The 810151-nt window shown below is 55.6% G+C and overlaps 235 protein-coding genes and 32 non-coding genes across 267 annotated transcripts, besides 51 other annotated features; 131 read left to right on the top strand and 136 right to left on the bottom strand.

The window, feature by feature from the left end:
• The first annotated feature begins 776 nt into the window (after nucleotides 1-776).
• Nucleotides 777-3374: a sequence feature (repetitive element).
• Nucleotides 3375-4521: 1147 nt separating this feature from the next.
• Nucleotides 4522-5586, bottom strand: CYME_CMI306C (L-lactate dehydrogenase; the record flags this gene model as incomplete). Its single annotated transcript, XM_005536385.1, has 1 exon — nucleotides 4522-5586. The coding sequence occupies one exon, from the start codon at nucleotides 5584-5586 to the stop codon at nucleotides 4522-4524; it is 1065 nt and encodes a 354-aa protein (XP_005536442.1).
• A 426-nt stretch (nucleotides 5587-6012) lies between these two features.
• Nucleotides 6013-9376: a sequence feature (repetitive element).
• Nucleotides 9377-9537: 161 nt separating this feature from the next.
• CYME_CMI304C (mitochondrial ribosomal protein S1 precursor) lies at nucleotides 9538-10812 on the top strand (the record flags this gene model as incomplete). Its single annotated transcript, XM_005536384.1, has 1 exon — nucleotides 9538-10812. One exon carries the CDS (start codon nucleotides 9538-9540, stop codon nucleotides 10810-10812), a length of 1275 nt encoding a protein of 424 aa, XP_005536441.1.
• Nucleotides 10813-11147: 335 nt separating this feature from the next.
• CYME_CMI303T lies at nucleotides 11148-12776 on the bottom strand. Its single transcript, XR_002461342.1, has one exon. It is a non-coding gene; the product is annotated as a hypothetical transcript (transcript).
• A 101-nt stretch (nucleotides 12777-12877) lies between these two features.
• CYME_CMI302C (similar to Golgi transport protein GOT1) lies at nucleotides 12878-13327 on the top strand (the record flags this gene model as incomplete). Its single annotated transcript, XM_005536383.1, has 1 exon — nucleotides 12878-13327. The coding sequence occupies one exon, from the start codon at nucleotides 12878-12880 to the stop codon at nucleotides 13325-13327; it is 450 nt and encodes a 149-aa protein (XP_005536440.1).
• Nucleotides 13328-13680: 353 nt separating this feature from the next.
• On the bottom strand, nucleotides 13681-15306 carry CYME_CMI301C (similar to glycosyl transferase; the record flags this gene model as incomplete). Its single annotated transcript, XM_005536382.1, has 1 exon — nucleotides 13681-15306. One exon carries the CDS (start codon nucleotides 15304-15306, stop codon nucleotides 13681-13683), a length of 1626 nt encoding a protein of 541 aa, XP_005536439.1.
• A 1569-nt stretch (nucleotides 15307-16875) lies between these two features.
• CYME_CMI300C (uracil-DNA-glycosylase) lies at nucleotides 16876-17934 on the top strand (the record flags this gene model as incomplete). Its single annotated transcript, XM_005536381.1, has 1 exon — nucleotides 16876-17934. The coding sequence occupies one exon, from the start codon at nucleotides 16876-16878 to the stop codon at nucleotides 17932-17934; it is 1059 nt and encodes a 352-aa protein (XP_005536438.1).
• Nucleotides 17935-18561: 627 nt separating this feature from the next.
• On the bottom strand, nucleotides 18562-19782 carry CYME_CMI299C (serine O-acetyltransferase; the record flags this gene model as incomplete). The annotated part of the gene is made up of 1 exon (XM_005536380.1): nucleotides 18562-19782. The coding sequence occupies one exon, from the start codon at nucleotides 19780-19782 to the stop codon at nucleotides 18562-18564; it is 1221 nt and encodes a 406-aa protein (XP_005536437.1).
• Nucleotides 19783-20666: 884 nt separating this feature from the next.
• On the bottom strand, nucleotides 20667-23440 carry CYME_CMI297T. The gene has a single exon (XR_002461341.1). It is a non-coding gene; the product is annotated as a hypothetical transcript (transcript).
• CYME_CMI298C (thioredoxin reductase) lies at nucleotides 21348-22595 on the top strand (the record flags this gene model as incomplete). Its single annotated transcript, XM_005536379.1, has 1 exon — nucleotides 21348-22595. The coding sequence occupies one exon, from the start codon at nucleotides 21348-21350 to the stop codon at nucleotides 22593-22595; it is 1248 nt and encodes a 415-aa protein (XP_005536436.1).
• Nucleotides 23441-23779: 339 nt separating the features above from the next.
• Nucleotides 23780-25129: a sequence feature (possible transcribed region).
• A 124-nt stretch (nucleotides 25130-25253) lies between these two features.
• On the bottom strand, nucleotides 25254-26876 carry CYME_CMI295C (phenylalanine--tRNA ligase alpha subunit; the record flags this gene model as incomplete). The annotated part of the gene is made up of 1 exon (XM_005536378.1): nucleotides 25254-26876. One exon carries the CDS (start codon nucleotides 26874-26876, stop codon nucleotides 25254-25256), a length of 1623 nt encoding a protein of 540 aa, XP_005536435.1.
• Nucleotides 26877-29108: 2232 nt separating this feature from the next.
• Nucleotides 29109-32144, top strand: CYME_CMI294C (isoamylase; the record flags this gene model as incomplete). Its single annotated transcript, XM_005536377.1, has 1 exon — nucleotides 29109-32144. The coding sequence occupies one exon, from the start codon at nucleotides 29109-29111 to the stop codon at nucleotides 32142-32144; it is 3036 nt and encodes a 1011-aa protein (XP_005536434.1).
• Nucleotides 32145-32634: 490 nt separating this feature from the next.
• CYME_CMI293C (trehalose-6-phosohate synthase) lies at nucleotides 32635-35922 on the bottom strand (the record flags this gene model as incomplete). The annotated part of the gene is made up of 1 exon (XM_005536376.1): nucleotides 32635-35922. The coding sequence occupies one exon, from the start codon at nucleotides 35920-35922 to the stop codon at nucleotides 32635-32637; it is 3288 nt and encodes a 1095-aa protein (XP_005536433.1).
• A 1617-nt stretch (nucleotides 35923-37539) lies between these two features.
• Nucleotides 37540-38517, top strand: CYME_CMI292C (branchpoint bridging protein Msl5p; the record flags this gene model as incomplete). Its single annotated transcript, XM_005536375.1, has 1 exon — nucleotides 37540-38517. One exon carries the CDS (start codon nucleotides 37540-37542, stop codon nucleotides 38515-38517), a length of 978 nt encoding a protein of 325 aa, XP_005536432.1.
• A 1526-nt stretch (nucleotides 38518-40043) lies between these two features.
• On the top strand, nucleotides 40044-40937 carry CYME_CMI291C (similar to replication protein A 30kDa; the record flags this gene model as incomplete). Its single annotated transcript, XM_005536374.1, has 1 exon — nucleotides 40044-40937. One exon carries the CDS (start codon nucleotides 40044-40046, stop codon nucleotides 40935-40937), a length of 894 nt encoding a protein of 297 aa, XP_005536431.1.
• A 5339-nt stretch (nucleotides 40938-46276) lies between these two features.
• CYME_CMI290C (manganese-stabilzing protein precursor) lies at nucleotides 46277-47266 on the bottom strand (the record flags this gene model as incomplete). The annotated part of the gene is made up of 1 exon (XM_005536373.1): nucleotides 46277-47266. The coding sequence occupies one exon, from the start codon at nucleotides 47264-47266 to the stop codon at nucleotides 46277-46279; it is 990 nt and encodes a 329-aa protein (XP_005536430.1).
• A 343-nt stretch (nucleotides 47267-47609) lies between these two features.
• CYME_CMI289T lies at nucleotides 47610-49137 on the top strand. The gene has a single exon (XR_002461340.1). It is a non-coding gene; the product is annotated as a hypothetical transcript (transcript).
• Nucleotides 49138-49706: 569 nt separating this feature from the next.
• CYME_CMI288C (hypothetical protein) lies at nucleotides 49707-51626 on the bottom strand (the record flags this gene model as incomplete). The annotated part of the gene is made up of 1 exon (XM_005536372.1): nucleotides 49707-51626. The coding sequence occupies one exon, from the start codon at nucleotides 51624-51626 to the stop codon at nucleotides 49707-49709; it is 1920 nt and encodes a 639-aa protein (XP_005536429.1).
• A 1512-nt stretch (nucleotides 51627-53138) lies between these two features.
• Nucleotides 53139-55119, bottom strand: CYME_CMI287T. Its single transcript, XR_002461339.1, has one exon. It is a non-coding gene; the product is annotated as a hypothetical transcript (transcript).
• A 523-nt stretch (nucleotides 55120-55642) lies between these two features.
• On the top strand, nucleotides 55643-58429 carry CYME_CMI286C (hypothetical protein; the record flags this gene model as incomplete). Its single annotated transcript, XM_005536371.1, has 1 exon — nucleotides 55643-58429. One exon carries the CDS (start codon nucleotides 55643-55645, stop codon nucleotides 58427-58429), a length of 2787 nt encoding a protein of 928 aa, XP_005536428.1.
• Nucleotides 56920-58743: a sequence feature (possible transcribed region).
• A 223-nt stretch (nucleotides 58744-58966) lies between these two features.
• Nucleotides 58967-60517, bottom strand: CYME_CMI284C (hypothetical protein; the record flags this gene model as incomplete). The annotated part of the gene is made up of 1 exon (XM_005536370.1): nucleotides 58967-60517. One exon carries the CDS (start codon nucleotides 60515-60517, stop codon nucleotides 58967-58969), a length of 1551 nt encoding a protein of 516 aa, XP_005536427.1.
• Nucleotides 60518-62180: 1663 nt separating this feature from the next.
• CYME_CMI283C (receptor for activated protein kinase C) lies at nucleotides 62181-63122 on the bottom strand (the record flags this gene model as incomplete). The annotated part of the gene is made up of 1 exon (XM_005536369.1): nucleotides 62181-63122. The coding sequence occupies one exon, from the start codon at nucleotides 63120-63122 to the stop codon at nucleotides 62181-62183; it is 942 nt and encodes a 313-aa protein (XP_005536426.1).
• A 94-nt stretch (nucleotides 63123-63216) lies between these two features.
• Nucleotides 63217-67217: a sequence feature (repetitive element).
• A 195-nt stretch (nucleotides 67218-67412) lies between these two features.
• On the top strand, nucleotides 67413-68126 carry CYME_CMI281C (cytochrome b6/f complex iron-sulfur subunit precursor; the record flags this gene model as incomplete). The annotated part of the gene is made up of 1 exon (XM_005536368.1): nucleotides 67413-68126. One exon carries the CDS (start codon nucleotides 67413-67415, stop codon nucleotides 68124-68126), a length of 714 nt encoding a protein of 237 aa, XP_005536425.1.
• Nucleotides 67435-69486, bottom strand: CYME_CMI280T. The gene has a single exon (XR_002461338.1). It is a non-coding gene; the product is annotated as a hypothetical transcript (transcript).
• Nucleotides 69487-71110: 1624 nt separating this feature from the next.
• Nucleotides 71111-72915: a sequence feature (repetitive element).
• A 773-nt stretch (nucleotides 72916-73688) lies between these two features.
• Nucleotides 73689-75137, top strand: CYME_CMI278C (hypothetical protein; the record flags this gene model as incomplete). The annotated part of the gene is made up of 1 exon (XM_005536367.1): nucleotides 73689-75137. The coding sequence occupies one exon, from the start codon at nucleotides 73689-73691 to the stop codon at nucleotides 75135-75137; it is 1449 nt and encodes a 482-aa protein (XP_005536424.1).
• A 990-nt stretch (nucleotides 75138-76127) lies between these two features.
• Nucleotides 76128-78353: a sequence feature (possible transcribed region).
• A 305-nt stretch (nucleotides 78354-78658) lies between these two features.
• CYME_CMI276C (probable inositol polyphosphate-5-phosphatase) lies at nucleotides 78659-82720 on the top strand (the record flags this gene model as incomplete). The annotated part of the gene is made up of 1 exon (XM_005536366.1): nucleotides 78659-82720. The coding sequence occupies one exon, from the start codon at nucleotides 78659-78661 to the stop codon at nucleotides 82718-82720; it is 4062 nt and encodes a 1353-aa protein (XP_005536423.1).
• Nucleotides 82721-84188: 1468 nt separating this feature from the next.
• Nucleotides 84189-86642, top strand: CYME_CMI275C (hypothetical protein; the record flags this gene model as incomplete). The annotated part of the gene is made up of 1 exon (XM_005536365.1): nucleotides 84189-86642. One exon carries the CDS (start codon nucleotides 84189-84191, stop codon nucleotides 86640-86642), a length of 2454 nt encoding a protein of 817 aa, XP_005536422.1.
• Nucleotides 85427-88369, bottom strand: CYME_CMI274T. Its single transcript, XR_002461337.1, has one exon. It is a non-coding gene; the product is annotated as a hypothetical transcript (transcript).
• On the top strand, nucleotides 88297-90330 carry CYME_CMI273C (dihydrolipoamide S-acetyltransferase, precursor; the record flags this gene model as incomplete). The annotated part of the gene is made up of 1 exon (XM_005536364.1): nucleotides 88297-90330. The coding sequence occupies one exon, from the start codon at nucleotides 88297-88299 to the stop codon at nucleotides 90328-90330; it is 2034 nt and encodes a 677-aa protein (XP_005536421.1).
• A 1311-nt stretch (nucleotides 90331-91641) lies between these two features.
• Nucleotides 91642-93376: a sequence feature (possible transcribed region).
• CYME_CMI271C (MGDG synthase) lies at nucleotides 92406-94457 on the bottom strand (the record flags this gene model as incomplete). The annotated part of the gene is made up of 1 exon (XM_005536363.1): nucleotides 92406-94457. One exon carries the CDS (start codon nucleotides 94455-94457, stop codon nucleotides 92406-92408), a length of 2052 nt encoding a protein of 683 aa, XP_005536420.1.
• Nucleotides 94458-96290: 1833 nt separating this feature from the next.
• On the top strand, nucleotides 96291-97622 carry CYME_CMI270C (similar to carbonic anhydrase precursor; the record flags this gene model as incomplete). The annotated part of the gene is made up of 1 exon (XM_005536362.1): nucleotides 96291-97622. The coding sequence occupies one exon, from the start codon at nucleotides 96291-96293 to the stop codon at nucleotides 97620-97622; it is 1332 nt and encodes a 443-aa protein (XP_005536419.1).
• A 1056-nt stretch (nucleotides 97623-98678) lies between these two features.
• Nucleotides 98679-100904: a sequence feature (repetitive element).
• Nucleotides 100741-102045, top strand: CYME_CMI268C (hypothetical protein, conserved; the record flags this gene model as incomplete). The annotated part of the gene is made up of 1 exon (XM_005536361.1): nucleotides 100741-102045. One exon carries the CDS (start codon nucleotides 100741-100743, stop codon nucleotides 102043-102045), a length of 1305 nt encoding a protein of 434 aa, XP_005536418.1.
• Nucleotides 102046-103427: 1382 nt separating this feature from the next.
• On the bottom strand, nucleotides 103428-104735 carry CYME_CMI267C (probable L-isoaspartate O-methyltransferase; the record flags this gene model as incomplete). The annotated part of the gene is made up of 1 exon (XM_005536360.1): nucleotides 103428-104735. The coding sequence occupies one exon, from the start codon at nucleotides 104733-104735 to the stop codon at nucleotides 103428-103430; it is 1308 nt and encodes a 435-aa protein (XP_005536417.1).
• Nucleotides 104736-105182: 447 nt separating this feature from the next.
• Nucleotides 105183-107444: a sequence feature (possible transcribed region).
• CYME_CMI266C (hypothetical protein) lies at nucleotides 105700-106323 on the bottom strand (the record flags this gene model as incomplete). Its single annotated transcript, XM_005536359.1, has 1 exon — nucleotides 105700-106323. One exon carries the CDS (start codon nucleotides 106321-106323, stop codon nucleotides 105700-105702), a length of 624 nt encoding a protein of 207 aa, XP_005536416.1.
• A 228-nt stretch (nucleotides 107445-107672) lies between the features above and the next one.
• CYME_CMI265C (hypothetical protein) lies at nucleotides 107673-107996 on the top strand (the record flags this gene model as incomplete). The annotated part of the gene is made up of 1 exon (XM_005536358.1): nucleotides 107673-107996. The coding sequence occupies one exon, from the start codon at nucleotides 107673-107675 to the stop codon at nucleotides 107994-107996; it is 324 nt and encodes a 107-aa protein (XP_005536415.1).
• A 1588-nt stretch (nucleotides 107997-109584) lies between these two features.
• Nucleotides 109585-111510, bottom strand: CYME_CMI264C (ATP-binding cassette, sub-family F, member 2; the record flags this gene model as incomplete). The annotated part of the gene is made up of 1 exon (XM_005536357.1): nucleotides 109585-111510. One exon carries the CDS (start codon nucleotides 111508-111510, stop codon nucleotides 109585-109587), a length of 1926 nt encoding a protein of 641 aa, XP_005536414.1.
• Nucleotides 111511-113315: 1805 nt separating this feature from the next.
• CYME_CMI263C (probable endoplasmic reticulum retention protein Rer1) lies at nucleotides 113316-114329 on the top strand (the record flags this gene model as incomplete). Its single annotated transcript, XM_005536356.1, has 1 exon — nucleotides 113316-114329. The coding sequence occupies one exon, from the start codon at nucleotides 113316-113318 to the stop codon at nucleotides 114327-114329; it is 1014 nt and encodes a 337-aa protein (XP_005536413.1).
• Nucleotides 114330-116268: 1939 nt separating this feature from the next.
• On the top strand, nucleotides 116269-117063 carry CYME_CMI262C (NADH dehydrogenase I alpha subcomplex 6; the record flags this gene model as incomplete). The annotated part of the gene is made up of 1 exon (XM_005536355.1): nucleotides 116269-117063. One exon carries the CDS (start codon nucleotides 116269-116271, stop codon nucleotides 117061-117063), a length of 795 nt encoding a protein of 264 aa, XP_005536412.1.
• A 1422-nt stretch (nucleotides 117064-118485) lies between these two features.
• Nucleotides 118486-118911, bottom strand: CYME_CMI261C (hypothetical protein, conserved; the record flags this gene model as incomplete). The annotated part of the gene is made up of 1 exon (XM_005536354.1): nucleotides 118486-118911. The coding sequence occupies one exon, from the start codon at nucleotides 118909-118911 to the stop codon at nucleotides 118486-118488; it is 426 nt and encodes a 141-aa protein (XP_005536411.1).
• A 413-nt stretch (nucleotides 118912-119324) lies between these two features.
• On the top strand, nucleotides 119325-119975 carry CYME_CMI260C (hypothetical protein; the record flags this gene model as incomplete). Its single annotated transcript, XM_005536353.1, has 1 exon — nucleotides 119325-119975. The coding sequence occupies one exon, from the start codon at nucleotides 119325-119327 to the stop codon at nucleotides 119973-119975; it is 651 nt and encodes a 216-aa protein (XP_005536410.1).
• Nucleotides 119976-120232: 257 nt separating this feature from the next.
• Nucleotides 120233-122650: a sequence feature (possible transcribed region).
• CYME_CMI258C (hypothetical protein, conserved) lies at nucleotides 122198-123871 on the top strand (the record flags this gene model as incomplete). Its single annotated transcript, XM_005536352.1, has 1 exon — nucleotides 122198-123871. One exon carries the CDS (start codon nucleotides 122198-122200, stop codon nucleotides 123869-123871), a length of 1674 nt encoding a protein of 557 aa, XP_005536409.1.
• A 2010-nt stretch (nucleotides 123872-125881) lies between these two features.
• On the bottom strand, nucleotides 125882-126802 carry CYME_CMI257C (hypothetical protein; the record flags this gene model as incomplete). The annotated part of the gene is made up of 1 exon (XM_005536351.1): nucleotides 125882-126802. The coding sequence occupies one exon, from the start codon at nucleotides 126800-126802 to the stop codon at nucleotides 125882-125884; it is 921 nt and encodes a 306-aa protein (XP_005536408.1).
• Nucleotides 126803-127564: 762 nt separating this feature from the next.
• Nucleotides 127565-127781: a sequence feature (possible transcribed region).
• A 659-nt stretch (nucleotides 127782-128440) lies between these two features.
• On the top strand, nucleotides 128441-132127 carry CYME_CMI255C (importin beta-3 subunit; the record flags this gene model as incomplete). The annotated part of the gene is made up of 1 exon (XM_005536350.1): nucleotides 128441-132127. One exon carries the CDS (start codon nucleotides 128441-128443, stop codon nucleotides 132125-132127), a length of 3687 nt encoding a protein of 1228 aa, XP_005536407.1.
• Nucleotides 132128-132203: 76 nt separating this feature from the next.
• Nucleotides 132204-132770, bottom strand: CYME_CMI254C (hypothetical protein; the record flags this gene model as incomplete). Its single annotated transcript, XM_005536349.1, has 1 exon — nucleotides 132204-132770. One exon carries the CDS (start codon nucleotides 132768-132770, stop codon nucleotides 132204-132206), a length of 567 nt encoding a protein of 188 aa, XP_005536406.1.
• Nucleotides 132771-134063: 1293 nt separating this feature from the next.
• Nucleotides 134064-134660, top strand: CYME_CMI253C (hypothetical protein; the record flags this gene model as incomplete). Its single annotated transcript, XM_005536348.1, has 1 exon — nucleotides 134064-134660. One exon carries the CDS (start codon nucleotides 134064-134066, stop codon nucleotides 134658-134660), a length of 597 nt encoding a protein of 198 aa, XP_005536405.1.
• Nucleotides 134661-135373: 713 nt separating this feature from the next.
• On the bottom strand, nucleotides 135374-138646 carry CYME_CMI252C (DNA topoisomerase I; the record flags this gene model as incomplete). Its single annotated transcript, XM_005536347.1, has 1 exon — nucleotides 135374-138646. One exon carries the CDS (start codon nucleotides 138644-138646, stop codon nucleotides 135374-135376), a length of 3273 nt encoding a protein of 1090 aa, XP_005536404.1.
• A 1892-nt stretch (nucleotides 138647-140538) lies between these two features.
• CYME_CMI251C (heat shock protein ClpB) lies at nucleotides 140539-143385 on the top strand (the record flags this gene model as incomplete). Its single annotated transcript, XM_005536346.1, has 1 exon — nucleotides 140539-143385. One exon carries the CDS (start codon nucleotides 140539-140541, stop codon nucleotides 143383-143385), a length of 2847 nt encoding a protein of 948 aa, XP_005536403.1.
• A 611-nt stretch (nucleotides 143386-143996) lies between these two features.
• CYME_CMI250C (similar to Golgi SNARE protein) lies at nucleotides 143997-144752 on the top strand (the record flags this gene model as incomplete). Its single annotated transcript, XM_005536345.1, has 1 exon — nucleotides 143997-144752. The coding sequence occupies one exon, from the start codon at nucleotides 143997-143999 to the stop codon at nucleotides 144750-144752; it is 756 nt and encodes a 251-aa protein (XP_005536402.1).
• A 754-nt stretch (nucleotides 144753-145506) lies between these two features.
• CYME_CMI249C (similar to syntaxin) lies at nucleotides 145507-146505 on the top strand (the record flags this gene model as incomplete). Its single annotated transcript, XM_005536344.1, has 1 exon — nucleotides 145507-146505. The coding sequence occupies one exon, from the start codon at nucleotides 145507-145509 to the stop codon at nucleotides 146503-146505; it is 999 nt and encodes a 332-aa protein (XP_005536401.1).
• Nucleotides 146506-147784: 1279 nt separating this feature from the next.
• Nucleotides 147785-148249, bottom strand: CYME_CMI248C (photosystem II 12 kD extrinsic protein; the record flags this gene model as incomplete). Its single annotated transcript, XM_005536343.1, has 1 exon — nucleotides 147785-148249. One exon carries the CDS (start codon nucleotides 148247-148249, stop codon nucleotides 147785-147787), a length of 465 nt encoding a protein of 154 aa, XP_005536400.1.
• A 254-nt stretch (nucleotides 148250-148503) lies between these two features.
• On the top strand, nucleotides 148504-148576 carry CYME_CMI247R. The gene has a single exon. It is a non-coding gene; the product is annotated as a tRNA-Val (tRNA).
• Nucleotides 148577-149106: 530 nt separating this feature from the next.
• CYME_CMI246T lies at nucleotides 149107-151077 on the bottom strand. Its single transcript, XR_002461336.1, has one exon. It is a non-coding gene; the product is annotated as a hypothetical transcript (transcript).
• A 159-nt stretch (nucleotides 151078-151236) lies between these two features.
• On the top strand, nucleotides 151237-152238 carry CYME_CMI245C (hypothetical protein; the record flags this gene model as incomplete). The annotated part of the gene is made up of 1 exon (XM_005536342.1): nucleotides 151237-152238. The coding sequence occupies one exon, from the start codon at nucleotides 151237-151239 to the stop codon at nucleotides 152236-152238; it is 1002 nt and encodes a 333-aa protein (XP_005536399.1).
• A 144-nt stretch (nucleotides 152239-152382) lies between these two features.
• Nucleotides 152383-153675, bottom strand: CYME_CMI244C (plastid terminal oxidase; the record flags this gene model as incomplete). Its single annotated transcript, XM_005536341.1, has 1 exon — nucleotides 152383-153675. The coding sequence occupies one exon, from the start codon at nucleotides 153673-153675 to the stop codon at nucleotides 152383-152385; it is 1293 nt and encodes a 430-aa protein (XP_005536398.1).
• A 2307-nt stretch (nucleotides 153676-155982) lies between these two features.
• CYME_CMI243C (plastid terminal oxidase) lies at nucleotides 155983-157386 on the bottom strand (the record flags this gene model as incomplete). The annotated part of the gene is made up of 1 exon (XM_005536340.1): nucleotides 155983-157386. One exon carries the CDS (start codon nucleotides 157384-157386, stop codon nucleotides 155983-155985), a length of 1404 nt encoding a protein of 467 aa, XP_005536397.1.
• A 1614-nt stretch (nucleotides 157387-159000) lies between these two features.
• On the bottom strand, nucleotides 159001-159525 carry CYME_CMI242C (hypothetical protein; the record flags this gene model as incomplete). The annotated part of the gene is made up of 1 exon (XM_005536339.1): nucleotides 159001-159525. One exon carries the CDS (start codon nucleotides 159523-159525, stop codon nucleotides 159001-159003), a length of 525 nt encoding a protein of 174 aa, XP_005536396.1.
• Nucleotides 159526-161211: 1686 nt separating this feature from the next.
• Nucleotides 161212-163053, top strand: CYME_CMI241C (similar to carboxy-terminal proteinase; the record flags this gene model as incomplete). Its single annotated transcript, XM_005536338.1, has 1 exon — nucleotides 161212-163053. One exon carries the CDS (start codon nucleotides 161212-161214, stop codon nucleotides 163051-163053), a length of 1842 nt encoding a protein of 613 aa, XP_005536395.1.
• Nucleotides 163054-164280: 1227 nt separating this feature from the next.
• Nucleotides 164281-165036, top strand: CYME_CMI240C ((3R)-hydroxymyristoyl-ACP dehydratase, precursor; the record flags this gene model as incomplete). Its single annotated transcript, XM_005536337.1, has 1 exon — nucleotides 164281-165036. One exon carries the CDS (start codon nucleotides 164281-164283, stop codon nucleotides 165034-165036), a length of 756 nt encoding a protein of 251 aa, XP_005536394.1.
• Nucleotides 165037-166145: 1109 nt separating this feature from the next.
• On the top strand, nucleotides 166146-166847 carry CYME_CMI238C (riboflavin synthase subunit beta; the record flags this gene model as incomplete). Its single annotated transcript, XM_005536336.1, has 1 exon — nucleotides 166146-166847. The coding sequence occupies one exon, from the start codon at nucleotides 166146-166148 to the stop codon at nucleotides 166845-166847; it is 702 nt and encodes a 233-aa protein (XP_005536393.1).
• Nucleotides 166848-167782: 935 nt separating this feature from the next.
• Nucleotides 167783-168772, bottom strand: CYME_CMI237C (hypothetical protein, conserved; the record flags this gene model as incomplete). The annotated part of the gene is made up of 1 exon (XM_005536335.1): nucleotides 167783-168772. The coding sequence occupies one exon, from the start codon at nucleotides 168770-168772 to the stop codon at nucleotides 167783-167785; it is 990 nt and encodes a 329-aa protein (XP_005536392.1).
• Nucleotides 168773-170476: 1704 nt separating this feature from the next.
• Nucleotides 170477-171703, bottom strand: CYME_CMI236C (unknown WD-repeat protein; the record flags this gene model as incomplete). Its single annotated transcript, XM_005536334.1, has 1 exon — nucleotides 170477-171703. The coding sequence occupies one exon, from the start codon at nucleotides 171701-171703 to the stop codon at nucleotides 170477-170479; it is 1227 nt and encodes a 408-aa protein (XP_005536391.1).
• Nucleotides 171704-171765: 62 nt separating this feature from the next.
• Nucleotides 171766-174256: a sequence feature (repetitive element).
• A 1741-nt stretch (nucleotides 174257-175997) lies between these two features.
• CYME_CMI234C (similar to PABP1-dependent poly A-specific ribonuclease subunit PAN3) lies at nucleotides 175998-177626 on the top strand (the record flags this gene model as incomplete). The annotated part of the gene is made up of 1 exon (XM_005536333.1): nucleotides 175998-177626. The coding sequence occupies one exon, from the start codon at nucleotides 175998-176000 to the stop codon at nucleotides 177624-177626; it is 1629 nt and encodes a 542-aa protein (XP_005536390.1).
• Nucleotides 177627-178572: 946 nt separating this feature from the next.
• Nucleotides 178573-179670, bottom strand: CYME_CMI233C (glutamine synthetase; the record flags this gene model as incomplete). Its single annotated transcript, XM_005536332.1, has 1 exon — nucleotides 178573-179670. One exon carries the CDS (start codon nucleotides 179668-179670, stop codon nucleotides 178573-178575), a length of 1098 nt encoding a protein of 365 aa, XP_005536389.1.
• Nucleotides 179671-179992: 322 nt separating this feature from the next.
• Nucleotides 179993-181571: a sequence feature (possible transcribed region).
• A 2192-nt stretch (nucleotides 181572-183763) lies between these two features.
• CYME_CMI317C (hypothetical protein) lies at nucleotides 183764-184492 on the top strand (the record flags this gene model as incomplete). Its single annotated transcript, XM_005536331.1, has 1 exon — nucleotides 183764-184492. One exon carries the CDS (start codon nucleotides 183764-183766, stop codon nucleotides 184490-184492), a length of 729 nt encoding a protein of 242 aa, XP_005536388.1.
• A 634-nt stretch (nucleotides 184493-185126) lies between these two features.
• Nucleotides 185127-185651, top strand: CYME_CMI232C (hypothetical protein, conserved; the record flags this gene model as incomplete). The annotated part of the gene is made up of 1 exon (XM_005536330.1): nucleotides 185127-185651. The coding sequence occupies one exon, from the start codon at nucleotides 185127-185129 to the stop codon at nucleotides 185649-185651; it is 525 nt and encodes a 174-aa protein (XP_005536387.1).
• Nucleotides 185652-186489: 838 nt separating this feature from the next.
• On the bottom strand, nucleotides 186490-187380 carry CYME_CMI231C (ubiquinone/menaquinone biosynthesis methlytransferase; the record flags this gene model as incomplete). The annotated part of the gene is made up of 1 exon (XM_005536329.1): nucleotides 186490-187380. The coding sequence occupies one exon, from the start codon at nucleotides 187378-187380 to the stop codon at nucleotides 186490-186492; it is 891 nt and encodes a 296-aa protein (XP_005536386.1).
• Nucleotides 187381-187664: 284 nt separating this feature from the next.
• Nucleotides 187665-188666, top strand: CYME_CMI230C (similar to endonuclease III; the record flags this gene model as incomplete). The annotated part of the gene is made up of 1 exon (XM_005536328.1): nucleotides 187665-188666. The coding sequence occupies one exon, from the start codon at nucleotides 187665-187667 to the stop codon at nucleotides 188664-188666; it is 1002 nt and encodes a 333-aa protein (XP_005536385.1).
• An 892-nt stretch (nucleotides 188667-189558) lies between these two features.
• CYME_CMI229C (mutS family DNA mismatch repair protein MSH6) lies at nucleotides 189559-192885 on the top strand (the record flags this gene model as incomplete). Its single annotated transcript, XM_005536327.1, has 1 exon — nucleotides 189559-192885. The coding sequence occupies one exon, from the start codon at nucleotides 189559-189561 to the stop codon at nucleotides 192883-192885; it is 3327 nt and encodes a 1108-aa protein (XP_005536384.1).
• A 1010-nt stretch (nucleotides 192886-193895) lies between these two features.
• Nucleotides 193896-195230, bottom strand: CYME_CMI228T. Its single transcript, XR_002461335.1, has one exon. It is a non-coding gene; the product is annotated as a hypothetical transcript (transcript).
• Nucleotides 195231-195908: 678 nt separating this feature from the next.
• Nucleotides 195909-196970, top strand: CYME_CMI227C (probable G2/mitotic-specific cyclin 1; the record flags this gene model as incomplete). Its single annotated transcript, XM_005536326.1, has 1 exon — nucleotides 195909-196970. One exon carries the CDS (start codon nucleotides 195909-195911, stop codon nucleotides 196968-196970), a length of 1062 nt encoding a protein of 353 aa, XP_005536383.1.
• Nucleotides 196254-197531: a sequence feature (possible transcribed region).
• Nucleotides 197532-197646: 115 nt separating this feature from the next.
• On the top strand, nucleotides 197647-199797 carry CYME_CMI226C (similar to ankyrin; the record flags this gene model as incomplete). The annotated part of the gene is made up of 1 exon (XM_005536325.1): nucleotides 197647-199797. One exon carries the CDS (start codon nucleotides 197647-197649, stop codon nucleotides 199795-199797), a length of 2151 nt encoding a protein of 716 aa, XP_005536382.1.
• A 1096-nt stretch (nucleotides 199798-200893) lies between these two features.
• On the bottom strand, nucleotides 200894-201205 carry CYME_CMI225C (similar to RNA polymerase II transcriptional coactivator; the record flags this gene model as incomplete). The annotated part of the gene is made up of 1 exon (XM_005536324.1): nucleotides 200894-201205. The coding sequence occupies one exon, from the start codon at nucleotides 201203-201205 to the stop codon at nucleotides 200894-200896; it is 312 nt and encodes a 103-aa protein (XP_005536381.1).
• Nucleotides 201206-202987: 1782 nt separating this feature from the next.
• CYME_CMI224C (glucose-6-phosphate 1-dehydrogenase) lies at nucleotides 202988-204730 on the bottom strand (the record flags this gene model as incomplete). Its single annotated transcript, XM_005536323.1, has 1 exon — nucleotides 202988-204730. The coding sequence occupies one exon, from the start codon at nucleotides 204728-204730 to the stop codon at nucleotides 202988-202990; it is 1743 nt and encodes a 580-aa protein (XP_005536380.1).
• Nucleotides 204731-206622: 1892 nt separating this feature from the next.
• On the bottom strand, nucleotides 206623-207675 carry CYME_CMI223C (retroelement; the record flags this gene model as incomplete). Its single annotated transcript, XM_005536322.1, has 1 exon — nucleotides 206623-207675. The coding sequence occupies one exon, from the start codon at nucleotides 207673-207675 to the stop codon at nucleotides 206623-206625; it is 1053 nt and encodes a 350-aa protein (XP_005536379.1).
• A 261-nt stretch (nucleotides 207676-207936) lies between these two features.
• Nucleotides 207937-211014: a sequence feature (repetitive element).
• Nucleotides 211015-211638: 624 nt separating this feature from the next.
• Nucleotides 211639-213159, top strand: CYME_CMI221C (diaminopimelate decarboxylase; the record flags this gene model as incomplete). The annotated part of the gene is made up of 1 exon (XM_005536321.1): nucleotides 211639-213159. The coding sequence occupies one exon, from the start codon at nucleotides 211639-211641 to the stop codon at nucleotides 213157-213159; it is 1521 nt and encodes a 506-aa protein (XP_005536378.1).
• Nucleotides 213160-213831: 672 nt separating this feature from the next.
• On the bottom strand, nucleotides 213832-214212 carry CYME_CMI220C (hypothetical protein; the record flags this gene model as incomplete). The annotated part of the gene is made up of 1 exon (XM_005536320.1): nucleotides 213832-214212. One exon carries the CDS (start codon nucleotides 214210-214212, stop codon nucleotides 213832-213834), a length of 381 nt encoding a protein of 126 aa, XP_005536377.1.
• Nucleotides 214213-217059: 2847 nt separating this feature from the next.
• Nucleotides 217060-218595, bottom strand: CYME_CMI219C (hypothetical protein, conserved; the record flags this gene model as incomplete). The annotated part of the gene is made up of 1 exon (XM_005536319.1): nucleotides 217060-218595. One exon carries the CDS (start codon nucleotides 218593-218595, stop codon nucleotides 217060-217062), a length of 1536 nt encoding a protein of 511 aa, XP_005536376.1.
• Nucleotides 218596-219734: 1139 nt separating this feature from the next.
• On the top strand, nucleotides 219735-222272 carry CYME_CMI218C (hypothetical protein, conserved; the record flags this gene model as incomplete). The annotated part of the gene is made up of 1 exon (XM_005536318.1): nucleotides 219735-222272. The coding sequence occupies one exon, from the start codon at nucleotides 219735-219737 to the stop codon at nucleotides 222270-222272; it is 2538 nt and encodes an 845-aa protein (XP_005536375.1).
• A 73-nt stretch (nucleotides 222273-222345) lies between these two features.
• Nucleotides 222346-225291, bottom strand: CYME_CMI217C (transcription initiation factor like protein, pBrp; the record flags this gene model as incomplete). Its single annotated transcript, XM_005536317.1, has 1 exon — nucleotides 222346-225291. The coding sequence occupies one exon, from the start codon at nucleotides 225289-225291 to the stop codon at nucleotides 222346-222348; it is 2946 nt and encodes a 981-aa protein (XP_005536374.1).
• A 1303-nt stretch (nucleotides 225292-226594) lies between these two features.
• Nucleotides 226595-227872: a sequence feature (possible transcribed region).
• Nucleotides 227873-228033: 161 nt separating this feature from the next.
• Nucleotides 228034-229670: a sequence feature (possible transcribed region).
• Nucleotides 229671-229808: 138 nt separating this feature from the next.
• On the top strand, nucleotides 229809-230087 carry CYME_CMI216C (probable mitochondrial intermembrane space complex subunit Tim8; the record flags this gene model as incomplete). Its single annotated transcript, XM_005536316.1, has 1 exon — nucleotides 229809-230087. One exon carries the CDS (start codon nucleotides 229809-229811, stop codon nucleotides 230085-230087), a length of 279 nt encoding a protein of 92 aa, XP_005536373.1.
• A 662-nt stretch (nucleotides 230088-230749) lies between these two features.
• CYME_CMI215C (probable GDP dissociation inhibitor) lies at nucleotides 230750-232486 on the bottom strand (the record flags this gene model as incomplete). Its single annotated transcript, XM_005536315.1, has 1 exon — nucleotides 230750-232486. The coding sequence occupies one exon, from the start codon at nucleotides 232484-232486 to the stop codon at nucleotides 230750-230752; it is 1737 nt and encodes a 578-aa protein (XP_005536372.1).
• Nucleotides 231925-233413: a sequence feature (possible transcribed region).
• Nucleotides 233414-233967: 554 nt separating this feature from the next.
• CYME_CMI213C (calnexin) lies at nucleotides 233968-235950 on the top strand (the record flags this gene model as incomplete). Its single annotated transcript, XM_005536314.1, has 1 exon — nucleotides 233968-235950. The coding sequence occupies one exon, from the start codon at nucleotides 233968-233970 to the stop codon at nucleotides 235948-235950; it is 1983 nt and encodes a 660-aa protein (XP_005536371.1).
• Nucleotides 235951-235956: 6 nt separating this feature from the next.
• CYME_CMI212C (similar to polyribonucleotide nucleotidyltransferase) lies at nucleotides 235957-236595 on the bottom strand (the record flags this gene model as incomplete). The annotated part of the gene is made up of 1 exon (XM_005536313.1): nucleotides 235957-236595. One exon carries the CDS (start codon nucleotides 236593-236595, stop codon nucleotides 235957-235959), a length of 639 nt encoding a protein of 212 aa, XP_005536370.1.
• A 418-nt stretch (nucleotides 236596-237013) lies between these two features.
• CYME_CMI211C (hypothetical protein) lies at nucleotides 237014-237595 on the bottom strand (the record flags this gene model as incomplete). Its single annotated transcript, XM_005536312.1, has 1 exon — nucleotides 237014-237595. The coding sequence occupies one exon, from the start codon at nucleotides 237593-237595 to the stop codon at nucleotides 237014-237016; it is 582 nt and encodes a 193-aa protein (XP_005536369.1).
• A 3590-nt stretch (nucleotides 237596-241185) lies between these two features.
• CYME_CMI313C (beta-hydroxyacyl-ACP dehydratase precursor) lies at nucleotides 241186-241941 on the top strand (the record flags this gene model as incomplete). Its single annotated transcript, XM_005536311.1, has 1 exon — nucleotides 241186-241941. The coding sequence occupies one exon, from the start codon at nucleotides 241186-241188 to the stop codon at nucleotides 241939-241941; it is 756 nt and encodes a 251-aa protein (XP_005536368.1).
• Nucleotides 241942-243274: 1333 nt separating this feature from the next.
• CYME_CMI210C (hypothetical protein, conserved) lies at nucleotides 243275-244312 on the bottom strand (the record flags this gene model as incomplete). Its single annotated transcript, XM_005536310.1, has 1 exon — nucleotides 243275-244312. The coding sequence occupies one exon, from the start codon at nucleotides 244310-244312 to the stop codon at nucleotides 243275-243277; it is 1038 nt and encodes a 345-aa protein (XP_005536367.1).
• Nucleotides 244313-246377: 2065 nt separating this feature from the next.
• Nucleotides 246378-248414, bottom strand: CYME_CMI209C (TATA-box binding protein-associated factor 5; the record flags this gene model as incomplete). The annotated part of the gene is made up of 1 exon (XM_005536309.1): nucleotides 246378-248414. One exon carries the CDS (start codon nucleotides 248412-248414, stop codon nucleotides 246378-246380), a length of 2037 nt encoding a protein of 678 aa, XP_005536366.1.
• A 207-nt stretch (nucleotides 248415-248621) lies between these two features.
• On the top strand, nucleotides 248622-250037 carry CYME_CMI208T. Its single transcript, XR_002461334.1, has one exon. It is a non-coding gene; the product is annotated as a hypothetical transcript (transcript).
• Nucleotides 250038-250235: 198 nt separating this feature from the next.
• On the top strand, nucleotides 250236-252380 carry CYME_CMI207C (chromosome assembly complex Condensin II, subunit H2; the record flags this gene model as incomplete). The annotated part of the gene is made up of 1 exon (XM_005536307.1): nucleotides 250236-252380. One exon carries the CDS (start codon nucleotides 250236-250238, stop codon nucleotides 252378-252380), a length of 2145 nt encoding a protein of 714 aa, XP_005536364.1.
• Nucleotides 251814-252104, bottom strand: CYME_CMI206C (hypothetical protein; the record flags this gene model as incomplete). The annotated part of the gene is made up of 1 exon (XM_005536308.1): nucleotides 251814-252104. The coding sequence occupies one exon, from the start codon at nucleotides 252102-252104 to the stop codon at nucleotides 251814-251816; it is 291 nt and encodes a 96-aa protein (XP_005536365.1).
• A 330-nt stretch (nucleotides 252381-252710) lies between the features above and the next one.
• On the top strand, nucleotides 252711-253133 carry CYME_CMI205C (60S ribosomal protein L24; the record flags this gene model as incomplete). Its single annotated transcript, XM_005536306.1, has 1 exon — nucleotides 252711-253133. One exon carries the CDS (start codon nucleotides 252711-252713, stop codon nucleotides 253131-253133), a length of 423 nt encoding a protein of 140 aa, XP_005536363.1.
• A 235-nt stretch (nucleotides 253134-253368) lies between these two features.
• CYME_CMI204C (similar to UMP-CMP kinase) lies at nucleotides 253369-254178 on the bottom strand (the record flags this gene model as incomplete). Its single annotated transcript, XM_005536305.1, has 1 exon — nucleotides 253369-254178. One exon carries the CDS (start codon nucleotides 254176-254178, stop codon nucleotides 253369-253371), a length of 810 nt encoding a protein of 269 aa, XP_005536362.1.
• Nucleotides 254179-254801: 623 nt separating this feature from the next.
• CYME_CMI203C (probable mitotic cyclin a2-type) lies at nucleotides 254802-256286 on the top strand (the record flags this gene model as incomplete). Its single annotated transcript, XM_005536304.1, has 1 exon — nucleotides 254802-256286. The coding sequence occupies one exon, from the start codon at nucleotides 254802-254804 to the stop codon at nucleotides 256284-256286; it is 1485 nt and encodes a 494-aa protein (XP_005536361.1).
• Nucleotides 256287-256609: 323 nt separating this feature from the next.
• Nucleotides 256610-257002, bottom strand: CYME_CMI202C (40S ribosomal protein S15A; the record flags this gene model as incomplete). Its single annotated transcript, XM_005536303.1, has 1 exon — nucleotides 256610-257002. The coding sequence occupies one exon, from the start codon at nucleotides 257000-257002 to the stop codon at nucleotides 256610-256612; it is 393 nt and encodes a 130-aa protein (XP_005536360.1).
• Nucleotides 257003-257525: 523 nt separating this feature from the next.
• On the top strand, nucleotides 257526-258638 carry CYME_CMI201C (hypothetical protein, conserved; the record flags this gene model as incomplete). The annotated part of the gene is made up of 1 exon (XM_005536302.1): nucleotides 257526-258638. One exon carries the CDS (start codon nucleotides 257526-257528, stop codon nucleotides 258636-258638), a length of 1113 nt encoding a protein of 370 aa, XP_005536359.1.
• A 984-nt stretch (nucleotides 258639-259622) lies between these two features.
• On the bottom strand, nucleotides 259623-259955 carry CYME_CMI200C (NADH dehydrogenase I alpha subcomplex 2; the record flags this gene model as incomplete). Its single annotated transcript, XM_005536301.1, has 1 exon — nucleotides 259623-259955. One exon carries the CDS (start codon nucleotides 259953-259955, stop codon nucleotides 259623-259625), a length of 333 nt encoding a protein of 110 aa, XP_005536358.1.
• A 2414-nt stretch (nucleotides 259956-262369) lies between these two features.
• CYME_CMI199C (similar to ribosomal protein S1) lies at nucleotides 262370-263398 on the top strand (the record flags this gene model as incomplete). The annotated part of the gene is made up of 1 exon (XM_005536300.1): nucleotides 262370-263398. One exon carries the CDS (start codon nucleotides 262370-262372, stop codon nucleotides 263396-263398), a length of 1029 nt encoding a protein of 342 aa, XP_005536357.1.
• A 1817-nt stretch (nucleotides 263399-265215) lies between these two features.
• On the top strand, nucleotides 265216-270543 carry CYME_CMI198C (probable ubiquitin fusion degradation protein Ufd4p; the record flags this gene model as incomplete). Its single annotated transcript, XM_005536299.1, has 1 exon — nucleotides 265216-270543. The coding sequence occupies one exon, from the start codon at nucleotides 265216-265218 to the stop codon at nucleotides 270541-270543; it is 5328 nt and encodes a 1775-aa protein (XP_005536356.1).
• Nucleotides 270544-271301: 758 nt separating this feature from the next.
• On the bottom strand, nucleotides 271302-272555 carry CYME_CMI312C (hypothetical protein; the record flags this gene model as incomplete). Its single annotated transcript, XM_005536298.1, has 1 exon — nucleotides 271302-272555. One exon carries the CDS (start codon nucleotides 272553-272555, stop codon nucleotides 271302-271304), a length of 1254 nt encoding a protein of 417 aa, XP_005536355.1.
• Nucleotides 272556-274156: 1601 nt separating this feature from the next.
• On the top strand, nucleotides 274157-275950 carry CYME_CMI197C (hypothetical protein, conserved; the record flags this gene model as incomplete). The annotated part of the gene is made up of 1 exon (XM_005536297.1): nucleotides 274157-275950. The coding sequence occupies one exon, from the start codon at nucleotides 274157-274159 to the stop codon at nucleotides 275948-275950; it is 1794 nt and encodes a 597-aa protein (XP_005536354.1).
• A 3079-nt stretch (nucleotides 275951-279029) lies between these two features.
• CYME_CMI196C (sedoheptulose-1,7-bisphosphatase) lies at nucleotides 279030-280172 on the top strand (the record flags this gene model as incomplete). Its single annotated transcript, XM_005536296.1, has 1 exon — nucleotides 279030-280172. The coding sequence occupies one exon, from the start codon at nucleotides 279030-279032 to the stop codon at nucleotides 280170-280172; it is 1143 nt and encodes a 380-aa protein (XP_005536353.1).
• A 406-nt stretch (nucleotides 280173-280578) lies between these two features.
• On the bottom strand, nucleotides 280579-281559 carry CYME_CMI195C (hypothetical protein; the record flags this gene model as incomplete). Its single annotated transcript, XM_005536295.1, has 1 exon — nucleotides 280579-281559. One exon carries the CDS (start codon nucleotides 281557-281559, stop codon nucleotides 280579-280581), a length of 981 nt encoding a protein of 326 aa, XP_005536352.1.
• Nucleotides 281560-284052: 2493 nt separating this feature from the next.
• CYME_CMI194C (similar to rubredoxin) lies at nucleotides 284053-285306 on the bottom strand (the record flags this gene model as incomplete). The annotated part of the gene is made up of 1 exon (XM_005536294.1): nucleotides 284053-285306. One exon carries the CDS (start codon nucleotides 285304-285306, stop codon nucleotides 284053-284055), a length of 1254 nt encoding a protein of 417 aa, XP_005536351.1.
• Nucleotides 285307-285736: 430 nt separating this feature from the next.
• Nucleotides 285737-287794, top strand: CYME_CMI193T. The gene has a single exon (XR_002461333.1). It is a non-coding gene; the product is annotated as a hypothetical transcript (transcript).
• Nucleotides 286214-290017, bottom strand: CYME_CMI192C (sister-chromatide cohesion complex Cohesin, subunit SMC1; the record flags this gene model as incomplete). Its single annotated transcript, XM_005536293.1, has 1 exon — nucleotides 286214-290017. The coding sequence occupies one exon, from the start codon at nucleotides 290015-290017 to the stop codon at nucleotides 286214-286216; it is 3804 nt and encodes a 1267-aa protein (XP_005536350.1).
• Nucleotides 288714-289949: a sequence feature (possible transcribed region).
• A 50-nt stretch (nucleotides 290018-290067) lies between the features above and the next one.
• Nucleotides 290068-293332: a sequence feature (repetitive element).
• Nucleotides 293333-294758: 1426 nt separating this feature from the next.
• Nucleotides 294759-295133, top strand: CYME_CMI189C (retroelement, dead; the record flags this gene model as incomplete). Its single annotated transcript, XM_005536292.1, has 1 exon — nucleotides 294759-295133. The coding sequence occupies one exon, from the start codon at nucleotides 294759-294761 to the stop codon at nucleotides 295131-295133; it is 375 nt and encodes a 124-aa protein (XP_005536349.1).
• A 2103-nt stretch (nucleotides 295134-297236) lies between these two features.
• Nucleotides 297237-299348: a sequence feature (repetitive element).
• A 229-nt stretch (nucleotides 299349-299577) lies between these two features.
• CYME_CMI187C (similar to ribonuclease P protein subunit RPR2) lies at nucleotides 299578-300069 on the top strand (the record flags this gene model as incomplete). The annotated part of the gene is made up of 1 exon (XM_005536291.1): nucleotides 299578-300069. One exon carries the CDS (start codon nucleotides 299578-299580, stop codon nucleotides 300067-300069), a length of 492 nt encoding a protein of 163 aa, XP_005536348.1.
• Nucleotides 300070-300693: 624 nt separating this feature from the next.
• Nucleotides 300694-301446, bottom strand: CYME_CMI186C (cytochrome c-type biogenesis protein ccmE; the record flags this gene model as incomplete). Its single annotated transcript, XM_005536290.1, has 1 exon — nucleotides 300694-301446. One exon carries the CDS (start codon nucleotides 301444-301446, stop codon nucleotides 300694-300696), a length of 753 nt encoding a protein of 250 aa, XP_005536347.1.
• Nucleotides 301447-303015: 1569 nt separating this feature from the next.
• On the top strand, nucleotides 303016-304002 carry CYME_CMI185C (probable leucine aminopeptidase; the record flags this gene model as incomplete). Its single annotated transcript, XM_005536289.1, has 1 exon — nucleotides 303016-304002. The coding sequence occupies one exon, from the start codon at nucleotides 303016-303018 to the stop codon at nucleotides 304000-304002; it is 987 nt and encodes a 328-aa protein (XP_005536346.1).
• A 462-nt stretch (nucleotides 304003-304464) lies between these two features.
• On the bottom strand, nucleotides 304465-305055 carry CYME_CMI184C (box H/ACA snoRNP component GAR1; the record flags this gene model as incomplete). Its single annotated transcript, XM_005536288.1, has 1 exon — nucleotides 304465-305055. The coding sequence occupies one exon, from the start codon at nucleotides 305053-305055 to the stop codon at nucleotides 304465-304467; it is 591 nt and encodes a 196-aa protein (XP_005536345.1).
• Nucleotides 305056-305364: 309 nt separating this feature from the next.
• Nucleotides 305365-306655: a sequence feature (possible transcribed region).
• CYME_CMI182T lies at nucleotides 305865-307467 on the bottom strand. Its single transcript, XR_002461332.1, has one exon. It is a non-coding gene; the product is annotated as a hypothetical transcript (transcript).
• Nucleotides 307468-307647: 180 nt separating this feature from the next.
• CYME_CMI181C (similar to mitochondrial magnesium transporter Mrs2p) lies at nucleotides 307648-309483 on the top strand (the record flags this gene model as incomplete). The annotated part of the gene is made up of 1 exon (XM_005536287.1): nucleotides 307648-309483. One exon carries the CDS (start codon nucleotides 307648-307650, stop codon nucleotides 309481-309483), a length of 1836 nt encoding a protein of 611 aa, XP_005536344.1.
• Nucleotides 309484-309642: 159 nt separating this feature from the next.
• Nucleotides 309643-311253, bottom strand: CYME_CMI180C (similar to mitochondrial magnesium transporter Mrs2p; the record flags this gene model as incomplete). The annotated part of the gene is made up of 1 exon (XM_005536286.1): nucleotides 309643-311253. One exon carries the CDS (start codon nucleotides 311251-311253, stop codon nucleotides 309643-309645), a length of 1611 nt encoding a protein of 536 aa, XP_005536343.1.
• A 1291-nt stretch (nucleotides 311254-312544) lies between these two features.
• On the bottom strand, nucleotides 312545-314929 carry CYME_CMI179C (probable fibronectin-binding protein; the record flags this gene model as incomplete). Its single annotated transcript, XM_005536285.1, has 1 exon — nucleotides 312545-314929. The coding sequence occupies one exon, from the start codon at nucleotides 314927-314929 to the stop codon at nucleotides 312545-312547; it is 2385 nt and encodes a 794-aa protein (XP_005536342.1).
• CYME_CMI178T lies at nucleotides 314861-316395 on the top strand. The gene has a single exon (XR_002461331.1). It is a non-coding gene; the product is annotated as a hypothetical transcript (transcript).
• A 939-nt stretch (nucleotides 316396-317334) lies between these two features.
• On the top strand, nucleotides 317335-318507 carry CYME_CMI177C (hypothetical protein; the record flags this gene model as incomplete). The annotated part of the gene is made up of 1 exon (XM_005536284.1): nucleotides 317335-318507. One exon carries the CDS (start codon nucleotides 317335-317337, stop codon nucleotides 318505-318507), a length of 1173 nt encoding a protein of 390 aa, XP_005536341.1.
• A 147-nt stretch (nucleotides 318508-318654) lies between these two features.
• Nucleotides 318655-323238, bottom strand: CYME_CMI176C (DNA polymerase alpha, catalytic subunit; the record flags this gene model as incomplete). Its single annotated transcript, XM_005536283.1, has 1 exon — nucleotides 318655-323238. The coding sequence occupies one exon, from the start codon at nucleotides 323236-323238 to the stop codon at nucleotides 318655-318657; it is 4584 nt and encodes a 1527-aa protein (XP_005536340.1).
• Nucleotides 320160-323572: a sequence feature (possible transcribed region).
• On the top strand, nucleotides 323449-325154 carry CYME_CMI174T. Its single transcript, XR_002461330.1, has one exon. It is a non-coding gene; the product is annotated as a hypothetical transcript (transcript).
• Nucleotides 325155-325370: 216 nt separating this feature from the next.
• On the bottom strand, nucleotides 325371-327338 carry CYME_CMI173C (hypothetical protein, conserved; the record flags this gene model as incomplete). The annotated part of the gene is made up of 1 exon (XM_005536282.1): nucleotides 325371-327338. The coding sequence occupies one exon, from the start codon at nucleotides 327336-327338 to the stop codon at nucleotides 325371-325373; it is 1968 nt and encodes a 655-aa protein (XP_005536339.1).
• Nucleotides 327339-330858: 3520 nt separating this feature from the next.
• On the top strand, nucleotides 330859-331827 carry CYME_CMI172C (hypothetical protein, conserved; the record flags this gene model as incomplete). Its single annotated transcript, XM_005536281.1, has 1 exon — nucleotides 330859-331827. One exon carries the CDS (start codon nucleotides 330859-330861, stop codon nucleotides 331825-331827), a length of 969 nt encoding a protein of 322 aa, XP_005536338.1.
• A 1686-nt stretch (nucleotides 331828-333513) lies between these two features.
• Nucleotides 333514-335068: a sequence feature (possible transcribed region).
• Nucleotides 335069-336073: 1005 nt separating this feature from the next.
• CYME_CMI170C (hypothetical protein) lies at nucleotides 336074-336673 on the bottom strand (the record flags this gene model as incomplete). Its single annotated transcript, XM_005536280.1, has 1 exon — nucleotides 336074-336673. One exon carries the CDS (start codon nucleotides 336671-336673, stop codon nucleotides 336074-336076), a length of 600 nt encoding a protein of 199 aa, XP_005536337.1.
• A 2803-nt stretch (nucleotides 336674-339476) lies between these two features.
• On the top strand, nucleotides 339477-341273 carry CYME_CMI311C (hypothetical protein, conserved; the record flags this gene model as incomplete). The annotated part of the gene is made up of 1 exon (XM_005536279.1): nucleotides 339477-341273. The coding sequence occupies one exon, from the start codon at nucleotides 339477-339479 to the stop codon at nucleotides 341271-341273; it is 1797 nt and encodes a 598-aa protein (XP_005536336.1).
• A 2546-nt stretch (nucleotides 341274-343819) lies between these two features.
• CYME_CMI169C (probable DNA mismatch repair protein) lies at nucleotides 343820-345805 on the top strand (the record flags this gene model as incomplete). The annotated part of the gene is made up of 1 exon (XM_005536278.1): nucleotides 343820-345805. The coding sequence occupies one exon, from the start codon at nucleotides 343820-343822 to the stop codon at nucleotides 345803-345805; it is 1986 nt and encodes a 661-aa protein (XP_005536335.1).
• Nucleotides 345806-346250: 445 nt separating this feature from the next.
• On the bottom strand, nucleotides 346251-347626 carry CYME_CMI168T. The gene has a single exon (XR_002461329.1). It is a non-coding gene; the product is annotated as a hypothetical transcript (transcript).
• Nucleotides 347627-347799: 173 nt separating this feature from the next.
• On the top strand, nucleotides 347800-348420 carry CYME_CMI167C (hypothetical protein, conserved; the record flags this gene model as incomplete). The annotated part of the gene is made up of 1 exon (XM_005536277.1): nucleotides 347800-348420. One exon carries the CDS (start codon nucleotides 347800-347802, stop codon nucleotides 348418-348420), a length of 621 nt encoding a protein of 206 aa, XP_005536334.1.
• Nucleotides 348421-349162: 742 nt separating this feature from the next.
• CYME_CMI166C (hypothetical protein) lies at nucleotides 349163-349558 on the top strand (the record flags this gene model as incomplete). Its single annotated transcript, XM_005536276.1, has 1 exon — nucleotides 349163-349558. One exon carries the CDS (start codon nucleotides 349163-349165, stop codon nucleotides 349556-349558), a length of 396 nt encoding a protein of 131 aa, XP_005536333.1.
• An 887-nt stretch (nucleotides 349559-350445) lies between these two features.
• On the bottom strand, nucleotides 350446-351870 carry CYME_CMI165C (similar to endoplasmic reticulum resident protein; the record flags this gene model as incomplete). The annotated part of the gene is made up of 1 exon (XM_005536275.1): nucleotides 350446-351870. One exon carries the CDS (start codon nucleotides 351868-351870, stop codon nucleotides 350446-350448), a length of 1425 nt encoding a protein of 474 aa, XP_005536332.1.
• A 5594-nt stretch (nucleotides 351871-357464) lies between these two features.
• CYME_CMI164C (hypothetical protein, conserved) lies at nucleotides 357465-358790 on the top strand (the record flags this gene model as incomplete). Its single annotated transcript, XM_005536274.1, has 1 exon — nucleotides 357465-358790. The coding sequence occupies one exon, from the start codon at nucleotides 357465-357467 to the stop codon at nucleotides 358788-358790; it is 1326 nt and encodes a 441-aa protein (XP_005536331.1).
• On the bottom strand, nucleotides 358780-359343 carry CYME_CMI163C (similar to TATA box binding protein (TBP)-associated factor TAF9; the record flags this gene model as incomplete). Its single annotated transcript, XM_005536273.1, has 1 exon — nucleotides 358780-359343. One exon carries the CDS (start codon nucleotides 359341-359343, stop codon nucleotides 358780-358782), a length of 564 nt encoding a protein of 187 aa, XP_005536330.1.
• Nucleotides 359344-363732: 4389 nt separating this feature from the next.
• On the bottom strand, nucleotides 363733-365160 carry CYME_CMI162C (pyrophosphate-fructose-6-phosphate 1-phosphotransferase; the record flags this gene model as incomplete). The annotated part of the gene is made up of 1 exon (XM_005536272.1): nucleotides 363733-365160. One exon carries the CDS (start codon nucleotides 365158-365160, stop codon nucleotides 363733-363735), a length of 1428 nt encoding a protein of 475 aa, XP_005536329.1.
• Nucleotides 365161-366894: 1734 nt separating this feature from the next.
• CYME_CMI161C (hypothetical protein) lies at nucleotides 366895-368913 on the top strand (the record flags this gene model as incomplete). The annotated part of the gene is made up of 1 exon (XM_005536271.1): nucleotides 366895-368913. One exon carries the CDS (start codon nucleotides 366895-366897, stop codon nucleotides 368911-368913), a length of 2019 nt encoding a protein of 672 aa, XP_005536328.1.
• A 1954-nt stretch (nucleotides 368914-370867) lies between these two features.
• Nucleotides 370868-371848, bottom strand: CYME_CMI160C (hypothetical protein, conserved; the record flags this gene model as incomplete). Its single annotated transcript, XM_005536270.1, has 1 exon — nucleotides 370868-371848. The coding sequence occupies one exon, from the start codon at nucleotides 371846-371848 to the stop codon at nucleotides 370868-370870; it is 981 nt and encodes a 326-aa protein (XP_005536327.1).
• A 43-nt stretch (nucleotides 371849-371891) lies between these two features.
• On the top strand, nucleotides 371892-372692 carry CYME_CMI159C (hypothetical protein, conserved; the record flags this gene model as incomplete). Its single annotated transcript, XM_005536269.1, has 1 exon — nucleotides 371892-372692. The coding sequence occupies one exon, from the start codon at nucleotides 371892-371894 to the stop codon at nucleotides 372690-372692; it is 801 nt and encodes a 266-aa protein (XP_005536326.1).
• An 87-nt stretch (nucleotides 372693-372779) lies between these two features.
• Nucleotides 372780-373676, bottom strand: CYME_CMI158C (probable pyrroline-5-carboxylate reductase; the record flags this gene model as incomplete). Its single annotated transcript, XM_005536268.1, has 1 exon — nucleotides 372780-373676. The coding sequence occupies one exon, from the start codon at nucleotides 373674-373676 to the stop codon at nucleotides 372780-372782; it is 897 nt and encodes a 298-aa protein (XP_005536325.1).
• CYME_CMI310C (hypothetical protein, conserved) lies at nucleotides 373643-374335 on the top strand (the record flags this gene model as incomplete). Its single annotated transcript, XM_005536267.1, has 1 exon — nucleotides 373643-374335. One exon carries the CDS (start codon nucleotides 373643-373645, stop codon nucleotides 374333-374335), a length of 693 nt encoding a protein of 230 aa, XP_005536324.1.
• Nucleotides 374336-379135: 4800 nt separating this feature from the next.
• CYME_CMI157C (ATP-dependent zinc protease) lies at nucleotides 379136-381442 on the bottom strand (the record flags this gene model as incomplete). The annotated part of the gene is made up of 1 exon (XM_005536266.1): nucleotides 379136-381442. The coding sequence occupies one exon, from the start codon at nucleotides 381440-381442 to the stop codon at nucleotides 379136-379138; it is 2307 nt and encodes a 768-aa protein (XP_005536323.1).
• A 3088-nt stretch (nucleotides 381443-384530) lies between these two features.
• Nucleotides 384531-386730: a sequence feature (possible transcribed region).
• CYME_CMI156C (26S proteasome ATP-dependent regulatory subunit) lies at nucleotides 384673-385950 on the top strand (the record flags this gene model as incomplete). The annotated part of the gene is made up of 1 exon (XM_005536265.1): nucleotides 384673-385950. One exon carries the CDS (start codon nucleotides 384673-384675, stop codon nucleotides 385948-385950), a length of 1278 nt encoding a protein of 425 aa, XP_005536322.1.
• A 3072-nt stretch (nucleotides 386731-389802) lies between the features above and the next one.
• On the bottom strand, nucleotides 389803-390354 carry CYME_CMI154C (hypothetical protein; the record flags this gene model as incomplete). Its single annotated transcript, XM_005536264.1, has 1 exon — nucleotides 389803-390354. One exon carries the CDS (start codon nucleotides 390352-390354, stop codon nucleotides 389803-389805), a length of 552 nt encoding a protein of 183 aa, XP_005536321.1.
• Nucleotides 390355-390432: 78 nt separating this feature from the next.
• Nucleotides 390433-391478, top strand: CYME_CMI153T. The gene has a single exon (XR_002461328.1). It is a non-coding gene; the product is annotated as a hypothetical transcript (transcript).
• Nucleotides 391479-391623: 145 nt separating this feature from the next.
• Nucleotides 391624-392607, top strand: CYME_CMI152C (hypothetical protein, conserved; the record flags this gene model as incomplete). The annotated part of the gene is made up of 1 exon (XM_005536263.1): nucleotides 391624-392607. One exon carries the CDS (start codon nucleotides 391624-391626, stop codon nucleotides 392605-392607), a length of 984 nt encoding a protein of 327 aa, XP_005536320.1.
• A 2464-nt stretch (nucleotides 392608-395071) lies between these two features.
• Nucleotides 395072-397312, top strand: CYME_CMI151C (nucleotide excision repair protein XP-D; the record flags this gene model as incomplete). The annotated part of the gene is made up of 1 exon (XM_005536262.1): nucleotides 395072-397312. The coding sequence occupies one exon, from the start codon at nucleotides 395072-395074 to the stop codon at nucleotides 397310-397312; it is 2241 nt and encodes a 746-aa protein (XP_005536319.1).
• Nucleotides 395613-397917, bottom strand: CYME_CMI150T. The gene has a single exon (XR_002461327.1). It is a non-coding gene; the product is annotated as a hypothetical transcript (transcript).
• A 2498-nt stretch (nucleotides 397918-400415) lies between these two features.
• CYME_CMI149C (hypothetical protein) lies at nucleotides 400416-400859 on the top strand (the record flags this gene model as incomplete). Its single annotated transcript, XM_005536261.1, has 1 exon — nucleotides 400416-400859. One exon carries the CDS (start codon nucleotides 400416-400418, stop codon nucleotides 400857-400859), a length of 444 nt encoding a protein of 147 aa, XP_005536318.1.
• A 2554-nt stretch (nucleotides 400860-403413) lies between these two features.
• CYME_CMI148C (probable trigger factor) lies at nucleotides 403414-405036 on the bottom strand (the record flags this gene model as incomplete). The annotated part of the gene is made up of 1 exon (XM_005536260.1): nucleotides 403414-405036. One exon carries the CDS (start codon nucleotides 405034-405036, stop codon nucleotides 403414-403416), a length of 1623 nt encoding a protein of 540 aa, XP_005536317.1.
• Nucleotides 405037-405242: 206 nt separating this feature from the next.
• Nucleotides 405243-405770, top strand: CYME_CMI147C (secreted/surface protein with fasciclin-like motif; the record flags this gene model as incomplete). Its single annotated transcript, XM_005536259.1, has 1 exon — nucleotides 405243-405770. One exon carries the CDS (start codon nucleotides 405243-405245, stop codon nucleotides 405768-405770), a length of 528 nt encoding a protein of 175 aa, XP_005536316.1.
• A 585-nt stretch (nucleotides 405771-406355) lies between these two features.
• CYME_CMI146C (similar to folate transporter/carrier) lies at nucleotides 406356-407561 on the top strand (the record flags this gene model as incomplete). Its single annotated transcript, XM_005536258.1, has 1 exon — nucleotides 406356-407561. One exon carries the CDS (start codon nucleotides 406356-406358, stop codon nucleotides 407559-407561), a length of 1206 nt encoding a protein of 401 aa, XP_005536315.1.
• Nucleotides 407562-408244: 683 nt separating this feature from the next.
• CYME_CMI145C (hypothetical protein) lies at nucleotides 408245-408622 on the bottom strand (the record flags this gene model as incomplete). The annotated part of the gene is made up of 1 exon (XM_005536257.1): nucleotides 408245-408622. One exon carries the CDS (start codon nucleotides 408620-408622, stop codon nucleotides 408245-408247), a length of 378 nt encoding a protein of 125 aa, XP_005536314.1.
• A 1497-nt stretch (nucleotides 408623-410119) lies between these two features.
• Nucleotides 410120-410977, top strand: CYME_CMI144C (similar to ring finger protein; the record flags this gene model as incomplete). The annotated part of the gene is made up of 1 exon (XM_005536256.1): nucleotides 410120-410977. One exon carries the CDS (start codon nucleotides 410120-410122, stop codon nucleotides 410975-410977), a length of 858 nt encoding a protein of 285 aa, XP_005536313.1.
• A 762-nt stretch (nucleotides 410978-411739) lies between these two features.
• Nucleotides 411740-412633: a sequence feature (possible transcribed region).
• Nucleotides 412634-415283: 2650 nt separating this feature from the next.
• On the bottom strand, nucleotides 415284-417200 carry CYME_CMI142C (dihydroxy-acid dehydratase; the record flags this gene model as incomplete). Its single annotated transcript, XM_005536255.1, has 1 exon — nucleotides 415284-417200. The coding sequence occupies one exon, from the start codon at nucleotides 417198-417200 to the stop codon at nucleotides 415284-415286; it is 1917 nt and encodes a 638-aa protein (XP_005536312.1).
• Nucleotides 417201-419107: 1907 nt separating this feature from the next.
• Nucleotides 419108-420741: a sequence feature (possible transcribed region).
• Nucleotides 420742-420781: 40 nt separating this feature from the next.
• On the bottom strand, nucleotides 420782-421135 carry CYME_CMI140C (60S acidic ribosomal protein P1; the record flags this gene model as incomplete). The annotated part of the gene is made up of 1 exon (XM_005536254.1): nucleotides 420782-421135. One exon carries the CDS (start codon nucleotides 421133-421135, stop codon nucleotides 420782-420784), a length of 354 nt encoding a protein of 117 aa, XP_005536311.1.
• Nucleotides 421136-424055: 2920 nt separating this feature from the next.
• On the bottom strand, nucleotides 424056-425708 carry CYME_CMI139C (hypothetical protein, conserved; the record flags this gene model as incomplete). The annotated part of the gene is made up of 1 exon (XM_005536253.1): nucleotides 424056-425708. The coding sequence occupies one exon, from the start codon at nucleotides 425706-425708 to the stop codon at nucleotides 424056-424058; it is 1653 nt and encodes a 550-aa protein (XP_005536310.1).
• Nucleotides 425709-427934: 2226 nt separating this feature from the next.
• Nucleotides 427935-428684, top strand: CYME_CMI138C (hypothetical protein, conserved; the record flags this gene model as incomplete). Its single annotated transcript, XM_005536252.1, has 1 exon — nucleotides 427935-428684. The coding sequence occupies one exon, from the start codon at nucleotides 427935-427937 to the stop codon at nucleotides 428682-428684; it is 750 nt and encodes a 249-aa protein (XP_005536309.1).
• A 610-nt stretch (nucleotides 428685-429294) lies between these two features.
• Nucleotides 429295-429609, bottom strand: CYME_CMI137C (hypothetical protein; the record flags this gene model as incomplete). The annotated part of the gene is made up of 1 exon (XM_005536251.1): nucleotides 429295-429609. One exon carries the CDS (start codon nucleotides 429607-429609, stop codon nucleotides 429295-429297), a length of 315 nt encoding a protein of 104 aa, XP_005536308.1.
• A 1217-nt stretch (nucleotides 429610-430826) lies between these two features.
• CYME_CMI136C (similar to protein with DnaJ domain) lies at nucleotides 430827-432806 on the bottom strand (the record flags this gene model as incomplete). Its single annotated transcript, XM_005536250.1, has 1 exon — nucleotides 430827-432806. One exon carries the CDS (start codon nucleotides 432804-432806, stop codon nucleotides 430827-430829), a length of 1980 nt encoding a protein of 659 aa, XP_005536307.1.
• A 1597-nt stretch (nucleotides 432807-434403) lies between these two features.
• CYME_CMI135C (single strand binding protein, SSB) lies at nucleotides 434404-435120 on the top strand (the record flags this gene model as incomplete). Its single annotated transcript, XM_005536249.1, has 1 exon — nucleotides 434404-435120. The coding sequence occupies one exon, from the start codon at nucleotides 434404-434406 to the stop codon at nucleotides 435118-435120; it is 717 nt and encodes a 238-aa protein (XP_005536306.1).
• Nucleotides 435121-435287: 167 nt separating this feature from the next.
• On the bottom strand, nucleotides 435288-436916 carry CYME_CMI134C (hypothetical protein; the record flags this gene model as incomplete). Its single annotated transcript, XM_005536248.1, has 1 exon — nucleotides 435288-436916. The coding sequence occupies one exon, from the start codon at nucleotides 436914-436916 to the stop codon at nucleotides 435288-435290; it is 1629 nt and encodes a 542-aa protein (XP_005536305.1).
• Nucleotides 436917-438111: 1195 nt separating this feature from the next.
• On the top strand, nucleotides 438112-440183 carry CYME_CMI133T. The gene has a single exon (XR_002461326.1). It is a non-coding gene; the product is annotated as a hypothetical transcript (transcript).
• Nucleotides 439877-441205, bottom strand: CYME_CMI132C (U3 snoRNP component Sof1p; the record flags this gene model as incomplete). Its single annotated transcript, XM_005536247.1, has 1 exon — nucleotides 439877-441205. One exon carries the CDS (start codon nucleotides 441203-441205, stop codon nucleotides 439877-439879), a length of 1329 nt encoding a protein of 442 aa, XP_005536304.1.
• Nucleotides 441206-441376: 171 nt separating this feature from the next.
• Nucleotides 441377-442271: a sequence feature (possible transcribed region).
• A 1382-nt stretch (nucleotides 442272-443653) lies between these two features.
• CYME_CMI130C (probable zinc protease) lies at nucleotides 443654-445303 on the bottom strand (the record flags this gene model as incomplete). The annotated part of the gene is made up of 1 exon (XM_005536246.1): nucleotides 443654-445303. The coding sequence occupies one exon, from the start codon at nucleotides 445301-445303 to the stop codon at nucleotides 443654-443656; it is 1650 nt and encodes a 549-aa protein (XP_005536303.1).
• Nucleotides 445304-446966: 1663 nt separating this feature from the next.
• On the top strand, nucleotides 446967-448091 carry CYME_CMI129C (hypothetical protein; the record flags this gene model as incomplete). The annotated part of the gene is made up of 1 exon (XM_005536245.1): nucleotides 446967-448091. The coding sequence occupies one exon, from the start codon at nucleotides 446967-446969 to the stop codon at nucleotides 448089-448091; it is 1125 nt and encodes a 374-aa protein (XP_005536302.1).
• A 1820-nt stretch (nucleotides 448092-449911) lies between these two features.
• On the top strand, nucleotides 449912-450535 carry CYME_CMI128C (hypothetical protein, conserved; the record flags this gene model as incomplete). Its single annotated transcript, XM_005536244.1, has 1 exon — nucleotides 449912-450535. The coding sequence occupies one exon, from the start codon at nucleotides 449912-449914 to the stop codon at nucleotides 450533-450535; it is 624 nt and encodes a 207-aa protein (XP_005536301.1).
• Nucleotides 450536-453148: 2613 nt separating this feature from the next.
• Nucleotides 453149-454036, top strand: CYME_CMI127C (hypothetical protein; the record flags this gene model as incomplete). Its single annotated transcript, XM_005536243.1, has 1 exon — nucleotides 453149-454036. One exon carries the CDS (start codon nucleotides 453149-453151, stop codon nucleotides 454034-454036), a length of 888 nt encoding a protein of 295 aa, XP_005536300.1.
• A 365-nt stretch (nucleotides 454037-454401) lies between these two features.
• Nucleotides 454402-455193, bottom strand: CYME_CMI126C (hypothetical protein, conserved; the record flags this gene model as incomplete). Its single annotated transcript, XM_005536242.1, has 1 exon — nucleotides 454402-455193. The coding sequence occupies one exon, from the start codon at nucleotides 455191-455193 to the stop codon at nucleotides 454402-454404; it is 792 nt and encodes a 263-aa protein (XP_005536299.1).
• Nucleotides 455194-456079: 886 nt separating this feature from the next.
• Nucleotides 456080-459607, top strand: CYME_CMI125C (phosphatidylinositol 4-kinase; the record flags this gene model as incomplete). The annotated part of the gene is made up of 1 exon (XM_005536241.1): nucleotides 456080-459607. The coding sequence occupies one exon, from the start codon at nucleotides 456080-456082 to the stop codon at nucleotides 459605-459607; it is 3528 nt and encodes a 1175-aa protein (XP_005536298.1).
• A 427-nt stretch (nucleotides 459608-460034) lies between these two features.
• On the bottom strand, nucleotides 460035-461525 carry CYME_CMI124C (hypothetical protein, conserved; the record flags this gene model as incomplete). Its single annotated transcript, XM_005536240.1, has 1 exon — nucleotides 460035-461525. The coding sequence occupies one exon, from the start codon at nucleotides 461523-461525 to the stop codon at nucleotides 460035-460037; it is 1491 nt and encodes a 496-aa protein (XP_005536297.1).
• Nucleotides 461526-462707: 1182 nt separating this feature from the next.
• Nucleotides 462708-463922, bottom strand: CYME_CMI123C (probable ribokinase; the record flags this gene model as incomplete). Its single annotated transcript, XM_005536239.1, has 1 exon — nucleotides 462708-463922. One exon carries the CDS (start codon nucleotides 463920-463922, stop codon nucleotides 462708-462710), a length of 1215 nt encoding a protein of 404 aa, XP_005536296.1.
• Nucleotides 463923-464301: 379 nt separating this feature from the next.
• CYME_CMI122C (similar to RNA-binding protein with RRM) lies at nucleotides 464302-464808 on the top strand (the record flags this gene model as incomplete). The annotated part of the gene is made up of 1 exon (XM_005536238.1): nucleotides 464302-464808. One exon carries the CDS (start codon nucleotides 464302-464304, stop codon nucleotides 464806-464808), a length of 507 nt encoding a protein of 168 aa, XP_005536295.1.
• Nucleotides 464809-466005: 1197 nt separating this feature from the next.
• CYME_CMI121C (similar to leucine-rich repeats containing F-box protein) lies at nucleotides 466006-467829 on the bottom strand (the record flags this gene model as incomplete). Its single annotated transcript, XM_005536237.1, has 1 exon — nucleotides 466006-467829. One exon carries the CDS (start codon nucleotides 467827-467829, stop codon nucleotides 466006-466008), a length of 1824 nt encoding a protein of 607 aa, XP_005536294.1.
• Nucleotides 467830-468399: 570 nt separating this feature from the next.
• Nucleotides 468400-470874: a sequence feature (possible transcribed region).
• On the top strand, nucleotides 468785-471706 carry CYME_CMI119C (similar to DNA repair protein rad16; the record flags this gene model as incomplete). The annotated part of the gene is made up of 1 exon (XM_005536236.1): nucleotides 468785-471706. The coding sequence occupies one exon, from the start codon at nucleotides 468785-468787 to the stop codon at nucleotides 471704-471706; it is 2922 nt and encodes a 973-aa protein (XP_005536293.1).
• A 3144-nt stretch (nucleotides 471707-474850) lies between these two features.
• CYME_CMI118C (similar to cell death-regulatory protein GRIM19) lies at nucleotides 474851-475285 on the top strand (the record flags this gene model as incomplete). The annotated part of the gene is made up of 1 exon (XM_005536235.1): nucleotides 474851-475285. The coding sequence occupies one exon, from the start codon at nucleotides 474851-474853 to the stop codon at nucleotides 475283-475285; it is 435 nt and encodes a 144-aa protein (XP_005536292.1).
• Nucleotides 475286-478500: 3215 nt separating this feature from the next.
• CYME_CMI117C (ATP-binding subunit of unknown ABC transporter) lies at nucleotides 478501-481269 on the bottom strand (the record flags this gene model as incomplete). The annotated part of the gene is made up of 1 exon (XM_005536234.1): nucleotides 478501-481269. The coding sequence occupies one exon, from the start codon at nucleotides 481267-481269 to the stop codon at nucleotides 478501-478503; it is 2769 nt and encodes a 922-aa protein (XP_005536291.1).
• A 310-nt stretch (nucleotides 481270-481579) lies between these two features.
• Nucleotides 481580-483095, top strand: CYME_CMI116T. Its single transcript, XR_002461325.1, has one exon. It is a non-coding gene; the product is annotated as a hypothetical transcript (transcript).
• Nucleotides 482611-485694: a sequence feature (repetitive element).
• Nucleotides 485695-485768: 74 nt separating this feature from the next.
• On the top strand, nucleotides 485769-488102 carry CYME_CMI114C (AMP deaminase; the record flags this gene model as incomplete). The annotated part of the gene is made up of 1 exon (XM_005536233.1): nucleotides 485769-488102. One exon carries the CDS (start codon nucleotides 485769-485771, stop codon nucleotides 488100-488102), a length of 2334 nt encoding a protein of 777 aa, XP_005536290.1.
• A 939-nt stretch (nucleotides 488103-489041) lies between these two features.
• On the bottom strand, nucleotides 489042-489521 carry CYME_CMI113C (similar to peroxiredoxin Q; the record flags this gene model as incomplete). The annotated part of the gene is made up of 1 exon (XM_005536232.1): nucleotides 489042-489521. The coding sequence occupies one exon, from the start codon at nucleotides 489519-489521 to the stop codon at nucleotides 489042-489044; it is 480 nt and encodes a 159-aa protein (XP_005536289.1).
• Nucleotides 489522-490105: 584 nt separating this feature from the next.
• On the top strand, nucleotides 490106-490762 carry CYME_CMI112C (peroxiredoxin Q; the record flags this gene model as incomplete). Its single annotated transcript, XM_005536231.1, has 1 exon — nucleotides 490106-490762. One exon carries the CDS (start codon nucleotides 490106-490108, stop codon nucleotides 490760-490762), a length of 657 nt encoding a protein of 218 aa, XP_005536288.1.
• Nucleotides 490763-491009: 247 nt separating this feature from the next.
• On the top strand, nucleotides 491010-492692 carry CYME_CMI111C (probable phytochelatin synthase; the record flags this gene model as incomplete). The annotated part of the gene is made up of 1 exon (XM_005536230.1): nucleotides 491010-492692. One exon carries the CDS (start codon nucleotides 491010-491012, stop codon nucleotides 492690-492692), a length of 1683 nt encoding a protein of 560 aa, XP_005536287.1.
• Nucleotides 492693-493042: 350 nt separating this feature from the next.
• On the bottom strand, nucleotides 493043-494674 carry CYME_CMI110C (hypothetical protein; the record flags this gene model as incomplete). The annotated part of the gene is made up of 1 exon (XM_005536229.1): nucleotides 493043-494674. One exon carries the CDS (start codon nucleotides 494672-494674, stop codon nucleotides 493043-493045), a length of 1632 nt encoding a protein of 543 aa, XP_005536286.1.
• Nucleotides 494675-495309: 635 nt separating this feature from the next.
• CYME_CMI109C (similar to glutenin low molecular weight chain precursor) lies at nucleotides 495310-495543 on the top strand (the record flags this gene model as incomplete). Its single annotated transcript, XM_005536228.1, has 1 exon — nucleotides 495310-495543. One exon carries the CDS (start codon nucleotides 495310-495312, stop codon nucleotides 495541-495543), a length of 234 nt encoding a protein of 77 aa, XP_005536285.1.
• A 1442-nt stretch (nucleotides 495544-496985) lies between these two features.
• Nucleotides 496986-498134, bottom strand: CYME_CMI108C (hypothetical protein; the record flags this gene model as incomplete). The annotated part of the gene is made up of 1 exon (XM_005536227.1): nucleotides 496986-498134. The coding sequence occupies one exon, from the start codon at nucleotides 498132-498134 to the stop codon at nucleotides 496986-496988; it is 1149 nt and encodes a 382-aa protein (XP_005536284.1).
• A 1069-nt stretch (nucleotides 498135-499203) lies between these two features.
• CYME_CMI107C (similar to 3'-5' exoribonuclease subunit Dis3) lies at nucleotides 499204-501714 on the bottom strand (the record flags this gene model as incomplete). The annotated part of the gene is made up of 1 exon (XM_005536226.1): nucleotides 499204-501714. The coding sequence occupies one exon, from the start codon at nucleotides 501712-501714 to the stop codon at nucleotides 499204-499206; it is 2511 nt and encodes an 836-aa protein (XP_005536283.1).
• A 2052-nt stretch (nucleotides 501715-503766) lies between these two features.
• On the bottom strand, nucleotides 503767-505128 carry CYME_CMI106C (homogentisate 1,2-dioxygenase; the record flags this gene model as incomplete). Its single annotated transcript, XM_005536225.1, has 1 exon — nucleotides 503767-505128. The coding sequence occupies one exon, from the start codon at nucleotides 505126-505128 to the stop codon at nucleotides 503767-503769; it is 1362 nt and encodes a 453-aa protein (XP_005536282.1).
• Nucleotides 505129-507164: 2036 nt separating this feature from the next.
• CYME_CMI105C (hypothetical protein) lies at nucleotides 507165-508514 on the bottom strand (the record flags this gene model as incomplete). The annotated part of the gene is made up of 1 exon (XM_005536224.1): nucleotides 507165-508514. One exon carries the CDS (start codon nucleotides 508512-508514, stop codon nucleotides 507165-507167), a length of 1350 nt encoding a protein of 449 aa, XP_005536281.1.
• CYME_CMI103C (hypothetical protein, conserved) lies at nucleotides 508514-514204 on the bottom strand (the record flags this gene model as incomplete). Its single annotated transcript, XM_005536223.1, has 1 exon — nucleotides 508514-514204. One exon carries the CDS (start codon nucleotides 514202-514204, stop codon nucleotides 508514-508516), a length of 5691 nt encoding a protein of 1896 aa, XP_005536280.1.
• Nucleotides 509197-511222: a sequence feature (possible transcribed region).
• On the bottom strand, nucleotides 514116-515807 carry CYME_CMI102C (hypothetical protein; the record flags this gene model as incomplete). The annotated part of the gene is made up of 1 exon (XM_005536222.1): nucleotides 514116-515807. One exon carries the CDS (start codon nucleotides 515805-515807, stop codon nucleotides 514116-514118), a length of 1692 nt encoding a protein of 563 aa, XP_005536279.1.
• A 170-nt stretch (nucleotides 515808-515977) lies between these two features.
• CYME_CMI101C (hypothetical protein, conserved) lies at nucleotides 515978-516757 on the top strand (the record flags this gene model as incomplete). The annotated part of the gene is made up of 1 exon (XM_005536221.1): nucleotides 515978-516757. One exon carries the CDS (start codon nucleotides 515978-515980, stop codon nucleotides 516755-516757), a length of 780 nt encoding a protein of 259 aa, XP_005536278.1.
• A 49-nt stretch (nucleotides 516758-516806) lies between these two features.
• CYME_CMI100T lies at nucleotides 516807-518214 on the bottom strand. The gene has a single exon (XR_002461324.1). It is a non-coding gene; the product is annotated as a hypothetical transcript (transcript).
• A 1429-nt stretch (nucleotides 518215-519643) lies between these two features.
• On the top strand, nucleotides 519644-520537 carry CYME_CMI099C (hypothetical protein, conserved; the record flags this gene model as incomplete). Its single annotated transcript, XM_005536220.1, has 1 exon — nucleotides 519644-520537. One exon carries the CDS (start codon nucleotides 519644-519646, stop codon nucleotides 520535-520537), a length of 894 nt encoding a protein of 297 aa, XP_005536277.1.
• A 1123-nt stretch (nucleotides 520538-521660) lies between these two features.
• Nucleotides 521661-522075: a sequence feature (possible transcribed region).
• A 320-nt stretch (nucleotides 522076-522395) lies between these two features.
• On the top strand, nucleotides 522396-526196 carry CYME_CMI098C (similar to eukaryotic translation elongation factor 2; the record flags this gene model as incomplete). Its single annotated transcript, XM_005536219.1, has 1 exon — nucleotides 522396-526196. One exon carries the CDS (start codon nucleotides 522396-522398, stop codon nucleotides 526194-526196), a length of 3801 nt encoding a protein of 1266 aa, XP_005536276.1.
• Nucleotides 526197-527420: 1224 nt separating this feature from the next.
• CYME_CMI096C (hypothetical protein, conserved) lies at nucleotides 527421-530198 on the top strand (the record flags this gene model as incomplete). Its single annotated transcript, XM_005536218.1, has 1 exon — nucleotides 527421-530198. One exon carries the CDS (start codon nucleotides 527421-527423, stop codon nucleotides 530196-530198), a length of 2778 nt encoding a protein of 925 aa, XP_005536275.1.
• On the bottom strand, nucleotides 527584-529913 carry CYME_CMI097T. The gene has a single exon (XR_002461323.1). It is a non-coding gene; the product is annotated as a hypothetical transcript (transcript).
• Nucleotides 530199-532961: 2763 nt separating the features above from the next.
• Nucleotides 532962-533654, bottom strand: CYME_CMI095C (NADH dehydrogenase I iron-sulfur protein 20kDa subunit; the record flags this gene model as incomplete). The annotated part of the gene is made up of 1 exon (XM_005536217.1): nucleotides 532962-533654. The coding sequence occupies one exon, from the start codon at nucleotides 533652-533654 to the stop codon at nucleotides 532962-532964; it is 693 nt and encodes a 230-aa protein (XP_005536274.1).
• Nucleotides 533655-536192: 2538 nt separating this feature from the next.
• Nucleotides 536193-538661, bottom strand: CYME_CMI094C (methionine--tRNA ligase, cytoplasmic; the record flags this gene model as incomplete). The annotated part of the gene is made up of 1 exon (XM_005536216.1): nucleotides 536193-538661. The coding sequence occupies one exon, from the start codon at nucleotides 538659-538661 to the stop codon at nucleotides 536193-536195; it is 2469 nt and encodes an 822-aa protein (XP_005536273.1).
• Nucleotides 538662-540442: 1781 nt separating this feature from the next.
• Nucleotides 540443-542052: a sequence feature (repetitive element).
• A 758-nt stretch (nucleotides 542053-542810) lies between these two features.
• Nucleotides 542811-545291, top strand: CYME_CMI092C (similar to protein-tyrosine phosphatase, CDC14 homolog; the record flags this gene model as incomplete). The annotated part of the gene is made up of 1 exon (XM_005536215.1): nucleotides 542811-545291. The coding sequence occupies one exon, from the start codon at nucleotides 542811-542813 to the stop codon at nucleotides 545289-545291; it is 2481 nt and encodes an 826-aa protein (XP_005536272.1).
• Nucleotides 545292-548907: 3616 nt separating this feature from the next.
• Nucleotides 548908-550482, bottom strand: CYME_CMI091C (serine hydroxymethyltransferase; the record flags this gene model as incomplete). Its single annotated transcript, XM_005536214.1, has 1 exon — nucleotides 548908-550482. The coding sequence occupies one exon, from the start codon at nucleotides 550480-550482 to the stop codon at nucleotides 548908-548910; it is 1575 nt and encodes a 524-aa protein (XP_005536271.1).
• A 1897-nt stretch (nucleotides 550483-552379) lies between these two features.
• Nucleotides 552380-553773: a sequence feature (repetitive element).
• A 301-nt stretch (nucleotides 553774-554074) lies between these two features.
• On the bottom strand, nucleotides 554075-554566 carry CYME_CMI089C (hypothetical protein; the record flags this gene model as incomplete). The annotated part of the gene is made up of 1 exon (XM_005536213.1): nucleotides 554075-554566. One exon carries the CDS (start codon nucleotides 554564-554566, stop codon nucleotides 554075-554077), a length of 492 nt encoding a protein of 163 aa, XP_005536270.1.
• A 986-nt stretch (nucleotides 554567-555552) lies between these two features.
• CYME_CMI088C (ATP-binding cassette, sub-family G) lies at nucleotides 555553-557529 on the top strand (the record flags this gene model as incomplete). The annotated part of the gene is made up of 1 exon (XM_005536212.1): nucleotides 555553-557529. One exon carries the CDS (start codon nucleotides 555553-555555, stop codon nucleotides 557527-557529), a length of 1977 nt encoding a protein of 658 aa, XP_005536269.1.
• A 1361-nt stretch (nucleotides 557530-558890) lies between these two features.
• On the top strand, nucleotides 558891-559310 carry CYME_CMI087C (hypothetical protein; the record flags this gene model as incomplete). Its single annotated transcript, XM_005536211.1, has 1 exon — nucleotides 558891-559310. One exon carries the CDS (start codon nucleotides 558891-558893, stop codon nucleotides 559308-559310), a length of 420 nt encoding a protein of 139 aa, XP_005536268.1.
• A 1278-nt stretch (nucleotides 559311-560588) lies between these two features.
• On the bottom strand, nucleotides 560589-561902 carry CYME_CMI086C (phosphoserine phosphatase; the record flags this gene model as incomplete). Its single annotated transcript, XM_005536210.1, has 1 exon — nucleotides 560589-561902. The coding sequence occupies one exon, from the start codon at nucleotides 561900-561902 to the stop codon at nucleotides 560589-560591; it is 1314 nt and encodes a 437-aa protein (XP_005536267.1).
• A 93-nt stretch (nucleotides 561903-561995) lies between these two features.
• Nucleotides 561996-565407: a sequence feature (repetitive element).
• Nucleotides 565408-566911: 1504 nt separating this feature from the next.
• CYME_CMI084C (ribulose-5-phosphate-3-epimerase precursor) lies at nucleotides 566912-567538 on the top strand (the record flags this gene model as incomplete). The annotated part of the gene is made up of 1 exon (XM_005536209.1): nucleotides 566912-567538. The coding sequence occupies one exon, from the start codon at nucleotides 566912-566914 to the stop codon at nucleotides 567536-567538; it is 627 nt and encodes a 208-aa protein (XP_005536266.1).
• Nucleotides 567539-568282: 744 nt separating this feature from the next.
• Nucleotides 568283-571132: a sequence feature (possible transcribed region).
• On the bottom strand, nucleotides 569021-571180 carry CYME_CMI082C (hypothetical protein, conserved; the record flags this gene model as incomplete). Its single annotated transcript, XM_005536208.1, has 1 exon — nucleotides 569021-571180. The coding sequence occupies one exon, from the start codon at nucleotides 571178-571180 to the stop codon at nucleotides 569021-569023; it is 2160 nt and encodes a 719-aa protein (XP_005536265.1).
• Nucleotides 571181-571286: 106 nt separating this feature from the next.
• Nucleotides 571287-572632: a sequence feature (possible transcribed region).
• Nucleotides 572633-575734: 3102 nt separating this feature from the next.
• CYME_CMI080C (hypothetical protein) lies at nucleotides 575735-577252 on the top strand (the record flags this gene model as incomplete). Its single annotated transcript, XM_005536207.1, has 1 exon — nucleotides 575735-577252. The coding sequence occupies one exon, from the start codon at nucleotides 575735-575737 to the stop codon at nucleotides 577250-577252; it is 1518 nt and encodes a 505-aa protein (XP_005536264.1).
• A 2554-nt stretch (nucleotides 577253-579806) lies between these two features.
• Nucleotides 579807-582488, bottom strand: CYME_CMI079C (ATP-binding cassette, sub-family G; the record flags this gene model as incomplete). The annotated part of the gene is made up of 1 exon (XM_005536206.1): nucleotides 579807-582488. The coding sequence occupies one exon, from the start codon at nucleotides 582486-582488 to the stop codon at nucleotides 579807-579809; it is 2682 nt and encodes an 893-aa protein (XP_005536263.1).
• Nucleotides 582489-584267: 1779 nt separating this feature from the next.
• Nucleotides 584268-584371, top strand: CYME_CMI078R. The gene is made up of 2 exons: nucleotides 584268-584304; nucleotides 584337-584371. It is a non-coding gene; the product is annotated as a tRNA-Thr (tRNA).
• Nucleotides 584372-586045: 1674 nt separating this feature from the next.
• CYME_CMI077C (probable mRNA-associated protein MRNP 41, RAE1 homolog) lies at nucleotides 586046-587272 on the bottom strand (the record flags this gene model as incomplete). Its single annotated transcript, XM_005536205.1, has 1 exon — nucleotides 586046-587272. One exon carries the CDS (start codon nucleotides 587270-587272, stop codon nucleotides 586046-586048), a length of 1227 nt encoding a protein of 408 aa, XP_005536262.1.
• A 2194-nt stretch (nucleotides 587273-589466) lies between these two features.
• CYME_CMI076C (hypothetical protein) lies at nucleotides 589467-591572 on the bottom strand (the record flags this gene model as incomplete). Its single annotated transcript, XM_005536204.1, has 1 exon — nucleotides 589467-591572. One exon carries the CDS (start codon nucleotides 591570-591572, stop codon nucleotides 589467-589469), a length of 2106 nt encoding a protein of 701 aa, XP_005536261.1.
• Nucleotides 591573-592021: 449 nt separating this feature from the next.
• On the top strand, nucleotides 592022-594061 carry CYME_CMI075T. Its single transcript, XR_002461322.1, has one exon. It is a non-coding gene; the product is annotated as a hypothetical transcript (transcript).
• Nucleotides 593943-595858: a sequence feature (possible transcribed region).
• CYME_CMI073C (hypothetical protein) lies at nucleotides 595027-595698 on the bottom strand (the record flags this gene model as incomplete). Its single annotated transcript, XM_005536203.1, has 1 exon — nucleotides 595027-595698. The coding sequence occupies one exon, from the start codon at nucleotides 595696-595698 to the stop codon at nucleotides 595027-595029; it is 672 nt and encodes a 223-aa protein (XP_005536260.1).
• Nucleotides 595859-596618: 760 nt separating the features above from the next.
• Nucleotides 596619-597770, top strand: CYME_CMI072C (mitochondrial alternative oxidase; the record flags this gene model as incomplete). The annotated part of the gene is made up of 1 exon (XM_005536202.1): nucleotides 596619-597770. The coding sequence occupies one exon, from the start codon at nucleotides 596619-596621 to the stop codon at nucleotides 597768-597770; it is 1152 nt and encodes a 383-aa protein (XP_005536259.1).
• Nucleotides 597771-599314: 1544 nt separating this feature from the next.
• On the top strand, nucleotides 599315-606322 carry CYME_CMI070C (similar to syntaxin binding protein; the record flags this gene model as incomplete). The annotated part of the gene is made up of 1 exon (XM_005536201.1): nucleotides 599315-606322. The coding sequence occupies one exon, from the start codon at nucleotides 599315-599317 to the stop codon at nucleotides 606320-606322; it is 7008 nt and encodes a 2335-aa protein (XP_005536258.1).
• Nucleotides 599363-602088: a sequence feature (possible transcribed region).
• Nucleotides 602306-604576: a sequence feature (possible transcribed region).
• Nucleotides 606323-611319: 4997 nt separating the features above from the next.
• On the top strand, nucleotides 611320-615345 carry CYME_CMI068C (hypothetical protein; the record flags this gene model as incomplete). The annotated part of the gene is made up of 1 exon (XM_005536200.1): nucleotides 611320-615345. The coding sequence occupies one exon, from the start codon at nucleotides 611320-611322 to the stop codon at nucleotides 615343-615345; it is 4026 nt and encodes a 1341-aa protein (XP_005536257.1).
• Nucleotides 615346-615778: 433 nt separating this feature from the next.
• On the bottom strand, nucleotides 615779-615949 carry CYME_CMI067C (40S ribosomal protein S29; the record flags this gene model as incomplete). Its single annotated transcript, XM_005536199.1, has 1 exon — nucleotides 615779-615949. One exon carries the CDS (start codon nucleotides 615947-615949, stop codon nucleotides 615779-615781), a length of 171 nt encoding a protein of 56 aa, XP_005536256.1.
• Nucleotides 615950-617182: 1233 nt separating this feature from the next.
• Nucleotides 617183-617902, bottom strand: CYME_CMI066C (hypothetical protein; the record flags this gene model as incomplete). Its single annotated transcript, XM_005536198.1, has 1 exon — nucleotides 617183-617902. The coding sequence occupies one exon, from the start codon at nucleotides 617900-617902 to the stop codon at nucleotides 617183-617185; it is 720 nt and encodes a 239-aa protein (XP_005536255.1).
• Nucleotides 617903-619568: 1666 nt separating this feature from the next.
• Nucleotides 619569-620990, bottom strand: CYME_CMI065C (similar to mitochondrial magnesium transporter Mrs2p; the record flags this gene model as incomplete). The annotated part of the gene is made up of 1 exon (XM_005536197.1): nucleotides 619569-620990. One exon carries the CDS (start codon nucleotides 620988-620990, stop codon nucleotides 619569-619571), a length of 1422 nt encoding a protein of 473 aa, XP_005536254.1.
• Nucleotides 620991-621336: 346 nt separating this feature from the next.
• Nucleotides 621337-623121, top strand: CYME_CMI064C (hypothetical protein; the record flags this gene model as incomplete). The annotated part of the gene is made up of 1 exon (XM_005536196.1): nucleotides 621337-623121. The coding sequence occupies one exon, from the start codon at nucleotides 621337-621339 to the stop codon at nucleotides 623119-623121; it is 1785 nt and encodes a 594-aa protein (XP_005536253.1).
• Nucleotides 623122-624028: 907 nt separating this feature from the next.
• CYME_CMI063C (4-hydroxyphenylpyruvate dioxygenase, 4HPPD) lies at nucleotides 624029-625201 on the bottom strand (the record flags this gene model as incomplete). The annotated part of the gene is made up of 1 exon (XM_005536195.1): nucleotides 624029-625201. The coding sequence occupies one exon, from the start codon at nucleotides 625199-625201 to the stop codon at nucleotides 624029-624031; it is 1173 nt and encodes a 390-aa protein (XP_005536252.1).
• A 1825-nt stretch (nucleotides 625202-627026) lies between these two features.
• Nucleotides 627027-628232, bottom strand: CYME_CMI062C (hypothetical protein; the record flags this gene model as incomplete). The annotated part of the gene is made up of 1 exon (XM_005536194.1): nucleotides 627027-628232. One exon carries the CDS (start codon nucleotides 628230-628232, stop codon nucleotides 627027-627029), a length of 1206 nt encoding a protein of 401 aa, XP_005536251.1.
• Nucleotides 628233-629836: 1604 nt separating this feature from the next.
• On the top strand, nucleotides 629837-633091 carry CYME_CMI061C (X-prolyl aminopeptidase, cytosolic aminopeptidase P; the record flags this gene model as incomplete). The annotated part of the gene is made up of 1 exon (XM_005536193.1): nucleotides 629837-633091. The coding sequence occupies one exon, from the start codon at nucleotides 629837-629839 to the stop codon at nucleotides 633089-633091; it is 3255 nt and encodes a 1084-aa protein (XP_005536250.1).
• Nucleotides 633092-634464: 1373 nt separating this feature from the next.
• CYME_CMI060C (hypothetical protein) lies at nucleotides 634465-635478 on the bottom strand (the record flags this gene model as incomplete). The annotated part of the gene is made up of 1 exon (XM_005536192.1): nucleotides 634465-635478. One exon carries the CDS (start codon nucleotides 635476-635478, stop codon nucleotides 634465-634467), a length of 1014 nt encoding a protein of 337 aa, XP_005536249.1.
• Nucleotides 635479-639269: 3791 nt separating this feature from the next.
• CYME_CMI059C (40S ribosomal protein S23) lies at nucleotides 639270-639707 on the bottom strand (the record flags this gene model as incomplete). The annotated part of the gene is made up of 1 exon (XM_005536191.1): nucleotides 639270-639707. One exon carries the CDS (start codon nucleotides 639705-639707, stop codon nucleotides 639270-639272), a length of 438 nt encoding a protein of 145 aa, XP_005536248.1.
• Nucleotides 639708-641568: 1861 nt separating this feature from the next.
• On the top strand, nucleotides 641569-643602 carry CYME_CMI058C (ATP-binding cassette, sub-family E, member 1; the record flags this gene model as incomplete). Its single annotated transcript, XM_005536190.1, has 1 exon — nucleotides 641569-643602. One exon carries the CDS (start codon nucleotides 641569-641571, stop codon nucleotides 643600-643602), a length of 2034 nt encoding a protein of 677 aa, XP_005536247.1.
• Nucleotides 643313-645432: a sequence feature (possible transcribed region).
• On the bottom strand, nucleotides 644324-645976 carry CYME_CMI056C (hypothetical protein; the record flags this gene model as incomplete). Its single annotated transcript, XM_005536189.1, has 1 exon — nucleotides 644324-645976. One exon carries the CDS (start codon nucleotides 645974-645976, stop codon nucleotides 644324-644326), a length of 1653 nt encoding a protein of 550 aa, XP_005536246.1.
• Nucleotides 645977-648684: 2708 nt separating this feature from the next.
• CYME_CMI055C (mitochondrial ribosomal protein L24 precursor) lies at nucleotides 648685-649419 on the top strand (the record flags this gene model as incomplete). The annotated part of the gene is made up of 1 exon (XM_005536188.1): nucleotides 648685-649419. One exon carries the CDS (start codon nucleotides 648685-648687, stop codon nucleotides 649417-649419), a length of 735 nt encoding a protein of 244 aa, XP_005536245.1.
• Nucleotides 649420-650330: 911 nt separating this feature from the next.
• CYME_CMI054C (similar to guanine nucleotide exchanging fractor) lies at nucleotides 650331-651929 on the bottom strand (the record flags this gene model as incomplete). The annotated part of the gene is made up of 1 exon (XM_005536187.1): nucleotides 650331-651929. One exon carries the CDS (start codon nucleotides 651927-651929, stop codon nucleotides 650331-650333), a length of 1599 nt encoding a protein of 532 aa, XP_005536244.1.
• Nucleotides 651930-651989: 60 nt separating this feature from the next.
• Nucleotides 651990-653946: a sequence feature (repetitive element).
• Nucleotides 653947-654247: 301 nt separating this feature from the next.
• On the bottom strand, nucleotides 654248-656260 carry CYME_CMI052C (probable sulfate permease; the record flags this gene model as incomplete). Its single annotated transcript, XM_005536186.1, has 1 exon — nucleotides 654248-656260. One exon carries the CDS (start codon nucleotides 656258-656260, stop codon nucleotides 654248-654250), a length of 2013 nt encoding a protein of 670 aa, XP_005536243.1.
• A 780-nt stretch (nucleotides 656261-657040) lies between these two features.
• Nucleotides 657041-657970, top strand: CYME_CMI051C (similar to thiamine triphosphatase; the record flags this gene model as incomplete). Its single annotated transcript, XM_005536185.1, has 1 exon — nucleotides 657041-657970. One exon carries the CDS (start codon nucleotides 657041-657043, stop codon nucleotides 657968-657970), a length of 930 nt encoding a protein of 309 aa, XP_005536242.1.
• Nucleotides 657971-658201: 231 nt separating this feature from the next.
• CYME_CMI308C (hypothetical protein) lies at nucleotides 658202-661156 on the top strand (the record flags this gene model as incomplete). Its single annotated transcript, XM_005536184.1, has 1 exon — nucleotides 658202-661156. The coding sequence occupies one exon, from the start codon at nucleotides 658202-658204 to the stop codon at nucleotides 661154-661156; it is 2955 nt and encodes a 984-aa protein (XP_005536241.1).
• A 430-nt stretch (nucleotides 661157-661586) lies between these two features.
• CYME_CMI050C (catalase) lies at nucleotides 661587-663077 on the bottom strand (the record flags this gene model as incomplete). The annotated part of the gene is made up of 1 exon (XM_005536183.1): nucleotides 661587-663077. The coding sequence occupies one exon, from the start codon at nucleotides 663075-663077 to the stop codon at nucleotides 661587-661589; it is 1491 nt and encodes a 496-aa protein (XP_005536240.1).
• Nucleotides 663078-665107: 2030 nt separating this feature from the next.
• CYME_CMI049C (fructose-1,6-biphosphate aldolase, chloroplast precursor) lies at nucleotides 665108-666331 on the top strand (the record flags this gene model as incomplete). Its single annotated transcript, XM_005536182.1, has 1 exon — nucleotides 665108-666331. One exon carries the CDS (start codon nucleotides 665108-665110, stop codon nucleotides 666329-666331), a length of 1224 nt encoding a protein of 407 aa, XP_005536239.1.
• Nucleotides 666332-669560: 3229 nt separating this feature from the next.
• CYME_CMI048C (hypothetical protein, conserved) lies at nucleotides 669561-671207 on the bottom strand (the record flags this gene model as incomplete). Its single annotated transcript, XM_005536181.1, has 1 exon — nucleotides 669561-671207. The coding sequence occupies one exon, from the start codon at nucleotides 671205-671207 to the stop codon at nucleotides 669561-669563; it is 1647 nt and encodes a 548-aa protein (XP_005536238.1).
• A 185-nt stretch (nucleotides 671208-671392) lies between these two features.
• On the top strand, nucleotides 671393-673867 carry CYME_CMI047C (hypothetical protein; the record flags this gene model as incomplete). Its single annotated transcript, XM_005536180.1, has 1 exon — nucleotides 671393-673867. The coding sequence occupies one exon, from the start codon at nucleotides 671393-671395 to the stop codon at nucleotides 673865-673867; it is 2475 nt and encodes an 824-aa protein (XP_005536237.1).
• A 1874-nt stretch (nucleotides 673868-675741) lies between these two features.
• On the bottom strand, nucleotides 675742-676611 carry CYME_CMI046C (hypothetical protein; the record flags this gene model as incomplete). The annotated part of the gene is made up of 1 exon (XM_005536179.1): nucleotides 675742-676611. One exon carries the CDS (start codon nucleotides 676609-676611, stop codon nucleotides 675742-675744), a length of 870 nt encoding a protein of 289 aa, XP_005536236.1.
• A 1821-nt stretch (nucleotides 676612-678432) lies between these two features.
• Nucleotides 678433-679959, bottom strand: CYME_CMI045T. The gene has a single exon (XR_002461321.1). It is a non-coding gene; the product is annotated as a hypothetical transcript (transcript).
• Nucleotides 679960-680399: 440 nt separating this feature from the next.
• CYME_CMI044C (similar to vacuolar sorting protein SNF7) lies at nucleotides 680400-681347 on the top strand (the record flags this gene model as incomplete). The annotated part of the gene is made up of 1 exon (XM_005536178.1): nucleotides 680400-681347. One exon carries the CDS (start codon nucleotides 680400-680402, stop codon nucleotides 681345-681347), a length of 948 nt encoding a protein of 315 aa, XP_005536235.1.
• Nucleotides 681348-681484: 137 nt separating this feature from the next.
• On the bottom strand, nucleotides 681485-683383 carry CYME_CMI043C (hypothetical protein, conserved; the record flags this gene model as incomplete). The annotated part of the gene is made up of 1 exon (XM_005536177.1): nucleotides 681485-683383. The coding sequence occupies one exon, from the start codon at nucleotides 683381-683383 to the stop codon at nucleotides 681485-681487; it is 1899 nt and encodes a 632-aa protein (XP_005536234.1).
• A 3039-nt stretch (nucleotides 683384-686422) lies between these two features.
• CYME_CMI042C (tyrosine--tRNA ligase) lies at nucleotides 686423-688519 on the top strand (the record flags this gene model as incomplete). The annotated part of the gene is made up of 1 exon (XM_005536176.1): nucleotides 686423-688519. The coding sequence occupies one exon, from the start codon at nucleotides 686423-686425 to the stop codon at nucleotides 688517-688519; it is 2097 nt and encodes a 698-aa protein (XP_005536233.1).
• A 1124-nt stretch (nucleotides 688520-689643) lies between these two features.
• On the bottom strand, nucleotides 689644-690285 carry CYME_CMI041C (guanylate kinase; the record flags this gene model as incomplete). The annotated part of the gene is made up of 1 exon (XM_005536175.1): nucleotides 689644-690285. One exon carries the CDS (start codon nucleotides 690283-690285, stop codon nucleotides 689644-689646), a length of 642 nt encoding a protein of 213 aa, XP_005536232.1.
• Nucleotides 690286-692540: 2255 nt separating this feature from the next.
• CYME_CMI040C (chloroplast ADP,ATP carrier protein) lies at nucleotides 692541-694595 on the top strand (the record flags this gene model as incomplete). Its single annotated transcript, XM_005536174.1, has 1 exon — nucleotides 692541-694595. The coding sequence occupies one exon, from the start codon at nucleotides 692541-692543 to the stop codon at nucleotides 694593-694595; it is 2055 nt and encodes a 684-aa protein (XP_005536231.1).
• Nucleotides 693245-696008, bottom strand: CYME_CMI039T. Its single transcript, XR_002461320.1, has one exon. It is a non-coding gene; the product is annotated as a hypothetical transcript (transcript).
• Nucleotides 696009-696214: 206 nt separating this feature from the next.
• On the top strand, nucleotides 696215-697093 carry CYME_CMI038C (Mg-protoporphyrin O-methyltransferase; the record flags this gene model as incomplete). Its single annotated transcript, XM_005536173.1, has 1 exon — nucleotides 696215-697093. One exon carries the CDS (start codon nucleotides 696215-696217, stop codon nucleotides 697091-697093), a length of 879 nt encoding a protein of 292 aa, XP_005536230.1.
• Nucleotides 696438-697901, bottom strand: CYME_CMI037T. Its single transcript, XR_002461319.1, has one exon. It is a non-coding gene; the product is annotated as a hypothetical transcript (transcript).
• A 3073-nt stretch (nucleotides 697902-700974) lies between these two features.
• Nucleotides 700975-701730: a sequence feature (possible transcribed region).
• Nucleotides 701238-702020, bottom strand: CYME_CMI035C (hypothetical protein, conserved; the record flags this gene model as incomplete). Its single annotated transcript, XM_005536172.1, has 1 exon — nucleotides 701238-702020. The coding sequence occupies one exon, from the start codon at nucleotides 702018-702020 to the stop codon at nucleotides 701238-701240; it is 783 nt and encodes a 260-aa protein (XP_005536229.1).
• A 1753-nt stretch (nucleotides 702021-703773) lies between these two features.
• CYME_CMI034C (ubiquitin-activating enzyme E1) lies at nucleotides 703774-707040 on the top strand (the record flags this gene model as incomplete). Its single annotated transcript, XM_005536171.1, has 1 exon — nucleotides 703774-707040. The coding sequence occupies one exon, from the start codon at nucleotides 703774-703776 to the stop codon at nucleotides 707038-707040; it is 3267 nt and encodes a 1088-aa protein (XP_005536228.1).
• A 406-nt stretch (nucleotides 707041-707446) lies between these two features.
• Nucleotides 707447-710299: a sequence feature (repetitive element).
• Nucleotides 710300-710601: 302 nt separating this feature from the next.
• Nucleotides 710602-711471, top strand: CYME_CMI032C (hypothetical protein; the record flags this gene model as incomplete). Its single annotated transcript, XM_005536170.1, has 1 exon — nucleotides 710602-711471. The coding sequence occupies one exon, from the start codon at nucleotides 710602-710604 to the stop codon at nucleotides 711469-711471; it is 870 nt and encodes a 289-aa protein (XP_005536227.1).
• A 4161-nt stretch (nucleotides 711472-715632) lies between these two features.
• On the top strand, nucleotides 715633-716640 carry CYME_CMI031C (similar to VAMP-associated protein; the record flags this gene model as incomplete). Its single annotated transcript, XM_005536169.1, has 1 exon — nucleotides 715633-716640. The coding sequence occupies one exon, from the start codon at nucleotides 715633-715635 to the stop codon at nucleotides 716638-716640; it is 1008 nt and encodes a 335-aa protein (XP_005536226.1).
• A 783-nt stretch (nucleotides 716641-717423) lies between these two features.
• CYME_CMI030C (hypothetical protein) lies at nucleotides 717424-720234 on the bottom strand (the record flags this gene model as incomplete). Its single annotated transcript, XM_005536168.1, has 1 exon — nucleotides 717424-720234. One exon carries the CDS (start codon nucleotides 720232-720234, stop codon nucleotides 717424-717426), a length of 2811 nt encoding a protein of 936 aa, XP_005536225.1.
• Nucleotides 720235-721393: 1159 nt separating this feature from the next.
• On the top strand, nucleotides 721394-722689 carry CYME_CMI029C (probable C-14 sterol reductase; the record flags this gene model as incomplete). Its single annotated transcript, XM_005536167.1, has 1 exon — nucleotides 721394-722689. The coding sequence occupies one exon, from the start codon at nucleotides 721394-721396 to the stop codon at nucleotides 722687-722689; it is 1296 nt and encodes a 431-aa protein (XP_005536224.1).
• A 275-nt stretch (nucleotides 722690-722964) lies between these two features.
• Nucleotides 722965-723843: a sequence feature (possible transcribed region).
• Nucleotides 723844-726030: 2187 nt separating this feature from the next.
• On the bottom strand, nucleotides 726031-729147 carry CYME_CMI027C (probable AAA ATPase associated with peroxisome biosynthesis PEX1; the record flags this gene model as incomplete). The annotated part of the gene is made up of 1 exon (XM_005536166.1): nucleotides 726031-729147. One exon carries the CDS (start codon nucleotides 729145-729147, stop codon nucleotides 726031-726033), a length of 3117 nt encoding a protein of 1038 aa, XP_005536223.1.
• A 2371-nt stretch (nucleotides 729148-731518) lies between these two features.
• On the top strand, nucleotides 731519-733843 carry CYME_CMI026C (similar to cyclin M2; the record flags this gene model as incomplete). Its single annotated transcript, XM_005536165.1, has 1 exon — nucleotides 731519-733843. One exon carries the CDS (start codon nucleotides 731519-731521, stop codon nucleotides 733841-733843), a length of 2325 nt encoding a protein of 774 aa, XP_005536222.1.
• On the bottom strand, nucleotides 732595-735917 carry CYME_CMI025T. The gene has a single exon (XR_002461318.1). It is a non-coding gene; the product is annotated as a hypothetical transcript (transcript).
• Nucleotides 735918-736014: 97 nt separating this feature from the next.
• Nucleotides 736015-737921, top strand: CYME_CMI024T. The gene has a single exon (XR_002461317.1). It is a non-coding gene; the product is annotated as a hypothetical transcript (transcript).
• CYME_CMI023C (hypothetical protein) lies at nucleotides 737456-738496 on the bottom strand (the record flags this gene model as incomplete). The annotated part of the gene is made up of 1 exon (XM_005536164.1): nucleotides 737456-738496. One exon carries the CDS (start codon nucleotides 738494-738496, stop codon nucleotides 737456-737458), a length of 1041 nt encoding a protein of 346 aa, XP_005536221.1.
• Nucleotides 738497-740101: 1605 nt separating this feature from the next.
• CYME_CMI022C (hypothetical protein, conserved) lies at nucleotides 740102-742402 on the top strand (the record flags this gene model as incomplete). The annotated part of the gene is made up of 1 exon (XM_005536163.1): nucleotides 740102-742402. One exon carries the CDS (start codon nucleotides 740102-740104, stop codon nucleotides 742400-742402), a length of 2301 nt encoding a protein of 766 aa, XP_005536220.1.
• Nucleotides 742403-744428: 2026 nt separating this feature from the next.
• On the bottom strand, nucleotides 744429-745496 carry CYME_CMI021C (hypothetical protein; the record flags this gene model as incomplete). The annotated part of the gene is made up of 1 exon (XM_005536162.1): nucleotides 744429-745496. One exon carries the CDS (start codon nucleotides 745494-745496, stop codon nucleotides 744429-744431), a length of 1068 nt encoding a protein of 355 aa, XP_005536219.1.
• Nucleotides 745497-747226: 1730 nt separating this feature from the next.
• Nucleotides 747227-753640, bottom strand: CYME_CMI019T. The gene has a single exon (XR_002461316.1). It is a non-coding gene; the product is annotated as a hypothetical transcript (transcript).
• Nucleotides 747672-752267, top strand: CYME_CMI020C (hypothetical protein, conserved; the record flags this gene model as incomplete). Its single annotated transcript, XM_005536161.1, has 1 exon — nucleotides 747672-752267. One exon carries the CDS (start codon nucleotides 747672-747674, stop codon nucleotides 752265-752267), a length of 4596 nt encoding a protein of 1531 aa, XP_005536218.1.
• Nucleotides 753641-753937: 297 nt separating the features above from the next.
• On the top strand, nucleotides 753938-756961 carry CYME_CMI018C (similar to U3 snoRNP component Utp14p; the record flags this gene model as incomplete). The annotated part of the gene is made up of 1 exon (XM_005536160.1): nucleotides 753938-756961. The coding sequence occupies one exon, from the start codon at nucleotides 753938-753940 to the stop codon at nucleotides 756959-756961; it is 3024 nt and encodes a 1007-aa protein (XP_005536217.1).
• Nucleotides 756962-757535: 574 nt separating this feature from the next.
• CYME_CMI017C (similar to exosome complex exonuclease RRP40) lies at nucleotides 757536-758348 on the top strand (the record flags this gene model as incomplete). The annotated part of the gene is made up of 1 exon (XM_005536159.1): nucleotides 757536-758348. One exon carries the CDS (start codon nucleotides 757536-757538, stop codon nucleotides 758346-758348), a length of 813 nt encoding a protein of 270 aa, XP_005536216.1.
• Nucleotides 758349-759717: 1369 nt separating this feature from the next.
• On the bottom strand, nucleotides 759718-760827 carry CYME_CMI016C (similar to 3,4-dihydroxy-5-hexaprenylbenzoate methyltransferase, mitochondrial; the record flags this gene model as incomplete). The annotated part of the gene is made up of 1 exon (XM_005536158.1): nucleotides 759718-760827. The coding sequence occupies one exon, from the start codon at nucleotides 760825-760827 to the stop codon at nucleotides 759718-759720; it is 1110 nt and encodes a 369-aa protein (XP_005536215.1).
• Nucleotides 760828-765608: 4781 nt separating this feature from the next.
• Nucleotides 765609-766988, bottom strand: CYME_CMI015C (L-asparaginase; the record flags this gene model as incomplete). The annotated part of the gene is made up of 1 exon (XM_005536157.1): nucleotides 765609-766988. The coding sequence occupies one exon, from the start codon at nucleotides 766986-766988 to the stop codon at nucleotides 765609-765611; it is 1380 nt and encodes a 459-aa protein (XP_005536214.1).
• Nucleotides 766989-769987: 2999 nt separating this feature from the next.
• CYME_CMI014C (hypothetical protein, conserved) lies at nucleotides 769988-772723 on the top strand (the record flags this gene model as incomplete). The annotated part of the gene is made up of 1 exon (XM_005536156.1): nucleotides 769988-772723. One exon carries the CDS (start codon nucleotides 769988-769990, stop codon nucleotides 772721-772723), a length of 2736 nt encoding a protein of 911 aa, XP_005536213.1.
• Nucleotides 772724-772753: 30 nt separating this feature from the next.
• On the bottom strand, nucleotides 772754-774040 carry CYME_CMI013C (hypothetical protein; the record flags this gene model as incomplete). Its single annotated transcript, XM_005536155.1, has 1 exon — nucleotides 772754-774040. The coding sequence occupies one exon, from the start codon at nucleotides 774038-774040 to the stop codon at nucleotides 772754-772756; it is 1287 nt and encodes a 428-aa protein (XP_005536212.1).
• A 2650-nt stretch (nucleotides 774041-776690) lies between these two features.
• CYME_CMI012C (retroelement, dead) lies at nucleotides 776691-777269 on the bottom strand (the record flags this gene model as incomplete). The annotated part of the gene is made up of 1 exon (XM_005536154.1): nucleotides 776691-777269. One exon carries the CDS (start codon nucleotides 777267-777269, stop codon nucleotides 776691-776693), a length of 579 nt encoding a protein of 192 aa, XP_005536211.1.
• A 2092-nt stretch (nucleotides 777270-779361) lies between these two features.
• Nucleotides 779362-781691: a sequence feature (repetitive element).
• Nucleotides 781692-783071: 1380 nt separating this feature from the next.
• Nucleotides 783072-784895: a sequence feature (possible transcribed region).
• On the bottom strand, nucleotides 784528-785966 carry CYME_CMI009T. Its single transcript, XR_002461315.1, has one exon. It is a non-coding gene; the product is annotated as a hypothetical transcript (transcript).
• Nucleotides 785967-786597: 631 nt separating this feature from the next.
• Nucleotides 786598-789389, bottom strand: CYME_CMI008T. The gene has a single exon (XR_002461314.1). It is a non-coding gene; the product is annotated as a hypothetical transcript (transcript).
• On the top strand, nucleotides 786599-790660 carry CYME_CMI007C (hypothetical protein; the record flags this gene model as incomplete). Its single annotated transcript, XM_005536153.1, has 1 exon — nucleotides 786599-790660. The coding sequence occupies one exon, from the start codon at nucleotides 786599-786601 to the stop codon at nucleotides 790658-790660; it is 4062 nt and encodes a 1353-aa protein (XP_005536210.1).
• A 538-nt stretch (nucleotides 790661-791198) lies between these two features.
• On the bottom strand, nucleotides 791199-792688 carry CYME_CMI006T. Its single transcript, XR_002461313.1, has one exon. It is a non-coding gene; the product is annotated as a hypothetical transcript (transcript).
• Nucleotides 792689-793072: 384 nt separating this feature from the next.
• Nucleotides 793073-795193: a sequence feature (repetitive element).
• A 4178-nt stretch (nucleotides 795194-799371) lies between these two features.
• On the bottom strand, nucleotides 799372-801885 carry CYME_CMI004C (probable anion transporter; the record flags this gene model as incomplete). The annotated part of the gene is made up of 1 exon (XM_005536152.1): nucleotides 799372-801885. One exon carries the CDS (start codon nucleotides 801883-801885, stop codon nucleotides 799372-799374), a length of 2514 nt encoding a protein of 837 aa, XP_005536209.1.
• Nucleotides 801886-801896: 11 nt separating this feature from the next.
• Nucleotides 801897-804630: a sequence feature (repetitive element).
• A 172-nt stretch (nucleotides 804631-804802) lies between these two features.
• On the top strand, nucleotides 804803-806704 carry CYME_CMI002C (copper-containing amine oxidase; the record flags this gene model as incomplete). The annotated part of the gene is made up of 1 exon (XM_005536151.1): nucleotides 804803-806704. One exon carries the CDS (start codon nucleotides 804803-804805, stop codon nucleotides 806702-806704), a length of 1902 nt encoding a protein of 633 aa, XP_005536208.1.
• Nucleotides 806705-806809: 105 nt separating this feature from the next.
• Nucleotides 806810-809348: a sequence feature (repetitive element).
• Nucleotides 809349-810151: the final 803 nt, after the last annotated feature.

Genomic DNA, 810151 nt, shown 5'->3' with positions numbered 1-810151 from the left:
CCCCCCATTTCCCCCACTCCCCCATTCGACGCAATGCCCCATTACTGCAGTGTTCTCAGAGCAAAAGCATCTGTCAGAGCGATGTCTACGATTCCAGGTTTGTTTGGGTTTTTTTCCGGCGGTACGATCTGAGCAAATACGCATCTGTCTTATCTACATCCAGCACACCAGTGCCCTTATGGATCTCCTTCCAGCGCTTTGCTTTTGTTTGTTTCGGCAGAACCTTTTTTACTGACCAGACGCCGAGATTGCCGGATCGATATTTGTTTCGGAAAATATTTCGTCACGCTGAACAGTTTCGGTACTTTTCGTCGCATTTACCTGATCTCGGCTGTACTGATTGTATCTGACTTTCTATCGTGCGCCGTTTACCTACCTTGAGCACCCGTTGTAGCCTCTCTATCGCCGCTGTGGGTGCACTCCGGAAGCAGGGCAGCTCAGACATACCACTGGGCGCGTTGGAAGGGGCTTGGTTCATGCTACATGGTATCAGGGAGATTTATTTTCTTTGGAGCCTCCAAGCGGATCTTGCAGACGATTTGCATGCGGTAGCGTAAAACGGCGTACTATCTGTTCACCGCGACGGTGTTAGTGCTCAGACGCAGCATGCCTGCTCCTAGTCCCGAAATTAATTGCGTTTTGGATGAGTTGCCCAAGTGTCTCATATCACTCTCCACTGAAAGTCACACGGAGGGCAGGCCGGTAGTCTCGCGGCACGCAGACCTCCCGATTAAATGTAACACTTTGACCATACGCGAAATCATCTTCTTTACGTTTACACTAGGTTGCAATAGTACTTGCTATCCTGTTTGTGCATATTGGTTAATTTTTTTGCATTTTCTCTGTCGTGCGTCCTGGTAACGCATCGCGAAATCTGGCCGTCACGTCACCCAACGTGCGCCTCTCCGATCAAGAAAAACGCGGTAATGACCTCTTCTGGAGCGACTGCTCTATCGGGGCCACTTGTATTTGCGATCGAATCGTAGCAAAGTATAGTTTTGGCTTCAGTGGCGTTCCAATCTTAAAGTAACTCTATTCACCAGATTCTCGCCGTTCAAAGCAGAAGCGTCCAATGAGATGTTCTCCCAAAAAATCTGACACTTATGTAGTATGATGTAGTGGGTTTGGGGTGGCCGGTGCTGCCGGATGTCAGAATGAAATGAGACATATTGCCTAGCGAAGAGGGTCAGGAAAAGAAGAAGAAGCAACATGGGGGGCCTTACATCGAAGGCCGAAATTGTGACTTCTGTACGACAAGATGGTGGTGGAATCTTATCTTCTCCAACATATCAATGATCCGTACGACTGATTGTTGCGAGACGCTATCAGAAACCGTGGCGGATCGTAGGCCGGGTATGTTTGGAGCTTTTCTTTAGGACGTTGGCATTTGGACAGCGACCTGCATCGGGACGTAACGCTTATCGCGAAAGTGATGTTTCCGGAAAAATTTTTCCAAAAGACTTTTATCAACTACCTGATTGTTTTTAATGGGAAAACATCGGGGATAAGTGAGCGAGGGCATGCCTTCCTCAAGAATTACGCCAAATTCCTCGTCTTCGGTGCTGGACACAAGGGTGACGCAGACATTTACGACTACAGGGCAAAGAGGTGCCTCACGAATATGAGGAACCATAAAATGGCAAACCTCGATTGTTTCATGATACGCGTCGCCTTTGTGCTGTACCCGGGCATATTTCGCGAAGCGATGCTTGCAATCATCGATGGTATGAAGAACGATCGCCAGCATGAACAGGAGATCAGACTCGTCGACAAGAGGACATCACGCAGGATAATGAATGATGCTCCTGTAATTCGCGCCACTATTCTAAAACATCGTTCGGTCTTGGGTCATGTCAGCCCAAGAGAAAACTCTCGGATATGAGAAACGACGGAGAGAGTTGTTACTCTCTCATCCTGCCCTGCTCCATGTTTTCGGTCCGAGACCTCGACCGCAGGGTCGGCATGGAGCTGAGTGTGGAAAAAAAGACGAGTGCGAGAAACGACATTGAAGTCTTCTCCAGATGCGCTTCAATGTCGGTCGGTTATGCGCGTTCAAGTCACATTTTGTGAATATCGACCCCATAGTCCTTTTGCATCTTCAGGATAGAGATCTATCCATAGCTCGATGTAATCAACAAATAGGTCTCCGGTGAAGATCGGGACGCCTACTAGAAGAATATCTTCGATTTCAAGCGTCCCGAACCGGCCAAAAAAAGGTTATTCACTGGAACAATCGATCTCGATGTGGCGCACATATGTGTACACCATCAGCGGTTGAAGGCAGCTCGTCCTATCCCGTCTTCTTTACGGGCGTTGCCGAAGAACGAACACAGGTTGACGGGCTATGGAACGTATAAGCCCCATGAAAACCACTTTGGCGTCGGCCTTAGTCCCTGGTGCACGAATATCATAACCATCGCTGTTCACAAGCGAAGGGAAGATTGCACTGACGGCACCTTACGCCACAAACATATGCTTCTGCTGAGGTTTTCGAGAGAGAGAGATACTATCGAGAATCCGGTATAATGAATGCAAGGAAGAAGATGGTTACGTGGAATGTAGGAATGAAGGATCACCTGGAGGCTTTGAGCGTGGTGACGAGCTGACGAGCGGACATTCAAGCTTTTCTGAAATTCATGGAAGTTCGTGTTGCTCATTCCGTGGCGCTGTAGGGCGAGTATACAAAGCCCCGGTGGCCTCGTTTGCGTATGAATCTGTGCCGTGGTAAGCATCACGCATTCGCGAGCTTTTTCAATCGATTGAACGCCTTGAAAGAGAATCAAGTCAGAGGCTCGTTGATTCATATGGTGTAGGGAGCTGGGCTCCGAAAAAAAAAGGACTACACCAGCTCCAACGGCAGGAATGGGCAAGGAGTGCGCACTGGGTCTCGCTACGTTACCTGTGGGTGAGTTCCGAACATCGTTACACACGACGAGTTGGGATATACTCTTCAGAGGGTGGAGAGGGAAAAAGTGCCAGCGGAGTCGTCATGATATAAAAAAGTAAGGGACAGCTGACCGGAGAGCAAATGGAAAGGAGGGGGAAAGCTCGTGGACTATTTGCACTAGTAAGTACGACTATCAACCGCAAGAAACGTATGGAGTTCGTGAACCGAGTCCTTAACGCTGCAATCAATCTACGGAGATGTGCGGGAATGGACAAAAGACTCCCAGCGGTGACACGAGAGTCCATTGTTGGACAACCTCTTGAACTGCAACTATATGAGAACAAATGGTACCCACAGTAGGTGGCAGGTCGGAAAAGACGGGAAGGCGTCTGCACGTCAGTTGGCGACTTCTTGTCTAGGGCACGGTTGCCGCCACTACTGTACACTGCCGGCAGCAACGTTTTTGTTTTGAAAGATGTTTGTTGTCGTCGGGTGCGGCGGTCGTCCGAGACGTTTCGGCCTCAGAAGCTCGAGCCGACGCTTCCAAGACACTGCAATACCGTTCTGCTTTTGAAGCATAACCACAATAGCTGCGTACGGAACGTTTCGGTGCAAGTTTGCGGAAGGCAGGGCTTCCGAAGGAGCGCTGCATCAGCGCCTGTGCTGCATAGAGCGAAACTTTGTACCAGAATTGCTGGGACGCGAGAGGAACGTCAGAGAAGCTGGAGGCACATTCCTGGTCACTGGAAGCGCTGACGCGAATCGGGCGTTTCGGCACGATTTCGCCTCTACCGCACTGAAGCGCTTGTGCACCCGCTCTCAAGGCAGAAGCTGTGCCATCATACCTTCCTCAGGGTATTCGGTTCGTTCCACTTGCATCGTTAGGTCACTGTTCGTACGTCGCTTTAAGGGTTTTATTCGTCGCCCATGCGTGCTGGTGCACACTTCCGGCTCGTGTTTTCCAGATCCGTACGCATAGAGCAAAGTCTGTCACGGTCATACTCGGAAACTAAGCCTTCGGCGCCGCGCCCAGGTTCGTGGAGCGTTGCGATGCCGTCCAGCCAACATCAGTGAACGTTAAATCATGGCATACTTTTATCCTGCGGTTTAGAATGGTTGACCTGAACCAGGGTATCTCGGGCCAGGCGCGATGCATATCGGCATCCGGGTAAGCGTACGTTATGCCGTACCAGACCCGCAACTTTCGCCAGCTTTCATCCACGCATCGCTTTGGAGAATTTTGAGTCAGTTGATTTGATCCTTGTTCGCTGTGGCGGATGCGAACTCCATCACGTCCGGTATCCATGACACGACTAGCAGGTTTCAATGATGATAGTAGGCGAACGCTACTCTGCAGCTGCAATTCTGGTGCCACCTTGTCCTTCAGCAATGCTGTCCATTTGGAACAAGCTCGCCGAGATGGTTACGGACGCTCCCCTCCACACCTTTTGTACGTTGCCAAGACCTACCAGTTTGGCATAGGTATCCAGCATATCTCAGTCCTCCTTGTCCATCCGCTTATTTTGAGTACAGACCGAGCACGCTTGTGCAGAGCCCGCACTTCGACGAGGCATTTGATTAACGTCCCTGTAAACGATCCGCATCCAACGCGTTACCACGCACAGGCAACATGCTCAAGATGCTTTCTTCGGCGTGCTCTGGAGTGCCTCTATACTGGATTGGAGGTCTTCTTTCTCGTCACTTTCCATGAACGGCAGTATTTGTAGTACTTCAACGACACCATTCCGACCTAGCACACAAGGCAACGACAAGAATACATCCGCCGACTCGAGGCCTCGCAACGAGCCCGCATGCGTCGTTATTGGCAGCACTTTGCGCCGATCATGCACAATCGTTGTAACGATGCTTCCAACAGCGCTGCCAATGGCCCAGTTGGTGTAGCCTTTCAGCTTAATGACCTCGTAAGCCGCGGCTACAACTTGCTGATGGACACCTTTCACCAGATCATAGAATGCTGTGGACGCGCTCGCAGCGTCGGTCATGCGCTCGAAGCATGTTCGCAACGGCACGCCACCAACCGTAATACCACTCCGGTACACAAACGAGGAGTCTCCGTGCTCGCCCAGTACCATGGCCTGGACAGAAGCGGTATCGATGCCCAGCCGCTGCGCCAGAAGTGTGCGGAAACGCGAAGAGTCCAAATATGTCCCTGAGCCAATCACACGTTCGCGAGGCAAGCCACTCATCTGCCACGCTAGATGTGTCAATAGATCAACGGGGTTACTCACAACCAACAGGATTGTGTTCGGCGAATACTGCACCAGGGGCGGAATAATGCCTTTGAACAATGCGGCATTGCGATCCATGAGCTCAAGACGACTTTCTCCGGGCCGCTGACGCACACCTGCCGTTATAATACATACTGCCGAATGTGCTGTATCCTCGTAGGACTCGGCAGCCCGGATGCGGGTGCTGTAGAACGCACCTCCATGCTGCAAGTCCATAACTTGACCCTTGAGTTTGTCCTTGAGAACGTCCACCAGTACCAGCTCACTACAAATATCTCGGGTCAAAATATTATAGGCGCAAGCAACGCCAACGTCACCAGCTCCGACAACGGTGATGCGGACGGGGTACGAACGTGCAAGCGCCGCACCCGGCGTGTCGATCGCAGGCGAGACGTCCCCAAAGAGACTTCCCTGAAGCTCAGCTGCTGCCTCGTCGATCCCTGACGTCATTCCAAAGAGCACAGTTCCACGATTTGCTTCCTTGCCAGACAGATCTTCGAAAAAGTCCGACTACAGGTTTCAGATCGCCCGAGCTGCAGTGCAGGGTTGTTTCCAGCACTGGTGCCGAGATCGCTACAAACCCGTGATCGTTTTGTTCTCCAGCACTATAGGCCTCGCCAAAACTAGGTACAGTGCTCTTTGACAACACAGCTGTAGGATCCACGAAGCTATTGCTTTAAGTCAGAGGGAACGCCCGAGACTGAGCGCCCCGAATAAAGCATGCTATCCGTTGAGGACACAAAGATGCACTTGAGGGCTTTCGCGATCGCCCAGAAGCGCCTTCCGGAGATTCGATCCAGAGCGATGCGCGTCTCGATGACGAGTCCGCCTCCGGAGCGTTTTTTTCTTTTCGATGAAAGAACGTTTGCATTGCCCATGCATCCCAGAATTCGGAACGCACGATGGCTTCCGGGGATATCTCGATCATAGTGCACCTGTCCTCAAGTCCCATTATCCATACTACCTCTCTGATATACTGGTCGTTTCGTATGTTCTATCGAGCGCCGAGCCTGTTGTGAGCACCCGCTGTAGCGCTTATACCGCTCAAGCAGGTGCTGTACAGAGACAGAACGGCTTTGCCATACCACTAAGGGCGTCCGCTCGAGGAATGATTCACCTGAACCGGAATCAGGGCTATTTGTCATTCTGGGAACATGCAAAATGCGCAGACAGACCTACTACCTGCGACAGCGCGAAGTGCTGTACTAGGATTCCACTGCGACCAGGGCGAGGCCCAACGCAGCGTCCTGTGCATAGTCTCAGGATAAAATGCGTTGCGAACGAGCTACGCAGGTCTTGCAGCAGCAGCGGCAGCAGCGGCAGCGGCCACTTTAGAGGCATACCGAGCTCTAGCCCGGTAGACTCGACCGGCTCGCGGGACCTTCCGCCTCGAACATAAGCTTCCGATAGTACGGCGATCTATTTCCCCTTAAACGCTTATCGTAGAGCGGGAAAAAATTTTATATCGTTTCTTGTAAATCGTAGGTCACTGTCCTTTTTCCTGTATGGCGCGCTCGATACGTGCATCTCCAAGTATGGCACTTACGAGACACGACGCATCTGTCGCCTTCGAAGAGAAACGCGACCGTGACGACACGTTTTCTTGATGTTCTAACGGGCAAGCTGTATTTGCGTGGAAGTCGTAACAAATCATAGTTTCCAGTTCGATTGTGTCTCTACCCTCAAGTAAACATATTCAATTGATTTCTCGCAGTATATAATAGAAGGGTTCAAAGAGCGTTCTTTTTCACACAAAAAAAATGAAAAGAAAAGCTATGAAAAAGCAAGTCGACGATTCTGTAGGTCCAGGGTCGCCTGCTGCCAGAAATAAAAACAAAAAACAGAGCCGAGTCCAGAAGAACAGGAAAAGAAGAAGAAGCAAAAGGGGAGGCCCTAAGTCGAAGGCGGCAAGAAAGACGACTGTTCGACGAGATGCTGGTGAAAGCCCGTCTTCTTAAACATATCAACCATCCTTACAGGGAAAATTTGTGAGACGCTATCGAAAAACGTTTCGATTCGTACTCCATGAGTATTTTCAAGGCGTCGTCAAGACTGATGCATTTGGCGAGAGAGATGTACGAAAACGTGGCGCACTTGGAAACGGTCGAGATTCCGGACGATTTTTTCGGTAAGACATTTATTCGACACCTGATGCTTGGCACAGCGGAAACGCGGAGGGAAAATGTGCTAGTGCATGGCCTTTACGAAAAACATCCCCTCTACAGCTTCAACAGTACTCCATACAGGGGTGATTCGAATGTTTACATATAAGGGGCGACGAAGTACATCACGAAACTGGAGAATCACGTGATCGTGAAACTCGAACGTTTCATGGTACGCGCCGTTTTTGCACTCTACCCAGGCAGCTCTCTCAAATGAATATAGGCGATTACCAATGGCTTTACGAAAGATCGTAAGAATGGAGATGAGGTCGAATTTGTCGACAAGAAGACGTCACGCAGGAGCACAAATGAGAATTCCCTCATCCGTTCGGTTATACAAGAGCGCCGTGCAATCTTGGGGCTGGTGAATCCAACAGAAAAGATATCAGAGTTGAAAAAGGATCAGGGGAGATACTATCGCATCGTCGTACGGTATTTTGTGTTCTTGGACCCGGAGCTCGAACGCGAAGCGGAGATGAAGCTGAGCGAAAAGACAAATGAAGAGTAGGAGAGACGGAAGGCTTTCCTAATGGGGAAGCGCTTTAACGTGATTCCGATGTCCAATATCAAGTCACATTTTGTGACCATCGACTCCAGAGTCCTTTACGGCATCATGAAGGAGATCAGTCCCGAATTCAGTGTCAGCAGGGAAGAATTCTCCGGTGAAAACCGGGAGACGTACTTAAAGAACATCTTCAATTTCAAACGCCTGAGAGTGAGCAAACAAAAGATATTCACTGGGATGATCGAAACCGATGGAGTAGCCATGTGTGTACACTATCGGCGCTTGAAGACAGATCGTCCTGGTCCGCCCTCGGCTACGCCCGTGACCAAGAACGAAGAAAACAAAGAGGAGGATCCAGAGACGCACGAGTTGGAGGATAATGACTTTCTCGTTGACGCGGCGAAGGAAGGAAATGAGAAGGAGGCGGGTCTTATGACGCAGGAAGTGGGGGATAACGACCTTGTCGTTGACGCGGGGAAGCATGAAGAGAAGAAGAAGGCGAATCCTGCGATGCAGGAGGTGGAGGATAACGACCTGGTCGTTGACGCGACGAAGCATGAAGATAACAACAAGGCGGCTCCTGCGACGCAGAAAGTGCAAGATATCGACTTTGTCGTTGGCGCGGACCCCGGAAACACAAATATCATCACCATCGCAGCACCGAAGTGTGCGGAAGATGGTACTGACGGTAGTTTACGTCAGAAAGACATGCGTCTATTGAGGTTCTCGAGAGCTAGATACTATCGAGAATCGGGAATCATGAATGCGGGGAAGAAAATCGAGAGCTGGAATTCAGGAATGAAGGATCACCTAGAAGCTTTGAGCGAGGTGACGAGTCAAGGAGCGGACTTTGAAGCTTTTCGGGAGTCCATGGAAGGTCCGCGTTGCTCATTGGGATACGCTGTGGGAAGAGTACACCAAGCGCCGGTGGGCTCGTCTGCGTAAGAATCTGTATTGTGGTAAGCTGCGTGCATTTGCCAACTTTTTCAATGCGTTGAGCGCCCTCAAGGAGAATGAAAGTCAGAGGCTCGTCGTAGCGTACGGAGCAGAGCGCTGGGCGTCCAAAAAAGGGACTACACCAGCTCCGTCGACAAGAACGTACAAGGAGTGCGCACGGCGTTTCGCTACGATACCTGTAGACGAGTTCCGAACATCGTATACACACCACGAACTGGGGTGTACGCATCACAGAGTGGGGATGGAAAAGTGCCAGAGGAGTCCTGAGGATATAAAAAAATACGGAGCGCTGATGGAGGGGCAAATGGAAAGGAGGGCGAAATTTAGAGGATTGCTTGCATTAGTAAGTACACTCAATGATGGCAAGAAACGGATGGAATTCGTGAACAGAGACTTTCACGCAGTGATCAATGTAAGATGTGCGGTAATGGAGAAAAGGCCTCCAGACTGGACACGAGAGAACTTTGTTGGACAACCTACCAAAGTGGAACTATATAAGAAAAAGCTGGAAGCAGTAGTGGGTGGCCGGTCCAAAAAACTGGGAGGCGTCTGCACATCAGGTGGAGACGATTTGTCTAAGGCGCGTTCGCCGCCACTGCTGAACACCGTCGGCGGCCGTGCGAGCCACCGCCGCCGGCCGTGCGAGCTACAGCCCTCCATTCATTCGTTTCTTACGAGCTTCATTTCGGCCGGTGACTACGACACTGCGCGGTGCGTGAACGAAGTTTACCAACTCTTTCTTTCAGTTCAGTATATAGTGCTTACGCTGCGGACAAAATGTTTGTCCCTATTATATACACAGCGTGTCGGGTGGCTGGGGTTTGTGCGCGTTCTCGCATTAGCAGCGTGCGCACTCGTTGTGATGTGTTCTGGGGAGCGCCCCTGAATCGCTTCGGACTGAGGAGGGCTTCCCTTCCCGGACGCGCTGTGCTCCGTATGGACACTTGGACGATGGCCTCGGCGGAGCTCCCAGAAGAGAAGATGGAACCAACTGTGAACAGTGATTCAACACCTGCGGGTGGGTCGGAAGGTGTTTCGAAGCTCGACGCCGGTGTGGCTGCTGAATCAACGCCCTTCACGACCGCAGAGCCTATGAGCGCTGACGCGCAGGAGGGAATGTTCTCGCAGGAAATGCGTTTTGGTCCAGATAGCTATCGCCGCCGCACGCGGCGCGAGGGTAGCGGCCCCCGTCGCACCCCGTCTGCAAGTCGCCGCACTGCCTCAACGATGCGTCGGCGCCCGCTAACCTACAAGCTTACAGATTTGCAGCCGGGTCAAGAACTTCGCGGTACGGTGTGTGGCGTTGTAAGCTACGGAGCTTTCGTGGACTGCGGTGTTTTCTACGAGGTAGACAACGCTGAGGATTCCAGCTCCTCATTTTACGCCTCCAGCGATGGCCTTGCGGAAACGAGTGCACAGGGTGCATCTGAACTGAATGCGATGGAGCAGGAGGCGGCATCCGCTGACACGGCCGGTGCATTACCAAACACCTGGGGCGAGCGCAAAAAGTTCATACCCTTCGATGGCCTTGTTCATATTCGTGATTTCTCGCGGGAGTACGTTGAGAATCCCGAGAGCTTTGTGACTCGCGGCGATGAGGTTACCGTCTACGTGAAGTTCATAGATCTGGAAAAGCGGAGACTTTCCCTTTCGTTCCTTCCACCGGGGCAGCAGCGCTCGCAGGGCAGGAACACCTCCAGCGCACGAAATCTGTATACCCCCACTGAGACAGCTGATGGACGTCGCATTCTCGTTTACGCCGACTCTGAGAACCGGCGCCGTGTGGGTTCTTATCAGCTCGACGAAACCGTCGAGGGCACTGTGCGCAGAGTCACGAACTTTGGCGCTTTCGTAGACATCGGCTCAGAAGTGGATGCCTTTGTGCATGTTTCCGATCTTTGGGGGCAGAACAAGCAGCGCACCCTGCAATCGATCAAACCAGGAGACAAGTTCACCGCGCAAATCTGCGAGATTAACGATCGAGCTAAGCGCATTCGCGTGCGAGACGCCGAGCCGGTCAGCAACGAGCACGGCACGGAGGAAACAGAGTGATCGTGCATCGCTTGGGGGAGTTGTATACAACACAAGCACAATCGTACTGAGGGACCCGCTAGGTTTCGCTGATAACCGTCGAATGGTTCTTCGGACACCATCCGGATCCGCATCCGCATCCGCACTGAGGACGCTTCCACGAGAACGTATCGACGTGGGAGTACATTCTCGTGATGCATCGGAAGGACGCCTACGCAACATCGGTGACCCTGCCCTGCTGACTGCGTCAGCTCAAGTGCCGGGCCTCTGATCGGGTCTTGCGATCGATGGTGCACGCTGGGGGCATGGCGCTTGTGGTCTGCGCGAAGCATCGTTCTCGTTGAGGTAAACTTGCAAGTTCGTTTCTTTCTTTAAGTTTTTCAGCGATGGAAGCGATCGATGGTTGCTTGGCGGGCGAGCGCACCTGCTGGTCACAGAATCCCAGTGAAAATGGCTCAGCAAAGACCCAGCCGAGGAACGGCATGAGCCACGCGGGATAACCAGAGCGCGTCGCGATGTATCTCCCGCAAAATATCACCAGTGCCGAAAGGATGCTATCCGTGGAAGAGCTTCGGCGTCGGTAGTATTTTGGATCGTGGAAGCACAGACGCCTCATCTAACCGCCGCAGATGGATTATCGCTCAGAGATGGGTTCGATAACACTTCATCCGGCATCTCTGGTCCAGAAGCGTCGCGATTGGCATGGCGCATCAGAAAACCTGGAAAGTAGCAGAGAGCGCTACGTTGCGGCTATACGCTACAGCGAGGAGCACTGGGCGCGTCCTCCGGTTGCGCCTCGCCCACCGTGATTGAACCTGTGCGCAAATGCCTCGTGGCTGGTCGCTTATGGGGCAACGATGGAACCCATGCCATTCAGTGGGCATGCTGTCGCGGCAGGAGTCGCACTTTCAATGCAACATCAACCTTCGCGCGTTGTTGCGTGCGTCTCGCTTTCGAATATTCGCAAAAGCGGCAAGCACGCCCTGACTGGCACACAAGGTCACGAGCGTGAATCAGAAAGATATATAATAACGTTCATAATGTCGACGCATCGACACTCGATGCACCCCCGTGCGGCATTCGATGAACGAACGATCTCAGAAGCATGTACCAGCTCACAGTATCAAATACTTGATGATGGAGGATTCGTGAACAGACAGAGGCCAACGTCATTCAATTTCGTACCATCGATGAGTCTAAACAGAGCCTCTGAGATGCGCAATCCTTGCCAGTGAACAGGGAACGGATCGTCATTCTTTCCGATGCAGCTTCCGCGTTCTAAAAGCCTCAGAACAGTGGTCCCTCAGCATGGGGCACGACCCAGCTATCTACCCTGCGGATATCGAGTCTGCCGTAGAAGCTTCGGTTGGACTCGGTTGCGCCGCCACTGCCGCTGCAGTGGTCATTCGGAGAGAGCACGCCTGCACAATGCTGCCACAGGCCACCGCTTCACAACGGAAAGAGACTTCGCGCTCTCCGCAAACCCGAGCAGTCGGGTACGACCGTTATTGAAACAGAGACTGCGCATCTGCAGGTTACGCTGCCGGTGCTTTCAAGTCCGCCCAAAAGTCACAATAATCTAGCACGTACAAGGGTCTAGGGTTCTGCGTCCAAGCGCCAGCCCTTCTCCGGGACTCGAGCAGACACGAGTCTCAGCAGCAGCCTTGTGCACCCTGCCTCGGCTCCGCACTCGCTGGAGCGGGAACGTCTGGCCGCCGCATGCCCGCCCAAACTCTGCCCGAGGCTCCCGTCCCTCTAGCCTAAAACCTCCTTCCTCCGTCGATTGTAAACTTCCAGTAGCCCAGCAACTGGACCCCTCGCTGTACGCCGCGTAGACTCCCTGTCAGAAACCGGCTCCAGACGCACCTCTCCGTGATATTTGCCGAAGATCTTGCAACAAGGTTGCCAACGTCTGCTGAGCACTGCACCTGTTCGTTCGTCTTGTAGGCACCGGACCTGTCGAGGTCGGCAGCCTCGCGGTCTATGCGCGTCAGCGACCGAGGACGCCCGGTCGAACGCGGACACTCTATTATACATCGACACGTTTGCCTTTGCGCTTGTGAGGTTGCTTCGAGGAGAGCGCCTCATGAACGACTACCAAAAGATTGGGGTTACTTTGAGCGCAATTTCCGTTTTATTTTATGGGCTCGGTGTTGTACTCTTTTTTGATACGGGGCTGATCTCCATAGCAAGTGTTCTTTTCACCTCGTCGCTCTTTTTCATCCTGGGCTTCAAGAGAGCCGCCCGTTTCTTCTTCTCAAGAAGAAAACTTCGCGCGAGTGCGCTCTTCTTCGGCGGCTTTGGCCTGGTGCTGTTGCGCTGGCCAGTGCTGGGGACTCTGGTCCAAGCGGTCGGTGCGCTCTGGCTATTCCTGAGCTTCATTCCGATCGCGATGACGTTTCTTCGACAGGTTCCGGTTCTGGGTCAGCTTGTCGACACCAGCATTGTTCGGCGGATACTGCGCCGCCTATCGGCAGCCTCTGGATACCTGGAAACGAACGGTGGCATCGGTTTCGAACCGAAACTCCCGGTATGAGATCGAAACGCCACGGGGTAGCAGGCCTGTGCTTGCGACTGTGGTGGCGCCCACGCGCGACAACGGAACGTGCACCGTGCCGTCGTCCTGAAGACTCGCGTCCTGGTGCGTACAAAGATCGTGATCTAGCCCGTGAAGGGTCAGCGTCCAGGTTTCCGAGCGAGCACAGCGGCATGCGCCGCACTCAAACCCAGTCGCTCGTGTTGGTGGATGTTGTCGCCTTGCTCGGCAAGAAAACTGTTGTTTATCCGACAAAACGTACCATGACATCTTTTGATCATGCATTCATGGTGGTGCAAGGGCTGTTGTTGTTGCTGGCAGCAGCAGCAGCAGCAGCAGCAGCAGCAGCGGGATCACCCCTTCGTACAAAGGGAAGCGACCGCCGTAAGAAATCGCTCAGAGAATGCCTCATCTGAGAATTCGCGCTGAGCTCGTGCGTAGGCCCGCCTCTGCATTGATTGAAGCGTCGCCACCGGCAACCGAAATAGAGCGTCTGCCAGGCATTCAGTGAGCTCATGTCGAGTGCGATACACAAGCCCCAGAGGCGAGTCGGGCGAAACGGGACGCAGAATATCCAGTGCTGCACCGCCGGATCCGTGAGCAATCACGAGTAGCCCATGCGACATCGCCTCCACAATGCTGATTCCAAAATGCTCCTCCTCCATGGTATGTAAAAAGCATCCAAATTCTCCAGCTAGTACCTCTTCGATCTCGATGCGACTTGCATTCACGTGAACCTCGATACGGCCGCCGCTAGAGGCGGATCCTGTGAGCGCTACAGCTCGCTGGAGCAAACGCTCGGCCCGCATTCGATCGGCATGGTTGCGAGCACCACCAATCATGAGCAAACGCGCTTGTGAGGTCTCCCGGGGATACCGCTGCAATAACTCCACAAAGCAATCCAGCTGAGTCTCATGGCGCTTTTCGGGGCGAAACTGAGCAATGGAGACGACGCGCTGGCGCACTGCGTCCCTCTCTAGCGCAGGAAATGACGAGTGCGTCCGCCTTGCACCGCACGGCGGGTACACGAGGAAGATATTTCGACGATGATGCCCTGTACAGGACGCACGCGAACTACTAGCACCGCTCCCGCACCATAACTGCTCCATTCGCTGCAGTGTCCACGATGAGTTCGCCATCACGAGATCCGTGGCCGCCCCGCACGCCGCATAAAGCGGTAGCACAACAGCGCGATAGTACCCGCGACGACATACAGAGCGTAGCTTGCGCGAGCCGGAGCCGGTGCTCCTCGGCTCATGAGACATCATCTCGTTCGACACGAATGGATAATGAACATAGGCGCCGGTGCGGATACGCCCACAAGTCCACCACTTGAGACACAGCAGAGCAAGCGGGACGCCCACTGTATCTAGGAAGATCGACGGCAGCCTGTAATCCTCTAAGGGCGTTCGGTAGCGTTTCCGAAACCAGCTGACGCACTTGCTCAACAGGTGCGTGACCAGGAAAGACGCGTGCCGCAGCATGATCTCCACAGCAACCGGCATCCCGGCAAGCAACTGAAAGAGCATGGTAAAATAAGGATACCAACGAGGCTCCAGCAATACAGCAGTGTACAGAGGCACCAGTCTCACTTGCTGGACAGCATTCGTGAAAGCCTCTGCACCGAACTGCTCGGCGAGCCGCACGTCCAGAAAAGCACGAATCTCGGCGACACTGGAACGATAGCGAGCAGTATAAAGCCAAACGCGGGGAGCGACGATCGTGCTATGCGGTGTCGAGCCGTTCTGTGGTCTGTCGCTCGCTAGTCGACGGGTTTCGCTGCACAGTGCTCGAACTGCGCACCAGAGGACGCGTTCCCCGCCGCCGCCACCGGCACAGGACGGGTGTAGGAAGCCGAACGATGCCCGGGAACTGTCGGAGGCGGCCACCTGCCTCGGTTCCGACTCTACCAGCTGACGACAAAGCGCTAGCCACAGCAGCCCAACCAGCGCTAGGGCAACAACGCTGCCAACGACCATGGGAACAACGGCGGGAGCCGGTGTATACGCCAGTGTCCGACGAACGTAGAACACTGAGGTGCCCGCGCTGCAGGTGGCTTTCGATTTCTGTTGCGAATTTTTTGGTTGGATGTACAGTCTTTAAACTCAGTGTGGAGCAAAAGTGGTTACGGAATCATAGCTAGTTTAACGATTCTCGATTGTTTATTCGGAGTGACGCTTTCGATACTTTACAGCTGGAAATCGCAACGTCACTGAAATCACGATAATTCGCGATGCCCTCGAACAAGCCCTCGTAAAGTAACCGATATCATTATCCAAATCATATGTGAAAGCATCTATTCCTTTGTTTTACGTTCGTGTTGCATGCTCAAATCACGAATTCTTCAAGTTTTCGATCTTTCTGTTTCGAGGCCGCTCAATGGCGTGTCATTGTGCGCATTTGATGGACGAGGGACAAACCATGTCGTCGTTCCTCGACGACTTGCTCATTCGTTCATGCTAACCATACATTGGAATACTCACGTGAGCTAATGATCAATCTCGTTCGAATACCAAATCCTATTCTGTTTGAGGCAATCGACGAAGAAGTATTCCACAGCTGCTTGATACATCTCATGCGATAGGCTCTCAGAGGCGTTCGGCTCTCTCGTATGCCTGGATAAGTCTGTTGGATACAGACGCTAGTCATTGCAGTAATCACTTTAGGTGGGGCGTCCGCAGCCGCTTTTGCTCAGACGGAGCATAGACGCATAGAAAGTCTCCGGCTTTTTCTGCATCCCTAATGTTCCAGAGGTACCTGTCGCATCATGGCGAACGTCGATCTTCGCAACTTCTGAATCAAGTGGTACAGCGTGCACTTGCTCGTCTAGCACGTAGACTTCTCGCTGCGGAGATCGCTCACAACATGTCCTGGATCGTTCAGTACAGCACTTGGCCCAGAAACAGCGGCGGGTATCGAGCGAAGCCCTCTATACACGTCAGTTGCATGTACCGAGCGGTGCATCAACTCTTTGCGTGCCAAATGGGCAGCGCCCGAAGAGGGTGATATGACCGATACATGGGAACGCATGTCCACCATCAAGGGTCACCACTCGGAAGCGCGCACCGACGATGTATACTGCGAAGCTGAAAATGACAAGCCAAGCGTAGAACGGACCTTTTCGCTCTGTATGAGATGCGTCGACAGCAACAGCAAGCATTGAGCTCGTAACTCTAAAGCTGCGATCAATATCTTTCGACTGCTAGGCTCGGAGCTGGAAATCCAAGGACGACCGCTTTCTTAAACCCGGATATAAGAGAACAGAGAGGAAAGTACGCAAATAAGAATGCAGGAAACGCTGGTTTTCATGACTCTGCGGAGAAACCAAAACTTTAGCGTGTATCCTTGTGTTAGTGGACCCGCTCCACTTTATGTGGATGCAAGTGCTGCGGAGAGTACGAACCTCGAAAGCGCTTCCCCTGCGCGCGCGCGCGCGCGCATATTCCCAGCCGCACCGTGGCGGGTAAACGAGCATAAGCGCGCGCTTCTCGCCAGCTCGAGCTGATCGACACTAGTTGGCACGCTTCCACTGAAGAAACTGCCTGTGCATGCTCGTCGTGGAGAACGAACAGAGAAGCCTCACCCCTGCGAGTGGAAGAAAAAGGGCACTCAGTGAACTCTCGGAACAGACGAGCGCACACGGGGCTGGGGAGGCCCCCGACGACCTCCTGCTCTTCGCGCTACACAGTGCAGAAACGGACCTCTCGCCGCCTGCCGTCACCGTTTCCAAGAGTTCCAGTGATATGAAGGCCGGGTTTGTGGCGAGCGTTGCCCGCGGAACCCTCGACGGCTTCGTGAAAGCGAGAGCGACCTCAGGTGCTGCAGCGGCACAGGTGCTTCCCGTGCCGCGGCCTGCGGGCTACGCGCTTGCTGCGACCGCGACGGCTCTCGAACCGAGTTTGCCGTCGTGCTGGCGACAAGCTTTAGCTGCACACTTTCAAAGCAAGTCGTGGGCGTCGCTCAACGAATTCCTACAGAAGGAGATTGCCCAGGGCAAACGGATATTCCCTCCACAGAACTTGGTTTTCCATGCGTTTCAGCGGTGTCCCCTCGAGAAGGTGAAAGTGGTGATCATCGGCCAAGACCCGTACCATAACGTAGGCCAGGCGCACGGACTGTGCTTTAGTGTACCTCGGGGTGTTGTGCCGCCACCGTCTCTTCTCAACATTTACGGTGAACTCGCACGTGAGTTCCCTGAAAGTGATCCGGAACCCTTCCGACCGCCAAACCACGGCTGTCTCGAGGCCTGGGCAGACCAGGGTGTGCTCCTACTCAACGCTGTGCTCACTGTTGAAGCGCACAAGCCGGGCAGCCATGCTAAGCATGGGGGTTGGCAAAAGTTCACGGATGAAGTCATCCGCGTTCTCGATCAGCAGAAGCTCGCCGGCACGCGTGGACTCGTCTTTATGCTCTGGGGCAATTTCGCGAAGGAGAAGTGTTCGCGGGTGAATGCAAACCGTCATCTGGTTCTGCAGGCTGCACATCCGAGCCCTATGGCTGCCGCTCGAGGAGGCTGGTTTGGATGCAATCACTTCCGCAAGGCGAACGAGTACCTCCAGTCACTTGGCCTCGAACCGATTCGTTGGCACGCTATCGCTGACCGCTAGAGTACCGCTGCCGCTGTTGCGCGCTGAGCTTACAAGCGTTAGCCTGGGTATCCAGAATCCAAGCACTACCGCCCGAGACGTCATCGAATTTTTGCTGCGGTGTAGGATCGTTTACGCACGAACAGGGCATCTCCGATTGTGCAGTGGTTATCCGCGTTCGATTGAGCGTCCATCTTGCTGCCGCACCGGAACTCCGAGTTCCGCCACTAGCCAGAGGTGCGGTCGATGAAACCGGGTCTCCAAATTCGAACCGTTTACCGCAAGGTCGTCAGAGGGCAAGAAGCCTCCGCTGTGAGCCGGCACCTCTCGCATCCAGCAGATGAAACGTGTCATCAACAGGAAATACACTTCACATGACCACCACCTGGGTATCGCAGCGCTCCAGAGGCGTTTTGAGATGCTCTGAGCACCAAGGATAAAGGCTCGCGTGCGAATCGTTTCCCGAAGAGTCCCGCTCGCGCGCTCGTTGAAACGCCGACCGCATATCGTGTCCTCTAACTCCATGACAACGTATGTGCTCGCGTTATCTGACGAACCTGCATGCATCCTTTACCTGTACATGAAATGATCCACGTCATGCTTAGTGTACAAAAACGCGGGTCGAGGGCGTCCAGCTCCGAAAGCTACTTAGCTGTCCAGCGCATGGCCATTCGTCGACGTCGAAGTAACATCTACGGTGCCCGTCTCTGGCAGCGAATGGCTGCTGCCATCCGGGTGCTCTACTGCTGTTCGTCGCTTGCGACAGTGTGTCGGGTCTTGGTCCATGTCAAAAGCTGGCGCTTTCGTGCGCGGAGCACCAATAACTCGCGCAGGAACACCTACTGCCGTCGAGTGCGGCGGCAGGTCGCTCGTGAGCACGGTGCACGCACCGACCATAGCGCCATAGCCGACGGTGATGTTCCCCAGAATCGTTGCACCGGCCCCGATCAGAACACAATCCTCGATCCTTGGGTGTCGATCCCCGAGCTTGGTACCAGTGCCACCCAGAGTCACGTGATGAAGCAGACTGACGTTATTTCCGACTCGCGCGGTCTCGCCGATAACCACTCCGGTTCCGTGGTCTATAAATACACCATAGCCGATTCTTGCTGCGGGGTGGATGTCGATTTGTAGCACCTTGCAGACTTGGCTGTGGAGGTACATTGCAAGGGCCTGGCGGTTCTGGCTCCACAGCCAATGTGCAACTCGATGCGTTTGCAAGGCGTGGAAGCCCTTAAAGAAAAGCAACGCATCGATCACTCGCGTACACGCCGGATCTCGATCCGCCACCGCCAACAAGTCCAGTCGAATGGCGTAACGCGCCTCCGGTGCTTTCTCCAGCGCTTCTCGAATGATTTCGTTCAGCATGGTACTGGGCAGCGTCGTTGACGCGAGCTTATTGGCCAGGTGGAAGGCAAGACACGCCTCCAGTGTGTCGTGGTTCAGGACAGTTGCGTAAAGAAAGGATGCAAGGAGCTGCTCCTCGCGCGCCGCAGCTTCTGCCTCAAGGCGAACGCGCTCCCACACGAGGTCCTCGGTGCCGTGCCCTCCGGCCTGCACGTTCCTTCGGCAGTCCTCAACCGCTCTCCGGAGAAACTCTACGAAACAAGCGCCTTCCTCCTCCTTCAACCGGTTTGGAACGCCTGCTGTCCGTGAGTTTGAAGCCGTCTTGGGTTTCGCGTCCGCCTTTAGTGTGGGAAACGCTTGCTCCTGCTCCGTGAAACGAGAGAGGGAGCTCTCCAAGGCAGGACGGAGCGTGCGAACCGCCAGTCGGTGGCGCCTCTCCCGGCGCGCGACCAGCGGCACTTGTTTAGAGGTGCGCTGAAGCCGCCCGTTCCCCTGAGCTACAGACGTCAAGCAGCTAAACATGATCAAAAACAGGCACAAGACGTTGCAAGCGCTCTATGTGCTTGCTCTGAACCGCGTCCGAGAGGCGCAGTAACAGAACCCCCGTGCAGGCCTCGAACAGCAACTGAAGAAACCAGCAGCACCTGCGGTAACGTTCCCGCTCGATCGGGAACGGCGCCCCTCAAGAACACAAGTGTCGAATGCTGCCTCAGTGGAGCCCCTTTCTCAGCCAGCTATCGTCTTTAGCACGGGAAGAGCGTCGAGTAACGCTCCTAGCAGTGAATCACTTCACCGAGCAACCCTGTTCGCTACGCGTAGCGAATCACGAAACAGCCATCCTTGGCGGCGCGCCCAGCAGCGATGCCATCACGCGATATCGCCGCTTCTGGAGGCGGCAGGAGCGCATTGGCAAGCCGCCTTTGCTATCGATAATCCAACGTGATGCTGCTGCGATAGCTACGTTGGATACACTGATCATGTACCATGAAACGAACCTGGATGATGTAGGTGTTTAGGTAATAGGGGTATTTGCGTAACTGGGGCAGTCTGGTTCAATGCGCAGGGCCTGCAGCTGCAACGTGTGAAGAGCGCGTAGCAACTGTTTGCCCGTTGGGCCCGCGAGCCGTCATGGAGCGGAGGTGTGGACGACTTGAGTAGCTGCTGCCTCCGCTGGATGCGCAAACTGGAAGGTTTTTCACCTAATCTTGTCTCGCCTAGGGTGTACGGAACACTTCGGTTCAGGCAGAGAGGGAGTGCGGCACACACTGGGCCGTACGCTGTGCTGGGCAGCTTCGTGTTCGAGTCGAGACGTGCTCGCCAGCGCTGGTGGCAACCGTTGTGGTACACCTGTGGACAGAGCTCTTTGGCGGGAGGAGGCGAGCACTTTCAGGGTTGACTCCATAGTCTTCGGCGTTACAGAGCCCTGTGGTTCCTCGGCATGCTTTACAACCCGAGTTACACTAGTGCCGTTTCTGAAAGCTGTCGGAGCAACACACCCGCGCTGCCTGAGCGCAACCACCGTCACTAGGTAGATGGAATGTCCCGCATCATGAACGCACCACGTCCATCCAATGCCGATATATGCAGTGCAGGCAGCAGAACACGCTACAATTGGGCGTGCGAGGAGATTCCGACGTTATCGAATGCCGACATCTGCCAAAACGTCGATATCAACGCGCTGAGCACGCTCAGGACGTGGAAACTTAGACTCACACAAAGCATGCACAGGATCGCGCTACTGAGCTGTCACGATCGCTTCACGATAGAACCGAATGCACCACGCAATAAACGCTCATGAGCGGGAGCTGTGGAAGAGCTGAAGCGCAGCGCACCCCGCTCCCAGCTGCGGCGAGGTTATCTGCTGTCGTTTCCATCCCAGAGAACCCTACGTTCATCACCAAGCAACATCCCACTGGATCTAAGCTGTGAACGATCGGTACCTGTCCTTGGTAAAGACTGGGCTCAAGGGCCGACAAGCTCCGCGACCTCCCCGTAGTGGAGGCGCTGCTGCAAGCCACTCGTTCGTGAACGTGGCGGTGCCGATCGAGCGCGCCTCCGTCCGCCGTCGCGCGCTTACTGATCACCCCATGGGATTCCCGCGTTACCAGCTTCTTTACTGGTGTATCCAGAGCGGAGTGCGTGAAACCGTACACTATTCCGAAACGTTGCTGCTCAGGCGCTTTGGGAGCTTGACTTGGACAAGCATACATCCTGGAAATAACAGTTACTTGGGGATTCGTGTTTTCAGGCGACCAAACGCACACATGAGCGACGAGCAAGGCGCGCGGAACGGGTCTCTTGCAAACGGCTCCGCAGTACCGCTGGTAACGCCGTTGTGCGTCATCGGTTCGGGTCCCGCGGGGCACACTGCTGCAATTTATGCAGCTCGCGCGCAACTGAGACCAATCATGTTCGAAGGCATGCTTGCAAACGGGATCGCAGCCGGAGGGCAACTTACGACAACGACTGACGTCGAAAACTATCCGGGCTTCCCAGAGGGAATCAGCGGCTTCGAGCTGATGGATCGGTTTCGAAAACAGTCTCAGGTGCATGGGACGAAGATCCTGACGGAAACTGTTGAAAGCGTGGATCTCCAGAGCCGCCCCTTCCGAATATACAGCAGTCAGCACGTGGTCCTAGCTGCAAGCGTGATCATCGCCACTGGTGCGGTGGCGAAACGCATGGACTTTCCTGGTGCTGGCAGTGGTGAGGGTGGCTTCTGGCAGCGCGGTATCTCTGCTTGTGCGGTTTGTGACGGCGCCGCACCTATCTTTCGAGGTAAGCCGATCGCTGTAGTCGGTGGTGGTGATACTGCATTGGAAGAGGCGCTCTTTCTCACGCGCTATGCGAGTCGAGTGTACGTTATCCATCGCCGCGATACGCTCCGTGCGTCGAAGATCATGCAGAAGCGAGCATTTGAGAACCAGAAAATTGAGTTCCTGTGGAATTCGATCGTTGTGGCTGCGCATGGAGACACCCTGTTGCGTCGAATAACGCTTCAGTCCACGAAGGATGATCAAAAGCACGAACTCGAGGTTGGTGGTCTATTTTTTGCCATTGGCCATGTGCCGGCGACTGCATTCCTGAAAGGGCAGTTGCTTCTTGACGATCAAGGCTACATCATTACGAAACCAGGAACGACACAAACGAGCGTGGACGGCGTTTTTGCAGCGGGCGATGTGCAGGACAAACGGTACCGCCAAGCGGTTACTGCAGCGGGTAGCGGTTGTATGGCTGCAATGGATGCAGAGCATTGGCTCCAAGAGCACGAAGAGGAGGTTCTGGCGCTAGAGCGGATCCCAGAAAGCCGACAATGCCAGACCGAATCTGTATGAGGAAAATGCGGCGGACAACCCGAGCGCGGCTACCTTTAGGTAAGGAGTATCGCGCCAGCGATGCAGGGAACTGAGGTGCCTGGCGACTTGCCGCCTCGTGGCTGCACAACGTCCAGCCGTGTATGCGAGGATACGCGTTTTCCGGTTCCGCTCTCGCAATCGTTTCGCATTGCTGACATACCAACGCGACTGAGAGAGAGAAAAAACACGGCATATGCGAGCTCGAAAGCGCTGTTCTGGACGTCCAAATGGCGAATGATGCAGCAAACGATGTCACGAAGACCAGTTCTCGTTTACGTAACGCTCTCTGACCGGAAACCTAGCTGCACGCCACCCGCATACAGGCTTCCATGACGCTCCTCCGAACGCTTGCACGCCGTCTTGCCACCGCTAAACGCCGCTATTTCCACATTACTTGTCGCGCTTGGTAGGTTTGCCGCTGCCGTTACCACCACCGCCACCACCGCCGCCACCCTTTTGAAAGCCCCTGTCGTCGTCCTTGCGTTCGGGGCGCTTCGCCTGCTCGCGACTAGCCTCTTTGGGTTTCCCACCCTTGGCCGCTGTGGCAGCCGACCATATCATTCGGTTCCGAACAAGCCCAGACGAGAGGCCGCAGCGCACTCCGGGCAAGAACCCCGGCATATCCACACCGTGTCGCGCATGCCACCACAACGCAGAAACGAACGACAGCATTGGAAAATAACGCCTTTTACGTAAAACAACAAGAGTGTCACCCGCGAAACCCTGCAGTGCTCTCGTAAACGCCCCTTTCACTAGGCGATAGGCAAATGCGCAGTTCGTCAACAATGCACACGCAACAAACGGGTTGCGAAATGAACACACACACACACGCACACGCATTCATACGCACACGGCGGCAGTGTGGCCGATCACGCTGCTCGGCGAGGTTCCCCGGTGGCGCACGGAAGCAGGTATCGGCATCAGCAGCACTGATGCGCAAATGCCACGTGGCAGCTGCGATCTCGCCCGCACGCAGATGGCGTTGGGCGTGCAGCGCCCCGCACAGCGCCTCCGTGCGTACACGTGTCTCCAGCGCATGCGTGCAAGGTGTGCGCCTGCATCGATCACGCGAGTGGGGATGAGATCCCCGAGACGCTGACATATTTTTGGCTTACAGTGCCCGCGCTGGAAGCAGGAGCGCAGCGAGCTCCTTGAAGGACAGCAGCAGCTGGGCATCAGCGTGGTAGCCGAAGGCCGGACACTCACTCTGAGTGTAGCACTGGTAACTGATGGTCCGCTAACCGAGCCTCAGCGCTCATTAGTGGCGAACAAACTCACACGCTACCTTCTAGGCGGAAGGTCCAGCGAATCGGGTGCGCACACGGGCCCACTGCTTTCTGCGCCTACCCACTGGTGGGTGTCAAGCACAAATCCGCCTTGCCAACCGACAACAACGCATTCCATGCATGATCACGAAGGAGAGAGGCGGCTCCCAGGATTCATCCTAACAGCCAAGTTTCTCCAGCGTGTCGTGCAACGAAGACAAGCCTGCATCCGCAGACTCTCCGAGCACAAACTGACGACGAGACCCGATTCTACGTCGAGTGAACCACGCCTCGAGCCGACGCCCTTTGTGGTACGGCAACGCCGTTCTGTCTCCGTGCAGCGACCGCACCGGCGCTATAGGCGCTATTGCTGTCGCTTTCGCCAGGCACTAGGCACACGATAGGACGTATGAAACGACCAGAATATCCGAGACGAAGTATAGGTAATGTAACATGAAGGTAGGCGGTTGATGAATACCTCACCTCGCACTGAAAAAACACAAAAAAAAAAAGTAACAAAAGAAAAATGCGCATAATCGGAGTACGCTGCCCTAAGTTAACGTTTTGTCCATGAAAAAAAATCGATCACGCGTGCGCGAACGGACAGCGCCGACGCATGCAGCTTTCTATGAGGCGCTGAACGCAAGTACAGGAGCGTTTGCGCGTTACTTTTCGTGGACGCTAGGCGGGCGTGAGTTGGAGCAAGCGACTGGTTTTTTGTTGGCGTCGTTGAAGTACGAACCGTGCGCCTCTGGCGAAGAGGCGATTGCTGCTGCAGGTTCAAGCGCAGGAACAGCTCCGCGAGAAGGTTCTCGGGTCTGAAATACAGGAACGACGGGAGGTATTTTCATGACGCGTGAGCAGAGCGCTGCAGGGTTTCCGAATACGCTGGGCGTGTGATGCGAGCACCCAGCGAACGTCACGCGTGCGTGGACGTTCCAGTGCGCACCGCATGGTTTCCGTGCGCAAGACTTGTAACCAGCGCTGCTGGTGCCCCGCGCAGGCGATCCTGGGCTGCGCGACAGGTGCGGTGTTGACGCTGGCCGAGCGCCCGCGCGCGGCCTCCACATCGTCTGGGATATCGCGTTATGCAGCCCAGGCGGATGCATCGCTGGATGATCGAAGCATTGGATAGCTTCTCGACAGGGCGCATGGGATCAGGAAGCATGCATGCCGGAGATCATCGTCTGACGCAGTGAAGCACTCGTACATCGTTTCCATTTTCATATGCGTCTGGTAAAAGCGAAGTCGATCTGGAGCTCCCATATCAAGTGTTCGCACCGCGCTGTCTCTACAGCTTCAGAGCGAGCACTTGCGCTGCCAGCCGAGACAGAGGATCGGCAAAGACGATTTTCGGGCGTGCACTAGTGCGTCACCACCCGAGGCGACAGATGGGGTTGTCGCGAATGGTCTGCAGGGATACACGGTGACCAAATAGGTCGCGAATGTTGCTGAGTCCATAGAGGATCATGGTTGGACGTTCGAGCGACAGGCCCCAGGCAATGACCTGAATATTCGGGGGTAATCCCATCGGCTGAAGCATCTCCGGTCGGAAAATTCCGCTGTTTCCGATCTCAACCCAACGTCCCAGAGCTTCATGATACGCGTAGATCTCCATAGAAGGCTCGGTGTAGGGATTGTACGTCGGCTTGAAGCGCAGTCGGTGCATGCCGATTCGTCGGAAAAATTGAGAGATTATTCCTTTCAAATCCGCAAGAGAGAGGTCTGGCCCCGCGACCCAACCCTCGACCTGATGGAACTCACACAGGTGGGTGGCATCCAGGGTTTCATTTCTGAAAACCCGATCGATGGAGAACATTCGCCGTGCAAAGTTCGACGCATCTGTCCTCCCATCCTGCAACTCCCGGGCCATTCGGTACAGCATCCGGGCTGATATTGCAGTCGTGTGCGTCCGCAGAACATTACGCATCGCTTCGGTATGATCCCAGGCATAGCCGTAGCCGCGGGACCCGTAGCCACCCTGGTCGTGCACGCCTCGAACGCGTTCCACGTAGGCTTCTGTCGCAGGGGACGCATCGCCGATGCGCTTGCAGAGCGCCGGCTCATTCAGGAAGAACGTGTCGTGGGCGTCGCGTGCGGGATGCTGTTGCGGCTGAAACAAGGCATCAAAATTCCAGAACGAAGATTCCACATACTGATTGCTCGGCATTTCCGTAAAGCCCATTTCCAAGAAGATAAGGCGGAACTCCTCGCGCACTTTGAGCAGAGGGTGAAGTCGGCCGCCGTCCACGGGCGCCACGCCCGCCGCCTCGAAGTTGAACTCCTTGAACGTCGCATTTCTCCACGACTCTGATAGGAGCATCTCGCGAGTCAGATCCGCCAACTGCTCTACAAGGGCATGTTCGAAGCGGGGTCCCGCGGATGCCGCGAACACCTTCAGCTTGTTTCGGGTCGCCAGGTTCCTTCGCAAGATCTCATCCACCAGAGCAGCATCCAGCGCATGATCCCCGGAAAGCGCGGTCAGTGCGCCGCTATGGAGCGCCCGTAGGCTTTTCTGGAGCATTTGCAGCTTGTGTACAGCCTCGGAATCGGAGGAGCCCACACAGGCCACGCACGGAGGTCGGACGCGCTTGTCAAGCTCAAAGAGACCCAGCTTGAGACCCTGTTGCATTCCGATCTTGGCCAGCTTGGAGCTATCCAAGGCATTATTCGGACTAGTTTGTCTCCAGAACTCTTCCAGCAAGGTGTCGAGTTCGGACACTGGCGTTGGACCTCGGCGCTCGAGCGCTTCGCGAAGACACCACTCTGGTGTGCCGTGCTGGGCGTAGAGCGCACCTTCCGCAGTGAGTCTGAGCACTACCTCAGGCTCCAGCTGCGTCAGTGTAACCAGATCGCGACGATACATGGAGTTTAGCGCGGCGACCAGCTCCTCATGGTTCACCTTGAGTCTTTCGGCGAACGCTCTCGAGTTTGCAACCTTCCCAGCTGATCTGATCTCCTCGACAATGGCGTGCTCAAGCTCGACCTGCTCCATTTTGAGCGCTGCTGAACCCGACGTTGCTTGTTCACACTGCGGAATCCTGGAAGTCTGGGTTGTGCACAAAGGCCTGTTCCGTTGCGGAGTGAGTCTCAGGGAGTTGAACCAGCGCTTGCCGACAAGTGATCAAGCTGACAAACGGTAGAAAGCACGGCTTCCCAAAGGACTCCGTACCGGATGTCCAGCAAGTCTAAGGCAGGTGAAGCAGCGCTTCCCAACGATTGATCAAGCTGACAAACGTTAGAAAGCACGGCTTTTCCAATAGGCTCTGTACCGGGTGTCCAGCAAGTCTAAAGCAGTCACCCCAGCACCTTTACCAGTAAAACACTCCAAACCGAATGCGTACGGCCATTGTCCGCCGTGCCCCGGGGCCGCCAATGCCGGAACTGAGCCTTACCCTGGGGGCTCTTGCACACAGATGTCAACGTCGTTGCCTCCTGATTATGTTTTCAAATACACGCCATGGTTGAGCCTCAATTGCATTTATCCTGTACAAGCGTCCTGCACGGCATCGCAACTGACGCCTGATGGCTGCAGTGCGCTCCATATGCAGCGGAAACGTACTGGACATGCGCTGGGCTCAAGTCTGCAGAACACAGGAGAGTGTCGCGAGCGCCATGCGAATTCCTGTTTTGTGCGCCTTATCAATGGCATCTTCCTAGACAGCGCCTCATGAACAGTAGTCGATGCGTGCTAGCAGTCTCCGGTATGGTTGCATCCACACGGAACGATGCTGCGCACGGCAGCGTGCTCGGGGTTCGGCACCCGGCAGAAGGCGTGCTCCTTCTCGTGAACCACTGTGTTGGCAATCCGCACGACAGCGGCGAAGAAAACCACTGGAAGAGAACGTTTTCGATACCACACTAGTCGGTGTCTGGGAATGGAGGCAGCTCTGGGGCGCTCGTTCGTGATACAACATCCCCGAGTCTTCCAGGAGGAAAGCGTACGCTTGCGGCCCGCTGCCAGGCCGCTGGGCAGCCATCTGCCCCGACGCTTTGCAATAGGGACGCACTAGCACGGGCAGTGTGCACCATCCGTACTGCGTCTTGGATACGTTACAGTGTCGAGCTTGGACGCGCAGAGGGTACGGGCCGTGCAGTCCAGTGATAAGTGCGTGCAAAGCGTCGTAGAAACGAAAGCGCTCGTTTTATCATAGAAGAAACCAAGGCGTGAGAGAACCCAGGCGTTTCCCCGTACCAATGAAAGAAGCAGCGCGTGGACGTATCCCGTGACGCGCTTACGAGGACGCATCTGATCCGCCAGTGCTATCGAGCGAGATACCAGCGGAACTGCTTTTCATCCAGGAACAGCTGCATTGCCGTATCGAATGCCATCAGATCGCCTCGCAGTTACTCTCATAGAGAACAACAATGAAAGTCACGTACAAGTTTCAACACCAGCGTACAAACTCCAAGATATCCAGTACACGATCCTTATTACTAGCCTGCATCGCTTCGCTCCATGAACGTACGCCTACCCTGCAGCGACATATTAGAATTAGAACGAACATCGAACGTAGCATCATCATCATCAGCAGCAGCAGCAGCAGCAGCGCCACCTTGCACGGGAGATCGGCTAAATCGCAAAGCGGAGGCGGCAATGAGCGCCACCTCCGAAAGCATCATCATCATCAGCAGCAGCAGCAGCAGCAGCGCCACCTTGCACGGGAGATCGGCTAAATCGCAAAGCGGAGGCGGCAATGAGCGCCACCTCCGAAAGCATCATCATCAGCAGCAGCTGCTGCAGCAGCGCCACCTTGCACGGGAGATCGGCTAAATCGCAAAGCGGAGGCTGCAATGAGCGCCACCTCCGAAAGCATCTTCAGCATCATCATCAGCAGCAGCAGCATCATCAGCAGCAGCAGCGCCACCTTGCACGGGAGATCGGCTAAATCGCAAAGCGGAGGCGGCAATGAGCGCCACCTCCGAAAGCATCATCAGCATCAGCAGCAGCATCAGCAGCAGCAGCAGCAGCAGCATCAGCGCAATCGACGCATTCGACGGCCTCACGGGCACCGCACGTGCACGTGCGCTGCGCCGTACGCACAGCCGACCGCCGAGTAAAGCATCTGCTAAGCGTTTTTTGGCGTAACGGCTGCTGCTGCTGGTGGTGCCGCGATCCTCACTGCCGTAGCCTATCGGTTGGGGGGCATTAGCTAACCGTTCCCGTAGCACAGCGGGTGTCGCTACAAACGCTCTTCGGAACACTTTTGGACCACGTGGTAGATTCATGGGGAACCAGACTTCACAGGTTGGATATGAAGTGCTGGATCAATCAACTGGGCGACGCATTCGCCGGGTGACGTCGTCAGCGTCGATTCTTCTTGAGTCGCGCAAGTCGCTCACTGGAGCGCCCTGGCTTAGCCGCGTCCTCCGAGGCAAACCGAGTCCGTACGGGTGTCACCCGCTCGATGCAAACACTGTCAACTTTGCGATCTACAGCACTGAGCAGCGGCACATGTCTCTGATCATATATCATCCCGAGGGAAGTGCGCTCGCTGCAGGCAGCGGTGCGCTCGAAGCTATTCCCGAAGACGCTGAAGCCGGCGACGACAAGAACCTCGAGCCGCCTAACGACGACAGCAGTGGGTTTGCAGTGCTTGCACTGGACTCTTGCGTCGAGCTGCGCCTTGATCCTCGGAAAAACCGAATGGGTAAAGTCTGGCACGTGGCGGTGCAACCGCTTCTGGCTGGGTACCGGTACGCATGGCGCGTAGGTCGCGGCAAGGGTGCGCAGATAGTGCTCGATCCTTTCGCACGCATCATTGACTCACCGCTGTATTATGATTTTCATGCCAGAGAGAAGCGCAAAAATAAGTACACTCCTTTTGCGGTGATACCTCCACTCGACTACCTGAGCGGATTCGATTGGCAAGGCGTGCGAAAGCCCAACATACCAGCCAGCGACATGGTTATCTACGAGGTCCATGTGCGCTCGTTTACGGCAATGGCGAAGGATATCCGCAGCCCCCGAGGAACCTTTACCGCGGTGATCGAAAAAATTCCGTACTTGAAAGCGCTTGGCATCAACTGCGTCGAGTTTTTGCCTATCTTCGAGTTCAATGAGCTGGAGTGGCAGAAGAAGAACCCTTCCACTGGGGAAGATCTCTGCCAGTACTGGGGCTACTCGACGGTTGCATTCTTCGCACCTATGAACCGTTTCTCGGTGATTGGGGCGGCCACCTCGGAAGCTGCGCGCCGAAAGTGGGCAAGAGCGTACCGCTACCGCCATGTTCTGGATGAGTTTCGCACCATGGTACGCGAACTGCACCGTGCTGGCATCGCCGTCATTCTCGACATTGTTTTCAATCACACCGCCGAGACGTGGAAGACCTACCACTTTAGGGCACTCGCGAATCGAGAGTACTATCTGCACGATCATGGTAACGATGTGAACTTTTCTGGGTGCGGCCACACGTTCGCTTGCAACTCTTTGGCAGGCATTGAGGTCATTCATGATTGCGTGCGTTTCTGGGCAAACGATATGCAAGTCGATGGGTTTCGCTTTGACTTGGCAGCATGCCTTCTCCGCTCCACGGTGCCTCCTTTCGATCTCATGGAATTCCCAGCAGTCATTCAAGCGTTGAAGAACGATAGCGCCCTCTCAGACGTGCTCTTCATTGCAGAACCATGGGACCTCAGCGCTTACGTCGTGGGGCATTTCGCACAATTTGGACCCAGCTGGTCCGACTGGAATGGCAAGTACCGCGATTGCGTACGAAAGTTCATCAAGGGCGACACCGGCATGATCCAAGAGATGGCCACCCGGATTTGCGGCTCCGAGGACATCTACGGAGGGAATGTTCCGGCGGAGATTCGGCGGGGTCTCCAGGAGAACGGCCACGCGTACGGGATCAACTTTATCACCTGCCATGACGGGATGAGCCTCCGCGATCTTGTGTCCTATAACGATGCCCAAAACTGGGCAAACGGCGAAGACAACCGCGACGGCGAGAAACACAATCTCAGCTGGAACTGTGGTGTCGAGGGCGAGACCGACGATGAGAACGTGCTGCGTCTGCGACGTCGTCAGGAGCGCAACTTTTTCCTCATACTGCTGTGCAGTGCCCGAGTCCCTATGATCCGCAGCGGGGATGAAATCGGCCACACCCAGCGTGGCAACTCCAACGTGTGGTGTCAGGATAATGAGCTCAATTATCTCCACTGGAATGCGTTGGCATCCGAGTCCGGTGAAGCTCGTTCCCTTTTCCGCTTTGTGAGTACGCTGGTGCACTTTCGCAAGCTGACTGCCCCCATTTGGCGCCGCTTTCTCTCCGAGTCTCGCGGCGACTTTGTTTGGTGTGGCACGGACGCCTCGGCAGCGGTACTCTGCAATGCCCTTGGCTCCGTAGGCGAGCGTGATGATGACACGAGCTCAGAGGAGCCATTGGCGGACACCTCCGCTTGTCCCCTGAACTGGGAAAATCCGAACAACTTTTTGGCGTTTGTAATACGTGGTGCACGGGCACCAGCACTGCAAGGTCGCCACCTTTACATCGCTTTTAACGCCTCACACGAAGCGTGCGATATCACTGCCCCCCGTTTTGCCGACGGCAAGTCAGGCTGGGCGGTGCTCTTCAATACAGCGGCACCTGCACCGATGGACTGTTTCGCGCTGGCTGGAGCGAGCGGTTTCCCCGAGGACGTCGAAACCTCGATGACCTGCGTATCGATGCCTTTCCACATGGAACCGTATTCGGCTGTCCTAATGGTTCAGCACTGTGCCTCTTTTGGATCAGTGGAGAATGAGCGCACGCAGGAGTCAGCGCAGGCACCGGAGCAGACGCCTACGGACGCGCCTCCTGCGCTCGAGCCGGAGACTAGTGAGGCATCAGCACCAGGAACGCCCGCAGCAGATGCTCGGACGGAGGCCAGTGCACCACAAGATGTTTCAGAAGCTGCCCCAGAGCCTGCTGGTGATTCAAATGCTGCTGGTGTGGACGCGGAAGCACCAGCCATGGAATCTGCTCCGGATCCACTGGAAGTGTCAGCGAGCGGTTCAGGTCCAGAGGAAACGTCTCCCGATACTGCTCCTGATACCGCCGATACTGATGCTGCTCCTGATACAGCTGCTACTGATACCACTGCTGCTGATGTTGAGACGGCTGATGCTGCTCCTGATACACCTGCTACTGAAACCGGTGATACCGCTGATGCTGCTCCTGATACAGCCGCTGCTGATGTTGATCCCGGTGATACCGCTGCAGATACCGATATGGCTATAGAGCCCCAGCAGGATATGCCCCCTGGCGAACAGGCACCCTAAGATATCCGCGGCTGGAATGCGTCACTAGACAGCGGACCCCAGTTTTCCCTGAACATGCAACGACTGCGCGCAAGGCCGGTGCATGACGGAACTTTTGTGAAAGCACGCCGGACATTAATGACGAAACCCCTGCATTTGGATGCTAGAAGACAGCAAAAAAGGTCTCTCTATTTCTCGTATGGCACATTTAAAGGACAGAACTTGCTCAAATCGTACCACGCGGGTGATGCCGCTGCACCTCACGCTCGTGTTGCGCCTCTGGATACCCGTGCACAACCAGTCCGGCACGAATCCACCAGCTTGTAGAGGCCGGGTGTCGCGTTCTGGATACTGCCGCTTTGGAGCGTTCGCGGGCCAAGCAGGGTACCAGATCGGCCCAGGTGAGTTCGCGCCAAACGGCGCAACAGCCTTTTACCATGTACCACTAGCACCAGCGACGCTGATGTGGCGCATAAGACGCCACGGCTGTAGCGATGCTTCCAGATGTGCACTAGGCTCCGAGCCGTCCTGGACCCCAGCGTCGCTGAAGACCTGCTCCAGTAGTATTCGCATCGTCGCTGGTGTCGAGACTATGCGCGATGCGATCGTTATCCAGGCTGGTTCTCAAATCCGAACGCAGTGGTGAACCCGCTGCCATCGAAAGACGAAAATCCTCCAGGGTGGCTGAACGTGGCGGGCGCACCGCCATGGAGGCAGTAGCCAGTGCCGCCAAAATCTCCATCATCTCTTCGTAATCCCGAATGTAGAAGTGGGCGTTGCTGGGCTTGACACCGATGACACAGGTGAAGACGCGCGAGCGCACTGCCGGTGGACATCGTTCATACGCGCGATCAATGCGCGTAAACATGTCTTCGTCAGTGCGATCGTCACCACAGCAGAGCACAAAGTCCGGCAATTGGCCAGGTTCTTGACCAGCAGCTGTAGCAGCAGCTGTAGCACTACCAGGTGTCGTCGTACTCGTTGTTGCTGTCATAGCAGACCCCTCGTTCGTCGCATGATCCTCGTCAGTCGGATGCGTGTAGTGTCGAAGAATGGTCTCCACCATGATGCCCTTGTTCACGTCGCGGAGTCGTACCTGCACCCAACGATTACCAGAGATTACCTGGACACCCAGTGAGCTGAGCACCGACTCCAGATGGTCGTGCATCTCGCTTGCCTGCCAACTGCCAAACTCCGGATCTGCATCCTTGTAGTGCCAGACGAGACCCGCGGTCTTGCGCTCAATATAGCTTCCATCGGTACGCTCCATGTAGGATAACATGATTTCGTGTGCAACCTCAATCCACGACAAATCCGCATTCGGTTTGCTCTCTTGCCACGGACAAGAGCCGTTCCAGCGATAGTAGAACCCGTGCTCAGCTGCCAGACCGACTTTGTCAAGGTCTTTGAAGGCTTGCTCTAGGACCTCTTTGGTTCTTCCACTCATGATGACTACGAAATTCTGGGGATTATCCGCAATCGCCTCCAGGTATTGCATGACGGTCTCCGAGGGTTTCGCCCAGGCGTGCGCCATGCGCGCATGGCGCTGGTCGGCGCGGGTCAGCGTTCCGTCGTAATCCAGCAGGATGAGGCGATGCGACGACTCGCGCATCGCTTTCGAGAGCGTCTCTGGCGAGACATGCTGGAAGCCTTCGAACTCGACCAGGCGGGCACCTACACCATACCCCAGACCCAGCCTGGTCAGTCGCCGAACGGGCTCCGAGGCCCGCTCCAAATCCGACAGAAAGGAGTACGCCCAGGTGGCTGTTGTGTGTTCACACACATAGCTGTAATCAGCGGCGTGTTTTCGCTGTTTCACTTCGTCGTTGTTTTGCAGGACTGAGTCGATCGCAGCGGCAACCTCTTCTCGATTCCACGGATTGATGCGAACTGCTCCAGAAAGTGCTCGTGAGCAGCCGGTGAACTCGCTGAGGATCAGCTGACCCTTGCTCTTGGACGCCGATACGACGTACTCATAGGGAACCAGATTCAGACCATCGCGGATCGGCGTGAGGAAGATAGCATCCGCGAGACTGTACATGGCCACACGCTCGTCGAAGGTGATGTCTCGCTCGATGTACACTACTGGGCGGTACTCTGCGCTGCCGTAGCGGCCGTTGATGCGCTCCACAAGCGATCGAATCTCGTCGCGAACGTAGGGCTTGACGCGCGCAGCCTTCGGGATCGCTGCTTGCATCAAGACGAGGCGGCGATGGTAGCCTGGGTACGTTTGGAGGAGCGTTTCAAAAGCCTGCAGTTTGAGCGCAATACCCTTAACAATGTCCAGATCATCAATACCGCAGAGAACGATGCGATCGTGGATATCTCCGGCCAAGGTCTCCGCAGCCTGTCGCACGTTGGGATGTTCGAGGCGTTCACGAAAGCGGTCGGGATCCACCCCGATGTGCGATACTCGAATCATAACATGTCGTCCCGAGTATTCCACTGCAAGCGCACCGCGCGATGACTCGTGCTCCAGGTTGAGCAAGCGGACACAGGCGGAGAGGAAGTGACGCGCATAGTCAAAGAGATGAAATCCAATGAGTGATGATGATAGGAGTCCACGGAGAAGCTCATCGCGCACCGGCAACATTCGATAGATTTCGCTTGACGGCCAGGGCGTATGTAGGAAGAAACCGATTTTGGCTCCGGATAATTTCCGTCGCAGCTGCGATGGCAACACCATCAGGTGGTAGTCGTGGATCCAGATGAGGTCGTGCTCGTGGTACACGGCGACCACGGTATCCGCGAATTTGCGGTTCACGGTGCAGTACACATGCCACAAGCTTCGATCGAATTTCTTTGTTTCCATTTTTTCCTCGTCCATAATCTCAGTGATCATATGAAAGAGCGGCCACAGGACGCCCTTGCAAAAGCCCTGGTAGAATTTCATTCGGGTTTCCGTGGGCAGGAACACCGGTATACAGCCGAAGCGCTGATACAGCGTGTTACTAACGTGTGACTGCTCGTGGATCGGAACTTCGTCGTCGCAGTTCAGCACGCCGACCCAGAGGATTCGAATTTTTCCATCGAGACCTCGCCGAAGTCCCAGCGAAGTCAGATACAGTGCATCATCGTCCCAGGAAAACGACCAGCCCCGCTCCGATCTCTTTGCAATAACCGGGAGACGGTAAATCACGATAATGAGCGTGGGCGGATTCGTCAACGGTGGCAGCGTGCCCAGTAGGGAGCTTGCACCGCTGTACGGCAGCTGCTCGCCTACACTGCCACCTTCCAGACTTGGAACCTCTAACTGGCGAGGAGCTTCGAAACCGCCAAACACTCTGCCGTAGTCCACCCGAATGCGGGACTCGTCGGTAGCGTCGTAGCGCTCACCAAAGTTGTGATCATCAACGCGCATCGCGATGCCCATCACTTTCAGCCTGCGGTTCCCTTCAAAGCTCTCAAACCGCGGCTCGTGACTCTGGTCGATGACACCTGAATCTGGGTCGCGAGCAACGATGCAGTACTTGTAGTTTAGTTGCGAGCCGTTATCGAGCACCACTTCGCACGACCAGGAAGCTGCGCGGGAGCTCTGCTGCGAGCTGCTCAACGTTGCGTGCGCCTGCTGACCTATCGCACTAGTCGATACCGGCTCCGGGGTAGATGAGCGCTCCTGACGGGTCATCGGCACGCCACGCGCTGGCTCCCAACTGCCCAGCGCTGGATGATCTCCGACCAGCACCAACTGCTCGCCGGCCGCGTCCACAACTTGTCGGCAACGAACCAGAAACGTGACCCGAGTCCGGTGGGGCGACACCGCCCCTGCATCCGGCGTAACGTTCTGGTGCTTAAACATGGTGCGCGAGGAACGTAACCAACCACCAGGGGTTGCTTGCGCTGCTTCTGTGCTCGAGACAAGGTGAAGGCCGTTGTCGGCCTGGAATCTTGTCCTTTACACCACAGCTGTGACCAGCCTTTGCTTGGGTAGCACGGAGAAGTGCTCAACGAGCAGCCTAGGGCAAAAACGTGCTTGATGGTGCCCCCAGAGAGCGCCCCCTATGAACGCGAAACTCCAAAGCGTTGCGCACCAGCGCTCCGAGTCGAAGCTGGCGTCTGAGGCTGCAGCTGGAGTGCGCGCGGCGCGCCGTCACATCGCACGCATCTGCGTGCTGTTGGACACGTCGTCGGCATGCAGATGCGTGCCGCGCTGGCCACGGATACACGCACACCAAATCAAGAGGATGCTCCTAATACAAGGTTTCCAGGAGGACACTTCGAAGATGCTGTGTACATATGCGTGTGGGTGTGTGTGTGCGTACATGTATGCATACTAGTTTTCGACGATATTCAAGGCAACGCAGTGAAAGACTCGATCCGCTGAGGGCACTGGTGCGGTGTGATGCCCTCACGCATGCCATTCCATGCACGATGCGGGCATGGATGCAGTGTGGGGCCTCTCAATGCGCCTGCTCATGGCACAGCGGTGAGCGAGAACGCATGCGTGGCGTGTCTCGGGCAACGTCATCATTTCCCTGGACTGCTGCAGTCGCAGTACGCAGTTTTTATTTGGTATTCATGTGTGAGGTACAGGAAGCGATTCGGTTGCATCCGGAGTCAAGGAAGTTGCCGTTTCGAGGAACGTGGACGCACGGCGAGCAGTGCGCCGCGTGTCTTCGAGGCACTCGATGCTGAATGACGTCCCCAGCGAGGATACCTATCCTGAATGAGATGGGAGATAACAACCAGGGGTTGCAAAGCTGCAGCGCTTGGCGCCGTCCAGTGTCGGTGACAACGCCAGCAGTGCGTGCGACGTCTGGTGAGTACCGGCTGCTGACTGCTGCACCTATGGCGATGCCTGTGCTTTTCAGATGAGCGCGTCAGGTTAGTATCGCATCTAGAGCCTGCTGCTGGATGCGTTGCACAGCGGATACCAGGGCGTTTTGCGAATACATGCATGTTTACCGATAACCCATCTCTTGAGGAAGCAGTGACACCCTCGGCACAGTTACGACAGCAATCACCACAGTACACTCCAGGCACGCGCTGCAGTGCGACGGCGGCGACAGGAACCCAACCCAGGTCCAGGGGCGTCTCCGCGCACACTCGCCATGCCCCGGTGACTCATGACGCACTGCGGAGGCGTGCGCTCCGAAGGGTTACAAGGCTTCGGCGTTGCTGCGACAGGTTTTCCACACTTGACCCGGCGAGCAACAGGTATCCGCGTGACGGGCGCTGGTGCGTCACCCCGAGACGAGACGTGCTCTCGTAGGATATACGGCGGGGACAAGAGCGCGACTCGAGTCGTTTTGCGGACTGAGCGGTGGCAGCGGTCGGGGCGCTCTTGGCAGCAAGCACCTGCAGTTCTGGTGCTGTCGCTGCCGCGTTTGTCACCGAAAATCCAGTCTGGAGTTGTCAGTACGCACAGACTACCTGGAACTGGTTGAACTGGAGGCGAGCTTTAGACTCTAGGGGAATGCCGCGGAACAGTGAGCGACTGCAGCAAATCCGAGAGCGTGTTGAACAAATAGGACGCCTGCTGCGAGGCGAGGAGCGAATCAACTTTCGAGCAGTTCTAGAGCCCGTTGAGAAGGACAGTATTATCGCTCCAGTCTATGATCGTGCGGGACGTCGAGTCAATACAGCGTTCCAAAGAGCTTGCGCCATACTTGCCGCCGAACGCGATGACCTACTCTTTGAGGCGTTTGCCTTGGACCCCAAGTTTCGGTTGCCGCCGGGTTGCCCGCCGCCGCGAGCAGAGTCGAAAGTATACTTTCCGGTCGACAAATACCCGCATATGAACTTTGCAGGTTTGGTGCTTGGACCGCGAGGTGTCACGCAGAAACGAATTGAGGAGCGATTTCGGTGTCGACTCCTGATTCGCGGACGAGGCGCACGTTCGCGCGACGCAGGCGACGACGCCTTGCATGCACGTATCGAGGCTGTTGGTGCGGACGCTCGACAGCGAGTCGCTGCCTGTGCCAAATACCTGAAAGAAGAGATCCTTGTGCCCCGGCGCGACGAGGAGAATGCGCTCAAGATAGCACAGCTGCGGGAACTCGCTGCGATGAATGGCACCCTGCGGGAGGACGCTCGGATCGCGCGTCTCGCTGCCGAGCGAGCTGTTCGAGCTGCTGTTGCACACCGGCACGAAACAGAACCGCAAGTAGATTCGCTTGAGCAGGAAATGGAGTCGTTTTTGCAGGAAGTTGGTGTTAGCGTCGAAGCCGACGCAACGCATCGATCTGGCGACGCATCCGCTCATGATCCGTCTGGAGTGCCCGCCCTGAATTTCGACCAGCTTGGCAAAACGTCGCCCACGTCCAACATCTCCACAGAAAAGCGGATTCTCGAGTCCGAAGCCGAAGCCAGTCCCCAAGCGAACTCGAACCAGAGCGTCATGCGAGACGCTCGCAAGAGGCCTCGATCTGCGTCGGTCCAGGGCGATTCTTAAGCGATCATCTGCGGTGTCGCTGGTGACAGCACAGATCCATGAGCGCTCGCTCTTGAGCTTTTACGGCTCTCGTGACAAGCTTCCTGTCGCGCCCTCGGGTTGTGAATGAAGCACCTGCCGCAGTGGAGCGTGCTCGTGATTCGCGCCTTCGACTGCATCGCTGCCCGATGATCCACGTTCAAAGCTGGTGCACAGCACACAGCCAGCCGACTGCCTGCACTGCGACGTATTCGTCCGTGATAGCGCTAAACGTACGGATTCTGTAACAAGCTTTCACGAGGTCTCGACTTGAGCATGCGTCGAGGCGCGGGTTCTGCGATAGCAACAGCGGCATCCGCGCGAAAAATGCCGAACGCCAGCCATGCCACCGGCGGAGGCGCCTCGTCGTGCAACGTCACAACCTCGGAGCGAAGCGCCCGCACGTGCTTCCACCTAGTCCGAATATGAACGAAACACTCTGACACTTGCATCCAGTGCGAATGTCGAGCGCAACCCGCTGGTACGCACAGGTGCTTCCATCCCTTTTGACGATACCCATAGGCGTAAGGCACTGCGATTCTGTCTGTAGAGGGGCATCAGCAACAGCGCGTTTCGCGCTGCAACAGACGCGCACAACAAATGCGACACTCGAAGGATCGCTCGAATGAACGGTGATCCCCGAAGAAAAATCTGACTGTGAATATGGAGACTCAAATTGGCTGGAGTGACATGGTAGCCGCTTCCCTGGTTGCCGATACGAGTCGTGCGTTCAGGGTTCTCTGAATAGAGCCTTCGTTTCGACCCCGTAAAACATGGAATCCCATCTGGATGCTCGCCTAGCGTGTCCACCGGTGCGTGTTCACCGAGTGACCTGTCGGCACTGGCTGGCAGGTGCCGCAGCGCGCCACGGCCCCAGTCGTACGCTATTCCGATGACTCGGTTGCTTCCAGGTCGCGTCGAGAGCGCTAGCAATAGACGCAAACGTCCTTTTCATGACCAATGGAATAGAAGAAGAGAGTTCGGGAAACATGACGATTTTAGGTTTTCACGAGCAGAATCCGTAGTGCGCCAGAGGAGGCGTGCTCGAGCGCATATCGAGGAAGCTGTCGACGCATCACCGAACTTCAGCGGTGAAGTTCCACCCTGCGTCTTCAGCCGCAGAATGCAATGGCATCGACGTTGCTATCCAAACTTTCTGGCGATTTTTGGTCCCTTAAACGAGTCAGACGTCCTCCGGTTGTGCTTTTCTCTGCGACACCTGTAAGAGCGTCCACCAGTGAACGTGCCTAGACGCTTCGCGAAACGCTCACAGCGACGCCTAGACCGCAGCCTGTAGATTTGGCGGGTACCGACGGCAGCGTCGAGCGCGCGCGCGCACTTTTCTTTTCTTCGAGGAAAAGTGTGAGCGACGCTTACGTCTGAAGCGAAGCGCACGAAACTCGCCGTCGCTCTTTGTTCCCTGGAATCAGCGTGAAGTGATCAACTGGTTGCCGTAAGTTGGGGCTGCTGCTTTCAACGACTTGCAACTGACGCAAGCTGACGTTCTTATGGACTATTCAAACACGTACGGCGCCTACGGAGGCGGCGGTTTTCTCCCCGAGTCACCGGCGCGTACCGGCGGAAACGCTTCAACACGGTTTGGAGTCGGCTCGGGGTCCTCGTTACGTGACCAGCGTAGAAGTTTACTCCCAGTCCGTGTCGCTGATCTGGTGCATGCAGTCCATGATCCAGTGACGAATACGTTTGTTCTGCGTGATGAGAATGAACACCAGAGCATCACCATATCAGAGGGCTCGATTGTGAAGGTAGTAGCTTACGTGGAAGAACTGAGGGAGCAACCTCTTGATCTTTTATGGCTTCTCGACGACAGGAGTGGTGAAATGATTTGGGCCCGTATGGCTAGCACGAGTAGTAGCTCGCTTGCAGCGCTCGAGCAGAGCGGGATTCTTGTACGGGTTTTCGGACAGTTGCTCGAAGTGGACGGCAGGCGAGTCCTCAACGTGCGCGCCATACGCAAAGCGGACGGTGAGGTTGAACTCAGATATCACGAAAATTTGTGTCAGCTGTCGAAACTGCAACTCATTCGAGGGTATCCAACCGCGGGGAACGCCCTCGCAGGCGCGTCATCGTCGCCGGCATCACCAAAGGCGGGACCCAGCAAAGCGGTGCATCGCAGTTCGCTGGGATCTGGGGCACCCAAGGAGATGGCCCAGCAAGCTCCTGGTCTGGAAATCCCAGCAGCGTTTCCTCCTGAACATTTCAAAGTTCTCAAATGCATTCGAGAGGAGACCGCACGGAATCGCGACGCGATGCTGACGGACATTGCGCAAAGGATAGCGCTCAGCACGACGAAAGTGCGCGGTATTTGCGACGCGCTCCAGAACGAGGGCCATATCTATTGCACACTGGACGATGATACGTTTCGAGCGTCAAGCTCATGAAAGGCAGCATTTGGCGCCTGCGCTGCGTTTCACCTCTGTTTTAGAGAATGAAGCAGTCCGTGCAGTGCAGCGAATCCCGAAACGTCACATCATGGACGCCTACATGGAGATTCTATCCTGCAGCTCCCGTACAACCTCGCACAGGTCGCAGTTCTGTAGATTTCATCATCGGGAAGTGGTAGCGCTTTTTCTGTGATTGTCTGCGCAGCGTTGATGCTGGCCTGTACGACTGAACGATTCCTGTCGAGCTGGACAGGAGCCGCGGTACGCTCAGCAACCCGTTTGATGCCATGATGAGGGCGACGACGCGCCGGGCTCTGTGCGACAGCGTGCATGGGACAATTGCTTGCCAAAGCGGCCGCCACGACAGGCGACCATCGTGGCAAAACGCGTGTAGCCTCCAAGGAGCACGGTAAATGGTTCGTTTAACTGAGAGCATGCGCAAGTGACCGTCCTGTTGGCAATGCAGATGCAATCCTGTCTCCAGCGAATGTCTCAAATGACCAACGCATCCTTGGGGCGCACCTGCAACACCCTAACATGTCGTGCTCGGTGGACTGCGGGTGCTGACGCGGGCAGCGCATGCCGCGGTCTTGTTCAATTGTGTACTTTGGAGCATCATTTCGTTCCTTGCTGTACACGAGTGTTATTATGAGCAACGGCAAACGAAGGAGCAACTCCAGTGACGACATTCATAACGAACACGGCGGCCAGGGCTTGATCGGAACTCAGGTCACATCACTCGTGGACGAGCGTGATGAAGCATCGATGCTATGTAACGGAGCTACGATTCCCCAAACAGGTCACCACATGGTCTCTGTGCATCAGTGCGTGTGCTTGTGCTTACGTTTATACGAACGTTCTTCCTCATTTGAGGCGGTGCAGACAAGTCGAGGCTTCGCTGACGTCGAACAATATCCGTGCACACGGCGATGTCGCACACTGTGCAATATCAAAACCAAATGACTGGGGAATCAAGGAGGATGCGCTACGCCATGGGTCACGCGAGTGACGAACTGGATGGCCTCAGTTCGTTTCCACGCATCTGCACTGTCGGTTGGACGTGCTGCTACAGAGTAGGCGCTCGTGTCTGCAACGAGCAGTCACAGCTCATGCCCTGCTCGTGTCGGCAAGTCAATATCTACGTGATCCACCACTCTAAGGGCCACGCTATTTTTGTGCGGAATATTCCTGAGTGTATGCGTTCGTGGACCAAGTGCAAGGGCTGCTGATTTGAAGCGAAAGAGAGAAAGAGAGAGCGCGCGCCCGATACGCATTGACGAGCAACGCCTCGAGTTGCACCTTGGTACGCTGCATACATTGCCGCGAGCTGACACTCGTTTCAGAGACATTGCAACGCCATGCTGCTTTTGGGTGGAGCTCGCAGCTTTGCCAGTGGTAGTAGTAGCGCGCGTTGATCACAGCGTATGCGACACATCAGCAAACGTCTGTGGGAGGATCAGTAGCTGCAGGGTCGCTGGATCAAGACTGGACGCCTCGGCAGCATGCCTTCCGTACTGGTGGTGGTGGTGGTGGTGGTATTGGAACGGGACCCCATCTTCGGAGAAGCTGAGTTCTCTTCCCCGGTCATTGCTCCGGCGTACAAATCTAGTGAGATTTTCCTGTCCACAACCATGAAAAGCGCTATATCCGCAGACAAAAGGAGTGCCCTGCACACCACACTCGTACGGGCATGATGCTTGCTGCTGCTCGCTACTCCTTGGTGGCGTTTGGGCACGTGGAGCAGCGAGCGCCCTCAAGCGTTGTGCTCCAACAGTGTTTACGTCGTATTCTCAATCATACTGAATACTGGAACACAATGATGGATCACCAGTTGCCCGTGGAAACCGTCCCAGAAGCAGATCCATTCGGCGCACTTACCTTGATGAATTGCTGAACTGTACCATATGAGTGCGTTGCTCCAGATGGGAATCCAGTGCCCGCAGCCCCCAGGTCAACGCTTTATCTCAGTGGAATTCTTCAGCGTTTCAGCACGATGTCCATATGGAGTACAAGATGATTCGCTTGCAGGTTCGCGCGGAACTTTACCGCTGGAACCTTCGGGTGTAGTCCAGATTTGCGGATGTCGATCGAGACCTTCAAGACCGGGTGGGGAAAGAGTTTGCGCGCCTTTTCGCCGTTGGAACCATACCATAGCGAACCTCTCACTTTCGATTGTACCGTCATCTGATGTTTGGTCAACTGGTCGGACTCCATATCGTACGTTCTGCTCTGTTTCATGCGCGACTTGTCTACCAGTTTCAGCAGGCACCCGTGCTCGTGACGTGTGGATGTCTTCCTGATTGCTTCGATGGGAATTGTATAGAATGGAATCGGTTACTCGTTGTGCGCTCACGTTGAAGGAGTATAAGCGCAGCTATGCGCTGAACTGCGTATTTATCGCCATGGAATAAATCCAAATACCCGACTTGTACGCCGTTTCTATTTCCAACGTACTGACCCAGTTGCTGAAAGCACGTCGCGGAGCTCCAAACAACCGGAACAGTTGGCGTCATCAGCGTGACTTTCGTGTACCTCTGCCAAACGTCATCCATATGAGTCATTTGGACGCTCCAATAGTCTCTGAACGACGCTTCGAAAGCATCCCCTTCTGCTCAATACGGTGCTTAGTGCGTCGATTTCGGTCCTGACCCCGTCACTCCATTCCACTTGTTCGTTGGTGTCCTGGCACCTAGCATGCCCGAATTCCGATGATACTGAGCCTTCAAAAAACTGATCAGGTTCAACCGCTTCCTGTCCACGACTTTGGCTCTGTGCTCTTCATTCAGAGATACAGCGATGACGACAACGCCCTGCAAAGCGGAATCCACGAATATTCTACCGTTTTTATCTGTATCCACTTGGGCCGGTTGAAAATGTGTCTCGTTACTCGAGTGCGGCGTAGGTTTCGTGGTGTACCTGCACCTCGGTATTCCGTCTGTCTGTAGAGTCCCCGAAATATTCTTTCCAGTTTGTCGATGAATAAAACGGGAGAACATGTACGAACAACGCCAGTGCGCTTCGTGCGCTGGTTCGAATACTTCACACTTGCGTGCGGAGAGCAGCCGTAGCTCACTAGAGACACCATACAGGACAGCGCATGACTCACGACCCTGATGGGATAGGCCAGAATGTCACCTATGGAGACTGCATCGCATACGCTTTTTTGAGGAGGCCAGGGCGCCCGATTCGGAGAGAACGTCTGCTCTGTTCCTGAGGGTGCTGTTCAGGGAATCGTCTTCGCGCAAGATGCAAGGAATGCAGCCTGGTGTCCCCGGCCATCTTTCGGATTCGACGTCGACTAGTCCGACGCCAATGGCAATACAACGAGCTGGGACAATCTGGGTTTAGTCTTGCTCTCCTTGCGACATAAGCTCCGAACGCACGACCTTTTCAATCTCCTCGGCCAGGGGCTTGTCATCCGCCTCCCGCGGCACCTCAAAAATTCCTTCCATCGGTCTCCACTCTCGTTGACCACAGAGTTCAGTATACAAGGCTTACCGAGTGCAGATTGCGAAGCGCTGGACCTACATGTGGGTTTTGAAGTTGGATAGTTTGATTCTTTTTTGGTACTTGCCCTGCCGACGTTTTTGAAGCGCGGCAACACGTCAAGTTTTTCTGGGAAGCGTTTGTGGATGTATGTATGTATGTGTTTCTCTGCGGAAATCTCTGATCCAATGATCAGGCCTTGTTGGATGATCTGTCACGAGCAATGGTTTGAATATCGTACAGAGATCTGATCGAGAAATTCCGGTAGAATTGTGGGCAGACGGCAGCTATGCATGCGGAACTCCCTCGAACAACTGCTTGACGCGGTGTTTCATGACGAGGGAAACTATGCGCGACTCCTTCCTCGAGTGAGAGGCTACACGATCTCTAACGACGTCCCAGATCCTAACGACAGATGCTTCCTGTTGATGATTTTCAAGGCAGAGGATTCGACAGGTTTTTTGGTCCAATGTTTCCGCTTCAACAGTTTCTCCTTCCTGAGCTTCCAGGTTCCATTTACGGAAGGATCTTTCAATTCATTGTCTCGTGGTTCCTTCTCAATAGCCTTCTTCGTTCTCTTTAATCGGCAGGATGCCATGGATGTGGTCACTCTACATCATATCTTTTTCTTCCAGGGGATTCAGGTGTACTGGGTGAACGGTAGCACAGAGGCTCGCCTTTCCCATGCATGTGGATATCTACTATCTTTCGGGTACTTTTTTGTCATGTTCTCGGTCGCGAGCGCGCCCACGAAACGAACAGCACCTTGCCCAGCATGAGCAGAGGAGGAGCAGTGTGTTCCAGAATTGTTGAAACTAGAGAGTAACGTGCTGAAGAACAGTGTCACGGATGCAAGTGACCCGTCTACAGATATGTGAGCGTCCAAGTCGCGTTGGACAAAAGGGAAAGACGTCCAGGACTCCATGAAACCTGGGAGAACTGACTGGCGCGAAGAGCAGCTCAACATGAATCTCAGTCGCTTACCACTTGACCACTTTTGAATGATACGAAATGACGTAATCCACGAGCAGGGCGAAAGAATATCAATAGGTATATGCTCGGAGCGTTTCAACGAAAAATGGATTTTCGAAGCTCTTGTCCAGTGGGCTTTTTGTGGGGCCTACCATACGAACGAATCGTCACCAGGGCTGACATTCTCGTCTTATCCCTTTTCTCTTTCTAAAGAACACCGAATTGCTCCTCTCTGAGTGCCCATACAAAGGTCTGACGTTTCCCCCGAACGAGGTTTCGTCGAGTGAGACGAATGTCTGTCCTCATGTCGTGCACGTTCGCGTAACAGTCTCGAGTCGACAGTGCGTTGATCAACACGGGATTCGCTCCCATAGACGCGCGCTGTTTTCTGCATCCATTCGGGTCTCTTGATCAACGCTCGTACCAACGGAATGGAGAATGCACTGCTTGTGGCTCTTCTCGTGGTATTTCCTAAACAACGCATCGATTGACGAGGAGAGCGTCCTGCAATAGAGTTTGACAAAAACCGTTTCAGGTGCACGACGTTAAGAATGAGGAGCAGGAGAGACGTGGCTTATCCATCCGCTGACCGTAGAATGACTGCATTTTTCAAGCATGGCGCTTTTCGCCAGCCAGCATGGTCATTATTCAGTCGTCCGGCGACCTGTCTCGTATCTACAGGAAACATTTGTTTTGATGAATACCTACCTGAAAGCAGTTAGGGCGTGCTGGTACGGGTATTCCAGAATTCACTGCTTTACGTTGTAACTACTACAAGACGCCAAGTCCCCGCCGATGCAACCGCGACCCTGAGCGGGCACGGATTCGTGCCAGGTCACACCTTATCCTTAGAATACTTGCGCAAGAGATCCTGGAAACTAGTCTGACGGCAGGATACGGGCATAGAAAACGCCCTTGAGAAGGAGCTTCTTCGGCTCCTTGGCCCCCATGTCCGTGTCCGAGAGCTGCTCGCTCACGAACACGCCTCCAATCTCGTTACTCGTGGGGTCAACCTTGTTCACAGCAAGCTCGATGCGCCCCGAGGTTTCCTGGAACACCTTGTCATTCTCCTTGCGCAAGACTTCTTGGCCCACGGCGCCGTCAGCCTCGAGTGCCGGAAGCGCAACAGCCATGTCGTAGCCATTGGCCATGCCTCGGCCCTTGGGATCCAGAAACATACCGGTGCGGTAGCTGGGAACCTTGAACTCGCCACCAAGCTCAGTACTCGTTGAGATGCCATCGTCCGCGTTGTTGAGAGAAGCAACAAGTTTCTTGATGGAGAAGAGGAAGGGCACACGCTCACCACCCGGAATCTGGACTGTTGTTGCAGCGTAATCCATGCCGTCCTTCTCGATAAACTTCCAGGTTCCGTTCTCATTGACCAGTTCCCCTTCGATATTCGCAAGCGTGTAGGTTGCTCGCGTCATCAGCTTGGTGTCCACAAACTCGCGCTTGCTCTCGCCACGTCGCCGGCCGACCTCCTCCTCCACTAGAAACTGCTTCGGTTCCAGGCACAAATCCACAACCTTGTACTTCTTAGTCTTGTCAAGGGATATCTTGCCCTTCGATGAAACCACCTCGGGGCAGCGATTGGCAAGGCCCGTTCCTTTCACCTGCTCGTACGAGAGCTGCCGCACGTCCTGAGCAGTGAGCGCTTGCACCGGCTCTAGAACTGCGCTGTGAGTCGCTGCCGCCAGCAGCACCGCAGCAGCAAACGCTGTCACACTGGGTAGACGGCCCTTCGCCAAAACTGGCTGCGGCTCACCCGCTTGCAGCCGCAGACGCGTCACCGCCGACCCGCAGGCTTGCGCCGAGCGGCCGCCTCGTTTCTTCGTCAAGGAAGCAGTTCCGGATACAAAGCCTAGCATGCTGGAAAACGCTCAAGCTAAGTAAGTGTCAAAGTCTGAACAAGAAGGTGTTCGCACGCGCAGACACAAGCACACACACACAACTCCCTGCGGCTGCACACGCCTACAGTGCAAAGTCTTCCGCGAATCCAGCGGCTGCAGATCCAGGCCGCGTCGAGCCGCGAGCGCACGGCGCGGCGCCGCGAGCACGCACCTCGCGGCACGACACCCGGCCGTGCCTCCGACGAGATCGGAGCGTTCATCGTGGGCAGTTTTAGTCTTTTTGTTCTATTTTGATTCAACGTTCCTATGAACCATAGATCCCAGATTGTGCGGGATGGACATCGAAAGCACTGAGCGCGCCCATCATGCTTCGCTCTATTTTAAAGAGCGTTGACTTGGACCTGCTTGCGGGTGTACTGGTCGTTTTATAGGTGCTGTTCTGAGGCCGAGTGCCTGTCGCTAGTATCCACCAGAGCGCTTTTATCGCTGGTGCAGGTGTGGCACGGCAGCAGAGCGGCTCTCTCATACCATAGAGGGTGTCGGCTGGAGGCGTGCCTTATTCGGCACAGGGTCGGGATTCATTGTCATTCTGGGAGCCTGCGAGTTGCGCAGACAGACCTACTGCCTGCGGGAGCGCGAAGCGAACGCATGCTATTGGACCAGCGCTCACACGCTCACCTACTCGTTTCTTCAAACATCCAAGTCTGACTTTAATGGGACGGATCCCGCCTAGCTAACACGAATTTACGAGGCAAAGTTTGGGTCTCGTTTCCGTGTCATACGAAAGGCGCTGCACGACGCCTTCCTCCGTTTTCGCGCCCAGTGTCGTACCCTACGATCTCGGGCTCTTTCTAGGTGAACTCGTTAGCGAGTACTCTATCGGCTGGATGCGCAGAAGCGCGCCCTCCCATTCGACGGAGGATTTGTGGAACGCGAATTTTTCCATGATAGAACAACTATTGAAAGCGAATTCCGGCCTGAAGATCAAGTCGAGAAACCTGGGTCCGTACACGCTCTCTTTGCGTAAAACGATGATGCAAGCTCCGGTGGAAGCGATCGCTGCAATGATAGAAGTTCGAGTACATGACTCCTTACCCTGCAACCATGACAGACTGAAGCCTCTTGGAGCAGATTCCCGAGGAGGGATCACGCCATGTTGGATACCGTTTCGTAAATGGCCATATAGAGAGGTGCATGTATGTATCGGACAGAATCGATTCGTTGGCTGGGCAAGATCGACGAGGCGCCGGCCTGAGCTTGTGACCAGGAAGTCAGGCGGCGGCATCGAGTATGTTCGCTCGTCAATCCATCCTTGCGAGTTGTTATGCCCATGCATTGTACTGGAATAGAGAGGTCCGAATCTTGAAGCTTGTGTGCTTTGAACACGCCAAAAGTAAGCAAAGGAGAAGCGTGGAGGCTTGTATACCTCATTTGGTTCACGATATCGGTTACTTTATGAAGGCTTGCTCGAGGCCTTGGCGAATCATCTCGATACCGATGATGGAAGGAATGCCGGCGGCAGAGCGTCGAAGCAGCCACTTGAGAAAAAAACGACCGAGGATCCTTAACCCATGTATGAATCCGTCATCCGTTATCGCTGCACATCGATGCTCGAGGCTGGATATCTCAAGTCCGGAAAAATATTGAAATTCAGGAACAGAGCAAGCAGTTCAGTGCGGCTCTTGAATCGAACACAGTTCTCTATCGAACGACTAGGCGTCGTGGCTGGTGCAGACTTGTGCACACCGGGATTGGCGTCTGCGAGAATCGCAGACGCCATCAGCGGCACTTGTGCGAAAGGTTCCCCAAGGACGCCGCGGTGTGCAGAGAATCGAACTTTGGTCATCAAGGCCGGCTATGTGCTTCAGTAAACGGATATGGAAGTGGGAGTCTCGACGCTGTATCGTCTGAAAAGACCCGAGCATGCGCTATGCTGTGAGCAGCATCCAAGACCTGGCAGCGGCAAGCGAGGTGCCGGCATCCGGACGCGTTCTGGTGCCCTTCGCCCATTTCTGTCTCTGAGAAGCGCGGCATCGACCCGAAGGCTCTATGAAAACGACTGATCGCCGGTCGACCACATCTGGGGATTAGGTAGCTGCTCCAGGGATACCCGTATGCAAGGCGCATCCAGTGTCTTGAGAGGAACGCACCACGTGGCTGTCCAAGCACCAACGCATGGTAGCGCATTGCTCTCGACGTCTCGCCGCCACTCGCATCTGCCTCCATCATGGATGCTGTGCCTGCTCGGGCGGAATCTGGTTGGCGTCCCTGATTCTGAACGATGAAAACCTTGACCTTGCAGGGAATGAAGGGATGCGCATCATGTGCTGCTTACGGCCAGCCGTTCAAAAGTCCTCTGGTATGCTACGGACTGGGTCCGCGCTCCATTCCGCCGCAGGCCTGACAGCGGACGCCTTGCACCACGTGCTACCCAGCAAAGACCTGCCGAGGTCCAGACTTATGAGCCAGAAACACGTTGGTGTCGCTCCTGCTCAATAGCCCTGATCTGTTCCCAACGCTCCCTAGAGACTTGGTGCTCCCCGCGGGCTCGAGACTCCAAGATAGCCAGGCGCAGCATGGTGTCGAGGGCTTCGGCGTCTGGTGCTGCCGGACCATCAATGTTTTGCAGGCATCGGGTTCTCGCTTCTTGGCGCAAACGGACGAAATCGCTCTCGATGAAAGAAGCCACATCATCGGGAATAGTCGGCCATGCACGATGCCGTATGCACGCCAGCGCCTCGCGGGACGCAACAATATCCGACACTGGGAGCAGGTCGCGCAGCGAATGCGCATTGCTCTCGAGCCCGGCGTCGTCTGCATCCAAGACGGATGCATCCAGCTGCACACGCTTGATGGTGTGCGCAGCGTGCAGCATAGCCTGAGGAACCAGGCCGCGTCCAATCGTAAGCAGGACTATGGACCAGTCAACCTCGAAAAGCAGCCCCTCCGTGTAAGCGTAGGGATACCGAATGGTCCCGCTACCGAGTACATCAGCGAGTGTTCGCATATTCTGTACACCTGTTTGGTTCAAGCTTCCACCGCTGGACTCGAGATAGGTTTCATCAACGACCAAGGCAGCTTCGCGGGGCAATTGCAACACCGTAGGCTCCAGTCGGTCTTCCCCGGCACGCTGGTGCGGCGTCCAGGAGCTCCCATTGAGTGCCGCCACCGAGACGCGTAGACGTTGGCAGCATACGTTCAGCATCGCCAGCACGCGATACAGGCGCCGAGCGAAGCGCTTTGCCGCTATGGAGTCCGTGTCTCGCGGCAAGCTCAGTTGGAGCACAATTCGTGTGGCTGGTCGGGGTCCTCGCGATCCGATCAAGGTATAGACAAGATACGACGCCGCGAGATGATCACGGTCACGGAAGAGGAACTTGTTCAAGAAGGACTGCAGGCGCCAGTACGGATCTGCGAGTTTTCCTTCGTCAACACGGGACACAGCTATCTGGTTCATCGTGGATCCGTCACCCGTTTCGACACGTACTCGAGCCGCGGATTCGACTCGAAGCGCGTGAACAACGAGCTGCTGCTCTATGTCAGTGCAAATGTCCGAGTCTGCAGTATCGCGACGATCATCCAGGCATCCGGAAAGCTGGGAACCGTCGCGGAGTTCCAAGAAACCAATGGCCTCCACGATCTCATTCAGCTTGGAGTGCTCAGACATGTTGCCATATGTGTACACGACAACGGACGCGGCCTGCCTACTCTGGGCCGCCAAGGTCGTCGCCTCACTCGGCATGCCGCTAGCGCGACTGCAGCCGTTGCTGCTGAACTGCACTTGGCCTCCGTGTGTCGCATTTGGGCACTGACGACATTCGGTGCGCTCAACGCTTTCATTACCGCTTTCGTTGCTGTTAGCAGTATCATCTGCGAGAATGTCGATGAGTGCCGCCTCGTCGCCGACGCCCTTTGACGAACTGACCAGAAACTCGTCGAACGAATAGAAGCGATCGCCCGGCACGGGCTCGAGAAAAAGCGGGCGTCGCGCCACCCAGCAGTTCGTTTCAGGCGTCTCGGACGCGAGCTGGTCATGCGTCACGGTTTCGAGTGGCCCCAGTTCTGGGGCGAAACCACAGGAAAACGTCGCGGTGTACTCGTTGACGGTGCCCCAAGGGCAGTATTGTTCTTCACCGTGGTGCTGCACCATACCACGAATGCGAACAAGAGTTCCGGCCAATAGCTGCAGACGCTGCCTCTCCTGACTAAGCAGCAGCCAGCGCCCGTTGCGGCAGACCAGGCGCGGAATCGTCGCTCGATTAGGGAGTTGGATGCTGTGCAAGAATTTTACCGGTTCTGTAGGATGGTCCGGGGCGGCGCCCAATCCCTGCAACTCCTCTAACCATAGCTCGTGGATGCGCTGCACGGAGAGTGACATGGCTTCCTCTGTGCAAGTACTCGGTGCCGTCTCTGCAGCTCCAATGCGAAGCGGAAAAACGCGGGAAAGATTGCGCGTGGCGGGGGGCGTCCATGATGCATCTAGGAACCTGATGAGGCCAAGGATCGTTTTGTTCGTTTAGTTTGATAAGATCTATTTAGAAATCATTAGATGTAGTTTTGTCGCTGATGCTGTTTCCATCACTCGCAATGGATGCTTTGCGGCCCATTTAGGATATCTAATTGTTCAGATCGTCCTAAAAAAGCACAAAGCTGTACAAATATTGAATGCGCATGTATCCACCGATACGCAGACGCGTCACCAGCCTTTTCGAACCGGTCGCCTGCTCTCGGCTGCAGCTTCGCCGTGTGCACTTCGAATCTGAGGGGCTAGCCCAGGAGATTCGCTCTCGTCAGCCGGTCGGTCCTAATTTTCAGCACCACACATCGTCTGATATTGATGGCGGTGTTAAAGTCTCGGTTCACGAACTCCATGCGTTTATTGCCGCTGGTGGAACTCACCGATGAAAGGAGTCCTCGAATTCGTGCCCTCTGTGCCACTGCAGTCTCGTCGTCATACTTTCGGGCAAGTACGTTTCATTGCCTATATCCCCTATTCTTCTCGGATACTTGCGCATCTTCGCTCGATGGTAGGCGAGAAGAGAATTTTGTCGTTTTTCCTGGTAGCCCGCGACATCGACCCGCCAGGATCCCTGACTAACATGTGCATGCCTTTCCCTTGGGTTTTTGTCCTTCAAAAACGAACGCACTTGTTTATGGCATTAGGTGAGGACCTTCCCTGAGCGAGAAGGGCTTGCGGAAGAAAGACGAAACGTTCCTCATTTTGTCACCGTGGTAAACACTCTTCAGGGATTCGCCCACTGGAGCGATCACTACGTTTCACGATAGAAAAACACTTATTCGATGGGATTGAATCATGCAGCGTACGGAGGAATGAAAAGCAGTTCTACCAGATAGAAGAGAAAAAAGCTCGACCGCAAAGGGAATGGTGAAGTGCCACGTTGTCGAATAGAAGGACCTCGCCAGGTGTCAGGGAAACGTCTTCAATCATTCAGCAAAGCGATTGATGCTGTTGTATGCGCCTCCTGTTCGAGTGAAACGGATGCCAACACATGAATCCACTCCATCCAGAACAAATGATGATGTGGTCGTTCTCTTCGACTTGGATCGTACGTACAACGGGCTCCCTTCTCCGGGAATATCGTTATACACTCCGACCGTGCCTTCCGAAACAAGTCTCATCCACTGGAGAAACAAACAGACGATGCGGTGCCTCGTACCGATCGCTGAGTTCCAGAGACTCTGTGCTAGTTGCGATTTCGGTGGAAGATGGTCGTACATGTAACTGGACTCGCTTTTTGCGACTGTATCCCAGTGTTTACAGGACGACACGAAAGAGCAGTTGAGAAACAGAGACGCCCATGATGGCTATTATTGTCGCTTTTGCTCTTCATGACTTGCTGAACAGGTCGTTTTCTACTATCGACTTCAAGCGATCTTTAAGAATACCAATTTCTGACACAGAGCGCATCTACTTGTTTCTTTCAGTGTTCCTCATCAATCTGACTAGTATGGTATGACTGACCTAAATGAAGAATGCGGTCCTCCGTGCATTGCTCAGACAAGTATATATATCCTATAGGCGATGCGTCCACAATCTATACGGTACACTGCATCGTGAATTCGATCTCCTCCTACGCAATGCGCAGTACCATTCGCATCGACGCAGCGAAAGTGAAACACAATAAAGTCGAGCGCCTCTAACCTCGTAGTGCTGCAGCGCGTCAGGACCGCCGCGTACGCGTCGCGCACGGCTACACCCAGCACATGACGCGGCGCACGAAAAAGGCCTGAAATCCCGGACAGTACAGCGTTCAATACAAAGGATAGCAGCAGCAGGGCTCAATTCGGAGGTCGTGCGCCCACAAACGCTTCCAAGACTCCCACTGTTCATATGCTTCATGCGATCGTCTGATCCCTGACGCGAATCGACAGCACGATGCGCTTGAGCGTTACGAGAAGCGTCGTTCCAGACTCACCCTGCAGCAGAGGCCGCCCGCCCGGGACCCTGTCCAGCCACGCTGCACGTATGCCTCGCACGCTTCCTGCGACGGAAACTGCTCGGGCAATCCTACCGTCCAGGTATGCATACGGGCGGCGTTGCACAAATGTCTGGCGACAACCATGTTCCCACTGAATACCGAGTCTACTTCATTTGCACTGCCCGAGCGCGGGATGCGCATGCTGCTGCGGGGCAATGCAGGTATACCGCGAGTGTTCACGGTCTGCGCTGAGTTTTCCGAGGCTGCAAGATCGCTCCATCGATCCAGATATTATCTTCGGATACAGGATTGGAGTCTGAAGTCGGGCGAGAGACCGCTGGTCAGCTTCGATGGACTCTACGTTCATTCAGCCCTGGATTCATCTTCCTGTAGAAACCATAGGGTGCAGCAGTCCAACGGGTGACCAATCGGATGGCGAACCTGCTCCAGGCGCCTGTCCCCATGCTGGACACGCTGATGTGTCGGCGCCTGCCCAGCGCCCGAACAACTTGGCCATGAGATTGCGCATAACGGATCAAAAAAAACCATCCGCGCTGAGACGCCTACACACAGTCAACGTTCAGCTGGTTGCAGACGACCTAAAAAAGCCTCGACAGGAGATGGCAAGTGCGAAATCCTTCAGTCTTGATGGCATGCAAAGCATACATCCACGTACCACGCACCGGTCCCAGCCGAATTCGGGATGAGCCGGCAATGGCACGAAGCGCTTCCCGCACAGCACAACCGCATCCAGAACGACAACCAGGTCAGCAACATTGGACTAACATAGACGTTCCCGTCTCACAAGCTCAACTGCGCTTCCTGTACACCGCTTCGAGCGGGCTCTCGAACGCCAAAATGACCACGTTCTACGCTGCCGTGCGCTAACTGATAAGTAGCGAAAATAACACGTCAGCTGCAACGACGCCACAAGGATATTCCAGCGAATGCTTCATCGGCAGCAAGCGGCACCATCTGCAACCTCCATACTCATCCACATACAGACACGCACACGCACGCACCCACGCATACGCCGGTGACTCGATCCGATCAGCGCCAACACCTGACACATGGGGGCGCGCTCCCGAGCCTGGCGAGAGCCTCCCGCGGCGCCCGCATGCATGCATTGGCGCACGTGGCGACGCGCATCAGCACCGGATGTTTTTCATGGACAAAACGTTTACTTGTGCCAGCGTTCTCCGATGATGCGCATTTTTCTTTTCAAACTTTTTTGTGTTATTTTTTCAGTGCGAGGTGGAGTATCTATCAAACGCCCTACCTCCAAGTTCCATTACCTATACTTCTTCTCGGATATTCTGGTCGTTTCGTACGTCCTGTCGTGTGTGCCTAGTACCTAACCTAATCATCCGCCTTGGGAACTTAGCCGCTGGAGCAGATACTTCATTGAGCAAGAACAGCTTTTCTATACCACAGAGGGCGTCGGCTCGAGGATCAGCACCCGATGCAAACGCGCAGCGCAGCGGCGATGCTGTGCGTCGCCAGATCGCGACCCTTCGCACCGATCCGCACGGGGCGCGCGCGCCTGCGTCTCCGATCGCACGCATCGCGATGCGCTGCACACGTAGCGGACACGCAGATGCGTGCATGCATTACCACCGCCGCCGCCGCCGCCGCTGCATCTACATGACGCCAAAGGTGCTTTGCAAAATTTCTGCATGTGACAACCGGTCGCTAAAACTGACACTTGCAGAGATATGAAGCGCTGGGATGCATAGGAAGGTAAGCCGCCGGTTTGAATGGATATGAATAGCTTCGATACGGTGAACGGTACGGGCTGACCGATGGCACCGTCGTGCGCTGGTACGGTCGTCGAGTGGGAGTGGTATGGCGGGCGCGCTGCGCAGGTACCGCCTCGACAAGTGGTGCCATACAACTCGTGACGGTGCCTGTAAGAGAGCCGTTATTCGTTATTTCTAGGTTGCTTGTGCTTATTATGACGAAGAAAGCACCGGGGCTGCGAAATCAAGTGGGCAGGGATGATGACGAATTAGGAGGGAAAACTGACACGTGCGTCGTGGTGCTGGGCTTGGCGATACGCGGCCGCGAGTGTCATGTGGCGCTCGTAGACGTTACAGACGCGCTGCGTTGTAACTGTGCACATAGCCGCGAAACTGGTGTGGACCCTGGTTCCGGGGGGAAAAGCACGAAGGGAACGCTCGCACTGCGGGAGCAGCACGCGCGTTGTTCCTGCAGCACTGGACCAGGGATCGGCGCTGCAGTCGCTGGCGCCTGCGCGAGTCAGCGTTCCGGTCGGACTGTAGGTCGTAACAGCAGCTCGAGATACCCGTCGTGCGCGATGCAATCCCGGGGTGACTCGTTTTATGTGCAGCTTCAAAACCCGGATAGCGTGACGCATCCCTGGTTCTATGAGCAAGTATCGCTACCGCGGGAGCTGGACCAGTACGAGGCATACGAAGAGCTTGGCAACGTTGCGACAGGGTTGTCGAGCACGCTACCTCAGGATGGCGTGCGCAGCTTCTGCAGTTACGCAACACCGCCACCGGCATCGGAGCCTGCTAGGGTCGCTCGTGGTCTCGATTGCTGCGGGAGGCCGACCAAGGCCTCGTCTTCGTCGACGTGCACGATTCCGTCCTCGCCAAGTACAGGGCCGCTCGAGGAGCGCCCATCTAGTGAATCAGCGAACCAACGCCGAACACAAGCGCCAACGCAATCGGATGGATTTCTGGCGACAACCGGGACTGGCCAGCGCCGGAAACGCGGGAACGATGCCATTGCAAGTCGTGTGCAGGACACCGAACCGCATTGGTTTGAATCGGTTGCTGGCGAGGGAACGGATTTCCTGGAGCCGGTGGACGCGAATTTCGACGTCGACGACGTCGACCTGCTCGTAGTACCGTACATGACGGCATCGTCGGCGCTACTCGCGAATCCATTAACTGCAGTTACGTCATCTTCGTTTGGTGCGGACGCACACGATGACCTTTTAGGCGGCGACGAGGCTGGCGAACCCCAGCTGGGTGCAGTCGCCGAGTCTAGTGCGAATGAGGAATACCCTACGCGCCCAGGTGTGGCTGAGATATCCGAAGCGCCGGCGCACGCGAGCACGCCGAGGCTGCATATGCCAGCATGTCGCTTCTTGGCCCAGTTCACTGAAAAAGCTTTGTCGTTCAGTTCAGAACAAAAGCGACAACAGGACGCAACGCCGATGGAACGCCTGCTCCAGGCAGTGGAAATACTTTTGCTAGAAGCGTATGCGTTAGCAAACATTTATCGCACACGGTGCCGTCGCGTTTCCCCGAGTCGCAGCTGCACGGTGACAACAAACAGCAGCGGCGACGGCGACGGCGGCATGGAGCCGCGGGCGTGCTGTTGCAGTCGCACTGGCTCCGGGCAGGCACCGCTGCACCACCGGGATGGTACGATGCAAGCCTATCAGCGCCGTCTTTCGGACTGGATTCGTTGCTGTCTGCAGGCAAGCGATAGAGAGGGCTCGCATCTCGGGCCCGCTAATGATGCGAGCTTGGATGGCGACTGGCACGACACCTTCGACGCGTTCAACCTGGGCAGTGTGCTCTGCCAAATCGCTCAGCGTTGTGGACGCAAATCACGACGACGACGAGCGATCGCTGCGGACTATCGCCTCGCTGGGATTGGCCTCGTCATCGATAGTCTACGATCAAGCGCGGATCAACGTGCAGTAGCCGAGCGTCTCGAGTGGCGCTTTCATTGCCCTGTAACGGTCGTCTGCTGGGATGAAGTGAACCTCCCGCTTATCAGCGTGCTGCGGCCGTCACCGCTGAGCATGCTCGCAGGCAGCGGAGGCACCATCCGCGGCCACAGTGCGCCCGCTGACCCAGTCGCATCGCGCCAAGGTATCGCGCTACTGCTGCTTTCCAGCGAGCGCGGCTGTCTGTGTCGCTTGGTCGCCGATCCGCGCATGCGCAAGGATCTTCGTGTCTCCGCTGACATCGCCGGTGGCCTAGATATTCGAATCGGAGGCTATGGTCCACTACTTGGAGACGAGGGTTCCCCCTTTGTACTCGGTCTGGATGCGCTGCGGTATGCGCTGTGTGCCCTCGACGGCATGCGCTTTGAGTGCTCGAGTGAGCCGTGGGATCGTGCGGCCTGCAAGGCAGCTGCCGATGAACTGCTCGCGCTCGCCTTGACACATTTTGCGTGCGCAGATCTGGAAACGCTGCTGCATTGCCTGTATCGCGGACCACTGCCTCGCTGCCGGATGGTAGAGTTCGGCTACCTAGTTGCCGAGCAGGCTGGCACGAACATGCGGGCGCCAACCGGGAACCGCATCGCCCAGCGAGCGCTGTATCGCGCCGGGCACGCGCTCGGTCGCCATCTGGCGGCCGCGTTTTCCCAGGCACCGCTGGAGCTCCCTGTCCACACTCCAGCCGCTGGCAACGGAAACGCGTCAGCGCAATCGGCATCGGAACAAGCGATGCCTTCCATCCCGGTGATTTGCGTCGGGCGTCTGTTGCAGTTTTTGCGCACGTCCGAGTTTCTAGCGGCGGGCTTGCGCGCAGGCTGGCGGGAAACCGCGGCTGCCCGCCTCGAGGGATTGCGTCTGCAACTGCTGACGCAGCGCTCGACAACACCATCGCAGCCGAGCGCCTCGGATCATGTCGAAGTCCTGGCGACGCTGCTCGCCTGCGATCGAAGCGGTATCCCGGGATCTGCCTCACAGGCGCTGCTGGAACAGGCGACGCCGAATGTCACGCTAGAGCCGATGCTCTGGTTGGAATAAGCACCGGCAACGCCACTGATCAGTGCGCTCACGATGTTTCGCGTAATCTTTACATGACTAGAACACAACGATACATTCGTGGGACTGTATCGACACACAATTATCCATACGGTCGGTAGATGAGATGCGTCGTGCGACCGACGCACGCGATCGCTCCTGTGCAGCTCGTGATGCAAACTGTCTGCAAAGCGACTCGTAGCGATTTCCAATGAGATAGGAGGTGCCTCGTCGCCAGCGCTCATGGATATGGGGATGATTGAGCACAGGGCTGCGGCGGACCTGTGTGCATGGAGGAGGAGGAGGAGGACGTGCTCGCCGCGTGAACGCGCGCTCATAGCTCATGGCGAGCGGAGGCTTCTCGTACTACGAGCCACCCAGAGGAACCACTGTAAACTCGATTGTCTTGCGTAGGATACGTTGTCCATTTCAGCCTGCTGCCCTGTGAAAGGTATGTAGCGCCAGCGTGCTTGCACTGTATCACCGGTCCGTATGATACGCATTGAGCATGCGGAGATGTCTCAACGCCTGGCCAGCGAGTCACGAGGAGAGCGGAATCAGACCATGGCCGTCTGTTGTACATGTTGTCAGCTTTCCAACCGCAACGTTTGAGGTTTGGGGTTCCCATTCAGCATTCGCAGAGACGCTGGATACCACATGCTCTGTCGCGGCAGCGGCAAGCGAATCCTGCACGCTGTGCGCCGACGCGGTTTCCGTTCCCATGGCATGAGGCGTGGCAGCCGCTGGTTCATGTTGTCGTGATGTCAATGCAGCGGGCAGCGAGACTGGTGCCGCTTGATCACGGGTGGCGGTTTCAAGCTTGATTTCGGCTGCTGCACGCGCTTTTCTATACAACTCTCGAGCACAGGCGGGGCAGTCGATCATACCTGTGCCGCGGCATGCGCGACACGTTTCACCGCCTACAACATGGTTTTGGACTTCAATGCGCTGAAATTGACCACGTCCGTTGCAGTCGAAACAAGGCCGTATGCGTCGTCCACCACAGACGCGACACGAACGCGTGTCTTCGCTCGCCGAGGCATCGGCTAGAGACCCGGGATTGGTGCTAAACAGGGGCGTCGCGCCGAGCGGTGAACGCGAGAAACGTCGCACGTTGTTGCCACGTGTGGACAGCAGCATTTGCGCTAAACGTTCTTTGCGCGGTGAACGCTCAATAATACTCAGATCATCGAACGAGAGCCCTCGGAACGGGGACGAGCGGCCCAGATCCATTCGGGCCACCTCGTTGCCGCTCGGCGAGAATGACATCACGCTAACAGCTGAATAGGAAGCAGAAGCAGGTATCCAGTCGCTGTCGACGGATATCAACTCCTGCGACGGGTCGATACCAGGACTCGACATCCGATGCGAGTCCAGCAGGTTCGTGCCTGCTGGATGGTCTCGGCCTCGTTCTGGAACAGCGCCTGTCTGCGTATGCCGATAGGCCGCTGGCGAGCGCGGCGGTATGCTACCCGATACCTGCGGACTCCAGGCACACTCCGTCGCTTTGCATCCATCAGGTTCCGAGACAAGCCGCGCGGCGAGCTCGCTTACAGTCCAGTCTGACGGACACTCCAGGCAACTTCTGGCGTCTGTCGTCGAGCCGCGTCGCGGCGGTGAGACTCGGCTTCCCTCCTTGACGTCCAGCGCCAGCATACCGTTGACGGCATTGCTATCGCTGATGGCACCGCTGCCTCCCCGCGCCGACGAAATCGCGCTCTGTTTATTCGTAGGCAGCTTAAAGCCCACAGAGCGCCCGAAAAAACTTCCATTCAGGACGCTGGCGCCCGCAGGCGCCGACGACGGGCGCCCAAGCCCCTCTGTGCCCGCACTCGGCGACGCTGTTGGCGTAAACGGACTCGCTGTGGGGTAAGCGCCGCTCGACGAGGCCGCTATCGTTGTCGAAAGGCCGCGACTCCCGGTCGGTGCGCTTACAATGGACACCGCACCACCGTTGTGGTGAAACGTGCTGTACACCGGAGGTGACCCAGCAACGAAGAGCGCCCGCCCCGCCCGACCCTGACGACCAACCTCCGCTTCCGTAGCAGTGACTGTGCTCCTATCCGTAACCATATCCGACGAGGCACCCATGGGGGTTTCTTTGACGAGTAGAGGCCACGCTAGCGCAACGCAGACGTGTCCACGGTGCGCAGCTCAGTAGTGTCCGCACCTGTAGCAGCGACCTGTCGCTTGAAGCGTGCGACTCCCTGGATTCAGGGAGTGTATTCAACCGCTTGAGAAAATATACCTTGCTTGCTAGCGAGCTAGCGAGCTACGTACGTCCAGGAACGCTGTTTCCAAACGGACACTGCCAACGTTTTGTAGCTGCAACGCGCGCAACGTGCGCAACGCACCGTCAGCCGTACAGGCCGCAGTGCGGCATCCGGATGCAGTGCGTCGTTTCGCGCCTCTGGTGGCGATTTAGGCGCGAAACGACGCACTGGGCTAGGACACGAATCTGGCTATAACGGACATCTCAATCTCGCAGCAGATGGACGCTGGTGCGGGATCGATTTCGCTTCCACGGACGAGACGTTTGCTTAGGCCGGCGTTCTCCGATGGTGCGCTTTTTCTTTTCTGACTTTTTTTGTGTGTTTTTTTTCAGTGCACGGTGAGGTATCCATCAAATCCCCGACTTCCAAGTTACATTACCTATGGTGCGGGATCGCTGCGTGCGCTATGCCGCGGCGGTGGCGGTTGCAGCGAAGAACAAGTCACGAATTGAGAGGAAGCTTCAGCAACGACCAGTGGGCAGGCGCCACTTGAGTGTTATGCTCCGCGCTAGATACAGTCAGATCTCTCGGGTGACTCGCGCTCCGTCCGCGGAACCAGTAAAACATTTCCGTTTACGTGGAACTGAAGACTTGCATTCCTTGGCACCAGTGCTTGCTCAGGATGATGCTTCCTGTAAGGGTGCCGTGCTATTCATCACCTTCCCCGCAAGCTGATAACAAAACAAAAATCTAATACTCGTGCGTCGTGCTGCGGACGCTGAAGACCCGGGTACGCCATCCTCCACGACAAGCACAATCCGTGCACTTGAACAGACACAGCGTACCTTGACATACATGAATGAAACGCATGCGCAAAAGAAGAAGAAGAAGCGCTCCACGATGGGTGTTCTCCTGGTTAGCCGACATGCGACGCACAGGCGCCGCCAGCGTTCGCACAACAGCCTCGTTCCGTCGGGCGTTCAGAGCTCGTGCATCACTCGCTTCGTTACACCAAAGCGAACCGATCGCTTTCCAGTGAAGCAGCAGCGCTGATACGGAAGACAAATACGTCAAACGAACGTTCTCGTAGGCTGCTTGCGTGCGCGCTCCAAAGGAGCAATATCGAGACGCTCAAGTGGCAACTCGCTGCGCCGGACCCCAGACAGTATCCACATTCCGTACAACCAGGGAACACCAACGCGCCATGATGTGATGATCACCTCTTTCTCATAGTGACGAGTCGCTACTCGAAGCTACTCCATCAAAGCGTCACGCACTCATGGCACAGAACTCACGCGGTTTCACGCTTTTCGACCGCAGTCGTCGCTAAGCATCGGCTTGTCCGGTGCCTCTAAGTTACAAGGCCGGCCGGCGAATGCTCCATGGCTCCTAGCGGCCCGTGCTTGAGCAGGCTGCCATGCTGGGCGTCAGCCCTCGCATGTCGTCGTCAGAACGGCTGCTATGCTCGCACCCGCGGTCGTGTGAATGCCATCAGCGCCGCCTCTCGTGCACGGTACACCCATCCGTCGATACGCATTCCTCTAGATGACAGCCCAAACGCGAATGAGATTATCGGTGTGTCCACAGAACAGCGTTGCACCATCCGAAGACCACGCCATGCAGATACACGGTGGCGCTTGGGCCGTCTTTGGGCCGAAGAACGATTCATCACGCAGGTTCTCCACCACGGACTTGGTTTCGAGATCCCAGATCTTCACGGAGCTGCTAGTTGCAGCACATAGCCAGTAGCGGCTCGGAGAGAAGCAGAGCGCATAGATCTCCTCGGTTCCCTCGAGTGTGTGCAGGTGCTGCCCCTGCTGTAGGTCCCAGAGCATCACCGAGCCGTCACGTCCGCCGCTGGCGCACAAACTTCCGTCTGGTGAGATGGTGACGCAGTTGAGGTAGCCAGTATGACCGACCAGATTAAACTTTAACTGGCAGGTGGCCAGATCCCAGACCTTCACCAGCTTATCCCAGCCGCACGAAACAAAACACGGAACCGCCGGAGACGGCGATAGCCGCACGCAACTAATCCATGCGGTATGCGAGTCTTCCACGATCTCATACTTGCACTGGCCCAAAATGTTCCACATCTTTATCGTGCGATCACGTGAAGCCGAAACTATTTGGCGGTTGTCCGGGCTGAACGCCACAGAGAGCACATCTTTGCGGTGCCCGACGAAACGTCGGACCGACTCACCAAGCTGCAGATCCCAGAGCCGCAACTCCTTGTCCCAAGAAGACGTCAACGCAAACTGGCCATCTGAGCTGAGACACACATCGCTTATGAAGTGGTTATGGCCGTGTAGGGCCTTCCGCGGGCGCCCGTAGTCGCCCTCCTCGCCGGTGAGTTCCCACCAGATCAGGGTCTTATCGCGAGAAACCGAAACCAGTGTGTCTACGGAGTCCGGAGGCGTGGCGAGTGCCGTTACCCAGTTTCCATGGCCCTTCAAGTATCCGCGAAATGAGCAAGTCTCAGCCATTGGCAGTTCACGTGTGCACAGAGTTATATAAGCTGATGCTCGAAAGCGCAGGGCAGCAACTGAAACGCACACCGCACCGACACCGTCACCGACACCGATACCGAACACTTTGCAAAAGTCGAACGACGCCGACGGTGTTCAGCAGTGGCGGCGAACGCGCCCTAGACAAATCGTCTCTAACTGATGTGCTGACGCCTCCCAGTTTTTTTGGACCGGCCACCCATTACTGCTTCCAGCTTTTTCTTATATAGTTCCACTTTGAGAGGTTGTCCAACAAAGTTCTCTCGTGTCCAGTATCGAGGCCTTTTCTCCATTACCGCACATCTTACATTGATCACTGCGTGAAAGTCTCTGTTCACGAATTCCATCCGTTTCTTGCCATCATTGAGTGTACTTACTAATGCAAGCAATCCGCTAAATTTCGCCCTCCTTTCCATTTGCCCCTCCATCAGCGCTCCGTATTTTTTTATATCCTCAGGACTCCTCTGGCACGTTTCCATCTCCACTCTGTGATGCGTACACCCCAGTTCGTGGTGTGTATACGATGTTCGGAACTCGTCTACAGGTATCGTAGCGAAACGCCGTGCGCACTCCTTGTACGTTCTTGTCGACGGAGCTGGTGTAGTCCCTTTTTTGGACGCCCAGCGCTCTGCTCCGTACGCTACGACGAGCCTCTGACTTTCATTCTCCTTGAGGGCGCTCAACGCATTGAAAAAGTTGGCAAATGCACGTTGCTTACCACAATACAGATTCTTACGCAGACGAGCCCACCGGCGCTTGGTGTACTCTTCCCACAGCGTATCCCAATGAGCAACGCGGACCTTCCATGGACTCCCGAAAAGCTTCAATGTCGGCTCCGCGGCTCGTCACCTCGCTCAAAGCTTCTAGGTGATCCTTCATTCCTGAATTCCAGCTCTCGATTTTCTTCCCCGCATTCATGATTCCCGATTCTCGGTAGTATCTAGCTCTCGAGAACCTCAATAGACGCATGTCTTTCTGACGTAAACTACCGTCAGTACCATCTTCCGCACACTTCGGTGCTGCGATGGTGATGATATTTGTGTTTCCGGGGTCCGCGCCAACGACAAAGTCGATATCTTGCACTTTCTGCGTCGCAGGAGCCGCCTTGTTGTTATCTTCATGCTTCGTCGCGTCAACGACCAGGTCGTTATCCTCCACCTCCTGCATCGCAGGACCCGCATCCTTCTTCTCTTCATGCTTCGTCACGGGCGGAACTGGACGATCTGTCGTCAAGCGCCGATAGTGTGCACACATGGCTACTCCATCGGTTTCGATCATCCCAGTGAATATCTTTTGTTTGCTCACTTTCAGACGTTTGAAATAGAAGATACTTTTCTTACCGCACGTCTCCCGGTTTTCGCCGGTGAAGTCCTCCCTGCTAACATTGAAGTCGGGACTGATCTCCTTCGTGATGCCGTAAAAGAGTCTGGAGTCGATACTCACGAAATGTGACTTGGTGTTGCACAACGGAACGCCGTTAAAGCGCTTCCCCATTAGGTCAGCCTTCCGTCTCCTCCACTCTTCATTTTTTCCTCACTCAGCTTCACCTCTGCCTTGCGTTCGAGTTCTCGGTCTAAGAACACTAAATAGCGCAGAATGAGGCGATCGTATCTTTCCTTATCTTTTTCCAACTCTGATATGTTTTCTATTGAATTCGCCAACCCCAAGACTGCGCGGTGCTCTTGTATAACCGCACGGATGACAGAAGTTTTAAACCTTCTCCTGCGTGACGCCTTCCTGTCGACGAATTCGATCTCATCATGCTTGCGATCGTTCGTGATGCCATTGGTAATCGCCCATACTCCTTTGCGAGACAGGCCCGAGTACAGCGCAAAGACGGTGCGTATCATGAAACGCTCCGGGTTCATAGTCAAATGGTTCCTCAGGTTCGTGATGTACTTCATCACCCCGCATGTGTAAATATTTCCGTCACCCTTGTATCGAGTTCCCTCGAAGCGGAATTCTGCGAAGTTTTCGTGGAGGGCATGCACTAGCTCTTTCTTTGTCGACGATTCCCCCGTACCAAGCATCAGGTGACGAATAGAGGTCTTGTCGAAAAACTCGACCAGAACCTCGACTGTTTCCACGTGCGTCACGTCTTCGTACATCTCCCTCGCCAAATGCATTCGTACTGACGACCCCTTTATAATCGTTATGGATTACAACCCGACACGGTTTCTGATAGCGCCTCGCAACTTTGCCTTGTACGGATCCTTGGTATGTTTACGAAGACAGGCTTTCACCACCGTCTCGTTGTACAGACGTCTTTCTTGCAGCCTTCGACGTAGGGCCCCCATTTTGCTTCTTTCTCGCTTCGTTTTCTTCTGGACTCGGCACTATTTTTTTGTTTTTTTTTCTGGCGGCCAGCCACACTGGGCCTCCAGGATCCTCCACTTCCTTTTCCATAACTTTCCTTTTTTATCTTTTGTAACGGACTTTGAACGCTTCAGTTATATACTGCGAAAAAACAGTTGAATACACTTGTTTGAGGTTTGAGACACAAATGAACTGAAGAACTGTACTTTGCTACGTCTTTAACGCAAGTACAACTTGCACATTAGAGCAGCACGCTATTGATCAGGATCGCGTTTCCCTTCAACGGCAGCATACGCGTCGTGACTCGAAACTGACAGATCTCCCTGGTGCGCAAATCGACAGCACTATGTAGAACAAAGAAGAGAGACTCACGACTAGCGAGCAACGATACAGCAATTTCTCTCCCGTTCTACGATAAACTTTGAAAACGGGGAAAAAGGTTTCCATATTCTGAAGAATCCTCCCTCTAGGCGAAAAGTCCCGCGAGCAGGACGAGTCTCCCAGACTCGTGCTTCGTGCTCCCCCCAGTAGCGGGCGCTGTGGCGAGACCTGAGCAGCTCGTCCGCAACGCAGTTCATTCTGGGACTAGACGCGGGATGCTGTGTTTGGTCGTCGCCCGGATCGCAGTAGACTCCTAATATATCGGTTCGCGCTTTCGCAGGCAGTAGTTGTGTCTGTTTAGCCTACAGGCTCCCAGAATTATTGTGCATTCCAACGCTGTATCAGGTGAAGCGTTCATCGATCCGGCGCCCTCAGTGGTATGGCAACGCCGTTCTATCTCCGTGCAGTATCTGCTTCAGCAGTTTAGGCGCTAAGGCGGTTGCTCAAAGCAGGCACTCGGCGCACTACAGAACGCACAAAACGATCAGTACATCCGAAAGTAAGTATAAGTAATGGGGCATGGAGGTAGAGTGCATCACGATGGACACTTTTTCGATCACCAGTACCTATCCATCTCGCTATCTGGAATCCAAATACCATGTAAATGTTTTGTCATTGGAGAACAATCAGCGGCAACAGCAAAGGCAGCGGATTTTGTTCCATGTGAAAACTTCTCACACAGGCGAGCGTGCCGCGACTCTGTGCGCTTGGAGCCTGCGCGCGGTGAAACTTTCGTCATTCCACGCCTTACGTCCAAGTTTCATAATCCATACTTCGTCTCGGATGTACTGGCGTTTCAGACGTGCTATCGGGCGCCGAGTGCCTGCCCGTGAACATCCGCCTCAATAGCGCTTGTAGCGCCGGTGCTGTCGTAGCACAGAAACAGAACGGCGTTGCCGTACCACAGACGGCGTCTGCTCGAGGCGTGCTTCACTCGACAAAGAATCGGGTCTCGTCGTCAGTTTGCGCTCGGACAGCCTGCGGATGCAAAACTTGCTTTCGCTGCACAACACGTTGGAGAAACTTGGCTGTTACGATGAATCCTGGGAGCCGCCTCTCTCCTGCGTGATCGTACACGGAAAGCGTCGCCCTCGGTTGGCGACTCGGGCTTGTGCTTGCCACCCACCAGTGAGTAGGTGCGCGTAACACTGGTCCCGTGTGCGCATCTCGTTCACTGGACCTTCCACCTAGAAGGTAGAGTATGAGTTCACTGGCCACTCGCGAGCACTGGGGCTCAGCTACGGGACCATTCGTTGCTAGTACTACACTCAAAGTAAGTGGCTGGCCTTCATTTACCACAGTGATACCCAGATGTTGCTGTCTCTCAAAGCGATAGCAGCGTTCCTTTTTTCCAGCGCAGGCACATCGAGCGAAAACGCGGCAGCGTCTATAGCGTCGCCATCGGCGGCGGTAGCGTCCAACGCCGCGCGCCCCCGAAGCCCTGCATCGCGAGCACGCTGCCGTCCATCGTCGACGATCACAAGGCGAGTTGCTTGTTCGTGTTGTGTGTGAACGTTTGCGTTCTTCTACGAGTTCAACTTGTAGGTTCGTTTTTGTTTATAACTCTGGCTAATGTTCGTGCTTACAACAAATAGCATTACGTTTAGAACGGTGTCTCGGTGTCATCCTGGTGCAGTCGAACGCCAGCCTACAACGCTGGGCAGGAAGCGCGTGGCGCTGCGCATGACGTTTGCGCGGCCGAGTACAGTTGATGACGCGCGTGGAGGGAGCGGCAGCGGTGGCGGCTCCTCGGGATCCGATGACGACTACATCCCAGATATGGGGAAGCGCACGCTGCTGAACCTCATTCTAGTGGGTTCAGTTGGACTCCCAGCAAGCATCATGCTTGGCACGTACGCCAGCTTCTTCGTGCCGCCACTGAAGAACAAAGGCTCAGGCGGTGTGATTGCAAAGGACGCCCTCGGGACGCCTATCAAGAAGGAGGATTATCTGAAGACGCATCCCCCCGGCTCTCGTGACCTTGTGCAGGGCCTAAACGGGGAGCCCACGTATCTTGTTGTGAACGACGCCGGCGAGCTCGAAACCTACGCACTGAATGCTGTTTGCACGCACCTTGGCTGCGTGGTGCCTTGGAACGCAGCACAGAACAAGTTCATTTGCCCGTGCCATGGTTCGCAGTACGATCGTACAGGGAAGGTGGTGCGCGGTCCGGCTCCGCTGTCGCTCGCTCTGGCACATACCGAAGTGGATGATGACGGGTTCGTAGAGATCAAACCCTGGAAGGAGACCGACTTTCGAACTGGTGAGAATCCGTGGTGGAAGTGATGTTCTCTAAAAAACCTAACGTGTTGGAGCGCGCGGTCGCACAGACCTCGAATGGTAAACGACATGCTTTTAGCTTGACTTGGTCGTAGTGCAATGCGCGATCATACGGCCTGTGGGCCAGCGGAGACGGCCTCGTAACGAGACGTTTTCGGGGTTCCCGTTTCTGCTGCGCACGTTCGACGCGTCTGTTCACGACCAGACTGTGATGGATGGAACCGAGGAGCAGCGCTAAAGACGCGTCCTTTCCGAATACATGTTGAAACGCGGTGCGAAACAGTCTCAGGAAGGGCACGCACGAAGCGGGAACCCGGCAGTGTCTCGAGGTCACGCTCCACGGCATTGAACGTAGCGCCTTGGATGCACCGGTGGATATCGGATTCGAGTACTACACGAGACGCAAAACGACGGAATGGAGAGGCGTCCTTGTTCCCACGACCAACTCTTGACAAGGTATACCTACATGGCGCGCTTCCATAAACAGACAGCCCCACGACAGGTTCATCTCAATCGCTGCCTGGAGAATATCATCAGACCAGTTGCTGGCCTGATGCAGACGAAGCGTGAACGGACGCATATCGGTATCATGCACTGGCTGCACAGAGACAAGTCCGTTGTCGACGGCAGCGCTGCAGGCATACTTGCACACGTGCACTTTATCGGGGGCGCGTCTCTGCCAGCTTGCTTGCTTGCTACTGGATGCTCGTTACCGCTTGTGGCGCCTTGCGCTCCAAAAGAGGTCTTGGAATAACAAAGTTCCGGATACCGCAGAACGCGCTGCTTGTAGCGAACGCAGCACGTCGCCTGCACCAGGCTGCCCCAGACTCGAGTGCCGACCAGCGAGCAGGCGGCCGCGGGTAACCTCGACGACAACAGCTCTGATCTGCGAAGACTCCCCAAAAAGCCAACAAAGTCCAAAGGTGCTTTCAACGTGGAAATCATCCCAGTCGGCCGCACAGGTTGCGGACGATTACCACCCAGAGCGAGGTTTAGCTGGTGTCCGGCGTTTGGCCCGTCACCGCCGGGTTCGGAAGTCGCTCTCCACGTCGTGCCTTGCGTATTTCGGCCAGCCAAAGGTCACGACAGCGTCGATAGCACTCTTTCTTTTCGCGACAGGTATCGTGTGCCCCAGGCTGGCGCTTGGCTTCCCCGAAGCAGCGCAGCGCCTCCTCCCTGAGCCTAGCACAGGGGTCCGCCGGCGCTGCCGGACTCACCATGCTCGTCGATGACGATCGCGCAGCGCTCATAGCAAAAACGCAACTCGTGCACGTCCCCCGGCTGCTGGGTTTTCCTCTCGCAACAAGCTCGACTCGAAAGGCAGCGAGATGTCTTCCGAAACATCCCAAGCGTTTTACGGATCAGTGCGCCCTCAGCAGCGCCGTGCGGAAAAGCGCTCTGAACGATTGGATGGGATCCAGATGCCTATGCTGCAGGGTATTTCCAATGAATGCAGAGCACTCGTTTGCGGTTTCTATGTTGCCGTCGCATGCACAGGTGTAAGCGGACAGTGAATTGACCTCTTGCGCTGCACTCGTGAAATGTCGAGCACGAATTCATCCATGTCAAACTGAAATGGTATTTGCCGCAAGCTTCCCATGAAGAGGCATTTGCTGGTCGCATTCGGACTTTGGAAGCGATGCTGAAGACAAGTTCATCACCGCGAACTCGCGTTGGAGCGGGATGCTTTCGCATTTCGCGACTGCAAAGCAACGTTCAGTGAGTGCTGGTGAGTGCCAGCACGCACATGCCAGCACCATGCCCTGAACAGACCCAGAAAACGAATCGACGCGAATGTTTAGCTGCTTTTTCACCAGATGTGTCATATTGGCATCTATCGGATGCGTGAACGCTACCATCAAAGAGGCCCGAGGTTTCCGTTCTTGTAGTCTTTGTACTAAATTCTGTTTCACTTCCGCTGCGATGTCTAGGAGATCGAAATCGCAATGCAATGCATAGTGTAGATCGTAGATGATTTGCATGTAGCATTTACATTCATTTCTGAACAGTCCAAGGAGGACTGCATTCCTCGTTTAGGACAGTCATACCGACGTACTCAGATGGTTGGCGAAAACTATAAGAAAAATGTAGATGCACTCCGTGCCAGAGATCGATATTCATAGAGGTCGCTTGCAGTCGATCTTAGAAAACGATCCGTTGATCACCATTTTCGGAAAGCAACAGCGACGATCATAGTCGCCACAGGCGTCTCTGTTTCTCACCAAGTCGCGCCTATGATCCTGAAAACACTGGGATACAATCTCAAAAAGAGTCATCGTTCAAGCAATGGCATCTTCCATCCAAATCGCAATAACAGAGTCCCTGGAACGTCACGATCGATAGGAACCACCGGATCGTCAGTTTGTTTGTTCAGTTGATGAAACTTGCTTCGCAAGGCACGCTCGGAGCGTCAATGGGTATTCGAGGTGAAGGACGCCCGTTGTACGTTCGATCGAGCTCGAAGAGAACGACGAAATCATCATCTATTATAGCTTTAGAAGATTTATTTGGTGGCCTCAGTTTCACTTGTAGAAAAGACACATGCAACAGCACCAACCAATTTGTCCAAGCATTGAAGACTTTTACCGGACGTCTGGCGACGTCCTTCTATTGGGCAACGTGGCATATCACCATATCGCTTGCGTTCGAGCTTTTTGCCGATTCTATCGGGGTAGGGGTGATTTTTGTTCGTCTGTGCGCTCCGTGGTTCAAGCGCATTGTAGGAGTGTTTTCTATCGTGAAACGTGATGATCGCTCCCCCGGGCGAAACGCTGAGCGTTCATTACTCGGTAACACATCGGGGCACATGTCGTTTTTCTTGCGAAAGCCACGCTCCCTCCGAGAAAGCCCTCATCTAAGGCCAAAAAGACGTGCGGTCGTTTTGACGAAATAAAAACGCCAAAGCAAAGCTATGCGGGTGCAAGTCGGGGATCCTGAAGGGCCCTTGCTACCGGCAGGCGGAGAAAAACGACAAACAGTGCTAATGGGATAGGAACGAAACAGGACGAAGAAGCAAAAGGGCGAGGCCCTACGTCAAAAGCTGCACGAAAGACGACAGTACCACGAGATGCTGGTGAAAGCCTGTCTTCTCAAACATATCGAGGATCCACGTAGGCAGAAGTTGCGAGACGCCATCAGACCCCGTTTCGAGTCGCACTCTATGCGTGTTCTTTTCGCTGCTGTAGCACTGATGCATATCGCGAGAGATATGTATCGCGACGTGATGGACACCAAAACAGTCGAGGTTCCGGAAGAATTTTTCGACAAGACCTGTATTCGTCATCTGATGATTGGCACGCGGGAAACGTCGAGGAGAAATGCGCGAATGTATGCCCTCCACGAAAACTTCGCGAAATACCGCTCCAACGGTACTCGATACAAGGGTGACGCGGATATTTACGAATACGGGGCAATGAAGCACCACGAGAACCTGAAGAACCGCATGACCGTGAACCTCGAACATTTCATGATACGCGCCGTGTCTGCGCTGGACGCGGGCCCCTCTTGCAGAGCGACAAAGGCCATCATCAATGGCATCGCGAACGATAGTCAGAATGAAGATGAGATCGAATTCGTCGGAGCGAAGGCGTCGAACGAGAGCACGAGCGAAGCTTCTGTCATCCGTGCGGTTATAGGAGAGCACCGTGCGGTGCTGGGGATGCCGAATCCAGCAGAAAAGATATCAGAGTTGAAAAACATCAAGGAAAGACACGATCGCCTCGTCGTGCGATATTTCGTGTTTCTGGACCGACAACTCGATCCCGAGGCGGATATGGAGCACGGTGTGGAAGCAAACGAAGAGTCGTTGAAACGGTGGGCGACCCTAATGGGGAAGCGCTTCAACGTCGTTCCATTATGCATCATCAAGTTCGATTTTGGAACGATCGACGCCGGAGTCCTCTACGGCATCATGAAGGAGATCTGTCCGGGGGTTCGATGTAAGGAAGACAGGGTTCACCGGTGAAAACCGCGAGAAGCCCTGGAAGAATATCTTCGATTTCGAGCGTCTCGAAACGAGCAAGAAAACGGTATTCACGGGCATCATCGAAACCGATGGAGTATCCTAGTGTGTTCACGATCGGCAGTTGAAGGCAGCTCGTCCTGTTTCGTCCTCGATATCGCCGTCGGCGGAGCACGAAGATAACAAGAAGGCGTGTCCTACGACGAACAAGGTGCAGGAGAACGACTTTGTCGTCGGCGCGGACCCCGGCAACACGAACATCATTACCATCGCTGTACCCAAGCGTGCGGAAGATGATACTGAGGGTAGAGTACGTCAGAGAGATATGCGACTTTTGAGGCTCTCGAGCGCGAGATACTATCGAGAATCGGGAATCATGAATGCAGGGAAGAAAATTGAGACATGGAATGCAGGAATGAAGGATCACAGGGAAGCTATGAGCGAGGTGACGATCCGACATGCGGATTTTCAAGATTTTCCAGAGGTCATGGACACTCAAGCTGCGCATGACGAGGCGCTGTGGAAAGCGTACACCAAACTTCCGTGAGCTCGTCTGTGTTTGAGCTTGTATTGTGGGAAGGGAGCATGCGTTGACCAGCTTTTTCAATGAGTTGAGCGTCCTCAAGGAGGACAAGAGTCAGAGGCTCGTGGTAACGTATGGAGCAGGACGGCGGGTGACCCAAAGAGAGAGCATACCAGCACCGTCGACAAGAACGTGCAAGGAGTGCGCAGACGGTTTCGTGACCATACCGATAGATGAGTTCCGGACATCGTAATCACACACCACGAACTGGGCTGTAAACTCCAGAGGATCGAGATGGGAAATTGCCAGCGACCCGCTTGGGAGATAGGAAAGCACGTAGCGCTAACCGAAAAGGAAATGGCAAGAAGGCCACGAGTTCACAAACTCCTTGCGTTTGTTGCCTCTTGTTGAATGCACTGCTGCAAGGATTCCTCGCATTCGTGCCCTTCTGAACCACTACACTCTCGTCATCGTCCCGTCTTACAAACACCTTTTCTCCCCTATCTCCAACCGTCTTCTATTTTTCGTCAATTGCTCTTCATCGCTCGATTGTCGGCAGCAATACGATGTTTTGTTCGTTTATTTCCGGCGCCTGACGACACCGGGTACCCGAAATCCACGCCTTCATACTTTTCCCTCAGATTCTTTATTTCTCAAAATCAACGCGCTCGGAACGCTTCTTCTATAAACCGCGAAAAAGCATTTGGTTACCGATACCTGGGGATGGAGTACCATCGAAACGGAAGACAGAGGGTAGCAACGGACATGGTACGCTTCAGGCGAACGGAGGGTTGATTGGATGCTATACTTTTATGGACTATTCGTACTGGGACAGCTTCGACGTACCCGCTGGCCTCGACCCTATGCCGCTCTACTCCTTCACTGCAACTCATCCGCTGGTGCGCGAAAACGCTACGACTGGGACGACCGACACGCCCAGCGAGCTACCAGTGCTTTCGCATCGAGCACGCTGCGCTTGAACGGTGCGCTGCTCGTGGCACGCTTCACCAGCAACAGGATCTAGCTGCACCATGCTGGTGTCCTGAGTGCAGAGAGAACACCAGGAACCTCTCCCTCGTGCACCATGGAGACAGCTTCGGCTGCGATCGGGATCAAACAACCCGCCCGCGGCATTCTTCCGGTCTTCACAGGGAGTACAGGGCAGCTGTCTGACGCGGCTCGGAACAGAGTGCGTTTCGTGGTAGCGTCGGGCGGCAGGCCCGCGACACAGACACCCGCGTACAGAAGCGGGCTCTCCTCGAGTGCACGCAGTGAACTGTTACTCGTCGAGTTTGCACCTGAAAAGAAAGACTTGCACTTTGTGGCAGCGTTACCGATCGAGCAAACAGCACAGATAGCGTTGTTGGCTCGTGGCTTGGGTCCCGTTGTCTACTGCGCTGGCCAGGATGCCGAGCGTGGAAAACCGGCCTTGGAGGCCGTTCGGCTACCTCGACTAGAAGATGCCCTCGGCTGCTTCGGAGAGGCTGCGAAACAGCATGTCATTGTGAGCAATCCGGAGCCAGTGCCGAACGCGGAACTTCCACATCCGGAAACGCTTCAAGCGATGGATGTGGCGCTCACCGGCGAAAGCGTCGTGCTAGGCCTGGCACACACGCTACAACTACTCGACGCAAACACCCTGCAGACCCAGTGTGTCTGGAGCGTACCACATATCCCTAGAATGATCTATACGGGCCGACACCAGCTTGCCGCATTACACTGGACCTGCGCCTGCTTTGTCGACGAGCAAGCGCCTGGGCTGGTGTTCGCTGCACACACCAGCGGCGCGCTGCTACTGTTTGACCGCAGACAACAGTCGATCGCCGGCCAGTTCGAGCTCCATGCTGCTTCCTCGACATCATCACGAAAGAAAGCCGCGGAATGTGGGTCCCTGGCCCAGAGAGCCTACGAGCTCCTCCCGTGCGATACCGACAACGAGGCCCTGCGACTCCATGCGTTGCAGTCGACGACTCCACACGGCTTGAGCAGCACTGTGCTGGCAGCCGCACGCATGCCGCAGCAGTCCGGGGGCATTGTTGCCTCCACGGACGATGGCGTCCTGCTGTTTTTGGATCTCCTCCGAGGCCAAGTTCAGCAGCTCGCTGGTTCTGCCGTTGGTGATCGCGCACCATGGAGCGTCTTTGCCTCTGCAATCGCACTAGAAGCGTTAGATTCGAGCATACGCGTAGCGGTTGCTGCGTACGGTGCGAATGAAGAGCCAGTGGTCTCTACTTGGCGAGGCCGTCTACAGACAGCCGTGTCAGCAGCAACGCCGTCCATTTCATCATTAGACAGGACAGGCGCTGTTGATGGCGATCAGGTGCGCAGCGACAACGATGCCCCGACGATCTTTTGCGAAGGTTTTACATTTGAAGAGAGCGCTCGAGACCACGATGACCTTATTGTGGCGCTTGCATGGCACGATGCTGCGCGAAACGCCATGCTGGCCTCCCTCTCTGCAGATGGTCGTCTCGTGGTCCGAACTGGGGCCCGGCAAACACCCGTTGCGACCGAGGCAATGCGCAGCGCGTAATGTAGCCGCACCTCTAGCTCATGAAAACCAGGTGAATGGCAGCAACTCCGGCACTCGAGTCATGCCGCGGATACGTGCCGTATATCGAATCGCTCAGGTCGAGAAGCTATGTAGAATGCGCTCCTGCTGGTAGCCGCTGGCCCCCGCGAACCCCAATCATTCATGTTTTCAGATACAAGGCCCGTCGCGAGCACCCTGTGTGGCGACAGTAACGCTCAGTCCATGACGCTGGCAACTGCGCGATGTATACCAGCGCACCTCGAGTGTGCCCAGGAGACGACAACGACAACGACGACGACAACGCTTCCTGGCTCGGTATCGTCATAGTCGGCTGTGTGCAGCATCATGAACGGCACCGCGGGGCTTTCAGCATGGACAGTATAGCAACAGGACAGCACCCGGGAACCTGTCGGACGGCAGTATTTTCCGTGAGGCAATGCATTCGCGTGTGCTGTGCTCACGCCTGTGCTAATAGGGACTTGGACGCTTTCCGCGACCTGCCAAGGGCTCTTGTTCCCAGCAGCAGGCCGAGCGCGGGCGCGTCACGCGCAGCAGACGACGCTACCTGGAGCTGTTCCTCTTTCCGAACAGCGACTAGCTCAGCAGCTTGGCGCCTCTGATTCCCTAGTCCCCGATAAAACGCGACATGTCGCACAAAGTGCTGATTGGAAAACAGTGAGCAAGGACCAAGGTCGACGACAGCACCTGCATCGTGTCGTTCGGCGGGATCATTGTATGCGGTGCTTCCCTGGAAGGCGTCTGGGTGTGGGTGTCGTTTCTGGGTATATCACGCCAGACCGCTCGATGCGCTAACCCGAAAATACTGCTTTACGTTCTTGCGTGTGCTCTGCAGCCCGCTGAAACACTCGACGTGCGCTGAGCCCGAGACTCGAAGACGATCCATCGCTGGCGTCGGCGTCGGGCACCATCGCTTTCGTTTGCGGGATGACCTCTGGTTAGCCGCTTTACAGTCGTGGCGCTGGGGCTTCAGCGTTCGGGTTATGTTTTATGATGGACCAACAAAGAAAAGTGAACCAAGTGCTCTGGATTCTCATTCTGGATGTTGCGAAAACAAAAGCGAACCTGTAGAGCAATGTGGAGTTGGTGCGGAGGCCTCCAGTCCCTTACACATCGTGAAAACGCACGAGACTCTACATGGATGGACAGCAAGTGCGTTACATGCAGAGCGGTGCGTTGCGGCATACTCGTTCCAACCTGCACTGTCGTTTGTTTTTCTCGCAGATATGAAACAAAAAACGATCGCATCATGTTGATAGGAGAACAATTGCATGGAGACTCGATGCTGTCTCTGCTAGATTTCGGAACAACAGTCTTACTTGTACAGGTAGAGTATCCAACTGTCTGTTGTGTATTGTCCTGAACAGCACGCAGACGAAAAACAACGTTTTTTAAACGCTATCCGCACGACTGTTTCCTCGTCAACATATTCCACACAACACGTGTTCTAAGGAATACCATGAGACAACCCCCGGGTTAGGACTTTTTCGCACAGTTGATTCGAGCGGCAACGAAAAGATACGGATATATGAAGGGAAACGATCATCTCTATGATAGAGTGACGCGCGTCGAACAACAGAATATCGACGACGTATGGAAACCCGAGCGCCCTTAACAACGGTGGACAGATGTCCGTCTTAGTCGATGAGATTGAATTCGGAAAAATCATAAACCTGTGTGTGGGCACTCCAAGAGCGACAAACCGCTCTCCGCAAAGAGGAGACGTGCGAGCACGCCGATACCATGAACTGAAGCCGCAATGCTATCGTTTGGTCGCCTGCGAATCGCCAACAAGGACAGGCTCGTTTCACACCACGTTTTTCATCCAAGCACTTTTCTTGGCTTCGCTTTCCCGAATTCTTATGTGGTGCTCTTCAATGACGTCGCTTTCCATCGATCAAACGCGGTGAAGGAGTTTGCAGCTGAGATCGGCGTTGCGTTCCTGGTTACGCTGGCCGATTTTCTCCCTGTTTGCATACAGTCAGTGGCGTCGTATCGGGTTGGAAAACGCCACGGTCGCGCTGCCCGATCAATAGAAGAGTCGTTCGCATCCACGATCCCGTGTGTCTGTAAATCGTGCTTTGACAAACTGTGCTTTAGTACATACAGCAGCCCTGAACTACGCTGTTGTTTCTCTGCTCGTGCGTGGAAAAGCGCGTGCAAAGGCGCTTTGATGTGTGGGCGTGCTTGCGACAGAGAAGATGACCAGGATTCTTGAGGAATCGTCGATCAATAGACAGAACATGCGCGTTTCAGCACCGTCCGTCATCCAGTGCCTCTGCATGCCAAGCGATACAAACATACATGGAGTATAGCGAGCGCATGCATGCGTGTATGCAACCGCGCCAAATCGAAGACAAGGCGAAGAAGGAGCCCGTCTCAGCGAGCAACTACGACGTATTTGAAAACCTTCGAGAAGAGCACAGGCAGAGCTCCTCCAAGGTTTCTGGTTTACTCGGAGAAAATGGAAAGCAATGGACCGGGATGATGGCGTTCGATGGAATCTCAATCTGCATTCATTTCGTAAAAATTGATTCCGTGTCGAGCACCGAGACTCAATGCAAACTGTTCAACGCAGACGAAGAGAAACACCTTCTGGTACGCGTGGATCTGCGGTTGAACCGCGTCATGGCGCTTGTCGAATCCCTAGATCACGGTGATACCGCCAAAGACCTGAACGGGAAGCAGATGAAGCTGCACAACGTTTCCATCGCTCCGTCTGAACGGCAATCCGAAATGACGGACACCAGCAGGCATGCCAACAAGGGGCGTAACGGTATCGGGACTCGCGTGAACGCGCTGAGAGCCGTGTTGAGCAGAGGACAACGCTCTGTACGCTTCATGCTGAGCCTACGTGCGCGTCCATATAGCATATGCAAACGCGCTTTCCATCGATTCCACGAGACTGGGCAGCGTTCGCCACCTGTATCGCTTGTGCAGCGGTAAGATTTGTGCGTCGTCGAACTTGTCCAAAGGAGTTGCGAAAGCAACTGTTCTGCAAGACGCGTCGTTCGCTGGTAGATGACGACGCCAGACGAGCTGCAGCGCCAGGGGTGCACGCCCGCTCCGTCGACGGGAGCGTACACTGAGTGCAGGATTCGATTCTGTTCGATTCCTGTCAACGCCTCAAGCAATGCATCCACGCACCAGGGGCATACTTGTACGCCGAGCAACTTGCGAAGCAACTTGGTACCCCATGAAACGACACCGTCCAGTGGACAAACGTAGGGGGAACGTTTCCAGAGGAGCGCGCCCCATGCACCACCAGCATTAAATGAGACAATAATGAACATCAAACGCTGCCCCCGTGTCCCGCCCAGGCCGCTTCGCGACAGGCGCTTTTTCGGGCGGAGCGGCTGCGGAGCGCCCGGAACGTTGCGTTTCCAGCAACAGTACCGCTGCTGCGGCGGAGTTCGTGGCAACTGTGTGCCACATCGCGCACAGGTTGCTTTCGGGTTCGGAACATCCGAAGCATAGGCCCAAGCCTGGTGCCGGTTAGCAACATGGCAACAGCGCGCCCAGCAGAAGCACCGCCACCTCGAGCGTTGCGCGTCATTCATCTGCCCACCGGACTCGTGCTTCAGGATTGCTCTCGCTGGGCACCGGATCCTGCAGCATCACCAAATGCTGTCATAGACGCAGCAAACAGTGCGAGTTTTGAGAGAACGGCGGGTCCACAGCTGGCGCTCCCGTTCCACGCAGAGCCGTACCTGCTGCCGGCGCCGGCCAGTGCCTACAACGCCCGAGAGGTGCTCGGTATTGACGCTGCGGCAGCGCTTCTAGGTGCCACTTTCTTGAGTTCAGGTCCATACTTGGTCACCGTAACCGAAGTGAAGCGCGCTGGCTCTGTCCCGTTGCCAGTGACGAGTTCACCGCCAGGCAACGAAGCGTCGACGCGAGCCTCGGCAAGCTATCGACTAGCGCCGGTCTACACTGCCAGCCGCGTGCGACTGGTGAAACTACATCCACAGCCAGCAGTGAAGACGGATCGTGACGTATCTGTTTCGATGCTGAAGATGCTCGAGTCGGGTTTCCTCTTCTTCAGCTACGAGGCTGACCTGGTGCGCACGCAGCAGAAGCAGCTCACTGGAGCCAGTGGCTCCAGCTTCTGGTGGAACAAGCCCATGGTGGAAGCACTGGGCCCGGTTGCAAGCACCTGGGCAGTTCGTGCGATCATGGGATACGTCGGTACCGTCGAACTCCCTATTTACAGCTCTGCTATGGCGAACGGCCTCGGCGGGATCGAGCGCGTCTACGTCACCGTCGTGAGCCGGAAGAGTCGAAAGCGTGCCGGCACGCGTTACCACTCTCGGGGGATCGACCAGTCCGGGCATGTCGCGAATTTTGTTGAAACCGAACAGATTGTCTTCCATGAACATCGCTGTACCTCGTTTGTCACGCTCCGAGGTTCGATACCCGTCTTCTGGCGACAAACCAAGGGAGCACTTCGACCAGCGCCGGAGCTCGATGCTCCCCTGTTGCAGTCGCAGGCTGCGTTCACGCAGCACTTCAAGAATCTCAGCCGCTCCTACGGACGATGCACTGCGGTATCGCTCGTGAACAGCGAAGGCTCCGAGTCGACCCTGGCACGAGCGTACGCCCAACAGGTAGAGTTGGCCGCGAGTCGCGGCACTGATGCTCGACCCAGCTGGGCACCTCGGTTTGTCGAGTTCGACTTTCATCGTCACTGTAGTGGGAAGGAGTACGAGCGCGGCATCTGTGCGCTATTGAGTCGCCTCCTGAACGATCTGGACGCGTACGGCTTTCTCTTGGATGCGCGACAGCTGCAGACTGGCATTTTCCGAGTCAATTGTGTGGATTGTTTGGATCGAACTGGTGTCGTTCAGAGTATACTCGCGAAACAGGTTTTGCAGCAGCAGCTGGCCCTCATTTTGCGGGACACGAGCACGAGCAGACCATCCCCTGACGCGACCGGACGAGCGCAGCGGTCAATCCAGCTCTCCCCGGACGGTGAGTCGACGTTCGTGCGCCTCTGGGGCAATAACGCAGACGCGCTTTCCTACCAGTACGCCGGCACTGCAGCCATGAAGGCGGATATTGCACGTAGTGGGAAACGCTCCACCAAGGGCCTCCTGCAGGATGGCCTCAAGTCGGCAGTGCGCATTTTCAATAAGCATTTTGTCGATGACGATCGCCAAGACGCCTATGACCTCATGCTAGGATACGCGACTGTGGCTCGCGACGCAGACGCCTCTGGGGTACCGCTTCCAGACGCCGGCACTGGCGCTGCTTCCGATTCGGTCTGGACAATGTTCGACCAGCAGCAGTGGCTCACCGGAAGCGGCGAGCGTGTCCATGTCATGGTGCTGCTCCGAGACCGAGACCTCGTCGTTCGGACCCCTGAGCACATCGAGTACAGTTATCCACGCCAGAGCCTGGTGCAGTACGAGCGCACCGAACAGCATCGAGGGCGATATCGGTTGCGTCTCCGCTTCCGCGGTGAACAGCAGCCGATGCCGCTGGACCTCGTGTTTCCTCACCCGGCCCTGCGAGAGGTTTTCCTGCGTGCACTGCTCACCTGGGCGGGCAACTACGGACTCATGGTGCCGGCATCGTTGCTTCCGCATGCTCCAGCGGGGGCATTTCGAATTCAGATCCGAGTTGCGAGTGCCAGCAAGCCTACCTGGCCTGCAACGGCTGCAGACTGGGGCTTGCCGGGCCCGGCCGACCAGCCACCAACCGTGATTGCGCTGGTACTCCCGGATTCTGGTGCCTCGGGCAGGAGGTTCGGGCTCGCCGCTCTACCCCTGGACATCGAGGCGCACGGCCTGTACCGATGTGCGGCGGCGAGAGCGTTGCCGCGCGGTGGCGCTGCACTTGCCGTGCTGGTGCGCATCGACGCCGCCGACACCGTAGCCGAAGTCAGTGAGTCCTCGGTAGCCGCGGAGCACGGTCCGAGCGGCCTTGTGGCGATTGGTCTGCGTCTCTACGGCACCAGTGTATGTTTCGTCGGAGGTCGCTTGCGTGGACGCGGCGAGTTGCTCCCGGCGCTGCAGTCGCTCCAGCTCGGGCGCTCCGATCGGGATACGCTGCTCCAGTGGGACTACTGGTACGCTGCTGGGGCACTGGGCGACCTGAGCGGCCTCGCGATGCTGGGCGCTGCGGCACGGGCAGTTCATGTGACCACCGCGAGCTCCGAGTATACGGTGATCGACCAACGATCCGTTTTGGCGTGTAACGCGCCTCATCGAGCACGTCAGAGTTCCGGCTTGGCAGCTTCTGGACGCATTGAAGCACAGGATATTGCGGTTGCGGTTGACGAGTACATCGACGCAGCGCGCATTGGACCCCAGATACCCCTGCACCCGGTGCGGGTCAGTTTGGTGCTGGACTCGTTACAGGCGGTGCTTCATCAGTTACCGGTGGTGATGGCGACTGGAGCGGCTGGCAGCGCTCAACAACTCCACCATGCAGATACCCCGCTGCAGTATTATCTGAGCTTTTCCGGTGATATTCTAGCGGATATCTTTAGCACGCCGCTCTCCGGTCCGGTGATGAATCGTGCCCCGCGTTGGACAGGGCGATTTGCACTGCCGTACCTGCCCAGCGAGCTTGCGGAAATTCAGGAGCAGCTCATTTACGCACAGTTGATGATGATGTCACCGGTCGGTGACGACCAGGTCGCTGGCTCGTTGGTGCTCTCAGCGCGCGGGCTGGCGGAGCGGCATCCATTTCAGGTGCCGCTATTTCGCAGTGGACAGCTGGTTGGGCGCCTCGCTGGCTTTGCCCAGCTCCAGCAAATCCCCGAAGCTGCCTGGGGACCCTTCTCTGCCGGCATGAGTGAAACGACGCGATCTGCGCTCGCTGCAGCAGAGAAGGCGACGCTGCGGGCGCACAGCACAGCACGTGGCTCATCTACTGGTGACTCCTTGGATCCGAGTCTGGCGCTTCCTGTTGGCAGCGCTGCGGTGAGACGTTCACAGAAACGCCGTGTGAAGCGTCTGGTTGGTACGCTCGCGGACTGGGTTCGTGGCGAGCGCCGTGAGAGCACTGCCAAGTTTGGCGGACCCCGCTTTTCGATGACGAGTTACACCACAGCGGACCGCGCTTCCGTGCTGGGCGACGATGTTGACGCTAGCGGAGCTGGTGCAGGCGCTGGTGCTGGTGCTGGTGCTGGTGCTGGATACGATCCAGGCGTTGCCGCCGAGAGGACCTTCTCGATGCCAGCGTCAGCGGGCGCGTCCGCTGGACCAACACAGGGGAGTGTTACGGAGCATGCGGTCCCATCGGCAGTTCCACTGGAGTATTTGCTGCAACAAACTACATTAGAGCAGCGACATTCGGGCGTTTCGTCGGTTGAGTGCGATCGTACGGCTGGGGGCAAGGCCGCTGCCGCCGACGCCAGTCACTCTGCGGCCTTGCGTCCAACCTGGAATGCCGATGCGTCTGATGCCGTTGCCGACCCGCTTGCCGAAGACTGGGCTCGCTTCGATGATGCCTTGGTGTCTGACGGTTTCGGACGAGAGACCAACAACGAATCGCTGGCCGCAACCGAGTCGAACTCGCGGCCGGCTCAGGCGGAACGCGACTTGATTGAGTTCTGAATAGCATTGCGGCAACCTGGATGAGCATTTCAGGGCAGCTTCATTGAGACATCTGTGTGTGTGTGTGTGTGTGTGTGGCAAGTGCGGGTCATTTCGCGGCGCTCGACAACGGCCTGCAGCAAGGTCGCAGTCGCACATGACAGCGGTTTCTCGATGACGCTCGGTTGCGTTCGAGGCGGCCGCAAGCATCGCTTGCCCGCAGCGTGGAGCGGGGAACCGGCAGCGCACCGCTGGAGACCTGTTAAGCATGCAGGCAAGTAAGCACATGTGCATACATACATTCACAGTGTCCGTGGTGCGTTCAGGGCGTTTTCGTGGCCTCTGGGTCGATGCCGGGGCCTTCCGAAGGACGTCGGCAACTGGCCTTCCATGGATAATACGTGATCGTACGCGACACTTCAGCGTACGTTCCTGGTACCTGCTGTTCACCGCAGATCGTGCCCGGATTCTGTTTTATGGGATTTCAGTACCAACATCGCTAAGAAGGTGCCTTCAGATCAGTCCTACGTCCTTGCGCGGTGGACGGAAGCGAAGCGTCCAGTTGTTCGAACGTGCAGGCAGCATGCTTCGATGCAGCGCGCTGTGCACCGGCGCGGCAGCTTCGGGATCCTGCCTTTATTGGCCAGCTCCGAAGCGCTATGGTCACTGGGCCCGCTTTTCATGCATATTCTCGCGTAGCGGAAATAGACGTTGATGGATGTGGTGCTCCCGAAGGGTTTTTTTTTCGTTCAGGGGATCACGTGCCGCATCGCACTGGCGCGGAAGCGTCGCCGCTCTGTCTCCCGTGTAGAAACGCTCGTCGTCCTTATATCGACTTGGATAGCGTATACGCTGGTCTACGCTCGCTCGCATGATATACATCCTGTGTACAGCGTCAACAAGCAGCAAGTCGACTTGCATAGGCGGTTTCCGGTGCAAGTTATGAACGCATGTGTGCGTACGCCGATCCGGCACGCTCCTGGACCCACAACACGTACAATGTGGTCGCTGCTGGTGCACGTAACGACGCGACGCGATGCATAGCGCGGTTCAGAAGACAGCACTGCAGCCTGCACCCCGAAAAAACGCCGTCTGCAGCATCCACAGTCGAGCGCCGCGTCTGCAACGCGCACGCTCGTACCGCTTCGCGTGGCTGCGGCCGACGCTAGCCATAAACACACCACGCATTTGCTGTGAAAGTCAGATGTCGGTAGTTACTGGGTTATTCGCGGGCATGGCTGACCACAGGGGAACCGCTTCGAACAAGTATGTTGTACTGTGAGCGTCTAGAGCAGGATAGAGCAGGCGTGGCGGGCATGTGTTGGAGCGCCAGCGTTTTGAACTTGGACGTGAATGCGACTTAACTGTACATAACTGTATCTTTCTAAACCAAGTGCACCGATCCATTTCAAATGCCGGGAGCGTTTTCGCTTCAAAGCGATTCCCGGCAAGGAACGCCTCCACTGTTCACGATACTCGTCTGCCGTCCATGAGTCGGATCTTGCGAGATCATCAGCAGGAAAACCTTCAGACTGTGGAAAAGGAAGCATCAAAGCTCGATGACGTCTCCGAGGAGCTATTGTCGGACAGCGCCCTCATTCGAGCGCTCTCACTCGGTCAGGGCGAGTGGAAGCGCGTTCCACTCGCTGTGCGACAGCACCTCCGACACGTCTTCTCTCGGGTATCGAGACTCGAAAACCAAGTTCTGCCGTCCAACTGGGAGGAGGTTTTTACGTGTCTTCCGCTGCAGGAACGCGTTCGTGCTTGTGAGCAGCGCATTCGCAGCCTCGAGCGCAAGCAAGCCGCGCAGCAGCGTCAGCCAAGTGGTGCAGGACCCGAAACGGTTACCCACCAAGACAGTAAGACTCAGTTTGAGAGCCTCCACGAAGCCGTTCTGAACTTGGCATGCAAAACCGCCGCATCGGTGCGGAGCCTCGATACGCGCTTGCGGCATCTGGAGCAAGCGCGTCGGAGTACAAGCTCGGGAGCGAATCAAGAACATGTTGCGGAGCACAACGAGCAGAGCATCGCGGAAATCGCTCAGTCATTGGCAGCGCTCCAGCAGCAGGTCAAGGAACTGCAGGAGAACGCCGGAAACCTCTTGCGATCTGGCTGCAACGAGTCGACGCCGTCTGCAGCCGTCGAGCCGAGCCCCCTCTTCGCCGTTACACGTCTAGATAAGACCATTGGCTCGTTGCAGGCGCAGCTCTCGGGACTGCTCCAAGACCAGCGGAGACAAGAGAATTCGACCGAGAAACCCAGTATGGCGAGCGGCATCGATTGGCAAACCCGAATTCCGGAGATCGTCCGCGAGCAGCTTCGAGCGGCCGGTCTCGTGGAGCCACTGGAAACTACCGTAGAGCGATGTGTTGCGCGAGCCGTGCAAGCGCTTCGAGACGAGATGCGTCAGTGCCTCGTCGATAAGGTAGACCGGGACGCCTTGGACGCCCGACTCGTCAATCGTCCAAGCAAGGCCAGTGTGTTGCAAGCATTCCAAAAATTACGCGATACCATGCGCTCAGAGATGGGAGCACTCGAGGATCGCCTTTTACAGCGCATAAGCCGAGAGCCGGGCATCGCTGCCGAACTCGAGCAATGCCGCGTCGAGCTCAAACGGATAGAGGCTCAATGCCACGAACGAGGTGAGCGTCTCGAACGCGACCTATTGGATACGCGTCAGCGCCTGGAGCCACTCGAAGCACGTATGTCCGCAAATAATCGCGAATACTCCTCGTTTTTACTGTCGTTGCGAACACCACCAAGTCAGGGTGATGCACGAGAAGGCACTGCTCCAGCGGTAGAAGCAGCGGTGCAGGCACCGGCTCACGAGGCTGATGCCGACTGTCAGGCAGCTCCGTCAGCCCAGACAGAATCCGTCGTTTCCGAAGCCGGAAAGCGTCTCGTCCGCCCGACTAGCGCTTGCCATGAACAAGGTGAGCAGCCCGCGTTCAGCGATGAGATGGATGCGCTGTGCAGGGAACTCGAGGCGTTGCAGCGCCAACTCATGCAGCTGACGCATCGGGAGGGCATTACGCCCGTTTCCAATGCCGCAACGGGTCATCAGGTCGCGGCGGAAGTGCATACAGTGACGCGTTCACCATCGCGCGAGCACACATCCGGTCATTACGCGAATCTTGATACAGAAAAGGCGGCGGATATTCGTCCAGCGAAAGCTCACGAATCCGACTCCCAGGAAAGTGACAGCGGTGATCCCCGGCACGACGGTTGCCGGCAAGGCGCACCAATGCCACCACCGGGCGACGCTGCGCAGCTACCCCTCGCTGATGCACGATCCCGCACTGAGGCATTCGAGCGTACCGGGCGACACAGAGCAGCGCTATCCGCGAATGCACTGCCAAACACGCCGTATTCAAAGCGCCGCGTGAAGCGCTCGCCCGCGGCGCCTGCGTCCGATGCAGGGCGCACCACACCGCCCGCACTGACCAAGACACCGCAGCCAAAAACCCGACACGCAACCAAGCATGAACCAGAAGGGTCTCTATCAGCGCCACCGCTACCGTCAAAACTGGCTTTCGGTGAAGATGCGCCGCCCCAGGCCCTGGATACCTCGACACCGTCAGCAGCAACCTGGTATCATCGTCGTGCGAGCCTCGCGAATAGTGCTTCCAAGCAATGCGAAGAATTGGAGCGCTCCGTATTGCTCGCTGACCCAGACGAAACCCTGAACCAAGCGGAAGCCGTGCACGTCCTCCATTCCATAGACAAGTTCTTGAATGAGTGGCGCACTGCCTTACAGGAACGCACCTGGGCTCGATCAATCGAAGACGAGAATAGTCGAGCGATTGGTCTGGCACTTGCCGAGGTCCGCGGCTATCTCAACGCCGAAATGTGCGCTGAACGCGGTCTCCGTGAGGCCGCCCAACGTCTCTTTGCGCTCGCTCACTCTATTGAGGAGCGCATGGACCATGAACGAGCAGCGTAGGCGTCTGCTGCAGCGGTTCCCGGCAGATGCGACGACAGGCATTCGCTGTGTCAGCCTGTTTGGCGCGTTGCATACCTAACTAACTGGATGCAGAGCGCGCGCTGTGTTCAGCGGAGGGCGCATCTTGGCGAGCTCCGGGGAAACCGTGGTCCCCGCAAGACCCGCAAGACCTTTTGACGTGCGCGCAGCATACCTCGTTGGGTCAGGTGGGCGTTGAACGGTCGCTCGAGCGCGGGGGCCATTGCGAAGCCGACGCTCTTAGCACCGGCTTTCAGGTTCATGGACGGGATACCGTCTGTGCCAGCGTCAAACGATGTGCCTCGCTGGGTTTTGTTGGAAAAAACCCCGGCTTGGGGAGCAAGTCGCGAAATCTCCATCCGTTCACGCTCACGTCGAGCAAAGCGGTGAAGAGCGCCCCACTGGATGCGATCCCTGCGCTTACTGCTTTCCGTGCCCAAGCGTCGTTTCCATGGGAATAGACGAGAGGAGCGCCTCGGGGAGCATACCCCCTGCGCCGTATCACACCGCTATTGTGGAATGTCGTTGCTTTGATAGCCAGGAATACAAGATGATTCCTCGTTCGGACGGAATCGGTTTTTTGTGACAAGTTCAAGAAATGTTCGGCATGCGCTTGTACACTAGTCGTCAAAGAACGACGTCGGTGTTTCATCTCTGTAATCGAACGGCACGACAGGCTGCACGTACGGGTTGCCCGGAACCAGAAAGGCCGAAAACGTGAAGCATGCGTAATTTTTTCATGCACTACCCATGAGAAAAGGAGAGGCGTGGCGCATTGTACGTATAAACCGGATCACGGTGTAGCGAGATATGGGAGCCTTTGCTTGAGCGCTGCGCCTATGATCTTGACTCCGGTGACGTGACGAATCCCAGCGGCAAAACGTCAAAGTCCGCACTCCGATACCAACGCGCCAGAATCCTCATACATGAATATGAATCCGGAAGCCTTTATTGCCACACCTTGAATATCGCTGCTGCACGTCTAGAAACGTTCGGGACATACGAATAGCAGGAACACCGCGGACATTTCAGTGTTCCATGTTCACCTGACGTTGGTCTAGGAGGCGCCTACTAGGACGCGTTGCTGATATCATTCGCAGCCTGCTTGAAATCCCGCACTGGAGAACTGCTAGAACGACGCAGTATCATGTATGGCGTGCGGCGATGTTCGCAGGCCCGAGGCTTCCCGCCGCTCTCCCGGCTCCGATGGCATACGCTTCCAACAAGCCGCGTTCCCCAACAGCACCCGAGTCTGTGCATCCGCTAGCACGCTTCATGAAGACTTGGTGTTGCATCAAAGCGAAAGCTTTCTTGAGGTTTCACGATTTTCTGAGGCTCTGTCCCTTTGGTACAGCGGCGCACCTGGGGCGGTACACGGTGGCGTTGTCGCTCCCCACACGAGACTTGCCTGAAGCGTGTTCAAATAGAGGGCGTACCCCGCTCAGTTACAGGCACTCGTATACGGCCCAATTAAGCGATGCCGAGTCTGGTCGAGTTCACGCGCACTTGCTGGCACCCGAATGCCCAGCGAGGCGCTGGTCGCTGCCTGTGACGTTGTGCCCCAAAACCGCTTCGTTCAACTTGATGACATAACCTGTCGTCGCCGTCGCACGCATCATTCACTCCTAGTCCATCAATGGAACCTCCCGGAACCGGTTCCCCGACCTCGACTGCGGCGATCAGCACTACAACCTCCGTCAGGGGCGTAGGATGCCCGACGTTTCGCTTCGAGGGAATCGCTGGCGCAGCTCGCTCGGGAGCGACTGTGTCCGATACGAACTCGCGGCGACCGGAGCGCTTTGGAGCACGTGCCTCTACGAGCGTCGAGGAAGCAACCAAAGCGATGCTTCGCCTGCAAACCAAGAGCTGGTGGTGGCGATGCGGTATACAGCGACGATCAGTGGGAGCCTGGTTCGGTGGACACAACCTCATTCGTTCTGGTGACGGGAGCCGGGCGCTACGACGTCCAGAGCAGCCGCGATCTGACCCAGCTGGGCGCTACGTACAGCAGCGTCCAGCCTGGGGTCTAGTTCATCGTCTCTGTCAGGTGGTCGACCAGCAACAAAGAACCGAATGTGTCGCTGCAGGTACCCGTTTGTCGTGCGTGGACCGGTGGCGCCCCCGAGGTGCGCTTCGGAGGCGTTCGAGTGCGGCAGCGGACTCGCTTCCGCCCCACGTTCCGATCAAGATGCCAGCGCTATCACCTACCATGAAAGCCGGTAACCTCTTGGCGTGGAAGCGACGGGAGGGTGAACCTGTAACCGCCGGGGATGTGTTGGCGGAGATCGAAACCGATAAAGCCACCATTGAGTTTGAAAGTCAGGAAGAGGGCATTTTAGCGAAAATTCTTGTTCCCGACGGCACCCAGGACGTTCCCGTGGGCACCTTAATTGCCGTTCTGGCTGAAGATGAAGAACACGTATCCGCGTTGCAACGTATGGACTGGAATTCTGCAACGAAACCGGAGAGCACCTCTGTTCAGCGCCAAAGGTATGCACTGGCGACGGAGATGCAGCAGCAGCAGCAGCAGCAGCAGGCCTCGTCGGGCTCCACAGAGGCAGACACGTCAATGACCCAGCAACTTGAACAGGAATCCGAGCCGCTGCCGTGGCGGTATGGACCGGCAGTGGCCACCATGTTGGCGAATCACGAACTACCAGCGGCGTTGGTACAAAGGTTGCAACCCAGTGGACCTCGCGGTCATGTCCTCAAGGGGGACTTGCTGCGCGTGCTGGCTGCAGCAAAGGGTTCTGGGGCAGCTTCGACGCGTCGCGATTCACAGAGCGCTGCTGAAGTGCAGCGGTCGTCGTCTTCTTTCGTGTCATCGACACCGCATGGGCCGGGAACAGGTACGGCAGCTGAGGGCTCCAGGGTGCTGCCGTCGCGAGAACACCAGCAGGTACCAACATCATCATCGCCATCGCCAGCAGCAGCAACACCAACAACAACAACAACCCAGTTTCGCGATATTCCCCTGAGTCAGGTACGACGTGTGATTGCGGAACGCCTGCTAGAGTCCAAACAAAAGGCACCCCACGCGTACCAGTCCATTGTGGTGAACTTCGAGGCACTGCTCGAGCTTCGCCAGACCATCAACATGTTGGCAGCAAATTCGTTGCAGGCGCTTCGAACACCAAAACTCACCGTCAACGACTTGCTCCTTCGTGCAGTGGCGATTGCACTGCGGGAGCATCGATCGCTGAATACCAACGCAGAACGAGTCGACCTGGCGTTTGCCGTCGCCACGCCGACCGGTCTGATTACCCCGATCATTCACGACGCGGACACCAAAAGCGTCAGTGTCATAGCTGCGGAGTCGCAGGATCTTGTTCAACGAGCTCGACAGAACAAGCTCAAACTGCACGAGTTCCAGGGCGGCTCGTTCAGCATCAGCAACCTGGGGATGGTACCGGCGATCGCGCGTTTCACGGCGATTATCAACCCACCACAGGCAGGTATCTTGGCGATCGGAGCACCTCAGAGGCGTCTTGTTCCGAGAGCTGCAAACTTGACGTCACAGTCATCCGTGGAACCGCTGGATACCGAGCGACTGCGTTTTGCCACGCTCACTCTCAGCTACGATGCAGGACGCGTGCAGCGAACAGCGAGTCTGGCGTTTCTGCAGGACCTGCAGCGACTGATAGAAAGCCCGTCATGGTTGTTGGTATAGTGTTCGCGTTCAAGCACGAATGGGGGTTTTCCGAATGCGTCAATGGTTTTGATGTGAACTCGGGTCGGAACCAGGTGGCGTGGTGCTGACGAGTAGCGCGCGTTGCTGCTCGAGTCGGCAGCAGGGCATCGATAGAAAGCAGCGCATAGCGCTGGATCGGTTGGTATCTTCGGAAGATGCGCCCGGATTCTTCGGCTGTTGGCGCAAGGCTGTCGATGTCTTGTGTCGTTGAATGATCGAGAAGCTCGTCCAGAAGCACACGAACACGAACAAACATCAGGGGCGCTCAGCTTGCCTTCATGCGGTTGAGAATTGCGTCCATTCGAATCTCGCGCTGGTTACCCAGAAAAGTAGCGTACTCCTAGCGTTGAATAGACACGCAAATCAGCAGCGCTAAAGTCTCCGCAACGGACTCCGGCATATGCCTGGGCACCGCCAAATACCACGGCACAAGGACGACGATTTCTCTGGTTGCATCCCCTCAACTGCGTATCGCGATGGCTCGAGGCGTGGCTGCAGTGGCTGCCATGCCAAAGTTGCCCTGTGAATCCTACGTCGAGCGACGGATGTAAAGTGCGCGATTGTCGATCTGGCTCCCAAGCTCTTGAGCAAAGCGTTCTCGGGAACATGATCCGATGTTGGCGTTTAAACGAGGCGTGTTCGAGACCGCACGCGACGAGAAGCTGCTGACGCGTGATCCAGGCGTAGGGAAAGGAATGCACGACTGAACTGCTGGCTCTGTGGGGGCGTTTCAATAGCCTCCCGCCCCAGTCCCAGATGTAGCGTCTTGGTAGTAGTCGAATGACGGCAACGGTGGCGTAGGCAGGCATACGTAGCTTTGGCTATTTCGGTTGCGTTTACGTCCAGAGTCCTTCGACGCGTTGCACCTGGAATGCGCTGTTTGACCAGAATCCAGATGACTTGCGACACCCTCGAACTAGGTTTCGTAAAGTAAGCGATTCCAAGATCCAGTGCGTATGTGCAATGCTCGATTCTTGTCCGTTCTTTGCGTGGGGCATGTTCAAATCACGCAGTCCTCAATTTTTCGACTTTTCTGGTTCAAGGCAAAACGTAGACGCAAGCATTCGCGCCACTGGAGCGACCAGAAAACCAAAACTTGATCCCGTCTCTGGACGACTTGTGCAGAAGCTTATTCGGAAACTTCGCGAACCTTCTCAAGCCAAAGATTAGATTCACTTCGAAGAGAGAAACACTCCTCTCGCTGTGGTCATCGACGAAACGGCAGTCCACAGCAGCTCGATACGTCCCATGCGACACGCTCCGAGAGGCGCTCGTCTCTTTCGCTCGCTCGGAAACCGGCCTTGGATGCAGTCGTCTCAGCGATGGCTTCTAGTGGCGAGTGCCTTACAGTTTCGCACGAAGGGCGCGTAGAAGGATCGAAATTTCTCGACTTGTGCTCCAGCCCGGATTCTCGTATCCGGGTCTCGTTGCATCAAGGACAACATCACACACTACTGATTCTATATCGAAGGTGACACGCTGCGCTGGCGCGTGCTGCGGAGAGCGTACCCCCGACCGGGGAAATCGCCCAGAAGAACAAGAAGCTCGCAGTTCTTCGGTACGGCACTGGGCAGAGAAAAGCAGGGCATCGAGGTGTACCTGCTGCTACCATTCGTTGCGTGTACCGAGCAGTGAAGCAAGCGGTCACTCGCCTCCTGGCGGTGCTCAGCGCAGCACCTACGGTGGATACGCAGGAACACTTGACCACATCCGAGTTCGATCGCTGCGAAAAGCGCATCGAGCCTATGTAAAAAACACGATCAACATGCCAAGCGATGTCTGCATACCAGTTTCCGTCTGGGCGTGCTATGCTTTGACAAGAACTGGTAACAGCGAAATCGGCACTTTACCGCTGCCACCAACGTCTGTCAACTGCTGACTACGGAGCTGGAGGAACAGGAAAGAGCGGCGCACTTCAAACCTGAGACAAGACAGAGGAAAAGCAAGAAATCACAGAAAAAACCCTGTATGGATCTCAGTGGAAAGCGGCTCAAACGTTAACTTTTATGCACGAGCTGGAAGACCCCTCGCATTCTAGTCCAGCACGGCTGTCACTAGGATACGGAAACGACTCTGCTATGCCAGGTAGCTTGCGGTTGTCGTGCAGCTCGACAAGTGGCATCGAGCGGCCGGCGCTGAGCGTCGGTGCTGTCTGTACGGCGTGCCGCCGAGGGCGCCGCCAGACCCACATCACCACGATCGCTGTTGCCGTTGCGTAGCTCGCGCATGTTCCCCGGAGCCTGCCCCATGATCGTATCCGACTCGTTCGGTGTATCGGGGTAACCTGGAAACCGTTGCGCCAGCTCTGCTATATCCTGACAGATCTCGTAGGTTGCCAGCGGTTTGCCCAGATCCCGTGCACGAATCGCCATACGCAGGAGGAGTGTCTCGTCGGCGAGCCACTCGGCGAGACGATTCGCAATCGCAACGGGTCCCTGGTGGTATTCACCCACACCATGATTGACCACAAAAGGTACATTGCCTTCCTCTTGGCCCGGGAGAAAGCCGCTCAGCATTATCGGTACGCCCCGAATCAATGCTTCGGCGATGGTACCGGGTCCGGCTTTCGTGACAATGGCATCGGCGGCCGCCATCAACTCACCCATATTGGAAACGAATCCGAATACCGTTAGGTTCGTACGCGTCTCCGTGGTGTGCGCGTTATCACCGTGTCGGGACTGCCGCTCGCGGGCCCAGCGCGTCAGTTCGTTGCGCGCTCTTTCGTTGCGCCCGCAAACAACGATGACCTGGAACTGCGGCGATGCAGGTGGTGACTGCGCACGCAACTCCGTCGCCAGAGCGTCTAGTCGTTCGACGACCGCTCGTGCAATACGCGTGAGGCCGCCAACGCCATCTCCACCGCCAACAATGAGAACTGTTCGCCGATGCTCCGCGAGGAAACCGAGCCGCCGGCGCCACGCACGTCGCGACTCGAGGATGCGTTGCGCTCGATTCAGGGATTCGAGCTCGGACTCGTAGTTTCTCTCGGCATCGGCCCAAAACTCGGGGCGAACTGGTAAACCGTGTTGTCGAATGCGCTCGGGATGCACACCACAACGGATCGCCAACTGCCGCACCGCATCCGAGGCCACGAACACCAGGTCCGCGTCGGGATCGAACCAGGTTGCGTGCGCACCACCCAGGTCAGTTACCACAGTTACAAAGGGGATTCGTTCCCTAATGCCCATCTTCTTGAGTACCCGAAGAGGCAGCATCTGAGTCAGGGGGTGCAGCGAAATCACCAGGTCAGGTCGGATGCAGTTTATCGCTGCGCGGATGCGATCGTGCAAGATCGCATTTGTGACCTCCTCGGTGAGTCGTCGCGTGAGCGGAAACGACCCGTAACAATATGTAGCTCGCCATAGAGGCGGATTCTTAGCCAGAAACTGGTACGACTGGGGCATGGAGCTGAAAGGCCACAGCGTCCACTCGGCCCACATGTCGACGATGAACCATTCGAATGCTCCAGGATAGAGTTCGTTCATGGCATCGCGAATGGCATACGCGGAAGCACGATGACCACCGCCGGTATCCGAGATGAGCAGAAGTGCGCGTCGAGGGCGCGATGCAGCCTCGCCAGCCTCGCTCCCGTCCGGCATCTCTGCACTGCTGTCGTCGTCATCGTCGTCGTCGTCGTCGTCGTCGTTTGAGGCGCTGAGTGGGGACCACGGTGGCAAGGGCACCGTTTCGCTTGCGTTCATTCCTGAAGCGCCGTCGCCTCCGGAGCCACCAGCAAAGCCACGCGCGTTCAAGCTACCAGGTTTACCGGAACCAGCACGCAGACCGTCGTTCGCATCAGCCGAGTGGCTGTTCACGAACCTGAACTTGAGCCCTTTGCCGGTGCCCGTTGCCCTCTGCAGTAGAATGGAGTCTCGTTGTCTTGATTGAGCACACTGCATTTCCAAGACACTCGGGTAAACAGAGGCTAGAGGCCAAGTGGTGCTCAGTGCGTTTGCTGGCAACTCGACACCGTTCCCTGAACGGCGCGCTCTTGCCCGACGTACAACCGTTCTCGGTCGCGTTTCCCGCTGTGAGAGAGTTTCGCTTGAGGATACTTGCTCGAGCGTTAGGTTTAGAGGGAAAATGAAAGCCGGAAGGGTGCGCATTGCGTTTGAGCCTTCGTCGTGAAACGCAGTTGCGAGACGAGTCGCATGGATGCGTTCGTAGGACGCCACGACGCATCGCTCGCTGGATGCCTGCGCGCGCGCAGCCAGCAGTGGCATTCGGAAACTGTATAAAACGGCATATGTACAATGCAGCATGAAATTGGACAATGCTTGTCGAGGCTTTCACCTCCATGAAGTTCCCCACGCGTGTGCGTGTCATGAAACGCTGGTTCGCGGTGCGTAGCAGAAGCGTTCAGGTGAAGAAATATGGAATCCAAGGGAATGATATGGATATGCAAATCGAGGATCCTGGAGCGTTGTCATCGCCGAGTGCCGGAGAAAAACGAAAACTCCTCTTCTCGCCGACTATCGAGCGAAGAGGAGCAAGTGACGGAGCACATAGGGAAGAGGAAGAACATGGGAGATAGGCGAGAAAACGTGTTTGTACGACGGAGCGATGACGAGACTGGAGTGATACAGAGGTCGCAAACTATAGCAATCCTCGTAATGGTGAGTTCATCCAGAAGCAGCAAAAGCATGGAGTTCGCGAACCGAGACTTTAACGCAACCATCAATATCAGATGATGTGCGTTGCTGGAGGCGAGGTCCGAGGAGCTGACGCGATCGAGCTTTGCGGGGCAGCCTCTCAGGTTCAAAGTTTACAAGGAAAAGCTGAAGTCGATAGTAGGTGGTCAGTTAAAAAAGAACCGCTGGGAGGCGTCTGCGCGTTGTAGATATGTATACTCTTCTTGGTCGATGAACTTTTCGGCTCCGTTGAGCAGTAAAAGAAAGAAAATCCATACGCTCCGCGATATGATTAATGCGAGTGGAAAATCAACGGGTAGCCACTGAGTATCCGGGAGCATATGGAACGGGCGGTGGTACGTGAAAGTTTACGGTTTGGCGATTCCACCACTACATATAAGTAACGCCATTGGCAGTAAACGGATAGAGTAGAGCAGAATACAGTATGTGATTTTGTCATGTGCCTCGATCGTGCCAGGCGAAATGCGAGGCTCAGACGTCAAGGTACATTTAGACGCCGCATGCGCGATGCCTCTAGCAAGATCACCGGATCCGGGGGACGTAGCGGCCATCATAACTTTGACCACGACGACAGCATGCCAACGATAAGCAATGTCATTGTCGACAGTGCATAACGCCGGATAGAAGCACAATTCAAATCAGTTCCTCATTGCAGCGTCCGTGCGGCATGCATTACAAGCATCACAAAAAACGTATATACGAGTTCAGGAGCCATACCGTGCCTAGTTTGGTTACGATCAATAAACCTAACGAAACTCCTGTTGAGTGGAGAGATGCATACCTCATCCACACAAGCGAACGCCGCTGCGAACGCTACGCGTCTTCTGGAAGCATGATCGGGATCCAAGCCTGCCACAACACCGACTGTGCTTCAGGGCGGTACTGAGATGGGCAGGAGCGTCGACACCAGCGATAGCGCCTAGCGCAAGAGAGCATTCTACGTGAGTTTCCGATATAGGACACCGGATTTCAAGTGCAGTACGCAGGTTCGAACACGCATGTGCCAATGCGGCGTCGGACACGTGTCCTTCGTCGATCGGCGTAGCGTCTCGCGCGGTGCACGCATCGCCGCATGCCGTTGTCTTTCATTGCATAGAGACAACTCATTTCGGAAGCGGCTCCGAGAGACTATTGCGAATAGCGCTCTCGCGGGATCGAGGAGCGGCCGTAGTGCTGCTTTCCACGGCGCTTCTTCTAGGCAAACCTGAACTCGTGCACGCACAGTGCGACACTGCACAATCGGCAGGTGCTGTGAACGCTCCGAGCAACCAAGACGGAGCTAGTCCAATGCAAACGTACACGCAAGCGCAGGTGCCTGACGTGCAGAGCCCGCAGGCTGCTGCAGCCAACCAGAACCTCTGCTGGGATTACGGTTCAGAGCGAGGGCCGTCCAAGTGGGGTGGTCTCGCTGATGCATACCGTCTGTGCTCTTGTGGACGTTTCCAGTCGCCAATAGCGCTCTCGGAGCGAGAAGCGTTGCGTTTCGAATACTCAACTGCGGCCGCTCCCTTCGACATAACCAGTCAAGTTGCGCAGTGGAAACGCTTCGAGCCGTCTCCACTAGATATCCACCCGCCGACGGCGACGTTCGAGCAGTATATTCCGCTTTCACCGCCCGTTGGCGGTGAATTACCACAGGACACTGGCTTTGAAGCGCCGCTTCCAGCAGCGACCTTGACGTTGCGAGAGCTCCCTCCAGAGCTCCCCAAGGTGACTGATGGCGATGGCACATCGGTCGCGGCAACTGAGGCGCCGACTCCAGTCAAACTCAGCGACGCACAAGTGCAACAGTACCGCCTGGTGAACATTCACTTCCACGCACCTCAGAGCGAGCATGTCATCGAACGTTTCCGTGGTGACCTCGAAATGCACGCCGTGTTTCGGAACGTGGCGGATGAGAACGATGTTGCCGTGATTGGTCGCATCTGGCGTGCGGTTCCCGAGGCGAACCCAGCGAGCGACGGAAGCGGTGCGGACGCAGCGGCAGTAGGCGCGCCTGATACACCGGTTCCACGCTGGCTTGATGAGCTGCTCTCACTGCTGGATGAAGCACCAGCTGGTCAGCCTCCGGCACAGAAGGATGCAGGCGCAACGAATGGCGAGACCTCGCTGACCTACACCTCAGCAGCCGCCGGCGCTACGCGTGCCAGTATCCCCGTTGAGTCTCTGGTCGCCGATGCATCGAACTCGTCGCTACCACCATCGAGCACAGCGACCAGCCAAACGGCACCATCTCGGCCCGGTAGACTGAGAACCACACGCTTCGTGGAATTCAATTTTGCGGATACGCTCTTGCGAGAAAGCACTGCACGTTCATTGGCATCACGATCGCCAGCCGGAGAAATCGAGTCAGGCGTGGCGCTGGCCGCCGAGGAGCTGGACCCTGAGGCACGGCCCAGCTTCTTCTATTACCGAGGCAGCCTGACGACCCCGCCTTGCTCCGAGAACATCAAGTGGATTGTGTTGACCCATCGTGACTCGTTGCCACAGCGAATTGTGGACCGCATCCTGGCAGCGCAGCGGGGCCAACCAAACGTGCGCCCGTTGCAACCGCGGAACGAGCGCGCCGTTCTCTACTATACACCGCAGCGGGTATCAACGCAATCTCTGGGCAGTTGAACGTAAAGGACAGGGTTTTCAGCCTGGCGCGAATGCTGCTGAATGATGATGCTAGAAAACCTGGAAAGCATTTACAGCAGATTCCGCATGGAAGCTCCCTCTTCATTCCATGTTTTCTTGCCGTGATACAGTCCCCACGGGCGTGCTAGTGATGATGACATTGTCCAGAGATTGGAACGTCACTGGAGCCGCCATAAAAATCTACGAGTGGGTCTTCCTGCGCCCGCTGACACCAGTACCGTACCATTTCCCGGTCAAAGAACGTGAGATCGATATGAGTACGGGAACCGTGATGCGAGCATTTTGACCGAGCATTGCCTCGAATACTCAAGCGAGTCGCAATCCTGCTCACAAACATATGCTAGTTCACCCGGCTGTCATCATAACAACGCCAGCACCTAGGCTGGCTGTCATGCTGGGGCTGGGCATCATACTCGGACTCGGCAGGACGCCGGCGAAGAGACCACCACCCAGCGTCGGCGCCGTGTCCCGCGGGGCAGTGCTCTCATTCGATGAAACGTATGCAGACATTGCAGAGCTATCCGTTGAAGCGCTATAGCCAGAACCGCTGCTCGAGCTCGTTCCGAACCTTTTCTACCAGTCGACGGCACAAAAGCGTTCGGTCCACTGCCCAGCATTGTTTGACGGAGAACAGGCAACGCAACTGCGCTGCACACGAGAGCGATGAACATAAAACAGAACGCGGTTATTGACTTTTCCTGTAATGCACAAACTGGACACCTTTACGCATCGCGGTCCACAAGCATATGACCATATCTGGTTGACATGAGAAACGACGCGCATGCCGCCATTGAAAGGAAACGCGATGCTGATCAGCAGCGTGTTTTTCTACGGGAAAAAGGTGTATTTGCGTTGAAGTCATAGCAAAATATAGTCTTGCGATTCATTCGTGTTTCAGCCCTTACAGTATTATGGTCAAGTGATTTTTCGTGGTTCATAGCAAACGCTTTCAAAGTGCATTCTTATCATAAAAATGGAAAGTAATGGAAATGGAGGATCCTGGAGGCCTGGTGTTGCCGGCTGCCGGGGAAAAATGAAAAACAGAGCCGAGCAAAGCGGAACGAGACAAGAAGGAGAAGTTACGGCGGGAGGCCCGACGTCGATGGATGCGAGAAAGACGATAATATCACGAGATGCTGGTGAAAGCCTGTCTTCATAAACACATCAGGGATCCGTACACGGAAAAGCTCCAAGAGGCCATCAGACCCCGTTTCGAGTCGCACTCTATGCGTGTTTGTAACGCTGCTGTAGCACTGATGCATATCGCGAGAGATATGTATCGCGACGTGATGGACACCAAAACAGTCGAGGTTCCGGAAGAATTTTTCGACAAGACCTGTATTCGTCATCTGGTGATTGGCACGCGGGAAACGTCGAGGAGAAATGCGCGAATGTATGCCCTCCACGAAAACTTCGCGAAATACCGCTCCAACGGTACTCGATACAAGGGTGACGCGGATATTTACGAATACGGGGCAATGAAGCACCACGAGAACCTGAAGAACCGCATGACCGTGAACCTCGAACGTTTCATGATACGCGCCGTGTCTGCGCTGGACGCGGGCCCGTCTTGCAGAGCGACAAAGGCCAGCATCAATGGCATCGCGAACGATAGTCAGAATGAAGATGAGATCGAATTCGTCGGAGCGAAGGCGTCGAACGAGAGCACGAACGAAGCTTCTGTCATCCGTGCGGTTATAGGAGAGCACCGTGCGGTGCTGGGGATGCCGAATCCAGCAGAAAAGATATCAGAGTTGAAAAACATCAAGGAAAGATGCGATCGCCTCGTCGTGCGATATTTCGTGTTTCTGGACCGACAACTCGATCCCGAGGCGGATATGGAGCACGGTGAGGAAGCAAACGAAGAGTCGTTGAAGCGGTGGGCGACCCTAATGGGGAAGCGCTTCAACGTCGTTCCATTATGCATCATCAAGTTCGATTTTGGAACGATCGACGCCGGAGTCCTCTACGGCATCATGAAGGAGATCTGTCCGGGGGTTCGATGTAAGGAAGACAGGGTTCACCGGTGAAAACCACGAGAAGCCCTGGAAGAATATCTTCGATTTCGAGCGTCTCGAAACGAGCAAGAAAACGGTATTCACGGGCATCATCGAAACCGATGGAGTATCCTAGTGTGTTCACGATCGGCAGTTGAAGGCAGCTCGTCCTGTTTCGTCCTCGATATCGCCGTCGGCGGAGCACGAAGATAACAAGAAGGCGTGTCCTACGACGAACAAGGTGCAGGAGAACGACTTTGTCGTCGGCGCGGACCCCGGAAACACGAATATCATTACCATCGCTGTACCCAAGCGTGCGGAAGATGATACTGAGGGTAGAGTACGTCAGAGAGATATGCGACTTTTGAGGCTCTCGAGCGCGAGATACTATCGAGAATCGGGAATCATGAATGCAGGGAAGAAAATTGAGACATGGAATGCAGGAATGAAGGATCACAGGGAAGCTATGAGCGAGGTGACGATCCGACATGCGGATTTTCAAGATTTTCCAGAGGTCATGGACACTCAAGCTGCGCATGACGAGGCGCTGTGGAAAGCGTACACCAAACTTCCGTGAGCTCGTCTGTGTTTGAGCTTGTATTGTGGGAAGGGAGCATGCGTTGACCAGCTTTTTCAATGAGTTGAGCATCCTCAAGGAGGACAAGAGTCAGAGGCTCGTGGTAACGTATGGAGCAGGACGGCGGGTGACCCAAAGAGAGAGCATACCAGCACCGTTGACAAGAACGTGCAAGGAGTGCGCAGACGGTTTCGTGACCATACCGATAGATGAGTTCCGGACATCGTAATCACACACCACGAACTGGGCTGTGCACTCCAGAGGATCGAGATGGAAAAGTTCCAGAGGAGCCCTGAGGATATAAAAAAGTATAGAGCGCTGACAGATGAACAAATGGAAAGGAGAGCGAAAGTTCGGGGACTACTTCCATTCGTAAGTACAATCAATGGCAAGAAACGTATGGAGTTTTTGAACCGAGACTGTAACGCCGCTATCAATATCAGGAGATGTGCGGTGTTGGAGACGAGACCTCCAGAGTCCACAAGAAGGGACTTTATTGGACAACCTCTGAAAGTTGAACTATATGAGAAAAAGTTGTATCCTGTATGAGGTGGCCGGTCGAAAAAAACTGGGAGACGTCTGCACGTCAGTTGGAGACTCCTTGTCTAGGGCGCGTTCACTGCCACTACGGTACACCGCTGGCGACAGCGTTTTTGTTTTGAAAGACGTTTGTTTGCAGGAGTGTGGTCGCAGCATGGAAAGCGAGCTCGACGGTATAGCAGACGTCCCTGACGCGCTGCAGGGCCTGTACCCGTTTTTTGCGCGGGGCCGCGAGGTTGCCCACATTGAACCTGTAGTCTCGTACTTCACTCGTTTGTATGCTGTAGAGCAGGGCCTTGGCATTCGCCGGCAGTTGACCCATACAAATGAACAAAAGCGGATTGCTGCTTTTCTCTCAAAGGAAATGAACGATCTGGAGGCATTGAAGGCACGAATCCTCTCCTCTAGGGAGTGGTCGTCGATTTTTCGGCATACTCCGCTGGAGTACTTGCACCGCTTTGCGTCGCGAATATTTGAAAGAGCTGAGAAGGAGTCCATCTCACGAAAACCCGCCCCAGAGACAGCTGCGAAGTTTTATGCCGCGTCTATCTTCCTGCAAGCGCTGGAACAGTTCCGGGGGCGCGAGGACTCGGAAACAAGCACTGGGGGTACTGGCGCAGCAGTATCAGCTGAGTTCTGGGACCAGCTTTCCCAGCAGATTCGATATGCTCAATACAAGTGCGTGATGACTCGAAGAGCGCTTCGGGAGTCAACGCAAGACAATGTCGAGTGTGTGGAAGTCACCCAAAGCGTACGTACTGCACCGGTGCCAGACAAGGGCTCGTCTTCGAGCCTTGGCAAACAGAACAGTACCGGTGTTGTAAGTCCGGAGGGATCTGATGCCTCGCCCCAGTCTGTGGACGACGATGAAAGCCCGCCTCCAACGTCGACGCACCAGCAGTGCATCACTAGCCGCAGCCAGGAAGCGTTCGACGGAGCGGCTGGCAGCGAGAGGCAGGCGCCGGCTTCGCTGCAGCCGTTATCAGCGCAGTCTCCGAATGAGACCTCACAGGAAAGGAAACGCAGAGAATCCATAGATGATATGCTCGGTTCGCCTGGGAACGGGGTCACAGCGGGCACGCGGCACGCCTTTAGGCGACATGTGCGGTCAGCGCTGAGCGCAGCAGAGTTCGACGACGACGAGACCGCAGTGAAGGAGCTGCAGCAGGCTCTTGCTTTGCTAACTGGTCAACGTTCGACCCAGCGGGCGCAAGCCGACGACCCACCGAGTTCGTCAGGGGTCTGCTCTGGTGAGCGTCGAATCTCTTTTGGTCTTTCATGTCAATGACGTGCCGCGCCCAGGTGCGTGTAAACAAATGCTTGTTCACGGTGTACAGCAGACTCGTTCCAAGTGCGTTCATTTGAAGACGTAAAAAATTCAAGGGAATGGTATGGACGTGGAAGTCGAGGATCCCAGGGGCCTGCCATCCAGAGGTTCGACAAGAAACGGAAAAATCCGCTCCTCACCGACTGTCGAGCGAAGGAGAGCACGTGGTGAAGAAGAAGATGGGCGATAGGCGAGGAACCGTGTGTGCCCGACGGGACCATGACGAGACCGCAGTGACACTCAGGGTTCGAGTTCGAGGACTCCATGCATTGGTGTATGCAACCAGTGGCAATAAACGCATGGAGCTCGTACACCGAGGCTTTAAGGCTGCGATCAATATCAGGCGATGTGCCGATCTTGAAGACGAGCCCTGCGGAGCTGAAGCGAGCGAAGTTTTGCGGGCCAGCCTCTGAGGCTCGAAGTTTGCAAGGAAAAACTGAAACCGATAAGAGGTGTCCAGTCAAAACCGGATAGGAGGCGTCTGCACAACGGTATTCGTTTCCCCTATCGTCGCGAGACATTTTCGCTGCGTTGCGCACGGGTGACTTGTTTTACAAATCAAAACTTTTTTGTACATATATGTTTCCCAGAAGTACCCTTCACAGTTCAGGGATATCCTTTCCGCGACCCAGCGACCTAAAGACGGTACGGTCACCAGAACGGACACGAGGCCGCTTCGTCAGCGAGGACGCAGCGGATGGTGCCCCTAAAACGAAAGCGCAGGATGAACACAAGGTTCACGGCATCATCTCCTTGGCACAATCGATCTGCAATCGCCAGCGTATTTAGAGAATACCAGCGATACCGAAAGCAACGATGCAAGCTCGCATAGCAATACTGCGGTCACTGGCGCTACCTCTCTCTAAAGATCATACGAGAAGACGAACGCACGCAGGCTCGCATGACAGGTCCAAAGCCAGCGGCACTACGAAACATCACCGATGATATGAACGGCACCATTGAAAGCGAGCGCCGTATCCTAAGCGCTATCTCTTCGGTGTGAGCAACCAAGGGCATCGCCCATGTACAAACCTCTGCAGTACGCCGCACAGAAACCTGAACAATGTATGCGCACGCTGTCGCTCCACGTATCCCTGAACATCAATTCAAGCATCCCTGATGTCATGGTCCGGTGTCCAAATGCTCGATGCCGGAAAATGGCATTCGAAAGCACCCAGCGAAGCGTGCCATGTGGTATTGTGGCTCAGAGGCGCTCGCGGGTCGCCAAGTTGCTTTCCCTAGCGTTGCTGGAAACCTCCGGAAGCAATCCAAGCATCCCTTCGAAAGCACGTGTAAAATGACGCGCCTTCACTGCAGTTCGCGAACTCGAACACCAGGACCCGTCACAGTTTCTCTTCCTCTTCGGTGTCCGCATTAAGGGCGCCCTGCCACTGATACGCCAAATCGCATAACGGAACGTAGCGAACACCCGTTATATCTTTTTGAATGTACTTGGATGGATCTGTTTCGTCGCGATCAATCGCCACGAGTTTCTGATCGCCACCCTCGGGTCCAATGGGGATTACCATTCGACCTCCGGGCTTGAGTTGCTCCAGCAGCGCTCGCGGCACAACGTCCGCAGCTGCACCAACATGAATGGCATCAAAGGGAGCATATTCGGGCCAACCTAGCCGTCCATCATCGGCCTTGAAAGCAACCCGTTGCTCATCGATTAGCTCTGGATTGCTCAGCCGAATGTTCTGCAGTGATGCCTCCACAAGCGGACGAACGTGATCGATGCCGAAGACGCGAGGAAGCAGCGCTCTCGTTGTCGCTGGCGTCGGTGCTGCAATATCCTCGGTTGCGTCCGACAACTGCAGTGTAAACTCGCCTAATTTTGCAAAGATGGCCGTCAGGTAGCCGGTCCCACTGCCGACATCCAATACGCGCGCCCCGGGGCGACCGATGTGTGAACGCAGCAGCTCCGCGCACATCGCCTGGATGTGCGGTGCCGAGATCGTCGCGTAGTATCCAATATACTGGGGGCTATCTTCATACGGATCGTTCTGTGCAAATTCGTCGCGTTCCTCATGCTGTCGTCCAGGAAACACGCCCAACGGCGCATTGGCTGCGGGCGGCTGCGGTGCACTCGCATCACGAACTTGCGCAGTAGCAGAGGCAGATGGCTCCATGTGCTGCTGCTGCTGCTGCTGCTGCTGCTGCTGCCCTGAGGTGCTTGGCGTTGATAAAGAGACCGATGCTGGCCGCCCAACTGGCACAAAGTATTTTCGGTCGACTGCCAGAAAAGCCTTTTCGACCACCGGCGACTCAATAAGACCCAAACGTTTCAGGTTGTGAACAAGTTCAGCGTTCGTGTGCCCAGATGCACGCCAAGCCATGTTGCGAGTCCGTTTCACAACGAAGCCAAGTGATCCAGTTGCGTGGTGATCGCTTCCTCGTAGCACTGGGGGCGCACCCGTGTGAAGCACCAGCGCAAGCCCGCCGAGAACAGAGCCGACCAATCGAAGCGTTCTGTTCGCTTCCAAGAGCCTCCTCAAACGCAAGTCCAGGCAGAGCGTGCGCCGCGTGCGCGATACAAGGCTCCAGCTTCGCTGTTGGGCGTGAAACCACCGCTGCTTAAACAGGTGCGGATGCTGCACGGACAAAAAGGCGCTAGTCGAGGCCGAACACCAGAGCCACCTGATTAGCATGCAGCCAGCTCCCCTACACCCGTGGGGCACACAGAAGCCGCATGCGAGCGTTAAAGTGCGCGACAATGATATCTCTCTCGTGTTGCGTCTCTTGCGGCACGAAGCGAGGCGGTATCCGCGCTACGGATGCTTCTCGCAGGGCGCAAGCGACGTGTTTCGAACCCAGCGCAGTGTATAGCGGTCGTGAAGCAAATCATTCGTGGAGCTCGCCATGTGCCGGTTCGAAGCGAGTCGAACCGAAGACTGTTCATTTTATTCCGATTTGGCATAAATATTCCAAAATATATAGGGATGTACCATTCAACGGAGCTGCATGAAGCGGACGCGATGTGCAGGCGAGCAAGTCAGTACGTCCGTAATCATCCATAAAGATGCATAAATGTACCTATCCAGAAGGCGAAGCGTGTGCAACCCGCACGCCATGCCGCCACCCGGCCCGCTGTCTCTGGACGCTGGACGCGCTCTGCACGCCAACACGTGAACGTCATGGATCCCGCCACTCTACCAAGTGCACAACCAACAAAAGAACAACTTCACGCGGCGATGCGTCAGAACGCGCTAACCCTCGGAGCGTACTTTCTGGTGCTGCGAGCGACTCCGCTGGTGATTGACGCCGTGCGGGCCTGGTTCGTGACGCCCTAGCTCGGACACACGGGATCCGCAGTGACCTGGTTAAAGGAGCGCTGCGCAGTGAGCCTGATTGCGGCAAGATAGTGTATGCGCAACCAGTCGGGCAGTTCGAAGTTCCTTGGGTGGCGCTGTTCGCGGACCGATAGAGCTGTTGGTGCAGTCGCAACGGCTTTTAAAGTTTCCTGCGATTCGCCCTTCTTTCAAGTAGAGAGCGCCCCAAAAAAAGCACGATATGCGAGTTAAGCCCATTATTTCTTGTATTGAAAAATATACACGGCCTCAAAAAAGAGATGATGGAAGGTACACGCGTAAACGACGACACGAGCGACATTGGTTAACGCTCCCACTGATCATTCCACTCGGAGCCGTTGGTTTTGCGACCCCATTTGTAGCCACGAGCAACCCCCGGCCGTTCTGGTAACTCAAGCCACCACTCCGACCATCTGCAGCCGTCCGGATCAATGCCGAACTTGTCCCCGAATCGTACGTAGTCGTTTCGCTCATCGCCAGTGAGTGGCCCGCTCGCATTGACCCGGCGTTGGCCCCAGCGCTCGACCCACCAGCCGCCATGATCATTGGTGTGCATCTGGTGTCCGACGAGAAAACCGTGCGCCTGCACACGCCACATTTCCGGTGGCTGCATGACATGATCATGGCCTTGTAAATGGTTCGAGTCTGCCGGCCAGGGCAGACCCATCATCGGTGTGGACGCAGAGCCCTCGTTCGAGCTGCTGCTCTCGTTGGTGCGTTGCAGCGACGTCCGTGAATGATGCGAGCGCGCAGCCTCCAGCAGACGCTGTCGCTCGGCGTCGCGCTCTCGCCGAACTTGCTCGGCATGCAGCTGTTCAGCCAACACATCCATCGCATCCTTGCGTGGTAAACTGCGACGTTGGAGATACTCCGACGATGCGGCCTGTCGAAGACCATTCATGTCGTTGGTACCACCTTCCAGTTGCATTTCGATCGGTGAGATGGCTGGACTGGAGCGCGGAGAGGAGTTTGCGCTCGAGTTCGTGCTCGTTATACCCCATGCGTCGAGACGCTTCCAGTATTCCCGCAAAGTCAGGTCATCAAGCTCTTCAAGCTCTTCATCAAGAGATGCCTCGCGTATCACGTCGAGCGCTCCTGTCGTTGCACTTCGACGTCGGAGGTGCCCGCGGGCGACGTTCGCCGACCACCTGCCCCCGAGTTCGCTCGCCTTTCCGGCTCATGCGTACCTGCGGCCCGCTCTGGAACCTGTCGGCTGGTGCGTCCGTCGGCGCCAACCGGCTTGTTGGTGTTTCGTTCAGCGCTCAGGCCTCGCTCCGTTCTTGAGCGCCGCCCAGGAACTGCCGATCGCCCACTGGCGGTAGCGTCGTCGCCGCCGTTAGCCGCCTCCTCAAGTGCAGCCACCAGCGTCGATGACGCAGCCGGTGGTGGTGCCTGGCTCCCGTTCCGGTAAGCGCCACCATACCCAGATTGAAGTGCTTGGCGCTGCCGTTGCTGTTGATTCTGTACATGTAGAAGCGTCGACTTGCTAATACGAAGGTTTTCCGCTGCCGCTGCGTCTCGCTGTAGAACAGAGAGAAGCGTTAGTTGTGAAGGGACAGAGTGTGCCCTCTGCATAGGAATCGACAATCACGATCACCGATCAAACCTCTTCACGTACGAACCAAGCTGAGAGCAATCAGTTGCTCCCAGCAGACCGTCGACGCCTCGGTGCTGCACGCTCACGCTAGCCGTTGCGCTGTCCGTTGGCGTGCCGACTCTCCAGCGTCGCTACACGTGAGCACCGATAAACCCCTCCTCGACCGAATACGCCTTCACGGACGATTCCTTGCAAAATATTCCAGCGACGACAGCAATCGTCCGAACGGAACGCAACGATCGTCACTCTTCAAATACTGAGCTGTGGTGCCGGTCCTCTGGAGCTGAGAGCGCACTCCACCATCCGTTCTATCCGATCGAGTGAGGGCGTCGTTGGGCCATGCGCAGCGGCGGCGCCCGCGCTTGCGCCCATCTTGAATGCACGCGCTGGGTGCGTGTGCAGCGCTGCCGCCGCCGCCGCCGCCATCCCGAGATGCAGCAGCAGCAGCAGCAGCAGCAGCAGCAGCAGTCTCGCGAGCGCTGTCACGTCGAGGCATATGCGATTACGCTGAATCGACGCGCGCATCGCGACGTGATCGATGCAGGGCGGCGGGTTCAGAGGGCCCGCGGGCGCGCCTCCTGCGAGCGTCGAATCCCGCGTGTCTGCGTGTGTCTCCCGAGAGGCGCCTGTTCAGGGCAGAGGCGCATCGCGCACGGGCGCTGGCGTTGGCCGGCACCCGGATGCATAGGTCCAGCATCGAGTGCTGGGTGCAGTACCTTGCACCGGGTACCGCACGGCTCGTAGGTGTGTGGTGCACACGACGCGCAGCTGCAGCGCTTGAGGCGGCGGGGTCAGTATGCACCATAACAGCGTGCCGTGCAGCCGATATGGAGCAGGATTTGGGGCCGTACGCGCTGCGCCCAGTGCTCAGTGCATACGTCTGTGGGGGTGTTCAGGTGACTTGCGGTATCCGAACAAAGAGCTGCAGCGTGCATACATGGCTGGCAGGCTCCATGGAACGAAGCACTCGCGTGCCGCTTTGGCAACATGGGGCGTTCCTGTGACACGTGTGTCAATGCATGGCGGCCTGCGTGAATGATTCACGTGACAGTGTACCCAGGCGTTTTTCTCGGTGCGTGATGCCGTTGTGGCTGCACACCTGGGTCCCCCAGGACGTACTGACTCAGTGCACAGCCGGTGTAAGGCGCGATGCGCTGACTCTGCGAGCACCCGCAGAACGTATTATCGGGCGGTGCCTTGCACACATCGTTACATTCAGAGCAGTGCATTATGGAAGGTCTGTACTCGCCTACCTTTTTTGTTTGTTTTTCTCGCAGCAATTGAAAAAATGAATGTATCCAGCTGAATGGAAACGGGTCGCTGGAGGACTTGGTGTCGTCGTAGGTAATTTGCGGAATATCTGTCTAATTCTACAAGGGAGTTATTCTACGTTCAGCTATCGGATGCATCACGCTTCTCGTAATACTTGCTCTCGGCGTCGTGCACCCAAATCAGAACTCTTGAGAATATATATGCGCGATTCTCTACTCGTCATTCCATTCCACTTCGTACGTTCTCCGTGAAATACCATCCAAAAAGCCACCGGATGTGAGGCTGCCATCCCCTTGATACGAGTGGTGATGAAGAGGCCCGCCTGAACAAAAAACAAGGGTCGTTTCAACGGAAAATCGTTCCGCGCTGAACAGTACACGATGGATATCGCACTGGACCATGAACGCGTATTTCAGGAGCGACGGATGGCCGTCTCACTCGATGAGACTTTATTCGGGAAAAGTGATAGACCTTTATATGGTTGATAAAATAAGGGGGCAACCCGCTGCTCGTGAAGACGAGTCAAGCGAGCAGCATGCATGGCGCCGCGCTGCGCCAACGCCGAGACCGGTTTCGCACTTGTCGTCGTCATATCGCTGGCGCAGCGGCGATCGCGCGAGCGACATCGCTGGAACGCGAATCGATGAGGCTCAGGATACAGTGCCCACACGCTATAATATCTTGGCCAAAACATGCAAGCATTTCCCGTTGATACATATCTTTACAGGAGTCTCTTCAGCGTATTCACGAATCAAAGCGTCTTTCCGTCGTGCAAAATCACCAACACGCTGTGAAGCGGATGCCTCTGGGCAGCACGAGCCCCAGTCCCTAGCACGTCACCTAAAGCTTCTCTCTATGCGTCTGGTGCACATTGTAGCGATATGATCAGCGGCACGCTTTCCGACACAGGGCGTGCGACACCACGGCGATCATACCAACAACAACAACAACAATGAAAGCACTGCAGCAGCACCACCACCACCAACAACAACAACAACAACAACAACGAAAGCACTGCAGCAGCAGCAGCAGCAGCAGCAGCAGCACGCATCGTAACTCGACACGCATGTGACGGCGCTCGCATGCTATCGTGACGGCAGTTGCTGCACGCACCTGCGGCGTAGGGCGCCAGCCCCAGGCGCCTGCGTGCACGATTGCACTCGGATGTCGCAATGGACGGCGTGCGCGGGATACCCTGATACAGTGCATCTCTGTGGAGAATGTTCCAGCGGTTACCGCGCAACCGCGGGACTCTGCAGGATCCGGATATCTGGGATCCCTGACCCCTCTACGCAACGGGCATTGCACACGAAGCACTGTCTATGAAGATAGGCGCTGGAGCGCAAGCGCTGCAGCCTCCTGCTTCGCTGCAGCTAGAAGACCTGCTTCCTCCAGTTCTCGCTCAATGGCCGCCTTATAGTCGTCGTAGTCTCCGTTCCAGACCTCTACGGTGCCCGATTCTTGAGGAGACTTCCCCGGTCGGACGACCCAGATCTCATTTGCAACCAAACTCAGAAAACGGGTGTCGTGCGTTACCAACACGACACCGCCTGGGAATGCGTTCAGAGCAATCGCTAGGCTGTCGATTGTCTGCATGTCCAAGTGATTGGTGACCTCATCGAACAGCATGAGAGACGGGCGCATCGCCGCCATGACCGCGAATTGCACGCGTGATTTCTGGCCCCCAGAAAGCAACTTCATGGGCATGGTGGCAAGCGAGCCACTCAGACCGAAACGGCCGAGAAGCGCTCGGCACTCGGCCACCTCAAGGGTTGGCCACAAGCTCCGAATGTGGTCCACCGCGCTGCGCTCGAGGTCCTCCATGGAGTCCACGTGGTGCTGCGCAAACGTCGCGATACGCAGTTTCGGGTGCCGCGAGATCCAGCCTTCGGTCGGCACAATTTCCCCAGCGAGAAGCTTCAGAAACGTCGACTTTCCCGCCCCATTAGGTCCGATAATCGCTACCCGAGAGTCGCAATCTAGCCCAAAATTGAGGTCGCGATAGAGCATCGGACCATCAGGACTGTATCGAAAACCAACGTTGTTGACGGAGATGCAAGGCGGCGGCGGCAGATACTCTGCCGCAGGGAACTCAATCCGCAGCGAGGGGTCGTCCTCATCGACCTCGATCATTTCGGATTCCAATCGCTGTAGCATTTTCATGCGGCTCTGCGCCTGGCGGGCCATCTTCTTATGGCCATGCCCGAATCGTGCGATGAAGTTCTTGAGCTCCGCTGCACGGCGCTGTTGGGAACTCGCCACCGCTAACGCGTGTCGTTGCTGCTCTGCACGAGTCTTCAAATAAGAATCGTAGTTGCCACCATAGTATACAAGGCGTTTTCGATGGAGCAGAATCGTATCCTGGGCGACTTCATTCAGCAACCACCGATCGTGCGACACCATGAGCACTGTCCGGGGCCACGCCCGGAGAAAGTAGGCGAGCCAAAGCAAAGATACCGAGTCGAGATGGTTATTGGCCTCGTCGAGGAGCAGCAGATCCGGTTGTTGGAAGAGCGCCATCGCTAGTCGAATGCGCATGCGCCAGCCGCCGGAAAACTCCCGCGTGGGTCGCTGCTGCGCCTCAGCGGTGAAGCCGAGACCCCGCAGGATCATGGATGCCCGAGTCTCCGCTGCGTCAGAATCCAGCTCATCTAGACGCTCGTAAACTTCCATAAGGGCCTCGCCTGCCCAGTCCGATTGGTCTTGTAGCAGCCGCTTCTCCCAGTAAAGCAGGTACTCGCGCTCGCGATCGCTTTGCAAAACTGCGTCTAGCACCTTTGTGTCGTCGCCTTGAACCTCTTGCTCGACGTGAGCGATGCGGATATGTGAGGGCACAGGGAGTCGGCGATGTGCCAGCGCACACAGCAGCTGTGTTTTACCCTCGCCGTTGCGCCCCACCAGACCGTACTTGCGTCCGTAGGTGAGTTTCAGGGTGGCTGAGGCGAGCAACTCTCGTCGCCCAACCATGAGATTGATTCCTTCTATGGAGATGTCCAAGGAAGCTGATCGTCTGGTAGCAGCGTCAGGACCTGTTCTCTCGACGAAGTACCCGTCCTCACCGGGTTCCGAGGGCGGTGGCGGTAACAGAGATCGCCGGTCCCCAGGTGGTCCAGTGCCGACGGTCAAGGCGTTGATCCCGTTGACCAGGTGTTCGCTCGCTGGTCCTCCATTGACTGCGTTTACCTGGTTCTGTTCTTTCTGGGCCTGCTTAACCCGAAACTTGCGCGAGTTGTTCTTCGAAGGCATACGCAGACCAATAGGAACGCCCGTTTTGGTTGGATGGAACTTGCGTCGAGCCAGCGGTGCGAGGACGTGCGTGCCCCGGCAACGTCGACGGCGCCCAGCGGATGCTGTCGGGCGGACTGGCATGAATCCCCAAAGGCAAGTTTGAATGGTGCTGGGGGTGGTTATGATGAGAAAGATTTTGAAGGTTGATGGCGATACTCGGATGTATGATGCGGTATGGTCGATGCTGCAGTTGGTGCAGATGTCCATTGCGTACTTTCGGATCCTCGGTTAGAGCCGACGATCTTTCTCGATGCAAATCGGCTGCGGCTTGCGGCACATGTTAGTTCCTCAAACAGGCTGAGACTTCAAGGTACCAGACGTATACACATCTTGCTGTTGGAAGGCGGCGATCCGTGTGCAAATCCATGTGCGGGATATACCAAGTTGCCTTGTAGGAAAGCGCTGGCACCAAGACGGATTAGAAGAGACCTATTTGCTGGTTGACGGTGGAAGGCGCTCCACCTGGAGTGCCAACCGTGAACACCATGGTCGTAGGTTGTACCCCAATTGCCGGTAGCGTAGAAGCACAGCGCGCCCGCTACAGTCGACGTTTCTCACCGAGTTGTTGGGAAGCTAGCAGCATCGAATTTTCGGACACAGTGAGCAAGCAAGGTGTCTCAGCCGGGGGGCCAGGCTCGTCCCGGGCGTTCGATGACTGGATCAGACGCGTGACCTAAAAATAGGATGCCGGTCTTGGCTTCAACCGCTTATATATAGCTGACGACGCAGGAACGCTCGCACAAGAGCCGTACCTACGGAAAACGATCTGGTTCTAGTATTTCACCTCGACTGGGTTCCAAGCCCAGGTGCATGTAAACAAATGCGTGTTCGCGGTGTATAGCAGACACGTTCCAAGTACATTCATTAGAAGAAATATAAAATCCAAGGGAATGGTATGGACATGGATGCCGGGGATCCTGGAGAGCTGTCACTGCCGGGTGCTGGAAAAAAAACGAAAAATCCTCTTCTCGCCGACTATCGAGCGAAGAACAGCAAGTGACCAAGAAGGAGAGGAGGAAGAACAGGGGAGATAAACGAGAAAAGGTGTTTGCACGGCGGGACAATGACGAGCATGTATTGACACAGAGGGGACGAGTTCTAGCAATCCCTCCGCTGAAGAGTTCCATCAGAGGCAACAAACGCATGGAGTTCGTGAACCGAGGCTTTAACGCGGTCATCAGTATATGACGATATGGGGTGCTGAAGACGACACCCGCGGAGCTTAAGCGAGTCAGTTTTTGTGGGGCTGCCCCTCAGGCTCAAAGTTTATGAGGATAAGCTGAAACCGATAACAGCGGGCCGGGCAAAGAACGCTGGTAGGCTTCTGCGGGTGGATATTAAATTCCTCCATCGACGCGAAACTTTCTTGCTCTGTACCGTTGCTGTCGATTGTCCCCAACGAGTGAACAGAGGCGCGAAAAAGCGTCTCTGACGACAGGTGTCACTCGTTACTTTGCTCGCCAAGTGGCGCTTTGTTTCGACGTTTCTGGTAGTGGCGATAACGTTGCTGCGAGCGAGAAAACCCAACCGCGCACCCTGGTACGGCGGAGCGCTCCCAGTGCGTGGCTAGGGGTAACAGGCGTCACCCTGGCTTGAGCGGTCACCAGAAGCGGTTTTTACCGCACCGAGAGACGACACGTGACCCTTCGTAAAGAAACTGAGAAGCTGTTCTCAACTGTAGCGGTCTCCTGCACAAAGAGAGCCGCGCAGAAGCTGCACAAGTTTGGCGTGGAACACGGAGGACACCCTTTGGCGAATCTGCGATGAGCGCTGGTCCTGCCGATCGAGGTGCTTTACCCGGCAACGCTTTTCGGCCGTATGGTGGTGGCACCACTTGGACTACCATCAGACCTGGAACAAATATTCAAAGTGGAGAACACACCGCCCCCGGAATACCTCAGCCTGCGGGGCCGGTGTTCGGCCGGAGCGTTTCGACGATGGCAACGAGTGCGGCCCCCGTTGACTTGACCTCGAGTAGCCCTGCTTCTTCATCAATGCGAGCATCAGATGCAGACTTTGTCGAAAACACAAACTTGCTGGGTATTGTGCGTTCCTACAGTTTGCGGTATTCGTATCGTTGGAGGCGTCGTCTCCAGCACTGGTTAGACATTTCCGTGCCGCACCGCACGGCTCGCTGGCTGGCACTCTGGACGCTTGGAGCGCTCTTTGCTTTGCGTGTCTACTGGACCCAAGGATTTTACGTTGTTGCCTACGCTCTTGCCATATACAATCTTAACCTGATGCTCGGCTTTTTGCAACCACGCGACGTGAACGAAATTCAGGAGGATGAGCGCATCGCCCTCCCGATTCGACGTCGGACGAGTGGTTCAACTGGCGCCTTTGCAGAGCTTGATCCCTTGAACGGGACGAATCTTGAGTATCGTCCTTTTGTGCGACGTCTTCCCGAGTTCCAGTTTTGGTGGCAAAGTCTGAAAAGTGTCGCGATGTCGTTCGTTGCTACGCTGGTCCCAATTTTTGATGTGCCAGTATACTGGCCTGTGCTTGTTCTGTATTTCCTCGTGTTATTCTCGGTTACCATGAAGCGCCAGATTGAACACATGCGTTTATATGGTTATGTCCCGTTCAGCTGGGGCAAACAACGATACGGCGGGCGTGGTAGCCGTCTTTTGCGCATCTGGGAGGGCATGCAGCTTTTCTGGCGCTACCTAACGGGTTACGATGCAACGCATACTCGTCGCCGCAGCACCGGGGGACGTGCTGTAACCAGCGAACGATCTTCTGCGAATCCGATTTCATCACCTTCCCTTCATAAGTAAAAGCCTTGAAGGCGTGCTTTTGAGAGATAATCATCGGCTGAGGGCCGGTAGCGGCTCCGCAGAGGTGTCTCTCGGCGATACGGATGCAGGGTAGATGGCTTCTCTGAAGCTCTCCTGACTGATCTGGAAATGTCGTGGACTCTGTGGACACGAAGCAGAGCGAGTCGCAGCCAGATGAGTCGGCGTTAGCGTCCCAGAATGAATTTCGCTGCAATGGTGCTCAGATTCATGAAACACGGGCGAATAGGTTGCTGCGGCAATTAGAGACGAAACCTTGCCAGGATGGCGCTCGCGGATGGCATGCAAAGTCTCGAAAGCAGGGACGAGTATGAGAAGAGTGACCATCGCGAAAGTGGCGATCGCCTTTATGAAACACGGGCGAGGATGTTGCCCCCAAAAAGTAGAGAAGAGCACTGGCTCATAATTGCGCACGCTGATGACATGAAACGTGTCGAAAGCGGGTACGAGGAAGACGGACCCATCTTTCCTATCATATCCGCAATTTTAGTGGTCATGCTGATTCGCAGTGTACATGCCCACCGTTTTGTTAAGGTCGGTGTCCTCCGTAACGCATGGTACAAAGACGAGGCCTTGCTCTTGACTTCTGGAGCCGCCAGCACGATGCACGAATGATGCGTAGAGGCAGACACGCCCAAAGGTACCCAGCATTTCAGCGCAACCTGTACTGAGATTCCTGAACGCATGCTATCGCAAAGCCCAGTATTCTAGAGGCATGTTCACGAGGTCTGAAGCGTACGTGAACGCCGCACTGCCCATGCATTCAGCTCGATATATTCAGAGTCGTCCGGAAATAATAAGCTGCCCTTGATATCGCTTCTATGGATGCGAATGCGGACAGCTTTCGTTTGCGCCAGCCGGAACGCCATCGACGCGGCTGCTATCCACCGGTGAGGAGCTTCCAAAATAAGTTTTCACTGCGAGCGAGTCGCTGACAGCGAGCCATCTCCGACAGCGCCAGCGGCATTCTGCCAACTCGTTATCTCCTGAAACGTAGCGTCACGGCCTCGGCGCATGCACCACACGCCATGCTACCGAAAGCACGACCCCCGCACTGCAGATTACACCGCTGGATTCCGGTCCAACTTCCATTTTCTAGACGGGTTGTGCGTGTATCACGCAAAGCAATAGCCCGTTCTATCACGAGGAGTGCAGGCTATCGGGAGTTCTTGCCAGATGGGGCGCCCGAGCGCGCCAAGCACGTCAGACCTCTAGGCGTTCCGGTCGCGGGAATACCCGGCGTTTCCCAGGGTTCCGCGACTCTCGAGTTCAAACTGTGTGGAGACTTTGACGGTCAACAGGTGATTCGTTTACGACGTAGAATATCTGGGGCAGCGCTTACAACGCAAAGTCTCGGTATCGAGCTATCTGTCGCGCCGGTCGCATCCCGACCTGCGCCTAACACGACTCCATGAGCGCCTTTACGCAGTCTAATCATCACGAGCCGCGCAAGACCGAGACATATTCAAAGGGAAACCTTTGAAGCTCGCCCGATGCCAGCTCCTCGCTGACGCCGATGCTCGTATTCCTCGCGTTGCTTTCCTATCGTGTAAGAACGACCTGTCCAGCATGGCGACCCACGGAAGTGCGAACGCCCTGGGAACCAGAATAGAGACCACCGGCACCTGGAGAAGCCTCCACGTTACACAAAGTCCAGATCAGAGCAGAGCAGGTCAGGTCAGATAATGGCGAGCGTACTGTTTACACCCAGAGCTCGATCGATTGATCATACGACTGCACATCGAAAGCGCAGCGAAGGCACTGAAATCGATACCAACGATTCTTAGTCGCCAGTGCCTGGTCGCGTTGGCAAGTATAGAACGCAGTTGCTAGTGTGCCTTTTTTAGCAGTCGTCTCTGCTTCACAGTAGTCTGGTTTTATCTGCTGTGTGCCGTTTTGCAAACACGAGGTAGTGCTCAGGATGCAGGCGCATGTGCGTCCAAGCTTGAACAGGTTGCAGAAGGGAGCTGCAGCGGGGTTGCGCTCTGCTGCTTCCCCGAGCCTCTGCCGGGCTGCAGCAACCAGTAGTGTTACTCCTGACGGCTCCGACCCCGTGCTTGTGGTTGGAGCTCGGGGTGTGAACCGGCCAAGCTACACCGAGACCGGAGCCAGTGGACGCGACGCGACCGTGGATGCCTCAGCTACGCTGGAGGAGGCCCAGGCTAAAGTGCGAGCGTTATACCGGGGATTTCTGCGTCAAATTCCTCAGATGCGTATTGACTTTGCGCTCGCTGAGGACTATAACACGCTTAAAGCGGTGATTCGAGACCAGTTCGAGCGCAATAGTGATATACGCGACCCACAGGTCCTTGATATTCTGATCTTCAGAGGAAAACAGGAGTTGAATGAAATCATTGCGCAGTGGAAGAGCCGCCACCACATTCTTCAGTATGTGCGGCAGTTCGAGGAACGGCTTCATCAGCAGGGGCGGACGCTTGCCGGTCGGAAAGCTTTGACTGCGGATGGAGACGTGTCTGAGGCCCAGCAGGCAATGCGTCTGCGAAAAGTACTCGAGTGGCGGCAGAAACGAATCATACCAGAATGGGTTGTAAGCTGGTCTCACTACGAAAAGTGGCGTTCAGAGCAGGAGCGCCTTTTTCAGAATTTTGCGCTGCAGAATGGCCTCTTTACGGCGAAGGAACTCGAGTTGAACCGCAGCTACCAACAACGCACGAATGCCGCGGAGAACAGCGCGTATCAGTGTCATCTGATGTGAGCAAAAGCCCGTTGCCGTACTTGCAAGCGAGCGAACGAGCCAGAGCGTGGTTGACATCATCTGAGTCCTTACGAGGAGGCTTGCAATGAGTCGCAAAAACTGAGAGAGAGTTGCGTCTTTTCTTTGGATCACATGATCGCACAGTTCACGAGCGAGTATCGTTGCCAGGCAATGCGTGTGCGGGGCCAGTACCAGCACACAAGACAGGTGTCGAGGCAACGCGCGCCTCTAGCAGTTGTTGGACAAGAGCTCCTGCTCAAGCGTCATCTAATTCGAAATCGTAGCCAAGGCCGAGCTTTTGCACAGCGACGGAAGGAAGTATAAGTTCAGGTAGCACTCTGACCATGAACTGAAGATACCCCATGAGGCTTCCGAGGTTTGCGCATTCCGGTGACGTCTCCCTGGGAGCGCCCTCGGGTGCCGATCACTGTTAACTGGTGACGACACATTGCAACCTGTGTACTCGGAAACGCTACGGAGTGCTACTGGTTCCAACTGGTGACGACGCATTGCAACCTGTGTACTCGGAAACGCTACGGAGTGCTACTGGTTCCAACTGGTGACGACGCATTGCAACCTGTGTACTCGGAAACGCTACGGAGTGCTACTGGTTCCAACTGGTGACGACACATTGCAACCTGTGTACTCGGAAACGCTACGGAGTGCTACTGGTTCCAACTGGTGACGACGCATTGCAACCTGTGTACTCGGAAACGCTACGGAGTGCTACTGGTTCCAACTGGTGACGACGCATTGCAACCTGTGTACTCGGAAACGCTACGGATTGCTACTGGTTCCAACTGGTGACGACACATTGCAACCTGTGTACTCGGAACCGCTACGGAGTGCTACTGGTTCCAACTGGTGACGACACATTGCAACCTGTGTACTCGGAACCGCTACGGAGTGCTACTGGTTCCAACTGGTGATGACACATTGCAACCTGTGTACTCGGAAACGCTACGGATTGCTACTGGTTCCGATGTATCCGATTGGCAAGATGGATACGGAGCTGCGGCCGCGGAACTCACCAGACAGTTTCCGTTGTCTGTTTCCGACGTCGATAAGCTTAACCGGAGAGACTGTTTCTCACTTCCTAGATAACATGTGGTACGCCGGAGAAGATGCACGACCATTCGATGCCGGACGGAAGCACTGGATACGAGAAACTCCTCCGAGCAGGTACTCGGCACGGGCCACCAACGGGTACTCATTTTGGTCCGTTTTTATGACGTGGCTCCTCCGCGATTCATGCGGATTCTATCCATCACGCGATGCTCCAGTAAACTTGCTTCTGGGCGCCCCAGTCGACAACTTGACGGCAAACTTTGGCGCTACGTGTCATCGCTTCTCTTGCGACGAAAACGCCGAATCCCTCCGTCGTTTCGCGAAAGCCGGACAAGCTTCATCTGGCAGGCCTCCTTAACCACTAGCCCCGGATTCCCAAGGTCTATCTCCTGATTGAAATCGTTCGAGGACGTCAACGGAAGTATGTAGCGAGTCGAGAAAGGCGTTGATGGCTTTGCGACAAACGCGGCGGTCCCAGCCTCGAAACGCGACGCGCAACTGATTGCCAGTGACCTCAAGGTGCCTCTCCACGAGTCTAGGTCGAAGCTCTGGATCCAGTTCGAGGGAGCGAAGCACCCATGAAGCGTGCTTTGGTGTCTGAAATGCGATCTCCAGAACGTAACAGCACTGCGGGGCCTCTGGGCGGTGCTCGTGAGGAACTAGTCGCTGTACCGCCGCCGTCGCTTCTGCTTCAGCCACTGGTAGCGCTTGCTCCTGATCACTCGCGCTCTCCTCAAACAGGTCCACTTCAGCTTCACTTTCACTAGCACTCGCAACCATAACGACGCATGTGCGCGGCAGGAGGCCGCTACTCAGCTCTGGATGAACATTTCGGGGAGCTAGAAGATATTCGCCTCCGCACCTATGCAGCAACAGTAGCAGCAGCGCCATTCGGATGCGATGCCGGTGTTGGCGTTGAGCGTCCTTGGAGTATCGCTCATGAACCCGAGGCGCCCTCGAGTTTATGAGGGTTCGTGTCCGTCTGCGGGCAGTCAAGCAGCGCTGCTTGCAGACGTACGCTCTCTGTAGACGTCAGTGTCGACGTCTTCGAGCACGTTGGCGCTTACATCGCCTGGAATGGCGCGCCCAGTACCGAGCACTTGACGAAGACGAGCCGCTCACGGTTCGGAGAACGGCGACGGACGGCTCCAGCGGAGGCCAGACACGGGCTCTAGCGGCCCAGGAGCACCTCGATGCCGACGAACCGCTTTTCAGGGACTGGATACAGAGTACTCATAAGAACCGCTGGCAGTTCTTGCGACACTTTGTGCAGATCTACTTTCGTACCTGGGGCTACGGAGCTCGATCGGCGCCGACTGCGGCTCCTGCTGATTCAGCCGCGCCGGCTGATACCGCTGCGCACTGGGCTGGAGCTTTTCGCAGTCTGCACGAACGTGTGCGAAGCTGGGACCCGGCAAGCGCAGCAGCTTCGCCGCTCTGGAAAGAGCAGTGGAAACAAGTGGCAGCTTGGATACCAGCTGGAGCACCAAGAACAGGGGCACCAGCTGAGGCGCCCGGAGAAACACAGTCTCTCGAGCAAGCCGTTCAGTCTCGCATCCGGGCGTTACGAGAAAGCATTCAAGCTTTTCGAGCTGGCTACGAAAAAGGGCTCAATGAGGGCCCTTTTTTCAACGAACGCTCCACTGATGGAACGACGGATACCACGACACCGCCCGAGTCGGATGTGGTATCCGTTGGCACGGATTCCGCCGGTACGGGGCTTCAGTCCAAGAGCGCGCCGCAAAGCGAAGACGAATGGCCTCGTGCACGTTGAGCGACCTGCTTCCGAATCTTGTGCAGAGCAGGGCACACATGCTGCGAACACGCTCATGCAGCCATGGTGACCAGTGACGTCAACCCGAAGCCAAGGTGTTTCGGTTGCTGTCGCAGGACGTCTCATGCATGAAATCGTAGCGGTTTCCAAGCCCTGCACGCAGCCGTATATCGAGAACAGATGCGTCAAGTCGAAGCCAGGTTGCATCTGCTACTCGTGCAGAACACATCGTGCGTACGAGCGTAAAGGTATTGCGGCTGCACGAGCAATGTCTTCTGGATCGGAAGGTCTTTGGGCGCGGCAAAAACCGGTTCATTAGTGGTGGACACACGAGCAGCTTTGATGTTTGGAGGTATGTATTGCAAAAATGATCGTCCGAGGTCGCAGATGTGCGCTCCCTGCGCGGCTCCTTGCTACATCCATCCAGGCGGAGGCGTGAATCGCAAACTGATCGTCCCAGAAAGCGTATGCGCGTTCTCTGCACGTCTAGTCGGTGATCCATGGATGTACGTCTCTTGAGGAAACCGCGTACACTAGTGCACCATGAAGCCCTTCGAACGCCGCAGCAGTATACCGGTGGTTACCGCCCGCCAGTGAACGCACGAGATGCCAGACACGCTGGTGCTCTGTCAGTTTTCACGGGTGCGTAACCGGGTGGAAAATGCGCTTGCTCTCGGTACCGTTGAATGCCTTTGTGAAATGCAAGCAGAAACGAACCGGTTCTGTTCCACGTGCATGATGCATACAAACTCGAATCCGTGAGATCATGAGGGTCACTGCATGTAGCATCCGCCTACAAGTTAAGCTTCAGCGTGATGTCGCATAGTCCGAGTGCGTCCTCAAGCATGCAGCATATTGCTTTGGTTTCATATGCAAGATCAGTGAATCGAAGCAGAAATTCCCGCGGAAGCAGGCTTGCTTTCGGAAGCGAGGCAGGCGACCATCGCACGTGTCCGCCTACACGGAGCTTCGCTCCAACGGATACGAACGCATGTCTATCCGGGGCGCAGCGCCAATCGGTCCAGTAGGCGAGCCTCTTGCCTCGCAGACAAGCCTTGTGCTCTGTGCTGTGTCATGAGACTGGACGCCCATGAGCGCCGTGCTTCGCCAGGCATGTCCGCTGTCTGGCGGGAAATGATTCATTGATATTACAGAGCTACCTGAAGTGTGTCGCAGGTCGCTCTGCATTACTTGTATCGTACTTGGCCTCATCAAATCTGTGATGCCGTGCACTTTACCCTAAAAGCAGTACTTACTGCGATGTTCCACAAAAGTTCGGATGATCTGGCTGTGTTGCACCGGGGTCCGAGGTACCCCGAGCTAAGGCGACACGGGCGTTCACCCCGAGCATCGTATACCGGACTGGAAGCGTCAGCCTGTGGTCATGGTTACCACGGTTGACGTGCAAGTCTCTGCGCGGCGTTACTTCGGCAATGCAATCCTGGAAGGCCGTGGATTTGCCCGTCCAACAAGCAGAAGCAATTCTCCGATGCGCTCGGTGAAACGAGGCTTTCGTAAGTTGTAGCGTGAACACCCGCGAGCAGTCTTCCGAGTACTAGTTCCCCTGGAGTGATGACGGACACTGCAAAGGTGCACATCGCAGTTCCACAATTTCACCTGCTTCAACGCATCGAATTATTCGTTCTACAGCGAAAAACATGATGTTTTCCTGAACATCGCCTCTATTACGAACCTTTTCAGTACGATCGCTGTGTTCTCAAGGCGCTTTTCCTGGCAAACGGCGGATTGTACCGGAATGACGGACATCAGCATTTGTTCAGTGTTTGTTCCTGATGCTTCCATGACGGAAAACGAGGTCTCGTCCGGTTGGAACAGGAAATCCAAAGCAGTGAATGATATGGTCGACGTTGTTTGCACTGGGAAAAATCTCGCTCGATACCTCGTTTACGAGCTGCTTTCGTGTATCCACTGGGGCCTGCGGAGATTCATGGATCATGTTGCGATGAATCGTCAAGCATCTCGTACTACGTATGCATCGACGTACGCAGGAATGCAATGCTCGATATAGATAGCTTCAGCGAAGTATCACTCGCGGCGTTGGACACGGCATAGAGACACGAACATTGCATGATATCGAGGTGTCGTTTGTTGCCTGCGATCCGCAGCGACGCTCACGACGTACTTGTCGTGGTTTCCGCGAACCACTGCAGCCGTTCATAGAGGTCATTCAGTTCAACTGAGACTAGCTCTGGTGTTGACGCGAACACCCAAAGCCTCTTTTGGACCTAGTCGGGTTTGGACGGCACGGTTCACGGTGCCAAGAAGCGCCTGATGATTGAACCACCGCTGGTCGACGAAGGAAGGCCTCTGGAACCAACGTTAATGGAACCCACCGGCAAAGCGGACTCTACAGTGACTGGGGACCGTTCGACCGTCGCTCGCCAGAAGAGGCTGGTTGATCACGAAGCCGGCACGGAGAGAGGTACACGCACTGCACTGGAGCTCATCCAGTCGATCACGCAGCTCGCTTTGCCGGTGTTGCTCTCGTACGTTGGCCAGGCGTCGTTGACGCTTGTCAGCACCGCTTTCATTGGTCACTGGACTGATCCGGAGTCTCTCGCTGCGATAGGTCTAGGTCTGGCACTGGTCAACATCACAGGAAACGCGCTGGTTGCGGGCTTCTGCTCCGCTTTGGATACGCTCTGTGCAAATGCGTACGGAGCCGGTGACTATCGCACTGTGGCGCTGGTTGCACTGCGTGGTGCTGTCATTCAGCTTGTCGTCGTTGCACCACTAATAGCGCTGCTCTGGAACGGACTGGCGCCACACGTGCTTGCTGCTCTGCTCACACCGGAAACGGCTGCGGCGGCCTCATCATCATTATCAACTGCTGCTGCAGCTGCTGCAGGTAATCAGACTGTAGCCTTGGCAACAGCACTCTGCCGATGGTACACCCTCGGACTCGTTCCGATGATCCTGTACGAGGTCCTGAAACGATTCCTTCAGGCTCAGGGAATCGTAAGGCCCATCATTCAGGTGACCCTCGTAGCGGCAGTTGCCAACGTCCTTTTCCACACCGTGCTCATTCCGGGACTGCACTGGGGTATCCGCGGTGCAGCGCTGTCACTCGCCTTGAGTCAGTGGGCGCTCCTGGGAACGCTTGCGCTCGTGATGTACAAGTGGCGCCTCGGTGAGCAATGTTGGCATTCGTTATTGTCGCCGTCTGGGGTGTACGTTTCAGTGCCGGCGTCCGGGAACGATGCTCATGACGGAGCGCCGCGTGCCCTCTTCCGCGAGTTATGGCGAGAATGGACACCTTTTCTTGCTTTGGCACTCCCCGGAACCGCATGGGTGCTCGTGGAATGGGGCGCGTTTGAAGTCACGCTCTTTATGGCCGCGCGTTTACCGCCGCATCCGGGAGATCGTTCCGTGGCAGATGCGGTGGCGACTCAGGCAGTTCTTATGAATGCCGTCTATTTCTGCTTTATGCTACCGCTTTCGATCCATATTGGCGTGTCCGTTCAGGTCGGGAATCTGGTCGGAGCGGGATGTGCAGCGGCAGCACGACTCGCCGCTCGCCTGGGATTAATGGTAGCCGCGGTTGCCGGCATACTTCTTGCGATCCTACTGACGAGCACGCGCGATCGCTGGCCACGACTGCTCACAAATGATGCTTATATCGGCGAACGAGCTGCACAGGCCGCGCTCTTCGTATCATTGTTTGAAATTCAGGATTGCTTGCAGTACACGAGTGTGGGGATTCTCAAATCGATCGGGAAGCAGCGGACTGGTGCTCTTGCGAGCTTCCTCGGTTTCTGGACGGGGTGTGTTCCGCTAGCAGCGCTCTTTGCATTTGTCTTTCGTCAGGGTGTCAATGGATTTTGGTTAGGATTTGCTATGGGAGAATTATGTCTAGCACTCTTTTACATTTGCTACATTGTATTCGTGGTGGATTGGCCTCTGGAAGTCAGAGATGCACAGAATCGCATTCAGGCGAACCAGTAGAGCCAGCGTAGACGGCATTACATAGCAGTATCCGCTTGCTGCGCAAGGCCAGGTATGGGAACCAATGCCGAGGCGGAGTCTACTCAGCGCCTTGAGGTATCGCGAATCGATGCATCATGCAAAACGCTCTGAACGCCCGCAACGAGCAGTTCGTGACGCCCCCTCTGCGACGCTCGCGACACGCACACGATTGATCGCGATGCGTGAAGCGGCCCCAGGTGCAGTGCGCGAGGCGCAACCAGAACCCTAGGATCCTTGCACGCCTCCTCGGTACGCGATACAAAAGTTCACTACATGCCGTGCCCGTAGGCGAGGCTGTATGCCGATCGATTGTCTTCCTTTATCCATGCTGCCTGTCGAATGGCGTATGCTCCCCGAGCTCGATGCGATAATCCCTCGGGCACGTGGCGTTTGCTGCTATGGCGGTATGCGACTGCACACCATGTAACCAAATGTTGGCGTTTGATAAGTTACTGCCACCGCCGAGATGTCATCTGGTCTAATAGGTAGCTGATCCTGCGGGCGAATACGAGATATCGTTCAGGTTCTGTGCACTGAGAGAGCGCAGTCGATGCCTTGATGGCACAGATGTGCTACGGTCACAAAAAGTTGAACGTTCTCGGGTCCGCACTGAAAAGTTCTTCTTTGATGTTATCGCAGCTTCTATGGAAAGCCTTCGTGCGCACTTTGTCTCGCGATCCTGACGGTGCAAGTGGAACGCGATTTGGTGCATCACTTTCCGTCTCGCAGCGTTGCTCTTGGCACGAGAGCTGATGACTCGGTCGGATGCGTGAATGGATGGATGAATGCATGGCATCGGGACACTCGAGCAGCACTCGAGCGGTCCGCTGATTTGGGCTCAAAGTTAGCAAAACTATGGGCGAGAGTACGAATCACCAACTCGGCTGTCGTCGGTACTTGCCTGGCGGGTTATCGCGGTACCAGGCCGCTTGTTTCGCATTTTCGGGAGTTCATGCACTCTTTTCAGTGCTTTCCACAGAACAGCGCCTCGCTCGCAATCGAGCTGCGGAGCCAGCGCAGTAAAGACGTTTCTGAAAGGCGATTGCCCTCAAGTATTGGACTCAAGGACCATGCGCCTCGGAGCGACTCGTCCCAGAACATGTAGGCTCAGCGGCATTGCGAGACGCGGCATCCATTGTTTCAAGCGCTGCCAAGTAACGCCCTGCACAGTATTCAGGACGCAACCGGGCCGATCATACTGTCCAGGCGACTCACACGCGCATGAAAGAGCTCGAACGTGCAGTGCATCCCCCGAGGCCACCAATGTCGCCCGTCCGGGTATGACCAACCGCCAGGCAATCATCGTGAAGCGCGCATACGTCTCACGATTCCGTAGCGTCTACGTCACGTATTTCGTTTCAGTTTTTGCCCGCGAGGCATGCTTCCCGAGAAAACATCTACGGCAGCGTTTTTGTCGAGTACAAATGCCGTGGGCTCGAGCTGTCGTCCATTTCCGGCATTTGCCTCTGAGTGTGTTTGCGACAAACCATGCCACGACGACAATTGGATACTTTCCGTATTCAGGCTGAGCAGACTGTGCTCGCTGTGGTGATGTGATGCGCACCAGGGCGCAGAAAATTGTTATAAATTCAAGCTTGGACGCGGGGGCGGAAATGCCAGCGGTCGGCAACGCCGCGCGGTCCGAACAATGCCGGCTCACTCGCAACCGCGTGATAAAACGCCAGCAAGTCCTGCCGCCTTGGATGAAAACTTTCATGCTCAGACCGGCAACAAAGCGCCGATAATTGCTTCTTACCACGGTGGTTCATGGACGGCCGGAGATTCCGGCATAATGCCGCAAACTGCGACACTGTTTCTTCGCCCGTGGCAAGTGCCGCTGCGAGAATCATCATTTCGAGCGGAGCAGCGGCTTCATTTCCGTGGCATTGCGGAATAGCAGCCCACAGTTGCGCGTTCCTAGGCCAGCAACCCCGGTATATCCCAGCTCAAAAGTGCTTTTCATGGCCAGCAGGGCAGGGTGCTCGAAATTCAACGGCGATAAAAGGAAGCATTCAACGCTCGTTTGCGGTTTGCTCGTCCTGTATAATGTCTAACTCGATAACGCCCTTGTGAAACAGCATCTATCGCAGCGGTTTTGCCTTCGTCTCGCGGAGGATTCGCGTTGTTCTGAGGCAAATATGTGCCCTGCGGAAGACTTCGTTTGCTTGCAGTGTAGTAGCCGCGCGGGGCAATGCGGGGACTGTCTCGCCAAACCCACTCATCGAATTCTTCCTGTGACCACTGTTCGTCGTCGTAACGAATTAGAAAACGACCCGGACTTGCATCTATGATGCGCGCCGGATACCAGATCATCTCGCCGTCGAGGATGTCCACAGCTTGTCCTGGACCAAACTGTGTCCGAACGCTTTGCGGAACGTGATACTTGGTATCTAGGTGCGTGAGACAGTGTGCTGCTAGTTCCGTGAGGTCACGCAGCATCACGCCGCAAGGCGCCCAGTCACAACGTATGTTTCGGTAGACGCCGCGGACCTCGTCGTTGTCGGCGGTCCGAGCCCATTCTGTCCCTCGTACGGATAGCCACGCCTTCTCGCGATATAACGCGTCGCCCATAACTAACCCGTAAAGGTACGCGTTCCGGTCAAGGTCGGCGCGGCCGTGGTTGTTCCAGTGGAAAGCCCTGTCCAGTCGCTGCTCCCAGGGCGCGCACCGTTCCTCGTCAGCGCTCCTGGTCCAAGCCGGACGCGCTTCCACCCCTTTCACACTTTGTTCGATTTCTTTTTCGTTAGGTTGGTGCTGGTGCATACGCTGATGCGCCCAAAACTGTGCAAACGACAGCAGCTTCCGCCTCGCCGAGTGTGTGGCAGCATCCAGCGCGTATACACAGTCCGCGGACGCTGGACAAGCGTACGCAGGACGACTGCGGTCCTCTCGGACTGCGTAACCAGACATTTGCTCTGATACCCTATACACGTTCACCGCACTGCAACCTGTGAAAACATCCTGGTTCTCCGGGAGCACCCGCACACCGGTTCAACGTACTTGCCACTATCGACGGCTGGAATAACGCTGTTTACCTGCGTCTACGGGCGGTTATTCGCGGGCTCGCGCCAATTACCGCACGCATACCGCGCACGCATACCGCGCACGCATACCGCGCACGCATACCGGACAGCAGCCGCCACCGGGGCTGCAGGATCGCCAGAATTGCCATTGATTCGACGCGCGCCAATCATTCAAGCGTCAAGGCGATGCCTGCAGCGTTGACAACGCTGAAGCGACGCGATCCCGCCCATGGAAAGGGCATCTGTATGCAAAATAAAAAGGAATTCCATCTGGGTCTGTTTAGGAAAATGTGAGCGGTTCGGTGCTCAGCAAGCGTTTGATGGATGACCGATGTTGCGTGTCTGGTTCACCTCAAATCTAAGTATCTTCATTGCGGACGCGTTCAGTTTCGGTAGAAGCGAGGTGATGCGGGCCACCTGATGCACTGGATGGATGCGTACGCGTATGTGGATGTGTTTGCGTCCCGCGTTCAGACAGGCCTAGCACGCGCCGCTCTGCGCAGGCGAACAGCAGCGCCCCTGGGCACGTTCGGCGTCATCGTTGGAATGCTTGTTCGGTTTTGCGGGTTCTACCTCTGTTACAGCATACCGATAGCCACTAGATATTTCCAGTGCAACCAGTTCGAGCGGCAAAGTGATTTATAATAGCGACGCTGACCGCCTAGAGTCCATTCGAGGAACTCGACGAACGAGGTTTTTTCTTCTCATGCCCGTTAAAGAACGAGTAGCACGCTGGCATCAAAGACGCATGTCATCGAGGAGGCGTGCATCTGGCGCGCTAGCGTAGCATCACAAGCGCCAAGCGCAGATGCCACTTCCCGAATGGCTGCAGGAATTCTTCTCCCCAGGAGGCATTTCGAACGCACAGCATTCAACTGAAAACTAGAGGTCGGAGCATCGAGGCGCCGGCATCACCGTCGACAAGGTCGTACGGTGCTTCCGAGATACCGCCCGCCGCGGAGCGCGCACCGAGCACCCCATCCACATTTCCGCAAGGCGAGAAGAGATCGTCGTCCAGCCAGGTCCGTGTTCAGGAATATTTCATCCTCTACAAGAGTTTCCCAAGCTCTCTGTGTTAGCGAATGGCTTCCCAGTTTACCAACGTCGATATTCTGCATCATCCGAAAGGCATCTGTTCGGCTCGAAAGCGCCAACACAATACCTATCCATATGGAAGCCTATCACCGCTGCTCTTAGCAGAACGAAGACGTGTCAGCCCCGGACGATCTATCGACCGGCACCCGTCCTCTAAAACTGCCCACAGATCGGTACTAGCACACGCTATGAATCAGGCGCCATCAAAGGATACGAATGACTGCCCTGGACCCCGCCGGAGGCATCACCCGCTCCAAAGACTCGTGTATCCAACGCCGCTCGAGGCGCAGCACTCGAGGTGGACACGTTGAACGCGCCCGCGTGACGGCGGCGGCTGGATGTCACAGCGCGCGCCGCGCGTCGACGCGTTAGAAACCGTGCGGCTTCCCTGTGCCGCTTTCAAGTGACGACGCTATTCGTGAGTGCAGTGATGAGTGCCGAACTCGTCGCACCGAGGCTTGTGGGGGATGTTGTTGCTTTGCTTTACAGGTTACAGTCACCTGTTACAGCGACAATTCATGAGGCTGAAGCGGAGTTTGACCAACTCGTAGCTACGGAACCGGTGGCCACCTATGACGTGCTGAGCTTTCTCTGTACAGCACCGGCGGGTGCGCTCGGTACAGCCGATCCGTCAGCAGCCACTGTTATTCGATCCGCAGCTGCAGTGCTACTTCGCCAGCGGATAGCGACGCTGGAGAAAGCGTCTCTCGGGGCAAATGCTATGGGTGTTATTACGAGGGCACGGCAGCGCCTTCTGCTTGCACTTCAGACCGACGGTACCGAGACCTATACACCATCAGAGCTGCGCAAGATTTGTGCTGTGGTCGCAGCGCTTGGCGGTGCTGTCATCGCCGAACATAGTGGTGTGGATTCTTCAAACACAGACACGGAACTGGCACCCTGGCCGGAGTTGTTCAGCGTTGTGTACGCGCTAGCGACGAGCACGGTGACGCGTCATCGAGCCTCGGGTCTGAACCTCCTGGCTTGCCTGCTTGACTATCTTGATGACGATGCGCTTCGCCCGCACTTGCGACAACTACACGAGATCTTGCGACCAGGGCTCATGGACCCGGACGCTGAGGTGCGAGAACACGCCATTGAGGCGTTGCGCGCGATTTTAGAGACTGCGGAAAGCAAAGACTGTATGCAATTTCGAGACATGATTCCTTTGTTAGGCGCATCCATCGAGACTGCCATGTCTGCCGGCGACGAGGAGGACACCAGGAAAACCATCGAGGAGATTATCGAGATGCTGCAATGCGAGCCGCGACTCTTCCGCGACCACTTTGGATCGCTAGCATCGTCCATGCTGGCTCTGATGGGAAATACCGATCTGGAAGACGAAACCCGCCAAATAGCCCTGGAGTTTCTGACGGTATGTGCGGAGCATCTTCGTAGCTCAACCCGGAAAAACCAGCAAATCGTCGAACAGCTTATAACTGCATGCATGCATATGATGACCGAAATCGACGACGAAAAGGAATGGTATGAAAAAGACTCACTCTCAGCATCTGAGGGCGATGCTGCTGAAGACGATTCAGGGTATTCGAATTTAGAGGCCGCACAGGGATCTCTTGATCGCATCGCAATTGCACTGGGGGGCAAAATTGTTGTGCCGAAAGCCTTCCGCTATATTGATCAGTTTCTGCAACGCAGCGACGACTGGCGCTTCCGCTACGCAGCGATCATGACGATCAATCAGATTGGGGAGGGATGCGAGAAGCACATGGAGCGGCAACTTGGAGACGTCCTCAAGCTCGTGGTGGGCGCGACGAAGGACCCGCATCCTCGTGTACGCTGGGCGGCGATCAACTGTATTGGCCAGATGAGTACCGATTTTGGCGGGACGCTGCAACGCAAGTTCCACAGGCATGTGGTGCCGACTCTCATTGACGCTATGGATGACGCATGTAACCGAGTGCGAAGCCATGCAGCCGCGGCTCTCATCAACTTCTGCGATGAGGCCAGCGCCGCCAACTTGATTCCTTACCTGGACACGGTCGTCGGCAAACTTATTTCGTTGCTGAACAGCAACTCGCGTCTGGCGATCGAGCAGGCCATGACGGCGGTAGCAGCTGTTGCCGGCTGTGTTGGCACTGCCTTCAACAAGTACTACGACGACTTCATGCCGCCACTCAAACACCTTCTCCGCCAAACGAGCGCTGATGACAAGTGGAACCGTCTCTTGCGGAGCAAGGCCATGGAATGCATGACGCTGATTGGTGTCGCGGTGGGTGCTGAACGTTTCCGTGCTGACGCCGATGAAATCATGCAGATTTTGGTGTCCAGTCAGATGAACATGGAAATCCATGCCGATGATCCACAGCTAGGATACATGATGCAGGCTTATGCGCGCATTTGTCAGAGCCTTGGCAAGCAGTTTGAACCATATTTGCCCTACGTGCTGCCAACGATATGCGAAATGGCGCGGTTGAAGCCGGACATGAAGTTCTTTCCTGGCCAGGACGAGAAGGAAGCTCAGGATGCTAATGATTACCGCGACGGCGCTATTCAGGGCTATACCGGTGCAGCGGGAGCGGCAGTCGCCACCACAGAGGACGGTAACGGGGACCAGGCAAAGCGTTCAGACGACGGCTATACGATGCTCGACTTGGGCAACAAGAAACTGGGAATACGAGCGTTTAACCTGGAGGATCGCGCCATCGCATTGTCGATTCTAGCATCTTTCGCCGCGGAGCTGAAAGGTTCCCTGTTTCCTTATCTGATGGACATAACGCAGATTATTGTAGAGAACTTGGAGTTCTGGTATCATGATGAATGTCGCCAGTTTGCGGCGGAGGCTATTCCAGACTTGGTTGAGTGCACGGCGGATCACTTTACCTCCCAGGGTGATGTGCAACGTTCCGCAGAAGCCGTCCGCGAGATTGTGAGTTTCTTCCTCCCCAAACTGTGTCATGCAGCACAAAACGAACCGGAGGTGGAGGTGCAGGTGTCCATGATTGAGGCACTGGATAACATGCTAGAGGTGGCGGGCGATGGCGTGCTCTCCACACAGCAATGTCTGGACGCTGCTTGTTTCATTTTCAGTGTCCTCAAGGAGCGTCAAGAGCGGGTGCGCGAGCGACTCCTCACCCAAGCAGAAGACTATGAGTTAGACGACGATGAGATCCACAATCTCGAGGAGGAGGACGAGTTGGACGATGAGGTGCTGTTCGGCTGCAGCAACCTCATACGCACCCTCCTGAAGCACAACGGGCCGAACGGATTCTTCGCGGCCTTTCAGACGCCGATTCGTTCGGTAGCATCAACGAATGATGACGACGATAACGATGACGTCGATGAGGATGCTCCTGCCAGGACCAGCGGTCGGAGGTGGCGCGCGGAGGACCCCACAACGGCCTCGGAAACGAATTCAACGGGAATGTCGGAGATCAACACAGTCGGGCGCCTGTTTGCATCCATGATATCCCAGGAGCATTCTCCGAGTGAACGGAGCGCGGCCCTCAACGTCTGGGCCGCATGGCTGGAATTCAGCGGTCCACTCGGTGTCCACATTTTGCCGCAAGCATTTCAGGCGTTTGCGGCGTACCTCAAGGATACAGAGGCACATGTGCAGGCGGCTGCCGCCTACGGCATTCGAATATGTGCTGAGTGCACTGAGCAGCAACTCTTCGCCGAGATGAATCGAAACTTCCAGATCACAGAGTCGCTGGAGCAACTCGTGCTCGATCCGAACGCACGCGACGATGAGGACGCTGAAAAGGCGGCAGATAAAGCCGCCTCGGCTCTGCTGCAAATCGCCCTACGACATCCACAGTGCATTACTGCACCAACGTCTCTGAAGGCGGTGCTGGACTATTTGCCGTTGCAGGCGGAGCTCGGAGAGGCTGATGCAGCCATCACCGCTCTGATTCAGTTGCCGATGCATGCAGGTTTGCCCAATAGAAGCGACCTGTACGACATGATACCTCTGCTGATTGCGCGCCAGGTTGCTGTTGTCGAGGGCAAGCTCAAGCCGTCGACTCTGGACCTCGTGAAAGACGTGTTTGCGCGAATGCCTCCCGCTGCCCTTCAACAAATGCTGCAGCGCCTTGCCTCCATCGACGCCGCAGAATACGAATTGTTCCATCGTTTGATACTGGCTGCCCGTGCCTAGCTCGAGTGATCGAGGCAGCAGCTCACAACGTTTTCTTCGATTGTAAACTCGGCACAAGCCGAACGCGGGTCTACGCTTATGGCGAGCGCGTGTCCTGGGCGCGCTTCGCGAGCTGCCGCTGCTTGAACCTCGACAGGGGCCGCGGAGCCGCCTCTGGCTCTGAGGCTTTCGTCGTTGCACTCGTTACCGCAGCGACTCTAGGGACGCTCGGTTTCGGCTTTGTGCTCGGTTTATCGTGCAACTGCAGTTCCTGCAAACGCTGACGAACGTCAGTATCATTATCGTTATCCGACGCCTTCGCTCGACGAAAGAGACCTCGCCAGTTTGGTGGTTCCCTGGGGCCTCTCGCCTGCAGCGCCACGCGTTCTGCTTCCAGCTTCGACTCCAGCGCCTCTAACTCGTCCATGCGAGCACGTAGGCTCGAGTCCAACCGGCCGTAGTCGGCGTGCATGGCCTCCGGGGGCAGCGGCAGCGCCACGTCGTCCCAGTCGGGGTCTCGCCGTGCACGCAACGTCCCGCTCACAGGCTCTGAGAGACCTGCAAGGCCCTCTTCGTGTGCTTTCCAATACTGGAGCTCTGTTGGTGCTGGCAGGGGATCATCACTTTGCTCCGGCACGTCCGCTGCCCTGGTGGTTGCTTCCATACCAAACAACAGACCTGGTGCCGTGGTGTCGCACAAGACGCACCGCTGGGCTCTGTGGTGTGGTGTTTCAGGTTCACGGTGTTACGCTTTCGCGTGGTATAGCGCCGGTGGTGTCACCAGAGCCGGGGCGTGCACAGGCCTCAGGTGATAGCAACGCCCGAACAGAGTCCGGGGACGCGTTGCCCGAGTTGAGGACGCTGGGTGCGCGGTTTGTGGCGAGCGCCTTGAGCGTCACCAAGCTGCAGTAGCGGAAGCCTTGATGTCAACCGATAGCGTGCTATTTGTGCGTGGTATGTTTGTGCGTATGGATACATGCGCAACATACGTCAACGCCTGGAGCTTCCCCGGTACCCTGGCTTCCGTTGGAGCCTGCATCGGACTGCGACGCGCTTGCCAGAAGTCGACGGTTGCACAATACCCCAGTCGAGCGCAACGCCGCATCGTAACCTTGCTAAAGTTGCGTTGAAGTGCGTCACATATCTGGAAGCGTGCACGTTTACGGGAAAATGGTGCATAGGACAACAAAGCGACAACTGAGTGGAGTCCAGCACATCCCTGGGATGTTTCTGGTCGAGATCGATGTCCGCATGCAGCTGCTCTCGATTACAAAATACCGATATCGACTGGAGCAACACACACGCAGACGTCCCTGTGGTGCATAACGATCGTGGCGTTCGAGGATCTCTGTAGAATTTGCGATTGCGGTGGAAGATGGCCCTGACTGAACTGGGACTTTTCTTGCGACTGTATCCCAGTGTTTGTCGGATCACACGGATAAGCGGTTGAGAAACAGAGACGCCCGTGGCGGTTCGTATCGTCGCTTTTTCGTTTCCGCAAGGTGACGAACGGATCATATGCTGCTAGCGACCGCAAGCGGCCTTTGCGGATACCAGTTTTTGGCACAGAGCACATCTACTCGCCTCTTTCAGTTTTCCTCAAGCATCTGAGCACAATAGTATGACTGACCTCAAGGAGGAATACAGTTCTCCATGCACACTTCAGTAAAGCATATATATTCTATAGGCATTTTGTCTACGACCTAGAGGGTACACCGCACAGGGATGTCGAGCTCCTGGTGTACACACTGGAGCAAGTGTGGAACAGAATGGAGTGGAAAGTCTAGTTTTGAAGAACTGTTTATGAATAGAAATATATGGCGTAAATGGTATCAAGCTGCCATGTGCGTTGGAGCGCCTCCCCCGCCGCCGCACATCCCGTACTATCGGACGCTCGTCGGAAACGGCGTGTTGGAGCGTCAGACAAGCCCATGCAAACACATGAAACTGCGGTGAGATGACCGGTGGTCCTGTCACTTGGACGCGGTACACACTCCGCACTGTGGTATCGGTGCCGCTGTACATTCAAGTACTGATCACGAGTTTAGAGCTCGTTGTCTTTTTGGGAGCCGCCACAGGCGTGCTCGCGCAGACGCTCGCCCAGCTACCGTACTGGCTCAGTGCGAGCACCGCTGGACTCTCTATCGGACTAGACCTTGCAGCAAGACTCTACGATCGTGTTTGGTACCTTATTACAGAGGCCAGGCGGCAGGGTCGGCAGTCCATGCAACTGAGCCACAACATGCTCTCGTACGTGCACCTCTTCTGGCGCGCACTTGCGACCGTTCGCGCCTGGCAGCGCAGGTTCTGGCTGCCAAGTTACTGGAGCGCCAAGCGTTCCCGAAACGAAGCACTCATGGCGAGTGCATGGCGGCGGTACTGGCAGCCACGGGAGGCCGGCGCAACTGGAGGCGGCGGCGGCGGCTCGCTTGTGCGCTTGCCGCGGTACACGCGGGTCCCGCTCGGCAGTGGCAACCAGGCCAGCGTGCTCTATCTCGAGCTAAACTCGCCGGTCGCTCTGTCCAAAGCGCGGCATTCCAAGGTATCTCGCTGAAAACAGCAGCTGTGCGCTCGATATAGGCGCAAAAGAACGGCTGCGGTGAGCGTCGGGAGCGTGTACCGTCTCGCACCTGGCGAGTATACCACAACAGAGCGAGCGCGGTGCTCGAGGTGTGCACGTCATGGCGACTTGGATGTTGTTGGACTGGTGAGCGCTTTTCCAACGCTGGTACGTCTTGTTCCAAATGCGACGTCTGGATACGTTTCGGTCTCGGAGACGCGCAGGTTTCCCGGTGAATGCGTCGGCACTGTCACACAAACGCGCACTTGTTCAATGGTATAAGAACGCTGCGTCCAACCAGGAACTTCCACGTGCGCGATGTTTGTCGGCATCTAGGCGAGCATGTATCATTTCTGCAGCAGAACTCCGAGTACGTCGAAACACAACCCATACCTCCCTGAATGATCATCATTCACTGGGGACGAGCACGAGTGCGACGCCCAGTCTGCCTGCAGCGTTGGACCTGCGGTACCAGGCGTTACGGCCAGCATCGAACACATCCACGCGGAATCAAGTCGGACTCGCTTGCTTACGGATGAAAGCGCGTTGCAAACAACGAAGAGCAACGCAGACGCGAACCGCAGCGTCGTGTCTACGGGCCACAGCGCGTATCGAACGAATACCTCATGAACCTGCCTATGGACGCTCTATTTTATGCCCGCGGGGGTTTTGACCCCCCCGTGTCTCCATACTTGGTTGCGACGCGCCTAACCGGAAGTTTTGCGGGAGCGAGTTCGAGGCGCTGTTCCGCGTCTTGGCGGTGCCTTGAGCTGGTCGTTTTCCGTAGGTGCTGCGTCCGCAGACTCCGATGAAGCCCCATTCGCTTCTTCAGCGGCATCGCTGGTTTTCGATTTCGTCGACCTGGATCTAGACTTGGACGTTTTCGCAGTGTCCAGAATATGAACTGCCGTTTCCAGATCAATGAACAGCGGGTCAGAGGCGCCTCCAGGTTCGTACTTGCTCAGGCTCGTAAACTTGTCCTGATAGAGAAGATACGGACCCAGACGACCGTAGCCTGCGCGAATGATTTCGCCAGTTGCCGGGTGCTCGCCAACAATCCGCGGCAAGGAGAGCAGGCGCAGCGCAAGTTCGAGATCAACTCGTGCTGGGTCCAGCCACGACGGCAACGAAACCCGCTTCGGCTTTTCATGGGGAGCTCGGGCACTCGTACCCGTTCCTCGAGCGCGTCTCGTCGAACGGGCACTGGTACCTGGCGACGCTTCTCTCGCGGAATCGAGCTGTTTGTCGGTAGGCGCTGCGTCATCGGTACTGGGTGCTGCTGATTTTTCCGTGGAAGTGTGACTTGCCATCGAGCCGGGGTCCTCGCCCAGCTGAACGTATGGGCCATAGGGTCCAGTTCGTAAGTAGACGTGCATCCCGGTCTGTGGATCCACGCCCAGCTCTGCAGCGCACTTGCGCTGTTCCGCCAGACGACGCAGCGTGTCCAGGGTGACCTGCTCGGCCGATATCTCCCGCGGCAACGAAACCTTCTCGCCGTAGACAACGTAAGGTCCATACGGGCCCACATAAACCAGCGGTTTCGGCCACTCCTTTCGTTCACCATCGGCAGCGGTGGTCTTCGCTTCACCCGTGACCTCTGGAGCCGCTGCGTCGCCCTCGAGCGCAGGGAGGTAGACTCGTCGTGCCTCGTTGACATCGATTGTGTCGCTTTTCGCCCGCACCGCAGCTGCTAGCCCCGACTCGCCACAGTAGTACTGCTGCAGGTAGGCGATGCGGTCGGCTTCACCTCTGGCGATGAGGTCAAGTGCAGCCTCCATTTCGGAGGTGAAACGAACGTCTACAAAGTTGGGGAAATGATGTTGGAGGAAGCGCACGACCACAAACGCGGTTAAGGTTGGCACCAGACTCGATGCCGAACCGGACGAACCCTTCCGGATCACATACGAACGCTCCAGGAGCGTTTCGATAATGCTGACGTAGGTGCTGGGTCGCCCCACGCCGTTCGTCTCCAACTCCTTGACCAGCGACGCTTCGGTGTAGCGTGCCGGTGCTTTGGTCTCGTGCAGGACGGGGTCCACAGCGACCGCGGTGAGGCTGTCGCCCTCCGAAAGGTGCACGTCTCTCGGAAGTAATCCCTGCTCATCGAGTGCAGAGTCCTCGTTAACGGAAGCAGCGCTCCCAGATTCGGAGACATGCTCGTGTACGCGGCGAAGTGCTTCGTAGGCCAAGAGCCAACCAGGAAATTCTACTTCGGTGCCGCTCGCCCGGAACAGCATCTCCTTTGGACCTTCGATGGTCAATGTTGTTTGGCGGAGTTTCGCTGGCTGCATCTCACTAGCCAGCGTACGATAGTAGATGAGTTCGTAGAGGCGCTTCTCGAGAGGTTCCAGGCTCAGGGCTTCCGGGGGCGTGAAGGCGCGCCCGGCCGGCCGAATGGCCTCGTGCGCTTCCTGGGCACCCTTCGGCTTCTTGGACGTTTTGCGTGGCGCCGCTTGAGCGGGGACTGCCTGCTCGGCGCCAAAGCGCTCTGCTGCTGCTCGTCGGGCAGCCTCTGTGGCCTGCATGGACAACTGCGGAGAGTCTGTTCGCATGTACGTTATGTAGCCACCTTCGTAGAGAGACTGGGCAGCGCGCATCACCTGAAGCGTGGTGACGCGGAGGCGTCGAGAGGCCTCCTGCTGCAGGGTTGAAGTCGTGAACGCCAGAGGCGGTGTACGCGTTACCTGACGTCGCTCTATCGAGACGATCCGAAAAGAGCCCGGCGGTGCAGACTGGGCCTCCGCCGCAAGTCTATTCGCAGTTGGTTCATCGAGCCAGATCACTTTCACACGGCCATTGGTGTTCTCAGATTGCACGTCCTCTCTGAGTTTGCCCGTACGTCCATCGAAATCTTTGCCGATAGCGAGGCGTGCTTCCCCGATGCGAACAAGCTCTGCTTCCAGGATCGGTGACTCGGTGCCCTGCACGTGCTCGATACGAAGCTGGGCCAGGATGCTCCAGTACTGGGCTGAGCGAAAGCGCAGTCGCTCGAGTTCGCGCTCCACAATCATGGCAAGTGCGACAGACTGGACCCGGCCAGCCGACAACCCCGGCGCGATCTTCTTCCACAGCAGTGGTGAAAGGGTGTAACCGGCCAGGCGATCCAGAATTCTTCGGGTTTCCTGCGCGTGTACCAGGTTCATGTCAATGTCACGAAAGCTCTGAAAGGCTTCTTGAATAGCGTCTTCGGTAATTTCATGGAAAACTGCGCGCCGAACGGGCACCTGAGGTTGTAGGAGCTCCACCAGATGCCACGAGATGGCCTCACCCTCTCGGTCCTCGTCAGTTGCGAGCACGAGTTCATTCGCCTGTGTCAGCTGTTCTCGCAAACGCTCTACGGTTTCACGGCGGTTCTCCGGAACGACATACAACGGACGGAAAGAGTCCTCTACGTCAACGCCGAGGCGCGCCCATGCATGCTCCTTTAGCTCTGCAGGTACTTGGCGTGCAGTCTGAGGCAAATCTCGTACGTGACCCATACATGACTCGACAATATAATTCGGCGGTAGAAATTTTTGGATTGTTCTCGCCTTTGCCGGAGACTCCACGATGACTAGCGCCTTGCGGTTTCCAACTGCGGCCTCGTTGTCCAACGGCGAGCGTTCAGCCGCCTCGGTGGAGTGCTGCACTCCATCGCTCTGGGCGGTCGCTTTCGCAACTGCGGTTTTGCTCGAACGTGCAGCCTTGAGCCCAGTCACCTTTCGACGACTCGTGCGAGGTGCTCGTTTCGCTGCAGTTGGCTTCGAGCCTCGCTCGTTGCTCTCGGGCTCAAGCTGCGCTCGCAGTGGTATGCTACGCCGCAATGCCTCAGTTCTACTTGAACTCAGCTCTCTGATTTGCGGTGCGTAACCCCTCGATGGCACCGTCACCTGTCTGTGAAAGGAAGGTTTCCACTTTGCGGCAGCGTGCAGGCGCCAGCACGCGGGTAACACCCGCGTTACGCTATCGAGGGGTGTCGGCCACGCACCTCCTACCCACATGTTTTGCAGAAACCAGAGTCCTTCAACCTTCGCACCTTCAAGACAAGTCGTCTTGGAAGCACAATGTGGAGCGCAAAGCCGCTTGAGTCGGTACCCGTGGAAACGACAACAACAAGAACGCCCACGTAACGCCGACGTCTGCGAGAACGCTGGTACTGCCTACGACCCGGTACTGGGCTGCGGAGGCCTGCAGTGCGCGCATGCCATGGGCCGGTGGTAGTTTATACAGATTTGTTCTAGATCTGGAGCGTCGCGGGAGCAGCTCGCGTCGACTGGCCTCGTACAGACCGCTTCGAAGAGAGAAGAACGGGCCGTCTAGCTCGAGCGTGCACTTAATTTTCTGGGTCTCTTCCAATTGTTATTCATATAAGTATTTGTGGGCTTTTCATGCGACGGCTTTCTCTTCGTCTCACTCCCATCGCCTGGCTTTCCATGCGCTGGTCTCTCGGTGCGCTCCGGGTCCGTTGCGAGCAGTCGAGTTATATGTTGACGGCAGGGTTCAAGTCCCGAGAGGGAAACGCTTCGGCTGCTTTCCGCGTAATTCAACCTCCATCAGAAGTCGTGATCTGCACTTCGTTTGTCAATGCCACCTTGAGTGTCCGCCGCTTCTGGGCGCCCTGCACAGCGCTGAAACCTCGGTGTCGTCGAAAGTTTCCCGTACGTCCCTATTATCTCCTTTTTCCGGGCAGCGTTCTGTGACGCCTGAATGCATACTTCATCGCTGGGTATATGCCCTTGACGGGTACAGAAAGCTGTCGTCGAAGATCTGCTCTGTTTCCGCACCCGGTCCGTCCGCAACGATCACGGGTTTGTTCTGAGCGATGCCCCATGCGAGAACCCTGGCCACCGCATGCGCAAGAGCAGATTGCTTCATTCAATGGGAAATTTGCTGAACCTGATGTACCTGAGGATGAAACAGCCGCGGAAGGCAAATCCAGGATAGAGAACAAGTCGAGAACTTTGGTTCCGCCCCTGCTCTGTTCGTGCAACACGATGACGCGCTCGACACTTGAAGCGATCCCTGGGATGACTCCAATTCGAGAGCAGGGCCCTGTTTCCATGCTAATGGGAGCGACGGGAACGTCTCGGAGCGTATCTCGTGTGAGTTATCATAATGATGCTGTCGGATCCGTTTTCGTGATGGCCATAAGGAGAAGAGGATCTCTGTTTTGAAGGCAATCGAATATTTGACCTCACAAGTTCAGTGAAATTCCTAGACGAGCTCATAAACAAGTCGTCAGGGGACAACGTCGAGTCCTCTCCGTCGTTAATCCAGCGGTGCGCACTGTATCGCCCATGAGTTACCTGGAAACAGAAAGAGCGAAATTTTGAAGAATATAGGATGTGCGAGCGTGCCGCACACGTAAGGCGCGAAGCAGACTAGATGCTTACATGAATGCTCTGGAGTGTGATATCAGTTATTTTACGAACTCCTGTTGGATGACACCACGATTCATGATATTTTCTGTGATATAAGGAATTCCAGCGGCAAAGCGTCGAAAGAACCACACCAAAACCGCGATCGAGCATCCGAAAACGACGTATGAACTCGTAAGCACGTGGAACCTGCGCATGGCACCGCGCGGCTGTGCGTGTCGGAAAGAAGAAATAGAATAAAACTAGAATAATGTCTACAAAGCGCACAGCCGTATCATGCACGCTCATTTGGATACGCGTGTCGCGCAGGCGGCAATCCGCGCAGCGTGCCGCTCCTGCTTTCGGCGCCTGGAAATGCCGCGCAGCTGCGCGAGTCTTCCCGAATCGACGCGCCTACGCGATGGTGAAGCGCATCGATCGCATAGCCTCGCCGAGTATAGCCAATCTCCCGGAGTATCGGCATTGGTGTTGCTGCTCGCTGAAAGTGTACATAGAACAACGAGAAAGGAAACAAAATGTTTGTTTGGTCGGTAACCTCACAGCAACTACATACGTTGCGTCCGTTGGGTGCTGCGTCCTCGTCGTGGCTCGAGGCCGGCCGTTCGCTACACAGCGGGAGGCCTCGTGCCCTCGTGCAGCGCAGCTGGAGAGTTGCAAAGCCGCCCAAACGGGTGCAAGTTGCACGCTGGCCGCGCATGGTTGCAGGAGGTAGTGGCGGTGGGCCCGATGGAAACTTGCTCAACGCTGAGCGGTATACGGAAAAGGCATGGGCAGCGCTTGCACGTCTTGCAACGCTCGCACGTGACTACCAGCAGCAAGTCATCGAGTCCGAGTTCCTGCTGCTCTCGCTACTCGACGATGAACTCGCCACTCGTATTCTAGACAAAGCTGGGGCACGTTTGCCTCAAGTTCGTGAACGCGTGCGCAGCTTTTGTAACAGGCAGCCGAAGGTACAGGGCGAGCTTGGCTCGCAGGTCATGGGACGCTCGCTGCGGGAGACGCTCGAGTCTGCGGCACGCATTCAGCGCGAGTACAGCGACGACTTTATCTCCATCGAGCACTTGCTTCTAGCGGCCTGGAGGGACTCGCGGCTCCAGCGTGGCGTTCTGAATGAGCTGAATGTACCCGAAGCAAAACTGGAAGAGGCCATTCGGTCGATCCGTGGTGGTCAGCGCGTCACCACACAGACCCCGGAAAACACTTATGAGGCGCTTGAAAAATACGGACGAGATCTTACCAAGGCCGCGCGGGAGGGCAAACTGGATCCAGTCATCGGTCGAGACGAGGAAATCAGACGCACGATGCAGATCCTCTCGCGTCGAACGAAGAACAACCCAGTGCTCATCGGTGAACCCGGTGTCGGGAAGACCGCCATTGTCGAGGGTCTCGCTCAGCGTATCGTGAATGGCGATGTGCCCGAGTCGCTTCGAAATCGGACGGTCATCGCGCTGGACATGGGCGCATTAATCGCTGGCGCCAAGTACCGGGGCGAGTTCGAGGAGCGCCTCAAGGCAGTCCTGAAGGAGGTCTCCGAGGCCCAGGGCAAGATGATTCTCTTCATCGACGAAATCCATACCGTGGTTGGCGCCGGCAAGACCGACGGTGCAATGGACGCGGGCAATCTGCTGAAACCGATGCTTGCGCGCGGCGAACTTCGCTGCATCGGTGCAACCACGTTGGATGAGTACCGCAAGTACATTGAAAAGGACGCGGCTCTCGAGAGACGATTCCAACAGGTTCTCGTAGACCAGCCATCTGTGGAGGACACCATAAGCATCCTGCGTGGTTTGAAGGAGCGCTACGAAGTCCACCACGGTGTTCGTATTACAGACAGCGCGCTCGTTGCGGCCGCAGTTCTCTCCAATCGCTACATCACAGACCGCTTCCTTCCCGATAAGGCTATAGACCTGGTGGACGAGTCGGCTGCGCGCCTGAAGATGGAGATCACCAGCAAGCCGCAGAGTTTAGATGAGCTTGATCGTCGCATTTTGCAACTGGAAATGGAGCGCGTCTCCCTGAAATCGGACACGGATACAAAGACCGTCGAACGTCGGGCTCAGTTAGACAAACAGATCGAGGAATTGCGCGAGCGCCAGCGGCAACTTGAAGAACAATGGAAACGGGAGAAGGGCATGTTAGAGCGCATCCAGGATCTCAAAAGTCAAATAGAGCAAGTCGAGTTCGAAATCGACCGTGCGGAACAAGTGTACGATTTGAATCGCGCTGCGGAGCTCAAGTTCGATCGCCTGCCCAAACTGCGGAAGGAGCTCAAACAGGCCGAGGAGTCTCTAGATCCGATGGCGGGCAACGGGAGTCACATGCCGCTCCTCCGAGATCAGGTCACGGAAATCGATATTGCGCAGACGGTTGCCGCGTGGACCAAGATTCCCGTACAAAAGCTTACGGAGAGTGAGAGCGAAAAACTCATGAGCCTGGAGCGTGACTTGTCGAAACGCGTAGTCGGTCAACGCGACGCTGTTCGAGCGGTTTCGGAGGCGATTCAACGCTCCCGAGCCGGTCTCGCGGATCCGCGCCGACCCATTGCATCCTTCATGTTTCTGGGGCCTACCGGCGTCGGTAAGACTGAGCTGGCCAAATCGCTTGCGGAGCGACTTTTCGATAGCGAGGATGCCCTCATTCGCATCGACATGAGCGAATACATGGAAAAGTTCTCTGTGTCGCGCCTGATCGGAGCGCCTCCTGGTTATGTCGGTTACGAGGAAGCAGGCCAGTTGACCGAGGCCGTGCGCAGACGTCCCTACTCGGTCGTACTGCTGGACGAGATTGAGAAAGCGCACCCGGATGTGTTCAACGTTTTGCTTCAGGTGCTCGATGATGGACGTTTAACCGATTCCCAGGGTCGTACGGTGAACTTCAGCAACTGTATCGTCATCATGACGAGTAACGTGGGCTCTCAGCACATCCTCTCCTCAATGACCTCCGATGAAACGGGCGCCATGTACGAATCCATGCGCCGGATGGTGATGGATGCGGTGCGGGCGCAGTTCCGTCCCGAGTTTCTGAATCGAATCGATGAGATCATCATCTTCCATGCATTGATGCGTACCGAGTTGCACCAAATCGTACGCATGCAGGTCGAGGAGCTGAACAAGCGCCTCAGTGAGCGCCGCATCCACCTGGAGGCCAGCGAAGCCGCCCTGGACTTTTTAGCCCAAGTCGGCTACGACCCAGTGTACGGCGCTCGCCCGCTGCGTCGTGCTGTGCAGCGCGAGCTGGAGACACCGCTGGCCAAGGGCATTCTCAGCGGCAGTATCAAGGATGGACAAACCGTTGTCGCCGATATCGAGAACGAACGGCTGGTGATTCGACCCGTGCTCAAAGCGGAGCCCGTCCCCATCTAGATACGAATCAACAGCGCTGTGTCGAGTCTTCTGCACAAACACGTTACTCGTGTCTGGCGTAGTACCCAGGGCGGGCGGAAGGAAGCGCTTGTATGGCAAAACGCAGCGCGCTCGCTGTGTCGAAACGAAGCCCGGGGCAGAGAGGGGAAACCCCGGGCCCATGTGCTTGCTCTAAAAAGAACTCACTGGTATAGAAAGCCTTGCACATCATCATGCCAGCACGCCGAACCGTGTGGTACTGATGGTGTTTGCGATACTCCTGGGGGGATAAACGAACGCATGTACAGTGTTTTCTGTCGTAGCGCGCACGATACGCTCCATAGACGCGGTGACGCGAAGGGTGCGTACGGTACGTGTGCAAGGCCACCGTATCCACAATACATAACAGCGCCTGGTGCACCAACAAGTGCACATCCGAAGCTGTTGAACACCATACCTGTGTGTGTGTGCGTGCGGGTGTGTGCGTGTGTGCTTCGCCTGTCGCAACGTTTCCGACAAGTCCACAGACCGGCGAACTCCTGCCTCTGAGGCGGTTGCGGTTGCGCAACGCCCGTTACAGTAGAGGACACCGAGCCCAGCGATACGGCTTCTAGGGCGACGCTGTCGGGGAGATGAGCGTCAGCTGGGAGCAGTTGCGAGTGGAAGCTCGGCGCCTCGAGGGTGAGGTGGAGCGTAGTCTCAGCGACTTTGCCAAGGCATGCGCTGCGCTCTCTGGGTCCGCCTTGGGCGTGGTCGATGCGTCGCGAAGGAACGACCAGGTCGCTCGCGAACTTGAGCGGGTGGAAGCGCTGGAGACGCGCCTACAGGGTTGCTTGCGGCAACTAGAAGAGGTAAACCGGCAGATGACAACCTTTACACAAGATGAGCAGGGAAAACCTGCCTTGCTACTGGTTCTGCAGCGGCACCAGGAGGTGCTTGCAGAGTCGCGGATCGAGTACCGCCGTCTGCGAGCCAGTCTTCGACAAGTCAGAGAGTACTTCGACCTGGTGGGTCCGCGACGAGTGTCGTCGCCAGAGCGGCAGCGTTCACAAACAAAAGCTGGTGGCGGTGCTGGTAGCCTGCCTGGAGCAGCGCCGGACCTGGAACGCGGTCTCCGGAACCTCGAGTCCGAGTCGACGCATGTTAATGGAGCACACCAGGCTGTGGATGCTAGTCTTGGGCAGAGTATGGCTCTTCGGGATGAGCTCGTGCGGCAGCGGCAGACGTTTGCGTTGATGTTCCACCGGATGACAGCGATGGCGGATTCCTTGCCGCAAGTCGGGCGTCTCGTCGCGAATATTCGTCGAAGGAAACGCCGCGATGTGCTTGTAGTGGCCACGGCTGCGGCTTTGCTGTCGCTCCTGACTATACTGTTGCGATTGGCGTAGCCTTTCGGTCACACGGCGCTCAAGCGGGATGCACAGTGTTGCAAGCATTTCGCAGAGAATAGTGCACTTGTGGAGTGTACAGACGGCTGGCACCTGCCATACGATGAGCAGCATCAAGTCCGCCAGCTCGAATCGTACCGTCCCGCTCACCGCCTCATTCCCAATGTATCTCACTGAAGAGGACAGGGCGGGATCGAACGATTTCGCGTCAAGCGTGCCGAGGCCGATGCCCATGGGCAAGTTCTAGATCCATAATTCTGGCAGGGGAGGTATGTGCGGGTGTGAGCGGAAACCGCTCGCCGGGCCGTCCAAAGCATCCTGCACAAGTCGATGGAGCGACATAATCGGACCAGGTCGCTTGAACAGATGCGAGCCGCATAGGACCTGGTTCATCGTCACGCACACAATCCAGAGGACATTGATGCAGTAGCTCATCCGAGGCATGCCACGGCTGTGAATGCATTCGTGAACGATGATGCTTCCAAGAGTAGTTCCTGGTCTCCGGTTGCTGGTCAGTGGCAGAGCAGATCGCGATAGCCCTCTGACGCCGACCACCGGTGCAGCGAAGGAGAAGGAGAAGGAGAGGGAGAGGAAGGCGGAGGCGGCGGAAGCAGAGGCGGAAAAGTGCTCTGGGCGACGCCGCCGTTCCTGACAGTTTTGTCCACGTTCCATGTGGCATCCGTTTCGCGATGCGCAAACGATCGTCTAACAAGTCGACGCGCTTTCGTGTGTTTGTGTGTGTCGTGAACGACAGATGCAAAATAGACTCGGTGAAATAAAACAGCCAAACCAGCTCGCTGTTCCATCTTCTAGTGAGCAAAATGACGCTCCTGATCAGGAGTCACTGGAGCCACAGGCACCTAGCGCGAAGGATAGGGCAGACCTGGAGTCCGGGGCGGGCACTGGCAACGGTGCCTCCGAGGCCGAGGGAGCCTCCGACTCGTTCCTGGTCGACTTTTTTGGTCAGGTCAATGAGCTGAGCAACCAAATCGCGTTCTATCGCAATATCCTTGCGCAGCTCACGCCGCTCTACTCTGAAAGGGCAGGAACGACCGACAAACGGAAAGTGGCTCTTATTCAGGCGGATATCACCACGCTCCAGACACGCGCACAAGAGGTTGCCCAAAAAGTAAAGATCGACCTCAAGGCCATGGCCGACGACAACCGGCGCTTTTGCGAGCAACACCCAGACAGAAGTGGGGAAGCGCGAATACGAGTGAACCAACATCAGCGACTCATTCGCCAGTTCATGCGGGCGACAGAGGAGTACGAGCGCCTCCAGGCTCAGCAGAAGGAACAGATGCAGGGAGCCATGTTTGAAAAGCTGCGGAACATGCGCCCCGGTCTCGACGATGCGCAGGTTCGCGATTTTGCCGAGAAGCCGGAAACCTTGCGTCCAATGCTCCAGCAAGAGCAACTCGATCTGGAGCGGGGAACGCTCAGCGACGAAATCGCCGACCTGGAGATGCGCAATCGTGAAATTGCCTCACTTGAGGAGAGCATTCGAGAGCTCCATCAGATGTTCTTAGATCTGAGCGTCCTGGTTGAGTCTCAGGGGGAGCTTATCGATCAAATCGAGACCAATGTTCAAGGCACACGGAAGTCGGTCAAACAAGGGGTCAAGAACCTGCAACGCGCGCGAAGACTGCAGCGCTGTTCGCACAAACTCATGTGGTGTATTATTATCCTCCTGATTATACTCATCATTGCCATTGTCGTGCCTGTTGTCGTTACGACGACCCGCAACGGATAAGTTATTGCCCGCGGGTCGGCGAGACGACACATCGATGATGTGCTAGTGACAGGCCCCGCGACGCTCTCCTCTGGGTCATGTTCATTCTGCGGCATACACGTTCCCAACGAGCCCCGCCCGCGGCCGCTCGAACAAAAACAACGAAGAGTGTTCTGAATCCTTCCACTCCGGGATTTGCTTGACAGATGCCGTCGCGCTGCACCCAGAGCAAGAACACGCCGACCCGCGTATGACGATGGAGCCAGATGCACAACGGCATGTGATATTTTCATCATGCAAAACGAAAGCATCTGTAAGGGAATCGCCCCGGTGCAACGCTGCTGACAGGCGCTCGAGAAGCCATTTCATAACCAACACGGTGCGCCTGCGATACACGTTCACGGGATGGCGATACGAGTGCGCTGGCAACGCTGCCGTGCTCCGACACCTCCCAGAATGAGGCGTCACTTGGGCGGACAGGGACAACGCTGGAGCGCCCAGTGGACGGCCCTATTCGAATGGTGACGCACACGCAGCACTGTGGCTGTATCATTCTCCGTCGGCTGAGGAGCATGCAGCAGCACATCATATTGTTCAACAGGAGCGTGGCTGACGCCGCTCGATGCCATTTGATTAGGTTGGAGCTCGAGCCATATGTTATACCCTCGACGACGCACCTGGCAGGAGCACATTTGGCCTGGGACTGGCTACAGCTCGTTTCAAGGACCCCACTTGGGCTGAAATGCGCTCGTATCCGGTTCTGGTTCGATACGGGCGCACTGCCAGCCTCGGCTGTCACTCCAGTCCGCGTGCAACGGAACAGGTCACGCACGCGTTGTTCAAGTAGTGAGCGTCGTGCGGACGATACCGCCGCCAAGCGCAGCGTTCGACATTCACATCAGTACCGCTTGCGGCGGTGCAACGACGGAATCGTCTACACCGAGTTCGGCGTTCTTCCGTAGCGCACAGGACCCGCTGTACAGACCCTGGCAACGCATCGGAATCTGTGCTGCATCGAGCGGTATGCGAAAACGACATGTCGTCGTCGACGAACCGCCTTGCGTCTGGGGAGCGGCGTTGCGGGCGCATGCTGGGTTGGAGCAACGCGCGACCGACCTCGACGACCAAGCACGGCCTCCGACTTGCCATGCGTACCTCGCACGAACCTGGAAACATAAAAGTACTTGAAAACTTTTTAGGTGTGTGAATCCAATACCCTTTCGAGACCAAAGTGTGACGAAGGATCGCCCTGGCACCTCCGGTCTACGAAACCGACGAACACACTACCGCGCCTTATCCCTTACTTGTAAATACCGTTATTCACTCGGTCTGTGAAATATTCTGGTGCTGGCGGCAGTGCCACAAACCTGTCCATGTACTGCTTGATCACTTCCTTGTCCCGTTCCGTGAGCTCTGGGTTCTTCAGGATATCCTCGGGGGAGTTGTACGGACCGCCCTGGACGATCTTCTTGGCCGCCGTCGGATAGAGACCGGGGAACCTGCGGTATGCCCGCACGTTCGCATTGTTCACATCAACTTTATCGCTGCCGCCGAGATAACCGACGCCCTCATAGTCGATGCGGGCGTTCGCTGGGCGCGCCCTCGCCATCGCAGCCGCAACGGCGACAGCCAGCGCTCCCGAAAGCAGCGCTCGGCGCGAGACCACTGGGTCCGCGTCGGACCGCATGCACAGTGCGCGTCGGTTAGCCGAAACGCTTGCACGCTTTGCAGAAACCTTTGCAAAAGGTGTGCTGATGAACGCCATACTGAGGTCCTGAGTCAGTCAGTTCCTGGAACGCTCTAGCAGGTGACGTGCTGAAACGTGATGCAACGCGCTTGCGTGCGAGCAATGCAACCAGCACGACGTGCACGCACGCACGCCGCAGCTCCGGCGCAGCGCGAGAGCTCGCGTGCCCCCCGCCCCCCGCTTCGCACCGCGCTTGACCCTCCCGCCCGCGAGATGCGCGATCGCCAAAGGGCTTTATAAGTCAATTTTGAACGCAAGCGAACATCGGCCGCGCGTCGATGGAATAGTGGTGATTTCGCCTGCCTTACACGCAGGAGGTCGCGAGTTCGATCCTCGCTCGACGTACGCCAGCGTCGCCGTCCGTGCCTCCCGTCAAGTGGGCACGCAGGCAGCGTTTTTGCCCTGGCAGGTGCGCTCGAGTAGCACCCACAGCCGCACCCGATAAGGACGGCTCCCGGTGACTTCACCGCAACTCGTGCAACACGCAATATGCGGCAAGCGTACGCTGCATACACCGGCCGCCAGGGCAGTAAACCTTGACGGCACTGGGCCGGCGCCTCGCTTGATCCATGCAGCGCTCGCGAGCCGCCTCAGGCATGCCGGTGTCGTTTCAGTGTCGAGCTCGGGCAGAGGGCAACCCTTGTGGTGACGAAAACTCAGCGCAAAATAAGCACGAGCACCTCGGGCCCTGGCTGAATTGGAGAAACGAACCTCTTGCACCATGCTCGAAGCTGCGAAGCACTTCATCTCGATATGGAGCGCAGGGAACTGGAGACTGCGGGTACCGCACACGAGCTCCAGCGCGATACGCATGAGCGCCAACCACCGTCTGGTCGCATACGCCGGTCAGTCGCATTAGCGCCCAAAGACCTGACATCGCCCCAAATGGAACGTTTCTTTACCAAGGATGACGGGGGTATGGTTCGGGACGGACTGGACGCATCGCACTGCTGGCTCTAGAAGCAACCCATCCGCGAAGACATTCCACCATGCGCAAAGTTTCCATGCACCTGAACCCGTCCCTGAGCGACACACGCAACATACCAGTACCCGGGATATGGTCGCAACAACGCGCACGCGTCGAATCCTTACCAGCAATATTCGTAAAGCTTCACGATCATCCTGGAAAAGAGCAATGATCGCGTACGCTACATCATCCAGTGGTTGCTGACCACCGGCACGTTCTCGTACCCGAAACGCATGCGAAACCAAGGCCAAATGTATTACGACAGTACGGCCCGATCGCTTGTACTGCACTCTTTATGCCCGCTCATTCGCGTCCTTACGCGTGGACAGAGTTGTGCACAGCTGAGGCGCCAGCGGCGTCGAAGAAGCGCATGCTTTTCTGCGACGTTTTGGCGCACCGAGGTACAAACGCGCCGATCTTCAAAATACACGCGACTTCAGAGCGCTACCAACGTTATCGGATATCGCTTTTCAAAGTTCGCGTGAACGCTGCACGAAAACCTGACCGAGTGTCGGGCCAGTGTGGAACTCGACTCTTGAACGGCGTGTCCGTGTCGTTCGCCGTTGCACTGCGTGGCGAGCGCCGTCCACCATCAGTGCAGTGCGTGAGACTTCGTTCTGTCACAATAAACGATCTTCAAAGAGATGAACGATAGCATGTTGCTACTTGTCCGTTTTTTCATCGGAAGGCGGCAACGGCAGCGTTTTGCGAAGATCCCCAGGCGCCGTGGAACGCATTCGATATAGGGTATACACGTAGACAGATGCGGTTAGCGCCAAAATACCACCGAAAGTTGTCCAGTTCCTTCGGGTAAGGGCTCTCCAGGAACGAAACCCTTCCCCAGAACTCGCGCTTTCAGCCGAACGGTGCGCTTCTTCCGGTTTACCGTCTCGTGACGGCGTCATCATGAGCAGCAACGAACGCCTAGCGCCGCTGCGGCGACGCTCGGCACGCGTTCCCAGGCGTGCTGTGCGGGAGACGCGCCAGCGCGGAACGCATCATGTCGGGATACGAGAGAGGCAGAAGCAAAGTACGAACTAGCAGCTAATTATCTGTTTCTTTTCCCTCAAAGGCGAGATATGAAAATGGAATAGTTTTCCGTGTATTCCAGCGTTTACCTTCTGGGCGGTTAGCCCCGCGAGGCAGACGACCCCGCTGGTCTGGTGCGCTGTAGTGAGACCTGCGCAAATCATCCTTAACGCAGCTTTTTCTGGGGCTAGGACGCGGCGGCCTGCGTCTAGGCGTCGCCCTGTTCGCTGTGGTCAGGCAGCGTGTTGTTTTGCGCCGCATTCACCAGCAGGTCTCTCTTGACGCCTCCCGAATGACTGAACGATGGCGAGTAACGACTCGTCGACCGGTGACCCACGTTGCGAGCCGAAACCCGTCAAGGTACACACAGAGCCATTCCGTCCCTGTGCGGCAACCGCTGTAGAGGTGCAGCTTACCTCGCAGCGAGCGTTTGGAATGCGCTCGAAACGCAGCACGCCGCTGCATCTCTCCTTCTTCTATTCATCAAGAAAATAAATCTCTGGTTGTTATGCTGCACAGTAGCGTACACAACGGGATCTAGATCCATTCGACTTTCCCTCTGGCAACACTTTAATATGCGATTGGAACCTCGTTAGATTCGTCGACCTGAACGCATCAGCCAATTGACAGCGTGCTGTAGCTTCCACAAATTCAAGAAAATAAACCTCCGGCGTTTATGGCACGCAGAAGCGAAGCCGACAACACTGAGGTCTCTTTCGCTTGCCTCTGGTAACACCTGAGCACTCAGGAACGACTTGCTTAGATTCATCGAACGCAAATCATCATCACGCAACTCCGTGTGTCAGCGAGTGCGCAGCACCTACATACCGTCGAAAAGCGCCCGCAGTAGCACGCGGGCGTGCCTCGTGCCGCCCTCACCCTCGCCTGCAACGCGAACGGTGCTGTCCTCGACGCGGCGTCCGGCAACGCTGTCCGCGCTGAACGCAACACGTTCGGCACGTGCGGGACACACGCGCGGCCTGGGGCCTTCCCTCAACGCGGCTCTCGTATGGACTTGGGGCAGCCTTGGATCCAACGAAGTCAAAGTGAGCCTGATGAGGTTGCAGAGCAAACGTACCGGGAGACGATGAGCGTGCTCGGTGCGCTCGTGTACGTGCCCTCGGCAACGTTTCAGATAGTGCAGAGAAACTTTCTATTATGGACGCGAATCACGAGCCACCGCTTTTTTGAAGACGCTAAAAGAGGGAAACTGCAAGAGGCGCAGATTCTTCAGCACGAGCGTCACTTGCTTGCGCTCGGAACCAAGTTCCAGAAACTGCTACTTGGCGATGAGTGTTCGGCAAGGAGGTCCCACGAAGATTCGTCGACGACACGTACTGGTTGGAGTAGTTTGGTGATGGGAAACATGTACTTAGCGTCAGTCGTCCACCATTGGCTGGATGGTATCGAGAACCACGCGCTCTCCGTTGACCGCTGGGTCGCGGACGAGGCCGACAAGCTGGGCGCGAGTCAGCCGGGCGAAGCACCGCGATCCACGCGAAGCCCTCTCGAGCGAATACTGGACGCACTAGACCATCTACCGTCTTTCACTGAACGGCAGTTCGTTGTCGTGCTGCTGCTGTTTTCGCACGTCCAGGCGTGGAGCCTGGCGGTGAAGAATGAACGCATTCCCATGAGCGAAAGCGGCAGGGCTTTCGTTGAGCGCATGCTGGACCAGAAACTCGAAGACAATGTTCTGGAAGCTGTGCGCCTGTTCGACGTCCATCTATTCAAGGCATTTGCTGTTTACACCTCGCCGGTGGCAAGCCAAGGCCCCGTCTCCTGGGATCTACGTCGAGCGCCCGAGATAGCGCTCCACACGCAACAAAGTCTCGGATGGAACGAGATCATGGCAAGACTCGCGATTCGAGCGGATGAATTCCTGCGCCTGAGCAATGAGCTCTACGAAGTCGTCTATCCGAGCCTGCGCTATAAAAAGCCGCTTTGTGCGAAATGCGGACGAGCGGGCCACGCACCAGAGCGCTGCACCTTCAAAAGCTGCATCGATTGAAGCGCGGTATCGTTTACAGTGCATTCGATGCTCCATCGTTGCCGTTACCCTGTTTCATTGATTTTCGCACCATAGATTGTGTGCCACGTTGATTCCCCATAAAATTGGACAAATATTCCCCATACCCTGTTTCAAGCAGAGGTCTCAAGGCTTTTGGTCTGCGTCTTCAGAGCGCGTGTCAGGTCCGGGTCGACGCCCGGCCTGGTTGACAGCGTCAGCCCAGCGGTTCCAGGCGGCGCGGCTGCCCGTCTGGTCGGCTGACGACTCCTCTGCGTGCTTGTCCGCATGTGCGGGAACGCCATCTTCCGGGCTCTGTTCACGTAGATACGGCGATGAAGTCAAACGTTCAACCAGATCGTAGTTCTGGCACGCTTCCATTGTCCGAACGTGTTCCTCCTCATCCAGACGAATGTTCAGGAACGCATCATACAGCGTCTGCACAGGAGGCCGACTGGTCTCCACTGCAGATCCATTCTCATCACCAAAAGCCTGGAATGTGTAAGCCACCTCATTCGCGTAGTAGCGAACGGCAATCGCGGGTGCTGGAAGTGCTTTCAAACGATGCTCATTTTCTGTGAGAAACTGCTCATATGTGTCCACGGCATGCTTCTCCAGCAGCTCGCTAAAATTGTACGACAGACGCGGGGATACGATGTACATAACGACGAGTAGCCAATAATAGATGATCGACAGATGGTATGCGAGAAAACGATCCGACCACTTGGCATCGCCGCCGAGTGCGCTCATAATGAGCAGATGGTGCAGTTCGTTCCACTCCTCGGCGAAGTGCGTTCGTCGGAGTTCCGCAAGGTGCAACCAGTTGAAGGTCTCGTAAAGATGAAGAACTGACAGATACGAGAAGTACGGCATTCGCGCGACGGTCTCGAGGAACCAGAAACGCGCGATAGGACGATCCGTAAAGGCCCAGTCCAGGAAACGGCACGCGATCTCGTAGGGCACGCGGGAGATCCACGGCGCGTTCGAGAGATACCCGGTAAGCTCATCTCGACGTTTTTCTCGTTCATTGACGGCCGCATCATCCAGTGTCAGCGCCAGAGCGCCCGGCAGCCGTCGACTCTCATCAATGCCCCGCAGTTTATCGTACAAATCAAGTGCGATTGCTCGCGACTCTCTCACAAAGTTCCGGAGACCGAGAATACCAGCACTTCCAGGCCGCTCCTTTCGTTCCCTCTCCAGCATTGACCCATAGGGCACAGGAGGCTTGAGCGCATTCGCTTCCCCCGTACTGTTACTCACCGGCTCGCGTGCTGCGGACTTGCCGGGAGCCTTGGCGTCGCGGCGCGCCCAGAGATGGAACTGACGACGGCACCTGAAGTAACACCTGCCGCCACTACGACTACTGCGTATCGTCTGCCATCTTCCAGGCTCTCTCCAAGTCGAAGATACACCCGCACGCGTCGAAATGAAACCAGTCATGAGCGGTTCTCGAACGAAGCTCACGTTCCACAACGCCCAACAAATCCTGGAAGGCGCGGAGATTTCTGGCAATCCTCGACTCCGGGGGCGAGGCTGCGCGCGCACACACGTCACCGCCTGTCCGGCAGCGTTGCGCGGGGAAGCCCGCGGGAGCGCCCCTCGCGATGTTCATATGCGTGTTTGCGTGGCGGCTGTGGTGGCGCTTCCCGATCAGCGGTGGTGGCGGCATTCGTGCTGCGTGTATCACGTGCGGAGCGGCACGAAACAACGATCTCAGAGTCGAATGGAACGAGTCCTCCAGCACGGGCGTACACGCTAGCGTGCAGGACGCTCTTTCAGTTGTGATCAACGCCTGTACTGGGGTCCTTTTCCTGAAGCTTTTTCCGTTCCCTCCCTCTCGCTTGCTCGCTGTTATCTATAGCTATAGATACGCCGGTCTATTCGTTCCCTAGCGCTCCTCGGTCAGCAGTCGGAGCTGTTGATCGCATCGTTCGAGTCCCGATGTTGCTGTTTTCGGCTGTTGTCGATGCTATTGATGCGCAGACGGAAGCTGCGATGTACGCGTGGCTTGCCAGTTGTATCTTCAATTTACACAATATGGGTAAGCGCTTGCAGCGGTGACACTCGGCTGTGGTCAGGTGTTCTAGAATACCACCAGAATTCCTCTGTTGACAGCCACCTTGGAGCGCACGGAGCGATGCTTTATCGGTCAATGCATGCCACTGGCGGGTACAGAAGGATCCCCCGAATGCGCTTTTGCGTTTCCGTGCCCAGTGCCGAAACCGAAGATCACTGGCTTCCTGTGGACGATCACATTGTCGGGTTCTCCGTCCGCTGCACACGCAAGCGTATTCGCTTTCGTTCGATCAAGAATTAGTAATGCGCGATGATGTCCATGATGAAACACTTGCCGGAAGGAAGAATTCGGACCGGGGATTATGTCGAGAAATTCGGTTCCGTTTCCGCTCCCTGCTAGCGAAGCGTTGATGGACTCGCTTCCAAAAGCGATTGCTGCGGCGACTGAAATACTTGTCCAAAACCCGTTTTAGTCAAATAGAAAAGATGGTAACGTGTGGATGGCTATCCCTTGAGAGATAGAATGCTGCCGTTGAGTCTCCTGTCATTGATAGCCACAAAAGGGGGATAATTTGTCTCCCGGGATGAGTCAGTAATAGAACCTGACAACTTCAGGAAAGTTTGGGCAAGAGCTTCCAAACAAGTCGTCATTGGAGGACGTCGAGTTTTTCTGCTCGTTCATCCAGCGCTGCGAATTGCCGCGCCCGCGAGTTGTCCCGGAACGGAAAGATCCAAAAAATTGAAGCAAGCATGATTTGAACATGCCTTCTTCATGAATCGGGAAGAATACAGACTTGTACGTATGCTTTGGATAAAGATCATGTTTCATTTACGAACCCTTTGTCGTGAGCGTCGCGCACGCTCTCGATTTTCGTAACTGAAAGGGCTCGAGCGGCGAGGCATCGCAGACGCCACTCCAAAAAAAGCCACCGAGAATCCGAAAACTACTAATAAAACCATAATCCCGAAAAGCAGCATATCGAATGCTGAGGCAGTACGGCTACTGATGAACTTCCGAAAAAAGACCAAAAGGCAGGAACAGAGCGAGCAGTTCAGTCTTCATCTTCATCTGACACGGGTGCGGCTAGCACGGAACGACGTGCTCGCGAAGGATGACTCTCGGCAGCGTCGACAGGAAGGCCCCGTCGAATGTGCTCGTCACTGCGCTGCGGTGATGCGTCGGTCCCTCAATAGACCCAGCGGTAACGCAGGATGCGCTCCAAGAAGAGCGACAAACGGGATATCGCCGCCACATAGGGCCGTCACTTGCGATCGCACTTTGGAGCAAACGAACGCCGTGCGGGGCTCGGCGTTCGTGGGTGCTCTTCCACCACAAACTGCAATAGTCTCAGTACGTATCGCTGATTGTGAAAATCGGGTCCAGCGTCACCCCAGAAGTATCCGCACAACAAGAGATCAGCCACGATTTACGACTTTTAAGGTTCTCACGTCCCGGGTTTCACGCACCATGCATGACAAAGAGTAGCGACATGTCGACTGAATGATCTATTGATTCTCCATGGCATGTGATCGATGAATCCAACCAGAATCTTCTGAACGCGAGGATGCTGCCAGCTGCGAGGGTCGAACGCTAGCCGCACCTGCAGATGCGTTGATACAAGGCGGCACATGCCTGCCACTCGCGAACCTGACAGACCGCCACACGCCAGGTCGCCGCAGTTACAGAGCGGTGAGCGTGCCGAGGGGCGTCATACGATCATCTGCGCTGGACTACGCTGTCGGAGACGACGCTCCTGGCCCCACATGACCGTTCTCTAGAGCATGTCCACCTCGGTCCGTCGCTTCGGGGATAGGGGCGTACCCCTCGTTAGCGTGCACTTTCCAGTTGCGTGTCAGCTGCGCACTTGCGGCTCCAGATGGTTTCAGAAATGGCACTGGCGTTCTGCTGTGCTTCCGTTTCCATTCCTCAGCGCTTGCTTGCCAGCGATTCCAGCGATCGCGATCTTCCGATGAACGAATGCATGTCGAGAAAGTCGCCAGGAGACCCGCGAGTGCTGGTGCCTCCGCCGCTCTCGATCCACACAGATCGGCTTGGTCTCCTGTCGCCGAAGCTTGTCCAGTGCTGATGATTTCCGTCTGGCAGAATTCCATCATTTTGATGTGCTCGCCCTCATCATCGCGAATGTTCACGAAAGCGTCGAACAGCGTCGCAACCGGGGGGCCCTCGCACGCGTGCGTCTCTGCATTGATGGTGTCCGCTCGGAAACGGAAGCGCTCACCGCTTTCGTAGTACGCTCGGGCAACCGAAGGTGCCGGCAGCGTGCGCAGCAGCGTCTCATTTTGCTCGATGAACACCGCGTACGTGTCGTAGGCATGCTTTTCTAAGAGCTCACTGAAGTTGTACGCGACCGCTGGTGCGATCATGTAGAGGAGAACCAGTGCCCAGTAGTACACGAGAGACACGTGATATGCGAGGAAGCGGTCCAGCCACCGGCCGTCGCCACCAAGCGCTTGCATAATCAGTAAATGGTGCATTTCGTTCCACTCTTCTATGAAATGAGCGCGCCGAAGCTCCGTGAGATGAGCAAGATCCAACGATTCATACAAATGCAACACTGATAGAAAAGAGAAGTAGGGAACGCGAGCAACCATTTCCAGAAACCAAAAACGTTCGATGGGTCTGTCGCGAAAGAGCATTTCGATCAAGCGGCACAAAAGAGTATAGGTCATTCTCGAAAGCCATGGTGCCGCTTTCAGGTAATGCGTTGCACTTTCCCGGAGGCTCTCGCGTTTGGCGATGAGCTCGTCGGAGATCGCGAGCTCCGCTAGACGCGCCTGCGACGCGGACGGAGTCTTCGCCTGCCGCGTCGTGGCAGCTGCAACGGCTTCGACGGTGCCACGGATCTCCCGCACGCACTGTTTCCCGAGTAGCACGAAGAAGTTCTCTAGCCTTCCTTTCGGCAGTCGCTGGCTTGATTGTTCCATACGCAGGGAGCGTATTTGAAGCAGCTTCCTGTCGCGGTACCGCGAGCACGCCACTCTTGGTGACGTTGGTGCTTTTCTTTCCTCGCGCAACAGGTGTCTAGCCGGAACGAACAGAACTGCATGCGCTCCGCCGTTGCCCGGAGCACAGCGAGCACGGCCTCTGCCCATATGTGTTGGACCAGTTTCCATAGCGTGCACGCGAAGGAACGGAGCGCAAGCGAACAACCGATCTGATCGTATGCTGTGCAGTAGCGCCGACCTTCTCTAGCCGGCACGACCAGCGCACGTTGCAGGACAAGATACGTTCTGTCAAGAAAGCCCGTGACGTTTTTCTAAAGATCCGCAGCTTAAAGTTATGAAATGTGTCTCCAAAAGTAAGCTGTCAGGTCGCAGAGCGTAACGACGATGCGTCTCCACGAAGAAGATTTTTCGGATGGGACACCCATGGGGGTGGACTTGCAGCGCGCTCAGATCGAACCGCCTCCATGCGCATACGCAGGCTGCCGATGCATCGTTCGAATCGAGTCTGGGTCATGGAACTTGAAGGTAGGTCCTTCATCATGGACGCTTTCCCCAAAGCCATTATCCATCCCAAATTCTGCGATACATGGTCAATGTAAACGTTTCGTCATCGGAAAAAAAAAAACCGTACGAACCGCCATCGGCAAGTCGTGCTCCTGTGCCGGTCCATGCACACGTGGTGCTCGAAACGTTCCAAAAGTCTGTACGAAACAGGTGTTTATGGATTTGTGGTTGTGTTACTCGAGGTTGTTCGATGTTAAAACGGGATACTGTGATGTGCTCGGGACGAACTCGAATCAGGGCTGGATACGCGGTTTCCTTTGACGCTGGAGGCTTGAGAGCGTCCAAATAGGTGCTTGTTTGAAACGTAGCAGAATGCTCTGAATGCAACCACGCATTTTCGCTCCCGATGGACGCTCTGTCGAGCGCGATCACAGCTGGAATAGAAACAAGTGAAAGTTTGGAAAATTCCATGGTCACGAGCGCCGATCCACCGAGCAGAGCGTCCGCGCATCTCGAGCATCTTGTGCCCGGACCCAGAGACCTCGCGTCGTTCGCGAGTTGGCTGTTGTGGGCGTTGCTTGTGGAGCACCCGTCGGAAGTCAGCGAAGCGCCCCGCGATTGAAACCCGTCGTATCGTGTTCTTTTCGTCGTTTGACTCTGTTGGACGCGGGGTTCGCCACTGTCTGACGGCCGCTGTACTCTGCAGCATGACTTTGCTTTGCAGAGCGCTGTCTGCGTGACGACAGTACCGTGCATGCAAATAGGGCGGCGACCCTGAAAAAGACGCCTGCCGCGGACATCCGTGAACGCCCCAGAAGATTCGGCGCTCACACACTGGTTGTGGTGCGCACGAATCCCGCTGAATCCGCGGGCGCACTTAAACCACATGCCCCAGAGGACGAACATGAAAGCATGTTCGCGCGCTGGTGGACGACTTGAGCAGAGCAAACAATGATGATGCAGTGGTGAAAGCCGCTGGGGCCTTATGTAGTGCCTCTAATGTCAGACACCCGGGGAACGCTAAGGCATTTCCGCGAAAACTGGCGCGCGACCTCGAATGGAAATCAGCCTCGCAGGCGTCCCAGTCAGTGGCGCTGACACGGCAGAGGCTCTAGCGACCTACATGCCGTGTGATGGATCCGGTACCGAACAGGTATAAACACTGAAGAAAATGCTAGCATTCCCGGCATTTACTCTAGTGAATTCTATTAGCTTTGAAATACGTGAAATCATTCGAAATCTGCGACATGCACGCAAACGAACTGGCATACTGTCCAACTAGTTTTTCTTGAGACGCTGAACCCAGTTCGCGATGCCGACCCCAGCCTCCGCGACTTTAAGACCTCCTAAGACGTATCCCAGCGGAGATAAGGTAGCCCGTGCGAGAACAAGTGAGACAACCTGGTACGCGTCCAGGACGAGGAAAGGCGCGAGCACCCCAAACCCGTTGCTAACCTCGCTCGCAGTGGTGCGCTTGTGCATAACAAGCGCGGCAGTCAAGTTCGCTCCTGCGACGAGCCTCGTCGCCCCGAGTTCCCCGGCAGCGGCCCCACCAGCCCACTTTGCGTAGAGTTGCGGCACAAGCAGGAGACTTGCCCCGACCAAAACAAACTGCCAGGTCGCCACATAACCAAGGTTACGAAGGAGACTCTCCCGACCGGGTGCGTGCAGCTGGGTCTTTGTGGTGTTGTTTGAACCAATCCGATTCTTATTCGCCAACAGCCCCATAGACAAGCGCTGTGTGCTAGCACAAAGGAACCCTTTGTTCGTCAGAAAGTGGGCACGTTGGGTATAAAGCAGCATTCTTAACTGTTATCTCGGTAGTGAGTGCTGGTTGATGGTAGGGAGCAGCGTGCGAATCTCGTTCCACGAGGCAATCGAATTCAAAACGTCAGCTACGAGTCGCGCGCGCGGAGGTCTCGCTCAAGCATTTCATCTCAGTTCTGTTCCGCGCCCAGGTGCGTATCATCCGATGCGCTTTCGCTGTTCACAGTAGATGCGTTCGCAGTGCGTATGGTTTCAAAATGAAAAAAAATCTATGGGAAAGGTATGGATATTAACGTTGGGGATCCTGGCGCCTGCCATCGCCGAGTGCCAGGCAAATAAAAGCGGAAAATGCTGTTCTCGTCGACCGTCGGGCAAAGAAAAGCAAGTAACGAAGAAGAACAATAGACGAGATAGACGAGACTGAAATAACAAAAAGGACACGAGTTCTAGGTATCCTTCCGATGCTGAGTTCCACCAACGTCGCTGTACGCATGGAGTTCGTCGACCGACACTTCAACGCCGTCATCGATAGCAAACCATGTGTGGTACCGAATACGAGACGCGCGGGGCAGACGCGATCTCACTACGTGAGGCAGCCTCTCCGGCTCGAGGTGTGCCTGGAAGGAAACTGAGGCCAACAAGAGTCGGCCGGCCAAAAAAAGGCTGGGAGACGTCTGCGCGTGGGTAGATATCCTTACCCTCCATGGTTGAGAAACGTTTATCGTTTTGCGAAAATTTTTTGCATCTCTGACTGCAACAGCGGGCGCACTGCGCTCTTCATCCCGCAGAGCCTCATGCTGCCACGCGCTCTATGCCGAGTGATGCGCCCCGGGGCTGCGCGAATGCCTAGCTTAGGTCGCAGTGTGCAGGCCATGCTCCCGCGCAAATGCACGGGATGCCCGTACGGCAAGCTGCGGATTCGCTGGATCGAAGATTCAGCACAGCACTGGAAGCAATCCGTGATCCAGCGCTGTCGCTGAGGCGCGGTGTCAAGCCAAGCACAGCCTCCGGCTGTGGCAATCGAAGCTGACCAACATAGCAAGCACCAGCGTAGACAACAGCGGGACGAGTCGATTCTGGTTCCTTCCGCTGGTTCGGAAACGAGAGTGAAACGCTGGCACTGGGACCTGGATGCTCACGACAGGTGCGCTCGACATCGATATCATTGGCAACTGCGCGCGCGTTGTCCGATGCATACGGAATGAGAAGTGGCGAACACCGTGCCGTCCCATGGTTCTGTTCAGGGCGTGGCCGGTGCAACGGGTTCGCATTCAGTTTGACCTAACAGCGGCCGCAGCGGTATGCACCGAGGGTCCAGCGAAACTCACGTGGCGTGTTCCGCTGGCGCTCGTTCGCTTCTGCCCCTCAAGAAGAATTGCACAAGTCCTGTTACAGCGCAGGCGCCCGAGATTGCCTTCACCATCAACGATTCTTCAGCCGGATCTCTCATCCAGCAACAAACCGCATCGAGGCTTCTGATGCATTGGTACTTGAGCGCACGCTTCAGGAGTCTCAATATAAGAGTCAGTTGCGGAACTTCTGACATACAGTTTTTTACATATCTAGTGTGCTGTAGCGATGTATCTGGCCGCAGCGTTCCTCGGAGCAGGAACGGACCCGAGGCGCGCTCAGTGCGCCTGATGCTGCAGCGCTCGATCGTCAGGGTGAGTCTCCGTGCATCCTGGGGCACGAAGCAGCTAGGGTCCCGCAGCCTCTGGGGTCATGATTGGGGGCCTGTTTGCGGCGGTTCCCGATGTTTGGCCGCTCGACGGAACCACAAAGGTCAGACTGCGTTCGCAGAGAGACAACACGCGCACTCGTCTAACGAAGACAAGTACGCGCTGGTTCGTGCACAGCAAACCTTGCCAGAGTCCGCGGTCACTAGGCGGCGTTACGCGACGGGAGTTTGCTTCGTGGAAAAAGTGCGCCCCAAGTACGGCGAAGGCTTTCCAATTGGGCCTATGTGAGCGAAGGACGCCTCCTGAAAGTCGCGTAGGGGCACGATCTCCAGTGCAGACCGCGAGCAGCGCAGTCAACTGGAGTCAAAGCCGAACAGACCTCGCTCTGTGGCGACATCTCCAGAGAGGCGTCGCGTGTGTGCTCTTCGTTACCCTCGTGTTTTGGTCTCGAGTTGTTGAGAGCTCTGCGCTCCCACCAGAGAAAGTTGTTTCGGCACCGGTGCGCGTCGTGTACGAAGCATACGGTATTCTTAGGGAGAACCATATTCAGGGTGATCGCTTGCAGCGGAGCTGGCTGGATTCAGCGTTGAAGCCTCTCCCGCCAACGGATTTCATGACAGCGCATCAGAGAATCGAGGAGTATTTCATTCGGCCGCTGCATGATCGTTATACGCGGATGCTAGGCCCGGAAAAGTTCGCACAACTCATGCGTTTCGATACAACGGGGCTGGGACTTCTCCTGCGGGCAGCGGATAACGATGTGAGCAGGGCGACGCACTCCGGCGCCTCACGGGAGCAGCTCGAACTTGGCGTCATCCCAAGAGTGCCCGTAGCGGAAGGTGACTTGTATGTTGCGAGCCCTCCGATTGCGGGCACACCAGCCGCCAAGGCCGACCTCGCGATCGGCGATGTCGTCGATTCTATCAACGGTGTCGATGTACGTGGCGGGCGAGTTGCACCCTTTGAAGCCGCGGCGCTTATGCAGGGAGCTGATGGTGGCAAAGTCGTGCTGCAGATCCGGGGTCGCGGACCGATCGAACTTGTTCGCGAGTATCGCATTTCATCGAGATCGTCTCTCGAGAACAGCGTAGACTACGAACGTCTCGGGGATACGGGTATCATCCGCGTGCACGAATTCAATGCATCGACATTGCCTCAGATGGAGGCAGCCTTGTCACATCTTTTGGGGATTAGCCAGACCGGATCAGTAGCGCATGCGAGCAGCGTCGTCGATTCGATCGATCGCCTGGTGCTGGACCTGAGGAGGAATCACGGCGGATCTCTGGAGGAGGCCCTGGATCTTGCTGGCCTCTTTCTCGGCGGTTCCGTACCCGTCGCACTGTTTGAAGGTAGTCATGGCGACGTCATACCGATCTCGAGTCGGGAACCGAATCAAGCGCTGGCAGTCGCCCAGCAGCTGCCTTTAGTCGTCCTCATAGACCATGAAACTGCGAGTGCTAGTGAGATCCTTGCGGGCGCTCTTCGAGACTATTGCAGAGCTACGCTCGTAAGTGTGGGTTTCGCGCCAGACCACACGTACGGAAAGGCCATGGTGCAGGGCGTTTACGGCCTCTCCGACGGGAGTGGTCTCCTGGTTACGATCGGTCGTTACACGACGCCTGTGCGGCACGAGGAGCTTCAGGGGCGAGGCCTCCGCGCCGATCGCAGCGTGCTTGGCCTGTGGTCCATAGCGCCCATGCCCTGGCGAGCGACACTCGTGGAGCGGGAGCTGTTCGCTGTCGACTACGGTGATGGCGAGCTGCGATCCACGCCTCCATCGGTTACGCGAGAACGTGTGCGCGATGACGAGCAGCGCGCGACACCGAATGAGAAGCGTCACGAACGCGAGCGCATGCCCATGAGCGACCTGCGCCCACGTTTGTAGCACCGGCTGTCGGTTGGTTCGCAGGCCTTTGCCAGCGCTGACCTGGATGCCTCGGCGCGTAGCATGCACATTTCCAGAACCCAAGGCACGCGTGGAGTCCGCAAATGGTGTAGCGACGCGGATTGTGCGCGATTTTGGCTGATTTTCGTGCAGCAGGCCAATGCAGTGATGTTTCTTGCGGTGACGTGCAGTGCTATCTCTGGTCGCACTCGCTCATGAGGAACGGCATCAAAGATGAGGCTGGGCGCATTTTTCGAAGCGCAGGACTGCAGCGGGACCGGCATCAGCACAGTGGGCGATTCGGCGCAGCGGTGTCGCGCCTGCAGCAACGGCGCTATGCAGGCACACGCTTCTGCCGCTGGAATACCTCGCCCCGAGTGCGCTGCTTTCCAGCCAGAGGATTGGCGTTGCTGTCGACTCGGGAGCAGGTTGGCAGCGCGCAAGCACATCGACTGCATGCAGTTCAGAGGCACTCGTCGGCGTCTCGGGAGCGCATTCACAAGCACGAGCCTAAAAATGGATCCGCTGCGCTGCTACGCGTGCCGCAACCCCATCGCTTCCTGTTCCTGGAGCGGTATCCGTCACCAGAGGTGGCGCGGTGGGCGCTCGCATGGACCTGCCTTCCGGCGAGGCGCGTGTGCCGCGGGGTCCCGTATCTGTGCCCCCAGGGGAGGTTCGGACGTTGCTGGAGGCCGCGTTCTCCTGAGCGGCGCGTCTGGAACTTGGACATTGGCAGGCCTCGGTGGCGTCGCGGCGGTCGACTGCGCGCGCGCACGGATGCTCGCCAGCAGCTCGGTGCCGGCCAGGAGCACTTGACGCTGCGAGCAGCCAGCGCATCGTTCCTGATGACCAGCATTGGTATGCAGTTGATTGCGAAGGCTAGTATCAGCGCCGCTGACAGTGTTCAGCGCCTCTGCTGTCGAGGCTGCATGAGCGCATCGCACTACACGCATCGCACTGCGCGTATCGACCTACACGCATCGCACTACACGCATCGCACTGCGCGTATCGACCTACACGCATTGCACTGCGCACATCGCACTATGCGTATCGACCTACGCACATCGCACTGCGCAGATCGCATGGCGCGTATTGCGTGACGCGCATCGACCGACACTTATCGCCTGCGATTTTGGGTATGCACACGTATTCAGTATTTGAGCACCGCTAGGCTTGTGCGCAACACCCTCGATTATACAGTGTGTTGCTCCAACATAGGCCTCGTACATGTTTCTCTGTTCAACTGGACGAGCAGACAGCGTCTTGCTCGCTCGTAGGCGCAACTGCCGAGAGGTCTGCCTCGGCGCCACTGCGAGGCTGCAGCCGCCGCTGGTGCTGCTACTGCGACCGTACCAGAGGACGAGCGCTGCCCAGGCTGACTGCGGTGTACGCGCACAGCCGCGCCAGCGGCGGTGGTGCGGGCCACGCGCCAGCGCCGAGCAGGTGGCTGCGAACGGCGGAGCGCCCAGCGCGACGAGTGCAGTGCCGGCGCCGTCGACGCCCACGGACGCAGCGGAGCTGTCGCGGCGCTCTGCGCTGCCTGCAGCGGTGCTGGACGCCGAGGCCATTGAGCGCGTGCTCCCGCACCGCTACCCGTTTCTACTGGTGGACAAGGTTTTGGAGTGTGCGGCCGAGCAGCGGATCGTGGCGGTGAAGAACGTCACGTACAACGAGCAGTTCTTCGAGGGCCACTTCCCGTCTGCCAAGATTATGCCTGGTGTGCTGCAGCTCGAGGCGCTCGCGCAGTGCTGCGGCCTTATGCTGTTGAGCGGTCCAGACAGCGAGCCTGGGAGGCTGTTTCTGTTTGCCTCGGTGGAGAACCTGCGCTGGCGGCGGCCGGTGCGTCCGGGTGACGTGCTCGTGATGGAGTGCCAGGTGATGGCGCTACGCAAGCGCTTTGGCATCGCCAAGTGCCGCGGGCGAGGCTACGTCGATGGCGAACTTGCCGTCGAGGCGGATATGACCTTTGCGTGCAACAAGTGATAGGCATTGCAACTACTGCTGCTGCTGGAACAGTTGCTCCAGTCGCTTCTTGAATGTCGTTGGCGCAGCAGTCGCCGCATGTGCGTGACACGGCACGGTGCTCGGACGGGCATGCAGCGATCGCCGCGCTTTGCGCCTCGGAGATGGCACTCGGGGGCCGCAGCCGCAGCGCGCGCGCAGAACCCCCACTGACTGTTCGTTTGAGTGATCGGCGTGCAGCTGGGCGAGCATCGTGCCGACTGCTCGAACGAGGGCGCTCGCGAATCACCAAGAAATAAGGCGCATCGAGCCGGCACGCGTGCGTACCGCTGCGTGCACGTCATTCCGGTAGATTCGAATCGCGGATCGTGCGGCGTTCACGCGCTCATCGGACACGCACCATCGCTGCACGGCAATGCGCACGCGTGAGGGCACACGTTGCGGCGCATCCGTGTGCGTGTGTCCGTGCATTTGCGCGCGCAGGCATCTTCGTTTGCGTTGATATCGCCAAAGTAGGGTAGGCACTGTATCTGAGGCGCGAACTGGTTGCTGCTACTTTGTTGTGTTGTTCAGCGTGCGCTGCTTCGGTGGAGCGCTCTGCTTAGGAGACAGGCGCTATCTGAGGTCGGCATGGGGCAGGCGTGAAGTTTGCACAAGCCCATGCGCTGTGATAATGGAGACCTGCATTGCTATCGTAGGTGTGCTGTCGCCATCGTTGCGTTGCGGGAACGAATGCGCACGGAGGCGACAGCTGCGCCTCATGGCTACGACACTTTACCACTGTGTTTAGTCGTAAACGCGAACGATCCTTGCTTTGACGCCGCTTGGTATGCGTAAGGCCCATCTATCGCATACGTGGAACACATCATCGATGCTTTTATGTGCGCAAGCGCTTCGCTTTCACGTTTGAGGAGGTGCTGGAATCGCCGACGCATTGCTGAACGTCACCTTTCTTCTGTGCCGTGCGCCTGCTTGATTGGATCGGGCGCTCAGCGCAGCTGGCACCTGAGCGACCGACACCGGCGCCAGTGAGGACGTCTGCCGAACGCTCTCGCACTCGTCCACAAGCGAGGTGGTCCGAAAAGAGCGTCCCTAGTTACGCAGAAACTGTTAAGAGGCGAGCTTGGATAATGTTTGTGTTCAGTTCTTCGTTTATCACTCGGCGGGCTCACCTTGCTAGTAGGGTCTCGCAAAGAACGTCGCAGTTCGACTGGGTGACCGCGTACAGCAACCGATGCGCGTGTAGCAAGCGCTTCCAAGCAGGACCCACTCACCGTACCGAGTCTATAAGGCACAACAATGCCCTAGGCCTTCAGAGTGCCACGAAAAGGGTCACTTTCTCTGACACGCTGGACGGGTCCGACCTCCGCATCGGTCTGGTTCGCTCGCGCTGGAACGAGGAGATCACAGGTTCGCTTCTGGAAGGCGCGAAAAGGACGCTTCGGGAGTGCAAAGTCTCCCCGGAAAATATAGTGGAGTTGGAAGTACCCGGTGCTTTTGAACTACCGCTTGGGGCGCGGCTCATGATTGAGACGCAGCGCGTTGACGCTGTCGTTTGTTTAGGCTGCCTGATCAAGGGAGAGACAACCCACTTCGACGTTATCGCGGACAAGGCGAGCGCTGCCATCATGCAGCTGCAGATGACCACCGCTGTCCCTATTGTTTTCGGAGTGCTCACCTGCCTTAGTGAGGAACAGGCACGTGCACGCGCCATGGGCCCAGACAACTTAGCAGTCGATTGGGCAAAAACTGCTGTTGAAATGGGTGTTGTGAAAAATGTGATGCAAGGCAAGCGGCCCGCTGGCAAGGAGAGCAAGAAGCTGCTTTTCTAAGACACGGAAACGGACAGTCATTCGCGAGTCTGAGCTGTGTGCCAATGCAAATGCACAGGGACGCCCTCAACGGACGCTGGGTGATGCTCGCAGTGCCTCAGCACGAGGGTCGTCTCGAGCATTCCGACCGCGATCATCCTCTACAGGATGCAGCACGAAGCTGCCACACAAGCCGCTGGACGAGCAAAAGCTCCGCATACCGCGGTTCAAGCGCTGGAACCTTGCAGTGAGCGTGTGGCGAGTCGATGCAGTTCCGGACAGTTGGCAATGGAAGTGCTTTAAGCGGCTGGTCCGCTTCACAGTGGCGCACAGGCTGATCAAAGTTGTGCTCAACCAGCAATTGATTCGAGCACGCAACATGTGCTGCGTTCAGATTGAAATGCGCTGTCAAGGCAGGCAACATTCGCACGGAGCCATGGGTGGCAATCAAGCGCAGACATCACGATTTGTCGATGATGTTTGCAGACGGGCGCGAAACGTGCACGCGGCTGCTGCTTCGAAGTAGTGCAGCTACGATCGTGACCAGGGTTTACACCACGCATATTGCAGAGGATCAATGCTGCCGGTCGAATGGATCACCAAGCTCGAGACGTTGCTCGGTGTAGAAGACAGATGAGTCTCATGGAGCGGTGCCCGGTCCATGGTGCGCTGTCCACCGAGTAATTCTGGACAAGCTGTTTTGGAATGCTGTCTCGCATGATCGCCTTTTCACCATAAAAACGGGCTTGCCGAACGCATGAGGCCCCCAACACACATTCGGGATATCGTTTCCCCGCGGCTGTCGCGCCGCTTCGAAGCCTCAATCCGTGCTAGAGTCGCTTCCGTAGATTTGGGAGAACTTTATACGAAATCGTCTATCCCACGCAGCATTTCGAGCCGACTCGGCGTTAGGGCGTGCTCCCGTCCGATGCGCTGCAGCGCTGGGCACTGCGAGGTCACTCGCCATCCACCGCAGCGCTTCGCGCACACTCGCGGGCTAGATGCTCCGCCAGTATACGCCCGCAAGACTCATAGTAGGACTGGGATCCCTTCACAAAGCTGAAGCCATTCACGTCGTTCACATAGAAAGCATTGCCGTCGGCGTGCCGAATGAGATCAAAGCCGCACACAAACTGCCGGAAAGCCGCCGTGATCGTCGCCGCCACGCAGCGCTCCGCGGTGCTCAGTTCAACAGGGAATCGCAGCTCCTTGCCGTGCGCGTTCCGCTCAACGATACCGTCCACCACGGGTGACTTTCGCCGCTCCGCGTACGCGTACTCCGGCCCAACAGCGTAAACCTTGATGTCGCTCTGGTGCTCGCTCGGGATAAACTCCTCGTATATGAAGGCGCCCTCGCGACGGACACGGCGCCACCCGGGCTCAAACACAGAGCTCTGATTCGCCGTCTTCCGAAATAGCCGCCGGCGCCCGTACAAGGGCCGTGCGTAGTAGATGCATACCCGGTGGTCCTCCGCGTCAATCGGCTTCTCCACAAACGGCTTGAACAGCCGCTCTCCGCAGTACTCAATGTAGTCGTCGTGCTCGACAAATCGCGTATCCGTCCGGCCAACATCGGCTCCGTCGTGGCGCACAACAATGTGCCGCGGGACTGGCACTCGCTCACGTGCCAGCACCTCGTACACCTTGGACCGGTCCAGCAGCATCCGCTGCTCGCGCAGGCCGTTCAAGCAGTACGGGCGCCGTAGTTCCGCGTACGCTATGGCACGCTCCAGCGGGAAGCCCTCCGAGTGGAACGCAATTAACGCATCGCACACAGGCCACTTGTGGATCGGCCGCTCAAACAGCGTCTTCGCATCGAAGATCATCGGCTCGAAGTGCGCAACGCGGCTCGAGGTGAGCGCAGCGAGGATTCGCTGCATCGGCTCAGACTCGACTTTCTTCGGCATTGCGCAGACGCCTACCCAAAGAACGTCGCGTTCGTCCATTGCGCTTCACGCTGCGTCTGTGGATGTGCGCGGAAACGCCGCTCAGGGGCAAAGCGCGGTGCGTGCGATTCGAACGCCTCCCGAGCGAGGAATCCGACAGAGTGCCGGGACACGGTGCTGCTCGCACGCCCGCTGCTGCTGGGGAAAGGTTGACGACTGTCTGATGCCGTTCGACTCCGGGTTACCCCTGCAACTCAATAGGCGTCCCGCGCAGCAGACAATAGCGGTGTGTACCCTGATTGACCCGTTGACTCGATCACTCGCTCACGCTCAAGACGCGCCCTCGAACTGTCAAGCGCGGTATCGCGACCACCGGTACAGCTCTCGCCCACACGCTCGCGAGAGGCCTGTTCCGCAGGGCTAGCTGTCAACAGCAAACAAGGCCAGGTAGCCAGCCTCGATCCTGCGAGCGCAGCGCTTCTCGTCAGCCGGCACCCCGCAGCTGCAGACGGCACATCGCAAAGGACCTTTCCGAGTCGCGCTGCCCAGTAACTTGCCTCACCAACACAGTGCACCTTTTATGAGTTTCAACACTGTTCCGAACGGGCGACAAGAAGACCTACACCGACCACAAGTAGAAGGCTATCACCAGCGCCGGTGTGCACCTGCAGGACAGCGCTCAGTATCAAAGATCAATCGATCGATCGCTGATGATGGCGTCGCATCGCGCGCACGCAGCGCCACACTACGTCAAATCAATCGATCGATCGGTGATGATGGCGTCGCATCGCGCGCACGCAGCGCCACACTATGTCAAATCAATCGATCGATCGCTGATGGTGGCGTCGCATCGTTCATGACTCATGACTCAGGATTCAGTATTCATCGCTTTGCAGGCGCGACGCAGTACAGCGTACCGGGTTGTCTCGGTCGGAGACGTGTCATTATCATCGCGCAACGCCCTGTGCGTTATGATGCAATGTCATGCGATGCGCCGCTTTGCAAACATACGCCAACGATCAGGGAATGGGCAGCTATGAACTGTGTTCTAGGCAAGCATGTCGTGCTAGCGATATGTGTGTGCACGAGTCGAAACGCTGCGATCGTGCTTGTACGTGCGGGAACGGACACTAGGAGACGTCGAGGCCAACAGAGACGTGTACCCAGTGCCACACATACAAACACACACACCAGAGGTGTATCGCTGTACGCTCGTGTCAGCGAGTATGGGGCCCACGGGTGTGCACCAGTGCGCGTCAACAGGCCGTCGCTCACGCGTATACGCACGTATACGCTTCTTCATGAACAAGTGTGCTGGTGTACTTGCAGGCTTTATTCCGCTCGTCGACGCACGCGATCTATCTCGCGGGCTGATGTCCACGTTGGCTCGCATGCGCCCGTCCGGTTCCTGGGGATGCACGCCCAGCGGTCCGTCGATGCGAGACTTACGCGTCTCCTGCCAAAAGCGAAGCAAAACAAGGACGAGCGTCATCCAGCGCCTCGTTGCGGAAGTCGCGCATGTATCCGCAGCATGCAGCACCCGTTCGTGGACGGCGCGCACCAGCGATTTCGCGCAGCGTTCTCCTAACCGCGCAGTGTGACACTCTGACTTTTCGCTGCATTGTTTCGTGCGAAGAGATTACACATGGAAAGCATTCCCCGGTAGTCCAGAGGTGCCAAACCGCTCGCATTATATCCGTCGTCATCCGCCTAGTGCCGTATTTCATCTTCATGACGAATGCACTCTGATCCGATCGAGTTGCCTCACAGAAGGTCGCCGAAGAATGCGTCGGATGAAGGAACATGTTCGTGCTTCCGCCGCCTTTTCTTGCTCACGCGCGGCGCTTCAATACGTGCCGAGGCACCGTGATCCTCCGGAGATGATATCGAACCAGAACACTCCGAATCCGAACCACGACATTCGCATGCCATCGGATGCCCGCGGCTGTGAGCGCACCCATCACGCGCGACCGTATTGAGGTGCTTCGCGATGTGCCACACCCGAATCACATCTGAGTGACCACAGCTTGCGAGCCGCTCGCGAGACGCATTTAAGGCCAGAGCCTCAACCGGCATGCCTTCAAAATTCTCACCCAAAACCTCCGCAGTAGGTTGTGGAACGACGGGAACGACTCGAATGACGCCATCATCAGCACCCGTCAACGCAAGCCGTGCATCCAAGGACACCACTGTATTCACTGTAGTCGGATGTATCCGCAAACGATAAGCAAGCTGGTCCCATTTTCCCCACTGTATTACGTCCACGAATCCACGCTGGGTTCCGCAGACGACCTGCCGGCAGTTATCGAACATCGCGACGGTCAAGAGTTCGTCATTCGAGGCCGTGGACAATGCACGCCGAACTACTCTTTGGCCTTCGCTGCCCATCCTGCAATCATAGATCGCGAGGGTACCATCGCCTGAAGCGCTTAACAGACAGCAGGCAGTGCCCTCCCGGGGCTGCTCGAAACCTGCCGTGCAAATGTCTGAAATGTAGTCTTCTTGTTTATGGACGGAGACCACGGGGTTCGAGGATTCACTCAACCGCACATCAATGAAGTGCAATCGACCATGGTCTGTGCCACATACCAGGACTTGTGCGTCATCCGCAGCTCCGCTGCCGTCATGCGACAGAAAAGCGGCGGCAGTCACGGAATCTCGAGCTCGTCGGCGGGGCAGTCGCATATTCCACGGATAACAACACGCTTCCACGTCCACAAGAGCCAAAGCGCCGTCTGAGAAACCGAGTGCAGCGAGTCGCCGTCGTGGGCCTCCCACAACGACCCGAACGGAGGCGTGGGTTTGCTCCTGGAAAGCACCTTTCCAGAGGAGGTTTTCGCTAGACGTTCGCCAGGTGCACACGCTTCCGTCCACCAGACCGGCGAGAAGAACGGAATCTTCTCCCGTAAAACATATCGCTGTACAAGGTTCGTCACATTCGAGATCCTTAAAGCCTCCGTCGCCGGCCAGTGGTGAAACTGCGGCAGTCATTCGACCCGTCCACCAGGCTTGACGCCTACCGCGCTGCGGTTGCTACTTCCTCGGACGCTGCTAGCGAACGCCTTTCAAAAGAAAAACGTTGCCACCGGCGGTATACAGTACTGGTGACCTGCGCCCTAGACAAGAAGTCTCCGACTGATGTGCAGACGCCTACCAGTTTTTTTCGACCGGCCACCTACTACTGCTTCCATTTTTTCTCATATAGTTAAACCTTAAGAGGTTGTCCAACAAAATTCTCTCGTGTCGACTCTGGAGGTCTCTGTTCCATCACCGCATATCTCCTTACATTGATAACTGCGTTAAAGTCTCTGTTCACGAACTCCATCCGTTTATTGCCGTTGGTAGTTGTACTTACTAGTGCAAGGAGTCCACGAACGTTCGCCCTCCTTTCCATTTGCTCTTCCGTCAGCGCTCTGTACTTTTTCATATGTTAAGGGTTCCGCTGGCACTTTTCCATCTCCACTCTCTGAAGTGTGCACCCCCCCCCCCCCCAACCTCATGGTGTATATGCGATGTTCGGAACTCATCTACAGGTATTGTAACGAAACGCCGTGCGCACTCTTTGTATGTTCTTGTCGTTGGAGCTGGCGTAGTCCCTTTTTGGGTCTTCCAGCGCCCTGCTCAATGCGCCACTACCAGCCTCTGACTTTCATCCTCTTTGAGGGCACTCTACTCATTGAAAAAGTTCGCGAATGCACGCTGCTTCCCACAGTACAGATTCACACACAGAAGAGCCCACCGGGGCTTGGTCTACTCTTTTCACAGCGCATACCAGTGAGCAACGCGGACCTCCCATGAACTCCCGAAAAGCTTGAAAGTCCGCTCCGCGGCTCGTCATCTCGCTCATAGCTTCCAGGTGATCCTTCATTCCTGCATTTCATGCCTCAGTTTTCTTCCTCGCATTCATGATACCGGATTCTCGATAGTACCTGGCTCTCGAGAACCTCAAAAGTCGCATGTCTTTCTGACACAAGTTGCCGTCAATGCCATCTTCCGCACGCTTGGGTACTGAGATGGCTATGATACTCGTGTTCCCGGGGTCCGCGCCTACCACAAAGTCGTTATCCTGCAATTTCTGCATCGCAGGATCCGCCTCCTTCTTTTCTCCCTGCTTCGCCGCGCCAACGACAAAGTCGTTATGCTGCACCTTCTGCGTCGCAGGATCCGACTCCTTCTCATCTTCATCCTTCGTCACGGGCGCAGCCGAGGGCGGAACTGGACGATCTTTCTTCAACCGCCGATAGTGTACACACATGGCTACTCCATCGGTTTCGATCGTCCCAGTGAGTACTTTTGTTTGCTCACTTTGAGACGTTTGAAATCGAAGATATGCTTCCAGTACGTCTCCCGGTTTTCACCGGTGAAGCCCTCCCCACTAACATCGAAGTTCGGACAGATCTCCTTCATGATGCCGTAAAGGATTCTGGAGTCGATACTCACAAAATGTGACTTGATGGTGCACAACAGAACGCCATTGAAGCGCTTACCCATTAGGAGAGCCTTCCGTCCCTCCCACTCTTCATGTTTTCCTCTCTCAGCTTCATCTCCGCCTTGCGTTCGAGTTCTCGATTCAGGAATACGAAATAGAGCAGGATGAGGTGATAACATCTTTTATCATCTTTTTTTCATATCTGATGCCTTTTCTGCTGGAGTCGGCATCCCCAAGACTGGACAGTGCTCTTGTACAACCGCACGGATTACAGAAGCTTCATTCGTGCTCTCGTTTGGCGCCTTCTTGTCGACAAAATCGATCTCATCTTCATGCTTGCGATCGTTCGTGATGCCAGTGATAATCGCCCATATTCCTTTGCGAGAGATGCACGGGTATCGTGCAAACACGGTGCGTATCATGAAACGTTCGAGGTTCATAGTCGAATGGTTCTTCAGGTTCGTGATGTACTTCATCGTTCCGTATATGTAAATATGACGATCATCCCTGTATCGAGTACCGTTGAAGCTGTAAAAGGGATGTTTTTCGTGGAGGGCGTCAACCCGCTCATTTCCTTTCGCGTTTCCTCTGTAGCAAGCATCAGGTGACGAATAAAGGTCAAGTCGAAGAACTCGTCCGGAATCTCGACCGTTTCCATGTGCGTCACGTCGCGATACATCTCCTTCGCCAAATGCATCAGTCCTGACGACGCGTTTATTACAGTCATGGAGTTCGGCTCAAAACGGTTTCGAATGGCACCTCATAACTTTTTCTTGCACGGAACCTTGATCTGTCCAAGAAGACAGGCTTTCACAACCAGCTCGTTATAGTGTCGTCTTTCTTGCAGCCTTTGACGTAGGACCTCCTACCTTTGCTTCTTCGTCTTCTCCCGTTCTTCTGGACTCGGTACTGTTTTTTGTTTTTTTTTCTGGCAGCCAGCGACACCTGGCCTCCAGGATCGTCGACTTGCATTTTGATAACTTTTCCTTTTTTATTTTTTTTTTGAAAAAGAACGCTTTTTGAACGCTTATGTCATATAGTGGGAAAAAACACTTGAATACACTTGTTTGAGGTTTGAAACACGAATGAACCGAAAACTATGCCTTGCTACGACTACATCGCGAATCCAACTTGTTCGTTGGATCTACACACTTTATTTCGCCATGCGATGCCGTTGTCATACGTTCGCCAAGGCCCCCAGCAACAGTGCGCGCACCTAATCTGGAGTCTCATGTCCCCTACCAGGAAAACGCGTTGTCCTAGTCGCGTTTCCCTTCAACGGCTATATTCGCGCCGTATCTCGTGACGGCCTGATCGCCCAGGTGCGCGTATCGAGCGCGCTATTTAAAATAAAGAACACAGACGTACGGTTCACGAGCATATAAGTATCTTGCTTTGCCCCTCTACAAAAAACGCGAATGGAGAGAAAAGGTTTCCGAATTGGAAAAATTTTACGTAATAGGTAGAAGATCACGCGAGCCGGGCGAGTCTGCCAGGCTCGTGCTCCGTTCGACTCAGCAGTGGCAGGTGTTTTAGTGAAATCTGAGCAACTCGTCCGCAACGCAGTTTATTCTGGGAGTGAAGGTAGCTAGGCTGCGTCTGGGCATCGCCCTGGTCGCAGCGTGTTCAATGGTAAGCCTAGGCTGTTCTGTCTACGTGCTATGACCGCACCGACGCAATAGGCGCTACAGTGGGCGCTAGCGGGAGCCACCGCGCACGATAGAACCTACGAAACAACCAGCATATGCAAGAAGACGTATGGGTAATGGAACTTGAAAGTAGATGGATCACCGACCAGGGTAAACGTTTTGTAAAAAATTGAAAAAAATGGAATCACGGGTTTTTTCTTCGTGGTCCCCTCGGCGAGTTTTGCATTCGCTGCATGCACAGGCGTACGCTCTTCCTTTCGATAAAAGGTTTGTGGCATGCGATGTTGTGCATGATAGAACAAGAAGCGGAAGGAGAATCCAGGCCGGAGTTCAAGCCTAGAAATTTCGATCCTGCGACGATCTCGACTCGAAGGGATCGCTACAGTGACTAAAGTCTGAGCCCAAGACCCTCATCCACGTAAAAAGAAGAGACGACAGCCTCCGTGAGCATATTTTTTAAAAGGTATCATGCTGCTGATGCGCACCGCTTGGCGGAAGGCCACAACGAGGAAAGGATTGGTTTTCCGAACTTAATCTAGTATTAGACATAACAAGTTCAACGAACACACGACATGAGCTTGTGAACAAGTCGCCAAGGGAGCACAGCGACTTGTATTCGTCGTCAACCAAACGGCATGCACTGCTGCGCGCGCGAGTTGCTTCAACACAGATCGATCGGTAATCTGAAGAGCGCGTGATTCGAGCGTCTTACGTTTAAGGAAGGGACAACCGTTGAGGCTAGTGCGAATGAATCGGATAGCGATATCGGTTATTCTACGAATCCTTATTCCATGAATTCCCGAATTACCTTGAGCCCGGTGACGTCCAGAACTCCGGCGGCAAAACATCGAACGAGCCTCTCCGAAAACACCACCGGAAATCCAAAATCTACGTACGAGTCCGTTAGTCCCTCATCACTGCACTGAGTATGTCGTGGATTTGTATCTAGTAAAAAAAACTTTGGAAACAAACGAAAAAGAATATCAGGAACACAGCGAGCAGTTCAGTCTTCCGTTTTCATGGAGTATATGCTTCGAGGCGGGGCGCCACCTGCGCGCACGCATCCACGATCTGCTGCTGCTGCTGCGCCGCTGGTGCGCTCTGCTGTAGCGGCAGCGTGAGCCCCGGACTTCGTGGTAGCGAGCAGTTTTGATCATGTTCACCGTCAGAGTGAACTCTCTGCGTTTGTAAGCAATAGATCCCTTTCATGCGGAATAGAAACACGAGAGGACGCTCTTCTGGAACGCTGGACACCAGTCAGAGCGAACTCGCGAGCGCGGTGGACGCTGCGGAGTTTGTGCCTGCCGGGTCTGGGGCACCCGAGCACGCACCAACTGAGCCAGACTTGGCTGCCTTGACACTTTCGGGAGAGAGACTGATCGCAGCGAGACCAACCGCTCAAGGATTTTCATCGACACAACAGAACGAACGGGGTACGGCGGCCGGTGTACGAAAGCCCAGGCGTGGCCGTCTCACCCGTGCGGCAGCAGACACACCCCTGCTCACCGCTTTCCTCGAAGAAGACTTCCGAGTCCGTTGGCGACTTGCTGGCGATCTCGTCGTTCGATGCGTACGGGACCCGCCAGCACTCTTGCCTTTCAACGTCAGCGAATACCACTCGCTGCTTCCGCTAGAGCCGACAACCAACCCGTCGGCCACTGCCGTGGTGTACAAAGCCGTCTCAGCCGAGAACGGGCGAGCTTACGCACTCCGACGCTATCTGGGACCGATGCTAGCCCGCTCCGACGGCGTTGTCCGAGCATTTCGGAGCTATAGTGCGGTCAGTCACCCGAACATTGTTGCGCTGCGAGCTGCGTTCACTACGGAAGCGTTCGCGGCACTGGACTTGTATCGGCAACGTGCTGCGTCCGGGAGCGAAGCAGGCATGCCCGCGAATGGCCGCGGGGCAGACGGACACGCAACGGACCGAGAGCTCATTTTCGTATACGATATGTATCCCACAGCAAAAACGGTACTCGAATATTATTTTCAGGGGGAAACTCCAAGCCTGTCGGAGGAGCTCTTTTGGGTGCTCGCACTGCAACTGGTGTCCGCTGTACAGGCGTTGCATCAGCAGTATCATCTGAGCGCGTACGGCGCGATCGGGGCACACCACGTCCTCGTCGTTGCGCCAAATCGCCTAAAACTGAACAAGCTCGGGATACCTGCTGCGTTCGATCCCGATGACGAGGACCTGGTACTCAGCAGGGTACCCGAGTACCAGGAGCAAGACTGGATAGCGTTGAGCGAGCTCTTGCTGGCTCTGGCGGCCCGCTCGAATGCCCATGCGGTTCGGGAAGGCAGAGTGCGGTCGCTTGGAGCAGCAATCGAGACGATCCGTGCGCTCTACTCCGCCGATGTTGAAAAGTTTTTACAGATGCTGGCCAATCCCGCGCAAATCTCATCGGATGCGTGGAATCAAATCCTTGTGACGCGCGTGTGGTCCCCGTACGAGCATGCGCTGAACCATGGTGATGCGCTGGAAACCATTGCACAGGAACAGCTCACCGATGGAGACCTTTTCGTGGTTGCCTCTAAACTTGCCGCCGTCACGGAACGTGCGGATGTCGTCGGCGACCCGCAGTGGTCCGAAGTCGGTGATCGGTACCTCCTGAAACTCTTTCGCGATCGGGTCTTTCACGGCACTGATCTCGATCTTGAACGCATCCGAGACGAGCTGCGGCGACTCAATGCGCGCACCGAGGAGCACATGCTGTTGCATTCGAGGGATGGGCGCTCGCGCCTCATCGTCACCTATGCAGAACTCGCCCGCTTTCTCGAGACGGCATTACAAGACTTGGCTGGGCGTCTCGCGGCGCAGCGCGGTTGCATGTGAATGGATTCGCGGACGCGATTGCGCTGTCGTATTTGAAAAGCGGTGTGAGAGACCCGCGATCATCGACGATGGATGTTTCTTTATACCATTTTGGCACGCTTGCGTCGATAAGGTTGCATGTAACTGGAGACCACGCTGGTACCTCATTCCAAGACTCGCTTCCGTAAATTTAGAATTCCGCAATTCGGGGCATTTGTTATGGCTTGTCGAAATTGCACGAATCGCCATCGGCTGTATTCGGGGAACCTCCGGATCCGGCAGACAAAGCGCCCATACGCTGCGCACAGCAGGCCAACGCTCTGGGTACCCACGCGTACTCGCAGTCCAGCAATGCTGATGATTCTCGAGATATTCGCAAAAGAAGTGCGCACTTGGCGGCGACGAGCGTTTGTAACATCTGCGTGTAATACGTGCAGGGATGCTGCTCAACCGTACAGGACGCCTTCGACGGCGGATCGCCAACAAAATCCCACGGCACAGTGCTCGACCTGAATCAGGAAGCGTAACTTTGGAGCTTTCGGAGCGAACCGGATCTGTAACGACCACCAGCCGCTCAACTGGTGGTAGAACGTGTTCGTACCTGGGGCGGAACTCGAGTCCATGCGTCGCCCTTGCACCATGGACGGTAATGCACCGGTGTCGCAGCGGGCTGCAGCTCGCCGTTGTGGTGTCCGCGTTCGCCATGGCTCCGCCCGTCCGGTGCAGACCCGTCTCCCACCCGGAGACTGACACATTGACTGGCCAATTACCTGGCTGGTTCAGAGCGAATGCAGACGTTTACCAATTCCATTTGTTACCTTCTGTTCGTCTACTGTTACAAACGTGACGAAAGCGTCAACAGCAAACCGTCGTCATATTGAACAGCGCCCAACGTTCAGCCCAATCCTCCGCTTCCATGCGAGTCTCCAAACCCCCTTCCGTGCAAGCTCCGCATGTTGATGCATATTTATGGCGTCGGCATTTTCTCAATAGGTATCTCACAGCAGGTCGATACGAGCATCATGGTCACTAGATAGGGATCCATGTTCGCCGCTGGCCGCCGATCCTCAAAATAGCCACAGCCTTCCTCGACGGTGGCGTTTCCGACGCGAACGCTCGCCGCACGGCTGGCTTTGCCCCAGGAGAACGACTCTATGGAAGCTGTCTCGTGCTTACCGGTGAGACGTTTCTCATTGCCCTGCCCGTACATAGCGATGTGTTCCTTGTGCTTCAGCGATAGACGCTCGATTGCCTTGTAGATCTCTTCGATGCCTCCGGATTTGCGCATAGGCAATGTCGAGAAATTGGTGTGCGCTCCGGATCCGTTCCAGTCACCGACCACCGGTTTGGGCGACAGATCAATGTCATATCCATAGTACTCGGCAATTCGGGACAGAATGTAACGCGCCATCCACAGTTGGTCGCCAGAGTCGATGCCCACACACGGGCCTACCTGGAACTCCCACTGACCAGGGGCAACTTCGCCGTTCGTGCCGCTGATTTGAATGCCGGCATACAGGCACGCCTTGTAGTGATCGTCGCTGATGCGGCGGCCAAACGCGTTGCTTGCCCCCACACCGCAGTAGTACGCGAACTGCGGCGCCGGCAGAGAGCCATCTTCAGGGAACCCAATCGGCTTGTGATCCTTTGGGCGCATGATGAAGTACTCCTGTTCGATGCCGAACCACGGAACAAGATCCTTTGCTTTCTCCATGACCTTCTGGCACTGATAGCGGTGGTTCGTCGGAATGGGCTCGCCTCCTGGCGTGTACATATCGCACATGACGAGAATGTTATCGCCTCCGCGGAACGGGTCCTTGTATACAGCCTGCGGGTAAATAATGACCTCGGAGTCTGTACCGGGTGCCTGATCTGTTGATGATCCATCATAGTTCCACCGCGGCAAATATTTCGAAACGTTCTTCTTCAATTCGTCAAAAGACTTCCATTTCTTCTCGAGCGTTCTCGGCTTCGAGCGAAGCCCGAGGCGTCCGTCCAACCAGACGTACTCCGCCACCACCGTTCCCGAAGGAAACGTAACGTCAGGATGGAGCGTTGAAGCCATAATTCACCAGTGCTTTCCAAGTTACAAGTTCCAACACGAGGTCCTGAAGAAAAGAAACAAGTCGTTCACAAAATAATACAAACCCGGAGGCGCTGCTCTGCCAAGAGGTCCGACGGATTTGTCTGCTCCACGATAAGCGCTGACACGTCAAGCTCGCCAGCGCTCCGCACGAACGTTGGAAAAGCGCCCTACCGCATCGCCAGCGACACGACGGCGGCGCTCGCCGCTGACGAATGGACGGCAGCGCACGCTGCGCTGTATCGACTCAACGGAAACGGACATCGCTGCCCGGAAACCTGAAATGATTCCCATTCGGGGTATCGACGTTTCTGTGGACGATGGACACCAGATTGCAGGATGGATATTCAATTACGTGAAAGCGTCCATCACGCTGGACCGCGGCTTCAAGTTCCATGAAAGGTACGAAATCTCGGGTATTCAGATTGCTTCATACGTTCTATCGTACGTCGAGTGACTGCTCGGATCGTCCGCGATAGCGCTTATACCGCTGATGAGGATGCGGCGCGGGAACAGCTCTGCTTTGCTATATCACTGAGGACGTCGGTGCGAGTCGTGGTTTGCTCGGCACGCGGTCGGGATGCAAGATAACTCTGGAAGCCTGCAAACTACGCAGATCGACCTACTGCCTGGGACAGTGCGAAGCGCTGGAGTCCTTTGCGTCCAGGGCTTCGACGCCCGGACACAGCCTGACTGTCGCTGAACCCAGAATAAGCTGTATTGGGGACGAGCTGCTCAGGTCTCGCCACAGCACCTACCACCGCGAAGGCGTGCAGAGCAATAGTCTTGCAGACACGTCAGGGTCTTGCGAACTTCCGCCGTGAAGTTCAAATTTCGAATACAAGGAAAACATTTCCTTCTTTCAACTCATACGCTTAAAGAGGAGAAGAAGCGGTTATCTAGTGGTTAGTTTGCAAATATTTTTGTTCTTGGTAGCGAAATTGGATTCTTGCATCCCTGCATCCGTTGTCGGTGCGTAACGTGGTGCTCGTGGCTATCCGCCAGCGGCATTGCAAGCGATTCACATTCAGAAATGAAAAGGCTTTGCATATGCTTCGCGGTTTGCGCTCAGTGAGCGCGCTCTCTCGCTCGCTTTCGAATCTGCGCACGTATATCGCAATACGAGCACTCGTGAGCGAGCTATTCCTGGCCCGGCACTGCGCGACACGGTATTCGCTGGGCGCAACCCTGGACCACCGGCGAAGCATTCACGACGTTCCAACGACAGTCGAAACCGGAGAGTGCCACGTGCTCATGCCATGCGACGCGGTGGGCCCGTCTTTGTTCCGAGCTTGGACAGCCCTGTCCATCGCAAACGAGGTCGCGAACCTCATAACGATCTTGAGCGAGCGTCAGTGCGGGTAACCCGCAGCTCGGCTTACAACATCCGCATCACACGGCTTTGCCGAGTCTCCGGCCCGTTGCAATACTGCCCAAGTCTTCGGTGCGCACTGCCGCGCCAAGAAGCCCATGGAGCAGCGTCACCGACGCTGTGTCCGCGAAACAAGCATGGATAACCAATGGACACGCACACGTACATACATGAAGAATAGAGGGATACTGGATACCGTCGATGAGGGGTATCGAACCACCGATACCTGATAAACTTGAGCAAGAGGCGGAGACGTCCTCGCAGCCCGATGCGCCCTGCGTTCACGGGTAGGCTCAAGCTGCCGTGCGTCCGGTATCCTCAGGTAATATGGAATGAAGGGAAACCATTAACCTTCACAGATTGCCCAGACACACCACTCCTGGCGCATATGTAGGACGCTCCAGCCTCGCTGAAGTGCTGACCTTGGCTTACCAGTGCTGTGCTTGGGCCAGCCTTCAATCCTCTCTAGCTCTTAGCCTCTCATTTTTCATCCAAAGCCCTCAGTATTTCAGCACAACGCTTATCATCCGTATAACAGGTTTCGCTGGGAGCTTCGCACACCATAAAGCCACTTGACAGCCCGAGAAATTCCCGGATGGTGATCGAAGCGTTCAAGTCTCAGTGCAGAAAGTGCTTCCACGCATGGTTGCTGGTAGGATCACACCTTGGCAAGCTTCTCATGTTCAGTCGGCCTAGCGCACATCATATCGCGCATCGGGCTCTGCTTCTTGTCTAACAGGTTCACCAAGTGCCCGTGCTCGTGACGCGTGTATTCCATCGTGAACTCATTCATGCAACTGTCCAGAACCGATTCCTAAACTGGTACGCTCGCGCCAGAGGACCAGGAGTGTAACCATTGCGCGCTGTACTTTGCCCTGCGTCAGCAGCAAACTTCAAACGATGCGACTTATCGGTTAGGTCCTTTTCCAACTCATTAAAAACGGTGGCGAGTGCACGCTTCTTACCTTCGCACAACCGAACCCGTTCGCTGTCCCAGCGCTGCCCCAGACATTCCTGCCCAATTTGGTCCGCATGAGCCAGTTGAATGCTGATGTATTCTGTGAATGCAAGCCGGAGCGCATCAGCCTCTACTCAATGGGGTCCTGACATCCCTGACCTGAGTCCTGATGTCGTCATTCCACTCGCTGGAATGCCTCCCGATGTGCTGCATAGCCGATACTCGATAACATAGCGCCTGGAGAAGCTAAGCAACTTCATCTGCTTTCTGCGTAGGTATTTGGCTCTGTCCGCTTGATTTAGAAACAGACGCGGGCGAGGATTTTCTCCAACCGAGCATCCCCGTTCACCGCGAATCCCTTCCCTCTGTCTCCGTTGAACGGTCGCCAATGAGTCTCCATGCTCGACGCAGGTCTGAGATTCGCGAAAAGCGCAAACAGGTAGATATTCCGTCAGTCTCGATCGTTCCGGGAAACAAAAAAACTTGTACAGGTTTCGCCAATGCACTTCGCGAAGTTGTTCGAGATCTTCATACTTGCTCGCCGAGGCCAGCTCCTTCTTCACCATCTCCTTCACTGGAATGGGTGACATAGATGTGGGAGCTATACTCCGTATACGTCTTGTTTATTGAGATGCTGGTACACTGGGTGGACCGTGGGACCGAAGCGCGCCTTTTCTATGTCTATTGGTTTTAACGATTTCTCAAGTACGTTTTCGTCAACTTGTCCATGGCGACCACGCCCACGCACCGAAGCGGGTCCTTTCGCTCCCTCCCGCCCAAGAGCAGATGGGGAGCACAGCAGTTCAGGGCTGGTGAAGCTAGAAAACGACATTTGCAAGAGCAGAGACCCGGTTGCGAACGACTCGTCCATTGATCCGTGCGCGTGAAAATAGCGTTTGACACGAGAGACGACGTCGTCGATTGAATTGATCCAGCGAGACGAGGTTGCCACGAAGAGCAGCGCAACGCCAGTATCAGCTGCGTACTCCTCGATCCATTTTGAGTGATGCAAAGCGACGTCGCCTACGAGCGTGTCAGAAGGATGCGGGGAGGGGCAACCGCGATGCTCGCTTCATCGAGAGATCCGGAGTTTATCGATTCTATCTGTTCGGCGATTTGTACATGACTACTCGATTGAATCGCTGATGCAGTTGACCTTGTCGGAATCGTCGCTTGTCGTTTCTTTACGAACAGCATTTTGCCGCTCTTTGACTTCTCATAGACAGGTATGCGATGGCTCCTGAACAGAGTCTTTTCGAGTGCGACGGACGCTTGTCATTCCCGTCCAAAGTGTTCGCATTTCATGACGAAATCGATTTAGTCTTGTTCGGCGGGCGACGGTCTCGCATACAAGCCCGAGCATTGTACCTTATCCATTCGTGGCTCTTCATCACGGTTCGTAGCAACGGTACGAAAACTTCACATCCTGTGGCGTCTCTGCATAAGTAACGCATTTTTTCGCTAGACAGCTGAGACTCCATGAAGTCTTCCCGCAACGTTCGTTCAATCTACACGATACACTCCATTCGTAGAATACCGTGGAGGAAAACCCAACGAAAGCGTATGCTGCTCAAGATGTTCCAGAATTCAGTGCTCTGGTGCAGGGCGCCGCGAAACACGCAAGCGCACGCGGTACAACAGCCGTTTGTGTAGTGGCGAACGCTCGCACCGTTGAATCCTTGCTCCACGTCAGCGCTTGAAGCTAGCGGTGATGCGTCCCTGGAACTCTTGAGTCGCGTTTTCATATGCCGGCCCAAACTTCCGGGACGTTCATAGCGCCAACACCGCGGCGCAGCAGCCGCCCCGGTGCTGGTCGTCGCCCTGCACCGGGTTTAGAGCGCACGTCCCAGGTATTGGACAGATGCACCGAGACGCTCCCGGAACTTGCGTCGAAAAGTGCAAGCACAAACGTCGACGATCAGCTAGGAAACAGTCGATCAGCTGATCGACCGCACTTTATCATTCGTGCGGCTGGTGAGCAGGGACGTGTGGACCACTACCTGAAAGTGCGAAAGCGGCTGTTTGGTTCTTTCGCAATATACAAACTTGGACTGGATCTGAACTTGCGCACAGGCGAACTCCTCTTCCGTTCATCGTGTAAGGATCGTCTCATTGGCGGTAAACTTACCATGCGGAACGCTGAGTTGCGTTGGACCAAAACCTGGCGTTTCGAGAGCTTGCGGTTGGTGTGTGGCGGGGCGCTGCACGCGCTATCGGGCGCCAGCAACCTCTTTATGCATATATCAGTCCGCGGCCAGTCACGTGGAACACAAGACTTGCCAGGATTTTACTGTTCAGCAGAGGTTCCACCACGAAGTCGGCTGCAGCCGTCACATGGTATCCAGCTGCAGCTGAAAGGTTCCATTGAGCTTCCCGAGGCGTCTTACGTCGTCAGCCCAGAGGCTTGGCAGGCGCAGTACTCGAATATCGTCGGTCATCTGCGAGAAGCAAACGTCATTGTCCGACTGGACTGATGCTGGGGAAAAGCCAGCGCTAGACGGGCGTCAGCTCCTTGTCCTCGTTTCCTCGCAGACGCTCGGTTCTCGTGCCAGACGCGCGAGACAAGGCTGCAACATGCGGTGCATAGGCGTTCTATCACGATCTAAATCCTAAGGAATGCCTTGTTGAAACCATGGTGACGTCAGTTGCACCATGTCGGCAAAGAAGTACGGCATGTTCGCCCAGGACCTGGACACCCATGCGCCAGCTGAAGCTTCGGAAAGACAGCAGGCACGCATTTTGCATAGGTTTCATCGAGGCTGCCAAGATCACATTCCAGGAGTAAGCAGAAATGATCGGCAACGAGGGCACCGCCGAACACCCGGCAAGCACCCCTGTACAGCGCGTCGTTTCTCACCGGGCGTGGCGACGCGTTACCGCCGCTGCAGCACGAGCGTTGCACTATGCGCTGAACCGTGGATGTTGCCTACCTCGGGAACAGGTAAATTGTGCGGCTCTGTAGGAGCATCACGGGTTTTCAGGCTCAACAGACGTGTCTGCTGAGCGCTACGCCGCACGTCCGGGTCCTTGGTTCACGTCGCTGAGCACTCGCGAGCACAGGCGCTGGTGCGCGGAGCGACGCTAACCAGCTCGCACTCGAGCTGATCGATGCTTCTGCTTCGGATTACCCAACGCACGGTTCCGTTGAAACGTGACTATTTATACGAGAACTTGGGGAGAGCGCTTCGCTTTCTAGAGAAGCAACCAGGTTTGCCCGTTGCGCTGAGCGGCGTCACTGCTGTGGACGCCGCCGTGTGGTGCGCGAGCGACGCCACCGTGCGGAAACTGAACGCCAAGTATCGCCAACAAAGCCGGGTTACCGACGTGCTTGCTTTCGGCTTTGCAAAGCCGCCTCAGTATGTCGACCAAAGTCGCGGAGGTATCACCGTCGCTGATCTGGGAACTGTGGTAATCGCGACGCCGTTTCTGTACAGGCGGTATCGACGCGTCCTCTCCCGGGGGTGTTGTTCTGAAATGTTTGATGTACATGTACTGAAGACAGCCGTTCACGGTCTTTGCCATCTATTCGGATATTGCGATGAAACGGAAGAGCAGTCGAAAATCATGACTGAAATTGAACAGCGGGTCCACGAAGCGTTGGGCATCGCTGGGACGTGTTCCGCTCCTGTGTGATGATCGCCGCGGAGGCAACATGGACGCCCCAGAGCTCAAGGCAGCTGCTTTCATGAATTGTAGCATGTTGCGAGCGAAGCCCTTTGTCAAAAGATTCAGTCGAGAAACGCCAATATGCATGCGGAGCCCCAGGTCCGCGACAGGTGCCGGTCCATGATGCTGGAAATGTTGCACGCAAAGACGAGACGTTCCTTGCGGCGACGCGAGCATCTCTCTGTCGGCATTGCGTTCCATAAAATGCTCTCTATATTGATCGGCAGAGACGGGTGCGCACAAATCCTAAGCAGTGCGAGTCGCTATTGCCACCATGAAGTATCGTCGGGGCCGCACGACATTGTACGGCCGCCCCGATCACTGATTTCAACTGGGGATGGAGAAACAATTCTCTGGTCGACTGCAGGCGTATATGCGTAGCTTGGAACATGCTGCCTCGCGCAAACAATATGGCGAAATGGCAATGCGACAGTGTGGCTCCGTCACGACGTGGCTATGTAGTATTCTAGCAATCTGGCAGCGTATCCAAAACGAGGCATTTGTGCATAGCACGGCGCCATCGAGTTTCCCTACTCCATGCAATGTACCCGTCTGGCAGCGCTCTTCAGGTCCGCTGTGTCTCTTCACTGGGTATTAGGCCTTGAGCGGTGTATCTTCAGTGATTTGCATGTAATGGGCTCAATCCGACCGTACTGTGTAGCAACGCTTCACGCGCTGCCTCGAGGATCGCAAAATCCCGCCAGACAGCAGCGATCGTGACCCCAACATCACTCAAGCACTCCGATGGTGTGCCTTGTGCTGGGCTCTTGTACTTGATCCTAACAGGCCCGATTCCTCTGGGGAGCTACTCCAATTTCCATCCAGAATAGATGCTCACCATGCCAAAGCCCAGATCTTCGAACGTGACCTCCCGAAAACCACTCCGTTCCAGCATAGCGCAGACCTCGTCTTGGTCGGGAAACGCCCGAATGCTCTCAACGAGGTATTCGTAGGCATGGCGGTCTCGGGCAATCCGTTCGCCGAGCCATGGTATAACGTTGATGGAATACGCATCGTAGAGCTGCTGTACCAGCGGGAAGGTTTCACGAACGCGGGCGAATTCCATCATCAGGAAACGACCACCCTGCCGCAATACTCGATACGATTCCTGCATGGCTCGTAGCGGCTCCGACGTGTTCCTCATGCCAAAAGATATAGTGTAGGCGTCGAATAAAGCGTCCGGCAACGGTAGTCGCTCTGCAGCAGCGACGATAAAACGCATCGTGCCCGCGACACCCGCTGGCTGTGAACGTGTGCTGGTAGCAGGCCCGGGAGCGAGCTCCTCGCCATGATCGCTGTCTGAAAAACGCGACCTGCCGAGTAAAGCGGCCGCCCGTCTCCGTGCTATAGATAGCATTTCCTCGTTAGGATCCAGAAGAGTAAGAGAGACACGCGGCTCCCGTTGCCATATCCGAAACGCGATATCACCAGTGCCAGCTGCAACGTCTACGATGCGCATGCCGCTCACCGGACGCAATCGTCGTACGAAGTGATCTTTCCATACCCGGTGGAGACCCAGTGACATGCAGTCGTTCATTAGGTCATATGCAGGTGCCACGGAGCTGAAAACGCCCTGCACGAGGCGGCTTTTCTCCATAGGCAGTTCCGAGTGGGAGCAGAAATTGCGGGCACCACTCGCAACACTCCAGTTCTCGAGCCAGCTGGAGGCTCCCCGAATAAACCGACCCCGAAACATGGATCGATACGCGTTGGAGAAGCAAACCAGTCTCACGTGATTCACTGTATCAAGAGCGACGCGCAGCTAGCTCAGAAGCGCTTCATGCAGGGCGACAGGATCGACCTTGCGTCCATTAAGTATATAAATATACATCATCTTCTAGATCCGTTGCAGTGCCTCGTGCAACGTCATGGCGCCCGCTACCACCCCGACGTCGCTGGATGTGCACCAGCCAACGTCTCCTGAGCGCGTGAACGCCCAGAGATGCGCAGCTGAAGCGCACGCTTCGGGTGAGCATTCGGATGTTTCAAGCCCTGGGCGTTCTGAAGCTTATGCGCGCTCCTCTTGCGAAGCCGGAGGAATCGCGAATGCAACACTTAAGTCTGATGTTTCGGTTCCTGGCTTTCCAACCGCCGACGCCCGCACTTGTACGGAAAGCAGCCCGAATTCGAGAAAACCTCGAGCGCTGTTATCCTCAAGTACCGCGAACACTGCTTCAACACCGAGACCCGTTCACGCTTCTCCTGGCTGTGGTGCTCTCCGCCCAGTGCACCGATCTGAAAGTCAACGGCGTGACGCCCAAACTCTTCGAGTTGGCACCGACGCCACAGGCGCTTTTGCACCTCGGTGAGCAACGCATTCGCGAGATCATTCGACCACTGGGGCTCGCGCCGCGAAAGGCCCGAGCGCTGGTAGGCATAGCTGAACGTCTACTGGAGGAACACGGGGGCCAAGTTCCCCGCACGTTTGCGGAGCTGGAGGCGCTCCCGGGGGTTGGCCACAAGACCGCGTCCGTGGTGCTATCACAGGCATTCGGGGAGCCAGCGTTTCCCGTCGACACGCATATACACCGACTAGCGCAGCGCTGGGGCCTCGGCGGCAAGTCTGTCGAGGAGACCGAGTCCACACTGAAGGCTGTCTTTCCGGATCCGTCTTCCTGGGCAGAGCTTCATGTGCGCATGATTCTCTTCGGACGTGAGCATTGCCCAGCGATCAGGCATGATATGGACGCGTGCCCTATCTGTAGCTGGGCGGCGGTACCGGAAGCTCGAAGAGCGAATAAACGCTCACCCCGCAAGTTCATCGGCATTGAACGGGCGAAGAACCCAGCTCATATTCGAGCAACGGATAAGGCGCGCCACGCTGCGCCAGCAATACCGAACGCACCTGACGAGCCCCTGGTTGATCCGGGGAGCGCCGACGACAAACAGGTTTTCCCTGAAGATTCCGATAATGAGCAGAACACAATGCTTACGCGTAGTAGAAAGCGGCGAGTACTTCAAGAACGACAAAACGAGACGTGACATGGAGCGTGCGTTGATCAAGCCAGAAGCACACAGCACAAGTCGACATGCCGCATGAGATTCATCGCGATGCGCTGGCGGGGCCATTGGAGCCGCACTCAGGAACCGGTGCAATCCGAGCACTGGGGCGGTCGGGCGCAGCAGCGGCACGAGCGGCATCGCATATACGCGCCTTCATCGATGCGACTTGTTCCGGTGCAATGGCATCTACTGTGCCCCAATCTTGACCTACCCCCGTGGGAGTGTGCTAGTCTCCGCTCTGTTTTCTCCCATGTCTACGGTATGTCGTTTTGATCGTGGGCCATGATCGTGCTTTGAATGAAGCACGCGGCAGACTACGGCTTGTACGATGTCGGTGTGCAACGAAGACGCGCCTCGTGGAACCGTTACTACACCGTTTTTTTGTTTACGAAAGGAGTACTGGCTCTTGTAAAGTTCTGAATCACGCGCAATTCCAAAGTAATGGTGCACTGCTTTACCTGATGAAATGCGCAGAGATGTCAGCGGATACGCTCGTCTGCAGCGCTCAAGCAGCGGATATATCTATATTACGACTCGCTTTTATGAACCGTCATCATTGCTCGATACATCCGCGTGGAATTTTGATTTCAAGTTCCTGCGAACGACGTCATGACGGAAGCGGCGCTTCGCTGAATACGGGGCGGGCGCCTGGCGAGGAACGCTCCACCCGCAGGTATGTAATCGGCGGAGGAAAAACGATGGCCCGCATGCCCTTCGAGGGCGAATTGGCGCGCACGCACGCACGCACGCACTGCACGCAGAGATGCGTTTGTTTCACGCGCACGCATGCTCGCCATGCTTGCATCGACACGCGCATATACTTTCGCGCCTTTTGCGCTGAAGTGGTAGATGCGGGCTTCTACAAGGCGAGATGAAGTCGATACAACAATCATCTCTGTTAGGGTACTTCGTACGTCGTTCAGAGTCGTCCAAGGCGGACAGGGAAGAGGAGACTGGCACTGCAGCGCGAACACAAAGCGTGAAGAGCGGCGTTCTAGCATCCGGCGCTGGTGAAGCGCACCAAGACTCCTGCAACAGAGTTGGCGAACACACGTTTCTGGCAACTCCGCTGGGACCATCGGACCGTGGGTGGTTGCGTCTTGGGGCAAGTGAGGACTCACCACCGTCATTTGTGACGCCCGCCTCCGACTATGGCAGTCGAAAGCGCCCTCGCCTGACCGTCGGCGAGGAACCGCGCGCAGCGAGTCCGCTCAGCGGTGCAGGAAGCTCACGGCTCGTGCCGTGGTGCAGTAGAGCAGCTGCTGCGGAGCTCGAAAGCGGCCCGGAGCCGGCTCGTTGTGTCGTGAATATAGAGGCTCGTGGGCTTTTGAGTGAAAGCGCGACGCCGAAACGGACGCATGGCCCGCAAACCCATGTCAAGTGGAGTGCTAACGGCAGCGCCGCGGTCGATGAATGGTCTGCACAGCACCCCTGGAGTGTCCATGTCCGTGACTCGGCAGGCCGAAGCCCTACAGACCCTCACTACGATCCCTCAACGGTATTTGTGCCACCCGAGGCAGAACGAAAAATGACGCCTTTCCAGCTCCAGTTCTGGAAAATCAAGCGCAACTACTACGACACGGTTCTGCTCTTCAAAAAAGGAAAGTTTTACGAGTGTTACGACATTGATGCCGATATTGGTCACCGGGTTCTCCAGCTGAACTACACCAGCATCGGGCGCGCTGATATGCGCTGTGTCGGCGTTCCCGAAAGTGCATTCTACCGGCACGCGATCCGTCTCGTAGACGCAGGCTATCGTGTCGGGCGCGTAGAGCAGGTCGAGTCTGTGCTGGCCGCCAAGGCGAATTCGAACAAAGTTTGCGACCGCCGGCTGGTGAAGATTCTCACCAAGGGAACTGTCGTAGATGAAGCGGGTGACGACGTCTTCGAGGAACCGCGCTACCTCATGATCGTGGTTGAAGGCGATCGTGTCCCGGGTACGGAGACCATTCCACTTGGCATATGCTACCTGTGCGTGGCAACGGCAGCCGTGCATCTCGGGGTCTTGCATACGAGCCGCGAGCGATTCACCGAACTTGAAGCACTGCTGGTTCGCGTCCGTCCTCGCGAAGTCATTCTCGATTTTTCATCCGAGCGCCTTGAATTTCTCGTGCGAAGCTGCGCGGCGCCGGACGTCCAAGTTCATCGGCGCACGCTTCGGGACGTGCCCCCGAATGCGTCGCTCGTCGCAAAGTTATCAGCAATTTGCAGCGATGTGCTCGCGCTACGTGCTTGCCAAGGCGCTGCCAGCTTTCTAGATGAGCTGCTTATCGCAGATCAGGTATTTCCTTTGGGGAACTTTTACTCTCTGCATGACATGGCGCCCACGGAGCTGTATGAGCGCCTTGAGCTAGATGCAGCCGCGATGGAAGGTCTCGAGTTGTTCCGCACTAGTGCTGACTTCAATAAGGACGGCTCTGTCTTTGGATTTCTGGATCGCTGCGCGACCAACATGGGTCGGCGCTACCTCCGCCGGTGGTTATGTCATCCGTTCCGCGATGTCGCACGCATTTGCGATCGTCTGGATGCAATCGAGGACATCCACCAGATGCTCACCAGTCTATCAGGGGCTAACGAGATGGAATCCGCAGAGGAGCAACACCAGCAGCATCTCTTCTCCTGTCTGCGGAGCCTGCCGGATATTGAACGGAGCCTCGTTCGTATCCACGCGCTCGCTGTAGACCGACATGGCGCTGTCATGTTTGATGACACAAATCAACGCAAGGTGCGCGACTTTCTTCGCATCCTCGACGGGCTTGCGACCGCAGTCGAACTTGTGGGACGAATCCGGGCAATCGCAGCGCAAGCGCCCGAGTCGCACAGGCGCTCGAGACGCCTTCGGTGGCTGCTCAGCGACGGCGCCGTGCCGCTTGCCCGCATTGAGGCTACGCTTGGGGCGTTTCTCGATGGGCAAGTTTTCGACGCGGACGCTGCTCGCCACACTGGCGTCCTTCGACCTCGCACGGACTCTCATTCGTTGCTGGCAACAGCGCGTTGCGAAAAAGAACGCATAGAAAGGGAGCTCGAAGAGGAGCTCGCAAAAGTGCGTCACCGCCTGGGCCGCGTGCCCGTACGTTTCTACCATCGCGTCCAAGAGCGCTATCAGATCGAGCTCCCTGCTGATGTCAGAAATATTCCCGACGATTTCGTGCTCATGTCGCAAACGAAGCAACACCGCCGCTACTGGACGCCGACCATCCGGAGCCTGCTGACGGCCCTGAATCGTGTCGAAGAAGACATTGAAACGGCAGAGGCGCAATTCGCCCGTACCGTGTTCGAGCAATTCGATGCATCTTACTCGTTGTGGCTGAGCGTCGCTCGGATGCTCGGTGAATTCGACGCGCTAACCTCGCTCGCGAACGTAAGCTTTGAGGGAGCGGCAGGGCTGCCGATGACCCGCCCAGTGTTTGCAGAGCCGCTGGATCGTGCCGCATCCCACGAGGATGTCGCCGCAGCGCTTTGCTTCAAGGAGCTGTGGCATCCGATCCTTGCCCTGCGCCGCGGTCCTTCTCAATTCGTACCGAATGACTTCGAACTGGATGCAGCGAAACATCCGTCCATGGTGCTTACGGGTCCGAATATGTCTGGCAAGTCGGCACTGCTACGCCAGGTCTCTATTGCAGTCATTCTGGCACAAATGGGATGCTATGTGCCAGCGAGCAGTGCATACATACGGGTGCCCGTCGACCGACTATTCACGCGAATCGGGGCTCGCGATCGCGTCATGCGCGCGCAGTCCACGTTCATGGTGGAGATGCTCGAAGCCGCTGAAGTGCTCAGCCATGCAACGAATCGCTCGCTAGTCGTTCTCGATGAACTGGGACGGGGTACCTCCACTTTCGACGGATACGCTATTGCGTACTCAGCGCTGTGGTATCTGACATTTCGGACTCGCTGTCTGACCCTGTTCGCGACTCACTACCATATGTTGGCGACAGAGCCGCTGCTCCGCCCAGCGCATCATCATCATCATCATCGTAGTGGTGATGATGACGATGATGCCGTTTCCGTTGTCTTTGCCCACATGGGCGCCCGCGTCGATACCAACGCCCACGAAATCGCATTTCTCTATAGGTTGCGACCCGGGGTCGCAGCGCATTCGCGAGGAATCGAGTGTGCTCGCCTCGCCGGCATCCCAGAGGACGTTATCCAGCGAGCCGAGTTCCATGCGAGAGCCTTTCTTCAGGACACCTCGTGAGCACATCTCTCCTGCAGGGAAACGAAGAGTACGCTGTGTACCCGTCATCAAATGTTCCGATGGTTTCATCGTCGGATGACTCGCGTCGCGATGCCCCGTGTGCCCTGGTTACCCGCCTGGCAAAAGCGTGCACTATGGAATGCTATTCGCGCACAAATCCATACCTGTTTCCGTGCCGGTTTGGGGTGAATCGTCGCGCTCGCCTGCTCTACACCCGATCTCGGATGAAACTGGTCATCATGTGGGTTTGCATGCAAAGCCGCCTGTTTACGGAGCTAAAGTATGCTCGAAAGATTCTGGTGCTGCATCCTGATCGATCGTTCTGCGAGGAACGCGGCCCACGACGATGTGTTTCCGACTCAGAGCGGGTGTATCGTGTCGGCTCTGAACGGAACCGAGTCCGACGCGAAGCTGCAGCCCCGTGTTTGTGTGTATGACATCTCTCGGGTTCGTTTCGGAAACGATCTGGCAGAACATCTGGGCGCGGAAGTGTCGGGCTTTTTTCTTCTGATCGACAGAGCGTTGACACAGAGACCAGGCAGCGATGATTGTGCGATGGCTATGGGTATTCAGAAAAACATCCATCATTCAAAAGCCTACCTCCAAGTTTTTTTCTGTGATCGGATGTGCTGTTGCTGAATGTGCACCTGCACGCATCCGCGAACGCTCCTTGCGAGCATTTACACACGGCGTATTGGACCGGAGGCGTCCACGCGAGGATGTGGAGTACTTGCGGCGGCAAACCCGCGGTGTTTGTGCATGTGCGGGAATCCAGTGCGATTCGTGGACTCAGGAGCTTCACCATATCGCTTCTGCGGACACTGTCCTGGTTCACGCGCCGTCACCGTGCACGCTGCTGCTGCTGCTGCTGCTGCTGGTGGTGGTGGTAGTTCCAGTAGTAGTGGTACTGTAGCCTGTGCGCGAGACGCGGGCTCAGAGCCGGGTACAAGCAGCGCGACACATAATTCATGAGCGTCGACTGCGTATCCGCTGCCGTGCGTGGGTGATTACGTATTTTTTACAATGTATATTCGATGGGTCTCACTGGGCTCCCATGAACGCGAGCTTGATGCAAGTCACAAAGTCATGAACCTCGCTTGATCTGTGAACAAGTTCGCGCCCCGGCACCCGTAGGGACACGGCTCTCATCCAGAGCGGATGCTCCATCATGCCAGGGACACCCGCGGTACCAGGCTCGGTGTCGGTGCTTGCCGCTGCACTCGATGCAACGCCGTGGACGTCGCATAGGTCGTGGCGGCCTTGACATGGCCTTGCAGACGTTCGCTCGGGGCTCGGCTACGCAACCGCTGACAAACGCGGCATCGTGAAGCGTGCCGTCGACGGAGCGGTGCTCCAGAAGCGACGTCACGCGCTCAGCGCACGCCTACGACGCTGCCGAACTGGAGTCAAGATAGCGTGCGAACATTCACAATGCCCCGCGGTTTCGATCGACGGACCGTATCTGTAGACGGGGCGCCCGCTTGGGCAATGGATATCAGCGACTGGAAAAGCGTCCAGCATTCCACGCCTTGTTTCCAGGTTCCGCAAGCTACCATGCGTACTTGCTCTGGGAGATTCTGGGCATTTCGGACGTTGGAGACGTCCACGACGAACCCGTCACTACCGATACTCCCGCTCGAAGATACGCGTCATTTCTTGCGTGCGTTCCCCTCGATACCCACGTTAGAACGCAATCGAACGGGCTCATGTTGGCCAACCGAGATAGCACTCTAGAGTTGAGGTGACCACCCTCGGTTATCGACGCAGGTCTTTGCGGGCATTTGCTGCGACTGCTTCCCTTGCTCCTCGGGTGGCTCAGGCTTTCAACGCGCCGGTCTCTCCGTGCACGCAGCTCCACAGTGCACAGTCCAAAGAGACTCATGACTGCATTCAAGTCCCGATGTCGCTGCTCACGGCTGGTGTCAATGAGTCTGACGCCTGAAGCGCAGTTCCGATCTACGCTTTTGTTGCGCCTGTCGTCTCCTGTGCAAAAGTCCCTCTTTGCGCCCTTTGCACCAGCGTTGCACCTTTCACCGCTCGGTGGTTGCCTTTAATCAGTACACAGGGCTCCTATGGATGTCGTCTTCGGTTTCCACGCCCAGTCTATCCTACCCTACGATCACAAGTTCCTTCCCGTCACGTAAAGCGTGTCCGAGCTGAAAAAGATTCGAACCAGCTACCACGTAAAGACATTCGAGAATCCGGAAACTGCTTCTCTCTCCGTCCGCCCTTGATCGCTGCACTTGGAACGCAGACACTATACACTTATCAAAACCCTTGAAAAATATGAAATCAGGAACCTATCGATCAGTCCAGTGTTGCCTTGTCAGCTGGTAGACAGGCGTCGTCCCTGCGCTCGCTTGCTGCCGCGCTGCGCCGCCCAGCGCAGGCGTTGCCGAATCGTCGATGCTGGCGCCCGCAGCTGCCGTTGCCGAATCGACGTTCATGGAGGCCGCCGCAGCCGCCGCCGCAGCCGCAGCCGCCGCATCGATCCCATCCATCGGGCCAGTTCGAATGATGCGCTCGCGATTTGAAATCCCGCTGTGCGCAGTGTTCGCTGCCCGGTCGCGCTGGCAGAGCGTTTCGGCTGCCGCTTGTGGGGCGACGCTCGTTGCGCGGCTTCCGGGTATCCAGCCAGCTGGACCAGTGTTCAGGCGGGACGAGACCTACGAACGACCTTTAACTGCTTTGCATACGCCAGTTCAGTGGCTGGGCTACGGTTGTGATCAGCAGAACGTTCAACTCGGGGATTCGCTTTGCTCGCGTTTCGCAGCGTCGGAAACGGTCAAGTAGATCGCATTGGGTGTTTCAAGAAACAGTGCAAGCGTAGTGCAGAGCAGGGCCTGATTTTTGTGCAACTAGACGAGGGACAGCTTGCTTTATAGCTGTAGCACGCGAGGACCTACGCGGGCACTGACGAACAAACGCAGGGGCAACTCGGCAGCGGTTACGTATTGGCAACAGGGGGAAGCGTCCACCAGTTTGGTGCCTAACGGCTGCGTTGACGTGTCAGGCTGCCCGCTATGGAACCCATTCGGCGGAGTCGAAGAATTCTTGGAAATATCTCCAATACAGTCCGACAAGATGTGAGTTCCAGTGTTGCCGGGAGCGAGGGCAGCAGCGCCCTCAGCGGCCGTGGTACGCTGGCAACGCACGCTGCCCAGGTGCCAGAGGCGCTCGCAGCAGCCGAGTGCGAATCGAGTGCCCTCTCAAACGAGATGCTCTTGCAAGCGCTGCTCCCGCGGCAGCTACCTGCATTCACCGGAGTGGTGAGACCTATCGACTACAGTTGCGTGCGGCACGTCGACTCCCCGGATCGGGAAAATCACCTGGCAGTCTCTTTTCTGGTCAACGACATCTATACGTACTATCGGCATTGCGAAATCAAATGGATGCCAAACCCGAATTACATGTCTTTACAGCGAGACATCAACGAGCGAATGCGAGCGATCCTCATCGATTGGCTTGTTGACGTGCACGAGCGCTTTCGCCTGGTTCCCGAAGTACTCTACCTGACGGTGAATATCATCGACCGATTTCTCAGCGAGTGCGCGGTCGCTCGGCAGAAACTGCAACTCGTCGGCGTTACCGCTATGCTCATCGCAAGCAAGTACGAGGAAATATACGCGCCCGAGGTACGTGACTTTGTCTACATTTCCGATCGTGCCTACGAACGTGAAGAAATCCTCCATATGGAGGCCGTCATGCTGAATGTTCTCAAATTCGATCTGACGATACCGTCTGCCCTCAAATTTCTCGAGCGCTGGCTCAAGGTCGCCGGCGCTTCTGAGCGTGAACAGTATTTTGCAAAGTTTTGCCTCGAACTGTGCCTCGTCGACTATCGGACGCTACGGCACGCCCCCAGTATGGTTGCCGCGTCATGCGCCCTGGTTTCCCGGCGGCTGATCGCGCAGCGTGAATGGGACGAAACCCTCTACGCCCACACCGGCTATCAGGAGAGCAACCTCGTCGACTGCATTGACCTGGTCACGGAGCTGCTGCAGAGCAGCAAGCGCTCCAGCCTCACAGCAGTACGTAGGCGCTACGTATCCAAACGATATCTCGGTGTCGCGAACCTGTTCTAAGTCGAGACCGCTGCGCTCCGCTGTGGCGCTCAGGCCTCCCGTCCAGACCTAAACTTCGTCTCTGTTGAAGAGTCAAAGCGTGCGCTCGCTGTCCACAGCGCCCACATAGCACCCTTCTTTGCTGTTGGTAGCAACGCAGCCCAGCTTTGCCACGAGCTGAGCATGCGAGCTCCAGTCGCGTGATCACGTCCCTGTTTGCCGCGAGCCTCGGTCGTGCAGCGCTGTTCTGCTGTGTCAACGTCGTCTTCACGATGCGTTACGGTGTTTTGTCTGGAAACGAACGAGGTCGTCGCCAGCGTCGTTCCAGGCACGTTGCGGCGCCCAGCTACCGCAGCTGAATGGTTAGCGTGCGTGCGTGCGTGCGTGCGTGCACTGGGATACACGGATGCACGGACGCATCTACAGCCACGTGTGCCTGATCATCTACGCCTATACCATCAAATACAACTGTACCCATACATACGCATCAATTCAAGAATCCAAACGTATCTACCGCCAAGCACACGACTTACGAGACACAGGCAGGCAGGCAGGCCAAAGTCGCCTCCGACTAAGCGCCCTGAGCAGCCGTCGAGGACGCAGCGGCGCTGCGGCGCGTGCGCTCACCGCTCTCCGAAATACCACCGCGCCCTGCAGATGCCATGACCTGCTCTGCTGTAGCAGAGTGCCCGTTGCTATGCTATCGTATTGCCTAGAGCCATATTTGGACGAGTTAAGCCGTTCTGTACGCAGTGGCAATGAACTCGCTGTCGTTTCGGTTATCGAGCAGTTGCGACTGCAGGCGCGGGCGCTGCTTGCTCGAACACCAGCCTCGCTGGCGGTGAGCTCTGAAGCAGCGGTCGCTGCTGGGCCAGCGGTAGGTGCTGAGACCTGCTCCAGACCACCGCTTCTCGTTTCGTCATCGATTGAAAACACAAGTCTACTGGAACTGGTGAGCAAGCGTCCACTGTGGCTGCTACGCGAGCACCGTGATCGAGACGGCCACACCGCGCTGCACTGGGCTGCGCTCGAGGGAAGGTGCCAGACCGCACAGCTCCTGCTCGACGCAGGCGCCGAGGTCGATGCACGCTCCCGTGGAGACGACCAGCGGGGCCAGACGCCACTCATGTGGGCGGCAGTTGGCGGACACGTTTCCGCTGCGCAGTTGCTGGTGGCTGCAGGCGCCGACCCGGTCGCCACGGACGCTCGGGGCTACGCACCCATCGTGCACGCTACCCAGTACGGCTTCCTGGACCTGGTGCACTGGTTCGCTGCGATCTACGATGCATCAAGAGCGGACTCCGATGAGGATTCGTCCAACGCTAGCGCGATAGCAAACGCTGGCTCAGGACGTGGCGCGCTTTCCTGGAAACAGCGTTCGCTGGACGCCATCCGAGACCGCGAGCAGCACACGCTGCTGCACTGGGCTGCGTACCGCGAACACCTCAACTTGGTGCAGTACCTGCTGGTGGTGCACGGGTCGGATCCGAACGCAGTGGATGCAAGTGGCATGACTCCATTACACAGAGCGCTGCAACGAAACAACTTTCGTATCACGCGAGCACTCATGCGGCGTGGTGCCTCGCCCGGAATTCGCAGCCGCACCGGTGTACTGCCCCATGAACTGGCTCGTGACCGTGGCCACGTGCGCCTTAGCGAATACGTGGAAGCGTGGCTGCGTCTAGGCCAAGAGCCAGACCTCTTCTCAGCAGTCGCAGCGCGAGCACTCACTCGTGACCTGCACTCGGAGCAGGCGTCGAGCCGCTCTGGCTGGCAACGACGTGTGCTGGCGCTGGGGCAGCGCCTCGTGACGCTGGCTAGTGAGCGCGTTCCTGCGTTACGTCCCTGGCTCCAGGGTCTACGTGAAATTGTGATCTACGGACGCTATGGGTTGTACCTGCACGGACTCGTTTATTTCTACTACTATCTAATGATCGCGTCGACGAGCGTCCTCTACAGATGGTTATGGCGCTACTACGGCGGGTTCCACTCGAGGAGCTTCTGGTTACTGAACCTCATGCTGGTGGTGAACGCGCTCGCTTCGGTCTCGACCACGTATAGGGATCCGGGGTCGCTGGCCAGCATCTCGCCACTGACGCTTGTCCGGGCGATACCGCCTTCGGAGCGGAAAGCAGGTGCGGTCGAGCAGTTAGCCACGCTGGTGCAGACACTCTCGCCCGGCAGCGACGCGTACGCCCGGGCGCTGGTGCTGGGCATGTTTGATATCCTTACAGAACCGAGGCTTATTGAGCGCTACTTTTGCTTTTCGTGTTTGAACGTCCGACCGCCGCGGGCGAAGCACTGTATTGTGCTGGATCAGTGCATCGCTCGCTACGATCACTACTGTCCATGGATGAATAATACCATTGGGGCGTCGAACCATCGAGCGTTTCTGGTGTGGCTCTGGTCGCTGCTATGGCTTGAGACTTCTTACACGTCCTTGTTGGTCCGTGCTGTGTTTTTCGATCCGGCCTATGCGTGGAGCGTGTACCAATTGGGGTTTGGCGGGCTTGTGCGGACAATGCCGCAGACGCTGCTCCTGCTGGTGTGTCATGTGGTGTTCCCTTTGCTGGTGTTTCCGCTGGCTGCGCAACAGGTTTACTTCTACTTTTGTGCCGACCTCACAACCAATGAGAGTGTGAACTACGAGCGTTACTCTTATCTGACGGATGCGCAGATTCGAGCAGCCGTACTCTCCCAGTGTGGATGGTGGACCCGCCACGGACTCTGTGGCTGCGTCTCCACCCTTAATCGTCTCGTTTCACGATGCCATGGACGTGCCGCGGCCCTGCTCCGTCGTAAAGTGAAGCGAGACGAGACCGCAGCAGACTCTGCGCTGCCGGTGTGAGTCATGGCCGGACGAGACGTCGTCGCCAGGTGTACCTTTTCGTTGACGAGTCTGTGCACCAGTTGCTCGGCACCGTGGCTGGGTCGCTAGTGCGACCCCGACGTTTCGTGCTGTAACCCAGCGTCACGCAGTGCGCAAAGAGAGGATCGTGCGGGATACGGGGCGCCTGTCGCTTGCACTGGATGCGTCCTGGTGCACATCTATGAAGCTCAGAGGCAGCTAGCGACGAAACCGGTGCCGCACCTGGTTCGAATTTTTACCAGCAACATGTTCATTATGGTCGAATGCATGCCAGTAGGGAGAGCCATTTGGCCACCAATCTCTATTACGGAGCGTATGGCGTCTGCTAGTAGCGAGCATTTGCGAACGAGCATTGGCTGAACGAGCCGGCCCCGGTGGACGAGCGTTACGCAGCCTAGTCCGGTACCTGAGCGCCGACAATAGTTCCCTATCGCTTACGAACGGGTCAAGCCGAATGTTGCGACAGTAGCTACGCGGCTTTTTCAATATGCAACGGAAGCGACTCGGAGCTGGCTCTACTTCCGCCAAACCAAATCGCATCCTCCGTGAAGCGTGCACATATGGTGACGTCCCGAACACTACATTGCCTGCCGAACCTGCTAGCCGATACCCCGTCAACTGCGCTGTGTGTGAGCAAGCGCGTAACGCCTCCAAGTGCGTCTCCCGTCGCAACGCCTGTTCGAGCAGAGGTCCAGGGTCGGTGGGGTTCCGGCGCTCCCGAACGGCTGCAGGGCGGCGCTTCTCGGCCACTTGACTCGAATCGATACGTTTGTCCCTATGGACGGCACGCGTCTTCAGGCGCTCCTTGGCCGATCCATCGCTTGCACGTTGCACCATGGAAGCCAGTGCCAAGTCGTATGCAGTGCGCGAGCGAGAAACCCGAAGCCACCGTCCTATGCACACGACGCATACGCCGTGTCGGTCGGAGGTTCACGTCCCTCACGCCGCTCCTGTGTTTCGTGCACTTTGTTTACACGTGACGGTTTGCGTTTTCGAGTGCTGCCTTGTGTTTTTCAGCACAAGGCTCGTGCCCAAGACGCCGTGAACAAGGCCGCGCGCAAACCACAGAGCAACGCTAGTCGTTCCGACTCACCTGCTGTAGGGCAACTTCAATATCGGGCAACAACGTCTGCAGCGATCGAAACTGCTTCATCGTTAAAGAAATACCCTTGCGTCCAGGCAGCTCCTCTCCGGTTTTGGCGTCGCGATAGTACTCTCGAATGTCGACGAGTACCTGGCCGCGGTACTTGCGCACCATGACCCGACGTAAGCTCCGCGGATCGCCTAACCTCCAGTACGTCTCTCCTTCGGGTGTCTGGAACGGCCCGAGTGCAGCCCCTGAATCCACTTGTTCTGTGCTCGTATGGAGTTCCTCGTTGTCCTGCATTACCGGACACCCGCGGGGAGCGCAGCGTCTGCTTCAGCTGCGGTGTCCACGAAGCGCGCCATGCATCCATGCGAATGCGTGTGCGTCAATTCATGCATGCGAGATGTCACGCTGCGGGGGCGCTCGCCGTCACACGGCCTCGGCAACGAAGCGCGCGCGAAATCGGCGTGTGTGCATGGATGCGTGCATGTGTGCGTATGTGCCTCGCCCCGGTATCGCGCTCGGATCCCGCGCTGCAGCCTCAACAAGGACACGTGTCCAGGGCGTGGACGCTCAAGTCGACGCTCGCATGGCTGGCGCACCAGCGAAGGCATCCTGCGTCCAGCGATATTCGCTGAACAAAGTGTTCATTAGAGTGGTACGTGCCTGAGACGGGCTGCGTGCTCGCGATGTTGCTGAGTCAGGTCTTTATTCGCTGACATAAATTTGGACAGGCAGTGGAAGAACGAGGAAGCGTCTGCAGATGATGTGCGAATGGCGTCGTGCTACCGGGCGGCGCTCGCGTGTGCGGATACGTCTCGTTCGATTGGGTGCTCCTGTGCTATGAGACGTTGCGCCTATGGTCTGCGACGGCAACGCCCCGCCGACAACCACGTGCAGCACATGCAGTGCAAATGCATCCTATTGTCCTGGGTACACAGCAAGGCGCAACCACGGGGGAGCTTGTCGATCTGATGCGTCCACCACCGCGCAGGAGAAAGAAGGCCCTGGAGTGCGGTTGCAACTGCGCCAGGATGAATTGGGACGAGGCCCTCGGGCGCCCAGCTACGATTTCATTGAGAGCATCCTCTTATTTTTGACATACGCATCGAGGCGAACTACCTGCCAATGCCGACTCGTGAGCTCGAGGCCCTTGGATCCCAGCAGCGTGGGGCACCTGCCGAGCGCATTGAGCGTGAGCCCGAATCGTGTCAAAACCGTGTCGAAATCTGTGCTGTAGCAATGAACCCATTGCTCCCGGGCACTCGTGCGCATGGTTTACAGCATCAACAGCGTAAAAATTGTCAACCGTCGAAATTCGGATACAGAGCAGAAAGGCACAGAAAACGGCTCCGAGGAGAACGCGCATCGCCATCGCCGCCGGCCGCCGGCCGCGGACGCGTTCCCCGCACCAAGTGCTCTGCGATCCGGTGCTGCGGGGCAGCCTTGCGCGCCATTGTACACAGACACGCGATGGAGGGCATCGCTACAAGTGCCCGGGCGCCAGCATCCGGATATCCGCGGAAGCGTTGCCAAGGGCGGCGTACCATTGTGCTGCACAACGACCGATCGCCTGGTACCGACGACCGGAACGGCTGTTGCGCATTGCCGTCTACGGGCGGGCGTGCGTGCATAGTCTTTCTCTTCGGTGGTTATCAGCATAGCGCTGCTCTACCCGATTCTGAAAACTAAGCGCAGTGCAATCCATAAACACCGCCGCTGCCGCAAACGCATCCGCATCCGCGGGACGTGTGCACATCGCGCTGGAGGCGCGGTGCTGCTCACCGTCACCGCAGCGTTGGATCGCTTTCGACGGGCGGACGACGAGAAACAATTCACCATAGTGATGATGGGTTCTCTTTTGTAGCATGATCTATTGCAAAAAAACGCTTGACTGTTCCTGGTCATATACAAACACAATGGCGGTGCAAACACGCATCTAGATATCACGAGTCGCGCGTGTGCTCTCTGCAGCACACACGCGCCACTGGAATCATCCTGTATACGCGTGTGCGCTGCGCTCCCTGAAAAAGAACGCTGTCCGAGTGACGGCTATCAGTTTGGCGTTACCGCCGACGCGGATCAGTCTTGCATCCTGCCTGCCATGTATTTCTTGATCAGCGTCTCGGGCAGAATCGGTCCCTTACTACCATACGGATAGATAACTGGCTGAACTGGTGGATCTCGCTCCAGTTCTTTCAGGGCAGGGTCGAACAGCTCCCATGCGCGCGATATCTGGGCGTCGCTGATGAAGAGTGTGCGGTCGCCCACAATGGCGTCCGAAATGAGCCGCTCGTAGGCGTCCGGCATGTCCTGGGCTTCCGCACTGAAGCTCTCGTTGTAGACCAAGTCGAGCTTGGTTTGGACAACGCGTCCCTCCAGATCGGGAGTTTTGGTGATAAAGCTCAGCTCGACCGCGGGACGCGGCTGGATTTCAATGTAAAACGTGTTGCGCTTGTCACGCAGTTCCTCCGGTATAAACGTATGATTCGGTGTCTCGTGGAACGCGACCTTCACGTAAACCTTCCGCTCGTCGAGCGCTTTCCCAGCGAGCATAACAAAAGGGACACCTCGCCAGCGTTCGTTATCGATCTGGACAACACACGCTGCGAACGTGGCGGTGCACGAGTCTTTCGGCACGCCTCGCTCCGACCGATATCGATCGTACTGGCCGATGATAAAATCCTTCGCATGCAACGGTTTGATGTCGTACAGTAGCCGGAGTTTTGCCTCGTTGATATCGGCAGCGTGCGGCGACGCCGGCGGATCCATCGCAATAATGCTGAGGACCTGCAGCAAATGGTTTTGGAGGATATCTCGAATGATGCCGTATGCGTCGAAGTAGCCGGCGCGACCCTCGACCCCGAAATCCTCCTTGAACACCACTTGCACGGATTCAATGCAGTGGCGATTCCAGAGTGCATCAAAAACAAAGTTCCCAAGTCGAAGTGTCGTCAGGTTCGCAACCAGTGGCTTGCCCACGTAATGATCAATGCGGTAAAGTGCCTCCTCCGGAAAGCATTCTGCGACTAGGTCACGTAGCGCCATGTAGGACTCTGAGTCTCGCCCAAATGGTTTCTCGACAATGACTCGGGTCCAGGCGCCAAGCTCCTCGGGTGCCATGGCGCCGCGACTGATACTGCGCAGCGTTTCCGCGAATACCGACGGCGGGATCGCCAGGTAAAACAGACGCCCGGGCGCGCGTCGTGCCCCCCGAGTTGCTGTGTCGCTTTGGTTCATACGCGGCTCGATGTCTTCGGAAAGCCAGCGATCAAAATTCAACCAGTCTTCCAGAGAGCCATACTGCCCAGAGAAGTAGAAGCAGCGTTCGAGAAAGGCCCTCGTCTTCGCCTCACAGCACTCGCGATCTCCGACGCGACAGACTAGATTCGAGCTCACTGAACTTCGAAACTCTTCTACGGAGAGCTTTGAGCGGGCATATCCGACGACTGCGAAACTGAGCGGCAGCAGGTTGTGGTAGAAGAGCGAGAACAAGGCCGGCAGCGTCTTCTTGCGGGCCAGATCTCCTGATGCACCGACCACAACGACCACGACCGGGAACTCCTTACAGTCTTCTACAACCTGAAGCTCAGAGTCCAACAGCGACAGGTTCGGGTTCGACACAAGCGACAGCGCTGACGACGCGGACGCGACCCGTGTCAGACCCCGGGATGCTCGTTCGTATCCACGACTGCTGTTGGACAGGCTCCGCCTTGGTGAACACGAGTTTGACGGGTCGATATGGCTCCCGTCATCTCCGACCACCGGTATTTCCGTACGTTCCCTCAAACTCATAAGCCGTGACGAAGTTGGCAGTGACGACATGGATACCGTACCTCAAGAATCGTCACACCGAGGACACGAACAGAGGCCGTTAAGCGCTGCGGATGATGCTGCAGCCGCTGCAGCCGCTGTATTGTGTGCGCGCAGCGCCTTTGTGGAGGCGAATGGGCGTATGTTTCTTTTCACACTTTTCTTTGCTCACTTTTTTTTACAGTGCGCAGCGAAGTATCCATAAAACCCCCTCCCTCCAAGTTAGATTACCTATACTTCTTCTCGGATATTCTGGTCGTTTCATACGTCCTATTGTGTGTGCCTTGTACCTGCCCCTCCGTATCCGCCTTTGCGCCTTAAATGCTGGAGCAGATAGTTCATAGAGCTAGAACAGCTTTTCTATACCTCAGAGGGCGTCGGCTCGAGACGTGCTTCACCCGACGTAGAATCGGGTCTCGTCGTCAGTTCGTGCTCGGACAGTCTGCGGATGGAGGCTTGCCTTCGCTGCACGACACGCTGGAGAAACTTGGTTGTTAGGATGAATTCTGGGAGCTGCCTCTCTCCTTCCTGGTCATGCATGGAGCGCGTTGTTGTCGGTTGGCAATGCGGGTTTGTGCTTGAAACCCACCACAGTGGGTAGACGCAGAGAGCACTGGACCCGTATGCGCATCCGATTCGTTGGACCTTCCGCCTAGAAGGTAGCATTTGCGTTTGTTCGCCATTAATGAGCGCTGAGGCTCCGTTAGCGGACCACCAGTTGCCAGTGCTACACTCAGAGTGAGTGTCCGGCCTTCGACTATCATGGTGATGCCCAGCTGCTGCTGTCCTCCAAGGAGCTCGCTGCGCTCCTGCTTCCAGTGCGGGCACTGTAGGCCTAAATGTGTCAGCGTCTCGGGGGCTCTCGTCTCCACAGCAGGGACAGTGTGACTCCCAGTGCGATTCCAGTATTCCTATACGGCTTAGAGCCGGTGCTGGTAGCCAGAAGCCACCAACGCGGATTTTGGCGAGCCACTGGGTACCTCGAGCAAGTCCGGGGAATTCCAGCGCCTCCAACCAGTACTTGCATGTGTATAATAGGTTCTATTTCCGGTATAGAGTCAAGCCGGCGTTACTCGCGCGACTGGTACCGTGTCTACTTTCCCATATTGGCGTTTGGACCGTTCGCTTCAGGCGTCTGAAGTCTTCTACATTCCTGGGGAACGATTCGAGCGCATTTTCGCCTAAGAGGCGCTTCAGCCAAATATGCGTTGGTTTCATCCAAGTGATCTTGCGGTGCGTTGGGGTTTGCATGAAACTCCGACTGAACCAGGTGCGCTTGGTGGACCCTTTTGGCCCATATACGTGCCCGGCAGCCTGCTGCTATCGCTTCTATCGAGGGTATTTGGAGTTCAAGTCCGAGTGCCAGCGCGGTGGTTGCTCTGCTCTGCACTGAGCATCAAACAACGACAACGAGTCGCATTGCCCTGTTGGCGGCTGTCTGCGGACGCGAGGCATTTGTGTGGTTCATGCCGCATCACTCAGCACCCCAGGTCGCAGGCTGGATGATACACATCCTTCGTGCCCTGGTACGAATTGCTATGCAGATAGAGGGGTCGGATGGGAATGGACGTGCGATCGCTGTACGTCTATGCATCTTGGCGATCATCTCGTCGACGTGTGCCTTTTCGTCGAGCGTCGGCGTTAGACCGACCCCCAGGTAGCGATAGTTTTCCACGATCGGAATTTCCTGATTCTGCAACCGCCACGAGCGATTGCGAATGCGCTGCGAGTCTCCATGGATGGCCATGACGCCGCACTTCGATGCTCCTACGTTCATCTCCCAGCGATCGACCCAGGTGCTGACTTGTTGCATGCTAGCCGCAAGCGTTTCCGGGGCGGGTGCCAACAGCACGACATCGTCCGCAAGTAGAAGGCCTGCGAGGCGGTTCCTATGTGAGGGCTCCTCATCGGGCATCTCCCCAGTCTATCCACGGCACCTCAAGCCCGTATTGTCTGCAGTTTTTCAGCGGATCGTTGATGAAGATGTTGAAAAGGAGCGGGGATGCGCGCTCGCCCTTTTGTAGTCCACGGCGTATTCTTATACAAGGGGTTCTTGAGCTGTCGCCCAGTCGGATGCGCATCCACGAGTCTGCATAGAGCGCACGGAAGAACGCTAAGCACTTTCTGGAGACTCCGGCTCGTTCCATCTTCAAAAAGAGAGCATCATGCGGGACCGTGTCAAAGACCTTTCGGAAGTCGGTGAAGCATACGTAAGTTGGTTGTCGGTCACGAATAAAGCGACGTTGCGCCACTTCAATGAGGGTCAGGGCATGGTTCATGCACTCATCGCGGCTCCGGAATCCAGCCTGTTCTGGGGCGAAGAACTTGCGTTCCTCGAGGCGCCTCTGGATCCGGTTCGTGAGCATGGCGCAAAGTAGATTCATGATTGACAGGATGAGGCGAATAGTCCGGTAGATGTTCATGTCTTTGTGTGTGTGGGAGTCCTTTTTGAGGATCGGTGCGACCTCGACAGTCCTCCATATATCAGGGATGTACGCTTCTTCGAACATACGTTGAATGAGCTCCACAAGGCGTTTGCCTAAGATTGTGTCAGGTTCATCTGGTATCGATGGTGTCCCTGTTGTCTCGTCTTTTGGGGTCACCAGTTTCATCCACTCCGCAGGGATACCGTCAATGCCAGGTGTTTTGCGGTTGCTTGAGCATAGCAGGGCCCGAACAGATTCAGGCCAGAAGATTGGGTCGTTCCATTCCGGTACCGGGTCGAGGCGCGGTAGTTGTGCAGCATATTGGTGCCAATAGATTCGGTTTCGGCAGTGCCCAGTTGCGTCTTCATGCAGCTCTGTGCCGTGGTCCGTCCAGGCCTCATTCACTGAGGCACGCTCCGTCCTCAGCGCTTCCTTATAAACGATTGGTGTGAGCCCCAGGCACTTTTTTGGTGGGTCCAGTCTCGATCGAATGGAGCGCCAGGTCTCATCTTCGTTGGTGCTCTCGAGCATAAATTCCGTCAGGGAGTCGATTTTGCGGTTTCGATCCTCTCGTTTGTCTTCTCTGGAAAGTTTCTTCTTTCTTTTGATAGCGTCCTCATGTTGTGCCTGTAGCGCCGGTAGCGCTGCCTTCGCTTCCTTGTCTCCGGCGTTGGTGCGTATGTCGGTGCGGTTGAGGATCTTGTTGAGTCGGTAGCATTCAACAATCCGAGTTTTGGTACGTCGTTTGAGGTACTGAGGTTTGAAACTGTTGCGATCTGGTGCAAGCAGTCCCAGTTCTCTGGCAGTCTTCTGATTCCCATCTACAAACTCGCGTGCCAATTGGTCTAAAGATTTGCATGCACGGCATTTCGGATCTTCAGCGCTGTGAGCAGGTGACTGGGTTTGGTGACGGTTTTCTTGAGTTCCCGCTGGGGTGCTCTTTCCGGGGAATAAGTTGTGATGGGCTCGTTCGGGAGTTCTTTTTTCTATTCATCTATTTTTTCTCGTTGGCCTTCTTCTTCTTCGGGCTCTTTCCTGAGCTGCTCTCTCTGGATATTTTGCATCTAAGTGGATCATGAGGACTTTGTGCCTCCTTCTCCGTATCTGGTTGGGTCTCTTTTCCTATTGTACAGTCCTCTATTGGTGTCTCTTCTTCGTTAATGTACTGATAATTCGTTATCATTTCTCGGAAGGCTGCAAGTGACTTGTTGGTTAGTCTCCGGGCTTGGTCTTGGCGGCGCATGCAATGCATTGCAGCGCATGTTCTATAGGCGCCATTGCTGTCGCTTTCGGTAGGCTCGGCACATGCTAGGACGTATGAAACGACCAGAATATCAGAGAAGAAGTTTAGATGATGTAACTTGGGAGTAGGGGGTTGATGGATACGTCACCGCACACTGAAAAAAACACATAAAAAATGGTAAGAAAAGAAAAATGCGCGTAATCGGAGAATGCTGGCACAAGTAAACGTCTTGTCTATGAAAAAGAGAATCGCGCCCGGTGAGCGCAACTGGGGGATCAGGCAGGCGTGAGACGCGACACGTAAGCCGCTGTTGAAGGGAAACGTGATCCTGAGCAGGAGCGTGTTGCTCAGCTGTAAAAGTCGGATTTCCGTTGAGGTCGTAGCAAAGTATAGTTTTCAGTTCATTTCTGTTTCAACCCTCAAGTAAAAATACTCGAGTGTTTTTTCGCAGTATATAAGAGAAGCGTTTAAAGAGTATTCTTTTTAAAAAAACTAAAAAAGGAAAGTTATGTAGGAGCAAGTCGACAATCCTGGAGGCCCAGTGTCGCCGGCTACCAGAAAAAACAAAAAAAATTCCAAGTCCAGAAGAAACGGAAGAGAGAAAGAATCAAAACGGGAGAGGCCCTATGTCGAAGGCGACAAGAAAGACGGCTGTACGACGAGATGGTGGCGAAAAGCTTTCTTCTTGAACATATCCAGGATCCGTACAAGGAAAAGTTGCGAGAGGCCATTAGGAACCGTGTCGACTCGTACTCCAAGACCATCGTCAAGGCGTCGTCAGGACTGATGCATTCGGGGAGTGAGATGTATCACGACGTGAAGCACATGGAAACGGTCGAGATTCCGGACGAGTTCTTCGACATGATCTTTATTCGTCACCTCATGCTTGCTACAGAGGCAACGCGAAAGGAAAATGAGTGGGTTCACGCCCTCCACGAAAAACATCCCTTCTACAGCTTCAACGGTACTCGATACAGGGGTGACCGTCATATTTACATATACGGAACGATGAAGTACATCACGAACCTGAAGAACCATTCGACTATGAACCTCGAACGTTTCATGATACGCGCCGTGTTTGCACGTTACCCGTGCATCTCTCGCAAAGGAATATGGGCGATTATCAACGGCATCACGAACGATCGCAAGCATGAAGATGAGATCGATTTTGTCGACAAGAAGGCGCCAAACGAGAGCACGAATGAAGCTTCTGTAATCCGTGCGGTTGTACAAGAGCACTGTCCAGTCTTGGGAATGGCGAATCCAGCAGAAAAGGCATCAGATATGAAAAAAAAAGATGATAAAAGATGTTATCACATCATCCTGCTCTATTTCGTATTCCTGAATCGAGAACTCGAACGCAAGGCGGAGATGAAGCTGAGAGAGGAAAACATGAAGAGTGGGAGGGACGGAAGGCTCTCCTAATGGGTAAGCGCTTCAATGGCGTTCCGTTGTGCACCATCAAGTCACATTTTGTGACTATCAGCTCCAGAGTCCTCCAAGGCATCATAAAGGAGACCAGTCCCGAGTTCAATGTTAACAGGTAGGAGTTCTCCGGTGAAAACCGGGAGACGTACTGGAAGCATATCTTCGATTTCAAACGTCTCAAAGTGAGCAAACAAAAGTACTCACTGGGATGATCGAAACCGATGGAGTAGCCATGTGTGTACGCTATCGGCGCTTGAAGGCGGATCGTCCAGTTCCGCCCTCGGCTGCGCCCGTGACAAAGCATGAAGATGAGAAGGTGGCGGATCCTGCGATGCAGAAAGTGCACGGTGACGACTTTGCGGTAGGTGTGAACCCCGGAAACACAAATATCATAACCATCGCAGTACCCAAACGTGCGGAAGATGGTACTGCCGGCAACTTGCGTCAGAAAGACATGCGTCTGTTGAGGTTCTCGAGAGCAAGGTACTATCGAGAATCCGGTACAAGGAATGCAAGAAAGAAAACTGAGACATGGAATTCAGGAATGAAGGATCACCTGGAAGCCTTGAGCGAGGTGACGAGCCGCGGAGCGGACTTTGATGCTTTTCGGGAGTTCAGTGAAGTTCGTGCTGCTCACTGGGAGGCGCTGTGGAAAGAGTATACAAAGCCCCGGTGTGCTCGTTTGCGTATGAATCTATGCTGTGGGAGGCAGCGGGCGTTCGCGAACTTTTTCAGTCCGTTGAGTGCCCTCAAAGAGGATGAAAGTCAGAGGCTCGTAGTAGCATACGGAGCAGGGCGCTGGAAGACCCAAAACGGGTGTACACCAGCTCGAACTACGAGAACGTACATAGAGTGCGCACGGCGTTTTGTTACAATACCTGTAGATGAGTTCCGAACATCGTATACGCACCATGAACTGGGTTGTACACCCCAGAGGGTCGATATGGAAAAGTGCCAGCGGAGCCCTGAGGATATAGCAAAGTACGGACGGCTGACAGACGACCAAATGGAAAGGAGGGCGAAAATGCGAAGGCTACTTGAATCAGTAAGTACAATCAATGACAAGAAACTTATGGAGTTTGTGAACCGGGACTTTAACGCCGCCAGCAATATCAGGAGATGTGCAGTAATGGCAAAGAGAGCCCCGGAGTTGACACGAGTCAACTTTGTTGGACAACCTCTCAGGGCCGAATTGTACAAGGGGAAGCTGAAGCCATTCGTATGGGGCAGGTCGTTAAAGACCTTTAGGCGTCTGCATGTCGGCGGGAGATATTTCGTCTAGGTCGCGTCGGTCGCCGCTACTGTGCACCGGTTATGCAGCGTTTGATGCTTGGAAAGCGTTCGCGGCTGCTGCTGCTGCTGCTGCTGGTGGTGGTGGTGGTCAAGGGCGCAGTTTCGGATAGGCTTAGTGTGCTTTGGCATGGATGAGCTTGGTCTCGAGCCGACGCCCTCTCTGGTATGGCAACCCAGTTCTGTCTCCGTGCCACGACTGCAGAGGTGCTTTACGCGCTATTTTAAACGCTCACGGCAGGCTCGGCGTACGATAGACATTATGAAACCACCAGCATACCCGAGAAGATCTATGGGTTTTGGAACTTGGAAGTAGGGCGTGGATCGATGGCTGCTTCACCGCGTGCTGATAAAAAGGCCTAGTCGGGGATCGCTGGCCTGTGGCAACCTTTTGTCCAATGAAAAAAAAACCGGCGCCGCGCACCCGCAGCGCAAATTTCGCTTTTGGTAGACACGGCAGGACGCGTGTGCCTACGCTTCCAACTCGTCACAACGTTCGTTTTATAGCCGCACTGGACTTGCTTCGGGCGGCTATGTTTGCAGTAGGAGTATACGCCAAGGCGTCGGCGTCTTGGTTGCGTCTGGGGTCGGGTGCGTGCTCACGACGGCGACGGAGGACGATCGGGGCTTGGTGCCGTCGACCTTTTCACGGCGTCGAGAGTCAAGCCTCGTCTAGCGGCCTGCAGGCCTCGCAGCTGCTTCGAATGCAGGTCGTTGCAGCGCCTGCGGTGCAGAATCCAGCACCCCAGTTCGAAGTGGGAAGCGACGGGTTCCTGTACTGCGAGGAGGTGCGCGTGAAGGACATTCAAGACGCCCTGGGACCTGAGGCATCGCCATTCTACCTCTACTCGCAGAGCCGCATTGAGGCGAACGTGCGAGCGTACCAGGAAGCGCTGGCAGGTATGGATGCCATCATCGGCTACGCTGTCAAGGCCAACAACAACTTGATGATTATGCAGCTTGTGCGTGAACGCGGATGTGGGGCAGTTCTGGTGAGTGGCAACGAACTGCGCCTAGCGCGACTCGCCGGCTTCGATATGCGACGCACGGTCTTCAACGGAAACGGGAAAACGCCTCAGGAAATCGCCCTTGCCGTTCGAGCAGAGTGTCTCATCAACGTCGACTCGGAGTTCGATCTCGAGAATATTTTAGCGGCGGCGAAGCGCGAAGGACGCAAGGCACGCGTCCTGCTCCGCATCAACCCTGACATCGATCCCCAGGTGCATCCGTATGTGAGCACTGGGCTTGCAACGAGCAAGTTTGGTATTCGCACCGATCAACTGCGCTGGTTTCTGGATCGAATCAGACAAAATGAAGCACAGGTCGAGCTGGTCGGTGTCCATTCGCATCTGGGGTCCACCATCAAAAAAGTGGAACTTTTTCACGACAATGTTGTGACCATGCTTCAAGTGATCGACGAAATCAGTGCACGTGGTTTCCACAGTATTCGCTTCCTGAATATCGGTGGTGGTCTCGGGATCGATTATGAGCGGAAAGGCGAACGCATCCCGACCCCGCAGGAGCTCATCGATGCGATTCGGCCGTGTTTAGCGGGACGCGACCTAACCCTCATCATTGAGCCGGGGCGTTCCCTCATTGGGAATGCCGGCATCCTGGTGTGTAGGGTCATTGGAGTCAAACGGAATGGCGATAAGCGCTTCATCGTCGTCGACGGATCGATGGCGGAGCTGATTCGACCAGCGCTGTACGGAGCGTACCAGTTGATCACCCTGACTGAGCCCGGAGTAGCCGGCGAGCAAATGGCGACATACGACATCGTGGGGCCAGTCTGCGAATCGAGTGATTTCTTGGGAAAAGCGCGGGTGCTTCCGCTACCCGCACCCGGCACGGGTCTCGCTGTAATGGACAGCGGAGCATACTGCATGTCCATGGCGAGCAACTACAATATGAAGGTGCTACCGGGCGAGCTCATGGTTCAGGGTAATCGTTGGCGCATCATTCGGCAGCGGCAACGCTTCGCGGATTTGTTGAGCGGGTACAGAGATCTCGTGGCGTTGCCGGACGACGACCTAGAGGACTCTGCAACGTTTTAGTACCGTGCACTGGCTGGCGGCGGAATGTCGGTCACCCGATGCGCTTTAGGTCGAATTGATCGCGTCCCCAGTTACCAGGAAGCATCGAGTGTGCCGCGTGGCATCATACGAGTCGTGCATCATAAGCGCAGAAGGCTATAAATCAAACGAAACGGTCCCCATTCGCCGTCCCTGTCGATGCAGAAGTCCATGCCGCATCGACGAAACGCATCCCAGCTCCTGGTTGCACTGGGATTCGTCTCTGCGTCCTAGTGCTGACTCGCCCGCAGCGCTCCATGGCGAAAGCGTCGCAAACGCTCATCGCGCTCACTGCGAACACGGCCAGCTTTCCCTGAATGGAACAACTTGGTGTCTAGACTGGGAGACGCTGGCGGCGCCCGGTGTTTCCGCGTCCTCAGCCTGGTCCCGCTCCGGATACGTAGCGGAAGCGCAATCCGCTGAGTGGCCCGGGACGCTGCAGTTGCAGCCTGGCGACGCAAGCTTCGAACGCACCATCGTGAACCGCGGGGACAGTGTTCCCATGCCTGCAGCTATAGGCACTATCCCGATCGGCAAGTCAGTCCAGACTCGGGCTGTGCAAGCGCAAGTTGCAAAGCCGCTCCAGCATCGGCCGGTGCTTCTTTTGAAGGTTGGCATGAGGGCGCACGCGCTGCGCGCTGCTGTATTCAAGCGTCACTGCTCTGGTATCTGTAGCTCCCAGACCCAGACCGCGTACAGCAACACCGAAGTGGTGAAGCAGACCGCGTGGATTCGGGAACCAAGCAGACCTCCGAACGCCCCACTTAGTACGGTGGCGATCCACCCCAGCGGCTTCGTGCGACGGCGTTCGTTTGCAGTGCTGAACAGCGCTACGCGGCAGGCGCTGCACAGACTGAGCGTGTAGACTGACCACAGGGACGCCAAAACGCCAGTCGCGAGAACCAGTTTCGGCGACGAGCGGATCCACTCTCGCAACGCGTACGCTAGCACAAAGCTAATGCCTATGAAAGCGGCAGCGACTCGAATCGAGTGCTCCGCCGAGAAACGTCGCCCAGGGAACGCGTCCGGTGCCATATGTAGACGCTGTGTCCGAGTCGGCTGTGGACGCACGTCGCGGGGCACGCAAGGCACACTCAGGCGGTGTCTAGAGCGTACGCAGGCGGTGTACACAAAGCCTCACGAAGCAAAAACAGACGCAACGCTCACAGGTCCATGCAGCGTATGCACAGGCGATGCGCGCCTTCCGTATCGACTCGCGTCGAGCGCTGCGGCGCTACGAAAGATTCCAGTCGCTGGCGTGCCGATGAACAGGACTGGGCAAGTGGGCGTACTCGCCAGGTTCCTGGATAACATTCAGGGTGCTAATGAATGCATTGCACCCGCTGCTACATTGTGTGCGCATCAGGCAACGCGTGTGGCTTAAATTGTGCTAGCATCTGCGCTGAAAACGCAGCCAAATAGGTAGATGAAGCAGCAGGCGTGCCGACGGTGCACGCACCTGCCCTGGCGCGAATCCCTGATTGTCAACGTGCATATATGCTGGACCCTGCTGAGAGGCCGTCTGCAGACGCTAGCGAATCCATGTCGTTCTCCGAGCTCCATATGCGCTAGCGACACGGGCGTCATATTCGGAGTACACCCGTTGTGCAGTCCGTTGGGAAACAGAGCTCGATCAATACCGCCAGCCTGCGACGGTGATTTGTGTGCGCAAGGCTGCCTGCTTGAGGAGGCGTACCGGTCTGCATCAGGTCAGCGCGGTGACGTGGCAGGTAGCATCGGTGCCTGCGCTGTCGTGCACCCTCGGATGCTTGGGTAGCATACTCGCTCGACCCTGGCGATACGCAAATACGCAAATTCGCAGATACAGAAATACAGAAATCAGGAGCGGAGCAACGGTAATCTAGGCGTACCCCAGACAACGTTTATGTCGATTCCCCGATACGCAAATACGCAAATTCGCAGATACAGAAATACAGAAATCAGGAGCAGAGCAACGGTAATCTTAGCGTACCCCAGACAATGTTTGTGTCGATTCCCCGATACGCAAATACGCAAATTCGCAGATACAGAAATACAGAAATCAGGAGCAGAGCAACGGTAATCTACGCGTGTCCCAGACAACGTTTGTGTCGATTCCCCGATACGCAAATACGCAAATTCGCAGATACAGAAATACAGAAATCAGGAGCAGAGCAGCGGTAATCTACGCGTGTCCCAGACAACGTTTATGTCGATTCCCCGATACGCGAATACGCAAATTCCCAGATACAGAAATACAGAAATCAGGAGCAGAGCAACGGTAATCTTAGCGTACCCCAGACAACGTTTATGTCGATTCCCGGGAGCGGAAAGCTCATGTGGCGCAGGCGCTGCTGCGCGACGCCGGCTAACCGGAGCGCCAGCGACGGCGTCTACGCCACCGAGTCGATACGTTCGCACGCCGATTCTTTCTACAAGCGTTCATTTCCACGAGGCGCCACGCTGAGGTGCGTGTCGTCAGATGCTATTTCGCGTACTATAGCTGACGCAATGCAAGTGCCTTGATTTGAAGAAATGGAAATCCAGGGGAAATGTATGGACGTAGAAGTCGCGGATCCCAGAGGATTCGATGTCGCTGGATTCAACAGAAACAAAAAGAAAAAATCCTCGTGTCGCTGACCATATAGCAGAGAGGAGCAAGTAACGAAGAAGAAGAAGATGGAGACGAGAGATAGGAGAGGACCGATGTTTGTCCGATGGGACGATGACGAGACTGTAGTAGCACATAGGGCACGAGTTCTAGCAATCCTTGCGTTAAGGCGTTGAACCAGAGGCAAAAAACGCATGGAGGTCGCGAACCGCAACCCGGACGCCGCCATTCATATCCGAAAAATGTGCGGTGCCGAAGACGGGACTCGAGGCGCTGTCGCAATCCAAACTTGTGGTGCAGCCTCTGAGGCTCGTTCTGCTCCTGGATAACCTGAAGTCGACAACAGGCAGCTGGCAATTTTTGCTGGGAAGCGTTTGTGACTGGGTGTCTCTATGCACGCTACGGTTTGCCGAGCGTTTATCGTTTTAGTGTCCACATATGCTTCAAGATCGAGGAGCACAGCGGTAGCTTCCCTGAAGCGGCATTTTCACACCCTGATGCAGGCAGCAGCAGCAGCAGCAGCAGCAGCAGCAGCAGCACCGTGAACCGCATCACTGCACTGCATGGATCCATCGACGCTGCCAATGGCAGCGTCGATGGCACTCTTGTATGCTGCTCAACACCGTGCTGCTTACCACTTTCGTGAAGAATTGCACAGCACAACGCGGCGCCATCGGCGTAGAACGTTGAACATATCTGAGCGCCGTGTGCATATCGTGTATCTGCGCATCAAGTATGGTGCTATGAATAGTAAGCGAGGCCGCAGGTAACTTGATGGAAGTCTCCCTGCGCTGCAAGCGCAGCAGCACGCGCACGTGCATCGAACTCTGACCCTGCAGCCAGGGCGTCGCTTTGACATCAGCATACGCAATGCGCTCAACGTACGTGCTGAATCGCCTTGCAAGCCGTAGCCCAGCGCATCAACTTGCCGTGAATGCTCGGCTCAGGAGAGAAACCTGATGGTGTCCTGATGCAGCGATCGTGAACGCTGCGGTATCTTGGCGTATCTTGGCATCCCTGTGAGAGCACCTGGTTTCTCTACGACACTGGGCACGCCAGCTAATCCCGTACGCATCACGAGGATGCGATCATTCCGGGTTACCTGCAACTTCCTTGCGACAAGCCCGAGCGAGCAGGACCCGAACGGACCCCGCGATCCGGAGTTCAAGCAGGCGTCCGCTGGGGCAGTGCTCATCCAGACTCGGGAATCGTTGATATACACCGACCTTTAGGGTAGTTTGGCTTCACCGAAAGACCCCAAGTCACAACGGTGCGAGATCGCACGGCAGTCGCTAATCATCATAGACGCGGCATTCATCCGAGTCTACATTCTGAGGATCTGCGCAGTACGCTTCCAGCTTCTCGTCCTTGGGCGTAATATCCGGATTCAGATTCGTTGGCTTGGATTCAGATGCGGTACTGCTGCTACCAGTGGATGCAACCGCGGTTGCCGCTGCACCAGTTGCAGTGGCGGCAGCCGAGGCATCTACGCCCATCGCTGCCGATGCGGTTCCAGTGGCCTTCGTCTGCTGGTGCGGTGCACTGGAACTCAGCCCAGTGCTGCTAGAGCGATTCCTGCGCTTGCCAACATTCTTGCTATTCGGACCATACGTCATATCGAGGTAATCGAGGATCTCAGCAGATTCGAACATGGAAATGCCCGTGTTCGGGTCAATCAAGTACGGTACTTGAACGCGCCCGGTGAGGTTGCGCAGCACTTCTCGGTTCACAGAGCCCCGCGCTGCGTTATGCAGCACGTAAGGCAACTCGTACTCAACGAGACGCTCCCGAACAAGTTTCGAAAACGGCGATGCTTCGTAGGCCCAGAGCTCCAGCGCATATCGCGGCACCGCACATGGACCCGCCTTGCGCATGCCCCGCCCCGCGCGCATCATGGTAGCCATGCCGGCGCTGACGTTCGTGACCGGCCCCAGCGCCAACGGCAGCGGCACACGCCCATCACCGTACGTCTTGAACAGATACTGGATGATCGCATCCGATTCGTATCCTTCAAACCCGGTATTCTCATCGATGAGGAATGGAAACTGGGCCTTGCCACCGCGTTGCTGCACAAACGGACGGTATCGCTCACCGCCTTTCGGACACGGAAACATGAGTACATCCAGATCGAGCGCTGACATGGCCTCGCGAACTTTGCGACAGAACGGACACGCCTCGAACTCGTACAGCTTGAGCGTGCCTGCCGCCGGGCGCGACGCCGGCAGAAACGCCGACGACTCCTCGATTCGTGCATAGAGACGCTCCAGCATCTGTGCACCAACGTCACGCTCGCTTGACGTCGTGCTCGTCGTCGTACCGTACCGATCCCCTGTTTCATATGATGAACGCGCTGGGGCCTGTGCGTTGTCGCGGATGCGTAGACGGTAACCAGTTACAAAGGCGCCGCTACCGCCACGGACGAGACTTGCTAACGCCCCGGTGAAAAAGTCCATAAAGTGATCATTTCGCACGCGAAACAACCGCGGTTCCGGTGCGATAAATCCCTCCGGCGGTTCGATATCGTCGCCTTGAGGCTCAACCTCGATCGGACGCCGCTGAATCCGCTCCGCAGTGGCGACGCTCGAGCTCGCGCGCTCGCCTGTGCGATGAACCGAAAAGGACCGTCCGCTATCCTGCTGGCTCATACGGGTTTCCAGAGAACGCCGCGACGTCAATGGATAGCGCAAGAAACGCAGCGGAGCGACAGACCAGACCCAACTCGAGAAGCGGTTGCCCATGGTACACGGTGACCTGCTTGCAGCGCGTGAAACCGGTGCAGAGCTTACGACAAAAGCTCTGGTCTCTGGTAAACGCCAGTTAACGCCCATATGAATAGTTAATCAAATGAAAAAGGCGCAATGCTTCCTCGATAGATGTACGCTGGCAGCCGGACACTATCGTGCAGTTGCGTCCACCAACGATACTTCCGGAAGCGATGAGCAGCAAAGTGATTTGCGTCCATTGCTTGCGAATCCCTGCACCAATCGCTGCCTGCGCTCCGACTGCGCGGGCGCATCAGGGCGTCGCTCGCGGGTGTGGTACGCTCGAGTCCAAGATGACTCAGTGATTACAATAGTGTACTTAAATGACTTGTTTGTACAGGGATCCAGATGATCTCCAAATGGACGCTTCTGCACGACCGTTCAGGCACCCAGTCGAGGTGTCTACGAACGCAGCTGCTACTGCGTCCATCGCATAGATTTTTCGACTTTTTACACCAACGCGGGCGTGGAATGGGCTGGGCACCACTTCACGAACTCGAGTGTACAATCTAATGTTTGTATTTCTTTCCTCTGTCATTCAGCATCAGCGTTTGCGGCCTTGTTCTGCGTCGGATACTCCTTTCTCCGCTCTAATGTCCGGCTTCCCGCAGGCGCGGGTCACGCGAGCCAAGTCCGTTACGTTGCCAACAGTCGATGCGTACTGATGATCGCATTCGCGTCCCGATTTCATGGCTACCACCGGTGCATTCAATGCTTCCGCATGAGCCAGAATCGGAGAATACCCGACTTGCACGCTGCCATCAACATCCATCGACTGCTGACAACAGAGCCAGCGATGCAGGAAAGATTGCCCTATGTCCATTCGGAGATGCGAGGGAAGCAAAGGAGGGTGCCACAGAAAGCGCCTACAAATACCAAAGTTGATAATCGTTGGAAGATATTCAAATATTAGTGTGTACACTCGAGTTAATAAACTAGTACCCGTTCTATCTCTCTTCGATATGGGTCTCGTGCCCAGAACAGAGCAGTCTCGCAACCAAGTGGACCGCTGGACTGCGCTGTGGACTGCGGGAGCGCAACGCACCGCAGCAGCGCGTGCCGTCAACTTTTCACAGCGAGCGGGCGTGCGAAACGGGTCGTCAACGGGTGTGGCGCGTGCCACCCTGCGAGGTCTCCGGTGACCTCTCTATGCGCTGTGCGACGAGAGCGGCATGCACTGAGCCGGTTCCGGCTCAAGCCTGAACATGTGCGTCCTGCGACGCTGTTGTTGTCGAGGCCTGCCGTCCCTGGTGGTGACGCACTGGCCCCGAGTACTTCCCGTGGCCTCGGCGTCGGGTTTATTGACTCGAAGTGCATCGAGGAGTGCCAAGCGAGCGAAGCAGCTTTCCAGTGGCGCTGATGAAGGCATCTTACCCGCGAAACTCGATGTTCGCCAGTTGCAGGACCTGCTTCGGTACCTGCACCGCGACGAGCGAAGCGTAAAGTACCGTCAACACGGCAGAGCCGTGGCCGCCATGGCGCGTGAACTCGCCGAGCCCGACGACAGTGCTGCACTGGCAACGATACTTGGCTCCAGATGGTACCACTGGTGGCAACGTGCGCAGCGACCCTCGCGTAAAGCAGCAAGAAAAGCAGCACGGCGAACAGGCGCGGCAGAAGCGGGACCAGCTGACCGCTTGGAAACAAACCAGCCAGCGTCTCCAGCGAGTGCCATTTGGGCGCAACTGGAGCTGCTCTTGCACGGGCGCCGCCGGCGTGGTACCAACCAGGGTGCTCGTGCACTCCTGGCTGCATATCAGGAGCGTGCACTCGCAACAGACGTACCGCAGTTCCCCCAGGTCACTCAGGTGCAAAAAATCATCGAGCGCTGTGATCGCTCTCGGGCCGGGCTCGTCGGGGCTGCTCGTTTGCTGCAAGCCTTGCCAACACTCACGGGAACAGCACCCAGCGTCGGCTGTCTAGCCGAGTTCATTCGACTCTGTGTGGAAAGGCACGCTCCTCTATACCTTCGCTTCAGTGATGCAATCGTTCGGATGATGACGACGGCGCTCGAGCAAGCCGCCCGAAACAATGTCGCTTCCGAACTGGAACAGGTCACGCGTGAGGCTCGCTACCTAGCCTTCCGATACATTGCAGAACTCGGTGTCGCCTTGTTTCCCGATCACATGAGACCAATTGCAGACGAACGCATCATGCACTGGTTTCGATGGACAGTAGCGAAAGTGCTCAAGCGCTATGCACGGGTGATGCAGCGTCTGCGCGTCGCGGAGACGTCGCGAGCACCAGCGGCTACAACCGCCACTGACCAGTTCGCGTCATCCAAAGAGGCGCTAGATAGAGGCCAAGTCGTGCCACCTGCACGGCAGCTACCGGAATCTGTGGATACAAAGACAGCCGCGGTGTCTGTTCCTGCTCCCGCTAGGAGCGGCGATGCTGCTCCCGTAGCAGCGACGTCGTCGACAGCGGTGGTGGATCCGCTGCTCCAGCTGCCAGTGCTCGTTCTGGAGAGTGCAATGTCGGCCGCCATCCGCCTGGGACAAATTGTTGAGGCGACCGATCTCCTTGTCGAATATCGACCGGGTGAGAGACCGGCCCCGTTCAAGGGAATTCATCCGCCGTCGCGCGTTCTCTTGCGAACACTGCTGAAACGTTGCGCGGACGAGGGCCTCGTCACCGAGTCGCTCGAGGTCATGGCCCACTCGAGAGCGCTCGGTTACCGGATTCGACCATCGGATGTTGCGCACATTTTCAATGCCGCTGCAGAAGCTGCTCGACGTCAGGAAGCGCAGCTTGCCGGCGGAGCGGGGGCAACGCGCAAACCGGCGTTGCGTTCCACCGCCAGAGCGGGACACACTTTTGAGCGCATTACGCTGCCAGCGCTCAACCTGGACATTATCTTTCACCTTTACCAGCATTTACTGCATGCAACAGCGTGTCGCTTCGATTTGGAAGTGTTTACGGCGATCGCACGTGCCGTCAGCACTGCTCCGCCCGCAGAGCAACGAGCCGAGCGTGCCATGTCGGTTCTCAAGGAGGTTCGACGACGCCGCATACGCCCCTCGAGCGCGCTGCTGCAACAGTTGATGTTGGCCTGTATCTCGGGCGGTGACATTCGGCGGGCGCTTTCGATCCATATCCATATGGCTGAACGGAATATGCCGCTTTCAGTTCCAGTTGCGAACGCGCTGATTAAGCTGTGCTTGGATCGGGGTCATGCGGCGACGGCGCGGGCTGTGCTCGAGGACCTTGCCCAGCGCCAGGAGAGCACGTCGCTGAACGCGGAAACCTTGTCGCTTCTGGTGCGCTACTGGGCTCAAGTGGGAAACGAGGAGCAAGCAGTGAAAACGATAGAGCGGATTCGGAGCATGGGATCTGGCCTCAAACCGACCGAAACTGCATATGTGGCGATGCTGGAGCTAGCGGCTAGTCGTGGTGACGTCCAGGCGGCACTGAACTGGATGCGAGCGCTCGAACGTGAACTCGGTTGCGAGTCGCCGGAGCGCGTGTCCAGCGACGGTGTACCGTTCAAGGCGTCTATGCCGAGCGAACAAGCATTCTTCGCCCTGTTCCAGTGCCTTCGCAAGGCAGCCGCTGCCGAGACTGCTATGAATCTTTTACATGAATACGGTGTCCGCTATGGGTACCAGCCGTCGCCGCTTGTCTACGAAATCGTCTACGAGACCTGTTTACGCGGATCTCGTATCGATTACATGCGTCAGCTGCGTCAGGAGATCCAGCAGCGAGGGGTTACGCTGCCGCCACTCGACTCGCTGAATGTTTAGGGCGCCACACACACACACATACATACATACATACATACGCACGAGTCCAAAAGTTTGCGCCTGGGACGCTCGCTCATGGATTCGTGTTTAGCGCGCCAGACTGGTCACGGATGGGGGTGAGTCTGGCGCGAGCACTCGGCAAGCGCGGTAGTGGCGGTGGCGGTGGCGGTGGCGGTGCTGGCGGTGCTAGACAGCTTTCTCGGGCATGACGCTCGCTGGCGGTTTGTGTGGCGTCCTCGAGTGTCCGGTTGCAGGTCGCAGCAGACGCCTGTGCCCAGACGGGTACCCAGCCGCTGTCGATGAGGTTCAACAGCAACCCAATCGGAACAGGCAACGTTCGCGCCAGGGCGGCGTCAACAATAGCATCCACGAGCGGCGTTGATAAGCCGACCTGGTACAGAAGCGCTCGCAAGCTTGCGGCACCAGGCGTATGGGGCAACGTTGTGATACGGCACTGGCGTAACAACGCCGCCGGCCCGAGTGCTCGTGGCAGCGCTTGTACGCTGGCGGCCGAATCCTCGGTAGTGGACGGTGTACCTGGGGGCGCCCCTGTGACTGCCAAAGCGCTGCACTGGTGCTCGTTCGATGCTTGCACCATGTGCACCGGTTGCTGGGAGGCTTGGATGGACGTCTCGCGACACGTGTCCAACGTTGCTTCCAGAGACGCTGGCGACGAACGCGAAGCAGCGACGTTGGCGTCCATGGGCAGGACGTGTGTCCTGTGCTCGCCGGTGTTGGCGGTGGTGGCTGCTGGATCTGTGGGCGCTCCTGGGCCGCGAGCGATACCGTCGCCCGTATTCGCGAGTTTCTGACCACTTGTGTCGAGTGCTTCTTGCGTTGCCAGTCGCTGAAGTGCGCTTGCGGCAACGCGCTGATAGCTGGGCGGCAGACATCGCCGGAGCACCCCCGATGGCCGGTAGCCAGCTGGCAGCACAACATCCAGATGTGTCAGAATCTCCTTATGGGCCTTTCTCAGGGTGACTTCCGACAGCTGTAGCTTCTCGGCGATATCACGCTGCTTTAACCGGACGGGATCGTGGACGACGGCAGCATGTGCGCTCCCGTCCATGCTCTGCGTTCGGTTCGAGGCACCACTGGGCATGCGTCGAGCGTCTTCCAAATGATTCGCCAAATAAATGGCTGCAGCGCAAACGCTGACGCTTGTACGCCGAGCGCACACACCGTGGATGACTGCCTGCTCCGCAATGCTGTGCGCGAGATCGGCAACCGCTGCACTGACTCCAAGAAGCGCGCAGTATTTCGGCATTTCGTGACTGATCGCCTCCACGGTATCTGGTCGGCGCTCCAACAGCGTATTCAGAACCCGTCGCATGTAATCGTAAACCAGTGCAATACTCGCTTGCGGCCATACTGGAGTTGACGCCTCAACAACACGTCGCACGAAGACTGGATTCCATCCTCGGTACTGGAGCAGAGATTCCGATTCGATACCCGAGGGCGTGCAGCCGTCTGTGGGGCTTGTTTGCCCCGCGGGTACCCGGTGCGTATGGCGGACAACCACCCGTTCCCATGCCAAGAGGATGCACGCCACAGCAAACGCCTCGGGAATGCGGTTTCGTAGCGAGATGCGCTCGACGCAAACCCTGTACATCGCGAGCGCAGTCTCGATCAGCTCTTTCTCGAGCGCCTCGGATTCCATTTGGAGCGCGTAGACCACGTCCAGAATCACAAAGTAGACGCGAACGTAGGCGCGCAGCAGTGCTCCGGCGGCTGCGTCTTCATCCCCAAAGGCGCTGCTGCTCTGTTCATCGAGCAGGACGGAGATCGCCGGCGATGGTCGCCCCTCCGCACCAGCCTGACCCCTCGTCGAGACAGAGGATGACACCTCAGCGGGCTGCACAGGTTCCTGCGCCTCCAGGTCGTTCTCGTCTTCCGACGGGTCGCTATCCTCGAGCGGCGTCTGCGACCGACTTGGCGTCACCAGCACCGCACTCGAGGCAGACATTGTTCCCCGATCGTGTTCGTTTTTGACGACGGATGAATGCGTCGATGAAGTCCCCAGAAAGCTGAGCAAGCGCTCCATTTCGGCAAGCGCACCGCTTACTTTGTGTACCGTAACGAGCGGAAATGCGTCCACTCGGGGCAGCAGAAAACACGCGGAAGTGATCAGTCCCTGCGATGCAAACGGATCCTCCGGCGCTCCGGTGAACCCGAGGAAGCTATACGGCTCAGAGTGCATATCTGGCGTTACCACAAAGTGCTCAAAGAGGCGGTCGGCGGCGGGGTCGGCTCCGGCGACGTCGCCGAGCTCGAGCAGCTCGGACCCCAACGCCGGCGACTTTTCCAGCACCGTTGCAGCGGCATCAACAGACTCTGCCGTGCCAGAAACTCCCCCCTCGCCCTCAGACGCTTTGAGTCTTTCTCGGCCAGTTCCCACTTCTGGTGCACCCGGCTCACTAGTGAGGTTCCAGGCGTGCAGCCCGCACCAACTTGTGCACGGCGCTTCGCAGAGGTCAACAACTCGCTCGGCGAGAACTCGTTGACAGCCTCTGCAAACAACAGCCCGACTCCAGTTCATCAGAAGAGCGCTGAACGACAAGTGCTCGCTGTCAGCAGCAGCAGCAGCAGCAGCAGCACTGCTGACGTCAGGCGCCGCTGCTTGGCACGCGCCCGAGGCTGACGCCCCTGCCGCCGTTGGGGTGCCACAGTACCAGCAGCATGGCCGTTTGTTCATCAAACCTTCCCTGAGGCCCGGTTCGAAAACCTTACCTACGCACCAGTTGACAGCAGAAAACTTTCCAGTATTCCGGGAGACTGCCGACTGAAGAACTCTCCGATGTTGCCGTACGGCGAGGCGAGGCGAGGCGTGTTCCAGTCGAGCGCACCTTCCCAGTACGAGTGGATGGGTACGGACGGGTGCACGGCTGCGGCGCCGGACTCCCGGGCGACTGCCGCGATTTCGCCCGCAGCGTGCGCGGCTCGAATTGGCGCACAGCGACGCTGGGTTGTTTCTGTTTGACAGGCTCGGGAACTCGGACGGAGCGATCGATATCCGCATCTGGGAAAGCGTTCGTCGTTCTGTATCCTAGTTCCAAGCTCGAATATCCATACTTGTGTTCGGAGAAACTGGACATACCTTACGCTCTATCGTTCGTCCAGCGTGCCGGAAGCGTCCGTGGCGACACGCGATACTCGCTGGATTGATGCGCGTTCGCCACAGAGGCGACAACGTCGCTCGATGAACGCAGACGCTTGCCGGTGTTGGCAGGTGTGTCAGATCAGAAGCCGACGCTGCACTGAGGAAGCGAGGTGCGCAGCATCGTGGCTCCGCGAAACGCGCTTTTAAGGGTGTGGCAACCATGAATGGTGGTCACTGTCGATGAGGTGATCCACTGGTATCGCTGCTACGCTGGCAACGGTCGGGAAGGCGCGGGTTGCTTGAGTCCAAAGAGCGCGTGGGCGTTCATATGGAGTGTTATACGTGGATGCTTTGAAAGTGTGGAACATTTGCCTCATCAGCCGAGGCGATGCGGGCTTCAATGTGTAGTACCTCAAACTGATTGTCGGATGTGGACGAATTCAGAGCGCGAAGCATTTTCTCATCAGCCGAGGCAATATAAGCTGGAGTATGCGCCCCATGCGTACGAAGGAGGATCGTTTTGGTCTCGGGATTTGCGCATGCGATGCGAAGTGGAAAGAGGACCGCCCGCGCCTCTGTCCAGGTTCATTCGTGTTGGCGACTAGCCCAGCCACGATAAGCAACTGTGCCAAATGATGAGCGTCCATGCAAGCCGCAACAGCAGGCTCGCCCCAGGCACCAATGCTTCAGCCCCGATCTCTACCCCTAGACGCAGTACGGAGAACGTGGCAGCACCTATCGATGTCTGTTGCGGGTCTGGTTTGGTCTAGGAGGCATGCCCGGAAGCGGATGCTCTCAGATGCAATCGAGCTGCCGACTACAACGCTATGGACTTCGCGATTCAGCGCATGCTTTGCCTCTGCAGAGACCAAAATAGTCACGGTCCTGTTATGGAATTGGGGTTCGATCGGTGCAGCGACTTTGCGTTTGCTGCTCACTGGGGAGACAGCTTTGCGGCTGATCCATGCGCGCCTCGAAGCTGCGCATGCCATGATACAGTCATGGATTATGATGAGTTGAACTGGACATCGCACGATCCCGGACGCGATCATCCACTATAGTGTAAACAATGGGACGAACTGGACATCGCCCGATCCCGGACGCGATCATGTACTATAGTGTAAACAATGGGACGAACTGGACATCGCCCGATCCCGGACGCGATGCGCATGCGCTGGCGCACGTTCGGATCTGCATGCGCGCGCCGCTTCCCAGTAGTTTCACCGGGGACGCACCGCTGCGACCCTAACCGGCAAGCTCCCCTGCATTACACGGACGTTCTGTGAAGCGTACGTATAACTCGGATTCCCAGGAGGCTCTTTGTTTCCTCGGTGTGTGGGCAACTTTAACTAGTGTTCGTGTTTTGAGAGCGTAAGTGAAGCTTCTCGCGTTGGCGATCTGGAACGACTTGCACTTGCACGAAGATGAGTACGCTCGAACTGGGAATCTCTCGGAGCTAGGGCTCTTACCCAAAGCGCTGACAGAGTCAAATAGTGGATCATCTCTTGTCACTACTTCTGAGTGCAAGGCAATCGCACACCGGTGGTCGCCAGTACGCAGCCGTTTGGAAGAATCACTGGTTTTGGACAGTCACTAACCTTTACACTCGGACAGCTTCCTGGTAGAAGAGCGCGTGAACTCGGTGGGCTTCTGTACATCCTGACCGCGGACGATGGGCGGTGTGCGCACGCTTGTACGCCGGGCGACTCGGCCGCGTTTCGAATTGCTACGCGTTGTGCTTCCGAACGGAGCGTCGTGGACCATGCCGCGGCCGTGGCCGATGCCTCTTCCGACGACCGACAATGCTGATGGAAACTCCTGGTCACGCGCAGAACCGCGAATCATCACAGTGTATGTACGCCGCAGTCCCGAAGATCGTCTGAGCGGGTCTTCAGATCGCAGGTCACCAGCTGGAGCCAAATCCACAAGGCCGTGACGGATTCCTCACGCTTGGAGGATGGATTCGCTCTCAACTGAAGCCAGCGACACGTGAGGTACACGCTGCTTCCCCTGTCGACGCAGACGCTTGGTTGCTGGGTCTGCTTTCGTTTCCATCTGGGTGCATGATCGATGACTGGTAACTCTGTCTCTACGTAACGAGCATATATACGCTGCCGGGCTCACAGGATCGCGCTCCATGGATGGGATCTCGACGTCTGGCGGCTGCGCGCCTCATGAACGTGCTGCATGCAGTGGCTTCGTAAAAATCGGAACTGCTGGACGGGCGCGACCTCATTCAACGGCGAGTTAGGAGCCTGTTTCTGTATATGCAAGGAATTCAAATCGCACAACGGCATTTGCAAGTCACTGGGCACTTGCTTTATCCTTAGGAAACCAATGAAATAGGCCGAGAGATTATGCTAGACGCTCGCTGGCGACGACATGCGGCACCGATCGCGGCATCCGGAGCACACCTGTCTGTGCAATTCCTATTCACTTGGCACTCGAGCCCGATCCTGTATGACGCTCAGCAAATTCAACATAAACAAGTTGCTTCGAGCAACCGGAGCGCAGCAGCAGTTGCGTGCGATACGCGCAACCACGAGCACTCCCGGCCGCATCAGAAAACAGAGTTGTTTGCACGCGTGGACGTTCTCATGGATGGGTCTTCGCGCAGCGCCCAATGGAGACAGTGCGTGGTGTCATACGCTGCGTCGCACCACGACTCTAGCGCGCTCCAGGTGCACCATCCCATGCAAAGGCGACTCGAGCGTGAGCGATCTCTTCCTCGTCCATAATCCGATGCATATGTATCCAGTCTTGTCACGGCTGAAGCGTCGTAAGAATCAAGTGTCATGTCCCGGGTGTCGTGAACATCAGCGTATGTCGGTTCGCGGGTACCAGAGGCGCGTTCGTCTCGCGATGGAACCTGTACGAGCAGCATCCGAAGCAACGCACACAGACCCGTACAAGTGCCGTTGGCGCGGTGTCGCCGAGTGCGCACTTGTCGTCTTTCAACGAACTCGAGGTCGTTTCAACCCCGCTGCGTGCAGTCGTATGCTTTCGCACAGTGCACAGCAGGAAATCAGAAAAACCAGGATGCATTGTACCGTATAGATCGTAGACGAAGTGTCTGTAGGATACAGTCTTTACTGAACAGCGAAAGGAGGACTGCATTCATCCTCGGGGTCGGTCATATCTCTGTACTCAGATGGTTCGGGAACACCGAAACAAAGAAGGAAATGCGCTTCGAGCCGAGGACCGATATGCTCAAAGTGTGCCTGCGGTCAATGTAGAATATGATCCGTTGAACACGTTACGGAAGGAAAAAGCGACGATGGCAGCCGCCGCGGGCTTCTATGTTTCTCAACAGGATGTACGTGTGATCCTGAAAACACTGGAATACAGTCGCAAAAAAGAGTCCTAGTTCAAGCGAGAACATCCTCCACCGAAATCGCAACGACAGAATTCCTGGAATGTCGCGATCGGTGAGAAGCACAGGGACGACGGTTTGTTTTTTCAGTCAATTGGACTTTCTCCGGACGAAACGATCGAAGCGTATATGGCTACTCGCAGAGAGGACAACTCGCTATATGAGAGATCAAACTCGAAGAGAAGAATGATATTCTCCGTTCTGGCTGCAGTGGATATATTTGGCGACCTCAGTTTCGCTCGTAGAGAAGGCTCATACGACAGCAATCACTTTGTCGAATCATTAAAGACTCTCCGCCTGACATCTGGTGATGTCCACCTATCACACAACGTAGCATTTCACCAATCGCCCTTGCGTTCGAGCTTTTGCCGATTCTATCGGGAAGTAGAGCTGCTTTTCATTCCTCCGTACGCTTCGACGTTCAACCGCGTCGAGGGAGTGTTTGCTATCGTGAAACGTAATGATCGCTCCTCTGAGCGAATCGCTGAAGCGTTCAGCACACGATGACACACCGGGGCACGTGCAGTCTTCCTCGTGCAAGTCCTTCTCCATCCGGTAAGGTCCTTACCTAACGGCATAAACATGTGGGTTCATTTTTTGAAGAGATGAGAAGTCCAAGGAGTGATCTGGGCTCTACACCTGAGAAGATCGAGATAGAGAGAAGCCAGCGGAGCGCCTCGGCGGTAGAAAAGCACACAGAGCTGTCAGAGCAGCACATGGCACTGAGGGCACGAGTTCGAGGACTCCTTGCATTGATGAGTTCAACCAGTGGCGATAAACGCATAAAGTTCGTGAACCGAGACTTTAGCCCCGCCAGCCATATCTGACGACGAGACCTGCGGAGCTGACGACGAGACCCGCGGAGCTGACGGGAGCCAACCTCGTCCGGCAGCTTCTAACGCTCGAAGTGTGCCTCGAGATAAACGCAAACCGATAGAAGCGGCCGGTCGAAAAGGGCTGGCAGGGATCGGCGCGTGGATATTCATTTACCCGGCGGTCGTCGAGAGCCTTCGCTCCTGTGACCCGCTGGAAGCGGCCGTATCACCCGAACTGTCCGCAAGTCATGTCTTTTGGTTCAAGTAGTTCGAGTGGGTTTGGGGATCTGTCAGATTCGCCGTCTAGCCCCGCGCAGCAAGAGTTTAGCAACTTTTTAGAGCAAGAAAACCAAAAGGCTGCTGTGCAAGCAGTAATTGCGAAGCTCACAGAGCTCTGCTGGGACAAATGCGTCCAAAAGCCTGGCAGCAAACTGTCGAGCTCGGAGACAGAATGTTTATCGAACTGTGCCGAGCGCTTCCTTGACGCATCGCTGTTTATCATGCAGCGAATGGTCAAGAAACAGTAAGAGGCAGCTCAGCACGCGACGCGGCCTGGTACTTCGCGCTGCAGGTCCATCCCTTGAAGCACCCGGTACGTCGACGAGACCAACTTTCGTTGCCGTCCTGCAACTCGGTGCAGGTTCGCTTCATACTGAGTGGGGTCGCGAACCCCCGCTTATGGTCAGTAGGGTAGCATTAAGCGATCGTAATGATCAAGCGGTCGCTTCAAGACGCGCTCAGCGGGCCAAGCACCAGCTTCGAGCGATGTTTAATGAAACGTCGTTTCGAAGTCTGATGCATTGGCTGGTGACCGCCACTGCATCGTGCCTGCGGCGCCATGGGGCATGTCGCCGCCAGGAACCCGCATGCACTCGCGGAAGCACGACAGGACGGTACCTCCTGTGCGTCGCACGCTAGGCTGCATCACCGCCTGCGCTGCCTCGCCTCGAGCGTTCCGCAGTTTGAACGAATGCTCCCGGCCCTGATCCGGGGTCGAGATGCCGTCATGCGTGTAGCCATCGGCCTCGCTGGACACGCACCGACCAACGCATGCGCCTCGCTGAGCAATTAGGAACTATTTCGTAAAGTTTACAAGCCTAGGCGTCTATCTGCACACGCGGCTTCATCATCGCGATTCAAAACAGACACATACTGGGAAACCATGTTCTCGCGCTGGGGCACCGGCAGCTCACGAGGAGCCCTCTGGTGGCGGCGATATACCAAAGAACACATCCAAGGATGATGCTGCTCTTTGGTCGTCGCCTACGATATGCTCCAGGATTTGACGGATGGCGTGCGGGATCCTGTCCATCCGAGCGTACGAGTACGGAACCGACACGTTCGCTGAGCCATCACGTGTTTGAACGGAAAATCCAGACGGTGGTGCGGGAGCCTCGTAAAAGGCATATGCTGCAAACACGCTTTCGAGCACGGCCACGTCGTCATCGCACGCCTCGCACGCGGCGGGCGCGATGCAGCGAAGCACGTGCGCCACCATGCCCCGGAAGGTGTGCAGAGCGGATGCTGTCGACTCGGTATTTGCAACCTGCTGACGAGGCAACCGCTGCAGATCACATTCCGCATAGACCACATAATAGCCAGGCATACAGATACCCGCCGCAGAACTGATTTGCCAGATATACAGCGTGGCAGACGAATACGATGACGCTGCGGCGAGCGCGCCCTCGTTGAATCGAGCGATGAAAAACGCGTGGCCAGTGGCAGCGCGATTCGTACGCCCTGGTTCGCCAAGTCGCAGCGCTTCGCTCGTGAGCCCGGCGAAGCGAAGTACCAGTTTCGCGTCTACATGGATATTTGAATCGTGCTGTGGTGAGATGACTCCGATCCTGCAGAAAATTCTTTCACCGTGATTCGTCTCTACTACGAACCCAGCGCCATTCTCGTCTGGACCCTGCTCCGCATCGCAAGCCGCTGAAGCCATAATGCTTCGGTCCATTGCAAGGATGCCACCCTTGACAGCGCATCTGCGCGCGAACGCCTGAATGATCTCATTGCTCCCGTACTTGCAGCAGAGAAACGGCGTTGCAGCGTGGAAGCGCATGACGGATTGAATGAAGCGCTCCAGGCGGTCGATACTGCATCGCCAGGTCGCGGGAGCCGTCGGCATGTCCTCGATGCCCCAAGCGTAGATATCATGTACTAGCGCCGCAACGCGTTTCCATTGTTGGTCTGAGGGCGCCGACGCGAACGCTTCTTCGAGTTGCTGAAGCAACGTGGCCGAGTCTCCCGCCGCGGACCAACGCCGGTTCATTTCTCGTCGCTCCTCATCAGTTATATCCATTGCAGGGCTATGCGGATCGTACTCGGTCGCCGCGGAACTCAGTACAAAACATGAGCGCAGGCAACGCATGAGCAGGCGCTTCTCCGTCAGTCCGAGGTCATGGGAGCGCGCTATGGCGGCCTTGGTGCACGGCACGTCGATAACGACAGTGTCTGCAACCGTGTTACTTGAAGCCTGCAACCAGAACAAGCTGTCTACTGGCTGGAAAAACAGGTACGAAGCCGCCCCACTGCCGACGAGAAGGTCCAGGAAGGCATCAGCCGCGAAATAGAAGCGCGGCTGCAACTCGAGGACAAAGGCGGAGGCGTTTGCAAGCGCTTGGCTTCGCAGCTCCGTCAGCCGGTTCCCGCCATTCGCTACGACGCGTACAGGGCCCTTGAGATGTTTGTTATCCGTGGCCGAGTCAAGATCCCCAAAGAGCAGCGCTGCAGAAAGTGGTCCGCTCGTGCAGCCGCCGTACGTCTCGCTCGGCTCCAGAAGAAGCACCTTATACCCCAGGCCCGCAAGGGACGCAGCACAAATCACTTGCGGAAGATCGGAACCGTTGATGACGACGTCCACTCCTTCGCCGTCTAGTGAAGCTTCCTCTCTCGACGGCTGCTTCTTTACTATTTCGGTGGTCATACTAGGTTGCTCAAGCGCCGAACGTGCTTCAGCGAGCGGCGTTCTGAAGCCGACTCCCGCAACGGTCTACCAAAGCCGTTCTGTATCTGTGCTGCGTCGGCACCGACGGTTCAACGACTACCATAGACGCTTCCTGTAGGCTCGGCACACGGTGGAACGTGGGAAACGACCCGTTCCTCCAAAGGGAGGTTTGGATCGTGGATCTTGGAAATAGGGCTTGGAATGATGCACGCTTTTCCGGGTCCTGATGCGACGCGCGCACGAGGGAATCTCTGCTCTACGTGGAAACGTGCTGTGAGACCGAAAAAATCGCCTCTGGTGTCGCCACAACTCGCGATCCGTACCAAAGTCAGGACAAAGTTGAATGAGTCCACCTACATCATTCGGGTGTAGATGCTAACGTTCGGGTCTCTTCATGCTGTGATGAACACCAAGCAGTGCAGGATTTGCACTGCATCTGCTTCGGCTTGCTCTCTTTTCTCTCAGACTGTAGATATGCTGGTCGCCGATGCCCATCCAGCTCGAATTAAGCAGTAGAGGGATGTTGGTGATAGGGTTCAGGTCCCGGCTTCACTGCCTCCCGTTCCGGTCCGAAAATTCCATGCTCAGAAGGTCGCTGCGGTTCACGCACAGCATCTCATGTTCCACGTGAACAGAGGAGACGGGAGCCTCCGATCGCATATTTCATAAGAGGTACCATGCAGTTGTCGAATTCCGTTTCTTTGATGCCCGCAGAGAGCTGATGATTTGTATTTCGAACGGGCTCCAGTCTAATTTGACGTGAGTGGTTCGAAGAACGTTCGGCATGGGCTTGTGAGGAACGTGTCAGCGAACGACGCCGAGTACCGTTTCTCGTCAATCACGTGGGGCGAACTGCAGCGTCCACGAGTTGCCTGGAATATGAAGCGCCGAAACCTAAAGCAAGTATGATTTGAGCATGCTACATGTGAGGAACTGAGAAGCGCGGAGGCTTGCGCGTGTGCATCGGATACGGATATCGGCTGTTTTACGACCCCGTGTTCAGGAGCGTCGCGAATAATCTTGACTCCGGTGACTCTACAATTTCTAGCAGAAAAGTGTCAGTCGCGCCACTCCAAAAAAAGCACGACCAAGAATCTCCGAAGTACGTGGGAGTCCCTCGGCCATTTCAAAGCACGTCGAATGTCGAGGCTACAAATTTAAAACAATGTTTAAGGGGAAATTCAAAAAACGTGACCATGCGGAGCAGGTCAGTGTCCCACGTTTATCTGTCACGAGTGCGGGGGCGCGATGCCGCTTTAGGCCCCCCCCCATCCCCGCAGCGATGCCTACGCCCCCGATTGCATCCGCACGCGCGTGACACGTCCTCCATGCAGGACGATGGATGCACGCGCGGGTGCCTCTCATGCGTGCGCGGCGGAAGCGAATCGATGCTTCTGCGCTGTGCGCTGGTGCACGCTCGTTATCGACAACAGTCGTTGAGTGCCTAGAGGGAAGGTAGTATGGTAAAGTTTGGGCGTCCTATTCTGTTTATTTTGGCTATATGTCTCGCGTTGGGAGCAATCACGACTCACCTGAACATAGGTCTGGGTTTGGTGGCAGGTGTGGCTGCTGGTGACAGCGCGGCCGCAGAGGTGTCAGCGGATCAAGCCACAGGGGCCAGCGCGGGAGACGCGACACCCGAGCCAAGCGCCACTGTCGATCCCGCGGCAAGAGGAGGCAGTTATGCGTGTCAGTTGCCACAGACTTTTGATGAGGAGAAACTTGTCGTGCACATCGCCGAATCGTTCCAGGACGACGAGGCATCCGTTTTCGAACGCTGGGTGCGATCTACGTCATCGGAGTTTACTGGCGTTTGGGCGGTTGGCGGAGGAAAGAACGCGCCGCTTGCCGGTGACAAAGCGCTGCTCGTAACCCGAAAAGCCCATAGGTACGGGATCGCGCGAAAAACGCAGAATGTTGACCTGAGTAGCAAACCCTTTGTTGTTCAGTACGAGGTGCGGCACGAGGATGGCCACACCTGCGGCGGAGCGTACCTCAAGCTCCTGACGCAGCCCTTCGGTACAGAGATTCCACTCGAAAAGCTCGATAACACCTCTCCGTATTCTATCATGTTCGGTCCGGACAAGTGCGGTGAAACGAACAAGGTCCACTTTATTATCAAGACGGTGAATCCGAAGTCCGGCAAAAGCGTCGAGCATCATTTGCGTAGTCCGCCAACGATGCCGTACACTACAGGAAACACGCACCTGTACACACTGGTTGTCGATCCGACTTCAGAGATCTACAAAGTTTTCGTGGACAAGGAGCTGAAACGCAGCGGGTCGTTGCGGGAAGATTTTGATCCACCCATCGAGCCGCCCAAAGAGATCGATGATCCGGAAGACAAGAAGCCTTCAGACTGGGTGGATGAAAAGATGATACCCGACCCGGCGGCTACCAAACCGGCCGACTGGGACGAGAACGCTCCCCGCGAGATTCCGGATCCGAATGTCACGAAACCACCTGGGTGGCTTGACGATGAGCCGAAACTCATACCCGATCCGGACGCGGTGAAGCCTGCAGCCTGGAACGATGAAGAGGACGGTGAATGGAAGCCACCGATGATCCCCAATCCAAAATGCGCAACCGCGCCCGGATGCGGTGCCTGGAAGCCACCGATGATCCCCAATCCGTCGTATCGCGGCAAATGGAAGGCGCCGCTGATACCGAATCCCGCCTACAAGGGGCAATGGCAACCACGGAAAATCCCAAATCCAGAGTATTACCGGGTTGAGAAAATTCAGCTGCAGCCTGTGACAGCGGTGGGTATCGAAATTTGGACGATGGATCAGGGCATCGCGTTTGATAACATCCTTTTCCTGTCGGGTTCAGAGGCCGCGCAGGTTGCTGACGAATTCGCTGTTCAGACCTGGGCAAAGAAGGTCAAAGTGGAAAAGGAGCGTGAGGAATCGCGCAAGCCAAAGGCAACGGATGATCGAAACGAGCTCGGGCCGCTGCGCATGAAACTCCTCGACGGTGTTGAGGTGGTGCTCGGCAAGATCGAGTCGTTAGTGGACGTCATCGACCAGTTCCTGGCGCGCGCCGGCGTCCAAGAGCCGGTCCATAGAATGATCGAACTCTTCCAGCGGCAGCCGATGATCTTGGCTGCACTCATACCACCGGTGATTGTGAGCATCATGCTAGTGGTTAGTAATGCCCTGGGGAGGAAGCGCCTGTCGAGCCGTGCTTCCGCTGCGCATCGCAAGAAGCGCGATGAAACCGAGGAAGACGACCAAGCAGCTGGTGCCGCTACCTCTCGGTCAACATCAAACGACAACGCGACTCGCCCAGCATCAACATCGCAGAAAGAAAGTGCGCCCGGGAAGGGCTCGGAAGAGGTCATGGATGCGGACGCGGACGACGATGCCGACGTTTCCTCATCGGGCGCTGGCAGCGGCACGCTTCGCAAACGCACATCCCGTACACGGAAGGCAGACGAGTAAAGCCCATCACGACTCCATGGTATCCCGAGGACTTGCACCCTGGTCGAGTGGACGTTGCGCCTCTACCAGCCCCGCACAAGGTACGGGTTCTGTTGCCCAGGCTGGTGTACCCCACTCGCCCAAGGTTCGCAGTGCGCTTGCGTACTTTTCCGCTGGAGTCGGTCGGCGCTCTCTGGTACGCGACGGGTCACGCATGCTGAGCGCAATGCGGCCCCGATCTCGATCGACGCTGAGAATGCGAACAAGCACGCGGTCCCCGGGAGCGGCCTCCGCGGACAGGTCGCGCACAAAGTGGTCCGCAACCTCGCGAAGCGGTACGAGACCGAGCCGCTCTGCGCCTATGTCCACTAAAAAGCCATATGGTTTGATGAACTTGACCGTTCCAACGCGAAACTCCGACGGGTTTGTGCGTGCCTCCGACTCGAGCTGCTCCCAGCTGAGGCGAGGTCGTCGCCAGCGCTGCCGCCCGCGTTCAGCAGGCCGAAAGCCCGCACCCTGCTCCTCGTTGCTCCGCGCGCTGAGCCGAACCCGGTTGTTTCTGTTGGTATTGTTGTTGTTGTTGTTGTTGGCGGTAGTGGTTGTGGTGCTGTTGCCAGCCGGCATTAGCCTCCGAGTCCTGCCTGGAACCGCAGCTGGAACCCACATATGACAACGGCACGTTCCGTTCAACGGGAGCAGAACGGCGAGCGTACCTCGTAATGCGCTACTCGCGCCAGCGCCCTGGAAGTTTTCTTGCGCGTAGCTCGCGCCTGCACACAAGAACCCCGCTTGTCGGCGTTATCCCGCATATGCAGACGAAAATGTTACGTCCTGAAAAAAAACTCGTGTGAAACGCTTTAAACTTCCCAAGCGTCTAAATGCCCGTGATAGAATACCCCTGTACCGAGTAGAGGCCCAGCGCTGCCCAACGCCCCTGTAGACGCATGCTGCCGTTGCGACTGCAATGGTGCAGGATGGAGTTCACTGCGATGTGCACGGAACGGCAACCGATGTCACTAGGATGCGCTCGTCATTAACCGAATGTGGTGCTGGGCGTTCACCAGGCCCTGAGCCAAGCTCTGCTTCACTTCAGCTCACCAAGACCGCACCTCTGAGACATGTCCGACAGCTTCTCGACACACTGCTCAACGGTGTCGCAGTGACCCCCATCTGGCCACGAGAGGCGCTCGTGAACGCACACACAATTGTTGCGGGCTTGACTGCACATGATCAGGTCAAGCTCAAACCCGTATTCGTCGACCTGGGTCATTTCAACGCGCTCCAGTTCATCAAGGCTTGCTGCGAGATCCCCCGAGCCAAAGCGACGTAAGTAAGATATCAGGTGATCCTGGCGGTTTTCGTTCATGTAGCGGCAAATCGTCGGTGACTCGGCGAACACGTGGCATGCCTCCTGAGCCTGCATCGCTGCGTTCAACCAGTCGAACGCAGCTCCTTTCGCTTCGCCTGTGGCGCGTGACGACGTGCCGACGGTGCTCGGTAGGAACTCGTGCAGCATGAGAAACTGCCGCTGCAGACGTTTTGTCGGAACGATAGCGGTTCGTTGGCGTACAGTAGACTGGAAACTGCCGAACTGCGCGTGCCAGCGCAGGAGATATCCAGGTGCTGGAACCCAGCACGGTTGCGAGCGACCCAGGTGCCGCTCCATCAGCCTTCTCAACAAAGAAGCGTATTCACTGTGCCAGGGAGCGCGAAAACGCCCGCTCCGTAGAGCGACAGTTCTTGGAACCGTCGGTACGTGGACCACAGCGCAAACGACAGCGATTTGGGCGAGAGCTCCGCAAGGCGCGGGCGGGTACGGGTGATCAGTAAAACGAAAAAATCTCCACGACCATGGTGATTACATACATATGTAATCACGGACGCCTCCTAGACTTGTTTGACTGGCCCGCTGCGAACGGTTTCAGCTTTTCCTTGTGCGCTGCGGGCATTAGAGTGTAACCCAGGAAGTTGGATGGCGTCAGCTCCTCGGGTCTCGTGGTCAGCTCCACACATCTTCTGAGATAGATAGCGGCGGTGAAGTCTCGGTTCACGAACTCCTTGCGTTCATTGTCGCTGTTTGAACTCACCAGTGCAAGGCGTCCTCAAGCTGGTGCCCTCATGGCCACTGCATTCTCGTCATTGTCTCCTCGGGCAAAGCACTTTTCTCGTCAAGCTCTCCTTCTCTTCTTCTTTGTCGCTTGCCCTTTTTCACTCGACGATCGGCGAGGAGAGGGTTTTCTCGTTTTTAGTCGGCGCTCGGCGATGATCGGGCTCCAGGATCCCCGACTTTCATGTCCATAAGTTTCCCTTGAATTTTTGTTTCCTCAACTGAGCGCACTTCGAACGCATCCACTATCAACCGTGAAGAAGCATTTGATGCCATTCCCCTGGGTGTGGAACGCAATGCATGTGAAAGTCTATCAGCGCATATGAGATTAAAGTGGCACAGCACTGATCGCTCTGTTCGTACCACGAGATTTTTTGTTCCGAGCATGCTCTCCAGGGATAGCCTTGACATGAAAGTGCAGCAATATGGGCTTATGGATTCATATTTCGTTTAGGGATTCCCGGTCGTGTTCTCGGGGTGACTCTTTTGACACTTGGCGGTTGGAATTTGGAACGTCATCGGGAACAAGATGATTCAGGAAAACATCGAATGAGGATTGGTAAAAATGACCTAAATCATTATTCGATTCATAAATACAAGCCTCTATTCTTCTGTTTTCCTCAAGCGCAATACGCTCAAGTCACGCGTTCTTCAACTGTTCGATCTTTCTGTTTCCATGCAACTCATGCGCGCAGCGATTCGCGGCGCTGGATGAACGACGTAAACTATAGGACTTGGGCCCCTGACGACTTGTTCATAACAACATGTCGAAAGTACAGAGCACTTATCAAGAAAAAGTATCGACTTGGTTCGAAGGAGAAATCCGCCCCTCTCTATGGTCATCAAAGAAACGGCATTCACGAACAGTTTCATACTCGTCGCGGTGCATGCTGCCACAGGGCTCCCGTCTGTTCTGCTCACAGTAGAAAAGACTATTGGACTTGGAGACCAGTCACCGCAGCGATCGCTTCCAGTGCAGAGTGCGTCGTAGCGCTGAACGAAGAGAACGTAGACGGATCAAGATTTATCGATTTGTACTCCGGTCTGAGGTATCCTTCTGATGGTTACTTCGTCATGGACAAAATCAGCTTCCACAGATTGTCCATCATATGGAACAGTTTGCGCTTGCGTATGCAGCAGACAGATAGCTCTTCAAAAGAATCATGCAGCAGAAAGACGTGATCGCCGCATACGACAGCGGCAGCTGAAACGCGGTCGGCATCGGTGAAAGCTTTCTCTGCCTGTCACCGGCATTTCCCGAGCGACGCAGCGATCGCTTCGCCGATACACAGCAGCACCCGGAATGCGAAGTTTGGGGTACCTTCGCGACCATCTGGCCACAGTCAAGATACACCGCTGCGTCCAAGGGCATCGAGTATGTATGCAAGGAAGATGAAAATGGCAAAGCCGGCTGTCGTTCGCAACTTCTGCCTGTACACGAAATGCGTCAAGAACAATCCGGAGCGTCGAAATCGAGCTTGAACGCTGCCATCAACATCCTTCGACAGCGTAAACGGAGTTACAAGCAACGGAGATATTGGCGTATGTGAATCCGGAAAAGAAATGGGAAAAGGAGGCAGTCGCAGAGAAAGCCTGCAGAAGCTGCTGTTCGTGACACTGGGCAGAGACCTAAACCTTAATTTGCACGCCCGAGTTCGGCAAGTGGAGGCGATCCGTTTCTTTGACATGGCTGTGCGGGTTCGCGGCGCTTTGCGATCGTATGAATGCGCCGATGCCCTGGCGGGCGACACTCGTGGAGCGGGAGCTGTTCGCTGTCGACTACGGTGATGGCGAGCTGCGATCCACGCCTCCAGCGGTTACGCGAGAACGTGTGCGCGATGACGAGCAGCGCGCGACACCGACTGGAGAAGCGTCACGAACGCGAGCGCATGCCCATGAGCGACCTGCGCCCACGTTTGTAGCACCGGCTGTCGGTTGGTTCGCAGGCCTTTGCCAGCGCTGACCTGGATGCCTCGGCGCGTAGCATGCACATTTCCAGAACCCAAGGCACGCGTGGAGTCCGCAAATGGTGTAGCGACGCGGACTGTGCGCGATTTTGGCTGATTTTCGTGCAGCAGGCCAATGCAGTGATGTTTCTTGCGGTGACGTGCAGTGCTATCTCTGGTCGCACTCGCTCATGAGGAACGGCATCAAAGATGAGGCTGGGCGCCTTTTCCGAAGCGCAGGACTGCAGCGGGACCGGCATCAGCACAGTGGGCGATTCGGCGCAGCGGTGTCGCGCCTGCAGCAACGGCGCTATGCAGGCACACACTTCTGCCGCTGGAATACCTCGCCCCGAGTGCGCTGCTTTCCAGCCAGAGGATTGGCGTTGCTGTCGACTCGGGAGCAGGTCGGGAGCGCGCAAGCACATCGACTGCATGCAGTTCAGAGGCACTCGTCGGCGTCTCGGGAGCGCATTCACAAGCACGAGCCTAAAAATGGATCCGCTGCGCTGCTACGCGTGCCGCAACCCCATTGCCTCCTGTACCTGGAGCGGTATCCGTCACCAGAGGTGGCGCGGTGGGCGCTCCTATGGACCTGCCTTCCGGCGAGGCGCGTGTGCCGCGGGGTCCCGTATCTGTGCCCCCAGGGGAGGTTCGGACGTTGCAGGAGGCCGCGGTCGCCTGAGCGGCGCGTCTGGAACTTGGACACTGGCAGGCCTCGGTGGCGTCGCGGCGGTCGACTGCGCGCGCGCACGGATGCTCGCCAGCAGCTCGGTGCCGGCCAGGAGCACTTGACGCTGCGAGCAGCCAGCGCATCGTTCCTGATGACCAGCATTGGTATGCAGTTGATTGCGAAGGCTAGTATCAGCACCGCTGCCAGTGTTCAGCGCCTCTGCTGTCGAGGCTGCATGAGCGCATCGCACTACACGCATCGCACTGCGCGTATCGACCTACACGCATCGCACTACACGCATCGCACTGCGCGTAACGACCTACACGCATCGCACTACACGCATCGCACTATGCGTATCGACCTACGCACATCGCACTGCGCAGATCGCATGACGCGTATTGCGTGACGCGCATCGACCGACACTTATCGCCTGCGATTTTGGGTATGCACACGTATTCAGTATTTGAGCGCCGCTAGGCTTGTGCGCAACACCCTCGATTATACAGTGTGTTGCTCCAACATAGGCCTCGTACATGTTTCTCTGTTCAACTGGACGAGCAGACAGCGTATTGCTCGCTCGTAGGCGCAACTGCCGAGAGGTCTGCCTCGGCCCCACTGCGAGGCTGCAGCCGCCGCCGCTGCTGCTGCTGCGACCGTGCCAGAGGACGAGCGCTGCCCAGGCTGACTGCGGTGTACGCACACAGCCGCGCCAGCGGCGGTGGTGCGGGCCACGCGCCAGCGCCGAGCAGGTGGCTGCGAACGGCGGAGCGCCCAGCGCGACGAGTGCAGTGCCGGCGCCGTCGACGCCCACGGACGTAGCGGAGCTGTCGCGGCGCTCTGCGCTGCCTGCAGCGGTGCTGGACGCCGAGGCCATTGAGCGCGTGCTCCCGCACCGCTACCCGTTTCTACTGGTGGACAAGGTTTTGGAGTGTGCGGCCGAGCAGCGGATCGTGGCGGTGAAGAACGTCACGTACAACGAGCAGTTCTTCGAGGGCCACTTCCCGTCTGCCAAGATTATGCCTGGTGTGCTGCAGCTCGAGGCGCTCGCGCAGTGCTGCGGCCTTATGCTGTTGAGCGGTCCAGACAGCGAGCCTGGGAGGCTGTTTCTGTTTGCCTCGGTGGAGAATCTGCGCTGGCGGCGGCCGGTGCGTCCGGGTGACGTGCTCGTGATGGAGTGCCAGGTGATGGCGCTACGCAAGCGCTTTGGCATCGCTAAGTGCCGCGGGCGAGGCTACGTCGATGGCGAACTTGCCGTCGAGGCGGATATGACCTTTGCGTGCAACAAGTGATAGGCATTGCAACTACTGCTGCTGCTGGAACAGTTGCTCCAGTCGCTTCTTGAATGTCGTTGGCGCAGCAGTCGCCGCATGTGCGTGACACGGCACGGTGCTCGGACGGGCATGCAGCGATCGCCGCGCTTTGCGCCTCGGAGATGGCGCTCGGGGGCCGCAGCCGCAGCGCGCGCGCAGAACCCCCGCTGGCTGTTCGTTTGAGTGATCGGCGTGCAGCTGGGCGAGCATCGTGCCGACTGCTCGAACGAGGGCGCTCGCGAATCACCAAGAAATAAGGCGCATCGAGCCGGCACGCATGCGCACCGCTGCGTGCACGTCATTCCGGTAGATTCGAATCGCGGATCGTGCGGCGTTCACGCGCTCATCGGACACGCACCATCGCTGCACGGCAATGCGCACGCGTGAGGGCACACGTTGCGGCGCATCCGTGTGCGTGTGTCCGTGCATTTGCGCGCGCAGGCATCTTCGTTTGCGTTGATATCGCCAAAGTAGGGTAGGCACTGTATCTGAGGCGCGAACTGGTTGCTGCTACTTTGTTGTGTTGTTCAGCGTGCGCTGCTTCGGTGGAGCGCTCTGCTTAGGAGACAGGCGCTATCTGAGGTCGGCATGGGGCAGGCGTGAAGTTTGCACAAGCCCATGCGCTGTGATAATGGAGACCTGCATTGCTATCGTAGGTGTGCTGTCGCCATCGTTGCGTTGCGGGAACGAATGCGCACGGAGGCGACAGCTGCGCCTCATGGCTACGACACTTTACCACTGTGTTTAGTCGTAAACGCGAACGATCCTTGCTTTGACGCCGCTTGGTATGCGTAAGGCCCATCTATCGCATACGTGGAACACATCATCGATGCTTTTATGTGCGCAAGCGCTTCGCTTTTACATTTGAGGAGGTGCTGGAATCGCCGACGCATTGCTGAACGTTTTTTTGCTCAGCAAAGTGCGCGGAACTGGCGACTAAATCGGAAAACAGTAAGCAGTTATTTTCGCCGAGCGCCTATGCGACGATGTTCGTGCCATACATCAGCGGCGGGCGCATCAGCTGCAATTGCCGTTGGCTACAGGAAACCAGACGGCGATCTCTTGAACACACGACGGCACAAGGCGGTCTCTCCGATTCTATGATCCATTTACCCAGTGCTCATGCGTACTCTCGTCTGCCGCGAAAGGCGTTTGCACGATATCCCGCATTAGGTATCAATGAATCCCGAGTGATGCTAGCGGCATTTCAGCGCAACGGGCTCCGAGTTACGCTCCCATAAACATGTTCCTTTACAGGATTCTTGTCTGCCGGATGCAGCGCGTACTCCATCCAACCCGAACTTACACGCCGTTAGGGCGTGCTCCCGTCCGATGCGCTGCAGCGCTGGGCACTGCGAGGTCGCTCGCCATCCACCGCAGCGCTTCGCGCACACTCGCGGGCTAGATGCTCCGCCAGAATACGCCCGCAAGACTCATAGTAGGACTGGGATCCCTTCACAAAGCTGAAGCCATTCACGTCGTTCACATAGAAAGCATTGCCGTCGGCGTGCCGAATGAGATCAAAGCCGCACACAAACTGCCGGAAAGCCGCCGTGATCGTCGCCGCCACGCAGCGCTCCGCGGTGCTCAGTTCAACAGGGAATCGCAGCTCCTTGCCGTGCGCGTTCCGCTCAACGATACCGTCCACCACGGGTGACTTTCGCCGCTCCGCGTACGCGTACTCCGGCCCAACAGCGTAAACCTTGATGTCGCTCTGGTGCTCGCTCGGGATAAACTCCTCGTATATGAAGGCGCCCTCGCGACGGACACGGCGCCACCCGGGCTCAAACACAGAGCTCTGATTCGCCGTCTTCCGAAATAGCCGCCGGCGCCCGTACAAGGGCCGTGCGTAGTAGATGCATACGCGGTGGTCCTCCGCGTCAATCGGCTTCTCCACAAACGGCTTGAACAGCCGCTCTCCGCAGTACTCAATGTAGTCGTCGTGCTCGACAAATCGCGTATCCGTCCGGCCAACATCGGCTCCGTCGTGGCGCACAACAATGTGCCGCGGGACTGGCACCCGCTCACGTGCCAGCACCTCGTACACCTTGGACCGGTCCAGCAGCATCCGCTGCTCGCGCAGGCCGTTCAAGCAGTACGGGCGCCGTAGTTCCGCGTACGCTATGGCACGCTCCAGCGGGAAGCCCTCCGAGTGGAACGCAATTAACGCATCGCACACAGGCCACCCGTGGATCGGCCGCTCAAACAGCGTCTTCGCATCGAAGATCATCGGCTCGAAGTGCGCAACGCGGCTCGAGGTGAGCGCAGCGAGGATCCGCTGCATCGGCTCAGACTCGACTTTCTTCGGCATTGCGCAGACGCCTACCCGAAGAACGTCGCGTTCGTCCATTGCGCTTCACGCTGCGTCTGTGGATGTGCGCGGAAACGCCGCTCAGGGGCAAAGCGCGGTGCGTGCGTTTCGAACGCCTCCCGAGCGAGGAATCCGACAGAGTGCCGGGACACGGTGCTGCTCGCACGCCCGCTGCTGCTGGGGAAAGGTTGACGACTGTCTGATGCCGTTCGACTCCGGGTTACCCCTGCAACTCAATAGGCGTCCCGCGCAGCAGACAATAGCGGTGTGTGCCCTGATTGACCCGTTGACTCGATCACTCGCTCACGCTCAAGACGCGCCCTCGAACTGTCAAGCGCGGTATCGCGACCACCGGTACAGCTCTCGCCCACACGCTCGCGAGAGGCCTGTTCCGCAGGGCTAGCTGTCAACAGCAAACAAGGCCAGGTAGCCAGCCTCGATCCTGCGAGCGCAGCGCTTCTCGTCAGCCGGCACCCCGCAGCTGCAGACGGCACATCGCAAAGGACCTTTCCGAGTCGCGCTGCCCAGTAACTTGCCTCACCAACACAGTGCACCTTTTATGAGTTTCAACACTGTTCCGAACGGGCGACAAGAAGACCTACACCGACCACAAGTAGAAGGCTATCACCAGCGCCGGTGTGCACCTGCAGGACAGCGCTCAGTATCAAAGATCAATCGATCGATCGCTGATGGTGGCGTCGCATCGCGCGCACGCAGCGCCACACTACGTCAAATCAATCGATCGATCGGTGATGGTGGCGCCGCATCGCGCGCACGCAGCGCCACACTATGTCAAATCAATCGATCGATCGCTGATGGTGGCGTCGCATCGTTCATGACTCATGACTCAGGATTCAGTATTCATCGCTTTGCAGGCGCGACGCAGTACAGCGTACCGGGTTGTCTCGGTCGGAGACGTGTCATTATCATCGCGCAACGCCCTGTGCGTTATGATGCAATGTCATGCGATGCGCCGCTTTGCAAACATACGCCAACGATCAGGGAATGGGCAGCTATGAACTGTGTTCTAGGCAAGCATGTCGTGCTAGCGATATGTGTGTTCACGAGTCGAAACGCTGCGATCGTGCTTGTGCGTGCGGGAACGGACACTAGGAGACGTCGAGGCCAACAGAGACGTGTACCCAGTGTCACACATACAAACACACACACCAGAGGTGTATCGCTGTACGCTCGTGTCAGCGTGTATGGGGCCCACGGGTGTGCACCAGTGCGCGTCAACAGGCCGTCGCTCACGCGTATACGCACGTATACGCTTCTTCATGAACAAGTGTGCTGGTGTACTTGCAGGCTTTATTCCGCTCGTCGATGCACGCCGTCTATCTCGCGGGCTGATGTCCACGTTGGCTCGCATGCGCCCGTCCGGTTCATGGGGATGCACGCCCAGCGGTCCGTCGATGCGAGACTGACGCGTCTCCTGCCAAAAGCGAAGCAAAACAAAGACGAGCGTCATCCAGCGCCTCGTTGCGGAAGTCGCGCATGTATCCGCAGCATGCAAGAGACCCTGACTAGGCACATCCCCGAGTATCATGGGATGACGTATTGAAGCTGCCTGAGTATAGCGGCATCTTGGTGTCCCGTCGCATGCGCATGCAACCCGAGCGCCCGCGTTTCCTCAAGACGCGCTCTTCTCGGCTGCGTCGACGAAATGAGACCTCCTATCCTGGAATTATTCGCTGTCAACTTGGTCAACAGCCAGCCAGGGAAGAGATGATGCTTCGTGGAGCAATTTCGCCCCGTGAAACCCATCATCAAGCTGGGTTCATCGAGTGGATTCCGGAAAGGCATACGTACCAAGAGAGAGGGATCTCTGCTGTTCCTCAAACCCCGCGCACGACGCAAGAAATTGAATCCATCGCATTCTTGATCGAAAACGTGGATCTCGCGCCCTCGAAATAGTGCGACACCTGTCCATGTGACAGAACCTCTACCATGAGCAACATCCGCATACGCTTCCTCTTGTTTCTATACCTCTTCCCGATCGCCAACGCAATGCTAAAACGGTATCGCATTGGCGATGACGACAAAACAAGTTGGTGCACTATACTTTAACGCACTGGTACGACTGCCTTGTTGTACCGGAAACCTAGGTCAACGCACGAAACGAGCCACCTGCAAGCAACAAATTGCGCCATGAAAAGCGCAGACCCAACACCGGCGTGCTCTTTGTTCGCATCACGCGCAACGAACTTGAATCATGCACAGCATCTACGGAAGAACCCGAAGCGTCCAGCGTATTTGTAAGCACCGGCCACAGCCGAATGGAGTTATCACCAGCGCCACTGGCCAGTATCGAACCATCGCCTTGCGAAAAGTCTAAGCACCAAACGGCATCGGTATGCTCAGAGAATCGCTTAAGAAGGCGACCCTCAGCGATATCGTTGAGCAAAATCGTGCCATTGAAATCCGCTGTCGCCAGAAGACGACCGTTTGGAGAGAACGCCAACGCCGTCAGCGGCGCCCTATGGCCCAAGAAGATCCGCGTGCAGTCGCCCGTTCGACAGTCCCATAAACGACAACTACGATCACTTGAACCTGTTGCCACATAGTTACAGTTAGGATGCCAGCTGACGCAGTCTACATCGGTCATATGCCCGGCAAACAAACGAAGCGGTGACAGTCGATCCGTACAAAACAGACGCGCAGTGCGATCGTGTGAGGCAGTCACAAAATATCTTCCCAGAGGCGCGAACCGAACATCCCATATCGGTGATTCGTGGCAGGGGTACGCTACGAGGTCTGTGCCGAGCTGAAGATCCCATAGGCGAACGGTGCCGTCCTCGGAGCTCGATATGCAGTAGCGCCCGTCAGCGGAGGTATGGACCGCGTAGACAGGGCCAGCGTGGCCCACCAGGACCTGCGAAACGGAAAGCGAGGGAATCTCTCCAGAAAGATTGGTTCCGCGGTCCTTGTCCGACTCGCTTGTATTCTGAAGCTCCTGTCGAACCTTGTAGAGTCTCAGAACGGAGTCATCGCAGCCAGTGACGAGCAGAGAGCCATCGTTCGAAATATCCATCGCATTCACCAACCCATGGGAGTTCAGGAGCGTGTAGAAGAGCACCGATGGGAGCGCGTTTGCTGACACTTGAACACGCTTTCGCAGGTCCTCCAGTGACGGTAACATCCCAGAGGAGCGCCAAATTCTAGGCACCGGTATCGACTGCGACATGTCTAGAAATCCGCCGCTCGCGTCGGAGGTCTTTCCGGTGCCGTCCGCTCCGCGGCTGGACATCGCGGCTGCTCTAGCACCGCTCTTGCGGCCGGTCGATGCTTTGTCTCGTTCGCTTCCGGGAGTCTTCCCCGAAGGCGCAGGGCCCGGTTTGGTTTCGGCGGCCGCCGTGGAGCCGGTTGTATCCGCCACCGCACGCTCCGCATCGCGCTCGCGAGCCATTCGCTCCAAGTAGGCGCGATCGATGTCAATTTCGGTATCCTCAGTGACGTAGTCTGATTCACGGAGGAGGCCCCATTGCACGGGAATGCGCAGCAGTGACGTGCGCTCGTTTGCCCCCACAAAGCCGTCCGTTGCTTTGGCATCCACCGTGACCCCGGCAGCATCCGCTAGTGGATCTGTGCCGACGGTTTCGATCTGAACGCGGGTGTGCTCGTTGAGTATGCGCAGGAAAAAGAAGCCTCCCGAGTCTCGTAGGAAAGACACCAAGAGCTGCCATCCATAGGCAGAAAACTGCAGCTGATACCTGTTCTCCCGAAACAGGCGAGCCACTTCATTCTGGCCGATATGCTCCGGTAGGGAGACGCTGGAGAGCGCAATAAGCTCGTCACGATGTCCACGATCCTGAAACTCACTGCCGAAGCGCCTAAGAAAACTCTCCGCAGCTTCCTGGTGTCCTTGCTCGACCAGGTCCAGGAAGCTATGCACCAGCAGCGGATACAAGACACTTACGAGCTCGCCCTTGTACATGTCCAGTGCGTTCTCCACCCAGCTGCGAAGCGACCGATACTGTTCACTAACTGCTACTGGATCAGCACGATGTCCCTGGTTCTCGATGAAAAAGAAGATGTTTCTCGCAGAATCGTCTCCGTTTTGCCTTCCTCTTCGCTGGCCGTCGACATCGACGCCACGGCTCCGAAGCAGCTCGCTGGCTGCTTGCTCGGCGCCACTCATTGCCCGCAGCACCAAGAAGTGCTAATGACTCTCGAGAGTAGTGCAGGAGGCACACAATGAAGACGTCGATCGTCTTTGCGATACCCGCACTGGAACAGAACCGCAGTATGTATGTCGTCCGTTGTGCAGCGCCGCGGTACGAAGACCATGAAACGAGTTGCCTGCGTCCGAGGCGCCCTGCGTCCGAGGCGCACTTGCGTTCCGCTCGACGCTGTGCTGATGGAAACGCTGTTCCTCCAAAGCCCTGCCTCCGTGAAGCTGGAAGCCTGTTCTGGGGTCGCGGGTTTACAGAACGTATGCAGTGTCTCTGCTCGAGTAGAGTGTGCCGTAGCGCATTAGCAGTGCGTTGCGAGTGAGGTTTCAAGCTACTGCGGCAGAACGCGACGACCTTTACCGCACCCGCTCGGACAGCGCCGCGAGTCCAGTTCCAGGAGCAGCTCTGTGGGCACAGGAGCGTCTTCGACGACTCTGTTCACCGGGTTGTTGGATTAGTTTTGCTGGGGAGTTGACCGACAAAGGGCACTATCCGAGTAAATTGACAAGGCACGCTCGAATCAGAGCGTGTTGTTGGCCGACAAGCTGTCTGCTGCACTGCTGAGGGTAACTTTAGAATGAGGTCCAGCGCGGCGTGGTGACAGTATCTTAGTCCATGAAAAGTGGTGTGGTTGCCACAAAAATGCTCCCGGCAAAATCATGCCTCTTGGTACCGGTGGATTCGCGTTGAAGCCGGTGCGTCGGCACTAATATGGCACGTACGATACACGCGGAACCAGTATCCGTGAAGGCTTTCTACATTCGATAGCGCCTACGTCCAGCATCCTTGAGCGCCCAACCGTCCACAGCCCCGTGATGCCAGACTGTCGTTGCCATCCAGCTTCCAGGGACGTTTGCACGGTCTCGTGAAACTCGTTGGTACAGTACGCGGCCGCGAGCGCTGTTAAGGCGCTAGGTGCCGCTATTTTATTGTGCAGCAGCGTTCGCAGTGCGTGTACTGGTCATATGCGTACCAGCAACGCGTAACCGACTCTATGCCAAGCGGTCCGCACTCGAATGAGGGCGCGTACCTCGTCTCTGGGAATCGACAATGTTCAGGGCAGTTGTCGGGTCTTCATCACTGCGTTTTCCTGTGATACCAGATGCTGGAACAGCAGCTTCGCCCCATCAGGAAGCGCGTGTGAAGGCCGCGAAGCGGGCCACCATCTAAAGGTTTCGTTTCGCGCCGATCGTCCCTTTGGCAAGAGAAAACACACACCTGCTTACAACCCACGCTTCTGCTCCTGGTGCTTCCACCAGGGTCGAGCGGGTATGTAGCTCTAAGACCCGCTATGTCCTTACCATTTCTAGAGCCGAGCAGCTTCGCTGAAAAGATTGCACGAATCAAAGCGCTTTCTGGGCAACTCACTAGCTGCGGGGTGCCTGATCGCACTCGCCCAGCACAACGCAGCATGTTCAAACAACATCTGTCATCACTGAGGAACACAACGAGGCCAAAGGTGTTGCTGCAGGACACGGATCCCTGCAGAGCGAACTTTGCGGCTTATGCATGATCTCGAGCAACCGGAAAACGCGGAAAATCATTCCTCTGGCTGATAGAATCCATAAAGCACCCTTGCCGTCGGAGAAGTGGCATTTCCGAGGCTTCCCCTCGATTCCTGCGCAATACGAATCGGCAGGCAGGCAGGCACGCACGCACGCACGCACGCACGCAGGCGCGAGAGGTGCTGTACCCATCGCGCCTGCGGATCGCTGTGGCGCAATTTTTGAAAGCCCCTAACAAAGCACAGCGTCTGTGTTACTCGGTGGGAGCGGACGTTAAAGCCGATGTCTCCCATGGGAGACGCTTCGCTGGAGACACGCTGGTGCCAACTCCTGAAACCGCTTAAGGAGCTTTCAGAGAACTGGTCGGTTGATGTTGCCGCAGAGTTGGAAAAGTTCGTGGAAAGTCTCGAGCTTCTCCCAGAGGAGGCTCGACTGCGCTTTGCTGACGCTGCTGTTCTTGTGCAGCATTCGGCTGATATTTACGGGCGCAAAGTGGAGCATCTTTACCAGCTTGTGTACCAGGCTCTAGAAGCTTTCGTCTCGGAGTCTGCTGAGCGTGCAGAGACTCAGAACAAGCAGCGCGGAAAGCGCAGATCTGTCGACGGCACCGAAGAAGGTGACAGTGCTGCGTCCGCAACGGAGCCGTTGCCCACTGCTCGGGGGCTGAACCCAGCCAGTGGCGCTGTGCGCGGGGCACTCACGATGGCGGCATATCGCAGATATGTGGCGGCTGAGCGAGCCTTCGAGGACATCGCCGAACTCGTGCCCTACGCCCGACTCGAAACGCTGGACTTGGATGAGCCCGGATTCCAATATCCAGAAGCCGCCGAATCCGATTCAGAATACTTGAGCGCATGCGCGGATGAAAGTAGTTATCGGTTAGGGCTCAACGGCCAGGAGACACGTACGATCACGGTTGCAACGCCAGGAACGCCTGGCTGGCGGACGCCAGCTTCGCGGACTGCGAGCAATGCTAGCGTGTCGGCCTCCAACTCCGTTGCGACGGCGCCTTGGAATCTGCCGGGTTTTTCGATTCCGGTACAAGACGTAGACCTACTCGATTTGGACCGTCTGTGGGTGAGGTGGTCCCAGATCCATGGGCGCAGTGGTGCTCTCCTTCTGGGTATTGCTCCTGAAGATTTAATTTACGAGGAAACGGCGCAAACACTGGGCGATTTCGAGCCCGCTGTGGAGATCAGAGACGCAACGCCGAATGCGATGGAGGACGCAGATGCTCAGTATGTAGAGTGGGGCTTTGGTGCAGAGCCATTGAACCTCTCCCAGGAGGCGCTGATGCCAACCCTAGAGATTACCTTGCGCGATACGAGCATACAGCAGAGAGAGCGACGGCGACAGCGACGGAAGAACCGGGTCCACGGCGGGTCTCCAGAGAGGCAATGGAAATTTCTGGAAATGTTCCCCGACAAGGATGACACGAGAGATCCTGCAGATCAACAAGTCGTGGACCGAGAGCGACCCTTTCGAAAAGGCCGCCGACACACCTCATGTCGAGCCGTACCAAATGTTTCTGCCTTTGAAGCGTATCAAAACTGGGTCCTTTATCGGAAGCGCATTCCTGGGGTGCCCTCCGATCTTGTGAACACTCAAACGCATTTGGGCGATGCGTCATTCGTCACAAGTTCGGGAGGCAGCGAATGGGCGCGTGCCTGGATGCACATCATTTTTCGAGGGTCGTTGTTCCCACCATTGGATGCCAGCATTCGCGCACTGCGCGCATGCGAGCGCGTTCGGTGCTCAGTGTGTTCCAGCGGAAAGAAAAAGGCCATCGCTAATGATGCGTACGAATCCATCGATGATGACAGCGACGAAGATGACTCTAGCTCTGTGGAGTATCCCAGCTCATCGTTGGAGCGCATCCCGGGCGATTTGAATACAAACGCCTCTATCGGGCCGGTCACTGAGACGGGAACCCCCTATCATGCCGGTGACGCAAGTCACGCAATGCTGGGTGCATTGGACGCACTCGGCCCTGACCCGTTTGAGGAACAAGGAGCGTTTTTGTTTGGGGAGCACGAAGCGACCGGCGTCGATTCCCAAGCTCTTGTCGAAAGTTTTGAACAGATCTGTCGGCGCTACCTGAACGAAACAGCCGCAGCCTGGCGACGGCTTGAAGAAGAAAACGCTCTCCATCAGCGAGTAGCAACCTGGCAAGCCGAGCTGCAACCCCGTCTGGCGGCTGCGGAGCAGCGGCCCAACTTTTCTATCCCCACATACGTCGAGCGCGTCACAAAACTCGTGCACGACGCTAGGTGCAACGAAGACATCATACCGCTCGGGAGAGTTTGCGCAAACCAGAGCTCGTGGGAAGTTTGTCGCCTCTTCGTTGCCGCCTTGCACTACGCCGCGGCAACAGCGAAGAAGCTGGACGCCACGGAAGCGGTCCCTGCACAAACCCCCCCTGCCTAAGAAGGCGCTTTTCTCACACGGAAGCGTTCCGGGAAGAGGGTTTCGATCAGGAACTGCCTCAGCTGAACGCTGATAAGCGTCCACGCGCACTCGGGATCAGGAGGTCCAGCGGGAATCTCGGAATCCTAGACCCATGCTCAGGCGCTGATTTTCGCACTGATGCGCGCGCTCGCAGGCCTGTTCATATTTTCCCTAAAAATATAGAAATAACCCATATAGTTCCGTTTCTTCATCGAACGCGCGGCGGTGGCGCGGCACGGCGTCATTTGGTGCAGGCGTACCATCGGCTATGCGCCAACAACCGGCTCTCTTCTGTGCAGAAACCCAGCCATGGTGGTACGTACACAAATCTGCAACTTTTCGGGTTTCCGTATTTACCCTGGCCACGGCTCTACGTTCGTCCGGTCTGACGGCAAAGTGTTTGTTTTCGCCAACTCCAAGTGCAAGTCGTCGTTCCACATGCGTCGCAAACCTGCGTCTCTGAACTGGACGTACATCTACAGGCGGTTGCACCGCAAGGGCCAGGAGGAGCAGGAGAAGAGGCGTACTAGGAGGCGCGCTGTAAAGACGGTGCAAAAGCCGGTCGAGGGTGCGTCTATTGAAGTGCTTCGAGCGAAACGACAAGCCCCGCGGGCGCAAGTGAAAACAGCAGCGCGAGCTGCAGCACTCAAGGAAATCAAGGCTCGACAGCAAGGTAGTGGTGGTGCTGGCAGCGGCAACAGCAGCGGGGCCGGAGCAAAACCCAAAAAATAGACAGTTCTGCGCGATGCCGCTGCGACTGCGAGCGGCGAACCAGTTTGACCGGTTATGGCCTATGGAGCGTCCTTGGTGTGTGCGGGCGCGTCCTGCGCTATCGCGTGGCTAGCGACAGGCCTCGTATGGCGTTCTACGCCCGCACTGGGAGCCCCGTGGATCGACGTGCGGGTAGGGAACGCAGCGGTGCTGTGGATCAGCTGGACGGCAGCGGCACACGCCCGCGAATCCCTTTTCAAATCTCTACATTTACATTTCGTGTAAAACCGCGTATCGCAAATTCTCGGCGTACTGCTGCTGCAACCGAGTCGACGTCGGCGTCGGCGTTGATTTCGACCAGTTTTCCGAGCTGCCGGTACTTTTCAATCACCGGCATGCTGGTATGTCGGAAGGTTATCAGTCGTCGTTGAATGGTTTCGAGGTTATCGTCGGTTCTGTTGCTTGTTCTCCCACGCTCTAGTAAACGTGAGATCATTACATCTTCACTACACGCAAAGAAAACGGCAAACGCGCACGACGCGCCAGCGGCTCGCTCGAAGGCCTCGGCCTGCTCCAGGGCCCGCGGAAACCCGTCCACAAGAATGCCGCCACTCTTCCCGGAAAAAGCGGCGCAGCGATCCAGCAGCAGCTCAATGGTTATATGCCCCGGCACTATTTCACCGCGGCTCAGGAGGTGTTCAAGGTATGCACCGCGAGGTTCTTTTCGACGAAGTGTGGCCTCCTCCCGAAGCAACTGCCCAACGCAAACCGTCGCCCAGTTCAGCTCCTCCGCAAGGCGTCTGCACTGTGTGCCTTTACCCGAACCTGGACCGCCGAGCACAAACACCAAAGTTGGCAGCGTATACCGCGCCGACACCACACCTCGGTCTGGTAGGCGTTGCGTCCAGTGCAGCGTGGAACAGGCGCGCCAGCGACGTGCGTGATCCCTGCCTCGCGACTGCGCACTGTTTCGCGGTAGCGCTCGCGCCGGCCCACGCGTTATTCGGTTCTCGAAAGTGGACCTGTTTTCAACACACTGCCCAAACAAGGCAACATTGACGAACATGAACGCAGCTGCGCTACAGTGTACTTGTTTAGTCTACCGGGCAACTGTAAAGCGCACACGCACGCATGTATGCACTCGCCGTTGCCCCGGCGTTGTACGTCGCGCAGAGCGATGGACGCAGTGCGCGTTTCACCGCAGCACAGCGCACCAGCGGTCGGCGATCCGCAAATCGAACGGTAGCGCTGGCGGCAACGCGCCTGCACAGCCGATCGCCGCCAGGTGCAGCGGCGCAGCGGCGCAAATCCGCTTGGCTGCGGAGCCAGAAGGCGCGCCAAAGCCGAAGGCGCCATGATGCGTCCGCCATGGCTCGTGTGTGCATCCCGCGTATTCCGCGAGCTGGGGCGGCGTTGCACTTCAGCTGCCGCTATTCGTTGTTTCTTTTTCAAGTCTGAGCTAGATCTAGCGTGGTATCACGAGCTTGTGGCTGCGAAAAGATATCGGTGGGTTAACAGAGGAGCTATTGGCTTTTGGCGGCTTCGTGGTGGCTTGCACGCCGCGGGCGTTGCAGTGGCTTGCCTCGGCTGGGCTTTGCGGTATACCGCAACTGAACGCCACAGAGCAGCCGCTGCTTTGCCCCTTTGCCAAGTTTATACCCGAGGTAGGCTAACTATATATTAGCCCGGATGCAATCTCTTCGTAGTGGACGGGAGCCGCGGCGTGGGAGAGCCAGTCGACGAGCCATTGATCCACCAGTTCCGCGTCGAGATATCGCGTCGACTAACCAGCCACCGAGACGGGGCGGAGTTGAGAGCACTTGCCCGCCTAGTGCAAGCGCACGCGCGCCATCGCTCAGCCATGGCAGTCGCGTCTCCATTGAGGCCTCGAAAACCGAATGCACTGGCACAGAGCCGAACGCATCTTGGTCGGGAATTCCGTCGCTTTTGCCGCAGCCGGACGCACCATACGCTCGATGGCGCAAGCGCACGGAGGCCATTCGGATATCCACTCAGGAATATGTCTCGTGCGAGAAGGATGGATCCGTTCGCCTCGGCGCAGGAACCGAGCTCGCGATGCAGGCGACCTGCGAAACACGCGTGGCCGAGCGAGCTGACCTTGAGGTGTCGCAACCGAGCACAGTTCTGAGCCAGGTTCGGTGTCCAAGAAGATCGCTTTCAACAAGTTGTCCGCATGCTGCGTGCGCTCGCCTTCGCCAGGGCTCGTATTCACCGATGATCAATGCTCTTTTCGCAGCGGAGAAAGCGGCATCGGACCCGCTCTCGGATCCAGCCGAGTTGCACTTGACCAACATGGCAATCCATTGCTGCGCAGAGGAGACGGATGAAATTTACGAGACGCTCCATGAGCTGGAGTCGAGGCGGCGACCGCGCCTTGACTATATCGAAGCCATTCAGGAGCCGCACATCAACGCTCGAATGCGAGCGATCCTCGTTGACTGGCTCGCAGAGGTTGCGAGTGAATTCCAGTTGAGTACCGAGACGCTTCATCTCTCTGTCTGCTACCTTGATCGGTACCTCTCCTTGCAACCTGTATCACGCGAGGTTCTGCAATTGGTCGGAATGACGTGCATGCTCGTTGCAGCCAAAGTGGAAGAAATCACCGTTCCGCTTCTTGATGATTTTGTGTTTATCAGTGCTGAAACTTACTCGAGAGCACAGGTGAAGGTCATGGAGACGCAGCTGTTGCAGGGCTTGAATTTCGAGCTCTGTGATGTGACTGCGCTCCCATTTTGGCGTCGTTATGCAGGCCTTGCCGGCCTTGACCGGGAACATGCCAGTTTAGCGCTGTTTCTGTGTGAACTGGCCCTCGTCGACTACCCTTTATGTGTCCGCATTTTGCCAAGTTTTCGCGCAGCAGCCGCGGTCTGGATTGCGTCAAGGATGTCATGGCCTGAAAGCCTCTCCCAGGCATTGCATGGCATCCAAGATCCCCGGCAAAGCAGCGAAATCCAGTTCGCAGCGGCAAGAATGATCAAACTCTGGCAGAAAGCTCTTACTGCCGATCGCCTGGAAATTGACCCCGTTCCTAACGACGCTCTTCAGCTCAGGAGCATTGTTGAGAAGTACGGTAGCGAGGCGTGGTGCACAGTTGCTCGTACGCCACCGGCCGACGTCGCGTTCATGCTGAGCGAAAACCCTTTCGGGCGCTGAACGATAACTTGAACGTGTGTGGGATTCGTTTACGCGCTCGAGTTTCCTCTGTATCGTGCAATTTGACTTAAATCGACCAGTTTCCGTCAAAAACTTTTCCCCGCTTCTGGAATGATGGCCTTTGGTCCCATCTGAAGAACGATGGGGCAGCTCCTGCGAAACACGCACCCGCCTCAAAAACCGACGCCCACTGGAAGGCTCAGGCTAGTCTGCGACCGTCGAGGCTTCGCTGTGGTCCAGCATGCTTCTCGGCACCGGCTGTATTGGTCCTAACAAGACGCCGATAAAACAAAGTCGACGATGAACCTTGCAGGCAGATATGCTCAGTAATAGAAACCAATCAGTTTACCGCCGACGTGGCGGCGTCGCATCTCTGCGTCGTTCATGATTCCCGAGCTGGTCGTGCAGATCAGACCCCCAAACAGCTTTGACGGGAGCAGAGCGTCGCACCACTTCTGCAAGTCTCTTATCGCGACGTCATATCTCGGAGAAATGACTGCCACTTTATTCAAGCGACCAATTAGCTGAACCACGATCTTCCCTGAGCGGTGATCGTCGATGAAGGTGAAGTCGCCGATGTACCCTTCGCGTTGCAACAGCCGCAGCACTCGGATGATTACCTTGCTCGCTGGGCGTATCATGACTTGGCGCTTTCCCCTTTTCTCAGCGTTCGTAATACTCTTGAGGGCATCAGACAAGACGTTCACACGAGTCATGGTTCAGCGCTCGGTCGTAACGAGTGTTTCAGAAAATGCTCAATGAAACGAGTCGCGGAATGGAGGGCGGCGCGCGGGACCTCGCCGGCGCTTCTCCAAGTTTCCACCCATCTGGGGAGAAACGTTTAATTTTAGTTCTTTTATTGGTTAATTTTGTACTTGATCGTACGCGCCCAGCAGGACAGCGAAACGCCAGGCTCCATGAACGTGCGCTTCGGGCGCCTGCTACGAGCGCACGATATCTGCCGCTTCAGTGAAACGCGCAGCAAACGTATGACTGCCATGGTGCAGTAGTGACTCGTTGCGTACGCGTTGGAAGCGCCAGATAACGGAACTGTTGGAGGGCGTCTGAAACGTCCATTGGTTCCGCAGGGGACTCCCGAGTCCTTCAAGTTTATGAACGCTGCTTCGGAACCGGAAGCTGTCGCCTTACGGTTCTCGGGAATCCGAGCGAAGACTCGCTGGACTTGTTTCCGAAAGACCGGTGCTGGAGACGCGAGTGTACCGAGAGTTGCTTGAGGTAATGGAACCCTCAGGCAAGCGACCGCTTTTCGTGCAACTCGTCACGGGGCCGCCAGGCAGCGGGAAGACCACCTTTTGTGCCGCAGTTTCTCGCGTTCTGCTTGGCATCGGGCGGGCGCACGCGCTCGTCAATCTCGATCCCGGTGTCGGCAGTACGGAAGTGCTACCCTATCAACCAGATATAGACATTCGCGAGCTGGTGGTCTGCGAGAACGTGATGAAACGCTTCCAGCTCGGCCCGAACGGAGCACTCCTCTACTGCATGGATTATCTCTGGGAAAACATTGATTGGCTGGAAGGTGCACTGCGAGACATATATGATGGCCAGGGCAGCGATCACGGGTCGGACACCGCCCGCAGCACCACTCCAGAGATGGACGCGCAGCCTCGTCGCGAGAAAGACGCCAGCGCAAACTATGTTATCGTTGATATGCCGGGCCAGGTCGAACTGTTTGTGCATCACAATGCAACGCGAAAGGTTATTCATTACCTAACGATGCACGATCCAAAGCGGCGCTGGTCTGATCTGCGAGCTGTGGTGGTGAATATCGTTGATGCTCAAACCTGCACGGATCCTCATAAATTCATGTCGGCATCCGTAATCTCCCTGATGACAATGATGAATTTCGGTCTACCGCATGTGAACGTGCTCATGAAATCGGATTTATTTCAGGCGGAGTACGAACGAAGATTGGTTGAACTGGAGAGCGAAACGGAGATGTGCGCCCGTGACGGGACCTTGCGCGACGACGCTGCCAGTGGTCCAGAAGGCGATAATCTCGTACCGTCCCAACTTTTGTACCAGTTGGACATCTACGCAGACAGCGAGGACCCGTTGATGTTCATTGCAGAGGGCGATGACCCAGGTACCAAACTGAGTCGAGCGATCGCAGAGCTTCTCGGCGACTACGGTCTAGTTCGCTTCGAGACTGCCAGTGCACGTGACCCGTACTCGATTTTACAAGTTTTGGAGCACATCGATCGTGCGAGCGGATATTGCTACATTGAACAGGATATGCAGAATCTGCTTGAAATGAGACAGGCAGTACAGCAAGCGAAAGCACCACCAAAGCGGCCCCATTCGGCAGGTTCATCTGCATCGCCTGCTGACTAGAATCCGATCGGCCCGCTCGCCGTGCGACGTCGTCGACACAGCGCGCGCCATTTTGCGTTCATAATCCGCACGCGGATTTCATGCGGTCTTTGATTGCGATGGACGTTAGGATGCACAAGGCTTGCCATCGCTGGGATCCTATCAAGGTTTCTTCGTGTAGCGGGCATGGGCGAGCAAGGTAGTCACGATAGAATGGAAGCGGGTGGCGCGATACCCGCTCTTGCCATCGATCATACTAGCGTGGCAGCACGTGTCTTCCGCGTTGGCGCGTTCAGGCGAGCGATCGCTTTGATACCCGTGAACAGCGTCTGCATTCGCAAACATCGAAAATATCTGTAGCATGGGCACTCTGACCGCCGCGACAACTTGCTCAATGCACTCTGCACATTTGCTGTGGCCTGTACAACTGTGGCTTTCCCCTAGAAACTTCGATCAGATTACAGCCTGCAGTTGGGCATTGTGCAAGCGTTTTCAGAGGCATCCATGAGCTCTGCGAATGCCGCACTGACCGGTGCTACACCAATGTGTTCCCTGTTCACTGGCAGAGGAGCGCAGTCCGCCTGCTTCGTAGTCTACGCGCAAAAGTTGAGGCCGGTACCCGGCCATGGTGTTTGATGCGCGGCTGTCGCTCGTATGCGTCGTTTCTATTCCACGCGCGCATGTATCTTCGATACTGATTGAGGCAGTGCAATCCGAGTTGCCCACCTAGGGGTTCTAGCTGCAAAAGTGCGACAGCGGAATGTTTACGCGGAACCCTACGTGTATGTAGCCTCCTCGCCCCCGAACTAGCGCGAGAGCAAGCCGACGGCCAGTCTCAGCGAGCGAGCGAGCGAGCGAGCGACGAGAGGCTCGAGGCACCCGCTCGCCGGAGATTATCTCGTCCCACGCCCTCAGCGGATACTTTCTGCGGTAAGTTTCAGGTTGGGGGAAACACCACTCCTCTCTGGCCTTGGGTAAACAAGACGCAAGCCCGCCCTCACAGCGCTATACAATATCTGCTAGCTGGCGTCGACGCACAACGGGGTCCAGCGGCAACGCTACGTCTGTGAGCTCCTTGATCTGGCGCAGTACTGCGCGCGCGCTCAAGTTCGTGAGCTGACGCGTCGCGTAGCTCCCGTCGCTACGCCGCACCGCCACGTAAGGTTCTCGAACGCCATCGAACGGACGCACGTACACAGGGAGTCCCGGATTGAGCTCCTTGACAAATGAATAGTATTCCTCCAGGAACTGCCGCACGCCTGCCGAGGCTGCATCGCGCGCGTTGTAAACGACTCGCAACTCGTGAAATACGTGCGAAAGACGAGCTACCCAAGCCATGGTCTCCTGCGATTGCCCGACGCAAACCCCGCTCAGAAGAGAACCTGGCGCGTACGCTCCGAAGCACTCGCTCAGGCCAGCGATCGCACTGGGGCGAGACTCGCCCACCGTAGCGGAACACAGCGGCAATGCGATCGCGCGTCGCCCTCGGAACGGTGTATGGCGCTGCGCCTGCCTGTAACTCTAATCATTTTCGGATAAAACTGGACACATCAGCTAACTCGGACGTACCCGCGACCATTTCGGTTTCTTCTGCACCTGATTCCTTTTCCGTTCTCTTTTCTCTGGAATTCTCCATACCAGTGTGTGTCCTGTGCGTGTAGCGTCAATGTCAGTAGTCGAAGGATGTTCACGGGAGCGTTAAAGCCCCTATTTCGCAGCTTTCGGTTGCTGTCAGCACCGTTGATGCGCAGTTGCCAGTTGCGATCAGGGAATCTTCGTTGCGTACAGCCGAGGTGCGCCTTTTCCAGAGGTGTCACTGGCTTTTGGCCCGGTGCTTCTATGTATCCAACACTCGCTGTCCTCGTTCTGCTCCAGCGAGGATCGCCCTCATGCGTGTGAACGCGGGCCTCATCGCTCGCGACACGCCCATGACCTGGACGGGGGCTTGCTTCGATGCATTTCTCCGGTGCTGCGCCCGGTGCTGTTGCCAGCGATCACGGGTCTCGTCTGGGCGATCCCGTCGGCGAGTGCGCGCTCCGCCCCAGGCGCCAATGGACGCTCTTCCATTCGACCGAGGATAAGAGGAACAGTAGTTCGTCCATGACGAGTCGAGTTCAGGTAGACAAAATTCAGGCTAGAGAAGAGATCGAGAAATTTCGATCGATCGACGTTCCATTCATGGAAAATGACGACGCGCGCTCCACCAGAAGCGATTACAGCAAGGACTCAAGTTCGATTCCAACGCCATCTCGTATGCAAACAGGGGAGACATTTGCCCCTGGGAGAATATCCCATGAAGGGTATCATGCTGCCGTCGAATGGCAATACGTCGATGGCCGCAGAGAGAGCAGCATTTGTCTTTCAAGCGAATTTGACTGTTTGAGGTGAAATTCTAGTGAACTTTCGGCATAAGCTTGTGAAATAGTTGTCAAGGGACGACGTCGAATTCGTTCCCTTGTCTACTCAGCTGCGCGAATTGATCAGTGCACGAGTTGCCTTCAAAACGAAAGAACGAAGATTTGAAGCATGCTGAACTTCAGGATGCCATACGGAACGAAACGAGAAGGTTGGACGCGTACGCGCATGAATTCGATATTGATGTCGGTTCTTTCATGAATCCTTTTTCGAGTACTTCCCGAATCATATCAATTTTGGTGACCTAACGAATTCGAACGGCAACGCGTCGCACAAGGCCCGCCAAAAACGACCGAGATTCATAAAATTGTCAATGAATCCGTGCGCCTTTATTGCTGCACCACGATTGTCGAGGTCGTGCATGAGGAAAATCGGAAAAGATTTCAATGCAAGAACAGAGCGACCGCTACAGTACTTCATTTCAGTCTGCACGAGTATAGCGTTTGTGCCTTGAACACGCAGGCGATTGGCGCCACAGGTCACCATTTTGTTGCTCTATCGTTTTCGATAGCACCGTTCTGATAGCAGCGTGAACAACGCGCTCCAGCGATCGGGGATGTTACTCGTCGCACTGAAAAGGCCACACTACGATTGCAAACCGAGCTCCGATCGGTCATTCACATGTCCGGGTGCAACACAGGCTTTCCAGCCCGATGAAGAGATTCCACAACCTTTTGCAAAAAAAGTTCCGATGGTTTACGTATGTATGCGCGAGTAGCATCACAATCCCGTGCCTAGTTCTTCATGATGCAGACCATACGAGCCCTACTTGGGATCTGCAGAGTATGTGAATGCTATCTGCTTCGAGACAAGTGACCAGAAATCCGCTTCGTACCCCAGGAGTTGTGCGAACTTCAAGTCGGGGGTCGTCAACAGCACCACCAGCGCGTCGATCATGCGCCGAATTCAACGATCGCGTGTTGCTGCGTGGCGACGTGTGCGAACGCCTGCTCCACAAAGAACGATGAGGCATGGTACTCGGCAAGGTTATCACATCGCTTTACTTGAGAACTGGAACCCGCTGTGCTGCCACAAGTCTGGGATCGAGGCGCGTGTACGATACCTGGTTCCGATTTCGCTGTAGTAGCAGTAGCAACAGCGACAGTGGGAAGTCCGCTGGGGGCCACGGTAGCAAGCGCAGCTCATCGATCGAACAAGGCTCGGAGGCTACATCGGAGCCCGCTCAAGAGGTGAAGCCCTCAGAGCGAACGTTTCCGTCTTCAGGTCGGTTGTCTGACACCGCGGCGGAGTCGAGCGCCGCCTCCGAAAACGCGCTGTCGTTTGTCGATGACGCGGCGGACGCCACTGACTTTGGAACCGCGTTCGAGGGCTCTCCAATGGCCGCAGAGATCAAAAGCGGGACGCTTCTGCGGGGGCGGATTGTGGCTGCGGAACTACCTTACATTCGCGTTGACTTTGGTTTGAAACGTGAAGTGCCGTTTCTGCCTGCGGAGGTGCTCGGTGAGGGTCGAGTTGGGGACGAAGTGATTATGCCTCTCATCGCCACAGAGGACGACTTCCAGGAACCCGTGCTAGACTATTCTGGACAGTATTACAAGCCACTGCTGGTGGCGGAGCGATATCGCCTTTGGGAGCCGCCGCCAGATGCTGACCAAGAAAAGGAGCTTGATGAAGGCAAGCCACGGTTCCTGTTCGGACGCGTGGCATCGCTCAAGCGAGGCGGATTCAATGCCAAAATTTTAGGGATCGAAGCATTCTTACCGCGGAAACAAAGTCTGATTCTTGTCCGCAGAGACGATGCGTCGAGTGCGAACCCATTCATTGGTAGCTATATGCCGTTCGTGCTCTTATCCACGAATTTTTTCGTCGAAGGTGCTAGCCCGGCGCCTTCCGCCGCTTCGCCCTCGGGGCTCGTTCCAGGCCCAGGCGGTAGACCGAGTCTCTCGGCATATGGGACGAAACGAGTTCGCGTGTTGCCCGTCGTATCGAATTATGCGAGCTTTCTCTACATCCTTGTCGAGCTTGTGCGCAACGCAGAAAAGTACAGCCTCTCGCCGGATGAGCGTCTCGCCTATTTGCGGCTGCTGGCGCGGGTCATATGGAGCCGGAATCATCACGTTCGTCGGTTCCACGTCACCCGAACCATGCCGCGAGTCAACACACTTGCAGAGGGAGCGCTCGCGGCGGCCGCGGAGGGTACCTTGGGCACTGAACAGGCACTCGACGTGCAAACCTCAGGTGCCGCTCCAGCACAGGATTTCGCTGCAGCAAAAGTTGTTCTCGAGAAGCCCTTCAGCGAAACGCGGGGCTCGGCAGTTGCCGAGAATACGCTGCAGTCTCGGCGAAAACGCGCTTCAATGCTGCGCGAACTAGCAGAGAAAAAATCCTCCTCGAAAAAGAGGTAAACTTGCGAAATAGGTTGAAAGATCGCCCCTTTGGAGAAGCTGCAGCATAGCCTCCCTGCGCACCAGCGTTCTGAAGATATGCATCCGCATCGGATGACAGGCACCGGGGGCGAAGATAGCCTGTGATCCCCTCACGTGCCGTGGCATGCGGTTCGTTCATGGAGAGCATTTTGGCAGTCATTTTCATTGGTTCCGCATATGCACGGAATACAAAGACTATGGCAAAGCGCAGGATAACATGCTGTCTGCATACGTTCAGGGTGTCGCGTGTGAGAGGCATGCACTCATGGGCAATGGCATTGTAATACGCTGCGGATTTGACCACTTTTCAGCGAGCATCGGCAGACAAGAGACCTATCCTCGATTCCAAGCTTAAACATGAAAGACGCGATTGTTCGGGAGCCTGCCTTTTCAGTGCGCATGCAGAACGGTCCGAAGAACGCGATAGCAACGCGAGTCAGCGAGCACCGTCTGCCCGATGACGACTTCGCCCAGTATGCACAAGCGAGCGCGACGTATCGGGAAATGGGTACCGCTCATGACCCGTCTAGAGACGACGCCTATTGAGGCTGCGGAGAGCTGTTCTTTCTCTGCGTGATGGCGTCTAGGGCAACGCATCCAGGAGTGCAATGCACGCGCACAGCAAACTCGGCATCGGGTGGAGCCATACTGTTCGATCGATCTCGCCCTCAACCCCGAGGCAAAGATACGAAAGGGAAACGGTAAAGCGCGGAGCCGCACGACGGTCGCTTCCCCGGATACGGACAGCAATCCCACACCCCTACAAGTCCGGATCGATACATCGATGCTGCACTGCATAGAATTTGGCGAGGCCCTGGTGCAAAGCGTCCGCTCCCAATCTGCAGGTCAGCGCAGCGTTCATGGTAACCCCTGCACAGCTCCAGTGTCCGCATGTCCACGGCGCTGTAGCCGCTTTCGTCGAGACCTCGCCAAGGCTGGAGGAGTTTGGCCTCTTTTCTATGGAGTTCAAGGCAATCGCGGATGCGCGAACGACGCTATCCGCAGCGCCGCCCTTGTACCGAAAGTACGGCATGCATGGAGCGCTCCCCAGGCACTGGGGCGTCCGTGCGCCGCTGTGCTCCATGCGGGAAATCACAGGACTGGGCGCCACACATCGCCTTCGCTGAAAGCGCAAAAACGCTTCCTCATCCTCAGAACACCACCTCTCTCGTTTTCGCACTTGAATACGCCATGCGGAGGCTTCCTGGACCCCAGAACGATGCTGATGAGAGGCCCTGTATCCACACGTGTCCAGAAGGCAGCAGCATGAACGCCTGTGCCTGCTGCGGCACTGGCAGTTCTCTCGGACTCCATCTATCTGTCTCTATCAATCTGTATGTGTATGTGTGTATGTGTGTATGTGTGTATGTGTGTATGCGTGTACGTGTGTATATGTGTATGTGTGCATGTGTGTATGTGTGTATGTGTGTATGTGTGTATGTATGTATGTGTGTATGTGTGTATGTATGTGTGTATGTATGTATGTGTGTATGTGTGTATGTGTGTATGTGTGTATGTGTGTATGCGTGTATGTATGTGTGCGGGTGCGGCGCCACCTCCGGATCGCTTTCGTTTCTGGGATCGAAAAGCACGCTCAACTCGGCTTTATTCTCGGAGCAGCGGCGGCGCTCGCTGTGACTATTCTGTTTGTGACGTTTAGCGCTGTAGCTGTTCTACGGCGGGTGCGGTTGGGAACAACCACGAGACGCTGGACAGGAGCTGTGGTGCGTTCCAGCGGCGCTTAGTCGAGGAACTCTCCGTGTCAGGACTTGAGGGCGAGAAGGGCCCCTGCGTCGATGGCACGGGGTCGCAGAAGGTCGGCCTTGAGCAGAGCGCAGCAGCACGTGGAGCGGAACACAGGAGCACGGGAAGAGACCGTCACTGAGGGTGCGAACGTGGCCAAGAGAGCAGCAGGACTCGCAAGGCAAGAGGCAGAGACCACAACTGTAGAGAGTGGACAGCACGCAGGAGCTGTAGAGAGTGCTGCACTCGAGAAAACGGAGGTTGCGCGGAACACTCAACGCGCGGTGGAGAGTCAGGCGTTGGACGGGCATCGCTACCGGAAACGCAGGAGTGCTTGTTTAGAGAAGGAACCTGTAGGTAGAGTGCTGGAAACGAGAAGTGAGTCGAAAATCGCTGCGGAAGAACCACACGCGGCAACAACGCGCCAAGGATCCAAGCGAATGCGTCGGAGCCGTTCACGTCAGCGGGCGTTGCGCGAGGCCACGGCCGGAATGCTGGGCGGCTCAGATAGTACAGGAGCGGATAACGACGGCCTGAGCTCTATCAACTCAAGCGAGAGCCGGAGCCGCCGGCGCTACCACTCGAGGTACCGACGGCACACAGAGCCTAATACGAGCGCTTCGCTGCCGCTCGAAACGAACGACGATATACCCGAGGCCTCGTCGCTGGGCTTTCCCCTAGAGCACCAAAGCGGGCGCCGTCGCGGGGCATCACCGCGGGGGCCTTCGTCGCTTCCGCCCGAGACTGGCGGAACACTTCAAGGCCTCCTACGGCATCTAGGAGCCGGTCTGAGCGAGATTTTGCCATCGTTTGGCCATGGGGGCTTTGGCGGCTCGAGCGTCCCCGCAAGACTGCGCCGCATCGCGAGCGAGCTGCGCAGCTTGACCACGGAGGGCAACACGGAAACGGATACCGTCGCGTTAATGGCGTTGTTGAACGAGCTGTGCGAGGTGCTCTCAATCGGCGTCGAGGATGTTATCCTGAACTTTTCCTTTGAGCAGCTGGTGAGTCCATTAGTTTGGATCCTGCAGAACTGTCCAGAGCTGCCGGAGCTCCTGATTTTAGCAGCTCGGGCGCTAGCGTACATGGTTGAAATTAGCCCGAGCGTTGGTGCGAGTATCGCGCAGAGCAGGGCCGTACCGGCGCTCTGCGGCTTCCTCCTCCATGTTGAATACATTGATTTAGCGGAGCAGTGCCTTCAGGCACTCGAGCGCCTTAGCTACAATTTTCCAAATCACATTGTGCGCAGCGGAGGCCTTCGCGCGATTCTGCAGCATCTCGACTTCTTTCCGACCAGTATACAGCGCATGGCTTCTTCGGCTGCCGCAAACTGCTGCGCACGAGTGAACGATTCGGCGCTCTCACAGGTAGAGGATGCCCTTGAGCTTCTCAGTCATCTGTTGGACAGTGATGATACGCGCATTCGGGAGCATGGAGTGACCGCATATGCGCGCTTAGTAGCCAACTTTAGCGCATCGAGTAACGCACAGGAGGTTCTCAGGCGAATTGCAAACGACGGAGGCGCCATGGAGAAACTTGTCGCTGTTCTCGCTGCTGGTGAAGCATCGCTTGACAAACGGCACAGAGGACTCGTACTGAGCACGCTCTCGAGTTTAGCTTCAGCGGATGAGGGTTTGGGAACGCGAATGCTCACGTCGCCAGCTCAGGGCGGCCTGGGTATTGGCGCCATCCTGGCAAATCTGCTTGGAGTGGCATCGGACGCAGAGGAATCTACTTCGACTGGGCAGCTACTGGGCGCTGCTGATGTCCATGCAGTGCCATTGAACCGTGCTACGCAGACAGAAACGCTGATTGGCAGTGCACTGATGCTCGTGGATGCTCTCGCCCCGGATCGTTTGCTGGTACAGCGCCTCCAAACGGTTCTTGAGTTGAACGTTCGTGCACCGATGCATGATCAGACCTCCAGGGAAGGCCGCCGTCGCGCCATATCTGCAATGAAAAAGACACTTTTTGCTCTTGAATCCGAGCAAGAGATACAGAGTTTCTCTATGCAGCTTGTGCCAACGCTGGGCTACGTGCTCTATGACCCTATTGATGAGGATGAACGGGCTTCCGTGATGTGTATGATTGAGCATATGCTCGAGCGCGTACAGGACCTTGGACCGCTTGGAGAACTATTTGTGAAAGAGGGCGTGCTGCACGTGCTAGAGCAAAGTGCCGTTGAAACGGATGCAGCGCAGAAAATTCTCGACAGGTTCGGGGATACGTTGCGTAGTTCAGGACGGCAGCGGATACGGAAGCTCTGTGAGCTCGTCGAGCGCATCAAAAAGGGCGACCACGAGTCGCTCATAGCGCTGTTTCCAGAGCTCGAGCACTGCTCTGTTTTCGAGGTCCAGATGTGTGGTCTGGCCGGGGCACTGGACGCGTACCTTTCCGTTCAGCCGGGCGCTGCGTCTGAGCTTGCAACGCGATACAGTCACCTCCTGGTTGCTGCGATAAGAGCCCCTGGGGCGTTGCGTCGTCTGGTGCGCAGTTTGGTGGCGATTTTCACGAATACGGAGCGCTTCCAGGTTGTCCGGAATATGGCAGCAAATGGAAGCGTATCTGCGGGCATACGTCTACTATCGCAGCCTTTCCGCTTGCAGCTCCAGCGCGGAGGTGGATGCAGTGGCTCGCGGCTACGTGACTTTCCGGCTAGTTTGGTGCTCGTGGAGCCTCTCGCATCCGCGCAGACTATTGAGGAGTTTTTGTACGAACGCGTAACAGGCGACGCTGCGGAACTCAATGAGCTAAGCGATGAACCCGTATTCGAGACCGGAACTGATGAAAATGGCTCCGACGATAGTGGAGCGTTCGAGGTCGCAACGGAGTCCACAGCGGACACCAGCGACGACGAGCATGCGATCTTCTTTGATGAGGATGCGTTGAGCGGCTCCGTCGAGTCGGACGAACCCGGTGAGCATCGCACCCGTCGCCGACAGGCTGGTTCCCGCCCGTCGCTCGCAGGTGAAACGGCATTAGCTGCAGCCGAAGAAACCGCATCAGGCTCTGAGGAGGACTCAGACGAGTTTTCCGATCTCGGTGAGACTTTTGATGAACTTGGTCCGGAGCATGGTCTGGAAAATCCAAACCTCTCCGGTTCATTACCGGCGGTAGATATTGAATTCTCGGACGAGGTATCTGGGACTGGGAGCCCTGTGCGCGAACAGGAGCACAGCGGGCGCGACTCGAGGCGCTCAGCTTCAGAAACGTATGCAGCACGAGCTGGGCGCTGTGCAGGCGCACCATGTCCTAGCTCGGAAATCGACCGCGGTCGTCGTTCGAGAGGCATCAGGCTGAAGCGCGACGGGGAACGCCGGCGAGCCAGACTCTCTCTATGTATTCGAGGACACACGCTACTTCCGCAGGAGACAATCTTGCACGCGCTCGTAACCACACTCGGGGGACAAGCACTGGGCCCTCGTCTCTGGTCCGAAACCCATGCACTCACGTATGCAGATTGCCAGTCATCACGAATGGGGCAGGTCTCGAGCCAGCCAATCTCCAACGGAGACGGTAAGCCTGGCGGGCACCAGTTTGAGGGGCCTTTTGCGGAATTCGAGCTCGTCCAAGTGGCAGAATTACAGTTCCAAGTACCACGGAGCTTTCATTTGAATGAGGTTACCGTAGCGCAGGATGTGAGCTCGTATCTCTCACTCCTAGGTAAGCTGTACTGGATGAATAACCACCATGCCGAACTGCACGCCTGGATCCAGGCTTCGCGTACCCAGAGCGGTTCGACCTTGGACGCCGCCTGGAGCCACAATGTGCACTGGCCGCCTGCCGATGACCCGCTCGTGCCAGAAGCAGATATTTTCGCCTCGTCCAGCTTAGAGAACAAGCTGGGCGCCCAGCTTAGTGATCCACTGGCGGTAGCAGCAGCCGCGCTCCCGCCATGGTGTTTCATTGTACCGCGTGTCTGTCCGGGGCTGTTCTCGCTGCAGACGCGACGGCTGCTCGTGCAAGTATCCAGCTTTGGGATTGCTCGAGCGTTGAGCGCGGTGCAGACGCGTGCTGACACGCAACGGCAGCAGCATGCCACTGCGAGTTCATCGACGGGCCGCTCGGACCTGGGAGCGCACACATCGGGTGCTGAGCAAGAGGCCCGTATCGGGCGTATTCAGCGCCAGAAAGTGCGTGTGCACCGGGCACGTCTGCTCGAGTCTGCCGAACTGATTATGGAGAACTTTGCCGACCAGAAAGCGCTAATTGAAGTTGAATACTTTAATGAAGCAGGAACGGGTTTGGGTCCAACGCTAGAATTCTATTCCATGGTCTCCCGGGAGCTGCAGCGCGTGGATCTGAAACTCTGGTGGGAGGACTCGTCGAAGGCCGCCGAAAGGGAGCGCTTGCTCCGTTCGGGCAAGGCGCTTCCACCTGAGCTGCGTGAGCGACTTTGCTATGTTGTCTCCGCGGGCGCTGGCCTATATCCCGCACCGATCGGTCCCAGAGAGCGCGGAGCCCCCGTCCAGGAGCGCCTGCAGCGTTTCCAGTTCATTGGTCGCTTTTGTGCCAAGGCGTTCTTAGACGGGCGCCTTTTGGATTTGCGCTTCTCCCCAGCGTTTTGGCGGTTGGTGCGGGCGCTAGCAGAGGCGCGGTTCCTCGTTTCTGAAGGACTGAACGGGCATAGAGCTATATTCCGAGCCGCAAAGAAGCGCCTCGATTTTTCGCTCCGCCGACTCGGAGAAGTGGATGCGGAACTCGCACGCTCCCTGCACTCGATTGCATGCATGCGCGACGCCGATGCATGCGATATCGCCGCGCTCTGCCTCGACTGGACGTTGCCTGGGCAACCGCATATTGAAATGCGGCCTCGGGGACGCTCTATGACGGTGTCGAAGGATAATCTTGCAGACTACGTTAGACAAGTCAAAGAGCACGTGCTCTTTGATTGTGCGGCACGACCAGCTTACGCGTTTCTCGAAGGGTTCCAGAGCATCTGCTCGATTTGGGCGCTGTTGGGTATCTTCAACCCGAACGAAGAAGTCAATGTGGTGCTCTGTGGACCCGACTTGCATCCGTGGACGGAACAGGAGCTGCTGTCTGCGCTGCGTTTCGACCACGGATATACGAGCGAAAATGTGGCGGCACGGAACTTTGTACGTGCTTTGTGCAGCCTCAACGAGGACGACCGTCGTCATTTCCTGCTCTTCGCCACTGGTTCACCGCGTCTGCCAATGGGTGGATTCCACGCCCTCCTGCCACCAATGACTGTGGTGAAACGTACCCCCGAAGCAGGCCTGACGCCGGACGAGTGTCTGCCCACGGTCATGACCTGCACCAACTACGTCAAGCTACCCGAATATAGCTCTTTCGAGATACTTTTGGATCGTTTACTGTATACGATACGAGAAGGACAAAATTCGTTTGATCTCTCCTGAATGGTAAAGAAACGAATGCCGAAGAAGGGAACCGACGAGACCAGGCCTGGTCGTGATCACCAATGAGTGCTTGCGCTTACCACTGGCATGCGCAGTCGCGAGCGCTGTACAACCTCGGGTGCGCTTTCACGCAACGTGAACGTGCCCATCGCAGGCGATTGACGATGATGTCCGCAGTGGATACAGGCAGTGGCTCGAGTGCTTGTTGACGACGACAGGCGTCGCGAGCGATGTATTCGTATTCGTGGATGTTGCAGGCACTGGTTGTATCCCGGTGCAGACACCTCGGATTCATCGGCGTATTGCACAGAGAGAAGCGCGAACCAGAACCAGCGTCCTCCGCCGATCGACAACGGATACCTCGCACGTGGATAACTCCCTGAAGCACCGCCAAGTCACGCCACGAAACGCCCGACACTGACACACAACGATCTCGCGTTGGACGCGCCAGCCGCTTGCCTCGCAGCTCTGCACCCCAGACGCACCCCGAAGACACCGAGGCGCCCCTGGCCTCACCGCTCATCCTCCATCTCCCGCATTGGCGTACAGTGCGCAAGCGCGCCTGTCCATCGTTCGATGAGATCGATGAGGCGCTGCGCGCATGCAGCGCTTCGCGCTTCCCGCCAAACACAACAGCAGCGCTCGCCGGCCTCACATACAGGCCTCGATCGCACGCACCGCGCACACGAACAGACACCTGCATGCGTGCGTGCGTCCAGGCGGCGGCGGCGGCATTCGCTGCCGCCACACCCGTAGCTCTAGAGCATGCGTCGAATGCGACGGTTATTCTCGTGGATGCGCTCGCGCCCATAGTCCACGTCCTTCGAAATCACGTCGATCTTGGTGCTCTGGTGGCGCACCTGCTCTCCGATGCCAACTGCAAGCGTCCGCAGGTCCGACACCACAACGCTCAGCTCGTCGAGGTCCCGATCCTGTGCCTGAACGTGCTCTTCCCACGGCGCCGCCGAGGCCTGCGCAGACGCATCCGCGCATTCGGTTGCGTCCGCAGGCGACGCTGCCGCAGCACCAGCAGCAGCCGTCGGAGCGGTACCCTCTGCGAGCAGCGCAGCCCGCTCGCGCCGCACACGGTCCTCGGGCTCGTCGACGCCGCGTACCCGCCGCGTTACGCGCCGCAGCGACGAGAGCAGACCCCGCCGACGCTCGCTGTCGCCATCGAGCGACGCCGCCTCGCCATCCACCGCGTCCTGTAGAAGCGCGTGCGCCGGTACCGACCCTGGCGATGACCCGACCTGCGCATCGTCAGCTGCTCGCGCTTCATCCGCCGAACGCTCAGACGAGCAAGCAGCTGGCGGCCGTTCCCGCAGGTTCAGTGTCCCCGCCTCGCGCTGGCGCTGCAGGCATGCAATCTCGTGCCGCGTCGCTGACGTCGAGGGCCCGTCTGCCCCCAGCACCGGGGCGTAGCGCTCGTGCCGCCGATTCCGATCGCGCGCCCAAGGCCACATCTTCTTCCAGAAACTCTGCATGTCGTGAATGATTTCGTCGCTGTGCGTCAGGTGGCCGTGAATCTCGTCCAGATCGTTTTGCACGCGATCCAGCTGTTCGTCCTGCTCGCCCAGCCTCATGGTAACGTCGACGCCTATCGCTCGCGCCTCTCGTGCAAGCTGCAGCGCCCGGCGCGATGACTGACGCCCCCGCAGCGCAGCGTCCGTAGCCTGGCGCCGCAGCTGCTCAACCTGAGTTTGGCGGCTCTGCAACAGCTCGGCGTCCGGCGCACTGGTGCTTGCTGCGAATGTGGAAGGTGGAGCCGCTTCCCCTGCGACTTCCAGCCCGCGAACGGCCGCATCAGCGGCTCCGTTCAACGGTCGGCCGGGCCGCGGGCGCTTCTCCGCACCAGCGACTGGTTGCTTGCGCCTCGACACAGGCGCAGGGTTAGGCGCAGTGCCCGCGCTTGCTCCAAAGAGCGCGTCCCGGTCTCGTGCGGCGCGGCCCGTCAGCGGCGGTGTCAGCGGTTCCGAGATCACCGACGATGCGTCCAGCGCTCGTGGTGCCATCGTTTCCCCTGTGGGCGCTTCTCGTGTCGATCGCGACCCTGAGTGGCGAGCGGTGCGAGTACGAGCACCCCGTTCGGTTCCTACCAGCGTCGCAGCAAGCCGAACGTGCCCAGCACGCGTCTACCCGTGCTTGTTATGCCGTGCGCCGTCGTTGCCCTCGTGCAGGTCGTAGCACCCCCAAGGCTCGACGTGTCAGGTGTAGCGCTATAACAGCTCGCGACACTGCTTCCTCGTTGTGTATTTCCGACAGCTCTGTGGCTTGCTCGACGTGTCGGATACTGTCTCGGTCTGTACAAGGCAGCTCTTCTGCTGCGCAACTTGTGCGCTGCACACGGCTCCAGCAAGCGAGAGCGAGCGTCTCCTTATGCTGTCCAGTACGCGGAATTCACCGTGTGCTGACGCGAGTGTCGACGTCTCGCGTCGAAACGGAACGCTCGTGCGAATCGCGAGAGGCGCGCGCCCGAAGCGTCCGGCGTGCGGCCTGGCCGTTCCCAGGCTCAGCGAGCTGGATGGGCAACAGACGTGCGCTGCCGCTGGGTGCGCTGCACGATGCGCCAGGTTGCCTGCCTGAGTGATGGCGTGCACTGCCGCTGGGATGCGCGCGCCTTGCGCTGGTGCGGCGATTGCGCTCTGCGACAATACGGACACCAGCAGGGCGCTGCACCAGCGCGCAGCCGCCGCGTCGCCCGCCCCGCCGTCGCCAAATGACCGCTGGCTGCGCGCAGACGAATCCAGGCTGCAGGACGTCGCCGTTAGCGTCGCGCCGTGTCGTGAACATTCTTTTCTTATAGATAGCTTCGAGCGCTAGGTGCGCGTGCAACTCGACGCTTTGCCCGTGGTACGCAGATCATAAACGCGTGAGCGAGTCCGAGTCTCTGCCTGGTGAAACGGGGAGTTTGAAGGGGCTGCATACCAACACGCCTTGCGAGCACTATTGACCAGTTACGCGTGCGCGCACCCACAAGAGAGGAAAGCACCAGCGCGTTGAGCCGGTGAGCCCCAACCGCATCTGGAGACAGGTTCGTGCTCTCAGGCACCAAGGTTTCATAGCCTGTGCGCATCCTGAGCACGGCGCCGCGGAAGCCTACCCGAGTCTGCAGCGCGAGCGAGAAGCGCAGTGCGGTAGGAGGCCCCTGCGAGTAGAAGGACGGCGAGGCGCGTGCCTAGTTGGTTTCCAGCGCGGTCTACGGCAACTACCCTGAGCGCGAGCAGCACACGCCGGCGCGCACCGCAACGACCTAGGCGTACTCGAGCGCACTGCGGCAGTTCAGCTTCCTGTTGGGTGTGCAGCGCAGCCAGAAGGCCCAGCCCTAAAGGCACAGCAGCCTGCTGACGGGAACTCTGCCCAAATAATACCAAACGTGCGCACGTGCTGTCACCTCGCGCCTAACCGGAGTCACTACCGTGGCGAGCAGCGCTCTTGTAGCTAGACACGCGTACACAGCTGGAAACGCGGACGGCGTTCCACGCAGTGCTGCGCCCGGAACCCAACCGAATACACTTTACAGTGGATCGGAGTCAAGTCTTTACAAAGCCTCATACGGTACAGAGCTGAACTGTGGGGACACCAGGTGCCTTCAGCGAAGCATTGAACACTGCCCATGAGCAACGGAACAGCGCAATCTGCCAGTGCGCCAGCGGGCGTGCTGCAGATCATTGATGAACATGGCGTGATGCTGGAGCGCACGCCCTGGTTCCCAAGCGAGCTCGATGTCGGCGCTGAATGCTATCGTGTCGTCGGGTGCATCGGGAGCCCGCTATCAGGCAAGTCGAGTCTCTTGAATGACATTTTCGGGACGCGTTTCGCGGTGTCGCACGCGCGGGCGACTGAGCGTCGGCGCTGGAAGACCCGCGGCGTCTCTGCAGCACTGGCAGCAAACCAGGAGACGCTTCTGGTGCTGGAGATCGACGGCGGGGACGGAGGTGCGACGGGGCAGCAGCTGCAGGAGCGCTGCCTCCGCTACGTGTCCAGTGTGTCCGATGTTGTTCTGTGCAACGTCTGGTACCACGACCTGGGACGCTACGACGCAGACCCACAGTGGTACTTGAGCACGATCGTGCGCGAGTTGGCTCACGCGGAGGGCCCTCTCCTGCGCACCTGCGTTGTGTTCGTGGTGCGCGACGCAGACGCGGATACGGGCGCGGACGCGGATACCACCGAGAGCACTGCATCGTTGATCGCGGAGTCTCTCTGGCTGGACGCCGAGGAGCACTGGCAGCGCGAAATCGGCGACGGAGCAGCATCAGCACCGACAGCAGCGAGTCACTCGGTGGAGGCGCTGCGCGCTGCCCTCGAGCTGCGCGTAGCTCTGCTGCCGTCGCCGCGCACGTCGCGTTCAGCCTACGACGCCGCTGTGCAGCGTCTGCGGCGGGACCTCCTAGACGGCAGTGGCAGTGGCAGTGGCGATGGCGGCCTGCTGTCCTCGCAATACAGCAAGGGTCTGCCTGCGGATGGATTCGGTGCCTTCAGTCGACGCCTCTGGGAGGGCATTCGTGCACAGCCCGCTGGGGCGATGCGTGCTGCGAAGCCGCTGGCCATGCGTGTCGCTACGGCGGCGGCGGCGGCGGCGGCGGATGAAGGAGCCGCTGGGGAAGCGCTCACGCCAGAGGCACTGGCTGCAGCGTATCACTGCGATGCCGCTTTCTCCGAGGCGCTTCGGAACAGCGCCGAGGAGCTCGGGGAGCTTGCGAGTCAACTGGACGAGGGCGAGAAGATCAGTGGTTTTGGACGCCGGGCGGAGGAGCTTCTGCAAAAGTACCTGAGTGGCTTTGAATCGGCTACGGAGGCGTATGCGGGAACTGAAGTGCGCGAGCGGAAACTGGCGGAGCTCGAGACTGTGCTCGATGCGTCGTTGCAGTCGCTGTTCCTGAAGCAGCTGCAGATAGTTCGGGAGAACGCGCTGCAGCACTTTAAGACTGCGTCTTCATCTGAGGAGATTCCTGGCGACTTTGCGTTCTACACAGCGGATGCGCTTTTCCAGCGCGAGGCGGAGGAGAGCGTGCGGCCCGGATCCGACTGGTCCTATGCGAATGAGCGTAGCGACCTGCAGCAGACCATGGCGGAGATCTCTGCACGGCGGAAGCAGCTTATTCACGTGCAGATCCAGGCGGCTGAGCAGCAGCGTCAGGCAATGCAGTACATGCAGCTGCAGCAGGCGCAGCTGCAGGCGGTTCAGCAGCAGCAGTATGGTGGTGCGCTCGGCAACTGGAACATTGGGCTGGCGTACCGGCCTCCGGATACGAATGTGAACATGTCGCTGCTGCATCAGCAGGGCCGGACGCAGGTCCAGCTGAGCATGGTACCCGATGAGCAGGCGGGTCTGCTGGGCCCGAACGGGTTCACGAGCGGAGTCGGGCCCGGGAACCTTGGTGTGTCGTTCAACATCAACATCTAGAAGCGCGTTCGGTTGTGAACGCTGCGCCAGGCAGTCTTAGGTCTAAACGAAAGGTGTTCTACTCGCGCCTCCTGGCAGGTCTCAGGGTTCCGTTCCTGGTGGGGCAACGCGATCGCTACGCATCGTGGCGCTGTGCTTGCCGGGAACTGCGCTACCGCCGACTGATCATCGCGTTCATTTTCTGGGATCCAGTGTTCTCACTGATATGGAGCGAGCTTTCGTGGATGCCCATACATGTGCTACGCATCGGTCATTCCATCTCATCGACCTGAGTGAGGCACCCAGGCTGATCGCGCTAGCGTATGGACCGATGCAGCACATGTTCTTTTTGGACTGTATTGTCATGACATCCAAATGGTGCATTGGAGTTATTCACGGTGAGCGACTGCAGGTACTACTTCGCAGACCACAAGTCCAGCGCGATCGATTGGATTCTCGTGAGCGTGGATCCGAGTTCTGGTTTGAGGGTTATTCCGACGCGTTCTCGACGATGGAGGACGCGATGCTTCATCGCTTGGGGATGTGCTCGACCTGTGCCCGATGTGCTTCGGTCGTCTGTACTGTAATGCGAGAGGCAGCGCTCTGAGCTCCATTCGGGTTTCGCGATATATCGCCGCGGGCAGCGGCAGACAGCTTATCGACGCCGACGCCGCCGATCAAGAAACATGCTTTGGCCGAGCCAGTTGCTCGAAGACGTGCGCACCACTCAATGCGCTGCCGCACACTCCAGGTAATGCGCGCGCTGCTCCATGGGACGTCAATGGCGCCTCCGGATATTGTCTCGTGAGCGCTCAGCAACGCCATCGTTGTTCATGGATTTGGTTTCGAGACTGGACAACGCCCCGAGCTGGTAGACGGGACGAATGCTGAAGCGTTTCTCCGATGCACCAAACTGGGCTGTCCAGATGGCGACGCCCTCCGAGTCTTGATCGTGAATGGAAACAAGTGACGATTTTTGTTTACGCTCAGTGACCTTTTTCATTCGTGGCATGTGTGTGGGGTCTTCATCGGCGCCAAAAGTACACTGCATGCCCGCCTTTGGATAAAATGAGTCTCTGTTCGCAGCGAAGTTCTGGACGCGTTCAGCAAGAACTTCTATCCACAACCATTTCGAACACGGCTCTCACGGAATGCAATAGTGTGAAAAGCAATAGGTTATCGAGCCATGGGCGCACACGTGCTTTGCTCTCGCGAACAGAGCCTCGGCCAATACGGAATGCAACCACTAGGTCCAGGCTGGCAGGGGTTGCGCGCTCCTCAGGCATGCAGTGCGCAGTACGCACATGTCTTTGACACCGCGAGGCGCTTGCGATAACCCAGCGGCAAGCGATACGAAAATGTCGCAGCACACCCGATTGCCAGCTCTGACTGCCCCGGATGCGCCTCGGAGAGCGTTCGACACTAGCCACGCACGCTGCGACTTTGGAGCGGAAAGCCCAGTGGGACTGTGGCCTGTCCGTTGGCACGGACGCGTTGGTGCGGCACCGGAGCACGCCCCGTATGGGCGAGCGGCTTCTCGCTGCGACAAGCGTTGCACACCGCGTCGGTTGCCGCATAAGCGCCTGCTCTACGAACCGTCGATGCTCAAATGGAACACTGTACTCGTCGATTTGTTCCTGCACAGCGATTTGTTTCGAATTTTTCAGATATACATTTTGGACATTCCAGATACGGCGATAACAAGTTGCAAATCTATGAGTGGTTTCAGGAGTCTCGGTCGTGTTTTCTGAGTTGCCCCTTCGACTCAGTACACCATGGATCCGTTACGTCATCGGAATCAATTTGATTTGCGGCGCCGTCGAATAAGGGTACGTAAAACAACACATATTGGATTGCAATGCGCACGTACAATCCTACAATCATCTCCTTTCCTCAGGAATAGCATGCTAAACCAACGCATCCTTCAATTTTTGGATCTTACCTTCTCAACACAACTGACACGCGCAGCAATTCGCGCCGCTGGACCGACGACGAAGGAAACGCGACGTCGTTTTTCTAACGACTCGATCACAAGCTTATGCCCAAAAGTTCTCTGAACTTGTGAAATAATCGACTACGTTTCAAAGATGGATCTAGCTGTCTTTTTGCCATCGACGAAGCTGCACGCGACACCAGCACTATGATTGCACGCTCATGAGGTATGCTCCCCGAGGCTCCCGTCAGTTGCGTTTTTATGGAAAACGTCCTCGGCTCGGACTCGAGTCATCGCTGCGATCGCTTCAAGTGAAGTGAGCGTTCACGTGGCGCAGGGCGACCCTTGGACGAGCAGCGTTCGACGACCGAATGCGAATATCTGACCGCACCCAGGTCTACCTTCTGCGAAGGACGCGACGAGGCCGAACCCAAATAAGGTGAAAATCGCACTTGAAGCGTAGACATCAACTTTCTTCTGTGCATGAAATGCTTAGAAAACAGCCGAACGCAGCGACGACGGAACGTGAACGCTGTCATGCCTATCGTTCAGGTGGTGATAACGGGACTGGAGGGAAAGCAGAGACAGACGCATCGACAGCCTCGAATAATAGAGGGGCAAAGGAAGCAGTCGTATCAGAATCCCGCAAACGTTCGTACTCTCGAGAGTGCGAAGCGTCACGAAATTCTCATGTTGACGCCCGAGTTAGCAAAACTGGACTCGTTCTATAGTATTCGGACACGGCCGAGAAACTGCGAGGCTAGGCAACAGCGCCTCCCGAGATCACGTACGGTCGATGGTGCTTGGATGTTGGTGGCACGACGGATGCTTCACTGCGCGCTGATACCCGTCGCACAACCGCGGATCGCTGGTCTGCGTGGAAACGTGCTCGCACGCAAACGGAAACAGTTGCGGGTACCCGCGGCAATTGCGGAACTTCGTGACTGTCACGCAATGCCATGCGCGCACGCAGTTGCCGGTCCAGGGCGCCGTGCAACCGAGCGCCAGCAGCTGTCGCTTCGGCATGGGTGCGGCACTGGCAGTCGCTGGGCGGGGTCCGCGCCGCGGCCGCTGCGCCCCTTCAGGGGCGACGACTGCGATCTACGCGAGCAGCAAAGCGCCGCTCCTCCAGTTTCTGCGCAGACGCTTGTTTCAGTGCCACGTAGAATGAAGGCTGCTAATTTGGCGTTTGCGTCGAGTTTCCTAACTCATTCGTCGAGGTTCGTGTTCAGTGCACGCAAGTGCATCACTGAGCAGCGGCGCTTGAGCCAGCCGCAAACAGGAAAGCGAGCATGCCGGCTCGTTCGCATGTCGGTGGTACCGTCCGCAGAGGGCTCGCGCATCGTGTCCATGCCAAAAATTGACGACCGCGTCGTGGAAGGCATGCGTTTGCACGAGTTTCTAGCCCTGGAGGAGGACAAGGAGCTGGCAAAAGCGATTGAGGCTCTCTTCATGGCTTGCAAAGTCGTCGGCTACGAGGTTCGTACTGCATCCTGCAACAAGGAAGAGTGCGTGAACGCGTTCGGCGACCAGCAGCTGGCAGTTGACTTGCTGGCGGACCGAACCATCGAGGCTGCGCTCCGGGCGTCTCGTGTCGTCGCTATCGGAAGTTCCGAGGAGCAGCCCATTGAGAAGGACCTCGGCGGCTCGACGTTTGCCGTGGCATGGGATCCGCTCGACGGGTCCTCCATCGTGGATACAAATTTTTCCGTCGGCACGATTTTTGGCGTCTGGAGAGGTAAGCGTCTCACTGGTATAACAGGACGGGAACTCGAAGCTGCCGGTATGGCCGTCTATGGGCCAAGAACCTCAATATCGGTTTCCGTGAGAGGGATCCCCGGAACGCATGAGTTTCTCCTTGTCGATAACTTTTCAGGGAACCATGGGATGTGGGTACTTGTGCAATCATTCTACACAATTAATGAGGGTAAGCTGTTCGCGCCAGGTAATCTGAAGGCGACCCAGGATAACCCCGGGTACGCGAAACTCGTCCAGTACTGGATGGAGAACAAGTATCAGCTACGCTATACAGGCGGCATGGTGCCGGACTGTAATCAAATTCTCATCAAAGGCAAAGGAGTGTTTGCGAACCCGGCATCCCCGTCGGCGCCGGCAAAGCTTCGTGTACTCTACGAAGTGGCTCCAGTTGCCTTCCTAATCGAGCGCGCCGGCGGTGCCTCCAGTGACGGTGAACGGAGTGCACTGGACATCCCGATTCCTGGCACCGACGTCCGGTCTCAGGTCTGCTACGGATCCAAAGGAGAGGTTGCCAGGTTTAATGAATTCGTTGGAAAGCGCTACATGAAGTAAAATACGACTGAGTCGAGGCCCTTTGCCAGCGTCATTGCTTTGCGTGTGCGTGTGCACATGCGGCGATAACTTGCTGGAAAGCCCAGTGTCACGGGATCGATCGAGAATGGTCCATGGAATGTGTCTGTTCGTTTTGTATTCGGCCGGGGTTGTGCGATTCAGTCGCATTCCAGTTCCCTGTCCTCAACAAGTGCATCGTAATGCTGAACATTCCCGCGCCATTACTCGTCCGATTCCTGAAAAGCTCATGCTCTTTTATGGATAGCAGCTCTGCAATGCCGTGTTTGTTTCGGAATGGCTCCGTGCTTCTGTGTCAGCATCCATCCGAAAGCCGCCTAGACACGCACGGTACCCGCGATGGTACAATTCGGTGCCACACCAAAACCACCGGCAGAGGAAACCATATTCACACCCCAATTTGAGTTACATCCGCCGAGTCATCGCTACAACGCAGACGCCCCCAGACATACAAGTACTCTTCCATGCGCACTTCCTCCCGTGCGATGATGTCGATCAGTTCATGATGTCGCGCCCAGAGGCGGTTCCCGAGCGCTAGCACGTCCTGACGCCGCCGTCGATCGCCGCGCTCTGTGCATACATCCAGTTCGGCAATGAGTTTCTCCAGTCGCTCCGGAAGCTTGTCAATCTCCTTCTGCAAATACAGTATGCGCTGCCGCGTTTTGCGCATTCGATGGATGAGCATCTCGCGAGCCTCTTCTTTGCGGCAGGGGTTTATTTCGAAATCAAACAGCAACTGGTGCTTCCGCAGTCGGTCGAAGCCCTCCGCCGTGGCGAGCTGTTCATCCTCGTCACCGTCCATTTTCTCAGCAGAGGCAATTCGCGCCCACGCTTCCGGCCCGACGTCAGCGGCTACCCGCTGGAAAATCGAGAGCCGTTCCCCGAGCTGCGGGGGCTCCAGCTCGTCCCACGAGACGCCAAGGCCACCAAACGCCTCGGTCGGAGTAAACGGTCGGAAAGTGCTTGCGGTCGACGACAACAGCTCGGGACAAACAGAGTAACTGGTTCTCTCTGGGGCGGTCCCAAGTGACGGCACGTCGACAGGCAACGAAGCTGGTAGGCTCCCAGCGTGCTCGCCGGTGTCTTCCGGCAACGCGGCTCCAGACTCTTTCCTCGGAACACTGCGACCGTTTGGAAAACTGGCGTGCTCAGCATCAGCTGAGGTCCTCGTCTGAAAGATAGGCTCAGAGAGACCGCTGGCCTCCGGCGCGCAGCACGCGAGGCGCCGTGGACGTCCCGCGCGCAAACTGCTCCGAGCACTCGCTCCACCGCTCCCCAGAGGGACTCTTGACTGCTGACGCGTACAGCGCAATTGAATTCGTGTACCAGGTCCCAAAGACCCTACAAAGGCCGCGGATAAAGCAGTCATCCTCACGTGCCCACCGTTCGCAGCGTATCTGCGAGCACTGTTACCCTTTAGGGCCGGACGTGCGCGCGCCTCTGAGGTCGCAGGCGCATGCGTGCGCACGCGCTCGTGGCGAGCGAAGGCGCAGGCGCCACGCAAACGCTGCGGCGAAACAGCGCCAGCGGCTTCCAGTGAGTGCGACAAAATGCAAGGGCGCGGCGCAGTGGCAACGATCGCGCCCTGGGGCAACGATGACCGTGCGGGAGCCTGTACCAGATGCCTAGCATCAGCGCGCAACTGGGGATCGCTGCTTCCCGGATACACGATTTTTTTTGCTCGACAAATCGTTAAGATTGACCGTGAACCCTGGCTTGCAGGATGTACATCGGGGGTTGGGAAATTGTCTATCATGCTGCATCCTGCGCTCAGGTTCCATTACCCTTTGTTTCTCTCGGAGAGACTGGTCGTTTCTTAGGTTCTATCGAGTGCTGAGTACCTGCCTTGCTGCACCTGCACTAGTGCTTATATCGCTGGTGCGTATGCATCATAGGGAGAGAACGGCTTTGCCATACCTTAGAGAGTGGTACCTCGAGGTGTGATTCACCAGTGGCAGAATCGGAGAACGTACTCATTCTGGGAGCCTGCGAGCCGCGCGGACAGACGCGCTGCATGCGGCAGCGCGGAGCGATATGCAAAGAGTCCACCGCGACCAGGGCAACGCCCAGACACGGCCTGGCCGCTCCGAGTCCGAGAGTACACTGCATTGCGGACGAGTTGTTCAAGGCTCACAGCAGCATCCGCCACTGCAGAGGCACATGGAGCGCAAGCCCGGCACACTCGACCGGCTCGCGGGACCTTGCGTCTAGAAGTTAAAGTTTCGAAGATGCGGCAACCTTTTCTCCCTTTCAATGCTTAACATAGAGCTGGAAAGCTACTTTTATCGAATTGCTTGTCAGTGGTCGGACTTATTCTTTTTTGGGGGAAACATTCGATGTCATCGTATGACGACTTGTTCAGAAGCTCAAGCAGAAAGTTCACTAAAATTCTAACTTTATACCTCTCGCGAGATGAGCTCCCAGAGGCTCCCGTCCGTTCTGTTTGCATGGAACAGTGTCTTAGACTCAAACCTGAATCATCGGAGCGATCGCATCCAATAGAGGGTTCGTCGACGCTTTCCACGAACGCAGCGTAGGGAGATCGATATTTCTCGAGTTGTTCCGCATTCTTGGTGCCCCTTCTGCTACTTATTTCATCAAGAACCAAACCGCGTTCTTCGAATCCGCTATCGAACGGAGCAACGTGCGTTTGTACTCGGAGCGGACAGAGCACACGCCGAGGAGATCGCCTAAAAGAGGCCCGAGATCGTTGGGTACGGCACCGGGCTCGGAAACGGAGGCGTGCATCGAGAGGCACCTTTCGTATCCGTTATGTGCACATTCCGAGCAATGCAACAAGCGTTTACGCGCCACAGTGCAGGCCCCGGACCAGGATATATAGTGGACACGTGAAAATCCCTGAGTTCAGCCGAGCGCCACCGCTGCTACGGACGCATCGGTGCTGCAGCCAAAGAACATGAAAATGGCTATTGAAACGTAATTCGCAACTGCCTCATCTGCATCATAGGCGTCGACAATAGCCGGAAGCGATGATATCTGTACAATAACGCTGCCATCAACAATATTCGACTGTTGATATCGGAGCTTGTCGGAGAGCAGCGATAGCCGTACGCAAATCCGGAGATAAGAGAGCGGATAAAGAGGCAGTCGCATGAAAAGCCCGCAGAGACTGGTGTTGATGGCCATGGGAAGCAAAAGAAAAGCTTTCACGCGCACGTCCGAGTTTTCTACGGCGACTCGCTCCACTCAATGCAGACACGTGCGAAAAAATGCCCGGGCAGCGCTTGTCATTGCCGCGCAACATCGTCTGCGTCCACGCCATACTTTGACCCTCTACCGCGCCACTGCAACTTTTCCAAGCCGTCGGTGGATGACCTGTGGATGACATGAAATGGCACAGCAGGTGATCAATCGTGTCTGGAGCGCGTTTTCGGCATGTGTGTGCTATCTGCAAGCTCAGAGCGAGTTTCTAGGTATCGAGATCCGAGTTGGGACTCGCTACGCAGACGTCACCAAAACCAACGCCGCAACATTTAAAATGGGGTTTTTGTTTTCAGGCTCAGATGCAACCGATACAGCGATGAAAAGCTCCTACGCAGGCGGGTTGTTCGTTTCTGCTGAGACCGAGTGTCCCAGAGGCTGGCATGCAGAGCGCCCACTCGCAGACGCACCGCTTCGCTGCGATGCACGACGCGCTGGACTTGTAACGACGTCCATGAGGCACGCCTCGCACCTGCCCCTTCTTCCCTTCCGAAAACCGCGCCACTCACGCGGCGTGCAGCGTCACTTGTGCGCGGGTCGTATGCGATGCGGTTCCCCGGCTGCGGATCAGGCTCTGGTGTAGGCTTTCCAAGTGCGGCGGCGCGCTCAGCAGATGCCCTTATAGAGAGATTCCAGGGATTTACGATTGCTCGGAGGTATCCCGAAAGTCCGACTTGGGTGCACCGCACTGCGGGCACTTGAAATCATCACCGTAAAACTTCCACTCCCTCCCAGCAGCTGGAAACAGGGTGTAACCGCACCGCTGGCACTCGAAGCGGTGGGTTGCGGGCTTTGCGCCCCCGCTGCCAGATGCCTCAGCGGCGGATTCGCGCTGGCGAGCCATGATGGAGCGTTCGCGAGCCTCAATGTCGCGAGCTGTGGCGTCCACTGCGCGTTCTTTGTCCGCGATGAAATTCTCGATGATCGTGCGCGCATCGCGCTCACCGAGTCCGAGCAATTCGTACCCTTTCGGAATGTTGTTCGATTGCAGCATATCCCTAGCGAGTTCGATATCGAGCGAGAGCCGCGTTAGACGCCTTCGGAAGCGCTCAAGCTCCGCGTCCTGACCGGGGCCCGGCAGGCCCGCCGCGGTCAGCGTTTGCTCGCCACGCGCCTCCTTCAGACGACTTATTCTTTCCTCTATAACGTCCCGATAACAGCTTTCGCATAAGTTTTGTTGCAAACTCCTCACAGCTTCGGCACTGAACGAGAGCTTGTCGCGAATGCGTAGGGATTTGCTGTTCATTCCGAGTCGCTCGCTAAGGAAGAGCAGCTTGCTCAGCAAGCTTGGCGCTGATGCGAGTCGCTCTTCAGTGAGCGCGTTCATCACTTGCTCTGCAGTACGCTCCGATACACCCAGCATTTGCTGCGCAATGCGTGCTGCCATAATCCCGCCCACCGTCAATTTCACGTTTCGGATCAGCGTGTACAAAAACGAGCTGTACATTCGCCGTTTCTGTCCCCAGAGTGGCGCCTTTGCGCTGTAGACGCGGGTTACATGAGTGAGCTCCTTCCGCAGTCGATCCTCGTCAGGGATGTCATCTGCAGAGCGTCGCTCAACGAACTGCAGGGCCTGGACCATTTCCTCGCCAAACTCAACGATAAGCTGCTCGCGCTGCTTCAAGAAACGCTGCACGCCGAAGTACCCGGCTGTGCCCAGTGCAGCGCTCACGACGATCACGCTTATGATTACACCCGCCGAGGTGCGCCCGACGGGGCGCGAAACCGTACCCGTACCGAAACCCTCGAAGCTCTGTTGCTGACGCTGTGGTTCACTGGTTCGGCTCTGACGGGTGGGCCTCCGGGGATCGATCGCTGGCGCTGCAGCGGCAACGTACTGCCGCTGCACGACAACAGCTATTCGAGGTCGAACTCGGGTTTCGCTCGCAAGCATGCGCTCGAACGGTAAACGCAAGTCGGGCGTGCTGCGGCCGCAGCTGCGACGCCGACACCCTACCCCGCGACACAGACGCGAGCCAAAGCCACGCTGCAGAAATTGAACTGACTCCACGAAAGACACTGATGCCGACATTATTCTGCCAGCGCGTTGCCTGCGTTCAGTGTGCGGTCTTGAACCAAACATACCCCCAGTAGAGCCGGTGTACTGGCAAAAACTCTGAACCAACACCTGCACTCGCACGGGGAGTGCTCGGGAACGGAGACGTGCGCCCGCCTTTGGTGGCAGGTAGGCGGACGACGCCGGCGACGGCCGGGCGGCGCGCGTTCGGAAACGGACACGGGTCTCGGTGGACGGCCGCACGAATCCGCTCTGATCCGCGTTCGACGCAATCCAGTGCTGCTGCTGCTGCAGCTGGGGCTGCTGCTAGTGCAAGGCACCTCGAGTCGACAGCTGCACGGATATGGCAAAGCCGCGCGTCGTCTCCATGGAGCGTCCATAGCGACAGCATAGGTGTCGGTATGGGTGCTCACGGTAGGCACTTGGCGTTGCAGCGTTTCATATGAGTGAACCAATTTCTCCGTATGCAACTCTCGGTGGCAACCAGTGGAGCTTGCAGGTTGGATGCGGAGTGGTGCGCGCTTGCCCGCACGCCAATATCCGAGGTGCGCTCGGGGGTACCCCGTGTCGTGGGCACCTCTATGGACCTGGGGAAACTCTGCGAGTCTCTGGAGCGGGTGTATTTTTTTAGCTTAGAACTGTTTGCGTGAGTCGTCTAACGACTAGCAAGCCGGTTGCGATTGTCTCCGCAAGTCAGAGGCGGGTGCACGCTTTCTCCTGGAGCCTGGTGCACTCGAGCAGGGCCCTAGAGCGTCACAGGTGCGACACCAGACTGCTGCAGCGGCTAACTGGGCGACGAGTCTGCAGGCGTCTCTTTGGCGTCCGCAGTGTTCGTCGCTGCGACAGTGGCATCCAAATCTAGGGTGAGCATGCGACTGCAGTGACCTTCGAGAGGGTTGCGATAAACACCAACCAGGGCATTGGCGAACTCAAAGAACTGGTCCTTAAGCGAAATGACGATCGTTTGAAATGGATGGGACTGTACGGAACGCCCTCGAATGTAAGTCGCCACGCGGCTTAAGTTTGCGGGGTCCAGTGCAGCGTCAATCTCGTCCATAATCAAAAACGGACACTTCTGAAAGTCACGCAGTGCAAAGACAAGTGCCAGTGCCGCCAGGCTGCGTTCGCCCCCGCTGAGCTGATCCACCTCGCGGAAGCGCTTTGCGGGGAGCATGACGCTGAAGCGAATGCCACCTAGGTACGGCTCCGACGCGGACTCGAGGCTGATCGAGGCACTTCCGCCCACGGGATGTACCTCTGATCGTGTAAGCTCTTTGAATACGCCATCGATGGAGACGGCGACATGATCGAAGCACTCCCGAAAGCGCCGCGTACGCTCATCGCGCGCGTTCAACCATCGACGATTTGCCTCCGCAAGCGCGCCACGAGCGACCTCCTGCTCGGTGGCAACAAGGTCGAGCCTCTGCTGGATATCATCGAGCTGTTGCGTGATTCGCAGATTTGGGGCCATGCGCTCCAACTCTGCCACGAGACTTTGTTCCTGTTCATTCAACGACGACTCTATGGCCATGCGCTCAGAGTGGCTTCTCGCATGTCTATGCTCTTCGCTCAAGAGCGACATATCCAGATCCTCTGCAAATAGGACAGGGTCTTCGGACTGCGCACCAGATGGACCACGGGTGCGCGTCCGAGCGCGTGCGCGATCGCTCGAATGCCCAGCGCCGCGGCCCTGACCCCGACCCGCCTCTGCTGCTGTCGCGGGCGCACGCACATCGATCTGGTCGATGCGACACGCAGTCTCCAGGGCGCGCAGACGCTCGGCGATATCCTCCTTGTTTGCGCGGTGCGTGTTCAGGGCGTTTTCCTTGGAACTGATGTCTTCTGCCAGCTGCTTCTCTTCTTCGCGCATCTTTTCCAGAGCTTCCTCTATTTTTGCCAGTTGTTGCTGAATATGCTCTTGTTGTTGCAGTGCCTCCCGGATACTGTGCTCGAGTGTTTCCTGCTCACGCTCTAGGCGTTCAATCTGGGTGTCCAGCTCAGCTCTGGCTGCGGTGGCCTTTTGGACGCGCTCGACGAGGTCCTGCTCGCTGGTTTCTGCTTCTCTGGCGTATTCGTATTCTAAACGAGCGCGCAGTTTGGCTTGCTGGGAGGTCAGCGCCAGGCGACGCTCGCGGAACTCTTCGTTTCGGTGAATACTCTGCGGGGAAATATCTCCGAGTATTTCTCGCTCTGCGCGTTCGATTCTTTCTTTGATCTGGGATACATTTGCGACGCCTTGTTCGAGTTGATGCCGGCATTGTTCCTCGCTGACCTTGGCTTTGGAGACTTGTTCGTGAAGCGCATTCAGCTGGGAGCTGACTTTGACAGCACGTTCCTCATTTTGTTGCAGCTCGTGTCGTAAATACTCGAGATGTCTTTGAGTACTGAGGAGCACTTCATGGGCTTGCTCAGCTTCATTGCGCTCTTGTGCCGAATCTACTGGACCAAGTTTCGCTAACTCCAGCAAAACTTCATCCAATTCCCGCTTGAGAGAGACGGCCTGTTCATTCTCCCAGAGCGTGCGCGACGCACCCTGATCGGATTCCGCGCCGCCGGTAATGAACCCAGAACGGTGGATCAGCGTGCCATCGATTGTGCAGATGCGTGAAACCTGACTGCCGCCGTACGCAACATGGCGTGCTTCATCCAAACTGTCGCAAACTAAGGCGTTTCCGACAACATACTGAATGGCCGGGAAGAATGACTTGTCAAACTCGAGTACATCGATTGCGAGCCGCACAGTGCCACCAATACCACGCAAGCTCTCATCAATGGGCGCGGGACGAATCTCAGCAAGGGGCAAGAACGTAGCCGTGCCCGCACGTTGCTGTTTCAAGTAAGCGATGCATTCGCTTGCTGTACGTTCGTCATCGACGACAATCGCATCTCCAAGCTTGCCCAGAATGACAGATACGGCTTCTTCGTAGCGTCGCTGGACGGGCCGGCAGATATCCACGATGCGACCTCGAGCGCCAGGGAACAGACGCATGATTTGATCTAAGGTTTCGTGGAATCTTCGCTCTCTTTCGGACTCCATTCGTGCACAGCGAAGTTCTAGCAGACGCTCGCGATACTGCTGGGCCGCCCTCTCGAGCGCCTCGCGTTTCTGTGCCTGTTCGCTGGACCGCCGTCGCGCCTTCTGGTCTGCGATGCGGGCCTCTTCCAAATTTCTCTCCGCGTCTTGGATTTTTGCCCGAATCTTCTCGATCTGCATGGAAAGACGATCACGATCGATTTCCAGCTCGCGAAAGCGTCGTTCTAAGGCCGCGAGCTTCTGCGCCTCCGTCTTGTGCATGGCGCGTAGCGCAGCCGTTGCTCTCTCGGCCGTGGTAAGCATCTCACGCATGCTCGCAGTGCTCGCGACCGCCTCATCACGTAACCTGCGAACTGCAGAGGAATCCACTCCGTGAGCGGCTTGCAATTCTGCCAACGCCTGCTCCTCTTCTTCGTTCAAAGCACGCAGCGCTTCTCCAACTTCGGCAAGCGCCTTTTCCAGCGCATGAATCTCCTCCCTGGATCGCGTCCGATTGGTGCGAAGGTTGTCGAGGGCCTTCTGCTCCATCGAGAGCCGCTTCTCCGCAGCGCGAGCTTCGCTTCGTTTAGCTGCTTGCTGTATCAGATTCTTCTCGAGGGATAACTCGAGTGCTTGCCGCCGCTTTTCGAGGGCGGCTTGTTCGCGGCGCATGCTGGCGAGAGCCCGTTTCTGGTCTTCCAGGTCGCTGGCGATGGTAACTCTTCGTGCTCGCAGAGCTTCCAACTCGCGTTCGAGTCCCTGCGTGCTTTCTTCAGCTTCGGAATCATCCTTCTTCAAATGAAACAGCTGGAACAGCACGCGAAGCTTCCTGATCTTCGCGATCTGTTGCTGCAGCTGGTTGTAACGCTCAGCTTCATCGCAATGCGCGCGACACTGTTTCTTTTCGGCCAGGAGGCCCCTCTTTTTCTGGGCGCACAAATGGAGCCGTTGCTCGGCCTTGCGAACCTCCGCCAAGGCCGAATCGTACTCATTGCGTAACTCGGCCGATCCCGATATCTCTTCGAAGAGCGCAGATAACGCTTTTCCCGACTTTGTCGCTATATCTTCCACTTCGTTTTGGAACACGAGGAAGTTGCGAGCTTTCACTAAGATCGAGTGTTCTGCCAGCTTATCCGCATATTCCTCGGAGCTCAGCGGTTGACCGTTCACCTGGTAGCTCGCAACACCTTTCGTTTCGATGGAACGCTCAAAAATGAGCACCTGGTCGGGCGCAACCTCCAGAAAGAGACGAACGCTAGCGCAGCCGTCTGCGTGCCCTGCCACCGCCGTTTCACGGTGGGACTGGTTTGCACCGTCCACGTTATGTTCACCAGCAACTTCCTGCCCATGAACAACATCATGGTCAGATTTGCGATAGATAAGTTCTGCTAAGCGCTGCGCCCGAAGAAAGCGGGCGGGCAAGCCTAGCGCAAACCCCAAGGCATCTAATAAGTTCGACTTACCAACGCCGTTAGGTCCGATGACAGCCGTAAACCCCTCCACGAAAGGTCCGATGCACACCTTGCCACCGTAAGACTTGAAGTTTTCTACCTCTAGGCGCTGTATGCGACCCATATGTGCAAGTATCGACGCCAAGCTCGCACAGGAGGCCACCCTGAACGGACAGCCGCCAACGCCGCTCTAAGTCGAACGACGTCGGCAGTTTACAGTAGTGGCGGGAAAACCGCGCCTTACACGAAACGTTTCCAGTCGACGCGCAGGCGCCTCCGCGCCTTTTTCGACCGGCCACCTACTTCTGCTTCCAACTTTTTCTCATATAGTTCGACTTTGGGAGGTTATCCAAAAAAGTTCTCTCGTGTCCACTCTGGAGGTCTACTTTCCAGCACCGCACATCTCCTTACATTGATAGCGGCATTAAAGTCAAGATTCACGAACTCCATACGTTTCTTGCCATCGTTCGTTGTACTTAATAGTGCAAGTAGCCCTCGCACTTTCGCTCTCCTTTCCATTTGCTCCTCCGTCAGCGGTCCGTAATTTGCAAATTCCTCAGGGCTCCTCTGGCACTTTTCCATCTCCACTCTCTGGGGTGTGCATCCCAGCTCGTGGTTTGTATTCGATGTTCGGAACTCATCTACAGGTATTGTAACAAAACGCCTTGCGCACTCCTTGTGCACCCTCGTAGTTGGAGCTGGCGTAGTGCCTTTCTTCGACGCCCAGCGCCCTGCTCCATAAGCCACTACCAGCCTCTGACTCCCATCCTCCTTCAAGGCGCTCAACTCATTGAACAAATTCGCGAACGCCCGCTGCTTCCCACAATACAAGTTCATACGCAGACGAGCCCACCGGGGCTTTGTATACTCTTTCCACAGGGCATCCCAATGCGCCATGCGAACTTCCATGAATTTCCAAAAAGCTTCAAAGTCCGCTCCTCGGCTCGTCACCTCGCTCAAAGCTTCCAGGTGCTCCTTCATTCCTGCATTCCATGTCTCAGTTTTCTTCCTTGCATTCATGATTTCCGATTCTCGATCGTATCTCGCTCTCGAGAAGCTCAAAATTCGCATGTCTTTCTGACGTAAGTTACCATCAGTATCATCTTCCACACGCCTGGGCAAAGCGATGGTTATGATATTTGTGTTTCCAGGGTCCGCGTCAACGACAAGGTCGTTATGCTCCACCTCCTGCGTCGCAGGAGCCGCTTCCTTCTTATCTTCATCCTTCGCCGCGTCAACGAGAAAGTCACTATCCTCCACCTCCTGCGTTACAGGAGCCGCTTCCTTCTTATCTTCATCCTTCGTCGCGGGCGCAGCCGAGGGCAGGACTGGACGATCTCTCTTCAACCGCCGATAGTGTATACACAAGGCTACTCCATCGGTTTCGATCAACCCAGTAAGTACCTTTTGTTTGCTGGCTTTGAGACGTTTGAAATCGAAGAGACTCTTCCAAGACGTCTCCCGGTTTTCACCGGAGAATTCCTCCCTGCTAACATTGAACTCCGGACTGATCCCCTTCATGATGCCGTAAAGGATTCTGGAGTCGACAGTCACAAAATGTGACTTGATGTTGCACATTGGAACCAGGTTGAAGCGCCTCCCCATTAGGAAAGCCTTCCGTCTCTCCCACTCTTCATTGTTTTCTTCACTCAGCTTCATCTCCGCTTTGCGTTCGAGTTCACGGTCCAAAAACACGAAGTACCTCAAGATGAGGAGGCAGTATCTTTCCTTATCTTTCTTCAACTCTGATACCTTTTCTGCTGGATTCACCAGCCCCAAGACTGCACGGTGCTCTTGTATAACCGCACGGATCACAGAAGCTTCATTCGTGCTCTCGTTTGACGCCTTCTTCTCGACAAATTCGACCTCATCTTCACGCTTGCGATCTTTCATGATGCCATTGATAATCGCCCATTTTCCATTGCGGGATAGGCCCGGGTAGAGTGCAACCACGGCGCGTATTAAGAAACGTTCGAGGTTCGTTGTCAAATGGTTCTTCAGGTTCGTGATGCACTTCATCGCCCCATAGTCGTAAATATCGCGGTCACCCCTGCATCGAGTACCGTTGAAGCTGTAGAAGGGATGTTTTTCGTGGAGGGCACGCACCAGCTAATGTTCCGTCCGCGCTCTCTCTGTGCCAAGCATCAGGTGACGAATAAACGTCTTGTCGAAAACCTCGTCCGCAACCTCGACTATTTCCATGTGCGTCACGTCTTCGTACATCTCCCTCACGCAATGCATCAGTTCTGACGACGCCTTGACAATACTCTTGGAGTACGAATCGAGACGTTTTTTGATAGCGTCTCGCAACTCTTCCCTGTAGGGATCCTTGATATGTCCAAGAAGGAAGGATTTCACCGCCTTCTCGTTGTACAGCCGTCTTTCTTGCCGCCTTCGACGTAGGACCTCCCCCCTTCGGTTCCTCTTCTCTTCCTTTTCTTCTGGACTCGGCACTGTTTTTTGTTTTTTTCTGGCAGCCGGCGACACTGGGCCTCCGGGATCGTGCACTTTCTTTTCCATAACTTTCCTTTTTAGTATTTTTGAGAAAGAACGCTCTTTGAACCCTTCTGTTATATGCTGCGAAAAAACACTTGACTAGACTTGTTTGAGAGCTGACACAAAAATGAACTGAAAACTATACGTTGCCAAGATCTCAACGGGAATCCGACTTTTACAGCTGAACAACACGCTACTGATCCCAATCGAGTTTCCCTTCAACGGCGACATACGCGTCGTGTCTCATGTCTGCCAGATCCCCCAGGTGCACTCACCGAGCGTGATGCAAACTAGTCGCAAACTATTTATCAAAGAACCACTATCTTAAAAGCCCCACACACCACCCTCGCCTAAGAGGTCTAGATTTTCCAGAGAAGCTCTGAAAATGGGTTAACGCGGGGTGTTTAAGCGACGGGGAAGGAAGCCCACGCCAGGGACCTTGACCGCAACGAACGGAGGGGCGGAGGCAGTAGCACCAGAAAATATTGACGAGAGTTCTGAGCAGTCATTCGCCCCTCCCGAATCAACGCTGCAGGTTTCGGCGCAAATACTGGATCTATCCTCGAACTCGGGCTCAGTTGTACCTCCTACCTTGCGTACCTACCTCAACTTTGGAAACAATCTCGGCGGATACTTTTGAAGACGGCTGCCAGTATGTTCACTGTCGAAGGTGGAGTAAGCGACTTGCCCGCCTATGTATTTGGGGAGCGGATACGAAGCCGCTGAAAGGTTGGTTCGTAGAGTATCCCCTGTGGTTGAGGAGAGGTACACGCGTCCGGCAAGATAAAGGTCGCATTCGAATCGACCTTTACTAATGTACTTCTGATTCCGCGCTAGCGCTGCGGCAGACACTCAATGAACGACTGGAATGCAGAGGGCAATGGTGGCATGTACGTTCACACACCTCGTGAAGCGTGTATCTAAATCGACAACGTATCTCTGGAGTACCGTAGCGCTATTCCTATTCCCGTATGCGCTATGACTCGATAGGTTTCGTATCATGGAATATTTGTGGGACGGCCTCGATACTAGACGACGAGATTTCGAATTACCAGTACTGTAACGAAGAACTGATACAAGTGGAGGACTCTGCATTAGGTAAAGAGACCCAACCAGATACGGAGAAGGAGGCACAGAAACCTCATGATCCACTTAGATGCAAAATATCCAGAGAAAGCAGCTCAGGAAAGAGCCCGAAGAAGACGAGGAAGACCGACAAGAAAAAACAGAAGAATAGAAAGAAGACCCCCCCAAACGAGCCCATCGCAAGTGATCCCCCGAAAGGGCACCCCAGCGGGAACCCAAGAAAAACGTCGCCAAACCCAGGCACCTGCTCACAGCGCTGAAGATCCGAAAAGCCGTGCATACAAATCTTTTGACCAATTGGCACGCGAGTATGTAGATGGGAATCAGAAGATTGCCAGAGAACTGGGACTGCTTGCACCAGAACACAACAGTTGCAAACCGCGGTACCTGGAATGACGTACCAAAACTCGGAATGATGAATGCCACCGACTCTATAAGATCGTCAACCGCACCGCCATACGCGCCAACGCCGGAGACAAGGAAGCGAAGGCAGCGCTACCGGCGCTACAGGCGCAACATGAGGACGCTATCAAAAGAAAGAAGAAACGTTCCAGAGAAGACAAACGAGAGGATCGAAACCGCAAAATCGACTCCCTGACGGAATTTATGCTCGAGGGCACCAACGAAGATGAGACCTAGCGCTACATTCGATCGAGACTGGACCCACCAAAAAAGTGCTTGCGGCTCACATCAATCGTTTATAAGGAAGCGCTGAGGACGGAGCGTGCCTCAGTGAATGAGGCCTGGACGGACCACGGGATAGAGCTGCATGAAGACGCAACTGGGAACTGCCAAGACCGAATCTATTGGCACCAATATGCTGCAGAACTACCGCGCCTCGACCCGGTACCGGAATGGAACGAGCCAATCTTCTGGCCTGAATCTGTTCGGGCCCTACTATGCTCAAGCAACCGCAAAACACCTGGCATCGACGGTATCCCTGCGGAGTGGATGAAACTGGTGACCCCAAAATACGAGACAACAGGGACACCATCGATACCAGATGAACCTGACACAATCTTATGCAAACGCCTTCTGGAGCTCATTCAACGCATGTTTGAAGAAGCGTGCATCCCAGATGTACGGAGGACTGCCGAGGTCGTACCGATCCTCAAAAAGGACTCTTACACACAAAGACATGAACATCTACCGGCCTATCGGCCTCATCCCGTCAATCATGAAGCTACTTTTGCGCCAACCTCACGAACCGGATCCAGAGAGGCCTCGAGGAACGCAAGTTCTTCGCCCCAGAACAGGCTGGATTCCGGAGCCGCGATGAGTGCATGAACCATGCCCTGACCCTCATTGAAGTGGCGCAACGTCGCTCCATTAGCGGCCAACAACCAACTTACGTATGCTTCATCGACTTCCAAGAGGCCTTTGACACGGTCCCGCACGAGGCTCTATTTTTGAAGATGGAACGAGCCGGAGTCTCCGGAAAGTGCTTAGCGTTCTTCCGTGCGCTCTATGCAGACTCGTGGATGCGCATCCGACTGGGCGACGGCTCAAGAACCCCTTGTATAAGAATACGCCGTGGACTACAAAAGGGCGAGCGCGCATCCCCGCTCCTTTTCAACATCTTCATCAACGATCCGCTGAAAAACTGCAGACAATACGGGCTTGAGGTGCCGTGGATAGACTGGGGAGATGCCCGATGAGGAGCCCTCACATAGGAACCGCCTCGCAGGCCGTCTAGTTGCGGACGATATAGTGCTGTTGGCACCCGCCCCGGAAACGCTTGCGGGTAGCATGCAACAAGCCAGCGCCTGGGCCGATCGCTGGGAGATGAACGTAGGAGCATCGAAGTGCGGCGTCATGGCCATCCATGGAGACTCGCAGCGCATTCGCAATCGCTCGTGGCGGTTGCAGAATCAGGAAATTCCGATCGGGGAAAACTATCGCTACCTGGGGGTCTGTCTAACGCCGACGCTCGACGAAAACGCACACGTTGACGAGATGATCGCCAAGATGCATAGACGTACAGCGATCGCACGCCCAGTCCCATCCGACCCCTCTATCTGCATAGCAATTCGTACCAGCGCACGAAGGATGTGTATCATCCAGCCTGCGACCTGGGGTGCTGGGTGGTGCGGCATGAAGCACACAAATGCCTCGCGTCCGCAGACAGCCGCCAACAGGGCAATGCGACTCGTTGTCGTTGTTTGATGCTCAGTGCAGAGCAGAGCAACCACCGCGCTGGCACTCGGACTTGAACTCCAAATACCCTCGACAGAAGCGATAGCAGCAGGCTGCCGGGCACGCATATGGGCCAAAGGGCCCACCATGCGCACCTGGTTCAGTCGGAGTTTCATGCAAACCCCAACGCACCGCAAGAACACTTGGATGAAATCAACGCATATTTGGCTGAAGCGCCTCTTAGGCGAAAATGCGCTCGAATCGTTCCCCAGAAATGCACAAGGCTCCCGCCGCCTCAAGCGAACGGTCCAAACAACCATATGGGAACGTATACACGGAACCAGTCGCGCCAGTAACGCCGGCTTGACTCTATACCGGAACTACAACCTAGCATACACATGCAAGTACTGGTAGGAGGCTGGAATTCCCGGGACTTGCTCGAGGTACCCAGTGGCTCGCCAAAATCCGCGTTGGTGGCTTCCGGCTGGCAGCACCGGCTCTAAGCCGTATAGGAACACTGGAATCGCACTGGGAATCACACTGTCCCTGCTGTCGAGACGAGATACCCGAGACGCTGACACATTTAGGCCTACATTGCCCGCGCTGGAAGCAGGAGCGCAGCGAGCTCCTTGGGGGACAGCAGCAGCTGGACATCACCGTGATTGTCGAAGGCCGGACACTCACTCGGAGTGTAGCACTGGTAACTGATGGTCCGCTAACCGAGCCTCAGCGCTCATTAGTGGCGAACAAACTCACATGCTACGTTCTAGGCATGAGGTCCAGCGTATCGGATGCGCACACGGGCCCAGTGCGCTTTCTGCGCCTACCCACAGTGGTGGGTGTCAAGCACAAACTCGCATTGCCAACCGACAACAACGCATTCCATGCATGACCAGGAAGGAGAGAGGCGGCTCCTAGGATGTATCCTAACAGCCAAGTTTCTCCAGCGTATCGTGCAGCGAAGACAAGCTTGCATCCGCAGACTATCCGAGCTCAAACTGACGACGAGACCCGATTCTACGTCGGGTGAACCATGCCTCGAGCCGACGCCCTCTGTGGTATGGAAAAGCCGTTCTGTCTCCGTGCAGCGACCGCACCGGCGCTTTAGGCGCCGTTGCTGTCGCTTTCGGCAGGCTCGGCACACGATAGGACGTATGAAACGACCAGAATATCCAAAACGAAGTACAAGTAATGTAACATGGAGGTAGGGGGTTGATGGATACGTCACCGCACACTGAAAAAAAAAGTAAGAAAAGAAAAAGCGCACAATCGGAGAATGCGGGCACAAGTAAACGTCTTGTCTATGAAAAAAAGAGTCGCGCCCGGTGAGTGCACCTGGGGGATCTGGCAGGCATGAGACACGACGCGTATGTCGCCGTTGAAGGGAAACTCGATTGAGATCAGTAGCGTGTTGTTCAGCTGTAAAAGTCGGATTCCCGTTGAGATCTTGGCAACGTATAGTTTTCAGTTCATTTTTGTGTCAGCTCTCAAACAAGTCTAGTCAAGTGTTTTTTCGCAGCATATAACAGAAGGGTTCAAAGAGCGTTCTTTCTCAAAAATACTAAAAAGGAAAGTTATGGAAAAGAAAGTGCACGATCCTGGGGGCCCAAGGTCGCCGGCTGCCAGAAAAAAAACAAAAAACAGTGCCGAGTCCAGAAGAAAAGAAAGAGAAGAGGAACCGAAGGGGGGAGGCCCTACGTCGAAGGCGGCAAGAAAGACGGCTGTACAACGAGAAGGCGGTGAAATCCTTCCTTCTTGGACATATCAAGGATCCCTACAGGGAAGAGTTGCGAGACGCTATCAAAAAACGTCTCGATTCGTACTCCAAGAGTATTGTCAAGGCGTCGTCAGAACTGATGCATTGCGCGAGGGAGATGTACGAAGACGTGACGCACATGGAAATAGTCGAGGTTGCGGACGAGTTTCTCGACAAGACGTTTATTCGTCACCTGATGCTTGGCACAGAGAGAGCGCGGACGGAACATTAGCTGGTGCGTGCCCTCCACGAAAAACATCCCTTCTACAGCTTCAACGGTACTCGATGCAGGGGTGACCGCGATATTTACGACTATGGGGCGATGAAGTGCATCACGAACCTGAAGAACCATTTGACAACGAACCTCGAACGTTTCTTAATACGCGCCGTGGTTGCACTCTACCCGGGCCTATCCCGCAATGGAAAATGGGCGATTATCAATGGCATCATGAAAGATCGCAAGCGTGAAGATGAGGTCGAATTTGTCGAGAAGAAGGCGTCAAACGAGAGCACGAATGAAGCTTCTGTGATCCGTGCGGTTATACAAGAGCACCGTGCAGTCTTGGGGCTGGTGAATCCATCAGAAAAGGTATCAGAGTTGAAAAAAGATAAGGAAAGATACTGCCTCCTCATCTTGAGGTACTTCGTGTTTTTGGACCGTGAACTCGAACGCAAAGCGGAGATGAAGCTGAGTGGGGAAAACAATGAAGAGTGGGAGAGACGGAAGGCTGTCCTAATGGGGAAGCGCTTCAACCTGGTTCCAATGTGCAACATCAAGTCACATTTTGTGACTGTCGACTCCAGAATCCTTTACGGCATCATGAAGGGGATCAGTCCGGAGTTCAGTGTTAGCAGGGAGGAATTCTCCGGTGAAAACCGGGAGACGTACTGGAAGAGTCTCTTCGATTTCAAACGTCTCAAAGCCAGCAAACAAAAGGTACTTACTGGGTTGATCGAAACCGATGGAGTAGCCTTGTGTATACACTATCGGCGGTTGAAGAGAGATCGTCCAGTTCCGTCCTCGGCGAACCATGAAGATATGAAGACGGCGGATCCTGCCACACAGAAAGTGGAGGATAACGACTGTATGGCTGCCGCGGCGAAGCATGAAGATAAGAAGGAAGCGGAACTTGCGACGCAGGAGGTGGAGCATAACGACCTTGTCGTTGACGCGGACCCTGGAAACACAAATATCATAACCATCGCTTTGCCCAGGCGTGTGGAAGATGATACTGATGGTAACTTACGTCAGAAAGACATGCGAATTTTGAGCTTCTCGAGAGCGAGATACGATCGAGAATCGGAAATCATGAATGCAAGGAAAAAAACTGAGACATGGAATGCAGGAATGAAGGAGCACCTGGAAGCTTTGAGCGAGGTGACGAGCCGAGGAGCGGACCTTGATGCTTTTTGGAAATTCATGGAAGTTCGCATGGCGCATTGGGATGCCCTGTGGAAAGAGTATACAAAGCCCCGGTGGGCTCGTCTGCGTATGAACTTGTATTGTCAGAAGCAGCGTTCATTCGTGAATTGTTTCAATGAGTTGAGCGCCTTGAAGGAGGATTAAAGTCAGAGGCTTGTAATAGCGTACGGAGCAGGGCGCTTGATGACCCAAAAAGGAACTACACCAGCTCCAACGACAAGAACGTACAAAGAGTGTGCATGGCGTTTCGTCACAGTAACTGTAGATGAGTTCCGAACATCCTATACACACCATGAACTGGGATGTACACTTCAAAGGGTCGAGATGGAAAAGTGTCAGCGGAGCCCTGAGGATATAAAAAAGTACGGACCGCTGACCGAAGAGCAAATGGAAAGGAGGGCGAAAGTGCGAGGGCTACTTGCACTAGTAAGTACAACGAACGATGGCAAGAAACGTATGGAGTTCGTGAATCTTGACTTTAATGCCGCTATCAATGTAAGGAGATGTGCGGTGCTGGAGAGAAGACCTCCAGAGACGACAAGAGCGGACTTGTGGGGCAACCTCTCAAAGTGGAACTATATGAGAAAAAGTTGAAACCAGTAGTCGGTGGCCGGTCGAGAAAGACGGGGAGGCGTCTACACGTCAGCTGGAAACGCTATGTCGAACGCGCGTTTCCCGCTACTACCGTGCACGGTCGGCGACGTGCGACTTTCGAACAGCGTTTCGCTGTGACCACCAACGACGCTTTGAAAACTGCCGCTTCTAGTCCGCTCAGTAGGGACACTGCATGGCGAAGCAATGCTCTTCTTCATCCCAGAAGAACAAGCAGAACAAGCAGAACAAGCAGAACAAGCAGAACAACTACAAAAACACTCGTTCACGGGATGCAGAAGCCCGAGTCGCACACTTGTGGCGCGCTGCCAGGGCGTTGCAACAGAGCCTATCGGCGGTCTCGCGCTCGTATGTGCTGCTCATGCGAAAGATCGCTACGAGGGTGAACCTTCAACTGGACTGTGAGAATGTCAAGCGGCACACCTGTAAGCGCTGTGGCAGCATCTTCCAACCTGGAAGAAACACGTTTGTACGCGTTCGCCGACAACGACTAGTGCTTCACTGCAAAATTTGCGGAGCCTTTCGAAGGTTTCCCATCAAGTTTGTTGCGTCTGGGAGCGTCGCGCCAGCGATTCCAAACGTGGTTCGTTCGGTTCCAGTGCGTGACGAGGAAAATACGCCGTTTTCTCCAACAAGTGCGACAGCGGTGACCCGCGACGAACGATAGTGTTTGCGTCGGCGCGGAAAGCATGGCCCGTGCGCGAGGCATCCACGCACAGCGGAAACAGCACAGAGGCCTTTCCTTGTGCTCTGCAACCCTAATCATTCGTTTGCCCTGCATATTCCTGTCGTTCTGAAGCCACGCTGAGAAACACTTGAAAGATTACAGCCCTGAAAGCATTGGATACCGCTATTTTCTGCGCGAATACGCCCAACAAGTTTCGGCTTACTCTAGGTATCCGCAAAGTTTCCTATTTGAAACTGCTCTACGCATGGCGTCACATCGAATAAAGAGATTTGCGGATGCAGTTGATAACGATCAAGCCGGGCGCAGAATACCAGCAGTTCGCCAGCGATCCCGCGGTGCTGATCAGTCGAAAGTCCGGATGTTTTCTAAGAAAATACGCGCTGTCGCTGTTTGAGGACGCAGGCCTCTCCTTGAGAACTAGTGCTGTGTGAGCGACATATGTTTCAGAGGATGCAGCCGGAATAGGTTCCGTGGCTGCGGATTTGGCTCCATAGCAGCAGAACGCCAGTAGCGGCACGCAATGCTCACCATTCGGGGTTCACGCTGCTTCCTTCTCCCGTGCTCTTGTGCATTTAAGCTTTCATGGAGTGCGAGATGTCGACACTAGGGCGTGTCACTGCGAGTCGGCCGGTTCTTTTCCAGCATACTGCGAACCTGAGCCGGCATGTACTTCTCATCGTGTTTTGCAAGGACGCTAGTGGCCTTGAATCGCAGCGGTCGTCCATCGTTCTCCCGCTCCAAAATATATCCTTCAACCACAGCGCTCTGACCTTCGCGGAACAAGTCTGGTAGAAACCCATTAAACGTGACAAGAACTTCGTTCTCCAAGTCCGTGATCTCAAATTCAACATCTCCGTTGCCATGGCGCTGCAGGCTACCGCTGACAACCAGCCCGCCCAGACGCATCCGTCTGTTTGCAGTTGTTGGCGGCAATTCTTCCAATACTTGCGTCGGCGTGTAAAAGAAGATCATGCTGTCTTCCATTGTTTTTATCACCGCGAACGTCATCAACGCTGCGCCAACAACGCCGCCCAACGCGCTGTAAAACTGTCGGCGCCGACGCTGCTCCAGACGTCGTCGCCAGACTGCTGCGTCTGAAACTCGCTCTGCACTGAATAGGGTTTCTCCTTGTGATGTCGAGAAGGAACTGTACATAGCGCCACTCCGATACTGAAAACGAAACCTCATAAACATGTCGTTCATCGCAAGTGCCTTGCGTGCCGTTGTGTCCCAACCGACAGGCATGCGTCCAGAGAAGGCACGTCTGTGACAAAACCGCGTACCTCGAGCGGACGTAAGCACGTTCACAGACTGTCTCGCGCTTGCGAGGAGTCGCTCCCAGCAGGCAAACCGCATTCTGCTAGAAACGATGTCTGTTTCAAGCTTCAACTGCGTTCAGTACAAACTTCTACTGCAACAGGTTCAGGAAAGCCGTATGGCCATTTTCGCAGTTCCCAAGCTCAAAAAGTTTCCCGCTCGAGCCCGACAGCTCCCGCGTGCGTTCGGATAGTCCAGAACAGAGAACCGTGCTCCAACAGCTTAATAGTTTCGCCACCCCAGGGTATCGAGCCGGCTGCACCGAGCACACCGCCCAGCCTCGCGTGCGCTACACCTCCGTTGCCCTGCCTCGTTCCAGCACGCTCACTGCCTATGATCACACAGCACGCAGGAGAATTGAGCCAAATCAGACCGTGCTTTTGCACGAAAACGAATGCACGAAAAGCCGTACCAGCAACTGTCACGACACCGGTTCGACCCTATCAAAGAGCAACCACACGACAAGTATACAGCCGCATACACCGTTCACACACAGGCTCGCTCGACTAGCCCCGCTCCTAGGGAAATGCATCGCGGTGATGCTGCACAGCCGCGCCGCGCGCACCGCCCCCCCGGGAACGCCTTCACGAACCGACGGCCGGATCGGCAGCAGCGCTGCAACGCCGCGGCCAACAGAGCGCGTCGATGCGCGCCAGGGCGTCGTCGCTGGAGGCAGCTGCGCCCGCTGCTGAAGCTATCGCTCCCATGAAGCAGCGACTCGTTTCAATAGGTTTATCTTTCCTGTTGCAACGTTGCTTCCGGACAGGAATTCATCGCTGGTTTTCGCCCTAGCACCAAAGGGGACGCACTCTGCAATTGTTTGTTTGTGGCTGGGCCGTGCTGGGAGAGAGCTCGTTTGCGTCCCGCTGCTCGGCGAAGCGTCTTTCCATTTGCGCCTATCCGATCACTGGCTATGACTGTACCCACGAGACCGAGGCCGGCGTCCGAGCGACGGCAACTACCGACGTTGAGAGCGAGACCGCTGCCGTCGGAGGGCTCGCACGCCTTCGAAGGGGAAACCTTGGTCATTGGCCTCTTCTCGGCTGACTTGACCCGTGGCGCTGCGGCTGGCAGTGCATCCAGTGCCAGCGGCGGAACTGGTGCCACGATATACGAGCTTTCTGAACGGGCGAATCGTTTACTGGGCCCAGATCTTGCTCGAATCGTGAAAAAGCTCGTTGAAGACGCGGAGCCGAGGTTAAAGTCCGGAAGCTCTGTCACAACACACCTCCTGGTGCTGGGAGATAGCAATACCATCACCGTGCGAGTGCGGCGCGTGGCCGTTTACTGTCTTGGAAAGGACGACGACTTCAACACTGATATTTTGAACAGTTTGGTGCCTTTGTGAGCACGCAGTTGAAATCCGACAGCTCCCAACCGGATCGTTTGGGCGTCGTCATCGCTTCGCCGCAAGGAAAGGCATCGCTAGCGCCGGAAGTACTCACGCAGCGCCTCGCGGAAGCCGTTCTGCTCGCAGCTTTTACCGATGATCGATTCCGTTCATCGGAGGAAGAGGACGGCGCGACAAAGGGCGCAGCAACGAAACCCAGCGGTGCCTTCATCGATCTCCTCGGTGCGGACGAGACCGCAGTGAAGCGCGGCGAAGCGATGGCCAGCGGCGTTATCCTCACGCGCGAGATCGTGAACGCGCCACCAAACGTAGCGACGCCGGAGTTCTTCGCGGAAACCGCAAGGAGCCTCGCCGAAAGCTCCCGAGGATCGATAACCTGCACCATCCTCGAGAAGGAGGATTGCGAGCGCCTCGGCATGGGCGCTTTTCTAGGAGTTGCCCAGGGCTCTGAGCTCCCTCCCAAGTTTATCCATATGAAATATACCTCACCCGTCGTGACACCGGGAAAGACTCAAAAGCGCGTGTGTCTCGTTGGTAAGGGCATAACGCATGACACTGGCGGTTACAACCTCAAGACCGCCGGCTCGATGATTGAACTGATGAAGTTCGACTGCGGCGGCGCGGCGGCTTGCTTCGGCACGATGAAGGCCATCATGGCATTGGAGCCGCCCAATTTAGAGCTTTCCGTCATTACGGCATGCTGTGAAAACATGATCTCGGGGAAAGCGTACCATCCCGGGGACATTCTAACGGCGAGCAATGGGAAAACCATTGAAGTGTTGAATACGGATGCCGAGGGTCGCCTAACGCTGGCGGACGCACTTCTCTACGCCCAGCAGAATATTCCTAACTTGGATGCCCTGGTCGACATTGCGACGCTGACCGGGGCCTGCATTGTCGCGCTCGGCACGGAGTACTCGGGCATGTGGACCGCTCATGATGATATCGCCGCACGGCTGGATTCTGCCGCCAAACTTGTCGGCGAGCGCGTCTGGCGTATGCCACTTGCACCTGAGTACCGCGAGGGACTGAAGGGCAAAATTAGCGATCTCAAGAATATCACAGGAGGTCGATGGGGCGGGGCAATTATCGCCGCCCTCTTCCTTCAGGAATTTGTGAAAAAGGAAGTCCCCTGGGCACATTTGGATATCGCGGGAACCGTGTGGAATGAGAAGCAGAGCATGGCGACAGGTGTTCCTACTCGTACGCTTGTCGAGTTCGTCGAAGGAATCGCCCGTGGTTGATCAGGTGAACCCGAATTCCATGAACGTTTCGAAAGGTATTCTGCAAAACGCACCGAACAATGCGCAACACTGGCATATCGAGTATATCACCGATCAAATGGATAGGCGTAAATGAGAGCATTCTCGAGCAACTGGGACAGCGCGTGTTTCAGCAACCAGCATCAGCAGTGCAACCGCACCGCTCGTGTCGAGACACACGTCGAGGTCTGTTCGCAAAGTCGAATCGCGGGTGCTGGAACTCAGACCCCACAAGAGTCCTGGATGCTTCGGGAAGCTGTCCTGCGTAAGAGAAGGAGATATTCCTCGTCTGCGTCGATGCTTCCTGTCCGAGACCGCACGCTTCCTGTCACGCAAAATCCTATGCGTCGAGGGATTGCACGGCAGGCACAGGCACATACGTGGAATACGCACAGACGCTGAGCGCCGTTCTTGACAGACGCATCGCGAGCCCGCTTCACCATATCACCGGCGGTACGGGCGCTTTGAGATACCACCACCACCACCACTAAAGCTGGACGACGGTCGACGAAAGCCCGCACCCCGAGTGCTCATGGCACCGCCGCGTCCGCGATATGGCCGAGAGCCGCCACGCCCGCCGCGGGTCGCGGGTGTCCTCAGTGGCCTGCGCTGTTTCGCCTTTGCGCCACCTGAGGCGTTGCCCTGCTGTCCCTTCTTGGTAAACACAGCAGCGGGTAGGAGTTTATTGCTAGATATGTAGACTCGGTCGTCAGGCCGAACGCTCTCAGGAATTACACCCGGCACAGGTTTGACGCTAAACATAACTTGACTAAGTTGACCGAAAACTTCCTCCACGCGTCCGATCTGCGCCTTGTTCTCGAGAAAAATCGGCGCATTGAAATACGGAACTTTATCCGGTACGATCGCTTTGTATACAAGTTCGCCTTCGCAGGCATGAACGAAACTTCCGAAGCACAGGAGGTCCGCGTCCGCGGGATCTGCGGCACGGCTAGTGCGCCCTGCACCGCCGTGGCCGCGCCCTGTCGCTCGCGCTGAGAACGCTCCACCACGAACGAACGATCCGCGCTGGCGCATCAGAAAAAACGACCACTGTTTTTGTTTGGATAGTAGCGATCAAGAGACAGCATTCGGCTACTGGGACTGCAGCTCCTGGCGGGTGCTGGCCGAGTTTCGCGCGTTGCGGTCGCCTTTATGGCGAAGAGGTCGACGGCGGCAACGATGCAGCCTGAACGCTAGAGATCAATCATGTAATAAATAAGATATATTTGGACAGCACAACAACGGTGAGACGCTGCTGTGCTGCTACTGGCGATCCGCGAGCGCGCCTCCCGGCCTGCATTTCGGGGAACGCAGGCAGAGCACGCACGTCGCAGCGCCTGCGTCATACCGCACGGCATACGTAGTGAATGCTCTGATGACACTACGCCAGGGGACCTTGCCTGCTTGTGCGAGAATGCCTTCAAGGAATAGTCGAGAGGGTCCCGAGCTCGTGCCCGCGCCAAGGCCGCTGTCGTCATAGGGCACGTGTCGATGTCAGCTGACGATGAGCGCCGTATACAAGGCACGCAACCGTGAGCGATTCCCCGCTGCAGCCATGCCAGATTAGAATGAAACACGGAGCAGCTCGATTCCTTCCCATCTTTCGAATTTTTCCGACCTATATTTCTTAGATGTACAGCCTCGACGTACGACATGCACTATTACGAGTGTACTGGTTCGTGGGTACTTTTAGGATTCTCGGTTGTCTTTGCGAAGTGGCTCCTGCGACTCGTTCGCACCGGAATCCGTTAGGTCACCGGAATCAAGCTGATTCATGACGCGCTTGAGAAAGGGTGCGTAAACGAACCGATATGATTACCCAAAGCGTACTAAAAAGCCTCCAGACTTGTTCTTTACTTACGTGTAGCACGCTCAAATCTCGCATTAGTTCAGTTTTCTATCTACGTCTTTCAATGCAACTCGTGGGCGCTGCAATTCGTATTGCACGACTGACGAAGAAAAAAAGCAGACAACGCCCCTTGACGCATTCTTTACAAGTGCGTTGCGGAAGTTCATCGAGCGTCTCACGTCAGAGAATCGAGAGCCGAATCCTTGTCTTTTTTTGGCAAGCTACGGAGCGGCATTCGACGGAAGTAGCATGTTAGGCCGCACGAGTTATGCTTCGAGAGACTCCCGTTGTTTCTTTTTGCATCGAAAATGGTCGCGGACTCGGCTTGTGTTATCGCAGCTGTCTCTCTAACGTTGAATCGTAGGTCGCCGATTGACGCGACTGGAACCTAGAGGCATGTCAATCTCTCGACGTATTCTCCAACACGCATTCTCTTTCCGGTACTCGCTGCAACATGAACAACATCGCGTTCCTCAGATCTTGAATCTAGTTGAACAGTGTGCGCTTCTACGTACAGCGACCGGAGTAATGTTCGAAGACATCCTCCAGATGAAGCCCGTGATCGTCGCGAACCGCATCGGGCACGGTTATGGCGTGGGGCATCGAGCGGCGCCTTCTGTACCCGTCAAGGCCATGTACCGAGCGATCAAGCAAGCATTCGTATGTCGCATAGTGGCCCCCGGAGGACGACATGTAGTGGACATGTAGAATCACCTCTCCACATTCTTGTATCACCGCTGCGAAGCGCACATCGACAGGCTGTGTATAAAGCCGAGAATTGCAAGCGATAGGTCGACCGCTGCTCCCGTCTCTTCATGGAAAGAGTCGACAACAGCCATATCCAGCGACATCGGTGCTCTCACGCTGCCATCAGCGTCCTTCGAATGGTGAGCACGGCGCAGGAGTGACAGAAGAGTCCAGCGTATTTTGAACCGGAGACTAGAGAGGAAAAGGAAGCGGACCCCGAATAATACCCTAAAATGCCAGCGTTGATCGCAGCGGGAGGAGACCCAGAATTTTTGCGTGTACCTGCGAATTGGACAACCTGTTCCGTTTTGTTCTATCATAGGCTTAAAGAGAACAGAAACTCGTTGCAAGTTGGCGCGAATTCATCAAAACGGAGACAGGTTACAGATTGAAGCTGCTGGCCGTCGCCGTTTCCGCGATCATGCGGCGATGCTGTGCCGTCCGGCCAGCAGCGCATTCGACTCTACCACCCCGCGACATGTTGGCATCTGAACGTGCATACGAAATTCCTAGCGCTTAACGGATACAGCATGCTTTGGTCTGTGTGTGTTGCGACATCGAGCGCGCCGCTGCTCCACCCGCTCGTCTAGCGAAGCACCGCCCCGGTTGTCGGTGCGTGCAGGTAGAGCGCGACGGAGGCCCGCATCCCTCTTGCAGTTTTCTCGATCGCTCGGTGGGCAGAGGCTTCCACCCAGCGGACTTTCGCAGACGCTCTTACTTTTAGTCTTGTTCTTGCCAACACCTCAGTTCACATGGAGTCTTTTCATGGGTTTGCGGTGCTGTGCACCCACGTGCATGCGCATAGCGCTGTTTGCCTAAGGCCCAGTGCTCACAAGTCCAGCAACGCTGTCGTGCCGCAGCAGAACGATCAGCTGTATGCTACCCTGTCCACAGAGTCCCAAAATATGCAGCTTCGTCTACATGCCCGGCCCTCGCGCCCGCTCCATTGCCCCTGCTCCAAATGCGGCTATGCAAGGCTGCTGGCGCATCGAGGTTGGCATTCGGGCACACGCTGCTCGCGCCTCGGCAACATGGAAGCGTCAGACTCTGAAAGCGACGGTGGAGTTCCCATTCTACCGCTAAACGCTTCTGAAGGCCTGGACGATGAGACGATTTTGCACCCGGCGCCACCTTGCTCCGAGAGCGAGGCGAACGCTCGGGAGTCCGCGGTGACGGTGGCGGTGGCGGGTTCTTCGCCCCTGCTCGAGACTGGCCCGCCACCAGTTGCCGCGGAACCTTTCGAGCCTGCTCCAGAGTCGGGACTGTACTCGTCGAAGGAAACGAATTTCCGACGTTCTCTTTCGAGCGGTGCGCTCGAGGGCCTCCGATCTCGAAACCAGACTCTGGAACTCTTTCAGCAGTCGATTCGCAACCAACTTTTGTTGCAGCGTGCGACGCAACGCGCGACCCCGGATAGCTTGCACACACGCGAACGCCCAGACAACGCTGAACCTAGCAGTAGTTCCGGACCCGAACACGAGACGAACCTGCACGGAGCGCTTACAACGAACGAGCGGGACTTGTACAGAGATTCTGGCCGTGCGGAGGATTCGCCTGTAAGTGAGCGTAGACAAGGCGCGCTGCCCTCGAGTGCGGAAAACGTGTCTCCTGAGCACCGCGACAGCCACGATGAGGAGTTTCCGCAGCCACCGACGTTGCGCCCTAGCGGGCGTGCTCGGGGCCAGGCGCCGGAACCCATCGCGACAACACCATACGCCGGATTTGGACAACACACTCCTGCCGAGCAAAAGAAACCAAAACGCGCCCTGAACACATTGCTTTGTTTCCGGTTTGGGTTTAACGGACATGCCACGGTTGAGAAAATCACCACAACAGAGATTCTGGCGGCAGCGCGGGCGAACGATCAGATCCGTGCACCGAGCAGCGCCAACTGCATTCCAGCAGACTCCCAGTCCGAAGAGACGCTTCATCACGCGGTATGGCGACAGCGCAAGAAGGAACGCAGAAAGCTCCAGGCTGAGCTGCGTGGTATCCTTCAAAGCCGCGACCTGAGACAAATCCATCCGACCACAAAACCGCGGCCCGTTATTCTCGTACGGCGACATGTGATCATTGTGAGTCTTGCGCATCTGCGCGCCGTCATTTTCGCTGATCATATGTTGCTCTTCAATCCCAATGATCAGAGTGTGCGTCAGAGTGCCCGATCCATCGAAGAGCGGCTCATCGCTGCCCAGAGTGATGAGGAACAGGAGATTCCCTTTGAACTTCACGCGCTGGAATCCGTTTTGATCGAGGTGTGCGTCGCACTCGAACGAGATCTCGCGTGTATCGAGCCGAGTCTCACGCGCCTCCTGAATGAGTTGACACACAAGATCAGCGGCAGGAAGCTGGAAGAAATGCTCTATTTGAAGCAAATGTTGAGCAACTTTTCATCTCGAGTAGACGGAGTGCGAGACGCGCTCCAAGACCTGCTCAGCGAGGACGAAGATATGGCTCGAATGTATTTAACCGAAATGCGGAAGCACCCCGACACTGAGCGCCCGACAAAAGCCCACACACAGGTGGAGGAGCTGCTCGAGTCGTACCTGCGGGTGCTGGACTATCTGGCGGGCCGAGCACGGCTCCTCGGTGCCACCATCGATGATACCGAGGGTTTAGTGGATCTGCAACTGGACTCGATGCGAAATCGCCTTTTGCGCATCAGTGTGTTAATGACCGTCCTGACCTGTGTCTTCGCTGGCGCTGGTGTTGTGAATCGATTCTTTAGCATGAATCTGCAACTGCCGATCTACGGCACCAATGCTTCGTGGTTCATCGGCTTTGTGGCAATCACGGCATTCACGGTGCCGCTCACGATTCTGTGTATGTTTTGGTGGGCGCGGCGGGTTGGTATCCTTACCGTATGAAGTTTCAGCGAGATCAACTGCGTCCTTCGGGAAGCATCACCACGAATCCGCCGATTAACGTCGACGAGAGCGCCCGAGCACGGCAACGGTCGCGCGTCTTGCGGTACCACGCGTTGTCCCGCAGAGGTCTGGTGCTGGCGCATGTCTCGTGCCAGTACCCTAGTCACTCGGATGGCGCTTAAAGAGACCAAAGAGCAATCGTCGTCGCTTAAGAAACAGCATGGCAAGCGAAAAGAAGGCCACCGCCAAGCCCATATTCAATCCAAAAACCAGCAACCACGGCCAGAATACATTCGGATCCTTGTCAGGCGGTATTTGCAAGTTCATTCCGAAAAAATCAGCAGGTATTGCAGCTAAGAAGAATGTCGCCACGCAAAGGTGCACGAAAATATTAAACGACCAGATGCGATTCTGAGATATATCCAGTTTGATTTCCAGAATCTCCTCAAGGTTATTGATGCCGGCATCGAGCAGCTCCAATCGACGAACCTGACTCTGCACCGTCTGCAGCGCGTTCTCGAGCAACAGCTCCACATCTTCGTGATCGGTAGGAAGACGATACTTTTCCGGATGGTAACGCATTTCGGTCAAGTACATGTGGCTCATGTCCTCGTCCTCGTCGAGGATGTCCTCGAGCAGGTGCTCGAAATTCCGCGCTCGGGAAAGCAGAAGAGAGAGCCTGCGCTCATCGACCCGGAGCCGTTCGATATTACTCCGTCGCAGATCTCTTGAAAGAACTCCTAGTTCACGCTCAATTAATGGCTCCACGTTTCTCATCATCCATTCTATGTCCGCACAAGTGGCCATGAGAAGCGCCTCCAGCGCAACGAACTCAAAGGGCACCGCCTCCTCGGCTGACACTCGGGAGAGTCGTTGCACAACGAACTCAGTAGCCCGTCGCGCTCTTTTGGACTCGTGATCAAAAATAAACAGGCGATGCGACTGGATTGCAGCTCGGATATGATTATCGAAAACCGCGAGAATGACGTGATCGCGTACATGCAAGGCCGGCTCCACACTGAACGCCGGGTCCAACAACCGTAGATCGCGAGACTGGATCGGGCCGTACTTGGTCCTCTTCTTCGATTTTGATGACTTGGTGCGTCGATTTCCACCAGTCACCGGCGCCAGATCCAGCGCGCCAGACATTTGCGACTCTTCGCGGGCATCGCCTCGGATGAAGGCAAGCTCGACCACGTCGACCGCAGTGTTCCCGGTAACGGACTCTGAACGCAGCTCTCGAATGAGTTCCTCTCGAGTGTAAACGCGTACTTGTGCTTTTCCAAACGGGTCTATCTCTATACAGGAAAGCGTTCGTCTCAGCGTCAGTGGGTTATTTTCGCCGTTTCCGCTGGGGCCCAGCCGGCTAGGCGCCGCGCCCGTCAGTTGTTCGTCCGCCAAAGCGGCGGCTGTTGTGAGGCCTTTTGCGAGAAACAGGTTGTTACCTATGAAAAAGCCGTCCTGGCCCTCGTCATCGCCTTTCTGTACCCCTTCGGATCCGCCTATTCCGACGGTTCGATTGCTTGGAGGCGGCGCGTCACTAGACAGAGGGCCCCGACCAGTTGAGGCTCTTCCAAAATCCGAAACACCTTGCTGCATGCCACCAACGAGTGGTGGTAGCACTAAAGGACTAGTTGGTACGTCGGCTGCACTGCTAGTTTGTGAAAAACTCGCCGGCCGAACGCGCAGCCGCTGCAGCGAATCGTGCCCACGCGTAGACTGCAGCGCAGGCGTTCCCGAACGGCCTGGACTGGGGAGGCGCTCACGCATTCGCTAAGCCAAGTCTGCGCCTACTATACCAGAGCACAAAAGAGCGCTATACTCACAGCCCGGTTCCTTGAGTCGACGTCACCGCGTTTGTCTGACAGTTCGCCTCGGGATGGTGCGCGTTTCGCACACGCAGACACGCTGCGCCAGCCTGGATACCGCCGTATCTCCGCACGGCCGCCGCAGCCGCAGCCGCAGCCGCAGCCGCAGCCGCGCGCTGCCGATCGCGATCTACGCAACGTGTCCGCACAATGCACACGCATCGATCGAAGATGATGCACATTTGGAGCATCTGCTTCGTGCGCGCGCCCGGTGATGCAAAGCGACGACGCATGCGTGCACGGCGATATTGATCGATGGGGTAAAAGATGGACAGCAGATTGCATGCATGGATGCACGCGCTCGCGGCAGTGATGCGTGAACGGCAGGTTGATCCATTGCGTGAACGATGGACGGCAGGTTTAGGCGGGGCAATGCGCTTCCGGTGAAGAGACCCCAGACGCGCGCGTCGCACCACTGAGGGGAAACTCGTTGGTTTAGGCACGCGCCCCCCCCCCTGTACCGAGTATCATAGTGAACGTCTTCTGTGCCGGGCTTTGCGTTAAACTCGTAACCTCTGCGCTGGTGTTGCATCAGTCGGTGGTATGTCGCGCTGGGTGCCCCAGCGTGCATATCTATCGCCGATCTCGCTACGCTGATGCCGGTGCATCGCAGTCGACATGCCAGGCGCGTTTCATGAAGTGGCGGCGCGCTCCTGCACCCGCACATCAAGATTGGCTCCTGAAACATCATTGCCAGGATGAACAGGCCTCGTCCAATAGATGGGCTTTTCGCAAACGACAAGGGCAACGACAGAGCGTGGATTTCAGCACAGCGCCAAAGCGTGCGAAGCATGGGGCACGACGCTGGCGGGGGGACTATTACATCCGTGCAGCCGCTGACGCCTAGATGCGGCGGTATCCGAAATAAAACCCTTTCGCGGGTTCCGCGTTGAACGCTGGAAGCAGAGAAACCAGTGGCAAAGTCACGTGCTTTCTCGCTGATACGTCCCACGGTCACCCAGAGATCATTTGACACCCAGTCTCCCACGAATTCACTAAAAGGAGAGTGCCAGTCAGCTTCCTTATGCTTCTGATGGACCCGAACAGTTTTTGTATCGATGCGCCTCGTGCAGCATCTGCCGAAAGAGTTGGTCATGCTGAGCTCACGATACCACGCCCAGTCACTGGTTCTCAACAGACACACATCGACATGCACTTTTCCTGACCTGACGATAAGCATCTGGCTACGCTGGTCACGTTTCGTCTCCGGACTCAACAGCGCTGGACGCTGAAGAGCTCGCAGAGCTCAACTCAATGGCGCTGCGTTCCTCCACGAACGCCCGAGCTCGATCCGGCTCACCGAAAATGACTCGTTCATTTGCATATTTCACAGTACCCGGGGCATCGGCTCTGCGCACGTACTTGATCTGAGTGTAAACGACCGGCACGGATTTTTGGAGTCGTGCCTTGCTAAAGTAGGCAGCGACGTCGCTGGCGAGCTGCACATCGTCCGTGGAGGCTACAAATCCGGGCGGCATTCGCAGAATACAATGCGATCCCGCACATCCCTGCGCATGGAACCACAGATCACTCTCCGTTGCAACCCGAAATGTCAAGTAATCATTCTGGTGCTGGCTCTTGCCACACAGGATTCTCGAACCTTCGGTTGCAGCTTGCAACTGGATGCAACGGTCTAGCAGACGGGCGTTCGATGCGCCCTTAGCCTTTGCGTCACGACGGGTCGGCGAGCCACGCTTGGACGGTACAGACTTGCCGGATTTTGGTGCCTGCGCAAGGTGTAATTCATTGAAAACTTCTTGAAGCAGCTCCAAGTCTGGATCCTGCCCGTAGTCAAGCGCTACGGAAATCATGTACTCTAAATGTTCCAGGTGTTCAAGCTCTCTGCGCGCGGCCTGTTCCAGTGGAGCGAGCGCCTGCACCGCCCGACGCAGTTTGCGACTGCGCTGGTAACACGCTTGAGCCTCTTCCACGGGCGTCCGCCCCGGAGCGATCTCCAACACCGCGTTCAGGCCGTCTCCCTTCCATGACTCGAACGCCGATGCGGCCTCGGACGGAGGTCTCAGGGAGGTCTCGCCAGGTTGCCACAGATGCTGCCACGCCATGAGCAAGTCTCCACGTGCCCGCAACTGGTCAGCGTGCTCCGCTTCAGCGAGTCGATTCGTATACTGGGCGAGAGCATTGCGCACCCGCTTCAGCTTTGGGGCGAGTTCTCGGCGCAGTCGTTTCCCCATAGATTCCGCGTAGACGCAAACCTCATAGCGATCGAACAGGTCTGCGATGAGATCAGACGCATCAGTGGGAACAAACGGAGCCTCATTTGGCCAACGCACCATAGAGTAAGAGGTGCGGCCCGATGCTTTTTCTGCAAGAGCGCCGCCAACTTTTCGATGAGGAGCAAAGTCGTGACGCTCCAACGCACTTAACCACGCAAGCCAGTTTGAAAACAGCGCGTGCCACTCAGACGCCTCAAGCTCTTCAGTGCAACGCTCGAGTGCATCCGACCCGAGCGCACTGGAAACCATATCCTGCGCCAGTGCACTACTGAGTCCGACGAAGGCTCGCGTGAGGCCCCGCCAGATGAGATCCCCGCTCGCAGTCGCCACAAGTCGCTCGCGCCACGGCTCCTCGTCCCGATAAACCGATGGCATACGTGATGAACTCGCCTGTACTGTTGCAGGATACACGTAACGATCGCCGACTCGAAACGGCCGATCACTCTTGCCCTCAGCCAGCTGGTAACCGCACGCGAGGATATCGCCAGAATCGCGACCGCCCAGTCGATCCATGCCACCAAGTACAACGAGGTTGCTTCTAGTTCCAACAAGTTCCAGAATTATGCGCAAAATGGGCTCTTCTCCAGGTCGTCGTGCCAAGTCGAACTCCACGAGGCGCTCAAAAGCAAGTGGGGCGCGACAATCGCAGAGAATCAAGTCTCGGAACTCTCTTGAGCGCAGCACGTTCGACACCGAATACGGCATGCTCTCGGCTTGGAACGCCTTGGGCACACCATACCGTAGTGCGTCGTTCTGGTTGCCGGAGCCCTTGCGCTCCGGAACCGCAGTTAGACGCGCGAGCTGCGGGTGCCACGACAGTGTCAACCACACCCGTGGGATCTCGAGCGTTCTCAGGCCAAGGTAAAGGGTTCGAGCGTCCGGTTGTAGAACAGTTTCCAGTCTACCGGGAACAGTCCGCTGCTTTACAGAGTGAACCAGCGCAGCAACGCTGGTGTAGTCGAGCGGCGGTGGCGGCTGCAGCAGCCGCTGTCGCGTTCGCAAAGCACCGCACTGGCGCAGACTCTTCCCGACGCATCGCTGCCGGGAACGGCAAGGGAAGCCAACAGGCACAAATCCAAAGTGAAGTCGGTTATCGGACAGGTATTCCGCCCGCCAGAGCGTCCATGAAGCTCCCATCCACCCAACACACACCACGTCGTGCTCCTGAGTACCGGAAAGAAAAGCGATCTTCGCGTCAGCGCCGCACAGCGCCGGCAGGCAGCGGCGCCCGGCCACGACAGCGGTCGATACGCGCCGACTGCAGCGCTGGCGTTCATCCAGCTGCAGTTTCTTCTCATGACGTGTCGTTCGCTGCCTGTGGAGCACGAACGAAATAAGCACCATCTATTTCGTGGAAAGAGTCTCCTACGCGGAACGATACGCTGTCGGTGCAGTTATCTTGTGCCACAGAGAGGCAGACGGGCTCATCAATGAGCACTTGAGCTTGTCTCCAGCCGATTCGCTCAAAGCGCTTGGTCAACTTCGCGGAATCCAGATCGAGGATTTTCCGCGGGAGCTCGAACAGCGAGTGCGCTCTTGTTGAAAACATTCAATCCGCACCGATACCAGGCAGTGGCGATCTCGCTGTTCGAATCTGTAACCTATTACGCGGTGAAAGCCGCAGGTGGGAATTACGACGGTGTATGGGCTATTCTGTTGCAATCATTACCTGTATGAAACGAGCACCGCTGTTTTGATGCCTCCAGAGGGCAGGCGTCCGCGTCAACATCCCAATTCCGTCACAAGATCGCAAAGATGATCATTTGTGTACGCTTAGAGAGCACCCTGAGATCGCGTTCAGTACGTGCATGTTTGACACTCAGGGCGCTTCTTGCGTGTGAACACCGCAAAGTCCGCTAGCGAATGCGTGCGCGGTGAGCTCGCAAACCACTCATGAACGCATGTATCGATATTTGCGAAATATCCACCATCAGACGAAATCTTGTGCCCATGTGTCCGGATACAGGCGAATGCACCGAACGTAGTGACAGCGCGATGCGCTTCTGCACTTTTCGCTGCATCGAACGCAGGTGGACAGGAAGCAATGCAGAACATCGCCAGCGCATTTGATCCTTTGTAGCCTTCTATTCGGATCACGCGTACCAGGAAGAGTGCCAGGGTGATGCCTTGTGGACAAGCACCGCAGCCGAGAGCGCTGTCATCTGCTCCGGCATCGGCACCGCTCCGAAACATTGGAGAGGTCGAAATCAGCTCTCTGTGGGCGCACGATTGTTGACACGACGCCAAATGCCGCGTATCTTGTGGTTCAACGCGCCGCAGGTGGCATGGAATACTGCTGGACTTGGGCAGGTATTGTTTATGGTAAGTGAGGAATGGATCTAGTCAGCGTCCACGAATGGTATAAGGCTATACTCGGTGATATCGACAAACAGACCACCATTATCTTTCGACAATTGCCCAGGAGAACCGTTCCGGTCTTGAATATGCGGTATACCGAGCTCTCTGCATTCCTGCACAGTTCAATACTACCGCTCTGCTCCAGGCGAGAATCAAAAAACTCCTTTCTCCAGGTCACGGACTTGTTCATCAGAGCTCCTCAGCGTTTCACCACAAATCTCGCACTGCGCGCAGAGTGACTCCCTCAGGAGGCTCCATCGAGCACACAGTCGTTGGATGGTCCCCAAGCGCGAGACATTTCCAGACTTGTTTCGAGGCGTTGACGTCTCGGTGGTGCAGAGGGTGCTCGCGTGCCTCCTTGCTCATGGAGATGCATCATAGCGAGCATCACGCCTGCGATTGGCTCGGCATCTGACGTTCGATAAACTTCCCGCACAAGACCTCGTGCGCCCATCAACGTTCCACACTCTTCCTCTCTATATTTTCCAGCGTGTACTCGTGCTCGTCGTGCACACATGCCGTCCCGAGCGCATCGACGAGAATCGAGCAGAATCGGTGCCTCCACTTGTTGCGCGCCTCCATCGAGCGAGCAGGCGGGCAACCATTGCGTGCTACAGAACATGCCGCGCAATACACGACCACCACCATACCACGCGACGCGCAGTATCGGTCAGTTACGTTGCCAAGTCAGTGAAAGAGTAGGAGAGTGCACGCTGCTTGCCGCCGTTCAACCGAAATCGTTGGCGGCCTCAGTGCAAGCTCAAGCTCGTGCTCAAGCTTATTTATATTTATGATTATGCTCATGCTTTTGCTCGTGCTCGTGCTCGTGCTTATGTTTCTATTTATATTTATGATTATGCTCATGCTCACGCTCATGCTTATGTCTATATTTAGAATTATGCTCGTGCTCGTGCTTATGTTTCTATTTATATTTATGATTATGCTCATGCTCATGCTCGTGCTTATGTCTATATTTAGAATTATGCTCGTGCTCGTGCTCGTGCTCAAGCTTATTTATATTTATGATTATGCTCATGCTCGCTTGCTGAGTGTCGTCCGCACGCACATGGACGCTCTGAAAACCGCGTGCGGAGCATTCGCCTCTGCACGGCACGGTGCTCGGCACGCAAAAACGGGTCCTGATGCCGTCATTCAATTTGTGGGGATGACTCCTCTTGTCCATGGAACCTGACTCCCGTGAATTATGAGCTCTGGAAAAACTAAGCGGCGTCACTCGTTTTCCGTTCAGAATCTGGGCGCTGTCTGCTTCCTTTTCGGAGATACCGCAACGACTACGAGTTCGGCGCCTGCCGAGTCGCTGCCAATCGCTGCCGTTCAAAAAAATTCAAGTCCGGTGTTCGTCCCAGCGCGAGTGTGGTTTCCTTTCATGTATGCACTGTAGCAAGTGCCAGACACCGCTGGATTCTCTGTGCCTCTACGAGCAGCTGCACCACTTGGAAACCTGTTGTCCTACTACAGCACCTGCATCAGTTTCCGAAACCGAGGAAGTTTCTGGTAACGAGGAGGTCAAGTGTCCGTTCTGTGGACGTGAGATTGGTTCGTGGGCGCTCGACTGGCGCTGGCGTCACGTCGATCGCTGCAGTTTTCGCGCAGATCTCGAACGTCTACGTGCCCTGGAAGAGAAAAAGCTTTTGAAAAGACGCATTCAAAAAGAGCGACTTTTTGGACCACTGAGACGCTTTCTGGCTGCACACGGTGTCGCACGCTACGCAGAACTGCTTGTCAGCGAGAAGCTGACGCTCGAGCGGCTCTTCCTGCTCAAACAGCCGGACCTGGAGCTTCTGAAGATTCCGCGATCAAGCGCCGAACGGCTCTGGGAAGCACTACGTACACCTGCATACCGTATTTCCCTTGCAAACCTGGGGAAACAGAACGAGAAGCGGCGAAAGCAAACGCTTTGCTTTGTCGAGGAACCTGCACTGGATCGGCTCGCGTGCGTGAAGAAGCGGCGGATGCCACGTTACTCGAGCGACCACGACGGATGCAGTGCACAGGAGTCATGTGAGCGTGAGACTGTTTGCGCCAGTGATTCATGCGAGGATATAGAACTGTATCGAAATGGCTATACACAACTGGCGGGTGCGCTTCAAATCGGGCGGGACATGCTCCGCACTGGTACCGGAGGCGCCACGCTACCCGCTCCAACGGAGACGATCCCGACACGCCCTGAAGACGCCGTCGAGGTTGTCGACCTCTGCGACGACGCCAGTGACCTTTCTGGGCACGAGGCGAGCACTGAGGCGGCACTCCATTCAAGTTCGCTGGAGCACACCGAGAACCCGATATCGGACTGCAGTGCGACCGAGGCGCCATCGACTGCCCCAGATGCTGCAGTGCCTGCTTCTCTCGACCGAGACAGCATCCGCTTCCGAAGCATTCGCGATGCAATCAAAGCCGATTCTGCACTCTACGAGCGTATTCTTTTACTTGACTGCGTGCCGTTACGAGCAATTATGGAAACGCTGGCAGCAAAGCACGTCAGCGTATCGACCCAGCTGTTAATGCGGTTCCTCGAGAGCGAGGGAATCAGCTTCTCGAGGTAGCGCGGCACGACCAGCTATGTATCAAGTCATCAACGTGAACCACTGAGCGCGTACACGACCGGTCTCGCATACTGGTGTGCGATCGCAGCACCGTCGTGCTAGCACTGCCATAATGGCACGAAGGAGCAGCCGGCTCCTGGCCCCGAGTCAGGAGAACAAGGCTCTGAGCTCAACGTACTGGTACGCGCATGCATCTAGATACGACTGAACAAGGGCTTGCAACGCCACAGCAGCTGTGGATGCTGAACCCCCGGACGGCTTCTCCGCATCTGGATCGTCGGAATTTTTGCCCAAGGCAAGTTGTAATCGCTCCAATTGCGCATAGAGCGTGCGTTCGCCATATTCGCGTTCAGAGATTCCCTCCTGGAGAAGCGATTCACTTGACAACGGGAACGACGTAACATCCGAGTCTTGGTGCGCGAGCCAGTCGTCGTCGGCGGCTCGACAAGCATGGCCTCTCAACAGTTCGGGACTCGTGTAGTACCGACGGATCACGTGGCGAATGAACACGATTAACTGCTGCTTAAGCACGGTGACTGGGATGACGGCACCGCAAGCTGGTCGTGGGCAACGATCAATATGAATGGCCGGTCTGATGTGTTCGCCTTCGAAGCGGAAATCGATGGGAAACCGCTGATCACAAGCGGGACACTGGGCTGTGAACGGCACCACGAGCGGATCGGACAACGCACCAAAAAGATCCTCGACAAGAAGCTTGCGACGTTGGTCTTGACTCGACGCGGTGCTTCCGGGTGTCATCTGGTCGGCCATGATTCGAGCTCGCAGGAACGGTTGGGCGTTCAGACCAAGACAGCACGCCAGTGCAGCGGCATCAAGGCCTGGAACAGACTCCGTTATACGCCTCAGCACCGCATGCAACTGATTCTCTAAATACCAGTCGATATCGAGATGCAGCATGCCCTGTGCTTCGCGGTACTCATCCGGATGGCACGCCCGACGTGCAACGGTATCGATGGGTGCGCGAGCACCATCGATTGCCTCTCCTCGTCGAAGCCGAGTATCGCACGGCTCCCGGCACACAACGTACTGGATAAAGGTGCCAGCTGCGACGACGTATCCACGTTCTCGCCGACGCAGGGCGACCTGCACATGCGGCTGGATCGCTGCATCATCGTAGGCATCCGGGTCATGGGTCAGCTGTTTGGTGATAACGAACTGATCTAGGTCGACGCGTCCTTGCCGCATGCGCGTCGCCAGCTCCGACAAGTACTTGCAAATGCGGTCTTTCGCTTCCGTGGCCACACAGGTTGGGTCCAAAATCTGATCCAGGGCAAAGTTGCCCGCTGCGGCGACGAGCGCGCACCAGTCGTGTCGAACGACTTCGATGCCTTTGACCTCCTTGCTGAATGAGCCGGTATCGATCTGGTACTTGAGCGCGGCATATTTCTTCTTGTTCAGTAATAACATACGCACATACAACGCTTCGATTTCAATTTCCAAAGTATGGTACTGCTTATTAACCTCGCGGCGAATAGCATGGCCCAGCTCCATGATACGCTGCACGGAATCAGAGGAAAAAGGAATCCCGCTGTCGATGAAGATCGAGTCCGTATCGCCGTAGATAACGCGAGGCTGGACCCCAGAAGCACGATCCGGTACGTTTGACGCTGCAACCAGGTCGTCGAGCTTTCGAAGCAAAACTTGTTCCGCGAGCTCTACTGTACGCTCAAGCGTTTCCCGTCCAGTTCGTGTGATCAGTTCCGCAAGTTCGCGAATGTGGAAACGCGAGTGGACGTATCCCAAACAACCATACAGGGCGTTCGCTGTCAGTTTGAGCGCTAGCTGCCTGGTGTGCAGCTGTTGCTGGCGGACAGGGCTCGACTCGTTGCGAGCCGCTTCTCGAACCTGTCTTCGTCGCTGAACGAGCCTCCGAAGCACGGTTGGAAGAATGCCCAGCTCGTTGCTATGTTTGGGCAAGAGGGCGTTTCCCTCAGAGTCCAATGTGACGGTGGTAAAGTCTATGTTGTATTCCTGAATGATGGACGGGTAGAGGGAGCTAAAGTCGAGTTGCAGAACGCAAGTCCCGTAAAGACCGCGCTTTGGCTCGAGCACATATCCCCCTTGGTAGGCAGGTTTGCGCCGTTTGGCTGAAGACGCAAGCTCGAGTGCGCTGCCCTCAGTTGTGGTCGGTGTTGAGGCACCTCTCTGTGTACTGGAGGGAGTTCTCGCAGCGTCCAGCCTTTTGTCGGCGCTTGCCTGCGCTGTCGGGTCGAAGCTTGGGCGTTTCGGTCGGATGCTGGCTCTTTGGCCCGAACTCCGATCAGGCGCAACGTACTTGCCAGAACGGTGGATCTCGTGCAGCAGCAGATACTCAATGCGCTCAGCTCGATTTCCAAGCATCGTCTTACCCCAAGGGTATCCACATATGCTGGCGAGCTCATTCGTAAGCGGAATGACCGCCAGTCGGTCTGCCAAGAGGAAGCTGAGCTTGGCGTCTTCCAGACATGAGTCGATGGCCCCCACGAGATGCTTCGCCTCGCGATAAACTGAACGCATGGCTTGGGCTGACCATTCACCATCGCTACCCGTCGCGGCGCTTTTGTAGGAGCCGAGGAGCGCCCGGCAGAGGACACGGAGCCCATAGTCCTTCTCCTTGTGCAAGTACTCTCGAGCCGCCTCCTCTGTGTCGCATAAGAGCCGCCCGGCGAAAATTTGCCGAGCCAGTGCAGGATTCAAACCGCGACCAGATGCTTGCATATGACTTCGAAAATCTTGCAAAGGACGTCGCTGAACAAGCCGGCCGAGCTGCCACCAGTCACGGAGACGCAGCTCACGCATTCTTTTCAAGAACACATCGAATTGGCTCGTGAGGAGCTGGTGGCAAATGATGACATCTGGATCTAGCTGATTGATTTCGCGGAGAAAGCGCTCGATCATGGCGAGCTCGTTCCGCTCGCGAAGAATTCTTCTTCCCGAAATCATTCGCTCGAAACCGAAAGGGAATGCCTCATGCGCTGGCGGCCGAACGATGCCAAACTGCATGGAAGGGTGCGGCGTTTCGCCCAAGTTCCGGTTCGTGGGCACATTATCGAATACAGTCGCGCAGATTATCGCTATTTCGAACGATGTAGGAGATGCCTCAGCGATCGTGCGCAAGGAAAACGTCAGTACGCGCAGCCCTGGCGGTTGCGACGCTGGAATCTCCTCCGCCGCGAGCACTCTGAACTGAGCTGGCGAGTCCACGTTAAGGCTCCAACGACATGATGATATCCCAGTGACGCGGCTTGCGTTCGAGACTTGTACCCAACACGGACCTGGCACGCATCGCTCAAGTATGAAATTCTCTAGCGGTGAATTTCTTGAACCAACGATTTGGGAGAAAGTCTGGCCCTCGAGAGCAGTTTCCAAAGCTCGATACTTTGCCGGGTATCGCACACGCAAACACGATGTTACTTCCGCCCGGCGACGATCGATCTGGTTCGTAAGGAAACAACGTTCCTCGCGACGGGCGGTGAATTCGGTGATGCCGCGAGCCAGCAAAACTGACTTGACTTCCTCGTAGACACAGGAGAAAGCAATGCCTTCTGAGATGGGGGCCAATCTTGGCTCCTGCTCGGACGCAAGGATCGGGTAGGGACGTGGTGTTGCCTGCTCGTCGTCGGGGCAGTCTACGTACATTCGAGGCAAGAAGAAGATTTCCCTTTCAATGCCGCAAACTTGAACACAAACCGCAGTTGAAGAGCTTGTTTCCGGCAACAGAGCTCGACCGAACACGAAGACTTTGTCCAAAATTTCCTGCATGTCGAGCGCGAAAAAGGTTAGCGCGGGAACGCGATCACCAGGAAGATCGCCTTCTACGGCAGTTACTCCGTTTTCAGTTGCCTCGTGGGCGTATTCGGCCTCGAGTTCAAGTACGCGATCCAGGAGGAGGTCGGCGTCGACGTCGTTCACCTCCATGTCATTTTCAGAATCGCTCGCATTTGCAGCCTGGAGAGTCGTCCAAGATTTTTCTTGGGTACTGGGTGTTCTCGGATCATGCTCGTGATCGTGATCCGTATCTGAACGGCTTTCGAGTGGGATCTGCGGGCCACTCTCCACGAGCAGATCTTGGGCGCCACGTCGCCGTCGTGGTGCCGATATCACACCCGATGTCGGATGCTGATTTGGCTGTGCATCTAGCGGGCGACTATCGTTTCCGCGCGCTCTCGAGGCGACAAACGTGCGTTCCTCGCCCGCTGCCCATTCATCTTGCTCAGCGAGCAGTTCGTCAACCAAGCTTTTGCGTCGACCAGAGCTTGAGGCTGACTGCACACGCCCATGTGACGCAACGGAAGTAGCCAGAGCGGCTTGCTCAATTTTGAGCGTCCCCGGTACTGTAGGCTGCCCCAGGAAACGAGTTTGAGTCGGTTTGAGCAGGTTCCGCGCCACTGTAGCACTCGAGCCTCGCTCCCTGCTTCGCTGTCGTCCCGCGCGCACACGTGATCGAGCGCTTGTTCGCCCTTCACTCTCCTCCTCTGAATACGTCAAGCAGTCTTCGTCCTCGGAGCTGCCCGAGAACGTTGCCCGGTCCTTGACAATGAAGCTTCGTACCTGGTGGCGTTCTTCCGCCCGACGCGATCGATACGTGTCCTCGTCCACCGCCTCGTATACCCGCTCAGGTTCTTCGAGCTCATAGTCCTCACTTGGTCGCCTACCGCTTTCACGAGCTTCAGCAAGCCTCCGCAGCGCTTCAGCTGCTTTGCCGTTTGCACCTCGACTGGCTCTTGGCATGGCCACTGGCGTTAGAACCAAATGTTGCGGCAACGACTGCGGAGCGTTTTCGCGCCAATTCGAGCGCGCCGCGGCTTAGTGACCGAGTTTCCCATTTGATACACTTTATCTAATTATTAACAGTTTTAGTCTGATATGGGATGGATGCGATCCAAACGGTAACTTGCCGCACATACAGCATGCAGTGACCGCACCGGCGCTATAGGCGCTATTGCTGTCGCTTTCGGTAGGCTCGGCACACGATAGGACGTATGAAACGACCAGAATATCCGAGACGAAGTATAGGTAATGGAACATGGGAGTAGGGGGTTGATGGATACCTCACCGCGCACTGAAAAACACACAAAAAAGGAAGAAAAGAAAAAAGCGCATAATCGGAGAACGCTGGCCTAAGTAAACGTTTTGTCCACAAAAAAATACAGCATGCAGTGCCGTGAATCGCTGGGCGCATGCGTTGAGCCCGCCCTATGGGAAGATCCAACTGTGCTGTGTCTGCACACCAAGGATGGAGCTTTGCTGCCCGCTGCTCGCTTCCGCGGATTGCGTCTGTGTACGTGTCCATTCTTTTCCATGCTGGATGCGTGATGACATGAATCAGACGATTCCGAAAGCAAACTTGTTGCCGTCTGCCAGAGATTAGACCGTCGTTTCTTCAAGGATGCCTCAACGAGATCTGTGCTTCAGGGCAGCAATCCTCGTGGATGCAAGGCTTGATACGACCAATAGCACTTCTGGCGCCAAGCTTGACGCACCTGTCGCACTGGAACGAGGCAGCCTCGGTGCGTCTTCGAGAGCGTTGACTTTTGGTACTGGTCGCGAGTCTACGAACCAGGATCCGCTAGTATTACGGGCCTCGACAGGCTCTTTGTCTTGATGGTACGAGCGGACGACTGCGACATTCTCGCCGGCACCACGCAGCGCTAGACATGGATGTTGCCGGAGAAGCATTTCGGTTCCTGAAACGCAAGCTTCGGACAGCAATCTGGGCGAAGATATATGCTGCAGCACTCTTGATATCAAGGACGCTTCCGCCAGCGCATGACCTCCATTCTAGACGTTCACAATGCAAAAGCTTTTCACCGCATCGCTCACGAGTAGGCGTCCGTGGTTTCTTCAGTATTCAGAGCCTCGATTCAAGGCGTGTCCATCGCGTGCACGGGCCAGTAAGGTGCCACGCCCGGCGGCGCACATGAAAAGTGAACAAGGCACAAATCGAAACTCTCCCTCTGCGTCAAATTATGGTCATGGCAATCGTGCTCCCGGGTCTAGGTTCCGATTCCGAGCGTCCGAAATAAGACCATTTCGAGGCCCCGATAGCACGTTGTTATGATCGAGCCTGCCACCGCATCATGTCGTGCGGGGCCTCTGTTTCAGGCTGAGCTGCGCTCATCCTCCGCGATCGCATCGAAGTAGCGGCACGCGCTGCTTCTGATGTATTCGCTGACCCGTTCAACGGTAGCGGGTCCTGAAATTCAAGTTTTAACTCGTTCCAAATTATTAAAATATAGAATGAAAGCAATGCAAAATGAAGCATGTCTGTCAGCGTTCACGATCGACTTGACGAGATGTTTCTATGCTAGAGGAAAACGGCGCACAATGTCGAAGAATGTGCCCGTGCACAATGATGTTGTACGCTCGCAACGTATAAGTGCATGCGCAGCCGCAGAAACTCGGTACCAGCAATGCATGTGTGCGCTCCGAACACGAGCATGAAACATCGATGAAAATAATTTCGCAGAATCTCTCTGAGAATCCGTCCATATGCACCAAGATGAAATGGTGCCGTCGTGCAAACCCTCTCCGGCGTTCCAACGCGCATTTGAGTGAATAAAAAGCGTCTCCATAAAGACGGCTCGCCCATGTGCACCCTTTCCAGCACGCGGCTGGTGTAACTGGAACGCCCCGCGGACTGCCGGATGAGTCACTGCACCAAGCCGCTGCAGAGATATGGAGTCTCCGTTCATTTTCGCTAGACTTGCGAAGCGAACTCCACAGAAATGGTTTGTGTGCTTAAGCTCTCGCATCCACACCAAAATCTGTCAATGTTCAGCTGCTTGCAGCGGACACAGGCCCCCAGGCGCTGGGTCATCTAGACCGATTCGATATGCTGGTTCGGCGGTGCCACCAGCCAGCTAACGAGACTCCAGGGGGAGATCATCCGGATTCGCAGGCTCGCTGATCCGCTTGCGCTCCTCTAGCTCCTTTCGTCGGAGGGATGGTGCATTCGCCTCACGAAGCAGCGCTCGCAACGCGCGTTCATAACCCCAAGGCATGTGATGCTCGATAATGCCATTCCTGCCAACCAGACATCGGAGCTCCTTGGCATCAATTTCGCGAATCAGACGGCGGTGGAGGAGGCTTTCCTGTGCTTCAGCCTCGGCGGACTGGCGTTCACATGCTCCAATGAGACAGACAGGCCCACAGCATGAATTGTCTCCACATGTGTTTCTCGTTGACGGCTCTGTTATGTAAAATACTCGGCCCGGCACAAACATGCGCCGGTTCTCAAGCGAGTACGTCACGTGCGAGACGGCGTCGCGGATCTCTGGTGGAAACTTGCACAAACAGCCACAACGGAAAAACAATGCCAGCTTCTGCAGCCGGCTCAGGCGAGACTTCCCCAAATAAGCGATGCGCAAGAAGTGAGCGATTGCAGGCAAAGACATTCTTGGAACGCTGTCGTTCCCCCGTACAACGCACTCCATGAACGCCTTGCATTTCTCCGCCGCTTCAATACTCACTGCTGGCGGTGGAGCGAAGCAAACCGCATATACATTCGGCAAGTGGGCCTGCAGCATGATCGCAAGCAGTGCAGCAGCACCGCCGCCGAGAGAGTGACCAGTGATGATAATGCGCGTGTTCCCGCCCCGGCGTTCGACGGCGCGCTTCAAAACTGGTAAGATTCGTTTGCAGAGGTTCCCGCCTGATCTCAGTAGACCACCGTGCGCAGTACCTGTTATCGTGACGCCTGCGCCCACGGGCGATCCCTCGCAGCAGCGCACATCAAAGTGCTCGGGGGTTCCTTCAAGGTCCGTAAAGGCATCGCTGACGGACATTGTTCCGCGCACGGAAACTACCAAGCTGTCCGTCACGGGATCTTCTACGATGATGAAAGCGGGTAGAAAGGTACGCGACCGCATCTGGGCGAGCAGAATCCGGTCAAGACCGACTCTGCAGCGTCGCGCAACCGCTAGCAATGCCGAGTCTGGGACGGAGCGCATCCTTAGAGCGTGAATCATCGACTTTGGGTAGTTCATGAAAGCCGATGCCGGCCTTTCCAACATCAGGAGATACTGACCCAGCGGGGCTGCTGCAAATCGCATCCAGTGATGAAGCCACTGGATGCGTGCAACCGAAACAGGGGGCAAGTTCATGCACAGTCTCTGCATGCGGTCAGGTTCATCAGCAAAAGCACCAAGCAGGATGTAGAGCTGAACGCCGCGTAGCCAGTCCTGCGGCAGCAAGACAGGGTACGATTTGCGAGTTTTTCGAGAACCCGGGGAACGATCGAATAAAAGCGCAAAACGCTTCATGAGCTCACGGCGGACGACGAGCTCGTCTGGCTGTTCCTGGCGCCTACCTGAACGCGGCGAAAATGGAAACAGCGAGAGAAAAGGTGTGCGCTGGGTCGAGGAGGTCTCGTTCTCTTTCTCCTTGTTGAATAAGTCATATTCGTAGGCTGAGAGCAACTCACCGATCATGACCGCTTGGCGCTCCAAGGTCTCCCGACGAATACTCTCGCGACTCTTACGCACATCGCTCTTCGAGAAGCAGCCACAGCATGCACCACCGCATTGACAACAGAAAATCATGCACCACCAGTTCATGCGCTGCACGTACTGGTCGTGTAGTTCGGCATCATAGGCAAATCCTGCGGTCTGCCGTTCAGCTTGTTCAGGAGCACTCGATACTGATGTCGCTCTCTCGTCCGCTAACAGCTCCGTATTGTTCAGGTTTTCGACATCAACGGATAGTTGCTGCCTGGGGGTAGCCGTCTCCGAGTCCCAACCAGTGACACTCTCCTCAGCGTCCAAAAAGACAGAAGAGGTGGCGCTCGGCCGCCGTTCGACCTCTGACGTTGTGCGCTCTGGGGTGTTCATAAGTAGCCGTTGCAGCGCGAGCAACCACAAGTGAACCTGGCTCAGAAACGAATACAAGTTGGTCACAAGGTAGCGCTCTTCGCCTCGAGCGCAACCCCAGTTTCACCGCCGAAAGCAATCTTTACGATGGCGCTGCCAGAGCGGTGCGAACACTGCTCGTTTGCACTCCTCCTCGCTAAACGTCTCCCGCTCGGTGAGCCAGGTGAAAACGTGCAGCACGCCAGGTTACCTGGGGCTTTGAACGAAAACCAGCCAGCGTGAAAACCAGCCGCGTTCCCCAGAGTAGACAAGGCCAATTTCCGTGGGCGTGCAAATTGTTCAAACTAAGAGTTCAAAAGCTCGCAAGCCAACCTGCGTCCGCTAAACGGGGTATAGAACGGTATACCTGTATCCACAGCGGCAGTTTAATTTCCACCGCTTTGCGCCACCAGCTGCTGCGCCCCAAAGCACACTGATGCGGCACTCGCGGATGCACCTAATGAAGCCTGTCAAGCCGCGGCTGCGAACACACACCTGGATGCGCTTCCATCACCGTGAGAATAAATTTGGATGATCCAATTAACCAAGTGGGCAGCCTCTACAACTATGTCAGAATAGAACGGAACGGGTCAACTTATCTAACACAGAAGTACACGCTCAGGTTTGGGTCCCTTCTCGCTATCATCAACACAAGCCGCTACAGGATGTCTCTGCACGTGTTTACTGTTCCTAACTCTGCTATCCAGCTTCAAACGCGCTGGTCTATCTTTTTCCCACCAGCTCAGGTGCCGACAGACGAACCATGTTGATAGCAGCGCTCAAGTCCCGATTTCGCCGCTTCCGGCTCGTTGTTGACGTCTTTCGAGCACACGCAAAGGTTGCGATCTACGCTGCGTTTGCCATTTCCATCCTCGTTGTATACAGACTCTGTGCGCCTTGTTGCAGCGGTGACCTGTCTCCGTCATCAGGTGATCCCACGTGACTACAACGCAGTCTCTTCAGACAAGAGGCCCTGTGTTGCTTGAGCACTTGTTCCTGCGCCAGATACATGCCGTGAGCGTGCACAGAACGCTCGCCTCGATGCTCTCATGCTTTTGCGCGACCGGTGCTGCACTCGACGATCACGGGCTTCTTCTGGGTCATGCGCTGGGCAAGTGCCCTGCGCGCTGGACACGCAGACGCACGCTGTCCCAGTCGACAGTGGACTTGTGCCATGCGATGATGTCGATGGTGAACAAGCCCAGGAAGGGAAATCCCGGTTGGTGAACAAGCCCAGAGAATTCGATCTATGTCCGCTGCGCTCGTCCAAGGCAGTGATGCAGACCGTACCAGAAGCGACCTCCGCGATGACTAAAGTCCGAGTCCGAGTCCGAGTCCGGTTTCCGATGACAAGAGCCGGGAGCCTCTGGGAGCATGCCCCGTCGACGGGAAACTGCTTCTGTGCAAAGCCGATGCCTAGATGGCTCCAAAGAGAGCCGGATGTGTCGTTTGAACGGAGTCCATTTTTTCGAAGCGAGAATTTCGGTGAAGTTTGCGCATGATCTTGTGAGCATGCCGCCAACGCATAAAGTCGATTTACTTACCCGTCAACGAAGGAGCGCGAGTTGTTGTGCCTACGAGTTGCCCTGGAACAGAAAGGTCGAGCGTGCGAGGCATGCGTGAGTAGGACACCCTGAACGCATGGAAACGAGCGGCCTGGAGTCTCGTACATGTGAATTCAATGGTGCCGTCGCTTAGTTTAGGGGTCCTTCTTCGAGGCCGTCGCGAATCGTCCTGGTACCGATGACGGACGAATTCTGGCTGCAGAGCGTCGAAGGGGTCACTCCGGAAACACGCCCGAAACTCCTCAAGCTTTGCATGAATCCGCAGTGTCCTTACTGATGCACTTCGGGTGTCGAGGCTGCTCATCTGACAAAAAGCTCGGAAAGAACGAAATTCAGTCTTAGAATGAGTGGCTTTTTGTTCCCTTTGAACCTGACGCGACTGATGGAAGTGGTTGACGAAATCGCGAGCGTCTCAGAGGCCGCTCGCATGGTCCGTGAGCATTTTATTCAGTCTCCCGAGCAGGTCTCAATGAGCACTCTCCGAGAATCGTTGAAGTTTTGGCCTTTGAGCACATCCTGCATCCACGGAAGACGATCTCGGTTGTTGACAGAGGCTGTCGTCCGGCACGAGTGTCGCGGAGTATCACTCGCCGATATGTAGCTGCGAAGCTTTTCAGATTGTTAAATGTGCGCAGATACTGCCCAGGGCATGCTAGGCAGAGAAATATATGCTTCTTTCGTGGAAACGCCGCCATTAGCGTAAGCGAGCGGTGGGCCGTAGTCCTCGTTTTCCCGAAGCAACTGCTTGGACACGGTTTGAATCCGACGTGAATCAGCCCGGATGCCACTTAAGTTAGGGTAAAGCGGTTCGTTATGGAAAATAAACCCGAAAGTGGCGCTGCAAATATCGGAAGCGACGGCGCCTGCCGAACACTGCATCGCTCCGCGGCTTCAGTGCAGCTTCACGCGCTGTATACGCCTTGCACGGGGCAAAGCATGCGCCGTGCTCGCTCACGAGCACCTGTTTGCTCAGAAACTTGCTCGATTTGACCCTAGACCTGAACAAGATTAAATCGGAATGTTTTATTTAAAGAAACTTTCATTAACCTTCTGCTCTGTGCGGGTTCCTTTTGATAATGCTGAGGCCTCCGGAGGCGCGCATCCGTTCCCAGTGCATCGGGGATCTACACAGGCCATGCTTTCCGATGCGTCGGCTCCGAGCGGTGCGCCCATGCCGTCCTACCCTGCAGAAACGAGAGCGGCAACGAGCCCGGAGGCATTCCATGTCTGGAGCGCAGGCCCGGAGAGCGCCTGGTTCCAGCGGTGAGCACGCCGATAGCACTCCAGGATGCATCGTTTCTCCGCGCAGGTATACATCTGAACTCGATGAGTATGTGTACAATCAGCAAGCGAGTTGTTGCAAAATCCGCTACACAGCGATTCCCGATCTCTATTTTACGTTACTGCGATGAAGAATCTTTCTAATCCCGCAGATTCTAACGAAGGGATCCAAATGGAGCAGCTTCACGGCCGGGGTTGAGCCAACCATCTCACACAGCTCCAACTACACGCAGCACGTGCCTCTGTGATTACAATCCATGCTGCTGCCTCCGTCTTGTATCGCAGGCATGAATACGGGCGCTGCATCGGCACGTGTCGCGTTGCCATCATGCCATCGATGAAGATCGCCTACACTCGGGAAGTCCTCACTCCAGTCTTCCGAACATATCGATTTCCGAGAAGCGACTCACCTAGAATCCCGACCGATATGCATCACGAGCAAAGCCTCTTCTCTGACGGGATCGGCATACTGCTATTGCACTCGGTACATTGCGCGTACGCAGCCTGCGGATGGCGTTTCACGGCCGCAGGCACGGCGCCGTACCGGCCCTTTGGATCAGCAAGTGATCAATGTGTTTGATGTAGTGCAATAGTTTCAGAAAAGAGAGGACGTTGTCTGTGTTGCGCGACAGAAAGCTCAGATTGCTCTGCTGTATATGTCAAACAGCCTCATTCAAAGAGTGTTCTTCGTTAGTGCAGCAACTTATCAGAAAGCTTTTGAGGGAAAGGAGCTTAGCTTTGCAGACGGCGCACACAAACAGCAAAAGCTTTGCTTGTGTAACTCACGCACGTCACCGGTGAGAAGATCTGTAGCTTGGCGTTACACTCCTGCGGATTCCAGGCGGAAACGCATAGGCCCACGTAATGGGCGTGCTCTGCGAGCAACTCTCTTAGGTGCTCCTGTGATTGCGACTGTGCTGAACGAGGCCACTCCAGCGGCGTTGCGCACTCTCGTATGGCTGGACTTCGAGCTAGCCGTGCCGCTTTTCGTTGTGGCGCCTCTGGGGATCTTTTTCGGCAGCTTCACGCAAGATGACGCGCATGAAGCGCTCCGTCGACTTATGGTTGGCTACTGGCAAGCGAGCTCTATGCTCATGCTGACTGTTTTCTTTAACATCGCGCAACAGCCAATAGGCTTTTTGACGGCGCTTGTCGCGCAAGTAATGATCCCAATCTCATTATTTTGGTGGCGTGATCTCGAAGAAGAAATTAGAGTCTCCGCAACCCAGGGACGCTCTTTAGAGCGCCTCTTTTTGTTATGGAGGCCCTTGGCAACAATTTTAGCGCTCGCGGGTGCTGTCACGCAACTAAGCACATTGCGATGCCTTACCATCGCGCCGAATGAACTACTGAGCGACCCGCAATGTGCAGCCTGGCTTGAACCACCCTTTGACTTTTATAATGTTCATGTTGGAATGCTACTCCAAGGAGCGCTAACGCGGGATTCTTTCGGCGCTATAGCCTATGCAGGTCTAGCAGTCTACGTCGGGTACACGGTGTACATGATCACAAGAGTGTTGCCGCGGGTTGGGCGTCGAGGACGTGCTTCGAGGAAAGGACTATTTACGAGCGTTGGTTTGCTTTCTTCGTTGGGCTGGATTCGCGATAAAGAAGAATTGGCATGAAGCCTTGCATTGCTTCTCGCAGAGGTCCTTCCTACGTGCCATGCGCGTCAGCAACAGTTCTGCGCTGCAACGCGCATTGCATTCCGTACGCAGCGACTGCAACATGATTGCCGAGGAAGCCCGATCTGTATCCGTTGCCTCTGTGACTTGATTCCACTGATTGAGATGATCATCCGAATGCGTTCTTCGTTCGAGGGCTCTATTTTTCTATTCTCCTTCCGTGGTGGACAGACTCCGAAGAAATCCCCCGTCGGATCCATGTAGGATACAGAACGTCAAACGTTTTTATCAAGTGTGGAGAAAACCACGACCCAAGCGGCGAGGGGTGTTATCCTGTCCTGACGGTTTTTCGTGGCGGAGTCCTCTGGATCTTTAGCTATACTGCTAAATTTACCTCACCATGCAGACCAAATGTTTGGAAACCCTTCATGATTCTCGAATCCTTCACATTACACTCTGTGATATCGACAAACAGACCACCATTATCTTTCAACAATTGCCCAGGAGACCCGTTGCGGTCTTGAATATGCGGTATACCGAGCTCTCTGCATTCCTGCACAGTTCAATACCACTGCTCTGCTCCAGGCGAGAATCAAAAAACTCCTTTCTCCAGGTCACGGACTTGTTCATCAGAGCTCCTCAGCGTTTCACCACAAATCTCGCACTGCGCGCAGAGTGACTCCCTCAGGAGGCTCCATCGAGCACACAGTCGTTGGATGGTCCCCAAGCGCGAGACATTTCCAGACTTGTTTCGAGGCGTTGACGTCTCGGTGGTGCAGAGGGTGCTCGCGTGCCTCCTTGCTTATGGAGATGCATCATAGCGAGCATCACGCCTGCGATTGGCTCGGCATCTGACGTTCGATAAACTTCCCGCACAAGACCTCGTGCGCCCATCAACGTTCCACACTCTTCCTCTCTATATTTTCCAGCGTGTACTCGTGCTCGTCGTGCACACATGCCGTCCCGAGCGCATCAACGAGAATCGAGCAGAATCGGTGCCTCCACTTGTTGCGCGCCTCCATCGAGCGAGCAGGCGGGCAACCATTGCGTGCTACAGAACATGCCGCGCAATACACGACCTCCACCATACCACGCGACGCGAAGTATCGGTCAGTTACGTTGCCAAGTCAGTGAAAGAGTAGGAGAGTGCACGCTGCTTGCCTCCGTTCAACCGAAATCGTTGGCGGCCTCAGTGCAAGCTCAAGCTCGTGCTCAAGCTTATTTATATTTATGATTATGCTCATGCTTTTGCTCGTGCTCGTGCTCGTGCTCAAGCTTATTTATATTTATGATTATGCTCATGCTCGCTTGCTGAGTGTCGTCCGCACGCACATGGACGCTCTGAAAACCGCGTGCGGAGCATTCGCCTCTGCACGGCACGGTGCTCGGCACGCAAAAACGGGTCCTGATGCCGTCATTCAATTTGTGGGGATGACTCCTCTTGTCCATGGAACCTGACTCCCGTGAATTATGAGCTCTGGAAAAACTAAGCGGCGTCACTCGTTTTCCGTTCAGAATCTGGGCGCTGTCTGCTTCCTTTTCGGAGATACCGCAACGACTACGAGCGACCTCGACCTAGAATCGAAGCCCGCTACAGAGTCGTCCTCTTCATCCGCCTCGAACGGCTCGGAATTATTATCGCTGCTCGGCACAGATCTAGGTTTCGCGGGTTTCAACAATTTCAAGAGTTTTATAGGTTTCACAAAGCGCACCCAGATTGATGTTCCGTCGGACTTCATCATCCCCGTAAACTGCTTCCCGTGCCCTGCCTGCAAACCACAAGCTTTGGACAACATCGGCCGACGCTCTTCGCAAAGCTGTTTCCATGTGTCGTCACAGCCTTCAGAGACCAGTGGTCGCTCATCCCTGCCGTCATACACTCTACGGGCGTCTACGGTGCGGTCATGCGCCTTGATCTGAGATACGCGGATCACACCAGATAGATGCTTGAGGCGGCTAGGGCGCTCGCACTCGATGAGGTAGTCGGCTTTGCTCTGCAGGGCTTTGTTCCGGAAAACCTTCTACCCCACGATGAAACGCAGACAGACATCACGTTCCAACCAGCCCCCAGGTACGACTTCCGTAACCTCGAGGCCAAGACTAACTCGATATGCTCCGACACTCTGAAGCGAGTCTCGCGCTCCTTGCGAGATCGCTTCCGCACTCGCTACAGCTTCGGCTTCTTCCGCCACCGCCAGCTCGTCCGCAGTCTCCAGCCGCACTCCAAATACCGCTCGTGTCCGTCCCCAATTTTCGCCACTCGTAAAGCGAAGCTACAGCGGGCCCAACGGACACAGTATGCGCCTCATGCAGCGCTCGACTCGGACTCGCATACGATTCCGGTTCGTTAGACGGTAATTTTCTCATACGTTTCTGCTCCTGCGCTGACGATATCACGAGCGCCGAACTGGCGCAGCGACACCTCAGGGTATTTGCTGGGAAGCGTTTGTGGTGTCCTCGGATTCCACGATCAGGCCCCAGTGCATCTTGTGTCCCGAGTACCAGCTGTGTCGTCGCACGAAGGTTGGATTCAAGTATTCCCGCAGAATGTGCATCGCTGGCAGCTCAGCCTCGCATCCGGAACTCCAACAAACTACTGCTTGACGAGGGGCGTCAAAGCGAGAGACACTAGGCCTACCGTATCCTAGAAAGACGCCACGCGACTAGCCAAGGCACCCTGCACCGCACTGTCTGGGAGATCCTCCCAAACGATGTGTGTTCGGTACTGCGGCCGTGGTGTTCGGCTCAGACTCGACTTTCCGCTCCAGAGGTGTCTGTTTCCGGTACCTGCTCGCCGTCTCTTCTGGAGGACCGTTCACCTCCGTGTCCCTGGTATCCTGTCCTTCGCCGAAACTTGGTGCGACAACAAACAGGCGTTCGCGGCAGTTCGTCTACGTTTTTTCCCTGAGAGTCCATACGCACACGGTGGGCGGCGGAATTGAAGCCCACACTTCCTATCGACGTGTGCGTCTATTTCTCCTTATGCACCTCGTGGTCGCCTTCGTTGTCGCGAGTGTGCTCGCGGACCGACGCGCGCCTTTCCGCCCCCTGCTGCGCAACAGCATACGAGCAGCAGAGCTGTTCAGCGCTGGTGAGGCTCGTACAGAAAGATTCGTCGAAGAACGGGGCCACAGATCCGAACGACTCGTCTATTGATCCACCAGTCCGCAAAAGACGCTCCGCAACACAGATGACGCCTTCGACTGCCTTGAACCCGGATATCGATGCTGGTATGAAGCGCAGCTGAACAGCAGCCCCAGCGGTGTGCGCCCTGAACGCTCATGAGCGATGAAAACCGACGTTGTCAAAGAGCAGGACAAAAGCATGCGTGAGGCGGTGAAGCCAAACACTGTTTCGATGGTGCACGAGGTGTTGAACGGACTAGTCCGTTTGGCGATATGGAAGTGACCACACGATGATAGCAAAGCCAGTAGGACTTGTGTCGTTGTCATGCACGCTGTTTGTCTCTTCTTGACGGATACTGGTTAGCCCCTGTCTTGCATTACGCATATGGAGGAATACCACATAGACCCCCATCATAATCTCCCATCGAGGGTGACCGAGACAAACATCGGTCAATCCCGGCATACGCGTTCGCGTTTCCGTGCTAAATCGCTGGCGTGCTGTTCAACGCGCAGTGTTCTCCTCTAGAGTCGCGCTTCGTTCTTCATCCATCCGTGGCACTTCATTACTGTTCGCACGGACCGTACAGCAACGTGCCATCCTGTGGCTTGTCTAGTCGCATTTCGTAGAGAAGTTACGGCGTAGAATGGATCGACGATGATAGGGTCGAGTAGATCGCGTCTGTCAAGCACCGTTTTGGGTGCACGACGTTCGGAACAGGGACGACGAGAAGAGTGGATTATCCAGCTACTCAGCGTTGAATAACTGATATAGACAAGTAAGAATGTTTTCTCGCAAACTAGCAGTAACAGCATAAAACGTCCCGCGACCTTTCTCCAGCCCGCGTGACACTTTCCTTATGTCGGATACCTGCGAAAGAGACACATAAAAATCAAAGAGGACGTGCTGCTACATTCGGTCCGGAATTCACTCCTCAGAGTATATTTCAACCCATAAGACCCCCCGCTAGAACAGATACTGTGTTCACTGACCGAAAACTTCGATCAGCGGGTGAGGTCTTATCATTAACTTCATAGAGTCAGTCACTTCTGCCCATTCACATCGGATCCAATTCAATCATGGTCTATCAAACAGGACTGGAGGCGCACAGACTAATGCCAGGTCAGAAGTTCATTTCAAGTGATTCAGCCAATCCAGGTATTAAATATCGATGCCATGCAGTACCGCCCCCTGTCTCAGTGACGCACAGAGAGAAGCGCGAACCAGAACCAGCGTCCTCCGCCGATCGACAACGGATACCTCGCACGTGGATAACTCCCTGAAGCACCGCCAAGTCACGCCACGAAACGCCCGACACTGACACACAACGATCTCGCGTTGGACGCGCCAGCCGCTTGCCTCGCAGCTCTGCACCCCAGACGCACCCCGAAGACACCGAGGCGCTCCTGGCCTCACCGCTCATCCTCCATCTCCCGCATTGGCGTACAGTGCGCAAGCGCGCCTGTCCATCGTTCGATGAGATCGATGAGGCGCTGCGCGCATGCAGCGCTTCGCGCTTCCCGTCAAACACAACAGCAGCGCTCGCCGGCCTCACATACAGGCCTCGATCGCACGCACCGCGCACACGAACAGACACCTGCGTGCGTGCGTGCGTCCAGGCGGCGGCGGCGGCAGTGGCGGCGGCATTCGCTGCCGCCACATCCGTAGCTCTAGAGCATGCGTCGAATGCGACGGTTATTCTCGTGGATGCGCTCGCGCCCATAGTCCACGTCCTTCGAAATCACGTCGATCTTGGTGCTCTGGTGGCGCACCTGCTCTCCGATGCCAACTGCAAGCGTCCGCAGGTCCGACACCACAACGCTCAGCTCGTCGAGGTCCCGATCCTGTGCCTGAACGTGCTCTTCCCACGGCGCCGCCGAGGCCTGCGCAGACGCATCCGCGCATTCGGTTGCGTCCGCAGGCGACGCTGCCGCAGCACCAGCAGCAGCCGTCGGAGCGGTACCCTCTGCGAGCAGCGCAGCCCGCTCGCGCCGCACACGGTCCTCGGGCTCGTCGACGCCGCGTACCCGCCGCGTTACGCGCCGCAGCGACGAGAGCAGACCCCGCCGACGCTCGCTGTCGCCATCGAGCGACGCCGCCTCGCCATCCACCGCGTCCTGTAGAAGCGCGTGCGCCGGTACCGACCCTGGCGATGACCCGACCTGCGCATCGTCAGCTGCTCGCGCTTCATCCGCCGAACGCTCAGACGAGCAAGCAGCTGGCGGCCGTTCCCGCAGGTTCAGTGTCCCCGCCTCGCGCTGGCGCTGCAGGCATGCAATCTCGTGCCGCGTCGCTGACGTCGAGGGCCCGTCTGCCCCCAGCACCGGGGCGTAGCGCTCGTGCCGCCGATTCCGATCGCGCGCCCAAGGCCACATCTTCTTCCAGAAACTCTGCATGTCGTGAATGATTTCGTCGCTGTGCGTCAGGTGGCCGTGAATCTCGTCCAGATCGTTTTGCACGCGATCCAGCTGTTCGTCCTGCTCGCCCAGCCTCATGGTAACGTCGACGCCTATCGCTCGCGCCTCTCGTGCAAGCTGCAGCGCCCGGCGCGATGACTGACGCCCCCGCAGCGCAGCGTCCGTAGCCTGGCGCCGCAGCTGCTCAACCTGAGTTTGGCGGCTCTGCAACAGCTCGGCGTCCGGCGCACTGGTGCTTGCTGCGAATGTGGAAGGTGGAGCCGCTTCCCCTGCGACTTCCAGCCCGCGAACGGCCGCATCAGCGGCTCCGTTCAACGGTCGGCCGGGCCGCGGGGCGCTTCTCCGCACCAGCGACTGGCTGCTTGCGCCTCGACACAGGCGCAGGGTTAGGCGCAGTGCCCGCGCTTGCTCCAAAGAGTGCGTCCCGGTCTCGTGCGGCGCGGCCCGTCAGCGGCAGTGTCAGCGGTTCCGAGATCACCGACGATGCGTCCAGCGCTCGTGGTGCCATCGTTTCCCCTGTGGGCGCTTCTCGTGTCGATCGCGACCCTGAGTGGCGAGCGGTGCGAGTACGAGCACCCCGTTCGGTTCCTACCAGCGTCGCAGCAAGCCGAACGTGCCCAGCACCCGTCTACCCGTGCTTGTTATGCCGTGCGCCGTCGTTGCCCTCGTGCAGGTCGTAGCACCCCCGAGGCTCGACGTGTCAGGTGTAGCGCTATAACAGCTCGCGACACTGCTTCCTCGTTGTGTATTTCCGGCAGCTCTGTGGCTTGCTCGACGTATCGGATATTGTCTCGGTCTGTACAAGACAGCTCTTCTGCTGCGCAACTTGTGCGCTGCACACGGCTCCAGCAAGCGAGAGCGAGCGTCTCCTTATGCTGTCCAGTACGCGGAATTCACCGTGTGCTGACGCGAGTGTCGACGTCTCGCGTCGAAACGGAACGCTCGTGCGAATCGCGAGAGGCGCGCGCCCGAAGCGTCCGGCATGCGGCCTGGCCGTTCACAGGCTCAGCGAGCTGGATGGGCAACAGACGTGCGCTGCCGCTGGGTGCGCTGCACGATGCGCCAGGTTGCCTGCCTGAGTGATGGCGTGCACTGCCGCTGGGATGCGCGCGCCTTGCGCTGGTGCGGCGATTGCGCTCTGCGACAATACGGACACCAGCAGGGCGCTGCACCAGCGCGCAGCCGCCGCGTCGCCCGCCCCGCCGTCGCCAAATGACCGCTGGCTGCGCGCAGACGACTCCAGGCTGCAGGACGTCGCCGTTAGCGTCGCGCTGTGTCGTGAACATTCTTTTCTTATAGATAGCTTCGAGCGCTAGGTGCGCGTGCAACTCGACGCTTTGCCCGTGGTACGCAGATCATAAACGCGTGAGCGAGTCCGAGTCTCTGCCCGGTGAAACGGGGAGTTTGAAGGGGCTGCATACCAACACGCCTTGCGAGCACTATTGACCAGTTACGCGTGCGCGCACCCACAAGAGAGGAAAGCACCAGCGCGTTGAGCCGGTGAGCCCCGACCGCATCTGGAGACAGGTTCGTGCTCTCAGGCACCAAGGTTTCATAGCCTGTGCGAATTCTGAGCACGGCGCCGCGGAACCCTACCCGAGTCTGCAGCGCGAGCGAGAAGCGCAGTGCGGTAGGAGGCCCCTGCGAGTAGAAGGACGACGAGGCGCGTGCCTAGTTGGTTTCCAGCGCGGTCTACGGCAACTACCCTGAGCGCGAGCAGCACACGCCGGCGCGCACCGCAACGACCTAGGCGTACTCGAGCGCACTGCGGCAGTTCAGCTTCCTGTTGGGTTTGCAGCGCAGCCAGAAGGCCCAGCCCTAAAGGCACAGCAGCCTGCTGACGGGAACTCTGCCCAAATAACACCAAACGTGCGCACGTGCTGTCACCTCGCGCCTAACCGGAGTCACTACCGTGGCGAGCAGCGCTCTTGTGGCTAGAAACGCGTACACAGCTGGAAACGCGGACGGCGTCCCACGCAGTGCTGCGCCCGGAACCCAACCGAATACACTTCACAGTGGATCGGAGTCAAGTCTTTACAAAGCCTCATACGGTACAGAGCTGAACTGTGGGGACACCAGGTGCCTTCAGCGAAGCATTGAACACTGCCCATGAGCAACGGAACAGCGCAATCTGCCAGTGCGCCAGCGGGCGTGCTGCAGATCATTGATGAACATGGCGTGATGCTGGAGCGCACGCCCTGGTTCCCAAGCGAGCTCGATGTCGGCGCTGAATGCTATCGTGTCGTCGGGTGCATCGGGAGCCCGCTATCAGGCAAGTCGAGTCTCTTGAATGACATTTTCGGGACGCGTTTCGCGGTGTCGCACGCGCGGGCGACTGAGCGTCGGCGCTGGAAGACCCGCGGCGTCTCTGCAGCACTGGCAGCAAACCAGGAGACGCTTCTGGTGCTGGAGATCGACGGCGGGGACGGAGGCGCGACGGGGCAGCAGCTGCAGGAGCGCTGCCTCCGCTACGTGTCCAGTGTGTCCGATGTTGTTCTGTGCAACGTCTGGTACCACGACCTGGGACGCTACGACGCAGACCCACAGTGGTACTTGAGCACGATCGTGCGCGAGTTGGCTCACGCGGAGGGCCCTCTCCTGCGCACCTGCGTTGTGTTCGTGGTGCGCGACGCAGACGCGGATACGGGCGCGGACGCGGATACCACCGAGAGCACTGCATCGTTGATCGCGGAGTCTCTCTGGCTGGACGCCGAGGAGCACTGGCAGCGCGAAATCGGCGACGGAGCAGCATCAGCACCGACAGCAGCGAGTCACTCGGTGGAGGCGCTGCGCGCTGCCCTCGAGCTGCGCGTAGCTCTGCTGCCGTCGCCGCGCACGTCGCGTTCAGCCTACGACGCCGCTGTGCAGCGTCTGCGGCGGGACCTCCTAGACGGCAGTGGCAGTGGCAGTGGCGATGGCGGCCTGCTGTCCTCGCAATACAGCAAGGGTCTGCCTGCGGATGGATTCGGTGCCTTCAGTCGACGCCTCTGGGAGGGCATTCGTGCACAGCCCGCTGGGGCGATGCGTGCTGCGAAGCCGCTGGCCATGCGTGTCGCTACGGCGGCGGCGGCGGCGGCGGCGGCGGATGAAGGAGCCGCTGGGGAAGCGCTCACGCCAGAGGCACTGGCAGCAGCGTATCACTGCGATGCCGCTTTCTCCGAGGCGCTTCGGAACAGCGCCGAGGAGCTCGGGGAGCTTGCGAGTCAACTGGACGAGGGCGAGAAGATCAGTGGTTTTGGACGCCGGGCGGAGGAGCTTCTGCAAAAGTACCTGAGTGGCTTTGAATCGGCTACGGAGGCGTATGCGGGAACTGAAGTGCGCGAGCGGAAACTGGCGGAGCTCGAGACTGTGCTCGATGCGTCGTTGCAGTCGCTGTTCCTGAAGCAGCTGCAGATAATTCGGGAGAACGCGCTGCAGCACTTTAAGACTGCGTCTTCATCTGAGGAGATTCCTGGCGACTTTGCGTTCTACACAGCGGATGCGCTTTTCCAGCGCGAGGCGGAGGAGAGCGTGCGGCCCGGATCCGACTGGTCCTATGCGAATGAGCGTAGCGACCTGCAGCAGACCATGGCGGAGATCTCTGCACGGCGGAAGCAGCTTATTCACGTGCAGATCCAGGCGGCTGAGCAGCAGCGTCAGGCAATGCAGTACATGCAGCTGCAGCAGGCGCAGCTGCAGGCGGTTCAGCAGCAGCAGTATGGTGGTGCGCTCGGCAACTGGAACATTGGGCTGGCGTACCGGCCTCCGGATACGAATGTGAACATGTCGCTGCTGCATCAGCAGGGCCGGACGCAGGTCCAGCTGAGCATGGTACCCGATGAGCAGGCGGGTCTGCTGGGCCCGAACGGGTTCACGAGCGGAGTCGGGCCCGGGAACCTTGGTGTGTCGTTCAACATCAACATCTAGAAGCGCGTTCGGTTGTGAACGCTGCGCCAGGCAGTCTTAGGTCTAAACGAAAGGTGTTCTCCTCGCGCCTCCTGGCAGGTCTCAGGGTTCCGTTCCTGGTGGGGCAACGCGATCGCTACGCATCGTGGCGCTGTGCTTGCCGGGAACTGCGCTACCGCCGACTGATCATCGCGTTCATTTTCATGCGCCAGATTTCGCTGCAGGATCTTCCCAGATGATCGCGCTCGTCTCGATTGTGATGCTCAGCCACATGCGTTACTCATGGAAAACGGTTTTTGCGCGCAACACGTGTCATATGAGTACTGTCTCATTTGCATCCTTTCACTCTGCATAGGTTACTGGTGCCCTTAGTTAGCACATGAACCTCATTCTCCAGTTGACTTGCACCATGAGCGCAAAAGAAGACAGCTTCCGTTTACCATCCGGCCAAGTGGCGATGCAAAGTAGAGTGGGCGGCCTTTTGAGTTGCACAGCGCCATACATTATGCATTTGGGGTGCTCTGGGGTGTTTCGCTGCCTACAAGCGCGCTCGCATGCCTCTGAGTTTACATGGATCAGTGAAAACCCCGCTAGTTTGGTTGGCAATTCACGTAGAATTCACTGCATTGTCCGTTTCCACCTGTAATGTATCTGCTTTGTGGTACATACCATCTTGTTTTCAGCGCAACTAGCATACGTCACGACATCGCCTGGAAGGGCATCCCGAATACCCTTGCTTTTCTAGGTATCATGGAGACTATCGCCTCTGGATGCGTATAGCCGCCTCCCGCCCCCACCGCCTCCAGAATGCGAAAGATTGGATATCATGGCTGTGGGGCGCACGTCCGTCTCGAAGGCGAGCGGTTATGGAACGATTCAGCGGAAAATGGCGTTTAGAGAGATCGCTCCTGTACCGTTCGCAAGCTACTGCGTTCGCAGCCATCGGAGATCACGCTGCATGCAACTTGGGGAATGGGCCGCGTCAGCGGGGTTTCAAGTTTTCAAAGGAAAGCATCAATGGCAGGGGCAGCCTCTACAACTATGTCAGAATAGAACGGAACGGGCCAACTTATCTAACACGGAAGTACACGCTCAGGTTTGGGTCCCTTCTCGCTATCATCAACACAAGCCGCTACGGGATGTCTCTGCACGTGTTTACTGTTCCTAACTCTGCTATCCAGCTTCAAACGCGCTGGTCTATCTTTTTCCCACCAGCTCAGGTGCCGACAGACGAACCATGTTGATAGCAGCGCTCAAGTCCCGATTTCGCCGCTTCCGGCTCGTTGTTGACGTCTTTCGAGCACACGCAAAGGTTGCGATCTACGCTGCGTTTGCCATTTCCATCCTCGTTGTATACAGACGCTGTGCGCCTTGTTGCAGCGGTGACCTGTCTGCGTCATCAGGTGATCCCATGTGACTACAACGCAGTCTCTTCAGACAAGAGGCCCTGTGTTGCTTGAGCACTTGTTCCTGCGCCAGATACATGCCGTGAGCGTGCACAGAACGCTCGCCTCGATGCCCTCATGCTTTTGCGCGACCGGTGCTGCACTCGACGATCACGGGCTTCTTCGGGGTCATGCGCTGGGCAAGTGCCCTGCGCGCTGGACACGCAGACGCACGCTGTCCCAGTCGACAGTGGACTTGTGCCATGCGATGATGTCGATGGTGAACAAGCCCAGGAAGGGAAATCCCGGTTGGTGAACAAGCCCAGAGAATTCGATCTATGTCCGCTGCGCTCGTCCAAGGCAGTGATGCAGACCGTACCAGAAGCGACCTCCGCGATGACTAAAGTCCGAGCCCGAGCCCGAGTCCGGTTTCCGATGACAAGAGCCGGGAGCCTCTGGGAGCATGCCCCGTCGACGGGAAACTGCTTCTGTGCAAAGCCGATGCCTAGTTGGCTCCAAAGAGAGCCGGATGTGTCGTTTGAACGGAGTCTATTTTTTCGAAGCGAGAATTTCGGTGAAGTTTGCGCATGATATTGTGAGCATGCCGCCAACGCATAAAGTCGATTTACTTACCCGTCAACGAAGGAGCGCGAGTTGTTGTGCCTACGAGTTGCCCTGGAACAGAAAGGTCGAGCGTGCGAGGCATGCGTGAGTAGGACACCCTGAACGCATGGAAACGAGCGGCCTGGAGTCTCGTACATGTGAATTCAATGGTGCCGTCGCTTAGTTTAGGGGTCCTTCTTCGAGGCCGTCGCGAATCGTCCTGGTACCGATGACGGACGAATTCTGGCTGCAGAGCGTCGAAGGGGTCACTCCGAAAACACCCCCGAAACTCCTCAAGCTTTGCATGAATCCGCAGTGCCCTTACTGATGCACTTCGGATGTCGAGGCTGCTCATCTGACAAAAAGCTCGGAAAGAACGAAATTCAGTCTTAGAATGAGTGGCTTTTTGTTCCCTTTGAATCTGGTGCAGGTTTCGCCACAAAAGCACCGGACTGCGATCAGCGGGAACGCGTTGGCGTGGCTTCTCAGACACGAATATCCATATCACATCACCGATAATCCGCTGCGCTGATGTGGAGAGTCGTCGTGCGGTTTTAGTGACCACCAGGGTAGTCAAGTATGTTCATATCATATTGTTTCATCAGAAGAAAGCATATCTCGAGCAACGTGGGCAAGCTGCAGCAAAGCGACGCATCATCACGACGGGTTGTTCTGAGCCCAGCGCAGCCTTGGTCGTCAACGCCGTTGAAGCTCTGTCCGAGATCCGTTTATCGACGAACATCCCCAAGGAGGTCAGTACCGTTGACCTTGCGGATCTCCGTCTTGCCTACAGAGGTCATTCAGCGAATAGCGAGTGGCGAAGTCATTGATAGCCCCGTCGCTGCTGTGCGAGAGCTCGTCGAGAACGCGCTGGACGCGGAGGCCACCGCGGTGGAGATCGACATCGACTTTGATGCTGGCAATATCGTCGTACGAGATAATGGACGAGGGATGAGGCCAAATGACCTTGAACGTTGTCTTCAGCAGAACGCGACGAGTAAGCTCGCCTCACTGGAGCAGCTCGTTGCTGGACGGGTGCACACACTCGGCTTTCGAGGTCAGGGTCTCTGGGCAATATCCCAGCTCTGTGCGTGTATTGAGGTTCGCTCGAAAGGGGAGACCAGCCCCTGTGGTTACATGATTCAATACAGCCCACAACAAGTTGAAACGAAACCGGTTGAGCCTGTCGGCCTTCCCCAGGGAACCATTGTCCAGGTCACTGGTCTCTTTTGCGACGAACAGTTTGCCCCGCGGCGTTCCGCCATGCCGCACAAGAGGCAGCTGCGGCAACAGCTCCTATCCTTCGTCCGCGCAACGGCTTTATGCCATCCGAACGTTTCTTGGAGAGTTCGAGATAGCGGACGCAATCTTCTTACCCTATACGGCAAACTTGAATTCTCTGACGAGGAATCGGAGACAGAGCGAGCTAAGCACGCCCTTATCCGCATGTTTAGTCAGATCATGGAAATTGCGCCTGAGGAGTGTGGTGCTTTCGCTAGCGATCAAGTCCTCTGTGTGCTCGGGTATCCGGACCGGGGGCACCATCGCTCACGGGCGGATGCGGTCATTGTGGCTGTGAACGGTAGAGCTGTACAGAACGCGGACCTCGTGAACGCGGCGCTGAGCCATGTGCAGCACACGTTACCTTCCGGTCGCTTCCCGATAATCTTCATTCACATAAGATGCCCTGGAAGAGATGTCGATTGGAATATTCACCCGATGAAAACTATGATGCGTTTACGTGACCCCGAGTACTGGTTTCAGAAACTTCGAGAGGGCATCGATCGTTGCTTCTCGATGCCGCTATCAGAGGTATCCGCCGCAGACTTATTTGCATCGACCTATCTTCGGAAACTTATCGATATGGAAGAAGGCGCCTTAAACGGTGCCGCTGATGAACCCCAAAGTAACCAGCTGCTCAGACTCGAAGCCATGACCCAGATTGGTAAGACCTACATCATCGCCACCAATATGGAGAGCGGTGATATTTGGATTATTGAACAGCATACCGCACACGAACGCGTGCTCTACGAAAAGTACAGGGACCAGTATACGTCTCTGGCGCGTAATATTGTCGAGCTCCGCGAACCAATTATTATGCGAGGTCTGTTCGCTCAAGCTCAGGTCGAGGAGCTGCGAGAATCCCTGGGCATCCACATGACCATGATCGGTCCATTGGAATGGAAAGTGGAACGCGCCCCGCAAATGTTCATCGAAGCGGGACTCCTAGACCCTGAGAATGATTGCCCCAGGTCGCAGTCTGAGCGAAAGATGCAATTCCTGCTACAAGCACTCGGTTCTGCATCCAGTCTGGAGGATCGCTTAGCGCTTCTCGCCTGCAGGGCAGCGGTGAAGAACGGAACGCAATTGGATCGAGAGAGGATGCAGTCATTGGTGGACCAATGGCTCCGAACGAAAGCACCTCGCACGTGTCCGCATGGGCGTCCAACGTTTCGCCAGCTCACGACAAGGGAACTCGAGATATTTTTCCGCAGGCGATATACTCCACAGGATGCTGCAGATAGCAGTGACCCCGACTTGACGAGAAAAAGGGCTCCCTGTTGACGGTTTCACCCATTCCGCCGCAGTTCGATGCACTACGTGGCGCATCGTGTATCCGTTGCGAGCGCTTGTCCCGCACTGCGCAGAAGAGCGAAAAGCTCGATTACGGCCATCGGTCTTGCAACCGATGACTTGTTGGAGCGGCTGAGCGCTGCGCAGACGTCGTCGACACGGAGCTTCGACGGCTTGTCTTTTTCTGCGGTGCTGCGTGATTCAAAATTCGCTTGTGTCCGCTGATCACGACTATAGCACCAAACCGCACGATGGACTATTCAAAACGAAGCGGTGCGCGACGAACGCATGAAGGAGTCGCCTAAACAGGTTTCACACTGGTACGGTACTTACTTGAAAAGCTCAAGCACGTCTTTCTCCGTTAATGTTCGGAATTGCTGCACGAGGGCTCTCGGTGCAGACATCGTGCGCAGCCGTATTGCTTTGAATAATGCCACTTCTCTAATGCATCGAGTAAAATGGCAAGAATTTATGCGCAGCAGGTGCAAATACCTGCCGTTGCCCACGTGAGTCACCGACGCCAAAGGTGACATTCCAACATCTAACATCTTGCTGTCCTTGCCGGAGTTTCGGTGCCTGTTCGACCAGTGATGCGCTTGGTTTTCGAATTCCGGGTGCGGGGAGAACTTTCGCAAGATGCGAGTTGATGGCGCGCTCACCTCTACCCTGTTATTCGACCAGTCAAGCAGGCGTTGTTGGTTTCAGGCCCACAGCAATGGACTCTGTAAGACATTTTGCTTTGGAGGATCACATCGGCTTGAAACATCTTCATTACCGAAATTAAAAATCGCATCAGCCGCTCTAACAGCACTGCGATGGATGTGTGTGTACCGGGAATTGATGCGAGCGAGCTCCTGTTGACGGAAAGAAAATTGGATGCATCCAGCATCTGTTGCAAAGTCTCTTAAAAATTGGAAACAAAGATACGTATCTGGTGGAGCATGGTGGGAAATGTGTTCATTGTGTGAAAGACAGGTTGGGTTACAAACCCTACAGAGTGCATTGGAACGCTGCGGTGTCCTTGTCTCCGGGCCCTTCCATCGAGCTCGTATGGAAGTTGGCTCATCCGCAGCGCCAGCCCCGTAACGTATTCACGCAGTCTCTGTTTGTGATCGGCAAAAAGATAAACGTTCAACGACCATAGAGTGTATACAGATACACCCACGCGCAGACGTCTCCCAGACTTTTGTGACCGGACCACTGCTATCGGTTTCAGTTTACGCAGGCACACTTCGAGCCTGAGAGGCTGCACCACGACGTTGGATCGCGTCAGCTCCTCAGTTCTCTTCTTCAGCATCATACATCGTCTGATATTCATGGCGGTGCTGAAGTCTCGGTCCACGAACTGCATGCGTTTGCTGCCGCTGGTGGAACGTACCATTGCAAAGATTCCTAGAGTTCGCGACCTCTATGCCACTACAGCCTCGTCATCGCCCCGTCGTACGAACGCCTTTTCTCGCATATCTCCGCTCTTCTTCTTCGTCACTTGCTTTTCTTCGTTTGATGTTCGGCGAGAAGAGGATTTTTGCTTTTTCTTCTGTCGGCAGCCGGCGGTGATGGCCTTCCTCGATTCGCGACTTGCAAGTCCATAACTTAGCCTAGGATTTTCTATTCTTAAAAAACAGCGTACTTCGAACACGTTTGCCGTGGACCGCGAAAAAGCAGTTGATTACTTTCACTTAAGGATTCAACAGAATTGACGTTAAAGACTATAAGAGCTTGCTTGATTCTTTTCGTACCAAAGATGTACTCGATTCGGAGTCAGCGAACTGCCTGTAACGCCAACTTAACGCTTTCAAGAGCGACTATGTTGAGGTACGGGTTACCCGGCTACACAGCGGCGCTGTAATTTTTGCAAACAGTTGGCCGCTGACTCTTATCGATCACCATTAGGTTCCTGTGGTGGTCAAACGATACCTCTGCGCGAACGTCAGATACACTTCCGAATAACGTTAGGAATAAGTAGGATTTTCTAGGGTACAGACATGTTTGTGGTCAATTCCAGGGTCAGAACTCGCCGTTTCGCCCTGCACAGGAGCTGGCGCAGCTTCCGACTAGCGGCCACGGCCGCTACTCCCTGGGGACGATCGTCAGCTTGCGCTGCTGTCATGATTGCACTTTCGCTTGAAGGGGCTTTTCGAGTGCCAGTTTCCAGTGCCGATGGTGGCATTTTCTCGGCGGTGCAGATCAAGTCGCTCGGGAGCTGTGGCAGCGAAGAAAACTGTGTCTCCTCTTCCGCAATCGGGAGTCCCGTCAAGTACGGCGCGCCGTGGTCGTATGCTACAGTCACTGATAGTCCTCGAGAAGCCTGGTCGGCACTCGAGGCGGCGGTAAGAGCGGAGCCTGGCGTCGCTGTCCGCGAAGTGGATGGTTTCTATCTACATGCGACTGCACCGAGTGTATTTCCACCGGGCGGCGAGGACGACATCGAGTTTCTGCTCCGACCTGAGGAGAAGCTTGTACTTTACCGATCGAGGTCACAGAAGGTCACCTATATATATCCTTTCCATCAACCGCTTGGTGACTTTGGGTCCAACAGAAAACGTTTGGAACGAATTCGGGATCGTCTCGGTTGGCAAACACTTGACTTTTTCGAAACGCAGTGAACGCTCGAAGCGCGTTCCGTTAACAGTCAATCACACCGGTCATCGTCGTGGCGGCTACAACGTCTGCTGGGCATGAAAAACGGTACAGGACTCTCTCGGTCGCGGCGCACTCAATCACGGAAGTCGCCGCTCCGCCGCTGCCCGTGCTCGCACGCACGGTGGTATTGAAAATACCTCCATACGGATAGACTCCTGGCACGCTGCCGTGGGAAACCAAAATCTGACGCCTGTTCGAAGCCTCAAAGTGGTTCAAGCGGTTGAGCAGAATGCGTGCTTCATTTCGCAGGCGAATATTGTCCTCTACAAGTGCCGCAAGCACGCCCTCCCTTGTACTTCCCAGAGAAAAGCGTCCCAAAGCCTCCACCGCTCCTAACGTAAATATGCAAACGAACCACGCCATAATCCAGAAGCAGCATACGAATACTGGCGTAAGGTGGTAACTCCGTTGCGTCATTTTTGAGAGAAACAACGCTAGATGCGATGGTGAGCAGAGCAGACACGGATCGATCGATGCGATCCGATCCCTCCAGTGATCTCCAGCACGTAGTGGCAATTTTTCCATCGATATGTGTTGTTGCCGCCGGCCGCCGTCGCTTGTTTGTTGCACTGGTGTCGTCGATTCGTGACACTGGGATCAACGGATGCTCCGCGTGACGGCGCGCAACACGCACCTTTACGCCGCTTGCATCTCATTAAAATTCTTTTTCCTACTCTGTTTTGTAAAGACAAGTATTGTTCGAAGATGCAAACTTTCAGTCTCAAGCCTTGGCAGGCTCTCGTCATACTTATTGGGATAAGTCTTTTTGTAGGATCTTTCGGGACCTGCTTTGGCACGGTGGCTAGTTCTTTAGATGTTGCTGTGCGGAAAGCGTCAGCTGAGAACGCAGAGTTGCGGGCTGTTGTTTCCCAACTCCGGGCGCACGTGTCTGCATTGGAACAGAACGACCAAAACCTGGCGACTATTCGTTCACAAACTACTCGGTTTGATCTGAATGAACTCCTTCGTGCGTCCGGTACGACTGGGAATGGAAACTTGGTGCTCGAGTGCGCGGAAGCAGGTCGGTTGCTGTACCGCTTTACCTGTGGAACAGGTGGTACGACAACCTCGACTTTTACGGGGGTAGCGACCTGCACGTAGCATCGCCTTGTGGGTGGTTGTTAGGAAGAAAGATTGGGCTTTCGCAGAACGCTTACTGAATATCGGTGCTCAATTATCATGATTTTGCGAGCGATCCTCGCAGTCGGCTTGTGGAAGACGAAGCTTCCAAAACTGCGCGTAAGTGGCTGCGAGCGCTTGCGAGGGATGCAGGCGTCCCGAATGAGAAAGACTTTTTTCGCTGTGCGAGAATAATCTCTGTCACGTTGCAGCTTGCAGATGGCCTGGGGCTGCTCGCATCGTACGCCGTCGAATCCGAAGCTCGTTGAGCAGCAGTCTGTTACGAAACATGATGCTTCTGCTGGCCTTGCCTGTTCGGGATAAAAGGATACCGGGCTTTTGCTTCCATTCATTGTGATGAGGGCCATCCGGCTTGGCCCGAGAAGGTGGCATCCACGATGAAAGCGTTTCAGGTTCTACTACCGGCCATCGTGATGATAACCTTCACGCATGACTAGATGAGAAGGGTCCAGTTGCCCGCTGCAGCACGCCGGCGCATACCCATGCCTTCCTGTGGGGTTCATTTGCAACGCTTAGACCTTTGTATTTGATTCGCTCCAGTGTCGAATTACCCGGTACTGTTTATAACTCGGCGCTCCGCGCAGGCCGCTGTCGACATTTACTCAGGGCGCACGATTTCCATTATGATCATGGTAGATTCTCTGTACATCATGGACGAATCAAAAAAAGATCCGCCTGTTCCATACTCCGGAACAATAATCGTCCAAGACGCAAGACGTAGCATCGTTCCGGGAACCTGCTCGACCAGCAGTGACAGCCACTTCCTGGGTACGTTTATGGACAGTGCAGAATGCATGGCAATACTGATCGGTAAACGCGACTTGAAAGCTTGCTTACGAGGTGGGCCCCTATCCCGCATCTGCATCCCTTTTTTCTTCTAAGAACCAAAAGTCGAAACGAGGTCGAAGGCATTCAGCGCCACCACCTCCTGATTGGAAGTGCCCGCGATCTCCATAAGAATGATGTCGCCAAATTTGTGCGTACTGGTTTAGGACCATCTCAAAGTATTTGAGTATGCTCCGTCTAACGAGGTACGCCTCCGCGAATCTCATTGCATTCGTCGCCATTACGAGAGCATCCGACTCGTGGCGCTGGAGCCACTTTACTTTGCGACTGAGGTCGTCAAATGACCCAGAGACAGGGATGTGATCTCTGTATGGCTTCATCAGGGGTTCGAAGTACAGACCGCACGGTGATCGCTGCTTTAGCAGCACTTGCGGAGCGTGTAGCTGCCACCATAAGCGGTCTGCCCAGCCACAGTTGCCTTCAGCATGCACAGAGTAGCGGTAGTTCACCAACTTCCGGACAGACATAAAGCCGCCGGCACTTCTGTTGCCCCCGGATTCTGTGACAAGTACATCCAGCAATGCTGGGTGTCGGCGGCCATGCTCTGCCAGGGCTCGCCGGCCATACGCGTTCGACCCTCTGCGTCCGTGGATTCCTCTCCGCCCAGAGACGGTCGCAAGTCTGGTTTCCTCTAGAGATTCTCGAGCGGAGCCGCGGAAGACTGCCTTGGGCAGTCTAAACGCCCACGGTAAAGCAGAAGCAGCTTGGAGCGCGCAAGCAACATCCCAGTCGCGAAGACCAGTTGAGAAAATCGTTCTCGGGCCAGGTCTGCCAGATTCAAAAACTGGTGCGGGAATATCATCGCTAATGCCGCAGCACTGGATGAGACTGAGAATTGGAATCGGTCCAGGTTCGGGATACCGAGGCATTTTGGCGAACTGCGGCTCCTTTCGAACAGTCTGAACACAGTCATGCAGGCACTGCGCTATCTCAAAGTCGTCTCTGGGCATTTTTATCGCTTCAAACAGCTCCCACGTCCAGCGTAAGCGATTGTACCAGAAAGGTTTCGTGCGGTGCATCATCGTTTCCGTCTCTGTCGGTGCGTTGAACGTAAGGTTTCCTCCCTGCCACGACCAGACGACACAACCTTCGGCTTTGCGTGCACCGTTCGGGGTTACGCGATACGTCTTGCGCTCGAACAGTGTGCGTAGTCTGTGGCGAAGCTCCTCCGCTGTTGCATTTCGGAAAGGTTCTATTATGTGGCTGACGAGTCTCTCCAAGCTTGATGCAAGCTCATTCTGAGTAAATATTGTATCCTGTACGGAGCCGGATACGCTGAACCAACCCTTCCGGTTCCCAGAATACAACTGCGCCGAGCAGCCTGCGAGCCCCGAGCCAAGGCAAGACTGAGCGGGTTTCGCTATATTGCACCCGTTGAACGAAACCAAAGCAACCATAAGTGCAAATAGCCAGAATGGAACCTTCATGTCGAAGCTCCACCCAAAAGATCGAATCAGGGAGCGGCGAGAACTCTGCAGGAAAGACTTTTCGCTTCTCTGTGAGCTGCGAAAACGTCGACCTCGACGAGGAGGAGCACACTTTCAAGTTGTTTGGCGCCAACTCGCGTCCGCGACCCGTGCGCGTCCGCTTGCTCCTTAGACGCCAACAAGTGAAGGCATGTGTACAAGTGGACACGAAGGCAGCTCGTCGCACGTCTACTTCAGCACAAAACCATACACGTAGCTTAAACGGCGGCCTGCCGGATGCCAGACGTCCAATCCCTCCAAGAGCTCCACGCAAAGTATGGGCTCCATGTCACACTAAAACGGAACGAGTCCCGTCTAGCTAACAGGAACGTACGAGCAGACGTTTGGGTCTCTTCGCGCTATCATCAACATTAGTCTTGTAGGCTCGTTCTGCCACTACTTACTTTTCCACTGTAATATGCGGATTTCTATGGTGGTCTCTCCGTTCCCATCAGCTTCGATGTCACCAGGGGAAGGATGTGGATGGCGCTACTCAAGTCCCGACTCTGCTGCTTGCTGCTGCTGGTGATGCATTTCATACACAGGCGGAAGAAGCGATCTACAGTCTGTTTGCTATTTTCATCACATTCGAACGCAGCCCCAAGTCGCCCCTCGTAGCGGTAACATTTAACAGAGTTGAAGTGATCCCACGTGTCGGCCGTTACTGCTCCTCCGATGGTTGCCTTGTGAAGCGTGAACGCTTCCTTCAACGCTCGGTACACGCCCTTTACCGGTCTAGAAGGCTCCGCCTGATGCGGTCTTTGTTTTCGACGCCTGCTGCCCTATCACATGATCAAAGGCTTCTTCTGGGCGATTCCCATTGCGAATGCTCCGTCCGCAGCACACGTAAGCGCATGCTGCTCCATTGGATAGAGGATTTGTGGAACGCTACTTTCTGCGTACTGAAACAAGTTCCGGAACGAAAATCCAGGGTGGTGAAGAAATCGATGGATTTCGATCCGTTCTACGCTCGCGTCGTACAAAATCGTTACACTCCCTACACTGGGAGCGACCGCAGCGATGTCTCTAGTCCCAGTCCGAAACTCTTTTCCCTGCAAACCAACGAGACGGGAGCCTCTGGCAGCATATCCCGTGAGAGCTATCCAACAGCAATTGAATACCGCTTCGTAAATGGCCACAAAAAGAGCTGAATTTGTAATCCGAACGTAATTTATCATTTAACGGGAGAAATTCAGTGAAGTTTCGGCATGAGCTTGTGAAGAGGTCGCGCATGGGCGACGTCAAGTATTTTTACTCATCAATCCCGTTGCACAGATCACTACGCTCACGAGTTACCTCTGAAAAAGAAAGAGCGAAAGCTTGTAGTCTGCTTGATTCGAGCATGCTAAACAGAAAAAAAAACGAGGCGAGTGGACGCTTGGCCTGGCCGTATGAACAGGATGATGATATCGGTTACTTTACGAACCCTTGTAATTGGACGTCAGCTGAATAAGGTCGGGAAAATCTCGAGGCATGAAGAGAGCGAGCTCTTCAGTTTTCTGTATTAGTGTCACACAGGTGTAGACTCCGAGCGAACCGTTTTCCCTCTTGATTTGAAAACGCCCTCGGAGGTTTCCGCTGAGAGTTATTTAATATTTCAATGCATAACCAGGACTCCGATCCTGCGTTGTAGCAATGCTACCAAACGCTCTCGTTATATCCCGAGTATTCTTACTAGTATCCAATGATATAACACCTCTATCGTTCACCAATTGCCCAGGAGAAGGTTCCCATTACATACATCTTTGTAGTGCTCCAGCCTTTCCGGTTCGCTGACCCGTGCTACACCAGCGACTCGCCCAGGGCAGATATCCAATGCCCGCCCACCTGACCACCGATTCATATTCATTGCAACGCATCAGCTTCCCAGCACAATACCTCCACTGAGCACTAAAGGATTCCCTCAAGAGTTCGCTCGACACAATGCCGCGGGACGCTCCGAACGCTCCCGGCATTTCCGTAAGTTGATCGAGGCGCTCAGGTCTGGGTGCAGCAAGTGCATGTGCACTTGTTGCGGATCGAGCCGCGGCATAGCAAGTCTCCTATCTTCGATGGCCTCGTCAACTGACGCCCGGTCAGTTTGCCGTTGACCAGCCCGTGCATCCGACACGCTTCTACGCTGTTCCTCTCTACCAGCTCCAGCGTGCACCCCTGCCTGTGATGCGCGTACATCGCCCTGTTCGCATTGACAGCAATAGTGCAGAATCGACTCGTGCACTCGTTGCACGCCGCCGTCGAAGGCACGGGAGTACAGCCTGTGCGCAGCACTGCGCGTCGAGCGCCACAGGCTACCGCCAAACGACGCGAATTGTCGATCATCTCCCTCTGCTCTCCATTGAAGAAGTGAGCTGGTGCGCGCTCGTGGTTTCATCGCACCGCGCTGGTTGGCGATCTCAATGCGGTCTCATGGAAACCTGCCAGGGATAGCCCACATGAGCCAGATACACGCTCTTGTACGCTCTGTGAGTGGCGCGCACAACGCATCCCGCTCAACTCGTTCAGGTGCTCAGAGCGCCATCATCGGGTCTGACGCCGCTATTCCACCCGCTGGCATGCCGCCTGGCGTCCATCACGCCCGACTCCAGATAACACAGAGCCATGGAAAAACTTGAGCAGCCTCATGTGCTTTCCATTCACTTCGTAGCGTCTGAGCGCTTCACCCAGAGGTACGGCGATGTCCTTGAGGTTGATAGACCGGAGATTCACACCCGCCACGACGCTTGTCTCCTTCTCTCGGTTGAACTGTCGCAAAGCACCCTCTTTGCTCGATTCAAGCCTCCGTTTCACAAAGTGTGGGCAAATGGATATTCAGTGTGATCTTGACCCTCGGATAATTCCCCCCTGGTGCCCTCCCGGGTCCTCTTGTCATACGGATTCTGCTGTTCTGTAACCAACGGAATTTTCTCCATCTCCTAATGTTGGCGCGGTGCTATAGACGTGGACCCTATATCGCATGCCCGCTTTTCTTCCTCGGGGTTCAGAGGCACTGGATGGCCGCCGGCACTGAGACTTGCGTTTTCTGTGTATGTATCTCCAAGTCTTCGAGCGCTCTTCCTCACCTGCTCTGTCGCGGGCACGCTCACGCACCGTAGTGCACCTGTCCGCCCCCTTGGTTTCACACGCGATCGGAGAAGCGGGAGTGCGGTTCAGGCCTGGTGAAGCAAGAGAACGAGTCGTCGTAGGACGGTGTTGCGGATGCAAACGAAGCGTCTATGGATCCGTGAAAGTAGAGACGGCGTTTGACGAAACAGAAGTCGCCTTCGGCTGGGTGCAACCAAAGAGCCTAAGTTGGAACGAGGGACAGCTCAACGCCAATCTCAATTGCATACGCTCTGACCGCGTTTGACCGATGGAAAAGCGGCACTGCCGAAGAGCAGTGCAGAAGAATTCGGTACTGGGAGCTCACGAACCGCTTCGATGAGGAAATGGACCATTGAACGATCCTGTCTGTTTGGTGATTTGAGGGCGATCCCAACTGAATCCGGGGGCGAGGCGCATGTTGTCACCGTACGCGCCTGTGCCATATTTACGACCAGCGGTGATCCGCTGTTTGAGCACCCATATCGAGGTCGACCATTTCGCTCGGATGATACCTCATCGAGTGAAACGGAGACCGGCCCGTTCTGTACTAACCGTGCGCGTTACAGCATGAGATCGGTAGCACGTTATTCAACGCACGACGGTCTCCCGAAGAAGAGCGCTTTTTGCTCTGTCCATCCGTGTCTCTTGGTGGCCATTGGTATCGAGGGCACGGAAGCTACACATCCTGTTGGTTCGTTAGGAACGTTTCCGAGAGCACGTATGGAGTGGATTGGATTGACTGGGAGACAATTTTGTGTACCGAGTTTGGTCGTTTCCGTCGTGATGTCCAGAACGCAGAATAAGTAGTATGAGGAGTGCGGCCCATGTACCAGCTCACCGTAGAACAACTGACTTGAGCAAGTAAGGCCGTGTGTCGGAAGCTGGCAGTCACAGCATAAAGCATTTCCGCGATCTTTCTCCGATCCACGAGATACGTTCCTCTTGGTGAATACCTGCGCGAAGAGAATAAAAGAGGGTGTGCTTGTAAAGATATCCTAGAACGTACTGCTTTGAATGTAACGCGTACCGACAAACCGGAAATCAGCATCGTGTGCACGTCCTGCTGGAGAGTCACTGGCTCGGCTGGACTCTAATTGACCCACTTGCCAGTAAAGCATACGCAGCTCTGTCCAAAGGAGCTCAAGCCGCTTCCCAGATGTGGGTACTTCTGGCTTCCTGAATCTAACCAGCATCATCTGAACGCGTGATGGTTGTTTCTGCGCCGTATCGTTCTGGTGTTCAGCCTGGCATGGAATGGGTCCTTCAGGCACCTCTACCGAGGGCGCACCTCTGTACCATGACGCAAACCTGTTGTTTTGCGTCGTAAAGTCCGGAATCTAGCAGCTTATTCATGCGTCCAGACCATCGACAGTTTGGTAGGTAGAGCGAAAGTGCCCCCGGAGTTGAAAGATCGCTGACCACTCGGGCCGGTGTTGCATTGCTGTCCTCCGAGCGCGTGTCAGGAGAAATCTTGCGAACGCTCGATACAAGCCCCCAAGAGGAGCATCCTTTTGGACTTCCCGAACAGTAATCCTCGTTCAGAAGAGAGGCTGCATTCGGGGACCTCTCTGGCGGCATTCACGAACAGCGGTACTTCTCTATGCTATGGCGGCGGCCGTCCTCGGGCTCGTGTGTGCTTGAAGTAGCAGCTGCGCAATCCCGAGTGCGCTTTGGAAATGCATAACGAGGGGAAGCCTCAGGCGGGCACGCATGCCCGGCGCAAACGCGGCAATAGCTGCAAGCATGCACATTAACCGCAGGCGCGATGCAACCAAGTCCAAACGTGGGACATAATCGCGACTCGCTTGTTGCCAACGGGCTCTATATCTGTGGTGACGGTGCGGATTCGAGCGCCAGACGTATTTTGCTCCGTATTGAGCGGGGTTTTGCGCAATTATCAGCCACCATGGCGGATTGCTCCCAGTCACCACGGCACCATCGACATGCACTGACCACGGCTGAAGGCGTCTAATGCATGCACTCTCCCACGAGCCAAGGCAATGTATTGCCAAGTTTCAAGACGCATGTTCAGTGCACAAGAGCGGCACATAACGAGAATTTCCACATCTTATCTCTCGGAAAGAGATACAACAGCCGCAGCGCTGCAACATGAATCTACTGGAGCACAGCGCCCCTTCCGATGAACATCCAAGCTTAACAGGGCGTCAGCACGGACAGAAAAAGTCGCGCCAACCGTGATGCTTTCTTTTCCGCATATTTCAGCGCCATATTTCCTATGGTAATTTCGGGGAGTAACAACTGATACCCGCTGGGACGTCTCTCGGTATTGTTTCACGACGCTGCTGCTGTCGCCTTTGCTGCTGGGGGCCGCAACAGGGGCGACGGCCGCGATCGACTGCGACTCATCAACAGACGAAGCAGATCGAGTGCGTGTCCTGGAACGGTTCCTGTGCTGGTATACGAGGTCGTTACTCTCGTGTCGGCGCTTGTGGAAAAGGCCCCCAGGAGGCGACATGTCTGGCACCGAGACATCACAGGCTCTGATGAGCGGCCAGTTGCCAAAAGAACGCGGCGCTGGACTTGTGAGTGTTGCGGCGGACCTGGTGCGGCTGGTCGCGAAACAGAAGAAACTTTCGGGCTCCAGTTTTGACGCGTGCCAGAACCTGAAGGATGCTCTGGATCGCTTCCAAGTCGCCATACTGTCGCCTACGACATCTGTAGAAGCACGCAAGTTGCTGTTGGCAGAGTTTCAGCAACAAGTTTTGGCTCTCTTCGAGACTCTGTCTGTACGAGAGAAGGAGTTGAAAGCTGCAATTACCAAGTACACGAAAAGCGGGGAAAATTGTTTTGACCCACAGATCTCTCAACTATGCAATGTTCAACCGCTGGAGAAAACACTTCTTGAACGAGCAATCGGTGAGCACCTCTATCGAGAAGGTCACTTCGATATCGCGGACTCCTTCGCTAGAGAGTCCGGCCAAAGCTTTGAGGACACGTATCGACTCCCTTTCAGGGATTTGTACGCTATTTTGAACGATATTCGCCACGGAACGCTTGAGCCTGCTATTCTCTGGACACAGCGGGTCTCTTCCTGGATAGAGCGAAGCAGCGATAGCCAGGACGGCGCCTCGGAGAGCTCAGCGGCGCAAAGGATGCAGGACTCGACATACATACCGCACAGCGCTACCCCGTCTGTACCCACGAACGCTGGACGTCAAGCGCTTGCCGAAAAACTACGTGAACTGGAATTCAAACTTCATCGTTTGCGATTCGTCAATTATCTACAGGAAAGGCGACTACCAGAGGCCCTGGCATACGCCCGCCAGCATTTTGCTCGTTTCCAGCGTTCCCAGACTAAGGAAATTCAGCAACTTATGGGTTGCTTTGCCTTCGTATCGCGTATCGCAAAATCTCCATATGCCTCATTTTTTACCTCTGCGCTATCCGATGACGCCGAGCAATCCTTTCGGCGTTGTTTCTGGGCACATCTCGATCTAAGCGAGGAGAGTCCCCTGTACAGCGTTGTTGCGTGCGGAACGATAGCACTGCCAGTTTTGATGCGCGCTACTCGACTGCTCGCAACGCGTGAATCCTGGACACAACGGGAAGAACTTCCTGTTGAGATAGACCTGGGCAAGAAGTACAAATACCACTCTATATTCGTCTGCCCAGTTTCCAGAGAGCAGAGCACTCCAACGAATCCGCCGTACTTGCTCCCCTGTGGCCACGTGCTCTGCAAAGAAACAGTGAACCGCCTGCCCAGGGGCAACACAAGATTCAAGTGCCCATATTGCCCGAGTGAGCAGCAGGTTGCTGCTTGTCGACAGATCAACTTCTGATCAACCACCATTCGCAGAGGTTCCCTACGATTCGCTCCATATCGTCCTCAGTATTGTTCTCGTAAATGTCAACAATCTTGCGGTCATAACTCGTCATCGCTTCATCTGCACAAACTTGCATGATTTCTGCTTCTACGTTTTCTTGCACTTTTTCCGTCGTGTATCCTCTCGCCTCGAGTCGTCGATACAGTACATCAGTCGCGCTGGCCAGGACCACAACTCGGGAAAACCAGCGTTCCGGGAACCAGTCACTGGAATGGTGCTCTAAGACCACATTACACTTTTGCACTATGGGCTCTAGGTGCTCAACTACGGCGTCTTCGTTGATAACGAAGCAGTCGCGTTCGCTATCAAACTCCTCAGCGAACCGCGACGGGTTCTCCTTGATCAGTTCAGAGACGTTTATATGAACAGGCCAGTCGTTTGCAGGTACGTTCAACCGCATTCTCGCACAAAACTTCGCAGCAACTGTAGATTTGCCGGTTCCCGGAGTTCCAGTGAGGAGAAGATTCCGCAGACACTTCGTCGGCTTGCGCTTTCGATGCTCCGCCATTTTACACCGGCTTTCCAGAACACACTTTTTTCTCGTAGCTAACGCTCAGTGTTTGTGGACTGGCTCAAGAGCCACCGCCAAAAGTCCCTGGAGCAGGGACTACCACAGGACAGTGCCGACTGTTTTCGTTTCCCTGCCGCGCCTAGCGTCTCAAACGAGCAGTTCTGCTTTCTGTTCTCGGTACGTGCAACGCGCGGCCTGCAGACACTCGTGCCCGAGAAGCGAGAGGGTCCACGAACCACACGAGGAGCAGCAGTCAGCTCTGTAAAGAGCGAATACAGTCTTTTAGCTTTTCTGCATGGGCAGCGCACTAAAGCGCGCATCCGACAGCAAGCCTCTCGCAGTTAGTAGTAGCCCAAGCGAAATGCCGTATGCAGAGCAGTACGTTCTAGGATATCTTTACAAGCACACCCTCTTTTGTTCTCTTCGCGCAGGTATTCACCAAGAGGAACGTATCTCGTGGATCGGAGAAAGATCGCGGAAATGCTTTATGCTGTGACTGCCAGCTTCCGACACACGGCCTTACTTGCTCAAGTCAGTTGTTCTACGGTGAGCTGGTACATGAGCCGCACTCCTCATACTACTTATTCTGCGTTCTGGGCATCACGACGGAAACGATCAAACTCGGTACACAAAATTGTCTCCCAGTCAATCCAATCCACTCCATACGTGCTCTCGGAAACGTTCCTAACGAACCAACAGGATGTGTAGCTTCCGTGCCCTCGATACAATGGCCACCAAGAGACACGGATGGACAGAGCAAAAAGCGCTCTTCTTCGGGAGACCGTCGTGCGTTGAATAACGCGCTACCGATCTCATGCTGTAACGCGCACGGTTAGTACAGAACGGGCCGGTCTCCGTTTCACTCGATGAGGTATCATCCGAGCGAAATGGTCGACCTCGATATGGGTGCTCAAACAGCGGATCACCGCTGGTCGTAAATATGGCACAGGCGCGTACGGTGACGACATGCGCCTCGCCCCCGGATTCAGTTGGGATCGCCCTCAAATCACCAAACAGACAGGATCGTTCAATGGTCCATTTCCTCATCGAAGCGGTTCGTGAGCTCCCAGTACCGAATTCTTCTGCACTGCTCTTCGGCAGTGCCGCTTTTCCATCGGTCAAACGCGGTCAGGGCGTCTGCAATTGAGATTGGCGTTGAGCTGTCCCTCGTTCCAACCTAGGCTCTTTGGTTGCACCCAGCCGAAGGCGACTTCTGTTTCGTCAAACGCCGTCTCTACTTTCACGGATCCATAGACGCTTCGTTTGCATCCGCAGCACCGTCCTACGACGACTCGTTCTCTTGCTTCACCAGGCCTGAACCGCACTCCCGCTTCTCCGATCGCGTGTGAAACCAAGGGGGCGGACAGGTGCACTACGGTGCGTGAGCGTGCCCGCGACAGAGCAGGTGAGGAAGAGCGCTCGAAGACTTGGAGATACATACACAGAAAACGCAAGTCTCAGTGCCGGCGGCCATCCAGTGCCTCTGAACCCCGAGGAAGAAAAGCGGGCATGCGATATAGGGTCCACGTCTATAGCACCGCGCCAACATTAGGAGATGGAGAAAATTCCGTTGGTTACAGAACAGCAGAATCCGTATGACAAGAGGACCCGGGAGGGCACCCGGGGGAAATTATCCGAGGGTCAAGATCACACTGAATATCCATTTGCCCACACTTTGTGAAACGGAGGCTTGAATCGAGCAAAGAGGGTGCTTTGCGACAGTTCAACCGAGAGAAGGAGACAAGCGTCGTGGCGGGTGTGAATCTCCGGTCTATCAACCTCAAGGACATCGCCGTACCTCTGGGTGAAGCGCTCAGACGCTACGAAGTGAATGGAAAGCACATGAGGCTGCTCAAGTTTTTCCATGGCTCTGTATTATCTGGAGTCGGGCGTGATGGACGCCAGGCGGCATGCCAGCGGGTGGAATAGCGGCGTCAGACCCGATGATGGCGCTCTGAGCACCTGAACGAGTTGAGCGGGATGCGTTGTGCGCGCCACTCACAGAGCGTACAAGAGCGTGTATCTGGCTCACGTGGGCTATCCCTGGCAGGTTTTCATGAGACCGCATTGAGATCGCCAACCAGCTCGGTGCGATGAAACCACGAGCGCGCACCAGCTCACTTCTTCAATGGAGAGCAGAGGGAGATGATCGACAATTCGCGTCGTTTGGCGGTAGCCTGTGGCGCTCGACGCGCAGTGCTGCGCACAGGCTGTACTCCCGTGCCTTCGACGGCGGCGTGCAACGAGTGCACGAGTCGATTCTGCACTATTGCTGTCAATGCGAACAGGGCGATGTACGCGCATCACAGGCAGGGGTGCACGCTGGAGCTGGTAGAGAGGAACAGCGTAGAAGCGTGTCGGATGCACGGGCTGGTCAACGGCAAACTGACCGGGCGTCAGTTGACGAGGCCATCGAAGATAGGAGACTTGCTATGCCGCGGCTCGATCCGCAACAAGTGCGCATGCACTTGCTGCACCCAGACCTGAGCGCCTCGATCAACTTACGGAAATGCCGGGAGCGTTCGGAGCGTCCCGCGGCATTGTGTCGAGCGAACTCTTGAGGGAATCCTCTAGTGCTCAGTGGAGGTATTGTGCTGGGAAGCTGATGCGTTGCGATGAATACGAATCGGTGGTCAGGTGGGCGGGCATTGGATATCCGCCCTGGGCGAGTCGCTGGTGTAGCACGGGTCAGCGAACCGGAAAGGCTGGAGCACTACAAAGATGTATGTAATGGGAACCTTCTCCTGGGCAATTGGTGAACGATGGAGCTGCTATATGAATGTGTGCCACACAGTATGCCCGACACGCACATCACATCTGTCCAATCGAAGACATTCCTGCTGGTCCGATGGCTCCGTCAAACCAGGTTTTGTCATTCTTTTGCATACCAGCTCTGAAAGATTTCACGTCTGTGACATGGGCTTCGTGGCTAACTGGTCGCGAGCATATGTGGAGAGGCTTCATTGGGTCCTGTTTGCTATCGATTTTAAACTTAATGTTCAGGATGTTATGTCTCAAAGACGAACTGAACATCTCGCATTCAAGTGGATAGTGCTCGCGGTTGTATAAGTCAACTGATGCGTTGGCCCTTCCCGACGGTACTTGTCTTGAGACTCTCTCATGCGACGCCTGGAAACAGTTTTCGCTGCCATTGGTCTGTGCTTCGGAGGCGCTGTGGAAAACAAGGAAGCCTTTCAACTCATCTGCTGTACTCGATAGACGCGGGAGAGATCGCCATGCACTTTTTCATACGTCCTGGACATGTTCATTGCGCTGCTGAAGAACTACTTTCGAGTATTGGTGTTGCATGCGGTTGTTTATGGCTAGAGAACCAAGTTTTCTATAGTCCCTCAGGCAGTGCGTGTTTGCGTATATCGCTGCGTCCGCATTTATGTATGTATATGCCTCTAGTCGCGCACGTGTGCGTGAACTTTCGTGCAGATGCGGATATTCTCGTGTGTCCGTGTACATGTGTCTATGGACGTAAAGTTGTGTAAATGCATATACATGTTTTGGGCAAATATGTGTACATGGTTTGCCTCCCAGAAACGCACCAAATCTCCTTGCAGGTCACAAAAAGCTCTGCGCTTTTGGGCTTGAGTGAACCAGCGGTGCTGGGTCATTCTATTCGAAGAAAGGTCGCAGAAACTTCGGTTCAGATTTCACCTATAATAGTCTGTGCCAGAGCACAGAACAGCACTGCATTTTACCACAGATATCCTTAGCACTTGGTTTCGACATGTTTGCCGTATTCGGTGGCAAGCGGCAAATCCTGCAAAGGTTACCCTTCGCATGATGTTTGCCAAGTCCGTGGCATGCTGTCAGAAAGGGCCATGAGTGCATAGCAACTCACCATATGTCGTCGGCAGTGGTCTTGGGGATTGAGTTTTCAGGGCAGACAGATGCGGGATGTGCGTTTGCCTGGTCACCAGAACGATGTCGGCTGGCTGAGCGCATCGCACAATTCACTCCTGGGCCTCCTGAGTGATGGTGCTCTTCGGGATTCTCCAATGTTGTGTGCGTTCCGAGGATCAGTCGTCGACCGATTCCTTGTGGAGCGACCCATCTTCGTATGGAAGCCTCTGGCTTAGCCCGCTGAATCGCTCCACCACGGCTTTAGAGCTGCACTCGTAAATGAGACTTCGCCATACATTTACCGTGAAAGGCTCTCAATTCTGGCATCGACATCTCCTCGTCGGACTACTTGAGCAGGCTGGCAGCATATTCCATAGTTCCTGGTCTCGAAAACTATACGCTGGAACCTGAGTTCCGCTCTGGGCGTGCAAAGTCTCGGCAATCTCAGTTATTGTGAAAGGGCCACCAACCAGAACCCGTTTCCTTCGACATACATGATTGAGCGCATAGACACGGAGCTCTCCAGTGACATCACTTGTTCTTCAGTGGTGGCTGCATGGTCGCCGCGAGCACTCGATGCCACATACGGGAGCTGAGATCCACACGATTTCGCCCTCTGCTGATAATTTCTTTCATCGGTATCATGACGTGGTGTGTATTCACCGTCCCGCATGTAAAGCCAGTAAATCCAGCCATAGCTCCGTGTACTGCGCTCTGCGCCAGCAACGTGCACATAATGTTGTCAGTCGCCACGGCGGGAACTGATCTGATCTCGTAGGTCGGATCCAAGAATTTCAGGTTGACCTCAATTCCTCGGAGGCTGAACCAACTGTTGATCCTCTCGGCCAACCACAGCCCCACATTTTGCATCTTAATATTCCCGCTCGCGTCAACTTCCTTCTTCTCTTCTTGAGCATTCTGAGTATACTGCAGTCCCGCTCCTTCCGCAATCACAATGACGCAGTATTTCTTGTGCCGAAGCAGATTTTCGATATGCACAAGCAAGCCGTGAGGCCCATCCAGGTCGAAGTCGATCTCAGGTATGAGGCAGACGTCAACGTCACCGGCCGCCAGCGTAGCCATCATAGAGATATAGCCCGAGTTTCGTCCCATAAGACGCACGAGTCCAATTCCATTGTATCCGGAGGTGGCCTCTACGTAAGCAGCCCGAATAGCGCGCTGCGCTTCCTGGACAGCAGTAACAAATCCGAAGCTGTGGTCGATGATTGCAATATCATTATCAATTGTCTTCGGGATGCCAACGACGGAAACCATGAGTCTCCGCCGGATGCATTCTTCAAAGATCTTGTATGCGCCTCGATGCGTGCCATCCCCGCCGATAATATACACCTGATTGAAACCCCTGGAAGCAATCGAGTCGACAATCAGCCCTAAGTCGAAGCCGCCTCTTGTGGTGCCCAGAACGCTGCCACCACGATGTTGTATTCCCTTCAGGTACACGTCGTTCAAGAGAATGGTATCGAGCTCGGCAGTGTAAAAGCCACGGTAGCCCATTTGTACACCGTGAACCTCCTTCACGCCATAGATGTTGCGTAGCGATTGGTAAATTTCTTTCACTACCGTATTAATACCGGGGCAAAGGCCACCACAAGTAACAATAGCTGCGCGAACCGTTTGCGGATGAAATGCAAGAAACTCCCGTGGACCAGAACGCATATATTCGCGTGATGGAGACGGTTCACCCCATCTGGTCACAATGTCCACGAGCACAGTCTCATCGTCGGGTATGAATGACCTTCCAAGAGAGTGCGTCTCCGTCGCCGTCAAAAGGGGCGAAGGGAAGCGCCCTATATGTTCAAAGAACTGTCGCAAGTGCGGGACGCCAAACTTACCGACAGGCTCACCTCCGAGCAGGTTTTCTCGTGGGGACAAAATCCTTGTGTAAGGGTGGAGCTCATCATCTGCAGAATTAGACGGCACCCGGGCAGGCAGGCTCATCGTGAGTAAAGGCTACGCAAGAGTACCCAGGAACAGCGCTCCGAAGTGCCGTCTGTCCGGCTGCATTACACGCGCACCGGCATCAGTTGCGATCCTCCAGCGGAGGCGTGCAGCTTTTCTGGATCGAGCGGATCCGGCGGCTGTGCGCTGCAGGGCGTCCCGTTGTCACGCAACGTCGCACGGCTCGCCGGGTTGCATCGCGCGCGATCTGAGCGATGGATCCGCACGCGCTTCGTGCAGTGTCTGTTGCGCAGCTTTGCTATGCGCTGGATACGGTGCCTCTTTGGAGTTTCTGCTTTCATATTACAGACGAACGAAGGGCAGTGAGACGTTTGCTGCAAGTTCTCGACGAGCTTTGTACGTTATGCAGGACGAATCCTAATCATTGCAACGGTGCACGATACGCTTGGTTTACCAGGGGAGACGGCTGTGCGTGCATATTCTTCGGGAAAGCGTGCCTTGAACGTACACGCTCTATGCGCTGACACGAGAAGTAATGGCACCTACGAGTGAGCGCGCTCCGGTTCGTAAGGCTTGTAAGGCCGCGAAGCTGCATAGAAGCAGGCGAGCTGTGGGTGCGTTCAACACCAGCGGTAGCACAGATGAAATGCTCAGGCCGTGCTTTCTCAGTAGTTTTATCGGCAGTCGTGTTAAATATTTAGATGAAAAGTTTAAGAAAAAATGAACCTTGCTTTCCGCGAGATGGAAAACCTTTTGACGGCCTCGTTCCTATCTCGGTGCTTTCCGGTTAGTTTTGGAATACCTGTCTCGGAAAGCATTGCGAGCAGCGGTCAAAAAGCTTCTGCACGCTTTGAAAATATACATTCGTAGAAATCTGGTTTGAGTCGATACATGCTCGCCATTCCAGGCATGGGATGAAGTTTACAGGGAGCGCGAGCCTGTCACTCGGAGAGCGAAATGAAAAAAATCATCGCTAGAATTGAGCAATTGGCTGATCCGCGCCCTCGACGGACAGCTGCCTGAGAATGCCTTCAAGCGCTGCCGTATGGTGCTGTCCGTACTGGTGCCCACCAGGCCGTGCGCAACCTTCATGACCGTCTCCGACATTCCCAAAGCCTCACCCAAGGGCCACGCCCCATTCCTTGCTGTTCCCGCCTAATCTAAGCTGAATCACACTCTCCATGTCCGTTGAATAATGCAACCTGTTCTTCAACAAAATCCTTCCGAGACCATCACTGAAAGGTTTTTGTCTTTGACGTAGCTGCAACCGCAACTCCGTCACGTCGCAGCTGCCAGAGCAGGTGAGGCGCAGCGCAGCAGCGTTTCAGACCTGGATAAGCTGCACAGGTGCATTCCTCGAACGCCAAGGCAAGCTCATCAAGAGATGATGCATATAAGGTGGGCGGTACCCACAGAATGACCTCCGCGATCTCCGCTCATGTGTGCGCAAGCTCTCTTCGGCTTCGTGGAATTTTGCTTGACGCTTCTGTGAACTATGCCTGACCGCTGTGCACCCTACCCGATATCCTCATCGTCGATGTGGACTCTACAGACCTTCGAGCTCCACCCAATAAGGACGCCTCTAACACTAGCACCAGCACTGGCATCCGTACTGCTCCGCAGGTGCTGGACACCTTGGCATGAGCGCCGCCAGCAATCGCCCGCCGCCGGGAACGCGGCCGGCCGCATGCGCGGCGGCTCCCATCACGCGCGCTGCAGCAACTGTCGCTGGGATTGCGTTGGAGCCAGCTATCTTCTAGCGAGAACGAAGCAATGAGTTCCACTCGTATCCCTGCTTCGGCAGCTAAGAAAGTCGCGAACGTCGCGGAAGTTTGTAACGTTGGGAAGGAAGACGCGTACAGGATTCTCCAGCAGGTACATATGGACGAGGAAGTGGCTGTTGAAAAGTTTCTCACGGGCAAGGTCGACGTATGGCACGAGGTTGGCGACAAGAAGAGACGTCCCGGGAGCCAGACAAAAAACAACAATAACAATCGATCGGTGCCCCTTACCGGTGGTGCACCCAGGAAGGTGCACCAGGGGCGGGGAGTGCCCAACACGGAGGGCGCGCAGGTGCGTCAGCAGAATAGTCGAGCCTCGAGCGCTGCTGCTGAACCAGACTCAAAAATCAAGCCGAGACGCCCCGGTCCGTCGAGACCAAAAGGTGGCGCTAAATCAGGGAAGCCGTTTCCTGAACGCAAGGCAAACGCTAGCGCCAGGAACGGGGAGCGCTCGAAGCAGACCGCTGCTAAAGAGGAAGCGGACAACGCACCAGCTCCGACGAAGGCTGCGGGGCTCGCCCCACCGAAACCAGCGGGCCCTACCTGGGCGGATCGTTTGAAGGCGAAGAAAGTGCAAGAAGTAACAGCACCCACTGAGAATAATCAGCCCGTGGATGCTGGTGCGAATTCGAGTCTCGAGCCTAGCACGGCGCCTACTGGCTCGTCGCTCGAGTCTCACAAAGCGCAGTACACTGCCTCGAGTTCTGCGGTAGCGACATCAGCGGAGACCGGAGCGGAGACAGTGAGTCACGGACGCATGGTATCGACTGAAAGCCGGGCTAATGCTCCGCCTGTATCGAATATGCCGACTATAGAGAAGCATTACCCGAATGAAGAGCACCATCTGAGCATGAGCTTTAGCAACATGGCGGTGAACGGGCAGCCTCTGCCCAACCAATCATTGGACAGTACGGAAAGCGGTGTTGCACAAGGGAGCCGGCCATTAGAGCCCTCGAGGCAAGTTCCGTACGATGGGGCCGAAAGACTGCCGTCGGGCCTGCAGCCCCCTGCAACAATTTCTGCTGCGCAGAGCAAGTCCTTGCAGGTTGAATCAAATGCAAAACTCAGCACGCCAGAATCATGGTCGATGGCACCAAACCCGAACGCAGTTCGCAGCCAACCACGCGAGAATGCGCGGTTAGAGAACCAGCAGTCGGGTTCTGAAACCGCTGCGAACACATCGAATGAGAATAACAGCGGACAAACTTACTCGGCGCCTGCGGAGCACATTCAGTCACCACAACATTATCCGGCACAAGTGAACGGTGTACCCCCTAACTATTACGGATACTACCCCTACGGAGTGCCGGGCCATGTTCCAAATTATGGCCTCCAGGGCTATCCGTATTACCAGCCGTATGGTGGCTACACCGACACAGCATACCCCCCGAAAGCAGCGCCGAATATGACAAACCAAAACCTTTCATATGCTGCCGGTCCTGGTGAACCGAAACTGAGTACGATGCCCCATGCGCAACCGGCATCAATGGGCAGCTCGGGAGCAGCACCCACGCACAGCACTGGCTACAACCAAACTGAGTTGTATTACGGTAGCGGTGCGTATCCCCAGCAGTACGCCGCTGCGTATGGCATTTCATCAGGAGGCCTAGGGGTCGGCGTCCCCAATGAGCAGACTCGTAGCGTCCGACGCAATCGCAACCCAGACTTCTACCCAGCGAGTGGAAGCATGTCCGTAGGAGGCAACTACGGCAGTGGATTCGGTTCATTTTACGGGACATCTCACCAGGCAGCCGCGTCGCAACCATATGGAGGAATGATGTATAACGCCCAGGGCTACGGAAACCAGTCTTTCGGCGGTTCCGGTTATACTGGACAGGCGTTTGCTGGTCAACCGTATGCCACACAACCATATGGCAGCCAGCAATACCCTGTATGGCAGGGCCAGCGTGCCGCCGGCGGGGGCATGCAGTCACCCTTTAACACTGGAGGCACTGGGAATGTTCCGGGAGCGCTGCCAGGCCAGGCATCCGGCACGTATCCATCGTACTGAGAGCACCGATGCGAGCGATGTGCTTTATTCTCACAGAGCACCACCTCGACCGCTCGATGATCATCTTAAGAAACTTGGATTTGTGTCCGCGCGACTTGACGCTGCAACGAGAAACCTAAAACCTTTGATGTCTCGACAAGGTCGATACGTCTCTTCTGGATGCCCGTCCGGTAACCGACGAGCAAATTATCTTTCCCAGCTTTCGAAAAGTTTCATGTGCGAAGCTCGGCGTGCTTTGACGGTGTGAGTCCTTGCCATGTGCGCTGCATATTGCGGACCGGTTCGCATCAAAGAGCGCTCTGGATGCGAATGCGTACCTAAATGCGGCAACACGGAATACAGCACGTAGCTTCCACAACTTGCGCATAAGACGACGAACCGGAACGCATTGACTTGAAGGAAATCGACCTCGGATACTAGAGTTTTTCAACTCAACTGTATTCCTGCCGCACTGTGTATGATCGAATGCTGTTTGCGGTCTAGGGCGGGGGCCAGAAATCACGATGCCATGTACCCGATAGATCGTAGGCGAATCGCCTGTGCGATACATATTCTTTCCTGAACAGTGCATGGAGGACTGCGTTCCTCCTCCAGGTCGGTCGTACAACAGTACTCAGATGGTTGACGAACACTGACCGAAAGAAGTAGATGCACTCTGCGTCAAACATCGATATTCTCAGAGAATGCGCGCGATCAACGGTAGAAAACGGCCCGCTGACCACCTTTTACGAAAGACAAATGCGAAAATAGTAGTCGCTACGCGCGTCCCTGTTCCTTAAAAGCGTGTTCGAGTGGTCCTGAATACACGGGGTACAGTCGCAAAAAGAAAGTCTCAGTTCGTGCACGGCCATTTCCCACCGAGGTCACAGCTACTTCAGCGTTCGTGGAACGCCACTATCCGTATGGAGCACAGGGACCGGGACACGGACGTCGGTTTGCTTGTTCAGTCGATGAAACTTGCTTCGGACGAGGCGGCCGGAGCGTAAATGGGTATTCGCGGACAGTGCACCCGCTGGATGTACGATCGAGCTCGAAGAGAGCGAGGATGTCATCATCTGCTCCAGACGGAGTGGACTTTATTTGCGGCCTCAGATTCACTAGTGGAGAAGGCTCATCGACCAACAGCAGCCACTTGATCGAATCATGGAAGATTTCGCCCCGACGTCGGGCGACGTCCTTCTGCTGGACACCGTGGCATTTCACCATTCCCCTTGCGTTCGGGCTTTTGCCGATCCTGTCGAGGTATAGTGCTGCTTTTCATTCCTCTGTGCTCTACTTGATTCAACCTCATCAAAAGAATGTTTTCCATTGTGAAACGTATGATGTCGCTCCAGTGGGGTCATCGCTGAAGCTTCCGGCACACGTTGACACACGGGCGCATGGTGTCTTACTTTCGCGAGTCCTAGCTTTTGCGGGAAGGTCCTCACCTAAACGAATGAACAATCGCTATGATTTTGAAGAAACAGAGAATCCAAGGGAATGGTATGGATGTGGAAGTCGGGGATCCTGAGTTCCGTCATTGCTGGATTCGACGCAGCCAGAACGAAAAATGCCTCCTCTCGCCGACCATCGAGCGAAGAAGAGCAAGTGGCGAAGAAGGAGAAGAAGGAGATAGGCGAGGGACGGTGTTTGTCGAGTGGAACGATGACGAGACTGTAGCGGAACAGAGGGCACGAGTACTAAGAACCCTCGGTGTGATGAGATCAGGGATCGGCAGTAAACGCATGGAGCTCGTAAGCCGAGACTTGAACGCTGCTACCAATATCAGACGATGCGTTGTGCTGAAGACGAGACCCGAGCAGCTGACACGATCCAACGCTATGTGGCAACTGCTGAGGCTCGAAGTGTGCGTGAATCAACTGGAACCGATTGCAGGCGGCGGGTCAAAAAAGGCTGGGAGGCGTCCGCATGTGGGTATATATTTACCCTCAATGGCCGGGAAGCATGTCTCGTGTTACTGATTATATAAAAAGTGTTCAGCTTTTGGCCGGAAAAGGTAAACTCTAATCAACTCACTGCTAAAATTCGGATTAAAATCTAAGCATGGCACACGGTCAACAGTGAAAAACGCACTTATGCCGGCCAAGAATTGTTCGAGAACTTCAGGGACGTGCTCGTCCTGCGCCATTATGATCAAAGGTTTTCTCCCCATTTGCAAGCTTGCTCGCGATATTCGGACAAGTACGTGCACAAGCGCGCGGGAAGCTAACTCTTCGTAAACCAGATCTGAACATAAAATGACTTCAGGAGCGCCATACACGGCCAGTACACGCTCCAAATGTTCCTTCGATTCCCAGTGAAGTACTTCTGCCGCGAGCTTCGAGTCAACTGCTCGTTTCACCCTAAGTTGATTATTATACGCTATGTAGGCCTCCACTGTACGGTTTAAGTTGCTTTTCAGGAGGAATATCACATCGTCCCGGTCTGTGGATACAGTTAGCTTTGCCCCGAGGCAGTAGGCTACTGAGGATACTAAGCCGATACCAGCTCCGAGCTCAAGACATAACTTGTTACACACGAGGTAAGGCCGCCTTTCCAACCACTTCGCTAGTACTAGGCTAGCATCCCAGGCGGTCCAGCCAGTGGCAGCGCTGTCGCACAAACGATTCGGTTCTTCTGGAGGTGTAATATCTCGACACAGGCGCTTTTCGTTAAGAGCATAACCGACGATTCGGAAATCGCTGGGATGTGGACCGTGCGACGCCAGAGTTCCTGACGTTACTGGTGCTCCGCAGCTCAAGTTTTTCACTACAGTTGCTCCACCAGAGGCTTCGCAGCTTCTAAACTTTTTCTTGACGTAACTCCCAGACGGTGCCTGTTGGAGAAAAATTTTCAATTTTCCGAAGTATTCGTCGGTATGAATATTTATTTCATAAACCAGATCATCGGAAAAGCGCTCCCTCCACGACTTGCAAGAACGTCTCCACGATTCCATGAGCGAAACCTAAATCTAATTGTTTCGTACTGCTTGCTGCACAATGGCAAACGTTCGTGACTGGAGAGGGGACGAGCTGTCTCTAACCTCGTTCTATTATTCTATTCCCCGGGTGACAAGAACTTGGCTGACTGCTGCCACTTTATTCACCCTTGCCTGTGGTCTGGGTTTCGTTCCGTTTGGGGCGGTACTTCTTGACTGGGATCGGGTCCTTCGAAAGTACGAGATCTGGCGGCCGTTGACAGCGTCATTTCTTCTGGGGCCGCTCGGCTTGAATTTCCTGTTCGATCTAGTGTTTCTTTATCGCTTCTCAAAATCCCTCGAAACCGGAGTCTTCATGGGCTCTTCCGCTGAGTACACTTGGATGTTGGTAGTAATCGAGTTTTTCTTGTGTTTGGCCTCAATGGTCTTGGTACCACTTCCGATTCTCGGCAGATGTTTAATGATGGCCATAATGCATGTATGGTCGCGAAAGTTTCCACGTGAACGAGTTCATGTCTTTGTCTTTGCCGTCCCCGCTGCGTACCTTTCTTTCGCGCTTTTGGCAATTAATACGCTGCTCGCAGGACGGCTCGATATCCCAGGCATCGTTGGCGTGCTCAGTGGTCACCTCTTCTACTTCTTGGATGCGATATATCCATCGCTTCATGGACACCAAAGAGCGGGAATCACCAAAACGCCCAGTTGGATGTACCGACTGTTTGGAGAACGTCCACGCAACCAACCTCGCAATCAGAGAAACGAAATAACTCAGCCCCGCAGCGCTTCCATTCTTTCACAAATACGGGGGCATCACTGGGGTACTGGCCAAAGACTTGGCTCTGCTGAGGATATAGATTCATGAGAGAAATTACTTTCTGGTTTTGCGGTCTTAAAACAATTCTCGTTCCACTATGTTACGGTTCAGTCTGACGAAGGCCATGCCCCCTTTCTAGAACGGCGACGGCTTTGTTCGCATTTCAGCGCTTCTCTGGGCCGCGGCCATGACCGCGCCGATGACAGTTGCACGGAAGCTGTTTGCCTCTAGAGCGCGAGACGCTGCTATTGTTGTTCCACCCGGTGATTCAACGCGGTTACGGAGCTCTGCGAGATGCATGTTTTCGTTTTCCATGGCCATCTTCGCTGATCCGTACACTGTTTGGACAGCCAGTTTCTTTGCAATGTCACGTGGGAGCCCCGCACAAACGCCTCCGTCAGCGAGCGCCTCCATGAACATAAAAACGTATGCCGGTCCGGAGCCACTCACTCCCGTAACTGCATCGAGCAGCTTCTCTGGAACACGGACAGTCAGTCCAACGGCTCCAAATATTGCCTCCACGATATTCGCATGGTTTGCGAGTGAAGCGTTCTTTCCGAGAGCATAGGCGGAGCCTGCGGCGCCGACGAGGCACGGGGTGTTGGGCATGACTCGGACGACCGCCACACCGTCCGGCACGAGGTCCTCCAAAGCTTGTAAAGGCACTCCAGCGCAGATTGACACAAGGAGTTGGCTCTGCTTGATCAGGTCGTGAACATCGCGTAGTACCTCAGGTACCGTGTCCGGTTTGACGGCAAGCAAAATCACAGAGGCTTTTTCAACTACCTTTCGACCGTTTGCAGTGGCGTTGACGCCGAGACCTCGCATTACTTCCAGACGAGACTCAGCGACGTCGCTTACCCATACATCGGAGCTCTGCACAACCTTTTTGTCCAACAGCCCACGGAGTATGGCTTCACACATGGCACCTCCGCCAAGAAAACCTATTCTTAGGGGCTCCATTTTGACTTTCGGGCTAATGAGAACTCCAATCTTCCATGGCCGTAAATCAGAGCCATCTGGACGCCACATTTCCGATCGTCGTTGACGCTTCTATGGCAACTTCTAGTTTCCTTAAGCTCGATCGCTTCGTTCTGCGTCAGTTTAATAACCCTGCTCACAGTGGGACGAGAATATTCTTTGAACCTCAGCTGTTCGAGGATAAGCTGAACGAGTATTACAGGGAACGACTCGCTCTAGAGCTAGAGTTCAGAGACAAACCTGCTCTCGTACAAGGGTACGCTGATTTCTGTAAGCATTTGTTCATCCCAAACTTTACAAACGCACGCGTTTCAGTTTGGAAGATAACACCCGAGAACGAAATTCTTTTGAGGACGAAATATGATGCCCGCACAGAGAAAGAGGTTCCGGTACTAATTCGATATTTTCCACTTGAAAAAATCGGTGGTTACGAAAGTTTGCCCGTTGCTCGCTATCTTGACATTATTCTGTATTCCCGAGAGCAGTGCATCAAAGAGGCGCTAGCGATGGCTGAAAAGCCACCGGAGGACCCTGCCCCGTGGCGCGTTGTGAGCATTAAAGCGCAGGATGAACCGTATGAGACTCCCATGCAACCAATAACTATTATGCGAAACGCAATCCTGACGGAAGGTGGTAGCAGTGTGCCTTTCGACAGGCAGTTGTACCTTCAAGCCGTTGAATTTTGGAGTTCACGGGCGATAGTAATGTGACTGCCAACTTTTCCATGCGCCACACTTGTAAGAAGTCCGGGATTCGTGCAGCAAGCGTGCGCTACGCTCCACATAAGTGGCGATTGCGACCGCTCATGGACGTGGCCTCTGAGGCCGATGCCCATGAGGGTAAGGCAAAGCCGTTCCGTCTCGTTGGGGCGTCTACCCTGGCATTTTAGGCGCTAATTTCGGTACTCACAACAGTTTGGTGCTCTACTGAGGAAGCAATATGAACGGTGTCTCTGTCTGGAAAATGTGGGTGGCGGGCGACAGGACGTGATGATATAGTGTGGAAAAATGATCGTTTTTCCGGATGCAAACACAAATCGCGCCACGGGAGATCCATAGTCAGTGTAAATCTTCCAGAGGTAAAAAAATGGACGGGGCCTCTTGTCGGGAGTCGCGCACGTTCAGCTTCGGACCCGAAGCGCGCGTGCAAATCTGATGTCGTCGATCCCGTTCCGGCTTTAAGAGTCTCCGTTCGCCCGCTTTACACGAAATGAATCTCCTCTCTTTCGTTGAACAGCGGTTTTGTGCAATACGCTCAAATCATTAATTCTCTGCATATGATTTGGTAATATACCAGCGCCAAGCGATATTCTGCATGAGACCTCGAGTGTGCCCTCGGTTCCAGTGACTACAGCAAATGCCTATGGCTGAGGTAAACGCGCCAGGAAAGCTCACGAAATCCCCACAGTCCGGTTCGACGCGCGTGAGCAGATATCTGAACGAGATGCCTCGCTTTTTAGTATCTGAGTTGGCTGACAGTAGCTACCTTGGAGGGTAGGGCTACCATGCCAAGATAAGTCTCAGGTAATTCAATCCGGCACCATGTGCTCCTAGAGCAAAAAAGCATCTCGTGGAGCTCTTGCCAGGGAATTCCGTGAATCATTGCTTGCGATCGCTCGGGGGAAAAGCGCAGGGGATGCTTCAATCCGTCACGACTCGAAACAATACTGATTCGAGGGTATTGATTGGAAACCGCATCGCGCCCGAGAGAAGTTTCGCGAAAGTTACTGAGCATGAGGCCCACCACGCGTACGTGCTATGTAATTTACACGGAACCCCCCGGGCAGCAGATTAATCCAGTATACCCGTTCGCAGTTTACCATTAATTTCTGTCTTTGGTGCCTTCGCGTTGCGCGGATCCATCGCTGGAACGATCCAGGCCCCATTTTCGACGAAAGAAATGGGCCCAAGCTTGTGTAACGTCGTGATGATTAGAAAAGGGAAGCCGTCTCCTCCAAAGATGATAGCAGCTACCGCGCATCCATAGGGCATCTCGTTCAAGCCTTCGATTTTAGACCCAGGTAACTACAAAAAGGATTATGTTCCCGAACTCACGACTATACTCGAAAGTTCGTGCCACTCACCGTTACCGCAAACGACGGCCTTGGCGGGCTTTTACCGCTATCGCTTCCATTTCCCCTCTCGCCTCTGGCTTTGAATACGCCGGTTGCTCATGTCTCTCCAGCCCCATGGTCACCAGCCGAAGGATACTGATCGTAGCGTTGAAGTCTCTGTTTCGCGGCTTCTCGCTGTTGTAGACCCGTTTTATGCACTGGCGCGAGTCACGATCTGAGCTTCGTTTACCATTTGCATCCTCTTTCTGCACGGCCTCGGGGTGCACTCCCCAGCCGTTACACTTGGACCTGGTCAGGTGTTCCCATGTGCATCCACCAGTCCTCCACCGCCTCTGAGCGCCACTGTGTGGCGCGTAAACGCTTGACCCATCCCTCGGTACATGCGCTTTACCGTTCCGGAAGGCTCCGCCCGATGCCGTCCTCCGTTTCCGCGCGCTGCGCCATGCCCAATGATCACAGGCCTCTCCCGGGTGATTTCCTCAGCGAGTACTCTGTTCGCTGCACATTTGTGTGCGCGCTGTCGGATTCGAGTACTCGGACCCCGCCTCCTTGCCCGCTCTTCGTTTTTCTGCCAATTCTTCGCACAAAAAGTGCCGATGAGCTTGACGCGAATCGAGACACCTTGCCAACTCGTGGGTGTCGAGCCCGCATGTACTGTTTATTAGCGACGATGCGGCCAAGACGTCTGAGACTCACGCCGGGCTCGCTCGCAGGCGGCAGGCCTATCTTCGCCTCGGCGCCCTCGTATTTGAGGAATATTCGACCAAGGTTTAGAAACTGGCTGCTGATACCGGTTGCTCCCAGAAGCAGCGTCCGGGGTCGTCGTCGACGTCTCGCTGACCGTGATGTCCACGACATTCAGCACCAAAGAGTCGAAGGAGTGCTCAGAAACGAGGACCCGGAATCTCCAACATACCTATGAGTTCGTAGAACATTACTGATGCGCTTCGAATGCCGAAGCTGTACGTCTGAACAAAAGTTCAGAAGCAAATCGAACGACGGCCACAGAGAAAGCAGTTTAGTGTTCTCTTTATAAATCTGACATGGACTAATGGTCTATAAACTCAACTGTATTCCTGCCGCACTGTGTATGATCGAATGCTGTTTGCGGTCTAGGGCGGGGGCCAGAAATCACGATGCCATGTACCCGATAGATCGTAGGCGAATCGCCTGTGCGATACATATTCTTTCCTGAACAGTGCATGGAGGACTGCGTTCCTCCTCCAGGTCGGTCGTACAACAGTACTCAGATGGTTGACGAACACTGGCCGAAAGAAGTAGATGCACTCTGCGTCAAACATCGATATTCTCAGAGAATGCGCGCGATCAACGGTAGAAAACGGCCCGTTGACACCTTTTACGAAAGACAAATGCGAAAATAGTAGTCGCTACGCGCGTCCCTGTTCCTTAAAAGCGTGTTCGAGTGGTCCTGAATACACGGGGTACAGTCGCAAAAAGAAAGTCTCAGTTCGTGCACGGCCATTTCCCACCGAGGTCACAGCTACTTCAGCGTTCGTGGAACGCCACTATCCGTATGGAGCACAGGGACCGGGACACGGACGTCGGTTTGCTTGTTCAGTCGATGAAACTTGCTTCGGACGAGGCGGCCGGAGCGTAAATGGGTATTCGCGGACAGTGCACCCGCTGGATGTACGATCGAGCTCGAAGAGAGCGAGGATGTCATCATCTGCTCCAGACGGAGTGGACTTTATTTGCGGCCTCAGATTCACTAGTGGAGAAGGCTCATCGACCAACAGCAGCCACTTGATCGAATCATGGAAGATTTCGCCCCGACGTCGGGCGACGTCCTTCTGCTGGACACCGTGGCATTTCACCATTCCCCTTGCGTTCGGGCTTTTGCCGATCCTGTCGAGGTATAGTGCTGCTTTTCATTCCTCTGTGCTCTACTTGATTCAACCTCATCAAAAGAATGTTTTCCATTGTGAAACGTATGATGTCGCTCCAGTGGGGTCATCGCTGAAGCTTCCGGCACACGTTGACACACGGGCGCATGGTGTCTTACTTTCGCGAGTCCTAGCTTTTGCGGGAAGGTCCTCACCTAAACGAATGAACAATCGCTATGATTTTGAAGAAACAGAGAATCCAAGGGAATGGTATGGATGTGGAAGTCGGGGATCCTGAGTTCCGTCATTGCTGGATTCGACGCAGCCAGAACGAGAAATGCCTCCTCTCGCCGACCATCGAGCGAAGAAGAGCAAGTGGCGAAGAAGGAGAAGAAGGAGATAGGCGAGGGACGGTGTTTGTCGAGTGGAACGATGACGAGACTGTAGCGGAACAGAGGGCACGAGTACTAAGAACCCTCGGTGTGATGAGATCAGGGATCGGCAGTAAACGCATGGAGCTCGTAAGCCGAGACTTGAACGCTGCTACCAATATCAGACGATGCGTTGTGCTGAAGACGAGACCCGAGCAGCTGACACGATCCAACGCTATGTGGCAACTGCTGAGGCTCGAAGTGTGCGTGAATCAACTGGAACCGATTGCAGGCGGCGGGTCAAAAAAGGATAATAAGCTTCTGCGAGTGGATATTCTTTTACCGCACACAATTGCGAATCTTTTTTTCTGCTTAACATATGTATATGCCGCAAACTTCAAAATTGGCTCTAAGGCCGGTCTCGAAGCAGGCAATAAAAAAGCTCTGTGACGATGCTCGAGTGCCAGTAAAAACGTTGCACTACGACGTCTGAAATTTCTCGTTTCTGAGGATTGTTTATACTGAAGTGTTTCGACAATATATCCAGGTTTGTGAACCGACATATTCGTTCCAGTAACAATGTAAAGTCCCTCAGCCGCGAACAGGATATCGAAACGCTTTTTCTTGGACCAAGAGTGCTTCAACCTCAAAATGCCGCAAGCGAACTGCATGCGTGGAACGAACTGCTCGGGTGGCGACTCAAAACCCGTTTGTAGTGTCCGATGAGGAGCGAATTCCTACTTTCCGTCAAAAATGATGACGCATGTATGGTTTTGGTGGTGACTGGGTGCCTCGTACCTCTCTTAAGAAGCTTACCAAATCCCGCCGACGCGAAGAGCATCATCACCTATAGAGAGAATGCGTCAGCGCTGAAACATGCAGCACCTAGCATCGTGGGATTTTTGATTTTATGTGCATTTAGTTCGGACCCGGATAGATCTAGATCCATTCCTTTTCATCCTGTCTTCTGGGCGTACAGGTGTACGTCGAATCAACGGTCATTGCGACCTGTTGAGATATCCAGAACGAAATTTTCCAGAGGAGACTTGCATTTGCACACATTCGAAATAGCGATTCGGGTTCATGTACCTTTGAGCATCGTCATACCTGTACAGGACACGGTTCCCGGAAACAAACCGAAGCCGGACGCAGAATCCAGGTTGCTCTTCTGCTCAGCTGATGAGGTGCAAAGCAATCGCATTTGCACCTTCAGCTCTATGCTCAGGCCGTTTTCGCTGTTGCCGGGACTTTTCCAGGCCGAGGCACGCCAGCTTTTGCCGCTGCTGCGGCGACAGCGCCTCGTGCTCTTGCTGCAACGTTTTCAGCCAGGCTGCCAGTGTCGGCGGCCTCCTCTTCGGATTTCACGGTCGTTTCCTCCGACAACTGCTCGCGGAGAGGATCGCCCCTCACGATACGAATGATCTCCTCCCGGCCCAAGGTTTCTTTCTCCAGTAGGGCCGCTGCCACTCGATGGAGTTCCTTTTCATGAGTCAGCAGCACTTGCTTTGCCCGCTGGTAGCTTTCGTCCAAAAATCGTTTGACCTCCTTCTCCACCACGTGCAGAAGCTCCCCACATACCTCCCTCTGAATGTCGTAAGCCATGTTACCCAGCTTGGGACTCATACCAAAGCGGGTCACCATTGCCTCTGCCAGCTCTGTTGCCTGCTCTATATCAGACTCCGCCCCATTCGTGACATTTTCAGGTCCGAAAATCAGTTCCTCAGCAGCTCTGCCGCCCATGCACACGTCGAGTTTAGCAAGCATCTGTTTGCGTGACATAGACGTCATATCCTTTTCCGGGAGCTGCGCGACCATGCCGAGAGCGACGCCACGCGGCACAATGGTTGCCTTATGCACCGGCAGCGCGCCATCCGTGAAGAGCGCGACTAGCGCGTGCCCGCTTTCGTGGTAAGCAGTTAAACGACGGTTTTCCTCTGATATAACTGCGCTGCGTCTCTCGGCACCCATGATTATCTTGTCTTTGGCGAACTCAAAGTTCTCCATAGTAACGAGGGAAGCGCCTTCACGGGCCGCCTTCAAAGCTGCCATGTTCACCAGATTCGCTAGATCTGCGCCAGAAAATCCAGGCGTGCTCCGAGCAAGTATTTCGAGATTCACATCGTCCGCAAGCGGAATCTTCTCGGTGTGAAGGGTGAGGATCTCTTCTCGTCCACGAACGTCAGGGTTCGGAACGATAACATGGCGATCGAATCTGCCCGGACGAATCAACGCCTTGTCGAGCGATTCCGGGAAGTTCGTAGCTCCGATCACGATAATACCCTCAGAGGACGAAAATCCGTCGAGCTCAACAAGCAGCTGATTCAGGGTCATTTTCATATACATTTGATCTTTGGGGTTCCGCTTGCCGCCTATTGCGTCTATTTCGTCAATGAACACGATACAGGGAGCCCGCTTCTTAGCTGCGTTAAAGAGTTCCCGCACGCGGCGAGCGCCGACGCCTACGAACATTTCTTCAAATTCAGAGCCGGATGCGTAGAAAAACGGAACGCCAGCCTCGCCCGCAATCGCTCTCGCCAACAGTGTCTTGCCTGTTCCAGGTGGCCCGACTAGAAGCACGCCCTTGGGGAGTTTTCCGCCGAGGCGCGTAAACTTCTGTGGCGCCTTCAAATACTCGACTATCTCTATGAGTTCATCCTTCGCCTCGTCACAGCCTTTCACATCAGAGAACCGTCGCAGATTTTTGTTGCCTTCTTCGGGTAGCACCTCTTGCTGCATACTGATTCCTCGGGATAGGCCCCGCTCCTCCATAACTGCACCAACTCCTGACATTAGCAGAAATACAGTGCCAAGCGTGCGGATCGTTTTCCACAGTTGCGTCCTGAAGGTAGGCTCAGCAAGGGTGACGACAAGCGGTTCCTCGGTGCTGCCGGACGCTCCGCCGGAGGCACCTCCCATCAACGCTCGCGCTGAGGAGGGAGCTGTCGCACCGGCGCTCGTTGGGTGCGTGCCTTCACCGGCATACATTTGGAGAGGACTGTTAAAGTTGTCTGTGTAGCGCGCGGCAGTCGGAGGCTCGGCAGCGCCTCTGGGAAGGCGACCACTTTCCGAACTATTCCCAGTTCGAGAAAGGACACTTCCAGAGCCTGGAATATTTCGCAACACGGACTCGAGGCCACCGCCAGTTTTCGACCGCTCCTCCAGTTTTCCAACTCGTACAAGGGCTTTGATGTACTCGTACTTTGCCTCTTCTCCGAGAGCATACCTCCCGGATTCGATGCGTTGAATAACTTTCTCGGCACTTTGAACAGATCCTTCTCGGTTTAGCTGTTCTAAGAGTATCATCTGCTTTCTCCAATCTTCAGGGTACAAGTCTGCTTCTCGCTCCAGACGATAAAGCTGCCGCCGTAGCCCGAAAGAACCCAGACTTGGTGTGTAGTTCCGAAGCAGAACCCGCAAGCTCTGCGATGGCGCCCTCGCCCACCATACTCTTCCACAGCGTTGTGCTCCCCTAGACCTCAGCGCGGCGGAAAGTGCCGTCGAAACTCTAGGGAAACCTGCAGCAGACATGCGGCCTTTAATAACCGGCGTTCCAGCAAAAAGTATGTACGCACATCCAGACACACACGCCTGCGCACGTACGGAGATGAGCACGCTCGCCTGGCCTGGACGCATCCAGCGATCATCATGCTACCGGAGATTGGACACTGGCGCGCAGCGCGCAGCGCCCCGATGTCCAGTTCACAATCCAACGAGCTGCGCGCCAGTGCTACGACGGCTGCGCAACGCGCTGCATGGAGTACGTGCCGATGCATGCCCCGAGCGGGAAGCATTCGCTCCGCTCGAGTGAAACCCAGAAGTGGGATGTTCGTCTTCACAGAGGGTAATAGTATGGCCTGCGGTCCAACACTATATTCAGTAAAACGAGACATGCTTCCCGGCCATTGAGGGTAAATATATACCCACATGCGGACGCCTCCCAGCCTTTTTTGACCCGCCGCCTGCAATCGGTTCCAGTTGATTCACGTACACTTCGAGCCTCAGCAGTTGCCGCATAGCGTTGGATCGTGTCAGCTGCTCGGGTCTCGTCTCCAGCACAACGCATCGTCTGATATTGGTAGCAGCGTTCAAGTCTCGGCTTACGAGCTCCATGCGTTTACTGCCGATCCCTGATCTCATCACACCGACGGTTCTTAGTACTCGTGCCCTCTGTTCCGCTACAGTCTCGTCATCGTTCCACTCGACAAACACCGTCCCTCGCCTATCTCCGTTCTTCTCCTTCTTCGCCACTTGCTCTTCTTCGCTCGATGGTCGGCGAGAAGAGGCATTTTTCGTTCTGGCTGCGTCGAATCCAGCAATGACGGAACTCAGGATCCCCGACTTCCACATCCATACCATTCCCTTGGATTCTCTGTTTCTTCAAAATCATAGCGATTGTTCATTCGTTTAGGTGAGGACCTTCCCGCAAAAGCTAGGACTCGCGAAAGTAAGACACCATGCGCCCGTGTGTCAACGTGTGCCGGAAGCTTCAGCGATGACCCCACTGGAGCGACATCATACGTTTCACAATGGAAAACATTCTTTTGATGAGGTTGAATCAAGTAGAGCACAGAGGAATGAAAAGCAGCACTATACCTCGACAGGATCGGCAAAAGCCCGAACGCAAGGGGGATGGTGAAATGCCACGGTGTCCAGCAGAAGGACGTCGCCCGACGTCGGGGCGAAATCTTCCATGATTCGATCAAGTGGCTGGTGTTGGTCGATGAGCCTTCTCCACTAGTGAATCTGAGGCCGCAAATAAAGTCCACTCCGTCTGGAGCAGATGATGACATCCTCGCTCTCTTCGAGCTCGATCGTACATCCAGCGGGTGCACTGTCCGCGAATACCCATTTACGCTCCGGCCGCCTCGTCCGAAGCAAGTTTCATCGACTGAACAAGCAAACCGACGTCCGTGTCCCGGTCCCTGTGCTCCATACGGATAGTGGCGTTCCACGAACGCTGAAGTAGCTGTGACCTCGGTGGGAAATGGCCGTGCACGAACTGAGACTTTCTTTTTGCGACTGTACCCCGTGTATTCAGGACCACTCGAACACGCTTTTAAGGAACAGGGACGCGCGTAGCGACTACTATTTTCGCATTTGTCTTTCGTAAAAGGTGGTCAGCGGGCCGTTTTCTACCGTTGATCGCGCGCATTCTCTGAGAATATCGATGTTTGACGCAGAGTGCATCTACTTCTTTCGGTCAGTGTTCGTCAACCATCTGAGTACTGTTGTACGACCGACCTGGAGGAGGAACGCAGTCCTCCATGCACTGTTCAGGAAAGAATATGTATCGCACAGGCGATTCGCCTACGATCTATCGGGTACATGGCATCGTGATTTCTGGCCCCCGCCCTAGACCGCAAACAGCATTCGATCATACACAGTGCGGCAGGAATACAGTTGAGTTTATAGACCATTAGTCCATGTCAGATTTATAAAGAGAACACTAAACTGCTTTCTCTGTGGCCGTCGTTCGATTTGCTTCTGAACTTTTGTTCAGACGTACAGCTTCGGCATTCGAAGCGCATCAGTAATGTTCTACGAACTCATAGGTATGTTGGAGATTCCGGGTCCTCGTTTCTGAGCACTCCTTCGACTCTTTGGTGCTGAATGTCGTGGACATCACGGTCAGCGAGACGTCGACGACGACCCCGGACGCTGCTTCTGGGAGCAACCGGTATCAGCAGCCAGTTTCTAAACCTTGGTCGAATATTCCTCAAATACGAGGGCGCCGAGGCGAAGATAGGCCTGCCGCCTGCGAGCGAGCCCGGCGTGAGTCTCAGACGTCTTGGCCGCATCGTCGCTAATAAACAGTACATGCGGGCTCGACACCCACGAGTTGGCAAGGTGTCTCGATTCGCGTCAAGCTCATCGGCACTTTTTGTGCGAAGAATTGGCAGAAAAACGAAGAGCGGGCAAGGAGGCGGGGTCCGAGTACTCGAATCCGACAGCGCGCACACAAATGTGCAGCGAACAGAGTACTCGCTGAGGAAATCACCCGGGAGAGGCCTGTGATCATTGGGCATGGCGCAGCGCGCGGAAACGGAGGACGGCATCGGGCGGAGCCTTCCGGAACGGTAAAGCGCATGTACCGAGGGATGGGTCAAGCGTTTACGCGCCACACAGTGGCGCTCAGAGGCGGTGGAGGACTGGTGGATGCACATGGGAACACCTGACCAGGTCCAAGTGTAACGGCTGGGGAGTGCACCCCGAGGCCGTGCAGAAAGAGGATGCAAATGGTAAACGAAGCTCAGATCGTGACTCGCGCCAGTGCATAAAACGGGTCTACAACAGCGAGAAGCCGCGAAACAGAGACTTCAACGCTACGATCAGTATCCTTCGGCTGGTGACCATGGGGCTGGAGAGACATGAGCAACCGGCGTATTCAAAGCCAGAGGCGAGAGGGGAAATGGAAGCGATAGCGGTAAAAGCCCGCCAAGGCCGTCGTTTGCGGTAACGGTGAGTGGCACGAACTTTCGAGTATAGTCGTGAGTTCGGGAACATAGCCCGTGTTATGGCAACATGGGTGCACGCGGCGTACGGTGGCTCTGATGGCGTGTGCGCGCCGCTGAATCTTAGCTATAGGTCCGACTGTTGAATTCTTTGAGTTCTTTTCAGCACGGGGAAGTACCGCTGAGGCGCTATTAGTTTAGGGCGGACACTGGCGCACTTCTCTTTGTATTCCCGTGGCGTACAATATTGTCTTCTCTCAATTTGTTAGCGAGTTGAACGCCCTGCAGCGGCAACCTTTCTTAATCATGGCAGGGGACTCTGAGACGGGTACTGGAAGTAAGAGCACGAAACCTCTTGATGCTGGAGATATACAACTGCTCCGGTCTTACGGTCTCGGCCCTTACAGCAACAGAATCAAGCAGTTGGAGAAAGAGATAGAGGAGTGTACGAAAAATATTGACGAGCTTGTGGGCGTTCGCGAGCTTGACACGGGTCTAGCAGCCCCGAGTTCGTGGGATCTCGTTGCCGATAAACAGGCTATGCAAGAAGAGCAGCCCCTACAAGTGGCGCGTTGCACCAAAATCATCGATGAAGGAGCTGAGCGAGCAAAGTACGTCATTAACATCCGCCAGATTGCAAAGTACGTTGTGGGTCTCGGGGAGCGCGTTGCGCCCACGGACATTGAGGAGGGAATGCGTGTTGGCGTCGACCGTAACAAGTTCCAAATCCAGCTTCCTCTGCCGCCACGTATTGATCCCAGCGTTACAATGATGACCGTGGAAGAGAAACCTGACGTGACTTATGCAGATATTGGCGGTGTCAAAGAGCAGATTGAACGGATTCGGGAAGTTGTCGAATTACCTCTTCTGCATCCGGAAAGGTTCATTGAACTTGGCATCGATCCGCCGAAAGGAGTCTTGTTGTACGGCCCTCCTGGTACTGGAAAAACTCTCCTTGCTCGTGCAGTTGCGAACAGGACCGATGCGACGTTCATTCGAGTGATAGGATCTGAACTTGTGCAAAAGTATGTCGGAGAAGGCGCCCGCATGGTGCGTGAATTGTTTCAGTTGGCGCGCTCAAAAAGGGCTGCAATTGTATTCTTTGACGAAGTGGACGCGATTGGTGGAGCGCGATACGATGATGGGCAAGGAGGTGATAACGAAGTACAAAGAACAATGCTTGAGATTGTTAACCAGCTCGATGGATTCGATGCACGGGGAAATATCAAGGTTCTTATGGCTACAAACCGACCCGACACGCTGGACCCAGCACTTTTACGTCCTGGACGGCTCGATCGAAAGATTGAGTTCAGTTTGCCCGACCTAGAAGGCAGAACCTCGATACTACGCATTCACTCACGCAGCATGAATTGTGAACGAGGCATCCGGTTTGAACTTTTGGCGCGTCTGTGCCCAAACACGACCGGCGCGGATCTTCGCAGTGTCTGCACCGAGGCGGGAATGTTCGCCATTCGAGCTCGGAGGAAGACTGTCTGTGAGCAGGACTTTCTGGATGCGATCAATAAGGTCATCCGCGGTTACGCCAAGTTCAGCGCGACAGGGCGCTACATGGTATATAACTGAAATCTGTAGAATTCCCACCATATTTAAAAGGGGCACGATCACCTTGAGCCTGGACTAGAACTCGAGGCAAATTGAGACGATTCCAACATACACCCTCTTGCAGGAAGCAGAGATTCTAGTATCCCAAATCTGAGCGTTTTCCGAGGAGTAAAGACTTTCCTGAACAGCTGCATTCTTGGAAAGGCGCCAGCCATTGGCGCGGCGCTGCGAGACGTCGTTTACATTGTCCAAGTTATCCGCATGGATACTAGTCACTTGCGCATCTCGTCTGACGTCGTACAGCAAGCTTGGGAACTGCCAGCCGGTAGAAGCGTTCTGCAAGGAAGGCGCTATCAACCAGTGGAGTTCTTTGAGAACTCAACGTGCGCAGTTCTCGGCGTTGTCCCCAGCACTCTTGTTCCTTCCGCTAATAATTTTCCGTCTCCTTCCCTGTAGTTTCGGGACCTATCCCTTCGTCCGTCTTGCTTGCTTCTGGAGCTGCGACTTTCGAAGGATCTTTCCGCTTTTTAAGCGTTTCACTCAATCGTTGCTCGAGAAACTGCAGCGCGTTCGTCGGTCGTGGTTGCGAAGCGTACAGATCGCTGATCGCCTCGACCAGAAAAGCGTTCACGCCCTGTTCTTCGAGGTAAGCTTTGAACGCTTGCACCCTCTCGGGTGTATCCGCGCTACTCATGTCCTATGTAAAGTAACTCGCGTCGTGAGCACCGTTCGCGAAGTCACCGAGACAAAAAATGTTAAAAAGCTGGTCTGTAATGTTACCGCGAATCGCGGTGACCGCGTGCCCAGAACGCGAAACGATGAGCGGCCCGCATCGGTTATGCGATCATAGCTGGGATGGCGGAACGCGTACGGGCCCAGGCCCTGCGACAGTGCAGCGCGACGTGGCTGTAGAGTTCATATGCGATGCACGTAAAGTCATGGGAGCGTCGGAATACGGATACGCGGTAATATGGGATTATCCAGCTTCATTGTGGTCCACCAATCACCCAGGAGAAAAGGTTCCCATTATATACATCTGTGTAATGCTCCAGCCTTTCCGGTTCGCTGACCCGTGCTACACCAGCGACTCGCCCAGGGCGGATATCCAATGTCCGCCCACCTGACCACCGATTCGTATTCATCGCAACGCATCAGCTTCCCAGCACAATACCTCCACTGAGCACTAAAGGATTCCCTCAAGAGTTCGCTCGACACAATGCCGCGGGACGCTCCGAACGCTCCCGGCATTTCCGTAAGTTGATCGAGGCGCTCAGGTCTGGGTGCAGCAAGTGCATGTGCACTTGTTGCGGATCGAGCCGCGGCATAGCAAGTCTCCTATCTTCGATGGCCTCGTCAACTGACGCCCGGTCAGTTTGCCGTTGACCAGCCCGTGCATCCGACACGCTTCTACGCTGTTCCTCTCTACCAGCTCCAGCGTGCACCCCTGCCTGTGATGCGCGTCCATCGCCCTGTTCGCATTGACAGCAATAGTGCAGAATCGACTCGTGCACTCGTTGCACGCCGCCGTCGAAGGCACGGGAGTACAGCCTGTGCGCAGCACTGCGCGTCGAGCGCCACAGGCTACCGCCAAACGACGCGAATTGTCGATCATCTCCCTCTGCTCTCCATTGAAGAAGTGAGCTGGTGCGCGCTCGTGGTTTCATCGCACCGAGCTGGTTGGCGATCTCAATGCGGTCTCATGGAAACCTGCCAGGGATAGCCCACGTGAGCCAGATACACGCTCTTGTACGCTCTGTGAGTGGCGCGCACAACGCATCCCGCTCAACTCGTTCAGGTGCTCAGAGCGCTATCATCGGGTCTGACGCCGCTATTCCACCCGCTGGCATGCCGCCTGGCGTCCATCACGCCCGACTCCAGATAATACAGAGCCATGGAAAAAGTCAGGTCGTATTGCATCGTCTATCCCGAGCATCAGGTTTCAGATGCATGCTTGATCGAGAAGTTACAGAGGAATGTTGACAGCTTGGATCCCTGCGAATGAAACTGTTGCGATCAGTCGTTTGGCGAGATGCACCAGGGCGAGGGAAGCTAAGCGCCCCCACATGGAGTGACAGTCAGCGCGTTCCCCAATGGAGTTCTGCATCCCACATTACCAAAGGTTCTCGCCGCTCATGAGTTTTAGCTGGGAGGCTTTGTCAAAAGTTTCAGACTGATGTTTCCGCTTCGACGTGTTATGATTTCCTGTCTCTCCTCGTCCTCCCACAGGATGGAGCTTTCTTCTTTGTCTGGTGTTCTCTTCTATTTCTCCCCTTCTTCGAAAAGTGGTATAGATGTGATCGCTATACTCCATATCAGTTTTTCCTCGGTATTCAGATGCACTGGGTTTACGATGGCTCTGAGACTTGCGTTTTCTATGTGTACATTTACTACTTCTACGAACATTTTCCGTCACCTTATCCGTCTCGAGCACGCCAACGAGTCCGGCTCGCCTTTTGGCTCCCTCCCGTGCCCAAGCAGAAGACCAACACTGCAACTCAACCCTGGTGAAGGTAGAGAGCATCTTGTAGAAAATAGGCTCGTCACAAAACGGTGTAATGGACACAAAAGACACTTTCATGAATCCATGAGCGTGATCATGGCGTCTGACCACAGAGAGTGCGCCCCCGACTCGGCTGAACCAGTGAAAGTAGGTGGGCACGTGGAGCGGCTTCACGCCAATCTCAGCTGCGTATGTTCTAAACGCGTTGGAGTCATGGCAACTGTTTTCTCGACAAGTTTTAAAGAGAAATACTGAAAAGAAAAGCTTTCAGACGCTTTCGATGATGGATAAGGTGTTGACAGGCCCTGTCATCTAAGTGACATATAGGCGACCACAGGATCGAATTGCCGATACGACTAATATTGTCCTCATTCTCGCTTGTCTCTTCTTCATGAAAAATGGTTTACTCCCTCTTTAATTATCCATCTAGAGGTCTACCATTTCTTCCTAATGAGTCTGCATCGAGTGAGGCGATCGCCCTTCACTCCTGTAATGAGCTTTCGCGTTTCTGTATGGAATCGGTAGTCTGTTGTTCAAGATGCGACGGTCTCGCACGAGAATGTGTTTTTTCCTTGTCCATCCGTGTTTCTTCATTATCGTTCGTATCAGGGGTAAGGAAGCTTAAAATCGCGTGGATTCTTGGATAGAATTTCCCACGGAGCTTATGGTGCAGAATGAATTGATCAAAAGACGTTCGCGTGAATGGAGATTCATAAATTCTGTCTAGATTGCGAGACGTTAAGAATAAGGACTGCTACATGTTTGGTTGATCAACCTGCTTACCGTGGAAGAAGTGAGCTCTAGGGCCAAGGCCATTCTTTCTCAAGTTAACAGTGACAGTATAGCATACTTCCGGGACCTCTCTCGAATCTACAGAACACATTGCTTTCGTTCCATAACTGCGACGAAAACAGACCAAAACCAAAAAGGTGCTCTGGTACAATGATTCCAGAAATTACAGCTCCAAATACAACAAGAAGCCGGGGGCAAAAGAGCGGATAGGCGATTTCTCTAGGTAGACTGCTGCTAATCGACGCCACCACGAAACGACTTCATGCTTCTCATTCCAATATTCCAGATATTGGGGATCTCGGCCTCATTATCAACTAAAGCTGAGTAGGAAATATTTGCACCGAGCGGAACAACTGTAAGTCGTAAGAACAGAGGAAATTCCGCTCGGGCACAGGGTCACGATTGATGCCTGCCGCCGTTCGTGTTTGCCGGTGGAGCGCGCTCTATGAAGTGCTGTGTCGCTGTGCATTTGGGCCACGTGAGATGGAATTTTCGACTACACCTTGAGCGCTTTCTCATAAACGTCAAAGTGCTGCAGACAAGTGTGACGTGCGCGTTCAAGCTGTCACTTTGTCTCTTGCCTATGATATGCGGCATGGAGCGGCGTCTCGCGAAAGATGCTTGTATACAAGTACACCCAGGCGATCCTGCCTTGGATATACCTTCCCGTCATTATGACCCCAGCGATCGTCATGTTCGTAGAAACCGTATGGCAAGATTTCGCTGCTCAGAATACTTTTGCGTAACGGACAGGGCTCGCAGCCAACGACTTCGTAGGAAGATTCATACTGGCTATCCGCAGAAACTTTCCGTAACAGGCAGTATATATACGTAAACTCGCAACCGTCATAAAGATGCTTTGGAAAACGCACACGCAAAGCCCACTCGATCTGGCCCCTTGAGCGACGTAGTTTTTTCATCGGAAGTGGTGCGTTGAAACAATCGTGCAGCAGAGGAAGCGAGCCCCAAACGCCTAGCCACTCGTCATCGCGAACTGAACACCGAATTCTGAACTGTAGCACGAAGTATCGGAAGGCGTATGGTTCATCAGATGGATTTTCCACAGCTGGCACCCCTGTCAAGCCAAACCGGGAAGTTCGCGCAAACTCTGATATGCTTTGGTGCCAGGCCATACAATAACTTCTCCAACAGCCGCGCAAAGTCTAGCAACCAATCCGTTAGATGACGACGCCGATTTCATTGGGTATCGCATGCGCCAATGTACCCTACATATGAACACGAGTGACGCGAGCGATATCTTTTCACAGGTTTGGCCAAGGGCGCGGACAGGAGGTTGTAGAGAGAGAAAATGAGAGAGCACTCGGCAGGGCTTTGAATAGAGATAGCGGCAGCAAAGGCCAGTCCTCGGACTGGTGGGCCCTCCAGTTGTGCCCGTCCCGTGAGCAGCAAGTACTCTCCTAGGGAAGAAATAACAGAAACTAACCACTGACTAGCAACTCGATAACAGTTTCTTTCGACATTGATAATAAGCGTCGAAATGGGGAAAAGTTTCAGTATCTTCGAAAGTTTACCCTCTAGGCAGAAGGTCCCGCGAGCCGGACGAGTCTGCAGGCCTAGTGCTTCACGCTTCCACCAGTGGCAGGTGCTGTGGCGAGACCTGCGCAGCTCGTCCGCAACGGAATTCACTTTGGGACTAGGAGCAGGATGCTGCGTCTGGGCGTCACCCTGGTCGCAGTGGACTCTTAGTGTATCGCTTCGCGCTGTCGCAGGCAGCGCATCTGTCTGCGCAGCTTACAGGCTCCCAGGATTATTATTATGTATTCCGACCCTATGTTGAATGAATCATTCTTCGAGCGGGCGCCCTCAGTGGTATGGCAAAGCCGTTCTGTCTCCGTGCAGCATCTGCTTCAGTGGTATAAGCGCCACGGCGGGTGTTCACGGCAGGCACTTGTCGCACGATCGAGCATACGAAACGACCAGTATATCCGAGAGCAAGTATGGGTAATGGAACTCTAAGATAGGCGCTTCATCATGGACCCTCTCCCGAAAGCTATTATCCATTCCGAATTCTGGGAGCTATGGTCAATCTAAACGTTCTGTCATCTGAGAAAGTCGCATGCGCCAACTTGGTTCATGACTGGTGAAACATTTTGATCCCCAGTGGCGTCTGATCACTGGAGCACGGTCACCTGCACGCTGGTGCTTTCCACAGACCCAGAGAGCGGAACGTTTTGGAAGGTACTGAACTTGCAATAAAGTGGGGTTCCGAAAGCAACCTCAAACAAGAGCAGCTGGAACGACAGTTTTTCGAAGCGAGCGTGCAAAGTATTCTGTGCAGCGCACTTCTCTCCGAGGCGAGGCCACGTTGCCGCTGTTCGTTTTTCAGGGTCACCTATCTATCGGCGAAGACGGTGACGAATAAGCTACTGTTTGAACGTCTCATGCGCCTCAGATTTTCGTTCAATCACGCGAGCTCTTGTGACCGAGGAGGTCTGTACGAACTCCCGCTAGAGCACGAGGACCCGAGGCTTGCTCCGAGAAGGGTCTGCTGCCGACAGCCTTGCTTAGTGTTTTTATCGATCATTAGCCCGAAAATTTGCAAAGGCGCAGCGCGAGGTAACCCAAAGCGAGTTCCTATCCGAATGAAATTGTTTCTATCGGGGCCAGCTATGTGTTCTGAGAACAACATGGAACCCGAGAAGCTAGAGCGCGCAGCACCGCCTGACTCGGTATACAAGCCCAGGGTCTCTACCTGGGGCGTTTTCCCCCGACCTCTTGATGTTTCACAAACATTCGGTGGTGGCCGATCGATCCCTATTGGTGGAGTATCTGTCCCAGATGATGCCGCCCAAAAACGAGAACAGAGACTCCGGGTGCTTTTAGAACGGTATCGCATGAAACGAAACGAAAATGCGGAAACTGAAGAAGAGAGGAGCGCGTTATCCGCTGCTCTGGAGTCAGCTGAGCGAATGCTTCAGGCCGGGAAGTACGAATCCGCGCTGGAGCAACTAACTGCAGTGAGGCCACTTGCAAGAGTCCGCGGCGAGCTGGGGTCTCGTGTTTTGCTGCAAGTTGCTCTCTGTCAGGACGCGCTCGGCTCGTGTGAAGACGCACGGAAGCTTTATGGAGAGCTACAGCACAGCTCAGAGCCAAACGTGCGCGATGCGGCCAAGCAGTTGTTTTACAGCTTCCAGGCAGCAAAATGGTTGGGCGTCAATGGAAGTGTCACGGATGCTGACGAGTCCGCAGAGCACCGCAATACTTCACTGCATATTCCACCGTTCGCAGATCAGGCCTCGAGATACAATCTGACCTTTTCGAGAGTTCCCGAAACGCGTCCGCGAAAGGTGAATCGACCGGGGTTTTGGAAGCGCGTTCGCGCAACCTTGGTTCACTGGCTGTCAGGGAATGGTCTCTCGACATAAAGTGAGAGCAAGCGAGCCGTTAGCAATTGTTCAACTATTCGACTTTGGAACAGGGGAAGCGCCACTCCCTTGTTTAGATCAGAGACACACCCAGCATAGAGTAAAATTGAACAGGTCCACTCAAATAACACGGACGTTTACTCTCAAATTTTGGATTTCTTCCCACGTTCACCAACACCAGCCTTAGAGTGCGTTTTCTACAGCTGATTTCTTCTCATCTGTCTAATCTCCGGCCTCAGTTACGCTGATCATTCACGTCCTACCAGCTCCATGGCCGTAAGCTAAAGGGGATCATACCAGCGTTATAGACCCAATTTCGCCTCTTCCCGCTGCTATCAACGCAATCCTTTCACAGTTCCAATTTGCGATCCACGCTTCGTTCGCCTTTTTCATTTGCTTTTTGTACAGCTCCGGTGTGCCTTTCGCAGAGGTGACACTCGGCTGTAACCAGGTTTTTCCATTTTCCCATCACATCTGCACCACGGGCTGCCCTGCGGCGCGGGAGCATTTGCATTATCGGTCAGGAAATGCCCTTGACGGATATAGAAGGATCTTACCAATGCTTTCCTCCGTTTGCGCGCCCCGTGGCGTACTCTGCGCTCATGGGCTGCTTCGGGATTATACAGCCGGCGAGTTCTTGGCCTGCTGCTCGCGCATGGACATGCCTCTCTATCCGATGATAGATTTGTTGAACGCAATGTTGTTCGCCTTGAATCACACATCGGAGGGGGATGTAGATTGGAGAACGACTCGAGGAATCTCGATCCATTTACACTCCATGCAAAGCACGGATGCAATTTCTACCGAAAGCGATCGCTGCGAAGGCTGGAATTCGTGTCAAAGACCCTTTTCCATGCAAGCAAAATCGACGGGGCCTCTGGGAGCTTATCTCGTTTAAGCCATCATGCTGTTGTCGAGAATCGTATGGTCGGTGGCCGCAAACAGAAGAAAATTGGCGATTCGAACGGAACCTATTGTTTGAAGTGAACAGTTCCTTGAACTTACGGCAGGAGCTTGCAAAAAAGTCTTCAGGGTACTGCGTCGAGTTTTCTTCTCGTCCACCCAGCAGCGCAAATTGCAAATCCTACGAGCAGTCTCGAAACGGAAAGATTTTAACCTTGCAGAATGCGCGATGTGCGCATACTAGACGTAAAGAAAGGAGAAGAGAATGGAGGCTTGTATGTGTGAATTGGACAATGATCGCGGTTATTTTAAGAACTCGCTTTCGAAGGCATCGTAAATCATCTTGCTGACGGTGGCATAACGGATTTTAGAAGCAAAGAGTCGAAGGTGTCACTTTGAAAAGACGACAAAGAAGCCCATTATACCCACGATATCCTCGGTCCTAATTGCTACAATTGGAATTTTGGATCCGCATCTCAAGAAAAGCTCGGAAAAATCGCAAGGCAGCCAAAGAGCGAGCAGTTCAGTGTCGCATTTTATAGTCTCTTACCTCGTTTGGGTTCCACCCCTACTACATGTCGTCTACTGGTTTTTCGCGATTTATATCAGACGCTTCCGCAGTGCGTCCATTTGAAGAAATAAAAGATCCAAGGGAAGGGTACGGACATGGACGTCGAGGATCTCGAAAAGCCGTCATCGCCGGGTTCGACAAAACCAAAACGAAAAATCCCCTCATTGTGTATCATCGATCGAAGAAGAGCGTATGACGAAGGAGAACAACAATGGGGAGGTATGCGAGAAATGGTGTTTGCCCGACAGGACGATGACGAGACTATGGTGGCACGGAGGGCACGAGTTCGAGGAATCTTTGCATTGGTGAGTTCAACAGCGTCAATACGTGCAAGAAGCTTTTGAACCGAGACTTCAACGCCGCCATCAGTATCGGACGATAAGCGATTCTGCAGACGAGACCCGAGGAGCTGGCGCGATCCAAATTCGTGGAGATGTCTCAGGCTCGAAGTTTGCCTGGATTAACTGAAACGATAACAAGAGGCCGGTAGTTTTGCTGTCTGGCTTCTGCGAGTGGGTATACGCAGTTACTGTATGGTCGTACACCATATTTTGTTTTACTGAGCAATTTCACGCTTATGCGGTTGGATTGCGGTTCGGTCAACTTTTGACTGGGCGGTCGACTGCGTCCAAGTTGCCTACACTCTTGAACTCATCTTCGTGAGTTTTTGAGATAGCGGGCCACTTTTTCCTCGATAATCATATGCTTGTCTATGCGTTTCGGTGACTGGAACGAACCTTTCGCGGAGATACAAACTTTCGAAGGCGAAAACGAGGCCTCTCAAGGCTGAAAAGCTTCCACAGGGCACGGTTTCAATGGTGCTCAGAAACACAGTGACACAGTTTCAAGGCTTCGCGTTTCGCTCGCTTGACACCTATAGTGCACTGAACGAGGGTGCTGCACTATTTTGCACTACTTTCCAGCACGCTGCTGCGGCTGCTCCTTGACGGCACAAGCTTCTGAAACGCATACGCTGCAGAAGTTTCACCGATGATAGTCGATATCGAGGACCTTGCCGTGAATTTTCCCTACAGAGAACCGTACCCCGAGCAGCTACAGTACATGCGGTCATTGAAACGTGCCCTTGATGCTGGAGGTCATGCCGTTATCGAAATGCCCTCCGGTACCGGTAAGACCGTTAGCATCCTGAGCCTAGCGAGTTCATACATCAGCCGTTGGCCGCTAGTTTACAGGAAACTTGTTTACTGCACCCGAACGGTTGAAGAGATGGAAAAGGTGCTGGCTGAGGCGAAGCGCCTCTTTGCAACAATGCAAGCGAACCGCGGAGATCCCTCCGAGCTTCTATGTGTTGGCCTCGCTGCCCGGAGCCACCTGTGTGTGCTCGAGGAGGCTTTACACAATCCACGCGGTGTGGAAAGTGCCTGCCGTGCGCTTACTGCTTCGTGGGTTCGAGAGAGGGCATACCAGTCGACTGATCATGGACACCAGGTCGATATTCCACCAGGTCTCTGTCCTTTTTACGAGCGATTTTCTTCGGCGGCTTCACAAAACTTTATTCTACCAGCCGGTGCAGCGTATTCTATTTCGGACTTGCGAGAGTTTGGCGCTCGCGTAGGATGGTGTCCCTACTTTCTGGCGCGTCAGATGGTTCCCTTTGCTCATATTGTGGTTTATAGTTATCAGTACATTCTGGATCCTCGAGTAAGCCGTGTTGTGAGCAGCGACTTCGGTCCCGATACGATCATAGTTTTCGATGAAGCTCATAATATTGACAATGTTTGTACCGAGGCCTTCAGCGTACAGCTGAATGACCAGCTACTCCAGTGCGCGGCTCGGAATCTGAATACACTCTCTTCTAGAGTCCATGAGATGAAACGACGCGGTGTGGAACGACTCCACCAAGAATATGAGCGTCTTGCATGGGGAATCAGCACCGCGGACCGAGAATCGCAGCTTCGGGATATGCAGATAGCTGGCCTCGATCCAAGCGCACTGCCATCGCTGGTTGTGGAGTCAGCGCCGGATGCCAGTGCTATGATACCTGATCAAATGCGAATATCCCTGTGTCCAGAAATCCAATCGACTGTTGGATTCCTACAGTTTTTGCGCCAGATCTTGAGTTACGTGCAGGAACTGGTCGATTCCAATCTTATCATGGAAGAGACAGCGCAGCGCATGGCGCTTGCTGTATGCCATAGACTCAGCACAGAGCGAAGAGCGCTCCAGCTCGCCTCAGACAGACTCGTTTCATTGCTATGGGCACTGGAAATATCTGATGTTGCAGCCTTCTCTCCCTTGCAAAAGCTGAGTGATTTCTGCACGCTCCTAGGAACCTATTCTGCAGGCTTTGTGGTGATCAATGACCCGGAGGAGAGAATTTTTCACCTTGCGTGCCTGGATGCATCACTTGCCATGCGACCGGTCTTGACTCGATTCAAAAGCGTGGTGATCACATCTGGAACGTTGAGCCCTCTGTGGTTCTATCCGCGGTTGCTGACTTTCAGGGCAGCGATCGCAGAATCATTTCCAATGTCCTTAGAGCGGGCGTGTCTGTGTCCCTTGATTGTGACGCGGGGGGTCGATCAGTCCCCCATCAGCTCGCAGTACAGCACGAGGAAGGAAATATCGATTGCTCGGAACTATGGAGAATTGCTCCTCAATATGGCCGATATTGTCCCGGATGGCGTTGTTTGCTTTTTCCCCAGCTATGAATTCATGCATGACATTGTCTCCCAATGGGTAGAGAGCGATATCCTCCAGCGTCTACAGAAACTGAAGCTCACATTTGTTGAAACTCAGGACGCTGTCGAGGCTGGTCTTGCGATTAAACATTATCGCATGGCCTGTGACGCGGGCAGGGGCGCTGTGCTGCTATCGGTCGCTCGCGGCCGCGCAGCAGAGGGCATAGATTTTGATAATCACTATGGGCGGTGCGCATTACTTTTCGGTGTTCCTTTTCAATACAGTGAATCTCGTCTGCTGAAGGCACGTCTCTCATATCTGCAGCAACGTTATCAGATACGGGAAGATGAGTTTCTTGTTTTCGACGCAATGAGGCAGGCGGCCCAGTGCGTAGGCCGTGTTATACGCAACAAGCAGGACTATGGCATTATGATTTTTGCCGACAGGCGATACGCAAGACCGGCTCTTCTACAAAAACTTCCGCGGTGGATCGCTCAGTTTCTTGACGATGCTTACATCGGTTTGGATATCGGTACAGCGGTCAATCACGCAGGTCATTTCTTGTTACAGATGGCGCAGCCTCTGTAGAGCACATTGTATGGGTGCGGCGCTGGGGTCTCCATTTATTCGCTGTTGCAGATAGCGCAAGATCTGTAGAGTAATTCAAGTTGGGGCAGCCGGTGGAGATCCGCCTGGACCTACGTCAGACTTAAATGCAACAGGTCTAATTACGTATCTCAGGCATATACTCGAAAGTTCGTGCCACTCACCGTTACCGCAAACGACGGCCTTGGCGGGCTTTTACCGCTATCGCTTCCATTTCCCCTCTCGCCTCTGGCTTTGAATACGCCGGTTGCTCATGTCTCTCCAGCCCCATGGTCACCAGCCGAAGGATACTGATCGTAGCGTTGAAGTCTCTGTTTCGCGGCTTCTCGCTGTTGTAGACCCGTTTTATGCACTGGCGCGAGTCACGATCTGAGCTTCGTTTACCATTTGCATCCTCTTTCTGTACGGCCTCGGGGTGCACTCCCCACCCGTTACACTTGGACCTGGTCAGGTGTTCCCATGTGCATCCACCAGTCCTCCACCGCCTCTGAGCGCCACTGTGTGGCGCGTAAACGCTTGAACCATCCCTCGGTACATGCGCTTTACCGTTCCAGAAGGCTCCGCCCGATGCCGTCCTCCGTTTCCGCGCGCTGCGCCATGCCCAATGATCACAGGCCTCTCCCGGGTGATTTCCTCAGCGAGTACTCTGTTCGCTGCACATTTGTGTGCGCGCTGTCGGATTCGAGTACTCGGACCCCGCCTCCTTGCCCGCTCTTCGTTTTTCTGCCAATTCTTCGCACAAAAAGTGCCGATGAGCTTGACGCGAATCGAGACACCTTGCCAACTCGTGGGTGTCGAGCCCGCATGTACTGTTTATTAGCGACGATGCGGCCAAGACGTCTGAGACTCACGCCGGGCTCGCTCGCAGGCGGCAGGCCTATCTTCGCCTCGGCGCCCTCGTATTTGAGGAATATTCGACCAAGGTTTAGAAACTGGCTGCTGATACCGGTTGCTCCCAGAAGCAGCGTCCGGGGTCGTCGTCGACGTCTCGCTGACCGTGATGTCCACGACGTTCAGCACCAAAGAGTCGAAGGAGTGCTCAGAAACGAGGACCCGGAATCTCCAACATACCTATGAGTTCGTAGAACATTACTGATGCGCTTCGAATGCCGAAGCTGTACGTCTGAACAAAAGTTCAGAAGCAAATCGAACGACGGCCACAGAGAAAGCAGTTAAGTGTTCTCTTTATGAATCTGACACCGTGGTAGGAAAGCGAATCAATTATCGTTCCGTACAGGGCAGTCCGTCGGAATTCTTCATTTGCCAAAAAAAGAAATTGGAGCAGTCTTACTCATGATGCCAGCCAGTTATTGGCCCCTGCGTGTATCACGTGCTTCGCTAGAGCCATTGCGATGAGTACTGAACGTGGGAAATGTATAAATTTCAAACGCGATAGAATTTATTCCTGGGGGCGCGCGCAAAAACCAGACCGGCGATTTCGATTTTTTAGTCTTTCAAATCAATGTTTTGCACGCCCGCTGCGGGCAATCATAGCAGCTAGAAATCACGATGCCATGTACCCGATAGATCGTAGGCGAATCGCCTGTGCGATACATATTCTTTCCTGAACAGTGCATGGAGGACTGCGTTCCTCCTCCAGGTCGGTCGTACAACAGTACTCAGATGGTTGACGAACACTGACCGAAAGAAGTAGATGCACTCTGCGTCAAACATCGATATTCTCAGAGAATGCGCGCGATCAACGGTAGAAAACGGCCCGCTGACCACCTTTTACGAAAGACAAATGCGAAAATAGTAGTCGCTACGCGCGTCCCTGTTCCTTAAAAGCGTGTTCGAGTGGTCCTGAATACACGGGGTACAGTCGCAAAAAGAAAGTCTCAGTTCGTGCACGGCCATTTCCCACCGAGGTCACAGCTACTTCAGCGTTCGTGGAACGCCACTATCCGTATGGAGCACAGGGACCGGGACACGGACGTCGGTTTGCTTGTTCAGTCGATGAAACTTGCTTCGGACGAGGCGGCCGGAGCGTAAATGGGTATTCGCGGACAGTGCACCCGCTGGATGTACGATCGAGCTCGAAGAGAGCGAGGATGTCATCATCTGCTCCAGACGGAGTGGACTTTATTTGCGGCCTCAGATTCACTAGTGGAGAAGGCTCATCGACCAACAGCAGCCACTTGATCGAATCATGGAAGATTTCGCCCCGACGTCGGGCGACGTCCTTCTGCTGGACACCGTGGCATTTCACCATTCCCCTTGCGTTCGGGCTTTTGCCGATCCTGTCGAGGTATAGTGCTGCTTTTCATTCCTCTGTGCTCTACTTGATTCAACCTCATCAAAAGAATGTTTTCCATTGTGAAACGTATGATGTCGCTCCAGTGGGGTCATCGCTGAAGCTTCCGGCACACGTTGACACACGGGCGCATGGTGTCTTACTTTCGCGAGTCCTAGCTTTTGCGGGAAGGTCCTCACCTAAACGAATGAACAATCGCTATGATTTTGAAGAAACAGAGAATCCAAGGGAATGGTATGGATGTGGAAGTCGGGGATCCTGAGTTCCGTCATTGCTGGATTCGACGCAGCCAGAACGAAAAATGCCTCCTCTCGCCGACCATCGAGCGAAGAAGAGCAAGTGGCGAAGAAGGAGAAGAAGGAGATAGGCGAGGGACGGTGTTTGTCGAGTGGAACGATGACGAGACTGTAGCGGAACAGAGGGCACGAGTACTAAGAACCCTCGGTGTGATGAGATCAGGGATCGGCAGTAAACGCATGGAGCTCGTAAGCCGAGACTTGAACGCTGCTACCAATATCAGACGATGCGTTGTGCTGAAGACGAGACCCGAGCAGCTGACACGATCCAACGCTATGTGGCAACTGCTGAGGCTCGAAGTGTGCGTGAATCAACTGGAACCGATTGCAGGCGGCGGGTCAAAAAAGGCTGGGAGGCGTCCGCATGTGGGTATATGTATTGACCCTCAATGGTCATAGAACGTTTTTTGTTTTACTGAATATATATAGATTCTAATAAAGACCTCAGACGACGAAAACACTGACGGCTCGAGGGATCTCATTCCGGCAGTGACTCGAAGGCTGCGCACCCTTCGTAAGCTTAGCGCTTCAGAATATGCGTACTGGAAACTTCGCTCCAAGTCACCGAAATTGTGCTCAACGAGCGTTGCTTACTTCGCACGTCCGTGAATTGTCAAGTGCTACGAGCGTTGAACCGCGAGCTGAGCAAGAAGGCCGTGGAACAGAAGGCACTGTCGCAGAAGCTCTCGTTTCTCGGCCGTCAATCCCCGCTCGTGTAAACCAAGGCCTCAGCACACTGGGTAGTGTGACAGAAGCACGCGACGGCGAGAAGTCCGGTAAGGCGGAATCTATGAAAGAAGCCTCTCCTGGCGTGCAAGCCGCTTCAGTCTTGCAACCTCCAGAAGAGCCAGGACCTTACGATTGTTGCGGTAACGGCTGTGAGACCTGTGTATGGGTTGCGTATGCTGAGAAGCTCGCAGCGTATGAGGAAAGCTTGAGAAAAGCTTCTATTGCATCCAAGGACGATGACCACCCGTGACCCGCACCGCGGCAGCTGTTCAAGCTGCGGATCGACGCATAAGAGTGTATCATAGAAAACTTTTCGTAATTGTTAGAACTTTTCATGAATTATGGTCCTTTAGTCTGGCATTTTGCTTCTGACAGGGCGCATTAACGAGCGCAGAGAATACCTGTGGAGGTGTCAGTACCGATCACCTCAAGTTAGCCGTCATTTGCGCCACACATCACGCTTTGCCATGTAGCTGACGTCTTGTTCAGTGGCACAGCTGCCAACCGAATTGTCTTTACGGATCATTCGAAAAAGCAAATACAAAATATCATAACCTTTGGCTCCTCAGATGGCAATTACCCGGTGGAAGTTTACCTCAGAGAACATTGGTGTTCCTATCCCGAGTTTGAGACCATTAGGTTGGCGTGTACAGTGCGTCGCACTGTATCAGGTCGACCTGAGTGCGTATGATCATCTGCTTGGCGGCATTCGAACAAATAGGCAAAGTCGCAGAGAGCGAACCCCGAGGTTGGGCGACCGAAACCTTTACGGCGACTGCTCACAGAGTCGCGCGCATCGCTACAGGTTTCACCGTTTATTGGCCCGTGGCCAACTGTTCTTTCCTGTGAGTCAACTGCTGAAAGCATTGGCCTGGTTTCTGAATTCGTGAAGACAACATCTCCTGGCAGCATCGTGTCGTGGCGCCCGCGTTCATGGCGACTTGGCTGGAAGTATTTTCTCCGTGAGCGGTTTGTCGGCTATGCCTCTCTACTAATTTCAAGGCTGCACGTGAAACGAGGTTTCTATCATTTTGTATCGCGATGGCAATTGAATCACGCAGCTCGTACAACTGCATTGCTCACGATGCTGTGCATTTTTGGATACGAACAACAGATGGCGAGGCTGAGATCATTTTGAAGTCGGTGGCGATGCTCCAGAGCGCTCTATAAACCCATGTCACAATAAAATCGAACGCGTCATCTAGCCCGGGTGTGGAATTTAAAGGTTTGGATCTCTTCCCCTTTTCACGAGGATTAGCTTTTGCGATCTTTTTCTGCGACTGGTTTCTTTTCCATTGCCTTGTCTCTGACTCTCGATAAGTCAGTCATTTCGGTCCCTCCAGCTCCGTTGTCAGCAGTCGAGTGATGTTGATGGCATCGTTTCAGCGCCGATTTCGTTTCTTCCGGTCTTTGCCTACGCATTTCACGCACAGACGGAATTTGCGATCTACGGATGGCTCCCCACATTCATCTTTTTTGTATACAGTATCGGCGCGCTTTGCAGTTGCGACACGGACGTGATCAAGTGTGCCCAGATTTCCAACATATCTCCTGGTCATTCGGGAGCCGCTCTTTGGCACGTGAACGTTTGCTTCATTGCTCGGCACATGTTCTTGAAGGTTACCGTATGCGGGCACCGATGCCCTGCTTTGTTTGCTCACCCAGGGCCGTAACGTGCGATCACGGGTATCTTCTCGCCAATTCCGTCGACGAGTACCCCGTGCGTTGCACGCGGAAGCGCACGCTGTTCCACACGTTTGCTGAACATTTGCTTTCTTTCACAGCACTGATGAGGTTTTTAGACCCGGCTGAACGATTGAGAATAAGGTAGAGCATATGATACGAGCCATACTCTGTTGCCTTCTCTTCTCTTTTCCGAACAGGATTGGATCCGAGGAAAGCGAGGTTGTTCATGATGAAACGATTACCGGAAGAAAAATCCGTGCTGGAGGTACCATCAAGAATTTCGAGGCGTCTACGATAACTTCGTGTGATTCTGCGAAGCTTTCGTAGCTGGAATTGATGCCTGCAGCGATTTATGTCCAAGTCCATGACGATTTCCTATCAAAGAAACGCAGCGGGATCTTTTGAAAGCAAATTCCCTAAAAGGTATCATGCTGCAAGTAAGCGCCTTTCGTCGATATCCACAAGTAGAGGTAAGTTGTACTACGAAAAGAACCGGTTATATGACGTGAGAAGTTCAGAGCACTTCTAGCATGCACTAGTGGAGTAAACATCAATGGCCAACTTCGATTTCATATTGTTCCTCGTGAACCTAGCTGCGCTACTCGCTGCCACTACGAGATGCGCTGAGACTGAAAAATCGAAAACTTGAAAAATGCTTGATTCTGGCATGCTGCATTTTAGGAACGGACACCAAAGGAGGCAGGTGTGGATGCATTGGATAATTGCATCGACATTTTCATAACTTCTTTCTCCAGCGCGTGCCGAATCTTTTTGATTTTTGAGACCTATCGAATTCTAGCGGCAGGGAGTTGAAAGAGTCGCTCCTAAAATAAGAGCGTAAAGCCTGAAGCAAAGTATGAATTGGTCAGCGCTTGGTCCTGCATTCTGAATGTAGAGGCTTTAAAACTAAAACATGTTTGGAAAAAATCGAAATGCAGGACGAGAGCGAGCTGTTCAGGATTCAGTCTTCATCTGGTAGGTGGAAAGGGCATGGTACTGGACAGAGATGTCGATCGAGACTGGTGGCTATCATTTGAACGCGGCTTCGTTGCTTGTAGATAGTGCTAACTTTCTCATAAAGTCATTTATCTGGGTCCCATGGACAAGGGCCTATTGGTTCAGGCGGCGAGCTGCGCCGGCACGGATCGTCTGCTCTCGTCTTCCACAGAGGAGCTGATAAATTTGAAGTTGCAATTCTTCCTGATAAAGTCAAAGACCAGTTCACGCTCCATAATAGCAACGAGGCGGTCACGAACAGGTTTCTCGTCAAAGTCTTCAGCACCAGCCAATTTTCGCTCCTCTTGCAGACGCCTCTCGAGTTCGGAGTCGTCGAGCTTGAGACCCTCAGACTCCACGATTTTGGAAACACCGAAACCGATGCGGAGGCTCCTCTCCGCAGTTCCTCTCGCAGGTCCAGTTCGGTAGCGTTCGTAGTTCTCCTTCGTAATCATAGCCTTGATTTTGTGATCTGGCACTCCTTGATTTTTCAGCTCAGTCATCAGCTCCGCGAACTGCCGTTTGATCTGCTCTTCAATTAAAGATTCAGGTAAATCCACTTCAGTAATGCTTAAAATAAAGTCTTCAATCGCTCGATCCATGTTCCGCTCGCGCATTACCTCTTTCTCTTCCACTAGTTTTGCGCGCAAAACGTCCTTCAATTTCTCGACATTTTCCTGCTCTGTGACCTGCCGCACCCACTCATCCGTCACCTCTGGAAGCACCCGCTCCTTGACAGCGTGGATTTTCACTTCAAATACTACAGATTTCCCCGCTAACTTCTTCACTTTGTGATTCTCCGGAAACCGTATGGGGATCTGTAGCACTTCGCCGACTTTAGCGCCAATGAGGCCCTCAACGAAGCCCTCCAGGAAGCGTCCTTTCTCGATCGGGACCTGGACATCATCTTCGGCTGCCACCCCACGAATACGCTCCCCTCGCTTACCATTCGGAAGCATTCGATAGCATCGAATGGATGCGATGGCAGTGTATCCGTAATCAATAGTACCACCCGGTACATCCCGGAGCTGTGCGGTTCGCTTTCGGAGATCCTCGAGCGTTCGCTCGACGAGTTCCTCTAGATCATCATCTGGCAGTCGCGCAACGACGATTTCCGTGCTCTTGTAAGACTCTTTCAACTTCGCCTCGGGCCATACCTCAACGCTGATATCAAAGGAGAGCGGCTCTCCAGGAACAAAACGCGCAACTACGTCCTCTGGTTTCTCAATTAACGTGGCGTTTCCTAAATACGGAATGCCTGCATCTTGTAGAGCGACCTTCACGTTCTCGTTGACCACCTCTTCCAGCGCTGAGGCATTAATATTCTTCTCTCCAAAGTAGCTCACGAGAACGTTTTTCGGAACCTTGCCTTTCCGAAACCCCGGGACAGTCGCGGTTTTCTCGAGCTCCTGCAACACCGAGTCTACTGCAGCCCGCGTACTCTCACCGTCGACCTTGATTCTTAGTGACACCCTCGATCCCTCCGATCCGAGTCGTTCTGATTCTACGGCCATAGCCAGGTTCGCGGCCACTAGTTTCCCGTGACTTCTCCGGTGAATGGAAGCGACGGAGCTGCGCTGACCTCTTTGGTGCGTCGGTGCAAGGCGCCAGAGGCCTGTCTTCGTCCACGAACGTTCCTGGCCATAACGCTTGCTTAGAAAAAGTGGACGAAACGCGGTGCTGTTGCACGAGGGGAAATGCAGGTGACACCCACCTACGATGAAAAGGGGGGTAGCTCGCCTCATGAACGGTACTCAAAGAAACCCGTCGTCGTCGTAGACCGGGCGACACCGGCGCTCGCTCGATTCGCGGCTGTTCGGAATGTCACGTGACAGAATACCCGACGAGCAGGTGAAGGACACGCGGATGCGATCGGGTATTTTCTCCTCCACACAAAATTTTGTTTCTGTAACCACTGTGTGACTCCGAGGGAGAGTGTTGCGTGAAAGAGATGAAGGTCGTAAGGGTTTTATTCGGACTATTTTGTATTCTCTCGCTCATACATGCAGTTAGAATTGAGGCACAGACGTTAAGTGAGGTCGAACGTGAGCATCCCGATATCAGCACGCTCATAACCCTCGTGAACAGCACGCTCTCGACTCAGCTAAGCGCTCTAGCTGCTGCGAACAGAACAATAACCGTTTTCGCTCCAGATAATACAGCTTTCGAAAGCTTGCCGGCGAATGTCACCGCGAGGCTTCATACGAACGAGACCCTTTTGAGGGACGTCTTGCTCTACCACATCGTGCCTGGGAACCTCTCGGCGCACTTTTTACTCGGCGAAGGGGTTATTTTAGTGAAAACGCTGTTCGACAACGAAACCCTCATGTTGAACGCTACAAGGACAACGATTTACGTCGAAGGAACACGGAAGGTTATAGTGCCGGACGTTTTCTTCGACCTCGGTGTCATACACATCATTAACGGAGTTCTGATTCCTCCGAGTTTACACGGTGCGGTATTATACGGAACTAGTTGAGCGACGGGGAATAGCTCTAAAAGTGGAAGAGTTATCTTGGCATGGACAGATCTATATGGAACGTATTTTCAACTTGAAAGGTAAAGTGTGCATGACTGAAACGTACCCTTGTGGCTGAAACTGCTCATCCTTGATGCATTTATCACATTTGATCGAAATTTTTACCTAGGGGTACTTCCCTATGCGAATAATCATTTTCGTGCTCGGCCATGCAGACGCATCGCAACCACTCTTACGAGCGCTCGTGATGTTTCCGTGGCATGTAACGTGGTATCTGTCGCATAGGAGAGAAACCCGTTTGTATTCGATAGTCACCGGTACCGCGCTTGTATCGCTATGCATCAAACAAAAGCGCATGTGAAGTACATTTGCGCTCGCGCTGCTACAGGCTTCTGGAAAATGTGCAAAACTCGTTGAAACAGGCGGTGTGCGATGAGAAAAATTTGAGTTCCGCAGCGGAGGTTCCACGGCTTGAAAAGGACCTCCAGTCAGTGATGAGAACGGCAAAGTTTCCGGTGGTTTCGAGAAGCTCAGTTTGAGACTTGGTTAAAAGTTTGACACAAGGTAGGGTTTCATGTGCGCCGTATGACGGACGGTCTTCGGGGTCCACCTGATCCTCTGCTCGATTACCAGGCTGAGGCTGAACGCCTTGCACCGCCAGCACGCGTGAGGGGCAGCGTTGAGGCTCTTCAGGGGTATGTGGCTCAAAGAGAACCAAGCGCACGCATCACTGGCGCACCGAGCGGTTCCTCAGAGGACAAGGGCACGGGTGCAGGTGCGCAGCCCCGAGCTGGTGTGACTCGCGCTATCGCGGGGCTGAGCGCTGGTTGCTTGAGCACTCTTGCCTTGCATCCTTTTGACCTGATAAAGACGCGCTATCAGGCGACCGATTTGCACGGAAAGCAAGGTGCTTTTTCGTATCGAACTATTACGAACGCGGTAGCAACAATAGTGCGGGAGGAAGGTCTCCGAAATGGCCTCTACAGAGGTGCCCTTCCCGCCGTTGTAGGTTCCTCGCTTTCCTGGGGAATCTATTTTGAAAGCTACCAACGAGCGAAAATGCTAGTAGCTCTTCTGGGACAACGTGTTAAAAGTGAGTACTTGTCCCAAAGAGGCAGCATCAACCATCTTATATCCGGCACAATTGCCGGCATCATAACCGTACTCTTGACGAATCCCATATGGCTCTTGAAAACACGTATGCAGCTGGAGAGGGGCTCGAAAGACAACTTCAAAGGTGCTCAGTTATCTCAAAACCAGGGGGGTGTATTCTCGACGATGCAATCTGTCTGGAGAGATGAAGGACTCAGGGGCTTCTATCGCGGCATTGGGCCCTCGATGTTTCTTGTGACGCACGGTGCAATCCAGTTCGCTGTGTACGAGAAAATCCGATTGTCTCTGCTTCGAAGGCGCTTCATGGCAAAGCTGAGCCGTTCGGAAGAACTTGAGAACGAGCTGGAACGATCTTTGGATTCTATTTCACTTCGGAACTCAGCAGGACAAGCAGAACGGCTGAGCGTCATTGAAAGTCTGATTGCAGCTACCGCTTCCAAAGTTATAGCCTCGCTTGTCACGTACCCATTGCAGGTTGCTCGCACACGCATGCAGCAGCGCGGCGCAGATCCGGTCGCGTACGGGAGTATGATTCGTGCGTTGCGTACAATCTACATGCGAAATAGCTTCCGGGGGCTTTACAGAGGCATTGTCGCGAATCTTCTTCGTGTGGCACCTTCATCGGCGATTACATTCATGTGTTATGAGCAGATTTCGCAACTTCTTGATAGGCTCTGACGAGATATGACAGATCCGCACCGAGGGCTGTCATTCACCGCCTGGACTCTTGTACATGAAATTTGCTCCCTTTCTTTTTGTTTCGAACTTGCACACTGTATACTGCAACCAAAAGCGCACGTGAATATTCACAAATGGGGATAGGAACCAATCTCAGGTACCTGGAGGTTGTTAGCTGCAGCATGGGACCCGATCATTATCTCCAGCGCGCGTCCGGAGCCGATCTTGCCGCTTGACCCGCAGTTAATGTGTAGAAAGCCGCTCTCAGTATCTTTCACAATGTATCCTTCGTGATGATGGCCACATAAATAAGCGATCGGAGGATATTTGCACAGAATTCGCGAAAGCGTCCTCACATCCAATAGACTGCGCCCGAACCTTTCGTAAAGCGCTGCTCCGTCCTGCTCCAACACAGGATAGTGTCCCACAACGACAGCATGCGTATGGTGTTTGCTTAAAATTGATTCTAGACGTTCACGCGTACCCTCGACGTAATGGCTACCGCTACTCCGCCACGACGGCCTGCAATGCTCCAGCGTTATAGCGACCAGCGATGCCGAGCAGGGAGCATCATTTAATTCGGATAAGTTCGAGTTCGCGGTTCCGAGCGTTACATAGCGCGGAGAGACCGCCCCGCCGCCCAGCATCTGAGCTCAAAAGGACAGTTCCATACAATGTCGGTTTCACTGGGTATAACCGTCATGGTTTCCGGCCACCATGATGAGAAACGGACCACTCGCCGTGCTTCTGTTTTTACCTTGCGCTGCCTCAAAAGTATTGCTACTTTCAATTAGCGGCCTTAAGTGCTCGTATGCCGTAGCGAACTCTTCACAGGTACCCGTTGACGTAAGATCACTCGAAAAAATAACGACATCCGGGTTTAGACTTTGTACGAGTTCACAGAGTGCTTTCGCAGCTTCGAGGGCAGCGAAGGCTTTCCTCCTCCCCGCAATGTACAGGTTTGCATAACCGAGAAGCTCCTTCCAGGTGGGGAGGTGTCCAGCGAGAGATACAGAGTGAAAATGAATATCCGTAAAGTGAAGTAAGCGTATAAGTTTCATTTTCTCTAAGCCAGAACCTGCGACGTACAAACTCTTCCTAATTTCCTGGAGCGTACTGGCCCCCGAGAGCCGGTCGCTCGCGAGTGCTGCCAAGCTGTGAACGTTCCCGCAACGAAGCGTCAAACATGTTCTGCTTACCAAAGACCTCTGCAGTAAGTGCGGCCAGCGCAAGCTCTTCCCCTGAAGTCCTACAAGGCGGTAATGCCGGCAGTTCACCGTAGCAACAAAGATGAGCTCTTTTCCGAACCTAACGGTGCTATGCAAATCTGCGCCACTTGGAAGCACGCTTCTCGAACTTTTGCAGGAGACAATGCATCATGACTCATCCGCGAGACAATAATAGTCATTGAAATAGACGTTGCACTTATCTTATGCAGGAGACAAGTTTTGTCCTTGTGCCTGATCTAACCTAGTCGAAGAAATATTCCTCACAGAGGAAGTATTATCTCTATAATCCATTCCCCGCATAAGCGAGACACCTTCCGGGAACGTGGGATTTGGAGAATTCTCCCCGCAGCAAGCAGATGAAGATGGAGGTTTCCACGACCGGGAACGGCTGTACACGAGACGTACGCTCTCCAGAGCTCACTGTGCGTTTACAAAAAGCAGCGTCTCACTCGATGCACTCAGGATAGTTCGATCGCCTACGCGAGCGCTGAAGAAAACAGTTCCGATGCATCCCATCAAATCACCGCTTTTCTGGAGCCCCGCTCTGAGGCATGCCGTGAACTGAAGATCGTCACGGACGCACGCTTTGAATTGGTACAATTTTACAGTCAATAAGCCATGTGAAATATCCCCGATCGGCCAGCAACTGCGGAGCCAGAGGCCGATGCGTAGGAGAGAGAATTCAACAACAGCAAACGACAGCGGCTAAAGCTTTAGCCTTGGATCGACCGCAGAGCGTCCACAAGGCCCTGCACTGCTCAATCATGCGACGGCAGCGTTATTCGTTATCTACTGCAATGCGTGTGGTATCCTTTCCCAACTCGCCTTTCCCGAGGCAGCACCCATAGTCTTGAACATGCCATATTCCATGTGCGTGGCTTCATTCACCAATAAGCTGTCGAGAAGCCGCATTGCTGCCGCACCCTCGCTGACCCTGCGCTTCCGAGCGTGTTCGAAGAAACTGAAGAATGGAGCACTCGGCATGACCCACTTTTCCGAAGATCAGTGCACTTCCAGAGTGCGAATCAATTGTAGACTGTATATAAGTTTATATAACTGAACAAATTTGATCCAGACCATGCCGCGCACCTGCACGTAGACCGCGTGAACAGGGTATGCGTCCTGCGTCCTGCGGCCGCAGCCCGCCCTCATCCAGAGTCACGGCGCGCGTCGCCGGGTGAAGCGCGCCGTTGGTCATCCGATCTGCGTCGTGTGGTTGAATCAAAACGCGCATGGAATTTGGGATACCCTACTTCCACAATTTCGCTTTTATCTTAACTTTGGAACTTCAACCGCCAGGTAGCTTTTTTCGGCACGTCCCCTAGAGGGATGGCAATAATCGTGTTCGGAATCGTGGCGGCGGTTTGTGTTTGTTTGCTTCTCGCCGCATGGCTCTATGCCTGCGTGCGAGAGCGGCGGGCGTTGCGCCGGGCTATGACTCGTGAGAGCGCCGCGAACCGAGCGGTCGGCGACGCAGAAGACCCCACACGCATGGGGAACCAGAGAGCTGTCTTCGTTGACGGCGTGTATCTGTACAGCATTCCGGGAAATGCGGGTGGAGAACAGAGAGCTCCGCCGGGCGGGGTAGCAGGAGCCGGCGTTTGGGGGCCGACTCGGATACCTGCGTCGCTCGTTCTTGCAAGACTCGATAAAACATCTCCTCCTGCTCCGCTTACAAGCTGTCCAAGCTGTGGAGCAGAGAGCCCAGCGGCAGCTGCAGCGCTCGCAACTGTGCCGAACGAAAGCCAGCGTGAGGGCAAAGGGCTCTGTGGAGCCGACGGCGTCTACTGCCAGTGCTGTTCAATCTGTCTTGATCCTTTTATGAAAGGTGACATGAGTCGCAAGCTCTCATGCGGTCATTTGTTCCATTCCCATTGCATAAGCAAGTGGGTTCAGAGGGCGAATCGTTGCCCGTTGTGTCAGCACGAAATCGTACGGCTTGAAGAGGTAGTCCAGGATCTGCGACAGACCCAGGGAGGTAGCGGCTCCAGTACTGGAACAGCACAAGATGCGGACACCGGCACAACAGCCGCCCCCGGCAGTGCCAGGACGCAGCCGCCTTCGGATTCGAGCATCTCTGGAACAGCGCGAAGCACTGCGCAGGAGAATAGACCTGTTCCAAGACCTCGAAACGCTCAGCAGTATCCCTTACTGGGATCACTCGGATCGGGTTTCTTTTTCGCGTAGAGTGAGCGATTGACGTGCAGCAGCAGCAGCAGCTTCAATGATTCAAAAAGTGGCACTTGGATAATTTTTATCTGTGAGCTCGGTACCGAATGATATGTATTTCAGCGATTTCTGGCACGAGTCTGAAGACAAGCGACGAGACTCACGCCGAGCAGCGTTTTCTTTTGAGGAGCAAAGCGCCGATCACTCCAAGATATGACAGACCGATGAGTCGGGTTGTTTCACAGAATAAGCGCAGTCTTAGCAGAATTCGCGAAGTTTTCTTTTAGTATGAAAGACATTTTCCAACAAGCAGAGATTCATGCATGGTCATTTTGATCGACTTGTCTATCTAATTAACCGACGGATGCTTCTTGGATGGTGCAAGTGTGCGGGGCGAGGTGCGATTGGTCAAAACAATAGCCTATGAGAAGTTGAGTGGAGAGGAGAGCGCAGTGCGTCCTATAGTCTGTGTTGGCAGCAGAAGAATCTCTTGATGTGGCATCCCCCATTGGATGCGCACAGTGTCTAGAAAGCATCGAATTTTTCAGGAGGCAATTCAGAGGTTCATGCATCGTGCTTTTGGCAGCTGGTCTTTTGGCGACAAGCTTCGTCAGTAGGATCGAGATTCGCTCGGTGAGCCGTTACGCCCAACGCGGATGTAGTGCTTGGTATCAACAGATCCACGTCGTTTGCGAGAATATTTGTTGGATTTGTGGCGGCAGAATCATCATCGTGAATTGCCAATATTCTGTGAAGAACACTGAGCCCTACACATGATCGTTTTTACCAAATATGGAAAACGCAGTATAAGTTGCAAAAAACGCGTTTTCCTGGCTTGCAGACACATTGTACAAACATTTGGGATACGCTACCGCGCGAAGACGCCCCAGTTCATGAAAACACCACCGCACGAGCGACAACAACCAATCTGCAGCAACAAGCGCGTGGTTGGTATCTGGCGCCATTCAGTGCCGGCTGAGAGCCCCGAGGCGTTATTTTGCGGAAACCCGGCTTCGACGCAGGTTACGTGTATCTGGTCATCCTTGAAGCCTTCGGAGTCTCCATTGCTCCATTTCTCTCAGCTCTGCATAGGTTCGCACGCCAGGTCGGAAAGAATCCTCCGTCTTGTTGTTACTTCTGCTCGCTGGAGCACCCGGTAGCCGCTCCAGCCATCCATCCTCCACGAGAATCTGAAGGAGTTCCGCCTCAAACCCTGATATGCGCACGTGTTCAGGTAACTGTTCTGCTATTCTGACACATTCCGAGAATGTTATGCTGCCTTCCTGGTGACTAGGGGAAAGCGGGTTCAAGAAACCTTTTTTTAAAATACCTTCAAACACTGCTCTCGCGTGTGCACTGTACAGGCAGGCTTCTCTACAGGACGCATCCTCTCTCGTGTTGCAAAGGGTTAGGTATGCCTTACTTTTATCGTCTGAGACCAAACGTACAGAAAAGTCCGCACCGTTGAGACGTCCGTTGAGACGAGAAACCAGCACATCAGGTTCAAGTGCCTCGAACTGCGCGAGGTTGGGTGTCGCGGGCTGCACCTCCTCGCCTTGCGTTACCTCGAGAAAGTTCCGATAATACGTCAGGGCCTCCTCGCTCTGTAGAAAACCTCTCGTGAAAAGGGTCTGCAACAGCGTCCTATCTGCTAGAGAAAGCAAGCCTGAGTCCATCGGGAAGACCTCCAACCACAAGATTCAACAATTTATCGGAACGAGCGGAGGTTACGCGCGCTTTAAGTCTTTCAACTCAATTCCACTTCGCCTACTCCGCTCCCCCATATACACAGCGGTGCATAGCAGGATATCGAAATCACGATGCCATGTACCCGATAGATCGTAGGCGAATCGCCTGTACCATACATATTCTTTACAGAACAGTGCATGGAGGACTGCGTTCCTCCTCCAGGTCGGTCGTACAACAGTACTCAGATGGTTGACGAACACTGACCGAAAGAAGTAGATGCACTCTGCGTCAAACATCGATATTCTCAGAGAATGCGCGCGATCAACGGTAGAAAACGGCCCGTTGACACCTTTTACGAAAGACAAATGCGAAAATAGTAGTCGCTACGCGCGTCCCTGTTCCTTAAAAGCGTGTTCGAGTGGTCCTGAATACACGGGGTACAGTCGCAAAAAGAAAGTCTCAGTTCGTGCACGGCCATTTCCCACCGAGGTCACAGCTACTTCAGCGTTCGTGGAACGCCACTATCCGTATGGAGCACAGGGACCGGGACACGGACGTCGGTTTGCTTGTTCAGTCGATGAAACTTGCTTCGGACGAGGCGGCCGGAGCGTAAATGGGTATTCGCGGACAGTGCACCCGCTGGATGTACGATCGAGCTCGAAGAGAGCGAGGATGTCATCATCTGCTTCAGACGGAGTGGACTTTATTTGCGGCCTCAGATTCACTAGTGGAGAAGGCTCATCGACCAACACCAGCCACTTGATCGAATCATGGAAGATTTCGCCCCGACGTCGGGCGACGTCCTTCTGCTGGACACCGTGGCATTTCACCATTCCCCTTGCGTTCGGGCTTTTGCCGATCCTGTCGAGGTATAGTGCTGCTTTTCATTCCTCTGTGCTCTACTTGATTCAACCTCATCAAAAGAATGTTTTCCATTGTGAAACGTATGATGTCGCTCCAGTGGGGTCATCGCTGAAGCTTCCGGCACACGTTGACACACGGGCGCATGGTGTCTTACTTTCGCGAGTCCTAGCTTTTGCGGGAAGGTCCTCACCTAAACGAATGAACAATCGCTATGATTTTGAAGAAACAGAGAATCCAAGGGAATGGTATGGATGTGGAAGTCGGGGATCCTGAGTTCCGTCATTGCTGGATTCGTCGCAGCCAGAACGAAAAATGCCTCCTCTCGCCGACCATCGAGCGAAGAAGAGCAAGTGGCGAAGAAGGAGAAGAAGGAGATAGGCGAGGGACGGTGTTTGTCGAGTGGAACGATGACGAGACTGTAGCGGAACAGAGGGCACGAGTACTAAGAACCCTCGGTGTGATGAGATCAGGGATCGGCAGTAAACGCATGGAGCTCGTAAGCCGAGACTTGAACGCTGCTACCAATATCAGACGATGCGTTGTGCTGAAGACGAGACCCGAGCAGCTGACACGATCCAACGCTATGCGGCAACTGCTGAGACTCGAAGTGTGCGTGAATCAACTGGAACCGATTGCAGGCGGCGGGTCAAAAAAGGATAATAAGCTTCTGCGAGTGGATATTCTTTTACCGCACACAATTGCGAATCTTTTTCGCCCCGCGAGCACAAACACAATTGTAACCAGGGCGCAATGCTTTGGAAATTGAAAGCTGGAATGGAAAGAGGTGTTTCTTGGAAAATTCTTAGTAGAGGAAGAATTCCAAGGCAGCGTTTTCATGAATGCGGACGGCGTCGCACGTGGGTTCCCCCGCCTGTTGGTAAACAGGTTCCGAACGCTAACACGACTGCGTGCAAAGTGAAGTCGCCCGGTGTCTTTTGGCTCGGACAGAGGCCACTTCAGCTGCAATCACCAGATACGATTGCATGGAAGACAGCACGGGACTGCACATACAAATACTTTCCGGCGAACTCATGTGTCAATTCGATATCATTAGCAAGAAGCAACTGAAGCGGAAAGAGACGAGTAATCTCTAAACATCTTGTAGGACATCTTATGAATGCGCTGGAAGCATTCTTTGGAAGTGACGGTGTCGCACTGACTTGGCTAGTGAGTCATCGGATGACCAAGTCTGTGCATACATCGCCAGGTCCGGAAAATGGGATGCATGGAGTTGCTAAGTCATTCGACGACGCTGCCTACCATCGTAGCGCAGGTTTATAAACCCAGATATACCCGGCGTATGGATAACACCCAGATGTTGTTGACGGTTTTATATCGAGAACTCGATCCGCGTTTTCAGAGCTTTTGAGGCACACGCGTGAAATGCGTTTTTTGCGCACCTTTTCATGATCAATATTGAATTTTCTTGATCGATAGGACGTTTCCAGTAACCGGAGACCTCACGGTATGACCACCATTGAGTGCTCTTTCATGGGGAATGCTGCCCAAACCGACGAGGGTATCAAAAATGGAGCATCCAGGCGTTTCCGATCGCCATGGCAGCGACTCCTGTGCCTCGAGGGGGACTGATCCTGCTGCCGTCAGCTGAGAACGGGCTATTAGACAGCCTTCAGGCATCTAAATGCAGGTCCCTGCCTTGGATTGACGAGTGGGTACATGGAAGCTGGGGATACACGGCGTAGCATTCCTACCAGGCTGTCACCGTCGTTTGCTGCGCCCCTTCTTCGAAAAGCCTCCGTTGACCGATGCTTTAAGTCTGACAGATCGTAATTGCTCCACGGCTGGCTGGTTGTACTAGGGAGCGGTACTTAGCGAGCAGGCCAGTGGCCGGCTTCTGAATCCGTTTCCAGCTGGCTCGGCGCCGATCCCATTCTGTAGACGTGAGGCCGACTACATCAATCGAGCGGGCATCAATATCGATGACGACTTGGTCGCCCTCCTGGAGCAAGGCGATGGGTCCGCCAACGTATGCCTCTGGACAGACGTGTCCGATCATGATCCCGTGACTCCCTCCGCTGAAGCGGCCGTCGGTGACCAGCGCCACATCTGAGCCCAGGCCCTGGCCGACGAGCGCTGAGCTCGGTGACAGCATCTCCGGACAGCCGGGGCCACCTGCCGGGCCTTCATAGCGAATAACCAAAACATCGCCTTTGCGAATCTGGCCTGCCAGGATAGCGTCGAGGGCCGAAGATTCCGAATCGAATACCCTGGCGGGACCTTGGTGTCGCCGAATTTCCTTCCCGCTAAGTTTAATGACGGCTCCTTCCGGCGCTAAATTGCCTTTCAGAACGAGGATGTGGCGTCCAGGAGGAGCGTACGGTCTAGTAACCGGAAGTATGACATCTTGATTTGGCGGCAAATCATTTGGAACATGTGCTAGGTTCTCTGCTAGTGTTTTCCCCGTGCAGGTCAGGCATTCGCCATGCAAATAGCCGTGTGCGAGCAGATGTTTCATGAGCACGGGTACCCCGCCAATTCGATCAAGGTCTGCCATAACATACTTGCTGAATGGTCGAAACTGCCCCAGGAGAGGAACTCTGGAACCAATCTCATGGAAGTCGTCAATTGTGAGCGGGATTTGCGCTTCATGTGCGAGAGCCAGCACGTGAAGCACGGCATTCGTGCTGCCACCCAAGGCCATTGCGACAACAATCGCGTTCTCAAACGCTTGTCGTGTTGCAATCTGCCGCGCAGTGATACCTCGCTCCAGACACGTGAAGAGCGCATCCACCGTATCGACGCAATCTTGTTTTTTGTTATCGGAAACGCTTCCTTCATAGGTCGCTGCCACATGACCAGCAGAGTATGGCACGGCTAGTCCAAGAGCAACCGCAATCGTGGCCATGGTGTTCGCTGTGAATGCGCCGGCACACGCCCCAGCTCCGGGGCAGGCATGCTTTTCCACTTCCAAGAGCTGCTCATCAGTTATACGGTTTGCAGAGCGCGCACCAATGGCCTCGAAGGCAGAAATGACGTCCAGGTTTTTTTCAGGCCCACCTGGTAGAATGGATCCTCCATAAAGGAAAACACCAATCGAATCATTTCGCAGCAGTGGCATTAATGCTCCAGGGATCGTCTTGTCACATCCACCGAGTGTGATCAAACCATCTGCCATGTAGGCCTCGTGCTGACACTCGATACAGTCCGCAATGAGATCGCGGCTAACGAGAGAGTAGCGCATGCCCGGGGTGCCCATCGTCTCTCCATCGGAGACCACCGGGGTGCCGTGCAGCAACGGTTTGCCTCCGCGGCTCTCAATACGGTCCGCAATGATGCGCGCCAACTCTATCATGTGGTCATTACATGGCGTCGCGTTGGTGTATGTGCACGATACTGTAATAAGTGGCTTGAAGAAGTCCTCGTCTTTGAAGCGGACTGCACGCAACATCGCTCTCGCCGCCGTACGCTTGATCCAGTCCGGTGCACCGGGTTGACTGCCGACCAGCGCAGCGGAACGGACTCTATGGTTCGTCACCCCGGACGCGGGCGTCTCACTTAGCCCCTCTGCTTTTAAGAATAAGGCGCCCTTGACTGGTTGCAGTGGGTGGCGCAAGAGTGCGCGATGCCCTCGGCGCTGCAGCCGAAGCCCGCGACCGTCTCTAGGAAACGAACCCTTTACAAAACTCGTCTCCGTTGTAGTCAAAAACTGAAGCGTATGGTTAGACATGGTGATGAGTTCCCTCCTAAGCTATCGATGAAGCAAGTCCTCGTTGCAAGCAGGTCCTTCCAGAATTGCCTGCGTCGATGAATGCGTGGAAGCGCAGTGGCATCTGCGAGCGTCGCAGAGGCGAGACACGGTCGTCCCAATGGGCAGGCTGCATACGTCAATGATGCACCAGCAGTAGCTTTCAGTGCTGCCTGAAAAACTGTAGTTTCCAGTGGCTGGAAGGTGCTGTTTGCTGAGATCCGCCATACGTCAGAGCGCCCGTGGTTGAACGTATAGTTGAGCAATGGTTGGCGACTGCAGTGAACCCCGTCTGGTGAGCTGCAACTTTTTACGTGGCAAAGAAGCCGTGTGGCAGCGGGAGCTAGGAGCTGTTGCACTGGCGTTCAACTTTGAGCTGTGAATCCTTTAAATTCTATGCAATCGCGTACTTTCGTCTTTGTTTATTTTTCTCGCAGGTATGCAATACGTAGATTTTGTACTGTAGAATGGGGAAAGGTCGGGAAAAGTCTTTAAGCTGTGACTGATAGCGCACAAACAGCGACCTGGCTTGTTCAACTTAGTCATATTGCGGTCAGTAGGTGGGCGGACCATCCTTCTCAAAGTGTTCATCTTGAAGTTCTTGCACTCAAAACAGAAGTTATCAAACACTATCTACTCGAATGCTTGTTCGTCAATCCATTCCATTCCGTGTGGTCTCTGTAGAATACCAACAGAGAAGCCGCATGATATGCAGTTTCCATTCCGCAGAAACGAGCATCGATGAAGAGACACGGATGGGCGAAGAAATATGCACGTCTCCATGGGAGACTGTCGTAAGATATCTAACAAACTTTATTTATCTCGCACTGAAACATGGAAGCTACATAGAGGAGCGACACGTTTTCGTCTCATTCAGTGAGGCTTCATGCCGCGGAAGTAATAAACCTGCAAAGGGGTATTCAAAGAACGGCGACTTTTCTTCGTAAACAAAAGATAAGCGAGCATGGTGGGGATCTCAGGCCGAACGGCGATGCAGTCGAATATTCGCTTCTAAATCCAAAAACAGGCAGGACTATTGAAAACACAATATTTCTTCGAAGCACCTCTTGGATTCTGCTTTTCACAGTCGTCTGTCCTGCCCTTCGACAATGTCGATTCTTATCTCTCAAAAGCGGTCAAGTAGCACGCAGCTGAGGTTTGCCTCGAATTGCTCTTCGTATTAGTTTTTTCGAACAGGTTCAGTCCCTTCGAGGATGTCTGCTCTGTTGTTCAACGACATTTTCAGTGCTCACGGATCAATAGACGAATCATTCGCATGTGTGACACCGTCCTTCCACAGGTCGGTCTCTAAATTCACCATACCGGGCTGCACTGGTATTCGTCTTCTCGTGCGTGGGAGGGAGCGGAAAGGCGGGCTACGTTCTGTCAGCGCGCTCTCGACGAAAAGGTTAAAGAAAAGGTACTTCAGGAATAATAGGGAAATGTATAGAAAAAGCGATTTCCAGTGCTAACCCTCACTCAGCGCATCGCAGTCTCGCGCCGAACACCGGATATAGCGAACAGTGACCACATCTGCAGTAGCCTGGCAAGTAAAGGAGAAGGCAAAAAAACGAGAAATGGAAGAAGCCATCGGAGGGGGACGAGAAAGATCCCCCCGAAAAGAAGACGAGAAGGGACACGAAGGAATCCCTTGCGAGCGACAGGATCAGTCTGAGACTATCGTCGAGGCTCCGTCACTAAGACACATCAATGGGTAGAATTTTCGAAGTAGTTACGTGCGGGACGCGATCAGAGATTGCGCGGCTTTCTACCCGAGAAAGTCCCGCCCAAATACTCCCATGCAATGGCGCATCTCTTCATCCGATCATTTGTAGGCGTCCCGGACGCAGGGCTGGGAGCTGTCCACATCCCTCTGGAATTTGTCGATCAGACCCTCTTGCAGGAACACAGCTAGTGCTCTGGACAGAAGATACAGAATGGCCTGAACTTCAGATCAGAGATTTGCACACATACTTCTCGGAGCAACTTGACGTGTCTCCAAAGCTCGTCGGCGATCTTGAAACATCTTCAGCTCAGGTGCCGGAAAGTTTCCAACCGCCCTCATAAACCAAGGCCACCTACATAGCGCCGTCGAGCGCTTCATGAGGCGCGTCCTGCGAGCTTCATGCCTGTTGTTCCCTCCGTTCACCGGCCCCAAACAGTAGGGACTGGTGTGTAGGAGGCCTGCGGACGTCGATGGAGGCCAGCGCCGACCTGGCAGCGGCGGAGGACATCGAACTGGTAGCGAGTGTGGAAGAGGCGCCGCAACGAGTACGAGAGGCGCCTCGGATCGTCGGAGCTCGTGGCGTTGGTCTCGACCTCGCAGCGACGGACGACGTATCTAAAAGATGGTCGGAACGTGGTGTCTGTCCTTGTTGCGCCTTGTGCGATCTATCTACTAGAGCATACACCGAGAGCAGGCATGGATGCCCCGAGATGCCCATCGATGAGCCGAGCACGTTGTCCACGCATCAGGGCCACGGATGCACGCTGAAACCGAGAGAGAAGAAGAGCGTGAACCAGAGCCGCATGCACGAGATGGTGAACGGTACGTTCATCGAATGTCAGATGAGGAGGCAATCGAAAGCGAGGTGCTATCTACGGAGTGCTTTTGAAAGCAGTCACGCGCGCAAGCACTTTCTGCGGCGACCCTTGAACGCCTTGATCGACATCCGGAACTGTCTCGTGCTTCGGGGGCGCGTAGCGGGTCTGTTTCGAGTGAAGCTTCCGTGGAAACGGTTAGCACTTTTTTGGACATTGCGCTGAATGTCTGAGGCGTTTCGATTGAGAAAATCAGTTTCCAGGAGTGAGGACATTGGACTCTCGACGGAAGCAGGGCACTGGTATCATCCAGGCAGCATTCTAGAATGGCTGGTGCGGCGTCTATATTTAGATACAATGAGAACGTTTCCCCTGTGCAACTGGGGAACGAGAATGGTGCTATGTTATTTGATATCACTGAGTATAACCGTGACGGACTGGGAAATTCCAAAGCTCTGCATAGCAGTCTGGATGTGTTTAAATTGCGCTGCATACGTTTGCGACTGGGCAGCTCCTGCAGAATGCGCAGTTCAGCAGACTGCGTGTCGGATATCGGGGTGGCTTTCTCGCGAATTTTTCGGAATTGATTGACTTTGGCAAGGTTTAGGCGCGTGAGAGAATGGTAGTTCGTGCGGAGCGCGATGAATGCGCTTCCAGCCCACCATGTGAATTGGGTAGGTTTGATGTGGAGAGGTGGACCAGAAATACGTCTCTCTCATCTTCATCCCATCACGAGGATGCGATCCTCTGCGCCGATGATGACCCCCGGCAACGAATGTTTCCCATACGACCACATTCAAAAGCCGCCAGTGGATGCGCCGACATTTCTAGCTGTCGACGTGGACGCGGCACTTCAGGACTCTGCTCAGAAATGCGGCACATGGATCCACGAGCACTGTCGATTCACAGCGCTGAACGCTCTGCCGCGTACTCCCTCAGGAGGTTTCATACAAGCACCCTAAATCAACAGCGAGATCGCCACGAGTCATTAATTTCTAAGAATACATCACTTGAGCCTTGCTCTAGTCAAAAAGGCCGAATCCGAGATCTTCGTCACTTTCCTCTTTCGCCTCCTCCTTCTTTTCCTCGGCGGCGGCCGCTGCCGCTCCCGTTGACGCTCCCGCCGCACTGCCCTGAGGGACGGCACCTGCCGGCACCGCAACGACAGTTGGGGCGCTACCTAAGGAACCGATTATTCCTTCCAAATCTGCGCCTTTCATTGCTCGTGCAAACATTCCATACCAAAAGTTTTCCAAATCCATTCCGGCAGCTGTGATGACAGCCTTCAGATTATCCGCGCTGACTTCCGCTTCAGCGTCGTGCAATAACAAGGCTGCATATGCAAGAGCAAGCTGTGTCGTCTCCAGTGAGTCCATCTGTGTAGTTCCTGCTCAAACTCTGCTCCAAGGCGCACAGAGTGCTGGACGCCAACATCGCAACGAAAACGCCGCGGCATCAGCGCGGCGCGATCGGCGATCCGCACGAGAGATGTCACGTGACACTCCGCCACCAATGTCTGTTCAATTTGGAGGACGGAGGTGCTCGCTGTGATCCTGCTCAACCATTCTTTCGCCGCTCTTTTTCTAGATGTATAGCCACGAAATGCCAAGTGCAGCAATACGGGTTTGCGGATTCATGAATAGTTTAAGAATGTTTTGCATCTCTTCGGGTATGATCCCTCGATGCTTTTCCGCTGGAGATCGTGATCGCCATCGGAATCAAACTGATCCAAGGCTGTGTTGAAATAGGGTCTGTGGTGAACAAAAATAATTACCCAATCTATGTCAGGAAGCCTCCACTTTCCCCTTTCCTTCCGTGGAGAATGCTCAAATCGCCCATTCTACAAATTATCGATCTTTCTACATGAGCGCAGCTCGTGTGCGCTGCACCTCGCGCAGCAACACTCACAAGAAGAAAAGCTCGACATCGACCCGTGACGACTTGCTCTCAAGCACACTCCGAAACTTCAACGAAGTCGTCAGGTCAAACTAGAACCCACTCCGTTCGTACGATCCACCCCTCCCTCTTGGTGGCTATCGACGCGTCGACACTCGACAGCAGCAGCACGGAATGGCTCACGGGACGCGCTTCCGGGCGCTCCCGTCTCTTCAGTTTGTAAGGAAGGGGGTCCTTGGACTCGGAATTCAGTCCTCGCATCGATCGCCTCCGATGGAGGGTGTGTCACCATTTCGCACAAAGAGGCCGTTCACTTGTCCGAATTTCTCAGCCTTTACTCGACACTGGATTTTCATTCTGGTTCTCATATCAAGGCCGACATCACCGCGTTCCAGAAAGCCGCCATCGAATGGAACAGTGTGCGCTTGCGCCTGCACAACACATAGTCCTCGCGGACGAGATAGCCCTGAAGGAGACTGTGATCGTGCGGCGAGACACCTGGCGCGGGAATATATGAGCGCATCCAGCAGAGCCTTCTGTACCGGTCACGGACATGTACAGTGCGCTGATGAAAACGTTCACGCTCAACAGAGAAGCGTACCGAGCGGGAGGTGTCCTGGACATATGCGAGCGCCTGAGCGCAGTGAAGGACCACATCTGCGAGACGCGCACCGATGCTATGTGGTAAGATGATGGAAATCGCATGTTGAGCATAGATCGCAACTACAATCTGACCACGACTTCACTGACAACAGCTGCGAAGCGCCCAATCGGTGCTTTCACGCATCCATCCATATCGTTCGACTGCCGACGACGGAGCCGAAGGGACAGGGCAGAAAAGCATACTGAAAACCTTAGATTTCGAGAGGAGAAGCAATCAGTCGCGGAAATAGCCCGAAAAACTGGTATTAATAACTGTGGGCAGGACGCCAATCTTTAATGTGTACGCAATTATCAAGTATCGAATCTATTCTATTCTGACATGGGCGCAGCCGAGTTTTGCAGAAGCCAGCACATGCATGCGCTTCGTAACACACATGATCATAGAGGTACATCCCAGCAAAAGCACTGACCGCGCGTCTTCAACTTGATTGCGTTTCTATGACATGTCCTGTTATTACGCGGGTCATGACGAGTCAAACGCTGTGCTGCACAAAATTGAAAAAACATATGTAGAGCGCATTGAAGCGACGCGCGCTGCTTGCGTTTCCGACTAGAATCCATCGACACGCTTCGAAAACCGATTCTCCACAAAAGCCCAGACGTCAGAGACCTTTCCGAATAGTATTCAAGTCCGGCGCTTTCGGTAGTGCTTGTGCATTCGACATTGTTTACCTTTTTATCAACACATGAAGCGGTTTCCATACATTCTCAACCGTGATTCGCATGACACAAGTACTGCTTGCCGAACCCGGATTTGATTGGAGTGTGCATCCCAAACTATAAGCACGAGACTTCACAGAGGCGCGGTCGCGTGAGCAGCAAGTATCCAGTGAAGCTTCGGAATGCGCGTCATCGAAAATGTCGACCCAGGAACGAGATCCAACTTAATCTGCAGAGCGTCTCGTGGAACGCATAGACCACGTTAGCTTCGACACAGCAGGTACGAGGAACTGCTGGAGAGGCCATCGGGGCATTTCGTCCATAAAACTGCCTCCTTTTCATCCTGTGCCTTCACTCCGATTCATGACAATGGCGGAGTCCCGATGCGTGCATCCAGAGTGCTGAACAGCAGGCTTACATGTTGCCCTTCACCTCGCAGCGTATCCTCCTCGACCGGGAGCTCCGTGCCGAATGGGCCTCCAACATTCCCACAGGCGTGCTCGTTTCACTTGAGAACCTTCAAAATTCAGGCCCGACACCAGTCGATGCCGAACGGCTTTATCGCAACCAAGATTATGCGATGCACGCATGGTGAAGAGGCATCAAAACATAGGGTTTCACTGGGTCCGAAAACTTTTAATTGCCCATATCACCCGATAACTTTTTACACATCATCAGACCAAGTGCCCCTGTGATGTAGCAACTTGTTCTGCTCTCCATACCGTCCGTCAGAGTCTCTTACTGCCCGAATTCTGCGTTTGCGCTGCATGGTCACCACGGAAACAGAACACCGCTAGCTAATAGCCTATCGCCTTACTAGGCGGAATCACAAAGCTTCTTGGACGGATGCAATCCTAGAGCGCGATCCTTGTCAAGCCGCCCTGGTCAAAGCCCTTACAAAGCAATAAATGCGGGCTGGACTCAAAAAAAGGATAAGCGGTCAACTCGCGTACACGACAGCTCTGCAGTGTACTCATGGGAAACACCGCAGTGCGCGGCAGCTGCCGGGCAACGCTGCAACTAACTGTGTCCATTTTGCGCACTGCGTGCGATTTTTCAAACGAGCAAGCACCCCCATCATGCACGCAACTGTGATCTTTCTTTTCGAGCGCTTGCGCCCAGGCAAGAGACAAGGATCCGCGCCACCAATAAAACAAGCAGATCCAGCAGAAGCATTTTGTGGCCCCAGTATGAGAGCGCTGACCAAACGCGCAAGGTGCGATCTCGAGTAAGCATCACGAATGATATAATGAAATAGTTCAGCGTTGCGCTCGTCCATACCAAGGTGATGACTCGTACCACTGCGGCAGAAAGGCGATTTCTCTGAAGCTTTTGAGCCAAGCCGAGGCTTCGGAACAATCGCCGCCATTCCCGCTCAAGGCTTGTCAAGAATGCACTTGTAACAAAAAACATATAATAACCTGGAGCTATGCCATGCCAGATCGCCGATACAACGTAAGTCCCGTAAAGATCGAGCTGATATTTGCGAGGTAAGCGCTCATAAACACAACGTCTCAGCCAGGTGTTTGTGGGCTTGTTCCACGCTGCCGCTGCGTCTTTCAGACTACCAGCCAGCTCGAATGCCAGGATATCAATGGTGCGGACTCGATCGAAGCGGGGTCGCGGTTTTCGGGTTCTTACTATAGCCGGTGGACGAGTCCCAGGATCACCAGAGTTCGGCTCCACCGAGTCCACGTAACCACTGAAACCAATTCCAGACAAGATTGCAGCACCCTCGGATATTTTGAATCCAAAGTAGTACTTGCAACGGAGTCCCAGCAGAGAGAGCCAGATTCGCAGGTACAACCGCCATAATCCTTCGGCACGGTTTCGGAGAAGCCAGTTCTGGTCAGCAAGAAGATCACTCGGTAATTTCATATTCGCGAGTTGGAAACAAAGCAGTAACAGCGCCGCCTGAAGGAAACGGGCGAGAGAAGCAACAGACAGCTCAAGTATATTCGGGCGCCGCATCTCTGGCACTTGGGCACCAGATTCATTGCTGCCTGCATTGTTGAGCTGAAGTGCTGGCGCCAAATCGTGCGCATTGCGATACCAGTCCATGTACTCGAAGGCTGGTCCCATTAGAAAACAGGGCGGAAAGAAGGCGTAAGCTAGCGTTTCTAACAAGAGCGGAATCTCCCGCACCGCAAATTCTGCCCTGGCACGGGACAAGCCCGTCGAGAGTGACTTGGGTGAACCGTCCGAAACACTCCAGGCCAGGGAGGACAGCTTTTGGGTCACGATCATTTGCATGAATGTTGCATCGAGGTGCCATCCAAAAGGATCCGTCAGTTGTCGATGAAGATGGAGAGAGAATAGGAATATGAGATTGAACGCGAAGACGATCGGGGCTGCTCGGGATGGTCCCATCAAGTGCATTAGCTGAAAACTGACGAGCGCTGCCGTCAGTGGATAGAGCCAACCCGTTGCACCGCAAAAATTCTGACCCAGAAGCGCTCCACCGTAGACCGATAGCAGGTGGCGCCATCTAGCCGATGGCAGACACCGATACACAAATGCGAAAACATATGCGAGAAGAAGCAGTAAAAGAAAACGCATTTCTTGCTCGGAGGCGATATGGAGTTCAACGGCTTTCGCCACCGCCCGGGAAAAGATCCGAGGCAGTGAGAGGTATGCTCTCCCGAAAATTTCAGCTTGAGCGACCGTGTTCTTGTGCACAAGTGCTGCTCTTGTTACGAGCACAGAGGCTTGGGCAGACAGCGCATTCATCTGGGAAGGCAGCCGATCCTTGTTTTCAGTACCCAAATATATGCTGCCACGGAACGAAGCTTTCCGAGTATGTCGGGCTCTGAAACTGAAAAATCGCGCTCACAGGTATGCTCTACCGTGCTGCGCGGACGACGCTTCGTAGCAACTTGTGAGCGCGAGCGGCCTCTGTCGAGGAGTGGTTGGGAGCTCTCGACCGCAGAGCCTAGACGGCGTGCCGATGACTGACGTAGAATCCACACCCAAAACTCTGCAGCTTGAAGCCAGCGCGTTCAGCGTACTAAAGGAGTGCAGGCAACCTTAACAAGATCTCCCTTAAAGAACCTTAGAAACCCAGTGCACCCTTTTGTTGATAACCTCTTTGTGTGCGAAAGCTCTGAAACCAGGGCAAAAGGACCTAGCTCCAAGTTGAGCGAGCCTTCAAGAACCCTGTAACGATGGAGAAGTACAAAAATCACAGCGACCTATCAGACTGGATCCTCTGGGTATCTCGCAACGACACAAAAGCAGCAAAAATAGGTCGTCAAGACAAACTCCCGAAGAGCAATGCAGACCACTCCAAGCCACCGAAGCAGTGAGTGCGAAGCTCTCCGTACGTATGATCGCCGCGCATTAACTTGCTGTAGACTTTCAACTCAATTCTATTCCAACTCCCCGCCTCGGTCTAAAGTAAAAGATCGAAATCACTTCGCAATGTACCGTATAGATCGTAGACGGGTTGCTAGTAGGATATGTGTTTTTAACTGCACAGTGCAAGGAGGACTGCATTCCTTATTCGGGTCAGTCATGCCACAGTACGCAGATGTTTGAGGAAGATTAAAGGAACACAAGTACCGGCGCTCCGCATCAGAAAACTGGTACCGTCAAAGAATCCTTGCGATCAATGATGGAAAACCACCCGTTTATCATCATATAGAGAGCAAAATCGACAATGGTAGTCCCTACGTGGATCTCTGTTTCTCAACTGCTTTTTCGTTTGATCCTGAATACACTGGGTTACAGTCGCGAAAAAAGAGTCCCGTTTCACGCACGGTCACCTTCCACCGAAATCGGAACTACGGAATTTCTGGAACTTCGCTATCCACAAAAAGCACAGGCAAGCCGGATTTGTTTTGAGTCGATGAGATTTCCGCTGGACGAAACGGCCGGAGCGCACTTGGGTATTTGCTGAGCAGGGCGCCCGTTGAATGTACGATAGGACTCGAAGAGAATGAGGACATCATCCGTATTTGCTGCAGCGGATATATTTGGCGGCCTCAGTGTCGCTCATCAAAAAGGCTCATAAAATGGAACCCAGTTTTTCCAACCATTGAAGACGTTCCCCTGAAGCCTAGCAAAGTCCTTCTACTGGACAACATGGCACTTCACCAGTCCCCCCTGCGTGCGACCTTTTGCGGATTTTACCATGATAGAGCTGCTTTTCCTTCCTCCGTGCTCTACGCATTTCAACCTTATCTAAAGCGTGTTTCTATCCTGAAACGTAATGACGGCTCCATTGGGTGGCTCGCTGAAGCGTTCAGCACACGGTGACACTCCCGGGCATATTTCGTCGTCCTACAACAGGTCCTTCTCTCCCGGGGAAGGTCCTCATCTAAGGGTGAAAAAGTGCGTTCATTTCCAAACATAAAAAATCTAAGGGAAAGTCATGGATACGAAAGTCGGGGATCCTGGATGGCCGCCATCGTAAGGTGCCGGGAAAAAACTGAAAAATCCTCTTATCGCTAACCATGGAGCAAAGAAGAGAGAGTGAAGAAGAAGAGGGGCAACTGGTGAGAAATGGTGTTTGGCCAACGACGCGAGAACGAGACTTTAGTGGCACAGAGGGCACGAGTGCTAGGAATCCTTGGAATGATGCGTTCAACAAGCGACAAAAAAACGCATGCAGTTCGTGGCCGGAAACTTCAACGCTGCTGCCAATATTACACGATATGTTGTGCTGAAAACGAGACCCAAGCAGCTGACGCGATCTAACTTCGTGGGGCAAACTCCCGGGGTCGAAGTATACAGGGAGAAGCTGAAACCGATACCAGCGGGCCGGTCGAAAAGGCTGGGAGGCGTCTGCATGTGGGCGTATATTTACGCTCCATGGCAGCGAATCGTTGATCAATCTTTTACGTCTTGTTCCTGCACAACCTTGCGCAAGAAATATTAGCAGCGTCGTTGGCTTATCGTACGTGAGCAGTCTTCTTGACACATAGATCGAGGATCTCGCTGCCTTCATGTCTCAGTATGCTCTTAAGCAGAGTGAGTCGCTGCTTTATTTCGCAAAGTCGAAATAACCTTGGACTCGTTTGGTTGCCCGTTGGGTTACCCCATCGAGTGCCTCTCCGCGTCCGAGTAGCTGTAAGTTCTATTCTGCCGCACGGTAACCACCACAAAGGGCAGGACAGCATTCGACCGGACAGAGGCTATCACAGAAATGTTTACAGAACCCGAGGCGTCGAGCGACAACGGGTAAATAGTCTTGCCGAGTCTACTGCCAGACAGTGTCTCTGTGCATCTTGGTTTGCGTCGCATTGCTCAATAGCCTTTTCTACGACCTCTAAAGTGTCTGCGTCTGCACCAAATGAGCCAGAGAAGCAGGCTGAATCACAAACAACAGAGTTGCGGCCTCTGGAAGTCTGCGGAGACGTCCCGTCTGTCGCGGAGGTTGCCATGTGGCTCGAAAAGGAGAGCGCTTCCAATGTAGTTGTTCTCGACATATCTGACAAAGCGACATTCGTGGATAATTTCATCGTTGCGACTGGAATGACGTTGAATCATGTTCGACACTTGGCGGACACGATGCAAAAGCGTCTGCGCGAACGAGGGGTTTTTGTAGAGGGTGCGGAACCCTTCATCGAAGGCCGTGATTCGGATGACTGGATGCTGCTCGACCTTGGTCGCTTTGTGATCCACATAATGACACCTGATGGGCGGGAGCGTTATCAACTGGAAAACTTATGGGCGGGCTCGGAAGCCGAGGGGGTCTCTAGCTGAGCTTGATGATACTAAGGTCGAGCCGTTGATATGCGAACCCAGCCAGAATACAAATCATGTACGGCAGAGCAGGGCGCTTATGGATGGTAATCTCTAAATGCCGCGGTCGAGATGTGGGTGTACGCCTGAGCGCTGAACTCGTGCCAGTTCAATTTGGAGGACGGAGGTGCTCGCTGTGTTCCTGCTCTTCCATCCTTTTGCCGCGCTTTTGTCTAGATGTGTAACCTCGAAATTCGAAGCGCAGGAATATGGGTTTGCGGATTCATGAGTAATTTAAGAATCTTTTGCAACTCTTCGGGGTATGATCCCTCGACGCTTTGCCGCTGGGATTTGTGATCGCCATTCGAATCAAGACCATCCAAGACCGCGCTGAACAGCGGTCCGTAAAACAACCGATGCCATCATCCAACTCATGTGTACAAGCCTCTGCTCTTCTCCTTTTCTGACGCGTAGCAGGCTCAAATCACCCATTCTACAAATTATCGATCTTTCTACATGAGCGCAGCTCGTGTGCGCTGCACCTCGCGCAGCAACACTCACAAGAAGAAAAGCTCGACATCGACCCGTGACGACTTGCTCTCAAGCACCCTCCGAAACTTCAACGAAGTCGTCAGGTCAAACTAGAACCCACTCCGTTCGTACGATCCACCCCTCCCTCTTGGTGGCTATCGACGCGTCGACACTCGACAGCAGCAGCACGACATCGCTCACGGGATGCGCTTCCGGGCGCTCCCGTCTCTTCAGTTTGTAAGGAAGGGGGCCCTTGGACTCGGAATTCAGTCCTCGCATCGATCGCCTCCGATGGAGGGTGCGTCACCATTTCGCACAAAGAGACCGTTCGCTTGTCAAAGTGTCTCGGCTTGCTCTCCCGCCTGGATCTTCCGTTCAGTGCTTGTTCCATCACGGACCAGATCGCAATCAGCATATCCGCTTCTGTTCGGAACACAGCAGAGAGTTTAAACAGGTCGTCGTATACACCCAACTTGTTTCGTATGCTGCAACTCGATTGAGAATGTCTCCGCAGCAGTGAGGAACGGGTTCAGGGAAGCAAATGCTCGTTTCGATCTCTCGACTTGTCCTCGACACGCACTGGTGCCCGACGCTCTTGGTGCCGAGACTGCGGCCACCGGCTCGGCGGCGGTCCACAGAAATCTCCAGCTCAGGTGCCGGAAAGTTTCCAACCGCCCTCATAAACCAAGGCCACCTACATAGCGCCGTCGAGCGCTTCATGAGGCGCGTCCTGCGAGCTTCATGCCTGTTGTTCCCTCCGTTCACCGGCCCCAAACAATAGGGACTGGTGTGTAGGAGGCCTGCGGACGTCGATGGAGGCCAGCGCCGACCTGGCAGCCGCGGAGGACATCGAACTGGTAGCGAGTGTGGAAGAGGTGCCGCAACGAGTACGAGAGGCGCCTCGGATCGTCGGAGCTCGTGGCGTTGGTCTCGACCTCGCAGCGACGGACGACGTATCTAAAAGATGGTCGGAACGTGGTGTCTGTCCTTGTTGCGCCTTGTGCGATCTATCTACTAGAGCATACACCGAGAGCAGGCATGGATGCCCCGAGATGCCCATCGATGAGCCGAGCACGTTGTCCACGCACCAGGGGCACGGATGCACGCTGAAACCGAGAGAGAAGAAGAGCGTGAACCAGAGCCGCATGCACGAGATGGTGAACGGTACGTTCATCGAATGTCAGATGAGGAGGCAATCGAAAGCGAGGTGCTTTCTACGGAGTGCTTCTGAAAGCAGTCACGGGCGCAAGCACTTTCTGCGGCGACCCTTGAACGCCTCGATCGACATCCGGAACTGTCTCGTGCTTCGGGGGCGCGTAGCGGGTCTGTTTCGAGTGAAGCTTCCGTGGAAACGGTTAGCACTTGTTTGAACATTGTGCTGAATGTCTGAGGCGTTTCGATTGAGAAAATCAGTGTCCAGGAGTGAGGACATTGGACTCTCGACGGAAGCAAGGCACTGGTATCATCCAGGCAGCATTCTCGAATGGCTGGTGCGGCGTCTATATTTAGATACAATGAGAACGTTTCCCCTGTGCAACTGGGGAACGAGAATGGTGGTATATTATTTGATATCACTGAGTATAAATATACCATACTCCCGGAACCCTTTAAAACTCTACCGAAAATTACCGACTATATGCCGAGATCATAGCGACGACGGCTCGACTCATCACGCAAGACTGAGTAGGCGAATACAATGCGCTGCATTCGTCGCTTGGCCTCCTCGTTCTCGTTCCTGTGCATATCCGGATGCCATTCTCTGGCTAGTTTGCGATAAGCCTTCTTGATTTCCGCATGTGAGGCTGTTCTGGAGACCCCCAGAACAGCATACAGATCCATGCTGCCAAAGGTCGCTGCAAACCCGCGATCGCTCCCGCCTTGATGACCCCTGGTGTTTCCATCGTTCCCGCCATATGCACCGCGGCCCCAATCATCCCTTCGATTCGTATTAGATTGATAACTATTAGCGTTGCCACGCCAGCTGTCCTGAGCATACTCTGTCCAGTCACCGCCGGCAGCAGTCCAACGAGCTTGCTCCTGCTCCCAACTTTTCCAATAGCTATTCCAGATATCGTCGTCGAAACGGACAGACCAGGACTCGGTATTCGCAGCGAACCATCGCTCCCATTCATCATCATCATCATCATTCTCTTCTTCTTCGTAATAACCATCAGTTACTTCATCTTCAACAGCCGCTCCGTTATGCTCGACTCCGTCAAAGTGCCTCGCAGAGTTTGATGACGTCGACGCTACCGCGTTGTGATCATCGTCACCACCAGAAGCGGGGTTGAGATCTTCGGGGCGAGACCATATACGAAATGTTTGCGACTGACTCTGGGGTTGTGTAGCTGCGCCCCATACCCGGACTTGCCACGCATGCGGGGTCGCCGCATACTCTCCTGGAGCGTGGGGGCGGCTCGAGAACCTCGCATCGTACCGATCAGCACTCTCGTTAGCGGTAGCGATATTCGATGCGCCAACGTTCCTGATCTGCGTCTGGTTCAGCAGAGACATATCCGCCATCATCGTGCGTTGGGTGATTTCGGCAATGGCAGACTCTCTGAGCCCTCGCCCACGAAGAAGCGTATGAATTTGTCGCTCAAATGCACTATTTCCGACACAAATCAGAGCTGCTGTGCTCTCCGGCTTACCGACATCTAGTATCCGCTTTTGAACTAAATCCTCTAAGTCCGCGTCCCGCTGCTGCAAGCACATCTGAATGCCGTATGCGATCCATAATGGAAAACGGAAACTGAATGGCACATTCTCCAAACGATCTACGAAGAACACGGCTCGAACTTGACACTTGCGGACTGTCCCTTCACCGCTGCAACGACGCCAGTCATCCCATTCGAAAAGCGAGTTTGCTGCTGCAAAGCCATGAAAATGGTCAGCGAAAAGGAAAAGCTCCGCAGGTATCGGGCCGTGAGGCAGCGCAATGCCGCGCCCAAGTGCTTTCGAGATCCGAACTTTGTCGCCCGTTCGTGGTGCCTCCATACGGGTTCGGAACCAGCGCCCAGCGAGCTTATCTCTGTCGAGCAGAATCTCAAACTGACCAGCAGCGTTTCGTGGAGGTGATGCTATCGTCGCTAGAAACCGCCGGCCGGTATCCACAGGGCTCTCTATCTGAATAAACTGGCCTGGAAGGACGTGGCTTCGGAAGCACTCACCACTAACGTCTAGTCTGACGATAAAGTATCGCCCGTCCTTGGAAACGGGCGCAGTGCCGACAACACTCGCATATTCATCAGCAAGCCCCTTGCTCGACCAGAGGAAAGAGGCAACTTCAGGATCCGTCTGGCTCTGGCGCACCTGGAACACGTTGGTGGCGAACCAGCCTTCAGCGAACGCCGGGCGTGCCCAAGTTGCAGCGTTCCGCTCGGCATCCTTTTGCCCTCGCAGCCAAGAAAGTGCGTTCAGACAACTCCGAAGCAACTCATCCTGCCAACTGAGACAGAGCTGAAGGCAGTTCCTTCGCTGCGTAAAACCCGAGTTTGCTGCGTGCTGCCGCTTTCTCACACAAGTGCCTTTGCGGGATTCACTGACCAGCAGGGAACCAGCTTTATTGCAGCTGCTGACGAAACATACCGACTTAGTCAAAGGGACCAGCATCAAGTAGAGGTAAGGCAGCGCCTTGAGGCCGCCGCAGCACCACCCTGCAGATCTATCTCGTTGAGAATGTTTCAGTCAAGGCGCTAACCGAATCGGTATTAGCAGTAACACTGGCGTAGACCGTATTGTCCATATGTGTACAGATGCGCGTCTGCGCGTCATCACCTGTGAAGACCTCTCTGCTCTATTCAGTTCGCGTAACGAAAGCGGCTGCTGTGCGAGAGCCCATGATCGTGTGTGTGCGGTCTTGCACCCCAGTTGGGTTCCATCCCAAGGGACGTGTCATCAAATGCCTTTTTGCGGTTCATAGCAGATGCATTCGAAGTGCGGTTGTTTTCAAAAATAAAAAATTCAAGGAAAAATTATGGATACCGAAGCCGAGGATCCTGGAGCGCCGTTAACGCCGGCTGCAGGCAAACGATGCAAAAATCCTCTTCTTGCCTGCCATGGAACGAAGAAGAGCAAATGATGAAGGAGAAGAAGAAGAGCGGAGATAGGCGAGCAAAGTTGTTTGTCCAAAGGAGCGATGACGAGATAGAAGTGGCACAGAGGGCACGAGTTGAAGGAATCCTCTCATTGGTGAGTTCAACCAGCGGCAGTAAACTCATGGATCTCGTGAATGGAGACTTTAACGCTGCTATCAATATCAGACGATGTGTTAAACTTACAACGAGACACAAGAAGCATACGCGATGTAACTTCGTGGGCAGCCTTTCAAGCTCGAAGTATACAAAGAGAAACGGAAATCGATCGCAGGCGGCCGGTCAAAAAAAGCTGGGATGCGTCACCGAGTGGGTGTTAGCTTATCCTCCATGGTCGTGAAACGTTTTTCGTTGTACTGAATAGATGATAAATTTGTGGTCAGGTAGGTTCATCTCGCGAGCCATGCGTCAAACGCCTCGCAAATAGGCACCCAGTCTAGTATAACTGTTTCATTGAGGTGGCCCGGAGCGTGCAAAGGCGACGCATGTCGAGCCCAAGCGCCGCAATCAGCAAGCTTAACTTTTAAATGCAGCTTCGAGGAATCTAACGGCTTATCCGAGCGCCCTGCTGTATAGCAAGACGTGTAGCATAGTTGAGCCTTCCCCATGGACGAGTATAGAGCGCTCGGTCGAATGGGGGAACGATTATGAACCCCCTTCCCCCGCTAGACTCTTTCCGGATACGCGCGCGTTGTTGCATGGCTCACATCCTTGCCAAAACATTGGGTTCGGACTGATCTATTCTATTGCTGGAGCAAAGCCTCTCGTGCACTGCCGAGCGCTGAAACCGGCGACCTTGCGTGCATGACCTCAAGGCAAAACCTTGTTGCGAGAACATCTGCAGATCTCGGCTCGATGTCTCTGCAGAGTTGTTTCGGGAAGTGCTGCCCTTCGGAGCGATCACTAAGAAAACAGACTTGTACGGTAGCATTCGGTCGATGTCTCAGCTGAGGCGTTTCGCGATTGGCCGTCTTTCAAAGCAGCCATTTCAGATCAGAACTATGTAGTTAGATACATATCGCGACAGAACTTGCGAACGCTGCCATCGTTCCCGTTCAATATGTGCTGTTCCGCAGCGCCTTTGCGTTTCGAGCGGCATACCTAAGGTTTATTTTATGCAGGCCTCGATTCGTGCGCTATGGAAGGCGCGAACTGCACTTTCGTTGCGGGGCATACCCTTGCGCTCTGTAACGTCAGGTCCGGAGTATATAAATCCTTTTGCTGAGGGTGATGAAGGCGCCAACACGACAGTCGCTCGGGAGCGCTTCAAAACGTCGGCGACGCAAATGAACTCTGGTGTGGCTCAAGCTCGGGCTTCAGTAGCGAGCGTTAATCGTGTTTTGCTCGTTGGGCACGTCGGTCGGGACCCCGTCACGAGACAACTCACAGCAGACGGAAGTACGGTGACGTTGTTTCCGCTGGCCACGAAAGAGTTTACCTCGAGTCAAAACGCAAGTTCCCAGGTGTTGACCCAGTGGCATAATATTGCAATCTATGATTCAAAGTTGGGAGAGATCATACAAAACGCCTGTCGCAAGGGTTATCAAGTTTACGTTGAAGGCAGACTTCAGAGTCGTCAGTGGACGGACGCGAAAGGCGTCGTTCGCACGCACTTTGAAGTTGCTGTGAGTCCCTTCAAGGGTTCCGTGCTGATTCTGAATAAACCAGTCCCCATGTCGGGCGCCAGTGAGGGTCACAATCAGGGAGCGCGTGCAAACCACCAGGGTCAAGGTAGCGGAGACCATGGAGCACCGATCTCGTCTTCCTTTCGCAGGAAGCCGGACGGCATCAGCAAGGACCTGCTTCCCGAACCTGAGGACAACACACATTGAAAGATCGCCGCCTTTGAGAAGCGTTGGTGTGGCAGCGAAACGATCAATATAGCAGCCTCTAGAGCGCGGCAATCTTCCAGACACTCTCGGCATTTGCCCTCATACAAAATTTTCAAGAGGGAAGGAGCGCCTAAGCGAGCCGCAAACAGTCAAGCACGATGGCCCGGCTATGTCTCAATGCGTACCCGAGAAGCAAGAAGGACTTGGGGCCCCGGGGCGTAACGGCGTAGGTCCGGATGCAGAGTCAGTACGCGTTCATTGGCGGGCACAATTAGAAGCATACGAGCTCGTTGCGGAATCGGCACCTTCAGCGCTGAATCTGTTGAGGTTAGCTCGTCGAACAGATCAGCGAACCTTGATCTGGACTCTTTCACCGCATCCCGTGTGGGCATCAGTACAAAGACCACTGATGCAGCGCCGAAAATACGAATGAGCCAGTCCCTGTCGACGTGTTCCCGACCTTGAGCGAACAACATTTGCGGAAACCGGGCTCGCTCCTCATCAAGCCGCCCGGCATCCAAGAATGGGGCCCGTACAAGGACCTCTATGGGGCGGTTTTCATCATCGTGCAAGACGCATGACCAAGATTCTCCAGCTAATGCCGCAGTGGCCGGTACGCTGTTACCAGCTTGCAGTGCGATGGTTCGATCCGATTCATTCCGCAGGGCTTCTGCTAGAAACGGTGGCTGCAAACTCTCGAAATACTCCCGAAGCTCATCCTCGGTCACTTCATTCGCTGGATCTAATTCTTGACATAACGCTCGAAGCCAAGTGTCGCAGTCGCGGTCAAGGATTTCGCACCACTGGATCCACTCCTCATCGGTGACAGGCCGTGGCCGAAACCACTGGAGACGCGCGGTAGGGTAAAATGCGTCTCCAGGCTGTGATAGTATGTTTTCAATGGTCTCCTCAGATGTGGCCTCGAGCGCGTATAAAATCCTCTCGGTCATGCCGCAACGCTTCGGGATCTTGTCCTCGTTCCGCTCGAGGTAATCAAGAACCCGCTGCAACAGCAAACACATTTGTTCTGGGGCTTCGATGTTCAGTAGCCAGAGTGCAATCGTATCATCGAATGCGATACTCATACGGCGAGGCAAATTCTTCACGATGAAATCTTTCACAAACACAGGTAACTTGTCGCGTACGTCCTCCGAGACGAGGGGCAAAAACAGACGCGGCTTCTCTTCGGGTTGCAGGGGAGACGACGCGCTCGTTGTGCGGACCCCATCGCTCTGCAGGTCACCGTGGCTTGTAACGCTTTCGCGTGAGGCAATCTTTTGGATGTGCTCCAAGCGTTTACTTAACTGTACGCGTTCGTCCGTCAGGTGACCTACTCGAATGTTCTGAAGAAACCGAAAGCCACTCGTTTCCACGAGTGCGGCAACGTATTCTATTATCTCTAAAGGAATCTTGCAGACAACGTCTCGCGGAAGATCAGGAAAAAGCACAAACCGCAGAACGGTCTCGTTGATCGGCGGCTGAGAGCGATTTTGAAGCACCTTTACCACAATATCCCTGACACTGGCGAACACGCCTTCCGTGCGTCTCCAAAACAAACGCAGCGTGCGTTCTTCTATGTGGTTATCAGACTCTTCGAGGTTAAGCATTTTGTGCAGCCCTCGTATAAAGTCGGAATAGTTCGAATATCTTTCTCCCCTCACTGCAGAATCGCGCTGAACGTTCCCCGGACCGGAGCGCTTTCGCTCAAACGTTGCTCGTTCTTTCGCCCGTGACAAAGAGGTCGTCCGCCCCTGAAGCCGCCTCTTGATCTGAGTACGCTCATCAGACGCTTCCATACTCAAACCAAAGCACAAGCCCCGTGGGGGAGACGCCCACTTATTATCTGTTGCCGTCCGAACAACGTACTCGTTACCACACCACTCGACCAACAGTATACGCGCGCAGGCACCTGCGTTGCCCAAGCCTGCCATTGTCATCAAGGTGCTCCCCAAATATCCATTATTGTCAATATATGTACCGACTTCGCTGAACGGGTGCACGCATGTGTCGCTACCGCCGTGGTCCATGTCGTACTTGCTATGAGCGGGCGAGCTGTGAGCGTTTCGTACGGGAGCCGTAAATGGCGGATCGTATCCCTGAGCCTACCTGGTACTCCAGATTCACATGTTCCCCGGGAAATTAGGAAAATAAGCATTTCTGCATCCCAGATATGCACAAGTCCCAGCTGCGCGGAATGGTCTTCCCCTCGGATCGCTGAGCATACGCTGTGCAACCGGGCGGCCTCGTATCGCATCAGATTGTTTATCATGCAAGGTACCTTCCTCAATCGGATGCTTAGTAGTATCGGAGGGTGGAGCACCTTTATAGCACACCAATTGCACAGGGGAAACGTTCTCGTTGTATCTAAATATAGACGCCGCACCAGCCATTCGAGAATGCTGCCTGGATGATACCAGTGCCTTGCTTCCGTCGAGAGTCCAATGTCCTCACTCCTGGACACTGATTTTCTCAATCGAAACGCCTCAGACATTCAGCACAATGTTCAAACAAGTGCTAACCGTTTCCACGGAAGCTTCACTCGAAACAGACCCGCTACGCGCCCCCGAAGCACGAGACAGTTCCGGATGTCGATCGAGGCGTTCAAGGGTCGCCGCAGAAAGTGCTTGCGCCCGTGACTGCTTTCAGAAGCACTCCGTAGAAAGCACCTCGCTTTCGATTGCCTCCTCATCTGACATTCGATGAACGTACCGTTCACCATCTCGTGCATGCGGCTCTGGTTCACGCTCTTCTTCTCTCTCGGTTTCAGCGTGCATCCGTGCCCCTGGTGCGTGGACAACGTGCTCGGCTCATCGATGGGCATCTCGGGGCATCCATGCCTGCTCTCGGTGTATGCTCTAGTAGATAGATCGCACAAGGCGCAACAAGGACAGACACCACGTTCCGACCATCTTTTAGATACGTCGTCCGTCGCTGCGAGGTCGAGACCAACGCCACGAGCTCCGACGATCCGAGGCGCCTCTCGTACTCGTTGCGGCACCTCTTCCACACTCGCTACCAGTTCGATGTCCTCCGCGGCTGCCAGGTCGGCGCTGGCCTCCATCGACGTCCGCAGGCCTCCTACACACCAGTCCCTATTGTTTGGGGCCGGTGAACGGAGGGAACAACAGGCATGAAGCTCGCAGGACGCGCCTCATGAAGCGCTCGACGGCGCTATGTAGGTGGCCTTGGTTTATGAGGGCGGTTGGAAACTTTCCGGCACCTGAGCTGGAGATTTCTGTGGACCGCCGCCGAGCCCGGTGGCCGCAGTCTCGGCACCAAGAGCGTCGGGCACCAGTGCGTGTCGAGGACAAGTCGAGAGATCGAAACGAGCATTTGCTTCCCTGAACCCGTTCCTCACTGCTGCGGAGACATTCTCAATCGAGTTGCAGCATACGAAACAAGTTGGGTGTATACGACGACCTGTTTAAACTCTCTGCTGTGTTCCGAACAGAAGCGGATATGCTGATTGCGATCTGGTCCGTGATGGAACAAGCACTGAACGGAAGATCCAGGCGGGAGAGCAAGCCGAGACACTTTGACAAGCGAACGGTCTCTTTGTGCGAAATGGTGACGCACCCTCCATCGGAGGCGATCGATGCGAGGACTGAATTCCGAGTCCAAGGGCCCCCTTCCTTACAAACTGAAGAGACGGGAGCGCCCGGAAGCGCATCCCGTGAGCGATGTCGTGCTGCTGCTGTCGAGTGTCGACGCGTCGCTAGCCACAAAGAGGGAAGGGTGGGTCGTACGAACGGAGTGGGTTCCAATTTGACCTGAGGACTTCGTTGAAGTTTCGGAGTGTGCTTGAGAGCAAGTCGTCACGGGTCGATGTCGAGCTTTTCTTCTTGTGAGTGTTGCTGCGCGAGGTGCAGCGCACACGAGCTGCGCTCATGTAGAAAGATCGATAATTTGTAGAATGGGTGATTTGAGCCTGCTACGCGTCAGAAAAGGAGAAGAGCAGAGGCTTGTACACATGAGTTGGATGATGGCATCGGTTGTTTTACGGACCGCTGTTCAGCGCGGTCTTGGATGGTCTTGATTCGAATGGCGATCACAAATCCCAGCGGCAAAGCGTCGAGGGATCATACCCCGAAGAACCGACCGGGAATCCTAAAACCGCGCATCGACGCATTCTCTTTTCCTGCTGCACATTGAATCCCGCTGCGACACATCTAAAAAAAGTTCGGAGAAATATCGAGATGAAGGACCAGAGCGAGCTGGTCAGCGCTCCATTTTAACCTGACGCGAGCGTCGATCAACACTGAGCAGGGAATGGAGGTACGGGAAGGGACCTACCGGGCAGTCGAGGTTTACGCTTCCGATAACGACAGCGTCAACGTACCCAGAATGATCTGGCTCCGTGCATCGACCCTAAATCATCGAAAATAGCAGCCATCCACCTCCACTGTGCATACGTGGTTGACACCCGATGCACGTGTGCGCTGCCCTTGTGCACAAATCCATGCTCATCCGTGACCTTGCAGCACACTTTTGAACTACAGATCCTATTAGAGTCGCGTCATTTTCGCACACAGTGTGCCGGATGACCATCAAGACTTTCCGTAGACCTCCTGGAACACTCGCTATCCCCAGGGTCGGGTGGGTTTCGCTTTCGATCGTTAGCGTTCGTAGGGAAACTGTGACGAATCGACTGCTATGTCGATGCCTCGAGCCAGAGATCGCTACCGCGCCCTCCACGGATAGCGCGAGCTGCATAGTATGAGTACTCTTATCGAGGCACGATCCAGAAAAACCCGGGCTATCGGCGGCGAGTGTGCAATCGACGCCGAGTTTCTTTTCGTTGACGACTTTTCAACTCTTCTCTTTTCTGCAACGTTGCGTTATGGAGGTATCGAGGGAGGAATCGGCTGTGCAAAATGCGACGGACTGGAGGCAGGTACCGGTGGCGTTCGCGCAGTTTCTGCGCATACTGCAAGCTCCGTTTCTCGCGCACCAGCAGTTGCCGCAACGGTTCGGCGGCGTTCGTCTTCCAAACTCGGAGATCGCCATCGTCACTAGCACTGAGAATGAAGCGCGCGTCGCTGGTATATCGCACTCGGAACACATGCTGCATTCGTTTGGTAAAGTATACATCGCGGGATTTGCTCTCTCTACAGTCAAAGATTCGCACTGTATTATCATAGCTGCCGGTGCACAATTCATGCCCAGTTGGCGCGAAGCAGATGCTGAGCACTGGACCAACGTGTCCATGATATAGCTGCTGCGGCCGATCCATGCGTCGAATATCGAAGAGGTACGCATCGTGATTGTCGCAGGCTACGGCAAGCTGGAAAGGCCGCATCGGATTCCAAGATAAATCGTTGCACTGCATCGGCAGCCGGTAGCGCGTCAGCATGGTTTTCTCACGAGTATCATAGACTGCTAGCTCGCGACTCGCAAGGCATGCACCCAACAAAGCCGGCTCTGAGGGATGGTAATGCAGTCGTCGCACAGCGACAGGGAGTTCCGCATGACTTACAAACCGTGTCAGAGGCTCTGAGCGATGGAAGTCCCAAACTTCAATCAAACCGTCCTCAGAACCTGTCGTAAAAACTGCGCCTTGACTGGGCGAGGCGCTGACGTCGCCGAAACCCCCCCGGAGGCGTCTATAGGAACATAGCGGAGTCCAGGTACTCGCTCCGTCTGCAACAGGCCAGCGCCACAGCTGGACAACGGACTGCACCGCGTCTCCCTGGCTCGCTGAGAGCAGGAAACGTCCGTCACACGTTGCTGTAAGACCACATACAGGGGCAGCGTGTCCGAGGCGGCTCTGCACGAGACTCTCTCCCGAACCTGCGCTGCGTTGCGATAAGCGCCATATACGTACCTCACCGTCGCCGCTCGCAGTTGCGACCTCGGCCATTCGGATGGGGTGCACACTCATAGCATAAATACCGTCGGCATGGCCTTCGTAAGCGGCAACCAACGGCCTCGCCAGTGCACGCTCAATCTTCGCTGAGTTGAGTGCTCGCTTGTACTCCCTTGCGCGCTCAAAGGGATGCAGTTGAGGATCCAAGTTCCGGATCGTGCGAGCCACCGCCGTCTCTTTGAGTTCACGCTCGGAACGTGTCAGACAGTAAACACGCATAGCAGTGGAGGACTTTCGGAAACGAGGGCCCCGTCGAGGTTGTGAAACGAAGACTCAACGCTTGCGTTGACTCCTCAGGCCAAACTCGCTGCAGTTGAGACCTGCATTGTACTCGGTGGCGTGCCGTTCGTGCGGCCGCCTGCGCTCTGACGGATAGCGGACAGTACTTTTGCGGAAACGTCTCTGGGTGCAACAGTGCAGCACGTGTGAGTGCCGTTTCACGATACGAGGTGTTTTTGCGGAAGCAGCTCTGGGTGCAACACTGCAGCACGTGTGAATACCGTTTCACGATAAGAGGTGTTGTCGCGGAAGCGTCTCTGGGTGCAACACTGCAGCACGCTATGGACGAGCGTGAACGAATAAACGTCCCGTGTTTCTCCTGATTTTAACCTTTGGCTATGGATTTTACTTTGAGAGGGATACGATCCTTGCGGCCACCAACACGTGATACAGAGCGACACTAGCATGCTTGTCAAAACCTGCAAGCAACTAAAAAGACGGGCTTTGTGTCAGGGTCACGAGCGCAGGTGAGTTTGTGCCGCCCTTTGGTAGGTTCAACGCGTGCAGCGTGTCTTCGGAGCAGTGTTTCCGGCACTTTTGCAGAACAGCCACTGAGCCAAGCAAACATGCCTCTTTCAAGCAAGTCGTCGCTTTTAACCTGAAAAACTGCAGCTTGTATCCATCCGGGGATCCGAGAGCAGCTTATCGACCGCACACCAGAAAACAGTTCGGCAGTTACAGGGGCAACTTTGGCGCATCTGTGGCTTTCTGGATAGGTCCATTACCCGTACACCATAAGATAGGCGGGCCGCCGCAGGATACACACGAAAATGGTATACGGTCAACGTGCCGCTTTCACGCAATTGTATGGTGTCGAGCGCACGGGATATCCGTACAGGTAATCCCATACGGGAGTGCGTTGTTTGCATGGTACAGCGACCATCATCGCCAGACTCCAAGGTAGTACGCCCTGCAGCTGAAACAGAAGAAAATGGAAAACTGAACTGGTCGCGATATTTCTGGAATTTAGTTTTTTCCGAACTGTTTTAGACGTAAATCTCGAAATCCGACGTCCAAGCATAATGACTTACAGGTTTCTACATGGTTTCAGGATTTTGCTGTCGTTTTTTCGGGAATCGCTCCTTCGACGCTTTGCTGATGAAATACGTAGCTTCAGCTGCTTCAAGATGATTCGCGACGCCCTTAGATAAGAGTTTGTGATAAACAAAAATCATTATCCAATCTAACTTGAAGAGGCCTCCACTCTTCCCCTTTGCTTCCGTGCAGAATTTTTAAATCACACTTTCTCCGAGTCTTCGTTCTTTCTATACGAGGGCAACTCGTGTGTTCAGCAACTCGCAACGCTGGAGTGACGGAGATAAACCCCGACCTCGTCCCGTGACAGATAGTATAGAAGCGCATGCCGAATACTCATTGAACTTATTCGGCTACGTAATAATCAATCCCGTTCGCAAGAAAAATTATCCTCTCTTTACGGCTTTCGAAGAAACAGCATGCGACCACAGCAGGATACCTGTTATAGAATATTCAAGAGGGCGCTCCCGTCTCTTCAGTTTGTAAGGAAGGGGGTCCTTGGACTCGGAATTCAGTCCTCGCATCGATCGCCTCCGATGGAGGGTGTGTCACCATTTCGCACAAAGAGGCCGTTCACTTGTCCGAATTTCTCAGCCTTTACTCGACACTGGATTTTCATTCTGGTTCTCATATCAAGGCCGACATCACCGCGTTCCAGAAAGCCGCCATCGAATGGAACAGTGTGCGCTTGCGCCTGCACAACACATAGTCCTCGCGGACGAGATAGCCCTGAAGGAGACTGTGATCGTGCGGCGAGACACCTGGCGCGGGAATATATGAGCGCATCCAGCAGAGCCTTCTGTACCGGTCACGGACATGTACAGTGCGCTGATGAAAACGTTCACGCTCAACAGAGAAGCGTACCGAGCGGGAGGTGTCCTGGACATATGCGAGCGCCTGAGCGCAGTGAAGGACCACATCTGCGAGACGCGCACCGATGCTATGTGGTAAGATGATGGAAATCGCATGTTGAGCATAGATCGCAACTACAATCTGACCACGACTTCACTGACAACAGCTGCGAAGCGCCCAATCGGTGCTTTCACGCATCCATCCATATCGTTCGACTGCCGACGACGGAGCCGAAGGGACAGGGCAGAAAAGCATACTGAAAACCTTAGATTTCGAGAGGAGAAGCAATCAGTCGCGGAAATAGCCCGAAAAACTGGTATTGATGATAGCAATGGGAAGAGACCCAAACTGTAGTGTGTACTCCCGAGTTAGCTATGTAAACCAATTCCATTTTACCCTATCATCGGTGCAGTTCATCAGGCACGCGCATACAAATCTTCGTTCAGGAGCTGCGTCAAACACACCGTGGACCTCGACGCGGGACCCTGACTTGCAAAGCACTCAAACCATGAAACCCGTAATGCTGTGTTCTGGTTTCAAATACAAAGCTGCCACTCTGGAAACGTCCTCGCGCCTTACGGCCTCAAGCCGATCGAGAAAACGAAATAGTTCGCGAGCATCGCCTTTCATCAATGCAAATTTGCCCAAAAGTCCAGCCATCTCGTTGTTGTTCATAATGGCGTTCAGCAGGGAGACGCGGACTCGCTTTCGAACTCGCTCTAGTTCCTTGTCTGTGATGTTCGCTGGATTCTGCAGGTGCGCTGCGGCCGTGTGCCATTCATCAACGATCCGTTGCATATCCTGTCCCGGTATGGGCAATGCGGAAAAAATTCCCAGGTTCACGTACTTGTCACCGGGAAACCCGAGACTGAAGTTTGCAGAAGATGCCTTGCCTGTTTCGATGAACAACTTGTAGAGGCGGCTGAGGCGTCCGCCATCCAACATATCTGAAAGCACGCGTAGTGCCGCTGTATCCGGGTCCTGAAATGGTGGGACGTGATAAGCGACCAGACACATGGGATTCGAGGCGAGGTCTATCTGGAAGTGCTTTGGTGACTGGGGTGAATATTCCCGCGGATATCTGGGTATCTGCCGTCGAGAAGCGCCCGTCCCAGGAAGATCTGCAAAATATCGAACAGCCAGGTCGTGAATCACCTGGTGCTTCACATCACCGACGATGACAAATGTAAGCCGAGTAGGGACATAGAACTCGCGAAAGAACGAACGCACATCAGCTGGAACCAGCCGTTGTATATCCTCTTTGTATCCGATCACGGGGCGTCTGTAGGGATGCTTTTCAAAGGCGACCTCGAGAAACTCCTCGAGGAACTTGCCCACGTCATCGTTATCTACTCGAAGGAGGCGTTCTTCGAGGATAACGCGACGTTCTCGCTCAAATTCTCGAAAGACTGGATCTCTGAATCTTTCAGACTCTAGAGCAAACCACAACTCCGTTCTATTCGCAGGAAGGTTGTAAAAGTATTGGGTTGTGTCTGCTTCTGTTGCTGCATTTAGGCCGATTCCGCCATTCCGCTGTACGAGTCGACCGAAAGCATTTTCATCCACGAATGCTTCCGCCTCTCGTGAAAGTGTCATGATCTGCTCATGAACTGCTTCAGGATCGGCATGCCATTTATCATACAGTCGATCCAAGTCGCAGAGCAGACGGGACTCTGCCGCCCAATTATTCGTGCCTATCTGACGAGAGCCCTTGAACGCGAGATGTTCCAGAAAGTGCGCCATCCCGGTTTTACCGTCGGTTTCGTCTACAGCTCCGGCGTCCACGAAGCTGATGAAGCTCACAGTCGGTGTGTTGGAGCGCTCCAGCACCACGAACCGCGCTCCATTTGGCAACTGAAACTGGTGCAAACCGCGCATTTGCTCGGTCAGAAAATCCTTCAGACTGGGCACCTTCGTAGTCGTTGTTGCACCAGCATTCGCAGCTTTCTGACCTAGTAGCACACCGGCAGAAGAGAAAACGTAACTGAGAAAGCGTCGGCGACTGCAGACACTGCCGCTTGCGAACACGTAACCACGCCGACGGCGCTCGCGGGAGCCTTGGTAGCGGGTTCTTCGCTTGGTCTGCGTCCGCTTCGGCGACTGACAGAATCTTTCGGCAGCTGTTGCGTTGCAAAACGGGAGTATGCCCATCTCCGTGGGCTAAATTTCTCACGTCGCCTAGTTGTGATGCAGACGGCTCGCACAGTCTGGCTAAGCGAGTTCGCGGTCGCAGTGAAACTGCAAGAGATAGGAACGGCACCTATGATGCCGCCATACCCCGGGATGAGATCGTCCTCTCGAAGGAAATTCCACTCTGATGTGCAATATCGCCGACGCTGTGCTACGTAAATCCATGCACTGCCTGGATGCGATACTCTTGTCGAGTATCATGTTTAGGACTGCATGAGGCTCTTTGTCTGCGCTCACGTCGAGAAAAAGAAATGTTCTCGACTCGTAAACATGAATCAAAAGGGTGCTAGCGACCTCGATCTTTTACGATGTGCGGGAGATGCGCTGTGCTCTACTGCACGATTTGCACCTGAGTGTTCTCTTGCAGCATCAATTTTCATTTCATGGCGACGCTTGTGCCCAGTGCGCTGTTGTAAAACGGGAACGCACCAGGCCGCCACCGGCACTGCATACATACGCACATTGCAGCTGAAATACGCTTTTACAGAAGCGAATGATGCGCTCCGGTGCTCACTCGGCATAGCTGTATCACTAATGATGTGTGTCTGTCGAGCGCGAGGCAACGCTTCCGGGATTCTCTCACGCAAACGAATCGGACATCTATCTGAGGCATTTCAGGACGCTCTACCGGGCAGAGCTGCGTTCACGTGTACGTACTGTGGAGGCTCATCTCTACGTCGCAGGCGGCTTCCGTTCATTGGATTCCATCACCGAAGAGCGTTCCTGTAAATTATTGTATGCTCTTTACCGATCAGAAAGAGAACATGGCTCACGTGACTCTCGCACGGACGGAACCTCGAGGAGTCCCCGAAGCTGCAACGCACCCGACGGCTCCGTCCGTGCGCTGCGAGGCCTCTGACCTATGCATGGGCAGGCACGCAAAAATGGACTGTGGAGGCATGGGCCATAGCGGACACGTAGCTGCGTCGTCTGTCTTACCACTCGGACAGCGACGATGGCAAGCGTGTCTCTGCCGGAGACATCCCGGTCAAGCGAAGGACGGACGCACCGTGGCCGCCCGATCAGGCGTTTCGACTCGCGCCAGCGCATCGTCGTGTCAGGCCGCACTGCTGGCCGACTGGCGCAGTGTCCAACACTTGCGAGGCGTCTGGGCGCTCGCGTGGCACTGGCGTGGCCTGCGTCTCGCGAATCGACCCGGTGAATGTCCAGATGTAGGGGAAGATTGTCCAGGATAAAACATACCCAGCGGGTCTTCCGCCGCCGTCGGGTGGCGCTTCGCAGTCCCAAAAGTCCATATTATTCTAGTTTTTTGTGGCTTGAGCACGGCCGCTCGCCTCCCTTGCGGCCGCGAATCAAAATATCTCATTCCTACGTCCAAACGCGTCGAGATGAACATTCCGCCACCAGCATTCTTGTTGTGTGTAACGATTCTTCTTCTACAAGACTAAGGACAGGAGCGCGCGCGACCGAGCTTGACGGAACCTGTGACAGTTTTTGAGTGGAACGCAAGAGCGTAAGGAGCTAGCCAGTGGCAAGTCTGCTCTGGAGAGCTTAGTACACAAACGTTGTTGTTGGTTTCAAACTGAGTCTCACTGCTTGGGTCTGCGTTTGTGTTTCCGCACCCTGCTCTTTGCATTTTCCCGTGAACCAGCTTGTGGCGTACATGTCGGCCGCAAGCTCCTCTAGAAGACGGAGAAGTGGGAAGCTTTTTGCTGGCAGAGGCTGGCACTGCTTGCGAGAGTCGACACCTACGCAGGGTGACGACTTTTCTCGAGAGTGCCACGGTGAGACGCTTACGAAAGAGACTGTTGCCGCGCCCATTGAAGACGAGGCGTTGTACGTGCAGAACACACCCAGGCCTTGTTCAAACCTGAGGCAGATCTCGCACTTACCGCGCGAGGGTTTGAAAACCAAGGGCGGGCGGCGGGCACCAACGACGAAAGCCCAGCCCAAGCCAGCGGCCAAGGCGCTAGGTCCAGCGACTCGCACCCGGTCTAGAAAGGAAAGAGAATCCGATCAACCGCCCGAGAATATGCATATTAACCCCGTGGCTGGAATTGGACGGGTCGCAACGGATGAGATGAATACGGAAACCATTTCCCAAAGCCCCCGACGGCTAGTTGCCGAGGATCGAAGGAGCGCTACGCCAAGTTCAGGTTGCTCAGAATCTGGTCGGCCGTACCGGAGTTGCAGTGCACGAAAACTAGACAATCCGACGATTTGTGAGGACCTCGAGCAAGATCGGTCGAAGAGGAGCTGCACGCATCGCCGCTCCTGCTCCGACGCCTCGTCGTGCACCGGATCGGGCACCTCGGCCTCTGAACAGAGCAGGAGTCGTCGCCGAAAGAATACTGCTGGAAACGCATCAGACACTCATATGAAGAATACGGATCCTATGAAAGAATCTGAAAACAGGACTAGTAGAATCGCGCAGTCGGCAGCCATAACTTCCGACGCGGATGCTGTCGAGCGACCTTGCACACCGGTTGCGGCACTGGCGGCGGCTGAACGCACACCGCCTGGGGCACCACTGCGACGTAGCAGCCGCAAACGAACAAACGTACCGCCAGAACTTGCCGAAAGCAACCGCTTCCGGCTTGGTGAGGAACGTCCCTGCACCGTTTCCCGGCGAGCAGGTGAGATCCCCGAGTCCGTCATCGAGGAGTGTGCGGATCGCATGCTCCTGAGAAGGGGCCACTGTGCGGTCTGTGGGCAGTTTCGACCGCTGAGACCCTCGGCAGCCGTCTGTTTTAATTTACAATGCAAGATTCTCTATGATTCAAGATAATGAATGAGCAGCATCTGCAACTTCTGACTCTTACTGGACGGGGATCTCAGTCGTTTTCACTGGTTATTGAAGCCGATACTATCTATGTGTCCTCATTCTGTGTCTTTTTTTCGAGTCTATTTCCATCAATCGTTTCCAATTAATATCTTACTTACTCGCGGACGAGCACCGAAGGGAATAAGTTCGGCTTCGGCCGCATTGGACTCCAGGCCGTCCAGCCTCTGCTTCTCACGTGCGATCACGCACTGTTGTTGCGTCAACGCGTTCCTGACGCGCAAGCTGCGAGATAAGAAACGCACCATGCGCACACGCGTAACCACTTTGAGCACCTTATGCGAAACAGGTGCAAGCAAATGTCTCTGTTGGAGCAGGAATCTGTCGCTTTCGCCGAGAGGTACATCAGCGGGCCTGTCCATTTCCGCAACGGTGTTGCCGCACTCATCTCCTTCACTGAACGTAAATCCCTTCAAACTGCATCGCACTCATAATGCTTGAGCGAGAGACACAAAGGCGAACGCGTCGCATGTCAGCGTCTAATCCGTTCGCACACGCTTGCCGGGGACAATGGATCCCAGCATCCCAACTGATAAAGTCGTGCTGCCGCGACTGCACTCTTGGTGCTCGCAGCTGCGTTTGGCGTACGGCGCGAAGCAGTTCCGATTGTGTCCTCCGAAACGACATGCAACCTGCGTGGTGTTACATATGGAATGTAGATGTCAGGTGGTATCGTCCACGACCTGTTCGTCCGTTCAGTGCGACGTTGCTGGCTAATGAGCACGCAGCGAGCAAGCACGCGGATATTGCTTCGCATAGTCTACCGGAGTGACGCAAACTCGTTTGATGAAAGTTCCATTCGAGATTCGATTTGGTAATGGGGCAGGCGAGTCCGGCGTCACGCGGTCCCCGGGCAGAAGCGATAAGGGTGCGGCAGGCATCATAGAGGGTCCTCGCGCGTCGTCCAGCAACCTCGAAAACTGGCGGGAGCATGTCGGCAGCTGCATCATGACGGCCAAGCACATCTTCTTTCGCAAATGTTTTGGAGCTTGCATTTCAATGGGCAAGCTTGCTGCAGCGCCACGACATCGAAGAAAGATCGCCAGCTGGATCTTTCCGTTTAATCACAAGACGTCTTTCACAAGTACGCTTTCCTCACGCTCCATCCGAACAAAAACACGTGGCGGCACGGGTGCTCCACCTACATTTACTGTGCTTGTGGATGCAATACCCGCCCTAAGACGGTGCATCGCATGACGGCCCTCACCGTTTCTGTGATCCCCAGAACGTATCCATCGACCAGGGATCACAAATGGAACGACTGATATCGACACCTGTGAGAGCGTCCATGGTTCCGCACCATCCTTCCAGGCTTTCCACCGGCCACCAGCAATGCTTGCCCAGGATGTAATGGCCGTCTCGTACGTTCAGCCGGTTCCCGAATGTTTTCGATGGACAGAGGCCATCGCTATGGCGTGCTCGAAAAGCGATCGCTGCTGCAGTGATGCGATCTTGCAGAACAATGCTTACCAGGGCTGCAGCGGCACTGAAATAGATAGGTCGCTGTCCACGCTGTGTTATACAGCAGCTTGTGAGCAGCCTGCGGGAGTATGTGAGATCAAGCGCTAAAGGCTCTTGGCTTGTCGAAAGCAACGAACTGGTGCCTGCTCGTGTTGACGACGGTGCTCAGTGCTCTAGTGGCTGCTTCTTTGGAAAAGCCCGCTTTTACCGCGTAGGGTGTAAGTCAAGTGACTGGGACCCCTGCGCTCGAGGTACGTTCGAGCTTGGGCACTGCTTGGATGCTTTCTTGAAGGGCGATATTTGCAATGCAAAGCAGCCGTAAAAGTGTGACCTCGAATGGAGTGAAAGATTCGTACCAGTCATCCTCTGCGATGACAGCGTCGGAGGTTCAGGTGCAGCCGCCGGCGTTTCTGGAGAAACAGCGATGGTACCAGTGTGGTCTACACGCCGTAAACAACTTGCTTCAAAGGCCGGTATATGCTGTGGAAGACTTCGAAGCGATCGCGAGAGGAGTTTCGGCGATAGTGCCGGGTATACGACATAAGGCGTGTCTCGGGCTCGGGTGCTATGGTGCCGAAGTTGTTTGCGCTGCGGTTGCGCGCCAGGGTCTCTGCGTCGATACCCTCAACTGTAAAAACACCGATGTAGCGTTGCGGCGCCTGAGTGGCCCCAATGTGGTTGGTTTGCTCCTCAATGAAGTGGAATCGGACCGACGGTGGTGGCAGCTATGGCGCTCGCAGAGGCACTGGCTGGCAGCGGTTCGTCGTGCTACAGAGACCAACAGTTCAGCGTATTGGTGGATCATCGATTCGCAGAACTGTAACGGGCGTCCGCAAAAGCCCCTGGATACGAGGGCCCTCGTCTCCTACATAGTGCAGGATATGGTGGAATGCGTTGTTTTCATCGTCGAACGACGAAATGAATTGTAAACTGGGCAAGATCGTGAATGCACTGGTGCGAGACTTTTTCCGAAAGGACAGGGAAAGGCTTGTTCACGCGCGAAGGGGACAAGGAGCAGGTGCAGGAGGCCCTTTCGATGCGCCAACTCACGACTTTTCTGTGCGGAAAGCAAGTATTAGCCTTATTGCAGCACGTTTAGACTCTGTAAATATCATGTACAAAGGAATACAGTTCTCGTTGTATCTAAATATAGACGCCGCACCAGCCATTCGAGAATGCTGCCTGGATGATACCAGTGCCCTGCTTCCGTCGAGAGTCCAATGTCCTCACTCCTGGACACTGATTTTCTCAATCGAAACGCCTCAGACATTCAGCACAATGTCCAAAAAAGTGCTAAACGTTTCCATGGAAGCTTCACTCGAAACAGACCCGCTACGCGCCCCCGAAGCACGAGACCGTTCCGGATGTCGATCAAGGCGTTCAAGGGTCGCCGCAGAAAGTGCTTGCGCGCGTGACTGCTTTCAAAAGCACTCCGTAGATAGCACCTCGCTTTCGATTGCCTCCTCATCTGACATTCGATGAACGTACCGTTCACCATCTCGTGCATGCGGCTCTGGTTCACGCTCTTCTTCTCTCTCGGTTTCAGCGTGCATCCGTGGCCCTGATGCGCGGACAACGTGCTCGGCTCATCGATGGGCATCTCGGGGCATCCATGCCTGCTCTCGGTGTATGCTCTAGTAGATAGATCGCACAAGGCGCAACAAGGACAGACACCACGTTCCGACCATCTTTTAGATACGTCGTCCGTCGCTGCGAGGTCGAGACCAACGCCACGAGCTCCGACGATCCGAGGCGCCTCTCGTACTCGTTGCGGCACCTCTTCCACACTCGCTACCAGTTCGATGTCCTCCGCGGCTGCCAGGTCGGCGCTGGCCTCCATCGACGTCCGCAGGCCTCTTACACACCAGTCCCTACTGTTTGGGGCCGGTGAACGGAGGGAACAACAGGCATGAAGCTCGCAGGACGCGCCTCATGAAGCGCTCGACGGCGCTATGTAGGTGGCCTTGGTTTATGAGGGCGGTTGGAAACTTTCCGGCACCTGAGCTGGAGATTTCTGTGGACCGCCGCCGAGCCGGTGGCCGCAGTCTCGGCACCAAGAGCGTCGGGCACCAGTGCGTGTCGAGGACAAGTCGAGAGATCGAAACGAGCATTTGCTTCCCTGAACCCGTTCCTCACTGCTGCGGAGACATTCTCAATCGAGTTGCAGCATACGAAACAAGTTGGGTGTATACGACGACCTGTTTAAACTCTCTGCTGTGTTCCGAACAGAAGCGGATATGCTGATTGCGATCTGGTCCGTGATGGAACAAGCACTGAACGGAAGATCCAGGCGGGAGAGCAAGCCGAGACACTTTGACAAGCGAACGGTCTCTTTGTGCGAAATGGTGACGCACCCTCCATCGGAGGCGATCGATGCGAGGACTGAATTCCGAGTCCAAGGGCCCCCTTCCTTACAAACTGAAGAGACGGGAGCGCCCGGAAGCGCATCCCGTGAGCGATTCCGTGCTGCTGCTGTCGAGTGTCGACGCGTCGATAGCCACAAAGAGGGAGGGGTGGATCGTACGAACGGAGTGGGTTCTAGTTTGACCTGACGACTTCGTTGAAGTTTCGGAGTGTGCTTGAGAGCAAGTCGTCACGGGTCGATGTTGAGCTTTTCTTCTTGTGAGTGTTGCTGCGCTCATGTAGAAAGATCGATAATTTGTAGAATGGGTGATTTGAGCCTGCTACGCGTCAGAAAAGGAGAAGAGCAGAGGCTTGTACACATGAGTTGGATGATGGCATCGGTTGTTTTACGGACCGCTGTTCAGCGCGGTCTTGGATGGTCTTGATTCGAATGGCGATCACAAATCCCAGCGGCAAAGCGTCGAGGGATCATACCCCGAGGAACCGACCGGGAATCCTAAAACCGCGCATCGACGCATTCTCTTTTCCTGCTGCACATTGAATCCCGCTGCGACACATCTAAAACGAGTTCGGAGAAATATCGAGATGAAGGACCAGAGCGAGCTGGTCAGCGCTCCATTGTAGACTCACAAAAGTGTCGTGCAAACTCGAGATCTGTGATAAACCTGGGGGATACGCGAGCGCTTCCAGATACACAGATAAGAGCCTCAGCTCTACGCAAGACATGATCTGGCGCAAATACGAGTTTGAAAAGTTTTTGATGCTGCAGCGTCGAATTCTCCAGTCAAATCCCACCCCCTGCTGCCCGTGTGCTGTCAGTGACCGACGAAGAGGCCCCAGCACGTGCGCGATGCAATCAGGTCTCAGTAGTTTCATGTTCGTGCTCCGCCCGAGGGGCGCAGTCTTGATCCAGCGATTTTCCGAGTACCAGGCCTGCTGTGGACGCTCCTTACACCTTAGCATGTGCAGCAGTCCGCCATCGCGACATCAAAGCAGTGCAATACTGCGATACCTGGATACAGAGGTCGGCTCGAAGCGCCCTCTGCGATCAGGAACGCAATCGGCGCTGAGCGTAGAATGGCGCGCGCGCTTCCTCGGCGACTTGTCGCACCAGGGAGCGCGGGTACAACGGGCAACGCACTCGTGTTGCGTTGTTCGCAGGTACGGGTGTCGACAAGATGTCGCTGATTCGGAGCAAAACGAATAGAGATGGGTCAGTTATATCGGAAAGGGATTTGGACGGTAGCTACCAACCGTGCGCGGGTGATGCAAGTGACCAGCACGAGTTGTCTGGCAGCCGCCGGGGGCAGCCAGAGGCCACAGTCCCCAAGGACGCGGACACTGCCGTGGCCCGCTCAAACTGCAACCAGTATTTTCCTGGAGTTTGCATTCAACGAAAAAGCGAGATAATATCTGCTGTAAGTGAGAAGAAACCTCAAAATTTTCCGCGGCTTGTTTTGAAACCGGTTCACGAAAGTGCGTGCCTACCCTGTCCGGATGGCGACACTAGAGCGAGGAGCACTGCTGCTGCTGCTGCTGATACCAGCGTGGTGCTCGAAGGCCAGAATATGACGCCAAACGATGCTGTTGTTCGTGTGTGTGGAAATGGCGTTGGAGAAGTTTACCGAGTGCCTCGGGCTGCTGAGGGTTTCGCAGCAACGACACTGGACCTATGCTCGCTCGGCAACAGCGTTGTGAAGGCATGCGCGCCCTTTGCTCAGGTCTTCATCCGGAATACGCAAGGCTCCAGTCTCTGTATCGGAGTTGTTCTGGGACCGATCTGCCTGGAGCAGTGCGCCAACTGCACCGTGCGCATTGCGGCAGCGCAGCAGGTCAGGTTGGCGAACTGTGTGAACATGCAGATTCAGGTCCGCTGCATTACCTGTCCTATTGTAGAGTGCTCCAAGGACGTGCGGTTCGATAACATATATGAGACAGATGGCACGGTATATCCGGAGGAGTCCGCGGATATCGCGCTCTTTCAGGCACGACTTCGACTCGCAGCAGACAACTGGATCGATCTCCACGAGCAGCAGCCGATCTTCATTGACGCACCCTTGAAATAGATCACATATGCATTTAATTTGAGTGCCTGCAAAGTACTGAACATTTTCCAACACGAAACTGGTACCAGCATTCACGATGGATCGGTACAGCGTATGTGCGGCGGCCGCCGTTCGTTCTGGGGCTTGCATGTGACGTTCTCGGGACAGCCGTTTCGGGCCGTTCGCAGCAAGACTGCCAATGCTCGTGGCGCATCGCAGACGAACCTGTTTTGCACGATGTGGATGCAGCTCCAGACTTCGTGGCATGGAGGTGGCGTTTCGATAGCGAGCCTGCGAACCACCGAAAGCGTGCGCTAGCGCCCGGCTGCTGTCTCGTGCGACAGTCTTCCCTCCAGAGAAAAAAAACGACAGAGACGCTTTTGGGATTAGTTCCAATTCCCAGCTGCAAAGATCAAGAAGGATCCATCTGCGCTTCCTTGCAGCTTACGCGTCTTTTCGAGAGATATTGGGTCCGCCGCAGGACCCCATTGATCTAAGGAACGAAGGTAGGAACGCAAAGTCGTACACCCATCGGCGAGATAAGATGCATCGAGAAATTCGTCCAACACGTCAAAGGCAGCAGCTGCTCGCAAACAAAGGTGCAGGTAGGGAGCACTGGGCAGCACATCCTTTCGCCACAGAGGTCCGCTGTACCAATGCCAACAGCCGGCATCATGCAGCGGACCCTGTTCCCGTATGGGGCACGCCACCGCCCACCGGTCAAATGGTGCAACACACATGATTGCTTTGCGGATGCCACTGGAGTCGGCCTCGAGGCAATTCACGACGGTAAACTCGTAACGCGACTCGCGTTCTAGATACGCCTGCAGTTCCGACGCGGGTATATCGAAGAGCGCAACCGCGAGGCGATCCTCGGAATCGCCTGGAAACGCTGCACAGGCCGCCACTTCACGCGTGCGCCAGTCCGCGTACGGCGGACCTCGACGCACACAAGTCAGAGATACGAGGCAAAAAATCCGACGATAGCCCTGGACCCAGGCAAGCCGGTGGTGCCGCAGCTGTGGGCACGTCCTCCGTGCCGATGCGACGCTCAGAAGGGAGCCGTAGCCCGCTAAACGCACCCGGCGTTCGCCAGAGCCAGCGTCAACCCAGGATACTGCATCGCTCTGGGCCAGGACCTCGGCCTCGGCAGCACACACGCGCCGTGCAACCTTCATATGCACGTCTTGAAGAGGAATCGTCGGTGTCCGTCTTCTTGTCAGCACGCTAAGAGTCTGTGATACTTATCCGTGAACCCGCAGTCCAATAATATAGACTGCAGGCCGGTGACTCTTGTACAGTGGTGGAGCGGTGCTTCAGAATAGCTTTCCTCGAATGAGTAAGCGGCCAGCAATTAGATGAGAGGTTGCAACGATCCCCCATACAATGCCGCTACTTATTTCGATCGCTGCCTGTCCCGTTTACTGCTCCAAAATCCGCTGCTGTAGCGTCAGCAGCAGCAGCAGCAGCACCACCACCACCTCGCAACCTCGGAAACCTCCCGTGTCGCTTGCTAAGAGAATATGTTCTGCTCCAGTTTCTGCTGGTGTAGCGCCGAAACTACGAACTAGGAACCTTGAATACGCCTGTCACGAACGCTGCTGCCGCTCCAGTATTCGCTAATGTCCTGTGGCAAGCACGGTCTAGGAACCTCGGTTGCACCCCTTCTAGGCGCTCCCAGTGCTCCAGGCACCGGTGTTCTACGCGACCGTTTCAGATCGATCGCCTTGTACGGGCACGTGGCGAGTCGAGCGGATTCCCCAGGCAACGCAGGCGAACGGTGAGCGGGTCTTGAGAGCTTGTGGACGGCGATAGCTGCTGTCGCTAGCAACCAAAGAAGATTGCACGGTCTCTCGGGACGCAACTGCTTGGAATACTTGTACCTGGAGCGGGATCTTCACGGGTGCAGGTTTCTGGGGTTCGGAGTCTCAGTGGCGTAGCCAGGTATACCGCAAGCTTTTACCAGAAACCTTCTGCGTCACAGGGCCTGAAGGACGCCGTTTCCTGATTGTGCGGGGAATAGCTGAAAATTTGACTGCACCGGCTGTGCGACGCAGCACTGGCATGGCCAGTCTCGAGAAGGGGCCTGCGCGAAGCAGCGCTCACCAGGTTCGGGCTGCGGAACCTCAGACGGGGGGCGCGGCGTGCCCTCTCGCCTCTGGGCGAGCAGAAGGGCAGGAAATGCGTGCGAGCGAGATAGCAACTCTGGTGGAAACACTCTTGCAGCAAGTGCTGGAACAAGCCACTGCTCGCCTGGAGTTGTCAACAGCGAGAACGCACGAGCCGCACGCTCCAGAGCCGCTGGTGAGTACGAATGGCCTACACTCGCAAGCAGCAAGCGACGGCCTGGAATCGCCATCAAGGACACGGTCTAAGGAGACCAGGGATTCGGAAGAGGGATTCGCTTACCGTGAACCCTCTACTTCAATTCCGACCCCGAACAGGAGCACGGATTTGTCGACAAGTTGGCTGCTACGACTGTTCCGTTCGGACTTTTTCGATGCATGGATGGCCGTCACCTATCTGTATCGATACCGCCTTGTGCGTGGCGTCTTCGACTACATCTGTAATGAGCTGTATAGTCTGGACATGGAGGATGTGGAGCTGTACCTGCCGCAGTTGTGTAACCTGCTTGTTTTCCATGCTAGAGAAACATCTGCTTTGGAGAAATTCATCATGGACAAATGTGCAGAAAGTATGCATTTCGCGCTTCAGGTGTACTGGTTTCTACAAGCCGCCAGTGAGGATACGCGGCATCGCTCGATGCTGAAGCGCTGCCAGTTGCTGCGCACGCGCTGCGAAACAGCTGCCGTCAACGGCTATGCGAGCACTATGCTAGTGGGCTCACCGCCGGCCACCGTGGAGCTGCTCGGCTACGACTTCACCCCTGTGCGTCTTGAGGATGCGTCATGTACCCGACGTGCGACCCGATGTCAAGCCAACGATGGCGCGAACACCAGTGCATCGTTGTTCGCGATGCAGGACGGCATGAACCAGAATGCAATGCACCTTCACAGCGGTGGGTCTAGGCGATCGAGTAGGCACCGCCGCGTCCATTCTCTCGACTTGAGGGCGAAGCAGAGAACATCGCGGAGAAGTTCACTGGATACGCGTACAGAGACATCGTGGCTGGCGGAAACAGAACGATTACAGCACGAGAGCGACGATGCCCAAAGCGAGGGCACAGCCGCTTCAGCGGACGCCTTCAACGAATCGCACGATGAAGCCGCTGGCTGGCCGTGGACAGACGTACGTGCTCTGGCGGAAAGCGCGATAGGTATGGCGGCAGATCGCCTCTGCCGTTCAGCGCCACATTCGCCGACGGCCATGCCCGCGTCACGAGAAACATCGCCGCGCTCGTTGCCGCAAGGCTCGCCCAGCTCGCAGTGGCCTCCCTCGGCTCTCGAACATACAAGGCTGCTTGCAGCAAAACAGGAACGCTTCGATTACTTCAACGATATGCTCTACTTCTTCCGCTCGCTTGTGCGCATCTCGCTGGATTTGCGAGCCATATCTCCGAGCAAACGGGAGAGAATTCTTAGATCTCGATTGGAAGACCTCTCCGAGCTAATTTACCGCAGAATAGCCGGCTTTGAGGGACGACCAAGCCGGCTCGGAGCGCAAGATATCGAGGTTAGCGCTGCAATGGTTGCACCACGCTGCCCGCGTGCCGCGTTGCGATCTATCCACTTGCCGCTCTCGCGAAGCAACGAGTCCGTTTTGCGGCTGCTGCGGATCGCTTCGATCGAATGCGTCATCTTGTCCAGCAAGGATCGGGTGCCTTTCATGGTGTATGCTGAGGTGCTCGAGACGAATATGAAATGCTCCGATCGGAATATTTTTTGCCAGCATTTGGCCAGTGAAGATCGCCTGCGCGAAATGGAAGCGCTACTGTACACGGCCTCACCAGCCCGAGCGATTCTGCCCGACGAGAAGAGTTTCGCGCCGGTCGAAATCGTTCGGCTAGAAGAGATCGCCCCTCATACGAGCGACAGTCAAGAAGAACACGCGAGTGCGTGCCGTACCGAGTCGCTTGCCCACGACGCAACCCAAGCCTCAGATGCCGACGATGAAGAAGGCACCCCGGAGGACAACGCGGCCCAGCATTCGCCGAATCGTCCACCGGTCTACGCAGTCCCGTCTCGTCTCTTGCCTCGTTACGCACATCGTCTCGCATCTGCCGACCTCGGAACCGGCCTCGGCGGTAACGGCAGCGCCAGCTTGACCATCACGTCATATTCAGATCTTGTCGGAGCGAGTGGTGCACACCTCCAACGCGCACGCTCGCTCAGCAGCGGTACGCTTCGTCGCCTGCAGCACACAACACACCCGGATACGGAAGCGGCAGTAGCGTCGGACTCGTGCCTCGCGACAGAGACCAACACTGTGAACAACAACCAGCGGCATCCAGGGACAGACCCAGAAGCAGCCACCGCTGCCCGAGCGTCAAGCGGGCCAAACACACACCGCGTAGATCTGCAAGAGCTCCAAAGGAAACTCGTTCGTGAAGCAATTGCAGAGAAAATGCTCGAAAAGTATGGCGCTTCAAGGCATCGAACGAGCGACACGCATACAGCATCCGCGGGAAATCGCCCGACGATCCGTGCCAGCGGCTTCATGCATGCAGCGGCGCACGTACCGCGCGGCGTCAATTTCCGTGAACAGATGAAGGCGCCACTGGATGAGGCATCGGAGCGGCGAGCGCGAGAGGCGACGCTCCTCTCTGTCTACGGCGAGATGTGGGCATGGAAGGAGGCACGTGTTCGACTCGCATCGCCGTTCGGGCATCTGCCTACTTGGCGACTGGCGTCATTTATTGTGAAAGCAGGTGATGATCTGCGCCAAGAGCAATTAGCTGTGCAGCTGATCGAGCAGATGTTGCGGATTTTTGAAGAAGAGTCGTTGCCTCTGTGGTTACGGCCGTTCACCATCGTATGTCTTGGCAATAATGCGGGACTGGTGGAGACGATTCCCGACGCTGTGAGCGTGCACGCATTGAAGAAGCGGACGCCAAATTTTATCTCGCTGCGTGAATATTTCGAGCGAGCGTACGGAGCACCACCGTCGCCTGCTTTGGCCAAAGCAGTGCGCAACTTCACGGAAAGCATGGCAGGCTATTCCCTGGTGACGTATCTGTTCCAGGTGCGCGATCGACACAACGGGAACATTATGCTAGCGGCTAGCGGGCATGTTATTCATATTGATTTTGGATTCATGCTGGGCAACTCACCCGGTTCAATCCGTTTCGAAGCGGCTCCGTTTAAGTTATCCCCAGAGTATCTCCAGGTGATGGGTGATGTGCAGAGTGAGACATTCTGCTATTTCAGAGAGCTTTTTGTGAGCGGATTTCTGGCGTGCCGCAAGCACCACGAAAAGCTCACCACTCTCATCGAGATCATGCTCGAGGGTACTCGACTTCCTTGTATGGCCGGCGGCATGGCTGTGGTCGATGGACTCAGGCAGCGGCTCATGTTATCGCTCCCTGAACGAGAATGCATTCGGGCGGTGCTGGATCTGATTGACGAAAGCATCGATAACTGGCGCACCAGGCAATATGATCGATTTCAGTTCTATTCGAATGGCATCTTGTGAGGGCGTTTTTCATGCATCGTGAAGAGCGCCCAGCGAGTGCCACACTGGATTCAGCTGAGGACCGTACAAGACTGTTGGAATGACGCGCTGAGCGCTTGCTACCAGGCTTTCTTGAAAGTGCGCGCACGTTTTGCGGTGACGCAGTGCCTCCCCAGGGACAGCGCTCAGGTCGCCTGGATGGGCTTGCCCCGGCTGCGCGCGGGCTGTTGCTGTTGCTGTTGCTGGTGCTGCCCGGCGGATTATCACCAGAATGGATGGCGCAGCGTCTGCACTGAATGAAACGGTCAATCTTGTAGATGGCATCGGCGAAGGTGCTTATGAGCGGGCCAGCACTAAAGTAAGTGCTCCGCTTGACATCGTGGTGACTTGCAGCGTGCACTGGACGCTCGTCAGTCCATGCATTGGAATCGGACACTGGCGTCGGGCATTAGCTCCACTGCACTCTGCGGGCAAGTGGCCTCAAGAGTACGCAGTCGACGTTCCAACCCTCAGCTCGGCAGTCGCGCACAAAACTGGGGAAAAGCTGGTTTGTTGCGCGGTAGCTGTCCTCGATAAGGGCGCGGTTGGGCGAGAATCGCTCACCACTGGTCATGTACAGCCGCCAAAAGGCCCGCGACTGGAAATAGGCTTTGAGTTGATCCTGATGGGTCGCGTCATTCCGCAGAACGATTCGGACGCGTCCGCCGGCGTAGTTCATCATGTACTTTTCGTCGCGATAAAGTCGGAGCAAAAATTTCAGCGCATCAGCATCCGGTGCTGCGTCCGAGAGCCGTGCACCGATCTCGACGTTTGGAGCATGCAGCGAGTCCAGCCACGGCCGATATACGAGGCGCTCTCTCCGGTTCACGTCTCGAATGGGTAAGACGCGGTCCTGGTCTTCCAGGTAGTTCCAAATGAGCATGTGCGCTCTCTGACGATTCAGCGTTCGCAGTTCTACGCTTTTAACCTCGTAATAGGCGCTGATTAGATGTCCAAGCGAGGCTCCAATGAAAGCGATCACCGATAGGCGATGCGAGTGGCTGGATGCTCGCGAGAGAATGACGCCGACGGCGGTTCCCAGGAGGTCTCCAGCGACGCCCACAGTCTCCTGTTTGGCAGTTATATCTCCGAGATTCTCCCGCCGCATGAAGGAACGGTAAATAGCACCCCGCGTCGACGCAGCGGCCACAGTGCTTGCGCCTTTGGCCATGTTGGCAAGGCTCGCCAGCGGTAGAAATAGATGAGGGAACAGGGGCGTCAGTGCCTCCAGCGCACAGGACACATTCAGGACGAATGCGGCAGCCAACCGGTACTGCTTCGTCTCTGCGTCGAAGCCGGTGCCTACTTGGCTGAAGAGCATGCGCCCTGCTCTTCCGAGTCCGTCCCGAATGACCCATTGCAAGGCTGCAGCGATGGGGGCAGCGCTTGGTCGTCCGACGCCCACTGCAAGTAGAAGAGACTGGGTGCTGAAGACGCCCACCATGCCTCCGAAGAAGAAAGCACGGCCCCGCCACTTGGTGTATTCAGCGTAGTCTGGACCCACGGAGTCCGGATAACCGTCTGGAAGAAACATACGACTAAAGCGGTCAGCGGCTTTCAGGCCCCAGGCTCGACGAGTGCGTACCTCCGCCACCTCCAGGTGACCAGCGCTATTGATGCGGTACTCCCGCTGGCCGTAGCGAATCTGCTCCACCGCAAGCACCGGTGGAACCTGTCGTGGTGGGGTCACCGCGTCCGCACTGGACCCACCATTTTCCGGGTTCGAAGGAGCATCGCCTGTTTCTTCGGCGGCGGTAGACTCTGAACCGCGTGGTGTACTGAGCCAGCGTCCGAAACTTCCAGCGCGTCGCTGACGCGTCCAGTCTGGCGCCGAGCAACAAACCCAGTCACCGCTTCGAAGGACAAGTTTCGGGCCGAGCACACCAGAAAAACTTGACATTCTATTCTTGACCTAGATGAGGGCATAAGCGGAACCGTGGCAGGGATACTATCCAATCCTAGCAGCTTCCGAGCGTCTACGCAGCTGATGTGTACCCAGAAGCGAGCCTCCTCTTGATTTTGCAGAGTGCGTCGCTCCGCGTTGATGCCTATCCGGGATTCTGGATCTTGTGATGCTTTTTCCGATGAAAAAACGTTTCCATGGACCATGGATCCCAGCTTGCGAGACGGGTGGGTGTTGAGTTTCGGGAAAGCGTCAATCATATCTCATCCCACCGTCAAGGTCCACCGGCAACCATCTATACTTCCTCACAGAAATGCTTGGAACGTTGGACGTTCCACAGGTAGCTCGGTACTGGGGACGTGAGCGTAACTGGGGCGGCACGAAGAAAGAGATCTCTCCTCCCGACACGCAAGACCGGTAAAAGAGCGCATAGCACGTTTTATGCGTATCCGTGGTGCAAAAGTATTGTCGTTGAGGGCGCGGGTCTGGGTAGCTTTCGCGCCACACAGTCTCAAGGAGCGAAAAAGGCGTTTACGCACCACCCGTCTATTTGTGGGCACGACAAGCATAAAAGTCACAAACTTTCAAGGGGGCGAGGTGCGGCTTTTAGAAAAAAGTCGTAGATGACTGGCAGCTACGATGAAGCCACGTGATGCTCATTCACTTGGACCCCAATATGTGCTGCGATACTCAGATGCCAGAGCGAGCAGCCGTTCGCAGGGCGCACTGCCGCCTTTGATGACGTTGCGGGGCTATTGTGTTTCATGCTTGTGGTTCCATCGCATAACCTATGCGGAAAGGCAGTATGTCGATCGAATGTTTGAATTTGTGCATATGCAAGCCAGTTCACCGATCATGGGCATAGGCCCGCACGCGAACGCATGTCGTGGCGACTAGGCACACATTGCAATGTCCTTTCCTATACCGAAGGGCAGTATGTCGATCGAATGTTTGAATTTGTGCATATGCAAGCCAGTTCACCGATCATGGGCATAGGCCCGCACGCGAATGCATGTCGTGGCGACTAGGCACACATTGCAATGTCCTCTGGGTTGCAACCTCGGGCTCGCAGCAGTCAATGGGATCCCAATCGTGTCAAGTGGGTAACCAGAGCGCAGTTCCACAGCGGTGTACGTGGTCGGTCTCTGATCATGATCGGTGTGCGCGTATGCTACCTAGTCAGTCTTTCCAGAGCCGCAGAAATCGCTCTACCTCTTGTCGCATGGGGTAGCTCTCCTGTGCGCCTTTTCGAGTCACAGATAGCGTCGCTGCTGCTGTTGCGTAGCGCAGCGCTCTCGAAAAATCAGCATCATCTAAACTCAAGTTCCGCGAAGCAGTTGCCGACTCTGCATGGCGCGAGGCATGAGCTGAGCGTCTGTAGAGGATTTGCGCCAGCGCTGCTGCCAAATATCCACAGAAACAATCACCTGCCCCAGTGGTATCGACGACTGATGCAGAACCAACGCTTAGTACTGCCGCCACCTGAATCCACTGAAGTGTCGACCCAGTTCCAGACGCCGTCCCGAAACGGTGCACTGCACAGGCGCCGGCAGCACCCCGAGTGAGGATTATGGCAGCCAACGCGGGTGCGCGCTCCATCAAGCCCGTCAGGCACGTTCGCCAGTCGTCGTGCGCTGCAGTTTCCAGCGTTTCTTCCAGTACCTCCGTACTGTTTGCCCAAAGGATACGCAGCAACTGGCCACATTCTACTTCATTCACAACGATAATAGGGCCATAGAAGAAGAGCTCCTGGAGCATTGGCTCTGTTAACTCGCATCCCATCGGCGCCAGGTTCACGATCAGCACTGGCCCTTGTCGGGGAAGCGGTGGTGCATACAACGCATCCGCCACCCATCGAACGGTTTCATAGGGTATTTCCAACTGCATCAAGACGACTGAAGCAGCGCGTAGTTCTGCGAGGCGTGCCTCTCCGTGCCCGTCCACTGCTGTGGCTTCAAAGTCCATCGGTCGAAGGTTCGCGTTCGCCCCAGGAGCCACGAGAATAGCGTTCTCGCCGGAGCTCAATAAGAGAATGAGCGCTATTCCGGAAGCCTCACTAGGAGAGCGCTTACTCAGAGCCGCAAAGATGCCTTCGCGCTCATAGTTCTGCAGGGCGTTGCGACCGTTCTCGTCCTCGCCTACACTGGTGATGAGGCTGACGGAGCCCTGAGCTTCACCTGCAAAGAACCGGCTCGCAGCGACAGCGGCGTTCGCCGACTTTCCTCCGGCCGCGGTTCGGAAACTTACGTTAGCTCCTTGTACAAGCACCGTTTCTCCGAGCTGAGGAAGCCGATTCAGTCCCGATAACACATAGTCGGTGTTTGATGAACCAACCACCAGGACGCTACATGGAACGAGGTCTCGTTCAACTTCTTTCTCTTGGTTACCAACCATTTTCAAACACACTGGCGTAGTCAGTATTTGGCAACGCGCATATTGCCGGGCAGAATGCCTGGTACTGTTTACGCTGCACCCAGTCTACGAAAGCTCCCGGCTACTCGCTTTTCGGAGACGTCCAGCTGCGCTACCGACATAACCTTTGAGGGAGGCCGGCGTATGCGGCAGCCAGGTGCTGTTCAGGCTGCTGCCCACGGCCCATTGCCGATGGCTTTCGCGTACCCGCATACGCCGCGGCGTCGGTGGCGGCGCTTGTGTGCCGGCGAGGCATTCGCTGCTGGGAACGGCTGTGTCGACGTGGCTACTTCGCTGCAACGAAACGTCACGGAGGCGTCTCGGTGACGCGTGTTCTCTCCTTGTGACAGAGACGTTCGACATGGCACCCACGAAGCGGAGGCATCGGGTCCACGGAGGTGTACTGTACATAGGTCACATACCGCACGGTTTTTACGAAAGCCAGATGAAAGGCTTCTTCTCGCAGTTCGGACGTGTACGTCACGTGTTCTTGGCACGAAGCCGCCGAACGTGTCGTTCTCGGGGGTATGCTTTTGTGCACTTTGATGACGCAAAAGTGGCTCATATTGTAGCGGAAACTATGGACGGGTACTTGCTGTTTGGAAGACGCCTCGTGGTGCGCGAGCTTCCCCCAGAACGACTACACCGGGCCGCACGTCTCCGAGTGCTGCAGCGATCGCGACCGGTGTCCACTCGGGTTGTGGAACGGCAGCGCTTTCTCCGTGATCAGGCTGCTGTTGGCGCTGCGCAGAGCAACTGCTGCCGAAGAAGGAAGCTGGAGAAACGCTTGGAAAGCCTCGGGGTTCCATTTTCAGCTCAGGATGTGTGGCGGAGCCGCGAGGTACTCGCACTAGCGGAGACCTCTTGAGCTGGAGTGTACCATGCGTCCGCACGCCGTGCGTTTGACGAAAATGGTGGATCTGTTGATAGCATGCACGCATGGGGTGCAGTGTCCGAGTTGCAGTTGCTCAGCATCGGAAGCTTTCGTTGATGTTTGCGTTGCATGCCTGCAAGGGCGCGCCTTCCGGTGTGCTCTGACGAAGCACCCCGTATCGAGGTGCTGCAGGACACGAAGACGCCGAGAACCTGGCCGCTGCCGCTGGCAGCCCTCAGGGAACATTATCATTGTGTTCAAACTGAGTTCGGAGCGAACCCAATAATGTTGCTAGCGATGACCGTATTCGGCATCCATTCCCTTGAAGATATCTAGTCCTACCAACGGGGTGCGTGCTGGTTTCACGTCGACGTAGTGCACGGTGCAGAGGCGCATCGTGGATGCATGGATGCGAATGCGTCCGAGTCACCGACAGCAGGCGCCGATCGCTCCCGTGCACGCATTCACGATGCCCTTCCCGCGGCGTGATGATCGTTTCCCGCGTTTCGCCCGGACTTGCTGCTTCATCCGTGCCGTGATTGCATGCGTGCCGCGTGGAGGCGTTGCGAAAGCAACGCATCTTGTTGCGAATGCTCGCATTGTAAAAAGCGAGTTTTTTCGGAAAGCGCGAATCCACGGAAGATTCCATGGAGTGGGTCAGTGGGTCCACCAGGCTACCATCGATTGAATGCGTCTCCTTCGAACGAATAATTGCTGCATGGCGCTTTGCTTCTCGCACGTATCAGGGGACAGAAAAAGCACCGCACGCATTCCAAGGTGACGTTAATCGTAGGCGCACTCCAGCGTGCTCGCGGCGACTTGAGAGCGCACGCCGGTGCCCCTGCGTGAACGCGGTCCAACGGGTGGTCACCATTCTCCCAGCGTTGGTGCTTGAAGCGCGGGTTCGTCGCGCAGGGCGCCGGTCTTTCGACGTTATCTTAAGCTTCGCGTACGACGCACAGGTGGGCGAACACCTTCAAAATGACCTGCAATAGGTGCGCGAATGTACTTGTGATGTTTTCAGGGAATGGTGCCGAGTATTTACGCTTGTTGGAGCGAATGCAGTTGAGCGAAGCGCAGAGCAGCTGAGTGCCTCGACGTCAAGAACGGAACGCTGTGGTGCGGAATGCCGATCGGCCGGCAGGTTGTCGAGGCTCATCGCCGTGATTCAGGGTGCATGACCAATCTACTTCAGTAAAAAATCTCTAGATGCGAGCTTGCCCTGCGCAGGATGCCACCCAGCTGACGACATGGCAATTTCGAGACGTCGAGCTTGCACAAGTTTGTACACTGCTCTACGAGAAGCTGCAATGCGTCGTCACTCACTCGGTTACAAGAGGCAACATTCAACGATTCCAAACGATCTGCCGCGAAAGCGAGGATAGCGTGAATAAGTTCGTCATCGATGAAAACGCACCGTGGTAAACTTAAGACCTTAAGTTTGCGGCAGCAACGCAGAAGCATTCGCGCCCCATGTGACGATACTTTCGTATCGCCCAACTCGAGATGTTCCAGATCGCGACAGTATCTGGCTAGGCGGTAAACTGCTTCGTCAGTGACGTGTGCGCACCACGAGAGATCCAGGTACTTGAGGCGCGGCAAGCGTCGTGCCATCAGTGCCACGATGCGATCATCGACAGCCGCAGCATTCACGATATGGAGCTGCTCGAGACTGCCGCATCTTCGAAAGAGCCTGACAAGCGATTGCGACTCTATCTTACCGAGACAGGCGAGGTTCACCACTTTCAATGATGGACAGTGCTCGGCCAGGGCGTCGATGGCGACTCCGGTCACGTGCACACAACATGCGAGGACGATCTCCTGCAACTCATTGCAACATTTCGCAATCTCAACGACCACAGCATCAGTCACTGAGTTACACCAAGCTAAGCGGATGGTGCGAAGATGGCGATTCTCCCGAACCACCTGTATGATGGTTGCATTGGAAACCTGATGGCATTTGGACAAGTCCAGAAGGCTCACCCGCCCTTGCGCGCGCCTAGTGTAGTTCAACACGACGTCGTCATTCACCCTTTCGTAATGTTCAAAGTCAACTTCTCGCCAAAGTCGCGGATCCATGGCTACTTCACGCCACGACCTGTTCACCATGGACGAGTGCAGGCTCAGATCTGGCAAAAGCTTCAGATGGCGGAACACCAGCGCCAAAACGTCCGCTGGTAGGGCATCGATCGTGAGCCTTCGGGCAGCCTGACCGGTGGAGCGCGGCCGCAGCTGTTTTCTACTGAAGGACCGGAAATCTCCTGAACAGCTCGCCTCTTTCTTCCGCAGAGAGCGCCGTTTGTGCGGCGTGCAGAGCGCCGAGCACCCCGCCGAATGCAACATCGACGCCTGCTTCTGGGAGGCGACGGGCGTCATCGTTGCGAGGGGCTCCTCGATGACGTGATCCGCGTCGCAGGGAGCAGTCGACCAACAGCGCTTCGTCGAACGCTGTAACTCCTTCATTTGCAACCGTCTCTGAGCGATCTCGCGTTCATCTTCTGAGTCGATTACCTTGATGTGCGCGAAACCCTCGGCCTCTACAGTACCGCAAGACCCCAACAAAAAATCTATCGAGCGTTCGCGATCGAGCGATGATCTGCAGCTAGGCGTCTGTTCTGTCAGGTCGGAGTACACAACACTCGGCGTAACGCGCTCGGCGCAGTCCGGCGGTTGTGCAGTGACGTCGGCGAGGAACCGCCACCGCCATGTCACGCTGTTCGACCCCTGCCCATACTCCGCGGTTTCCACTAAACCCACACTTGCCGATAGAGATTGCGGCTCTGAACCCGAAAAAGCGTCTTGAAACCCTGATGAAGCACCTGCAAGCGACCCCGGAGTTTCCTGGACGCGGTGAGAAGCTCGCTGCGAACGTCCCGGCGCGTTACTTGAGGTCGGAGGTGCATCCATCGCCAGCGTCGGCTGTGATGCGGCTTCGGGTTCCAGGCCGGGATCACCAAGGCAGTCCACAGAAACAACCTCTTCGTCAAGCTGAGCAGCTTCTCGCTGCAAACGCATTTCCTGTGAACGACTATAATCGCGCTTCCAGTCGGGATAACTCTTGCCGCTCTTCGTCGATGCAAACGACGCCGTCACGTGGGCAGCATCGGTACGCGCTGTCAGCCAGATATTGCGGGTGCGTCACACCGCATAAGGCGACTGGCGGGGAGCCGTACGGGCGCACCCGCGCGATGATCGCTCCGCGGCCAGCGCGAAGCCAGAGCGCCTCCGACGCAGGGCCCCGCGAATGCACTTCGTTGCAGCGGCTTTCCGACGCCGCGAGATCTGGCTTCAGTTCCTGCAGCCGGTCGCGCTTGCCGCAGCGCGCGCCCCCGCTCTCAAGCGATCGATAACCGGTATGGCTGGAGCCACGCCTGCGCCCAGCGAATCCGCCGTCCACGTGGCGCGCGCCTGCCCATCAACGGCAAAACGGCGGCTGCATGCGGCTCCCGCTAGCGCCGCAGCCAAGCGATCCGTTACTGAATCGCGATGCGTCTCAGCGATCCTTGGCCGGAACAGGGGCTCGCGAGGAGCACGCCAATGTTTCTCGCAAAAGTGCTTGAAAGAGGGTTTATTGTATCCAGAGCATTGATTGACCGATAGGAGACGCTGGAGGAACCTCTGCACCGAAAGAGCTGCGATAACGACGGCGTGGAAGAAAATAAAGTTTCTGAACGTTTGCGTGGCCCGCTGCGGTCTCCACTGTGGACCGCTGCGCGCACTGTTCAGCTTAGCCGGAGCGTCAGTTCCAGCGAATCTGACAACGCTTGACTGCCACGTTCTTGACGAGTGCAAGGCGCACCGCAGTTGAGGCTGTCGCGTACAGTCGCGACGGCCGAAGCCGAGGCGAAGACGCCTGCAGGGGCACACGCTGCGGTTAACGTTTCGCAAAGGTGCCGTCCCTGGCACACGACGTACCGAGTCGCGAGCGTGTATAGCAAAACGGCAATCTGGTGGTGAAGCTACCATCGAAATGGAAAAAACTGGTTCAGATAGTTTGGTCGTCGAGATCTCGTCTGGAGAGAGCTCAGAAAGCGACTTGGTGGTGCTGGAGCTGCCAGAGAGCACCACCGAGGAAAGGGAGTTGAACGTCGGAATCCCACGGAAACCTGAAGCAGCGACTCCTTTCCCTGGAACCCGCACGATGACGCAGTGCCGAGCACCAAAGAACAACACCGTCAGCAGAAGCAGTAGGAACGCTTGCCGTAGCGTGAAGAGTGCGCATGTGGACCTGCCGGAGCCCGACATATGCGGCTGTCTGCGCGGGGATCCGGCGTGCACCAGCGCCGCCCAACGGATTGAATACGATTCGCCCAGTCCAATGGATGAGGTTGACATTGATGATTGCCCATCGACTGGCTCTTCAATTGCGACAACAACAACGACTGACGAGCTTCTTCGCGAGTACCCTGGAATGCATGGCGGTACGCTCACCCCCGAGCGGCAACATACACGCACCTCTTTGAGCAGCGACCAAATCGCCATGGAGTTGACGCGTCTGGGACTGCGTGCGGCACCTGCTGGCAGCTTGGCGATACAGCGCTGTGAGTGCGCGTCCGAAAGCGCAGTAACGCTCGCGGATGCGTACCTGGAACGATTTGCAGCGCTTGCGGTCGACGAGGAGGAATCCAAGTCATGGGAAAGCTCGCCTTCGCTTGAACTTGTTGACCAAGAAAGTTGTGATCATGGTCGGAGTCGTAGACGTCGCGGCAAAGCATTCTATGTTGGCAACGGCATGCGCGCGCGCCGAGGCATCCAACAAACATCGCTCATAGCGAATGAGCATCGAGCGGGTACCTTTGAACGCAGGGAGCTTGGTGCATCCGCTGCTGACCGTGATGTCCTGTTCACGCCAGAAAACCGGCCGCTGATGGACGCATCGGAAATGTCGTGCGCGGACCCCAGAGATGCTTCCGACCCGGTGCCCCGAGCGTCGATGCTGGTCGCGAGTCATCGAGCGCTGGATGCGGACCCGAATACCTGGATCGAATCGAAGAGGAGCGCGTCTGCCGTACGAACCCCGGTGGCGTTTACGCCGGGCCTCGAGCTTCTCGAACACCAGCGTCAGGCAGTAGCATGGATGATCGCCAGAGAGCGGGAGAGATCGCCGACGACCCCTGCGGGCGGGATTCTCGCCGATGAACCTGGTCTGGGCAAAACGCTCACTGCGATATCTCTCATTTTACTGAACAAAGCTGACGCAGACATGCGAGAGGCGCCAGCATCTTCACCGGCGACGTTGGTTGTGTGCCCGTTATCGCTTCTGCGACAGTGGTCGCAGGAAATTCGGAAGAGCACCGTGCAGGGCCTCGGACCCAGCGTTGTCGTCTACCATGGATCCAATCGAGCTGATCTCCGGCCTCAGTTGGGGTGCGCGGATATCGTCCTCACGACGTATGCTGTGCTGTGCGCGGAGAGCCCCCAGTTGAGCCCAGAAAAAGAACAGATTCTGCGCAGCGCTGGACCCCTGTTTCAGTACCGATGGTATCGCGTGATTCTTGACGAAGCGCATAACATCCGGAACGTGAACTCCCGGGTATCCCGTTCGGCTTGCCTTGTCGAAGCTCGCTCCAGATGGTGCCTCACTGGAACCCCTGTCCAGAACAATGTACATGACGTGCTGGCGTTGCTGCTATTTTTGCGTCATCCGGCATGTTCCAGCATGAAGGCTTACTCGCGGATCTTGAGCAGTGTCTCGGGCACTGCCGACAACGTGGACCACACAGAGGCCGCCGGTTCTCTCGGTCGCTTGCTGTGCCCCGTGCTTCTGCGCCGCTGCCGCGACGACACTGTCAATGGCCGACCGATCCTCGAACTAGAGCCGCGCCACGACACCGTCGAGTACGTGGACTTTTCGCCAGCCGAACGGCATCTCTACGAATGCATGGAGTCCGTTGGCCGCGAACTTCTCCGAGATCTCTCGACCAACGACGCGAATCCATCCAGTTTCGTGAACACGTTCGTCCTGATCACGCGACTCAGACAAATCTGTGATCACTATACCCTGTTGAAGTCGTACGTAGAGCGTCTGCGGACCGCTCCGTGCACCGCGGATAGCAGCATGCAGGAGCAGCAAGCTCGCAGCGCAGTACTGCAAGGCCCCGACGCACCGGATCGAGGCGCTGTCGCATCCGGATCCGGACACGTTGAGATCGACTCGATGTGCGACGCCCCTGCGCAGGTTCCGGATGCGTCCTGCACGGAGGCTGCAGCCTGCGTGCAGGACAACGGACACGCCCCGAGGGCCTGGCACCAACGCGATGCCAGCGCGCCGGAGACAGCGAGGCGCGCGACGCTTCTGGAAGCGCTGATCCGTGCCTGGACGGCGATTGCGCTGCGCGACTCGACGCACGACGGAGGCTCATCGTCGAGCAAGCTGCGCACGCTGATGGCCCTGCTGGATCAGGGTCGTATCCAGGCGCCGACCGAGAAGTGGATTGTATTCTCCCAATGGCCGAGCTTTCTTGATATATGCGAAGATGTCTTGACGGCGCGTGGTCAAGCTGTTTGTCGTCTCGATGGATCGATGCGTCCGGAGGAACGGGAGCTGAATCTTTCGCTATTCAAGCGTCCTGAGTATCCGATTTTGCTCATGTCTCTGGGCGCTGGCGGGGTTGGCCTCAATCTGACGGAAGCGAATCATGTGGTGCTGGTGGATCCGTGGTGGAACCCTGCTGTGGAGGAGCAGGCGATTCATCGCGTGTATCGGCTGGGCCAAAAGAGGTCTGTGCAAGTAATTCGGCTGGTAGTGCGTGATACCGTCGAAGAACGTGTCATGCAGCTTCAGCATGAGAAGAGAGCGCTTTATCAGAATGTGCTTGGTGGGGATCCAGATGTAATGCGTCAACCGAGGTTGACGCTCTTTGACCTGCACTGGCTGTTGCGCTGTTTGTGAGTCTTCGCCAAGGCGACGGTACCGGATGGCAAACGTGCTTATCGTTGTATTCGAGTGAAGCTGCGCCCCTGCACAGCGGCGCCTCGACGCGACCGGTACCATGCGCGCGTGAGTATGCAGGCGCAGTAAGCGATCGTTGTTGTCAGCACGAGCGCTGGCGCGTCTGACGCCAGCCCGATACCTGATGCGCATATGGACTCGTTGTTTTGCAGGGACCCTGGTGTGCCAACCGGGGATACTGCAGCGGCAGCTGATGCTGCCCGGAATTCGTGGCTCTCGATTCGAATGGCGACCGATGTGAAGTGGCGTCTGCTCGGAGCATTTGCCGAGATGTTACACAGATGCGCTACCCCGTGTCAGACTAAATAAGAATGGGTACGCAGATTGAACGCGGGCGTTAACGCTAGAGTTTGAGTCTATTTCCTTTGTCGTCAGCATCAGTATTTGCAGGACTTTGCGACCGCCGCCTTTCCTCCTCCTCCTTTGTCAAGGGCTTTGCGTTCGTCTGTCTCCCCTTTGCCTCCGAGTACGTTCCAGCAGCCGAAGAATATTGATGACAGCGTTCAGGTCCCGGTTTGCAACTTTCGGCAGCTGTCGGTGCATTGCACAAACTGATGGAAGCTGCAATCTATGCTTGATGTGCTCATTTCCTCGTTTTATTCTATACAGTATCGGTTCTCGCATCGCAGAAGTGACTTTTGACCGCTGTCACGTGTTCCTGGAGACCGCCAGCAGAGCTGCTCGTCCGAGCGCCGTCTTGTGGCACGCAAACGCTTGCATCATCGCCCGGTACATGCCCTTGACGGGCACAGAAGGCTAAGCTCAGTGGCTTCTTCGGATTCCGCACCCGGTGTCGTGCCCGACGAACGCGGGCTTCCTCTGGGCAATCCCGTCGGCGAGTACCCAGTCCGCTGCACACGCAAGTGAACGCTCGCCCATTCGGTAGAGGATTTGTGGAACGCGATGTTGTTCATGACGAATCAAGTACCGGAAGGAAAATCCTGGCTTAAGATCAAATCCAGAAATTTGAACCGTCTAAGCTCTCCACTCGCGACTCGTTGACGCACCCTAAAATAGAAGCGATCGCTGCGATCACTAAAGTCCGAGGATGCAACTCTTTTCCACGCAAACAGAACCGACGGGGGCATGTGGAGGCATCTCATGTGACCGGTATAAAGCTGCTGCGCTCGAATGCCATTCCGTCGTCGGCCACAAGGAGAGGAAGGTTTGTGCTTCGAATAGAATCGATTATTTGCTATGAAACGTTCAGTGACCTTCCAACATGCATTCATGAACAAGTCGTCGAGAGATGACACCGACTGTGATTTTTCGTCGTTCATTCGGGGGCGCAAATGGCTCCGCCCATGAGTTGTCGTGAAATAGAGAGTCGGAAAACTTGAAGCATGCATGGCCCTAACATGCTTCACGTCAGGAAAGAAGCGCGGATTCTTGTACGTATGAATTGGATGATGATATCGGTTATTTTACCAATGCTTGTCTGAGGGCGTCGCGAAGCATTTTGATTCCGGCAAGGTAATTCATTCCAGCTGCGTTGCTTCGTTGGACCTGCCCCGTGCAAACGACCGAGAATCCAAGAACTACATATGAATGCGCAAGCCGTTCTTGAAACTATTCAAATGCCGAGGCAGAACATCTGAAAATCTTCGGATAATGAGCGAAATTCAGGAAAGGAGCGAGCAACTCAGTGTTCCATATTCATCTGACACTATTCTATGGGATGCGCCTTGATGTCTAGGTCTTTGTCGTTCAACTCCGAATCGCTCTGGTCTGGATACCGCTGAATCGAGCGGGTGGTACCAGAGCGCTTGCCGTGGCGGGTTCGTTCGCTGCTCGCTCGAAATTGCGGGCGTATGGACGCCACTTGGAAAACTTGGACGTGTCCGTTTCAAGATGCGGTAACCATCTGCATGTGAAAAAATGGAGCAGGCACCGTGCATCTGCCCTGATACGATTTAGAAAGAATCACAATATACGCACCTGACCTTGCCTTGATGCAAAGGGAAGCTGGCGTGAAACCCCCGTACGCCTCAGAGGATGACGTGTCGTGTCGTATGAAAGAATCGAACTCGGGTCATCGATACCAGTAACTCGGTGCAGCACGCGCGCATGGAATGAAGCCGCACCGCCAGTGGCACTTGTCGATGCGCGTCGTGCCTCGAGCGTGCTAGATCTCCCAGGTGCGCATATCGACCGCACTGCACAGAAAAAAGATCAGAAACTATCCACGAACGAGCAACGATAGAACGAGTTCTTTGCCCCTCTACGGCAAACATGAAGAAGGGGAAATGGTTTCCTTTTTGTCGAAACTTTACCTTAGAGGTGGAAGATCCCGCGAACCGGACAAGTCTGCCGGGCTGGTGCTTCGTGCTCTCTCCTGTGGCTGTTGCGTTAGTGAGATCTGACCAACTCGGCCGCAACGCAGTGTATTCTGGGACTCGGAGCGCCGATGTTGCGTCTGGGCATCGCCCTGGTCGCAGTGGACTTGTAGTATATCGCTTCGCGCAGTCGGACACAGTAGGTCTGTCTGCGAAATTTGCAGGCTCCCAGAATGATCGTGTATACCGACCCTGTGTCGGATGATCCAAGCCCCGAGTCGAAGTAGTCAATGGTGTGGCAAATCCGGTCCTGCCTCTATGAAATATCTGCTCCAGCGGTTTCGGCTCTGTTGTGGATGCTCCAAGGCATGCACTTGACACACAATATAACCTACAAAACGACCAGTATATCCGAGCTGAAGGCCAAGGAATGGAACTTGAAGGTAAAGTGCATCATCATGGACGCTTTTTCAATTACGAATACCCATCTCACAATCTGGGATCCCTGGTCCATGGACACGAATTTGGTCATCGGAAAAACATCGATGCCGTGTGCGCGTGCGCGCTCCTGCCACGAGCCCAACGGGCGATACACTTCTGCGAGAGCTTGGTACGTTCCCTGGACAAGCGCAAGGCACGGTGCACTGACGTTACTTGAGAAGCAAGTCAAGACTGAAGAGTAGTTGGCTTTGCGCTTTGGTAGTAGAGTGGAGCGGGAGTAGCGTAACCGCGTGCAACCACAGTGGCCGGTATTTTTGGAGTTCTGTATACTGCCCACTTCAGGGAGTGACCTGAACTCGCGTTCGACATGTCGCTCACTGGTGAGCGGCCTCCGTACTCTGGCGTGACGGAACCGCCAAAACCCCCGCCGCTCCAACACTTGCAGGACGGTCCACCGCCGGGCGGCTATCCGCGGCTGGACGTTCGGCGGAACCTGCCGCGGAACGTGGGGCCCTCGGCTACGGCGCTCTTCCTCGGGAGCGCCCTCGTTATGGCATACGGTTTTTGGCGAATGGGCAACTATAACTTACACCGAAGAGAACTTCTCGAGGAACGTCGTCAAGTGCGGGCGGCTTTAGCGCCGTTCCTACAGGCAGAAGAGGACGAGCGGTACCTGAAAGCAAAAGCGCAGTGGGAGGCCTGGGAAGCCAAAGTGATGGAACACGTTCCTGACTGGGAGAAAAAGAGGGAGCCTATTTACAAGACTCGAAGTCATGGGCCGACCTATGTTTTTCCTTTCTAAGAATCTGTGTAAACGCAGGAGGCTTGTCGATCGATCTGTCCATCGTGCCACAGAGAGGTGTCTCCAGGGCGTGCATTAGCACGGCGAGCTGGGACGGCGGAATACGCGAGTCTTGGGTGGATCGTTTGGATCGACTCCAGGAAAGAGTGATACGGTCGGGTATCTTCCTGCTTGCTGCCTGTGTCATGGACTAGTGTGATCGTATGCTCACGCGATGTCGTGCACGAAGCGGAGGTCGTGCGCAACGCGGCAGCGCTGCGGCGTGCACCATCTTGCCCACACGGAAGCATCCGCGTGCGAGCGGGCGCCTAGGCATTTCGGGTGTGCGTCCCGGGACGCAGACGCTCCATGACGCGTGGCTGCATTTGCAATGTGAAGCTTCTCGTGAGCGAGTGGCCATGTCAGCTGGACTAGTGCGGGCGCAGTGCATTAGATAGAGCGCGCTGATGCAGCCCTGATCGTCGAGGTTAGGCGTGCGGCCTCACGAGCTCATTTCGCCACAGGTGCTGACGCATCGTACGGGAAATTCGGGGCAGTGGTACGTTTTTTGACTTGGCAGGGAAAGGTGCCCTTGAGGCGTGCTGGTCTGTGGTGCGTGCACTTGTCTGGCTTTAGTGATCGTGCACGTTGCTCTGTTCGTGTTCACGAGCTGAATCGGGTACAGGCATTGAGATTTGCGACACGCAATGGACTGCTGCGCTGAAATGCATAGCGGACCCGATTATCGGCGAGCAGTTTTGATGCTGGAGCGTCCCTGCTCCACGAGACGGATGGTGCGCCCGAGACCAGGAGGCTGCCTTGCGCTCTGTTGATGCGCATCAGCATTGTTCTCACTGGTATTGAGATCGGTGCGCAAAACGAAGTGTTGAGTGGTAAAGTTTCCCCCAGGATATCACGAGCGTGTCAGCAACCTGGATGCATGGACGAGATCACCGCTGTTCACGGGCGTGTAGTTCAGAAAGGAGCATCCTTGGAGAGCTCTGCGCCACAGCCCACGAGACGAAAGCACTCCGAACGACTAGGCTTCGGGGAGTGAGCAGGAAATCCAGCATTCTGTCAAGTTCATGCAAAGATGTCGCTGCGTTTCCGTACGAGGAGTTGTGACATTTGCAGAGCCATGGAACTACACAACTGCGCGCGAGGTGATTGATACAGGCACTAGAGCGCAGTTGTGGTCGCGGTCGGATCAGGATGGGTCCTTTAACTCGTTACCAAACAAACGCGATTCTCGTGGAAGTCGTCTCGAATTCCCAGAAGACATCCCCGAGTTCTCGTTTATGCGACAAGGCAGCGCCTGGTCATGTGGACCAACTGCTGACATTCAAAAAGCACGTTATGTGAGGACTCTTGATACGGCTTGACACGGTCTACACACGCATAAGCTACTCGCAGTGTGGGTGGGGCACCCAGAGGTCACCGCGCCCCAGTGTACCTCGAACGACATTGGGGAGCTGCATTACGCGGGTACCACTGCAATCGGTACGACTGGTGCTGAGATCGGCTCCTGCAGCAATGGGCGGCTGCGCTTCATCCCTGAAAAACTGGTGACAAACAGACGAACGCCTTGAACGCTCCACGCATTCAAAGAGGATGTTGAGTGTGCTCGGCTCCTGCAGCAATGGACGGCTGCGCTTCATCCCTGAAAAACTGGCGACAAACAGACGACGCCTTGAACGCTCCACGCATTCAAAGAGGATGTTGACTGTGCTCGGCTCCTGCAGCAATGGGCGGCGGCGCTTCATCCCTGAAAAACTGGTGACAAACAGACGACGCCTTGAACGCTCCACGCATTCAAAGAGGATGTTGAGTGTGCTCGGCTCCTGCAGCAATGGGCGGCGGCGCTTCATCCCTGAAAAACTGGTGACAAACAGACGACGCCTTGAACGCTCCACGCATTCAAAGAGGATGTTGACTGTGCTCGGCTCCTGCAGCAATGGGCGGCGGCGCTTCATCCCTGAAAAACTGGTGACAAACAGACGACGCCTTGAACGCTCCACGCATTCAAAGAGGATGTTGACTGTGCTCGGCTCCTGCAGCAATGGGCGGCGGCGCTTCATCCCTGAAAAACTGGTGACAAACAGACGACGCCTTGAACGCTCCACGCATTCAAAGAGGATGTTGACTGTGCTCGGCTCCTGCAGCAATGGGCGGCTGCGCTTCATCCCTGAAAAACTGGTGACAAACAGACGACGCCTTGAACGCTCCACGCATTCAAAGAGGATGTTTATGGGTTCCGGGAGCCGGGGCAGGATGCGATGGCGCCAGCGGGCATCGCCCCGGGGACGCACCAATGACCGCACGGTGCGGTACGGGCCACGACATGTCGACTGCATGCGAGCCAGCAGGCTGGTCAGTCGTCAGTAGAACCCGAGCGCTGCGTAGTTGACTGCAACTGTACATGTAGATCCTCTCCATGATGAATCTGAGCGCATCCTCTGGCATGAAACAATGCCTTGCGTATAGTACTGAAAGGAAGGCAGATGTGCGCTGCTGATCGCGGGCGCACGCGACTTGGATGCACAGCAGTGATGCCGTTCACGTTTCCTTTGATCGAACGTGTGTACTGACTAGGGATCCCCGACGGCTTGCTTGATATCAGCGATTGGAAAAGCATCTGTCGATATACATCCGAGCTCCAAATTGAACTGCCCAATATTTCCCCACGGAGAATCTGGTCACTAACCATGTTCCATGACCCGCCGAGTCTTCCAGAAGCATCCACAATAGTACCGCTAGCGCCGGTGCAGAAGCAGCACGAAGACAGAACGACTCTGCCGTACCACTGGGGGCATCGGCCCGAGACGCACCGACACTGTTGCCGTCGCTGTGCGAGCACCAGCATACATGCAGCAGACGCTCGGATGCAGGTGCTGCGAATTCCCTGCTTGTTCGTCACAGAAGATGCGTGAACATCACCAGAGATTCCTCCAGAAAGTCCTATGAGGGAAACAAGCTGCAACATTTTTCATCGAAGATGCAGAGTGTGTTGCTGTGGTGTTGCGCGAGCGCTCGACGTACCGAGCAAGCACTCAAGCTGCGGTAACACGGGTACCCGTTCCAGCACCGTACAGCGTGCTCCCCAAACTGCGAATGCGTCAACGATGCTGAGCAGAGCATGGGCGTCATGACGACCAGAGCCACAGGGTTCGTAAAACGCTCCCTCCGGGCGTACCTTTTGAAGAAAACGGACGTTTACACCGGACCTGACAATGTTCTTAGTCATTCCAGCGCTTTGAGTTCATCATGCTGTCTTTCTTGTTCTTCACACCAGATCCGCCAAAAGTCTTCTTGCGTTCTTCGTGCAACTGACCGTCACCCGCCCGCGCCATGGCCTCCACTGGCGCCGACTTGATGTCGGTCACACCGGCGATGGCGCGCTCGCGAAGTCGCTGGCGCAACTCCAGGTGCTGTTCACAGTAGAAGCGATAATCACCATCATAAAACTCCAGTTTGCCATTTTCAATGGCAATGACACTCGTGGCCACCTGAGACACAAGGTAGCGGTCATGGCTCACGATAACGAGCGTACCGTCGTATTCCTGGAGAGCCTCCTCGAGGCACTCGCGACCCTCAATGTCCACATGGTTGCCTGGCTCATCGAGAACGAGCAGATTCGCCGGCTCGAGCAGGATCTTACAAAGCGCCAGGCGCGCTTTTTCGCCGCCACTCAGTGAACCAACTTTCTTCTCCACTGCATCGCCTTTGAACAGAAATCGTCCGAGAAGCGCACGAATCTGCTCGTAGGGCATGTTTGCCGGCGCGGCTCGCTGCATTGTTTCAAGGATCGTCAGGTTCATATCCAGTGCATCTGCCTGATTCTGCTCAAAGTATGCGATCTTGGTACCGTACTCGGCGATCGCCACCTCGCCTTCTGTCGGAGCCTCTATCCCGCAGATCAGCCGAAGCAACGTCGACTTGCCGCTGCCGTTCGGGCCCACAACGGCGATGCGATCTCCCCGCTCAATCGTAAAGTCGACATTACGGAAGAGCGTACGGTCCCCGTAGCGCATGGTGACCGAGCGAAGCGAAACCAAATCGCGAGCCGAACGTGGCGCCGATGGAAAGCGGAAACGAAGCATTTTTTCGTTGCCTGGCGGTGGCGACACGAACTTCTCCGCGGCCATGAATTTCTCGAGTGCTTTCTCACGGCTCTTGACTTGCGATGCCCTTGCAGCATTGTTCTTGAAGCGGTTGATAAACGCCTTTTGCTCTTCGATGTACTTCATCTGGCGTTCATACGCGGCTTGCCATGCAGCTATACGCTCTTTTTTCTGTTTCAGGAAGCTCGTATAGTTACCGACGTACTTCACAGTTTCACCTCGCTCCATCTCGACCACTTTGTTGCATACACGGTCGATGAATTCTCGGTCATGCGACACAATCACTAAGGGAATCGGGAGCGAGCAGAGGTAGTTTTCCAACCACTCCACAGAATCTACATCAAGATGGTTGCTCGGTTCGTCGAGAAGCAGCACGTGCGGCTCATGGAGAAGCACTTTGCCGAGGCCTATGCGCATTTTCCATCCACCGGAGTAAGATGCAACCAGCTTCTCGGGATCATCCCCGGAGACGAAGCCCAGAGCGGCCATTACGCGATCCACTTTCATATCTATGTTGAAAGCACCAACCCGCTCGCATTCTATGCGGGCACGCTCTAGCTCTTCCAGAAGCGCACCGAGGCGATCGGGATCGTGCGCAACGCTGGCGACTTGGTTCTCCAGCTCGTGATATCGGGCGAGTGCCGCATTTGCCTCCGTCAGAGCAGAGGAGAGTTCCTCACGTAGCGTTCGCGTCGGATTCAGGTCGTCATGGAACTCTTGACGCAGGTAACCCACACGCAGGCCTGCGGGCGAGCGCACAACCTCGCCTTTTGTCGGCTCTTGCAGTCCAGCCAGGATGCGCAAAAGAGACGTTTTCCCTGAACCGTTCTTTCCCACAATAGCAATACGATCGCCCATGCGAATGTCAAGTTCTGCCTTTTTCACAACGACCTCTCCCCGATATGACACACTAACATCCTCCAGACGAAGGAACACTGACTCGGCCGTGATGTCATCACCGGCGTCGGCCCTGAGGTTGAGGGCGGCGCGCCCCGCGGCAGTTGAGGTGCTCTGGGACTGGCGCTTCTGGCGAGCATTGTTTCCGGAGCTCACATCATCTTCCGGAACCTGCTCCGAGGATTCCTCCGAGCCCGCGTCCAGCACTGTCTCCAGCGGGGGCGAGTCGCCCGTAGCAACGGTCCTGGAAGCTTGTTTCGATTCTTCCGTGGCTGCAGCGGGTCGCTGAGTTTCCCTCTCAAGAGAGTGCACGGTCTCACCAGTAGTAGCAGTTAACTTTCCGTTGCGTTGAGGGTCCGCCGGAGCTGCTATCCCGTGCTCTGCGTTTTCAGAATGCGACGCTTTCACTGAGCCTTCATTTGGTGCTGCAGCGCGCAACGCCGAAGTCACGGTTGAAGCTTGTGCCTTTGATTTTTTGCCTTTTTTCCCCTTCTTCGGCTCCGTGAAAAGGTCTTCGAATCCTTCGAGGACCTCAAACCCATTAACAGAAGCTTGGGCCTTTGCATCAGAGGTGGGTGCTGGTTTTGTTTTCGGAGTCACTTTCTTCTTGTTGGACGTTAGGAGCAGGTCTTCGAACCCTTCCAACACCTCAACTTCTTCCTCGCTGACGAACGAAGAACCAGATGAGCCTCCGTCGCTCGTTGCCGCTAGACCACTAAGCTCCCGACGAGCGGATCCTGAAGTAAAGGCACCAGTGTTATCGTGGTGCTTCTTGCCTTTGCTCTCTAGGCTTAGCGCGGTGCGCCGACCTAAACGAAACCGCTTCGCGTGCGGAACCCACCGCCGGCTATTCAGAAGGAGCGCGTCCTTCGCGTCTTTGCCTAGAAAACTCCCTACTCTCGCCGTTCCAAGTATATTAGAGACAAAAGCGAGTTCCAGTTCCATTCCAAAGCTCGGTGAGGGCAAGCCTAGAACTGCCAAACGCATAGGTGCGTCTGCCCGGCTAAAGCGCCAGCGCGAGCCAGTCGAAGTTCGGCAACACAAACCCGACGGGAGCGCAGCCTCTCGGGTATGCTCATGTCCATATGTTCCAATTACATACAGTATTCGCGAGACCTGCTCACGACGGCGTTCACCAGGGCATCGACTGGCGATCGCGATTGCAGCTGCTAGGTGTGCATTGTCTCATTTTATTTCAATGCACCCATGCCAGTATCAAAGTGGAACGGATCCACTGAGCGATCGGCGAGTGCACTCACGAGAACTGCATGCGGTTGCGCCAGACGTCTTTCTTGGCACAAGCGTTTGAAAGATTTTCCTGCGGCTGCCTCTTTTCCTTCTCTGTTAAATCCGGCTTTGAACACAATGCCTTGGCCTGTCCTTGCAGCTCCGGTTGAAGCAGTCGGTTTCTGTTGATGGCAGCGTTCAAGCCGAGGTTTCGGAACTAGCGTATGGGAATGATATTCGTGCGCAACAGCCGGAAGCAGCTAAATCGGAACTTGAACGCTGCCTATAACATACGTCGACTGCTAAGAGCGGAACTTGATGGAACGGAGAGATCGACATAGTTCAATTCGGAGATAATGGGGAAGAAAAGCAGACAGTTGTATCAACACCTCATATAGACTGAGGTTGATAACGCTGGGAAGCGACACACAAACTTTAGGTTGTAAGCACGTCTTCGCTAGGCAGAACATCAATCGCTTTGGTCGTACAAGGGCAGCGAAGAGACTTGGCGGGTCCAGCTGACATGGTAGAGTCCATCTTCCAGGCCTCTCGAGGCAGGCGATTCCCCCAGACCGTATCCTAAACGCAGACGCTTGTCCAGTGCCTGTGAGAGCTCCGCCATTCGGAGCGGCGGACGTCGAGCTGCCAGCACCTGGCCATTCGCGCGGGGGTCCGGGTATTCAGGGTCAGCACCCGATGCACCTTACCAGAATCACCGGTCGCGCGGTTACTGGAAGCGTCTCGGAAAGTAACGAATGCTCCTTGCAAGCAAGTACTGCAATGCACCGCAGTCGAACAAGTATTTGTATCGGGAATTGGATTTCGAAGGATCCAGGGAGCGTTTGTGTTTTTTATTTGACAAAATGTCTACACAGGCCAGCGGTTCCCGATGCCACCGTTCGCATGCCGAGGCGATCCCAAGTTCGGGTATCGACCGCGCTATGGAAAAAGGGATAGAAACCAACCATGAAATAGCAACTTGATAACAATTTCGTTCGAACTGCATCGTCAGCGTTCGAAAGGGGGAAAACTTTCCGTTTTTTCAAAAGATTATTTTCTAGGCGGAAGATCCCGCGAGCTGGACGAGTCCACCGGAGTTTTTGCTCCGTATTCCTCTGCAGTGGCGGGTGCTGTAGTGACATCTGTGCAGCTCGTCCGCAACGCAATTCACTCTGGGACTAGGGGCAGGTAGGCTGCGTCTGGGCGTCGCCCCGGTTGCACTGGACTCCTAGTATATCGCATCGCATTGCCGCACGCAGAAGCTCTACCTGCGCGGTTTGCAGGCTCCCAGAATGATTATGCACTCCGACCCCGTTGTAGGTGAACAGCGCTTCGAGCTGACGCGCTCAGCGGCATCCCAAAGCCGTGCTGCTTCCATACTGCATCCGTACCAGCAGTGTGCGCGCTGCAGGGGGCGGCGCTCGGAGCAGGTAGTCGGCGCACAACAGAATGTGCGAAATAACCAGTATATCCGAGAACAGGTCATAGACATTTGACGTAGGGTACAGCATGATGGACACTTTCCCGAAAGCCAATACCCATCCCGCAATCTAGGATCCATGGTAAATGTAAACGGTTTGTCAGACAAAAAATGAGACAAGAAGCGCATGTAGCCGTCGAATGGAAGCGCCATCCTTCTTATTCGTAGACTTGACTGGAAACACGCGATGCGGCATTCGGAGCGTGCACTGTTGCCGGGGACTTGTCGCATGCACGAAAACGGCATGGCATCGCGGCATCAGCGTGTTACGATAGCGTCCAAGATGTATTCGCGTTCAAGTCATAGCAAAGTATAGTCTTTGAATCCGATCGTTTTTCAAACCTCAGTTTAGTGTGCTCAGTGGGTTTTCGCGCTTTCCAGCAGAAGCGTTCATAGTGCGTTCTTTTCCAAAAAATATAAGCAAGTCATTGATATGGAAGTGGAGGATTTCGAAGGGTCGGTGTCGCCAGCTGCCAGAGAAAAACGAAAAACATTGCCGAGTCCAGAGGAGCAGGCGAAGATGAAGGAGCTGCACGAAGGCGACAGTAAGATGAGATGGTAGCGAAAGCCTGTCTTCTAAAGTATACCAAGGATCCATACAAAAAAAGTTACGAGAGGCCATCAGAAACCGTGTCGAGTCGTACTCCTTGAGAATTATAAAGACTTCTTCTGAACTGATGCATATGGCGAGGGAGATGTATCGCGATATGACGGACATCAAAACATTCGAGGTTCCGAGAGAATTTTTCAACAAGACTTTTATTCGCCACCTGATGCTTGGCACAGGGGAAGCGTCGAGGAGAAATGAGAGAGTGCATGCCGTCCACGAAAATCACCCCGAATACCGCTTCGACGGTACTCTATACAAGAGTGTCGCAGATATTAACTCATACGGGACGATCAAGTACCTCACGAACCTGAAGAATCGTATGACCATGAAACTCAAACGCTTCATGATATGCGCCGTTTTTGCAACGTACCTGGGCCTCTCCCGCCAGGGGATATGGACCATCATCAATGGCATCACGAGCGATCGCCAGAATGGACAGGAGATCGAATTCGTCGTCAAGAAGATATCACGCGGGAGAAAGTATGAAGCTACTTTGATCCGTGCGGCTATTCAAGAGCACCGTGCAGTCATGGGGCTTGTCAAATCCAGCAGAAAACGTATCATATACGAAAAAAGATGAAAAAAATGGTATCCCTCATCCTGCGCTATTTCATGCTCCTGAACCGAGAACTCGAACGCAATGCGGAGATGAAGCTGAGTCAGGAAACGAAATGACGGGGTTGGAGGAACGGAAGGCTTTCCTAATGGGTAAGCGCTTCAACGTCGTTCCGTTGTGCAACATCAAGCCGCACTCTGTCTCAATCGACTCCGGAGTCCTTTACAGCATCATGGAGAAGATCAGTCCGGAGTTCGATGTCAGCGATAAGGAGTTAACGGGCGAAAACCGGGAATTGCATTGGACGAATACCTTCGATTTCATACGTGTCTAGACGAGCAACCAAAAGGTACTCACTGGGATGATCGAAACCGATGGAGTAGCCATGTGCGTACACTATCGGCGCTTGAAGGTGGATCGTCCAGTTCCGTCCTCAGTTGCGCTTCGGCGAAGCATGAAGAAAAAAAGGTGGCGGATCCTGCGACGCAGGAGGTAGAGGATAACGACGTTATCGTTGGTGCGGCGAAACAAGAAGATGAGAAGGAGCCGGGTCCTGCCGCGCAGGAGGTAGAGGATAACGACGTTGTCATTGGCGCGGACCCCGGACACACGAATATCATACCCGTCGCTGAACCGAAGCGTGCGGAAGATGGCATTGACGGTAACGTGCGCCAGAAAGATATGCGTCTTTTGAGATTTCTCGAGATCGAGATGCTATCGAGAATCCGGTATTGTGAATGCAAGGAAGAAAGTTGAGAGATGGAATGCAGGGGTGAAGGAGCACCTGGAAGCTTTGAGCGAGGTGACGGTCCGCGGAGCGGACTTTGAAGCTTTCCGGAAATTCATGGAAGCTCGCGTTGCGCATTGGGATGCACTGTGGGAGGAGTATACAAAGCCCCGGTGGGCTAGTCTGCGTATGAATCTGTATTGTGGGAAGCGGCGCGCGTTCGCGAACGTTTTCAATCAGTTGAACGCTTTGAAGGAGGATGAAAGTCAGAGGCTGGTAGAAGCATACAGAGCAGGGCGCTGGAAGACCCAAAAAAGGACTACGCCAGCTCCAACGACACGAACGTACAAGGAGTGCGCACAACGTTTCGTTACGATACCCATAGATGAGTTCCGGACATCGTATACACATCATGAACTGGGGTGCACACTTCAAAGGGTCGAGATGGAAAAGTGCCAGAGGAGCCCTGAGGATATAAAAAAGTACGGACAGCTGACGGAAGAGCAGATGGAAAGGAGGGCACAAGTTCGAGGACTCCTTGCATTGGTTAGCATAACAACCAACGGTAAGAAACGCATGGAGTTTGTGAACCGAGACTTTAATGCAGCTCTCAATATAAGGACATGTGTAGTGCTGCAGACTAGACCTCCAGAGTGGACAAGAGAGAATTTTGTGGGGCAACCTCTCAAAGTGGAATTATATGAGCAAAAGTTGGAAGCAGTAGTAGGTGGCCGGTCGAGAACCACGGGGAGGCGTCCGCGAATAATTTGGAGACGTCTTGTCCGGGGCGAATTTCTCGCCGGTACTGTACAGTGCAGGCGACATTCGACTTTAGACCGGCGTTTGTTGTGTGACGGTGTCGGGGAACTGGAGCACGTGCACGCTCATGGAACCATTTGGTAGAGATAGTGGCAAGCTCGTTTGGATTCATGACCTTGAACAGGAGGATGCCGAACCGGTTCTTGCACAGCGCGCCCTGTCTCCTCACTGGCGTCGTCTAGTTCAATCGTCGGTGGCAGCTGGTGAGCGCTCCGACGAGAGGGCACGGGACGCGCTGCTGGTTCCTGTTACCGATCCTCTGCGAGCGCAAGAAGCCTCCACTTCAGGTGACCGTAGCGACGGAACCCAACTCGTGCACAACACGGCCTCGGTAGACGAGGCGACCCTGACTGCGTTACAGACGCTTGAACTCCGGCGAGAACTTGGGCAAGCCTTCCGCTCACTCCGATCTGCGGTTACAGAGCGAGGTTTTCAGCGAGTACTCATCACGAACGAGGTCGAGTTAAACGCCGACGAGCGCAGGGTATGTGCACTGCTCCGAAACGCTATCGCCCTCCGCGAGAAATACCTCTACCTACCTGAAGTCCCAGAGTATGCGAACCCGGCACCTCCGTACCGCGACTGTGACCTGAGTATCCACGTCCCGCCACCGTATGATCCTTTTCGAGGGCCAGCCCTGGCGAAGGGCGATTACGCGTTCGAAGTTCGTGATGGCATCATGGAGGTCACAAGACCGGCAACCGAGACAAGCCGCGAACCGTGCAAGTTCGTTGTTCCTGGCTCCTATGCGCTTTTCGTGCACGATCTGAACACGCTGATCGGGATCATGAACGATCCCGACTCCCGCTCGTTCTGCTACAGGCGTCTGCAACTACTCTCTCTGCGCTTTCAAATGCATCTGCTACTCAACGATGAAGCAGAGCGGCTAGAGCAGATGACAGTGCCGCATCGAGACTTTTATAATGTCCGCAAGGTTGACACGCATATTCATCACAGCTCCTGTATGAACCAGAAGCACCTGCTCCGATTTATTAAGAAGAAACTCAAGACCGAGCCGAACACCCCAGTGATTGAGCGCGATGGCCGCGTTCTGACGCTGGCCGGGGTGTTCGACTCCCTCGGCATCACGGCGTATGAGCTGTCGGTGGACACGCTCGACGTGCACGCGGATAAGCGTACCGTGCAGCGCTTTGACCGCTTCAATAACAAGTATTCCCCGCTGGGAGAATCTCGTCTTCGGGAAGTGTTTCTGAAAACGGACAACTTTATCGAAGGCCGATTTCTGGCGGAAATCACCCGCGAGGTCCTCGATGATCTTGTAGAGAGCAAGTACTCCCATATCGAGCCCCGAATCTCGATATACGGCAAAAAACGATGCGAGTGGGATCGTCTTGCTCGCTGGTTCACCAAGCATCGAATCTACTCGGATCACGCCCGATGGTTGATCCAGATTCCGCGTTTGTTCGGCGCCTACCACGAAGCAGGGTTGCTGGAATCCTTTCAGGAAATGTTGAACAATATTTTCTTCCCGCTATTTGAGGTCACGCAAGATCCATCAACGCATCCGGAGCTGCACACAGTTCTGCAACAGATTGTAGGCTTCGACACCGTTGACGACGAGAGTGTACCGCAGCCACGCATCGACTTGTTGACCTTGCCACCGCCGCTAGCGTGGCGTACCTCAGCACCGATGCCCTATGCATACTTCACCTACTACATCTACGCTAATTTATGGGTTTTGAACAGGTTTCGCGAGCATCGAGGCCTGCATACCTTTCGATTCCGCCCACATGCTGGTGAAGCCGGCGAAATCGATCACCTGGCAGTGACGTTTCTCCTCGCGCACGGTATTAATCACGGGATTAACTTGAAAAAAGCACCCGTGCTGCAGTACCTCTACTACCTGTGCCAAGTGGGTCTCGCTGTCTCTCCGCTGGGCAATAACCTGCTATTCGTCGATTACACCAAGTCACCGGTACCAGTGTTTATTGCACGCGGGCTGAATGTGAGCCTCAGCACCGATGATCCACTTATGTTCCATTTCTCTCGCGAGCCGCTCATGGAAGAGTACTCGGTAGCCGCTCAGATATGGAAACTGAGCAGTTCGGATCTCTGTGAACTGGCGCGAAACTCTGCGCTACAGAGCGGTTTCGAGCCCTGTGTGAAGGCGCACTGGCTCGGACCGCGCTGGTTTCTCACCAATGACCAGGGGAACGATATCCACAAGTCCAATGTTCCATCTATTCGTGTTCGCTACCGCTACGAAACGCTCCTAAATGAGCTAACGCTGGTCTTCCGCCAGGCATCGGGTGCGTCGTGTACGCATCCGGAACCTGGAGGTTCGCTTTCATCCGTGGTCTCCTCTCGAGTGCTGCCTACCTTTGCGCAATTCTACTACGAGCGCCACATGCGGCGTCAAGGACCTGCCGAGAATCGTTGACTCGGCAGCTAGCGTCTTGTGGTTTGGATCGGTCGACGACGACCGTACGTGCACAGTCGAGGTGTTTTTACAACGACGCTGGCAACACGAACGGGTAACCATTGACAAAAACAGAGACATACATAGAAGCATGCGCACACCCGACTGCCGCGGCACGAGATCCGCGGCGAGACACTCGCCTGAGGTTCATGAGCAGGGGTTTCAACTCGGGCAGCAGCATGGCGAGGTTGCCTCGCACGAGTGCAGTGTTACCGTTCGTTGGCGGCAGGTGCACAGCCTCCGCAGCATGAATCGAAACCCGAGCAGTTGCCAGCGTTGCAGCGACCAGGCGCTCTTCATTCGATACCGTTTGTGTCGATAATCGATGCATCGATGATGATGCGTACGAGTCATTCATCGGTTATCGGCGAGTCCGAGAGAAAGGTTTTCGCTGTCAGCGCACGTCTCTTGAGGTTGAGTACTGGGCTTCACAGGCACAGCTTTTCGATATCGATACGCTGCTGCTTCTGCCGCATGACGTCCCACGCGCAGCGCGGCTGTCGCCAAGCTTCTGTGAGCGAGTCGGTATCCCGCATGCATGGGTATCTGGGTTCCCGCTCGTCGTTGCAGACTTGCTGGACGGTGTCCGTCGGACGTTATTCGGAGTTGACCGCAGCGCGCGCATCATATACCACAGAGACAGCGATGCAGCGACTCGATCTTCAAAATATGCTGGAACTTGGAGCTCAACTACGAAAACTTTTCACAGCGGGCCACGCCCTGCTTTACGTCACCGTACGTACCAACCGAGGCACACCTGGGCAGTTGCTTTCAGGGAAACCAACTGCCGGCACGCGTGCACATGACGGCATTTTTCGCGATCACTGGCGAGCGACGTTTTCAACACCGCTGGCGTTCGAGCTGCCGCCAGCAGACGAGGCTCTGGAGGCGCTCGACTTGTCATGTAGCGGCCTCCTCTGCAGCGATAGCCTTCTTCGCCACGTTTACGTGTTCGGTCCAACTGAGCTGACTATTAAATATATCCAGAATGCGGCCGCTCCGTCCGATGACATAGGTAACCCGCCCAGAAAGAAGACCGAACAGGGATCTGGGCACTTGGAAGAGTTTGCGCAGGCTCCCGTCGGTATCCGAAACAAGGTGGAACGGAAGTTTATGTTGCTGCGCGAACTCCCGCAGAACCTGTGGGGAATCAGCTGATACGCCTACCACCATTGCGTTCAGAGTTTCGAAAGCCGAATAAGAGTCACGGAACGCGCACGCTTCTCGGGTACAGCCCACGGTGAACGCTCGCGGAAAGAAGAACACCACGACGGGCCGTTGACCTCGCACAGACTCGGTGTCCACCAACGTTCCGTTATGGTCTGTAGCCCTGATGACAGGAGCAAGCTGCCCCTTGGTTGGAGCTTGTTCCGAACTCATGGATAAAACTGTTCCACAAAAGGTTCACCCGAGTCCGTTGCAGAGCACTCGATCGATAGCCACAGGTAGTACGACGACTACCAGGGTATAACGAAACTGGAGTTCTAAGATTCGCTTAAACGTAGCGTGGGCGTGCGTTACGGACGCGCCCCCAGCGCACCTGCATCCACAGGACACACGATGAACGGCGCTGGACGCCCCGCCTATTTTTTTCCATTGACAAAACGTTGACTTCGGCCAGCATTCTCCGATTATGCGCATTTTTCTTTTCTTACTTTTTTTTGTGACGTCCCCGCCCTATGCACCACCGTTTTACCCGTGCGTCCGTATGGAGACGCTCTCGAAGCCCGCGACAGCGATTGCACCTATAGAAACATCAGCGTCGCCTGATAGTCGTACCTGCAGCGCATGCCGAGCTGCTGCGGCATATACCGCAGAGGCGTCGCCACGTTGCCATCATCGCCAGGCGTGCGCGCTTTCACATTCACACGATCGCATCGGCGCGGCGCCTGCCAGTCGTCCAGCTGGTACCGCGGAGAGGACGTTTTCCAAGCACAGAGCAAGCTATCAGCGCATATCGTTTCATGTTTGTTTCCTTAACGCTTACGCAATCTCTTCAGCGCGCTGGCATCAGGGCTGGTGCAAGGCAAGCACAAGCTTACCCGAGCCAGGGATTCGAGCAGGCTGTACCCGCTCGAGTTCGGTACGGAAGACAAGCAGCCCTGCTGACTGTTAAACGCTCCCACGGTGCCGCTGCTCGACGTTCGCTCTTCACGCTGCGGAGTGCTGGAGTCACGGAGGGTTCTATGGCGCCGGACTTTACGCTGCTTGATCAGAATGGAGAAGCAGTGACCCTGTCCAAGCTGCGTGGTAAACCCGTGGTACTGGCCTTCTATCCGGCAGCGTCGAGTCCCGGTTGCACGAAAGAGCTTTGCGCCTTTCGAGATGATCTCGCCGCTTTCGAGTCCGTAGACGCTGTGGTGCTGGGCATCAGCTCGAACACTGTAGAGGAGCAGAAGCGCTTCTCCGAGGCACAGGGATATCGCTTTCGTCTGCTTGCAGATGTTGGCGGCAAGGTGCGCAAGCTCTACGGCGTTCCGAATACGTTAGGTGTTTTACCAGGGAGAGTAACCTACGTCATTGACAAGGAGGGTAAGGTTGTGAAGGTGCACAACAGTCAGATGGACTTTCTCTCCCATGTGGAGGAAGCGAAACGCGCGCTTGCCATCATGCGTTCGTAGACGCGCGTGACCAGGCGGCAGCCGCCGCCGCTGCCGCCCTCCACCACCCAGGCCAAGCCATGAGTCTGCAGGCGGGACTTGGGAACGGGATTCGAACTAGCCTAGCCAGATACGCGCTGTAGGTCGTTGTGTTGTAAACAAGGGTTGAACTGTCTTCAGGGGGGTTTTGTTTGACTAGTGAGCACCGAGTCTGGGTTGCAGACGACAAGTGAAAGACGGTGCTCACCTCACAGGCTGGTCGCCGCTGATGATCATTTGGCGTCCGTTGGTACGTTGCGGTTACCACGGGTTCGCGTGTCGTCTCGAGAAGCTCCAGCGTCCGCTTGAGTGCGTGCTGCAAAACGAAGGGCGTGGCGGCTGCTTTAAAAGATTGAGGACTCGTTCGCAACCGCAGGTGACTCGAGCAACCATGGCGCCAGCGCTTGAGCAGTGCCCAGTTCAGACGCCGTCGAGTCGCACACAACCTGCTCCTGCGCTACCAGAGAATGACGCCACGGTGCTGCGTACACAGACACCACAGACGATAACGGTGACGACGACGACGACGACGACGAGGATACCGAGCGCAACTCCTCCGCCGGCGGTGTCGTTCTATCGTCGCCCGCTTCCGGCAACGTGCATCGCGCTGGACTCTGCTGAGGGTCGAGCTTTGTTCGAGCGCAGCCTTTTTTCGGGCCTAGCAGAGCCTTTCCTGCCCTTGGTATCCCAGTTTACTACGCAAAGCGAGCCGGCCTTTTGCGGTTTAGGCTCGCTCGCAATGGTGCTCAACGCGCTCCAGGTCGATCCCGGACGTCCGTGGAAAGGCCCCTGGCGCTGGTTTTCTGAGGAGCTCCTCGATTGCTGTCTGCCTCTGCATATCGTCGCTCGCGAGGGCATCACCCTGGACGAGTTCCGCTGCCTGGGTCAATGCAATGGTGCCCTCGTGGAGACAGCACAGCCACCAGCACCTGGTGTGGCACCGTCCCAGCATTTATCGCTCGAGCGTTTCCGTGAGTCTCTCCAACGAATGTGCAGTGATCGGGACCCCCGAAACGGTAGCGGGTTCCTGGTGCTTTGCTACGCCCGCGAGGCCCTGCAGCAAACAGGCACCGGGCATTTTTCCCCGATTGCTGCATACGACGAGGTGTCGGATCGTGCCCTGATCCTTGATGTGGCGCGCTTCAAGTACCCACCACACTGGGTGGCACTCCCGGACCTGTATCGAGCGATGAGCGTCCTCGATCCGGCAACAGGGATGCCCCGGGGTCTCGCTATGGTGCGTCGTCGGCCGGTCGTTGAGGCGTCGGGCACCTCAAACCGCACACCGGTGCCGTCGGAGGATGCCTCCGCGAGCACGGTACGCCCGTGTGCGTGGCGTCCGCGTCTTCTCCACATGAAACGTCTGTCGACGCAGCAGGAAACCGCTAGAGCGCTAACTGAGGTACAAATCACGATTCGAGGCCTGATGCGGGGATATGCAATCGCAATGGACGAGAAGCAGCTCGCCGAGTTCATGGAAACGCTCATTCAAATCTGGACGCTGCATCTCTCTCGTCATCTGGCGGTAACCCCGTTGCGGATTCAAGATGCAAACACGAGCTGTGAGTGCTCTAGCTCTAGACGTTTGCTTTTAGACGCGCTTCAGAAGAGTCCGCTGTTGAGAGCGTATCGGCAGCTGGGGATTGGAAAGGTATCGGCTGACGACGTGGATCCGGCGCTCTGCGCAGCCGCCGAGGCGGTGATGATGGTTGGCCTGCTCGAGTACGCAGCGCGAATAGCGGCGACTTGCGGCTCGGACCCGGCGCATGATGGCTTCCAGGCCCTGATCAAGCGGCTCCTTGGTGATGACGAACGCGCTCGCGATGAAACCCGACGCATCGCTGACGTTCTAGCGGGCTTTGTGGATGCCGCACAGCAAGCGGAAGCACCAGCAACAGGAGCAAACAAGTAGAGCCAATGTCACCAGGCTCCTTAATACCCAACATTATCGCTGTTGCGATGGAGCGCGAACCTCGGACAGGCAGCCGCCGCATCCAATACGAGTGCAAGCGATGCAAGCCGAATCCGTACACCATTTTCGCGACAAAACGCATCTAGACGTTCTAAAAACGGTTCAGTGCAGTGGATCGTTTGCAGACTGGCATATGCCGTCAGGCCGCTACGTGCATATCGGACTCGGACGTACGCATTCGATGCCCATGCGCATCTATCGGGCACCGCTCGTGACGCAAGGCATTCGCATGAACAGTGCGTCAAATAAGGAACGCACCCGTCGTGCGAGCACAACAACCCAGACGTGTATCACGAGTGCCGCACGCGCTTGCGATGAACACCGCTGGTGGTAGTAGAAGTAGTTGTAGTCGACGCGGTCGTGGCGGCGGCGGCGGCGGCTGGTGTCCTCGCACCAGCATATCTGCCTTGTCCATGACGTCGATTCTTGGCGCTGCGGTTGCGATTGGATAATCGATAAATTTGACATTGCGAGCGTTCTGGACACACACCGCGGCAATGTGTGCACACCCAGGCATCGGAACGTACCCAGCCGTGGTCCTCAAAGCACTTGGCACAGGTGACTTTGCGGCAGCCAGTTGGCAGGTTTGCACAAGTCTGTAAGTCCTTGGTGCGTGCGCAGACGTGGCAGAAACGTGATGGTGCCGCATTGCTGCCGGGTCGATAGCGTCCGGAACCCCCCAGCTCTTGAACGGAACCCAGTGGAGCAGAGTTCGTGCTGGACCCACTGGAGACACCTGACGTACGACAAGCCGAGGCGTCTGTGGATCCTGGCGCCTTGCTCAGTGGATCTGGGGCCGGGCTCTGTGAGCGCATCGCATAAACCACTTGCTGTGTGTCTTCTGCACTCCGGTCTGTATGCGTCGTGGTGGACTCCGAACGCAGCGAGGGTGTCACGGGCTCACGCTGCGCGCTGGATTCTCGAAAACGTCGGCGGCGATCGAGGCTGGTGAGCAACGATGCAGCCATGAGCTGTTCTCGGTACTCCTCTTCGGTGCTAGCGTATATTCGGGACAGATGCGATTGTGCAAATATACCGGAACTCGGAGCGACACGTTGCAGGTTCGACTGCGTTTCGCGCTCCGGTGGCGACGCATTCACCACATGCGATGGATCGGAGTGTCCGGCGTCTGCTTGGGTGCTGACGGATTCGTGGTGTTCATGTGCTCCGTGTTCGCTGTCTTCGGAATCACCAGTCTCTTGTGGCGTCGATGCGTCATCATCGAGGTCAAGACTCTCACTCCGCCGCGCTCGCTCTATTTCCAGAAGCTGACGTTGTCGAAACTCTGCTGCGTCCATGTACTCGTAGAGGACGGCATCGCGAACGCCCTCACCGGCCGGAGAATTGCGACCCTGTGGACCCTCAACATCTAAGCGATCAATAAAGAGGGATCCTGCCAGGGCGAGTCGCAGCGCGGAGTTGTTGCGCCGCAGCACCCGAACTTTTCTCGATGCCGAGGTGCCGAGCGCTGCCTCCACCGGCGGTGCATGCCACACGTCATTCCATGGAGTGGCAAGCGGTTCTGCAATGCGTGACCCGTATCCCCAGTTATGTCCCTGTTGACGCATGTACTCAAAGCGCCGGTTAATTTTATCAAGCGCTGCATTCACGGTGTGAAGCGTTTGCGCCTGCAGTTGCGCACCAGTGGGGTCGTTTTCGTAGCCACCAGGCACCGTAGCGGCCTGCTGCTGGCGTTGCTCTCGTTGCCGCTCTTCCAGGAGGCGCTCTTTCAATGCGGCCAGCTTTCTGACACATACCATGTCACGCCAGTTGCCTTCGTCACCGGCTCTCAGAAGCGGCTCCAGTTTTGCGACCAGAAGCGATACGGGTTCGGTCCCACGTTCCCAGGTCGTGTCGTCTTCGGGTAGATGACTGCTCTCGGGCAGTGCGTGCGTCGCGTAACTCTCGCTGGCGAGGCGCATCCTCTCTTCACGACTTGCCTGGCGCGTCCAAGTCACGAGTACAGACTAACAGACTGACGGACTGACGCAAAAGTCAGGCGCCCTCCGCGCGGAACACCAACACCAGTTAGGTTCCTGACGCAGACGCAGGTCCTCGAAGCCTCGTGACCGGGCGCTCCAGTGCCGCAGCAGCTCCCGTCACCACACACCGAGGTTCCGCGAAACTTACCCGTTGTCGTGCGTTCAGACGCACGCGTGTGTCGAGCGCGCTCCCGGCACCGCGGGCAACCTCAGGAAAGGCTTGCGCTGGTCGTACCCCAGAGCGCCTCTGCGTTCCGAGAAAACGCACGTTTGAGCAAGGCCTCCAGAAACGTAGACGTGTGCGTTTCCCCACTTGGCTCTACCTACTACCAGTGGACACCACACCGAACCGCTAGAGCAGTGAACACTGTTTCGTTACCCAAGCTGTCAAGCGTAATGGCGTCCTGTGTGTTGAACCTCAATGGAGGCGTACCACGAGGCGTTGCAGGAGGTATGGGAGGAGCGGTCGACGGCGCCGACTCGACGGCCTCTCGATCGCGTCGGCCAATCGGCGCCGATCCCCGGCGGTGATGCAGCGGCAGCAATCAGCAATGAGTAGAGATCAGCAATCAGCAATGAGTAGAGATCAGCAATCAGCAACGAGTAGAGATCAGCAATCAGCAACGAGTAGAGATCAGCAATCAGCAATGAGTAGAGATCAGCAATCAGCAATGAGTAGAGATCAGCAATCAGCAATGAGTAGAGATCAGCAATCACCAACGAGTAGAGATCAGCAATCAGCAACGAGTAGAGATCAGCAATCACCAACGAGTAGAGATCAGCAATCAGCAACGAGTAGAGATCTGTAGTAGAGATCAGCAATGAGTAGAGATCAGCAATCAGCAATGAGTAGAGATCTGTAGTAGAGATCAGCAATGAGTAGAGATCTGTAGTAGAGATCAGCAGCAGCGGTGATGCAGGAAGGCACGCACCTGGCGAACGCCTTGAAGAACCAAGCGTGACGCCCGACGGGTACGCGCTGGGGTTGTTCTCTGAAAGAATCCCCAGCAGGCAGGGTGAGTTTCTGGAGTGGTTTGGCGGTTGCTTCTCCGTTTCCAAATAAGCATAGCGCAGCGGCGAGATGCCCGCTGAGACGCATCGATGGTACCTCGGGCAGGGAAACGTTGCGTCAGCGTGGGACAGCGTCACGAGCGGCGCTGGCGCGGGCGCTGGCGCTGGCGGGGGTCTCATGTAATCTGTACATTTCTGTTTTTTTGGGTCTTCCAGCCCTGACTAGGAGTACGCGTGCCTCGGCCTACGCCCTCGAGTTCGTCGCTTGGGTGCGGCAGCTACGACGAGCATACCTGCGATACCTCCATGCATTCCGTCAACGGGATACGAGTCCGAAGGCCGTCTTGGATGGATAGCTGGGATCGCGCGTCTTCAGCGGGCTACGGAGGTTAGAGCAGCGCACTGCGCTGTTGCTGCTGGTGTTTGCCGGAAGGCGCTCTCGCGAGCACAGCTGCACCGTGCAAGGCGTGCACGCGCACCACGAGAGGCCGCTGGACCTTCATTTGTTTGTAATTTTGTCGTTTATAGTTGTCGCCAAGTGTTAAAGACAGGTTGAGTAAAGCGCCCAGACCCGTGAGCAGGTACACCGCTCTGCACAGAAGCGCCTGAGCGTTTGTGCGCTTTCGTGGTTGCATGCGCGTGTCGATAGCTTGGCCACTGTTACAGCACTCGATGTCGTTGCCTCAGAACGATTGGTTGCCAGTGCATTTTCGAAATCTGCTGGAACACAGTTCGAAGCAGCATTCCCGCGAGGGTGCACACGCTGCCAATAAACGGAGTAGAGACGCTTCGTACGCCGTCGGGTGGTCTCGCGCTTCAGTACAATTGGAACGCTGCCGCTCTGCCGTGCACCAGCTCTACCCGCCAGTCGTTGCGGATCGCGTAAGTCCTGGAAGATACTGCGCACCAGTCGCGCGTCTCGTGCGGTGCTCGAGCGCTACGCTCCAACGCATGCCGTCCTTCATGCAGGATGATGCACCGGAGGAAGCATGGTTTGAGCGCATTCCACTTCGGGCACGCCATTTGTCCATTTGGACCATGATAAAGCCGCTTGCATCAGGTCAAGACGCTTCGTTGTACCGTATCTTGGTACAGACCTTATCTGAAACCCCATTATCCCGCAAAGGTCGTTCACCAGATGTTTCTCACGAGACCCGAATCATGCTGTGAACGACCGAACAACGCTGTAGCCGGATGTTTTTGATTACATGTGCATACAGGCCCTGCGGTGTACCACTTTTTACATTTCGTCTATCGACAAGGCGGTATCGATGACGGAAAAACTGGATGCGGCAATGCTGTCGAGCGTCTCGCTGGAACCACCCAGCGCGCCGGTGACTATCGAGCTCGGCTCGTCATACCGTGGCGCAAGCATCCATTGCCGAACTGACCCCGACCCAAGCACGCTTAGCAGGTAATTGCGGCTCGCCAGTAGTTCACAGACAAGTTCCAAAACCTCCAGACTGTGTGAGCCGTCCAGCATAGCGGCCAAATCCGCCGCACTGAGTGCAACAGAAGGATGCTGGCAAAACACAGCGTACAGCTGTTGCAGCTGCCGAGCGCCATCACCATCACGAAACTTTTCCGGAAACCGTTCGAGTTCCAATTCGTTATTGTCCGCCGTACGAGAACAACGTCCAAGTCCACGATCGGCGTGAATAGGTTCATATACACCCGGACCAACGAGGTCGTGCCGCGGCACTGTGGCTGCTGGGGTATTAGCTGCTCCGGTGGCGTCAGTCTGCTGCGGCCAGCGCGCGCACAAGTTCGGGTTCGTCGACGGTCTCTTGTAGAAAACATGCTCCCCAGCAGCTGCACTGCTTTCATCGTGTGAAGCGACAGGCATTCCTGCTATGCCCTCCACGAGAGACGACGTGCGTCCGTGCGTCCCGACTGCTCGCACCGGCCCCGACGAGGTCTCGCAAAAAGCGTCGCCCGCATCCGCGCGGCGTTCGGAAACCCTACAAAGAAACGGAGCGTCGTCGTCATCATCATCTACATCGTCCTCGAGCAGCCCTGAAAAGTTTCCCCAGTCCGCAGTGCGCGGCTTGTGCGGCAAGAAAGCGCGAAGCCGCGCCAACGACTCACGCATCGACTGAGGCAGACTCACGAGTCTCTCGTGAAGATTATTTTCACTGCTACCTCCGCCTGGAGCTGGTCTCGTCTCCACCTGACGCTCTCCAGACGTATCACGTGCTATGGAGTGAAAGAGGTTTCGCCAGGGTGCGGCAAACGCCCGCAGTTTCTCTGCACTCTGCACGTAGCGTTTCGCCACTCGCTGGATACGGTCAACTTGCTCGAGTGCATTCAAAAAGTTCAGCTCGATAATCCGCAAAGTGGCAGTGATCTCCGCGTCTAAACTGTCGACCTTGAGCCGGTCCGTTTCCATCGTTTCGTACTGCTTCCCAGGGGCCTGTCAGGGACGCTCAGCAGCGAACAAGGCGCCTCTGACGCTGCCGCGGGTATTCAAACAGGAGAACAGCGCGCCGCGCGTCGCCCGTGAGTGCTCTTCCAGTGCCTGCCCAGGGCAGGGCACTCGAGAAACACAGTGGAGACGCCCGACGCCTTCTCGACGGTGTTCGAGGTTGCCCTCGGTGGGTGCTCGGCTGCCTCTGTGCACTCAGGAGCGTCGGACGAGACCCAGGGACGCTTCCTGATGAGCGGACACAACGTTTCGCTGCTCCCCGTGGAAGACTTTGGCAGACACACGCACTGCGTGGTGCTTCGTAGACGGACGTGTCCAGGGCTATTGGCAAGTGTGTTGTTCTCTTATCGATACTGAGACTGTGCAGTAGAAGCATAGTAGAGGAAAGGTTGGAATTTTTCGCTGGAACTGAGTCGCTTCCGCGGTGTCTGTGGGCTACCCGGGGCCGCGCAGCAGCCCCCCCGGTGCCCGAAATAGCGGCCCCGGCCTGCAGCGTCACGTTGACCGCTGTAGTAGGTACTGTGTGTTTACGTTCAAGCAGAGCCGGTGCCGTAGCTTGCTCACTTTTCCGCTTAGGAGTGCAATCCAAGCTTGTCGGACAAGTCTATGCCAAAGTCTGGGGTGCAGCGCGCACGCACCTCGAATAAAAGGGCGCTTGCTCTACGGTTCAGCCGCCTTGTGACCTGCCGCAGACCTGCCTGACCACGCAGTGTGTGTACGCGTCTATGTATGTGTGTATGTGCTTGTTTTCAGGGAGCGGCTTCAAGCGGCCAAGCATACAGCGTGGCGACATAGTCTATAATTCGCTCCGCGGCACCCGGTGCAACTGCGTACGCGCCATGCGGTAGCGCAGCAGTGCCCTAGCCGCTGAATGGACATCATTCCAGCGGTACACGAGTCAGACATGCAAACTCAGGTGCTTTTACTGCTGCTTGTCGAGAGAGTTGCGGTCGCTTTCAGCATCCTTGAGCAGCGTCCTAGCCGCTGAACACCCAGCGTTCTAGTAGTACACGAACCAAACATTCAGCAGCAACTAGTCGAGCAAGTCGTGGTCGCTTTCCGTCAATAGGCACGGCACGCTTGCAACTCGCAGAACGTATCGCTGCGCGTCCGCTGGACTGCATCTGTCTAGAATCAGCTGCACGCGAGCGTGGACATAGGGTCGAGTCTCCCCCGAAACGAGTACTCGACAGGTATCGAGTTCTCGGAGACGCACTCGGATCGTCCACGCCTCTGACACCAGTGAGGCGGCGGGATGGGTCCCGCTCGACTTGCCGAGCCCCACAATGAACGACGTGCGCGCCTCATCCAGGCCGTACGGTCTCAGTATATGCACTGGCCATTCGAGTTCGAGCTCCTCCAGACCTGTCACTGGATCCCTGGTCTGCAGACAAACCGAAGCGCCGAGGTCCCTTGTAAAGTCCAGTACGACCTCCAGGTCCAGAACTGGTACATATACATCCAAGCAACGGCAACTGTTCGGGAAACCCCCAATGATCGCATCGCACTCGAGCGGCTCGACCTGGAGCTCTTGTGCGAGATGGAGCCAAGCAGCCGCCGACTCCGCAGCGTCGGCATCCTTCTTGCGCTGGTTGCAGTGTGCAGCGATCGCGGAGACGGCTTCGACCTGCTGAGCAACCGGCTTCTGGGAACCAGACCGTGCCTCACTTGGCGCGTCCAACACCGAAAGCACCTGTCGGTGCACAATGATGTCCGCATAGCGCCGTATCGGGCTGGTAAAATGCGTATACACATCCAGGTCGAGTGCAGTGTGACGGTAAGCGGCTGCATCGTCAAAGGCACCAGCACAGATGTATTCAGCAGTCGCCATCGCCTTGGTAAGTTTGTTGCGGAGAACGATCATTGCGATCGGTGCTGTGTCCGCTAGCGCATCCAGACTCGTTTGGAGCGCTTGCGTATCGCTTGCTGTGAATGCGAGGCCTCGCTTTGTCGCCCACTGGGTAATACGCTCCACGAGCGTTTTATCGAACGGCGGATGACGTCGCAGGAGTGCCTCCCGGGGACAGTGCCGCTGGAGGAACCTCGCGATCTGTTCATTCGCCAGGAGCATGAATTCCTCCACGAGCCAATGTGCACCGTCTGGTTCGCCCGTCTTCTTCAGGTTCGCGAATGAACGAATAGCGCGCACTCGCTCCAGCGACAGCTGGCGTTGAAACTGTAGGAGCGCGCCCCGAGCGCGTCGCTGTTGCCGCCTCTGCATTGCCAAACGGTACAGGAGATGCACGTCCGCTATCAACGGATCGGAAACTTGAGACGGATCCCGATCCCGCAGGATCCGCTGGACCTGCTGATACGAGAGCTTGGCGCAACTCCGGATAAGCCCGCGACCGATCCAGGGCTCACCCTGCACTGTCCCATCTGTTGTCAGCAGAATCTCTACCGATACGGTTCGTCGATCGCGTCCGGGGAGCAGCGAGCAGAGGTCTTCGCTAAGCGCTGGCGGCAACATCGGTACTGCATGGTCCATAAAGTAGAAACTAGTGCCTCGGCGTGCTGCCTCCTCATCCAATAGGGTCCCAGTTTGTACATAGGCCGACACGTCTGCGATATGGATGCCAACGCGGTACCCATTTGCATCGGGATCCCAGCGCACCGACAGCGCATCGTCGAGGTCGCGACTCGTCTCCGGGTCGATGGTGAACGCCCGAACAGCGTCGCGCCAGTCACGAATGTTATGACTTTTTGAGCAGGCATCCCAAGCGGTACCCGCAGCGGATGCATCCCAGGCAACTGCTTTCGAAAGCGGTATCCAGCACGAGGCCGTAGCCGGTGGTACAGAAAACTTGTAGCGAATAAGCGACATGCCAGCAGCGAGGTCATCGCTCTCGTCCCAGAGTCGCAAGAGCGCACACCGCGGGAAGGTGTCGTGTGTATGCCAACGGCCCGTGAACGTTGCGACAGCTAGATGACCAACGCTTCGATACAGGCGTTCCCTAGCGCGAGCGCAGAAGCCAACCAGCTCGATTTGAAACCTTGGTAGACGTCGATCATCTGGTGACAAACACAGAAGTGAATCGTGTCGTTCCACTCGCCCAAATATGTATCGGGGTCGGTGGCGCTCCAAAACAGCAACGACTCGCCCGCATAGGTGTTCGGGTTCTGGGCCTTCGGCCGGCTCCAGGTGCGTCCTCGGTTGACCCAGAGGCAGTGTTCCTAGCGCCTTGTCACGTTCGAGTTCGGCGCTGGCTCCGAGCGACGACCCGTCAGAGGTCGACGGCTCGGAACACGAGTCCTGAACTGCTACTGGTACTGCTGCTGAGTTGCTGTTGCGTCGTGGACGCGTCTTTACCAACACGGCAACGAGGTCTCCGTCGAGCGCTCGGTTGCGAAGCTGCTCCCGCTGGATAAAGATATCTCTTTTGTGGTGCACGCTGCGCACGAAAGCTTCCCCAGGTTGTTTGGCGTTCACACGAAGTTCTCCTGCCACCACTGTACCGCGCTCGAGTGCTTGCTGGACTTGCTCGGCTTTCCACCATGGCCTGTACGGACGCTCGGGTGTGGTGATTGTTCCGTTGGAACGCATCCAGAGCAGGCTCGAGACTGGTTCTGGCGTATCAAGCCTTCAAACTCGAGTACAGTGCTCGAAAGCTCCCATTTGTGAACAGAGTGAGTAGTACACGGTCTCGTCAGGGAAAGCGCGTTGCTTGAGGGCGCTTTCACGTACCGCCCGCCACCGGAAGACCCACAACAGCTGAACGGTATGCTCGGCGGCATTGCTCTGCACAAGTTGCCAGGTCGTGCCTATTCTTTCTCCAAAATGAAGCACTGACTCCTTCGTTCACACGCAAGGACCGTAAAGATCTTACACCCGTATCGGACTGAAATGAAACGAGTCCACTATCCTGAGTCAGGCGTCTACAATAAACGTCGGATTACTTGCGATCGCCACTAGTACCAGCCTTTTCCTCTATCCCTCTCTGTCACTCATATTTGCGGCGTTAATTGTGTCAGGGTCTCCTGTCGCCCCAGCTCCGTAATACGTTCCCGGAGGATGATATGGCAGCGTTCAGGTAACGGGATTGTTGCTTCTGGCTGCTTTCCACGCAATTCTTGCAGAGGCGGAAGTTGCGATCCACGCTGCGCTTGTCATTTTCAACTGCTTTGCGTACGGCGTCGGGGCGCCCGTCGCGGCGTTGACACGTGGATGTGGTTAGGTGTCCGGGTGTATCCGCTGCACCTCAGCGTCCTCCTTCTCCGATGACTGCACTGGAGTGCGTGAACGTTCGCTTCATCGCTTCGTACATGCACTCGACTGGTCCAGAAGACTTGCCTCTCGATACACGCCTTTGTTGCCGCTTCTGGGCGATGTCCTCGGCGTCTACGCTTGGCGTGCAAGTGCACGCTCTCTCATTCGACAGAGGGTTTGTGCAACACGATGTTGCTGATGATGAAACGAAAACCGAAAGGATAATCCAAGCTCGAGACCAAGTCGAGAAATTTCGAGTCGTCTACGCCCCCTTCGTGCAAAGCGGCGACGTACGCTCTGCTTCCGGCGATTGCTGCAATGATTCAAGTCCGTGTCAAAGCTTCTTTTTTCCCATGGAAACAGAAGAGACGGGTGCCTCGGCGAGCATATCTGGTGAGAGGTACGCTGCTGCTGCTGCTGCTGCTGCCGTCGGCGCCGCCGTTGTAGGTCGCTTCAATGATGGCAACAAACCGACTCGGATTTGTATTTCGAACGGAATCAGTGATTTCACATGAAAAGTTCCGTGCGCGTCGGCGTGAGCTTATGAACAAGTCGTCTGGGGACGACGTCGACTTTCTGCCTCGTAAATCCTCAAGCGTGCATTGGTCTGCCCATGAGTTTCATGGAGACAGCACGATCGAAAACTTGAAACATCCGCGTATCAAACATGCTACACGTAAGCTTCGGTGACGAAGTGTGGATGCTTGCACGTATGAAATGCATAATGATATCGTATATGTTACGAACGCTTGGTCGAGGGCATTTTGAATCATCCTGATTCCGGTAATGTGACGAGTGCCAACAGCAAAGATTCCGAACACCCACTCCAAAAAGATGACCGAGAATCCTAGAATGCTTTTGAATTTTTACGTCATTTTTCGCGCGCTTTGGATGCCGATGCTCGAAACTCGAAAAAACAACGTCGAAAATATCCAGCTAGGACAAGAATGAGCAGTTCTGCGTGTTCCAATCGGAGACGTACGCGGGTGTGGATGCTTCGAGGCTTTTGCGCGATGCGGTGCGTCGGTTGTTGCCGCTCGGGGATTTGCATCCAGCTGAACGTGTTTTCTCGTCCTGTATTGACGTTTCTGCGTATGCCCTGCGGGCTACACCACAGAATAGGCATGGTGCGCCCATCGCACTGCGGGGCTGACGTGCAGTCTCTGGTGCTGTGCACAAAAACCAAACACACCTTGCCGATAGGCAGTGCAGTCCGGGCGGCATCGACGCAGCTGGCTCCCGTGCTCCATCGTGAAGCGCTTCGCAGCTCGTGCGGTCTGCCGCAGCGACCAAACGGTAAGAGGTCGATCTGGACGCGGAGGATTCCGGATTAGATGCAACGATCCTTCGCCATTCAAGACGCATGCTTCAATGCTTCCCCAGCACTGGCTATGAAGAAGGTATCGTTGCTGGCGGAAAATCGCGCCAGCAACTCGTATACGTTCGATCAAGAGGGAGCAGCTCTAGCGCCTCTTTGGTAATGCGCAACATACGACTGGTTTCGAACATAGCCGCCAGCGTCGAGTCCGGTAGGCGTTTCGGTCGGAGTTGTTCCGTGGCAGCCCGGGCGAAAGACTCGAGATCCGGCCCATGCGCACTCATTATCGAGTGGAGCGAGCAGGCACCCGGTGGGAAACCCGCCGCACTCTTCGCATCGTATTCTCCCGCTAGGTTCATCATGAACTCCGTCATGCAGTTTCGATGAAAATACGGAGGTCGAAACGTGTGCTCCTGAACGTTCCAGCGCGGTGGAAATATAACAAAGTCAGCTAGCGCCACTCCAGGTTCATCGCTGCGACAAGTGAGCACCGTGAAAATCGATGGGTCCATGTGGTCGAAACGAACCGCATTTACCGGACAAAAGCGGTCCAGATCGTAGGCAAATGGCGCGTAGTTGCCGTGCCAGGCGACAACGTCGAAGACGGAGTGATCCGTCTCATACATAAAGATCTGGTTTTGGAACTTGGCCCATATTCGCCAAGAGCTCTGGAGGGTATCGCGGTCCACATAGGCGAGCGGGTAGCGGAAGTCGCGGGGTGCAGCGCATCCGTTCGCGCCAATGGGACCAAGGTCGGGCAACTCAAAGTGCCTGTCGTAGACCTCAAGAACAAAGCCGCGGCTAGTCGACGTAGTGTCACTCATGGGAACGACACGTGCAGCAAAGCGGATGCCACGCGGCACTACAGCGACGTGCCCAGCGGGCACTTCCAGCATGCCGAGTTCAGTTTGGAGCACGAGTTCGCCTTGTTGCGGGAGGATGAGCAGGTCCCCGTCAGCATTGTAGAATGCCTCCCCGTCCATGGACGTATTACACCAATACGAATATATGGAGAGACCGTTTCGGTCCTCGGGAAGCCCGTTTTCTCCAATACGGAACAGGCCCCGCAAAAAGTCTGTGTCGGTGTCGGCGTCGGCGGCGTCGGCAGTCCTGTCTGGGGCCGCGTCGTCGCGCGGTTGCCAGCGCAGCCGCTCTGGTGTCGCGATCTGTCCTCGAAAGCCCAGACCTGGCGCTCGCTCTGCGAAAGATACCCGCTGGTATGCCCCGTGGTCTACAGAGGGACGAACGCGGTACATCCAGGTTCGTTGGTTCGCGCTGCGCGGCGCCGTGAACGCCGTCCCAGATAGTTGCTCAGCATAGAGCCCATATGCACACTTTTGGGGATTATTCTGACCCACTGGTAGCGCTCCGGGTACACACTCTGTTGCAAAATGGTTCCCGAACCCGTACTGGTAGTCGTAGCGCAGCTTCATGGCCCTGAAGAACCCGAGCGTGTCGATATCACAAGTTAGAGCAATCGCAAGAAGCGACCACGGGCAGGCATCGAGGTTCAAGTGCAGATATCCGGTGCAGACGGCATTGAGCAGATCTGCTTGGTACCCGTGATACAGGAACAAACAATTCGTTCTATAAATGGATATAATAGGACAGGATGTGTTGTGATCATGCAGAGAGCAGGGAGCACAGGTGACGGTGATCAGGATCAAACGATCATGTACATAAGTGAATACATTTGAACAGAATATGTTGTAGTTGACGCACGATCCATGCGTTGAACGGGCATCCCCCGACAGCGCGAATGTTGCCGGCATCCGGGGAACCTTCTTCACTGCCGTCATAAACGCCTCTGAACCCCGACTCCCCAGTCCAGTGTTCGTTTCATGAGCTCGAAGCGTCATCCGGTGAAGCCCCGAGTACCAAATCTCCAGGGGATGCTCGCAGCGATGCTGAACAGAGCACGCTCCATCAGCGCGTTGTAGAGACGCATTAATGCCGCGAGTCCGGCAGGGAGCACACAGATTCGCCGGGGCTCGCGTTCGGGCATGTGCACCAATGGAAAACGTGTTCACAGCTGTCTCGTTTTCCTCGCGATATTTCATCACCACATGCAAGGGATGCGGAGTGCCTCTGACTCGCCGATTCGAGATGGGACGCGGTGTTGCTGACTGCGCGGCACGTCGTGCGCGCGTATGGCCCCTGGTACACCCCAAAACGGCAACATAAAAAAGCGGGCATCCAGGTATCAACTAGGCACGTGTCCGCAAATACCTCCGGTAACAAGGGCAGCACGTGCATAGAGCGTGTCGACACCGGCTGATGTGTTACGAATGAGCGCTGCACGGTACAGGACTGCGTGCAGGTGCCCCAGATGCAGCACCAGTGTGATGATAGCTCCGAGGCTGAAGGAGTCTATGCGATAAGCACGAAGTGCATGTAACCCAGTTCCAGGAGAGGTCGTATCTCTGCTTCGCAGTGGAAACGGGTGCACTGCGCAACGATAAGCGTGCAATGCGGCACGCGAGGCGAGCAACCTCCAGTCATCATGGCGACGAAATCGAACGTTTACCGCCAGTACTGCTGCGCTGAAGGCGGCGCGCGTCTGCCAGCAACGACGACAGTGGCCTCAGCTGCTAGCCACGGCGCTTTCGAGGGTGCAATGAACCTGCAAAGGGATGACAGATGAGCCATTGACCCTCAGAGGATGAAACCAGGTAGGTTCAACGTCGGCTATTGCTCTGCACGAACGATTTCCCGCTTCATGAATATCGCTCCGAGCCTATACAGCAGCTGGGATGGAGTGCTTGTACGTGCGAACGCCTCCAAAAGTAACATTCGAGCACTAGTGCAGCGGCTTGTGCGTGTTTCCGCCCCCATGTGCGTGTCGCCGGCTGCAAGAATGCCTCGCGGAGCGCTTCGCAGTGAGAGGACGACCAGCATGGATCGTGTGCTCACGCCTCGGTGTCATTTGAAGGCATCGGATCAGACTCAGCTGCAATGCGAACCCAAAGAGCCCATACAGGTGCATCGTTAGGAACGTGAAATTGTGACCCTAGTGCACTGGACGCCGTTCAGAACCACAGTACGGTATGCGATATGCAAGCATGCAGTTTGGCCAAAGATCCGGAATACAAAACGCCACGAACAAGGTGTAATGACGCAGCAGACATCGCGCTTCGTCAGACAGCTAATGCGTCAGAGACGAGCGCAGCAACGTAGCCCACTTGACCATGTGTCGTACCGGGTGGCTCGCGATTACTCCGGCGTCGATAGAGACGGCAAGGTTTCGACACGTCAACGGCGGGTTTCGCTGCTTGGCAACTCCTTCAACGATGACACAGTGCCTGTGCGAATCAGGGAGCAAGACATTCGTGAGGGAACGGCAAACCCTGTACCGTATACTGAGCTACCCCGTGACACCGAACGGTGTTGTTTCTAGACTCTGCGGATCCTTTTTTCTCTTCAAGTGCAGACACGTCACTTGATCGAAAGCATGGCGAGGCGCGAACACTCAGAAGAGCGCAAGACCGCTCTCCACGCGTCGCAGTTGCGTATCCACATCGTCTGCAAAAGTGCTGACGTGATCACTGACTGCTGGGCTCGCAGTGCCGCCCCAGCCGGGCCCGTGTGCGTACAGGTACCCATCACCGCCGCCAGTGATCAGACTATAATCCGTGAGCAGCGCACACTCCACGCCATAGAGCCCGAAAAGTGCAGTGCCGCCACTCAGACGGAGACTGGAGGCATGTTGACTTGCACGTGCCCGAGCGCGGAAATGACGCGTTGGCCGATGCACCGTACCAAGTTCCTCGAGCAGACGCAGGGAACGCGCGTCCCAGAGCCGCACCTGGCCGCTGTCGGTGCCGGTGATCAGCGCCCGTCCCCGCGGCTCTTCCATGACCAGCGTACGAATGGCGCTGCCGTCCGAGTGTGCCCTGAACTGGGCTGCACAGCGAGACGTTCGCATATCACACACGGCTAGGTGGCCTTCGGAGGACGCACTCAGGAGCCGCGTCCCATCGCCCAGTACGAGTCCGCAGAGGGATTCGCAACTCGAAGAGCCGCGCACGCTCGAATCTCCACCAGGGAGCGTGTGGGCCCGGAAACACAGCACAGGCTGATGATGGTAACGTTGTTGTTGTTGTTGTTGCTGTGGATTCAGTGCCCCCGCCCGCAGATCGAAGACTCGAATGGTGTCCATTCGACTGGGACCTATGTCGCCGCCAGTCGCATTGCTGCCGTCATAGGCGCGACCAAAAGTCGCAATCACATTCTCCTGATCGACAAAGCAGACATCATGTACGCAGACATCGCCGAAAGGTCGCCAGACCTGTTCCGGCTCACTTGGCGTGCAGATGGCAAGCTTATCGGGCACGCGCCAGAGCGCCACCAGACCTGAGGCGTAGGCAGCAACCACGGCATCTCCAAAAGGTGCGAAGCGAACACGCTGCACCACTTGGCCGCGTGCGTGCGCCCATGTGAGCTGGGCTAGAGCGAACGGCTCTCCAAAAGTCCAAAAAAGCAAGTCACCCTCAGTATCTCCGGAAATGTACCGATTTGAGAAGGGATGCGCCGCCAGACTCGACGCGAGCACCTCGGAGCGCCAGCGGAGCCCGCGCGACGCTGCCGCAGCCTCCGCATGCCGCGCGTCGGGTACACGCCCGTGCCAGTTGCCGGCGCGGAGGTCACGCACGACGGCCGATGCCGAGCTCGGTGACGATCGAGGCAGACGCTCTGATTCGCCGTCCGTGGAGACACCCTCAGCGGGCTCCCAGCTGAGCTCATACAGACCTCGATGCGGCTTCAGTGTGGCGACGACAAGCCGCGTCGGCTCATGCGGCGCAACAGCCAGCGCCGTCATCAGGGTCGCTTCGCGCAGCAGGACGCTGTGGCGCGTCTTGATTTGCGAGCGACGTACCGTCGAATCTCCCGCACCGGAAATCGCACCGGATAGAGCGTCCGCTCAAGCGGATACGTCGTGCCGGAGACGCCATCCGCCGCCGCTGCACATGACGCTGGATGCACCGCTTCGGCCGCGTGATCCGCGAGCAGCGCTCGCGCGAGTTGCGTACGCACCCAGCCACCAGCAAGCCAGCAGCGTCGCCACAGCTGCTCCACTGCCTCCTCATCGCCATCGGGCAACTGCTGCTGATGGCGTCCGGCGAGCGCATCGCCTTGCCCAGGCGCTCCAGCGATGCGCTCGATCAGGAGGTGGATGGCGGTACGCAGCGCCGTCGCCCAGCGCAGCGCCGCCGCCGCCGTCGTCGTCGTCTGCAGGCACACCGCACAGCGATCCAGGGCGTCGACGAGGCACAGCGCATGCAGCATGGACAGGCAGTGCGCGCGCTGTCGACGACGCGGCAGGCACGGCACTGATGGGGGTCGGGGCTCGATCGCCGTGTCCGTTTCAATCGCTTTGGCGGGAACATGTGCTGTCCGCTGCATGCGTGTCGCCGCGTCGCACCACGATGCGTGCATCGCGTTGATAGGTGTCCAGCGCGCATGCCGCCATATCCAGAGGAAACGCGCAACTTGTGCTGCTTGTGACAAGGCAACTCGCGTTGCCTCGGGTACCACTGGAGGTGATGCGGCTTGGAGACGTTCTGTGAGCACTGCAGCGTCCATCAACCAGACGTGTTGTTGTTGTTGAGGTTCGCTGATGTCTTCGTCGGGATCGCTGACACCCAAAGCGATTCGGTGGATAGTGGCGACTAGATAAGAGAGTATGCTGTCCAGGAAACCTTCATCTAACGAGATGCGGTGAACGCGAGAGCGGTGCGACTCCAGCAGTTGGCGAATGACGATCCAGGCGTTCAGCGAGCCGAGCAGACGGGGCGCGTCCTGGTGCAGGAGCCACTGCCCCGTGGCCACGAGGACGCTCTCGAGGGCGTGCACGGGAAGCGGCTCCTCGGACACGGCTATCGTTTGCTGCACCCAGGCACGCAGTGCGGGGCGCGCGAGAGTGCACGCGGTGGAGTTGCGCAGCAGCGCTTGGCCGAGGGCGTGGCTCTGCATCTGGATACGCCACGCCGGATGCACCAGTCGCTGAGCCAGGGGCAGAAGGTCGGTCTGTGCCAAAAGATGGCCGACTCGAAACCGGAGTCGCTGATGCGCTCCGATGAAATCCGGCCTACGCTGGACAGAGGGTGCTGCCTGCAGTGCTCTCGTCTGGAGCAGAGCACCAGCCATGGCGGGCCAGGCGCTGGCCTGCGATTCGTTCCGCAACCAGTCCATACGCTCTACGATCGCTACAGCATGGTCGTATTTGCCAATGACGCAAGCGCGTAGCAGTTGCCATTCCGGTGCCTGCTGGTGCTCCTGGGCATTCCCCAGCGCCTGCTCTGCTTGGAGCGTCGGTTCAAGTCGCGACAGCAATAGCGCCAGTTGCTCGTCGCCGAGGCGATCCCGGATGACTTGCATGGCTGCGGATGGGTCAGCACCCAGGATGAAGAACGCCGCTGACAGCTCGTAGTCATGGACGGCGAGTCTTGCAAATGCGTTCTTATTGGCCCGCTCTCGAACGGCGGCATCCCCAAAGTCTTGCGCGAAGAAGCCCGCGATTCGCGGCTCGCCGATTGCACGGAAGAGCGTGCTCAGCACGCGCGGTCGTCGCAGCAGCACGTACCATAGCACTGCATCCCGCGGCTTGTGTGATGCGTTGTAGGTTGCGCGAGCAATGACCTCGACGAGACGGTGGATGAGCAGTTCCGAGCGCACCCAATAGCCACAGCCGTATTGGCGCGCCATGTGCCATTTAACGGACCCGCTCAAAAGTCCAAGCTCCTGCAATATCGCTTCTTCGCAAGTTGCGTGTAACGCGAACTGCAGGACCTGCGGCGGAATTTCCAGATTAAGACGCCGATATGCATCCGCGAGGATGACGAAAACGGAGCCGTTAGCGTCCAGAGCAGCGCAGGCTCTGGCGTGAGCAGCAAAGCTCTCGTGGCAAGCACGAGCGAAAGCGCCGGCATCCGCGCCTGTATCTACGCTCCGCATCAGCGGTGCTACAGTTGGCGGCATTCCGTCGTGCTCGCGATCGACGGCGCAGTGGGCGTGCGGGTCCGGCGAAGCGCTACGCGCTGTACCCAGCTGCTCGAGAGCGACGCTCTCGGGATGCGCTGTCGCATCAGCGGCAGTGCCGGTGTCCTCGCCAGGTGCCAGTGCCGCCGAGTCGATGCTTTGCGCGATTCGCATAGCTGCATCCGGTGTGAGTCCAGCCCCGATGCCCGCCATCAACGCCATCTCGTAACGCGCGTCAGCGCTGAGGGCCTCGGTTTCCTGATCCGCTCTTGACATTGCCATGCTCGCATCGAACACAAAGAGCTGGTCGTTCCTCGAAGCGACGACGACACCTTCCGGCAGCGAAATCGTGTGGTGAACGACGCCAGGCAACTGACCGCACGAGATCCAGCGGCAACCCCGGCGATAATAGAGCCACCGGTCCACCGTGAGATAAGCGCAACTACGGTAGCGTGCGAACGAGATATCCGCATCAGGCCGCGTATCCGACACATCCACAGTAGTTAATGCGTAGATATCCGCACCGTCGAATGAACACAGGTGCAGTCGACGTGACGCTGCATCCCAGACGGCGACCTCTTGGGCGTCAGCGGAAACCACCAGGCGACTTTGGTGCCAGTGTGCGCGTTCATGAAGCGTTTCCGCCACCAGGCGCGATGCCGTAATCCGTTCCAGTACCGACCTGGAGGTGTCGAGTCGGTACACAGCGAGGACTCCGTCCACCCGCCATACGAATACCTTGTCTGTACGAACCGCAAAGGCGCAAGGCGGCGGATCCGAAACACATAATCGTACCCAGGGCGACAAGTCGAAGCAATGCAGGGCAAGATGTCGGCAGTTGCGGGCCGGTGAGCTGGCGCGGGCAGTCGCCTGCCCCTCTTCGGGCTGGTGCTGGTTGCATGCGGGAGCGGCTTGCACGGGCGTTGCGCTTCCGCAAGGCACCAATGGCGCAATGGCAGCATCACCGGTTTCCGAATCGATGCTGGCGGGCACCGAATGAGCCACGGAAGTTGCATTCGCGTCCCGAACACCAATGATCCTGGAGACGTACCAGACCATGTCGAGGGCGCTCCAGCAGAGCAAGCCTGTTTCTTGCGGCTGGTCCGCCTCGAGCGTATCGAGCATCTGCGGCTGATGACGACTCCAAACGGCACAGTCGTCGACCTGGACCCCCGGCGGTGTCGACGCGGATAGCACACACATCAGCGGCGCAGCGGTGGCCTCGTCCGGTATCCGAGCTTGCGTTTCACGAGCGTCTACTTCGGGCGGCGACAGCCAGCCGTACAGCTGGAGCAGACCTGCCTCCGTCATCGTGAACAAGGCCAACTCAACGCGTTGAGCGCAACGCACACAAGCGGTAAGCTGGTTGGCGCAGTGAACCCACCCTGGTCGCGAAACTCTAGTCTGGGTCAGGGTCGGCAGCGTTCGGGGACCGTATCCGGAGCGCAGCGCCGGCCAGCCTGGTAGCGGCCAGCACACAAGTCGTTGCGTGCTCGTAAGTGCTACCAGCGTGCGCGCTCGAGAGCCGTAGGAGAGCGCGCCGATGGACCCCACATCGCCGTTGCCCAGTCTGACAACGTGCGACCAGAACTCCAGGGCATCGCCTGGGCGACCGTTTTGGTACCAACGTTCCACAACCTGACCTCTCTGCAGGATCCAGTTCAGTTGTGCAGGTTGCGCCGGCGGCTGCTGGCTCCGCAGCTCCTTTGCCGGAGCACACGCGGCGCTGACCGGCGCTCGCCACGACTCTGCTGCTGCCTCGATACGTACCGCAAGGCATGCTGCTGTTGATGCAGCGGCGCCCTCAACTGACTCGAGAACAGGCGTCGGCGGGCCGTTCCTTGCAACGTTGGCGTCCGTCTCGGGAGGCGCCACGGGCGTTGACGCCCCATCTGAGGCCCGATGGAACGGTACCACCCGGGGTACCGGTTCATCGTTCAGGTGCGAGACGCACCAGAGCGTGGGCATCCCCGGAATCCATTGCCCAATATAGTGCACCGCAATCGACGCTCGATATGGATGCACGATGATGCCCTGTGCGGACTGAGCGTCTCGCTTTGCATGTGGACGTGTATCGCCGGAGGCTGCAGCGCCCCCGAGATGCCACTCGGATAGAACCACCAGAGCAGCGTCATTCTCGTCTTCAGCGATGCCTCCGCTGCCGTACTGGTGCACGAAACAGGCAGCTGTATCGACCGCCTGCGTCGCGAGCGGCATGCCGCTCACCGTGGCTATCGAGCGCCAGTCCGTTGTCGCTGCAGAGAAGAGCCTCAGGCGGCCGCATCTATCGCCCACGAGCAGCGCCTCGCCACCGCGAATCGGTGCCGGTTTCCAAGCAAGACTGCACAGCGGATCTGAGGTATGAATGAAGACAGCTTCACTGTGCATACGCTGATCAACATTGTCATCAGCACTGTCGTTGGTATCGGTATCCGATGCAGCGTGGAACGTAGCTGCATGCCACTGTGGACATGCGCCGATCCAGCACCCGTCACTATGCCGCAACGTCCACGCAAAAAAGCACCCTGAGGCACTAACCTCCCCCAGATAGATCGCAGGAGCATCGCGTATGCGCTGCTGCTGCTGCTGCGCTTCGAAATCCTCTGGATGTGGGCAACGATGCCATCGGCGGAGCGCTGGCACATACCACCAGAGCGCGTGCTCCGTCCACGCCACGACCACACCCGTGCTGATCGCTGCCAAAGGCGAGCACGCCCTCGCTTCAGATACCGACACAGACGCGGGTAACGGGCGGGTATGCGATTCGCCGGGTGCTCCCGTCGACAAAGCGGCACCCGTGCTGCCCTGATCCCCGTCGCCATTGTTGGCAGCAGTTGTGTCGACGGGTGTCGTCGGCGTTGGTGCGACACTGCCCACGAGCCACACCGGAGCGTCGAGGCGACCTACAAGCTGCCAGCGGCGATACAGGTTCGCCAACCCGCCCCCCGACCCGTGTTCAATACAAACCACGTGTCCAGCGTGCGTCCCTAGAACCAGCGCCCCGTCCGGTCTCCGAAAGCGTGCACTGAGCACAGCATCAAAATCGTCAGCAGACGTTACGGAATGACAATCCGCATCGATGATGCGTTCACGTCGCGCACTCCAAAAAAACTGACGATAAAAGCGCAGTCCACTAGTAACCCAGAGCGCAACGCTTCCGTCCTGTTGCACCGTAACGACCAGTGCCAAGCCAGCGACGCTGATGGCGTCCAAACACTGACCGAAAGCCGCGACGCTACCAGGTTGATCCAGAACAAGACGTGGTCCCTGTGCGCTTGTCTGAGGACGCGTCGCGCCCGAGCAGAACGCATCGCAGGTTTGTTTGAACGTCGACATCGTCGAGGTTGCCGGGTTGGAGCATTGACGGAAGCTGCGTCTCTGGGGTCGTGTCCAGAAGGTGTCGTCGTTACGTGTCAAGCGGCACGAGTGGAGTAACCGTGGTTTAAAAGAGAACGCCAACGAGTCGCAGCCAGAACAGGGGCAACTCGTTTCGCGGAAAGTAGATGGTCTCCTGGAGAAAGTCTGGTGCATCGGTGGCGGCGTCGCCGAGCATCAGTTCCAGGGGCGTGTATTCGACATCGCCCGAGTCATCGAGAACGAGTTGAAAGAGAGCTCTTCGTTGCAAGGCGCTATTTTCTAGGAGTATTTGGTAGCCGTTAAGCCAAATGGCCTGTGGACGATTCGCTGTGGACGGTGTGTTCCCGGGGAGTTTGGCTTCGGTCTCTGGCGTTGTACCCGTGGACTCGTAGCGAACGCGTATGGGTTTCACCTGGGTCGCCCCAGAACATAGTTGGAAAAGCGCTGCTGCTGGTGCGGCGTCGTTTTCGAGCTGGGCGAGTTGTGATCGCTCGCGCTCGAGTGCGAGACGTTCTCGCGCGAGGTCAGCTTCTAGCTGAATCGCATGCTTCTGCAGTTCGAGATATCGCAGCTGTTGGTCTGTTCGGGTGCGCTCGAGATCGTCGACCCGTTGGCGCAGTTTCGCCACTTCTGCATGGTCAAGCTGCTGTCGCAGCTGTTCGTTTTCGCTCTTGTAACGTTCGACCAGCCGTTCGGCGGCATCTAACTGGACTGCGACGCTAGCACGGTATTCCTCGAAGGCACGCGTGGCCTCTGCTGCTTGTATTGTGCCATTTGCATTCCACGGAAATGTAGTGGCTGGTAAACGCTGGGCGCCCTGTGTCCCAGCAGCTCGTTCGGATGAAGGCAATTGCGCTGGCGACGTGTCCTGCTGCAATGCGCGAGGCTCTGCGCCAGAGCCTTGCCTGGATGCTGGCACCCCTGCCTCGCTCTTGTCTTCGTTGGTAACCATTCTCGGTACTGGTAGTTGCGTATTCGCTGCAGTACTGGAGCGACGATGCTGCATGCGACTCTTGGTGGTCCGCACACCACCGGAGAGCCGACGTGTCGCTGGTGTGCGCGCACCGCGTAGACTATCGCGTGCTGACTGCTGTCCGTCAAGTGTCGACTCATCAGGAGCAGCCCAGTCGGGCCGGATTAGGCTCGTTCTCGACGTATCGTTCTCTCGCCATGCGAGCTGAGAAGTAGCGCTCGTTTCCGCTGTATGCCTCGCTGGCGGTGTAGGTTGCCGCGCCTGCGCCTGCGCCGCGCCGGCCGGCGATGCTGTTCGTGCTTCTGTTTGAAGCAGCTGGTCGAAAGCCGCTGCGTCTCCTTTGTCTGGTCGAACGTTAACTTCAGAGTGTTTCGACGCCTCCGCGGCAACAGGCGATGCTGGGGTTCCCGGAACGGCGCCAGCGTTCGTCGACAGGCTAGCTACTGGGCGCGCTTCAGCGAGAGCCGTGCGCTCCGTGGACTCGCCGCACTCGGAAACTCCGGCGCTAGTGGTGCTTCCTGCCGTCGTGAAGATGCAACCTGATACACCGGAATATTCCGAACCCTTGCGCGCGGTTTTCCGAACAAGCGTGTTGGAGGCCACCTCACCGTCACTGGGAGCAGCCGTGCCGTCTGCCGGCAGATGTTTCGCCAAAGGCGTCCACGTTGCAGCCGGTGGGGCGTTCTCTCGATCCTCCCAGCTTTCCTGGATGTCACTCAGGGGTCTAGAAGGCATCAGCAAGCGGGGACTGGAAGGTTTCGCCACTATGTGTTGCGCATCCTCGTCAGGTTGACACCCAGGCATAGGGCGTTGAGAAGCGCGAAACGCGTGCGTGCGTGCGTGCGTGCGTGCGTGCGTGCGCAGCGTTGCACATCGTGGCGATTTGAAATCAGCGCCACCAGAAAGGCGCGCAAAGCAGCACTGCGCCGCAGGTCTGAGCGACTCCTTCTGCCATCGACGCTTTTAGTCCGTTGATGGATACTGTAGACTTGAGACATCTCGATGAAAACCTTCATCACGCTAGGACACAGTTTGAGGTTTGGGCAAGAGGACGTTTGAGCAATCTGGAAGAGGTACAGCGGACCTGGCAGGAGACAACGGCGCGGGTGTCACGGGAAACGGAGACATTGGTACAGCGGCGCACGCAATTCGAGGCAGCAGCGGCACGATTGCAGGAGCGTTTAGAGGCAGAGCGTGAGGAGCTGGACGCCCTCGAGCGTGGAATAGCGCAACTCGAGGCACGGGCCGCTGCGCTACCGGTGAGGCAGCAGGAACTCGAGCAGGAGATCGCTGAGCGCCGGCAGGAGTTTGAGCGCCGTCGAGCGCTCTTGAATGCGTGCGAAGAGGCACGGCGCACGCGTCTGCTGCATCTCCAGAAGGCGCTTGTTTGGTACCGAGATAGACTGGGGCTGCGGTTTCAGAGAGTTGGCGCTGCCTCGGCGACCGAGGCCGGGCGTGTTGACGGCAAGGTTCGCGTGATTTTCCGACACATCGATTCGCGGGCGCCGGATCGCGAGTTTGCTTTTACAGTGTATGTAGATGAGGACGCAGATTTATTCCGAGTCGAGGACTGCGTTCCTGACATTGATGTAATGAAGCCAACGGCCGGAGCAGCGAATGTACGTCTCGCACAAATGGTGGAAACGCTGAACCGAACGAATGATTTCGGAGCGTTTGTGGCACAGATGCGGCGACGCTTCAAGGCTTGGGTCCAGATGGAGAGCACGGATCAGCTTGCTGGGCGCCAAGCGTGAATCCAAACCCCGCCGACTTTGTCCACACGCATGAGAAGGCCGCCAGGCTTGCTGAATTCCGCGCTGCACACCGGTCTGTGGCCTGGTCATTGGCGCGAGATACCCTGTAATAGCTGTCTGCCGCGGGTGCGATGCTGTGCTTGCAGCGTGTATGGGAACCGGCGCCCTGGTCTAGTCGATACGTTCTTGACTCGTCTGTGTGTGCTCTGTGTGCGGTTCGATCGACTGTTTTGTATGAAGCAGTCGTGTTCGACTGCACGCTGCCATTTGTTCATTCGGTATCGATGCCAGCGTTCCCAGTCTCTATCCGAGGCCGAGTGCGATGCTTACTGCTCCAAAACGCAAGATGATTTCCGAAAGCCAGCTGCCTATACAGTACATGCGTCGCGCATGCCGGAATTTTGGTAGCACCTGTGAACGATCATGCCGAATGTTCGCAGTTGGCTAGACAGCCGGGTTTCAGAGGAGTAAACGCGATCTCGCACCGAGACCGCACCAAAAACAACGTGGTACCTAACACTTTATGCCATCATTGCAGGCTGGATGGCGAGCATGGATCAGCTGCACGGGGAGTCGCCGCGGATTGCTCCTGTGCGGCCAGCGAGGCGATACGTTCTCCTACGAACACCGTGGAACTCCCCTGGAGAACAATGAGATGCATTCCGAAGTCAATTAGGGATTCATCTAGCCTGGGTTCCCCGCGCCTGAATCAATTGAGGTACGAGCTGCATCGGGCATGTAAACTCTATCGAAGCGGCTGCATTGCCGTCCCGCATTCCATACCATCCAGGCATCGTTAGCAGTGTGCAGCGCCACGGACCTGAGCGGTTTCCTCGTATTGGCAACCAAGCGGAACGGGTCGCGTGCAAAGCTGGATCTGTTCCTTTGGCATTCGCAGCAGCCGCTTTGTTGTGAAGATCGAATGCATTGACCAGTGAACACCGCGGGCACCGAATACGTAACGGCACGGAGTGGGTATGTCTGGCATTGTTTCACCAGCGCTGGCGTCAGCAGCAGGCGAGGAAGCGCACTGTGCGGCACGGGCATCGTGCAGCATGGAGCCGAGGGCCCTAAACGCAACGCCTAGAGGTGCTGACGCCGCGCGTCGTCTGGCGCTACGTGTCCGGTGCCGTGGCGAGCGCTTCCGAGGAACTCGGCACCTCGCGGGTCGCTGGAACGCTGAGGCACTTCCACCCGCGGCGACTGTCATGGTTTATTAGCGTTTTGCACGCGTTTGCCGAGGTTTCATCTACAGGCTCTATGCAATCGTTTGCGTGCTGGCCCCGCAAAGACGGGAGCGTCTCACGGCACGTGGCCCGAACTCCATGCGGATGTGGAAGCCTCCAGCATGACGCTTGAATATTTCCATCCAAGATGGTATTTGAAGCGTAAAAGTCCTTCAACTCAGTATTATTTCACCCCCGCTGCGGTGAGTACAAAGAAACCGAAATCTCGATGCAATGTGCCGCATAGATCGTGGAAGAATTGCCTGTGGGATACGTACGCGTTACTGACCAGTGCAACAGGGACTGCATTCCTCATTCAGGTCAGTCATACCACAGTTCTCAGATGGCTAAGGGACACTGAGAGGACGGAGATCACGCGCCCCGCGCCAAAGTCAGATATTCTTCGAGATCGCTTGCAGTCAGTGGTACAGAACGACCCGTTGATCACTTTAGGGAAAGCGCAAAACGATGATAGGAGCCACCATGGGCGTTTCTGTTTCTTAGCAGCTGGTTCGAGTGGTCCTGAAACCACTGGGATACAGTCGGAAAAAGAGTCCTTGTTCACATATGGCCATCTTCCATCGAAATCGCAACTACAAGAAAGTTCCCGGAACTCGGCGATCCGTATACAGCACAGCGACGTCGGTTTGTTTTCTCGGTCGATGAGACTTGCCTCGGGTGAAACGGTCAAAGCGGATATGAGTAATCCCGGAGCAGGGACCAAGATGTATGTAGAATCAAACTCCAAGAGACCAACGACATCATCTGTTCTAGAGGCAGCGGAGTGATTTTGCGGCCTTAGTTTCGGTCGTAGTGAAGGCCCGTACAACAGCACCACCCGCTTTGTCGAATCGTTGAAGACCTGTCACTGACGTCCGGCGAAGTTCCTTCTATTGGACAACTTGGCATTTGACCATTCCACTTGCGTTCGAGCCTTTACCGATTCTATTGAGGTAGAGATGCTTTTCATTCCTACATGCTCATCGTGGCGCATCCTCTGCGAGGAAATGTTCTCTATCGTGAAACGTACTGATCGCTCCACTGGGCGAACCGCTGATTCGTTCAGCACACAATGAGACACCAGGGCAAATTTCGCCTCTCTTCCGCAAGCCCTTCTCTCTTTCTCGGGAGGTCTTCACCCAAAGTCTTGAACAAATACATTCAGTTTCAAGAAAATCAGGAATGAGCTGGGGCGTACACCTCAGAAAGTCGAGACGGAGAAGTGCAAGCGGAGCCCTGCGCATGTAGAAAAGTTCGCAGCGCTGACGTAGGAGCAAATGGAATGGAGCGCCCAAAATCGAGGCCTACTTGCATTCGTAAGTGCAAACAACGGGAAGAAACGTATCGTATTTGTGTACCGGGACTTCGACGCCGCCTTCAATGTCAGGGGATGTGCAGTGCTGGAGAAGAGACCCGAGGAGCTGGCGCGAACCAACTTTATGGGGCAGCCTCTGATACTCGAGGCGTATAAGGAGAAGTTGGAGCTACTAGTAGCTGGCCGGTCGACATAGACTGGTTGGCGTCTGCACGTCGGTATTCATATACCCTGCGTGCTCGTGGAGCATCGACTGTTTCATCGACGTGTGCGGCATTGGAACAAAGCACCGTCCATTGCGGCCGCGACATTCAAAATCCCTGGCGCGTGTCGGACCTTTTGCATATGCTGTCGACTCGCGGGGAACGCTCAGAGGTCCCGGTTGAGGGTCATCCCGATGAGCAACGACTACTCGGTATTGGGAGTCAACTGGGTGCCGATGCTGCGACTCTTGTCCGGCGGGTGCGTACTCTCAAGTGGTTGGCGCTGATGCGCTCAGCTGAGGCAGTGCCAGCGTTGGATGAGCACTTGTACGCCACCGAGGCGCAGCTCCAAGCAGCGGAGACGCACTTCTACTGGCTGAAAGAGGCGCTAGAGGAGGACTTGCGATATGCCGGACAAATGAAGCAGCTTTGTCGCCGAGTACGAGAGCAGCGGCAGCAGTGGCGTCGTTTGCAGGTGGCGCTCCAGCAGCGGCGACGCGCCGGGCGCACTTGCGCTGGTACGGAGGACGCTTCACCACCGAGCGCGCAGCAGCCACCTGGATCAGAAGGAGCACCCACTGGCAGGGTAAACGACAGTGTCTCGCCTGTTCCACGGAAGCGAGACTCGTTTCCCCGAGCAGCGCCGGCGGTTGACGCCGCTCCACGCGTCGAGCCAGTGACTGAGGAGACGCTCCAGCAAGTTCCGGGGCACATACGCGGACGCGTCACCATAGAGCGTCTGCATAGAGCGATCAGCGATATTGAGAGCATCTTGCGTTATAAGTATGCGCTTTTGCGTCGTCCAAAGCATGAGCTCACTTCTGCGCAGCTTGATCAGCGCTGCCGCTATGAGGACATGGAAACGGACGAGACTCGCGGGCACTACTTTTTCTCCGAGACAGATATCAAGTCCTTTGCATCACTGAAGCAGGATACTACGGGCAGAGCGCTGATGAATGTTTTTCGGCATCTTGGTCGTCTACGAGAGTCACGAGCCGCCACGCATGCTCGAATCTGGATACTTTCAGGCCCCTGAGCAGGAGTGCATCCGCTTGCGTAGTCTTTTGTTGCGTAACTTGCGATGGACGCAGCGCAACAGACCCGTGAGCACCGCGGAGTCAGCGTGACGCAAGAGGTTGCCAGGATTCTGGACATACACGCGCTCCGGCAAGTGCAACGTGAGCATTACCCTGACGAGTTGATGCGCTCGTCGATTCATCTGGGTATCACGCGCCTTTGCTCGCGACTGCAGAGCAGCAATACAGGTCTCCGGGCCGAAAACACACTGAATATGGGATTTCAGTATGCGGTAGGCCATGGTTCCGGTGGAATAGGTATTGAATGTCCATTTTTACACACAGGGCACCTGAGCATGCCTCGCTCACGAACACGTCATCTGTGTGCCGTGGCCGTTTCCGATGCGGATCACTGTCCAGCGTCGTGTATGCGGAGGGTGTCGGATTCGTCGGTACCGTGCCCGCCTGCCGTTTTGTTTGGCGTTGATCGTCGTGCTTCGGAGATCTCACGCAATGCCGCGTGTCTTCTCTGCACGGAACGCATACAGTTCGTTATCAACGTTTTCTTTGCTGTCTGCAGGGTACATCTTAGCAGCAGCAGCAGCAGCAGCAGCAGCAGCCGGAGATTCCTTGACATTCCCTGCCAAAGAACGAGCCATGTCGACGATCGACCGCAACATAGAAGCGTTCTGTTCGACTCGAATTCAGCAGATGACGCCACTGCAAACGCATTTTGGGTTGCGAAACCGCTTGGAACAGGCATGACGAGTTCCACGCTGTTCCAGCCGGGGTCATCGCGCTTGCTGCTCGGCCGCTCTGGTGTGTGTCTGAACATTTCCTCTATCCAGGTACGAATAAATGAATTTGTTATGTAACTGCTCGTCTCTTCTAGTGAGCAAAGGAACGACCTGTCTCATGGATACATCTGAAGTTCGCCGCGAGCAGCCGAGAGCGTACCACGAGCTCTTTATCGGAGCCGATGCTCACAGGCCTCTGCGGGACCAGGAACTGCGCAGGGAAACCGTCTCCAGCCGAGCACCATGAAGTCGATCGTTGTTCCCCACAAGTTCCGCTCTCTCTCTCTCTGAGCCTATGAGTTTCAGGCAACGTCAAGTCACCACGACTGAGCTGAAGGTTTCCACTGAGGCGCAACGCCACCGCACCAGCGCCTTGCAACGCGGAGACGTATTCCGGACAAGTGCACTGTTACGCTGCAGCGTTTGCTGGTGCACAGATAGGCGTCTCGCGCAAACGGGCCACCACACCGCAGTTCGTTGTGAATCGAAACAGCACGCCTTGTTGAGATACAGCATACGGACTGGTGCTCCAGTGATGGTGTCCAGCCCTGTTTATCTCTGAGCAAGCGCTACGACTGCGCCAGAGGCGTCGTCGCTTTATCTGGTGCTTACGTTCATCTAGTTCCCTTCATCTCGGAAGTAGCTGCTTTTATAAAAACAGAAAACCAGTCGCAGTTTAACGCCAACGTTCAACTACCTACCCTCTTCTCTTGGGTAGCTGCTGCTATAACCGCAGAGAAGCAGTGCCCTTGCCAGCGCTTACCAAGAACGATGTCCGTATCGGACGTCTTCCTGAAACGCTCTGCAAACGTTCTCGACGTTCTCCCATTGTGGTACGCGCAAGTCGTTTCTAGGTATCTCGTTCACCGCGTAAATACATAAGTTGTATCGAAACGAGCAGCCGCCCCTGAAAGGCTTCAGGGCCATGAACACAAAGCCAGTGCTGGTCTTGAGTATACTGGCAACTTGTACGAGAGGTGGCGGCGCGAGCCTGTCATCTTGTTCGACGAACTACCGAGCAAACAAGGCTCTTGCACCACCGGGCTCCTTTCTCTAGGCGATTAAAACGCTCAACCGAGCGATGTTGTTACCCGCGGAAGAACGCATTCCGGAAACCTCCACAGTGCACCCGCCGGGGCGACGTTTCCGTCAGCCAAGCCGCTCACCGGCCGGCGGAGAGCTCGAGAGGCTCCACCGCATTCGCCGAATTTTGACGGAGGCTCCACTTCGACTGCGTAACATCTGCGTGACTGGTCATATAGACCATGGAAAGACCACGCTGACGGACTCCCTGCTCATGTCGAACGGTTTTCTCTCTCAGCGACTCGTAGGCAAAGCGCGATATCTGGACTTTCGCGACGATGAGCAGAATCGAGGCATCACCATGAAGTCGGCAGGCGTCACGCTCTATCATCGCTATGGTGGTCGCGAAGCCAACACGAAAGCCGCAGACGAATACGTCGTAACGTTGCTGGACTCGCCGGGTCATGTGGATTTCGCAGCTGAGGTATCGGCAGCTGCAAGGCTCAGTGACGGCTCGCTCATCGTCGTTGATGTCGTTGAGGGAGTCTGCAGCCAAACACGCACAGTTCTCCGGCAGGCATTGAGCGAGGGACTCCAGCCGATTCTGGTGTTGAACAAGATCGATCGACTGTTCCTGGAACTGCAACTGGATGCCACCGAAGCATACCTGCACCTGCGACGTGTTCTCGAGGATGCCAATGCTGTGCTTGGCGCCCATATCGCAGAGCAGCGGCTGCGCCTGGAAGAGCAGGCCTCGCTTTGGGCGTGCGCCCCCGATCAAGAGACGACCTGTACCAGTGCTCAGGTGACGGCGCGAGCAGTGCCTGCGGTCGAAATACACCCATCAATGCCAACGGATCAGGCGGAAGTCCACGAGGAGGAAACCCTCTTCGAACCAGCAGCTGGCAACGTGGTGTTCGCATCTGCCTTGGACGGATGGGCGTTTCGGCTCGCGGATATGGTCCAGTTCGTGGCGCAGCGCTTTGGGATTCGCCAGGAGGTGCTCGATCGCACCCTCTGGGGTGACTTTTACATTGATGCTAAGCAGAAACGGGTCCAGCGGATCCGGGAAAGTCTGACAGCGAGCGGACGCCCACCACGGAGTCTTTTTGCGCAGTTTGTCCTTGAACCAATCGCTTACCTCTATCAACGATTGGTCAAGAGTGCCAATGATGAGCAGGTCGACCGCTCCGAGCGGCAACGTTTGGTCGAGCGACTCGGCATTGCCGTTCCAGAGCGCGACCTCTTTCATCGCGATGGGCGCTATGCGCTGCAGAGTATGCTCTCTCGCTGGTTGCCGTTGAGTCAGACCGTGCTGGACGCTGTGGTGGACCTGGTACCCGCTGCCGTGATCGCAAACCGGCAGCGGCTGGGAAATCTGTGGCCTCATGATGCTACGCAGCATCCCTTGGCCCAGGTACTGGCCAGGGCGATCAGCGAGGGCGACATCTCCGACGAAGCCCCGGTAATGATTTATGTGAGCAAAGTGATGGGTGTCGAGGGCGCTGCGCTTGCGGCACTCGGCGTGGCGGCACGCCCGGCTAGGCGCCCTCCGGCGGGTTCCGACACCCAGGAGGAGGAGGACGAGTGCTGGGAGCCCCAGCAGCGTTTCGAACGAGACCAGCAGGTCCAGCTCGCACTGGGCCGTATTCTCTGCGGTGCAGTGGAGGTTTCCTCGCGGTTTGGTGAACTGTTCGTGTACGGACCTCGGTATAACGCCGAAGATGCAGAGACACACACGGAACCTTTCTGTGTGCGGCTTCCAGATGCGCGTCTGGAAGCCTTTCTGCTGCATGGACGAGACGTCGCCTCGCTCAGAGACCGGATGGAGACGGAGACATCAGTTCGACAACGGCTCGTACCTGGTGCAGTGGTTGCACTGTATGGTGTCGGGGAGGTGATTCTCAAGTCGGCAACGATTTCGACACTTCCGCCGGGGCGTTGTCTGCCGTGTGCGAACCTCTTGCGCCACGGACAGACGAGTCCGGTGGTTTTTTTCGCTGTGGAGCCGGCAGCGCAGCTCTCTGATCTGCCACGACTTCGTCGGGGCCTGCGTCTCCTCAATCAGGCGGACCCAGCGGTGGAGACGTTCATCTCAGGGTCAGGCGAAATGGTGCTCGGTGTCAGCGGAGAACTGCACCTCCAGCGCTGCCTGTGCGACCTCGAAGAACGTTTCGCGGGTGTGCCGGTCAAATGCTCTGCACCGATGACGGCAGTACGGGAAACGGTTGCTGGTGGAGTGTCGACGAGTCCCGCAAACCCCTGGGTCGTCCTGCTCACGCGATCGGCTGGTGTCGGTGGCCTCAGTGGCGCCGCTGTGCATGGTGCAGGCCAGTCGAGCACTGCGACGGAAAACACCGATTCTGTACTCGAGTCGCTGGCGGAACGCTTCGAACAGACGAGTGTTCACGAGCGTGCAGCACTCGGTTCAATGGCGGACGCTTCGTCAACGTTCAGCGGCGCTGCGGCGCTGGAAAAGTGGGCCTCATGGAGCGGATACCGCGAAGAGCAGCATCGCGTGCTCCTCGGTGGCGGCATCGTGCCGGTGCCGTTGCCGTCCCACAATATCACGCTATACATCTATGCAGCTCCACTGCCGAGAACGTTCGTGCAAGCATGGGAATCCTCGAGTCGAGGCGCGCTGCGCTCACTCTTTCTCCAACCGAAGCGTGGGGTTGCCTCCCAGCGACCTGCCACTGCGCCACGGCTCCAAGCGGAGTTGCTCGTGCGCCTCCACCGGGCCGTTATGGAAGATGCGGGTTCCGCGGATCAGCGTCCAGCACCGTCAGCGCTAGTCGAGCAGGGAGCCGAATGCTCACCGCATGAATGCAGCATAACGGACGGTACCGCTCAGCGTCGCCTTGCGACGTTATTCCGTATGCTGGTGGAGCAGGCTGCAGCGCTGGGTCCGCACGACTGCGGTTCGAACGTGTTGGTGGTACCGGCGACAGCGGCAGCGGCAACGGCAGCGACTGCCGGGTACCACACGCATCATGAGCGGCCCCAAGACCTTGAAAGCGATGCTCCTGAAGCCAACACGGAAGCAGAACACGCCGCAGGAGCTGCAAGTCGCTCTGAAATGCGTCACTGGGATAGAATTCGCGACGTTTTTCGGCAGGTCTGGGGCCAGCCGCTCCCGAGCACCACGGCAGCCGCAGAGGGATCGTTGCCGACCACAGTGTATCGGGCGCTGGTTTCGGCGTTCCAGGTGGTTTGTGCTGCCGGTCCCCTTGTGGAGGAGCCTCTCCAGGGCGTCTGCTTCGTGGTGCATGTTGCAGACGAATGTCAAGAGACATCGGACTCAGCGACGCGGGCCGGTTCATTGAGCGCCTCCTCCACCAGGGACGCTACCAGCCTGATCTCGCTTCTGACAGAGGCGCTTCGCCAGGCGCTTTTGGCTGCGAACCCGCGACTTGTCGAGCCGCTCTTCCAGACAGAGGTGCAGTGCTCGTCCAATGCTCTCGGTCGGGTTCACACTGTGTTGCGAGCAGCCCGCGCCCAAGTGCTCAGCGAACAAATCAAAGAGTATCAGGTTACTTCCACGTTCTTCATTCGCGCACTAGTCCCTGCATCTGCGATTTTCGGTCTTGCAGAGAAGATACGCCGGGCGAGTAGCGGCGTCGCCAGTGATGTCGAGCTGCGCTTCGTCGGCGACTGGAAGGTGATCGAAGAGGATCCCTTCTGGTACCCGGCCACCGCCGAGGATATCGAATTACTGGGCGTGGAGGACACCACCGCGTCCATGAATAACTTGGCGCGTAACTTGATGGAGCAAGTCCGAGCACGCAAAGGCCGGCTGGTTGCCTATAAACTCGTCGAGCGTGCCGAGAAGCAACGAACGCTCGCTCGTAAAAAGTAGGAACCGGCGATGCAGACGCCGCTGTCGTTGCCGCTGCAACCATCCGGTGTTGGACGTCGAATCCAGCTTCTACAGGCAAGCCTGTTCGCCTCTCAGCGCATATGAATGCATATCCCGATACGTTCAGGGTTTCCAAAGGTGTCCACGCAGAGACAGGGACCAGCACGCCGCTGCGTGGCAACGAACCGATGAGCGCTCTCGAGCAGCATTAGACACCAGAGACGATGCACACACTCGTTCGTGCATCGTTTCCTGATACCTGTGCATACAGACCGCTGCGTACCGTAGCGCGATGCACATTATCTTGTCACGAGATGAGGCCGCGGGCAACAAGTGGACACCCGGCGCACGTTAGTCACTTGCATGTTAAATCTCTTGCGTGTTTTTCCGCCTGATTTGTTTGTCGGTTTTCATGCAGTTATCGCCTGACACCTTGCATGGAGCGATGTGCTCCCTGTACTCCACACGAACGCGCTTTCCTATCGATACGCCAATGAGGTGCATCGCGGCTGGCAACGTGTCCGACGCTGTGCTCGATGCCGCGCATGCACGCCCGCGTGCCCGACACGTGTGCGCGTGTGCTTCATCGCCAGACGAAGCAACACCAGGGAGTGCACTGCAGCGTGCGTGTCGTGGATTGAGGGTCGCGACTCGGGGCTTTATGGAAACCCCGCTAGAGCGTGTACTGCACCAAAGGGCGTTTAGCAGAACCACCCGAGAGGGCCAGCGGCGGCATCCCAGGTACTGTGACGCTAACTGCCAATCACCGGGTGTGCGCGTACCTCGATCGCGGAATCCCATCATCTATCTAGTCAAGCATCGATGAATCCCATCATCCATCTAGTCCATCATCGCGGAATCGCATCATCCGTCTAGTCCATCATCGCTGAATCGCAGCATCTATCTAGTCAATCATCGCTCGATCCCATGATCCGTCTAATAAAGCATCGCTCGATCCCATCATCCATCTAGTCCATCATCGCTGAATCCCATCGTCCATCTAGTCAAGCATCGCTCGATCCCATGATCCGTCTAATAAAGCATCGCTCGATCCCATGATCCGTCTAATAAAGCATCGCAGAATCCCATCATCCATCTAGTCCATCATCGCTCGATCCCGTCATCCATCTAGTCCATCATCGCGGAATCGCAGCGGCTACGCGCATCCCGGATACGAAGCCGCATCGATGCTGCGATGCTGGCGCCTGATCCGATTGCATCGGTATGCGCCAGATTCGCTTATCCGAAAAATACGGTGTCTATGTGTGTGTGTGTGTGTGGTTATTGCTGGCGTTCGAATCATTAACGATATTCATGGCTCGAACAAACCGTATACTTCTTGGAACGATTCAGGAAGAGCAGTTGGAGAGTTGCACTTCACTTACAATGGAGTCGGGGCACGAGCACCGTGTGGGTTCCGTGCTCATGGGCACCGCTTCGAGGCCGGGCGACTGGTTTACACCGCATATGGAAGGGAGACGGTCTCCGGTGACCGGCACTCTGTGGGTAGACGACGCCGGCGTGCAGTGTGTGCGCTCTTTGCGCGTGACACTCGGTGCCCCAGCAGCTCCGTGTGTGGCGTCAAGTGTGCGCTTTCGTGCTGGCTGTGGCTGGTCCGTAGTTGGCGCCGACCTTGAGCTCGACTTTGTTATCAGCGACGCCGAGCTAGTCAGCCTCGAAAGTTTTGCTGAACGCGTCTCCATGACTTCGTTTGGCGCGAACAAGTGGCGAGTGCGGCTGCATGCACCGCTTGGGGAGCCTGCGCAGCCATACGCCGAGTCCATAACTGCAGAGTTCGCCGAGCTGCAGGCGCGTCGGGGCGCTGGTCTGCCTCAAGAGGGCCAACACCAAACGCCGTCGGGTACAGTGGCGTTTCAGGGCACACCTCATGCTTTCGATTTTGTCGTGGCTTTCTTCGCACTGCAGCCGGGATCGGATGTTAGCGAACGCATGTATCTTGGTCGAGCGGCGGTGCTCGGGTCGGAGCTCCTCCTCAGAGATGATCATCGCGCAGCAGACGGGAATCGCTTCGGTTTCCGCATGAAAAGGCCAATTGTGACCGCTCTTGGTCGTGTTGTTGGTGAATTTGTCTTTTCGTACATGTTGATCGAGCCGTATCAGGGACAGCACAGCCGCGCTGCGTTCAACGCTGCCCTCGAACAAACTCGTGGACCCGGGAGTAAGCCGCCCAGGTTCATTCTGGCGCATTTCGCTGCAACGGACCCGACGCTCAGTGGAGACTCTGCAGAGGAAGCTCCGTTTCCCGTCGCTGCTGCCGCGGAAGAATCGATGCTGCTCTGCACGCCGCTCATCGGTCATCGGGGAGACGGCGAACAGACAACGTCGTTGTTGCAGGAGAATACGTTGCTCAGCTTTCTTGCGGCTATCCGAGGCAAGAATGTTCGGGCGGTCGAGCTCGATGTTCAGCTCACTCGAGACGGAGTACCGGTGGTGCACCACGATGCAGTCCTGAGGCTACCGCACCCGCAGCGCAGGCTCGGTAGCACAAGCGTCACCGCCTCCTCTGGCCGCTTGGTTAGCTCTCAGAGAGCGCCACCAGATATGGTTAGCGCTTCAGCATCGATTCCGCCACCCGATATTTTTGGACCGTCCGGCTTCGAAGCGGACTGGTCAGCAGCGCCAAATTTTTGGGAGCCAAAGTCTGAGCCTCTGCAGGTGGGCCTGTTTCCGCAGCGTGCCTCTTCGGTCAGCGTATATCCTTGCCCAAGCGGCCCGGAAATCTCCCAAGACTGGGGCGGGCAGCAGCTGCCCTATCTATCCAATGCTCTGGACGACAACATCGACCACGATGACGACGACGACGACGACGACGACGACGAGGACAGCGAGAAATCTCCTTCCTCCGCAGCTTGCTTCATACGCGGATACGGCGTGCCCAGGCCGCAACATCGCCCTCGCTGTCCGCAGAACGCCAGACCAAGTCGCTGTTGTGTAGCGCGCCCCATCTTCACCATGGATCTCGAGGAATGGAAGCGAGCATCGGCGTTGCTGCTGCGACGAAAAGATTTGGATTTCCCAAGCTCACTTGAAACCGACCGGGATCAGGGTGTCACCACCTTCGTCCACGCGCAGCGGGCGTCTCCAACCGAGCGCTTCCAAGCCCTGAACAGGCATATGGATCACAGTTCGGCGCCCTGGGCACTGAACACTAGCGAGTTCGGGTGCGATCCGTCGAGAGGTGCGTCCGTGGCAGCGTCGCTCGTTACACTACCCAGCGAGTCGAACAAGTCGTCAAAAGTCTCGAGCCAATTCGATGGAAGCAGCGCCGCTGAGGCAAGCGCTGCACCCGAAAAAGCGAAGCCAACGCGCAGCGGATACCACCTCTGTGTCCACTGTCGACAACACCAGTCGGTAATCCGCGACTCTATGCCGACCTTAGAGCACGTGCTGCGAAAGGTGCCAGCGTTTGTCCACCTGCTTGTGGAGATCAAATATCCACTTCCCGAGGGTTCAGGTCGAGAGCAGGTGCCGGCCCCCGAGCGCAACTACCTCGTAGACCGCGTACTAGACACCGTCTTCAGCGTCGCTTTCGCGCCCGTACGTCGCGGGGGTGCAGACGCCTCAGCTCGCCTTGGTTCTCGCCTTTCGTTCCTTTCATTCGATCCTGAAGTCTGTTTGCTGCTGCGTCGCAAGCAAAACGTTTGTCGCGTTTTTTTCCTCTGTTCTGAGGACCGTGACGGCGACGTCGTATACAGTGACCCCCGCCGGTTGCGAGCTGAGCGCGCGCTCGAGTTCGCCTCGCAGGCACGCCTCAGCGGCGTGGTATTCTTCAACGAGATCCTCCTGGCAGCGGGACCTTCCTTGATTCGGCTAGCGCATCACAAGTACCGACTCCTGGTCATGTGCTATGGCCGGTCGAACACGGTACCCGACTGTGCGATGCAGCTCATAGAATGGCAGGTCGATGGGATTATTGCCGACCGGGTTGGGTATGTGGCACGTGCGCTCAGCCGCTCGCCGGTCCCGTCAACGCTGCAATGATCGTATTCCATGGGAATGCTTTCCAGGGCAGAGAGATGCGTTGACCAGGTCGAAGCGTGGTATACTCGGTACCGTGGACTCATGGAACATCATGGTCGTTCATCGATTGCCCAGGAAAATTGTTTCCCGTGTCGATGTACGTATGCCGCTGCGGTGTTTCGCGCTGGCTGAGCGCTACCACACACCAGTACCCGGATCCAGGCGAGCGTCGAATACCCTGTTTCCTGGCCCCAGTATTCTTTTCATCACCAGTCTTCCGCGTAGCAACACAATGCCTACTGAGAATCCTAAACCAAGATCTTGAAAGTTGGCTAGACCCAAAGCCTTTGGGTGCTAAGGCATTGCGAAATCGTTCAGGATGAGGATCGAAGCGTTCGAGTTTGAGTGCAGCAGGTGCCTGCGCGTCCCCGCTCGTGGAACGCAACCCATCGCCAGACGCTTCGATACACCATTGCATCGCCGTCTGGTGTTGGATCAGCGTAGCGTACACCATCTCATGCATTCGTTTCCGTTTCAGATTTCTCTTTTGTGCATGAATTAGCGTGAATCCATGCTCATGATGCGGTGGTACCGTCCTGAGTGCATCGACGGGAATCCGTTGAATTGATTCCTGCACTCGTTGCATGGTCTGGTCGACGGTGCACGCGTGCAGCGTTGACGGTACGGTACGCCAGCGCCGTAGGATACCAATAAAAAGGACGCGACGTGTCGTTTGCTTCTGTCTCGAGCTCATTCTTCAGGCTGACGAATGCATGCTTCTTGCTTCCACGCAATCGGAACTGTTGGCGACACCAGCGTGCTCTCATGTATTCTGCCAAGTTTTGTCCTAATGAGCGAGCTGGACGACCATGGACGCTCTCGGTGAAGCGTACAGGGCATAGCTCCCAGCTCGATACGTATTTCAGAAGGTCAAGTTCGGTCCTGATGATATCATTCCAGTTGTTGGTGTGCCTCGTAGCGTTCATGATGCCTGACTGCCGATACCATGGAATCCTGGCAATTCATGCCGTTTTGTATCTTCTCAGCAGCATCACAGCTGTGTAGTTGCACGAAGCATTGGCTCAAGAATTCGCGAAGAATATGGACGGCTGGAAGCCCGGCGTCCACCACTTCTGGGAGCAAGTGCTCGACGAGGTGCGTCAAGCGACCCCTGATGGACTCCTGCATGTCACTTTTCGCAGGATACTCCCCGTTCGTGTTTTATGTTGGAGGATGGCGCTGACAACCGCTTCAGACTAACCATCGCGCCCCGAACGTTTCCTTTCTTGTCGAATTGCGTCCGCGTTTAGGGGCGGGTCTTCTTCTCCTTTGTCTGGTGGTTTCTTCGTCTTCGTTTTGGACTTGGCGATGGAGGATGCATGTGTTCGCTGGAATCTATATCCAAGTTTTCCCTCAGGACTAGGACGCGCCGGCTAAACGCGGTTTCCGAACCCCGCAGTTCCTACGTCTGTGCGTCTCTGCGGTTCTTCGAGTGCGTTTTCGTCGGTTGCTTCGGCGCGAACGTATCTCTAGACAGAAGCGCGGCTTTCCGCTCCCTCCCGCGCACTGACAGAGAAGCAAAGCAGCAGCTCACCCGCTGGTGAAGGCTTGCAGCGAGTTGTCCAAGAGGGATATCGTGGACACGAACGACTTAGCGACTGTTCTACGATCATGAACATGGCGTTTGCCTGCCGAGAGGATGCCTTCGGCTAGACTGAACCACTGAGCCGAGGCCGGTACGGAGACCAGATGAACGCCAGAAGCAGCAGCGCTCTATTTGATAGCTCTTGAGTCATGGGAAGCGACGTTTTCTAATAACAGGACGGAAGCATGTGGGAAGCAGGAGCCGCAAAGCGTTTCGATGAAAGCTCAAGTGCTATGCGATTCTATTCGGTTTGGGATTCGCAGGCGACTACAAGACTGCATCGCCGCTGGAGATGATGTTTTCGGAACGCTCATTTGTCTCTACTTTAGAAACGACGGCCTGCTCATTTCTGAGTACGTATATACAGGTCTACCGTTTCTCACGAATGCAGTCTCAGCGTGTGAGACGAACACCCGTCGGCCCTGTACCCAGCGTTCGCAGCGCACTACCAGAGTCAAGTGTGTGGCATCTCATGTGCGAAGGTCTCTCGCAGAAGCGTGCTTCCTTCTCGGTCCGTTGCTGTCTCCTGGTCACCGGACGCATCAACAGCACGGTAGCTTCAGACCATGCGGCTACTTCAATTATATCTTTTAGAGACAGTATGGAATGGATCGACCATAAAACCGTCATATCGATAGAGAGTGACACGTACTGTTTCGGGCGCACGGCGCTCGTCTTGCGGAGAACGAGGAGGCCAGTTAATCCCTACGATGAGCGTAGAATGGCTACGCTGGACGGGTACGGTCGCCTTTTTCTCAAGCAAGCAGTTACAGCATAGAGTCTCTCCAGGACCTTTCTTCGATCCACAGGATACATTGCATTCACTGGACTCCTGCCAGGAAAACGAACAAAACCAAAACGGGCGTGCTGGTACAGGTACTCTAGAACGTCCTGCTCTGGGCATGCCAGTCACCAGACTGCGTTCATCGACTCCACGGTCGGGCCGGAACACCCCCTGCTTCTACGAGAGGTGCTGTGCACAGGTTCGAGGCGCCGGCGGGTCGCTCATCTCCATAACCCTGGTCGCGGGGATCATTCACAGCCTCATGTCGCATACCTTGCCGTCAAAAGCTGCCTGCACGCATTTGCTTTTGGGAAAGAAACGGTCTCTTCATCCTGCATGCGCTGCGCGGATATGCTCACTTCTTCATCCAAGCGAGCAAAGTCTGTTGGCGTTTCATCTTCTTCTGTAACTGTAATACACCGTAGACCAAGGCCTCCGCAGTCGGCGGACAACCCGGTACATATATGTCAACGGGGACGATTCGATCGCAACCGCGCACCACCGAGTAACTGTAGTGGTAGTAGCCACCGCCGTTCGCGCAAGACCCCATGCTGATGACCCAGCGCGGCTCCGACATTTGATCATACACTTTCCGTAAAGCTGGTGCCATTTTATTCGTCAAAGTCCCGGCCACGATCATAACATCACTCTGCCGCGGTGATGGTCGAAAGATGATGCCGAATCGATCAAAGTCGTAGCGCGCGGCAGCTGCGTGCATCATCTCGACTGCGCAGCACGCGAGACCAAACGTCATCGGCCACGCCGAGCTCCGCCTCGCCCAGTTCACCAAGTCGTCCAGCTTCGATACGGCATACTCTAACTTTCCTTCCGGGTGCATGCCCACCGGCAGCGATGGAGCAGACGACTTGAGCACCCGCGGAGCGGTGCCGGGGCGCACGCTCGGAACCGTGTCCGCTTGCGTCGAGAGCGCAGCCCCGTGGTACCCAGTGACGAAGCAGCTCGCTGCTCCGCTGTTTCGTTCTACCACTGGTAGAAGCGGTCTCGTACACCGACTGAAAACACGCTTCAGGATGAACACCTGACTCATATCTCAAGACTGGGCAGGCACCAGCGTCTACCGTGCAGAAACGTTCAACAGTAGCGGCAACAGAAGAAATTGTTTACGCTGTGAATCGTTGCGAAACATCGAATCGACGATGTGTGCGCGCGAAGCAGCGTTTCACGCGACTTGGATCAGCGCAGTCTGCTAGCGATGTGAGCATCAAATAGAACAGGTCTACTTGTGTAACTCGGGCATGAACTTCAACCTTTGGGTTTCTTTTTTCTGGTACTCAATACCAGTGTTTTTCAAACTCTGCATGGAACTGCTTGCTTTTCCTGTCTCTTATCTCTGGCTTTCCAGACGGGCGTTTCTCGATTCCCTCCAGCTGTGTTGTCAGCAGTTGAAGAACATCGACAGCAGCGTTAGGTTCCTGATTTCGATAGTTCCCGATGTTGTATATGCATATTACGTGGGTGCAAAAGTTGCGATCTACGCTGCGCTTGCCATTTCCGTCTTGTTTGTAGACAGCATCGGTGTGCGTTTCGCAACCGTGACACATGGCTAGGATCAGGGATTCCCAGATATCCACAACGATTCTTCAGCTGCGGAATACGCTGTGGCGCGTGAACGCTTGCGTCATCGCACGGTGCCTGCCCGTGACGGGAGCAGATGACTCCAGCCGATGCGCGCAACCGTTTCCACGGTCGGTTCCGTACCATACGATCCGTAGCTTCTTCTCGTGGGTGATCCTCTCGACAAGCGCTCTGTCCGGTGTACGCACAATCGCACGTTGTTACACGCAACCGAGTTATGGAGCGCAACGTTGATGATGAAGAAACATGCCCCGGAAGAAGAATTCAGACAGGGGATCAGATCGAGAAATATCGATCCTTCTACGCATCTTCGTAGAGCGTAATGACACACTCCCCGCTGGAAGAGATCGTTGCGATGACTCTAGTGCAAGACGGTTTTCCATGGAACCAGAGGGGCCCAGCGCTTCTGGTAGCATATCTAGTGAGAGGCATCATGCTACTGTCGAATGCCGTTGGTTCCGACGGCCACAATCGGGTACACGCTGTCCTTCGATCGAAATGGATTCTCGGTTGACACGAAGAGATCCGTGAAATTTCGTCGTGCGCGTGTGAACACGACTTTAAGTGACGATGCCGCATGCTTTCCTCTTCAATCCAGCGGTGAGCGTTGCTGTGTCCACAAGTTGCCGTGAAACAGAAAAACCGATAACTTGAAAATTGTATGAACTAGCCACGATACACATGAGGCATGGAGAGGCGTTCAGGCTGGCACATATGCATTTGAACATGAACTCTCTTCGTTGACGCATCCTTGTTCGCGGACGACGCGAGTCATCTTGATTCCGATGACCGTACGAAATTCCAGCGGCAGGGCGTCAAAGGATCGACTCGGGAAGCAAGGCCCGGAATCCTGCAATGCCCTAGGCATCCGCAATCCCCACTGCTGCAATTCGTGTGTCGAGTCGGGACATCTATAACAGTTTCGGAAACAATATCGAGGGTGTAACAGCGCGAGCAGTTCAGTATTCCGTGTTCATGTGACCTGGATATAGGCGAGCTCCCAGTGCATAGAAGCATGCACGTTTACGGATGTACGCGCACACACCAGTCATTGTTTTGATGGGTATTGCATCGACACTGACCAGGGATCGGAGATTCCGGGATGAAAATCGGCATCCAGGAGAGTGTCTATCCTTTCTTCACTTGTGTTCAGATTCCAACAGCCTACGATTCATGAATGTCATCATATGTCGTCGCGGAAGCATGCTCATGCAGAGCCGCGCACACCCTTTGTACAATCATAGCGACCGCATCGTAGCAGACGGAGAGGACGCACTCGAGGCTAGCGGCACACCGCGTACATGTTGGATTGGTGCAAATGCTGGCATCTTTGGGCCCTGTCCTACTTGATGAACGAGTTTGCTCATCCGTACATGCGTCTGGAAAGTCTCGGCAGTTACAGCACTGGCGTTTTAGGCTTGCGTGATTCGCGGATACCTGCTACAGTCTAGGACCGCGTCGTTTACCTCAGTACGCGCGGGTCAAGTCGCTCGGCATCCTGCGGATCTTGGAGGGCGACATCGTTCGAAGCGCGCTCAGGGGCCTGGTAGAACGACGTGCACCACCGAAAACGTCGCCCTGCGTGGACAGGCTCCCGTGCAGTGCGTTCCGTCTGCAGTGCGCGCTTGGTAGAGGCCTCGCCAGACGCGCATGCGTCGCATCGTGCTCGTAACGGGTGAATGCCGGGCACGACTCAAGCCGCTCTTGATAGTGTCGGTCTCCGCTTTTCCATTGATTGCCATGTGAATAGCCAGTCCTGTTCAGGAGCGAGTCGAACAACAGAATTGTAGTATCCGCGATGATGGACGACTTCAACAGATGGAAGAGCGCATGCTCTAGTCCACATACTTGTGTTCAGGCTGCAGAGCCCGGGTCAACAGCTCTTGCTCGATCGCTTCGAACATTCCATCCTCGGGGCGAGATTGAATAGTGCGGTGTTTAGGTATCCTAAGGTAGGTAGCAGCTCGTCGATCATCGAATGCGAACGGCGCTACCGTACACGTGCGTTATTCCAGAATCCTACATCCAGGGATGCTTCGGCGCTAACTACGACCCATGCGGTAGACGGCTTCATCGCGGGGTCGCTAGATGTTCCAAGAGGACGTGGATCATCGGGATCTCGGACGACAGCTGCCAGCGGCTTGTTTTGCTTCCAAATCACGACACCGTCGTCGCGAACACGAAGTTCCTTCAGACGGCTCTGGAGACCCTTCCGATCCAGGGGTGACAGCGGAGCTGCGTTCATCAGTGCCGTGTGCGGATTTCCTGATTCAGACGCTGACCATGGGAGCAGTCTTGCCCCTAGCATAGCCTCATTCGCGTGGCGCACTGTTAGGAGCGCTGTGCGCGCCTTCTTCTCTGCAACGAGCACCATAGCCTCGCTTTGCACACCGCCTAGCACCGCGCGCTCCACATTACAGCATACGACAACGAAGCGGCCGAGCAAGTCGCTGGTCATCGGAAACGCATGTCCGAGATTTGCCGCTGCTTGGCGAGATCCCTCCTCGGGGCCTAGATCCAGCACCAACTGATACAATTGATCGGACTGCGCTGTCTTGTTGCACTGCATAATCCGTCCGAGACGAAGTTCCAGAGGTAGCTCGCTGTCGGAAGATGCCACACCACTCGATGCCGAGCCTTCGTTGGCAGAAACATGTCCCGCGAAATGGCGACGGAGCTCTTCTATGAAGCTGGGTTCCAGCTTCGTGAACAGGTGCTGTGGTTTGCCAAACGCAAATGATTCGGTGCCATAGTTCCATTCCTGAAGCTGCGATCGATCGAAACGCTGCGGAATTCGATTTGTCTCATCGGCATGGGGTACACCGATTTGTTGGAAAACCAGCCTCGCGAAGCCCGACCCCAGGAACGGCTCGAGGGTCACAGCCAGCAAGCGGATAACTGCACTCGCGATGACGAGAACACGAACACCGTCTGCGCGTTTCGAGTCCTGTTTGAAGAGGTCCCACGGCTTTGTTTCCTGCAAGTACTGATTCGCGAGTCTTCCGATGGACATGCTCGAGCGCAGCGCTGCCTTCAAGCCGATATTCGCCATTGCCTGATGAAAAACCTGCAACTCCGCCGTAACCTGCTCGAACAAGCGTTCATCGAGCGGCGCTGGTGACCAGGCGTCCGCGAGCGCCGGCAGCACGCCTCCCATTTGGTTCTGAACAAAAGCAACCACGCGGCTGACGACGTTGCCAATGTTCGCAAGCAATTCGTTGTTATTCTTTGCAGCCAGATCGGTCCATGTAAAGACAGAATCTGCTTGCTCTGGTCGATTTGCCACCAAATAATAACGCCACACATAAGCGGGTATACCCGTCTCGGATGCGCTGTCACCAAAGACGCCAGTACCGCGGCTTTTGCTGAACTTACCGCTCTCATAGTTCAGATATTCTGTCGTCGATAAGCGACAAAGCATGGTGAACGGACGCCGGGTAGCGAGTAGCGTTCCCGGGAAAATGATCGTATGGAATGGTGTATTGTCCTTGCCCATGAACTGAATGAGTTCAACATCGTCTGGCTGCTGCCACCAGCAGCGCCAGCTCTCGTTGTCGCCCATGTAGTCCGAAGTGATGCTCAGGTAGCCAATCGGAGCATCGAACCAGACGTAGAAAACTTTGTCTTGGAATCCATCTAGTGGAACTGGAACGCCCCAACGCAGATCCCTTGTGATACATCTTTTTTTGAGACCATCACGCAACCAACTCCGCGTCATCGTGAGGGCATTTTCGCTCCATTGCCCCCGAGCTGCAGAGCGCTCAATCCACGCCTCCAGTTCGTCACGCAGCCGCGGAAGGTCCAGGAAAAGGTGGCGGGACGTGCGGCGCACTGGGACGCTTCCGGTCAGTGCGGAACGAGGATCCAACAGTTCCGTCGGGTTCAGAAGGTTCCCGCACGCGTCACACTGGTCTCCTTGCGCCTCAGCGTAGCCGCAGTGCGGGCACGTGCCCCGCACATAGCGGTCTGCGAGGAACATACCCGCCTCCGCGTCGTAGAGCTGTTCGACGGTGTCCTCGACGACGAAGCCGTTTCTGTACACATCCCAGAATATCTCCTGACAGATGGCTGTCTGCTGAGGGATAGATGTTCGTCCAAAGTGATCAAAGCGTATGTCGAACCACTGGTAGATGTGTCGGTGCAGTTCGTGGTACTTGTCACAAAGCGCCTTTGGCGATACGCCTTCCTCTCTCGCTTTTGTTTCTGTGGCGGTGCCGTACTCATCAGTGCCACAGATGTAGAGCACATTGACTCCACACTGACGTAGGTAGCGCGCGTAGACGTCAGCGGAGAGCACAGCACCGATGAGGTTTCCCAGGTGCGGCACGTTGTTGACGTACGGTAACGCGGACGTAACGAGGACGTTTCGAGTTCCTTGAATGGGTATCTTCTTCGTCCTCGATGACGTCAATGAGGCCTGCCGGTCCAAATCATCAGCCAGGTCGCTCTCAGCAGACATGTACCGCGAAGCACAAGGTCACGTCGCCTGTGGAAGTACAAAACAAACAAACAAACTACGGCAGGCTGCAGACGCAAACGATCGTCCAGACCACGGCCTTGATCGATCGTCGCGTTGCGGCATGAGCCGGGCGACGTCCATACGAGGTTGCGTCATACTGTTTGTCGACGGTGCCGAGGCCCGGGTCCAATGAGAATGGGACACTGAACTGCTCGCTTTGCTCCGGTCTGTCGATAATTTCCGAAATCGGTTAGGCGCACAGACGCCACATTCGAAGTGCGGCGAGAAGGGATTATGGAATCATACGTCGTTTGGAGAAGCGCTGTCGTCGTATCGGAATGGGTCATTCGACGCGTTGCCGCTGGAGTGCGTTACGTCTGCGGAATCAGGATGTCTCGCGACGCCCACGAACACGGAATCGTAAAATATCAGGAATCATGATCCATTACATGCGAAGACGACTACACATATCTCCTTACGCGCACCGTCCACCAATCATGCACTCGTCAAATTTTCACTCTTTCTCGTTCAGAGCACCGTCTGGGACCAGGATTCCGTTCCGCTGGGTTGACGCGGACGCATGATCGGCTTCGAACCTTGGAAGCCTCTCTGGGGGCTCAGGCCTAACGAAAAGTGAATGGCTCACGTCATATAATCGACTCTGTTCGAAATTTGATGCTTCTTCTCTTTGTAGCCCTCGACGACATGGTAATCGACACGAGCATGACGTGTATCACGGGATATGGTCACAGGGGCTCCCAGTTCTTGTGATTCGATGGAAAAGAGTCTCGGACTCGGGCCTGAGTCATCGTCGAGATGGATTCCATTGGAGGGCGCACCGTCGCTTTTGCACAAAGGGCACGCAGCAGGATCGAAGTTCTTGGGTCACGTTTTTCTACAGTCTGAATTTTTCGCTTCCGGTACTCGTTCCATCGTGAACAGCATTGCGTTCTACAAATACGCCCTTGAAGAGGACAGCATACGCTCGCGTGTGCACTGGACAAAGTAGTCTCCGAAGGGATCGCCCGGAAGAACCCCGTCATCGTAGCGTACAACACGGGGCTCGGAATCAGAGGAGCGCGAGGCGAATCGCCTTGTCTAGCCGTCCATGGTATGTGCCGAGCGATGACTCAAGTCTTTACGCGCCATAGGTCGGTGGTCAGAGCATGAGGAAAATTGGTGGACGCGTAGGAGCATCCGATAGCATTCTAATGTCACCGCTGCGTAGGAAGCACCGAACCTGTCCAAAAAAACGAATGAAAATGTCAAGCGATGCGTGTATCGCAACTTTCGCCTGTGAATAGAAGGTGTCGATTGCACCTGGAAGCTGGGAAATAAGGACTTGCACGCTGCCATCAAGAACCTTTGATTGCGGACCGCAGAGCTGTAGGGACTCGAGAGACCGACGTTTTCAAACGCGGAGATGATGGAGAGAAAAGGAGGCAGCTGCAAAACCATCCACCAAGGGGCAATTTTGATAACGCTGGGGCAATACCCAAAATTCAGAGTGCACGAGTGCATGCTTCAAGGAGCGATTTCAACTTTATGCTTACAAAATTGTGTGACAAAGAAGCGATTGCGTTTCAGTCGGCGTACGCTGCATAACGGGTGTACTGTGGTGGCGAGCTGCAAACCGCCCGACGTAGACAATACGTCTCCCACCGACGTGCAGACGCCTCCCAGCCTTTTTTGACCGGCCTGCAACTACTGGTTTCAACTTCTCTCCGTACAATGCGACCTTGAGGAGCTGCCCCACAGAGATGGTTCGCGTCAACTCCTCGGGTCTCGTCTCCAGCACCGCACATCTCATTATTGTGATAACAGCGTGAAATTGACGATTCACAAACTCCGTACGTTTCTTGCCGTTGATTGTACTCTCTAATGCGAGTAGCCGTCGAACTTTCGCCCTCCTTTCCATTTGCACTTCCGTTAGCGCACAGTATTTTTCTATTTGCTCAGGGCTCTGCTGACACTTCTCCAACTCGATTCTCTGGAATGCACATCTCAGCTCATGGTGCACATAGGACGTTCGGAACTCATCTATCGGAAATGGAATAAACAGGTATGCGCACTCCTTGTTCGCTCGTGTCGATGGAGCGGGTGCGCTCCGTCTTCCGGGTACAAAGCGCCCTGCTCCGTACGATATTACAATCCTTTGACTCTTGACCACCTTGAGGACGCTCAACTGATTGAAGAAGTTGGTGAATGCACGCTGTTTGCCACAATACAGGTTCACATGCTGACGGGCCCTCCGGGGCTTTCCGGACCATTTCCACATCTCGCAGTCATGAGCAGCCTGAGCTTCCATGAATTCCCGGAAGGCTCGAAAGTCCGCTCCGCGGCTTGTCACTTTGCTGAACTCCTCCTCATGGACATCGAACACTGGGGTGACCTCTTTCATTAAGCTGTGAAGGACTCTGGAGTTGATGGTCACAATGTGCGACTTGATGTTCCACAATGGAACGCCGTTGAAGCGCGTTCCCATTAGGGCAGCCTTCCGTTTCTCCGACTCTTCATTTTACGACACCCAGCTCCATCTCCGCCTTACGTTCGAGTTCTCGGTCCAAAAACACGAAAAACCGCAGGATTAGGGGATAGCATCTTTCTTAATCTTATTCCATATCGGATACCATTTCTGCTGGGTTGAACAGGCCCACGACCACACGGTGCTCTTGAATAGCCGCACGGATTCCAGAAGCTTCATTCTGTCCCCTGTGTAATGTCTTCTTCTCAACGAATTCGTTCTCCTCTTCATTCTTACTATCGTTAACGATGCCATCGACTATGATCCTCAATCACTTTGCGAGAGAGGCCCGGGTATAGTGCAAAGATGGAGCGTATCACGAAGCGTTTGAGGTTCTTGGTCAAATGGTTCCTCAGGTTCGTCGGGTACTACATCGGCTCGTAGGTGTAAATATGCCGGACATCCTTGTATCGAGTATCGCTGAAGCGAAATTCGGCGCAATGTTCGTGGAGAGCATGCACTCGCTCATTGTTTTCGTCGAAGCTTCCCCTGTGCCAACCAGCAAGCGACGAATAAGTTCTCGTTGAAAAATTCATCCGGAACCTCGACTGTTTCCATGTGCGTCACGTTACGATACATCTCCTTCGCTATATGCATATGTCCAAAAGAAGCGTTACGAATACTCCTACAGTACGACTCAACACGGTTTCTAATGGCCTCCCGCAACGCCTGCTTGTACGGATCTTTGTTCTGTTTACGAAGACAGGCTTTCACTACCATCTCGTCACACCGTCGTCTTTCTTCCAGCATTTGAGGTAGAGCCTCTCCTTTTTGCTTCTTCGTCTTTTCCTGTTCTTCTTCGCTCTGCACTGTCTTTTGTTTTTTTCTGCCAGCCGGTGATACTCCGCCTCCAGGATCCTCCTCTTCCTCTTCCGAAACTTTCCATTTTTTGATTTTTTTATATCGCTCTTTGAACGCTTCTGATACAAACTGCAAATAACCACTTGAATACACGTACTTGATGGTTGAAACACGATTGGGATAAACACTCTACTTTGGTACGAATTTGACGCAAATACAACTTGTTCGTTCGAGCGTCACGCTGATGATCAGTATCGCGTTTCCCTAAAGCGGCGACATGCGCGACGTGTTCAATGCATGTCAGATCTGGAGGTGCAAATATCAAGCGCACCATATAGAAAATAGGAAGCATAGGTAATAGAACTTGGGCGTGAGTATTGCGCAGCATGATGGACGCTTTCCCGAATGTCAATGCTCACCTATCCCGCAATTTGGGCCATCCACAGTCCATGGACACGTTTTTCCATCACAGCCAAATCGCACGCACACGCGCTCGTAACGATCGCCGTATCAATTTGAACATTTCTGTACATTTGAGTCGTATGCGATGCAAGGCCCAGTAGCATCGCGCGACCGTTACGTCCACGGCAGGCGCGCATCCGCCGGAGATCGCGCATCGAGCTGCGGCTGCGAACAACGAAACAAGGCCGTCGAAGCGCACCGGGGCCTACACTCCCCGGCATCGGAGGCGGATCCATCGGGGGTCTATTTTGCAGCGTCCCTGACGAATGTGTGCTCGGACGTGGATGCAAAGACGTGTTTGTAGCCTCTGAACTTTTGTCCTGTGCTTATCAGCTTTCAGTAGCTGCACAGGCACGACGGAGATGATGGTCGGTGTTGCGCATCGCACCCGCCAGCAGAGCAGGGCGCAGTCTGTGTCGGAGCGCGTGCGAACAAGCGCGGGACCGGGCGGAGCTGAGGAACCCTCAGAGCAGCGAAGCAGCAGTTGCTTTGAGGGCGACGAACAAAGAACCCACTGTGCATATGAAGAATGGGCTTGGATGTCTCCTTGGCTGCGTTCTGCCTTGGAGCAGAGGCCAGAACTGCGATCGCATCTTCGTCTAGAGCTCTATGCTGAGGTTGTTCCTGGTCTCGTGTACCTGGTTCCGTGGTCGGTACGCGCCCGAGACCCTGAAGACCGGCCAGTATCTGAAAGCATCGATCGAGGATGCTGCGAAAGACGCACTCCGGACTGTCGGTTGTTAGCACCGCCGACGCTGTTGGGGCTCTTCGCAGAAGCGACTGCGAACGGCACGCCGCTCCGGCCGCAGGCGGACGCTGCGGACACCGCAGGTGGCGGCGCTCGCTCGAACCGAACTCGACACCTGGCTGGACTTTTGTTTTCCGTCCAGGACGACCTTGTGTACGAGGCGTTCTGTAACGACTTTGGACCATACAATCTCGCGCAGACCATGCGGTTTATTCAGCGTATTGAAAGTATCGTCCGAGAGCTGCATCTCTGGCAAGGACGCACGGACGGTGTCTTGATGCCTCGGGGTATGTGCGACGGAGCACTGCGAGGCAACGCAGTCCAAGGCGAGGGAGTGAAACACAATCTTGCATACGCTCCGAAAACTGTTGTTAGCGACGGAGATGAAGGATCTTTCGTGGAGGACAATGTCCCCGGCAGGGCGTCTCCTATCGCCATCATGCTCTGTACAGATGATCTAGAGTCTTTGACGAACGCAGCAGCCCTGGTGGGCGCCTATCGCGTTCTTCGCCTTGGAGATCTCCCCGAACAGGCCGATGCAAAACTCCAGCGTCTCAAAAGCTCTTTGGTTTTCTTTCGCGATGCATCTGCTGGTCCGGAATCCTCGTTCCCTTTGGGCGTCTTTGACTGCATCAGCGCTTGGCATCGGGCGACCAATGTGTGCCACCTCTTCGCACCAGATGCGTTCGATATCGAATCATATGAGCTTTGGGAGCAAGTACACAACGGCGACCTGAACTGGATTGTTCCGGGTAAGCTGCTGGCGTTCGCGGGTCCGACGAGCTGCCCGGAAGCAACAGACATCGGCGTGGGCTGTGCTCCCGAGTACTTTATTCGCCTCTTTCAGCAGTTTGGCGTCACTGCTGTGGTACGTCTGAACCGGCGACGCTATGACGCGCGTGTTTTTCGCCAAGCGGGATTTCGTCACTACGATCTGTACTTTGCGGACGGTGCATGTCCGGACTGGAATATCGTCCAGCGTTTTCTGGCGATTTGCGCGGATGAACCGGGTGCCGTTGCGGTTCACTGCAAGGCCGGCCTTGGACGCACTGGAACGCTTATGTGCTGTGCTTTGATGCACATGTACGGCTTTACGGCAACGGAGGCCATTGCCTGGTGTCGGCTGTGCCGCCCCGGATCTGTGATCGGAGCCCAACAGCATTACCTGGTCCAGATAGAACCCAAATTGCGAGACCTGAGGTGCGAAACTCCCTCATCAGGTCATTCACCTGCGAGCGCATCCATGTTGGATGAGCTCTCGACGCATGCGCAAACGGCAGGCCCGCACTGGTCATTGCGTTCACAGAAAGGTGCAGCAGCAGCAGCAGCAGCAGCGCTGAAAACGCCTGAGCGGACAGTCAAGTCGAGCACGCCGTTATCCCAGCCGCTCGCAGGCGGGTCTCGGAATTCTGGTGCACCAACGGCAGCGTGCCCGAGTTCGGATGTGGAGTCGTCACCGGCTGCAGGGCTGGCGACGCCGGTGATGTCACCGCCGGAAACGCCACAGAAACGCACACGCCGCAGCGCGCTGCCCGATGCTACGGACTTGTCAGAGATTCGAAAAGTCCTCGACGATGTCCGATCGGTGACGGCGTCAGCGTCGCGTCCACGAACACTTTCTGGAACGCAAGCGCTCGGATCGTCATCTGCGGATGCAGCGAGCCACTCTGGACCTGGTGTGCGCACACGCTCCTCGAGTACGTCAGCTGTTGGTTCGCTGAGCGGTACCAACACCAGGCATGAGCCTGTCGAGGATATAGAAAAAGTGGCTCGGACGGCTGCGACTCGTCGTCTCGCTGGGCTTGTTGGTGCGCTGAATCGTTCCCCGACTTGGACTGAGTGGGAAGCACAGGCTGTACCTGCCTCATTCTGTGAACGTCCTGCAACAGGGCTTCGTGATGGTATATCTCGGCATCTGTTTGGACCCGAGAGCGGCACCATGGTGCGCAGCGTGTGCCACCAAGCACGTCGCTTTCGTCGTCGCAGTACGCAAGTTATGGCTGAGGTGCCGTCGTCAGCGGAACCAGGGCCAGGACCGGTACCCGCTGCCCGCGTATCATGTCCTTGTCCCGTGGATGTGCCACAGGTCCTCTGAGCGGTGCCGAGTTTTGCAGAAACCGCTGCCAGGGCGGGCTCCTGCACAACACGCAGAAGACGAATACGAGGGTTGCGTTATTGGCGTTCAGTGCGGAACTTGTCCGATGGGCTCGCGATGACGTTCAGGCATCGGAGCGCGCCCGCTGTAACTACAAGGCTTCTTGGTCAAGCGAGGACGATGCCGCTGAAGCTCGCACCCCGCTACCTGCACTAGGACGCGTGTCAGAGTAAACTGAAACATGGAACTGGTCGCACTGTTCATGCCCTGAGATTTTTTTCCGAACCGTATGTACATGTATAGAATTGTAATTTCGAGTGCTGCACGAAGGGCTTGCGGATGCATACGTAGGCTCAGCGTTCTCAGTGGTGAAGTGCCTGCTACGACGCTTTGCCGTTGGCTTTTGTTACGTCACCGGATTCAGGATGTTTGGCGACGCCGCCGAACGAAGGTTCGTGAAATTACCGATATCATCATCGAATTCATGAGGCAAAGCCTCCGCCCATCTCTTTTCTTTATATGAGGCACGCGCATGTCACAAATCCTTCAGGGATTCGATCTCTTTATTTCAAGGCAAATCATGGGTGCAGCCCTTTGCACCGCTAGGTTTACGAGGAAAGATACTCGAGGTCGTCCGTGAACGATTCGGTCACAAGTATAAGCCGAAACTTCACGGAACTTGTCAAGTTGAATCATCTGTTCCGTTCAAAAACTAGATTTTTCCATCTTTGTTCCCATCGATAAGACGCCATTCGACAACGGCATGATACTTCTCCTCTGATACGTTGCGAGAAGCTCGCATTTCTGCTGTTTTCGTAAAAGAGCGTCTCGGACTCGGACTAGATTCATCGGAGCGATTGTTTCCAGTGGAGCGTGCAGCATCGCTTAGCTCGAACGGGGCACCGGAACATCGAAATTCGTTATCATGTTCTGTATCCTGGATTTTGCTTCTCGGTACTTGTTTCATCAAGGACAACATTGCGTTCCACAAGGACGGGCTTTCATGGAACAGCGCGCGCTCCCACGTGCAGAGGACAGCGCAGTCGCCGTAGTTTTCATACAGAAGTTGCTCATGATCGCACGGTACGGCACCGAGCGCGGAAACGGAGGACGGCATCGAACGAGATGAACGAAGCTTTCGAACACTATAGAGGTTGGCAATGCTCTGAGAAGCAAAGTCGGTGGACAGATGGGAGCACCTGAGCTCAGTGAATGAACAGCGCTGCGAAGAGCGCATCAAGGCTATCTACAAAGACGGTGAAAATGGGAATCGATATGTAGATCGTCACTTGAGCCTCGGCATGCAATGCGTCGACAACAGCAGGAAGCGACGAGAGCGGGACTCACACGCTCTCATGAACTCTCCCCAACAGCTGACATCGGAGCTGGAGGGATCGTAGAGACCGGCACACTGAAAACCGCATATAAGCGAGAGAAAAAGGAAGCATTCGCAGTGGAAGCGCGCAAAACGCTCATGTTGATGACAAGGAGAAGAGACCCTCATGTTGAGCGTAAACACTCGGGTTATCTGAACGGACCCGATCCGATTCAGTCTGACGTTGCTTTAGGAATCCATCAGAGGTTTACGGTGAAACGTTCTGCCTATATATACCAATATTCAGTACTACTGAATGATATGGCACCATTCTTGTTCACCGATTACCTGGGAAACCGTTCCCGATGTATGCATAGAACGTACCAGCCTTGCCGCATTGGTGACCCCGTATCATGCCAGGGCCTTGAGCCAGACGGGAATCTATGACCCTCTCCCAGGCACTGATTTCGTGAGCGCAAGTCTTCCGCATCGCAGCACAACGCACACGCTTGGTACGAAACGATTCCTGCGAAAGCTCGCTGGATACCGAGCCGACGGACGTCCGCCCGGGAAGCACGAGACATCCCTCGCTCGTGATGGGAGCCTTCCTGTCACGATGCATCAAGTCATGGCGCGTACTGTTGCGCGGAGAGTCATATCATCGCAAGTCTCTTGCCCCCGACTGCCTCGCCATAAACGGATGGTCAACTAACTTTCCATCATCTGGTGCATTCGTCATTGCTTCACGATGTTGCTGTTGTCGTCTAGCACGCTCAACGTGCCCTTGTGCTCGTGATGCGCTCAAATCGTCTGGATTGCATCGATGGGAGATGGAAAGATTCAGTTCCTGCTCACTTTGTGCGCGCTGGTCGACGGAGCAAAAGTGCAGGTTCAGCGCGTTGCAGCACCTCCAGAGCCAGGGGCCTCGACCAAACGACACGTCATGTTCGTCATTTCTATTTCCTACATATTGAGCAGACACTTGAATCCACGCTTGTTGTCTCTGCACTGCGGATACCGTTGGCGTCCCGTGCACGATGTCATGCACTCCAGCCGGAGATTGTCCGATTTCGCTAGTTGGACGCTAATATTCGCTCGAAATAAGGCGCAGAAAATGTCCTCATTCATCGGAAAGGAACCCAGAGCATCGAGACGGGTCCTGACCTCGTCATCCTACTCGATCCTCCTGCCAGGAAAACAAACAAAACCAAATCGGGCGTGCTGGTACAGGCACTCTAGAAGGCACTAGTCTGAGTATTACCCAGAAAGGCGTTCATGTCGAGGAGGCTCCGACGTATGCATTGCACGCCACTACTGCTCGTGCCTCTTCAGTTCAAAGGAATGCAAACCGCTGGGGGCCACACACCGCTGCCACAGACCAGTCCCTAGATTGTTAGATGACCTGCAGATGAGGGACGCTACCTCTTGGCGATCGCATTGGCATCGCAGCGCTGCAGTCGCTGCTCTGGTCATGATCGAACGGCGTGTAAAACATGCCAGGGGAAGAGGTCCAGATATCCAGCTGAATTTGCTGTCTCGTTTCCACAATCAGCGTTGCCGTACATCAGTTGGGCGAGGTTCCGGCACTGGCCTGCAAAATCGCTTCGCAAGGTCGCACGAAGCACAGAAAGCTTTTCTACAGGCTTGCGTTTGTGCATGAACGAGCGCTCGTCCTGGCGCCGTGCAAGCTCCGCGTTCGATGCTCGCGTTCGCAGACGCGAAAGCGGAGGTCCGTTGTGACGAGCACCCGGGACCTGTTTTGTGATCGTCGTCGACTTTGGGCTGGCGGATACGGTGAAACTGATCTGCTGGGCGACATTCGTACCACCGAAGAGGGAGCAGCAGGTTGCGGCAAACGCGCTGACGAGCACGAGCTGCCAGACGCGTGGATACAGATCACGAAAATAAAGGATTCGACTTTAGTATCCGTACCTGTACGTGCAGATGCCGACGGTTCGGAGGATCAACGATTCGTGAGAATTTTTACCATGCCGGCATGCTGGATTCCACCCTAACATCCACGCGTGCAGACGTGTGGATGAGCAAATCCCCCGATGAACAACTGTTTCCGATAGACGGCATCTATTGCTTGCGTACGGGTTTCGTGACCACTTTCAGCGTCATCGCGGTGCCTTTGAGAAGACGTCCACGCCTGATTCACAAAGATAAGGGCGCTGCTCTCGTCGAATGCGCCGGAAACAGTACGGGCGAGTGTAGGTGCCTCCACCGTATTCGTGCATACCCCCCGACAGAGATAGAGGGTCCGTGTCCAAGCAGGGCAATCAGCTTGAGGGTAACGAATCAGCGACCAGGCATAGGAAAGGTGCTCGCAAAGCGCTCCACGCTTTCACGGAGCGCTTGCACCTCTGGATCGTCTGGAAGCATTGCGACAAAGTCATTAAGCTTCTTACCGCTTTGTTCCTGGATCCGGAGTGCAATCCGCACACATGAATCCAGAAAGTCTGCAACCTTTTCGAAATCCGCCTCACGAAAACCGCGAGTCGTCAGCGCTGGCGTGCCGATCCGAACGCCACCTGGGTTCAGGGCGCTGGTATCACCGGGTACTGCATTTTTGTTCAGTGTAATGCTCACGTATTCACATAACTTTTCCATCTTGCTTCCCGTGATTCCGATCGGTCGGAGGTCCCACAGTACCAGATGATTCTCCGTGCCACCGGTCACCAAATCATACCCGTGTTGTACAAGACGTCGGGCCAGGGCCTGTGCATTCCGTCGAATTTGCTTGGCGTATGCTCGAAAGGCGGGCGTTTGTACCTCGCGTAACTGCACCGCCAAGGCAGCGATTTGGTGGTTGTGTGGACCACCCTGTAAAGCCGGAAATACCGCTTCCTGAATGCGCTGCTCGAGGTCGGCACCACGCGGTGCTATTTCTGCCAGCGCTGACCGGCGATAAAAAATCATTCCAGCTCGGGGGCCTCGCAGCGACTTGTGCGTCGTCGTCGTCACAACGTCTGCATAGGGGAACGGTGATTGTGCTTCGCCGGTCGCTACAAGTCCGCTGATGTGTGCCATATCGACCAAGAGGTACGCGCCGCTCTGGTCAGCTATCTGCCGGAAACGTGCGTAATCCCACTCGCGTGCATACGCACTGCCCCCAGCGATCAACAGCTTTGGTCGGAAGAGTGCGGCTTGTTTCTCCAGCGCATCATAGTCGATGTAACCAGTGGTTTCATTCACTCGGTACGGCAGCGACTCGAAGTAGATCGAGGTCGCCGAAACGCGCTTCTTCGCCGTGTAAAAACCATGGGTTAGATGTCCGCCGGAAGGAAGATCGAGGCCCATGATACGATCGTGCGGATTCAGCAGCGCCGTATAGACTGCAAAGTTGGCCGGTGACCCTGAGTACGGCTGTACGTTGACGCCCCAGTCGGTTGGCGACAGGGAGAACGCGGCGAGTGCGCGTTCCTGACATAGCCGCTCAACTTCATCGATATACATGTTTCCACCATAATATCTGCGACCAGGATAACCTTCTGAATACTTATTGGTGAAGGCAGATCCGAGTGCTTCCATCACTGCGGCGGAGGTGAAGTTCTCCGATGCGATAAGTTCGAGTCCTCTCCGTTGCCGTTCTTTCTCCTTCTCGAGAATCTGGTACACTTCCGGGTCGTAGACGCGCAAGGGTTCCAGGCCCGCTGTTCCGTCCCGCGCGTGCCCGTCTGCAGAGGTTGTTGGTGTTTTGGGCGACGACGGTGAGGTCGCGGTGCAAGTAAGCCGGTTCACAGCAGAGCGTGAAGCGCGCCATTGAACGCGCCATCTCCATATGAACCTTGTTTTAGCCGATCGCTCTTCTGATCTTGTGATGATATGAGTAGAAGCGAAACAAAATGCCGTGACACGGCACGCTCCCGACATGGCCTCTGTGTTTACGCGAATACCCGCGTTCGGAAGCGCAGGTGCTCGACGGAGCGCCCGCGGTGGATACTGTTCATAGCGTACGATTTGACCCAAAATGTATCGCTTTGGAAGGATGCAGCGCGCGTCCACTTGCCGCGCTTCAGGAGGGTTTCCACCTGGAGCAGCGCATTCGCCCCCCAAGGAAAACTGGACAACTAGGTTGAGGCGTTCTTGGTGGCGCTTGACCGCTCGCTTCATCGCTCAGTACAAGTAGTTGACGGGTGCAGAGCGCTCCCCATGACGCATTCTTCGTTTTCGTGCCCATTACTGTACGCTCTGATCACCGGCCTCTTCCGCGCGATCGCCTTGGCGAGGACTCTGTCCGAGGTACACGCAAGCGCACGCTGTCCCATTCGATACGGGGTTTGTGGAACGCGATGTTGTCTACATTGAAAAGGCACTGGAAGGGAAAAAACAGGCTAGAGGTCAAGTCGTAATATCTCTGTTCATCTACGCCCCCATCATGCGAAACGGTTGCGCATTATCCGCAGGAAGCGAGCGCTGCGATGGCTGAGGTCCGAGCGCAGGACCCCTTTGCATTCACACTGTGCAGGCGGATGGCTCTGGAAGCGTATCCCATTACAGGCATCGTGCTGCTGTCGAATGCGGCCTCCTTGATGGCCACAAATAGAGGAGCATTTGTCCATTTTCGAAGAGAATCGATTATTTGAATTGATGAGTTCAGAGAGCTTTCCGTGCGAGCTCATGAACATGCTCACAGTGGAGCAAGTCGAATTTTTCTGCTCATCAATCTAGTGACGTGCATTGCTGCGTCAACGGGTCGCCTTGAAACATTTATGGTTGAAGCATACTTATCGTGAGAAAAAGGGAAGCTTGGAGACTTGGGCGTATGCGGTGGATCATCGTATCGGGTATTTTAAGAAGTCTCGCTCGGGGGGTCTCGCAAATGAGCTCGCGTCCCGGAACTGAAAGAGTTCCCGTGGTAACGCGTTGAGGAGGCCATTCCAAAAACGCTGCCGAGGATCCGCATATTCGTTAGAATGCGTAAGTCACAATAGCCCCTTTTCGAATGCCGCGGCTTTCCATCGGAATAAAGTTTTAAAATTCGAAAAGCAGGAAGAGGGCGAGCAATATACTGTTCAAGTTTAATCGAACTCGGGTCATCGATACCAGTAACTCGGTGCAGCACTTTCGCATGGAATGGAGACGCGCCGCCAGCGACTTCGGGGAAAGCGTCCACCATGTTGCACTCTACTTTCACGTTCCATTAGCCATTCTTCTTCTCGGATATAATTGTCCTTTCGCACGCCCTATCGCGTGTCGAATGCATGCCGTGAGCACCCGCCGTAGCCCCCATTGCGCCGCTGCGGTCATGGCACGTAGACAGAACAGTCTAGGCTTACCACTGGATACGCTGCGACCAGGGCGGCGTGCAGACGCTGCCTAAGCACCCCTGGTCCCGGAATAAACCGCTCTGGGGACGAGTTGCTCAGGTCTCGCGGCTGCTCCAGCCACTTTAGATGAACACCGAGCACCAGCTTAGCAGACTCTTACAGTTCTAGGGATCTTACGCGTAAAAGGTAAAGTTTCTAAAATACGGAAAGCTTTCTCTCCTTTCAAAGTTTATCGTCGAAAGGGAAAACAAAATCTACATGCTCGTGAATCGAGAGTCTCTGTTCTTTTTTCTGTGTGGCGCACTCGATACGCGCACCTGGGCGATCAGGCCGTCACGAGATACGGCGCGAATGTAGCCGTTGAAGGGAAACGCGAGCTTGACAATACGTTTTCTTGTTAGGGGGACATGAGACTCCAGATTAGGCGCGTTCACTGTGGCTGGGGGCCTTGTCGAACGGATGACAACGGCATCGCATGGCGAGATAGAGTGTGTAGATCCAACGAACAAGTTGGATTTGCGATGTAGTCGTAGCAAAGCATAGTTTTCAGTTCATTCGTGTTTCAAACCTCAAACAAGTGTATTCAAGTGTTTTTCCCATTATATGACATAAGCGTTCAAAGAGCGTTCCTTTTCAAAAAAATAAAGTAGGAAACCTATGGGGAATTAAGTGGAGGATCCTGGTGGCCTAGGTGTCGCTGGCTGCCAGAAAAAACAAAAAACAGTACCGAGTCCAGAAGAAAAGGAAGAGAAGAAGGACCGAAAGGAGGGAGGTCCTACGTCGATGGCTGCAAGAAAGACCACACTACAACGAACTGGTTATGAAAGCCTGTCTTCTTGGACAGATCAAGGTTCCGTGCAAGAAAAAGTTACGAGAGTCCATTCGAAACCGTTTTGAGCCGAACTCCATGACTATAATACAGGTGTCGTCAGGACTAGTGCATTTGGCGGGGAGATGTATCCCGAAATGACGCACATGGAAACGGTCCAGCTTCCGAACGAGTTTTCGACGAGACCTTTATTCGTCACCTGATGCTTGGTACAGCGGAAGCGCGGAGGGAAAATGAACGCGTGCACGTCCTCCACGAAAAACATCTCTTTTACAGCTTCGATGGTACTCGGTATACAGGTGACGCGGATATTTACGAATACGGGGCCATCAAGTACCTGACGAACCTGAAGAACCATGTGACGATGAACCTCGAACGTTTCATGATACGCGCCGTGTTTGCGCTGTACCCGGGAATCTCACGCAAGGGGATATGGGCGATTATCAAATTTTTTTCCACTCACAAAACGTTTACTTAGGCCAGCGTTCTCCGATTCTGCGCATTTTTCTTTTCTTACTTTTTTTTGTGTGTGTTTTTTCAGTGCGCGGTGAAGTATCCATCGATCTACACCTACCTCCATGGTACATTACCTATACTTCATCTCGGATATTCTGGTCGTTTCATACGTCCTATCGTGTGTGCCTAGTGCCTGCCGAAAGCGACAGCAATAGCGCCTATAGCGCCGGTGCGGTCGCTGCACGGAGACAGAACGGCGTTGCCGTACCACAACGGGCGTCGACTTGAGGCGTGGTATCGATGGTGTCCCTGTTGTCTCGTATTTTGGGATCACCAGTTTCATCCACTCGGCAGCGATACCGTCAATGCCAGGTGTTTTGCGGTTGCATGAGCTTAACAGGGCCCGAACAGATTCAGGCCAGAAGATTGGGTCGTTCCATTCCGGTACCGGTTCGAGGCGCGGTAGTTCTGCGGCATACTGGTGCCAATAGATTGGGTCTTGGCAGTGCCCAGTTGCGTCTTCATGCAGCTCTGTCCCGTGGTCTATCCAGGCCTCATTCACTGAGGCACGCTCCGTCCTCAGCGCTTCCTCATAAACGATTGGTGTGAGCCCCAGACACTTTTTTGGTGGGTCCAGTCTCGATCGAATGGAGCGCTAGGTCTCATCTTCGTTGGTGCTCTCCAGCATAGATTTCGTCAGGGAGGCGATTTTGCGGTTTCGATGCTCTCGTTTGTCTTCTCTGGGAAGTTTGTTCTTTCTTTTGATAGCTTCTTCATGTTGCGCCGGTAGCGCCGGTAGCGCTGCCATCGCTTCCTTGTCTCCGGCGTTGGCATGTATGGCGGTGCGGTTGACGATTTTGTTGAGTCGGTGGCATTCATCAATCTGGGTTTTGATACGTCGTTTCAGGTACTAAGGTTTGCAGCTGTTGCGTTCTGGTGCCAGCCGTCCCAGTTCTGTGGCAATCTTCTGATTCCCATCTACAAACTCGCGTGCCAGTTGGTCTACAGATTTGCATGCACGGCTTTTCGGATCTTCAGCGCTGTGAGTAGGTGACTGGGTTTGGCGACGGCTTTCTTGAGTTCCCGCAGGGGTGCTTTTTCGGGGGATCACTCGTGATGGGCTCGTTTGGGCGTTCTTTTTTCTATTCTTCTGTTTTTCCTTGTTGGTCTTCTTCCTCGCGCTCTTTCCGGAGCTGCTTTCTCTGGTTATTTTGCATCTAGGTGGATCATGAGGCCTTTGTGTCTCCTTCTCCGTATCCCGTTGGGTCTCTTTTCCTATTGTAGAGTCCTCGACTTGTATCAGTTCTTCATTACTGTACTGGTAATTCGATATCTCGTAGTTCAATACCGAGGCGATCCCGCTAATATTCCATGATGCGAAACCTATCGAGTCGTAGCGCATAACCGAATAGCAGTAACGCCGCGGTACTCCAGAGATACATTGTCGATTTAGACGCAGCTTCCACGGGGTGTGTGAGAGCACATGCCACCATTGCCTCCTGCATTCCAGTCGTTCACTGCGTGTCTGCCGCAGCACGAAGTTAGCATCAAAAGTACATTAGTCAAGGTCGATTCGAATGCGACCTTTATCTTGCCGGACGCGTGAAGCTACCCTTAACCATTGGGAACAGTCTGCAAACCGCCTTTCAGCGGCTTCGTATCCGCTCCCCAAACACATAGGCGGGCAAGTCGCTTATTCCACTTTCGACAGTGAGCATACTGCCAGCTGTCTTCCAAAGTATCCGCCGAGATTGTTTCCAAAGTTGAGGTAGGTACTCAAGGTAGAAGGTGAAACTGAGCCCGAATTCAAGGATGGATCCAGTATTTGCGCCCGAACCTGCAGCGTTGTTTCGGGAGGGGCGGATGACTGCTCAGAATGCTCGTCAATATTTTCTGGTGCTACTGCTTCCGCGCCTTCGTTCGTTGCGGTCAAGGTCCGTGTCGTCGGCTTCCTTCCCCGTCGCTTAGACACCCCGCGTTAACCCACTTTCAGAGCTTCTCCGGAAAAAGCTAGACCTCTTAGGCAGGCGTGGTGTGTGGGTGTTTAAGATAGTTGTTCTTTAATAAATAGTTTGTGACTAGTTTGTTTTGTTCGGTGCCTCACGAGACGCGCCGGAGGAGGCGGATCGATGGAGGCGGATCGATGGAGGCGGATCGACGGCGGCGGATCGACGGCGGCGGATCGCGCGCGACGCTTGACTCCACCGCGCGCACCCCGGAGTCTCACAGTACCTCCGCGCGCGCCCCGGTGTCTCACACTATCACATAGCACCCCCGGTTCTCAAATCTGATTTTTTTACTGTGTTTTGATTCCGTGTCCAATACTGTGCACAACACATACGTTCCTTCTACGAAAGTTAAATCGTCGTGGATACTATTAATCTTCGTATGACACTCTTAGATCAAAACAAAGGCATCGAAAGGGGGCGGGAAATCTCGGAGCGAGATGATATCGAAGCGCGTCTCGCTTCCCTGTCCAGCCACGGTACAGGGACTTCGCAGTACATCACCAGACTTCCCGTATTTCTCGGTCAACATGGAGACAAGCTTCCTGAAGACGAACGTGCTATACTCTGGTGGCGGGACGTTTACTTCGAGGTCCCTCTCAAGATTGGCAAGAAGGTGTCCAAAACGGATATAGAGTCGGCTTCGCCAACCAAAAAGGTACTGCTTAACAACGTTGGCGGTGTGGTGCGCCCCGGCGAAGTGCTTTTCGTCATGGGACCGAGTGGAAGCGGAAAAACTACCCTTTTATCTGCATTGTCTGACAGAATAGAGCACCAGGTTGGCCTCCAGACTCCGGTTTATGTCAACGACATACCCCGTGAGCAAACCAACTGGCGTCAGATTCACGCCTTTGTCGAGCAGGAAGATGCACTGTATGGTTCACTGACAGTTCGCGAATCGCTTCGTTACGCAGCAACCTTGCAGCTGGGTCCAAGTGTGTCCAAGTCTGAACTCGAAGACCGCGTTGACCAGATGCTGCGTACACTCGGTTTAGAGGATGCGCAGAATACGTTGGTGGGCTCGCCTTTTTTCCGAGGTATCTCTGGTGGCCAAAAGCGGCGCCTGTCAATCGGTGTAGAGATTCTTCGCCTGCCCAGCATCCTTTTTCTCGATGAACCGACCTCTGGCCTCGATTCAGCCGCCGCCTTTCATCTCATGGTCTCGATTCGGAACCTCGCTGCCATGGGCGTAACCATTGTTGCCACGATCCACCAGCCGGCTGCCCGAGTTCTGGCACTGAGCGATAAGCTCATGCTCCTTTCTCGAGGGCGCACTGTATACTTTGGGCCAACCAGCCATGCTGTGAAGTATTTCGAGAAAATTGGGTATCCACTTCCAAACCTTGAGAATCCAGCCGACTTTTTCTTGGACTGTATCAATTCAGACTTTGCGAGCGAGGAGCAAGTGGAAAAGATTAGCAACGCGTGGACACAGTCGGAAGAGAAGAAGGTTCTCGATGCGGAACTTGAGAAACTGCGCGCAACGACGCAGACTGAGCAGCAGAGCCAGAGTATTGAGGTGAAGCCAGTGCCTCGCTGGCATCAGGTGCAAGTGCTTACCCGCCGGAACGCCCTCAACTACCGACGTAACCCCGCTGCCGTCCTGCTGCGTATGGCGATGTATGTGGCTCTGTCTATATTCGTTGGCCTCGTGTACCTGCGGCTGGGCAAAAGCCAGCTTCGAGATATCGTGAGCGTCTTGTTTTTCGTTGCGGCTTTTCTGACTTTCATGTCTGTCAGCACCGTCGTGATGTTCATCGAAGAGCGCCTTGTGTTCTTGCGCGAGCGCGGAAACGGCCTCTATAGCGTGGATTCTTGGATGATCGCAAACACCCTCGTCTCCATTCCTGCGGTTTTCCTCATCTCGCTCGTGAACTCGTCCATCGTATACTGGATGGTGGGACTCACGCCAACAGCCGGCCGTTTCTTCTTCTTCATCTGGAATTTATTCCTAGCGCTTGCGGTTGCAGAGGCGCTCATGATGCTCATCAGCATCCTCGTGCCGATCGCGATCCTGGCAATCGCGCTGGGAGCTGCTGTCTACGGTGCCTATATGTTGACCTGTGGGTTTTTCGCGACTTTCAATAAGATCGGCTGGTGGGTCCGCTGGATTGGTTACATCTCATTACACACCTACGGGTTTGGAAGTTTCATGGCAAATAATTTCGGCTCTCAAACGGGCTTCTCAGAGAACGTTGTCGGGGATACGATTCAGTTGAATGGCGCACAGGTACTTGAATTCTATGACGTCAAGTTCAAGAATATCTGGATGAACTCGGGCATACTCATCGCAATGATCGCATTCTACCGTCTGTGCAGCTACGTCGTGCTCCAATTCTTCGTCTCTGGGCGCAAGTGAGTCGTGGGAAAAAGCACTTGAGCGCTGGCGCTGTTTGACGGAACCGTCTGAGTGAACTGGCCATGCCCTTGCGTTTTCTGTGTTTTTTTGCTTCAGTTTCCACGACTAGCCATAGCCGAGCGGGAAAAAGCGTGTTTTCGGCGACTAGTGTGTGGCTTGGTAACGGTTCAGCGAAGTGAGAGTCTGCCGTGGATTTTGTTGGCTGGCTTCCTCTTCTAGCGGGAAAGAGTTCTAAAGCGATATTTCGAAACGAAGGCGCTTTACCTGCACGTGCAAAGTGATTTGGGATCACGCGATGGTTCGTGAACCGTCCCGTGAGACCTGCATTGTGTCTGCAAGTTGCTGGCACTGAACTGACCAGAACGCTCTCAAAGCACGCAAATTGTCTCCATGCACCGCCTCATGAGCTATTGTGCCCGCATGCCTCAACTGCTGTGGACGCATCCAGTGGAAGCGGCGATGCGCACCAGCGCACGCATTGCACCGACGCCACTTATACGAGTCGTGGAACGTGGAAGCTTCTGGAGCAGTATGGTGCAAGCTTCTCTTTTTTACCGAAAAGAATGGCGTCCACAGAAGATGCTAGTTAGATTGATCCATGTTATACTGTAAAAATGGGAAAATCGTCCCATGTGCATCGAATACGGGAGGATCTGCTGAGGTGCTGTGCGCGCATGCTTCGTCGCTGCCTGCCGAGCATCGCTTATAAACATGATTCTGGCTACATGTGTCGATCCCGCACTCTATGAATGAGACGTATCCCTGAATATGGAACGTGCATCGCGCTATGTATGGACGCAGTTCTCTCAGATTGATGTGTCATGCGTCAGAGAGCTTCCTTTTGAGTGAACTTCTGAAACGCACTCCAACGATACCCGCTTTCTTTGCATCGCCAAGGGCGCCCCGCCATATGGACCATCCGACAGCTGTAGATCCGAATCCAGAAAAGTTGCCGCAGACGCCCTGCCCACGTTGCTTCAACCGAAATCGTCACATTCGCCCTCTGAAATGCTGCACCGACGATGACAATACCACATGCATACCTGTGTGTGTATTCGAGTCGTGCATCGCACATGCTAGGACCAGCGCGGAACACAAACCGATCCAGGATGCATTCCCCACATTTTGATACCCATAGCACACCCGATAATCACCGGTAGATTTTCAGCGAGCGTGCACCATGAATAACGACGGCAATATGAGGACGCAGCGGCGTACTATGTTTTCCCGCTCGACATCGCCGCCAAGCGAGGCGCGCTGTGCACCGTCGGCGCAGCTGAACCGCCGAAAGCAGCGCGCAGCGTAGAGCAGTGAGCGACCTTGGACGTTTTGCGGACGCAACGCACTCAGACTCTGTGGTTATGAGCGGCAGCAAAAACGACTTTTACGATCTGGACTTGCAGCGAAACTTTCCTCGAGACCGTTTTCGGTCGAATCCGTACGAAACCGTGGATTCGATCAGTCGCGAGCGCCACCCCGTGCAAGTGCTGGAGGAACGCGACCGCACCCGTTACCGCGAGGAACGCGTGCGTTGGCTCGCTCAAGTATACGGAACACACTTGCCGCTGAGGCTGCTGTTCGAGGAGCACATCATGCGAGAAGTCTATCGTCCAGTGACCATGCGCTCCTCGTGCCTGGGCTGGGAGGTACTAAGCGGTGCAATCGAAACACTCCAGCCTGGCGAGTTTCACGCACGCGCTGGTCGGCTGGAAAGCTTGGATGAGCGCGTGTTGGATGTACACCTCGCCATGGAGAAGCGAATGGGCCTTGAACACGACTGACAATAGGAGCAAGCCGTCGGGTGATGTGAATTGTACGCGCGGCCTGCTCTAAGAGGTGGCGTTGCCGAACGTCTGCGTAAAGTAGGCGAACGTACTAGCTTCTTGAAAGCAGGTCACTTATGAACCCGAAGCGTGACGTCTTTGGAATTTCTGGCGTTGGTACATGTCCGAAAAGTGCGGGCGCCAACTGCAGCTCGTTCCGCAGAACAGGATGGCAGTGTAGATCAGTATTCGTGCGTTTCCTGCCAAGATACGACACACCGTCAGCGCTCCGTAACACGCTCTTGGACAATGGACACTATATCGTGCATGCCACCAGTTCGCCGGTTTCCCACGTCTGTGCTGTGGTGGTGGTGGTCGTGGTATTGACGACGTCTGCTGCAGCGTTGTCGCCTCGTTATTGTGGTCGTTCTGGCGAGGCGTTAGCGTGCACAAACGGCTCCCTAGTCATCTGCAAAGCATGCTGATTTTAGTAACTGCACATGCCAGTGCGGGGCAGGAAGCACAAAACGCGCCCATCGCAACACTGTGCAATGCTAGATAAATAGCGTGGTATCGCGACAATCACCTTGCACTGCTGTTCCAATTTCTAGTGCGCTTGTGATGCGCCTCGATCGCGAGACAGGTGCCTGCTGCAAAAGAAGCTACAACATGCACATGCCCGCATTCCGTGATCCCAGGAGCATTCCCGTAGTGCCAGCTTCTTCAGATAGCGCGCTGTTCCGCAGAGGCTCTTGCCGGACCGAGTCACGTGCTCGTGGCTCTCCCGCGAGCTGCCCAAGCGCTTGCGCGTTGCGTTGCCGCCCTGCTGCTGTACATGGAACACTTGGCGGACACCTGGCGATAAATGCATCCACGTGTCGCTAGGTGTATTCGGAACCAGGCATGCACCTCGTCCCCAAATCTGGTCGACGATACTCATCAGTACAATGAGGGCCCAGCAGCATCGCATCCGCTTCAGTAGCGCCCCGAGGATACGCGCAGACGTAGCGTGAGCCGCATGTCGGCAACTTCGTTGCCTCTGGGCATGCGCTTCGGCATCGTACCATATGCCGTAGCGGCGTTGCGCGCGTCCGGGTATTGCTCAACAGCGCACACACATATACAACCTTGGCGGGTGCAGGCCGGTGCCCTCGCATTCAGCGAACAGTTCGTGGTGCGGGAGCGAAGCGTAGATCGTCTTCGCGTGCAGCACGTGCCGCAAATGCAATCGCTGATCCCCGGAACGAATCACGTTTGGAGGATGTGCGGCGTCTCTTCCAATACGTACCGATGCCTCTACGATGCATCGTTGTGCTCTCGTAACTGAATCTGCTCAGATTCTGGAATACCGAGAAAATAGAGGACAGAGTCGAGGCTTTGGCGATTGAGACGAAAAGCTGCCCGCTCCTGGACAGCAGGCTTTGCATTGAAGGCGATGCCGAGACCCGCCATCGATAACATTGGCAAATCGTTGGCTCCATCACCAATGCAGATTGTCTGCTCGAGGTCGATCTGCTCCTGTTGGGCGATGGCCATCAAGAGGTCTGCCTTGCGTTGGCCGTCGACAATGGGGCCCACCGTTCGGCCCGTAAAACACCCGTCCGGACCAACTTCCAGCTGGTTCGCGTACGCATAATCAAGTCCGAGCGTCTGTCGCACGTGCTGGGCAATCGGAGCGAAGCCCCCGGAAATGACTGCCAGTTTGTACCCGAGTCGTTTCAAGGAATGTGCCAGGAAATGCGCACCAGGCGTGTACACCAGATGATCGATCACCTTTTGAAAGACGGTGGCGGGCGTTCCCTTCAAGCATTCCACGCGCTTGTACAGACTTGTTCTAAAGTCGAGTTCCCCGCACATGGCTCGGTGCGTGATTTCCTGCACCGCCTCGAATTTGCCTGCATAGCGAGCGAGCTCATCAATCACTTCCTGTTGGATCAGCGTGCTATCCATATCCATGACCACGAGGCGTTTGCTTTTGCGGATGAGACTCTCTTTTTGCACGGCGACATCGGTCGCGTACTTGCGCCCAAGCACAAACATCTCCGAGCGAAACTGTTGAATGTCGCTGGACGACGAGGACGCCGGGGATGAAACCACCAGTTCAATGCAGCCGAGGCGATGCTGGCTCAACTTGTTCACCGACTCGAGAACAAAGTTCCGTTCTTGCAATTTCTGCCCAAGATCAGCGAGAAACGCCGGAGTAATCGAGTCCGCCGCGATAGCGGTAATGACGTACTGCTCTGACGCGTGCTGCAGCATGCAAGCCTCAGCGGAAGATATTTCTGTTGACGGCTGTAGCGAGAAATCGACGGACACTCCGATACGCTTGCTGACTAATAGAAGCTCACGAAAGATAGACTGTTGTGGAAACGCGTTCTTCACTAGAAGCTCAAACATCAAGGTTAGACGTCGACGCACGCATACTTGACGCACGGAGAGGATCTCACAGGAGCATCGCGCCACCACAGCTGTAATAGCTGCGGTGATACCCGGTCGATCCCGGCTTGTTACCGTTACGCGGACGCGATCTATTTCCGAGTGATCCGAAACAACCGCTTGAGAGGCGGGCGTTTCAGTCTTCGCCGCTTCTAGCGTACCGCGTTCAAGCATGACGCCAGTGCTGCTGGTGTTTCCTCAGTTCATTACAGGCGGCGCGCGTATCCAAGAAGCGTCGGGCACCTAAGTCTGCGTTGACGCGTGCTAATGGACAAGCCACCACCGCCGTTCTAAGTCGAACGACAGCAGTGTACAGTAGTGGCGAGAAACCCGCCCTTGACAAGAAGTCTCCAACTGACGTACAGACGCCTCCCCGTCTCTATGGACCAGCCACTCACTACTGCTTCCAACTTTTTCTCATATAGTTCGACTTGGATAGGTTGTCCAACAAAGTTCCCTCTTGTCGAATCTGGAGATCTTTTCTCCAGCACCGCACATCTCCTTAGATTGATAACGGCGTTAAAGTCACGGTTCACGAATTCCATGCGTTTCTTGCCGTCATCGGTTGTACTTACTAATACAAATAATCTTCGAACTTTCGTCCTCCTTTCCATTTGCTCTTCCGTCAGCGGTCCGTACTTTTTCATATCCTCAGGGTTCGTCTGGCACTTTTCCATCTCGGCCCTCTGGAGTGTGCACCTCAGTTCATGGTGTGTATACGATGTTTGAAACTCGTCTATAGGTATCGAGGCAAAACGCCGTGCGCACTCCTTATACGTTCTTGTCGTTGGAGCTGGCGTAGTCCCTTTTTGGGTCTTCCATCGCCCTGCTCCGTATGCTACTACGAGCCTCTGACTTTCATCCTCCTTCAGGGCGCTCAACTGATTGAAAAAATTCGCAAACGCCCGCTGCTTCACACCGTACAGATTCATTCGCAGACGAGCCCAACTGGGCTTTGTATACTCCTTCCACAGCGCATCCCAATGGGCAACACGAACTTCCATGAATCTCCGAAAAGCTTCATAATCCGCTCCGCGGCTCGTCACCTCGCTCAAAGCTTCCAGGCGCTCTTTCATTCCTGAATTCCAAGTCTCGATTTTCTTCCTCGCATTCATTATACCGGATTCTCGGTAATATCTTGCCCTCGAGAATCTCAAAAGACGCATGTCTTTCTGACGTAAATTACCTTCAGTACCATCTTCCGCACGCTTGGGTACAGCGATGGTTATGATATTCGTATTCCCAGGGTCCGCGCCAACGACAAAGTCGTTATCCTGCACATTCTGCATCGCAGGATCCGCCTTCTTGTTTTCTTAATGCTTCGTCGCGTCAACGACAAGGTCGTTATCTTGCACCTCCTGCATCACAGGATCCGCCGTCTTCTCATCTTCATCCTTCGTAATGTCAACAACAAGGTCGTTATTCTCTACCTCCTGAGTCGCAGGATCCTCTTCTTTGTTTTCTTCATGCTTCGTCGCGTCAACGACAAGGTCGTTATCTTGCACCTCCTGCATCACAGGATCCGCCGTCTTCTCATCTTCATCCTTCGTAATGTCAACAACAAGGTCGTTATTCTCTACCTCCTGAGTCGCAGGATCCTCTTCTTTGTTTTCTTCATGCTTCGCCGCGCCAATGATAAAGCCGTTATCCTGCACCTCCTGCGTCGCAGGATCCGCCGTCTTCTCATCTTCATCCTTCGTAATGTCAACAACAAGGTCGTTATTCTCTACCTCCTGAGTCGCAGGATCCTCTTCTTTGTTTTCTTCATGCTTCGCCGCGCCAATGATAAAGCCGTTATCCTGCACCTCCTGCGTCGCAGGATCCGCCGTCTTCTCATCTTCATCCTTCGTAATGTCAACAACAAGGTCGTTATTCTCTACCTCCTGAGTCGCAGGATCCTCTTCTTTGTTTTCTTCATGCTTCGCCGCGCCAATGATAAAGCCGTTATCCTGCACCTCCTGCGTCGCAGGATCCGCCGTCTTCTCATCTTCATCCTTCGTAATGTCAACAACAAGGTCGTTATTCTCTACCTCCTGAGTCGCAGGATCCTCTTCTTTGTTTTCTTCATGCTTCGCCGCGCCAATGATAAAGCCGTTATCCTGCACCTCCTGCGTCGCAGGATCCGCCGTCTTCTCATCTTCATCCTTCGTAATGTCAACGACAAAGTCGTTATCCTCCACCTCCTGCATCGCAGGATCCTCTTCTTTGTTTTCTTCATCCTTCGTCACGGGTGCAGCCGAGGGTGGAACTGGACACTCTTTCTTCAACCGCCGATAGTGTGCACACATGGCTACGCCATCGGTTTCGATCATCCCAGTGAATAACTTTTGTTTGCTGACTTTGAGACGTTTGAAATCGAAGATACTCTTCCAGTACGTCTCCCGGTTTTCACCGATGAAGTCCTCCCTGCTAACATTGAACCCCGGACTGATCTCCTTCATGATGCCGTAAAGGACGCCTGAATCGATACTCACAAAATACTACTTGATGTTGCACAACGGAACCACGTTTAACTGCTTCCCCATTAGGAAAGCCTTCCGTCTCTCCCACTCTTCATTTGTCTCTTCACTCAGCTTCATCTCCGCCTTGCGTTCGAGTTCACGATTCAGAAACACAAAATAGCGCAGGATGAGGCGATAGTACCTTTCCTTATCTTTTTTTAACTCTGACATCTTTTCTGTTGGATTCGGTAGCCCCATGACTGCGCCGTGCTCTTGCATAGCCGCACGGATTACAGAAGCTTCATTCGTGCTCTCGTTTGACGCCTTCTTCTCGACAAATTCGACCTCATCTTCATGCCTGCGATCGTTCGTGGCGCCATTGATAATCGCCCATATCCCCTTGCGTGAGATTCCCGGGTACAGCGCAAACACGGCGCGTATCATGAAACGTTCGAGGTTCATCGTCACATGGTTCTTCAGGTTCGTCAGGTACTTCATCGCCCCGTACATGTAAATATCCGCGTCACCTGTATACCGAGTACCCTCGAAGCTGTAAAAGAGGTGTTTTTCGTGCAGGACGTGCACGCGTTCATTTTCCCTCCGCGCTTCCGCTGTACCAATCGTCATGTGACGAATAAAGGTCTCGTCGAAAACTCGTTCGGAAGCTGGACCGTTTCCATGTGCGTCACTTCGCGATACATCTCCCCCGCCAAATGCATTAGTCCTGACGACACCTGTATTATAGTCATGGAGTTCGGCTCAAAACGGTTTCGAATGGACTCTCGTAACTTTTTCTTGCACGGAACCTTGATCTGTTCAAGAAGACAGGCTTTCATAACCAGTTCGTTGTAGTGTGGTCTTTCTTGCAGCCTTCGACGTAGGACCTCCCTCCTTTCGGTCCTTCTTCTCTTTCTTTTCTTCTGGACTCGGTACTGTTTTTTGTTTTTTCTGGCAGCCAGCGACACTTGGCCTCCAGGATCGTCGACTTGGTTTTTGATAACATTTCCTTTTTTATTTTTTTTGAAAAAGGGCGCTCTTTGAACGCTTCTCCTATAAACCGCGAAAAAGGACTTGAATACACTTATTTGAGGGTTGAAACACGATTCAACTGAAAACTGCAGTTTGCTACGACTTCAACGGAAATAGAACTTTTACTTTACTGCTGGATCATAAAGGTTTGGATCGTGTCTCCCTTCAACGGCGACAAGCGCGTCATATCTCATGACTGCCAGATCTCTGAATTGCGCGTCTCAACCGCGCTATTTAGAAAAAAAAGGAAAGAGACTCACGAGTCACGAGCAACGAGCTATCGATTTCTTTCCCCGTCTACATTAAACATTAAAAGGGGAAAATTTTTTCCGTATTTCCGAAAGTTTAACGTCTAGGCGGAAAGTAGCGCGAGCCGAACGAGTCTGCCAGGCTCGTGCTTCATGCCCCTCCCAGCGGCGCGTTCTTGAAAGAAACCTGTGCTACTCGTCCACAAAGCAATTCATTCTGGGACTAGGGACAGTTAAGCTGCATCTGGGCGTCGCCCTGGTCGCAGTGGACTCCTAGGATATCGATTCGCGCTGTCGCAGGCAGTAGGTCTGCCAGCGCAGCTTGCAGGCTCCCAGAATGATCATGAACCTCGACCGTGACTCAGCCGTGACATTCCTCGAGTCGATGCGCTCTCTGGTATGGCATGTCGGTTCTCTCTGTCTATGCTACGACCGCGCCGCCGCTATAGGCGCTATCGCGGACGCTCGCGACGGGCAGTCGGCACACGGTCGAACTTGAAAATAATCGGTACCTCCGAGGGAACGTATGGGAAGCGGAACTTGCGAGGAGGGCGCGGAACGATGGAAACCCCACAACGCGCGGTTACCGAGCACGCTCTCAGGGATTGCTGCTCTGTGGGTCAACGTTTCGTCCAACGAAAAGGAATCGAGTGTGTCCTTCACGCGCGCCGCTAGTCAGGTATACTCAACTCGTTCAGTGGTAAAGACGTTTTTCCGACGGTTCACTCGATATATCACAACGCATTGCGAAAATGAGTTGTCACTGACGTGTCCGTGGACCAGCCAGTTCATGTGCCGTATATGCGCTTTTTCTCAACAGATAGGTGAACGACCTTCCAGGTCCGTGTGGTGCTGTCGAAAGCGTTCCCGTCGAAACGGTCCACATATGATCAAAGCGAGCCTGTTCGGAGGCATCCTAGATGCAGCTCTGGATATTGATCGTAGCTACGTAAATAGTATCCCTGCGAGAGAGCAGCCTGGCACCGCTGCCGCAACGGCAACCTTTGAATCTTGAACACTCATTCCAGTTTTAGATCAAATTTGACACCCGTCACTGGACGGCCATCGACGCCTGTCTCAGACGCTTCATCACCGCCGCCACCGACGCCGCTAGGTACCACCGAGCGCTGTACGCTCCAGCGCTCATCTGTGTCTACGACAAGGCGAGCTGCACCGGCGCTTGGAACTCGTTCCATGTGCGCGTTTATAGTAACTGGTTCACAGTGCTCTCGAGCGCAAGCAAATGTCTGGACGTAAGAGACGGTAGCGTGCAGGCGGGGACCAAAACCGCGCAGCAGCACAGCAAAGGGTCGTCCCCTGCGCATGGGTGTGGAAAGGGTACCCCACGCCCAAACCGGGGCAAGTTGTGGTTGCACCTTCCACTCTGTCGGCAAACTTTGCCCGACTCGGTGAAGAGGTAAGCGCCGTAGACCGTTTCGGTGCAGACTGGATACATGTTGACGTTATGGACGGGCACTTTGTACCGCCAATAACCATCGGCGCAGGCGTCGTGGAGGCGCTGCGTCCGGTTACACAGCGGCCGCTTGACGTTCACTTGATGGTCGTGAATCCAGACCAACACATCCCCGCCTTTGCCAAAGCAGGCGCTGACATCATCAGCGTGCATTGCGAGGGCGAGTCGACGATCCACCTGCATCGAACGCTGCAGATGATTCGAAGCCTCGGGTGTCGTGCCGGTGTCGTTCTGAACCCGGCCACGCCACCAATGGCAATTGAGTACGTCCTACCTATCGTGGACCTGGTGCTGGTGATGAGCGTAAATCCGGGGTACGGCGGGCAAGCATTTATTGACGAGGTGTTGCCGAAAATCACCGAGATACGGAAGATGGCTGATCGCCTCGGCAAGCATGATCTCTGGCTCGAGGTCGACGGCGGCGTGAAGGGCTCCAACGCCTGGCGTGTTGTCGAGGCGGGTGCGAACGCCCTGGTAGCCAGTTCAGCAGTGTTTGGTGCCAAGGACTACAAAGCCGCTATCGATGAAATCCGGGCCGCGCGAAGACCTGTTGCCGTCTACAGTGAATTCGGGAACGAATTGGGCTCCATTTGTGTCCGGTCTTCAACTCGTGGTTAGGTAGAAACCCGCTGGACAGGGTCATCCAGAGCCGATGCACATCGAATTCAGTGGGCACGCTCTCCTGGTAGTACCGAGCGTCGTTGCTCTTCTCTGGGGAGGGATCGCTCGATGCCGCGTTTTCGCATACGACTCGGAGGGAGTGCATCGGCCGTGTGCAGCCGCCAGACTGGAGCTTCAATAACACATGGAAAGCGTTACAATACCCGTTGTTGAAGCGTGACGTGTCGCCACTGTGGCAAGCGCGCCGGATGCTTTCACGCTTGAGGACGCCAGGCCTTTGCTACAGATGCAAACAGGTTCACGGACTGGAACAAGTCTCCGAGTTTCTGTTTAGTTTCCGTCGGAAAAGCTGTTCAAAGCAGCAGGAAAAGGCAGTAGAGAAGCGTGAGCCACGACAGCTTCAACAGTGGTCACCTCGTTCACAGCCTGTAGCAGCAATGGTGAGCGTTAGCTGCGGCTGGAGTTCGAGCGACGCAACGTACGTCGCTTACGGAAATGGAGCACATTTAGCAGAATCTCAGTTGTTGACGTTTCACTAAAGGATTTGGGTTGAACACTATCGCACAGAGTCGTCAGTCGATGTTTCTACGCATACGCACCCGATATTCTCCCGTTCAATGCAGTGCTGTATGGCGACCTCTCGTCGCAACGAGGAAACGAGGTTTGTCCATCCAGCGCAGGCACGTGCGTTCAAGGCACGGGGCTGCGCTCGTCGCCGCTGCTCCTGTTGCTGCTTCTTTTGATGAAAACCCCCAATGACAACTGAGCAGCCTCGAGCTGAGACCCCTGATACCAGACGGCAGAAAGCTAACACAGGCCGAAAATCAGAGTCGCTGGTGCTGAACTGGTCCAGCATGCGTCCGGATGAGCAGCTGGTGCTTCGGGACTGCGCACGACAGGCAGCTCTTCGAGGAACAGGGGCACTTGTCGGCGGCGCACTGCTCTCTAGTCTGGTGCTCTACGGTTTACCATGGCGGGCTCGTCCTGGCTCGACACGCTTTTTCCAGGATAGTTGGCGTGCGCGCGTTCCAGCCTGGTTGCGGGTGCTCGCTATTGTCGCCACTGCTGGGGTGAGCGGCTACGCTGGAGCGCTGAGCACGGTGCCCAGCTGCTTGGAGCGTATCTTGCGACTTCCGAACTCACACCTGGCGGCGGAGGTGCGACTCAGTATCGAAGACTGGCAGACGCACTGGTCGCAACGAGTGTTAGACTTGAAACCGCTGCAGCCGGCTGCCGAACCCGAGCAACACCCCGGACAGAGGGCTTCTGCGGAGACTGCACCCAGAGACAGCGGTCAAGCGCCCGTCTAATGCCGTACCAGGGGAACGGCACCCAGAGACAGCGGTGCTGCGCTTCCGCGAAAGCACGTCATTCGACTCTGGAACCGTTTTTTCATCAGCGGCTACCGTAGCCGCATTTGCTGCATCAGGAATTATCGACTGCATCTTTCAATAGCAGAGAAAGCGCGTCGCACTTTGATCAGGAGCGTACGAGGTGCCTGTCGCCACGGTAACGAATCCGGTACGATGTGGGGTTCAACAGCGAAACGTTGGTGCTCCAGCCGCTCGCGACGGTAGCCTGCAGGAAAGTGGAGAATTCGCGTTGTGTGAAGTTGTACGCACGTTCGGCATCTCGATCCAGCAGGTATCGTTGCGCATTCATGAAAGCTTTGAGCTGGTCCTTGACGGTTGCACCGTCCCGCAGGAAAACCAAGACATGCTTTGTTGAAGGCTCAGCGTAGATAATGTAACGCTCATTCCGATACAGTGCCGCGCAGTGGAGAAAGTGTCGAGCGTGTTTGACTCTTTGCAGACTCGCTCCGAAAACGATTTCAGGACGGTAGTCCCGCCAAGGTGGAATCATAAAGCGCTCCTTTGCACAGATTTCTCGTGGAGTTGGGAGTGTCAGTTGCCTGGACGCCTGGCGAGACGTCTGCGCGCGCGCTGACATGAAGGCGTCCAGAAGAAGCGCCATTCGTTGACGGTTGAGCGTCGAGAACTCGACGCATTGCATGGCTTTGAAATTTGCAGCCAAGTGAATAACAGCTGCAATGCCATACGCGATTAGGAGATTCGTGTAATCTTGGCCTATTCGTTTGCTGAGGGTAATACCGAGGCCAAGCCCGATTAGTTTGGTGGTAACACCCTGGGATTCCCCCTTGGTAGCGAGGTCACCCTGATTTTCAGCCAAAGCCATGCTCTTGAAAATCGCATGACGGGTTGCCGTTCCTGTCATGGCAGCGATCGCTCTCATGGTAGTGGCAATAGATGCCAGGACCAGGAACTGACCGCTGAAAATCGGTGTGATGATCTCGAGAACGCCGGCTAGATCTTCGAGGAGGTCGCTCATGATTCGCCAGCTTCGTGGATCCATGTCGAACTGCTTCCCGGCAACGGCTGCGTAGGCGATCTTTCCGGCGTGACCGAAACCGTCTTTGAGGATCCACTGCACAGCCTGGGCGGTGCCAGACACGTTTTTCCCGAGACCGAGACCCAGGAGAAGGGCCTCGGTGGAGAAGACCCCCATCACCGATGCCGCGGTATTCTGTAGCAGACGCCACAAAGTGAAAGCCAGGTAGTCCTGCGTTACCGTGTGCGGGTAGCCGTGCGGAAGGTACACCTGGATCAACCAGTTGCGCAGGCGCTCTACCAGCGACCGCTCACTGGAGTCGGCGCTCATGATGAAGGGTTGCTCCGCAGGGTCATTCTCAGAACAGTCGGGTTCCCGGAAAATGCGCACTTGACCCCGGGCCTGGATCTCTTCGAGAACCAAGTTGGGTGCCGCCGGCACCAGGGGCCCGGCACCGAGCATGAAAATATGCGAAGATATGCACTTGTTTCCATGCGGGAAGATCACCCAACACGAGCAGGAAGCCTCCCGGACATGCTGCCGGATCACCTGTTGCCAGTGCTGGATACCGCTGCCCCATGGGAAAACGCGCTCAACGAGCAACCGACATCCCGCGGATACATAGAGGTAATGGGGTGCGAGCATGCGTAGCTTGAAGAGCAACGTTCGGTACAATTGACCATCGTCCAAGAGCTGGCGCTTATCCGTATCGTTCTCGATGACTTCGAGGCAAAGGTGGTGTTGAGAATACAGTAATGCCCTCAGGGCGGCGTCAGCTGCCTCCCTGTGACGCTGGCGTGCCGCGGGACGCCAACGCAGTCCCTGTCGCAGTTGTGAGGCGCCAGTGCGTATCCAGAAGACCCGCAACTGCCGCGAACCGTGACATTCTAGTGCCAACTGAAGTGCAGCGAGGTTTTCGACTTCGTTTCCGGGCGCATCGTAAAGCCACACAGCAGCAATCGCTCGAGGCTGCTCCGGTGGCTTGCCACAAACGCTTCGCCGCCGAGGCCACGAGTTCCAGAAAACCGAGGACTCCCTCCGCACGTGCGTGGTTGCAGCGCTTGCTGAGTTCGCGTTCGCTGTCAAAGATCTGTACAGCAAGTGAACGCTTCGCGAGTTCGTTTTGCGTACGCTACTGGCTCGCCAGTGCTGCCCAGCGTCGAACCGTGACGTACGCGTCGCTGCCAGCGTGTCTGTTCGTACTAAGGACCGCTCATCTACCCATTGATATAAACTGTGCGGAGGGTGATATACAAATGAAAATCCTAGTCCTAGCGAGCTTGTCATCATTCGCAGCAAGTATCGAAGCTCGATCTATGTACTTGTGTTAGCTCGCGCGAACACCACAGCGCATCGGCAAAGCGGATTCCTCGCTGTGCGCGCTTCTGACCCGAACAGCCCGTGGACTGTCGGTTGCTGGAGGAAGAGCGAACATAGCCGCTTGGTGTCAGAAACGCTACTGTCACGTGCTGAAAAGGAGCGGGTACGCTGTTGGTTGCTGCTTGCGCTCAAGCGATCGAGCGTTCCGGTCAGGAGAGCAGAGATGACTAGTGTGCGTGGGGAAAGATAGAACACACTAGCGCGGAGAAGGAGGCCTTTGGAATGCCAGCAGGAACCAGACTGGCACTGCCCGGTATGAGGTTCATAGCCCGCTTTGGCATTTGAACCAGAGTTGGGAGCGCTGGGGTCTCGTCAGCCGGCGTCGCAGTGCCGCGGCTTGATCAGTCATCGCTGGGAAGAAACGAGCGGTAGCGGTACGCATAGAGTCTCCGCTGCGAATGCGTCTGGCGTTCCCAGGACTAGGCTCAGCTTGAGCCGCTACACACCGCTGGTGACGGGCACCCATCCAACGCCCCAAGTGTACGTTTTCTGGAAGTTGCGTGTACGTCCGTCCAGGTCGCTTGTATACAGTGTGAGGTGCGGCAATAGCGACTGCCCAGTGCGCTCGCAGTAGCGCTGGAAAGAGCCCACAGCGTTCGCTTCTCGCATTGTCCGTGGGTGTGCGCACTGCTCCAGCGTCGGCACGCCCTGCTTAGCACTTGTGTTAGCTGAAAATGGAGCACTAAAGTGCTTGCTCGGTTCCTGACTTGAGATTTTTTCGAAATTTTTCTGGACGGCCTCGAGATTCAAGTTGCAGTAATAGGGGCGCACGGTTTCATATGCAGCATCATGAGTCTCGGTCGTGTTTTCGGGATGGCTCTTTCGACGCTGTGTCGCAGGAATTCGTTACGTCACCGAAATCAAGTTGGACCACGAGGCTCTCGAACGAGGACTCGAAAAAGGAAACGATTTTTTCCTCACCCAACTCTAGAGCACAAACCACCACGCTGCTCCATTCCTTACGTTTAGCATACTCGGATCACGCATTCTCCAGTTCATAAAACGTTCGATTTCAAGGCAACTCGTGGGTTCATTCATTCATTCGCGCCGATGGACTGACGAGCAAAAAAATTCGACATCAACTGTTGAAGAATTCTTCGTAAGATCATGCGGAGCTTTCACATGGCTTCTCATGGAAATGTATTGATTCCGTTCGAAACACGAATTTTTCCATTTTTGTGGCGATCGACGAAGCGCCATGATACTTCTCACGGAACATGCTAACAGAGGCTCCTGTCCGTTCTGTTGCATGGGAAAAGGTCTTGGACTCGGACGTGAGTCATCGCAGGAATCGCCTCCAATGGAGCGCGCCTTACTGCTTTGGCATCGAGGGAGCGCCGAAAAATCTAAAACTTCCGAATGTATTCCTCCAGCCTGGATTTTCCTTCCAGGCCTTGTATCATCAAGAGCAACACCGCGTTCCAGAAATCCTCTACCAAAGGGAAGAGCATGCGCATGGGCATGCAGCGGGCAGCGTGCTTGCCAAAGGGATCGGGTGCAAGAAGCTCGTGATCGTAGGGTACGGCATCAGGCACGAAAACGGAGAAGGACATCGAACGAATCCTTCTCTAGCCATCCAGGGCATGAGCTGAGCGACGCAGCAAGCGTTCACATCTCACAGGTCCGCTCTCGGAGGAGCTCTGGTGGAGACATGGGCGCATCTGGCCATGGCAAAGCGTTACCGCCACGAAGGACGCACCAATGCTCTTTACAAAGGAGATGAAATTGGCAATCGAGGCGTATCTTGCAAATTTGGCTCGTGGACAGAATGCGTAGACAAGCGCTAGAAGCTGTGGTATCGGGGCTTGCACAGTGCCATCAACGCCCCTCGACTGCTTACCACGGAGCTGGAAGAGCAGGAGAGACTCGCGTACGTAACTCGAGGAATACGAGACGGGAAACGGAGATTGATGAGGAAAAACCTCGCAGATGCTGGTGTTCATCACAGATGGAAGAGACTCGGAATTTTAGTGTGTTTGCCCGTGTCCGCAGACCCGTTCGATTTGATTCTTATATGGGTGAATGATGTGCAGAGATCGTCAGTGAAACAAAAAAACGCTTCACAATGATAGAGAGTAAGTATATCTACCCACTCGCAGGTGCCTCCCGACGTTTCTTGACCAGCCGCTTGCTATCGGTTTTCGCTTCTCCTTGTACGCTCTAACCCTGAGAGGCTGTCTCACAAAACTAGATCGCCTCAGCATCTCGGGTATCGTCGTCAGCATCGCACATGTCCTGATATTAGTGGCGGTGTTAAAGTCTCGGTTCGCTACCTCCCTCCATTTCTAGGCGTTTTCTGAACTCATTAGTGCAAGGAGTCCTCGAACTCGCGCTCTCAGTATCATTTGCTGCTCTGTCAGCGCTCCGCTGGCTTTTCTGCATTCCGATCTCCTGAATTGTGCATTCATGCTCATTCCTTATTTTTTAAAATGAAAGCAATTGTTGATGCCGTTGTGTGAGGACCTACACGGAGGGACTAGGATTTGCATAAGAAAGACGAAAAAATGCACCGGTTTCACTGTAAGGTGACACCCTCAGCGGTTCGCCTAGTGGAGCGATCAACATATTTTACGATAGAAAACTCTCCTTCAATGAGCTTGAATCACGGATAGTATGGAGGAATGAGAAGTAACTTTATTCTGATAGCATCGACAAAGCTCGGACGCAAGCGGAATGCTGAAATGCGACGTTGTATAATAGAAGAAAGTAAGTAGACGTCATGGGAAAATTGTTCAACGATTCGACAACGTGGTCTCTGCTGTGGTATGCACCTTTTCCACGAGCGAAACTGAGACTTCCGAATGAATCCATCGCCGCTAGAACAGACGATGCCCTCGTTTTCTTCGAATTCGACCGCACATACAATGGGCTCCCTGCTCCGCGAGTACCCACATACGCTCCGAGCGTATCGCCAGAATAAAGGTTCATCGAGTGAGAAAACAAACCCACTTCACTTTGCTTCATACCGGTCGCGACGTTCCAGGAATGCGATATTTGCGATTTCGATGGAAGATGGCCGTGAATGAGATTGGACTCTATTCCTACCATATTCCAGTGGTTTCAGGATCACACAAATAAGTTTCTGAGTAATACAGACGCCCGTGGTGGCTATTACCGTCGCTTTTGCTTTCACTAAGGCGATCAGCGGATCGTTTTCTTCCTTTGACCGCAAGCACGCCTTGAAAGTACCGGTTTTTTTTGGCGCGGAGCGCATCTATTTGTTTCTTTCTTTCAGTGCTCCTCAGCTATCTGCGAACCGTCGTATGACTGACCTGAAGGAGGAAAGCAGTCCTCCTTCCACTGTTCATTAAAGAAGCTATCCTATAGCCAAATCGCCTACGATCTACAGGGTAGATGGCATCGTGATTTTTATCTCCTGCTATTCACCACAGCTCGGGTGAAACAAAAATGAGTTGAAAGATCATACGAAGCTGTGATCCGTGGCGTCCAGTGAAACCGTGACGCCTCTCGCGTACGTCTGGCAGTGGCACCATCTGCCGTGTTTTGTCTTTCACCTCAGCTGTGTTCCGCCCCTAAATGCAAGCCATCGAATGCTTTTTCGTGGTTATAGCTGATGCGTTAGTAGGGTGTTCATTTGAAAAAACAAAAATCCTGGGGAAAGGATTGGGTTCGTCGGTCGGGGATCCTGGAAGGCAGCCTTGTCGGGCTGTCGAAGAAAAAACGAAAAATCCTCCTCTCGCTGACCAGCGAACAGAGAAGCGCAAGCGGCGCAGGAGAACAACATGAGGGGAGATACGCGAGAAGAGGTGCTTTGCCGACGGGACAATAACGAGAGTGTCGTGGCACAGAGGATACCGGTTCGAGGACTCTTTGCACCGGTGCGATCAATAAGCGTCATTGAATGCATGCAGTTCGTAAACCAAGACTTTAACCCTACCATCAATACCAGGAGATGTGCGGTGTTCAAGACGAGGCCCGAGGAACAAACACGAGCGAACTTTGTGGGGCAACCTCTCAGACTCGATGAATGCAAAGATAAGCTGAAGTCGATAGCAATGGGCCGGTCGAAAACGACTAGAATCCGCCTCCACATCGGTATTCATTTACCGTATGATCGCGACACGTTTTCCATTTTGCTGAGCACATGGAACGGCGCTTGGAGCTAGGTCCCCAAACGATGGATGCTTCTCCAATCGATGAAATCATGGTCATAATTGGGGATCTCCGGCTCTTGTCAACGAGCTATCGATCAGGAAGAATTCGGAGCGGCGCGTTTACGCCAGCGCACGCCTCAGGGCGGATGCGGGAGATTCTCCAGATTCCCGCCGGCAACGGAGTTCGCGCGTGGACATCCTACATCGCTTCCAAGAAACGTAAGATTCTACATGTATCGTGTTTCGTGCCTATGCTGTATCAGGTACTACGCGCTCGACAAAATTCGTGCACGGTTTGGTATTGACCTGCATGCACTAGAACAAGACCTTGGATAGCAAAGAACGTTTCATGCTATCGTTATCTTCAGAGCGCGTTGAGGCCTGCCAGGGAAGACGCGCTGCGCTTTGGCTCCTCTGGTGGTGTCTTCGGCTCCTGCTAGGAGGCACACTTGCGATCGCTTCATCTCCGATTCTCGCCGTACTATTTCTCGATTTGAAGCATACTGCTCTTGTGCGCGAATGGAGAAAAACGGCTTTAGTTCTTGCGCAGTTCTTGCTGAAAATATTTGGCACTGATGTCGTCCTCGCAGATAACGCACGTCAATTTCGGACAAGGTTAGGGTACTTGCGTGACCCGCTGGTGTTAGCCTGGCACTCAACGTTGCAAGCTGGGTATCGAACCTGCACATACGACCAGCCGGGGCGATGGATGACCAACCGTGAGCTCAGCGCGCTCGTTCGCCTGATCGAGCACGTTGGACGCAATTCCATGGACGCACTCCCGAGTTACGGTGTATTTGGGCCTAGACCGCGTGCAGCACTCGCTAATCGTATTGTGACGGTTGCATTCGCTCCTGACGGTGAACCGTGCGCCTTCACCGCAATGGTGTATCTGGACACGTCTGGCCTGGGCTCCGAAAGAGGCGCACACGGAGCGTACCCCTTTGTCATCCATCTCGGGCTCACCATGATCTCTATGAAGCATCGCGGGCGCCGGATACAGTCACCAGTCTTCAGCAAGTGTTTGATGCTGCCACTTCTGAACCAGCGGAGATGCACTTTCACCGTTACGAATATTGGCGCGTCGCCTGCCGGAATCGGGGCTGTCTGCGACTACTTCTTGGACGCCTTCCCCGACTATTTGGGACGGATTCCGCGTTCGACCTTCCACGTGGATATTGCACGTTTTATCCTCTCCAGGTATCGAGACGAATTCGGTTGCAGCAGGAACGCCGTCTTCGATGATGGTGTTTTCGTTGTACGTGGTAGTAACCAGGCAGCGGGCGGCGGGGCTGCCGTCTTCATCAAGGCCGACGGCTTACCGACAAGTCGCTATCGCGACGAGCGCTGTAACCGCTTCTGTGCGGCCATGCTGGACTTGCGCAGCGGTGATGAGATATTCCAGGTGGCCCGCATCCACTTGTTTGCGACGCTCTTTCGGTATCGGAGAATGCGCTCCACCGTACGAATGGATCCAGCCGCTGTCGCCGCCGCCGCCGCTGCTTCAGTCGATACAGGCGCGAACAGGAAAGGAGTTCCAGAGCGCCAACATGGAAACGGATTTTGGGTATCGAAGGTGCCCGATGCGGCACATTCCAAAGTTTCCACGCTCAAGAGTCTAGCAATAAGTGCTGCTGCCGAGAGCACTTGGGCCTCGGCATCCGTTTACAGTGTTGGTGGCGGTAGCGGCAAAGCCAGGTCGTTGCTGCTGCAGCGACCGTGCGTCAGCAGCGCGAGTCTCTTGCTGCTTTCGAGCATGGTTGCCTTGGGGGTAGCGGTGGTGGTCATAAGCGCAGCGCGGTATTCTTGGCTCTTCGTTCCGACCCATCTTGGCACACCGTCTATGCTCTTGTTGCGGAGGCAGTGACTAGCGCGAAGCAGCAGCGCCGATCGCAACAGCCACGATGGTGGAGTGCCCCATCCCGGAAAACCGAGGGCTGCACGCAAACGAAGTCTCCAGAGTCAGGTGGCAACAATAACAACAATGACAATAACTTGAGAGGGGCGCTTGGCGCGAACGGCTCCACACGAACGCAACATGCAACGCGGATACAGACTCTCTGGAGTGCGCAGCTGACGCAGTTTGCTTTGGAAACATTTAGCCCAAGATGAGGGCGTTATACCGTGAAAATGGATGAATGAATGAATACAGGCATTCGGGAACGTGCGACAGACAGAAGTTGTGATGGAAAGTCTCGGCACATGCTGAGGTCATTCTACCGATAAAATGGGTGGATTCCCAGGCCCCGCTTGCATGACCGGCCGAGTTGCATTACAGCTCCGCGTCCTCACAAAGTCAACATCTAGGCTAACGTGTCTCTGGTGAAGTAGCACCTGCTTTGTAAGCGGGCCACCCAGGTACTGTAGAGAGCGCATCAGACCTATGTAGAACACACAACGAATGGCTCTGTTCCTAACTTGGAATTCTCTCCGAAATTAGTTTAGATGGACTGTCTCGACGTTCGCAGTCTCGTACCAAGGACTTGCAGACTTTTTTATAGATTTAGGATGCTCGGTAGTGCTTTCGGAGTACCTCATTTGACGCTTTCACACTGGAACTGGTTACGTCACCGGAATCAGGATCAATCGCGATGCCCGTGAACAAGGCTCGTACCTGGAACGATTTTTCTCCAATCTGTGCGTACAAGCCTCCACTCTTCCCTGTTACTCAGACGCAGAGTGCTTAAATCAAACATTCTTGAAGTTTCAATCCTTCTGTGTTAAAGGCAATCCGCAGAGGCGATTATGCACAACATTGGACTGACGACGAGAAAGATCGATGTCGTCCCTCGACGAATCCGTCACAAGCTCATGCTGAAAGTTCGCTGAGCGTGTCACATCAAATAATCGATTCCGTTCGAAAGTCATGTCTTCAGGTCTGCGTCACTATCGACAAGACACCATTCCGAAGCAGCATGGCACCTGTCATAGAACGCGCTCCTGGATATTCGTCTCTCTCTTCTCTTTGTACGTGGCAAGTTCTCGGACTCGGACCTAGATATCACAGCGCTCGCTTGCAGTGGAGAATGCATCACGACTTTGCAGAAAGGAGGCGTATATGGATCGAAATCTCTCGACTTGAGCCGCATCCTGGACTTCCTCTCCGGTGCTTGTTTTATCATGGGCAATATCGCGTCTCACGAATCGTCTGTCGAATGGGACAGCGTGTACCTGCAAGTGTAGCGCCCAGAGCACTCGCCGACGGTATCGCCAGGAACAGGCCCGTAATCACTGGGTGCGGCACCGGGCGCGGACTCTAATGAGAATATCGAGGGCATTGCCCTGTACCCGTCATGGACATGTACCAAGAGATGAAGCAAACGTTCAAGCGTTGCAGTGCAGCCTTCGGAGCATGTGATGTGCCAGCGAAAAAGGAATACCTGAAGATACCCAAGTTTTATCGCTACGAAGTGCGTACCACGTCTGTATACAAAGAAGATGAACATGGCAAGCGATGCTGAGATCGCGACTTGCGCCTGTGAATCAAATGCTTCGACAACAACCAGAAGCACCGAAATCTAAACTGTTGCTGCAGTCAACATCTTTTAACTACTAACAGCGGACCCGGCATGTCATAAGAGCCATGCGTAATGAAAGCCAAAGGTTCGAGAGCGAGATCAAGAAACAGTCACAGCAAAATCTCGTAAAGGCTGGTGTTGATCGAGACAGACAGAGAGCAGCATTTTCGAGTCTACCCGCGAGTTAGGATCGTAGACCCATTCGACCTGAACCTGTCATGTGTGTGAAGAGGACGCCGACGATCCCTTGCCGCCTTGCGCACGTGCAACCTAGATGCTCTTCGATTCCGATCTTGCGTCTGACATCCACTGGTACGTCATGGTTGCGAAAAACAGAGCAGGCTCCAAACCGGATCAAACGTTATACAGAATCTTTCGGAGGGCGGGATCCGACACAAACGCTTGACGCCCGACTGCATTCGTCGGTGTTCGAGTCCGGATCCCTGCGAGCACCGCTTCGAACCTGAACGTTCCTCAGGGGAGAGCTTGCATGAATCAGTCGATGCCTTTCCCACAGAGTCAGTAGGGATGCATTTACATTTGTGTTCGAACTGTACGCATATGCTATGCCTACAAGACTAGGACGCGTCTTTTACCGCAATCCCCAAAGGACGAAATGATACGCGTCTCCGAACCGTGCTGAAGCGGCTTGTTTCCACGAGTTACGGCAACCGCCTGCAGTCACGTTCACTTTGCCTGCAGCCTCGGGTCTTGTTCGTTTCCTTTGAAACCAAATAACTGCTCTGTGTGAAACTGCAGCATCGGTCAAACTTGTTTGGCGTCTCTTTCGAAATGCTCAGCTCAGTCGCCACTGCAGCACCTGGTACACTGTTCGTTGCAGTCGTCGGCGTTACGCGCCCGCAGGGGCCGCGCTGGCGCGCCCTTGCATACCCCGTATTATCTCTAGTTATGGGCGTATTTCAGGAAACGCTGAAAGACGTAGGTCACGAGCCGTGCGCCGGCATAAATGCCCACCAACACGTAGACACTTGTCCATCTGCTCTGATTTTCCAAACCAAGCGTTCGCAGTTCCGAACGATAGTCTAAGTAGGGTGGCGGCGTTGCTCCGTCCAGGTACGGCTGCCACTCATTCAGAAGGATCGCTCGAAACGCCCAGCTGATCGGATTCGCGTAGTACAGAAGAACTTTCCAGTAAATTGGGATGAGGCTCTGTGGCAGCAGATAGCCCGCGAGAACCGCAAACGTCATGTAGACAACCGGTGCAAAGGACGATGCGAACGTTATGTCCGGGGCAATCGCTGCCAGGCCCTGTCCAATACCCACTGCACAAGCATTGCTCAAGTATACGATGAAAAGGAAGAAAAAGAACGCTCCGACGTTCTTGCGGTAACCAAATGCCCAGTAGTCCAGAATGGAGAAAACAATCGCGGTTAATACGTTGAACGGTGCCTCCATGGCGATTGTCGACAGGTAATGCGCGGAGGAGCGATACGCACCGCTAGAGCGTTCACGATACATGAGCGCACGCCCTTCCAAAAACGCGACGGAGGTGCGCATAATCGCCATGCAACTGGCGACAGCCACGACAAAGGATGCTGCTGCAGTGTTCTGAGCCAACGACGAATGATGCCGCAGAGCAGGCCAAAAAATCGTAGCCAGACCTGCGGGATTCACGAGGATCACCAGGATGAGGCGATAAGCGAGAAAACGTGGCGACGTCGCCTCGCCTTGAAACGCGCGTACCGTTAGCGTCCGGAATTGTCGCCACCAGCTCGTGATGTACGTCGGTTCACCGAACGCGTACGGCAGTCCGCACTCCCCGAGGCATTTCGCGCGGCTCTCAGCAACATAGCGAAGGCGTTTGTATTCGGTAGTCTGCTCCCAGATCTCACGCCATTCCTGTGGGGTGCGGCGAAATGTCATCATTGGTGACTGAGAGCGCTGCCGCTCGAGTATCGACTCGACGAGGGCGTCGTCGCCATCAGTGCGTTGCCTGATGGCTCGCTCGTGTTCCTCTGGCAGACTAGCGTTCACTGCGGAATAATGGGACAATTGACGCTGCTCGAAGGTGCGGCGAGCTACCTCGGCAATGTTGTCCATGTTTGATGCTGTACAACTGCGCTCACGTGTCATTCGTCTGGACCGCAGACTTGACTCCTGTGCAGCAAAGGGAAGCGTGAGCCCCGATATCCAGGTTTTCGCACGACGCTGACCGCGAGTGGATCTTTTGTGGGCCGTTATGTTCATTTCAGCAAAATTGCCTTGTACGGTGTTGTCGTTACCATCACCTTCGAAGTCCTGATCCTCGTCCTCCTGTTCGTCATCAAAGTTCCTTGCTCCTTTGCCTTTCAGGCGATGCTCCTTCTTTTCGGCCTTGACACCAACGGCAATAAAGTAGTCAGGTAGAGCTATATGGAGGTTGTCCGGAATCGGGAATTCTATTCGCATAAGGTAGTCGCGGAAACGCTGCGCGCGTCCACTGTACAGCACCCGACCTGCCGCCAGGATCACCAAATTATCGAAGAGGGCCCAGGCATCCACCGAGGGCTGGTGAATCGTCGCAATGACCGTTTGGCCTCCGATGTGTGCCACATTCTGTAAAGCTTGGCATACAGAGTAAGCGGTGCGCGTATCCTGCCCACTCGTTGGCTCGTCAGCAAGGAATATTGGGGGATCGCCAATGACTTCCAGTGCGATGCTGACCCGCTTCGCCTGACCGCCACTGATTTGTCGATCGTTATCAGCGCCGATGCGCTGATCCGCTATTTTCTCGAGACTCAGAATTTCAATTACCTCTTCTACGCGTCGCCAACGCTCCTCGTCCGATAAGTGCTCCGGTAGTTTCAACTGGGCAGCGTACCAGAGCGCCTCTCGGACGGTTAAGTCACCGGGCAGGACGTCGTTCTGTTCACAGTAGCCGACGAAGCGTTTTGCCTTTTTCGGCCTTTGATGTGCGTCAATGAGAATCTCCCCGGCGACGGTCGCTCCCAGGGTACGGATGCGTCCCCCGATCTGATTTAGGAGCGTAGTTTTCCCTGAACCCGAAGGGCCCATAATGCCGGACAGCTTGCCCGGTGGAAAGTACGCGTAGACGTGCTCGAGCAAAGGCGCCACCTCAGCGCCACAGAAGCCAAGATGAAGGAAGCCCGTGCCTCGCTTCGGCACGCAGAACGTAACGTCGCGCACGATCACCTCACCGTGATACTCCGTGCCACATCGCACACAGTGCGGCGAACTTTCGGCGCCAGCGTCGCGAGCGTTCTCAAGATCTGCAAAGGTAGAGTCCTCGGCACTCCGACGGTGACCGTCAAAACGATTCTGGCCCGAAGGCGGTGCGCCGGCTCGCTGCTGACCCGGCGAGTGCGAACGCTTCCGCGCAACAAACGACCGTCGGAGCCTGCGCGCCTCAACAGAGTCACCAAATCCAAGCCACCGTAACACATCGAGTGCATGTGTTCGATGGGTCCAGTCGTTATCATATAAAGAAGTCTCCAGCTGCGGAGCTGGTGCTTCTCGAGCATCGTTCGGTTCGGGCTCCGCCGCTGGAGCGACAGTTTGACCAAGACCCTGCGCTGTGTCGGTCCCCGCGTTCCGCTGCCCTTGCCGCGCTTGTGTTTTCGCCATCCAGCGAAAACAAGAAACACTTTGCTCCAACCTCCACACCGATATGTGCACTATGAACAAGAAGCTGCAAACTGAAACGCTGACCCGCCATGTGCGTGGAGGCTCGACACTCACGCGCGAATTCGTACGCATCGCGATCTTTGTGATCGAGCGTAACGCAGAAAAAAGAGTACAGAAACGAGCCGCGAACTAGCAACGAGATAACAATTTCTTTCCCCCTCGAACGGTAAGCATTGAAGGGGGAAAGCTTTCCGAACGGTCGAAAGTTCACCTTCTAGGCGTAAGGTCCCGCGATGTGGACGAGTCTGCAAGGTTCGTGCTTTATGCTCTCCAGATTGGCGGGTGCTGTGGCGAGATCTGAGCAGAAACTCGTCCGAAACGCAGTTTATCCTTAGACCCGGAGCGCGTATAATGCGTCCTGAGGTCATCCTGGTTACAGTGGGCTCCTGTAACATCGCATCGCGCTGTTGCGAGCAGTAAGGCTATCAGCACAACTTGCTCGTTCCTAGATTGATTATGAGCCCCGACTCCGTGTCAGGTGAAGCATTCCTCGGTCCGATATCCTCAGTGGTATGGCAAAGCCGTTCTGACTCTGTGCTGTACCCGCACCAGCGGTATAAGCGCTATCGCGGACGATCAGGGCGGGCACTCGGAGTGCGAAAGAACGTGCGAAGTGACCAGTGTATCCAAGAAGAGGTATGAGTAATGGAACTTGGAGGTAGGTGGAGCGTTATGGACGCTTTCCCGAAAGCGTATATCCATCGCGCAATCTAGATCCCAAGTACAGCGTAAACGTTCTATCAAACAGACAAATTCGCCCGGTGAAGCGAGCATCAAGTTCCACAATAGAAAACATTCTTTTTAATGGGCTTGAACCAAGTAAAACATGCAGGAATGATAAACAGCTCTACTGCGATAGAATCGGCAAAAGCTCGAACGCAACGGGAATGATGAAATACCACGTTTACCAATTGAGGAACGTCGCGAGACTCCAGGGAAAAGTCTTTAATGATTCGACAAAGTGATCGATGCTGTGGTATCAGCCTTCTCGACGAGCGAAACTGAGGCCGTCAAATGAACCCACTGCAGCTGGAGCAGATAATGATGATGATGTCGTCGTTCACCTCGGGTTCGATCTTTCGTAGAACGGGCTGCCTACCCCGCGAATACCCATATACACCCCGACCGATTCATCCGAAGAAGGCCTCATCGACTGAAAAAAAACATATCGACGCCCCTGCGCTCCATACTCATCGCAACGTTCTCGGAACGTTGTAGGTGCGATTTCGATGGAAGATGACCGTTCGTAAACTACAACGTTTTTGCGCCTGTATACCAGTGTTTTCAGGACCACACGAATAAGCTGTTGAGCGACACAGACGCACGTGGCGGCCGCTATCGCCGCCTTTGCTTACCTTACACAGTGATCAACGACTCGTTTCCTACTATTTACCACAAGCACGCTGTGAGCATATCGGTTTTTGGCGCGGAGCGCGTATCCTGCTTTCTTTCAGGGTTCTTCACCATCTGAGTACTGGGCAATAACTGACCTGAAGGACGCATGCTATCCTCCTTGCACTCCTCGGTAAAGAATACATCCTAAAGGCCGTTCGTCCACGAAATATGGGGTATATTGTATCGTGATTTCCAGCTCCTGCTATACACTACGGAAAAGCGTTCAATGACACGCACCGAGATGCGGAACGCATTTGAGTTGAAATCTGCTCATCGACCGGGATTTTGGTCTTTATATGCGGAATTGCGAACGATTTCACTACCGCCCTGTTAGCTCAGCGGTTAGAGCATCTGTCTTGTAAACAGAAGGTCCCGACTCGGAACAGCCGAACCCTCCGAGGGATCTCGTTCGAATCGCGGACAGGGCTTTCTTGTTGCCACCCACACTCAACATGCATACCTCCGAAGCTGCAAAACTACCGATCTGACTTTTTTTCGTCCGCACCTGGAACACCCGGGAGAAGGAGTGTGCGAAGGCAGGTGCGTCGCGGCTCGCACGGACCCTTTGGCAACCTGTCCGCTCCATAACACTCTCCTTTAGCGGCCAGCAGCGCAGGCTCGACGGCTGCCGGCACTTCTGCGCCGAAAAGTGCCGCCGCTAGCGCACGACAGCGCTGCTGTTGGCCCTGCTCAGGGCTCAGCCAAGCTCGTATAACTCGAAGCAGTTACTTCTGGAACACTTGCAGAAGCACTCTCTTTTTGTTTTTGTTTATTTTTCTTGCAGGTATTCGACAACGAGTCTTGTTCGTGGACGAGAGCATTGCCCGGGAAGACCATTTATATGCTGTCACCGCTAGCTTACGCAAAAGCCGCCTTACGAATCCAAGCGATTCCTTGGGCCAGCGGCTGGATGAATCGCCGCTCTTCTAGTCCTCATCGTGAACCTCGTGCACCCCAAAATCAGTATTTATCAAACTATATACAAAAGACTGTCACGATGTCAATTTGATTCCAACGCACACGTTTTCTAATAAAAACTTCTGCACAATCCTCGTGATATGAAGTTCCCGTACCCTCGAGCCGAACGGTGGTCAAGTAACACGGATGAACGAATGAAGCAGCACGCGTCTACGGGGGACCCTCATGCGTTGAACAACATACTGTCGGTTTCGTCATGTAACGCGGACGCTTACTCCAGGAAAAACGGGTGCTCGCCTCACTCGATAAGACTTCATTTGGAAGAAATGGTACAGGATTATTCGCTACTCAGAGAGCTGCTGAACGCTGCTCTTTTAGAGGAGGCCAGCGGGAGTGGCGCCAACGTCAGCACTGGTTGCGACGCGATCGTTTCGCCGCCTAGAACGCGCCGAACGGAGGGAATCACTCATCACCTCATTCTTCGATGAGGCATGCAGCGGCTGCTGCTTCCCAAAATCTCTTTTCCGGCCCTTAGACAACATCGCTTTTCATCACGCAAAAGCGGTCATTGAGTACGCTGCAGAGCGTAGCGTTCGGCTGCTGTTCATGGCATCCAATTCTGGGTGCTTCAATCTTGGTGATGGCGTCTTTCACATTGTCCATCTGCATCTCGTCATCACCGTTTGTCTGAACGATACGAAAACTTCAAATCCTACGACTTCATTTGTAGTATTCCGGATAAGACGGACAGAGTCGAATGGATTCGCGAGGAGGTAGTCGTGTAAGTATGCTTTGAGAACTTCTGCTTTTGGTGCACAATGTTCGAAATACGGACTAGTGAAGCGATGGCGCATCCATCCACTGACTAAAGAATGACGAACTTGCAGAATTCATGCCGTTATTCGCAAGCTAGCAGTCACAGCATGAAGCTTTACCGCGATCTTTCTCGAAGCCACGCGCTCCATTCCTATTTCTGAATGCCTACGAGAAAACCAAAACAAAATCATAACGTTCATGCTGGTATAGGTATTCCAGAACGCACCACTTTGTGAGTGGAACGCCTCGCTGCGCGCATGCGCCGCCTGCTGCCGCTCCACGAACGACGCTGCAGCCACTCGAATGATCCGCGATGCTGTGCACCTCGACGAAAGCGATCCTAGGATAGCGGTTGGCCTGTGCGATCCTTAGAAGAGGCCCTTGCGAACCGGCGGTCGAGCCCCAGCGCTCTTGCTACGAATCTCGTCGTCCTGAACGGCGTGCAGAAAAATAAGGTTGCGCTGCTCGGGAGGCACCGACTGAAATCGTGCGTATCCGCTGGCTCCCTGACTCCAGTCATAGCCCATAGCGTAGGCCAAGATAGCACCATTCGCATTAAACTCAAGGGCAACGATCGGCAAAGGAACCTCTTTGAGGCCCTTGGTCTTCACTTTCGCGGCTTTATTCCAGATATTCACCCGACCGTCGCCGCCGGCGGTTGCAAGCACGTCCACCAGCTCTGGTGCGGTCGACGGGTACGTCGTCACACAGTTGACTGGAGTGATCCGCTCCTGACCGCCTGCACCCTGATCAATGCGATGGCACTTGAAGGCGAAGGATTTCGAAGTATCCTGCAGGTACTCGATTCCGCACCGCCCTTCTACGGACGAGATCGCGTAGCAAGTACGATCCGCAAAGATCGAGATGCAACGCGTCTGGTAACGCAGTGGCGATGTCTTTCGACCTGCCGGCTGCAGCGGCTGTCGGAGATCGAACCAGAGCACCTCACGATCCGCAGTTCCGACCACGACGAGCGACCCATTCACATCCATTGCGTAGCAGCGCTCCGGGAGCGACACGGTTCCCATGGCACCGCCACCACCTTGTGCCGGATTGGGCGGAGCGCGCACATCCCAGTACTTGAGGGTTCGATCCCAGCCCGCTGTCATCAGAAACGGAGTGCCGGCAACGCCGCTGGTCTCGCCGACGAACGCACAGTGACGGATAGGTCCGTCATGGTAGGCGACAGTGTCGACTGCATTAGTAGCTGGGTCCCACATCTTGCATATGCGATCACAACCGGCTGAGAAGATTCTGGTGCCGTCACTCTTCCAGGCGGACGCCAACACCGGAGCCTCGTGGCGTATCATACCCAGACCTTGGGTACTGCCATTGGAATGAACTTCCCAGAGGCGTACCTCATTGTCCCAGGTTGTTGCGATGATAAAGTTACGGGGCAGTAGCGCTGCCGGTGAAAAGTGCACCGATGAAATGGTATCATTTGGCGGATCACTTACCATAAAGTCGTTGTTCGGGTTGAGTGTCGCGGTGTTCAGAGCGCCCCCAGAGGCAGCAGTTCCGAAGTTGCTGCTGTTTCCGAAAGCCGTAGACGATCCCGATCCAAATGGTGTTCCTGTACCGAATGTCGCAGCCATTTTCCTCGTGTTCGGTCTCAGTGCACGTTACGAAGGCGTGCGCAGCGCTCGAGCCCAGCTCGAAGAAAGCACCTGCGTACAGGTACTTACAAGTGCAACGCCCGCGTCCAGTTCTGGTGTTGGCGCTCGAGGCGTCCAGTGCCTCACAAAGGTGTCGTCCAGTGCCTCACAAGCAAGGGCGTCGATAACCCGCCAACTGCTGCCCAGTGGAACGTGTGTTGCGTTTGGTACACACGCGCCGAACAGGTTTTCAGTGTTCTGGCAAGCAGCGCAGAATGAAATCATGCCTGGTGCAGACTGGCGGTTGCTGCTCAACTAGTGTCAGATAAAAATTGAACACCGAATTGCTTGCTCGGTTCCTGCCTTGAGATTTTTCCGAGCATTTTTCGCATGGACAGCTTCGACATTCCAAGTGCAGCAATAAGGGCTAACGGGTCTGTACATTCCCTTAGGATTCTCGGTCGTCTTTTCGGAGTGGCTCCTGCGACTCTAAGTCGCTGCGATTCTTTTGCGAGATCGGAATCAAGATGACTTGCGACATCCCCGAAAAAGGTTTGGTAAAATAACCGATATCATTATCCAGTTCAAATATACGATCCTCCGCTATTCCCCTTCGCTGAATTGCATCGTGCTCAAATTACGAATGCTTCAAGTCTTCGATCTTTCAGTTTGGCGACAACTTGTGGGTGGATCAGTTCGCGCTCCTGGAGTGACGGCGAAATAGATCATTCGACTCTATCCCTCGATGACTTTTACCTATGTGCATGCCAAAATTTCACCGCAATTGTCTAATAAAAATAATCAGGTCCGTTCGAAGGACAAAAGATTTTCTATTTGTGGCCATCGACGGAACTGTATTCCAAAGCAACAGGGTACCTTTCAGACGATAGGTTCCCATAGGCTCCACTCTCTTCTGTTCTGTACGAGTGGAAAGGGTCTTCGACTCGGGCTTGAGCGATCGCAGCGATCGCCTCCAACGGAGCCTGCGTTACCGGTTTGCGTGAACGGAGCCTTGGCGAATTGCGATTTCTCGACGTGCTCTCCAGACTGGATTTTCATTCCAGCATTTGTTTCATCATGAACAACATCGCGATCCACACATGCTTTAGCACCTGCAATAACGGGAACATGCGCACCCGGCGAAGAGAGCAGTCGCCGAATGCATCGGCTTGAAGAAGTATGTGATCGCAAGGAACGGCATCAGGCGCGGTTACCGAGGCGCGCATCGAGGCCAGCCTTCTGTACCCATGAAGAGCATGTACCGAGCGACGAAGCGAGCTTTCACTTGTCACAGAGCGGCGCTCCTAGGAGGCGTTTTGGTGGACTTTAATATGGGAATACCTGAACATAACCAGGTGTCAACGATACGAATGGCGCTCCCATGCTGTATGCGAAGAAAAGGAGAACGGCAAGCCGAAGGTGGCTCGCAACTTTTCCCTACGGGTCAAAATGCGTCGATAACAGCCGAAGGCGACGAGATCGGGGCTTTAACGTTGTGATGAACATCCTTCGACTGCGGACAACGAAGCTGGAGCGACGGGAGAAACCAGCTTTCGTAAAGACAGAGATCAGGGAGGGGCATACGTAGTCGTCTTAGAAAAAGCTCGCAGAGGCTGGTGTTGATGACCGTGGAAGCGACCCAATTTTAGAGTCTATGCCCGAGTACGCTAACCGGAATCGTTCTATTTTTGTTTGTCGTTGGTCTGAATGCAGATGAAAAGCGTTGACGCGAAAGGACCGCTTCACATTCCATGATCTCATTCTGTAAGGCATGTGCAAGAGATCGTTGATCGCTGCTGTACAAATACCCGCAGCTCCGTCGATCGACTTCTCGGTACTCCGGTGGCTTTCGCCACCCGATACTACTTTGGGTGCTGTTTCGGGGAACATGGTCACCGGGGATGCGCAACGAAGCACAGGTGCGGCGAGTAGAGCATAGCCTGCTGCTGCGGCAAGCGAGACTGATGCCATGCAGAATTCCGCTGAGCTTCAGGTGATAAGAAAACCGCACAGCGGGACCCAGTTTATGAAAAAGCGCCTGATACTCATGAGACGCGTCTGGTTCGAACTAGGAAACATAATGCACAATAACGTTTAAGTACACATACCGGCTTTCAAATCGTCGATTCTTGCGTTCCAATTGCGCCAGCACAACGCCAGCACGATACTCATGTTTCGCTGCACGTGTCGCCGTTCAGGCACTTGCCGTCACTCGCTTCCGGAGAGCTCGCGCTCGCAGTACTGTCCTTATGATCACGTCCCGCAGCCGGTAGTACGGTAGTTCGTAGAGGACGTTGCGAACTAGCCCTCGTGTTCCTTGTGTCTGGTACAGAAGCTGTAAGGTGTCCCAGGTCCCGCCCGGGCGATGGAGGATGGGTTCAGCGTCCCACGGGTCGAAGGGGATCATGCGCTGGCTGTAGTGCGCGCGATAGAAGCGAGGCCTCCCGCCGACTGCGCTTCCGTCTCGTTGGTTGAACATACAAGCAGTGAAGCTGAAGGTGGAGTTGCTGATCGCCAACACGTCGCACTGGGTCAAAACATACCAGTCGGGGAAAAAACCAGCACCTAGACCCTGCCAGGCGGGTGGCATTTCGATACCGAGCATATCGCAGGTGACCGGGTTGAACTCGCGGAAATCCCGAAGCACTGCATCGATATCGTCGGAGGCTACGAAAAGCACCGGATTTGAGAGCGTCGGCCATATTTGCTCAAGCCACTCGAGGTACCACGCGGTCGGGGCGCAGTATCCGAAGGATGAAGCGGCAATGTTCTTGTAGTCTCCGAGGCGAAGATGTAGGCCTACAAGCGTCACAGGGCCGCGTCTGCCAGTCTTACGTAACGTGCGTGCAATCACATTGTCTAGATGTGCGGCAAGTTCCGGAACCACTGTGAAAGTCTGGCGAAGCAGCTCACGGTACGGACGATAGACACTCGTGTGCCACTGGAACCAGCCCCAAAAGTCGCGATTCACGAAACGCGGCTCCACGCTGGGCGCCAGGTCTGACTCTTTCACCTCGGGGACTGGTGCGCCGGCGTTCGATGCTCGAATGTAGTCCAGAAATTGCGAGGTAAAGGTAGAGTTGGCCTTTGCTTCAGCATATTCAACCACAGCGGGAAATGCACGCTCGACTGGTTGATCCTTGAGACCGAAAATGGCCTTACCCACCCAGTCCGGGACTTGAATACCCGCGTTGCATTTGCTCGCGTAAATGCGCAGGAAGGCGTACTGCAGAATTTGGTTTCCCCAGCGACCAAGTTCTCCGAATCCAGTCATGGTCACCACAGGAGGTCCATCATACGGATCGTCTGGCTTGATGAGCGGATTTCGAGGTGGCACCACCGAACCCAAGGCGAAAATGCGCGAGACGGCGATCTCGGTGTCGGCTTTGTACTTCAGGGTCATTGGAGGATCAAGTTCCTCGGAGGACTCTCCCGAGCTGCACGCCGACATGCCTTCAGACTCAGTGCGCTGTCGTTTCGCATGCGGCTCTGTGACTTCCTGATGAAGCCCTTCCAGAGAGGGAATCTTTTCTGACTGCTCGGTAAAGGCTCTTTCCTGGGGGATATCGATTCCATGTTTCCCTACTGTCTGCCCGATTTCCTTATCAGAAACGTTCTCTGTGCTGTCCTCTTCATGCAGATGAACCTCCCATTCTCTCATCGCCCTTTTCAGGCGCTCCGAGCGTCCCAGTCCCGATTCAATACGCTGCTTAAGGTAGTATTCCGTCGCACTGGTATAAAAGCGAAGCAAAAGCTCGAGACCATCCTCTCCGAGTGCTTCCACGACCTCATCCGGTGAACTCGAATCGCCAAGACCTGCGTGTCGGAACAAAAGCTCGATGATACGGTAGATTTCATCGAGTGTCAGATGCTTTTTCTGTGCGAACTCGCGAGCGCGCCGTACCACGGCACTGGTGGAACAGTTATCATCCATGTTTGGAACCGCCAACTCATTCTCCTCGCCGCTATCACTTCTTGAAAGCTCCTCACTCGAAGCGCTTCTGGAGCGCGCAAAACCCTCATCACCCAGCTGCGCGAGCTTTTTGGACCCAGCGCTGGGATCCGCCGATGCCATGCCAGGCATCATAAACTTTGGCTGGCTCGTCACCTTTGTTCCAAGGACAGTGTCGGCTAATAACGCCCGAACCGTTGCACTATCCTGACTCCGAAGAACGCCCGTCTGGCGCTCGCAGAACGCCACTCCGAGGGGCATATGCTGAAGCGGGGACAGAGCCGGCGCTTTCCAGTGGCTCGGTTCGTCTTTCTCTGTCAGAACTGAACAAGAGTTCGCCCGCCGCATCTTTTTCGCAATAGCCTACGTTCTATCTAGATAACTGGCTGCAAAAATTGTGCAACCGCTCTGTCTAGAACAAGTGCTCAAACAACGGTGCCTCCGTGCACGTAACTCTTTTGAAACCGCTTTCCGAAGTAGGGCATACGTTTTCGCACCCAATTACTGTGCGTCTGGTTTACTGTTGCTTTCGACGTTTTCTAAAGCTTTCTGGAACGAACGCTTTGCACGTATGATGACTGGAAACGATGATCACGCGTTCACGCTGTGAGCCGGTGAACACGAACCTTCTTCGCAGAGCACTGGCGCAGCGAGTGGTGCGGATGCGGAAGGCGGAAGCGCCTCCGATCGCCGCACGCGTCCAGCAGTTCACGCTGCGATGCGCCTCCGCATCGCGGACGGCATGGCACGCACGCACGCATGCACGCACGCACGCACGCACGCGCTGTCTGCGTAGCGGACAACGATGTACGTGTATGGTTCAGCAACAAGAGTACGCGCAACTGGCCTATGCCTAGACTGGAATACAGCGACACGGAAAAAATGGATGCCTTGGGTGGACCATCGAAGGCTTGGGTCACTCTCTACTGACATCAGCACCAGCCACGTGTTCTTGTTTCTGTGATCGCTTTCCTTTGAACTCGGAATCTCTGACTGTACGAACGCCGGCATCTGCATTCTCTCCAGCTCTGCTGTAAGCCGTCGCAGGATGTTGATGACGTTGTTCTTGTCCAGGTATCACTGAGTTTGGCTGCTGGCAATGCAGTTTGTGCACAAACAATTGCTGGGGTGGACGCTTCTCTTTCCATTTAAATCTTCTGTGTAAACAGCCGCGGTGCACCGTTCGCAGCGGTAACACTTGGCTGTGTTCGGGTATTACCGTACGTCCACGACAGCGCCTCCTCCAAGCACCGCCTTGAGGCGTCAGAAGCTTGCTTCATCGCTCGCTACATGCCCTTCACATATAGAGAAGGCGAACCTCAGTGCCTCCCTCCCTTTCTATGTCCTGTTCCGTACGCGAATATCCTGGGCTTCTTTGCGACGATACCCTCTGCAAGTACTTTATCCACAGCGCGCGCATGCGCATACGGTCGCATTCAGTAGGAGATTTGTGCCTCGTAACCTCGCCCATGATGAAGCGAGCCCCGACAGGAGAATCCAAGCTGGAGGACAAGTCGAGAAACTTTGTATCGTCTACGCTGTGTCCGTGCACGGCGGTGACGCAGTCTCCACTGTAAGCGATCACTGCAGTGACTCAGGTTCGAGTCCAAGAGCCCTGTATCCAAACAGAAGAGACGGAAGCCTCTAGAAGCGTATCCTATCAGAGGTATTATGCTGCATTCGAATGCCGCTTCGTCGATGGCTACGAAGGGGTGAGCATCTCTCCTTCGAACGGAATCGATTATTTGAAGTGACAACTTCAGCGCACTTTCCGCATGCGCACATGAACAAGTTGTCGAGCAGCGAGGTCGAGTTTTGATCGTCGTCAATCCATTGGTGCAAATTGCTGCACCTCGAGTTGCCTTGAACCAGGGAGATCGAAAACGTGAAGAATGCCTGATTTCAGCATGCAACCCGAGGGGAAAAGAGAAGCGTGCATGCATATGGTTATGAATTTGAGGGTGTTTCGCGTTAGCTCACAAAGCCTCGTTTGCCAGCGTTTCGAATCATCTTGATTCCTGCAATGTCATTGAATTCTAGCTTTAGAGCGAGTGGAAGGGGCGACTCCGAAACACCGACGGACAACCCCGAAACTATTTACGAATCATAATCGTTTATTTCTGGAATGCGAATGTCGAGGGTGTACATATGAAAAAAAAGACGGAGAATATCGCAAGACTGAGCACGCGCGAGCACTTCAGTGTTCCAGGTTAATCTGAAACGGGTACAGAGCCCCGTACGAGCAGGCACGTTATTCATTTGTGTCGTATTCGGAGCGTGCCTTCCTGAGCGCGAGTTTACCAATAAACTGATAACTACTCGTGGCAATGCACATAACGGAGCTGACACGTATTTCTGGTGCATCTGGGCACCGGTGAAAGACGAGCTCAGCCTGGAGCTGACTCTGGAAGAAATCGGCGGTCTACATCTGAAACTGCCACTGCCGTACTGCCTTTTTTAGGCCGTCAGAGATGCCTTGTCATCGGGCAATCACGAGGCAAAGTATGATTGCGTTCGCTGGCCTTCAAGATGGTCGAACCAGGGCACCAGCTGAGAGCATACATTGGGTTTAGCGCGAGTGAATGCTTGAAGCGGGCCCCGAGGTTCTCTCCCTGAAATGCGCGGCCCCACCTTTTTTCAATCAATATCGACGGGTGTTGCGGTTTCCGCTTGGCTACGATTCAGGTCGCGAATGAGATGTTCGATTTGCGTTGCAGCGTTCTCTATGACCTGGTATGGAACAGCACGGCAGGGTTGATACGATTTCGAAAACCAATGTCTTTGCTACTCATTGCGGGCGTTGCAATAAAGTCTTTCCACCAGGGGATGTCCATTCCTGGTAATTCACAGAAACCTAATCGATTCTGCTCTTCTACTGGTAAAGAATGAGCACACGTTTCCGTATGCGCCCGGCTCTGAAGCATCTTTCCGGACGCGGTGGAGAGCACGGAAACATTCTGCAGTATATCCATGTATTGTCGTCCAGCTTGGCTACGTGCTCAGCGGCATCCCTTTTCTGGACGAGTTGCAAGAAACGAAAAGCGTGGAGCTTTCTGCAGCGGAGCTTTGCAGTGTCCCGCAATTTTTCCGCAGGAATTCTCAGATGCACGCGCACCCGGGGCCATCGCAGCGCAAAAATCTACAGTTCCCACGCGGTGGACGCCTGTATATATTCCGACAAAACCTACCCCAGAGACAGAATCGCTTTTTCATCAAAAAGTTGCAACGCTTCATCACAGAGGCCTGTGTGCGGTACGAAGCAGCGGCTGGGATATCGTGCGATACTGGCGTGATTCAGCGCAAAACTGCTGGAATGTGCGCTTCACGTGAAGCTTGCAATGAGCTCGAACCTATGCAATGATTCCTCCCGCATACCTTTCTCAAGGCGGAATGGCCTGCTAGCGCCTGCATCCATGCCACGCTACTTGACCGTTCATGTGCACCCTCGTGCAGTTCAAGTTTTCCAGTGAAACCAACAACGCGCAGCGTTGTTGTGCTTTCCAAAATACCGCGTGCCCGGTGCGTGATCGCTGCGTGCGGTGACACCTCAAAACTCGAAATGTTTTATGGTGCTTTCCGTCTCGTAGACCTGTGCGAAACTGCGGGCACCAGGAATAGGATCGCATCTACAGCGGTCGAGCCGTATGCACGAAAAATCCATGCCACTTCTACACATACGACGAAGCGTTTCGGTTCGAGCAGGTACTGACGAGGTAGCAAACCCCGGTTCCCTGGTGATGCTATCCTTGCGCATGCTGGATTAAGGCCCGAATAACGCGAACGACAGTTCCAAGCATAGATGTTACCGCCTCGGCCCGCTATCGAGCGGTGGATCATCAGAGCCCGGAATTTGGGGCATCGGCGGAAACTGGATGTCGTCACGCCCCAAGAGCTCCTTAATCAAATTCTCTTTCATCATCATCTGCGACATGATGGCCGCGCACATTTCACGGCAGGTCTCTGCGCTAGTTTGCTCAATTTCCGCGATGTATTGCTGAAGAAGCAGCTGCTGCGACAGAGTCAACTCATATGGAGACTGCTCTTCAAAGCTCGGCGGCCGATCCTCTTCGGGGAGCTCCTCAGGTCTGCCGCTTCCTGGGATATTGCTTCCACCAGGCCCCTTGGACTGTTTGCCGTAGTCTGGCGGCTCGGGTTCGCCGGGTCGAGCTCGTCCCTCGCAGTTCGACCTCACGCACAGGCTCCGACCGCCGCCTGCCCCAAGGGCCAGCCTGAAGCGCATGCTGCGTCGCAGCACTGGGCTGCTTTTACCTAGAAAAGAGTTCATCGTAGAGGTGCGTCGCGCAGCGAGCACCGAGTGCCAGGTTCGTGAGCAGTTGCCTACGATGAACGCGGCCGGCATGAATCCTACTTTTCTTTTTCTCAAAAACCACGGGTACGAACATGAGGCTCGATTTGATGAGTCTTTAGAAACTAGTGGCTGACCAGCGGTGGCCTCCAGGAGTTCTCTTCGCATCCGGCAGCGAGAACGGCACAGAGGTTGAGCTGGAGCTGCGTCACCCGCCGACGGAAGCGCATTAGCTCCTCAGCTATCCGAGGCGCGTCCCTCGGAGCTGCCAGATTCCACCGCGGTAACGTGCTGGAGATCGACGCTATGGGAGGTTTCTTGTAAATTATGATCAAAACAGTCACCGGAATTTGCGCGACGCTATCAACTCGCGCATGGCCGAGGCCGCTCGCTGCAGCGTGCTGCTTACGGGCGAGAAGCCGCTTCGTCTCCGCGAGATATCCACGAAGGAGCATTCGGTGCCGAAGGAAGCGCCCACCAAAGCCTCGGCACCCGCAGGGTTCCTCGACTGATCAAAGTTCGTTTCCGCACGGAAAAACTGTTCTCGTCTTCCTGGAGCGTGGAAGCGTCTGGAGTCTAGCGGCGGCCAAGTCCATACGGACTGATAATATTCGCGCATCCGCAGCAAACAGGTGCAATGCATCCACCTCGCCCGCTCTATATTCTCGCGCGAGCCGTAACGGTCGACACCGATCCGTACCCGAACACTGGACACAACGGGTAGGTACCCCTTCATCGATGGATTGCCTGCTCTCTTTCCTGTTCTGAGCGGCTTGGCGCTGGGCGAGGCATCTCGGTGCACAGATCGCAACGAGCGCCAGCGCGCGCCTGCAAACGCATCCCGCTGAGCGCTGCCGCAAGCTGCGACGACGCTCATTCAGTGCGCAGCGTTGCGGGCGTAGTGCAGCTCTAGAAGCGGGCGCACCGGCTGCCATGATGCGCGCGAGCGCCACTTCGCGCGTGGCGCAGACGTTCCTCATTCTGGATTACCAACTATCCGCTGAGTCTCGGATCACAAACGCAGGTGTCAAGCGATCGGTTTTCGAAAAAGTACTTCCCCAGCTTTTCGTGCTTGCAACCTTGAGTGTATGGTCTGTGCAGGGATTGTGCCGAAAGTCACGAGTATTTACTGTAGAGTAGTTGGACGGGCTGTGCGCGCCACCGGAGTGGGCGACTTGCTAGCGCGTCAGCAGGGGCTGTGGCGCAACGTTCCGGGAAATGCTCCGCACTTGCCTTGTCGAGACTGGTCACTAGCTGGTTGCCTGAGTTCCAAGTCTTTAACTACCTGGAGCGCAACCTATACCGCGAGAGGTGTGCGGGAGTCGGAACCTCGTTTGCCACCAGTTGGGCTTGCCGCCGCCCCTCTTTGGCGCACGGGTGCGCGGGCGCTTAGTACACAGCCACAGCCAGATACGTCTTCAACAACAACAATAACCGACGCGACTGGAAGGCCGGACGAGACACCATACCAGCCAGTTAGAGACGCACCGCCCAAGAGCGACCCGAACTACCCGTGGAAGTGGCACAGCTTCCTGCCCGAGCACACCTATAAACCAAACTTGAACGTCGATCTGAAGCGACACGTGCAACCAACAGGATTTAGTGACCGCTTTGCATACTATACGGTGAAGTTTCTGCGCTTTTTTGCCGATGCCTTCTTCCAAAGACGTTATGGCCACCGTGCAGTTGTGCTCGAGACCGTTGCAGCCGTTCCTGGTATGGTAGGTGGCATGATGCTCCATCTGCAGTGCCTGCGTCGTTTCCGTCAGTCTGGCGGCTGGATTCGAGTCTTGCTCGAGGAGGCCGAAAACGAGCGTATGCACCTCATGGTTTACATGTCGATTGCACAACCAAGGGCGCTGGAGCGCGCGCTCGTGATCCTCGCCCAGGCTGGCTTTTTCAGTTTCTATACATTGCTGTACACAATATCACCAAAGACCGCACATCGATTGGTTGGTTATCTCGAAGAGGAGGCGATTGTATCCTACACGGAATATTTGAAGGACATCGACGACGGCCGCATCCCGAATATTCCCGCGCCACCCATTGCGATTGACTATTGGCAGCTGGACCCGAATGCGCGTTTACGGGACGTCGTCCTGGCGACGCGCGCAGATGAGGCGCACCACCGGGATGTGAATCACTTGCGCGCTAACCTCATTAAAGCGCATCGCGGGGACCCGGCGCCCTACGCTGCTCTGAAGCACGGCGAGGTGGATCCCAGTCAATACGGAAGCTGAGACATGTTGTTCAAGTATTTGGCAGTACAGCGCGTGTGTCGCTTATTCATGGAAAGTTGCATTCTGGAAAGCTCTCGCATCCATCAGTCGATGTATGATGCACGGGAGTATGAGTTGTATAGTATTGGCAAATAAACTCAAATGATCGTGGACTTTTATGCGTGCGCAGCAACCTCGACGGAAGGATTTCCTACAGGCGTGGCAGGGCGCTTGCCCTCTGGCTTCAGCGTGCTCTGCTGCAAAATACGGTGCATCCGAGTACGTACGGAACGCGGGGGATTCGTGTGCGATGCAAAAGTACGAGGTGATTGAAGACTTCGTCGCACACGTGCAATCGGACGTGGTTGCTGCTCCCGAGCAGGTGCTGTACGCGAACGATGGACAATGGTCGAACAGGAGCCCTCCGAGGTGCACCATGATTTTGAAAGAATGGAAGCGGGACTCTTCTCGTCGCACTTCGCTGCAGCCGAGGCGGCTGGGGCGGTCCCGTCCCTGAAACTAGCTGACGAGCGAGGTACGTTTGCGCCCGCGCTCGTTACCTGCTCGGTGCGACGGTAGCCTCATATTGCGAGTTTTCCCTGAAACTCGCTGGTGGATGAGCTGCGTCTGTGTTCACGCAAAGTCGCTGCTTGGGGCAATTTTATATCCAGATTTTCGCAGCTGTTGCATGAGATTTTCCAGGGCACGTTGCAACTCGAGAAAACCTTCACGATCCGTTGATTCTCGATTTGCTACGGATTTGTGCGTCGGAGTAACAAGTCGACCCCTAAAGGGGTGACCGACCATGAAGACCTGGGATGGAGTCCTGATTCTTCTCGAAAGAGCCTCAGACCACAATTGTCAGCGATGAATGTGCACTGCGCGATAAAAGACTGAATCGCAGCTCTCCATGGCGTGTCCCAGCGATACCATTGAGACTGAACGCGGAGCTTGAGGAGGTCCCCTGACTGGACGGGGAACGTCTCACACTAGATCGATCAGAAGGTCCTCTGGTTCGAGCGAGCGACCATACTTCACAGCGCTCGTTGCTTGCACCGACTCCCATAAGTCTACGTCCAAGTCGTCGTGCCTTCACGCGGCGTCCGCAGCCGCACCGACAGCGCCACCACAAGGCACCTCGGAAGACACGGAGTCCGGAAAACCTACGTCGTTTTATCGATCGAGTTTATGCGCCTGAACGGATTTGTTGTGTACTCGGTGAAACGTAGATGCGTCTCGCGGTATCTGAGATCACGCTCCTTCAGACTTGTTCTAGCGTTTGAATTTTTAGAATAATCCGATACGATTCACCGATCCCGTATCCCTACATATCCGCGCAATGGCGATGGACCCGAGATCACCGATGCTCTGTGGCGAGCACGCAATCGCAGCGTTATGCGTCGAGGACACGTGTCATCGCAACACGTGTCTATCTGTGAGCTCCCGATCCGTGTACACGACACGTGTTCGCGCCAAATTTGGCGTGCGCATCCGCCGGTGGCATTCCTCCCGCAACGCGTATCGTCCAGCCTGGGCATATTCCGTAAGGACTTCTTATTAGAACGATGAATGAAGGCACTTTACGCACGATGAGAGGATCAAGATATGGAACGTTAATTTTTCTTGTTCTATCTTTATTATTATTGCTTTCGCTAGTTTGGGGACCGATTCGGGCTTGCGCAAGCGCGGCGGGTCCGCGACAGGCACCCTCGCAAAGTGACCATGTGTCACTCGAGGAACGCGACTGGTTCGAGATGCTGCGTCCTGCTTTGGGCGGGCGTAACTCTGGGCCTGGTGGCCTCACTGACAGTAGCAGTAGTGGCACCAGCTTCACGGGACCTACATCTACAGGGACGAGCACTGCTGCGTCGACAGGCGGGAGTGGCACCTCGACGGACTCTGGGGTTTCAGCGGTGTCTGGGCCACCAACCAGCATAACTAGTTCGACGCCCGGTCCCGTCTCGACACCGGCGCTGAGCACACCCACGGTAGCGCTGACGCCAACACCTATGAGGTCGCCTACACCTACACCTACACCTACACCTACACCGACGCCTACACCGACACCGTTACCGTCTCCTACACCAACTCCATCACCATCACCGAATACGCAGCACACAACAGGACCTACTGTTCAGCCTATTTTGCAACCATCGCCCAGCTTCGGCGTGAATACCGCGACTAGTTCCGCTTCTGCATCATCCACAGGAACGGGAATTAGCTCAAACAGTGGGAGTGCGATTTTCACACCAAGTTTAACGAGTTCAGGGACAGGCTCTGCGACACCGACGTCTCGGCCGCGAGATAGTTACATTCATGGAAACAGCCTTGTAGATTCGCTTGCCTCTTCAACACCGGCAATGACGTCTACCCGTCGGGCAACGCCAACGCCAACGCCAACACCGACGCCTACGCCTACTCCTACGCCAACACCGACACCTACGCCTACTCCTACGCCAACACCGACACCTACGCCGACACCGACACCTACGCCGACACCGACACCTACGCCGACACCTACGCCGACACCTACGCCGACACCTACGCCGACACCTACGCCGACACCTACGCCGACACCTACGCCGACACCGACGCCTACGCCAACACCGACACCTACGCCAACACCGACACCTACGCCAACACCGACGCCCACGCCCACGCCCACGCCTACGCCTCTACCATCTGTATCATCGACGCCTGTTGTGAGCAACGCGACAAGCACGCCTGCACCGTCGCCTTCTGTATCATCGACGCCTGTTGTGAGCAACGCGACAAGCACGCCTGCACCGTCGCCTTCTGTATCATCGACGCCTGTTGTGAGCAACGCGACAAGCACGCCTGCACCGTCGCCTTCTGTATCATCGACGCCTGTTGTGAGCAACACGACAAGCACGCCTGCACCGTCGCCATCTGTATCATCGACGCCTGTTGTGAGCAACGCGACAAGCACGCCTACGCCTCTACCATCTGTATCATCGACGCCTGCTGTGAGCAACACGACAAGCACGCCTGCACCGTCGCCTTCTGTATCATCGACGCCTGTTGTGAGCAATGCGACAAGCACGCCTACGCCTCTACCATCTGTATCATCGACGCCTGTTGTGAGCAACACGACAAGCACGCCTGCACCGTCGCCATCTGTATCATCGACGCCTGTTGTGAGCAACGCGACAAGCACGCCTGCACCGTCGCCTTCTGTATCATCGACGCCTGTTGTGAGCAACGCGACAAGCACGCCTGCACCGTCAACATCACCAACACCCGCTACGACGTCCATTGTTGGGCGCGCCTTCCTCTCTGTTCGAACTGAGGCTTCATGCTCGTCCGCATCGCTTGCTCTGTCTGCGTCAGTTGCATCCGCCTTGGGCATATCGCCGAGTGCTGTCACCGTGTCCGATGGATGCTTCTCTTCAGGCTTGCCGCTGAATCGAGAAGTACTGCTACAGGAACGCATCCAGCGCTTTCTCCCAGCGGGTGCGTCGTTCGATTTACCATTCCTTACGACGCTGTTCCGTCAGACGAGCTCTGGGGCCGGTGGCCTTGTGCAATTTACTGTTTTCGCAACAGTACCCGTATCTAATGCGAGTCAAGCTCAGCAAGAACTCAACAAGCTGCTGAGCTCGACCTCGTTGCGTCATCAGCGCCTCGCACAAGGAGTCGGACCTCCGTCGCCACCTCCCACACCGACCCCGCTACTGAACACGCTTCCGAATGGTAGCCCGATCCCTCAGCAAAAACTTGTATTTGCTGACCAGCCCACGATACAGATTCCCGGAAACGCAAACATTTCCTGCGAGGCGATTCAAGCCGCGGCGAAAACGGCATACTACAACGCATTCGCGGACATTCCCGATTTCACGTTGGAGGATGTTTCTCTGAGCCCGTGCTCTTCGTCTCAAGTGATGCGAGCGGGTGCACCGCCGTCCGATCTCGTTCAAAACGGGTTACGCGGTTTGACAAGTTGGCGGCGCTCACGTAAGGGTGCTCTTCGTCTCAGCTATTCTACGACCTATACATTCAGCGTAGCGTGCGCAGTCTACCCCAGGTACGCCCCGGCAAACTGGCAACAGCGCAACTATCAAGCAGCATACACGCTACAGAGCGAGATCATTATGCAAGCCGAAACATCAACAACAGTGACGTTGACGACGCTGAACTCTGAAAGCGTCACTTCGCTGACGTACACCCAGCAGGAGAGTGTCGTGGAGGCGTTGCTTGGAAACAGCGACAATCTTGTCTACGAGCCGGTGCCCGTCTATCCTCGTCGTGTCTACCTTCGGACCTCCTTGTACTGCGGCTCGGCGTCGCCCGGCTCCGTTCGACTAAGCTGTAACTCGATGCAGACAGCGATATTGAACAGTTGCGACAATATCGGAATCCCGTCCGAGGTGGTGACGATTCGCTCCTGCGAGCAGGTCAACGAATGGGACGTGGTGGTGCACCTCCAAATCGATACGTACTCGACGTATGCTTCCGGGTTCACTGCCGCCTTGCGAGACAATATCCAGAATGGCTACTACTTTGAGCAGGTGAATACCTACGAAACCAGTTGTGGCAGCGTCGAGTTTTACACCGATATCGTGCAATACTCGTACATCGACGTGATCGGTACCAGCAGCTACGCCGCTCCATCCGCAACGCCAACGCCAACGCCAACGCCAACGCCAGTGAAATGGGTTGAAGTCGTGACCGAGCGGCCTGCAGTTGGCGGCGTCTGGATCGAATGGGAATACTACTGTCAGGCACTGGACGTCGTCGAGTACTGGACGTGTTCTGAGGTTGCGTATGTGATGCAGCAGACGCTCGCCGAGGTTTGCGGCGTCTTCGTCTCCGAAATTGTCATCGAGAATTGTGAGTGTATCGCGGTCAATGGACAGGGTAGCGTTCCGGCGAGCTGCAGCGGTTTCACCACGACCAGCAGCGGAGAGGTCATTTTCGAGTCGGCACCAATGTCGACGACAACTCCCACGAGCACAGTCTTGCCGCTCAGTTCAAGCGTTGCGCCGACGCCATCTGCGGTGCTTGTCACCCCGACAGCGAACGCCATTGTTGCGAGTGCAACCGCGTCGCCTCCAGAGACGGTAACATCAGCACCTGTGCGGTCAGGTACAGAGACGCCGATGCCAACCGCGAGCCCAACACCTGCCGGTACGAACACGTCAGCTGGCGCAGTGCAATGGCACTACAATCGTGTTTCCGGTCGAGTGCTGACGAATGCTTTCCAGGCACAGAATGTGAGCCAAAATATGACCACTGCGTACCACTCGGCACACATCAAGAACACCTTTGCGAGGAAGCTTCGTGAGCTTCGTCATCAGCGTAGCCATCACAATTCCAGTACGAATGGAAATGTGAGCATTCAGATTTCCCAGAACCGGAGTCTAGTCTCGTTGGACTTTTTGGGCAAACCGTCGACATTGGAGCCGCTCTATTCCGTCGTCCAGCCCGGGCGATTGTATGATCTCAGTGGAAGGATATGCACCGCTTCGTGCCGGCCGCCTGGCATCAACGATTCGGACGTCTCGCCGGCAAACTGCTGCAGTGGAAACGGGGTATGCGTCAGTGGCGTCTGCTACTGCGTTGGTGGCTATCGAGGTTTGCTGTGCCAGAATGCGCCTTCATCATCATCGTCGTCGTCGTCGTCGACAGCGTCTGCGTCGCCTTCGCCATCCAGTTTGGCGTTACCGAGCTTTCCGCCGCCTCCTTCGGGCTACGATGCCGTGGATCTCTTGATGGAATTGCGTGGCGTGTCGTATAGTCAGTTCTACAACAGCACCAACAACGCCCGCTTCCGCGATTTGCTGATGCAAAGCATCCAGTCCATTGCGCAGATCTCGTTGGTACGCATTCACGTGGTCGGCGGCAGCGAGTCCTATAATTCCCTGCATTACATGTTGATGCGGGCACCGACGAGTGTCACCACTACCGGCGCCGTACAGTTGATCCTGAAACCGAGCGATGTGAATGTGGTCACCCGTCTGCTAAGCACTGTGTTCCTCTATGAGCAAGTTCGACAGGCGTTCCCTCCAAATGGATCCGTGGTATCAGTGGAGGTGCGACGTGTCGCCACAGGTGACCCCTCTCAGATTTCCGGCAGCGGATCTGGCTCGGGTGCACCTCTGGGGGCAATCATTGGAGGCGCTGTGGCCGGTGCTGCTGCCCTGATTCTCGCCGTGTTGGCTGTATGGCTTTTCTTGCGGCGAAGGCGACGTCGACAGCAACGCCAGCGCAACCGAACAGGCACAGTGCCGTCGTCAGCGGCACTCGCGGGAATAGCTCCCGGATCCCGAGTCTCCCAGAACGATACCGTTGATGTGGCAGCGTTGAGACCAACTGGCAGCACAGCTGCCGCACTGGGCACAGTCGACAGCGCCAATGTGGTTACCATGCCTCTGGTTGTGGGCCCGAACGCCACACTGCGCGAACTCGCGCGAGAGCGCCTGCTGTACGGCATGCTGGCGGGCACAGCAAGGTCGTCGCTTGCCGGTGCGGAAGACTCCCGCGGCAGCTCCGCTGATCAGCGTCGCGCTCCCGGAATGCTAGTAGCAGACGATCGCGGCATCCAGGTATTGTCTGCAGCGTGCCGCATGAGTGACCTCGTGGGCAATGGTGTGTTCCTTGTTGAGGAACTTGGTCAGCAGCCGCCAACGCTCAACGCGTTGCCGCCAAGCGACCAAGGTCGGCGTCTCGTGTACCTCTTCAAGCCGACGTCGAACGCGGTGAATACGCTGATTGCGTCGCTTGAACATGTGACCAAAGCGTCTGACAGAGGAAGCGGAGAACACGATGACTCGGAGACGCCCAAGGTCTCCAGCAAGACCATCATTGAAGTTTTCGCGACATCTCGCGTCGACGAAACGTATCTTGATCGAGTTCGGGCGGCATCGCAGCTCGTCGAACGGCTTGCGCAGTTCACGGAACTCAACATCGATTTCTGTGCATTCGAGCAGCGCCTGTTTCATCTCGGCCGTTATCCTGCGGATCTGCAGCCGGTGCGGCCGCAAACCATTGCCGAGTCCTTGTTGACGCTGTGCTCCGTACTGCAGGAGCGACCGCGTATCCGTTTCGCGCGAGACTCGTTCACGGGCGCACCCGCAGCCGTCGCAGAGGAGCTCGTCAGGATACTCGACGAGTACGGTCCTCTCATTCTGCCGACAAGAGCGGGATCCGCTCCTCGAGCTGGAGCTTCTCGGACGGTGCTCCTCATTGTTGACAGAGACTGCGATCTGTTGACGCCCCTGTTGCACGATGATACGTATCAGACGGTGCTGAAGCAGGAATTCCCTTCGTTGCTGGAGGCTGATAGCGGTGCTGGATCCCAGCTGGTGCTCGATGAGTACGCTGACGATGTCTGGAGCCTCGTGCGCTATCGCCCAGTGGAGCAGGTCGGGCGCCTCCGGACCGCGAAACGAGGCGCGCTCGCCACGAGCACCTCCGACTCGAACGTTTTGCTGCCTAGCGATGCCGACGCTGCGTCACTGGAGCGTCACCAGCGCCTGGCTCGTCGCGCGCAGGATCTCTGGGAGAATGCGCAAATCGCCAGGATTGCTGCTCTCGAACGAGACATGCTCAATGCGCAGCGTGTCGTCGGTACCGATGCTGAAACGCGTGTCCGAGGACAGCTGCGACAATTGCTCGACGAGGACAATATTCGCCTGGTGGACAAAGCTCGTCTGATTGTATTGTTTGCGCTCACGCAGAATACGAGCACAGCTGAGATTCAGGAGCTGGTCTCGATGGCATTTGCTCGCTCTTCATTCGGGGAGCACCAGTCATGGGGATCGTCACAGGGATCGGCGGCGCTTTCGAGTACTTCGGCAGGGTCGAGTGCATCGACTGGAACCTCTACCACAGCATCGGATATCCGGACTGCACCGCAGCTGACCGCTGTCATTGAGCGTTTGTGCATCGCCTACGGAGTGCCGTTGCGGAAGACGCCATCGGAGATGCAAGCCATGCAACAGACCCATGGACGGCTCGCGAAACTTGCGACATTGCTTATCGAGCGTCGCCTCGGTGAGTCCGCGTTCCCGTATGCCGGCGAGAGCCGCCACTTCGATCGCGCGTACATGTCCGACGACTCGTCAGCCGGTGAGCTCTCCGATTTCTCTACCGATGACGAGGAGAGCGGTATTCGCCGCACGAGTCGAAGTCTTCGCAGGCGTCGTTCGTCGTCGGCAATCCGTGAGTCGTCTCTCGGTCGTCGCAATCGTCGACGTTCCTCTTCGTCATCGGTTGGCAGCGTAGACGAGTCTGCGACGCGTCGCATCATTATCTTTGTCATTGGCGGCCTCTCGTGGAATGAGACGCGGTACGCCTATGATCTTTCGGAGTCGAGCGGCACGCAGGTGTTCTTTGGTGGAAGTTGTATGCTCGACGCTCGTGCATTCATTGAAGCTCTCGTGCCTACAGCGTCGGACATGCTCGCGGGCAAGGGCGCTCTCGAGGGAAGCATGCCAGGGGCCTTGCCGCCCTCGAGTACAAAGCTGGTGCGTTCGAGTTCCGCTGCTGCACTGAGTGTATTGTCTCAGCGAAAGCGCTCGCGATCGCGCAGCACCTCGGTGACGCGCTGACGCTGACACAGGCCCGGACTCATTACGCGTCTGGTTTGTTCACACGAAGCGTACGGATCGTGTACGGTAGTTCATTGATGCAATGGAGTCCTTGAATGTATGCACTGGGAGCGCGTATCGACTCGCGTGCACATCGTGCTGCCGACCGTGGAGGTTGCGGTACAAGCGCTCGGAAGTTGACGTTCCCCGCTGGGTTCATTGATGGACGTTGCTCTGGTGGCAACTAGGGAATTGAAGTCATAAGTACACGAATCATCCGTTTTTCATGTACAAAAGCGACGGGTATTCGTAAATGACACCAATGCCAGAATAGAGAAGAGCAGGTCGTCCAACTCGCGCACACACGCTCTTGTTGCTGTGTATTCGCGTTGTCGTCCAGACTGGCATTTGGGTGCTTTTTTCGACTGCTTTCTTTTGATGTTCCTTGTATCCGGTTTTACATGCGTCGGTGTCTCCTCACTCTTCGGTTCCAGCATCTACAGTCGACGGATGTTGGTGGTAGCGTTCGAGTCCCGGTTTCGTTGCGTCTGGCTGTTGTCGACGCTTTTCAGGCAGACACGGTAGTTGCGATTGACGCTTCGCTTGTCATTTTCATCCGTTTTGTGTACGACCTCGGTGCGGCCTTTTGCAGCAGCGATACCTGGCTGCGGTCATGTGTTTCCGTATGTTCACCACTTCGTTTCCTGCTCCGAGGGTCGACGAGTGGTGCGTTCAGGTGTGCTTCATCGCTGGGTACATGCCCTTGACGGATATGCGAGACGCGTCTCGATACCCGCCTCCGTTGACACGACCTGTGCCATACGCAAAGATCACCGGCGTCTTCTGGGCAATCCTCACAACGAGTACTCTGTCCGCTGCAGACGCTCGCGTACACTCTTCCGTTCGATAGGGAGTATGTGCAACGCGATTTTGTCTATGATGAAACAATTAACGAAGAAGCATCCAGGCTAGAGATCGCGTTGAGAAATCTCGATTGGATCGCGGGTCCTTCGTGTACAGCGGTGACGCACCATCCACAGGAAGCGATCGCTATGATGGCTCAAGTCCGAGTCCGAGACCCTTTTTCCGTGGAAACGGAAGAGATGGACGTCTCTGAAAGCAGACCATCTGTGAGGGTTCATGCTGTCGTTGAATGTGGATTCGTCGATGGATACAAAGAGGGGGGATTTTTCTTTGGATCTTCATCGATTATGTAACGCGTCAAGCTGAGCGAATACTCGGCATGAGCATGTGAACAAGTCGTCCACAAACGTTGTGAAGTGTTTTTCTTCGTCAATCCGGTAGCGAGAATCGCTGCGCCCACAATTCGCCTTGGTCCAGAAAGATCGAAGACTCGAAGAAAACGTGAATTCCGTATGTTCCAGGTGAGCAATGGAGAAGCGTGTAGACGTCTACATATGCGTAGGATAATGATGTCCGTCATGGTACGAAAGCTAGTTCGAGGACGTCTCGAGTCATCTCGATTCCGATGACATAACGAATTCCAGCACGAAAGAACCTACGGAACTAGTCGGAAAAAAAGACAACCGAGAATCCAAATACCACGTATGCATCCCCTAGCCCTATTGCTGCACTTCGAATGTGGAGGCGGTACATCTGGGAAAAAGCTCGGAAAAGATTGTCATGGCAGGAACAGAGCAACTTGTTCTGTATATCATTTTAATCTGACAGCGTTACGGAGGATGGAAAGTTTTCTCCAGTCGAGCCGGTCCATACCGCCTCATTCGTTGTTTGCTCTAGAGGTGCGTGCTCGCGTGCAACAGCCGCTGGTCTTCAGTACCGTTGCAATTGCAACCAAGAATCTGGACATCGTCCACATGAGCGGTGCACTCTTTAAAAGACTTGAACGCTGGTGCTTCTTTTTCATAAAACCCGAGGAGATAATCTGTACAGCGTCCCAGCGAGCACTGAACTTGTCCAGAGCGGAAGAATCCTCCCTTCGAATCGCTTCAGTGGGGACACTCGGGCTGTGGCATCAACAGCGGCGCTTTGAAGACTATCCCGCAAATGCATAGCCCAAAGCGCTGATCGGATACACCGACCATGCCGTATCACAGACGCAGATTGGACTAGGGTTGCCCGCTGGCCGGTCTCCGCAAACTGCTGCTTCCGCTCCGTTGATTCCGAGCGCTCGTGGCGGCGATAAGCGGACTTTCGTCCATCGGACGCCAGATCACGGAAGAGATGACCTCGCCCGGCCCGAATACGTATCCGCCGTGTCGCGTGTGCCTGCATATCGGGGCACCGCTTCGGCACAACGCGGTTCAGCGCAGGCGTCTCCAGACAGAAGATACCATTGGACAAGGTACTCGAACTTTACGTTTTCATCAGAAAAGGCGCTGATCACCTGTGCACGCTGGTATGTGGCAATCAAGCCTGCAGAATGCCGTTTCTAGCACGCGACTGACGGCAAACGGGCTTCCCGTCAGCAATCGCGCCAGCGTCGAATGCAAGATACAGGATCGACACGCGACGGCGATGCGAGATCGAAATGTCCGTATCCGTATCATCCCTAAATGACTCAATTTAAAAGCTGCGCTTCGACGTGCCATGGAAAGTCGATGCAATCGACGAAGCGTCGCTCGGTAGCGTTCGTGCCAACGGTGCTGTGCGGGGGCGTCGAAATCCTGCACACCGCGTTACAGGGTGTCACATTGCACCGCACAGCGACGTGATGATGCGGCAGCTCCGTTGGGGCCGCAGCGCGTCAGCTCCCGTTGAATTGTATGTCACGAGCACGTGCATTGCGTCGAAGATCACAACACCACGCTGCGGGCGCTGTATCTTCTTCGCTGCACACCGGATAGCGCTGTGCGAAGCGCTTCTTTTGGATCGTGTTTCCTTAGCTTTTTTGGGCTAGTACCGCCTTTAGAACGAGAAAAAGTCTTGGTCTTGCGTATATTGAAACGATATGTGTGCTCACTTTCGGAAAAGTGCTTGGCAGCCGCGGCGGCTCGTTGCGAGGCACCAGCGTCGCAGGTCACTGTTATCCACAACAACGAAGCCGACAGTCCCAGTGTCGATTTCAGCCGTGTCTCACAACGCGGAGCAAGTCGCGGTTTTCATGAGAGGTCTCGAACCGCGCGCATCATTCCGCGCTGTTCCCGCTGAAAACGGTGGGATTTTGATAGAGAGGTACCCAGGGGTCGGACGCTTTGCGCACACGGAACCATCGCCATCGCCGTCGCCATCGGCGGAGTCTTCGCCATCGCGGTCGTTGCCGTCGCCAACACCCGCAGAAACCTCACCCCTACCGACAGCGGAGCAATTGCCAACGCTGGTGCCTTTTCCCGCGTCCTATGCGGCGACGGCGTCGGCGCAGGTCACAAGAGCGGTGTCGAACCTGCATATGACTTCATTCGCTCTAGCGTCGATCACGGTGTCGCCGACTCCGCAGGTGCCAAGTACGTCCAACTCCGGCTCGCAGGGAGATTCGATAATCATCTTTATTGTAGCTCCTGTGGGTGCGGTTCTGCTTCTCATTTTGATCATATTTTTACTTGTACTCCGAGGCACCTGCATGTGCGGGAGGGCCTGCTTTGGTCTTGTCAAAAAATGTGGGGATTGCGGTGGTGGAAATGCCGAACCGGTCGATAGTTACGTGGATCTATAAAACCCGCGTCTATGATTACCTTGAGATGCTTCCGCAGAGGTACCGATCTTTCAGGAAATCAGAATCGTCCGGTTCTTCCAGGTGGAGTATTTTGCTTTCCAGCGAATATGGAAGCAAGCAGCTTCCTTTGGCGGTGGCTCATCGTGATTTTCGTGATCGTCAATACGGCGGAGGCGCTCGTGATCGCCAGACATCGCATGCGTTGCACTGGTGCAAAAGCGGGAAGAAGAACGAATCCTCCATGTCCAAGCAATGTGTCGGGATGAAAACCGCCAATCGAGAGCCCATGCGTTCTTTAAGTGGCGCTCAAGGGTCCTTTGGAGCTTTAGATGCCTGTTTACGGAGCGTTCTTTCTCCAGGTCAAGAGGACCTGAACACTCGAATTGAACATCGCTGTGGTTCTATGCTGCGCACGCATCCATGGGCGTTGGGGAACAGCCATCATTCTAGAGTTCATGTTCAGCTCCCGGCCAAGTGGTTCCGTGTTGTCACCAGATGGCAGCGGGGTCGTGCACAGGATATGACAGGTAGCTGCCCTACAACGCTGCATCTGCTTGTCCGCGCCGATGGATGCCTGGTAGATGTCCTGAATCGAGATATTCGAGACAGCTTCGACTACACCGGGATGTGACTCCACTTTAGAATATCGTCATTCGTTGTTGTTTTCGTCCTCGCCTCGGCCGCTGCGTGGCTGCAGAAATCAGGTGTCCCTGAAGCGCTCGCCGATCATTCGCTGCAACGCAGACACATCAGCCGCGCGCGCCGCGTGCAGCGCAACCATCCGAATCTCTGGGTCCATCATAATTTTTCCTTCTAAATTCCCAGGAACTTACACGGCGCTAGGTGAAACACGCTTTTCGTTGGACCATGCAACGCAACTGACTTTTGACAGGTATTGATGTATGCTTCTCCTATGTGAGACTCACGTGATCGTTTATCCGGTAAGTTGCTTCGCGAACCTCTCCTAGTCTTCTTTATCCAAGTAAGCTGCACTTTTCCATCCACCTATTCAATCCATACATAACGTATGCAATTCTGTGTCCTCCCCAGATTGTCAGAGACAGACATGACCAGCCCCCGAGGACACCGGGTCCAGGCTCCGCGTACACCCTCTGCAGGCGAGGTCGCGTATCGAGCGACGAAATGCAAACCGCAGTTGTTTGGCGGGCGGCGCAGTGTCTGGCGCTCGATACGTGATCGGATCAGGACACGTGTCCCGTCGATCCAGATTTGGCTGCTCCACGTGTCTGCATGAACACCCGTGGTGCTCGTGTCCCGCTGACCCGGAACCCTTTCAACGCGTTTGCTGCTGTAAGACGTTGGGAAAAGTAGAATTTCATATCGTTGAGTTTCAATTGCATTGCAGACTAATAGCAAAACGGAGATGGCGGCTTTTCAAAAAGCTGCGCTCCGTCACTTTTTGTTCACGTTTTTTATTCTCCTTTTGCTAGGTGGCAGCTTACCGCTCAACTGGAAGTTATGGGGTAAGCACACAGGGAGAGCTGAGCGGGGGTCATTGTTGGTGCTCGCAGAGCCACACCAGGCTGAGGGGGAGACGGAGTTTCCCCAAGTTCCGGACGTTGTGAGACCGTTACCCTCGGTGTCAGTGGCGCCGACACCGACACCGACACCGACACCGACGCCGACTCCAACGCCTTCACCTACACCTACACCTACACCTACGCCGTTGCTGACACCGACACCGACGCCGACGCCGACGCCGACGCCGACTCCAACGCCTTCACCTACACCTACACCTACATCATTGCTGACACCGACACCGACGCCGACGCCGTTGCTGACACCGACACCGACACCGACGCCGACGCCGACTCCAACGCCTTCACCTACACCTACACCTACACCTACGCCGTTGCTGACACCGACGCCGACGCCGACGCCGACTCCAACGCCTTCACCTACACCTACACCTACATCATTGCTGACACCGACACCGACGCCGACGCCGTTGCTGACACCGACACCGACACCGACGCCGTTGCTGACACCGACACCGACACCGACGCCGACGCCGACTCCAACGCCTACACCTACACCTACACCTACACCTACACCTACACTTACGCCGTTGCTGACACCGACACCGACACCGACGCCGACGCCGACTCCAACGCCTTCACCTACACCTACATCATTGCTGACACCGACATCGACACATGCCTCTGCGTCTGCGGGGACACCAACTGTGGTGCCAACGCCGTCGTCGACAACAACGATTCCAGGGAGCACACTACCAACTCACGCCGTATCACCCTCGAGCATTGGAAGCCCTTCACCGAGTTCTGGTGCCGCGGAAACCTTGACACCAATGCCGTCATCGACAAGCACTGGATTTAGCTCAGTAGTGCCTTCGCCATCGATATCGACTGTGCTGACTGGGACGTTGAGCCCCTCTCGTTCAGCCTCGGCTGGAAGCAGCGCAACGTTCCACGCATCACCGAGCATTACATTGCATCCATCATCAAGCATAAGCTCGCCGGTTACCGCGGCACCGTCTCCGAGTTCGGAACCACTGACACCTTCACCAAGTGCGTCGCATTTGCCAACGAGCTCGCCGAGTACCTCGGTATCACCGAGCCCTTCACCAAGTGCGTCGCATTTGCCAACGAGCTCGCCGAGTACCTCGGTATCACCGAGCCCTTCACCAAGTGCGTCGCATTTGCCAACGAGCTCACCGAGTACATCGGTATCACCGAGCCCTTCACCAAGTGCGTCGCATTTGCCAACGAGCTCACCGAGTACCTCGGTATCACCGAGCACGTCCCCGAGCGTGTCGGCAACCTTTACTCCGACATCAGCACCGACGCCACCACCGACACCCGCTATTACAACAGTATCTCAGGGCACGTACCTTTCTGTCACCTCCGCAGAGGTTTGTCAGTCTGCAGCGTCAGCGATCGCCGCTGCAGTTGCATCTGCTCTCGGCGTGCCGGCATCCAATGTTACCGTCTCGAACAACTGTGCTGCTGCTCCGACCTCAACGAGTTCCTCACGTTTGGGACTGTTGGCTCCTCTGAGATGGTTCTCGGAATTCATGGGGGATCGAGATTCTACCAAGATGCGCGTTACCACATCGACTACAGTCGCAGTGAATATTCAATTCACCGTCTTTGTGGTCGTGGCAGTTTCAGAGGCCAGCACTGTGCAGGTGAAACTCGCGAGCTTACTCTCTGTCACGAGTATCACTACACTTAATCTGCCGAGCGGCGCGGGAAAGCCAGTACCTCCGCCAACACCAACCCCCAACCTCACAGCGCTCCCGAATGGTAGTCCGCTTCCGACCAACAAGATAGTCTTGCCAGACAATCCGACCATTCGGATCGCGGTCGGCGTGAGTGCGAGTTGCTCGGAAGTTATATCCACAGCACAGCGCGTCTACTACTATGCCTTTTTGGATGTCGAGTCTTTCACGGAGACAGATGTTGTGGTGAATCTGGCGAGCTCTGGCTCCGGCACAAGTCGGCGTTCCGCACAACCTCTGCTCATGGTGCAGGATGATGGCAGCCAAAGTCTGCTTTATAGCCAGCCACGCAAGGGCAGTTTGCATTTGTCTATCGAGACAGAGTGCTCTATCTACGTTGCCTGCTCGATCGTTCCCGAGTATGCACCGGCAAACTGGCAAGAACGGATGTACCAGGCTTACGTGTATCTGCAGAGTTTGTATGTCAGCGCTAGCGAGACGACGACAGTAATCTCGCCGTCGCTCACCGTGAGCACCGTCGAATACGAGCAAGTAACGTCCGTTGTCCTGGAACAGAGCACCAGCATCATTTATGTCCCAGTACAGATCTATCCGCGGCGAGTCTTCATTGAGACAGCGTTTTACTGTCGATCTGCATTCTTTGGTACGCAGGTTCTGAGCTGCAATGATGTCAAAGTGGCGATCCTGAACTCGTGCAACGATATTGGCATACCGAGCGAAATCGTAACGATCCATTCGTGTGAGCAAATCGATACCTGGAATGCAGTCGTCCACATCCGCTTGGAGACGTTTTCCACGTACACGATCCAGTACACGTATGCAATTCGTGACAACTTCGTGAATAACTACTTTTGGCAACGTGTTCAGCTGTATCAGTCCAAGTGTGGCGGTGGCGAACTCTATACCGATATCGTTCAGTACTCGCAGCTGGTAACCTCGACCGCTGAATACGTATCTGCGGTTGCTCCGGCTCCCGTGAAATGGGTCGAGGTGGTCGTCAAACGGCCTCCTGTCTGCATTGTTTGGTATGAATGGCAGATTGACGTCGAGGTCGTCGAGCAGATCAACGTTTGGACGTGTGACCAGATTTCGTATATCGTGCAGAACACATTAGCAAGCTCGTGTGGTCTGGTGCCCACTGCGGTCGAGATCACCAACTGCGAATGTCTCTCGACTTCCACAGGCGGCAGCGCTCCTTCTAGTTGCAATGGAGTTCAGGCCCAGAGCAATGGCCTCGTGACCTACACGAGCTCGTCAAGCTCCGCGACTGGTGTGCGCTGGCACGCCAATCGCATCTCTGTACGTGTCATGTCGTCTGTGGTGGAGTACTTATCCGTTTACTCGACGCTGCAAAGCACAGTGCAGTCCGGTTCATTTGGACAGGTTGTTGCGAGCGAGTATACTCGGCTGGAGACGACCACGAGCGTCTCCACGGAGACGTACATCAGTGTCGCGAGGGCAGCATCGAGCCCGAATATCACCGTTCGGGTCACGCCTACCAAGAACATTACCTCCCTGGACTTTTTGGGTAGACCATCGGAGCTTCCTCCTCTGTACTCGTTGGCACAGCCAAGTCGCCTATTCGACTTGAATGGAACACTTTGCGTCAGCTCGTGCCGACCGGCGGGCATAACGGCGGAGAACGCGACGACCGCAACCTGCTGTAACGGTAATGGTGCCTGCATCAATGGCGTTTGCTACTGTGTGCCGGGCTTTTCGGGTCTGCTCTGCGAAGCATCGCCAACGCCGGCAGCATCCCCGGTTCCGGGGCCGGCGAACCTGGCCGCTTTCCCGTCACCACCAGCAGGCAAAGCAGCGATCAATGTGGCCTTCCAGATGGAGGGCGTCTCCGTGGAGGACTTTACAAACGCCACCCGAAACGCTCTCTTCCGTGATCGCTTCGTATCGGCTGTGCGCAACATCACAGGTATCCAGGACGTGAATGTCACGCAAGCGGCAAGTGCGAATGGAACGATCCCATACGCATTACGTGTTCCGCTTAATGTGACAACCACCGGTGCTGTTCAGCTACTGACACTGCCAAACAACACGAAACCTGTTGAGAACCTCATGAGTGTCTTATTCGTCTTTGGGATGGTTAGGTCTGTATTTCCACCGAACGGTACGGTGACGGCAGTATCCGTGCAACAGCTCGTGAACACTACCAGCACCAGCACCAGCGCATAAGCGAGCGGATCCACGCACGGCGGAAGGCTGGGTCTGCGAGCGGAAACAACGCGACGCGCAGACCAGAGGAAAGCACTATTGAATCTCGTAAACGCTTTGATTTTATACTAGATATGCACCAGCAGCGTTCAACTGTCGATATGTCTGCGCACTAGCATGCACGCGTGCTCTGCGCACGACCAAGGTCGCACCCGCCCTACGAACAGCTCCGAAACGCTTTCGTTCACCGCGTTCGATTCGGCAGCGAGGCCGTACCGACCCCGGTTGCCTCAAATACGCACACACAAGTCGTAAATACATAGCAGCAGCGGCAGCCGTTCGTGTGCGAGTCCTGGTGCCTATTACACCAGAACTGAAACAGGTTTTATTCTATCCCAAAACTATAGGAATGAATGGTCCTCCGATCGACATGGAAACGCGCTCGTCGTTCTGCTCAGCGATACTTTTGGAAGCCGATCTTGTTCGCGTGCTCGCGGAAGCAGCGTCGACACATGTTCAGTCCGTACTTGCGGATGAGTCCCTGGTGCGCCTTACACACCCGACAACGACGGGATCCCTTGCAATGATCCTTCGGATGGCTATTCCATATATCTGCGTGGCCCATGTTTCCAAACGCTCCCTCGCACTACCGAACGTGCGCTCGCTTCACAGCACCGCAGCTGCTACAGAGCGCGAAAGCCGTGCCCTACCATGCGAAAAGTGATATCGCGGGATGGCGCTGAAGCGACGGCGTGGGCGCCGCGGTGCGATGTCACATTGCACGCGTGACACATGCGTGCAGCGCAGCGGGCAGCTGGCCCGATCGCCGGCGGTTCGTGTCCAGGCGATCTTGCAACGCCGCGCATCGAGGCATCGCACAGGGATCCTCTGGACGGGCGTGCGCGGTGCCCAGTGACCTGGGCAGCAATCGCATTTCGTCGACAGATGCGATCCCTAGGCACAGAGGCGTGATGGAGCCTGCAATCCATGGAGTGCAGTGCGCTTGCGTCTGGTGCCACACAGCGCGCGAGCGGTATTGAGGTGCTTTGCGGGTGTTTAGCTTTTCGGGCGGGATATCGAGCGATACGGAGGTGTCGGGCGCCTGGGGGCATGTATCCAGGAGCGCAACAGACGCTTCCAGAATACGCCGGATACCAGAGAGACGCATACTGTTTTGATTACTCGGCTTCGAGATGCACGCGCACTGTCCAGCAGACTGGCGGATGCGCACACGACCGGTACGGCGGTCAGTGCCTCGACGCAGGCGCCAGGATCACGGTACTGTATCGATGCTGGTCGCCAGCTGAGGTGACCGCGGCCCAGAAAACCCGGATTGCTGGTACGGTCAGGCGTCGACTGTGCATCATGGTGCAAAATGAATCATCACGATGTTCACGATGCCGCATTCGACATGTGCACGATGGAGCTGTGCATCTGAGAGCCACCTGGTCACTGGAACGCGTGCTCTATCCGAAAAACGCGAATGCATCGAGGACTCCCGCTGCATGCACCTGAATCAGGTCGATGACGTGAGGCACTCCCGAGGAGCTTGTGCGTTGCTCGGAGAGTGAACACGCTGTTGCTGCGTTCGTGGACGCTCACTGACCACAGCGATCGATATCGTTCGGAGAATCGCTTGAGCAGGTGCGATACGCAGGGCTTTCTTTTCGGTTTTCCCGGTGACATAGATATCGACTTTACAAGGGACTAGATTTGGTCACGTACGACACCAACAAGCGCACGGATAACATCGATTACATTACAGAGATTACAGAAACAATTGGCGGCTTTTCGTACACAGGAATGTCTGCAGCGAAGAACAGCTACGAAATCTGCCATATACGCAGAAAACGGCGCCTCATAGCACGCCCGACGCTTGACTTGCCTCTGCTGCGCCGCTCTGCCCCGGAGGTACCGGTACCGATACCGGTGTATACTCCTTACCCAGAGCGTTCAAGCCGTAGTCAGCGAGCGACCTCAGCATCGAGAGGAGACGGACGACCAGCGACTTGGCGTAGCGGTAGAGAACTGTGCGTTCATCGGCCAAGAAAGTGCCCGCCTGGTCGCCCACGCGACGAGCGCCAGCAACTGAGGCGTTCAGCAGCTCCACGACCTGGACGCGCACACGGCACGCCCGTGCTCTCAACTTGCGAATAGCTGTATCCAATGAGTCCGCTGCTGAAACAGGACTACATTCGTCTGGTTCCGCTCCTGCACCGGACGACTGCTGTGCGGCATGAGAGGCAGGCGCGCTCTCCCCGAACCGGTGCAGCATACCGTCCAGCACGCTTTCCAGTTGGTACAGAAGCGCCACAAACACGCGCAGGGTGAAAAGCTCAACGCCCTCGAGGCGCGTCACCGCCGCCCTGACGCGTGGCTTGACCTCGGTCTCGTACGCCGTGCGCACGCGAGGATCGTCGACTACCCGCTGAACGCGCCGCTTAACCGTCGTATAGGCTGGTTCGATCCGCGGAAAACGCGAAAACTCTTCGTCGAGACGCTGAACCATCTCTTTTGCCTTTATATGAATACCGTTCTCCGGTGTTGTGCGATCGCTGCTACTCGGGTCTGTGGTCATGGCTACGAGTTCGTACCTGGCTGGACGTCACAGCGCAAGCGCGAGACGCACAATCGAAACGCTCGCAATGGCGATGCGCTGGCGATCGGGATGCGCGTGACGCGTGACGCGTGACGCGTGCCGGCCGGTAGCCAGCCGCTGCGCACGCGCAGGCGCGCCTCTCAGACGCCTGATGGCGATCGTAGCGTCCAACATCGAACTGACCGTTATATTCAAAAAAGTAAAGAAATGTGTAGCTTGCGATGCGCGCGCATTGGCGGCGACACCCGGCACACAGCGCCCCGGTCCATGCGCTGCAGGATACGAGCGTGCGTGTGCGTGCGCTGATTTACTTCGATGACAAAACGTCTGTAATTGACCACGGATCCCAGACTGCCGGACGGATGCTGGATTTGGAGAATGTGTCCATCGTGACGCATCTACCTCCAAGTTCCGTTACTTGTACTTCCTTTCGGATGCACTGGTCGTTTTGTTCGCTCTAATGTGCGCCGAGTGCCTGCTTTGGGCACCAGTAATGGCGCCTCAAACGCTGGGGCCGATGCATCACGGAAACAGAACAGCGCTGCCATACAACTGAGGGCGCCAACCCGATGCAGGGCGGGATCCTGTCGTCAGTTTCTGCTCCACAAGACTACGACGCATGGCTGCATGCATGCCAGCGCTGCACGACGATTCGGGAAACGTGGTTTTGAGGCTGGTTCTCGGGTGCCGAGTCGCTCCTCGGTGGACGTTTATCGCATGTACCGCTGATTCCTGACGCAGGCGTTTGCTCGGGATCCACCAGTGACGAGGTGCGCGAATCAGTGGACTCGCGTGCGCCTCAGGTACGCGAGACCTCGTACTACCAAGAAGACGCGGGCGGTGCTGTTCATGCACGAGCGCTTGTGCTGTGCCGTGCCCTGCGTGAGACGCTCCTGACGAGCGCCCCGCCTCCCGTGGAACCTTCCCATCCCGCGTCCGCCTTGTTTCGTTTCGGGATTCAGGTGGGATACTCGTACTCAATGCTCACGGGTGTGTGTGTGTGTGTGTGTAAATCAAAGCGAGCTTACGTTCGGGGACGCACTTCGCGAACCTATCCGCCAAATGGACGCTATCATCGAAAGTGGTGTTCGTATACCACAAACAGAAATGGCACGACGTTGCATGGAATGACATGCGCGTACCGTAGTGCACAGCGCAAGAACGTCCCTGCCTGCTCAATGCGTTAGGTAGCGGCATATCTGTCCAGGTACGCGATGCGTAGGCGTGCTGGTTACCCAGTTTACGCTCAGCCAGTGACTTGCGGTTGTGCAGCGTTCCCGCAGCTGCTGCAGCGCTTCTTCTGAGGATACCACGTAGAGTCGCCGCAGCGTCCAAGCTGTCCGGTTTCTCGGTACGTGGAAAGCTCGCGTCTGAGTCGTGCCGGGCCCAGACACCGCTCGTCCACGTCGTTCGATCCTGTTCGCAACCTGCGTCGGCAGCCGCACCAGCCACTGCAGCCGCAGACACCAGAGTCATTCTTAGGGAGCATGTTTGCCCTGCTTTCGGATTCCATTTCCCGAATTCTAACCAGTCGGAATACGTCTGCCACAACAAATGACACCCGGATACACTGGCACTAGGCCCCGAGCAAGTGCGCAGGTCCCGACGCAACGCCGCCGAGCGGCACATGCCGGCACTGCGCCGCTTACAGTAAACGTTTATAGCGGCAGTACGCAGCACCACCGAGAAACACAAGGCCGCTTATACCCACGAGGCCGCCAGTGACGCTCAAGAACGCGAGCTGACTCTCTTCCAGCGTGCTGTGCAGGTTCATCCCAAATATGGCGGCTACCAGCGCACCCGAGCTCAAAGATACCGAGCCCAGCTTCAAAACCAAATCCAGCCGCAAAATGCGATTCCTCAGCGCATCCAGTTTGATCTGCACAAAGTCTTCGGTACTCTGGATCGCTTGCGTACGAGAGGCAATCTCTGAAACCAAACTATCGATTTGTTTGAGGTAGTTCTCAAACATCATCTCTACCTCCTCGTGCTGATCAACACGTCGTCGATGACCGCTCTCCGCTTTGGTACTCAAATACATCTCTGACATATCCTCGTCGCTAAGTAGCACCTCATTCAATGCGTTGCGCAGTTGGGTCGCCCGATTCTGTAATTCGTTCAGTTTGTTCTTGGCACCAAGCAAACGATCGAGCATGATCACATCAGGTGGGATCGAGGAGGCATCGCCAGCGGTACTGTTCGGTGTGGTGCTGGCATCCGCAGCAGCGGCCGCTGAGGCAGTCGCTCCCGCAACGTCGTCGCTGGAGAGCGCTCTAAGCAAGGACTCAATGCCAGGAACCAGATACCGCATCTCACGCATGAGGCTGTTACAGACATCCACCAGGATGGATTCCAAAGCTCGCAGCTCAAACGGCAACGCGGGACGCGGACTCGACAGTGCCAGGCGAGCGTGCAGCTGCGGGAGGAACGCCTCGACTGCGGGTTGCTCGGGGTCGAACAGCGTGACCCGATCAGCTTCGACCACAGCGCGGATGTGTTCGAGGTGAATCACGATTGCGCTCTGTCGGGCGAGCACGACTGGAGCTTCATTCCGGAACGCTGGATCGACGACGCGCAAGTCACGCAACGGTAAGCGAAGCCGAGCAGCGAGTAGTGCCTTTGCAAGTCGTCGCTGGATGAAGGCGTGCGGGGACTCGGCGCGAATCTCGAGCGCCAGCAGCTCTGCAGTGGGTGCACTCGAGCTCCCGAGACTCGCCCAGGGCTCTCCTTCCGACGTACTCTTGCCAGCATCTGCGGTAGTTCCAGTAGGTTGTACGGGCTGCAGCGTTTTGGCGATAATGGGGGCTTCACGCTGCGGTACGCTGCCGCTGCTTGTCCAGCGCACTGCCGGTGCTCGACCGTACGCCAGCAGGGAGCCGAGTCCGTAGAAACCTGCCTGGAGCAGTCTATTGAATCGCCAGTCGAGCACTGATTGACGCGACTGCTCCACGACAGACACCTGTTTCCTGCACGCTGGCGTCCCTGCGTCCCTCGCAGGCAGCAGCCATCGTCCGCGCCACGGTCCATAGTTCCGCCACGGCCAACGTTGGTGGAGGCGCAGAAACATTCAGACCGTCGCTTCGACGAATTCAGATCCAGTAACGCCGATGCCAAACGAAGCTTCAACCCATCATTTGAGCGTACCAAAGTCGCAGCGTCCCTGAAGCGGTCTGTTCGAGATGCGCTGCACTGGGCGACGCGCTCCGCTGGAGGTCCTCCACCAGGCACCGGCATTCCGGTCTGTTTCGCATCAGCGCTATTTCCGCTGGGAAGACTGGTGCTTCTGGGGGGTTTTCCCTCGACGAACCGGACACGCTGGTTTCTCGTGCATACTTTGAATTTGCGGAAGCGTTCGCGCTGCCTATGGTACGTGAGTGCCGGCGGTTTACGGCGCAAAGCTGGTTTTAAAAGGCATGGAGCAAGTCGCTGCGGCACGGCGACCTGCAGCCGCCACGAGCAGTCAACGACAGGAGCCTGCGTCGCTGAACGAGACACGTCCCACGAGCTTATCATTTTTGAAGACTGAAATAGTGGCGGCAGTTTCTTCCCTTCTCGTTTTCTGGCTAGCCGGTAGAGGCCACCAAGCGAACACTGGGAAGCGTGCATCGCCACGGTGGCTCTGGCAGTTATCGCGGGCGCTGCGTGCACTCCTCGTGTACGAGGGCGTTCGTGTTGGGCTTGGCCAAGGTCAGTCGCTATGTCAGTGGCTGCGGGTGCAACACCAGCGTGCCCAACGACTAGCAGACGCTGTCTCTGACCTGGGCGAGGTCACTGCGGAGGCTGCTCGCGACCTGCGCTCTGCGTTTGCTCCCGATACTGCGGACGCAGCTGCGACCGAACGTCTGGAGCGCTTGCTCTCTTTGCTCTGCCGAGAACCCGTGCGGTCGCTTCTGGCGGACCTTGTGAGCGCTGCGGTGCGTGCAGCCCGTGAGCACGACACAGCACCGCAGCGGTCTCTGAGCCGGCCAGCGGCGGCTGCGTCGCCACTCGGGCTACGTCCATCATTGGTTGCAGTCTTCCGCGAGCTGCACTCGAAGAACACACCACAGGAGGGTGCAACAGCGAAGCTAGAAGGACAAAAGCGTCGCAATGGGCTTTGGGGGTCATCGAACGGCACCACCGGGCACTGGTCCACTGAGTGGTTGTCGCTTCTGATCGATAGCGGCGAGTCGGGGCTACGTTTCACCCAAACCATTGTTTGTGCCGCCGTCTCTGAAGCTGTTCGAGCGCATCTGGCTGCTGACCAGGAAGAACGTTCGCAGAGACGCGCGGCAAGTGGTGTCGCTGATGCTGCACGGTTTCGTTTCCTGTCGGTGCTTTTGAATTTCGCTTCCACCGAAGCGGGACGCCGGCTTGTCAGCGAGAGCGTCGCAGCTGCTGTTGCAGCCGCTATGCCTATCCTGCTGGAGGATGGCGGCCAGGAACGTCATCCTGACCATGGTCGCTCGATGGGGGTTGCTTCGTCTCCGTCGCCACGGTTGGCGAGACCGGCTGATGCGGCACGCGCTTTAGCAGTGACTTTTGCATCGGAATGCTTGCCGTCTGAAGCGACACCGGTTCGCGCGCTACATGCTTCACGAGACCGGGCACCTCTGCGAGACATAGCGAGTTCGGCGTCGGACCTTGATCGGACGCAAACGATGGTGGAGAGCTCGCCAGTGGCGGTGTCGACGACCGCTGCTAGCGCACCGACGTCGCCGTTTCTCGAACGAATCACCCGAGTGGCTCTGCAAGAGAAGGAGGTTTTAAAGGAGGTGGCCTCTGCGGCAGTCTCTGAGGCAGTACGCTCCTATTTGCTGACCATGAACGAAATGCACTTTCGTCAGCAGCAGCAGCAGCAGCAGCAGCAACAGCGACTTGTGCGTCGACAAGAGTATTCACCATCGCTGGACAAGTGTCACACAACGCCAGACAGCGGTGCCATGAACCGAGCAGATGGCGCACCTGTTCAAACAGCTGCAAAAATGAATGACATGTTGTCCAGACGAGATCGTCTGGACCAGGCCTCAACGATTGCGTATCATCCTGCGCTACAGGGCAGTTTATCGTCAGCGCTCTCGATGGTGCCGCTGCATGCCCTTGAGAAGCTCATCAGTAGCGCACTGAAACGCCTTTTGATCGGAGGCTGGACGACATTGCAGCATTCCACGGCGGTATTGCAACCGCCCTTGGACGCGCCAAGATGGCTCTTCTGGTGAGGGGCGCTTCGATGTGGATGCAACGACGCCATCTGCGAGCCCGCAGCGCAGGCCTTGCCACCAGCAACAGCAAGAACAACGACAACAGCAGCAACAACAGTAGTAGCAGTAGCAGCAGCAACCACGAACCGGAGCCACTAACTGTTTCTGATACACAATGCCCGAGCTGCTTGTAGCGATTTGCGATTCGCCTGAGGATAGAGGTTTGTACCCATGCCTTTTACACTGCACCTTATGTGTTTTTGTATCTTTGCGGGCGGTGCAAGCATTCGTGTCGGATACACGTTCCGCTTGCAGTCCGTCGTCCATGCACGCACTTGTGCATGTACGGCGTTTCACGTGTAGCGCCCTGAAAGCGCCTCGCCTGTGAACTCGCCAACAGGCTTTCTCTCTGATCGATCGTGTGCCTATTCTGACCATAGGTCCCCGATTGCTCAATGGATATCGCTCATCGGGATGGCGTCCATCAGACAACGCCTTGCTTCGCCTGTGAACTCGCCAACAGGCTTTCTCTCTGATCGATCGCGCGCCTATTCTGACCATAGGTCCCCGATTGCTCAATGGATATCGCTCATCGGGATGGCGTCCATCAGACAACGCCTTGCTTCGCCTGTGAACTCGCCAACAGGCTTTCTCTCTGATCGATCGTGTGCCTATTCTGACCATAGGTCCCCGATTGCTCAATGGATATCGCTCATCGGGATGGCGTCCATCAGACAACGCCTTGCCTCGGAAATCCGCCGAAAAGCAACCGTAGGTACCCTCGCTGACATCGATGGAATGCAGTACTAGGAGCGCATAGGATGCTCCGCCAACAACAACGCTGCCGCCCTGGGCAATCGATGCCTATACCGGTGCCTAGTCCATGTGGATCCATGTGTAGACGTGAAACCCCTTGCCGATATGTCTACAGATTTCCGCGTTTCGCTTGATCGCGTTCAATGGCCTCGAACAGCGCCTTGAAATTGCCTACACCGAATCCCGTGTTCCGATGTCTCTGAATGATTTCGTAAAAGAGTGTCGGCCGATGACTTACCGGCTTGGTAAAGGTCTGCAGGAGGTACCCACCGTCTTCATCGATATCGACGAGTATCTCCAGCCGCTGTATGGTATCCAAGTCCTCCTTCAGCTGAATACATTCCTTGTGGAGTCGCTCCCGCAGCAGCGTGTAGTACGCTGGTGGCACTTGGATGAAGGCGACGCCGCGCTCCCTCAACGCGGTCACGCTGCGGAGAATGTCCGGTGTATACAGTGCAATATGCTGAATACCCGGCCCGCCGAAGTAATCAATGTATTCTTGGATTTGGGATTTACGTTTGCCGGGAGCTGGTTCGTTCACCGGCATCTTGATCCGTTCGTGCGCATCCGTTACCACCACAGAGCGCAGCGACGAGTACTCGGTGTGTATTTGCCTGTCGTCAACAGACCAGAAACGATGAAACCCCAGCTTTTCAGTGTACCAGTTGACAACCGGCTCCATGGCATGTTCAGGCTGGTTCGACACGCAGTGGTCCACCTGCGACAGCAGACACTCGGGGAACACCTCCTGGACGAGCGTCGACTCTGCCGCCATATCGAGCGGCGGCGGAGCAAACCCGGGCAGAAAGTGCGCTCCCCGCCAGCCACGTCGATCGATAAACGTGTGCTCCAGGTCGCCGTAGCCAGCCGAAACAGTTGCCACAGTCACCGTGCCGTTCTCGTCCGTGAGTTCGACGGGCGGCTGTACGGGTTGCGCGCCGCGCCCTACAGCGTACGTGAACGCCGCTCGGGCGTCCTCGACTTCAAACGCGACATCCTTGACCCCGTCACCGTGCTTCGAGAGAAATGATGATAGTTCAGCATCGTCAGGATTCATAGCCGAAGAAACAACGAACACGATGCGGCCCTGCTGCAGGACGTAGCTGCACAGGCGCCGAGAGCCAGTCTCGAGCCCCCGGTAGCCGATGACTCGGAACCCGAACCGAGTCGCGTAGAATACCGCCGCCTGGAGACAGTTTCCAACGTAGAGATGTATGTGGTCGAAACCGAGGAAAACTGGTGTTGTAAAGCCGGTCGTCTCCGTAGTTGCAGCCTGCACCATGTTTGTTGTGCTCGTGTGGTGCTACAGCGCGTGAAGCTTCGTTTTCGGGAGATTGCACCGAGGCGGGTGTCGATGCCATACGCCTACGTCTCGCTCCGGATACGCTTGTTTCCGTGTACGATGGAGCGGGTCCAGTTGGTGAACTCGGGCGTCCATAGAATGGTTCGGGTCGATTGTAGGTGTCGTGGACGCCAGTCTTTTTGGGTTTTTCGGGCGACTGCTTTCTATTCGTGGTTCTAATCGCTGGTTTTCAGAACGCAGGTCTCGCTGGTGCCTCCAGCGGCGCTGCTGGAGGCAGTCGACGAATGTTGACGGAAGCGTTCGCATCCAGATTTCACGGTTTCCGGCTCTGTTTTTACATAGCTGATGCATGTACGAAAAATTCGCGGTCTATGAATCGCTCGCCAGATTCATGTGCTCGGTAGAAAGTCTCGATGCGCTCGTTGTACAACTGGCATGGATTGTGTTCTGGTGTACCCGGATGTCAACGACGCTGTTTGGTCAGCGTGCTGCCTCGTGAAACCTCAACGCTCGCTTCATCCCTGGGTGCATCCCCGTGACGAGTACAGAAGTTTCTTGTCGATGCTCTGCTCCGTTTTTTGCGAGCGCTGCAGTGCCTAAGCATCACGGGCGTTCTCTGGGTGATCCCCTCGACGAGCATCGTGGATATTGGATGCGAAAGTGCACGATGCCTCATTCAGTAAGGGATTTGTGGAGCGGCATCTTGACCGTGCTGAAACAAGTACAGGCAAGAAAATTCAGGTTGAAGAACAAGTCGAGAGCTTTCTATCCGTCTACGCTGAGTTGGTGCGCATCGGTGATGCATGCTCCATTAGAAACGATCGCTGTCTGAACTAGAGCCCAAGCTCAAGACCCTTTTCCATACAAAGAGAAGAGCCAGGAACCCCTGGAAGCATATTCTGCAAGAGGCACCGTGTTCCTGTCGAAAGAATTTTCGTTCGTGAACATACAATGAGAAGAAATTGCTATTCAACCTGAATCGATGATAGGACTTGACAAGTTCAGTGAAGTGCCGGCATGCGCTATTGGATGTGTCGGCAACGGAAGACGTCGTTTTTTTTCGTTCTTGTCGATCCCGCGGCAGCAATTGCTGGGCTAACATGTTGCTTCGAAATAGAACGCTTGAAAACTAGAAGCATACGCGATTTGATCATGAGAGATGTAAGGAAATTAGAGGTACAGAGGCCTATTCGCATGCATTGAATCATAATGTCGCTTATTTTACGGATCCTTGTTCGAAGGCGTCAGGAATCATAAATACTGTCGATAACGGAACGAATTCCAGCTGGAACGCATCAAAGGAGCGATTCCCAAACGATGACCGGCGATTCTGAAACAACGTGTGAATCTGTGAGCCTTTGTTGCTGGACGTCGAATGTCGAGTCCGTACATCTAACGGGTTCGGAAAAATCGCGAGGCAAGAACAGAGTCAGCCGTTCAATGTCCTATTTTCATCTGAAACCCATTCAGTGAACGGAAGCACACGTACTCCTGCCGTCACGTGTACGCCCGGACGCATCCATTCGTGCACACCCGTACAAATGGATACCGGTCTCGCACATTCCATCGTTTCCCCGTATTCTTTACCAATGCCCGTGATAAGCACCAGCGCGTACGGATCTACAACGATGAACGTGAAGCGATGACAGGCTCTTGGGCCCGCGCTTCGTAGGCGGGACAGCTTTGTCGTGTCCTGGACAGCGGGAGAGCGGCGACTCCAGGCCAACACAAAGCCGATTGTGATGCAATGCACCCAACGATAGCATGCAGACAGAGATGCGACTTGGGATTCGCAGGAAACCAGCTAGTAGCGCCCCAGCTTGCGCCAGTCGTAGTGGCTTAACTGTGCCTTGCCGTGGACCAGGAACGTGTTTCCGAGATCACTCAAAGAGAACTCGTAGTCGCACCAGTCTGCCATGACATCCGTAAACGCAAAGCGGTGTGCAATCCGTTGAAAGAGCGCGTAACGTCGTAATTCCAGACGATAGAAGGCCATGCTCGTGTCGAATGCGTAATCGCGATACGTTTCGCGGACTGATCGCAGAAACGACTTAAAACACGGACAACCCAGGCGATAGATCGCGTTCCCGTTGATATGATAGAGGTATATGGAACGATAGGGCTCGAAACCGAGCACAGTAGGTTTCGGGTAGCGCATGATGCTGCCCTTGACCCAGACAGAAGAGTCGGTGACTCGGTACAGAGCCTGTAACCAGCCCGACCGCATTGGCCGCGTGTCTGTCTCCATGTAGAACGCATGTGTGTAATATCGCTCCATGTGGGCATGATCCAAGATCAGGCGATAAAACTGAGTCACGGTTCCTCGCGTTGCCACCTGGGTAGTCAGCAGACTGTGTCTGTACGTATTGCGTGACTCTGAGGGCGTCATGTCTGCCGATATGAACGAGAACGAGCCGAAACATCGGCTCACGTTCGCCGGTACCTCGGTCAGTAACGCTTTCAGCCTCTCAACAGCTGTAACGGTCTCTTCGTCGAAATCTAACGGCAAATCGAAGTAGAAATAAAAATCAGCCAATGGCGCAGATGCAGTCTCCCTGTGATCACCGACACAGGGCGCCAGCTCAGGTTGGAATGCCCAGCTCCGGAGGTTCGCCTCCGCGCGAGCAAGTTCACGGGCAGTTAGCGGCATCACGACTGCCAAGCGAACGGGCGCATCATCAGCAGCGCATCCAGTGTACACGTCGGGGGGAAAGCTTGTCACAGGCTCGGGTCCGCGGATGTAGCGGTACCACCAATCATATGGAACGAACGTAACCAGAATGACAAGTACCATCAAACACTTGCAGAGACGCGCCCATGGCCATTTGCGGATGTGCAAGTGCTCGGAGACGCGTCGCTTCGACACACTGCCCGTATCGTGAGGGAGCTCTCGCGACCGCCACCAGTGACACCCACTAAGCACGTTGTTGAAACATTCCAGAAGAAAACTTGGCGTTCCGCTACTTGCGGTGCATAGCTCACCAGCCCGTAGACGATGTCTTTCTCGCATACTCGCGTTCGATTGCTGCGCCTCTGCTCCTTGCGTGCGATCGGTGAGCGCGATTACAGTGTAGCAAGCAAGTCAACGACTCCAGCGTGAACTTGGCTTGCACCGAGTTGCCCAACGGTGCGACGCAACGTGTTCGGTGCTCGTGGTCGACCACAGCGCAAGCTCTTCCACTATGACTACTACTACTACCACCGCCACCACCAACGGGTTCAAGCTGGTGTTCCCTAGCGCTTTCGGGTTGCAGCCAGCACCACCTGGGACTGCAGCGTGCGCCACGAGCCAAAAGTCGAGGAGTGCGTCGATCTATACTGTAGTGTACGTTATGACGAAAAAGGAGGTAACTATCACACCTGCTTGTATCCCTGAATCGCACATCCGTTGTGCCGTAGTTCGTGGTACGGAACGCTGAGCGCCTGCTTATTCGTTTTTGTAGGATGTGTGTTAGTGGCTGCGAACGCTGCCCAACGTCTGCCACGTTACGCTGGCAGTCAGCGGCGGCGGCAGTCGCGGCGCCAAAAATGGCATGCGTCGAGGTGAGGGTGCGTTCTCATCGATGCGATGACCCCAAAGCGCTGTGGTGTAGCAGCGGGTTTCCCGTCGAGGTGAGGGTGCGTTGTCATCGATACGATGACCCCGTAGCGCTGTGGTGTAGCAGCGGGTTTCCCGTCGAGGTGAGGGTGCGTTCTCATCGATACGATGACCCCAAAGCGCTCTGGTGTAGCAGCGGGTTTCCCGTCGAGGTAAGGGTGCGTTCTCATCGATGCGATGACCCCAAAGCGCTGTGGTGTAGCAGCGGGTTTCCCTCACTTGCTTCCTTGCGTTTTGGCTCATTTCATCCGTGCTGCATCCTGAATGGGATGTTTCCTCGGTGTTCAGCACAGCAATCGTGGGTTTTCTGGAGGCATCTTAGCACCCGGCACAACGGAGGTCGATGTACTTGGACTGTGACTCAGGTTGTAAAGCGACAGGCACTCCGGATATTCACCGAATCCCAGCGGCATTGAAGCACAATTCAGCAGGGGAATGGATCAGTAGGTAACGCGCTATCCCAGGTGACGAGTCGCGTGCGGTTACCTGTAATGGCAGTCGCGGCGATGCTGCTAATCCATGCGGGGCGTCCAGGGTGCTGCAGTTGCCAGCGAATGCGAACCATGGATTCTGCGACTTCCGGGACACGCCCAGCATCCTAAACCGCAAGCTTGATCAACGACTTGCTCTGGTGCGCCTCGCCATACGAGAAAGACGCGGGAGGCACCTCGGACACATCGGGGCTCGCAAACGGTACACCCGCGACACACGTTCCGCCACGTGCTGAGTACCGAATTGCTTCAGCGCTGCACTCTACAACGCGTCGTTCGGTGGCGTTTGCGCAAGTGTTTTGCAAGTGCTGGGTGAGAAGGCTTTAACTGAGCGTCGAATAAACACTTTGCACGTGCTTTGTGATACGGATTTAACTGCGAGTCGAATAAACACTTTGCACGTGCTTTGCGATAAGGCTTTCGTTGACCGTCGAACAAACGAGGTTCAAAGTCGTGCGGTTGTATTCTTAACACCTACGAGCTCGCCGTCTAATCCGCGTTGTCAGTGCGCGTTACTCGGGTTGCATGTGGTTACACACAGGTAGCGTGGCGTCGGGACGGCTGTCGCAGCCACAACTCGGTCGTTGCCTCAGTCTGGTAACGCGGCGGCCGTTTGCTCCTGGAGCGCCAAGCAACAGACGGCTTCTCTGGACCAGGTTTCGAAGTTCGAGGCGACAGGAAAGGCTCGTACGAGATCGACCCCAAGAAGAGACACCGCGAAGGCAACATCGAAAACACGTCCACGTCTTTGCGCTTGCGGACAAAGTTGAGGCAGTTCGAGGCTGGCTTCGTTCACAGTCACTCGACGCTTTCATTGTCCCAACTGCAGACCCGCATCAGTCGGAGTATCCTCCGCCACACTATGCGCGACGCGAGTTCCTCACGAGCTTCACTGGTTCCGCCGGGACCGCCCTGGTGACCAGCAGCGACGCGGAGGCGTATCTTTGGACGGATGGCCGGTACTTCCTTCAGGCTGAGCGGCAGCTGCCCGAGGGCTGGCGACTCATGAAGACGGGCACGCCAGGTACGCCAACTTTGGAAGATTTTCTCGCCGAACGCTCCCGTGAACATAGACGCGCTGGTCGTATCTATCGCGTCGGCATCGACCCGCTTGTGCATCACTACGCCTGGGTTTCCCGGGTGCTCGAACTCGATATCCATCTTGTGCCGTTGCCGGAGGCTGTGGCTCACCCAGTCGATCGGATCTGGGGAGCAAAGCGCCCGTCGCTACCGACGAACCCAGTACGAGTTCATCCACTGGAGTACGCTGGGCAATCTACAGCGGAGAAAATTGCCGCAATCCGGCAAAAAATGTCTGAAGGAGTCGACGGCGTCTTCGTGTCCATGCTCGATGAGGTTGCGTGGCTTTTCAACATTCGCGGGGAGGATATCCCACATTGTCCGGTTGTGCTGGCATACGGCCTAGTACCCCGCGAGGGCGACGCACTACTGTTCGTAGACACATCCAAACTTGATGGGGCGAACGCTGTCGCCGTCCAGGAACATTTGCGTGCGAACGGGGTTCAGACGCGCCCCTATGAAGCGTGTGCATCGTATCTACGGGAACACTACGGCCCAGGCAAGCAGCGCCTGTGGATGGATCCTTCGAGTGTCTCGTTGGCTATGCTGCTTCATGCCGCTGGCTTGGATGCGGATAGCTTCGTTGCCGCTCAAGAGGATCCAGCGATCCTCCGACGTCGCCTTCAGGCAGTGTATCTGCATACCACACCGCTCTCGTTGATGAAAGCGATCAAGAATGACGTGGAATTAGCTGGGATGCGTGCGGCACATCTTCGTGACGGAGTCGCTCTTTGCCGGTTCTTTCACTGGCTGGAATCAGAGGTGGAGCGGATCAGTGAAGATAGCTCCAAGTACAGCGCATTGAATGAGCACATCATCGCGGAGAGGCTCACCGCGTTTCGCGCCGAAGAATCAGGATTCCTATTCACTTCATTCGATACGATCGCGGGACTCGGTCCGAATGGCGCCATTATCCACTACCGCGCGGATCCGAATGAATGTCGGACCTGGGAGCCGAATAGCGTGCTCCTGTTGGATTCTGGCGGCCAGTACGTCGACGGTACCACGGACGTAACGCGCACTTTGTTCCTCGGCGGACAACGCACGACTTGGAAACCTGACGCGTACGTGCGGAGCTGCTACACGAGCGTGCTGCGGGGCCATATTGCGATTGATACGGCGGTGTTCCCAGAGAATACCCCTGGTACACTGCTGGACAGCTTTGCTCGACGCTCGCTATGGGGTCTGGGTCTGGATTATCGCCACGGCACGGGGCATGGTGTCGGGGCAGCGCTGAACGTCCACGAAGGCCCGCAGAGCATCTCTCCGAGAATGAACGCTGCATCGGTTGGCTTACGACCAGGCATGATTCTAAGTAACGAACCCGGCTACTACGAGGATGGCGAATTTGGTATTCGGATTGAGAATCTGCTCGTGGTTCGACCAGTAGAGACGGCGCGCAGTTTTGGTGGTCAGCGGTTTCTGGGGTTTGAGCGTTTGACCATGGTCCCGATATCCACCGATTTACTAGACTTGGATCAGATGTCTGATGAAGAGATCGCCTGGCTGAATCATTATCATCGTGAAGTGTATGAACGCATTGCACCGTGCTTGAAGGAACGTAACGAGACCGCTGTTCTTCGGTGGCTGGAACGCGCCTGTGCACCCATCCAACGCCAGTCGCATGGGGATACCCCCGCTGGTGCTACGCGCAACGAGACCGCTACTGGTGCGCCTTCCGGTGGTGGTGCACGCTCCTCGGATTCGGTTGGACGTAAGCAAGTGCCATTTCAGGCAAGTGCTATCATCCTGGCCGTAGCCTGGAGCGCGTTGAGTTTATGGCTGCCGTTCGCCTCTGTCGACGCTGCAATGGCTCCAATGCCAGGTCCAGGTCGTGTTGCTGAGGCCCGTCCAGAAGCGCCAACAGCAACAAGAGCTTCTTTGCCAAAGTCTGCTTCCGCTGTTGTCATTGCTTCTGCAGCGGACACAGACGCATTGCCATCAGGGTTCGTAGGTACGCATCTGGAACGCGCACCCGAATCTTGGCAAACCTGCAACGCCTCCGACATTCCACTGCAGAGATTTGTGGAGCATCAGCTGTCTAACGGTACGCCGCCTACAGCAGCTGCCTCAGCTCGAACGATGTCACTGCAAAGCACGGCTCTGGCTGCGAGCGAATCGAATGGCGCGAAGCGCGACTCTGCGCTGAAGGCGCTGGACGACTTGGCCCCACAGATCACTGACCGCTGCTACCTCGACATTGAGATCGATGGCCAACCGGCTGGTCGAATCGTTATTGGAGTCTTTGGCGAGGTGGCGCCTGTGTCGAGTGCACATTTCCTCGACTGCTGTATCCACAGGTACACGAACACGTCATTCTACCGCATTGTGCCGGGACTGACGTTGCAAGCGGGTGACCCAGTGCCCCGAAGCGAACGATGGTTACTAGAAGCTCCGCGCTTGCGCTTCGATCGTGCAGGTCTGGTCGGTTTGGTCCGCAACGACCGCAACGAGGGCGACGGCAGGTTTTTCATCACGACCGGTTCCGATGCCGGGTATCTGGACGGCAAATACGTGCCTTTGGGGCAGGTTCTTGACGGTATGGACACGATTCGACGCATCGAAGAGGTAGGAAGCAACCGCCCCCGCAATACACCGAAGAAACCAGTACGCGTCGTGCGTGCTGGTCTGTTAACCGAGCGTTCTCTGCTGGCCCAGGACTCGCTTCGGAATGCGACGTCTGCAGCGTCGACTCGGTAAAGGCCCAGGTTCAGCATCCGATCCAGACTCACCTATCGATAAAAGACGAAAAAAACGGACGCTCTATAGACATCCGAAGCAAACGCCGGGATGCATGTGCATCCCGCGTCGTCGTGTCCACAGAGTGCTGCCACGCACCGCGATACACGGATGATGTCACGTGACGGATGCGTGCCACGCACACGCAGCATCCGTGCATCGCTGCGGAGGCGCGCTTGCCACGGCGTCAACGGTAGAGACATATCGGGATTCGCGAGCAGGCATCTCGACCTGCATCTGGACAACATGCGTCAGCTTGTCATCAAGACGCGTATATAATCCATTTACGGCAACGGTCGACGCACATACGCAAACGTATCGAATTGTCGGACACGATGATGTCTGATCAAGTGCACCGGGCCATTGTTCCCTGTGTAGATCCTTGCGTGCAGCACTCCAGCCTCGATGCATTGCTGGATTGTGGCATTCGAGTGCCGAGCTGCACGCGAGCATCCAGCCCTGTCCCCACTTGCGACTGAGTTGTTTCCATCGAAAGTCTTCGGTGATTCAGTACGATGCCTGCATGGAGTCCTAAACGATGCCATGGAAAGTTCGCTTGAGGTAGAGCAGCTGGATACTTCGGAATTCCAAGGCGTTTCCCAACGCTGCTCGGGGCGTTCAAATCTCGAAGCGGTAGATGCGTGCGCGCACGGTTGCTGGCGGAATCGCTGCAGGGCAGGCCTCTCCGCTGTGACTGGCCTTCCATCTGACGTTCGGTGAGCGCACCGTATACCACAAAAGGCACCCCGCGCTGTTTCATCTGCTTTCTCTTTACGAGTCTCTGCTTGTACTCGTGCTCGTGATGCGCACATGTCATCCTGAGCGGTTCGGTTGGAATCGTAAAGAATCCTTTCCTACACACCTTAAATGCTCTGGTCCGGGCGGAGCAGGAGTGCAGCCCTTGCGCGCTACGGCACGTCCAGCGCCATATGCTACCAGGAAACGATACGACTTTTCGGTCGTTTTCTTATTCATTGCATGCAAGACATTGACGACTGCACGCTGCTGGCCTCTGGACGACTGAAACTGTCGCCGACATACGTGTGGCTTCATGGACGCCGACCGAAGATCATCTATATGATCCATTACTTTACCCGCCGACAAAAGCATATAAAGCATCCAATCCTGTTCGATGCGATGTTCAGAGGCCCGAGAACGGCGAGCGGGTCCTGTCGCCGTCATTCGAAGTGGTGGAATGTCTCCCGGGGTTCATCATGCCCGACAGACTGTACCACGGATTCCTGGAATTGCTGAGCCGCTTCATCTGCTCACCATCCAAGTCTGTGGCTCAGTCCTCTTCATTTGGGGATACGACGACGGCCATGACGCCTTTTTTAGCCGGAATCTACGCTCATCGACAAGTCTCCGTCTTCATGTACCGGGAGCATTTGAACATGAATCGATTTGCTCATTTCAGGAGAATGGTTCACCCAGTGCAAGCAGATGCATATCGTGTCTGTCTCCATCGTCACTGTAAACGAGAGACCTTGAACCAGTTCTGCCAATGCTACTCGCGGTGTTGCTCGAATGCTTCGTGCTTGGTTACAGAGACCAGCTCCTTCGCCCTCTCCTCTACTTGGCTGGGATGTATTGTTTTGGTTGGTATACTCTGTACTTGTGTCTTCCCTCGGGGTTCGGACGTACTGGATGGACGGTGTTTCCAAAGCTCGCCTCTTCGATGCGCGTTTGTGCCTATCAATACTCCAGTGCCTTTCTTCACTCTCAACGTGATGAGTATGCCCACAGTGTGGAGCGGGTCTTTCCGCTCCCGCCTGCGCAAGAACAGTGGAGATAAACAGCACTACAGGGCTGGTGAGGGTAGAGAACGACTTATCTGTTGATCGGTTAGCGTATAAATGGCGTTTGACACCAGCGAAGACGGCTTCGACTGGATTGGACCAGGGAGAAGCAGTTGACACGAAGAGCAGCTCGTTGCCGAGCTCAGCTGCGTGTTCTGCAGCCGCAGTTGAATGTTGGAAAGTTATCTGGCAGCAGAACAGAAGAATAAGGGAAAGAGCGACGACAAGGTGATTCAATGAAAGATGCGATCTCAAAGAATCCTGCCCGTTTGGTGATTTGCACCCATCTACAAGATTGAATCGCCGCTGGGACTGATTTTGACGGAATGCTCGCTGGGCACTTTTAAGGATGTGCGGTCTGCTCTTCTGTGGGTACCCGTATTCAGGTCTACTATTTCCGCTGAATCGAGTCTCATCGCTTGAGATGACCACCAGGCCCTTCGATAACAGGCGTTCGCTTTTCAGGACGGAACTGATCATGCGTCGTTCAACGCGCGGCGTTCTCCGGCAGACGCGCGCTTTTCCTTTTGTCTGTCTATGTTTCTTCATTGCCGGTCCTGTCTACAGTACGGAACCTCAAGATCTTGCGGCATCTTTTACAGTGTTTCATCGAAGAACATAGGGAGCCGGATGATTTGACGAGCATACAGTCGTATAGAAACTGTTGGGTACGTTTCGTTTTCGGTGCTTGACGTTCCACATGAGCGCTACAAGCATGGCGACTGATCCACGTGCTGCCCGTGGAAAAACTGACTTGCACACGTGCGAGCATTTTGCGCAAGCTAGCAGTGATAACACGCAGTCTCTCTGCGGCCCTCCAGAGGATTCATTCATGGTGTTGGAATCTGCGCACGAGACATGCAACGGCAAAAAGGGCGTGCTAACACAGGCATTCCGGAATTCACTGCTCTGACGCTGACGAAGACAAGCGCCGACGGTGGCGCAACGGTGCGCTTATCCCCGAAAGCCTGCGAGGTTTTCTGCTCTGGTCGATGGCGGCACTCGGTTCTGGAACGGGCGGCTTCGACGCGAACCGCGCGGCAGCTAAGGGGCTCGTGTCGGTCAACTACCCACGCGTCGTCACGAGTTTCTCGTTCCGACCGTTTCTTGATGCTTTAAAACAGAAACCTAGCAACGGAGCGCGGCATCGTTCGGGGCGAAACGTGCCCCATGACACAAGTCGGCGCTCCTTGTCCAACGAATGATGCTCAGTGCGAACCCTGAATCCCCAGCGGGTACCCGATCTGCCAGCATGCGGTGCAGGGCGCAGCGTCTAGCGTCATCCCCGTCCAGGTGGCGGTTTTTCGCGCCGCGCACTGGCCTGCCAACATCGACTCTCCCGCCGTCTTCTCTGTGAGGCCCACCGGGGCCATCGCACAAGCTCCGCGAACTGCAAAGCGACATCAGCTTGGACGCAGTCACCTCAGTCCATGCTGAGAACGCTCGCTACCGACTCTGGAAAGCGTGTAGCGCGCCGTGGCCGCAACTCAAATTTTACGAGCCCTTGAGTGCAGTCACCAAAAGCGCCGTACAGAACCCAAGCTCCAGAACCCAGTTCACCCATGAAATTCCTAGAGCTGCACGCGCACAGCCGCACGTAACGCCCGTCACCGACGTGCAGCTGCTAATTCCGTCTTGTTGCGCGCTAAGCACGATGCCGGATACGAACCAAAGCAGCATCACGAGAAAATTCGTGACGAGCTCGACGCCGATCACTCGCAGAGGCCCGAACGAGTCCGGCACAGCGTCGAAACACTCTAGACTCGTCCATATAAGCCAGAATAGAAGAAAAACGAAGGAAATGACGCCAGTGGCAACAGCGTAGTTGCAGCCGTCCCGGCTATTGAAGCCGTTGCACCCGCCACCCGCAGAGAACAGACGGTTCGCGATACACGCAAATACCACAATAGACAGCGTCATTACGGTGACATAGAACACCCAACGCACACCAGACCACAGCTTTGATTTACCCTCAACCTCTTCCATTTTAGAGCTGAATGAATACTCGCGGTACACAGGGAGCCAAACGAGGCGTGTTGAAGGGGAAACGAGTAGAGCGCAGATTTTGCGCAATTGGCGCCAACAAACGAAACGTGCTGCACAAAAACACGTCGCTGTGCGTTGGCTTCCGCCGCCGCCGCCGCCGCCGCCGCGGGGGCATTTTGAACAACAGCCGCGCGGTGCTTGTTTGCGCGTGCGTGTCCAAGCTCGTGACACAGCGTGACCACCGCGGGCGATGATCGCTCGCCGGAGCCGGCCCCCAGCATCTACGCAGGCGCACACGGATGCGCGCTGCTGCAGCATTTGGACGTGCACAACGGCCCGGTCTCGCGGTAGTCCATTGCCGGCATCGCACGATCGCGAGCATGCCTGGTCACTGCAACCCTTCCGTCCACCATCGAATAAGACCCTCTGAATGGCGGTGTGTGTGTGTGTGTGCGTCCCAGCGCTGGTGTTCCGTCGATACCTCGACCGCCGTCATGGACATCGGCGGTAGCGCGCTACCGATGCGACTGGGCGCTGGCCCCGAGCTGCTACCGACCGCGTCCAAGCGCTTGCTCGTTGCAGCATCGCCCCGGAAACTGGGCGTTCGAGCCGGGCGCCACCAGCGGGTAGGTCTCAGGGACAGCGCCACTCGACCACGTACCATGTAGTAGCGGGTATTTTTGTTTTCCGCGGGTCGGCAACGCGCCTCCAGCGGTGCCTGCTCTTCGTTCCGACGCCAGACGTGCTCGAAGCTTCCCGCTGGGCATGCTGCGGCTGCACTGGAGTCTGCAGCGGTGCCTTGCATTTTGCTCGCAGCCGTGCACGCGAGACAGACACCCGCGTTGCCGGTGCGGGATCGCAGATGTCACGCGTGACACTTGCGATCGGATCGCTTCGCGCACCGTTTTTTTCTTCGTTTCGTTTTGGACCCGTGGCGACCGTGGAGCGCGCGCTGCTCCCCACAACACATGCATGGTTGTAGAGGTGCTCGGTGCTGATCATGTCGGCGACAGCGTGGCGGCTAACTGTACTGTGGTGTTCACTCTACGTATTGGCAGCGGGACTTGCGTTGACGGAGACACTGTTGATTGCACTCCCGGCGCAACGCTCAGCACCGAGCAGCTGTCGGTGTTTTAAACTAGCCGTTGCCTGTACGCTCACCGAGGCAGCTGGTATCATAACGATAGTGCTCACGGGTGTGCTGGTATGCGCCGCGCTTCTTCACTTGAAACACCGTATCCAAAGTGGTACGATGCGACGGACCCTTGCCGCGATAGATCTCGTGGGCCATGTGCTCCTGATTCTTGTCTGGTTATCGCTGTCCATTATCCTGTCCGTTACGGGCCCACGCAATGCTTACAGTGCGGCGCAAGTGACTGGTGCCTGTCTCCAGGCTCGAGTCCTTGTCGGCCTGAGCTGGGCGACACTGGTCGCGTTCCTGGCTAGCGGCTGCGTGGGCATCGCTTTGTACCAACATTTAGAGAGGGTCGAGGCTCAGACTACATTCTGGGATCAAAGAAGGGAAGGATGCTTGGAGCCGAGTACGGGCACGTGCCCTGCAGCGCTTGATTTTGGAGTGAAGGCTCATAAAGCAGGTATCCTGAATGGTCCTGAGTCAGCGTTCGGAACTCGCCAGGTTGAGATCAAGCACTGCTGATGACCAGCGGTGCGCTGCATCCGTTTGTTTTGGGTGAAAGGAAAGGGGTTTCATCTTCATGACATGCTGAAATTCTGTGACCGAGGGCATCTTCCCAAGTCTGTGATGGAACTTGCGGCAAAGTCCGCCGAACCAGAGCGTTTTGCGCAAAACAATTCACGGATAGGTCGCGTTCGCCAAGAGCGTTTCTTGACGTGTGCCTGTGCGGGCCGAGTCGCGGCGCCACCAGCACCCGAGCGAAGCAGTCCCCAAAGTTGAAAGGCAACCAGCAGCGAAACTGGCGATTAAACTATATGAGGCGCGTGCTCTGAGGTTGCAAAGAGGCGTACCAGGGGCCCTTCGTAGAACCAAACGCCAGGTGATCACCCAGAGTTGACTGCGCACGCTCGCATCGCCCCCGGGCCGACTCGCCGACCGTTTTCTACTCCCTGATTTCCTTCTCGCCGTCAAGTTATTTTCGATAAGCTTGCTTGCAGTTCGAAGCGCTCGCGGAGCATACCGAATCGCAACGCGGATCTCTTTCGATACCCAGACATAACGCTCTACTTCGACGCTCGGCTGAGGCACAGCATATCATCCTCATTTTCGGGACCATTTTTGTGCAACGTGCCCCAGTTCTCATTCACCCACGCTACATAGCGCAAACACCGGGGTTTCGAGGCAACAAGGAGGCTCCCATAACCGGTATACCATGAACCTATGTGCGTGGTTTTTCCTTCTTTCCCTTAAACAGTGCCAAAAGCGAGACACCCTGCACTTTCACGACCTTAAAGCGCACACCCGGGATATCACCCACACTGTGTCCTTTTCTTCCGAAACCGCTAATAAGAACTTCGTCGTTCTCGTCGATAAAGTTGAGGCAACCGTCACGGGGAACAAAAGCAGCCACCCGCTTTCCGTTCTTGATCAGTTGCACTCGCACACACTTTCGAATAGCAGAGTTGGGTTGCTTTGCTTCCACTCCTATCCGCTCGAGAACGATGCCCTTCGCGTGAGATGCGCCGCCGAGCGGGTTCGCTTTCAAAGCCGATGCCGACATCGAGCGCGCATACTTCTTGTCCGCCCAGCGGTTGCGCTTATGGCGATCGCGCAGCTTTCTTGCGGAGCGAATGCCACGGGGAAATCCACCACCCATCGTTTACGGTTTCTTCTCCGTACTGTGATAATCTTACCAAACTGGCGGTGTCTGGAAGCCAGTCTACAAAGCAGCTCCGAAGCGCTTTTCTGAATCGTTGGCAGTACTTGTCGGCCAGGGTACTTGTACGCGGGTGCAGTGCGGGCGCCCCCGGAGCATCGACGGAGCATGACAGCGAACATCACCGTACATAAATGTATCTAATGAGACATAGCGGACGGAGCCGTGCGATTCCAGCTGGCGACCGCTGCGCACCGCTAGAGAGGGCGCGCCCGCCACCCCCTGCCGTACCAGCTGCTTCGCCAGGATCCGCTCACGTGCACTGCAGCGAATGCAGTGCGTGCTACGGGTTCATGTCTGGCACTTCGTCATCGTCAAGCAGTTGTGTTTCGTGGAGTCATTCGGCGGAGCAGGCGCGAATAAATTTGCTGACTGCGGGCAACGAGCAATGCAGATCGCTCGTCTTTCAGGTCTAGGAGACGCACGCAGGCGGTGCCTCCAATTGCATATTTGGACAGTTCAAAATGCGTAGGCTGGATAGCGACACCGCGACACAGAGGAACGCGCCCCAAAGCCCGGGACTGGTCTGTTGCAACGCGACTTGGAGCAGGGATCGAGCTGTTTTATGACTTGCATCGAGTGCTAATCTTTCCCAAGACCATGACGCAGAGGCCGGCACCAACAGCTGGCAAGCACCTAGAATGTTGGGCGGCGACGCGTCCCAACGGAGCCCCCTGGTGCACCGTTCGTTCACGCAGAACGAGAGTCGAGCGGAGCGCACGCGCGCGAATGCGCAACGACCCGTGCGCGGTCAACGATTCGGTGACGTGTTCAGGGACAACCCTGCAACGCGTGAGACCTAATGTCCCGGGGTCCTGCTTCTATGGATAGGGCGCCACATCGTTTCGCGTCTGCGGGCGAACGCTCCGGGAGGGATCGTTTCGGCGAGTCGCAGCGCGGCGGGAGCGCATCTGCGCCCCTGAACGCGAGCGCGCACACGCTGCAGCCGCCATCGCCTCACTTCCAGCAGCAAGGAACAAAATTGTGACGCACACATTCGGGGTTTTCGGGAACAACCTTACACTCGCCGGTGATTTGGGAGCACGATCCGCGTCGATGTGCGCTTTGTCGGTCGTGCCAGCGACGTGTGAACTGCACCCAAGGAGGCAACGCTGTCCCAAGAATGCTTCGGAATCCGCACTGAGCCATCAGTGCGTTTCCATTGCCTGCACCGAATCGTGACGCTCGCGTCCATTCTCGACCACGAGTCGAGTTCAAAGATCCAACTCGACGCGTTGTCCATACGTGATGACCTCGTCAAAGCGTCGATCGGCCTCCTATGCCCCGAACACGGACCAGCCTCTCTGCAAAGCAAAAGTACACCCAGAGACGCATGCCTTCGCAGAAGACCAGGAAGGAAACGCTCTCGACCGCACCAGTACTGCGCTGCTTTAACGGACTCATGCCGATCAGTGACGCGATTCCCATGGATACCACTAATTTTCTCAGCGAGGAAGTATAGGTGGTACTGTCTCGCGGAACATGGAGGTTTCGAGCAGATGCAAATAAGTTTAGCGCCATGGGGATCCCAAGTTCTTGTAAACGATCCTAAGCATGCCCAAAACTTTTGCTTGGATGCGAGGGAGCCTTCGAGGAGGCCCGTACCGTGCCGTCCAGCGCAGAACACGCTGCTGCGGCAATGCCGGCTCGCAACCGCATGTCGCATGTTTGTCTCAATATGTCCGCTCCGCAACGTCGCGATCGTTGCTCCCAGAGCGCGCAGCTCTGGGGTCATGTTTCTCGGAGTAGCATCGACCCCGGTTCTACGCACTGGGTCTGCGGCAGTAGTCGGGCCTCAGGGATGCCTCCAGGAAAGCGCGGACCAGGTGGCGGTGCCGGGGCTAGTAGCACCAACTCCACAGCCGCCGCAACCACCACCACCTCTTCCTCCACCAACGGTGAGGAAAAGTTGACTCGCATCGCGATCGTGTCGGCTGACCGCTGTAAACCCCGTAAGTGCGCGCTGGAGTGCAAACGCTCTTGTCCAGTGAACCGAATCGGTAAGTTATGCATCGAAGTGATGCCAAGCTCGCCCATTGCGCTCATCTCCGAGTCACTCTGCATCGGTTGTGGAATTTGCGTGCGCAAGTGCCCGTTTGGTGCGATTCAGATCATCAATCTACCAACCGATCTGGACTCGCAGACGACGCACCGCTACTCGGCAAACTCTTTTAAGCTGCACCGACTACCAATGCCGCGCCCCGGCCAGGTTCTCGGGCTCGTCGGCGGCAACGGCCAAGGAAAATCGACAGCGTTGAAAATTCTGGCGGCGAAACTGAAACCTAACCTTGGAAACTACAAGAATCCTCCGGACTGGCCGGAAATACTTCGCTACTTTCGGGGAAGCGAGCTGCAAAACTATTTCGAAAAGATACTCCGCGAAGAGTTGCGCGCAGTGATCAAGCCGCAATACGTAGACCATATTCCGAAAGCGGTGAAAGGCAGGGTCCGCGATCTGCTCGCGGCTCGCAACGAGACCGAGCGCCTTGCGGAGGTTATCGATATGCTTGACCTGGAAGAGGTGCTCGATCGCGACGTTTCGCAACTCTCTGGCGGTGAACTGCAGCGCTTCGCGATAGCGATGGTGTGCCTCCAGCGCGCCGACGCGTACATGTTTGACGAACCCTCATCGTACCTCGACGTGCGACAGCGTCTGCGAGCCGCCCGAGCCATTCGCTCCCTGTGTCGTACCGACAACTACGTGCTCGTCGTCGAACATGACCTTGCTGTGCTAGATTATCTCTCCGATTACATCTGCGTCCTATACGGCGTGCCGGGTGCGTACGGTGTCGTGACGTATCCGTTCTCCGTGCGGGAGGGCATCAATGTATTTCTCGCGGGTTTCGTACCGACGGAAAACATGCGATTCCGGGAAACCGAACTTACCTTTAAGATCGCAGAGGGTGCCGAGACGCCTGATGCCGCTGCAGATGCAGAGAAGCAAAGACGATATGGGTACCCGGCTTTTCGGAAGACGCTGGGCACCTTTGTGCTTGATGTCGAGCGGGGAGAGTTTACTGACTCGGAAATCGTACTTGCACTGGGACGCAATGGCACTGGCAAAACAACCCTCATTCGCGTTCTCGCGGGTCTGTTGCAACCCGATCCCGATCTATCGGATCCCGAGAAACACATCGAGATCCCGCAACTGAATGTATCGTACAAGCCGCAGAAGATATCCCCGTCGTTTGAAGGCACTGTGCAGCAGCTTCTGCACAAGCGAATTCAGAGTGCATACACACATCCGCAATTCCAAACTGACGTTTTGAAGCCGTTATCCGTGGACAAACTCTTCGATCAGGAAGTGAAGCACCTGTCAGGCGGTGAACTCCAACGGGTTGCGTTGGTGTTGGCGCTGGGCAAGCCCGCTGACCTGTACCTTTTGGACGAGCCGTCGGCGTATCTGGACTCGGAGCAGCGTATCATCGCTGCGAAAGTGATCAAGCGATTTATCCTGCACTCGAAAAAGACGGCGTTTATTGTGGAGCACGATTTTATCATGGCCACGTACCTGGCCGATCGAGTGATCGTCTACGAAGGCGAGCCAGCTCGCAAAGCCGTCGCTCGATCACCGGAGCCGCTCGTGAGCGGGATGAATCGGTTTTTGCGCGCCCTCGATATCACGTTCCGCCGAGATCCCACGAATCTGCGACCTCGGATAAATAAGCATGGCTCCGTGAAGGATCAGGAGCAAAAGGCTAGCGGAAACTACTTTTTCGCGGACGGCGCACCGACTCCCGATACGGAGCGCAAAGCGAAGCGAAAAGGCAAAACGCCGGGTAGTGAGCGGGCGGCTCACACCACCACCCCACGCGGCAACGACGACGAGGAATAGGACGCTGACATGGAGTACCGAGTGGGGTCATGCGACGACGTCGACGTTGATTAACAGGATCGTCTTGTGCGTCCTCGTAACGGTGATCAAGTAGTGTTGCTGTCGAGCGTCTGCTCCCAGGCAAGGCGGCTGGTGCGGCGGATTTCGTCCGCAACGATCACCTATCGCATGCATCTGCGTTGCGACTATAAACTCGAGTTTAAATCACGCTGGACTGTACACGCCCATTACCGCTATCAAAGAGACGCGCTCGCCTCTGTCGAAGCGTACGGATGCAGAGATATGGGATCAGGAGCAGCAGTACGCCATTGCGTCGCCCAACAGCGCTTTCCATCTCTCCAGCGCTGCTACTCGTGGTCGGATTGTCTGGAGCACAAACGAATCAGCGCTGCGGGGACTCGAGTCGAGTGCCCTGGGTGTCAGGACGCGGGAACGATACATCCAGGTGGCGTCACGGTGCCGCGGACACCAACGCAGGCCGGTGACGTGATCGCAAAGCGCCGCGAAACGACGCGATCGCCAGCATCCCTGTGCCTACGGCCGTGTATACCTGCGTCGTTGCCCAGCATCCAGGCTTGTCAGCGCAACGGGGTATCGGGCACCGTTTGCTGCTACCTGGAGCGCGGTCCGGGTGACTTGCACAGAGGCCGCTCACGACGGGTGCCGGCGCATCCGCGCAAGGCACGCGTCGCGGCATTGGCTATGCAGCCGCTTCCCCAGCTCATTCGTGCAGCTGCGACGGCTCGTGGTCGATATCGGCCGGTCGCGTCGAAAAGTCGGTTGCTTGACTCATGCTTCGCCTTGGAAATCCCTTCCCGTTTTTGGAGCAGGGTAGCGCCACGTGTTCACATGGATGTGGTAAGCGGCACGGGTCGAAACTCCAGTACTTGGCATCCGCTGCAGGGTACCCGTCCCTGATTCGCCATCCAGCGCGCAAGCTATGGATACTGACTGGTGCTTTCTGGTGCGCATATGCGGTGCTCACTAGCAACTTCAAAAAGGCAGACTGGATGGTGCCCACAAAAGCCACGCCTGTCCGAGCCAACAGCAGATTCAGAATCGAATGGTACGCGATGACGTCGATCACGGAATCGTTCACGGGTTTCAGCTTGAGCTGACCCACCAGATTCTTGTTCCAGACATCGCCTTCTGGGCGCCAATACTCTGTGTAGAGGACGCGCACTGGTGCATGCTGCACGGCTCGTTTGAAGTCGACAATGACGCGCTCGGTCTCGGTGATCAGTAAAATGTCGCGCACGCCGAGGCACTCACAAAAAGCAAGCGCGCTCGCAGCCAACTCCGAAACCGGGATATGCTTTTGCTCGATGTGTTTGCTTCCGTGTCGAGCATGCACGACCACGAGCGGGTTGTTCTGCTCTAGACTCCAGCGCTCGCGTTGGGTAAGCGCAGCGTGCTCCAACCAAACCTTGGGTTGCAGCAGCACGCGCTGCGCAACAGCGTAGTAGAAGAATCGCCCGTATTTCTTGAGTCCGCTGCCAAAGGCGTGCTCGAACATGCTCCAGGCCTGGTAGATTGCGCGACTTTCGATCCGGGCACGCGAGAGATATTTTTGTCGGAAAATCACCACCCGTTCATCGATGGATTCGATGCCCTTCCAGTCGGGGATCGCGCTCCAGTTCCGTGGAATGACGCGGTCGCGGAGCGCCTGGTCGAACTGCATCCGCGTTGCGCAGTACGTGACGTCCTCGAAATAGCAACCGTACGATGCAGGCGGCCAATGACACCAACGCCACGGGTAAGACGTGAATGACGGCAGGAGCAGCAGAACGCGCCGTTCGACATGCGCAACATAAAGGAACTTGAACACCGTGATCAGACTGAAACCAAGTCCATGCTGATCGGAAAACTCGTCTACAATCAGGTATCGGGCCTTGGCGCAGTCTGTCGGGTTCTGGGTTGCCAGCAGCGCCGCCGCAACAACCTCCACAGCAGAGCGCCCGGACGTGCCTGCCTCCGATAGGTCTCGACGACCCTGGACGTGCGCTCTCTCTTGGTCCACCGCGTCTGTACTTGAATCGACGCTTTCCGCCCCGAAACGCCGAAACGGTGACACGCTCGGCGCACACAGCAGACCCAGAAGAAATCCTGTTCCAAAAAAAGCGATCGCAACGAGCCACAGTACACCCCGCCGGTTCCAAGAGGATGCACGTCGCAGTCCACGAGAGCGAGGACTTTTTCCTTCTTCCGGAGATATGCTATGAAAAGCTCTGGACGCGAGCATCCGCACCCGCCCAGCAGCAGCCGTCGAGAAACAGCAACGTTGAAGAGAAAATGTGAGCTGCAGCTGAGCAGTGCCCTGCCGGATTGACGCGGCGCACCTGCGGGCGCCTTTTGTCGACGACTCGAGCGGCATGTCAGTCGGCAGGGCACGGCTCAGCAATGGACGGCTGTGGCGCGCTGTGCCCCTGGCTACCTGCGGATCAACACGTGCAGCGATCTCTGGATCGCGGGATCGATCCCTCGCCTAATTCGGCCGACGGATCGCCGCCCGCGCCCTGCAGCAGGTTGTATGGGACAGGGGGCAGCCAGCCAGCCTGCCTGCCAGCCAGCCAGCCTGCTACTGATGCATACGATGTTCACTCTGTTTGCTTTTGTGCCTGGTGTCGCAATAGGCGCTGTATTTGGGCTGTGAATGACGCGCACGAGCGTACACTGGTGTGAGGCGTGACGCGTCGGGTGGCAGGCGCAGAGCAGGGCGGCTGTCGTGAACGCTACGAGACAAAGGGACGTTCTTCCGAAATATGTGTGGTGCACCGTGTTACGCGAGCGGCGCTTGCGAACGGAACCAGTGGAGCTGACGCGCGGATGTGTGCCTCATGACGTCTGCCTCAGCATCTGAGACGCTACTGTAGTATTGGGGTAGGGGTTTGGATGGTTCAACAGCAACTGCTGCTGCGTCTGCTAAAAGTCGTGCACTTGGAGAGTGAGCGCTTCGCATCAGTGCCAGACTCGACGTCGAACTAGTCTTGGAGACAGTGCGTCCAACCGCTGCCGGTACCAGAGCCGGGCGAGCTCACCGTGGCTCCAGGCGCGAGTGCGTACGCGTACGCTTCGACGCGCTCGACTCGTTCGCTGACGACAGCAAAACGCCGCACAAGGGATAGATGAAAACCGAACACGAAAGAACGTGCTCTGATCCTGCATTTCGAGATTTTGTAAATAGGCAGCGTCGATGTTCGAGGTGCAGCCATAAGACCCTAAGGATTCATACGTCGTATAAGGATTCGAGGTCGTGTTTTCGGAGTGACGCTCTCGACGCATCGCCGCAGGAATTCGTTTCGTCACCGGAGTCATGACGATATGCGAAGCCTACGAACAAGGGTTCATAAAACGAACGATATCGCAATTTTGCACTGCATACATACAAGCTTCTATTCTTCTCGTTTTCTTAGATGCAGGATGTGCAAATCATGCATGCTTCGAATAGTAGATCTCTCTGTTTCGAGGCGATTCTCGTGGGTGCAGCCATTCGCGCCGCTCGATGGATTTGAGAACCCGGTCGACGATGTCCGCTGGCGAATGCATTAGAAACGCATGCCGAAAGTTCCCTGACTTTCGTGCTTCAAGTAATCAATTCGGGCCAAATGACAACTCTACCCATCTCTATGACCATCGACGAAACGGCATTCCAATTTACCATGATACTTCTCATGGGATATGCTACGCGACGCCCCCGTCTCCGCAGTGTCCATCGACTACGACCGTGGACTCGGACCTGAGACATCACAGCGATCGCTTCCAGTGGAGCATTCGTCACCGCTTTGCGCGACGGGAGCGTGAACGGATCCAAGTTGCTCGACTTGATCTCCGGCCCGGTTTTTCCGTCTGGTACTTTTTTCTTCATGGACAGCATTGCGTTCAACAAATCCTCTATCGAAACGAACGGTTTGCGCATGCGTGTGCGGCGGACAGAGCACTCACCGAGGGCATTGCGCGAAACAAACCCCTGATCATTTGGTACGGCAGCGGGCGTCGAACCTGAGGAGCGCATCGAGGGGAGCCTCCTCGACCTGTCACGGGCATGTACCGGGTGATTGAGCTAGCGTTCACATGCCACAGAGCTGCCCTCGAACGAGGAATGTGATGGATCTAGAAGAACACCTGACCATGTTCAAGTGTTAACGATTCGAAGGGCGCACCGATGTTGGATACGAAGAAGATGAAAACGACAAGTGGAGTATCGATCACAACTTCTGCTTGTGCATGCAATGCATCGACAGCAGCCGGAAATTGCGAAATCGGGACTCGAACGCCACCATCATCAATGTGCTTCGACTCCCGGCACCAGTACTGACAGCAAAAGAGATTCCGTCGTATGTTTTGAGCCTGACATAGGACAGAGGGATGAAAAGCGGTCGCAAAGCAAGCCCCGAAAGCTTGCGTTGACGTACGTGAGAAGAACGAATACTTGAGCGAGAGCGCCCGAGATTGCAAAACATAGACTCGCCCGAATCTCATTCTAACGCGGGTGTCGTCGACGTCGTCCTTGAGACGAGTAGATAGAAAAGCACCCGCAGAAATTCGAACGTGCAGCGACGATACATTCCCGACCCGCGACCGTTGTCTCGTACCAGTAACCGTCAGAGCAGCGTCTGCAGCCGATGCACGCAAAGGCATCGTAGATCCATTCTGCATCGATGTTGTGCCAGCGGTATGCTGCGTATCCGGCCGCTTCATGGAAATACCACGCCTCTATTTCAGACGAAGATCATTGCATGAACCTGACGGAACGTAGCATCTGCTGTGGCGAAGCGGCAGTTCCTTTCCTGGTTCCCGAAAGGTTCTGCACATCCACGGGGGTGTTGTCAGGTGCACGCCCGTCAATGGCGGCGCAGGCAGCAATCCTCGCCAGGGGGCGTGGAACTGGCTGAGATCTCTAACATACAACATTTTGTATGTTTATGGATATCATGGTTGTAGACGGACAAATGCGATTGTTCCATGGCGATGATTGGATTCGGCGCAGCGACGCTTCGTGCAGCAGCAGCCATGGTGCTGCAAGTGCGCACATAGGGTGGAGCGTTCGCGGGGTGCGTTCCTCAAACGGCCTGCTTTTTATTCATGCAGGCGGGGCTTCAGCGCCTTGCGCGTATGCCAGCAGGAGCACACGCTTGCTGGCGCAGCTGGTTATGCAGGCCTCTGCTCGCTGAACCCGAACCAACACAGGCGGCAACGGGTGCGCAGCTCCCAGCGCTACGCTGGTTTGCAAGCAGGCCGCCTCTGCACCCGCCGCGTCGAAACGTTGGTGTGCCCTCCGCAGAGATGCGCGGCCGATTCGAGTCGATGCTGGATAGCATTCGTACCCCGCGTTCGCCAAAACGAGAGTCGCCCATACCACCGCGAAAGTGGAGAGTTCTTCGCGGCGACTACGTGCAGGTGATCGGCGGCCCACCGGGCGATATCGGGAAAAAAGGACGTGTACTGGAGGTCATTCGGCGGAGTAATCGAGTTGTGGTGGAAGGCGTGAACTATGTGAAGAAGTTTGTTCCGGCGCCGAGTGCAACCGTGGGTGGCGGCCAACGCAAACGCGTTATCCTGACGGAGGGCCCGCTGCATGTCAGCAACGTGGCAATCGTGTGTCCAGAAACTGGTCTGCCGACGCGCGTTGGCATTCGATGGCTCGAAGATGGGACCCGAGTACGAATCAGCAAGCGAAGTGGTGCGATTATCCCGCGTCCGGAGATACTTCGCCAGCGCCGAACACCGCGACCTTTCGATGGGCGCGTCCTCGAGTCGCATGTGACTCGTGTTCAGGATGCGCAGCGCCGAACGCTGCCTGCAGAGCCCGGAACCTAGTGAAAGTGGCAACAGCCGAGGCGTGAGTGCGCGGTTTGCGGCGAATGGTTGCAGGGCAGGACGCAAGGGTGGCGTTCGTTTCCCGTAATTCCCTGTTTTGGTGTTCGGAACGGAGCGCCGGCGAACTCGTTGATTGATGGGAACGTTTGCATCCCCAGAAGATGGGCAAGCTACAAAATGGCGTCTGTTACCCATACCGCATTTGGTGCTAAGCAAGGCAGCAAAGCCTCGTACTGAACGTTGATGGCTGCACAGCGGCGCCTCGGATAACCGCCCGATCTGCACTGCTGCCCAGTGTCAATGTCGATGAAAAGGACTTGAGTGCTCCATGTAGCGGGCAGAAGACATCCCGCCTATGAGGCAGCGTATGTCTAGCACCTACGTTTTCGGACGCGGCGCGCATGGACACCAGCGTTCATCATCCAGGCTAGCCAACAGACTCATTCTTTATCGGAGATGCATCATGCTTACTTTGCTGCGCGCCGGCATACGCCGCGTTAGGTGTTCACTCCCCAAGTAAACCGACAAACACGCGCACACTGGGAACGTGGCAACCGTCACCAATGGGCAGGTTCCCAGTGCTCTATTCCACTTCTCTTGGTACATGTCGTGCGACAAACTTGTCGCTGCCTCGCACGACACCGAAACGCAGGCTGCAGTTGCCGCATCACCAGCACCCTGCAACCCCGACCATGCCTCATTGTGTTGATGCCTCGGTGAGTGCGCTCCCGTCGCCTGTGTCGCGCCGGCCAAGTCACGAATCATACTTCATCGGTGCAAGGATGCACACGTGAGCGGTAGATTTACACAGCGGTTACAGAATGGAGGCATGCGCATCTCTCAGCGCAGCAGCGGATCAGGCTAGCCTCAACGGTGTTCGCGAGGCCTCTGTATCGCGAGCGTACACCGCACTAGGTGCGGCGCCTCTTTTCCGGAACAACGACCGCGGACACTGAGGTTACGCGGGTTTTAGTCGCGCTGCTGGTCGCTCGAGCAGCGACCTTGCCGGGTTTCCGACCGCGCCGGGACCCCAACGAGCTTGCGTCGAGGATCGTCAAACCGCGTACAGGCTGCGCGCCGATATTGGCATGCGCATCCCACGAGAGCGTCGGGAGTGCTTGCACCTTCGTGCCTTGGTCGTCTGACGCTTGCACCTCCTCGGGTCGAAGCAGGAGGAACGTGAAAAAAGCCCCCATCGCAAGCTGACTCACTTGGACGCCTTTCAGCGGATCGACAATCCGTGGTTGGGTACTGCTTTTGAGTACGCCTGTCCTGCCTGCAAAACTCCTTCCAACGACGGTCTCACCGAAACCCATCTCGCCGTAGGCGGGTGACGGACCCCAGGCGATCGTCGTGCACTCCTCACAAGCGATCATCGTCGATGAGATGCCCACGGCGATATCTCGAATTTTCCAGCCGTGCAAATCGTAGAGCATCTGCGGCGATGTCGTCGCTTCACCGGTCATTTTTGTGATGCCCCAAAAGTACACGGTGCCCATTTCGGTCAGCGCATAGCAGCAGGAGGCGCCAGCGTATAGCTTGACACATCGCCGGCGGTCGTCGCGCAAACGCTCGAAAAACTCCATGCATCGGGGACGCAGCTCATCGTTCGGCGTTCGATGACCTAAACGACCATAACCACCGAATCCCCACGACCAGACGCGGTGGCGGGAGTCTAGAGCAACCACATGCCGCTGACCACAAACTACCTGTGTGAAGCGGGGTATATCCTCGCTTTGTTCGTCCATGCTTTTGGACTCATCGAGAGCAACGACGATGCCGTCCGAGCGCACGAAGCGCGTGACCCGTCGCGGCAGGGGTTCGCTCTCCACCTCCATGCGTTGTTTGCCAATGACTTCGCCGGTGGTGCCCAGTCCCAGGACACCGTCCCGATGTGTTCCAAAAGTGTAGAGCGAGCCGTCATCAGCGAGCACGACGGAGAACTGTTCTCCACATCCTACCTGGGCTGCTCGCACGCCCATATGTTCTGCGAGGTACGTCAGGCGGATCGGGGTCACAGCTGCCGGTACATTGGCCCCGCTGGCGCTGATGCCCCGCGCACCGACACCAAGCTGACCTGCATCGTTCGCCCCGGTCGCGTACACCACGCCGTCGTCCATGAGGAAGAGCGTGTGTGTGCGACCACAGGCGGCGCCGGTGCAGCGCCCGCCCTTGATGAAGACGACAGGCATAAACACTGGAGCAAAGCGCCGCGCTGTACCTATACCGAGCTCACCGTGCGTGTTTCGCCCTATTGCCAGCGCACGTCCGTCAGTTAAAATGAGCACGGCGTGCGCTGCCACCGGTCCGCTAACGATCCGCAGCATCTGTGCTCGGTCAGCTGGTGTCGTGAGACCTCCCAGTGTGACCGAGCCCGTGAGACGATGTGGCGCTAGTACCTCTTCCCCGTACTCGATGGCGCCTTTGCGGTCGCGCCCCTGTGTGTCCCATTTGCAGGAGCCACAGAACAGGAGCTCGGCGCCCTGCGCGCCAGCGTTTGGGTGTACCATGCCGGTGCAGTGAACAGAGACTATGGTGCACGATAACGAACTATGTCGATATGCTGCGCACACCGCACGCCTTTCAAAGAAAAACGCTGCCGCCAGCGGTGCACAGTAGTGGCGGGAAACCCGCCCTAGACAAGACGTCCCCAACTGATGTGCAGACGCCTCCCAGGTTTTTCGACCGGCCACCTACTACTCGTTTCAACTTTTTCTCATATAGTTCCACTTTAGATGATTGTCCAACAAAGTTCACTCTTGTTCATCCTGGAGGTCTTCTTTCCATCACCGCACATCTCCTTATATTGACGGCTGCGTTAAAGTCTCGGTTCACAAAATCCATACGTTTCTTGCCATTGGTTGTTCTTACTGATGCAAGTAGTCCTCGAACATTCGCCCTCCTTTCCATTTGCTCTTCCGCCAGCCGTCCGTACTTTTTTATATCTTCAGGGCTCCGCTGGCACTCTTCTATCTCGACTCTCTGGAGCGTACACCCCAGTTCATGGTACGTATAGGACGCTCGAAACTCATCTACCGGTATCGTAACGAAACGCCTTGCGCACTCCATGTACGTTCTTGTCGTTGGAGCTGGTGTACATCCTTTTCGGGTCTTCCAGCGCCCTGCTCCGTGTGCTACCAGGAGCCTCTGACTTGCGTCCTCCTTCAAGGCGCTCAACCCATTGAAAAAGTTTGCGAACGCCCGCTGCATCCCACGGAATAGACTCATACGCAGACAAGCCTACCGGGACTTTGTATACTCTTTCCACAGCGCCTTCCAGTGAGCAACACGAACTTCCATGAATTTCCGAAAAGCTTCCGAGTCCGCTCCTCGGCTAGTCAACTTGGTCATAGCTTCCAGGTGCTCTTTCATTCCTGCATTCTACGTCTCGATTTTCTTGCTTGCATTCATGATTCCCGATTCTCGATGGTATCTCGCTCTCGAGAATCTCAACAGACGCATGTCTTTCTGAGGCAAGTTACCGTCAATGCCATCTTCCGCACGCTTGGGTACTGCGATGGTTACGATATTCGTGTTCCCGGGGTCCGCGCCAACGACAAGGTCGTTATCCTGGGGATTACACGTTTCAGGGCCCATCTCCATCTTATCTTCATGCTTCGTCACGGGCGAAGCCCAAGGCGCGATGGGACGATCCACCTTCAACCTCCGATACTGTACACACATGGCTACTCCATCGGTTTCGATCATCCCAGCGAATACCTTTTATTTGCTCACTTTGAGACGATTGACATCGAAGATGTTCTTCCCGTACATCTCCCGATTTTCACCGGAGAACTCCTCCCTGCTAACATCGAACTCGGGACTGATCTCCTTCATGATGCCTTGAAGGACTCTGGAGTCGATAGTCACACAGTGTGACTCGATGTTGTTCAACGGAACGACGTTAGGGTGCTTCCCCATTAGGAAAGCCTTTCGTTTCTCCGACGCATCATTTTTCTCCTCACTCAGCTTCATCTATGCCTCGCGTTCCAGTCCTTGGTCCAGGAACACGAAATAGCGCAGGATGAGGCGATCGTATCTTTTCTTATCTTTTTTTCATCTCTGATAACTTTTCTGTTGGGTTCGCCAGCCCCAGTACGGCACGATGCTCTTGTATAACCCAATGGATTACAGGAGCTTCATTCTTTCTCCTGCGTGATGTCTTCTTGTCGAAGAATTCGATCTCCTGTTCATTCTGGCAATCCTTCGTGATGCCATTGATAATCGCCCATATTCCTTTGCGAGCGATGCCCGGGTAGAGTGCATAGACGGAGCGTTTCATGAAGCGTTCGAGGTTCATCGTCAAATGGTTCTTCAGGTCCGTATGGTACTTGATCGTCCCGTAGGTTTAAAGATCCGAATCACCCCTGAATCGAGTACCCTCAGGGCGGTACTCGGCGTGATTCTCGTGGAGGGCATGAACCCGCTCATTTCCCCTCCGCGTTTCCCCTGTGCCAAGCATCAGGCGACAAATCAAGGTCCTGTCGAAAACGCTTCCGAAACCTCGACTGTTTTGATGTCCGTCACTGCTGCTGTGCCAGGGAAACTTCGTGCGCCTGATCCCACGCTGGAATGTGTTGTCGACGGGGCGCACTTCGGTGCAATGGATGGAACGTTGCGGAGCGGAACGCTGACAACATCTCCGTTCGGGCGCACAGGAACGACGCGATGCTTGGCAATCACCGCTGTCTGTTTCGACTTATCGATCTGCGTAAGCGGATGTAACCAAACGGCACCGAAAATGATACAGGAGCGAGCGCACGACCCGCTCGCGCCCTGCGGGGGTCCGTTGCTCCTCTGCGATGCCCTCTAGCGATGCCCGTTGTCTTTACGCTGCATTCCCCGATTCTCTTTTCGCGAAAAGCTCGTACTCAACCTCTAGACTATCGTTTGTGGGATAGTCGGCTACAACCCGCTCGTACAAGTAGAGCGCTTTCTCGTTCGTGACACTCTCGTCGATGTAGGCGCGTGCCTCGCGCAGCAGACGTGCGCTATCTCGAGACAGACCCCACAGATGCAGCCGAATACCATAGCTCCTATACTGACGGGCTAGGGAGTCTAGCGCCTCTAGCGCTGTCGCGTCCCAGATGCGGCTACCAGAGAAGTCGATGATCACGTGCTCATGGCCTTCGGCACGATCCCGTGCTGGGTCGAACAGACGACTGAAGCGCTCCGCCGTGCCAAAGAACAGCGGACCGTCAATCCGGTATCCCCGCCATCCGCGCGTTTGCTCGTCCTCCGAAATAAAGCTCTGGGCGGTAATGCGTCGCGACGCTTTATAGGCAAAGACCAGCGCCGAGAATACCACACCAAACAGGACCGCCAGGGCGACGTTGCGCGTTGCTACAGTCATCAGGGCAACGCTCACAATGGTCAGCGAATCAGCGAGAGGTATGGCACGAAACAAGCGCAGCGATGCCCATTCGAACGAGCCCAGCGCCACCAGCACCATAAGGCTTGCAATGGCTGGGACGGGAATCCGAATCATCAGTCCGCTCGGATTTCTCGCCAACACGAGAAGACACAGCGCCGCAGTCAGTCCAGAGAGACGCCCGCGTCCCCCTGATTTCGTGTTCAGGAGCGACTGGCCCAGGAGGCCGCAGCCGCCCACGCCACCGAATAAGCCCGCGGCGATATTCCCTGCCCCAAGCGCTAGACACTCCCGACGCGTGCTACCCCTCGATTCCGTGACTTCGTCTACCAAAGTCATGGTTAACAGAGATTCCAAAAGACCGATGAATGCGAGACCAAGCGCGGTGCTCAGAATGGCCATCCATGCCAGCGGTGTTGACGGCAGGGCTGCCCAGGATACGCCAATGGCCCCTGACTGTGCCAGCGTGTCGCGCAAAAAGTCGCCAAGCCGCCGCACAGGCGCTTGCGTCACCTCCGCATAAATGGATGCCACGAGGATGCCCGCTAGTGGGCTTGGGAGCCAACGCAACAGCTCAGCGAGGCGGTGCTGCCACCGATGGGTACTATCGGGGCGCCGGCGCTGTAGTCGCTGAATGATCAAGGGCCATACATGGGCGACTCCAGCGGCGAGCGCTGCGACGATCAACGCTGCACGCAACATGTTACCCTGGAGCCAGGGTGCGCCCGGGCTCAGCCCGGTTCCCGCTGGAAGCTGAAACGCATAGACCTGACTTGTCGCCGTCAAGATGGCGATGCCGCTGATGAATCCCAGAAAGGTAGGGTACGATATCAGCCGCACAAACTTTCCCAAACGATAGATCCCGAAGAAAAGCTGGAGTATACCGCTGAGCACCACGGCGGCAGCGACCGCTGCTGCGCCGTACTGTTGATAGAGAGGCGCTTGCAGAATAATGAGCGCTGCAGATGTTCCTGAGATCATGCCAGGGCGTCCTCCCAGTGCGGCAGTTATCGCACACAGGAGACCAGTCGAGACGATTCCAGCGAGCGGCGGCACGCCCGTGGCCAACGCGCAAGACACCGCCGCAGGCAGCAGCGCCATCGCCACCGTAATGCCCGCCAGCACTTCCTCTACCGTCGAGCGTAGCGGATAGCGCGCTGTGCGTTCGTCCAAAATCCGACGCTCTCCAACGAAATAGCGCCCGATATCCTCACGCGGTGCAACGAGCGGGAAGAGCCCTCGCTCACCAGGCTTGGGACGGTGCCTCGCTTCGGCGTCGGGGGTACCCTCTGGCGCCGAATCTGTCCCCCGTACGCGAGCAAGTGCTCCGCAGCGCGTACGCCGCCTCGCGCGGAACCCAGGCACCACCAGCGAGTTGCACTGGCTCCGGTTCCGTACGACGAAACGTACACCGCTACCGCTGAAGGTATTCGTTACTATGAAACCGCCTAAAGCATTCTCAACGCCCATGTTCCGACGAAAGTACCTTGCGTGTCCAGTGGACAGGCAGTGCACAACAAGGCGCTCGTCCACTGCCGATGCTTCCGACGCGAGCGCTGAGATCCGTACATGCAATCTCGGATGGCGGGCAGTTTGATCTCCGCATGAATCTATAATGTAGGGAGTATCGGGCATTCGCATTTTTTTTTCAGTGAGTTGAGTGCCTTGAAGGAGGATGAAAGTCAAAGGCTCGTAGTAGCGTACGAAGCAAGGCGCTGGACGACCCAACAAGGGTGTACACCAGATCCCACGACGAGAACGTATAAGGAGTGCGCACGGCGTTTTGTTATAATACCGGTAGATGGATTTCGAGCATTGTATACACACCATGAACTGGGCTGTACACTTCAGAGGGTCGAGATGGAAAAGTGCCAGCGGGGACCTGAGGATATAAAAAAAGTACGGACCGCTGACAGAAGAGCAAATGGAAAGGATAGCGAAAGTTCGAGGATTGCTTGCGTTAGTAAGTACAATCAATGGCAAGAAACGTATGGAGTTTGTGAACCGAGACTTTAACGCCGCAATCAATATAAGGAAATGTGCGGTGAGAGAGGAAAGACCTCTCGGGTCGACGATAGAGAATTTGGTTGGAAAACCGCTCAAAGTTAAACTATATGAGAAAAAGTTTGAAGCAGTAGTAGGTGGCCGGTCCAAAAAGACGGGCAGGCTTCTGCACATCAGTCGGAGACATTTCTTCTAGGGCGGCCCGGTCGCCACTACTGTACACCGCTGGCGTCGTTCGACTTAAGAATGGCGTTTGGCGAGGGGTACCTCTTTGCTGATTCGAGACCGAGTCTGGCTGGCTTCGTTGCGCCCGCGAGCTCAAGTCGACACGGGTGTGCAGCACGAACGCGTCTGTGTGCGCGAGGCGTTTCGCACCCGGGACGCCAGGAGCGGCTGTTTGTCGGGCGTTTCCGAAGTGTCTGCTGGGGGTACGCGAAACTGCGCAGGCCGGTTGGAGTTGGTCCGCTCGCCTGCTCCATGACGGCTAGCATTGAAGTAGAGCGCAAGTTTGTGCTGTCTCCAGAACTGACCCAACGGTTGCTGGAGAGGCTCGAGTCGACGTCGATCGTGTCAGAGAAACGTCGGCTGCGTACTGCCTGCTTTACGGATACCTATTTTGACGTACCAGATGCCTGGGCGCTAACACTGCGCGACTGGTGGCTACGGCAACGTGAGCTGCAGTGGCAGCTCAAAATACCTTGGGGAAAAACGCCACGCACAGCTACGCTGGACACTTACCGAGAGTTGGACGAGTTCGCAGACGTGGAGGCTGCGCTCGGGTGGAGCCCGGACACGGCTCTTCGGGAAGGCCGCATAGCACCGTTTGCCCGGATCGTGACAGAGCGCGAAACTTTACAAGTCGTTTATCGCGGGCAGACCTTGAACATCGATCTGGATCGGACGGATTACGGTTACACCGTTGGCGAAATTGAAGTACTGGTTCTATATCGCGATAACGATCGATTGCTTAGCGGAACCAGTCCAATCATGCAGGAGGCCGTTGCGTCAGCGAAAACGCTGATTCAGTCATTCGCGGATGAGATAGGCATTGCATCGACAGAGACAATCGTGCGGGGAAAATTAGCGGAGTACATTAGACGCTTTCGTCCCGAGCATTACAGAGCGCTCGTGCGTCATCGCATTCTACCTGATGCGGGCGCACCAATGGAGCCCTAGTCGGCACTGCGCGAGTCCCGCGCGGAGCCCGATCCTCGGCGCGCGCGGGCAACGATCAGCGTCTAGACATACCTGCTTTTAGATGAACAATACGGACACCGCTTCGCAGGCGGCTTTTCACGGACACGCCCCCAGCGACGTCATCTGCGGGACGGCGCATCATGAAACACTGTACCTTGTTTCCATTTCTGGCACAATATAGACACCACTGCCCGCGATGAACCGACGCACATGTCCGCTGCCAGCGGCGACACCGTGCGCCGGACGGGTGCGCGCGTGCGCGATCGATCGGCATGCAGGTGTCCGCAGCGTTTTCCCTCCGATTCAAATTTTCAAACCGATCCCGGTTGTGCTTTGGCGTTCTCACCGTCTCTCTTTTACTTCGCTCACAGGATGAGACCGATATACAGCACACTCTCTACATCGAACATAGCCAATAAACCCCCGGCACCAAAAGGGGATGGGACGAACACGACTAGTGGGAAAAGCGTCCCTACGAGCCGGCTGGGTACAGCTGCAGGTGCGCCATCGGTGTTTCGCAAACCGGCGCTCGCCGCTGGCAGATCTGAAGCGTCAACAGGGGCACCGAATGCAGCTCCTTTACGTCCTTTTAATGCGGGGAATATATCCGTTATACGACCTACAGCGGAAGTTCTCGCTGCAGCAACTGCGACGAATATCGGCAAAGCCGACGACTCCTTCGAGCAGGAGAATCTCAACCCGATGCAGAGGTGGAAACGTGCAGTCGAGCGCCATAACCAGAAACTCGGTATAGCGCCTACCGAAGCCGAGCCTGCGAACGAGCTCAGCACCGTATCGCAGCGGGAGCGCTCACGAGCGCCCCCGGCGGCTGTACGACCGCTCCCCGGGCAGGCGCAGCGCGGTGCGCGTGCTCGTTGGCCGCCCGGCACCGACGACAGACCGCCGTCAACGACGAGTGCCGCGGTCGAGACTGCCGCCAGTACGGCACCGGTACTGAATGATGCGGGTGCTGGCGCAGTTTTCGGCGGAGGCAAGGGCGAAGAGATGTTCCGTCGACGTTTTCAAACGATTGAAGCGTCGACGGGACCCGAGCCTGGCCCGCGACCGAGCGTGCGCAAACCGCCAGTGAATCCGGGTCCAACTCAGGATGCAGCCAGAGATCGAGTGACAGAAGAGCAGCCGCTTCCTGCTGGCACCACGTTCATCCGAAAATTCCAAGCATTCGCCACGGACAATGAGCTTGGTGGCACTGCACTGCAGACCGCATCTGCTGCACCGATGCGGCCCGGGGAACTCAGAGCCGCAGCATCGACAGAATCGCCCGCTGGTCCACCGCCGCGCGCACCGAGCGTGGCACGTCCGGCACCGGCGCTGGCCGCTGGAAACGCTGCACCTGAGCTGCAGCGTCTTGGAACGGAGGCAGTGGCAGCAGCGGCACCGGCGGCAGCGCTCTCCACGGACGACACTGGGCGGCCTGTTTCGACGCCAGCGAATCCGGATGCATCGAATGCCGCAGCTGGTGAGCGCACGGTGCCGCCACCGCCGCTGTCCGCATCCGATACCGGAGCGGGAGCGAACGGCGTCCAGCAGGAAGCGCACGACCCTGGGCGCACCGCCGACGCCAAACCTGAACGCATGGACGAGGCGCGGCAGGAGGCGGCGACGCGCACTCGCGATACCTCGCACGCGAGCGCCGACGGACGCACGCCACTGCATGTCGCCCAGATACGCGCCGAGCTCGAAGAGGCTCGTCGTGAACACCGTCTGCTGCTCAAGAAACTGAGTGGTATCGAGAAAGAGCGTGACTCGGTACGCGCGGAGCGTGCCCAGCTCCATAGCGAGCGCTCAGCCCTGGCTCGAGATCGCGATGCGCTTATAGCGCGCGTCATGCGACTCCGTCAGCTCATTCGACGTGAGGCGGCGCTGGCGGAGAACGTCCCGCGCCATACCGGGAGCGTGCGCCACGGCGCCGGGCGCTATCGCGATCCGCTGGCGCGCAATGCCTGCTCCGATGAGGAGCGCTCACGCGCTCGCAGTCGCCGCGCTCCCGAGCGACACCGTCGTGAGCGGCGGCGCCGACGTGCCCTGAACGACAGCCTTTGGGAGGTAGGTGTCCGCTTCGGTCGCTGGTGGCGTAAGCTGTTCATTGCGCCCCGAACGCTCGACAGCGATGCTTCAGCAGCATCGCGATACGACGACTCGGATGCATCCGCAGCATACGTGTCCGCCGATGATGCGTGCAGCGGCGCACGCATCGGCCGCCACCAGCGGCGTCATCGACAGCAGCAGCAGCAGCAGCAGCGCGCGTCGCGTGCTGTCCCCGATTTCCCGCCACGTGATCGCCAGCGGCGGCAACGTCGCGCGCTACGCTCGGAATCAGCGGTTGCAGCACGCGGCACGGCGCTCGATGACACGGAGGCGGCAGCGGCGCACGGACGCGTGATGGCGCTGCAGCGGCGACACGCATGGCAACGCGCGAGCGGCGGATTGCACGCACGGCGGGCGCGCGCTGCGCCACCCGGCACCGTCGCGACGGATGCCGAAGACGATTCCGAGCAAATGAACGCGTCTAGCGCCGATGAGGAGCACGATGCCTATGAGCAGCCTCCGAAATCCGCGTTATTGGAGTTAGAGCAGCAGCTGCGCTCTTTGGTGCATCGGTTGGAAGCTATGGATACCGTTCTGGTGACCGAAGATGATGCACAGCTGGCAGGCGATCGCGGACGCGCTGACCTTGCAGCGTCTGTGGCATCGGGAAAGCTCGCAGCCGAGCCAAAACCGACAGCCGCTCGTGCTGCAGCGCCTATCGATGCTGTTTCCGCGGATGGGCCGTTCGTGATACGCCGACGGAATCCTCACGTGCACAGCGGCATCCGCGGTGTTAGTCGACCAATGCGGCGGCCGATGTCGCCGGCCGCGGCGAAGCGCCAGTCCATGCGTCGGACGGGGAATCCGGCCGCCGTTGTCGAGGTCACCAGTCCGCGACAAGCCCTGCGAGCTGCGAGACGTGCGTCGGCAGCGCCCGCTCGATCACGCCTGGCTGCGGCAGAGGCGCTGCTGTCGGACTCGGACGCGCTCGACAGTGACGTCATTGATCCGGTCGCCTCGGATGCGTACTCGGAGCCGCTTGAGACCGTGGACGCGTACAGGGATCGCGATATCAGTCAAGGGGACAGCCTTCTCTATCCAAATGCAGACTGGTGAAAGGGTGACTTGTGTTTACGATGGTGGTTATGGCCGTCACCGTGGTGGTGGTGGTGGCGGTGGCGGTGGCGGCGGCGGTCGTTTCGGATCATGCTAGGGCGCGACACGTGGAAACCGATCAGCGTTCTGTTTAAACAAACCGAAAAACACCCATTCCTTCGATCTAACGCAAATTGAACCATACCAACTGTTCAATCGACCAATCATGACTTCCTCGCGGGTTGCAAAGAAGCGTCTACGTCCGATCGCGTTCAGACAGACGCACATGCCGTCAACACGCTTTGCCGGAGATGCGCACCCAGCCCCGTCATATGGTTGCAGCGGCTATATACGCATCGGCACTGCATCTGGTTTGTCAGTCTTTATTTGAGCTTGGAGCGACCGTTCAAGCGCACAGCGACGACGACGACAACGACGACGACAACGACATTCACATTGTACACTGCTTCACTCTGGTCGCCAGCGCTGCGCCCAGTTCAGCATCGCATTTGCTCCAGAGCTCCAGCCAGATGGCTCGCAGCTCTGGGGTCACGCGCTCATCTGTTAGCAGTTTCGCGATCCGGTTCACGAACCGCTCCTTGCGCGCCGGATCGAAAGAGCGGTAACGTTCTCCAGGCTGCACAAAGTCGCACTGATTTGGAACCAGCTGCTTCACCCGCTGACCACGTAGTTCATCGCGAGGCGTTGGGAATGCGGCCGGGGGCGCCTCCGGCACCGGGTCTACGCGGCTGGGGTAGTAGTTCACTTCGCCCTGACGCAGCATCCAGTTCTGCTGGCCATCATAATGGTTATTATGGAACGGATTCTTTGGTGCGTTGATCGGCAGCTGCAGATAATTGGCACCAATACGGTATCGCTGCGTGTCGGCGTAACTGAAAAGGCGACCCTGCAACAGCTTATCGTCTGAATAGTAGATACCTGGGACAACGAGTGCCGGCGAGAAGGCAATTTGCTCATTCTCCAAGAACTGGTTATCGCAGTTCTGATTCAGCACCATGCGACCCACAGGGCGAAGCGGAAAGTCCTTCTCAGGCCACTCTCTCGTCGCGTCGAGTGGATCGCCCCACGGGAACACGTGGTTCTCAACCATTGCCGGGTCCATGGTTTGGATATAGAGCGCCCATTCGGGATAGTCGCCTCGGTCAATTGCCCGGATCAAGTCATGCGTTGCGTGAGAAAAATCCTGACCACACACAACGGCAGCCTCTTCGTCCAACAAGTTTTCCATACCGCACTTGGGGCGCCAGTGGAAGCGCACGTACGTCGAGCGTCCGTCCCTGGTTACAAGGCGGAACGAGTGCACTCCGCTGCCGCGCATATGCCGATAGTCCTTCGGGATACCCTCGTCGTCGAAAAGGAACGTGAGCATATTCAGGCTTTCGTGTTGGTTGCTTAAAAAGTCGAGAATCCTCCAGGATTCCTGCGCCTCTGTCCGCGGGTTTGGTTTGAACGCGTGAATTAAGTCCGGGAACTTGATCGCATCCCTGATAAAGAAGACCGGCAGATTATTTCCGACGAGGTCCCAGATTCCTTCACGAGTGTAGAACTTGACAGCAAAACCGCGCGGATCACGCAAGGTTTCCGGTGAATGACGCGAGTGAATGACCGTCGAAAACCGGACAGCCACCGGCGTACGGCGACCAACCTCCGCGAACATGTCCGCGCAGGTTAAGTCTGTGATATCGTGTGTCACCTCAAAGTAACCCTTGGCAGTCACACCGCGCGCGTGTACAACACGCTCCGGTTGCCGTTCACGGTCAAAGTTAGCCAGCTTCTCCAAGAGGTGGTAGTCCTCAAGCAGCACCGGTCCACGCGGCCCCACAGTGCGTGAAGACTGGTTGTTCGTCACCGGCTGCCCAGCGTTCGTGGTAAGCACGTTCACGTCAAAAGTATCGCGTGGTGTATACTTGGTTGGGTCCATCACTAATATTGAAAACTTCAGCCCAGAATCTTACCGCACTCGTATCTAATGGCGAAGAAATACGAGGAAGATGAAGCCGTAGCCGAGAGTGACGAGACAGTTCACGTCTCGAGCGCGTGTGTGATCTCGGGATTCCTGGAATGCTATTTTGTACATCATAGTACATACAGATTTAATAAAGTACAATTTATTCGTGATTTGAGCATTGTTCCATGGAGCGCAGCGCGGGGCGACGCCCGGTTCTCCCGCCGATGCCAAAGCGCTTCTATGGACCATGGAGGCCAGATTGCGCGATAGATCGGTATTGACATTCGGGAAAGCGCCCATCATGCTGCTGGACCCTACCTTCAGGTTCCATTACTTGTACTTCCTTTCGGATGTACTGGTTATTTCGTGCATTCCACTGTGCACGTAACCTTCCTTGAGCATTCGCAATCGCGCTTACACCCCTGGAGCAGATGCGGCACGGAGACAGAACGGCTTTGCCATGCCAGTGAGGGCGTCGCCTCAAGTTGTGGTTCATTGGATACGGGTTCGGACTACATAATCATGCTGGGAGCCAGTAAGCTGCGCAGACAGACCTAATGCTTGCAGCAGCACGAAGCGACGTACTCGGAGTCCACTCGGACCAGCGCGACGCCCAGAAGCAGGCTGTCCGCTCCAATCGTTCCCCAGGAATGTAGAAGACTTCAGACGCCTCAAGCGAACGGTCCGAACACCAATATGGGAACGTAGACACGGAACCAGTCGCGCCCGTAACGCCGGCTTGACTCTATACCGGAACTACAACCTAGCATACACATGCAAGTACTGGTGGGAGGCGCTGGAATTCCCGGGACTTGCTCGCGGTACCCAGTGGCTCGCCAAAATCCACGTTGGTGGTTTCTGACTAGCAGCACCGGCTCTAAGCCGGATAGGAGCACTGGAATCGCACTGGGAATCACACTGTCCCTGCTGTCGAGACGAGATCCCCGAGACGCTGACATATTTACTGTTACAGTGGCCGCGCTGAAAGCAGGAGCGCAGCGATCTCCTTGAAGGACAGCAGCAGCTGGGCATCACCGTGATAGTCGACGGCCGGACACTCACTTTGAGTGCAGCACTGGCAACTGATGGTCCGCTAACAGAGCCTCAGCGCTCACTAGTGGCGAACAAACTCACATGCTACCTTCTAGGCGGATGGTCCAGCGAATCGGATGCGCACACGGGTTTAGTGCGCTTTCTGCGCCTACCTTCTGTATGAGTGTCGAGCACAAACCCGCATTGCCAACCGACAACAACGCATTCCATGCATGATCACGAAGGAGAGAGGCGGCCCCCACGATATATCCTAACAGTGAAGTTTCTCCAGCGTGTCGTGCAGCGAAGGCAAGCCTGCATCCGCAGACTGTCCGAGCACACACTGACGACGAATCCCAGTTCTACGTCGGGTGAACCACGCCTCGAACCGACGCCCTCTGTGGTATGGAAAAGCCCTCCTAACTCTATGAACTATCTGCTCCAGCGGTTAAGTTCCAAAGGCGTATGATTAGGTTAGGTACTAAGCGCACCCGATAGAACGTATGAAACGACCAGAATATCCGAGAATCAGTATAGGTAATGTAACTTGGAGGTAGGACGTTTGATGGATACCTCACCGCGCACAAAAAATAACACACAAAAGAGGTAAGAAAACATAAATGCGCATAATCGGAGAAAGCTGGCACAAGTAAACGTCTTGTCTATGAAAAAAATCGAACGTTCGCGACGCATCCGAGGCGATGATGTCCAGGTCTGCGCGCACCGCATCTCGCTGCCCCGATCGCTGCACCGTCGACGATGCTCGATGCCGCAGCGCCGGGCGTCCAGCACGCACGCATGCACGCACCAAAAACGCGATGCGTGCGGCGTCGGCGACGCATCGCCGGCGGCGTCGTGACGGTAGGCGTCGACGAGCGATGCCTGCCACACGCGACGTTGACTGCGTGTTGGTGTTGTGGTGTGTGCGCGGCACGAAGACACGCAGCGAGCGCGAGCTGAGACCTGGCAATATGGAGGCATTCGTTCAGATTCCAGTTAATTCCTCTTTCTTCCAACAGAATGTGAAGCTTAACTTGCGTCAAAAGTCTCTTGGCGCTCCTCGTGCGCGAGTGGCGCGTTCTGTGACGCTGCGCATGCGCTCATGGGGCGTGCGCCCGGGCGGGGTGGAGAAATTCGCAGACGAGCTGGTGGAGACTGCAAACAAGATAGCATCGCCTGGTCGTGGTATTCTTGCAGTGGACGAGAGCACGAAAACCATCGGAAAGCGCTTGGCAACGATTGGTGTGGAGAACACGGAGACGCACCGGCGTGGGTACCGCGAGCTCCTCTTCACGTGCCAGGGGCTCGGTGAGTACATCAGCGGTGCTATCCTGTACGAAGAGACATTGTATCAGAGCACTCGGGATGGTCGTCCATTTGTGGACTGCCTGCGGAACATTGGCGTGATTCCAGGCATCAAGGTGGACAAGGGTTTGGCGCCGCTCCATGGCGCAGCGCTCGCGCACGAGACCTGGTGCACCGGCCTGGACGGGTTGTCGGAGCGAGCAGCCGCGTATTACGCTCAGGGTGCGCGCTTTGCCAAATGGCGTGCGGTTATCCAGATTGCACCAGGCGGTCCGACTCGCCAGGCAATTTTCGAGAACTGCTACGGTCTCGCGCGGTACGCCCGAACTGTGCAGGATCAGGGCCTGGTGCCGATCATCGAGCCCGAGGTTCTGCTGGATGGCGACCACACCATCGAGAGGTGTGCTGAGGTCCAGGAGGAGGTCTACTCCATTCTTTATAACTTGTGCCAACAACAGGGAGTCTTCCTGGAGGGCTCGCTTCTCAAACCATCCATGACGCTCCCTGGTGCCGATAGCAAGCAGCAGGTCAAGCCGGATGTGATTGCTGAGATGACGGTTCGCACGCTGGAGCGGACGATCCCTGCAGCGGTGCCTGGTATCATGTTCTTGTCTGGTGGCATGACGGAGGAAGAGGCCACGATCAACCTGAACGCCCTGAACAGCCGTCCACGCAAGGGACCGTGGGCGCTGTCCTTCTCATATGGGCGCGCGCTGCAGCAGTCGTGCCTCAAATCGTGGATGGGTAAGGATGAGAATGTGCGGGCGGCTCAGGAGGCGCTTCTTGCACGGGCGCGAGCCAACAGCAAGGCGAGTCTGGGCAAATACGTTCCGGGTTCAGAGCCGACACTGGATGTAACTGGTACGTTTGAGGCTGGCTACAAATACTAAATGGATGCGTTCAGATCTTGAGTAATGGGTTGGTGAGGGTACACACAGAACACTGCGTCATCGGTAAAAGCATGCTTAATCATCCACATTCGAATACTTGGGTACGTTGCTGGAAACCCTGTGGCAACGCCAACGCCAACGAGTCCTTATCGTCGCGCACTCTCCGTCACCTATTTCCATCTCTATCCCACGCTTGCGTTTCCGCGTTGCCCAACTCGGTCGCTTTGCCCGTGCGTTCATCCACCACAGACATCCACATGAGTACCGCAGACCCGAGTCGCACGTGCTGCACGGTGGTGCGCGCGTGGACGTCACCCCACTTGACACAACGCGGCGCACCGGCGTCCGAGGCAATGACTGCGTCGCCTTTCCCGGGAAGTTTTCTCGGTTACCGACAATGATATCGTCATCGGGACTCTCTAGTCAGTATCAAGGTTTTTTGATCAAAATGCAGGGTACAGTGTTGAGCGCCTGCTCGGTTGAAGCGATCGCCAGTACGCGAGCTGTGCCAAGGCAACAAGTCGTTGATCAGCGGCAACCTCAACCACGAATACAGAAACGTCGGCAGCTCCGGCACTGCAGCGGACGGCTCGCTGGATCAATCCAGCTTCCAGTCTCAAGAGAAGCACTGCTGCAGAGTTGCTGTATGCAGAAGCGCTTGTAAAGTGGCCAGCATCTCCTCTCTGACGCTCAGCAGCAACTGCACATTCAGAGCAAACCCGGGTTCCATGCTTCAGTCCTGTACCAGAGCGCAACGCAACACCGCGTTCTAGCACGTGTGCATGTATCCTCACTTTCGATGATACCTGTCCTGGATCACCCAGAGAATCAGTGGATCGTCCCAGGTTAGTCCGAATGTACGAACCCTGCCGCTTCCCGATGCGTCGTGTTCACTGCTTCCGCAGACGCTTCCAGGATCTATCTCGTCCACAACCGGTGTGATGCTGCGAAAGTGGGTGTCTGATCTGGTGACTTCAAAGGCGTTGAGGCGATAGCAGACACTTGCTGTGGAACCAGATGCATTGCGGCATATACCGTGCACACTCAACGGTTTCGTTCCAACCTTTCTGCGGGTTTGAGGCCGACGACTCTCGCGAAAGATGTGCAGGTGTAGAGGTCCGAGTCGCCGGCACTGCAACCGTATTAGGATGCAGTGGAACGCGTCCTGTAGCTCGAGTGTACACCCTAAAGTCTACACCGCTTCCATTGGTCATCAACACAGACCTTTGCGGATTTTTTTGTGCTGTTGGCCGCGATTCCGCTCGTATTTCTCTGGCTTTAAATACGAAGGTCTCTCGTTTCATTGCAGTTCCGTTGTCTGCGGTCGATAGGTAATGATCGCGGCGTGCTTGTTGAGATTTCACCGCTTCCGGCTGGTGTCTATGCATTTCATGCAGGGGAAGAATCTGCGAGCTTCGCTTCGATGACCAAATTCATCTTGTTCGGGGACAACGTCGGCTTGCCCGTTGCAACAATGAAACGTAACCGTGGTTAGGGGTTCTCATGTGTCGACTAGACCGCATGCCCGGAGCGCCGCTCTACAGTCCATACAGGCTTGCTAGATCGCCCGATAGATGGCCATCGACACGGGCAGAAGGCTTCCAGAAATGCCCTCCTCCGTTTCTGTGCCCAGTGCCATATGCTATGTTCACGGGCGTCTTCTAGGCGAGTCCGGCGTCGAGTACTGTGTCCACTGCACATGCCAGCGCATGCGGTCCCATTAGAGAAAGAATTTTGCTGAACGCGAGGTTGTCCATGATGCATTAAATACCGGATGGAAAGCCCATAATGGAGAACAACTCCATAAATCTCGATCCGTCTGCCTTCCCGTCGTGCAAGCGGTGACAAAATCTCCCGAAACAGCAATTGCTTCGACGACTCAAACCCAAGAAAGACGCTTTTCCATGGAAACCGAAGAGCCGGGATCCTCTTGAAGCAGTTCCCGTGTAAAGTACCGTGCTGATGCTGTCGAGTACTGTATCGTCGATAGCCACAAATAGAGAAAGACTTTCTCTTGAAACGGAATCGATCATTCGGCGCGGCATGTCCAGTGCGCTTTCAGCATGAGTTTGTGGACAGGTCGTCCAGGGACAAGGTCGGGTATGTTTCTTCATCAGTCCAGCGCCGCGAATCGCTGTTCCAGCCTGTTTCCCTGAAAAACAGAGATCGAAAAATTGAAAGAAACGCGTGATTTGAGCATGGTGCGCAGACGGAAAGAAGAAGAGTGGAGTCTTATATACGGGAATTGGATGGCGATATCGGTCATTACACCAAATGCCTGCTTGAGAGTCTCGCGAATGATCTTGAACGCAGTGACGTAACGTGTTGCTGCGGCAAAAAGCCTAACAAGTCATTTCGAAACGCCGCTGAGAATCCCAGAACTATGTAAGCAACCGTTGGCCCGTATTGCTCTAATGTGAATGTAGAGGCTGCAGACCAAGAAACTCTAGAAGCTTGCCGGGTTCAAGAATCCCAGAACTATGTAAGAAACCGTTGGCCCGTATTGCTCTAATGTGAATGTAGAGGCTGCAGACCAAGAAACTCTAGAAGCTTGCCGGGTTCAAGAATCCCAGAACTATGTAAGAAACCGTTGGCCCGTATTGCTCTAATGTGAATGTAGAGGCTGCAGACCAAGATACTCTAGAAGCTTGCCGGGTTCAAGAATCCCAGAACTATGTAAGAAACCGTTGACCCGTATTGCTCTAATGTGAATGTAGAGGCTGCAGACCAAGAAACTCTTGAGGCATTCCGGTTCGTGCAGCATATTTGGAAAGACGAAAACCTCCAAGGCATTCCAGACGCAGACGCGCACGGAACCGCGAGCGCCTTTTCGAGACCCGTGTCGAGCGGCATCAGCAAGACTAGCCGCTGCCTGTAAGCAGTCTCCACGAAACACTGCAAAGCAGGGTTGGCCCAAGGGACACCTCAGAGTATTCCGCAAGTCCTAGTGCCTGAATTTGGCTCCATACGAGCATTGCATGCTTTGAAAAGCGAAAGAGACCGAAACATTTCGGCGTATATCTGAGTGAATTTTCGGTCCACCGAAGACGCGAAGCAGCCGAGATCGATGGGCATCCACTACCGGCCAGTGCGTCCCTTAAAACGAACCAGCGGCACATTACACGCCTAAAGATGCTGGTGCATTAACCACTGCATTCCGGGTAAGACTAGGATGCAAATCAGGTGAGATCCCTTGTGCATCAGCTGCCGGCCACGGCATCCCTGAGAACTAGCCAGCGCTTGCTTCCGTCGGGTACGATTCGTGGATTCCACGCTTCTCCTGTCGCAACCAGGGCGATCCTGAGGCGTTCCATGGCGAAAAAAGCGTTATCATGCTCGGGTCACGAGGTAGTGTTCGCCAGCACTGATGCGTCGGCGTACGGTCTCGTCGATACGAGCACCCGAAGGGTAACGCATCGCCCGAGCGGTAGACGAACCAGCCGCGCCAGCACCCCATGGGGCCGTTACGCAGACCCGGACGCTGCGCACAATGGTGCCACGGCACTTGAGCATCCCTGAGCTCGCCGTTTGTTTCACGGCGAGGTTGGAGCAGCTGCGCATACTGAAGTAGCAGAATACGATAGTACGACACGGCTACCTCGTAGCTGAGGTAGTGGCGAGCGAAAGTGCTGGCTCGAATCGCTATCCGCTGCGCTTCGCGATCCTGGTGATGCAACAAGCGCACGATTTTCGTCAGGTTGCGGAGCCAGCGGTCCACCGGCAGGTAATGCACATTTGGCACCAGCAGCGGCTCGTACCATTGTTTCCAGGGCGATTGCTGAAAGAGGGGCACGGCCCCGCTCGACAGAAGTATAGATCTCTTGCGTGAGGAACCTAGTCCGCCATCCACATCAAGCACATAGCGATAGCGTTGCATGCTGGATAACGGTGTTCGTGGCAGCAATGGAGGGTACCGCTGCTCCATCGGCGTCTCAGGAACACGTGCGGTGTTGTATGCTGCTGGTGATAGCGCCAGCGAGCTGTTTTCGAACTTGGTGAACGCCACCACGCCAGCGTCGAACAGATCCGGGTGACGCGAAGCGAGAACGTGCAGCTGGATACGTACATCGGCAACTTCATTGCCATCGTGGTGCTCGAATGCAGATGTGACTCCGCGAAAGAATGCCCGTGCATCGCGGTGCTTCCAGTCTGCGCTAGTCGAGGCTGCAGTACCGCGCATCGCCTCGTCGCTGCGGATACTCGCGCCGCCAGCATCCTCATCGGAGCCGTTCAAGTCGTCGTGTCGTGTTTCACGACTGCTACGATCGACCAGCTGGTAGTTACCGTAAGCGCCGTATTCTGCCGGATCTGGAATAGGGATATCGATGTACGCTGCGCCTGTACGAAACGAGAAAATCGGCATCCCGGCGAATGCTGCTCGCCCGGAGGAGTCTGCTGTCGAGCGCGGACAATCACCGAGATTAACGTAGAACTCTGTACCTGGTGGAAGCGGCAAAGCGTCCAACGTCAGCTGCAGGATCCAGCGCAGGCGCTGGTCTCGATACGTCTGCGGAAAATGATCAAGAACTCTGTAGAGGATATACGGCTCACGCTTTGAGGCGCTCAGGTTTACCGGCACCCGAATATGTACACCAGCACCGTGAAAAGGAACCTCAGCAGCATCCAACATGGTTCGTGGAATACCCAAAAGCAACCAGGGCGACAAGTACTCCTGGGCAAGCGATCGCAACTGACCTGTCCGTGTTCGGGTGAACCATTGCTGCGGAAGTAGTTGTGGTCGAGCGCTGGCGTCATTTGTGAGCGGAGCTTTCCAGTATAGCTGCCACCAGCAGTCCCAAAGGACTAGAGCACCGATCACAAGCCCAAACAGGAGCAGAGGCTGGGTCCTTGGTGACTGCTCCCGTCGAAAGCGCATTCTCAGCGAAACCGTTAGGTAAGCAGCGTTGGCGCCAACGCTGACGCGAGGCGAGGCGCGTTACGTTACCGACGCGTAAACTGAGAAACGCTTCCATTTGCCAGGAACAAGCAGTCGATTCGATTGATTCGACTGCAAGACAGGTTTTCGATGCTGGTCATTGCAAGTGACAAGTCGTCGACTTGATGTACGCTATGGAAACGCAAGTTCTTGACGCATGTGCTCGTTGGGAAAACGAGTTGCGCAGGCGCCGAGAGACCTTTCTCCGGCGACGAGACATCGAACTAGGGCCAAAGAAGCACCCGGCCCGAAGTGAAACGAGCTCTCGAACAGCCCAGAATTCTAATGAAGTAGACGGTAGCGAACCAGGTTTACAAGAGTTGCAGCGCTCGGAAGATCACGCTTCTTCCCGTGAAATAGCGCACACCGAGCCTATGCGCGGGAGAGCTGGAGCCAAGCGCTGTGAAACCGCTCTTCAGGGCGTGTCAGGAGGTGCTCGGGGACATGCTCATTATCATCAGGGCCCGGTCTGCTCCGAGAGCCCGCCAAGAGCAAGCGTTGCTGCGGCCGTTACCATCACCGAGGGTGAACCATGCGAGAGCGTGCCGGCTGCGCTCGATGTTGCCTGCAAGGAAAACGCGGATACTCTGCCAGGTCTCGCGGAAGCGCTTACCTCCAGGCCAATACGAAATAATCCGGCTGGCGTACGCTTTCAACCGCTTTCGTCTCGAAACAGAGACCAACCGCTGACTTCATTGCAGGAGCTTCGCGGCGTGTATCGCGCAAGATACACTGCAGATGACGCTAACAGTCAGGTGCCTCGTGAGCAAGTCATCGCTCCAGAAGCAAAATCGAAGAGCTCCATGCCTTTGCTCACAATCGAGCCGACCGAACCCTCGACACTGGCCGCTGTACCTTCGCCGAACGATGCAGGTACCGAATGCTGGTTGTTCACACCTGACCGTTGCGAGGGCAAACACATGGCAACAGAGCACATGCGATACCGCGATGCTCAGCGGAACCGGCCCGCGAGCCTATTGTCCCCAGCACGAGAGCCGGCCAGCGTCGACCTGGAGTGGCGTGGTCTCTTTGAGCGCGCCCAGCACGAGTTCACTGCGCTCAGCCGAGCCTTCGAGGGCTTGCGCACTGACCGCGAGCGACTTGCACGTGATGTACTCACCGTACTCGCTGGTTGTCGCCATTGGTGGCAGCAGCTCGAGAAGGAAACCCAGGCGCTGGCGGAGTCGCGTGCAGACCTCGCGCGAGATGTCCAAATATTCCGCGAGTTCACGACAAATCTGCAGCGACAAGCAGTCCGACTCTTGCAACGTATCGAAGATCGGTTTCAGGACTGTATGGGCATGCAGTACCAGCAGATCGCAGAATCTGAACGAACTAACAACAAAGTGGGCATCGCCTCGAAGCAGCGCAACGAGCATGCAGCAACGTCACCGCATCAGAACAAGCAGACGGATCCAGCGCGACTGGAAAACCCCTCGACTGCAGCGCGTTGGGCTTCAGCAGGTACGACTCCCGACGACGGCATCGAGCACGGGACAGCGCTCGATGCTCGGCTTTGTTTTTGCACAGCAACGCCTGATCAACCCACTGCCGAGCAATGCTGGTTACGGCGCTTTGCGTGGTTGCAGCAGGAGCTTGCTGGACTGCGACAACAGCTCGCTGAGCAGACGCGGAAGCGCACAGCGCACGTCTCTGCTTGCACCGCGCATCACTCGCAGACAGGTACTGCTGACAAACGCTCCACGCCCGACATTCGTTTGATCCAAGCTCGCTCCAATCTGAGCGGGTTTGAAGATGCGCCACGTCTCGCTCCAGCGATACCCGATTCCGCGGTCGATTATCGGAAAGCACGCGGGTTTCCCGTGACATCTGCAGACCGCTGGGGCACGACCGTGGACCCATGGGAACCAGAAGCGTACGACGCATTCGACAGCATGCCGCCAGCAGATGCGAATCATGACCGAGCGCTGGGGCTAGCGGATCCTACGCATTCGCGAACGCAGCGCATTTCCGCACCGCAACAACGCGAGGGTATGCCACGGACGCATGCGCAGGCTGCTGGAGCCGCAGGGGTCGCTCCGATGGCGCCGCAGTTGGCGTCTGATGGCAGCGAAAGACCACCAGCACCGAGCGCTACCCGGTCGTCGAATGCAGGCGTGCACACCCCGAGCCACGAAGCACAGGGTGACGACGGCGGGCGTTGGCATGTCTCTGGGCGCTCGGACGCGTTACCCCGCTCGTTGTGGTCCATCGGGCGCACCGCGTCATCGATGACAGCGCTGCCTTCCGACAGTGTTGCTCGCAGGTTCCCAGCGCGTCCCAATGAAACGCGACCCCTCCGAAGCGCCGAGCAGGACGAAGCCGCTCCCGACGATCTCGCCAGCGGATCGCTGCAAGAACAGGTTCGATCCCTGCTTCTGTACATTGGATCTCTGCAGGCCCGCACATCGGATAGCATCCGTCTGGCCCAACTCGCGACGCTCCATCGCCTGATCGAAGGAATGTGCCACGCTACCCAGGACCAGGACTTGATCTTGAGCAGAGCGTTGGACTATCTCGACATGCTGCTGCTGCACAACCGTATTCCATCTTCGAATGTACCGGGTGGCGCGAACGCATCGACCGCAGAAGCACCCTGATCCAGATGGATGTGTCGGTATCGGATGTGGAAATGGGGGCGCTGTGCGCCCGCGTTTTGCCTGGATGCAGGCAGAACGGAAGGGATGTAGTGACCTCAGCAAACCGGCGCTCGGGGAGGATACCAGTCTCATGACGCTGCTAGCCACTGGAAACGGAATCATCGCCACGAAACGGGCGAGGGCGTGCGTCCGTATAACAAGCGTTCGGGTACTTGCTGCACTGGTGCACATTCCAGGAAGATAAATCGGACACGTCGTGCTTCCACCGCATTCGACAGCATGTCTGGATGCATCAAATGATATTCGGATCCATACAGGCAGCATCATTTGATGTTTCCATGTAGAGTGCATGAATTTAGTGGAGATCTCGCCTCGACACTGCCTGTGTGCAAAGGCGTACGAAGCGATTCCAGGCAGCGAGCGGTGTGACGGGCCGGCGACCAGCAGGCCCTGTGCGCTGGCATCTGCGACTTGGAGTGCCCGTATGAGGCCTGTAAGTCCGTTACCCCAATTGTATTCAGTCGGGTGCAAAAGCGACAAGCTCACTGGTAGCGTGCACGAACGCTTGAAACGTACACACCCGGCTGCATCCGCAATTTCTCTGCTGGTACACGAGCGTATGCCTCTGGTACGCAGGTTGCTTGTCGCCTTGACCAGCCGTCGCTGTACCGCATGCAGCTTCGAGGAGCGGTAACTCTCGTGATCAGATCGCTGCAGCTCTTGGCACACATACTCATACAAATACATAGGCATACCTAGAGTCAAGCATCCGGAGATGCACACTCGTCCGGATCGCATGATCTGCGTACGCTTTTTCATGGCGGATCGAGAACGCGGCAGCAGGGGCGCTTTCGGCTGCCGAAACTTGCCTGCTGTCGTGACTGCAGAAAAGTGCTGAGGATGCAGCAGCAGAAGATAATCGTTGCTCTCAATAAAACAGAAAACGTTCTACAAGAACGGTGAATAAATAGATCTACCCATGCACCGACGACTCCTTGCATTTTTGACCGGCAGTCTGGTATCGGCATCCGTTTCTACCAGTTCACTACGAGCCTGGGAGGATACCACACGTATTCGGATCGCCGTAGCTCCTCGGGTCTCGTCGTCTTCAGCACTGTAGAGCGTCTGCTAATGATGGTGGCGTTGAAGTCTCAATTCACAAATTCCTTGTGTTTATTGCCCGTGGCTGAACTCATCAATGCAGGAATTGCCAAAGCTCGAGCCCTCAGTGCGATTCCAGTCTCGTTATCGCCGAGTCTCGCGAACACCTGGTCCCGCCTATCACCCATCAACATCTCCATCTTCGTCTTCTTTGTCACTTGCTCTTCTTCCCTCGTTCACAGGCAAAAACAACATTCTTTTCGGGTTTTTAGCGGAACCTGGCGAGGATGGCCCTGTAGGATCCTCGACTTTCGTGTCCGTAACTTTCCATCGGGCTCTTTATTTTTTCAAAATGAACGCAATCCGAACACTTCTGGCTATGAAATGCGAAAAGGCATTTGAGTATACGCACCTGATGATGGAATACAATTAAGGTGAAAGACTATAATGGAAATCCAGAAAGGCGCAAATGAGTGCTGTGCAGAAAGCCAGAGACTGGAGCACACGTCTCCCTCGCTGCTGGTTGTTCACTTTGGTGCTTTTCGTCACACGTTCTCGCCTCGGCACTGCGACCGAGAGACATTCTTTCCGTTTCAGAGAAGTAATGTATTCATTGACCAGCTCCATCGCCTGAAATTCTACCCCGATTCCAATTTCTCTAATTCGTTCTCTCCATACGAAAGGCCAATCTTGGCCTCGTACCCCTCTGCCTCCATCTGGGCTCAACCCGGCACTCCTGATGTACTTCAATGTACGCTCGTCGGCTACGTAACTTACAGTGGTGATGCAGACGGCAGCACTGACGTTGTAGGCGCCGTAGTGATCGTCGTCGAGACGACTGTCGGAATGACGGTCGTTGGCACGATCGTTGGAATAACTGTCGTCGGGATGACCGTAGGAATAACTGTCGTCGGGATGACCGTAGGAATGACGGTCGTCGGGATGACCGTAGGGATTACCGTTGGCACTGGCGTCACACTTGGTGGTGGTGGTGGCGGCAATTTCGTCAACGGTACCTTCGGTGTCGAGATCACCTGCTTCACGTACTGGCACTGCACCTGACCCGCCTGGCATTCAACCGGGCACTGGGTCACCTGCACCTGCTGATACCACCGATACATCTGCTGGTACTGCTGCTGGTACTGCTGCTGACATTTCTGAACTTCCTCGTACTGTTGCGTGCAAACCTTGCAAACCTCGTATTGCTCATAGGCAGCACAGACCTGCACGTTCGCGTACTGACACACCTGAGTGCAAATCGGCGTTGGCGTAGCCGTTGCTTGAACCTGCTCATACTGGTACCAGCGATATAAGGGCTGTTTCTTCATGGGCATGACGGTCTTCTTCACCGGAACCACCGTCTTCTGCACTTGTTGCACCTGCTGCACCTGCTGGCATACGGTCTGCTTTTTCTCGCAAACCTGTTGTGTCGTGTACTGAACGCACGCCTGCTTCGGCACACAAGTTGCCGTGTACGTCACAGGTGTGCACTGCACCTGTGGAGTCACCGTCACTTGCTGTTGATACCAGCGACCCTCAGTGTCCAGGGTTTCAGCGGCCACGCTCGAGGCAAGGCCCACCAGCAACGCCAGACTGAGCACTACGAAGATAAAGTTGCGCACTTGGAGTTTGTACTGCATCATGTATTATCCTTCTCGTCGAATACTTGCGTAGTATACTCTAAATCGTAATGGGATATGTCACGTCTTCTTTCCGAACGATGACAACGCCAATCAAATGCAAAATTTTGGTGTACTTCACAAGTTCGCGTCACCACGTGATGCCACGTAGCCGACGGTGTCCATCCATAACAGCCGCGCCGCAGAAGAATACAGAGGAAAGGTCTCAAGCACTGTTTTCGTTCGATATATCATTGGCCAGGAACGCACCATCACGACGGACACGTGTCCCCACCAAAAATGGATTTCGCCGTTGGAGCCCGCGAAACTTGTGGTAGAAATGAACGCGTTTGGGAGAAAATCGAAGGCGATGCGTGCCGTCGTGATCCCCAGGGCGTCGCATCGCATCGCTGGGCGCGCGCGTCCGTTGGCAGCTCGAATCCGGAGCGCAATGCCCCTTGCGGCTTCTTCGTTGCCTTCGCCGGTGATCTGCACGCGCTGCGGGAGCTCGTCGATCACACGGCAACCGGAGGCGTGTCTCGAGTCGACGCTGCTGCGCTGTTGCTGGGCGGGTATCGCGTGGATGGCGCTTTCGGCGACGCAGCGGGGGGTTCAAATGGCGCTGAACAATGGCGCATTCGCTGGGTTCATGCGTTCTACGCAACGTGACGAGTGATCGGGGTCTTATGCGAGCTGCATGCGCCCCCGAAAGGCATGGAGGTGTCTTCGCGCTTCCCTGGTTGCGAACGGCAATCGCAGTGCATGCAGGGAATTCGGCTCGAATGATCGATTGATGGTGCAGTCGAGAAAACGGTGCGATGCGAGCAGCACTGGCGTGCATGGATCGGCAGACAAATGATAGAGACAAAGCTATATATTTTGGAAATGACGCACAGAAACACGAGCATTTGGATTGCGTATGCTCGTTCCCCATGCGTCGACGGGAGACTGGTACGCGCTGCCGCCAGCGTGCGATAGCGAGCAACGTCGCCGGCATCGATTAGAAGCTGGTTCGCGTCTCGGAAGCTGCAATCTGTAGTTGCCGGTTCGCAGTCGCCTATACGTGATTCAGGAGAAGGGTTGCAAATAAGCTTGCGACAGCCGGAGCTGCACGGCATGCCCTGTTCTGTCGCTGCAGCGAAAGATAACCTGTAAGCTGCGATATTAACGAAATATCCGCATACAAAGCATTGCTGCCAGGAATGCGTTTGCTTGCGGGCGCATGGGTGAATGTTCGTGAAGCGAATCGGTAAGTGCAGATGCCAGGATACGCCAGAGGTTTGGGGATTCCTCATGAGGCTTGCGCACAAGGTTCGCCAGCGCGACTGGGCCGTCCATTCGCTGGCACTTTGGAATTTGAGCTGGCGAATGCGTTGCTTGTATGCTTTGATCACTTTCGATGTAGGTGATGCGAGGCGGAATCCTTGCTTCCTGCCCAAGCAAATGCTAATATGCTGCACACAGCCTGACGTTTCCGAGGCGCTTCCAACGCCCCGGCTGTTCATGCCTAGGTCGAATTGAGACGCACTCGAAAGCGTTTTATCGGAATTCCTCAGAGAACGGCTCCACGTCCATACGCTGCAGCAATGGACAATTCAGAACAATGCCAAATCGAGAGCGTTCAGGAGATCTGGAATCGTCCCAAAGCTCGATAACAGTTCCCTGAAACCAAATGTTACATCCTGCGACATATCTGCGACTTGCTGCATCCAGACCAGAGGAGATCCACCTGTTCATAGTGTTTCCACTCAACATTGTTCAAACTTCGCTGCATTTAATTGAATGCTTTTCGTGGTGTGTTGCAGGAGATCGGAAACACTACGCAATGTATATTGTAGATTGACGACGAACTTTCTTTAGGAAAGATTCTTTACTGAATAGTGGAACGAGGACTGCATTCCGCATTCAGGTCAGATGTACCACAGCACTCAGATGGTTGGGGAAACTGAAAGAAAGAAGTATACGCGTCACGCGCCAGAAACTGGTACTGTGAAAGACTGCTTTCGGCCAATGATAGAAAACGAGCCGTTGATCATGTAATGGAAAGCAAAAGCGACGGTAACAGCCACCACGGGCGTCTCTGTTTCTGAACGGCTTGTTCGTGTCGTCCTGAAAACACTGGGATATAGTCGCAAAAAGAGTCGTAGTTCACGCGCGACCATCTTGCACCGAAATCGCAAGGATAGCGTTGCTGGAACGTCGCGATGAGCATGAAGCGGAGTCATGTCGGTTTGTTTCAGTCGATGAGACTTGCTTCGGATGAAGCGGTTGAAGCGTAGATGGGTATTTGCGGAGACGGAGCCCGTGCAATGTTCGGTAGAACTCGAGGAGAACGAGGACATCATCATCTGTTCTAGCTAGAATGGATTCATTTGACGGCCTGAGTTTCGCTCGTAGGGAACGCTCATACAACAGCAACCCTTTCGTCGAATGATCGAAGACTTTTCCCCGCAGGTCTGGCGACGTCCTTCTACTGGACAACATAGCATTTCACCATTGCCCTTCGCGTTCGAGCTTTTCGCTGATTCTATCCGGGAGTAGAGCTGCTTTTCATTCCTTCGTACTCTCCGTGGCTCAACTCCATCGAAAGAGCGTTTTCAGTCCTGAAACGTAATGATCGCTCTTCAGACAGAATCGCTGCGGCTTCTAGCACACGCTGACGTTTGGACATATGCCTTCTTTCTTCCGCAAGTCCCTCTCGCCGGGGGAAGGTCTTCACCTAAGAGCATAAAAAAGTGCGTTCATATGAAGCAAGTAAAATCTAAGGAATCAGCACAGATGTACACGCCAGAGGGTCGATACGGAGAGAAGACAGCGGAGACCTTCGGCCACAGAAAAGTACGAGTTGCTGACAGCGAACCAAGTGGCACAGCGGGCACGAGTCCGATGCCTCCTTCCATTGGTCAGCTCGAGCAGCGGCAATAAACGCATGGAGTTTGTGAAATGAGACTTTAACGCTGCTATCTATATCAGGAGTTTTGCCGCGCTGAAGACGGGACCCAAGGAGCTGCCGCCATCTAGATTTGTCGGACAGCTTCTCAGGCTCGAAGTATGCAAGCACAAGCTGAAACCTACTGCAGTCTGCCGGCCAGAAAAGGCGGGCAACTGGCTGCGCTAGCGTACCTGTCTACCGTCTCGAGCAGACGCCCTCCGAGGTACGGCAACGCCGTTTTGTCGCCGTGCTACGCCCGCACCGGCGCTATAGGCGGTGTCGCGGATGATCAGGACACGCACTCAGCAAACGATAGAATATACGAAGCAACCAGTATACCCACGACACGGTATGGCTTATGGAGCTTAGAAGTCGGACGTGGAATCATGAATGCTGCTCCGCACGCTGGTATCAAGCGCCCCAGCAGTCAATCGGGAAATGCCGGCCTTCGTCAACGCTTTATGAAATTAAAAAAAATTGTAACCGGCGCTGCCGAGCTCTAGGGACAGCGTGTGCGTTTTGTTCGCGCTGCCGCTTGTGTGTGCTGTCTCGTTGCCAGACTGTGGTATCGTGGACTTTCGACCTGCGTACTTGTTCATTGTGAGCTCTTGAGTCCAAGGTGTGTGTTTCTGTGGTTGCTGCTGTCGCATCAGGGACGCTACGGGGTGTAGCGCCGCTGGGATCATTTCGCACGGGCGCCTTGAACCGCTGCGGTCGTGTACGTGACCAGGCGTAACGAAGACACGTTTTTTTGTGCCAGTGTGTCTCTTGGCCTTCAGTCGAGTCTGTGACTCGAGACCCCGGGTTTTCCAACGAGTACAGCGTTTTCCAGGAGAGAGGTTATTTTCACACAAGAACGTAGCGTTACCGACAAGGCGCTATGGCTCACCTATTTTCCTGGTTGAACCGTCGTGGGCGGCGCACGGAGACCAGCGGCGCCGTAGCCCCGCTAACGACGAGAGGTCTCACGAATGGTACCACCCAGGAACGGTCACCTGCGGGCAGAGGTGGTGTTCGGGGCGCCGTCACCGGCGACGACGTTCGCCAGACCATCATCCAGATGCGTGAGCGCATCAACTTGTTGAATATGCGCGAACAGTTGCTCCGGGGACGAGTAGAGGAAGCACAGGAGGCTGCGCGACAGGAAGTTCGACGGAATAACCGCGATGGAGCAGTGATGTGTCTGCGGCGACGAACGCGACTGGAGGCGCAGATTCGCACGACCATGGCTGCCCGTGAACGCATCGAAGAGCAAATCCTGGCCATAGAGACAGCCCGAAATAACCAGGAAACCTACGAGGCGCTACGAATGGGCAACGGAGTGCTGCAGCGCATGAATCAGGGCTTGACTCTGGAACAAGTCGATCGCACCATGTTGGACTTGCAGGAACACACCGGTAGAGTCGACGAGATAACTATGGCGCTGCAGCAACCGATCACCACGGACATTGTCGATGAAGGTGAGATTGAGCGACAAATGGTGGAACTCCAGTTCGAGGTCGATGAGGACCGCCTTCTCCACGAAATACCAATCCAGGGGGCCCAGTTGGCTGCTGCTCAAGCTCCTGGGCGGTCGCGTGCTGCGGTCGCTCAGAACGGTCGTATGGAGCGAGCTGCGGTCGAGGTGCGCAGCGAAGCCGGCACCCTCACGAGACGCACGGACCGTATTGCGGCACGGCTGCCGGAGCCTCCCCAGTCGATCCAGTCTGCCGATAGGGGTACACGGGCCACGTCACTGGGTGCTACTGCGGCATCCTGCAGCCCTGTTGACACGACCGTCGACCGCGAGTTGGAAGAACTGGCAGCTATCGCGGAGCCACGCATTTGAAAGAGCGTACGCTCTCTGTCTCTGTGTGTGTGTGTGTGTGTACGTATGTGTCATTTTGGAGGTAGCCCATGGGAACGGGGCATCAAACTTTTACAGCAGCACCATCCGATCGCGTACGAATACGAAAATGGGGCGCCTCACGTGAACAGCTGCCAGAGTAGCGCTGCCACTGTCGCGGGCACGGGACGCGACCCACGGTTACCATCGCTTCTGGATGCCTGGACGAGTTTCGCGGGCCCGTCTTGGTGCCGGGCATGCAGCTTGAACCAGTCGTAAAGCTCGTGCGCACAGGTCGCTCCTGTGCAACGGAGGACCTCCTGCGCGATCCGCTCTCGTATACCGGGTAAAGCCTGCAATTGTCGACACAGCATCGCCTGCAGAGAGACCACTTGTTCCCGTTGTTGCATGGTGTATCGCCACTGGTCCAGCGTGAGCGGCGCTACTGGAGCGTCCGGACAAGCGGACGCCCTCACCAAAACTGATGCATCGCCAGCATCGAGTCGCTGCTGAAGGTGTCGCGTCATCTGCTGGTACCAGTGGGCAGTGACGACGGCATTCGGAACCCGGACGATATGAAAGCCGTCTCGCACTTTGGTATGCAGTGCTGCTTTCTCGATCGTGCGCCATAATCGCTCGTGTTCAGCGGTGGCACCCGCGCTTTCCGCTCGAGCAGTGCCCTCGATAAGGTACACGAGGCGTCTGAAACCTGATGTCCGCATCCGCGCTTTCTGCAGGCGATATCGCTGATCTCGAATAGAAGCAACCAGATCAGGGAGGGGTTTGCGCTCCACGAGCACCTGGCACACGTGGGCTTGTTCGGGAGGCGTCGTTCCTGGCGTCGCAGTGGTCGTCTGCTCCATGGATGCGTCCTTGCTTGCAACCCAGAGCGCGTCACCGGCTGGTAACGAACGCACCCAGAACACGATACCCAGTTGCCGCAGAAGCGCTTGGAATTCTGGTTTCTCCCGCGAGTCCAGTACTAGGTGAACCCGCAGCCGACTCGGGACCTCTGCTGGGCAGTGTGCATGCCCTGTGCCGCAGGCTGGGTACTGTGCAGGGACGCGCTCGCGCACGCCGGTTGCAGCACGAAGCGGATCGCGACCCGGCACTCGCTGCTCTGCGGTACCGCGTAGCGTTACCAGCGGAGGAACGGCTCCCGCGCCATCGACTCGGCTCGTAGCCGGATCATCCACTGATGTTTGCGTATCGTCGTCCACTGCGGGCCTGCGTTGTATTAGGGATGTCGCAACCGTAGCGCCGGTCTCCGTGAGCATATAGCTTCGGGGCCGCGTTGACTGGCTGACCACCACCAAACCTCGTCGAATGAGGGCGCTGTTCATAGACGACCAGCCGTCATACCACGTGAAAGGCGCCGTCGAAGCGTGATCCTCAGCCTCGCGCCGGTGGTAATTCCTCCAGCCGCGATGAAGGCGCACCAGCGGCACCATGGTATAGCGTTGCGCTGCGTTGACGATTTCCGACTTGGTAGCTGGCCCTCCGTCCAGATCCCACAGGCCAAGTAGCAGTGCCGCAGCTGCAGTGCCGACGCGTGGGCAATAGCGCCGCAAGCTCTTGTCTGTGGCGGCACTCGGCGTGTTTAGATCAACGCTTTGTGTATGTTTCTTTGCTGAATGCTCTGCTCGCTGAGCATCCGAGTAGCTATTCTTTCCATGTACGGTATCGCTGGTACTGCTCGATGATCGTGTGCAGGGTTGCAGAGCATCATGCAGTGCCTTTTGTGGTTGCTGGAATGTGTTGCTCGCTCCCGAGCAAGCCGTTGGTGGCGCAGCGCTTCGCGTCACTTCTTCGCTTGCTGCGAACTCCGCAGACAAGTCCCGCAAGTGCCTCAGAGCCGTCGCGCCAACCCCGGGCACTTGACGGGCTGAGCGAAGGTCTCCGACAACTACCGGGAAGCACTCAAGCGACTTGGCGGAGCGCTCGAGTATTTGCGCCTCTCTAGATGAACCGCGAGCGCGAGCGATCGCGGCACGCTGACGCAGGAAACCCGCGAGCGAGTCGTTGTCAGCAGGCGGCATGGAGCTGTTGCGGCCGCCGCCTGTGCTTCAAGTCTCGTCACGGCTACTTGCTAGAGCTCGGCGAAGTCGTCGCTGCCGACTCCTGGAGCTGCGCAAGCAGCGCAGCGCGCGTTTCTCTGGCCACTAAGCGCTCCGCCCGGAGGTCCCAGACAGGGAGTTCGTAGACGAAGCGCGCCACCGGGACCGCCGACAAACACAACACCAAGTTCCAGCCTAGAAAAAGCACAGCGGAAGCCAGCGGTGCGCGTGGTGACTTGAAAAACATAGCACCGGCCCGTGCCCCGAAAGTGGCTCAGCAGCGGCCTGGAAACGAGCAGCGCAACGCGAGACGCCTGCCTACGGCGTGAGGGATCAGCGAGAACCGAACCCTATGTTCGAAAAAAACGACAAGCCACTCGCCAGCGCCGCGATCGACGCGGGATTCCATTGTACACATTTGAACCTGTTCTACATGAAGTTGCTGCCCTGGACTTATCGCACTGCTCCTGGCCTTGAGCATCTTTCCAGGGCACATTCTAAGCGTGCGGCCTCGACATTCCAAGTCCGGCAATGAGGGTTTCCTGACCTGCAAGTCGTTCGAGGATGTTTGGTGGTCTTCTCGGATTCGGTTCGCTGACTCTTTGGAACTTGTGAACCTGTTCTACCTGAAGTTGCTGCCCTGGACTTATCGCACTGCTCCTGGCCTTGAGCATCTTTCCAGGGCACATTCTAAGCGTGCGGCCTCGACATTCCAAGTCCGGCAATGAGGGTTTCCTGACCTGCAAGTCGTTTGAGGATGTTTGGTGGTCTTCTCGGATGCGGTTCGCTGACTCTTTGGAACTTGTGAACCTGTTCTACCTGAAGTTGCTGCCCTGGACTTATCGCACTGCTCCTGGCCTTGAGCATCTTTCCAGGGCACATTCTAAGCGTGCGGCCTCGACATTCCAAGTCCGGCAATGAGGGTTTCCTGACCTGCAAGTCGTTCGAGGATGTTTGGTGGTCTTCTCGGATTCGGTTCGCTGACTCTTTGGAACTTGAATTCCCTACGTCATCGGAAACGAGTTCATTCGCGACGCTCTCGAACAGGACTTTGTGAACGAATCGATACCCCTATTTAGCTCGCAGGTATAGGCCTCCATGTTTTGCCTTTCCTCAAGGCAGCTTTGCAAGCTACTGGATTGTCGAAGATAGACATATATGCTCTCCGTTGACGACTTGTTCACAAGCTCATACCAAAAGTCCACTGAGCTTCTCATGTCATATAATGGGTTCCATTCGAAAGACAAACCCCACACTCCATGCTGCCGTGGACGAAAGCGCATTCCGCACGACCATGATACCTGTCACGTAAATGCTCTGAGAGGCTTTAGTATATTCTGTTTGCATAGAAAAGGATCTTGGACTTGGGATTCAATGATGAGAGGGATGGCTGTCGGTGGAGCGTGCGGCACCGCTTTCTACGAGGGCAGCGTATAGGGGTCGAGGTCTCTTGACTCGTTCGCAAGACCGGTTCGTCTTTTCAGTTTTTTTTTCATCAAAAACAATATCGCGATCCTCAAATCCTCCAGCGGATGCGACAGCATACGCATGCGCGTGCAGCAGACAGCGTCATCCCCAAAGCGATCGCCCGGAAGAAGCACATGATCGTTGGGTACTGCGCTGGGAGTGGAAATGGGGGAGGATATCAGAGGGGAGGCATCTGGGCCCATTAGGGGCCATGGACTAAGCGATGAAACAAGCGCTGACGCGTCGCCGAGCATACTTTGGAGGACGAGGTGTGTTGGAGATGCACAGAAACCTGACCACAGTTAGGCGTCGCCATTGTGAAAGGCGCACCGAGGCTTTATACAAAGAAGATGAAAATGGCATGCAAAACGTAGATCGCAACATCCGTCTGCGCATGATTGCGTCGACCATGGCCGCAAGCAGCGAAATCCAGACGTGAACGCTTATTTGAACATCCCTCGACTGCTGACAATGGAGCTGGAACGACAGAACACATCTGCGTATCTAACAGCCGAACACTGGATAGAGGAATTGGAGTCGTCGCTTAAACGCCCGCAAAAGCTGTTGTCGTAGACAGTCAACAGGTGCTCAAGCTTTGGTGCATAGGACCGATGCAGGTTACAGCAACTGTTCCATATGGCTCTGACATCGGTCTGTGTGTCTGTGTCTGTGTCTGTGTCTGTGTCTGTGTGTGTGTGTGTGTATATGTGGGCAGAGTTACAAGCCGCATCAACCGATGCATGGCTGCGCTGCGTGATCGAGACGGTGCTCGCTGCTGAGATGACAGCCGCTGTTCCTCGGTGCAGGATGCATGGGCTGCAAGTGAAACGGGCGTGCGGCGCCGGTGTCCGAGTCGCTTCCAATGCGCTCGCTCGCTCGCTCTCATGACTGGTTTTGCACCTTCGCGACGAACCAGACAGAACAGGTTAGTTACACTGGCGGTAAAGCGCAAGATACCGCTAGACTGGAGCACACACCGGAGCGTCCTCCCGGTAGCTATAGTCGGCAATTCCGATGTAACACCAAAATCTTTCATGCGTGCATCCAAAGCGGCACTGACAGGCATGCACCCATGCATGCAGCAATGCCGGCACGCTCCCAGCCCTGGGGTGTGTATGTGTGTGCGCGCGCGAGCGGATCGTTTAGAGGCTCAGCGGTGAAACACGGGCCCGTGTGCACGCCGGAAAGCAGCACTCTCCGCGCTGACAAGCCATCAAATGAAACGGGTGCTTGGATTCTGCACCACAACCTCTTGGGTGGTGCATTTTTGTGATCCCCTTCGTCAACGTCGGTCTAGTGGGGGAGCATTGCTGCGGGCCTCGCGATGCCCCGCAACAGGTACGGTCCGTATATGGAAGTTATGTCTCATCTTATTCGGAAGATCGCTGGCCGTGCTGGGCGCTCGACGCCTTTCAGCGTGGCCGCTCCGGCGCTGATCGAGCGCGTACGCAGCATCGAATCTTGCCCGTTGGTGTGTGAGCGTTCACAGACGACTTGTGAAACCGATTCGAGCGTCGAGCAAAAAAGCCATTTGCGTGGCTGGACGTACACAGGATGGAAGCGGGTCGATTCCGGGGTTGCCACGGGCTAGGATACTGCCACTGGACTGGTGTCGAGGTAAGCTGGCGCGGCTGCATTGTGGCCCGGTCGGGCGCGGCGCTAGCGCCTGCCTCTGCAACTGCTTCTGCCCGCGTCCGATTCAAGATGCGTTGTGCGAGTGCGTTCGTACACCACAGGGTGAACGCAGCTGGTCTGCAGATATGCTGGCTCCCCGGTACTACTGTGCGCGCACGGAAACACGCCAATAAAGCGAGGTACTCTAACACAGATCCCGGTGACTGCTTGCGACTTCGAATGATGTTCACGGACCGGTACGATACAGGCGCGATTACGACCTTCTATGGCGTACCGCCACTAGCGCGCACCCACTGGCGCGCTCTCTGCTCCCAAGTTACTGCGCTACCAGACTACACTGACCTCGACGCGATCATTGAGACCTGCAGAAGCGCTATCCCGGAGAACTCTGAACTCTGGGGAAGCAAGTCTGACGTGACGGAGCGCGGCCAAGCAGTGCAACAGTTTCTGCACAGGCTGCGGCGCGAGGATCCGGAACGATTGGCCAAAGAGATCCTGCCGTCCATGATAAACCGGGAGAGGAAACGTTTCCTCATGGGTACCAAATTAACCGTTGCAGACGTCGTCGCCCTCTTTGCCGTTCGGCCGGTAATTGCACGGTGGAATCGTTCATCGGAAACCAGGTACGATTCGGAGGAGATGCTGAATCTCTGGGATTGGTTTGATTTCACACAGCACGCTGTGCATGAATTCGGCGACCAGGAGACGTTCCATATCGTGCTTCCGCCGGTGGCACACGCGCTCTTCGACTACGAGATCCTGGATTTGCAGGATGAGGCGCTGATCGATAAGCTGTGGTCTCCGGACAGCGACAACCAGAATGCGGGTGAAATACGGCTCGTGTTTAGTTCCATCCCAGACGAGGCAGCATCAGATGCCACAGCGGGAATCACCTCTGCGGTGAAGGACAGCGAGCGCGATAGCGGCGCAGGTGTGGGTGCTGGTTCAGGAACGAGGCGCAAAACCAAGGGCACTCGGGGCCGCCAGGCATCAGCTGATGCTAGCAGTCGAGCAGTGAGCAACGTGGACGACGAAGAGGCAGCATTCGAGGCCGTTGCCAATGCCGTTGACGTCAGCGGCGGCATCGGTACCGCAAACGAAAGTGCAAATGGGGCAAAACAAGTAAGCGCTTGGGGTAAGGCAACCACGAAGCAGCGCCGTAGCCAGGCATCAGCGACTGGCGGTTCTGGACAAGCACAGGCGGCGGATACGGCATCGCTTGGAGAGCGGAAGCGCGCCACTGATGATGCCAGTGGTAACGACTCGGAATACAATAGCGTATCGCCTCGACCTGCGCAGGCAAACGCCGCCGATACCATGTCGACCACAAAGGCTGCCTCAGAGGATACAGAGACGCGCTCTGAACAAGTCGATCACGAGACGCCTCCTGCGTCTATGGAGAACGCAGCTCCCGCAATGAAACTCTCAAAAACCAAGACTCCTGAAGCACCACCACCGAAAGCTGCTGGTCCATCGCCCACATCCACAAAAGAGGACCGGTCTCCGCTCGCTCGCGTCGATATTCGGGTCGGGGAGATTCTCACTGCAAAGCCGCACCCCGATGCCGACGCACTCTATGTCGAGGAAATCGATATTGGTCGAGACAGCGGTCCCGTTACGGTGTGCAGTGGCCTCCGCAAGTACATCCCCGATGCAGCAGAGCTACTCGGGCCGTGTATCGTGGTGGCAAACCTCAAACCCGTGAAAATGCGCGGTATTGTTTCCGAGGCGATGGTGCTCTGCGCCACCTCAGCCGACGGGACACAAGTGGAACTCGTCAAGCCGCCTCCTGGAGCCAAGCCCGGAGACCGCGTCTACTTTCCCGGTACAGATGCAGACCGCGATAACCAGCCGGATGCGCAGCTGAATCCGAAGAAGAAAATATTCGAGAAAGTTGCAGAACATTTCCGCACGAGCACGGATCCGTCTTGTGAGGCTCGTTACGGTGACATTCCGTTTACGACGGATAAAGGACCGTGTCGAGCCGCCACCATTCAAGGAGGCACGATTCGCTGAACGCCAGGTGTGCTGCGGGTTGCCCAGCGATGGGGTAACGTCCGAGTAGCAGGCTGTGTTGTTTGCGAGCCCGTGAACAGACCAGTCTGGGTATCGCTGCGCTCGGGGACGCGGAAGCTTCCGATTCCGTCAGTGCCTGGTGCCTCGTCCTCATCCGCTTATGATATAGGGTTTGTCCAAGCGACTTGGTTTGGTGCAGCGTTAAGGTGCAGGTGTGGCCGCCATTTTCTGTAGCGTAAATCAGCGTTTCCGCGTCGTGGTGTAGGTTCGTATGCGTTAGATTGGATCTGGCAGTGGTGGACGGTATCAGTTCGTCTACGCATTCGAGGAATCCCTTTTTGAAGGATGCGTTGTTATTCGTCGTAAAGAGAAGTCGAATAGATGGAATGCCAAAGGTGTCAGCTCGTTTATGCATTCCGTCAAGCTCTATTCAAAACGCCAGGTCGTTCGCTAGATAAATGACTTTGACGAATACAAGTACTGTCAGTATCAGATTGTCGATGTATTCGGGCAATCTCCATTCGAGCGGTACGTCCTTATCCTATATGAAAAAGCACAAACGCTTGTCGCTCATGCGTTCGCAGCGCCCTGCAGCTCCCGGATCACACCACGTATACCAAAAAGCACCCTTACTTAATGCAGTCGTTTGAGAGCATGGTATCCTGTTGCCACCATAACAGGAAAGCGAGCAATCACTCGTGGCGAGCGCAACGCCTCCGTATGGTCCATCGAGCACTGAACCAGAGGCATTCCATGCGCTCCCGCGATGATAAGCGAAGTGATAAGCACGCTGTCGATTCAGGTCATCAGCCTGCGCGATGACGCACGAGTTCGTGTGCATCCAGCTCTATAGCATAGGCCTGGCGCGCACAAATGAAAGCAAAGCGACCAGAGCAAGTGCCTCAGCAGGCTCTCTGATGCCACTGCACGATCGACAGTCCAGGGGATCCCTGCTCGCATCCAGAAAATGAGGTGCAAAGGCCCATTGTCGTACCGCCGGACGCGTCTGCGCTTACCGCTCCATCCACGCGAACTCATGATCCAACACCAGCTCCAACGGTGCCTTTCCAGATTCCAGTTCAGTGCTCAAACCTGATCCAGCTGCATAGCACACACTAATGCTTTCAACTCGTTCGCTGTGCAGCGGATGCTGCTCCAGCCTCGCGCACACCGCGAAGCGCCTGCACGTCCTCGTCAAGCAGTTTTCGTATCTGTGCGCAGGTCTCTTCGAGATCCTGGTTCTCGATAATAGCATCGAAGAGCGAGGGTTCTTCATGTGCTATCCGCAGCTCTTCGGCAGCAGTCTCGAGGCGGCGTTGGATTTTGGCCTCGTCCTCCGTCCCGCGACCACGGAGACGTCGCTCCAGCTCCGCCATGCTCGGCGGTCGCAAGAAAACGACGAGCGCTGGAAGCTTTGCAGCTCGGATGCTGCGCACGCCCTGCACATCAATGTCCAGTACGCAGATTCGTCCAGTGCGACGTACACGTTCAATGGCCTCCCAGCTCGTTCCGTACCACTGACCATGCACGGATGCAGTTTCGAGGAAGCGGCCTTCAGCGCGGGCTCGCTGAAACTCCTCCTCCGTGACAAAGTGATATTCGCGCCCGTCGCACTCACCAGGACGCGGTGCCCGCGTCGTATGCGATACGGAGAAGCCGAAGACGTCCGGGAGCACTTGACTGAGACGCGCAAGCACGGTTCCCTTGCCGACACCCGAAGGGCCGGCAAGCACAAGGCAACGAGGCGCTGCTGCCGCTGCACCCATAAAACTATTGGTGTGCTTCCAATAAAGCAACGGTGATGAGCAGGCAGCAGTCGTCGTTAGGGTCCAGGTGCGCTCCGCAACGTGGCGTTCCGTGACGCACGACACTGGTGCAACGTAGCGAGTTGGCTAGATGCTACGGTCGAGCGGGTGCCGTGAGTGTCGGTGCTGCAAACATGCACTATAAACGTTCACGAAACCTCGATGCGTACGCACACACAACAAAGAGACGTACTCGAGCGTGTCACTCGAGTCGAACTAGTGTGCGTTAAGCGGTGGTGTTGCTTCAGCAGACAAGCTTGCGCGCTGCCTGCTGTCGTACGCGACGTCTGACTCGACCGTTACCGTTCCGTAGGACACGAACACTGCGTTGTGTCTGCCCTGTGAAGCGTGACACGGACACCGGCTGCGCGAGCCAGGAGTACACGAGCAGCGAATCGTCGTCAGTTCGTGGAGAGGTTTGCTGGTCGGCTCTATGCCGTGGCTCGACGCCACAGACCCCAAAGTTCGCGCCTTTCTGAGAGCAGCGACTCAGGGGCGCAGCCAGCGCGATGTCATTTCCGGGCCTGGTTCAGTGCTTGACGACACAGCGACCTTCGAGAAGTGCTGGATATCGCACAGAGAGCTGCTGGACGTCGCGCTCGGTTCGGGATACACCCAGGATGCGGTGCGTGAACTCGTTCAGAGCACGCTCGTGCGCTGGCAGTTGCCGCAGGATGACACTTCGTTAAGCGCTGACGATGAAGCGCGGCAAAGGTTCCGAGCGTTCCTCGCACGACTCGAGTATGAGCAGTGTACGCAGTCTCTGAGGAAACAGGCGACTGCCCCGTTGCACACGGGTTCCGGGAACCGAGACGCCCTCCTCCTTAGCCAGCTCCTTTTCGGCAGTCTGGCCCTCGGCGCGTTCGGCTGGTGGCTCGGAGCTGTGCTCACGGATCTCATCCATGAACAGGTTGTGGACGGTGCAACTGGCTTGCGGGCAGTGCCACTCTCTTGGGTAGGCGCGGCTGTCGGTGTGGCCTTCGGTTTGTCCCTGGAGGCTGCAGTCTGGGCACTTCGCTGCTACAGATCAGATAATGGTTTATGCTAAAATCCACTGAAAACCATGGTTGATGTGCATGTGCGAAACAGAAAACGACATGCGACTCGGAGCAGTCGACAGAAAAAGTTCGATTCAGAGCCGCTGACCGGGCGTGATCCTGTGTAGAAGCGCGGTTGGATTCGCTGGGACGAGCACAATCGATGCTGACCAGCCCGACATGCCACGAAGCAGCGCTGATCAAGCGCTCTTCCTCGCTTGCGCACAGCAACCGCAAATCCCGTGTATTCTGTTCAGATTCCCCGATTTTACATTCTAAAAGACCCTTTCAAACGGGTACTGTGGAAAGCTTCATTCGCTCCTGAAAGGTAACAAGTTTCGAACGCAAACGGCACATAACGAACTGTTTGCGAAAGCGCATCCGTTGCATCCAGACGCTAAGCACCAGGCAGCCCGCATCATACACCAGAGCCTGCTCGCTCGAGCACGCAGAACACCGACACCATCTGGAACCGAACCTTCAACGGTTGCAGCGAATCCGTCGAAAGCACATATTTCAGCGCGACCGCCATAGATACCGCTTTTCAGAGCTGCATCACCAGGATTCCGCAGGATAGCATGCAGGACGCGTCGGTGCTCCCGCTACTCCATGCGTGACGCTACAGGCGTTCTATCAGGCGCTCAAAAGCAGGTACTCGGCGCACGATAGAACGTAAAAACGATCATTACATCAGAGAACAGGTGATGGAACCCGGATGCAGGGTGCTTTACGATGGCCGATCACCCTAGTCGTCAATGATCATCGTTCATTCGAGGACCCGTGGTCAAATTAAGCGTTTTGTCAATGAAAAAAATCAGCAGCATCGCTACACGCGATAGAACGCCGCATCCGAGGCTCGACGCGCGCGACGTCACCGCGCTGTCAACGGATTTCGTAGCGCATCGGGCCGCGGCGGAAGCGTACCGACGCCGCCGTAGCCGCATCGCAGGGCGATCGCGATGCCGCCTACAGACCCAACGTACGGGAGTTGGCCACCGGCATCGCCACCGGCACCGCCACCGCCACCACCGCCGCATGCTGCGCACGCATCGCGATGGCGTTTCATCACCGTCGGTGCATGCGTGCGCCGGATGCGTGCGTATGCGAATTCGAATGCGTGTCGGGTTGTTGTAGGACATACACGCACGTCGAACAAGTTCAATCGTTATAGAGGTCGCTATGATGCTTGGTTTCACAACGACATTCAGAGCGTTTCAGTCTCTTCCTCGAGGGACTTATCGGAACAGGGGGTTTCTTGGTGTGCAGCGCGGAAGCTGTACCCGCAACCGTTCCAAAACCCGCGTTGGGCACGTACTGGTGGCAGTCTCTGAGGGTGTTGGCGCAGGTACAGGCACGGGTGCAGAGAACGCCGCCTCGACATCGACGCAGATTGTTGTGGTGCCACGCACTGGCATCGTCCAGAATCGCGAGGCCAAAGTTGAAAAGTCTATTCAGCAGCCGCAACTTGCGACAGCGGCGGCAGCGGCGGCGCCGGCATCACGTCTCTGGGGTACGCCGCTTGGCGCACTGGTAGGCTTGGCGCTTGGTGGGGTAGCGGCGCTGCTGGCTTCGTGGCAGAAGGGTTCCCAAAAGAAGGATGGGTTGCAGAAGCCAGAGGACCAGGCAAAAGAGGGCCTCGTTCTGAAGGCCGATGCTTCCGCAGCAGGCTCGAGTGCGTACGGCACGAACGGTGACGGCATGGTCGGTACGAACGGGAGTAGCTCGCCTGCACCGCCGAGCCGGGAGCTGCGCAAAATCATACCCCTTGGTCTTATGTTCTTCCTCATTCTCTTCAACTACACTATCCTGCGTGATACAAAGGACGTGCTGGTTGTAACTGCGGCCGGTGCAGAGATTATTCCCTTTTTGAAGACCTATGCGAACTTGCCCGGTGCAGTGCTGTTTACGATTTTGTACTCGAAGCTCACGAATGTGTTCTCTCGGGAGACTGTTTTCTACATCTGCATAGCGCCTTTCCTCCTTTTCTTCTTGAGCTATGCGTGGTTTCTTTATCCCAATAGGGCGTTTTTGCACCCTAGCGGGTTTGTGAGCTGGGCGCTGCAGTATTTGCCACCGACATTCGCGCCTCCGCTGGCGATTATCGGGCACTGGACATCCGCAGTGTTCTATACGCTCGCGGAGCTTTGGGGTTCCGTGGTGGTTTCGCTCTTGTTCTGGGGATTTGCGAATGAGGTGACCACCGTAGACGAGGCGAAGAAGTGGTACCCTGTGTTTGGTCTGATGGCTAACGTTGCGCTGATCTTTTCGGGTCAGTACGTTCGTTTCGTATCGGATATACGTCAACATCTGCCGCCCGGTGTTGACGGATGGCTCGTGAGCTTGCGCTATTTAATGGGGGCAGTGGCGGTATGCGGATCAATCATCGTGGGAGTTTTCTACTACATGCAGCGCAAAGTAATGACGGATCCGACATTGGTCGATCCGGCGCGTCAGAAGAAAGCCAAGACGAAAACCAAGCTGGGTCTTGTCGAGTCAGCCAAGTTTCTGGCCGCGTCGCCGTATATTCGCAACTTGGCCCTTCTGGTGATCGCGTACGGCATGTCCATCAATATTGTGGAGGTCTCGTGGAAGAGCAAGCTCCGTGAGCAGTATCCAGACCCGAACGCATATTCGACCTTCATGGGCTGGTTCTCGACTTGCACGGGCTCGTTCACCATTATCATGATGTTGGCAAGCCGTATCATCTTCCGCCGCTTCGGATGGGGCGTGGCTGCAATGATCACTCCGATTACGCTAGGCATCACGGGCATGATGTTCTTTGCGCTAACCCTATTCGCAAAGCAGCTGAGCCCAGTCGTTGCCGCGCTCGGCACGACGCCTCTCTTCCTGGCGGTACTCATCGGTGCGGCGCAGAACATCGCTTCAAAGGGCAGCAAGTATTCCCTGTTTGATCCTTGCAAGGAGATGGCGTATATCCCACTGGATGCAGAGTCGAAGAGCAAGGGCAAAGCTGCCATCGATGTGATCGGGAACCCGCTGGGCAAGTCGGGAGGCTCATTCATCCAGCAAGCCCTTATTTTCGCTACTGGATCCTTGGCCGCCAGCACGCCATTCCTCGCGGTCTTTCTCGCATCCATCATCATCATGTGGCTGGCTGCGGCTCGTAGCTTGGATCGGCAGTTCACCGAGGCGATGGCACGGGAGCAACGCGAGGCAGAAGAGCTTATCAAGAAGGATCCAAATCTCAAGTCTGCGGCAGCGCCACCTTCGTAGAGATGCCTATGCGCACACCATTTAACAAACGTCACAGCGACACGGGTGGGAGCCTCGTTGCCTTCTGCTTCGAGTTGCCATACGCCCGCCCGTCGGCGTCGAATGATGTAATGACCGCCACTGCACAGGGAATCACGTCGGAGGCTTGCCTCGGGGGATGATGCCGAACCGCGCCGAGCAACCCCAACACAGCTGATCATGCCGTCCGCTCTCGGCCGCCAAGGGGTTGCGGGTCTGTTTGGCGCTGCTCCAGCGCCTTCGTCTACAGCGGCAGCAATTGGCTACACGGCATCAGACGTGCTGCCACTGCGTGTGCGCGGGCAACCCCATGCAGACTCATTTCAATATCGCCGAGTGCGTCTCGTACCATGCGGATCTACGGGGACGGTGCCGCATTCGAGAGCATCCTGCAAGGCGGTCGTGCTAACGTCGTCGATAAGCAGAAAGCGGGAACCAGGCCGATGTTCCACAGGCGACCTCCTCGGGCCAAAGCCGTCAACCTTCCTGTATCATAGGCACGAATCTCTGGCAAAGGATATTGCGCGTGTGCAAATGGATCGACCCTATGTGTTCACCTAGTCAACGTAAAGGCATTTGATTTGCTGCTGGTGCTGGTCCAGTATTCGAGTAGCAGCGGCGGCGCGCTTATGGACGCGACACTGTGCGGCGCTGTGGGCAAGTCGGTCTGGTGTGTGTATGTGTGCGCCTGACATCGACAGCAAAGAGAATCGATCTTACGATATAGTCCTCGCGCATGGGCAGCGTCTAGCGGCGCTGTGTGGAGCGAACTTCCCCGGGAATCGTTCCGTACACCGTATGGGCAGTGTGCTGCAACGCAAAAGGCTTGCGATGAAGAAATCAGTGGCCTGGAGCCACAGAGTTGCATGACGTCCCGCAGCACGATACTGCAATGGTATGGGCTGGGCCATGCAACGAGACTCGGGCGGGGTTCAGATACAACTGGAAAGGTTTTCCTGGGGAAAGGGTGAACGAGAATACTGTACTATTACTCGATATAAATGACGAGATTATCATGCCACAATCCAGCCTCATGGGGTTCCGAGGCCACTCTCCTGAGAAAACTTTACGTTCGAGGGCAATAGTGTAACCCCGAGAGTTCACGTGTCACGCTTTTCAAACCCGGTCGCACTGGAGAACGGAAGAAGACCGGATACGCGAGCTCCCTTGCGGTCTCTGCAGCGTCAGGCAGCAGCGCAGACACCGATCGCCGCCGAGCACCACGTCCATAGGTTTCGGGCTTGAGGATCTCTAAACCGTTCCAGACTCCCCCGGAAGTTTCCAAGCAACCCGTATACAGCTGGAAATCGCGCCACCGCTACCTCTACCCGGTCTCGTTGCCAGTGACTATCTACGGCATTCCAGAAGCGGCACCCTGCAGAAGCGAAAGCATCTGCTGCGCTCTTGCCGTATCCCAGCGTCGCGTCGATAGCGGTACTCGCCGGGCGATGCCGCCGCTGGTGTAAGACAGACAATCCCAGCTCCGTCGCCAATCCCTTACTCATAGGGGTATCCACGGACGAGGTTTCCACGATATAGGCAACGCAGACGTCTCTTGCTATCGTTGTAAGCGATCTTCGGTAGAAGCGCCTGGGGATTCCATGTTCATCATTCAGGCGTCTGCTGTCCGTAGCGCGTTAGCGAAACAGAATCCTTCGGGTGAACGCGAACCCCCAGTGCGCTGCTCACCGCTAGGTTGCGCCCCGTTTGGCGCTCGGAGAGTTTCAGTGCACGGGCGACGAGTAGCAAGAAGCGCTCCGCGTCCTAGGCTGCTTTGTCGAAAGCTTGATGACAAACAAGTTGTTACGGACTACTTTAACACCACTGGATTCGAGCGCTGGCGTCGAATTTACTCCGATTCCGAACAGGTAAACCGCGTTCAGCGTGACATCCGGTTAGGGCACGCGGAAACCGTACACAAGGTACTGGGTATGCTTGATGCAGCCTCCGTGGACTGGGCTACACACACTGTTCTGGACGTTGGTTGCGGGGTCGGCTCTCTGGCCATTCCTATCGCGCAGCGCAACCCCAGGTATCTCCTGGCATGCGACATCTCGACTGCCATGACTACAGAGGCGCGTACGCGGGCAGAGCAGCTGCTCACCGCTGACCAGTTTGCTCGTTGTGCGTTTCGCACCGCAGACCTCGAGTCCATCCCCGAAACTGAGCGCTTCGATACTGTGTGCTGCATAGACGTCCTGATCCACTATCCTACAGCGCAGGCTGCGGACATGATCGACCACTTGTCGAAAATCGCCCGGCAGCGCTTGATTCTTTCGTTTGCACCCCGAACGCTTTACTACGTGCTGCTGAAACGCATTGGGGACTTTTTCCCCGGTCCCAGTAAGGCGACTCGAGCTTACTTACATTCAGAGAAGGAAATTCGCGAGACCCTAGAACGCAACGGTTGGCGGGTGCAGTCGTCGGCATTCACGGCGACGCGCTTCTATTTCAGCAAGGTTCTCGAAGCTATTCGGTGATGCATCCAGGGCGCAAGGTTGAAAAAAACAACCTCCAATGCGAGCCTTGGTTCCGAGCGTACGTCAACCCGGCTGTAACCGGAGTAAATGCATCCGTCTTTCAGTCAAATGAGCCGCGCTGTACCCGACTTGTTCACGAGAATGTGCGATGAGGCGTGTTATGCGGCCTATGGTTCCATCTCGCATAGGCCGAGTTTCTCGGCGCTGAGGCTATTCAACTCGTCCGAACTGTCCCGCTGTACGTGAGCCAGACTTTTTCGACTGTGACGCCGGCGACGCTTGTGGAGGGTTTCTCACCGACGCGCCCGCCTCGGTCGGAGTAGCCGTTGTTGATACGGAGGCTCCGGTCGTTGCCGAGCCGAGATTTCGCGCGGTTTCCGAAAACCTTTGTCGAAGCCGTTGGCGCACGAGATTCAAATCAAGACGAGCTGCACGGAGCTGAACCAGAAATACCGCAGTGAAGGCGGCTAGGTAGAGCGGAAACGGCGTCCCGTAGAGGTCTCGCAAAAGCCCCATAGTCCTCTCACACACACACACAAACACACACACACACACCGGCGACGAGAAGGCCAGCGCTACGCGGGCCGCGTCTCCAAGAGGCACCACGTGCACGGTGCGCTGCACCTGCCGATGCCTGTGGCAGAGGTAGCGGCCCACCCGACCTCGCGAGAACCTCCGAGCAAAGCGCCCGCTTCGCCGGTTCGATTCACAAGCAAGTATAGCGAGCACCTCGCTCCAATATTCGATAGCTCCAGCGACGTTTATTTAATAGATAAGCACCTGAGTAGGGGCACGCTCCCAGGCATTCGAGACTCCAACACCTCGTTCAATATCGGTTGACGTGGCGGGTACGCTGCTCCGCAGCGGCTGTTCGCGCAGACGCCATGCATTTTTTTCTTCTTGTTTTTTCATGGACAAGACGTTTACTTGTGCCAGCGTTCTCCGATTGTGCGCTTTTTCCTTTCTTTTTGTGTTTTTTTCAGTGCACGGTGAAGTATCCATGAAACACCCTACCTCCAAGTTACACGACCTATACTTCTTCTAGGATATTCTGGTCGGTTCATACGACCTATCGTGTGTGCCTAGAACCTGCAGTTCCGTCTCCGCCTTTGCGCCTGAACCGCTGGAGCAGATAGTTCATAGAGCTAGAACGGCTTTTCTATACCACACAGAGGGCGCCGACTCGAGGGAGACGCCGTGCATCGCGATCGAGTCGCGCTCGCTTCCACGCCTGCGCTCATCTGATGAGCTCCGGGCGCTTCAAAGCTTCAGCCATGCGTTGGGACAAACAGCGGCAAGGGAAACCTTCTGGAAAAGTGTTTACGGAATTCGGAAAAGCGCTATATGGAAGACCGGTGTGCGTGCCCGGTTACCGGCCTGGACGTGGTCGCGAGCCAGAAGAGTAGCGCGCCCCAGAGTCGATGCTCATACACGCGTTCGTGTGCACATTGACACTGCCTGTGTGCGAAGCGATCAGTAAATGCCACGTTACCGTCCAGTATGGAAAACTGGGGCGCTATACGAGGACGCACGCACGCATGGACGCAGGCGAGAACCCGTTCACCGCTCAGCATCATCAGATGCGTCATCTTGGTAGCATCGCTTCGTCGCGGTGGCGGAGTCTCGGACGCGACCTTCATTCCATCAGTGGATCGAGCGCTAGAGAGGAATCGTTTCGGGGCCGCACATGCGCTGCGCAGCACGTTCTCATGTTCGCCTCAGGCGCTGATCAGGCGGTGCGGTCAACTGGTGCATATTCCGCAGCAACGCGTGACCGTGAGCATGTGCGAAGAGACAGGAGTGCGTCGCTTTTTCCATGAAGACACATACGCGATAGATGCTTCACTCTCAGCACCGACCGAGAAGCTGCGCTTCTGACTGGAAGATCTGCGTGATCCATCAATGACCGTCTCAGAGGGGCAGCGCTGCGGACGATAGTTTTTCGGATGTCGGATCGTTTAAACAGGTATCGGGGATTCTCAATTGCAAGCGGGTTACCTGCATCCGAGAGAACGTCCAACGTTCAGCAACAGACCTCCAGGGTCCTTGGGCAACAACCAAAACCATCATCACCATCACTTTCACCATCACACAAACTTACCTCTGGAGATCATAGCACTGGTTCGCTTGTGCGATCCTCTGGGTGTCGAGTGCCTAGCGTCAGCACACCGAACCGGGATGCAATGGCTGCACGCTGCGTCTATCACAAGGTCGCCGATAGCGCAGCAAAAGTTCCAGCTGCTCCTGAGCAACGGCGTCCGGGAAGCAGTACTCTGAAGACGCGCAAGCCGGCCCTCTGAATGCGCAACACAGCGTCAGGCTCATGTGCTTCGTAGACGAAGCGCAGAGCCAACATCTCGTCCAGAACTGGCGGGGCCACAGTGCTCGCTGCAGCCATGGACGCCCGGCGCCTCCGGTGGCTGAGCTTTGGCCTCGCGTGTTGGACTTTTTTAGTGGTTGGTGGCTCGTTGTGCCCTACTTCGTTTACAGCGCAGGGACTGTTGCAGCACTGGCCGTGGCGTGTGGACCTCCAACTCCACTTTCTGGCATACGCTGTGGTCGCCGCACTCGTAGCTTTGCTGTCTTGGCAGCGACCGGTGTTCCTGGACGACGTTTCGAGCACCTCTGAGTCCCGAGGTTCCGAGCTGACGACGACACAACTTTGTGAGTCTTACCAAGTTGGCCGCGAGCGGTTCGCGCCGGCTCACATCGAGCCTGGTCTGGAGCTTGAGGCGGGCACGGTCGGCACTTGCGGCAACTGGAAGCGGTTGCCCGCAGCGGCTGACCGTGTCTCCGCGAGCGCCACCCGAACGAAGCTTTCGCTATGGACACTATTTTGGCGTAGTGTTGCTGTTTCAGTTCTTCTAGGTTTGGCAGTTGAAACACTGCAAGCGTTGATTCCCTTTGTGCGTCGCCGGTTCGAGCTTGCGGATGTGCTTGCGAATTCACTTGGAGCTATGGTCGGCGCTGCTGTTGTGCTCACGAGGCCGATGCTCAAACGACCAACTCCCAGTGACGAGGCGCTGGCTAATATCTAGTTCATGGCCTAGAGCGCGTGATCACCGATGCTTCATTGGAAGCTGCGCTTGGGCATTGTGGAGCGCTCACGCTGCATCTGACTTGGGATCCTGGGAGAGGCGTTCCAGGTGTCCTGCCTAGCAGTGGCTCTCCATGGAATATAGCACAGTGTCCGTCGATGCTCCGGATGTTATCGAGCGAGGCACCTGCGTATGTGGATTGCAGAATCGCCTCGATGCCTCACGCGTGTCCTTGATCAACAGATGGATGCTTGAGCAAGCTGGTACAGAACGACGGCGGCATCGAGGGTTATTTATGTCTGCGTTGGAAGAACCGGGTGCGAATCACACGAACGTTGGATGTACCACAACGCCGCAGACTGCAGAGCGGCGCTATGTTTACGTGTTTCTTGATCAATACCGATACCTCTCCTCGTCGAACAAGAGCGAGAGAGCGTCGCTTCGAGTCCAGCCCTAGGGAACGCGCGCACACGCGATAACGTCCATTGAGAGTTGCAAACGCAGTCGACTAGCTGGAGTAGACGTGTTGCGCACTGTATCTGAGCGCGTGTTTTACGGCTGGAATGCTCTTCTTTATATACACCGCCTAGAGACTTGTATACGTTTCGACTATCCGCGAATGTTGCGCTAGAGTCTTAATTCGAGCGCCTCGCACGTAACTACAGCGCGCGTCACCACTGAACCAGTAGATCCATTTGGCACCGCCTACGCAGAGCTCAAATCCAACGCAATGCGCGCTTCCTCCCGCTACTTCATCAAAGCGGGAACAGCAACAAGTCTCCGTGCGTGTCCTGCAATTTTCGGCTGTGACGCACCGTACGAGTGGGCGTTTTCTGGTGCATCCAAGCGACATGACGTACCAAGGCGCCAATACGACGTTCCCACGACAGCTGTCTATCCCCCAGGTGTCTGCTTGTGCAGCGCAGCGAGCCTGGTCCGTGGAATGCCCGCCATAGGTGCATGCACGAGCGTCGCGTGTCCGGCACGCATTCGAAGCTGCCATGGAAGCGCGTGCCTCGGCGTCGCCTGCCGCCTTCGAACGGTGCCGGTGCTGGTGCAAGAACGCATGCAGCTTGTATATCCTGTGCTTCGGCATCCGCTTCCATTCACGGCGAATTTGAATCAACGCGACAAATAATCGGCTGGAACCCGAAAATATGGATGTGCTCGAAGACGTTGCTCTCTTGGTACGGATCCCCTGCGAGCCATGAACGCAACTCATGCACATCGTTAAAGCCCCGAACAATTAAAATCGTTCCTCGTGGCTTACTTGCACTTGCCGCGTCGCCACTGGGAGGTGCCTCCTCGAAAACGGCACCGGCAATCACACAGCGCGTTTCGCTGGCTCGGAGCCAAGCTAGATGCTTTTCGCGTTGAGCGAGCCGGCGTTCGAGGGCACCGGGCTTATCAACACCCCAGATAAGATAAAATCTGTCCTGATGACGTGGCGAGAGCTCCACAGCGTCTGGTGGGAAACTGGCAAGAGAGCCGACGGAAACGCGCCACACGTAACGCTCGCTTCGTTCGAAGAGACCAACTTGTGTGTATGGATCTTGTTTGAGATGTTCCACAAATCCCGTCTGTAAACCAAGGAAGGAGCCTATGACTTTTTCTTTTTCGCGTTCCGTGGCGCTAGTGTCACTCAAAGGGCCACCGAGCCGTATCCACGGCTGCTGCGTCGCCCACTCCAAGTGTGCAGTGCGGTTCGCGCGACGCAACTCGCGAGCGTCCGGGCGGTCGAACGCCAGCACCGCCACAAGTGGTATCGGTTGGCCAGCCCCAGACATATGCAGCCGATGTCGGACTCGTAGCCGGCTGTGGTGAAGCAGGCCCGTCGCTCGTGCGTTCGCGTTGCGAAAACGCGCTGCGGTAAACGTTCGCAACCACATTGGCCTTAGAGGCCGGATCCGCCCTAATTTAAGGGCAGCGCTTTGGGCGTCGGCGTCTGGAGGAGGATCCATGCCGGTGATCGCGTACTGCCTTCGCCACACTGCTGCCCCTGCTGCTGGTTGCATGTGTCGGCGCCTCAGGTGCAGCGGCATGATCCGCTTGTTCGCGCGGCCTCTCTACTAGGGCAAGGACGATTTCGGGATGTTGTCGTTCTGTCCTCATGGAATGGAGAGAGACGCGGGGGCACAGCGCGCTTGACGTACACCGGTGCACTCGTATGGCAATGCTGCGCTTGAAGGGGCGTTCCGGCGGCACAGTCTCGAGTCATTCAGTTCTGCGTGCAGCGGCTTCGAAACATGGATGATTTCGGACACTACTGTTCTGCTGTTCCGGTATGCAACGATGGACGAAAGTGTGCACAGAGCCCGTAAGCGGACGGTTGTTACGCAGTGCATCTAGTCCAGGTTCATTCGTGTGGAATAATCGTTACCTCTGGATCAGGTCTATACCAGAAGACTCGCGCCCGTCCTCTGATACGCGCCACGCAAGCAAGCGCGATCATTCCAGTGGTCCTCGGTGCCCGCTGCACGTAATAGTCGCCGTGCTCCTGCATACGCACCTGGCCACCTGCCCATGAAACGACGCCTGGACACGAATCGGAATGCCCATCTGTCGCTGCAGGGCGACAGTTGGGGCACCACAGCATACCTGTGAGGCATCCTCGGTATCCGGGAGATTACACACGACCCATCAAGCCGATACGCCTGAGGAGCGCACCATTCTGGGACTCATAGCGCCTCATCGCATCCCTTGAGGTGATGCGGTCTCTGCCCTGATCGCTTGTAGCGCACGCGCATCCGGGGAGTTTTCATCAGGTTCTTCAGTCATCCGCCACAAAAAATCTGATGGACGCGCTCGGCATCGCCTGTTCATGTTCCTGCGGCGTCGACGGCGGACTTGCCCGGCATGCCTCGATCCGTCACCTGCGCAGGCAGAGGAGCGCGGCCCTGGCTCGGTGCGGCATCTGCCGGAGACTCGGCACCAGGGACGCCATCTGATCGCTCAAGCACTTTGTCCCCAGAGTGCCACTGGACTGGTATTCATGCGAGAAAAACGTCTGCGGGAGCGTTGACGTCTCGTTGCTGATCACCGGTTTCGTGCCGGCATATGAGGCACGCTGCCTGCCTTCTGCAGTCTTCCAAAATAGCAAGACGTGTGTGGCATGCATACGGGATATGCGTGTGTGCGTTTGTGGTGGTGAATGTGCGAATGTTCCCGCGCGTCGTGCCACGCCACGAATGCGCTGTCACGCATCATCGACAGCCGCACGCAATCGCCGCAGCGCGCGCCCGAAAGGCGGCGCCAGCGCTGCCAGCGTGACGACAGGAGTCGGTGCGTTGCCTGCGTGCGCCGAATGAGTGCAGGTGCATGTTCGGGACTGACGTTGTGTTCAGGATCGTCTAAATTGACTGTGTGCCCATAGTTCATCGGGGAAGTGCTCAGGTGACAAGCGTTTGAACGGAAAAGTTGCTCTGGGACGTCTCATAAGCTGGTTAGGTTGCTCGCTTGCCCTAAACGGTGGTGAACAAAGTCGACAAAGCGATCAGCGGCAGGCGTCGTCTTCAGCTGTATTTGTGCGCAGGTTTGTGCGAAAAAGCGAAAAGCGTCAAGACGGGAACCGGAAGCAAACGTCTGTTACGGGGCCCTGACGGTGAGTCGCCTTCGGGTAGTTGGAAAAACCGCCGGACAAGCATGTTGCGGCTGGGGGACTCTGTCCCACCGGAACGCGTGTCGCGCACGCAAGCAGAGAGCGGGGCCATAGACGAGTCCCTGTACTCGCGTCAACTGTACGTGCTGGGTCACGAGGCGCAACGTCGCCTCGCAGGAGCTTCAGTGCTGGTGATTGGACTCACAGGGACGGGAACGGAGATCGCGAAAGACCTGGCGCTGGCTGGCTTCCATGCGCTCCACGTCTATGATCCAGCACCACTAGCTTTGCAGCATATGGCCGCCAATTTTTACGCTTGCGATGCGTCACTGCTGGGGACACCACTTCATACGGTCGTGGTACCGCACCTAGTGGAGCTGAACCCGTACTGTCACGTGTACACGGAGGACGCGGCGTCCTGGGCGGAACTCATTGATCCAGATCGTATTCGTGGGTTTGCAGCAGTTGTGCTAGTGAACGAGCTCTCCATCGATAGGCACATCGAGCTCGATCGCGTCTGCCGATCGGTTAGGGTGCCACTGACGATCGTTCAGTCACGAGGAGTATTCGGCTACGTCCTCAACGATTTTGGCGACGCCCATACAGTTATCGATGACAACGGAGAGGAGCCACGATCCGCGCATATCAGCCATATTTCGAATGAGGAAAAGGCGTGCGTCACCTGCCTCGATGATCAGCGGCATGACCTGGAGGAAGGAATGTATGTCATGTTCACCGAGGTGGACGGAATGCCCATGTTCAATGAACCCAACCGGATGTTTCGTGTCGTTCAGATCACGAGTCCGTATACTTTTGTGATTGACGCTGACACCCGTGAGGCCGGCGTCTACCGACGGGGTGGCATCGTCACTGAAGTGAAAGTACCCCGCACGGTGCACTTTCACCCGGTTGAGCTGCTGTATAGAATGGCAGCGTCGACATGGGATCCAGAGAGCGCCACGCTCTCAGACGTGGTGGACCCGAATTGGTTTGCATCGCTGGACTTTATGAATGAGGAGCGAACCTTTGCATTGCATGCCATGTTTCAGGCTCTATCAAAATTCGGACGGTTGCCTGCGCCTGGTACTGAGGCTGAAGTTGCGGCGTTCAAGCGCATGCTACCCGCCGATATTCAAGAAAAGCACGATGCATTGCTTAACGCGTTTGTCAGAACCGTATACGGGGAGCTCGCTCCGATGGCATCGATTCTTGGTGGGATCGCCGCACAGGAGGTTCTCAAGGCAGTCACCGGCAAGTTTACCCCCATTCACCAGATCTTTTCGTTCAACGCCATGGAGGCGTTACCGACGCCGTTGCCAAACGAGCTGGAGTGCGCTCCCCGGGGGACACGCTATGACGGACAGATTGCAGTCTTTGGCCGTGCGTTGCAGGATACGATTCACGATCTGGCCTACTTTTGTGTTGGGGCCGGAGCGATTGCTGCAGAGCTCCTCAAATGTTGGGCGTGCATGGGACTGGGACTCGCGAGTCATGGTGGATCGATTGCAATTACCGATATGGACACGATAGAACGGAGCAATCTGAATCGGCAGTTTCTCTTCCGAGCAACCGACATTGGCCGCAGCAAGTCCCTGGCGGCACGCGATGCCGCTCTGCGGCTGAATCCGGAGCTCAACGTTCGAGCGCTCGAGATGCGCGTTGGACCGGACACCGAGCATGTCTTCAGCGATGATTTCTGGGAGCCGCTCGATGGGGTTTGCACGGCCTTGGATAATGTTGACGCTCGTTTATATATCGATCAGCGCTGCGTTTACTATCTGAAACCTCTGCTGGATTCCGGCACGCTAGGCACCAAAGGCAGCACCCAAGTGGTGGTTCCCTATCTCACCGAGTCATACGGATCGTCGCGCGACCCGCCGGAGCGAAGCATTCCCATGTGTACGCTGAAAAATTTCCCCTACAGAATCGAACATACGCTTCAATGGGCTCGCGATTTGTTTGAGGGCCTCTTCAAGGCCTCCATCGAGGATACCAAGCAGTACCTGGAGCGAGGCTCTGAGTACATCGCAGAGCTAGAGAAACAGGGACCCGGCATATTTTCTGGAGCTTTGGAGAACGTACTTGAGAACCTGCAGACGTATCGCCCGCAAAACTTCAAGGACTGCGTGGTTTGGGCGCGCAACAAGTTCGAAGAACTCTACGTCAACAATATTCGCCAGCTACTTCACGCGTTTCCGCCAGATATGGTTGACAGCTCGGGACAGCCATTTTGGAGCGGGACGAAACGGGCGCCGACGCCGCTTCGTTTCGATCCTGCAGATCCGTTGCACCTTGAGTTCATTGTAGCGGCGGCAAACCTGCGCGCAGAGACGTTCGGAATACCTCTCTGCACAGATCGCGAGCAGGTACGAGCGATCGTTGCGAATGTTTCGGTACCTGCTTTCCAACCGAGTTCTGGTGTCAAGATTGCCGCTTCTGAGGAGGAGGCGCAAGCAAGCGGCGCCGCTGTGACCGCCAATGTCGACCAACAACGCATTGAGCAGCTGTTGGCGCGCTTGCCGCCACCCGAATCATTTGCCAGCTTGTCCCTCTATCCGTTGGAGTTCGAGAAAGACGACGAGGATCGCTGGGACATGGATTTCGTCACCGCTGCGAGCAATTTGCGCGCTTTGAATTATGGGATACCGCTGGCGGACAAGCACAAGTCACGAGGCATCGCGGGGCGAATCATACCCGCGATTGCCACGAGTACCGCGCTGGTGGCAGGGCTCGTGTGTCTCGAGATCTACAAGCTCGCTCAGATCCGTCCGATCTTGAGGACGAATCCACGGGCGCTTTCAGCTTCGAGTTTCTCCGCGATCAGCACGAGCTCCGCTGTGACGAACGGAACGAGCGTCCCGCTCGTCGATCGCGTCAAGGTGCTCGAGCGCTTCCGCAACAGCTACGTGAACCTGGCACTTTCACTTTTCAACTTTAGCGAACCAATCCAGGCCCCGTTGCAGCCCATGTCACCCAGCGGTAACCGTACGTTCTCGCTGTGGGATCGTATCGAGGTAGATGGAAATGGACACGATCTGACGTTGGCCGAGTTCATGGAGCATTTTGAGCGCGAGCTTGGTCTCCATATCAGCATGATGTCGTGTGGCGTTGCGATCCTCTTTTCAGGCTGGTTAGCACCGAAAAAGGCCGCGGAACGCCGCGCGACGCCGCTTACTGAGCTTGCGCAAGCCGTTGGAAAAATACAACTGACCGACAAGGACCGCTTCCTGGTTTTCGAAGTCATGGCAGAAGATGCCTCCACTGGTGAGGAAGTTGAGGTACCATTTGTACGCTATCGTTTTCGTCGGTAAGGGTGCGTTGTTTTGGCACGAGCTTTCCCCGGTGCAGGCTCGTTCCTCGGACTCGTATACCGGTAGACGAGTGGTCGAGCGCGCAGCACCCTACTTTCGCTTTTGTCTAAACTGGAACATGCATCTGCTCGCTCTGTTCCTGTCTTGAGTATTTTTTGCGAATTTGATGTAGATATCCAGCCTCGACGTTTGATGAGCGCCAATATATGTGACCTGCAGAGCAAAAAATGTCTCGCGCCTATGTGCGGTGTACTGGTGCGCCCACAAACAGACGGCTCGTAGCGTTTTTCATGGACCCGCCGTCCGCTGTCGGTTTCAGCTTCTCCTTGTAGAACGCAGCTTTGGGAGGTGGCCCCACAAAGTTGGATTCTGTCTGCGCTGCGGGTCTCATGTTCATGAAAACTCCTCGTCTGGTATTGATAGCGGCATGAAAGTCTTGGTTCACAAACTGCATACGTTTCTTGCCATCATTGCTTGTACTTACGAATGCAAGCAGTCCTCGAACTTGCGCCCTCGGTTCCATTCGCTGTACCGTCAGCGCTCCGGACTTTTTTACACCCTCAGGGCTCCGCTGACACTTTTCCATATCGACCCTCTGAAGCGTACAACCCAATGCATGGTGTGTATAGGATGCTCGGAACTCATCCATCGGTATGGTGTGAAAACGCTGTGCGCATTCGTTGTACGCTCATGTCGACGGGGCTGGTGTACACCCTTTGGGCAGGGCACCCGACGCCCTGCTCAGTTTGCCACCACGAGCCTTTGACTTTCATGCTCTTTGAGGGCGCTCAACTCATTGAAAAGGTGACGAATGTACGCTGCTTCCCTCTGTACAGATTCAAACGCTGACGGGCTTACCTGGGCTTTTGGATACGCTTTCCAATGCGCCTCGTCATCAGCAGCAAGAATTTTCATGAACTCCAGAAAAGCTCGAAAGTTCGCTCCGCGCTTCGTCACCTGGCTGATCGCTACCAGGTGCTCTTGCACTTCTGCGTTCCATTTCTCTGTTTTCTTCCTCGCATTCATTATTCCCGATTCTCGATAGTACCTCGCTCCTGAGAACTTTAGAACACGCATGTCTTTCTGACGTAGGTTGCGGTCATTGCCATCTACCCAACAAAAGGTGCAGCGATGGTCACGATGTTCGTATTCCCAGGGTCCGCGCCAGCGACAGAGTCGCTCTCCTGCGGATCATGTGTTCCAGAGCGCGTCTCGTTGTTTTCTTCACGCTTCGCCGAGGGCGCCAACGAAGACGGAACAAGATGATTTACCTTCAAGCGCCTGTTGTGAACACATATGCATACCCATTCGCTTTCGATAATCCCAGTGCATACCGTTTTCTTGCGCAATCTGACACTTTTGAAATCGAAGATGATCTTCCAGCACGTCTCCCGGTTCTCGCCGGTGAACTCTATCTTCCTTACATCGAACTCCGGACAGATCTCCTTCTTGATGCAGTAAAGGACGCCAGAGTCGATACTCACAAAGTGCGACTTGATGTTGCACAACGGAACGACGTTGAAGCGCTTCCCCATTAGGGCACCCTTCCGTGTCTCCGATTCGTCATTTGTCCACTCACTCAGCTTCAGCTCCGCTTTGCGTTCGAGTTCTCGGTCCAAAAACACGAAATTGCGGAGGATGAGGGCATAACGTACATTTCATCTTTTTTCAACTCTGATATCTTTTCTACTGGATTCGCCAGCGCCAAGACCGCACGGTGCTCTTGAATAGCCGTACGGATTACAGAAGCCGCATTCCTTCTCCAGCGTGATGTCTACTAGTCGCCAAAGTCGATCTCCTCTTCATTCTTACGATCGTTAAAGATGCCATCGATGATGATCCATATCCCTTTGCGAGAGAGACCCGGATACAGCGAAAAAAATAGAGCGTATCATGAAACGTCCGAGGTTCACGTTCAAATGGTTCTTCAGGTTCCTGAGGTACTCCATCGTCCCGTACCAGCAAATCTTCCAGTTCTCGCCGTACCGAGTACCGTTGAAGCGCTGTTCGCCGCAGTTTTCATGGAGGGCATGCACTCGCTCATTTCTCATCGAGGTTCCTTCTCTGCCAAGCATTAGGTGCCTAATGAAGGTCCTGTCGAAAACCTCCTCCGGAACCTCGACTGTTTTGATGTGCGTCACGTCGCGATACGTCTCCACCGAATGCATCAGCCCTGACGAAGCCTTTATAATGCCCCTGGAGTACGACTCGTTACGGTTTCTGATGGCGTCCCGCAACCTTTCCTTGTACGGATTCTTGGTATGTCCAAGTAGACATGCGTTCACAATTATCTCGTGGTAGTGTCGACTTTCTCGCAGCTTCTGACGCCGAGCCTCACGCTTTTGCTCCTTGGTGTCGTCTTGTTCCTCTGGGTTCGGCATTGGTTTTGGTTTTCTTCCGGCAGTCGGCGACAGCGGTGCTCCCAGGGTCCTCGACCTGCATCCCCATAAAATTCCTGTATATGTTGATTTTTGAAAATGAACGCATTTTGAACGCTTCCGTTATAAACCGCGAAAAACTCTTGCATACGTTAATCTTAGGGTTGAAACACACTAGAACTAAAATCTATACTTTGCTGGGGCTCTAACGCAAATGCATCTTGTAGTTTAGAACAACACGCGAAGGATCAGAATAGCGTTTTCCTTCAACGGCGGCATGCGCGTCGTGTCTGATGCCTGCCAGATATAGAGGTGCGCGTATCGAGCGCACTTTAGAAAAAAAGAACAGAAACTAGACACCTAGTAATAACGAGAAAAGGATTTCTTTCCGCCACCACGGTTATCTTTAAAAGTCGAAAAGCTTTCCGCATTGCCGAAAGTTTATCTCCTAGGCGGAAGCTCCTGCGAGCCGGACGAGTTACCAGGATTGTGCTTCATGATTTGCCCAGCGACGGACGCTTCAGCGAGATCTGAGCAACTCGTACGCAAGGCATTTCATTCTGGGACTGGAGGTGTTTCGTGTGCGTTTGGGCGTCGCGTTGTTCCTAGTGGACTCCAAGCATATCATTTTTCGCGCTTCCCCAGGCAGTATTTCTGTATGTGTAGCTTGCAGGCTCCCAGAATGATAACCAGCCCCGAGTCCGTGTCAGGCGTAGCATTCCTTGATCCGACGCCCTCAGTGGTACGGAAACGATGTTCTGTCTCCGTGCAGCGACCGCACCGGCGCTATGGGCGCTGCCGCGGACGCTCACGACACACACTTGGCGCACGATAGAACCTACAAAGCAACCAGTATATCCGAGCAGAAGTATCGGTTATGGGGCTTGGGCGTCGGTCGATGGATGCTACACCGTGCACTGATACCAAGCGCCCAGCTCGGGGTAACGCAGGCCGCTGCGTGGTGTAAGATCTTGGCGATCGATGGCGTGTCGATGGAGATGGCGACGCGCGTCAGCGGTGATGGCGGCGTTTTGACGGAGGCGCTTTGCCGGCAAGAGCGCCATCACCGTTCGCGGGTAGCGGCTTCCGTTGACATTGTGGTGAACGCCTCTGCAGTTGCTTCTAAAGTTGCTAGCATTTCAAAAGTGTTCGGTGTTTTGTGCACAGCTCCGAGGGAACGACAATGTTTGTTCTCGGAACGAAAGGTGATAGACTTCTTTCGAGTAGACATAGTTGGCGCATTTATGGTCAGACAGTAGAGAAACGGAGTCGATACTCGAGTCGGTGGCAGCAGCTACGAGCGCTGGGCGAGGGCGGGGCGACGACGCGGCGCAGCCTGGAGCGAGCGTATGAGCGCGACGCGGTCTCGGTGGCGATGGAGTTGTCGGCGTGGGCTGAGCGTCCGGGCGTGTATCACCCGGAAGTTAGTTTCCAGGCACGCTTCGCGTCCGAGCTGCGGCAGAGCGTACTTACGGGCACGCGTACGGTGAACCCAAACAGAAGCACAGGTACAGAAACAGGAGCCGCTACGCCAGAGAGTCAGTCGAGTCCGCAGCCGTCCGGCAACCGTGCACCGCTTGTGGACGCTTCAGCTGCTGGAGTGACGGACTGTGCTTGTGAAGGCAGCACCCTGCAGGCACGGACCGGTTCCTGTGCTCAGGACGTTGACGATTGCACGTGCAGACGTTCCGGCTCGGGTGCTGCGGACAGTGCGGCATCGCGGGGAGTCTCGGTTGTGTATTACCGGCGAAAGCGGAATCCGAGTGACGGGTTCGGCTCGCCGCTCAGTAGCTACATGGATCGCTGTATCTGGTGCGACGGCGCGGGCGCGCGGCAGTGCCCGTGGTGTCGCGGTGCTGGCTGCCGATACGTTTCCGCGTTTCCCAGCTATGAGGAGATGAATCAGCTCGTTGAGCGGGCGCAAGCGGGTGACGCAGAGGCACGCGAGCGTCTTGGAAATCCGTCGACCGTGTGTCGACCGTGCCCCGTCTGCCAACACAAGGGTATGCTGACCTGTAAGCGCTGCCATGGGACGGGAACAAATCATTTGTAGATTGTACACGAGGCGAGCTGACGTTTCGTAGCTGCCGGGTTATGGCGGCGGTATCGAGCCTTGCGGGTACAGCGCAGCTCCACACGGCATGTTCGCATGGATGCGCATTGCCACACGACTCTTGTCACGGACATGCGCCATAAGGCCTTCGCTGGTGTACGCGAGTATGCTGAGTCAGGGTTTACTGGGTTTCGCTCAGTGCAGGGCATCAGCCTTCTACAATGGTAAGCTTTGTATTCGGAATCTGGTTCAGGCTGATGCGGGGGTACGGCTTAGGTCGTCGTTCGTTTTTTCGAATCCGCGTATGACTCGGGATGCAGATGGTTATACTGGGCTTGGTTCGCGGCATGAGCGAAGCTCGGAGCTGTGCATAGTGTCTTGGAGTGCTCGCATGGATCAGGAATTGAGAACCGAGGTATCAGCGTGAACTGCAGGATTCACTCACCGCTTCGGTATTCAACGCAAGGAGCGCATGTGCATTTCCGGTTCCGTGTACATAGATCGACAGCCACGCTGAGAGCTGGCTGGAACCAGCACGCATAGCCATCGTGCGAATCTCGTGTTTCTCGCACTGGTCATGTAATGATAGCTCAGACGATCGAAACGCAGCCCGAATGGCGCCCCTGTACGATGCGACTTACTGTTGCAGCATGTGCTGGAGCCGACGGGAACACGCGACGGCGCGTGCCAGCTCGACGGTATCCATTTGGTATTGCTTGCGTCTGACCTGATCTTGCGATTGTCGTGTTGGTCTCTGGTAGAGCCTGAACTGAACGCGTTGAGCAGTGTCATCAGCGGAGTGCACCGAGACTTGAAAACCCAGCAAGGACATTTGAGATGTACATAGCGCCTTGGGTGACAACGTCGCTGTATGAAAATCGAATTACATGTACGATTGGGCATACGTGAGTAGACGATGCTACCGGGCGCATCCCAGATGTGTCTGTAACCTTGGATCCTAAGTCTCTGGGTAAAAGATTGCTCGCCCGATGTACGGATAAATCCCAGCGGATCGCCAAGCGCCGCGGTGGACATCCCCGATGCACTGATCGCCTCGGATGAGAACATTGCTGCTGACACTTGTATCAAATGAAAATGGAACAATGAGAAGCTCGCTCTGTTCGAGCATTTCGATCACTTTCCGAGCTTGTATAGATGTTGCGCATCGAACCTCGAAGTCCAGCAATAAGGGCTAATGAATTGATACGTCGTTTCAGGATTTTCGGCATTCGTTTTGGAGAGGCTTCTTCGACGCCGTTGGAATTCTTTAGGTCACCGGGATCAAGATGGTTCACGACGAACACGAGCACGGGTTCATCAGGGAATCGATATCATAATCCCATGCATGGGTACGACCCCTCGGCCTTGTCCTTGCCTTACGTATGGCATGCTCAGATCACGGATTCTTCAAAATTTTCGAACCCTCTGTTTCAAAGCATGCCGTCGAAAAGTCATCGCCGGCGCCGGATGGACGACGTATGCAACTTGAAGTCATGCCTTCACGACTTGTTCACAAGTTCTTACCAAAAGCTCACTGAACTTGTTCCGTCACAAAGTGAATTATCTTTGAAAGACAAATCGTCCACTCGTTGTGGCCATCGAGGACCCGGAATTCAACAGCAGCATGACATCTGCCAGGGCATTCCCTCTCTTACGTTTACATCGAGCGAGGTTTTGGAGTCGGATCTTCGTCATCCCAGCGATCGCCTCTGATGGAGCATGCGTCTCTGCTTCGCACGAGTGGAGCATACACTTATCGAGGTTTATTTCTCGGCTTGTTCTCCAGTATGGAGTTTCCATCTGCTGCATGTTTCATCGTTGACAAACTTGCATTTTACAAATACCTTATTGAATCAAACAGCGTTCGCTTGCGTATGCAGCAGGTAGCGTACTCGCCGAGGGCATTCCCCTGAGGAGTTCCTGGATCTCGGGGCACAGCACCGGGCGCGGAACCCGAGGGACCTACTCAGGTTAGCCGTGTGCACTCGTCAAGAGCGTGCACCGATCGCTAAAAGAAGCGTTCACGCTCCATATTTCATTCCTCGAAGAAGAATGTTTTGGTGCGTTTACGGGAAAACCCTGGTATTGCAAAGCATCACCGCGTCGAAAGGCACACCGAAGTTTCAGACAAAGAAGATGAACATGGCACGGAAAGCGCAGATCGCGACCACCGCCCGTCCAGGTAATGCGTGCACAACAACAAAGAACAGAGACAACGGGACTTGAACGCTGCCATCACGATCATTTGGCGTCTGATAATAGCACCAGACGAAATGGATCGACCGGAATACTTCAGGCTGCAGATGATCGAACCGAAGAGGAGGCATTCACACATAAAAATCCCACAGAGAGACTCGTGCCGATGAACGTCGAAACAGAGCCACACCTCCGCGAGTACGTCCGAGTCACGAACCTGGACCCGTTCCATGTAATACGATCAGGACATCCGTGTGGAAGCATAGGTCATGGAACTTGTTTACCGGTATCCATCGCGCAATGCAGAATCCATCATCCATCCGAGACCTTCTTAGATAATGTTACTTGGAGGTAGAGCATTCGGTGGATACCTCACCGCGCACTGAAAACAAACCCAAAAAGAAAAGAAAAATGCGCATAATCGGAGAACGCTGGCCTTAGGAAACGTTTTCTCCATGAAAAACATCCATCCGAGACCTTCTTAGGTAATGTAACTTGGAGGTAGAGCATTTGGTGGATACCTCACCGCGCACTGAAAACAAACCCAAAAAGAAGAGAAAAATGCGCATAATCGGAGAACGCTGGCCTAAGGAAACGTTTTCTCCATGAAAAACATCCATCCGAGACCTTCTTAGATAATGTTACTTGGAGGTAGAGCATTCGGTGGATACCTCACCGCGCACTGAAAACAAACCCAAAAAGAAAAGAAAAATGCGCATAATCGGAGAACGCTGGCCTTAGGAAACGTTTTCTCCATGAAAAACATCCATCCGAGACCTTCTTAGGTAATGTAACTTGGAGGTAGAGCATTTGGTGGATACCTCACCGCGCACTGAAAACAAACCCAAAAAGAAGAGAAAAATGCGCATAATCGGAGAACGCTGGCCTAAGGAAACGTTTTCTCCATGAAAAACATCCATCCGAGACCTTCTTAGATAATGTTACTTGGAGGTAGAGCATTCGGTGGATACCTCACCGCGCACTGAAAACAAACCCAAAAAGAAAAGAAAAATGCGCATAATCGGAGCATGCTGGCATAAGGATACGTTTTATCCATGAAAAACATCCATCCGAGACCTTCTTAGGTAATGTAACTTGGAGGTAGAGCATTTGGTGGATACCTCACCGCGCACTGAAAACAAACCCAAAAAGAAAAGAAAAATGCGCATAATCGGAGAACGCTGGCCTAAGGAAACGTTTTCTCCATGAAAAACATCCATCCGAGACCTTCTTAGGTAATGTAACTTGGAGGTAGAGCGTTTGGTGGATACCTCACCGCGCACTGAAAACAAACCCAAAAAGAAAAGAAAAATGCGCATAATCGGAGAACGCTGGCCTAAGGAAACGTTTTCTCCATGAAAAACATCCATCCGAGACCTTCTTAGGTAATGTAACTTGGAGGTAGAGCATTCGGTGGATACCTCACCGCGCACTGAAAACAAACCCAAAAAGAAAAGAAAAATGCGCATAATCGGAGAACGCTGGCCTAAGGAAACGTTTTCTCCATGAAAAACATCCATCCGAGACCTTCTTAGGTAATGTAACTTGGAGGTAGAGCATTCGGTGGATACCTCACCGCGCACTGAAAACAAACCCAAAAAGAAAAGAAAAATGCGCATAATCGGAGAACGCTGGCCTAAGGAAACGTTTTCTCCTGAAAAACATCCATCCGAGACCCACTATCGTACGAAAAATCGCGCGCGATGCTCCGCTGTGCCGCCGCCGCCGCCGCCACCCCCTCGCCCCGAATCAGCATCGATGCATCGCGCGATGCAGTGCGCGCTGCCGCCGCGCCACCCCCAGGGCGCTGCTGCAATCCATCGATCGATCGCTCGATCGATCGATGGATTGCCTCCGCTACCCAACCCCTTTAACGGTTAGCGATTACCGAGCGAGCGCAGGGACTCGAACACCTTCGTTTCTGAGCACTGATCAACGCTGCTGAGAAAACGTGTTGACTACACCATGGATCGTATTTTGAACGTGTCTGAGACGCGGTTTACGTTCCATATAGACTCACTGGAGAAACCGACACTGCTCACGCTGAAGCTTCGCAACGAGGCGAACGATCACGTGGGGTTCAAGGTCAAAACAACGCGTCCGAAGCGCTACTGTGTCAAGCCAAACGCGGCAAAACTAGCACCCGGAGAGACGCTTGACCTTCAGGTGCAGCTACAACCGCTAAAGCGAGTGGTTGCGGACGCGTGCGCCGCGTTGGTACGGCAGGCGGAGAGCCGCTCGAGCGGTGGCGACGCCACCAGCGCCACACCCGCTGCCGACGTGCTCACCTATGACGGTCTGAAACAGGAGCTCAGCAAGGAACTCGAGGATAAGTTTTTAATCCAAGGCTTGTTACTGGAAAACCGGTCCTTCGACGCGGGTCTGTTCGATACCGTTGATCGTGAGGAGGTTTTCGAACAAAAGTTTCGCTGTGAGTTCCTGTTTAATCAGGATACTTTGGAGAATATGCTCCAGAGCTACCGAGCGCGAATGTCGCAGTCCGTGGACAGTGGAGGCAAGTCAGCGGCCTCTGGTATGGATGCAGGCACACCGCCGGCATCGGCGAGCGCGCAAGCAAGCGAGCGCCTCGACGGTGACGCGGTACGGATGGCAGGTGTCGGGGCGGGTGGTGGTTCAGCGGCGGCGCCCTCTGTGCACTGGGACGATGCTGCAACGGAGCAGTCGAAAGCAGCAGCAGCAGCAGCAGCAGCAATCACCCCGGATCACATGACAGAGACGGAGACACGAGAAGAGTCGGAGACGGCTCGACTGCGGCGCGAGCTGGCGCGGAGTCAGGCAGAGGTGGCCCTGCTCAAGTCGCGACTCGAGAGCGCCAGCCGCTTGCTCAAGAGTTCGAGCACGGGCGCGTTGGGTGCCTCACCACATCCAACGCTACTCATCCTACCGTGGGTGCAACTTGTGATGGCGATTTTACTGGGAATACTTCTGGGTAAGTACGTGCTTGCCGCTTAGAGTCGGCTCGAGATAGACACCTCGTGTCGCCAGCGCTCGGTCACTGATGCTGCAGATCCGAGGTGTAATTCGCGATGAGCTGGCGGCTGGAGATCCTCCGGATCCGGACCCCACTTGCATGCCCTAGAACGAATAGCATGGGCATGGACCTCGTCGGGGCGGTAATACACCATGTCCGTTGTCGCGCCTGTCCAGTGCACGGCCTTGAATCCGTTGGAGCGTACGAACAGCGATACCACCGGGGGTTTCACCCACAGGGTAGACGCTGGTGCCGTTGTGGCAGCGGCATCCGCAGCGACGGCACCCGAAGCGCCTCGTCTCGCTCCGAAACGTTTCCGTGCACGTCACTACTCCACGAACGTACGCCACAGCTTTCGCGAGCGCCCTACGAACTTGATCTAGCGCTCAGAAGATCGCTGCGTCGCTTTGCTGCCGGGGACTAGAGACCTGCGAGCCCAGACCGCTACCTGCTGCGTTTTCACGCCTGAAACAATGTTCAAGCGCGCATGCCACTGGTGCACTGGGTGCGCTGGCGATCAAGCAATGCACCAAGAACGCATCACGCCGTTGCAGGCAAAGTGCGTTTGCCTCACCAGCGTCTCCAAAGCGTCGCACGTGCTTCAACGCCTGCGCATCCTCACTCCGCACTGCGCTCGCCATACCATCGCCACTCTTCAGGACGCAGAAAACGTCGGCGCATGCTGCGCTCCGGCGCGCTCACTGAGCAACGCTGCTTTCGGATACGAAATAGAAACAGAATGCCCTACGCTTTACCGGGGCGCATTACCAGGTCATGGAGGCGCGCACTTGGCCCTGGTGGCGTTCAGCACTCCAAATCATGCCAATCTTAAACGTTGGTTGTTGCCATTCAACAACGTAATTGGTCTCTAGCGGCACAAACGAGTCCTTTGCAGCGCACAACGGCGACGAGTACCCGCTGCAGTAGAGCCAGACCCGTTCAGCGGCTACGCGCAAGGGTCCCCAGACCTGTTGACCGCAACCCAGGTGCAGACTCGTCGGAAACGCCTCGTACTGGTAAAGCAGTGGACTCGGCACTCCAAACGATTGTCGCACGCGTATGAGGAATCCGGTGGCGTCCAAAAAGCGACGCTGGAAACATCCGAACTGGGCGCGTAGACCGCCTACCAGCGCACCGCGTAGCGTCCACGGCTCTTGGTCAAACGAGCATCGCGTACGTTCGAGTCGAGCATCCAACGCCGCAAAACTCGCCAGGTACGGTCGAGTGCGCTGGGCACGCGTGCGTCGACCTGCATAGAGCAGGCTCTCTACCTGCACTCCGTACTGAATCACCATCCGCTGGACCCGCTCGTCCGTTCGGACAACGCTACGAGCGGGCACAGTCGATAGCAGTGCACTCGACGGCAGCACCGCCGCATCCACCCGTTCGTACCCGATATGCACACCCTCGAGGACGCGGGCTCGTGGCTCCGGTGCCGAAACACGTCGCCGTTGCCAGAGCGTACCTCGCGCGAGCCAGTGACGGCCGAGTCGGGTCCACGGACAGCTGCGTGGAAGCGGCCATGTGACCTCGTCTGCGGTAGCGTGCACCTCCAGGGGCAGAAACGGCTGAAACGCAACCTCATCCGAATGATACGATAGCTGGAAGGATCGCGATCCACCGAAAAGCAGCTCGACACGCCCCGAGCTACGCAATCCATCGCGAAGAGCGGGGCGTCTCGCAGCGCTCACGTTCAACTCCGTCGAGTTGCGGCTCGATGTGCTGCTACGCGCTGCTGCAAGTGCAGCGTCCGCTACGAGCGCCTGCCGCATCTGCTGACGCTGGCGGGGGTTTTCCGCAGTTAACCGCGAGCTGGCCTCCGTCGGATGCGCGGCACCTGCCGTAGCACCAGCAGGCACCAAACGGTCGTCGTCTGACGCCTCGCCACTGCCCGCTACGACAGCGATGCGTCCGCTACTCCGAGCCGACGTTGACGGCTGCTCGAGCCAGAACTGCACATGTGCACGAATGCGACCAAAACTGGTTCTCTGGTTACGCAACGCGAGCGATGCGTGCAGAACCCAACGACGCAGAAAAGGTATCGAAGCCGCCAAGCGCGTCAGAAGATCGACTTGCCCGTGTACACGAGTACCAGCTGGTGCCTGGAGTGAATCCGTCCAGAGCGGCCAAGAGAGGTAGAAACCGCCGTGCTGCTCCACATCGTACGCAAATCGCGTCATACTGCGACCCAGATCCAACAACTGGTCGAGAGCGGCAGGAGAGAGACCTCCTTGGCCGAGGCTCAGTTGACGCTGCAACACGGGCAGCGCCAAACGTTTGTTGACCTTCAGCAGCGCACGCTGGATACGCATTTCCGGCTCCTGGTGTGGCCGGTCGTGCCAGCACAACCGACTCGCCTCGAGCTGTGCACCGGGGTGTTTCGGTCCACTACTGGGATCCCACTCGAGTCGCGCATCGTAGAGGGCACGTTCGCTGAAGTGAATAGCCTCCGCGAGCCGGGGTTGGTCGGCGACCCATTCGCGAAGGCGTGCGGGTCCCATACGAAGTTGCACTCGTTCCGCACGAAGCCGCAAGTAAGCGGCCTCGGGGTCGTAGGTACTCATTGTTGCGAGAGTTTGCATATCCCTGTCATGAGGGCGGCTTCCAGCAGCAGCAGCAGCAGCAGCCTCCGGTTGAACGATATTCGTCTGTGCCGTTTGTCGGTAGGCGCTGTTCGAAGCTCGAGAGCGCGTTTGCCAGCCGCGAGCACCCTGCGGTTCACTGTCCTTCAGACGACGGAAGAAGCTTCGGCCCCAGGGTAGGCCAAGCGCGGTGACCTCATCAAACGTCTCCAGAGCTGGCAGTAAATGCTCTTCCTGGTCAGGTACCGCCCTGTGGATCCGCAGTGCACCCGCGACCCGATCACAGGTCAGTCGGCGCTGCTCCAGGTCGTAGGTGCAGCGCCCGCCCACCAGAACACCGCCGTGAGGCGACCAGTCCTCTGCCTGTGACGTTGAAGGAGCATCCGCCACAGAAGAGGTTGACGGAGCCGCCAGTGGCGGATTCTGATACGCCCCCCATCGACAGATGACGGGTCCCGCGGCCTGCACGATGCCGCGTGGCATATCCAGGAGCATGCCGGGGGCCCGGATGGCGGCATCACCGACCTGGAGTACCGCATGGCCTCGGAGAATCACTTGTTGACGGGAGAGGTCGAGTTTGTCCTGTTCCACGGTAGATGAAGATGTGGATTCGCGTGTGCTCTTGGTTTCAGGTGTCGATGCGACTGGTTCCAGAGCGGGTCCAACGAGCACTTCATCGGCGCTGAACTGTAAGTTCAGAGGGTGCTTTGGTATTGGGAGGCGATGATTGGTCGCTTTCTGACGTAGACCATGCGAGCGTTGTGCTGCGAACCAGTCAGCGTGCAGCGCCTCCCAGTCGAGCTGGTCGACGTTGGCAACGTCTCGTGTTTGGGTCTCCAGCGTTTTGAGCGCCTCGGCAGGCAGGCCTTGCGGATAGAGCTGGACTTGGCCGGCGGCAATGCTGCCGCAGGGGCATCCCTCCCGGAAGAGTTCGATCCGAGGTCGCACAAGACGGGGTCCGCTCGGGTATTTTCCCGGCTCAAGTGACGACATTGCGGTATGCCGGTGCGTTGTGCTCGCGAAGCGGTGCCCTGTCTGTTGTGTCGCGTCACCAGAGTCGAGTCCCGTGGCCGCGTCGTGTTTCCCCCGGGCATGCACCGAGTCGTCGTTCAAGATATGGCGTAGGTGCACCGGCTGCGGTACCGGGACTGCACTGAAGCAGTTCGGAGTACAGCGCGGCGTTTTGCACGAGCGCTAGTCTAGTGGCGCTTGGTTGTTAAACAACTGGACTGCAGAGAAAAGTTTGCGATTCTAGCAGCAGCAGCAGCAGCAGCAGCAGCAGTAGTAGTAGTAGTACTGTTCCCCGCAACCAGTCATCAGCCAAGCGCCGGGTGCGTTGCTACCCGGCCGTTTCGAAACCAAATACACAATGCAATTCTGTAGCCTGGGCACCGTGCTGTTGTTTGAAGCGCTGGACGGTGCTTGTGCAGTGGCACGTCCCGGGCGCCAAGTCCAGTACAGGCTTGCTGCTCGGTGATCCCGGACTCAGACTCGGGATCAGAGGCAGCGCCCTTACCTAAACGTTCAAGCGCACAGCCTCTGGTCTCTGGTGTCCGCGTTACCTGCTCGAAGAGCCCTTGGCTCAGGTACTGCACCACCACCAGCGTCGTCTCAAAGCGAGAAGGTGTCCTTCAGACTGGGGTTCTTCTCAAGCTTTCTCCCGGTCTTTTTAGAGTCTAGAGTTCGTCCGTCTAACCAGATGTTTCTGGACGCGCACGAGACTTCCGTTCGTTAAGCACTGAGCCAGACTAGTTCCGGACGTCTACAGCTTGCTTCTAAAGTTGCGTCGCTTCTGAGTCGGTCTCCTCGGGCGTTGCTGGTGCGCTCGGCAGCGTTCTGTCGACGCTGGCGTCCGCCGCACGACCTCGACTCCAAGTCATTGGCTTCACCGAGACGTCCTTGGAACGTTCCGTGCGGCAGTCGTACGTGAACGTTGAGGTTGCTTGTCGTGTTCCAGTTGTAGAGGCACTCTTGTACTTGGACGTTTCGCTCTTACCGAGCGGTACCCCTGTGCGGTATCCTGTGGACGTTGGAGTCGTCCGCAGCGCCCCTCTTGTGCGGTGCGTACTTCACTGGGCAGGGTGACGCGAGTACCAGCAAGTCGGGTGCAGCGTCTGCCCCCTGAGCTCAAGTCACGAACATCAGAGCGTTGATGGCACTGACCTACGCCCTCTTGGTTGCTGTCGTGGGTTTGGCCCTCGCCTGCGACTGGCGCTGGTTTGTTGTAGCGGCCCGGGAGCTGGGCTGCTCGCTTACTTTTCGAAACGTTTCCCTGGCAACGCTCCAGCTGCTCGTTTACATTGGTGTTCTTGCCCTTTTGAGCGAAGCGCTTCCCGGTTGGGTCTACCCGGGAACGATTCCCGCGGATGGCTCTAAGCGCATTCACTACAAGTGCAACGGTCTCGCTGTGCTGGGGTCTACGGTGGCGATATGGGCTGCTCTGGGCTCTGGGCTGGGCGCTTGGACCTGGTCCTATCTTGCGGATAACGTGGGTGCGTTTCTGGCGGCAGCAAACCTGCTGGCATGGAGTCTTGCCACGTTGTTGCTGCTTCGCCAGCGTTGGCGATCGCGGGCCTCCGCGAGCACCGGACCCAGTCAGCGGTCTTGGCTGCGAGACTTTATTCTCGGTGCCGAACTGAACCCGCACTTGGGTCGGTTTGAGCTCAAGTTTTTCTGGCTACGGCCATCGATGATCGGTTGGATGTTGCTCAACCTCTCCATTGCTGCCAAGCAGTGGCACGCTCTAGGCCGTGTAACAACGCGCATGCTGCTGACGCAGCTGATCATGAATGGTTACATCCTGGACTACTTTTGGCACGAGAGCAAGATGACCACGACTTGGGATATTGTTGCGGAACATTTTGGTCTGATGTTGATCTGGGGCGACCTGGTGTTCATCCCGTTCGTTTTCAGTACTCCAGCGTGGTGTCTGGTGCACGATCAACGGCGTATGTCGGTAGGGCTTTTGCTGGGCACGCTGATTACCGTAGTGCTTGGTGGATGGATTTTCCGCTCTGCAAACTCGCAGAAAGATGCTTTCAAGAGGGACTCTCAGCGACCAGTTAGCAGCTGGTTCGTCAGCTGGTCGCGCGGCATACCTCGTTGGCACCGCCTCGAGCGCGAGACGTCCCAGACGGGTGTGACGCATGGAACCGCAACCAAAGCCGTGAATCGCACCTTTGGTGGCGGTCGACTTTTAGCCTCTGGTTGGTGGAGTGTAGCCCGTCACTCGAACTACCTCGGAGATTTGCTGCTTGCACTGGCGTTCAGCATGCCGACGCTTGGCGGAGCGTACCGTTTTGTTGCGTTTATATATTTTTTCTATTTACTGCTGCTTTTGATTCACCGAAGTCAGCGTGATGAAGCTCGCTGTCGACAAAAGTATGGCGCCGCGTGGCGCGCCTACTGCGAAGCTGTTCCCTACGTGCTCCTCCCCGGAGTCTGGTGAGACCGCCCGATACGCTTGTCTAGTGCGCACATAACGCATGCCTTGATATGGAACCCGGAGCTGTTCCCAGTAAAATTAGGTCGTTCGTTCGTTCGTTCGTTCGCCTGTATTTTGTAGGAATCGCTTGAATACCGTACGTCTTCAAACGTGCGGCGCAAGCATCAGACCAGGACTCTTTTTGTACCATCGTAACGCAAGAGCTCGGTATCGTGGTGCCCCTGAAGCTTTTCCCGCCCGATTGCACACGTGCATGGATACACAGATCTACTGAAATATCGATACGTTTATACGCAGACTGAAGGATTCCTGTCGACGTGAACAAACGGCTTCACGGATAACCGGTGAGAAGGTTACGTGTATACGCGAGTAGAGGACGCGAAGGGTGCAGGCCGGTCCATGCACATGCTCCGAAACATATTGATACAAATATGTAAAGATGGGGAAAATCGGATGCATGCATGCCATGCGCACGCAAACACACATTCACATATGGAGTCAACAAGGAGCATTCATTTGGAATCGTTACAAACTTGAAGCAGTGCGTATCGTTGAAGCAGGAGGTTTCCGGCAATACCCGCGCGCAGATATCCGGATGCTGCTGGGCGTCTGAACGTTTCGGGTACCAGCTGTGTCCATGTATCTGTTTGTCACATATGGAGTCAACAAGGAGCATTCATTTGGAATCGTTACAAACTTGAAGCAGTGCGTATCGTTGAAGCAGGAGGTTCCCGGCAATACCCGCGCGCAGATATCCGGATGCTGCTGGGCGTCTGAACGTTTCGGGTACCAGCTGTGTCCATGTATCTGTTTGTCCCATATGGAGTCAACAAGGAGCATTCATTTGGAATCGTTACAAACTTGAAGCAGTGCGTATCGTTGAAGCAGGAGGTTCCCGGCAATACCCGCGCGCAGATATCCGGATGCTTCTGGGCGTCTGAACGTTTCGGGTACCAGCTGTGTCCATGTATCTGTTTGTCCCATATGGAGTCAACAAGGAGCATTCATTTGGAATCGTTACAAACTTGAAGCAGTGCGTATCGTTGAAGCAGGAGGTTCCCGGCAATATCCGCGCGCAGATATCCGGATGCTTCTGGGCGTCTGAACGTTTCGGGTACCAGCTGTGTCCATGTATCTGTTTGTCCCATATGGAGTCAACAAGGAGCATTCATTTGGAATCGTTACAAACTTGAAGCAGTGCGTATCGTTGAAGCAGGAGGTTCCCGGCAATACCCGCGCGCAGATATCCGGATGCTTCTGGGCGTCTGAACGTTTCGGGTACCAGCTGTGTCCATGTATCTGTTTGTCCCATATGGAGTCAACAAGGAGCATTCATTTGGAATCGTTACAAACTTGAAGCAGTGCGTATCGTTGAAGCAGGAGGTTCCCGGCAATACCCGCGCGCAGATATCCGGATGCTTCTGGGCGTCTGAACGTTTCGGGTACCAGCTGTGTCCATGTATCTGTTTGTCACATATGGAGTCAACAAGGAGCATTCATTTGGAATCGTTACAAACTTGAAGCAGTGCGTATCGTTGAAGCAGGAGGTTCCCGGCAATACCCGCGCGCAGATATCCGGATGCTGCTGGGCGTCTGAACGTTTCGGGTACCAGCTGTGTCCATGTATCTGTTTGTCCCATATGGAGTCAACAAGGAGCATTCATTTGGAATCGTTACAAACTTGAAGCAGTGCGTATCGTTGAAGCAGGAGGTTCCCGGCAATACCCGCGCGCAGATATCCGGATGCTTCTGGGCGTCTGAACGTTTCGGGTACCAGCTGTGTCCATGTATCTGTTTGTCCCATATGGAGTCAACAAGGAGCATTCATTTGGAATCGTTACAAACTTGAAGCAGTGCGTATCGTTGAAGCAGGAGGTTCCCGGCAATACCCGCGCGCAGATATCCGGATGCTTCTGGGCGTCTGAACGTTTCGGGTACCAGCTGTGTCCATGTATCTGTTTGTCCCATATGGAGTCAACAAGGAGCATTCATTTGGAATCGTTACAAACTTGAAGCAGTGCGTATCGTTGAAGCAGGAGGTTCCCGGCAATATCCGCGCGCAGATATCCGGATGCTGCTGGGCCTCTGAACGTTTCGGGTACCAGCTGTGTCCATGTATCTGTTTGTCCCATATGGAGTCAACAAGGAGCATTCATTTGGAATCGTTACAAACTTGAAGCAGTGCGTATCGTTGAAGCAGGAGGTTCCCGGCAATACCCGCGCGCAGATATCCGGATGCTGCTGGGCGTCTGAACGTTTCGGGTACCAGCTGTGTCCATGTATCTGTTTGTCCCATATGGAGTCAACAAGGAGCATTCATTTGGAATCGTTACAAACTTGAAGCAGTGCGTATCGTTGAAGCAGGAGGTTCCCGGCAATATCCGCGCGCAGATATCCGGATGCTTCTGGGCGTCTGAACGTTTCGGGTACCAGCTGTGTCCATGTATCTGTTTGGGAGGCGCTCGGGAGCGGGCTCCAGGAGGAGCTCGCCTTGCTCGTCAATGATGCGTGGAATGAGCCCAGGATCGTCCCGGTTTCGGTGCTTTCGTTGGAGCAAGCCACGGACCGCAGTACCTGGTTCCCCGCACCTGGTCTAACTCGGTCATGCCGATCGCATACAGCACCTTCTCGATGCCTCCAGGTCGGTACAGGCTCACTGGTTCAGCGCATGCAGACCATCGGTGAGGCTTCGTTCCAAGCAGACTGATCTGGCCTTGGAGCGTGTACCAGCTGCACAAAGTATCCTGTACCAGGCCGGCGGGACCTGTCACTTGACGTCGTTCTCGTAGAGTGCGTTCCAAAGCGCCGCGCTGGTCGTTAGACGGTCGTGCTGCGCGCTGCGGATATCGTTATACAGTGGGTTACTGCCATTATGATACATACACGCGCGTACACGAGTGCAGTATCGTCCGCTTCGATGTCGTTTATGAGATCCGAAGCGAGATGCAGTGCTCGCGTTATCGTTTCCCCCAGCCACCAGATATCGATTCTGCATGATGATGGAAATTGGTCGCCAAAATCATGCGAGGCCCAGTAAAAGATAACCCCGGAGCGCGCTCCAGATGTCGCATCCTACTTGACAGCGCGGCGCTCAGAGCCCAGAAACGGGACGTCAACCTCATAACCACAGCGACGAACTGAATGGTATGGGCACACGAGACGACGCAGCAGTGACCCGGCTGTGCATCGCTGTACGCGGTACCAGTGCGGTCTAACGGAACAGCCAGAGTGGACGTGCGCTGGTCTCGCATCCTCGCTTTCGAGTGCCTGCAGCATCAGCAAGCAAGCAAGCAAGCAAGCAAGCAAGCAAGCAAGCAAGCAACCCTTCCTTCTGTGCATCCTCCCTATTGCAACATCACGCGTCTCGATCCATGGTCCATGGCTTGGTCGGTGGCGCGCTTGCCCTCAAACTGCGCCATAGCCCAGAGGTACAGTTGACGCTCCGACGCAGGCAGCGAAACGCGGTGCGTACTGAGTGCTGCAGTAAAGTCCTCAGGTAGCACCACAAGTTGTTCAGTCACGTGCAGTGTGCTCGCAGTCGTTGCTGCAGCGAGCACAGTTCCCGATGCTGCCTCTGCCGCCATGCGCTTCTCAGCGCAGATCAGCGTCGAGGAGCACAGCGCAGCCAGATCGGCTCCCGTTGATCCAGATGTTTGCTCCGCGAGCATCGCAAGCAGCTTTTCCCGCTGAGCGTCATCAAGTGGCTGTCCAGTGCGCCTATCGATGATGAACCAGTCCCGGGTACACCGCTGGAGGATCGCTTGACGCTCTGACATGTGCGCTGGCGGGTCCAGTCGAATCCACTGATCAATACGTCCGGGCCGCAACAGCGCAGGATCCACCAGATCCGGGCGACATGTCGCTGCGACCACAAACACGCCAGTGTCCAGAGATTCAACGCCATCCATTTCCGTTAATAAAGCGTTCACGATGCGGTCAGTGACGCCGGTACTGCGCTCACCGGTCCCGCCTCGCTTCGGGGCAAGGCTTTCGAATTCATCGAAAAAGATCACACAAGGCCGTTGCTGTCGTGCCTTGGAGAAGAGCGCTCGCACGGAGGCTTCGCTGGCACCCACGTACTTGTTCAGGAGCTCAGGACCCTTGATGTGCACAAGCCGGAGGCCCGCTTCGGCAACGGCGGCTTGCACTAATGCCGTCTTTCCCGTGCCCGGCATCCCGTAGAGCAGTACACCGGCTGGTAAGCGAATCGGTGCCTGGCGATAGATGACTGGAAAGCGTAGTGGTAGCACGAAAGTGTCCACGAGAACGGTTTTCGCTTTCTCGAGCCCGCCCAGATCCGCGAGTACCGGTTGGTCAGTTCCGGCAACATCCGTCGGGGTCACCAGCGCGTTGCCCAGCAGCGGCTGCAGGGCACCGGTTGCAGATACCGCCTCTGCTTCATCTTTGAAGATGCTCCGAAGCAGCGCGACTTTAAGCAAGTCTGCCGGGGTGTGCAGATCGGCAATTTCACTCTCGTGTACTCGACCTGCAAAAGCACTTTTCTCCTGTTCAGTGCTGGGCAAGGGAAGTTCATGTCGCGTGTCCAGCACGTCACCGCTTATGCCGCCGGGGAGCAGCGGTCCCGCAGCGGTGCCTACGCGTTCCATCGTCACGGTAACGATGATGGCTACGTTGGCGAGCTGTGTGCAACGTTCCAGGACGGCAGCAATCTGCTCCATGAGGTTCGGCAAGCCCAGCGCCCGTCCACTGGAAGCGTTCGTTATTCCAGCGCTGGCGATACCGGTCTCGTCAGCCAAAAGCGCATCCAAATCGTCCAGTACAAGAACGGCGGGTCGACCAGCCATGCCTCCGACTAGGTCATCGAGTAGCTGGCGGATCCCTTCGCTGTGGTAGCTCGCCCCAGACTGGAAGATAGAGCGACATGGGATGTACACGGGCCGTGGTTGCAGACGACAGCGCAAGCTACAATGCATGGCGATTGCCCAGGCGACATGCGACTTACCGGAGCCAGCGGCACCGCCGAGGAGCACAACGCGTCCCTGTAAGCGCGAAAACCGAACCGGCGGCGTGCTTTGATATGCGGCAAAAACTGGCTCCAAAGCTTCCACAAGGTATTCCACCAGTTGCTTGCCGCTCTGGTTGCCGTACACAACAGGCAGTTGGCCCCAGTCGTAGCGTCGAATCGAGGACGCAGCCGAGGAGTCCCGGCCAGTTCCAACGCAGAGGTCGTGCGCCCGCGCCCAGCAGAACGGCGGTGCGTATGCAGTTCGAACGTGAAAGGGCGGTACGCTCGAATCGACGGTTACAGACAACACCACTGACCCCGGAGCATCTGTAGCGGCATCCGCTGGCTCCCACACGAGCACCAGCGACGCTGCAGGTGTCTTGGTGCTGCTGCTGCTGTTACTACTGGTATCCAGCAACTGCTTGCGTGGCATGCCCAGGGCTATAAGCGTCTCCGGGTGGACGGTTCCCGTTGCACCCAGGCACTCTGGACCGTCGACTTCACCAACTGCTGGTACTACGCGGACCCGAAGCTCTGGTTTCATGTTGTGTGAGACAGCGTTCGGCGACGCATTCCCGTCGTCGTCAGTCGCGGAGCCTGCAGCCCAGCCCGGTGGAACGAAAACCAATTCAGTGCCCAAACTCAGCCAATAGCCACGAACGGATCCCTGCACGAGCGAGTTGTGAGTGCCGGCAGCGCCCAGCAAATGCTGCTTCAGTGCGACCGTCTCGGTGATGCGAACTTGGCGCACCGTAACAAGCACAGGCTGTGGCTGATCCACTAGATAGATAGGGATGCATTGATCCCATTGTACAAGTCGGAGTTGGCGCAGGAGCTCTCGCTCAATCCATTCTCGGTGCTGGTGCAGCCGTTGCCAATTCTCTTCGTCCAGCGCTTCGAGAATAACACGCTCCGCTATCTCCAGTTCGTTTCGGGGTACGACGGAAACTTGAACAGTCACCGTTTCCAGACTGGCATCTGCGGATGCTCTGTTCCCCGGCTTTGTTCGGCTGTCGCCGGGCGGCGGTGACGCTGTTGGCAGGTCCGGTCTGGCCGCCGCAGAGGCTCTACGGTGCACGGGCGCTGCTGCTGCTGCTGCTGCTGCTGCTGTAGTCGTTTGCGCAGTCGACGACACGGCAGGTGCGGCATCGCGCACCAGCAGACCGTTGCATGCTGCAAGCTCCGACGCGATCTCCACCTCTGGACGCAGCCGTGTAGCTATGGTACGAGAGAGACGACCACGATGCCAGCCGACCAACAGCTGGTTGTTGAGAAGCAACGGCACGACATGTTCTTGGAGAGTGCGTGCGAGTTGCGCCTCTGCCACCGCGCTGGTTGTCGAACTGCCGGTAGGAGGCAGAGACTTTTCAAGGAACGCTGCCAGCGCCGACGGCACTGCAACAAAGCAGTCTCGAAAGCGGTTCGTGGCTCGCAGAACGCACGTTATGGTAGCATTCGTGCTTTTCTCGTCCGGCACTAGAGTCTGGGTACCCATAGACCAACGTTCGATTCAAAAGCTTCGTTACCCGTCACAGTTCGCGGAAACGTGCCACCAATGTAACGAGCGTGCCGCACCGAAGCTATTCTGGAGACCAGTGTGAGTCCTTGGCCACACTGCAGGCGCTTTCTCCAGGCGCGCCGCGAACCTCTCCAGGAGCTAGAGCTTAGCGCTTTGGCTTCGCTGCTCCGCCAGGCTCGGTCTTTGGTGGTGCATTCAAGGAGCGGCAGGGCAACTCGCTGAGCGCAGGTGATGAAACGACACCGGGTAGTCGTCGTCGTCGTCGTCGTCGCCCAGGGCAAAGTCGGGTGTAGGCAGTGGTGGCACTCGCCGTTCTGAAACGGAGCGTGTGGCGTAGTCTATCGTAGTTACCGGATGGGGTCGCGATTCAGGAGGCGTCATCGCACTGCGCTGTGGTATCCTAGGGTATGTTATGGGATAAACTGTACAGTTTTATACACAAATGTGTCGTCGCTGCAGCATCAGCAAAATCAGCCTGCAACCATACATATCACGGATTCAGCATGCGCATGTTTACCCCATGAATGTGTGTGGTGCATAGCTTTGCGCATCCGCGTGTCTGTCTGCCGCCCATACCCGTCTCAGCATAGCATGGAGCAGGTCTGCCAAGCTAAGGCCGGCGTATAGCCTAAATCATGAATGTCTTCCCATTTTGTTCGACACAAGCTTTGGCGCGCTTTTTCTGCGACTGTTCCCGTTTCCTCTCCCGCATCGGCGGCTTTACGTAAGCCGGTCTATCCTTCCCTTCAGCTGCATTGTCAGCAGTCGAGGGATGTTCATGGTACAGTTCGAGTCCCTGTTACGTTGCTCCCAGCAGTTTTCTACGCATTTCATGTACAGAGGGTAGTTACGGTCTATACTTCGCTTGTAATTCTCATGTTCTTGGGATACAGCCCCGGTGTGCTGCTCGCAGCGATGACCTTTGACTGTGGTTAGGGCTTTCCAAGTGTCCTTCGCAGTACTACCAGCATCACCAACACCACTACCATCTCGTCCGCGTCCTTCTCTGAGCGCCGCTCGGCGACATGTGCATGCTCGATGCATAGCCTTGCTGGGTGCGGAAGGATGCACTCGATTCCCTTCTCCATTTCGACATCAGGTGCCGTGGCCTATGAGCACGGGTTTCTCCTGGGCGGTATCAATCCTCGGCGAATACGTTGCCCACTGCACGCACAAGCGCACGCTGCTCCATTTGATCAATGATTTTTTGCATGCAATGTTATCCGTGATGAAAAAGGACTGGATGGAAACTCCGGACTGGACACCAACTCGAAAGGTTTCGATCCGTCTACGCCCCTTTCATACAAAGCGGTGACGCAGCCTGTACTAGAAACGATTGCTGCGATGAATAAAGTCCAATTACAGGACCCATGTCCATGCAAAACAATAGGAGACCAGAGCCTCTGGCCGCATACCCAGCGACAAGTGTCGTGCCGCAGTTGCATGGCGTCTCCTAGAAAGCCACAAAGAGAGAACGATATGTCTTTCGAACGAAATTGATTATCCGATGAGACAAGTTCAGCGATTATTCGGCTTGAGCTGGTGAACATGTCGCCAGCAGACGACGATGACTTTCATAGCCGTCACGCTAGCGGTGGGATTTCCTGCGCCCTTGCGCCATCAAGCATAAAGCTTGAAACGTGCATGATTCTAGCATGCCGCACATGCACAAAGGAGAAGCGTGTAACCCGTACGTGCGAATCTGATCGTGATACCGGTTATTCGACGAAAGCCTGTTCGACGGCGACGTGAGGCATCGTGATTCTGTGAACGTACCGAGTTCCAGCGGCAAAGCGTCGAACAAATCACTCCAAAGACGTGACTGAGACGCATACTATGATACATGGATCCGTAAGCATTTCTTACTAGGATTTCAATGTCGAGCCTGTACACCCCAGAAGAAACTCCGGGAATAGAAGTCGAAAATCAGGCAAATAGCGAGCAGTCCACCACTTGATGTTCACCGACCGTGGATGTAGAGGCGGGCGCGTCGCAACGGTAGCACTATGTGCGCTGGGGCGCTGCCCGCACGACCCCGACAGCAGCCTTGTTCGACTACCACGACCGGTACCGTATTTCCTTGGCTGTTTGTGTGTGTGTGTGTGTGCGTGCGTGCGGGCGGGCGTGTGGACGTCAAACCGAACTCGAGTCACACGGGGAGGCCGTAGAGCGAACGCTCCGGAACGCGGCGCTGTGCTGGCTGGTAAACGCGTCCAGCGACCTGGACCTCTGGGTGCAGGCGGGCGTCTTGAGCGGTTACCGAACAGGTTCCGTACCGCGTACACTATCGAGCTACTGGGGTACGTCGGGGAACTCCAGCCCTGATTGGCTGCTGGTGATCGAGGTCATGTCTGGCCGAGCACCAGCAGCCGGAGTTCCTTCCCTGGAGCGCGTGCGCTTTCCAGTACTCGTTGGAGCGTTACTCATAACGGTGGCGTTGTGTGCAGTGACAGCGGCGCTGGCACAGGCCCTGTTCTCTATCGATGTGGTTTATTTGGAAGCGCTAAGCAAGGACACGCGGAGTGCATACCAACAGCAAGCACTGACGCTGCTTCCACTGCGGAGGCGCGGAAACTTGTTGCTCGTGACGCTCGTCCTGATCAGTACGGGTGCCCAGGAGCTTACCGCCCTGCTCGCAGATGCGCTGCTATCGGGCGGTACGGGCATGTCGCTGGTCCTGTCGACCGCGCTGGTGTTTGTCTTCGGCAACATGCTCCCTGTTGTGTACGCGCTGCAACCAGCGTATGGTTTGCGCCTAGCAGCCGCTTGTGCCCGAGTCATGCGTATCGTGCTGGTTGTCTTTTACCCGATAACCTTCCCGCTGGCCTGGATTCTCGACAAGACCGTGGGCAAGAGTGTGCTAGGCGTGCGAGCAATGAACCGGAACGAGTTGAGCTCGCTTCTCCAGTTCATGGATGAACACCACGTCGGCGACCTCGGCCGCGAGGAGTCGGCAATGTTGCAGGCGACCCTGATGCTGCGCGAACGTACCGCAGGGGACGTCATGACTGCTGCTGATGATGTGTACATGCTCTCCCTGGATCAGGTGCTGGACAGTAGGCTTGCCCTCGAATTGGTCCACAAGGGGCATTCTCGGGTGCCGCTCTACGACGGTGCCCGCGATAATATCGTTGCTTACCTGCTGGTGAAAGGTCTTATTGCGTACTCGCCGAGCGAGCGCCTTACCGTGCGCGATATCATGTTGCGCTACGCGGATCGCTGTGTGATCGCTACGGCACCGTTGGAGGTCTCGAGAAGCACCAGCCTGGAGGTGCTGCTGGCAGAGTTTCAGCGCGGGCACAGTCATATGGCTATTGTTTATGAGCGCCCACAGAGTAAGCGACCCAAGGAGCGCCACTTTTTAGGCATCGTCACCTTGGAAGATATCATTGAAGATTTGCTGAAGCAGGAGATTGTGGACGAATCCGATGTTTACTATGATATGCAGAGCAAACAGCCCGTCACACGTGCACATGCCGAGCGCTTCCTGTCCGCCAGCAGCGGTACTGTGGCCGGGTATGGCACCTCCCGGAGCTGCGAAGCGTCTGCAGCTCGACCTGCGGAGGCGGTCGCCACCAGAGCAGGCGGCGGTGCCCCAGCGCCAATCGCAACCAGTGACATAACCCTTCCGCGTCGCTCAATCGACCTAGCGCGCTCGGCGACGACCTCGATGCTGCTCTCGAGCAGCTACGGTGCGCACGGCGCTCCCGACACGTTGAGTAGTCGCGCGGTGCTGGGTATGCGAATGCCGTTATCGCGGCTGCGCGGCGCGGGCTACATCTCCATTCGGGAGGTTGACCTGAAAAAGCTAGCGCTGCGCGGTCGTCGCAAAGACACCAGCGAAACCGTACCGCGAAGGCCTAAAAAGTCGACGGATGCCCCGGGCAGTGCTGCGCGGGCGGCATCGGCCGACGGCACCGACGGCCCTTCGTTGCTGCCCACAGCAGCGCAAGATCGCAGGGATTCGACCGCGTCGCTGCATTCGCAGCCCGGCGTATCGTTGTTGGACAATCAGCGGATGTCGCTCGACGGAACCGATGACACGGGAAACGGGTCGTCGTCGGCTATCGCAGGTCGAACAGCTCCGCTACCGTCATCGGCCTCGACGAGTTACGATTCGTTGGCAGCCTCTGCAATCCCGCCGAGTGGATCCTCGTATGGAGATCCAGTGGTGCAGGGTGCCGGTGATCTGGTTATTTCGGGTCCTGATGCCCCAAGGCGAGCCGAAATCGGCGCAAGCAGCCACTATAGTGATCCTGAAGACGAAGCCGACGATGAAATTGACGAAGGCTACGACGACGCCTTGTCCATTCGTCGGAGTCGTTCCGCATACTGCATTCAAATGACAGATGTGACTCGGTCGGGCTTGGCGGACCTCGAGGCTGCCGCACCCGGCACAGCAGCGGAGCAGCAGCAGCAGCAGCAGCAAGAACGAGAACAACAGGTGGCGCCCAGCACGATGTGTGCGGCTAGTTCCAGGTTTCGCACACGCTTCTGGCCGATCAGGGGCCACAGCAGCGACGATGCCTTGTCAACAGAGCGCTCCCACGCTAGCCCAGATGAGACGGGCGCATGCGCAGCAGGGCAGTCTACGGCCCGGTCGACAGAGCGCACGTTGCTGCGGCGCCTGCTGCTTGCCGCCCGCTTGCCCCGACCTGGACCCATGGAGTAATGCTCTGGAGGTATTTATTCAACACTCGGGCAGCGGCAGGGCTGCCTCATGGACACGCACCGTTGCGAAGCACGCTCAACAAGGCACGGTGGACGACCACGCGCGTCCACAGTGACCAGCGCATGATCGCGCCTGTGAACCTGATCCAAAACGAGACACAGGCAAGCAACATGGCACCGAGTAAGCAACAGAAAAACGGCCTGGATCGTGCATGGTATGCACCCTCGCGCCAGAAATCTTCGCCACGAGCTGCCTATACGTCGATGGCGTCAGGTTCAAGGCGCTCGTTTGCGAAGCCAGACGCTCTGCCCGAGTCGACAAATCTCGCGGCGCCTACAGCGATCATCAGTGACGCATACGCAGTTCGTAAAGAGCGTCACAAACAGTTCCAAAGCGCTTTTTATATGCGTTCTCCAAGCGCGGCCTTTCACGCTGCAGTCACGAGGCGCACGCATGCATATGGAATGCGTGCAGCCGCATGGACATGCTGGTGTCGTCGCCGCACAGGTGCCCGTTGGAGTCTGGCAAAGCCGTATGCTCTCTGTAGGGGTAGTGCGGTAGGTAGGCTCGGCGTCCAACGAGTGACAAGGTTGATCTAGTCTGTATTTCATGCGGGGCGTCTCTGCGATGGAGCTCGTGTAAAGACCCAGCGTTTGTATAGGACCCGGTATTGCCATTCTCCTGAGCGTATGCAGCATATACGCATTCGGAAGCATCTGGAAAGATGCAAGTATCTTGTTTGCAGTGAATGACACGCATGCGTCCTCGACCTGAGCGCGTGCAGGATCTCAATGTATCTTGGTAAGGATGGCAAGGTGCATTCTGCATATTTGGCAACGGGTACGGTTTGTCCATGCCAGGCGGCAGCACGCGTGTACCTCGGCACCGGGGGCTTTCCTTAAAAAGTATTCGAATGTCAGCCTCGTGCCGGGTGCAACCCAGATGACGCACATGGTGCATTTCCGTGGCGGCGGCTGCGGCGGTATTCATAGCGGCTGCTTGATAAGCTGAGCATGCACCGCCGGGCACGCATCGTCGAGGGCGCAGGCGTCGCGTGACTGCAACCGTACCAGGGACCCCGACTCACCTGGGAATGCGCTCGACACGGGGTTCGCCTCAGTCGACGCAACCGACGCGATGCGCATGCTGCGCGACTGGATAACGTGAACGCGTACGCTTTGCAGTGCGTACGAAGCGCGAGTAACGCATGCCGGAATCCGGGGACGGCTCTGTAACCAACCCGTGTCTCACTTTCTTTCCACGCATCCGATGCCGCTTGCGCTGCTTCCGAGAAATGCGATACCAAAGCCTGCGAAACCGTACCAGACGGCGTCGAAGCGAGCATGCGGCCGGTTGTTGCAGAACGATCCGCGGCGCCACGAGACCCGTGTCAAACGCGTCGCGAACCTCCATTCAACCTCCTCGGAGCGCACCAGAAACGCATCAATCTTTCGGCTTCTCGTGCAAGTCGCATATCCATCCGCAACTCGCGGTACCCGGGGCTCATACAGATTGCTGTCGCCGCCATCGCTGCCACAACTCACGTGGATATCGCTGGAGTCGTTCCGCATCTAACTGTTGCAAGGCATCCAGTAGCGCGTTGATGCTTTCGTTCCACGTGAAAGCCCAGCGTCGACGAAGAAACTGCTCCAGATTTTCAAGCTGCTGCTGCTGCTGCGACTGCTTCTGCTGCACTGTCCCGGCAGCTGCAAAAGGCACCAGGTCCGGGATGACTCTACGGCCCGCGCTTTGCCAGTCGTAGTGGAGCTGCGGTCGTACACCACTTGTCCCGAGCTGCTCGCGTCTGCACGCGACCGCTTGCGCAGGCTGCTCTCCGACCAGACGGGACAAGTGCCAAGAAAACCCTGCCGCAGCTGCACAACCAACGGCGACAGCGTAGAGCCGATCGCGTAGCATCACCCGACAAGTAGCTAGGTCGGATGCCGCAAAGCACTTTTCAAAGTCGAATATCCTGTCACCAATAAGATTTATACAGATTTAGAGGGTAGTACAGGAAAATACTTGCGGAACTTTTCGAGTGCGTTTGTCGAGGCGCCTGCGAGGCCTCCCCAGTGACCTATCACCAGCGCGCACACTCGTCTGCGCGCGCGCCTGCCGATGGCGACGCGGGCGCGCCCGTGCCGAACGGTATCGCAGGCAGCACAGCGGATGTGATGCTTGTGCGCTCTATTCCAGCCTGAACCTGGGGCTTTTTCGTAACAAAAGATGTGTTTATACGTTTGGATGAAAGAAGCTAACATGGTATCCACGGGGAAACGGTCTAGAGGTCCGTGCGATGCGGAAAGGATGCGGTTCAAAGCTCGCTACGCAGGCACCCGGCAGCGGTAGGGCAACGCTGCGGTGCTTGCACGCTCAACACGCAGAGCGAACGCTTACGCGTAACCGGGCACCCTGCGACTATTACGCTTGCACAAACACCCATAAGAACATATACTGGAAGTGGTCAGGCCTATATGCGGCCGTCGCTGTCGGGTGAACGAGGCGGCCGCGCATAGGCCGTGCGTTACCCGTGCACCGTCCGGTAGAGTCGCGCCCGTGCACTGTATGTATGTATGTATGTATGTATGTATGTATGTATGTATGTATGTATGTATGTATGTATGTATGTATGTATGTATGTATGTATGTATGTATGTATGTATGTATGTATGTATGTATGCGTGCGTGCGTGCGTGCGTGCGCCCATCTTCAAGGATACAGACTACCGGACACAGAGGCGACGGGTGCTGCGAGCAGTACCAGTGGTACCCGCGCGTCACGTCCATCCTAAAGTCCAGTCTCTGGGGGGCGCCCATCTTCAAGGATACAGACTACCGGACACAGAGGCGACGGGTGCTGCGAGCAGTACCAGTGGTACCCGCGCGTCACGTCCATCCTAAAGTCCAGTCTCTGGGGTGCGCCCATCTTCAAGGATGCAGACTACCGGACACAGAGGCGACGGGTGCTGCGAGCAGTACCAGTGGTACCCGCGCGTCACGTCCATCCTAAAGTCCAGTCTCTGGGGGGCGCCCATCTTCAAGGATACAGACTACCGGACACAGAGGCGACGGGTGCTGCGAGCAGTACCAGTGGTACCCGCGCGTCACGTCCATCCTAGAGTCCAGTCTCTGGGGGCTGTGCTCGCTGCCTGCAGGCATCGCGCATGCCGACGCGGGACGCACCCTGTGTCCTCGTGTCGCTAACCAACTCTACCTGTTTGTCGCTTTTCGGGCACGACAGGAAATCCATCACTTGGCATCAGGGTGATCCGTTCATCGGGGTGCACGCTCTCGAAACCTTTTTCACATTACAGAATTCCAAAACGAACCAGATATTCGGGAACAGTGCCAGCGTCGGAGAACATGCCCTGCTCCGCGACGAGTGCCGGCACCGGCACCACTGGCGCACTCAGAAGCGTGGCCTGCATCGCTCGTGGTGTCTGTGTTCGTGCCGATATACCGCCTCCGCCCTGAACGCCATTCTGCGAAAAATCGGCAACGGACGGTCGCCTGTCTCCGCACCAGCGTGAACACTGCATTGTACCTGATACTGTCAGAAAAAACGATACGTCTGGCATACGACCTTTCGAGGTCACAGAATCACCGCAGCCGTTCAGAGCACATCGGCGAGCTCGCGCACATTCGCGCGTAGCAGCTCCAGCATTTCGGCGCTGACGTGGTACTCGACGGCGCCACCAGTCAGAGTGCCTGGTTGCATGCAGGCAAAAGGAATGCCCAGATCCGCGCTAGCCATACCGGTTACCCCGAAGGTTCGCATGATCATGGAGCTCGTTTCCGAAAAGTGCTCACTGGCTTCCACGGGGCTTGCATTATCCGGAATGGGCTGCACGAAAAGCGTACTATACTGAGCTGCGACCCCAGCCAGTAGCGAGTTGAGTTTCTCAATCACCGTTTGAGCTGCCTTGGTGGGCGTCACGTTTCGGGATACCGGCAACCATGGCCGATTGTAGTGCACATCGACATTGTTCCAGACCATGAGCTGTACCTTGGCGTCAGTCTCTCCGTTCTGACGCATTTGGAAGAGCTCCTCCATAAACGTCTCGACGCGGTGGAAGTCCGTAAACGAGGGGAAGAGTGGCACCACCAAATGGTCTGCGACACCAATAGCGATCCGGGTATAGTCGGAGAAGTGCAGGTCGCCGTCGGTATCGAACAGAACCTTATACGAGGCGGGCGCTTGCTGGAAAGCGCGGCGAAGGCCCTGGACCACAGTGAGGCGCTCAGTGAGCCGGAACGGATGCTGGGATCCACCACCGCTCGACATGGATAGGTAGATATTTGCAGGAATGTGTGTATTGACGTCTGCGACACGAAGCAGGTATTTTTCCACAGGGAAACGGTAGGCACCTCCGCTGCCACCAGCGCTCTTGTCCTCACTGCCCGTGCCACCGCCAAACGTCTGCCGCAAACGACTCACGAAGGAGAGCGGGCCACTGCCGCTGCTCCCACTCGCTGTGGTCGCAGTCTCGCGCAGCGCCCCGGACTGGAACCCCAGCTCGAACGCGAGGCAATCAAAGAGGAGTTTGGTTGTGCCTCCGTGGACAGCCACAAAGTCGCTCAAACTTACCGATGAAGAGCGCTCAAACGAGTCTCCGCCGAGGAAAAGACGCGTCAGGTCGCCAACCACGGTCATGTCCACGACCAGTACGTGCTGATCAGGGTGCGCCAGCGCGTACTCCGCAGCGGACTGGAATAACAGGACCGACTTGCCGCATCCGCCCTTGTGGTTAGCGAAAACTGTACTCGAAACGAGCATTTGTGAATTCTGAGTGAGCTATGAAGGAAGTAGAGCGTTCTCGGGACAAGTTTACCGCACTGGGCGTCGCAGCGTGTAAAGTACTCTGTACGAAACAAGTGAGCGCGATAGTCTTCTCATACGCCGTCGTTTCGGTGGCGTTGTGCGAAACTGCTGAATGCCACGCGTGCGCGTGTGTGTGCGCGCGCGCCTGGCCGCTGCGCACGGCACCCCGGGCCCGCTGGCTGGGTGTGCTCTCGCCTCCGATGCGCTCGCGGGAGGCAGCGTATCGAACGGTCCCCGATCGGGCGTATCGGAGGTCTCAGGGCAGGTCTGTGTGCGCCGACTATCGAGGCTGACACCGCCCGCGAGTCCTGACACGGCGTCGGGCGATGCGTGCTTTGAGTTGACGTCTACCAGTGTGGGCCAACAGAGACGCCCGCTCACGAGGTGTCATGCCGAAGCGGGCGCTAGAGCCGTTGGCGTTACCGTTATGGATGCTCATGACAGGCACAAGGCACCCGGTGGATCGCACGGAGGAAGCGTCTTCTCCAGAGCGAAGCATGAGTATTGGTTTCTGGTGCATCTTGGCTGCTGGACGATCTTCCGAATACCGATACCCGCCACGCTCTCGGGGATGCCGCGGTTCGTGCGGAAGCGATCCGACGCCCTCCAAACAATACCCAATTGCATGCGCACGTCTCCGCACAGCGAAGAAGCCGGCGACGCACCCGTCGTCCCGGATCGTGTCCTGAACGGGGATCAGCGCCCGCCATGCCCCGTTACCCAACCGAATCGCCGACTAGACAGAAGCCCTGGTCTCCGTCGGAATGACGAATCGGAGGCTGGTGGCACGTCAGGGCACACTGTCTGGTGCAGAGCGGTAGCCGCTGCCCCAGGCGTTGCCAGCAGCGGCGCATCTCCCGCGGGATTGCTGCAGGTGCACGCGCCCAGGATCAGCAGCGACCACTCGGCTACCGTGCATGCCGCCGCCGCCTCCATGGCACATACCATAAATATACAAATTAGACCATATTCATCCCATCTGCACCCAGCGATCTGCATTGTGCATTGAAGCACCACCGGTGCGCCGCCGCCGCCGCCTCCTCCAGGCGTTATCGGCTTTCGACGCGGCAACAGCGCCGCCAGTCGCGCTCCAAATCGCAACGGCCTGCGGGCGACACACCGCTCATACCCGCAGTCAGGGCAGCAGCGGTTGCGATTTTACAAGTCTGCGGAGGGCCGCACGGGGTGCCTGCGCTGCGACTCCGTTCGCCCGCTGCTCGCGAATACGTGTCTGTCTGGGCACACACTCGTGCAAACCTTGAGTATTGGGGAAAGCACCGCGCGTACAAAATACAAGCGGTACTGAGAACTCGTCTGGACGTGCGCTGTACGTACGCGCTTTGTACACAAGTCGTGCAGACACGCGAGTACACGTCGACACCTGGACCTGGGTTGACTGCGCCCGAGGTGAAGTTCCTGTTTCCGTCAACAGGCTTCATGTCTTCCGCCGTGCACACAGACGGTACCAAGGGTGCATGCACTGACTGCGGACCGCGCCAGGTTTGGTCTGGAAAGAGCAAGGTGTTTCTTTCGCCTTCGGTGGTGTACGTTCCCCGACAGCGTTTCGAAAATGCGTCGTGCGAACGCTGGCGCCGAGAAGCTGTGGCGCTTCTGAGTGACGCAGCGGGCGCTTCCGAGCTCGCTGGTGACGTATGTTCGCTGCTCAGCGAAGATGATCGGCACGCGGCGCAGTACTTGTGTGCGCAGAGCCCACGACCGGGGGCAACCCGCACGTATGCGGGCGCTCCTGCCGGAGATGCCTCGCCACGTGGCAAGTCTGCGCGCTCGCCGGAGTCTTCGTCCACGCTGTTCCCTCTTCCAGCGTTGACGTCTAGTCAGTGCTCAAGTATTTCGAACGATGTTGCAACTTGTAGCCAAGAAACGAGCGCACGCACGACTGCATACTGGCCAGCCCGAGTCTACCAATCCCAGCGCGTGTCGCCTGGCGCGGTCGAAGCGACCCCAATGGCTGACGCTTGTGAACCTCTAACCCAGGCGACGAAGAAGCGACGAAGACTTGGTTGCGGTTCATTCTCATGTGCGGCAGCGCCGGTGGGCTTGTCGTCGACGCCCGTGTCCATCGAAGCAGCATCGAAACTCGGTTTCAATGCTGGAGCAGGGCACGGGTTGCAGCGTGCTTCCTCCGCGCTGCAGTGGCGATTCCAGCCGCTCGATGCCCTGCGTCGTCGTGAGACCGGCATTCTGCCCGAACATGCGTTGCATCGACAAACGCTCTTGTGCCGCTTTCGCGGCCTCCGTCTCCGCGAGACCTACGACGCCAACGACAGCAACCGGAGCTTCTCGCTTCCGTTGCTTCAACGGCGTGCCGGCGTGGTAGAAATCGTCGCTTTCGGCGATCTGCTCTTCACCTTGACGGCCAACGGGGTCTGTACAGCGTTCCAGACTGTTACACGAAAGCGTCTCTGCTGCTTGAACCTGAGCCCTGATGAAGTCGTGCGCTCTATCTTCCTCAACAAGGCCAATCGAGCGCTCATCACTGTCTCCGTGCGGCACGAAGATCGCTTCCTGCGACTTCGTTGTCGCAGCATCCCGATGGACGCCATCGCGCGAGGCCAGCCTGAAGACAGCATCCCTATCTTTACGAGCGAATGCCTCAGTTGGCCGGGGTTTGTCGAATTTGACGATGTCAACGGCAAGGTGCTTACCTTCAGTGCCAACGATCGCAGCTACACAGTATGGGACCTGACAACCTACCAAAGCCTCTACCGGATCGCGTGTCGCTCTATCGCCGAGATCAAGGTGTCACCGGGCGTGATGTTGCTCATCTATCAGCGCGTCGGAAGCCATGTGCCGCTCCAGTTTGTGGATATCGAAACCGGCGCCGTGCGACATGAACTCTTTTACTTGCTGAACCGATCTCGCAAGATAGAGTTCATCGAGCTCTTCCACGATCGCCTGCTGGTGAAACAGGAGGGCGTGAACCTCCGTATCGTCGATCTGCGCACCAGTACGGAGCAGGAGCTTCTCGGTTCACAGCACCTGACGCCTCACCATTTCATCTTTCTGTACGAGACCAAATTGTTTCTTGTCTTCCGGGATCAGGAGATTCAGGTTTGGGACTTTCGTGCTCGACCCGTTGTTCAACGGCTCTCGAGACAGCATCCGTCCCGTGCCATCTCGGCAGCAGCGAACAATACCCTCTACATATCCGCTGCACAGGATATTTTGGTATCTTATCAGGCAGCGAGCGACGCGAATGAGCATCCGCGTGACGACGATCCGGACGCATCCGACGCTGACCCGAATACCGCAGTGACGCCGCAGTCGTCGTCGACGTCGACGTCCATGGATGGAGCACCTGTGCTGGGTCCGACACCTGACGCAAGCGCCACTGCCCCAGGGGATAGTAGCGCGTCAGGGGTGCGTCCGCAGGTACGACCTGCGCTACCATCGCTCGCCAAAGGAACACCGACGTTGCAGGCACCCTCTTCGACGAGCGATCACCAGTTCGCATCGGTACCCGGTACTAGCTCCAGTGAACGGTTGCGAGCTGGTCAACTGCAGCGTCCGCTTTCGGAGATCTACGACGTCCACAGCGGCTCACTCTGGATCGCACACATTCCTACCGGACTTTGCCTAGGCCGAATCCGGGCGCATCGTGACTCGTTCGAGGAACGTCGAGCGCTCAGTGACGTGACCGCTGTCTACTACCACGAGGATCGCAACGAGATCTATATAGGTGGGCGCTCTGGAAGCGTTCACCGATGGGCGGCGTAGTCGAAAACGCGGCACCTGGAGTATGCATACGCTGCAACGCGGAGCATCATCTGGGGTTGTGGGTATCGCGAGAGCAGCTCCTGGATGCGCGGGTACGCCCATAGCTTGCACTCCTGTCGCGACCTCGATCGGAGATCCATAAAGGGAAGGATTTACATGGAACACGGATCTGCTTGCACCGTTTTTGGTGTTTGTGATTTATTTTCTGAGTTTGCTTTCGATGTGGAGCTTGGATGTTCAGGGAGCAGGAATGCGGGCGCGCTGATGCATAGGTAGGAATGGGGTTCGTTGGCGGGGTGTCGGAGTGGCGTCTTCGACGTGTTCCCGCTGGAATCTGTTGCGTTCCCGGGGCTCAGCAGGATTTGCGAAGCCTCCGACGTAAGATCTGGATTACGACCGCTATCATGATGGAATTCGCACTTGCAAGCGTCCAGGCTTCGCTTTTGCGTCTAGGGAGCGCGCTCAAATCAGCTGCAATCTGGAATTTTTCGGTCTTTCTGTTTCGAGGCAACGAATGTGGGCACAGGCATTCGCGCTGCCGGATCGACGACGAAACAAACTTCAGTGTTTCCGTTGAACACTTGTGTACGCGCTCATGCCGAACGTTCCCCGTGAACGTGCCACCTCAAGGAATCGATGCTGTACGCGTGATGAATCATCCTTACGCTGTGATCACCGTCGATGAGACAGAACTCGACAGCACCATGATCACTCGCACGAGATACGCTCCCAGACACTATCGTTCCTTCGGTTTGCGTAGACAAGGGTCTGGGACTCGAACTTGGGTCATCGCGGCAATCGCTTCAAGTGGAGCGTGCATCACCGCCTTGCACGGCAGGGAGCGTAAACGAATCGAAATCCCGAACTTGATCTCCAGTCCGAGATGTGTGTTCCGATACTTGTTTTCTCATCATGGAAAGCATCACATACGACAACGTTTGTATCGAATGCAAGTGCATATGCTTGCTTGTGCAGCGTACACTAAAAAGTCGACCACGGGAGCCTCCACAAGACGCTGCTGATCGTAGCGGTGTACGGTACCGGACACCAAAGCCGAGAAAGGCACCGCGGCGAGCTCTCTGCACCCATCGAAGGCATGTACCGAGCGATGAAGCAAGCGTTCATGTGCCACAGGGCAGCGCTCGGAGCAGGAAGTTTGGTGGACATATGGAAACACCTGAGCGCAGTCCATTGACATCCAAGCGCACTGTGCACCGCAGCTGTGTACAACAAACTTCAGTATGGCGAGCGGAGCGTGCATTGCAACAACCCCCTGTGCATGAAACGCGTGGACAACAGCCGAAAGCCGTGAAATCGGGACCTGATTGCCGTCAGCAACATCTTTCGAATGCTGACAACGAGGCTGGGCCGAAGGAGAGACCAGCGTGCATAAAGCACATCATCAAAGCGAGCCAAGGGAAGCAGTCGCAGAAAAAGCGCACAAAAGCTGTTGTCGCTGCCAATGGAAAGAGTCCAAAAGTTAAAGTGAACACCCGTGTTGGAGGACCTATTCCATTTTATTCTCAAATGGGTACAAGCGGAACTAGTGCACGCCTTCGTGCCAGAGTACCGGCTGCGATACCTGAACAAGTGCCTGGTCTGTACCGTTGACTCCATCCACGAGAGAAAGCGGCGCCCTTATCATGCACCATGAACGCGTGACACACGTTCGTCCAAACGAGTCGCTGTCTGTGTCAGCGTTATCGTCCAGACGGCACAAGACGCGACCGCCAGCCGCCAGGTACCTCATGGATGTATGTCGCGTTCGCCGGCGGGGCCACCAATTATAAAGTCACAACAATAGAACGATGGAGGAAGGTGCCTCATGGATACACGGCGCATCGGTAGCAGGGATGCTGCGTCAACATGTATGACAACTCGATGATGTAGCCACGCGGTGGCTCCTACGCTGGAGTCAGACGTTTCGGTGGTACGGTTCACGCGTAGCGCACCTGCTGTTGCGCGTAAACGCGAAGCCCCATTCCGCAACACGCCAGATATGCAATCATGACACAAAAAGAGACGACTACCAGGTTGTGGACGGTGTCGGCATCTCGCGGACAAGCACGGCTCCATCGACTCGGTTATGATCATCGACTCGGGTGCCCATGCGCAGGGCAGTGATCTCGCTTCGATCCTCCGCAGCGACTGGCAGCCAATTCGCTTGCAGTAGGTATGCTTGTGGGCGCTTGAGAATCTTGCGAGCATATTTGGCGGGTTTCCGACGATACTTTTTGATGTACTTGGTTCGTAAATGCATCGAGGCATCGAACGGTACGAGTGACTCCTCGCAAATGGAATGCTCCGCTTGCTGGGGCACAGCATCATCATCATCACCATCATCATCATTGGATGACGACTCTGGTACGGATGTAGCGCCCTGTGCCTGCAGAGTCTTTGAAGGTGTCGATTGACGCTGTGTCGGTGCTTGTTCGTGCACATGCCGCTCCGCGGAAGCTGTAACGTTCGTTTTCGTAGTGAAATGCTCGAGGCGTTCGCGTGCCTGCTTTCGCAGAAAGCGCCATCGCGCACACTCTTCCGGTGGTAGCTGGGTATCGCTTTCGACTGGGCTGCTCAGGGTCGCGGGACAAGTTGCACGAAGGTGCGCCTCGGTCGTCGCACGGCCCGACTGCTCACCGCTGACGTGGTTTCCCCGTGCGCCCAGCTGTGTCGGTTCGCGGTCCATCAAAACCCGCAGTTGCCTCTCAGTGACTTGAGCAGTTCCAGAGCCATTCGATACGAAGGGCTGCTCAGCGGACGACGACGTCGTCTGGCGCGCCTCGTCGCAGATCCAGAACTTCACGGAGCCGTGCACAGCTCCGAGAAGCAACTCGGATGTGGACGCCTCGTCCAGACTCGCCCAACGCAGCGTTGCATGCCGCCTAGATTCCACATTGATCTCCGCTTGCACAATCTTATTGCTTGATGCGGAAGCATTCGAGCTCTCAGCTGGAGTCAGCACAAGACGACCTCCGCGTGGAGCGAGCAGTGCGCTGCAGTCAGCGACGGTGTAACCATCCAAGTCTCTGAGGGATAGGTTTGGCGGAAGCCAACCGAGATAAGCGTCGCTTTGGTGCGCACCGAGGTGCATCATCAACAACGCCTGGCGATGTATAGCGACATTCAAGCCTCGATGGCACCACTGCGTCCCAGAGCCAAAGCGCTCGCCCGCTACAGCGCAAACGAGGAGTCACGGGACCGGGCGTCGTCGACGCTTCGCCATTGCCGCGTCGAGCGCTGCTGAACGAGCGTCGCTGGGGGCATCCTTCGCTTCATGGGGCAGCGTTCGGGGAGGCGCTGCTGATAGGCTCTGCACTCGGATGCTCCTAGGAACCGACTCATATTCTGGATGAAATGGACGACCGGTGCGGGTCGCTCCCGTCACTCGAAGATATGGTGCAGTGTCATGGATGCTTTCGCGGCTGGCGATCATCTTACCGGATCGGAAGGTACTCTGGTTCCGCTATCGACGATCGTACAGCGTGAGAAGCTTTCGCAGCGCCCGTACCGCTACACCCCTATCAGCGTACCATAGAATGCAGAACGGCTTGTTCTGCTCCGGACTCTTGATTCTTTTTCGGATATTTTACGATGCGAAGCGTCGACATGATGTTTGCAGGAGTGAAGGTTATCGGATTCGAGGTCGACTTTTCGGAGTGATTGCATCGTCGCTTTCCTGCTGGAGTACATTCGTTCATCGAAAGCAAGATAATTCGCAACGTTCTCGAACGAGCGTTCGTACAGTAGCCGAAATTGTGAATCAGTATCTGCGTAGATACCTCTGTTGTTCTCGGTACGCTAGACAGGGCTTGCTCGAATCACATATCGTTCAGATTCTGGATCTTTCGGTTTCAAGGCAACTCGTGGGCAGAGTTATTCGCGGTGCGGGATGAAAGACTAAAAGGATTCGACCTCAATACTTGATGACGTTCCCCAAGCGCATACGAAGCGTCCACGAATCGTGTCACCTCGAATCATTCATTCCATTCGAATGGCAAGTGATCCCGATTTCTTTATGGCTATCGACGAGACGCCATTCGACAGAAACGTGATACCTCGCACCGTATATGCTATCAGGGGTGGCGTTTCATATGTTTGCTCGAAAAATGTTCATGGAAGCTGGGCCTGAGTCATCGCAGCGATCGCTTCCCGTGCGGCATGCGTCACCGCTCTGCACGAAGAGAACGTAGACGGGTCGAATAATTTTCCCTCTTTTCCGGGTTTGATTCTCCTTCCGGTACTCGTCTCATCATGGAAAGCATTGCGGTCCACACACCCTCTATCGAATGGAACAGCACGCGCTTCCATACGTAGCGGGCAGAGTACTCGTCTGGTGGAGCTGCCAGACGAAGCCCGTGATCGCCGGGTCCTGCACCAGGTGCGGAAACGGAAAACGGCATCGAGCGTATCCTTCTGTACCTGTCAACGGCATACGGCGAGCGATGGAGCAAGCATTTGCACGCCACAGTGCAGCACTCGGAAGACGAGGAGGAGTTGCAGTCGACAGGCGGCAACACCTGCGCAGCGTCAAGCGTCGCTGCTGCTCCAAAGTGCAAGACGAGGCATTACACGAAGGAAACGAACATAGACATCGCAGCGTAGATTGCAGCTTATGCCTGTGCATAACGTGCATCGAAAAAGTGGGAAGCGGCGAGATCTCGGGACTTGACCGCGACCATCAACATGCTTTGACTGTGAAGAATGCTGCAGGAATTACAGGAGAAATTCCCGATTCTCAATCCAGAGACTAGAGACAGGATACGCAAGCATTCGCTGAGCAACCCCGTCAAGGCTGTTGTCGCTGACAATTACCAACAAAGCATAACTTTATTGTGTGTGTACGCCCTCATTACCCAGGTTGACCTGTTGCTTCTCATTCGACACCCGGTATCGATGAATGCATCCTGCAGTGCAGCGGCGACGTGGACGTGCTCGGCAGGCGACGGCACGAGCGTCTCCAAGCCGTTCAGGCCTGCTTCGCTCGTGCTTTCTCGTGTCGTATTCAGGTGTCTGATTCTGGTAGAACAAGATCCTATAGCATACTTTCATCAACTGCAGACGTTGGCGGAAACGGAGCGAGTGTTCGGAGAATCTGCAGTCCGGTACTCGGTTTGTGCCGAAAACGGCGGCCTAGAGCTGCGCCAGTGAAGGCACTGGCTGCCACGACGAGCGCCGGGTCGAGTACCAGCAACGCAGCGACTTGGTCGACGCATTCAGGCTTCTTCTTTTTGTGCAGAAGCGCGAATCGCAAGCTTCAAGAATATGGATCATGAGCGCCAGAGCAAACGCGTCGGTCTCGGGTTTGCTCCGCGAGGCGAAAGAGGCACTTCGCGACAAACGTTACGCCTATGCGCTGGAGTGTGCCCGGCAGGTCCTTCAACAGGATCGAGGCAACTACTTCGCATACGTTTTCGTGGGTGCAGCTGCAGCGGGCCTTGGCGAGCGAGAACGATCGCTCCAGGCTTACCAGCGCGCCACAGCGCTGCGTCCGACGGACCTCTTGGCATGGCGAGGACTCTGTGAGTCCGCCGCTGAGGCAACGGGAACCGAGTCGACAGCCTACTGGCGTGCGGTTCTCGAAGCGTGCGACCGCTGCATAGAAGCCGAGCCAACAGCGACAGATGAACAGCGACTTGAGCAGCTTCTGGTGCGTCGTCAACGAGCACTCGACGTCTTGTGTGGACGAACACCCTCGGATCATGCATTCAACGAACTAGACTGCGAACGTCTCCAGGCACGTTTCGAAGTGGAACACCGTGAGCCCGACGCGCTCGAGTGGCTACACATGGCTGGCTACTTGAAAAGCAGCACCACCGGCGGACTCGTGGCGTTGTGGAGATGGTTTCAACGTGCAGCAACAAGGGCATGGCGCGAGCACCCTGTTCGCTTTGACGCGTACCTCCGAGCAGCAATGAGCATGTGGACGTACGCAGGCGACCCGCATGCGCTGCTGGACTCCTGGATAAACGGTGCCGCAAGCGGTGACGTCGTATGCACCAGCGTACTCGAAGCGTTGCTGTTCAACGACACAGCGCCGCAGTCGTTGGTAAACTCATGGCGAGAATGGTGCCAGCGAACGGTTCACCGAGTGCCGTATAGTGCGCACACCAACGAGCTGGCTCGGGTGCTTCTTTTCGTGATTGCTATTCGATGTCGGAATGACGACAGCAGAAGCACTGCCGCTCGAAGCAGCACCGAGGACCTCGCCATCGACAACTTTAGAGGTAAGACACCTCTGACGCAGGCGCTACTGCAGTTGGGTGTCGGCATGCACCGCAGAGAATGGCATGTCGTTGCTCGAGCTGCTGGACGCGCGGTGCAGCATCTCCGCGAGCTTCAGTCAGAGCAGCGACATCTTTCCGTACTCCTTGCATCGCTCCATTTGGCCGTGGGTATTGCGAAGCATGCGCTGGGTCATCCGCAGGAGGCACAAGATGCTTTCCAGATGGCTCTGGAGGTTCTTCACACCGAAGCGTTCACGGGCGATGCGGTGCTCTGGTCGACGCGTCTGCGCTGTGCTGCCTGGCGCCTACTTGCAGTGGAGCTTTGGCAACACAACGATGTGCGCTCGCGCCAACGAGCACTGTCGCTCTGTGAACAGGTGTTGGCGGCTGATCCGAATGACTTGTGGGCACAAGTTCATCGCATAGAGTGGCACGATGAGCAGGCACGCTCAGAGGCGTCACTGGGGCGCTCCTACGCTGGTGACCGCTGCGTCGACTGGGAGCGACACTGGTCAGTGCTGCAAAATCTGCGGGTGGAAGCAGATGACCACGAGCCGACACCGATGCCCCTGGGACTTGTGCTTCTTGGATGGGGTCGTGACGTCGCCTCGACCTCTCGCCTACGAGCACTCGCCTTGCAAAGTCGGGCACGACATCGCCGTCTGCGGCACCAGCGTAAGCAATCCGCCCCAGTGGAGTGCGACGCCAGCTCCAGAGCTGCTGATGCGATACCAGACTTGCTGGCGGCGATAGCAATCGACCCGTGTTTCGGTGCACCGTACCTGGAGCTGGCGCGCGTACTCTGGGAAAGCGCCCTAGCGCTGGGTTGGCCGTCGGGTGCCGGCGAACGTGCCCTGGTGCTGGACACCCCGGCACCAGAGATGGATCACGCTATCTGGAAAGCGTCGGGTAGCGCTAATCCGACCGCTGCTGCAAGTCTGGCTGCAGTACGCGCAGGAGCCTCGGGCTGTGGTGCATTGTCTGGAGCGGTGCCCTTCGCGCGACCGAGCGTTTCGGTATCACTGCTCCCACATGATGTGCAGGTGCCGGTTACAGACTCGAGCGCGGCTCATCAGACGTCGACGACAGCGTCCATGAATGCTTCGGGTACTCCGAACGAAGCGGACGCCGCTCGACTGAGGCAGCGGAGCGAACCCAGTGCGACGAAGCGACCGGGTACGTTGTCGCCGTCATCATCGACACTGGACAATGCGACGCGCAGTGCAGAGCCTCAAGACCGGCGCACAGGCCCAGGTGAGGCGCAGGGGAGCGCTGCATCCGCAGAGCATCCGTTGCCTGGAAACGAGCCCCTGTCGCAGGAGCATGCCAGTGTCACAGAGCAGGTGAATCGCGGCGATGCACGAGAGCGTTCTCAGAAAGCTCGCCGGTACTGGCAGCTCGCCCTGCATTGTCTCGAAAGAGCGCATGCACTCGAACCGAGCGATGAAACTGCCGCGCTACGACTTGTACAGGCTTACTCGTGGCTCCTGCACGAGCAGGTGCAACGAATGGACTCCAGCGCCGTCTGGAACGCCGTCCAACGCATGGAACAAGTGTGCCTGACGACGATCGCTGCTCATTCGAGGACGCTACCATGGGCCTGGTTCACGTTAGGCTGGTTGCAGTTCGAGCGGCAGGACTGGTCGGCTTGCTCCGTCTCACTCCAAAAATACCTGCAGACTGAGGATGTCAGTGCCTTTCGAGATCGTCGGCGACTGCTCGCCTGGTACGCACTCGGGGAGGCCTACCAGCAGCAGGGTAAGATTGTTGCAGCTGCCGAGGCGCTTTCGCGGAGCTGGAGTTTCCGAGACCATCTGATGCGTTCATCCAGTAGCGACGCGCTCCAGTTGATGACACTTGTCGGTACAGCGTATGCGTCGCTCTTGGCTGCAGAGGGACGGCACACCGAGGCCTTGAGCCTCGTTGGCGAGCTCGAACGCTTGTTGCTTGAGCGAAACGCCGGCGGTGCGTCACATGAAAGCGAACGAGCTGCGCACGCGCGCTACACAGAGGCACCTGAGGTGCCAGGAGCAGCCGCCTCCGCAGTGGAGACGGAAATATGGAGTGGAATCGCGGGGCAGCGGGCTTGCCTAGACGGTACCCGGGGTACTGTCGACTCTGCAGCGCGAGCAGGAGCGGAAACAGCCGCTGTTGCTCCTGCTGCAACTGCGCATGCTGCTGTGGCGCTTCCGACAGCGCCCATCGTGTCGACAAGCGACAACGCACAACCTTCGACAGCGACTGTGCAGGGACAACCCGACGGAACCGGGACCCGCAACATGCAAGCCTCGTTGTGCATGCTAGATGCGCTTTTGTATTCGAGTCTAGCGCGCATTCAGGATAGCTTTGCTGAGCTGCAGTGGACGCTCGGATGCCAGCGAGCAGCACAGCACAACTGGCACATGGCGATGGAGGCACTCGAGCGCGCCAACCGAGCGCTGCCGTCCGGAGCAGGCACCGCAGCACTCGAGAGTCGCTTTGTTCAGATCGTGATGAAGGTCTTGCGACGTCTCGGGCCAGCCGCGTTGACAGCTCTCTGCTCGTCCTCGTGCTCGGCAGGCGAGGAAGCAGCGTCACGGTCGCGTTCCAGCGCGACTTTGGTTGTAACCGAGGCTTCAGTACCGAGTTTGCGTCGCATTCGCGAGGTGTTGCAGCGCATACTGGACCGTTCTGGCGGTGCCCGCGCTCAGCCTATCCTCTTCGCGATGTTGCAGCTGCTCGCTTTACTCGAATGCGTTCGAAGTGATGATGGGGCTCAGGACGGCTTGGAGTCCGGTGTCCGACAAGCCCTTGAGACGCTCATCAATACGTTGCAGGGAGCGGGACCGAAGGCGCGTGGACCTCTGGCGGGCTTGCTTCTGGTGAGCCTCGCCTTCACCGGATGCATTTGCTACCACGACGTGGAGCGCTGGTCGTTACTCTCGCGTCTTGGTCGACTTGATATCGATACCGCGGTTGTCGTGGTGGCGTTGGCGCTTCTGAATGAGGTGCGCTGTCCGGAGGCAGCCCTGGCCTCTGCGGACGAACGACAGATTGCGACAGATTCGGCGTCTTTGGGGCACGACTCGAGCACAGCGCTCGAACGTGGTCTCGAGTGGCTCTATGCACACCACACGGACAGCAGACTAGGCACAACGCTCATGGCGATGGTTTATGAGCGTCTTCTGGGCGATCTGAACAGCGCAGATCGTTTCTCTGAACTGAGCGTGCTTGCCGATCCGACGGAGGCGCTTGCGCAGCTTCGTGCTATTCCCGCCTTTTTGCGACGGAGCTGTAGCGCTACCGAAGCGCTCAGTGCTGCGGACTGGATTCGACATGCGTTCTATTGGCGCCGAGTCCAGCAACACGGCCTCTTGTGGCCGCCCCCGCAGCCGATGATGCGAATCACGACGCCTTTAGCGGCTGAGATGAAGCAGCAGGCGTTTTGTGAAGTAGCAGCCCAGTTGGATGCGTACTGGTCGGAAAATATTGCTCGACTTGCTGGTGAACGACGGCAACACGCTCTGGCGGTAGGCATCGAGATAGAGGCAGCATCAGAGGGCGACGAGTCACCAGAGGCGTATCTGGACTGGATTCACCGTTACCCGGACCTGGCTGAGGTGAGGCCCTTCGCCTGGGGCCCCCAGCAGCCACCCCAGTGATATCGGTGATACATCGAGGGTGTCTATGGTGTCGAGAGCTTGGCGCTCTGTATGGATCAGTGCGCGTTGGTCATGGGCGGGGTTTCACTGTAACCCAATGGATATGCCTCTAGAGTTGTGGTTGTGTGTGTGTCTGTGTGTTGTTGTGGATACGTGTAAAGTAGGCACGCGGCACCGGAGCAAGACGTAGCGTGGTGCCTCGAACGCTGCACCTCGAGGCACCCGACACTCTACGCGAACACACATTGAGCGTCTTCGGAGTAGCCGAGCCCCCGACGCCGACAGTCGACTCGCAACGCGCACGCCATAGAGTTTGGACAGAGGCGTTCATCTTCGACCATGAAAATGCTGCGGTACCTATGGCAAGTGAAGCGACAGGGCTTGCACCAACCGCACGTCTGAGCGCAGTGCGTATCGCTCGGGCCTGATGCCAGCGCAGGTGGTCGCGGTACGCTGGTCGTGGTCTGCTTTATCGGGACGTCGTATGGGACGCGTTTGCTGCTGGTCTCTGGGAAAGGTTTCAGCGGCACTGCGCTGCCGTCCAGACATGCCGGATGTCTTCTAGGTATCTGAACGGGCACTGACGCTGTTTATCAGCATTTTGGCGCCGATCTATGGCCACGGAGCGGTTGCATTCGCCTGATAGAGCCCGTGGTGCTTTTCCAGGAATGAACCAGCGTCAGCCCGGAGTCTATCGGTGCACCACACGCGCTGTGGAGAAATCGGCACCAGACAGGGAGCTTGACGCTCCAGCTGTTTCTTTGTTTGTTTGTTAGTTTGTTGGGCGGAGGTGTTCGCCGGATCCTATTCGGTAGCAGCCGCTGTGTTTTTTTCTGGAAGAGTTCCATGAACGTTCTATGGCCCTCTCGATCTACTCTAGGTTGTCCACAACTCCTCGATTCGGCTGCTGTACTCATTCGGTGCCTTCTGTCGGTTTCAGGCAGTGCCGCTGAACGGGGCTGCGTCCCGTGTTCCCGATCCGATCATAAGGAGCTGGCGCAATCACCGGGTCATTCGTCGAGCGCGCTCAACGCATACTCGCTTCCGTGTCTTGCTGCAAGTAGTGAGCACGCCTTCGATCTCCGTCATGACAGCTGTTCATATGCAGCAACGATGCACGCGCTGCTTCCGCGCTTCCGCTTTGGTGTCGCGATGGCTGAATCGCGTTTCCACAAGTCTTCCCATCCGTCGAAGCGCACTGCGTCGTTGTTCCGCTCCACAGTATCTGACGAAATCGCCAAGTCTCTTATTTCCATACTCCATCCCATCTTTAGAAGCGTCTCGCAACATCTACCGAAAAGCACTATTTGAGAGAGAGTCTCCTCTGCCCAGAGTCCATGCCATGTGCACAAGCCTCTTGTATCGTTTACCAGAGCTTGCAACGCGAACGGTCTGCGGTGCTCGCCTGCACGCATCTGCATGCAGTGCAACAGCAGATCTGCGACAAAGTATTCCATTCCTGGTACTGGGCTGCTGCACGCAGCTGCATGCAGCGCAACAGCAGATCTGCGACAACGTATTCCATTCCTGGTACTGGGCTGCTGCACGCAGCTGCATGCAGCGCAACAGCAGATCTGCGACAAAATATTCCATTCCTGGTACTGGGCTGCTGCACGCATGCGTGCACGCGGCGACACCGACACGCATGCGCCGCTCCGTTACGGACACGTATGTTCAAGGCGTGCCCGCTGTTGACGACAGCAGAGGAAGACATGTCGTCATCGGAGGACGGAGAGCACCAATTTAGTACCATGAAGATCTTGGAGCGAAGGCTTGGTCTGGAAGTCTGGTCGGACACTGACTCTGAGGAACAATTCTCACCAGCAAACGGCCCGAGCGAGGCGTCCGACGCAGATGCGTGGTACTTGAGCGCGGACGCTGAACCCGGCGTCGACAGCGGCGAGGCGCACGATGCGCTGCTCCGATCGGTTCTGGGCCGAGTACCAAGCCGCGCTCGACACGTGCGAGAACGGCTTGACGCGCCGCCTGAGCACCCAGAGCAGCCGTCGTTGGGCTGGAGCGGTAGCCATGAACAGCCACAGGTCCGGCTGACCGACTTTTTAGGCGCATTGTCGCCCAGAGACGTGCACCATGAAGAAATGAAGCGCCACATTGAGCGGCTATCGCAAGCAAGACCGGATCAGCGGTTGCGACCACCGCCACATCGACTCGCTGCTGCGGCAGCACAGCAAAAAGCAGCATACCAGGCACGGAAGAAGGAGCTTGAAGGTTGGCGGCCAGTTGTACAGCACCTCGAGTCTAAGCAGCATCTATCTTTCCCGCTGAAAGACGCATCAGAACTTGGGGAAGCAAGTTTCGGGGAGGCAGTCAACGACCTTCAACAGCTGGATAGGGCGATGCGGCAGACTCCGCGAGCGGGGCTCGAGACCACCGTCCGCGATATTCTCGTTGCGCAAGAGGCACTGGATGAAAACCAGATGCTTCAGGCGGAAAGCCGCGCTCTCCAACATCTCACTCGCTCTGAAATTGAACGCCGTAAGCGGGAACTCGCCAGGAATCGCACGCTGCTTTTCTACCAGGAGCAGCGCGCGAAACTCCTCAAGCGGATCACGAGTCGACGAACGCGGCGCTTACGCAAGCACCGACGAGAGCGCGTCCGGGAGCTCCGCATTCGAGATTTGCAGGCCATCGCTGGTGCAGGATCGAAGGCTCCGGGGCAGCGCCCAGCGGCAGCTACAAACAATGATGAGGTTGCAGCCGCTCGCTCAGAGCTAGAGGCTCTCCAACGGGAACAGGAGCGTCAACGCGCCCTCGAGCGTGCAACGCAACGCCATCGACGCAAGAGCCAATGGGTGCGTCACCAGCTGCAGCGTGGCTTCGAGAAACTCGATACAGCGACTCGCGATGCCATTCGAGAGCAGGATCGCGCTGCGGACCTGGCGCTACGTCGACCAGCGGCGCTGCTGTCCACGGGATCCTCTGAAGAACGCATGGAAGATGCCGGCGGCTCGCTGCCTCCATCCAATCCGCAACATGCGCCGAGCGATCTAGAAACTGAAAACGTTGCCGCACGATCGTCTGCAGCTGGGTCTGGCCAGGGGGCAACGAAAAGCGCTCTTTCGGGACTTGCTGGTTTGGCTTTTATGAAACGAGCTGCGGAACAAGTGCTGCATGATGTGCCTAATAAGCGCGACTGTCAGGCAGAGAACTGGGTGCATGCTCGGCGTCGTTACGGCGTTCGCGTTGCTGATTCCGCAACAGATACAAGTGTTACGGACGCGAGCGAGTCCAGCGAAGACGAAGACGACAGTTTGGATAATATCCGCAATAGGCTCTCAGACGACGAGGACGCCAATGACCGTGCCGCTTGTGGCGCACGCTGCAGCCACGGAGAACGCAAGAACCCCGAGACGCGACATACCGGGACCAGTGGTGCAGCTGGGCCCATCGGCGACGATTCGATCCCGCTGCGGCCAACAGATGCGACTTTTCAAAAGTTTGAGGCCGCGCTGGGCGACGAAACCGAGCTAGCGGCATCGAAACGATTCGAAACAGCTTCAGCGCCGAACAGAGAAACGACGCCGAATGATGAAACCCCAGTCACGGAATCCGCTTCGGAGCAACCAGTCGAGACTTGTGACGGTGTGCCGGCACACGCGCTGCCAGCTGCGCCTAGCGCTTCGCGCAAACGCCACCGTGCGGAAGAGACAGCCGAGTTCAGTGCGCTGGGCGATGGAACGTGCTCCGCTCGGCATCTTGAATCCGTTGCTAGCGTCCGCAGAAATGGGCCTACTGGCGATACCTCGGGAGCGGAAGCGCACAAATCATCGACACCTGACCCGTATCGCAATCCGTGGTTGCAACAGTCTGCTTCCGCAGGTCATCCAGGCGATCCACTGTGCAAGTCGTCCAATGCCGGCTTTGAGACGCACGCAACTGATGCCGTTGCGCTGAAAAGATTGCGGGCGCCGTCTCCGGCTCCGAATGGAGACGCGCTGACGTACGTGTCGACTCCAGGCGCCGCAGACGCGAGTTGCGTTTCAGCAGCACGCGCCTCTACTCCACGTACCAGAGTGAGCGCTTCAAACGCGTCGGTGTCTTCAGATGCACCATCGGAAGCTGCGCAACACAAGTGCGCAACTAACGCGGCGGCGGCGAGTGCGGGATCCGCACTCAAGGATCAACCGGCCGGCCATCGACATGATAACGAAGCCTCCGATGAACAGGTACGTTGGGTGCAGGTGGCCTTTGGTGATGCGGGGGCAGCCACCGCAGAGGATGAAGCAGAATTCGCCCGACAGAAAGCAGCGCAGCTAGAGGCTGAGCTTGATGAGCTCGCGGATACCAGTGCGATTCCAACGGTGCTTCCTGGCTGGGGCTTTTGGTCCGGGGCAGGTCTGGAAAGCGCCTACGAACGACGCCTGAAAGAACGTCGCGAGCAAGCTGCAGCGCGCGTTCGAGCGATGGCGCAGGCACGCCGTCGTGACCGCCAGCTGGGGCACGTCATCCTGTCGGAACGTCGTCTTGCGCGCGCTGCAGATATGCTTCAGGTTCGGCGAGTCCCGTCAGGTTTCCAGGGTGCCGCTCACTTTGAGGCTGTAACGGTCGGCGGTACGCCACTTGGTCCCGAATGGGTTACCGTTCGTACGCACGAGCAGCTAGTGCGTCCCGCGGTCCAGAGTCGACGGGGTGTCCCCATTGCTCCGCTGCTGCGCAAGCATCTCGTACCCTGAGTGCCATGTAGCGCGCAACCTCATTCCTGGAAGCGATTGGCGACACGTGCTCGGAAGCAGGACACATGCGCTAGGTTTGCGCATACGAATGAGCGGGAATCCCTCTCGGTGCTGTTTTCAGGAGTCTGGGACGTAATCGATCCACGACCAGGATGCTTCGATGTGCATCTAGTGCGCGTACGTGTCCTCTGTAAACGAGGTTTCTGGAATATGCACTGAACGCTCGGTAATCTTACAGGCAGACTCGAGGATAAAACGATACAGAGTCACTCATGGATCAAGGTGTGTGTGTGTGTGTGCGCGTGCCTATGCATACAATGAACGAACCAGACATACGGTAGCGTACGTACACAGGTAACCACAATCCACATTATATCAAATTATCCATCGATCCTGGTTATGGGAAAGCGCACCAGCAGCACCAGCACCAGCGCTATCGAGCGGCATCCGGAGAGCGCACGGGCGAAACGCCGCCGTCACAGCGGGGGCGTTCAACGTCAGCTACGCCTTGGACGGATACTTTGTGCCGAACTAGGCATTCCATGGGAGCGCAACGCATCCCCACGATCTGATCATGAGTGAGAGAACCGACTCCGAGTCTTTTTCTCGGGTTCTCAGACCTGAGTCTTCCTTGGTACTCCCGGGAGACACTGTACTTGCAGACGCTCGAGCACAGCTGCCCGCAAACCTGGTGCCGTTGCGGGTGGGGCCCGGCATCACTGCGCTCCCCGACTGGAACCGTCCAAGTCAGTTGATCGCGACTCGTACAGGCAGACTGCGCTACGCTCCGCGAATGCACGTCGAGTCAAACCAGCGGCGGTACATTCCGTACGTGAACGATGTTGTTGTTGGGGTTGTGGTCGATCGGGTCGGGGGCGACCACTATCGGGTTGCGATTGGCGCAGCAACGCCCGCGCTTCTACCACTCCTCGCTTTTGAGGGCGCAACCAAACGCAACCGTCCACACCTGGCTCCAGGGCACGTTGTCTATGCGCGTGTCACGCAGGTGCCTACCCCGCAACGATTCGCCGAGACCGAGCTCAGCTGCCAGGCGCCTGGTAGTGCAAAAAGCTGGACCAGTGGTGAAGCGATCTTCGGTAGACTAGCAGGAGGAACGCTGTTTAGAATATCACTGGCGGCAGCACGGCAGATGATTCGGCAAGACGCGCCGGTTCTGCAGCAGCTAGGGAAACAGCTCGTGTTCGAACTGGCTATCGGCATGAATGGAATCGTATGGGTTAAGGGCCGCACGACTCGGACAACGATTCTCGTTCGACACGCGATCCAGCGCGGCATTCGTTCAAGTCCAACGGAAGCGCGACGACTTGTTCGGCAGCTGATAGAGGCAGTGTCGCAAGCTGATACGGAATCGATGCAGACGCTGTGAGCGGGTATCAATCACGGCTGATGATGACGATGATGATGGTGCTGGGACTAGGGGCGTATGCTGCGCCAAAAAGCGTGGCAACGGCAAACATGCTATGATCCTGACGAGTGCCGAGGAATGCCCCTGGCGCCAGCTCCATGACCAGAAGCCGTCATGCCGCTGCAACCGCGCTTCCTCCGTGCCGCGGCTACTCATCCAGGCCATCGTTCAGCAGCGTGGCATGCAATGAACTCAACATAGGATTGCTTGCCGGACAGCCTGGGTGTTTCACACCAGGTCGCTGCTGTCGAGCTTTCGAGGCCAAATGCAACGCCCAGGTCATTGGTATCGAACGTGACCATCGAGGTGCGCAACAGAGACGTCACCGCTGCTGTGTGCTGCTTCAACGGGGTGTGCGTTCCGCCTGGAACCTCACGACGTTGTGCAGACGCGAAGGGAAATAGGGAGCAGATTCTATCTTCTGTGTCAGGACGTCCGGGCGACTCGTTTGTCGCGTCCGAGTCGTGCACTCGTGCTCGTGCATTCAGAATCGTTTCCTGCGTCCCGGCAAGCGGCACATTCATGTGCTCGATCCGATACGATTTCCGCAGTGTGCTGGCAGCGCCGGCTCCCGACCAGCACCATGTGGTACGTGTGCTCGTGCAACGTGTCTTTCGAAGCTGACACTTGTGGCGTCAAGCGAATCCCTTGTGCTGAAACGCTAGAATTCGGTAGCCGAAGCTTTACACCGATCCTTGTCAGATCATCATTGCTGCAAGCGTCACGGTACTCGGCAAGGCCCTGGGTCCGCGACACGAGGCAGGCAGGCGAGCAGACGAGCACCTAGACCAATGAACATAGCCAAGTAGATGGACTAGCCGTCGCGTTATCATCAATGCAATTGCGGGACGCATTTTCGTAGCGTTTCACGGGACGTTCGCCATCGGCCAGGTTCACTCGCACTCTTCCGTGTGTCCGAGGGAGACGCGAAGCACCTCTGGTGCATAACAATTAGTAACCAGCTGCTTGCTGACGTAAATAGCTCAGGTCCTTCACAAGCATTTGCGTGCACCATCGCTTCAGCGCCATCTGACACCAGGACTGTCGTCGTCGTCGTCGTCAGCACTCCTGGGACGACAGCCATCGCAGGGGACCCGCTGCCGCGCGGTTTGCAGGCGCGAACCGCGAAACACCCAGAAGCATCTTGACGTCGCAGCCGGTTACCTGCTCCAGTGAATCCCTGTCAACGTGAATGCCGTCTCGCGAGCAATCCTAGTTCAGTCCACCAGCCTGCAATCGTTATGCATGCACGCATGCGCTTCCAATCCATCCTTCCTCCTCAGTCGCCTGAAACGCCGCGCGTCTACCTCTCCGACGACCAGGATTCTTTTCATCGCCTCTTCCGCGCTGCCAAGATATAGTTTACATCTGTCCAGCGGGTTCGTGCAAAACCCCCGGACAAGGGATTCCACACGAGGCCAGCGACCCGACAAATCTCCATCGAGTGCCGTGACCCCCGACACGCCACCTCTGAACCCGTACCAGCTGACCGCCCAAGCGTCAAGAGCGCCTCCGTCAGCTCTTCCGGTTGAATAAACCGGCTCCAATCATGCGTACCGCGCGGTACGAGGCCTAGCACCCGTTCAGCCATGAGAATCGCCACTACGAAAGACGCGATGGATCGATCCAGCGTGCTGATCACAAGCACCCCACCAGGTTTCAGCATCTGTACAAGATTTCCCAGAAATACCAGCGGATTCTGGACGTGCTCGAGCACCTCCAACGCGGTAACAACATCGAAGGATGCGGCGTTGCCCCGCTCCGCCAGCAACTCCTCAATCGATGCGCACCGGTACGCGAGACGCTCCGCCAGGCAGCGTGCGCGGGACGCACGCATCGTCGCCATGCCGCTCGTCGACGACGTCATCGATGAAAGCGCCGCCATCGCCGCCTGGCGTTGCTGGGCGATGGCGATCGCCTCTGCGGCAGCGTCGATCGCAGTGACGTGTGCACCGAGCGCGGCGAGTGCCTCGCTCAGCAGGCCCGCCCCGCATCCAACATCGAGGACACGTAGGCGGGCCCAGTGGTGCGTGTCGCACCCGCTTCCAGCGCTACGGGCACTGGACCTGAAGCTGGATCGCGTTGCTGTCCCTGGATGCGTGTCATCGCCAATGGGCGCATGCGTGATATCGAGCGCCCCAGCTACTGCCTCTTTGATGAACTCGATACGGGCTGGGTTCATTCGCTGGAGCATGCCAGCAGGTCCAGTTGGGTTCCACCAGTCCCGCGCTTGTTCTGCAAAGCGTTTAACCTGTTCGCGATCGACGGAGGTCCGCGGGGAAGCGTCGTGGGCGCCTCTGGAGTGAAGTCCGTACCGCCACCGCCACCGCCACTGCCGTTGTCGTGTTTCTGGCAGCACGCTGTTTGACGTTCGCGACAGTCGCCAACAACGCAACCCGAACCATAGTTTTGCGAGTACGTGTCCTTTTGGCGTTTGCATGGACAAGGTTTTCACCCTTTCTAGGAAATACGAACGCTATTGGTTGCCGCGTTCGCGAGTCCCCGGTAAGAGGCAGTGCCAGGCTGACGGTGCGTGTTCTGCACGCACTGCTTCGGCGTTGCCGCTTCAGTACGCAACCGCAAGCACGACTGCTTTGCGTTCCCACGGACGACAGAAGCGCTTTACCGGCCGAAGAACAAAAACGGGTTGTCCAGTTGCCAGTACCAAGTGCAGGAGTCGACTGCCTGCCGAGGTCAGGCAGGAGGCGCGATCATCCAATTTCCGGTCGGGGGGCGCGCGTCGCCTGCCCAGCAGTATGGTCGCCCGGGCACGGAGCGGCCGCGCTGGCGTTGTTTACCAGGCGCACCTGCTTTCCTTGCAGCGCGTTCCGCAGAAAAGACGGCAACGGTGCTCTTACGTCGGGATAGCGCCCTCGTGGTACTTGTTCCATCCATGCCGCCGGGTTCGGCGGACTGAGTTCCATGAACTGCTCGTCGATCGTTTCGATTGCGCTGCGAGCATGCAGCTAATCTCAGTTGTATGGAATACAGGTGCTCCATGATCGTTCGCCAGTTGCGCTGGCGAATCGTTCATGGTATGTATGTGTACGAACGGCGCTTAAACGCTACTGGGTTGCAGCTCATACAATATCAGTGCATTGCTCCAGACCGGAATCAAATGCGTTGTATCTTTGGCATTGATTTCTTTGGATCAGAAGCATTCCGCTCTGCCGAATAACGGCGCACTGCGTCGTCAATAGATCAACTGGAAAGATCCTCCGGCAGAAAAAAAGAAACGATGGACGCTCCCGAATCGCAGGGGTCCTTTTCGGATGCCCATCGAGGCATCCGTATCTCCGTCAAGTCAGCGAGACGCACGCCACCTCGTTCATCTGGATGTGTTTCAAGCCCTTCTTCTGTAGCTACGTGCATGTGCGCCCGTGCTCAACATACCTGGATGGCGCCCTGGATGCATCGATGGGATTCGTTCGGCATGGAGCAATGCACTTGCGGCGTGCGTTCGTCGAAGGGACATGGGCGTCTCCATGGCTCGCCACAGAACGTCCAGCGACGCGGGTTACCACCGGAAAACAAAACGGCTTTTCGGTCACTTATCTTTTCAGTGCATTGGACAAGTTGGTGAATGCAAGAGACCTGCTTCCGTCGAATGGAATCTTTTGGCAGCACCAGCACTGTCGCATGGATTCGTGCCACGGATTGTCCGCCTGGGCGATATGGACGCTCGTGTATGCGCAGAGGCGAAGATTCTTTTTTGGTGTCAGTACCAACTCACCGGGGCCGCCAGCGTGAGAATGGAACGCCTACAGGGTGCGCTGCATGGAGCGCTCGTCATTTGGCAGGCGTATGGACTTGATTGCAGTGGTCGGTTTGATAGTGTTATGGTCGCCTGCAGTGCAGATGTTCCGATCGTCAACATTGTGCAGTGAAGCGTCAACCAAGTCTGGGTAATGTGTGTGTGTGCGTGTGCGTATATCCCTGATCCTGTACTCGGACCGCACTGCGTCTTCCGTCCCGAGCATCCATTGTGTTATGGCACAAAGCCGAGATCGAAAAGCTCCTGAGGAATCCCGGCTGCTGGCAGCTCTGCGTCCGAGACTGGTACGAATACCTGCTCGGCGACATGCATCGTGGAGCGGGAAACTGGGTTTACCTTGCGTCGAGACGGAAGCCACGCGATCGGGAACGATGTTGAGCATTTCGTTGTGTGGGAGATTATTCCTGATGGTAATTTGTAGGACGGAGGCCTTGACGATGGTTCCTGAAAGATGTTTCCGCTCCGACAGCTTTTGCCCCAAGTCCTCCTTGGTCGCCTGTTCGTTAGGACCCTCCTCTTACATGTCCGAGAAGGCTCTCCTCTGCTCTGTCTGCCTTTTCTTCTACCTGGCGATGTGGCATGAATGGAGCGGCCATTGTCCACTGTTGCTTTTTCGCAGGCTTCAGACGCACCAGGTTGGCGGTAGCAATGAAACTCTCCTTTGCTATCTGTGCACGCGCCGTTCCCTGAGTTCCATTTCGTTAGTTTCTCCGTCGCGTATACGCCAACGAAGCAAATCACGCTTTTTTGCCTCCACGCGCTGATGAGCTGAAGCAAGCCTCAGCAGTGGAGCGCTAGTGAAGTTAGAGCGCGGAGTTTCGAGCAGATTCGGTGCCGTTGATGTGCACGACTCATTTATGCGTCGACGAGGGTTCATATGGAATTGAACAGCAGAGACAACGCATTCATTTGGATTCAAGCGGTCAGAACAAGTTGCCGCGAAGGACGGCTCGCTGCCAATCGCAGAGGCATCATCCGTACCTGATTCAGAGTGCTGGAAATCCACGTTATCTCATAGCAGGACACAGTAAAATGGGACACAGAATACTCGAAGAGCTTGGACGGAGCGTGAAGTGTCAAACGATGCTCTTCGTCTTGTTCGGTATATTGGCGATCACGTAACGGACTCGCGCCCTGAGCTGATGTTGCTCGACTGATCGCTGTTCTCTTCTTTGCGAACGGCGATTCTGCCCTTCTTTCAGATCACACACGATACAGGTCAGCAATTGTACGCGAATTTGGTCACATCAAGTGAGACGAGCATCCGTGGATCCCGTGATGAGCATTCGCGTTTTTTAGTACGAAATACATCATGTGTTTTGCAACGCGCAACAGTCTCCCATCGGAACGTGCTTCGTTCGATGTCCATTCGTCTCCCTTTACCACCGTTCGTATGAACGGTACGGGCACTGCACATGCTGCGTCTTGTTTGATAGCGTTTCTAAGAGAATGCACAAATTGGAATGAGGTGACGAGGATAAACTTGTGTAGGTAGCGTAAAATAGTTTCTGTTTTGGATGCGCGAGGTTCGTAAGCGAGACCATAAGAAAGTACATTCATCGACTCGCTGATCTTAGAATGTCTGGCTCGTAAATACGTGCCTTTTCACTAGCGCTAGCAGGGACAACATGAGTTCTTCCGGAAACTTTTCGCCCATTTACGCCCTGCACTCTTTCGATTGAATGCTTCTGGGAAAAGAGAAGAGAAAAAAGTTGCGCTCTTCCCGTTGTTGCTGAATTCACTGGGCCAAGCATTACGATGGCTCGTGCCCAGAAGGCGTTGCTCCCTCGGGCACATCAGTACCATCGGCGAAGCGTCGGAAATGCCACTCGCGGGTAGGAATGGGGTATCGCTATCGCTCCGACACCCTGTTCGAGTCAAATGAACTGTATCGAAGAACGTGGGTGTCCACGCGAACGTATGCGTCAGTTGCGGCTACGAGAAGCACCAGCCTATACGGGCTTTCTCTGCCATTGGTTCATTTTCATCTCCATTACCTCCCATGCTAAGCACGACGGTCTGTCCTTCGCCTTCAGCTTCGTAGTTCGCAGTCGAAGGATGCTGGTTGCAGCGTTCAAGTCACGACCTCACTGTTTCCAGCTATTGTCGACACAATTGATGCCCAGGCGAAGGCTACCATCTACGCTTCGTATACCGATTTTGTCTTATTTATACAGAACCTCTGGGCGCCCGTCGCAGCGCTGAAATTTGACGATGGTCAGGTATTTCGATGTGTCTACAGAAGCTCCTGCCCCGAGGGAAGCCCTGTGCCGCGTTCAAGCTTTCTTCAACGCTTGGTGCAAGCATTTGACGGGTACAAAGGGCTCCATTTGGTGGCCGGCTCCGCTGCCGCAACCACTCTAGTACCCTCGGACTTCGGGCCTCTTCTCGTGGTGGTCTTAGCGGTTCGTACTCTAAAAGCTGCACGCGGATGCGCAAGCAATTCCGTTCAACAGAGGATTAGTGGAACGCGATGTCGTCCAGGATGAGCAAGTTCCGGGATGAAGATTCGGGCTCGAGATTAGTGCCGGAATGGTTGATCCGTCTACGAGCGCTTCGTGTAAAGCGATGACGCATTCTCCATCGAAAGCGAATCCTGCGTTGCGTAAAGTCCAAGTCCACTACCCGCGCGCGTTGAATCAGACAAGCGGGGTGCGTCTGGGAGTGTATCTCGGGCGAGGCCTCATGCAGCTGTGGAATGCAGCGTCGTCGATGTTAGCCAAAAGAGGATGACTTGTCTCACGAAGGGAATCTATCGATTGGCGTAAATAATTTCTGTGAACATTAGGCATGAGCTTGTACGCAATTCGTCACAAAATCAAGTCGAGCTTTTTTTCTTCTTCGATCCAGCAGTGCGGATTGCAGCAAAGAAAAGTTTCCATGAAACATGAAAATTGAAAACTTGATGGATGCGTGATTTGAACGTGCAACTCATGAGGAAAGAAGAACCACGGATGCTTGTACGTATGCGTTTGGATAAGGATATCCTGCATTTTCCAAGCCATTGCTCATGGGTGTTGCGAATGTTCTTGATCAGGGGAACGTCACGAATACCAGCGGTAGAGCGCCGAAGGAGGCACTCCGAAAATACGATCCAGAGGCGGAAAAGTAGGTATGAGTCCATGAGCCTCTATTGTTGCGTTTCGAGCGTCGTGTACGTGTATCTAAGAAGTTTCGATGAAGAACCTCAAGAAACGAAAAGCGTGAGCGATTCAATCTTTCAGTTTAATTCCGCATGAGTGTACACCTGATCATATTAGCAAGCTGCTGCTCGGCAGCTGTGGCAGCAGGCGGCTCAAAAACGCGCAGCCTTCTCAGGCCCGCGTTGATGTGCTCGCCCGCGGCGACGTCAGCCCCTTCTTGTCATGCAACAGTAGCGAGTCTTCGTTGTCCTCACGAGGCGGTCTGTCAACGAGCCTCGCAGACTTGCGATTCAAAAACGTATGCTATCGGGAGAATGACGAGTCATTTCTGAAGCGACTCTCTAGGCAATCGCTCATATCTTCGTCGATGCCTGAGCGCATGACACCGTCGCTGATCGAGGCCCAGGCCATGCGATCCGTGGTGAAAGAGACGCCAAGGTCACCGCTCTTGGTAACGACAATAACGCCGCCACGGCCTCCGACGCGGGCGTCCATATGGCGAAGCGCTTCGCGAGCAGCTTCTTGAGCACTCAGGCCTGCCTGCAGCAGCGAGCACACGCGGGCTGCCAGCATGATGCGCATGATGGATTCGCCGTGCCCCGTCGCCGATACTGCTCCGATTGCGTTATCGCCGTAGCAGCCACAACCGATAAGTGGCGCGTCGCCCACACGACCAACCATCTTGGAGGTAATGCCACCAGTGGAAGTCGCGGCCGCAACATTACCAAAGTTATCGATCGCCACTGCACCGACCGTGTCGTGGCCCAGGTTTGCATACGGCTCGACTTGGCTCTGCTCCACTGTGCCTGTTGATCGAAAACGACTGCCAGAGTCCGCTTTTTCTCTGCTTGTGGGGGCTTTCGATCGGGACAGACTCCCATTCGTTGACGGATGCCGCGACGCCACCGTCGAGAAGCTGCCGCCAAACCAACCTCGAACGGCGGAGCGAAAGTGCCGATGACGTTTCCACTCGGCAAGCGCTTCCGGCGTCATCAGCTCGGCACGCTCATTCTGAACAGCTTCCACTAAGCCCTCAGCAGCGCAATGCAGCGCAAAACGATCCGCGCCGGCGCCCACGAGCAGGCAATGCTCAGTGCGTTCCATGACAGCACGAGCAACAGAGATCGGATTACGCACGCAGCCGCTGAGGCCGGCCACAGCACCGTAGCGTAGGAAGCGTCCCTCCATGATTCCGGCATCCATTTCAATTTGTCCATCCTCATTGAGAACCGATCCACGGCCGGCGTCAAACACGGGATCGTCTTCCATGGTCCTAACAGCGGCCTCGACGGCGTCTAGCGCAGCGTGGTGATTATCTGGTTGTAAGAGGAACGCATGCCCCGCTAGGGCGGCCCGCCGAACCCCAACGAGCGAAGCATCCGTGCGGTCGTTCGGTATCGACCATGCACCACCATGCACGATAATCGCCACGCGCTCGAGTGGCACTGGTGCACCTGGGCGCAGCGGCGGCATCGTTCTTTTGGGCGCCAGCGTTTTCTCCGAGCCCGAGACAGATCGCCGACACCGCGGTAACGGACGATGCGGCGGTGGGGGCATTACCCGCGAGCATGGTGCTCCCGAGGAGCTCGACCGAGTCGTCGACTGCTGGCGTGACACCTCCCGAACCCACTCCGCCACACGCTGTGATGACTGATCAGAGCAGCTCTGCCAGCTCCCGCTCATAAACTCTTCAGCAGCGTTTTCCTATGGTTCGAGTCCCTAGCGTCCTTCGACCCACCGGACACAGTGTGTAGCACCAAGGCTGCTCTGAAAAGTTGAAAACGCCGTGGACTGCTGCAGTCCACGCGTGCGCGCAGTTGCCAGTGCACCCCTCGAAACTCCAAAACGCCTAGCCAGTCCAAGTCTCCCTCAACTACAACTACGCCAAAGGCCAATCAAAGTACCAGAGCGAGCCCTCACGGTTTGGAGTCAACGCACCCGAAAGCTCCAAGTCTAGAAAAACACTTGAATCATCTGCGAAGCGCAATCCTCGCGACGTACCGGATTTCACGCGCCAATGAGCAATCGCCAATGTGTTCGGTAGCGCGATTTGCGTGTCTGCGCACGTGCGTGCCCCCAACGAGATCGTCGGCGTGTCCAGTGCTGGCTGAAAAGAAGCGATGCAGGCGCACGAGATGCGTGTCTATAGATGATGGATTGCATGTATTGTGGATGTCCATATTTGATCCATTTTAGGTGCTGTGCATGCCTGTGAATGATGGATTCCATGTATTGTGCATATTCATATTTGATCCATTACAAGTGCTCTGCATGCCTGTGAATGATGGATTCCATGTATTGTGCATATTCATATTTGATCTATTACAAGTGCTGTGCATGCCTGTGAATGATGGATTCCATGTATTGTGGATGTCCATATTTGATCCATTTTAGGTGCTGTGCATGCCTGTGAATGATGGATTCCATGTATTGTGCATATTCATATTTGATCCATTACAAGTGCTCTGCATGCCTGTGAATGATGGATTCCATGTATTGTGCATATTCATATTTGATCTATTACAAGTGCTGTGCATGCCTGTGAATGATGGATTCCATGTATTGTGGATGTCCATATTTGATCCATTTTAGGTGCTGTGCATGCCTGTGAATGATGGATTCCATGTATTGTGCATATTCATATTTGATCCATTTTAGGTGCTGTGCATGCCTGTGAATGATGGATTCCATGTATTGTGCATATTCATATTTGATCCATTACAAGTGCTGTGCATGCCTGTGAATGATGGATTCCATGTATTGTGCATATGTCCGTATGTAACAGGTGGCGACACAGTATATCAGCGTTATCTGTGTACGTGCACGGATGCAGGTCGAATATTGCGACCGAGTCGCTGAACGCGATGCCTTCGTGCTCGAAATCAGACGCAAATAGCACAGTTTAAGCGTTGAACGTATCGGTAGCAAATACGCTGACGAAGGACTCGTGTCCGAGGCCGTTCCAGTTTACTGATTGGACACTCTTATTTGGTGCGGTTTAGAGACTGGATCCGGTTCCGCGCGTCTGGGGATTCCTTCGCTTTTTTCGCTGGAGCGCGCACTGCAAAATAGCACTAGAGTCGAAAAACGTAGCTGCGCAGCGCGAGAAAGACTTTGGCATCAACCAGCTCCAATAGTACTCAGCAGGCCGGGGAGCTTGCGTTTCCCTGGTTCGACGTGCAGACCCCAGAGAGCATCGACTGCATTCGCAGCCAAGTTCCCGCTTCCGTATCTTCGTTCGCTGAGCATCGTGGATACAATGCGAATACAGGGCAGCGGCCCGTGTTTGCACGCCTTGCGAGTTACGCTGGTACTCCACGGGACACCGTTTCCGGGATGTAGTCGGATCCATCGAATCCGTGGCAAGTGTGCAGATAGACATGTGCGCGAATTTATCGCTCTGAGACTTGCAGGTTACATAGTCATGTCCGTTTTCCTACTCGATGCGCGCTCCATGGAGAGCGCGTCCATACGCCATTTTACCTCGTCTCGTACCAAAAGAGTCTGCACATACTTGATGGGGCATGATAGGGCTGCGATCACGAAGCACTGGCACCAACGATGCGCGTTCGCAGTCTCCCCGTGGGCGAACAACAGGAATTCGGAAGCCACCACGGCAACTACGTAAACCAGTGATCGCTTCGGTTTCCGCGTCGTTTAATGACAAAGATTTTCGTTCTTGGGCGCATTTCTGATCATGGGTTCCAGCACAAGTCCAGATCGTATTCATCCTAGGCGGCGACTATTGCACAGCGTCCGGATGCGACCGAATGGACCGCGATAGACACCGTGTTTGCGCTGCAGCATCGAACTGTTGCGGATATGTCGAGTAACCAATCAGCACTATTTTGTGTAGCGCCGCAACATGTGTTCATCCCCTGAGATACGCACAACAGGGGCCAACATGGACCCCGACACGCGCTATCGCAAGGCGCTCGTATCCCACGGTATCCGCAGCGATCGATGCTGTGTAAGCAAGCCCCAGCACCCGCCAGGGAAGCCCATCAAGACCAGATCAGTTCAGTTCAGTTTAGCTCAGTTCAGTCCGCGTGCACGTGACACTAGCTTCCGGCCCGAGCTGCATTCAGCTCCAGCGTCGAAAGATTGCGCTGTAGCTGAAGTGTTTGCGAATGCTACTTTCCGACACGTGCTTATCCGCGCTCAATGCCGTGCAGTTGCTGCGGGCAAGCGCTACCCGGTTCCCCGTCCACTATCGACGAGTTTCTGGGTTGGTTCGGCGTCGCGTGTCGCACAGGTACGCTTGCACCCCTGCCCAGGCTTCCAGAACGCTTTAGATGGAGCCTTTAAGCCTTATGAAACCAAGCACTGTTCCAACAGCGAACACCTCAGCAAAAAAAGTACCGAAAAACGCCTTCTTGCTGCTGGCTTGTGGCCCGCAGCGTAGCCTTTTTTTTCTCGATCCATTGAGTCCTCTGCTCAGCAGCTTGTCCAAGACGACCGATCACACACGAAACATGACTTAAAAGAGCGTTCCTCGCTCGTCTCCCCGCATCAGTTCCAGAAGCATAGGCGAGCAACGTGATATGAACGCTGCGTCGTATCGCTTCACAACTGGCTTCCGATCTGACTGGCGACACCCAACGCTGTGCGCATCAAGCCTGCAACGGTCTAGATGGCATTTGGGTCCTACGCTGGTGTTCGCTCTACAGGCGGAGTGTACCATGTCCGGGGGACCACGTGAAACATTCAATGATGAGCTCGAAACCGAGAACATCTCTGACGCTTTACCTGCGGAAGCGCAAACATTTTCGCCTGCGACGCGCCAGGCACGAGCGAGTTCGCTGCGAGCCGAAGTAGTGGATCAGTACCCGAGAGGGACCGACGAAGCACACGAGCTGGTTACTGCAGGTGCAGCCGTCGACGAACCCGGTTCATCGGGCGTGCCTCCTGACTCAGAGACACCCGCAGCAGACGTCTCTGGTTCACCTGCAGCTGGACAGGCCTGGACGAGCGCCGCACGGGTCGCAACTCGGTCGCCTCGAAATGAAGTGGCGACGACGAGCACGAGGCACCTGGGGCAGGCATCATCGCCAGTCACGAGACAAGATGCAGCTCAAGTACCTCTGCGTCGGGTTGATGGACCAGGAGCGGATATCGGCCCCCGGCAGGAGGCGCTTCATCAACGGAATACCGCCCGGGAAGTGCTTTGGCCGCAGGTCGTCTCTGCAACTGCACTACCGCCTCGCCCGATACCACCCCGACGAGGTGCCATGGCGTGGCGAGCGCAACGACACTGGCCAGCGCTGGAGAATGCTGCACTGAACAGGGGTCAAGGTCCAGCGTTGCATCGACCAACCTGGGAAGTGGACGTATTCCGAGAGCCCGCGGACGCACCCGAGATTGCTGCGACCACTGAGGATCGCCCTCCTCTTGATCAAGTCTTTGCTGAGCGTCTCGTGCGGACTCTGGAGGAACTCTTCAACTGGCATCAACAGGATGACCGCGACTCGGAGGCGTCAATGGAAGATGAATCGCCGGCTGGCGGAGACATCTTCGCCCTCCGAGAAGTGGCGCTTCCGGAAACCGAAACGTCGGGCATGGGCGTGCTTCAGTGGAGCAACCTCTTAGATATTTACCTCAGTGATGTGCGGGCCTCGAGAGCGATTATGGATACACAGGGCATACCTTGGGGAAGCGACACTAGTGCACGGAGTGCGCACCATCATCAGCGTATTCGTGAGTATCCCAACTATATGAATGTTGCTGACTCAATGGTCGCTGCGCGTTGCGATACCCGTGACACGAGAGCCCTGCAAGCTTATGTGCTGGGTGGCTACGGACAAGTGCGTTGTCACCGAAGTCGAAGCGATGTCCATTCGCTTCAGCGGTGGCTACATGCGGGTGCGCCGTGCGTTCCACCGAGGAGCACGAATGAGCGCGCGGCTCGTTCTTGGAGCAAGAAGGAGGATGTCTCTACTTGCCGGGCAGAAAGGGCATTCTTGGCGCCTGGGAGCCCCCGACTACCTTTCTACTCCATGGTCGAGTGTACGCGTCGAGTGCGTCCCTCGGTGGTACACTTCCAGTTGCGCCACCTGCTGCGTGCCACCAGTGAAGACGATGTGTACTTGGTCCAGAATAACTGCCTCCTGCACTACTGCCCTTCTCTGCATCAGGTGCGCTGTTTGCTGAATCTGAGCGGACAAACCGTATACTGGAATACGAGCAGGATGCTGGGCCTCTCGACGACGGCTTTATCGCGCAGCTTTCGAGAGCGACCGCCGACCTGGTACCAGGGAAGGCGCCTCAGTGGTCGCTGGTTGACTCGTGCTTCGGAGAGCGACTGGCGTGTGCGCACCGACCGGGATGCAGGGGACGCGCAGGACTCACCCATAGACCCCGAGACAGACGCAGAACACCGTGCGCTGTCCCCGGCAGACTTGGGGCGCTCTGAGCAAGCCGAGTCGCCCCTGGAGTTTTACCGAACACCTCCGTATCGGAACGACGGACGAAGGGTGCAGGTCAGTACCATGGCATCCGATGGACGGCTCTGTGTCGCGGGTGGCTTTTCTGGGGAAATCATTGCGGTGGATGCACAGACAGGCGCAGTCCAGTTCGACTGGCGCGTTGCTCGCAATACCGAAAACGCCATCACCAACTATATAGAACTCTTTTATCGAACAGAGGCGAAGGAACCGGGATCCTTGGGCAGGGCTCGCCGTATGGCCACCGCGCACAACGACTGCTTCGTGCGACTCTTCGATCTGGAGCGCTGCGGCTGCGGCAGCGGTGAAGACGCTCCCCCTGCTGACGCACTGTTGAAGGAGGTACCCTTCCCGTGGCCGGTGAATCACGTTACTGTGCAGCCAACAGGCTCGTGGCGTCATCCTGAACCGGGCTCCTTGTTGGCTATTGCGGGTGACCACACGGAGGTTTGGTTGGTGCACCACGAGTCCGGGGCATGCGTCCAGAAGCTCAAGGGGCATCGAGACTACGCATTCGCAACAGCTTGGCATCCGAACGGTATCCAGTTGGCAACCGGTAACCAGGACGGGACCTTCCGCATCTGGGATGTGCGTCAAACGAGTGCCCCGCTCCGTTGTGTGTTTCCCGCGCGTCTCGGTGCCGTTCGCAGCCTGCAATACTCGGATGATGGGCGTTTTCTCTGTGTCGCAGAGGTTGCCGATTGGGTTCATATTGTTGATGCATTCGGGGGCTCACGCGAAACCAGTGAGGCGGACTCCCTCGTGGATGCGTCTGAGGCGCGACTGTCCGGGAGCCTCTACGGCTATGTCTGGGAGACCGTGCTCGACATTTTCGGCGAAATTGCTGGGGTGAGTTTTTCGCCCATGCGTGCTGAGTACCTTTTCGTCGGGATATCTGATCCAACCTATGGCTGTTTAATGCAATACCGCCGACATCGGGAAGCATACAGCCTTTCGCGCTGGATCGGTGCTTAGGCGGCGCTGCTTGCCTCGCGGACGCTGTTCTTAACTCGCCGGTGCAATCGACGGGGGCGATACCGCTGACGCTGCGGAGGTACCTGAGCTTGCACTTTCATTAGAGTTGCTCGTGCCTCTGGTGGGTAAAGTGGAGACTGCTTGCCGCTGGGGAAAGCCGGTGCTCTCTGTGGTAGCGCTCGTCTCGACTGCGGGCGACGTGAGCGCCGATCTGGCGGGTACGGTACGCGGCTGTTCTGATGATGTTTCTGTGGGCGCTTCAGCCGTGAGTTCCGCGTGTCGCACAGCACTCGGTGATACGGGTCTGCCTCCACGCCCACTATGTTCATGCTCAGTCGAGCGCAGCGCTGAAGAAGGCACTAGCGTTGACGTCCTACCGACAGCTGCGCCTGCGCTTGGTTGGAAACCCGCTCTTCTGCGGTATGTACGCACCGATGCACCGCCGGGGACGCCAGCACCCGACACTTGGAACTGCTCATGCGTCGCAGGCTGCGTCGCCCGGGTTAATCTCTGGGACATAAAAGGTGTCGGCGTTTCCAGGTGCGATGCAATTGGTTGGGGTTGGTACGGAAGCGCTCCGAAAGGCGACATTTGCGATGCGGCGGCTGCTTGCAGCGGCTGCACTCCTGTTGAGGCTCCCAGCGGTGCCACCAAACCCGTGGGCCCCGGTGCCGCCCCCGGAGCAGCTTGTTGTGAAACATAGGGTGACTGAATGGGTTGCCCATCTGGTTGCATCACAGTCTGACACACGAGGCACATAATGGGCGAGGCGGAAGGGGCGTTGTACAAGAGGCACGCTCGACACACTGCGCAGCTGATTTGTTGCGGAGGCGTCACTTCGATACTGAGCGAGCAGTACGCACAAGTTGTGCGTCCACTGTCCAGCGGAAAATAGATCATAAACTGGCAGCCGGGGCAGACCGTGAAGCCTGCGAAGGCTCTCGGGTCCAGCAATGGTTGCAGATTGAGCACCATAAGACACCCCGGGCAGAGTATCCAGGCACTTCCGGGTCGGTAGCTCAGATGCGACCCACACACGAAGCACTGAACTTGCTGAAGCGGCACCAGTACTGTTCCGCTGGGCTGAAACGCTGCCCTTTCCGAATACGTCGCTCCCGGTTCCTGGGCTATTACCGGTGACTGCTGCGTCGAAATGGCGGTGCTCGAGCTCGCAACAGTCCCGGAAGATTGTTCATGGCTAGTCGCTTGCACGTGCTCCCTGTGGGTGGCGGCACTCGGACTCGGGGACTCGTGCGCTCCGCTGGTGCAAGGTTCATGAGGCGGCTCCGGTTGCGCTCCTGTGCGTTTTGTTGGCATCAACAACAACAGTGCGTTCGCTGTAGCGGACCTCGAGAGATCGAGTTTGCGATCCAGGCTGAAGAGGAAAACACCGCTCGCGGCGAACTTCTAGAAGCATGCACGGGTACTTTTCGATTGATCCAGAAACAGATCTAGAAGGGCGATGCTTAGAGGTTCTCTCGTCGAGGCAAAGCTTCATACGCAAACGAGCCGGCGAACACGCGAAGGTTGTCCGAGCAGTCGTCTTCTTGAACTCGAGGTTTCCGTCAATGGACGCTACGGCCGCTGCCGTTCCGTGAAACGGTGTCCCGACAGCACCGACGAAGTGCCTGTTGGTAGCGCTCCCTTGCCTGCGGTAGAGAGTCTGGCCCTGAGATCGGCTCTGGGTGTCGCGACAATGGCTTCAATGGCTGCAATCGTTCGCGAGCGTCACCACAGGTCCGAGCTGCAGCTGTGCACTGTCTGACACACGCCCGAGCGCTGCCCTCTTCTGCAGCAGCAGGCACCGCCTACTTACGCGAAACCTCCGATATCAGGGCGCTTCCCGACGCAACACCTTGACCTAGTGGACCGCCAGCACTTTACACGCTACCTTTGAAAGGATTTTGTTGATTCCGGAGACCAGGCGCACCAGTTCGGAGCACACACTGATTTATTGGTCTGGCGTTCGAGGCCGACCGCAAACGGACTGCCTACCTAGACAACGCGTACCTGCTCCACAAAGGCTAGAGGTACTTCTTGAGCTGTCTGCACGCTTTAAGTTTGCGGTACAGAGCTGCTGCAAGCGTGTTTCGGCGAGCTACCCGGAACATTAGGCGAGCTCGGGCGCGCACGAGCTCAATTTGCGCCTGCGGGCGAGATTTGTTTCATGGACAAAACGTTTCCATAGGCCAGGTTTCTCCGATTATGCGCATTTTTCTTTTCTTACTTTTTTGTGTTATGTTTTCATTGCGCGGCGAGGCATCCATCAAACCACCTACCTCCAAGTTACATTATCTATACTTGATCTCGGATATTCTGGTCGTTTCATACGTCCTATCGGGTGTGCCTAGTACCTAACCTAATCATACGACTTTGGAACTTAACCGCTGGAGCTGATAGTTCATCGAGCTAGAACGGCTTTTCTATACCCCAGAGGGCATCGGCTCGAGGCGTGGTTCATCCGACGTAGACTTGGGATTCGTCGTCAGATTGTGCTCGGACAGTCTGCGGATGCAGGCTTGCCTTCGCTGCACGACACGCTGGAGAAACTTGGTTGTTAGGATGAATTCTGGGAGCCGCCTCTCTCCTTCGTGATCATGCATGGAATGCATTGTTGTCGGTTGGCTATGCGGGTTTGTGCTTGACACCCACCACAGTGGGTAGGCGTAGAGAGCGCACTGGGCCCGTGTGCGCATCCGATCCGCTGGACCTTCCGCCTAGAAGGTAGCATGTGAGTTTGTTCGCCACTCATGAGCGCTGAGGCTCCGTTACCGGACCATCAGTTGCCAGTGCTGCACTCAAAGTGAATGTCCGGCCTTCGACTATCACGGTGTTGCCGAGCTGCTGCTGTCCTTCGAGGAGCTCGCTGCGCTCCTGCTTCCAGCGCGGGCACTGTAACAGTAAATATGTCAGCGTCTCGGGGATTTCGTCTCGATAGCAGGGACAGTGTGACTCCCAGTGTGGTTCCAGTGTTCCTATCCGGCTTAGAGCCGGTGCTGGTAGCCAGGAGCCACCAACGCTGATTTTGGCGAGCCACTGGGTACCTCGAGCAAGTCCCGGGAATTCCAGCGCTTTCTACCAGTACTTGCGTGTGTATGTTAGGTTGTAGTTCCGGTATAGAGTCAAGCCGGCGTTACTAGCGCGACTGGTACCGTGTCTACGTTCCCATATTGGTGTTTGGACCGTTCGCTTGAGGCGGCGGGAGCCTTGTACATTCCTGGGGAACGATTGGGGAGCGTGTTTTCGCCCAAGAGGCGCTTCAGCCAAATATGCGTCGATTTCATCCAAGTGATCTTGCGGTGCGTTGGGGTTTGCATGAAACTCCGACTGAACCTGGTGCGCACAGTGGGCTTTTTGGCCCATACATGTGCCCGGCAGCCTGCTGCTATCGCCTCTGTCGAGGGTATTTGGAGTTCAAGTCCGAGTGCCAGGCAGGTTGGTTGCTCTGCTCTGTACTGAGCACCCAACAACAACGAGTCGCATTGCCCTGTTGGCGGCTGCCTGCAGACGCGAGGCATTTGTGTGCTTCATGCCGCACCACCCAGCACCCCAGGACGCAGGCTGGATGATACACATCCTTAGCGCCCTCGTACGGATTGCTAAGGGGATAGAGGGATCGGATAGGAATGGGCGTGCGATCGCTGTACCTCTATGCATCTTGGCGATCATCTCGTCAACGTGTGCCTTTTCGTCGAGCGTCGGCGTGAGACAGACCCCCAGGTAGCGATATGTTTCCACGATCGGAATTTCCTGATTCTGCAACCGCCACGAGCGATTGCGAATGCTCTGCGAGTCTCCATGGATGGCCATGACGCCGCACTTCGATGCTCCTATGCTCATAACCCAGCGATCGGCCCAGGCGCTGACTTGTTCCATGCTAGTCGCAAGCGTTTCCGGGGCGGGTGCCAACGGCACGACATCGTCCGCAAATAGACGGCCTGCGAGGCGGTTTCTATGTGGGCGCTCCTCATCGGGCATCTCCACAGCCTATCCACGGCACCTCAAGCCCGTATTGTCTGCAATTGTTCAGCAGATCGTTGATGAAGATGTTGAAAAGGAGCAGGGATGCGCGGTCGCTCTGTCGCAGTCCATGGCAGATCCTTATCGAAGGGATTCTTGAGCCATCGCCCAGTCGGATGCGCATCCACGAGTCTGCATAGAGCGCACGGAAGAACGCTAAGCACTTTCTGGAGACTCCGGCTCGTTCCATCTTGAGAAATAGAGCCTCATGCGGGACCGTGTCAAAGGCCTCTTGGAAGTCGATGAAGCATACGTAAGCTGGTTGTTGGTCGCTAATGAAGCGACGTTGCGCCACTTCCATGAAGGTCAGGGCATGGCTCATGCACTCCTCGCAGCTCCGGAATCCAGCCTGTTCTGGGGCGAAGAACTTGCGCTCCTGGAGGCGCCTCTGGATCCGGTTCGTGAGCATGGCGCAAAGTAGCTTCATGATTGACGGGATGAGGCGCATAGTCCGGTAGTTGTTCATGTCTGTGGGGTTTGGAGTCCTTTTTGAGGATTTGTACGACCTCGGCAGTCCTCCATACATTCGGGATATACGCTTCTTCAAACGTGCGTTGGATGAGCTCCAGAAGGCGTTTGCCTAAGATTGTGTCAGGTTCATTTGGTATCGATGGTGTCCCTGTTGTCCCGTCTTCTGGGGTCACCAGTTTCATCCACTCCGTCGCGATACCTTCGATGCCAGGTGTTTTGCGGTTGCTTGAGCGTAGCAGGGTCCGGACAGATTCAGGTCAGAGGATTGGGTCGTCCCATTCCGGTACCGGTTCGAGGCGCGGTAGTTCTGCGGCATACTGGTGCCAATAGATTCGGTTTCGGCAGTGCCCAGTTGCGTCTTCATGCAGCTCTGGCCCGTGGTCCGTCCAGGCCTCATTCACTGAGGCACGCTCCGTCCTCAGCGCTTCCTTATAAACGATTGGTGTGAGCCCCAGGCACTTTTTTGGTGGGTCCAGTCTCGATCGGATGGAGCACCAGGTCTCATCTTCGTTGATGCTCTCTAGCATAGATTTCGCCAGGGAGGCGACTTTGTGGTTTCGATCCTCTCGTTTGTTTTCTCTGGAAAGTTTCTTCTTTCTTTTGATAGCTTCTTCATGTTGCGCCTGTGGCGCCGGTAGCGCTGCCTTCGCTTCCTTGTCTCCCGCGTTGGCGCGTATGGCGGTGCGGTTGACGATCTTGTTAAGTCGGCGGCATTCATCAATCCGAGTATTGGTACGTCGTTTCAGGTACTGAGGTTTGCAACTATTGCGTTCTGGTGCAAGCAGTCCCAGCTCTCTGGCGATCTTCTGATTCCCATCTATAAACTCGCATGCCAATTGGTCTAAAGATTTGTATTCATGGCTTTTCGGATCTTCAGCGCTGTGAGTAGGTGACTGGGTTTGGCGACGGCTTTCTTGAGTTCCCGCTGGGGTGCTCTTTCGGGAAATGACTTGTGATGGACTCGTTTGGGAGTTCTTTTTTCTATTCTTCTGTCTTTTCTTGTTGGTCTTCTTCTTCTTCGGGCTTTTTGCCGAGCTGCTTTCTCTGGATATTTTGCATCTAGGTGGATCATGAGGTTCCTGTGTCTCCTTCTCCGTATCTGGTTGGGTCTCTTTTCCTGTTGTAGAGTCCTCCAGTTGTATCTGTTCCTCTTTACTCTACTAGTAATTCGATATCTCTTAGTCTAGATTCGAGGCGATCCCGCTAACATTCCATGATGCGCAACCTATTGAGTCGTAGCGCGTAAGGGAATTGGAGTAGCGCTGCAGTACTCAAGAGATACGCCGTCGATTTAGACGCACCCTCCGCGGTATGTGTGAGCGTACATGCCACCAGCGCCTCCTGCATTCCAGTCGTTCATTGAGTGTCTGCCGCAGCGCTAGCGTAGAATCAGAAGTACATTAGTCAAGGTCGATTCGAATGCGACCTTTTTATTGCCCGACGCTTTAACCTCCCCTCAACCACTGGGAATACTCTGCAAACCACCCTTTCAGCGGCTTCGTATCCGCTCCCCAGACACATAGGCGGGCAAGTCGCTTATTCCGGCTTCGACCGCGAACATGCTGCCAGCCGTCTTCCAAAGTATCCGCCTAGATTGTTTCCAAAGTTGAGGTAGGGAACAAGGTAGGAGGTAATCCTGAGCTTGAGTTCGAGGATGGGTCCAGGATTTGCGCCCGAACCTGCAGCGTTGTTTCGGGAGGGGCGGATGTCTGCTCAGAATTTTCATCCATATTTTCTGGTGCTACTGCCTCCGCCCCACTGTTCGTTGCGGTCAAGGTCCCTGGCGTGGGCTTCCTTCCCCGTCGCCCAAACACCCCCTGTTAACCCAATTTCAGAGCTTCTCCGGAAAAATTACACCTCTCTGGCGGGCGTGGTTGGTGGGGCTTTAAGATACTTGTTCTTGAATAAATAGTTTGCGACGTGTTCGTTTTGTTGTGTTTTTCTTTTCATTGCGCCCGCGAGCTCGCACGCACACACCAACAACGCTTTTCGAAAGTCGAACGACGCTGGCCGTGTACAGCGGTGGCGGGAAAATCGCCCTAGACATTGCGTCTCCAGGTGACGTGCAGACGCCTCCCTGTCTTTTTCGACCGGCTACCCACGACTGCTTCAAACTTTTTCTCATATAGTTCGACTTTGAGGGGTTGTCCAACAAAGGTTTTTCTTGTCCACTCTGGAGGTTTGTTCTCCAGCACCGCATATCTCCTGATATTGATAGCGGCGTGAAAGTCTCGGTTCACGAATTCCATACGTTTCTTGCCATCGTTCTTTGTGCTCACCAGTGCGAGTAGTCCTCGAACTTTCGCCCTCCCTTCCATTGGCTCTTCTGTTAGCGGTCCGTACTTTGCGATTTCCTCAGGGCTCCGTTGACACTTTTCTATCTCCACTCTCTGAAGTGTACATCCCAGTTCATGGTGTGCATATGACGTTCGGAACTCGTCTACAGGTATCATAACGAAACGCCATGCACAATATTTGTACACCCTCGTCGTAGGAGCTGGCGTAGTCCCTTTCTTCGACGCCCAGCGCCCTGCCCCATACGATACTACTAGCCTCTGACTTTGATCCTCTTTGAGGGCACTCAACTGAATGAAAAAGTTCGCGAGCGCCCGCTGCTTCCCACCGTATAGATTCATTCGCAAACGAGCGCACCGGGGCTTTTTATACTCCTCCCACACTGCATCCCAATGGGCAACACGAACATCCATGAATTTCCGAAAAGCTTCATAATCCGCTCCGGGGCTCGTCAACTCGCTCATAGCTTCCAGGTGCTCTTTCATTCCTGAATTCCAAGTCTCGATTTTCTTCCTCGCATTCATTATACCGGATTCTCGATAGTATCTCGCTCTCGAGAACCTCAAAACACGCATGTCTTTCTGACGTAAGTTGCCGTCAGTACCATCTTCCGCACGCTTGGGAGCAGCGATGGTTATGATATTCGTATTCCCAGGGTCCACGCCAACGACAAAGTCGTTATCCTGCACCTCCTCTTCTCAGAACCCGCCTTCTCGTTTTCTTGATGCTTCGTCGCGCGAACGACAAGGTCGTTCCCCTCCACCTCCTGCATCACAGGATCCGCCTTCTTCTCATCTTCATGCCTCGCAGCGTCGACGACAAGGTCATTATCTTGCACCTCCTGCGTCGCAGAATCCGCCTCCTTCTCATCCCTATCCTTCGCCACGTCAACCACAAACTCGTTATCCTCCACCACCTGCGTCGCAGGATCCTCTTTTTGTTTTTTTCTTCCTTCGTCACGGGCGCAGCCGAGGGCGGGACTGGCCGTTCTTTCTTCAACCGCCGATAGTGTATAGACAAGGCTACTCCATCGGTTTCGTTCAACCCAGTGAATACCTTTTGTTTGCTCACTTTGAGGCGTTTGAAATTGAAGATATTCTTCCAGTACGTCTCCTGGTTTTCACTGGAGTATTCCTCCCTGTTGACGCTGAACTCCGGACTGATCTCCTTCATGATGGCGTGAAGGATTCTAGAGTCGATAGTCACAAATGTGACTTGATCTTGCACATTGGAACCACGTCGAAACGCTTACCCATTAGGACAGCCTTCCGTCTCTCCCACTCTTCATTTTTCTCCTCACTCAGCTTCATCTCCGCCTTGCGTCCGAGTTCTCGGTCCAGAAACACAAAATAGCGCAGCACGAGGCGATAGTATCTTTCCTTATCTTTTTTAACTCTGATATCTTGTCTGTCGGATTTGCCAACCCCAAGACTGCACGGTTCTCGTGTATGGCCGCACGGATAACAGAAGCTTCATTCTTTCTCTTACGTGATGTCTTCTTGTCGACGAGTTCGATCTCGTCTTCACGTTTGCGACCTTTCGTGGTACCTTTGATAATTGCCCATTTTCCATTGTGAGATAGGCGCCGTATAGAGTGCAACCACTGCGCGGATCATGAAACGTTCCGGGTTCATTGTCAAATTGTTCCTCAGGTTTGTGATGTACTTCATCGCCGCGTACATGTAAATATCCCGGTCACCCTTGTATCGAGTACCCTCAAAGCTGTAAAAAGGATGTTTTTCGTGCAGTTCAAGAACCTGCTCGTTTTCTTCCGCGCTTCCTCTGTACCAAGCATCCGGTGACGAATAAAGGTCGTATCGAAAAACTTGTCCGGAATCTCGACCGTTTCCATGTGCGTCACGTCGCGACACATCTCCTTCACCAAATGCATTACTTCTGAGAAAACCTTCATAATCCTCAAGGAGTACGACTCGATACGTTTTTTGATAGCTTCTCGCAACTTTCCCTGTAGGGATCCATGATATGTCTAAGAAGGAAAGTTTTCACCATCTTCTCGTCGTACAGTTGTCTTTCTTGCAAGCATTGGCGTCGGGCCTTCCCTTTTTACTTCTTTTTCTCTTCCTTTTCTTCTGGACTCGGCACTGTTTTTTGTTTTTTTCTAGCAGCTGGCGACCTTGGGCCTCCAGGATCGTCGAGTCGCAATTTCATAACTTCCCTCTTTTAGTTTCTTTGGGAAAGAAGGCTCACTAAACGCTTCTGCTATGTACTGCACAAAAACACTAGAATACATTTGTTTGAGGTATGAAACATGAATGAACTGAAAAATTATACTTTTGTGTGACTGCAACGCAAATACAACTTGTACGGTACAGCAACAAGAACAGATGCTGCCACGATTTCGTATTCCTTGAAGTGCGGCATTTGAGTCGTGCCACGTGCTTACCAGATCTCCCAGGTGCGCAAATCGACAGCGCTATTTAAAACAAAGAACAGAGACTCACAATTCACCAGCAACGATATAACGATTTCGTTCCCTCTCTACAACAAACGTTGAAAGGGGAAAAGTATTTCCGTATGTTAGAAAGCCTACCTTTCAGGCAGAAGGTCCCGCGAGCCGGACGAGCCTGCGGGGCTTGCGCTCCGTGGGACTTTGCATTGGCAGATGCTGCGTTGAGATCTGAGCTACTCGTCCGAAAAACAGATTTTTCTGGGACCAGGAGCGGGTATGCTGCAAGTGTGCGTCGCACTGGTCGAAGATGACTCCTTGTATATCGCTTCGCGCTGCTGAAGGCAATTGGTCTGTCTGTACAGCTTGCAGGCTCCGAGAATGATAACGAATCACGACACGTTGCCGAAAGAACGGAAACTAACCACTGACTCGCAACTCGACAATCGTTTCGCTCGACCTTGATAGTAAGCGTTGAAGGGGGGAATAGTTCCCGTATCTTTGTACGTTTACCGCTTAGGCGGAAGGTCCCACGAGCCGTGTGAGTCTGCCTGGCTAGTGCTTCGGGCTTCCTCCAGTGGCTGGTGTTTTGACGAGACCTACGCAGCTCGTCCGCAACGCAACTCGGACTAGGAGCATGATGCTGCGTGTGGAGCGACGCCCTGGTCACAGGGCACTCTGAGTATGTCGCATCGCGCTGTCGCGGGCTCCCAGAATGATTATGTACTCCGCATCGGTCTCGGATGAACCAAGCATCGAGTCGATGCCCTGAGTGGTATGTCATAGCCGTTCTGTCTCCGTGCTGCATCTGCTCCAGCGGTATGACTGCTTTTGCGAGTGCAGCCAGGCAGACAACTGGCACACGATAGAGCGCACGAAACGACCAGTGTATCCGAGAGGATATATGGTTCATGGAACATGCAGGTAGTTGCCGCATGATGAACCTTTTTTTTCGATTACGAATACCCATTCCGCAAACTGGGATCCATGGTTCATGGAAACGTTTTGTCATCGAAATGGGAATCACTTGCCGGCATCCGACTCCTTTGAACGTTCCTACCAAGGCGCGCCAATCGCGCGCGACTGCAAACGTTGTTCCTTGTAGGCACGGGTGCGTCCCGCAGCAACAACGGTTTTGGCAACGTTGGAGTTGCCGTTGCTGGCGTTATGGGACACTCGTTGGCTCGAGAGGGTGGTCCAGGGGCACCCGCCGCGGCCTCGCGAGTCCTCACACGGGGCTCAGCAGCGCTGTCGGAGTGCAGCGCAACGACACTTTCTGCTGCGGCCACCGTCGGCGCCGTGGTGTGGCTTCTCGCTGCGGCGGGTCGCACCGTACCTGCGTCTCATGGGACACGTCTGTGCAGGCAGGATAATCGAGACATTTGCGCACAAGTACCACACACACTACATCATCAGTACATTCTCTTTCCTTTTTCTCTGCGCGACGCCGCTCTGATTTTGTTGAACACGAGTGACGTGCTGTTGTGCGGTGCCACGTAAAACAGCTTATTCCAAGTTGTGTAGAGAGCAGTGCTGCTGTGTGCCTGGGGCGCACCCGCACTACCTTTGCCTGCGTTAGAGGTCTCAGGAGGTCTCGAAGAAGGAGACAATCAGGGCGTGTTTTAGGGGACTCCGACACCTACTTTACCTCATTTGGGGGCTGGACTTCGACTCTGAAGACAATGGAACTGGTTACGCTCGAGATTCCGGGGTACGAGGACTCATTCTTGAAGCTGGATTGGTCGCTGACGGGACGATGAGCCTCTGGCGTTAGGATAGGCTGTTCGGTGTCGCACAGGCTTCAGAGACTCACGACTAAGTTATCATCAATGTCGAAAACGTCAAGTGGCGATAAGCAGTGTGCGGAACTACCTTCATAGAAGGTACTATCGGTAGCTTCACTGTTGTCCGTTCTCTCGAGTGCCGATGGTGACTAACATAGACCTGCATTCGTGCAGATTTGGACGGGGTAGTTTGTTCATCAGAATACGGCACTCAACGTATACTTTTGGTGGTTTTCCGGAGTCCTCCGTCTTTCGACTCAATGTTAGAAACTGTCGCCTCAAAGGTTCAAGGTTGTGCGTCCGCGTCCGAGCTGCTCTGAGTCTTATGATCGTGAGACGGGACGCCTGTAAACTGGAGGACGATAAGATGAACATCGTCGTGCAACACAAATTCGTTTGATATGATCTCGGGGACTGTGAGCACTAATGGATAGAAAATTTATCGTGTTCATGTGATACGAGTTACCGAATTGCATTCGAAGTTTATGATTGGCTGGCAACGTTTCCGCGCTCATTTAATCCCATCAGCTGCGTCAGCGAGTAGCGTCGATCCATGTACACACGCGAGCGACCTTGCTGCAGTATGGACGCGCGATCGCAGCATCCGTATACGCAGCGCAAGTTTGCTGGAAACAATTTCGTAAGGTCTCGACACTGCAGGAAATGATTCCATGCTCGTGTCTGAGGCTTCTCTCACGCTTTCTTTCATCCCGCAAGGAACTGGGTTAGTGTCCGTTGCGCAGCAAAATCATATCGTTCCCATAGCGTTGTGTGCGCAAGATGCTGCGATTCGCAACGGAGATACGCGAACGATGCAGAAACTAGATAGTGTGCAGAAATTTTAAGGATGCGCGTCTCGCAGCTCGGGCACTTGCATCGCTTTCTTGAAAAGTTCCATTGGTTAAGGACTGTACGGGGGCAGTTTTCCCAAACACGCTGCGAGATGCGCCCAAGACATTCACTGTAGAGGGGTGACGAGAACAACGGGCCATCAGAATTCTGCAATCCACCCAGAACGGCATGCCGAGCAAAAGCCTAAACGGGCTGCAAAGTCGTATGAAGCGCGCGGTACGTTCTGAAAAACACACCCCAGTATGATCCGACATAGAACAGTGTCTGGTGTATAGATGTCAACATGTTCCGTCTGTCTTAAGATTAAGCTGAACCGTAAATCGGGCCTCTTGTGGGCATCATGTGTCCTGTATCAAGTCAGGTACATACGACGGGTGTCAAGTACATCTGCTGGATCGCAAAAGCCCGCAACCTTGGCATGTCACTCAGAGGAAAGTGCAGCAGATTCGACCAGCACATGTTCGTCAGACAAGTGCATGGTCATCGAGAAAGCGAGCAAATCTCGTACTCACTTTCAGCGTTCTGAGCTGCATATGTCAAATACCCTACGCACTTGCTATGAAACGTGCCCCGCCGATGATGGCGGGCGTTCCCGATTACTTACGAGGGTCTACACATGTAGCTCGGCACAAATAATGACCAACTCCGCGATGCATCATAACCCAGGTTTCGTCTTTCTGGGATCCACGCAAAAGCATACGTGATACCGAGCAGCGCCCCCGTATCTGACACCTTTGTGCAGTACCGTTCTAAGATCAGCGGACCTTTCTCGGGCGCTTGTGCCAGGGCACTTCAGGAAACGTCCAAAGTCGTTGTATTGCCAAGTGATGAGTTATTCAGGCATGCTCTTCTCTTCGAAAGAAATCAGATAGTCGACACTCAAAAATCTATTCACTGGCGACATGTTTTAGTCGGAGAAAACATGATCGTCTTCCGTGCAAGTGCGCACGCGTTCACACTCACACGTTGGTCGACACCTCTAAGGGGCAACTGCTCAGGTGAATTCTCGAAAATATTCCAATCGAACTCGGAGGACACAGAAGCGGGTGGCGAGCGTACCTAGATCGCCCGACGAAGAGGGTAACTCGGGCTCAGCGGTACTTTTACGCTCTATACTCCTAGCCAGGTACGCGGAAATGCCACTTTTGTGCTCTCCACCAGCAGCACAGACTTCGGCGGTTTTCTGCCCCGAGTACCGTAGTCGTCACGACGATTCCCGTACGCACGCCTTGTCGCGGCGAATATCGCTCTAGAAGCACTGGGGTGCCGAAGCGCGTTGACGGAGGGTTGATAACTTCAGCAAGCTAACCAAGACTTCAGCTCCCACTTTCACCGTCAAGAAAGCGTGCCGCAGCCCAAAACGATACGAGAAAACTTTATCACGAAATAATTTGCGCAAGCAGGGCATGAAAACGTGGAGATCATTCGAGGCTGCCGCGAGATCGTGCGGCAGTCGTGCATGGCCCAGCACGATATGTGTGCCGCAAATCTGTGGATTGATGGTCCAGAATCGCACATCAGATAAGGTATCATGCTTGCGACTCACGTGGCGCTCGTGCCCCGGAAAGCTCGGTAGGGAATGGTATTTCGAGGGTAGGGCGCGAGCGATGCGATCTCGCGCGAGCGCACGTGGCGGGAGGGCGTCCCCTAATTTCTCTGCGATGGACGCGTCGATACGTGTTTCCCGGGGGATGCGTCTTGCGACCGTGATGCCGCCAAACGAGACAAATATTCACCACAGCATGATAAATGTATGGTGGAAAGCGTCTACAGCGGCAAACGGGTATGCTGCGTCGGCTCTACGGGAGCTCCGTATCGAGGTTTGCGCTGTCTCTCTCCGGGGACGGGCACGCATTCCTGTCCACGAAAACAGCTAGCAATGGTCTACGTCCTTTATCCCCGTAAATTAGTGGTGGATCGAGCCATATATCCCACTTCCGTGCGAGCCCGTCCTCGACTCGAAGCTGGACACTACATCTTCTATAGAACATTGTTGGTGCTGTAGAAGAGGAAACTCGTAGACACACAAAGGATACACCACACACGATGAAGTTCACGCGGACTTTATCTGTGATTCTCTGTATTACGATCGCACAAGCGATACTGTTGACCGTCTCCACAGAGGCGAGCTCACCGATCAAAACTGATGGAGAGAGTAGATCGCTTACGAGCTCCGGGCTAAGATGGCAGTTCTGCGAGCCGGAGACCGTGGTCGGGCCGTGTAGCTTAGTAAAGACGTGCGCAGCGTATGAAAATATATTGGTCTGTGCGAAAGAAAATATCGTCTGTACAACAGCAGCGCCTGAGACAAAGAGTCCCGAGTATGGTGGTCCCTGGAACGGAAAAGTGACTTGGAGACGTCGTTGGACCTCAGACACAACTTTCGAAGACGCAGCACCGCAGAAAAATATTCAAAAATGTAGGAAGGAATGTGTTTTCAAATCAGTAGAAGTTTGTGTGGAGTACAAATACCAAAACACATGCAAGGTTTGCGTGCAAAAGTTTGAGGCTCTGCAAATATGTCCAAAGTCTTCTACAGCGGTATATGAAAAAGGGAATGTTCAACGACAGAATGAGTTAGATTGGAAAACAAGCAGAAAGTGGACGTCTTCGTATGGTGAAGAATCCACTACGTCGACTTCCATAGTTCTAGGCGAGTTTTGCACATATGAGTGCAAGCTGCTCTCGGAAACGTGTAGTGTAGAGGTTTTCCCTATTCAGACGCCCCGTCCAATTCAACAGACTCCATTTCCAGAGGCGACGAAGAGCCATATGGCCCAAACTCCGCCACAAACAGTACATCGGACGCTACCGCCAACACCGGTTGTAACAAGTCATGAACCAACGGTGGTGCAAACAATTACTGTACCGCCTTCAAGGACCGCTGTTGTCTCAACATCTGCAACAGCATTAATCACCGTAGTCTCGACGTTGATACCTGTAAGAAGTCCTGTATTGAGCGCAACTACAGTATCAAACATATCCACCACATCGAAACCAACTTCGATCGCTACAAGCACCACAAGGCCCACCCAAAAGCCGACGAGCACGAGTTCACCAACAACGACGAGCACGAGTTCACCAACAACGACGAGCACGAGTTCACCAACAACGACGAGCACGAGTTCACCAACAACGACGGCTTCCTGCCCTGACGGACTCGTCTACACCTGCCTGTTGGGTGATATCTGTGGGTGCGTGACAACGAGCGGAAGCTGCCCTGGGAACCTCGTCAAGTTGTGTGTCGGTGATACGTGCGTTTGTGTTGAAGCGGGGACACCGACACCGTCACCGTCATTTTCGCAGCCTACGTCGACGTCTACATCGACGAGTACGGCCTCGTCTACTTCGGTTCCCACGTGCCCCGGAGGAGTCGTCTACACATGTCTATTGGGAGATATCTGCGGGTGCGTAACGACCACCGGCAGCTGTTCTGGTAACCTGGCCAAGGTCTGCCTTGGCGACCTCTGCGTATGCGTCGAGGCGGGAACACCGACACCGTCGCCAACGTCACCAACAACGACGAGCACGAGTTCACCAACAACGACGAGCACGAGTTCACCAACAACGACGAGCACGAGTTCACCAACAACGACGGCTTCCTGCCCTGACGGACTCGTCTACACCTGCCTGTTGGGTGATATCTGTGGGTGCGTGACAACGAGCGGAAGCTGCCCTGGGAACCTCGTCAAGTTGTGTGTCGGTGATACGTGCGTTTGTGTTGAAGCGGGGACACCGACACCGTCACCGTCATTTTCGCAGCCTACGTCGACGTCTACATCGACGAGTACGGCCTCGTCTACTTCGGTTCCCACGTGCCCCGGAGGAGTCGTCTACACATGTCTATTGGGAGATATCTGCGGGTGCGTAACGACCACCGGCAGCTGTTCTGGTAACCTGGCCAAGGTCTGCCTTGGCGACCTCTGCGTATGCGTCGAGGCGGGAACACCGACACCGTCGCCAACGTCACCAACAACGACGAGCACGAGTTCACCAACAACGACGAGCACGAGTTCACCAACAACGACGAGCACGAGTTCACCAACAACGACGAGCACGAGTTCACCAACAACGACGGCTTCCTGCCCTGACGGACTCGTCTACACCTGCCTGTTGGGTGATATCTGTGGGTGCGTGACAACGAGCGGAAGCTGCCCTGGGAACCTCGTCAAGTTGTGTGTCGGTGATACGTGCGTTTGTGTTGAAGCGGGGACACCGACACCGTCACCGTCATTTTCGCAGCCTACGTCGACGTCTACATCGACGAGTACGGCCTCGTCTACTTCGGTTCCCACGTGCCCCGGAGGAGTCGTCTACACATGTCTATTGGGAGATATCTGCGGGTGCGTAACGACCACCGGCAGCTGTTCTGGTAACCTGGCCAAGGTCTGCCTTGGCGACCTCTGCGTATGCGTCGAGGCGGGAACACCGACACCGTCGCCAACGTCACCAACAACGACGAGCACGAGTTCACCAACAACGACGAGCACGAGTTCACCAACAACGACGGCTTCCTGCCCTGACGGACTCGTCTACACCTGCCTGTTGGGTGATATCTGTGGGTGCGTGACAACGAGCGGAAGCTGCCCTGGGAACCTCGTCAAGTTGTGTGTCGGTGATACGTGCGTTTGTGTTGAAGCGGGGACACCGACACCGTCACCGTCATTTTCGCAGCCTACGTCGACGTCTACATCGACGAGTACGGCCTCGTCTACTTCGGTTCCCACGTGCCCCGGAGGAGTCGTCTACACATGTCTATTGGGAGGTATCTGCGGGTGCGTAACGACCACCGGCAGCTGTTCTGGTAACCTGGCCAAGGTCTGCCTTGGCGACCTCTGCGTATGCGTCGAGGCGGGAACACCGACACCGTCGCCAACGTCACCAACAACGACGAGCACGAGTTCACCAACAACGACGAGCACGAGTTCACCAACAACGACGAGCACGAGTTCACCAACAACGACGGCTTCCTGCCCTGACGGACTCGTCTACACCTGCCTGTTGGGTGATATCTGTGGGTGCGTGACAACGAGCGGAAGCTGCCCTGGGAACCTCGTCAAGTTGTGTGTCGGTGATACGTGCGTTTGTGTTGAAGCGGGGACACCGACACCGTCACCGTCATTTTCGCAGCCTACGTCGACGTCTACATCGACGAGTACGGCCTCGTCTACTTCGGTTCCCACGTGCCCCGGAGGAGTCGTCTACACATGTCTATTGGGAGGTATCTGCGGGTGCGTAACGACCACCGGCAGCTGTTCTGGTAACCTGGCCAAGGTCTGCCTTGGCGACCTTTGCGTATGCGTCCAGGCGGGTACGTCAACCTCGAATGGCACGGCATCGTCTGGCGTCTCTGAGGCCTTTTTTGCTGAACCTGAGCGGAACAGCACCCATAGTGCCGAAAGCGCTCCAAGAGCAACTGCAACGGTTACTCCAGCTGTTGTTCATCCCACACCATCTCCGTACATCGCTAAGATGAATGCGATGTCGATGACCCCCTCATCATCACAGGCCTCATCGCTCTCTGTAAGCACTCTACCTGTGGCGACCACGGCAACACTACCACCGCCCTTTACTCCGGTTATTACAACGAGCACTTCTGGCGGCTCCTTTTTAGACAATGTGGAACCCGGCGGAGAACGTAACTCGCATTCATCCACACTGGGGGCAGTCGCACCAGCGATGCGTACCACGATAAGTCCGCCAACTTTTAGCAGTCTAGGGTCAACACCCCGCCCTGGAACAGGTATCGATGCTCCAACTACTTCATCTTCAGGCCCGGATAGGATCATCGAGCAGACATCCGCTATCCCTGTCAGCAGCAGTAGCAGCAGAGCCGGGAATTTGGGCTCAGGCACCAGTGACACAAGCAGTGGTAGCAACAGCGGAACTCCTGGTTCAGGCACCAGTTACACCGGCAGTGGTAGCAGCAGCGGAACTTCTGGTTCAGGCACCAGTGACAACGGTAGTGGTAGCAGCAGCGGAACTTCTGGTTCAGGCACCAGTGGCAGCGGCGGTCTATCTAGCACGAACAATGGGATGAATATGACGGCATTCGGTCGTTGGTTCTATGTCGTTCCTCGAATTCAACACGTGCAGAACATCATTTGATCTTTTCAAGAATAGCCTATCGGCTGAAGGTGCTCAGAACGCCCCAGTCAAGGGATCCATGCATGGGAGGCAGGACGCTCTGCAAAAGCGCTCCTCGATGGTGTTAAGTGCACTCTGGGCAATTCAGCCGCAGTGTGGACGTGGCTGATGCACGGAACTCATGACTTTTATGTAGCAGGTCTCGAGTCATCTGGTGGAATAAGCGGCAGCAGCACTGAAACACACGCTCGCGTACTATTACTTCTGAACCGGTGAGTGACCTCACCTCGCAATACACGCCAGCTGTCGAGTGACTTGGAACGAAAAGTTTTGCCCGTTACCTTCTTATCAAGGGCTTTTCGAGCAGCACTATTGGTGCTAATACACGCAGCGCATCAATTACACGTACACAGAACTACATCTGCTTCAGGCGCGTTTCAAAGTGCACCTTATCGCTGAAGCTTTGGCCTTCCGCAAATACTGTTTGCAGCGGAGTGGATCCGCCAGGCATCGTTCCATTTCGGTGAACACGGGAATGGAAATTGCTCTGTACTGGAACGGTGCGCTCCGTTTACAATGTCACGGTATTGGGGAGGTTCTTTTAGCAAATGCCACATTCATGATGGAGCTTGGAAAAACTCGCAGTCTGTATGCTTCGTTTCGCACCTTTCGAGCTGCTCTCCGTGTATATCCGCTTTCTTTGTAGCATTCGATACACATTGTTGCCATAGTTCCGCTTTGCGTCCGTGAGGGAACGTCAGCGACCGAACCAGATGCGCAGTGGTCAGATTGGGGCTATTCTGCGACAGCGACTTGTTCTGTTGCGTTGCTAAAATAAGCAGCAAACAGAATATCGAAATGTGAATCCTGTGTGGAATGGAAACCGTAGAAGATGTGAACTATTAGATCGATCGAAATAGTGACTCGGCCGATGATGCTTGCTCCGAGAGAGATGGATATAGTAGCGGTTTCATGTGCGTGTGTGCTTGTACCGTGCTTGCACTGCGGTGGCGACGTATTCTCAGACTTGCTGTCAATGCTCTCATGCACTGGTACTATTGAAGTCCTTCAGCTAGTACAAAACACGACGGATGAGCGCAGACCCGCGTCCTCATCGCTGGCGGAGCACAGGTAGCATGGTTCATCCGAATGGCTTCGTGCGAGGCGGATTTCACTCTAAGTTCGTGAACAAGTAGTGCGCACAGGTGAAACAGTTGATAGATTCAATGTTGGGAAAGCAAGGAATGGTTACCGACGCGTTTGCGTAAGATAAACGGTCAGGATTACGTGGGGGACAACGCTCTTTGCCGTACGTGGCACCGTATACTTCGAAGCTTCACTGCTTGCTCGCTCGTGACGCCTTAGAAGCGCGGCGCTAGCGCCTCGACTTGCTACCACCGCCCGCCCGCATCACCAACGTCCGGCAAAGTTGGATGCTCGTAAACGATCTCCCGGAGTTGGCGCTCGTACCAGGCCTGGAACAGAAGGAGTTCCCAGCAGCAAGTACACAAACCTCTTTAGCCAATATCTTTGCCGACCAAAGTACTCCGAGCGTCAGAGGGGTCTGCCACGACGAATTGCACAGTGATGAGCCAGGCGCCGTCGAATCGTCTGCAAGCGGTATCGTCTGAGTTAGTTTAACTTGTGCTGCGTACGTGCGAGATAAGCGTTCGTCGTTTGCCTCCACACTCTATTTAACCGTCGGTATACAAAGCGCTACGACGCGAAACCTCGATACGATATATTATAGTCACGGAAACGGGCTGGTGAGCTTCGGCCTACAGTTCGGCCAGGCAGCGCGTTATATCCCGCTGCAGAGCATTTTCTCGAGGAGCATTGACAGCGAAGCTGGTACCGCCCACGTGTGATCCTGTGCAGGTTTCGTGATTGCGCTCTACAGAGGACGTTGCTGGTGCTTGCGGGCTTCCAGTTGGATAGTGTCGCTTGGCGGACGCACCCCTGGAAAGAAACACCTTTCAAAAGAAAAAACGCTGTCGCCAGCTGTAGAGTAGTGGCTGTAACCGCGCCCTAGACGAAACATCTCCAAGTAAGGGCAGACGCCACCCCTTCTTTTTGGACCGGTCACCTAGTACTGCTTACAACTTCTTCTTATATAGTGCAACTTTGAGAGGTTGTCCAATAAAGTTCCCTCTTGTCCACTCTGGAGATCTTTTCTCCAGCACCGCACTTTTTCCTGTATTGATAGCGGCATTAAAATCTGGGTTCACACACTCCATACGTTTCTTGCCATCATTGGCTGTACTTACTAATGCGAGAGGCCCTCGCACTTTCGCCCTCCTTTCCAGTTGCACCTCCGTCAGCGGTACGTGCTTTTGTATATCTTCAGGACTCCGCAGGCACTTTTCCATCTCGACTCTCTGGAGTATACAACCCAGCTCATGGTGTGTATACGATGTTCGGAACTCAAATACAGGTATCGTAACGAAATGCCTTGCGAACTCTTTGTACACCCTTGTCGTTGGAGCTGGTGTAGTCCCTTTTCTCGACGCCCAACGTCCTGCTCCGTACGCTACTACGAGCCTCTGACTTTCATTCTCCTTCAAGGCGCTCAACTTATTAAAAAAAATTCGCGAACGCCCGCTGATTGCCACAGTAGAAATTCATACGCAGACGAGCCCACCGGGGCTTTGTATACTCCTCCCACCGCGCATCCCAATGCGCAATGCGAACTTCCATGAATTTCCGAAAAGCTTCAACGTCCGTTCGTCGGCTAGTCAACTCGCTCAAAGCTTCCATTTGATCCTTCATTCCTGCATCCCAAGTCTCGATTTTCTTCCTCGCATTCATTATACCGGATTCTCGATAATTTCTCGCTCTCGAGAATCTCAACACACGCGTGTCTTTCTGACGTAAGTTGCCGTCAGTACCATCTTCCGCATGCTTGGGCACAACGATGGTTATGATATTTGTATTCCCCGGGTCCGCAGGAACGACAAGTTCGTTATCCTGCACCTCCTGCGTCGCAAGATCTGCCTCCTTCTATTCTTCATGCCTCACCGCGCCAACGACAAGGTCGTCATCCTGCAATTTGTGCGTCTCAGGATTCGCTTCTTTGTTTTCTTCATGTTTCGCAGAGAACTCAGCCGAGGGCGGGACTGGACGATCTTTCTTTAACCGCCGATAGTGTACACAAATGGTTGCTCCATCGGTTTCGAGCATCCCAGTGAATTTCTTTTTCGCGCTGACTTTGAGACGTTTGAAATTGAGGATATTCTTCCAGTACGTCTCCCGGTTTTCACAGGTGAATTCCTCCCTGTTAACGCTGAACTCCGGACTGATCTCCTTCATGATGCCGTAAAGGACGCCGGAGACGATAGTCACAAATGTGACTTGATCTTGCACATTGGAACCACGTCGAAGCGCTTACCCATTAGGAAAGGCTTCCGTCTCTCCCACTCTTCATTTTTTCCCCACTCAGCCTCGCCTCTGCCTTGCGTTCGAGTTCTCGGTCCAGAAACACAAAATAGCGCAGGATGAGGCGATAGTATCATTCCTTATCTTTTTTCAACTCTGATATCTTGTCTGTCGTATTTGCCAACCCCAAGACTGCACGGTACTCTTGTATGGCCGCACGGATGTCAGAAGCTTCATTCTTTCTCTTACGTGATGTCTTCTTGTCGACGAGTTCGATCTCATCTTCATGCTTGCGATCTTTGGTGATGCCTATGATAATCGCCCATTTTCCTTGGCGAGACAGGCCCGGGTGGAGTGCAACCACGGCGCGTATCATGGAACGTTCGAGGTTCTCTGTCAAATGGTTCTTCAGGTTCGTGAGGTACTTCATCGCCCCATAGTCGTAAACATCCCGGTCACCCTTGTATCGAGTACCATTGAAGCTGTAAAAGGGATGTTTTTCGTGGAGGGCATGCATTCGCTCATTTTCCATCCGTGCATTCTGTGTGCCAAGCATCAAGTGACGAATAAACGTCTTGTCGAAAAACTCGTCTGGAATCTCGACCGTTTCGATGTGCGTTACGTCGCGATACATCTCCCTCGCCATATGCATCAGTCCTGACGACGCATTGACAATACTCTTGGAGTACGAGTCGACACGTTTTTCGATAGATTCTCGCAACTTTTCCCTGTAGGGATCCTTTATACGTCCAAGAAGAAAGGTTTTCACCTCCATCTCGTTCTACAGTCATGTTTCTTGCCGCCTCCGACGTAGGGCCTCCCGCTTTCGGTTCTTCTTTTCTTCCTTTTCTTCTGGACTCGGCACTGCTTTTTGTTTGTCTCTAGCGGCTGGCGACCCTAGCCCTCCAGGATCGTCGACTGGTTTTTCATAGCTTTCCGTTTTTCGTTTTTTAAAGAACCCTCAATGAACGCTTCTGTTATATGCTGCGAGAAAGCACTTTACTAGACTTGGTTGAAGTTTGAAACAAAACCGAACCGAAAGACTGTATTTTGCTATGGCCTCAACAGAAATCCGATGTTTACAGCAGAACAACACGTAACTGATCACGACAACGTTTCCCTTCATCGGCGGCACGCGCATCGTGTCAGTTGACTGCGCGATTTCCCAGGCGCGCTCGCCCACGCTCTCTGCCCTGCAAGCCACATCGCCAAGCGCCCCGGGCGTGACGAGCGCTGTACGCATCGGGAACTGTAGGTATCGCTGCTTCAGTTCAAGTGATGCGGGTTGTACGGGCGCGGTTCTTGCGTACGGTAGGGACGTTGCCGTTTAAGCACGCGTTTGTGCGAATGAGGCGCTTCGCTTCTGGGAGCAGTGTCGGACGTTAGGAGGCGAGCAGGGACATCGAATCTGTTATGGGTGGATCTGTAGCTGAACCTCGCTCATGGGACAGCCGGCTAGTTGCGACTGTGAAGCGTGCGTCCGGCAACTCCAGACGGATCAGAGGGGGATGGCATGCGTTGGTGCGTACTGTGTATAAACGCTTTTCTTGGTCGTGGTGTCTTACGATTCACTCGGCAATGTAGGCAGCAGATGCGTATGGTGCTCTTTCCTGTGCGCCTTCAGGTCCACGTGCGCTCAGTAGGTGGAGCAGGGCGAGTTTCAGGCACAGGTGCCATCCTGGACGTTACGGATAGAGCCTTCGGACGTCATCCAAAATAGGGAGAGCATTTCAGAATTTGTGTTATGGTTGCAGAAGGTTTGCTCAGGAGCTTATTGCCGTAATAGGGACACCTAGTATGATATGCCCCTGTGATACTCCAGCAGTGTGATCGGCGGCGCTCGTCGGTTCCTTCTTTCCGATAGCATTCTGGAATGCGAATGGATACTGGGGGACGAGTAGGATCCCTCTTGCTGATATACGCCTTCTCCTACGTGTCCGGTGAGATGCGTGTCGTACCGCAACGTTGCCTAACAATAGACGAGTCGTCTTCCCGAAGAAAGCAATGCACTGACTGTCGTATTGCTGGGATGTTTTATTTTTTAGGATAAACGTATCGTGCCGTTAAGCCACCTAATCACGCTGGTATCAGTTGTGAGACGCTACTATCAGGTGGACCCCAACGCTGTGCCTACGTTGACTCTCGAGGAGAACTGCTTCTCTGAGTGGACGTGGACTGTCACGCTCGCAAACGGCCGACCATGACTGGACACATTGAAGCATGGAGTTGCACGACATATACGCTGAATGCAGGAGCATCCGTGTTTGTTATGTAGCAACTGTCATAGAGTCTATCGTGCTATAGGAGCGCTCTTCGTCTCAATTGACGCTTGTCACAATCCTATCGGTGGTCGATTTCACTTTTGGATCAAATGAAGCCGTACTGCTCTTACTTACTAGTCAATAATAGCGAACCATAGGACAGCAATATCTTCTACTTTTTGCCTGGAAGCATTACTTCCAGTGCAAACGTACGGCGCTCAAGACCTCCTGGGTTGCAGCTCATACAATACCAGTGCATTTCTCCAGACCGGAATCAAATGCGTTGTATCTTTGGCATTGATTTCTTTGGATCAGAAGCATTCCGCTCTGCCGAACAACGGCGCACTGCGTCGTCAATAGATCAACTGGAAATATCCTCCGGCAGAAAAAAAGAAACGATGGACGCTCCCGAATCGCAGGGGTCCTTTTCGGATGCCGATCGAGGCATCCGTATCTCCGTCAAGTCAGCGAGACGCACGCCATCTCGTTCATCTGGATGTATTTCAAGCCCTTCTTCTGTAGCTTCGTGCATGCGCGCCCGTGCTCAACATACCTGGATGGCGCCCTGGATGCATCGATGGGATTCGTTCGGCATGGAGCAATGCACTTGCGGCGTGCGTTCGTCGAAGGGACATGGGCGTCTCCATGGCTCGCCACAGAACGTCCAGCGACGCGGGTTACCACCGGAAAACAAAACGGCTTTTCGGTCACTTATCTTTTCAGTGCATTGGACAAGTTGGTGAATGCAAGAGACCTGCCTCCGTCGAATGGAATCTTTTGGCAGCACCACCACTGTCGCATGGATTCGTGCCACGGATTGTCCGCCTGGGCGATATGGACGCTCGTGTATGCGCAGAGGCGAAGATTCTTTTTTGGTGTCAGTACCAACTCACCGGGGCCGCCAGCGTGAGAATAGAACGCCTACAGGGTGCGCTGCATGGAGCGCTCGTCATTTGGCAGGCGTATGGACTTGATTGCAGTGGTCGGTTTGATAGTGTTATGGCCGCCTGCAGTGCAGATGTTCCGATCGTCAACATTGTGCAGTGAAGCGTCAACCAAGTCTGGGTAATGTGTGTGTGTGCGCGTATCTCCCTGATCCTGTACTCGGACCGCACTGCGTCTTCCGTCCCGAGCATCCATTGTGTTATGGCACAAAGCCGAGATCGAAAAGCTCCCGAGGAATCCCGGCTGCTAGCAGCTCTGCGTCCGAGACTGGTACGAACACCTGCTCGGCGACATGCATCGTGGAGCGGGAAACTGGGTTTACCTTGCGTCGAGACGGAAGCCACGCGATCGGGAACGATGTTGAGCATTTCGTTGTGTGGGAGATTATTCCTGATGGTAATTTGTAGGACGGAGGCCTTGACGATGGTTCCTGAAAGATGTTTCCGCTCCGACAGCTTTTGCCCCAAGTCCTCCTTGGTCGTCTTCCTGGAGGATTCTCTTCCTTTCTTTCCCGTTGCTTCTCATCCTTCCCGTTACACCGTTTTTCATCCACACCGAAGGAGTGCTTGGCAGTGGCCAGCTTACTGTGGATGCATTTGTTTCCAAAAGGAGTCGTTTGTGCGGGATGGACCGTGCGACGAAAGTTACTTCTTCTAGTAAATCAATCCAGTCTTGCCGTCGCGAGCACGCCTACAGTTTGGCGCTCGCCTTTCTTCCTCCTCCTTCATATGTACGAGGAAGATGACGGTGGCTATGAGCTGGTAAAGTAGGTCACCGATATGTCGAGGAAGGTTTTATCAAAGAAGTTCAATTTCACGAACTCGAACAACTCTCTAAGTGATCTGTGTATACACGATCATCGTCTGACTGCAGAGAAGATCCCAGTTGCTGATTTTGTCCAGATAGAATGGGAAGGACCAAATAGCAACAGCTGCCAATATCAGCTGCGTATTTTCCGTCCGCTTCTATGTGATGGAGACCGACGTCATCGACGATCGGGTTCTATGGTTTTGTGAAGGAGGCATTGCGAAGTACTCGGAAGGAACATGTGTCATTGAGTTATGCTGCAAGTTCCGCGATTCCCAGCACACGATGTACTTGGAAACTGGTAAGACCGATGTTGTCAGGTTGCGCGCTGTCTCTTTTACGATCAGGGGTTTACGCTTAACCTCCGAGTACCCATATTCAAGAATAGTATTTCTCTTGACTAGAACTTCACCATTCGAGATCCATACCTCTTTCTCCCGAGAGATACGCGTGCGTTTGAGTATGAATTCGATTTTGCCCTGTTCGGAGCGTGGCGGTCTGCAATAAATAATGCCTTACTTCTGTCCGTCTGTGTCCCTTGATCGCTGTCCGAATCAACGATGTGGACCATTCACACCCTGTAGGTGATTGTAGTCTCTCTTCGAGGTCGCATGCAAAGAAAAGGATGAACCCGGACACAGTCTTGTAGGCGATATTTCTGTGTTTAGTTTTGGGTGTAGGAGGGTCAAGATAAGTACAACGAAAAACTCGTTCATCCGTTTGATGACCCTAGAATCACTGTGTTTCACTTGTAATCTCGTATGACGTTGTCCGATGATAACAGCATGTACTCTTTCCACGGCTCATTTCCAATCTATGCGACACGGTCGATTCGCGAATACCAGCGAGAATAACAAACATAAACAAAGAAGGTATGCTGGCATGGGCGTTCCAAAATGAACCGCCTTGTTCCCGAATGTCCAACAAGTCGCATGCAATCAAGCGGGTTGTTTTTATCAGCGCCACGTGTTGTATTTCGGCTCTCGTATCCGAGATCTCCGCAGCATAATCGTATGATACCGCGTATAGTCGTAGCGAATCTCTTCACTGACGTGCCTTCCGTACCGGTTGTGGGTACAAATCACGACCAGTTCCGGCAAAGGGAGTCTCTACCTCTGGAAAAGCAAGCATCAGCGGATCACTTTGGACTCGAGATCTCGGCCTCGCATCAGGAAAGCACCTACCTCCCGTACTCGCAAAAAGGGCCTCTGCTGATACATGCCTGCCCCAGCAATTTGCGCTTCGATGAAATGTAAACACGATTTCCGACTCTACAGTCTATCTATCAATCTGCGATGGCCAATTTTACTGGAAAACTCCCAAGACTCGATCAGAAATTTCCATCTAAAGCTGATTTTCAAGCACGCGCAGCTCACGTCGCGGAAACCAGCGATACAACACCATCCACTTGAATGGGACGAAAAGGAACAGGACCAATGGAAAGATGAGGCCAGTATTGAATAGAGTTGCACCTCGATAAAAATTGACCGCGACAAAAAAGAGAACGACTGTAAGGATTACCTGAACAGAGGTGTAGAGGTGCAGGTGACTCATGGGGACACGTCGAACATAATGTGTCGGTGGGTACTTGGTTGGCTGCGTAAACAAGAGAACGAATCGATCCCAGAGAGGGTTGTTCAGAAATGAAGCTGCACCCATGTACAGAATAAAGCCGTACAACACATAGATCGGCAGCTGATCTAGAGCTGGTTTGGCCAGAATGATCAACAAGGCAAAGAGGTAAGCGCTTAGTGCAGCAATGCGCACCTCCCGCGCACGAAGAACACGTATCCATCGTCTTCCCATGAGCTCTATGTCCTCAATTTCAGCAAGTGCATAAACGTGCAAAAGCGAGTGTGGCAGCCCTGCATACATCCAAGGTATGCCGAGAATCGAGGCAAGAACGGCAAGAGCGCCAGTCACAAAAAGATTCCAACTGTACCCAGTGCCTTTGCGCAAGCGATTTTCCGGTCGTTCCACGATATAAGTACACACCTGTTGATCAATGTAGACGATGAGCGAGAGCAGCCAGCCGGGAACGATGGCCAAAAATACATAGCCGACGGATAGACTTCCTAGGGGGACAATCCACGGTCGTCCAGTCGTTGTGCTGTAACCAACAGAGCCCGGTATCTGCAGACGAGGCACATCAATCGGATCGAACGCGTACGACAGACCGGTCCAAATGAAAACAGAGAGAGCGGGGCCGATGTCCCCCAGAATGGATCGCAGTATGGGGCGTAGCAGGAAACTGCCTCGTACAGACACCAGAAGTAACGCAAGCAGAAGCGTTCCCAGAGAAAGCACCAAGAATAAAAGGACCTGTTCGTAACCGGTGTGCGTAACTCGGACAAATTCCGTAAACCAATATTGAATAAAAATGATTCCAATAAAGGTTTGGAAAATCTCATCAGTGAATCGGCCAAGGTACGGTATGAGTGTTGACGTATTCATGATCGCATACGACATCACAAAAATGCCCATCCAAATACCCGTCCATCCGAAAAAGGGGAGAAATGCGAACCCGAGCCTCTGGGACCAGCGATAGAGCACTTGAATGTAGACGATGGTGGGACCAGTGACCATATTCACCATCAGCGGCTGGGCGCTGAAGAACGCAAAACCAATGCCCAGTACACCCTGGGCAAACAGACACTCGATGACACCAATCTCTCCGTGAGTCGTGCGACTCGCTATAACGCCGAAAACAATCGCAGGCAACGTGACTGTAAATATGAGAAAAATACTCGCGAAGAAATACTTTCCGAGAGCGTGAATCTTGTTCCATTCCGCTGTCCAGTCGGATCGATAATGGGGTAGACGGCGGCGAAGATCTGCAGCCATCAATACCCCCGGAAAGCGAAAGAACAGCGCCAACCAGTACTTCCAGCGTGGCACCGTATCCAGATTCGAATATCCTTGTGCTTTGAAGTATCGGTCGAGGCGAGCGTTCATGATACCAAAATTGTCGTTAATAGTCACATCTTTTGTTCTGCACCCAGAAAGGGTACCGCCATCTGTACCACCAAGATACTCCGCAACGCCATCACCATCAACATGATTATCATCATCGAAGAAAGTCACCGTGGCTGCTGTCGCCAATCGAACGCTTCGATGCAGCGCTTCGCGTTCTCGTGCAGCGTCCCGTTGCCGTTCAAGGAAACGATGGATAGCCTCCAGGAAAGAAGCTCTATCGGACGCCTCGACAGCTTCGTCGTAGAATACTTCATCTGCGAAAAGCGAAGCGAAAACGCGTGCCATTTCGGACGCCCGGCGAACCTGGGGTGTATCGTGCGCAAGCGTCAGTACAAGTACTAGGAAGCGTGTCAGCGAGTTGTTGAGTGCCCCAGCGTTGAGCGGGTGTGCGAGCCGTGCAACTGCTACTGCTTCCTCGTCACTAAGCAACAAAGGGGTTTCGGTATACCCAATAATAAAAGAGGGCCCCTGTATGCTATGTGTCCAGTATCCAGAAGCGTGGCCGAGTACGTCTCCCCCACTAGACATATGAAGCCCCTGCTGTGCAAGTTGAAAGAGTGACGGTGGCTCTGCGCCAAGGAGCTGCCGCCGTAGCAAGTCTCCGGAGTGAGCTGGCAACTTTCCGCGCTCCTCCAGACAGCGAACGAGGGCCCCAACAGCTTGATGTGTATTTCGGACATTAAGATCTATGATAACTTCGGATGATTCACACTTCGCAAACTTTTCTAGCTGCGCGAAGGCGTGAATTTCCTCGCTCAGATCGACGAAGCACACGGGTTGAACGTGAACGTCCACTGTGTGGGCAACTTCGACGACAGTGCTCGAGACCTGAGACCAGTTTTGCTCTCGAGACTGGGTCGGAGGCTGATCGGCGCTCGACATTCAACACCACAGCCAAACGTCGTTCTGAACTCGAACGAAGCCGACCGTGTACAGTAGTGGCGTCCGGGCCGCCCTAGACAAGACGTCTCCAACTGACGTGCAGACGCCTACCCGTCTTTTTGGACCGGCCACCGACTACTGCTTCAAACTTTCTCTCATATAGTTCGACTTCAAGAGGTTGTCCAACAAAGTTCTCTCTTGTCCATTCTGGAGGTCTCGTCTCCAGCATCGCACATTTTCGGATATTGATAGCGGCATTTAAGTCCCGGTTCACGAGTTCCATCGGTTTCTTCCCGTTAGTTGTATTCACTTATGCGAGTAGCCCTCGAACTTTCGGTCTCCTTTCCGTTTCCTCTTCCGTCAAAGGACCGTACTTTGCTATGTCTTCAGGGCTCCGCTAACACTTTTCCATCTCCACTTTCTGAAGTGTACATCCCAGTTCATGGTGTGTATAGGATGTTCGGAACTCGTCTACAGGTATCGTAACGAGACGTTGTGCGCACTCCTTGTGCGTTCTTGTCGTTGGAGGTGGCATAGTTCCTTTTTGGGTCTTCCAGCGGCCTGCCCCATACGCTACTACAAGCCTCTGACTCTGGTCCTCCTTCAAGGCGCTCAACTGATTGAAGAAGTTGGCGAACGCCCGCTGCTTCCCACAATACAAATTCATACGCAAACAAGCCCACCGGGGCATGGTATACTCCTCCCACAGCGCATCCCAATGCGCAAACCGATCTTCCATGAATTTCCGAAAAGTTTCAAAGTCGGTTCCTCGGCTCGTCACCTCGCTCAAAGCTTTTAGGTGATCTTTCATTCCTGAATTCCATTTCTCGGTTTTCTTCCTTGCATTCATTACACCGGATTCTCAGTAATATCTAGCTCTTGAGAACCTCAAAAGACGCATGTCTTTCCGACGCAAGTTACCATCAGCACCATCTTCCGCGCGCTTGGGTGCTGCGATGGTTATGATATTCGTATTTCCAGGGTCCACACCAACGACAAAGTCGTTCTCCTGCACTTTCTGCATTGTAGGATCCGCCTCCTTCTTTCCTTCATGCTTCGCCACGTCAACGACAAGGTCGTTCTCCTCCACCTCCTGCGTCACAGGATCCGCCTCCTCCTCATCTTCATGATTCGCCGCGTCAAAGATAAGTTCGTTCTCCTCCACCTCCTGCGTCGCAGGATCCGCCTCATTCTTTTCTTCATCCTTCGTCACGGGCACAGCCGACGGCGGACCAGGACGATCTTTCTTGAACCGCCGATAGTGTACACACTAGGCTACTCCATCGGTTTCAAACATCCCGGTGAACAACGTTTCCTTGCTCACTCTCAAGCGTTTGAAATCGAAGATATTTTTCCAGTACCTCTCCCGGTTTTCACCGGAGAACTTCTCCTTGCTGACACTGAACTCCGGACTGATCTCCTTCATGATGGCGTGAAGGATTCTAGAGTCGATAGTCACAAATGTCACTTGATCTTGCACGTTGGAACGACGTTGAAGCGCTTACCCATTAGGAAAGCCTTCCGTCTCTCCCACTCTTCATTTTTTTCCTCACTCAGCCTCGCCTCTGCCTTGCGTTCGAGTTCTCGGTCCAGAAACACAAAATAGCGCAGGACGAGGCGATAGTACCATTCCTTATATTTTTTCAACTCTGATATCTTGTCTGTCGGATTTGCCAACCCCAAGACTGTACGGTACTCGTGTATGGCCGCACGGATTACAGAAGCTTCATTCTTTCGCTTACGTGATGTCTTGTTGTCGACGAGCTCGATAGCATCTTCATGCTTGCGATCGTTCGTGACGCCATTGGTAATCGCCCATTTTCCTTTGCGAGCGATGCCAGGGTACAGCGCAAACACGGCGCGTATCATGAAGCGTTCGAGGTTCATAGTCAAATGGTTCTTCAGGTTCGTGATGTACTTCATCGCTCCGTATGTGTAAATGCACCAGTCAATTGTGTATCGAGTACCGTCGAAGCTCTAAAAGGGATGTTTTTCGTGGAGGGCATGCACTAGCACATTTTCCCTCGGCGCTTTCTCTGCGCCAAGCATCAAGTGACGAATAAAGGTCTTGTCGAAAAGCTCGTCTGGAATCTCGACCGTTTCGATGTGCGTTACGTCGCGATACATCTCCCTCGCCATATGCATCAGTCCTGACGACGCCTTGGCAATACTCTTGGAGTACGAGTCGACACGTTTTTCGATAGTTTCTCGCAACTTTTCCCTGTAGGGATCCTTGATATGTCCAAGAAGAAAGGTTTTCACCTCCATCTCGTTCTACAGTCATGTTTCTTGCCGCCTCCGACGTAGGGCCTCCCGCTTTCGGTTCTTCTTCTCTTCCTTTTCTTCTGGACTCGGCACTGCTTTTTGTTTGTCTCTAGCGGCCGGCGACCCTAGCCCTCCAGGATCGTCAGCTTGCTTTCTCAAAGCTTTCCTTTTTTAGGTTTTTTTTTGAAAAAGAACGCTCTTTGAACGCTTCTGTTATATACTGCGAAAAAACACTTGTCTAGACTTGTTTGAAGGTTGAAACAAATACGAAGTGAAAAACTGTACTTGGCTACGACCTGAATTGAAATCCAACTTTTTCCGGTTCAACAACACCCTACTGATCAGGATCGCGTTTCGCTTCAACGGCGTACGCATCGTGTCAGTTGACTGCCTGATTTCCCAGGTATACGCTCACCGAGAGCGATGCGTGCACTGCGCGAGACGCCTCCCCGCTCGATGAAGGAGACGTGTCCGACACCCAGATTGCTCTTGTACGTTCTGTACATCTATGTCGCAAGTTGATCGCTCAACGGAATTCATTCCTTCATTGCTCCCGGTTTCCGTTGCAGTCTTTGGTACGGTAGACGCTGAGGCGCCTTGAAGCGCAACCGAGGTAACCTTGGTTGCTCGTGTTGTCTTTGCATTACTGCACATGAGGCAGGACATCTCTATTATGCACCCGTTGACACCGCTCACGCCAGCGGAGATTTTACGTGCTGCCAGCATCGGCCGCCAGGGCGCACCTTTCCCAGAGGAACCGCTCTTTGAGCGAATTCAGCTCCACGAGCCACCCAAAGAGCTCTGGGTGGCCGGCAAGCCCACCGAACGTGAGGCCGAGGTCTTCATCTTCCGAAGAAGCTCTATTGGCGTGTGGAAGCTGATCGTTTCGCTCTCGCAAGAGATCGTAATCGCCAAAAAGTACTACCCGAACGCTCGCCCTATGCTCCAGCTTGAACAGTTCACTGCTATAGAAGGAGCTGTACGGGCGTGTCCGGAGTTCCAGGCTGCGTGCAGGAAACACGGTATCGAAGACATGAGTCTAGTTTGTATTGATCCGTGGTCGGCAGGGGCGTTCGGTTCCGTTGAGGAGAAGGATCACCATCTTGCGTTGGCTTTCTGCTGGGTACGGAATCATGCCGATGACAACCTCTATGCACACCCAATTGAAGGACTTTACGCGATGGTGGATGTCCTGGCCAATAAAGTGCTCAAAGTTTATGATCTGCAGAATATCCCCGTACCGCGAACGGAATGCAATTACGAACCGAATCTGAGAACTGATATTCGCAAGCCCTTGAAGCCGCTGCGCATTGTGCAGGACCAGGGACCGAGCTTTGTCCTGAACGATCATTCAATTGCCTGGGATCAATGGTCTCTGTTGATTGGTTTCAATGCACGCGAGGGTATCACGCTGCATGATATTCGGTTTGCTGGACGCCCAGTGGCTCGCAGGCTCTCCCTGGTGGAGATGGTCGTGCCGTACGGCACGCCAGTGGAGCCCCACTTTCGAAAGAATGTTTTTGATATTGGGGAGTACGGGATCGGTAAGCTAGCGAACTCGCTACGGATGAATTGTGATTGTACCGGTTGCGTGGTTTATTTGGACGCCCACGTTGCCACGATGCACGGCGAGCCGTTGACCATACCAAACGCCATCTGCATTCACGAAGAGGATGCCGGCCTGCTCTGGAAGCACTGGGATTTCCGCACCGACCGTGCAGAAACGCGGCGCGGTAGACGCCTCGTCATCTCCAGCATTTCAACGGTTTGCAATTACGAGTACGCCTCATACTGGTATTTTCGTCCGGACGGCGCCATTGAGTACGAAATGCGGGCTACTGGCGTCATCAACACTGTGGCCTGCGAGCCGGGCAGACCGAGCCGCTACGGTACTGAGGTTATGCCTGGCGTCGAAGGACACATTCACCAGCATTACTTCTGCGTGCGGATGGACCTCAGCGTAGACAGGGATCGCAACTCTGTTGTAGAGTGTAATACGCGAGCGGAGGATGCAGCTGCGAATCCCTACGGGAATGCGTACTACGTCACCGAGACGCCGCTACGAACAGAGCTGGAGGCATGTCGCTGTGCGAATCCTGCCAGCCACCGGTATTGGAAAGTGTTGAATCCGAACAAAAAGAATCGTGTTAATATGCCAGTCGCCTACAAACTAGAACCGGCACATCCGCTCACGCCGTTCCTTGACCCGGACTCACCCTCTGGACAGCGTTCCGGCTTTATCCGTCGTCATTTGTGGGTGACAGCCTATGACCCGGAAGAGCGCTTTCCAGCTGGTGAATTCGTGAATCTCTCGGACGGACAGGACGGCATCCTTCGATTTGTGTCTCAGAATCGATGCATCGAGGATACGGATCTTGTGCTCTGGCACGTGTTCGGCATTCATCACTTGCCGAGACCGGAGGACTTTCCAGTGCAGCCGGCAATGAGCACTGGCTTCATGCTACAGCCATACGGATTTTTTGATGAAAATCCAGCAATCACTCTGCCACGCTCGAGCGACGCGTCCCAAAGTGGTTGTCGTGCCTGCGGCTAGGCTTCATCCGCATCGGATGTTCCGAGCAAGTCCGAAGGTATGGCGCACTTCGAGTTAAGCGCGGCGCCCTGAAGTTTCCTGATGATCTGGTTCGCGAAGCGTACACGGCGAAACGCCGTACTAAGTCGAACGACGCCGGCCGTGTACAGTAGTGGCCACCGGCGCCCGAGACATAACGTCTCCAGCTGATGTGCAGACGCCTCCCCGCCGTTTTCGACCGGCCACCCACTACTGCTTCCAACTTTCTCTCATATAGTTCGACTTTGGGAGGTTGTCCAACAAAGTTGTCTCTTGTCTAGTTTGCAGGTCTCTTCTCCAGCACCGCACATCTACTGATACTGATAGCGGCGTTAAAGCCTCGGTTCACGAACTCCATCCGTTTCTCGCCATCGTTCGTTGTACCTACTAATGCAAGGAGTCCATGAACTTTTGCGCTCCTTTCCATTTGCTCTTCCGTCAGCGGTCCGTAGTTTGCTATTTCCTCAGGGTTCCGTTGGCACTTTTGCATCTCGCCCCTCTGGAATGTACACCCCAGCTCGTGGTGTGTATACGAAGCTCCAAATTCATCTACAGGTACCGTAAAGAGACGCCGTGCACACTCTTTGAATGTTCTTGTCGCTGGAGCTCGCGTAGTCCCCTTTTTTGACGCCCAGCTCCATGCTCAATATGCTACTACGAGCCTCAAACTTTCATTCTCCTTCAAGGAGCTCAACTCATTGAAAAAGTCGGCGAATGCATGCGGCTTCCCACAGTATAGATTCGAACGTAGAAAAGCCCACCGGGGGTTTGTATACTCCTTCCACAGCGCATCCCAATGAGCAAAACGAACATCCATGAAATCTTGAAAAGCCTGAAAATCCGCTCCTCGGCTCTTCACCTCGCTCACAACTTCGAGATGCTCTTCCACTTCTGCATCCCAAGTCTCAATTTCCTTCCTCGTATTCACGATTCCCGCTTCTGGGTAGAACGTCGATCTCTAGAACCTCAAAAGACGCCTGTCATTCCGACGTAAGTTACATTCAGTACATTATGTACCTAACGCTTGTTACAACGATGGTAATGAAGTCAGTAATCCAGGGTTTGAGGCCGACGACGAAGTCGTCCTCGTGGGGATTATATATCCCATGGCCGGCCTTCCTGTTTCCGTGCTTCGGCGAGGGCGGTAACGAAGACGGGATGGGACGAAGCACCTGCAACCGCTGAAAATGTACATATATGTATACCCGATCGTTATCGATGGCCCCCATAATTACCTTTTATTCGCCGGTTTTGCACGCTTGAACTCGAATTTCCGCATCTAGTACGTGTCCCGGTCTTCGCCGGTTACGTCTCTGTCGCTTCAATCGGGCACTGGATAAACCTCTTCCATGAAGGCGAAAAGAACTCTAAAGTCAAAAATCAAAACAGGTGACTGGAATTCGCAAAACCGGTCGAATAAAGCGCAACTGGAGGAGTTCTTCAGTGCCATTTCTCCAATACTCCATTGTATCCATACTCAGCTCCATTTCGGCCCTGCGTTCGAGATCTCGATCCAAAAACCATGAAGTAGGGCAAGATGAGGAAGGAACATCTCTCTTCATATTTTCCATACATGACAGGTTTTTCTCTTGGGTTGACAAGTCCCGAGACCGAACGACGCTTTTGAATACTTGCGCGGATAACAGAATACCTATTTCTTCTCCTGTGTGATGTTCTCTTGTCGACAAATATGATCTCCTGTTCATGCTGGCGATCGTTCTTCATACCATCGATGATTGCCAGCATCCCTTCGCAAAACAGGCCCGGGTGCAGCACAATGACAACGCGTATCATGATACAATCGAGGATGAGGATCCTATGGTTCCTCACATTCTTGAGGCACCTAATTGCCCTGTATTCGTAAATATCTGCGTCACTCCTGTGTCCAGCACCGTTGATGCGGTACTTGTCGTAAATTTTGACGTAGGCATCCGCCCGCTAGTTTCCCCGCGATGCGTCCCCATTGCAAGCATTCAGGTGGTAGATGAAACTCTGTTTTGAAAAAGTGTTCCGGAAAGATCACTTTTGCGATGTGCGTTACGTCGCGATGGAGCTCGATCACCAAATGCGTCAGTTCTAAAGGAGAGTAACAAATATTCCTGGAGAGCGAGACAACGTGGTTTCTGATTGCATCTTGGAGCGTTCAGTCGTACGGAACATTAATATGTTGGAGACGACAGGATTCCACAACCATAGCGACATAGACACGAAACTACTGCAGCGTTCGTCGTAGCACATCCCCATTTCGTTTCCACTTCTTTTCCTAGTCCTCTGGAATTAGCTACTATGTCACCTTTTTTTCCGATATTCGGCAACAACGGCCATCCATAACACACAACCTCAAATTACAAAAGCCTGACATTTTTTTAGAAAAAAACTCGTCGGACACCTCTGCATAGCATGGCGAAAATCAGGTGAATACTATTACTAGAAGTTAGAAACGCAATTGAATACACAACTATACTTTGCTACCATTCCATCAAAAATGCAAGTGGCCCCGATAGAGCAATCGCTCTAGAAGAGGTCATTAACACGTTCCCCATGATCGGCGAGACGCACAGAGTATGACGTGACGGCCAGAATTCGCAATGCGCTACCGGAGCGGACGATATAAAAAATACCAAAATAGAGACTATATCGAAAAACGGAGTAGCAAGTACAAACGCCACTGATTGAAGACATTAACAGGAAGAAGTATTTGCGTATGATCAAACAATTACATTTGGGAGGAGGGTCGGCGAGCAGCGAAACTGTACCAGCCTCTAGTCCGGGTGACCACAATGTTGGAAGTGATGTAACGCACCTTAGACTCTCAATCAAAAAACAATAGATTCTGGAAATTGGATCGAGTTTTAAGCGTCAAAGCGTCACCTAGATTCCGGTAGACGAATAGTAGACCGCGTCGCGCCACCGCAGCAGAGAGACAGCCTGTCCAGCCTGCAAGACATCCAGCATATATGAAAACTGTCAGTTTCGTGTCGCGAGCAACGAACCGATTCGGAAGCGATTAGTGGTATGCGAAAGCTGATCTGTTCCGTAGTGCATCCACACCAGCGATGGAGATGCCACGCCGAGTGCTCAAGGCTGGATAACGATGCACGCTATTATGTATGAAAAGAATGGAGCAGACGAGAGTGAAGAAGAGCGACGAAACCTCGAAACATTGCTCGAAAGAATAGACGCATCACAGAGAGCAAATATCGATCAGGCAACCTGGGATAGCAGTAAATTCGAAGAGTATTGTGAAAACAAATAAAAGAGAACTGGAGAGAATCTCCCAATGGTTCCTCTAAATCAAGCGACAATCATACAGACGTGCATGTTTTCCGAAAGAAACGCGGAAGGGAATTCACAATTGAATCTAAACGATAGGCATTGCAGTGACAGACGCTTTTGCGCTCGGATCATACCCCGGAGATAAATGGGGGG

This window comes from Cyanidioschyzon merolae, chromosome 9, assembly GCF_000091205.1.
Source record: "Cyanidioschyzon merolae strain 10D DNA, chromosome 9, complete genome".
NCBI classification, from domain to species: Eukaryota; Rhodophyta; class Bangiophyceae; order Cyanidiales; family Cyanidiaceae; genus Cyanidioschyzon; species Cyanidioschyzon merolae.
The sequence above is the reverse complement of the archived record's forward strand: the minus strand, read 5'-3'. Positions and strand labels throughout refer to the sequence as shown.